This window comes from Diceros bicornis, chromosome 33, assembly GCF_020826845.1.
Source record: "Diceros bicornis minor isolate mBicDic1 chromosome 33, mDicBic1.mat.cur, whole genome shotgun sequence".
Classification (NCBI taxonomy): domain Eukaryota; kingdom Metazoa; phylum Chordata; class Mammalia; order Perissodactyla; family Rhinocerotidae; genus Diceros; species Diceros bicornis.
In genome coordinates, this window is record NC_080772.1 from 15060014 (window position 1) to 16213446 (window position 1153433).

At 38.1% G+C, this 1153433-nt stretch overlaps 4 protein-coding genes, 1 long non-coding RNA gene and 1 pseudogene across 16 annotated transcripts; 3 read left to right on the forward strand and 3 right to left on the reverse strand.

Moving 5' to 3' along the window:
• Window positions 1-159155: 159155 nt before the first annotated feature.
• LOC131396509 (uncharacterized) lies at window positions 159156-189519 on the reverse strand. Its single transcript, XR_009216575.1, has 3 exons — window positions 189230-189519; window positions 163363-163480; window positions 159156-159385 (listed from the first exon to the last, which is right to left on the reverse strand). It is a non-coding gene; the product is annotated as an uncharacterized LOC131396509 (long non-coding RNA).
• Window positions 188745-794666, forward strand: NKAIN3 (sodium/potassium transporting ATPase interacting 3). Of its 3 annotated transcripts, XM_058528768.1 has the most exons (7): window positions 188745-189053; window positions 508471-508608; window positions 517661-517741; window positions 653414-653611; window positions 761010-761070; window positions 785427-785496; window positions 794587-794650. In XM_058528768.1, the coding sequence occupies exons 1-7, from the start codon at window positions 189000-189002 to the stop codon at window positions 794594-794596; spliced, it is 612 nt and encodes a 203-aa protein (XP_058384751.1). In that variant the 5' UTR covers window positions 188745-188999; the 3' UTR covers window positions 794597-794650. The 3 variants fall into 3 exon arrangements, with proteins under 3 accessions (XP_058384751.1, XP_058384753.1, XP_058384752.1); XM_058528770.1 differs by lacking the exons at window positions 785427-785496; window positions 794587-794650 and adding an exon at window positions 792860-792954; XM_058528769.1 differs by lacking the exon at window positions 785427-785496 and having other exon boundaries at window positions 188746-189053; window positions 794587-794666.
• On the forward strand, window positions 688728-754977 carry LOC131396603 (bridging integrator 2-like; annotated as a pseudogene).
• A 41198-nt stretch (window positions 794667-835864) lies between the features above and the next one.
• GGH (gamma-glutamyl hydrolase) lies at window positions 835865-857513 on the reverse strand. Its single transcript, XM_058528771.1, has 9 exons — window positions 857376-857513; window positions 853787-853901; window positions 849138-849188; window positions 847113-847197; window positions 844030-844168; window positions 841797-841903; window positions 841625-841715; window positions 837792-837929; window positions 835865-836247 (listed from the first exon to the last, which is right to left on the reverse strand). Exons 1-9 carry the CDS (start codon window positions 857482-857484, stop codon window positions 836126-836128), a joined length of 957 nt encoding a protein of 318 aa, XP_058384754.1. The 5' UTR covers window positions 857485-857513; the 3' UTR covers window positions 835865-836125.
• A 19921-nt stretch (window positions 857514-877434) lies between these two features.
• TTPA (alpha tocopherol transfer protein) lies at window positions 877435-895357 on the reverse strand. 2 transcript variants are annotated; one of them, XM_058528772.1, is made up of 5 exons: window positions 895091-895354; window positions 888010-888163; window positions 882862-883055; window positions 881130-881240; window positions 877435-878070 (listed from the first exon to the last, which is right to left on the reverse strand). In XM_058528772.1, the coding sequence occupies exons 1-5, from the start codon at window positions 895292-895294 to the stop codon at window positions 877897-877899; spliced, it is 837 nt and encodes a 278-aa protein (XP_058384755.1). In that variant the 5' UTR covers window positions 895295-895354; the 3' UTR covers window positions 877435-877896. The 2 variants fall into 2 exon arrangements, with proteins under 2 accessions (XP_058384755.1, XP_058384756.1); XM_058528773.1 differs by lacking the exons at window positions 881130-881240; window positions 882862-883055 and having other exon boundaries at window positions 877991-878070; window positions 895091-895357.
• A 66283-nt stretch (window positions 895358-961640) lies between these two features.
• Window positions 961641-999980, forward strand: YTHDF3 (YTH N6-methyladenosine RNA binding protein F3). Of its 9 annotated transcripts, XM_058528776.1 has the most exons (10): window positions 961937-961951; window positions 962411-962435; window positions 963833-963900; window positions 965800-965945; window positions 968221-968306; window positions 977907-979505; window positions 982529-982584; window positions 982915-982935; window positions 984123-984211; window positions 985180-985737. In XM_058528776.1, exons 4-10 carry the CDS (start codon window positions 965888-965890, stop codon window positions 985248-985250), a joined length of 1980 nt encoding a protein of 659 aa, XP_058384759.1. In that variant the 5' UTR covers window positions 961937-961951; window positions 962411-962435; window positions 963833-963900; window positions 965800-965887; the 3' UTR covers window positions 985251-985737. The 9 variants fall into 9 exon arrangements, with proteins under 9 accessions (XP_058384760.1, XP_058384757.1, XP_058384761.1 ...); XM_058528774.1 differs by lacking the exon at window positions 963833-963900 and having other exon boundaries at window positions 961912-961951; XM_058528779.1 differs by lacking the exons at window positions 963833-963900; window positions 985180-985737 and adding an exon at window positions 996893-999980 and having other exon boundaries at window positions 961919-961951.
• The last annotated feature ends 153453 nt before the right edge of the window (window positions 999981-1153433 follow it).

Here is a 1153433-nt window from a genome sequence, read left to right on the forward strand (position 1 = left end):
GCCTTGATCCCGCTCTTACCACCACTTCACTGCCAGAATCACCAATTTAGCAACCACCCAAGGATGGAAACAGCTTTATGAGAGCTTCAGAATCCAGGTGAGAGATTACAGCACCCCAGTGGAGCACAGAAAGAAGATAAGATGAATTGAAAAGAGTAAGAAGAACAGTTTCACTTTACCCATGTCACCCCTCACCAACCCTGAGATAGATCTTCTTGCCCAGAAAGTTCTTCCAGGCCTTACATACAGGGAGCAGAGCTCCTTTTTATTGCAGAGCAGAATTCTACAGCTTGAATGCATCACTGTTTGTTTAACTATTCCCCCCTTGAAGGACATCAGGGATCTTTCCAGTTTTGGGCTATTATGAATAAAGCTGCTATGAACGTTTGTGTACAGGTTTTTGTGTGAACATACCTTTTCATTTCTGTGAAATAAATGCCTAAGAGTAGCACATTCTCTGGGTCATATGGTAATCGCATGTTAATTTTATAAGAAAGGGCCAAGCCATTTTCCATGTGGCTGGACTGTTTTACATTCCTACGAGCAACGTATGACTGAGCCAGTTTCTCTGGATCCTTGCAAGCATTTGGTATTGTCGTTACTTTTTATTTTAGTCATTCTGTTCAGTGTATAGCGATACTTCACTGTGGTTTTAATTTGCTTTTCTTTGTTCACTAATTATGTTGAACATCTTTTCATGTGCTTAGTCTCTGTCTGTATGTACCCTTCAGTGAAATGTCTGTTAATGTCATTTGCTCATTTTGTGATTGGATTGTATGCAGTTTTTTACTGTTAGGTTTTGAGAGTTTCTTATATAGTCTAGATACCAGTCCTGTATCAGATACGTGGTTTTCAAATATTTTCTTTCAATCTGTAGCTTGTATTGTCATCCTCCTTACAGGGTATTTTGCAAAGCAAAAGTTTTCAATTTTGATGAGGTCCAAGTTATTAATTTTTCCTTTTAGAATCATGCTTTTTGTGTCAAATCGAAGAGCTACTTGCTTCATCCTAAATCACTAAGATTTCCTACTATGTTTTTTTTCTAAAAGTTGTATAGTTTTACTTTTTACATTTAAGTCTATGATCGATTTCAAGTCATTTTTGTTTAAGATGTGAAGTTTAGATTAAGGTTCATTTTTTTTTTACTACGGATTGTCCAATCTCTCGTGCTTTTGCACCTTTGTCGCAAGTCAATTGTGTGGGTCAATTTCTGGGTTCTCTATTGAGCATTATTTCAGCAACTTTGCTAAGCAATTGTTCTATTGAGCAATATGTCTATAGTTCCACCAACACACACTGTCTTAATTACTGTAATTACCTGTTAAAACTGAATATCAGAGTGATTTCTCCTATTTTATTCTTCTTTGTCAAGACTGTTTTAGCTGTTCTAAGGCCTGTGACTGTCCATATAAATTTTAGAATCAGCTTGTCTATGTTTATTAAAAAATTGCTGGAATTTGGTAGGAATTGAATTAAACCTATGAATCAATTTTGGGAGGATTAACATTCTTACTATGTTACTTTCTTACTTCTAATCCATGAATACAATGTGCATCTTCATTTATTTTGGTCTTCTTTGTTTCTTTCATCAGCTTTTCATAATTGTCAGCATGTAGATCCCGTACTTATTTTGTTAGATTTATATCCAAACATTACATTTTGGAGGTAGGAATTGTAACTTGTAATGCGTTTTTAATTTCACTTTCCACACGTTTGTTTTGAATATATAAAAATGTGTTTGACTTGATGTATTACTCTTGTGTCCCCTGACCTGGTTAAAATTACTTGTCAGTTCTCTGACTGCTGTGTGTTTTTTTTTCAGAATCTTTGAGATGTTCCATATAGAAAATTATGTCATCTGAAAAGAGAGGGAGTTTTATTTCTTTGTTTTTTCAGTCTGTATGCCTTCCGTATCTTTTTCTTGCCTTATTGCAATGGTTTGCACTTCCAGTACTATGGAATAAGAGTGATGAGAGTGGAGATCCTTGCCTTGTTCCACTATGAACTAGATTGTTTCCCTCCCAAATTCATATGTTGAAGCCCTAATCCCCAAGGTGACTGTATTTGGAGATAGGGTCTTTGGGGAATAATTACGATTCAATGAGGTCATAAGGATGGGACCATAATCTGATAGCACTGTGGACTTATAAGAAGAGGAAAATCTTTCTCTCTTCCTCTCTGCCTTGTAAGGACACACGAGAAGGTAGCCATCTGCAAGCCAGGCAGAAAGCTCTCATCAGAATGCAAGCAAGCTCTGATTTCAGACTTCCAGCCTCCAGCACTACGAGAAAACAAATTTCTATTGTTTAAGCCACCCAGCCTATGGTATTGTGTTATGGCAGCCTGGGCTGTCTAAGACATGTTCCCAGTCTTAGGAGGAAAGCATTCACTCTGACCATTGAGTTTGATGATAGCTATAGATGTTTGGTAGACGCTCTCTATCAAGATGTGGAAATTTCCATTTATTTCTAGTTGCTGAGAATTTTTTTTTTTTTTAAATCATGACTAGGTATTGGATTTTGTGAAATGCTTCTTCTGTGTCAGTTGATATGATTACATGTTTTTTCTCTTTATCCTGTTCATATGATTGATTTTCAATTGTTGAACTAGACTGGCATGCCTGGAATAAATCCCATTTGGTCATGGTATACAATTCTTTCTACACATTGTGGAATTTGGCTCACTGATATTTTGGTGAGAGCTTTTGTGTTTTATCTCATGAAAGATATTGGCCTGTAGTTTTCTTCTTTTGAACTGTCTTTGTCTTACTTTAATATCAGGGTAATACTGGCCTTGTAAATGAATTGGGAAGTGTTTCCTCCTATCATATTTTTTCAAAAAAATTATGCACAATTTGTGTGTTTTTCTTAAATGTTTGGAAAAATTATCCAGTACAACCACCCTGGCCTGGAGATTTTTAGGGGTGATATTTTCCTTTTAATGTTTCTATTCTGATAGTTTATACACAAACATTGTCATTGAGATGTCTGCCACTTTAATTGCATTATCTGTTGTAAAGAAATATGAAAATCATATTAGTTTATTTTGCCAAACATCTTAATGTCTTCTCTTTCCATTTTTTCTTTTTATTTGCTTATTTAGTTACTTATTTACAGTTTGATTGAAATACAATTCATATACCATACAATTTACCCATTTAAAATGTACATGTCAATGGTTTTTAGTATATTCACAGATATGTGAAATCATCATGACAGTTAATTTCAGAATACTTTCATAACCTCAAATAAAGCCCCATACTCTTTAGCTATCACTCCCTAGCTTCCCACTCCCTCCCTGAGCCTAAGCAACCACTATCTACTTTATGTCTCCGTATATTTCCCTATTCTGGACTTTTATATGCATGAAATCATATAATATGTGGCCTTTTGTGACTGGATTCTTTCATTCAGCATAATGTTTTCAACATTCATCCATTTTGTAGCATGTATCAGTCCTTCATTCTTTTTTATGGCCAAATACTATTCCATTGTATGGACACACCACAATTTTTATCCATTTGTCTATTGATAGACATTTAGGCTGTTTCTATCTTGTGACTGTAACGAATAATGCTGCTAGAAATATTAGTATACAAGGTTTTGTGTGGGCATAAGTTTTCAATTTTCTTGGCTATATACCTAAGAGTGGAATTGTTGGATCAAATGGTAACTCTCTGTTTAATCATTTGAGAAATGGCCAAACTGTTTTCTTAAATGGCTGCACCATTTTATATTTCCACCGGAAATGTACGAGGGTTCCAATTTCTCCACATCCTTGCCAACACTTGTTATTATCTGACTGCTTGATTCTAGCCATCCTAGTGGGTGTGAAGTACTCTCATTGTGGCTTTGATTTATATTTCCCTGAAGGCTCATGATGCTGGCAATATTTTCATGTGCTTGTTGGCCATTTTTATATCTTCCTTGAAGAAATGTCTATTCTGACTTTTTTCATTAATATCATTTATTACCTGGGTCTTAGACTGCCCTTTCACTTACTACTTCTAATGTGATTTCATTTTTGCATAGTTTTTTCCCTAAAAGACACATAGCACGTGCACATATTTTGTGAGCCACCTTCCCCAATCTTTTTTCCTATGCAGCAATTTCTTTTTGAGGTCACAGAAGAATCTCAGATATAATAAGATCTTATGTTCACAAAAGCCAGATAATTCTTCATCTTTTGTCATATTATATCACACATAAACTACAACGAAACATAGCCTCTCCTTTTACCATTTCTTCTTGTCAATGTTCATACTACTTCAGTTCAGTGCAGCATATAATGCTGGTATTTTATAGTTTTCCTCTTTAGAACTTTCTATTAAAATAAAAAAGGATCATGTTTTTCTTTTCAGCTTGTGAATGCTAGTTCATTCCCCTAGATTGGATTCATGTTAGGCAAACAAAACTAATAGCTTTTCTTTGGTGGTTGCTCAATTCCTGATTTACCAGTGAGGTATTCTCCTTCACCTGATCTCATACACCATTTCTCTTATTCCCCAATTTTTGGACTACCCTTAATTTGTTTTATAATTTTCCCCCTTTGCACACGTTACATCAGGTGTCACAACTATTCCTCATGCTTCTCCACTGAATTCCTGCATTCCATTCATTCATCTCCAATTCCCCAATTCCTTCTGCTTCTCTGTGGTGCTTCCTGAAACCTGCAAGAAACACCCCAACATGCTCTTCTGAAGCTCTCACTGTTGTGTAGGAAGCCTACATTCTTGTCTGCATGTAATGCTGCTTCTAAAACCCAAAATACTAAAGTGTTGGGAGTGTGAAAATGATAGCCTGAAAATACTTTCCACATGGAAATTGTTTCCTTGGCTTATGGCCAGCGTGTGAGCCACAGTACCCTTGCAGAGCAAAGAAATCAGTCCAAGTGCTGGTGGCAGGACCCAGTCTGTAGTTCTTTACCTTCAGAAGCCAGCAGGAAAGTCACAGTACATAATGGGACAAGGCAAAATGAAGTGCTCAGGGCAAATCCAGCAGAGCCTAATTTATGGGAATTGTGACGATAACAGCCTGTGCTGCTTTTTCCCTCAGCTGCCTCTGCAGTGGCCCACACAGAGACAGTGCACGGCTTTCCGTTCATCCCATTCACCAGATGAAATTTTTTACTGCCAGGGGAGCATGGATACACCGTTGATGCTGTCCTTGTTAGAGGACCCTGAAAATGTGTGCGTGTTTGTGTGCATGCATGTGTGCATGAGTGGGCGTGGGTGAGTATGTAAATTTCTGCTCATCCTTGCCTTCATGCCAGCCCTGGCAAGAAGCCCGTACTCTCACCTGGCTCAGCTCCTGCATATTTCCCCATATGACTGATACTCTAGCATTTTAACCAGCTGTTTCTTCCCCACCTTTCTGCAGGAACATTTCTCCCACTGAGTTTTCCCTCTGCCCAGGAGATCTGTAAGTTTCTCGGCTCTTGGACCTTTCCTGTGTTCCACTGCAATCAAAGCTGCTTCTGCATTTGCAGTCAAATCACAGAAGTTTCCATCCTAGAGCACAGTGTATTCCCTTGTCTCCCGTTTCCTCCTTTATAGCTGTATCAATTTAGTTTAAATTCCCCATGACCCCTTTAGAATGACAGAGAAAAGTTGTATATTATTTATGAAAGAGGTGAAAAGAGATTAGGACAAAGAGAGGACAGTAACATATAAATTACCAAAAAGAAAAGATGGGAGAAGTGAGACAAGTATTTCATGTATTTTTAGAACTACTAGAGAAACACACACCTACTATACAAAGGTGCACACTCATAGCAATACTTAAACAGTAAAAATACAGGAGTCATTCTCTTTCACCACATAAGTCTTTCCATGTGCAGACTTCTCTGTTCTAAATCCCATCCGAAAGAAAAAGTAAGTTACTCTCTTGACACTTCCTATGTTTTTATAAATCTATTTATCAGTGGCCCAATATTCATATGAAACAAGTATCATTGTACTGGTTCTAAAAACTTAAGCCTTCTTATCGATCCTGGAGCACAGCAGGAAAGTGCTTTAAGTTGGCGCTAATGTGAGCCTAACTGGCAAATTCATAACTGTAATCTACAATGAGAATAATAACAAATGTTTATGGAGTGTTACCATGTGCCTGGCACATTTCTAAGCACATTATTTATTTTGCTTCATTTAAGTCTCATTTCAGCCCTGTAAATATGTAAGGTGACAGTTAGTAAACTGAGGCACAGAAGTTTGAGTAACTTGTCCAAGTTCCTCAGTAAGACATAGGGCAGAACCATGACTCACCTGCAGGGAGTCAAACCACAGAGCTATGACTCTTGACCACACATTTATGCAACTCATTAATAAGCTACACTTTCATCTGTTGATACTCTTTAGCATGAATTTTCTATTTAAATCAACCTGAGTTTACCCGGGACAAACATATTGTACAACACTAGGGTGCACCACACACATAAATACAATGTGAATTGTGTGCCTTGAAGATGCGCAGCAATAGGGCCTTCAGTGCGCCATGAAATTTCTATGAGATTGTTCTCATCATCATAATGAACTTCTGAAGTCTAATAATCAGGTAAAAGGAAATGAAATTTTGATTAGAAGAGAAGAGTTGATGTAGTGCTTCTCCAATACTAGTCAAACATGCAGATTTCTGGCCCAGCTCCCGGTGTTCGGTGTCAGGGGGAAGGTTAACAAGGATTTACAGAAATACTGACACAGGCAGTTCCCTGAACGTATAAGAAAAGCCGTGGTTTGTGGGAAGAGGACAGGCGAGGAGAGTGGTGAGCAGCAGCAGCATTGTCACGTCTGGTATCATGTCCCTCTTCTTTGTCCACTCCTTCGTTATGAAGCTTGAGAATGTGTTCTATATTCCATCCTCGCTCTCCCACAGTCACTGGCTGCTGCAGTACGGGCGGAAAGTAGATCAGCAATTTCATCCCTATCAACTTAGCTGCCAACCAGCCTCCATGTTCATATGCTCAGGTGGGCTCCAAGGTGTACTCTTTCCTTGATGTTTCGGGTTGGTCCATGTCACGGCACTGGGCTGGGGCGTTAATCCCCTCTTAGCCAGCATTCTTTTAGATTATTCTTCCCCCACTACTTTGGGACCATGACTTCAATTCCAGCCTAGACGGTACCCTAATTGGTGGCTGATCTTGCTTCCTGCCACCCTCCTCCCTGTCTATCGCAGGAGACCTCCTTGACCCAGATAGTTCCTGCTGACTCTCTTGCTTCTCTGCTTTGCCCAAGACACCAGGCTCACCATCCCTTCTGGACACCAGCTCTCCCTCTGATCACTGTGCCTTGATCTGGTTTTTCTAGAAGGTGGCCAGACTCTGGAGCTAGTATCTCTACCACCCAATGTGCCTAGAAGAGACTTAAATAACACAAAGAAGTAAAGTGTGATTTTATTTTAGATTGCAATTTGTCATATTTTTTTCTACAGACTATTGAGTTGGACTACCTATGGGTAGATACAGAACCCAAGGAGATATTAAAGGACTTAGGGAAAAACTTTTTAAAGACACTGCCTTGTAGAAAATGTCTTGTGACTCCAGAGAGAAAGATGCTTTTAGAAAAATAAGATTGTTTTCTCACTCACCTATAAAAAATAAAACAGTATATTCCAAAGAGAAGACAAGAAGACACGATTTCTATTCTCAATAGCTGATAAGGCTGCCTGAGGATATAACACCAAACTTGCTTGGAAATAAGAGGTGACAAGTGACAAGTACAGATGCTATGCCTCAAAGGATTTCAAAGGAGTTGAAAAAAAAAACAAACAGTGGTAAGTCCAGAAAGAGTTCAGAAAGGAGATAAAAATTGCATCGAGTTGTAAATGATGAAAATAATTTGGAAAAAAAATCCCAAGTTATCCTATTTAATTGTCATACAATGTATATATAGGAAAGTAGGAGGAAAAATGATGAGCGAAATCTACCTACCAAATTAAAAAACTGTTGAGGTTCTTAAACGCTAATATAAATATAAAGATAATGAACTTTGCTGTCAAAGGGCAATAATTGGCATTTTCAGAAGAATTCAACTTTGAAATTCTTCAAAGTTGACCCTTTTGAAGGTATTAGCAACAATAAGAGCAAATTTTATGCCGTAGACCTTCCTTAGAGAAATCTTCATCAGATTTTATAGAGCTTTTTGCTTCAGTTCTGTCCAATTTTTGTTTTCCTTTTATCCTGCTAAAAGAATGATGATGCCACCATCGGGAATATGAAACATAAAGTTTTCTATTTTCCATCAGATAACTGGAAATCTAAATGGTGTAAAAATTATAAATGCTGAGAAAAGACGTTTGAGCAACTTGCTGTACTTCAGTATGCAATTAGAAATCCTTTCAATCTTCTCAGATATTCAGACTGACTGCTTTGGCAGTGGGAAGATGTGGCAACAAGATTCACAGTTTCTGAGTGGCTGGAAGGTATTCAATTTGTACAATAGAAGAATTAAAGGGCAGCAGTTAGCAAGCATATCAGCAGATCTAGTATGCTGTCTAAATAGTTCTTATTCAATTTCAAAATTGAATTTCCTGAAGATTTGTATTGGAATCTTTTTTTTTTTTTTTTTTTTCACGTTAAGAGGGTCTTACATGGCAAATACCAGCAACGGAAGCCATCCCTCTGTAATTCTGCATTGGAAAAGCTAATATAGTGTTTCTAGTCTGTAGTAACACATGAGTGGGGATGAGTGGTTTATGGCATCAGAGTCTGAACAGCCAGGCTTCTGTTAAGCCTATGTAACTGAAGCAAATGATAATGCCATCCCACCTACAGTTATCTTTAAAAATTGAGCATTATATTGAGGATCTACTAAGTACCACTGCCACTACTTCTCAACTCTGCACTCCACCCGCACCCGCTGGTCTCAGAAGAAGCAACTCACTTTGAATTTTTCTTGAATCCCTTCTGAATTTGTCAGAGTTCTCCAAAGAAAATGAACCAACGAAGAGGTATATGTCTATAACTATCTATATTTATATGGAGAGAGAGATAGAGACAGAAAAAGAGACGGAGAGAGAGACACAGAAACAGAGATACACAGAAAGAGACAGAGATACAGAGACAGAGACACAGAGAGACATTTAGTTTAAGAAATTGACTTATGCAATTGTAGAAGCTAGCAAGTCTAAAATGCAGTGTAGGTGGCAGGCTGGAGACCCAGGGAAGAGCTGATATTGCAGCTCAAGTATGAAGGCCATCTGGATGCAGAATTCTCTCTTCTTCCAGGGTGGTCAAACTTTGTCTATTCAGGCCTTCAACTGATTAGATGAGGCCCACCCACAATATGAAGGGTGATCTGCTTTACTCAAAGTCCACTGATTTAAATGTTAATCTCATCTAAAAAATACTTTTACAGAAACATCTAGATTAATGTTGGACCAAACATCTGGATTCTGTGGCCTAGCCAAGTTGACATATAAAATTAACAATCATATCTTCTGAGAGAGAGCTTCAGATAAAGACTCAGGACTGGTCCATTCCTTCCCCATCTCATCTCCAATTTTATCGTCTTTTAAAATTGAGGGGGAACCTAACTTTCATTGTGATGCTAAGATCTTTACATGTTATTTCAATGAATCCTTGTGAGGATTTCTTTGAAATGAAGAAACTGAGTCCTCCCAGAATATTTCGAGCCCAGGTCAGCCAACTCCAATCCAATTACATCAGAGTTTCACCTCAGGACACGGCCTCCTAGAACTGCTGTGTGTTTCTTGGCAGATCTACTCTGATTTTCCTTGTATCTTATCCCTGGCTCACTTCTGATTTCCTGTGGAGTTAAAGACATCAATAGCTTCCTTCTTACTTGAGTTGGGTGCTGCCTATAACCTAGTCCAGCTAATCCTGGAAATGAGAGGAATTGTTGTTGGCAGGACCTGTGGGTCTCCGTTCCCTGATCGTGGGGATTCCTGTGTGCTGCCCCAGTCTCAACTCCAACCACCTTGAAGTAGGAAGTACTTATATTAATTTGCTGTGGCTGCTGTAACAAAGTACCACAAAATGGGTGACTTACTAAAAACTTAATCTCTCACAATTCTGGAGGCTAGAATTCCAATATCAAGGTGTTGACAGGGCCGTGCTCGAGAAGGATCTTTCCTTGACTCTTCCTGCCTTCTGGTGGTTGCTAGCAGTCTTTGGTCTTCCTTGACTTGTGGCTGCATCCCTCAAATTTCTGCTTCTATCTTCATGTGGCCATCTTCCGTCTGTGTGTGTGTGTCCTTTCCTCTTACAAGGATACCAGTTATTGGATTTAGGATCCATCCTAATCCAGTATGACCTCATCTTAATTTAACTAATTACATCTGCAAAGATGCTATTTCCAAATCAGGTCCCATTCTAAGGTTCTAGGTAGCCATACATTTGGGGCAGACACTCTTCAACCCAATACAGTGTTGTTTGGTTTCTTAACTATGTGAACCCTACTGTTATATGTCATTTTTTCCACGGCTGTGTTTTCTTTAAAGGCATATAGCTAACTTCTTTCAACTGATACAATTAGATATACGCATGTAATAAATCCTTTCATCTGTGACTCTAATGCACTTAGAACACATTTGGATTTCCTTGTTCTGAAGAGCATCCTAAACCTGTTCATGGAATTTAAGATTGCTTTGTAATTATGAGACATGTTAAGAAAAGTATGGGAAACAATAAAACAGACACCTCTGTAACTATCACTAAGACTAAACAGATACCACTTTTTTTGTTTGTTTTTATTAGTTTTAAAGAAGAAAAGGTAAGGATACAATTAAGCCTATCTCTGTCCCTTTCCACTTCCTTCACTCCCCAGAGGTGACTATCAGCCTGAAGCTAGAATAAATCATTCCCATGCACTTTTGTGCCTCTCGTCAATAAAAAATATATCCATAAAAAATTTAGTGTAATAAAAATTTATGTCAACAGTATCCTACTGTGCCCATCCTTTTGCAGTTTTTTTCTTTTTTTTTTTCCTTTGTGTCTGCTCTAGAGAAACCAGTTTTGCACAATAACTGAATAAGAATTTTTACCACAGCACTGTATGCAAGAGTGGAAAAAATTGTAAACAAGCTAATCATCCCACAGTAGGGTTAATATAAAGACAAAATGTTTTATCAATTACAGCAAATGAAATATTATCTAGCACCTAAAAAAATGGACAAGATCTACAGACTTTTTTTAAAAAAAAACTTAAACCAAAATAGTAGTATACGTAAAATGATTTCTTAGAATTCTCTATTTTTTAAAGATTGCTTCCTTGATAATATAAAATACTGAATAAATTCATTCAAAAAAGCCCTTGGTGCTATCACCATTTTCTCTATCTGACTATAAGAAAATCCTTCAGTCCATGTGTTAAATCTTGTATTCAAGTCAGCTGAAGGATGCAGGATTTTCATATTACAAGTCAACATGTTAGCAAAATCTCATTCAGACTTTGTCATTGACTCTACCAAGAAAAGTAAAGATAAAAGAAGAACTTTTCTTTTTAATTTCCAAGAATGGTTTCCATATGCTATAGCTACGAACAATAAGCAGATCAGTGATGCGTTTTAGAAGCTTGGTCTCTCTCGGCATCTTGATTAATACGTATATCAACTTATTTCTGCAAAGGCTTCGGATAACTCATTGTGTGCATTTCCAAATAGGCAGCTCTAATGATTACAGCATCAAACTGCCACATGTAGGCAACAGTACATTAGTCTCACTATTACCTCCAGACTATTAAAGCTATAGTGGTATGAGAATAATACATGCGTGCATATTGCTACTGTCAGTAGATATGCAATCAATAAAACAATATTGCTCAGTATTTCAATACAGCAGAGATCTGATAAGGTAATGGTAGCTTGAAACATGTTAATGAATAAATATTCAGTAAAACCTCACACAGGGAAGCAAATGCTTGTGTAAGTCAGAGAATAAGTAGTGTGTCCTCCAATTCAGGGGATGAGGCACAGCACCCATTCTCAGACCGGCCAGCACAGGCCAGGTCAGCCTCACTGTGTGCTATGCTCCTGCTTGATGGAGCTCATCGCAACAGCAGTTACGTAGCTATTTGTATAATTACTGGATTAAGGTTTATCTCACCTACCAGAGACTCAGCTGGATGAGGTCAGGGCCCATGCTCAGGATTTCCAAGATGTCAGAAAAGGGAGATGAGGGGAATACATTTACTAAGATAATTCAAAACAATGGTGTCAATAAATATGCATAACAGATGAGATAAATTTTCATTATTTGCAAAGAGTTTGTCTCTGTAGAGGGAGAAATTATGCAAAAACAGTGAAGACAGTTAGAAGAGTCACTGACAACCATAATCTTGTACAGAAATGGCCAATACACGGCATTTCTGCTGCCACTTTTCATGCTGTGACTTCGGCTGACCTCACTGAGTGATCTGGGCATTCTGTCTTGGTGAGCCCCTAGATGGCTTCAAGAACATCCTCATCACAGTGCAGAGGTTTCAACCAATCAGATTTGACACACAGGGGAGGACCTACTTGCCATCTCTGATCTAAATCAACCACTTTGTGTTTAAACGAGAAAAGCAAGTCCTCGACAGCAAAACCTCTTTCCCCCGAAAATCAAGGAGCCAGTTCGCTCACCTCCCCGAGGTGGTATATTTCCCTTCTCTTTTTTAGGATCTTCATTTCTATGTCTGTGTTGATTCAATTAACCTTATGGTTAGAAGCTACCTCAAGTACAGGTAAGAAAAATGTCAGCGTCTAGCAATGTATAAATATAACGATTTTCCTGAAGTCACATTACTAGTTCATAGCAAGTGAAGTTCTCATCGAACACTGAGTAGCTGTGCCTGTGATTTTGAATAAATCAACTATGTAAGCAAGTATGAAAAGGAAATTGTTAGGTTAGTTTTGTTTTTAAAAATGCCTCTCAATGGGAGAACACGACGTTTGAGCATCTTCACTATATTTTGTTGATGCCAAGAAAATTACTGTGAATGAAGACCAAGTACAAGCTACCGTCAGCAGCTTTTTAGAGAGATCTGGACATTCCGGATCATTTTTGCCAAACTCAAAAATTTGAAGCGATAAAAATAATAGGTGGTTAATGTTAAATACTGATTTTAGGTTCCTGATTGAATTTGGATCAGATTTATTACAGAGAAAATTGTATTTTTATATCAGGTACTTAATTTATTATATTGATTCAACAAGGGGTTGCCACTTTGTAGCATTTCAGCATAGATTCAAGTTATTTGATAAATCACTTCCTTGTAAACTAGCCATTAAGCATCTCAAGGTCAGGAAAAGGTTTTGATTAATCTCTGACTCTTTTATTCATAGCTACTTGTGATGGTTAATTTTATGTGTCAACTTGACTGGGCCATAGGTTGCCCAGATATTTCTGGGAGTGTCTGTAAGGATATTTCTGGATAAGACTAACATTTGAATCAGTGGCCTGAGTAAAGCAGATTTCCCACCCCATTGTGGGTGGTCCTCATCTAATCCATTGCAAGTCTAATAAACTAATAGTCTGGGTAAGAAAGAATTCTTTCTGTCTGCCTGTCTTTGAGCTGGGACGTTGGTTTTCTTCTGCCTTTGGACTCGGATTAGGACTAGAATTTACATCATCAGCTCTCCTGGTTCTCAGGCCTTCAGACTTCGACTGGAACTCTACCATTGGCTCTCCTGGGTGTGGACTTCTTAGCCTCTATAATCACATGAGCTAATTCCTTTATATATATAAAGCAGTGGCTCAAACTGGGCCTGAAGCCTGCACTGATTCTGGTCCTACTATATATATATATTATTGATTCTGTTTCCCTGGAAAACCCTGACAAATACACTACTCATAACAGAATTATGACCAGGAGTAAACATTCATCAAATGTATGAAAGAATGAAGAATGAATGGATTACTAAATAAATAATCCAATATGAGAACAGAAGTACTAGTATGGATAGGATTAAAAATGCATGTTGGACCAATTCTGGCCACATCTAAAATCCGAATGGAAAGGAATGGGTCCTTACATTAGTTATGCATTTATGATTTATTGTTAGAGATGTAATCAGTCCCTAAAATTATCCTTCTCCAGAGGTTTGTTTATTCTCTATTTCTTGTGTTAATTTTCTTGTTATACTTAAGTAATCTCTTGCTGATTAGCCAGCATTTTAATTGCCAGGATAATTGCTTAAATTACATCTTTATAGAGAGGTTAAATTATTTTAATTATACTTTTGTAACATACTATTGTAAAATAAATATGATGATATTATATGAATAACAATAGGATAGTGGCAATTTAATAAGATATAAATTTGGAATATTAAGTACTGTTGATTTGAACTCAAATATTCTCAAAAATAAAAGCTGCAGAGTAATAACTTTCATTTAACTCTTTGAATATACTCTGTTTTATCTGCCTAAATGTTTTCCAAATGAGTACAGTGTAATTTAAAAGATTAAAAAAGAAGCCAAAAATTTCCTTTAAATTAAAATACTCTCATAGCATTTCCTAATATGAATGATAGCCTCAGACATGTTTGCAAATTTTGCTTTGCACTGGTTAAGAGTGTTATGATAGATAATTCACAAATGTATTTCTGTTACCATGTGGCAATAATTAATTTGTGTATTTAGGCATGTAAACTGTAGTCAAGTGCATTTTTTCAAAGGTAGCTTCACCCCACGTGCTCTTCTGCAATGTGGCCTGCCACTCCCTGTCGAGAGGTGGAATCTGTTCCTCCTTCCCCTTGAACCTGGGCAGGCTGTGACTGCAGGGACCAACACAATATGGAGGAAGTGATGCTGTGGCTCAGAAAAGACATCGCCCTTTTCTTGCCTGGTGACTTTTGTTTCCTACTTTTTGGAATGCTCAACCTTGGAATCTGTTCTCTTACTTTGATTTATTTTCTCCATAGCACTCATGATTGCCTTACAGATTATATATTTAATCAATTGTATATTTATTTAACGTCTGGCTCCCTCCAAAAGAATGCAATCTATTTTTCACTGCCAAATCCTAGATACTCGATAACTATTTGTTGAATCAATAAAATAACGCCTGGGGCCGGCCCGTGGCTTAGCGCTTAAGTGCGCGCGCTCCACTACTGGCAGCCCGGGTTCGGATGCCGGGCGCGCACCGACGTGCTGCTTCTCCGGCCATCCTGAGGCGGCGTCCCACATACAGCAACTAGAAGGATGTGCAAATATGACATACGGCTATCTACTGGGGCTTTGGGGTGGGGGGGGGCAATAAATAAATAAATAAAATAACGCCTGGAAGGGAAAAATCCCACCTGGCCTGAAATCATGCCGAGTCTGAAGGACCAGAATCAGTGCAGGCTTCAGGCCCAGTTTGAGCCACTGGTTTCCTGTAACAGAGATCTCTGATAATAAATGAGACTAAGGCTCTCAAGAACCAACTAACTTTCCAAGGATGGAGTCAGTTAGGACCCAACTTCTCTCCCTTTACATGCAATAGACAGAAGGAGCAGAGCCCCACAAGGAGAGATTTTTTTTCTCTTCAGCCCAATATGCATGAAATCCTGACAGATATAAGCAATGTAACATTAATGAGAGGTAAGAATTGTTCAGTTTCCACAAAAATGCAAACTTAGCTACATTGCCAACTTAATAAGTTTGCTAACATTAAGGTAACAAGCTCCACCTTTTAAAAGGGGACACAACATAAAAATATTTTGTAAACATAACAGAAAATTGAATTCCATTTTGCCTATGGTGGAGTACCTGGGATCAGACTTACCTTCCCATTGTAAACACTGTTAAACTCTACTAAATATATGAAGCAACTATTTTCAGCATTGGACAGCTGGCAGCACAGGTCTGTGATTCATGAGAGGAGGGAAACTCACGAGGTGAATGGTGCACTTGCCTTGGCTTTCTGCCTGGGAAAGAATAGGTCCCAGTGTAGGAAGAGGGAAACTGGAGAAACATGGTCCCACTGAGCTGATGGTGCAGCGATTCAAGCCTAGTGGTGCCCAAGAGGCTGTAAAGTAGGTACTAGGTCTGAGGAGGAGAGAGTTCTATAGTTTTTACGACCTAGACTGAGAGTCACGAGTGTCATTTCTGCTGAAGTCAGAGACCCACGCAGATCCTAGGGAAGGGAACCTAGGACCCACCTCTTGGTGAGAGAAATGCTAACCGCACCTTGTAGGAAGAGCTTGTGAAATGGAGGAATTCATTGTAGCCTTACAATTTGCCATAATATTCGTAATTACTTGCATGGAAATGGACTAAGCATTTTGTCCTATATCTGGTTCCCCAGGAAATTTTACATAAAAATCAAGGAACACTTAATAAACATTTGTTGTATTTGGGACAGTGATTTCACCCTTAGAGTTCACAGAGTTCCTTGAGGGAGGCAGAAAGTAAGCGAGGGAATGGAACTTCTCTTCCACGGTCCAGGGTTCCCTTGGGAGTGGGTCTGACAGTACACACTCAACAAGCGGGAGAGGCCATGGTCTTCATCTAAACCTTTGAGCTCCTCATATTCCAGAAGCTGCATAATTAGACTTCTATGTTTCCAGTTGAAACTGTGAGCAGCCGACATTTCTGCTAACCCCAGTAATTATTGGCTGGCATTTCCTTATTTTATAATCATTCATTACTACGATATTCTTCTTTTGTTTTTGACATGAAGTTGGCTTTACTTTATTCAATAGGATTAAATTTTCTTCTGTATTTCTTTACATTTGTACACAAACATTACTTAAAAGGCAAGATTCTTTACTTGCACTAGGCTTGTCAATTGTTCTCTTCAATCATTACACTTAATCTTCAATGACAGTTTTCTTTAATAATTATACTTAATCTTCAGAGACCTGTGTTTTTCACGTCCTTGGAGTAAAGACCTGTGAAGGGAAAGTGCTAGCATTACTTAAGTCACAAAATGGCTTTGTTAATTCATTTGTGAACACGTTCCAATATAATTTACATTTTATTAGATATTTAACTATAAAGGCCAGAAAGTACAGCTATTGTAAACAATGTTTTGTTGTCTAAATCCAGCGTGCTTCCTGTTGTTGTCAATAAAGCTTTATTGGAACACAGCCAGGCCCATTCATTTATGTGTTATCTGTGGCTGCTTTTGCCCTACAATAGCAGAGATGAGTGGTTGAGACAGAAACTGCAGTGCTACAAAGCCTAAAATGTTCACTTTCTGGCCCTTTATAGAACAAGTTTGCAGGTCCCTGCTGTAAGACAAAGAAAGTCAAACCCAAGAATGGGTCATAATCTTCAGAAATTTTCATCTATAGTTTGAAATACATCTGGTTGAATCTAGGGTACCTCAAGAGGCTTCCCAAATCCTTAAACAGTTTTCAAAAGAAACAGTACTTTAAATTTACATTACTATATATTTTAAAAGTATGTCATAGTGATGGGAATGAGTATGGAGCCCTGGGATGCAGATTAAGTTTGTCCCTAACTTAAAATAGCGCTTTCTGGTGATTTATTGAGGTTATCCAGACAATTTGCCTTTATCACATCATTTTTCTTATGCCCCTGCTAATCCATATATTACTCTTTCTTAAGTGGTAAAAACTAGCTAGGGCTTTCAATGCCCACTACTACCATCACTGATTCAAATTAATGACAGTAATGGAAAAAAAAAACTTTCTTAAAATTGAGGACAGTAGTGTTATATTACCTGACTTCCCTAGTTACTTTGATTCATTAAGAAAGTGACTTTATAGATTAAATGAAATTTTTGGAGTACAAATTGCTACATTATCCTAATATCAGTTCATAGCTTTAGTTTTTGATTTGAAAAATCATGACATTCTTTAGGAGTTACCAAATTGTATTGTGGGAAAGGAAGGGTAAGACATAACCATAAGTGAAGGACTGAAAAATACAGATACTCAAAGCAGGATATAAGTGCTACATGAAGCACCACATAGGCACAAAAACTCACGAGCTATCTAAATGCAAAGAACATCACAATTAAAATTGAATTATTTTTATTTCCCAGAAATCCCGTTTTAAGAGACTTGGATACTCATTCATTTCCTTTTTCAGATGCACTCAGCCAAGGTCATGTGAATGCATTGTTGACATGTGGCAGTCCCAGCATGGAAGGACCACAGGAACTGTGATGATAACTCTACTTGTGGGCCATGCAGAAAATGAATAATCTTAGCGTGGCTCATTAGAAGTTTGAACAAACACAGGTTTAGTGCATTCTGGCAACACAGCAAGGCACAGTATCAGCGAGAGTTAAATGGGCTTGAAAGTGGGGGGTAATGTGAAGTTAATTTTCTCCCTTAAACTATAAACGTATTTTCTAGGTGTTTTTAGTACTTAAGAATTACTCCTGTGGAGAACATAATCTGCCACTCTGAATCATTTGCACATGACCTGAAGGATAGAAAATAAAAGGAACTTTAGTATGTATCAAAGTTTATTGTTACTTTTATGATACAACTAAATGAATATAAGAAAGCAGCAATTCTGTAGCTATAGCTAACATAAATGGGCAATTCTGACTTGAAAGCCACAGCATAGGGCTGTGTGTGTGAAATAGATCATTCTGAAGTTCCTAAGTGCTCCATGGGCTTTAAATATTTTATACCTTCCCTATTTGTTAATGTTTCCAAGCAAACACAGATGTAAATTGGAATACAGCAGGCTGATTGGAGCAACGGTTCAGGAAATCAGGCAAGTATTTAATGGACTATGCATAAGTAAGCTTAGTTTCTACACTTGGTTTTCCTGCACCTATTTTTCAAAATATATTCTTTTAATTTTAATACTTGTATTGTTTTGTTCAAAATTAATCTATCCTCATTATGGAATTCAAACATGACAGAAAAATATAAAATATATGAAGTAAAAAGTGTAAGATCCCTTTGATTACCAACCCCTCTCTCCCAACCAGAAAAACAGTTGTTAACAATTTGATATGTAGTGTTACAGACTTTTTATATGCATATACTAATATAAATATAAACATAAACAAATATGTATGGCTACATATATAAATAATTATGTGTATATGTATATGTATATACATACACACATGCGTATTGTTTTAAATAATGGATTTTATTTTTTAGAGCAGTCTTTCATAGCAAAATTGAGAGGAAGGTACAGAGACTTCCCACATACCTCCTGCCTCCACACACTCATAGTTTCTCCCATTATCAACATCCCCACCAGAGCAGTACACTTGTTACAATTGAGGAACCTACACGGACACATCATTATCACCCAGAGTCCCTACTTTACATTAGGGTTCACTCTTGGTATTACAGTCTATGGATTGGACAAATGTATAATGATATTTATCCACCCAAGTAGTATCATATAGAATAGTTTCAATGCCCTAAAAATCCTCTGTGTTCTGCCTGTTCCTCCCTCCCTCCTTCTAGCCCCTGACAACCACCTAATTTTTTTACTGTCTCCATAGTTTCGCCTTTTCCTGAATAGTTCATAATCATTCAGTATGTAGCCTTTTCAGATTGGCTTCTTTCACTTAGTAATATGCATATAATGTTCCTTCACGTCTTCTCATGCCTTGATAGCTCATTTTTTTTCGTGCTGAATAATAATATTCCATTTTTTGGATGTAGCACACTCATATATGTGTTTTTTTAAAGCAACAGTATTATAAATTCTACTTTGGAAATTGCTTTTTTCATTTAATTCTCTCTTCACTTAATTTATTATATAGCTTTCTATGTTAGGGACAAAAAGTCTTGTATATTTTCAAATTTTATTTTGTAATAATTTAAGACTTAAATCAAAGCTGCAAGATAGTACAGAAAGTTCATGTATACCTTTCACCCAGCTTCTGCTGATGTTATCCACTTACATAGCCATGGTTCAATTATCAAAACTAAGAAATTCACATTGGTACAATCCTATTAACTAAGCTATAGGCACTATTCACATTTAATCAGTTTTTCCTCTGTTGTCCTTTTTTCTGTTCCTGGATCCAATTCAGGATCATAGAATGCATTAAGTTGTTGTCTCCTTAGTCTCCTCCAATCTGTTACAGTTCCTCATTCTTTCCCTATCTTTTACGACCCTGACACTTCTTATGTTACTGGTCACATATTTTTTAGAATTTCTCTCAATTTACATTTGTCTGATGTTTTCTCCTCATTAGACTGAGGGTTATGTATTTTGGCAACAATACCATAGAAATGATGTTTGTCCTTCTCAGTGCATCATATCAAATGGTTCATGATGTCACTATGACTTATTACTAGTGGCGTTAACTTCAGTCACTTGAATAAGGAGGTGTCTGCTGAGTTTTTCCACTGTAAAAATTACTTTTTTCCCTTTGTAACTAATAAATACCTTGGGGAAATATTTTAAAACAATGCTAATATCCTATTTCTCTAAAAATTTTCACCCATGAATTTCAGCATCCATTTGTGGATGTTGACTGTAAAAATTATTACTGTGATGTGTACATATGTGTGAATATATGTACACACACATATATACATCCATGTATATACATATACATGTACATGTGTGTGTCTGTATTTGAATTGGAGGTATCAATATTAACTCAAGACACTGTGTGTGTGTGTGTGTGTGTGTGTGTGTGTGTGTAGCCATGAGTTAATGTTGATATCTCTGATTTAAATCAAATAGCACATAACTCCTTCTAGATTCCTTTTCCCGTTCTTTATTTCTAACTTCTTTGTAAGTAAGAAAACTGACTCATTATCTGCTATATATATTCATTTTTTGTCTCATGCTGGTAATCAAAGGAAGTAGCTACAGAGTTGCTAACACATACCCCTGTGAGAAACAGATATACTGCCTAGAGTACCGTATTTCTGTGTAGGTTTTTTTTTGTCTTTAGCCTCACAAAACCCAGTTAAAATACTGTTTTCCAAAGTTAAGTGGGTTACTTCTTTCCTTCTCCATACTCGTCAGTGTCATCATGATATTTGTTTCTAATATGTGTGGAATCATTTGTTACTCTTTGTACTTTGTTTTGGATTCTCCCATATCCAGTTTGATTTAATTAATTAATAAATTTATTTATGTAGATATTTATATATTTACGTATGTTTGGAGGTATAGGAAACTTTACTATATTTCTAGTGGTCAATCTATATAAAAATGTGCTCTGAGGTGTCACTCCCTTTCCATTTCTACTAATACATCCTCATTCTCCTCTTCCTTCCTACCCACCCACTTAAGGAACCAATCTCTCTAGTTTCTCCTTTATCCTCCAGTATTTCTTTGGACAAATGAGCAGATATATGAGTATTTTCTTATATATCCCTTCTCTTACATGAAGGAATGAAGGGTAACATATTGTAGATACTCTTTTCTCACTTTGCTTTTATGACTCAAGGATATATCCTAAAAATTACTCCATATCAGTTAATAGAGATCTTCCTAATTCTTTTTTTATTTTATTTTTTTATGATTGTATAGTTTTCCATTGTCTGGATGTATTATAGTTTATTCAACCATTTTCTAATGTTAAAGTTCTTTGAAATATTTTGCAACCTCACGCATTTCAACGGATACATTGTTCATATGTATGTTCATATTGTTGGAGGTATATCTTTAGAGCAGAGTCCTACAAATGGAATTGTTGAATAAACAGATAATTGCATATGTAGTTTTGTTAGGTGTTGCTAAATTTCCTCACGGAAGGATTGTATCTATTTCCATTTTCATCATTAATGTATGACAATGCCTGTTTCCTCACAGCCTTGCCGTGTTGGATATATTGTCATCCTTTATAATTTTTGCTAGTCTGATAGGTGAGACTAGTATCTCCATATTGGTTTAACTTACATTTCTCTAATTGTAAGTGCATTTGAACAATTTTTTTCCTATGCTTAAGGCCATTTTTAATGATTTTTTTGAATTTCCTGTTTATGTCTGATTTGAGGACCATTTTTATAACATTTGTTGTAAATTTTCTGTTTCCCATTTTCCTAAAGGGTTTTTGATTACATATTCTTTAATTTTTAAGAGGTTGTCTTAATGTGCATTAGAAATATTGGTCTCCTGTCCAGTATATATTGCAAGTAATTTTGCCCAGGTTGTCAGCTATTCTTTGATTATGTTAAAAAATTTATGTAGTCAAATTTATCAATCTTTTCTTTATTTTCTTCTAGATATTCAGTCTTGGTAGAAAGGTATTTTCTACTTCGAGGTTAAAAAGGAATTCAGATATTGTCTTCTATTACTTGAATAGTTTCATTTTACCATGGTTGAGTTGTCAAAATTAAAAATGTATGTATATTGGTACAATAGTATTAACTAAGCTACAGATTTTATATTCAGATTTTACCGGTTTTTCTACTCATGTCTTTTTTCCATTCCAGAAAATAATCTGGATACTATATTGCATTTAATCATGATGTCTTCTTAGCCTACTCCTGACTGTGACAATTTCTGCATTTTTTCTTTTCTTTTTTTTTCCCCTAGACCTTCCTGAACTGTTTTTACAAAGTATTCGTCAGGTATTTCATAGAATGTTCCTCAATTTACATTTATCTGATGATTTCTCATGCTGAATTGGGGTTATGGGTTTTGGGGAAGAATATCGAAAGGTGAAATGTCCTTCTTATTTCATTATAATACCAGGTATATGATATCAACATGACTTATCACTAGTGATGTTAACCTTGTTTACTTGGTTAAGGTGGTGTCTGCCAGGATTTTGCAGTATAAAATTACTATTTTTCCTTTTTCATAGTCTATTCTTTGGAATCGAGTAATTAAGTACAGTCCACATTTAAAGTTAGGGCAATTAAGTTCCATTTTCTGAAAGGAAAGAGAGCATCTACATATACTATTAGGAAATATTCTGTAAGAAAGATTAGTCCCTTCTTTGTGTTATAATTACATACTACTATCATCATTTGCTTTGTTGCTCAAAGTATTCCAGCTTTAGCCATTGGGAGCTCTTTCAGATTAAATCCTATATTCTGTGTCCTTTTGACCAGTCTCTGTCTTTTCTTTTTTTAACACTTACTTACTTTTTTGGTACTAAAAGATGTTTTTTTAGACAATGGTATTTAGAAATAAATGTCTGGGCGTTGAGTGTGCTCATTGTTACTGGGTATCACTGCCTTGGCTCTCTCAGTGGACAGAGCTAGGAAATTAATGTATCTGTATTAACCTATGTTTACACACATATTTATAATTAGTTCTGTATCTACACATCTGTATATATTAACTAAACATACATTCATACTGATATCTCTGACTCTCATCTAGCAACACAGGGTTCACTTTAGCCTCCCTTATTGCTTTCTGTAACTTCTTTCTCTGATAGTGAGAAAACCTCCTCTCATTATCTACAATTTATTGACTTATTTCTTCAACTCTAGTATATATGTTGTAAACTAGCTTTAGAATTGTTAACCTCTACCCCTGTGAGAAACAAACTTGTCAACTAAATTATAGCAAATTTGTATAGCTCTTTTGTCTTTAGGCTTACAACATCCAGTAAAAACACCATATTCCAGAGTAATTTAGGTCAGCACTTTTTTCCCCACCCCCTTCATTGAGGTTATGTCACACGTTTGTAATAGAGTTAGATTCATTTATCACAGTCTGCATTCCATTCTAGGATCTTGATCTCTCAGTCGATTTATTTTAAATTTGTTTAGAGTACCGTTCACATTGCATGAAACTCATACACATGCATAGAGTCATCTGCTACTTGCCCAGTTTCATACAGAATACTTTCCATCACCCTAAAAATTCCTCTATGTAGCTGGTTTTTAGTCAACCACTTCCTCTCCACCACCCTGGCAACCACCTATCTGTTTTCTATACCTATAGTTCTGGTTTTCTAGAATGTCATGTAAATGGAATCATATAACATTTAGCCTTTTAGGTCTGACTTTTTTCACTTAGCAAAATGCATTTAAGATTAATCCATACTGTTGTATGAATCAACAGTCTACTTCTTTTTATTGCTGAACAGTGTGTCATTGAATGGATATACCACTATTTGTCCATTCATCTGTTGAAGGATATACAGTTGTTTCCATTTCTTTGCTGCCTGTAAATAAAGGTGCTATATAGATTTTGGGGTACAGGCTTTTGCATGAACCAAAATTTTCAATTCACTTGGGCAAATACCTAGGAGTGGTATTGCTGGATTATATGGTAAGTGGATGTTTAATTTTTTCAAAGAGTAACAAAGCATCCTCCAAAGTGGCTGTACCATTTTGTATTCCAGCCAGCAGTGAGTGAGAGTTCATGTTGCTCTTCACCTTCCCCAGTAGTTCGTATTGTCTTTTATTTTATTATTATTTTTATCAATTCTATTAGGCGTCTGGTGATATTTCATTGTAGCTTTAATTTGCATTTCCTTAATGACAAGTGATGTTGAACATTTTTTGTTAACTTATCTTTGTATGTTATTTAGTGAAGTGATTGTTCAGATGGTTTGCATATTTTTTATTTGTTTGTTCAGTTAATATTGTTGAACTTTTTTTTTTTTTTTTTGGTGAGGAAGATTAGCTCTGAGCTAACCTCTGTTGCCAATCCTCCTCTTTTTGCTGAGGAAGACTGGCCCTGGGCTAACGTCCACCCTCATTTTCCTCCACTTTATATGGGATGCTGCCACAGCATGGCTTGACAAGTGGTGCGTTGGTGCATGCCAGGGATCTGAATCCACAGCGGCCACAGTGGAGCCACGCGCACTTAACTGCTACACCACCGGGCCGGCCCCTAATATTGTTGAATTTTTAAGAGTTCTTTATACAGTCTGAGTAGAAGTCCTTCATCATAGACATGTGGTGTACAAGTATTTTCTCCTAGCCTGTGGCTTGTTTTTTTAAATCCCCTAACAATGTCTTTCAAAAAGCAAAAGTTCTTAGTTTTGATAAAGTGCAATTTGGCAATTTTTTCTTTTATGAATAGAGCTTTTATTGTGTCTAAAAACTCATTGCCAAATTCAAAGACATGCAGATATTTTTCCTATGGTTTCTTCTAAAAGTTTCATAGTTTTGTGGTTTATTATCAGTTTTAAGTGAATTTTTGTATAAGATGTGAGACGTGTTACGGTTTGTATTTTTGCACGTGGACATCCAATGGTTCCAGCATAATTTTTTTGAAAAGACTGTAATTTCTTCATTGAATTGTCTTTGCACCTTTGTCAATAATAAGTTGACCATAGTTGTGTGGGTCTGTTTTTGGACTCTCCATTCTGTTTCATTGATCTATATGGCTATTCTTTTGCCAATATCACACCATCTTGATTACTGTAGATTCACGGTAAGTTTTGAAACTGGGTAATGTAAGTCCCCTAACTTTATTCTTTCTTTTTGGACATATTTCAGCTATTCTAGTTTCTTTGCCTTTCCACGTAATTTTAGAATCACAATATCTCCAAGTATCTTTCAGGGATTTTGATCAAAATTGTGGTAAGACTATATATCAAATTGTGGAAAACTGACATCTCAACATTATTGAGTTTTCCAATCCATGAACATGGAATATTTCTCCATTTATTTAGATCTTTGAATTCTTTCATCAATGTTTTGTCGTTTTGAGCATATAGATATTCACATATTTTGTCATAATTATACACAATTACTTTATGATATTTTGCTACTGGTTTAAAGGATATTGTTTTTTTAAATAAATGCCATTTTTTTATAGTTGGTATGTAAAAATAAAATTGATTTTTGTTTATTTGTGTTTTTTGACATATGAAAAGTTGAACATATTCAGTATATACAACTTAATGAGTTAGGAGATACGTAAACACCATTTAACCATCACCACAATCAAAGTTTATGGATAAACATCCATAAATTCCAAAAGTTTTCTTCCGTCTCTTTTATTGATTTATTTTTTAATATTTCTTTTTCTTTTGTGGTAGGAGCACTTACTGTAATATATATTGTCTTAGCAGATTTTTAAGTGTATAATACAGCATTATTAACTACAGGCACCTCGTTTTATTGTGCTTTGCTTTACTGCACTTTGCAGGCATTGTGTTTTTGACAAGACCCTCCACTAGCAGAAAGATTATGGCTCACTGAAGGCTCAGAGAATGGTTAACATTTTTTTAGCAGGAAAGTATTTTTTAACTAAGGTATGTACATTGTTTTTTAGGCACAATTTTGTTGCACACTTAATAGCCTACAGTATAGTGTAAACATAACTTTTATATGCACTGAGAAACCAAAAAATTTATGTGACTCATTTTATTGAGATATTTGCTTTATTGCAGTGGTCAGGAACTGAAGCTGCAACATCTCCAAGGTACGCCTGTACAGGCTCTATGTTGTACAGTAGATCTCCAAAACTTATCTTGCATTACTGAAATTTTGTACCCTTTTAATCAACATGTCCCCATTTCCCCCTCCAGTCAGTCCCTGGTCACCACTATTCTACTCTCCGATTCTATGAATTTGACTATTCTAGATTCCTCATAAAAGTGGGATCATGCAGTATTTGTCCCTCTGTGTCTGGCTTACTTTACTTAACATAAAGTCCTCCAGGTCCATCCATGTTGGCGCAAATGTCAGGATTTCCATCTTTCTCATGTTGAATAATATTTCGTTGCATGTATAGACCAGAATTATTTATGGACTCAGCCACTGATGGACATTTAGGTTGTTTCCATATTTTGACTATTGTGAATAATGCTGCAATGAACAAGGGAGTGCAGATATCTCTGTGAGATCCTGACTTCAATTCCTTTGGATATGTACCAAGAAGTCTCACCAACACTTGTTATCTTTTGCTTTTTTTGATAGTAGTCATTCTAAAAGATATGAGGTGACATCTCATTGTGGTTTTGGTTTGCATTTCTCTGATGATTTGTGATGTTGAGAACATTTTCATATACCTGTTGGCCATTTGTATGTCTGTTTTGGTGAAATGTCTGTTCAGGTCCTTTGCCCACTTTTAAATCAGGTTGTTGGTTTTTTTGATATTGAGTTTTAGGAGTTCCTTTGCATTTTGGATGTTACCCCCTTATCAAATATATGGTTTGAAAATATTTTCTCCTATTCCATAGGTTGCCTTTGCTCTCTGTTGACTGTTTCCTTTGCTGTGCAGAAGCTTTTTAGTTTGATGAAATCGCACTTGTCTACTTTTGCTTTTGTTGCCTTTGCTTTTGGTGTCATATCCATGAAATTATTGCCAAATCCAATGTCTAGAAGTTTTGTCTGTATGTTTTCTTCTAAGATTCTTTTGCTTCAGCTTTTACCTTTAAGTCTTTTATCCTTTTTGAGTTAATTTTTGTGTGTGGAGTGAGATAAGGGTCTAATTTCATTATTTTGCATGTGGCCGTACAGTTTTCCCAACATCATTTGTTGAAGAGATTGTCCTTTCTGAGTTATGTATTCTTGGCATCTTTCTCAGAGATCAATAGACTGTAGACGCATGGGTTTATTTCTGGGCTTTCTGTTCTGTTCCATTGTTCTCTTCTTTTACTGTTTTTATGCCAGTTCCATACTCTTTTGATTACTGTAGATTTGTAATATGTTTTGAAATCAGAGAGTGTGATATGTCCAGCTTTGTTTTCTGGCTCAAAACTGCTTTGGCAATTTGGAGTCTTTCTTGGTTCCAAATGGTTTTTAGGGTTTTTTTCTATTTCTGTGAAAAATGTTATTGGAATTTTGGTAAGAATTGCATTGAATCTGTAGGTTGCTTTGGGTAGAATGGGTATTTAGATAATATTAATTCTTCTAATCCATGAACTCAGAATATCCTTCTATTTATTTGCTTATTCTTTAATTTATTTCATCAATGTTTCATAGTTTTCAGTGTACAAGTCTTTCACCTCTTTGGTTAAGTTTATTCCTAAGTATTTTCTACCCAAAAGCAGCAGAATACTCATTCTTTTCAAGCTCCTAGGGAACATTCCCATGGATAGATGACATGATAGGTCACAAAACAAAGTTTTAACAAGTATAAGAAGACTGAAATTATTCTAAGTATCTTTTCTGATCAGAATAGATTAAAATTAGAAATCAATAACAAAAAGAAAATGAGAAATTCACAAATGTGTGGAAATTAAACAACATACTCTTAAACAATCATTGAGTCAAATAAGAAATCAAAAAGGAAATTAGAAAGTATCTCAAGACAAATGAAGGTGAGGATACAACATATCAAAACTTATGGGATGCAGCAAAAGCAGTACTACAAGGGAAGTTTATAGAGATAAAAATCTACATTAGAAAAGAAAGAAGATCTCAAATAAAATACCTAACTTCACACTTGAAATAAATAGAAAAATAAAAACAAACTAAACCCAAAATGTGTAGAAGGAAGGAAATGATAAAGATTAGAGCAGAAATAAATGAAATAGAGACCGGAAAAAAACAATAGACAAGATCAATGAAAATAAGAGCTATTTTTTTGAAAAGATAAACAAAATTGACAAACCTTTAGCTAGATTAAGTAAGAAAAAAAGAGAAGACTCAAATAAATAATATCAGAAATGAAAGAGTAAACATTACATCCTATGCCACAGAAATAAAAAGTATAATAAGGAACTATTATGAACAATTATATGCCAACAAATTGGATAATCTAGAAGAAATGGAGAAAGTCCTAGAAACATGCAACTTACTGAGACTGAATCAAAAAGAAATAGAGAGCTTGAACAGACTCACAAAGACTTCCAAACTCATTCTATAAGACTAGTATCACCCTGATACCAAAGCCAAAGACTCCACAAGCAAAAAAACCTGCAGGCCAGTATCCCTGATGAACATAGATTTAAAAATCCTCAACAAAATAATAACAAACCAAATTATTATATGTAAAAAGTTCTCAAGATTCCGCAAAAAAACCCTTAGAACTAATAAAAAAATTTAGTAATGTTGCATGATACAGAATCAATATGCAAAAATAAGTTTCATTTCTATACACTAACAACAAGCTATCAAAAAGGCAACTCAGAAAACAGTCCCATTTACAATAGTATCAAAAAAATAAAATAATTGGGAACAAACAATGGACTTTTGTCAATTAACTCTGTAACCTTTGACCTTGATAAACTCATTTATTCTAGAAGTTTGTGTTGGTTTGTCTGCATTTTTTCATTTTTGTAGATTGCAAGAGGTTTTCAACACAGATTATATCATCTGCAAATAAAGGCAGTTTTTTTGGTTCCTTTACAATCTGTCTTTCTTGCTTCCTTCCTCCCTCCCTCTCTCTTTCTTCTCTTCTTGTCTCCTTTTTCTCTTCTCTTCTCTTCCCTTCTCCTCTCCACCTCTTCTCTCCTCTCCTTTCCTCTTCTATTCTCTTCTCTTCTATTTTACTTTATTTCATTGGCTAAGACTTCATGTACTATGTTGAATATGAATGATGAGAGAGAACATCCTTTTCTTTTTCCTGATCTTTGGGGTATAGCATTCATGATTAGGTATGAAATCTCCTTATATTTAAGATGATTATTGGTATGGTTTAATAAACCTCTCCCATTTTGCTATTTGTTTTCTATATATCCCATGTTTTTCTTTTTTTTTTTTTTTGTGAGGAGATCAGCCCTGTGCTAACATCCACCAATCCTCCTCTTTTTTTTGCTGAGGAAGATGGCCCTGGGCTAACATCGGTGCCTATCTTCCTCCACTTTATATGGGACGCCGCCACAGCATGGCTTACCAAGCAGTGCGTCGGTGCGCGCCCGGGATCCGAACCAGCGAAACCCGGGCCGCCGCAGCGGAGCGCGCGCACCCAACCGCGTGCGCCACCGGGCCGGCCCCAATCCCATGTTTTTCTGTTCCTCTTTCGTGTTAGTTGTTTTCTAATGTACCATTTCAATTTTTTTGTTGATTTTTTCACATATTTTTTGAGTTATTTTCTTTATGTTCAAAGGACTATAATATACATCTTAATTTATAATAATCTGTTTCAAATGAATAATATCTTAATTCCATGGAAATTTGCTCTAACATAACTCCAATTCTTCCCCCACCTTGTGCTATTATTGGCTTATGTATTACTTCTTCATAGGTTGTAAGCGCATCAAGGCATCTTTATAAATATTGCTTTATATAATTGTCTTTTAAATAAGTTACAAAAATAAAAGGCAAAAATATGTTTATACTGTGTACTTAAATAATTACCTTTACCTGTGTATTTTATTTCTGTGTGTGGCTTCAAGTTACCATCTATTGTCATTTTCTTTCAGCCTGAATGACATCCTTTAACATTTCTTGTAATGCAGGTCTGTTAGCAATGAATTCTGTCTTCATTTTGTTCATCTGGGAATGTCTTTATTTCATCTTCCTCTTTGAAGAGTTAGTCTTGTTGAATACAAAAATCTTGATTGACAGTTTTTTTCTTTCAGCACTTTTAATGTCATTTGATTAGCTTCTGACCTTCATTGCTTCTGATGAGAAGTCAGCTATTAATCTTATCGTGATTCCTTTGTACATGTTCAGTTGCTTTTTTCTTGCTGCTTTTAAGGTTTTTTCTTAATCGTTGGCTTTCAAAAGTTTGACTGTGACTATTATTTTACCTGGAGTTTATTGTGCTTTTTGCTTGTGTAGATTACAGCTTTTCTTCAAATTTAGGAAATTTTCAACTTTTATTTCTTTAGACAATTTTTCTGCCCTTTTCTCTCTCTCTCTCTTTTCTTTCTGGGACACCCATTATGTATGTATTAGTATGCTTAATTGTTTCCCACAGGTTTCCAAGTCTCTGTTCATTTTTCTTCATTAATTATTTCCTTTTTGTTCTTCAAAGTGGATAGTCTCTATTCATCTATCTTCAGTTCAGTGGGTTTTTTTCCCCTTCTGCTGGCTCATCTCTGCTGTTGAGCTGCTCTAGTGTATTTCTCATTTTAATTATTTTATTGAACGCTCATTTGATTTGTGTGTGTTTGTGTGGTGTATACATACATATATGTGTATACATATATGTATATTTGTATGTGTATATAATTTCTAAATTTCATTGATCCTTCCTATTTAATGAGTCATTGTCATTATACTTTTCCTTAATTTTTAAAAATATACTTTGCCTTAGTTTTGTGAAAATATTAATAATAGATGTTTTGAAGTCTTTTTCTGCTATGTCCAACATCAGACTCACTTAGATCCCTCACAAACAGTTTCTGCTTACTATTTTTTTCCCTCTCTGTGGACCATGCTTTCTTATTTCTTCACATGTCTCATTATTTTTCATTAAAAATCAGACATGACATTTTAGATAATGTATTACAACAACACTGCATTCTGATCCCCACCACCGCAAGTTTATTTTTGTTGCTCTTTTTGTTTGTGTGTTTCTTCCTTATTTAAAAACTTGCCTGGACTAATTCTTTAGAGTCTGTCTCCTTAGTCAATCATGTCTCTACTAAGTTTTTTCGCCTTGTTTCTTATTTATTTATTTTTTTTGTGAGGAAGATTAGCCCTGAGCTAACATGTGTTACCAATCCTCTTTTTGCTGAGGAAATTGGCCCTGGGCTAAGATCCGTGCCCATCTTCCTCTATTTTATATGGGATGCTGCCACAGCATGGCTTGACAAGTGATGTGTCTGTCCATGTCCAGGACCCGAACCTGTGAACCCCACGCCGCATATGTGGAGCACTCGAACTTAACTGCTACGCCATCAGGCTGGCCCACCTTGTTTCTATCTTTAAACCTAGGTTTCTAGATATTACCCTTGGGTTAGTATAGCTTAGTCAATGATTGATCAGAGTTTTCACCTAAACACTTTGAACACGTAAGAATTCTTCTCTTTGCTAGATGGGAACACATTAAAGTTCAGGCAGTTTCGGGGCCAGCCTGGTGGCATAGCAGTTAAGTGCGCACACTCCACTATGACAACCTGGGTTCGGATCCCGGGCATGCACTGATGCACCACTTGTCAAGCCATGCTGTGGCAGTGTCCCATATAAAGTAGAGGAAGATGGGCATGGATGTTAGTTCAGGGCCAGTCTTCCTCAGCGAAAAGAGGAGGATTGGCGACAGATGTTTGCTCACGGCTGATCTTCCTCACACACACAAAAAAAGTTTGGGCAGTTACAAGTCTGCCCCAACTTTTACTTCCTGCTTATGCAAAGCCTCATGTTCAGCCCAGGGTGAGTAGATAGCTGAGTCCCTCTCTGGTTTCTCCTGAGCATTTGCATTGTCTTGGGCAAATACATAGCATTCCAAACTACCAGGAATATCTTGAAGCTTATGAAGATTCACTATGGCTGTCCATTCCCCAGGTCTTCTTGTTACATTCCTGACTGAAGTGTTCTTTGCCTTAATCAATATTGAAGCTTTAGACAGCTGCAGTGTTGGACTTCCTCACTTGTTTGCGGTGAAAATTGTTATTGTTTTTGGTAATATCCCTGGGTATGTGGTTTTCCCTCACTCTTCTTCAAAGGAAGCTGGGCCCCTCAGCAGCATAACTGTCTACTCTCACAGCTTTGTCTATCTTGGCAGAATTGCTGCACCACTGAGCTCAGAAGGAGAGTGGGAATTGCCCCAGGGAAAGTCACCACAGATTCTGTTACACTTATAGAAGTTCAGCAGTTTTTCTTGAAACGCTTCTCAAATTGTTGCATTTCTTCAGTCTTTTTCAGAGCCCCAGAAAGGTTGATTTTGACTATTTTTTTTTTTTTTTTTTTTACAATTTTATTATTGCATTTTGGGGAGAAAATTTTTAAAGCTCCTCATTCTGAAATTCCAGAAGTCCTACTTCTGTGGGTTTTTAACAAATTTCTAATTAGCTTTGATTTTCAACAACTTGACTCTGATTTGTCAAGGCATGATTTTCATTATATTTATTCTGCTTGAGTTTTGCTGAACTTTTTTTGGTATGCATGTTAATGTCTTTTCTCAATTTTGGAAAATTCTTGGCCATTACATTTTCAGAAAATACTTCTGCCCTCATTTCTAGATTTTCTTCTTTTAGACTTAAATTTCAAGCATGATAGATCACATGATGTTGTATCACATCTGTCTGTCGTCCTGCTATTTTTTTTGCAGTCATTTGGATTTTTTGTTGTTGTTTTGGCTTCTTTTTTTTTATAATGTCTTTGGATAACTTATCTTCAAGTTTACTGATTTGTTTTTGTTTTTTTTTTTTGCTGTGTCAAGTCTTATTAGGTCAATTGGATCAATTCTTCATTTCAGATATTGTCCTTTTCAATGCTATAATTTTTCTGCTGAAATTCCTATTAGTTTTATGCTATCACTAAAATATTTTCTTAAGTTTTTTAACATAGTTTAAAGCAGTTATTTTAATGTTCTTCTTTGTTAAAACCAATACTTGGTTCTACTCTTTGTAACAATTAATTTGCTTTAGTTTTGGTAATAGTTTTCTGATTTTTGTGTTTTGTTTTATTTTTGCATACCATGTAGTGTCTTATAATATGTTGACTCTTTTATATAAAAAAAATAGTAGGCAGGATATCAATGATACTTAATTTCAGAACAGAAAATACTCCTTCTTCTGTGAGACCTGAACTAAGGTCTTATTGAACTGGATCTGTTATGGGTTAGAACTTTTGTTCATTTGAGTTTATTCTTGGCTTCATATGTCTTGGGGATAAGATCAGGACTCTGCATTTCAGAAGGAACTGGGATCTAGGGATTTTGAGATCCACTAGATCTGCTTACACATTACAGGTAGCTTGTGGGGCTGCTGGTGAGTTCTCCAACCACACCCTGTCCAACATTATGCAGCTCAGGAGATGGTACACTGACTTCTTGTTTTGGTCCCAGCATTTAGCATGTTTCCATACATTTGGAGCCCTTGTAGGAAAGAATATGTGAACAGTTAAAGAAGCGCTTTGCTGCTGGGGCTTTTTGAAATCTAATCCACTTGCCATCTCACATTTTCCATTAGAAATTTGGGTGGTTTCCTCATACTTATGGAACATCCCTTGCCTATAGAAAGTATTATCCTCAGTTTACCCTGCCCCAGGCATAAAAGTAACCAGCAATTTCTTTTTTTCCTAGGAAGTGCTCATTTCTCTCCAGAGTTTAGTTCCTTTAAAATATTTGCATCTTCAGATTTCTAATGGCTTTTACCAAAAAAACTACAACATTTTTAACATCTAAATGTATTTATTTTTAGTGAGAGTTATGGCCTTTTGCAACCCTCTAAATACTAACCCAAAGTAGAAGTTTGACCCCAGCTCTCTTGGTGGGAAAAAGAAAAGAAAGAGATAATGCACCATTTAGAGAGGAACTGGAGGCCTCAAGAAGGGAAATTATATATGGACTTAATCTGATAAATTGAAAAATAAATATATATATTGGATTAAAGTATATACATATATACTTTAATCTGATATATAAAGTATCTACATATATATAAAGTATCTACTTTATATATATATGTACTTTAACCTGATATATATATCAGATTGAAAGCAAAAAAATGTTGGAACAAAAGTATTTTTAGAAGGAAAACTTCTTCCTCAATACAGGTATATTCCTGGATCTCAGTGACAAACACAAATTGTTTCTCTGTTGATTGCACCTCATTTCCAGCGGCAATCATTGTCTTATGCAAATTTACTGAAGAAACTGTGACGAGAAAATGTCTGGTAACATCTGTCTGAAAATGTTCAGAGCATTCAACATTTGAATCCGGTAAGAACAAGTGTAAATATTTCTTTTTTTTTTGCTTCTATCCCTTTATTTTCAATCCTTACTTATTGTTTTGTTTAGGTATGCTGACAAAGAACATATAGGTGGATTATTTTTATTTTAATTTTTTGTTTATTGCAGTATCACTGGTTTATAACATTATATAAATTTCAGCTGTACATCATTATACTTCTATTTCTGCATGGATACATCGTGTTCTCATGTTCACCACCCAAATACTAATTACAGTCCATCACCACACAAATGTGCCTAATCATCCCTTTTGCCCTCCTCCCTCCCCCCTTCCCCTCTGGTAACCACCAATCCAATCTCTGTCTCTATGTGTTTGTTTGTTTTTGTTATTATCTACTACTTGATGAGTGAGATCATATGGTATTTGACTTTCTTCTGACTTATTTCACTCTGGATAATACTGTCAATGTCCACCCATGTTGTTACAAATGGCTGGATTTCATCGTTTCTTATGGCTGAGTAGTATTCCATTGTGTATATATACCACATCTTCTTTATCCATTCGTCCCTTGATGGGCACTTAGGTTGCTTCCAAGTCTTGGCTATTGTGAATAATGCTGCAATGAACACAGGGGTGCATATATCTTTATGCATTGGTGTTTTCAAGTTCTTTGGATAAATACCCAGCAATGGAATAGCTGGTTCATATGGTAGTTCTATCCTTAATTTTTTTTTTTTTTTTTTTTTTTTTTTTTTTTTTTTGGTGAGGAGATCAGCCCTGAGCTAACATCCGCCAATCCTCCTCTTTTTTTGCTGAGGAAGACGGCCCTGGGCTAACATCTGTGCCTATCTTCCTCCACTTTATATGGGACGCCGCCACAGCATGGCTTACCAAGCAGTGCGTCGGTGCGCGCCCGGGATCCGAACCAGCGAACCCCGGGCCGCCGCAGCGGAGCGCGCGCACTTAACCGCTTGCGCCACCGGGCCGGCCCCTCTATCCTTAATTTTTTGAGGAATCTCCATACTGTTTTCCATAGTGGCTGCACCAGTTTGCACTCCCACCAGCAGTGTATGAGAGTTCCCTTCTCTCCACATCCTCTCCAACACTTGTTTCCTGTCTTGTTAATTATAGCCATTCTGACAGGCGTGAGGTGATATGTCATTGTAGTTTTGATTTGCATTTCCCTGATAGTTAATGATGTTGAACATCTTTTCATGTGCCTGTTGGCCATCTGTATATCTTCTTTGGAGAAATGTCTGTTCAGGTCGTTTGCCCATTTTTTAATTGGGTTGTTAGTTTTTTTGTTGTTGAGATGCATGTGTTCTTTATATATTTTGGAGATTAACCCCTTATCAGATGTATGGTTTGCAAATATCTTCTCCCAATTGTTAGGTTGTCTTTTCGTTTTGTTGATGGTTTCCTTTACTGTGCAGAAGCTTTTTAGTTTGACGTAGTCCCATTTGTTTATTTTTTCTATTGTTTCTCTTGCCTGGTCAGACGTGGTGTTTGAAAAGATGTTGCTAAGACCGATGTCGAAGAGCGTACTGCCTATGTTTTCTTCTAGAAGTTTCACAGTTTCAGGTCTTACATTCAAGTCTTTAATCCATTTGGAGTTAATTTTTGTGTATGGTGTAAGGTAAGGGTCTACTTTCATTTTTTTGCATGTGGCTATCCAGTTTTCCCAACATCATTTGTTGAAGAGACTTTCTTTTCCCCATTGTATGTTCTTGGCTCCTTTGTCAAATATTAGCTGTCCATAGATGTGTGGGTTTATTTCTGGGCTTTCGATTCTATTCCATTGATCTGTGTGTCTGTTTTTGTGCCAATACCATGCTGTTTTGGTTACTATAGCTTTGTAGTATATTTTGAAATCAGGAAGTGTGATACCTCCAGCTTTGTTCTTTTTTCTCAGGATTCCTTTAGCTATTCGGGGTCTTTTGTTGTTCCATATAAATTTTAGGATTCTTTGTTCTATTTCTGTGAAAAATGTTGTTGGAACTTTGATAGGGATTGCATTGAATCTATAGATTGCTTTAGGAAGTATGGACGTCTTAACTATGTTAATTCTTCCAATCCAAGAGCATGGAATATTTTTCCATTTCTTTGTGTCTTCTTCAATTTCTTTCAACAATGTTTTATTGTTTTCAGTGTACAGGTCTTTCACTTCTTTGGTTAAGTTTATTCCTAAGTATTTTATTCTTTTTGTTGCAATTGTAACTGGGATTGTGTTCTTTTTGTGTGTGCGTGTGAGGAATATCAGCCCTGTGCTAACATCTGCCAATCTTCCTCTCTTTTTGCTGAGGAAGACTTGCCCTGGGCTAACCTCCATGCCCATCTTCCTCCACTTTGTATGGGATGCTGCCACAGTATGGCTTGCCAAGCGGTGCATCGCATCGCGCCCAGGATCCAAACCGGTGAACCCTGGGCCGCTGCAGCAGAACGAGCACACTTAACTGCCTGCACCACCGGGCTGGCCCCTGGGATTGTATTTTTAATTTGTCTTTCTACTAATTCATTGTTATTGTATAGAAACACAATTGATTTTTGTATGTTGATTTTGTATCCTGCAACTTTACTGTATTCATTTATTATTTCTAAAAGTTTTTTGGTGGATTCTTTAGGGTTTTCTATGTATAAAATCATGTCATCTGCAAATAGTGACAGTTTTGCTTCCTCCTTTCCAATTTAGATCCCTTTTATTTCTTTTTCTTGCCTGATTGCTCTGGCTAGGACTTTTAATATTATGTTAAATGGGAGTGGTAAAAGTGGGCATTGTTGTCTGGTTCCTGTTCTTAGAGGGATAGCTTTCAGTTAATCACCATTGAGGATGATATTAGCTGTGGGTTTGTTATATATGGCCTTTACTATGTTGAGGTACTTTCCTTCTATACCCATTTTATTCAGAGTTTTTATCACAAACAGATGCTGTATCTCGTCAAATGCTTTCTCTGCATCTGCATCTATTGAGATGAACATGATTTTTATTCTTCATTTTGTTAATGTGATATATCAGGTTGGTTGATTTGTGGATGTTGAACCATCCCTGCATCCCTGGAATAAATCCCACTTGATCATGGTGTATGATATTTTATGTTGTTTTGTTGTATTCAGTTTGCTGGTATTTCGTTGAGAATTTTTGCATCAATATTCATCAGTGATATTGACCTATAATTTTCTTGTATTGTGTTATCCTTGTCTGGTTTTGGTATCAGGGTAATGTTGGCTTTGTAGAATGAGTTAGAAAGCTTCCCCTCCTATTCAATTTTTTGGAAGAGTTTGAGAAGGATAGGTATTAAGTCTTCTTTGAATGTTTGGTAAAATTAACCAAGGAAGCCGTCTGGTCCTGGACTTTTATTTTTTGGGAAGTTTTTGATTACACTTTTGATCTCCTTACTGGTGATTGGTCTATTCAAATTCTCTATTTCTTCTTGATTCAGTTTTGGGAGGTTGTATGATTCTAAGAATTTATCCATTTCTTCTAGATTATCGAATTTGTTGGTATATACTTTTTTGTAGTATTCTCTTATAATCTTTTGTATTTCTGAGGTGTCTGTTGTAATTTCTCCTATTTCATTTTTGATTTTATTTATTTGAGCCTTCTCTCTTTTTTTCTTGTTGAATCTAGCTAAAGGTTTGTCAATTTTGTTTATCTTTTCAAAGAACCAGTTCTCGGGTTCATTGATTTTTTTCTGTTTTTTTTAGTCTCTAATTCATCTATTTCTGCCTTGATTTTTATTATTTCCCTCCTTCTACTGATTTTGGGCTTTATTCTTCCTTTTCCTTTATATTCTTTATTTGAGATTTTTCTTGTTTGTTGAGGTAGGCCTGTATTGCTATAAACTTCCCTCTTAGAACCACTTTACCTGTATCCCATAAATTCTGGCATGTTGTATTTACATTTTCTTTGTCTCCTGGTATTTTTTGATTTCTCTTTTTATTTCTTGATTGACCCAATCATTGTTCAGTAGCATTTTGTTTAATCTCAACATATTTGTAGCATTTCTGATTTTCTTCCTGTAGTTGATTTCTAGTTTCATACTGTTGTGGTCAGGAAAGATGCTTGGTATTATTTAAATCTTCTTAAATTTATTGAGACTTATTTTGTGGATCACTTAATATGTGCTCTATCCTGGAGAATGTTGCATGTGCATTTGAAGAGAATGTGTATTCTGTGGTTTTTGGATGGAACGTTCTGTATATATCTACTAAATCCATCTGGTCTAATGTGTCATTGAACCCAATGTTTCCTTACTGATCTTCTGTTTGGATGATCTATCCATTGATATAAGTGGAGTTTTAAAATCCCCTACTATTATTATGTTACTATCTATTTCTCCTTTTATATCTGTTAATAATTGCTTTATATATTTAGGTGCTTCTATGTTGGGACATAGATATTTACAAGTGTTATATCCTCTTGTTGGATTGTTCCTTTGATCATTATGTAGTGCCCTTCTTCGTCTCTTGTTACAGTTTTTGTTTTAAAGTCTATTTTGTCTGATATAAGTATTGCTACCCCAGCTTTCTTTTCATTTCCATTCCCATGCTGTATCTTTTTCTGTCCCTTCACTTTCAGTTTGTGAGTGTCTTTAGGTCTGAAGTATGTCTCTGGTATGCAGCATATATATGAGTTTTGTTTTTTATGCACTCAGCCATCCTGCATCTTTTGATTGGAGCATTTAGTCCACTGACATTTAAAGTAACTATCAATAAGTATATACTTATTGCCATTTTATTACTTTTTTTCTGGGTATTTTAGCAGTTCTTCTCTGTTTTTTTCTTCTTCTCTTGCTCTCTTCCCTTGTGGTTTGATGGCTTTCTTTAGTATTATACTTGAGTTCCTTTCTCTTAATTTTTTTGTGTATTTATTATAGGTTTCTGGTTTGTGATTACCATGAAGTGCATATATAATAACCTACGTATATAGAAATCTGTATTAAGTGGAAGGTCTCTTTAATTTGACTTCTTTCTAAAAGCTCTACTCTTTTACTACCCTCCTTCCACATTTTATGTTTTTGACATCATATCTCACCTCTTTTTTGTGCTTTTTCATCTGTTACCCTTTTATCATGGAAATAGATAATTTTTTCCTATTTGTGGTCTTCTCTTTCCCCCTTAAATAAGTCCCTTTAGCATTTCTTGTAGGACTGGTTTCTTGGTGATAAACTCCTTTAATTTTTGCTTGTCTGGGAAACTCTTTATCTCTCCTTATGGGACATGAGTCTTTTTGTATAAAAATCCCAAAGAATTGGCAAAAAAATTCCTGGCTCTAATAACAAATATAGCAATATTATTTCTTCAGCTATTTGTTGACTTTCTTCCATTCTGGGGACACTAATTAAACATAGGTTAAACTGCTTTATATTTTCCCACAGGTTGTAGAGGCCTTATTTAATTTTTAAACTTGTTTTTCTCTCTGTGCTTATCTATCTATCTCTCTATCTATCTCTCTATCTCTCTAATCATCTATCATCTATCTATTTAATTTCTGCTTTATTTTCAACTTTACTCAATGATTTTATAAGTATCTAATAACCTGTTAAGTCTGTAAAGGATTTTTCAATCCCCACATTGTATTTTTCTTGTTCAGAAGTAATATATGGTCCGTTTTTATCAATTCTATCTCTCCTGCCTTTAGGCTTACATTTTCTTTAAATTCTTAATTCTGTTTGTAATTGCTGTGTTAGAACCCTTTTCTACTGATTCCATCATCTGTCATATTTGGTTGTTTCTGTAGTCGTATTTTTCTTCTGGTAAGATTTTCCTGCTTTTTCATACTCTATTACATTTTAATTGGGTGCTGGTCATTTTGTTTGATTTCTGTCTGGAGTGTTTCATCTTTCTTTAAAAAATATTGTCTGCTTTGATAGTCAAGTTATTTGTGGAGCAGCTTGATCCTTTGAGGCTTCTTTTTAAAGCTTTATAGGGTGGGTCTGAACTAGGTTTACTGTAGGTATAGATTAGCCTCATTGCCGAGACATGATCCTCCTGGCTTCTCTACTAAATACCCTGAGTGTTCATTGAGGCGTTACCACTGTGGCAGGTTGTAACTTGAACATCTTATAGCTCTGGGTGCTCTCTGGGAATAGTTTATAACTCAGTATATCTTAGTCTGGCTTCATCCTACACAGGAACAAATTAATGTTCAGCAGCAAACTCAAGCGGCACACTCTGCAGATTTCTGGAGTTCTTTCTCTGCATAGCTCCCTCCTCTCCAACACTCTGTCCTTAAAATTCTGGCTGTTAGGGCCTCATCAAAATGCAACCCCGTCTCCTCGATTCAGCAAAATCTTCATAGTCTGCTCTATACTCTGTTTCTGAAAGTGCTTCTTGAAAAACCTCAGGGTGATTTATAGGCTTTTTTGTTTATTTTAATTTTCTCAGGGATCACAGTCCACAGTGCCTGCTGTCTGATGTGTAAAATCAGCTGCTATATGTATAGTGTCAAATTGTTTCTCTAGTTGTTTATGCCAGGAAACAAAATTTGATACTGGTTACTCCAACACGGCTTACTGTGATTTTGCAGCTTTTCTGGCTTATTCTCATTGTTACAATCAGAAGAGCAATCTCCTGAGTTCACTTGCCTTCTAGCTAGATGTAGAAATTGGCACTACAATATTTGTTAAACTCTTGCAAATATAAAAGGTTCTATTAAACTGTAAATTAAGCTACCATTCCACTTGGGATGGTACCACTCTGCTGTAAGAGTGGAGAGTGGTCTCTTGCATGGCTGTGAGTGAGAGGGATTTAATTCCCCTGTTCAACACATACCACATCATCAAATGAGATTTAGGCCATAGAGCAGTAGTTAGTACTGAGCCCTGATCAAATATGAAAGCACTGTGGGGATAAGAGTGCAGACGAAGTCTAAAATGCATTGCAGTCTTCCAGATAGCAATATTAAGGGATGTAATATTCATTATTTCTTAGATTCATTAGCTGCATGCTCATGTTGAGACAATCTAATCTTTGGTGATAATATAAAATCAATATTCAAATCATATGGTCTAGGACAAGCAGGTAATTTTTTTTTTTGGTGAGGAAGACTGGCCCTGACCTAACATCTATTGTCAATGTTCCTCTTTTTGCTGAAGAAGATTGGCCCTGAGCTAACTTCTGTGCCCATCTTCCTCCATTTTGTATGTGGGACACCACTACAGCATGGCTCGATGAGTGGTGTGTCAGTCTGCTCCCAGGATTCGAACCTGCAAACCCCAGGCCGCTGAGGCGGAGCATGTGAACTTAACCACTACACCACTGGGCCAGCTCCTAGCAGGTAATTTTTAAAGTGCAATATGCTTCAGTTAGGCTATTTCCCATGAAAAGATCAGAGACAGCATGACAAAATATAATGTATAATATTACAAAGCATAAAAAAAGCATGCTAATGTGCTGTCTTTCCCAGTTTCCTCTGAGGCATACTCTCTTAATTCACATCAGTGTCACAAGAGAGAATTTTGGGTAACAATCCTTTCTTCTTATATGGTAGTTCACTCAAATAATTCTATAGTAATGGGTAATTTTTGTTTTCAAAAAATACTCCCAAATTTCTTGTTTAAGGACCTCAAAATGGTTGAAGAGGACCTAGGCAGAGATTTTTCTCTACTAGGAAGGTAAGACTGAATTGAGAAATTAAATAAAATGTCTAGAAGGATGCTTATCCAGTAGATTGTGATGATTTCTGACTTGAAAATAACCATCATAATGATCCTGTCTTCCCTGAGCTTCTTTGCAAGGTGAGAGGCCTTCTGTGTGCATTTCTGTGGTTTATTTGGGCCCTTTGGCTATCTTCTTAATGAGGAATAATTCAAGGGGAAAATAGAGATTATCAAACTAGAGGATATATCTTTTAAGGGAACTAGGTAAGGTAACTACTGGGTTCTAAAATATTTTTTATTGCTTATTCCTTCCTCTTGCGCAAATTATCTATCATATATCAAACAACCTATGGTGAATTAACAATATTTTATTTATACTTTAATTAGGTGGGTATAGTCCTCAGGACAAGATAATTAACTTTCCTTTTGATAAGCCTCTCTTACAGTTGTTCTCAGAGGATCTCAAGAAGATAGTTAAGCACTCTCTAAGGCACGTCACAGTCTTTCTTACCATTGATTGCTAATAAGACAGCATAAAGTAATTTACTTTTTTTTTTCAGGTTAATAGACTATTTTTTGAAAAGTCTTTGTTATTTTTGAGTATGATGAAATCAATTACTACAGCAATAATGCTTTTCAGACCCAAGTTGGAGTTAGAGCAAATGCAGAGATGCCATTTGTTTCATTTGGTTATATTTGAATCTGTCAATAGGCTTATGTACATGCAACTAAGAGTATTTCCTCACCATTCACAATTCAAAACTCACAAGTTCAAATACATGCTGGATACTATAAGTTTTACGTCTTAATAAATAAAGCACAGATCAATTCCGTCTGGGCTCCAAGCATATAAAAGAACATGATTGTCACAGAAAAAATGTGTTATTAGTATTTTCATATCGAATTATGTACAAGCTACGTTTAACTGCAGGAATGGACTAGTTGATGCATTTATATTAATTCATGATCTTGTATCTAATGAGCATTCTAGCTGATTTAATAAAAATGTCAGCATATTTAGAAGAAATTTTTATAATCAGGAACCACAAAAACATTTAGAGAAAGCAGAATATGTTCCTTTCGCTGTCTCCAAACCAAGTGAAGGGCAGACCTTTCAATTCCTCATTTCTTTTCTCATTTAACCTGGCAATCCCCATACTTGAATGCAACCATTCATTCATTCATTAAACAGACACTTGTCTAGAGTAATCTATCCCTTTCCGGGAAATTTTGATAAAGAAAGTGACAGGTCAGAGGAAGCCTCTGCTCTAGCCTTTAAAATCTATATACAGGAAGCAGAAAGTGCTTTCCAACCTGAAGAAGAGATGTGAAGCAAACAGCTAGAGGACTACTCCTCACAATGTCCTGACACATGCTGTTACGGTGGGTGCACCATGCTGCTTCACGCCTTCATGCTTCTGCCCAAAGCTCCTCCACTTGGAAGGCCTTTGCCAGTCTCTCTGCACCATATCATAGCTGCCTGGTGAGCTCATTGGTGGTTCAAGACTGAGGTCAAGTTCACCTCCTTCATCACGTCCTCCCTGAACATTCCCTAACCTCAGTCCAACTGACCATTCCATTTTTCTGTTTTTTTGATCTGCATAGTAAAAGCATGGCGTGTGTCTTTGACCAGTCAAATAAATCCTTACAGTTTCATTTATATAAATATACACACCAGACAGAAATGTAAATTCCCATTCATCACCACTCTTTTCTGCAATCACGTTACTTAGTGGTGAAGACGGAATGTTCTGGGTTGGACCAGCTTCCTTTGAATCTCGGTTTCATCACTTACTAGTTGCAGAATGTACAAGTTATAGTTTATTTAACCTTATGGTGCCTCAGCTTTCCCATTTAGAAATTGGGGTGATAGTAGCTATTTGGAAATTGGGGATAATGGTAGCTGTGTTATAAGGTACTTATAAACATTAAATTACATAAATATAAAGCACAAAGTAAGCATTCAACATGCTTTAGCTATTAAGTAGATAAATTCTACAGATTTATATCCATAGGCAAATTCAGAGAGAAGAAAAAGTACCCAAAAGAGAAAATCTTTTGGGAGCTCTTGTTAGTTGCTTCGTAAAATTAAACTGCCTCAAAGCAGATGTAGCAATGTTACCCAAACAGGCTGCTTTTCCCAAGAGCAAAGCCACAGGACATCAGATTCTTTTCTGGCACCAAGGCAGCACAACACATTTAATTAAGTAATTGGTGTTTGGGAGGGAACCGGGAAACAGGTCCCTTCGTACACACTAATAAGAGTATAAATTGGTACAAACATTTTGGATGATAGCTTGGCAATACGTGTATCCTTGAAGATTTCCATACATTTTACCAGGAAATTGCACTTATAGAAATATATTTGGATAAAATCATCAGTTATATATGCAAATATATATATGAAACAATACTAGAGCTTTATAAAGAAATAAGCAAAACCACACAATATTCAACAATAAGGTTATTATGTAAATTTTTCAACAACATGGTTATTTTATTTCCATAAAACACAATACTACATAATCAATAAAATTATATTGTAGAACAATATATAATAACATAAATGATGTTAGTGAAGTATTAGAGTATAGTCATATTTTACATTTATTTCATATACACAATGTAGAAAAGAACTAAAGATTTATATATCTGGATCATAAATTTATGCACACATACACATACACATTTCAAAGGGGTCTGGACAGATCTGTACCAAAACTCACTCTTGACAACGGTTATCAGTAGGTAGTGTCACTAAGCTTATCTATATTTTCTAAATTTTCTGCAATGAATTTCTATGACCTTTATGAGAAAAACAACTGAGTAATATTTGAAATATGACCTATGCTTCTTTTCTTTTCGGTAATGCTGGTTAAGTCAGGATGCTAATACCTTTAAAGAGGCTCGCACCGTTTATTCCTCAATCCTCATTAAGGGGTGATCCTGGCTTTGCCAGGGAGGGAATTTAATCTTTCAGTGGAATTTCCTGTGTCTGAGTCCTTTGCGGAGTAGGGAGTCAAGGGTTCTGAGGGAGTTAGTCTTAGAAGAATAGTCACCTCTCCTCTTGCAAATACTGACCTGGTTAGGTGGATGCCAGGTGAGTTTCCATAGGCACAAACAAAGGGACAATGGCCTGGCTGGGACCAGGGAGCTGCGAGGAAAGGTCCAGTTTGGGGGACAGATAATTCTTGGCCACCTAGCTGCTTTGGGTTATGACCTCTAACTCTCTGTGGTAAGTTTGCTAGCCATGCAGACAGGGAGGATGCCTGACATGCAAAGTGGATCATTCGCCATATTTTAATGCTTGGGCCTACAGTCAAAAGTGGATTGTTCAAAAAAGTATTTAACTCTGAGTATAAACCAAAGAGAATATCAGAAATTTTCTAGCATAGGAACAAAGGGAAAACTTTCTACTCTAAAAAGTCTCACATCTATAAAACTCTAGAGATAAATAAGACCCAACATATCCATCTGATGAAGTGATAAAATCTGACCTTTGATTTTCATACTATAATCTCTAACTTCTATAGCACAAAGAAAGGTCATTGCACAAAATAACATCATAGCAGATTTTTATTGAAGACTTCAGTGTAAATTATATCAATTGTAATGTAAAAATATGAATGATGAGTATAGTATTAACTATCATTTATTGATTATCTACTTGTGTCAGATGCTTTATATGATATTATTCATCCTTCCTACACGTATGTATTGAGCATCTACTGAGGCAATGCCATTAATAAGAAAGAAATGACTCTTGCTCTCATAGGTAGAAGAATGGGGGAGAGAGATATTAAACAACAATCACCATTAATTAATTTACACTGTGGGCAAACTATAAAGGATAAATTCGAGTGATAAGGGAAGACTTTATTGAAGAAATGATATTAAAATTGTGAACTACCAGATTCCAGGTGAAGTGGTAATGAGGGACAGAGAGACATTCCGTGTAAAGAATATGGCATGTGGTACATTGCCCATACCTCTGCACTCCTTCCTCACCATTATGTCAGGAAAGTCTTTGCATCTCAACATCTTTAAAGGTAGATCAACCCTGAGTCCAAGTTTTAGCCATAAAATCACGGAAACTTTGAAGTGCACTCATAAACACATTGAATCCCCAAATTTCTAGTAAATCGACACACATTGGTAATTTTGGTCTGATCCACTCTGGTATTGTCCTTTGTCTAATGCCCTGGAATCAATTCACAGGCATATTTTCACATGTTTTTGCAATGTCTTTGTCATATTATTTATTTCCTCCTGATTTAGACTTTGTACTTGTTCTTCTGGGGCGTGTTGACATGGACACCAGCATCAGCCCAACATGATCCTTTCCTTAATTGTTAGGGTCCCAGATTATAGGTCTCCTCCTCCAAGCTCAGAAACACCAGAACCGGCCAAACAGAATGAAACCCCTTCTCAGATGTCCGAGTTTCAGCTTGGTGGGGCTCATTTCCCAAGCTTCTAAGTTTTAATGATTTCAACTTTCCCCTTGATTTATCTTTCCATATGACAGTAGATAGTTCCTATATATTGGTATAGATAACATACCTAATAAAAGATATATTGTCATGATACCTTAATATATTTTTTTTGCATTTTGTTATATAGTTAATAATTCTGTATGCCAAGTTAAACAATTCTTCTTATTAAATTCTCTGTTAAAAATAACTGCTACAATTTTTGTCTCCTGAGTAGTCACTGACTGATATAGAAGTCCTTATCAGGAGTGATCCCAGGAAATGTTCCCTCAGAGATGGGATTTGGGAGTTGGCTTGCTCATGTATCAGAGCACAAACATCATAGCAGGCTCCTTGCCACTGGGAAATGGGATGGTAGTTAGTCAAAGGATGCTGCAGAATTATGAGTAATCACCTGTGGTTAATTTTCATGAAGTGCCTTCTCAAGCAAGTGTCTTGGGGACCATTGGTTTCTGCAATGAATCTTATAGTAACGTTGATTACAAAAATAGTGACATGGAATTAATGTTGGCCTGGTAAATGTTTAACAAGTAATTCTCAAAAAAATATCTTATTTATAGTCATGGCCAATTTCATTGGTGTAAATATTCCCACCATGGCCAATATCAAACGATGAATATAGTGTCACTGAATGTGGAGTTGGGAAGAGATGCACACATCATCTTCTCCCAGCTGGTATGAGCCAGCTCCAACATATGGCTGCATGGGATGGATTTTTCAGACTGCCCTGGATTGCTTACAAAAACAATGACAAACTCAAGACAGTAAACTCTCAGATCAAGTCATGATCGGGAAACCAACGAACTTCTAAAGTAGCCCTAGAAGAATCTCTCATTTAGGAAGCCACAGGGAAATTTTTTCTGAAAAACAAACACAAGACTTTAGTTGTGAAGGTCGCAGAACTACAACATAACTTGGATTCATGGTCTTGTCAAGTTTTTCATGTACAAGTGAGGATTATCATTGGGAAAATGTGGGACCTTGAGACTTGGAGCCAGGCCATCTGGTAGACTAGACGAAGCTGAGGACTCCTAGTTGCTCTAATATCCCTTCCAGTGAAAACAATCTACCCTCCTGTTTCTGAGAAAATTAGCCTCTCCTTGTTTGAATATCTTGTCTTGAATAAAATAATCAAGAATTTTTATCTCCTTGGACTTTTTTTGCTTCTCCATCATGCTTCTTGGAACATGGTGGTAGCGTGACTCGAAGTAGCTGACTTTTCTCCTTAGGAGAAAGAATGCTTTACACACTGGCTCTCAATGTTTGTTTCTAGGGACAGAAAACTTGTTAGAAATGCAATTTATTGGGTCTCACCCTTGGCCTATTGAATCAGAAACTCTGGGGATGGGCTGAATAACTTGTTTAACAACCTCTTCAGGAGATTCTGATTCATGCTAAAGTTTGAGAATCACTGCTTAACTTCTGCCTTGAGCAACTTACAATTTTATTTCCCTAGATATTGAAAAAAAATCTTTAGCATCAAATAATATTATGTTTTTTAAAAGTTATATAGAGCTCTTCTTCCTATGAACTCATCTACACAGTTAATATATTACAGGCAAATGCAAATTTTAGTGAGGGGTATCATTCTGCCTTATATGTTATAAAAATATATGTAATGAAATTATTTACATATTTGCCATATCAAGCCAACAAGTATTTATTGAATACCCGGTATGTACCCTCTCAAGTGGGCACTAAGGGACAGAGTAAGGATAAATGTATCTTCCCTAAAAAAAGACATCAAAATGACACTTCATTTATCATTTGTAGTGGTAAATCTTGTTTAGTTATACTCTAGCAAGTTCCATTGATTGAAGATTTCACAATCTTACTGAGGAAATGAGGCTTATAAAGCAGAAACAATTAGTAATTAGTACAAAATTTCTAATCAAGTGACATCTTGTATAAATTATTAATGCTTCATTTGTTAGAGTAGAGGAATTATTGTGAATTAAAAGAGTAGGGAGCCTTTATTGGAAACACTTGAAATGAGCCTTAAACATAAGCAAACTTGTGATAGGTAGAAAGGAGAGGGTGGAGGGTTTAGCTAGGGAAGAGCATGTAAGTATAACGGCACGAAGAAGGAGATGAGCGTATGGGCAAGGCAACAAGACAGATATTTAGAGTAGTTGAAAAAAGAGTTAAGTTAAATAAGAGCTTAATTATTTTAAACATTAATATAATCTAGGCGTACTTGTACTAGCATTTAACCCTTATTAACATTGTAGAGTCCATAAATCATGGAGGATTTGCAAATGTGACCTGAAATGAATGGACACATGCTAATTTACCTGAGGCTGGTGAAGGGCAGTGGAACCTAGTCAGGAAAATAGAATGAGACAAGAGAAAGTATTGGGGTCATAGCGGACAAATGTACCATTTGATTCTTAATTTGACCGACAGGAGGTAAATCTAAAATATGAGAATAGCTTTGGGAAAGAAGAAAACAATGCAGCAGAATCTTATACTGCTGGGACCAGACAAAATATATCCATGTATTATCATCCCATACATTTTTTCCATTTGTCCATCAGTGAGTAAGCTAGCCTTCCCTGCTCAGTCTTTTCCCCCTTACTTACCATATTCATCCTTTTGAATTTTATGTTGCAGATTGAAAATGAGAAGGGGACTGTGGAAAAAAAGAAGTAGACGGTATTGGACAGGGAAAGAAGTTTGGGGGATGGTAGATAAAAGCCATGATGTATAAGGGATTTACATGAAAAAGAAAGGGAAGAAAGTCCAGTATGTCCATGGACCATGGATATTATTCACCGCAGGTGAAAAATACAAAGAATACTTGAGTTATTTTGTAGTTGCTTGTAGTTGTTGGTCTGTGTGTTGTTTGCTGGACCATGTGATTCATGGTGTCAATTTAGTTATAGTGAGCATCAAGTTTATACTGTGATATCTGCTACAAAAAAAAAATTGCATCTTTTAAGTATATCCTGAGTTAAAGGCAAATTGATATCACTCTTCAGCTTGTTCATACCTCTAACCTCTGAAGAGGATCCACAGTCTCCATAACTTCCAAAGTCATCCATTGCTTCCTCAATCACTCTACCTTAGAAATGTCTCTATACTGAGAAGGGAGAGGGAATGAGGATTGGCAGAAATGTCTCTGAACCATTTGAGACAAGTCTAGAACAGCCTCTGGATAAAACTCCCTTCTGTGACTCATCTCATCCTGACAGAGACTCTGAATAAATCACAGTAACTTCAATCACCTCTTATCTTACCATTATTTTGTAGGAAATACGGATTTGGTTCTTTGATAGGAGAAAAACATTTTTCTTTATGAAATATCCCACAAATCACCAGTAGTTTTCTCTGAGTAGATAATTATAACAACAATAACAATTAATGTTTATTCGTGCTTACTATGTGCCAGGAACTGTCCTGAGGGCTTTGCAGGTTTTATCTGTAAAACCATCCCCATGAGAAAGGTTCTGCTATTATCATCAGTAACCCCAGCTAGTGAATGGCATAGGCAGGATTTACCATCAGGCTATCTACGGCAGATTTCTTACTCTAAATATTAAAATAAATATTAATTGATGAATGATATACATCTGAAAAGATTCTCACAAAAACATCTGCAAACAATCCATTCAGAAAAGATGGTTCAAATCTTACTCTAAAGTTCTAGGAATAGAATATAATATTACTTCCTATGATAAGTATAGCTTAATATTTGCAATATTATTACAAATGAAGCATCACTTTATACATCTAATACAGTGGTTCTCAACCAGGGAAGATTTTATCCCCTGCGGACATTTGGCAATGTCTGGAGACATTGTTGGTTGTCAAAAATAAGGGTTACTACTGGTATCTAGTGGGCTTGGGTCACGGATGCTGCTAAATATTCTACAGAGCACTGGATAGTCTCCCACACAAAGAGTTATTCAGATCAAAATGTCAATGGTGCTGAGGTTGAGAAACCATGATGTAATCTAAAACTGTTCTCTTTGTACTATTCTTACAATAAAATAAGAGAATTAATTTCAATAAGTATTTATTGATTTCTCTCTTCCACCTTTTACATTTACGTTATCAGATGGCTTTAGGACTCCATTTCCCAAATTACATCCAGAATCCCGCCAATTGTCACTCTAAACCTTAGGTCAAGCCATCATTTATGCTCCCATTCTTGTTCCTTCTACATTTCATTAGTAGAAGTGCAATTTTTCTAAAGCCTATAGGAACACGGCCCTCCTCTGCTCCATGTCCTCCAGTGGCTTCCTTTATGATTTTAAATCAAATCCAAACTGCAGCTATGACTTGCAGTATGCCACAGGATTTGGCTGCTGCCTAAGCTCAGCTCTTATTACCCATGACGCTTCATTTTTCACTATTTTCCAGGCACTGGTCTTTTCATTGTCCCGTGGGTATACCAAGCTCATCCCCATCTCAGAGCCCTGCACTTGCATTTCCTCTTACTAGAATATTCTTTCTCTGAGTTTGACATGGCTTTTCTTTTTCATTTTTTAGGACCCAGCTCAAACGAAACTTTCTCCAAGAGTCCTTATGCTTGACCTATTTTCCTCATAGTATTTATCACTTTCTGAAATGATAAAATGTCTTTATGTCTCAATTATTTTTATTCATTACAAGAGTGTAAGCCTCAGGAGGAAGGGACTTGGTCTTACTTTGCTATTGCATCTCTCATGTCTCAAAAAATGCCTGACGTGTAATAGATATCAATAAATATTTATTGAATAATGAGTGAATGATTGAAAGAATGAATGAAATCTAAAGGCTAGGAATTTGCCTAATGCTATGGATTCAAGAAGGTAAGCACCATACCTACCCTCCAATCTTACGATATCGTCACTTTCTTCTCAGGGAAGTAAAGTGTAAAGTGACACTCAAAGAACAGGAATGAGTTATTCAGGTAAAGAGTGAGGAAAAGAGCTTTCAGGATAAATGGACTATGAAACAATGAGGGTCAGAGTTGAGAGGGAGCTGAGCTTGCTTAAGACACTGAACGAGGAGCAGGCTGGCTGCTCCGTAGACAGGAGGGACCAGAGTTGAGGCCGGAGGGTAGAAAGGCAGATCACAAGGGCCATATAGACTTTGTTAAGAGTGTGGACTTTATCATGAGGAACTGGAGAGTTCCAGAAGGGTTTTAAATCAGTATGAAATACTATCATATTACATAGTGATCAAAGCACAGAACCAGAATTAATCAAGGCTGCAACTAAGCCACATTTGCCTAAACAGTGAGAGTGTAATTTGAGTAAATAGAAGAGTTTGTGGAGAATGGAGAGTTCCTGCCAATGTTTGTAATCCAACATAAATGGCTCAGTGCCAGTCAAATTCTGGGCCGAACTACACTCTCTTCTGCAGTATATTAAACATTTCACATCTTGCAGAGGACGTTCTTTTGACTAGTGAGATTACTTCAGTTGTGAACTCTTCCAGAACTTTCCATTTAAAAAAAACTGATTTAATTTTTCCTCTTCTATTCATGTGCAGATCTGCTAAATTAGGTTTCACAAAAAGTAAAGTGGTCAGATTCAATCAGACCATTCATTCATACCAGCCAGGACTCTCAGTAATTACTTTTTATCTCAGATAATTTTCATTTGCCTTTCATTTACATAATGAAATCATTTTGTATCACTCTACCAAGATCTCAGGAGGAATATTTTTAAAAATCAATATTCTGTATTCACTAATTGTTTATTTTATTTGTTTAATAATATTTATATATATTCTATTATGTGCAAGGTAGTGTTGCTGTAGGCACATCAAACAGAGAGATTGTGATTATTTGTAAAACACAAAGCTAAACAGTGATTTGGATGTCTGTGAAAAAAATAATTCAGGGCCCAATGTGAATTTTAGGAGGAATGTGTAATCAAGTTTGACCACTTTCACAAAAAATATTAACAAATAATTTTAGCTTCATTTAAAATTTGTAGACTAAAATTAATGAAAAATTAATTGTGCATGTGTGTTTTAAAAAATGGTTTAAACTTCGTCCATGAGTTCCTAGCTGTAATTGTTTTGTACTCAGAAACTGAATCTTATTTATCTTTATATTCTTTGTATCTAGCAGAGTGCTGGGCATAGAGTAGATGCAAAATATATATTCGTTAAATGGATCAGAGTGGGAATAATTGTCTTTGCTTCCTCCAAATTATTTGGCTGTTAAATTTGACTGTTGGACAATTTATTTAAATGTCTATAAAATCTCATATTGAAAACTGATTCCACATGAATTGGGTCCTCACTCCAGTTACCAACATTTGGTAATTATAAAATCAAGCTTGCTGTCATTTTTCCCCTTGCATATGTACCCTTTTCAGTCATTTTCATCACATGGACACTTGTGATTCCCCAAAGATTAGCTTTTGTAAAAACACAAATGCTTTGTTTGTACATATATAATTTATATTCACAACTTATTCCATCTATCAAGTTTACTGACATTGAAGTCTGGACAATTTAGGGAATATCATTATTAATATTAAAATAATGTGAAACTAAGAAGTTTGTTTTGCATTAAAGAAGTCCTTATGCAAACTATTTTTCTTTGTCAAATTAGTAATGCAAAAATGTAAATATCGTTCTCCAAGGATTTATGTACTTGAACACATGGTAACATCAGCATTTTAATAGCCGATTAAAAAAAAGGAAACTTTTGCTGAAAATATATACAATCATGCATCGCTTAATGACAAGGAAACGTTCCGAGAAATGCATAGTTAGGCTATTTCATCCTTGTGCGAACATCATACAGTGTACAGAAGGGGAACAAAATTTGCCACCCCAAAATGTGTCTCCTTACCATGAGGATTATTTTAGGCTGATTATTTTTAAGAAACAAAAGACTCAGAAAATTTTTCTTGTTACCTCCCCCTTAACTGCCTAAAAGAATTCAGATTTAAAAAACTTGTCTCAGGAAGCCAGCTATCACCTTAGCACAACATGAACTATATGGTGGACAGGGAGGAACCTAGAAAAGCCTATTTGTTGGGCTCCCCTCTCTGTTCTTCTGTTTCTGTGTGGCCAAACACTTGTTTTCCAAACATTTGCTCCTTTTCACCTAGCTGAGAATTGCCTTCCTTCCCTTTGAAGTCCCTGACTCTCCCCACCCCCAACATCATCTTTTGTCTTTAGCTAAGGATGATATTTAAGGTGAGGGCTTGCTTTGGCTATTTTGGTGAGTTACTCAGTTTTCCTGGGTTTCTCCCATGTATACATGTTATTAAACTTTTGTTTGTTTTTTTCCTGTTAATCTATCTCATGTCAATTTAATTCTTAGACCAGCCAGAAGAACCTAGAAGGGTAGAGGAAAATTTCTTTCTCCCCACAGTGCTTACACAAACCTAGATGGTATAGTCTACTATACACCTAAGCTATATGGTAGGAACTTATGGGTCCACCATCATATACACAGTCTATCCTTGACCAAAACATCATTATGTGGTACATGACTGTACTTACCAAATTTTTAAACACTGAAGTAAGATTTATTTATTTATTTATTTTTAAAATAGATGCATATTATTGTTTTTTTGTTTTATTTCAAAGATTATTTTTTTAAAATCTCCACTGTGAAAGGGATTTTTTTTTTTTTAATTTTTTGTTTATTGCACCCCTGTGTTCATTGCAGCGTTATTCACAATAGTCAAGACTTGGAAGCAACCTAAGTGCCCATCAAGGGACAAATGGATAATGAAGTAAGATTTAGATTTTAGGTTAAGCAGATGTGAGAAATAAATCAGTCAGACTGAAAGAGAACAAAATAAAACGAAACTTCCAAAATTCCAAAAACTCAGCAAAATGCTTATGTGTTGTCTTCGTTTATTTCTCTAAATAATTAAATAAGAAATAACTTATTTGAAGCTGTATCTAAAGAATTAAATCAAGAGGATTAACAAGACCACAGCCATGATACTTATTTAAGATTTATTGGATTTATTATACTATAACATATATAAGTTAATGTACAATGTAATGTATTATTTACTATTTAAGATTGATATTGAGTTTCATAAAGAGATTTACAAAAATAATGAATTGTCAAGACTGATTTTTCTCAGCCCTCAAAATGCATGTGCAAAACAATTCATATATATAAAAAGGCATGTCAGGTAGTGACACATCTCATAATTGCATTCAACTAACAAAATTTTAGATACTCTCAAATTTGGTGCCAAAATGTTAGAGCCATAAGAATATTTTTGTCGTATTTTTTTAAACTTTCATTTATAAAGAGAAGAGGGCTAAAATGACATCTGTAATTGAAGAAAACATCAAAATATGTGCTGATAGTTTGAACTGAATCTTTTTCTTCATTAGTCATCTACATTTTTCTTAATATTTAACTTATTTTTTTTCCAATTTGGATTGGCGCCTTGTCTCTGTTTCCTGTTCTCCATTTCTTTGACCCCTATATATTGAAAACTTTCTTACTGGCTCATACTACTCCTTTCCACTTTGAGTTCTCCTTGAAATCTGGGTGATTTCAGTGTTGATGGAATGACTCATCCTACACTGTGGCTCCATGTCCCAGCTCCGGACTAATCACCCAATTTCCTTCTCCACACCTGGGGAAAGCCCATACATCTGCAGATCAACGCCTCCATGTTCCAAGTCCTCAAGTAGAATGCAGATATTCCTTGGTAATTCTATTAAACTTCCCAGTTCACTCTCTCCCTGAATTCCCATAGTAATTACTCAAGTCACCATCAGCCAAGACTTAATTCATAGAAAAATATAGAACCCATAATACTGAAACTATCTCAAGAGATTGCTGCCAACTGGCCTTAATTGTGATCTGTGCTGTATTCTTCACTTTTAATAGAATGGAACCCTCTTCTTTGCTGTTTTGGAGGCTAATTCTTTTACCTCTGCTTAGGGTCTCATCTCCTCCTGCCTCCTCAGAAACCTGTCCATCACTTATCCTCCTGTTTCCTGGTTATGGGTGATATTTTTGTGCTTCTCCACATGTCTAATAATTTTTGGCTTGATACTTGAATTTGAAAATGCTACACTGTTGAACTTTTGGTCATCTTTTAGAATTTTGGCTTTTCTTTTGACAGTTTCTTACTAGTCTGCTTGAAACATTAAGGCCTTGTCTTTTAAAGCTTCATTAGTGTGGATCAGAGCCAGCTTCATGGTTATGTGACTGGTTTTCCAGTTGTTAGTGGGGGAAGGGCAAGATCAGTATCAATCACTCCACCACGGCCAGAAGTGGGGGCGCTGTCACTGTTCACCAACTTTTAAATATGCTGAGCTGTCCCCCATATTGAAAACCTTCTCATTTTCTACTGAAACATTGACCATCATCTTAGTCCAATAAAACTAGGAGTTCAAATATCAGCGAGATAATTAGTAAAACCCAATAAAAATATCTTATATTCACGTTGATACTATTACCAGCAAGTCCTGTTGACTCTGCTTCCAAAAAGTGTTTCCAATTTATCTACTTTCTGTCTCAAATTCACAGCCAAGCTGTTATTGTGTCTTATCTCATATGGCAATGATCTCCCTACTGGCCTCTCTGGTTTCAATCTTGCCCCGTTCTTCACAAACTAGACAGAGCAACACTTTAATAGATTAGATTAGATGGTATTACTCCTCTGGTCAACCCGTTCCAATGGCTTCCCTATTTTATTCAGAATAAAATCTAAACTTTAGCCTTGACTGCCTGTCTTTATTTCTTCTTTATTCAGGACACTCTGGCCACACAGACCTTCATTCTTTTCTCTTTTTTTTTTTCAGCTTTATTGAGGTATAATTGAGAAATAGTAATTGTATATACTTAAGGTACATATCTTGGATATTTTGATATATGTATACATTGTGAAATGATCACCACAATCAAGCTAATTAATATATCCATCACCTCACATAGTTACCATTTCCTTTCTTCCTTTCTTTCTCTTTTTCTTTCCTTCTTTCTTTTGTGGTGAGAACATTTAAGATCTACCTTCTTTCTGTTCTTCTAACATAGGAGGTTAGTTGTGGGCTTCTTTTGCTTGGCGAGTAACTTCTTCAAATCAGCACATGGTGTCCCACTAGCAATTAGAATACTTGAATAAATACTTTATTTTAATTTAAAAACCAAAGATAAATTGAAGAATCTGAATTAAGAAAAGAAAATTATGAAATTTCTGGATTTAGACCAATCTGGGTTTGAATCCATGCTCAGTCACTTTTTGGACTAAAACCATTCTTAACCCTTCTGAGTTTCAGTTTCCTCATCTGTAAAATTTGGATAATAATTTCTGCTTTAAAGGCAAAACATATTAAGGACACATTACTGAAGGCTTAACATATATAGTAGGCATTTAATGAGTAGCAGCTATTAATATAATAAACAGGAACAAAAGGATGTGTGATTTTATATATCTATATATACACACACACACATACATATATATGTGAAATGATTATTTACATTCAAATATATGCTGTTGGAGCTTTAATTACTAACAGATTACTCCTTTGAAAGATTTTAACCTTGGGGAGACTCTTTACGAACTGTAGTCTATAGGACTCTCTTTTAATACAAGCATTCTTTAGCTCACTATATACTATTAACTCCGTCCCTTACAATTTTAGTCTGTCATTTTCCTATGTTAGAAAGAATGGAGGCAGCAGGAAGGTTAGCTTATATTGCCACTCAATCTACACTTCTCTTTTCTTTTACTAAATCTGTAAATCTTTATACTGTACGTTATTTGTGTAAACGTATATGCCAATGAACATAACATTCCATGTTCAACTGACAATGCTTGTATTGTAAATACACAGAGTGCAGCCAAGTTAGATTCAGGGTAACTTCATTCAAATACAAGCCCTCCAGCCTCTGGCTTCCTCAGGATCTTCATTCAGGGCCCCCAGGGAGAGGATTCTGAAGGCAGAACTGAGCAAACCAGCGCTCGAGCCTTCTGTTCAAGTATAACACGTATGGCCACCTGGGCAACCAAGAGATGGTACCCAGAGGGAGCATCGTGACCCCTTTGACATCCTTATAATCAGATCTCCTGAGTATGACTCTTAAAAAGACAAAAGAAATTCTAACAATGGCCCATGGAGATACTTTTTCTTTTTCCAGTGGGCATCAGTAACATTTTCACCAACAGCAGAAAGATAGCAAGTGTGCCATTCCACAAGAAATCTAACCAAATGTATCTAAGCTGGGTAATATTTTGAAACTTAACTGATTTTTTTTTTACTGCTGTTTTGAGTAGTTCCTCTCCCCTCGTGGCCTTCCCATAATTAAAATTAGATCTTAAACAGAGCTTTATTACCTCAGAAGAACTGAAAATATAAAATAAAACACAAAAATTTGATTCTTGACCCATAAAATAGGCCTTGAAAAACATATCAGATAGGGGGCCTGCCCAGTGGTGTAGCGGTTAAGTGCACGCGCTCCGCTTTGGTGGCCCGGGGTTCACAGGTTCGGATTCTGGGCGCATGCTGACACACCGCTTATCAAGCCATGCTGTGGCAGTGTCCCATATAAAGTAGAGGAAGATGGGCATGGATCTTAGCCCAGGGCCAATCTTTCTCAGCAAAAAAGAGGAGGATTAGCAACAGATGTTAGCTCAGGGCTAATCTTCCTCACACACACAAAAATAAAACACATATTAGATAAAATGTAAAGCATCAACTTTACTAGCTCAATAATTAGGCTTTTCTTGGGAGAAACATTTTTGAAACCCCCAAATGCTAAGGGCATGAAGAAACGAGAACATACATTTGAGAAGAGTGCATGGTGGTATAAGAATGAATGTTTCTGCAGTGGAGATGAAGCTCCAAGAGAAGGAGAAATGGAGTTCAGGAGAGCAAGAGTTAGTGCTCCATTCCCCCTCTTCTGAGTGAATCCCCAGTGGGTGGACATGAGAATAAAAGGGCCCTTAGATATATTTTAGAGGTGGAGGGGCAGTCTGAAAGTGAGTGGGACCTGGATCCCATTTCCTTAGTGAAGTCTAAAGTTGCCATGGAAGAGTGAGATAGCAGATGAACAGGAAGGGTGGTCAGAGAAGGCCAGGCAGAAGAGGCATGTGCCAGTCTCCTCAATCCTCTGGGTCCACAGAAAGTAAAGAAAGAGCCTAGAAAAGTCTCTCATGACTCTGCAGGGATTTAAGAGTGGCATTGACCTAGTGAACTGTCTCAGCAATAGGTTCGATAGAAAAAAGATCAGCACACGCTAAGTATGTCTTAGTGCAGTGGTTTTCAAAATATGGTCCCCAGACCAGCAGAATCTGTATCAGCTGGTGCCTTGTAAGGAAGGGAGATTCTCAGACCCCACTCTAGACCTCCTGAATCAGAAGCCCTGAGAGCAGACGTGGCAGTCTGTATTCTAACAAGCCCTTCAGGGGCCTTTGATGCATATTCAACATTCAAGTTTGAGGACCACTGCCAGTGGATGCCTGCAGAGGACAGAGGATTGCCAGCAACCACGTACACTCTGAGGAACAAGTCAGGAGGTGGGGTGGCTGGGCAAAACTTTAAATTGGTTGAGTTTAAAACTGAATTGACTGAGAAATTACTGAATCCAAGAAAGTCAATTTGTGATTGATTAGATTAAATTTTCTGCATCAGAAAAAAGGAGACTTAGACTTCTTTAATAAAAAGACTTAAATTTTTGTATTTCTTGCACACCCTAAGGCTGACTTTGGAAATCCATGCATACCACACATACAATGTCCTTATCTCAAGCCTTTGAATTCTTTATTAGTTCTATATCTAAATGCATACGCATTTAATATATATAGATATTATATAATATAAATTATGTGTTATATATATACATATTATATATGAATTCTACACACACTAACATATTTGAATTTTTACCACTGTCTATATAACACGCGTACATGAGTAATATCTATATCTATACATCTATGCAGATTATACATATGTAATATCTAAGAAATATCTATTTACATGTTTGTCTTCCTTCCTTCCTTCCTTTCGAGCTTCCCAAGCTTCTAAACACTTTTTTGTGTGTGTGAGGAAGACCAGTCCTGAGCTAACATCCACGCTAATCCTCCTCTTTTTGCTGAGGAAGACCAGCTCTGAGCTAACATCTATTGCCAATCCTCCTTTTTTCCCCCCAAAGCCCCAGTAGATAGTTATATGTCATAGTTGCACATCCTTCTAGTTGCTGTACGTGGGATGTGGCCTCAGCATGGCCGGAGAAGTGGTGCGTCGGTGCACGCCCGGGATCCGAACCCAGGCCGCCAGTAGCGGAGTGCGTGCACTTAACCGCTAAGCCACAGGGCTGGCCCTAAACACTTTTAAAAGTTATATAAGTCTGTTATGGAAATGATAAATAATTACTGACTCTTCTGATTCGTTCTCCTGTGGTGTGTCTGGTTCTGTCTGGGGGTATGTGAGTATGTTCTTGTGTGTGCTTTCTTGAATACAAAAAGGCCTTAATATTTAGCTGGTTGTCCACTCACTGTGACATACCTTAGTTAGTCAGAGCACAGACATTGGTCATCTATGGCCTCTGCAATCGCCCATTTTGTATAGTCTTTCTTTACAAACTTTCATGATGCATACAAAAATTGGAAATCATAAATTCCATAACTATTATTCAAATAGTAAAACCACATGGGGAAGAAAAATTTTTCCTAGCCAAAAATACAGAAAGACAGACGTGAGAAAGAGAGAGAGAGAGTGAAAAAGAGAAGGGAAAAAAGCAAGGAGGAAGGAAAGGAAGGAAGGAAGAAGATCCCAAACTCAAATAGCTCACAATGAGGTAAATAATTGGCCCCAAATTTTACCTATGGAATATTGAATTATATTTCAGACATTTTGGTTCCTCAGAAAATAGAGCGAGTACATTCCGGGAAGTCCCTTATTAGCTAACACTGTTTATCACCCAAGCACAGCTGCTGTGAAACAGCATACAGGATTCTGCGCCTTAAAAGGTTTCTTTCCATCCTGCTTGTTCACTTACCTTCCTGCTGATACACCATTGCCTCTGCACTGGCTGTCTGGATGGAGATGGGTGTAACTTGTATCCTCTGCTGTTGCAGTTCAGGAGACCATAGTGCTGAATATGAAATCAACTTTCATAACTTCAATTCCTAGAATTTATTAGTAGTATTGTTAAAGAAGGTGGTTATAAAATTTTAATTTAATTCTAATCAGCATCATTTAAAGAATGTAGCCAAACATGAATTATAACAGATGAAAATGGAAAGACAATTGCAAAAAACTTGCTCCTTCTCCATTACCCTGACAGACAACTGCAGAACTTGACAGTTAATCTCCTTAGGTTTTTGGTTTTATTGTTTGTTTTCCATTCCTTTATCTACCCTAGTCCTAGCTGACCAATTAATTTTCATAGCACACTGGACTCTCATTTAATGGTTCAATAAATATAATACATTTGTGGTTTTCATTGCGTAATGAAATGATCCAGTAAGTAAAATAACTTTTGAAGTTAATATACTCAGAGGCTCCCAAAATGATTCAAATATTTCACATTTCCATTAATATTATTATTAAAATGGCATTCTAAATTCTCTCTGTAAACTTGTAGTCTGGCTCTAAAAATGAGCTTTTACCCACTAAATGAATCTCCTTGATAATGAATGCACTTTAAAAAAGAGCATAAACTTTCAATTATAAGATGAGTAAGGTTTGAAGATCTAATGTACAACATGCGACTTTAGTTGATAACTGTCTTGTATAACTGACATTTGCTAAGAGAGTAGAACTTAAATGTTCTCACCGAAAAAGGAGCGGTAAATATTTGAGGTGATGGATGTGTTAATTAACTTGATGGGGGGATTCCTTTCACAATATATAAGTATATCAATTCATCATGTTGTACATTTTAAATATCCTACAATTTTATTTAATTATACCTCAATAAAGCTGTTTAAGAAAAATTTTTAAAAGATTATGCAATTGGTAATATTCACTTACAATGAGGAATAAATCTATTTCTCTGTTTAAATTACATATTTATTTCATTTAAAATTTAGCTCAGATTAAAAATATTCAGTAAAAGCAGCATTATTGAAAGTATAGCTGTTCCACAAAGCTTCTCAAGGCCTTACTCATTTAAAATATTGAAATACTATGTCAGGTCATGATTATATAACTTAATATTTTTAGTTTCTCCAAAATAATTTTCTGGAGTTTCAGTTATTAAATCTTTCTTAGTATGTTTATTAAGTGCTTTATTGAAATACAAAGAAAAGGTTGTAAATTAATGATTTAAAGATATATTATAGCAGTTGGCCAGAATGAGCTAGGTAACAATTCTACTATAATAGAAAATTTATTGAAAACATATTTGGAACAAATTTTTTGTCACTATACATTTCCCAATTGAATCTAGCAATTTTTTCATTCTAGTTGTAAGTTTTTAGAGATAATAATTATCACTTTGTGAGACTATTATGGTAATTAGAAATACTACATGACATACACATCCCAGAGTCTTCGATAAATGTGCCCTGTTTTCACTTGCTTCTTCATTTTGGTGAGAACAAATTTTTTCATGCACTTTCTTTTCACATTCATTTCCAAAGAAGAGAATGACCAAATTAAGGATTGGGACAGTTGTGCCTCCATCACAGAATGATGGGGAGGTCAAAGGTAATGGCGATGGAAGTGAAAGTGTTTTAAACTATAAGGTTTGCGGAAGCATAGACATTTCAAAGACATGGGGAACGAGGTTATTGCTACCACAATAGAGTGATGAGCCAGAGAAGACATCAGCTGGACCAGCTGGTGGCACAGGCAGGGCAAGGCTGCAGTCGGCTTTTAGCTTTTGGTTCTGAAACTGGATCTGCTGGCGCCTCAGAGATGATCAAGCCCAAGTAGCAGGACTCCCAGGGAACAAAAGCACAGGACACGGATGCATGAATCAGGTCGCCTAATTATTTAAATTTACAATTAGAATTAAAATGATCAATGGGTTCAGAGCATTTCCATCTTCTTGATACTCATTCTTACCTGCACAAAAAAACTATAATAAATCTGAAATATGAAAATAGATGGAAAGACCACAAATTGGCTTGTGTTATTAATGTCAAGTTTTTAATTATTTGTACAGATGGCTAATTTATCCATTTTGTTTTGACTTTTCCTACTTCTGTTCTTAAAATTAGGAAAATGCCTTACTGTCTTTCTCAAATACTGATCATCATCAATAACCCAGGAACTCCAAGGAGGGATTTACCTCTAGGAAACAGGGATAGTGAATGTTAGTCAGTGCCTGTGTATGTGTGTGTGTGCATGTGCATACGTGTGTGTGTGTGTGTGTGAGTGTGTGTGTGTGTGGTCTGTCATTGGAGAAAAGAAAGTGGCAGGGGATTGGGAAATAAAGAAATGGAAGAAAACCAGTTTGAGTGGCAAACAAAATGTCCTTACCAACACACAAGCTCATATTCATAGTGTCACAACTCTGGAGTTAGAGGGTATGTCATATTTTATATTCTCTATTCTAAAGTGGGGAACTATATCTCAAAGTTATCATTTTCTCTCTTTCTTAAAAATTATTTTTACACGTCCATTTAGAAACACTATTTTCACATGTATTTTTCTTTCTTATCCATAGGATTTCATAGCTTTTCCCTTTATTCCATGTTCGATCTTTTCTCTTCTTCCTTTATTGTATTCAAATAAATTATCTTCGCATTTAAATTCCTTCTTCCTATGCTTATTTCTTTGTTCTCCTTTCTACCTATTCTCCAATTCCAGACATCCTCTTAATTTTACCTTGTCTCTGTGACTCTTACCTTATTTCACAGCCTGGATTACATCCTTATTTGCGTGGTAAAGTTAGTGATTTCATTGAACACCTTTCTTTTTTTTTTTTTTTTTTTTTTTGTGAGGAGATCAGCCCTAAGCTAACATCCGCCAAGCCTCCTCTTTTTTTTTTTTTTTTTGCTGAGGAAGACGGCCCTGGGCTAACATCGGTGCCTATCTTCCTCCACTTTATATGGGACGCCGCCACAGCATGGCTTACCAAGCAGTGCGTCGGTGCGCGCCCGGGATCCGAACCAGCGAACCCCGGGCCGCCGCAGCGGAGCGCGCGCACTTAACCGCTTGCGCCACCGGGCCGGCCCCTGAACACCTTTCTTAAGAACTATGAAAATGAACCATACTTTTGTCCACTACTATCTTCAGCCAATATATCTTAAACATTCAGAATGTATAGACCATCCAACTGGCCTCTGCAGAACAGCCCAAGAAAGTTATCAGGATGCCAGGGCTCTAGGTGGCAATCCTAGAGGTGGCGGCAATGATTCTCCTTGTCTATCCCCAAAAGTGAAAACGTGTATGGAACCGGACAGATAACTATTGCTCCCAGAATGCTTATCTCTACAGGATCTATAAAGGCAAATACTCTTCCTAGACTAAACTTAATATCTATTGCACTCGGAGAAAATATATTTGAAAATTAAGATTCATTCTGTAAGATAGAAATTACTACATTACTTTAAATGATCCCCAAGGGGCCTGAAAACTTAATTGCATTCCCTGCAATTATGAAATTGTATCAGGAAGCAACTTAATAAACAAGATAGTCTCCTCTTTGGAAGAGCAAAGACACTGCATAATTTTCCTTTGTTATTCACGTGCATGCATGTCTATATCCATTCAAGGAATGTAGATATAAAATTTAAAGTATTCATCATTTCCTTCTTTATAAAAGTGTTTATTCATGAAATTTTAAGCAAAGGGAAGGGTTAATTATTCAGCAATATTGAGCCATTCCTGAATCCTTAAAGCGTGATTTCCCCACTTTGTATGGTAGAAATGTTCAAATTAAGATGTTCTTTGAGACTAAACTTGGAAAGGCTATGGGAAATCATTGCCTTGCTTTTCTCATTTTCTATCTCACCCTGTAAAAGTTAGTTCCAGATAGAGGAAACTTCCATTTTTATTTTACAGTCTTACTCCTCTCACAGGACAAGTCAATCTTAAGCTTGAGTCTTTTTCCTGGCTTTATCAGAGAGCTCTGTACTTTTGATTTGGGGAACTTCTGTGGTCCATTAATAAAACTGAGAAGCTGGCTTCTCACTTGGCCGCAGAGTTCTTTGCTAATAAGTGACTGGACAACTTTAAGTCCAACATGGTCATATGGCAGGTAAAATAAGGCATGTACTTTAGGTACCAAGAGAGCTACCTAACTGAAAAATTAAGAAATTTATTTAATCCACTGAGCCCTGGTTTCTTAATTTTAAGTTAGATAACTTAACTATAACAATTGTTTGAAAATTATAGGTAATAATTGTAAAGTGCCTAGAATAACACCTTATGAGAAATATACAATAGAGTTTCATAAAAGCAGCTGATTAGGTGTGAATAAAAATTAGTCTTCTTATTTGTATTCGCCTTTTTGTGATCATTTACCGTATTCATTGAGGCTTAAGTAGTCAGAGAAGAAGCATTAGGAACAAAAATTTACTTGGTAAAAGAAATAAAATTTCAAATTTATGGAATAGATCCAGGCTCCAAATGAAATCTTCAACTACTTAAAGATGGAGATAGTCTAATTGTCTAAAACAAAATCACAGCTTTTATATATCAAAGATAAAAAGGTAAAAATTATTATTCTGAAAAGGCACTTTCAATGTTCCAAAGTAACCCATAGGAAAAAACTTCAGTATTCCATTTGGAAAAATTATTGAAGCATAGCAAAGATACATACACTTTTTTTCTAGTACCAAACCTGTGCAAAAAAGTCTATAGCTCTTAGAAAATATGTAGGGAAAACTAATTAACATTTCAGAATTCTGTGCTAACAGGTAATAATTTCCTCTATTAAATAATAGGGTACATGAGTTAAATGTACCATGAGGAATACTGTGGCCTTTGGGAGGATATTTGAAAAGTGATTTTCATTTCTATAAAAGAGAAAAATTTGGGGCCGGCCCTGTGGCTTAGCGATTGGGTGCCCACGCTCCGCTACTGGCGGCCCAGGTTTGGATCCCAGGTGAACACTGATTCACTGCTTCTCCCGCCATGCTGAGGCCGCGTCCCACATACAGCAACTAGAAGGATGTGCAACTATGATATACAACTATCTACTGGAGCTTTGGGGAGAAAAACGGAAAAAAAAGGGGGAGGATTGGCAATAGATGTTAGCTTAAAGCTGGTCTTCCTCAGCAAAAAAAAAAAAAAGAGAGAGAGAAAAATTTTTTTCACCGGCTATTTACCTAGGCCACAGAAACCTTAAAAATAGAGCAATTTACTTTTCCTCACACAAAACACATTCATTTTTTTGTGTAAGCACTGCCCCCCACCCCGCCCACTCCCCCACTGGCTCAGGCTCACCTTGAATTCCAGGCATCCTAGGTATTCCAGCGGGTGCACTTCCTGAGGAGCCCCAACCTCCAGCCTGCCTTCTCTGTCCTCCTAGGATGAGGCCAGCAGCCCACAGGAGCCCACATAAGGTGCCAGACTCTTGGCTAAGCTCTTTTTGTGTTATTGGAGGAGGTCATCGAGAGGACATGACTGCTGACTGACCCACAAGCAATGGGAGACTCCTCACCCCCTCCCCTGTATTGAAACATAAGTTCCATTCCTGCACTAGGAGCCATTTCAAGGACGCAGCCTTGAGAGTCACGTGTTGCTGAGACCATCTGCATGGTATACATGATTGAACCCTGTTAAGGCCTCTATATAAACTTAAGATTTTGGCAGGTGGGTGTGGAGATTTACTCATCTTGTGGCACCTAAGACAAACCTTCTGTGTAAGTTCCTTTGCTTATTAAACCTGCCACCTACCAATCTAGAGTGCTCTGCCTCTTTCTTCAGGCCTTTCCTTGCCCTGGGGCCACTTTTGAATTTCACTCTGGGAAGTCCTGAGGTTGCAAACCAACACGTCTTATTTATTTAATCTTCACATACATCTCAGGATGTTGATTATATCTTTGCCTCATTACATTACCAAGAGACTTGGAGCTTAGAGAGATTAACTCACCTGCCCAAGGCTGTGGGGTTGAAGCAGCCCGGCCAGGATGCAGACCCAGATCAGTCTGGCCCCAGGGCCCCTGCTCTTGGCCACCTGGACAGGGGCTCTCTCCCTCACTGAGAACCTTGGGAAACTTGGACACTGCCTTCCACTCCAACAGAATGCTTGGCCTCAACTTCTTGACCAAAAGATTGTGTAGTAGGTTTGCATGAGGATATTTAAAGTGGAAGTTTAGAGATTTGATATTTTCTTTTTTTCTAATATAAATTTTGTATATTTTCCCCTATAAGTGCTGGTTTAGCTGCATCTCACAAATTTTGAAATGTGTTTTTATTTTCAATTAAAAATATTTTGTAACTTCCTTTTCTGAATGTACATCTAATAGCTCAAGAAGCCATGTTTTGAAGACCCTTTCCTTCTTCATTGGTTGCTTTGGTGTTGTAGAAAATTTGTGAGCTGTATAAGTGTGGATGTATTTCTGGGAACTCTATGTTGTATTGATCTATTCTTTATGCTGGTACCCCTCTTTCTTGTCTATTTTATCTTTATAGTAGTTCTTGAAATCTCATAATGTGAGTTCTCTACCATTTTTCTTTCTAAAGAAAAATTTTATTTAGAATATTCTAGGTTATTTCCATTTTCTTATAAATTTTAAACTCAGTTTATCAATTCTAAACAGAAAAAGATGAAGGAGATGGAGGAAGAGGGGGAGGAGGAAGAGAAAGTAAAAGAAATGAAGCCAAAAATTTTCTGGGATTTTATTGAATTTATATACCAATTTTGCAAAAATTGACATAATGATACTGAGTCTTTCAATCCACAAATATGGAATCTCTCCATTTATTTAGGTCTCTAATTTCCCTCAGAAATATTTTGTACTTTTCAGTGTAGACTGAACTTACATGATTTCTGTTAAATATATAATTATTTTTACGCTGTGGATGCTATTGTAAATCATTTTTCTTAAATTTCTTTTTCTGAAACTTTGCTACTGACAAAGATTCTCTCCTTGACCAAACTCTACTTAGGTTCCCCTGAACTTTTTAACTAGGCCTTGACTTTTGGACTTCTGTGTTCATTTCTGCATTGTACAATCTTAGCAAGAGTCCTGCTAAGTTGGTTTAGCTAGAATCCCCCATCCTCCATGTCTGATCACCCCTGATATCTAGTCAGGTTCCTCATCCACTACTATCCCTCAGGTGATATCTGATCTCCCTGGTCTGCCTTCAGCAAGAATTCTGTTAGGTCAGTTTAGCCAAAATCCCCCTTTTCCCCTGATATTTCCTCTTAGTAATTTTCCTTCTAATGATGCCCATCCTAGTCCTTGGCTATAAATTCCCACTTGCCCATACTGTATTCAGAGTTGAGGTCAATCCCTCTCCCCACTGCAAAACCCCATTGCAGTGGTCCCTACACCTATCACCACAGCCTCCCTTGAATAAAGTCTTGCTTACAGTGCTTTAACAAGTGTCACTGAATAATTTTTTCTTTAACAGTTGGAGTGAATATTTTTTCTCTAACACTGCTAGTACATAGAAAATACAATTGATTTATATATATTGACCTAGTAACCTGTGATCTTGCTAAATTCACTTAGTTCTTGTCATTGTGCTATGTATTCCTTTAGCTTTTCAATATTTAAAAAAGTATTGCAAAATATGCAAATGGATGGAATTTAATTTTTCCTTTCTGATGTTTACACATTTTATTTATTTTTCTTGCCTTGTTTCACTGACTAGGATCTTTTGTACACTAATAGAAATGATGAGATTGGATATCATTGCCCTGTTCTAATTTTAGGAGGAAAAAGTTTAGTTATTTCAACATAAAATATGTGAGCTGTAGGTTTTTCATAGATGTCCTTTATCAAATTTCAGAAATGTCTATTCTTAGTTTTCTGGGAAATTTATCAGGAATGGGTATTGAAGTTTGGTAAATGATTTTGTTGAATCTATTGAAATGATAAACCATATGGAAAGAAAAAATGATAATATTTCTTCCCTTTTATTTTGTGGGTAGGGTTTATATTGTTTATCTGTTAAACCAATCTTCATCTTTGACATAATCATATTTAGTTTTGTGACATTATCCTCTTCATATATTTCTGGAATTTATTTGCCAGTATTCTGTTGAAGATATATGTGCCTATGTTCACAAAGGATATTTGTAATTTGCTTATTTTGCAAGTTTCTTCTCAGGCTCTGTTATTAGGGGTAAGCCGACCTCATAAAATGATTAGGAAAGTGTTTGCTCTTTTTCTACTTCTAAAAGAGTTTGTATATGGCTTGCATCATTTCTGTTTTAAATATTGGATAGAAATCTGAGCTTGAGATTTTCATTGTGAGTATGGTTGATCATGATTTCAATTTACCATATGGGAATATATTCATATTATTATTTGCATTTCATCTTGTGTCATAGTTGGCTTTATTTTAAATAAATTTGTCTATTTTATCTAAGTTATTATATATGTTGGCATAAAAGCTATAATATACACAGCATATATATGATCTACAGTTTGTCGATGCTATTTTGTGGATGGATAGCCTAATAGGAGCAAATACTGGAAGCCATTATTGATTTGATTTTACTATCACAGTCATACATAACTCATACATTCAAAAGAATTGAAAATATCAATAATAACTATCAAGAATACTAAAAATATACTTTTTTTGATTTACTAATCTCTGAGAAGAAAATATATTCTCCTTAAAATTCTCTGTAGAATTCCTTTAAAATCCTTTAAATCTACTTTAAAACCTTTTAAAAACTACTTATTTGATGAAACATAGATTGACACAGTGTTTTTTCTCTTTTATTAGTTACATAGAATCTTAAATATCCTGTTGTGTACTGCAAGTATAGCCGATTTCAAAATTCTATCTCATTTTCAAATGACAAAAATAAGTTCATATGACAAATGTTTAATTTTAATTGTATTGTTTCCCTTTGTAAACATTTGCTTTTTTTCACAAACATATTTTAATGTTATTATCTTTAGAGCATTAATCCCATGTTTCCTATCTTTGTTGCTTTGCTTATGCAGGTCCTTAAATCTAGAAGTTCGTGTCTTCATGTTCATCTTTCTCTGCATGTCTGAATCATGCTTGTCTTTGAGGCTCTAATCAAAGACACTTCCTCCATGCAGACTTCTCTGATAGCCCTCGGTCACAGGATTTCTCATACTTCTACAGACCTAGTTATTACCCACATTGTGGCCAAATCACTTTGAATCTTGTGCTTAAATTATACCTGTATATGCCTGAGTTCTCCACACTAGGAAGACTGGTATCGTATTTAGCTTTATGGCTTTCATTTATGTTCCACCCCATTTGTTGAGTAAATTCTGAAGTTAGTGTATAAGAGTTGAAAGAAATGGCTGCTTTTAATTTTTAGACACATTTGGATTTGGGATTGAGATATTTTGATGGTTGCTTTGTGTTTATTCAATAACAGTTGCATTTTTAGAGCTTAGGTTCACTTGTTGTTTATTAATTCAATAATTTATTGTATGAACAAATGTTATATTCCATTGTCCTACAGGAGGAAAATGATTTATTTGCAAAAAGCAACAGTTGAAATAATAATGCTTTCTACTTATAAAAGATAATTCACATTTCTTATATTGATTAGTTAGTTTTTCTCTCCATCTGTCTCACTCTTCTTACACACAAACACACACATACAGTCTTATTGTTAATATTCTATATTTCACAAGACTCACTTGTATTTTGATTCAGTAAAGCATTTTGTGAATTCCATAAATAATAAATGCCACTCATTTTGATTCTATTATTCTATCTTCATTACCATCAATTATGATATCAAGAATGTTTTCTATTACCAAAAAAAAAAATTAACTAAAATAATTACAAATAATTTACTAGGAAATATACCTTGATCCTCCTTTTAGTTTCTTTCTAAGGAAGTAATAAGCAGACTATAGCAGCATAAAGAGGAAAGATGTAGTAAATTGCTGAAAATCAGTAGGAGACTATCATAAACATTAAAAATAATGCTTCTTTTATGTTACTTCTGAAGATGTTTAGGAACTGGAACGAATACTAAAACTGTTTTCCAAATTGAATTTTTAATAATGTTTCATCACACTATTCCCATGGAACAATCAAAAAGAACTATAAATGCAAACAACTCTCTTTTGTGTGGTAAAGTAGAAAGAAAAAATACATGAAATTATACAATATTTTTTATTAAAGAACTCCTTTTGCTTCTAAGTTTGTGTCACAAAATATATTCAAAATACCTGTATAACATAGGGTTATTTTTTCCTTTCATGTATGGGAGCTAAGTCTCATACTTGCCTGAGTAGATGCTTATTTCAACTCACTTCACATTTTCTAGTGCAACCAGTTGTGTACCCAGATATACCAGTTTTCTCTCAAAGCTAAGCATCACATGGCAAAGATTTGGTAAAAAAGAATGTTTAGGGTTTTAGTAAAGCTAGAGCACTTTGTGGAATTGTCAGTTTGAGACAGTGCTTCTCAAGTTCCATTTCTTCCTGTCCTCTCTTCCTGATTTTAGCCATAGGCCCACAGCACCTGTGATTTATGCAGTCTCTGTTGCATGGATCAACACAGCACTGCTTCTTTTAGGCAGCCTCTAAGCTACAGTATCAGTAAAATTGCACATTAGATACTAGTATAAATATATGGGGCATAAAAGTAAATAAATTTTGAAAGTCTCTGTCTGGTATGATCTAAAATTAGCTGATGTGCCCCCCGTGGTCTGTTTACCTCCTTTGCGGAAACACTGACCACAGCGCCCGCGTGGCCAGCTCCTCCCGTCCCTCCCAGGTCTCGCCAGACCACATCCTGAACGAAACTGGCCGTTTGGGCCGAGTCTCTTCCTTAGCTTCACAATTACATGTTCAATGCAGGCCCGACATCTCTCTCTGGTCCAGACTCTCTGCCTACACACCTTACCCAGTCGACCCCCGAAACTGCTGCTGAAGTCACATATATACTTTTTTTAACTTTTAAAAAATGTCATTTCCTTTCTTCTCTCTCCCTGCTATAGTATAGTTTCTGATTCTTATTTCCTACACTTTTTGCAAGAGACTGCCAATCATCTGACTTTCTTTTTCTGGAACAGAGACTTCTCTGATGTTTGGAAACATAGTGCCTCCTTTATCCTATTCTAATCTTTTAGTGGTTTATTTGGTGACGCCTTTTTCTCTCCAATTACTAAGCTTTTTTCATCCATTATACCGACACTCCAACAAAGCCTGCTGCCTGTATAAAAGCTCAGATTGTTCAGAAAAGACCAGGTGGCTATTCCTGCTTGACACCACCTGGAAAAATCTGATTTCCTCACTGACTACTTGAATCAATCCTACTTTTTATAACTATATTTAACACTTTTGTGTACGCAATGCCAACATTTTATTCTAGTAAGCATTGAATTACAGCTTTTGCCCTGTTACGTTATTCAACAATTTCAGATTAAAATTATATATTTTTAAAATTGTTATATGAGAGATTTATTGAGATATAATTCACATATCCTAAAATTCACAAGTTTAAAGTATACAATTCAACAGTTTTGAGTATATTCAGACAACCATCAACACAATCACTTTTAGAACATATTCATCACCCCAAAAAGAACCTCCACAACCATTAACAGTCATTGCCTATTATCCTCTAAGGACCTGTTCAAGGTAACAACAAATTTACTTTCTGTCTCTATAAATTTGTCTATTCTGGACATTTCATATAAATGGAATCATATAATATGTAGTCTTTGTGAGTGGCTTTTTTCACTTAACATGTTTTAAAGGGCCTTTCATATTTATCATGTATCAATACTTTATCTCTGTAATTGCTGAATAACATTCCATTGTTGGATATAAGACATTTTATTTATCCATATATCAGTTGATAGACATTTGGGTTACTTCCATATTTTAACATTATGAATAATACTTCTATGAATATTTTTGCATAAATTTTGTTGCGAACATATGTTTTCATTTCTCTTGGATATGTATCTATGAGTGGAATCACTGGGTCATATAGTAACTCTATTTTTAACATTTTGAGGAACTTCCAGACTATTTTCCTATGTGACCTCATCATTGTACATTCCCACCAGCTGTGCATGAGGGTTTCCATTTCTCCACATCCTTGCCAACACTTGCTTTATCTGTCTTTTTTATTATAGCCATCCTAGTGGGTCTTAATGGGTGATATGATATTGCATTGGGGTTTTGATTTGCATTTTCCCCATGGCGAATGATGTTAAGCATCTTTTCAAGCTGATTGGCCTTTTGTGTATCTTCTTTGGAGAGATGTCTATTCCAATTCTTTGCCCATTTTTAATTGATTTACTTGGCTTATTATTGATTTGTTAAGATATCTTTATATATTTTATACAACTTCCTTATCAGATATATAATTTGCACATTTTTTTCCCATTCTGTTGGTTGTCTTTTCCATTTCTTGATGATATCCTTTAAAACACAGATTTTGTAATTTCTATGAAGTCCTATTTTTAAGTCTTCTCTCTTTTTACTTCTGCTTTGATGCCGTATCTAAGAAGTCATTGCCTAGTTCAATGTCATGAAAATTTACTCTTGTTTTATAGTTTTAGGTGTATGATGCACTTTCAGTTAATTTTTGTGTATGATATAAAGTAGGGGTCCAAATTCATTCTTTTGCCTGTGGATATCCAGTTATCTCAGCAATATCTATTAAAAAACCTATTTTTTCTCATTGAATTGTCTTGGCCCCTTTGTCAAAATTCAATTGACCATAAATCTTAGAGTTTATTTCTGGATTCTTAATTCTATTTCATTGATCTATATGTCTGTCTTTAGGGCAGCACTACATTGTCTTGACTACTGTAGCTTTGTAGTTAGTATTAAAACCAAGAAGTATGAGTTGAACTTCTTGAAGTGAGTTTAACTCAATACAACTTTGTTCTTCTTTTTCAAAACTATTTTGGCTAATCTGAGTCCCTTGAATTTTCATATGAATTTTAGCGTCATCTTGTTGATTTCTTCAAAGAAGCAACTGTGTTTTTGATAGGAATTGTATTGAAGCTCTAGATCAATTTGAGGAGTATTGCCATCTTAAGAATAGCCATGAACATGGGATGTCTTCTTATTTAAATAATTTTTCTTTAAATTTTCCCACTATATGTTGTAGTTTTCAGGGCATAAGTTTCACAATGCTTTTGTTAAACTCATTTTTAAGTGCTTTATTCTTTTTGATACTATCATAAATGGAATTGTTTTTTACATTTTATTTTCCAATTGTTTATTGCAAGTGTATAAAAACACAACTGATTTTTACATGTTGATGTTGCTTCTTACAACATTGCTGAATTTGTGTGTTAGTTCTAATTTCTTTTTAGAATTCCTTAGGATTTTCTATATGTAAGATCATGTCATCTGCAAATAGAGATTGTTTTACTTCTTCCTTTCCAATCCGAATGCCTTTTATTTTATTTTCTTGCCTACATGCTCTGGCTAGGAACTCCGATATAATGTTGGATAGAAGTAGTAAGAGTGGACACAGTTGTCTTGTTTCTCATGTTAGGAGACGGATTTCAGTCTTTCACCAGTGAGTATGATGTTAGGTGTGGGATTTTGGTAGCTGCCCTTTATCAAGTTGAGGAAGTTCCCTTCTATTCCTAGTTTGTAGAGGGTTTCTATCATGAAGGGGTGTTGTATTTTGTTGAACACTTTTTCTGTGTCTATTGAGATGATGATGTGTTTCTGGTCCTTTATCTTATTGATATGGTGTATTACATTTTTTATTTTCAGATGTTAAAAACTAACCGTACATTTCCAAGATAAATCCCACTTTGTCATAGCGTGTAATCCTTTTTATATGTTGCTTGATTTGGTTTGCTAGTACTTTATTGAGGATGTTTGCATCTATATTCATAATAGATATTGATCTGTAGTTTTCTTTTCTTGTGATTTCTTTGTTTGGTTTTAGTATCAAGCTGGTATAATAATGGTGTCAAAAATGAGTTGGAAAGTGTTCATTTCTATTTTTGGAAAAGTTTGCCAAAGATTGGTGTTAATTTTTCTTTAAACGTTTGGGAGAATTCACAAATGAGGCCATCTGGGCCTGGATTTTTCTTTGTGGAAAGTTTTTCGATTACTAATTTAATCTCTTGTTATAAGTCTATTCAAATTTTCTATTTCTTCTTGAGTCAGTTTTGATAGCTTGTGCCTTTGTATGAATTTGTCCATTTCATCTAAATTATCCCTACAATCCTTTTTATTCTTGTAAGGTCAGCAGTAATGTGCCCTCTTTCATTCCTAATTTTAGTAATTTGCATTTTCACCCTTATTTCCTGATCAGTATAGCTAAAGATTTGTCAATTTTGTTGACCTTTCAAAGAATCAATTTTTTGTTTTGTTGATTTTTCCCATTGTTTTTATTGTCTATTTCATTAATTTGCCTTCTAATCTTCATTATTTCCTTTCTTCTCATTGCTTCAGGTTTACTTTGCTCTTCTTTTTCCAGTGTGTTAAGGTGGAAGGTTAGGTCATTAATTTGAGATATTTCTTCTCTTTTAATAGATTTATTTACAGTTATAAATTTCTTCCTAAGCATGCTTTTGCTGCATCCCATGAGTTTAATGATCTTGTCTTTTCATTTTAATTCATCTCGTAGTATTTTCTAATTTACTTTGTGGTTTCTTTCTTTGGCCCACTGATTATTTAGAAGTGTGTTATTTCCACATTTGTAAACTTCCCAAATTAATTTCTGTTATTGATTTATAATTTTATTCCATTGTTTTGGAGAACATACATTTTATGATTTCAATTCTTTTAAATTTATTGGGGCTCTTTATTGCCTATTATATGTTCTATTCTGGAGACCATTCCATGTGCAACTGAAAGAATGTGTATTTTGCAGGATTGACTCTTTTGTTGTTATGAAACATCCCTATTTATTTCTAGCAAATTTTTTTTTGTTTTATAATCTATTTCTGTTTGGAATTAGTATAATAACTCTAGCTTTTTCATATTTTCTGTTTCTAAATATATCTTTTTATACTCTTTTACTTTAAAACTGTTTGTACCTTTGAATCTAAAATGTATCTTCTATAGATAGCATATAACTGAATTTACTTTTTTCTAAATTCAATAAGACAATTCTTTTTTAACTATTTGTTAAATCCACTCACTTTTAATTTTATAATTGACATAGGTAGATTTACATCTGCCTTTTTACATTTTGTTTTCTATATGTCTCATGTCTTTTTTTATTCCTCTGTAGCTCCTTTACTCCCTTCTTTTGCATTAAAGAGTATTTTGCATTTAGTTAATTTTAATTTTCACCAAAATTGTAGTTGGGTCCTTAGTGGTTGCTCAAGAACTTACCGTATGTTCCTTAACTTATCAGAGCCACTTATAATTTATACCAGTTTACCATTAGAAGTGACCTCACTTCCAGTAAGATACAGAAATGTTGCTCTTATATAGCTCTATTACCCTTCCTCCTTTTTGTGCTGTTATTGTTATACGTCTTACATTTCTGTATGTTACAAACCTTAGAATACATTTTTATAATTGTTACTTTATATAATATTGTCTTTTAAAGAAGCTGAGAAAAGAAAAGAGAGCAAGTATACATTTGTGAACTTTGTTATACTGACTTTCTTATTTAATACTCTTAGTTCTCTTCATTTCTTCCTGTGAATTAGAGTTGCCATCTGCTGTCATTTCCTTATTCCAATACAGGTTTTTCTCCCACCTACCTTCATTGTACTGTTATTGTCAAACGTACCACATTTCTGTATGTTACAGGCCCCACAATAAAATTATATACATTATTTTTATAATGTTGCTCTTTAAAGTCAGTTGCGAGAAGAACTATGCAATTATATTATCTTTCATAATTGCGTAACTACATTTTTGGTGGTTATCTTTTTTCTGTGTGGATTAAATTATTGTCTAGGGTTACTTGCTTTCAGCCTGAAAAACTTTCTTTAATAAGTAAGGTTGGTAAGCTAGCAATAAGTTCTCTCAGTTTTTGTTTGTCTTTGAATATTTTAAATTTGCCTTCATTTTTGGAAGATACTTTTTATGGATATACAATTCTTGGTTGACAGTTTTTTCTTCCTGTACTTTTAACACATCATCCCAATGCCTTTTGTCTCCATTGTTCTTGTTGAAAAGTCCTCTGTTAGTCTTATTGGGGTTTTCTTTTACATGACCAATTGTTTTTCTCCTGAATTTTTCAAGATTTTCTCTTTGTCTTTGGCTTTTAATGTGACTGATGGTGAATCTTTTTGCATTAATTCTATTTAGAGTTTGAGCTATTTTGAGAAGTTATTTTTAGTTTCTTGGCCATGCATATTAATGTTTTTCATTAATTTTTGGAAGTTTTTATCCATTATTTCTTTGATTATTTTTTATGCTTCTTTCTCTCTGTCTCTTCTCATTCTGGTACTCCCATTACACATCTTTTGGTGTTCTTAATTAATGGTGATCCACATTTCCCTGAAGATCTATTCATTTTTTTCTTTGTTCTTTTTTCTATCTTCTTTTTGGGTTGAATAATCTCTATTAATCTATTTTCAAGTTTGCTGATTCTTTCTCTTGACAGTTCACATCTACTATTGAGCCCCTTTAGTGGATTTTTCATTTCAGGTATTGTAATTTTCCACTACAGAATTTCCATTTGGTTCCTTTAAAAATAATTTCTCTCTCTTTAGTGATAGCCTCAAGTTGATGAGACATTGTCACCATAGTCCTTTATTCCCTTAACAGTGGTTTCCTTTAGTGTTTTGGACATATTTTTCATAATTTTCAACTACAGAATTTCCATTTGGTTCCTTTAAAAATAATTTCTCTCTCTTTTGTGATATTCTCAAGTTGATGAGACATTGTCACCATATAGTCCTTTATTCCTTTAACAGTGGTTTCCTTTAGTGTTTTGAACATATTTTTAAGGCTACTTTGATGTCTGCCCATCAGACATGCCTATGAACTTCAATATCTGGATCCCCTCAAATGTAGTTTTTGTTACTGACTTTTTCCCTGTGTATGAGTCCACTTTCCTGTTTCTCTGCATATTTATTATTTTTTTTTGTAACTGGACATTTTAGATAGTACATTGTAGCAACTCTGAACATTGATTCATCTCCCTGCTTTCTGGGCTTGTTGTAGTTGTCTTATTTATCTCTTTAGTTACTTGGCTGGACTATTTTAGTGGTTTCTTACCCTTACAGTGTGAAGTTTCTGATATTGCTCCTCAGAGGGTGCAGCCCTAGGATTCCACACAGTCACCCTTGGATGAGAGTGGTTTTAGTAGGTCTCTTTCTCTGTCTCTTTCCCTCATATATGTTACACTATCTTCTTCTGTTGGTATCATACTCAGCTCTTAGGCTATACTAACTGTCGGATGGTTTCACTCTTGTTTTAGACAATGTCCATGGAGGCATAAATTGCCCCAAGTCTGAACCTATTAAGTTTAGGTCCCTTTGCAGAAATAGTTTGTTTTGTTCTGACTTCAAGAGGGCTCTTCTTATCTTTCTATTTCTCGGGTCATCTCTGGTAAACTAGCTGTCTTTCAGTTTAGCCCGTTTTCTAATGGAGCTACCAGCCTCCTCTTAATTGTTTACCACCAAAATATCTATTGTTTTTGAGAGGGCCTTTAGATTTAAAATTCTGCATACTTTATTCTAAATAAAGTCAATTCTTTTGAGAAGAGCTTCAGAGCTCTCTGTTCCTAGAGATAACCTCTCCCCTTAAGCCAAATTTCTGACCCAGTGCTCCTTAGCTGGGGGTGGGGACAGTTTCCCTCTTCTCTTGGAATAAAACCCTGCTTTATGTGCAGGGCCCTGAGTGAAGGCAGCAGCCGCTGGTCTTCATATCTTGTGTCTCCCATAGTGTAACCTCAGTCCTATAAGTGAGCTGGGGTGAAGGTGATTGAGGCCCCACTAGTCTTGGCTTGCCACACCTGAGGTAGAGGCTTGGTCTTGTGAATGAGAGATGGTTAGAGGAAGGGAGCCCTGACTTCTCAGTCACACTCACCTGGAATTAAATCTATGCCACCTGGAGCTGGGGGAGAGTGAGAAATGCTGGCAACTGCTCCTCCTGCAGAGATACCCTATCTCTTGACTGGGAGCTGGGAGAGAAGGAGCCCTATCTTCTTGAAAACACTATCTTTAGTGGAGCTTCCATCACACTGAGCTGGGAGATGGGGGCGGGAAGATCTGGGTCATCGTTTAAGTGCCACAGACAGTTCTTACTGAGATTAAGTAGAATTTCTTGAATAAATATTTCTTCATTTGCTTTATATCCTTAGGACAACTTGCAGATATTTTAAATGTCTTTTTAAATAATAATTTTCACCTGTTATTTTTGTTTCACTGGGGAGTGAGTTCATAATGCTCCTCATGCCACCATTCCAGAAGTCAAAGCATGACTATTTATTTTACAACTTATCTAGGCAAGCCACTATATGACCTTCTGGATATAATACATACTGGATTAAAAAAAAATTCCTGTCATCAATAACCTAATAGAAGAGGCAGAAACATCCACAATTAGCTATTATGTAGAGCACATGTAAAAATTGGAGCAAAAGTGTGAAAAGCTGTCAGAGCTCAGGGTAAAAGCTCCATTGTACTTGAAGCAGCCTAAAATGGTTTCTTAGAATAGTAGGAGTTGAGATGACTTTGAGAGACCAAGGTGGAGGAAAATGCAAATGGTAGGGAGGGTCAAGATGCACAAGAAGAGTGGTGAAGGATCCATTGTGTTTGCAGCAGAGGGTGCAAGCCTCAGACACTGGGAGACAGATCTGCAAATTAGGCCAAGGATATTTTGTAAAGATTCTTTGATTTCATACTAGTACTTATCTATATCATTTGAACCTAGGAAATATTTGTGAAGTAAAAGTGACTAGATGATATTAAATATCAAAACAGTACTTGGGAATCTGAAGAAGAGTGAAGCACGCAGGATGTAATCATCCTAGGTGTGAACTATATAACTATTGGTATAGCTGAGCCTTATCCAGATGAAAAAGAGTGCAAAGAGAAGATAAACAGAAACTCGCAGTTTAATGCATCAGTTTTTTCATGCAGCAACATATATTTATTGAGCATATATGCATAGAAAGTATTGGGCTTGTCTCAAACAGAAAACAAAGATGAGTTAGAGCTTAACTTTCTCCTGTTTGCTGTTTATAAGTGAATTAAGCCATGCAGACAAATAAATATAATTCACAATTGAAAGTATTAAATAGCATAAAAGAATTACAGTAAAAATATTATGAGAGTGCCAAAGACGACAAAATTCTCTCTGGACAAGGGAAGTAAGGAAGACATCATGGAAAAGTGTGACATTTCATCCAAGTCTTCAATTTGGGAAACCTTGGTTAAGCTCAGTGAAGGAAAGTGAATTTCAGCTGTGGCAGAAGTAACATGAGCAAATGCAAAGATTTTGGAAAGCTTGGGGTCTGTTTGAAGGAAAGCAGGTAATTCAGACAGAAAATATTGTCAGTTCCATAAAGGACCTCCATTTCAAGGGCACCTTGACAGGCTGGACACTGAGTTTATTCAAATAATTGTTAATGAGTAAATGATTCTTTTTTTTTAAAGCTCTGATCATCCTTTTATTTATATTTCACTTACATCAATTTTACAAGTGAGGTAGAGAATGGAGGTTAAAGGAGTAGAAAATCAAAGTTGAATTGTATTACAGTTGAATATAGGGCCACACGCGCGCGCGCACACACACACACACACACACACACACACTGTCCTCACAATCCCCTCCTTATGCTTCCAGCTTCTGTCGGAGTTGAAGGTTATGCTGAGATGGGAAAACTTGAGCTATAGTTGAAATGTTTAATTGAAAGTTGCTGCTCTTGGTCATTCCTTGGCTTTCGGTCCATCTAAGTCAACCCTGAATGGAAGTCCACCTCAGCCACCTGCTCTAGCAGCTCTGTCAGCCTATGAGTATAACTATGTGTGGTGTCAGGCAGTGGAGCTTTAATACTTTTATTGTGTTGCTCAGGAAGATCCTATAAAGAAGGAGCATTTGCTTCTTCTCCTGTTTCTACCAATACCTGCTCTCTTTAACACATGTATAGTTAGTAGTAGAATTTATTGAAGGTCAGAATATTCTTAGAATCAATGTTTATGCAATTCCTGATTACAAATCATCCTTATGTTAGCACCTCACTTGGAAGATGGTGAAAATAAATTTCTGGCTTCTAAACAATACTTTCTATGGACTAATTATCAAGAATAAGAAGAAAACACACATCACTGCTTTAGGATTCAGCACTCTAAGGGCTGTATTAAGAAGGTGTGGTGTCAGCAAGATAACCAGATAAAATATCTCTTGCTCATATCCCCCCTCAACAACAATAATTTGGCATCCATCCATGGACAAAAGTACCTTTGTGGGAGCTACAGGATTCAGGGTAGGAGACTGTGAAAACTTAGTGCAGTCTAAGAATGAGGAGAACCATTTTAAGAAGACAAGTCTGCACCCGGCTGGTTAACTCACCAACTATGGTCCTGGCTGTAGACCCCAAAACAGCTCCATACCCATGAGGACTCAACTACAGTCCCACTTGGCTTTGGTTCTGTTACTGACACCATGTGCTAAGGGACCCAGGAGGAGTCATGCCCACCTGTGCAGTACGGTTATAGGCATACAGACCTTGATCCTAGCTCTGGACCCTGAATGGCCTGTGAACTGGCTCCAGCTCCTTTCAGTCACTGAGAAAATTGATTTAGACAATCACTCACAGGTGAGATAGCCTTTGTGGCAGTCCAGGAGTCCAGCAGAGAAGTTCTAGCACACCATTAGAGCAAAAAAATCAGATTGGATGCTTTGAAGAACGTGAAAGGAACAGTTTGACTTTACCTGCACCAACCCTCCCCGAAGGCAGTACAGCTCAGAGCCAAGAGAGCCCTTCTTGGCTTGTGATTTCTCCTGCAGGGGAAAAATGAGAGCATGTGAGCGAGTGCTTGGCTTCCCTTCTGTGCAGGATGCTGCCAAACAGGCCTATCTCTTTCCTGCCCCATCTAGAGTACTGAGTCGTGAGCTACACACTCAGGGCAGTGAGCAGCTGGGAGAACAACAGCCAGAACTCGGAATGGAACATATTAAAGGGATGCAGATCCTACTAAGCACATTATGGACTCCATTGGGAGGCCAGCCCATGAGCTTGAGATGCCTTGCCTGTGAATTCCCCCAGTGCTCTGCATGACTCACCTACACAACCTCCAACCCCATGACTAACTCCCTATGCATGCTGTCAATGACAGTGAGAGTGAGCTTTTGCAGATGGCTACTGAGCATGTGCAAAAAGCTGGCCTTAATCTGTGGGCCTGGGAAAAAACAAAAATTTGGGCATACAACACCACCCTGGGTAAAGCAAAAGGGAGGCTGTCAGCAGCCAGCCTGTTTTGCAGGATTGAGAGAAAGCATACAAGCTTAAGAATTCTGCTACAAGAGGGAGCAAGAAGTGTGGAGCAAGCATATCCACAGAAGAAAGCTTTATAATCCCTAGCAGGGCTGATGGGAGGTATTTCTCTCCTGAAGTCAGTCAGTGAAGACTGGAGGACAGCAACACAAGACTGCAAGGAACATGAAAAATCAAGAAACCATGACACCACCAAAGGAACACAATAATTTATTGTTTACTGTTAATAAACAATAAACTACTGTTATATGTCAATTATATCTCAATAAAACTGGGGGGAAAAACAATAAATAAAATACTTGGGAATAAATTTTACCAAGGAGGTTAACATATGATCTCTACATTGAAAACTATAAAACTTGGATGAAAGAAATTGAAGACGACACAAATAAATGGAAAGACATCTCACGTTCATGGATTGGAAGAATTAACATTGTTAAAAAGTCCATGCTACACAAAGTTATCTACAGATTCAATTCAACTCAAGTCAAAATTCTAATGCCCTTTTCCACAGAAATAGAAAAACTCTCTAAAATTTGGTTGGAATCACAAAAGACCCCAAATAGCCAAAGCAATCCTGAGAAAGAAGAACAAAACCAGAGGCATCACATTTTTTTATCTCAAACTATGTTACAAAGCTGTAGTAATCAAAACAGTATGGCACTGGCGTAAAGACAGACACAAAGACCAATGGAACAGAAAGCAGTGCTCAGAAGTAAGCCCTCACATACACAGTCAACTAATATTTGACAAGAGAGCGAAGAATGCACAATGGGGAAAGGCTAGCCTCTTCAATAAATGGTGTTGGGAAACTGGATAGTCATATGCAAAAGAATGAAATTGGACCTCTATCTTATACCAGTTACAAAAATTAACTCAAAATAGATTAAAGACTTAACCATAAGACCTGAAACTATTAAGCTCCTAGAAGTAAATATAGGGAAAATCTCCTTGAAATTGGTTTGGCAATGATTTTTTGGATATGACACCAAAAGCACAAGAAACCAAAGCAAAAATCAACAAGTGGGACTACATCAAACTGAAAAGCTTCTACACAGCAAAAGAAACAATCAACAAAACGAAAAGGTAACCCGAGGAATGGGAGAAAATATTTGTAAACCTTCTATCTGATAAGGGGTCAATGCCAAAATATGTAAGAAAGTCACACAACTCAATAGCAAAAACACAAACAATCTATTTAAAAAGGGGCAGAGGATCTGGATAGACATTTTTCTGAAGACGACATACAAATGGCGAACAGGTACATGAAAAATGCTCAAAATCACTATTCATCAGGGAAATGCAAATCAAAACCACTATAAGATATTACCTCACACCTGCTAGAATGGCTATCACCAAAAAGACAAGAGATAATAAGTGTTGGCAAGGATGTAGAGAAAAGTGAACCCTTGTGCACTGTTGGTGGGATTATAAATTGGTGCATCCACTATGGAAAATGGTATGGAGGTGCCTCAAAAAATTAAAAATGGAACTACCATATCATCCAACAATCTCACTTCTGGGTATAGGTCCCAAGGAAATGAAAACACTATCTTGAAGAGATATTTGCATCCCCATGTTCATTGCAGCATTATTCAATAGCCAAGACATGGAAACAACCTAAGTGTCCGTCTATGAATGAACGGATCAAGACGACGTGATATATATACATATATATACATATATATAATGGAATATAATTCAGCCATGAAAAAGAAAGCCCTGCCATTTGCAACAATATGGATGGACCTTGACAGCATTATGCTAAGTGAAATAAATCAGACAGAGAAAGACAAATATTGTGTGATCTCATTTATATGTGGAATCTAAAAATGCCGCACTCACAGAAACAGAGAGGAATGGTGGTTCCCTGGGGCTAGAGGGTGAGGGAATGGGGAGATGGTAGTCAGTGTGTACAAACTTCTAGTTATAAAGTGAATAAGTTCTTTGGATCTGAGATACAGAAAATAAAAAAAAAGAAAATATATATTAATGTGAACGTAACCTTGTAAGTAAGCCTAGTCTCTCTAGAATAACAATTTTTGAAGAGTTTTCCATAGGATATTAACAGATGTTCATTCTAAAAATAATTCTATGACAACACAAATGCTGAGATAAATGAAATTTAATAGGTTTCTTTACTGCAGAACTTTTCAGTGTTTATCCTAAGCTAACGTGCATTGCGAAGCTTCAAAAGGGGGCGATAGTATTCATTGTTGCCAAGACATATTTACATATAGAACCTTCTCCTCCCAAAAGAATTGACCAGGCTACCATTCACAGAAGAGATTTGGGGAAGCAGTGCCAGGTATTAGGATGGAGAGCACTGGGGTTCAGACTGAGAGGTTCCATCTTCCTCTGCTCAGTATATTTTCTGGACCCCACTTTCCCATTGGGAAAATAAAAGTAATCACAGCCATCTATCAGCTTGTCTGGAGGCCTGTTGGGCCTGTTGGTTCACATAGCACATAGGAACATTATATACAAAATAAAAATATATTATCTGATGAATATCTTAGATATTATCAATTATTTTCACTCTTCATAATTTTATAAAATTAAAAATAAAACACCAAATTTTCAAAGTGCTGCTTTTCATTTCTGTACTTAAAAAATGTCATGATGGTAACCATTGATTTCTACTAAGGCTGGTGAGAACAATGGCATCTCCAACAAAAAGGAAGAATACTTAAAATGCACTCAAAATATCTAGCCTCAGGAAATCTTTTTACAATGATCTCACAGGTGTTTACATTCCTAGTGATTGGAGAAGTGTCCTCAGAAAGCTATTTAAACACTTAATGGCACACCCAAGGAAAGAATCTGAGACATTGTTATAGGAATCAAACTTTGAAGCCCTACACACGTCAAGATTTAAAAGTAGAAAGTAACCCATTTTCAACTGAATATCCCACTTACAGTTTGTTCAGCAGACTCTGTCCATGTGTAGAGAAAAGGGTGATAGAGTGTTCAAGTTCATAAATATAAGAGAACATAAGTATGTGTAAATGTTAGCAAGTAGCAAACCTAAAATCACTAATTAACAAACACTGCCATTTAGGTGTTATAAAAAACACTTTTATTGGCAATTGTTTTAGAATCAGTTTCTTTGGAAGTAAAAGAAGTGTATTTATTTTTAAAGTTCAAGTTATTGAGAGAGCGGAGAATGATATCTATTGACCATCTACCAAAGCAAAGAGCTTGTTTTCTGCATATGTTAATATAAGACATCAATCTGTGTCCCCCACAGAAGACTTACATCATGCGGGGTTGATCATCCTCATACTGCAAGTTTCCTGGTCACTAGTGTCACTCTCACAGCTGTTTGGTGAATCATATAAGATGCTGATATTCAGTAATATATTAGTAAATAAATACAAATATAATGATAGAAACACCATGTATCATTTTCAACAGCAATTACAGATGGCTTAAACAATTAGTAGTGAAAAATAATGTGGATCTTTAATATTTATAACCTAAATAGGTCTTATATATCATAAAAAGCTGTATAAAAATATAGTATAAAACTTAAGTAAATCTACTATACTTTTCTGATGTTAATAATTCCTTCTGTATTAATCATTGGGAATTTGGGTTCAGTAACTCTTTTTTCATAAAAAGCAAGTACATTTGAATTTCATTAAAAATAATCTTCGAGTCAAAAAATCTTTTTCTTCCCCATGAGTAAAAGAATAATAAAAAAGGCCTAAATACACTTTAACCAAGCGTGCCATTTCCCTTTATATTTTAACATTTTCTCATAAAAAATCATCTAATGTTTTTAGAATCTAGGTAGGTGCTTATTTTTTAAGCTAGCAGCCCACGATTGTTTACAGAGCAGATGTAGATTATAAGTAAGCAGAGCAGAACATTTTGGAATAATTCCCACTCAAGGTACATGAAAATGATATTTAAGCAACTCCTGATATTTCTCCAGATATTTAGCTTAAAAGTTTAAAAATAATCAGGTAATGTTGCAGTTCTAAAGCTGTGAAAAACACATTTTTTTTTTATTGATGTTTTAATGGTTTCTAACATTGTGAAATTTTTGGGGTGTACATTTTTGTTTGTCCATCACCATATATATGACTCACTTCACCCCTTGTGCCCACCCCCCCCCCCCACTGCCCCTGGTAACCACAGTCCAGTTTTCTCTGTCCATGTGTTGGTTTATATTCCACGTATGAGTGAGATCATACAGTGTTTGTCTTTCTCTTTCTGGCTTATTTCACTTAACATAATACGCTCCAGGCCCATCCATGTTGTTGCAAATGGGACGATTTTGTCTTTTTTTATGGCTGAGTAGTATTCCATTGTATATATATACCACATTTTCCTAATCCAATCGTCAGTTGAGGGACACTTAGGTTGCTTCCACTTCTTGGCTATGGTGAATAATGCTGCAATGAACATAGGGGTGCATAAGCCTCTTTGGATTGTTGATTTCAGGTTCGTTGGATAGATTCCCAGTAGTGGGATGGCTGGATCATAGGGCATCTCTATTTTTAATTCTTTGAGGAATCTCCATACAACACAGAAGTTTTTATTGTGCACTTTTTGTGTGCAGATATTTTCCTCTATGTCTTCCAGCTTTAATGTATCTTAACCACGCTTCATTTGGCTGTTACCAGCATCAACAATGTTAGAGCAATTGAATTCCAGGAAGAAGGTTCCAAACTGTGTCTCCTACGGATTGTAATTTTAACTCATTTCTTAGTTACTTTCTCAGCCATGTTTGCACAGTTTTGTTTCGTTTTTTATCTCTGGTCTATTTACAGAGATAAATTAATTGTTAAATTAAACAAATTATAGAGGAAAAGATGAAGTGAACCTGCACACGAGTTGTTAGAGTTCACATCGTTTGACCTACTCTTTGCCAAATATTGCAATTAAGGATGGAGGTTCAGCAGTTTTGCTAAGCTAAGAACTATGAGTACCAACATAGTTCTGGAAAGTAATCACCAAAGCAGCTATAATCATTTGATGGTAAACAAGGACCTCTTTATGTAATCACCAAAGAAACAGTGGTAGGTCCTCTTGACCCTCACCAAGAATCAGAGAACTGAATGCATTGAGCATAGCTGCTTTCAGTAAACGGACAGTTCTCAAAGGTTAAGCAGTAAATTTCAGGTTCAAATAAAGGGCATTTCAACATCAAATGTCAGCAATGCTTAAGCTGAGTAAAAGCCATGAAAATGAAAGCAAAGGCTGAAATAGTTTCCTGAGAAACAGCACAAGGAAAAAACTGTACAAAAAGTTGGACATGCCCAAGTGGGTCATGCTAAATAACATCAAGCTGAGGTGTATGCCACTCTGGGTACATAGACAAGTGGAAATCTGTAGTAATCCATGTGTCGAGTTGGCGCCCTGGGTGGGGAAATTCCCTCCGAGTAGTGGCAGTATTACCCCAAATTATTTATGAGATTCTCGGTGCCTGCATGTGTAGTGATGTCATTGAGAGAACAGAGTCTAACATTAAAAAAAAAAATGCTTTGCAAACTCCCCTTCTCTGCATTCTGCTCCCTCCAGTCTCTTTGCTGTTGGCTCACCCAGGTGGAGAATGAGTGACCCACATTCACTCTCTCTGAGGAAGCTGGGCGTAGAGGGCTTCCACTGCCACTAGGAATGGTACCATGAGCTTGTCTAAACTGACTAAACACAAGAATGGCTGCTGGGCAGCCCGACAGGACATACTGCCATTTCCATTACGTCAAATATCGCATGACATGCAGCCTGTTTACACTTCTCAAAGCAGTTTCTGGGAAGCAGCATATACTAAAGTGAGTGCTTTTCACTTTGTTCTACAGGCCCTAAAGTTCTGGGCTTAAACCTCAGTACTGTCTGTTTTATTTATTAGGGATCTAGATAATATTATAATAAATGGGATTGGGAAACATTTTGATAAAAAGAGCCTGGATAATGTTCCTATAAAAAGGGATGTGTTGGCTAAAAAACATTTTAGAAACATAGTGGATAAAGTCCTGATTTGGAACTAGAGTGAACTGGATTAGAATCCTGGCTCTACCACTTTCTGTGGGAATGTGCTTGGGCAACCTAACCTAACTTAGCTTCAAATTAATCATCTAAAAATAAGGATAATGATATTTTATGGGCTTGTTATGAGGATAAAAGAGGATGATGAAATTAAAACTCACTATAATTCCTTAAAATGCCTTAGAACTCACTATAATGACACACAGTCTGCACCCAACGGCAGTTGTTACTGTCATTATTCCTTTGTAGAATAGAAAAAACCAGAAAGGCTTGGGATGGTTCTCAATTTTCTAGGGTTAATCACAACCCTTGTATGTGGCTTTAGCACAGAGCTGAGTACAAACTAGATTAGATCCCTAGCCACAAAGCCAGATCCCACCTACAGAGGCCTAGGCAACATATAGGTATTGTTGTAAAATGAGTTATCAATAATTATGGGGGCTGGGAGGCAGGTATTTTATAAAAAGTTCCAGGCAGACTGAGAAAATCATTTTGACAAAACTATAGATCAATGTTAATTGATGTATTTGGTTTTCTGAATTATAAGTAATTTGAACTCTATATGGTTATCGGAATAGTAATTTTTGAGTAATTTGTATACATTTCTCCCCCAAATCCTGTAACAACATTTTAAGACAAATATTATTAACCACAGTTCAAACTGTGACTGAGGTTTGAACTGTGACACTGAGGACCAGAATGATTAGGGAACATACTCAAGATCAGAAGCCAGAAATGGCAGAGCCCAGATTAGAACCCACATCTGTCTGACTCTAAAATCCTGCTCTTTTCACTCTCTTGCAGCCTTGGATTCCCAGCAAATACTAAAGATGGTGTTTGGATGGGAGCCCCAGTGTTCGTGGCAGGAACTCTCAGGACTCTTTGCTGTGGTTTCTCTGGTGCACTGTTCCCCAGTCCTGCCTCCCTAAGATCAGTTCGGGGAGGCTGCCTCAGTGACCACAGATTGCAACAGCACTTGCTCTGGCTCAGCGTTGGGACCGGGGAGAAGGAAAGTGTACTAGGGCTACTATAATAAGTACCCCAAACTGGTTAGCTTAAAACAACAGAAGTCTGATGTCAGGTAGTCAGCAGGACCATACTCCCTCTGAAACCTACAGGGGAATCCTTCCTAGCCTCTTCCTAGCTCCTAGTGGTTTTCTGGCATCTTTGGCGTTCCTTGGCTTGCAGCTGCATAACTCTAATCTCTACCTTCATCGTCACGTGATATTCTCCCCTGCGTGTCTCTGTCTTCACCATAAGCTATCTTCCATAAGCTATAAGAACATCAATCATATCAGATTAGGAGAGCATCCTTCTCCAGTACGACCTCATCGTAACTAATTAATTATGTTTACAATGATCCTATTTCCAAATAAATGTACATTCTGAGGTGCGGAGGGTTAGGATGTCAACATATCTTTTTTTAGGGGATACAATTCAACTCATTACAGAGAGAAACTTGCTTCTCTCATTTTTCTCTTCCATTCTTCCTAAAACTTAGTTTAATCTGTAGTAATGGTTTGGAACTTGATCTGAGATATTGTCTTTATAGAATATAACAGAATTCCAGAGCCAGGAAAATATAAAGTACATACCTAAGCCATCCTTATGGAATATCCCTATTGGCTTTTTCCTAAGAATCATTGCATATGTTGGTAATAGGATGGAAAATTAACAAAAATTAATTGTTCCTGATATACTTCGGCATAGTGGAAATTAAGGCACCACCCTTCCATGTCTTTCCTTTGTCATTAGAATGGAGATGTGTTTTTTTTATAGTTAGGTCATTGCCACATTCATTTTTTCCAGGAAACTTTCTCAGCCTCTATCACTCCTCATTAGAACAACAGTCAGTCTTTGAGACCACATGAAAATGTTAGAAGTGCGGTCATAACCTGCATCGCAATCTCATTTATGATCGAACATTTAGGAGAAAGCCCATGGCCTGGAGGGAATGCAGATGACCAGAGAAGAGCAGATGGAATGAATGAGTGGCCACAGCGGCCACCTGCAAAGATGTGCTGCCACGGGCGTAGCAACTCACTGTACAGCCGTAGACACTGCAATCATGAACTGGATCAAGAAGGAATCAACCTCAGCTGCAGCTGCCAGGAGGGCTGTTGACTGGGGTGACTCTGGGACTTGGACCCCAAACAGAAAACTATTATTCCCATTAGAAAGAGCTTGAAATGATTGTTAATTCCACGCCGTCTAGAAAATTAGTGGGAGCAGAAAGACACTATCCAGAAAAATTTTTTAAAAGGTCAAAGAGCTTCTGATTGTAAAGATGCTAACAGAACCAAGCAAATAGAGGAGGTCATTCATAGGATGATAAATTAATACAACAACAAAAATTGGTGGTAAGGATTTCCCTTGATGTCGTGTCTGAGTACTTGCAGATGGAAAGGCTAAGAATGAATTCTGCACATTGTAGGAAAGGCCCTAATGGGGCTTAGAGAAGAGGGTGAGTTTTGTGTTCAAAGTAATGCTGCATAATGTTACTCCAACTATTATAACTAACTTTTTGCCTCCAAAAGTCCTATATTAAAATATTTCTACATGTAGGTATTATCTGAACTCCCTTCCTGAAAATGGGGGAGGCCCTGGGCACTGTGTGTCCCAGGAATCTTGTCAGGTTCAATGGGAAGTGGGTGTATGTGAAGGGGGTCAGTCTCCATGGGCTGCGCTATGTGGACCCCAGGGGGGTGAACCAAGGATGAGATTCATGGGGAAGAATTTCAAATGAAAGTCAGGCAGACCATCCAACCAACTTATTTGTCAGAGAGAGCTAGACAGAGAGGGAGGATCCAGGTATGAGGCAGAATCTTAGGAAAATGGATGAGAACAAATGTATTCTGAGCAGAGGAAGTTCAGAGAGCTCGGAGGAATGCCCCAAACCTGAGAAAAGAGTTTATTATAGAGGACTCATGGGCCTCAGGCAGGGAGACAGGAGACATGGAGTAAACCTGGACGAGGAGCTTATTTCTTTATGCATGAACTGTTACCTAGACAGTCCCACTTCTTCCTTGTTTGGCTTGTCTGACCTATGATTGGCCCTCAAGCATGGCATCGTGAAACAAAACAGAGGAAACCGAGCCAGCTGCACTCCTTTTAGAGTGGCAAGGACTGACCAGGTGCCATCTACTCAACTATGAACCACCAGGGCTTATAACAGTAAAATCTCATAGCGTTACAAATACTGTGTCTTTGTGAAGGTAAAAAGAGCTTATGAAATGTGTGGCCAGATGGCACAAGGGAAACCTGTGTGGATTTTTTTTCGACATTAAAACTCTGATTACGATAATTTAAATAGCTTTCTATTTCCACAACATTGAATTTTGAAAAGCTTAAAGTTTCCTGGGCTTCTTTTGTGAATCCTTGTAACATTTTCCTGAGGCAGGTGGAGAACAAATACCTTCATTACAGGTGCTCAGATGATCCACTGTACTGAATTATTCTGAGAAGCACCCAGTATGTTTCTTGATCTACACATGCACTCATGTACCCTGCTCTGATGGTGCTCAGATGATCTATTGTACTGAATTATACTGAGAAGCACCCAGTACGTTTCTTGATCTACACGTGCACTCATGTATCCTGCTCTGATGGTGCTCAGATGATCCATTGTACTTAATTATACTAAGAAGCACCTTGTACATTTCTTGATCTACACGTGCAGTCATGTCCCCTGCTCTGATGTCAGGATGGTCCTAAGTGGGTGCCCATCTCCTATGAAACAGTGACTGCATTTTCCACAGCCTTTCAGAACATCTGCCAGTGCTACCCAAACAAATCCTGGTGTAATTAGGCAGTTCTAATGTAAATGTTTAATAGAGGCAGGGGATTCTCGTCTGATTACTTTGCTGCTACAGAGAAATCAGACCTAATTTAACATTAAGCCTGTAATTGGCAAATAGAGATCTTTTGCTAGGGCAAACTAAATCCCTTGCATTTTTATAATAACCTGCATTCAAAATTTAAATTTAAATAACCCAGATAATCATAGCCCTAATTTGAACACACTAACCTGGTCAATCTCATTTAAGTTGCTTTCAAAAGGTAAATTCAAGGCACTATTTTCTTGAATGGACTTTATGAGGAGCTATTTTTTTGTTTGCTTGTTTTAGTAACATAGGAGCCTTTTACTTCTTCTGTCGCCCTTGCTTTTCTTTTTCTTCTTTTTTTTTTCAGTGCTTGCAGAGCGCACGTCTGTGTATTAGAAAGTTTATGGATTTTATAGTTCATGTTAAAACAGCACAAATGTAAATGGTACAACTCGTCTTAACACACATCTCTGTTTGGTGCCTCTATCAAGAGCAAAAGATGCCCAGTGACTCCATGTTTTATGTTTCAGTAGGGGGAGCAGTTTGGGCCAGTCTGAATTCTCCATGTCTTAAGGCGATTAGCCCTGGCTGTTGTTGAGCAAGTTTCTGTTGGTGGTCAGGGCAGCTGATTGCCCTTATACTTAGTGCCAGAGATTGGCATCTGAATAGAGGCCGCAATTTTGTTCTCTAGTTATTGGTAATGACAAGATCTTGGGTATGGCCATAAGAGTGCGTGTCTGAGAAAAGTGGGTGGATGACATCATTGTAGAGAGGAAATCAAGCAACTGAGAGGTCAGAGTGCAGGAAGGACTAGCTACATGTATACTGAAATTGCCAAGAGTTAAAGCAGAAGCATAAAAAGAATGATGGGCTCTAGGATCTAGAATCAACAGAAACGAATGAAAATAAGAAAGCATGAGAGGTCTTTAGAAGGAAGGGAAGAAAAATAGTTTGAAAAGAGCAAGGAGGAGTGGGTCAACCATCTGCCCCACCTTCCAGCACAACGTACAAGGCAGAAGAAACTGACACCATTTGAGGGGGTTAAGAAGAAGCAAGGTTCTCAGGAGAGAGCCAGGTTATGTTACATCAAGAATGCAAAAGGAGTGTTTAGATAAAAAGCTAAGAATGCAGGGGGATTTGCTGATGATGGAAGGTGAGGTCCAGAGGGCACAGTGGAAGAGTTTCAAAAGTTAGAGAGGGGTGGAAAAAGGGGACAGAAAAGGGGTAGGACAGAGCCTTTTGGGGATAAGAGACTAGAAGGTGACTGATGTCCTACATCATCTTCTTTGGTGACTGGAGACAGAAGAATCAAGCTTAACAAAGTTAGTCCCTGTTGGTTCAAAGCAGGTAGTGGTAGAAAGGCTGAGAGTGTTGGGGAATAGAGAGGAGCGGCTCCCTGGGGCTCTCTCCACCTCCAATAAGGGTGGAGACACTCTGCAGGCATCACTGTCATTAGTCCCAGGCTGCTGGTCACCCTGTGATCCCTGCTGGGCAGGAGGAAATGTTCCTGGAGAATGAGTGCTATGGTTGTGTCCTCATTGATGAAACAGAGACTTTTGGAGAAACCTGGTGTTACTCCAAATGAGCAGACCCAGTTTTTACTCCTAACAATGAAGGTATAAGTAGGCATGACCTCAGTCACAGTGCCCTGGTCCACTCCAGGTACTGCAACACTATTGAGTACTGCCTTATTTCTCCAGAATTCCTCAAATTCTACTATGGTCTATACCTCAAATATGTTATTTGAAGTATAAGGGACCTAATAAATATTCAAGTTCGACTCTCTTCATTTTACAAATGAGAAAATTGAGACAGAAACGGGTTAAGTTCCTGGGATAATGTCTTGCTGAACGTTAATGGACAAGTCAGAATTATAACTCAGATATTTCAATTCCTAATCTTTCACTTTTAGGTTTCAAGTGCCCTCTGTTGGCTTCTAAATTATTATGGCTTTAATCACTTTTAAAAAATAGTTTTAGATCAGAAAATACACAGATTATTTAATTCATGAACTAAAAGTTTTAAAGTGGTAGTGTTTTGGTAATAGGAATATAGACTTTATCCACATTTCAAGCATTTTTCACAAAATAGTTAATAGTATTGCATGAACAATTTTAACATGTGGTCAAGGGGGAACTACAGGCTGAATAGGGAGAATAAAATTGGAGTTACCATAGGAACAGTACCTAAAGAAAGTCTTCTGAATTCTCGCCTTCAGTCTCCCTGGCAATAAAGGTCGCATTAGAGAATCAGCCCTCCCGCACTGGAGACTGCATCTCTTTAGTCAGTAGGTTTTGAACTTCCTTTATGAAGGATTTTTCTCAGGGAGACATTGGACACTAATCCATATGTTTAAAATGACACATACAAAGCCTTTGGTTGGTATGACATTATACACCTGAGGCATCAAGGTGATTGCATTGTTCAAGTTCACCATTTGTTGTTGTTTCTTTGTTGCAGAAATTCCATCTTTTCATTGATAGGATATATTGCTTAAAGTATTGTATTTTATGCTAGTTTTTTTGGATTTTTTTGCTGGCAGAGTTCAAACATAGAGGGTAAACTGAGTATAATTTGGAAAAGAATAAAAGAATTATGAATTAGGTGGAATAATTTATGTTATTACACTAACAACCTGTGATTTTTTGTTTTTCTATAGTGAAAAACAAGATACTATTTAGGTTGAATTTTGCCCTCAAATACACAACTTTCAAGATAGAGTAGTGTGCAAAATCAATCCAGCTCAACTTTATAAATGATTAAAAGCACAAGTATACCAGTTTCTAATATTACTATGTCCCCTGGACCTCCTAAGTGATTTAAGCAGTTAAAAGTCAAGATATCAATACAAAAATAAATAAAAGCTATCTGATTAATCAGGTAATTACATTGTAAACATTAAGTATTAAAATACAGGGGCCAGCCCGGTGGCGCAAGCGGTTAAGTGCGCGCGCTCCGCTGCGGCGGCCCTGGGTTCGCTGGTTCGGATCCCGGGCGCGCACCGACGCACTGCTTGGTAAGCCATGCTGTGGCGGCGTCCCATATAAAGTGGAGGAAGATGGGCACCGATGTTAGCCCAGGGCTGTCTTCCTCAGCAAAAAAAAAAAAAAAAAGAGGAGGATTGGCGGATGTTAGCTCAGGGCTGATCTCCTCACAAAAAAAAAAAATATATATATATATATATAGTTTTTCTGTATTATTAATTTTCTTAAAGAATTTCAGTTTCTAGAAAAGCAGCTTTTAGAAACTGTCATGCTATTCTGAATCAGTTGCTTGATAACTTCATGTTTATATATAGCTAACAGATGAGGAATGATAGAAAGTCCCCTTTTTTGTGTTCTGCCTCTTCTGCCTTTGTATTTCCTATTCTCTATAAGTTTAAGTAGGGGGAAAAAGATAAATTAAATATAAACAACTTATGTATCAACTGCCAATATTTTCTTCACATTCTGAACACAACATATTTTAATCTATAGAGATATCCTTATTAATATTTCAAATACTGAGGGAATTAATGTTTCATTGGGATCTGTCATCCAAATTCCTTTATCCTTGTTTCAAAAGATTGTATAGTGTGACATATCAAAAATTGTGTTATTAACAACTCAGAAAATCACTGCTTGCCCCATGGAAATCACTGTCATTCAGAGGTTGAGATTCTCGGCCCAAAAGCTCAACATATTTTCAGTGGCATCATAGTAATTATAGAAAAGAAGGCACCAGAAAGTCTCTGATTCTTAATCCATGCTTAAAAGATGTGAGTAACACAGGGTCATCACACAGAAAATTAAAACTACATAACTGAATCAGAACTTCCTGGAGGCATCTGATTCTACTCTGGACAAGAGAAAAATATTAGTAGCTAAAACATTCCAAATCTCAGGAAAATAAGATTTTAGTGTCACTATTCAAATTTTTCTTACCAGTTCCTTACAGAAATAGTTGCTATTTTATTCTCTTGCAGATGAATTGGTCAAGTCTCTCTGAATGATTAGACAATCAGTTTATGTGGGGCTTTCTTCACATGGCCTAAATTAAAATTATTTAATTATAACACAAACTGTATTTTCTTTCTGAATTGCAGTCAGTTTGTGTATGGAAATGTAAATTATCTCATAGAAAATGGGACAAAAGCAAAAATTGAGAGAAAAGCTTAAACTTATTATATTTGCTTAAAATTTCGCAGGAAATCAAGGATGAGAAATGTTAAATTGAAGTTAAGAAATTACTCTCTATATAACTCTTATTTCCTTGAATGTTTCTTTTTATAGTCACCTTGCTTCATATCCCTCATAATTTATTAACAAAATTAAGAAAAATAAATCCCCCATTTTCCCCTCTTTCTCAAAATTCTTTAAATTTTTCACTCCAATATAGTACACAAGAAGTTTTGTTTTGAGTTAAGGCAGAATAAATCATTCAGACCATACTACACCTAAGAAGAACTGGAGAAGATGTACAAGACATTTTAAAAAATCCTTTGAATGATATCAAAAAGCTATAAAGCCTATGGAGAATCAAGAGACTAATATCTAAGAAAACAAAAATACCCAAGAGGTGATTCTGGCTTTTGGGAGGAAGCAATTTTCTTTCAGATTCTGAAAGCCTATGGGACATATTCACAATCATAGTACACGCAAAATATTGACAAAAATTTGTCACAATTTGGACTACATTTCAAAGGACTCATATAAACAAGTTGCTACTTGATCACAGAGTTAACCAGAAAATTGTCATTGTTTGTAAATTAAGCAACATATCACTAACTCTTGAATTAAAGAGAAATCATAATGTAAATTTAAAATTAATTTGAACTAAATGATAAAATTCTACATTATGAGATTTGTAGCATGTAGCTAAAGTCATGCTTAGAGAGACATTTATAGCTATAAATAAATATTTTAGAAATAGTAGAAAGGCTTAAATATTTGAGCTGAGTATGCCTCTCAAGAAGTTATGAAAACAGTAGGGTTAAACCAAAGAAAGAAGAAGGAAGGAAATAAAATTAAGAGCAGAAATTGGTGGTATAGAAAACGAGCATAGATTAGAAAGGAACAAAAGAGCCAAAAGTTGTTTATATGAAAATATTAATAAGATGTTTTTATGAAAAGACCAATAAAATAAAACCCCTTTTAAGCTTATCAAGAACAAAAGGAGAGAAGATACAAATAACCAATACTGGAGTCAAAAGGGGATATCACTATGCACTCTACAGACAACAAACACACAATATAAGAGCATTTGTAACAACTTTATGCCAATTAATCAATAGTAAATGAAAAGTACAACTTCCTGTAACAATACTAATACCAAACCTGACTTAAGACAATATAGAAAAATCTGAATAGTCTTGTAACTATTTTTTCCGCAAGGAAAATGCTACACCCAGAACACATCAATGAAAAAATCCTACCTAATGTTAAGCAAGACATAATACATTTATTATATAAACTCTTCCAGGAATAGAAAAGGGGAAACATGTCAAAACTAATATCATAAGTCCAAATTCTTCAAAAACAAAATGTGTCAAGGGCGTTAGTAAAGTAAAAATTATAAGCCCATACATCTTGTGATTTAAATGTAAATATTCTAAATAAAAATCTAGGAAACCACATCCAGCAATATTTATAAAAGTGAATACATCTTAACCAAGTTGGACTTGTTTCAGGAATTTAAAGTTTAGTTTAACATTAGAAAATCAAGTAATATCATGCATTGCTTTTATTCTAGGAAGAGAAGGAAACTGCCTTAATCTGATGTGAACAATTATCTGAAAATAATCTGATAATTAGGTGATCTGATAATTGTAAATAACACCATTCATAATTTTTTTAGATCTCAGTAAATAACATACTTGTTAATGAAATATTGAGTGCCCTACCTCAAAGATCTGGAATGGGATAAGGATGTTCTCTATAACCATTTCTATTCTACAGAGTACAAAAGTGCTCTGTGCGTTAGGCAAGTGCATTAAGGCAAGAAAAATACATAAAATGCTTAAAGATTGGAAAAAAAGAAACAAAATTGGCATTATTCAAAAATGATTTAATTGTACGTTAAGATAATTTACATATATTTACAGATAACTTATTAGAATTAATTCATAAGTTTGGCAATGTTGCTAGATAAAAGCTCAAAAATTATACAAAAAGTCACTTGCATTTCAACATGTCATCAATAAATCATTAAAAATGAAATAAAATTATCATTTATAATTGCAAAAGTATCAAATATACTATCTAAAAAGCCATGTGGAAAAAACATGGATCCATACATCACCCCATATGTAGAAATCAATTCTGAGTGGGTATAAATGTGAAATGTAAAACAAACAAAATCTTTTTGGAGGATAATGAAGATAGAGAACAACAGGAACTCTCATTCATTGCTGATGGAAATACAAAATGGTACAGCCACTTTGGAAGACAGTTTGACAGTCTCTTATAAAGTTAACACAGTTTTACCTTATGATCCAGCAAACATGCTTTTTAGTGTTTATCCAACTGATTTGAAAACCCATGTCCACACAAAAACCTGCATGTGAATGTTTACAGCAGCTTTCTTGGTAATCTCCAAAAACTGGAAGCAAATAAGATGTCCTTTATTAGCTGAATAGATAAACTGTGGTTCATCCATACACTGAAATATTATTCAGTGATATAAAGAAATAAGCTACAAAGCCACGAAAACAGATGGAAAAATCTCAAATACCTATTGTGAAGAGAAAAAATCCCATTATATGACATTCTGGAAAAGGCAAAATTATAAAGACAGTTAAAATATTAGTAGTTGCCAAAGACTTAAAGAGACAAGAGAGTGATGAATAGGTCAAGCATTGGGAATTTTTAGGGGAATAAAACTATTCTTTATGATACTGTAATTGTGAATATAAGACATGATGCATTTGTCATAGAACTCATAGAACTGTATACCACAAAAAGTAAATCTTGGTCTATGCAAATTAAAAAATATCATTTAGGAGGTTGGGGTATCCCAGGAAGAAATGCAGATTGTGACAAGGGAGTCTAACTATATCACAAATGTATAAAAGAATCTCACTGAAGGGGTTGGGGAAAGATGCCAAGCTAAGTATTTTTTGGAAATGAGTTGCATCTGTAAGACTAAAGATATAAGGAGCTGCACATAAACACTGTACTCCAGTTGATAAAGTTGTTTGTCACAAGGTTAGAGGTTAACAATTCTGGTACTGCTATACATGTACACTGGAATGGAACAATTAAGTTAATGGATGACAGACAATGGGAGCCAGATTTCTTGCCATTGGACTGGGAATTTACAAATAACTAAGGGGAAGGGGCTAAAAATATCCATGTGGCAAAACATTAGAGTTGGAGACATCATATGAATTCATGTTTAGCTTAATACTGATAGTTGCATATGGAAATATTTATAGGTATGTTTAGTATACATGTTAGTATAACACATATTTTTTTTGCTTTTCAGCTGAAAGGGCTTAGAAGAAATAACACTGGTATAGCAACAGGCATGCCTAGCATCCAGAATTTGGTTTCTAATACCATTCTCCAATAAAAGGAACCAGTGCTCCTTGGAGAAATGGCTGATTCTAGGACTGGGACAGAAAATACACAAGATCAGGCTGGAGCATCTGTAGCGCTAGAAAATAAGAAAGTCCCCAAAACAAAACAAACAAACAAAACCCCACACACTGACAGGAGTATGTCCAAGGAACACAGGAGCCACCTGGAAGAGCTCCCAATGGCCAAAGCTGGAATAATTTCGGCATCAAAATGATCAGTAGTATTGGGCTATTTCCAAAAATATAAAATAAATATCATGTATTTACACATACACACATAAAAGATAATAATAAATGCAGAAGAGATAAATCTCTCTTGCAGAAGAATTTAAAATAATTTACATTAATACTATCTACTCAAGGAGAAGGAGCATAACTCCCATACATTAGGTGTGTGCTGCACATAGTGACTTCCTTCCAAAATGTACAGTAATGGGGGGTATAACTTTACAGTGGAGAAGCCTGGCAAACACTACCTCAGCCAGGTGATTAAAGCCAGTGTCAACAAGTCATGAATCATACTGATGGTATGTATGCTTGATACGATGTGATGATAATAGCCCTTTACTCTGTGACCTTCTTCCCAATACTCATAATCCCTGTCTCATCATGAGAAAAACACCAGACAAATTCCAATAGAAGGGCATTCTACAAAATACCGGAGTAGTACTCATCAAAACTGCCATGGTCACCAAAAACACGGAAAGTCAGAGAAACTGTCACAGCCAAGAGGAGCCTAAAAGACATGACAAGTAAATTGAATGTGGTATCCTGGATCAAAGCCTGGAACAGAAAACGGACGTTAGGTAAAATCTAAGGAAATTTAAATAAACTGTATTCTTTAGTTAACAATAATGCATCACTATTGGTTCATTAGTTTTAACAAATGCATCATAATAATGTAAGATGTTAGTAATAGGAGAAACTGGGTGTGGAGTACGTAGGAACTCTGTACTAGCTTCTCAATCTTTCTGTAAATCTAAAACTGTTGTAAAATTAAATTCTATTAAAAATAAATTAATATTAACTAAAAATAAATTAAATATTCAATGAACATATTAATAGCAGATTAGATACAACTGAAGAGAAAATCAATAGGGATCATAAAATCAAGATAGGTCAGAAGATATCATTCAGAATAAAGGATAAAGAGACAAAAGGATGTAAAATAGAGAGCAGGTTAAGAAGCTAACAAAAGAGTGAGAAGATCTCAACGCAAATTCCTGAAGGAGAGAAAAGAATGAATGAGATAGAAGCAATATTTCAAAAGGTAATGGCTTATAGTGTTGCAGAACTGACGAAAGATCTCAATCCTCACATTCAAAATCGAAATGAACCCCATGCAGGTTAAACAAAAGAAACACACATCAAGAATCATCATAGTGAAATTGTAGAAAATCAAAGAAAAAAAAAATCAAAGTAGAAGCCTTCAGACCGTCAAGCGACTTCTCTAAAGCATAAATGGCAGCTAGAGGAGAGAAGAATACCTCTGATGTGCTAAAAGAAAATGACTGGTAACCTTGAATTTAGTGTTTAGAGAAATTACCTCTCAAGAATCAAGCCAAAACGAACACTTTTTTCAGATAAACAAAACACAAAAATGTCTGCTATTTTAGGCCTGTTCATTATCTCATCAGTTAACTTGCATAGTTAAAGGGAGATGTGAGACATATTACTACTCCTGAATCTTTGAAGTTGTGATGGTTTCCCTGGTCCCTCCTATTTCCCCTAACAGGTTACAGTACTGAGATTCGTGGTATGCTGCTTGGTAGGAGGAGAGGGCTCCAGAGACGTTCACTTGGCCCCATCGGTCCTAGCTGATGAGGGAGGCATCGACGCAGGGATGCTGCCTGCTTCCAAAGATGTCTATTCAAACTATACACTCAGGAACTGTTCAAACGACCATAAAATGGGATTGAAGTCCTTTATATCTGCCAGGATGCTAATGTGAAAACTCCAGTGTTTTCCTGTTGCCCATAAAGCCCGAAGAAGACGGGAGGTATGCAGCAGTGTTTTGAGTTCCCAGGAATCAGCTCCGAGACAGTGCCTGATAGTCCTTGAAAGATTTGGTATTTCCATTCCATTAAAGAATTACCCTGGTAAGTAGCTTTAGGACCCTTCGATTATGGTTAGAAAAATTTTCACAGAGCATACATAATGGATACATTGCCACGTTCACGTTGAAGTCCACCTTGCCTGTCTTTATTCAAGAAGCTATCATCTGTGAACTAGTTCAGGACTGGGTATTAAGAGAAGACCAAAACTATTTATTATGGTGGCTCAGGACAGACTTTTGTTACCCAGACCTGAATTTTTATTTTGATTTGCTTCCAGGAAACATGTTCAATTGACCATCAGTTAAATTGCAATATTGTGAGTCAGACGTGTTTAGTGTGCCAGTCCTGCTGCTGCTTATGATGACCCTGTTTGCCTCAGAGAGTGCTGTGGCTTGGGCATTTGTCACCCTGGGGTCTGGAACATCTCTTATTCTTCATAGCAGAAGCAGCACAATCTCCCCGAGTCTTGCCATAAATAGGAATTTGATTTTGGATGAGCACAGGTGGTAATTTAATTAACTAATCTAGTGATTTCATTCCATAGAGTGCTATGCAGTAGTCTGCCCTTATCCATGGGGGATACGTTCCAAGACCCCCAGTGGGTGCCTGAATAGTACCAAACCCTATGTATACTATGTTTTTTCCTATACTTACCTATGATAATGTTTAATTTATAAATTAGGCACGGTAAGAGATTAATAACAATAACTGATAATAAAATAGAACAAGTATAACAATATGCTGTAATAAAAGTTACCATAGAACTTAGCAACCTCAGAATATGATATTTTTTCTTTTCTTATTAAGTAGAGAACTTTCACCTTTTTGCTTAAAGGAAGCACTTGACAGCTGCTCTTTGGCATATTCGAATTGCTAGCATCACTACTTTTTGCACTTTGGGGCCATTATAGGTAAAATAAGGGTTACTTGAACACAAGCGCTGCAATACAGCGACAGTTGATCTGATAACCCAGATGGCTACTAAGCCACTGTAGCTTATACGGTGTGGATACGCTGGACAAACGGATGATTCGCATCGAGGTGGGATGAAGTGGGATGGCTCAAGATTTCATCACACCACTCACAGTGGCATGCAACTTAAAACTTATGAATTGTTTATTTCTGGAATTTTCCATGTAATATTTTCAGACCATGGTTGACTATGGGTATCTGGAACCACGGAAAGCAATACTGCGGATAACGGAGGACTACTATATTCCTCTCTGGGTTTATGGACAAGAATTGTAATTGCTTTATTTTGCCTGGAATTAATTCCAGCTTTTGCTTGTTAGCTGTAACGTTGCTAACTTGGGTTAATTAGGGCTTTTGGATGTAAGCAACAGAAAACCAATATTAAAAAATAAGGGAGATTTATCAGAATAGTCTTGGAGGAACTCATAGAATGGTTAGGTTGCTGGGCCACTTATTTGGAAAGCAGACAGGAATCAAGGGGATCTGGAGGAGTGAGTGAAAGGATAGCAGTTAAGCTGATTCAGGGACAGGGGAGTCTGAGTCACCATAGTTTAGAATGTGAGAGTTAGTACTCACTCAAAAATTGTTATCTTTATGATGTATGTTTCTTCTTTAATCCTTGCAAACTTCTTAACACAGCAAACATTCAAATGTATATACAACATGCATCATTGGCAACTGCGCCATCAAAAATTTTGCCAAGTTTTATTGTAAATTTATTTTGACAACATCTCTAAAAGCAACTTTTTACTATACTATTTCAACTTTATTATTGATATTTCTATCAACACACTAAGAGACAAGAGAACAAACAGTTAAGACAATGAGAATTGTGTCATTTTAAGACCAATAATAATTAGGCTACCTCTAAGTATGACTTTGTTTAATCAGCTCATAAATGTTTCCAAGATAAGAAATTGAGTGGTAATTGGAATATTATCTACTAGGACTTCTGCTGAAAAATCAACTTAGCTAGGTTACATATTGTCAAAAATATCTTAGAATATCCCGGGGACAATTTCCTGGTTTAGGAAGCAAATATGTCTATTAGTGTGGTAATAGGAAGCAAAGTTGAATTATCCAAGATCTAAAGCTAAGCAATCACCGTTGGGAAAAGTTTTATAAACTGACTGAGTTCAAGATCAAAAGAACTACAAAAATTCATAAGTAAGAAAAAATAAATAATGCAGATTTGGAGTATTAAAACAAGTACAGTATGTAAGGGGAAAGGCGATCAGAAGAGCTGGATGTTCCGGATCTTCAGAAAAATAAGCAAACAATTCACAATTATCCTCTTCCTTATTTGCCAAGAGCATATCACCAGAAGTCATGGATAAAAATTAATCCCCGGCTGATAACTTCATTCGGTGAGACACCTCATTCAAAGCTTCAGAGGGCTTCTGCTATAAGAAGAGATTTCCCCTACAGAGAAATGAGGGAAACACTTGAGCTGGATGAATTATAAGGAGCTATATTTAGAAATGTCTTGTAAATAGGTAGATAATTACTAAGATTGTCTCAGTTGATAAAAGTCAGACAACTCTAAACTCAGACTGGATTAATAAAGAATAAATTCTTTCTCTGGCCCTTTCTGCTGTGACCTTTGCATAACTTGAACTTGCCCGCCAACTTCAGGGCAGGCAAGGAGTGTATCTCAGACACTGCAGTGCTCAAGGAGTGGTGACAACAGGGATTAAAAGTCACGGATTGTCTTCCCAAGGTTGTAAAATAGATTTATGGCCAGTGGAGTGGGTGCAAAGACAAATGCAGCTCCACAAACTTATTCAGACTAACTCAGGTGTCCCGTCTATCAAATGAAGATGTTGATCTCTGAGCTCCTTCTGGGTTGATGCTTCTGTGCTAGGCATTTACTCACTAAGGATAAATTATTTTATAATAAAAAAATTATTGTTATGTATTTCTTTATAAACATTTTCTTTTGGTCTAATACTGTCAGACTCCACACTTATTTGCTGTTAACACTAGGGGTCAGGCTAAGAATAGTCCTGTTTTCTATGCTATTATGAGCCATGTCAGATATTATAGATACCTTATCTAGATTTTTTTTTTAGATATGTCTTCTGAATTGCTATTATATATTGTTAGGTTACTCATTCCCACTGTTTCAACAAGAAGATAATAAACTAAATAAGACATTTTCCCTACAAACTAAAAATTTAAGGAAATAAAAAATATAATGTTTCTAAAGCCAATATTACAAGTGAAAGTCTAACAGACGTTTTGAAAGTAAATCTTAAAACCAAATGCATAATAGTTAGCAATCACATTCTCTTCACCTAAATATACCATTGTTATGTACATTTTCCTAACCTTCCCTATTTCTTTCTTCTCCCCTGTGGAGTTACAAGTACTATGACAAAAGCAACAATTTGTCACAAACTCAAAATAACTTTGAAAATCAAACAAATGAAATCATAAAGATGGGAAATTAATAGCATCCACTTTAATGTTATTGTCTCATGGATTTTAACATCTTTAAGGCTCCAGGTAGTTATGTTTGTTAACTCACTAAGAGGATAGGTTCATCTTATACACAGCCAGTCTCACACACAAGTGCAGAAAAAACAGACGCAATATGATTTTACATAAAATTAGTGAATTATTTCATCTCACCTTGCTAGTCGAAAGTAGAGCAGGGAAGGATATGAAGATGTGGTTAAAACTCAAAAGAGAAGGTCAGAAAACATTAAGCTAGGGCTTCCTGGGCCTTAAAAGTAGAAATGGTCTCTAAGAAAATATAAGCAGATAAATTGCATGCCATGAATAGAACCTCTAGCCTACAGAAAAAAAAAAAGCATCACGTGTGTGTATCCCATTCATTCATTTAGTTCATATGTGCCTAGATAGTAGCAAATCTCGTTTTATTTTAGTCAGTATAAGATCATGCCTGTGGATCCTTATGACATTTGTACTCCTAAAAGAGGAGGTTCTTCAAGAAATTATTGTCTTTTCAAAGAACCAATGTAATCAACCATCTCCATGTGACAGTTTTTAACTGAAAAATGATTTGATAAAAATCAAAGTCAACACACTGTGCAGAGGACAGGGAAGATTTTCCTAAGTGAGGTTCTTGTGGTTGAGACAAATATTCTGAGCTCAAGGAAGAAGAACCGTTTACCCTGTCAGTCGTTTCAAGCGTGCCCGACCCAGGGCACTTCCTAACTACCTGCCTCGGCGCTCTCCCAGCGCTGGGGGCCCAGCAAGCTCTGGCTGCCAGACTGTTGGGATCAATTGACCTTTTATGTCTTTTACTGTTTCCGCTGCCCTTTAAATTTCCCATCAAGGTTTTGTTTTCTCCAGAGCATCTTTTCAGACCTGGATAGGTAAGATGCCTCTGCTCACAGAAAATGATGACTTCTCACAAGATGCAGCTCAGAGGTGAAGGGCTAAGAACAGAGCAGACATTCCCTCCCTGTTTCTGATGCTGCTGATAGAACAGGGAAAACCACTCCATTCACTTGGATTTTTTTGGCAAAACGCCTCTGCTTACTCACCTAATGGCAAGGTTACAATAGTACCAGAATTAAAAAAAAAAAAAAAAAAATCGAGTACATTTCCCAGAACTGCTTTCACCTTTATTCTTCCACCTACAATAACCAGGTCAGGTACTTTCCTGTCATTCTTGTCCTCTTGAACCTGAGCAGCTCCTCCACCCAGGCTCTCTAAACCATGGGATCTTACGGTCTTCTCTCTAAAACTGAGCAGCCTGGTCCATCGAGCCCTAAGGAAGGAGAACCTCATCGTGCCCTCAACATTTATCGTCACCTGGAGGGAGAAGCAGACACGAGAACAAAAGACATACTTTTTTCTCTGTATTGCACACTTGCACAACAGCATTAGTTTTGAGAAACTTTGGAAAATATCAAGTCAGCTTGTTGACATTAATATTTTTAGTATTATACAAATACAAGGCAAGGAAGAAGGCAAGTTAAATATAGCCTTTGCCTGTTCTCCAGCTGAGTATAATCTAGAATTATAGCATATACACTGAAACAGATAAATAAAATGTTCATTTGCTTTATAGCATTATTAAGAATGACTGACATTATGTAAATATGATATGTATATACTTCATGTGCATAAATCTTAATTGCTTGGTTTTCTTTTTATTTATATGTGTTCATTGAAAGTCTGGGGAATTACTTATTAATAAAAACTAAATGTACCACAGTGTCTTACAATTTAAGGTGTTGCTATGGATCTGTTTAGTGAAGTGAATAATCCTTTCTTAATTATTTATTCCATTTATTTGTATCAGTATGTGGGTTTTGATACATTTATATAACATCAGTTACACAAATACATGGAGTATTTTGTGTCAACAAGAGAGAAGAATAACAAAAAAAGGTAGTTTATTGACTGCTGACATGTACCAGGTACCATGTCAAGTATATCATCTCAGTAACTTTTCACAACAAAGCAAAAAGAGGGTTCTTGTATGATCCTCACTTCATAGGTAGTGGAGCTGAAGCTTGCAAATGTTAAATCATTCACTCACTTCACATACTCAGTACTAGGCAGAGCTGGGACTCAGAAACTACTTCCACTTGACCCTGGAAGCCCATGCTTGAAACCACTGCTCTTCTCATTTGAAGAGAGGCCTTTTCAAAATGCTGATGGCAGTAGTTGCTGTGTAGAGAAAGAACTCAGCCCCTCCCCTTCCCTGAGATCCTAGGTGCATACATTTAACCCAAGGATGATAAAAAGACGTCAACTGCCTATTGGCAACGTGAAAGGATGCCAAGGGTATTTTTGAAATTTTATTTTCCAATTAGAGAAGCAGAACATGTGAATTTATAATAATTTGAGTAAGGAGAAGAGTTAAAAGTCACCAAAAATATTACTGTCAACAGTTCTATTTTTCAGTCATTATTTCAAAACTAGTTGACTTCTTTTCAGCATAGACATACTCATGGTTTAAAAATTGCATTCTTCCGTGTTCATGTATAGGAAGACTCAATATTGTCAAGATGTAAATTTTTCCCAAATTGATCTATAGATTCAATGCAATCCCAATCAAAATGCGAGCAACTTATTCTGTGGATATCAACAAACCAATTCTAAAGTTTATATGGAGACCGTATAATAGCCCAGAATAGCCAACTCAATATTTAAGAAGAACAAGGTTGGAGGACTGACATTACTCGACTTCAAGATTTACTCTAATTCTACGGTAATCAAGACAGTGTGGTATTGGTGAAAGAATAGACATTACATTGATGGAACAGAGTAGAGAGCTCAAAAACAGACTCACACAAATATAGTTAACTAGTCCTTGACAAAGAAGCAAAGGCAATACAATGGAGCAAAGATTGTCTTCTCAACAAATGGTACTGAACATCCCTATGCAAAAAAAAAAAAAGAAGAATCTAGACATAGATCTTACACCTTTCACAAAAATTAATTCAAAATGGGTCACAAACCTTAACTTAAATTCAAAACTATAAAACTCCTAGAAGATAACATAGGAGAAAACCTGATGACCTTGGGCATGGTGATAACTTTTTAGATACACCAAAGACATGATCCATGAAAGAAATAATTGATAAGCTGAATTTAATTAAAATAAAAAACTTCTGGTTTACAAAAGACAATGTCAAGAGAATGAGAAGACAAACCACAGACTGGGAGAAAATATTTGCAAAAGACACATCTGATAAAGGTTTGTTTTCCAAATACACAAACACGGGGCCGGCCCTGTGGCTTAGTGGTTAAGTGCGCGCGCTCCGCTACTGGCGGCCTGGGTTCGGATCCGGGGCGCGCACCGATGCACCGCTTCTCCGGCCATGCTGAGGCCGTGTCCCACATACAGCAACTAGAAGGATGTGCAACTATGACATACAACTATCTACTGGGGCTTTGGGGAAAAAAAGGAGGAGGCTTGGCAATAGATGTTAGCTCAGAGCCAGTCTTCCTCAGCAAAAAGAGGAGGATTGGCATGGATGTTAGCTCGGGGCTGATCTTCCTCACAAAAAATAAAAAAATTCAAATACACAAACACTTAAAATTCAATAATAAGAAAACAAACAACCCAACTAAAAAGTAGACAAAAGACCTTGACAGCCATCTCACTGAAGAAGATATACAAATGACAAGCATATGAAAATATGTTCAACATCATATATCATCAGGGAAATTGAAATTAAAACAATGAGATACCACTATACAAATTAGAAGGGCCAAAATTTGGAACTCTGAGAACAACAAATTGTGGCAAGGATGTGAAGCAATAGGAACTCTCCTTCATTGCTGATGGGAATGCCAAATGGTATAGCCACCTTGGAAGATGTTTCGGCAGTTTCTTACAAAACTAAACATACTCTTACCGTATGATTCAGCAGTCATTCTCCTTGGTGTATACCCAAATGAACTGAAAATTTATGTCTACACAAAAACCTGCACATAGATGTGTATAGCAGCTTTATTCATATTTGCCAAAACTTGGAAGCAATCAAGATCTCCTTCAGTCTGTGAATGGATGAATAAACTGTGGTACATCCAGAAAATGGAATATTACTCAGTGCTAAAAAGAAGTGAGCTATTAAGCCAAGAAAAGCCATGGAGGAATCTTAAATGCATATTATTAAGTGAAAGAAGCCAATCTGAAAAGGCTACATACTATATAATTCCAACTATATGACATTCTGGAGAAAGCAAAACTATGGAGACAGTAAAGATCAGTGGTTGCCCTAGGTTGGGGAGGGAAGGGATGAATAGCAGAGTATGGAGGAATTTTAGGGCAGGGAAAATACTCTGTGACACCATGGATATGGGGTATACATATGTCCAAACCCATAGAATGTAACACACCAAGAGTGAATCATAGTGTAAACTATGAACTTTGGGTGATTATGATGTGTCAATATAGGTTCATCAATTGTAACAAGTATATTGCTTTGACGGGATGTTGATAATGGGAAAGGTTATGGATGTCTTTCTCATCCAGTCAGCTTCAATCACCCGCTCTAGGCTGCCATGGCTGCCTCCCCCTTCTGGAACAGTAGTACTCCTTGTTCTGCCTCACCAAAGAGCTTTTGACGAATCAATTTAGAAGGAAAAATAAGGGGGGAGGTAGAGGAAGAGGAAGAAGAAAAGGAAAAGGAAGTAGAAAAAGTTATTTCATTGATTTTCATCCTTTACTTTTTATTGCTATCGTGGTTTTAGTCTGCTAATTTTCTTCTGATTACTGCTTTGAATATGTATCATATGTAGTTTATTTATTATTGTTATTTTAAGACACTTTGTATTTTCAGTTTGTAGTATCTTTATTCAAGAAGATTATTTGAAGAGTTGTTTAATAGAAGATTTTTAAATATATTTTATTTCCTGTAGTCGCTGCTCTACAAAGGTAGCAGTGTATGACTTATTTAGTGTATACACATTCATAATTGTTACATCTTTATAAAGAATTGTGGCTTTTATCATTAAAAGTATCTTCCCCTGTCACACAACTTTTTTGGTTTTTTTCGCTTGACTTGACTTTGCCTATCAGGATCACAAATCCTACTTTCTTATTGTTTCTGTTTGACCAATATGTCCCTGAGGTGTATTATCTATATACAGAAACATAGCTTGGCATTACTTTATTAGTAAAATTTAAAGCCATCTTTTAATAGCTGAGTTCAGCCCATCCACATTTATTGATATGACTGATACGATAGCTCATATTTGATAACCTTTGTAAATTTATATAATTATAATTTAATATATGGATTATGTCATATTTGGTTTTGTTTCTTTCTGCACTGGTTGTGTTTACTTTGTTCTTTTCATTTTTAAATTTTCTTGGTATTTAGAATAGTTTATATTTTCTTCTAGTGATTACCTTTTTACTTACACTTTTCTAATGCTCTTAGTATCTTGATTTCTTATGTAAATATTTATTATTTGGTTTGTTGATTTTTAATATTATCTTTTGACTTCTGCTTACTGGCTGCACAAAGGTCGATGAGCTTATTTTATGTTCCTCTTTTGCTCTTCTTTCTTCCACTATTTTACTTGCATTGTTTTTACTTTGTCAGAACACATAACATTTATTTACCATTCTTCCACCTTCCTCCACACCATAACCTCAATTTTAGTTCTACATTTTAATAGATTAAATGCTTATCACGATTCCTTTTGCTGAAGATTCCCCCACTTAATCTCTTGGTTGGCTCATCTTCTAGAAAATTCTTCAAGGAGAGCTTGGGAGTGCAATATAACCTGGGTTCTTGCATGTTTAAAATCGTTTTTCTATAGCTTTGATAGTTAAATGACAGTATTTCTGAGTATAAAATCTTTGATTCACATTTTTTCATTGAAAATGCTGCCCTATTGTTGTTTTGCTTTTTATGTTGCTTTTAAGAAATCTGATGTCAGTTTAATTCTCTCGTCCTTTTAAATTATTAATCTTTTTGCCTGTAAGTCAAAAGGATTTGCCTGTAAGTCCTAAAGATTTTTTTTAATCATTCAAGTCTTATAGATTTATGGATATACATCTTGGAGCTGACCATGGTTAAGGTGCAATCAAGCCAGCACTCTGCCTTTAAGGTATCATATGTCAAAACACACCTCACCACTTTGAGTGAGTGCAAGTGATTCAAAGGTTCATTATTCACTCAGGCAAATGCAAAGTGAGAGGAGTCCCTGGGGCCCTTTGATCTCCAGGACTAGGGAGAGAGACCAGAGGGCCTGGATATATACATATGAAAGGAGCCCACTAGGGATCTATAAATAATGCTGAGGTGGACAGATTTCTATCAGAAGTCCTAGTGTGGGGGAAGGTGAATAAAGAGGCAGAGCAGTAGTGAGTCATGCTTAGGTGTCTGATGCTCAGCCTAGTAGGTTAACAATTTAGCCAAGCGTCATTTTGTTGTAAGTAACTTATTGCTTCCAAGGTCATTTCTCTATAGTCATTTCAGGAAAAGGACTTAGGTACCTGCTGTGTGTATTCCATTTTTAGAAAGCGTTCTTATTTTATTTCTGGGAATTTTTATATTAAAGAATTAAATCCTGGTTCTGTTTTATTATTTGTTTTTCATTGTCAGAGACTCCATATTATATGATTTTTTAAAATATTTTCCTATTTTCCATTTTAACCATTTTTCTTCACAGCCTTATTACTTCTTACTTTAACTTATTTTCATTCTCTTGATTATTGTCCTACCTTCCTCCAAAGTCCCTTATTAAATGCTTGTTTCAGCCTATTCCCCCTGGGGTCCCTTATAATTTAGTCATCGTTGCTGTTACAATGTTCCCCTCCTCCTCTTCCTCTTCTTCTTCCCTAAGTTCAATCAACCCTCATTTCATTTATTCCTTAATAGATACATTTTTTATTCTGGCTATATGTTCATAAATCCTTGTCTGAGGGTATTTAATTCAGTTTGGAATATTGTGTTAGAGTTTTCTTCTGCTTTGTGGTTGGTTTCCTGAGAGAAAATTTTCATCAGTAAAATGTTTGCTTCTCACTCTGTTTCCTTCCTGTAGTAGTGGTGTGTAGACGTGTTGTGTACATGAAGACAGCTTACATCCATGCAGTTTGCGGGCAGGATGCCAGTGGGATGGATTGCACATTTCCTTGTAAGTTTCAAGAACAGGAAATCCTTGGTTTGTTTGGATTGTTTATTGGGTTAATGTGAAAAGAGATAGTATGGTGGGAGATCAAGATTTGGCCACCCTGAAATCTATCTTTTTACCTTGGTTGTTTTCTCTGGGGGACATTTGACCTCCCCCACTACCTGCCTAAAGAATTTGACATAGTAACTCCTTCCTGGAACAGATCTTCTATCTGATGGCTGTAACATAATGTAAAATAGATGTTACAATAGAAAAGGCACCAACAAGCCCTTCTTATGTCTCTCTGGCCACATTCTCTGGATGGCCCTGCAAGGAGTTGCCAGAAAAACATTTACATTGATAAAGGAAATCTCCATTTGTAAAGGTATCTTCCTCTCTGTATTGGGAAAAGAGGGGATGGCCTCATTTCTAGAGACTTATCAATGTGGAAGGTGAGGCCTTAAATCTGCATAATAACCTTACTCTTGTTTATGGTGGTTATCTCCTGTGACTGACCTCCCCCCCCCCACCAACATCCTCCTTTGTCATTGGCTGAACATGGTACTTAAGATGAGAATTTCTGCTATTGTGTTGAGAAACACAGTGTCCCTGCTTTCTCCCATGTATACATGTTATTAAACTTGGTATTATTTTCTCCTGCTAACCTGTCTTGTTAATTATTTGGCCAGCCACAAGAACCTTAAGGAAAAGGGCAGAGGGAGATTCTCCCTCTCTCCCGACAGTATGTCTTAATTTTGCTTTTTGTTCTCTTTTTCCTAGCAGGATCATAATTTTTCCTCTCTTGGTTCCTTTTTCCCTTCACCTTCCAGTCTCCAAAGAACGCCACTCTCTTTCTTGTATCCTCATCCTTCAGAAACAATGCCTCTCAATCTTGTCACTGTGAGCCCTGCACACTATTACGTTCCTTCTCTGCTGTCAGTGCTCTGATTTATAAGAAATATTTTTCAGTATTTTTACACTTACAGTGGACTTGCTCTTTCTAGGGGGATTTTAAATCAATCATGATCCTTTCCTCTCCTATTCCCTCTACCTCAGCAGTGTTTCCCAGCCCTCCTCCCCAGCCCTCCCAGAGCTGTCTGCAAAACTTGAGAGATGGCTCTCCTGAAAATTAGCATTTACTTTTGTACTTACAGGTAGTTTGAACTTTATTGCGTTCTCTGAATTCTAGTTATGTCATTTTCATGGTTTTATTTGTTATATTGAGCAAGAGATACTATGAAGGAGTGGCCAGTGGGGAGAATGTAGTATCACAAAGCCAAAGGATCAAAATTTCTCAAGAACAACAGAGTGATCAATGTGGCAAGTGCTGCTGGGAGGTTGAATAAGAGGAAGATTGAAAACAAACCATTGGTTTAGGGTCATCAGTGGCCTTGAAAAGAGTCCTGCTGTTGAGCAACGAGTTTAAAAGGCCAATTGAAATGGGTTCAACAAAGAAAACAGTGTGAGAAAGTGGATACAGTAAGTGCACTAAGTATAGAACACTTATTTCAGAAGACTTATTATAAAAGATCATATACGTGCGCTGAAGGTACTATGGGGTCAAGTTTTTTTTTTTTTAACTTTTAATTTAAGCATATACTTACAAAACGTGCACGTTTAAATATACCTCTTGATGAATTTTCAGAAATTCAACAGCCTGCAGATCAAAGAACAGAATATTACCACCTTCCTAGAACCCACTCGCCCCTCCAGTGCTCCATGCAGTCACTAATTATCCCCCAAAGGGCAATACCTATACTAGTGTCTGACACTACAGTGTTGTTTTTGCATCTAACTTCTTTTGCTGTGCATTAAGCTTGTGAGAATTAGTCACGTGGTTATGGGTAGTTGGTTACAGGTAGGGTTTTCATTCTCATTGCCGTTTAATTTTCTATTATCAGAATATACTACAATTTATTTATTTATTATAGTGTTGAAGGCAATTTGAGTAATTTACAGTTTGGTACCTTTATGAATAGTGCTGCTAGATACTAGTCATAACTTTCTAGTTTTTAGTCATGTATTTTCTAGTACATGACCTTTGGTGAATATATGTATGAATTTACCTAGGAATGGATTTGATAGATCATAGAAAACACACATATGAAGTAATCATAGCCGAACAATTCTACACAGTGCTTTTCCTTAAAGCACTGTATAAGAGTTCCAGTTGCTGAATAATTTTGCTAACACTTACTTGCTTTTTTAAAATTTCATTTTATCAATCATGATATGGTTTTAATTTGCATTTCACTGAAGACAAGTGAAGTCATATTTACTGGCCAATTGGACGTTGCCTTTGAGAAGTGTCAGTTCAAGTATTTTGCCCATTTTTCTCTTTGGTTAGCTCCATTTTCCTCCTTGATTTGTAGATATTGTTTTTATATTCTGGATATGAGTGATTTACTGGTTGAGGCTATTTTAAGATATGGGGAATATTAAAGTACGTTTGTATACCGATAGGAATAATTTAGTGATTCAAGATATAGAAGAAAAATTGCAAGACAGAAACCTTGAGTGGGCAGTAGGGGTAGGACCCACGTAGGAGGAGGAGTTTGCCATTGTGGCTACATCGTACTCAACTTAAACCTTTGTTTATGGTTAACTGTTTCTGATATTTTATTATTATAGATGTGATGAATATTTTATTTAAATAAAATTGTATCCATACATTGGATCATTTTCACTTTCTAAAAAGAGAAAATCTTAATTTAATAAACAAGAAAATAAAAGTTTTCTGCACATATATAATGAGAAAACATCTTGTGCTGTGCTCACTGGCTTTCTGTTTTGAGGACATATGCCACTGCGCCATGGTACTAAATCTTAGAATATTATTATTGCATCATTTAACTTTTTCTTTTTGCTCCATTTGCTTTTCTTCTTTAATCTAGTCTTTCAAATAATATTCCTTTTGAATTCTTTTTACCTGATTATATGGTCTCCTTTTAAACTTTTAGCACTTTTGTTAAATGTTCTAATGTATATTTTTAACTACCCACTTGAAATTGTCTTAGAGTTTGTTTTTTTTTTTAACATTTTATTTCTTGTGTTTATTTTAGTAAGTTTTAGGTTCTTTTGAGCTTTTAAAGTTTCTCTTTTACCTTGTTGATTTTCACTATTGTCTTTAATTTCTTTCCTATTTTTATTTTTGCTAAATTTATTTTTAGCTTTTCTTAATTTGACTAGTAGAAAATATATTGAAAGCAGGTATATAAATAATCCATGACCTAGTTTGAACATTTTTATTCCTTCATTTGGCCCTCAGTGGAGTTTTGGCCCCTGGCAACACTATTTGTAGCAAAATACATTCTAAAATATATGGTCTTTCTTGTGCCATCATGACTCGCAAAGCAAGTCATGCAATATGTGGCTGTTTAACATAAAGAGATGTTGGCTGATAATTCTATTCCAGGAAGGTGCCTCACTCTTGGATTAATTTAATCAAACAATACATGTTCAAGAGATTTTGAGGATTTCTTTTATGCTGCTACGTGCTAAGAAGAGGTTGGCTAGGGGCAAGTTTCTTCATTATATAATTTTGGAATGAAGACAGTCTCTCCTTTGTGGGATCACCTAACAAAGGAAAAACAATCCCCCAAAAAGAGCGTGACCTTGTCTGATATTTCAGGGCAAAAAGAACCATGGCCTCATCTCTTACTTTAACCCTCAGTGGTCCTAAAAGAAGGGTAGACTTCTTAGTAGTTATGCTTGTGACTTTAGAAAGAACAATTTTTTTTTTACAAGACCTCTGTCTTTGCAAAGTTAGCAGGAAAGCATGTAGGATATAGGTCCCAGGAACCTATCACTGATAACTGAACATATTATCATCTCATTCTGGGTCCTGCTCTAAGGGAAATATCTCTCCCTCAGTTAGTTCTGCCCAGCTTCCTCCCTCATTACAGGGTGATATTTTCCACTCTGCCTCAATATAATTGCCCCTCCAAATCCCCCTCTCATGAAGGATTATAGACCCTTAGTTATCTGCATTGTTCATTATCAGTTAGCCAAATGTGAGAGCTGTAAATGATAATTCTCTTCAGCTGACTTACTTCTCAGTTTGCCATGCACCTCCACGTAAAATCTAGCCTAGAAGTTCAGGGACTTTTCCACCAAAAAGAATTGGTTAAACACGAGTATGCAAAAATATTTTTATATACTGTTTGGAGATATCCTAACCTGCATTAAGCCTGCCATATCCAGTGATCAGTGATGTCCACCAAGCCAAAGTTACTTATTTTCACTTTCCAAATGTCTCTAAAGCAAAGGATAGGTTATTTTTATAGTCAAAAGACTCCCAGACTTTACCTCCCAACGGCTAACATTACAAGTATAATAATTCAGATCTTTGACCATTCCTCTTTGATTCTAATTTTTTCTCCCTTAGATGCCTAGATTTTAAAAAATAAATCCCCTTTCTTTAAGACTTTTGGCTCTTTCTTCTCTGGCTATACAGGAAAAAAATATAGTCAAGATAGGAGACCTTGCCCTCTTAATCCTAATTAATGGAGGGGCGGGGGGTGGGGGGCAGATTATCACTGACCTCACAGGCTCAGGTAAACATTTTATATTTTTCTCATTTTGATTCTGACACTCCATAGTGAGAGATAGGATGCCTTATCATTTATAACCCTCCTGCCAAAATTGTCTAGTAGCTTGCTTTTACAAGGAAAGCTTCTGTCCATGGTATCATCTATATCCTGACAACTGGCATAAGTATTTCCCAAAATCAGAGCACCAGACTTGGTAATGGCATTTTTAAAGACTTATGACGGACTAGTCTAGACTGTGAACGTTGTTTCCGATAGACTGCTCATTTCCTGATAGCTTGTGACTCCAGGGGAAACACACCTGACCAACTAGACCAATTGAGTTTAATCAATGATGTCAAAGAAAGAAGTTATCACTCAAAATCTAAAGCACAAAGGTAAGTTTGTTGCTTATTAGACAAAGAAAAATTGTGCTTGCAGGATGCAATCTCTCTGAATAAAGAAATTGCTGATCTTACATAGTGTTTGAAGAAGCATGGAGTTCAAGATTGGTGATGTATGGAAGCAAGATCTTCTAGGGATGAATTGATCGTTAGGTGTGGAGGGTTGGTTATTGGAGTGTAGCTGTTGCTAATACTTTCAGAAGTATGGAGCTGTTACAAAATTCCTGGCATCCAGAAATGTGATTACTGATGCAAAGTTGTCATTGATAATTGGGATTCATACCAGATCCGGGAGTTACTTGTTACTATAGTCAAAGAACCATCAGCCTTTTTCTAGGGAAATTAAAATGCTGTTCTTCTCATGGAATATTTTTACATACTGATTTGTACTAGAGTTATACATGCCCATGTTTCATCTACTTGACTATATTTAATCTCCTTGAGGGACCTTGTCTTACAAAATTATATCCTCATTCCCCGTAGTACCCTGCATAGTACCTTACAATAGTAAGTCCTCAGTGGGCTGAGAGATGGCACGTGACCAACCTCTTCAGGACCTTAGCAGTACTGCTACCAGAGAAAAGAGGCAGAGAATTCCTTTAATGGGTTCAAAGACACATGAATGGAGAAATAACCAAATATTCAGAAAGAGGTGGCTATAGTTACATCAGACATCAAATTCCCTAGTATACAGTAAGGAAAGGAAAATCTGGGATAGAAGCCAAAAGCAGAACCACAAGACACACTTTTTACAGGCTCTTCTTTGCTTCTCTGGTTCCTCAAACTTACCTTCATCTACGATCTCACCTGCAAGTCCAGGTCTGGCCCAGCTCCTCCGTCAATACTGACCCTCTTCATGTTTCCCTGCCCCACCTTTTCCCAATCCAGTAGCACTTCAACATAATTAAGATCTAAAGCATAGTTGAGATGTGATCTTTTCCAGAACATAGAGCTCTCTTTTCCTCTCCACCAGTCACATAGGGCTGAGCACTGTCCACTCACACTTGTAGCCCTTGAGTCCAGCACACCTTCCTGTCCATTGATGTTAATTTAAAAGATTAAGTATTTGACAGGCCTCCAGACCTACCTGTGGGTCCAGAGACTCATCTGAAGATTCTGTACTCTAGTCTCTAGAGGCTCATCTTGAGCTCCAGATCTTCAGTTCTAGGAAGAAGATCTCTATGGGTCCCAGGTTCGTTTTCATTATGCTGACTCTGTGGTTTTGAGCATTCTTCTAATCCCCAACTCAAGCACTCCCAAGATGTAAGTAATAAGATATAATTTAAATACTAAAAAGGTTAACTGATGAAAAAAGGATACAAAAGCAGTTTGGGGTGTTAGGAGGCTTGCTATGGCAACACAATTTATAGTGCTATGTAACCATGTGAGCATCACTATTAGGAACATCTGTTAGAAACTAAATAATGAATAAGATAAGTTTGGCAAATTAACAGAATCACTGGTTAATGTCAAACTGAAAGCAAATGGAAAGAAGGCTTGATAGATATTGGTAAATATTTATATTCCATATGAAATATACAAAGATGATGATATTAATAGTGTGGTCTTAGACTGGATATAAGAAAATGGTGTAAATTTTCCTTAGGGTTCACTCACACTTTGTGGTAGATGATGAGTAATGAAAAACAAAACCCAAAGTGAATTAGAGCAATAAAACATCACCATTTACACACTAACTAATTCCCACAGGAATTCCAGGGTGTAGGAGCACACCAGAAAAGTGGGATTCTAGCAACCTCCAGGGATTACCACAGTGAACAGCTATTTCTTGGATGAACAAAAGAATGAATGAATGGAAGATGTTCTAAGACATGTTTATTTTTCATAGTAAAAAAAACAAAAATATGGCAAACTGTGGGCATGATACAGAAGAGGTTAGTATCAGGGAAGTTTTGCAAGTAGAAGAGAAATTAATAAGGAAAGGTTACTTTGAATAGATGTATTTAATGAGGCTGAGAAGATCAGTAAAAAGAAGAGAGAGATGGAGTTACTGCAGGTCCAAAATTCTAAGAGTTTATAAACCAAATACTGTTGCTTAGGAAAGATGGATGAAGGTCTTTGGGCTAAGGCTAGGGACCTTTAATGGAGTAAAGGTAGATGTGGTCAAAACAAAGATTTGTGCATATAAGCACATTCCTAAGACTCAGAATTTTTAGTTTACTTTTACCAGTATCTCCAGTTACACAGTGGGTGCTTATTAACCCACAGCTTTATACTGAGACTAAGCCCAAAGTAAGTCTGTAATGCTTGAGATGGAAAATGTGCATGGAAGTTATGAGGATTTGGCTAGAGTTGGAGAGCAAGAAAGTGAATGTGTGTAAGAGAAACTATGATGGTAAGGTCAGGAGAGTATAGGGAGACAGGCTATCACATCCATTAATAGTGGGAGAGAAAATTGTTAAAATTTTTTTGCAAAATTAATTTGTAGAATAAATCAAGTATTAATTTGACCTAGTAATTCCATTCCTAAGTATTAATTCTAAAGATAAATTTAGATGAGAATTTAAGTAGAAACAATAGGACAGATGGTGCAAAAATACTTATCTTCATTATTACAAAGTTCAAAAATAAAGGTTAATTAAATAATGAAGTTAAATACTTAGAATGGACTATTATACTCTTACTGAGTTATGTTTTTGAAATAATTTTAATGATGTCATTCAATGACTATGATATGAAGCTAAAAGAAAATATGAATGTACTATATTGTTTATGTATGATTGTATGTAGACATTCATAGAAACATCTATATCTAAAAAATAAAACCAAGGAAACATACCAAAATATTAAAATTGCTTATTTCTGTAGGGATAAAATTTATGTTCTTCCTTTCACTTATTATTTTCTGAATTGTCTACAATAGGCTTAATCTATGTATTATAATTTTAGGAAATGAAGCAGCAGAATTGAATGGCAGCCTGAGGGAAGAAGAGAATAGAAAGAGATATGTCCTATGATTGGGCCCTCCAAAAGTGGACTGACTATATTTTTCTTTCTGATAATGAAACAGAGCTTCTAGGTTCTGACATGACTGCTGATATTTACAGACTATAATAAGAAGTCCAAAATTTCAGTATATCCCTCAAGTCACTAAGCAAATGTTTTAATACTCCTGGAGATGGCAACCCAAACTGGAAGATGACTAAAATAATATCATCACTGAAAATAATAGAAAAAATGAATACATGGAAGCATTAGCTGATGGAAATACTTTGTAAATATGATTTGCGTAGGGAAGACAGGAGGAAAGGAGCTAACATTCACATAGCCTCTGATCTGAGCCAACCACTGTACCAGGTACTTTATCTGAATCATAGAATGTTCATTTCACTGGTAACAGGCAAAGGTTTTCTTAACTGAACCAGAACTGAGACTCTGAAAGTCAATATATATAACAGGCAGCAGCATCCACAAGAGGTAAAAATGAGCCTTACCTACCATTGGGTTCAGATATGTAGTGACAACGTATAGATACGTCTGGCAGACATGATGGCGAGGAGGCTGAGCTTTCAAGAGCGCCTGGTTGAGACAGCAGATTGGCAGTGAGAGCCAGATAGTGGAGTAAGCCTCCAAGGGTCTGTAGAAACTTTCACCCATTGAATATTGGCTGGACCTATGGGAGTGGGCACGGAGTGTGGAAATATTTGTGTCACAGATTAGTACTTACCTGAAAGTATCCACTGTAGGAGAGGCAGTAAACATTTAAGTGGATAGGATGACTCATCTGGTAGATGTCAGGTAGCCTGTGTTATCAGCCATCCCGGTACCTGAACAATGGGCTCCAGAATGGAGTAGCCATTTTGGCAGAAGATGGAGGCTATACCTGTGGCAACAGCATGGTGTCCCTCTCACTAGGGCAGATCTAGCTGCTATATAGCTGGTATAGCTAAAACATAACTCAGCAGGAGCATAATAGTCCATTCTATGTCTCTAACACCATTTATTTAATTTACTTTTATTTTTAATCAATTATGATAAATATTTTTGCACAATTTTTGCATTATTTCTATTGAAATTCAAGGCTAAATTTATCTTTAGAATTGATACTGAGAAATGAAATTACTGGGTCAAATGACTTAGTACTTAATTTAGCAAAATCATTTTGCAGAAAATTTTTAACAATTTTCTCTCCTACTATTAATAGATGGGAGAGCCTGTCTCCCCATACCCTCTCCTGATCTTATCACCATACTCTCTCTTACACACATTCACTTTCTTGCTCTCCAACTCTATAGCCAAATCTTTAGACTTTCCATGCTTATTTTCCATCTCAAGCATTACAGCGTTTCCTTGAGATACCAGTGTTGAGCTGAAGTCTAATCTGTAGATGAATCAAATCAGCAACTTGATAGCAAGTTGGTTATAGCTGACATCCTCCACATTTTAAGAGGCAGTTTTTCATTCTGCTCAGATTGACACCTATTCTGGGACTGGTTTTGCTTTTCTTGTCTTCAGTACCTCTGCCAGAACCACTATCCAAGGATTCACAGAATATCTGATTACTAACATGGCGTCCTACACAACATCACACGGGCCACCACAGGGACCCATTTTACAGCAAAGAAGATGCAGCGATGGGCAGATGATTATGGTATCCCCTGGTTCTACATATTCTGCACTATAGAAAAGTGTTTGTTTGATGCAGTATAACATTCTCTTGAAGTTGCTGCTGAGGTGCCAGCTTGGAAATGCTATGCCATTCGTCAGTGTGTTGTATACATCTTAAATCAATAGTCAGTATATGGAACGTTATCCACTTGTATAATACGTTGGTTTGAAAATCAAAGTGGAGTAGTAGGAGTGGTCCAATCAACAACACTTTCAGTGAGCTACTTGGTGAATTTTTGCCACAACTTTAAGTTCTGTAAACCTGGAGATCTTGGTTTCCAGAGGAGGGTGCATAGTGAGGGTCCCACTCAACATAAGAGCTATGAATGCTGCCAGTCACTTTGTACTTCAATAAATTACTTCATCCAGGCTCTGCTTCTGGGAACTCTGATGTCAGAAAGGATGAAGCTTACATTCATTGGGGTGGGTCTTCCAGTTGGGGCAGGAAGACAGCAGTCCTGACATAGAACTCACTGCTTGCACAAAAGGTATGAGCATCAGAAGCTCCAGCAAGTAAAAACTTTCAGAATGGGTGACAGCAATTTGGAAGAAAATCCTGGGGACAACAGCTGTAGGAATCCAATAATATGGAGAGACGGTGTTGGAAATTATTAATCATACGTGTTTAGGGACATTCTCAAATGTCCTCTAGGCAAAGCAGGCTCAAGAGTCCCCAAACTGGCATTAATTATTTTATGAATTAGTTTAAGAAACACTCCACCATCCACACTGTTGATGACAAAGAATGATATCATGTAGGAAAAAAACATGGAAATAGAAGACTGTGAGTAACAAAATTATTCAGTAGAGCTGTATACTGAATGTGAAAAAGTTCTAGGGCACTTTAACAAATGCACTCCACTTATTTTTTTAAATGTATTCACAAATGGAATCTATGACAAAAATCTGTATTTTCAAATGGAAAAGAGTTATTTTAAGAAGTATAAAATAAAAATTATGTGATAAACACTTTATGCACAAATTGCAACTTATTTTTCTTGCTCAGTGGTATATGAAATGATATAACTTACAATCAACTGCATTATATATTTAGTGAAATAAAATAACTATATCAGTTAGCATTTCCTTCCTCCACAAGTATCAGAAAACCTGTCCAACAGTGGCTTAAATAAGAGTGTTTATTATGTCCTTAACAAGAAGTCTCATGACTGATTCGGAAACTCAACAAAGTCATCAATGACCCAAATCTTCCTTCCTTTCTCTCTATCATCCTTGGTGTATTGGCTTTTCATTGTTGCAAGATGGCTGCTGCAGCTTCAGGCACCACATCTATATTCAAGGTAGAAAGAAGGGAAAAGAGGCAGCTTAAGAAATCTCTTCTTGAAGGAAACAAATTACCTTTCCTAAATAACTTGACAAGCCCCAGTGGTTTAGTGGTTAAGATTTGGGGCTCTCACGGCTGTAGCCCAGGTTCATTTCTCAGCCAGGGAATCACACTACCCATCTGTTGGTTGTCATACTGTGGTGGCTGCATGTTGCTATGATGCTGAAAGATATGCCACTAATATTTCAAATGCCAGCAAGGTCACCCATGGTGGACAGGTTTCAGCAGAGTTTCCAGACTCAGGCACACGAGGAAGAAGGACCTGGACACCCACTTCCAAAAAAATTTGGCCATGAAAATTCTGTGAATGGCAACAGAGCATTGTCTGATACAGCACCGGAAGGTGAGAGGATGGTGCAAAAAGACCAGGCAGGGTTCCGCTCTGCTGTACACAGGGTCACTAGGAGTCAGAATCAACGCGACGGCACTAACAACAGACTAATTTCAGGAGATTTGGAATGTGTCTTTGGAGAAAACTGTTTGATATGGCCAGTCAGAGCTGCAAGAGAGGCTGAAAAAGTGAGTATTGAGAAGGGACTCGTTAAAAAAGAAAAAGTAAAACTTTTTTTAAAGTTTGTGTGTTACTGAACAACCTGAACAACTATACACGGCTGGAGCTGGGAAAGGTGGGGTGCAGGTGGATGAGTCCTTTGGCTGAACTGAGTGATATACAACACAACCAATTTGTAGGAGGAGGAGGATTGGGCAGAAATGAAAGGGCGGGAGTGAGGGCAGGTGGAGCACTGGCTCTAGGGTTTAACCAGCAGCATCCATCATAAAGTCTTGGACAAATTCTGTCCAACTCATCGGCCAGCATCCTACTATTTCATCAGGGATTTCGTTGGAAATTTGGGCAACCACATTTTCATGGGCTTGCTGACACCTCACCTACTGTTACTGGTTCTAGTCTCAGACGGGCCTCTAATTTTCTTAGTTGGAGTAATTTGGCACTCACTTGCCCTTCCTCCCAAATGTAGACTCTAGTATCATCCTGGTTCTAAAAGCTCAGTGAAGTAGCCAGGGTTTAGGATATAATCAATTTTTCTGCAAATGGCACAGAAACCTTGGTAAAATGTTTTCCAGTAACTGGAACACATTCCTTTATTCCTTTGTCCTTGTCTGGTACCCTAGTCTATTCAGGAATTGATTTCTTGCCTCTTAAACCTAGGGAGCCCCTTGATTAGCTTCCAAAATCCTATAGTCAGTCAACCCTACCCAAATACTAGCAGTCATTTTTTTCTTTTCTGCATTAGAGTTATCAGTCCTTGTCTGATCCTTTCTACCCTACTATGAGTCCCTGGAGCAAAAGGATGGCATCTCCTTCTTTGTATCCCTAACAGAACCTTGCACTGAACTTGCATAGGCTGATGATACATTAAATATTGCTGAATGAATGGACATAATGAGTTAAATAAGAACTTTTAGCAAGTGTCAGAAAACCTCTGAGAGAAATCTGAATCTCAGGAAAAAGGTCTGTCATTCTTTAGGATCTGAACTCCTGAAGACCCACCTAAACCATTCCTCAGGTTCATCCAGGACCATGGCCACTTCAAAGTTCTTACAATGATGGATACACTCATAAATTATATGCACCAATATTCGTAACTCATTTGGCCCACTGAAGATCTAATATTCATCAACTATTTGCTTATGGATTATGAATCTGTAAATGTTCCTAGTTGCCTTGAGGTCATTGTGCCCTCTCACCAAAGGTCAATCCTTATTCTCAGTCCCCAAAGCTTCTATCTTTAATGCAATCACTCCTTCCACTGATGTAAATATACACATTCCACTCAGATTTCTCAGTTCTTCCTAAATCAGTTTCTTAGGGAGCTGTGCCAATTATCTCTTACTGCAAAACTAATTACTTCAGAATATAGTGGCTTGAAACAAAAAGGATTTCATTATATCTCATGGTTTTGTGGATTAGAATTTGGACAGGCTTGGCTGGGTGGTTCTTCTCTATTTGACATTGACTAGCATCTCTCAGTAGTATTCAGCTGGAATGTTCTGGAAGGTCCATATAGCTTCATTTACATATGTGGCACTTGGAAGAGGATCTCTGGAAAGCTGACCTCAGCTGGGCTCCTCACCTTCCCCATGTAGTCTTAGGTCTTCTCCATGTGGTATCTCTACCTCGAAATCAGATTTTTAAATGGCAGCTCAGAACTTTAAGAGATCAAGGCAGAAGCTTATAGTCCTCTTAAAGTCTAGGCTTGGTACTGGCATAGTATGATTCTATCCCACCACACCATAATGCTCAAAGGAATCTCAGTCCAATGTAGATTCAACAAGAAGGGAAATAGATCCGACCTCTCAAAGGGAGAAATGTCAACGAATATGCAGACATTTTTACTCTGCTACCATCTTTCCCGAAGCCACAGATTATTTACAGTTCTCCCACATGCAAAATACATTCACTCCCTGCAAGATGAGCAAAATCTTACCCCATTATGGCATCATCTCAAAGTCCTGAATCTTGTTATCTATATCAGGACCTGGTTTGGATAAGGCTCCTTAAAAGTTGTTCCTAGAGTATGGTTTCTTTTAATCTGAAGACCTGCAAACTAAAGAGACAATCTGCACACCACACAGTCAATATACAATGTGAGACAGAGTTTGGGCAACCACAACAGACACTCGCCTTCCAAATGTGGGAAAATAGTAGGCATATAACTGACACTGATTCATAGCCACTGTGCAACTGGCCAGGTACCTGCTCCCTGTTCCTTGATTAGGGCTCTGTCCTGATTCTGGGAAGTATTCTCGGTGGTGTTTGGATCACTCCTTCATGAATGTGAGTCATCCTTCCTTTTCCATAAGAAATGTACCAGATTTGTAGCTGTGTAGTCGTCTTAGCCTACTTCCTGTCCATAGATGGTTAGGAGGCCAAATACCAAAGTTTTCTTTTTTTCATTTTGTACTGTGTCTGTTTTAATTCATAGTCCTTCAGCTAGTACAAATCTAAAATTTGTAGATGTCTAAAATATCAGATCATATTTCACTCTGTTAGACAAAAGCCACGCTCATATTACTTCCCAAGACAGCCACTTATCTGCCTTGGGCAACCTGTGAGGCTGTTGGAAAAAAAAATTCTTAAAATTATTAAGAATACTATTGTCTAACAAAAAGGATCTACGAGGCAGACCGTTATAACTTTCTGAAGGATAGAAACAAGGGGTCTTACAGTCTTATCCTGACTTCAACCTTTCCCAGACACTTAGTCTTACTACCTTGGGTTTGAATTTTGTCCCAAGGCCATTTCTTACTTCGAGAGTCTTTTGCTGGCTAGAAAGACTGTCCTGGACACTCTATATGGTCTTTAAATTCTGCTGAAAACCTGAATAATTTCCACTTCTCTTTTTATTTTTTATAGTAAACTAGACAATTTTATCATAGCTAGAATAGTCAATATCGCAGCATTCTACCTGGAAATCCCCTTAACTAGATCAATGAGTTCATTAGTAAGGTACATTTCTTATCTTCTACATTCCTCGGATCATTAAGTGTTGCCAAACTTTCTGGCACTACATTCCCTTTTCTTCAGTTCCAATAATGTTCTCCTCTTTGTCTTTCAAAAGTTCATGAACAACTTTCTTAAGGCTCGTCCAACTTTCATTAACAGTCTCCTTGAGGCCATTCTAGCTTCTTTCTGCCTGGTCCCAGTGCCACTGGTTTTAGATTTTTGTATTGCAACACCTTACTACTGGCAACAAATACTGCTGTAGTTATCTATTGATCTGTAACAAATTACCTAAACTTAGAGGCTTGAAACAACCACCATTTACTGATACCTCACAATTTTCTGGATCAGGGATTTGGGCAGGGCTCAGCTAGGCAATTCTTCTGTTCTATGGGGATCAGCTGGGATCACTCAGTGGGGAGGCTTATCTGGAGGGTCCAAGTCAGCTTCACTCACATGCCTGGCACCTTGGAGGGGATGTTGGGAACATTGGGCTCACTTGAGTCGCATTTCTTCTTCATGTAATCTCAGAGCCTCCCCACATGGTTTCCATAACAGGGTAGTCATATTTCTTAATATAGTGGCTTAGGAATTTAAGGCAAAGGGATAAATGGCCAGTTTTCTTAAAGAATTAGCCCCAAACTCGCATAGCATCACTTCCATTTTACTCTATTGGTCAAACAGTCACAGGTCAGCCCAGATTCAAAAGGAGAAGAAATAGAGCCCATCTCTTGATGAAAAGGAGTGTTAAAGAATTTGTAGCCCCCAATCTTTTCAATAGATTTTATTTTTTGGAGCAGTTTTAGGTTCATAGCAAAATTGAGTGGAAGGTACAGATATTTTCCACATACCCCATGTCCCCACACATGCATAGCCTCCCCCATTATCAACACTGTCCACCGGAGTGGTGCGCTCTTCCCAATGTTTATTTGTATATTCTGAGGTCATACTATGAGTCAGACGTATGAATGCCCAAAAGGCTTGCATCCCAAGGTCCTGGCAGCATCAATTGTAGAAGTTTGCACTTCCGGTTTATAAGCATTTATATACAGAACCTTTCATACTATCTCATGCTCTACCAGCCTCCATAATCAGTCCATCTTTTTCTCATACATACCCATTTTTCTCTTTTCCTCTTCCCACTTTACCCCAGCTAACTTAAAATCTACGCAACTGTCTCTCTCTCTTTCCCTCTCCTTTTCCTCCTTTCTCTTTTATCTAGATGCTAAGCAAAATATTCTGCTTAATACTCTTCAATGTGTGCCCACTAATTTGAGTGCCTGTACTTCAGTCCCATCTCATGCAACTTTCCCTTTTTCTCTCTGAATTCTCACCACACCTCTTTGCACTTCAATGTCCCTTCCTGCTTAAAATGTGTGCACATTTGAGACAATCTTATGTTGTGATTGTCTTGTTATTACGTCTCTTCTCGTGGTTTGTAAGATGCATGAAGACAGGGGCTCATCTTTTTTTTTTTTTTTTATACTTTTATTTATTTATTTTTTTCCCCAAAGCCCCAGTAGACAGTTGTATGTCATAGCTGCACATCCTTCTAGTTGCTGTATGTGGGACGCAGCCTCAGCATGGCCGGAGAAGCGGTGCGTCGGTGCGTGCCCAGGAACGAACCCGAGCCGCCAGCATCGGAGCGCGCGCACTTAACCGCTAAGCCACGGGGCCAGCCCGGGCCTCATCTTTTTGATGACTATTATAAGCCAGCTGACAGCGCAGTGCCTGATATCTATTCGTTCAGTAAATAAATGGAAATATGAACATCATCAAAGTTAAGCGAAAAATTGGCAATAACGATATACTACCCACTGGAAAAAAAGTCGAAAGTGTTAATGAAATTACAAATGGTACTCAGTGTCAAACCAAGTACCAACGTCTATGAGAATGCCCAGAAATTCTTTGCAGTATTTCTACACAAATGTTCTTCTACCTCCTCCCATTCCAATATTCAAGATAAAGAAGTGGAACACAAGGCATCAATTTCCAATTCATTTATGTTTTTTATTATTAAGATTAAAGCAGCATTACTTTTATTCATTGGGCTAAATAACCTTTTAGAGGCTAAACAGGTAAATAAATCAATGTTGTTCATCGACAAAAATGCATTTTCATTTCCCAAAGCCCAAAATTTGGAGGCACAACCACATTAAATGGAGAACTGCCTAAATAATCTATGAATATGGAAAAATAAATAGGTTATATGTCATTTAAAAATAACATGGTATTGGGCCAGCCCTGGTGGCCTAGTCGTTAAGTTCAACGCACTCTGCTTTGGCAGCCAAGGTTAGGTTCCTGGGCACGGACTTACACTACTTATCCGTGGCCATGCTGTGGCAGTGGCCCACATACAAAAAGAGAAAGATTGGCAATAGATGTTAGCCCAGGGTGAATCTTCCTCAGCAACAAGAGGAAGATTAGCAACACACATTAGCTCAGGGTGGATCTTCCTCAACAAAAAAATAAATAAATAAATAACATGGTACAATCTTTGAGAGCCATTTATATCCTCGGTTTCCTTTATAAGACGAATGCAGGGACAGCATTTTGTTAGGTTTCTAACCCCTCTCCTGTTTACTAAATGCAGACAGTAAATGCAAGTACATACTTTTAGAAGACTTTCTCCATTTTCATTGCATGAGTTTTAAGTGCTGCATTAAAAACTGCAGGTTTCCCCCCCAAGATTGTAGTATCACTGCCATGTTTGCAATCAATAAAACTTGGTAAATATCTTCTATGGCAGCAGTATTGGTTTAGTATACTATAAATGCTTATCATTGTCTCTAGAATATTTTATGTTCTTCACAAACTGATAAAATTTTTCAACACAGATCATTGATTGTAAAGCATGAATCATAGAATGTCAGTCCTGTAAAGGACCTAGAGAAGTCATCTATTCTATATTGTTGCCTTCATAGCGGTCCACCCTAGCCCACACTGGATAATGTTCATTGATTCCTCTTTTAAAGACCTTTGCAGGAAGAGGGTTCTTCAATTTTCTTCTGTAGCACATTTCAGAGTTTAATAAGCCATAAGGCTCCCAGGAAATTCTTCCTTATATGCATCCTAAATTACCAATGGCACATGGATTTAGAGTTCAATCGTAAGTAACTGGAATAAATTACCTGTGCTATGGAAACAGACATCCACTCTGAATTTGAAAAAGTGTTGTCAGTGTGAAACAAACTGAAAATATTACTTCTCGGGGATGGAGTAAGTGATTTTCAATCAAGTGCCCCCACTCCACAAAGCGCTGGTGCTGCAGTAAGCTGGGTGATTGTCATCAAATCATCTTTGCACAGCCCTCCAGGACAATTTTGAGCAGTACAAGCACCAGGGCCAAAGCTGAAAGCAAAAGATGAACCATGACAAGGAGTCAGACAAATTGTGGTCAAGCTGTATGGGTGATAAGTTATGCACACAGACAGGCATTCAAAGCTGATCTCAGCAAACACACTATGTCTGAGCAGATGAAGACAAGCTGAGCCAAGGTTCCTGCGCATCTTCCTGTCTTGTGAGCAAGAGGGGACTCCACCAACAGAGACTCTTTCCAGGAGGTTTTTGCTGTTTTTCTTTTTTCTCATAATACCATTGTAATATCTGTGATTATACAACTTAAGTATGTCCCAGGTGAAAGTCCTCCTTTTTCCTTGTCCTCTAAATTCTTTTTGCTTAATGTTTCACCTTGGCATTTCTGATAAGTACTGATGGTGGAAGATCAAGAGTTTATGTGAACAGGCAGCATTCTTTATGGACTGAAGAAGATAGTGGTTAAAAAAACAAGCTACTGGAGTTGGATAGTCATGGATCAGAATCCTTATTAGCTGAGAAACTTTGAGTAAATCATTTAACCTTTTTAAAGCTAAGTTTCTTCAACAGTAAAATAGAGATACCAGATCCACATCACACGTTTGCATGAGGATTAAGTGACATAATTCATGAGAAAAACTTAGCACTTTTAGTTGCTATCTCTGCTAGTTAATGTATGCAAGCATGAACATGCTAACATTAATTTTATGTATTTTTAATTCAGTAAGAATTTGCCTATCAGCTACATATACAAAAGACCCTGGATGAGACCCTTTGGTGGAATCAAGAAAGAATTACAAAAAAAAAAGAAATGGAGGGGAGAGAAGTCAAGATGGTGGCATAAGCAGACTCTGAACTCACCTCCTCCCGTGGACACAGCCAATTTACAACTACTCGTGGAAAAATTAGCCCTGAGACAGAACTGAAAACTGGATAAGAGGAACTTCTGCAACAACAGACAATCCTAATTGAAGTGGAAGAGGCAGAAACTACCATCTGGAGAGGAAAAAATGCCACCTTCACAAGCTGCCAGCTTCATGGCCACCCAGGAGCAGCCCAAAGGTCCGCAGCCCTCCCTGGAGGAGCAGGGCCCTGAGCCAGGGAGCGCCCACACTGTGGGCACTTTGTGGACCCAGCACAATCGAGACAAGTGGCATAATATCTGACTTTGCCTGCTACTAAAACGTTGGGGAGTACCCCCAGAAAAGCTGGTTCACAAAGAAATTAAAACCGGCTCTTAAAGGGCCCACACACAAACTCACCCGTTTCAGAAAGAAACCTAAAATCACCAGAAAGAAAGGTGCACAGTGTTTTGGTGAAAAGAGACTCACCTGATAAGCTCTGAGTGCATTGCAGTGAGAGGTGAGACCTCTCCAGGGACTGGGACATTGGTGGCGGCCATTGTTGTGGCCTGGTGTGGGCGTGCTGACACAGACACCATTGGAGTTCTCCCTGGGGCCTGCTAGCCCAGGTCTGCGCCACCCACTAGAGCACCAATTTAATCCAGCTCAGCCAGGGCAGGCAGCCAACGTTAGAGACTGGCCCCACCCAACAACAAGCCCTCAGGCAACTTGTGGGCCTGCATAGATTGGTGACTGGATTCTCTGCAGCCTGGCAACTGGGCCCACTTTAGAGGGGAAGGGCGTGCACAAGGAGAGGGTGGAGAGTGTGGGTCAGTGGTGGAATGTGTGGGGCTGGAGGCTTATAGCAACTGTAAGCCCCTGAGCCAAACAACCTACCATGCTGGGGGCCTACTCACTTAAAAGAAATACTGCAACACAAATGTTTTATTAGAACTTGCAGCCAACTGTGTTGGGGCTCCCCACACCTGATAAAGAGACTGAAGGGCCCATAACAACTACAAGCAGCTGAGCATTACAACAGCTGGCCAGGAGCATAACTCAGTCTCGCTGGGCACCTACAGGGAGAGCAAACAGGCCACAACAGAAGGACACATGTAGCCCACATAGGGGTCACCCCTGGAACATTGAGAATTGAGAGAAGCACACTGCAGGCCTCCTAAGGCATCACTCATATAAGGTCACCTATCCAAGAGCAGGAGACGTAGCTGACCTACCTAATACATAGACACAAGCACAGGGAAAGAGGTAAAATGAGGAGGCAAAGGAATACATTCCAAGTAAGGGAACAGGACAAAACCCCAGCAAAGGAACTAAGTGAAACAGAAATGAGCAACCTACCTGACAGAGAGTTCAAACAAAGAGTGTTAAGGATGCTCACTGATCTGGGGAGAAGAATAGATGAACTCAGTGAGAATGTCAACAAAGAAATGGAAGCTATAAAAAAGAACCAATCAGAAATGAAGAATACAACACTGGAAATGAAAAATTCACTAGAGGGACTCAAAAGTAGAGTAGAGGATACAGAAGAACGGATCTGCGACCTGGACGAAAGACTAGAGGAAATTACCCAAGCTGAACAGGTAAAAGAGAAAAGAATTAAAAAGAGTGAGAACAGTCTAAGGGACCTCTGGGACAACATCAAGCACACTAACATCTGTGTTATATGTGTTCTGAAGGAGAAGAGAGAGACCAAGGGGCAGAGAATCTATTTCAAGTAATAATAGATGACACTTCCCTAACCTAAGGAAGGAAACAGACGTCCAGGCACAGGAAGCACAGAGAGCCCCAAACAAGATAAACCCAAAGAGGCCCACACCAAGACACATCATAATCAAAAAGTCCAGAATTAAGGATAAAGAGAGAATCCTAAAAGCCACAAGAGAAAGACAAGTTACATACAAAGGAAACCCCATAAGGCTATCAGCTGACTTCTCAGCAGAAACCTTACAGGCTAGAAGAGAGTGGCACGATATATTTAAAGTGCTAAAAGGAAAAAACTTACAGCCAAGAATACTTTACCCAGCAAGGTTATCATTCAAAGTGGAAGGAGAGAGAAAAAATTTCCCAGACAAGCAAAAATTAACGGTGTTTGTCACCAAGAAACCAGTCCTGCAAGAAATGTTAAAGGGACTGATTTAAGGGGAAAAGAGAAGACCGGAAATAGGAAAAATTATCTATTTCCATGATAAGAGGGTAATGGATACACATGCACAAAAAAGAGGTTAGATATGATATCAAAAACATAAAGGAGGGAGGAGGGGAGTTAAAGAGTAGAGCTTTCAGACAGAAGTCAGACTAAAGGGACCATCAATTCTGTATAGAAGGAGAAAGGAAGAGAGAAGGACTACTAAAACACTGAGGAAAAAAAAGTTAAAAAATGGCAGTAAATACATACTTATCAATAGCTACTTTAAACATCAATGGACTAAATGTTCCAATTAAAAGGCATAGGGTGGCTGATTGGATAAAACAACAAGACCCATATATATGCTGCATACAAGAGACACACTTCAGACCTAAAGACACTCACAAACTGAAAGTGAAGGGATGGAAAAAGATACTCCATGCAAATGGCAATGAAAAGAAAGCTGGGGTAGCAGTACTCATATGAGACAAAATAGACTTTAAAACAAAAACTGTAAAAAGAGACAAAGAAGGGCATTACATAATGATCAAAGGAACAATCCAACAAGAGGATATAACACTTGTAAATATCTACGCACCCAATGTAGGAGCATCTAAATATATAAAGCAATTATTAACAGACATAAAAAGAGAAATAGACAGTTAACACAATAATAGTAGGGGACTTTAACACTCCACTTACACCAATGGATAGATCATCCAAACAGAAGATCAATAAGGAAACATTGGCCTTAAATTGCACACTAGAACAGATGGACCTAGTAGATATATACAGAGCATTCCGTCCAAAAACCGAAGAATAAACGATGTTTTCGAATGCACATGGAACATTCTCCAGGATTGATCACATATTAGGCCACAAAACAAGTCTCCATAAATTTAAGAATATTGAAATAATACCAACCATATTTTCTGACCACAACGGTATGAAACTAGAAATCAACTATAGAAAGAAAATAAGAAAAGCCACAAATACATGGAGATTAAACAAAATGCTACTGAACAACGACTGGGTCAACGAAGAAATAAAAGAAGAAATCAAAAAATACCTGGAGACAAATGAAAATGAAAATACGACATGCCAGAATTTATGGGATACAGCAAAAGCGGTTCTAAGAGGGAAGTTTATAGCAATACAGGCTTATCTCAACAAACAAGAAAAATCTCAAATAAACAATCTAACAATGCACCTAAAGGAACTGGAAAAAGAAGAACAAACAAAGCCCAAGTCAGTAGAAGAAGGGAAATAATAAAAATCAGAGCAGAAATAAATGAAATAGAGGGTAAAAAAACAATAGAAAAAATTAATAAAACCAAGAGCTGATTCTTTGAAAAGATAAACAAAATTGACAAACCTTTAGCTAGACTCGCCAAGAAAAAAAGAGAGAAGGCACAAATAAGTAAAATCAGAAATGAAAGAGGAGAAATTACAACAGACACCTCAGAAATACAAAAGATTATAAGAGAATGCTATGAAAAGCTATATGCCAACCAATTTGACAATCTGGAAGAAATGGATAAATTCTTAGAATCATACAACCTTCCAAAACTGGATCAAGAAGAAGTAGAGAATTTGAATAGACCAATCACCAGTAAGGAGATCGAAACAGTAATCACAAACCTCCCCAAAAATAAAAGTCCAGGACCAGACGGCTTCCCTGGTGAATTCTACCAAACATTCAAAGAAGACTTAATACCTATCCTTCTCAAACTCTTCCAAAAAATTGAGGAGCGGGGGAAGCTCCCTAACTCATTCTACGTACCTGACATTACCCTGATACCAAAACCAGACAAGAACAAGAAAAGAAAACTACAGGCCAATATCACTGATGAACATTGATGCAAAAATCCTCAACAAAATACTAGCAAATCACATACAACAATACGTTAAAAAGATTATACACCATGATCAAGTGGGATTTATTCCAGGTATGCAGGGATGGTTCAACATTCACAAATCAATCAACATAATACACCACATTAATAAAATGAAGAATAAAAATCACATGATCATCTCAATAGATGCAGAGAAAGCATTTGACAAGATACAGCATCCATTTATGATAAAAATTCTGAATAAAATGGGGATAGAAGGAAAGTACCTCAACAAAATAAAGGCCATATATGACAAACCCACAGCTAATATCATCCTCAATGGTGAAAAACTGAAAGCTATCCCTCTAAGAACAGGAACCAGACAAGGATGCCCACTGTCACCACTCTTATTTAACATGGTACTAGAAGTCCTAGTCATAGCAATCAGGCAAGAAAAAGAAATAAAAGGGATCCAAATTGGAAAAGAAGAAGTGAAACTGTCACTACTCGCAGATGACATGATTTTATATATAGAAAATCCTAAAGAATGCACCAAAAAACTTTTTGAAGTAATAAATGAATACGGTATGTTGCAGGATAGAAAATCAACATACAAAAATCAGTTGCATTTCTATACACTAACAACGAAGTAGCAGAAAGAGAAATTAAGAATACCATCCCATTTACAATTGCAACAAAAAGAATAAAATACCTAGGAATAAACTTAACCAAAGTGGTGAAAGATGTGTACACCGAAAACTATAAAACATTGCTGAAAGAAATTGAAGATGACACAAAGAAATGGAAAGATACTCCATGCTCTTGGATTGGAAGAATTAACATAGTTAAGATGTCCATACTTCCTAAAGCAATCTATAGATTCAATGAAATCCCTATCAAAGTTCCAACAACATTTTTCACAGAAATAGAACAAAGAATCCTAAAATTTATATGGAACAACAAAAGACCCTGAATAGCAAAAGGAATCCTGAGAAAAAAAGAACAAAGCTGGAGGTATCACACTCCCTGATTTCCCAATATACTACAAAGCTATAGTAACCAAAACAGCATGGTACTGGCACAAAAACAGACACACAGATCAATGGAATAGAATCGAAAGCCCAGAAATAAACCCACACATCTATGGACAGCTAATCTTCAACAAAGGAGCCAAGAACATACTATGGAGAAAAGAAAGTCTCTTCAACAAATGCTGTTGGGAAAACTGGACAGCCACATGCAAAAAAAATGAAAGTAGACCCTTACCTTACACCATATACAAAAATTAACTCCAAATGGGTTAAAGACTTGAATGTAAGACCTGAAACTATGAAACTTCTAGAAGAAAACATAGGCAGTATGCTCTTCGACATCGGTCTTAGCAACATCTTTTCAAGCACCGTGTCTGACCGGGCAAGAGAAACAATAGAAAAAATAAACAAATGGGACTACATCAAACTAAAAAGCTTCTGCACAGCAAAGCAAACCATCAACAAAACAAAAAGACAACCTAACAATTGGGAGAAGATATTTGCAAACCATACATCTGATAAGAGGTTAATCTGCAAAATATATAAAGAACTCATGCATCTCAACAACAAAAAAACTAACAACCCAATTAAAAAATGGGCAAAAGACCTGAACAGACATTTCTCCAAAGAAGATATACAGATGGCCAACAGGCATATGAAAAGATGTTCAAAATCATTAACTATCAGGGAAATGCAAATCAAAACTAAAATGAGATATCACCTCATGCCCGTCAGAATGGCTATAATTAACAAGACAGGAAACAACATGTGTTGGAGAGGATGTGGAGAGAAGAGAACTCTCCTACACTGCTGGTGGGAGTGCAAACTGGTGCAGCCACTGTGGAAAACAGTGTGGAGATTCCTCAAAAAATCAAGGATAGAACTACCATATGATCCAGCTATTCCACTGCTGGGTATTTAGCCAAAGAACTTGAAAACAGCAATGCATAAAGATACATGCACCCTTGTGTTCACTGCAGCGTTATTCACAATAGCCAAGACTTGGAAGCAACCTAAGTGCCCATCAAGGGACGAATGGATAAAGAACTTGTGGTATATATACACAATGGAATACTACTCAGCCATAAGAAACGATGAAATCCAGCCATTTGTGACAACATGGATGGACATTGAGGGTATTATGCAAAGTGAAATACGTCAGAGGGAGAAGGTCAAATACCGTATGATTTCCTTCATTAAGTAGTAGATAATAACAAGAATAAACAAACACATAGAGACAGAAATTGGATTGGTGGTTACCAGAGGGGAAAGGGGGAGGGAGGAGAGCCAAAGGGATAATTCGGCACATGTGTGTGGTGATGGGTTGTAATTAGTATTTGGGTGGTGAACATGATGTAATCTATGCAAAAATAGAAGTATATTGATGTACACCTGAAATTTATACAATGTTAAAAACCAATGTTACTGCAATAAACAAAACAAAACAAAAAGAATGAACTGGAGAAAGTTCCCAATTTCAATCATTTCAAGAAAAGATGTGAGGCCTATCTAGCACAATGTAAGTATTCAATAAATATTTGTTAATCAATATTTATCTCAACAAATGAACAAAGTCATTATAACGCAATATATAGAGAAATTGGTTCTGAGAAAAGTAGAGATAAAGGCTCATATAGTTTTGGGGAGAATATGGGGGAATAGAAAATTTCCAGATGTGTAGATCAGGAAGGTATGATGAAAGGGAACACTTAAAGTGAACATTTATGTGGTTTTTAGACTAGCACAGACATCATTTGTCTTCTGGGCACCACACATTATTAGCACTTCCCAGTATCTTACATTGCTGATTCAGCTTTCCACCTAAAAACTGACTGACACCAAGCCTTACTACGTTTATACATCTCTACAGATGAGTAATACAATTACCAATCTCCAGTGAGGAGGAGATTTAAGGATACTTCTTTCTATTTAAGGATACTTCTTTCATCCACGCTCAAGCTGTGTTCCCTTGTGTCTGGTAATCCATCTAGTTATTCCTCTTCTCTATTTGCGACCTTTCCCCTCTATTGGTTTTTTCTATGTAGCTCAAGTCTCTAGCACTGAATGAATAAAATCCTTTAATCATTTATCTTTATTACATTCTTTCACACCTCAACTATGCTGCTTAAAAAAGTAATTTGTGATTTGTCTGGCTTCTGGTCCAGTAGGTAAGTAGCTTAAAAGTCACTACTCCTTCCTACAAAAAGAGGAAAAAGCTGAATAACTCTTCTTAGATACAGAAGAAAAGTGAGGTCACAGGGCAAATTGATATCCTAGATGAAGTGGAACAATTCTTTGAAAGACAGAATCTGCCAAAACTCACACACGAAGAAACAATCTGAATAAGACTATATTTATTAAAGAAATTGAATCAATAATCAGTAATCTTCCAAAACAGGAAGCACCAGTCTCAGATGAGTTCATCAGAGAATTCTAGCAAACGTTTAAGGAGGAAATTACCCCAATTCCCATCCCAAAAGGGAGAAAATGGAAGGAATAAAGAAGTCTCTATTCCCAAGCAATTTTGAGATCCAGTTTTGAGATGGAAACCTCCATCAGTTTCCAGGCCTGCGAATAATCCTCTGTGGCTCTTGGCTCCACTTGGCCCATGGATCCACCCTCTAGGAGTGAGAATCTGCCCTCTGGGCCCCTGTATGTGCCCTCTGAGTCATTATTCCTTTTAAATGAAGAATAATATATGTTTGTAGCTAAGTAGTTTTATCGTTCTGTTTTCTGTCTATAGAATCCAATAGCCTTCTTTAATTTCCTCCTCTCTGTCACTTTCAGTCCAAACTGCGGTGTTTGTGCTGAAATAACGTTTGCAAAATCCTCGTGGGTTTCCCACATATGTTGTAGGTATTCACTCCATTAGACAAAGACTCATTCAAATGTCTTTTCCAGATAATCTCATGTCTATTCCTGGCTTTTGCTGATATGCCTAAGAGAATCCATGCCTCATACACCTAATCTCTTAAAAGAGTCGTCTGTGTAAATGAATACTCTGATCTTTGATTCTTCCCAGGAACCAGCAAAAGGTTGTCCAGATACGCCCTTGGCTTTCTCTCTAGAGCATTCTGTCTTAACAGTGAATCTCCTAATTTTAGCATCTTTTGCAATCCTGGTAGGTTAAGAATTCCCCAAATCATCAAATCCTGGTTCCTCTTTCATTATTAGTACTACTCAATTTATTTCTTTCCTCTCAAATTTGACTATAATCAACATGAAGAAACAAGGCCATACCTTCAAAACTTTGCTCAAGTAAATATCCAAGTTCATTACTCACATATTCTGCTTTCCATATAACTCTATGACACAATTCAGCTAAGATTTCTGCTATGATATAACTGGGATTTTCTTCCCTCCAATTTCCACTAACATGTTCCACATTTCCTCTGAGTTCTCACAAGCAGCACCTTTAATGTTCATATTTCTACCAAATTTCTGTTTATGATGATTTAGGTATTTGTTATAGCATCATCCCACTTCTGGTGCCAAAATGTGTATAGTTTCCTATTGTTGCTGTAACAAATTACCACTGACTTAACAGCTTAAAGCAACACATATTTATTCTCTTACATTTGTGGAGGTCAAAGGATCAAAATCAGTTTTATTGGGCTAAAGTCAAGGAATCATCAGAGCTAGTTCCTTCTGGAGGCTCTAGGGGAGAGTCAATACTCCATGTTCTTCCAGCTTCTAGAGGCTGTGGGATTCTTTGCATCTTGGCTTATTTAATCTAGTTTCTGCTTCCACTGTCACATTGCCTTATAATTGCTAAATCAGCCAAATATTAGCATATATGCTTTTATCTTGATCTCTCTTTGCTGAGGAACCTGAGCAAAACCAATCATTGTTACTCGAAAAGCTACTGGAGAAATCAGAAAAGAAAAGAAAAAAAACTTGAATTACTCTTCCTTGTATGCTTCATTGTTATTCTTTTCTCAAAGTTCAAGAAGTTAAAGAAGTGATGTTAAGAAGGTCAAACTTCCTAATACAAAGTCAAGTTAGAAAGGGTGATAACCTTTGCTACTGAGTTTCTACGTTATCCTAAAATGCAGTTAGTTACCTAAGGTTTTGGCCTAAAATGTAGACTTGGGAAAAACCTCCATAGGGAAAGTCCTGCAAACTTAACCCTTTTTAACATATGAAAAATTACCATATCAAAATCTTTCTCCATGAATTTAGATGGTTCTTGCTTGCCATTTAAATATTGTGGCCTTAATAATATTTCTTAGGAATGGTGTATCAGGAATAGGCATTAGAATATAGAAGAGAAAATTAGAAACTATCAGCAAGCTGTGACGTAGGCTAAGAAACATGACTAAACTTGTGGGTGGTAGAGAAATTGGGGAAAGGGATGACACTGATTTGTTAGAGTATACTTCAGAGTTGCAATGAAGATGATAACAGGATGTATAATAGTTGCAATATCAGATGTGTGAAGGGATAAGAGCAGAAGAAGAGGATGCCTGGAGAAGGAAAGTCAGAGTCTGAAGAGGTGATGACAACAGAATGGAGACATGTTTTATGAGATGAGCTATTTCAGCATTATGAAGATGAAGTGGGTGAAGATAGGCCTGGGAAGTTGAGAGCAGGAAGAGCAAAAATAAAATAACAGGCTACGCAGGTTTTTGTAGTAACAGATACGCATTATGGATGAATTTTAGAAGAAGGGGGCAGAGGATAGGACAATGAGAAGGAAAAGTAGAAAGGGAAAGAGAAGAAGGACAGCAGCAGCAGCAATGGCAATGACAACAAGAAAGGTCTGATAAGCCAAGCTGCTTTGATTGCATGGCTCTGGAGAAACTGAATAGATAGAAGCCTCTAAGGCATCAGACTGGCTAGCACAGCTAACACCGCAGCAGAAACTGAGAAGCAGCTCGTGGCAAGGGCTTCCCCTGGAGGCAAGCATCCTTCCAGTAAAGCTCAACACTTGAAGAAAGCTTAATCTCTGCCGGGCGCTGTACTAGGGGTTATACGTTCATTAAATCATTTCATAGTTCTAACAATATTATGCGATAGGAACAATTGTTATCCTTATTTTGCCAATGAAGAAATTGAAGAAGAAAGAGATTAAGCAATTTGCTCAAGCTAGTAAGTGCCAGAGCTGGGATTTAAATCAAGGCAGCCACATTCCAGAATCCATGCTCTTAACCACTATGCTGTACTGCCTGTCATACTAAATTAGAACAGGGAGCATTTTTTAATGAAAGTCCTAATTAGTATCCAGTCAAGTCACTGACCTCTGGCCAACTGGGCAGGGTGAGGACAGATCAATGCATCTCATTTATAGGCACAGCCATCAGTGCTGATCAAATTCAGCGTAACAGCAGGAATCTTAGAGAGTCATTTTCAATCTCATGAAAAACCAATGGTAATGTCTTATATTTTTTTAGCAATATAAACCATCTCATTTAATTTTCACCAACATACTGACATCAAATAGGAATTAGTACACTCGTTTTGCAGATGAAAAATAAAAACCAAGTTTCAGTGAGGTTGGAATTTGCTCAAGGATATTATTTCTAAAAAGTAAAGGAGAAGTTCTCAACAATAGGTTTTTCATCAAATCATGTTGTCTTTCAATTATACCATGTTGAAAATTAACATCTGTTGAAAAAAATTATCAATGAGCGTATATGGAAATTCCTACATCAGAAGTAAATACAATAAATATAACTACAAAAGCCACTGATAAGAGATCACAGAGGAGACTTTTTCTCAGGGCCATTCTTCCCTGCTTGCCCTCTTGGAGACTGGTTGTCCTTCTCGGAGCAGTAGAGACTTGGGGTCACAGATAATTTGACTGGCTTTCTGCTTGCTTAAACCTCTGATCTATAAACGTTTAAAACAAAAGGAAGTGGGGCTCAGTTCTCCCAACCTCTCTTCATTGTCAAAATCCTCTGACTCTTTTGGAAGAAATTCACTGTCCTTTGATTTCAGGAGTGATATTCAAAATTTTGAACAAGTGGTATGACTCAGGCACCCACCAACAACACAGAGGCTGGCTGTGGAGCCAGGAGTTACTCCTTCAGTTGCTGGGTCATGGTAAGTGCAGGGAAGGTACCAGGCATTTAGGGGATGGATGAGTTGGAGAGGAAAGTCCTTGAATGGCTTGCAAAAATGGCCACTTAACTACTAGGAAAAATATTTCAATATTTTAACACCAGTATGGGCCTATCAGTATGAACTAGCTAAATATTTACACTTGTTGAGTTCCTTGAGAGCCGAAACTATGCTCTATTTTTCATGAAACACCACAGGTCCACAAGCCTTTACCTATAATTCCGAAATCTAAAAAGCTGTAAAAAATAAAAATTGTCCTGTAACTCATTTGGTTGCAAAACCTTGTCTATCTTGATGTGAGACCATTTAAAACTTCATTATTCCTAAGTGAATAGTCATGATTTTCACTGCTGACACTTTAATGTGCTTGACTATAGGATAATGCTCAGGGTTCCCCTGGGAGTATTTTGAAATAGAAGATGTATGCAGTGGTTCACTTTCCTAAAATTAAAAAAATTCTGCATTCAGAAACATATCTGGTCCCAAGGGTTTGAATAAAGGGCTATATATATATACTGTCTACCATGGAATAGGTTCTGGGACAGAGTGACTTTCAACAACAAATTCTCTATTGTTGAACGAATGTGCATATGTGGCTTTCAAAATTTTGTTTTGATGAGAAAAAATAGTAGAGGGAATAGAAAAACCAGTTTCTCCTCAGACTTAGTTTTGAACACCTAGTTTATCTAAAGTCAGAACCAATAATATCAGTGAGATTTATATCACCCCATTGTTTTTTCCACAAAGGGCAGAACCAATTATTCACATACAGACCATTTCCAAACATAGATCCTAAACAACAGGCCCATATGACTAATTCTGCACTTACATAATTTCTCATGGTCATATATAGAACCTCACATATAGAAGATATTCACAACCCTTTACTGTAGCAATAACATTAAGAGGAAGATCAATGTCAATTTAGGGAACAATGGACTTCATTTTGTCCAGAAATGTTTCCAGTGTTCAAAACTACTCTGACAATCCATTGTGAATGGTCAAATTGCCTTTTATATGCTTAAAGTGATTAAAAATATATAAAATGTTAGCCTTTAAAGGGACCAGACATTGTCTCATGGGAATTATGTGAAAGAAATATCATTAAAGATTAAAGAAAGAGAGATGAGAAATCTCAGTATTTTAAAACAGATTCACATGAATATTTCTCCAAGATGAATTAGCTTGAACCCAATGGAAACTCATCAAGTTTTACCAGTCAAGGGTTCTCATCAAATCACAATCATATAACTTGGCAGGGAAACAGCACGAAGCCCAGAATAACAGGATGATGAGAAAGGCCAAGGATGGCCTTGAAATTTAAAGAGATTGAAAGCAGAATGGGGGGGTCAGAGGATATTCCCTATGGATGGGGGGGTGGGGTGGGAGTGGGGCAGAGAGGGTCAAGAATCCAAAAGGCTTGGTAACCCTGGGCAGTGAGAGAGCAGAGTGCAGACTTGAAGCACGATCTGGAACATGTGAAGAATGGATTCAGAGTCAAGACATCAGAAGCAGGCAAATCAGCTGGAAGCCCACTGCAGTAAGTCAGGTAAGGCGTGATAAGAAACTGGACCAGAGCAGTGTCAGTGAGGATGGAAGAGTATAAGAAGGAAATATAGAATATATTCAATTTCTTATGTTGCCCTTTCTACTTAGATCTTACAGTCATGCTAATGGGTTAATAACTCTGGGCTGGTGGGCTAGAGGCTGATAGACCTTGCTTTTTTTAGCATATTTCTACATTTTTATAAAGAAGGAAAGCTGAAGATTAATGAGTATACACATGGCAATGGTTAGAAACGTTTTGTGAATGTTTCACGAGGAACTGAAGACATATAGCAGTCCTTGCACAATTGTCATAATCTGATGTATTTTACCATTGTTCTGTCATGTTTATGGGGAAAAGAGTAAAAGAAAGATGTGTAGGCCTGCCCTTGGCGAGGTCTGACTGCAGCAGTGGTGATGTTCCTTTTTTAATCAAAGCATCATTATTCTTCATGATAAACTCAGAGACTAATGGAAACTACACTGAGGAAGGGAGACTACAATTATATGAGGTCCCTTTTTGCTGTGCTGAAAACAAGTAAAAGGCAACATTTCATAGAAATCACTTGTACTATACCATAATCTATCAGGCTACGAAACATTTCTTTGAGGATAAAATTCTAAGGTTATTAATCTATATAAAACCAAGTTCTTCAGCCTTGAGGAAAACTTGAGAAATTTCCCAAGGGAATTTCTACTCTTCTCTAAGCCTGAAGAAAAGGACCAATTTAGATTTTTATCAATAAACTTTTAAATAAGATAATGCATATTTTTTCTTAAATGAAACATCCCTTCAACATCCCTTTCCTTATTTCTTCTCTCTCTGCTGGGAAGCACTTGTTAGAGCTTTTGTGACTTGACTAATTTAACGAAATATCAAGAACTGCACAAATACCTGCCTACCTGTCCACTTAAAATTTCCCTAGGTATGTGCTATAACATCTTGACAGTGAGAGGTGTTGCTCCATTACATTTATACTGAGTCTTATAAATACCTTAATATACCTAAGTTGTTTACTATTATTGATGATATAAAAATAAAAACCATTATTACTTGATGTGTATTTTGTGACAAATGAGTTTGCAAATTTGATTATTGGGTGAGTTTATTGCTTACAGTTGTATGGGAGCTAGCTTGTTCTGTGATTTTGGGCACTTCTCTTTATATCTAGATCTCAGTTTTTATATCAGTAAAATTAAGAACAAATTCGAGTGATCTCTTCCCACAAGGTATACAATATACATTCTGGGCAAATTAATTTTTTCCACCGTAATTAAAATATCAATAATAAAACCTATTGTTAGGAACACTCTTGCATCCATTTATGATACATTGCAGGCAATTAGTAAATATATTTTAGAGTATTCTTTTATTAATTTTTCTAGGGCTTATCCCCAATAAACTGCCTACGTACTATTACTTAAATTCTCCCGGACAAAGACAATGAAGAAAACCTAATCACAAAGCATCAAACAGTGATATCTTTTACAACTGAAAAAGCCAGCATCACAGATATGTATATTTTCTAATAAACTAACAAGTGATTCTGGAAATGCAGGTAGATTTTCAGTTAGGTCTATTTTAAAGTCTCTATTAATAATTCCTCTGAGTCTTCTGATTCAACGATAAAAATGTGAACTCAAGATGTCACTGTCCACATTGAATCATGAAGTTCTGGCCACTGGGAAACACTGCTGGGGAAGTTTATCCCAGGAAGAAGTAGTTCAGCAATGTAACTATGGAGGATGGTCTTTACATGTATGCTAAATGGAATTTAAACCAGTCATTGAGATGTCTCAATATCTACTCTTAATCTTTTGAGTTGAAAGAAACTTATGAAGTATGTATGTGTGAGCAGATCTACTGTACTTTACTTGTTTTAATTTCAAGTTAGAGAAAACACTGATTTGCTGAGTCTTCTCTGATAAGTCTTTTCTTAACTCTAATCTTCATCACCACTGGGATTTCTTTGAATGATACAGAATAGTAACTCCAGGCTGCCTATGTGTTCTTATTCCTTCAGTATTTGTTGAGCTATATATATCGTCTTGTCATATCGGCTACCCTTACCTAAAAGATATCTATTTGCCCCTACTTTGAGGATCACACTTCATGCTTCCTGAAGCATATCAGATTTTTCAGAACTTAAACTTCTTTTGGGGGTCCCTGAATCTTACCACTTTTTGGCTTTTTCAAGCAATAATATTCTCCTTCGAGTATTGGACTGCCTTTATGGGTCAGTACCAATTCGATTCAACATTTATTTAATGAGCATCTTCTCTAAATCCAGTATTGTGTTAGGCTCCGTATGAGACCAAAAAAGAAGAAAAAATCTTGGCCTCCTCACAAGTCTGAGTCTGGGGTGTATTCCTCATGCAGCTTCCTTTCACTCACTTGAGTTCAAAGAGGCCCTCCATCTACATCTTCTCTCCTGCCCCAGTTCTCAAGCCAGATTTCACATTTGCAGCAAGAGTATCAATAACTGCATGGGGAATCTAAGCTTACTGTTAAACCATGTTTGTCCAATGTCACATTCAGAGGTCTGATCACAATGGCTGGAGTCTCACACAGCACACCAAATATAAGTCACTACTAATCAAAGACAAGAATGGAGCAGAAGTGACACCACATACTTCTGTGGTCTTTGAATCAAAACACCATCTCCTTCCCAGGCTGACTAATTACACTTAAGTAATTAGCCTTAGTGTGCCTGGTAAACTACTAAGTAAACAAATTGTCTAGTATAACGATCCTCCTTGCCTTTACCCCTGTGTAGTACAATATCTGCTAGACAAGCTCTCATTATCAGTCTTCCTTTCAGTTTGGATAGTTTTTCCATTTTCCAAAGCCAATGAAAGTTAACATTCCCTGATTCCAACCACCAATCTGTGACCTGTTATCTTGAGTCAAGTCACAAAAATTATTATTTTATCGTGTTCCTGGGATTGGAACTTCTTTTCCCAATGATGACTGGAATCAGACTCTTTGAATTCTGTACATTGAGCTATCTGCTGGTTCTCAATGGAAATTAATAACTTTAGATTTTTCTTTAAAAAATTTTTTTTTCAAAGCTGAAATAAAACCTACCAACCAGAGCTAATTCCTGAAATGGTGGTGTGAGGGTGTGAGTTCCTTATTTTCAAACATCCTCTTCCTTTGCAAATCAGTCTGTCCTCCCAACAAATGTCATCCTTTAATAACATCATCACTCTTCCAGTCTTCAAATTTCAAAGTCATCTTTGGCTCATCTTATTCTTTCCTGTCCTGTATCCACTTATTTTCCAAGATCTAATTTTTCATGCTTGTCATTTCCACTGCATAATTATTATGTAGCTTCCCTCACCTTATATGTCATGTATCATTCTTTTAATTGCTCATCTAAACTTCATATTTCCTGCTTCAATCCATCTTGCATACTACAGCCAATCTTTATCAAGCATTACTTTAATAACATCAATTTTCTGTTCAAAAGTTTCCAATGATTTTATATTTCCCCACAGAATTAAGATTAACCTAGTTTTAGATATTGTGACCTTGCTGACCATGGCCTCACTCTATGTATTCTACCTTATTTCTCACCTATTCAAATTATACCTTCTTATTCCAGTCCAGCTGGCCTCCTCCCTGTCCCATGAACACGCTAGATTCATTCTCACTTACGAGCCTTCACTCATTGTGTTAGGGTCTCTGCATGAAATGGATGGCAAATTTAAAACAGATTATCTGAAAGATTTTAATAAAGGAATACTTATAGAAGTATGGACAGAGGTAAGTAAACCACCAATGATAGTGCAATTCCCTAGGGCTAGTATCAGTGGGAATTGTTACCATCTGTAGATCAAGAGGTCAGAAGAAGAAGAAGATGCTGCAAAGTCCAAGCAGAGATTCATGTTGATAGGATGACCAGAGGAGTCTCCATGATTGGTGGAAGATCACAGCCAGCCTGAGGCAGCCCCACAGGGAAAGAGCCAGGAGACTCAATACCCTACCATTGCCTTCCTCCCTCCTTTGATCTTATGTTGGGGGCCCCATGTTGGCAACCCACCAAAGGACTGAGGGTAAGGGAAATATTGAGGTAGCCTAAAAAGGTCAGCCTGCTGGCACACACCGGGGTTGAAAGAGTGAGAATGATTTTGTAGCAAAAAACAAGAGCTATCCAACAATTTTATTTTATTTTCCTTGAATTTGTTTTTACCTTTACTCTATAACTTTCTGCTTCCTACCCACTTTATTTTTTATATTTACATACAATGAATACACTCTTATTGGTGTACAGTTTTATGAGTTTTGACAAATGCATAGAGTTGTGCAACTACTATCACAATCAAGATACAGACCATTCCATCACCCCCCAAAAATTCCTGACACTGGATCAACACAAGGTTGACGTAAGGGAAGCCATATTGTAGAAAAGAAACCATATTGTAACTTTGAATGACCTCTGACTAACTAATCCAGCTGGATATACACCCTCTAGGAGATCTAACTGCTCTGTAGATTTTATGACCATGCTTGTGCATGTACCTCCCAGCTGTGATAAGATGATAACTTTGTTCTTTTGAGTTCGTCAGGAATGTGATGACCTCTGGATAGAGAGTCTGTCTGGTCTGGCCATTCCCAGTATGTAACACCAGAGGGTCAACATTACAAACCCTCTCACCCATAACACACTGGCTTATATAACTTCTTCAAGATTCTGTGCCCCTCTTAAGATGGTTCTTTCAGACATCGGTCAGCCATCTTCCCCCTTGCTAGCAAGCTGTAATGAAATGCTCTTTCTCTGCCACTATCTTGCCTCTTGAGGATTGGCTTTGGTCTCACGGTGAGCAGATAATGCCCTTTGTGCAGTAACATTCCTTCATGCACTTCTTCTGCAGTCAACCCCTCTCCCAATCTCCCAACCTGGCCACCAATGATATAGTCTTCTTCCTTGTAGTTTTATCTCTTCTAGAGTATCATATAAATGGAACCATACAGTATATAGCCTTTTAATTCTATCTTCTTTTACTTACCAAGGTGTATTTGAGATTCATCTGTATTGTATGTATTAATAATTCATTTGTTTTGAATTGCTGAGAAGTATTTCATTGTGTTAACATATCACATTTTAAAAAATCCATTCACCAGCTGAGGGACATATGGAGTATTTCCAGTTTGGGATAATTATGAATAAAGCTACAACTTTCCTATACAGGTTTTGTGTGAATCTCACCTAGGACTAAGATTGCTGGGTCATATGGAAGTGATGTTTTACAAAGTGACTGCAACATTTTGCATTCCTGTGAGCAATGTTTGAGTTTCATTTGCTCCACATTCTCACCATTGCTCGGTATTTTCACTTTGTTTTGATTTGTTTGACCATTCTAGTATCTGTAAAGTGGTATCTCATTGTGATTTAAATTTGCACTTCTTGATGACTAATGAGGTTAAGCCTCTTTTCATGTGCTTCTTTCCTTTTCACATATCTTCTTTGTGAACCTGTCCAAAACTTTTGTCCTTTTTAAAAATTGAATTGCACCTGAAGGTGAGACCTGAAACTATAAAACTCATAGAAGAAAATATAGGCAACACACCATTTGACATTGGTTTTAAAGGAATCTTTTCTGATGACATGCCTACCCAGACTAGGGAAACTAAAGAAAAAATAAACAAGTGGGACTTTATCAGATTAAAGAGCTTTTATAAGACAAATGAAACCAGAATCAAGATGAACAGACAACCAACCAGCTGGGAGAGAACATTTGCAAAACATACATCTGACAAGGGGTTGATCTCCATAATATATAAAGGACTCACACAACTGAACAACAAAAAAACAAACAACCTGATCAAAAAATGGGCAGAGGAAATGAACAGACACTTCTCCAAGGAAGATATACAGATGGCCAATAGGCACATGAAAAGATGCTCAACATCACTAATCATCAGGGAAATGCAAATCAAAACAACACTAAGATACCACCTCATGCCCATTAGAATGGCTATAATCACCAAGACAAAAAACAACAAATGTTGGAGAGGATGTGGAGAAACAGGAACCCTGATACACAGCTGGTAGGAATGCAAATTGGTGCAGCCTCTATGGAAAACAGTATGGAGATTCCTCAAAGAATTAAAAATAGAGATGCCCTATGATCCAGCCATCCCACTACTGGGAATCTATCCAACGCACCTGAAATCAACAATCCAAAGAGGCTTATGCACCCCTATGTTCATTGCAGCATTATTCACCATAGCCAAGAAGTGGAAGCAACCTAAGTGTCCCTTGACTGACGATTGGATTAAGATAATGTGGTATATATATACAATGGAATACTACTCAGCCATAAAAAAAGACAAAATCGTCCCATTTGCAACAACATGGATGGGCCTGGAGCGTATTATGTTAAGTGAAATAAGCCAGAAAGAGAAAGACAAACACTGTATGATCTCACTCATATGTGGAATATAAACCAACACATGGACAGAGAAAACTGGACTGTGGTTACCAGGGGCAGTGGGGGTGGGGGGTGGGCACAAGGGGTGAAGGGAGTCATATATATGGTGATGGACAAACAAAAATGTACAACCCAAAATTTCACAAAGTTAGAAACCATTAAAACATCAATAAAAAAAATTGAATTGCTTGTTTTCTTATTATTTTGACAGTTCTTTACATATTTAGAAAAAATTCTCTTGTCATATATGTTATTTACAAATGTTTTCTCCTAGTCTAAAGCTTACCTTTCATTCTCTTAATAGTGGGTTTTAAAGAACAGAAGAGAAAAGTTTATAATTTTGAAACATAAAAAGGAAATTAACTATTAAAATAGAGGAAATTTGTTGAAATCACAAGAAACAATATCCTATAACATTGTTTGTATATGTTTGAAATACTAGACAAAATGCATGATCTTCTAGAAAAAATGCAATTCACCAAAATTGACTTCAGTAGAAAGTCAGAACAATTACCATAGAAGAAACAGAAGAAGCAGCTAACAAAAAAGGCACTAGGCCCAGGTGGTTTTGAGGGGGAATTCTAACAAACTTTTAATGATTAAACAGTCCCAATGCTACTTAAACTATCTAGAATAGATAGAAAAAGAAGAAAATTCTCAAATTTCATTTTACGATTTGCTTCAAAATAATGCAAGGAGATCAGGTGGAGGGCTTGTGGAAGTATAGATGAAACAAACTGGTCTTGAGTGGAAAACTATGAAAACTAGGTGACAGGGACATGAGGGGTAATCATACTCTTTGTAGTTTTGGATTGTCTGAAATGTTGCATAATGATGGTTTTTAGTAAATAGGGCCATAATTTTGCAATGAATATATAAAACATTTACAAACATAAATGATAAAATAGCATAGCACTAACTTTCATAAGACCATAGGAAATAAACTTTAAAAAAAAAAAACAGAATCCCACCAATAATAAGAGATTTGAGCAAAATATTGGCAAGCTAAGGCAAGTAAGTATTTGGAACAAAAAATTAATCAGTAAGGATATATATAAGTCCCAACATATAAAATAGGATAAATATGAATGAATTTCATGAAGAAGAAATAATACAAAAAATATTCTATGATTATGATACATTAAACTAAAAGTTAATTTTTAAGGAGGGTGAAAAGTCCTCATAACCAGAACTTTAAAACTTCCCCATAAACATCTGTTGAGTCAAAGGGAAAAAATAAATCAAAATTGAAGAGTTTATTTTGGAATAATTAAAACTATAAAAAAGAGAATCTATAGAAAACAGTTAAAACAATGTTCAGAGGAAAACTCATAGCTCTTAATACAAATAATAAAATGGGAGAGGGGACCCAATTCACTAAGTAAGAAAAAGAACAAAATAAATACGAAGAAAACAGAAAGAGTAAAATAATAGAGACAAAAGCAGAAATTAACAAATCAGAAAATAAGAAAATATAACTAATACATAAGAAGCTGGTGTTTTGAAGTAATCAACCTAACAGACAAACCACTAGCTAAGATAATCAAGAAAAAAGGAAGGAAACACAAATACACAAAATAAAAAAACAACAGGAAAAAGAACTTTTGAAATTATAAAAATTTAAATAAATTCCTAAGAGAAGACTCTAAACAATTCCTTGTAAATCAGTTTGGAAACTTAGATGAAAAAGGTAAATTTCTAGGAAAACAAAATTTGCCAAAACCAACCCCAAGAAGAAGAGAAACTCTGAATTTCAATGTCTTTAGAAGAAATAAAAAAACTATATCAACGTTCTACCCCTTCAAAAAGGACTTCATTTATATGTTTTCACAGGGATTTCTATCAAACCTTCAAAGGACAAATAATGTTATTGCTATTTTAAACTATTCTGGGGCTTATAAAATAAGGAAAACTTCTGAATTAATTTCATGAAGGGACTGTAACAGTAATCCCCAAACCTGACAATGATTGCAACAACAATTACAGACACACAAGCAACCAAACTGCAAACTAATCTCACTTAACAGATAGTGATGAAAAGTTATAAATAAATTATTAGCAAATAGAATCCAATAATACAATAAAAAATATTCATCTTGACTAAGTGGGGTTTATTCCAGGAAAATGAAGACAAATTGACACCAGCATGTTAATTAACAAGGAAACGTCTTTCCCATTCTCACTAAAATCATGAACAAGGCAAGAATTACTGTAACATTCACTACTACTTATTATTATGTTGGAGAAATTAGCAAATTCTTCAGAAAACAATATTTTGAGGCATAAAAATTAAAAGGAAGAAAAATTATTTTTATTTGTAGATTATATAAGAGTAGAACTTGAAAACCAAAGGCAATCAGTGAAAAAATTAATATAAACAACAAGAGAATCAGTAATTTAGTGAGTTATAAAAGTTAAAATACAAAAATCAATAGCCCTTTTATAGACCCAAAATAACAATGTATAATATATGTTATAAGAGAAACACACCACTTATTACAGCAACAACAACAGCAACAAGTATCCAGAAATATTTTTGACGACATATGCAACATCTACGCAAGGAAAAATCTAAAATAACACTGAAAAGTATTAGACTCAATCAAATGAACAGACTTTCTATGATTTTGAATAGAACAACCCAATCAAAAGATGTCAATACTTCCCAAAGTAATGTATAAATTTACTGTGTTATCCCAATCCAACAAGTTTAATTTTATTTTCTTGGTCTGGAGCTACACAAGCTAATTATAAAATAAATAAAATTAAAAAATAAACAAGAACTGTCCAGAAAACCCTGAAAAATTACAATAATTGAGTTTCAGGAGGCTAATCATTTAAAAACATAATATTAAGCCCCTATAATGAAACGAGTGTAGTATTACCTCATAAGTAGATTGATATACCAATAAAACAGAATGGAGTCTGAAAACAACTAAAATATATGTGGAAAACTTTTAAATGATAAAGGTGTAATCTCAAGTACATAAGAAAGACGGAATTTTTTTTTCACTGAGGAAGATTCGCCCTGAGCTAACATCTAAGCCAATCTCCCTCTATTTTGTATGTGGGTGGCTGCCACAGCATGGCTGCTGACGAGTGGTGTAGGTCTGCGCCTAGGAACCAAACCTGGGCCACCGAAGTGGAGTGTACTGAATTTAACTGCTAGGCTACAGGGCTGGCCCCTGGAATTTTTAATAATTAGTTTGGAACACCTAAGTAGTCATTTAAAACAAAGTAATTTAGAAATTATATCTTGCACAACCCACTTCAATAAATTAAAAGTAATTGCAGATCTAAATGTAAATATTAAATCATATAAGTACTAGGGGAAAATGAGTGAATTATTTTATGACATGGGAGTGGAGAATGCTTTTCCAACTATGATTCAAAATCTAAAGTAATAAGGGGACAATAATTAAGTATGCTACATACAATTTTGTTTTAAAATTTCGTGCCAAAATAATACACCACAAGTGGTATAAAAATATGAATAATAAACTGGAGGAAAATATTTGCAACTAATATCACAGACAGAAATGTCAATTCCATAATGTGTTAACAGGTCCAAAAAATAAGAAAAGAGATGACTTCCAGAATGGCAGAGTAAGGAGCTCCACAGACCTGTTCACCATAACTGATGAATATTAACTAAAAAAACCCCAAACATTTAAAGTCTCTGGAAATTGTGCTAAGGGTTTACAGGAAATGAAGAAACTTTTTTTTTTTTTCAAAAAAATCTGCTAAATCTTGGTTAGAACAGAGTCTGTGTCATTTGACCATGATCTGCTTCCTCTCTGCCCACCCAACTCTGCGTGAGGGACACTCCACTCCCCAGGTGGAGGTGGTTAGGAAAATAGAGCTCCTTCTCTTCACAGCTCCTAGTCAAGGGACATGGTATCTTTCCAGGAGGAACAGGCTGCCAGGATTTCTTATTGTCTCCCAGCTCTGTGCTACAGAGACTAAATTCCAAGTGAACCTAAGATGTTAGGGCTCTTCCTCCACCCAGCCCCCACTTACAGGGCAGAGTCTCTACTCTAGGCATGGCAGGTCCTAATCACCTTCCTCCTAGATCACTCACACCATACGTGGAGGTTCAGAGCCGAGAAAGACAAGCTGAGATGACCTGAGTCTCCTGCCTCTACCCAGCACCCTGCTCCTAAATCAGGAGGGTCACTCTGAAAGAAGGGGGCCACTGCCCCACCCCCTGCTCAAGAGCAGTGGCTCAGTGATTTTGCTCAGAGAGAGAGGCAGGTCAGAGCTCCCAAGCCTTCCCCCAGGAAACTGACTTTATTTGGAACTGCAGGGATATATTCAAGCCTAATGTTGCTTTCAAAAACAATGGAGATTTTTGGGGCCAGCCAGGTAGCATAGTAGTTAAGTTCGTGTGCTCCACTTCCACGACCCAGGGTTTGTGTGTTCGGATCCCGGGTGCGGACCTGCGCACCGCATATCAAGTGATGCTGTGGCAGCGTCCCACATATAAAGTAGAAAAAGATGGGCACGGACGTTAGCCCAGGGCCAATGTTCCTCAGCAAAAAGAGGAGGATTGGCAACAGAAGTTAGCTCAGGGCTAATCTTCCTCAGCAAACAAACAAACAAACAAAAACAATAGAGATTTTTGTGGAAAGCTATTAAGAGGAGGTTGGTAGCTCCCCGAGAAGGGCAAGCTAAATTGAAGGGCAGCTACTTTACCAGCGACCATCAGAGAAAGAGAAAGGGAAAAAAGAAAGTCCTCCTGGGGTCACAGCAAAACTCAAACACTGACCTCAAAAAATATCCCTGCAGAGGATATTAGACCTTGGAGAAATTTATGCCCCAGGGCATTACTGAAAACAGTAGAGTGATTAGTCAGCTATTAGTGCAGCCTAAAAGCTACAGATGATACAATCAGAGGTAGACAGCTTAACAGAGAGATCAGAGAAAGAGACAAAGAGAAGCCACTAATACAACTGTCATCCCTGGATGACTGTGTGCATGCCCCAGGCTGCACCCTCTGAGGAGTGACAACAGGGGTTTTAAACAGGAGCTGAGCAATATTTCCAGATGTAAGGTGACAATCATGAGGAAGGGGCCAAGAGGATCTGCAGACACTGGCCCTGGCACCACAGCACTGTTGGAGCAAAGAGGTGGCTCCATGCAGACTTCTTGATATGCGCGAAAAACAAATCCCAGTTTCAGTATGCTTTTATAAATCAGACTTCATGCAACTGGCTGCTCTCCAAACATGGAGATTAAGAATACGCTGTGCAGGGTTTTGCTTCTCCAAACTTCCTAGGACTCAGTTGGTAAATCATGTGCTGGTGGAGGGGGAGGTGGGAGTGGAGTTTTTTAAAAAGTATAGATACCTGGAGGCCACCCTAGGGCATTCTGATTCAGTGGTCCTGTTTGAGGTCCAGAAACCTGAATTTTTAATAAGCATTCCAGAGATTTTTGAGAAAATGGCACTTAGGTGTCAGTGTTTGGTTTCAAACACTATGAGCATTACTTTATATTAGTGTAATTCTTTTCTTCTAAACTCTTTAGTTTTCAGGAGATTCATCTTTGTTGAGAAAACTGTTAGTTTTTGGGGGATATAGCTATGCCCAGAATTTCAGGATTATGTTTATGTGAAAAGATAATTTAGAATAGTTTAATTAATGGATTCACTTTAACTACATTTCAAAGGACATTTTATAATATATAAAAAATAAATTCCTTATACTCACATTCTGCAATGAACGCTCTAAATGAAAAGTTATTCAACTCAGTAGCATAGTAAAAAAAAATGGTGCCTTAATTTTGGATTACTTGTGGATATGCAATTAGATGTCAATTCCACTGCCTGTTCCTACCGGTCAATCCACTCCTTCTACTCTGAACCTCCTCTTCTGTCTATTCGAAATAAGTAAGGATGAGTAAATATTCCTTTACTGTCTTCAACAATGGTTTTTGAATTCTCTGTAACCTCTATGGCCTTTTGAGTGCAACAAAAACATCCTTCACTCTCAAGAGCACAAAGCCAAAGCCTCCCATTCAAAGAACTCATTGACGTCATTCACTTCTGGAACAACCAAGAAACAGCACATAGAAAAAAAAAAATTCTTGGATGACACATAAGTCCAGTTTGAATTCTTCAGACTTAAAGAACCAAAGGAGATATTCCTGAACTCAGGAACTAATGAATTTCAATTTTTTATTTTTGACCGCTACATTATTAAATGTCACTTTTAATCTATTTTCTTTTATTTAGAAAAATGAGGGCAATATCGCATATTTCAAAGGCATGGCCGTGGAATACACAAGATTTTGGTAAATAATTTGGGACTGGAATCTGCTAAGTGCTAAGTGTTATTTTAACTGCCGTGCCTCAGGGAGCATCCGTCAGCATTGCACTTGCAGTCTGAGAGTTCTGCGAAGGCTAGTCATCCAGTTTAGCTTCTTCATGACTCATTGATCTAAGCTTTTAGACACTCCTTGAACTTCACGTTTCTTAGAAAGTGGTTAGAGCTAGTAGCAGACTGCTTACTGGGGACAACTTGGAATGCCCCAAAGCAATATTAATGATAGCTTGAACTGGATATGTAAGGGCATCTGAAAGGTGAAAAATTATAGGCCTATAAGGTATGTTCTCTCCAATGCTTCCAATTTTGCTCTGGGGTGGATTTTCTCTAAAAATATGTTATCAGAGTGACTTAAAAATTCCAGCAGCAATAATTCGTCTGGCTGTGACTGTGGATTTTCAGTATTTCTGCCAAGGTTTATTGTGAACATTCTGCAAAGCAGTAGAAATCTGAAATCTGGCACATACCCCAGACTCGTACTGCTCTTGGGCTCTAAATAATAAATATTCTTTCTCCAATATTCAATCCAGCTACCCTTCCAGCAGGAGTGAGTACGTTTGCCATAAAGCAGAAAACATGAAGATTTGGGGGACATTTTGTGTGTTTTAGCTCCTCTGAGAGTAGAGCTTGAGAAGTGGTTTCAAGGCAGGTAATTTGTCTGAGACATGATCTCAGGAAACAGAAGTGTGTAAAGGAGGGAGATAGAAAAACACAGAAGGAGGAAAAGCCAATAATATAAGTATGCATTATTGTTTCCACTGCTCCAGGCAATTGGGCAATTCATCCAGAACTCTGAGAAATGAAGAGAATACTTCCCAGAAATGTCCTCACGAAAGTCAGAAGGCTGAAGCTTTTATACACTAACATCATCTCCCGTTGGTTGAAGGTCACTGCCAAGTGTATTAACTTCAGGCTGTGCCTACAAGTAGGCCAAGCAAGTTCTGTTCACATCTCAGAAAGCCCTGGAGCATGATGCATTGATTCAGGCCGTGCTTGTCTGAGGTACAGCAAGGTAAGTCAGGGCTCATATGCCGCTGTCCACTGCAGGTGAGGCTAAAAATGAGATGAGCCAAGTGGCATCTGCTACAGTCCAGCCTACTGCACTCTTCAGATTGTGTTACATCCCTTACTAAATCCATTCTGTCACTACATTTTCAAGGTGGGGACTGGCTGCAATTTCCATCAAAAAGCTTTAAGCAGGCAGGTTTAGTAGAACAAGCTATAGTCCTCCCAGCTGTAACTGGTATCAAGACCACAATTGGAATTTATCTTCTCCCTCTGTAACCACACCTTCTAGATTTCCCTCACCCTCGTTCAACACTGCCACAGAACTAAACTGCTTACCTGGTAGAGTGACACAGACCTTCATCCCAGAGGAACTGCATTCTTGATTGCCTTGCCCTTTTTGTGCAATGGTTGTTACACCTGTCTGTTCAGTAATCATCAGGCATAGGAGCACCAAAGCACCCCAAGGATCCCCAAGTTCCAGCCATACTCCCCCTTTAGTTCCTGATGGTTATCAGAATCGCTCAAAAATACAACAACTTCTTTCTATGCTGAAATAAGGAGTCCAAAACAACCAATCAGAGCTCCAGTTTCAGGGGAAACTGTCCCCTGGTAGAATGGCTTTTTTTTGATTGTTCTTTCCCCCTAGATGTCTAATCCAGTGGAGCCTACGGTCTGTATAGCACACACTCCACAGGCGTGCTGCTGGAAGTGATGGGGAGTGAGGCAATTCCGCTTGTACGCTTGTTTGATGCAGACATCTAACAGTCTCCACCCAAGGCCTCAAGGTGCCATTATTTCCTATGAGGGCCCTCACTTCAGCAGCCGATACCTCTCAAGATTATACGTGCAGTCTCCATTGAGCTCTCATCTTTATAATTTAATTCTGGGCTGCATTTTTAGCACATTTTCCCTATGGCTGCAGATATTTAAGTGTTGCCATGAGTCCTTCTGGCTGTCATAGCATGCCCTGGGTTGATAGTTGAGTAAGCTGAGCCTAGATTCTCTTCTTTGCTCAAGGCTTCTAAGGCAGTTAGCAAAAGTCAGCCAACTCCATACCCTCCGTATTTACCATTGTCCCATACTGTTCAAGTGCAGGAGCTATGGCATCACCCAGTGCTCCCCCTGCTCTCCGGTCCCTCACCCCAGTCACCTCTCATATGATTTAGTAATTGTGACGCTAGGCACTCTGGGGATTATTGCCCCCCTCTAATAATCACAAATGGAGTGATGATCTGTGATAGACCAGTTCCGGAATCCCATCCTGAGTACTTTCTAGAATCACTTCCTGTACTAACTGTCTTAGTTTAAGTTCCTCTGGTAGGAGAGCCTGTGACGAGGATTAGAGTGCAGCTCTTTTTTTTTGAGAGGTGATCACAGGAGAATAAGGAAGCAGGGAAATTGAGACAAGGAAAGATGAGAAGCCAATAGAAGGGAACATTTTCTAGATGCTTCTATAATCAACAGTAGCTCAATTCTGCTGTGTCTGTTAAGAGGCAGAGAGAATGCCCCCAGAATTATCCAATGCCTCCCTTTCCCTAATGGAGGTGCTAAGTTTTCTGCACTTCTAGGCTGCATATGAGGATAGGCTGAAATGGGATCCCACTAAGTTGGATCAGGTCTTACAAGAGAATGACAAAAGATGCAAGGTGCTCGATGAGTTGGGATGTTGGCAGCACAAAAGCAGGCTGAGCTTCATTGGAACTATCTACCAAGTCAAAACTGAAATCAGAAGTGGTCAAAGTTGTGAAAGGAGCACGTGATGTGTCTGCTATGATGTGGCATTATGCAGAAAGAGTAACCTCATCACCTGACCTAACCCTCCCCCTCCCCTTGTCGAACCTTGTCCTGTCAGCCACTCTGCCCAGACACCACCCCATCAATGAGGTGTCTTCATTAGTGCTTGGAGAGCAGTCAGAGACTCAAAGCATGTTCTCCTGCACTTTTATGGACCGACCTGCTGATGACCCTGGCTACATGTGAAAAAGGCCTGCAGGTCTTTTTGCAAACTGTGACCTCACACTGTATAGAGGAGACCCTTGTCTCCCACCACTTCTCATAGTGCATATTCAAGTCTGGCCAAACTGAACTTGAAATCCTTCCCCAAAGACAAGAGGCAGGGGGTGTGGTTAGCACAGGGCTTGAGGGTAATAGACCTGGTTTTAGCTCCTGGCTCTTAACCAACAGTGCATTCTTTGTTGAGTTAAACAAACCACCCATGCTTTGGCTTCCTCATCCTTAACAAGGGGAACTCATCTCTTTCCCAGGCTTATCTGAAGGATGACATTTTAGTTTTCTGTGTTGATATACATATCGTATGCAATGTGTTTATACACTGCCTGGTACACAGTCAATGTTCTCTAAGTATCCCAGGTCATGGCCCAGTGGGTCTTTGCCCAGCCTTCTCCATCTTCCCTGAAGCCCTCTCCCACGCATTTTTCACAGCCTTCTCTCCGAAGTGGCCTTTGGTGGGCTCAGTCACCATTAGTCACAGTGCTCAGTAACATTCACAGACCAAATGTCGTCATATGTGAGACATTGCCAGATGCCATGGGAAAATAAAAATATGTTCAGTATTTTTCCACATGTGTCACTCCAGTAACCCTGTTGAAAAAGAAAATCATTTAAATCTTCCATGACTCACAGTTAGAAAATCTATGCTATAATTTTCTAACTCTAAACAAACATTTTGATAAATCACTCTCGTCTCTTCCATAGGTAGAGTCTGTAGCTTGCAGGAACAAAGACTGGTGACCATCTATAGTTTGTAGATACAAGCTCATGCTAGTTCGGGTTCTCAAAGAAGCGGGTACCAGGCAGGGTTAGTCACGCAGGTGATTTATTGGGGAAAATGCCATGAAGGATAAAGAGGGAGGGAGCAAGAGTAGGAGAAAAGAGCCTTTAGATTGTCACGCAGGTCTGGCACCTGTGAGAGGAGAAGGGACTAGAAGGATTGGGTAGGAAGGGCCTCAGATCACTATGCAGTTCTGAGATAGTCTCACCAAGCTGACAGGAAGTCCCCAAGCGAAGCTGGCCTGTTAGAGGGGTCCCACATCGGGCATATGTGCCTGCTCCAGGAGCCCTGCCATGCTCAGTAGTTGAGGGGAGCAGCAGGGGGAAGTAGGGCCTCAGCGTGTGAAATTGAGAGCACTCAGAAGTGCAGCAGCTGGAGGCTCTTAGTCCTCTGTAGGAGGTTCTCTTGATGGGAATTACTAGTGGAGCATCTCCATGGTTGCCACAAATCTATCTCTTTTCAAAGCAGCACTATCCCACTTTGAATATCTGAGCATATATGACTTCTGGCCAAATTCTCTCAATAGCTTGGAGTAAAATTTGTCAAAGCCAGCCCACTCGGACTCATTTAGAGCTAAGTGTGTAAGCCTAGACATCTAGATCCCATGCAAAGTCCCAACTGCTCTGAACAAGGCTTAATCTCCAAGGAGCCTTTGGGTCAGGCAGGAAGAGATGGTTGTTCTGATATTCAGCACTCATTATCTCTCCCATGAATGACCTTTGGCTCAGCCCCTTCAGTCTTGCCCTGCCCCATATGTGTAGGATAGTAAATGAATAGTTAGCTAAGTTTTAACCCTAGCGGTAAATGTTGATTTAGCACGAGCAACCCAGGGCTAAATGTTGATCTCTTATGAGCAGTTGATTGCAGATTTTTGTGCTGCATCATTGGGCTTTGGCATATAACCAATTCCATGCAGTTCAGGCAATGCCTTTGACTGATCTGGAGCTTTCTGTCCCAGTCAGTGAACCGCTCCTTCATTTTTCCACCCCCTGCACATTTCCTGTTAAGAGATGTTCGTGTTAGCTGCAGTTGGCAGGTTGAGTGGAGATCTGGAGACTGCTTTTTTAACAGAGAGCTTTGTTTCTGTCCTGAGGTTTATCAAACAGCTTCACTGGCACTGTAATAAGTTTGCCAAGCTCATCTTTTGTCTCTATTGATGAGCATTTGGCTGCGATTTTTTTTTTCCAGGAGGGAGTCTTTCTCTGTCTACAGATCAATTTGGACTTGATGTTTAAAGCTAAGACTTCCTTCTATTTCTGAGCAGTTTTGTTCATATCACTTTCTACACTCTGTCAGTTCCAATGCTGTTTAGTATCTTTTCTAATTTAGCGTTAAGAGCGCTGTGGAAAATATAAACAACCTGGCACTTTTGATGCTTCTGACACTCTGGTATTAGTCAGTTGCAATTTGTCTGTTTTTCCTTTTTGATAACCAAGGAGCCAGACAGGTTTATCTTTTCAACACCTTGTACCATGGCAAATTGAATGCCATGAGTTTTCTCTTCCAGGTGGAGTGACATAGTTAACTAATTTTCAATTTTTGGTAGAGCATGCACAAATGACTCTTGATTTTATCTCCCAAAAGAGAGCTGAGAGTGGCAGCTCTGATCTGATAGGGAGATGGAGTACTCGGTGTCTGAGAGTTGCTGTGGATAACTCTGCTGCTTCCCAAGAAATGAGGTCCAGGTATTAGAATATCATCCCGGCCCAGGCAGCTGAAGATGTCCAGAGATGATGTCACTGGATAAAACCTTTTCAGCTCTGAAAAGAATACTTCCTCCTTTGCCCATCATCTGCCTTCCAGTTTCAATCATTATTTAAGGATATAAGTGCTTCACAAACAGCAGTTCATTGTTTCTCAAATCAATTTGTGAGGTAGAAAAGGAAATGGAAGCTTAAAGGCGTGAACTCTATAAGGTCTGAGATGGTGATTTAAAGCAATCCTTGGTGCCCTTCAACTTCCACAAAAGTGGTTTGATCATTCACCTTAATATTTGTTTTCACCTTTCTTTTTATACACTCTCTTATTTTTAATGAGGTACCAATTGTCTGGCATGCACAATCAAAGAGAAGTATATCACTGACAAAAAAATACATGGATAATAAGTCACACATTACAGGGTGCCTTCCATTGTGTGTACACTTTTCTTCTGCTGGCTATTTTATTCTATTTATTTATAGTAAGAGAAAAGTGTTTTTTTTCTGTTTCCTTTGGATACATTATATATTTATTCCTTTTTTATTGAGGTAATATCAGTTTATAACATTATATAAAATTCAGGTGTACATCATTATATTTGGACTTCTGTATAGACTACATTGTTTTCACCACCAAAAGTCTAGTTGCCATCTGTCACCATTCAAATGTGCCCCATTGTCCCTTTCACTCTACCCCCACTTCCCCTCTGACTAATTTGAAAAGATATCTGCACCCATATGTTCACTGCAGCATTATTCACAATAGCCAAGACTTGGAAACAACCTAAGTGCTCATTAGTGGATGAATGGATAAAGAAGATGTGGTATACATTATATATTTGTTCTATTGCACGTTCTGCCTGCTTTTCCTGGGGACTACGTCTGCTGTTTTATATCTTTGTTTCTTGCCTTCCATCAGTGTGGCCGCTTAGCACACTGCCACATTTCAGGACAGGAGGAAACACAAAGGCAATCTCTCTCTTCTTTTTGATCTTGAGGTTTGACATTTAAGGGGGCTTCTTGCGCTGTGTCCCCACATGACAACGAGAACACTATGAATGCCTGGAACCACTTTCAGTTCAATTCCGTTAAGTAAAAATTTATGGAAAGTAGTTCCATGGAGTTATAGGGACACACTTGTTGCAATTATTATTATTGATCGTAATAGGTTTCAGTACCATTCTAAACCTGGTATCCGGGGTCCATGGTGAGGATGGAGAAGGTACCTGCAACCTTGAACTCAGCTATTTGTTTTCCCATCATTTGTCCTTGAAGTGTGAGCCACAGGACATGTGTTCTAACTATTTTATGTACACTGAAGTGGATTTTACTTTTTCATGGTGGTTTTACTTCCTAAAAGCTATAATTTAATTTTTTAGGATTAATCTTCTTTAGGTTATATTCTCAATGCACTAGAGTTTAAAGTGAGAACAGGTTTGAATGGCATACACCAAATTCTGACCTCACTGGTGCCAGGTCAAAGAGATGCAGAAAAGAATTTTCAGACTGGAGGCTTTTGTAAAAACATTCCAGAAGAAGAGAGGAAATAATCAGTTTATTTATGGGCATTTATTCTTTACTCTCCCTTCCAGTTTGATATAGAATAACTTTTTTAGATCAAAAACAAAAATTACAATAATGATTTTGGGAAGACAAACATTCTATGATGTAATCCCCTGCAATAGACTAAAATACTGAACTGTAACAATCAGGAAATAATAACTGATGTCCCAGAGTATCCTCAAAGAGGAAAATTAGTGTACCTGGCTTATCTTAACTGACACCTTACACTAATGAGAATATCTGTGTGCCAGGGGCCACTCAGGGTCTGGGTTTCAGGGAGTGTAAGGGAGAACAGTGGTCGCAGCAGCATGGGAGAAAACAACCGTGGGGTGGAAGTGCCAGACCATGGAACAGAGTTGTCCCAGTGTGCACCCGCTTTGGGGGCTATTGACAGAGCTGATGGATGCGTTGGGGAGTAGGTTCCTGCGCTGGGTGGACTGTGTCAGAGTGGAAAGTCATGGGAGGTGGAAAAGAGCCTCATGGTTGGGCTGGTGAGGCTCACAAAGAAGCCAAAATGGAGAACTCACCTCTACTGGCTCCACTGTCCATGCTGCTGGTGATCTGGGACTGAGACCCCACTATGATTCCAGGATGAAGTCAGTCCAGTTCACAGGATTCCATATGTTACTTCTTTTGCAGGTGATACTGGAGAGAAAAAGCTGTGAAATCAACAAGGTGAAGAGAGAACTTCACACCTCAAATCCCCCATCTCTCTACCACATAATGCGCTTGTACGGATCTCAGCATACTTGATAAATCACCTTCCCTACTTCTGCGGCTGTGCACCACTCTGTCCCTCTTCTCATTCATCTATGCACCACCTTATATGGATGTGGAGAATAGCGAGAGGACACCAGGAGGGTTCACACTGGGAGAGGGAAGGAGAGATGGGCAGTGACCCTGTGCAGAGAAGTGGCTGTGACCCTGAAAGTAATGACAGACCACTATTTTCCCTGCTTCCTGACTTGCATGAACCTTTCCATGAGGGTGTGTGTAGTGTTTATATATATGTTTTTAATTTTCTGTATATCATAATGTTTTGGCATTTTAAAAACCTTTCTGGGGGCTGGCCCCATGGCGTAGCGGTTAAGTGCACATGCTCCGCTGCTGGTGGCCTGGGTTTGGATCCTGGGCGCACACCGATGCACCGTTTGTCAGGCCATGCTGTGGCTGTGTCCCATATAAAGTGGAGGAAGACAGGCACAGATGTTAGCCCAGGGCCAGTCTTCCTCAGCAAAAAGAGGAGGATTGGCATGGATGTTAGCTCAGGGCTGATCTTCCTCACAAAAAAAAAAAAAAAACCTTTCTGCCTGGGGAGAGACTGCCTCTCCTGGAGCTAAAGGGTCTAGCCCAAAGCATGTCTTTGATATGCAAATTAACCAATCCAGAGTCAGAACTCCTTTATCAGCCTGTGCACCCTAGGAGGCAATATACTTTTGCCTTAATCCACCCGGGGCCAGGTACCAGGCAAGTAGGGACCACCCCTATAACTAGGAGCCCACCGAAATTATTCAAACCAGCCAATCCTGAACTGTTTGGAATGCCCTGCCTTGCCTTTCCCTTGGAACCTCCAATAAAGGGTCTAGCCCCAGCTCTCCCCTTGCTCCATTCCTGCTTTCTGCCTCCTCACCACCCTGAGTCTTCCTCATGTGGCCCCACATGGTGTGCCAGGACCTCTGAGTATAATAAACTTTGTTTTCCCAAATCTCTCCCGTGTTTCCTCTTGTGGCCACACCTGACTGACCATCATATAAAAGAACACAGAGCAGCATGAAATGTTTAAAATGTGCTCTGGACTATTCAGTAATATCTAGACATTCAATGACAAGGGATACAAGAGTGGATTTTCTCTTAATATGGGGATTCTTCAGCTATCCTTTTCATCTTATTGAACTCATATACCTGTCCAAGCACTGTCCTTGGCCCTGGGGGATGCAGGAATGGAGAAGTCGTGGCTCTATGCCTCAAGGAGCACACACTCAACTGGATGAGATACATAGAAACAAAGACGCTCTGGGCATTTGGTGCTGTACCAGAGGTGGAGAACTTGGGGCGCCCAAGAAGGGAGAGGTCGCACCCCTTTGAGCATCAGAGAAGGTTGTCTGAAAGAAGACATTCTCGTTTAGTCACCAAATAGTTTACTTTTTAAACCAGTTGTATTGATGCTGTATTGACAGATGTCCAAGATAAGAGGCTATATGTACGAATTTCCAGGAAAAGTAAAGCATTTTGAAGAAATTTCCTGAAGAAACGATTTCTCAAGCTAAAGGATTTCAGAACTGATGGTGCTTGGGTAGTAAACAAAAGGCTTAAAAAATCCTGTATTCCCATTGGACATGAAGCTTAAGAAATTTCAGATCTTTAATTATAGACCATTTCTTTAGGTTTTACTCTACTCCTGAGGAAATTTTTATCTTAATGAAGAAAAAATTATTATCCTTATTTCTACACAATACTTTCATTCACTTTATATTATAAATTCTGATTAATGTTTGTATGGTTTAAAAAGAGAGGGAGAAAGAACCAGGAAGTGTCAACCATACTTTAATGAAAAGTATTAGCAAATGCACTTTTGATCATTGAGTCCCTGGTAGTGTCAGTGACATCTACTATTGATCTTGTAATTTTCAAAACATGTAATACACATGGACTATGAGACTTTTTTTTATTATGTGATTCATGAAAATTAAGCTCATTGCTTTATGATCTCCATAAATTCAAAGTAAGGTAATGAGTCTTTTCTAACTCCATCTCCTAAGAAAGTGCATTGTGGACTGCACGGACTGGTGGAGGGGGGCATTGCTGCCTGGCCAAACTCATGTCACAAAGAACACAGGGTGTGTGTGTCATCTGGAGCAAGAAATGGTGCACAGCCTGGCTAAACAACTCCTTCATTTAATTCTCTTTCCTTTTCATCTGTCTCTAACACAATACAGGAAATTAAAATCAGTGATCAATTGTGTTTGAGTGCATTATCATCAAGACTGAATATATAAACAATGCACCAAATGAGAAGCTATTTAATCACGTTCTTTTTTTCTGTGTATCTAACTCGGTACATCATCAGCTAACTGACTGACATTTATTTTATTCAAAATAGGAAAAGAAATTCATTGATTCTATTTGAATGTTATGTTACCAGAACATTCTATTTTCCTTGAAAATTTATATTTAGGAAAATATACAAAAATCTTTATTTATTAAATGGAAATCATTATCATATAACCCCTTTGATAACATTACTACTTCAGTTTTTTTTCCTTTAACTGTTTGTTTTTAGTTTCTTTATTTTAGTTCATAGAAATCTTGGGTGTAAATTCTGATATTTCAAAAATGGCAGGAAATTAATTTTCTTCATTAGAAAGGGCATAGAGGTGCTATTCCTTTTATTGAATCAGATTATCTTAGTGCCTTAGATTTTATTTGGGAATTAGTTTGATACTCCTAAAACAGAAAAAAAAAAAAAGTGATCCAAACTCTTTTAATTATCAAATTTCCCTCCAAGGATAAGCTTATGCCCTGGGATAACTGGTTCATATATTGCCTTTTATTTGGTTAATTACTCGTGTGGTTATGATGACATCTGGTATTTCTAAATGGGTTATGGTACCCAGAGCGAATAAAATGAGCTGACGTGATACAGCAGTTGGACGTACAAAGTGCAAGATGAACCTGGAGGAAAATTTGAGATTGTTTTTAAAAATGGTCTTCTCTGTCCTGTTTAGAGTATTTGTGACTTGATATTGAAATGCTATTCGTTTACTCAGTTAACAAGAATTTATAGAGGGATCAATTTTAGGGAAGGGGGAACTCCAACCTCTCAGTGTTTACTGTCTCTCTAAGGTGGGTTGTGGTGGTTCATGAAAGACAGCGATGTACTGATGCAGCAGCGTTTCCCAGAATCCATGCAATTGTCACTTTTCTAACCATCTATCCAACAGCTTTGTTTGAAAAGAAAACCTTGTGAAAGGGCTAGAGTTGTGGATTTTGGTCAATACTCAAGTATGTTACACTACCCCAAGTCACAGAAGAGTGAAGAGTAGGATTTAAACACTGCCACTGCTTTACACTCACAATGCTACCCCGGGGAAGTTATTTAGCCCCTGCCTGGGATCCAGTGTTCTAATCTATGGAATAAGGATAAACACGCCCTCAGCCACTATGCGACTTCAGCCCTGTAGTCATATGTTACAGGAAATATTGCTCCAACGCTGGTGGAGTGCCTTCTACCCAGGACTGATTATCCCACTTCGATAGTTTAAATTGATGGGTAAAGGTGATGCATTTGATCAAAATGCCAAATGAGGCATCCTCATTTGTCCAAGACTTTACACATTCAGAGAAGGTTAAGCAGAGCTACCTGGGGGCACAGCAATACAGGGTGTATCACCTTGATTGATGGATTCATAGATATTTTAGTATCAAGTTACTTTATAGAGTGGACTGTCCACAGGTGGACTCTAACAAATTTATATCCTGTGAGAGTCTCATCTGAGGAGAGAGACATATAATTTTCCAGAAGTGGGTGTGACTTGAGCCAAAAAGTAAGGGTACTTTCATTAGGTAAATTACTGTGGAAATGCATTTCCTTCAGAGCAAAATCACTATTAAGTAGGAGGACCTGAGCATCCTGGTGCTGTGGTCTGAATATTTGTGTCTCCCCCAAATTCATATGTTGAAATCCTAATGCCCTATGTGAAGGTATTAGGAGGTGGGGCCTCTGGGAGCTGCTCAGGTCATGAGGGTAGAGCCCTCATGGGTGGGCTTAGTGCTCTTACAAAAGAGGCTCCAGAGAAATCTCTTGCCTCTTTCACCACGTGAGGACTCAGCGAGAAGACGGCAGTCTATGAACCAGGAAGCGGGCCCTCAATTAGCCACCACACCCGAATCTGCCAGCGCCATGGACTTTCAGCCTCTAGAACTGTGAGAAATAAGTTTCTGTTGTTTATAAGATATCCAGTTGAAGTATTTTGTTATAGCGGCCCAAACCGACTAAGACACCTGAGAAACTTGTATCTGCCTTCTTTAGACTCTTCTAGGACGAAGACTGGGTGCCAATAAAAGATATGAAGGACAATAAGAAGAAACACCAAGAGCATCTAAGTTCAGTATTTTTCTCGACACTGGGTTGTTCGGCATGCATGTGTTTTCTGGGAGGCAAAGCCTGGGTCTGTGTAGGAAAAATATTTAAGCCTTTAAGACCAATATAAATAAAAGGGTTTTTTTTAGAAGAAAAATCTAACCATGTTAGTTTCCATATATTGCAAATTACATAAAAATAATATGCACTGATAATATAAAAAGATAATGTAAAAATTAAAAGAGCTTCTGACGTCAAATTTGTTAAAATTATTCTTTCCTCCTTCTAATTTTTCTTTATTAAAACATACAAAGTGAATCTTTACCATTTTTGCTTCAGATTCTTTTTTTATAAGAAATAAATCTTACAAATGTAATTGAAGCTCCTATCCCACCCCATTCCCCAAATACCCAAAGTTTGTATGTCCATGTATATGTGTAGCCACAATAATCTGTGTTACTATATGTGCTTTTACATTTCACATAAATTGTATAATTTTTTACACATTTTTTGACATTCGCTGTTGTCATTCCACATTGTTTTCCAGACTTATCCATGTTGATCCATATATATTCAGATCATTAATTTTAACTAATGTATAGTTTTACATTCTATGCACATATCACAATTTACTTTTCCATTTTCCTAGTAATGGGCTTTTAAATTATTTCCAATTTTTAGCTGTTACCAATAATGATCCAACAAACATCCTTGGGCATATCTTTGCTTGTACATATGTGTGGATTTCTCTAGAAGAAGATTTCTGGTTGTTATTATATATATAACATATATATACACACACATATATTATTTATCATATACATATATTTTGTATTTTTATATACATACACATATATTTTATGTTTTTTTCCAACTTTATAATTTATTGCCAAATTACTCTCCCAAGCCGTAGATTTAAACTCCTCTTAGCAGTACAGGAGTTCTTGCCATAGTTTTCTATTTTCATACTGGCAAAGATCATAGTCTTATAGTTGTTATATTGCACCTTGCTGTTTTAAATTGTACTTCCATAATAATTCACCATTCATTTTTATCATCTTTTGTGAATATTATGTCAGAGTCTTTAACCAATTTTTTCTATTGAATTACTTATCTCACTGATTTGTAGGGATCCTTGATGTATAATGGATATTATATTTTGCAGCTACATATTTTGTAAATATCTTATTCCATTTTCTGGCTGGTATTTAACCTTTGCTTAGAATGCCTAGAATTTTTAATTTTCATATAGTCTAATTTATCAGTCTTTTGTTCTTTATATTTTCTGGTATTTGTTTAATAAACCCTTCCTTACACCAAAGCCAATAGTTTCCTATCTGTACTTTTAAATGTTTTAAAGATTTGCTTTTCATATTGAAGTCTTTAACCCAAGTGGATTTTTCTGATATGATATAAAATTCAGATTTTATTTGTATGTGGATACTCAATTATCCCAGCATGATTTTTCCACTGATTTGTCATACCTTATCTCTCATTACAAGTCAAAATATTCAGCATATCCATGGATTTATTTCTTGATGCTCCACTTTTTCCCCATTGGTTTATTAGTGTTTCATTAAGCCCAAGCAAGCAATTTTAATTATAATAAGTTTTAATATTAGATAGGGTATTATATTTCAAAATAATCTTGGCTCTTCCTTTCCATTGATTTTTCAATATAACTTTTAAGATCAAGTTCTAAAAAAAATGCTAGTGGAGTATTTATTGGAATAACTGTAAATTTATAGATTGCCATTTTTATGATTCTATGCCTTTCCATCCATGAACAGGGTATACTCATGTTTTATTTTTTATTTAGGTATATATAGGTATGTATGTCAGTCAGTAAAATTAAGTGAAAGGTTTTATACATGTTTTCTGGATTAATTCTTAGGTACATTAATGTTTTATGCTGTTATAAATGCTATATTTTTAAAATAATATTTTCTAATTTGTTGCTGCTGTTTTATAACAATATCATTGATTTTTTTTTACTTTGATTTTATATCTAAAAACCTTATTGATTTGAACAGTGTTAACTATAGATTTTCTTTTTTTCTTTTTTTTTTTGTGAGGAGATCAGCCCTGTGCTAACATCCGCCAATCCTCCTCTTTTTTTGCTGAGGAAGACGGCCCTGGGCTAACATCTGTGCCCATCTTCCTCCACTTTATACGGGACGCCGCCACAGCATGGCTTGCCAAGCAGTGCGTCGGTGTGCGCCTGGGATCCGAACCAGCGAACTCCGGGCCGCAGCAGCGGAGCGCGCGCACTTAACCGCTTTTGCCACCGGGCCGGCCCCTAACTATAGATTTTCTACGGGTAATTTTAACTTCTTGAAACAACGGCAATCTGTGTTTTTTTTCTGTTTTTAATTTTATAACATTTGTTTGTCCTGTCTTACTGCACCGGTCAAGAACTCTAGGACAATGATAAACATAAGCAGTGTTAGCAGACATCTCTTTCCTTTTCCTAGCTAATATAAAAAATATGTTTCAACACTAAAAATCATAGAGTTGACGGTTTTATTATAGATAAACATATCAGATTAAGAAAGTTGTCTTCTACTCCTAGCTTGGTATAAAGTTTTTAATATAAATGGATATTGGATTTTATCATATGTTTTTTCTTGCATCTTCTGAAATAATCCTACAGTTTCCCTCCTTCGATCTGTTAATGTGGTAAGTGACATTAAAAGACTTTGTACTGTTGAAGCATTTCCGCATTACTACATAAAACCAATGCCATTATTCTGTTTTACTGATGGATATTCTTACATACTGGCTGACTTAGTTTTCTAATATTTTTAGGAGAATTTTGCATACATTCTTAAGGAAAGTGGCATATCATTTCTACGTCATCTGCCTACAGGAGAAACTGACTGAAAATCATACAGCTAGAGGAGGAGAGAAGTGGCTCTCTTTCGGCTTCCAGCGTCTGAAGCTATCTCCAGTGGCAGCTGCAGTGATAATAATGCTGCAACAGCAACAGCTCTGGAAGGAGTAACAACATTGATTTCAGCAGCAGCAGCATTGAGGAATCCCCATGATGGAGGCTACAGGAGCAGCAATGGGAATAATTCAGGAAGTAACGAAGATATTCGCTGCAGCTGTAGCGGCTGATGCCCGAGTCCTCACGGTGGCAGCTTCAAAAACAGCAGTAATGGCCCAGCTCCGCAAATGCAACTTCCTAGGCTCCTGCTTAAGAAGCTGAACTTGACATCTGAAGCCTTGAGGCACCTGCCACTGACCTCTGGGCAATGTTTTCATTCCTCCAACTTGGAAGAAGCAGAGATTCCTTGCAGTTACTAATTTTTGAAAACCTGACCTTTTTTCATCTTTTGAGCCACACAACATTGTAACTGATTTCTCTATGAAATATGATAAATATAATTTGTTTTGTTAGCCCACACAGTGTTTTAACTTTTTAATTAATTGCAATTGTGGGAATATCGGGAGAGATCCCATAAAAATCCAGTTTCAGCCTTCTCTTGACAATCTTTAGAGCTAACAATGCTGACTCAACTCCCTGCAAGGCAACAATTGGCTGATGCTGCCCCCTTTAAACAAGGCTGTGCTCCCCATTTCTCTCCATTCCCCATCTGGCCCGCTTCCATTATCACACCTCCTGCCAGCCCTGCACGCAGGTATGTTTGCCACACCCACTGTAAATGGTCAACAAGCATAGCAAAATTTCAGGAATATCATTTATTTTCTTCACTTACCAAAGCAAGGTATATTTTATAAGTTACATAAAGATAATTGACTTAAACTCCAGTAGTAATATTTAGAGCCACCTGTATCTATTAAGTGACAAACAGATGTCAAATAAATATAATTTTAAAATGAATTGCTTGGAAACAGCAGGGTTTTTGTTTTTGGGTATTCTTGTTTTTAAGCTTTAAGAAAAAAAAAAAATGACATTATTTGTGCCAGATTCTCAACTCTTTGTAGCTTTGGATTTTTTTTTTTTTTCTTCCATGTATATGAATCCTTTGAAGTCAACCATGGCTGACTGCAGAGGACTCTTTGTGCAATCAAATCAGGCTAATTTCAATTTTAAGTGCAGGAGACAGGCATGCTTTTCATCGCCTCCTTTGTGAAGCTTTGATGGATTGGCTCGTGTTGAGTTAGGGAGATTTCCAGGAAAGGACAGCACAAATGCTGCCCTAAGCAGCCTGTTAATAAATAGACCTCAAGTCTTGAAATCTTCCACTTGTTATTTTATTTTAAGGGTGCAGTGCAGCTCCGCGAAAGCGCAGAGGATATTTCACTTTGCAGTTTCATCTGAAAAGCCACCAGTATTTACATTCCCACATGATTCTTATAAGAAGTGCAAGTAAGGAATCCCTGTCTAAAATAATACACAAAACTTGTAAGAGCAAGAACTGGTGAGAAAAAGAAGTACAGTTTCATGCTAATTTAAACATCCTGGCTAAACATATTCCTATTTTGCCTTACCCATCTAAAAATATTTTATAGAAATCTCTTTTTCAAGGATTATGGATAGAATACAATGAGCTAAGCTCTTAAATAATTAAAATTATTTTTAAATGATTATTACATATGTATTTGTGTGTTCTTAAGTGTAAAAAAATTAAATTATAATTTGAAAAGAAGTATGAGCTATATTAAGCTTAGGGAAAATTAGAGTGTTTCCTAATAATTTCCTTTTTATTGCTTGAATTCTCCCAAAAGAAAGAGAAAAACAGAAGTATGACAATGAACAAAAACAAAGGAAAAACAAAATTAATTATGTAACCAAATTCAATATCAATTTTCAATTAAAATCAAGAGAATTTTCAAAATTGTACTAATCAAAATAATACCCGCCTCTTACTGCACATTCACCATTGGTCTGGGGAAGTTCCAATGGCTTTATATTAACTTACACATTTAATTCTCATAACACTTTTGTGTTAAATACCTTTATCATGATCCTCATTTTAAGAGAAGGAAATGGAAATAATGTAAGTTTCTCAATGCCTTGGAGCTAATCCCTTAGAGACCAGGATTCAAGCCCAGGCCATCAGGGTCTGGAGGTTTTACCACAACATGTTGCTGGCTCTCGCCGGCCAGATATATAAGTTTGCATGTTGATTTATAATCGAACTTTGCTAATGCTTTCTCCACTACACATGGACATTAGACATGTCTTTACAGGTCTCAGGGCACATCAGTTCTATCTAATTCCACTCAATTCTGCCCCTCCAGGTCACTTTCAGTTTGACTGAAGTACTCTGGGAACTTTTTGGGCCTGAAGGAGGAGTTTGGTCAAGCTTGGGGAGGAGAGGAGCAGTTGGGTAAGACTTCATAGAGCACTGAACATTTCAACTGATGCTTGAATTTGATTATGAATTCCCCAGGTAGAATGGTGGAGAGGACATGGGCATTATGCTCATCTGGAGATTGGTTGTGGAGAAGGGAATGTTGTAGGAATTTAGTTGTGCCACGGAGAAATAGCAGAAGATGAAGATGGATGATAAAGATCTTTGTAAACTATCCTTAGGACCTCAGCCCACACTTGGACCACAGCTCATCAAGCCATGCTGGAACATCATCTTTCCACATGCTATGAGACACTTAGTGTACCACAAAGAGGAAAGTCTTGCACAGAGCAGTCCCTGATGACACCTGAGACTTGTAGCCAATTCTAGCATTAAGATAATGTTAATATCAAATTTAGGAACCTTCCTGGCTGGAAGATTTCTTCCATTTTTCTCATCTTGGTAGTCATTGGGCCCAAACTGAAAGTCAGGCCTCTCTGGCCACTACTTATGGCTCTACTCTTTCACCCTTTGACTAATTCTCAAACCCTGCTTGCTATTTATCCGTACCCCTTAGACAGTGCCCAGTGGAATCCAACATTATTGTAAACAAGTTCTTCTATATTTTCATCATCTTCATAGTACTCTCCTACCATATCCTATCACTCCCAAAAGAATAAAGATTTCCTGGAATGTGGGAGCTGCTCCTTCCCCCATGTAATTGCTGATTTCTCAATCTAGAGCAATCTACCCTAAGGCTTTTCAAACAATTACTGCTCCATTCTTAAAGATATACTGAAGCCCATGGCATCAGGTTATAACACCACCTTTCTGCCCACTTCCATATGATCTTCAGTCTCTGGGTCACTCTTCTGCACTTAGGAAGATCTTTAGTGCTTGGTTCATGCGTTTTCTTTCTTTCCATCCCAATTCCTGCCATTTTCAGGGAGGCAGAATTCTTTGACCACTTGATTTCTAACTATTTTCACTTCCAATCAGCTTTAGAACTCCCTCCCATGATTGTGACCTGGACCTTTATATCAGCCAGAATCCCTTTATCTCTGAAATCTCAAACTCCTATAGTCCACTCTCTGAATTTAGCACTTGACAGAAATAGTTTTGATAAGGATGTTCTCTAGTCTTCCTCAGACTGAAATATTGGCCTTTCTGTCGCATTTTATGCTGCCACCATGTCCCTCCTTCTGGAAAGACTCCTCCCGTGGTCTCCCTGACTCCACCTGTTGAGGATGGTAGTACTCTTTCCTCTACAGACTCCAGCAGACAGTGACAGGGTTTCATAATGCCATCACTAATAGAAATTACACACCAGAAGATAAACACCTAGCAAATTTTCCTGTAGTAAAATAACTTAGGATGGTGACTTTGTTAAGCATGTATTATGCAAGTAACAACTGGTGAAATTCCAAAGTCCTGCTCTGATTAGACTGTATTAAAGTTTTTATTCAATGATATGTTTATTTCATGTTAATTATCAATTGAACATAAAAAACTTGAATTGTCTATATTAACTCATAATCTGTCCTTGTGCACAGCTGAAAAATAAATATTACTGATAAAACTAAGTTTTGTTTCATGTGTATTTCTCTTTAAAGACACTTTATTTAATATACATTGTTGATTCATTAACCTTGAACTCACAGTTAAAAGCGCTATAACTCAGACGTGAACAAAGCTTATCTAACACATATATTTTCTCCATAAGGCACATTACAACCTTCTTGCTCTTAGGAACACTAGACAGTCCTTCAGAACTATGCTTGGGGGCCATTTAAAACAGCAAAATCTCCCCAAAACACAAAAAGACCAAAAATATGGCCCTAAATGAACAGGACACCTGGTTAGAGTAGGGGAATTGAAACAAGAAGGCAAAGAACAACCTTGTTTGACTTCAGCTGGGAACCTCCACGTCAGGCACTCAGACATTTTCCCCTGCTCTTTGCATGTTCGCAAATGACTGCAAAAGTGCTATGAGTGTTGATTTGGAGGCTGCAAATAAGTTGTAGCTAGTAAGTGAATTTGCAAATACAGATTCTGTGAATAATGAGGATTGATTTTGTGTGTGTGTGTATTCTCAATTTGTTTTTACTGATAATGGTGCCTAATAAGTTTACCTATAACTGACCTATAGAATAAAGCTCAAACTACTTAGGCAGGAGTTCCAGAGCTTCAATGACCTAGTCTCTAATTTTCTCTTACTACTAGTCTCTCAGTACTGTTGCTGCTGCTACCACTACTTACATGTTATGAAGTTTACAAAGATTTCTTTGTAATCTCATTTCTCCTGCCAGACAGTAAACTCTTTAATGGTGGGGCAAGGTTTTATTCTCCAACACCTACTAGAGTCTCAATAAATATTTGAACTACTATTATTGTCATTACATTATTTTCAGGAAAACTGCATTGGGTCATACTAGAAAAGAATACTCAGGTGGGAGAAGAAGAGATCAGCGAAGAAGGTCAACAGTGGATTCAGAAGAAATAGGGACTAAGGAAAAGTAATCGGATTTGAAGATGGTCATAGCTATTACTCAGGGGTCCCCCTCCCGGCCAGTCTGTGAAGAGGGGAGTCAGACTCAGATGGGTCTGTTTGCAAAGCTCATGCTCTTTCCCCTAAAGTCATAGCATCTCCATCTCAGAAAGAGGCATGGAAGGAGAGGAAGCCAGATTTACAGTAGCTTTTGGAGTTTTATGTTAGGAAAGATGGTAGTTAAGTTTGGATAAGTGGCCAGATCCAGCCTGTGAAACGCCTTGGATCCCAAAAGAGGTCCTGAAGACAACGTTGTTTCTAATTTCCTGTAGGGAAGGAGAAATTCTATGGCCTACTCTGGTCAAACTTGTATCCCTGTGCTGAGAACTAGCTGACATCTTTGGACTAGGGAGAAAAACTCAGGCCCTCTTTAGCCAAACGCTTTAGAAACAGATTGTCTTCTGGGTAGAGCTACTGGACGTCATTAGCCAGGCTTTTGATTTAGGCATTAAAAGATAAGGAACATTAAGATTCAGGCCAAACTCATGGTTAGAACCTGGCTGGAAGTGTCCAGAGCTTTCTTTTCTCATTCAAGATCAAAATTAGTATTATCGTGTGCTTTTTAATATGAGGACTAAGTGATCCGCATTTCCTTTTTTTGATTGTCAATGATGTTTATGCTTAAAATGATGGTGCTGTGTTATAGAATATTTGTTGTATTTACCTTTACCCTCATCCTATGACTTAGACTCAATAGTAATGAGAGGAAATTTTGCCTAAATTCCTATGCCTTAGACCAAGTAATAACGAGAGAAAAAATTGCCTATCTTCTTTTGGTTAAGCTCAGAGGATCCACTCCTATTTTCTGCAGAATAAGTTAAATTTACACAGATTAATAACAGGTTCATACGTTGGTTATGATAAGAAGACTGCTTTCTTCAGCACTATCCTTTTGCAAAGCATTTAGATAAAACTCTTCCTCAGTTTTCTTACAAATACTTAGTAACTTAGTCATTTTACATAAACTGCTTCAATTTCAATGAAGAATGTTATTTCCTGCCATGAGATATAAACATATATGAATTTAAAATTAGATCATTAGATCATCTTTATATTTATCTTTTAAAGTATATATTGAAAATAAGATTTGCTAAAAATATTGATGATACTATAAAATACTTAATGGTGTCCATACAAAAGATACCAGCAGACAAAAGTCTTCTGAAGCAGTGGATCAGGGTCAGCCAGCATCTGAGGAAGTGACAGGCTGATCTAGAAGACTTCTCTGCATGGGCATCTCAAGAAGCCTCAGGCAATGAGTGAGAGCATGAGACCCTCCTTGGACAGGGACAAGGGGAAAAGTTTCTTGTGTCAAATCTTTGTTTAATCACTCACATAGCTTTTTGGATTAGCATCCTCAATGATTCCTGTTTGTGCTCAGCAGAAATCTTCCCTCCTCTCCACTGTCCATTTACCCTTCCATTCATTCGACAAACATTTATAAAATTAGGAACTATGCTAGGAGTAGGGCAAGCACAAAGAGTGAGCCAGGACTGCTGCCTGTGACAAACTCTAAAGGAGTCCTGAGGATTCTGACATAAGATGCCTGTCCTTTGGGATTATAACTCTGTATCTGACATGAAGGTTACTGTCAACTATTTAAAGAAAAAGTATTCTAATCTCTCTACCTAATATGGTTCATGGATGTGACAAATTTCTTGGTGTTCTTGTGACTATTTCTTCTTCCTTTTGTACCACGATAGGAAGAAATAAGATATAGTATTTATAGAGTTAAATATATTTCTTCTCATTACACCTTCCCTACTCTGCCAAAGAAATAGTAAAAGACAAATTCTTTTGTCACTTATTAAATCATATGATATAAGAATAGCTATCATGGAGTCAAGTTCTTTTGTGCCTACTGCATATCCTCAAATCATGAACAGAGAACACATATCACTGGAGAAATAGTATGTGGTGATATTAGTAGGCCTAAAAGAGAGGCATAAAAATCACTTAAGCATATTTAAAAACTAGCTAACAATAGCATGCATATTCCAGAAAGGTAGGGAAAAAATACCTTGTAGATATATGAAATAGGATTTATACTATTTACAGTTAGCCACATCTCTTCTTACTAGACTTATATGCAGAACATAATTATTTTACCTTTAAAACATATTACCTAATGATTAGAGAGAAGAAAGTGATCACATAAGATTTGGTAATCTGGCCCGTTTTAACACTGTGGGAAACAACGAATTCAAGTTGAAAGAAAAAAATACACCAGCCTACATCTCATGCAGGCTCATACAGCACCAATGCCCACGTTGAGGTTGGGAGTGAGCAGTACTCACTTCTAGCTTCGTCTGCCTCCCAAATCCCCCACTGTAGCTGGGCTCCTATTCAGCTGCCACTTGAGAATTTCTGGATTCTATCTGAAGTCATGTTCCCTGGTATGGGATTGGGGAATTGGCTGACAATAAAGTCTTTACAGACGACCTGTCCCAGGGGCTTCAACATTAGGTTTTTCTCTTATTGAGTATGAGACTAGTGTGCACAATAGTCTCCAAGTTTGGCTGGCTGAGCATCCAAATCACCCTCGGGGCTTTTTAAAAATACAGATTTCTGGGCCGGCCCCATGGCTTAGCGGTTATGTGTGCGTGCTCTGCTACTGGCGGCCCAAGTTTGGATCCCGGGCACGCACCGACGCACCGTTTCTCTGGCCATGCTGAGGCCGCGTTCCACATACAGCAACCAGAAGGATGTGTAACTATGACATACAACTATCTACTGGGGCTTTGGGGGGTTAAAAAAAAAAAAGAGGAGGATTGGCAATAGATGTTAGCTCAGAGCTGGTCTTCCTCAGCAAAAAGAGGAGGATTAGCACGGATGTCAGCTCAGGGCTGATCTTCCTCACACACACACACAAAATACAGATTTCTGGGGCCAGCCCAGGGGCATAGTGGTTAAGTTCGCCTGCTCTGCTTTGGCAGCCCAGGGTTCACAGGTTTGGATCCCTGGCACGGACCTATGCACCACTTAGCAAGCCATGCTGTGGCAGTGTCCCACATATAAATTAGAGGAAGATGGGCACGGATGTTAGCCCAGGGACAATCTTCCTCAGCAAAAAGAGGAGGACTGGCAATGGGCATTAGCTGAGCGCTAATCTTCCTCACCAAAATAATAATAATAATAATAAATAAAAATACAGATTTCTAAGCCTCACGCTGACCAGTTATAAAACAATCAAGTAGGAGAGTTTATAAGCTTTTGCTTCAGTAATACTGTGTAATAAACACTGCTAAAAAGCTCAATGGTTTACAAACACTTATTTCTTCCTCACAGGTGTGCAAATTGGTTGTGGCTCAGATGGATGGGGCTGGGCTTGGGTTCAGGTCTGCTCCACATGTCTCTCATTCCAGAACACAGGCTGAGGGAACAGCTTCCATCTGGGGTCTTCTCTTTTCATAGCAGATGGCAGGAGCATAAAATGAATGAAAACATGTGATGGCCCTTACAGCCCCTGTTCGGAACTGACCCACCCTCACTTCGGCCCCCATTCCATTGGTCAAAGTGAGTCACACGACCAAGCCCAAGGTCAGTGAGGTTGGAAAGTATACTCTGCCCTAAGGGGGAAGGAAAGAGGGTTGGTCCTAGGGACCAAGTGTAATAAACTCTATAGGTGATTCTTATGAAGTCAGTTGTGCACCTGTTAGAAGACTGCCATTTTGGTGCCACTAGAGAATATAAGAAGAAAGATGGGCTCCATTCTTTCAGTAGCTCAACAAATATGTCTTGTCACTATTACGCACTGTCCAAAGATAGAAAATGTTAATAGAGCTCATATAATTCAATAATCGAGGATAATAAAGCGTGGAAAGGAAACAAGAAAAGGGTAACCTACAAATTGAAGATGTAGATGAATGAGCACATCAGGGAAGGCTTCTCAGAGGAGGCAATGTCTGAGCTCAGCTACCATGATGGATGAACGTTTTCTAGAGAAGGGAAGTACATGAAGGGGAAGGAGTATTCTAGGTAGAGGAGATTACAGGACAAAATGGGGAGTTTAGAAGCAGCATATTATATTTGGCAGAAAGTGCCATGTGTTTTCGAAATCCTGCTTCTTTTTCCTCTTGATCCCAGAGCTAGATTACCTTTTCGAGCCTCCCTTGCTCTTGGATGGTGGCCATGCGGCTGAGTATCAGCCAGAGAATAAGCCCAGAAATGCTGTATTCCTTTCCGGATCTGGCCCTTTAAAACCTCCCACACGCAAACCTCCATTCCCTCACCCTTTCCCTTTCAATCAGCTGAATGGGAGCAGGTGGAGCCACAAGACTGAAGTAGCTGAGTCGCTGGATGGAAAGCCATGGAAAGTCTTCCCCAGCAACTAGGAACATTTGTGTGAGGGAGAGACAAAGTGTTATCGTGTAAAGTCACTGAGATTTAGGATTTGTCTGTTATGGCAGCTAATATTGCTTGTCTTAACCAATATAGTTTACATGTGTTTTGCTGACGGTAAGTAATGGCTTTGAGGCAGAAAAAGATATAGCAGCCACTGAGTAGCTATGTTAGTCACTTACTCTAGATACCTCTGTAGTTATTTAGAAAACCCAGTGAATTAAAAGATATAATAGCACCTTAGAAATATAAATCTGGGCAAAGCATTAACGCTGACATGTAATCATGCCCAGTTTAAGGGGTGGTTCATGCTGCAGAGACTGGCTGCCAAGCACAATCATTTATAGTCTGCATTTATGGCAGAAGGACCGTGACAGCATTGTTCTTCTGGCAGCTTTTCTATTTCTAATGTGCTTTGACGTGTGTCCCCATAGATTCAAGTATAACTGTAGCTGAGATGGGCCTCTCTCTCCATCTTTCAACCTTCAAAGTGTCTGTTAGCCTGTGAGACCTAAGGGAGAAAACCCAACTCATTAATCAGTGTGTCATCACATGACTAGAATTAAATAGGAAAACTTGAGCTGAAGTGATAGCAAGTATCACAGGCGTATGTTTCTGCTTCCATTTCAAAGTAAGACACCATCTGGAAGTTGTTCTTTCTGCCGAAAGGAGTAGAGATATAAAGTCTCCCCTTTGCTTTTCAAAATGAGGACTCACAGAGAACTGAGCTCTGCCAAATAGGAAAATAAGCCCCCAATGGGGATAGGGGGAGATATAAGAGACTCATCAGAGAGGCACGCGGGAGAAAACCCTTGCCAGAAGCAAATTTTTCTGAACATAAGAGATACCTTTGTATTGAAAATAGATTTCGTGGGCCAGCCCCGTGGCTTAGCGGTTAAGTGCGCGTGCTCTGCTACTGGCCCCCCGGGTTCGGATCCCGGGCACGATCCGACGCACCGCTTCTCCAGCCATGCTGAGGCCGCGTCCCACACACAGCAACTAGAAGGATGTGCAACTATGACATACAACTATCTACTGGGGCTTTGGGGAAAAAAAAAAGGAGGAGGATTGGCAATAGATGTTAGCTCAGAGCTGGTCTTCCTCAGCAAAAAAAAAAAAGAGAAGGATTAGCATAGATGTTAGCTCAGGGCTGATCTTCCTCACAAAAAAAAAAAAGAAAAAAGAAAATAGATTTTGAGGTACACACAAGCAGAGACTGAGAATATTTGGCATATAATTAGAATAAGAGTCTTGATGCAAGGAAGGGCAAGATGACTTCATTAGAGATCATCATGATACAGAATATCTAGAATTAGGCTTGGCAAAACCCATCAATGCAGGAAGAGAAATACATACACGACAAAAACAGAGTTAGTTTTTCTACTCACCTCTTGCTAAGAGTGTTTCTGATCCTTAGTGAGGAGGAAATGGGAAATTCATGTCAGCACTCCCACTGTGTAAAATTTCTAGTACATACATAGTATATGGTGATGCTTGGGTTTGCAATCATGAATTGTATGCAGTTCTGATCCTACGTGTGGGTTAAGTCGTTTCTTGCTAATCTTTTTGTTATCTTTATAAAATCTGGAGTTATTAAAGAATCCTTCAAGTTGTTTTCATGTACAAAATATAGGATTGAATCCTACCGATTACCTATTCAAGGTGCTGGTGCCGAGAATGGAAGACCAGATGAGCGCACTGTGTCTTAGTTTGGGCTTTTATGGAAGTAGACCCTTAGACAGGAATTCAAATGCAAGCAGTTTGTTTGGGATTTGATCCCTGGAAACCACAGTAGAGGAGTAAGGATTGGAAACCAAGAAGGAGAGGGGCCAATGAAAGGTGGGAATGAAACAGATTACCCAGCAGGCCACTGAAGCTGGGGAACTCTGGAAATGGTACAGAATACGCACCTCAGAGTCATGTTGAGGTATTTATGTACCAAATCCTATCAGTTAGGGTACCAGAGTTGCTCCTGGGAGGTGGTAATTCTCCACAACTGCAACCTGCCTTGCGCGTGAAATGCAGGTGCTGCAAGGAGGAAGTTGGACTTGTGTGCACTGAAATGGTGAGGGCAAAGGGGCGTGAGTGGGACAGCCAGAACACCTACAACAAACACCTGTTGGAGGCTCTTGTAACAAGGCTTTTTCTAGACTGGATGTGCTGGAAAATCTCTCCTGTGCGTTTCTAACTCTGTCCCAGGACCAGTGATCTGGCTACACACCTAAGGACCTGTTTGTAGGTACTCAGGGTTGTTTGTAACCCAAATTGGATTTCTATGCCTTTTACTTTTTATTGTAATCAATTTATGTTTGTACGTGACACATTAAAAACTGAGCTACATTTACAACTGTATTTGAAATATGTCCGTTCCTTACTAGTGCTCAGTATATGCACACTGTGGAAAATGTACTGGGCAAACCTAAGATACAAGGACACTGTAATAAAATGTCCTCTCTGGGATGAGTTGCATTTCCTTCAGGTGAGACCATAGCCTCACTCAGGGCACATCTGGGATCTAGTAAATGCCAAGGGAAGCTGTGCCATTTGGCCCTGATGCCACGTCCCCTTTTCAAGACTGCCTCAGAAGAACACACTGATATTACTAATGATTGCTCTTTCTCTCACTACCAATTTCATTTCTTATTTTCCCATTCAAAATATAAAGCGAAATTATATGATTGCCCTATCTTTAATGGTTTTTTAAAATTCTCTAACATTCTCGAATAAAAATGCACAGGAAAAGGCAGTACCATGTGCATTGTGAATCATAAGATGCATCACTGATTTTAAAAATAAAACAAATGTATATTTATGTGCATTAGTATAATTTGGGGGTTTTTATATGCATATAAAAATACCATGGACAAATAAAAAATCCATCATTCATATATTACTGAAAAATAGTTCACTCCATATTAGCCTGAGCTAATGAACTTTACATTAGGTTTTGTTTCTGATGGGTAACATGCTCTGTATTGCACATGCCTGCTGTATAAGTGTAACACATTTTATACGACTGTTTCTTATCTTTATTTATTTTGAAATAATCTTAGACTTACAAAAAATGTGCCCAAGTAAATTACAGAGATCCCATATACCTTCCTCAATGTTAACATCTTACAGAAGTATCATACAATAATGGAGGACTGGGCCTTGAACCCGGTAGACGTGAGGAAGTCTGCTGCAGAGGTTCATCACCTTATAGAGATACTCTCTACATGTATGGTAGTGCAATGGGTAAAAATTTTTTTTTAACTTCCTTGGTTTAAACATGAGCGAAGAAAAAAGTTTTCTCTTTGGAACACTTAATGTAATCCAATAAATAAATAGATAAGTAAACACATATATGCATACACACAAAACACGTGTTGGGTGGCATCAGGATTCACTAAGACTTTGTATTAATGTTTGCTTTTTACTTTCAGTCATGCTACCTTCTCTCTTCCTTCGTTACTGCCAATTGTTAGGGGTATAGCCAAGCCACTATGCAGAGGAGTCTGATCTGATCTTCTGGAATCTTGGGAAAAGCAGAGGGCAAGGGAGCAAATTATAATGGTAGTAAGCAAGGGTTTGTGTCTCTGATATGAGGACTCTGACGTCGGAGGCATGCAGTAATGTTTGTTGCATAGAAATCCTCAGTGGTTGCCAACACTCCGCAATACATTACGTGAGAAGAAATGCTTGAACTTGTTGGTGTTAGTCAGGGCTGCAGTGCATGACATTAGAAAAACTCTAAATGCATATCACTGCAATACTAATTATGATAATAGTAACAACAAGATGAGTGTTGTTAGACCACTGAAGAGTATGATGCATAACTATCAATTGAGGCTTATTTTTTAATCCAAACAGAAATCAAAAAGATGGTGCTTGGCTATCCCTCTCAAATTTTAGAAGTGGTTATTACTAAGATTTCTTGAAGCAAAATATACCAAAAGAATTTCCTTATTCTTTCTCTCTTCGTAATTCTCCCAATCCTCAAGGCTTTCCAGTGTGCTTAAAAACACTCCCACACCACATACCCATCTCCCACTTCTTTCTCACCTTACCTCCCAATAAAACAGCCTTCTGGGGGGGTCGCTTTTAAACACTATGATGCAAAGTGCTTATAATAAATAGCGAGAGGTGTCTCTCTTAGGGAGTAAGAAAATATTGAAATTATAACTGCCATGTCTTCCCCTGCCCCCAACATTCTGGGATATTCATTGCTATGCATAACAAGTGAATCAGTTCTAGCTAGAAGGATGGCATTAGGCAGCACACTAATGTACCACAGCCTTTACAGCCATGCTTCAAATTCTCCACGTGCGTGTCTCCAAATTTCGCTCCAGTGTAAACCTTATCTTTGCTCCAGCTGAGCAGCCATACTGTTATTACAACGTCTGACAGTTAATCACGAAGTTAAGCCAGTCGTAGGAGGAGGTGTAGAGGATTATAATTTACTTGCTCCAAGAAGGTGCCAAGGAGGGGGCCAGCATCACGCAGGCACCAGAGAAAAAGCACATATTTAGTGGCACATTTAGGAACTTTTCTCAATGGGGATAGAAGAATATTTGGTCAGACTAAATACTATTTCACTCAAACAATAATGCTGAATTGGAAGGCTTAAAAAAAAACAGTGAAATAATTAAAGAGGAACTTTAATTCCTTCAAGCTGGAATTCTTTCAAACCAGTATTTGAAAGTCCTCTGAAATCTAGAAACCTGTACTTCTAGGTCTGGTCTCGAGGAGTGCTCTTTTCCACCCAGTTATCTTACTCTTGGTGTACACAATTTGCTTCTCTCTCAACTTTAGGGAGACAGAACTGGAGTTTCTCAAGAGGAATCTTACCAAAAAACTAAGAAATAAGCAAGAAGAAAGAAAAAAAAAACTGTAGAATTGAATGTCAATAGGGTACGTGTGCATGTGTATATACATATGTTTACTACTTACCATATACTACATATATGTGTGTATAAATATATATGCAACACTATGTGTGAAGCACTAGGCTAAAAATGTGCACACATTATCTTTTTTCATTCAACAAATATGGAGTTTAACTATTGTTATAAGCCTGGAGAAACAGCATTGTTTCTGATGGGGGAGACTGAAAATTCTAAAGTAAACAAATCAATGTTTTGAATGAAAATACAGTAGAGTGACTGGGGTGTTACTTTAGATAGTGTGGTCAGCAAAGGCCTCTATGAGAAGTGACACGAGGCTGAGACCTGCATGACGCGAGGGGAGGGTACAAGACAGGTAGATGGGGGATAAGGAACAAATGTCAGGCTTAGTCCTATAGGACAGGTCATATCATCATACCCACTTTACATATGAAAAAACTTGGACTCACAGGGAAACAAAGTGACTTTGAGATTCTACAGCTAGGAAGTGGCATAACCACCCATACCTCGGATCAGCTGCTCTACTTAGATTATTATTTTCTCCTCAATAGACTTTTCCAAACTCCTCTCCAGGCTGCTCCCCTTCCATTGCTCTGTCATTTTCTACTCTTTTCTCCCCAAGAGACAGCTAAGTCCTCTTTTAAACCTTCCCTCACCCTCACAGGAAGAAAACTCAATGACAGCACTTGGTGCCAACCTCCTTCAGAGCGGATTCTACTTCACTGATGCATATGATCTCCTTGCCCACCTCCAAGCCCTTGAGGGGAGGGCAGGGAGTACTATCATTCACCTTTGCAAACCTGGCAACTAGCATAGCCCTTGACATAATAAGCAATTAAGAAATGAAGCAAGTAAGAAATATTTGAGGGCAGGATGGAGGAAGGAAGAAAACAAAGAAAGAAGGAAGATTTTTAGTTCAGGATGCAGTTCACTTTAGAAAATGACAATAAGAGACTGCAGAGACAAATAAAGGTAGTTTCGCACAATTTCTAGACTTGTTACCAGCATCATGTTACCTTTGCTTCCTCCCTCCTCCTCTCTTTGAAAGCCAACTGCATTTTCAACGGTCTTAAATTATGCAAAGAAGAAACTCCAATCTGGGTCTAACAGTAGAGAGGGCAGCGGGAAAGGGAAAGGTACAGGAGGACCTGCCTGGTCCCCTGAAATCACACCACATGGATGGCAGTGACTCTGGAGGCGGGATCAATGCAAATTACTATGCCTACTTCCCAGCACGCCGTTAGCTCCAGTGTGGGTGTTACTTGTGTCCTAAATTTCAGAGACAGCACGGTCAATGTATAATCAAGGAGCTCTAGAGGCAGATTACCTGGCTCTGCATTCCTCTTCATCCATTCAGTAGCCATGGGACTCCCTGTTCCCATTTCCACATCTTCTCACTGGGGATGCTCTGGGCACATCTCACAGGTTGTTGGGAGGAATAAATAAGTGAATACACATAAAGCACTTAGACTGGTGCCTGGTGCCTGGCAGGAACTCAATGCATGTTAGCCGCAAATTTGGTACTTCCCAAAATAAATAAACAAATAAAGGGATGAAAAAAGGATATTGAGGTAAACACATAATTTGGAGAGAAGGAAGGGTCACTATGTTTAGTATCATCATTCATCACAATCTCTGGAGATGAAGCAGCTACAATAATTCCTGGAAGTTGTAGATAGACTTGTTCGTGTCCTCTTGCTCTTCAGCTGCCTCCTACAGCTTTCAGAGGGGTCCATGGCCTGAAACTTTCTGCATTGTCCTTTTCTATATGCTAAATTATTTGTCAGGGTCCATTTTTTCCTATTGTTTTCATTCATCAGGAATGATGATGGTTGCGTTTATTTTGCGTAAAAGAAGCATACCCTCATAATCCTTTTGTTTCCTTCATTTTTTAAAATTGAGGTAACATCGGTTTATAATAGTATATAAATTTCAGGTGTACATCACTATAATTTGATTTCTGTGTAAACTGCGTCATGTTCACCACCCAAAGACTAATTACCATCCATCACCATACACATGTGCCCAGTCACCTCTTTCGCCCTCCTCCCTCCCCCCTTCCCCTCTGGTAACCACCAATCTAATGTAATTTTGCCTAAAAGAAGCATACCCTCATATTCTTTGATCACTGATGTCTTAAAAGAGGGGTTAAAAAAAAAAAACCTTCTGACTCCATTTTTCTCTAAGACAATGGACAGAGGCGGAGCTGAAGCAATAAATTTTCTTGACCCTTTTATTGACCCAAATCCTGAGGGTATCTGTGTGTCCCTACTAGGATTTCAAAAACATCATGCAAGAAATTTCCTGGCAACTATAACTGTTTTAAGTTATAAACATAAGTCCTGATAAACGGTTCAGAAAGAGCCAGTTAATTGCAAAACAAAAACAGAACTCCCTTTAATGCCTGAAGGAACGGCTTGAGCAGTTTCCACGTATGGAGCAAATGTTTTAAAAAAGCAAAGATTTATCTCTCGCATTTTTTTTTACTAACCGACCACTAAGGACCCAGGAGGGCAGCAGTGGGTTAGAAACAGGGTTTCCGTGCCAGGTTCTGAAGAAAGCCTCTGCTGAGACAATTGGCCAGAGGCTTGTGCCCTGCTCTTCTAGCGTGCTCGGGCTACTTGCGTATGGAGTTCCACCAGATACAACAAACGTGCCCATGAAATCTGACATTGAGCCCTGATACAATTTAATCTTCTGCAGAACGCCTCCGCTCTATTCTATTAGGTGAGAGAGAGCAAGAAAGTCTCTTTGGAATTCACGAAGAGTTAGTCCGGGATTTAACTATCCGGGACCAGGTCTTATTTCCAAGCCCTTCTCAAACAATTTAAGTCTCTCTGGGAAGAAGTCATATTTATCCTCATCCCGGAAGCATTCCCCATTCCTAGAAAAAGCCACGCATCCTCTTCTTTCTCGCCTTCTTTTCTTTCACGCCTGGTGACAATTTCAAAGAGCTTTGTAGTTGAGACACTTAAGTCAGTCTCCTTGCGGCGTCCCGGTTTATGTCCACGCTCCGAGCTGGAGCATCACTTCACTGCCTCCGCATCGCCTCTCGCCAAACCAACTCGGTCTAACTTTCCCTCCCAGACTCCAGCAGGGGCGCCCTCCTGGCACCCGACTGCGGCAGGCAGGAACGACCCTGGCCCCGAGACCCGAGAGCTGCGCGGTCAGCGCCGGGCGGAGCGCCCACCGGCTCCTCTCCCGCCGCCCGCGCTCGCAGCCCCGCGCTCTCGGAGCTCCGCCTCGCGCCTCGCCGCGCTCGCCCGCCTGCCCTGGGCTTCTCGCCTCTGGACACTTCGTCCCCGGACACCAAGCCATCCCAACTGCCGCCCTCTCCACCTCCGGGACAGCTCAGCAAAACCTTGTCCCCTCCTTTGCACACGCCTCCGACCATCCTTTCAACAGCCAGCACAACCCCCAGAGATAAGCCCAGCTCGGATCTTTCCAAACCGGCCGCCGAGGATCTCCATCACCACCAGCCGCCCTAATTCACGTTCATTCATGTTCATTCTTTCTCTCTCCCTCTTGCGCTCTCTCGAAAGACTCCTAAAAAGACAGGCCGATCCGCCTCAGTGGCACTCCCTCCTTTCATTCATCCCCTCCCACCACACACACACACACACACACACACACACACACACACACACCGACCCAGACAGCCTACTCCACTTTTCAGACGCCCACCTCCTACATACTCCCCTCCCCTAAACAGACTTCCACCCACTCACCATCTGTAGCCTCCCTTCCGCCCCCCGCCCCGCCCGCCCGGCTCCCCCTCCCCAAGAAGCGGACCTGCACAGTGGGAGGCAGGGACCCCCGCCAGACGCTCGGGTCGTGCGCGCCGCTCTGACCTCTGCCCGCCCGGGAAACTAACAAAGGCGGTGCGCCAGCCCAGAGCCCGAGAGCGGCGAGCGGCGGCCGCGGGGCGGGCGAGCTTGGGCCGGGCCGGGCGAGCGCCGGGCGGGGGCTGCTCCGGAGTCGGGAGCAGCGGCGCCGGAGGACGCGGATCTCTCGCCGCGCGCGCCGCTCGGACGCCGCCGGCACCATGGGCTGCTGCACCGGGCGCTGCTCGCTCATCTGCCTCTGCGCGCTGCAGCTGGTGAGTCCCCGCGCGCCCCAACCCCGGACCGGCCCCTGACCTGGGACTGGCCTCCCCGGCTCCCTCCGCGGAGCCGCAGCTCCCGGCGCAGGGCGGGCGGGCGATCCGGGCGCTCCCGCCGGTCCCCTCCCTCCCCGCCGCTCTGACTCGCACTGCCCTCCCTCGCGGACACTCACCAGGTCGCCCCTGCCCTGCGGGAGGGCGCGGTCTCCCTCTTGGAACCACGCACTGGGGTTCCCAGGGCCCCTGCCCGATGTCGCCACAAGGTCCAGGGGTGGCTGGCGAGACGCCGGGGGCGTGAGAGATTTCCCCGCCCCTCGGTTGGACGACTGGCTTTAGCACCCTCCGCATTCCTGCTGAAGTTTCACCGGAGCTTGTGGGTTCTTTCTTCTTGGGATGATTTCCCGTTACATTGTTTAATTAGAAGGTGCGTGGGAATGCCCAGCTTCTGAGGGGCCAGAAGCAGCTTCAACTCTTAGTTAAGAGTGAGGTGGTTCGTACCTTCAGCAGGTTGAAAGGTGGTGTGTCTTGGATTTCTAGGAAGGAGGTCTGGCTGTGTTTTTAAACAGAGTAATTCAGCCCCTGCCCATCCAATTTGTCTTTAAATTTTGCTGAAATGCTCCATGTTCAGACAGCGACAGACTGACAGCTGTCAACGAGGTAATGAAAGGCTCCGTTGGCTGGCGAGGTGGCTTGCCAAGGGAGTGCATGTAATGGGAAGTTAGACACCAGAGTGGAGAGTAAAAGGGCTTTCAGTGTGGAGCGAATGCTTTTCTTAACATAAGTCCTATTGGGACCTAGACCGGCCCTGTGGTCTATTCCATAGTCACTTGAGGTCCAGGCCATAGACCTTTTGTGTCAGACTTTTGTGTGTGAGAGATTAATAGACATCTCCCTTTTATTACACCTAAGACAGATTCTGCAGATGCTCTGCAAGCTTTCTTCTAAGTGTTGTTTGTTTTGTAAAGTCACAAACATTAACTAGCATATTTTAACTCGCAAGAGGAAAAAGCTTTTCAGCGAACTTTACTGGGTAATGTCAACCCTTGTGAGACTCATTAACTGAGGAATAAAATAATGCTGTTTCTTTAATAGTTAGTCCTTGTTCCCGTGAATGTTTTAAAAGGTTTCGCTTTTCTCTTGCCAGTGTTCCATTCTCCCATTAAAAACCTCACTTTAGATGTGCTCTTCATTGTTTACATAGTGTCCATAATTTATGTATTTATAGATTTTAAATCAGTGGCTACTTTTCTTTAAATCTATGGGACAGTCCCTTCTGTACTGTTAAATAGGACATATTTTATAGAGTTGTCTTGAAAAAATAATTTAAAAATGCACTTGAGCCTGAATGTTTTCTTTCACTAAAGAAAGAAGGCCAGAGGATAGTCTACATTTTGGTTATTAGAAATGGACATGGCTTATAAATTGGAAAAATTGAAAAAATATTTAGTCAACCCTTGAATATGCAAGATTGTGGATAGGCACACTGGATTGTATAATCTATAATGGCATAATTCTTTCTGTTTTACATGGAAATAATGTGTGGGGGTTTTTGATGCAGCAGAGTTATCAGTATAATTATAATTTCCTTAGTTGGTATTATAATATTTGTGAAGATAATGTGTTTCGTGTTTCATCTGTCAGCCTGGAATGCTTCCATGTTCCACATACACCTTCTCAATTGATACAAATGTAACTTACTCTTCAAAGCTTACTCCCAAATTCCATCTTTATGAAGTCTTCTTTGGTGGTCCAGGTAAAATCACTCACTTCTTTCTCTTTAATTGCGTAGCACTTTGCTTTTTCCTCTGTTACAGCACATTTCATTCTCTTAAATTATTTTGTTATTTAGGCATATCTTTATCACTAGACTGTAAGTAACCTGAGGATAAGGATCAAACATTATTCATCTTTGCAGACCCTGCCAGTCCTTAGGAGAGCTCATAGTAGGAGCTGAAACATATTTGCTGAATTTATGATAGTAATTAACATTTGCAATCCCTACAGGGTTTTTGCATAAACGTGATTTCATTTCACTCCTGAAGTTATCCTCTGAGGAAGGCACCTATTTCACTAATTTGCAGATGAGGAAGGTGGTACTCATAGAGTTAAACAACTTTTCCAAATCAATAGTTTTTGGATGGTAGAGCCAGTGGGGCGATGTGATGTGATTATTAAACACTGAATAATTGGACCTCAGACAAAACAAAATATATATTTTTATATATATTACATTATTGTCTAGTATATTATAAATATTATATATATAAAGGATGTGTAGCACTCACTTGACAATAATAATAATAAAATATGTAATTTTCTTTATTGTAAATTCTACATAGCCAGTTAATTCTGGCAGAATCCTTTTGTTGAATTTGATAAACTTTTGGTTCTGTAGTGCTGACATCAATGCTGGTTAATATTTTTATTTACTTCGAGGAGTACTAGGAAAGTAAATCAAGGAAGCCAGTATTGGAACTTCACTCCATCAATGACATGATGTTGGTTCACAACCTCGGGAACTTCCCCGAGTGAAATTCAAAACTGACCCCTGTACTCAGGAGGCAAGGAGAGACTGAAGAAAGAGGCAGACCACGCTAGATTGGTAGGTGGCAGGTTTAATAATAAGCAAGGGAACTAATATACCAAGTTTGTCTTGAGCTGCCGAAAGATGAGTAGATCTCCACAGCCACCTGCTAGAATCTTAAAAGTTTTTAGAGGCCTTAACAGGGTTCAGTCATGTATACCATCCAGATGTCTCAACAACGCATTGCTCTCTCAAGGCTGCATCCTTGAAACGGCTCCCGCTGTGGGAATGGTGGGCAGAACATACATTTCAAGGACAGGGGAAGGAGTGACATGCTTCCAGTTGCCCTGGTCCGGCTTGAGGGTCGACTGGGTCATGACCTCTCAATGACCCATGAGCAGATTCTTTGCTGAATTGGGTAATAGTTTTCAAACACTGGAAAATTATTTCCTCAATTTCTTCATGCTATTGACAATGTAATGTCATGGGACATGACAATGTAATGACATGACACATTTTAGGTTTAATGTGCGTTATTGGAAAAAAATTCTCCATTGCTTTCTTAAGTCTCGACAATCAGCAAAACAATGTTACACTCTAATTTTTAGCATTTGCCAATTTTTTTATATATAAATACTCCCACTTTGGCCAATTTGAAATATATAGTATTTCCATCATACAGATAAAATAGGCGTAAATAACCTCAAAAGCAGAAAGAAAGTAAAACAGAGTAAAATAATTAGGAAGGGATGTGTTTTAAATATGTAGTACCCCTATTTTTAATATGATTTACTTAAATTTAAGTTTATGTTATTTAATTTTTAATAATGGCTGTGTTTAACAAGTGGCTTACAAATTCCTAAAAATTTAACTGACTCTCTGAGCTGATATAAGTCTACTCCAGCATACCACTGGATAGGACTCCCAGATCTAGTGTTCTTTCCACTGAAGCCAGCTGTCTTTTTTTCTCTTTCATGTTTTTTTTCTGCTCCTGCCAGCTGTTGGAAGATGGAGCTTATGAAGCGGTAAATAAGTGTGGATGTTGAGAGGGGAATGGTATTTGTAGAACACATTTGCTGAAAAGAATCTACATGCTAACAACTAGAAGTAACTGTGTAGGTCATTAAAAGATGGCACATAAGTTCCTTCTAAAAGTTAAAGAAACAAATAAAAGGTTTTTATTATCTCATTCACATTTCCTTTGAACCACCCTCTGGAGTGAAGCATCAGATTGGGAATATCATGGAAGAGAATTTATCATTTTTAGGCTAGTGGATTTGGATGAATTTAGTTTGCAAAATCTCAGTCTTCTTTCTACTTTCTTCATTCCACTGCTCTGGCTTTCTCCCATCATTACTTTTTCTCTCTGCTTCTGCCCTCAAGCAAATTTGTGTGTTTGCCCCAGATTTTACATTCATGTTCTTAATTCTGTTAGATGAATTTAATGAGCAAGTGAAAAGCATGAATAAATGCCCAGAGAAAACTGTGCAAAGTAAATCTTTTCTGAAAAAGCAATTCATTACAGTGTTAGATTCATCAAGTCATCCAAGAACTTTTAAATACGTTTTTGTAAGGATACCTTTGGTTTTGCTTGTTTAAAAATAATGTGTATTCTGTTATCATATATGTGTAATCTAGAAATAAAAAAAACACCTGATCATATGCTTTTGGTAAATTATTTTTAATTGCCACATTTAAATGAGTTTTAGTTGTGTGTTTTTAAAGTCTAGAATTTACTCCACATGTAATTTCAGAGCCTTTTTCTGACAGCGGCCTCAGTGAAGTGTTGAACTTGGGTTGGCAGGAATTGTTCCCACAGGGCGTTAGACGTCTTCTCAGTGTCACAGAGGTCAGACTCCAAGACATGTTCAACAAAATTTTGTCCCTGGATGCTGTTATTACCAGGGAGATTTATTGCACCCTATATCACTTTATGGAAAGGTGACAGCCATATTCCTATTAGGCCTAATAATCAGTGGAACCAAATTCAGAACTGTCACTTTATGTATCCATAGTAACGGAAACCTTTAGAAGATTGATAGAAAACAAGCAGTTTTTAACACATTGATTGGACGTATGTTTTTATTTTAGAGAACATCCTCTCAAATTAAAGAAAACTAGTAATTGTTTTTCTCACAGTGAAAACCAAGTTAACTTTGCCTACCGCATTCAAACCACCTTGTGACCACCTTGGACACTGTAATGATGAGATAAAATGTGTTGAGAGGTGTCTGAATGTCTGAATGACGGTGCTGTAGTTGTGCTAACGTGTTTTTAAATTAAGTTTTGTGAAATGTAAGATTCACCTGTCATAGATGTTTGGCAGTGGATGCAGAAATGCCTTTATTTTAACTACGTAGATATATTGATACTTTTGCTTTAACATGTTTTAAATTTTAATAGCTCTTTCTCTTCTCCTGTGAAATATAATTCTTAGTCATTCAGTTTTCATTACTTTTTCTGTATTAAATACTCTGGTTCATCTCATGGAACTTAGAAAAGATTAGGGAAATTAAAACTATGGCTAATAATGAGACTTTAGTTATCACGTGATTGATGTTGAAATCATTACAGTATTCTACATTAGCCAATTTTCTACAAATTTGGATCCATTTGCAGATCTCTTCTCTTGTTATTTAAGTGTACATCCATAGTATTGAATTTTCTCAGGAAATATTGTATTATGACCTTGTTATGGGTTGAATTGTGACCTGCCCTGCCTCCACACACACAAATTCTTACGTTGAAGACCTAACCCTCAGTAACTCAGAATATGCCCTTATTTGGAAAATAAGTAGGGGTGGGTCCCTACTCCAGTATGACTGGTGTCCTTATATAAAAGGGAAATTTGGACTCAGGCATGCACACAGGAAGAATGCCATGTGAAGATGAAGGTAGAGATCAGAGTGATGCTTCTACAAGCCAAGGAATGCCAAAGATGCCAGCAAACCACCAGAAGCTAGGTGAGAAGCATGGAACAGATTCTCTATCACGGCCCTGAGAAGGAAACAGCCCTGCCAACACCTTGATATTAGACTTCTAGCCCCCAGAACCATGAGACAATAAATTCCTGTGGTTTAAGCCACTTAGTATGTGGTACGTTGTTAACGGCAGCCCTAGAAAAGTTTAGACTTTGCAGAAAACTTTATGGAAAACTAATACAGGTCTTTTATTTTTTATTTTCATAGCACACTAATCACATGTTTCTTTGTGTTTATTTCTTTGCATATGTGTTATTTCTTTTACTGGATTTTAAGTCTGCACAGGGCAAAGACTTTGATTTACTCACAGAATCTTCAACTACACCCTGCAAAGGGTAAACACTCAGTAAATATTTGGAGAATACATTAATGTATAAATAAATGAATAGCTACACTATTGTTTTTTTTAATGTGCCAGACATTGTTCTAGGTACTTAATATCTATGAAATCATGTAGTTCTCAGAACCACTCCTTTTAGAGATTCAGAAATTGAGGCAAAAAGAGTTTAAGTAACATGCCCAAGACCATACAGCTGGTGAATGATGGAACCAGGGTTCAGATTTGAGTCTGCACTCTCTTTATGGTGCTCTGTGCTTCCTGACCTCGAAATAATCAAGAACATTCCACAAATATTCATAGAGTCCGTAAGCACCGTGTGTACAGGTGTAAACTCTTCGGATGTAGTCCTGTTCTTAAGGAGTTTTCTGTATCTGAGGGCAGAAGGGCTGTCAATAAATAGGTAAACAGATTACCTAATTACAAATACTGCTCAGTGCCATTAAGGAGATGAAAAGCGTAATATACAGAGAGAAGGAGGGAGGATCTTCTTAGATGAGGTGGTCAGGAAGACTTCCCAGATATTGAAAGCTGAGTCTGAAAGAATGACCAGGAGTCAGTCATGCAAAGAGAGGGGAACCATTCTAAGCAGAGGAAAGCAAATGTGCAGTCTCCAGCTTTGAAAGAGCCTAGTAGGTTCCTAGATATGGCAGGAGACTGGTGTGGCTATGGCTCAGTATGAGAAAGAGTGCACGCAGTGAGATGGCATTGGATGCATGCGGTGGCACCAGATTTCATTCAGAGAGCAGTGTGAATCCACTGGAGCATTTTAAACAGAGTCATCATCAGACTTGTGTTTCAAAATACTCTCATTGCTGAGTAGAGACTAGATTAGAGGGAAACAAGAGAGGAAATGGGCAACAGGATGCTCTTTTGTTATTCTGAGCAAGAGATAATACAAGTCAGACACATGTAATAACAGAGCAGATGAGGGAAAGGATGGACTTGAGACATAATTTAGGAGCAGAAAGCCTAGGACTTGCTGAGGGGTTGACCTACACATCTTGTGAATAACAGAATGTAATTGTGAAAGTGGGAAAGTTGGGTGTTGTAGGTGTGGAGGTGGAGCAGGAGTGTTTGTTTGGAGATATGAGGGTTCTGTTTTAGACACTTTAAGATTTTGATACCTAAGGCCAAGTAGCTGTCAGGTGTATGAGCTTGGAACTCAGAGGACACGACTGGATGAATATTCAGAATTACGAATCATGAGCAATATCAGAATTTAAAGCCCTGGATGAGATCACTTCGAGAGAGAGAGAGTGTCAAGAGAGCTGAGAACAGTACCAAAAACAGGAGTTGCAAAACTGAGAAAATGGAAATGAACAAAGTTCACTGAAATGAAAATATTTATATATGCTTGTGCTATTTTATTCTTCATAAAATATCAAGTGCTATTGATTTTTAAAAAATTGCCCCCAATTTTAACCAAATCATTTTCATTCTGATCACTTCCATGTGGATTTTTGTTTTGCCTAGCTTTTTCCCCCCATGAGGATAATCCTTATCATAAGATTTTGAAAAATAAATTGCTTTCTATCCCTAGAACCTCAATAGTATTTTCTATTTGAAAAAATGAGCTGCTTTATCCATATTTTTTCACATTTCTCTCACAAATTTTACAATGTATCTTTTAGGTCCCCAGGAAAGATGTGAACAATTATCCAGATTATGTAAGGGAAGAATTTCAAATAATTTAAACTTAAGAAATTTTGAGTCAATATTACTTAAGATTTTGCATTAGAGACAAATGCACATTAACATAAACTTTGCATAGTTTCTTTGGAAGAGTTTAGAAGAGTGAGCAGAAAAAAGAACAGATCTATATATGTATATTTTTGCTATTTTCTTAAGTATTTGTTTTCATCAGATGAACTGCATCTTGCTTAAAAAAGCAGGATTTCAAGTGCTTAATAAAAATTACTCATTGAAGATAAAAATAAAAATCAGAATGGAAAACAAAATTTGAGGGCTTTCAGAATAAGATGAAAAAGAGTAGAAGCATCTACCTTCCCTTTTTCCCAAGGTCCCAATGTCCAAATGAAACACTAATAATGCTGGGAAGAAAAATGCAGCAAAGAGATGACCAGCCAAATTGAAGAATCCAGGAAGATGAGAAGCAGAGTGTATTTGATCCAGAGCCTTAATATGAGTTGTGTGCTTTGTACACTGCACAGAGGTGTTCTGTGTTAGGCTGGAATCCAACACTCATTCCACTTGCCACAAGGGGCGCCCTGGCATGGGGCTGGGGAATTCGGTGCCTTTTAGTTTTGCATTTTGAAAGTTAGCTGCCTGATATCGTTCTGAAGATGATGTGGAACAGGAGAATAAATATATTAATCATTTTGAAAGTAAAGCTGATTAATGTGTAAGTTAGGATTCATAGTAGTTTAGATAAGGAGAAAATTGAAAAGAAAAGCATAAATTATTTTTTTAATTGCTTATTTTCATTTTCTTGTAATGCTTGTTATGTTACACTTAAGTAATTTTAACATTAATTTTGAAAAAAAAGGAGAGATTTTTCAAACGTAATTTTGAAGATGTTTTGAACGTCAATTTTAGGGAGACTGGCAAATACTCGATAAGGTTAAAGTGGACCTTCTTTCTTAGGTGCATCAAAATTCATGCTTTTAATCCCCATTAGCACTAATTGGTGTTGATGTATGTGAATCTTCATACACTTACAACAGAATATGACATTAGACTAAAAGATAACACTTCATCAATGGTTAGTATTCAGAATGGCAGTTAAATGGTAGTGCAAGCAAATGACACATAGCACAAACTATGTAATTTACATTTTTAATTTGATATATTTTGCAAAGATACTAAGATAAAATAGGAGATAGGCCCTAAATTCCCTTTAATGGAATGTTCTTATCATAGGTCCAGGTAGAGCATTGTAGAACAGATATTTTAAGATGGGCATAGTAAAAAAAAAAATCTGGTAAAAGCATTGAGTCTAAGTTGATGACATAAGTTAGGGAAGGTGAAACCCTTCAACTAGTAGATTAGTGTTCTGTTTGATGCTGGTAAGAGAATCCCCAGTTCCTTGATTTGGAGGAGAAGCATCTGTCTATTGGGAAAGGAAGATTGAGGGTGAAGGCCAGTGGGCAACAGGGGTTGGGGATTATGACAAGGGCTCTGCTTGCAAGTATTAGATAGTCCCTTGTTAAGGGAAGCAGGGGCAAGATCATGGCAGTGTTAATGATCTTGTTCTTTTTTGCTGGTTTTTTGTTTTTTTCTTTTCTGCATAGAGGACCACTCTTTAGAATGGTTTTTCTGATTAATTGTGTTCCTGAATTATTGAGTAGAATTAAATGTTTGAGTTTCTTCTCTCCACTCCCTCCACAGGTACTTGCATTATGAATGCCCAGTTCCTTTATTAACAAGAGGTATTGGAATGAGATTTTAGCTATCAGATTCTCGTAAGAGATATGAGCTCAATGGATGTGATGATAAGTCGTAAATATATTTCTGATGGTTTCTCTCTATTCCAGTAATTAGAGACATAGTTGTACTTTGGTATTGATTAATACATAGTATAAGAAGTGCTTGCATGCGGGAAGCTCTAGGCTATGGAGGTTGATTGGTTAAATCGGTTAATTAAGGTACAAAGAGGAATGCTCTACACCCAAGTTACATTTCCTGTACTGATAACTAGCTGTAACTGATCATAATTAAGATAATGGGAAATATAAAATTCTCGTTAATGGCAATTCTTTATCAATTTGTATTTAAAATATAAATTCTTGATGAGGTGCTCTTTCAAATTATACTTCATGAAAGGTAACATATCTTAGATTTGAAGAGTCTTCAAGAAGTTATCTAGACCCGTCTTTAGCACCACAGCAGGACTGTGCATGAATCTTCGATACCGAAGACGCTCCCGTTGATTCTTAAATTTCTCTGAGAATGGAAATTTTTACTTTTAGCAAAGTCCTCCTTATATTGAAATCGAACTTCTCGTGCTTCAGCGTCTAACCTATCTTCTACACATTTGCCTTTCGTCTAGATGATGAGTAGCAGATGGGGGCAGTGACGTACTGGAGCCGGCTCATGCCAAGTGGGCAGAGTTCACTGTTACATTTCCAGAGCTTCTGCAAGCCAGTTGTTAAACACTGACTTTATTAAAAATTAATTATATAAATTTTAAATTACATTAAAAACAAAGGTAATAAATATCCCAAACTCAACCTTTCCTAATTATTTTACTGCATTGTTGTGGTATCATGCTTCAGGGGTTATTTTACATCTATTGTGTCTCTATGGTAGAAATTCTATATAACAGCATGCTGTTGAGCATCTGTTTCCAACTCTGCATCTAGTGACATCATATTGGTGGCTAAAAATCTATCATGGTGGAAGTATTTACATCATGAAAATATGTGAGCACCACAAATCGGGCCCTCTTCCCACCCCTCAGAGCCAATTATTAAACATTTACCAGCGTGCCATTGGGCAGGGCCTTTCACCAGAAGAAAGCTGATTTTCTTCCTTGTACAAGTAGAAACTGATTTATAAGCCCTTAAGGTTAACTAATTAATGCATGGATAGAAGATATATTTCCTAACCTAAGGGTTTTATTTATTGCTTTGAGTGCATTTGTAAAACTGTTTAAACATAATGGAGAAGTTTTTATTTTCAAAAATTCCAATATTAACTTCTTTTATATAATAGCTTTTGGATCTCCCTAAACATTGTAGTTGATAATTGATTTGTGACAGAATGATCCAGAATTGATCCTGGTTCATAGGTTTCACTTCTAGTGACTAACTAGACTCTAGAATCCCTCACTATGAAGGAGAGTCATTTCTGCCTAATGGGTGTTGATCGATTCCCGTGAGTGAAGGAGGACTTACTCCAATGCCCAACTCCTCCACCTGTCTGTGTTATTGGTCCTAACTAGCTCCTTCTACAGGGATGTCACGTAATCAATGGCAAAAAGATCAAAATACATTCTTACGTCACATCTGGTACTTCCAGGCTTGGAATGAGCTTGAATTTTCCATGGTCCCCACGTCGAAATACTAAATATTCAATCTTGAAGGAGGCTGTGAGAAGGTGATTTTTTGAGAACACACATAAAATTTATTGTCTGAATCTTAAAAAGTAATCATTGTTGCAATATGGAACAAAATCCTGTTTCACCTCAGTAGCCTTGTTTCATTCTGATAACACCCCCATGAGGCAGATATTAATAGATTCCCATTTACAGATGAGAAAACTGAAATGTGGAGAAATTAAGCAGAATATTGAAATCATATGTTATGGTATGGCTTAAGCCATCAGAAACATAGAAATGTGGATAACAAAATTGTGTGTGTGTTACCTTATGACTGGATTAAAAGAAAGAGACATTTCTCTGGGCTCAGGCCAAACCTGTTGAAAAGAGCATTTAAGCAAGCAATTTCTTTACATAAAATGTGATTTTTAAAATGTGATCCAGGTGACTTCAGTAATTAGAAGAGACGTAACTCTTTGAAAGAGCTTTTTTTTCTTCCATATCTGTTAGTAAAATGTAGTTTTCCTCATGATTGGTATCTATTTTTAGAGTCCCTCAGGAGGCACCCCAATTTACCCTGAAACAAAAGAATGAAATGCAAGCTTTCTGCAGAGGAAATATTCCTCAGGTTTTGCATGCTCTATTTTCTTCAACAGATGAACCACTTCTGACAATGCTTTCACTGTCCAGATATAATCTTCTAATACCATCCGGACCTCTACTCACAAGTATCCTCTCTCTCCGTAAAAGTTTAAGACACAAATTATTTTTGCTCTCTGATGGGAAGCTCTTCCTTGGCCTTGGAGTGTATGATTGTCAAAGATCTGAATGTTGCAGCCACATCACTGACTGAGCATCTTAAATGCAAGGCCTATTAGAGGAAAGCATTAGATGAAGCCACTGAACCATTAGGAAGCCTTCAAAGATCCCCTAACACTATTTTCATCTAAAAGAGAGATGTGGTTAGAAATACACAGATGGATTCATCCTCGGGGATCTGTCCTTCACACACGTGGTTCTGTTGAAGCATTTCACAAGTAGAAGAATTAACGTTTTGTAACATTTCACAGACTACATCATACAGAGGAGCATTGGTCATCTATTATTAATATGTTTGTTTGACTAGTCCATAAGTGCCTTTATACATACTTTTTAACTCCTTCACTACTCCTGATACTTTTATTGGAGGGCAAAGGTTTGGGGGAGGTTGACTTAAGATATAAGTAATGGCTTGATTTTCTTTCAAGACAATATAAAGTAGAGAATATTGATCTTCTTACTATATTTTTCCTTATTGATGACAAATTGGTTTAGTAGTTAAAAAAATTCAGCATGGATTCTAATTCAAGTTGCTCTATTTCTTCCCCATTGTATTGAGGAAATAATATTATTTTCATATTTAGAGGACCATACCAAAGCTGAAGAGATAATTATATTTAAACATATTTTCGGGCATTTAAACTTTATATTTGTTATGTTTTTAGTCATTATAACATTTAATTTGATTTCAAAATGTTGATTAATTGCCATTCTACCAATGAAAAGGTTTAAAATGCTCTTATGAGAATGGCAATTAAATCTCTTTTTATAAATAGAAATATAGTTCTTTAGTCAATATGTATTTTGCATTATATTTAATTAAGAGGTAATCTAAAATTGAGATTTGGGTCAAGCATCACCTGCAATGGCTACGTGCTTCTCATGACCCAAAACGAAGGAACAGCAATGGAGAACTGTTATCCCACAGGCATTAGAATTAGTGGATAGATAGTTAGCTGCTATGTAGCATGATTTTCTCCAAGGTGCTGGAGGAGTACTGGAGGCTGACTTCGTAGGGGAAATCACAACTCGATGGTATGAGTAGCGCTATAAGAGCAATATTTCATGTGATATAACTTAAACCAAGATAGCAGCAGAAAGATGACATTAGAAATAGGTTGTCCCGATTGAACTAAATGTGAGTGAAAAGCTAGTGCAGTAAATCATGGCAAATTTTATAAACTTCATCTGTGAGCCTAAGGGATAAAATCATTGAACTGTTTTGGGAGTTCCTGATATTTGGACTTATTTTTTTCTATTACTTGCAAGTATAAGAGAAATGGTATTTTTGGCAGGATTAAATTACATATTCATGTATAAACTCCACTGTGTGCAATGATAACAATTGCAAAAAGTCCTGGAGATAAAAATCTGAACAGTAATAAACTACAGACAAAAGATGAATCAGCAATGTAATATTCTTTAAGCAGCGAATATTGGAATGCAGAAATATAAGCATGATCAGTAGCAATCCACTCTTGTCAGTGTTGATCAGATATATTTAAACAAAGGAACATGATAGTTTTCTATTCTCATAGTGAAGTATTTTGTGAAATACACAGCCAAACTGAAAGAGAATACTAATTTGGAACTAGTTCAGAAGGAAAAATGAAGGAATTCAGATTATTTAGCCTAATGGTGGATTATTAGTATCACGAGGTGCTGTCTCAGAATGTTGAAAGGACAATATTCTTCCCTTTCCCCCTGGCCCGACCCTGCTTCAGTCCCTGGTTTCTTCATGCCAGGAGTCACTGTCCCACTCTGCATATTCTGACCTACGCCAGTTACTGAGCCGTTATTGACAGAGTCAGGAGAGTACCTATATCATTATCTTCAGGTCTTCAATTGGTTGCCATTAAGACTTTAAATCATATGCCAAAACACTTTTTCTCAGAAGTGGAAAGAATGAAAGGCTACAATACATCAAGATGGCTTACTAGAGACACTTGGACACCTTACAAATGTGGTTGCTTGTGCCTCCTTACCCACTTGCCTCCTTACCACCAAGCTTTCTTGGTGGTTCCCAAGGTCTGACAACTGCTAACTCGTGATTCTATCCTTTGTTATTGGAGTAAGATGTAGATAGATGTAGATGTTACTGTACTGTCTCATACAGTAAGATGTGGTTGATGTTAACTTAGCACCATATTTAGCTATATCTGTTACTTGGGCTTCCTGCATCAGTCTCTTACTACTGAGGAAGATGCAGACACTGAGGTTTATATCCTGGTTTTCATTATAAAGAATGCCTACCTTACAAACCCCAGCTTGATCTGTTCAGCTGTCCATCATGATGGTAGAATTACAACATAGCGGTGCCTGTGCCACTGCTCCTGTGACCACCGTCTGCCTGTGTCATGCCATGAATTCTCTCCTCAGTTGTATTTCTGTGAGAGTGACACTCTTCTGGAGACTCTTAGAAGCCACCTGGAGCAGTGTTTTATGATCTGGTCTCTTCCACCCATATGGCTGAGAAAGGAGCGATGTGACATTTCCAGCACGCCTACTTCCTTACATAAGAGAAAAGTGATATCAGAAACCCGCACCTTATGGCAGCACATGGTGGATAAAACAGGTGCATAAAAGGTACCCTTACAGAAAACGAGTTTGACATTAACTTAGGTGGATGAGTGATCAATTCTTAACTGTGTACTTCCCAAATTATTGTTTAAAATTACTACCTGGTGCTTGAGAGTAGATGCCTGTTTCTTTCTACTGCTCCTTTTGCTTTTCTATCCATAGGAAGGCCATGGCAGTGACTGCTCTATAATTATTCTCCTTTCCAAAATGGTAGGCATGATCAAATTCTGTCAACATTCTTTCTGAACAAGATGTGTTGTGAAGTTTATGGAAGAAGACTTTGGAAATTATTTCTATAAAGATTTGAGGAATAGAATAGATTGGGGCTACTTTTGTCCAAAAGGATAGATATAGCCTGTATTAGTGTTCTATAGAGAAACAGAGTCAATGTGATATATATATTCTATTATATGTACATATGAGGAGATTTATTATAGGATATATAACGGAGGCTGAGAAGTCCCACTATCAGCCGTCTGCAAGCTGGAGAACCAGTGGTATAATTGAGTCTGATTCTGAAGGTCTAAGAACCAGGAGGGTTGATGTCCAAGGGCAGGAGAAGATGGATGCCCCAGCTTAAGCAGAGAGAGAAAATTCTCCCTTCTGCTGCCTTTTCGTTCTATTCGGGCCATTAAAGGATTGGATGATACTCACCAGCATTCCTCAGGGAGATCTTCTTTACTGAGTCTACTGATTCAAATGCTAACTTCTTCCCAGAGACACCCTCACAGGCACATCTAGAAATATTGTTTTATCAACTATCTGGGCCTCCCTTAGCCCAGTCAAGTTGACATATAAAATTAACCACCACATAACTATTATGGGAGGCAGAGAAATAAACCATGCAGTAAATATTTACCGACATACGATAGGTACATGCCACTTGAAAAGCAAACATTTTTGACATTTACTTTTAAAATTGTAAATTTGAAATAATGTAATTTAATTTAAATATGATATAAAGTATATTTTATATTTGAATCATCTTTGAGCCAGTTCCCTTTTCTTTTTATTCACACTTAAATTTTTAACACTCTAAATTCAAGTCTCTGAGAAGCTCTACACTGGTGAAACTTTTTTGGTTGTATTTCTTTCAGTACACATTTTCATTTACAGATGTGGCAACAAAACTGTAATCAGGTGATTTCAGATTTGGAGGCACGAGGGAATTTAAAACTATTTCAAACTGCTAATATCTCATGATGCCTTCTCAAATAGTTTGGCTTAAGATTTTAAGTATGAAAGTCAGTGGATTCAAATATGCGATGTAATCCCTGCATTTATCATATATGACCACAGTGACAATAAACGGTACCCCAGGGGCGTATTTCTCAGGATATCCCATGCCCCATGAAACTGATTTAAATTGAGTTCTCCTTTACTTCAAGGGAGCTCACTCTTTCTTTCCCTCCCACCTCCCTCTCTCTCTCCTTTCTTCATCTATTCTTCTCTCTCTCTCTCTTTCTTTCTGCCTTTCCTATCTTATGTTTGTTTTCTACCATCTATTAACTTTGTGTAGAGAAAAGTGAGTTTAAACATTAATAATATGTTGTATAATAGCATATATCTTTCCTGAGTGCTGAGTCATTTTTGAACATTGCTATTCCCGCTTGATAGAATTGTATCACTTAAAGTTAACTCAATTCCACCAACGTGATTTTTTGTGAGGCTTTTTAGAGCCTCATCTATGGAATCCCAACAGGGAATTGTAATTAGATAGATCTGAACTAAATTTCAGAAGCCATTATATTCACCCATTCCTTCACCCATTCATTTATTCATGAATTCATTCATGGGTATTAATTGAGGGCTAACCATGTGTCCTGCACAGTACCAGACACTGGCTGGCTAGGGCACACATACCCTGCCCTCATAGAGTGTGGTGAGTATGATAACAAAACATGGTTTAGTTACAGTAAATGTCTGAAGCACAGAGGATTATAAGATGAGTAACTGCTATAACATATGTAGGAGTTTTTTGCCTAATACTTGTAGTAGGATTGTGGTTAATATTCACATTACCTGGAGATGGTATCAAGATGGCGGTGTAGGTACACTCTGAACTCACCCCCTCCCATGGACACAATAAATTTACAACTACTCTTAGAACAATTACCCCTGAGAGAGAACTGAAAACTGGATAAAAAGAACCCCCACAACAATGGACAGTGCTGACTGAGGTAGAAGAGGCAGAGATTCCTTTTTGGAGAGGAAAAAAGCCACCTTCCCAAGCTGCGGCACTCCACAGCCTGCTGGGAGCAATCCTAAGGTAAAGGGACGGGGAACAATGATGGAATCCCAGGAGATGGACAAGGAGGCTCTGAGCCTGGGTCTGACAGAGAGCTACTAGGAGAGCGAGGTGTGGTTTAATGAAATAAAGGTGGCAAACTGAGCCAGAAGAAGGACCTGCTCCCCCCCCAGAGGCCCACAACTGAAGATGGCTCAGTGGACTAGAGACCCTCCCTGGGGCCACCTTGGGAGGCATGGGCTGAAGATGGAAGGTCACGTGAGGGAAGGAGCTCCGGTCGCTGTGTCACCAGTGGAGTACAGTCACTCCTTGCCAGAAACACTTGGAATGAACAGGGACAATCTGGCTCCACAGAAAATTCATGAAATCATAAGATTCTGCCAGTACCAGTTGATTTCACCTAAATTGTTAGGATTGGAATCTTGGTCTCTTAGTTAATATCTTTGGGAACACCCTTCAGTCCTTGGGCCCTCTCTGCCCATAGTGACCAAACACAAAGGAGAAAGGGAGCCTCAGAGGAGCCAGATCCCTGGGATCTTTGTGGGCAGCACCAGGCAACCCTGCACAGAAGGAAACTTTAGATCAGGAGAATGGACCTCTCCTGGTGATGGGGACCCCCCATCTGCTCTGACTTGCTCTTGTGCACAGAAAGGAACATGGCCTAGCCCTGCTTTGACCCCCTTGGTTTGCTGTAGGTCCAGGTGGGTCTACAGTGGCTGAGCTCCAAGCTCTGATCAGTTCTTTCCACCTTCCCCAGTGCCTGGATAAGGGAGAACATTTTCTATTTCAGAGCAAAGTTAGGGAGAACTCTTTTCTAGAATCTGCTGGCTTCCCCCTCCCCCAGCTCAACGGATCAGCCCTGGTTGTTGGCCACCTGTTTACCTTAGAGATGGAACACTCCTCAGGGTTCTGAGAGGTCAGTTGTGACCAACAGGACACTGGCACTCGGAGGCAGAGCTCTGGAGCCCTACCCAGGCATGGAGGGCCCGCTGCCTGCCATCGGATCCACTTTTCTGCTGATCCTGGAGCACCTGTGAGGTGCTCTGCTGGTGATTTCTGAAAGCTTGAGACACGTCCCAGGTCTCCCTGCATTCCTCTGGGAGATCCTGGTATGTGTTGTGATGCTGGTTTTGATGGTAAAGAGAGGACACACTTTAAGAAGTGTGAAGGCGCTAGGCAAAAGATGTTCTGCCCGCAATGTAGTCTGTGGAAAATGTAGTCAGAATATTGGACCAATGACACAAGCCGATGACACCCTCAGGCCGCCTGGGATGGAGGCCAGTCCTCCCACGTTACAAATCTTGTGCTTGTCGGCAATAAATACAAACCTGAGCCGGTTATCACTTCAGGCTGCCATCCACCTTCTGGAAGAGGTACAGAAAAGCCAGCCTTCTAAACCTTCCCAAGTGACTGATGAAAAATCCATCTTAAAAGCCTCAGAGAAAGATGGAGAACAACTTCAGAAGAAAACAACGGATGATATGCATGAAAATATTCATTTTCAAGAAAGTGTAGAACTGCTTGAGCAAGAAATTGCGAGATGGAACCAGAGCGTCCAGAAAAAGGAGGAGGAGAAAGAAAGGCTGGGAAAGTCCAACTCACGAATGAAGCGGGCCCTGAAAGATCAACTCAGCCAATTAAAATTCATGGCTGAAAGCCTGCTGCAGACCATCCTCTCGCCTGAGCTCCTGGGGGATCATGTGGGTGGTGGGAACTTGGATGTCCAGCAGAAGAGGGAAGCAGAACCTGGAGATCCATCCATCCATCCGTCAGAAGTCGATCTGAAGGGTATCACTGATGATGCTGACTTCAATATGTCCCTTAAAAGTCCTGAAGAGGAACGTCAAGAAATGGCCAGACAATTGTGGGAAGAAGAGCAAATGAATGAAGAGCTTGTGGAACGAATGACGAGTCTCCAAACTGAGGGGACATCTTTGTTGTGTGAAAATGCACAGCTTGAAAGTGAGATCCAGCAGCTGAAGCTGAAACTTCAAATTCTGCCTAAATTTCATGAAGATCATTTAAGGCAACTTCAGAAAAAATTGCTTGAGGAGGAAAGGTGCTGCTTAGAAATCGAGAAGAAACTTCCCGGCGTGTATAGAAACATGAACTCCACCTGTGAGACTCGCAACCTCTACAAGAAGGTGGCCGAAGACGCGCGCAGAGAAGTGGAGAGAACGACTTCCTACGCTCGCAAGGGGATCCTCTTCCATGCGAAAAGAGCTCAAGAAAGCTGGATGGCAGCAGTGTGGACCACGAGAAAGCTCAAGGAGCTAAGAAGAAAAAATGACCGCACCAGGCAAATGCTGGCCAAGGTCAAGTCCAAGTCCCAGCCTTTCCCAAGAGGCCCTTCTACTCCAGCTGCTCCACCCACAGCCCCCAGAGGCCCAGAGATGTGGGGGGATCCCCGGGGTCATCAGGCCCCCCAGCAAAGAGAAGGGTCCCACCATGAGCCCTCAGGGGACTGGGGTCACCTGCAGGTTTGACAGCTCACAGCATCTGGGTCCTGAACCCCCACAACCACGCAGAACACCTGCGTGGGTTTTCTCCTGCAGGTAACTTTGATCTCTTTTTAGTTTAGGTACTGTTATTTAATTGATGCTACAATTGCTCTTATGCAAGTAGATAGAGCATGATGATTTTAAGATAATATTTTAAAATAAAGATTCATTTAAAATAAAAAAATTCATGTCACCTAGCAAAATGTTTGAAATAATTTTTTTGTTACTACTTTCCATATTTTTGACAGTCTATGAGATGAATTAAAAATCATCCTTATCCTGAGTTTCTAGTCTTATCACCAGAAACAATTAAGAAAATAGATAATGTCATTGTAATGTGCTATGATGGAGAACTCAGCCTCGGGAACTCTGGAGTCCTAAGTGGGCGTTTAACCTGGCCTGAGAGCAGGGGACTTGGGAGGCTTCCAGGAGGAAGTCATCCCAGACAAAGTAGGAAGGCAATGGCCCTGTGTCAACCAATTTAGGTCAGATTAACTGATCGATATAATAATGAGTAAATAATTTATGCACAGTATTATTGTGAACAAAGTAGAAGATCAAACCACATGGAACATTAGCAATATCTAACATGAGAAATATCAATAAGAAATGGAGTCTCCTGGTGACAAAACAATCTAGCTTACCTTCTTCAGTAGAGGGAATAACAGGTGTGAGCATTGAAAAATATGCCATTGCACCAATGTGCTCCTTCACACATAGACTGAAACGTCCCAAGGAGTCCTAGAGTCCCAGAAAATGCCTCTTGGCTGCTCAGAGGGGCCAATGAGGGAATCCCAAGCAAGGAGCCCTGGACTCCACTCTTGATCTTATTCTGTAGGAAATGAAGGCTCAGAGTGTTTTAAGCAGAGCAGTTAAGATTCTCTGTTTTATAAAACACTGAAGTCTAAATAAGACTTTATTTGGGAAAAGGGTTCTGCTACTGAAAAGAATCTTAAAATCACGAGTTTAGCAAGTGTGAAGTGGTTCTAGATTTATTAAAATCTAGACTATTTATTACAATTTAAAAATTTTTGTTTATTAAAATTCTTGCTAGGAATTTTCCATATTCAAAAAATTAAGATTTCTCTTTTTACATGCATACTTTCTTGTTAAATGATGTCAAATCTCTTTAGAAATATATGAACATATATGGAATGCAAATGGTTATTTTAAATAGACATTATCAAAACTTCAAACATGTTCAAAAGAGAACAGAAATGAAAGAGTTGACTTACTTGGTGTGCCCTTTAAGGAGACTTTTGAGAACTGTCAAAAGAGTTGTCAACCCATTTAAGAGTTGAAATGGGCTGCACCCATCATTGCCATTATATGATAATTAGATGTAAAGCAAACATATTTTCACTATATTGTATTATTTTCAAAAGTATAATAACTCTGGTTTCTGCGTTATAACAAATAATACATAGAACTTTCTCATTGTGTTCCGCAGTGGAAATTTTGGCTTGTATAGATACGATTCAAAATTGTGGCAATATAGCAAATCGCTCAATTCAGTTTGCTGCACAGCATTTTTCCTTACATGGAAAACTTAGCCATTTGTTTTCCGTTTAGTAGATTACTAAATCAGTGAAGGCTGGTGAAATTTCAATGAAATTTTAGTGTTTTTAGGTCAAACATTGGCCGTTTCTTGTGTTTGCCGTAATTATTTGCCATGATTCTATTGGCAGATAATATGCTACATTCACATGAATATGTTTTCTGTTTAAAGATGCTTATCTTTGAATTATTACTCTGTGCCAACGTCCCATCTTGTTAGCATTTTTAGTTTATTTTTTATTATTTGTGTATATTAATCCCCTGTTGTAGGGACAGAAAGTTTCCTGCCCTGCTCATTTTTGTATTCCCCACAGTGTCTATGCCTGACTTACACGTAGGAATTGCTCAGCAGATATATATTGAATTCTGGGTAAATGAGTTACTATGTTTCCTGTATTATCTGGATGATTTTGGTTGCAAGAAGCAAAGTACACAGGTAAAAGTTGGTTAAACCAGTGCTATTCAAAGTGTGACCTATAGACTGGTATCTGTACACAAACTTCATTTCTGACTTGCAAAGAGCTAAGTAATTAAGAAAGCATTTAGAAAACTATAGCAATTTGAATTTATCACAACATTAAAGAGTCTGACCATTATCCTAGGAATTTGTTTTTATTGTATTTTATGGAAGTTTTTGTTCTCAACGGATTGAAAATTAAAAAACAAACAAACAGTTCCTTAATGACAGTGTTTGAGAAGCACGAGTTCATACACTGCGTGTTTATTAATAAATCTCACACAACAAGAACTCTGGAGGGAAGTAATTACTGGGGTTGGATTACCAGTTCAACATGCTAGGGCTCTGGGTTGGTGTTTCTGGAATTCCCTTGGTCTTCTACCCTGGGTACAGTATGCCTTCAGCAGTTCCAAGCCTCATGTTTTCACATGAAAATATTCAACTCAGGAAGGAAAAGAGCAGACAAAAAAGAGACTTGCCTCTCTCATAGCTCTCTTTTTATCTGGAAAGAAAATCTTTTCCAGAGTTCTCCCTGTATTTAATGGTCACGTGCCCTCCCTGGACCAATGCTGTAAAACTGTCAAGGCCTAGTGCAGCCTGATTCATCCTCTGGACAGGACACCTCACTGTGTGAACAGAGCCAGGGTTCTGTCAGTAAGAAGGACTAGAAAATGGCTGTTCTGCACGTTTCTCTAAAGACCTAAACTTTAGGTCTTTATTGAAATTGGCATAACTGCTGACAACGTTTCAATAAGTAGGGAGGTAAAATAATAGCTCAACTTTATAACTTCTATCTAGGTATTTTATGTAATTTTTCACATTTCATATAACTACCCTACACATAACCAATGTTATCCCTATTTTACAGATAGGAAAAATGAGACACAGAAAGGTTAAGTATCTTGCCCAAGGTCACATCACTAGGAGGTAAAGGAGAACTGGGAATCCAGCCCTGCATCATGGATGTCTAGACCCAGGTTGTCTCTGCTGTGCTACAAAGGCTGTTTTTGTTTCATTGGTAGCCCATTGGTGCACACAATATCAGAAAATTGGGAGAGTCTGACCCAGGAAGACTGACTTGAGAGATACTCTCTCTTAAATAGGTAATGTGAAATATCTTAATATATCTAAAGATAATTATTGCATTTCTGGCACACGGATCTATACTTTTTTCTTCTCTGGTCACTAAAATGTGAACCCTCTCTGCCACTGCCTGAAAAGTAACCCCTTATACAACATGTGTCACTGTCATCGCTGCCCCAGGGGTCAAAGGGGCCTCTCTTGTCACAGGGTTGGACCTAACGTGCAGACAGATGTATTCTCTGTAAAAGAAGACCATTGCTCAATAAAAATCCTGTGCATGGTGGGTAAGTATAGCCTGAAATTTTACTAATACAGCAATACTCTATATCAGCAGCACTGTGGCTTACCTAGGCTTGCAAAAAACATTTTTAGCCCAAAAGAATGCCACACAACCAACTTTTAAACATTTCTTTGCAACAAAGCTTTTTGGTAAACTGAAAATTGCCCAGTTTATGCAATTCTCTCTCGATCTTATAGTTTCTCTATTCAAATTCCCTAGAAAATTGCTTTTGAGAAAGGTTAGATGATATATCTTTGGAGCAGTCCATTTTTTTTCATTCTACTGCTGAGCTGGGCATACAATCCTAATTATCTTTGACCATGTTCCTTTCTGCAGGTGATAGTCTGTTCTAGTTAATGCATGCAGCATAGCAAAGTTTAGAGGGCTGTGAAAATAAGCTTTGGAATATTCATCTTTAATGCCCAGATAGGTAGATTTTATTATCCCGTTTCTGAAGATTTTAGCACTTATCAGCTATGTGGCTCCACCTTAAGATACGTTTTTCCTGTCATAGACATATATTGTAAGTTATACTCAATTGTAAATTACTTCATGTCAGCAACTTTGACTTGTGTGGCATTTGATAATACTCATTAATGTTGCTGACACTGCTTTTGGGTGGAAAACAAGTGCATGTACATAATGCATAATTAAACATTCTCATCAGAGACACCATTTCATGAGAAGTCATAAAAACAAAACTTGGGGCAAAATAAGCCCATCTGTCTTCTAAAAATTTCCATGTACTTTAGGTTAAGTAAAATAAAAGTAATAATTTACGTTGAAGTATGAATAATGTAAAACAATTCAATTAATTAATTTTATTTTAGCTCATGTAGAGGTCTTCATGCTTTTTTCTATTGTTCGGTGACCCAAATATCAAATTTTCTTTTTGAGAATATATTGCAGTTGGTTTCTTTGAGAACATATTGGTATTGCAATATTGAAAGGGTGACTACATTGAACTTTAGGGTGTCTTGAGAAATAATTTATTCTTTTACTGTTGTTTTGAAAATTTGTGAAAAGATTAAAATCGATAATAAAAATATAACATTTTTAGATGTCTCTCATAAGAACATACATATTCCTTCTATTTTCTTAGCATTGAACATTCAGAGTGTTCTCTCTGAAAATTTTTTCAAAGTATTTACAGGCTGCGTAGTTTTAGTTAGAAACAATACAGAGAGTCAAAGACTCAAATGATAAACCTGAGTGGATCTATTTCTGTCAGAATTGGAATGCAGCATGAATAAGATTTACTGTGACCCAAACTTGCAACAGAATAGTTCATGACAGCAAGATAGAGCCAAAAATGAGGTTTTTTATTGCAATAAACTGTTTGACTTGTCTCTTCTTACTATTGTCTTTAAGCCCAAGATTTCTGACAGGTCCAAAATTGGGGATTTTAGAAAGAAAGATTTACATGGGACTGACTCAGGGAGAGAATTGAGAATAGCTTGGTTTTGTTGTCTGTAATAAAGTGTCAGAGTGTGCCTAAGAGCTGAGGTGCATAAATAATCCCCAACTCTGGACTGGTTATATTAGAGGTTTGCAGGGTAGTATGAGCTAAAAATTTCAATTATACTTTATCAAGCCAATAATGTAATGCTCTCTTAATGCTATATTTTCCATATAGTAAAGAGTACCAAGAGTTATATTTTAATTCTTTTAGGCTATTCAGTGTTCCAATGGTGTGACAGCACTGGAAAACACTTAGGATCTTTTCCTTTTTTTAAATTTTATTTCTGCGTTAGAGATCATCTATCACAATCCCTTTCTTCTGAGAAGAGACAATTGATTTCAGCTCTCATGTTTCTTCAAAGGGTGTGCTAGTGTGCTGGAATCCTGTGGGTCTTCAGCTTTATTCTCCACAACACTTAGGGAAAGTCCACAAGGATCTATGGTGAGCCAGAGGCAACCTGCCTACCCGCTGTGGTTAGAGGCAGGATTGCTGGATGGAAGTCTTGCTCACTTGCATAGCTTAGACGACCAATTCATAAAAAGATGTGGCTAATAATAGAGGGAGTAAATGGTGGTTAAACTATAGAAAAAAAGCCTGCTCTTCAGCCAGCCTCAGATGAAACAGTAGGATCACAGTGTCTTGTACACAGAGGTGCTCCATAAATGTTCGTTGTACAAGTGAATAAATGAGGGACTTTTGGAGTAGAAGTGAATCCTAGATACAGATCACTCAATAATTTTCCTTTGGAATTCCCACAACATATTATATTTCAGCTTCATTCTTAACTCAGGGCAGTATTGCACCCTCCACTCACCTAGGACATTTGGACCTGTGTGAGGGCATTTTGGTTATCAGAGTGATGGGAGTGGTGGGGTGTATGAGGTCCTGCTGGCACTTAGGTTCTCAAAGGGCAGAGATACTAATGCCCTTCAACGAACAGGAAGTCCTGCACTATGAGAAATTCTTGCCTAAAATAATAAATAGCATCTCATTGAGAAGCGCTGAGTCTTCATCTGAGTTCTCTGATAGGAAGGTTAGAGACAGACACAAAAGGCATCATTTTCTCTAGTAACTTTGTTAGACATATAACATTCAGAAAAAGATTTCCTTATGTTTAGCCCAAATCTTGAAAATTCTACCCATTGACATCAACTCTGTTCTCCAAAGGAATAGAGACCTGCCAGCTTCCTTTAATATTACTCTTACTACTCATTTACTGACTTTCCCCATCCTGGTTACTTTCCTGAGGGTGCTATTCAGGTTTTCTTTATCTCTGTGAAGGTGGGGCATTTGAACTTGACCCCGTCCTCTAGCTATGGCTTGAGCATGTAGCACCTATAGCCTTAGTAATTATAACTAACTTACAACTTAGCTATAGTTGTAACTACTGTTGTTTCTATTAATACAACCTAAGATTGCATTAATCTTTTTTTGTTTTTTAACAGCTTATTGTCAATTAAAAATTCAAAGCTTCTTCACATAAGTTGTTACCAGTCTAAGTTTAATCATTCTGTACCAGGGATTAGCACACTTTTTTGGCAAAGAGCCAGATAATAAATACTTTAGGCTTCACAGGACGTTCTGTCTCTGTTGCAACTACTCAACTCTGCCATTGTAGCTTGAAAGCAGCCATAGACAATACATAAATGAATGGGTGTGGTTGTGTTTCAATTAAATTTTATTTACAAATACAGATGGTGGGATAGATTTGGCTCGTGGGTCACAGTTTGCCAACCCCTGTTCTGTACTTAAAGAATTATTGGATTAAAATCCAAATGTAGTATGTTTTTATTATGTCTGTTCACATTATTATATTAATTTCAGCCAACCATTCCAACTAGCTGAGAATCTCTTGAATTCTAATTATTCCAGTTCTATTATCCAATAAAAAATTAGACTCTTTTTTACTTTGTGTCACCTAATATGTGACTTCTGTGCTTTTATCTAGTTATTCTCCATACCAAAATAGAAACACTTTGAACAGAATAAAGCCTAAAAAAGACCCTACACAACATAACTAGTTTTTCAGTTTAAGATGTTTAGTGGTCTAAGTGATAAACATGTTTGATTACTTAGCTTAACCATCAATTATTCATGAAACTACACTAAACTTCTATTATGCAGCACAATTACTCCTTTTTTTTTTTTTGACAAGAATCATGAGAGGATTGTCTGTATTTTCTTCCTGAAATCAAGATGTATGTGTATGATAAGTACATGTCATGCCACTCTATTAATGCCAACAAAATTAATATTGGTCATGTAAAACTGACTTTTAGTAAATGATTTGTTTACTCATATATTCTTGCAATTTGCTGAGAAGAGATGTAAATCTTATCAGTCTGGACCCCCCACTTGCCCCTTTTGAGATATTTGCCCAACTGGTGTTTTCATGCCATTGTAGCATGACTATGTGTGACGGTGGTTCTGAGATCATAGTTATGGATCTGTTAGTGCCCTATGTGGGAAAGAAAGAGTTAACAGTGGTCTTAACTCCCTCCTGCCCTTCTCAAGGACGTCCTGGGCCACATGCTAACCTCCACCAGGCATCCTGTAAACATTCCAAGGAGATTTAGTAACAAAAACATTATCTAAGAATGTTTTTAACAGGGAATTCTTTTTCTGTCTCAATTACCTATTATAAATATAAATATACCTGGGATTTTTGTGATTCAGGTGGCTGGAGACTGGAAGTTAGTCAAATGAGCTCTTTATCTGACAAATGAATTATAAAAACTAAGCTCTAAATTATTTTTTCTGAGATAACCATCACATACACATAGTTAGAACTCATCTGTTACCCTGGAACCAAATTGCATCCCATTTGAAAAGGGGAATTTTTCTGAAGCTGTGATGGGTCAGGGCTCTTCATTATTGCAAGAGTGCCTATAGTTACTGTACTGTCAAAGATAAAAAGTCCGACACTAGTTAAAAGTGATAACAGCAGATTTTAATTGGTAATAACTATTGCCATAGGGAAAAGAGTCCAGTGTGAACTGAACTCAACTTCAATTTGTTCAGAGGTGATGGGGCGTTTTAAAGGGAGAATGAGGGAATAGGGAGGGGGTCAAGGGGCCTCTGTACAGTCAAGGAAATGACAAATTACAAAAATCGGGAACCGTTTTCTGGTCCATGTGATTGGTCCATGCAAAACCCATCCAGGTTTGCTAACTGGCTCTTATGGAAGTTCAGCTCCAATCCTCCCACAGAGACTGGGAAACACCTATCTTCAGGAATTGGCTGGAACAAACAATAAACTCTAGGCAGCCTTGAGTTTTCTCAGGCAGGCACTTTAAGGGGGGCTAGGGTCATCCTAGAGATGCAGCCTTGAGCTGTTAGAAACTATGTTAGTGTTTGTTCAAGGCTTTATAGGCCACAGTTGATGGGTCTACTCAAGAAGCAGGCTCAGAGGATGCTGGCTAGAGTTTTCAAAGAGAATCTTTGTCAGTACCTTCCACTAATCATTAGTGAAGTTGGGTGCTGTCCAATCCATGATTCCTGTGTGTGTGCCGTGATCCTATAACTCTTTGGGATTCTGCATTATGATAAAACTCAGTTGGGCTTGAGACTTTCTCTGAGTTTTCTCTTCCATTTTCACCAAGTTGTAAGCCTATTACTTCCATTGTCACAGACTTACTTCAGTTTCTTTTTTTTGTTAACCATATAAATCTTGCCTTTTCCAGATTAAAGACCAGTTTTGATGAAGAACCAATAGAGTAAATCTAAGTGCTGTGAAACATGGTCAGATATTTATGTTAAAGGAATAAGAGAATCTTTTGTAATTTATATTTAAAATATTAGTATAATTTAGTGAATCACAATGTACTTTTTCTGGTAATATATATTTTTTTCTAATATAATTCTATTATCAGAAAATTATTTCTAGGAATATTACCATAATGTGAGCCTTTTAATTATTTTAATGTTGAAGTGGAGGAAATGTATTGAACAATATTCACTCTTCTGAATTTGAAGCTTACATTCTTTTTCCTCTTGGAATTTCCCATGACCTTTTAAATGCTGAAGAAAGATGAACTATTTGAGACTCTAAGTTAGCTGTGTAGAAACTCAGGGTGTCTTTTTCTTGGGTTTAAATAAGACCCAATATGTTGTAAATGTAGGAAAAAATTCAGATTTGAGAGCATAGTAGGATACTAGTATAGGTCTATTATGTCAGTTCTGATTTTTATTTTTTAAATTAGTAATCAAAGAGAAGTATTTTAGAGTGGTGATAACGCTCTGCATTGCTAGGCAACATCACTGGACTTAAGAAGAGAAAACTAGAAATAAGGCACTTATAGTACTTCTAATGACCTCAAGCTCTATTCTATGACCAGTGATAAAAATGAGAGATGATGTGTTATAAACTATGCATATGCTTCATATTAATTTTGAATTTACCTACATATTCAGTTATGTCTATTAAAATCCCTTTTTTTTTGTATTAGGTTGGCAAATTTCCCAATTTATTAGTTCATTTATTTCTTTCAGGCAATATTCAAGAGAGTGCTGAGAAAGGTTAAAATTGAAAGGCCAAGAATTTATAATTACTAGCAGTCATGCTTAAATAAAATGCAAATGGTAATTTTCAATGTTTTTTTCAAAAGGAATAGTTTCAATTTGTTCAAGTCAATCATTACAATAAAATTATTTTGACTCTTTTTAGAATTCAACTAACATTTCTATGCTGTATTTTCAATGATGAATAAAATGCATATTCTCATTTTTCTGAATTTTATTTTTCTTCATACTCCATACTTTTACTATATAAGATTCTATTCCTTTGAATTATGACTTGTATAATTTTCTCTTTTGATTTGTATAATTTAATTATTTTTCATAATAGTTAAATTTTATTGATCACTGAATTTCAATTTTAATAATGATGTATAGAATGCCCTTTTCAGAGTGTCCAAAAACTAACTACTTTTGAAAGTCAAGGATAAATACTATTGAATATAAGTTTGTTATTGAAGAACAAGTGTATTTCAGCTCAGTTTTTAATGAACCTGTCAAAGAGTTATTGGATAGAAAATTATATAAACAAAATACGTTTTTCTTAGGATATTTCCTAAATCTATGTAATTACTAGTTTGTAATTGAACAGAAAGTTTGTATTTTTGAGTGTCTGGTTTTCTCCAAAATTAAACTTAGCCCTGGGCAGGTCTGTGAGGATGTGCAGGGGTTTATTGATGACTCCTAAGTCAGTCACTTACACTCCTGACCACTCTGGGCTGCCCAGCATTGCAAACTGTCCTGTGGGCTGTGGGCTGTGGGCTGTGAGTGGTAAATGACCTCTCATAAGAAAGGAAGATGAGTCATTATCCTTTATATGACATGGCTTGTGTGGTACTAAAACTTATCACCTTCTCTGAAACTGTCTAATATATGGTCATCTTTAAAGTTAAGAAGAAATTTATTTATCTAAAGCTATTTTCCCAACCAGAAATCCAAAACAAGGAGGTTTAAAATTTTTTATTTTTTGAAAAGGATTAGGGTAAGTTAACATGGATTTAGGATATGTCCTTGAATAAAATTCACTCTATTTATTTTTAAAATCCTCCTTTCATTATCTGTACACTTTTGCTTCTGGCAGATGAAGTAACTAGGATTGAATTACTCTTTTGACATAGATAACTATAACATTGGACAAAATAGAGGAGGCAATGGTTTTCAGGCGATGGCCCACAGGCTGTGCAGTACTATACCTTGAGAGAAGGGAGACACTAAAAGGTACTTTCTGAACATGAAGCAGAGGTCTGGAACCTTCACAGAGAGCAGTGGTTTCCCTGACATGAGGGGGCAGATATTGGAGGTCAGGACTGAAATTTGTGGAGCAGGTAACACAGAGAGGGTATTGTATAGTGGCGAATAAGGAGTTGGTGAGGTTATGTCTCAAGACATTTGCTGTGGGCTGGGCCATAGATGCTCAGAGTGAGACTCTGTGAAACCCAGCACAGAAATGCTGCTGCAGGACTGAGAGATGAACATAGAGACTGAGGTTGTGCAGTCCTGGGAGCCATTGGATTTCCAGTGGAGGAGAGTGAAGAGGCATCCCTGAACACCCCTCAGGCAATTGGTACCACAAAAAACCATGCTCAGGAGTAAGAGGCGTTACACTCTAGAGTACAGGTCACATGCTATAACTAAGGAATAAAACCAAACAGATCTTCTATATAAAGCATAAAACCATGCTTGGCAGGGTACAGAGATCTTGCCGTTAGTGTGACCGGCTGCTAGAACAGATACTTGTGTCCTTTAAAGGAGGACAACATAATTCTGACTATGCATGACTCCACTCCATGATGTCCAGAATAAAATAGAAAAATTATTAGATATTCAAAGAACCAACACAGAAAACAAAAAAGCGATCCATAATTTAGAGGAAATGTAGTCAATAGAAACAGACTTCAAGATGATCAAGATATTGGAATGAGCTGTCAAGGACTTTAAAAACTCTATTATAAATATGTTCGGGGATTTAAAGGAAAACACGTAAATGAAGCATGACTAGAGAGGGGTACTCAGCAGAGAAATTTAAAGTAAAAAAAGAACCAAAAGAAATTCCGAAACTTAAAAGTACTATATCAGAAATGAAAAATTTCTTTAATGGACTTACCAGCGGAATGAGCACTGAAGAGAAAAGAGCCAGTGAACTTAAAGACAAATCAATAAAAAAATGTAAAACCTTAAGAAAAGAGAGAAAATGTTGAAAAAAAAGAACAGAATCTTAGTGATCTGTGGAGCAATATGAAATGGATAGACAGAAGAGAATGAAAAAGAAATGAAATTTGAAGAAATAATGGCAGAAAATTTCCCAATGTCGTGAAGAAAAATCAACTTACAAATTCAAGAAATCAGTAAACCCAAAGTAAGATAAATACAAAGAAAATCACACACTATAATCAAACTTCTCATTGCCTAAGATAAAGTCTTGAAAGTAGTCAAAAAATAATAGACACGTTACATATAGGGAAACAAAAATATGAATTATGGCTAACATTTCATCAGTAACAATGGAGGACAGAAGGACAATGGATGTCATCTTTAAATATTTGGAAGAAAAAAAGTTACGTGATAACTTAGCATACTATGAGGACATTAAAAATGTCCTTCAAAAGTCATGATAAAATAAACACAATTTTCAGATAAACAAAATATAAAGGCAGGACTGCACCACAAGAAATGCTAAAGGAAGCTTCTCAAGCTGGAGAGAAATGATAACAGAAAACAAGATCCACAAATAGCAAAGAATAGCATCAGATATTATAAATATTTGGATAAATATTTTTTCTTTATTTCTTTAAAAGACAACCCAACTATAATAGCATTGTATTATGGGTATTATATCACACATAGATGTAAAACATATGAAAAAGAGATGGGATGAATAAACGGAATTATATTGCTGTAAGATTCTTATATTTTACATGAAGTAATACAATATTAATTTCTAAATAGACTGTGATAACGAAAGGATGCATATTGTAATCCCTACAGAAAACATAAAAGATAGTTCAAAGAGGTGTAGCTTTGAAGCCAGCAGAGAAAATACAACTGAAAATAATGATAATGACCCTAAAGAAAGCGAGAGGGAAGGAACAATGATGTAAAAATCGTAACTGGCAAATTAGCAAATATACTATTATGCTATGGAAAATCACAAACAAATCAATAATTTCATCAAAAATAAATTGACTAAACACTCTAATTAAAAGATGTGTATTGTCAGACTGGATAAAAAAATCAAAATCCTGATATATGCTATTAAAAATCAAAGATGTGAATAGATATACAACGCCAATAAAATAAAAAAGCTAGTGTGCTTTATGAATATTAGACAAAATGGAAATCAGAAAAAACGTATTGGCAAATACAAAGGGGAAAATTGTTTATAAGGGTCAAGTCAAAAAAATCCTAATGTGCATCCAACTATTAACAGAGTTTCAAAATATATTAAGCAACACCTACAGAACTAGAGGCAAAAATAGATAAATTCACAATCAGCAATTTTAACAACTCTAAGTAAATAATTAGAAAATCAGACAAAAAGAAAATCAGTAAAGATGTAAAGATTTAAACCACACTTCTAACCAAATTGACATGACTGGTATTTATAACATAGTACACTCAAAACTCGAGAATATAGATTCAACACAATCCCAATCAAAAATCTTAATTGTTTTTTTTTGGTATGAATTGACAAGCTGATTCTGAAATATATGAAATGTAAAGACTCCAGAATAGACAAAGCAATCTTGGTAAAGAAGAACAAATTTGGAGGACCCATACTACCGGATTTCGAGATTTACTATAAACCTAAAGTAATCAAGACAGTGTGGCTTGGCATAAAGATAGACACACAGATTAAAGGAATATAAAGAGTGCAGCAATAGACCCACACATAGTTGGTCTATTAATTTTTAACAAAGGCAGCAAGACAATTCAAGGGAGTAAAGAAAATCTTTTCAACAGATAATGCTGATAGACATATGGAAAAATATGAATTTTGATCCCTATTTGATTCCCCTCATTGACCCCCAATTCACAAAAATTAATTTGAGATGGATCATAGATATAAATATAAAAGCTGGACTCATAAACTTCTAGAAGAAAATATGGGAGAATATCATTGTGACCTTGGAATAGGCAAAGACAGCATATAAAAGCATTAACCATAAAAGAAAAAGATGATAAATTTCACTTCATCAAAAAACTTCTGTTCATCAAAAGACAAACTTTGTAAATGAAAAGACAAACACGCACTGCAGAAAATATTTGCATTACATCTTCCTGACAAGGGATTTGTGTTTAGAATATTTTAAGAACTAATACAAACCAATAATAAAAAGACAAATAGCCCAATTAAAAAATAGACAAAGGACTTGAAGAGACACTCATACAAGAACATATACAAATGACAGTAAGCATATGAAAAATATTCTCACTGTTATTGTTCATCAGGAAAATGCAAGTTAAAATCACAATGAAATACTATTTCTTACCCTTTAGAACAGCTGACATTAAAGGGCTGACAGCACAAATGGTCGTGAGGATGTGGAGCACCTGGAACATTCAGACGTTGCTGGCAGAATGTAAAATGGCACAAACACTGAAAAACTGGCAGTTTCTCAGAAGTTTAAACAGATACTAACTCTGTCATTTAGAATTCCACTTCTACGTATTTACACAAGAAAAATAAAAATATATGACAAAACCAAAACTGGTACACAATTTTTATAGTAGCTTTTTTCATAATATCCCCAAACTGGAAAACAACCCAAATGTCCATCAATGGAAGAATGGATAAACAAACTGTGGTACTACTCACCAAAGAGAAAGAATGAACTGGTGCACGTGATAACATGAGTGAGTTTCAAAAAATATCATATTGACAGAAAGAAGCCAGACATAATCTCCTAGAAGAAAACATGGAAGTTCTTACTGTATAATATATTTATCTGAAGTTCAAGAACTTCTACTGTGATAGAAATCAGAATGGAATGGTGGTTCCTTATGGGTGGGGGAGGAGGAAGAAGAGTTCACTGGAAGGTGGCAAGTGGGAACTTGCTAGAATGGTGGAAGTGTTCTGTATTTCCATTGGGTTGTTGGCTAAAGGGGTGTATACATTTGTCAAAACTCATTGAATTGTATAAATAAAATATTTGCATTTCACTGTGTGTAAATGTTTCCTCACTCAAAAATATTTTTAAGTATTCAGTAGTAGATTCCCTTTCAATACTCTAAAGGTCTGAATTTTTTTGATGTTTCACATTTAATAAAATTGTTTTTACGTGTTGCAGAGTTACCTGCTAATTGGCTTTCCTAGTGCCTCATACAGACATTACGCTGTCAGTAGTCTTAGATCAGTTCTGCATTTTGTCCTTTCATTAAAAGGCATCTTAGTGCAGAGACCATTTCTTCCTTCTTGTTAACCATTATGTCCATTCTCTGTAATGACCAATTGATTGTTAATAAATTTCTCATGGACTTGTGGAAAACAGGTAATTAGACTATTCTCCTTTCAACGTCTGACTTTCCTTTTCTTTTGATCTGAGGATCCTGTTCTGAGGATTACTGGCTATAGGGAACACACATACATAGCCCTCGTTAGAGTTTCAGATACTTTGTTTATTAGGCAAATTGTTTGACAGAATAGCCATGGACACATACCTGCTTAAGGAAGATGCCTGGGGTGTCTTAATGGCTCTTTAGATTGCAAGAATGGGAGAACTGATGGAGGCACACAAACCAGAGGTGCTGAAATCATACCAAATAGAAACCACACTCATTAAATACCTTCCTAAAACCAATCGTCTTGAATGCTTTTGTTTACTGAATTTTCAAATAAACTGACAATATTTATGCTTAACACTTGCAAGCTTGGTTATAGATTGGAAAGTACTTAATTTCAAGCCATGCCTCGTAATAGTCTACAGATATAGTAAATATTTACTCTCTATATGCAAGGTATTTGCTAGATACTATTGGGAACTCCAAAATCAGCGTGACGTGGTTTCCATAGCCATAGGAGAGATTACAATTTAGTGAGGGACATAATTGTGTAAAGACTAATCAAGACCATAGTTAGTGCCAAGAGGTTAGGAAGAGGAAGAAATTTGTTCATTCTAGGATTGACGGAGGCTTCATGGGAAAAACTGCATTTGAGCAAAGTCTTTCTTTTTTGAAAAATACTTTTTTTCCTCCCGATTATAAAGGTAACTGAAACTGGTGGAAAATTTGGAAAATAAAGGCAAGTATAAAGACATGTATAAAAACAATTGCAATCTTACCCAAAATGGTTACCCAGTTAATATTTTAGATTATGTCTTTTTGATCATTATTTTATGTTTGTTTTTTAGGTAGGTTAGGTGTGTGTGTATATATGTATATGTAAATGTGTGTCTGTGTGTGTCTGTGTGTAATCTGGATATATCGCCTGGTGACTTCACATTTCCTTTGAATATTGAACACATATCCAAAGTGAATGCAGAACGTGCAGGCATTTTTTTGAGTTCCCATGACAAACATCACAGGAAAGGCAAAAAAATGTGCGCACGTTCCACCCACATCTCTTGTTCTGTCACTGCCTCTTCACCTATCTTCTCTGTTCTCCTGTGTATCTCTCGCCGACCCAAGACTGTCTTCCCTTAGACAGCTGTTTTGTGGGATCCCCTGAATACATTTGTCTGAATAGTGGGCACAAAACCCATCCTTCATAGAGACTGCTTGTTCCATGGAATAAAATGCTGGTCAAGGGTCAGAGATAACAAGGAAATTGCACAAAAAGACAATTTAAACGGAATCCTTGGTTTAGTCCACAGGCTCAGGTCTACACAGGATGCCTTATTGGGCAGCTCTGTAGTCCCTGGCTTGGCCCAAGGTTGTTATTTTAAATTATTTGTATACCATTATATTTTCTACCTGATTATTGAAGATATATAGGATGTCATCGGATTTTTAAATATCTTGTGTATGTCATCTTTGACCTAATAGTGTTTCAGGAGATTTTCTTACTTTTTAAAAATAAGATCGGCTGCAAATATGGACACCTCTTCTTCCGCCCTCTTCTTTGTACAGTGTAACACAGCGTTTCTGTGTTTCCCAGAGTGTGGTTCTTAAGGTAATTTTAAATGATATGTGGACAAACACTTTATTTTAAAAATTTTGCATTATATGTACTTCAGGAATAAATATAAGCCTATGAAACTCTTTGATTCCTTTGGGGATGTATTACTTATTTTTTATAATGTGTTGATTTACAGAGAAATCATACAACAGGGCAACACAAAACTGACAAGAATGATGAAGGTGATATGTGAAAATTAAAGTTTGTAAATGCTATTCTTATACATGAAAAAACTGAAATGCCTCCCTGCCTCCTTCTTCTACTTTTCCTTTCTTCAATCTTGAGACCACACAGCCCAGAACGCCACCTGCCTCCTCTATATCTGGATGTGTTCCACGCAGGAAAGGGTAGTCTCTGAGTCTGTGCTGGTGGGGTGGGCCAACACGCCATCGGTGCTGGCTGGCTCAGAAAATTGTGTTTGTGGATCTCTGGGAAGTTGTCTATTTATTGGTCATTGTAACCCCTGTGACTGGGACTTAGGGGAAGACAGTGGTGGCCATTCAGTCTTTTTCTACTTTCTTTGGTGCTGTCCTTGCAGTTCTGGTTAAAATGGTAGGTTATGTGGTGCTTAGTTTCAGAACGCATGGGTCATTCAAGATCCAGCCGTAGTGAAGCACAGTGGGTAGAATTTCAACAGAGAAAATGAGTAAAACATGAATGTGGTGTAAATGAGATGCAAAAATAAACTCTGAAATTGGAACATCTGACATAGGTAATTACCTAAATATAAGCCAATAACAATTCCTAGACAAGTGTGGTACAGAGGGTTTCAGTGATGTCCGAGTTCGGGGGTTTAGACGTGCATCTGTGAGCAAGCTGGTGGAAAAACTGACCTTTTAGTTTTCAGATTCTTTTTGTGAAAAGTGGCAAAGCAATATTTTAAAGTATTGGTCAAGGAATGCACTAAAATGACTCTATAATTTCAAGTATATTACTAATTCTCGAAAATAAAGAGACGCTGTCCTAAGACCCTTCAGTACTCATCATAAAACCTCTCCTTTAGTCTTTCCCCTGATATATCCCAGGCTTCACAAATGCTAAGGCCCCTAAAATATAGGTCTCCATTGGAGAAGGAAAAATGACTGTAAAATCGAGAATGCATGCCTTCTAAGCCATCGATCTGAAGTTGCCAGCTATAAAATCTTGGCAAAACAATGCTCTGCTGTGTTGTATATTTTATAATGGAGGAAAGTTGAGAGAATACACAAATGTATATTGTGCTCATCTACAAAGATAGCATCTGTTTCCTTTTGGAAATTCTGGCTTTGGTGTATCTCGTTATCAGGAGGTATGATGTTCTTTTAAGGTGTCCCTGGAATGAGAATTACAGTTTAAGCAGCTGAACCTAAAACCAGCTAGGGCAGGAGCAGATTACGTGGAGCGGTTCATCAGAGATTCCTTGATTGCAGTCCTGGGCTTTGCCATGTGCTCTGGTCTCTCCTCTCCTGTGCCTGGCTGGGCTCTGCATCAGAATTTCTGGTTCCTCTCAGAGTGGCTCTCAGCGTTATTGCTCCCACTGCCCATTCTTGATGCCACCTCCTGCATTTTGGGTAAAACTTGACACCCAGAGGCCTTCAGATTCCATCCCTGTCCAGTCTCTTTTCCCCAGGAGTTGCTAGACTAGGGTAACACACATTCCTACAGAAATATTTGGACCAGGAAGCCTGAAAGCAATTGCAGCTTCTTCACTTAGGATTTTACATGATTTATCAACTCAATTTTCTATACTTGTATATTGAAAAAAAAAGGAAAGGCTAAATTAGACACAACTTTTCTCCTAGAAAATTGAATCTGTGTATTATGCATGTGGGCATATTTATTTATGAGATACATTCTTCCATTTACTGAATTTGTGGTAGCTTACGTTTTTTTTTTAAAGGGCAAAGATAAGATACTTATTTATATCTGCATCCAAATGTCTAGCCAAGTTCTTAGTATATTGCAGATACTCAATAAATGTTTGTTAAATCAAATTGAATTTAAAATAGAGCAAAGATGGTTTAAAGGAAGGAAGTGATCATACCCCAGACATCTGAATGCAACAGAATATTATCATTGGCCATTAATTTGACTCTGAGCTTCCTAAATTCAGCACGCTATTCCCTTTGTAATAAATTGTTCAAGATTTAGTTTCTGACAAAACAGCTTATAGACTTTACCTTGAAAGCAAAAGAATATAAAATTTATCTTAGCGGGCCTCATGTAAAGAAGTGGTGAAATAGAGTGGTCAGTAGTATCATTGACTGTGTTTCTTATAATTATTTATATAAAAGAAGATGCAGAAATATTTTTTAAATGAACAGTTCTTATATCCCACTCTCAAAGGTAGAAGGCACAATACTACACCATATTTCAATGATGGGATTCTCTGTGGACCAGAGATAAGGCTGTCTAGGAATCCTCTATTTATATTCCAATTTAGTAGAATATGACTTGTATAATTTAAATGAATAGATTCCTATTAATCAATCACTTTCAAATATTAGTATTCTTGGCAAGTTCCTGGTACTAATAAATTCATGATTCTCTAACAAGTACCTGTAGCCCAGCTAGTCATGGTTTCTGATTAAAGAAACAATACTGACATGAAGAGGCAACATTGGCATTCAGTGGTGGGTGGGTTAGGATCCTGACTTGTGTTCTTACATGGACAGAAGCCACTTCATTTGAGTACAAGACTGAGACACAGGGAGATTTTGTGAGGGAGCTAATGGAAACAAGTCAACGGCATTTGTCTGCTCTTAGAATATAGATACTTGGAATTATGTTTTCTATTGTTGTTTAGTTTTCTTTTAGAAAATTTATTGTGGAATATTTCTAAATTCCTTGCAGATCACTTTTCAGAAAACATCATAAATGAAAAAAAGAAAGGGTGGTCTCAATGTATTTCAAGTGGGACACAGAAGTTCCTGGATTATTCTCTCATGACTGTCTATTAAAAATCTTTGGATGGGTCTCCATAGCCTAAAGAACAAGTCCAAATTCTTAGCATAGTGCTTCTACAGTCTGATTCTAACCTTGCTGTCTCTGTCTCCCTCTACCCACCCTCCCCTCAACTATCTCCCTCCCTACTTCCTTCCGTGGAGCACACACAATGCTGTTTGTGCTCTGACCACACTGGCTTGCTCAGCCTTGGCATAACCTGTACTTTCTAGTCACCATGCATTTTTCTCACCTAATGACTTCTTTTCTTCCCAGACTCACCTGTCAAAAACCTATCAAGACTTCCAGTCCTGGTTTATATAGCTCCTCCTCCACGAAACCTTCTCTAATCAGCCTAGTGATATAAATCTTTCCACTTGCTTTGTGCTTCCACTGTGCCTTTGGTAGTATCATATTCTGCCATGAGGTATATATTCCTGTCCTCCACACTAGACTACAAGCTCCTCGAGAACAATATTTTAATCAGCTTTTATCATACATAAACCAGTTGCTTGCCCATAGTAGACATTTGGAAAATATTTATTGAGGTGAATTTATTTGAAGAGCATTGACAGAAGTTATCTTTCCTTCAGATTCAGGATTTCTAACTGAATTACGCAAAATACAGTATAATAAAAAATTTATGAACATTAAGCACCCTGCTCAGTTCATTAATAGATATTCTGAAATTCTGAAATTCTCCTGTAGAAATTGTCAAAGCAATCAATTAATTGCATTGTTTAGATTCTAGAGAGGACCCAAAGCTTCTATGCTTCCCCAAACATACAACACACACCACTTAGGTCTTTTTTTCCCTTGTAAGTCATGTTTCAATGTTTATTTTATGTTTTTAGGAGTGAGTTTTTAAATGGACTCTTGGATCACTTTTCTCGTCTGGAAATCCATGCAGCCCTTGTCCCTCTTCACTTTAGGAAGAATGAGACTAGGAGCAAGACTAGGGTTGGTTTGAAGGGAAAGGAGGCAAAGACTTAAGTAGACTGGTTTCTTCACTGAATTTGTATTTGATGTGCCTCATCTTGGTATCAGCGTGGCAGACCAAATCAAGACATGGGTATAGAGGAATGCTCCCTCTTCTGGGACATGGGGGTTACAATAGATCCCTTGTTCATAGGAGATTGTGCAAATGTACGAGTCAGGTTAGTTTCTGACCCTTATTTTTATAAGGTTTAAGCTCTAGTAGCCAGCAAAATTGCATTAGCAAAGCTGATAGGTGTGTCAGGCAATCATCCTAATGGTTGTAGATTCAACATCATTTCATGGCCATAATATGTGCTTTGGAGTTAGGCAGACTCAGGTTTGCATCCTGGTTCACTGACTAGCTATGTGACCTAGGACAACACAATAACTTCTGAGCTTCAGTTTTGTGGTCTATAAAAACAAGAATATTCACACACATCTTTGATGATTATTCATATACATATAGTACATATGTTTCCATTTCATAGTTTCTTTAGACATTTTTGAATGCTTCTTCCATATAAAATTTAAAATCACTTTATCCAGTAAAAAAAAAAATCCTAGTTGCTGGATTCTAATAAAAATTGGATTAAATTTATGTATTAGTCTTAGAAGACTTAATGTGTGAGTGTGTGATGTTAAATCTTCCTATCCAAGAAAAAATTACATCTTTCCATTGATTCCCATCAAGAAGATTTTCATTTTTTTGTAGAATTCCTATGTCTTCTTGTTAAATATATTTCTTAATGTTTTCTAGTGTTTTTTTATTTTTTAACAGTTGAGAATGGAATATATTCTGATTTAAATTTTTAAGTGCATATTGTTGAAATAGAGAAAAACTATTGATTTTAGTATATTTATTTTGTATTCTACCACCTTACCAAAATTGCATATTACGTCTATCAGTTACTTTATACTAGAATATCTTACATTTTCTAACCCTATCAGCGAAAGAGATAGTTTTATATTTTCTTTTTTTTTTCACTTGTATATAGGTTACTTCATTTTCATGTTTTGTTGTGTTCACTAGAACCTCTAAGACACTGTGAAATAACAATGGAATAGTGGTCATGGCTGTCAAATCTCTGATTTCAAATGAGTAAAGAATAATATTGAGTTAAAATTGAGGATAATATATTCTGTTGGTTTTTACTAATTTTTGTCCTATTTTATTTAGTATTTTCATTAGGATTAAATGCTAATTTGATTTTTTTCAAATGCTAAAAAGCATTTGAAAAACACGATATGACATAAGAGTTTCCCTCCTTGCATTTGTAGACATAATGGATTTTGGTGGCAGACTTTTTGGTTGCATACCCAACAGCCATTCCTTCTACGTTTTTCTCTTGCTAGCTGAACTCTAACTTATACCTTGATCTGGAGAAGGGTGGCCTCTCCCATTCCCAGAGATGGTGAGCATTATCCCTGGGTAGTTGGCATAATTGGCATCTCATTTCCTTTTGTCAGTGTTTAGACTAAATCCAAGCATATGACTTAGTCTAATCAATGAGACCTAAGAAGAATCTTTCTCTAGATTAGAAAAAGACAGAACCTCGGGAAAATAGAGCTTTTACATGTCCAGCTTCATTCTTGCTTGGGGCTCTTGTGTGAGGACATGATTCCAGGAGCTGCAGCAGCCTTATTCCAACTATGAGGCAACAAGCTTGAGCATGAAGAGTCAATGCCCTAAGGATGGTAGGAGAGGAGAAGGGTAGAAAACAATTTGACGGAGATTCTGGACAACTGAACCAATGCAGCTGCCTACCATATGTCTTCTTGTTTTGTAAGAAAATGCTCTCTTTGTTCAAAATCCAAAATCCTACATGATCTGGTCCCTGGCTTATCTCCCATCTTATTGCCTTTCCCCATGGTCACCGTGCTCCAGCCACCCTGGGCTTCTTGCTGCTCCTAAAACACAGCAAAAATAGTCCCAATTCAGAATATTCACTCTCATGTTTCCTTCTGCCTTGTTAACCTTTCCAAGATATGTATGGCTTGCTCCCTCACTCTGCCCAGGTCTCTGCCCTATTGTTGCCTCACAGAGTATTTAAAATAGTGTCTCCTATCATGTTCTATTTCCTTATCCAGTTTTATTTTTCTTTTACATTTATTACTATATGAAAATACATTATGCATATATCTTATTTATTATCTTTCCTTAATATAATAAAAGCTCCATGATGGCAAAAACTTTTATGGCTTCATTTATTGTTATGTCTTGGAGTACTTGGAAAAGTACCTTGCATACAGTAGGCATCGAATAAATAATTGTTGAATAAATGAAAATATGTTTGTTATAAAATTATCTTTTCTTCCACCTGTTCTTTTCATGAGATCATTTGGATTGCTTTTACTTTTCCATTTTTTTCTACTCCCGTGTACACCAGCCTTCCTACCTTTAACAATTCTAGGGTTTACTGAAATGGGTTAAGACTTTTAATTCTAGTCTATATTAGACTTTCCCTTGCAGTGTATCTCTTCAATTTCAAGCTTCCTTATTAAGCCTTTTTATTACCAATTCCCAGTCAGTTTATCTTTACTCATTTTTGTATAGGGCAAAGTTGGTTGCTCACCACTGTTTCTTCTCCTGTTTATCATCAATATCAGTGTGCTTCAGCTGAAGACCACTAGGAGTACACCTGCAGTTGAGCAAGTTGAATTTATTGCTTGTTACAACGAGGCAGAACACACACCATGAGAAACCATGGGGCACTTTAATAAGAGGGTGTTAGAAAGGTCTTACAGAATTTGGGCTTATGTCCAGTGATTTGGGGGATGGTTTAAGCCTGTGGATTGGATGCTGCAAAGAGTGGGTATAATTCTATGATTGGGCATCTTAATGAATCTTATCTACAGGGAGGGCAGACTAGAGTGAAGCTATAGCTCTAACTGGTGAAGGAGCAGCAGTCACTCCTATTAGCTGGGAGGGGCAGCAGTCACTCCTATTAGCTGGGAGAGGGCTATGTCTGGTATCATGTGGTTTGGACAAAGTTCATATTTTTCCCTGAGTTCAGACATGATTATGGAGTGGTCTTGTTTTTATCTTGACCATCAAGGGCAGAGTGGCCTTGTCTGATGTTGATGTGCTGTGAAATTGTTTATGTTTAGCGGGAGAATGCCAAGGCCCGGCTCTGAATGCCAGGCGAGCTGCCATATGCCAGGACTGCTTTCCTCTCTCTATTCTCATCTCTATGCCTCTATTCTGTTATTTAAATTGATTTATATATTTTTCTCCTGTAAAGAACATGGATGGTGCACTACCTGAATTTGGGATGTTTTCAAATATCTTCCTTTCACTCTGACAGATAAGTGATATAGGATTTTGATGTTCGTTCCCTCCTCTCAGTAGATAGTAAATGGTATTCCACTGACTTCTAGACTCTATAGTCAAAAACAGTCGGATGGCACTGATACTTTCTCCTTTGTAGGTAGCTTGTTCTTTCTCCCTGGAACACGGTAAATTTTTTCCTATTTTTGAAGTTTAAAATTTTTTTTACCAGAATTTGCCTGACCTCTGTTCTCTGCTTTACTTTGCTTTTCTTTTTCAGATTAAGAAATTGTCTTTCCTTTATTTAATTACTGCTGCTGCTCCAACTGTTTCTTTTTCTCCTCTGAAACTATTTTGTTTTTCATCTTAGATCTTTTGTATCTATTCTCTAGTCTGTTCTCCTTTCATATATATATGTGTGTATGTGTGTGTATCATATATATGTAGATGTATATAAATAGTATGTGTGTGTGTAACTTTTCTTAAGCACTGTGTATTTTTTGCAGTTGATCTCTGAGTCACTAATTTGGGTCTCAAACATAACCATACTCTCCTTATATTCATTTACTAAATGTCTAATTAGAAAATTATCTTTATTAGCTCAAGAACATCTTTGCAGGGCTAAATTTGAATTCTTTTAGTGCTCTTTTAGTTTTTTTATTCAAGTTGTCTGTCTTCTCCAGCAATGCTGCTTTACTGGGTATGTATTCCTGTTTTGGCTACTGGACCCCCTTAAATGGGTTATTTTTGTGTGTTTGTGCTCGTTGTCCAAATATCCCAGGTATTAGTTTCCTGTAAGTGAAGACAGCGAAAATGCAGAAGCAGATCATCTGTTCTCTCCTTCCTGGAACAAGCTTTCCTGTTCCCCATTTCCCCAGTCTCCTTGAAATCTCCCTGCTTCAGGGATCAGGGGCACTCAGCCCACTGGGTCAGCTACTTCTTGCTCTTTGGAAGGCCAGGGTGATCTGGTCCTGTTGTGTGGAACTGATGTCACTCTTCCCTTAGGAGTCTATAGGTCTCTGAGGGCCAAACTCACACTTCTTGATACTGGTCTCCGCCTGAGAACAGGGAAGAAAGATTTGCTTTGGTCATTTCCATAGATCTTGGAATAGCCTAAGGCCTCCCACAGACCCAGAAACCATGTGACATTGGAGGAACTGCCACATTGGAGTTGGGAGTGGAGGGTAAGGGAGATGCATTCAATTTCCATGTTCCCAGAAATCTCTGAGTAAGATTCTTTAGAGCACGATCCCGTGTTTCTAGCTACCCTCTTTGGTTAGAAAGTCTACTAGACATAAAGTAAAATTTCTCACACGTAGTTTTTTAATGCTTGTTTGTCAAGATTTATTAAATCAATTATATTTATTTGTTTATGTATTCAACAATGTTTACTGAGAAGTTACTTCGGGCCATCAAACTTCTATGTGCTGGGGATGAACAAGACAGGCAAATCAATGCCTTCAAAGAGTTACATTTCTAGTAACCTCACACCCCAATGTAAATGTTCTGTTTTAGCCAAGACCAGCTTGCACATCGGAGGATTAAGCTAGTACATATTTTTGGTTGATCTGCAAGACTACCTCAAATCATTTCAAAAATCACCCGTGGCTTTGACTAGAGCAAATTCACCCTTAGTGTTTCCTATGATTTGTGTAATTCCATTTGAGGCTAAAAATATTTTTGTGTTTGGAGAGAAGAAAACTTTTTTAATGGAGATACAAGGATATATGAAGAGTCTTTCATGGAGAAATTGAAGAAATGGATATTGAAAAACTTGCTGTTATTTCCCACTGGGATACAATTAAAGGTGGAAAAAGGTGAAAAATAGGAAGATCTTGAATAACTTACATGAGGAGGCCATGTAAGTTATTCCGGACAAGAGCTTGACTAACTAAATTAAATGTAACAGTGTGCACTAGCTGCAACCGTCCCATCATGACCCACCACTAATTTGTAAGGTGGTTGAATGTGACAGGAACTTTGAAAATGCTATTCCAATAAGCATTTAGAGGAAATTCCATGTGGCGTGTTTTGAAATCTTTGAGTTCATTATCTGATATTCAAGGATGGATGTAGCATATTTACTGGAGTAAAAAAATGAGGTATTCTACAGTTATTGCAATCAACATCATCAAAAGAGCAAGAAAGGAAAAGATTTATTTCAAGTGGTTGAAAACTTGAATTTTCACAGTTAGTGTTAGAGACACTGTGTTGGACTTGTAAATTTGCAAATCTGCATAGAGTGGAGAGAAAATAAATATATTTCTTTGGTGTCCAGTTGCTGTTGAAGGGCCATTTATCAATTAAGGGAACTAGATTGTATCTAAATATATGTGATTTGTTACAATAGTATCATATTTTTTAAAAAATAAAATGCCTTTTGTCTACCTTTTTGTCTTTCTAAATTGAATTTGTACTTCAATGACATCAAGACTCCTTATCAACATTTTGAAATAAAATGACTATAATGGATTTACTCCTATTCAAGCACAAGACTTCTCCCACCAGATTCCATTACAATAAAATGGTTATCCTTCCCACCCATTAATCTGTCTCTTATCTCAAACAGTATTTGATATAACAAAATTAAATACTATTTACCTCTGTAAAATAGTGGAACAAAATAACTACACAATCCTTTGAAGTTTATTAAAATGCTTTCTGAAGATATTCTTGCATTAAAAAAATAAGCTAATAATAGTCAACTTACATTTTCAACATTGTCCATCTTTTATTTTCAAGAGAATAACCCCAACCAGAGTGTATTGTAAGTTTAAATATGATTGTTAGGAAAAAATATTTTTTCAGCATTGTGAGTGTCCCTTACCTAGACAGACTCTGAAAAATGTTTAATCTCTTCTTTTATTGAAAATGTGGAAGTGTTTAGAATGTAACACAAGCCTCGAGTTAATAATAATTTTTTTATTTTCCTAACTCCCCAAACCTTTAGAAATATTAATCTTTATAGACTTTCTTCAATTTGAAAAACTTTCTAAAAACCATACATGTCCTAAGAATGTGTTCTCCTGGAATATGCCTGACGTTGCGTGTCAGGCTTTAGTACTTTTGTAGATATGCTTTGCAAATACTGGGGAAGGAGGGAGTATTATTTTATTAGACCCAGTGAGTTTTATCTTTTTGCTTGTAAAAGAGTTTTATCTTTTTGCTTTAAAAGTGTTTTTTGAAGGAATAGGAATAAACCAAAATTGGAAGATAAGAAATATTCAATTAAGTTTTGTTTATACAGTTATTACTGCTTTAGTCAAAATTCATGAATGGATATTTTTTCTTTTATGTGAGGGTAAACTGATATCGATGAGAAAGATTTATTAGAAAAATTGAAGATATCTCCAAAGGTCGTATTTTGCTCAAAATATATTTAGAGAGTTATTTAAGGAATTTTTTTCCTTGCTTTTCTTTTAATTAAGTCTAGCTCTATGTAAAATAGAATAGGGCACTATGAAATTAACCCAGAGAGCTAGTATGCTTCTGCCAAGAGAACAGAAGTTGGTTTAGTTGTGGAGCATGAGATAAGCTGGGTGGCCAACCTAGATCATGTGTCAAGTATAAAGTAGATCTCAGGAGGATGTCTAGTGAGTTTTTCAGAGAGCTTCTTTATGATTATTAATTCACCTGTGCCTAGTGGATACAGGAAAAACAAAGACTAACAATTGTTTGGTGCGTGTACAGTGCAGTCTTTTTCTCATTCAGTTTTTAAATTAGTTCTGGAAGGAAAGTACTGATACTTACCACATCTTACAGAGGAGACAACGAAGGCTTCTGGGGAATATGTAGCTTTTCCAAGCTAAGGAGGGCCCGTTTGAATTCCAAGTCATAGCTCTTTGCCCGAGCGCTATCCTGGCTTCCATGCCCTTAACCACCGCTCTGCACTGTTGATTTCCTATTGTTATGTGGATATAGAGGACTGAACACTTATCACTCCTAATAGTACAAGGCCTGGGAAGGGAAAAGACCCGCATTAACCGTGTCTGTCCAGATGTGCAGAAACATGCAGACTGTAGATTTCTTGAGCTCAGGACCTGGAATTGTCTTTGAATCCACATGGCCTGGCACCCTGTGAAGCTCATCATAAGCTCTCAGAAAACCAGAGCGTTCCACAAATTAAATCGTGTCTCTATCTTCATCTCTTTTGTCTACCGGAACCTCGTTTTTTGAACCTTCCTGTTTAGCTACTAGTTTTAGTAATTTTCTGTAATATTCACTTAAAATTCTCATGTTGTTCAAGTGGGACCGTTCAAGCTCCTAAGAGATACTGAGTTTATAAAGAGGATTACCTGGGTATTCTGAAAGTCGTTAGTATCTTATATCTTTTCTCTTTGCCAGCAGGAGAGCTTGTCAGACTGAGTTGAGGCCCAAGCGCATTCACGAATTCTAGGATTTTAGAAGTACGTATGAGAAGCTGTCTAATCCTATCCTCTCATTTTAGAGATTAGGAAAGTGAAGATCAAAGAAGTTATCCAAGATCAGACAGCCAGTTAGTATCACAGACCAAATCTAGGGCTCTGTTTGTCTTGGTCCAGCCTTACTTAATCAGTGACTATATCCAAATATATTTATCTCTCATTAAATTCTGTATTTGTGCATCAATGATTCATTGAACACTCGACAGGCTTCAGTACTTTGCTGGCAGGGCCGTCTTCATGGGTGTGTGACTTGTGTGGCTGCACAAGGCCCTGTGCTTAGACGGGCCCCACACGTACTTTAATACTGGACGATTACTGTTCTGAAATTCTTTTTTTTTTTTTCATTTTTTGTTTGTTGCAGTAACATTGGTTTATAACATTGTAAAAGTTTCAGGTGTACATCATTGTACTTCTATTTCTGCATAGATTACATCATGTTCACCACCCAAATACTAGTTACAACCCATCACCACACACGTGTGCCGAATTATCCCTTTCGCCCTCCTCCCTCCCCCCTTCCCCTCTGGTAACCACCAATCCAATCTCTGTCCCTATGTGTTTGTTTATTGTTGTTATTATCTGCTACTTAATGAAGGAAATCATACGGTATTTGACCTTCTCCCTCTGACTTATTTCACTTTGCATTATACCCTCAATGTCCATCCATGTTGAAATTCTTAACAATTTTTTAACAAGGGGCCCACATTTTTATTCTGCACTGGGCCCTGCAAATTATGTAGTTGGTCCTGTCTACTGGACATGGGTGACACAGAGGCGAATAGACAGTCTGTCTGCTTTGAGGAACTCACAGTCTAATGGAGAGCTGGACACATCGAAGTGCTAGGACTGCAAATGAGGGAATAAATTAACTTTGCGTAGAAGGAGAAAGGGAATTCCAGGAGGAAATGGAGAGTAAACAAAGGGGCATAGAACCAAGTCAGTGCCACAGTGAGCAGTTCCAGGGTGTGGGGAATAAAGTAGCAGGTGGGGGAAAGATATCAAGAGAAGAGAGTTTGGAAGACAAAAAAACTGAAAGTTACTGCAGTTGTCTATTCCAGCGATGATGAAGGCCTGAACAAGGCCGGGGGGCTGGAGTTTGAATATGCGGGGTTGATGAGCAGTTGGAAGTACCGGCAGAAGGAGGGTCAAGGATGAGCCCAGCTCATACCCAATGCCTGGATGGGTGATGAATGCTGTTAATTTAGAGAGGAAATAGAGGAGGATTCAGGAAGCTGGGTATATTGGTGCTGCTATAGAGTTATCATCATCAGTTTCACCACAATCTTCAATCTGAAACCTCTCTTCTTTCCCACAGCCACTTTCCCTGCCTCCATGTTTCTGTGGAGCAGTGGTTTCAGTGCGGTGGGTGCTCAGACGAAAGGGCTGTCATGGGCCTGTTTTACAGTAACCGGAACCCCGATGGATTGCTTCAGTGGCCCGTGCCAGAAAGACAGCTCCTGACGACAGGCTTGGAAATCTGTAGGGAGGCTGAGTGTCCTGTCATCTTGTGAAAACAAAGGCTCTTCAGATGGAGAACTCAGGATTGAAAGGGCAGTTCCTTTGAGGAATTGTTCCCCCTTCATAGAAAGGTGTGACTCAAATGAGTTTTACTTTATCACTACACTTTTCAAGATAGTTTTGGAGTAACAAACATTAGCTTGTGAATTTAGGAGTTGATGGTAATTCAAAGAAGAGAAATCTGTGTGTATTACCCCGAGTTTTCTTGCTTCCTTTATTTAACAGACTTTATGGCAATGTTCATATATGGTATATTAAAATAAGTTTTTTTAGTTACTTTTGGAAATATGACATTAATTCAACAATGTGTAGATGTAATGTTTTATTGCTTTTGCCACATTTTTCCTCATTTAAAAAAAAACGTTATATTTTGTTAACTTTGTGGTATATTTTTAGCTACAAAATGTGTTCCTTTGAACTTTAGTGTTGATCAAGAAATTCTAAATTAGAAATTTGAGGAATGGTGGTGCTATCTGTGTTTAAAATGATAATCAGAAAAAGAATCATTTCCCTTTCATAGGATCTGAGTGACTAAATGGCTTTCACATCTTGTAGTAGCTGTAATATGTTGATGCTGTTGACTGTAAGCAACATTTGTATCATCCAGTTGGTTCCTAGTTTGTATGTGTGGTAGTGGTGGTGGTGTCTGTGTGTATGTGAGTTGATGGGGGTGGGAGAAAGCCCTCCTGAGAGGTGGCCGTGCAATAAAAATGGAAAGAAAAATGTTATAATAACCTGAAACATAATTGTATTATTGTTATTCAAAATAAACAAGAAGAACCCTTTTGGAACAGATGTATAAACGAAATTAAATTAAAAGAGAAGCAACAAATGAAATTATAACCCTACTGATACGTCACTTATCTTTATCTGGGGAACGTAATTAGATAAAGGTAGGTATGGATTGTAATGAGATTATCCACTCAAATGGAAAAGCAAAGACAGACTTCAGTAAAAACTTTAATTTCTAACTATAAAAAATAAAAATCATGGTCAATTTTAACCTATTATTACCACTTTTAAAATATATAATTTTAAAATATATAATTCTAGTAATTAAAAATAAATCAAAGTCAGGAAATAAAAATATTACAGGTGGGATAAATAAAAGGGTTTTAAAATGTATCCTATTCAGGGGGCCAGCCTCGTGACTTAGCGGTTAAGTGCACATGCTCAGCTACTGGCAGCCTGGGTTCGGATCCCGGCGCGTACGGATGCCCTCAGCCATGCTGAGGTGGCGTCCCATGTACAGCAACTAGAAGGATTTGCAACTATAACATACAACTATCTACTGGGGCTTTGGGGAGAAAAAGGGAAAAAAAGGAGGAGGATTGGCAATAGATGTTAGCTCAAGGCCGTTCTTCCTCAGCAAAAAGAGGAGGATTGGCATGGATATTAGCTCAGGGCTGATCTTCCTCACACACACACAAAAAAGTATCCTATTCAGTGAAAATAATTCTCTTTAGTATCATTTTTACAGATTATCTTAAATTTTAGTGCTTGACATCAAATGGGAAAAATGGCAAAACACATTTTTTATGTAAATAATTTAAAAGGTTTAGAGAAGTCCTAGTCAGCTAGCAAGGAACATTTTTGGTGGAGCAGAGAGTGTGGGATGGGGTCAGAAAGTACTCTGAGCATTTTGGTCCATTGAATTGTTTACATGTTCCCTAAATGTGTACTTTCTTTTCTCCTCAGCCAGATTTTGAAGCTCCTTTAATATAGGAACCATTATGAATAAAGTATAATGAAAAAAGTAATGAATAAAGTATAATGAAAAAGAACCATCATAAAGTATAATGAAAAAAGAGAGTGTACTATAAGAAAATAAAATATACATTATGATGGTAGTAAAATTAGCAGAAATTGTATAGGCCTACAAATGGAAGACTACCAAATCTCCTAAAGAATAAAGATTTTAGTACACAAAGAGACTGGTCATTGCTCTATTTTGAAAATATTAAATGTATGAAAGTATGAATTCTCTGCAATCTAATCATATGTTTAATGAAATTAAAATCTAAAGAGGAAATTCTGTAAATTCAAAGAAATTATTCTAAAGTTTGCTTGAAGTAAACAGTAATAAAAAAATAAAAAATTTAAAATGTTATTTAAGGGGGACATCTCTATAGCCATTATAGACATATTCAAAAGCTAATTAATTTAAAAATAGACTTTTCTGGTTTTGGCACAAAAATAGACCTCTAAAATAGAACAGGTTTCCCAGAAATATTTCTTTATGTTTTGGAATTTAATAAGTATTGAAGGAAGCATTACAAAACAATGAAGATAGAGGAGGATTACTTAATTTGTAGTACTGCAATATTTACTAGAAATTTGGGGAAAGATGTACAGGAAACCTCACTGTCAGTTTCTGTAAGAGGGTAATTCTCTATTGTTTAAGATTGGGAAATCATGAAAAAAAAGATCTATTATTACATGAAGAGTAAAAATTGTACAGCAAAAATTAAAAAGGCAAGCAAAAGATTAAGGAAATATTTGCAAAAAATAAAGGTATTTTATAATGAATTCATAAAATTAATAGCAGAATTATTAAAACCCAATAAATTAATGACAGAAGCTGTTCAGCATGAAGTTCCTTAAAAAAATAGAAGTAAAACAACTATCTAACAATAAGGGGGATACTCAGATAAATTATAGAATATCTATAATTTGATATCGATAGAAAAATAGGCAGCTTTTTAGAATAATGGTAAAGAAAACTAGGTAGCCACAAAGAGAAATGCTTGATGCACAATGATAGATGAGAAGGCAAGGCAAATTGTATGCACTCTTATTATAATGATTTAAAAAAATGTCTAAAAGCCAGCCCAGTGGTGCAGTGTTTAAGTGCGCACGCTCCTCTTTGGGGGCCAGGGGTTTGCAGGTTCGGATCCCGGGCGTGCACCAATGCACTGCTTGTCAAACCGTGCTGTGGCGGTGTCCCATACAAAGTACAGGATGATGGGCACAGATGTTAGCCCAGGGCCAATCTTCTTCAGCAAAAAGTGGAGGATTGGTGTGGATGTTAGCTCAGGGCTAGTCTTCCTCACCAAAAAAAAAAAAAAAGGTCTAAAACACAATAAGGGAATATACACACATTATAAAAGTTGTATAAAGACAACAGGATGATATGTTTTACTCTATTTGAAAAACTTTCTTTGTCATCATTTTATAGTTTCTGAAATTAAGAATAAACTTAGAAAGTTTAAAAATTAGGATTTGAAAACGTTCATGTACTTCAAAAGTGATAAGCGAATCATAAAATTTTTATAATTATTTTATTCTAGAAGGTTTTACTGTACACATAAATATAATATTTCCCATTTGAATATCACGTTAAATATCAATTTGGAATAGATATTTTTATTATGCAAGAAAATGCAGGTGATATCTTTAGGAATGGATGATGTAAGTTGTTAATATATTTTTAGCACTAAGAGGATAATTATTTTGCTTTTCATTTGAACTAGTATTCTATGGTGTTATATAGATGGATAATTTTATTTAGGATTTTCTTGTAGAGTACCATTGGTGTAAAATCTGGTTATTGTAGGTGTCCCTATTTGTTCTTCTTTTTACATACCTAGCATGCTCCTCTCAGAGCTGACTCCCAGTGTAGACCCATCTAAACATGCTTCTGTGTGAGGACCAACCCCACAATCTGCTTTTTGCTTTCTTGTCCACTGTCCTGTATCTTCAGTGTTCAGCTTGTCTCAACAGAAGAGAATCATGAAATGAAATCTGGCTCCACCTATTCTATCCCTTGTCTCCTCTTCATGTTTCCCACACGTCGTGGGATCCCTCTGGGTGCTGGGTGATGGGTACTGGGTGCTGGCTGCTGGGTGATGGGTGCTGGATGGCGTCTGTATAGCCAAATTGAACTGAGCTTTTTTGGAATACAATTAACCCAGAAACTAAGTAAGGGAGCCTAAATTCCAGAGTGGTAAGTCAGGCAGAGGCTAAATCTAGGAGGGAGTTTGGGAGGTAGAGAGGAAGACTAAATTCTGATTAGAGAGCTGGGAGAAGAGATTATATAAAAACAGGTTCTAATCGAACGGGAGGAGGACAGAAATAGGGAGTTCCAGAGGCAAAATAAATGAAAACTCTTTATTCATGTTTTTATTCATTTCTCGAGTATTTACTGATTGCCTACTCTGGGCTACCCAAGACCAGACTGGGGATAGAGTGATGATCCTAGAGAGATGGAGAGAGAGCCTGAAAAGGGCTTGTGCTTTGAGTGGACAAGTACTTGAATGGTCTACTTTAGGTATGTTGCGTGCATGTGGTCAATGGGCCTGGTCATATATGTGTTGCGATTGGCTCTCCCTTTCAAGAAGAGTTTAGGCAGCACTAAAAATACATATCATGGCTTCAGGAATGCGGAAAAAGATTTCTTTCCATAAATAATAATCTGGGTCTTGTTCTGTTTTGGGAGATATATATTAGGAATCTATATATGTTAATGATATAAATACCATTATTTTCCGACAAAGTTCAATGTACTGGAATGTGCACATTTATAGATACATTGTTTCAACTGGACCTTTTCAATTGCTAACTTTCAAAGAATTTTGTTCCCTTCTTTTTAAATAGACATTTCCTAGGAAAGATGTGATGTGTCAAAGTACTTTGCTTTAGCATACTTTGTAATGAGATATGACAATCTCAGGGAGGAGAGTGGTGATTCATGATTCTTGGCCTTAATTACAACTGTGTCCAGTGACGGATTAACCAAAACGATGCAAGTTGAAAGGGAAAATTTGAAATCACAAACTCACACTGAAACACTAGTTTAAGGAGATGAACTAGATATTGAAATGGATAAAAGCTTTGATGTTCTGTATTAGTTAGACTTTTGAGTCCTAAAGGGTATGAAATTAGCTACTGCTCTTCTTCATTCTTGGTGACTCAGCAGTTTAAAATACTCACTGGTGCACTTGGTGAATAATTAAGAATTAGAGCTTCTTAAAATGCTGCCCATTTTGATACTGTTCTCCTTGTTACATTGCAGGTCTGAGTGAGTTAGTCTGAGCGCTGTCTTTATCTAACTATGGTCAAGATTTATGGTTTTTCTTTTAAATGCATTAGCTATAACTCTAGGCTCTGACTAGCAATGATGACAATGATAATGGTGACAACAATAACATAGCCACATTTCTGGACGACGTATTTCACAAGCAGGAACATTTCAGCTTTAGCCTTCCTGCCCCTTTCCCACTGAGAGTGGAAGAGGATGGATGGCCTGAGGCTTACTCTTTGGGAACAGTGTGTAAATTGCAGAAGAAATGAGTTTTTATTGCTTGATATGTACTGGTAAAATTAGAGCTTATCTACCATGTCTTCCAGGAAGTAAAAGCCAAGAGTACACTTTAATAAAAAGATTATGAAAATATTTTAATGAGATATAGTACAAATTAGTACTAACATAGCACACGTATAACAATAAAAGACTCTATTTGCTTTTGAATTCATCTTATGGATTCTCACAAGTCCTGTGGAGTAGCTGTGAAAGGCTCAGTCCAATCATCATATTTTAAAAGTGAGGGAACTAAGCGGCTGAACAGGAAGATCGCCATGCAGGGAGCCCCACATTGGCATGCACAAACCATATTAAAAACAAAACAAAGCAAGAAACAGAACAAAAAGAAAAAGAGTATCTAGTTTTCTTGTTACTCTATCAATTTACCTTTTGTCTCATTGAGTCTTTAATAAAGTCTTGATATTTCAGAACTGATCTCAGCAGAGCCAGGGATAGTTAACTGGAGTTCTCACCTGGTCCTGAGTTGTGAAGGGACAAGAGTTCACAGGCCTGTGGCAGCAGGAGTTGCCGAGAGATCCCTACAGGGGAACAAGCATCAGGGCCATCAGGGCTGGCTGCCCTGGTCCTCACCACAGTTCTCCTCGTTGAAAACCCTGGGACGTTCAAGTTCTTCTTTTATGATGGAGACCAAGTCCCCTGTCTAGGGACTAACTCCACTCCTGATGGCCATCCTGGCTCTTAGCCACATCCTGAATGTCAGTGGGAACTGCCCAACCTCTGACGTCTTATACATACTCTGTTTTCTCAACCACTCTTGCTTCTCAACCTCATTGAGATATCCATGTCAAATCCCTCATCACCTTCTTTTTCTTCCAATTTATTTACTCATCTTGGAGTGTTTTCCTTTTCTACATTTCCTGTGAATCCATAGTTCAACTATTCCCTGTGAATCCATAGTTCAACTATTTCTTTGTCAGTCATTTCAATGCCCTTTGTCAGTCTGCTACAGCTACCCCACAAATTATTAACCCTCAATTAGTCTAGCCTTTCACCTGCACTCAGGTTTTTGAATGATGTGAAGAAAATAACAGTGTTGTATAATTTGTTGCTGATACACATTTGAAGTCTACAATTTAGGTTGACCCATAAATCTTTGAGAGGAATTATTTTCTTATTCTGAAGAGCATGCACTCCCATTCCTCAGAGTGATTACTCTGAATTTTAATGAATCATTTTAAATCCTTATGTCACTAACAGCTTCTCACATACCGAATAAAAGACAGGCCTGAACTACCTTAACTGTGCACTTGCAAACCTCCAGAGACATCTACATCCATAGTCCTTCTTATCTCCTTTCCAGTAGGGTTGTAGTGGTGCCTCATTGTTGTTTTAATGTGCCTTTCCCTGATTATTAGTGTGGTAAAGCCTATATACCTGTGGGCCTTCTGATATACCTATGGGCTATTTGAATTTCCCCTTGTATGATGCCTGTTCAAGCTCTTTACCAATATTTCTCTGTTTTTCTAAAATTCATTGATTATTGTGGGTTCTTTATTGATCTAGATAAAAATCTATTGACATTTATATATTTTACAAATGTTTATTCTCATGTGTGGCTTGCATTCTTACTCTTGAGTGTTTTCTCTGTCTTATATTTTCAACCTCTTCCTTTTTCCACTGGTTCCTTCACCTGATTCCTTCTAGCTGTTAATCTATGTTTTCTTAAAGTCTGTCTCCACTTCCTCCACTCTAATTTACTTCTCAAATAAATGCAATCTTCTTTTACTCCCTCATTCTTCTAATGCTGGCCTGAATAAAGCCTTCCTTACTGACAAATGCCATAGATACTTCTAGTCTTCTTTTTCCTTTTGGTCTGGTTTGAACCTCTTGGAACATTCTATACTGCTGATGCCTCAGTCCTACTTGACCTCTTTTGTGTCTGTTGACTTTCCTCTCCTGACTCTCATCTCATGTTTACTCACCGTTTGCTGAACAGCTATTGTGTTCCAGGTTCATGGAACTTAACCTCATGGAATCTTCATTCAAGTGGTGAAGATTGACCCTAGAGAAGTGGAATGTGGTTCAGGATGCACAGGAGAAATATCAAGCCTTTGTGGGAGTAAGAGGGCCCCAGACTGGTTTGGAGGGTTGTAGGGGATGAGGAAGGCTTCTTCAAGAAAGTGATGTTTATGCTGAGACCTGAAGGGAGGACAACATGGCCACAATCAATCTACCGCACTTTATAAGACTACAGAGTTGTAAATTGTAAATCTGTTTCCTCTGTAGTAATGGGGGAATAGTAATAGTCACTGAAGATAGCATGACTTATTCTTTGTTGTATTGCTAATCCCTGGTGCTATGACTCACCAACCAGGTAAGAGTAATAAATCAATCAATAACTAAACTAATGCATCTGTGATGCTTATTTTGAATCACACCAGATATATATAATGCTTTTCTCTTTAATTCTGAGCAATATGAAATTTTGGATGACCTTATTATCTGCAAAATACTTTTGAAGGAGCACAGGCCTAGAAGGCTGCAAATATAAACACTGCCCTCTCATTCTTGTAGTGAGGTCCACTGCAAGTTTTTCTACACAGCACATGGCTTAATTTTCCCCATGTAAAAGTGATTTAGTGGGTTCCTGCCCTTTGGCTCTAGAGCCTGGCCATTTGGTCTAGGTCAGTAATAGTCCCAAAGGAATAACCTTGTGCCACTGGACCATGGAGACTCAGACAAAATGTGTTTCCCCTGACATATTTCTTCGCCATTGTCCTCAAGCATTTATAAGCAATATCCTTTACACATTACCCCTTCTATGTGCCAGACATTGTACAAGGTGTTTTGTTAATGCTATCTATTATAAGACCTCAAGTAATTCTATAAGATAGGCTTTTTACAGGTTAGTAAAATGAGACATAGAGAAGTTAAGTAAATAGTACCAGATCACATAGCTAGTGGTGGTTGGAAATTTGAGCTGATGTGTCTCTGATTCCACAGCCTTATTACTGTATATCTCTTTTCATACTCTGCACTTCTCTTTTCTCTGCAATGAGCTCAACCTGGCTTTCTAAGGTTTCATTTGCTCTTTGGGTAACTGAAGTGTTCAAGAGGAGCTAAATTAGATTTCATCTTTATTCATTCATTCCACAAAATGTTTTGTGTAGCTATGTGTGTACTATGTCATGCCATGTACTAAGGTTATACAAAGATGAATATCACACAGTCCCCATCTTCAGTGAACTCACAGATGATGGGTAAGAGGAGCCAATAAACAGGTCATTGAATTCAAGGAGATAAGGACTACTATAGAGACATATACAGGGTGGAGTGGAGCACAAGCAATGAGCAGGTATTATTTTTGGGTTAGTAGGCATTTAGTAGTTCCTTATAGTTGGTATAGTTACTATAATTAGAGGTCCTGGGACCTCTAATTGTAGCCCCAACATGTGGAAGATACAGCTAGACTTGTCAAACAAAAAGGCAACTGGCTTAAGTGGCAAGGAGGTACAGCTCAGCCTGCAGTGATTACAGCTCTTAGAGCCTCACCGTAAGGATTTGAGATACTAGCTTCCCCCACTGGTAGGATGAGCAGAGAGGCCAACTTTTGGCTAGAAAGGACTCTTCTGGCATGCTGTGAAGTGCACACTGCTGCTGGTCCTTCTTTATCTATCCTTTTCCTAGTGTTTGGGCACATGTCCACCAACCACAGCCAAGCCGGGAGTGGCATGAATGCTGCCCTCATGAACACATCCCCATCACCTGAGAGCTGTCTGATTACCCTCCCCAGGAGATCTAAGACTTCTTGCAATTTACAACCTCTCAATAAGTTCCGGGGGGAAAGAGCAGAATCAGGATTTATTCACCTCATTAGACCTTACCATGCCTCAGCTACACTTGAAGTAGAACTAAAGCTGTTCAACTTGGGCAGGGAAATGGGAACATACTCAGGTTTTTCTATTTCAGACCAATTCTACCTCACTCACTCTCTCTCTCCTCTTTTTCTCTCTGTCCTTCTGTCCCTCTCTCTCCTCTCCCCTCTCCCTCTCTATCACACACACACACATACACACACACAAACAAAAACAAAACACACAAGCCTTGTGTTTGCTATTGGTCTTAATATGGCAAAAACAAAAACAGAACTCCAAAATTAGTCCTTCCAATTTGAGTCAGTCTTTTAGGGTAGCATATAAAAGAACAATAGGAGTAAGTATGAGTGTTACCTTGCACATAACCAAAGTTGACATCAAACTAGGCATGTCAATAGGGCCTTCAACTTTGGATTTCATCTTGATAAGCCCTACTGAATCCTCTGCACCTTTTGGAAAATTCTTGATTTTCAGCAGCTGCCACCACAGGCTATCCTGAAAATAGCATGAATGCTACTCCCTACTCAATCTGAGTGTTCTCACTTCCCTAATTACCCTACAAGGCCTCCAAGATGAATAAAAACATGTTCATCTAGAACTGCCCCCTTGACATGCCCCGAATTCTCAAATGAAGCTATTCATTGAGGCATGACTTGGCAGTGTTTTCTATTTCAGTTTTGCCCAATGAGTAAACCAAGGGCATTCATCTGGGTTACCTATTCATTAGGAAGAAAGCAATTCTCTATTCTTGCTCATTAGTCTTTTCTACTTCCCTAAACCACATCAATAAAAAGCATCCTTTCTTCTTACCTCAGCTGGGTTCCCAACTTCTTTTGCAGTCCTCTTTATCAAAGGGAAACCTACAGGTCAGTATTTCAAAGAGTAGGCATTATTTCTAGGTGCTATACAGAAATGTAATTAAAGTTCTTCACACAAAAGCTGTTTCTCTTTAGCTTCTCTTTAGAAGCTGTATCAATAACAAGGAAAATTAACATTAATTTAAAAATATCATTTTAACTAACCTTATGCTTTGTTGTAGTTACAGACCAGCCCAAGTTAGTGATCATAAAAGATGTCACTATGTCCACTGGAGGTTGGATAGCGATTTCTGGCTTTTGTCATAGTGCCAGGCAATAGAAGATACTCAATGAATATTTACTGCATAAAGATGTAAATTATATCCTCTACATTTTTTAAGAGGTGAGTAAAGCTAGCAGTACATCTCCAGAGAACATGTTACAGAGTTTATTTTCTTCTTAGTAAACAAACACATAAGGGAAAAATAATGATGGTAGGGTTTAATCTGATCATAAAAAAATATTTTGGGGGCATCTTTGTTAAAAGATTCATGTTTTGTGTTTGCTCACCATCCCTGAAGTTTCTTTTACAACAGCGATACTTGAGGTTTGAGCTGTTACCTCCTTCCACTGTGCCTCTTGAGAACACAGTGGCATCCTGACAAATTCACGTTGCGAATAACTTGAGCTGTGTGCCTGAACTCTAATGGGAGGAGTGAGTGGACAATGGAGAAGTTTTGTTCCCTGGTCATGGTTTTGGACTCCTTGGGACTATTAAAAACAAGGCGTAGAATTGGAACACAGCAGGGGCAATTGGGAAAATGTGTTCTCCAGGGGTTGATTTACTGTTTCTTTTGAAAACAGCTGTGCTCTTTGGTCACTAATTCTGTGACAATTAAAATGAAATGTGTGAAACTGTTGAATGATCCCTGGCTAAGCCTAATAACCCTGGATGTGCTCCATTGTGTGAGCAAAGCTCCCTGTCCTAATTTGCTGAAGTTATCACAGGACTCTTGAAAAACAGCCAGTGACTGAGGATCCAATTTCTAGGCCATTCATTTCATGCCTCATGCATTTTTTATCCGATTTTCTCCAAAAAAGGTGTTTGCTAACACCTGACTGTACTTGGAGGTACCCAAGTGAGCTTTATCCAGACCAGATAATGCTAATTGCAGAATAGATTGCCTTAAAATGAGGACCTTTTTGGAAATTGTAGCTTAATGTGATGAAGAGATTTGCATACATGATTTGGAAGCTATGAAAGAATATAGTTGACTTATCAAAGAATAGCATGGACAGGCACTCTACTTTATTGCTTTCTCTCAAATTGAATATAATACACCATCGGTAGGAATCAACTTATTTTTTGAAAAATAAGATAACTTCAAATTCTAAGTTGTTGGGATTGCAGAATCTGTAAAAATACATATTGAAAATATTGCCTGATTAATAAAAGAAATACAGTACTTAAAACCTAATGTCTTAATTTTAGTATTATAGGATTATAAATGCATAGAATAAAAATAACCAATATAGATTGCAAAAATTGTTACAGTTCTATAGGTTTAATTTCAAGGGAGTATTTAATAATCTTCTATTTCTAATTTAATTTTTTTAAATAAAATGTGCTTAGAGTTGTCTTTTTAAGAAGTTGCCTGGAGCAGGGAAGTAGAAAATGGAACAGACTTCTTCTTGTCCCTAACCAGCCTCAGGATCCTAGGCAATATTTTTTATATTTAAATTGGAATAGGACAAGCATAGTCATCTTCAGAAATACTTCCTAGGGGATGGTGTGAAATGCATTGCTGAGGAGATATGTGTCTAAATCCGTCTGCTTAAGCACGTTGTCCTGCAGGAAGGGAACCGATGCAAGAGGTTATCAGCACTCTGCCAGTCCCAATCAGGGGACAGAGGAAGGTAGTGTAGCTTAATGGAAGTGTTCTTTGTGGAGGTCCAATTTACTCTGTTCTAATACCAAGCCTAAGAAGCTGCTTTCCAGGGCATAATTCAACCTTCAAAGATGGTTTACCTAGCACAGATAGATACTTAACTCATATTTGCTGAAATGTAAATAGGCAAATAGAATGAACGAAGAACAAGGGATTGAGAGCCAGCAGGTGTAAGAGACTAGTCTCAGTCTGCTCTTCACTGACCTGTGTCCTGGGCTGGTTACTTAAACACTCCAGGACTAATATTCTATGATTTAATTATTTCACATGTCAGGAGTTTGGGCACCACTGGATGCCGTAGAAAAGCATCTGCCTCTGTTCTAACTTGACTCGAGTGACAGCATCCTGCTGTGATTGTGTCCTTAGCGTATGGATGTCCAGGGCAAAGTTCATAGGTCAGCAGAAGCTACTCCAAAATCACAGGAAAATCCATTTTTGGGTGGACCAAATCTTGCTTTTGAAAATCTCAGATATAGTGGAAAGAGCAAGAGATATGGGAGGAAAATGTGATCAAATCTCAGTTGTAAACCTGCCTAGTTATCTATGTGACCTTGGGTCAGTCAGTTACCTTATCTGTAAAGTGAGAATAATTAAGAGTTGTTTCAAGGACCAGAAGGAGTAAAGGAAACAGCATGTTGCCTGGCACAGAATAGCTTTTCCATAAACAGTGACTATTCTTAGCATTATATTTACTGTAACATATGGTTTACTCTTGCTTATACAAAACTTAAAGAAGTATTTTCTCATCTTTCAACCCTCAGAGATACACATCCATTTTTATTGCTCTTTAAATTATTGGTAAGTGTTTTTAAAACAGATATTTCTCTTAAATATGACCTTAAATCTGTCATGGTTACAGATCATTCAACAGAAATTGGGTTTTAAAAGAAAATAGAATTTAAGTTAGTGAGAGAATTCCATAATGTATAGAAATATAATTCTGACAAGAGGATATTGCAAAAACTGTAACAACCTTAAAAACTCATCTTAATGCAGAATATGGTCATTAGTTTGGATAAACATGTACCAAATGTTTGATACTACCAAACATGTACAATGTTTGGTACTATACTTCACAAAGTGCCCACCAACTTTGTTGTTTCTCCTTGGCAAATGTTTTCCTAGAGGCCACTGTATTTTAAAGGGCAAGTTTTGACTTGCTTTCTAGAGACAACAGAAGCCAGTTCTCTTTCCCTGCATGTCCCTTAAAAATGCGTGTCCAGCGTCCTGTAAATTTCCCCCACGTCTAAGCACGATGATGTTGCCAGGCCCTCCTTTTGAGCCTGTGGGCACTAGTGTGGTCATGGATGAAAAGGAATGAAAGGCTGGTCTCTACTCATCTTCTCTATCTGGGTTTTGAGAATTTATGGTCCTTGGATATGTTATTAGGTTTGAGGACCTTGATTCATTCTTGACCGTTGAGTTGGCAAATGGGGAATTTGACCTCTGAGCCCTGAGCTGTCTGTACTCTGCTGTCTAATGTCCCAGACATTTGCCTGAGTTCTAGTGAAGTGGGTTGGATGGCGCTCAGAATAACACATAAGAACATAATGGAGGATAGTGATGCTTCCTAACCTAGCATGTTCAATGTATCCATCTTTCTTGCACTATTAATATCTCTTTTGGAATTTTGATCTGTAATCAAACATTTTGATTGAACTTCCTTGTCATTTATTAGTTTTAAACTGTTTCAGTGTTAAAAGATTTAGTTTATACCTGCCATTAATTCACTTCTGCCTGTACTTTTTCTTCGTATTTTATTTCTTACTATTTTAAGTGCTGATAATTATTTTCTTACTATTTGTATTACTGAATTGTAGTATTTGGGGAAAGACCTAAATTTTATAATTTTTTGTCAAGGAGTTCTTTTTTTATTGAGGTATAATTTACATATAACATTATATTAGTTTCAAGTGTATATCATAATAATTCGATATATGTACGTGTTGTGAAATGATCACCTCAATAAGTCTAGTTAACATCCGTCACCACACATAGTTAGAATTTTCTTTTCTTGTGATGAGAACTTGTAAGATCTACTCTCTTAGCAACTTTCAAGTATACAGTGCAGTATTGTTAACTAGTCACCATGCCGTACGTTACATCCCAGGACCTATTTATTTTATAACTAGAAGTTTGTACCTTTTGACCATTTTCAAAGTTCCTAAAGGAGTTCTTGAAAGGGAGACTTTTCTGCCTTTTACTGTACATGACAGGTGGGTAATAATTAGATATCTCCCAAAATTTAGAATTAAGAATAATAAAACAGCTCAGAAAGTTAAACTATTAAAGCAGAATGAAATAAGTAAGAGCAGAGCTGTGAAAACCTTAATGAGATAGTTTTTCCCAGCCAGAGAAATACCTGACTGAATATATTCATAAGATAAAGAAAGGATGTGTCAATCGTTAGAAGGCAGTGTGTGTGTGTGTGTGTGTGTGTGTGTGTGTGTGTGTGTGTGTGTGTGTATGTGTGTGTTGGAAGGGGGAGGGAGTGTAAGTATGTATTGATCAGCAATAGAACGTAGGAAAGGAAGAGTTACAATGTCAAATTTTGACACTGATCATTCAGTAACTGATAATTTTAGTGGAGTGATAGGTTTGGCCAAAGAGCCAGGTAATAGAATTCCCTGTTCAGGATGAATGACCACAGAGCAGATAGACACACCCAACCATCCTAGCCTAATGCTATTACCCTTTCAAATCATATAACAGACTTGCCTGGTTCTGATCCCAGTGCTCACCAAGAAATCTTAACCTCAATATTTGACAGTCCATGCAGGTGTGACCACAGGGAGAACGTATGCTGGTCATGACCTCATCAGTTCTGCAACGGTTTTCTTTCTCCGTATGTGTTAGAACAGTCAAGTAGCATTCTAATTCTACCACTTTGATTTTTGTGAGCTTAGTAATTTGAATATCCTCCTGAGAAATGATTCACTGCTGTAGTGTGCTCACATTTCTGAGCCTGTGGAGCTGAGGGGCCTGTCCTTGTCAATCTGCTGCCACCCCATGAGACCTTGGGTAGCTAAGCAGCTGGTGACACACTGACCACCCCACATGTGATTCCATTTTAAATGCCATCTTACCTAAAAATTTTAAAGAAACAAACAACTCTTTTTTCCTTCTGGTTTAATTCACTGCCTTCTATTAAAAATGCTACATGAATAGCTTTGTTGTTCTGAAATTCAGTGGAGATCAAGAAGCCAAATTTTATGTATAAATATGTTCTCTCTCTCTTTCCTCTTTCTCTCCCTTTTTTTTTCCTCTTTCTTTTTCTTCCCTTCTTACTCCTTCCTTCCTTCCTTCCTTCCTTCTCTTCCTTCCTTCCTCTCTCTCTCCCCCTCTTTCTTTCTTTCTTTCTTTCTCCATCTCTCTTTCTTTCCTTCCTTATTTTTCTTCTTTCCTTCCTTCCACATGCATTTTTTGAGCACCACTGTGTGCCAGACCCTACTAAGTACTAGGGATGCAGTACTAGGGATACAGGAAGAAAGAGACACATAATCAAATATGCAGTAAAAGGTTAAATATATTTTTCATTTGTGTCATGAACTCAGTTTAACTCCACAAGTATGTACTATGCTTCTTTTGTGTGCAAGCACTATTTTGGGTTTTGTGGAAAATGAAAAAAGCATAAGGCTTGGCCTCAAGTTGTTGTGATATCAAACATGTAGGAAATAGTAGAAAAAACAACTCTAGGCAGAATCTGAGAAATCTTACATGTACAATGTGGATTGCACAAAGTGTTATTGTAGGCAAGAAGAGAGAGCACTGCTAGCTAAAGTATTCTGGGGTAAGGTGAGTGGTGTTAGGGTGTGCAGTAGGACTGTATGAATGGAACTTAATTTGGATGGAGAGTTAAATCAAGGGATGGGGTTAAGGTAGGGTTGTGGGGAAGATAGAGTAAGACGAATAGAGCTGGTCAGAGCTGATTGAGGTGCTAAGGCTTAGAGATAGCATTCCCTCAAGCTCAGGACAGTACACATGTAACAGGTCAAGAGAACATAGCATTGAGCTAGGAGCTGTGGTCTAGGATGAGAAGATAGTGCAGGCTTGGCTGGATAGCTAGGAAGAAGCCAGAGCCAAAGACAGTTTCCTCAGACAGCTGTGGGAGAAACTACTTATTCTGAAAAATTTTTAAAGAAAACTATACTCTTTTAATTTAATCTTTTTTTTTCTGGAGATAGTCTCGAGAGGCCTAGTCAGCTATACCTCAAATGCTTGTTCACCTGACAGAGTTCTCAGCCATCCAGCTCTCCTCACTCTCCATGTCTGAGGATAACGTGGTAACTTCCGGACTTGATGTTTGTGAGAAGGGTAAGTACTTCATTCAAGCTAGTTAGTGCACAGGGTAAGTGTAGTTGTTAAGATAGCTGAGTCAGGGACGAATGAGAGCCTTAATTCAAGTTAAAGAATTGGAATTTAATTTGTATGGCAATGTGAAGAGTTTGAAGTTTGTCAGGGAAGGACGTGATCAAGAGCTGTATTTTAGGAAGATTCTTCTGCCAAAAGCAAATCTGGGTACAGGGGGACATTTATGGATCTGTTGCAACATCTTTGGAAGAGGCCAACTAGAATAATTTTACTCTACATGAAATGTCATCCTCATGGGTCATGGTGGAAATAAAATCAACAGAACTTGGCAATCAATTGACTGTGGGAAACAAATGAGAAGCAAGAGTCAGGTAATTCAAAGAACTTGAGTCTAGGCGATCAGCCAACTTCTGTAAAAAGGAAAGTACCATTAGCAGAAATAGGGAAATAATCAAGGAAATAAGAAGAGATTTGGAAACAGAACTTTCAGATCTGCTGAGAAATCTTGCATTTCACAGATGAAAGTCTACCTGTATAGCCCATTGACAAATGGGAGGAAGTACTTTGTTTACCTTCATAGTAAAGTATATATTATTTTGCCTCACTCTTGGAAAATAAATCATCTACTCAACCATATACTGAAATTGAAAGAGGATTTTTAGTTGCACCAGGTTATCTTGAAAGTTAGTAAGATTCAGATTGGATAGAAAACATCCTGTGTTGTATCTAAAGAAAAAATTGCATAATTTTAAAACTCACAATATCCACTTATTAAGAAGCTATGCTCAATCCATATACCAAAAGTTGCTTTGTTTTATAAAAGCATTCATTTTAGTTTTGAGTTTGAATTTTAAAAATAATAGTATTTTCTCATCTGTATATGTCCAAATTGAAACAAATTTGTTTAATCATGCTTCAAGAAGTTGCAAATGTAACATTAAAAGAAAAAGATTAAAATTGCTGACAAAAATTTCATTTGAGTTTCTAAATCATATATGCCTATAAGAAACATCTTATGTTTATTGAGAAGGAAAACTGCCCTGCCAGAGTACTTTCTGTTTTGATAATGTACGTACAGGGCACATTCAGAAGGGTTTGAAAAGGAGCTGCAGATCTACTAAATTCTAATCCATGGCAGAAAATAAAACTATCATTCGCCTTAGTCAGGGCATTTTTCATGAAGTTGGTTGTTAACAGGTCCTAAGTTATATTTCAAGAGAAAAATACTAGACCTGTTTTCAATATGAATGCTAATCCTGGACCTGTAATTCCCAAATCCTTGAGTCTGTTACCCTCAGAGAACTCAATCATGGGACTCCAGACCCTTCTAGTTGTGTATTTGTATGATTTTCAGTTGAATATAGGGAAGTATGATCATTAAGATTTTTTGAATTATCTGAAATAGAAATATGTTCTGCATCATAATTTAGCAGGAAGGCAAGAAGTACTCTTAGTTCTTTGAAGCAGCCTCAGTTGTTTATAATGAAACTTTGACATATCAGTAGATTTCCAAAAATCCCAAGCAATGCTTAAGCTACATACTCTAAAATAGACAGGATGGAATACCCCTGAAATTTGTCTATTTCTCACAATTCTTCTTGGAACTATATATCTTTCATTATACTTCAATTATAAATTATTTCATAAACCTTATACATGAAGAAAAATTCTAAAGGTGATATTTTATAAAATAGAAAATGATTAAAGATACAGTGTCAGCCTGGTGACCTAGTAGTGTAACTTGTTTGTTGCATTCATAAAATAAAATAGGATATAGTTTTTTTTCAAATTATCTTCTTTGTACTGAGTCTTATAAGATGCCTTGGTGTAAGAGGCAATTATACACTAAAAGGGAAGGGAAACTTTAAGTGAGAGTTAAACTGAAAAAAAAATTGAACCTAAAGGCTTAGAAGATAGTATGTGGGGTTGGATTCATTGTCATGTAAGTGAAAGCAAATTTTTGGCTATTTTTGAAAGTATTGAAACTAAGCATAATCTTTCAAAGCCATTTGGCTAGGAAGAGAGCTAGAGGTCAGGGAAGACACCGATATTTAAAACATTACATAGCAAATTGTAGCTATTAATTCTAAAATTGTGGAAAAGAACAATTTTATGTGAGGTTTAGAAAGTATTTAGAAAGTATTTCCATAACATAAATATTCCCATGTTATGGAAGGTGCTAGGGTACGTGGGACTTTCTCCTTTTTTAAAAAATTATTTGTTAGCTTGTAAGTGATTAGTCTGTAAGATTCTGAGGGTCAAATAAAGTAAAAGCGGGTATTGCCATTATTGGAGTATCTGATCAAGCACTGAACAAGCGGAGGAGCTGGTTCTGTTTGCCCATTCTTGGGAGTTGTGTAATCAGATCCACACAGACCTGGAGTCTGCTGTCCTCTGAAATGGAACTAAGCTGTATGTATGAGACCCAGCATCAACCAGGGAAGTGACCCTTCTACCGCAGACTTTCCCAAGAAGCTGGGAGTGGGTGTGAGAGCCGGGGTTTTAGCTCTTTCAGTATTTAAGAGCACCCCAAGAAATGCTCTTGCTGTATTCAACTGTCATTCTGCTGACATAATCCAGAGTCACAGTCTGGCTGTGGTGGCAGTCAGTGTAACTTGGGTGTGCCACTATCCAAGCCTTCGGTAGTGTCTTATTGTTCCCATCACATTGAGCAAGTGAAAAGGTCTCTGTCTTGCTGTAAGAAGAGCCCCAAGACTGGTGAAGAAACCACACTCCTGCCCTTGACTTGGATTAGTGGTTCTCTTGTAGGCAGCCCTAACTTTATAGATAGGAAGCTGATCTTTCCTTGTGAAGGGAATTCTCTTTTCAATGACTGTTACTTGGCTCCAATTGCAATGCTAGCCTGTACCACGTACTTCTGCCTCCTCGGCATAAGTAGAATCTAAGCATGGGCCCCCCTTACTTGTGTTACATTAGGATTTGGAACTTTCTTGGATAGCAGTCTTTAGTTGAAGAGGATCCTGTCCATTTGAGGTGCCCCTATGATGACTATGCCAATAATCAAAACACTGCTTCCTCTGCAGCGGATATTTTTAATATGCATTTTATACTGTATTTAATGCTAGGAAACACTGACGTGACAAGGATCTATAATCATGAACACTGAACTCAAAATTCTCTTGTGAATAAAAACTCTTTGTTTCAGGAGGTTAAATCTTGAGAGCTCTAAATTGTGTGAGTTGCAAGTGAGATGATCCGCCCAGCTTCCTTGTTTTCACTGGCTGTGCTCAGCTTGTAGGACTTTACTGTGGATAGAATAGCCTGGTGTTTGGTGTAAATAGATCATAGAGGAAGACGTAACAGATTTTTAAGACACAGTCATCATATGGAACACACTTCCTTTTTCTGAGAAGGATGGCAAATCTGTTTTAGCACATTATCTAAGTAACAAACTACTGCTTAACTGTATTTTACAGTTGTTTAAAAAAGAAACTAGAAAGGAAAATACTGTTGAAAATGAAATTCATAGAAAGGTTTTACATAGTCAATTTCCAGAGTTCAACTACAAACGCACATTATAATGTAAACATGAATATGCCATGAATAGTACTATTTCACAGATTTCTGTTACACTCATTCAGAGAACTTTCAGCCCAGGACTCATCTATTAAATGTCTTGACCTCAATTTCCAGGGTGTCTTCAGGGATTCTTCAGGATTTATTGCAAATGCTAAGGATGGGAGATCTTTAATTCTGTTAGAGTCACCCAGTTGTCCATCATACTTCATTGGGGTTCATTTAGCAAGGGAAATATTTTTTAAAGGCTGTTTATCTTCAAAAGTTGGAAGGAGAGGGTGACCCTGCTTCCAATATCTAAAATATAAATGTACCTAAAAGACGCAGGCATGATTAGCTTGGGCAAGGGCAGAAGTCAGTGATGTGGCCATCTTGGTCTAGTGCAGCAACGTAGTGGTATAAATCTTTTCGCACTGGTGGATGGTGTCCAGTTAGAAAAAGATGAGTTTTCTTACCCAAAATGCAAGTAACTCTGTGAAACAAGTGGCAGTCTCGAAAGCAGATTGATATATTTTCATGAAGTTTCTCTCTGTTACAAGCAAACTCACATTTTATTTTTAGAGGCTGGGTGGAAATATATCAGCATTTATTCTCAATGATTACTGCAGAATATTTGAAAATGTACCTACACAAAACAATTTTTTTCATGCAAACCCATGTTATAGTGGGAAACCACTTTAAATGGGCATCTTCAAACACTTGCTGAATAAATACTATATGAGGGACCTATTCTAAGTTTTGAAGGTCATCTGAAGGTGAATGAGAAAATTCGTTAAGCTATTAAAAATGGATCATACTATAGATGGGGAGAAAATACTTGCAAAAGATATATCTGATGAAGGATTGGTATCCAAAATATACTAATAACTCTTAAAACTCAACAATAAGAAAACAAACAACTCAATTAAAAATTGGGCAAAAGATCTGAACAGACATCTCACCAAGGATGTTATACAGATGGCAAATAAGCATATGAAAAGATGCTCAGCATTGTACCTCATCAGGGAATTGCAAATTAGAAAGACATGCCTGTTAGAATGGCTAATATCCAGAACACTGACAATGCCAAATGCTGGGGAGGATGTGGAACAACAAGTGCTCTCATTCATTGCTGGTGGGTGTGCAAAATGGTATAGCCGCTTTGGAAGACTTGGGCAGTTTCTTACAAAACTAAACATACTCTTATTGTATGACTCAGCAATCATGCTCCTTGGTATTTAACCAGATGAGTTAAAAACTTATGTCCACGCAAAAACCTGCGCAAGAATGTTTATAGCAGCTTTATTCATAATGGACAAAAGTTAGAAGTAACCAAGGTGTCCTTCAGTAGGCGAATGGATAAACAAACTGTGGCACATCCAGACAATGGAATATTATTCAGCAAGAAAAATAAATGAGCTATCAAGCCATAAAAAGACACGAAAGAACAATAAATATATATTGCTGAGTGAAAGAAGCCAATTTGAAAAGGCTACACACTATGTGATTCCAACTATATAACGTTCTGGACAAGGCAAAACTATGGACACAGTAGAAAGATCAGTGGTTGCCAGAGTTTGGGGCGTGGAGAAGGAGAGAGGGATGGATAGGTGGAGCACAGGAGATTTTTAGGGCAGTGAAACTCTTCTGCATGATACCATAGTGTCGTCATACATCTGCCCAAACTCAAAGAATGCACAACACCGAGAGTGAACCCTAATGTAAAGTATGGACTTCAGTTAATAATAAAGTATCAATACAGATTCACCAATTGGAACAAGCATACCACACTAATGCAAGATGTTAACAATAACTTGGGGGGAGGTGCTGAGGGTATATGAGAACTCTGTAATTTCTGCTCATATTTCTGTAAACCTAAAACTAATCCAAAAAATAAAGGCTACTGAAAAAATTAGACCATAAACCTTCATTAAAGTGGCTCAGCGGGGTCTCTAAATAGAAACTTGTACATTCTAAACTTATACAATCTAAAAAATATACTTGTGCATAATAAAATTACATTAAAAATATTATTACAAAATCTCTCAGTAATTCAAACTGACCTTTTTACCAATAATTCAAAACTTTGAATTGATTGATTTGATAACAATGTGTTGAATTAATAACATGTATATTGGAGATGGGCTATTTTATCAATTGTTATATAATGCATATTTTTTCAGAAAACATTCATTACAAAAGAGAGCTAAAACTGTAAGTTCCAGTCTCCATTAAATGGCCTTAAGTTAAATTAAAAAAAAAAAAAGATGCCAGGAAAAGCAGAAAGCACTAAATTCCTGACAAGTCAACAGGACAGCAAAGCTCATTTAAGCCATTTTGACTGCTCCTAGTAAAGGAATGGGATCTTTGAAGATTAACAGTTTGATAAGTTGCAGCATCCCACCCGTCAAAATGAAATGTAGCTTTCTATTTTGCTGATGGTCCAACGTAGGAAATTGGTTGTTCTCTCTCTTGGCTGCAAGCTTGGCCATCTTGGACCTTTATGTCCTTTACTGGTCTAGAAAAAAAGACACAATATAAAAAGAGATGTCATCTTGCAGTGCTTCTCCCTGCCTCCAACTGTCTAGTTACTAAGTTTATAGAATATAATGGGTATTTTCAACTTTCCCATGAAAATTAATCCAGATGGGGTTGGTTCAAAGAAACTAAATGTGTGTGTTTTATTATCTTGGAAAAGATTGCTGCCACGTAACTCATTCTATATAATGTAACCTCTAAATAATTTGTCCTTCATTACACATCTATTTTCTGGACCCAAAATGTAGTTTATTAAATATAGCATCACAGTGTTATCTATGCACTTACTTCTATAGGACAGTTGTGAGAATTTTAGTCTTCACTTTGTGATAAATATAATTTGTTTAAAAACTGACGTAAGCTTCATGAGACCCAACACATTACAGGTGCTGAATAAATACTTGTTGAATGAATGAGTGAAAATTTAATCAGGTATTTGTGTGTTAACACTCAAATTAAGTACTAATTTTAAGCATTTTTTGAGAAATATAAAAAACAAAACTCAATAACTATGAATCTTTGTTAAATGAGTACTATAGGGATGTCGATTTCCTCTGCCTCCTGCTATCATCAGGTGAAGTGATGCCTGGGTAAGAAGAGGCTACTCCAGCCTGTAATCTCTTCCTTTTGTCCAAGTTTCTCCACTAAAGCTACTACGGTTTAATGGAAAGCTAAGTCTAAAGAGGATCCCACAGATAACCAAACATAAAGGGTCTCACTGCCAAATGCCCTTCTCCCTATGAAAACAGGACTTAAAATATTGGAGCTCATTTTTGCCTAATACTGAGATAAGCAGAGATATTATACTGTGATAATATACCTTGAAAATCCTCAAAGTCTTTTAAAATAGTTTCAGTTCTCCACTGTGTTCTAAAATGTGGGATGAGGCTCAACTTTAGAAAGATGTCTTCATGATCCAGCTGTTGCTTCATAAGAAAGAGGAGAATGAAGCTCTACATTCAGAATGTGGGACCTCTGCTCATGACCATCCTGCTGGTGTGCCCTTTTGGATGTCCAGCCCTGTGAGCCACCATGGTGAAGGTGATCGTGACTACTGCACTAACCTCACAGGAAGACGTTTTCTCAGACCTTGAGAAAATCTCAGATGCTGCGTTATCTCAAACCTTTTAAATTGGATTGTAACTGAAAAGCAAAAGGACTCTTTCTCATTCTCCCGGCCTATTAGTTTAGTTGGTATTGATAAGGATTTGTTAGGATTTGAATTGGACCAATTTAAACCATGGATAGGAAGGGCATGAAGCTGGGAGACACTGGCTTCTTTCTGATAAGTGCTAACTTCACATAGAGCACCCAGTAGTGTAATGCTTAAGAGACACTGAATCCTGTCAGATCTGGGTGAGAATGCCTGTTCAGTCATTGATACCTACATAATCTTGGTCAGGTTGTTTTCATCTCTCTGAGCTGCTTAAATGCTCTAAGTTATACGGTCAGCTTTATATTATTAAAAGATCACTCAAGCAGCTGTGAAGAATGGACTAAAGGGGACTAGGATGGCAGCTAAGAGAAACAGGATTTTTTTTTATTTTTAAATTTTGGTTTGTAATAATTTTAGATGTACAGAAAAGTTGTAAAGATAGTACAGCAAGTTCCCTGTATATCCTTCAGTTAGATGCCCTTAATGTTAACATTTCACATAATAATGGTGTATTTGTCAAAACTAAAGAATTAACATTGGTACAATATTATTAGCTGAACTACAGACTTCCCTCTTTTTATGGCTGAATAATATTCCATTGTGTGTGTATACCACATTTTCTTTATTTGTTCATCCATCAATGGACATTTAAGTTGCTTCGATGTCTTGGCTATTGTAAATAATGCTGCAGTGAACATGGGGGCGCATAGTGTTAGGTTTTATGTAGTTTTATGTAATAATGATTGAAAATCACTTGACCATACATATTGGGGTTTATTTCTGGATTCTCTATTCTATCTATTGGTCTATATGTCTGTCTTCATGCCAGTACCACACAGTTTTGATTCCTATAGCTTTGTAGTAAGTTTTGAAATCGGGAAGTGTGAATTTTCCAGCTTTGTTCTATTTCAAGATTGTTTTGGCTATTCAAGGTCCATTGAAATTCCAAATGAATTTTAGTATGGATTTTTCTATTTCTGCAAAAAATGTTATTGGGATTTTGATAGGGATTGCCTTAAATCTGTAGATTGCTTTGGATAGTATTGACATTTTAACAATATTAAGTCTTCCAATTCATGAACATGGGATATCTTTTATTTATGTCTTGTTTAATTTCTTTTAGCAATGTTTTGTAGTTTTCCTTGCCCAGCTTTCTTTTTTAAATGTTATTTTAAAGCAATTACCTTAATAATGATTTTTTTTGCTTATTGGTTCAGTCCTTAGCACATTAGCATTATATTACAATGTTGCCTTGGATATTGATCCATCTATTATGCCAGCTTATTTTATTTATAGGCAGATAGAGAAATATTTATTGATTGCACCTATGGGCTAAACATTTATTAGAACAGTTAAATGACATTTAATGCCGTATAGGTAGAAGATAGTGTCGGTAGACAAGACTGTTATTATAATTTAGTTTTTGAATTACATCCTGCTAAGCTCAGCATTATCTTCTACAGAATTCACAAGTCCAATGAAAGGTAAAATAGTTTAATATCCTTTGCATTGTGTATGGTACTCATTTTCTTGCTTAATAGACCTATTTCAGACATTGTTTTCCTTTACCTTTTAATCAGCTTAAATGCATCAAAATATCTATAATGAGACAAGTTCTGTTACAGGTAAACATGAGAATCTACAGGTAGCAATATATTTTTTTTTCTCAAGATGTGAAGAGATGATGTGGATATTATCTCACAGAGCTTTCCTGTCTGCTCATCCTTGACATGCTGTAAAACCAATTCTCATTGTGCCAGATGTCTTATGCAAAAGAAGACCTGATATCCCAGAGATTATGGTATTCTCATTTTTAGCAGAAAAATATATTAAAAAGATAGAAAGTCCATCTTTTACATCTCTGCATTCTCCAGTAATTAGCCCAAAACTTTGCATAAACTTATTTACCTTTATTCATTTATTGATTCGTTCTCAGATATCTGTTAGTACCTCTTATGGGCTAATTGCACTGTTATGCATTGGAGACTGTGAGATCCAGCCTCCAAGATCGCCCCCAATGGTTCCTGCATCTGGCTACTCACACCGTTGTGTAGTCCCCTCCCACATTACACCAGGGTTGGTCTGTGTGACCAATAGAACATTGCAAAAATTATGGCATGTCACTTCTGAGATTAGGTAGTAAAAGACTGTGGCTTCTGTGTTGGGCTTTATATCTCTGGGATCCCTCTCTCCAGGGAAACCAGGTCATCAGCAGCTCCGTGGAGGGGTCCATGTGGTGAGGAACTGTAGCCTCCTGCCAACAGCTACATGAGTGAACTGTGAGGTGGACCATCTCAATCCAGGCAAGTTTCAACCTGGCTGACACCTTGGTTGCAGCCTCATGAAAGGCCCTGTGCCAGCACCACCTAGAAAAATTGCTCTAGAATTCCTGACTCGGAGAAACTATGAAATCATAAATATTTGTTCTTTTACCCTGATACTTATGGGAGAACGTTTTTACAAAGCAATCGATGAACTAATACAGAGGCACATGGATGAACAAGACATTGTCCCTGCCTTGAAGAAGCTTCTAGTCCATCTCTGTCTGCCTTATTTTGCTTAGGATAATACCCTCAAGGTCCATCCATGTTGTCGTGAATGGCATGATTTTGTCTTTTTTATGGCTGAGTAGTATTCCATTATATACACACACACACACACACACACACACACACACACGCACCCCACATCTTTATCCATTCATCTTTTGACGAGCACCTAGGTTGCTTCCAAGTCTTGGCTATAGTGAATAATGCTGCAATGAACATGGGGTGCATTTTCCTTTTTGAATTAGTGTTTTCATGTTCTTTGGATAAATACCGAGAAGTGGAATAGCTGGATCATATGGTGTTTCTATTTTTAATTTTCTGAGGAATCTCTAGACTGTTCTCCATAGTGGCTGCACCAGTTTACATTCCCACCAACAGTGTATGAGGGTTCCTTTTTCTCCACATCCTCTCCAACACTTGTTATTTCTTGTCTTTTTGTGAAATCATATGGCATTTGTGATTTCACTCATATGTGGAAGATAAACAAACAAACACATATATAAGGAGAATAGATTGGGGTGGAGGAAGGGAAGAGGTAAAGAGGCACATATGTATGGTGACAGATGGAAACTAGATTTTTGGTGGTGGGCACAATGCAGTCTATACAGAAGCCAAAATATAATGATGTACAACTGAAATTTATACAATGTTATAAACCAATGTGACCTCAATAAAATATTTAAAAGAAAGAAAGAATCTATATTAACAAACCAGTAAAGAATAAGCTTCTAGTCCAGAAAAATTGGCAAAGTGCTGACTTACTGCTAAGCTGAAGGTAGAACAATGAGAGCACATAGACATAGCACCTCTCAGGCTTGGAGGCCAGGAACAGCTGAAGAAATGATGCCTAATATGAGGCTCAAAGGATAAGGACAAGGAGGTAGCCAGAGAGAAGCTTGGAGCAGGAGAGGCACAGTGCTCCAGAAAGAAGGAAGAGGGTGAGCAAAGGCCCAGCGCAGGGAGAAGCAAGTACAGTAGTTGCCAAGGATAGGGTTCATGTGGGTAGTGGGAAATGATGAAAAAATGAGCATGGAGTGGGAACAGTAGAGAAGGAACATGGATGCTATCGGGAGGAGTTTGATGTTTGTCCTGAAGTTCTAGGACAGCCACTGAGGATCTTGAGGCAGGAACTTGGCTACAACTCAGAGTACAAGGCAGAGAAAGTCCAGAGACAAGGAGGTGCTGGCCCAGTAACAGGGAACCGTGCTGGGAGCTTGATAGAGAGTAGTGCGGGGGGACGAGAGGAGGTTGGATTTGAGGCATGAGACGTGTTAAGAGGTTAGAATTGGAAGAATTTGACGCTGGCATATATAATTAGGCATATTTGTCTTTCACTTTCTGTACTAAGAACCCAGGAAATCTAAGTCATACCTGCTCCTCCTGTAGTACAGCCGTCTTGGTGAGAGGTACTGCTCATACCCAGTTGCTCAAGATGGAAACCTGGAAATCACTGGAAACAGCTCCCTTTTCCTTACAACTAGATTCAATTAGTAACCAGATTTTATTTCTTTTTAATGCCTAAAATATTCCTTTTAGTTTGTCCCTTCCCTTCTTTCCCACTAAAGCAGTGTTAAGTAAACCCTTCCACCCCTTCCCCTAGTTATGGTGAGAGCTTTCTAACAGCTCTACTCCTAACTATATCTTCTTAATTCTCTGTACTCCTGACAGGACTGTTAAAAAAACAACACACTAATGTGAGCACTCTCCACTCTGCTCAGATAAATTTCACTGGTTCCCTAAATCACTGAGGTCACAGTCCAATCTCTAGTTGGACACAAATCCCTTTGCTCCTTCTCTAGCCTCCTCTTGTCCCCATCTCTACCCCTCTTCCAAAGCTCTGTGCACAGCTGTATTAAACTACCAGGGTCATTTATGCCCCTTCAAACCTGCTTTCTCCTCTGACTGGATCTCCCTCCCTCCGTTCCCCAGCTAACTCTTCATATCTATGAAGACTCAGCCTACATATCACCTCTTCTTGGACACATAAAATGGTGTTTCTGATTCCCGTCTCTGCTGGCTCTCATTCCATTATAAAATAATTTGTGATTCACATGACAGTCTGTCCTACTGGGTGGTGAACTCCTTGAAGGCAGGAACCATCCCTCATGTGCCTGGTACCAACAGCACAGTAACTGGCATAAAATAGACAATAAGTGGTGTGAAATGGCTGAATGGCTAGAAGGAGCGTTGCATTCAAACATTGCACTTCTTTTTCTGAAGAATACAGTCCTAAGAAGAAAGTACTGAGCATAAGAGGCCTTGGTTCTTCTTTAAGACTTGGGAAAGCTTAAATAATTCTTTTTTATCAGCTGTAGGAAAGAGTTTGATTTTTATCCTGGATGAACTGGAAAGTGGATTAAGGAGCATTAGAGGCAAACATCTCCCAACTGAACTTGTAACAACTACTTTATAGCTCCAGGACCGATAGGTTATTGTGTATCTTTGTCTTTGTTTGCGAAAGAGCAATTAAACAGTGCTTTGTAAGAGTACTTTTAGAATGATAAAAAGAAATCTTTTTTTTCTTTTTTTTATGTTTAACTCTGTCTTCAAATATGATTCAGCTGATGTCTTCTCTGAGAAGAGCTTTCTTTGAAGTCAGAGGGAACTCCCCAGCTGGATGACCTGGGAAGAAACATGCTCTGACTGATCATGATATGAATTTGAAGGGAACAATTAAGGAGTTATTTCCATTTTGATTCTAATAGCGAGACTTTTTACTTGTATGCCCTTCAACCTGTCTACATTCCAGCTGAAACTTCAGTGGAGCCTTATGTCAGAGCTGTTAAAAGGACTTTGAAAAGGGAACGTGTGAAATCATAAATGCTTCAGAAATAAGAAAATGTTTCTCAGTCCGTTATGATTCAGAAATAAGGAAATGTTTCTCAGTCCGTTACACTCTTAACTCCTTGTTTATGCTTAACAGACCTTGTTAAAAGTCAATAAGAGTGTTTCAACAGCATATGCTTTAGGCTTTCAGGAGAACGTATTGTTTCTCTTCTAAATACCCATTGTTAATAAGTGACTGATGTGGTATATTCTGAGTTTATATTTTGAGTAAAAACAAAAACTCATCAGAAAAATTTAAGCATAAACTAAATTGAAACCTAAATTTGAAATTCTCAAGTTAGAGAGAATGTACATGAAAATTTGGAATTTGGGATGACTTTCGCAGTTAGACTAGTGAATAACATAACATCCGCTTAATGCTTTGCAGTTTACAAGGAAACTTTCTGTACACTTTTCTCATTTTTCATTCTGATGATTCAGTGTCATAGGTAATAATATGATTTCATTCTCCATAAGAGGAAACTGAAGTCTGAGAAGGTTGGGTGGCTCACATAACCCTGCTGAGCTGTGAATGAGCTGCCGTGTGAACCTAGGTCTACAATCACAAACCTCTGCTCCTTCTATTCGATATGACACAATGGTTCTGTTTTTGTTTTTGTTTATTGGTTTCTTCATAAAAAGTTTTTCTAGCACAGTTGACAAGATGGTTTTTGAAAACGCACAAGCTAACACTCATACAAATAGTTTCAGTTTTCCCGTTACACTAGTAAAGAAATGTGTCATTTACTATCAACTTTTCCCCTAAGAAATTAATTTTTTTTTAATGTATAGAAAAGCTAGATTTACCTACCTCTAAAGGATATTTCCTGCAAGCACTCATTGGCATTTTTAAAGTTGTGGTTCATTTCACCTTTTTATGACTCCAAAAATTAAATGATTCTTGGCTGTACATCAAAAGATTATCATGTAGTTATTATTTATTTTTATGGCTCAGATGAATCTGGTACTAGCTCATTACAGTGCATGTCCCATTGGCCAAATGAATACAATCTGGAAACATGACATGCATTTTTAATAATAATAAGGCAGTAATTCTGCATTCTGCATCGTGTGCTAGGAGCTACTTAAGTGAGGTTTAATATCAATTAAGATTTACTGTGATGGCCTTACTGTGAAATCCTGTTATAGTCACATTTATCTGGTATTTTCCTGAAGCCAGGTCTATAGAACCACTTTGGAGGAGGATTGACTAAACATCAACTTGATGTATCATTTTTCTTAATTGTACATATTATCATACATTAGAAATAAGCAGCATGAACTTTTCTCCTGTTTTTAGAGCGATAGGCATTCTGAAATATTGATAGAGACACAAATGTCCACCATTAAATGTTTTACCTATGGCTTTGGGCCCAAGTATCATTATCTGAATGTATTTAGAACGAGTAACTAAAAGCCGTAGAAAATTTCCAAATCGCGTTTTAGAGAATAATTACAGTTGTCCATCATCAAGCAGCTAGCAAGTAATGGCATTGCCTCATTGGATTTTATTGCTTTTTATGGCTCGGGGTCCCTCCTCGGGTGTAAGGTCTATAAGCCATGCAGTGGATTTGAAGGGCCAGGAATACTCCCGCCCTGTGACTTCGAGAACCAGCATAAAAAAAGAACATTGGGGGGCCGGCCTTGTGGCTTAGCGGTTGAGTGTGTGCGCTCCGCTACTGGCGGCCCGGGTTTGGATCCCGGGCGCGCACCAATGCACCGCTTGTCCAGTCATGCTGTGGCGGCGTTCCACATACAGCAACTAGAGGGATGTGCAACTATGACGTACAACTATCTACTGGGGCTTTGGGGAGAAAAGGGGGAAAAAAAGGAGGAGGATTGGCAATAGGTGTTAGCTCAGGGCCGGTCTTCCTCAACAAAAAGAGGAGGATTGGCATGGATGTTAGCTCAGGGCTGATCTTCCTCACAAAAAAAAAAAAAAGAAGAAGAACATTGGCACAATATGGAGAACAGCCTAAATACTTGGAATGTATATGTGCCGGGCCCTATAAAGATTACTACGTATTGATAATATTCCAAAATATGCATTGTATCTTATCAGTAGTGTTTGTAATAGACATATAAGTTATACTCTATGCCACCTGCTGTAGAAGACTCTGTTAGTCACCCAGGACTTCAATAATAAAGTACTACAAACCAGGTGTCTTAAAATAACAGAAATATATTCTCTCACAGCTCTGGAGACTAGAAGTCCAAAATGAAGATGTCAGCAGGGCAGGGCCATGCTCTCTCTGAAGGCTCTAGGAGAGGATTCCCTCTTTGCTTCTGGGGGTTCCCGCAGTCCTTGGCCTCTCTTGGCTTACAGATGTATCACTCTACTCTCTGCCTCCACCTTCACATACCTTCCTTGCTTGTGTGCCTGTGTCCAAATTTCCTTCTTCCTCTTGTAAGAACACCAGTCATTGGATTAGGGCCTACCCTAATCCAGTATGACTTCATCTAAATTTGATTGCATCTGCAAAGAACCTATTTTTAAATAAAGTCAGATTCACAAGTTCTTGGAGTTAGGACTTCAACATATCTTTCTGGGAGATACAATTCAACCCATAACAGAGACCATACATTTCCAAAGTCAGTGACTTTGAAGATTAGGTATATTGAAAATATAATTGTGTATTTTTAGTACCAGTATGAAGTGTATGTTTATTATCTATTGCTGCATAACAAATTACCTCAAAACTTAATACCTTCAAACTACAACCATTTCATTATGTCTTAGGATTTTGTGGGTCAAAACTTGGGCAGGGTTTGGCTGGGCAATTCTTCTCCATGTGGTCCGTGGCAGTATCCAGCTAGTGGCTCTGTTGGAGAGTCAAAGGTGGCTTCATTCACAGCAAAAGGCTGTGGATTCAGGACCTTTCCACATGCTCTCTTGAGCAGTGTTTGGAGGTCTTATCTGGCAGTTCAGGGCTCCAAGAGTAAGTAACCCAAGAGACAGGAACTAGAAACTTTCAGTCTTCTTAAGGGCCAAGCCTGAAAATTGGCCCAGTAAAACTTCCACCATGTTCTATTGGTCAGTATAGTGACAGAGCACCACCAAGTTTAAGGGGAAAGGGACGACTCTATGGAAGGACTGTTGTTCACCTTCTGGCCACAGATTACTTACATGCCTCCCACATTAAAAAATTTCACCTCATTACAACATTGCCTTGACTTTCAAAAGCTGGTGATTAAATCAAAGCCACGTGTGGTTGAAGCTCCTTGAGTATGATTCCTCTCAATCTGAAGACCTGTGAACTATTGGGACAATTTATCTGCTCTCCTCCCAGTATATAATGGGAGGGACAGGATAACCACAGACCCTCCTCTTCAAAAAAGAAAAAACGAGAGGTAACGTAGCAGTTACTGTCACACACTAATTCTGAAATCCAACCAGTTACAGGTCACTATATCCTCTGTTAGGGTCTAGTCCTCTTCTGTAGAAATGACTGCTGTGGCTCTTGGTTCTGCTCTCTGAATCATCCCTCCTTTTCCGTAAAAACTTTATAAGACTCCTGTGTACCAAATCATAATCCGGTCCACCAAATAAAAGCCACACACACATTTGTTGCTGACATAGTCCTTTTTCTCCTTTGGGCTGAAATTTAGGGTGTTCTGGGAAAATTATGTAAAGAAGCTTTTTTGTCTAGTTGAAAGAGTTTGCCAAGCCTATCTTAAGATTCATAGAGGCCCTCTTTTCTGGGAGAGGGGGTCTGATATGAACAACCCTTAAGGTTCTTGGAAGCCTTCTTAGGCTTTCCCTCTAGTCTTTTTGAGGTCTCAACAGAGGAACACCCTTGAGAATGTTTACCCCATGGCCCACTTTACAGGTAGGAGCCTGGATTTAACCTTTGTCTTGAGGACATTTCTGACTTTGCAAGTTTTTGCTGGGAGAGACTGGGATGAGAAACAGTTTTATTTTCAGACCCAGCCTGCCCTGGCTCCCTCATAGTTCCTCTAAATTCTGCTGACAAACTCAACAGTTCCTTCTTTAGTTTGTCTCTCTTCTCTCTAGCTTTACCCTTGGCAGCTACAAGCTAGTTGGCATTTTCTCTGTTCTGCCTGTTAATCTTCTCTGCCAGATCCAGAAATTCATTAGGCTCTTTTTCCATTTTATTCATTATCACATGCAACACTGATGCCAAACTTTCTGCCAATACAGAGCGACAATCCCATGTTCTCTGGCTTCCAATAACGTATTTTCACTCTCTCAAGGATTCACCAACAGTCTTTTCAAGGCTCTTGCAGCTTTTACTAACCGTCTCTTGAAAGTCTTTCTTTCCACTAATGGTCTCCATGAGGCCCTTCCAGCTTCTGTCCACTGCCTGATTCCAAAGCCATCAATACATGTCACAGGTTTTATACAACAACCCACACTTCCAGGTGATGAATTATCTTCCGATTTTCTACTGTTGCATAAAAATCTATGCTAAAACAAGTGGCTTAAAGCAACAACCATTTTACTACACTTCTTGATTTTTGTATATTAGAAATACAGGCAGAGTGGTTGTATTCTAATAAAATTTTATTTACAAAATCAGGTGGCTGCCCTGTGGGCCATAATTGGCCAGAGACTGGTCTATAAGACCGAGAAGGTTTCACACACATGCCTTTTACTTTCACGAAGAGAGCTAGAAGGGTGGGCTCAGCAGGGCTGCTCTCCCGCTCTGGGTGGTCACAGGGTCTCTCTCCTTGGTTTCACCAGCAAGGTAGTCTAATTTCTCACATGGAAGCTCAGGCTCCAAGAGTGAGTGTTTCAAGAGACAAGAAGTGGAAGCTGCCAGCCTCATAAGTTTTAGGCCAGGAAATGCACACCGCATCGTCATTTCTGCCATTTTCATTGATGAATACACTCATAGACCTCCCCTCCCAGATTGGAAGGGAAAAGACACGACCCTTAATGGACATTCTTAATGGAAAGAGTGTCAGATAACTTGTGGCCATCTTTAATCCCACATAATGCATGACTTTAATTCAATTCACTGATGAACAAGACATTTTTCTACTCTCAAGGTGCTTACATTATAGTTGGAAACAGATATGAAAACAATTCTCTAAAATACAAGGCAGAATGAAACGGATCGAGGACAGGAGCAAATAAAGTATGTGAGTCCTGTAGGGGAGGAAGAGTTTTCCTTGACCCTCTCAGAGTCCCTGGCTGGGTCTGAAAATGAAACTGACGAAGACAGATTAACAGGAGAAAGGCCCACAAATTTATTTAATGTAAGTTTTACATGACGAGGGAGCCATCACCAGGAAATGACAACCTGAAGAAGCAGTTAGACCTGAGTGTTTTATGCTAGGTTTAATGAGGAGAGGCAGTCATGTAGAAATATGAGAGGTCAGAGAGTAAGAGGTTAGTGTAGTAAACTAGGAAATCCAGTGAGTCCTGTTTGTTAGAATAAGGATATTCCTTTCCTCTGGGTGTAGGGAGGGTACCTCTCGCATGAGGGTTTTAGGACCTGTTTCAGCGGAGAAGAGTAGGGGGAAGGTGAAAGTGACATTCCTGCTTCTGCTGTTTTTGCAAACTCCTTCGGCTTAATAGGAGGAGCCATATTTTGAGGTAGTGTGTACTGAACCCCATTAGTATCCCTATAGGAGTATAACAAATCTGGATATGTGCATGTGTTCTACAAGTAGTCACCTCCTCTTGTTTCTATCTCTTGCTGACAAGTATAGGGCTTTTCAACTGGAAACTATGATTTACATTGTGATCCAGAATAAGGATATACAACACACACACACACACACACACACACACACACAAATACATATTCAAACACAGAACTAAAACAAGTTTCTTCACATTGAAGTTACCCTAAATCTGTCCAGTGTGCTTTGATATTTTACATTCTTTTCTATTGTATTTAATTTTTAGATATTCTGGTCATTTTCCACTGAATTGATTTCACAACTGTAGTTTGACTTCATAAACTGCAGTTTGAAAAATAACTGTCAGAAGGGCCAGGGGACAAAGAGTCTTGTTGGTCATAGTTACACAATAACCTATTGTTAAAATTTATTCTTCACAGGAAGATCTGGGAAGTAATCTAGTAGGGGAATATGAAAGAACTTTTCATAGCAATTCTTTATCCAGTGGCTTCTCTGACAAAACATATGCCCGATATCTTTTGATATCTGTTATTTGATTCTCTGCAAATGATGTGCCTGCTAATTTGAGCTGCTCTGATAAGACATTAGTTTGAAGGAGCCATAAAACTTTGTTAACTTTGGTAGGTTGTGAAAATACCATTATGTCCTTACAGAAATCATCATGTTTTATAATAAGAAAAGTTTATAATTTTTCTAGTTTGTTTAGAAATGGTAGATTCATGCTTAGGATTTGAAATAGGAAAAAATATGGGAAAAATGACCATGAAATGAATTTGATTACAGTGTTACTACGATGGTGATAAAAATTAGAGTTATTCTTTAGTTATCTACAAAACAAGGGTTTACTTTGTGCTTGAAATGCAACAGCGAACAGGACAACACAAATCTGCCATCACGGAACTTACATTCTTCAAGGACACATAGAAGAAAAAAAGTTGACAAAGTAATTGTGAGTTGTGATGAATTCTGTGAAAGGAGAGCTGAAATAGAGAATATTGAGATCAGCTCTTGACAAAGAGTGGTCGGGGAGGGCATCTCTGAGCAGGTGGCAATTAAAAAGAGACTAAAGGATGAGAAGAGCTGCATCTCATTAGACCAGAGGAAAGAACATTCCAGAGAGTTGGAACAGGTTCCAGGGTCAGGGTATGGTTGCTGTGTTTGGGGAACTGAAACCCCAAAGTGAGTGAAGCCTAGTGAGTTAGGCTAGGGAGTTGTATGAGACAAGGGGATTGGGAGGTGGACAGGAGCCCATCTATTAGGGCCTCATAGGCCACAGTAAGGAGTGTGGATTTTTTTTTTCTTTAACCCAATAGGAAGCTATTATGGCACAAAGGGCACGGTCTGCTCGCTGTGAGACAAAGGCCAATTGTCAAGAGGCAAGATGGTGGCAGAGAGAGGGCATTTTATTACAGCTTGCTAGCAAGAGGGAAGATGGCCAACTCATGTCCAAAAGAACCATGTTAAGGGAGCACAAAATCTTACAGCGGTTATATAGGCTGGTAGGTTATAGGGGAAGGGGTTAGGAATATTGACCCTCTGGTGTTACAGACTGGGAGTCCCACACCAGATCTTTCAGTTTTCATCGATGACGGCTATCAGCATAGACTCTCTGTTCAGGGGTCATCACATTCCTAAGGAACTCAAAAGAACAAAGTTATCATCTTATCACAGCTGGGAGGTACATGCACAAGCAGGGGTCATAAAACCTACAGAGCAGTTAGATCTCCTGGAGGGTGCACATCCAACTGGGTTAGTTTGTCAGAGGTCATTCAAAGTTACAATAGGGTTTCTTTTCTACAATATGGCTTCCCTTATGTCAACCTTGTCTTGAGCTGGTATCAAAGCTATTCAGGTATTTATGCAGGAGAGGGCAAGGTCAAATTAATGTTTTAAGAAGCCCAGTGTAACTGCTGTGTGAAGATTGAACTGGAGTGGAGCAGAATTGGAAGTGAGAACACTAACCTCATTCCTTTGAACTGTGGGGGAGTAAAAATAATTTTCCTTTTACCCTGATGGGTTCTTGACTGAGACACCCCCTGTAATAAAAGACAGACAAACAGGAGAAAAACAGAAGTTAATAACATATATACCTCCTGTGTACACGGAAGATACCCAGGAAAACTCAGTGACTTCCCGAAATGGCCCAAGCCATCACCTTAAATAGCGTCTTCACCTAAAGACAAAAGAAAGATGTTGGGAGTGGGGAGAGCCAGTTATAGGAGGTTTTCAGACAAAGTACAGTAAGAGAGGGTATGGTTGTTATGCAGATTTAAGTCCCTGCGTTCTCCATTAACAAGAGTTTCTAAAGATTTAGTCATTCTCCTCTTCCTGGTACAGAGAGGGAACCACTCTTACAAATGGAGATTTTCCTTGTAAATGTAAATGTCTCTTACAAAAGAGTAACTTCTACTTGATTTTTAGAGCTTCTCCTGTGTCTGCTGTTTCTTAAAAATAATCAGCCTAAAATAATGCTTATGCCAAAGAGGCATATTTTGGGGTGACAAATTCTGGTCCCCTTCACAACATTGAGGGATAAATGTTCAATTTCTACATTGACTATTTTCTATATAATTTTTTGCTCTTGAAAATTAAATCACATATGTAAATATGGATACATCTTAAATTCATATTAAAAAGACCAAGTTTTTATTTTGTTTTGCCTAACCTATGCTATAAATAGTAGTCAATTTGCAAAACAATATTTATATCTTTTATTTTTCTTTAAAAACATGTAGCTTCCTTTGAATGTAAATACAATTTGTCCTGTACAAATGGTAATAATTCCTAAGAGGTGTCAGAGAGCTACATGTGTTTGTTGCTCCTATCCAAGTGAAAAAAAATGTATATTCTTTAAGAAAGAATTTTTAAAAGTTAGAACTAAGAGCATGTGCATTCATTCTTTAAAACAGGCTTGAGATATAGCTGCTACAATAATATGATAGATTGATGGTTATATTTTATGTGCTACTGTAGAGGAGGAAAAATCATTTTCCCTCTATCTTTCTAGGTTTTTGGCTGAGACTCCCCTGTAATAAAAGATGCATTATCAGGAGAAAAGGAAACAGAAGTTTAATAACATGTATACCTCCTGTATACAGAGAAGATACTGTGGGGGATCAGAATTGACCACCTCAAAATACATCTCTTTACTTTGATTATTTTCTCTGAAAGAAACTTTGACCTCCCGCCCCCACTAACTGCCTAAAGAATTTAAGATAGAAGGCCTGACCCCAGGAAAGTCCATCACCACAGATAACTCTGGGTATGGATAGACTGGGAGGGTCCTTGCTAAGCCCATTCTTATCAAAGCTCTGAAAACCGAGTAAAAGTAGAAGTTACTGTTTGTAAGAAACATTTACACTCATAAGAGAAATCTCCATTTGTAAAGGTATCTCCCTCTCTGTACCAGGAAGAAGGAGGGATGACCTTATCTCCAGAAACTCTTGGCAGTGGGGAAGATGAGGACTTAAATCTGCATACTCTTGTTTACTGTGCTTTTCTGGTAATCTCCCATAGCTAACTCTCCCCACCCCCAACATCCTCCTTTGTCTTTACTTGAATATGCTGTTTAAGATGAGAACCTCCACTGTTTGTCAAGTTACTCAGTTTCCCTGGTCTCTCCCATGTACACATGTTATAAAGCTTTGTTTGATTTTTCACCTGCTATTCAGTCTCATGTCAATGTAATTTGTAGCCCAGCCAGAAAGGACCCAGAGTGGGTAGAGGATAGTCTTCTTCCCCTTCAATACCCAGGAAAACTGAGTAACTCTCAAGCCACCACCTTAAATAACATCTCCAGCTAAAGACAAAAGATGTTGTAGGAAGGGGAGGCCAGTTATGGGATGTTACTGGGAAAAGCACAGTAAACATGGGTAAGGTTGGTATGCAGATTTAAGTGGTTGCCTTCTCCATTGTTAAGAGTTTATAGAGATTTGGAGTCATCCTTCTCTTCCTGGTGCAGAAAGGGAAACCCTCTTGCAAAGAGAGATTTGCCTTACTAATGTAAATGTCTCTTACAAAAGGGTAACTTCTACTCATTTTTCAGAGCTTCTCCTGTGTCTGCTGTTTCTTAAAAGTAACCAGCTTAAAATAATCAATGTGCCAAAGAGGCATATTTTGGGGTGGCATAGTCTACTCCTCTTCACTACCCGTTAAAGTAATTACATTTTTATTTATCTAGAAATTGCAGCATGAACTTTGGTGTTATTAGATTACCCTTGGAACTACTATTGGCTACAGCAAGATTTCTTTGTTGTTTATTTTAGAATCCATGGGACATACAGATAGCTCATTTGTTGGCCATTAATCTGAGCCTTTTAAAGACAAAGTATAAAAATGGCATTGGGAACTTTGAAATATTTGTTTTCACTTATTAATTCAACAAGCATTGTTTTTCAGGTACTATGGTAGACCCTGCCTCTTACTTAAAGCACACAACTTGATTCCAAACACATGTATAATGTTAATTTTATGACACAACACAAAGGAGGTGATAGGAATCCCTACACTATGGGCATCTGGGCTTGGATGGCATGTCAACGATAATAGAAATCTAAATGAAATTTATCTTAGAAATAATAGAACTTGTGAGTTAGAAGGAACCTTGGAGTTCATCTAATTAAAATCCCTATTTTACCAACTAGGAGGCAAGAGAGGTCACAGAGCTACTTGGTGACTCCTTCCGTCAAGGTAGAACATTAAAGGCAATTTACTTGAATACGATGGATTAACTCTCCAAAGAAATTACCTTTGCTCAAGTACAATTCAATAAAATACCTTTAATCTTTATCCAGAGCTTTTGCATTTTCTAAAGAAGACTCTAACTTGATGTCTTTTTTATGCCAAGATCCACAAGAAAAAATTCTTTCTAAAATTTAGAGCCAGGAAACACAGCAAAACAAAACAAAAAACAAACTGTTTCTTTTGTCAAGAATTGATGGGCTTTCCTTTAGTGACAGTGAGATGTATGAAGTTCATCATGTTTCCCTTTTTCACTTTGTGTCCGGGACCCTCAGTTAGATGAAACGGGTTAAGGAAATTTTCTCCCTTTTTACTCTATGTTGTTTCTGATTTCCCGTTTAACTCTCTTATGTTCTTTTGTACGCAAGTTTTTACTGCAAGTCACTCCACAAATCCCTTTTGAAAGCTATTGGAGTATAAACTATTCAGAAACAAATGCTTAGGGACAAAATCAAGACTACAATTCACATCTTCCAACTCTCAATCCAATTTCAATCCATTCTATCATTATTGGGAAACCATTCATATTCATATCTCTGACTATTTTTTCCCAAAAGGGAAAAATAGTTGTTTCCAATGTTTGTGTACAAGGAGGATATGAAGCAAAAGTGTCTACCTCCTGCTATAGCTTTGGCTTGAATTTCAAAACTTAATAATCACACCTCTCAACTCTCAAGCAAAAGAAAGAAAAAGAAAATGTTTCTTTTGTTTGTTTTATTTTGTTTGCTTTGTATGTGGGAATATTATTTTATTGGCCCTCAGAACTGGTCACAGTCTTATATAAATGCCTATATATTCACAAGGAAGTTGGGGACAGATTTGGGTTTTCTTTTGAATACAGACAATATCCACAAAGACCAATGTAGTAGAAACTTTTTAAATCAAGCTTTTCCTCTGTAACAAAAGTGTTTGGTTTCTTGCTTCCTGAATCCATTAATGCATTTTGAATATCACCCAGTCACATACCGCCGAGCATCAGGTTGCCTACCCAATGGGGAAGCCTGAGACTTCTGCACAAAGGAAGTCTCAGAGCCCTGGATGTTTCTCATGTGGTGACACTGAATTACAGGGCTGCTCTTTCACTGATGTGCTGAATGGAAGAAGGGTTATCACTGCAGCCACAGCCAGCGTGGCACAGCTGCCCGCACTCTTTATAATGTTCTCTGAAAAGAATATATTAATAACGTCAAAAGTTGGGTTAGGCCATCAGTCACAGAAAGAGCTGCCCTTGAGAGGCTAAGATTTGCTTTCTTAGAATTCAGTGGGAGTCATGGTAGATGTTAGAAAGATGGAGCAAAGCATACTTTAATGTAACTACTCATGTTGCAATAATAGATGTTTGGAGGAGAAACAGAAAGCACATAGATGAGAAGAACTCAGAGTAGAAAATAAAAGCATGGAATGTTATTTGCGATTTCTATTTGTTGTGTATCATATTTCCTTTATTATCATTATTATTGCAGAGTACAAACAAATAGCATTAGTTATTATCATTAATCCTTTAGAAAATCACTTTGCAAATGCATAAGGGTGCATAGTCCAGGGTCCAATTAACTGCATCAGTATCCTGGTTTTGTGAATTAACACCTGGACTACTCTGGGCAATTTACTTAACCTCGCTTTGCCTCACCTCTTCATCTGCAAAATGAGGATAATAATAGTGCCTACTGTATAGGATCGTTGTGAGGCTTAATGGAGCTAATATTTATAAATCACAGTGCATAGTCCAGAGTCCAACTAACTGCATCAGTATCCTGGTTTTGTGAATTAACACCTGGACTACTCTGGGCAATTTACTTAACCTCACTTTGCCTCACCACTTCATCTGCAAAATGGGGATAATAATAGTGCCTACTGTATACGATTGTTGTGAGGATTAACAGAGCTAATATTTATAAATTGCATAGAACACTGCCTGGCATAGCGTCAGCATTATTTGAGTAGTTATTATTTTTACATCAATTCTCCTATTTACTCAGATAACAATGATTTTCCTGACAAAATATTTTTCTCTCTTTTATATCTACAAAACTACTATCACAAAACTTCTTTTTTTTCCTCCTGGTACCCAGCTTCTTCCAGCTCCATCTCCTGCCCTGGGAGCCACCTAGGACCACTCAGGAACAGACTGCAGCATTATTGGCTGGTCAGAAGTCCAGACACATGGGTCCTAGCACCTCCCAGAGCATCCTCCTCTTTTCTCTTTGACCAAAACTGCTTCCCCTAGGCTCAGAGGGTAGGAGCCTCTCCAGCTATCTGTTCCCTTCCACACCATCTAACCCAGAGTTTCTGGACCTTTTTTTTTGTCCAAGGACTACTTTGGCAATCTGTTAAAGCCAATGAATTACTTCTCAGAATAGTATTTTTAAATGCATGAAGTAAAACAATGGATTACAAAGGAAATCAAAGATATTGAAATACAATTATCCAAATGTTTTAAAAATGTCATATAGGAATATATGTGCCTCTTTATTATAAACAACAGGATCTATCTATCTAACAACTTCCATAGTTTCAAAGTAATGATGAGCATGAACGATGTTTGAGATATCTGCAATAACTACAATGTGAAATAAAATTAAAATATGTGTGATTTTTATCGTTAACAAAGTCATAGGTACTGCTAGTACTACTATAGTTTGTTGCCAACTTTAATAATGGAAGGAAATGATCAATTTCAATTAGTTAGTGAAAATAGAAATATATTATTTTACCATCTAATTCCCAGATTCCCAGAATTCTATCCAAGACTTTTCAGTGGACTCCAGGTTAAGAACCTATGTTCTAATTCCAGACTGAACTAATACCCCTCCCCTGCTGGTTTTGGAGAAGGAAGGAAAGAAGTGCTTTTTAAGTCTGCACCTTAATTCAGGCTGCCCCTGTAACTGTATCAACACAGGGTCCTTAAACCTCATCATCCCAGTACACTACCCCCACTTTTTCACCATAGGCTATTTTCTAGAACCTTGGCTTCCTACCTGCCATTAGTTTATTCTTTCTTTTTTTAATTAAGGTATAATGACATATAAAATCATATAAGTTTAAGATGTAAAATGTGTTGATTTTGTTTACTTATATATTACAATCTGATTACCATCACTGCATTACCTAATGCCTCTATCATGTCATATATTGTCAATTATTTTTTGTGGTGAGAACATTTAAGATCTAGTCTCTTAGCAACTTTCATGTAGATAATATAGGATGGTTAACTAAATCACAATGCTGTGCATTAGATCCCCAGAAATTATTCATCTTCTAACTACAAGTTTGTACCCTTCAACCAACATCTCTCCATTTCCCCCACCCTCTAGCCCCTGGTAACTGCCCTTCTACTCTCTTTTTCTACAAGTTCACTTTTTTAGATTTCACATATAAGCAATAGCATACAGTATTTGTCTTTCTCTGTCTGACTTATCTCGCTTAGCATAATGCTCTCAAGGTCCATCCATATTGTTGCAAATGGCAGGATTTCCATCTTTGTCATGGCTGAATAATATTCCATTGTATAACTATACACTAATCTTCTTTATCCATTCATCCATCATCAGACATTTAGGTTATTTCCATATCTTAGCTATTGTGAATAATGCTGCAATAAATATGGCAATAAATATGGGAGTGCAGATATCTTACTGATATCATGTTTTCATTTTCTTTGGATATATACAGAGAAGTTGGATTGCTGTATTATATGATAGTTCTATTTTTAATTTTTTGAGAAATCTCCATATTGTTTTCTGTAGTGGCTGCACCAGTGTACATTTCCACCAACAGTGTGTGAGGGCTCCTGCAAAAGAGATTCCTGGACCCAATTCCAACGTGTGTGTGGAGGCTTCCACACACCAAGCAGTTCTCAGACACCCTGTTGGTGTCTGAGAATTCAACTCAATTCTGACACTATCTACCGGGAGATAGGATCAGATTCTATAAGTAAAGAGTTCAGTCCCACAAGACTGCCTTCCACTTCTGATGCTGGCCACGAGTCCAGGTTGTTACCTGTGCTTTGGACTAACCGGCTACAAACTGGAGGTTCCAATGACCCCCAATGCCAATCTCAAGTCCAGGTTATTACCTATACTACTGATCAACTGGCTATAAATCAGAGCTTCCCACGCCTTTCTTCTTGGGTTCGATTAATTTACTAGAACAGCTCACAGAACTTAGGGAAACGTTTACCAGTGTATTAAAAGATATGATAAAGGATATAGATGAACATCCAGATGAAAGAGGTACATAGGGCAAGCTATGAGGGAAGGGGGGCAGAACTCTCATGCCCTCTCCAGGTGCACCACTCTCCCAGCACCTCCACGTGTTCACCAGCCCTGAAGCTCTTCGAAAGAAAAAGGGCCAATGAGCAGTCTTCTTGGGGTTTTATGGAGTCCTCATTACATAGGCATGATCCACTAAGTCATTAGACATTGGCAATTTAGTCAGACTCAAGCCTTCCTTCCCTCCCCAGAAATCAAGGGCTGGGATTGAAAGTTCCAGTCCTCTGATCACATGGCTGGTTCTCCTGGCAACCAGCCACCACCCTTGGGTGGGGTCCAAAAGTCACCTTCATTAACGTAACACAAAATTCCAAAGATTTTGGGAGCTGTGTGCCAGGAACTGTGGGCGAAGACCACATATATATGAGAAATATGTGTTTGGTCATATGAATGACCAAATATATATTTCTTATAAATCGCAATATCACTGCTCCCTTTTCTCCACATCCTCTCCAACCCATTTTAACAGGTGTGCGGTGATATCTTATTGTGCTTTTGATTTGCATTTCCCTAGTGATTAGTGGTGTTGAGCATCTTTTCATGTACTTTTTGACAATTTGGATATCTTCTTTGGAAAAATGTCTGTTCAGTTCCTCTGCCCAGTTTTTAATCAGACTTTTTTGTTATTGTTATTGAGTTGTATGCGTACTTTTTACATTTTGGATAATAACCTGCTATCAGATATATGGTTTGAAAATATATGGTTTGCAACTGTTTTCTCCTATTCTGTAGGTTATCTTTTCATTTTGATGATTGTTTGTTTTCCTGTGCAGAAACTTTTTAGTTTGTTGTAGTCCCACTAGTAGTTTATTTTTGCTTTCATTGCTTGTGCTTTTGGTGTCATATCCAAAAAAATAGTTGCCAATACCAGTATCAAGGAGCTTTTTCCTTGTTTACTTCTAGGAGCTTTATGGTTTCAGGTCTTATGTTTAAGTCTTTGATTTATTTTGAGTTAATTTTTGTAACTGATATAAAGCTCTAATTTCATTCTTTTGCATATAATTATCCAGTTTTTTCAACACCATTTATTGAAGAGACTACCTTTTCCCCGTTGAGTATTCTTGGCTCCCTTGTCAAATATTAGTTGACTGTGTATGTGAGGGTTTATTTCTGAGCTCTTGGTTCTGTTCCACTGGTCTATGTGTCTGTTTTTATGCCAGTACCATACTGTTTTGATTACTATAGCTTTGTAATATACTTTACAATCAAGAAGTGTCTGCCTCCAGCTTTGTTCTTTCTCAGGATTGCTTTGACTATTCAAGGGCTTTTGTGGTTCAGTGTACAGATCTTTTCACCTCCTTGGTTAAATTTATTCCTAAGTATTTTATTGTTTTCCCCCCAGTTTTATTGAGATATAATTGACATATAGCAGTATTTTAAAGTTTATGATGCTATTGTAAATGGGATTGTTTTCTTTATTTCTTTGGATTGTTTTCTTCATTTCTTTTTCAGATATTTTGTTGTTAGTGTATAGAAACACAACTGACTTCTGTATGTTAATTTTGTATCCTGCAACTTTACGGAATTCGTTTACTAATTCTAACAGTTTCTTGATGATCTTTAGGATTTTCTATATGTAAGATTATATCACATGCAAACGGAGGAAATTCTATTTCTTCCTTTCCAATTTGGATGTCATTTATTTCTTTTTCTTGCCTAATTGCTCTAGCTAGCACATCCAGTACTATATTGAATAGGAATGGTGAGAGTGGGCATCTTTGTCTTGTTCCTGATCTTAGAGGAAAAGCTTTCAACCTTTCACTGTTAAGTATGATGTTAACTGTGGGCTTGTCAAATACATCCTTTATTATGTTGAGGTACGTTGCTTCTATAGGCAATTTCCTGAGAGCTTTTCTCATAAAAGGATGTTTAATTTTGTCAAAAGCTTTTTCTGCATCTACTGAGATGATCATATAATTTTTATCTTTCATTCTATTAATGTGGTGTATCACATTGATTGATTTGTGTATGTCGGAGCATCCTTGCATCTCAGGGATAAGTCCCATGTGATCATGATGTATTATCCTCTTAATATGCTGTTGAATTTGATTTGCTAGTATTTTCTTGAGAATTTTTGCATCTATATTCATTAGGGCTATTGGCCTGTAGTTTTCTTTTCTTGAAGTGTCCTTATCTGGCTTTGGTATCAGGGTTATGCTGGCATCGTAAAATGAGTTTGGGTTTGTTCCCTCCATTTCAAATTTTTGGAAGAGTTTGAGAAAGATTGGCATTAATTCTTCTTTAAATATTTGATCTACTTTACCTGTGAAACATCTGGACCTGGGCTTTTCTTTGTTGGGAGGTTTTTGATTACTGCCTCACCATCTTCTTACTCATTATTGGTTTGTTTGGATTTTCTATTTCTTCATGATTCAGTCTTGGTAAGTTGTATGTTTTTGGGACTTTCTCTATTTTTTTCTAGGTTGTCCAATTTGTTGGCAGACAACTGTTCATAGTAGTCTCTTTTGATCCTTTGTATTTCTGTGGTATCAGTTGTAATGTCTCCTCTTTTATTTCTGATTTTATTTATTTGAGTCTTCTCTCTTTTTTTCTTATCTAGTCTAGCTAAAAGTTTGTAAATTTTGCTTATCTTTCCAAATAACCATCTCTTTTTTTTGTTGTTGATTTTTTCTATTATTTTCTGGTCTTTGTTTCATTCATTTCCACTCTGATCTTTGTTATTTCCTTCCTTCTGCTAACTTTGGTCGTAGTTTGCTCTTTTCTTCTCTAGTTCCTTGAGGTGTAAACTTAGGTTGTTTATTTAAGATCTTACTACTTTCTTTTTTTCTTTTTGCTTAGGAAGATTTGCCCTGAGCAAACATCTGCTACCAATCTTCCTCTATTTTGTATGTGAGCCGCCACCACAGCATGGCCACTGACAGACGAGTGGTGTGGGTCTGTATCCAGGAACGAAACCTGGGCTGCAGAAGTGGAGTGCACCAAATTTAACCACTAGGCCACTGGGGCTGGCCTCTTAATTTTTCTTAATATGTGCAATTATTGCTATAAACTTCCCTCTAAGAACTGCTTTAGCAGCAGCATCCCATAGGTTTTTTTTTTTTTTTTGATGTTTTAATAGTTTTTAACATTGTGAAATTTTGGGTTGTATATTTGTTTGTCCATCACCATATATACAACTCCCTTCACCCCTTGTGCCCACCCCCCACCCCCATTGCCCCTGGTAACCACAATAGTTTTCTCCATCCATATGTTGGTTTATATTCCACATATGAGTGAGATCATACAGTGTTTGTCTTTCTCCTTCTGGCTTACTTCACTTAACAGGCCCATCCATGTTGTTGCAAATGGGACGATTTTGTCTTTTTTTGTGGCTGAGTAGTATTCCATTGTATATATATATACCACAATTTCTTGATCCAGTCCTCAGTCGAGGGACACTTAGGTCGCTTCCACTTCTTGGCTATGGTGAATAATGCTGCAATGAACATAGGGGTGCATAAGCCTCTTTGGATTGTTGATTTCAGGTTTGTTGGATAGATTCCCAGTAGTGGGATGGCTGGATCATAGGGCATCTCTATTTTTAATTCTTTGAGGAATCTCCATAGCATTTTCCATAGAGGCTGCACCAGTTTGCATTCCCACCAGCTGTGTATGAGGGTTCCTGTTTCTCCACATCCTCTCCAACATTTGTTGTTTTTTGTCTTGGTGATTATAGCCATTCTAATGGGCGTAAGGTGATATCTTAGTGTTGTTTTAATTTGCATTTCCCTGATGATTAATGATGTTGAACATCTTTTCATGTGCCTATTGGCCATCTGTATATCTTCTTTGGAGAAGTGTCTGTTCATTTCCTCTGCCCATTTTTTGATCGGGTTGTTTGTTTTTTTGTTGTTCAGTTGCGTGAGTTCTTTATATATTACGGAGATCAACCTCTTGTCAGATGTATGTTTTGCAAATATTCTCCCCCAGCTGGTGGGTTGTCTGTTCATCTTGATTCTGGTTTCATTTGTCTTGTAGAAGCTCTTTAATCTGATAAAGTCCCACTTGTTTATTTTTTCTCTAGTTTCCCTAGTCTGGGTAGGCATGTCATATGAAAAGATTCCTTTATGACCAATGTCAAATAGTGTGTTGCCTATATTTTCTTCTAGGAGTTTTATAGTTTCAGGTCTCACCTTCAGGTCTTTGATCCATTTTGAGTTAATTTTTGTGAATGGTGATAGCACATGGTTCACTTTCATTCTTTTGCATGTGGCTGTCCAGTTTTCCCAGCATCATTTATTGAAGAGACTTTCCTTTCTCCATTGTATGTTCTTGGCTCCTTTGTCGAAAATTAACTGTCCGTATATGTGTGGTTTTATTTCTGGGCTTTCAATTCTGTTCCATTGATCTGTGTGTCTGTTTTTGTACCAGTACCATGCTGTTTTGATTACTATTGCTTTGTAGTATGTTTTGAAGTCAGGGATTGTGATGCCTCCTGCTTTGTTCATTTTTCTTAGGATTGCTTTAGCTCTTCGGGGTCTCTTGTGCCCCATATGAATTTTAGTATTCTTTTTTCTATTTCCGTGAAGAATGTCATTGGGATTCTGATTGGGATTGCATTGAATCTATAGATTGCTTTAGGTAATATAGACATTTTAACTATGTTTATTCTTCCAATCCACGTTCATGGGATATCTTTCCATTTCTTTATGTCATCATCGATTTCTTTCAATAATGTAGTTCTCATTGTATAGGTCATTCACCTCCTTGGTAAGATTTATTCCTAGGTATTTTATTCTTTTTGATGCAATTGTATATGGTATGATCTCTTGGAGCTCTCTTTCTGTTAGTTCATTATTAGCATACAGAAATGCAACTGATTTTTGTAGATTGATTTTGTACCCTGCAACTTTGCTGTAGTTGTTGATTATTTCTAATAGTTTTCCAACGGATTCTTTAGGGTTTTCTATATATAAAATCATGTCATCTGCAAATAGTAAGAGTTTCACTTCTTCGTTACCTATTTGGATTCCTTTTATTCCTTTTTCTTGCCTAATTGCTCTGACCAAAAGCTCCAGTACTATGTTGAACAGGAGTAGTGAGAGTGGGCAGCCCTGCCTCATTCCTGTTCTCAGAGGAATGGCTTTCAGTCTTTCCCTGTTGAGTATGATGTTGGGGTGGGTTTGTCATTAATAGCCTTTATTATGTTGAGGTAATTTCCTTCTATGCCCATTTTGTTGAGAGTTTTTATCATAAATGGATGTTGTATCTTGTCAAATGCCTTCTCTGCATCTATTGAGATGACCATGTGGTTTTTATTCTTTGTTTTGTTGATGTGATGTATCACGTTGATTGATTTGTGGATGTTGAACCATCCCTGCGTCCCTGGTATAAATCCCACTTGATCGTGGTGTACGATCTTTTTAATGTATTGGTTTATTTGGTTTGCCAATATTTTGTTGAGGATTTTTGCATCTATGTTCATCAGTGATATTGGCCTGTAATTTTCTTTCTTTGTATTGCCTTTGTCTGGCTTTGGTATCAGGGTGATGTTGGCCTGGTAGAATGATTTAGGAAGTGTTCCATCTTCCTCTAATTTTTGGAATAGTTTGAGAAGGATGGGTATTAAATCTTCTTTGAATGTTTGGTAAAATTCACTGGAGAAGCCATCTGGTCCTGGACTTTTATTTTTTGGAGGTTTTTGATTACTATTTCAATCTCTTTACTTGTGATTGGTCTATTCACATTCTCCATTTCTTCTTGGTTCAGTTTTGGTAGGTTGTATGAGGCTAAGAATTTATCCATTTCTTCTAGATTGTCCAATTTGTTGGCATATAATTTCTCATAGTATTCTCTTATAATCCTCTGTATTTCTGTGGTATCCATTGTAATTTCTCCTTTTTCATTTCTAATTTTATTTACTTGAGCCTTTTCTCTTTTTTCCTTCGTAAGCCTGGCTAAGGGTTTGTCGATTTTGTTTATCTTCTCAAAGAACCAACTCTTTGTTTCATTAATCCTTTCTACTGTTTTTTGGCCTCAATTTCATTTATTTCTGCTCTGATTTTTATTATTTCTGTCCTTCTGCTGACTTTGGGCTTTGTTTGTTCTTCTTTTTCTAGTTCTGTTCAGTATAATTTAAGGTTGCTTATTTGGGCTTTTTCTTATTTGTTAAGGTGGGCTTGTATCGCTATGAGTTTCCCTCTCAGGACTGCTTTTGCTGCATCCCTTATGGTTTGGTATGGCATATTTTCATTTTCATTTGTTTCCAGATAGTTTTTGATTTCTCCTTTAATTTCCTCAATGATCCATTCGTTGTTAAATAGCATGTTGTTTAATCTCCACATTTTTTGTCATTTTCCCAGTTTTTTTTTCATGGTTCATTTCCAATTTCATAGCATTATGATCTGAAAAGATGCTTGTTATTATTTCAATCTTCTTAAATTTATTGAGGCTTGCTTTGTTTCCCAACATATGGTCTATCCTTGAGAATGTTCCATGCGAGCTTGAGAAGAATGTGTAGTCAGCTGTTTTTGGATGGAGTGCTCTGTATATGTCTACTAGGTCCATCTTGTCCAGTTTTTCATTTAAGTCTACTATTTTTTTATTGACTTTTTGTCTGGATGATCTATCCATTGATGTAAGTGGGGTATTAAGATCCCCTACTATTATTGTTTTGTTGTTAATGTCTCCTTTTACGTTTGTTAATAGTTGCTTTATGTACATTGGTGCTCCTATGTTGGGTGCATATATATTTAAAAGTGATATGTCTTCTTGGTGGAGTGTCCCTTTTATCATTATATATTTCCCTTCTTTGTCTTTCTTCCCCTGTTTTATCTTGAAGTCTACTTTCTCTGATATGAGTATGGCAACACCTGCTTTCTTTTGTTTGCCATTAGCTTGGAGTATTGTCTTCCATCCTTTCACTCTGAGCCTGTGCTTGTCTTTAGAGCTGAGATGTGTTTCCTGGAGGCAGCATATTGTTGGGTCTTGCTTTTTAATCCATCCTGCTACTCTGTATCTTTTGATTGGAGAGTTCAATCCATTTATATTTAGGGTAATTATTGATATACGAGGGCTTAATGTTGCTGTTTTGTCACTTATTTTCTGGTTCTTTTGCGTTTCCTTTGTTTCTTGTCCCACTTGTTTTGGATTGCCAATTCAGTTTGGTTGTTCTGTCTTATGACTCTTCTAGTTTTCTCTTTTTTTATCATATGTGATTTTGTTTTGATTATTTGTTTAGTGGTTAACTTGAGGTTTGTGAAAACAATCTTGTGTGTGAGATAGTCCATTATCTGATGGCCTCCTATTTCCTTATACTAAGTCAATTTAATCACTTTCCTCTTCCCCTTCTAAGTCATTCTTGTTATACCTTATTCTATCTTGTGTTGTGGCTGTGTGTTTACAATGATGAGGTTAAATTTATTTTTGGTGAATTCCTTCCTTTGATCTTTGATTTTGGTATTTAAGTGGTTGCTAACCTATTCCGGTAAAGATCTACTATTTTTCTGAGTTTATCTACCTATTTTTCTCCTTGCTCCAAGCTTTGTATTCCCTTTCTCTTCTTGTTTTCAGGCCTGAGGGCCTTCTTGAGTATTTCTTGTAATGGGGGTCTCGTGCCCATGAACTCCCTTAGCTTTTGTTTATCTGGGAGAGTTGCTATTTCTCCATCATATTTGAAGGATATTTTTTGCTGGATAGAGTATTCTTGGCTGAAAGTTTTTGTCTTTCAGTATTTTGAATATATCATTCCAGTCTCTCCTAGCCTGTAAAGTTTCTCTTGAGAAATCCGCTGAGAGCCTGATGGGAGTTCCTTTGTATGTTATTTTTTGTTTTTGTCTAGCTGCCCTTAATATTGTTTCTTTGTCATTGGCTCTGGCTAGCCTTACCACTAGGTGTCGTGGAGTGGGCCTCTGCCTGTTGACATGTTTAGGTGACCTGTTGGCTTCGCTTACTGGTATTTCCTGCTCCTTCCCCAGATTTGGGAAATTCTCAGTTATTATTTCCTTGAATAGGCTCTCTGTTCCTCTTTCCTTCTCTTCTCCCTCAGGAATGCCTATAATTCTTACGTTACATTTCCTAATAGAGTCAGATATTTCTTGGAGACTTTCTTCATTTCTTTTTAGTCTTAGTTCTCTCTCCTCTTCCATATGGAGCAATCTGTATTCCTATCCTCTAAAATGCTAATTCTTTCCTCCATATTGTCAGCTCTGTTCTTTAAAGATTCCAGATTCTCCTTTATCTCCTCCATTGTGTTCTTCATCTCCATCAGCACTGATTGGTTTTTCTTTATGATTTCAATCTCTTTTGTGAAGAAACTCCTAATCTCATTGAATTGCTTGTCTGTGTTGTCTCGTATTTTGTTGAGTGTTTTTATGATAGCTATTTTGAAATCTCTGTCGTTTAAGCTATGGATTTCTGTTTCTTCAGGGTTGGTTTCTGGGTGCTTGTCATTTTCCTTCTGGTCTGGTGATTTCATGTATCTTTGCATTGTGGTTCCTGTATTGGCTTTGTTTTTCCTCATCCTGGAAATCTCTGGTTGCAATTTCCACCCACCACCACTGTGTGAGGGTAAAGGGCTGTGTAATCTGAGCCCCCTGAGCTCTGCCGTGGTTTTTCCCTGTGATCCACGCAGGTCGCTTGGTCTGGTCTGGTAGGCTGAGCTGCAGGGTCCGGTTTGCAGGGAGGGAGTGGCTCTCTCTTTTGCCCACTGGTTCCCTGGCATGGGGGGCTTCTTTTTCACCCCTCGTTATCTGCTCTCTGGGGTGCTCAGATATTGATGGTACCCCGTAGCAGTTCTGAGTCCTCTGTGTGGGAGTTTCCCACTGGCTGAGAGAGCCTGAAGAGCTACAGTTTCCCCGCAGAGGGCCGCCCCTCCCCCCTCTCTGGGAGCTGCACGGACCGGGATCGCTGATCTGATGGGGAGGGAGAAGAGTTCTCCTTACCTCTCCTCACTTCCAGGGGCCCAGCACTTTCCACTCTTAGACGTGTGGCAGTGTGGATCTTTCTGATCTTGCTTTTCACTGTCTAGGATTCCGTTGTTGGTCTCTGACTGTTCCTTTTGTTGTATCTTATCGGGGGAAGAGTTTACAGGAAAGCTCACTCCTCCGTAACGCTGACGTCACTCCCCCTGTAGGTTTTTGTATGTTGTGTTTCCATTTTCATTTGTTTCAAAAAATTTTTTTTTTTGACTTTGGTCTTGGCATTGATTTTTTTTTTTTTGTCGAGGTAACATTTGTTTATAACATTACATAAATTTCAGGTATACATCATTATATTTCAATTTCCATGTAGACTACATCATGTTCACCACCCAAAGACTAATTACCATCCATCACCATACACATATACCCGGTCACCCCTTTCGTCCTTCTCCCTTCCCTCTTTCCCTCTGGTAACCCCCAATCTAATTTCTGTATCTATGTTTTTGTTTGTTGTTGTTTTTATCTTCTACTTATGTGTGAGATCATGCAGTATTTGACTTTCTCCATCTGACTTATTTGACTTAGCTTAATACTCTCAAGGTTCATGCATGTTGTTCCAAATGAAAAGATTTCATCTATTTTTATAGCTAAGTAGTATTCTGTTGTGTATATATACCACAGTTTCTTTATCCATTCATCCCTTATGGGCACTTGGTTGTTTCTAAGTCTTCGCTATTGTGAATAATGCTGCAGTGAAAATAGGGGTGCAAATATCTTTACACATTTGTGTTTATATGTTCTTTGGCTAAATACCCAGTAGTGGAATAGGGGGATGATATGGTAGTACTAGTCTTAATTTTTTGAAGAATCTCCATACTGCTTTCCATAGTGGCTGCAATTGTTACATTCCCACCAGCAGTGTCTGAGTGTTTCTTTTTCTCCACATCCTCTCTAACACTTGTTATTGCTTGTCTTGTTAATTATAACCATTCTGATGAGCATGAGGTGATATTTCATTGTAGTTTTGATTTGCATTTCCCTAATAATTAGTGATGTTGAACATCTTTTAATGTGCCTGTTGGCCATGTGTGTATCGTGTTTAGAAAAATATCTGTTCAGATCTTTTGCCCATTTTTTTAATTGGGTTGTTTGTTTCTTTGTTGGATTGTATGAGTTCTTTATGTATTTTGCATATTAACTCCATATCAGATATATGGTTTGCAAATATCTTCTCCCAATTGTTAGGTTGTGCTTTTGTTTTGTTGATGGTTTCCTTCCTTTGCTGTGCAGAAGCTTTTTGGCTTAATGTAGTCCCATTTATTTATTTTCTCTTGTGTTTCCCTTGCCTGGTTAGACATGGTCTTTGAAAACATGCTGCTAAGACCGGTGTCAATGAACGTACTGCCTATGTTTTCTTCTAGAAGTTTTATTGTTTCAGATCTTACATTCAAGTCTTTAATCTATTTTGAGTTCATTTTTGTGTATAGTTTAACGTAATGGTCTACTTTCATTCTTCTTCATCTGGCTGTCCAGTTTTCCCAACATCATTTATTGAAGAGACTTTCCTTTCTCCATTGTATGTTCTTGGCTCCCTTGTTGAAAATTAGCTATCCATAGAGGTGTAGGTTTATTTCTGGGCTCTCAATTCTGTTCCATTGATCTGTGTGTCTGTTTTTGTGCCAGTATCATGCTGTTTTGTTTACTATAACTTTGTAGTACATTTTGAAATCAGGGAGTGTGATACCTCCAGCGTTGTTCTTTTTTCTTAGGATTCCTTTGGCTATTTGGGGTGTAAAATATATGTTTTATATACATTTTATGATACTTTCTTCTATTTCTGTGAAAAATGTCATTGGAAATTTGATAAGGATTGCATTGAATCTGTAGATTGCTTTAGGAAGCATGTGCATTTTAATTTTGCTAATTCTTCCAATCCAAGAGCATGGAATATCTTTCCATTTCTTTGTGTCTTCTATTTCTTTCAACAATGTTTTATAGTTTTCAGTGCACAACTCTTTCATCTCTTTGATTAAATTTATGCCTACATATTTTATTCTTTTTTTGTTGCAATTGTAAATGGGATTGTATTCTTAATATCTCTTTCTGCTAGTTCCTTATTATTGTATAGAAACAACTGATTTTTTATGTTGATTTTGTATCCTACCACTTTATTGTATTCCTTTATTAATTCTAGTAGTTTTTTGGTGGATTCTTTAGGGTTTTTTATATATAAGAGCATGTTATCTGCAAATAGTGACAGTTTTACTTTTCTTTTCCAATTTGGATCCCTTTATTACCTGATTGCTCTGGCTAGGACTTCCAATACTGTGTTAAATAAGAGTGGTGAAAGTGGGCATCCTTGTCTGATTCCTGTTCTTAGAGAGATAGCTTTTAGTTTTCCACATTGAGTATGATACTAGCTGTGGGTTTGTCATATATGGCCTTTATTATGTTGAGGTACTTTCATTCTATACCCATTTTATTTAGAGTTTTTATCATGAATGCATGTTGTATCTTATTAAATGTTTTCTCTGCATCATTGAGATGAGCATGTGACTTTTATTCTTCATTTTGATATTGTGGTGTATCACATTGATTGATTTGTGAATGTTGAACCATCCCTGCATCCCTGGAATCAATCTCACTTGATCATTGTGTATGATCTTTTTAATGTGTTGTTTTATTTGGTTTGCTAATATTTTGTTGAATTTTTTTGCATCAATGTTCATCAGTGATATTGGCTTCTAATTCCTTTTTTTGTGTTGTCCTTGTCTGGTTTTGGTATCAGGCTAATGTTGGCCTCATAGAATGAGTTGGGAAGTTTCCCCTCCTCTTCAATTTTTGGGAAGAATTTGAGAAAGATAGATATTAAGTCTTCTTTGAATGTTTGTTAGAATTCACAAGGGAAGCCATCTGGTCCTGGACTTCTGTTTTTTGGGAGGTTTTTGGTTACTGTTTTGATCTCCTTACTGGTGACTGGTTTATTCACTTATTCAATTTCTTCTTTTTTCTTGATTCAATTTTGGAAGGTTGTAGGATTCTAAGAACTTATCCATTTCTTCTAGATTATCCAATTTGTTTGCATATAGCTTTTCATAGTATTCTCTTATAATCCTTTGTATGTCTAAGGTGTCCATTGTAATTTCTCCTCTTTCATTTCTGATTTTATTTATTTGAGCATTCTCTCTTTTTTCTTGGTCAGTCTAGTTAAAAGTTTGTCAATTTTGTTTATCTTTTCAAAGAACCAGCTCTCAGTTTTGTTGATTTTTTCTGTTGTTTTTTTCGCCTCTATTTCATTTATTTCTGGTCCGATTTTTATTATTTCCTTCCTGCTACTGATTTTAGGCTTTGTTTGTTCTTCTTTTTTTCTTTTTCCTTTAGGGGCACTGTTAGATTGTTAATTTGATATTTTCCTTGTTTTTTGACGTAAGCCTTTATAGCTATAAAATTCCTTCTTAGTACCACTTTTACTATATACCATAAATTTTAGCATATTGTATTTTCATTTTCATTTGTCTCCAGGTATTTTTTGATTTCTGTTTTCATTTCTTTGTTGATCCAATAGTTGTTCAGTAGCATTTTGTTTAATCTCCACATATTTGTGGTTTTTCCAGCTTTCTTCTTATAGTTGATTTTTAGTTTCATACTGTTGTGGTCAGAAAAGATATGTGGTATTATTTCAGTCTTCTTAAATTTATTGAGACTTGTTTTGTGGCCTAATATGTGATCTACCCTGGAGAATCTTCCATGCGCCTTCGAAAAGAATGTGTATTCTGTGGTTTTTGGATGGAGTGTTCTGTATATATCTACTAAGTCCATCTGGTCTAACGTGTCATTTAAGGCCAATGTTTCCTTATTGATCTTCTGTTTTGATGATCTATCCATTGATGTCTGTGGAATGTTCAAGTCCTCTGCTGTTATTGTGTTTGTTTCTCCTTTTAAGTCTGTTAATAATTGCTCTCTATATATAGGTGCTCCTAGGTTGGGTGCATAGATATTTACAAGTGTTATATCCTCTTGTTGGATTGTTCCCTTTATCATTATGTAGTGCCCTTCTTTGTCTCTTGTTATAGTTTTTCTTTTAAAGTCTATTTTGTCTGACATAAATATTGCTACCCCAGCTTTCTTTTCATTGCCATTTGCATGGAGTTTCTTTTTCCATCCCTTCGCTTTCAGTTTGTGAGTGTCGTTAGGTCTGAAATGTGTCTCTTGTTTGCAGTGTATATATCAGTCTTGTGCTTTTATCCATTCAGCCATCCTATTTCTTTTGATTCGAGCATTTAGTCCATTGACCTTTAAAGTAGTTATTGATAAGTATGTACTCATTGCCATTTTGTTATTATTTTTTCTGGGTGTTTTAGTAGTTCTTCTCTGTTCCTTTCTTCTTTTCTTGCTCACTTCCCCTGTGATTTGATGGCTTTCATAACCTTTTTTATTTGTCTTTTGATTTCTTTTTTGACTCACTTGTTCAGGAGTGTGTTGTTAATTTCCACATGTTTATAGATTTTCCAACTTTCCTCTTGTTGATTTTCAGTTTCATACCATTGTGGTCAGAAAAGATAATTGGTATGATTTCAGTCTTCTTAAATTTGCTAAGACTTGTTTTGTGTCCTACTGTATGATCTATTCTACAGAATGCTTTATGTGGACTTGAGAAGAATGTGGATTCTGTTGCTCTGTGTTGGAATGTTCTATATATGTCTTTTAGGTCCATTTGGTCTAAAGTATGGTTCAAGTCCAATGTTGTATTGTTGTTTTTCTGTCTGGATGATTTATCCAGTGCTGAAAGTGGAGTATTGAAGTCCACTACTATTATTGTGTTGTTGTCTCTTTCTCCCTTTGGATCTGTTAGTGTTTGCTTAACAGATTTAGGTGCTCCAATGTTGGGTACATATATATTTATATACAATATTTATATATATTCTTGATGACTTGACACCTTTATCATTATATAATGATTTTCTTTTCTTCTGTTACTGTTTTTGGCTTAAAGTCTATTTTGTCTGGTATAAGTATAGCTAATCCCACTCTCTTTTGACTTTCACTTGCATGGAATATCTCTTTCTATCCCTTCACTTTGGGCCTCTGTGTGTTCTTAAAGCTCAAGTGAGTCTCTTGCAGGCAGCATATAGTTGCAATTTTTTTTTTATGCATCGAGCCACTCTGTGAATTTTTATTGGAGAATTCATTCCATTTACACTTAGAGTAATTATTGATATGTAAGGACTTACAAATGCCATCGTCTTAATTGCTTTATGGCTGTTTTGTAGTTTCATTGTTACGTTTTCCTCTCTTGCTGCATACTTTTGTGGATGGGTGATTTTCCATGGTCGTATACTTTGATTTCCCTCTTTTATCTTTTCACAAAACTTCTATTATTATTCTGTTATCACATTGAACATTCCCTTGCTTAACAAACGTTTAAAAACCTCTCCTTAGTGTATTGTTTATAGGAACTAGCCATTTGAATGTGAATACAAAACTGCGGTAGTATAGAGACCACATTTTGATTCTTCATAATGACATGGATTTCGTTATCATCAATGTATAATTAGTATCTAAGTGTTGCTTCAGATTTTTAAAGTTAATGTTACTAACATTAGGGAATTTTATAAACAAATTTAAGATAAGAAAAAAACTTGAAAAGGCTTTTCATCTTTATGTGAAAGTATGGATTGATTGTTGAAATTCAGAAATACGTTTGTCAGCTAGGCTGGTGGGTGGAGGGTGTCATAATGGCCTCTGGGGCTTCAGATTCCTTGAGTTGACTCTTGATGGACTTCTCCGAAAACCAAGTAAATAAAGCACTCTTTGAAGTGAGTTTATAGGAACGTTAAATATCAAGTATCCCAATCTCTATGACTTATATTTAGACAGCTGATGTAAGTGGCAAATATATAGTACATAAGCACATTTGTACTTATGTACATTGTGTACACATATTATGTGTAAGTGCATAAGTGTGCACTATATTTCTAGATGTCTATATTTTGAATTATTGTTATCACAACAATACTCATGTTTGTGGTATTTCAAAGTTCTATACACAAGGTGGAAGAACCATTAAAAGGCATTTTAAAATGGGAACATTACCCTCTGCTTTGGAATGTTTTTCAGCTACAAAGTTTAACATTTACACATAGGCTTTTAACAGAGAATAATGCATTATATTTTCTCTTCTCTATACTTTGCTTTTATTTATAAGTTGGCAGTGGGAAGGAGTGAACTGGTGATCTAATAAGTACTTTATAGTTCTAATTGCTATGTTTTTTATCCTGCAACTCAATTGCCTATATGTGTTAACTGAAGTCAGTATTCCAGTTTGCTAAACAGGTGGTAAACCATCGTTAAAACTAAGAAATTTGGAATTGTGTAGTGTATCATATTAGGCAATAAATATTAAATTTCAGTTAATTTTAAACCTTATTCAAGTATTAAACTGTCCTATTTTCTCGCATTAAAATGATCTTAGAAATAATTAATCACATGTACATTCCAAAGACTTTAAAATTATATACATACAGAATAAGTGAGTCAGTCTTATGTGAAGGCGATGATTAGTCCTTCTATTTTGAAGGTCTAAAATCAGTCCACATAGCTTTAGCAGGTAAGGAAATGGCAAGACTTGGCTATTGCTGAGTCTGCCAGAGGTTTCTACTTTGATGTTACAGGAGCCGGGCTCTACATGTCACCAGAACAGTGGGTCTGAGTCATGTTATGGTACATTATCAGTTCGCTGTGGAATCATCAGGGCCATTGCAGACCATAAGACTTAGACTGAGATCTCCATGATTCAAGGAAATCACAGGGTACAAGAGTTCAGGGACCAGTCACACAGTATTTGAAATGGGCACAATAAGTGCTCAGTAGCCTTATTCCAGGAGTAAATGAATGCTATAACATCCCTAGTTTATCTTTCATTCATTATGGTCGAACTAAAAATTCTAATGACGAGTGATAATATACAATAAGAGAACTGAGGACATTTAGAGAAGTGACAATGGCATCCATTCTTGAAGAACCTGTGCAAATATCTACTGTGGACAGATATAGTTACAAGTGATGCTTTCCAATACAAACTATTAATTGGTTCTGGAGAGCAGAGTAGTAATTGAGGTTTTAAAGTGAAGACATCGACTGAAAGTTTAGTTCACTAAAAGTGGAGTACTTGACTTATCTGTGTCCTGCATAACTCAAAATGACATTTCTATGAAGGAAGATAGAAGCTTTGTTGAATTAATTCTATCCAAAGAGGAAAATGTATTGATGATTTAGATCTTGTGGGAACCTCAAGAACCTGTGATGTTATCGACTTAGAAGCCGTAGTGGAGAGAAAAGGAAATGTTGGGCATCTCCAGATATGAATCCTGTCTTTTGTAAAGAAGATATCAGAAAAGTTTAGAAAAAATGGATTCATTTCTGTGTTCAAAGATTCTGAAAAGAAAGATTATCTGAGAAGGGTTAAGAGACTTTCACAAGGCAAATCCTGACTATATAATTACAAATGATCCTAATGAAGATGAAAATGTAAAAATGTCTGTGGGAATAGAAGTAGATTTCTAATAAATCAACCTTTTGAAAGGAGATGCACATAAAAAAGATCAAAGGAAAGATACATAACTAAGTAAGGATTCCATAAAAAGAATAAACATTTAAAAATAATGTCAGTCTAAAGCCTAGAATGGGGTGATGTTTTGAAAAAAGTTTAAAAAGTTAAGTATATTTGCAAAGCTAGTTGGAGCAAGAATAACAAGAAGGATGTGATAGGCTCATTTCTGGGACAGATAAGCATGAGGTTACAAAATGACAATGAGAAAGCAAGAACCTACTCTTCATTTCTTCTATTTTTTCCAAGTAAGAGAATGAACTTTAAATTGGAAGGAAGAGACTCTTCATCCTTCACATGAGTATCAGATGGTGAGAAAGCACTTGGTTGTTTAACTAAGTCAAATCTCAAACAGAAGAATTGTTAGGTCTTAAAAGAGTTTGAAGATATGATTTTAGATTTACTGTCAGTACTTCTTTTTTTAGAAATCTCAGTGTCTGTGAACATACAAGGCTGTTAGAGATAGCCAATCTTGATCCTAATTAGCAATATTGAGGAAAAGATATGTTCAACAACAATATATTATTACACTATTAATCTCCAGCAAGGGGCTACTAAACAGGGAACATAAGATGAGTGCTTTGAAAAGAATGTAGTAATCACCAGGATACCACATGGGTTCGCTAAAAACAAATCATCCAACTTAAATGATTTTCTCTCTTTTGTAGGGTTACTAATACCAGAAAGCATGCTTATCAGAATTGTAGATGACACAGTCTTTTAGGCATTGCAGATAAATTTAGTGACATTACCAAAATTGAAAGATGTTTCTGTTGGCTTGCATGTTGGAAAGAAACAGACAAGATGATGTTTTTTTTTAGAAATCAACTTTCCAAGCACAGGATGGGAGAATATATATTTAACAATATTAATGTACAAATAACCAAAGATTTCAGTTGCTAACAGTTGCTCACAGTTTGTATGGGAGCCAATTGTGTCTCTGGCTCCTAAAAATAGCTAACATAATCGTAGGTTGCTCTATAGGCATGCAGTGCTGAGATTAACAGAACTCTCCACTGAGCAGTCCTCATCTGGAGATCTGGCTTGCTTTTGGGCTGTGAGTTAAGATAGTCCCTAATAAACTAGAATTTCCTCATCTGAGGAGACTGAAAACCATGTCGTATGAGAAACTGTTGAAAGAGTTGGAGACATTAGTCTGGAAATGAATAAGCATGATGATCATATTCAAGTATGAGAAAAATAATTTGATTTACTCATTGCTTGTCCAAAAAATAGAACTGACCAAGAAATATGAGCCCAAGCCCATCTGTTCCATTCAACAGGCTTTTAGATAAGTCCTCTCTATTTTCAGATTTACTTTAGGAGAGTGATGCTCTCTTCTTCCTAAGTGGCTTCATAATCCTTGAACGGGCTGTTACTCAAACACACCTGATCTAGAGTATGTAATTCTAGTAGTGATCATTTTACATCGCTCCATATGGACAAAGAAAGAGTCTGAGTATTCCCTGAGCCTCATATTATTTCTCAATATTTCTCATTTTATTTCTCAAAATACAACATTATTGTATTTCTTCTGCCATACTTAATTGTGCCACTGAAGTTGTGTGCACAAGGCGGGTCCAGGTGTCTTCATATGGAAGTACAGCAATGGGATTTTTTAAAATACTTTATCCCACTAGGTAGTGTTGGAGCAAGCTTCTGTGTTTTAGAAAGGCAGGGAGGTGAGACTGCTGAAATTGGAGGAGAGAATAGATTCAGGAAAGTTAAAGCCTAGGTTTGGGCAAAAACCTAACCAGACACATAAAGATTAGAACTGGGCTTGAGTGTTATAGAAGACTACTGGAATTTGTTCAACTGGTAGAAATCAGGATATGTATAGTGGATACAGCTGGCTCTAAACAAGATTTAGGTAAAATTGAGGAAAAGATGAAATTTTGGAAAAGTGTGTTTGGAAAAGAAGAAGTTGAAACTTGGTGTAGGCACAAACACTAAAGCACAACACTGAAGCTGGGATCTATCTAGGAAGAGGAAGCAGTTACAAGGCCATTGAAGTCCCTGCAATCCTTCTGAGCATGAGTTGAAGAGAACGTGGCCTCTCAGAAGACAACTGTTCAACCCATTCCAGTCTCAAAGAGTGAGGCTAGATATATCAGGACCCTCCCCAGGTAAATCATTGTCCCATGCCTACCTCCCACTTCTCCCAGCACCTGAAGAGACCCTCACTCTCAATGTTCTTACTCCTTTGAGGTTTGCAATTGTGTTCTGGCAAGGGGTCCACTTTTCTTGACAAATTAATATTTACATGTAATTTTGTGTGGTCCAAAATATGTTGACTAATGGAACTCTTGTGCGTGGCTGGTGGGTATGTAAAATGATGCAGCCGCAGTGGAAAACAATATCGCGATTCCTCAAAAAAATTAAACATAGAACTGTCATATAGCAATTCCGCTTCTGAGTATATACTAAAAGAATTGAAAGCAAGGTCTTGAAGAGATATTTGTACACCTATGTTCGTAGCAGCAATATCCATGATAGCTAAAATGTGGAAACAACCCAAATGCCCATTGATAGATGAATAAATAAACAAAATTTGGCATATATATACAATGAAAGATTGTTAAATAATTCTTTAAAAAGGAATGAAATTCTGACACATGCTACAACATGGATGAACCTTGAAAACATTATGCTAAATGAAATATGTCATACACAAAAGGACAAAGACTATATGCTCTAGATCTTGAAGAATCAGATAGAAAACAGTTGCTTTTTCTCTCTTGACATGGCTTTATCTCACACTGTCTGAACCTTATCTGAACAACCACCATAAGGACGTGGCACATCATGTTCCAGTTCCTGGTGAGCATGCCTCTCTCCCTTCTGCGCTGTAGATTCCTCAGGTCCATGAAGAGATTGTTCATACTTTTAGCACTCCCACTACTTTCCTTCCTAAACAGTGGCTCCCATGTTATAGGCACCACATTAGTAATTGTGAGGTGAATCAGTTAATGATGAAAATCTCAAGGATTTAGCCCCTTACAAACGCCTACTGCATAATAATAACTCTATCCTAGCTTCAGGGACCTAGACTTTCCATTCTCAGTATACTCAGGCAGATTGATGACTTGGGGGTCTGTACCAATAGGAGAATAAGAGTCCATCTGCCTTCTTATTCCTTGACCGGCAGTCAAATTAAATCAACAGCCTAATTCCCGGATGTAGTGTAGTCTGTGTCTTTAAGATCAAAGCCTCAGTGTGCAGCCCAGCCTCAGATGGGCCTGTGGCATCAGTGTAAGAGATCCGTGGCAAGAGTTGATTGTGCCGTGGTCTAGATCCTCAGGTTAGCCTTTGCTTGCTTTACAAGGAAAAAAAATAGTCAACCCTAAGACACAGTTAGTTTAAGTGTAGTTTAATAGTTTCTGTGTGCATTCTTAGTAAGAAGTATTAGCCTAGGGATTTTAATGCAATTAGAATTTAAATTCTCCTTTCTGCAAAGAAATGAGTTTTCATTAGCACTACTGATCTGAAATGGTTTCAGAAATCCCCAGGCCGCCAAAGCATATATTTGATGCATAGCCTGGATTTTCTTCAGTTTGCATACTTGTATTTATTCATTCAATATTCATGTATTCATTCATTCAGCTATTATTCAAAAATTTTTGTTAGTGTATGAATGGTATATTATCTGTTTTCTAAGGAAATTCAGGCTATAAGATATATTGCTAGATTATATTCTCCTCTATTTTATTGGACACTTTGTGAAGGCAGTAATCATGTTTTATTAATTTTTATATCATAGCATCTATTACAGTTCCTGGCACATAGTAGGAACTCAATAATGAATGAATAAATTTCCTACTCTTATAAGGAAATTTTTGTCAAATATGAGTGAATACTTTTTCTTTTCAAATGTGGAGAGTAACATTTTCTTGTGGCTGACATCACTGGAATTGAAACAGCAACAAAGGCAAAATTTAGATATAAAATAGACCAGCTGGTTTCAGAGGTATGATGTTAATAGACATTTTCAGGTGCTGGGAGAACCTTCAAAACTAAAGCTATAATTGAATGACTTCTTACAGGAAATGAGTGTGCATGAGGGATTTGAGAGGAGATTGATTACAGCTCAATCCGAGATGTTTAAAAGCTGAAGTTTTAACTGAATAGAGCAGGTCGTGTTTTGAAAAGTAAATGGAAAGCATTCAGGTCATTGTGTTTTGTTTTTGTTTTTGTTTTTTTTAGGAAAGAGGGAACATGTTTAATACAACGTGTTAGACATGTGGAATTCTCTTGGAAAAACAACTTTAAGAATTATTAAATAATATGTAAACACCATTTTTGCCAAGGCTATTTATATTCCTAATGTAAATTATATGTACTTATTGAGCTGGAAAGAGAACTAAAGTTTATCTAGCCCAAGCTCTTTTTGTTCTAGATGAGTAAAGAGGGAATGGAGAGAATTTCAAGAAGTGTGAAGTGTCTGAGATTTCACCCTACTTGCAAACTAGCAAGTGAGCTTGTCACAGTTTCATGGGTGCTGGTAGAAGACCCAAGACTCCGGAGTCAGAGGTGAAAGACAGTTGATCATACACAGGAATAGCAGTGTCAGCGTCTGTGCACCCAATCCCTCAGGACCAGTTCCCACAGGAGGACGTAGAGAAGACCATTTGACATGTACCTGCAGTGGGTTGCATTACAGGAGAAGAACTCTGAGCTTAGGGACTATGAATCTTTTCAATTGGGCAGAAAGCACGTCTGCCCTTCCCTCTGCAAGGAGATTTATCTTTATTAATATTGGGGAGTAAATATGCCGTCCTTGTCTCTGGAGGGAGATACTGTCTCCCCCTTCCAAGGCTGTTTGCTATCCAAACATTTTTGAAAACATAGTCTAGAATAAAGGACAGTCAATGCCTCACTGTCAAGAGGTGCAGAAATGTGAGAGATCCATGGAGATTTGTCCCCCAACCGAGACGAGTCGCTTGGAGAAGATCACACAGTTGTCCTCAAGCCTGGGGCTCTTTTCACAACACCATACTATTTCCCCGCAAACACCCAAGTCACGGCACATACAGTTTTTCATTTTCTGGAAGCCTTGTTCTCCCCAATTTCAGAAGCAAACTTTGAAATCTTCATGACAAGATCTGGAGAGTCAGTACCATATATATCATTCCTAATTCCACATTTCTGCCTCCCTTGCTTCCAAGGTCAGCATTGGCTTCCCAATTTCAGTTTTGATAGGATTTGATCAAGTGTCTCTTGTGTCAGTGGCAACAGTGGTGGTAGTGAAGAATGGGACAGGATCCAAATGTCACATAAGCCTGACTAGAAGGCAGTTCAGCATGAAAGATGATTCTCCCACTTCCTCAATAATAACTAATATTTTTTGGCCAGTCTAAATGTATAACTCTTAGAGATGTAGACGAAAGTCTATGGCTTATCTATAGTACTTAATTGATAATTTTAATTACTCATACATACTTCAAATCATACATACTTCAAATATATGCAATTATATGGTATATTAGTAAAACTGCTTTTTCTCCTATTTCATGAAACAGTGTCATTCATATTCTTCACATGCATCTTCAACATTTAGAGCCACTTTCCAAAAGGCATATGAAAAGATGTTCAACATCATTAACTATCAGGGAAATGCAAATCAAAACTACAATGATATCACTTCACGCTTGTCAGAATGGCTACAATTAACAAGACAGGAAACAAGTGTTGGAGAGGATGTGGAGAGAAGGGAACTCTCATACACTGCTGGTGGGAGTGCAAACTGATGCAGCCACTATGGAGAACAGTATGGACATTCCTCAAAAAATTAAGGATAGAACTACCATACAATCCAGCTATTCCACTGCTAGGTATTTATCCAAAGAACATGGAAACACCAATGCCTAAAGATACATGCACCCCTGTGTTCATTGCAGTGTTATTCACAATAGCCAAGACTTGGAAGCAACCTAAGTGCCCATCAAGGGACGAATGGAAGAAGAAGATGTGGTATATATACACAATGAAATACTACTCAGCCATAAGAAACGATGCAATCCAGCCATTTATGACAACATGGATAGACATTGAGGGTATTATGCAAAGTGAAATAAATCAGGGGGAGAAGGTCAAATACCGTATATCACTCATAAGTAGAAGATAAAAACAACAACAAACAAACCCGTAGAGACAGAGATTGGATTGGTGGTTACTAGACAGGAAGGGGGAGGCAGGAGAGTTAAGGGATGATTAGGCGTATGTGTGTGGTGATGGATTGTGATTAGTATTTGGGTGGTGAACGGGATGTAATCTATGCAGAAATAGAAATATAATGGTGTACACTTGAAATTTATACAATGTTATAAACCAATGTTACAGCAATAAAAAAATATATTTAAAAAAAAAACATTTAGAGCCACGTTGGAGTCATCTAATGTGGTTTTTAGGACCATCATTTCTACATTCATGTAAGTTCTTTAAAATTCAGTAGTTTTTGTTTCTGTGTATGATGTTGCCACTACAAATTTTGCCTTAAACCATAAATATTTAAGGAAAATTCTCATGACACGTTGTAGGTATGTCTTGATCTCTAAATTATAACAATGCAGTCTGTGGCTTTTCAAAGCAATATTTTAAAACTGTGAGTTCTGTAACTTCTAACAGTGGCAGGTATGAGGACATAACACTAAGAATTAATCCTAAATCCAGTTTATATTTCTTGGCCCCTCCTTCTATCAATTTATTCAGCTGAACTCCAGAAGTATCTCAACTAGAATTGGTTGAGAGCATTTCAGGCTAATGCAGTTTCTTCAAAAGACAGTCAGTTACACAGTGCCCTGAACCATGAGAGATTTTCGAAGAACTTGAATACAGGAAAATTTCCACTTTACTGAGAGACGATTTGAGGGGTGGAGGAGGATCCTCACCTAATTATCCATGAGATATGAGCTTACTTAGTTGAGAAATTTAGACTTTTCTGATCCCATTTTTCTCATCATTAAAATAAGAAAAACTACGTATACTACTTATGTCAGAGTTGTTATGAGTGTTGGATAAAATAGTGAGTGTGAAAGAACTTTAGAAACCATAATTGACCTGTTTGCATATTTGCTTATGAGGTCCCTTCTCATTCTTCTCTATCTTGATTATTGGCAGCCATATTTACCCACTCACCTAAACTACAAATTTGGGAGGCATCTTTAATCTACTCTTTTATCAAACTAATTGCCTGGACCTACCAAATTTTTCTCTTAGATATATCCTAGTCTTTATGCTTTTCTTTGCCTAACTACTACTGCCTTCCTTCTGACCTTAATCATCCTCCACTATCACCTTGCAGCCTCTTTTCACACATCCATCAGAGTAATCTATCTTAAATGCAAATCAAACCATGTCACTCCTAAGATTAAAATCTCTAAATGTCTCCCATTTGTCTAAACATACCTAAGTGCATTTTGTGATACCAAGTTCTATCAAGAAATATTCTCTTAAAAAAAGCATTTGGTGGTAAAAAGAAAATTAGAAATTCTGTAGAGTATATTCAAAATTCTTGTTGCTGAAAAATGTTCACTTGCATGTTAAAGGCTCTTAGAAGTCCCAGAATAAAGACATCTCTTTGTTTTCCCAAATAATGTTATATTCCCAAACTATTTGATAATAAAATTCTTTTGTTTGGCAAAACATCTGTTACTGCTCTAAGAAAGGCACATAGGACAATGCAAGCCTATGTGCTTTGCACAAACTCTGAAACATGGTCCAGGGCCTGCCCTGGTCTCTCCCTCCTTACCTCTCACCTGTCCTATTTCCCTTGACCCTCAAACTCTAGTAACTGTCAGCAGAGTTTACAAGAAAAAGAGAGGGGTTTGATTTCCTCAAAAATTGAGATATTGTCTACACTCTTAAAATGCTAATGAGTTGTATTATTTGTTAGTTTTACTATATATTTAAAATTGTTCTTAGATAACGTATCACCCAGTCTTCTTCTTTGACATATATAGACATCATCGGGTTATTTGTTCTTTGTAGGTAGCACATATATTTTAAAGGATTAATTAAATATTACGTTTCTTATTGTGGTTGATATTTTAAGAGTAACCATATTGGAACACATTACAGATTTATACTATGGAGATAACAAATGGAAAATCAGCATAAGGTACATCTAATACATGAAGCCTAGGTATTGTTAATATCTCAGGCACACATATGGAGGAAAGGATGGAATTATGTCACTGATAGTTTCACCAAGAAGTACATACATTTATAAGATTGAGAGTTGAAGCTAATTAATGTTCTTTAATTTTATTTATTTTTTTTTAGTACTCAAAGGACCTGAAGTTAGTAGTTTGATAATTAGGCAGTTCTTCATTTTCAGACAGAAATTAGACATGATTAGGAATGCTGAAGTACTGGGCAGGTCAATTGTGCATCATTATTAGAGTCTTTTAATGCATTTTAATGGTGGTTGATAAGATACAAAATGCTATGTAAGCCAAAAGAAGAAGTTTTATTCCATTATATGTTAAGCGTAGATATAAATGAGCTCACATTTGCATTTTTTTATGCATTAGTTCAAAAAATTAAACATGTTCTCTCAAATGTGAGTAGTAGAATATGTAATTTGTGAGAAATGAGCACTGCTGAAGCCAGCACCTCTTCACACAGTGCCCCGGGATCCTCAGATACAAATTGTCCTTTAACAGAGACTTAAGAACAAGATGTCTTCAGCATTTGTGTTGCTGAAGAGTCAAGATTTAAGTTATAAGTCGATTGCTTGTGTAAATAGCTTATTCCACTTATTTTCTCACATTTATTAATAAATGTAAAATAAAAACTTACATATTATTGTCTTATTTACATATAAGACATAGCTTATATCTCTCAGTGAGTTAAGTGGACACACTAACACTTCCTGATCTCCAGGCTGGACTGTGGACCAGTGCATTAGAGGGAAGATTTGGGTCTGCAGAGCAGAGACACTTACTCGGGATTGTTGCCTTTGTTTGGTCCAGGGAAGGAGGACAGATAGACCAGATTCTTCATGCTCCACCCAGTGGAGAAGACCAATGGCTGTCGTCCACCATCTGTTTGCTTTACAACTCCACAACTGTGGAGAGTAGTAAGGATGGGGCAGAGGCCAGAACAAGTCTTCTCTTAGAAACCGGAGGAGTGCAGTAAGCATCTTCCCAGCTTATAAAGTCTCACTAATACTCCTGATGTGCATAACGCATGTGTTTATGGGAGGAGTACATGCACTGCACACTCTTCTCTGAAGATGAAGCCTTCATCTTCAGAGAAGAGTGCCCTGTGCTATCTTAAGGGAAGCAATGGGAAACCCAACTATGCCTTCATTCTGTTTCCTTGTGTGAAAGGTAAATGCAGCTTGGTGGTAACCTCAGGTTGAGAGGACAGAGGTTGATTCCAAAGTTACTATGACGTAAATGGCAAAGGAGGAACAGTCTCAATATCAAGCTCCTCAGTGTCTAGTAATATCAGCTGTGAAGTCTGTGACCTGCACGGCTGCTCAAGGCCTCCCACATCAGAAAACTCACCTGAGCATGATCAGTCTCCCTGCAAATGTACTTGTCCTGGAGCCCTTTCTAGGTTCCACACCACGTAGTGAGCCAGGGGAGAGGCTGCAGGAAGGAAGGGAGGAAGTGTCTGTCCAGATTATGAAGTTGCAGGGCAGCTATCACACTGAGCAGCTGTGGTTGGTTGTGTGAATGAATGTGCGTCTGCACGTGGAGCTCCACGTGGATGGCCGGTTACTGGTGGAGGTTCCTAAGCGACTTGTGCTTAACTCCCCCCCGATTATTTAATATCAAAGAAAATTGCTGTCAGGACATAATCAGGCAAGGTTGTTCAAAAGAAAACCAGCTTTTTACCATTTGGAGCGGTGAATAGCTCTTTTCTGATAGCTATTGAGGGCATAGGAAGCTCATGGTGGTCCTGAACAGCAAGGGCCTTACTGTTGTCTTTATGGATTATAATGCAGGGAGCTAACATGTTTAGAATGGGCCAGGCACTGTTCGAAGAGCTTATCATGAATTAACTGATTTAATATGAATTAACTCACATTAGCCTCAAAAGAACCCAACAAATTTTTACTAACATTATTATAATTTGTATCTTCGTATTATTAAATAAAAGAGAGGGATTCTTATAAGGCTAAATAACCTGAATTCATCCAGGTAGAAAATGACAGAAGGAGGATTGAGCCTGTCTCTACAGCCAGAGCACATAACCCCTCAAGGTGCTGCTTCTCACCAATGTGCCATAATCGTTTGTTATCCCTAGTAAAGCGAGTCCAGTTCTAGAAAGTGAATCTGTGACTTGTGGTTATTTAGTAAGTTGTAAAGGAAATATAACTAATGCCATTTATTAGAAAGAATTTTTAGCGTTTGGTTTGATTTCAAGAGCATTTTTAGTAAAGGAACTTTTTTATGTGACAGTCTTCGGTTTACGGATCATTTGCTCTGCTTTGCCTTTAATGTTTATATTTGAAGTGCTACGTGATTATTTAGTTGTTTACTTCTTTTACTGTTAGTCTTTCCTTCCCTCCACCAGCATAGTAAACATCATGAGAGAAGAGCTTAGCAATAGTAGGAACTCATTAAATATTTGTACAATGATTAAATGAATGAATGAAGTTAAAAACTTATCTATTTACCCTATAGTGGCCCGTTTTCTTTCTCAAGATGGCTTTAAACAGAGAATAATTGCTAACAACTCAAAATTTTTAGGGAGTTGAGACAAATGAATTATTGAAAATTTTTGCAGGTCCGTGATTTCATTCAATGTTGTACTTAATGACTCATATTCTTAATACAAGTATGTGCTTAATGATTCATATTCTTAACATAAGTATGCATTTATTTATTTTTAATTGATGTAAAGTGAAGTGAGCAGTGAAGACTTAAGTGTTTAAAGATAAAATTTCCTCTGCCTTTCTCAGCAGCTGCAGTAATGAGTCATCTTGTGCAATTTTCTTTCTGCCTCTAGACTTTGTCCATGTGGTTTCTTCTACCTAAAATGCGCAATCCTCCCCTTTCACCTTAAGTCCTGTTCTTCCTTCAGGTCTTAGCTTCCATGTCTCTTCCTGCAGGAAGTGTTCCTGGGCCCTCCTAGATGAGCCAAATCCACATTCTCTGCTACCTGCTCAGGCCCCGTTCATAATGCCCTGTAACTTACTCCTCTTTTGGTCTGTTTCCCCCGCTTAGACCATATTGTTCTCGATGATTGAGATTCTCTCTAGCACCTAGTGCAGGGTCTGATACAGCAAAGGATTTCAATAAATATTGAATGAGTGAATGAATGAATGAATGAGCACCAAGGACTGAGCAAGTGGGCATGCTAGAAGAATTACTCTCAAGTAACAGGACGTGAATTTGGAAAACAGAACAGGAGCACGAGGCAGGAATCAGAGGGACATACTCAGACTGTTCAACATAACTCAAGTGGCCATAATGGTTTCTGGATTTTAAAGAGCTGGGTGTGTATCTATCAGCTCATGCCAGGTAATTCCCAGCCTTCTATGTCAATTCCAGAAGCAAGGAGAATGGAACCTAGCACCAGGAAAAATGAGCACAGATAACAGCTGGTGAGGAAACAGCAGCTGCAGAAAGAGCACTGCGTGTCTAAAGCAGGGACAGTTTCCCAGTTGGGTGGAGAAACCCATGAGCCGTTGGAAACAGCATGCATAGCAGGCATGAGAAACTGCAGAACAGAAGAGAAACCATATAATAGAAGAGAAAAAAAATAAAGTGATGGACACCATAAGGTAGAGTCAGATAAAGGAATGGTGTAGGAGGGCAGGAGAGAAAAAGTATGGACAAAGATATGCAGAGAGAGTAAAGCTCTGACAGAAACAGTTGTAACTGAGCTCTGTTCTGAAGACAGCAGAAGTGGCCTGCAGCACGTGCTGGGTGAGTCTGTTCCCATTCCTCTCTCATGGCTGCCTCTGCACACCTAAGGCATCTTCTCGGGCTTTTAATTCTCTTGATAATGAATCGGCGTGATGATGACCAGGGTCTTATCACTGGAAATCACTTTCTGGAATGCGTCTTCCTCTAGCTTTGTCATCCACAGTTCAGATGTCATCTTGCCTGACCCCTTATGGTGGGAACAGTGAGTGGCTACTTAACTGTCTGGAACCGTAAACATTCAGTCCATCTCCTCCACACACTCGACCTTGCTGCTGTCCTTGTAGCTGTTTTTCTCCTTGAAGAGTTAGGTGAAGCTGCAGTACTGCCCCATCAAATGGACGTATCATCAGCTGTGTGACGGCATATTCTAAAGTGCCACTCAAATGTTAATGATTCTTATTGGGGGAGATAAAATATATTATTCAAAAATTACAATACAAAACTATGTAAGTGCCTTAAATTGTCACAGAAAGGAGAAATCATTTCTGCCTGGAATGATCAAACAAAAACATCAGGGATTAGAGGAAAATTATTTTGTGTCTGTCCCACAGGCTAACTCCTGGGAAAGCCAACATTTATCATAAATTCTGTTGGTGAATCTACTATCTCAAAAACTAGTTCAATTTGAAAGAAAGAGTTTCTTTTTTCAAGCAGAAGAAATGAATTGCTAGCCTGAAATTAGAAAGATGTTTAATTGGTCCTCATTCTCTATTTTTCTTTCTTTCTTTCTTTCTTTTTTTTGATGAGGAAGATTAGCACTGAGCTAATATCTGTGCCCATCTTCCTCTATTTTATATGTGGGACGCCTGCCACAGCATGGCTTGATAAGTGGTGTGTAGGTCCATGCCTGGGATCCAAACCCGCGAACGGCGGGCAGCAGAAGTGGAATGTGCAAACTTAACCATAATGCCACTGGGCCAGCTCCCTATTTTTCAATATAGGTTAGAAATAATAGTAAAAAAAAAAACCTATGTAGAATGATGCAGTGTACTATAATAATGGGGAACAGTTTCCCAGAGGATATTTCTCATTTGATTTGCCTTCTCTGTCTAGAGGTTTGTGTGTTTAAAAATTTTCAGATATCCCTTCCTTTAAAATCCATCAGAGTATAAGGAAAAGTGAATGTTTATTAGGCATGTTAATGAGTGAATGAATAGTTTTCTATACATGCTCTGTTGTAAGTTTCATTAACTGAAGGCACTAAAACAAATTAGGGCATTACTTAATGTGTATATTAATAGATTCAAACCTATTAACATACAAAAAGGCAATTTGCAAATTAAGATTTATAGCAGTGCCTTAAAGGTGATTGTAAAACTTTTGTTAAAGTTCTCCCCCTCAAGCCATTTAACTTCTCTAACTTAGAAAGTTTATAAAATTATGGAATACGATCATGAAGAATTTAGCAAAGCCAGGGTTTTTTTTACTATACCTGTGGGCCTTGCATGTAGCCCCTTGTAATTTTAAACATTGAATGGAATCCAGAGTTGGATTTTATTTATTTTTAAGTGCAGCAGCTTGCAGGGTGACTCCAGCATTCTCACCCAGTGGTTTCTCTCCTCCATGGAGTTTAAAACTATTACAGGAAATTCTACTCTTCTATTATTCCCATTCTAATCTATTTTATTATCTATGGGACATTTCAATTCCATAGTTAACTTAAATTTTTCTTGCTTCCATCAATTAAAATATACATGTGTTAAAAAACCTTTGTCTTCAGAATCATTATCCAAGCTGGCCTCCCAGATGAATCAGTAGAGCTTAAAGGTGATTTGTTAAAAGATCAGACAAACAGGGAACTGATTTTAACTTTGTAAAGATATCAGAGGGTGAAGAATCAAATCGATAGCATCTAAAAATCAGTCAAAACCTAGAAACTTTGTCTTTCAAACCACTTTCTTTCATTTTATAATTGAGAAGATTATTTAAATTAAAAAGATTTGATATTATAATACGTTATTATTATTTTGATATACTTCAAGCATACAGAAAAGTATAGAGAAAAAACCCAAACACCTGTGTATCTCTTGCCAATCCTCTTCTCTCTCATCCTCCACATGGCAGCATTTGGTGTTTATTTTTCCCAATAATCTTTTTATACTTTATATTTATGGACCCATAAACAATATGGTATTGTTTTGCATATTTAAGTTTTATTTAGATATTAGTACATACAATTTAAATATGTGCAGTATAACACTATTATTGCCTTTTCTGCTGAACCTAAAGTTTTTGAGATTTATCCATATCAACACATGAAACTCCAGTTCACTTTCTATACAGAATTCTATAGAAGAACAGACATTTATGTTGTTTCCAATTTTTATTCTTACAAACTGTCACAATGAGCCATTTTACATACATATATATCTCCTGTACACATGCTACAAGAATGTTGCTAAGCTTATAGGAGAGAAATGGGCAAATCATAGCATAAATATCAATCTTCAGCTTTATCAAATCCTGATGTCACAATCTGCACTCCTCCCTGCAGGATACCAGAGTGCGTGTTGCTCTACCATCACTCAGTACTTGCTGACTACAAAGTTTTGCTTATCTTTCGAGTATGAAGTGGTATCTCATTGTTGATTTAATTTGCATTTATCTGAGTAGTGTGAGCTTGTGCATCTGCGTATTTGCTTTACGTATTTTTCAAAAATGTTCAATTGAAGTATACTCATTACAAAATTGGCAAAAGAAAACTCAGGAAGAAAAAGATTGCCTAACTTTATTGTTTAGGGATAATAACTATTAACATTTTGCATTTTAATGCATTTCCTTACTATCTTGTTTTTCTTTGAATATTGTTATTCATGGTATGACTATACATATATATATTACATATATATACATATATATTGATTGTGTGTGTGTGTGTGTGAGGAAGATCAGCCCTGAGCTAACATCCATGCCAATCCTCTTCCTTTTTTTCCCTTTTTCTCCCCAAAGCCCAAGTAGATAGTTGTATGTCATAGCTGCACATCCTTCTAGTTGCTGTATGTGGGACACCGACTCAGCATGGCTGGACAAGGGGTGCGTCGGTGCGCGCCCGGGATCTGAACCCTGGACCGCCAGTAACAGAGCGCGTGCACTTAACTGCTAAGCCGACCCCACATATATATTGATTTTAAACAATTAATTCAGGAAGATTCACATGTTCTAGATGGAAGATAAGAAGTTCGCAAATATTTGCTACTGGATACATTATTAGTCTTCACTGTAAAAGAAAAAATGACAAATGCCATTCAATAGGTTTCAGATTTGGAAAGAAAAATTATTCCTTAAGTACTGTGACGGTGTTGATTACTGTAACAACTTGGCTTTTATGAAAGGAAAAAAGAGCCTCTGTAAATAATAATTCTCCTAGCACCGTGTTCAATATTCTTAGTTAAGGAATATCACCAAGGATGCCACATCCAACACTATCTATTGTATTAAATAATCATTAAAATTGCAAACATTCTATTTGAACCATGGGCAAGAATGTGTCTTAGGGAACTCATTTCCTGTGACTGGGAGTGGAGCAGATCCAGAAAAAAAGCTGTAGGAATTCTGCAGAGTCCAGCTGCCCCAAGCTGCACAAAACACCAGGCAATTGTTTCCTTTGAGATTTAAAGAAAAGATGGTAAAGGTAGACTCACCAGTCCGGTCTTATCTGAGCCCTGAGTTGTAAATGTTTCTTTTCAAGATTGACCGTAGTAAATCTTAAAGAACATTTATAAACGTGAGCACATAAATGTGATATGTCCTGAGCCATAACACAGCTTGCTTTACCCCACTGTTGCTTTAAGCCCTCTCAACATGCTTCTGTCCTCTTGAATTTAATGCCCCAGGAAAGCCGTATCCAGATAACTATTTTGTTGTTGTTATTTCGAAGGCAGCTGTTTTCTTAATTCTCTCTCTTTTCCTGTCTCTCTCTCTCTCTCTCCTTTCATCCCTCCTCTTCCCTTTGTCTTTGTATTTTATTTGTTTTACTTCCTTTGTCCTTTCAAGATCCATCTACATACAGGTCAGTCTCTGCTGTTTTTTGACTGGAGTGAAATGAGTGCTTTTATGCATAATAAGAACATTTTTTAAAATCTTGAATAAAAATTTAGTTCCATTTTCTTTTATTATGACTTCTACTTCAGTTATTGCTTCTTCTTCAGGGACAGCTACAAGGCATACGTTAGATCACTGTTTTCTGCCCTCCATACTTATCATGGTTTTCTTGTTTTAATCTCTTAGGCTTTTCTTCTGAAATCTGAGAGAGCTTTCCATGTGCTCTAGTGCCTTAGTTTTATTTTCTGCAATGTAAATTCTGCAATGTCAATTTCTGCTCTCTGATGTGGATTTTAATTCTGTTTTTGCATTTGGTAGTAATTTTAATACACTTGAATTCATTTCTATTTCACACATCTCTATTTTATTGCATGCTATTGTTCATTTCAGCCTATTCTGCTTTCTGTGAACTAATGAGAATGCCAAAGAAGTTTCTAACATTTCCTCCCGATTCCTATCGTAAATTATTTTCAGTGATTCACTCCTCCTTTATTTCTTGCAGACTAGGCTCCCCTTTGCTTTTTTGATAAGGGATTATCAAAGTGTTATTGCTTTTCTGTTTTACTTTTTTTCCTATTTTCTAATATTTGATGATAGAAACATGTATCAGAGCTATAACTTAGTCCTGGTTTAACCAATCAACATAAAATGGCTTTACTTCTAATTAGATTTTCTGGAATTGAAAAATGCCATATTGATTAGCTGTGGCACCCAGGGGATTATAACAAGGGATTTATGAAGACTGTAGATATGTATGTGTTTTGCCTCTGTGTGTGACTGCTTAAAAAAGAAGAAGTAAAAAATGTATTTTAGGTTACTCACACAATATACGCTTCAAATAATATTTAATTATATACACAAGACATGTTATTCAGGGGCCGGCCCGGTGGCGCAAGCGGTTGGGTGCGCGCGCTCCGCTGCGGCGGCCCGGGGTTCGCTGGTTCGGATCCCGGGCGCGCACCGACTCACTGCTTGGTAGGCCATGCTGTGGCGGCGTCCCATATAAAGTGGAGGAAGATAGGCACCGATGTTAGCCCAGGGCTGTCTTCCTCAGCAAAAAAAAAAAAAAAAGGAGGAGGATTGGCTGATGTTAGCTCAGGGCTGATCTCCTCACAAAAAAAAAAAAAAAAAAAAAAAAAAAAGACATGTTATTCATTTCTACTATTATTTCTCCATAAAATGTCTTAAATAGATGCATCTTGTTTTAATGGTGTTCTTTTTTAAATGTTCATTATTTTCTCTGAACATCAAAACTAATATATTTCCCTTTCATGTTTCTGACAAAATACATGATTTTCTGCTTGAAGGAGGAGAAAGCTGTCCCCTGAAGGAATATCTTTAGACTCTTTTCTGGCTGTGGATGTTCACATCACACGTTTTGTGTCAAAATTAAGTAGCTGGAGTGATAGACGTTTTTTACCTAGGGATAGACTTTCTTATGGTTTTGATAGATATAATTCGAGGTTTATATGCTTGTTTATATGCTAGCCTCATCCTAAAATGGTATTGTCCTCAATTTTCTTTTTATTTACTGTTTCCAGGTTGTTTTACAAAGATGGTAACCAATTACAATCCCATAAAATCACAACTTTTTTATTTACAAAAGAGCAGATCACACATAAAGGCAGAGATAGATCACTTTTTGTAACACTGTCTCTCTAATATGAGCTGTAGTTAATATTTTATTAAATTAAATTTGCAAGAAGACATTTATTTTTTAAAAAATAGCTAGGACTTACTTTCATCATGGCACGATGACAAAACTGTCAATAGTGAGGAGACTGACAGGAACTCCTGTCTCATCTCCTCTTTTTGAAAGAAACAAGTCACACGTGTTTGCCTAGAAGTAAAGGAAAAGTTGAACATCTTTCCATTTACCTATGCCTGATTTTTTAATGATGTGACAATAGGTTCAAATAGGCTCCGTTGCTGGGAACATGTGCACTTATTTGAAGAAAAATAGGCTTTGAATGTGAATGTGATGGCAACCTTTGAAAGAATTGATGCTACCTTCAAGTTCACAGTAACAAGAGAATGAAATAAAAGCCACAATCAGAATATTAAAAAAATTTCAGAGAAAAGATAAGAATAATCTCAAGGTCAGAGGCTCTAAAAGAGAATGTAGCTTAAGAGTAATTCAAAGATCTAAAAATGGAAATTTTGACAATATAACCTGAAATTTTCTTACTGAAGAAAAGAATGAGATATATAAAGTTTGTGGTTTTATAGCCTAAATATCCTTCAGTTTTGGGATGGATGAATAAACGGTGGTATGTCCATGCAATGAAATACTATTTAGCAATCTAAAGGAATGAACTACTGATATGCACAACGTAGATGAATCTCAAATACACTGTGCTAAGCAAAAGAAGCTGGACTCAAAAGGCTACATACTGCATGATTCCATTTTTATGATATTCTGGAAAAGGCAAAAACAATAGGAAAAGTGGTTGCCAAGGGGGAGGGGAGAGGGGTTTATTACAAAGGAGCAAAAGGGAATTTTGTGAGGTAATGGAAGTATTCTATATCCTGATTGTGTGGAGATTATCTGATTCTATGCATTTATGACAATTTGCAGAACTGTCCACTAAAATGGCTGAATTTTACTATTATGATAATTATGCCTTAAATTTTAAAAATGGAAAATACATAGCTTCAAAGTGGAATTCAAATTAACAACAAGGCCAATACAAAAATAAAAGACTATATCAATTTGTTGTATTTGTAGTCTAGGTGTAAAATATTGAGTTAAGAGCACTTGTGTGTTTGTGTGAGTGTGTGTGTAATCATTTCAAAGTCATTCCTAATAAATCAGATTGAGTAACATTGAATATATTCTGAAACTTAAATTGCCTTCCACTTTTAGCCCATCTAAACCTAGAAGGACAGATCTACAGAATCTAATCAGTGATTATAAGAAAGAGATGATCTACTATTAGAAACTAGGAGTAGACTTTGCTGGCATGAGGCTGATACTGAACCTCTTAATCTCAGGTTCATGTGCGCAATGTGCAGCAAGCCAAACGCTGAGACATCAGTGCTTGCAGATGGAGAAAGGTTTATTTGAATTGGCCAAAATGAGAAGGTGGGAGCATGAGTTCGCTCAAATCTGCCTTAACGAGAGCAAAAAGCAGGGTAGGTTCATATAGCTAAGGGGTTCAGCAGGAGGAGCTTCAGAGAAACCAAGGGGTCACTCCTGATAAGTCCTTGGGCAATCTGCAACAGCTGCTGGGGGCCAGCCATCTGATGATGGCAACCTCCCGGAAGGCATTCTCTTTCTTCTGCAAAACAAACTCACAAATCCTCGAGACCCAGTCACCTCTCAAGTTAGACAAGAAAACAGCAAATTGACAAGATTCATCTGTGTCTATGTTGGGAACAAGGTCAAAAGGCAAATGTGTTCTTATTGAATATCTACAGTAACCCTCAGGTACCTGGCTTCAAGGCTTCAGCAAAGGACCGTTGACTGGGCGTTGATAAGTTCTGGTTTTGACATGACCCAGTCAGAAAATTCTGGTGGAAGTTCTCTCGTAAGTGAAAATAAAGACTCTAAATCTCAGAAACTGCTCAAGTTGCATTCTCAGCTGTGCTGCATTGCCCCTGACATCCGTCACCAAAGCCTTTCGTCTTTCCAACGTGGTTTAGCTGCAGTTTGATTTGAGTATAAATAAATTTTTTTGATGATCAAAACAATGTTTACTAATGGAGTTAAGATATATAAAATCCAGGGTCCTATGCTGTATATTTGCTCCTGGTAGGCTGTTGGTACCTACTAGACCTAAGGAATCACTGCTGCTGTCCTGAGCACCTGGAAAGGCAATGCTGCTTCTAAACTTGCCGAAAGCAAGCAAAGGGAGAATTTCACAATATGTGTTACGTTCTCTCCTTTCCCCCTATATTTTGCATGTAATTTCTTTTCTCACGAATCTTTCAATAAGCCGGCATAACTCATCCATTCCTTGAAAAGGTGTCTTCATGTAACTTTCAACTGACTTTCAGGTTTCTGAGTAAATATTTAAATATTTTGTTAGTGATGTGTGACCTAAAAGTCCTGTTGGATATGAATCCATTGAGTAATCCTAGAGCACAGCTAGAATGTGGTGGAGCATTTCATTGAAGTTTTATCTTTACTTACATGACTTACCTTCACCTTTTTTACAATTAAAAGGAAGACAAGGGGCCAGCCTGGTGGTGTAGTGGATAAGTTCAGCACGCTCCACTTTGGCAGCCTGGGTTCGTGGGTTTGGATCCCGGCATGGACCTGCACCACTCATCAAGCCATGCTGTGGTGGTGACCCACATACAAAATAGAGGAAGATTGGCACAGATGATAGCTCAGGACCACTCTTCCTTAAGCAAAAAGAGGAAGATTGGCAACAGGTGTTAGCTCAGGGCCAATCTTCCTCACCAAAAAAAAAAAAGGAAGAAAAATAGAAAAAATTCTGAAGCAGAGGGATAAAATGGTAAATATGACCTCTTGTTTCATCTCTACCTTTATTGTCCTTCACCTTGTGATCTTAAAAATCAATCTTTTAACAGTTTCCTTTCTCACTTTTTGAAGGGATTTTTAAAAGTTTTATTTCCTATTGTTGGTTTTTGTTTAGGAAAATAAGCATTCTTAAACCTGTTGTTAGGACAAGCAAATTGTAGAAAGCAATTTAGCAAAACATTTTTAAAAAATTGTAGAGTTGGTACAATTCCTTTGACTCAGAAATTCTGTTTCTAGAAAATTAACTTAAGATGATAACCCTGGACTGTTCTAAAATGTCACTAGAAAGAGAGTTGGTAGGGAGCTATTTATGACAGTTAAATGCCAGGATCTGTGTGAGGTGCTACATTTCATCCCAAACATTATCCCTTTTTGGTCCAGATAAGTAAAAGTTACTCTAAAGGACTGTCAAATTTTAGATGAATTTTGAAAAATAAAAGTGTTTTATGTTGATTATTCTATCATTAAATAAATAAAATATGGGTTCGAAAATTTTCCTGGCCGGATTTACTTTTAAGCTTCCTACATTGAGATTCTAACTTGATTTTAAAAGTCAATATGATTTTATAAGAGTTAAAGAGTTGTTCGAGGAAATATCAAAAATTGTGCCTACCTACCAATATTTTTGGTTCCCCTTATTCTCACTGAGAGAGGAGAGATTATACTAATCTGTTTTGCTCCCATGCCTTATTGTTTTCTGCCAGTTTGGAAATTTAGAACCCTTCTAAACCAAGGCCTTTTGGATAAGTTATTTCAGACTCACAATTTAGTTCCCATGAAGCACCTTTACAGTTGACATAATGGATTGTTTGATGTAAAATCTTACATCATTTGCAAGGCAAGCAAAGCAAATCAAAAACTTACATGAAGATTTAAGTTATGTTTTATTGCACTGAGGAAATGAGTTGTCATTAATGGCAGCAGTCCATCCACAAAGGCACTTTCTTGTCACAAAGGTGTTCATTGTCACTTCAATGAGTTGTAGACTTGACTTCCCATGCCCTCCATAGAAATCATACTTCTTGACCTCAGAAAGCCACCCTTAAAATACAATACTCAAAATGAGAATGGTATTAGTGGTCATCTATGGAATAGTTTTTGGCTATTAATAGCTCATTTTTGGCTAGTGCTCTTCGCTGAAAATTCCATTTAAAATATTTTCCATTACTAGACCACCGACCTTCCACAGCGTCTGAGTGTAATTCATTAGTGTTGGCAATTGCAGCCTAACTCTAGTTAGCCTAAATTGTCAGAATAAGTAAAAATGATGCTTTGGTTTCGCCAGGAGTGATTTTGGGGTGCCTGAGAATTCAGGAGTCTAGGCTAAGAAGGATTGTTTTGTAGCTTTAAGTAAAATGAATGTTTTCCCCCCTAGGAAGGTTGCTGCTAGTTTTCAGCTGTGAGTTTGAACCATGAAATGAGGGCTTCTTAGTGGCAAATTGCACATTGATGCAGTCAATTTTCATGGTTTTACTTTGTAGCTTCACAGTTTCAGCAAGTAAAGGAAATCTTGGCAAATTAAGCAATCCTAGGCGGTAGGGAGTGGGATTGGAGAGTTGAAAGGAATGTCAGTGAAACCTCATGAAAATGTGTGTTAAAATGAGAAGTTTGCGCCTAACTTTAGTCGGCAATGTTACAGCGTATTATCTGCCTATTCCATTTACTTGGAATGAAGAGGCTCATTTGGACACAGGACATTGAACTTCAGGAAAAATAATCACGACTAAAACCCACATGCACATAAAGAGTGCAGCATTTTTTTTTAATAATTTTTACTCCCACTGGCATTTTATTTTATTTACTTATTTATTTGTTTTTGTAAGGAAGAGCAGCCCTGTGCTAACATCTGCCAATCCTCCTCTTTTTTTTTTGCTGAGGAAGACTGGCCCTGGGCTAACATCCGTGCCCATCTTCCTCCACTTTATATGGGACGCCGCCACAGCATGGCTTGACAAGTTGTGCGTCGGTGCATGCCCGGGATCCGAACCGGCGAACCCCAGGCCGCTGCAGCAGAGCGCGCGCACTTAACCACTTGCGCCACCGGACCGGCCCCTGAGAGCCACATACTTCTGTGGCAGCATTTGCACAATTTTTGCTTCCTCTTTTTGTGGGTTTGTTAAACTTTTGCGTATTCCATTTTCATTATTTCTTATGTGTAAATGCTCTGTGCCCCCCACCCCAAATAAAATAATCCATGCTTCTTTAATCAAGATGTATTATTTGATGATTCTCAATGTTGAATTCAAAGTCAGCCTTACGCGTTTTGAATTAACCAGACTGACTTTTTCACCCACCCGCTGCTTGATCATAAGCAAGTCATTTAAGCTCAGAGATTCGAATCTGTCACCTATAAAATGGGAGTAATGTGATCAGGCCTGTGTTCCTCAGACAGTGTGAAGATGAATTATATCAGGTCTATGAACACTGTGAAGTACAGTACAAACGCTATGTGTTAATATCGATGAGTGCTGCAGGTTTTCCCTTTGAAAACATGTTTGAAACCCATAGCTGGCACACCCTGGAAATGAGTATATGTCAACCACACGCCATGACAATGATTCCAGGTGGCGTGCTGTGGAAAGCACTCAGACTTGGGAGCCAGAGCTGATTCAGACATTGTCCAGGCTACTTAGTAGCCTTGAGCCCACAAGTCATTTATTCAGCCATTCTGAGCTCCAGGTGACTTTTGATTCAGAGTAGATAATAGCGCCATACTTAGGACTATCAAATGTCAGTCCTACTGCCTTATTTACCAATTAGAGAGACCAAGGGTGAAATTGCATAAGCAAAGTGTATTCAGAACGTATCCTACTGCCTGGACAGGCTCCTTGGGATAAAGGCCAACCAGTTCCAGAATGACTCTATAGTCATGTTAAAAATGCTTAACTCACATGTGCTCTTAAAACTCAAATTGAAAAGAAAAAGATATTTAACAGTAATAAATTCTCAGGATTTGTTTCTTGACAAAACTTCAGTCCATGTACCTGGGTGCTGCTGTTCTGTGCCATTTTTGTTTGCAGCAGCCTTGACCTGTCCTCTCTTTGATGTCGTGTTTGCTTGAGTCCATGCACAGAGTCTACTGCCTGTTGGGTACTACGTTAGGTGCTGGGAACACAACAAAGAGCAGAACAGAAACAGTTCCTGCTCTCACAGTGCTTACATTCGGCCACCAAGGGAAACCACTAGAATGAAATGCGAAATGTAGAACTGTGATTCTGTTGAGAGCTATGAGGGAGCAGTGCACTAGGCTCTGAGAACTTCCCTATCCAAGAGAAAGTCACTCCAGAAGCAGGAAACTTCTTTCACTCTTGAGTCTAAGTGTTCTACGTCGTAGACACTCAATGAGTGTGAAATGCTCTGAGGTGTGAATGGGACTTCAACAACTAACATCTAATATGGAACTTAAAAAATGTTCATCTCTGCAGAGAGGCGTTCCCTGACAACTACTCTTTAGTCTCTGTCCTTGCCTTACCCCTGAACATGTCCTTTTCATGGTGGCTCCCAGAGGGCCCAGGCCCAAGCTACACATCTCCGTCTGCTCTGTTCCAGGCTTGTCACACCTTAATGTGATCTCTAGTCCACTAGTGTTCCCCGCTACTGTAATCCCCACCCTGGAAAGCCAGTTTTTCTGAGATAGAGACTCCCAAGTGATTCCTTTCTAATCTGCAAGTGCCTGCTGTTGTCTGAGACCTCTCCATGTGTTGGCTCATCTCTTGTGCTTCCTATGGCATTTTCCCTGTGGACTGATCTAGATGCAAGATGCAAACTAGGTATAAAGCTGTCAAAATTGTCTCTAAGTCCTGCTTCTATACTCAGATGTCAAGCATGGATCCACCTTGACGGACTTCATAGAAGGGTCCTGACATTGCCTGCACTGTCGTGTTGCACTACTAATCGTGACCTGGTTGTGACAACAATTACTTCCTGAAGAGTCGACCCAGCAGTGGATATTTAGAAGAGGTTCAGGTGGTCAGCTTTATGAGGGAGGTGATATTTGAGTTCGTCCTTAAAACAGATTGAATTGAAATGGGCAGAGAGAAAGGAAAATGACCTTTTCTGGTTGACAAAATCCTGTTGAGGGGAATAGTTGTGCTGGAGAATAGTGAATAAACTTGTGTGACCTGTCTGGTTCCAGACACATTTACTGAATACTAACCATGCACCAAGCTCCTGCTAGATGTTGGGAGTATAAAGATGACACAAATTCTCTATTCTTCAGAAGCCGATAGAGAAGTCAGGAGTTATACATGGAAGGATAAGAGGGATCATGTTATGGTGCTTTCAAATGCTAATAGGCTTAGACTTTATTCTTTAAGTAAAAAGGGCACTTTTGATGTGGTCCTAGGATAATTTAGAAAATATAAAACATTTTTTTTCTCTAGCTATTGGTAAATTCATATCTAGTCTTATTCTCTTACCTAAAATGATATCTTTGTGGAAGATACTCTCTTAAGTCACAGATACTTTTATACTTAATTATTTTACATATATTTTGTTTTCTTCTCTATAGAGCACAAGATAATAACCCTGTAGGAAGACCTACATTTTATGCAGATAAAGCATTCTAAACTTTTTTTATGTAGTTCTATCATTAGAAAACTTTAGTATATAAACATAAGTTTTGATGAGAAGGTTAATGTAATGGAAAATTAACAGTAGGATAAAAACACATTTTACTACCAAATTAACATTTAATTAGGACTGAATTTTCATTTCTACTATGAAAAAATGTTGATTGCTGAAAACATGTACACTCTTCTTTTTTAAAAATTCTTCTCTGTCTCTTTGTCTCTTTCTCTGTCTCTCTTACTACCGCCCCCCCACACAAATGCATAGTTTCATACACATAAACACAACTTTTTTCTTTACTCTTTATTCTTCCTTCCAAATAAACCTCCCAAATTATTTTATTTAGGTTTTTAAAAATTATTGAAGACAGTTTTTAAAATATGCTTCATTTCTCAGAGCCATTTTCAATGTAACAGCTGTTTCTTTTAAACATTTTGTTCAATTATTAGGCACATGGTAGTTTGAATTTTTAATGGGCACTGGACAAACATGTCCAATATAATGGATCAGAAAAGAGAAGGCTGAAAATGGAGGCCGTTTTCAAATACACAAAGGGTGTTAATGAGCTATTCTCTATTATTGCCTTTACGGAGTAGAAAGTATAAAGTGGTGGACTTTGAATGTAGCATGGGTAGATATAACCTGTATTTATTTTGGCACAGATTCTCCACTAGAAACTCTTATACAGGCATCTCCTCAAGCAGACATTCCCGTGTTGCAGATGAGGATAATGAGACTCCGGCGGGGCTCATCGGTTGACAGAGCTGGGACTTGAGTCTGTATAGATCTCCCTGGCATTATATCTCACTGTCTGAGACAATTAACTATGTTTAGGGAAAACTGGCCTGGAAGCTAAGGTTGTTAAACAGTTAAATGGACTAGTAAAGGAGTATGGTAACTAGTATGTTCACATGGTTTAAAAACATGATAAAATAGTTTCGTGTGAAATGGCTTAGGTAGACTTCTGTCTGAAGAATGAAAAATAGACAACTTCGGCTTTAATACAAGATAGAATGTCATGAGAAGATTTTTTAAATTAATAAATATTTTGTTCTTTCAAAAGATAAATGAACTCACTCTCATGCCTCAATAGGATAACCAAGACGATTCCTTGGACCTCCAGATTTTCACTTTCGTCTTAAGTGTGGTTGGTTGTTCCTCTTGGTTACCACTTTCATATAATGACCTCTTCCATCTCTTTCTGCTGTCAGATGACAATGGGAATGTGGGCTAGAGCCTTCTCGGGATATCAACACTTTTTGGCTTATCAAATAAAATCCAGCAGGTGTATGCCCCACCTGCCACCACTAGTCATAAGCACCCAAGACCCTAACAACCCCAGCTGCTGAGCACGTGCCTGTGTTGTGCCTTTGACAAAGGTGACAGTGAACAGGGCTGCACAGCTCCTGTGCTGGTCTCGGGAAAGCTTGGTCACAATAAGTGGGTAGGGAAGGTAGTCTAAAATCTGTGAGGTAAGCGAGCTTCCGTTATCAACTCCCGAGTTTCCAATCTTGAGTAATTTAACGTTCAAGTGAGATAGAGTGAGAACAAAACAAAGGAAAAACTCCCTCAATTATTTTAAAACATTGTAAAAGCCTTGGTTTTGGCAATCTACAGCTGCTACTGAAAATGTGGGCACTTAAAGCAGATCACAACAGGTGAGCTCCATCAAACGTTCATGTGTGAAATACAAGCTCAGTTGTAAGCCGTTCTGAAGAACTATTATGCCAATAAAGAGCAAATGGTAATGGATTTTTTTTTTTCCTGTGAGGCACAAATGGAGACTTTATAATTTTCTTCTTATGGGGCCCATTGAAAAACCCATTGTGATCTACTTTTGAGTATCCCTGTTTTTTAAAATATCAATTACTCGGTTTTGCAATTAAAAACATAAATTAAGTATGCTTTATTCTATATTACGTTTTCTAGAATCATAAAGGTGAATAAAGTACTATATCCATGCTTTCCAAGACCCTATATCATTTCTGGATGTTTGGAACTTAATTAGTTTTCTTTTTCTTCCGCTTGGCATTGACAGTTATTTCTGTAGTTAAAATTTTTACCTACTTTTTCTTTGTATGAGGACCTTTAAGAATACTGACAATTAGTTTTCTTCCCCATTCACCAAGACATTTTTATCTTGCCAATCACATTCAAGCTAAAATTTTAGTCTTTGCCTAAAGCTTCAAGCTTGCTTGAAACCACTTTACACGAGGGTGTCCTTTTACTTTTTCCTTCACTACCCTCAGGAATGAAACATCTAATTCTTTAGGATTAGAGAGTACTGTTTGACTAAGATGGTGCTTTATTTCAATTAAGAAAAAAAAACTCTATAAATTAAGTAGAACAAGGAAATGAGGTGTTGTTTAGCAATATAAAGGTATATCATTTCTCCATGCCTGCCCTAAAGTAGGTAAAATGACCAGTTATATAAATAGTTGAATTAAACAGACTCACTGCAGTCTAGGTCTCTGATAGATGCAATGGAGAGAATTCGATCTGCAGCCAAGACCAGAGCCCAGTTCTCCTGACTCCTAGCTTAGTGCTCTTTCCAGTATATGATAGTTGGTTAATATCAATGAATATATACATATTCATGAGCTCTCCCCTAGAAATGAATATTTTCATAAAATTTTTACCAATCTGCATATGCAGATTGATCTTTCTGTCTTCTAGCTTCTGGTTAAACTCTATCACCTCTAAGGAAAGAAATTCCATTATTATGGTGGACAAGGGAGCTGGAAACCCCTCTGTGCCCTCATCAGTGAAGGATGGATTGCCCTCTATCCCTTGGTACTATTCTGCATTCAGGTGTGAGCTAGCACCTTGTTTAGTGTTTCGAGCATTAATCATCCAAAGATTCAGTCACTTTAGATAATTGTCTTGATTCTAAGAATTTGATGTAGGCAACGAAACCAAAAAAATATAAATAGCTTTCACTGTAATGTTAGGGCCGGCCCCGCGGCTTAGTGGTTAAGTGCGTGCGGTCACTACTGCTGGCCTGGGTTTGGATCCCGGGCGCGCACCGATGAACCGCTTCTCTGGCCATGCTGAGGCCGCGTCCCACATGCAGCAACTAGAAGGATGTGCAACTATGACATACAACTATCTACTGGGGCTTTGGGGCAAAAAAAAAAGGAGGAGGATTGGCAATAGATGTTAGCTCAGAGCCGGTCTTCCTCAGCAAAAAAAAAACAGGATTAGCATGGATGTTAGCTCAGGGCTGAACTCCCTCACACACACACACAAAAAGTCATAATCACAGATGCAAAGACTGCAGAATTCCACAAAGCTTTAGGGCTCAGAGCCTGCAGATCCCAAAGTATGACCTCAGAGGTAACAAGTAGGGTTTACAGGGGGACCTCCTAAATAAAGGATAAGTCAAAGATCTATAAGATATCCTTATAGTTTATTGTAAGAGACCTTTTAGAAATTATCAATGTAATTACTACATAGAACACCTGTTTGACAGTATTTTTTATAGAGTAGGTGCCTAATATATATCTGGTGAATTCATTCATCTTGGAAGCCTCTGTTTGTTAAAAGTCGCATTACCTATGGGATGCAGGATTTTTTAGGAGGATATATGACACAATGTATATTTAGAATCAGAACCCTGAGAATCCTACTAGTTTCCTAGAGGCATAAATTCTCCCCAAATAGTGCTCCTCTAATGGAGATCATCATTTTCATTATCATCATCATGAGCATCTACACCATCATCATTTCCCTTTATTGAGTCCTTACCCTGTGCCAGGCCCTCTACAGACATTATCTCATTTAACCCTCAGCCACAGCTCTGGAGAGTATTACTTGCCTTATTTCACAGATGAAGCATGGAAACCTAAGGTAGGTATTACTATTTCTATTTACATATTATAAACTGAGGCTCAGAGACATTATATTTACTTAAATCACTCAGTAAAGTGCAGATACAGAATCCAAATAATCCAGGACCTTCTAAGGTCAACTCCACCAACTCTGTATGGTTCCACAGTTAATATGGAGGAAGAGAGAATATTTTTAAGATTTTGTTTTAGTTTCCATGCAATACAATTCACTCTTTTTGGTTATGGTTCTATGAATTTTGACAAATGCGTAGTGTCATACAGCCACAACCCTGATCAATATACAGAATAGTTCCATTACTCTCCAAATTCACTTGGATTGTCTCTTTGTAGTCAAACTCTCTCCTACCCCCTCCCTCCGGCAACTACTAACATGTTTTCTATCTCTATACCTTTGCCTCTCCAGAATGGCATGTAAATGGAATCTACAGTGTGCAGCCTTTTTTTTTTGGTCTGGCTTCTTTCATTTAGCATAATACATATGAGATTCCTACAGGTTGCTGTGTGTGTCAACATGGATGAAATGGATTTGTACATCTACCATAGTTTGTTTATGCATTTAATATTCTAGGATGGCCTCGTCCTAGGACTGGTGATCACCAGGCTATCAGCCAGTTGCCAGTGAGTCTCAGTTCTCCACCACATGACCTCTCCTGTGCTAGCTTGGGCTCACTCACATGGAGTTCTCAGTGTTCCAGATGCAGTGGATGGAATCATGTTCGTGCCCTGGGACTTCCTTTCTCTTGCTTGCATAAGCATTTCTCTATCCTCTGCTGACATCTAATTTGCTACAATTCTCTGGACCAAAGAAAGTCACTTGGCCAAGCCCCAGAGTTATGGTGTGGAGGAATAGACTCCACTTTTTGAAAGCACACATGACAAAATCACATTGCAAGTTGCGTAAAATCAGGTGACTTGCTTATTACTCACTTCAAATCTCAATTTACTCATCTGTAAAGTAGTTATAATAATACCCACCTGATGGGATTGTTTTGAAGATTAAAAATTGAGAAAAAATGGAATGCTCCTAATAAAGCACTGTCACTGATAGCTATGATTAACCCTGGGGTATCTGGAAAGGTTACTATGAGGCAAAAAACACTAGGATGTAAAGGACGTGATCTCTCCCACAAGGAGTTTCTGATTGTTCTACTGGCTCAATGCATGATTTTAAGTTAATTATTTATGTCTAATTTTAAATAAATGATAAATATGAATAATAAAAATAATAAATAAATGAATGAATTTATATATAACTCTTGCTTTCTGACCTAACATGGTCATTGGGGGACAAGTTAAAAGCATTGGTAAAGTATACAGTCTTATTAGAATGACTGACATGGTAAGGCAGCCTGATATGGTTGAAAGCCTGTTGGTCTTGGAAGACCAGAGTTTGAACAGCAGCTCTGCCATTTACTGAGTGGCCTTGGGCAAGTTACTTAACCTTCCTAAGTCTCAGTTCTCTCATCCGTAAAATCTGACCTGTAAAACTCATGTAACTCACCCCACGTGTTGTTGTGAGGACCACGTGAAATAATGCACTTGGAAACTCCAAATCAATACACAAGAAGGAAAGGAAGAAAGGCAAGAAATCACACATCCCATGGGCATGATAACAGATTATCCTTCTCTAAGATTTGGGATGTACCTGGAAGGTCATCCTGCTTATAGTAAAGTGTTGTATTAATTTATAATTTATATGATCATCTTCATAGATGGTCACAAGTACTCACCCAGGCCAGGCCAGTAGGTAACATAATTGAATTGAGTGTGTACACAGCAGGAGATGGGGGATCCTGTAGTAAATGGGGGAGTTCTTGTCCCATCAAAAGCAAGCAATTATCAACTACTACTTAGTTCTAGACGAATATTGATTGCCACATGGGACCGTGGGCCACACGGTATAAGGGCCCATGTGATTTTTCATTAAAGCCAGAATACTCGTTTTTTGGTGGTTTTTTTTTTGGTGAGTTTCAAACGTATCTCAACAAGGAGGTGATCGAAGAAAAATATGCCTATGGTGAATGAAGCATGCAGGCTGCCATTTTTGACCACTGATTACAGAAGTCGCTGTCGACTTATTTCTGCAGCATTTATTAAACCTACCATGTGAGGCAAGTGCAGTGGTTCATGTTACCTTCAACATTGGTGCTTACATTCAGAAAGACCCATTATTTTATGGAGAATACATACAAACAAATAGGTCACGTTTGCTCATCAGCACTTCTGTTCGTCGCTAAGTACGATCCTACTCCCAATTTGGAGGAGAAAAATGCACAAACCTGTCCCTTGTGATAATATTCCCCCAGTGTGGCACATGTTTTGGTGCTGCTATGGTGGTTTGGGAAAGTCACTTCACCACTTTCCTCACCTATAAAATGAAAGCATTGGACTAGATTAAATCTACAGTGATTTTCACCTCTAATATTCCGTGTGTCTATAGTAAGATTGGTAATAATTACTGAGTGATTTAAGTAAATATAATGTCTCTGAGCCTCGGTTTATAATATGTAAATAGAAATAGTAATACCTACCTTAGGTTTTCATGCTTCATCTGTGAAATAAGGCAAGTAACACTCTCCAGAGCTGTGGCTGAGGGTTAAATGAGATAATGTCTGTAGAGGGCCTGGCACAGGGTAAGGACTCAATAAAGGGAAATGATGATGGTGTAGATGCTCATGATGATGATAATGAAAATGATGATCTCCATTAGAGGAGAACTATTTGGGGAGAATTTATGCCTCTAGGAAACTAGTAGGATTCTCAGTGTTCTGATTCTAAATATATATTGTGTCATATATCCTCCTAAAAAATCCTGCATCCCATAGGTAATGCGACTTTTAACAAACAGAGGCTTCCAAGGTGAATGAATTCACCAGATATATATTAGGCACCTACTCTATAAAAAATACTGTCAAACAGGTGTTCTATGTAGTAATTGCATTTATAATTTCTAAAAGGTCTCTTACAACAAACTACAAGGATATCTTACAGATCTTTGACTTATCCTTTATTTAGGAGGTCCCCCTGTAACCCTACTTGTTACCTCTGAGGTCATACTTTGGGATCTGCAGGCTCTGAGCCCTAAAGCTTTGTGGAATTCTGCAGTCTTTGCATCTGTGATTATGACTTTTTGTGTGTGTGTGTGAGGGAGATCAGCCCTGAGCTAACATCCATGCTAATCCTCTTTTTTTTTTTGCTGAGGAAGACCGGCTCTGACCTAACATCTATTGCCAATCCTCCTCCTCCTTTTTTTTTTGCCCCAAAGCCCCACTAGATAGTTGTATGTCATAGTTGCACATCCTTCTAGTTGCTGCATGTGGGACGCGGCCTCAGCATGGCCAGAGAAGCGGTTCGTCGGTGTGCGCCCGGGATCCAAACCCAGGCCAGCAGTAGTGACCGCGCGCACTTAACCACTAAGCCGCGGGGCCGGCCCTAACATTACAGTGAAAGCTATTTATATTTAATAATTTTCCAAAATGTTTGTTTTTAAATAGTTACAGACCTTAATTTACTAATTTGTCACTAAAACAATATGTAATATAAGCTTCCTATGAAGCAACATTTACATTATAAATGTTATTGTGAAGGTTTTACATGTTGGATGAAATGCCTTGGTTTTTATAAATGTATTTTGGGACCCCAAAAGTGGGTTTTTTTTCAGATTAATGATTTATATTTATAATTCCTAACATATAAAACCTGTTAGATTGCCTTATCCTTGTTCATTTATAAATATAGCCACCTCCCATTTAGTAGTTGAACATTATATGTGGGGCATGAATTTATTTCATGATTTTGAAAAAAAAATATCTAAGAAAAAATTTGTTTGTAGTACAAAAGTAATATATGGTAACAGAAAAAACCCCAAGTGTTTCAGAAAATCTTCAAGCATAAGTGGACTAATTGTAGTTTACACCTAATTAGCTACTTTTATCACACCCGGGCCATTATATTGCACATCAAGTTCTACTTCAGGCACTTTGCAATCATTATCTGAATTAATTTTTAAAACGACCATCAAGGTTGCATTATCCTAATTGTAAAATAAGGAGACCAGAGCTCAGTAAGATTGCACAACTTTCCCAATTACCTTGTCTCCAGTTGGGGTTTAAGCCAGATATGACCGCTGTCAGCTCTCTGGGCTTCCATTACGCTGTGAATGCTGTTGGGTCTAAGTCATATCAGCCCTTTCCAGGGCCTAGTGCTTCTAGTCATAACATAATCTGTAGTTGACCAAAAACTCCGTGGTCAAGCAAAGAATTAGATTATCAGCTTTATTAATAGGCCAGCCGAGCAGTGCCTTATACCCCAAAATACAAACTTCTCTGGTAAAACTGGACAGAAAACTAGAGCAGGCCCCCCAGTATAGTCAATATTGGCTTCACTTGCTTAGCTGCAGGTAGAGAAGCCGTGAAGGGCAGACACCCGCCAGAAAGGATATCCTAGCCAATGGGAGGGAGGGTTGTTTCATGGAAACTGGAGACCCAAAGCCCCCCAACTTGAGCACAGTTTCATCCACAGAAGAATAAGGTCCATGAGATCACAACATGCATGAGTCCTGCCCTTTAACACCTTAACTCCACCCAGTAGAGAAACATGGCCCAAGGGATTCAGGCTCTCACCTGACGTGTGATTCCTTTTCCTGTGGAGAAGAGAAACTGGGAGCAATGAAGGTAGAAATACCCCCCAGCACTGCACTGAGGAAAAGAGGTGCTGGTAGAAAAGACTTGCATATTTAGGCCAAGGTGGGAAGTGAGAAGCCTGGCAATAGTGACTGTCTCTAGTCCTCGCAGGGCAGCCTGTGCTGTGACAGGCTGAGAGAGTTCCCTGGGCTGCCCTCTTTTTAAGGTACAGCAAGGGTTTACTATCACTGAATATTTATCACCTTCCTCTTTCTGATGTCTTATTATAAACATATTTGCAGAAAAGAGAAACTCTGAGTTAATTTGTGTAGCATATCTGGATGTGGGAATATGTACAGCTGGGTATCAGGGAGAGAGGATGCAAAGAAGGCAGAATAACTGTTCGTTATGCAGCTTCCTGATGCATACAGTTTAGTAGTTGAGGGGAGTGCAAGTAGGTTTCTAGGCCACTTGAGTATCATTTGTTGGGCAGTAGTAGTAATGACTTATCTTCGGTCATGTTATTTTGCCTAGTTTGTTTTGTTTGTTTATTTGTTTGAAAATAATGGAATTCAGTTCAATCTAAGGAGAGCCTGATTTGCCTTCTTAGCCTCTTTGGGGATAGACAGTCCTGGAAACAACAGTCGCCTGTGCAGGAGCATACGCCATCTTCTTTTGGCTCCCTGGGAACTCTCTTCCGCTGTTCTGTGGAGGCAATGGCTCTGTCACAGCCTTAGTAGTCAAAGAGATGGCTTTATTTAAAACAGCCCTTTAGAAGGGACTTAAATGAAATGGCAGTAATTTGGTTGATGGAAATAACGATCAATTTCAGGCTGTGAAATAAGGTCAAAACCATAAGAACATTAAATAGAAAGGATTAGCATTAAGATTATACCTGGAATTGGAGAATAGATGAAAGAGGGGAAGGAAAGAAAAGGGAAAGCAGCCTTTCAATATGCAGAAAAGTAATTTGGACACTGAAGGAAGAAGAGAAAAAATACACTGAAATGGCATAAAATAGGAACGTTAGGAATTCTATGGATAAGAAGTGAGATGCATATAAGGTATGCCTTTAGAGTAGATTTTAGTGAAAATAAAGCAATGTGAAAATAAATGAAAGTAAGAGCAAGTGCCAATCTTTTTGATATACTTTGCAGATTATGGTGGGGAATATGAAATATTAGGCAAATTTTTAAAACCCCGTATGGTTTAATGTAGTCTGAAGATGAATTTGTGCGTGTGTGTGTGTGTGTGAAAAATATTAAATTCATTTGTGAAAATTATGTAGTGTCAACAATGTCACAAACATTTTCTCGTGTTTCATAGAGTGAAATTGTTTCCTGGCTCATTCTGTCCCAACTGAGATCATTTCTTTTTGATCTTTAATCTCTGACCCTCTCTTAGTAACAACAACAACAATAAAAGGTTCACTAGACAACTGGAGAAAGTTCTATTTAAAGCCCTAAAATGGTAGTTAGTAGAAAAAAATTGAGATTTATAAAATGTCAGAGCCGCCAAATATTTCAACATTCTAATAGAATAAGCCTATGAAAAAATTTGTAAGACAAGTCTATACTTTTGAAAATTGTTATTACTGAATATTTTTACTCTGAATAGTAAAGTTTATTGGCAATTACCTGATTCAAGAGTAATTCAAAACTACATAAATATGTAACATAGAGAAATAAATTTATTATTGCACGATCAATAAGAGCGTTTTGCTAACTATAACTTTTTAAAAATGTGTATAATTTGAAGAAAGTTTTTGTCATGGAGTGAAGCTCACTTTTAGAGCTGGTTTGCAAGTTCATGGATAGAATTTAGAAAAGTTTTACTATTAATTAAAATGGGAAGTTGAAATATTTGAATTATTTTGGGAACGTCTAGCTATATAAACTTCAAAAAGTTATCTTGCTTACTTACCCACTTCATTATGCAAAGAAAAGCACAAATGAATTATATTCATTGAACCATTAAATGGGAGTCCAGCGAACCATTAAAATTAATAGGTCATCCAGGAACAGGATAGATACAGAAGGAAAAAAATAAAACATGTTGATTAGCTCTCAAAGTGTTACGTCTGTTTGGAAGATAAACAGAGAAGCAACAATTTTGGGTAACTGTGTTTCCATTTTCATCATCCTAATTCATATGTGTTGTCATCTTTAAAAGCTGTGTATTAGATTTAAATAAAAATATTCTAACTACTCTCTTAAAAATACTAGAAATAAAATATATGACTTGGAGATGAGAAAACTAGATTTCATATTCAGCGCTATCAGCCTGCTGAGCTGTAACAGCAGAATAAATCTTCATGTTGACACTGTGTTGGTTTATGGGCGTAAAAGGTTAAGTAAAAAGATAAGAAAGGTTATCACAGTGCAGGACTCTAAATTCTGTTTTAGTAAAATCTGTATTCATAGTTCATAGAAAATGTAAATTGAGCATTATTAGCTAGGAAGTGACACTAGAGTAATGCACACTCACTATTTTCTTGAAGGAACCAAAATGTTTTCATTTGTAATATCACTAAATAGTCCATCGTTTGTGTTTGAGGAAATTCTTTGCCTCATTCAGAATTCTTTCAATATGGTGTAATTTGGTCTTCTAAATAGTTTTAGGGTAAGAAAACATTCTTTTAAATTAGATATTACTGATTTTGGTAAGTGTCTTTCCAGTTTTTAGTAATGATAAGTCATTCAAAGATACAAACTTTACTAGTATCATAGAGGCTTGTAAAAAAAAGATATCGTGAAAGTTACTGATTACGGAAAGTCATTAAAAACATTAACAGTACCTCACTGATGTATATATGTCACAGTCACTAGCCCAGCAACAGCAAAACAAGGCCTTGGTGTATACGGGAAAGCACAAATGTGCAAACACCCACACATCCTAAGAACAGAATGGGGCAGAATAGTCTTTAATTTCTTGCAATTTTTATAATATAATGTAAAACCATTAAAAGTATATAGAAGTTGAGGAATATTACTCCAGAAGACTGGAAAAATATCAATAAAATATATTGATAATATTCTACTAAAGCTGCCAAAATTTCCTTCTTTAATGTAGATGAAAAGATGCTATAATCCAGATCTTATAAAAATTATAGATAAATATGTAATCTAGGTGTAGTGGTAAAGAATTCGTAAACTAGAGATAAAGACAATACATATGTAGTAGTCACAGATTCAAGTGGCCAAGGATGTACCATTATTTTTTATAAATGTTTAACTACGGAATTCATGTCCCTATTCCCTTTGATGCAGACAATTTGATCTAATTACTTCTGGATAAGACTGGCAAATTCAGGAATTTTCAATCACTTCAAGGTTTAAACTCAACCAGTTCTGAGTTCTCATCCCCTGCTACCATCTACTCCCCCCCTACCCCCGCCCCACATACTTCTTCCTCCGGTGGCAGCTGAATTCCAGTGTGGAGTTAGGAGGCTTGGGACTGTGGATCATGGCCTTTGGGAAGAGGGACATCTGGTTTGTGGTCATCCTCCATGCTCTTGTGACATTCACAATGGTATTTTGGAGCTGCTGATCTTTGCTAACGTGTCTCTGTCTTTATTGCATCCACTGCTGGAGACTGCTCATATGATCCAGACCACGTCTACACACCTACTGGAGTCATGGACACTTCCCTACATTCTGAGACTACAGTGTGTTCAGAAGATTGTTTTAGGTCCTCTCTGCCTGGACATGTCTAGCCATTTCTTCTGTTAGACTGGTGCTTCACTATTCTGCTTTTGGAGTCCTTCCTAGGAAGCTTGCTGTTTTAGTCTTCACCCAGAAATCAAACATAGGTCTCATCACCAATCAGACACTTCTTCTCCAAAAGGAAAATCTATGTAGGGCTTCTTTAAATGCCCACCACACACTTTTCCTAGAGGAGTGGTAAGATAAGAGGTCCCTCCTCAAAAACCTCTACCATTAGCTAAATCTCCTGCCTGCCTATACTCAACTGCCTGCTTCTATCAGTCAGTCATTGCTGTGTAACAAAACATCCCAAATTAGTGGCTTAAAACAACAACCATTTATTTGTCCATAATTATGCAATCTGGGCTGGTTTTCTGCTGATCTTTACCTGAGGTTGTTTAAGTGATTGTGGTCACCTGGAGCCTCAAATCAGGCTGGCTGACCCAAGATAACTTTACTCACATATCTGGTGCCTCAGTTGGGATGGCTGGACCAGCTGAGACCTGGCTGGATCTCTTTCTCACACAGGCTCCCCAGTAGTGTGGCTCAGCTGCTTTACATGGCCACTCAGAAACCCAAATAAGTGAAAACTGAAGCTTCCAGGCCACTTACACAGCACTTTGTAGCAATCTACAAGCAAGCCATAAAAGTGGCTCAGATTCAGGAGAAGGGGAAATGGCATCCACTTGTTGTGTGTGTGTGTGTGTGTGTGTGTGTGTGTGTGTGTGTGTGAGGAAGATCAGCCCTGAGCTAACATCCATGCCAATCCTCCTCTTTTTGCTGAGGAAGACCGGCTCTGAGCTAACATCCGTGCCCATCTTCCTCCGCTTTATGTGGGACGCCGCCACAGCATGGCCTGACAAGCGGTGTGTCAGTGCGCCCCCGGGATCTGAACTCCGGCCGCCAGCAGTGGAGCACGCGCACTTAACCGCTACGCCAAGGGGCCGGCCCCAAGGCATCCACTTCTTGAAGTGAGGAGGGGAATGAACTTACAGGGATGGGAAAAATTGATACAGACTACCCCACTGCTGGCAGAACTTGATCTTCTGAGCAGGAAAAGAGGTTCTTCTGTCAACATGAATTCTCACCTGCTTAAGTCTTTCATGTTCTTGATATTTTGGAGATTCAAAATATGGAATTTTATTTGCTATGGAACTTGAGACTTACTTTACATCAAAAGTTAAAATTTGATTGTATTTACATTCTCTGAGAAACTACACCTCAGCTTCGAGTTCAATTTGAATAGTGGAAGGGCCATGGGAATGGGAAGGGATACATTTTATAAACAAATATAAATAAATTATCCATTAATATTTTCAAATACTGCTCTACTTACATATTTTTGTTAGTTTCTTTATGATGTGGCACACTTATCATCTCCCTGTTCTTAGTAAAATACATACTTTAAAAAAAGGTGCATTAATTGAAACATTGCTAGAATTTCGCTTGTCACTGCAAGAGTCACCTTTGAAACCTCAGATTATAAGAGAAGTCAAAATGTGTAATGATGTCCCCTTTAGAGAAAGTTACTCTGTGATTCCAGGAGCAGATCTGTGGTCACCAGAAAGCCCACTCAGAGTTGCTCTATCCCACCTTCACTGTGGCTCCCACTGTGGGCTTCATTTTGGATGAAGAGCCTAAAGAAGCTTGAGGCAGTAGGTGATGTATCTGAATGAAATCACAGTGACTCTAATTTCATTGCACTCTCCATATTTAGAGTGCAAGCATTTTGAATTGAGCAACTAACATATGCACGTGCACTCATAGTCTGAAACAATATCACTACAGATTAAGCTATCTGCTGTTTCCTTTCTTTCTAATGGAGGAGAATGATTGGAACTAAATCTGTATGTAATAGAGAACTAATCGATGTGTGATGTGGAGAGGATATACGCTTATACTGAAAAAGATAAGACTCCCAGAAGGAAGTCTGTACTGTCTAATATAGTTGCCACTAGCCACATGTGGCTATGAGCCCTTTAAATGAGACTAGTGAGACAAAGGGACTGAATTTTTAATTTTAGTTGATCTTAATTATCTTAGTTTAAATTTAAAAACAATAGTACAAAGTATTTTTCTATTAAACATAACTTTACCTTTTTGGTAGGACTACATATCACTTTAATGAGTGAAAATTTAGTATCCTAGTTAAGAAAAAATACATATTAGATTTCAAAGACTGTGAAAAAAGAATGGAAACTATCTCATTAACAATTTTTATGTAGATTACATGTAGAAATGATAATATTTTGGATATATTGAGTTAAATAAAACATATTAAAATTAATTTCACCTATTTCTTTTTATTTTTTTCAATGTTGCTACAAGGAAATTTAAAATTACCTACGTGGCTCACATTATATTTCTGTTGAACAGCACTGGAGTAGACTCTTAGAGTTAAAACACCCTCATTTATTTGTCCTGGATATAAATTATCTTTAAAAATAGAAATCTCACTTTTTGTTTTATTGTCTTAGGATATAAATTATATTTTGATTTGATATTAGCAACAATTTATTGAAAACCTACTTTATATTAAATGTAAAGTAGTAAAAAGATAACACTGAAATGCGTTACCTCTGTGAGGTAAATTTTATGATCCTAGTTTTACAGATAAGGAAACTGAAGGTCACAGACATCAGGAAAGATTTCATTGCAATAAAAGGTAGAGCACAGATTCAAACTGAGGTCTGGCTGACTCCAGAATTTTCCAGATTTTCTTTTCTTGTTTAAAATTCTTCACTTAATCACTTTGTATATTTATTTGTATATTTATACAAAGTGATATATAAATATCACTTTGTATATTTAATGCAGTATTCATTAAACATTGTGCTGGATGCTCGTGATAAAACCATGCACAGATTTGAAGGAAGGGTACTCCAGACAGAGGGAACAGATAATGCAAAGATGCTGAGGTTACTGTGGGTGTACTGAGTTGGAAGAAGAGGGAGAAGGCCAGTGGCTGAAGAATTTTGAGCAAAGGGAAACAAAGTTGCCAGGGACTGGATTATATAAGGCCAAGGTTGGATTAATTCTAAATGACACAAGTCCTTGAGGGGCGTTGACCAGAGGAGTAACATAATCTGATCTTCATTTTTAAATGACTACTGTAGTTCGTTTGAAAAGAATCAGTATAAAGAGTTAATACAGAAGTCAGAAAGGCCAGTTAGAGGTGTTTTTGACCTTGTCAGGTATGAGATGAGAGCTTGAGGTCGAAATAGTAGCTTAGGGATATGTCTTGGAATTAAAATTAACGGAATCTGCTAATGATAATTATTAAACAAATTTATATTGTTTTTTTAAAATATCTTTCTGAAAGTCTCTTCAACAAATGATGTTGGGAAAACTGGATAGCCACATGCAAAAAAATGAAAGTAGACCCTTACCTTACACCATACACAAAAATTAACTCCAAATAGATTAAAGACTTGAATGTAAGACCTGAAACTGTGAAACTTCTAGAAGAAAACATAGGCAGTACGCTCTTTGACATCGGTCTTAGCAACATCTTTTCAAACACCATGTCTGACTGGGCAAGAGAAACAATAGAAAAAATAAACAAATGGGACTACAGCAAACTAAAAAGCTTCTGCACAGCAAAGGAAACCATCAACAAAACGAAAAGACAACCTAACAATTGGGAGAAGATATTTGCAAGCCATACATCTGATAAGGGCTTAATCTCCAAAATATGTAAAGAACTCATGCATCTCAACAACAAAAAAACTACGAACCCAATTAAAAAATGGGCGAAAGACCTGAACAGACATTTCTCCAAAGAAGATATACAGATGGCCAACAGACACATGAAAAGATGTTCAAAATCACTAACCATCAGGGAAATGCAAATCAAAACTACAATGAGATATCACCTGACGCCCGTCAGAATGGCTATAATTAACAAGACAGGAAACAACACGTGTTGGAGAGGATGTGGAGAGAAGGGAACTCTCATACACTGCTGGTGGGAGTGCAAACTGGTGCAGCCACTATGGAAAACAGTATGGAGATTCCTCAAAACGTCAAGGATAGAACTACCATATGATCCAGCTATTCCACTGCTGGGTATTTATCCAAAGAACTTGAAAACACCAATTTGTAAAGGTACATGCACCCCTGTGTTCATTGCAGCGTTATTCACAATAGCCAAGACTTGGAAGCAACCTAAGTGCCCATCAAGGGACGAGTGGATAAAGAAGATGTGGTATATATACACAATGGAATACTACTCAGCCATAAGAAATGATGAAATCCAGCCATTTGTGACAACATGGATGGACTTGAGGGTATTATGCAAAGTGAAATAAGTCAGAGGGAGAAGGTCAAATACCGTATGATTTCCTTCATTAAGTAGTAGATAATAACAACAATAAACAAACACATAGGGACAGAGATTGGATTTGTGGTTACCAGAGGGGAAGGGGGGAGGGAGGAGGGTGAAAGGGATAATTCGGCACATATGTGTGTTGATGGGTTGTAATTAGTATTTGGGTGGTGAACATGATGTAATCTATGCAGAAACAGAAGTATAATGATGTACTCCTGAAATCTTTACAATGTTATAAACCAATGTTACTGCAATAAACAAAAAATTAAAAAAAATAAAATAAAATAAATAAAATGTCTTTCTGAAAATTTGACTCCTGGATTAATTGAATTGGACATTTCAATGTCTATTTGTAAATGCTAAATAGTGTGTAGTACATAGAATTAAGGACACATGAGAGATACAGGAATGTGTCAGATGCTTTAGGAAGAAATCTCAACAAATTTAAAAAAACTATTAGGAATCTGGCCTGGATTTAGGATGAAGATATGGAGTCCAAAGATATACCATCAATCATTCGCCAATTATTATTTTGCGTATACTATGCCAGATGCTGTGCTAGGAATGGAAATGCAATGATGAAGAAGAAAATGGAGAGAGTTCCTTGGTGTTGTGGAATATTTAGTTTCCAATTTGGAGTGACTTCAGGGAATTCTGTATCTGGTGCACACAGGGCTTTGATGAAGCTCTGTTGGATTTTGCATTTTCTTATCTACTTGTTGAGATGGGGCCGTGGGTGATGGTGTGTAGGAATCCTCCAGTTTCAAAACACAGCCCAGCACTCTCTCCTGGTTTAGGAGTTTTTGAATTAGTCCTCTGCTTGCTGAGCACGGTGGCAGCAAGGGGAGTGTTGATGGTAACTCTTCTCACTCCCTAAAGTGAGTCTGGGCCAGTGTAACATCACCAGTTCACCCAGTGAATTCCTTCATTTACTCAGTTGATAAATGAATTAGTATTAGTTTTTGCACGTAGTAGTTCCTTGGTTAATTTTTTGTTATAATTTTGCATGTACATATTTTAATAAAGGGATATTTTATCAAACTGTATATTTATTTCGTGTTTCCATATCATTCACTTGAGTTGTAGAATTATCAATTTTTTTAATATCTTTACTGAGGTATAATTGATGATCATCCTCCATTGTAAGTGTATAGTTCAATTACTTTGGTAAATATATACAACTGTGTAACCATCATGACAGTTGAGATTTATTACACCACCATCGCCATTTCCTTCCGACTCTTTACGGTTGATACTCACACCCACCTCAGGTCTAAGCAAGCACTTAGCTGCTTATTCTTTCTATAGCTCAGCATTGTCCCGACATTCCTGTAAAGAAATCCTTATAGGATCTAGTCTGTTATGTGCAGCTCATTTCATTTAGCATGGCATTTTGGAGATTCACTCATGTTGTTGTAGGTACGGTAATTCATTACTTTTTATTAATGAGTGTTATTCCACTCTATGGATATACCGTTTTGTCTGTCCATTCACATTTGTGCTGTTTCCTGTTTGGAGCTATTATGAATCATACTACTATAAACATTCACATTCAAGTCTTTATGTGATCATGCATTTTCATTTCTCATCAATAGATACTAAGGAGTGGAATTGCTCAGTTATATGGTAAGTGAATGGTTAACATTTTTTAAAAACTGCTAAACTGTGTTGCCAGTTAGCTGTACCAACCAGCCGTATGTGAGGGTTCCACATCATATCATTTGTTTTCCCTAATGCAAATGATTTTGAGTATTTCTTCATATGTTTGTTTTGAATCCATGTATCTTCGTTTGCGAAGTGTCTGTTCACATATTTTGTGCATTTTTTTAATTGAGCTGTTTGTCTTATTATTCAGTTGTAAGAGTTTTTTTTTTTTTTTTGTATTTTGGATATAAGCCCTTTGTCAAATGTATGTTTTGCAAATATTTTCTCCCAATATTTGGCTTGCCTTTTCATTTTCTTAATGGAGTAATTTTATGACCAAAATATTTTAGTTTAATTTTGATCAAATCTGATTTCCAGGATTTTTCTTTTATGGTTGATGCTTTTTATGTCTCACATTTTAAAAAATTGACTAAGTAGAGGTCATTAAGATTTTCTCCTAACTTCTCCGCTAAAAGTTTTTCAATTTTCACTCGTATAGTTGAGTTGATCATCAGTTTTGTATTACTTCTTGTGTATGGTATGAGGAAAGGGTCAAATTTCTTTTTTTATAGAGATAGCCAGCTAAGGTGATCTTTACCCTATTGAATTTCTGTGGCATCTTTGTTGGAAATCAATTTACAATATAATAATTGTGGGTGTATATCTGAATTCACAATCATTTTCCATTGATCTGTATGTCTATCTTTATACCAATCCCATACTTTCTTAATTAATGTATTTTTATTATAAATCTTAGATATCAGCTAATTTGATTTCTCTGACTTCTTTTTCTTTATTTTAAAAATTATTGGGACTACTCTAGGTCCTTTGCCTTTTAGTTCCAAATACTTGAATTAGCTTGTCAGATTCTTCTTAAAGACTGCTAGGATTTTTACCCTGACTGCATTGAATTTACAGTTCAATTTTGGAAGACTTGACCTTTTATCAATAGTGAATTTTCAAATCAATGAAAATGATATATATCACCATTTAGATATATATTCTTTAATTTCTTTGAACAATGTTTTGTAGTTTTCAGTTCACAGGCATTGCACAACTTGGTTAAATTAATTCCTAAGAATTTTACTTTTCATGGAGTTTGGTGCCATGAATCAAACTTTTATTTCATTTTCAGATTGTTCATTGCTAGTGTATAAAAATAAAGTTGATTTTTGCGTTTTGATCTTGTATCTTGAGACTTTGTTAAACTCATTAGTTTTAGTAGCTTTTTAAGTAGATTCCTTAGGATATTCTACTTACATTCTATGTACATACTATGTGCTGTGCAAATAAGTACGTTGTTGTTTCTTCCATTCTAACCAGTGTATCTTTCGTTTATTTCTTTTTTGCTTTGCTATACTGGCTAGTAATGGAGAAGGTGTACATCCTTGTCTTTTTCCCAATTTCAGGAGAAAGCATTCTGGTTTTCACTGTTGAGGATGGTGTCAGTTCCGTGTGTTTCACAGGTACTCTTTATCAGCTTGAAGAAGTTTCCTTTTATCCCTAATTTGCTGAGAATTTTTTTTATCATGAATGGTGTTGATCTTATGAAACGCTTTTTCTTCTTCTATTAAAATGATCATACAGCTTTCCTCTTTATTATATTTAGATGTAGATGTAGTATATTAATTAATCTTTGGATTTAAACCAACTTTGCATCCCAGGGAAAAGTTGCACTTGTTGTTGGTGAGTTATCATTTATCTATGTATGTGTTTGTGTGTATATATATATATATGTATATATATTTGGACTTGATTTGCTAATATTTTTAAGGACTTATGCAAATATGTCCATGAAACAGACTGAGAATGATCCCTTTGTAGAGATTTGTCATTGTTTTAACTAAGAGACTCGTTTTGTCTAAGTTTTATTTCAAAGCATTTCTGTTTTCTAGATGTTTATATGGTGAATTCTACAGCAGCATGTTCAATTATAATAAAGATATTCATCTAAAATTCTATACACACACACTTTTGATAGAACACTATGCTGAAATTATTGCTTACAGGAAAAACCCTAATAATCTTTCCATGTATTATTATTATTTCCCTTTTAGAAGCTGAGAAAACTGAGCTTACAAAAGCGCCAATTGCCCAGTTCTTATATGACCTAGGCCATAACCTGGTCCCTAGGCCTGTTCTCTCCTTATAGTGGATGAATGTTCTTCAATAGAATTCAATGAAATCTTGAGTTTTCCTTACAAAGGCCATTTGCATTGGAATATGAATGAATTTAAAGGAATTAATTCTCAGACATCCCTGTACTTAACGGGCGGAGTTTAATATGCTAGTTTATTAGTATATTAGTTTAGTTTATATATTCTTAGTTTAATACAGTAACATGTTTATTGCAGTGTTTCCATTTCACTTATTTGCTTAAGCAATGGTGGCACCCACTTTATATCAGAATACATTTGATGTGTGTCAGATTTCTAACATGTTTAATCTCATGACTATTTTAGCCCTGTTTACTCTATCTATTCTATAGGAAACTAAGCCAGATTAGTTTACACTTTACTACCAGAACCAGTCCTTCATTTATTTTGCCCCTGTGACTTTTCTTTTGTTGATTACTATTAAGAAAATATCCATCTGCTACTTCAGAGAACCTTCTTAACGTGACCTTGTTTCCTGGGCACCAGGTTAGAGTGATTTTCTTTGGAATTTTTTGTGCTGAGTGATGGTGATGCTTAAACAGCCTTAACCTCAGTTTATCATTCAAAGGAGAGAGGATGGAGGCCCTGAACAAGCAGTGATGTGTATGTATATATACACACAGAGTTTTTGCTATCTGATAGCGTGCACAACAGATGTCCACTAAATATTATTTTGAGTATTGAGATATTTGGGATATTCTTTGGGGTGCCCTAGAAGAATCCTCTTTAAAACTCCCAGCTCAGAAATGATATTTCTATTGTCAATGATTTTCTTCACAATCTTGAAGATTTTGGAGTTTCATAGGGACGCCATTGGCCTTGCTGCTCTAAAGATTCTGATCTTTGCTACCTCCCTGACATTTAATTAGAGTAGAAGATAAAATTTATCATCCCATCTGTACCTTTAATTACCTATTTCCTTAAAAAAACACAAAGCTTCTAAAATTCACACTGTGTTGTTTTGCAGAGCGAGGATATGATAGTATTGGAGTTATTTTGTTTAAATTAAAGCATTTGTATCTTGAAGTATGTACTTTTTTCCTCAGGAGCACAAACTACTCTACAGGCAATAACTCATTTAGATCTTCAAATTCTGCAGAGGGTTGTAGGTGATAAGTAGTAGATCCAATTTACAGGGAGGACAATTGAAATAGAGCAATGTGGCGAATTGCTCTGAGTCACAGAGCACAGTTATAATGGAACTCAGAATGGAATCGGGGTCTCTTGACTCCCAATTAGTTTTCTATCCACTACATCACCCTACCTGCCCCCTCGGTCCTTGGAAAATAGATGATAAATTTTATATAAAGCTAACTCTTGGTTACCTACAGTTTATAATGGAAGTCTACAGATCCTGGTTTACAGTCATATTATTGCTATCTAGTGGGTTATGAGATGTCTGCCAGCATCCTTCAGGTCAGCTGTCTCATTGCTGCTATGGCAAAGGCACGAGGAAAGGCAAACAGGAAGACGGTGATGGGAGTAAAAGGATCTTGCATATGGGAAACACATAACCTAGAAAGATTTGGGCAACAGAGTAATATGCAGAGTTGCATGGTGAGGATTACACTGCCTTCTTTTTGTGCAGATGGATGCCAATTGAAATGACATTCCATACTTATATATCATTTTCCACATATGACCCTGGAAATTAGGTAAACATGAAGGCAAATCTAAACCACGGAATAAGCAAGCAATGTTTGAAGCTAGAGCTTTCACAGGTCTGTGGGGCTCCTGCCCTTGCAAATGCACAGGCAGATTTCATGTGAACTTTTGAATCTCTAGTATCAAGGGTATGACAGAACTGAAGGCATATGGTAGTAAATCAAAGATTTCCAGACAGAAATTGTGACAATTAAAACAAATATATCAAAAGGTTCAATAGGGAGATTATTTCAAATTCTTAAATTTCACATAAGTAGTAATTTGGTCACGGTGCCCTGGAGAAATAAACTGAAGCATGTTCACGATTAGCAGAATGAACTGCTGCTATGCTGTCTTATTTATTATTATCTTTATTTTGATTTCTCAGTGATTTCTAATGTATCTTCCTGAAGATCAGAGTTGGTCGTGCTGTTTAAGAAATTATAGTTACAATTTATATGGGATAAATCTACTAAACTTTATTTTTTTGTTTCTATTACTAGAGATATTTAAATTATTTTTTTCAGAGAATAAGATAAACTTATGAAATATATGTTCATTTCTGAGATTTATTTAGACAAGTGGTAACTGTATATAAAGGGGAGAATGGAGAAGAAAATATAAATGACCTTTGTGATCTCTGACAGGGGCTTCTCATAAGATTCTAGATGCCTGGGAATGTGTGTGTCTCATTAACTGCTGTATCCCAGCATCTAGAACAGTACCTTGTGCATAGTCAGCTCTCAGTCAACATCTGTTGACTGTCTAAATGAATGACATACAAAATCCAGATTTCAGTGACTTGCAGAATGCAAAGGAGGTGAAGAAATGGAGGGACTAGGCATAGAAATATCATTTAAGATGCTTCAAGTATGGAGGAAATCAGAACTGTCTCATAGAGGAAAGAGCTTTTATAACATGATTAAAAGTTGAGAGAAAGGGTCTAATAAAGTGCAGAGAGTGGATGATACAAGAGAGAGAATGATGATAAATAAGACAAGGTTCTTGAACAGGTAGGAGGGGAGGGGACTGTAAGCAGAAGTAGCGGGTTAGTCTCAATGAGAGAAGGGACGCCCGTTCATTCAGGAGTGGAGGGAAAAGGGGAGATCACAATTAAGGCTTGTCAGTGGAGAGAGTTCCTGTACGGCAGGTGCTCTATATTCTACAAATTGCTCTTCTGTGGCGAGTGACTGGAAGTATTAACTGCAGAGTTGTGGAGAAAGCATGGATAAGAGGAGTGTAATAGGAGAGCCAGAGAATAATGGAGTCCACCTGAGGATGTGCAGCATGAGTTCATGATGGCACAATCAGCAGAGCTGTGGGCTTTCCATCAGCCATTGCAGTAGGAAGGCCCAGGGGTGGAGAAGGAGATCGAAGCGTCGGTGCAGAGATGGTCCATGGCATCCCCGCATCAAGCAGGCCATTCCACAGTCCCTGAAATCACCTAGGTGATGGCAGGACTTGGGTGGAGAGGAAGAATAGACCCAGGTAGTAGAGTCGTCAGTAAATGTAAATGACAGGGCGTGTACAAAACAAAGATAAGGAGAGTGGCGTAGCCATGTGTCGTAATTGCATGCAGACTCAAAAAAGTTAAATATTCAACAACATCAGATCATAAACCAACAAAAACGTTAACTACACTAACAACTGTAATAAACCTGGCTTTACATTTTCTTAATTGTAAATATCTGCCTTTTTAGTCTACTACTTGTATAAGGGAAAGTATGTGAGAAAAAAATACCACAGGAATATTTCTGTGTGTGCAATAGTTGCTCTCAAATTAGAAAGGGGGTCTAAGCTATAGTTACTTGCACAAATCAATGATAAAAATTTTTAAAAGTATAGATTTGTTAATGTAGGCACCAAATGCATTTCTGTTTATGTGCCATTTATACTAAATAAATTATTTTACACATGTATCCTGAATGTTGTACCAGAATTTACATTTTATTATTTATCTAAAGCCCTTTATGAAATGCAATTACAAATCTTAATACTGAAAGTCATTTTGGTGGTCTCTTTATAATAACTGTATGATATTATCTTTGTAAATATAGATTCAAGTTGGTTATTTCTTTTTCAATTATTTGGGGAAATAAATGAAGAAGAAAATTATAGACATTTTATATATTTTCAAATGTGATTTAACTAATTCTCACAGCTGCTAAACTAGAAATAGAAAGATTACTTCAAAGTTTACAAATCTACTAGGTCAGGATATTCAACAAAAGTTTTACAGGAGTCCCAGGAATACCTACATTCCATTGAACTCAAGTTCTTGAATCCTTAGAGAACTCTATTTGCATTTCTGCATTGCTAATTTTAATAATGTGAAAATATTTTGCATTGATAAGGACTTTCATTAATGCAGAACAGACTTCTGCCCCAGTTTTACATGGCTTTAATATTAATAACAATATGCCTGAGATTATGTCACATTTCAATATCAGTAAAATTGGTAGGTGGAACAAACTGTGAATAAATTATTCACAAACAAACAAGAACATTCTTGTCATTCAAAAGCTGGTCATGGGGAACTCACAGGTATAGGTGAGATAAAAACAGACTGAAGAGGATACAGCTGCAAAAGGAAAAGGACAGCCATGTTAATTTTGCAAGTATTGTACATTGCTAACTTCTATGTGGGCATCATTAATATGGAATCAGTTTGCAAAGTTAAATTTCATAGACATTTAAATAAATAAATTACGAATAGTGAAGTCTAACAGCCAAATGTCAATTTTATCCCTCTCTCTATTCTATTCAGTAAATATTCAGTTGGTGCCTACTGTGTGCAGGCACTGTGCAAAGTGCTGACGATACGAATGAGTGCAGGACCCTGCTGATGGCTACAGGGGGAAGAACTTATGGGTGACTTCCACTCCCTAACATATACTCTCATTATATTTCAGTACACTTGGTTTACAAAACTGAATATGAAGAAAAGAATCAAATTATTTAATCAACATACTTGTAAAGATGGGCAAAAATGATTATAAATACATTCCAAAAGATGTAAGTTATCTGGATCAATTGTTTACAGATTCTCAAATCTTAGTTTTGGTTTTATTTTGAAATAATCATGATCTCACTGCTTGATATGCCTATGACCATAGTATCTTGTACCTAGTAGAATTTCCATGAATATTTTTAAAAGAATATGGAAAAAAAGTGAAGAATGGGCAAACATTATATATTTATATTCCAAAGCATTCATTTCAGAGAAATCCATGTTTTATGCAAAGAGAAGACAAAGTAAAATTATCTAAACAAAGTAAAAATATCCAAGAATAAAAGATAAGTCTGAAAACATGTTAGAAGGGATGAATGGTCCAACAGAATCATGCCAGTGTTCTTTCCTGGAATACAGTTTAGCACGTCTGAATCACATTCCCCCTGAATAAAAGAGGAAAAATAGTACTGAACCATTTCTACAGAGGCAAAATGTAAAAATTGGGACTGATTAGTAACTGAAATAGTCATATTAGCAAAAAAAAAAATGCTTCTAATCTTTGTGAAAAGAAATTAAAGAAAAAAAATATATGTAAAGAAAGCTTTCCATTTGACTCCCTGCTCACCTCTCTGACGGCACTGAGTCATTATCTCATTCATTCAGGGGAGTGATGTACCGTGTCTTGAACATGCAATTCTATACCTTCGCATGAACCCTCCATTCACCACTAACCCTCTCTACCCTTAACCCATAGCATCACACCACGAGGTTACATTTTTGATTTTTATTAAAATGTAGTTTAATTGCAACTGGCTGAATTCAAGTTCCAAGCTTTTGTCACTACTATAATAATACTTCCCTATTTGAAACCTGTCTAGAGCTCTGCGTTTGCTCATGATCAAGTCCATACTCTTAACAAGGGTTGTGCGGCCCTGGGTGATCTACCCTCCAGCCTCCACTCTGGTTTCTCTGTGTCTATCCCCAAAACAGCCAGGCTGCTGCCCCTCCTCCAATGCCTCCAACAGGCTCAGCTCCCTTTTAACTCTGAGCCTTGGTGTTTCGTAGTCCATCTTCGTAGAAAACTTTTCCCACACTCTCCACCTAGCTGACTCCTTCCCGCTCTTCTTGTTTCAGTTTACACTTTACTTTCTTAGGGAGAAAATAAGTAGATCCTGACATTTAAGGGCAGGTATGGTGTTTTTCTTATTTACTTTTGAAACCCCAGCAGCTCACACTCTTATTGGCCTGTATCAGTTAATCATTCATGCATTCATTCACTTACTCATTCAACAAATATATATTGAGCATCTCCTAAAAGCCAGACATTGCTCTAGGCATGGGGAACACAGTAGTAAATTAGATAAAGTCCCTTCGTTATGGATGTAGTAAGAAAGGTAAATAGTCAAGACATAAGATAATTTCAGACAGTGAGAAATGCTGTCAAGAAAATAAATCGAGAAGAAGATGCTCACAGGCTTTAACTTGAGCTGATATTTAAAAAATGTAAAGGAGAGAGCCATGCAATGCTCTGAAGACAGAACATTCTAGTAAGCGGTAATAGCATGTGCAAAGGCCCTGAGACAGATAGCTAAGCATAGTCAAAGGACAAAAGCAAGGTTGGTATTGCTGGAGCAGAGTCACCGAAGTGTGGATAGGTCATGAGGACTGAGAGTGGGCAGGAATCAGTTCAAGTGGGATGTTGTGGGTCATGGTACAGAGTTTTGATTTCATATGTATTGCTTTCAGAAACCCTGGGAGAATTTTGAGCCTGATATGATTTATGCTTTAACAAAATCACTCTTGTTATTACTTAGAGAAAGAAAAACAGGGAGATTAAAGTGGAAGCAGAGAAGGTGGGAAGAAGGCTGTTGTAGGCAAGAGATGATGAGTCTCGGACTAGAGTTTAGCAACAAGAAATGATTCATTCAGGATCTCTCTGGGGAGATAGAGTTGGCAAGACTTTCTAATAGAATGAAGGTGAAGGGTGATAGAAAAAAGGATTCTATAAATACTTTAATTGGATTTTGTTGTTTCAATTGAAGAATTGTGCAAAAAGAAAAGCTTTGGTTCTAGAAATTTGCAAAGATGTTTCACTTGTAATAATTATGTCTGCAGTAATTATAAGGGAGATGTTAATACTTGCAACTTTCAAGTACACATTGTATAAATTTATCCTAGAACCTACTAGTGTACAGCTCTGCCTGTGGGAATCTCTCCAGAATTATCTTCAGTCAATCAGTATTTATTACTGTTTATTAAGAATAAGGACTTAGAAATTAAACTGCCCAGGTTTGTAGCCTGGCTCTGCCCCTTAATAGTTTTGTAAACTTAGGCAAATTCTATAACATCTCTTTGCCTCTTCCCTCACCTATAAAATGGAGATAATAGTAGAAACTTTTTTCATACATTACTGTGAGAATCAAATGAGTTCATATATGTAAATCACTTAGAACCATGGCACATAATTAGCACTCAAAATGTTAGTTATTTTATTATTATCTACCTTGGGTGGAACTCTGGTGACCTGTAGTGAGCCCATGGGAAAAAAAAAAATCTCTTCTACCTTGAAGTCAATATCTATACTTCTTATGAAACGTTGGTACCATAAGAGCTGGTTGCATTACTACTTTTACATCAAGATCTATGTCACAGGTAGGAGATCTTTTCCCAGCAGCGGCTCTAGTCCTGTCCCCTAATTCATCAGGAACTTTCCTACATATCTTCATTCCCCTTCCCTGTTCAACCTGGAGATAGCTCTAGAATGGAGTGCATAGAGAAAGCAACTTCAGAGTGGCTCCAAAAGCATGCCTTTAGGAAAAAGGAAACTCTGGGAAACTCCTCAAAGATTAGGGTCATGAAGGAAGCAAACAGTGACATTGATTAGCCTTAACCTTGCTTGCAGCGAATACCACAGTGAAAACGAGAGGATGTATTCTTTTACTCTATTGATGTCATAATCCATGTGGTCTCATGTCAGAGAAGTGCCCTTGATGAAAATTACATAGCCCAACCACCAAAAGCAAATGACAAAACAACAAATATTTGATTTCTAAAAAAAATATTTTCCTTTCTTTCTCATTTGAGTTGTTTTTACCTCACACCTCACATCTCTCCCTTAACTACCCCCTCAAAATAAACTTCTTCCCCAGTCTGGTTTTTTATATTTTTTGTTCTTTATTCCCTCACTCTTTCTTCTTGATTCAGAACACAAACTTCAAGAGAATAGTTCCAATAATGGTTGAACTTTTCTCAGAAGTTGGGGACGGAGAAGAAATTAAAGCCATGTTCCTCTTTAGTGGACAAGAAGAGGGAAAGGCAAGGAAAAGTAATACATAAACTCATTGTTTACTTATTGCTTCCATAACCCCAGAACTTACTTAGTGGCTTAAAACAGCACACATTTATGATCTCAGAGTGTGGGGCAGGAATCTGTTTCATTGTCTTTCACGAGGCTGCAATCATGATGTCACCCAGGGCTGAGAGCTTATCTGAAGGCTTACAAGAGACAGATCTATTTCCAAGCTCATGTGGCTGTTGGCAGAGTTTCAGTTCCTCCAGGGCTGTTGGACTCTGGGACTCAGTTCCTAATTGACTGTTGGCTCAAGGCCACCCACAGATCCTCGCCATGCGGGCCTCCCCAGCATGCCAACTTGCTTCATCAAGACTATAAAGAGAGAGTCTGCTAAGAAGACAGAAGTCACAATCTTATGTTTCCTAATCACAGAAGTGATATCCCATCACTCTTGCGTTATTCTGTTGGCTAGAAGCAAGTCGCTAGGCTAACCTACAATCAAGGGGAGGGGATTACATGAAGATGTGACTACTAGGAGGCTGGGATCTTTGGGGGCCATCTTAGAGTCTGACTGCCACAATTAACAAACTTTGTTTGGTCACAGAAGTATAAGAATCTTCCAATCTCTTTTTTTCTTTCCTAAAGCTACTCTCAAACCTTAGATTTGGCTTTCTTTCTTTATTGCCTATGGTATATGCGTCTGCTGTAGCCTCAGTTATTTCTCTCTGTCTGTTTCGTTTCTCTGGCCAGGGTGTCTACTGATTTTTTCTATCCCCAGGTTAATTAATTAGCTCATGGCTGCTTTCAGGCTGTATTTGCATATTCCCTCATGGCTCTAAAGTAATAATATAAATCAGATTATTAATATACATTTGGCTAAAACGTGCTAATAAAATATTTTACTCTTTTAAAACTCTTTCATCTGTTTTTCTGAATCATGGAGCACCCAAGTTTACCTTCCACATATCCTGGCAGATCCCGTGTCTATGTCATTTCTCTTGTGCTTTTCCCCAGCTGTATCCTCCACCCTTTCCTCCCTACCTTAATCTTGCTTATGTTTTAAGTCTGAATTCAAGTGTTCTTGATGAGTCTTTGTCCTTTTATAAGCTCACTCATTTCTCCCTTCTCTTAACTAAGTATTAATAATTTATACCATACAAGTTATCACTTGACTGTAAATTATTTTGAACCACTATCCAATTGTTTGAAATTTATGGGTCTCCTTTCTCCAATAAGTTCTTCAATCAATATTGCTTACTATAGTATAACCAAGGTTGATTTATCTTAGTCACCACAAATGTTTAATGAAATACTGTTCCAAAGTCTTTCTTAGGGAAGTCATGCCTTATACTTCATCTCTATCCTCAATGCCTACCACTTGGCTGAGAACATACAAAATATTCCATAAATGCTTTGTGACCCGATATGGGCAACTATTAAATATTTAAGGCATGTAAATAACTTTACTGAAAATATTTTCAACATCTTAAAATGGAGAAGGCCGCACCTCACTGGAATTAGTGTCTGCTGTAATATATGAACTGTGTGTGAGCTCTTGAGAGGAACCCTACATAAATTTAAGAAATACATATAATTTATATAATGTCTAAAATTTGCTTTCTAAACACAGAAAAATAAAATTGTGAGTTGCCCAGGTATAAAGTATAAGGCTAAAGCTTTCTTTCCCATAAAAAGAAAAGTAGGATACTTTAGTCACTCTTACTTTAAAATAATATCAATTTACATTCTTAGGCTGTTGTTCCCTAACTTCTGGGCTATAAACTTTGCTCAAACACTGGCCCTGTGGTAGAACCAGTAATTATAATGTTAAAGTATATTAAAAATATTATATTTACACATATTAAGATACCATTTATAGCATTTGTATTTAGATATAAAAATAATGTAATGAGTTTTCACTGATTTAGACAAAGATCTTTAAGCACAATAAGTAGTTAAGAATTTTCTTCTTCTTACTATATGTTCCTGTCTCTACTTCTTCATCTGAAAAGAATTGTATTTTTCTCGAATTTGTGTGTGATCATGCAAATAAAATAGACAACTGTATTGTTCCATATGTATTTGTCTGAGAAAACTTTAGCGAAAAGTATTAATTTAGAATAAATTTCAAGTGAGGTTCCAATTATTTTTAGTTGTGAATAAGATTCCTTTTCCTTTATCATACTTCAGTGAACCACACGGCTGGTGCTGTAGTCACTGATCGTCTTAGTCCATTCAGGCTACTACAGCAAAAATACTACAAACTAGGTAGCTTATAAACAACAGAAATTTATTTCTCACAGTTCTAGAGGCTGGAAGTCCAAGATCAAGGTGTTGGCAGATTCAGCGTCTGGTGAGAGACCACTTCCTGCTTCATAGACAGCCCCTTTTCTCAGAGTCATCACGTGGGTGGAAGGAGCTAGGGAACTCTGTGGGGTCTCTTTTGTAAGGCACTCATCCCATTCTTGAAGGCTCCACCCTCATGACATAAGCATCTCCCAAAGGCACCAATTCCTAATACCATCATTTTGGGATTTATGATTTCAACATATGAATTTTGGGGGAACAAAAATATTCAGACTATGACATTTACCAAGTTAGAATGTTTATAATAAACTAGACGTTTGAAGATGAAAAATTTGCAACAATTTTTCTATGCAGGATTCAGTTGATGAGAAGATCTTTAAATATTTGTTTTTACTGATTTTCAAAATAGTACATGAATATTGTAGGAAAAAGGAAATAATAGGAGACATTAACAGAGAGATAAATATGTTAATATTTTTATATATTCCTCCCTTTTTCTATGTGCATATATGTGTATGCCTTTTACTACTTCCAAAAAACTTGAGATCATGGTCTATAGTTTTTTAAATTAACTTAGCATTGCATTGAATTTATTAACTAACCATAGATAATTTTCAAAAATATAATGTTAAGTGGCTACATTATAGTCTATCATGTTTATATACCATAGTTTATCATCTTTTTTAGATATTTTACTTGTTTCTCTATTTTTTATATAATGAAACTTTGAACACAAGATTTTGAACATAACTCTAGGTGTTCGTAATATTGAATTGACACTTCAAAGATTTTCTTAGCTGTTCTTACCTGTTCTCCTAGATTTGTTTGGTCAAATTTTTAAACAGCTAATTTACTTTTGATTGGGATTGTATTAAAATGTTAAGCTAACTTTGGAAGAGTTGGTTGATTTGTATTATTCTACCTTTTTGTTTACAAGCATGGGTGTATATTCTATTCACATCTTCTTTAATGTCTTATTAAAGTCTTGTAGATTTTTAAATGTAAATCAAGCACATTTCTTTCATAGCGATTTTTAATATTTTACATTTTTATTACTAATGGGAATCAAATCTTTCTTCCAATGTAACTGTAGCAGGAAATGTTATTGGTTATTATGCATCTGTCTTTTATATGACACTGTACTGAACTATCCTGTTAATTGAAATAGTTTCTCAATCAATTATCTTGATTACACATTCTGTCTTTCCCATTAAAGAAACTAGATCTCTTATTTCTGTTACATGCCTTAAAACATTGGCCAGAACTTCCAAAAAAGTGATAAATAATTATGGCAATACCCATCCTCCAAATTTTGTTCCTAGTTTTAAGGAGAATCTCTCTAGTATTTCACAGATTTCTGTGTGCCATCCTCAGAGTTCTGATTTAGTAGATCTGGTGTGTATACAAAGGTGGTGAAAAGGAACTAGATAATGTAGAAATGAAAACATCCTTGGCTTGATCAATTACTCTAATTAACTAGTTTTTATAAATCTAAAAATAAAAATACTTTTCATCACTTTTGGAGCAAAAGTCTCCATCCTCCCTTCAACAAAAGTATGAAACTTGACAGTTTTTTATTTTTGTGTGTGTGTGTGAGGAGGATTAGCCCTGAGCTAACATCCGTTGCCAATCCTCCTCTTTTTGGTGAGGAGGATTGGCCCTGGGCTAACATCCGTGCCCATCTTTCTCTGCTTTATATGGGATGCCGCCACAGCATGGCTTGAGAAGTGGTGAGACGGTCTGTGCCCAGGATCTGAGCCTGCGAATCCTGGGCCGTGGAATTAGAGTGTGCGAACTTAACTGCTACACCACCAGGCCAGCCCCCAAACTTGAAAGTTTTTAGAATTGCATTTCAGCAATGCAAAGGCAAGAAGAATGAGAAGTTTTGATAAGCTATATTAAAGCTTAAAGATGTATTTGACATTCAGAATTAGAATTTACAAGGTGGCTATCTTTCAGTTTATGGAAGTTGATGAGCAGTTAGTTTTATTCAAAGGACGTTGTGCACACAAGATGTCCATGACTATCTTTCCTGGTTATATCAAGAGTTAAATAAGCTCTAAAATTTTTCTATTATTCCACTATGAGTGAGGATGCAGCTATCTCTCAGTCTCAAATGTGTGAGTGTTTTTCATATCAAGAGAGTATCCATAGGTCAGTAAATTCCAGAGCATCATTTTAAAATTTTGTTCCTTCAATTAAATTTTAGTCAACAAGAGCTAAATAAATTGAAACTAATGCTGAAACTTGATTTTTTTAATCCCTAAACACAGTGAAGGAGAAATCTAAAGTATAAAATTTAAATTAAGACTGTTCAAGAAGTTTTGGCTATGCTTATTTTGTTAATGAGGTAAAATATGCAGTTATTTCAGAATAAATGTGCATTTTATTAAATGAAAATATGCCGAAGTACAGCAATCACTTTCTATTACTTTAGCATACTTAACTTTAAACACTTAAATAGGAGATGGTATAATAATCTATGAGTTATTAATGTTATAACTTCTTATTCTAATTAACTTAGAAATCATTTGTTATAAGTGTATAAAGTCTTATGTGATTTTGCTCTTTATTATTCATCAATATTAGATATAGTAAGAACTTATATACATGATAACAAATTATTAAGTCATTGAGTAAATCAACAATGACCAAAATCTGAAATAAATATTGATAAAGCTTGGGAGTATCTTTTTGTACTTAAATTTCCATATAGATGTCTCTGATTTGGGACGCTTTATAAAATTAAGCCAACTGAATACTATTCAGGGTGAATAAAGACACTCTCCAATTCCCAGTCCTCCCCACCCACAATTCTTGACTTTAGCGCAGAGTGTGTTTAGAATATATTGCTTTATTTTAAACTACAGCAAGATTTTCTTTTTAAATATATTACTTCTGTGTCAGTGGACTTTTCTGCATACTGTGTAAATAGAGCAAGTTGCATTGTCAATGAAGCGAATATAGTGTGTCATTGTCAAGACACTTTAAATGAAGCTTTGATTTCGTTTTCTGATATTTTGCCATTTAAACTGAGGAATGGGGAGGGTGGAGAAAAATTATTCATGATGGTTTTCTTATGATGCTTTGTTCCTGGGTATAATTGCTTCTTAACAAAATGTGTGGTATGACTATTAGCTACAATTTTGCTGTTCACAACAGGAACTCTTAAGATTTGATAAGAGTAGTCAAAGAGACATGAACAATGACTCAACTCTTCTAGTTATTTTCAGCAAACTACATTCCATTAAGCACAATAAATACTTCTTAAACTAGTCTTACAAAATCTTCACAGGATGTGAACATGGCTAAAAAGAACAGTATTTCAGGCAGTCTCTGACTGTTCCTTTTGGCTGAGGACCTTAGCCTGCAGTCAGTATTCAGCTATGATGTGTGAAACGTTATCTGCTTTCAGTTAGAGGTAACATGAAAAAGTAGAGAATGTTAGGAGACAAGTTATAGACAAGTAGTATTTTAGCATTAATGACTTGTACATATTATCGGAGTGGAAATTTGAAGACTCACAAGGACGTTTACTCAGAACACTTTCAAGTCGACCGTGCAGTATGTAGTGTTTATATGTAGTGTAGTTGTTAGGATTGGGTGTTTTGAATCTCACAGACTGTGGGTTGAATGTCAGACAAGTATCTAACCTCTCTAGATCCCAGTTTACTCATCTGTGAATTAGGAATTATTTAGAAATATCTATTTCTGCCTCTTCGCCTTGTGAAACATGAGATGATGGTAAGATGTGTGTGTGTTAGGTGGTGGGGTGTATGAGAGAGAGAGAGAGAGAGAGAGATCAGAAAAGTCTGGATCATAATAACACTAAACAAATGGTATGTCTTCATCATTATCATCACCATTGTCATGATGATCTTTATACAGTTATAAAGGAACTGAACATTTTGGCCAAGGTTGTTTTTATTTTGTAATGTAGTGATTAATGATACATAAAAAGCTAATAGAATATTCGAATATTAATTCTATCAAGAGTCTACTCTTCCAACACCTTTCATTTTTTGTTGTAGGTTATTTCACAGATGATTCAGCCTGAGTTTTCTGTGAGGCATTTGTTGATGTTTATGTATATTCCTCAAGGACATTTTGATTATAATCTAAACTATGGAAGCTCCATTCCTTTTGCTGGTACAAATGTCTCGATATAATATATAATTTTATTAAAAATTATTCTTCTTTATCCCCATGAGGAGTTGAGTCCTGTTCCTCTATGCCCTTGTTGCCACATCTCAGACCTTGATCTTAGGATGGAGATGCTTTCTAGGAGCATTTTGGAGCTCATATGGCCTTCTGCTCCACTCTTCACCTTCCAGAAAGTTACAGTTCATGCCCAGCAAGGATTCGCTAGCTGTGTTGAGCCCGATGTCTTCCTTCCTCTCTGTAAACTCACGATTGCTTCTCTCTAGTTTTGTGAGCGTGAGGAGGCCTTAGATTCTTTCTCTCGCTTCACTACCATCTTCCATTGTTTAGTCTTTTCCTGTCTTTTCTCTTCAAAAGGTATTTTTTTCCTAGATGGTCTTCCAGTGTGCCTCCCTTTGGACATATTCCTTTTATAAGAATTGTCAACCTTTTCTTCCCAGAAAGAAGAACTTGACAAAAAGGGCTGATGGCTGATATTTTATTGGAGAAAATAATCCAGAAAGAATGAGTGAAGAAGAGGGGGAGGGAAGGAGAGAAAGAGAGAGAGCCAGGAGGGGATCTGATCTTGTCTTTATTTAAAATTCTTATATTTCATTCATCATTGGTTTTTTCATTAATTTTTAGTTTTTAAAAAAATCGCCTTAAAATATTTTTTATGCTTAGTACTAAGATTTTGATGTCCCCTTAAATTTTTCATCCAAAATAAGTGCCTCACCCACCTCACCTCAGTTCCAGCCCTGTTTATGAGCTGTATTATCAAGCAGGCTGCCAACAAGTGAAACTGTCTGATCTAGGAACTATGTTCCTCAAGATGTATATACTGAATTTTGGGACCATCCACCATTGAGGAGTAAGGGGGAAGAGTGTATCAATCATCTTCTATTTCCATTTATTTATGTTTTATTTCACGGATTATTATCTCCTCTGCACTTCAAGGTTGTGCATGTGTGAGCATGGGAGGTGAGAGGCACGTACGTGGGCAGATGAGGCGCCGTCTGGTTATGAAGATGGTCACAGGTCATATAAGCTGGAACAAGGGGCAGGTGAGGCAGAGAAGATGTGAAATTGTGATGAAGAGGTATCTGACACAATCTATCCTTGGCACTATTCTGCTACTTAAGAGCCCTCCGTTATATCTGGCTCCCATAATAAAATGAGAAAAAGTAAATGGCCCTCAGTTCTTTCCCAAAAGAGAAGGAATAAGTCCAATCAGTCAGAGAATTTCCTTTAGGCTAGTAGCCAGATGCACCCTTGGAAAAGCTTGATGCAAATGGACCAGTGAAATCAGCTACAGTCCCTGTTTCTGTAGCTGGTCTTGAGACTGTAAGTGATATTTGTCATCTCCCTTCTCCACCATGCATTCTAGATTTTCCTCACTCTTAAACAACACTTTGGCTGGTACAGGCAACTTGCCTGGTGGGGTGATCTAAATCTTCATTTCAGAATTGTCAAATTTCCCTTCTTTTTGCTGCTTCTGTTTCTTTGGTGTCTTGGGGTCATGATTACTGTATTCTCTAATTTACTCTCAAACCTAGACATGGAAGTATCAAGAGATGTCTTACTTAGTCCCTTGAGTATCAGACTTACTCTTCCCTGTTCCCCTTGTGTAGCCACAACCCTGACTCTTCATGGTAATCGTGAATGTTTACCTCCACCAGTACAGCAACTCCTTTATTTGCTGCAGATCCACTAGCATGAGGACCACTGTGTGAACCAAAGGAGGTTACAGCTTCATGTTCAATGGTATCTTTAATATGTTTCCTAGCAGAAGCATTTACCTATTGGGATTTATGATCTCTATCCCTGCAGAGCCTAAAGCTGCAAGGACAGGGAGTATGTAGTCTATAAGTGGGTTACTGGGAGTGATGGTGAAAGGGCCAGTGCTACTCTATCCCTTGGCTTCAGGACCCAGGTAGTCTAGCTAGTGGGGATTCCTAATACATAATACTCCCAATATATAGGAGTATATACTAACCATTGATTCAGTAAATGTATTGCATCCTGGAGGTCAGCACCTCAACCCCATAAGGTACTGGTTTTAACCTTGTACTGTAATTGAGATTTTATCAGGCCATTTCACCAGTCTCTTAAGCTGACTGCTTCTGGGTAACTGGGTACATGAATTCCATATGCATGTCCTGATTGGTACACTTCCTTCTTTTTAAAATGGTTCCCTTCAAGTGAGGCAATGCTATGTGCAATACCACATTGACAGTTCATGTACATATTTCGAAAGTCCTGCTACCCAAGGGCCTACAGCCAGGAAGGAAATCTGGAAGAGTTGTTACCTTGGGTAAGGACAAATCACCACTGTCCAGGGTGGAAGAGGTCTGATGTAACTGACCTGCCAATAAATGGTCACATGGTATTCCTAAGTAACGGTGTCAAAGAGAGGGCTTAGTATAAGTTCTTGCTGCTAATAGATTGGGCATTCAGGAGTGGCAGTCTAGATCAGTCTTGTAGAGAAAGAGTCCGTGCTATTATGTTTATTCATACCCATGATGGATAGGAATCTGCATTAAGATCTATTGTTATAGCTGTGCTTTTAGAGATATTGCTAATTGGCTAGTCAAAGAGTATGATGAAGTTCTCATTCCAGTCTTATGCAGATAATAAAGAACTAGAGAAAACTAAGATATGTCAAGTTCTTTTGTTTGGGGGCAAAATGTTATATAGTAAAGGTGTATATTCTGTTTAATATTGAATTAAATATATAATTAAATATTTAAAGAAATAACAAGATTTTTAAAATGTCCTAATGATGAGAATTCTTTCTCAAGTCTCTGCCATCTTTCCTAGCAAAACAATGTGGTTTAAATGAACAGTACTGTAGTTAGTTTTTAAGATTATGAGTCTTTCCCTTAGTATAACTATGAAACACTGTAACAAATTTGGAATGTGAAAAGTATTCTGAAGGCAAGGTCAAGCAAATGAGGTCCCTAGTAACTCTGAGAACAGTTTAAGCACAAAATATCAGCTATCCAGATTTCGTGGACATTTTGGCAAAGTCTTACTTATTAGTTTGGTTTTAAGTACCCTACTTTGATGACCTAGAAAATCACAAATAGCAAACACATGGCACATCTCCCATCATCCCATCTTGCACTCGTGTGAGACATTACTAATCAATCACACACTCTTTCTCATTGAAATTGAATGTTATCTCAGAAGTATTTTCAGCACAAGTCTTGAGGCAGCACTTACAGTCGACTGTAGTTAGTAGAGGTTTTAAGCGTATTTTACATCATCTCTGACATAGGCAATTCGCTGCCAACTCTACCACAGCTATATATATGGTTAAAAAGGAAATATTTATTGATTACTTATTATGTTATATATACTGTGCTAGACAATGAAAATGTAACAATTGAAAAGCTGAGCTTTTTTTTGTTCAGAGTAGGTAAACAGACATTAGAAACAATCCCTAAATCTCAATGACTTCATCAAATAAAAATTTGTCACTTCTGCAAAGCCCATTGCAGATATTACTGATCAGTTGGCTGAGTGATCCAAGAACACTGACTCCTTCAAACTTGTGGGTCTGCCATCTCCAGGCTTACTGAGCTGGGAATAAAAGAGTACATAGGATATTTAACCACATCAGCCTAGAAGTGACACAAATCACTTACGTTGACATCTGTTAGCTAGAAAAAGTTACATGACCCCAACTAAATGCAAAGAGGCTAGAAAATGTAGTCATTGATTGGACTTCCTCTTCCTAAAGGAAATTGTGGAAGGACAGCCTGAATGTTTTAGTGGTCAGCTAGTCAACTGTGGAAAATAGGCATGCTCCTTTACTTACAGAATTTACCATTAATGTAAGTTTTATTCCCCATCTGTGCTCAGTCTCAAGTTCTTCATCTCCAGAAGCATATGCATCCTTTTAAAAATCTTAGGTCATCTATAAATATATTTATATAACATTCACATGATAGGTATAGATATACATACATATATGTGTGTGTGTATATATATACACACACACACTTTTTTATGTGTAGTGTCTAAATGTGAAGCTATTCATCTTTCTCAAATAAACACAAACTTTTGTGCTTCTCTGTTCTGTCGTTGGTATTCTTGTTCTTCACAGCTTTACCACCATGGACCTATCTTCCGCTTCCTCATACTCTCCCTCACTTAACCAGGTCTAGCCAACCTAGAAATAAATGTTAAGATTATTTTTCAGCAATGATTTTTTTTTATGTTTTATTTCAATTCCCCCAATTCTATGTCAATTTGAAATGAGCATGGCCTCTCTCAAGAGATCTTCCCATTTCCAGTCAACTCATATATTTTTCACAACTGGCAAATTTAGCTCCATATGACTTTATCTAACATATAATTGTTATACTAACAATCCCATTTTTATGCTAAAAGTTTTCCTTACTTGTTCAATAAAAACTGACACCTTCCCCTCTTGAGAAGACGTGCAGCAGCATGGCACGTTCTAGATCATTTGCCCAGGGGAACACTGGCTTGGTGGGAGTAGTTCTTCAGCTTTTTTTTCTTGTCTCCTCTTCTTTTGAATAGAATCCACACCTTCCACATCCTACACATGAATTTTGAGGGCTAAAGGAGAGGATTTCCTTCTCAAAGGTCAAGTTCTTTAACAATACCTCCCAGGAAGGGAAACATTACTCTAGACCTGCACTGTTTAATATGATAAATGTGAGCCACACGTGGCTATTGAACACTTTAAGTGTGGCTGGTCTGAATTAAGATGAGCTGTAATTATCAAAATCAGACCAGATTTCAAAGACTTAGCATGCACAAAGAATGTAAAATATCTCCTTAAAATTTTTATATTTATTTTTAGTGTTGAAATGATAATATTTTGGATACATTGGATTAGAGAAAATGTATTATTAAAATTAACTTCATTTTTTGAATGTAGCTAATGGAAAATTTAAAATTACACATGTAACTTACATTATATTTATATGACATTACATTTTGGAAAGAATATTTTGAAAATACAAATGAATGCATTTAATTATATGGACTTTGTGGTTAAATTAGGGTTATGCTATATGTAGTTAAATAAGACGTGCTTTAAGTCTGTTATTGGTTTGGTTTGGAGTCAACAAAAGGGATACATTCTAATTTATCTGTTTTTCTGTTGTTGTTCCTGATGAATTTAGTAAATTTGCACACCTGTAAATATTCTGAGTGTAGTTAATTTGGTTTGAAAAATCATTTGAAAAAGAATGATGAATTAATGCACTAGGTGTCTTAGAAGGTATGCTGGCTTTCTTCAAAATACAAGTCTTGGTATTCAGCATGTGTCGAACACAAACTTCTTGAGTAGCTTGCTTTGCTCTAGTATCTTCTGCCTCAACGTTACATGTCTGTTTTACTTATACAATGTTATCTGAAAATCTACTGTTATGCTTTACAGTTACATAGACTTGGGTACTCAGATGTCTTAATTTTATGAGAAATTAGGATATGTGTCAGAATAGAAAATAGCATTCAACATTCCATCTACTTGAATGGATTGATTGATTGATTCTAACAGCTAGTCAAAAGTCTTTCACATTCTCCAAAAATTTACTTATATTATCATGAGAAATCATCAGTTGCATTTAATTAGATTGGAAATGTCATGTCAATATCGGTTTAAGTCTTTGGGGTCTAAAATGAAAGTCTTGTTCATTTAGAAATGATAATGACAAGAACAGTGAATCTGCCATTGGTGATACCCGATGACTTAATTACCCTAGTTTCCAATTTCGTGAGGATAAAAGGTATACATGGAAAATTTGATCATGGATATTTCTTAAGAAATCTGTTAACTTTTTTAAATGAGTCTTACTTAAAAACTCCACTAATCTATAAAGTAAGGTATAATTTTTAAAAAGCGAATTATTTCAAAATATGAATTTAGAGTGAGAATATACTTTGATGGTCAGACAATGTGATTTTAAACTGATGGGGTATTTATGAAAATTCAGTCGTGGCTAGTAGCCATTTCCATGGAGATAAATACATCTAGCTGTAAGGTTGCCTTTTGCAGATGAGAATATTAACTTTTAAAAACACATTTCCTTTGCAATACAGCACTTCTGATTGGCCGTTTGCTCTTGAGTTTGTGTACCTGCAGTGCTTTCCCAAACTTGCTCCATTTTCTCCTTGACTCTTTGTATATGCTTGAGTGGAGTGCATTTTAGTAATTAAGAACTTTAGTAAAACAGCCTTAAGTGAATATTTCATGGAGATGTCCCATAGGAACAATGCTGAAGAAATTTCTGACTTTCGTTTTCCTTGGTTTGCTTTCCAGTTTCTTTGTTGTTTTATTCTGTTCTTTATTAAACGTATCCATGTTGAGATGTTATCTCAGAAGCTGCTGACTTTGGTAAGAAAAAATTATATTCTACCCGTATCAGTTAACTTGGCCACTATGTAGATAAGGTGGAAGCATGGGTACTAAATACCATGCTGGATCCTCAGAAAGCACCTGTACATCCTAGGGATGCTCCTGAGCTTGAGGCTCTTGTATGAGGTGGTACCTGTAGAGGTGACATCACCCTTGTGTTTGATGGGGGCTACTGATCGTGTTGCTATCAATCAACGGAGGGAGGTCAAGACGGCCATTTAACCCAGTTATTAATCCAGGGAGGTTGTAAATAGAGGCTTTTGATATTATCTGCAAATGAGGTTATTTTCATTTCAAAATTATTGGTATATTAAATGTAAATTTACATATATCGCAATTTTTGGAAATCTGGGGGGTTTTTTTGACATCAATACAAAATGTTCTAAGATCCTCAAAAACTGGAAATGTCCTAGATCTCTCCAGATTTCTACAAGGCGCTGCCATCAACCAGTGGAAGAGTAGCTGAAAGACACCAAGGCTGACAGACAAAAGCCTCTGAGGCTATAATGTGGACTCAGATCCTCGCTCCACTAATTGCTGGCTGGGACGAGTCCCTTGTCATCTATCAGTTTCTGCTTCCTCATCTGAAGTGTAGATAATAATACTTGAAAGAATATTCTGAAGAAGAATTGAGATAATGTGTTTCATGGTACTGACAATTGCTAGATACAAAATAATTATTAGCTAATAATGTCATTAATAACAGAGAAGATTTATCAGTAAATTTTTCTATGCACAGAAAATGTCTGTGTGCAGAGCTTGCTGCCTTCTGCCTCCAAGAGTCATGTCTCCATGTCTTTTCTCAGAAGAACCTGTTCATTGTTGAAAATGTACCTTGGACCACCTTTGTTTATTAATACACTACTGCGGAGTGAAGGCGTTGATGTTCCATGTCAGCATGGCTATTACATCCAGTACACTCCAGTCTGCGTGCCATAGCTGCTTTGGTAACTACATCCATTCTTTACATGTCCTTAAAAGAAGTGAAAATAGAAACCTTGCATTTGAGAGTGGGCACTTTTCTGTAGTAAGAGAGTAAATTAATGAAACTGTATTAAATTAGAAATATGAGAATAAGGCTATAAATGGATTATTAGGAAAATCAACTTGAAACAGCGAAAGTACATGCAATAGAGTTATGAGTAAGTTCCACCTTTGTGGTACAATCAGCAAGTATGTATGAAGATGGTAACCTCAGAATAGGAGGGACCTCTGTTTGGAAAGGGGCAGCCGGGAAAGAATCGTAGAAGAGATGGAAGTCCGTGTGGATATTGAATAATTGGTAGGGTTTTTGTAGACCCTGAAGAGGCAGGTAAGCACCAGGGACGCAGGGCATAAAATGAGTACAGGTCGCATGAACCTGGTTTACTGAGAAGTGGCTGTTAGAAAGATAGGGAGATAAAGCATTCTTAACATTTTACAAATATGTTTATGACTTTGAATTTTATATTAATGCTACTTGGAAACCATTCTTCCTTTCATTAGGTGAGTTTTCTTATGTCATATCCGAAGAGGATCTGAATCAAAGAGTGATTCCTGGTTGGGTTACTTTAATTCTAGCCATTAATTAGGCCGTATCCTTTGAAGGTGGATGTTCTGAAAACATGAAAACGAATTGTCTAAATATATTTAACAAAGAACATAAAGAACTAAGAGGTGCCTGATGGTTTTTTCACTCATATCTCCACTTTTTAGGTTAAATATAGCTTATATTCAAAATAAACATATTAATAGCATTTTCTTCCTGTCAACCATGTTGTTTTATTTTCCCTGAGCTCTGCCTGAACTGATTTGTGTTAAATTGACTAAGATATATGACCAACAATAAACCAATATTGTATTTGAAATTGTGAATTCAGAAAGGTGAATAGTGGGGAAACAATCATAATTTCAGGTAAAAGCTTCTTTTAACAAATGGATTAAACTATCACAAAATGAAACAACATCTTTGTGTTTGTTCTCACCCAAGGCTTGTATGTGAAAAGCATTATTGCTATAGCAATTGATTTTCTTGTATTCTAAAATAACAAAGGATTTTTTCCTTTTATGTTTTCAGGTAACCTAAAAAAAAAAGGTGATTTATTTTCTGCTAAGACTTGTTAGCAATCGATGGTAACAAGGACTGTAAAAGTGCCTTAGAGAATGCTTAATTATCTGCCTGAGATGCTCTAAGAACAATCAAAAGAAAGGCATATAAAAAGGAAAAAGTTAATTAATTTGGTCTCAGAACTATATCCACCCAATTAAATTTATAACTGATATTTAGATATCCATATCATAGCCTTTTATATATTTTAGTATATGAGTGAGAATCATTTTAGCAAAAGAAATAAAATAAGTAATAAGAAAGAAATGGAGAACCAAACAGTTGACTATGTGGGTTTGTCCTCAAAAAGCTTCTAATCTGATCATTCCTCTTATAGTCTTCTCAATTTTTTTGTCCCTAAAAGATAGCCACGTCACTCAAAATAACCCATAGAAATGTACAAAGAATGTCTCTGATGTCGTCAAAATACTAAGGGAAAATGAGATCATTATGATGGTTCTTGGCAAGTCTGAAATCATCAGAAGCTAGAAAGCCCTGCAGAAGTGGTTTTATTTAATTTCCCAGCTGAGTACTGCCTTTCCAGTCGAGGAAAAACTTAGCCTAGGAGCTGTTTTATCACTTGGAGAAACTTCAAGAATAGGGAAATTATTTCCTTACAACTAGATGGTATTTTGATGAATTGCTTCTATGTTAGAAGAGAGGACTGTAGAATGGTTTAGATTTGTGACCTAGAAAATCCTCTATGATATTGATGTGACTTAAGGGTTATGCGTCAAATTAACCTGTGACAGAAACTGTACATTAGCATGATATTTGATGTCTGTCATAATATCCCACATTATCTTTTTTCATGCTGTCTTTGATCTTTCTTGAGGGTTATGTCAAGGGAAATAGCCTATCCAAAGTACAATGCATTATAGAAGAGAGAATGCATCCCAGTTTAAACCCCTTAGCCTGGACCATGTGAATTGAATTTTGAATACAGATTTTATATCTGCTCCAAACATTTGCTTATCTCTCAACCTGAACCCTCAGTAATGAGTCTGAGAACGGAAGACTGTTTTGTCGTTGGAATCTGACTTGTCATTTAGAAGATCACCATGCATTTCACACTACCTCAGTCTTATTGATCTCAAAGCAGTGCTTTCATGTTTGATCAGCACTCAACAGTATCCATTACACCTAAGGCCCATGTCTTCTCCAGCAACTTGGTACATTCTAAACCAGGGAAATGAATCTATCTCATTCTAAAGCCTGTGACAGCTCACTAATCACTCAGAGTAGTTTGTTTCCCTCTCAATCCCAAATTAAGGAATAATCCTTAATTAATTACTTTGACAGGGCCTTTTATGTTTTTGAAAGTTAAAATGTTGTAGCATTTTTAAAGTAATTTAATTTAACTATTTAACTATTTAACTTCTTTTTTTTTTTTTTTTTTTTTTTGGTGAGGAAGATCAGCCCTGAGCTAATATCCATGCTAAGCCTTCTCTTTTTGCTAAGGAAGACCGGCTCTGAGCTAACATCTATCGCTAATCTTCCTCCCTTTTTTTTTTTCCCCCAAAGCCCTGGTAGATAGTTGTATGTCATAGCTGCACATCCTTCTAGTTGCTGTATGTGGGAGGCGGCCTCAGCATGGCCGGAGAAGTGGTGCGACGGTGCACGCCCGGGATCCAAACCAAGGCTGCCAGTAGTGGAGCACGTGCACTTAACGGCTAAGCCACGGGGCCGGCCCCTTGGCACTTCTTTATTCAAATAAAATTGTAGTTATTTCAGTTCAATACAAGTAAAAATGTAGTGTCATGATAGGGCATTTCCTGCTAAATTTCAAACTGCAAGTTTGTGGGCCATCTCTAAGCAGAAGCATCAATTCCTGCTAAATATTCAGTTTATTAGCTCCGGTTATTGACAGTCTCTTGGTAGGAGGTGGGGAACAGGAATGCTCAGCTAGTAGAAATTGATTAAGAAAAAGAAAAAACCAATAGGTTCATCAGTTGTAACAAATGTACTATTCTGATAGGGGATGCTGATAATGGGGGAGGCTATGCATGTGTGGGGGCAAGGGGTATATGGGAAATCTCTGTACATTCCCCTCAATTTTGCTGCTCTAAAAAAAAAAGGCTTAAATAATGCAAATGACAAAGTAGTTACAGATATTAGTAAAATTAAAATAAAATCTCAAGTATCCATCTTTTAAATTACTAGAAAAAAATACAGGTAAAGTTACAGCAAATACAGTTTCACAGATTTGAGTAACTTTTTTTCCATTTTTTAGTGATTTCTTAAAGCTGTATGTCCAATGAAACCATTTTAAAAATTTCTATCAGAAATGGAAATTTAGATATCTATTACACTTTTTACTCCAGGCAAGACCTAACTTTGGGGGTTATTACTTTAAATTTCACTTGACATTAAATTTAATTAATTAAATTAATTGGATTTAGAGAAGTTAAAAGTTTCCTTGGCAGAAATCGTTTCTCCTCTTTGTGGCTTTTGAACTAAGTTTTTAATAAATATGAAAATCAAGTAAGGGCTTGAGTCAATCAGTCCCTTCATATTTTGTCAGCCTTTCATGTTTTTGACTTTCAGCATTTAATCCATTCGCCCACCTTATCTGTTTTGAGTACTTACTAAGTGGGAGAGTGGATGCTGTGTCCTGGGGATACAGATACGAGCAAGACAGATACACTGTCCTCATGGAGATTACAGTCTGTGTGAGCTTGATGCTGAGCATACCAAGGTGAATAGGACAAGATCTAGTGAAAGAATTGCACATAAAATATATAATTATAGCGTGGGATAAGTACTCTGATAGAAATTTGTATTGACATTATAGAAGAGCCCTAGTCTTCTTAAGATTAAGTCAGAGAAGATGTCCTTTGGAAGGTGACACTTGAGCTGAGTATCAAAATTGAGCAGGATTTAGACATTGTTGGTATCATTGAGTCATGAGTCTCTCACCTTCATTTCTTCTCATTTTTTATTCATTCAACAATACTTAAGAGGAATCCAAGGTGTGAAAGACATTTTGCAGGATGCTGAGGGTGCTACGGAGGTAAGTCAGTCATGGCTGCTGCTCTCAAATTTCACAAGGTGAGAGAGAAGAAAGAATAATGAAACAAGGAAGAAGGTGATGGGTAATGTGTGGGATGAGAATGCAAAAGATGGGACTTTACTTGCATTTGGGGCAATCAGGGAATAATTCCTAGCTGCAGTAATATTGGAGGTAGCTAGAAATGTGGTTGCAAGCTTTTCAGCCCTGAATAGGTCCTGTTGGGTGGTCAGAGTGTTCTTCTTTATCAGAACAAGGGCTTATCTTAAGATAGAGACCCAATGATGTATAATTTGATGAAAATTTTGGGAGAGGACAACTTCTCCCCCAAGTTTCTGCCCCTATACCTGATACAAATAATGAAAGAAATTATGATCAAGTCATTCTTTTCTATAAATAGGTTTCGAAATCTACCTATAGGGAAATACCACTGGATTTAGGCTAGGATTTTCAAAAATGTCTCTTGAAAAGCATGAATCCTAGATATTAAAAGTGTTGTGTGATTAAAAGGGTTTCATGATAATTAAATTTGGGAAGTATTCGATCTATAGATGTCTTTTGAAAATTAACTATACACATATCTATTAAGGAGGTTAGAACTCCTGTGGTTAAAAAATAAGTGAACTGACCATTGAACAGCTCTCTCTTCCTCGATTTTTCACAGAACATCTATTAACACTGAAGCAGCTTTGAGATGCATCAATCATTCCTACACATCAAGATAGGCTCCCTTTTACAACATTAAACATCAGCCAGGAAAGTGGTTGAAGACGCTGAGCTCTGAGCAGTAGATGGAAGGATGGAGGATGGGGACAGGGAAGAAGAGGCGAGGAAAAGAAAAGGGGATGAAAGTAAAGTGGAGATTTCTGATAAACTGACAATTTTCCGGTCATTCTTAACACATCTAGCTGCTGAGGTAGGACAATTCAGGCTCTGAAACGCTGCCCTTGAGTTTACTGTCTTTTGTGGTCACCTTCATCTCCTGGAAGTGTGAGGACTTTATTGGACCGCAGCACTGGACTTTCTGATGGTTAAAGGCAGTAGTTGTTCCTGGGGGCCTAATAACCAGTTTCTGATTCACAGCAACATCAGATTCTCACAACTAAAGGCTGTAGGCACAATAAAATCTCTCCAATACAAGCTTCCTTTATTTGTAACCTCACCAAAAATTACATACTGACAAAATTACAATGTGAGGGGCATGAGGGTTGGATTCCTGGGTAAATGGATCATGTGAAAAATAAAAATAGTCAACTTAAGTAGACATATGAAGTCAAAAAATAATTTTAATCCCTTACAAACTCCATTGAAAGAGAGTTGTTGCTAAAAATAACTATGCTAATTATTAATTAGTTGTGTCCATGTACATAAGTACGTATAAGTGGCCCAAGATAAAGTACACCTCTTTTAACCCCCTTCAAATGCTTAGAAATTAATATGTATTGTTGTCAAAGACTACAAAGTAATATATGTTCATTAGAAATGTAAGAATATAAAAAATATTTAAAATATAAAAGTCATCTCTGGCGATAATGATATTTTGATGTGTATCATTTTAGGAATTTTTTCTAAGATATACATCTAAGCAAGTATCATCATACTATCCTAGAAAAATGTAACGACAGTACTTTCTCTAGTCATTAAATGTTCTATACAGTATGCCTTTATAGGAACATAGTGTAATTCTTTGACATATAATTGTCCCCTATTTTATAAAGAAACACTGAAATAAATATTCTTATATGTAAATCCTTTTGCTTGCCCTTGATTTCTTTTTCTTCAAGATAAATTCCTAAAGGCAAATTGCTGGGTCCAAGTATATAAACATTTTAAAACAATAATGTAACAGATTGTCAAATTGCCCTTCAGATATTATGTAACTCACAGGTCTGCCAGACAGAATGTGGAAGAGACAGCATCTCCCCATCCTCACTAATAAATGGAGATTTTAAAGTGCCAAAAAGAGTTCTTTAAAAGTCTTCTTTCCCTCATATTTTACCTCAGATCGTGCTAGCTGTATTCTAATTAAGGCAATCAGCTGACGTTTTTCTTGCTCCTGAGTGGAGTTGAATTCAGGGCTGAGAATTTTACGTAAACGTATTTTCGAAGAGTCTAAACTATACAGACATCTTTTATTTATTTAAATAGTACTTAATATGGAGATTTTGAATGAAGCAAAATAAAGCCATTACATTCTTTCTTGTCAGATTAAATGGTTATAAAACAGCTGTCAGCACCAGCTGCATGAATATAGACATTTTACTTAACTATCAATAGGTTCCAATCTTCATCATTTTTGTTATTAGTTGTTAAACACACAATAAAGCATTTATATGGACACATAAAAATTGAAGACAGTCTCCTTTTTTTTCAGAAATCTTGGTTTTGTTCACTTAATTAGAAGTTCTTACATGTTGACCAATTTTCTAGAATAACGATATAAATTTCAAATAGCTTTTCATACAAATAGTAGAGAATCATAAATCCACCTCGTTGTGGAGTGAATGTTGATGTCAGAGGCTACTGAACAGATGTCATTTGACTTGGCAGTTAGCATTTTTCACGTTTCTCAAAAGTACTAGACTTTGCACAAGCAGAATTAGGGACTTAAGATCCCTGCAAAGTGAAAAAAAATGTGTATAATTTTGATGTGTGGGACACACCAAAAGGAGGGCTGCATAGTAAAATGAATTAATATATTTAATTCTAAATAAAATGTGCCAAAGTAAACTAAAGATTGTTTTAGATTCTTCAATATGTTGTTTTCCTAATCACTTTGTTTCATTTCATGAGGTTAAAATAGAGGCAACTGAGTTAGAAAGGAAACATGTATGATTACAAATTGCTGTTATTAGATGTGAAATTTTCAAGATTATTAGTATGGACAAAAGTGGAATAGCCTTGAGCCAGCCCTGAGGACCTAGCAGTTAAAGTTCGGCGCGCTCCGCTCTGGCAACGGGCCCGGGTTTGGTTCCTGAGTGCGGAACCACAGCCCTCGTCTCTCAGTAGCCATGCCGTGGCAGAGGCTCATGTAGAAGAACCAGAGAGACTTACAACTACGATATACAACTATGTACTGGGGCTCTGGGGAGCGGGAAAAAAAAAGAGAGAGAAAGGTTGGCAACAGATGTTGAATGGCAACAGCTCAGGGTGAATCTTTCCCATCAAAACAAAAACAAAAACAAACAAGAAAAACCAAAATTCAGCAAAGTAAATTTTAAAGATCTTATTGGCCTTATTCAATGATTCATGAATTGAGTAGCATCCAATCTAGCAGATAAAAAGAAAAAGTAGAATAGTCTTCTTTTGATATAGAGAGGCTAAAAGCATATGAGAAAACATGAGACCATTCTGACCTATAACATCACACAGAACAACCACTGAAATAAGAAAATAGGTATTACCAACTTATCTGAACTTCCCTAAAGGAATCATCATAAAATTTCTCCTGAGTGGAAACAAAGCTTTAACACTCTTAAAAAAAAGTTAAATTTGCTTTGCGAAATAATCTCCCCCAGGCTTACAGATCTGCACAGATAGCAGAATATTGAGATGTTTTATTTACACACTGTCCCCACATTAGCTGTGAATGTGGACAGCCTGAAGAGCTGACTCATGATGACTGGGCAGCGCTTTCTGTCACTTCTGGAAATCACTTAAAATGACTTATAGAGGCTGCAGGGTAAGTTCTTCTGTCTTCCTGTGCAAAGAAGGGTCTGTAAAATTCTGTTATGGGGGCTGCTGAGAGCGGTAAAGACAAATTTTGGAAGTCCTCAGGTAACGCTTAGAACCTGTGAACTTAGAAAAGTATGATGGCAAAAATAATTGCTGCAGTGAGTATTTATATATCCAAAACACTGAAAGGAACTTTAATATCCAAGTAGGGAACTTGGGTAAATATATCATGGTCCATCTTCCTATACTATATTGATGGACTCAATATAGTTATTTAAATCAAAGTTTAGGAAGAATTTATGATAGCTTGGGAAACTGCTGTAAAAGGAGTAAGTTGTCAGTTATGTAAAAAGCTAAAAATAATTCTAAAAACTACGTATGTCAAAAAAGACTGGATGAAAATACAGCAGAAGTTTAACATTATTTGGTTTACTGTGCATGGACTGTCGGTAATTCTTATCTTCCTATGTTTCTAATTTTCCAAATTTTCTCTAATAAACATATATTAATTATCTTTAATGCTCGCTTATTTGAAAATACGTTGTGGATCCCGTGAGCAGGTGCATGGTGAAGGGAGTCTGTGCTTCTTACAGAAGTGCTGCACTTGGCTGCATGCTCCTCCTGTCTGCTACTGTGTCATCCCTGTTCCCCTCTCCTCCATCTTGTCAGCCCCCTTCTCTCTGCGTCTTCAGCAAGTTTCACATTTTTCTTGTATATATTTCCACGGGTAATGGTCCTATCCTTATTTGGAGGAAAGAATAAAATCAATTTTTGTTCTCTCTTTCTTTAGCTACACTTTGGGGAATCAGTGTGCTAAAATCAAATGCAAGCTGTATTCACATATCAAGTGACATTGACATTTATGCCCGATTACCGTTGCTATGACCCCTACTTCCCCCTTTCTGTAGCTTATAGGTGTATCAGTGAGTCTCTTAGCTCACAGATCAGTCTGTCGCCCAGAATCACCTCAGATCCCCTACCATATGATCTCTCTGCTTGTTTTGCCACTTATCAAAGATGCCCTTGAGACCAGTATCAGGAGCGGTCACCATGAAAATGCCGGTGTCTGTGCTCAAGAGTGCAAATGTCCCCAAAGTTGCTGATCGTCAGTGCCAGAGCAATGCTGATGCTGGGGAATGAAAAAGCCAGTGAGGCTGGAGCATAGACAGCAGGCAGGGGCGTGGCACAAGTGTAGACTGGAGAGGTAGGCAAGGCCACTCACGCAGGACCTTCTAGGCCAAGTTAGTTAAGGATGTTAGGCTTCATCCAAGGGTCACAAGGGAGTCTTGAAAGGTTTTAAGCAAGGGAGAGTGATGTGATCTGATGTGAAAAGTAAATGATGATTCTGGCTGTGGTCCACATTTGTACAGCTGGAGATGCACCAGGCTGAGAGCCCAGGTCCTTTGGATTGTGAAAAGCAGACACTTTTCACCACTGCACAGAAGGCTCTGTTAAGTTACACAAATTGTAAGGGAGGGGCCCCATTTTAGGAGACTGTCATGGAAATTACCATGCAACTCCAGCTTCCCTGTTAGTATAATTTTGATCGCAACCAGCCCATGCTTTTCAGTTCTTAAAAAGATCAAACTTAGCAGGTGTTTGAGCCTGGAAGCAAGAAAGCAGGTTAAAAACACTAGCATCATTTTGGCTAACAAATAGATTTCCTTGAAGTGTCTCTGCACTTCAGCATTCATCTTGAGTAAAAAATGTATCCAGCACACAGATTGTTCCCCCTCGCGTTACTGTCTGTGTCAGACTTGGCAGTCTCCGTACTCCATCCAATCTCCTGCAGCATCATTAACGTTTGTACTTAGCCACATGGATTCAAATGCTGAGTGTTTGAACATTTGCAGTCAGATGTTATCAAAGATGTTCTCTTTTCACAGTTTCCTCGGTTCATTTGCATAGAACAACCATTGCCACCGAACATGAAGTTCAGTCAACAGAGAAAGCGTTTTTGTTTGTTTGTCTGCTGTTAAGTTATGAGCATGAGTTTGTATTGGGGAGGCATTTTATTTTACTGCATCAAAATGACTATTGTTCCAACAATGGTTTATTGTTGTCGTTTTACTTAATCTTTTGGGAAGCAGATATTAATATGAAGAGAAATGCGTTTTTGCTTACATTTGGATGTTGATTTTAATGGAAAGACACTCAGGACCCACTTTTTCATTGAATTCTGCCTTCCTCTTTATACCCAAGATTGGATGCTCTGCCTTACTAAAATGTGCATTTTATTTAGTCCTTTATATAATTCCAACATCAGGGCAGTTCTTGAATTAGGGAAACATTGTTATCTCTAATATTGATTTATCAGAGTCTTCTTATTTACCTTCCTTACTGAACACTGAAAAGACCAGAAGATAAACACTGGAACAAAATCCACCTGAAACTAAATGTGCCCTTCCCCTATGAGTTTCATGACTTCTGTGGTCTTGTTCAGAAATTCATGTCAAAGGATCCTTGTTCAACCTTCACTGGGGGTGAAAAGCTGGTCAAGACGCAGACAAAATTTGCAGCTGACAAGGCAGCATTTTTGTTTGTAGATATGGGAGGACTCCATTTAGCAAATATATTGACACGTGTGTCACTGTCACTCAGTCTTAGAGAATGAGGGGCCCTCCTCCTGTGCTAGGTCATCATCTCTAACTGCTCTTCATCCATTCCTTTCCATCTCCTTTCATTGTCATTGGGTCTCCCTCATCTGCAAACCTTTTCTACTGGCTAGTTTTCCTGCAACAACCTACATACATATTCATGCTTAAGTTTTTGTTATATATATATATATATATTAAAAAACTCCCCTGCCCTTCAGTAACTCTCTAACGACTCTCTCCTTTCTTTGTTTCATTAACAGAAGGCTAAGGGCTGTGAAATAAAGACAGTGGTGAAAGATCTTTACCCTCAGACATTTTTATTCTCCTGACATGCAGTGTTCTGGAAAGATTAATCTGGCCATTGGGTGCCAGGGGCAGGCAGATCGGTTTGGCTATTGCAAGAGTTTATTAAAGTGTGTGGCGATGAATGTTTGCACAAAACTTCTGTTCCAAATATCCTGACTTTGCAAATTTTACCCTCAAAATCATCCTCAGTGCTGAGTCTGCCTCACACTGTCATATATCCTCCTTCATTTGTAAGGCTTCATCTGGTGATAATTAGTCAATACACTCAGCTTGGTTTGTTTTATATTCTATTTTGTTTTCACCTCTTGCTTGTCCTAACATCTACAGTTTTGTAGATGCAGGTTTTTGTCTATGTTTACGTCTCACTGGTTCAAGCAAAGGGCGAAGCTTCTTATTCTTCTTTAAGAAGTGGCACATAATGGTACTGATTTTAAGAGATAATTAACTTCCATACTATTTTTGCTACTATAGCGGTGGTACTTTGTGTTATTTTATTTTGTATTTTCAGTATGTCTTCATATCTGATGATGAGTTCCTTCCCCCAAGTCTTCATTATAAATGTGTTTGAGAAGAATTAACATCTTTACAATGTTGTCTGTCAATGAACAGAGTGTAACTCTCCGTTTATTCAGGGCTTTTATATCTGTTAGTAGAGTTAATAAAGTTTTGAAATCTAAAATTTTCCCTATAATGTCTTGTGCCTTCTTTATACGAGTATTGCAATAATTCCTAGATATCTATTGTCTTTTTTTTTAGGTTGAATAATATTTTATTTTCTATTTGGTTATTCCTGGTGTAGAAGAAATTTTGAAAGTTGATCTCATGTTGGAACACTTTCCAGAACTATCTTATTATTTCTAATAATTTGCCTGTTAACTCTATTGGGTTTTCCTTGTAGATGAACATATATTGGTAAATAATGACTGTTTTATCTCTTCCTTTTTTTTTTTTTTTTTGCTGAGGAAGAGTTGCCCTGGGCTAACACCCATGCCAATCTTCCTCTATTTAGTATGTGGGTTGCTGCCACAGCATGGCTGCTGCCGAGTGGTGTATGTCCGCAGCTGGGAACCAAACCCAGGCTGCCCAAGTGGAGCGTGCTGAGCTTAACCACTAGGCCGTGGGGCTGGCCCCTATCTATTCATTTCCTAATTCTTATCCCTCTTTTTATTTTATCTTTTCTTACTGCATTTTCCAGGACCTTCAATACCATATAGGAATAATAAAATAAAATAAACAACATTGATGAGGAACATCTTTGTCTCAATATCTCTTTTAAAAAATATGCACCTCAGGGCCAGCCTGGTGGTGTAGTGATTAAGTTCATGTGCTTCTCTTCGGCAGCCCAGAGTTCAGAGGTTCAGATCACAGGCATGGACCTATACAGACGACTCATCAAACCATGCTGTGATGACATCCCATAGAAAATAGAGGAAGATGGGCACAGATGTTAGCTCAGGGCTAATCTTCCTCAGCAAAAAGAGGAGGATTGGCAATGGGTGTTATCTCAGAGCCAATCTTCCTCACACACACACACAAAAATGCACCAAAATCACCCCATTATGTTTATGTGGGTTTTTGGTTATATTGATTTTTATCAAGTTAAGGAATTTCCTTTTAGTTTGACTTTTCTCAGAATTTTTTCTATGAAGTTGAATTTCATCACTTTTTTTCCATCTGAGAAAATTCTATATTTTTACCATTAATACATTATTTGATGAATTGTATTAATAGATGTTCTGATGTTAAAACATTCTTATATTCTTAAATTAAACTCTTTTGGAACACAGTGTATGATTTTTGTTAAATTGTTGTTAGAGGAGCTAATTTAATTAATTTAGATTTTCTTTTCCACCTGAGAAATGCCCATACAATTTTCTTTTTTTTTCATTATCTGGTTTAGATTATATGTCCTTTGAAAGTGTGGTACAATTTCTTGTAAAACTGTCTGGGTCTTGGGTACTTTTTTGGTGGAAAAGACATGTTTGATACATATTTTAATTTGTAATGGTTATTCATTAGACCAATGCTGCCAATTTTGGTATTGTATATTTTTCTAGAAATGTATCATTTTTTTAGATTTCCAAACTTACTGATATATGGATACACAAAATATTATTTTAAGCTCTCGTATCTGGAGATATTTCTTTTCTTACATTCCATAATTTGCTTCTTTAGATCTTTTCACCTCCCATCTACATTTATTTAAAAAATAAATATTAACAGAAATTTGTCTAACTTTTAGTATTTTCAGATAACCAATTTTGGTTTGTTCATCTTTTTGAATTGTTAGTGTTCTTCTTTATCTCACTTTTTGCTCCCTTTAGTTTTATTCCTTTTTTATTTTTAATTTTTTGGCTTTATTGTGTATTCCTTTTCTTGTTTCTTACCCAGTTTGTTTGTTTTTAATTGCTCTTATTTTCTCATAAATCCATTTATAGCTATAATTTTTGAATAGGTCCCTTGTGAGCTGTGTCCCACAATTGTTGACATGTAGTTTTTTAAATTGTCATTTAGCTCTAAACTGTTCTTAATTTCCCATACTGTTACCATTTTATTTAGTCATAAGTCTTTTAGTTTACAGATTATACATCTTTTTAGTTATCTTTTTTATTGATTTCAAATTATTTTGCAGATGGTCAGTCAACATAATATTTATGATATTGATTCTTTGAAGTCTATTGAGGTTTCCTTTGAGATTTAATTCATCATTGACTTTTGTGTATGTTCCATGTATATTTAAAATGTCCATTCTGTTTTTTTGGTGTAAAATTATGTATATATCTATTAATTTAAGCTTATAAATCATCTTGTTTAAAAGTTCTAGTTATTTTCTTATAAATCTAAGATCTTATAAATCTTATACATCTTAAAATGTTGTTTTATAAATCTCAATCACAATCATTTGTTAATCTGTTTTTCCTATAAATGTGATAATTGATGCATTTTTCATTTCATGTATGGATAAATGCATTCATATTTGTGATATTATAACTGTTCCAAGTATTATTGCTTTTAGTAATACATGTTATCTTTCATTGTTGCTTTTGATTTATCTTTTGTCAAGTTCTATTTTGTCTGGTATTTTAATTGCCACCACAATTGTCAATTAGTTTACATTATTTTCTTGTTTTAAATTTTCCTTCTCTCCTCACTTAATTTTTAATTTTTTTCTACATCTTTTTGTCACTAATATGTGTCTCTCATAAGTCATATAATATCATTGAATCAATCTTTAAACATCCTGAGTCACTGATTATTAGTTTTATCTATTTATATTCATTGTAATTAGAGTTACATTATAATTTCTTTGTGCCATCTTATATCAGATTTTTTATTTCATACAAAATTCTTTTTCTTTTCCTACCTTTGAAAAGATAGAAGCTTTTTTGATAGTAGAAATTATGTATTTCTTTCCATTAGTTAGCCTTAATATAAGGTATTTATAGTTCTTTTTTCATATCAATGTCTTGAGTATATCAATATCTACATCTTGCCCCTGAATACGATATGTACCCTGAGACGCGCTCACCTAGCTCTGTTCTCCCAGCTTTCCTAACCTTCACCCCTAATCACCATGTTGCACATCATCTACAACAGCACTGTTGAACAGAACTTTCTGTGATGATGGAAACGTTCGATAACCGTGCTGCCCAATAATGTAGCCATCATCCACATGTCTATTGAGCACTTGAAGTGTGGCTACTGTGACTGACTGAGGAACTGGATTTTTAATTTAATTTAAATTAATTTAAATTTAAATTTTAATATCCAAATGTGGTCATTGGCTTCTGTATTGAATAACAAAGATTAGAGTAGATGTTTTGGGGTATTTATAGTATAATTTTTTTCTTGGTAGATAGGGCAAATTTTTATTTTGACAACAATAAACTTTACTTATTCATTCACCCTTACTTTCCATATCTTGTAGTACCTTTTTGAATTTATTGCTCTTCTTGTTGGTTTACCTTCTTCGGGAGTGTTTTCAAAGAGTATCTTGTTGTGGGAGAAATTCTCAGACTTGGTACACTTGAGAATGTACTCTTTGAGAATTTGTCTCCCTTCCATTAATTTTTTTCTTTTATTTTCAGACTGTTTTTTACACTGTGGACATGTGTATTTTCTCCTCCATAGCTCTTCTTTTTTTTTTACCTCTAACTCCTGATGCTTTCTTTATAACTCATCTGATCATCTTCAGGTGTGTTCACTTCGTCATCAAACCCATCAAATGAGATCTTTATTTTGACTATTACATTTTCATACCTGGTATCTCCAGTTAGTTCTTCTTTTAAATTGTTTATTCCTGACTCATATTTTCATTATCCTTCTATATATCTTTGAGAATATTTCTTCTTATTATTAAAAATTATTTTCTCTCACCTCTATTGTTTCTGCTTCCTCTAATAAAGGTGGTTTTCTTTCGTATTACTGTTTGCAGTTCACAGAGATTTTTTTTTATCAGACACTATTTGATAAGCATTGAGCTAATTGTTTTAATACACACAAAAATCTTACAAGAAAAATAATAAAAGTATTCCTATCCTACCCATTAAGAAATTCTGCAATAAGAGATTAAATAGCTTGCCCAAGTTCATGCAGCTAAATAAGTAAATGGAACTAGGATTAGAACCCAAGCATTCTGCGTCTATGAACACTCTCAAATGCTATTCTATTAACCACTGTAATATATTTAGAGGGATAAAATAGATGTATTCCTCTCAATGGCCATGTACAAGTAAATATAATATTAATGGGAATAGGAAAGAGTGACTAATTAGGGCTTATCCCTAATGACTGAGTAATTTGGCATAGTTTCCAGAGAAGCTTAGAGAAACTAGAGTTTGAGTTGTTATTTTTCATGAAGACAAGGTATGGGATGACCAAATGGTAGAAGAAATCATATTCATAAATATAGTTAATAATACTTGATTTCTTCCAATATACCAAGCATTACTCTGAGCATTTTACATATACCCTCTGAAGTAGGTGCTGTTATTATATTTACCCTTTTTATAAGGAGATTAAGCCCCAGATAGGTCAAAGAAATTAATAGTAAGTCACATAGTAAGTGTTACAGCTGAGATTTGAACTGGAGAGTCTGGTCCCCAAGTGCACACTCCTAACTATTTTTGCTCTACTTTTTGTATTATACAGTTATACAGAGCTAAGAAGATGCAATACAAGTTGGGGAGGCACCAAGAAATCAAGGAATGAAATAGAGGAGGCAAGTTAGGAATAGAGGGTAGAGATAGCATAGTCCCATTTAATATTGGCCCTCCCAGTCTTTGGCCCCTGCTCTTCTCTCCTCTTATCTTCCATATGGTTTTCTCTTATCCAGTAAGAATCTACTCTCAAAATGGGATCTGAAACATCCATTCACACAGAAGTGTGGGGCCTGGTGAGGTGATTATTTCTGGGCCTAATGGTAAGAGACCATTATAGATTTCAGAATATTTCAGGCATATAGATGTGCTTGATAATCAAGAAACTGAAAATCATAGATTACAAATGGTACATTTAAAGAGATGAGTAAAAGAAACGTGGCAGCTTTTGATAGTTGCTGAGTCAGCTGACTGGAGTTAATGTAAAGTGGCTGTAAAGAGATCTTAGGCGTACAAGCATAGACATGATTATGACACTTGAGACAGAGCTCAAATTCTCAAAATTCCATGTGAGGCGTTAAGATCTTGGCATGTTGTTAGCTTTTACTGATTTTCTATGAGAATATCTAAAATAAATTATTAAAACAATGTCAAAATTAATTAATTAGAACTTGTTTTTTGAGTATTATTTTTAAGACGTGCTTCTTTTATTGTGGTAAATATGTACAGAACATAAAATTTACCATTTTAACTACTTTTAAATGTAGATTTCAGTGGCATTAAATACATTCACATTATTGTTCAACCATCACCACTATCCCTCTTTAGAGCCTTTTCACCATCCCAAACCTAAACTCTGTACCCTTTAAACAATAACTCCCTATCCGTCCCCCACCGCCCCTGGTAACCTCTACTCTACTTTCTATATCTATGAATCTGACTACTTTGCCTCAAATTAGTAGAATCATTTAATATGTGTCCTTTTGTGTCTGGTTTATTCACTTAGCATAATGTTTTCAGGGTTCATCCATGTTGTAGCATGTGTCAGAATTTTCTTCCTCTTTAAGGCTGAATAATATTCCATTGTGTGCATGTACTGCATTTTGTTTATCAGTGGACATTTGGACTGCTTCCACCTTTTGGCTATCGTGAAGAATGCGACTATAAACGTTAATGTACAAGGCTTCCTTTTTTAGATATATAATTTGGATATTGAAAAAAATCTATCTTTTAGGCATTAATGCAAATTGACAAGACATGAGAAATCTAATGCTTGATGTTAATGAGGTGCCATTCGTGGTGAAAATTTTGAAGCATTTTGTGAATATCAGTTATAGTTAAGATGATGATATAATGTATCATCCAAACCGGGATACTTTTGACAATAAAAACTAATATCATTAATATTTACCCAGAGAAAATAAGCATAAATCAGGACTGTCTCAAGTAAATCAGACCATGTGGATCCTTAATCCTTTGAAAGGTAGTTGAATAAAAAGAATCTGTACTTTATAGTAGCTGGAAACTGTGGAATGGAAATATTTTACTTAATCTCATTGGAAAGTGAGGTGTATTTCTCATTTAGAAAGTACATTAGTAAATTTAAACCATTAGGATTCTATTTAGTGAAATGAAGTCAAATCCATCTATTTCTCCTGGGTTAACCACTTAACACAGTCCTTTGATATTATTTGAGGAAATGGTGATTATTAATAGAATTGACATTAAATAGACATGTCTAGATGAGTCTATTGTTTTCCATTGCTAGCACTTTTGTCAGCAGTCAACCCAAATATTCCTTGAGAAGAGAGTAATTGAACACAATAAAAAGGAACTTTGTACTTTTGGTTCTTTTCATTCTCTGACATGGACACAACCAACCAATGATATAGTCAAGGTATACTAATCACTTCTAAAATTAATGAATTACATCTAGCTCTCATGGCTTCTCCACTCATCAAAAGCAGACATTCAGACATTCCATTGACCCCTTGATCTTGGTAGCTAATTTGTTTTTTCCCCTCTTTGGGTATCTAAAATACAGGGATGCACCACTTATATCTATGTGATGAATCTTCCAAAATAAAATGGGAATAGAAGAATCAAATCCAGCCATCTTTAATTCTTTGGTAGATGATGAAGATAAATGGAAAGTGTTCCATATAGGTGGAATATCATTTGAAATGTAAAGTCTTTGAGTACTCTGGATGAAGACTTGTTTGTTTGTTGAGAGGATGGAGAACATTAGGTGTTATTATTCCTAAGTAAAGGAAATAATCTTGATGTTAACATAAGGGAGAAAGCCTGGATTTCTAAAAATTCTGAATTTCAGAATCCAATCAAGACATGAAATTCTACAAACTTTATTCCATATAGAAACCATTATTTGATAAAGAGAGGAGAAAGTTGTGAATTACTTCTTTGAAGCTATTAATAATCGGGTATAATTTATAATTAACAAATTGCTTATTATATATAATAGTTCACTGTCTCTGCTCTGAGGTATGCCACATTTATGTCTAAGATGAGTTTTTTCGTAAAACTGTTCCTTCAGAAAAGCAAGGGATCCCATATAGTTGAGTTTTGCTAGGTCTCTCATATTACAAGATGACCTCTAAGTAACATTGTTTTTAACAAACTAGTTGAAGCAACTTTCTTTTTTTTATTAATTAATATTTATTAACCAAGTAAATATTTGTGTATTGTGGTCACTTTATATTGGGACATACACAATATTATTAACTTTTTTAGAAAATTTTATTTTATAGGTAGTTCAAGCTATTGTTTGAGCTACTCCCAAAATTATCCCTTTTTAAATAAATTGCCCTGTGATTCATGAGGCTTTATTGATAAAGGAAAAAAAATGTGCATTTGTAAATGCTTTCCTCACTTTTTTATGCACTCAAAACTTTTTAAGAAATTATGTAGTGAACTCACTCTGTCTCTCTGTGTCTCTTTCTTTAGATATATATATGTTATGTATATTACATATAACGTTAAGTATATAACATATATATAAAGCAGTTTCTCAATTTCTAAATCATATTTTAAGGGAAAAAAATGACATTTGTATAACACAGGTAGGACAACAATTTGACTACTGAAAAAGACAAGCGAAGAAAATAGAACAGTTTTTAAAATTTAATTATAAATAAATAACTGAGGTGTACAATGATGCAGCTATACATGCAGACACATAAAATGAGATTATTTTTTACAAAACTGGTGATAGTCTTTCAAGTTCAATTTAATAAATATAATATTATTAAAGGCTATCCAGCCCTAAAAGTATGATATGTAAAATAAAACAAATTGTCATCTAAAGTTTCAATAAACTTACTTTCCCTGAGTTACCAGACACTATGTTGGAAAATCAAAACTAGAGGGAACCATATATTCATTTACTGCCTGTATGTTAGAATTTCGTGAAGATACCTATAATTATTTCAATTTTGAAGATGAGGAAGTGGCTCAGAGAAGTTAAGTAACTTATGCAAGGTTGGGATCTCTTAGGCAGAGGAGGCAGAACTTGATCATTGTCAGTTTGACCTCAGAACCCATAGTGTTTACTCTGCCTCATACTGCCTGCTTAGAGGGATGGAAAAACTTTAAAAACCAAACAACCTTTCTTTTAAAAGCTTTTGTCCAAGGGCTTGAGGCACGATGGTATACTGGAAACATACACACACACACACACACACACACACACACACACACACACACACATTATTATAGGAATCAGAAGAGCTTGTCTAATTTGAATTTTGTCAATTATTAGCAGGATGGATGACTTTACCTCTCTGAACATTAGCACTTAGGAAGAGCAGTGCTTGTCTAGCCTCCCTAGGTTAATCTCATATAAGTAAGCATCAGATAAGATAATGTCCAATTATAGCATTTTCAAAATTATAAGGGCTTTCAAAGGTAAAGAGTTAGTGGATCTTATTGCCAATAGAACTTATTACAACACTCTAAAAAAAGAATGGTTGTTGGAATCTTCTTTGCTATGACCTAATTAATCATGAAATAAAATGTCTACTAGGTTACATCTGAACTCTCAGTGGCACTGGATCATGATCATCTCATAGATAGTGTTTAAGCCTCATGGAAGATCTTATTAAAAATTTTTACTTTATTAGAGATACACAGTTCCTCATGCGAAATGCTTAGGGCGAGATGTGTTTCAGAATTCAGAACTTTTCAGGTTTTAGAAATGTAATATGAAACATACCTGTAAAAGTTGTAAAAACCCCATGGAGTCTGGGACAGAATTCTGTAATCAAGCACATTAGTATTTCTGCAGGAGAATAGATCAGATTTCTCACAAGGAGAATAAAGGCTATAAATAGTTTCTTGCTTATGTCAGGTCAGATTGTGCTACCAAATGATGGAGTACTAAAATAATGAAAAACTCAGTTTTCTGAGATTTTGGATTTCAGATATGTGGGTAACAGATTAAAGGCCTAGAATAATGTTTACCTTTAGAATTATAAAAGTAATGCCAATACATTTAGAAGTTTTAGAAAATGCAGAAAAGTACAGAGGAGAAAAGAGAAGCCACACACATTTGGGAGAATGCCTTCTATCTGCTTGTGTCGATCCTTTTACACAACTGAGATTGTGTAATACGTACAGTGTTATAGTTTGTTTTATTCTGTTACTATCATGGATATCCTCCAGGGTATTTTTGAAACAAACACATTGGAAAAACTGCAGAAAAAAGACAGCAGAGCTAGAAGAGGCAGCTCTGCATGTCAATGACAGATATAGAAACAATTGTAAGAATCGCACAGTTTTTTGTAAAAAGCCATTGAACTTAAGTCTAGATCAATTTTTAAGGTTGTAAAGGATATGACGTACTATGGATTTTTAAAATGCACAGAAAATTTTCAAGCTCCGTTTTAATCAGTCTTTCCAGTTTTCTTTCTTCGTCGGTGCTATTGCCAATGAGAACACAGTTCCTAGTTCGAGCTTACAGTGTCTTATCCAATGTCTGTTGGAGTAGCGGATGTTATCATAGTATTTCCAAACTATGTTGCTTGTCTTTCTTCTTTTATAGAGTTTATACTTGCTAACTCAATGGTTTGCCTTGTGAAGATGTCTGTAATGTGATCTTTGAAAGAAACTCTGAATATTTAAAACGCACCAGAAATCTCAAAATGCTTTTCTTATCTGGGGTTAGACAGCTTCATTTAAATGAAAAACAACTGGCCTTTAGAAGCAGTGCTTACAAAGTTATGGGATCCACTATTCTGCATACTTTTGCAGGATTACAAATCTAAGTTAAAAGCCAAGCCTACTCTATCTATAGTTTATTAAATCTGTGTCTGACTTCTGGACCATCAACCTGCTGTATTCCACTCTATATCTGTATTTGACTGGAAGCGTTAACAAATGGAGAAGACATAAAATATTTAGAACCCATGAAGCACTCAGGACCGTCAAAGTGATCTGTTTCACTTGTATGGCCCTATGCTGGGGCTTTTAGGACAGATTTGTCCATTTATGTCAAATATCGCTACCGTTGCTGCTCTCTACTTCATTGACTTCTATCATAAAACTAACAATAAACTTTGAAAAGCTCTTGCCGTTCCATTTCTTTTTTCTTTCTTTTCAGCCTTTGGGTCATGTATACATGATTGAGAGGGGTAGGATATGTGTTCAGAATGAGTGAGTTTTAAGTATTAAAATACCGAAAGGTATGCTTGCGGTTTAGAGAGAGAACAACCCCTGAGCGTTCCCCACCTCCTCCCTTTGCTTCTTCATGAGTTTATGCCTTATCGAGTTGTCAGAAAAACTTGTGTTTATTGAAATTTAGTAAGCCACATTAAAACATCACGTAGCATAGACCACAAGCAAAGCCACCACATGTGGTCATTCTCACTGGATTTGCTGTCTGTCAATAGTGGATATAAATGGTTATGACTGAAATGAATCCTAATGAGAAGATAAATATGTATCCACAATACACAAGTCCTGAGTCTCAAGAAGTAAGATAATATACTTTTAATTTCAATACTCTTTGTATTCAGGTTACTAGTGAGTTTTAATGCTTATGTTTTGTTCCCTATACCTTTGCGGGGGAGGATAATCGTAGCGTGCTTTTGGCAACTGTTTTGTTGTTTTCAGTCTTTATTTCAGTGATTTCCTGCCGTCCACCTTGCCATCCTTTGTTAATTCATGAAGAATGTTGTAACCTTACAAATCAAAAACAGGGGCTAAAACTTACTCTAATGTATCAAATTGTACTGTAAAAACTCCTCTAAATCTGCAAAGTCACCGTCTCCAAAAATCAGATGACCAAGGTATAATGTTATTATTGCAGTCTTTAGCTTGAACAAAGATCTTTTTACTGCTCTTGTGATTTAGTGAGCTAATGAAAGATCTAGTTGCCTTCACTATTTGTTAGAACCTTATGTAAGGACTGGCAAGAACCCAAGAAAAAAGAAATTCATCTAGATTTATGAAAATCATCTGAATGACATTTGAAGGGAATGATGTTTGAATTAACCTGAATCTTAATCTCCAACATTCAAGGCAGGTGGCTACTTATTTTTCATATGGTCTTGACATCTACATTGTTTAGAAAGTACTCACTAACATGAACTGAAGATGAGAGTTGGGGTCAGGGCACAGGTAAGGTAGAAAGGGCAAAAATATGACTTTCCCAGACTCAGACGAGTTAGAGGAACAAGTGCTGGAATCCTGCCTCCAGTGACATCTCAAACCCATTAAATCTTCTACAACAGGCCAATAGTGGCTTTAGGCTTGCCTCCCCAAAGCAAATGACACTTAATCATACAATGATAATAATTATTATGTATGTAGGGGCTTGCTGTATGCCAGGCACTGCACTATGCACTTTCAATAATGACTCGTTTAACCTTCAAAACAACCCAATGAGGAGATGCTGTTATTATCCACACTTTACAGGTGAAAAGCTGAGGCTCAGAAAGGTTGAGTAGCCTGTCCCTGTCACACAGTGAGTTAACTGCAGAGGCAGGAAATGGAGCCCGGGCAATGTGGCTCCAGAGTCTTGGCTACTGATCTCTGCCACACTGTCTTCTGTTATATCTGCAGCATAGCTCTGGATCAGAAACTAGAACCTTGAGTCCCTGCAGAAGAAATTTTGATCCAATTCCTAAATAATGAAAGCTATTTGTAAGAGCATTTTATATTATTTTGGTGTGATATACTTTGAAAGCATGTCACTACAACTTTGTGTAACAGTAAGGCAAAGATGATTAATTCACTTTGTAGATAAGGAAATAGATACAGAGAACAGTGAGAGGTACAGTGATTTTTTTCCCCTCAGGTCGTATAGATGGGATTTATGCAATGTAGAGTGAGTAAGTTACGTTTTAACATCAATTTTGAAAATATTAAATAGAACTATGATTATCTTTTTTCTTTAAATTAGTTTGAATTGCATTCGTTTGGAGAAGAGGCAGCTGTCATTAATGACTATGGTTACAGTAATTTTAAAGCAGCATATACTTGTCATAAAATACAATTAACTAAAAATCAAGAGCTCACCATTGGATCACCTTTTCTTCTCCCTTGAAAACAGTCCTAGGTGCTGAAATGTCTATTTAGCTTAAAAATTCAACGGCCATTCCAACATGGATATCAAAGAAAGCCATGTGATGAGCCTCAAAGGATTCCCCAAATCAATCTGTAACTGTTTAGATGATTATTCGAAGCATGCATAATGTATAATTATAGATTTATAGATTAGACAGATAGATAACTCACATAGAAATTAGGCTGGAATTCTCAGAAGTACATGTTTTCTTATGAGATTTATAGAAGACAAGCAAACCAAAATTTGCAATACATTTTCTAAATAACATGTATACTACTCCTATCTGAGGAAAATAAATATTTCTGAATAGTATTTGAAAAAGACATCAAGTTCTGTGTATTTCCCTCACCAGTCTCATCCTGAGCACGTTACACACACACACACACACACACACACACACACACAGACGCATACACTCACTCTTCTATACATTTCCAGCTCCAGAATGACATTAGCAATTCCCTCTTTCTCCAAAGTGGTAGATATTCCAACTGACCTTTGGCCAGCTAGGTCACTGCCCATGATAATTTACAAAGAAAGGTAAAAACACGTGAGGCTAGGCAAGAAGTGAAGTAGAAGTTATTGAATTTGCAAAACAAAAATTGGGGTCAAACAAATGTCAAAGTGATGCATGATAAAATCCCCACATCCATGTCATCTGCCATTTGTCTGTGTTGATTATCACTCTCAGAATATTTCAAGCAGCGGATAACTTAGCTAGCTGGACAACAGCTCATCCAGAAAATGCAAAGTGGTAATAAGCGCCATGTGAGCAATCTGTTTCTAGACTCATGCTATTTGGTGGACGTTTGGTGGGAAGATCTATGCTAACATCTGCCATAAAAACGTTTTGTGGAACCCTAAGAACTGAATGTTTCAAACAGTGGAAATAGATTATTTAACATCATTCACAGTCAAATATTCTTGAGACTTTTAAAAATCTGTTAGTTTTTATATTTTACTTAGTCTCCTAACTACCAAAGGGTTTCTTTTCCATAACTTGTGGAGATGGTGATAGGGAATTAATCTAAACTTAAACAGAATTCAGATTCATAGGAAATTAAAGCTGAAAGCAACTTAGAAAGCTTCAGACATGACCTCTCATTTACTATTCAAAATATAGAAGTCAGAGAAGTTAAACGGGCACAAAGATTACACAGCTGCTTAGTAGAACACTACCTGTTATGCACACTACTTCTTGCTTACTCTATTTATTCCCCAGAATACCTCAATTAGTAGTGAAGAATGTTTGAACACCACAATGTGGCCCACTCCACATTGAGTGGAGTATTGCAACTTTGAGTAGAATAATGCAACTCATTCGCCATGCTCAGGAAAATACAGCAAAAATGCACAAATGATGAAATCTATGTCTGGGCAGGATGAAGTTGGAGGAAATTCTGAGAGATGGCCCTAGGGAATATGATTATACATTCAGTAATCTTTATATTGATTTAAAATTGCTGTCTTGTTAGCAGCAAATAGTTTAATTTGAGGCTTTCATTTTAGCTGTTGTTCATTGTTTTTAATATATGGAGATTCTTAGGAAATGGAAGTGGAGTAAGCCTTTCATCTACGTGAGGACCCTGTTCCTGATACGCACATTGGTCATCTGAACTGGGTGCTAACTAATTGAACCAGGGGGCTTCCTTTGGAATTTTCTCTCAGGATAGTTTGCACCTTCCCCTGGGGCAGCATCATATAGTTACAGGAGTCAGCTGTGTACCAAACTGAACTGTATGCAAAATTTCTGGTTCACCTCAGCATCAGTGTGAGTATTTTCCACTCTGCCGTGTGACTTCTGAGTTATCGTAATCTCGGCCAAATTAAAAGAATCATGGGTTGGATCAAGGAGATAAATCACCCTAATGTACCTCTCCTTCATTAAAACAATTCCTGGAGTTTTACATACAGATCTAGGCACTCGTCTTTAAGAATTGAAGAGTGCCCATGACCTTGTCCTTTGTACTCATTGCGTTTTTAATTATCTTGCGTAAGGCGTTTGCCTTTCTTGGTAGACTTTAAGCTCCATGAGTGCAGGTGCTGTGTCATTCTTCCCATCAGCCCATCCCCAATGCCTAGCATGCGGTGGGTGCTCAATTAACATATATTAAGTGAATAAAAATGGAAACTAAAATGATGAAAGGGAAATCACACACATGGGAAGTGGTTGAATTGAGACTGTTTATAGAGACAGGATTACATTAGGGAGATATATGAAAGTCATCTTCAAATATTTGGAAGATCCTTGAATGCAACAGGTATTTTTTATTTTGTGTTACTCTAGGCGGCAATATGGAGATCTGGTGCTGAGTTAAAGCTACTGATAAACGTTTTGGTTCAGGAGGACTTAAAATTAGAATGTTCACACATGAGCAGAGAGAGCTGCTTTGCAAAGTATCAAGTTCTCTGCCACTAGTAGTGTTCAGAGTAGAGATAATCCGCTTGCAGTGATGGGTGACAGAGCAGATTCTTTCAGTCTGTTGGAGGGTGGACATGCGGACTTTGAAGTCCTCTCCAGCTATGATTGTGTGACTTTTTTGGGGGATTGGGTGGTTTGTCTGATTTTTTAATTTTAATTTCAGCTTTCTTGAGGGATGTGATTGTGTGACTTTAAGGTAACTGAGTGCACAACGAGTTCCACTTGTGGTGTGTAAATCTTGTCTTCTTTTCAAGACACTTCCTACTTTCATTTGAAAATCTATTTTCTCATTTTTCTAGCTGTGAGTTCTTCTTCCTAGGTAGACAATGATTGATAAAAAATACTGAGTAAAGGGGCCGGCCCGCTGGCGCAAGCGGTTAAGTGCGCGCGCTCCGCTGCGGCGGCCCGGGGTTCGCTGGTTCGGATCCCGGGCGCGCACCGACCCACTGCTTGGCAAGCCATGCTGTGGCGGCGTCCCATATAAAGCGGAGGAAGATGGGCACAGATGTTAGCCCAGGGCCGTCTTCCTCAGCAAAAAAAGAGGAGGATTGGCGGATGTTAGCACAGGGCTGATCTCCTCACAAAAAAAAAAAAAAAAAATACTGAGTAAAGCATGATTTAAGCACAGTTTACCATCGGTTCGAATTTACACCAGTAGTTCGTAGTATATTAAATTAGGCATATGTGGATATAATCAGAGACAATTTGGGTCTGTCGTATATTGCATATTGCTTTTTCTTATCATGGCCATTAGCATCTGCTTATACTCAATTAATTTTTATTCAAGGAGCATTTATTCAAGACTTTTTCAGGTGGATAAAATAGGCATGTGGCCAAAATTACCTAAGCCACCATACTGTAATAGGCCCACTATTGATTACCTACAGATTTTCTGTCTCTTTTGTTTGGATTGTGTCTGTAGGTAGGTTCCCGGGGGGAATGGTTAGTGCAGTAGTCCAGTTTTATCTGGTCTTCAAATGCTCTAGTTTTACATGAAACAAAAATAGCCAACTACACTGGACAACTCAAAGCACATCATCCTCCTCCTGTCTGAGCATCTGCAAGTCTCACTGTCAAGATTAATCTCTCTGTTCTTCAGCTGCTTAGTTGAGGCTGCTGCTTCTGAAAGCCCTTAAATTCAGCACTTTGACTTGATTGCTTACTCCTAGTGCTGTCTCTACAAAAACTTAATTGCCAAACCTAAGGAGTAAGAAAAATTATAAAGGGAGTATGTGTAAATGATCATGTTAAGTGGATTAATGTTTATAAAAAAGGACTAAGGCATTTTAAAAATACAAATACGTCAAAACATATCTGCCCATAGCAACAAGATTGGAGCTTGATGTGTGGTTAGATTTGGAGGTCGTGGGCCCAGCCCTTCGATGATGTGAATAATGGCTGTTGGTAATTTAGCTCCAGACCCTGAATCAACGGTCACTGTGAAGGACAGGAAGAAAGCATGACCTGCTGGTCATCTTGATTTGGAAAAGCAGCTGAGGCAGATGGTTTTCCAAATCTTTGCCTTTGTAGAACAATATTCACTTGTCAGATGGAAAGTTTTTCCGCTGCTTCTGAAACATTGTCCATCCGTTTGACAACTAGCCTCTTCATACTCCATATATGCACTTCTAGGCTGGCTTTGCAAACCTTGGTTCATACCATTTTCTTTTCATAGAATGACCTTCTCTCATACTGTTGAGTGTCCAACACATTCTGGTCATTCCCGTAGTCTAAAGGCTGCTTCTCCCAGCCACACATGTTCTCAAAGTTCCCACTGCATTTCGTGAGCTCAAATCTTATAACACTTCTCATATTCAGCCTTTTATTAAATCTTGTTTGTTCTGCCTTTCTGTCTCTCTTTTTACATTTTGAGGTCCTTAAAGGGAGGGCTGGCATTTTTATTCATCTTTGTAATTCTACTCCGAGCTAATAAATGTTTTTGTATAACTAGGAACAACAAAACGTGCAATGAAAGTAACTTTGGTCCATTAAAATTCTGTTTGATAGAATCCAGCAAATTTTGAATCTATTTTAGGCACAGTACAAGGCTCATTAGCAATTAGCATTGATGTTACCTTAGAAAATGTTGAAAATCAATGGAATTCATCTTGCATTGCCTAGCTACTTAGCAGAAACAAAATTCCTATTATGTTCTGCATTATAATATTGTTAATTCAGTGCTTTTTAAGTCCTGTCGTAGAAGCTAGAAGACATGTCCTAAAATATCCCAAGGGTCTGTTGAATGCAAATTTGTTATTAAAACTCATGCCCTTGGACTGAATTTTGCGGTATCTAAAAACTATGTCACAACATGGAAAACTGTATTAACTCTTGGTGATTTGCTCATTCTCCTTGCCCCTAAGGCTGAATTTTTATCCCTAAATGCTTTCATTGTATATGTAATCTTTCCCTTGCTTTGTGTGTATTTCTAGATCTATATCTATATATGTATATCTATCTATATCTCATCTATCTACCTATCTCTCTATCTATCATCTATCTCTCTATCTATCTATCTATCTAATCTTCATATCCCAGGACAAAAAGTAAGATGTGAACAATAGGGGAAACTAAGTAGGGAGAATACAAGAACTCTCTGTACTATCTTTGAAACCTTTCTGTAAATCTTCAATTATTTCAAAAGAAAATTTATTCAAAAATAAATAAATGGAAGGTGCAGTGTTTAGAAAGCATCCTTAAATTAAAACTCAGCAACCCGGTGTATCTCGTGGTTGCTCTTAGATCATGAAATCAGTAGAATTACTCTTGATAACAGCATATTTTATCAAAAAATTATTAATGTTTAATCTCTCCAGGCATAAATAAACATGTATGTGTGTATTTGGATGGATATAGAAGGAAGTTAAAAAGGGAGTAATTAATATTATTTGATTCATAAAAGAACATTTTTTAAAAAAATCAGCCAATATGTGGGACTTCCTTTTTTCTTGTTTTTGTTCAGCAACATTTTGATGCTTGTTTGAAGTATAATACTAAAGAGTATGTCTTAAATGCTAGTTAGAATGTTTTATTTGAAGATGTCCACAGGTATATCCTAATGATATTCTAAATCTTCTAATATAAGAAAAACCCCCCATGATAGGTCAGGAGGATTTTCAGGTTTAACTATTTTTGGCAAGCAACGTAGTTGTTTATCGTCAAGTAAACGTTCCAGTTATTCAGTGCTGAGTCTGGACAGTGTCAGAGGTAGAGTCTTACTCTATAACAATGACATTTCACATGCATGAATATGTAATTTAGTTACTTGCACCTTGAAACAGAGATATGCTTGTGAATTATTTATCATAGAGCTATTTAATAATGCAACTTACAATTTGTTTGCAAAAATACCTGGGACTATAATTCATATGTGAAGGTGGAACAGGTATTTCAATATACTGATTTTAGCATGTAGAAGGATTTTCTGTTTTCTAATGCAGTTTCCTAAATGGCTTTCTGCCTATTTAGAAAACATTTTAAAGACAGATATAATATAGCATTTTCAATTATTAAATGGGAAAGTATCAATATATAGCTTTCTTTTTTTAAAATATTCCAACTCAAACATTTTCATAGACTAAGTGGGTTGCTTAAGTCCATAGTATCCAGAATTCTAAGTATACAGCATCTTTCTTATATTGCCATTATCATATGCATTGCAAGTAATATACCATCATGGGATTTATACTCTAATTGTAAGTTGCAAATGTGTAATTACTGAAATTTAACCTTTCCCAATTGATGTAATTCAACCTAATTATGTTGGCTACATAAATGCATGCTAATCAGCAAGAAAATACTTATATAAAACAAGAATGTTAATATAACAACAACTACAGAATAAACAAACTTTTGAAGACAGCAGGGACTAATTACATCTCCAACAATAAATCATAAATGCATACTATTTTAAAGTCTTTTTCCTGTCCACTCAGACTTAGATGTGGCCAAAATTGTTTCAGTCTGTGTTTTAAACTCTATCCACATTGATAGTTTTTTTCCTGTATTCATTTCTTCTTTCAATAAGCCATTCAATCTCTTATTTATTTAGTAAACATTTATTCTGGGCCTGTTATAAATTGCACAATGTGGAGGTGTCAGAGATGAATCAGGAAAGGTCCCTGTCCTGAGTCTAGTTAAGTTACTTACTTAACATTAATTCAAAGAAAAAAGATATCATCATTTTGAAGGTTAATCAAATCATGTGTTTACCTGCTTAGCTCCCTCAAAAGACTTCTCATGGGGCTTAAATTCAAATCCAACTCCTATAACCTGTAAGACCCTACATGACCGGCTCTGACATCTTCCCTTGATTATTTCCCTGCTCTCCAAGTCTACTGTGCAGCGACTACAGGAGGTGCTTTTTTTATTCCTAAAAGATGCCTAACTCATTCCTGCCTCAGGGCCTTTGCACTCGCTGTTGTTACTTCTTTGTGGAAATGGGACTCTTGTTCCGTCACCCCGCAGCCCTACACAAGTCAGAGATTCTAGGCAGTGCTTTTTTCATATTACTTCCATATATTTCTTAGAAACTGTATCAAAAAAAATAGATCATGTACTTCTCTAGAAAAGAAAAAAATTGGAGAATTTCTAACCAAGGATGTTGTAGCAAAGAAATCACAGCCATGATCAGCAATCTTATGAAAACAAAGGTACAAACACTCTCAACTCCTGTAACCAGTTTAAATTACGCTGAAACCTTACAAATTGGTGCTTCTTTTTGATCACTGTCTGTAATAAATACTTGATACAAAAATTCAATTGTCTCCATCATAAATTTACCTGAAGTCAATATAGAAGCTATAATGAAGCATTACCCATTTCATTAACTATTATTTTTACTGTTTAGAATTTATAAGTCTTTGAGGAAAGATAATTTGGATGGTCCAGATAGAGTTCTCTTAAAAGCTGCTAACGTAGCTTGTGTTTATGTCTTCTTCTCTTCATGGCTTTCTTTACGTCAAGGACAGTCACTATGATGCTCAAATATTATGTCTTTCATTGAAAAGAGCTTTTAGTTTTGAATTTACTCAAGACTTTTCCTATGTATTTTCTTGCGTGGTCAATGGATTCAGCTGCAAGTACTTAGCATGAATTCAGTCATGTGACTTAAAGAAAGATCATTTAATTAATTAATTAATTTAATATCTGAGATTTTGGCTAAAAGCATCTGATGTAACAATAATATTAATTAAATAGAAATAGAAATAGAAATGAGGGTCTTGAAAAGAGGAGGGGAAATATACTAACTAGGAGAGCTACAATAGCTGGCTCTGAGATTTTAAGAGGAAGGTGGTTTTGCCTCTTTAGACCTCGGTTTTCTCCTTTAAATACTGAGGGGTTAATCTAGATAGGGGAAGGCAAGGAGGTCCTCTCTTTTGTGCCAGACCAGTTTGGTTAGAAGAGGCTGCTGCACTGTGTTAAGAAGCGTCTTGAGGCCATATATGGGCTCACCAGGGAAGACTGCAGGGATTATTCCTTGAGGTCAGCTAAGGACGCGGAATTCAGAAATGGCAGCAGATGTGCCATGTAATGAAAATTCCTGGACAAGATTACAGTTGTCAGTTATTAGTTTTAAGTTTCTTCACTGTTTTTGCAAAATTTCTACATGGTGAAAACTGTCTGCCAAAAGTGAAAAATAATCTAAATCCACTATTTATCCATATTCATTTCTATTTTATTGTGATTTAATTTCAATAAATATATAACAAATGTATGGCCACCACTCCTCTTTTCTGATGTCCTTAAAAGTTTAGTTCTGCTTAATGTCATATTTATGTCATTGAATGAACCTTCCTACAGTAACTGGCACCACCAGAATGAATTTATCAACTCCTGACTTGTTTCCTCTCTCTTTGCCAGCTTCTCAAAATTGTACCAACTAATTCTGAGTAAGGTAACCCTAATTGCACCACCTGCTGGAGATCTGTTGGATTTCTGCATTCTTCTCAATAATCAAACTTATACTCATCTAACCCTGTGTTCTGTTGCTTTTCCTCAAGCCCTGTATGCCTAGAACTTCATCACCCTCCCCTAGCCCATCACTTCTGTGTTGGCCTCGACTATGAATCTGGGTTGTTTTCTGAGATATGCTAGTGATTCTATCTGAGACTTCACATCCCTGAAACTGGAATCCCATCCTAAACCGATACCAGTGGCTGGAGCTTGTGTCATGCCCTCTTATTTCTTATCAACCCTCATGCCCTAGGAATGGATTCTAATCTTGAGTAATAACGGTAATAATAGAAATCAGGTTTTGAGCTAGTACTATATACTAAACAATACCTGGATTATGTTGTCCTTAAAACCAATGTATGAAACCATTATTCGTTTTACAGATGGGAAAATGGGGGCTTAGGAAAATTAAGTAACTCGCTCAAAGTCAAACAGCAGGTGAATAATGCAGTGGAATATGAACCAAGGGGGCTGAATCCAGACCTATGCTCTGAATTCCACTCTATTGCTCCCCTGGAATTCCTGACTTACTGCTCTTGCTGTATTGGTCACAAATAGGGCAGTGACACAGAGAAGACCTGCCTTTCAGGACTGCTGCCTGATAGGACCTCTACAGTGGGACTCTCCCCCTCATATCCCTTTGACTATTTTTATGATTGTATTATTAAATGCTTGACACTGGGGACATGTAACAGACAAGGCAAGCACAGTCTCTTCCATCCAGCTTAGCATCTGGCAGAAGAAAGAAAATCACATTTTACAAAAAATTGCATACTTAGTGTTGTAATAAGCTCACTAAGGAGGACTGCAGTGCACAATAAAAGCATACAACAGGACAACCTGACCTATTCCGGCAGGTCAGAGAATTGCTGCTTTGTCTCACCAACTCAATTGGATGGCTCAGTACTTACTGTCTGGCTCACACATCACTTCTCTTCCAGGTTCAACCACAACAAAGTTTCTTCAGCAGAATTCCAGCTCTGAGCTACACAGGTCCCAGCATGCTTTGCAGCTCTCCCAGTTCACAGCAGCCTCGTCTTTGCTAATAGAAGTTTTACTAGATATATTTATTAACATATTTCAAGCCACCATTACGTTATCAGACCTCTGCTTTGCTGAAATAGTGAGCAATATTGTTTTATTGATTGGGCACCTACTGACGGTAGTAATATGCACACATGCATTATTCTCATACCACTGTAGCTTTAATGGTCTGGAGGTAATACTGAAAGTAATTTACTGTCGTCTATATATGGCAGTTCGAATGCTGTGGTAGTTAGAGCTGCCAATTTGGAAATTCTGGTCTGCATACAAATGAGTTATCTAAAGTCTTTTCAGAACCAATCTGATATGACCAGATAGGAAGAAAGATGAAGCCTTTGCATCACTGATCTGATACATACACAAATACAGTAAATGGGAAAAATTTCTTGAGAATGAAAGAAACATATCTTCTGTTATCCTTAGTTTTTTAGTGGGGTCAATGACAGGGACTGAATGAGAGTTTGCTAACATGTTGACTTAATTTAGTGTCAAATCCTGCATCTTTCTGCTACCTGCACTGCAGGATTCAATACAGGAGCTGAAGATAGAGCAGAGGTTTAGATAAAGAAATACTGAAACACTGTTTTTCCCCAGCGATAACACTAAGAAGTTTTATGTACTAAATCATTCAATATTTTATATTATCAAGGGATCAATCTTAAAAAGAAGCAAACAGAAACTTACTATTGTAAAAACTCACTTTATATTCATTGTTTCTTTGGCCTAAATGCATTTTAAAGAAAAAGAACTTAAATTCTATAAATATGTGTAGGTCTTGTTGATCCATTTTAACTGCTGGACAGCATTGATAGCCTTCCATTACGTAGATTACATTTATGTAAAAGTTGCACAAAGAGAGGGACAATTAGGTTGTTTTCATTGTTCGTTTTACTAGCATAAGGTGATTTAGAGAAAATCCTTGTACATATCTTTGAGCTCATCTACTTTCTCTAGGATAGACACCCATAAAAAGTGGAAAAAAAACAAGTCGTGAAAAGATATGTACAGTTTGTCCAATTATATAAATCTTTAAAACTCACAAATATATTGCATATGGATGAACTTATTCATATTACGGAAGTTCAAAAACATGCATGGAGATGATCCACACCAAATTCAGGAGAATGGATACTTCTAGGGAGAAAAGGGTAAGGGATGGAAGGAGCATTTTAGCAATATCCATAACATTCTATTTCTTAAAAAAATGATCTAGAGTAAATTGCAATGCATTAACATCTGTTCAGTCTTGGTGATAATTATGTAGATGTTGTATTTTTTTATACTTTTAAATAAATTTGGAATCTTTCATAAGTTCTGTTAAAATTAAGTTCTGTGAAAAGTTGTAGGATATTATTTAGAAGAGGAAAACCTTATGTGCACCATAAAAGCATTAGTTGTTGGTAAAAAATCTTATATGCATAGGCTTAGCTGCCTCCTGTGGGAGGAGGTACATGTGAGTTGGAAAACTAGCTGTGAAAAGTAATCAAATCCCCACATAGCAGAAGGATTCACAAGGCTCTGAACCTAAATAGCACTTTCTACTTTAACTCTCTGGAGGTAAGGCTGGAACTAGAAATCTTGGGTGTTCTGTGAGCCACTCACATGTGTCCTGATAAGGACAACAAATCTTCCCTCCCGGGATGAGCTGGACTCAGTTACAGATAGGACTCATCCTTTCAGGGAGAAGGAAATCATATGGGCCTTTAATTCCACATGAAATCAGAATTGAATCAGAGACAAGCTACAAAGAAAACTGGAGCTGAAGAAGAAGGCAAAGGCTGGGTGGTGAGACTGTGTGGTGAGGTGGGAGCCAGCGCGGTTGGAGTCAGCCCACCTGGGTTTGAATGATGGGCAAGATATTAAAGCTTTCTGAGACTTAGTTTCTTTATCTTGAAAATGGGAGTAACCTTACCTTGGTAATATTGTTACAAGGATTAAATGAAATAACACATGAAAGTTATGGGCACCTCAAAGAAAGTTCTTTTCCTCTCCACTCATTGAAGTAAGTGTAATTGGGGGTGAAATAGGGAGGAGACAGAGAGAAGCAGCCACAAGACTTCAGCTGAAGTTCTCTAAAGTGCTGTCTCAGATGGGATCTAAGAAAAAAGCCCATCTCTGCCACTTCTCAGACCTGGGAGTAGGATAAGGGTGAAGGGTTAGAGTTACGGTGGCTGAAAACAGCCGGGAATCAGTGCCGAGGGCGCGTATTGGATTGTGCATGTCTTCCTCAAATTAGGGAGCAGCAGTCACTTGATGCAGCCACATATGTTAAGGGAAGCTTAGCTGTTCCGACCGTGGTGCTAAGCACTGAGCATCCTCATTCATGTTCTGACCACTGGTCAGAAGAACAGGAAAGGCACTCAAGGAGGCACGGCAGTCTGCCCGGAGAGCTGCACCAACACAAACTCGGAGTCACGCTCTGTCACCGCTATCTGCACTTATGCTTTAAACCATTCATCCCAGTATAAATTTCCAGGGGAAGATTTTGAAATCAAGCAAGAATCTTTAATGTAGACATTCCCTGTCTACTACCACTCTTGCTCACTGCTGCTCTTTAATTCTCCTTTGATTCAAATTAAATACCTTACAGTCATTCAGAAACTGTGTCTTACGTTGCCACCTCTTCCCACTGTCAGAGGAGTTAATTAGCTCTTGGCAGGTCTGAGATTCCGAAGAGCTTGAAAGGATGATTTGTAATTGTGCACTGAAGTACAGCAAGTTGCTTCTAATAAACGTGGTTAAAAGTCTATTGTTTGGCATTTGTCAATTTCTACATGATCTAGATTTTCATTTGTTTGGCAGCAATAGAAAATCTTATTTGTTTCACATTCCTGAAGGTAGAACCATCATCATTTCTTATACCTGAACAAAAGAAGACTGTAAAAACCTGAGAAAAAACATAAAAAGAAAAATGGGCTCTTATTGTAGCAAAAAGCCCTATAAAATTTGGAAAGGGCTTTGCTCTGGAAGACATATACCATAAAATTAATTCTTATTGCTACTCTTACCTTTAAAGAGGTCAAAAATGAGAGACTTACATAGAATCTTTCTTATTCATCTTTTGCGAGCAAAATAGAGTCCATTTTCTTAGACTGGCATTCCGAATCCTCAGGGGTTTTGAACTTGACACATTTATCTGATCGTTTCTTTCACTACTCATCTGTATACACATTAAGCGGTAATTTGTGAACGTCTCAGTCCTTCCTTAACAGCCTGAGTCAACTTTTACCTGCTTCTAGAACCTTTTTTCCCTATTAGTAGACCCTCTCTCCTAGGGACAAATTTAGGAAAAATACAGGATGTCTAGTTAGATTTGAATTTTAGATAAACAAGGAATATTTGTCAATATAATATCTCATGCAATATTTGGATATATTTTTACTAAAGATTTATTCCTTGTATGTCTGAAATTCAGGTTTAACTGGATGTCCTGTATGGTATCTGGCAACCCTACTTCCTCCTCTGAACTCTTCGGAGATTGATTATCCTTATCATTTACTTGTCACCTGGCATTTCCAACCTAGTTCTGTTGTATGTCTTCAGTCAGATTTTAAGCTCCTTGGAAACAGAAAGGAGTTCCACTTCTAGTTGGCATACAGAAGGATGTGTAGGATCTTCATTCATGCGATAAAAATCAGAAATCACCAGGCAAACTTGCAAACAAAAACAATCATAATTTCTTTTAAAGACATTGAAGAATTGTAGGCACAAAGAAATTTTAAAGAAGTAACAGCAGAGGGAGAGGCTGATGGAGGTGAAACCAATTTCTGCGGGAGGATGGAGGAGGCCACCAGCCAGAGAAGGACTATCTGCTCTGACTAGCAGAAAACAGCAAATTCTGGGCAAATCTCTCAGTGGGCATGTTATATTTGAATCTGATGGTGCCCTAAACACAAAGATAATCCTCTCTGCCTAGTAATTTCCTCTCATGGGAATTTTGCTGAGTAAGCAGAGGCTGGCAGCTAGGGTGGAAAGTGGAAAAAGACCTCATGATCTTGCAGCCAGAAAAAAAGAGCAATGCTTACAAGAGAATAGTAATAAATATGAGAAACAATGGAGGCAAATATAAAATAGAACAAAACCTTTGAAGCGCTAAAACACAAAAACTAAACAATACTGTCAACCTAGAATTCTATATACAGTAAAAATATATATATATCAAAAATTATGGTTAAATAAAAATATTTTCAGATAAACAAAAGATGAGAGAAATGGTTGCCAGCAGATTCACACTAAAAAATGCTAAGGAAGTCTTTTAGGCTGAAGGGAGATGGTACCAGATGGAAATTCAGATCTACAATAAGGACTAAAGAACCTTGATAAGGGTAAATGTAAAAAATTTCTCTCAAATTTTTTAAAAGTCAATTAAAATGTCTTACATTATATGTGAAAACACATAATATTAATTCAAGGTTGGTCATGGTAAATTAAGAATGCATATTCTAATTCCTAAAGCAACAATTATAAAAATAATAAAAAGAGGCATAGCTAAAAAGACAATAGAGAAGATTCTAAAAGATACTCATTTACACCCCCTTTCTCCAGCAAAAGAAATAAAAAATGGAAAGAAGGAACAGAATAGAAAAGACCAGAAAGAGAATAGAGACAATGTAGTCCCTCTGTAGATCTCTTATCTTTGTCATAAACTACTTTAATTTGCTAAAGTGAGTGAGCAAACCCCCAACACTTCCAGCTCAGAGATACGATCCATTCCAGCCCTGTTCACTGTGTGGTCTCTGTGAGTCTACACTCAGAGGGGCTTACCTGGAAGACTGTGCCCTGCTCATAATTTTTTTTTTCAACAGCTTTATTTTGATACAATTTATATACCATATAGTTCACCTATTTAAAGGATACAATTCAATGTTTTTTAATATATTTACAGATTTTTCCAACCATCACCATAACCTAATTTAAAAATATTTCATCATCCCCAAAGAAACCTTGTAGCCATCAGCCCTTTTCTTCTATCCACTCTGTTTGTTAAAATTTTGGAATTCTGGAATCTACCCTAAACTCACTGAAACCAAATGCCTGCTGGGAGACTAGAACATCTGCGTGTATCACAAGCTCCCACAGGTGATTTTAGAGAACACTAAGGCTTGACAACCACAATAGTAATCCCACTCTCTTCTCACCAAATCCATTTCACTTCGCCTCCTCCTTAAATCTGGAAGTTCACAAAGATCTCATTATTCACTGATGAGAATAATCTCCTTGGCATGAATGGTATAGCTGAGTGTCTGGCATTGCCTGACTCCAGAGGCACTCCTTACGTTGCTTTGTTTGTGATGGACTCCCTGGTGTGGTGCAATCTTAGGGCCCTATGAAAACTCATGTAGATTTAAAATGAAAAATTCTTGCTGAAGAATATGCACAAACATTTTAACTAATTAATATAAAGCATGGCAGAGAGTAGTGGTTAATAACAAGAGTATGAAGTGTGATGAGGTCAAATCATGGATTTCTATCTTTGTGAACTTGAACATGTTACTGGAACTCAAGGAACATCATGTCCCCTCTCTGTAATATCACATTCTTCATGAAGTTGTCATGAGAGTAAAATGAAACAAAAGAAGTCAATTATTTGGAAAAATACCTGGTACAGGGTAAGTACTCATTAGATGTTAATTATTGCAATCATTGTAGGTGATGGCTAAAAATTTCAGGTTAGGGTTGTGCTAGGACCAATTTGAAGCATTTTGCTGCTCTATTCCACAATCAAGTAAGAGGCTTATAATTTTATAACCACAGCACTTATTTCATAGGCATGTTGTCACTGAGAAATAGATATATGAAACCCAGAGGGAAGAGGCAGGGCAGTAAATTGTTCATCTTATTCACATGGAATTTAGAAGAGTTGAGTCTGCACAATTTTGAAACTATTATTTTGGAAACATAGAATACAACTAGGTATTGTTTGCTGTTAAAGGATTGTTAGAAGCGTGTACATGTCGTATAGTTAGTATCTATTTGTTTCTTTAGTAATTCAAAAGCCATCTTACCCTCCCTCACCTACAACTTTTTTGGGTAATATTTTTTTTTTACTTCTATCTGTTTGTCCCTTTCTCTTGTCTCATAAATAATATACTGCTTCTCTCTGACATTCTAAAGCGGTCACAGGAATTTTAAAATGTATTGCTACATCAAGACAAGGGGAAATGAGAGAAGAGGGAGTGTGCTGTGACTTTAGTGTGGAAAGCTATGTGGTTTGACTGCAAATGCAGAGGCGGGCTTTGATTGGGGCAAACATAGGAAAGGTACAGGAGCAATCAGAGGAAACTCTTACAGATCTCCTGGGCAGAGGAAAAGTCAGCGCAGGAAATGTTCACGCGGGGAGGAAACAGCTGGTTAAAAATGTTATAGTATCAGTCACGTGGGGAAATAATCTGTGGAGCCGAGCAGCGGGAGAGTACAGGCTCCTTGGCAAGGCTGGAGTGAGGGCAGGGATGGGCTTAGATTTACATACTCATCCACATACACATACACACACACACTCTCTCTCTCACACTCCAGCGTCTTTTGGAGTCCTCTGCCAAGGGCAGTGACAACAGCATGTCCTTTTTCCAGTGGCAATGAGAAATGTGTACCCTGTGGAGAGCCATAGGCTGTCTCTGTGCTGGCCGCTGCAGAGGCTACTGGAGGGAGGAACAGCACAGGCTGTTATTTTCATTGATTTCACGGCTCTCAGAGGGCCCTGCTGCTCTCACATCCAGCCACAGAGCCCAGCAAACAATTTCTCCAACAGGATGGTTTCTTATGGCTCTCCCTTTTATGCTTGCATATATTGAGCTTCCTTGGGTGAGAGAAATAGTATTTCTAGGAGATAAGAGTGCTTCATTTTGTGAAGGGGGCATCTGGGAGGTGTATATTTTAGGACTAGGAAAGTCCCACAGAGAAAGAAAATGGAAAAGAGGGATTCAGCAGTCAAACAGAAACAATAGTTGTGACTCCCACTGAAATATAACCAACAAGGCAAGAACTCATGTGGGTGCAGCCCAGAAGTTGAGAAAAAGAGAAGCGACATTCTAAGAACCAAGGCAGAAAAACAGGCCCACCTATAAGATACAAGAGATTAAGGAAATATTAGCAAAAAATTTATTAAGTAGTTTGCAGAACCAACTTTGTACCTAGGAAACAACCTAACTTCTATGAGATAAAATTTACACATAAATAACATTATTTTTATAATAGAGGCATATAAAATGGAAAACTCTTTAGAAAAGTCACTGTCATACTTTTTATTGCACTGACAAAGTCTGAAAATTGATGAACAGAAAAGGTAAATGGAGGAAAGTTCTATGTTTTATTGTACTTTGTGGGAATAATAATAAGGAAAGGTTGGGAAATAACCAGGTTTTTGTGATCATCCTTTCTTTTACCTAAGATGCTCCTGAGACCTGAAACAAAAATTCTTCCATAGGAAAAAAGATGGGCAAAAAAATAGCTCATAAAATGAATCCATATACTGTGTGATCTAGGGGAAGCAAAAAATGCCAGTGTAAAACGTGAAGCATAAGAGGGACAGAAGGTCAAAGTGCAGAAACATCAGAATAAGTTACCACAAGGGGAAGAAAATGCCACTTCGAATAAGACAGAAAAATCCTGAGATGTTGGAAAAGAGAGTTCCAGATTTTGTTCCTATAAATAAATCAGTTAAAGGTGCAAACATATCTAAGCCAGATATTTAAAGTTTTAGAGAGTATCAGATACAGGAAAATATGACCACTGAAGAAAACAATAGAAAGCAGACATCAAGAGTATAGAAATGTTGGGTTTTTGAGTATGTACTTTTGTATTATCTTTAGCACTGTAAAATATCAAATTAAATGGAATAAAATCTGCTCAGAGTGCTTGATATTGGCCTGGGGAGAGTGATTTTTTTCCTTATGATAAGCAGCCAGTTTTATGGCCTATAAATAGTAATTCAGAAATGAAAGCAGGATATAAAAACTAGAAAAATAGTTAAATTGCACAGGATGTCCAGTCAGGATGGACCCTATTCCTATCTTAATCAATGATGCCCTCACTAAAGAAAAGTTGAATTTGAGTGGACGAAGTCAAGATGGCGGCGTAGGCAGACTCTGAACTCACCTCCTCCTGCGGACACAGCAAAGTTACAACTACTTGTGGAAAGATTACCCTGAGACAGAACTGAAAACTGGATAAGAGGAACTCCTGCAGCAACGGACAATCCTAATTGAGGTGGAAGAGGCAGAGACTCCCTTCCGGAGAGAAAAACGCCGCCTTCACAAGCCGCAGCGCCTCATGGCCGCCCGGGGGGCAGCCCACAGGTCCGCAGCCTCCCTGGGGGCGAGGGGCTGGGAGCCGGGAGCACCCCTGCTGTGGGCATTTTGTGGACCCTGCACAATTGAGACGAGTGGCACAATATCTGAGTTTGCCTGCTACTAAAACATTGGGGAGCACCCCCAGAAAACCTGGTTCACAAAGAAACTAAAACCGGCTCTTAAAGGGCCCGAGCGCAAACTCACCCATTGCAGAAAGCATCCTAAAATCACCAGAAAGAAAGGTGCACAGTGCTGTGGTGAAAAGACACTCACCTAATAGGCCCTATGTGCATCTCGGTGAGAGGTGAGACCTCTCCAGGGACTGGGACATTGGCGGCGGCCATTGTTGTGGCCTAAGGTGGGTGCGCTGACACAGACACCATTGGAGTTCTCCCTGGGGCCTGCTAGCCCAGGGTCTGCCCCACCCGCTAGAGCACCAATTTAATCCAGCTCAGCCAGGGCAGGCAGCCCACGCTAGAGACTGGCCCCACCCAACAACAAGCCCTCAGTCAACTTGTGGGCCTGCATAGATTGGTGACTTGATTCAACTGAGCCGACTTCAGTGGAGCAGGGAGTGCACAAGGAGCGGGTGGAGAGTGTGAGGCAGTGGTGCAGTGTGTGGGGCTCCTGCCGTGGAGAGACTGGATCCGCTTCGGGAGGTCTGGGTGCACACATGGGGCAGGACTGTGTTGACTGTGTGTGTGGACCTGTGGGCAGCAGGACGTGTCAGCTGCAGAAGACTTGTACTTCTCAAAGACCCATAGGGGGGTTTGCTCCACCTTCCAAAGCCTGAAACAATTGGGTGCTCCCATGCCTGAGGCCAGCCCCACCCAGCTGCAATCCTCAGAGAGCTGACAAGAGACCTAAAGGCTGGAGGCTTATAGCAATTGTAAGGCCCTGAGCCTAACAACCTGCCACACTGGGGGCCAACTCACTTAAAAGAAATACTGCAACACAAATGTGGTATTAGAACTTGCAGCCAAGTGCTGGGGCTCCCTACACCTCATAAAGAGACTGAAGGGCACACAACAACTACAAACAGCTGAGCATTACAACAGCTGGCCAGGAGCATAACTCGGCCTCCCTGGGTGCCTACAGGAAGAGCAAACAGGCCACAACAGAAGGACACATGTAGCCCACATAGGGGTCACCCCTGGAACATTGAGAACTGAGGGAAGCACACTGCAGGCCCCCTAAGGCATCACTTACATAAGGTCACCTATCCAAGAACAGGAGACGTAGCTGACCTACCTAATACGGAGACACAAGCACAGGGAAAGAGGCAAAATGAGGAGGCAAAGGAATACATTCCAAGTAAGGGACCAGGACAAAACCCCAGAAAAGGAACTAAGTGAAACAGAAATAAACAACCTACCCAACAGAGATTTCAAACAAAGAGTGTTAAGGATGCTCACTGATCTGGGGAGAAGAATAGATGAACTCAGTGAGAATGTCAACAATGAAATGGACCAATGGAAAAGAACCAATCGGAAATGAAGAATACAATACTGGAAATGAGAAATTCACTAGAGGGACTCGAAAGCAGAGTAAAGGATACAGAAGAATGGATCTGCGAGCTGGATGAAAGACTAGAGGAAATTACCCAAGCTGAACAGGTAAAAGAGAAAAGAATTAAAAAGTGTGAGGATAGTCTAAGGGACTAGACTGGGACAACATGCTCTGGGACAACATCAAGCGCACTAACATCCGTGTTATAGGTGTCCTGGAAGGAGAAGAGCGAGACAAAGGGGCAGAGCATCTATTTCAAGAAATAATAGATGAAAACTTCCCTAACCTAAGGAAGGAAACAGACATCCAGGTACAGGAAGCACAGAGAGCCCCAAACAAGATAAACCCAAAGAGGCCCACACCAAGACACATCATAATCAAAATGTCCAGAATTAAACATAAAGAGAGAATCCTAAAAGCCGCAAGAGAAAGTCAAGTTACATACAAAGGAAACCGCATAAGGCTATCAGCTGACTTCTCAGCAGAAACCTTACAGGCTAGAAGAGAATGGCACGATATATTTAAAGTGCTAAAAGGAAAAAACTTACAGCCAAGGATACTCTACCCAGCAAGGTTATCATTCAAAATGGAAGGAGAGATAAAAAATTTCCCAGACAAGCAAAAATTAAAGGAGTTTCTCACCAAGAAACCAGTACTACAAGAAATGTTAAAGGGACTGATTTAAGAGGAAAAGAGAAGACCACAAATAGGAAAAATTATCTATTTCCATGATAAGAGGGTAATGGATACAAATGCACAAAAAAGAGGTTAGATATGATATCAAAAACATAAAAGGAGGAAGGAGGGGAGTTACAGAGTAGAGCTTTCAGACAGAGGTCAAACTAAAGTGACCATCAATTCTGTATAGAAGAAGAGAAGGACTACTAAAACACTGAGAAAAAAAAAGTTAAAAAATGGCAGTAAATACATACTTATCAATAGCTACTTTAAACGTCAATGGACTAAATGCTCCAATTAAAAGGCATGGTGGCTGATTGGATAAAAAAAACAAGACCCATATATATGCTGCATACAAGAGACGCACTTCAGACCTAAAGACACTCACAAACTGAAAGTGAAGGGATGGAAAACGATACTCCACACAAATGGCAATGAAAATAAAGCTGGGATAGCAGTACTCATGTCAGACAAAATAGACTTTAAAACAAAAACTGTAAAAAGAGACAAAGAAGGGCATTACATAATGATCAAAGGAACAATCCAACAAGAGGATATAACACTTGTAAATATCTATGCACCCAATATAGGTACACCTAAATATATAAAGCAATTATTAACAGACATAAAAAGAGAAATAGACAGTAACACAATAATAGTAGGGGACTTTAACACTCCACAAACACCAACGGATAGATCATCCAAACAGAAGATCAATAAGGAAACATTGGCCTTAAATGACACACTAGAACAGATGGACCTAGTAGATATATACAGAGCATTCCATCCCAAAACCGAAGAATACACATTCTTTTCAAATGCACATGGAACATACTCCAGGATTGATCACATATTAGGCCACAAAACAAGTCTCCATAAATTTAAGAAGATTGACATAATACCAAGCATCTTTTCTGACCACAACGGTATGAAAGTAGAAATCAACTATAGGAAGAAAATCAGAAAAGCCACAAATACGTGGAAATTAAACAAAACGCTACTGAACAACGACTGGGTCAACGAAGAAATCGAAGAAGAAATCAAAAAATACCTGGAGACAAATGAAAATGAAAATACGACATGCCAGAATTTATGAGATACAGCAAAAGCAGTTCTGAGAGGGAAGTTTATAACAATACAGGCTTATCTCAACAAACAAGAAAAATCTCAATTAACCAATCTAACAATGCACCTAAAGGAACTGGAAAAAGAAGAGCAAACAAAGCCCAAAATCAGTAGAAGAAGGGAAATAATAAAAATCAGAGCAGAAATAAATGAAATAGAGACCAAAAAAACAATAGAAAAAATTAATAAAACCAAGAGCTGGTTCTTTGAAAAGATCAACAAAATTGGCAAACCTTTAGCTAGACTCACCAAGAAAAAAAGAGAGAAGGCACAAATAAGTAAAATCAGAAATGAAAGAGGAGAGGTTACAACAGACACCTCAGAAATACAAAAGATTATAAGAGAATACTATGAAAAGCTATATGCCAACCAATTTGACAATCTGGAAGAAATGGATAAATTCTTAGAATCATACAACCTTCCAAAACTGGATCAAGAAGAGGTAGAGAATTTAAATAGACCAATCACCAGTAAGGAGTTTGAAACAGTAATCAAAAACCTCCCCAAAAATAAAAGTCCAGGACCAGACAGCTTCCCTGGTGAATTCTACCAAACATTCAAAGAAGACTAAAACCTATCCTTCTCAAACTATTTCAAAAAATTGAGGAGGCGGTGAAGCTCCCTAACTCATTCTATGTAGCCAACATTACCCTGATGCCAAAACCAGACAAGGACAACACACAAAAAAAAGAAAATTACAGGCCAATATCACTGATGAACATCGATGCAAAAATCCTCAACAAAATACTAGCAAATTGCATACAACAATATGTTAAAAAGATTATGCACCATGATCAAGTGGGATTTATTAGAGGTATGCAGGGATGGTTCAACATTCACAAATCAATCAACGGGATACACCACATTAATAAGATGAAAAATAAAAATCACATGATCATCTCAATAGATGCAGAGAAAGCATTTGACAAGATACAGCATCCATTTATGATAAAAACTCTGAATAAAATGGGTATAGAAGGAAAGTACCTCAACATAATAAAGGCCATATATGAGAAACCCATAGCTAATATCATCCTCTGTGGTGAAAAACTGAAAGCTATCCCTCTAAGAACAGGAACCAGACAAGGATGCCCACTGTCACCACTCCTATTTAACATAGTGCTGGAGGTCTTGGCCAGAGCATTCGGGCAAGAGAAAGAAATAAAAGGGATCCAAATTGGAAAGGAAGAATTGAAACTGTCATATTTGCAGATGACATGATTTTATACGTAGAGCACCCTAAGGAATCCACCAGAAAACTTGTAGAAGTAATAAACGAATGTGGTGGAGTTGCAGGATACAAAATCAACATGCAGGAATCGGTTGCATTTCTGTACACTAGCAGCGAAGTAGTGGAGGGGAAGTTAGGAGTACCAGAGCATTTACAATGGCAACAAAAAGAATAAAATACCTAGGAATGAACTTAACCAAAGAGGTGAAAGAGCTATACATGGAAAACTATAAAACATTGCTGAAAGAAACTGGAGAGGACACAAAGAAATGGAGAGATGTTCCGTGCTCTTGGATTGGAGGAATTGGCATGGTTGGGATATCCATGCTTCCTGGAGCAATCTATAGATTCGGTGCGGTGCCTATCAAAGTTCCAATAACATTTTTCACAGAAATAGAACAAAGAATCCTAAAATTTATATGGAACAACAGAAGACCCCAAATAGCTAAAAGAATCCTGAGAAAAAAGAACAAAGCTGGAGGTATCACACTCCCCGATTTGAAAATATACTGCAAAGCTATAGTAACCAAAACAGCATGGTACTGGTACAAAAACAGACACACAGATCAATGGAATAGAATCGAAAGCCCAGAAATAAACCCACACATCTATGGACAGCTAATCTTTGACAAAGGAGCCAAGAACATACAATGGGGACAAGAAAGTCTCTTCAACAAATGGTGTTGGGAAAATTGGATAGCCACATGCAAAAAAATGAAAGTAGACCCTTACCTTACACCATACACAAAAATTAACTCCAAATGGATTAAGCACTTGAATGTAAGACCTGAAACTGTGAAACTTCTAGAAGAAAACATAGGCAGTATGCTCTTCAACATCGGTCTTAGCAACATATTTTCAAGCACCATGTCTGACCGGGCAAGAGAAACAATAGAAAAAATAAACAAATGGGACTACATCAAACTAAAAAGCTTCTGCACAGCAAAGGAAACCATCAACAAAACGCAAAGACAACCTAACAATTGGGAGAAGATATTTGCAAACCATACATCTGATAAGGGCTTAACCTCCAAAATATATAAAGAACTCATGCATATCAACAACAAAAAAACTAACAGCCCCATTAAAAAATGGGCAAAAGACCTGAACAGACATTTCTCCAAAGAAGATATACAGATGGCCAACAGACACATGAAAAGATGTTCAAAATCATTAACTATCAGGGAAATGCACATCAAAACTATAATGAGATATCACCTCACACCCTTCAGAATGGCTATAATTAACAAGTCATGAAAAAACATGTGTTGGAGAGGATGTGGAGAGAAGGGAACTCTCATACACTGCTGGTGGGAGTGAAAACTGGTGCAGCCAGTATGGAAAACAGTATGGAGATTCCTCAAAAAATCAAGGATGGAACTACCATATGATCCAGCTATTCCACTGCTGGGTATTTATCCAAAGAACTTGAAAACACCAATGCGTAAAGATACATGCACCCCTGTGTTCATTGCAGTGTTATTCACAATAGCCAAGACTTGGAAGCAACCTAAGTGCCCATCAAGGGACGAATGGATAAAGAAGATGTGGTATATATACACAATGGAATACTACTCAGCCATAAGAAACGATGAAATCCAGCCATTTGTGACAACATGGATGGACACTGAGGGTATTATGCAAAGTGAAATAAGTCAGAGGGAGAAGGTCAAATACCGTATGATTTCCTTCATTAAGTAGTAGATAATAACAACAGAGACAGAGATTGGATTGGTGGTTACCAGACGGCAAGGGGGGAGGGAGGAGGGTGAAAGGGATAATTCGGCACATGTGTGTGGTGATGGGTTGTAATTAGTATTTTGGTGGTGAACATGATGTAATCCATGCAGAAATAGAAGTATAATGATGTACACTTGAAATTTATACAAAGTTATAAACCAATGTTACTGCACAAACAAAAATTTTAAAAAAGAAAAAGAAAAGTTGAATTTGAAATTGAGAAGTAAAGCACCCACAGATGTATCCACTGACCCTAAATTAACTGTTATTACTGTGAAAATTATGAAATCAGAGTGGGGGGTAACCCAATTATCTAGAGAATTATGAGCTCTAAAAGCTCTCATACATGAAAAGGTAAATGAAAACTATGTTGGTTAATTAGAAACACAAGTCAGAAATACAAAATTAGTTTGTATCTAACACTTCTAAAAACAGGGGTATTTTTTAAAAAAGGAGGGTGCTGAGGCCCTCTTTTTGCTCATCTGTTATCTCTGTTCTTGGGTCATTCTCTAGTCCAAGAGTGTCTATTTTTAACACTACCTTCATCCTCACACTATGGTTAGAAAGTCGTTCTATGCTTGTCAGTTTTTCATGTTATGGATTTTTCAAAATGTTTTTACTCTTAAAAGAAAGAAAAATCATACATAGTCCTCTTATCCTAACAGTGTTTAAAAATGAGTTTGTTTTGGGGCCGGCCCCGTAGTTTAGTGGTTAGGTGCACGCTCCGCTACTGGCGGCCTGGGTTCGGATCCCCGGCGCGCACCGACGCTCCGCTTCTCCGGCCATGCTGAGGCAGCGTCCCACATACAGCGACTAGAAGGATATGCAACTATGACATACAACTATCTACTGGGGCTTTGGGGTAAAAAAAAAAAAAGGAGGAGGATTGGCAATAGATGTTAGCTCAGAGCCAGTCTTCTACAGCAAAATGAGGAGGATTAGCATGGATGTTAGCTCGGGGCTGATCTTCCTCACAAAAAAAAAAAAAATGAGTTTGTTTTTACTTTTTTGCTTCTATTCTTTGTTCGTAAGCTTACATATTCTGACACAATAATAATTATAGCATAGCTTTTTAAAAAATGTATCCTGCCTTCAGCCTGGGGACCTGAATTTCGAGACTAAAAGCTGTTGTGTGGGGTCTTCGTACTCCACCCCTGCGACCCCCTCTCTCCTGCCCAGCAAGACTCAGTTTCCATTGGTTGCCACTTCCACTCTCCAAACATTGTCCCTCCCACTTCCTTTTCAAAGTTAAAGGCAACTTACAATTATCCTTTTCTCTCTGACTTTATGATTGAAATCTTTTATGTACAATAACCCTGGACTGTATCCTGCCTCCTAAATGTTCCTCAAGGGGGTGTTGTTGCCATTTTGGGGCAATTGTCCTTTGAGTGGAACATGAAATAACCTTGGTTTTCACCCACTACATATGAGTAGGGCTCCCCTCTTCCTTGTAACAAATAAAAATGCCTCTATGCATTCTAAAATTCTCTTTAGAAGATGGTACTACCCCCACTGAGAATTACTAACACATGTAATTCGCTGTGTGTGCTAAAGATGCAAAACTGAGTTGCCGCAAACATAGCGTGTTCCTGGAAATATGTCATAGAGCTAACCATCTGAAAGTATCTCCCCTGATAGGTTTCCATGATTCCTGAAATTCCCACCATTGGTCATTGCCTCAATTAGGTATACAATAATAATAAAAAAATACTTATATAGCTCTTACCATATGCTGGACCCTGTTCTAAGCACTATACATGTATAGTAATTTAATCTTCTACAATGAACTCTGTAAGGTGCTATTATTATTAATATTATTATTATTCCCATTTTACTGATGAATAAACTGAGGAACAGCGAGCTTAAGCAAATTTGAACTAGCAGTGCCAGGTATTCAGTTGGTTAGCAATAGGGCCAGTATTTGAACCGAGGCCATCCAGGTCCAGAGTCCATGCATGCTTTTAACCACCACTCTATGATGCCTTTGTACAAAGCCAAGATCACAGTCTTCAGTGGCCACTGCTAAAATGACTCTACATTACCTTAGTAGAAAGTAAAATCATGCATTAGGCAAATTTTCAGCCGTACTCTATGGATGGCCCATCTAATATAAAATTAAAACAAGACACATGCGTGGTACTGGTTAAAAATACAAGCATTGAAGTCATTCAGACTCATCTTCCTATCCTGAATCTACCCCTGATAAGTTGTGTAACTAAGCACTTAGCATAGAAAGCAGCATGAAGTAAACTTTCAATACATATTAGTGTTACTATTATCCTCATTATTATTAGCAATCTTTATTATTAACATAAGTAAAGTAGGACTTTTCTACGCTGCTTCTCAACCTGGTAGTCCTTTAAAATCAACCGAAAAGGTTTAAAAAAATACTTATTTTCTTAGCCATACACCATACCAAATAAGCCAGAATATGAGGGGGGGTTGGGGAAGAGGGCTGGTTATCAATATTTTGGTAAAACTCCCCAAATAATTCTAAAGTGCAGCCAGGATTAAGAATAAAGTTGGTCAACTAGTATTCATATGACCTGCAAGGCAGCATGCTGGGCGTGGCGGTGTGCTGGGCAGCATGCTAGTCACTGAGGAGGTTCTCACAGAACCGAGCACCCTGCTGTGTAGAGCACACAGCATGGGGATTTACTGCATGGACCCTTGAATCAGGGAGATCTGGCCCCAGGCATGGTTTCTGTTCCTTCATCTTCCAATCCACTGTGTCTTTTGTCTTACTGTGTGTCTAGTGTGGCTGCGGTTGCTAGCCTCTGGGGTCATAAGAGACAATAAAATGTAGTGTTGATATGTTACTTAGGCTGATTGTTCGTTGAACCTGAGGAGTCTAGTAATTAATTCCTGGATGTGAATGCTTTAGCAGGAAGTGACTTAAATCTTTATGGATTAATTTTGTTACTATTATCACTATTATTAGAACTATAATTTATTAAGCATCTGTTCCATCCCAGGTTCTACGTATAATGTCTCATTAAACCACAAAACAACCCTGCAACAGGTGCTGTTATCCAAATTCTATAGGTGAAGAAAGTGATGCAGTGAGAAATCAAGTTGCCCAGACTCACATAGCTTCTAAGTGGTAAGTCAGAATTTGAACACAGATCCCAGCTCCAAAACCCCCACTTTCTCCACTGTGTTCTGATTGTCTTGGCTAAGAGTGCCGGAGTCACCATTAGGACTGCTACCAGCATCTTGTCAGGTCTGGGCTTACTGCAAATTGTCCTTAGTCTTGAGAATAATCGATCAATTTTGGTTCCTGAGGGAAGGGGAGTGCCAGGTAGAGACTAAGATGGTTCTGGAAACACTCGATGCCCCCAACAGGAACCTTATTCAAAGGTGAGGGAGGAGACCAGAGGTGTCAATTGTGTCTCTGATTCTGAGAGTTATGGGTCTTCAGAGAAGAGATAAAATAAGGACTAGTCCAGCCCTCAGGGACCCCGAGTAAACTTCCAGAAGTAAATCAACCTTAGAAATGTTAACAGATTTTATTTAGTGCAGTATTGGTCACCATATTTCCATCCCTCTACCTGCAGTGGAATTCTAAACAACAAGGAAACAAGGAGAAAAGGGAATAGGAATGAAGAGAGATGATGAGAAAGATCCTGGCATCTTCCCAGAATATTCTAGAATTTAGCTTGATTTTATTTTGGATCAGATTTTTCTTTTTTAAAAAAAAGCAACACTTGGTTTTTATATAATATCTCTCTTCACAGGAATTTAAATGAGAATTCTCTCATATAGAATTATTTCATAGTTTGCCATGTTATAGTATTTGTTTTCAGGATAAAGTTGGGGAAGAAGTAATTAGATTATAATTCCTATTTGGATATAGAAATTAGAGGACAGAGAGTTGAGATTTCCCAAAGTCCCCAAAAGAGGGAAAAAGTCGGTCCAAGACACTTTCAAATCAGTCCCAGAGGAAGGATGCCTCAGAGCTTGCTGGGGAAAGCCTTGGGTTTCTATTTAAAGGATAGCCCTGAGCTGTGCCCAGAAAAACATTTCTTGAATGACTTTGGGGCTTTCTTTGAAGCTAGACACCAAAGTCATGGACTGATGGAGTCCACTGAATAGTGATGAGGAATGGGCCCCAGAGGGGGAAGAAATGAGGGCAGGGAATGCTTCTTCTCAGTGTCCATAGAGTGCAGAATTTACAGAGACAGAATTGAGAAATGCTTAGCATGGAATCATTCTCCAGGGATCTGAAAAGAGGCAGGAGAAAGGACTCTGACAGAGAAGTCGCTAATCCCAAGAAAAAATGAACAGCCCCACCTTCCTGGACTGACAGTTCCTGTAAGAGCTGGATGGCCAGGTAGAGTCATTTAAAAACCCAACATCTCCTGTTTTTCATATTTATAATCATGATATCATTGTCATTTCATATTTACTGATTGATTTTGTGACAGGAAATGCTAAATTCTCCCGTGATTTAGATATTCGTGCTCACTTTTAATTGCTTCTAACCTAGATGATGTTAATAATTGTTCAAAATATCCTCTGCTGCCATTCCCCCTCTCTCACTTGATGCTCCGGCAACACCTAATTGCTTGTAATTCCTTGTATATACCACACTACTTCTGACCTACAGGCTCTCTCCCTTTTCCTCTTCCCTTTGTTTAGCCGTCCCTTATTCATCCATTAAGATGCCTCTCAGGTGGCACTTTCTCTAAGAAGGCCCCAGGTTGTGCCATGTATCCGTCCCACATAGATGTAAAAATTCCTCTGCATGACTCTGTCATTGGACTAAACCCATTATACAATAGCTAACCGTTTATTTCTGTCACCCGAACTAGAACTGTGAGCTGCTTGAAAGCCATGACTAGATCTTGTCCATCTTTAAATCCGCATCAACTAGGTCAAAGGCAGTTCCATGGTAGCATTTGGTAAATGTCCATTGATTTAATAACTGATGGAATAAAAAAAGAATGAAAATTTATAGGAGAGCTTTATTAAAAGTCACCTAGAAATCTATAGAAATAATGAAAGCTGAAAATCTAATGCATCGTCTCCTTATGACTTGGCAGAATGCAAGACAACAGGTCCATTAACCAAAGAAATCTTCATATGCTTTGAGATACAATTAAATGTTGAGTGAGATAAAATCCTAAATTAAACAGAGAATTCTTCACTTGTGAATAGGTTATGTTCCACTCAATTGAAAATCTCATTTATTTGAACCTGAGAATGTGTTTACTGAATGAATCTGTGAATGGTGGTTAGGTGCTCGCACTAGCCTATCAGCCCATAAAATCCTAGGTAATCTTTTGTGCCTCTTTCTCTCCTGAGAATACTTCTCTGTTTGTTTCTCTTCACCAAACATGTTACGAATCCCCGAGGCCTTGTCAAGATTCTCCTATCTCCCCGTTGTCAGTTTCAGAATGATAATTTCCATGCCTACACAAAACCCTTCTTTCTCCATTGCAATTTTATATTGTCTTCTTTTTCACTCCTTTTCACTAATTTCTATCTTAATGTCTTAGGCAGCCCAGGCTGCTATAACAAAATACCATAGACTGAGTGGCTTAAACAACAAACGTTTATTCCTCACAATTCTGTAGGCTGGGAAGTCCAAGATCAAGGTGCTGGCAGATTCAGCTTCTGGTGAGGGCCCTCTTCCTGATTTGCAGACTGCCGTCTTCTCATTATGTCCTCATGTGACCTTTCCTTAATGTATGCTCATGTGACCTTTCCTTAATGTATGCATGTGGAGAGAGAGAAAGAGAGATCTCATGTCTCTTCCTCTTTTTGTAAGGGCATTAATACCACCATGAGGGCCCTATTCTCATGATCTAGTCTAACTCCAATTACTTCCCAAAGACCTCACCTCCAGATACCAGCACACCTGGGATTAGGTCTGCAACATATGAATTTTGAGGGGACACAAGCATTCAGTCCATAGCACTAGGCTCTGGTTTCTTAACACTTAGAATTGTCTCCTCCTCTCCAACCCTACAAGTACTGTGTGAGTCAGGCACATGCATTCTCAGCGTACTGTTACACTAATTGGTCTCTCTGTTTCAATTCTTGTCCCTCCACAATCCATCCTTCACCTGCAGAGAGAGTTACTAGCACACAAACCTGTTATATGCAGATCTCTGTGATAAATTGATCACGATTTTTAGTAGAGAGGCAACATAGCATTTTCTCTGAACTGGGTCTGATTTCAAATCCCAAATTTCCACTCACAGGCTTTGCAATTCAGAACAATTTGCTTAACCAAAAACGAAGCACTCTAGCTTATCCCTCAGGGTAAACAAGAATCTATTCTCTTTCTTCTCGCTTAGTATGGAATGTCCTCTCCTCTCAGATGTAGCCAGGGACCCAGAGTGGGGAAACCTTGGTCTTCAGCCGCCTCTTCCTCGTGCAGCCGTAGCTGCAGCACAGAGGGGCCCGCAGTGGGACCTCCAATCATAGCCAGCCAGGCACAGCCTTTGCTTGGGCAGCATAAGCAATGGCCCCACTAGGCACTCCATTCAGGTGTGGACAGGCGTTTGCTGGGCTGTGGACCTGGTGACAGCAGCCCCACCCATCCAGCCAGGACAATAAATCCTGTTCACAAATCACTGGACTTACCACGTTATATATTAATTATCTATTTATTTATGTTGACCCAGCAGGAACTGAATAGTCCCCGCCAGGTGAGCCCCTGGGCCAGAGGGAGACAGGGCCATGACTGCCGCAGGGTTGGGTCCTTTGTCATAGCATATCTGCAGCTTAGGTGACTGCTGCTTGCTTATTCTGTCTTCACAACATCAGAGTGGAGACAAAAACCCTAGAGAGAAGCACTGGTAATGGTGCTAGTGAGAATCTATGGGTCAACTCTGAGGTGTGTTTTCCTAAAATCCATTCCTAAGAGGCTTTGGAAAGCTACATGGGATCTGTATATGTAATTTCAGGTCAGACATGTTGGATTATTTTTATTTGTGTTTTCACCACGTTGAGAGGACAATAACATTTTTTTTTTGAAAATCATTTTTTTTCCTTTTTTTTTTTTTTGAGGACGATTGGCCTTGAACTAACATCTGTTGCCAATCTTCCTCCTTTTTTCCTTTTCTTTCTCCCCAAAGCCCCAGTAGATAGCTGTATGTCATAATTGTACATCCTTCTATTTGTTCTATGTGGGACGCTGCCTCAGCATGGCTTGAGGAGCAGTGCATAGGTCCGTGCCCAGGATCCATACCAGCGAACCTCTGGCCGCCAAAGCAGAGCACACGGACTTAAACACTATGCCACCAGGCTGGCCCCCGAGAGGACAATAACATTTTTTTTTTTAGCACAAATATGCTAAATCCTGTTCAAAAATCATTTATTTATTTGTTCATTTGATGTTTATTGTGTGCTCACAATGTTTGTTGACTGCTAACCTAGAAGGTAGGTAATAGAGATTAAGTTATACATATTGGGGTCAGCTTTTAAGGATCTTTTTATTCTATGCCAAGAAGTTTGAGATTTTTTCTGTAAAAGTGTGGAGCCAAGAATACCGTGGACTGATGGGAACACAACTTTGTGTCATACAGAGCAGCAGCACTGAGGATGGGTTTGAGGGACAAGGGTGAGGAGCTAGGGAGATCAGTTACGAGGCTGTAGCATTGATTCAGGCAGAAGAGACTAAAGTCTAAACAGGCGATGACCCTGGGAAAACAGACGAGAGAATGGATTTGAGAGTGATTCTGGAGGTCGACTTGAGACATATAATGACAGATCAGATATGAAGCCTGAAGAGAAGTGTTTTAGCTTGAGTGAGCAGGGAATTGATAAGGCATTAACTGGCTTATGAAACATGGGTAGGGAGCAGGGCTGAGTGATGACAAGAAGTCCATGTTAATTAGGTAATATAATAGTTGTTGGCTTTTTAGTTGAAAACATGCAGTGCAAATGAGGGTGTCATCTTAGGAGTAGGATCAGGGCTGGAGATGAAAGAAAATTTGGGAAATATTTGGTATGTAGTTAAAGCTATGAGAGAGGATTAAATCACAGAAGACAAGCAAAGCAGAAAGAGAAAATGCTGAGGACAGAGTCCTCGGGGCACCAACATTTAAGGGGCAAAACAAAATGAACCAGCCAAGACTGAGAAAGTCAGACAAGTGGAGGATCAGATGAGACTGATAGAGTGGTGCCATGAGAGAAGAGAATTTCAAGAAGGGGAGGTAGACATTGAAGTCAAGAAGGAAGGAGACCTCGAATAGGTCAGCATCTATTTATCTCAAAGATGAAAAGTCATGTAAGGAGTTAATTCCTTGCTTAGCTCTGTGTCATAGAGCTTTTTCTTCTTCTTCATTTTTTTTTTTTTGTAAATTCTTTCATCTGAATATTTGGTGCCCAAGCAGTTGACCTAGAAGATATTTGGAACATCCCCTCATGGTAATTTGAAATATTGCTCAAATTAAGCTTGGAAGCAAGTTTCATCGCTGGTATGGCCGACCACAAGCCGAATGGGATGTCTTGCTCCCTTGCATTTGATTTTTGACATGATATCTTTGACCTAAGGCAATGTGAAAAAGTAATATCCTTTATTACAGTTTCACAAACACACACAAAGAAAACTTCTGACGCACATCATGGATTGGAAAAGTGAGAAAGACGTTATTAATCTTCCCAGGACAGTTCTCCTGCTAGTCTTATTACTGCTTGTGATTGTCTTAAGACTCAATAAATGGTGACTGGCAACAACTTCATTCCACATCCTTTTTCTGAGGGAAGGCTGCAAAGTGGAAGAATGAAAGGAATGGGGAAGAGGGACCATTTAAAATAGAATAGATAATAGTTTTGAAAGTTTCCTTGCTGCTGTTTAGATATCTGATGGTTCAACGCAATGGAGGTGAGCAGGCTGACAAAAATCAATCACCTCATGCAGAACCAGCCTGAATCTCACAAGCCCTAGCATCTTTCACGCCTTTACTTTCTCTTTCTTCCAATTGGATGATTAACTGGCATATCCAATTTCCGGACCCTGCCGGATGAGAGAGTTCACCATAATCAAATAAAGGCCTAAACATCGAAAATATCACAAAAGGTACTAATTAGCCTCACTGCACTTCCCACACAGCTCAGGCAGTCATTGGCCATGGTTCAATTGATGAACTGGAGAGGAAGAACAGATTTTCTGACATGCCAGGTGTGGTTTCCAAAATGGCATAGGCTGTGCTAAGCATCTGAAAGAACCTGTGCTTCCTTTGTAATCATCAAAAAGTGAGAACTATGGGGTTCACTCAGTGGATAAAAGACAGCAATGCAGGTGGATGCTCATGGATGGCAGAGTTTGGAAAAGCCTTTAGGAAATACTACACACTGAGACAAAGAGATAAGGGGAATGTGGACATGCACATTTTGGGAGAGGGCTGATTTTTAAAATGAAAATTTACTCTTCTTTTTTTATATAAATCTCAAAGAAATGGTATATTTTTAGAGGTGAAGACAGCATTTCATGTTGTAATTCAAATAGTGACTTTATCATGAAGAGACACGATTGACTTTTCATGTTGGCTCAATGGCTACTTTGCTGCCTTAATGTTTTAGTGATTCTCTCATTTGAAATTTTTTTCAAGAGTTTTGAATATCTGCATTGTTAAATATGATCACAAAATACACATGACAATTCAACAAATTATGACCAGGTAGAAGGGGATTATTCTGAAGCTATTACTAATAGTGTCGTTCAATCCCGTTATCATCACACATCTTGTAAATCTGTCACATCCTCTTGGTATGTGCCCATTGTCATTCTTTATAATAGCTGCATTTAGACTAGTTCCATTGCCAGCTACAAATTACATGTGGGAATAGAGTTCGGGGGAGTATACCAAGAAAATGACAAAATTTGTAAATCTCTCCAGGGGTCTTGATATTGTCAATAAATGTGAGAATATCACTTCTGTAGCTTATTAAATTTCCAGGAAGGCAACTGGACCACTGAGGGATTTATTGGTCCATTGTATCGTTGGCAATGTTTTACCTTAATACCTAATTTTTATTTTTATGAGCTTAAGCATTGCGTCTTTAAACTGAAATTTATAAAGTTAGATCACTTTGGCTGAATGGAATCCAGTGCTGCAATAGATTTGGAAATAATCCAAACAAGTTTTAGCCCAGCCTCCTCACATCCCAAAGATACCACCTCCTTACTTGCTTTTACTTGCTCACCCACAGACAGCATCTCAGTGTTCTGGAAACATTTCAGACTCTACGTTATCTTGGTGCCACTGTACATACTGTTCTATGTACTTTGAAGACTTTCTTTCCTTCCTCTTCCCAATTCTGACCTATTCTTCAAGGAAGAGCTAAGTGTCAACTTCCCTGTGATTTTATAGCACCTGTGTGTCTCTTATCATGAAACTTGACTTATGGCTTTATGAAATTGTCCCATTACCCCACCCTGATAGACAACAAGTTCTTTGAGAGTCGAAATTCTGTCTTTTTCATCTATACCATTGCCTAGCTGAATGGGTAGCACATCATCTCAGTAAATATTTATTATGAATGAATGAATGAATGAACTAATTAATAAGTGAGGTAATGACTGATGTATGTTGTTATTCACTGGGAGTCCTGTTCTCTTTTTCATTCCATGGAAGGCTTGTGGTAAAAGGTATCAGTGTGTGGGCTTCTTGTTAGCCTGGAATAATGGGATCAGGGGAGGGGGCTAAGGATACCTGAAGGAGCTACTACTATAGACAAAAAAGAACAACAGACTACTGTGAGCAAAACAAAACTTTTGTAAAGCTTGAGATTTTGAGAAATATCTATGTGTAAGGATGCATTAATCAGGAAGGTATTTAGCTAGTCGGCTAAGAACTGAGGGCCTGGAGTTAAGTAGACCTTGGTTCAAACTGTGGTTCTGCCACTTAGCTGTGTATCCTCAGTCTCCTTCATAATTGTAAAATTTTCTGGGAAGATTAAAGGATATTTTATATTAAACTCCTAGCAAAATGGCAGACATGCTAAGAGTTCAATAAATGCTAGCTATTATTTTTATTCTATTTATTATATGACAATCATCGATTTATTTATTTGAAATTTTAAAAGTTAAATGTTCACTTGTCTGTCTTAAATTGGATTATGTACTCATAACATTAAACAAAAATATATCCTGAAATCTTTAAAATTATAGAAACACATTAACCTCATCAAGTTTCTATTACATGTTATATAGGCGGGTGTCTGAGAGTGAATGAAAAGTCCGGGTCTCTGAAGGTCCTTGTAAACCTAGGCTCCCCTGTGCCTTACTTTTAATATCTGAAAAATGGAGATTTAAAAAAAATCAAATTCTACTATAGGTAGGTTCTAAGAAATAACAAATTTGAAAAATGATGACAAAACAGTTAGCGTATTCAAAAGAGCTGTGAGTTTGCGTTTTATTTTAATTATGTTCTCATAATTGCTCGTAACAAATATCAATGAGGCAATTAATAAACCAAGTTTGTGATACAGTGAATTTAAAATAACTTGTAAGAGTTGTCTGCGACAGAACTTTCCCACCTTGCAAATTGAAATTCTAACATCATCCCTTCATTAAAATTGTCTGGTGCCTTGGTGAATAATTGGAGCAGTGACCTACAACAGGGTGTGCTGCCAAGAGTAGACCGTGGCGCCAAAGGTCTGGCTTCAAGTCCAACTCCCTAATTTTCTTACATGTGACCCTAGATAAATTCAAGTTATCTAAGCCTCAGTTTTCTCTTTTATAAATTGGGCACAATAAGCCCTAATCCAATTTTCTCAGCGTTGTTGTGAGGATCAGATGTTAAATAATTTAAAAACAAGTAAAGTATAATAAATATTATTTATGCATATTAAAAGCAGTAATAGTAGCTGTGATAATCTTTTTGATGTGTCTAGGTACAGTCTCTAGTTATGCAAACACTAATCCAGGTGTTGCTGTGATGTGTTTTGTAGATGTGATTACAGTACATATCAGTTGACTTTAAGTAAGAGACACTATCCTAGATAATCTGGCCTAACCTGATTTAATCAGTTAAAAATCCTTGAAAGCAGAGCTAGGCTTTCCTGCGAGAAGAAATTCCACTTGTGCCCCTGCCGTTGGAGTCTAACCTGCCCTTCCTGATGGCCTGTTCTATATTCAGATTTGCTTAGCTAGGCCTCCCAATTGTATAAGCCAATTCCTTGCATTAAATCTCTTAATATATATCTCCTATTGGTTCTACTTCGTTGGCTGATACAATAGAAATTTCTGTAACTAACATTTTTGAGAGAAAGGAATAGTAAGAAATAGCAGAGATGATAAGAGATGAAACAATCATGTTAGGCACCTCGAGGATTCAGAACGGTTAATAGAAACCTTCAAAAGTTGGGGTGAGAAGGAGGATCATGGGAAGTGATAAGAATAAGTACTCATTCAGAAGTTTAGGAGTATGGGAATGTGTTAACTCTCTAAAAAACAGAAATTCCTGAATGTTTGTATGTGCCTCATAAAGTGTAAAGTTGATCCATGGGTGCCGTAGGACAGCCCATCAATCAAATCACAATGCTGGTGTCATGGGAGAGGCACCATATCAAGTCAGAGTAGAAAAAACAAGGGCTTTGGAGTCAGACAGACCTGGATTAGAATCGTGCCTTGGTGAACCATTGCTAGTTGTCCAACCTTGGTCTAAGTTATTTAACCTCTCTGAAGCTCACTTATATTACTTTTTAATGTAAATGTGAGATAATAATACCTTTCTCTCAGGGATGTTATAAGAATCAAGAGGTAATGCATGTGTAGGGTCGGCATAAAATAAACACTCAAGGGGCCGGCCTGGTGGCATAGTGGTTAAGTTCGTGGGCTCCACTTCGGTGTCCCAAGGTTCGCAGGTTGGGATCCTGGGCACGGACGTATGCACAGCTTATCAAGCCATGCTGTGGCAGGCGTCCCACATATAAAGTAGAGGAAGATGGGCATGGATGTTTGCCCAGGGCCAATCTTCTGCAACAAAAAGAGGAATTTTGGCAACAAACGTTAGCTCAGGGCTAATCTTCCTCACACACACAATAAATAATAGTAAAATAAAATAAATAAACCGTAGTTAATAGTATTCCCTTGGGACTGCGGATTCTCAACCCACTCTGCCCTTTCTCATTTTCTGAACTTCTGACTAAGAAGTAACACTGATGAACAAGCATCCTTAGTGGGTAATTGTTTACTGTTTAAGAGTACTCACATATTCCCTACCTATTGTGCCACAAGGAAGAACAAATAGTAAATGTCTAAAGAGAAATCATCAGATCATGCTTCCTAAATTGTGCAGAAATGTTTATTATAAATCTCACCATGCTTCTTCCTAAGAAATTGAATCCTTAGTATATCCACTGGCAATGCACAGTTTCCTCCACATCATTACCAGACAGTTGAAATTGCTGGCAAATCACAGAGAGATCCTACAGGCCAATGGTCAACTGTTGTTCTAGCCTTTGTCCATGTGGTCTCCTTTGTTATTGTGCCTAGATCACTTTTTTATTCCTACCTCTTTATAAGTTAGATATTTTGGAAGTAACTGAATGTAGGGGCTTCCCCTGCTCTCTCAAACTAACCATTACATCTAAATTGTCTTTTGAAAGACTTATTCTAGACTTTTCTCCTTTTTTTTTTCTTGATAGAGGCAAACACCAATAATGGTCTCTAGGGATTTAATGACATAGAGAGATATTAGCAGTTTATTGCAGCCTAGATAAAATTTAAAAAGCAGTGAAAATCATATAAATAGAGGAGAAAGAACAAGTGTCATGTGTAGGAGGGTGAGGATGGTGGAGACATTCCATTTGGACATTAAATCCTATTTGAGTGACTGTAGGAAATAAAAGTCTAGGCTAATGAAAATTATCTGAGCATTATCACCATATCCTTGATTAGTTAGGAAAAGCATCTAGAGTGGGAAGAGAGGGGGACTGAGAATAGAACCCTGGAGAGCACCAAATGTTAAACTCCAAGAAGAGCAAGAGAAGCCCATGGAGGAGGCCAAAAGAAGAGATAAAAGAATGTGGCTGTTTTAAAGAGAATGTAGTCAATAATGTCTGTTACTTCTGAGGGGAAGAGCCGAAAAAATTGGGGACTAAACACTCATTAGATTTATTCATTAAGGAGGTCACAAGTGACCTTAATGAGAACAGTTTAAGTGGAGTTGTGGATATAGAAGATGGATTGCAATAGCTTGAGTCAAGAATGGTAGGTGAGGAGAGGACATAGAAAATTGTAGAAAGCTTTCCCAAGAAGTTCAGCTAAGAAGGCAAGAGTGAAGAGAGGGCCATGTCAGGAATTTTAGTAGATCTTACTGGTTCATGATGGTATTCAACGAGAAATGTGATGCAGTTGCTTCTCTCCAGAAGCGAAGAGTGTAGTATGTGTTTAGTAAGTATAATGTTGGGATTTGGTGCCATTTGGTGCTGGCACTATACCTGAATTACTTGTGAAACTTTATAAACATAGATGCACAAGCCCTACCTCAAATCTGTGAACCAAATTCTCAGGGATGGAGTGAGTCTTTTTTGGTCCTGGTTTTCTTCTTATCTTACCTGGTACTGTGTGTATGGCCCATGCCCTACTCTATTGGATTGTTTTCTTCTTTATATCAGAGCTATACTAATTTCAAGATGTTACCCAACTCTATCTACAATTGCTCAAATTTTACTCTGAACACATACCTTCCAACTATTTTTCTATTATAGTAGCTAGTTCAAATATTCTGACTTGTTATTTCATAAATCTGTGAAAATGTCGGAAGTACAATTTTCTACCAATTTTGCAATTATGCTTTTTGCAGCTGCATGTGAATAACAGAAAATGCTATCAGCAATTTAATTGGTAGCAATTTTGGAGGGAAAGAGCAATGTCTGGTCGCAGGTCTACTTGGAAATCTCTCCTATTATCAGAAACACTTTATTCTATGGTTACTTCCTATCTCTTACTATCCATTATCTTATTTTGCTACAGCAGCTATAGTTAAAACTGTTTGCTTGCTGCACTGCAGTTTGGCTGTAAATATTTAATGCCCAATTCCATGTAAGTTATGTAAATTATTAGTAAATATTTTTAAATCAAAAATTAAGAAGAGATTTGAATAAGGGATTGAAATTAATAGAATAAGAACTTGGTTATATAGTCAGTAAAATAGACACTATACCAGCAAAAGGAAAGGGAATCTATAGGTGAGAACTAGAAATAAATAGATAAATGAGTGCAGAATATTAATTAAATGTTGAAAATCAGCACTATGTTTGAGAATTACACAGGTACTTTACTGCTAAATTGGCTTTTTCCAGTAAATTCCTTTGATCAATGATGCAAGTGTTATGGGGGATATCAAAGTAGAACTGCTGTCATTCTTGGGGAACAATTAAACAGAGAATATACAAAAATATATTAAAAATATACTCATGGGACAAGGAAGGCCTTGGAATCTTTTTTAATAAATGAAAAATAAAGAAAATTGAACTACAGAGAGTTAACTGAAGCACCCAAAGTGTAGATATTTTTAACTATCAATTATTGACTTATCTTGTGCTATGCTAAGCCATTTACCCACATTACCTCATTTAATATCTCAACAGCTCCATAAACTAAGGGTCCTAACTTATGGATAAGAGAACTGAGATTCACAAGGGTTAGGTAACTTTCTCAAGGTGACACAGCTAATAAGTTAACCCGGAGGCTGACTTCCAAGCCTACTCCTTTCCACTGGAAAGCTCTTTAGCGAGGGAGCCCCAGCAGTGCTGACTCCAGCCCAGGGTTTACTCCACAGCACAGTTTAGTCAAAGCTTACCCATTAAATTGGTCTAAGCAAGGAATTTTGAGTCTAGTAATTGGATACCGAGTTTTGGGGCACCCTTTATGTGTAAGTGTAGTTCGTGGTTTTATGCTTTATTAAAATCATCATGCCTTATTAGTTTAACAGCTTTTAATTTTATGCTTACTGCTTATAATATGTAAACATAAAGGGAAAGACAGAAAATTATAAACACACAAGAATAAATAAGCTATTTTAAACTAGACTACTAATGAGGGTCCTCTTATATTGCCTTTCCATAGGCATAAAAAACTGATATAGCCAGCATTCTTACCATAGTTTCACCACATGGGGAAACATCTTGTGTTTTAATAACTCCAATGAGTTTCTGGTCTTTACTTTAGTCCTGGCTAAATGAGATGGAGAGCTCTGGATATCAAGGCTTGTCCAGAGTGTTCCTGCCAGGTTATCAGAGATGAATAGAGTTCCTGTGAAAGGAGCAGTAACATACAGAAAGAAATTTCATGGATCACCGTTTTGCCCACTGATTCTGGTTGACACCAAAAATTGCTGAAATAAATTTAGTAGGAAGTCGTTCTAGGGTTGCTTCTTCAAAGCTTAGATTATCCATTCATTCATTTACTCACACATGCATTTATTCAGCAGACATCCTGATGGGGATAATGTGAAGAGTAAGTTTCAATGGTGTCAGAGAACTATGGGAAGAGTTCTTTTTTTGTTGTTTTTTTTTATTTTTTGTTTATTGCAGTAACATTGGTTTATAACATTATATAAATTTCGGGTGTACATCATTATACTTCTATTTCTGCTTAGATTACATCGTGTTCACCACTCAAACACCAATAAAAACCCATCACCACACACATGTGCTGAATTATCCCTTTTGCCCTCCTCCCTCCCCCCTTCCCCTCTGGTAACCACCAATCCAATCTCTGTCTCAATGTGTTTGTTTATTGTTGTTATTATCTACTACTTAATGAAGGAAATCATATGGAATTTGACCTTCTCCCTCTGACTTATTTCACTTTGCATAATACCCTCAATGTCCATTCATGTTGTCACAAATGGCTGGATTTCATCGCTTCTTATGGCTGAGTAGTATTCCATTGTGTTTATATACCACATCTTCTTTATCCATTCGTCCCTTGATGGGCATTTGGGTTGCTTCCAAGTCTTGGCTATTGTGAATAACGCTGCAATGAACACAGGGGTGCATGTATCTTTACGCATTGGTGTTTTCAAGTTCCTTGGATAAATACCCAGCAGTGGAATAGATGGATCGTATGGTAGTTCTATCCTTGATTTTTTGAGGAATCTCCATACTGTTTTGCATAGTGGCTGCACCAGTTTTCACTCCCACCAGCAGTGTATGAGAGTTCCCTTCTCTCCACATCCTCTCCAACACATGTTGTTTTCTGTCTTGTTAATTATAGCCATTCTGACGGGCGTAAGGTGATATCTCATTGTAGTTTTGATTTGCATTTCCCTGATAGTTAATGATTTTGAACATCTTTTCATGTGTCTGTTGGCCATCTGTATATCTTCTTTGGAGAAATGTCTGTTCAGGTCTTTTGCCCATTTTTTAATTGGGTTGGTAGTTTTTTTGTTGTTGAGATGCATGAGTTCTTTATATATTTTGGAGATTAACTCCTTATCAGATGTATGGTTTGCAAATATCTTCTCCCAATTGTTAGGTTGTCTTTTCGTTTTGTTGATGGTTTCCTTTGCTGTGCAGAAGCTTTTTAGTTTGATGTAGTCCCATTTGTTTATTTTTTCTATTGTTTCTCTTACCCGGTCAGACATGGTGCTTAAAAATATGTTGCTAAGACTAATGTCGAAGAGCGTACTGCCCATGTTTTCTACTAGATGTTTCATAGTTTCAGGTCTTACATTCAAGTCTTTAATCCATTTGGAGTTAATTTTTGTGTATGGTGTAAGGTAAGGGTCTACTTTCATTTTTTTGCATGTGGCTATCCAGTTTTCCCAACACCATTTGTTGAAGAGACTTTCTTTTCTCCATTGTATGTTCTTGGCTCCTTTGTCAAAGATTAGCTGTCCATAGATGTGTGGGTTTATTTCTGGGCTTTCGATTCTATTCCATTGAGCTGTGTGTCTGTTTTTGTACCAGTACCATGCTGTTTTGGTTACTATAGCTTTGTAGTATATTTTGAAATCAAGGAGTGTGATACCTCCAGCTTTGTTCTTTTTTCTCAGGATTCTTTTAGCTATTTGGGGTCTTTTGTTGTTCCATATAAATTTTAGGATTCTTTGTTCTATTTCTGTGAAAAATGTTGTTGGAACTTTGATAGGGACCACACCGAATCTATAGATTGCTTTAGGAAGTATTGACTTCTTAATTATGTTAATTCTTCCAATCCAAGGGCACGAAATATCTTTCCATTTCTTTGTGTCTTCTTCAATTTCTTTCAGCAATGTTTTGTACTTTTTAGTGTACAGATCTTTCACCTCTTTGGTTAAGTTTATTCCTAGGTATTTTATTCTTTTTGTTGCAATTGTAAATGGGGTTGTATTCTTAATTTCTCTTTCTGCTACTTCATTGTTAGTGTATAGAAATGCAGCTGATTTTGTATGTTGATTTTGTATCCTGCAACTTTACTGTATTCATTTATTACTTCTAAAACTTTTCTGGTGGATTCTTTAGGGTTTTCTATATATAAAATCATGTCATCTGCAAATATGACAGTTTCAATTCTTCCTTTCCAATTTGGATTCCTTTTATTTCTTTTTCTTGCCTGATTGCTCTGGCTAGGACTTCCAGTACTATGTTAAATAGGAGTGGTGACAGTGGGCATCTTTGTCTGGTTCCTTTTCTTAGAGGGATAGGTTTCAGTTTTTCACCATTGACTATGATATTAGCTGTGGGTTTGTTATATATGGCCTTTATTATGTTGAGGTACTTTCCTTCTATACTCATTTTATTCAGAGTTTTTATCATAAATGGATGCTGTATCTTGTCAAATGCTTTCTCTGCATCTATTGAGATGATCATGTGATTTTTATTCTTCATTTTATTAATGTGGTGTATTACGTTGATTGATTTGTGAATGTTGAACCATCCCTGCATACCTGGAATAAATCCCACTTGATCATGGTGTATAGTCTTTTTAACGTGTTGTTGTATGCAACTTGCTAGTATTTTGTTAAGGATTTTTGCATCGATGTTCATCAGTGCTATTGGCCTGTAATTTTCTCTTTTTTTGTGTGTTGTCCTTGTCTGGTTTTGGTATCAGGGTAATGTCGGGTAAGTAGAATGAGTTAGGGAGCTTCCTCCACTCCTCAATTTTTTGGAAGAATTTTAGAAGGATAGGTATTAAGTCTTCTTTGAATGTTTGGTAGAATTCAGCAGGGAAGCCGTCTGGTCCTGGACTTTTATTTTTGGGGCGGTTTTGGATTACTGTTTCGATCTCCTTACTGGTGTTTGGTCTATTCAAATTCTCTACTTCTTCTTGATCCAGTTTTGGAAGGTTGTATGATTCTAAGAATTTATCCATTTCTTCCAGATTGTCGAATTGGTTGGCATATAGCTTTTCATAGTATTCTCTTATAATCTTTTGTATTTCTGAGGTGTTTATTGTAACTTCTCCTCTTTCATTTCTGATTTTACTTATTTGTGCCTTCTCTCTTTTTTTCTTGGTGAGTCTAGCTAAAAGTTTGCCAATTTTGTTGATCTTTTCAAAGAACCAGCTCTTGGTTTTATTAATTTTTTCTATTGTTTTTTTGGTCTCTATTTCATTTATTTCTGCTCTGATATTTATTATTTCCCTTCTTCTACTGATTTGGGGCTTTGTTTGTTCTTCTTTTTCCAGTTCCTTTAGGTGCATTGTTAGATTGTTTATTTGAGATTTTTCTTGTTTGTTGAGATAGGCCTGTATTGCTATAAACTTCCATCTCAGAAGCGCTTTTGCTGTATCCCATAAATTCTGTCATGTCGTAGTTTCATTTTCATTTGTCTCCAAATATTTTTTGATTTCTTCTTTGATTTCTTCATTGACCCAGTGCTTGTTCAGTAGCATTTTGTTTAATCTCCACGTATTTGTGGCTTTTCTGATTTTCTTCCTGTAGTTGATTTCTAGTTTCATACCGTTATGGTCAGAAAAGATGCTTGGTATTATTTCCATCTTCTTAAATTTATGGAGACTTGTTTTGTGGCCTAATATGTGATCAATCCTGGAGAATGTTCCATGTGCATTTGAAAAGAACGTGTATTCTTTAGTTTTTGGATGGAATGCTCTGTATATATCTACTAGGTCCATCTGTTCTAGTGTGTCATTTAAGGCCAATTTTTCCTTATTGATCTTCTGTTTGGATGATCTATCCTTTGCTGTAAGTGGAGTGTTAAAGTCCCCCACTATTATTGTGTTACTGTCTATTTCTCTTTTTATGTCTGTTAATAATTGCTTTATATATTTAGGTGCACCTACATCGGGTGCGTAGATATTTACAAGTGTTATATCCTCTTGTTGGATTGTTCCCTTGATCATTATGTAATGCCCTTCTTTGTCTCTTTTTACAGTTTTTGTTTAAAGTCTATTTTGTCTGATATGAGTACTGCTACCCCAGCTTTATTTTCATTGCCATTTGTGTGGAGTATCTTTTTCCATCCCTTCACTTTCAGTCTGTGAGTGTCTTTAGGTCTGAAGTGTGTCTCTTGTATGCAACATATATATGGGTATTGTTGTTTTATCTAATCAGCCATCCTATGCCTTTTAATTAGAGCATTTAGTCCATTGACATTTAAAGTAGCTATTGATAAATATGTACTTACTGCCATTTTTTAACCATTTTTTCCTCAGTGTTTTAGTAGTCCTTCTCTGTTCCTTTCTCCTTCTATTCAGAATTGCTAGTGTCTTTAGTGTGACCTCTGTCTGAAAGTTCTACTCTTTAACTCCCCTCCTCCCTCATTTTATGTTTTTGATACATATATAACCTCTTTTTTGTGCATTTGTATCCATTACCCTCTTATCATGGAAATAGATAATTTTTCCTATTTGTGGTCTTCTCTTTTCCCCTTAAATCAGTCCCTTTAACATTTCTTGTAGCACTGGTTTCTTGGTGAGAAACTCCTTTAATTTTTGCTTGTCTGGGAAATTTTTTATCTCTCCTTCCATTTTGAATGATAACCTTGCTGGGTAGAGTATTCTTGGCTGTAAGTTTTTTCCTTTTAGCACTTTAAATATATCGTGCCGCTCTCTTCTATCCTGTAAGGTTGCTGCTGAGAAGTCAGCTGATAGCCTTATGGAGTTTCCTTTGTATGTAACTTGACTTTCTCTTGCAGCTTTTAGGATTCTCTCTTTATCTTTAATTCTGGACATTTTGATTATGATGTGTCTTGGTGTGGTCCTCTTTGGGTTTATCTCATTTGGGGCTCTCTGTGCTTCCTGTACCTGGATGTCTGTTTCCTTCAAAAGGTTAGGGAAGTTTTCATCTATTATTTCTTGAAATAGATTCTCTGCCCCTTTGTCTTTCTCTTCTCCTTCCGGGACACTTATAACATGGAAGTTAGTGCACTTGATGTTGTCCCAGAGGTCCCTTAGACTGTCCTCACTCTTTTTAATTCTTTTCTCTTTTACCTGTTCAGCTTGGGTAATTTTCTCTAGTCTTTCGTCCAGCTTGCAGATCCGTTCTTCTGTATCCTCTACTCTGCTTTTGAGTCCCTCTAGTGAATTTTTCATTTCCAGTATCGTATTCTTCATTTCTGATTGGTTCTTTTTTATATCTTCCATTTCTTTGTTGACATTCTCACTGAGTTAATCTATTCTCCCCAGATCAGTGAACATCCTTAACACTCTTTGTTTGAACTCTCTGTCAGGTAGGTTGCTCATTTCTGTTTCACTTAGTTACTTTTCTGGGGTTTTGTCCTGGTCCCTTACTTGGAATGTATTCCTTTGCCTCCTCATTTTGCCTCTTTCCCTGTGCTTGTGTCTACATATTAGGTAGGTAGCTACGTCTCCTGTTCTTGGATAGGTGACCTTATATAAATGATGCCTTAAGAGGCCTGCAGTGTGCTTTCCTCAGTTCTCAACGTTCCAGGTGTGACCCCTATGTGGGCTACGTGTGTCCTTCTGTTGTGGCCTGTTTGCTCTCCCTGTAGGCGCCCAGGGAGGCTGAGTTATGCTCCTGGCCAGCTGTTGTAATGCTCAGCTGTTTGTAGTTGTTGTGGGCCCTTCAGTCTCTTTATGAGGTGTGAGGAGCCCCAGCACAGTTGGCTGCAAGTTCTAATACCACATTTGTGTTGCAGTATTTCTTTTAAGTGAGTATGCCCCCAGTGTGGCAGGTAGTTAGGCTCAGGGGCTTACAATTGCTATAAGTGTCAAGCCCTTGGGTCTCTTGTCAGCTCTCTGAGGATTGCAGCTCCGTGGGGCTGGCCTCAGCCATGGGAGCACCCAATTGTTTCCGGCTTTGGAAGGTGGGGTAAACCCCCTATGTGGGTCTTTGAGAAGTACAAGTCTTCTGCAGCTGACGAGCCCTGCCGCCCACAGGTCCACACACACAGTCAACCCAGTCTTGCCACGTGTGCACCCCGACCTCCTGAAGTGGACCCAGTCTCTCCACGGCGGCAGCCCCACACACTCCACCACCACCCCACACTCTCCACCCGCTCCTTGTGCATGCCCTGCCCCACTGAAGTTGGCTCAGTTGCCAGGCTGCAGAGAATGCAGTCACCAATCTATGCAGGCCCACAAGTTGCCTGAGGGCTTATTGTTGGGTGGAGCAAGTCTCTATGGTGGGCTGCCTGCCTTGGCTGAGCTGGATTAAATCGGTGCTCTAGTGGGTGGGGCAGACCTGGGCTAGCAGGCCCCAGGGAGAACTCCTATGACATCTGTCTCAGCACGTCCACACCAGGCCACAACAATGGCCACCACCAATGTCCCAGTCCCTGGAGAGGTCTCACCTCCCACCAAGATGCACTCAGGGTCTATCAGGTGAGTCTCTTTTCACCAAAGCGCTATGCACCTTTCTTTCTGGTGATTTTAGGTTTCTTTCTGAAACGGGTGAGTTTGCGCATGGGCCCTTTAAGAGCCGGTTTTAGTTTCTTTGTGAACCAGCTTTTCTGGGGGTACTCTGCAATGTTTTAGTAGCAGGTAAAGTCAGATATTCTTCCACTCGTCTCGATTGTGCTAGGTCCACAATATGCCCACAGCGGGGTGCTCCTGGCTCGGGGTCCCGCTCCTCCAGGGAGGGCTGCGGACCTGTGGGCTGCTCCTCGGTGGCCGTGAAGCTGGTGGCTTGTGAAGGCGGCGTTTTTTCTCTCCAGAAGGGAGTTTCTGCCTCTTCCACCTCTATTAGGGTTGTCGTTTGTTGCAGGAGTTCCTCTTATCCAGTTTTCAGTTCTGTCTCAGGGGTAATTTTTCCACGAGTAGTTGTAAATTGGCTGTGTCCACGGGAGGAGGTGAGTTCCGAGTCTGCCTACGCTACCATCTTGACTTCCCCTCTATGGGAATAGTTATAAAAGGCTACAGGAGACCCCTTTTCAAAGAAGCAGAGCTACAATGGGTTGTGTGACATAATTAGAGTACATTGGACTGAATTTCGCTCCTCTTTTTGGGAGCAGAAGTTTCATTTGTTCTGTATTGTTTATGCAATTAGTTTCTTAGTGGGAATGTTTTAATTTCGGTCTGTGTCCTCCTATTTTCCTGCCTCCTTACCGGTGCAGTGATTCCCTAGTATTTTAGTAACTACAGTGGGTATGCTCTGCTTAATGGGTATGAGCATTAGAGAATAATGCCATTTCTGAACACTTAATGAGTTTCACTATTAAGAAGGCATTGAAGTTCAAGGTCTTAAAAAAAAAGGCATTTTCCTAATGATACAGCTGCCAACTAAAGAGTTGGTAATCTGGAAAAGAACTTGTTTCTTCTGCTTTAAGGCTAAAATAAATTCTGTATTTCTTACCTTGGCAAAATATAAAGTGTTTGAAATGCTTTTTCATTACTGTTATAAAAAAGAAAAAACTACCAAGTATTTAATTCAATAGTTTTTAGTTATAAAAAGAAAATGACAAATTATAGAAAAATGAACTACTAAACATAGAATATCTGTCTTAGTTGTAGACTTGAAAACTAAGTAATAGTGAAATAGGATATATATTCTATTTTTGCAATGAAAACAAGTAATGATAATTGAAGCAATGTTCTGTGGAGTGCACAGTATGTGGGCAGTGACATCTGGATTACCCTGAAAGTTCTTATCCAGCTCTTGACAGCAGTGGGAAAGGTGTCTATTGCCTTGCAAGAAGTTTAATTTAGAATAAACTCTTACTATGGGGATAGAAAATGGTCTGCTAATCCTACAATTCACTTTCTACCTATAATTCCCTGCTTGGTTCCAGACCTATTTTCAATGGAGACACACCAGAGACTTTTATTCTGCTTCAGAAAGGCCAATTACAATTAGGAGAGGACGGTAAGTATCTAGTAGAGGCCCAAAATGCCCCTGATAAAGTGCACTCGGAGCCAAATTTGAACTTGATGTTGAGGTCCAGGAGTCCTGGGCTGTGCAGTCAGGGCTTTGATTCCAATGCCTTTGGATATTTATGGTTCTCCGGATTCCCAGCCTTAGGGAATTCAGTTTATTAATTTCTTCAGCCTGAGTTTCTGGCATTGCCAGCTTGGCCTTATTAGCTACAAAAATTTTAGGATTAACATCAGTGAGCCTGCTGACACCCACCAGTGACGTGGCTGAGTGGTTAAGGGGAAAGTGGCTAAGCTACTTTACTTGGCATTCATGAATTCAAATCCTCTTTTGTTGCTTAGTTTCTTTTATTTGGTTTTTAGAATGTTGCCAGATGTGTGTATGTGTTTAACAAAGGTACGCTGATTATGGTTGTAGCCTACCATCACAAGTAAGGAAGATAGGTAATCATCAAGCCTTTGGGTTGGATTGAGAATAATGTTTAGCAAGCGTTGTTATATAACATGTTGTGAAACAGTCTCTCTGGTTGTTACACAAAGATAGCAGATGGCAACCCTTGTCATTGAGCAGGGCAGAATTGTCTGAAGAAGGCTTTATTTTTGTAGCCTCTAGTTTCTGGTTTATCTTACTCAGCTCCATTGTAAACATTCTATAAGGTAATTGCTTTTGTCCTCAGAAGACTCCCTATTGAAATGTGAACTTTTACATTTGTTTATGAAAACTCTCCCTCAACTGTTTTCTCCTCATCTCATTCCTACCTCCACCTCTGCTCTCTAACACACACAGCTTTATACTGCTTCAGCCTTGTTATGCTACTCTGTTCAGCTACCTCTTCAGCTCTCAGCTCTGCTATCATATGCACTTTCCTGCTTATTCCTTGTGGTGTTGCAGAAGCACCAGGGACAAGGCATGCACGTTTCAAGCTTCTGCTTGGATCACATCTACTATAATTTCATTGGCCAACGCAAATCACATGGCCAAGACCAAAATCAATGAGTGTGTCTCAGTCAGCTCGGGCCGCCATAACAAAATGCTATAGACTGGGTGGCTTAAACAACAGACATTTATTTCTCGCAGTTCTGGAGTCCGGGATGTCCAAGATCAAGCTGTGGGCAGATTCGGTTCCTGGTGACAACCCTCTGCCTGGCCTGTAGGTGGCCACTTTCTCCCTGTGAGCTCACATGGCCTTTCCTCCATGCTTGTGCCTGGAGAGATATCTCTCTTCCTCTTCTTCTAAGGTCAGTAATCATCATGAGGGTCTGACCCTCACGACTTAATCTAAACCTAATTACCTCCCAAAGGTCCCACTTCCAAATACCATCACATTGGGGGATACGGCATTAACATATGAATTTGTGGGGGGACACAAACATTCAGTCCATAACAGAGTGGTAAAGTACACTCTACTGTTTTAGGGAGAAACTGAAAGTTACATTGCAAAGGGCCTGGATACATGATGAATAAAAAATTGGGCCCATAATTCAAGCGACTAAGTGATATATATCTTTTCCTTCATTCAACTCATATTATTATATACGAGGAGTTGGGATTATAGCTATAAGCAAGACAGAGTCTCAGAGTTGAGGGATCTCACAAACAGTGGGGATGACTGGCATGGAGCAAGCAAAGTACAGGTGTGATAATTATTGTGATAAGACTTTCCTTGCCTTACGCTATTCTTTTTTTCTGGAATGTCCCTCCCCCTTAACACCATTTATTTGTATCTAATCACAGTTCCAAGACTGACTGAAATGTCACCTTCTGTAGGAAGTTGATTTTCAAATGTAATCCTTTTGATTCTATATCTTCCCACTTTTATCAATTCAGATTCTCTAGTGCCATGAAAAGGTTTCTTGTTGATACTTAGTTCTGCAGTAGTTGTCAGATTGTGCCATGTGATTGTCCTAAACATAACCAAGGTAGAGGTAATAGTGGCACCTACACGAAGAACTGCTATGAGTATGAAAACACATTCCCTGGCCCATGGTGAGACCTCGGTAAAAGTTAGCTGTAAATATCACACTTTTTGAAGATAGAAACTGTGCTTTCTGTTCTTTTTGCTGCCTGTCTAGGACAGAATGCCATTGAATGATGACCAAATGCAACTTTGCAATACTCATGGTATCTCAAATTTATTGGAGAGATGTTTCATTGAAAGTCTCCAAGCAAAATTAAATTTTTTTTGTGTTAATTTAGATGAACGTTATATTTCAGGTACCCCTGTGAAGGGGAAATAAAGTGGCAAAGGATACAGCATCATGCCTCCCAAGGGGTTGAAAGTCACTGTAAACAGGTACTTTAATGAAGGTTAGTTAATGACAAGATTAGGACTTGTATCTGTCCCTTCATTAACAACTGAGGCAGTATATTTTTGAGGATGTAAGGTGGTCATCCCACTAATAAAACCTTGAAACCTGAGATAAACAAGGACTGCAAAAGAATGCAGTGGCCAGGTGTTTTTTTTCTCTGTTTTTTTTTTCTTTCTGTGTCCTTGTCACTGCAAGGATTTTCCAGTTCACCAATTAATCTTCCTTTTTATTATGTCTTGTCACGGTTGAAGCATCTTCTAAGAACTGATAACAGGAGGGGAGAATGGATGATTTATTTCAAGAGGAAGATCAAACCTAACATTTTAAAGTTGACACCAACTTCAGTGAACACTCAGAGCTAGTTTGTTTGGGTGGCTCCGAGTGTGTGTACGGCTTATCACTGAACAAGGTCGAAGGGCCTTGGGATTGCAGAGCGTGGGAGAGCTCTATCATTGTCAACCTGGTATTTTGCATATAAACAATCTGAGGCCCAGAGAAGTTCATGTCCTGTTTTAGAGCACACAGTGAATTGGTGTCAGAGCTCGGATTTGACCCTGAATATTCTGTCTCTAATCCTGTGCTCTTTGAATCTTGTCAGCTTTCTTGGAGATTTATTTCAGCAGTTGAAAGCCTTGGATAATGGCATTGATCATGTCTTCCTTAACCAAGGGCAAATGCTACATGGGTTGAAATCTCAGAAGAAAAATGTCAGATTTTATTCTAAAAGTAAGAAATGATCAGAAAACAATTAGATGTTACCTCTGTGGCACCACATAGCAGTGGGAAGGACTAAAGGGGGGGGCACAGCAGTGGGGGAGGATTTGGTCAAGGAAATGACACTGTAGTTGGACCTTGAAGAATAGGCTGTATTTGATGTCAGTGTGGAGGGAGATGGGTGGAACATTGCTGGGAGGGAGAAGGAGGTTATCAGGGAGAATCAGAAAAGGCAGAAGGCCCAAGGACCCCAGGAAGGGAATGTAGACTCATCATTGTTTGTCCTGGGAGCAGTGGGGATGACTGATAGGCTGTCAAAGGGAGGAAATGGGGTTTGCTATGCCAATGCAATTGCTAAACAAAAGCAGAACATTTCAGTTTTTCAGAAATTTTGAGAATATATTAATTATTCTTTTGTAAAGCTACATATATGCATATAAACGTGTTCCTTTTTTCTTGCTATTCCATTTATGATATTGTTTTTTACTGTTTCCAACTAGATTGAATAGTGAATTTGGGGAAGGCAAAGATCATTTATAACATAATTGTATTAACCCAAATCTCCTAGTATTGCTTTATGAATACAATATGAAAACGTGTTGAACACATGAAAGAATAGGATGTAGAGGAAGAAATCATACCCTGACTCTCCATGAAGAGTGACTGTTGAAGGTCCCATCCCCCTCCCCCACTCCCACAACCCTACCAAATCCTCCTGTCTGTCTTTTCTCTCTCTTTTTAAAATTGCGCTTCTAGGAGAGAGTAATCTAGGATGCAACACTGATTTTGTTCCTTGAGGACTTTCTCTTCAAGGCTAGCATGCATCTTTTGCTGTCTTTCACTTGCTGTCTGAATTCCTCCAAGTTACAAAGCTTTCTATGTACTCATTTCCTTTCTGGGTCTCCTCATTTCTCATATTTGTTACTGATCCCAAAGCTTTTGTGGCTCCTGTAGCTCCCCTTTTGGAGCCAAATTCTACTCTACTCTCTCCACTCTGTATCTAGCCATTATGCAAAATGTGCATTATTTGCTGTTGTGTATTCTGTATGACGTTGGGCTAGGCCTTTGCAGATATTCTTCCTATGGTACTCTAAATATTTGTTTTATGATTGCTCACTTAAAATCGATTTCTGTAGCAAACATAAGCCACTGGACTTACACTTACCGTGTGTAAGCTTTCAAATCAGTGCTACTACATGTATGCAAAATAAAATCATGAACTTGAGTGACTGTCCTCAGTATTTACTAACAATATAACTATGCTAAGTGGTGAGTCATGTCTGAGATACAGCATTTTTCTCAGTGGATGCATTTTAAATGCCAATATAACTTAGTAGGATAGTATGTTTAAGTTAGAAAGGGTTTAAGTGGTCCCAGTTTTCTAGGTGTGTCATGGTGCTGCCCAGAGCTCTGCCTGCAGTCCATCCTGCAGCAACCCATGTGGTCACAGCAGATGGCCGTCAAAGGGATGTGGCCCAGCACTAATGTGTCATCATTTGCACTGTCACCAAATGATCTACCAAGACAGTGAGGAAAATCTCTTTGTCATATATTCATTTTCTTTCCTCTCCACTGCTTTCTTATACCCAAACAAGCCTTCCAATAGACATTAAAATATACAGAAAAAAATACCTTATCTTTTTTCTCCTTGTCCCTACATCCTCTGTTCTATCTCTAGTCTTCCTGTCATTGCTAAATGTCATGAAGAACAGGCTGCATTTCTTCACTACTCCTTACCACCCAACCCTGGAGTCTTGCTTCTGGGTTCTACCAATACCTGATGATTGACACCATGCTGTCCTTTCAGAGTCCCTAATGAATTTCCTATTGCAAAATCTGGAGGCCCCTTCCCGGTTCTCACCCTCATGTAATTTTTCTATTTTATTCCAGCTGGCCATTTCTTCTTGACGTGATCCCCTTTGATTTCTATGACACTATGCTCTTCTCATTCATTTCTCGCTTCTCATTCTACTTCTTCTGCTCCCTTTCTGACTTCTCTTTCTTCACTTACCCTTTAGGTATAATATTCTTGGTCTTCTCTGTTCCCATGTGTTCTCCCTGAAAGATCTCAGACACTTCCCCAGCCATCATCTACTCTCAGATGATTTGAAATCTGTGTGAAACAGTTATGCTCCTAGGTACCAAAGGCACATTTGCAACAGCTTGCTAGGCATGGATGTTCTGGCTTTCCAAATTCAATGTGTCCAAAATGAAATTGGACTGAAGAACAGCATAAAGAGTATGACCTTCGTAGTTGAACATACCGGGGTTAAGATTTCTGGCTCTTAATTGCTGTGGGACCTTAGAGAAGCTACTGAAACTTTCCATGCAGCTGTAAGATGAAGGCTATAAAATCTACTTTGTAGAAGAACTATGAATATAAAATATCTGAAATAAAACCTGGCAAATGGTTGTCATTCAATACGTAGAAGTTATTCTGCATTATTACCTTGTCTTCAATGCCTCTTTCTTCTATTGTATGCCTATTGCTTTTAATCAAAATGTCATCATCCCATAGTCATTTTCTCTTCCCTTCTATTCCAATCCTCACATCCAATCACTGGTCTTGTCATGTTGATTTTACTCCTTTAGGTTCCCCTGAGTTTATCCCCAGCCGTCTATGTTTTGGTCCTTATTATTTGTTCTCTGGATTATTGCAATAACGTTCAAACTGATTTCTCTGCTTTCAGTTTCTCATTTCTCCAAACCGTCCGTTGTACTGTCATCAGAGTTTCATTTAGTTTTGTTTTCCCGAAGCACAGCAATAAACAGGTTAGTCTTCTCAAAGCCCGTCAGTATCTCCTGTTCCCTGTCGTATAAAGTCTTGATTCCTTAGCTTAGCTCTCACTGCCCTTCACAGTGTTATTCCCACTGTCCTTCCCACAGTCTTTTCCCACTACTTTATGCTCTAGCAACCCTAGATTATTCACTATCCCCCAAACAAGCTGCCTGGGTTAACAACATTCCTTCATTGTGGAATGCCCTTCTTCCCTGAACAAAATGCCAGCTACTTTTGGCCATTTTTTCCTTTTAGTTTCTGTAACACTTGAATATCTATTTAATGCATTTTCATTCTATTTTAGTTAGTATGTAAGTGTTTGTTTTCCCCCACAAGCTAAGTCCTTTGAGAGCAGACAAGACAAATGTAATAAAACTATGAAAAAAGAAATAAAAAACGGTAAAGGAAGAACCAAGAAAAGCAATGCCAATAATGAGGTCAATATGGCAATAAAGACAATTCCTCTGGCTTTGTACACAACCTAGCTCTGAACCTGTTATCAGCCGAGATTTGGTCATTAGTTCATTTACTTCACAAATAATTTTGGGTGAATCCCTTGTGCCTAGCACTAGGTTTTGGAAGGCAACTAACAACAAGACACATAGGCTCCTACTCACAAAGAATTTATAGGAATAAGTTATATACATGAAATGATCTTAGAGGAATATAGACAATAGTTCATCATGAAGAGCAAAATTTCTCCTGGTTCTAAATTTTGAGAGTAATTTCCTGTTTGGGACATTATATAGGGTATATTGAGTGAAATGATGGGTAAGGCCCTTAACAATGGTTTCATAATAAAAATAGAAGCATTTATATGCTTTATATGACTGTTAATTATGGCATAATATTGAAAAGCAATTAATATCCCCTCTGGTATAGTAGAGACTTGCTAAATGGTTATTGAAATCAAGCACTGTGTTTTACTTGAGATTTTGGCACCAAGAAACCCTTAACTGCCAGCCCATATGTATTAATTTCCTATTGCTGCTGTAACAAATTACCACAAAATAAGTGGCTTAAAACAATTAAATCTATTATCTTACAGTTCTGTAGGTTAGACGTACCCTACAGTTCTCACAGGGCTAAAATTGAGGCTCTGGCAGAGCTGAGTTCCCTTATGGAGACTCTAGGACAAAATCTGTTGCATTGCCTTTTCCAGCAATGGAACCCATAGAGGGCACCCATATTCCTTGGCTTGTGCCCCCATCTTTAAAACCAGTGACATTGCTTATCTCTGTCATAATTACATCATCATATCTCCCTCTGACTACAGCCAGAAAAGAACCTCTGCTTTTAAAGACTTATATGATTAGATTGGCACACCTGGATAATCCAGAATAATCTCCTCATTTAAGGTCTTCAATTTAATCGAATCTGTAAAGTCCCTTTTGTTCTATAAGATAATATATCCAACAGATCCTGGGAATTAGTATGCTGATATTGGGGGGGAGCATTATTCCGCTTGCCATATCATTTTACTGGCATATTCTAACTTACAATGGAGATAATGAACTTCCCAAGTACCTGTTCAGAGGAGCAAATCGTATGATGTAATTCTGCACCCTTTCTCTAAAACAGCAACAAAAGTTACATTTCCTTAGAATCCATGGGTAATTGTGTAGGAATACATGTGCATGTGTGACTTAGGTCGTATACATTTTCTTTTGCTTTTGTAAGGTTAGAAATTAGAAGAGGGTGTCTGGGGTGACCATGTCTGAATCTGCTTCCTTGACAGGGAACATTGACAGTCCCTCCCCTCCTCCCTCATCTCTTTCTAATGCTTTGCATTTCCTTACTCTACACTTGATGTAAAACTGATAATGGGTTAAAAGCATCTATTACATTTCTTTGACAGAAACAAAATGAAGCAGTAAAAATATCTACCAACCCTGGAAAGCTCTTGCATAATAACTGGTGTTTATTGCTAATATAAAATGTTTTTGATGGAGAACATGCTGCTTATGTGATCTTCTGAATAAAGATAATTTCATACTGTGTGAATAATTTTCCATTGTTTTCCAATGTCTGTGAATGGCTAGAAAAAAATATTTCTATTATGTTTTTCAGTTTCACTTTACAAAATTGAAACAATCTTGGATATTGTGGATACAGCCAGATGGATGAAGATTTCTGATTTGAATCTGGAATGTGAACAAAGCATAAAATGCTGCTTGTGCATTATGAGTTACTCACTGGGATTTATCTAAATCCAATGTAATCATTACCTCAGCAACTATCTAGTTCTGCACACAGTTGACACTCAATAAATACTTATTTGAGTAAGAGAATCATGTTTCACTTTTCCCTCTTAGTCGATAGTTGTTTGACTATGTTCGTCCCAGTCAACCTAATATGAATCATGTAGAAATGCTTGACATTTCTGTCAGATTAGTGCCTTATACTACAGCGGTTCACGTCATTCCTCAAGTTGATGCCCATTCCCAGTTCTTTACAAGGCTTTCTGCTGAATGCTATCACGTTCTCAGAAATGTTAAAATTATACTCCACTGGTTGCGAACCACAAGTTACCGTCATGTCTTTATTTCTCTGTCTCTTTTTCAAAAGTTCTGTCCCAGGATGGATGGATGGAGGAGACATTATTAATATGACTCTCCCTTTGTGTTATAAACCTGCTTTCACAACCCACAGTTGGAACTAATTATTCAGCAGATTAGAAGCTGTGCCATGTGGGATCTGTAAAAGTAACTGTGCCTGTACCAGGCTGCCCAGTGCAAGGGCCAGTGATAGAGTAAGGGTTTGCAGAAAGGACATGCAAAGAGAGATGGTGCTGAGACTGTATCAGGTGACCTTTGGAGAGATTCTGCTAGCTCGTGCGTTGGTGTCTGATAGTGCCATATTCCAGTTCCATAGTATACAGAGTGCTGAAAACCATCTTGGCGTGTTGTTTTTCAGGCTCAACTAAAACAGATATCTGTCATAACTTAGTGATTGGGCTTCCATAGACAAGGTGATACATTATTACTTCTAGGAAATAATTCCTTTTTTTGCCTCGTTTCCTAGATAGTCATTGAAAGTTGTGCTGTGAGCCTGCGAAAAAGTAGATCTGTGAAAACCTGGAGAGATTTTGATTAGAGAGAGCAGTGAGGCCTTCCCACAAATGCAAAGAGGAAGCACAAGGGAGAGGAAGGTAATCCTTTCAGACGGTAAACCTGAATCAGTCTAGGCCAAGTCTTCACAACCAAAGAACATTTTTTTGTTCAGTTATGGCACATTCCCTGTTTTCAACCCTTTGTTTTAGCCCCACTTTTGCCCCTCCTCCCTCCACTTTGTTCATCATTTTTTGGATCTTCCCTTACTTTGTAGCTCACTCAAGCCAAGCCACAACCACCGGTTTCCCTTTGCTGCACATTATAAATGTCCTGTCCATTGTCACATTAGATGGTGACTCCTGTATCTACAGTTGGAGCCACATGCCAAGCCTCTAACGTGCTGGGGACCAATTGGACAGCCTACTACGTGGGTTTTTTGGGAGGACCCCCAAAATAATGTGTTTCAGAATGCTTGGCCACATCCACAGCATTCTTCCAAGATGAAATAGTCAATAATCTACAATGATGATGACTTAGTCTCTCATTGTCCTCACCTCTCAGCCTGACTTTTGTATTCATATGAGTTTTATTTTGGGTTTTCTTTCAGAATAGAGAGATTTCAGCATGACCTTTTCAATAAGTTTTTTCTAAGGTTAAATTTTATTGAAGTTTAGCATACATACAGAAATATATATACACCAATCATGAGTGTATAATGGAATGAATTTTCACAAAGTGAATACACACATGTCACCAACACCCAGAAAACAGAGAGAACATTATCATTATCTGCACCCCCGTGCTCCCTTCGTGCTCCTTCTCAATTCCATCGGTTTTTAAAGAAGGGTCTTTTTAGAATTCAGTCACTTCTTCTCTCCAGAGTCATGTGTGGTTCCCCAGGGTATGCACAGTCCTCTACTATCTTTGGTGAGGAGGTAGCTTTCTCTCTGAGGTCTAGCTTATAGCCTTGTTGGGAGAGCAAAAATACCCAGAACAAGAGAAGGACAACTAAAAGAGTGGCTGAAATGTGTGCAAGATCAGCATAAACTATATCTGAGCGGACCAAGGGAGCAGGAGATGGGAGTGCAGGGGTGTTTTTGTCAAGGAAGCTTTGTAAAAAGCTGAGAGAGGCATTTACAGACACATCTCTTCCTCTTATCCTTTACCTCACTTCATAGTTTGCACCTCAGACCCTGTTTTCCTGTCTTAGAATAACTTTGACCACCCACCGTGCCATCTGTCCAGGTGAAGGGTCTCTTCCAGTGCGATTTGTGGCCCTTGTTCTCCACATCCTTTATCTGTCACTTTCACTTATGTCTATGCTCCATGTGCTCCCTTCCTTTATTGCCAATGTTGCATGTCCTCGCCTTAGCAAAGGCAGCCTTAGGTTTGGTTTTCCTCATCTATGGGCTGTTAATGAACTGCGGCAGTGGTTGCATCCTTATCTCTAAGCACTGCAAGCATCCAGGTACCAGAAGTGTACTACCATCACTAAATTGCCATAAGATACAAGTCCACAATTCCAGTAATATGCCATTTGCCATGATGCTGTGTCTGACATTTCTATTAAGTCTTTTCTCTGACTTTTATTATTCCACTACAAATTTTCTTTCTCATTATAACTCTCTTAAATATTACATTATCCACATATTTCTGTTATTAGCTTCATTTATATCGAGACATTTTAGACATTTTATTAAGTCATTCAATTTATTAAGGACCTACTGTGGACAAAACATTGTATTAGGTGCTGGGAAATTAAAATAGTTTGGATAGGGATATTGCCCTTGAGCAAATTAAAGTCTAGCAAGGGACATAGGACTTGTGCATAAATACCTATATTTTAAGTGGTCAAAGAGATTTACAGAAAGGGAAATAGATGGTTGAAGGTTATGAATGGGGGCGTAGTTCCTTCGGACTGGAAGAAAGAGAGAAAACCACATGATGAAAGTGACACTTAAAAGGGCCTTGAAAGTTGGGTTGATTTGGGGTATATGAAGATTGGGTAAAGAATCTCTTGGCAGAATAGAATGAGTAAAGGGAAAAGTGAACACAAATAGAGTTTGTATAAGGAACAGTGAATAATTTGGTGTTATATCTGTTAGAAATGCTTTCAGATGGAAGGGACAACAACAAACACTGCTAAGGTAGCTTAAACTGAAAGGACATTAAGGGTTTATTCTACAAGAAGCCTGGAGGTAGTTGGTCCCAGGATCTGTTAGGGGCCAGCTGGGTCATCAAGGACCTGGCCTTCTCTTCTTTCACTCCATCATCCTTAGCACTTTGGCTCTTTTTGCCACTGTGCCATAACAACTCATGTCAATACTGAGTCTCATGTCCACCTCTAGGCCAAGCATGGCAAAGACAATGGATTTGCTATGATTGTCTTAGACCGATTGTGATTGAATTCCTTACAAAGGTTCTTTAGCAAGAAGGAGAAGGAGGAAGAAGAACAGGAGGAAGAAAAAAGGATGAGTACATGGAGGAAAACAAGAAGAAAAATAAAAAGAGGAATGAGGAAGAGGAGGACAGAGGAAAATGGCTTAAAAGTTGAGTTTTAGTAGCATAGTGAGAGATCAGTTTAGATAATATTTGGGGGCCATATTATGGATAAACCCATGTTGCTAAAATCCATAGATAGCTTTTAGTCTTTCACTTGACCTCTTCTTGGCGTTTGATTCTCTTGACTCACCTTCCTTCTCTGTGTCACCCTTTCTCCTGTGTTTTCCTTCTACAACACTGGCGGCTGCTTCTCAATGTAGTTTCCTGGTGCCCATTCTCTGTTTTGCACATAAATGACAGTGCTCCAAGGTTTCTGTCCAGTTTCTCTCCTCATATCACCCCTCCTAAAGGAACCCACACAAACTTACCAGCTTTATACGTATTGCTTGCAAACCTCCAGCACAAACTTTTGACTGTTCTGTCTGCACTTGGTCTGGCTCCCCACACACATCTCAGCCTCTGTGTCTCCCCTCATGCTTTTCGCATACTCCAGAATACCACATCCTCTGCTTGGTTTTATTCAATAAATAATTCCTCCTTCATGGCTTCATTTAAGAGACATTTCTTTTAGGATGTTTTCCTGCAGTCTAATTCCTATGGCTCTCCTCTTGGGTCTGTGTTACCTCAACTCACCTTTTATAGTGCATATCTCACTCTATTAAGTCATTGATTCAGTGACCAATGACTTTCTAAGTCTCTTCAAGGCCACTGTAACCTGCCCACTCCAGGCCACCATCAGCTCCCACTCAGACCACTGGAAAAGTCTTCTTATTAATCTCCTTGCCTCCGTCTGGCTGTTCTGCAAACTGTGCTTATTGCTGCAGCAAAATGATCTTTTCTAAATAAAAATAGTATGATGACTGTTCTCTGCTTAAAACCTTTCAAAGGTGTCTTGTTGTTCTCAGTAGATAGACAAAGGACCTTACATTTCATACAAAGTCCTACAAGGGGCCTCTCTCTTCAACCTTGATACACATTTGTCTCCCTCTTGCTCTCTCTACCAAAATCTCACAGACCTTCTTTCCTTTACTCAAAAATGCCCTGTCGTCTTCTTCCTTCATAGTATCTTCACAAATATTCTTCCTTTTGCTTGGAATATTATCTTCTCCACTTTCACCAAACTAACTCCTACTCATCTATCTAATCACAGCTCAAGAACCACTTCCTTGGGGAAGCCTTTCTTAACATTCAGGTCTATGTCTTCAGAGAGCCTTATCCCACTCATTCATTGTGCTTATCTTTATTTATGACCATGGAATTGTTTTTATGATTATTTAACTAGTATCTCTTTCCCTATCTAAATAGTAATCTCTGTGAAAGTATCAATTGGATCTATTTTGCTTACAGTTACATTCCCAGTGTCTTGCATGGTACCTGACATATAGTAGATGCTCAATAAATATAGTTCTCTTAGCAAAATGAATGAGTGAATTGACTTTCTATTTTATACTATGAAATTCTAGAGAACTGAGACAATCAGATTTAAATGATATTTCCAGGACCTTGAAGGGTTCTTATCCATGAAAGTTATGAAAATTACTGATGGATGATTGACTTAATAAATCAATGATTGTGACTATCAGGCTAATGAATCTGTGGCTATCAATGAGAGATGGTGGGTTTGTAAGGAGGATATTGCCCTAGCCAGCTAATCCTTGGTACTTTCAACTAGCACTTCTCTCTAATCTTCCTAACTCATTTCTTTTACTCCAATCTTCTCTTTTAAATAATTAATGAGGGCCTGGAAACGTGTTCTCATTTCTGCCTCCTATGATCATATCAAGGAAACAGGACCCCTCCGATATGTGACCATGTTTTCCCTGCTTTCAAAAGATTTGGTGTTTTAGATCCCTCTGAGTTCTCTTCCAACTTTATAGTCAGTTCTGTTTCAGGTTGATATTTATTTCATAGTTTTTTAATCCTCTGAACCTCTTCCGAACCTCCAGTTTTTTAATCCTCCGAACCACCTCCGTTGATCTCAAATTCTGCTCTTACACTTGCTCATCTTTCCATCCAGAAGCTACATTGGGGGAATATGCACTTTGCAGGACTCCCACAGACCCAGGCTCTAAAGGGCAGTGTCCACACTGCAGTTTCTGATGCTGGGAAATCTTCATTGGCAATGAACAAACTGCATGTTAGTCAGACTGTTTGTATCGGAACTGCTGCTACAAGTAAAACCATGCCCCGTACCCGGGGAGTCTGTTTATGTAACTACGTGTTTAAGCTCAGGTAAATCCTCAGTGTCAGCCTCATCTTGGCTGTCCTTTATGATCAGGCAAACTTTTATTTATCATGTTTTTCGTTCTCTCTGAACAGATGGTACATTACCAGCAAGTGACAAATCATTAGCTTCTCAACAAGTATTTAGAAACAAATAAAATTAACTACAAAAAAATATGGCATCAAGGTGTATGGGAAACTCACTAAGTAAATGAGTTTATCACACTATTTGCTTTCCTACGGGCATCATAAGATCCATTTTTTAAAAAATAAAAAATGTCAAAAGAAACTGAATTGGACAGCTTAGTTAGCACTATGTACATTTCCTTTGGAAGAAAATTATTGGGAAAAATGATCTTCTCTTGTCAAAGCATTTGCTTTCCTAGAAGACAGAGATCCTATTTAGCCTCGTGTATGTAAATAGTGGTAATGCATTATGATAAATAGATGCCTCATACCTTGCTAGGAAAAAAACATACTAAGGCCTTTTACTGCAATGGAGTGTAATGCCAGGATTCAGGCAACACATCTACAAAGCTGCATTCTGTCACATCAGCTCATGCTCAGCATCAGACTCTTCACTCAGATTTTCTAAAGGTAAGACACGAGAATGGTTCTGGCCAGGATACAACAGCACACATCCATTTGTATTTCTGAATTCCAAATTTCTAAGTATTGCTTTTCTAAATCAAATTTCCCTTTTGGAATATAGCTATGCTACACATAAGCTTCTCTATATTTCATCAAACATCATGTTTGTGTGGTGAGGATATGTGGAATCAGATCTGCTCCATTGGGTTAAGAATAACTTAAATTATATGCCAGTTCATACATTTACTAATAATATGGCTTAGTTGTTTTTTTTTTATGTAGAGTATCCTTGAATTGTATCCTTGAATATGAATATACCATTGCAATATTATTTTTGCCAGAGAATGTTTTCAAGAAAATGAAATTATGCTAAATTTAAAGAAAACAAAATTGTGCCAAAGAGTCATTCTGATTCTTAACATTTTTTTTCGATTCAATAATGTTTTCAAAATCTATGAAAGTTTACTGTATGTACCTGTAATGTATTTCTAAGTTCCACAGCAGAAACCTTACTTCCTCCCTCCTAAATTGGCTTTATCTCTTCCATGTCATAAACAACACTATGGTGGGTATCCTTACACATATTCCCTTTTATCATGAGAAAAATTAATATATATATCTCCATCCAGGAGCAGATCTGTTATATCATAGGTTACATGAGTAATCAATTTCATCAAATACTGCCAGATTGCTTTCCAGAAAGGCTGTATTAATTTGTACTCTCACCAAAACTCCACACAGGTTTCTGCTTCCCCACACCTTCACCAACACTTGATATTATTTGGGCTTTCTCATTTTTGTCAAGCTGATGGAAGTGAAGTCATATCTTGTTTTAATTTACATTTATTAGATTGCTAGTGAGGTTCAACCTTTCTTCATGTACGTGTTAGCTATTTGGATTTCACTATGAATTGCCTATTTATATCATTTGTTTGCTGTTTTATTGGGTTTCCTATATTCTTGATTTGTAGGAGTTTCTTTGTATTTTTAAGATATTACCCCTTGTTTATTTTAGACATTGTAAATATTTCCTAGTCTATGATCTGTCTGTCAACTTTGTCTAAGGTGCCTTCTGTTGAACAAAAAGTCAAAATTTAGGAGTACTGAGGTCCTTCAATTTTTGGATATATAGTTGTATGTTTGGGAGTCTCAAAATGTTCTCCACCTATCCTTGTGTTAACCTTATAGTTCCACCTTTCACAATCCATTTGTAATCACAATCACCTTTCTAATCCATCTTGATCCCCTCTCTGTGTGGTATAAGGTTAGGATTCAGAGATATTTTTTCTTTACTTGGTAAGAAAGTTTTCTCCCAATATCTTCTGCTAAACAATCTACCATTTCACCATTGATTAATGGTGCCATCATGATCATATATCAAGCTAACATAGTTATGCAGTATTTTCAGAGTTCTCTATCTTGCACCAGCCCCATGCCTCTGTTTATTACTAGGACTTTAAAATGCCTCTTCTTGTATGATAAAGCAAGATCTTTATTTTTGCTCTTCTTTGTCAAAATAACCTAAGCTTCATGTTACTTCTAAGTAAGTTTTCCAAGGTCCTCAAAAAGATTTTTATGCAAATTTACTTGGCATCGTATCAAATTTACAGATAAACGAGAAAAATGAAGATCTTTAAAGTGGGAAACCATCCATCCATTAACAAAGTGTATTTCTCCTTTTATTTACAGTCCTCTAACAGAGTTTTAAAAATATACTCTGTGCAGATCTCATGGGTGCTTGGTTCAGTTAATTCCTAGATACTTACTAATTTTAATGCTATTATAAATCTGTATCTGTAATCCAAATTTTTCTTTTGAGAATCAGCCCTGTGTCTGTATCAAATTGCCAATTTGACATTTCCATTTTGGAAATCTCTTATTATCTAAAATTTTATGTGAACTCAACTGAGAATTTGATCTCCACCTCATACCCAAAATGACTCCTCCTTCAGTCTTCTACGTTTTAGTAGTTACTGCCACTTTCAGCAACTTCCAGACATCTCATCATAAGCCCTTTACTGATTTCCTACCTGCACTATCCTCTTCTTCACTATCTCATTTAATCTATCAAGTTCTATTTTAATGCCAAAATTATTTATGAGTGTTTTTTTCAAAGTTAGTACATAATTGATTGAGTAAATCAGTGAATTGTTGTAGTCATTTCTTTCTTCTGATTGCAAGATTGGTTATGAGTTTTAGATGTGGCAATAGTATTTTTCTTGCTTAAGCATAAAATAAAATAATCCTTTGTCACAAGGACAGTTGTTTTTCTAATAAGCTTACTCTCAAAAAATGCAGTTGGGTATTAATTAAGAACAGTATAGGATACACTGTAGTAGCAAACATCCCCAAATTCTGAAGGTTTATTTCTTATTAAGCAAAGTCTGCTACAGTTCTAGGCAATTCTCTAAGACAATTGTTCTCCACGCGGTTTTGTAGTTATAAAGGCAAATGGAGTCTTCACCATCCTGTAGCTGCATAATCTGGAACTCACAGCTTTTTATTGACATTGAAGGTGAAGAGAATGCTGTATGGCCTTTCATCAGTAATTAGAAGCTTGAGGGGTAGTGACACATTTAATTTCTACTGCTCGACCATTGTCCATACTGGCACCCAACTACAAAGAGGCAGGGAAGTTTAATCCCCTATGAAGAATGGGATGTGGGCAAGCACTAGTAGTTTCCACCACACAATGTGTATGACCAGGAGAGTAAGGGTAAATATTTTCATCCACAACCTGATGTCCTTCATGTTTCCGTCGAGCATTAGGATCTTGTGATGTATGCACTTTGTTCTCTCAGGACCATGGATTTTATGTTCTTCTGAGATACTGGGGTCAACAGTTTATTTACAATGGGTCTATTTTTAATGTTTGCTTTTCAGAATTTCATTAGAAAGGAGAACTATCCAGGAGAAATATATCTATATCTCTATCTATACCTCTATATGTATCTGTATCTGTATCTATATCTCCCACTTCAAATGGCATGGGAATCACAGCATGAGCTCACTTGACTGGTCATATTCAGCCAAATAGATTGATTGTGAGAGCAGGTGTTGAAGACTCAAGTGTAACTCAGCACCTGCAGAAGGCCAATTGATTCCTCATTGAAACAGGTTAATGTTTGACTTTGGGCTATTTAGGTAACCTCTCTGTGTATCAGTTTCCTCATTACAAAGTATTAGTAGCACTAGTGCCTATCTCCTGTAATGTTGGAGGATTAAATGAGATAAGGCATGTGAAGTATTTGGCACGGCTCCTGGCACACAGAAAATACTCTTTAAGTGATGCAGGGTATGAAGGATATACGATTCCATCATATATTTAACGTTTAGTTTTAACTTTTGGCATCAAGAACATTAGGCATCAAAGGATTAAAAATTGTTTTTCTAAAAACACAGGAAAAATTACTTTTTTATACCATAACTCTTTAAAGTTAAAAGGAGAGACTAAAAAATAGACTTTGAAATATTTTGTCTGTGCATTTGAGTTGTTCATAAATGACCACCTATGTAACCTCAGGTGTTGCTAAAACAGCATAAAGAGGCAAATCTTTTTGTGACCTGGATTCTAGCCGCAGTTTTCTGCTAACTAGCTACAGGATTTAAAAGCTTTGTCAGTTCTACCATGACGGGATTTACTGGGCAATCTCTCAGAGTCATTTTAGCATACAAATTCTAATAGTTAATAGCTTTAACAATGTGTGAGGTAGACATATTTTTGCTAAGGGTGAAAAAAAAGATACTCTGCAATATTTCCTGTAGACCTTTGTACCAGATCACACACACAGCAGGACTTAGGACAACAAACAACACAGTCTTCCCCTCAGGGAGCTTCTAAATATCAGTGTGGTTAAATTCTTGGCATGTTAGCATATTAAAAGCAAATGAAATAACAAGAAGTTGGTATTTTAAAATGTCAAGGAAAAGTTGGAGTGGAAAGTTGACTTGCTAAAATTCTCATGATGATTCATTAGAAGATCTGGAAGCGGAAATCTCATGTCTTCTGTTTTCATCCTCCTGGGTGCTTCTCCATCAGAACAGGCCAGATTCACTTTCCTGACCCTTAGAGTGATGCTGTCATGAATACATGTCACATCAAAGAAAAGCTGCTGATCATTACACGTTTTACTGTCTTAGAAGCTCAGAATCCATGAGAACATATACAATATTAATGCCTACAATCACAGGGGTACACACACGTTGTGCTCTTTTGCTATCATTAAAAGACGCCTGAAGGGGATTCCAAGAGGAAATAAAAGAAGATTTTAACTTAAGGTGATAGAAGTGAACACTGACCTGCCAAAATTAACATTCTGTGGGCATATTTGCATGATCATCTCTCCTGCTGGACAAAGGTGGGTCTGGCGATGGGCCCTGTCTCAGCCCTAATCCATGAGGTAACACTTTAAAAAAGCATTTCCAAGTTATAATGCTGCTAATATTTTCATAGCCATTGCATTCAAAATAGCTCCCTAAATTTTCAAGTTGCCAGGACCTCTTATCTCTATGAATTTGACCTTTGAATACAAGTCTCAAGCCACAGACTTGTGCACACACATCACACCATCTGTCGCCCAGTGTAGCCCTCTGCAGATAGGCTGGTCCCAGGCCTTCCCAGATCAGCCAGACAGACTGAGGATTTTTTTCCTTTTTCAGCATTTTCACTTTTTTTGCAGATTCCCACTTCACATCTATCATATGCAAAATTTGAAACAAACAGACAAAAACCAAAAGAAGTTCTTAAAATTACCTTGTTTGTGTACATTCGATGCGTGTCCCTGGGCCTTAGATTTGTCACTAGCTGGAGTGCTGAGACCGTGTAGACAACCTTAAATCTTCTTTCCTGGGCTGCTTCTAATAATGTCCTTGTGGCACAACATTTAAAATTTTGCTGTTCTGACTTCCTTCCTTTCCTCCCTCAACTTTTTAATCCTGTGTCAGATTTATGATGCATATGAAGGGAAATATAATAAGAGAAAGAACTCCAATTAGGCAATTTTTTTCAGGATTGTGATTAGTTACATTAAAAATAGTAAAAAAAAATAAATAAAATTAATTTTGATAATATGTTTTGTTGAACCCATAATGTTAGTCAGCTCTGGCTACCATTACAAAATACCGTACACTGGGTGACTTAAACAACAGACATTTATTTCTCTTAGTTCCGGAGGCTGGAAAGTCTGAGATCAGGGTGCCAGCATGGGTGGGTCCTGGTGAGACCTCCACCCTCATGACCTCTCAAAGGCCTCACCTCCACATACCATCACACTGGGGATTAGGATTTCAACATACGAATTTTTTTAGGGGAGGACACAAACATTCAGTCCATAGCATCCAATATATTCAATGTGTTATAATTTCAACACATAATTAATATAAAAATATTACTGAGATATTTAAATTCTTCTTTTTATATTGTCTTCCAAAGCCTCTGTGTATTATACACTGAAAGACATCTCAAAGTGAGTGCTAAATTTTCATCAGCAATAGTTGATCATTATTCATATGTCATAAAATTTACATTTCAAAAAAGTAGATTCACAAACCCAAATTGGTCCAAACATGTTTAAAGTCTTCCAAACACTGTAGCAAATACCAGTCTTTAGATCTAAACTTAAATTAAGTAAAACTAAATAAAATTAAAAATTCAATTTCTCAGCTACACTAGCCACATCTCAAGTACGTATGTGGCTAGTGGCTACCATACTGGGCAGTATAGAGACTTTTTATTTTACCCAGATCTGGTTAGATTTTATTGGAAAATAATATTTCAGTCTAGACTTAAGAGCTAAGAAGAAATAGAGATAATTTTGAGAAACAAGCGAATGTCAAAAAAATCATTTTAATATTTTAAAAGTTTTGGGAAAATATGATCCACAAGGAAGGAACCAACTTCTGTTTGTGTGGAAAGAGTGTGTGATACAGAAGTTGTTAGAGATGCTCTTCTCCTTGTCAAACAACAACCAGACATGATGAATAGACTTCAGCTCTAAAGGGAGAGATTGTTTAGCTGTAAGAAAGAATTTCTCTCTATTCAGAATAGGAAGTCTTGAGAGCTCAGTCCCTGGAGCTCATTAAAATTAGGGCAAATTTGCCTCTGTCTGGAATGATTTAGTTGCAGGTCTTCATGAAGGACCGAGGGATTGCATCAGTGTTCTCTCAAGGTCTCTTCCTGCTCCGATCTATGATTCTGGGATAATCCACGGGTAGAGAAGCCACATACCAGTTGTTTTTAAATGTTGTTGTTGGAAGAACAACTAATCTTTGTGATTACATCTTTGTTACTGGTTATATAGAGTTTTCTAACTTTTTTTAATTGCCTGGATATGTGTTGTTAATTGAGCTAGTGCTTAGCTGTGAAAGCAGGGAAGTTCTAGAGTGCTGGAGGAGTCCTTTCCATGGCCATAAGTGTGATCATGGTCAAGGGACAGTGAATCCCATGTGTATCTCTGAGGGGCGCGCATACATCCCATTTAAATGGTCTACAGAAGACTCCTGAGGCCCAGGGCACATCCATGTTGAATTGAATGCAGAAAGTCAGCCCATTGACCCCACTTTCAAATAATTTTGGGTTGCTTTAATTGTTAACGATGTAGCTGAATCATGGACAAAAAGAGCATCTTGGATCTGGACCTGGATTGCAGCATCTGACTCTCTACAACATCAGTTCCAATTCATCTCAGACTAGTCATTAACACAGAGTACTTAGGGATTATCAATTTAAGAAAGAATGATTTTAGAAACTGGAAAATATCTCTGACATTATCAAAATATTTATTCCTATATAAGATTTAGTTAAGCTTTTCCCTAAATCCTTTTATTTCTTAGTCCAGGGAAGTCTGAATTCTTAAATGCTATAATTTCTTTTAAAACATTTGAATGTGAGACTAGAAGTTCTCAGTGTTTTGCTTGAGATTAGGTTTGGGTTCTCTGGACCAGAGAGTCGTTAGGAGCAGTGGAGGCAATGACATTCAAGTTGCATGGCTACCCTAGTTCTCTTATGGGGCTGAGAACAGGAAACAAAGAGCCTAAAAAGGCAGCAGTCTAGGATTTTCTCTGAAGTTAGATCTCATCATTTCACACATGAAACATGTATCCATTTAAATACTGTGTTTGGTGAGAGAGGACTGGAGAATGTGGCCCCTAGACCACAACAACACAGTGACCAAGTTTCTCAATATTCACAGCGTTCCTCAATATTCATTAGACTTACCTAACAGATATAAAGTGTTAAAGCAGGTGGGTGACAAGGGAACAGCTAGGCAAACTTGTGAGAGAGAGTAATTAAATATTCACTGTTGCATACTAGAAATTGAAATGTTTAGGACTGGGAAATATTTTCCTGATGCAGAGAAAGGGAAATGGAGAAGTCCACACTATAGGCATGCACAGCATTTCCATGAGATCTCACGGTGGGGGATCTCTGGGTTTCTTACGACCACAAAGGCACCAGGGTTCTGAATATTGGAAGGAGGTAAGGAGGTAATGCATCAATAGTTAGTTTGTTTCACATTTACGCGTATGGTCAGCTGTACTTAGGAGTATGCAGTGGAGCAGGGATAGGAAGACGCAATGAAGTGACTGTGATGCCAGTAGCACTACAGTGAGGGCCAGGACTTCTCCAAGCCTCACAGAGAGGAGGCTGAATTAGAAATCTAGTTGGCTTAAACAGCCTTATTATTTTATAGTCCATTATTTTATACAATTTTAGCATAGCCACAAGGAATTTCTCTCGTGTGGCTTTGGACTTCAAGGATGATGATCTGACTTTAAAGTAACAACAGTTGCTTTCATATAATATTTCCTATAACCTAGAGCTGATGACAAGACTTTTTATGTCAACAACGTCGATAAATCCACTACTCTAGAATAATTGTGATGTATATATGTGAAAAACAAGGAAAGATGAACAAAAGGAGAATTAAGTTCATCATAATAAGCTCATCAAAAAAGAAAAATCTAGCTAATATATCTTGACCAAGATTTTAAGCCAAGATTCAAGTGGTTTTAAAAATAACAAACGAGTTATGTCTCCGGTTTGTCTAAAGATTCACATTTTCGTTTCCAAAGTTTTCCACTACAAAGATTTATGCTGTCACTGGATCTAATTATGAATTAGTGATTGATTCATTTAGGGAATAACTCAACCAAATGGCAATGAATTGAAAAATGAGCAGGGCCTGGAGGGACACATTGGCAGTGATAAGTAATTCTGTCTACTGATGGGAATCAGCGTAGGTCATTCAGAAAACAGGCCTGGACGGGAAAAAATTATTCACTTTCAGTCCACAGTGAGTGGTTTCCTCAGCCTTGCACTACTGACATCAATTAACCCTCATGGCATTCTTCAATTATTTGAAATCTCCAGGCACACCCTATCCTTATAAGGTAGCTATCCAAGACTTTTCACATTTGTTTTGCTTTCTTTGCAAAGGTTTTAAACTGAACAGTTGTGCTATTTTCACTCTTTATTCTTAAGAGCACTCTGCCTATCACATGTTGGTTATTTGTTTACTCTCACTACAGAGTATATCTTGAGTTTTACAAAATGAATACAGGCCTTCAGACGATTCTTGAGATACTCTGGTTTAATAGCTGCATTAGTTTGGTGATGTATATGGTCATATTAAAGATGTATTAATTGCATATAAAGATTGATTTTACTAAAGGGTCCATAAGAAAGAGCCCACACAGAACCATCTATTGCTCTGTCACTTCATCCTTTGCAGAGGCTACTGTGATGGGGGGTGGTGTGGAGAGACCCTCAAAGGATAAATGATTCCATATAAATTTCTTCAATTACTAACAGCTTTATAATTCCTGCTGTGAGCCATCAACTACACTGAGATTACTTTAATGGGGAGCTGTGTACCAAGAATTCTGCCACAGAATCCCCTAATGAGAGCTGATTACATTTCTTAAATGCTTACTCAAGGATGCATACTTAAGAGTGAATTGTAACCTTTTTAAAATTGACATTTCAAAAGAAACAAATGTTGTGTAATGGGAGGAGGAGGATACAGTAAAAGAGGCAATTTCATAACTAGAGGAAAGAAAAGAACTCTTGTTCCTGGCAAACCTGCCAAGGCATTCCATGGGGTCATCACCTTTCTCTCCCATTTGTACAATAGTTCTTGCTTCTCTTTGGAATGAGATAGCATTTGGTGCTAATTAGGGGAGTTTACATCAAAAGTTTTTTGGAAGAGTTCCTCCTATCTTTGAGCATATAAGTAATTGAAAGGTATATTTAATCTAATTTATTTTTCCAGCCCATATTTTGTCTATTAAAAATTTAATTACATTTATTTTACCATTAAACTTGACCTGATCGGGTGATTTGAAGACTCTTTAAGTAAATCCATCTATTTAAGTTAGGTCAGTTCTTAAGGTTTCAAATTAGGTATAGAAGATGGTTTCCCATAGTAAACATGCTTCTGCTATGGATGTGATCACACTAATCGTAATTACCAATCTTCTCTGTTCCTTTCTCAAATAGGAATCTAGCAACGTTGTTTTTTTCTATTTGTCAGGGCTGCAGAAGTAGACTTTGCCAAAGTATGTATTATCTATACTGACTTGGGAGTCAGGAAGAATGAAGGGGCACATTTCACTCAGAGCTGAGAGGAAGAAATGAAAGATGGGGAAATGAAAGAAGGAGACATGTTGCACATGGTGGAGTGGGGGAAGGTAGAGGATAATAGGAACTTGAGGCTTCTCTGTTCTCCGTGAAGTAGGAGATCTGGTTCTGCCTTGAAATGGCAGTGATGATGGGTGAGAGAGCCTGCTATGGGGGGCAAGAGAGGTCATAGGTAAACAGGTACTTGTTGAAGGCTGAAGATGGGGAAGTTGAGCTATCTGAAGCAGGAGAGAGATGGCCAAGAGGTATTTGGGGAATATTTGTCTAGCAGCAGTAGGCAGCAAGAAAGACGACAGGATTGGGGGATAAGATTAGAGAAATCAATGAGGAAGAGATAACAGTGGTCTAAGAATGAGAGGAAAGAACCATAAGCAATGGTGATTGTACAAGAATGGAAGACGAATCCCATAGACAATGCAAAAGAGGAATCAATTACATTTTGTGACCAAATAGGTGGGATGAGGGGGTAAAAGAGTCAAAGATGATGCTAATATTGCTTAAACCTCCTCTGGGGCAAGAATTGTGTCCACTTCACTTTGTATTCCTAGCATTGAGCATAGGGTGTATATTACATCTAGACACTTAACATACATGCTAAACAATCTATTATTCACACTTGAAATGAGACTGAGAAAAACTTCACATTTATGTATTAAATAATAATATTTTGTAGATGAGGTTGTGAGGAGACTAATGGAGATTATAGAGATGGAATCCCCCTTCCCCACCCTCCTACCATGAATAACAATATGCATAATTACTTTTATCATGAAAAATAATTAATAAACACTTTTGATGGGATATCAGAAAGAGGAGGCTATCTTGTCAGAAAGATGATGCATTTTATTTTAGAGCTTGAGTCATTTGTAGGTTTTAACTAGAAATGTCCAGAAGTTTGTTTAAAAAGCAAGACCAGAGCTTCAGATTGAGATTGTACTCAAAGTTAGTGAGAGGAATTTATTACTCACCCATTATTTTTCTTTGTTTCATTCACTCATTTATTCTTACACACCTCACTTCATTCTGAAAGAGATTTGAGGCAGTTCATACAAATACTAATATTATCACTATATGAAATAAATTCATTGAAAAATTTGGTTGGAGAGAAGATATGAGTAGGAAAAGAAAAGAGTGCCAAGTGCACGTTTATTCTGCTGTTCTGTTTTGCAATGTTGCCAATGACAGGTCACATGCTTGTTTGTGTGGTCAGAGCTTCCAGTGGTCAAAGGAAAGAGGAAAATATCAACAGTTATAAAATGTACAGAGTATGGAGGATAAAATAAACCAGATGTCAAGAAGTACAGCTTTCCTACAGTCCCCACAAAGGAATCTTTTCCATAGCATCTACAAGGGAGCCATGATGTATACAATGGGCAGCAATTACAAGAGCATTCCTCCCTGTACTAACTGTGGTGGAGAATTTCACAAAACTTTTTCCTGTAATGTCCCTCAGTGCATACCTTTGACCAAATAGTTCCTTGGAGTTTGGACTTGTTTTTTTAATTATTTTTTATTTGTTGTCTCTTTAACTCCTAGGTTTATTAGACATTCTAGATATTTTACTTTTTGCTCCACAAAAGGAAAATTTTGTCTTATCTTCATATATAACAGTATCTTTTATTTTTGAACATAAATATAACCATTTGGAGAGCAATTTGGAAATACCTACAGAGTCGAATACATTCTATGGTTTGACTTCACAACTCCACTTCAAAGGATAGACCCTATGAAAGCTCTCACACATATGCCAAGGAGATGTGTATAAGGTCATTCATTGCAGCATTGGTTGTAATAGTGAAAAATTGTGTGCAATCGATTGACCTTTCCATAAGAGGTTTGCTAATAAACTGGCTAATTATTTAGAGATTTCCCATAGATAACATCAAAATGAATGAGCTAGATGTACATATATCAACATGAATCAAACAAGAAACATAATACTGAATAAAGAAGGAAAGTTGCAAAACGATACATATAGCATGATATTATTTACATAAATGTTTAAAACACAGAAAACAGCATTATGTGTGGTTTATACATACACAAAAATATAGTAAGAATATAAAAATACATACGAGAATGATGGACACCAACTTCACATAGTGTTTACCTCTAGAGAGGACAAGCAGGGAAGGGATTATGAAGGGGACGTTAGCTGCATCCACAATGCTCTATGCCTCAAAAAAAAAGAAATTCTGGTACAAATACGGTAGTGTATACATTATATATATTTGAAATAATTTGTAATTTAAAAAAGTAGAAAAAAATGAGATGAGATCATTTAGATGTTAATAACTTTTCTCCAAATATTCATATTTAGATTTTTATCAGATGGTCTCATGAAGGTTAAATCAACTATATAAAACTTCTGAAGCAATTAAACTCTATGTTAAGACTTCTGTAGATGTTTGTAAGATTGTTGCTGTTGGTCTTCCTATCTAAACTTTCAAAAATCTGAGTTACTTATTTGATAGAAGCATAGTTATGTGGTCTTTTCTATGAATTCAGAGATATCCAAGAAATCTGACTCTGGGCTGATACCAGGCGAGGACATGCTGATTATCTATAATCAGTGATATGTGTATGTCTCATATTAAACTTTTGGATAGGAAGCAAACAGCAGTTGACGTCAAATAACTGTGGATTTTAACAAGTCACAAGTTACAATGTGGCTTTTAAAAGACATGATATCCCCCAGTTTTATGCTCAGTTTGTAGGTCATACCTAGATTTATGGAGCCATACTCTATCTGGAAGATTGTGACTGTCACATTTTATGGGAGGCTTTGATCATTTAGAGTGGATCAGAGGGGGCAGCCTGCAGGGTCAAAGGCCTGGGAGCTACGGAATGAGAGAGGGGCTGAAGGAGTAAGAACTGAAGTGAACAAGGAAGGGAAGAGCCAGGAGGGACATAAAGGACAATAACATCATCCAGTGTACAATACAGACATAAATATGAGGAGGATGACTACAAAGGGCAGAGGAGGAAAAAATCTTTGGATTTAACAGAGAACCAGAGTTCAGCTCTGATATATACTAATGTAGAACACTCCAAAAATGGAATGAGCCCCCAATAGCAAATTTTCCATTATAGCAAGAAGCCAGCTGATGCTTGCTCAAGAGCATTTTGGAGTAGAATTATGCCTTGGAGTAGAGGTTGAACTGGATTACCTCTGTATGATATATAGCTGTTCACACAAAGGGCAACATTTTAAATAAGAGATTGTTTAATTTCTTTGTTATACTTGATACATGCTTTCCAGAAACCAGATCAATTTCTAAGATATTCACATAGGAGTATTTAGCATTGTAAGAAATCCCAAAACCTTACTTGATGGGGAAAACAAAAATGCCATGATCTTGTGTAAGTATAAAACCATAGAACATTAGATCTAAAATGGACTTCATTTTAGAAATGAGAAGTAAAAGCTCAGAGAGTTTTCAGTCCTTCCCAGGGCTGTATGGGTAGTAATGGGCAGAGCCCCGTCCTTCGTAACCACTCCACGGTTCTTTCCACCTGCTGGGTTGAGGCTTAGCTCACAGTAATCTGTAGTTCAACGACAATAACAGCAACGAAAATCCCTGAAGCCTCCCTCCTGCCCCTACACTCTCCCTGACGTGCACCCCGTAGAGGAACCAGCATTGGGAATCCTGTCTCTGCATCAAGAGCTAATCCCCACTTTTCCTCCACCCACATTGCAGCTTCTGGCTTTTCCATATGTGGTCACACCAGTGTTTCTAAGAGATAAACCTCAGTCTTTCTGGTCCCCAGACTGGAATCCCATAATGGTCCCCAAACCAGAGAAAGAGGAGCTCACGACTTGATGCATGACGACCCTGTCCAACCAGCCTCCCACCCTGGGCTGAGGTGAAGACCAGCATCCCCCTTCTCAGTTTCAGCCAAAGGACTCGACAGTCAAGTGACTGGACCCTTGACTGAAGTTAACCAAAGGGAGCAGTCAGATCCACTTTATTGAGCATTCCTGCGAGGTTTACTGTTTCTGCTATGGTTGAAAATGAAAGAGTAAGTTATCTTACGTACAGTCTAAGAGCTGACATATATTAACTCACTGTTAACTGAAATTCCAGGCTAATCAATCCTTCTTCCTCAATAAGAACAACAAACCAGGAACCATATCTTTACAAAGTAGTAATGAGGATAGAGCATCTCATTTGAAACAGCAAGGTAAGATTTTTGAATTTGTGACTGTTTTGGAAGTTTCAGGACACGCAACCCCTATATAATTAGCAGAGCATTTACTGTGTATTTGGGGGTTAATTCACTGATTTTCATTTTTTACCTATATTTCAGATGTGAAGAATATTTGCTCTTTAGTAAATGCTGTGGACAGGTTAAGAACTAATGTTTTAGAAAATTTATTAGTATGCGTACCTCTCTGATCCAGTCAGGATCCAGTAATAAACATTAATCAGAAGTGTTCATGCTTTATGTATAAAACTACTTCAGAAAGGTCAAGAGTATAATGAATCCTCCAGATTCTTGCTAGGTCTGAGCTTTGACTTGATAATATCAATATGAAATTTGTTGCTTATGAAGGGTTTAATAAAGGGGTTTTTGATGTTGTTGGTGTGTATGTGTATTTTAGTGAGGAAAATATATCTAGCTCTTTCTTGGCCATTATATCTATATGTGTGATTCTGTGAAAAGAAAACAACTGATGAATTCTAAAGAGAAGATAAACACAATCCTTGACTCCCACACTTCCCGTCCAAGAGGTGATGGGACTGTGTCAGAGTGGGCGGACACTGATCTATGGTTTCTCTCTATTCTCCTTAGAGTAAAATCTTCTCTTCAAACATATATTAACATATATCTGTTAAAAGCAGAGTTGAGGGTTAAAAATAACAAGTTCTTGGTGATCTTCTTAGCCAGTAGACCATAGCATCTCTGAAGCCTGACCTGCATAGTTTTTCAATTATAGGGCTAGTCCATTCTATGCGGTCTACACCAGTTTGTTTGTTTTTTTCTGTTAATTGCAACCAAAGCTTCCTAACTTGTATAGTAAGTATTCAGAACACTTGGGGAAGGAAAAGGAACTAAGTCATATATCTAGTGCTCACACTTTATATCATTTTATCCCACTAAATGGTAGATACCATTTTCCCAGTTTTACAGATAAGAAAACCAAGGTTCATAGAAGCTAAGTGATTTGACCGAAGTCACAGTGTCAGAAGCAGAATTATAATCAGGACTCTCTGACACCAAAGCCCATTTTCATTCTGCTAGACCAGCAGTTCTCAACCTATTTCTCCTTTATCATACATAGCGGATGAGGGACACGTACTAAACACACTCCCACAGGCATACCTAGAGTTGAATGCAATTCCTGGCCTCTCCCTGTAATTCAAGTTTTTTGTCTGCTATCCAAGTAAAAAATTAGCATGCAAGTTAGAGTGACATTCTTATATGATAACCTTGAAATTTATTTAATTTATAGGGAAAAAATCACCCAAAATCCACTAAGGCCTTCTATAGTTTAACTTTGAATTGTTTTTTGACAAATCTCACTACACTTCGCTCTTCCCTAACTCCCACTATGCTTAACTCCCACTATGCTAACAAAGTAGACGTGTCCTCTTGCACTCTCAGTGCAGGCTGGAGGGCTGATGAGTTATGACCCATGTACAGAATGAATACTAGAGGTCAGAAATGTCAAGGTGAGCTCTGGTTTTTGTTTGTTTGTTTTGTTTTTGGCTCACTGAAAGCCTGAGACCTAAATGCTGAACTTTGATATCTTGATACGAAGTGAAAAAAATCCCACAATATCATTGGTAGTGGGGCTAGAGGCTTCCTCTGCTAGTTCTATCACCAGCCAATCCAGATTTCCCTCGGTTTGGTGTCTGCACTGCTCCACTGATATTGCATTGAATAGTTTGCTTTTATTAAATGTACCCAACACAGTCAATAGATCTGAGGCAACTTACAATAATGTCAGAACTTGTAATTGAAAACAAATGGAACAGCAATATAAAGTTGTTGAGAAAGAAAGAATAGAAAGAATTGAGCAATGAAATGGAGGAGGGGATGATTAGGCACTTGAAGAGAGTCAGTTAACTCCAAGACGGGATGTGACTCTAAAATGTGATTCAATCGCTAGACCCATTTTCTTTTTCCACCTCACAGCCCCAGACTCCTTAGCAAGTTGCTGTAGTAAATGTACTTCATATACAACCTCCATTCCATAGGCTGGAGAACCTAGGATCAATCACAGCCCATACTCAAGCAACTTTTTAAAATTAGGTCTTTATCCTATGACCTTAAGAACTAATATCTTGGCAGCTGTTTGGAGACCTATATGAATTCAGACCAGAATATCATGATTCTACTGCTGTTAGTTCTTGGATTAAAAGCACTTATTATTGAAACAACTTAGAAATTGTTTTCCTCGGCAAATAAATTCCCTTCAGATGTAAGAAAATGCCAACAATATTAGATTCTGCTTTTCTCTCAACTCTGCCTTTTCTGGTTTTGAGTTTTTGCTAAAATTCAATCTCTCACCACCTAAGAGCAGTCTATTCACTTTAATGAGGAACCACACTTCAGGAATCCTGATTTGTGTCTTGTTCACATATTCTTTCTCTCTGCCATATCAGCCTTCCTCACAGATGGTGTAGTTATGAGGACCAGAGTCGGGGGGGCCAGAGACAAAAGTTCCTGAGCCTAAAACACATGTGTTCTCTCTGTGGGACACAATAGCAAAAACTCCTGGCCACATCTACAGCTCCCCAGAGACCTGATGATGCCTCATGTCTCTTTAGTAAGTCATGAATATTAGGTGATTATGAACATTAGGAGCCTCTTGTACTTTCTATTCCTTTCTATCTATTCAGCACACCACGTTCTACTAAATCTTTGCCTAACGTGTGTCATAGGTTGGTAACTTACTTATCTATCCTTAAAGTGTCGTATGAATTCTGCCTATGTTTCATAGGCCATTTCCTTCTATACTTTGAAACTATTAATTGCTCCCTCCTTGTACTCCCAGACCACTTGGACTTGTTTTTTAATCACAATGACAGCACTCTCACTGTGCTTTGTAAGGATCTAACCATGTGTCGGATTTCCCAACTAGACTGGGCTCTTCAAGGACGGGGATCACGATCTCTTTTGTATTCCCAGCCTGCTGTCTGGTGCAGAGTAGGTGGCTTATACATTTTTTTCTGAGTAAAGGAATAAAAGAATAAATCGACCCACAATGTAGTTTAATATGCATCGACATAGAGATGGTCTGAAGTAAATAACAGGCTGCTGTTTTTTTCCTCCCAGCACCCTGCTCAGACGGTGCCTTGTCCAACTGGAGATGAACAGACAGATTGAAAGGAAATAACCAGACTCTATACTGCTGAGCATCTGCACCACTGCCTACTTTCCTGGTGTGAATGCTGCTCTCAGCTGCACAAAATCACTCTCCCTCCTGGGGAAAGAGAAGTATGGATCATCCCCATGTGCTAAGCTGCTTGCCAAGTGTTATCATGACTGCCCAGTTCCCTCAGATGATACTAATGAAGTAGGGACTTAATTCCCCTCACCTCAGCACGTCTGGGGAAACACATTGTCGTTTAGAATCTTCTTGTGAGCCCCAACAGACATTCTTTTCACTAACTTTGGCATCTGTTCTTTGGTTAAAGCTCCAAGTCTGATGCTTTCTTTCTTGACCACGACTCAGTTTGGCCAGGGGCTCTATTAAACTGTTGTTTGTCAGGGGTGTCCATTAGGAATGAGATGATCATCTAACATGGACCGTGTCATCACACTGATCATGACTGTTAGCTGAAGGTTAAGGCCAGCCTCACAGTACCAGGAGATGTCATCAAGGCCTGGCAGAGAGACAAAGCCATGCGCCAAGGCTGTGATCTGGTTCCGCTGAGCATCCCTGCTCAAGCCCCAGGCTGAGGCTTCGTGCCTTCATGATCCAGTCCAAAATATAACATCTATGTTTGTACTGAAGCCCCAAGGGGGGAAAACTGCATTATAATGAATGTGTGCTTTGCTAGCTACAGCATAATAAACATGATGCTATAATTATCCATGTTTTCATAGAGTTAGGAAGCTAATCTCTTTAAGAATTAGTGTCCCTGGCAGACAGGCTCAGCATTTTCCATTTGTTCTGTGATGATACATAGCTTTGTAGTGTGTTTTTGTCAGCATTACAGCAATATCTGGATGAACACCATGTTGGAAATATTTTTGTATTGAGTCTGATTAGAAGTTAGTATGGTAGTAATCACTTTGTGATCCGGCCCTGCTTTTCAGTTCCGTTCTAGAGGAAAGTTTATTAATGTAGCCTAAGACTGTGGTAGCTCTCCCCAGCAGTTTCTGGAGTCTCTTCCTCATTCTAGGTAGAGAGTACAAATTGATTAAGGTAGTGAGATTTGAGGGACTATGTATGAAACATTCTTCTCCACCTCCCATATCGTTGTTGCCTCTGATGCTTTACATTCCAGCATTGGTCAGTCAACATTTTGGATCTAGAAAATATTATCTCCTAAAATATTCATTTATTCATTCATTTGACAAATCTTTCAGTGTCTATTCTGTGTCACTCACTTTCCAGGCACTGTGGATACAACGGTTGGCCAAACAAAATCTCTGCAATTCTAGTGAGGGGAGACAGAAAATAAATCAACTAAATACCTAAAATATATAATTTTGGAATGATGATATGTGCCATAGAGGAAAAGAAAACAGGAAATAAACAGGGAGTTTGGGAAGGGAGCTGTAATTTATAGTTTAATCAGGAAAGGCTCCACCGAAAATAGGACTTTAAGAATGTACTCTGTTAAAGGGTGATTGTCTCAAGGGAAAAATGTAAAAAGATGAAATTTTAACCAATAATAACTGAAACTGTTAACAGTTGATACCTTCTGGGAGATTATCTTACAGCATGGACCAGCTGCAATAGAACAAGTTGGATAAATTATATTGGGACTCCATATGGTGACACCAGAAAAGGATTGTATTTTGCAGTTTGGCTTGGAGCCACCTTAGCTCCATGGCTGAGGGGCCTTTATGTGGTCATCTTCTAATCCTACCTCCCAAACCAGGGTTTCAGGATGCTTGGACAGGAGAAACATTCATTGAGGAACATGAATTTTATTTGGGAGACAGTTCACTCCACTTTAAAACCCCAGTAAAGGTCCCCCCTTTACCTCTGCTGCTTCTTTCCTTTGTAGATGTTTTTTAGAAGCTTCTTAAACTTTTTAAATTGTTCTCCCTTTTCCTTGAGTCCTTGATCCTTAGTTATATAGAGAGGTAAAGCCCATATGTATAAATTGGTAGTTCATATTATATTCATAGGAAGGTCATTATGCCTGGGTTTTTTGTCTTTTCTCTCCAGACTGAGTAAATAGAGATCCTCCACTGTGGATTTATGGAAAATGAAGTTGTGATAATAGTTATTCTGCACTGTCATCAAACTTGTAAGCTGTTAGACATGAAATAAAGGCAGCAGATTGAAATTGAGAACTGGAGCACACTGGAGAATGTGGGGTTCACAGAGGGCCTTGCAAGTCCCTGGGTGGTGATCGTCCCTGACTTCAGATGCATCATCATCACCACGGTAACTTCATGAAAATGAGAAGGATGAGCTGAGCTTTGCCCAGCTGCTAAGTTTTCTGAGGCTGTCTCTATTCTCTGATGATTTTCTTGCCTTGGATCTGCCACTCTTATTAAGCAACATGGTCGTGAAATGAAAGCTCTTCCCCTGAGTAGGCTGGTTCCAATATGTATGTTCCAATGAGTGTGAACAGGAAGCCTGACTCCAAGATATGTGGAAAGCAACCATATGTGGGAAGAGTTGAGTTGCTTCCTTTGAAGGTTAGTGAGAACCAGGCTAGGTGGGATGGAACACCTAGACATTTTTGAAGGAAATACCAGCCAATGGGGACACTAATAAATAAAACAGCTGCCCCTCTTGGCTGACTCTGTAGTACAACTTCTCTATTGCTGAATTATGAAATTACCCCCACCCACACTTCATTTGGTAGTTGAAAATCATGTAACTTCGATCGTAATTAAATGTATTTTTAACCCCCCAAAAATAACATCAAATGAGTCTCACATGTGAACTGCAAAAGTCATCGGTTGTTTCTTATCATTGATAGCCTAACACAGTGGTTTTCACACTTCAGCATGCTTCAGAATTACCTGGAGGGCTTGCTAAAACAGAGTGCGGGGCCCCACCCCCAGACTTCTATTCTACAATCTGAAATGGGGCCCAGACGTTTCTATTTCTAACATAATTTAGAAGAATTTGCATTTGTTGGTGCTGCTGCTCCTAGACACTTTGAGAATCTAGTCTAACAGATACCTCTCCTTTTCCACATGACTATCTCTCCCTGTTGGGAAATGCTTCTTTCTTCATGGCAGAAATGTAATAACATTCAACTTATTTTTTTTTCTTTATATATTTTCTGATTTTCTGAAAGTACCACAGAATGGTCCCAATGGAAGTGTTCATAAGCAGCTTCTTGTGAAACACAACTAGACAAATAACACTCTACCCACTGCAAATATATAGTGGAGTTCAAATTGATTTGTGTGCATGCTTTGTTTATGAGTAGCATTATTTATAAAACTTGGAATTGGACTGTATTTATGGAGTCATTACCACCATTCAGTTCAACAGTAAGTGATTTCTCTTTGCGTCCAACATTGATAGAGCTAACAGATGAGCACTGAGTTGAATCCATATACTGTTTGTCTTATTGAAGCACTAGCAGCATATGTCACAGTACATGTCCTGCTTCAGTCATATACATATACATGTCATATGATATATGTCATATAATATGTGTATATACATATATGTATACAGACACACATATATATGAATTTTTAATATTGTATATATATACACACACACACACATATATATATATATGTAACTCTTTAAGTTCCCTTGATCATGCATTAAAAATTTCAACGAAATGACCCTAAGTATTTTTGGAGCATTTGAGACCGAATAAAGAATGTTTATAACATTTCTAAGAATCAAATTCATTTAAGAATAAATTTATCATAATAATGCCTTCAGAAAGCAAGGCTACGAACTCCCATGATTCAGGCCTCTAGCTGAAGAAAAGAAGGGTGGCATGACCCAGTTGCTTTCTCTGTTAGATCTTGAAAAAAGTATTTTTAAGTCATAAACATACAGAACAGTTACTAAACACCTGTTCTGTGCATGTCAGGCAACAATGATGTTAATATATGTCCTTTCTCTCCAAGGGAGATAGAACCTAATCAATTGGATTTACTGAATTGCATTTGCTTTTAGTATATTCTCTGTAGAAACTGGATAAGTAGACCAGTGGAACAGCAGTGAGTGTTTCCTGGATGTGCCTATTGGTGGATGCATTGACACATCTAGGGAGGCCTGGAGAAACATGACAGGAACGGTTTCTGCGGCCATGAAACTGTCTCTGGAAGAACCTATAAAATCCCCTTGGAACTGTTGCTACTTTTTCTTCTCTCCTGAATTAAATTCTTTTGACAAAGAAAGCAGAGTTGAGAAAGGTCACTTGCTCAGATTCTCTTCAGTTATATTAGATACTGACAGTAAACCTCCATTCATTTCTTCTAAACTGGAATACATTTTCTATACAGTCCAATCCATCCTCAGCCTACATTCCGACAATGTTCCCAGCACGCATGGAGGGAGAATTGTGATTTGTGAACTCAGTGCAGTATCGCTGAACCCTGCCTTCCCAGCAGGAGAGAGAAGATCTGACAGACAGCAGTAATCATCAGAACTGAGGCCCCTCTCGCTAGGGAGCAAGGACATGCATATATAGCAACATATATACAGATGCTGGTTTTTGCAATAAGCGCTATAGCATTTCAGGAAAGAGAAAGAAAAGATGAATAGTTACCTTACGCCTATACTTCGGAATAAATTCTAGGTAGGGCACATTTCGAATGAGAACAAAATGCTAATATGTCCGGGCAATCAGAAAGAACTCGTTGTGTAATTGATCGTTGTTTAACCAAGCAGGGGCTACTCCAGAATTTCTATATATAGACAGGGCTCAGGGACGACGATCTAGTTTGAAGGAGTCGCTAAAGGACTTGTTTTGAAGCTGTGTTTGCCAAGCAAATGCACTGATGAGCCTAGTCACGTACGAAGGGGAGCTGGTGACTTTGAAAGTTGCCTTCCGCTTTCTGGGCCACTTTGATCAGGTAGCTTTTGAAAGATACTCCTGCTCGACACTGCATTGCAGAAGCTTGTGCAGGATAATTTTCACTTTTTGACACAACCTCAGAGAAGCCGAGTTCAGAGAAAGAGCTGTGTCTTTGTGCCGCGCCTCATAGGGATGGCAACTGTGATGACAGCCCAACCTCCCCGAGCCCAGCATCTCTGCCAGGAGCTGTTTCCCCCGTGACAGAAAGCAGAAGGGGCAGGAAAACAGAGACCTGAGGAACTTCGGGAAATTGTAGGTCTGGCTTGAAATCCAAACATATTGTTTGGAAAGGTAGTTCTTCTTATTACAAAGCAGCTTTACAGTTGCCTTTTTTTCCTACAAAATAAATCTTAAACAGAGTTCCAAAAGAAAATGATTTCAGAAAGTTTATTGTCATGAAATCCACAATTAGTTAATTTCAACCACAAAACTGATTCTTGTTGGAGTTCACGTTATAAGAGGATTTTTCTACCTGTGACAAATTTCGGATATTCCATAGCACTGAATATAGTTTCGGCCTCTGTGGTCTCAGTTGAAATTGCTGTTGATTTCTGGACTCTTGTGCCATTGATATGTTTCTCTACATTATGTAGCACTTTTTCCTCAAAGAGTTTTTCCTGCTTCCTTGAATCCTAGTGGATCTCTACTTAGACCAGTTTCAAGAAATTGAACTGATAGCGGTTCATTGAAGCAGGCAATGAAATATACAATAGCTTCTCCCTTACTGCTTTCTCCCCTGACCCTCATTCATTTTCCTTTATACTGTCCTACATGGTAAATATTTGTTTGTTTGTTTATATATCCACTCCCGCCTCCTCCAAGCACCTAGAACAGTGCGGGGCTCATGAGAGGCATTCAGTGGATGTCCGGCAAACGAATAAACAATATTCTAGGGCTCCTAGTTCTTCTCCTTTCAAGCCTTGTTTCTGAAGTAAACATTCTAATGTATGTTGTATATAATCAGTCAATCACATTCAATACAAAAAGTAACAAATGGTCTATGCGTTACTTCATTTTGTGTTAATAAATACTGTGTCAGCTTTCAATCAAGAAGAGCCACAAACCTCTCGGCGACTATTATGGTATTTTATTATTTTTAATTTTTATCAGTTATACATTCATATATTTAACAATCAACTGGTTCAACATTCATGCAGTATCTGTCTCTTGCCCACCCCGGGTTTCTAATTCCTGCTCTCAAAAGGAGACAGTTTACAACTCTTCTAGTTGTTTCTTTTGGTATTTCTCTCCAAATCACTCAATAACATACTTAAGCTGCTGCTCCCTGATTTTTTAGCTTTATGCAATTAGCGATTAAATGCCCACCATTTAATTAGCATTTTTCATTATCCTCCACCACTCTCAACTCCATCCCCAGAATTAGCTCCTATCATTTACCCAGTAGAAAGAAATCATAATTTTGTGATAGATCAATATTCAGTATTTACATGAATATATAAGCACTATTCATAAATGAGACATGCAGTATACTACAATTAGATCTCCATTCTTATAATCTTATCTTTTTGTTTATTAGTTTTCTGTATATTTGTCTCTAATTAACTCGCCAACTCTCCTCTGTAGTGTAAATCAATGTGTAAAAACACATTGCTTATTCTATCAATTGTATCTTCTTGGAGACGTCTCTCTCAGAACCCTCCAGCTTGAGTGCTCTCTGGGCCTGCTCTTCAGCTGTTGTCTGAAGAGCCCCCTCAACCATCATTTTGGGTGTTTAGGATTTCTTGTCTTTCTTCTAGAATTTCCTATTGTCTAGATGTCTGTTACATTTTTTGTTTATTCTTTATTATGGTAGAGCCATTCCTTCAGTAGATTCCTGAGAAACAGGGTGAAAAAAGTAACTTTCTTGAGACTTGACTTTATAAAAATATTTTATTCCATCCTAACATGCAATTAAAAGTTTGAGTGGGTGTAGAATTCTGGGTTCAAAATTATTTTCCTTCCAAATTTTGAAGGCAGTAGTCCATTGCTTTCTAGTTTCCAGTGTTGGATCAAGAAATTGAATACCATTCTTCTTTTTTCTCCAGCTTTATAGAGGTATAGTTGACATAAAAATTGTATATATTTAAGGTATACAACTTGATGTTTTGATATGTGTATACATTGTGAAATAATCACCACAATTAAGTTAAGTAACATATCCATCATCTCACATAGTTGTCTTTTTTTTTTTTTAATAGTGGGAACACTTAAGATCTACAATACAAAAATTGGTACAGCTATTATGGAAAACAGTATAGGGGTTTCTCAAACAAATTAAAAATAAAACTACCTTATGATCCAGCAATCTGTTATATTCTTTTATATGTACACAGCAATCCCAATATATACACTACTTTGTATATATCATATATCCAAAGGAAATGAAAATCAGGCTCTTGAAGCGATATCTGCACTCCCATGTTCATAATAGTATTCTTCACAATAGCCAAGATATGGAAACCAACTAAATGTCTATCAACAGATGAGTGGACAATGCAAATGTGATATATATATATATATATATCACATATATATATATCACATATATATATTAGATATACATCTAACATGTATATGTGATGGAAGACCATCTCACCTTAAAAAAGGAAGAATTACTACCATTTGTGGCAACATGAATGAACCTAGAGTCCAATGCCATTGTGATTATAAATCCTTTGGATATGTACATAATCTTCCACCTTTCCCCAAAAAAAGAAAAGAAAAAGAAGAATAGAATCTTCTTTTTGTAGCCAGTGTACTGAAATGTCATAATGCTGTAGCTTGTTAGGGTAATTTTTATCCATTTTGCTGGGCCGTAGGTTGGGGAGGAGGATATTTTATCTGGAAACTTCTGTTCTGAACTCTGAGAAATTTTATGAAATTCTTTTTTTTTCTGTTGTTTCTTTGGGAATGCCTATTATTTAGATATTGTCTCTCTCATCTTTTTTCTCCTATTGTCTTATTTTTAATTCTATTTTCTGAGATATTTCTCAAATTTATCTTAATGAGTTTTCTGTTACTGCTATATTTTTAATTTCCATAAGTTCTTTTGTGTGTTCCTGGTGTTTCTTCCTTACGGCATCCTAGTCTTGCTTTATAAATCTTCTCGTATAACTCTAAGAATATAAATGATAGGTTTTAAGTTGTTTCATATCGTTATTGTGGAATTTTCTTCTCTCTGCACAGTCTCTTTCTTCTGAGTTGCTTTAAAAAATTTTTTTTAATGTCTTTTATGTTAAAAGTGTGTTATGATCCTTGACTGTCTGCTCGCATTTAAGAGTGAGCTAATAGAAAGCTTCGAGCATGTGGGTGTGGCTTGCTGCCTGCACGCTTTACTGTAATCGGTCCAGGTTGTTTGGCTGGGGGAAGACCCAGTTGGCAGCATTGCTGGATCTTCTCTCTTGCTCTGGTCAAATCTCACAGAAAGGATCTTGCCCAAGGAGTGAAGATTCAACTCCACTGAGACTCCACTTAGGAAAGGAGCTGAGGGAGTGGTAGTTCATAGTATTACGTTTGTAGATTTGCAGGCCACCTTCTGGTTTTCTTTATAGGAGGCTTACCCCTAATTAGGCTTTGTGTTAACCAGTCTATATTCTCTCTGTATCACCATCTCCAGAGCATAAATATTTCATCTTCTGCCAGAATGGAGAAGTGACCATCATTCTGCTGCATGGAGCGAGGGAGAGGATCTAAGGTCTAACTGCTTTAATTTTTAATTATTTTTGCAATATTTAAACCATATATAAATATGTAAAAAAGGTGATATTGTTTATACCCGTATACTCGCTGCCAAACTTAAAAAAGAACCCTCAATGCACCGTTGAATATTCCTCATGTTATCTTTCCATGATCATTCTTTCCCTTGCTTTTCTATTTATTTTCATTGCATCTGTATACACCTAAGCAACATATAATATTTTGCATGTTGTTAAACGTGCAAATTTTTTCAATATTCACAGTCTTTCAGTGAGATGACCGATACTTGGGTGATCTCATCAGCAAATGACATACATCAGAGGATAAGCTGTTTCTGTGTGGCTGTCAGCCTACTTCCTTCTGGAGGCAAACCATCTTGTTGCCTGAGACTGCTGGTGATGCTGCCTGTTCCACACATATATTTTTTTGGACCAGTTTGTCACCTGCTGGCTTTCCCTAGCATTCCAGGCTACTAGCTTTCCACTGGCCAGCTCTGCTCATAGATGGCCCATTTAGTGTCCATAAAGAATTTCAAGATCATTCATTTTCCTTCCATGCCCATTCCAGAAGTAACATGAAAGAGAATAATAGAAACTTCACTCTAGTGGATCATGCCTTCAATTTCTATATGAATAATGCTTCAGAGGTGGCACTGACGATGTTACTCAGTAGCTTTAATGTGACCTCTGTGAGGGCCCCATAGGAGACACTGTGGATCACATTGCAGAATACCTTTGGGATTAGTGGAAGCACCGAAGGGATTTGAGCATGGATGCCCACAAATGCCCTGAATTGTCAATCACTATGGTCTAGAATGTGATGGTTCATGAGCACGATACTCTTAGCACCCACAGTAAATGCTAATCTTCTATTTGCTTTATATAGGCTCATTAATTATTGGACGCTTTAGCAAAATCTTTGCCAATATGTAACATCTTGGTACATAGGAAACTGGAAACCTCAAATTGGTATCCTGAATTTAATTCCTTTCTTGTTTTGACATATTTTCTATTTTAAATGTTTGGTAATACATAACTGTTTTGGCCTGTGTCTCCCAGAGTTTAGAAGGTTTTCATTTATTTTTTGTTTTTATTTTGTATCAGTGTGAAAGTATAACTTATAGAAAAATTTTAAAAAAAATTTTTATTGAGGTAACTGGTTTATAGCATTATGTAAACTTCAGGTGTACATCATTATATTTTTATTTCTGTGTAGACTACATCATGTTCACCACCCAAAGACTAGTTACCATCCGTCACCATACACATATGCCCTATTGCCCCTTTCGGCCTCCTCCCTCCCCCTACCAATCTCTATGTCTACATGATTGTTGTTGTTGTTATCTTCTACTTATGAGAAAAATCATATGGTATTTGACTTTCTCCGTCTGAGTTATTTCACTTAGCATAATACCCTCAAGGTCCATCCGTGTTTTCACAAATGGCAAGATTTCATCTTTTTTTATAGTTGAGTAGTATTCCATTGTGTATGCATACCACATCTTCTTTATCCATTCGTCCATTGATGGGCACTTAGGTTGTTTCCAGGTCTTAACTATCGTAAATAATGCTGCAATGGAAATAAGGGTGCAAATAACTTTATGTATTCTGTTTTCATGTTCTTTGGACAAATACCCAGAAGAAGAATAGCAGGATCATATTCTTAATTTTTTGAGGAATCTCTAGTGTTTTCCATAGTGGGTGCACCAGTTTACATTCCCAAAGACAGTGTAGAGAGTTCCCTTTTCTCCACATCCTCTCCAACACTTGTTATATCTTGTCTTGTTAATTATAGCCATTCTGATGTGCATAAGGTGATATCTCATTGTAGTTTTGATATGTATTTCAAAATACAAATGTTGAACATCTTTTATATGCCTGTTGGCCATCTGTATATCTTCTTTGGAAAAATGTTGGTTCAGATCTTTTCCATTTTTAAGTGGGGTTGTTTGTTTCTTTGTTGTTGAGATGTATGAGTTCTTTATATATTTTGGATATGAACCCCTTATCAGATACATAGCATTGCCTGCCAATTATTAGGTTGTCCTTTTTTTGTTGATGGTTTCCTTTGCTGTGCTGAAGCTTTTTAGTTTGATGTAGTCCCATTATTTTTTCTTTTGTTTCTCTTGCCTGGTCAGACATGGTGCTTGAAAATATGCTGCTAAGACCGATGTCAAAGAGTGCACTGCTGGTGTTTTCTTCTAGAAGTTTTATGATTTCAGGTCTTACATTCAAGTCTTTAATCCATTTTGAGTTGATTTTTGTGTATGATATAAGATTACGGTCTATTTTCATTCTTTTGCATGTGGCTGTCCAGTTTTCCCAACACCATTTATTGAAGAGACTTTCCTGTCTCCATTGTATGTTCTTCGCTCCCTTGTCAAAAATTAGCTGTCCATAGATGTGTGGGTTTATTTATGGGATCTCAGTTCTGTTCCATTGATCTGTGTGTCTGTTTTTGTGCTAGTACCATGCTGTTTTGATTATTCTAGTTTTGTAGTATATTTTGAAATCAGGGAATGTGATACCTCCAGCTTTGTTCTTTTTTCTCAGGATTCCTTTGGCTATTTGGGGTCTTTTGTTTTTCTGTATGAATTTTAGGATTTCTTGTTCTGTATCTGTGAAAAATGTCATTTGGATTTAATAAAGATTGCACTGAATCTGTAGATTGCTTTAGGAAGTACAGATATTTTAATTGTGTTAATTCTTTCAATCCTCGAGCATGGAATATCTTTCCATTTCTTTGTGTCTTCTTCGACTTCTTTCAACAATGTTTTATAGTTTTCAGTGTACAGGTTTTTTACCTTTTTGATTAAATCTATTCCTAGGTGTTTTATTCTTTTTATTGTGATTGTAAATGGGATTGTATTCTTAATTTCTCTTTCTGCTACTTCATTGTTAGTGTATAGAAGCACAACTGATTTTTGTATGTTGACTTTCTATCCTGCAACTTTACTGTATTCATTTATTATTTCTAATAGTTTCTTGGTGGATTCCTTAGGATTTTCTATATATAAATCATGTCAGCTTCAAATAGTTACAGTTTTACTTCTTCCTTTCCTATTTGAATCCCTTTTATTTCTTTTTCTTGCCTGATTGCCCTGTCTAGGACTTCCAACACTGCATTAAATAAGAGTGGTGAAAGTGGGCATCCTTGTGTGGTTCCTATTCTTAAAGGGATAGCTTTCAGTTGTCTACCGTTGAGTATGATATTAGCTTTGGGTATATCATATATGGCCTTCATTATGTTGAGGTACTTTCCTTCTATACCTATTTTATTCAGAATTTTTATTATAAATGGATACTGTATCGTGAATGCTTTCTCTGCATCTATTGAGATGATCATGTGATTTTTATTCTTCATTTTGTTAATGTGTATCACACTGATTGATCTGCAGATGCTGAACCATCCCTGCATCCTTGGAATAAATCTCATTTGATCAAGGTGTGTGATCATTTTAATGTATTGTATTCAATTTGCCGGTATTTTCTTGATGATTTTTACATCTATGTTCATCAGAGATATTGGCCTGTAATTTTCTTTTTTTGGGTTGCCCTTGTCTGGTTTTGGTATCAGGGTAATGCTGGCCTCATAACATTAGTTAGCAAGGTTCCTTTCCTCTTCAATTTTTTGGAAACACGTGAAAAGGATAGGTAGTAAGTCTTCTTTGAATGTTTGGTAGAATTCACCGGGGAAACCGCCTGGTCCTGGACTTTGGTTTTTTGGGAGGTTTTTGATTACTATTTCAATCTCCTTACTCGTGATTGGTCTATTTAAATTCTCTGTTTCTTCTTGATTCAGTTTCGGAAGGTTGTATGATTCTAAGAATTTATTCATTTCTTCTAGGTTATCCAATTTGTTGATGTATAGATTTTTGTGGTATTATCTTATAACCCTTTGTATTTCTGAGGTGTCTGTTGTAATTTCTCCTCTTTCCTTTCTGATTTTATTTATTTGAGCCTTCTCTCTTTTTTTCTTGGTGAGTCTAATTAAAAGTTTATCAATTTTGTTTATCTTTCAAAGAACTAGCGCTTAATTTCATTGATTTTTTCCTATTGTTTTTTTAGTCTCTATTTCATTTCTTTCTGCTCTGATTTTTATTATTTCCTTCCTTCTGATGATTTGGGTCTTTGTTCCTTTAGGTGCACCATTAGATTGTTTATTTGAGATTTTCCTTGTTTTTTGAAGTAATCCTTTATTGCTATAAACTTCCATCTTAGTACTGCTTTTGCTATTCCCCATAAATTTTGGTATGTCGTATTTTCATTTTCATTTGTCTCCAGATACTTTTTGATTTCTCCTTTGATTGCTTCATTGACTCAATAGTTGTTCAGTAGCACTTTGTATAACCTCCACATATTTGTGGCTTTTGTGATTTTCTTCCTGTAGTTGATTTCTAGTTTCAAACCATTGTGCTCAGAAAAGATGCTTGGTATTATTTGAATCTTCTTAAATTTATTGAGACTTGTTTTGTGGCCTAATATGTGATCTATCCTGGAGAATGTTCCATGTGCATTTGAAAAGAATATGTATTCTGTAGTTTTTGGATGGAATGTTCTGTATATATCTAAGAAGTCCGTCTGCTCTAATATGTCATTTAAGGCCAATATTTCCTTATTGATCTTCTGTTTGGATGATCTATCCATTGATGTATGTGGAGTGTTAAAGTCCCCTACTATTATTGTGTTACTGTCTATTTCTTCTTTTATGTCTGTTAATAATTACTTTATATATTTAGATGCTTCTATGTTTGGTGCATAGATATGTACAAGTGTTATGTCTTCTTGTTGGATTCTTCCCTTTATCATTATGCAATGTTCTTCTTTGTCTCGTTACAGTTTTTATGTATATTTTTTCTGTTATAAATTTTGTTACCCCAGCTTTGTTTTCATTGTCATTGGCATGCAGTATCTTTTTTCATCCCTTCACTTTCAGTCTGTGAGTGTCTTTAGGTCTGCAGTGTGTCTCTTGTATGCAGCCTGTATGTGGGTCTTGTTTTTTTATCCAATCAGCCACCCTGTGTCTTTTGATTGGAGCGTTTAGTCCATTGACACTTAAAGTAGCTATTGATAAGTATGTACTTATTGCCATTTTGTTACTTTTATTCTGGATGTTTTAGTAGTTCTTCTCTGTTCCTTTCTTCTTCTCTTGCTCTCTTCCCTTGTGATTTGATTGCTTTCTTTATTATTATGTTTGAGATTCTTTCTCTTAATTTTTTGTGTTTCGTACACATGTCTGGTTTGTTATTCCCCTAAGATTCGTATATAATAACCTATGTAAATAGAAATCTGTATTAAGTTCATGGTCTCTTAAGTTCGGCCTCTTACTAAAAGCCCTACACTTTTACTCCCCTCCTCCAAATTTTTATGTTTTTGATACCATATTTAACCTCTTTTGTTGTGTGTGTATCCCTTAACATCTTATCTTGGAGATAGATGATTTTAATACTTTTGTCTTTTGACCTTCATATTAGCTTTGTAAGTGTTTGTTCTGCTACCTTTACTATATATTAGCCTTTACCAGTGATTTGTTTTCACTGAAAACTTTCTTATTCCTATTTGTTGTCTTTTCTTTTCCACTTAAATAAGTCCCTGTAACATTTCTTGTAAGGCCGGTTTAGGGGCAATAAATTTGTTTCGTTTCTGCTTGTCTAGAAAACTCTTTATCTCTCCTTCCATTCTGAATGACGACCTTGCTGGGTAGAGAATTCTTGGCTGTAGGCTTTTTCCTTTCAGCACTTTGACTATATCATGCCACTCTCTTCTAGCCTATAAGGTTTCTGCTGGGAAGTCAGCTGAGAGCCTTATGGCGTTTCTTTGTTATGTAACTTATTGCCTTTCTCTTGCAGCATTTAGGATTCTCTCTTTTCTTTAATTCTTAACATTTTAATTATAATGTGTCTTGGTGTGGGCCTCTTTGGGTTCATCTTGTTTTGTGCTCTCTGTGCTTCCCATACCTGGATGTCTATTTCCTTCCTTAGGTTGGGAAATTTTTCAGCTATTATTTCTTCAAATAAGTTCTCTTCCCCTTTGTCTCTCCCTTTTCCTTCTGGGACACCTATTATACAGGTGTTAATATGCTTGATGTTGTCCCAGGGGTGCATTAGACTGTCATCATTCTTTTTAATTCTTTTTTCTATTTTCTGTTCAGCTTGGGTGATTTACTCTACTCTGGTCCAGCTGGCTGATCCGTTCTTCTGTGTTATCTACTCTGCTGTTGATTCCCTCTAGTGAATTTTTCATTTCCATGATTACATTCTTTGATTCTGATGGGTTCTTTTTATATTTTACAATTCTTTGTTGAAGTTATCACTGTGTACATCTATTCTTTTCCCAAGATCAATGAGCATCCTTATGACTGTTAGTTTGTACTCTTTATCAGATAGATTATTTGTCTCTGTTTCGTTTAGTTCTTTTTCTAAGGATTTGTCCTGGTCCCTTATTTGGAACATATTCCTTTGTCTCTTCATTTTGCCTATTTCTCTCTGTTTACATCTAGGCATTAGGTAGATCAGCTGCATCTCCAGGTCTTGGAAGTGTGGCCTTATGTAAGAGATGCCTTATGGGACCCACCAATGTTCTTCCCTCTTGTCACCAATTCCAAATGTTCCAGCATTGGCCTCTGTGTGGGCCATGTGTACCCTTCTGTTGTGCCAGATGTTGTCTTGCTGCAGGCACATGAGTAGGCTAGGCTGGCCCCTGGGCCAGCTGGTTGTAAGGCTCAGCTGTGTGCAGCAGCTAGGGTCACTTTAGTTATTTTATCCGGTTGGACAAGCCCAAGAATGGCTGGCTGCTAGGTCTAATAGCACATACCTGCTGCTGTTTTTCTGTTAAGTGAGTCAGGCCCCCATCGTGGTTCATTGCTAAGGTCAGGGGCTCACAATTACTGTAGGACTCTGGCCTGCAAGACTGTTGTCAGCTTTCTTAGGAGCGCAGCTGCGTGAGGCTGGCCCCAGGCATGCCAGCACACAAGTGTTTCATGTGTTGGAAGGTAGGGCAGATCCCTTGTGTGGCTGTTTGAGGTGGATAGCAGCACAAGTCATCTGCAGCCGACATGCCTCACTGCCCTGCCTGCGGGCCCACACACCTTATCAATGCATACCTGCCCCCACACACACACCACCCTGCCAAGATGGACCCACTTGCCCCGCTGCAGAGGTCCCATAAACCTCGCCTATGTGGGCCCACAAATTCTCTATGGGCTTGCTGGGGGGCAAGGCCCATCCCTAGGGTGGGCTGCCTGCCGTGGCTGAGTTGGATTAAATTGGTGCTGTAGTAGAGGGGCAGATCCTGTGCTAACAGGCCAGAGGAAGAAATCCAATGACATCTTCCAGTGTCTGTGTCAGCACACCTGTACTAGGTCACAATAATGGCTGGCACCACTGTCTCAGTCCCTGGAGGGGTGGGACCAGCCACCTGCTGCCTCTCTGAGACATGCTCAGAGCTTATCAAGTGAGTTTCTTTTATCAATGGACCATGCACCTTTCTGGTGATTTTGTGTTGGTTTCCAGAATGGATGAATCTATGCTTGAGCCCGTTAAAAGCAGGCTTCTCTTTCTTTTATGTTCAATAGCTTTTCTGGGGGTATTTCCCACATGTTTTAATAGTCAGCAAAGCCAGGCATTATGGCACTCATCTCAGTTGTGCTGAATTCAAAGGCTACTTATTGTGGCATAGCTCTCCCACTCAGATCCCCTGCTCCTCCAAGAAAAGCTCCGTACCTTAAGATTGCTCCTGGCTATGAAGTGCCATGGCTAGAATGTGGTTCTTTCCTCAGCAGAGGGGTATCTCTGCCTCTTCCACCTCAGTCTGTGTTATCCATTGTTGTGGGGATTCTTTTAATCCAGTTTCCAGATCTCTCTCAGAGGAAATTGTTCCACAGGTAGTTGTAGATTTGTTGTGTCCTTGGGAGGAGATGAGTTCAGAGTCCTCCTATGCTGCCTTCTTCCCAGCAACCTAGAAAAATTTTTAAATGCAGTGAAATAGAAGAAACACCAAAAAAATTATCCAAAGTTCATTAACCAAAGGGGATTGCTATTAGTATTTGTGTACTTTTTTCGAGTTATTTTTTTCTTCTTTACTATGATGATAAAAACAAAATTGACCTGCTAAATTTGAAAGATAATTATTATTAATTTTGTGATTAAAATGATAAAATATATTCCTATAGAAAAGTTGGAAAATACAGAAATATATGAGAAATTTAAACCCAGAATCTATTAAGATAGAACCATTTTAAACTTTGTACTTATATATTTCTTTAAAGTCTCATTTCTTAAGTTTTTAATCACAAAAGTAATAGATGCTCATTTAAAAAATATAGATAATACAGAGTTATAGAGCATAAATAATTAATATTTTTCTTTTCAGCTCTGTTATTTCCTAACATTCTTCAAAGTTTAGCTTCTTTAAACTTTGATCTATATTTTCCTAGACCTCTCTCTATGCATTTACAGCATTTACAATATTTATATAATATAAAGCACATATTTCCTAAGATCTAAAGATACCATGTATATTATACACACTAACAAAAATAGGTGCACATACCAACTTTTAAAGTTTCTTACATAATTAAAATCATAACGTGCATACTATTCTACAAGTGGCTTTTTAAATTTGGTCATTTACAATGAGCACATCTTCTGTCTTCGTATATATAAATCTAACTAATTCTTTCTATTGACTACATAAAATTAATATGAAATAATTTATGTAAAAATTCCCCAATTGACAGACACAACATTGTTTCTAGGTTTTTACAATTACACACAACACTGCTGTGTGTATCTTTGAACACAAACCATTTTGCATATGTCTACAAAATATCTTTTTAGTCAGATAGATTTCTAGAAGTAGAATTTCAATCAAAGGATATATGAATATTTAATATTAATGGAAGGTCCAATTGTTTTCCTAAATTGCCAGTTACACCAAAAACATATAAACCTTTCTTCACACCCTCACCAATATTGAGTATTGTCAATCTTTAAATGTTTTGCCAATCTGGGCAGTGCAAAAATACTAGTTTTCATTTTAATACATACTTCCTTGAGGTTGAGCATTCATCCAAACCTGATTTTTTTGCAAGCAGACAGGCTGTTTGCTGCTAGCTGTCTGATATTGTATGTGGAAAAACTACATTCCCCAGCATGCACTGCTTCCAGGGCTTGTCTTGTTCTTACTTCTGTCTACAATAGTTTAATGTATTACTTGCATGCCCATATCCATCTCAGAATTAGAGGATAATATTCAAGAGACCCACATCAGACCACTCATATTGCAATCTCAGTCATTTTCTGGGCATCATAGTTAGAATGGATGTAGGAAAAAGCACTTATAGGGGCAAAGCTGATGCTTTATGTTGGCTACCTAAAAAAAGCAGAAATCGGTTTCAGAATTCCAGTGACTCTTGCTTTTCCGATCTCAGGAGCACATAATGAGATAGATACTGAAGTGATAGGGAAGGGTGGCATCTAGGTATCTATATTCAGAATTGCAGGCTTGCTTGATTTCCAAATAACAAAGCACAAATGGGTACTAGTTGTGCTTTTTGGCCCAATTATATTAGTGCTTGTTTCTCCCAGATTCTGCAGTTGGCCCTTTGTTTGTGTTCCACTTCTCTGAATTTTCACTATTTTGGTGCCTTTATCATTATCACTGTGTGAATTTGGAAAGGCCATGTCATGAGTATGAACCAGACACTATTTTAAATCAGAAGTCTCTAGATTGCCTCTGGATGAAATATTTTATATAATTTCATTCTATTTAAACATAAACTTATTAACTGTTGGGAAACATAACAAAAGGAAATAGAATAGTAGATGGTCAAGTCTTGCCATTACACTTGGCATGCTGTCCCCAGGATTCTGACAGAAGGTATCAGGGAACCACCACAGCTTTAAATATTGAATGATGGGATTCATGCCAATGTAGCATATGGTTTTGTATGATCAATGAATATTCTATTGTGTGATGTGTGATGCTAGGGAGGAAAGTACATTTGTGAAGACCTGGTGCAGCTGAGCCTGTATCAGAGACAACTCTTTTCATCATTGTTGTTTAGTCTAAAGATGGATTGAGGGACTCACTTGAAGAAGTCAGACAAGGATAAAGTTGTTAATGAGTTACAACTGTGCCCAAAAATGGCACCAGCAATTGCTACAATCAAATGCATTTTGAATGACTTCATAGTGTCCCTAGTGATCTTCACTTGATCCAAGCTGCCTGAATTTTCTTACATTAGTAGCATGGTGATTTCATCCTTGTCTTTAAAGAAGTCTCCGCTGGAATATCTCCCTCTTTTAGCTCATGACCAGTTATAAACGCATTACCATATCTCCTTCTCTTCAGCCCTCAGAGGTTCAGTTTTCTCCTGTATGGTCAAAAGCAAAGGTAACTCAAAGAACATTGTATAAGGAGGAATATCATTAATAATTAGTAAAAATAAGGTCCTGGCTTATGGTGACTTCAGCTTTCCCATCAGAGGCTTTTTCCTATTTATTCATTTCTGATCAAAAGGGAAAACTCAGAGGCCAGTAGGCTGATGGTGAGGAGAAAGAGAAGTCTATATTTCCGTGACTTCAGTGATTACATTTCCATTGATGAATCTGCTTTAAAATGCTTATAGAATTTCAAGGCCATTACTTAAAATGGCCCCTGGCCACCAGCTCAGTGATGGTCTAAACATGATAAAATTGCTCCTTCAATCACCCGTAAGCAAAGATAGTATGGTGGGTCAATGATTATGATGGGCTTCAGGCTGTGAGGAGAGTCCTGGGTTGACTGTTTCCATTGCCACATGGATTAGCACGCACCATGGCATGCAGTTGTGATGAAGCTGTCCTCCGAGGCACTGCTGCTCAGATTTGAATGTGCATACAAGTCCTCTGAGGACCACGTTAAAACGCAGGCTCAGGTTCTGTAGTTCTTGGTGGGGCCTAGTGTTCTGCATTTCTCTTAAGTTTCCAGATGCTGCTGATGCTGCTAGTCTACAACCCACACGTTGAGTATACGAAGTCATACGTGCTAAATCTTTTAACTATAGTTGAAGATACAAACACAACCTCTGTTGGTTTGTGATCCTTTGGGTTGTTCATCTTGTGGGACCTATCTACTCCCACGCCCTTACCTGGACATAAATGAACAAAAATTCAGTTCTACAATGACAAAAATGTGATTAATATATTTTTTCTGATAATCCTTTTGTTCCTTTTTTTTTTTTTTTGTGAGAAAGATCAGCCCTGAGCTAACATCGTGCTAATCCTCCTCTTTTTGCTGAGGAAGACTGACTCTGAGCTAACATCTATTGCCAATCTTCCTCCTTTTTTTTTTTCCCAAAGCCCCAGTAGATAGTTGTATATCATAGTTGCACATCCTTCTAGTTGCTGTATGTGGGACACGGCCTCAACATGGCCAGAGAAGCGGCGCGTCGGTGCGCGCCCGGGATCCGAACCCAGGCCACCAGTAGCGGAGCGTGCGCACTTAACCACCAAGCCAAGGGGCCGGCCCCCCTTTGTTCCTTTTGATGTCACAAAGTAAACTAGCTACACTTAAAGTTGAGCTTTAATAAATGAATTGAAAATATATTCAGTATTTTACTGTTTGAAACATATTTCACATTTTGTTGAACTATAAATACAGTAGTTGGGAACATTTGTTAAGAATGGTAATGTTGAAGAAATAGTGTTTGACAGTTTCAATCCATTAATTCCCTGTCGGGACTCAGTTCAGCCCCTCCCTCCAGCCTGGGGTTATTGCCCTCAGAGCACCACGGCGCCCCTCTGGGTGGGGTCTCACGCTGCTCCAAGGACCATCCCTGCATCCCATTTATCCTTGTGTCCACGCAGAGGATGTGGCACCTGCAAATGCTCAATGAATGTTAGTGAAAAAAATCTTTATTGGGATAAATATATAAAGTAAATTGTGGCATGTCAATCCAGTGGGATAAAATGGAGCTCAGGAAATAATAATTGTGACAACTCTAACAACATGTAAATTTTATAACATTAAGTTAAGTGAAAAAAGCTGGATGTAACGATGCATTTTTGTGTGTTTATGATTTTTAATATAGATAAATAATGAATAAATAGCAAAAAGAAACATGAGAAAATGAAAATAGTAGGCTAGTCAAGGTATAGATTATGGTTGATTTAACTTCTTAAAAGTATGTATTCTTTTTTAATATTACAATTTTCAATAAATTGTATATAAAAAGAAACCACGAGTAACATTTTATTATTGTTAGACGTCATTCTTGCTTCCCTCTGCATACTTAACTGCACAAGCCCACTCTACCTAAGACTCCCTTTAGAGAAAGTAAAGACAGATTTTGTAAACATTTAATTAACTATGGGAGTGAACAAATTTTTATAGATTATGTTAATGCTTTCGTTTTACATGTAAATTCTATAGTATCCCTTAAAATGTAATGAAACCCACAGGGCCCTTGAGGAAGATCTCTTGTTCTATTCCTTTTACTTTTTTCTCATCCAGACACTCAGTAAAATGTAATAGGTTGTTAGGAATTCACTTTATCTAACGGAGTGTATAAAAACTCCCACATCTTTAAATCCGACTGGATAGTATTTTCGCCCCTGCACTTCTTTTCTTTTGGCCTCTGTACTACTTAAGTTATTATTTCTGATTTAAAATCTTGTCTTTGTTTTCATCTTATGTAAAATCTAGCCTTAGTAAAAGGTATGTTTCTTCATCTTTCCACCTACAACTTTTAAATTTAAAAATGATGTTATCAGGTAAAACCAGGTAGCAGCTGATAAGGTCTCTTTAACTTTTTGCATTTTTACTGAGAAGTAAAAATTCTGCTTAGCAATTTGACAGCACGAGTCCTTGTTGAAATAGTCTGACTAATGACAGAAGACAAATTATCTTTTCTTAGACTAGCCTATGGATTCTTTTCTCTTCTCCAGGTGGACACTCTTCTTGTCTCTCTGCCAGTCTTCCCCCTACCAGTTTCTTTCTCTTTCTTTATCTCTGACTCTTTTTTCTCCCTCAAATGATCTGCACTTCTGAATAAATGTTTTGGAATTAATTTTTATTCAAATATTTGAAAGATTATATTCACATGTATAAATGCGTACATATACTCACACCTGCACACATCTGTTGTGGCATCCTCTTATGTTTTTAGAGATCCAACAGTCATGAGAAAAAAAAGGTGAGTCTCCCATTGCTCGCCTTATACCTCTGAATCCTAGCAGGTCACTTGATATATGTTTATCGACAGAATAAATATGTGAATTAAAGAATGAATGAATGCTATTACTAGTGAGGTAAGAACTGGTGTTGAAGACCAAAAAGTTATTAGAAACTCTTTCAATTACAGTTTGCATATCCACATTAACTGCCCCTTTGCTAGTATCTTGAATCATGTCACTTTTGTTGGCAAATATTTCTCTTTCTCCTTTGCTTCACTATTTTCTGTCAAACCCTGGCCTTTAAAAGGTGTTCACCTTTTTATTTTCATACCAACCCTCCTTTTTCCTTTGAAAAACATGGACAGCACTCAAGAAGCTGTTAATTCTATCTCCTCCTTTGAACTATGACAGAATTTGGTTTACATCTCTTTTATGGCATTTATCTCATTCTACTTTGTCATTTGGGAGCTTGACTTATACCCCTACTAGGAAAATAATGGTTTCTCTCCTTTTTCTTTTTCTTTTTAAATCTCTGGTGTTGCCTAGATTGGTTCCTAGCACATCACTGATGTTGGCTTAATTGAACTTAGAATCTGAGACATTCTCCACAAATAATGAGCCACAGTTACTTTAGACAGTGTTTACCCCAAGATAGAGAATAGAAATGATTTTAAAAGATTAACATTCTCAAGGGAAAAGTCGTATTTATTAAACATCTCTGAGGCAAAAATTAGCGTTGCATTTTATACAAATAAAAAGACTTTGGCACATTTAATGTGTTCCTATAAAATTAGATGTGCTATACATTGTAAGGGAATTTTACAGATTCTTAGAGCAGGATCTCCTTTGTATAGGAGATGGGAAGGGGAGTGAATATGTACAAGAAGAACAGGGCAAATATATCTTTGGCTGGCAAAGGAGAACATTGTAAATTCCTTATTTTATTTATAAATCTTGACTCTGGTGTCCCAGCAGCACTGTGGAGCTACGATTATCTGCCGGGATGTCCTGATGTCACCTCTGCCACTCTCTGACTCCTCCCCTTCACTGTTCCACAATATTTGTATGACTGATTTATTTGCCCATCTCCTCAACTTGACTGTGGGCTTTGGGTAAACTCTGGCCCCATACTTAGTCCTTGACACAGAGTGGAGGACAAAACATTTTTATATTGGATTGTTTATGCAAAGTCTCATAGTGAATAATGATTTGAAGAAGAGAAAACGTCTATCAGCGGCTATTCTGGAATGTATGAATATAATTTCATCATCTACTTTAGTATTTTTCAAAGGATGCTCCTTCCTAGTGGATAGGGCATAATGGGGTGGAGTGGTGGAAGGAAAGGGCAAAGATTGAGTCTCTAGGCTCCCTATCTTCACTTGCGTTCAGTATCTTTTTTGTTAGGACTTCTGTAAATTAAACAGAGAGTTATATGGCCACAGAGTTTTTGTTTTGTTGTTGTTTAACTGTGGCCTAGTTTAGTTTGAAATATCAGTGCAATTGAACCATGATGAAGAGGGAAATCGAAGGAGCTGCAGGAATGATGCCTATCTGTGCCTTAGTAATTATTATAAAAGAGAAAAATAAAGAAGGATCTTAAAAATTGAGAGAATTTAGTATTGCATTGTTTGAGTGTTTGGTGCTGGAATAAGGCTTCCTCCTGAGTTACAAACTTTTAACTCGGCCTACAAAGGTCAGAGAGGACGAAAAGCTATTATGTTTGAACAGGTGTTTTGAGACCTTTGGAAATGAGTTTGTAATTTGAGTTGCATTCAGAGACAACAGGGGTATATCATTGGAAAAACCAACCACTTTGCCAGTAGTTTCAGCAAGAAGACTCGTGGATGCAGAAGTCAGATGGGAAATGGGCAAAACATGCTTATTCTTGAAATATTGGTAGATAAACCTTGATATCAGAGACATTGCTGGCCATGTACGTTTTATTTGATCCTGCATCTTTGGCTTGAGTAATCTCTCTCTTGGAAACACTTGCTGTACCTTTACTCTATTTGGGTGGAAAAACTATCTTTTTGGTCACATTTCTTTGCAAATGTTTTTGGTTAAGTCTTACTATGTGCAAAATAACAAAGTAGTTGAGAGTGTGAGTCTTTCGTTGAGTTCCTTATTCCCTGACCCAGGACATAATTCATTTGCTCAACATACAGCTATTGAATTCAACATTTCTAAATATTGTAGTGCAACAGATATATAATTATTGAGGAAGTACAGAGTGAGGACGTTGTGGAACAGTGTCTGAGCTATATTTACATATTATAATCAGTTTTAATATTTCCTATGTTTTACTTTCTAAGTTTGGCTTTCTTTTTTCATTTATTTGAAGAAGATTTATTCTGATTAAGTTAGTAGTTATTAGGACAGAAATAGTCTGCCGACTCCAGATCTCCACTAGAAAAATATCAGTTCATAATTTTGCCAAGCTGTTCCCAAGATGAATCTGATAATCCCTTGATGGAGAGTTTAATGATTTCTTTGCATTGGTGGTCTGTCGTAATGCAATGCCTGCAAGCTCTTCTTAGTGGAACCATAAAAATGAAAGAAAGTCCGATCTTGATCAGCAATGCATTCACATTTTCTGTTGTTATGGATGTCACTATTCAGTGACTGAAGACGCATCCAGTTCTCATTAAACTATATCCTGAATGGCACTATGTGGAACTAATGAAAAAGAAACGTGCTATTTCTGAACTTGATGCCAATGCCTCTGCTTCTCTTTTGTCTGGTTTGATATGTTGAAATCTCGGTTAATGCTGTCGACAAGTGTGTACACTTTCAGTTGCCAGCCAGATCTTAACTTTCACAAAAAAACTGCTGGAGAAGTTCTGGCTCTGAGATGGCTGCTGCGATAAAAGGCACCTTTTGCTAAAATACGCCACCTCTCCCCTCTGTATGGTGTGGCCTAAAATGCAGCAACACAGCCCCTGGAAGGTGACTCTGAAAGCAGAGGTAGAAAGAGAAAATTGCTGGATTCATGGTTGTCAGTACAAGGTTACATAAAGTTGGCCACACAATTACAATCATGCTGGTAAATCAATGTGTGTTGCCGTGGAGAGATGGCTATAAGAGGAAAAACAGACGGTGGTAATTGTGGTGAAGACAAAGAAAGAAAAGCCCCAAATCTCCTTCCACGTAGAAGTTATGTAGGATTCAATAATTCAAGGGAGGACGTTATGTGTATACTAAAAAATGGTATACTACCATTTTTTATCACATTAGTGCAGAAATATACTATTAAAATCATCACCTTATTCATCCACTTATTTCTCAGGTCAGGAGTTACCTCTCCCACTTCACTTGCCAAACCATTCCCCTCATTTCATCCAACTCATGTAAATACCCATTTTACTTACTAAATCGATCATGATTTAAAGCAAGATTGTCCACCAAATATTTTCACTGCAAGTTCTCTCAACGAAAGGTATCCTCTCTTTCTCTGAAGAAAAGAGAAAAGAATGTTGTTTGAGAAATATGTATTATACAGCCACAATATGCAAAGCACTGCTATATTCCTTGTACATATGCTATGTGATAAAAACATAATTTGACCCAAGCCCTGGATTATTAAAACCTTATATCTTATGCCACAAACAGTTTTGCCCTCTAATGTTTACGTGATGAGAATGAGCATAGAGTATTTTTTCTACTTAACACGATCTTATCCATGACTTTCTAAAAATGCATAATTTAATAATGACAAATCAGATTTTAATCACTATTATAAAAGAGGATTTCAACTTTTATTTGTTCCATGTTTAGCATTAAACAATAATATCACTTGATGGAGAACTAGATAAGTCCAATTTCTCTCTTTGCCTCAAAGTATAGAGATGACCAGTAATTTCCTAATAAAGCACATCAGTGGAATTTTGTTTCCTTGAAATAAGACATTTTTCTTTGTAATTACATAATAGGAACATGTAATTGAGGCAATATATTACTTGAGATCAGAGACATCTTTGACAGATGTATTTCTGGTAGTATGGTAAAATAAATTCCTTAAATAACACTGTTGTTAAAAACAACTGTAAATGTCAGATTTAAAAAATGTTTTAATTACATCAATGAGCTAATAAGAAACTAAGTTCTTCTGAAGTTGAGCTTCAGTTTCTAAGACTCAAAGAATGGGGAAGAAAAGACAAATCCCAAAGGAACACCCAACCTAGGAGTCTAATAGAAGAACCTTGACATAAAGCTGGAACCCCAAAAATCTACAACCCCAAAGTGAAGATGAGAACTAGACCCAAACCCATCCCCCCAAAACAAGTAAAATTGTGTACCTCCAAACTTGGTACTAGATGGAGAAAAATAAAAATTTCTCCTGAATATTCATAAAAATAGATTAGCCCTCACATGGATTTGTAAACTAAATTCACATCACCTGGGTGATCCAGAAAATCTATAAGCCAAGAATTTAATTTAAAGTGGTAGTAGGCTATTAGTGCCTTAAGGCACTTGGCAAATACAAATGAAGATTCAAAAGCAAATAAAAATTCTATTAGAGGTTATCTGCTTTCAAATCAAATCATAAAATTTCCCACAGATGAAGTTCCAAGGAACTAGACTCACAATCAACAATTCAGAATATACAAGGACCCAAGGTATCAAACCTTTAAAGCAACAGAAAAAATAAATAACTGAATTAAACCCACAAAGATATCAGACATAGAGTATAAATATAAATTAATATGCTCAAAGAAATAAAAGAGAGGTTTGAGATAAGGAAAGAGCAAAGTGTCTAAGCATATTTGAAAAAGAACCAAATAGAATTAACAGAAGTAAAAACATATAATACTAATTTTTAAAAACTCAGTGGGTGGGTTTAACACATTCAAAAAAGTGGGGAAAAATAATGAATGGGAAAATGTTTTCTGGGGCTATTATACAGAATGCAATACAGAAAAACAAAAGTTAGAAAGCACAGAAGATTAAGAGACAGGAAGATGGAATGAGAAGATTAGGTTAGTTCTAAGCTCCCCACTCCACCTTTCTTGGCATCAGTGAGGAAGTGGCTACAGTTTTTCTTTGTAGTATTTGACTGAAGTAGAGTGGTTATTGCTAAAAGTTTTCTCTCTTACTAGGCTGCCCTTTTCCTGGTCATCTGGCTAGAGGCAGTAGGTTTGGGGGAACTTTTTTTCGTCTGCACCCATTGGCATTTCTGAGTTACCAGCTTCATCACTGCCAAGTCTGCAGTATATGCAGCAAGAGGAAAACCCAAGGAAATCACCATCTCCTCATTTCTCAGGCTGATACCTGCTCTGCTTTCTTCTCTGTACCTTCCAGAGTCTTCTTGTGTTTGTTTTACACATGGTGTCTGAGGTTTTAAGATGTATTTAGCAGGAGGAATAGAGAAAAGTATGTCTAATCTATCTTCCTGCAGGTGAAAGTCTTCTCTGTGTTTTGTTGAATTTATTCCTTAAATTCTTGTATTTATTCCTATAAACTTGCTACGACAGAGCAGGAAATAAATCCATGAATGCGGCACAAATGAAGATGTCTGTGAAAGCACTTTATAAACTGTATATATATTTTAATAAAATATTTAAGCAATGTAGGAATTAATTTAAACCTTCAGAGAAAGGCCATACTGTAGTGTAAAAACTATGGACTCTGGAGCCTGAGCAAGGCAGGTTCTCATGCTGGTTCTAATACTCAATAGTTGAGTTTCTTGAGTGCATTAGATACCTCTTAACTTTCTGTAAAATACCTGCTTCATAGGATTTTTTTAAATTAGGATTTAACGAGAAACCATATGTGATGCAGTCCACACAGGATGTGATGGGAAAATACAATAGTTTCCGCTTATCCTTGGGGGATATGTTCTAAGACCCCTAGTGGATGCCTGACATCAGGGATAGTACTGAACCTTATATGTACTATGTTTTTCCTATACATACATACCTATGATAAAGTTTAATTTATAAATTAGGCACCGTAAGAGATTAACAACAGTAGCTGCTCTTTGGCAGATCCAAATTGCCAGCATTACTACTCTTGCACTTTGGGGCTATTATTAAGTAAAATAAGGATTACTTGAACACAAGCACTGTGATAGCAAGACAGTCGATCTGATAACCAAAATGGCTACTAAGTGACTAACAGGAGGGTCGTGTATACAGCCTGAATACACCAGACAAAGGGATGATTCACCCCCGCTTAGGCTAGAGAGAGATGGCATGCGATTCCATCACAATACTGATACTCAAAATGAAAAGCAGAACCATGGATATGCGGGGACTACTGTATTAGCTCCCTCTTTTTCCCCTAATTTTATCAGAAATGCAAATAGATTTGTAAAAACATTAGTCCTTGTTTTACTTTAAAATAGAGTCTCTCTGAAATATAGGTATGATATTGTGATTTATAATAAGAAAATGTATTTGGTCTTCATCCTGTTTCTGGCACAGAGCTCCTAAATCCCTTGGAATTTCCTAAATGATGAGAACAGTAAATGTCTTTTATTATGTTAATGAGGTGACTTTTGGATCATACCTAAGAATGCGAGCTGGTTGCCAGGAGATCCAACCATGTGAGTAGAGGGTTGGAGCTTTCAGCCTCTCATCTCCTGACCTCCTGGGAGGGGAGAGGGGCTGAGATTGAGTTCAATTACCAATGGCCAATGATTTAATCAATCATGCCTATGTAATGAAGCCTCCATGAAAACCCAAAAGGACAGAGAGAGCTTCCAGGTAGAGGTACCTGGAGATGGCATGGAAACTCCATACCTTGTCCTATGCATATCTTCTATCTGGCTGTTCCTGAGTTATATCCTTTTAGAATAAAGGTTAACTAGTAAGTAAAATGTTTCTCTGGGTTCTGTGAGCCACTCTAGCAAATTAATCAAACTCGAAGAGGGGGTCTTGAGAACCTCTGATGTATAGACAGTCAGTCAGAAGGACAGGTAACAACCTGGACTCATGACTGATGTCTGAGGTTGGGGAGATGGCAGTGTTGTAGGACTGAACCCTTAACCGATGGAATCTATTGGTATCTCTGAGTAGACAGTGTCAGAATTGAGCTGAATTGTAGGACACCCAGCTGGTATCCCGAGAATTGCTTTTTGGTGTGGGGAACACACTCCCCACACACATCAGAACTAATACCAGATAATAGGTCAAAACATCATAAATATGTTCTTCTGTAATATTAACATCACTTTAGCCTGCAGTGTGGAATAGTAATTATACTTATTGCACATAAAATTACAGGCAAAAGCACTATCCCTATAAGAAATTTACAAATATGGATCCTCACTAGGAGCAAAGGAATGAGTGTGGCTGAGATAAAAGCTCAGGGTGTTGACAGTGTATCTCTGTATGATCAGGTAGCTGCATCAGAGCTCGTAAAATTAACACTGATTCAACCCCTGTCACTACAAGAGGACCCAGAAGACACATCATACGATCGGTTCTGTTTTATTTAGTCTGTTTTTACACTTACAATCTAAAGAACTGGGAACTAAGAGGCTGATCAAGCTTCACTGGACCTTTGGGAAACAATTTAATGTCCAAAAAGCATGAGCATGATTAAAAAGTGATTAATTCAGTTTGTCCCATAAGACTGAAGATTAAAACCACCCATATCAAGTTGATGAAGATCATTGCACCAAATTAGGTCGTAGGCATTTGTTAGTGATAACTCTGAAGAAGAAAATAAAATGCAATCTTTATTTTTTGTGTGTGTGGTTGGAACATTTTTTTAAATTGAGATAACATTGGTTTATAACACTATAAATTTCAGGTGTACATCGTTACATTTCAATTTCTGTGTAGACTACATCATGTTCACCATCTAAAGACTATCGTGATAATCTTTTTGCAATATAAAGATATATCAAATCATTACACTGTACATCTAAAACTTACATATGTTGTATGTAAATCATATCTCAATAAAGCTGGAAAAAATGAAAATAATAAAAAAAGTATCTCCAAAAAAAAAAAAAAAAGAAAAGAAAATGCAAGTTTACACCAGAAACACCTCAGTCATTGTCTAGGGTTTTCACTGGTTCTACGATCAGGAACATGTTCCATTGTCAGTGGTTTTCTGCATTACCTGCAACCTTCCCAGGATATGGAAACAGGATACTCAAGTAGCTGCTACATAGGGAACTTAGGGTGGTAAGAGAGAGGCAAAGCGAACCATCAAAAGAAAAATAAACAGTTGATGGTGTTAACCTACTTTAACACCATCAACTGTTTATTACTTAAATGTTTATTGTACACTCTAATTTTCAGGTGAGAATGGCTTCTCTAAAGCATAAATACTTTGACATGTTCAAGATTTTTTCTATATTATTTTCCACAAAAGAAACATTTAATTTCATTCCCAAATGAAAAATCTAGTTCTTGTTGAAAATGTGCACTTTACAGGGATGCTTTAAAGAAGGAATTCTTGCAGGTGGTCTCTACTACAAATAAAAATGCAAAAAGGCCCTTAAAGAAACTTCTGGCCCATAACCCTCTCTTCTGTCTTCTCATGCTGGGTTGCCATTTAAGTAAAACCTCCATGGGAGTCTTAAATGCCACGGCAGGCGTGTTCCCACCAGCTGTTTGTGAGATTGTATAGGTCACTCAGCCTGGGGGTTCAACTTTAGTGTTCTTGGATCCATTATGGCTCCACTGGAGAGTTGAAATTCAATCTTCAGTCACTGTTCTGTAACAAATTGGCACTTTGGGCTTTTGCTAAACGAGTTGCCTTATTCCTGGCTTGAGCTATTCATGGACTGGAACTGCATTTTTTAAGGTTGGCTTCTGCTTGGCAAAGTTAGAGGAGTTAAGCTGTGGGATAATTTCTGGCAGGGGCAGAATACTTAGAAGCTGAATCAAATGATGTTGAGAGATCAAGGGACATCCTCGAACAAATAATAACAGATTGTTCCCTTCTGCTTAATTTTTGTGAAATTCTTACCCAGAGTGTTATTTGCTTAGTATGAAAGAAGGAATGAGAGTATTTGCCCCCTGATTCCTTTATGGCCTGATTTGTCTTATGTCTATATCAGTGTCTGCAGTGCTAGAAAACAAGTATGAACACCCCTCTCTCAATAAGAACCTACTGGTAAAATGTAAGAATCTTCAAAAAATGTGTGCTGCCAAAGGAAATATTTTAAAAGTTTACTTACTTAGAAGAAACTAATTTCCTATAATTAACCCCACAGCTTGAAACTTTGTATATTTAGTTAAGCTAACTGGGTTGATACGAGAAGAGTAGCGATTAAAATAATCCCTAACAGTGAGTAACCCAAAAGTTATTTTTAGCAGGCTTTAGATTTTCTTACAGGATGTTTTTTGCCCAGTCTTTACCTATTATTTCAATTATTCTGCTTGTATTTGGTTTAACCTAAATTGAAAAGCACTTGACTTTTTGTGCACATATTGACAGACGGAGAGGAGAGGGCCTCCGTGCCTGGATTGAACTCTACAGGGAAGTTCACGGCTCCTTGCTTGGAGGCGTTATCAAGGTGCACCATCAACAGGTAGACCATCCACACTAGGTTTTAATTTGCCTTAAAAAAAAAAAAAGGATAAGGAGAACCGACACTTGGAATATGTAATCTGATGCTGTGTGAGATCTTCTATAAGGGATTCAAGCACATTAGCTTCAAGCCTGTAATTTTCCTCCTCATTTTCAATGATTGTAGCAATATCCACCTAGTGAGTTTTCTTTGTTCAGAGTGAAGATGTGAGCCGAATTGGCCTGGTTTACCCTTCACCTCTCACCTATACTTGGCCATTAGATTCTAGTTCTTGAATATTTCCATGCTGTCTCTGTTCTAATTTCCTTTGCCCACCGTCTTAGTTCAGGCTCCCATCCTCTCTCGTGTGATGATTGCAATAGCTTCCACATGTGCCCTACCTTCCGTCCAAGTCCTATCCTTACCCCCATTACCTCCCTACTCCCATTACAAAACAAGATCAAAACACTTCCAAACCTCTGACAGAGGAGTTTTCTAAAGCACAATACTGTTTATGAAACTCCTTTATGCGTGAAATAAAACCTTTAATGGCTTCCTAATACCTACAAAGTAAATCTCAAGCTCTTTAGCAAGGCACACCTTGCTCTTCATCTTCCTCTTACAAAGTACCTTCCACAGCATGGGCTGTACACCAGTGTTTTGCAAACTACAATTCTTTACCCACTGGTAGGTTTGACATCAATTTAGTTGGTCTAGGCTAGGACTGTTAATGAAATAGAATAGAATAGACAAGACTGTTGCACACATAGTAAGAGTAAGCGTTACTTCTTGATATTTTGTTTCAGTATGTATGTTGTAGAAGATGTAAAATGTATTTCCTACTATGGATTGAGGTAACACACACACACACACACACACACACAGGGAGAAAGTGCCAATCCTTTTCTTAACGCAAGTAACCCATGTTTGTTGATTAAAATTTTTAGAAAAATTAGAATGGCAATAATTTTAAACAACCAAAGTTCCACTATTCAAGTATAATTTAGACAGGTAGATTTAGTGTTGTATGTTTCTAGACACACAAATATAAACTGATTTCTATGCATAGCTACACAAGTATTCCATACACTTAGAAGGGTCTCAAAATATTTGTTGATTGAATGAATAAATATAAATTTGTTGTTATCAAATAGAATCCCATTATACATACACGTAATTTTGTCCTAAACAATATATTATGATCAGTTTTTTATATCAATCATATTGATCTACATTATTTTGTATGGATATGTACTGTTTCATTTTATGGATATATCAACATATACTTTTAATATCCCATAATATTGGACACTTAGTTTCCAATCACACCTCATTATGAACATCATTTTTGTGAACATCCTTATGTAAGAGCAAACATATGCAGATGTGTGTATATGTGTATATATACACACGTATACGTGTGTGTGTGTATATGTATGTGTATGTGTGCATCAGGCACAGATTTAAGTGCTTTATGTATATTAACTTATTTAGTCTGCAAAACAACACAGTGAAATAGGTTCTGTCATTTTACAGATGAGGAGCCAAGGCAGCGAGAATTTAAGAATATTGCCCAGGATCACATGTTAGTAAGTGGCAGAGCAGGGATCTGAAACCAACCCGTCTGGCCCAAGAATCTGTGTGCCTAACACTACGCAGTGTTGCCTCTACACTTGTCCAATTAAGACAAACTCCTGAAAGTGGACTTAAATTCAGTGGAATTAAAATTGAATATTTTTAAAGCATTTGTCTCAGAGGCACATGAAGCATTTCCTGACACTTTGAAATGCTCTACTGTGCCTTTTGCTTTAGTTGTTCTGCCCCTACCCTTCTTTGCTCAAAAACCTTTGACCATTCTTTGAGAACCTCGTTCAATAGTCTCCTCTTTTGTAAAGATTTTTAAAGATGCTATTCATGCCAGGCAGAGGTTAAGACACTTTCCTCTGTGCTCCTATAGCTCTTTGGGCACTCCTGTTATAATTTGAATACGTTATTTATATATATATAATGCATTATTATAATCATTTGATCTATGTCTTCCTTCCCCACGAGAGTATGAACTAGCTCCTTCAGACCAAGAATTCTGCCATTTGTTTAGGTACCCCTAGAGCCTACCTCATAGCAATTGTTAAATGGTACATGTTGAACAAATGAATGAATGAAGAAAAGAGAAAAAATAAACAGTTTTGGGTTCATAAAAGTGAATCTAAAAATAAATCACTGATCACATTCTAATGATTGGATTAAAAGCATTTTAAAACTATTTTATGCTTGCCTCTCCAATCTTTCCATATTACATTCATTAATAATTACTTTAATAATATATATAAATATATATATATATACTATTTCACTTCCTAAAATGATCTAATGTCATGTGATTTTTGTAATGCTTGCCACTTAAATAATATTCTGGATTCTAGAGAGACCAACAACTACAAATTCTCTTTCAGTTAATTCTTCTTGAAAAAGTCAGAGTATCTTGAATTTGGTTAATATCAGTAGAGTGGGTTGAAAATAAAAATTGCCGCATAAGTGCTGAGTATTGCTACTAATCATTAATCGATCATTGCTTGGACATAGCCCAAGTGATTTTCCTTATTATTGACACGGAAGTGATTTTATTTAGGCAAAGAATAAGGACCTATTCATAATATTTTCATTTCAAATAGGGTATTACTAGGATATGTGATATATACTCCAGTATATATACTTGAAATGTTTATCTTTTCATTTCCGTTCTGCTTTGTTGACAGAGCTTTAGCAGATACTTTAGTGGAGTTAGAGCTATATTTATTTACATCAAATCCTAATACCTATATCACAAATGTTGAATTATAATGCTACTTCCATGAATTTTTCTGGAAAGAAAATTCCAACTGTGGGTGCTGAAAGGTTTGAGAGAAGTCCTGGTCACTTCACTAATGGGGTTGGTCACAGCAGGAGCTGAAATAAATAATGACACTATTTCAGATATTTTTCTGTGTCTGAGAGAGGGTTACAGAAGGCTCTGGGCTCTTCCTGGACTGGTCAGGGCCCTCGCTGAGACATGTACACATCTCCATCACAGGACAGGGCATCTCTGAAAGGGCTCTAAATTGAGAGGGCAGGAAATAACAACTGTGTTGTAGGAAGAACATTGGCCCCCAAAGATGTCCACATCCTAATCATTGGAATCTGTGAAGACACTTGCTTACATGGCAGAAGGGAATTACGGTCACAGATGGAATTAAGTATTCAGCTAATGTTAAGATGGAGAGATTTTCCTGGATTATCCAGGAAAGCCCAATGTAATCATAGTGTCTTTATAAATGGAAGAAGGAAGTAGACAAGAGATGGCAGCGTGAGGACTCAACGCACTGTTGCTGGCTGTGAAGATGAAGGAGAGGGCCAAGGAATATGGGTAGCTTCTAGAAGCTGGAAAAGTAAAGGAAAGACTTCCCTAGAGCCTCTAGAAGGAATGCAGCCTTGCCAACACCTTGATTTTAGCACAGCGAGACTCATTTTGGACTTCTGAGCTACAGAAGAGAATATACTTCTGTAAGTTTGTAGTAATTTGTTAGAGCATGAGAAGAGCAACAGGAAACTAGGACATAATTGTTGGCACTTACTGATTGCTGTCTAAGTCCTTGATGTGCACATCCAAATATTTACCTGCAAGATTACTATTTCTACATTTGATGAAGACACTGAAGCTTGACTGAGATAGCATAGCTGTTAAGTTTCTGAAAGGTGCAACTTGCCTCTTCTGAAGGACAGAAGGAGGGATTTGCCCCACTTAGAAATGGGTGGGGTAGGAGGAAAAAGGACTAAAGCATGAAACACTCCACTGTGATTCCTTTGTTATTTCTATCTCTTGTGATAAAGCATATTTCAAAATTTAACCTCATTAAACAGGTACGTTTTATTGCACGATTTCAGAGCAGTACTGAAGAAAGAATATAACATCAGGACATAAAGATGCTAGTCTCATCTCTGATGCTAAATAACTGATCGTTCTGACTTTCTTCATATATCTGATAGGGATAATAGCGTTTATCCTATTTTGTTAGCATCAGATTAGATTAATAAATATGGAAAATTTAAAGTGTTAAATAATGTCACATTTGTAATATTACTATTCTTTCAGGCTTAAGCGCACTTTTAAAAGATATTTTCTTATTCTCTGACATATTGAGAAGTTGGTGAAATAGTTGTCACTCTACCAGTTGATATGCCGAGTCAGTGCACAAAATATACTGCAGAACTTCCCTGAGTGGATTTGCGGTACATAAACGCCCTTCACGTGCACTTTTTCAGCTCCTTGGCCTCCATAAATCTGTCCATTTGCAGTGTAATATCGATCGTTTTTCAACAGGAAACTTTCCTTGATATGTTACTCACAGGTCCTTATTTCTTCAAAAAATAGATTTACAGCACAACATGTAGCCGTTCTCTGATTTCCAATATTATTTACTTGACCAAGTAGTTTACATCTTCATTATTGAATTGTAAGAGTAGGAAATGTCCATTTCAGTTCCGTGAGACATAGGGACTCACAATCTATGGACAGAATTAAAGAGGCCTTTTCAGATATTCTGGACACAATTGTCTCATAAAGCTAATTCAAGGAACAACTTAGACAATCACTCTTGGCATTAAGAAAAACACTCCTTCTCTGAGCATTCATGGTGCCACCTCACCCAGCTGCATGTGCAGTAGTGGTCATTCAGGCCACTGGAGGTGGTACCAAAAATCAAGCAACAGGAAAAGGAGGTGGTATATTAAACTTGATTTGACTTTATTCATTTCACTAAATGATTGGCTTCTGGTTTCACTGGAATAGCCTTTGCCACCTGATCTCTACCAAAAATAGTGCAAAACCATGCAGAAACTGTGAAGCCCTTAATGCAATTATTGCCTTTATTGGATGAACTCAATCATGATTAGGCCATATCTAGAATTTCCAGATCCATTGAAGTCTGTGTATATCCTAAGACTTGGTACCTGTCTATAGACACATAGAAACTTCTCCAACATAGCACCTGCTTTAACATGGTGGTAAACGTCCAGGCTATTAGGACTCTCTGCAGCATGTCTCTCTGAAGTAAAATCATGACGTAATGCTATTGATCCATTTCTTTTTTTCAGAGCAATGAAAAAATATTTACAAGTTATAGCTTAAAATATAAAATCATAATTTGGCCTCAGCCAGGTCTGTGAACATAGAATTTGGACATTATCAATCTCAAGCATGAAAAGTCTGTTAGGAGTTGAGTCACTATGAGATTTTAGAGTAAAGGAAGCAAGAGTGATGGTGGGTGGAGCTGAGGGCCACAAGGACTCTCCAGACGTAAAGAAACCCGCTCTAGTAACCCAAAACGTATTTGAAATGGCCTGGGATATAGCAGTTTGGCTAATATGAATGTTAATTAGAGCTTTTAAATTCCCACTTTAAGGAAAAATTTGATCCTTGATGGTATTTTATAACCATAAACCTAGACTACAGGTTACACAGAAGAATCAGTCATACAATCTGCTATAACTTCACAGTCTTTTATGAAATCATGGTTTGATCAAATGCTTTCTTATAATTCTGCCAAGATGAGGAGCACTGTTTTGATCTTTTTTATTGTGTCTGCCTCTAGTGAGCAGGGGAAAGTCTGAGGGGAATGAGAATAAAAGGCAGCTCACTCTTCTTACTGTGTAGTTGAACCTCCAAGAGTACTCACTCCTTAAGAATCAGCATTCTGGGGCCGGCCCAGTGGCACAAGCTGTTGCGTGCGCGCGCTCCGCTGCAGCGGCCTGGGGTTCGCCTGTTCAGATCCAGGGCATGCACCAATGCACTGCTTGTTGGGCCAAGCTGTGGCGGCTCCCATGTAGAGTGGAGGAAGATGGGCACGGATGTTAGCTCAGGGCCAATCTTCCTCAGCAAAAACAAAAAAAAAGAAAAAAAAAGAATGAGCATTCTGGGGCTGGCCGGGTGGCGTAGTGGTTGAGTTTGTGTGCTCTGGTTCCTGGGCCCAGGGTTCGCAGGTTTGGATCCCGGGTGCGGACCTGGGCACCACTTGTCAAGCCATGCTGTGGCCGTGTCCCATGTAAAGCAGAGGAAGATGGGAACGGATGTTAGCCCAGGGCCAATCTTCCTCTGCAAAAAGAGGAGGATTGGCAGATGTTAGCTCAGGGTGATTCTTCCTCACACAGACAAAAAAGAGCGTTCTTATCCAGCTTTTGTTTGGGCAAGAGCTTATTGGGTAGATCCAGCCTAGATAAATGCCCTGGAAAATGTCTGGTCACCTGGAGTTTTTATTGCTCTTTAATTCGTGTGAATTAATTTTTATAATTAGTAGTAATTATGAGCAATTATGCAGAACACCATACGAAGCATTAAACAGAATATGTGGATCAATAAGAAAGTTACTGTATTTTAAAGGTGCACCTGGGCCGGCCCTGTGGCTTAGTGGTTAAGTGCACGCGCTCTGATGCTGGCGGCCTGGGTTCGGATCCCGGGCGCGCACCGACGCACTGCTTCTCCGAGTGAGGCCGCGTCCCACAAACAACAACTAGAAGGATGTGCAGCTATGACATACAGCTATCTACTGGGGCTTTGGGGGAAAAAATAAATAAAAATTTAAAGGTGCACCTATTCCTCTCTATCTACATTGCTTTGGCATAAATTAAGGAAATAGGGACACTTCTTGACCTATTGGGAGTCTGTGTGGTTAATGTGGGGTGTGGTTAATGGTTCGTAGATTTATAGGAAATGTTTTCACCTTGGACTCTGATAAAAGGAAATGCCTGACCCTGAAGAAAGAATTTTAAAACGAACCTCCTTCCCCTTGCCTCACACACAGAATTTAGACAGAATATTCAGCCTCTCCCAACCTCTGTTAGATATACTTTATTTATACGGTCAAATTACACTTACATTTTGTTCCGTAACCATAATGAGGACTTTGAAGATTTCTGTAATTTGATTCTGAAAGTTACAACCCAATAAGCAACATTTACATTATAATGAGTGTGGAATATTTTTCAAGCAGCCCCAAGTATGATCTAGGGTTACATTTCTCTCCTGTAGTTCCAATGTTGCCATCCACGTGCCACTCAAGGACTCGATGCCTTCTTCATATCTACATTCAAAATCACACCCAATTTTAATTTTCTTGGTAATTTTGAACCATGCTTTTCTCACATTGCTGAATTGGTGTCCTTCCTTCCTTCTATCCTTCCTTCCTTCCTTCCTTCCCTTATTTCCTTCCTTTTTATTAAGATTCTGATTGCTTTTATTTTTTAACTTGTTAGGAAAAGAAACATACTCTTTTTCATCATATTCTTATAGCTTCCAGAGTCTTATCTACTTTACCTTTCACTTAGAAAGGATTCCATTGTTCTTTAGGTCACTTCTTCCTGTTCTATTTTAAACTGGTGACTGGTTGGTTTTGCTTTCTCTGGAGTGTCTTGTTGCCTTTATCTTTTCTTGACTTCTCTACCTTTGCTTAAACCTCAAAGCCTTCAAATGTCTCATTCATTCTCTTCTTTGCCATGGCGTCTCTGCACATATCCTCTGAGCCCTCCATCTTCTGCTCTCATTTGGACTGGCTGCTTTCTACTTACGCTATATTGCCCATTTGTTCACTTTCTTTCGCTGCTCTCCTGAATCCTGAATTTGGCTATTTTGTAGGTGTCATATTCAGTGGTGTGCCGGTAAATGTTTAACAATAGGCTGTCATGACGAATAAACAAAACCCTGATTTTTAGAATTTCTCAATGTCCATGTTGTAAATATAATGCCCAATGTCAAGGTCCCAACCTGAGATCATGGACCATGGAGTTGGGAAGAGATGCACCCAAACCGCGCTTCCAGCCCTGTGCCAGCAGATTCTGTGCACTGTTGATGAGAACAATTTTGACAGAAATATTTCCAAAATATAGTCACACTTTTTCTGAGTTAACAAAGCAACGTGGGCATCATTTGATTTTATTTAGTGGCTCCGGGTCATTATTGTTAATGTCAAGCTCTAAGGCAAAAAGTGGTGTCTCTACAGATTATAACATTTAGAGAGAAGATATATGCCTGAAAACTAAATGACAAAAGAGTTTAACATGGAAATTAGAGAAAATAATTAAGTAAAAATTTCAATGGTATTTTGTTTATTTTTGAAGGGCGTTTTGTTGTTGTTAGTTAACTTTTTAAAATACAGTACTTGAATCTAGTTTTCATTGTATAGTTATAGCTGCCTCTCGCCTGATCCTTATGATCTCCTCCCCGTTTGGTTTGGTTTTTTTAATGGCCTTTTATTTATGCTCTTATTTCAAGCCACTGTAAATCCATTTTTTAGTAAGTTATCAGAGAATAAATATTAGTAGAGAGATATAGCGTCTTCAATAATGAATGAAGATTTTCTAATAAGTGATGTAATTGTGGCTTCTTTTTCATTATGTGTGTTTTCTTTAATATCGTAAAAGGGAATGCTATCTATGCATCTTCTAACAGAAAAGAAAATAGGTTTTTCTCTGTTTGAAAAGTTCACTTTAAAGGTTTTTGCGATGTGTGACAGCTTTAAAATAGGGTTGCCTTTCAGAATGAATTGCCTGCAGCTGCTCCTCCGGGTTTCTTTTTGTCTGAGCACATCCATCCTGTTAGGACATAAAAAAACTGCATATTTACATCGCTGGTGGGCCAGTAAATAAAATGCTGCATTTTTAGGGGAAGGTTCCTGAGAACTAATTAAAGTCACAAGCAGAGACAGAGGATTGAAACACGGTGCAGCTCCTTACCTTGCTCTGATTATTTTGTGTTTTTGCCATTTCTCTGCATCTTCCCATTTGTGAATGCAGGGGATGGTGACAAATCATTTGATGATCAGGAAATACCCATGGAATGAATGTGGTTCTGGTGTGCTTGTCTGTAAGCATTTGCTCCTTTCTCTTCTCCTCCACAGCTTGCTGAAGGTGAATCTTAACCAAGGTAAATTTAGCTTACTGGATGGAGGACATTTCTTTATGTCTAAGGAAATTAAAGCTATTCACGCATACAACTGCCACATAACTAGAAAAATATCTAGGGTACCATTTTCATTTCAAATCTACAGTTTCTAGTGCCATCAGTATGGCTAATAACTGGATCATTTATTAGAATTACTATTTTTTCAAGGAAATCTAGAAAAAGGCTTGAAATGTATAAGATTAGTGTCCAAATACAGCAGGTAGAGTTATAAAATTTATAGATATAAAGTACAATAAATATAATTTGTACATGATAATAACGTTGTTGGTATTCACTGGACTATATGAAATTAATCTGTTTCATCACAAATGGTTTAACTGTATACTTTAATACATTTTAGAATTGCTTAAAAATTTTGTATATAATGCAGATATAATAAACTGTGACATGTCTAAAATTGTTACAGCCACATAATTTTTATTTGAGCATTCAAATACCTAATCTAAGATGAATTTTCATGTAGGTATATGATCTCAATAAAATATGATTCAAAGGGACTACTTAACTCTAGTTTTACATTGGGAACTTGAGCCCAGAGTAAGTAAATAAGTAAGCTTCATTTTGAAGAAGTTGCTAGTCATTATCATCAATGACAATCTAAAGAAAGAGAAGAAAAAAAACCCAGAAGATTTGATAATTTATGTTTCACACAGGTAGGCAGGGATGGGTGGGAGGTTTTTTTCACAAAATGATACTAGTGGTAGTATTGCAAGCCTGGAGTTACTGTTTCAAGAATATTATACTAAGCCAATCATTTTACTAAAAATAATGATGAATCAATATTATGAAATATGATATAAAATATCTGCCTGGAATTGCTACTATAGAAAAAGATTTAAAGAGTATATCTCTAGCTCTCCAGATAGATATAAAATCTATTTATACTTGAAGCCATAATACTGAAAGTTATGTTAGTATGTTTTCTGAGAGAAGTTGCATAAAACAGTACATGAAATAGATATCACAGTTCCAGTGATAATAATGTCCGTAAGTGTGATTGAAATTGAATTTGCAGACTTCTCTAGCTGTGACATGAAGATGGTGTGACTCTGCTTGGATTAGATGCTAATGGACTCTCCTTGCTTTGTTGTAGCTCTCAGCATTAGAGAGGCAGATCTTTGACTTCCTCGGCTTCCAGTGGGCGCCTATTCTTGGAAACTTCCTACATATAATAGTCGTCATATTGGGTTTGTTTGGAACCATTCAGTACAGACCTCGATATATCGTGGTGGTAAGTCTTATTTTTACCGTGTCTCTTCATATAAACCTTACAAAATTGCTATGAGAAGATGAATAAAATAATTTAAGTTGTTCCTTCTGATATAATGTGATATTGCTGTTCTGGCCTTCTCACACTGAATTCTGTGAAGACATGATTATCTGTGGAAAAGAAGACTCAGTGAATGTTTCCAATAAGAGTAAAGCAACATGACTGTTAAGTGTGAGATGCATAACTGAATTCAAGTTTCACAAGGACATTTAAAATGGGGTTTGAATAGTGTAGGAGGACTGGTTGCAGCCTTGATGTTATGAAGTGATGTAAATGTGCATTAACTGTCATTTCAATGACGTATGTCACTAGCCCCTAAAAGCAAACCTACCTAGCCATAACTGTTTACTAACGGATAACAATAATAAAATTTAATATTAATTGATTTAAGACATTACAAATGCATGTACTGAAGGTTATTTAGTACTCATCCCTAATGTATTTCATACTGTATATCATTGAACATTTCTCCATTTTGTTAAGATAAATTTGAACTCCAAACTGTGCCAAACATGATTAGCAGACCCTCCATGGAGGATAATTTAATGAGGTATTCTGTGCTCCACAATCTAATGGAAGTTATTCACAGTAGTTAGTTTTCTTTTCTATAAAAAGAAGGCAATATTTTAGGCTACAGGTTGTGAGAAATAACAAGTATCTATAAGTAATTGGAAATAGGAGTAACATACTCTAAAATGCCCATTGAGCCCGAATAAATATACAGTGTTCAGTGGAATTAGTGAATATTTTCTTGCAATGCAATGACTGCCTCACTAGAAGAAAGCCATAGACTTAAAAATGTCATCTTTCCATTTTGATTTAATCCAGTCACACCTATTGAAAAGAATAAAGTTAGAAATGTTTCCTGTAAATGAATCAATTCTCTATGTTGAATCTCAAAATTGGCTTTTCGGTATCTTTCACCATATCACAGAGGGGAAGGTAACTGGCCCACAGCATAGACTCTGCACTGAAAATGGCGGCCCCAGGCCAGCAGCCTTTGCTGTCACTCAGCCGGCTGCAGGGCTAAACAATTCCTGCTTCACTTTTCTTCTCTGTTAGATAGCCTCCGCTAAGCCACTGTGTAATCTACTAGAAAGGGGTTTCATGGAGTTTGACTTGTAGCATAAGATGCTTTAATATGCATAATATCAAACTATTATTGGATTCTATGTTCTAGTTTGTTGCTATGAACACAGAGCACTTTTACTCACTACAGACTTTTTATTTTATGATGTTGGTGTTCTGCTGAAGCACAAAATGCCAGATAGCTATGAAACCAATGGCTTCTATGGAATGAGCCTGTTGGTATACATTAATGACATTATCTAGTCCTATTGCTTTTACCTTCTAAATATTAGCTCTTCACACTTTTCACACAAATACTGCCTGGGTTGAGGCTTCTGCTATTTCCTGTATCTAATCTTCTTGCTTGCTTTCAGCCTTCTTCCCTTCCAATGTGTCCTTTGTCCTTTTCCTAAATCACTGGCTAAAAATCTTTCACTAACTCTTAGCAGGAAAAAATCTAATATTCTTGGCTGACCCAACCTGACCAAATTCAGGTCTCATAATCCTTCCTTCCTTCCTTCCTTTCTTCTCCCCTTCCTTTCTCCCTTCTTCCCTTCTTTCTTTCTTAACTTCCTTCCAGTTTTCATTTGCTTATTCATTCAAACCCTATGTATTGGGTTTATACTGTGTATTTGGCATTGTGTTAGGTATGGAGTACATTTGTGAACAAACACAGACACATATTCTCTGCCCTCCTGGGTCTAGTCTAGTGAGGAGAAGTATGCCTTTATCAAATAATCATCCAGATAAATGTACAACTGCAAATGTGACAAGTGTTACAAAGGAGGACATGGTGCCATGAGATTTATAATGGGGAGAGTCATCTGACCCTGTGGAAGTGATTGCAGAGCTGGGATCTGTGGAGGTGAGTGTGAGTTCACCAGGGAAGAAAGGACCGAAAGGGGTTCTGGGCAGGCAGCACTACAGGTCACACAGGTAGGATGTCAGAAGCAGTAGTTCCCATTCACTCATTAAGCATTTACTGAGAATCTGCTCTACTGTGCTAGGGCTGCATAAATAGTAAAGAATGTATATTACAGTGTTCTGCTCTCCAGGAACTCGTTATACAAGGAGTGGGGAGGCACAGTTTCCTGGACTCTCTGCAGGTGGTGAAATGACAGTGAAAGAGGAATGAGAAGAGCAGGGGGGAGGGGCCTGGGGAGAGCAGGGGCCAGCTTCAGAGACAGGAAAGAGCAGAGAGCGTGCATTTCAGCGTCAGGCACCCTCTACTCCCACCTGCTTCTCTAGCCTCTGTCTCCTTGGCCTTGCTGGTGTTTGTGCCCTAGTTTAGCATCATTTTCTCAGTTCCTCATGCGCATGTCCTTTCATGCATTTTACTAGTCAATTACTCCCTGCTCCTTTGCCTCTGTGTCTTGAGCATGTTTTATAATCTGTTCACATTTACGTCTTCCCTACTAGGCAGAGTTCTTTGAGAACATGGAATGTAATAGGTGCTCAATAAATACTTATTCATTATTTTTTATCTAGTTCCCTACTGGTTCATAGAGTCCACTCATGATAGGACTGGTGTCACTTCTTTCTCTGGTATCATCTTTTCCTTCACTTCCTTCTCTCCCTTGTCCCTCCTGTGTGTAGAAGGAGGCAGATTTAGGTCTTTCAGAGTCTTCAAAGAAAAACATTTATAAGACAATCCATGTTTTTGTTCATCTTGATTTTCTCTTTTAATGCATATGCCAACCAAAACTCTATCATTTTATTTACTATCTTATTCAAGACCCTCTTTCAGGAAGGGGGAGAGAAAAAACAATGAATTGTCAGGAAAGCTTTCCATGCAAACATGTCATTTGGTTTAATCTTCACAAATATCCTATGGGCATGTACTAGCATCCCTGACTTTACAGACAGGGAAAGAGTTAAGGAAAGGTTAAGTGACTCACAGAAGGAACTCAGAGAGTAGCTGGCAGAACTGGTTGTGTATCCACCTCACCTCTGTAACTGTTAGGTTTATGAAGTTGTTTAATCATGATCTATGCTTTGCTTCCACCACCAGATTCCAGATGATATGGTGCCATTGTCAATATGAGTTTTGATATTGGAAATGATCCTTCCCTGTCTCTTCAGTTGATTATAGAGTATCGTTACCTGTGTAGGATTCCAGATTACCTCTTGTTCTAACATGAGTATAAATTGTCTATTTGGGAGAAACGCCTAAAGAATCAATCCACCAATCCACAAGTATAGGAAATCTGTTCACAAAGGGTGCCTTTACTGCAAAGATTACGTTGTTATTGGGAAGGTGTCTATGCCCTGTTATCTTTATAACACCATAGGCAGCTCATCTCTGACTTGTTTTTATTAATGCTTTGGTTTGAAACTGTAACTGGTGGCCTGGAATTAATTCTGGTATGAAAAAGACTGAAAATGAATATGGCAGAGGTCACATTGATCAAGGTGTGCCTCAAAGGCACCAACTTTTCAATGGCACTGAGAGGAGACCTGGATCGGAAATCCATACTGACTTTTCCCTGGTCAGAGAAAGCTCTTTGATGCAGGGGATTGTCTGTCAAACTCTCCTGTGGTCTTCTTAGTATTGGCCTCCTTTATTGGCTGAAACAGTCACCAATAATGCCAATTAAATTTAATCCATTTCAAACTAACAGACATTTTGGAGCACCAAAGCATAGATGGTAAGTCAATGCCATTTCTAGCAACAAACAGGGTTTGTCACAGCTGAATTTAAAGAATTATTCACCTTTATGAAAATGGTTATGGTAAAGGACCATGCAGAACAAGCTCTCCAATGTCTGTAGGCAAACTTCAAACTCCTTAGAGTGGAAACCAAAGCTTATAAAAGCTGCTCCTTTAATTACCTCTCCTGCACTCCTGCCCTCCCCGCTCTCCTATCACGTGCCAGCCGTGCTGAATGGTTTGTGTTTCCCAAAGATCATATGCTATTTCCTGCCTCCTCCATTTTCACACATTGCCCTATTCCCCTTACCTACTTGGAAAACTTCTGATAATTCTTCAACTGAATGGTCCCCTTTAAGAACCTTCCCTGACCTCCCTGCTCCGGAATAAGTGCCTCTCCCTCTCTGCTCCCATAGGTCTTGCTGACTCTTCTATCCACCCTCTCTACGCAGCTGCTATCCTTGCTTCCAGGCCCATCTCTCCTCATTCAGCAGTGTTCTCCTGGAAGGTAGACTGTGCCTATCCGTTGCTGTACTCTAGGTCTATCCCAGGATGCATGGGCCTTTAAAGAAGCTTAGTCCTTGATTGAACAAACAATAAATGAATGAAAGATTATTGGATGAAACGATTTTACCAGATGGACTAGGCAGTGATTTCTTATATCAGAACATGTCAACAATAGTTCAGCAAGTCTGGGGATTTACATGATAGAACAGTATGTGCTGCTTCGCCTACACCTACCATTAGCTGACTTACTCCTCAACTTATTTTTTTCTAAGAAATATAATGTTGTGGGCTCCTGCCACTGTAATTGAGGAGGTCCCACTGCAAAGACTAAGAAAAATTCACCCAAATCACAAAATGAAAGAGCAATAATTCCCCTTTGGATACTATCACTCCTGATAAGGTACAAGTTGCTGTTTATATATTTATTTTTAGAACACAAAAGCAACTTGGTCATGTGATACTCTTTCACTGATTAAAATTTCCTTTAGTTAAGGTACAAGATGGGATATGTACATTAGGGGATACCAAATTTAGTCATAGAGTTTGAATGCACTTTCTGTGTTTCTTTGCCTATAGACAAAATGAGGCAGAGTGTGGGCTGTGAAGTCATATTTAGCAGTTGTAAAGTACTGGTCTAGAATCAGATGTTTACTCTTGTCTGTTTACTCCTGTGTCAAATATTTTAAAATCTTACTTATGAATTCCAAAATGAGATTCTGCCCTAGAATTATTTAAATCTTTATTATTTTATGGGTAATAAATTAATCAAGCAGTTTTAGATTAATTTAAATGCAGATGCATTAATGAAGTTAACATTTTTGAATAAAGATTAATTTTGGCATTAAAATTAACTCAAAATTGCCTTTAAAAATTAAAAAAAAAGACAGGTAGATTTTCTAGGTCCACAATTTTGTTATTTGGACTTTTATGCAAATACTCATGTACAAAGAACAGCAACTTGCTTTCATTTGAATTGTTATATAGAAAAATTTCCCTACCATGTCATCATAAATCTTCCTGAGCCACTGCTCCACATGACAGTTGAGTGTCAGGTTTCCCTTTAGCTGGTCCCGGATTTAAATCCCACTCCACCAATTATTGGCTGTGAAAACTTGGGACATTTATTTACTTCTTTGTACCATAGTTACTTCATTTGTAAAAACCTGACTCGTAGATTGCTTTTAAGAATTATATTATCTAATGTATGTGACTTGCTTAGCATAACCTAACACAGTGTGTTTGATAAATGATTGAGCTGTTTAAGGTCTTTATTTTTTTTTTTTTTTTTGCTTTCATTCTGCTTTCCTTGCCATTAAAATGAAGGATGGTACATCACTTTTAAAGTTGTTCTGGACATGAATACTAAACTCCAGAAACGTTAGAACAATGAGTGAGCAAGGAACTTACACTGTTTTTTGTAAGTTTAAGATATTGTGCATAATATTATATCTGATTGAAACACATTAATGAATGAATAAATAAATGGCCTTTCTGGTAATTGGAAAACAAGCTCAGAAAGTAAAAATAATTCATGTTATAGACTAATTGCTCTATGAGGAAGAAATAGACTGGAAGACTTCTAAAGTTCATTTCAATTAAAAAATGCTGAAATATCCTCATAAAACTAGGAAACATTTAGGAAGCCACATAGAACACATGAATATTTTTTTCATCTTTATAGGCATCATCTATGTAAATTAAGATTTAAAATATGTGTACTGGACATAAGCAAAGTAGGATAGGTAAATAGGTAGGTAGATAGATAGATAGATAGATAGATAGATAGATAGATAGATAGATAGATTATGCAGAGTAACGTTTTTCACATTAGGAAGTGAAGTCTTCTATATTGCAGGTATATCTTTGTGCCTATATGAACATATAGGCATGCTCCATAATAACCGAAGTGTAGCTGTTGAAAATGGAGTGAATCTCTTGTTTTATTCTAATTTCAATTGAATTATAATTAAAATAACCCAAATCAAAAAGAAGACAAGGAGGATAGCCAGTCTCTTACACCATATGTTGTTATAATACTTCCTGCCTAGGTAAATTCCTATGGATGTGTTGTTTGTATTGCTAGAAAATCCTTTCTTTTCCTCTCTATATACTGACTTATGTCTCAGGGGCATAATGAGATATATAGTTTACATCTCATAACAATCCAAAATTCAATTGTACAATATTCTTTGTTCTCAACAAACCAATGTATTAGAATAAAGAAAGTTATGATATTGCTTAAAAAAAAAAAAAACCATGATGTTTATATAATGCTTGACACATCAATTGCAAATACAAAAGAAATCATTCCAAAAACATTGCAAGTTATAGAATATATATGAATGAAGTAAATTTTTGGTAAACTGATAATTTGGTGAATTGGTCGTTTGGTGAATTGTAAAATTTGGTGAGGTGTTTACTTGCAAATTAATCTGTCGGTCCTGTTTCTAAGATCTTTTAAAATAAAGCCTATCATGTAACACTTAAGCACTCCAGCTCCGGAGTCCAACTGTCAAGAGTTCTCATCCCAACTCTGACACTAACTAGGTGATCAAATGGTTACCTCTCTGCCTTGGTTTTAGTGTGATGACTGAATGCCTTAAACTATGTCAAGTGCTTAGCACAGTCCCAGGAACATAGAAAACACTGAGTAATAACTCATGGTATTGTTGAGGATTAGGAGCTGACGGTTGGAGTCTCCTCAGCCTGGTAATTTTGTCTTTGAAAGTTCGAAAGTGGCATCAGTGGTACAACTTGTGAGAGTCCCTGAATATACTTCGGTCACGAACTTTGTGCTATGGTTTTTGAATAGACTTGTTTTATTTTGCATATGTTATAACTTTGAGTTGATTGACTTTTCTAAAAGATTATTTATGAGTTTAGGTTTGCAGACCTAATAATTAAGAATCATGGTTTTGCAATTAATTTAGTTCATTTCACTACTTTAGTCTTGCTTTATTTTATGTCCTTTCCTTAACCTCTGTCACTGGCTTTTTTCTCATGACTTAGTGGTCGCATTGTTCTCTCATTCTAATATACTCATCATTAGTCTACTTTAGAATGAAAAATATCAGGTACCAGATGCCATCTTATTAGCAACAGCTTTAAAATTTGTTGTGGTTATTGTGACTTGATCAGCTGGCAAAAAGTATGCGTTGAGGATGTAGGTTAGCTATTTTCAATGTTCATGGGAATATTTTGTGGTTCACAAAAGAGTGTTTCAATGCATTTGACACATTTTTAAAAACCATCTAGTCCACTCATACTAGAAGACCTTACTAATGGAAGATATCAGCACCATCAACAATATCTGCAAATACCAAAAGCCTCAAATATATTTTAACGTATGTTAACATTTTAACATATTTGCTAATTTCTCTAAATTTCCAATGATTGTGGAGTCTTAACTCATTATTATAATTATATTATTCTTAAAAAAAAAAGGAAAAGCCTCCTCTCCAAAAAGAAAAAAAGATGTATGATGTGACATCAAATGTAACCAATTGTAGAACTACACAACTACATGAGATTATTTTGGAAGCCTTTAAAAAATTATAGATAACAGAAAGACACAAAATATAAATTAAATTTTACAAATAGGTAAAAGTTTCTGATAAGGTTTCTAATAGGAACATGGCTATTTTATACAGTGCTTAAAATTCATAATTCCATTATTTGATGCAGCATAGAATAAGCTAATAAAATGATTTTAATATTTATTTCAATTTAACAGTAGCGTGTGGCAATTATAATCACTGATAGAAAGCAATAATTTAATTAGTATGCCCATCTAAGAAACTAAGAATTTGCAGATTTTGTGGTTAAGTAAAATGAATGAGCAAACCATTGTATTTGATTTGTTAATTATGTTCCTACAGTAAGTACCATCTTACTTAGGTAAGTAAGTGTCTAATGACTTAAGGCAAATTTTCTAAGATCTAAACCACAGTCATCCAAGCTGTTCATATGTCAGTTTTCTGGGCCTCACTTTCTTCATCTGCATGAGAAAGTGACCGGATGAGTTGAGCCCTAAGACCCTCTCCATTGATGAGTCTTGGTAAGGCTTTTTTAATTCAGGCTGACTAATTCTCTCAAAGAAAGCATTTCCTAATAACCTAATACATTAATAAAACCAATTAATCAGGAAAGCTAGCATATTTAGACTTCATTGGATGTGATTGGAAGACGTTTTCCCAATATGGAAATCTGTTGTTCATTTACTCATTCTTAATCCTATTTATTAAATTCTGTGCTTTTAAAAAAAATTTTTACATGATTATATTAGAGGCACACACTCCACTCTTAAAATAGTCCAACAGGTGAAAGTTTGTTGATTTTACTCTAATTATCAGTTTTCAAATATGATCTTCACTCAGGGATATGGAAGTGCTGGGTTTTGACTAACATTCCTAAAACTTTGACAACTTATATTATAATTAAAAGATAGCCCACAGAAAACTTGCATAATTGCATTCCCTGGAAAAGCTAATACTCAGAAAACAGAAATCAAGTCAGAACTTGGGTTTAACTTGTATTTGCAAGCCAGCAAAGCACTTTAAAAATAAATCTAGCTTTATTGGCATCTACCAAAAGCAGTAGGAACTATTGGATTTTTAATTTCTAGTGATCTTAAGGGACCTCATAAGGAGCACTCTTTTCTGGGCGCTCCCTGTTTCTTCCTAGAAGACTTAGACTTATTGACATTTTTATTATTGATTTATTTAGTATACATGCCTTTCATCTCCACATTTTTTTCTCTTTCTTTCCCGCCTCCCCCCTTTCTCTTTAGTATACAGTATGGACTGCCCTCTGGGTCACCTGGAATGTGTTCATTATCTGCTTTTATTTGGAAGTAGGTGGGCTCTCTAAGGTAAGTTTATCATGCTTTTAAAGTACACTTTAAAAAGAGTACACTAATAAATAATTATTATGACTATATATTTTATATATATACACATACATGTAATCTAAGTAATGTTATAAATGGAATACTGATCAAAAATTCGTTTGGATACTATTCAGGAAAGAATGGTCTTGGGAGTATGTTAATATAATGGAATTCCAAAGCAATGGCCTTATGGTTTAGTTTGTTAAGCTGTAGTGGAACTCTGCTTCCAGTGTATCCTTATGTCCAGTTTAAAAAGGCCTAATGTCACAGTGACCACAGTCCCAAATGTTAAGTGAAAAATGATTTTGAACATTATTGTGTTTAAAGTGGGAAAAGGGATTAACTAAGATGTTAATGTAACAAATATGAATAGCAAGTTGCTATTTTCGTTTGAATATTAATACTGAAAAAAACTGTTTGACAAGGAATGAAATCCTTATATATGTAGGTGGAGCATACATTTGCTAACAACTAAGTACATCGGTGTGGTGATTCTTATCTTGAAAATCTGATCAGACAGAAGCGAGTTGTCTTAAAGCAACATGATACAAATGTTATTTCTGTCTGTAGAACTAATGTCAGCAGAGCACATGATTTTCATTATGACTCCTACAGAACCATCTTTTGATTGCCGCTAAAATGTAAGAGCATCTTGGGTTAATTTTGTAGTTGTGTTTCCTGAACATTTTTCTCATTAACCAGCACAGTTTTCACTTGAAGAAATTGTAAAGAAGAAGCTTAACAGTACAATTACAAAAAGAATAAGAAAGCTGTAATTATTTTTTTAGATTTCTCATCATCAACTATATTTGTGCTAACATTCTATTGTTGTATGATAGTCTCAAATTTTCTAAGTAAAGTAATGGTCTTCTATATTTGTGGTTTAGATCTTAGAAAATTTGCCTTGACCAGCACAGAGATTTTTAGAATTATTAGGCTCCATTGAAGTCCATATGGTAACAAAGAATTTTTGATTCAACCAAGCAGTAAAAATCCCTGTAGGATTTTCTCCAGAACATCCAGAGGTGGTTACTCTTTGTTCTACACTATAATAAACTTTATAATTAGAACCTGTCATCATTTTCTCACATTGGAAAATGTATTCAGGAACCAGAAATGACAGTTCTCTCACTGAGATCTACACAAATGCACTAACATCTACCTTTAATATTTGTGCTATTAATCACATTTCACCACTAATTTCTAAGACAGAAAAAAGTCAGCGCCCAGTTATCTTCTGTAACACGCAGCTTATAAAGTAATTTTAAAATGCAAATTTTATGAATAAAATAGTTGTGAATAATGTTAAGTGTGGCATTTTTCAACCCATAGCATTTTGTATCTTGTGATTTGAATGGTCATTTTAAATCATATTTTTATTTCACTGGATGGAAATTATCTTTTATTTTCTTCCATAAAAACTGAATTCAGAATAAATTAGACCAGAGGAAATCAGTCTTATGGAATTGGCATCATAGCGTATTGAAACAAGACTGAATTTCAAATCATGAGTCTCATTCAAATCTTGTCTTTAGCACTTATTAACTATGGGCCCTTAGGCTAATCATTTAACCCCCATGAGTCTTTGTGAAATATAAAAACAGAACCAGCTTTGCCAATAATGATAGTAATCAATGATTGTTTGGCGTTTAGCATTGTTTTAAGCATATCATATATAGTAATTCAGGTAAGCTTCAAAACAACCCTGTGAAGTGATTAAAAATAATAATAATAACAGCAGTTATTTGTTCCACACGAGTCTGATTTCCCTCCACTGCCCAAGGTTACTTTTGTGAACTGCCTTTCGTAACTACTTTTCTAATATAAATGTGCATGTCAAGGATTTTTTTTTTGGTTTTTTTTTTGGTCTAATTTCTTTGGGTGCAAGGTTAAAAAAAATGGATATGGTAGTCCCAGTTACTCATTTTATTACCCATTCAAATGCTGTTAAGCAGTCAACCAAGTAGTCTAGGTCATTAAAAGGATAGACGAGGGAGCCAGCCCGGTGGCATAATGGTTAAGTTCTTGTGCTCTGCTTCGGTGGCCCAGGATGCGCAGGTTCGGATCCCACGCATGGACCTACACACCGCTCATCAAGCTGTGCTGTGGCAGGCGTCCCATATGTAAAGTAGAGGAAGATTGGCACAGATGTTAGCTCAGTGCCAATCTTCCTCAAGCAAAAAGAGGAGAATTGGCAACAGATGTTACCTCAGGACCAATCTTCCTCACACACACACACACAAAGGATCAATGACTCCAAAAAGAGCATCCCAAAGATGTTCTGTTGGTCTCCTCCTATTTAGTGCCTCAAAGGCTGCTAACCTCTCCCTGTTTAGTCATAGTTTAGCTTAATTTCCAATCTGTAGGAAATCTATTGTGAAAACTAGAGAGAGTTAAGGACCGTTGATAAACCCAAGCATCTCTGACAACTTTCTAGGTTGGACTCCATTTCATAAGAAATTCCTCATCCATATGTGCTGGTTTATATACTAACTTTCTAGAGCTCTCCATCTCCTGCTGGTTCATGAAGGTATTTCTTGGAATTACCCACTTGGATAGATTAATAGAAGCCTCCCTATACCTTGATTTTTGCCCCCCAAAATCCAAAAATTCTAAAATAGTGAATCTTTCTCTAAAAACTGGATTCAGATTAATTTCTGCAAGATCTCTATGGATTTGGGTTCTATTCCAAGGACAGGCACTACCTAACCATTCTTATTAACTAATAGTGTACATTCTGATGGACATGAACAATCATACATCTGACCTATTCTAGGGATTCTTAACAACAGCCTCTAGATTTTCCTTTGCTGTTATCTCATCTGCCAACCAGCTCTGCATCATACATTTGTCACTGTTATCTGGAGGGTCCTGATTCTCCCCAGACTTTCCAGAACTTGAAGGAAATGGATATACTGTTTTAAGGAATGTGTACATGTATGGTGAGGTTGGGGATGACTATGGGTAGGTAACTGAAAGTGTCTGCACTTATATACTCTATTGGAGCCTCAGTTTCTTTTCCTGCAAAATGAAGAAAACCACAGCACTAATTTTATTGGATTGTTGAAAGAATTAAGTAAGATAATGCATATTAAGGACTTAGAAAAGATCTTGGCATATTGTGAGGTTTCACTAAATAGTGATTCTTATAATTGCCATCAACATCATCATCTTTATTATTGAAGAAATTAACATCACGATCCTCATCTTGAAAACCTTGGGGACATACATTTATTACTATGCAAGAGCTGTAAAAGGGAAAAACTGTAAGACTGACTGACTTGTTTAAAAAATATGTAACAATCCCTTGTGATAGCACCTCAGATCTGCATATTAACTTCACAGCTGTAACGCTATTAATTAAATTCTTTCCTTCAACATGTAAATATCTTTTTTGAAATACTTCTGCTGCTAGATTCTCCTGGTGTCCCTACTGCTCCCCCTAGGAGAACTTTATGCATCTTTAGAAGTGTCTAAGGCTGTTTTTCATGCTGTGCTTAAGATCACCAAGGGCACAATTAATAAGTTATTGCTGCTGCTTTGGAAGTTGCAAGACTTGAAATCATTTTTTCCTCCCTAGGAATACATTCAGAATGTAAATATGAAAACCCAACTCATTTGCTACATTTAAAGGAACTGAAAAATAAGTTATGTTGAGAACTCAGGTTGTACTTTTTCTAAATTCTGTAGAAATTAAGCTGATGTCTTATGGCATCTTTTGATTACTCCAAATTGTAGAAACTTTAGACTCATATTTCTTCTGATTGACTTTTCTTGAAAGATGTGTGGAGCTTACATATTAGTGATATTAGAGGATTTTCAGTGTGTCACATTTTCATAGAGTTCAGAATGTGTATGACTCTGCGTGAGCATAATTTAGACATAAAAATGATTGTAAAGAACTTCTATGAAGATTTATCTTGTATGAATCATGAGCTTTGATCATAGGCCTTCTAAAAACTTATAGGCAGGGGCAGGGGAGAGAGATGGACTAACCCTTACCAATTCCTATTCTGCACAGGTGTTTTACATTGCCTTCACACAGAAGGAAAGCCTACCTTTATTTTTTCTGTATTTCATGTTTTAATGACTGCGCTTTTTCCGTTTGTGGGTATTTTGATTCCAAAGCTAAATCATTTCCCCAAATGGCAATAACAGCACTTCCTTGACCTCTTTTGATTTACACTGTCATCATTCATTCATGAGAGCCCTCACCTCTTGTGAGATTCTTCAGCTGAATGTTTCACCTGAGCAGCCAGACGGGGTCAATGAGATAATTCTTCTTTTTCAAGGCTCATTCTTATTACCTAGCCTGAATTGTTCCTCTGTACTTACTGGGAAAAGTCTATCTCTTGATCAAGATTCATTTTTCTTCAAGGTTGGATTCTTCTACTAACTTGGGCTTTGGGGAGGCACTTAAAACTTGTAGACAGTCAATTCAACGTTCTGTCTAGGAGCAATTGCACAGGACACAGAAGTTCCCTTCAGGTGCTTCCAATCCATCTGATATTTTTTATAAATATTTTAAATATTTTTGTCTCAAAGAATCCTTTTTCTGATGGCATTTTCAAACTGAACCAATCACGTATAATATATTTTTTGTGTGTGTGCGTGAGGAAGATCTGCCCTGAGCTAACATCTGCCAATCCTCCTCTTTTTGCTGAGGGAGACTGGCCCTGGGCTAACATCCATTTCCATCTTCCTCCACTTTATATGGGACACCGCCACAGCACGGCTTGCCAAGCAGTGCCTCAGTGCGCACCCGGGATCCAAACCAGCGGACCCCGGGCCGCCCCAGCGGAGCACGCATGCACACACTTAACCACTTGCACCACTAGCCGGCCCCAGTATATTTCTTTTTTTATTTAAATAAATACAACTTACTCAATCTAGTATGAATATTAAACTTATATTTACCTTTTCCTTTTGATGATTTCTGCCTACCTGGACATTTTTCAAAAGGAAACTTAAAATGTGATGTTTACAGAGGGCTGAAGCTAGGATACAAAATATCTTTATTCAAGAATAATGTATCAACAAACGATACAGAAATAGCGTCCTAGGAATCCAGCAAAACTATGCCTGCTTTTGGAACTAGAAGAATGATACCGTTTACTATACCATGAAATAAGTGGCATGTCTATATCAATGAGACACTTTGGAAAAACACATAAACACTTTCAGTTCACTAGAATAACAAAATATTTCAGGTTCTCAACTAACATATTAGTATATACTTATCCTGCTGTCCTGAAAGGATGTTTTTGTCTGTAATACTGACTTGGGGGGATGGAAGTGGTGGTGGATATCTATCTGGTTATTAAGGATTTATAGAGGAAGAACCGTCACAATCTACTTCCAGGCATTAAATCAAAATGAGACCCAAAGACTTGCAAATGTTTATTTTTATATTTAGTTCCTATATAATCCTTTTCCAAAATGACGCAATTATGTTCTTTAAAAAAAAATAGCAAGGCAGCGTAAATATAGTTACGCATTTCTTGTTACAAAGGACTTAAACTATACCTTTTCCTTTGGCATGGGTCTAAGCTGGCATAACTTCTGAAAATAGCATCCTCGGTGTCCTTGGTATGATAAGATAATTGTTTCCCCCTGTAGCTTCTTTCCCACAATAAACAACATTGTAAACAACTTTAAACTTAGTATTATATTTTTTATAAATTTCATCAAATACAAATATTTTGAAAACCTTTGCTCTAAAAATCCAATTTGCCCCTACATTACTGTCCAATGACATAAAAAAACCACAATAAACCACTAAGTAATTGCTGCCGCCAGGATGGTGTTAGGAGTTTGTAATCAAAAATTTGTGTGATAATCTTATGCCCTTCTGTAGGGGATCAAACAATTTTTTCAAAAGAGCTGATGGAGATATTATTCTGTCAATAGTAGTTCTATTTATTGCTGTGTAATTAGAGCAATTAATTCACTGTATTGAACAAGTCCTATGGAAATATAACTGAATAACTATACGGAAATATGCTGTATCTGCTATTTGTGTTTTATAGTTGATTCTTCTAATGAAAATATGCCTGAGATCAATTTTTAAAGAAAGGTAAACATTTGACCTGTGTGTCTAGTTTATTGTCTCAACTCATTGGATGACAATCATGAAAAGATTTTATTTCTTTGAGTAAGATGTCTCCCAACTATTTTGTCTCAAACTCTATTCTCATTCTTTTTGTTTGTTTGTTTGTTTGTGAGGAAGATCAGCCCTGTGCTAACACCTGCCAATCCTCCTCTTTTTTTTGCTGAGGAAGACTGGCCCTGGGCTAACATCCGTGCCCATCTTCCTCCACTTTATATGGGACGCCGCCACAGCATGGCTTGCCAAGGTGTGCATATGTGCGTGCCCAGGATCCAAACTGGCGAACCGCAGACTGGGCCGCAGCAGCGGATCGCGTGCACCCAACCACTTGCGCCACCGGGCCGGCCCTATTCTCATTCTTTAGTACATTGTCTCCAGATTTTATAACAACTTTGGTCCTTAAGAATTAGTCTCATGTTAAATTCAAATCTCTTCTTCTCGCACCAAAGCTGACCACGCTTAAGGCCATTTCACACCTCTCTCTCCTCCCTTTTCTTGACTCCACTCCTCTGGGAGAGGAGATGGGAAGTAGATAGCTTCTTATATAGCCAACCTTAAGCTAATGGTGGAGGTTACAGGGATCCTTACCTCATACCAGTCTTAGTCTTTCTCAGCTGCTGCTAGTGGCATCTGCTGATGTGACAGCCTTCAAATATGGCTAATTCTTCCACTAAATTCTATAAAACAATATTTATTTTTAATAAATCTATAATTATTCCAATAGATGTAAGTTTGCTAAGCCACTGGTTATATAATGCTAAGCCATTTTGAGTGGAACATAGCTGCTGAATTTCCTGTAAGCATCATTTTCAAGAAAATTTTGGGGCTGCAGAGAAACCACAGTTTATATTCAAATGCTTTGCTGTGTGTTTAAAGACAATTTAAAGATGCTACCGCAGAATTTTTGATGCAGTCGCTTGAACATAAGATCATTTTAGAAGAGCAATGTGTAGAACGAATAGAACATGAGTAAATGCCATTAAGATTTGGGATTTTCTTGTTGTGATGTTAATTAGTTTGTTCTGAAGACACAGTCTCTTTGTTGTGAAACGTCAATTAAGAGTACAATCCTGGTGATGAAGAACTTCAAGTGACATTTGCAATGGTTCACAAGATTATAAAAGAGAGCCTGATAAACATGTTTAGTTGCATTTACTTACTTTTTAAAATTAGAATAGCAGCATATGCCATAGTAGCCTTATAAAATAAAATAGCACCACACAGCCAAATTATAGCTGATGAACATTAAGCTGAAGGGCTCTGCAGGAACAGAGGAGCCTATGATAGCAATTACTCAGCACTACTCTCAGAAGGAGGCAAACACAAGTCATTTCAATGCCTTGTATCAAATTTTCCTATGTAGCCTGTGGGGGGGAAATCACAGGTAACAGTAGTCATATCTAAAAAGTTCTCTTTGTACAGAGAAAGTGTCTCTCTGAGCCACCGTGCTGTGATGGCATGAGGAATTATGGGTCTGAGGCTTCAGACTAATTTGGGTTAGAGTCTTGAACATAGCTGGCCCTAAAATATCTGTGCCTCCAATTTGTGATTTGGCTGGTTATGGCAGCCACTGGAAGCCCGATGCTGTACCACCAGCTGCCTTAGCACAAGAGTTTTGGATCCCTGGCTCAGAAAGGATAAGTTTGAGAATGCAAGGTAAGCAGAATGATGAGGAAATCAAACCAGATTTATAGGGAAAGATGTGAAAAATGAAAATGATTGGGCAGAAATTGAGTGTCAAAGATGAGAAGTGGAAAGCGAGATACGTTTGCTTTCTCTTGACGGAGGGAGGAGCTAACAGAATGACAATTCAGAAATCCTTGTAATGAGATGCCCTTTGGTATGAAGCTCCTTCCAGGTTATGTCTGCCCACCAGCAGGGCTGACTGGGATGTTGGGTGCAGCATAGACCTGCCCAGCGAAGGGAGTCAGGAAACATGAGTGATTTCAGCCCTCCATGTCCTATCTGCGGACTGACAGAGAGGAAAACAGAGAAAAAGTCGCAGGAGCAGAGATTGCCCAGAAGATGAGGCAGAACTCTCTGGTCTCAGCCCAGACCATTGAACAGGGGCACAGGGTGACAGAATTAAAAGAGAGAGAACACAGGAAGTATCCATGGTCCAGGATGCAGGGATGAGCTTGTATCTCCTCCGCCCTTCGGAAGCCCTCAGCATTGATCCCCCTTTGCCTGCTTTTGACTCAGGAATAACAGGAGAAGTACAGCAACAATACAACATTCAATTGTGTTTATAGGAATTGTCAGTGTGCTTCTTGTTAAAATCAGCACATTGAAGCATCCAGCTGTCTAGACTCCCTGAAAGGTTGGCTTTTTTCCGGGAACTTTCAGCCCACTACAGAAGCCAGATGGAATATCTCGCAATCAAATAACAAATAAACTGAAAAAACAAATGAATGCATTAAAAATGTAATTCTACTTTATTCTTGTAGAAGCTGACTCAAGGTCTCTGAGAACTTATTTATGGAATATGAATATCAAGTTCTTAATTACCTAAAAATATGGAAACTTTAAAAATGTACATTTCTAAGATTAAAATTAGAATGGGAGAGAACAAAAGGAATGAAATTTAGCTAACCTAAAAGAAAAAGGAAGGATATCCATTTGTTAAATTAATTTACAAATGGGAAATATAACTTTCTATGAAAGTCATATCACTTTCCTAATATTCTGGGTGTTCAACTACATCCATCTAATCATTCTTTCATTAAGCAAATGGTGGCAGAAGTTTCTAGTTATCTTCCATTATCTATTCCTCCCTCTTCTGGTCAAGACTCAGGGTAAGCTCTGCTTTTGTGTGAGGGGGAAAGGCTGAAAAACTGTATTTCTTTGCCTCTATATGAGGAGGAAGGATCATCTAAGTTCCAGCCATTGAGATATAAGCAAAGGAATTGTGAAGGACTTCCAAAAAGGCTATTAAAGAGCTGATTCAGTTTAGAAGCAGGCCCAAATTTAGTGACTTACAGAAAACACATCCTACACTTAAAAGAAGACAAATCTTACACTTCTTCCGTAGGTCAGAAATCCTACATGAGTCTCGATGGGCTAAAATCAGGATGTCAGACTGCCACTATGGAAAACAGTATGGAGGTTCCTCAAAAAATTAAAAATAGAACTACTGTGTGATCTAGCAGTTCCACTTGTGGGTGTTTAGCTGAAGGAAATGAAATCACTATCTTGAAAAGATAGCTGCACCCCCATGTTTACTGCTGCATATTTACAATAGCCAAGACATGGAAACAACTTAAGTGTCTCTCAATGGACGAGTGGATAAAGAAAATGTGGTAGTACACACACAATGGAATATCATTCAGCCATGAGAAAGAAGAAAATGCTGCCATTTGTGACAACATGGGTGGACCTTGAGAGCATTATGCTAAGTGAAATGAGTCAGACAGAGAAAGACCAATACTGTATGATATCACTTATACGTGGGATCTGAAAAAAACAAACTCATAGATACAGAGAACAGATAGGTGGTTGCCTGAAGTGGGGGGTGAGGGGTGGGGGAAATAGGTGAAAGTGGTCAAAAGGTACAAAATTCCAGTTATAAGATGAGTAAGTCATGGGGATGTAATGTATAGCATGGTGACTATAGTTAACAATACTGTATTGTATATTTGAAAGTTGCTTAGAGAATAGATCTTAAAAGTTCTCATTACAAGGAAAAAAGTTGTAACTATGTGAGGAGATGAATGTTAACTAAACTTATTGTGGTGATCATTTCACATTATATACATATATCAAATCATTATGTTGTACACCTTAAACTTATATAATGTTATATGTCATTCATATCTCAATAAAACTGGAAAAATAAATTAAAATAAAATCAAAGTGTCAACAGGGCTGTATTCCTTTCTAGAGGCTCTAGGGGAAAATCTGTTTTTTTCCCTTTTCCTGGTGTTAGAGGCTGCCCACATTCCTTCCTCCGTCTTCAAAGCTAGCAATGGCAGCCCAAATCATTATGCTGCCATCTCTTCTGATTTTCTGCAGCCAGGAAAGATTTTCTCCTTTTAAGGACTCATGTGATTCGATTAGGCCCACCTGAATAATACGGGCTAATCTCAGCAGATCAAGGTCCTTCACTATAATGACATCTGCAAAGCCCACTTACCATGTAAGGCACCATATTCACAGGTTCTGAGGATTAGCACCATGAGGTGACCTTGAGGATGCCCACCACGCATGAGAATACTAGAGCAAAAAGAAAAAATGAGCCTGGGACCTAAAACACTGTGGAGTTTTCATACCAGCCTTGAGCTGCCCACACCAGATTTCTTTTATGTTAGAAAATGTGTTTAGCCACTGTTTAGGGTCTTGAAATACTTGTTTCAAAGCACTGTACTGGGCACTAAGGCTATATCCAGTTCCTCATAAAATGTTCTGTATCATAGGAAAGACAGACATTAAATGATTAATAACAAGAAAACGTAGCCAGTGTTATGATAACGAAGGAAAAAGAACTCCGATACCATGGAGAAGGGAACATAGTCTTCACAGGGGTCAGGAAAGGCTTCCTAGGGAAGATGGGATGAGGATTGTACACACTCAGTAAAGGAAGTATTACAAGTACCGTGCTGACTTTTACACACACAGATGCTGTTATTGACCTACCATCCACGAAAAAAGTGCTTTGAGTTGCTACTTTTTTTTTTAATCCTCTATAATGAATTTTTGTTGATCCACCCACCTCCATCCCACACTCTTTTCAGACTGTCTTCTGGCCAGCATACATTGGAGAGAAAACTCTGTGGGGTTACATCAGAGCCAAGGTCACTGCCCTTGGGAAGTGGGCATGTAGGGACATGCTCTAAAGAAGGGGGCTTTCGAGTTACAGACCATGACTACCAGTGGCCTGGAAATATCTGTTCAGGCACAGTTAGGAGAAAATGCCAGAATGCTGGGGGTCCTTTTGGGATGATCTGGAGTTAATCTGTCTGAGCATATATAGACTAATGTGCTCCTCAAATATAAGACTGTTTCACTGCACAACTGCACCATTTAGCTTAAGGCCAGTACTGATTCAAAAAGTATTTCAAGGAAGGGTAAATATGCTTTCTGCAAAATCCTATGTATGCTGCTGAAAGAAAAATAGTATTGAGTTAAGAAATCCTTTCAGAACAAGCACTCTCTCCCCACACTTATTTTAGCGAGAAAAATTCAATTTAGTTGAGCTGTCTGGAGAGTTGATTTGACCCTGTTTCCAGAAGAATGTGAAATGTTTGATGGTATCAGTTCTAAACGGGCCATCTGATGTTTTAGTTTGTATATGCAATTCATCATTTTATTCTTGTCCTTAATTATAGAGTTAATAGAGAAAACACTTCCTCTGTGTATTTGAACTACGGGGGGCAGTAAGGCTATTTTAAGTATTAGTCTGAGAAAATATTCTGTCCTCCTTCAGGGCTGCATAGGACAGAGAAGCACTAATTGTGTAGTGAGTTGTGTTCACCATTAACTGAGATACTGAGACAAAAAGTGTAGTAATTACTTCCTATATACAATTAATTTTACTTGCCGAGGGCATGGTATGAATTTCCCTTCAGTATAAAAGGCAGGCAGGCTGCTGGTCCCTGAAATCAATGACAGTCAGAAGAGCCTAGACATTGGGGTGATCTGATGAATAATTTAAGACTGATTTGTGAACTGTGCAGAAGTGAAGTTAGTCATGCAGGGAGACACATTGTCAATTGCCAGCAATTTACTATGTTTTTGAAAACCACAGGCAGCAATTTACAGAAAAGATTAGGCCAGTTACTGTACACATGTGACATTTTCTTGATTTAAGATGTCATCCTGAAAGCTGTTAACTGACACCTGGAGTTTGGAATGAGGTTATAAAGTTTAGTGAAGAACTGCTTTTACCTGAGAATGTCTACATTTCTGCCCTGGGAGACCCCTGAATGCACACCTCCTGCTGGGATTAAACGTGTGTATGCAGATGAGCACTGTCAGAGAAGGGTGATGCACCTTCTCTCGGAACCATTAAGCACCTTTGCATTACTCAGTGCTCTGATGCACTGGTACATGGGAAGGCATGGTGTTGGGCTTTATTTCTTGGAGAAGAAATCATTATCCATATACTTCTCTAGTCCTGTGCCATCTAGGGGGTATTATCTCTTTCATCCTGCACCAGGAGTTTACTTTGCAGTTCTTCATCAGAAGCTGATTAAAGGAAAATCCCCTTTTTATTAGTGTAATTTCTTCCCACTTCTTTTCCCTATTGGAATTAAGTCAGTAACAATAATTTCTTCACATTGGAATTTGTAAAAAAGTTAAATGAAGGTAGTCTTTGTCCCTAGTGGAATTTGAAACCCCAAGGTATCCTGAAGGATGACTTCTATAGGAAGAATATGCATGAAACACAGCATCTCATAATTTAAACATAATAAAATATAACCTATGATTGATCATTTTTGGAGCTCTACCAAAAAGTGGAATTTTTAATATATTTTGAAATTTATTCTCAATGTTTACACTAATTTATTAACTTCTCGAAGTATTCCTAGCAAGTTTAAATATTGCAAATCAGAGTTGTAATTGTAATTCCTATTCTGAAATCACAGATGCCAATAGTCACCTTTTTTTTAGTGACTTTAGCTGTCCATATGAGAAACAAGTCAAGACTTCCTATGTGTGTCATTGTTAGCAAGAAAATCATTCTGAAACCTAAGACAAATACTTTCTTTCTTCTTTCCACTCTTTCCCTATTTGCCCATCTTCCTGTGTCTATAAACTCCTTTGCAAATTGATGGCAGCTCTTGTGCGTGTATTTAATTTAATTTTTTCCCCACATACTTTTTTTTCCTGAAAGGAGAAAAACAATGACCATTCAATAAATTAATTTTTTATCTTCTATGTCAAATATTAAAGGCAAAATATAAAATGCTAGAAATTTATCATAAGAAGACAAAAGTTGAACTGTTTAATAGAGATTAGTGTTAGATGATAACTCTGGCTTTACCAGAGAGGTTGTTTTTTTTTTTAATATAAAAAAAAATCAGTAAAATGAAAGTCCAAATGAATGGACTACTTTTAAAATATCACGCTGAAGACTAACACAGCTCTAAAATGGCTCAGCGGACTTACTATTTTGCCACCTAAGGCAGTAGGGAAACACTCTTGGCAAATATTTGTTATTTTACTTTAGAAGCATAGTTTTTGAAGCATAGTTTTGGAATGGCCATAAACAATCGCATTCAACTTTTCCAAAATACTCTCCTTTATGTAATACAAACATTTATAATTAAGGCATGTAAACTTAGAATCTAATTTCCTTAAAACTTCTTGTCATAAAAGCAACAAATTTATTCATAATTATTACAGAAAGAAAGTTTTTAATTGCTTATACATTTTTGGCTTTGGGTGGGTTTAACCAATTCAATCATGTAGTTTATTATTATTATTATTTTTTTTTTGTGAGGAAGATCAGCCCTGAGCTAACATCTACCTATCCTCCTCTTTTTGCTGGGGAAGATTGGCCTTGGGCTAACATCCATGCCCATCTTCCTCCACTTTATATGGGATGCCTGCCACGGCATGGCCTGACAGGTGGTGCATTGGTGCGCGCCCAGGATCCGAACTGACGAACCCCGGGCCCCCGCAGCAGAGCGCGCGCACTTAACCGCTTTCGCCACGGGGCTGGACCCTACAGTATTTTTAATGTTAAAAAATATAGACTTCCAGAAGGGAGAAAATGTTGGTCTATTTAGAGATAGCTATAGTGTAGACGATAAAATGGGGGTTTTATCTGTTTGACTACAGATTAGGTTGGGGTATGATAATGGTGGCAGCCTAACAGAATGCCTTGAATGTGGGAGGTTTTCACCTTTGTTGAGAACATCAGAAATGTTGAGAACATTTCTAAGGTCTAAATCATGATAGGTTTACACACTGAGGCCCCTTGCTGCTTGGATCAGACTATAATGATTTTGACTTGATCTACTCCTTTACCTTTAGAAACTCCCTACTTTATCTTTCACTAAGTCAATGAAAGCCTCATGTACTTTATTATGAGTAGCAAACAGAGAGGTGGTTTATTATTAGTTTGCATTTATATTGTATTTTCCTTCAAGTAGCTCAAGGGGCTTTACAAAATATGACAGCAATTATCAAAACACTGGGTCAGGTATGTGAGGCAAGAGATAATGCTGGCATAAATGTGCCACAGGCATAAGGCTTGCTGGAAAATGTTCATTTTCTACATAATTTTTTAGAAATAATCATTTTAGAGATTTTCTTTAAAATAAGGTCCAACTTTCTTAGACATTTTTATTTCTTGGCTTTGGAATCAGACACTTTAATTCACCAAATTCATTGAGCATCTACTTGGTGCCAGGTGTTATTGTAGAGGCTGAGAATATAACCGGGGGATGAAAGGAATTTGCTCTCATGGAGCTTTTACTCTAGAAGACACATGATATATTAACAAATAAATACATAATATAATATGTTATATTAAGTGCTATCAAGAAATAAAAAGGCAGGATAAGGGGATAGAGAGTGACTTCATGGGAATGGATGGGGTTAAGAGACCCGAGTGGTAGAAGGGAGCAAGCCATATAAAGATATGGGGGAATGCTAGGTCCCCAAAAATGGAGCATGCTCGGCATGCACAAGAAACAGCAGGGATGCTGTGTTGCTAAGACGCCAAGAACAAGGTGAGGAGGGCAGGCCGTGAGTTTGGAGAGCTGGGCAGAGGCAAGCTCCTGTAGGAACCTAGTAGGCCATGGTAAAGATTTGGATTTGGTCTAAATGTAATGGGAACCCGAGGGAAGGTTGAACATAGGGGAGTGACAGGATCAAAAATCAGTGCGACTGCTGTATGTAGACAAGAGTGGAACCAAGCAGACCCACAGACAGATGACGGTGGTGGTCCAGGTAAGACATAAAGGTGGCTTGGACTAGGGTGGTGGCAGTGGCAGTGGGAGGGTAATCAGATTTGAAACACAGTCGGGCAACAGAGCTGACAATATGCTAGTGGGTCAGAAGTGGTGTGTGAGGGAGCTTTCAATTCTGTCTCTGCCACATGTGCTGTTGTCTCAGAGCTGTAATGTTCTCACCCGTGAGAGAACGACAAGCAGTACATCCGAGAGTGGCTGAGAAGACTGAGGCCTCTGGGAAACACAGAGTCCGCTTTCGATGCTTTGAACTGTCTGCTCCCTCCCGCTTCTCAACTAGCCCTTTTCTTTCTTACTCTCTATCGTCTTTAACTTCCCACTCACTCTTCTTCCCATTTGGTGCCTGTCCCTCCTCTGTTGTATATTGTCTTTGCCCTCCAAATGTCTTATTTGAGGATGCCAAGATTTTGCCAGCTGGTCTATCTTTGAACACATAAGGGGTCTACCCAAGTGGGGAGTCTTCAGCCTAACTTTCTTAGTTTCCTGGTAAATCCATTCTGCATTTTTAGGCTCTAATAAAAATCTGTGGCTTAATAGTTGATGTACATCTAATAGATACATCTGAAACTTTAGTGGAAAAAAAAAAGATGCAGAGTCTTTGCTTCCTCTCTCCACCAGAGACAGCCTTTAGGGTTGAGAGTAAAAAAAAGGAAACTGAGAGTCAATTAGAAAGTACTTTTTTCTACCAAGTTGTATATGTTCACCATGAAATTCTTCTAATTACAGTGAATCAGTTATATTTAAATCCACATTTTGGTCCTTTGGGAAATTCTAATTGTGTGACTTTTTTTCTGACACAAATCAATGCTCTAATTCTCCAACACCAGCTGAGTGTCCAACTGTTCCATTCAAATCGGACACTAACTGCCCAGAATCAGCATAGACTCCACAGGTGAAGAGCTCAGTCCCATAAGACTGCCCCACTTCACAGACCAGCTGCAAATGGATCCCCAGGCTACTCGCACCTCTGCCCAGACAACTACAAATTCAGGGGTTCCCACAATACCCGCTAGAGTTCAGGAAAGCATTTTACTTATGATTGTTGGTTTATTATAAAGAATACAACTCAGAAACAGCCAAATGGAAGAGATGAATAGGTCAAGGTATGGGGGTGGGGGATGGGACATGGAGCTTCCATCCCCTCTCCGGGTGTGCCACCCTCCCAGCACCTCGATGTGCTGATGTGTTCCTCAAGCCAGATTGTTCGAGAGTTTTTAAGGAGGTGTCATTAAGTAGACATGATTGATTAAATCATTGGCCATTGGTAATTGACCCAATTTTCAGCCCCCTCCCCCTCCTCAGAGGGAATGGGGCTGAAAGTTCCAACTGTCTAATCATGTGGTTGGTTCCTCCAGCAACCAGCTCCCATCCTGAAGCTACGTAGGGGCCTCCCTCCCCAAAAGTCATCTCATTGACATAAACTCAAATGAGGTCAAAAGGGGTTCCTTATGAATAGGAAAAGACACTCATCACCCAGGAAATCCCAGGGGTTTTAGAAGCTCTATGCCAGAAACCAACAAACACCAAAACTGTATTTTTTATTATACCACGCTAATCATGGCCTCTTTAATTGCTATCCTATTGAGAAAAGAATGTTTGGAAGGACTCTGACACTAGGTGCTGAGGTTTAACCAGAATGAAAATGACACTGTCTCTGAGTACAAAGGGCTTAACGCAGGTAAAAAGGAACACAGAGGCAAGGGCCTGAAGGTCTCCTGGGTCCCAGGCAAGTTCACAGAGGGAGCTCATTTCACCTAACATCAACCTCCCAAAGAAGGTGGCCTTTCCCCTTACATGGATGAAAAAATGGAAGGTTTACCAAAGGTAAATAATTTACCCCTGGTTAGACAACTGATATCTGGCAAATGTAGTTTTTAATCCTGGACTGCTGTCTGCAAGGCTAAGATCATCTCTCTTATTGACAGTTGCCTCTAGTATGTAAGAGAAACACAAAATGGAAAGAAAAAAAATAGGGCAAACTGATTAGGTATTCATACCTTCTTCTTTCTCGTCCCCCACCACTAAGGAGTGTTCTGTCTTATCTAAGCAGCCAGAAAGCCTGAGACGTGAGAGACCTATGAATAAACAAGACTCTGTCCGAGTTGCTGACACCAGGGCAACCTAACACAAAACGATAAGAAGACTTAGCATAGTAATCTTATATATTCCAAGACTGTAAATCAACATTTGTATTTTCAGATTTCAGAAAGGCTTTTGCCTGAATTATCTGAAAAATTATATTCTCAAAGCCCTATAATTAAGATCTGAAACGTCGGCTGCCCCATTTGCTGCCTTCATTGGTTGTCTTCATCGTGACATCTGCAATGGAACTTTGCCATTTACTGCACCTCTACCCTCGTCGCCCCGTTCAGTCCTGCCTGGCACACTTCATCCCATTCTGCAGATGGGAAATCATGTCTCTGAGAAGTGAAAATCTCTAGCGAACACACACAAAATGAATGGCTAAAGGGAGACTCAAACTTAGAATATCAGACTCAATCAAGTCCATAGATGTTTTCAGAGATGTGATTCAGGTTTGAGGTTGGAAACATGTGACTTAGTGAGGATCCAGTATCTACCTCGGCAGTCAACCCAGCCATGAGCGAGGCAGGGAGGGTGTACCTTTTTTTTTTTTTTTTGTGAGGAAGATCAGCCCTGAGCTAACATCCATGCTAATCCTCCTCTTTTTTTTTGCTGAGGAAGACTGGCTCTGAGCTAACATCTATTGCCAATCTTCCTCCTCTTCTTTTCCCCAAAGCCCCAGTAGATAGTTGTATGTCATAGCTGCACATGCTTCTAGTTGCTGTATGTGGGACGCAGCCTCAGCATTGCTGGAGAAGCAGTGCGTCGGTGTGCGCCCGGGATCCGAACCCGGGCTGCCAGCAATGGAGCGCACGCACTTAACCGCTAAACCATGGGCCGGCCCAGGGAGGGTGTATCTTAAAGCTGACCTGGTTCAAAGCTCCTGCCCCATCCAGCTGTGTCTGAAAACAGCTGTAGTTCCTTATGATTGCCTCTCTTGCAGTGGGCAATTTGTTGTGGTGGCTTTTCTTTTCTCTTTTTTTCCATTTATTTGCATTGCTTTTCCCTTCATAAAAAGATAAGAAATAAAATAGGTGTCCTACACTTTTTTCTACAGCGGTGCTGGTGAGTTAATAAGCATTCAGATTTGGTGCTAATGTTGTTTGTTAGACCTTAGGTTTCAGCTGGGAGAAACACTATACTAATTTAAGCAGTAAAATGTAACCAGTGATTTCACGTGAACATGATGCTGTGGTGGACAGATGTACAGACTCATCCTTACCTCTTTGTTACAGTGCACTCATATGATGCAAGTGTTTATTAACCTTAGCTGAATTCAACTTGTCAGGTTCCATACTGGGTGACTTATATTATCAAGGGAATAGAAGCACTCAAACCTGAAACAGCCAACATTATGTTGGTAAAATCTGCTGAAAGAACATGCCAATGGTTTTAAGGGTCTTCCTAACTATTGACAAGTTAGTAAATGCTTGTTAAGATGTGGGAAAAAAACACTGTCAACAACATCTTTGAGAAAAAAAAATGAATTAAGGGCTAACATTGAAAGGAAGAGCTACAGGGGTGTATTATATACAAACGTGTGTTTGCAATGTCCTTTCTGGACAATTTAAGGGATGCCAGGGGTAACTGGGAATATATTACATGTGATTTTCACCTTTTATGCGGACTTTAGACCCAGATCTCCCCATAAGAGGCAACCGAATTTTGCCTAAAGGTGTCAATTCTTAGAATTCTGCTAGCCACCATTTATGCTACATCTAATGCAAGAAGAAAAGTAGTGAGGAAAGAACTCTAATTTTCTCCTGGAAATAAAGATAAAGTTTCATTCGTCCAGTTCTGTTTCTAGCCTCTTACCCCTTTCTTTACCTATCAAGTCCTTTTCTTAGCAAAAGAAGATGTTAATGATCATATTAACATATTAAACAATGGCATAAGAAAGGCTGACATTTCCCAAAGCTTTTGGTCAATGATTAAAGCAATGCAAGTTGCCAGTTATTCGGGCCAAGCCTATAAAGGCCTTAAATTCACTCGCTACCTGAGAGGTCAGATAAATTAAAGGAAAATATAGGGCTGGTCTTGAACAGTCTCCATGTGGGGATCCTGAGTGCTCTTAAAAGTGGCTGAAGCTAAGAGGCTTGGTATTAATTCTAGCCAGCTTCCTGGTATTGATTAAGAAGTCATCGCAAGTGCTCATTTGTGGGCAAATTAAGAGATAAGTCCTTTTCAGAAGGTCATTTACATGTCTTCTTTTTAATTAATATTACTGACTTGAAGATTTGCAGTTAAATTAGCCCATTAATTATAAAAGTCATCAGTTTGGAGAGTAGGAAAGGGTAATCTATTTAACATCAGGTCTAGGTTTTCAATAAATTGCCATTTCTTCTGACACCCTACTGGAAAAGGTCTGAAGTTTTGAAGTATGAGTTGAATGGGTGGTCGTGGCCTAAGCTGTTTTGTTTTATTGTTGCTGATTATAAATGTAACATTAAACATTTAAAAACCCTGAAAAATATATTGAATTATAATAAAGAAAAAAATCTATCTCCCCCCGCTTCTACCACTCATTGTATTTTAGTATTACCATTTGTTAAACTTGGCATATATGTTGTGTGTGTATGTATGCATATATATACAGTATATACATAGCTTAGCATATATAGAGATATATACACTCTCTAGATTTGTCATTACTTAAAATATAGTTTCATATTTTGCTTTTTCACGTTATAATAAAAACATTTTCCTTTGTAACAAATATCTTTAGAAAACTATGTTTTAATTAAACTTATTTTGAGACAATTGTAGATTCACATGCAGTTGTAAGAAATAATGCAGAGTCTGTATACCCTTTGCCTAATTACCATGATAGCATCCTGTAAAACTGTAGCAGAATATCACAACCAGGAGATTCACATTGATATGCTCAAGATATAAAACATTTCCATCACCACAGTACGCCTCATGTTACCCTGTTATAGACATATATACTTCCCTCCAGTCCTTAACACCCAGAAACCACCAATTGTTACTGCACAAAATTGGGGTTCACTTTCCCGATGTGCATAAACAAGCCAATTAATTATGGCATCAATCTTTGGGAAAAGAGACCAGCTTTATTCTGTGAGATCCATCTGCAGCGAGAACAGGAGGTGTGAGCCCTTAGATATGTCTTGCCAATTCAGGATGTGGGGTGAAATTTAAGAGGTTACGGAGAACAGGCTCACACGTGGAAATGCAGGTGGGACCGGTTTTGATTGGCAGAATTCAAACATTTATGGTAAGGTTTTAAACATTTATGACAGGGTTCTAAACATTTATGATGAGGTCCTAAACTTTTATGATAGGGTTCTAAACATTTTTAATGAGATGGGGAAGGAATTTTAACATTGGATCTTCCTGAATGAGGGACCTCTCGCTTCTGATAAGAGTCTGACTTTCAAGTTCTGGTCGTGTCCCAGTCCTTGGGTTCCGTGGGAAGGAGGTTCTTAGGTTCTGCGGTCGTTTCAGGTCATGATTTCTTCTTTTGTGCATGCCCTGGCTACGTGGCTTTGTAGATTTTCTGAAAGGCAATTCTTAATCACTCTGTTGATACGAGATGGGGTCAGTTGAACTGGTCCTAGAGGGCCTGTGGTTACACAATCTGTTCTCCATTTCTATAATTTTGTTATTTGAAGAATATTGTATAAATGGAATCATATAGTATGTAGTCTGTAGGGATTAGATTAGCTCTTTTCATGCAGCGTAATTCTCTGGAGAGTCATCCAAGTTGTTACATGTATTAATAGTTCATTCCTTCTTATTGCTGAGTAGTATTTATTCCATGATATGGATATGCTACAGTTTAACTATTCACTCAGTGAAGGACATCTGGGTTGTTTCCAACTTTTGGCTATAATGAATGAAGCTGCTGTGAACAATTGTGTACAGGCTTTGTGTGACTATAAGTTTTCATTTCTCTGGGATAAATGCCCAAGTGTGTAATTGCTAGGTCATTGGTCATTGCGTGTCTAGTTTCATGGAAAACTGCCAATCTGTTTTCTAGAGTGATTTGTATCATTTTGCATCCTCACTATCAATGTATGAAATGATCTATTTTCTCTTCATCCTTGCCAGCACTTGGTGTTGTCATTGTTACTTATTTTAGCCATTCTGATAGGTGTCTGGTGATAGCTCACTGTGGTTTTAATTTACATTTTCTTAATGGCTAATGATTTTGAATATCTTTTTGTGTGCTTATTTGCCAGAAGTGAAATATCTCTTCATGTATTTTGCCCATTTTCTAATTGGATAGATTGGTTTTTTTAATGTTAAGTTTTGAGACTTCTTTATATATTCTAGATACTAGCCCTTTGTCAGATATGTGGTTTGCAAATATTTTCTCCCGATCTGTAGCTTGTCTTTTTATCCTCTTTACCAACACTATAACAGAGCAAACATTTTTAACTTTGTTGAGATCCAATTTATCAGTTTTTCTTTTTATGGATAATACTTTTAGTGTCGAGTCTAAGAACTCTTAGTCTAGCTCTGGGTCCTGAAGATTTTCCTAATTTTTAAATGTTTTATAGTTTTATGTTTTATATTTAAGTCTGTGATCCACTTTGAGTTAATTAATTTAGCTGTAATTTTATTCCTTGTATAGGATTGAATTAATATGTTCACAGTGGGAGAACTGTTTTTTTTTTTTTTTTTTTGATTGTTAAATCAAGAAATTAACTGATGAAGTGAGGCTAGGAGAAAAGAGGCATAATTGGATACTAATTGAGGATAAACTACCGTCCATTTGAACCAGCTTGAGATACAGGATCTCAAACTGACTCCCCTTCCTGGCAGCCTGCTTTTTCCACTTCTCCAGAGGTCTAGAGCAAATGCACATTCATCACTCCACCCTTCTCCCCTCATTCCTACTACATTCTTTGATCCACCAAACCCACTTGTCTTCCTCTTCTTTCTTTTCACCTGTTATTTCTCTTCCTGGTTATAAAGAATATCGATCTAGTGCTAATATTGGCAACTGCATTAAAATATTTTCAAAGAATCTAAAATCAGGAAACTCTTCCCTAGAAATGAAATTTGTGTATATAACCACTACGACATTTTCCTTCCTAAGGAAAAGTAAAGTAGTCTTAAATAAAACAGTATGCACGTATTTGTTTATAATCCAGATAGATCTAATATAGATGTCTAGATTGAGGCAGATAATAGTCTCTAAGAATGCCATTTAGGTTAGCAAGCCATGAACCAGGATCAAAAGGCTCTAGAGAAGACAGAAAGATGTTGACAGAGCACATCCTGAAGAAGAGAAATAGGGAAAATTCATGGATCTGGGTTCATGGGATTTATAAGCACACTCTTTTTTAACCTCTCTCCCCTTATTGATGTTATAATTGTAATTATCAATGTGCTTTGGGGCCAATGGAAATGTCTCAGAGTCAATATTTATCTTTTTAAACAGAACATATAAAATAGAATGATGAAAATAGAGGAAAGATGTTTGTTGGCTGTGAGTTATGAAAAGGACCTAAAGGCTCCAGGGGAGAGGGGAAAAAAAAATAGTTTCTTTCTGGAGACAGAGAGATAGAAAGGAGGAGAAAGTCTAGTAAGTGAGACGGTTAGGATTAGGGAAAGGAAAATCTCCATATTTCTATCTGGACAATAGCAATGGAATGTTTCTCAAAACCACCAGCGAAAAGAGAACCTTCTGGGCAGGAGCCAGGTCATAAGTTGCCCCTCTTGTCACCGGCCTGGCAGATGATTTAGGATGTTCTTGTTCTCCTATGAGATCAATGATGCCAGAAAAAAATTTCACACCACGTTAAATTTATATGGATGATCAACTTATGCCAAATGACGAGGTACTTATTTGAGGAACAATAGTCATAATAAAAATGTTATGGGGTATAAATGGTTGATGGTAGATTTTTCAGTAACATAATGAATAGACACTTTTAGATAATGTCATGTAAGTGCAAATGGATATTATGATTAGGAAAAAAATTCATGCTTTTGTACAGACATTGTTTAAGTACCTAGAAATGTTAATCAATCCATATAGCCATTTATAAAGTTTATAACTATGTTTAACTTTTATGTTTGTATGATTTCTCCTACCTTCATTACTTTATGCAAAAAATGTCTAGTAGAGAATATATTTACATTAAAATAACACTAACCATGGTCTGAACAACTGACATATAATATTGCTTTGATGTGATGCTTCAGAGCATAATATTCTCAGCCCAACTTAATCCTTCATGTCTCAGTCATTCATTCATCAGTACCCATGACATGCTGGACCTTGTGCTGGAGAAATAAAGCTTCCATCAACGTCTATAAGTGGGAGATAATTCTAATGAAAACTTCAGTTAATTAAGTTCCTCCTGATTCTCTGCAAGTGCTATCTCATTTAATTCTCATGAGAGTCCCGAGCGATAGGCACCATTATCCACATTTAACAGATCAAGAATCTAGAGTTTACCCAAGGTCAGGTGGTTAATAAATGCTGAAACCTGGACTCCCACTCAGATGTTTCTGACTCAAAAGCTAATTGAGCACTGTGCTACACTGAGTTATGTAAAACCAATAATGACATTTTGGCTCCACTTGAATCCTTCTCGACTTCAGAACCACTTACCAACTCTGTGACTCAGGCAAATTGCTTAACATCAAACTTCAGTTTCCTCATCTGAAAATGGGGACCATAACAGTCCCTGCCTCATCAGGTTATGATAAATGTGACAATTACTCTGACAGGGAAATAGACAAAGCATGTGAATTGCAGGAGAAGGAGCACTTCAGTTTGCCTAAGAAATTGAGAAGAGCTCCTAAAAAAAGGTGACATGTGACAAGGGAGTCGAAGAGTGAGAAGGAATTGGAAATTGCTATATCCTCCCTCTCTCCTTTTATGAGTCTCTTTTGAGCGGTAACCGCTGTTTTCTCACTCTCCCTATTATCCACTCAAGAGAGTCAGCAGTAAAGGGAAATTACAGTTATTAAACACTTACTACATTAATGTCAAACATTGTTACAAACTTTTACATATGTTAATACAACATAATCCCAACAGCAACCATATGATAAGGAAACTGAGAGGGCCGCCCCGTGGCTTAGCGGTTAGTGCGTGTGCTCCGCTGCTGGCGGCCCAGGTTCTGATCCCGGGCACGCACCGACACACCGCTTCTCCGGCCATGCTGAGGCCGCGTCCCACATACAGAAACTAGAAGGATGTGCAACTATGACATACAACTATCCACTGGGGCTTTGGGGAAAAAAAAAAGGAGGAGGATTGGCAATAGATGTTAGCTCAGAGCCGGTCTTCCTCAGCAAAAAGAGGAGAATTAGCACGGATGTTAGCTCAGGGCTGATCTTCCTCACAAAAAAAAAAAAAAGAAAGAAAGAAACTGAGACACCGAGAGTTTAAATAAATTGCACAAGAACCCCAGCTCATATGTCCTATATATGTGGTATGCTTAATTTTTGAGAAGGGTAATTTTCTGGCTTTCTAGCCCTTGAGATATTTCTGTGTTCATTAGCTCCCAACCCCACCCTCCCTACTGGAGTGTAGGCACCACCTGAGTTTCTTCACTTCCACCAAAAGAAGTAGGAGGGGTACCCAATGATTCTACTATTAGCATGTCTCAGGCAGGCCCTTCAGAACCACTCAACCTTCATTGATTTCCATGGAGAAAAGCCTCATTCAGATGAGGATGCAGAGATAGATTTATTTGTTTCTGATATAAACTCTTACTGGGCTCAATAATTCCAATGAGTGAGGAGGTTGAATGTAGATCAGTGAAGATTCCAGAGGTTGTTCTTACTGAGCAAACACATCAAGTGAGTGGCCTGTTGAGCACAGATGCTGAGAAAGCATCAGAAGTCCGAGGTCCTGGTTGTCTTCAGGCTATCTGAACACAGCTGCCAGGACACTCATTCAACACCACCCTCTGCGGCATTCCCCAGGGCGAAGGAGGGAGATCCACAGAAGGCAGTGGGGCATCAGGACTAAAGGCCGGGCTCTGGGGTCCCACTCTGGGCGTCTGCATGTCAGCTCCAACTGCTAGCTCTCAGGCAAGTTACCCAGCTGTGCCTCAGTGTTCTCATCTACAAAATGCACATAGTAATAGCACATTCATCATAATATGTGTGGTTGTCGTACGTATTAAATAAGATAGGGTAAGAAAAGTGCCAAAAATAGTACCCACCACACATTAAGTGAAACAATGAAAAAATAATGCACTTTTGATGAAAGCTTCTTTCCGTAGGGCTTAAGTACTAATTTCAGACAGCAAGTCATCCACTTTTGCCTCTATGTTGCCAAATTTAATGATTAACTTTGGTCAACACGTCATTGAAATACAGGAGAATATTTAGCAAGTTTTTGAAAGTGTTTGCCAAATTGCTAACTGCATGATTTGTACATGCCATGGTTCAAAGGAAGGATGTGCTGGTGGCCAGGACTAAGCCAGAGCCAAGGAAAATTATCCTCGAAAAAAACCAGTGCCTCTTAGCAACTATGAGAGATAATGGATGGAACATGCAGTCATGAATGAGAGGTTCTGCATTCAAGTTGTGGCTCTGGTACTTAGCAGAGTGACTCTGTCAATTACTCTCTCTAAAATTTAGTTTCCTTATTTGAGAAATATGGATAACAGCACCTCACAGAATTAAATATGCTTTAAATATCTTTGTGAGCAATAGTGCCCTGTGCAAATGCTAGCTGTTATTACCACATTGCTTTAGTGGTTAAAATGCCTATGTCCTCAGAGGGTTGGTCTAGCAGTTATTCGTAGGCTCTTGTGAATTACTTCAAGAGGCAATCAGGCTGCTTTCCTCTTAGACATGGCTGGAACCAGGGATGCTGGATGATGGGAGCTTTCTCTGTGCTGTGGAAAGGGTGATGGGAAAAGTAATATTTCTTAGAACATAGAATATTCAGGAGCTGGGATGGGAAGGGATCCAGAGAGAAAGATGGTAGAATTCTGTTAATTTCATGTGCTTTGACATGAAGCTGATGTGGGCCCTGATAGAAGATGATGATCATCAACACGATATAGCCATTGCAGTAATTACAGCTTGCCTTTTCACAATGCTTTTCAAGTTTAAAAAGCTCCTTATCTTATGAAAAAGTCACAATGGCAAGATAGAGGACGGGAAAGGATGCATCTTTTGGCATCTTTAGGTTGCTGCTTTCATAGAGGTTTGAAGGAAAGGCCAACTTCGTGAGAGGTAGCAGGACCTGGAGGACAGAAAGTGGACTCTGGAAGCAGAAAGTTCATTCTTGGTTCTACCCCTGACTAACCATATGCACATAGACAAGCACCTGAATCCCATGAAGACATGGTTTCCTCATCCTTAATAACAGTAGCAGGGGCCAGCCCAGCGGCGCAAGCGGTTAAGTGCGCGCGCTCTGGCTGCGGCGGCCCAGGGTTCGCCGGTTCGGATCCTGGGCGCGCACGGACGCACCGCTTGGCAAGCCATGCCATGGAGGCGTCCCATATAAAGTAGGGCATGATAGGATTAAAGAAGATCCTGCCAACAACACACCTTTGACAGGTCACTCAATAAACAGGGTCCATTATTATCCTAGCTTCACGCATCTATAAAAGCATCTCGCACTCTGAAACACTGTGAGATCTCTATAAATGCTAGTCATTGTTCCCTTCACTGTGAGTCAAATCATTACCCTGCTTCACAGGTAGGGCATCTGCTGAAGACTACAAAGGTCAAAGATCTTCATCAAGACCATAAAGCTATCTTGCACATCAGCTTTGGGAAACATCTCACAAGTCACAGGGCCTGGAGAGGAGACTGGGCCTATATCCAAGCTCATGTCAGTGAGATGCAAAAATGTCATTATCTCAACGTGGAATTAAGCGCTTGTATATGTTGCTGCACAACAAAATACATTATTGACGTGCTAATGTTTTCCCCACTGGGTTTTTACGTGGTTTGCACAGCAAACTTTGCACATTTTGTCATCACCTGTATTTGGAAGTAGGATGTTTCTTGACAAATTATCCATTATCTAGACAATTTTATCATTACCAGTTTTTTCTTTTCCAATCTAAATGTTTCATTTTTGGATTGTATAATGTTACTTATTATGCAATGCTAAATCATTTTAAGTAATTCTTCTAGCCTGTTCTGGTATTCTTTTCCAAAGATTACTAAGTAGTTATCCTTTCTTCTTGGGATTATTTATCTCTGATCTATGCATAAGCTATGTTCTTAATGATTTTGCATAGGTCATACTTTTAATCACTGTTATCACTTTGGTTTGTGTTCTAGTTCATCAAGAAATTTTTATAGATTTTGTATCCATAAGTCATTGTTTTAGACAACCTCATATTCAAGACTATAAAAAAAGAAGACATATGTTGGTATCTCTCTCTGCGGGTGGAAACTTCTATGAGGGCAGGGACTGTCTTTTTTTAACATTTTTTTCCAAACACTCAGCAGAGTACCTGGAATTTAGTAGTCCTTGATACATATTTGTTGAATAAATATTGAATATGACTTAAATTCATTTTATTTTTATTAAAAGAAGCAATTCATTAAGATCTCAAAAATATCATTTGAAAACATTTTCTCCCTCAAACATATTTATATACTACCTAATTTATGTAAGACACTGGCCCAGGGTAGAGAAATGGATAAGGCCTTGCCTGATCGTAAAAGGAAGCCACAAAAGTAAACAGAAAATTCTAGTAATGTTGGCAAATCCACTGGACAGTGTTACTGTGTGCCAGGCCCTGTTCTAACAACTCACCTGTATGAACATATGTTGTCCTCACCACTACTCTATTTTAAGTGCTTTTCTTATAGTTGCTCATTTAATTTGTACCAGAACCTTAGGGAGTAAGGCAAGTTATTTAGCATCTCTATGGCTCAGTTTCCTCATCTGTCCAATGGAGTTTTGTTGATGGAATAAATACATTTTGCACTCCTACTGTGTGCCAGACACTGTCATGGGCAGTAGGGATATAGCAGTGAACACAATCGGAAAATATCCTCACCCTCATGATCTTGCATTGATCATAGTACCTACGTCATAAGATTGGTAGGAGTATGAAATGAAGTGATACTAGTAAAATCAGCTAGAACAATGCTGGCATATAGTAGGCATTCAATAAATGCTAGACATTATTGTTATGCAACAACATGCATAGACTACCAGATAAATATATACTTCCCATTGATTAGGAGGGAATTGAGGGACAATAAATAGTTCAATATAAATTCACCACCAGTCAGTAAAAAAAATTCTAGGTGTTAGATGGTGATAGACTCAGGAATTTAGGGGCAACATTTGCTGTAATCAAAGTATTTCAAATTCACACCTTTTCATTAGACATGAGTTTTGAACTTTATAGATGTATCTGTACCCAAGAGTTTGATTCATTTTGGATTTCTTAAAAGGTGCATACTAATCATTTTAATGTAATTACATTAGAAAGTTGTTTAAGCAAGAGGCAGAGTCTGAGCTGTAAAAACATACTGTAGGATGGAGCCTTTCTTCCAATTGAATATAAATGATGTTCTGCAGTAAAATGAAGTGTAAGCCATAGAGCAGACAATTATAATGGGATTTAAACTAATTAGTCTTGGAGAGCTGGGACTCTTCATAATCATGTATTAATGAAGCTTTGGTTCTTAAAGGCTGATGGGAGAGATGACCCTAAAAAAAAAGTATTTCTAGATTTTCCAAGTATATTTAGCAAGTCACCAAAACTGTATCAAAACCGTGATGGGGTGTAGCTGGAATACTGCACATCCTCTGTCTCAGTGCTTCCATCTCCGTGACTTTGCTCAAGTCTCTGACCTGACCCTCACCACCACCCAGCTCTGCAGATGACATTGCTCGGTATTTCAAAGCGGAAGTAGAGGCAATCAGTTGTGACTTTCCACAGCTTGCCTTGCGTCTTTCTGTAAGCTCTCCTCTCCAATGCAGAGAAAGACGCACTTCCACCCAATACCTCCTACTTTCTCTAGAAATCTCATCTTTCTTTCCTGTGTTTTTATTTTCCCCCCACTGACAGATCTGGCTTTTTTGATATAAATAAGCCTCCAGCCTCCCCTCCAATACTAAGAGAAAGGCAGCTTTCCTCCACATCCTGCCCTGTATCTCTCTCTGCACAGCCAAGTCTCTAAAGGGACAAATCTGCTCTTACAGTCTTCACTTCCAAACCTCCCATTTACTCCCCAGAAGGAGGGGCCCAGGAGGGGCCCTTGCCATTGCACTGGAGCTGCCCTCTCAGAGGTCACTAATGACCTCTCCCTGCCAATTCAAGTCAGCCCCTACTGGATCCCTTTTTACTAGAATTTTCTGTAGCAGAAGAAACTTTTGACCATATTCTCTTCAACTCACTTTAAAATCCATGTCCCCAAAAGGACATCTTTCCTGACCTCCACACAGGTATCTCGGGCTGTGCCTGCACGTTTCCTCCTCGATGGCAGCTCTGTGATATCTCACCTTGCATTCCCCTCCCTCATCCTGCTCCTTCTCTGATATTCTGCATCTTGATGAGGGATGCCATCCTTCACCCAAAGCTTAATCCAGGAACGTGAAAAATTGTTTTCTACCTTCCCCATTGTCCCATGCTGACAACATCCTGATGCCAGAATAATTTTCCTAAAATGAAAATCTGATCATGTCACTCCTGTATTTGTAACTTTTCAGTGGTTTTTCACAGCCATCAGAAGAAAAGCCAAAACATTAAACAAGATGCTCTGAATCCCACGTGGACTGACCTGGGCTGAATTTTCCACCTACTCCTCTTGACATTCCCCTGCAGGTATTTTTCACTCTGACTATTCCAAACTAATTTTAGTTCCCAGACTTCTCTGTGCTCTCAGGTCTCTGGAACACTCCTACTCCCTCTGATGGTTGGCTAACCCCTTATCCTCAATCCAGTTCCAGCACCACTTCCCCTGAGATCCTTTCTGCTGAAGATTTCTCCCGTCCTGTGAACTCCCAGGGCCCCTCTCCCTTCCGCTATCTTCATATCTGCATTAAGTGCACATGGTTGATTTGAAAGTCTCTCTGACTAGGTTTTAAGTCACGTAAGGGTCGGTACAATGTCTTGTTGATGTTTTAATCATGATGCCTAGTCAATGTGGGGCATGGATTGGACATCGGATACTATCGTATGCTGAAATTATAACACAATGTCAGTGGCCGGGTGAACATTGAAAAGACAAGCCCAGTGCCACCTGTAGATGCTGAAATGCTGAGTGCGTCACACCCAGGGGACCCTGGTGCTCGCCTTTGTAGGGCGGTCTCTTGATGGCTGCCTCCTTTCTCAGCTGTGACACTCACTTCGTTATATGTAGATTATCACATAAGTAAGAGCAGCCATTTATGTTGGTTTAGTATTCTCTCACATCTCTATACAGTTTTCAATATAACGTTTATATATTTTTAATATAATTTGCTAACATGAATTTTTTTTTTAACTGAAGTACCTATTAACCCTTCAGGAACATAACCCAGAGATGCTGGACCAGGGTAAAAAGTGAAAATACCAAGGCACCTTTTACAAATATTAACATAAACTTTAAATTGTTCTCTCCTTTCAATTCTGGGCAAGAAACTGAAACTTTCGGTGGGATTGAAGTAGAAAAGGTGTTTGAATAGTCAGCTTCTGCAACAGCTGATTTACAAATATCTTTAAGTAGGAGTTAGGTTCAAATGGCCCTGAAGGGTATGCATTTCACTGAACGCGAAAGTAATTTCACATCCTGATTATTCAGGAAATTTAATAAAAATGTACCTCTAACAGATTTATCCTACAAAGGGGCAGTGCTCCATCTCCATCTTGTTCTACACTAGTTGCCCCAGAGTTAGAGGCAGAATGGCCCTGGGCTGCAGGGGCAGGGCAGGGCGGCTCTGTTGTTCTTATTTGGGGTGTGTGGAGGCTGCAAAGTGTAGGATAAGAGCCTGGCAGGCTCCTGTTCCAGACTCCAAATCCTCACTCAGCCTCTTGATAGCTGGGGACTGAGCCTCAGTTTCCATATCTTGTAAAATGGGGAAAAACTAGTTCACATATCACAGGCTGTTTTGAGCATTATTATTTCAGAATATTTTGAAAGCATGAAAATAATAGTATTTATGGGGACACACCTTCCTCCTCTCTTTATTTTCTATGTGACTGTTACTTTTGTGTCACTTTGATGACTTCATCCCCCACCACAGCAGGGTCCTGAACTTCCCAATCATTACCACACCTACTGTCTCAGTAGTCTTGTCATCATGGATGGGGGTTTCATGTCTATATCTGTAGTCCTGACTTCTATCTCACATCCTGTGTTTCCTGTAACAGGAGAGACCCATTGGGCGATAAAGCACAATGATAATAACAGTGGTTACTAAGTGAATGTCATTCTTTTGCATATAATATTTCTAATCTGTACAACAGCCCCACAGGGCAGATGTCAATGGCCTGCAGTAGAGAGAGGCACCGCAGATAATAAAGAGGGGTGGTGTGCTGGAGGGAAGTCCATAAAATGCCTGGTGCACTCATGTCCATGGCTCCTTTTGAACAAAAAGGCCAAAAGTGAGCTTGTCTTTGCACACAGCTGCCATGCTTTCTGCCACATAACCCTCCAATTTCAGCCACATGACTGGAGGCAGATGTGCCTGGCTCAGAAGGGCAGCCAACTAGAGGAGCACTGGCAGGAACCCTGCCTGGTAGCAACCAGATCAGAGGGGCCGGCCCGGTGGCGCAAGTGGTTAAGTGTGCGCGCTCTGCTGCAGTGGCCTGGGGTTCGCCGGTTCGGGTCCCGGGCGCGCACTGACGCACTGCTTGGCAAGCCATGCTGCGGCAGCATCCCATATAAAGTGGAGGAAGATGGGCGTGGATGTTAGCCCAGGGCCAGTCTTCCTCGGCAAAAAGAGGAGGATTGGCAGATGTTAGCACAGGGCTGATCTCCTCACACACACACACACACACAAATGAAACCAGAGCAGAGCTGCTCTTAGCTAGTCTGAATGAGAGAGGATATGCAGAGGGCATGAGCCCCCTTACAGGATGCACCATCGTTCATGGTTCCCTCCCTCCTCTGTCCGTCAACATCTCAGAGAGTGCAAATGACACAGGACGTAAGGGTCAGGACACCCGAGTGTTTACTTACAGAGTTGGGACTCTCCCTCCTCTCTCCTCTCTCAAAGGAAAAAAAACAAACATAGGGAATGTATGCTCAACTTAACTGAAACCAAGGAATTAGAAATGTAACTATGTAGAGAAATGCTCTTCTTTTCTACAACTAATGTCCAAGGAAAGTAGTGGCTGTATCTCTCCGAGATGGGAAGAGGTGGTCCCTGGTGGGATACTCCAGGGACAGTTGGGGGGGAAGGGACAGAGCTGTGAAGGAGCGAGGATATGTCAGTGTAGACTCGTGGTAAAAAGTTTCTGAAAGTGCCTTTAAAGAAAGAGGGAAAAGTGGGAGAGGGAGTGAAGGGAGTTACTTGTTTGGGCTAAATCAAGCAAGGGTGGAAGTGCTGCTGTAACTGGCCTGAGGACAGCGTGAGGGACATGCAGGGAGGAAAGAGAGGAGGAAGGGGTGGAGGGAAGGAGGAAAAAAGGAAGAGTAGAAAGAAGGGAGAAAGAAGAAACCTGGGGTGCTGGTTTAGGTAGGAGGCTCAGCTCAGAGAAGCAAAAGACAGAAACCTCAGAATTCAGATCAGACAGGAGAGAATTTGGAGATTCTGTCACCTGGGGGGCAAGTGGCATTGTCTCTGCCATGAGAATCTGGAGATGAGGAGGGAAAAACCAAACCAACAAAACACCTTCTCCAGAGACCTTAGCACTGAAGGCATCACAGGAAAGTTCAGATTGCATCTAAAAGATAAAAAAGAGCCAGCCCTGACGGCCTAGTGGTTAAAGTTTGGCGCTATCACTGCTTCGGTGGCCCATGTTCGTTTCCCAGTCACAGAACCACACCACCCGTCTGTCAGTTGCCATGCTGTGGCGGCAGCTCACACAGAAGAACTGGAAGGACTTACAACTAAGATATACAACCATGCACTGGGGCTTTGTGGCAGAAAAAGAAAAAGAGGAAGCTTGGCAACAGATGTTAGCTCAGTGCAAATCTTTCTTTGCAAAAATAAAATAAAATAAAAGATAAAAATAATAAATAAAAGATAAAATCAAACAATAAAGCAAAAGAAAACATCTGAAAATATGTTTAAATGTTTTAAATATGCACCCAACTACATGAGATTGTGTCTAGTTTTGACTCCTCTCTTGATTATATATTTTTTTATTCTGAGATTCCCATAAATTAAAGTATTAAACATTAAATAAAATTTAACAAGTTAAACATTTGTGCATATGAAGAGATTCTGATGATATGGCAATAAAAAACTTGACTTGTAAGGTTTGAGACAAAAACCCCAAAGTTAAAGCTGGTAGTTCTTGAAGGAGGGTCTCCTCTTCCCCGAGATGGTGGCCATTGGGACTTCTGTCTGGGCAGCACATGTGGGTAAATTTATATTTGGGAACTGTCTAGTAAAGTTGAGTCATATTCTCACATCGTAATCTTTTAGTGATAATAATCAGTGATAAAATATTAGCAGAAACCATACTGTAATTTGGGAAAATGCAAGAGAGAACATATGAGGGATGACTGTCCTGTCTACACAGAATAGGCCAGCACCCAAACAATCCACAAACACAAAGTATCTGCACCAAGATCAGAATCGACGTTTGTTATAAGGAACAAAAATCAAACTGGTGCAAGTTGAAAATGATTCAAGGTGGCAATAAAAAAAAAAGAAAACACACTTATGATTCTTTTTATTGCTTTGTATAGCTTCAGAAATAGATTGAAGTTGAGAATTGTGGTTTGGGAAGGCCAAAGTTCCAATCCTATTAGTAATTAATTTACAATATTTATTTCCTAATCTGTGTTGCAGCAATTCTCAAAATATTCTATGTCAGTGTCTCATGAGGAATGATTCAGGAAAGAGAAATTTTCATTTTTCACAGCTTCCCAAAATTATAGAAATGGTTTAGCCTTGTGAAGAGATATACACACACACACACACATACACACAACTGCATATGCATGTCATATATAGCTATAGCTCCTGTCAGAATTTTCCTAGTGCACTTTGTTCACAGTTTGAAATGGACACTAAAGTAAGTCTCTGTTTGTACCCTCAAAAGATGAAATTTACCTTAGTAAATAGCATATTTTAAAATACAAATCTCTAAACATCGAACTTGAAAATTCATGTCCATGGCAGATCCAAGGAAAAAAAGTCTCAATCTGAATATGAAGTTCTCTACTTTGAGACTAATCATTAGTTGGTGAATTGCAACCATGTCTAGGATAGCATTTTAGAGGGCATACTTTCATTGATGAAACTTTTATCTCTATTTAGGACTTTCCTCATAATTAGAGAACTGTATTAATTATACTGATATCCTAAACAAAAGGAAATCATGTCACTGGTATAAATTTTGCTACAAAGGACCTCATTAGAGAACTCAGATATCCCCATTAATCTTATGTTCATACTCTATAATGATAGTAATTAGTGATGATAAATTAATATTTGAAAATACACAATAGTTAGCAATTCACATTTCATCATGATGAATTCTAAACAACACTCTCCTACTTATGTGTTTTAAATGTTGAATTTTTTGCTTCTTTGTAGTGAATTAAGGCATAAAAAAATAAAATTTTTCATTTTGTACGGGTCTCAACAGCTATCAGTTTCCTCTAAAAAATGTGAATTTAGAGGCTGGCCCAGTGGCCCAATGGTTAAGTTTGGTGTGCTCTGCTTCGGCAGCTCAGGTTCGGTTCCTGGGCGTAGACCTACACCACGCATCAGCAGTCATGCTGTAGTGGTGACTCACATGCAACATAGAGGAATATTGGCAATAGATGTTAGCTCAGGGTGAATCTTCCTCAGCATTTAGGAAAAAAAAAAGTGAATTTGGAAAAGTGTATTTTGGAGAAGTTTGGTTTTAAGTTTATGACTACAGTACAAAAATTTTTTAAATAACAACAGCTAATACCAGACAAAACCAGGCATGAAACAAATGTTTTCTTCTAATTAATAAAGTTCAGTATTTAACTGAAAGATATTTTCTTCCTTTTCATTGCCTGCAGTCTCTGAAGAGCCCCCCTGAGGCTGCTCAGAGAGTTCACAGCAATATTCCTTTGTTACGAGGACCAAGAGAGCTGTGGCAGAAACACAGCACCTGTGCAGTAGCACACGCAAGCAAATGAACTTCCCATCTCTGTAGATCCTGCTGGACTAGGTGATTTCTGCTCTTTTCCTGCCCCACAGGAAAACTCCAGCAGGAAGACACTAATCAGATTACTGCTGAGAAATGAGAAGCTCTCTCAGCCTGGAGTTTCCTGCACAGAAATATAATAACGAAACCAAGTGATTAGCAGGCTTCTCTAGGGAATGTTCTTCTCATCTGCATGTAGTGTTCCATCACAAGGAATCGTCAGTCCTTTGGAACCACTATTAGATGAGCCTAAATGGACTTCCAGGCCAACTTTGTCCGCAAAAGGAAAGTACTGTAAGTCCGGGGCATTTGTCGTTAATTCATTCTAGAGAATCAAGATGCATAATAAAAGTGCAAATAATATAGCAGAAAGAGGTCTCCTGGCAGTTGGCTGGATGCCTCCAGTGTCCGGGGGGTCTGGAGAGTGAGGTCCTTCTGTCTCGCACAAGAGAGTGAGGGCCAACAAGGGGAGATGAGGAACAAGAACACACAGGAAAATGTAGGGGTCAGGTTTCCATGAGGTGAAATGTGCCACCCATTTTATGTTGACATGATAAACACCATTCTGGAAAGGCATAGAAATATAATTATGGCAGTTCTTTATTCAGTGCAAAAGATGTATCCAGAAGATTTACTTACTTTAGGGGCTTCAATTAATATTCTAAAGCTAGGACAGCCACTCACAGTATACTAATAACATGTTCTACTGTATGGAAATATGTAAATATCTTATAAATATGACTTGATCAAAATATGAGTGTTTCTGTAGTGTTTGACTCTCAGTCAAAGACCTTACAGAAAAAGTGAATGATCGACCCATCCTAACAAGGTCTGCAACCTCCTTAGAAAAATTTTTATAAAACAGTGATGATAGGAGGAAGACAGATTTTGAATAAAAACTCATCTCCATTATTTTTCTCACAATTATCATTTTTTAAAAAAAAACACTTTTCTCCATTCTTCCTGTTAATCCTTGGCCACGGACCAGGTCTTCCATATCTGATAATTACATGCTACAAATCAGGGGCTGATGATAGGAAGCAGTGATTGGAAATGAGAGACATGGAGAGGCAAAAAAGCTAGAGACAGGATATGATACATGTCATCAACATATGACATATCCACCTTTCAAAGTCTTCTGTAGCCATGTTGGCCATCATCTAAGTTGCCAAGTTGACCTATGACCTGAAGATCTAATGTGCCCTTGGAGGAGTAGATTTCATGAGCAGAATAACTACTACACGGATGCAGAAGTATAGAATGTATTTGGGGCTCCCCCACTCCAAATGCCAAAAAAGGCAGCACCTATTAATATTACTGATGCTGTTTCTTTTTCTCAAGACTTAATTTAATGGTCTTTCCCCAATTTAATGCTCAGAACAAAAGCCAACTCATTCCTAATGATTTTGATTCAACACTGATCTCACAACCATATACTGCAGGAGCAGGAACGTGGGAAAAGAGGAAAGAGGGAGAAAATGGGTGCAAGGAGTATAAGTTTGAGTCGATTTGGTGATGGTAAGGTGAAATGGTTCTTTTCTGAATACTTCCCTTTTTATCAATAAAGAACGAGGGAGGTCACAGCTGAGAATAAGGAAAAGGGCTTTGGACATGAGGAAAGAAAACTAAGTCCATAATCAGCTCTGAGAATGAGAACACAAATGTACTAGGGAATTATAGTAGGATTCCTAGGCTTCACCGAGTATCCATTGGAAATTTGTAGTCATAAATTTAGCCTTTATCTCTAATTTGGCATTTATCATATACTGCGTCATGTTATCAGGAACGATTTCGTATGTGAAAATCATATTTTCCCAAATTGTTTGCAAGTTTCTCGAAAGTGGAATCCCAAGGTTGTACTACCTGGTATCTTCTATGGGGTATACTTTAGTGTCTTGGCAAGTAGGTACCTCATAAACATTTATGGAATTGAAGACTGAACAAGCTGAGTGAAACACTGCAGGAAATGTTTCTAGCACACTTCCATTTGCCCTGTACCTTGTTAACATAGATGTTTGTATAAATTATTAAGTAGTAGATAATAACAACAATAAACAAACACATAGGGACAGAGAGTGGATTGGTGGTTACCAGAGGGGAAGCGGGGAGGGAGGAGGGTGAAAGGGATAATTCGGGACATGTGTGTGGTGATGGGTTGTAATTAGTATTTTGGTGGTGAACATGATGTAGTCCATGCAGAAATAGAAGTACAATGATGTACACCTGAAATTTTTACAATGTTATAAACCAATGTTACTGCAATAAACAAAAAATTAAAAAAAAAAATAGAACAATGGAAAATTATTACTATCTCTCCTCTGCGCACACTGAGCCTGGCAAACCAGGGTCTGGCTTAGCCCTCATGTCACTAAAGGATCCAACGGAACTCCTCTGAGCAACCCAGGGTGGGTCCAAGTTCCACAGCCATTTAGATGTGTCCTCTGCTTATCAATCTTGTCTAGAGTGGGAGGAAGTACCAGTGTGAGGTATCTGTATCTAGTTTCCCTCTTTGCGTCTGAAAACTAGGGCCAGTCCTTTCAGGCACATTCTGAGGCTCTCATTCTTTAACGTCAGTCATTTCTGACCCTTAGCATTATGGTAGCAGAAGTCACAGACTGTGCCCTAGAAATGGAGGAGAAATGCCTCATTCATTTTCTTAGACCCTTGCTACTCAAAGTGTGGTCCTTGCCCCAGGACATCAGCATTACCCGAGAGCTTAATAGAAATGCAGAGCCTCAGGCTCACCCCAGACCTACTGAATCAGAATATGCACTTTAACAAGATGCTCACGTGATTTGCAAGCCACCAAAATTTGATATGCACTCTTATGCATGATAAGAGAACCTCCCAAATAGAGTTACATAATTGTGGTAAAAGAAAGCTTTGCAAAATATATGAAAATTTAAATAATTGCTTTAATTTTTTCATAAATAAAGGCATGCTATGTTGCTATATTTCTGGTGGGTAAATACAGACCTAAGGAACAGAAAGGTAATTTGGTAATTGTCAGGAAAGCTGCACTCTGTTTAATAAAAACTGACCCTTCCATGTAAATTCCAGTCCAATCATAATAACAGAAAACGTTCTCAAGAGTCTGCTAATGCTTTGTAGCACATTCGCTCTTTTTAGGCTTTTGATAAGCAGCGGGCAGGACGACTGACATTCAGAAAAGCTGTATCAGTGTTACTCAAAAGCCTAATCCTGATCAGGCTCTAGATTCCTAAAGACAGGGAGATGTTTCTGGGGCAGTAAAATACTACTCAGCAAGTTAAATACTTCATTGCTAAAGCGAGATGCAAGTCCAGGAAGGGGTTAGCTATCTGAATGACCTACTTTTGAATACGTAAATCACAGAATTACTTTCATGAACACATTTATGAGGATGAATAATTGGGAAATTTCGACACAGCTTTCCTCTATGCCACACAGATGATAAGTTCTTTCAAAGTCCTCTCTCTGTGAAGTTATCTCCACTTAATTCTATGATGCATTTGGCTAAGATAATTTCAGAAAGCCTATCTATATTTTTACTCTCACGTGGAAATGAATAGCAGCTATAGAGGAGGCCCTTACTGAGTGTCCAGAAGAATGGCGGGTCACCAGGTCATGTGTTCTGAGGATGTTAGGATAAACCACAACAGGAGAGATGAGTGAAACAAATTAGAGCAGCAACGACACTCTCCTCTAGGGGAAAATGATGCCTTTGTTATAACAAAGGTAATGTATGTTGATTGTTGAAAGTTTGGAAATTGTGAAAACGGTAAAGAAAATTATTTATACACCCATCTACCCTGAGATAACCACTTTAAACTTAACTATTGAAGTAGAAACCAGTTTGTCACTAGTAAACTTGGTGTTCCAATGTATGATCGTATTACATGTTGGAGCAGAACTGTCATTGAAACCTCAGTCAGAATTCTGTTTCTCAACCAAACATACTCCTGTAGGATGCTAGTAGGTACAGTCCATTAGACAAGGAAAATCTCACCTTCTGTATTTATAACAATTCTCACACCTATAGCGTAGTTATTTTAAAAAATATTGCTTGGGGCTGGCCCGGTGGTGCAGCGGTTAAGTTCGTGCGCTCCGCTTCGGCGGCCCCGGTTTGCTGGTTCAGATCCTGGGTGCAGAACAAGGCACTGCTCATCAAGCCATGCTGAGGTGGCATCCCACACAGAGCAACTAGAAGGATGTACAACTATGACATACAACTATGTACTGGGGCCTTGGGGAGAAAAAAGGAAAAAAGGAAGAAGATTGGCAGCAGATGTTAGCTCAGGGCCAATTCTCCTCAAAAATAAATGTTGCTTTTTATGCTTCCAGTTTTATTTCAAATTGGGTAACATTGGTGCTGAACTCAGACTTCTCAAAGGACAGCCTCAGCTTTATGATTTGATTTCCTCTTTCTTGGTTTATTGGCACAATGCTAAACAATATAATGCACAATGTAAACAAGGTAAATACTGAATTTACACCCCTTGGCTTTTTTTCTGCTGAAGCAACTATATCCCACTGAATTCACACCTTAATAATCATGTAAAAAAATGTTAATCTCTTTTCTTTAATAGCTTTCTCCTTAGTCCCTTTTCCTGCAGAGAAAGTAGGCAGTTTACTTTATCAAAAGTCGTATTAAATACAAATCGAATAGTGATGAGCTTTCTGTGGACATATACCTCCCTCCTTTTTTATATCATCCCTACTTGAAGCTGATTTAGAAGCTCCATATCACTGTTTTCCTCAATTAGTTCATAGGCTAACATAATGTAAACACAAAGATTTATTAGTGAATAAAAAAGAGCCATGCATTTCCTATAATAAAAAGATAGAATAAGGGGCCGGCCCCATAGTGTAGTGGTTAAGTTTGGCATGCTCTGCTTTGGCGGCCCAGGTTCGCAGGTGTGGATCTAGGGCCTAGACCTACACCACTCATCAGCTATGCTGCAGCGGCGACCCACATACAAAATAGAGGAAGATTGGCATAGATGTTAGCTCAGGGCTAATCTTCCTCAAAAAAAAAAAAAAATGAGGAAGATTGGCAACAGATGTTAGCTCGAGGTGAATCTTAAAAAATATATATAATTAAATAAAAAATTTCTTGGCACTATCTGAAATTTATACATTATTAAGCACAAAATGGTCACCTTCAGAAGTTTTGTTCAGGTCAGAGTTTGAAGAGCATTCTTCTATGTTCCAGAGATAAATGGAAATGACTAAAGAGTGTTAGTGTTGAAAGAATCCTTTGAGATCATCTTATTCAGCCCCTCATCTTTGTTTAAGATTACTTAGCACCAGAAAAATGAAATAACTTAATGGAGTTCATTCAATTAGAGTCAGTACTGTGATTTAAATGCACAATAAGATTTTTTAAATCCTAGTATATCCAGTATGATTATACAAAGCTAAAATACCTCTTTAAAGCTTTGATGTAGAAAGAATATAAATCATATATGATCAGCTAGTAAGTTAACACACAAAAACGTTACCTACAGAGATGAAGGTTAACTTGTCCAAGACTGATTTCCTGGAGGCTGGTCTCCCAGAGGAGGAATTGCATCCTGCAAGGCTCCAAGGAAACTGGCTAGAGCTGAGTGTCCAAGGCAAGCAATCCTTGTAGAATGCTGACTTGGGGAACTGGGCCAGAGGACCACCATATCATATGACCTACAAGAGTCAAGCTTAGACTCTGCCTCTGACTATGCCAGGACAGGAGCTGTTGGCTTCCAAATTGTGCATCTTAGTAACCCCAAAACCCGAGGCCAGGGTCCCCTCCCCTATCTGATGGCACTGTGGATCTCAATGTGCAGTGGACAAAAGGGGACCTGCACAACTGCTCCCCAAATCCACACTGCCTCAGAAGGACCGCTGTCTGTGCTGTTGGGTTATTTGCCTTTGTTGCTCAACACTCACCTATGGAATTTTTTCATCACATGCTGAACATTACTAAACATGCCTTCCTATCTATTGAGAAAGAAATATTCCTATCTTTATACATGAGTTGTTAGATCTCTTATTGCTCTAATGGATTAGTCATGGTGATGCAAAATTTCTTTCAATGTAAGGCCAGATATCTTCCATTGGACTTTCCAGTTCCATGGTCCACTCTTCTCCTTCCTATAAATGCCAAGACTACGTTTGTGTGGACTCAGTAAGGGCCTCTAGTGCTCTCTGGGTTCCAAATGGTTTTGGCAAATGAAGAGACTCAGTAGGCAATGGAAGGGAGAAGGAGATTTTAATTGCCTGGATTCCTCCCTGTGAGACCATCTCAGGCTGGCAGTGTCCCTTCACTTCATGCTATTATTCTACGTGGCTCTTTCCCTCTGGCTAACCTCTCACTCTCCTAGTCTCTTCAGGTCTGGGAGGGGCAACACCTCCACTGGTCCTGCTGGTGCTGGGTTCCTGCACTGTCTTCTGTTGTTCTTCTAGACCTTGTCACTGTCTTTGTAATTATTGCTTTGCAAATAGAGACCTCCTAAAAGTATCCTGATTTAAGTGTGCCAACTCTTTCCTTTTGGGAGCCTGCATGTCAAAATTTGTATCCTTATCTCTAATAAGGAATCTTACTGCACATCAGGTGCAACATACTGGTTAAGGAGTATAGCTATATTTTTTTTTGAAAGAAGTCTAGGAGACAGAAAAATGCTTCAAAATGACATTTTTAGATGACCAGAAAAATAAATTCCTATTTAATCTGTCTGATTATCCTTATATCTGTTTATATACCTATATCCCAAATTTCCTACAAATTAAGAATTATGACTTTTAGGAACCTTTTTAAAATTAAATGAATCAGATGTTCACATAATGAAGTCTGTAGAAAGGACAACTATAGATTAGTTATTTTTGGTTATGACCGAAAGCTAAGTAATGGCTACCTATTGATTATAAGTATTGATTTTGGCACTTTGTGTATATTTTTGGTTTTTTAAATGTTTTTTCAGGAATTGATATGCATTTGGGAGTTCTTTATTCTTTATCATCCACAGCACCAAGCACAAACAGATGAGTAATAACTGATTGATGATTAATTTATTTGCATAATTAATTGTTTATCCAGTTATCTACATTCAGCTCTGTAGTTTTGTGTGCAGGCAGACCATCCATAGCTATGTTATTTTTGGACGACGTGAATTTTGTCTCGTTTTCTCATTAGGCAGGTTAAAGGAACACCCAAAGGAGGATTATATAACAAACATTACTTGTAGGACGGTCCTTAACTTTTCTTGATTAGGTTATCACTCGCCTAAGTCAAACCACAGCAGTCTCTTGATGGCTGATTCCAATGCTAATTTCCAGCCCTGGGTAGGAGAAGCCAAGGGGTGTAAGAACAGATCTTGGGTGACTACTTAACAGTGAGCCTCTATTCAGTGGTTTCAGGTCACAGAGTCGGATAGCACAAAAGTAAAGGCAATTCTGGGATGAAGCTTAAGCTACAATTCTTTGAAGATGTTGCATGTTCATACTTTTGACAAATTTAACTCAAAACTTGCCGTTTACCTCAAATTTTACTCTCTGTTTTTTCAGTTTATAAGGAGAGAAAAATCCTCCCAGGTTATCTGTGAATGACAGTATTTATTTGTCCCCTTATGATAAATGTAATGAAGTCATACTGTTTTTGAAAAGGGGTAACAGTAGGGAGATTACTTGGTTTTTCTCAGGTTTTATTTAAATATGAATAAGGATAAATATTCTTAAAATAATCAAGATGTAAAGTGATTGTCTACACAACCACAAACACATACAACTTTTTAAATCTTCCTCTCCCCTTTTTTAATCAAATATCACACTGGATTGAAGATAAAAGAATTAACCAAATTTATATGAAGAGATGGATTCTCTGAAAGTTCAAACACCAGCATTTCTAAAGGAGAATTTTTCTGGGATATTCTGTAATATCCCAGAATTACTGCTGAGTGCCAGCTTTGCTTTAGACAATTAAAGATAGTCTGGGGTGTCCATTTTCAACTAGTGCTCTTGTCATCAGTGCAATTTTGTGATGCAAATCAACTGAGGCTCAAGTTCTTGATTGTTTAGCCCTCAAGACAATTTTCAAAAGTATTTCCTAGTTAATCTGAGGACACATTTACATGAAATTAATATTCTACTTTCCATAAATATTACTGTTCTCAAAAGCTGTTTTCTGTTTTATAATAGAATCTTGAAACTTATTACTTTGAAGTGCATACCCAAAACTTTTGAGATGAAGCGTCTGAGACATATAGATATATATCTCAGTTGCAATGGCTTAAAAATCAAAGGTATTTTTGTCCGTCTGTTAAGAAAGGACATGCAGACATGTTGAGCGACTAGACTTTGTTGCTCACGTGTGTACTAGATAGCTTTATCCTCCCAACCCTCATACTGAACTCAGTTCACGGGTTTAAATAAAGTAAGGCTTAGAAGGTGAATTTTTAGAGACTTAATCCACTCCTACTAATAACGTGTGAGGCATCCATTTACGTAGAAAACTGCAAAACAGTGAACAGTGTTAGGTTTTAAATCTGTGCTTTTGGAGTCTCTTCACTCATTCACCCAGCTCCAAATAAGTTATTTAAGATACTAAAGAAAACTAGTGTAGAAAATAATATGCTTAGTCATAAAAATGTCCTTATTGAGCCTATAATAGCTTGTTCTGCACGTAAAACTGAAAAGTGGAGATTAATTTATATGTTCCTAATGTTTAGCATGAGCCACTGTATCTATCCATTTTGAACAGGCTTAGCTTTTACATAAAGTTGATTTCTTTGGAAATCTATTCCATTTAAAAATTTCCACTTATGATATGAGCTGATATTACACTTTATAACCCTACGAATTGCTATCAGCAACTTTTAGTCATCAAAAAATAAACTGTAAACAGAGCAAAAAATATAATGGAAACAACATACATGATGATGTAAAGTAGCAGAGCATAAAAACATACACAAGTAAAAATTATGATAATCAAAAAATATTTTTAAAGGTACAATAGGTTAGGCCAATCACAAAATAAAAACTCCAAGATAGAAAGACATGGGGGGAAAACAGCATGAATCTCAGCTCAAAGAGGCATAAATGAATAAAAAGTTGACTTGTAGCCCCAGCTCCCTGCGCATAGTCTCTGGCAAGCAATGCCAATGAGTGCTTAATTTATTCGCTTGGTATGAAATCAATTCGTAAAGACTGGGTTTTTGGACTCTGTAAGACCGAAAGGAGACAAACTTTAAAATAGATAACAACTGCATTCACATCTATATGGTGTTGTTTCTTGGAACTAGTCAATGATATAGTCTACCTTAGAGCGCATGTTTTAAAAATCATTCTAATACCATCACTTGTGATCCTGTAAAGAAAGCTGTTTAAAAAAGCCTGTAAAGGCAAGACTGCACACAACAGTTGTCTAAAATTCTGGGGAGAAAAGCCTGGATGTTCTGGGACTTGATACAAAACAAAAAGTGAGATGGCAAAACTGCTTATAAAAGTGTCAATACTTAGGAGTATTTTAAAACCAGTCCCTGTGCCAGGTTCTGAGGAAAGCATTTACGAGCAAGGTAGACAGAGGACCTGCCCCTATATAGAAGGAGAAGGGTTACATGGGAAGTCTGATGCAGCACTCTGAGTGCCGGGAGAGCACATGTGCAGTGCAGTGGGAGCTCCGGCAGTAGGCGCTGACCTGGACTGGGGAAGAGGGTGGGGATAAAGAAAGGTTTCCTGGAGGAAGCAATATCTAGGCTGAGATCTGAATGATGAGGAAAAGTTGCTAGATGAAGAGGAGAGGGAAGACTGTTTTAAGCAGAGAAAATAACTGATGTGAAGACTTAGAAGTGAGAGAGAACGTGAAGCCATGAGAAAATAAAAATTCAATAGTGCTGAAGCCTACATCTCCTAGATTGCTGAGAGGTGAGAAATGAACCTGGAGGAAAAGGTAGAGCAAAGGGCATATAGGTCAGAGTAAGCCTCATTAAGGGAGTTTTACCTGAAATAGCAGAAAGTCTTTGAGATTGATATTTTGAAGGAACTCAAAGACTCTTATTCATTTTATAACTGGAAGTTTGTACTCTTTGACCATTTCCCCATTTCTCCCACCCCCAGACCCTGGTCATCTTCGCAATATATGTGTATCAAATCAACACATCGTATACCTTAAACTCACGCAACGTTATATGTCAATTATATCTCAATAAAGCTGGAAAAAATAAAAATAAATAAAGAGACTACTCTACAGAAAGTGGACTGGAGGAATGCAGGCAAGGTAGGAGAAGACAACTTGGAGAGGTTATGGCAGTGGAGATGAAATGAAGTTGATGCAGCTGAGGTGTCTTTAGAAGATAGAATTGCTGCCCTGGTGAGAGATTGGATGTGAATAGTGAGGTGTAAAAGAGAGTGAGGCATCAAGGATTCCAGGTTTCTGATTTAGGCAACTGGGTGCATGGTGGTGCCATTCACTAGGAAACAAAACGTCAAGGGAAGAGCAGTTTGGGTTTGGCATGTGAATAAGTTTTGGGCATGTTGAGTTGAAGATCCCTGTGAGCCTTCCAAGGAGAGTTGTCCAGTAAGAGCTGGATCTGTGGAGCTGGAGCTCAGGAGAGGAGCCCGGGATGGAAGTGGAGATCTGGGAGTCATCAGATTACAGTTGGTGATTGAAATCGTGGGAGTGGGTGATGGCTCCCCCAAAGAATATGTGCTATGAGAAGATAAGTGACCTAGGAAGAACCCTAGGGACCATAAATGTGCATTGATCAAAGAAAGATGGTATTATGTCTTAGCCCAGGTTTCCTAAGAAGCAAAGCCCGAAGTAAATCTACATGCTAACCCGTTATTGGGGGAGAGGGTGCCATAGTAGGGCAGTAAGAATAAAAGAAAAATAGGAGTGAGGTAGAAAAGGCACGAAAGCAAACACATGATGGTGCATTACCTAGTCACCTTCACAGGAACAGCCTGGTGCTTAATCATGGGAGACATCTCCAGAGAGACCCAGTGGAACTACTCCCCTTGCCATAAGTCTCTAAAGCTGAGAAAGAGCATGCAATTTGTCTTCCAGCCCCTTTCATTTCTTGCCTCTCATTGATTGAAATTTGCCTCTTAGGGTGTTAACTCTCCCAGCCCTTCTAGGCAGCCCTGAGGAAGCCAGAGCCTCCATGGGTTTAGTCCCATCAAGCCTCAGTGCTGGAGCTTCTAGTGCTCTCCCAGTAATGGACGTGATGGAGGCTTGGCCACAGCTCAATCACTACCCCTGGGAGAGGCTGAGATGACAGGATGGTGTTAGGAGATGAAGCAATGGCATTAGCAGCTAAAATTTCATAAATGATAGAATGGTGTGAGTCTCAGTGGATTCTCTTCAGCTAAGAATCAGAGCAAGCAACTGATGGCCTAAAACAATTTGGGATAGTGCATAAACTGGGTCAGGTATATCCTGCAAAGAAGCCTGAGAAGAAGTAGCAGAGGTGAGAGAAAACAATGTCAAAGATAGCAACAAAAGGCCAGATTTCAAGAATGGGTCATCACAGTCAAATGTTTCTGTCAAGTCAAATAAAATAAATGCTGAAGTGGAAATGTATGGATTCCCTGTGCTTCTGGTAATTACTTTAGTTTTCCTGTGGGAACCATGCCTCCCTTACTCTTGATTCATTTGGTTTGGGTTGAGTGAACCCCACCCACTGGTTCCCAGATACAATCAGTATGTGACCTCCCTGAGCACAGGGAGTTACACCAGCCAGGGCTTGAGCAGAAACACAGGCAGGACTCCATAGTTAAGACTGGATCCACCTCATCTCACGAGAGACCAGCCAGAGGACAGCCAGGACCAGAGTCAGTGCAGGGGACTAGCCCAAAACCTCACATGAGGCCAGTGCCCCTTCCCCTATTCTGACATCAGGAGGGTGGGAAGCTTCCCCTGCAGCCAGCAACCATCTGGGGGAGGAGCAGAGGAGAGTGGGGATGAATTGGTCTCTTAGGAGTGAAACTACATCCATGGACTCTTTAGCCAATGGAAATGATCTAGGCTGAAATAAACTCCGAGGGATTTGTTCTTTATTAAGTCAATTTGAGTTGCTTTTCTGTCATTTGTAACCAGAAGACACCTGATTATTATGGAAGCAGAAAAGCGCCCATTAATTTAGTGACAAAGGTTGTTGGTGCCTTCAGTGAGGATGGTTTCAGTGTAACAGCGCAGGCAGAAGTTGGGGACATTCTCATTGCCTCTTCATCCTCTTTCCTCTGCCCTTAAAACACAGTTTCACCTACTTGTGAAAGGACTGAGAAAGTCAGACTAAAGGTTTAAAGACCACATGGGAGAAAGCAGAAATGACACCTGTGGACAATCTTGGCATCTTGGAACCTCGTTGCTCTGGACTTCATCTAGGGAATAGGTGTGCTGCATCACAAGGGGCTTCTCAGTGTTGCCAGAGCCCAGATAGACCCCCATCCCTTTTAAACAATTGTAAAGTCTCCATGCTAATAAATAAATTTGATCTTAATTTTCTATTTTCCCCAAGTACTTAACCTTGAGCCAGGTATATAGTGGACTTTCATTAAATATAGGTCCATTTAAGATGCCCAGTCTACCTGAGCAAGGAGCAATCCACAGGAGTCACTCAATCTGGAGTTTTACAGAAGACAGCATCCTTCCGTCCTTCTGATGGCTGAATAAAATGACATTTTGTTTCTGATGTCTGCTCATTCTAGTGACTATGGAAGTAGAAACCTTTATATCAATTCTATGTAATTCTTCACTGTACCACAACTCCTATCTTTCTGTGGACTTATAAAAAATCAGTCATCACAGTCTCAATTTTCTTTCACAATATTTCTCATATCCACTCTTCTTTCCCATTCAAAATATATTACAAAATTCAGATGCTCACTGCCTCTGGCTTAGAATAGAATAACAACACCCTAATTGATCTTTGTGCCTCCAGTCACTCTGCTCCAATTCATCATCATATACCCCACTACCAGGCGAATAATCCCAAAGTAATTAAATATCCCAGCGTCAGTTAAATCATGCAGTGAAAGACCACACTCCTAATACCTATAGGGAATTTCATTTATTTATTTTTTTTAGAGCACATAGTCTGCTTTTATTACTATTAGTTGAATATGTTTCTGTCTTTTTATCTTCTATTCTTCCTAACTTGATTATGAATTCTTTGAGGTTGGGATGTTTTCCAGTGGGTCTCATCTCATGGGTAAGGCAAATTAAATGAAGAGATATTTTCTGTAACTAATTACACACCAATGTACAGCATGTGGGTATTGAGTTCTATGTTTCCAATTATCATCAGTTAAGGACCAGTGTATGGTGTGTGGACACTGATCATAGGCTGTGGTCAGCTGCCTGCCATTGCTTTGCTTATTCTTCTCATTGTTTCATGGAAATCAATGTCAGTCCTGATGCCACATGTTATAAACATATTTTTAGACATATAGAAAATATAAGATTGTTTGTGAGCACCACCGAGGAAGTCATAGAAAAACAACACAGTGATTTTATACTGGCTAAAACAATATTTTCTTTATGTGAAAAATCTTCATTGCCTTTCTATCGCTAGCAGATTTTCTAACAGAAGTGCTTTTTATTTTTAACATCTTTAATATGGTTTTTTAAATTGAGGTATAATTGACATATAATATTATATTAGTTTCAAGAGTATAACATAATGATTTGATATTTGTATGCACAGCCAAACGATTACCACAATAAGTCTAGTTACCATCTATCACCATACATAGTTAAAAAATTATGTTCTTGTAATGAGAACTTTTAAGATTTACTCTCTTAGCAACTTTCAAATATATAATACAATATTATTAACTATAGTCACCATGATATACACTACATCCCCATGACATTTATTTTATAACTGTAAGTTTGTACCTTTTGACTCCCTTCACCCATTTTGCCCACCCTCACGCCCTCTTTCCTCTGGCAACCACCAATCTGTTCTCTGTGTCTATGTGCTTGGCTTTTTTGTCTGTTATTTTGATTTGTTTGTTTTTTTTTTGTTTTGTTTTTGATGTTCCACATATATGTGAAATTATATGGTATTCGTCTTTCTCTGTCTGACTTATTTCACTTAACTTAATATCCTCAAGGTCCATTCATATTGTCACAAATGGAAAGACTCCATTGTTTTTATGGCTAAATACTATTGCATTGTGTATATATCCCACATTTCTTTATCCATTCATCCGTCGATGGGCACTTAGATTGTTTCCATATCTTGGCTATTGTAAATAATGCTGCAATGAACATGGGGGTGAGTATATCTTTCTGAATTAGTGTTTTTCATTTTCTTCAGATAAATACCCAGCAGTGGAATTGCTGGATCATATGGTAGTTCAACTTTTAATTTTCTGAGGAACCTCCACTCTATTTTCCATAGTAGCTACACCAATTTACATTCCCACCAACAGTGCACGAGGGTTCTCTTTTCTCCACATCCTCCCCAACACTTATTTCTTGTCTTTTGATGATAGCCATTCTAACACATATGAGGTGATATCTCATTGTGGTTGTGATTTGCATTTCCCTGGTGATTAGTGATGTTGAGCATGTTTTCACGTATCTGTGGCTATGTGTACTTTGGAAAAATGTCTATTCAGGTCCTTTGCCCATTTTTTAATTGGATTGTTTCTTTTGCTATTGAGTTGTATGAGTTCTTTATATATTTTGGATATTAAACCCCTCATTGGATGTATGATTTGCAAATATTTTCTCCCATTCAGTAGGTTGCCTTTTCATTTTTGTTGATGATTTCCTTTCCTGTGCAGAAGCTTTTTAGTTTGATGTGGTCCCACTTGTTTATTGTTGCTTTTGTTGCCTTTCCTTTTAAAGTCAGACCTGAAAAATCATTGCCAAGACCAATGTCAAGGAAATTACTGCCTATGTTTTCTTCTAGGAGTTTTATGGTTTCAGGTCTTATATTCAAGTTTTTAATCCATTTTGAGCTAATTTTTGTGTATGATGTCAGATAGTAGTTTAGTTTCATTCTTTTGCATGTGGCTGTCCAGTTTTTCCAACACCATTTATTGAAGAGACTGTCCTTTCCTCATTGTATATTCTCACCTCCTTTGTAAATAGATTAATTGGCCATATAGGCGTGGGTTTATTTCTGGGCTGTCTATTCAGTTCCATTGATCTTTGTGTCTGTTGTTATTCCAATAACTTTTTAATATAGTTTGAAATCAGGGAGCATGAAGCTTCCAGCTTTGTTCTTCTTTCTCAAGATTGCTTTGGCTATTTGGAGTCTTTTGTGGTTCCACACAAATTTTAGGATTGCTTTATTTTTGTGAAAAATTCCATTGGAATTTTGATACGGATTGCGTTGAATCTGTAGATTGTTTTGTGTAGTATAGACATTATTAATTCTTGCAATCCATTAACGTGGAATATCTTTCTATTTCTTTGTGTCTTCTATTTCTTTCAGAAATGTCTTATAGTTTTCAGTGTACTGGTCTTTCACTGCCTTGGTTAAATTTATTCCTAGGTATTTTATTCTTTTTGATGCAATTGCAAATGGGATTGTTTTCTTAATTTCTCTTTCTGATAGTTCATTATTAGTGTATAGAAATGCAACATATTTTTGCATGTTGTTTTATGTCCTGCAACTTATTGAATTCATTTGTTAGTTCTAACAGTTTTTTGGTGGAGTCTAGAGTTTTCTATATATGAAGTCGTGTCATCAACAAATAGTGACAATTTTATTTCTCTTTCTAATTTGTATTCCTTTTATTTATTTTTCTTGCCATTTTTTTCTGGCTAGGACTTCCAACACTATGTTGAATAAAAGTGGCAAGAGTGGGCATCCTTGTCTTGTTCCTGATCTTAGAGGAAAAGCTGAAAGCTTTTCACCATTGGGTATGATGTTAGCTGTGGGCTTGTCATATATGGCCTTCATTATGTTGAGGTACATTCCCTCTATACCCACTTTGTTGAGAGTTTTTATCATAAATGAATGTTGAATTTTGTCAAATGCTTTTTCTGCATCTATTGAGATGATCATATAATTTTTATCTTTCATTTTGTTGATGTGGTATATCATGTTGATTGATTGGCGGATGTTGAACCATCCTTGCATCCCTGGAATAAATCTCACCTGATCCTGATGTATGATCCTTTTAATGTATTGTTGAATTCAGTTTGCTAATATTTTGTTGAGGGTTTTTGCACGCATGTTCATCAGGGACATTGGCCTGTAATTCTCTTTTCTTGTGGTGTCCTTGTCTGGTTTTGGTATCAGGGTAATGCTGGCCACATAAAATGAGTTTGGAAGCATTTTTTCTTCTTCAGTTTTTTCGAAGAGTTTGAGGATTGATATTAATTGTTCTTTGAATGTTTGGTAAAATTCACCAGTGAAGCCGTTTGGTCCTAACAGGAATTCTTTTGTTTTATCTTTTGTAGGATCTTAACTAAATTTTTCAAACTGTTTTAAAAATTCAGAGAATGCCTACAAGATGTGTATTTTTAGTGAACCTTCATTTAAATATAATTCTGATTTTCCACCAGTACCTGCAAAAAGAAAAACATCTTTTTTGAAAGGAAAAAATAATGCATTTGCAAGATTATCCCTCTTGGGAAAAGTGGATTTTCTTTCTTTGTAATAACACCAATACATTGTCTTTTCCTTCAACTTAATTTTTGTATTCATATATGCATGATAAAAAAGGTACCACATCTTTTTTTAAGCACCTCTTTATGGTTTCAATTGCTAAAGAGAGACATCCAAGGAATCTCAAAGAGAAATAACAATTTTCAAGTCTCATGTTGGAGCAATTTGCATAACTCTCTAATATTCACCTCGTTGAGTCTCATTGGCAAATGACTGTCTCCCTTGTGGAAGGTTTGGGAGGACTATTACTTGGCAATTTTCATGGCAGCTCAATAATGTTATTTAACACCTTCTATGGAATTATCTCCATCTAGAACTTTTGGCCTTTAATATTAAAGAAATCATCCAAACTGTCTCTTAAGAGAAGTTAGAATTTGTACCAGTTAACATACTACCCAAAGGCTCTCCTCGCACTGGCCATCCTGTAGCTTAGCTGAAGTAGTGCCAGACAGGTAGAGCAAATCATTTGCTCTCAGAAGAAACGTAACATTTTTAGGAAAATTTCTCATTCTCAAAATGTTAGGACAAAATCAAAGCGTGAAAAATATCTAGCCTCTTTTTCAGTCAGACAATTAGCAAAAATGTTTCTGAAGAGGTTTTAAAGAGGCAGATTATTTGAGGTAACTCAGGAATAGTCTGATATATTCTGATTCACCAGTTATTGGTTAGAATTCCCGTGGCATACTGGTGTGGGTGGTTGAGTGTTAAAAACTACCATTTTTTGAGAAAATAATTTTTGCCAGAGCTCTTCTAAGCACTGTACCTTTAATTTTCCAAACAACTCTTTGAGGTAGATATACCTATTGTTACCCTTTTACAGAGAAGGAAACAACTACAAATAAATGATGAATTTCCTCATGGTCCTTCCACTAGTAAGTGTCAAAGTCAGATCTGATATTGAAACCGTGCACTGAACTACTATGTAGTTATAAAGAGATGCTAAAAGGAAGTGAACCTAGGAAAGAAGGAATATGATATTCTTCTTTTTGGCACACTGAACCAAATTTCCTACTGCCATTATGAATTTGTATCCAGGGTAGTAGCCCTCATCTTAGTTTATTCAGGATTGTTATGGGATTCTTTTCTGTGTTAGGTATATTAGTCAGCTCATCATAACAAAATACCATATTCTGCATCGGTTAAACAACAGAAACTTATTTCCTCACAGTTCTGGAGGCTGGAAGTCTGGGATCAAGGTGCCTGCATGGTTGGGTTCTGATTAGAGCCCTCTTTCTGGCTTATCGACAGCCTTCTTGCTCTTGCTGACATGACAGAGACAGAAAGCAAGAGGAAGCTCTCTGGTATCTATTCTTATAAGGGCACTAATACCATCATGAGGCCCCCGTCTTCTGATTCCATCTAAACCAAATTATCTCCCAAAGGCCCCATCTCCAAATACTATTACATTGAGGATTTAGGGCTTTAATGTATGAATTTGGGGAGGGGACATAATTCAGCCCATAGCAAGTACTAGCCCAGTACAGAGGTTTACAAGTTAAAAAAGACCTAGCTCTTTCTGTGAAGGAAATAAAAATTTAAGGGAATATGTAAGCAAGTTATTGCAACCTGATAGGTTCTAAAATAAAAGTAATATGCAAGGTGTCCTGAAAGCATCAAGGAGGATGCAATTAAATTTGTTTAGGGGGCAGGATGGCATCAAAGCAGGTTTTATAGATGAGAGGACTTGACACTGATTCTGGAAGTGTATGTGGTTGGGTAGAGCACAGAGGGCCCCACCAACCCTACTGCTCCACTGGAGTAGGTAGGGTCTGATTCATTGCCTATATGATTAAGATGTACACTGAGTTCAGTGCTCTTTTATGAGGAAAGAAACTTTATGATGTTCCAGGTTGCGACACATCCAAACCAAATCACTTGACAGAGAAGCTCAAAATTGACAAGCCCTTCCTGTGGACTCAATGGTTCTGATCATTGTTTTAATCTCTCACTCTTAACCATGAACAGATATCCAAGGGTTACAGATACCTAAAGAAAGCCTTTAAAATGAAGTATAGCGACCAAAAAAAGCAGAAATAAAACGAGTATTATAGAGAAATATAGACTGTGCCAAAAAAAAAAAAGGAGAGAAAAAACCTCTATCATTAATATCCTAAGAGAAATAAAAATGACTTTACAACACCAAGACAAGAACAAGCCTAAAATATTGCAGAAAACAAAACTGAACTCTTGGAAATTAAAAACATCATAGCAGAAATAAAGAACCCAGTAAGAGTTGATACAATTTCTTTCCTGTAAAGTAGAATGGAAGGCAAAGGAAAGGAAGATAGAAAAGATATGAAAATTAGAAGAATAGTTAAGAAAGTCCATCTCCAACATCCAACTAATAGGAGTTCTAGAAAAAGGGGTGGAAGAAATCAATGAAAAAATTCAAGAAAGATGTCTAGGACAGTAGGACATGAGTTGTCAGACTGAAAAGCTCCAATGGCCTAAATAAATCAACAATAAGGCACATCACTGTGAAAGTCCAGAGCAACTGGGACAATTAGAGGATGCTACAAGCTTCTAGAGAAAAAAAAAGCACAGGTCAAATACAAAAGATCAAAAATTAGAAAGACTTTATATTTCCTCACGCACAGTGAAAGCTAGAGGACAGTGGAGACAAAAGCTCCTGAAACTGAAAATTAGAGGGAAAATTATTTCCTGTTTAAAATATAGACCAAATCAAACTATCAGTCCAGTGAGGGTGTAATAAGGACGTTTTCAGACAAGCAAGATATGCAAAAATTTATCGCGTTCGCGCGCGCACACACACACTCACTTTTTCTCATGAAACACTTGGAGTATCTATTCCACCAAACAAGAGAACAAACAAAAAACAGACAAATAAAACCAAAAAAACAAGAGGAACTCATTAGAAACAGGAGATCTCAAACAGGAGAGAGGTACTGAGAATCCCCCAGTTATGAAGGGCGCTCCCAGGATTATTGCTGCTCTTAGGCACAGTCCAGATTGAAGCAAGGACAAAAAAGTATGGGCACAGACCGCTATATTCTATACTATGGTCAGAGTCACTCTTTTCTTCAAAGTTCACATATGGCACAAATAAACTTGGAGATGCAGGGTTGGTGGCAGGGAGAGATGATAAGAATCAGTATGAGAGGGTAAACAGAGGGCCTCAGGCTATGATGATGTCAGCTGTTTTCAAACTGTGGGGAGGTCAGGGAGGAGGTGGGGTCCAGTGTGAGCCATAAGGGGCCCAGGGATTCACCTCCTCTGCTTCAACCAGAGCAAGTCCACTTCCACCTCTTGGATGTACTTTAAATATAGAAGAATGAACTTGCTGGCAAAAATATTGAAAAATCATTACTCTATACCATAGGTTGTCATTGAAGTATTTTAGGCAGGAGAGTGATCTAATCAGATTTGAATTTTAGAAATGTGACTTTGGCTTCAGGGTGGAGAATAGATTAGAGGGAAGTAAGGCTAGAAGAAAGGAGACCATTTAGGAGGCTGCCGTAGTACAGGCCGGATATTTAAAATGGTGACAATAGGGATGGACAATGAGGACGGGACAGAATGTATCCATATAAAAAATAGGTAGAATCAGTGCAGAACTTGGTGAGGCAAGGTGAGAGAGAATGACAATGACTCCCAGGTTTCTGGTTTAGACAATTGTGTTGGTGGTCATCTGTCTGCTGAAATACAAAAAAAATGCAGGGGAAAGAGCAGATTGGTAGAGGAAGATGAAGATGTCCATTTTGCACATGAAGCATCCAGGTAGACTTGTCTAGTAGACTGTGGGACACATGGGCGTGGAGTCCAGGAGGGAGATAGGGATGTGTATTTTGGCATCCTAACCAATAGGCGATTGTGAACATGGGTCTGGAAGAGATCCCCTGTGACGAACATATAAAGTAAGAAGAACAAAGGGACACAAAGTCATGGTGGATCACGAGCAAATATTGGGTATGGAAGTTAGGAACGCTGAAATAATTGTCATGTTGGAAATAAAATAAGCCCCTTTTCCTTTGAATCTGCAAATAAAATTAAACAAAAGTCATCTGCTCTGATCAAACATGATGGCCTTGTCTCCCAGAGAGACCAGAGGGATGGCTCCAGGAGGGCACCTCAGGGAGAAGGTGGCAGCTAAGAGAAGACCTGACTGAGGCTGCCTGCCTTGAGCAGGTGGCCTTGCCGTCATGAAAGGCAGCAGTACCTGCCTGGAGCTGATTTAGCTGTTGTTCTGAACCATGGCTGCAATTGATTCCCCATTACACTCCCTCTTTTCCGATTTAGAAAACCTGATTCAGCAACTTGTTCTGATCTCAGCCTTGAAAATCAGGACATAGCTTTTTAAGCTTGAGAATATTTTCGTGGCTTGTAGAATTTCAGCAGATATTATTCCATACATCAGGAAATATTTAGCAAACTAAAGAAACAAAATAAGCAAGGTGCATAGAATTATAGAATCCTATGTTTGGGGTTCTTCTGTGGCTTAAGGCAACCAGCCTCATAAATTAGAACCTCACTTTGTGAACTGTATTTATATTTAAAAATTGTACTTCCCCAAAGCATGTTACTTTAGGCTTTGAATGTGTAAGGTGCAATAAGTGTTTTTCATGGTTACTCCAAAACGTCTAGTCCCAACCACTCCTCTAATCCCCAAACTAAATGGAGTTCTCATTCTTCCTATCAGCAATTTTGTAACTACGGACACTGCTAAGTTTTTCTTGTTTTAAAAAGAAGCCTGTAACGGTATTTTGTATTTCTGAGGTTGCCTCCAGCTAAGACTGTTCAGGGCAGATAAAGAAACCTACAAACAAGGAAAGACAATGGAAGCAACTAGTAAATTAACACATTACCAAACAACTGAAGATTTTATTAAAAATTTGTTTGTGTAAATGAATCCTTTTTAAATAAAAGGGTATTCTTTGTGTTTTATAAACTCAAGCATTAGAAAGATCGATTTCTAGTATATGAAGCTCTATTGCAGTTTATTCTGTTTATAACTCATTATTTTGGTTATTTTGTTCAGGTTAGAAACATTTCAACTTTCATACTGTTTAAAAGGTCTGCCTATATATGGAATTCTATCTTTCCAAATAGCTTTCTAAGTATGTCTGCAATTTGCTGTTATTTATCAGCGCCCAGAACAGTTCTATAAATATTTCATAGGTGTACAATAAAACCTCTTAAGATGTCAGAATCCATTTTAGAAACTGAAATAATGTAATATTATATATGTTCAATAATATTCACTTTAATAGACTGGTTGGTCAATATCCTACATTTAATTATATTCATTTGGATCCATTTTACATATGCATTGTATAAGAAGCAAAGTATATCCTGTTGTGTGCCCACAGCCAATTCTCAGTAACAGGAAAGTAGGACTCGAACAAATAAGCAAGTAGTCCTCCTTTTATCATCTTTTGTGTTCGAAGTCCATCCCCTAATTGCTAGTTTCTCCTACGGGTAGAAAGCCGAAAGAAGAAAAAGAATAAACCTTCACAATTTACGTGTTGCATTATCAATCCCTTTGTATCATGGAGGCAGGATCCTTTTGTTGTTCATCATTCTAACTGCAGTACCTAAAATAGTCTCCTGCACGCAATGAGCTCTCAGTGTGTACTTGTAGAATAAGTGAATGGTGCCAACTATTGGTGCATTCTCTAAAATGTGCCATGGAGGTGGGACAATATAAAGAGCCCCGCATGAGGAAACAGAAGCGCTGAAATCTATTTTGTTTTCTGCCCCTTCTGGGGTCACCTTGACCAAGTCTGTATCTCAGGGTGTGAGGTTCCTTATTTGAGGAACGGGGATAAAGCTGTCTATTCTGTCCCTCAGCAGGCATTACATGGAACAAATGGAGAAAGCTCTGTAAACATCCAAAGAAGCAAAAGGACAAAAGAAAACAGAATGACTGAAGCGAACGCAGATCTCTCGGTTTATCTCCGCCGTCCATGTGCCTCTCTGTTTACAGTCAGCTTTTAATTATTTCCGTTCATGAAGTGCAGCCAAGGCATGAATAATCCCAAGCACTTATGTTTGGCTTTGGAATTAACTTTGAACGTGCTCTGTGTAGCACTCTGAGTGTATTCTCACAAAATCATGAAATCACACTGTAGAGATCCAGTTCCATGGCATTGGCTTGGGGGTAAACTTGTGACAATCCATCTTCCTATGCATTAAAGGATGCTTGTTGGGTGCTCAGCCCTGTGACACTTGTGTGGTGAGCATCACAAACACGACACATTGTCCTTTGGCAAAAATTTCATTTGGTAGTGAGGATGTAGTGTAAGATTCTTCAGTAAACTATGGAAACAGTCATTTCGTTTATTTGTTGCTTTATCTGGAAGAAACTAGTTGAGTTTATCATTGGGGAACTGAGGCACTGGGATGTTCCGAATTCTAATTTATCACTGCTTGGTGTATTATATGTAAATGAGGCTTACCCATTCAGATAATTTGATGGTGCAGTTTTGAATAAATGAATACATCACTGTGAAGCTATTGAGTCATATATTGAGTCTTTAAATAAGTACAGTATTCATAGCTTTCCTTCCACTCAGTGATTTATCATCGATGAAACATGGGTTTCTGAAATAGTGTTGAAATAATTTATTTGTTTTCTAGACTATGTGTTTGTTGATTTGGTTAGTAATTTTATCCTCCCTGTGCAGCAATTGGCTGGGAAACTATTCCTCGTAGCCTCAGGAAGTGAAGTATTACCTACTCATTTCTCTCCCTTATGCCTGCAGGCTACACTGTAATTCTAACCTGTCCTACTTTGCTATGGACATATTTTTAAGTGTCAGAATGTTCTGCGTATTTACACTGGAGTGTATATCTGGAATGCAGGGGTTATTCGAGGCTCTTATAATGGAGCAGTGATGAGGAGAAAAGAGTGATAAAAAGTGAGAGGCCCAGCCCACTTGAGAGGCATAGCCCTGTAACCCCTCCTCCACGTGGAATTCATCATTTTCTACCCACCAAGAGTCCATTCAGTCAGAAATCATTCATATCGCCATGGAATCACTTTGACACAGAGCTTGACTGTGCCAAGGTCACAAAGTTAAATTAGTACCACGGCCAAGAGATGACACTCTACTTTATCTCCTGGTCCCTACTGAACGGGCTTCTGAGATGATTTACTCGTATTTGTCTCCCCCGTCCCCATGAGCGGCAATGACCAGCTCTGTAAGGACTCACCTGTAAGGGCTCACCTTCATGCTGCCTCCTGCTCTAACAAGGGAGGCTGAAGCTAGACCCGAGTTCAGATCCTGGCTCTAGCACTTACCAGCTGTGTGTTAGGGTAATTATATGTACACACAACATTTTGTGAGGATTAAATGGGATGATACGTGAGAAATATCTTACGGCCTTGCATGTATTAAACCCTCAATTTTTTAGTAGAGTAATATCACTGACGGGTACATTGCATCTCTGCTTTTGCATCTCTGTTGTGACGACAAAGGGTTTATGAGACTGAGGTGCTCAGCATGGTCTGTTGTGCTGGGTGGAGATGGGAGGCTGCTTCTTTGTTGTCCTGTAGTCTATTTAGTCTATGCTGCTTTCTGGTCTAAGGGTAAGGATAGATCTGGCCAGGCAGTGGGCTGCATCCTCTCTGGCTAACTGAACGCCTCAGGGGGAGGTCTACCTGCTTAGCTGAACTGCAGCCACTCCTGAAATGGTGTCATGGTTTGGGGGACAACAAAGTTTCCTGGACTGAGCACAAGAGCAGGAATCATGAGACCTGGGCTTTATGCTGGGTCCCAGCAATAATTTGCTGAGTAACCTTGGGTAAACCACTTCCCTTCTCTTCTTTCTATTAAAAGGAAATAATTGATTTTATGGCCACACCTCACAAAGATGTAGTGAAGATTAATATAGACTATCTGGACTAGATTCAGAAGGAAACACCACAGAACACATAATTGGTTTTATAATCTATAATTAAGTATATAGATAGTGAGGAGGTATCCACACGCAAATTATACATTAAAAAACTAGACCTTGCTTTTTTTCCTTTCTAAGAAAAGTAAAGAACATAATTATACTTGGTCTTACATTAATAGAGATGATGACCTGGATGGCATTATGGAAGCTTTAATGTGTCAGGCAAGTGTGATATCAAAACAGCTAGTGAAATGATTAAAGGTAGATCAGATATTCCAGGGCTAAAGGCACAGTGTGATCAGTTCTTGATTCACAAGGAAAAGAAATCTGTCAAGGGTAGTTAAAAATGAAGAGTTCAGGGTCTCAACCCAATTCTGGATGTGGGCATGTTATGGACAGGAGTAAATAGTCACTCAAACACTGCAGAACTGATATCTTGAAGTTTTCTTTCACGTCCTCCATGTCCACATCCCTCAGCCATAGGAAGAAAAGGGATGAAGCTGGAGTGAGAGTAGCTGCCTGGTCCAGTCAGGTTGGGAGCTGGTCATTGGGCCCCTCTGGACATCTGGAGAGTTTCCTCTCCCTGCTTCTTTAGCCTTTCCCCACCCCATTCTGCCAATGGAACACCCTCACCAAACGCTTCAGAATGGCATGGGTTGATGTACACAAAGTATTTCTACCATCATCCTAGTGCATCTCCAGATACTCAGCACAGGCAATTTAGGAAGGTTAGAGCTCCAAAATTTAGGATCCTCACAGAAACATACTTGCATGATTCGGTTAGTTGAAAGCAGAGTTGAAACACGTGTAGCATTCTTCCAGGCCGGTTAGCTTTTCCCCCTGGGTCAACAGGCTCATGCTACCATCTGGACCTTCCGCTGTTTCTCTCTCTCCACCCCTTCCCAGGCACGCTTAGCTCTCCTTGAGCCGTTATGACCATTGAGGATGGTGATGCCCCTTTCTGTCTGAGCCCCAGGCCACCACTTGGTTTCCGGCTAAAACTGCTCTTCTCACAGCCCCTGGGCCTCCAAGTTGACAGGTCACAATTTAACACATTGGGTTTATAAAAACAAATAAAATGGCACCTTTTCATTTTCTCTAGCTGATCTACTCCTCCTCACCAGCCTCCACTTCCCTGGGCTGGGGCCAAGGATGGGGGAGAGGTAAACTTAGCAGTCTCACAGTTTATTTCAGCCTAGATCATCTCCATTGGCTAAAGAGTCCGTGGATGTAGTTTCATTCCTAAGAGACCAATTCGTCCCCACTGTCCCCTGCTCCTTCCCCAGATGGTTGCTGGCTGCAGGGGAAGCTTTCCATCCTCCTGATGTCAGAATAGGGGAAGGGGAGCTGGCCTCATGTGAGTCTTGGGCTGGTCCCCTGCACTGACTCTGGTCTTGGCTGTCCTCTGGCTGGTCACTGCTGAGACGAGGTAGATCCAGTCTTAAGTATGGAGTCCTGCCTGTGTTTCTGCTCAAGCCCTGGCTGGTGTAACTCCCGGTGTGTTCGCTCAGCCAGGCCATGCTCCTGGGGAGCCCAGCACCCCCTGCTGCTGAGCAGGCCCCTGTCCAGCTCTGATAGTGTCACCAACTAGGGGCCTGGAGAAACTCATAGGTGGGTTTGGAAGCAATTAACTGTTTTTCCAAGTTGTTTCTTTTCCTTTTGTATGCTAAGGAGATGTAACCACCAGCCATCCTGAAACTGACCAAGCCTCACCACAAGAGATATGCCTATTACCTTTGCCTTATTTTTAATGCAAAGATCTCTCAGGAGGAGCTCAGGCCTCATTATGTGGAAGCATGTTCTCCAACTGAGCCTGTGCAAGCGAATACCCGCCTCTCCCTTTTGAATATTCATTCCCCAACCAAATAAAAATTCCTGCTTTCCTTTGTTCAGGGATGCCATGACTTTGGAAATGATTCCTCATGGCCTCCTATTTGCTGCAAATACACTTTACTTTGTTAGACAACTTCCACCGATGTAGAGTCTTATTTAACTCACCAGGAGGCGAGCCCACTTAGTTCAGTACCAATAGTACAATTCACTCTGCAAGGTCATTTGTGAGTCTTGAGAGGCTGGTCCACGAGCCCTTGGATTCAGGGTCACTTAGCCTGTGCCAAAATGAGCCCCTCTGAGGCTCCCCAGCAATCATAACCATCCCTTACCCCACAAGAAATGGTAATTTCTGGTACCTTCTGTGCTACACCAGAGCCCAGGCTGGCTGAGGAGCACTACCCCACCCCCTTCCTGCCCAGATGCACTAAGCTGCTACATTTACTTGCTGTGGTTTCTACAAATCACAGCCTTGGCCCTCAGTCTCTCCAGACAGTCAAAAATAGGGGTGAACAAAAGCATCTCAACTCAGATTGTCTGTCAACATTCTCATCGTTCCTGTAACTCCCTCCCAGCCAGGAATGAGGTCCACAACATCTTTCCGAGCTTCTTTTGAAAGTGTATTTCTCCTGGACATCCCAATCATTGCTAATCTAGCTGTGACAGACTCCACAATTCTTTTTTTCCCTTTTGTTTGTAAGTTATTTTTGTTTTATTACTTTTCTCACTGGAGTTATTTTTTCCCCTTAATCATCAAATGGGCGTGATATACATTGGTCCTTGGAATCTTTTGAATCATTCATACAAAAAATTTTTATTGAATTGAGCTTTGTTATTTGTGCTGTGAATAAAAAAGTTAATAAAATGTTCTGCTCTTGTTGTACTTACAATCTGGCAAACGGCCCAAAGTTGTTTTTATTTCACTTTTTATGAAATACTTAATAGATTAGTCGGTTGATGCCTTCATGCAAAATTCTTTGGACACTTATTATGTACAAAGCACTTTGAGAGACATTGTGTGAATGTGTTTGGGAGACTATTCAGTGGTGAATAAATACTGTCTCTCTCTGCAAGGAATTGATAATCAAGTACTGGAAATAAACATGGAAAAGCATGTATCTACCACAGAACACATAAGTCAGCACTGTAATGGCTGTGCAAGCTAACTGCTGTGGAAATGTAGAAGAAGGAGCAATTCATTATGACTTGAAATATTCCAGAAGGCTTTGTCAAGAATATAGAGTTTTTGATGAATCCTTTAAATAATTTGAAAGGCCAAGATAAGGTGTTATATTTCAGATTTGAAAACAGAATAGGAGAAGTGAAGAAGGCATAAAAGTGCATGAGAAGGCAGAAGAAAGAGCCTGAGAGGCAAGTAGCCCTGGGTGGTTCCACCAGAGGGTGATTTGACAGATGGAAGAAGAGATAAGGTTGAAAGTGTCAGATTTGGAGGCTCCAAATGTCACAATGAGTTCAGGCTTTCTTTAAATGGCAGTTTTTGAGAAGAAGAGTGATGGATCTGCCCTGTGATTTAGGAAACAGAGTAAGGAATGGTTTGAAGCAGCAGAGAGACCAATTGGTTGCCTATCACAGAAATTCAGGCAGTAACTTCCGAGGGGCTGAGATGCAGAGGCAGGTGTAGAAACGAAAACAAGGGGTCAGGCATCAAAGACCTTGATAAAGGTCTTGACAGTATGCAATGGAATAGTTTAGTAAGTAGCTGAAGGAAGGGTCAAGTGTATCCAAGAGTTTTCTAACCAGAGTGTCTGGGAGTTAGATGGTGCTGGGGCAGGCGGAGATTATGAGACATACGACTACCTCCAAATATCCCATTTACATAATATCATATACTCATGACAATTCTAGGGTTACCCACCCATACAGGGGCGGGTTTACTATAGTTCCGTGATACCAGAACTTGGACTCCCACATCGTAATCCTAACCGGTGCTTCCTATGTGATATTATCTGCCCACTCTTTTCCAATAAACTCATAAAACAGCCTCAGTGAGTGTGGTGGGACACTAATAGAAGAGGAAAAAAAAGTTCTGTGGACAACTCCAGTCAACCATGTGAAACAACAGCATTTAACACTCAATCGGTCCTCCATAAGCGTTTACTGAATGGATGAATTGAAACAATACAGGAGACTCTTTGTAGTTGTATGGAGCTGCAGACATGGCCCTAAAAAGTATTGCAGAGGGTGGAAAAATTAGATCTTTGTGAGGATATCTGTCCTTTGCTGATATTTTCTCTATTTTCTTCATACATCTAGGCCATACACCTGAGCCCATGCATTCCCCTCCTGTTACATATTCCATGCGCTTCTGTAAGGACAACTCCTCTATCTCCTGGTAGATCTTATCTCCTTTTTCCTAATAGAAGCTTTTACTCCTAAGACTGTCACTTCTCCCTTCAGAATCTTTCATTTGTCCTCTCATTGGATCATTTTGGTTAGCATTCAAAAAGCCTGCAAGGGGCCCGCCCCGTGGCTTAGTGTTTAAGTGCACGTGCTCCGATACTGGCGGCCCAGGTTCGGATCCGGGCGCGCACTGATGCACTGCTTGTCCGGCCATGCTGAGGCCGTGTCCCACATACAGCAACTAGAAGGATATGCAACTATGACATACAACTATCTACTGGGGCTTTGGGGAAAAAAAGGAGGAGGGCTGGCAATAGATGTTAGCTCAGAGCCGGTCTTCCTCAGCAAAAAAGAGGAGGATAGGCATGGATGTTAGCTCAGGGCTGATCTTCCTCACAAAAAATAAAAGCCTGCAATAGCTCTCATCTTTTAACAAAAAAATTCCCCAGCCTCTTCCTGTTTGGGGCCAGCTAGAGCTCATTTCTCCACTCTTTATTAAAAAAAGAGTGTTTATACTCACCATCTAAACTTCCTCACATTTTGTTCTCTCCTGAACCCACTAAATCAAAACTTCTATGTCCCTCTCTCTGAAATTGCTCTCGTCAAGGTCACAACCTGTCTTGTGGGAAGAAAGGATAATAATCAATGATCTGTCCTCATTTTATTTGATCTCTTAATGACTTTTTATATAGTAGTCCCCCTTATCCACGGGGAATATGTTCCAAGACCCCCAATTCTGTACTATCCCCAAACTGCAGATAGTACAGAACCCTATATATATGCTATGTTTTTTCCTATACATACATACCTATGATAAAGTTTAGTTTATAAATTAGCACAATAAGAGATTAACAATAATAACTAATAATAAAAGAGGACACATAACAATATACTGTAATAAAAGTTATGTGAATGTGGTCTCTCTCTCAAAGTTATCTTACTGTACAAATTTAATGCCTTTTCCATCTTAACTAAGCACTTACCATACACTATGGCTGTAATTTTTGCAGTTTGAGGTGCAATAGCAAAACCAGCATGGATTTCTTTTTCCTTCTTCACAATTTCACAGATAGAATATTTCTTCTTACCATAGATGTTAGCAACCTCAGAATACAATTTTTTTTCTTTCCTTATTCGTCAAGAACTTTCACCTTTTCTCTTAAAGGAAGCGTTTTACAGCTTCTCTTTGGCACATCCGAATTGCCAGCATCAATACTCTTGTGCTTTGGAATCATTAAAGTAAAATAAGGGTTATTTGAACACAAGCACTGCAATACCACGGTAGTCGATTGGTAAGCAGGGCAGCTACTAAGTGACCCACAGGCAGGTAGTGTGTACAGTGTGGATCTTGCTGGACAAAGGGAAGATTCACACCCCAGCCAGAGGGAGTGGGATGGTGTGAGATTATATCACACTACTCAGAATGGCATGCAATGTAAATTTACAAATTGTTGCTTTCTGTAATTTTCCATTTAATATTTTCAGACCGTGGTTGACCACAGGTAACTGAGACCGCAGAAAATGGAACTGCCAATAGGGGGGACTACTGTATAGTTATCACTCTCTTATTCTCGATACATTTTTCCTACTGAATTTCCATGAAGCCCTAGGCTCCTGATATTACTCTAACCTCCCAGCCAGTCAATCTCAGTCTACCATGATGAATCATTTCTCCTTTTGCTATATTTTAAATCAGCCTTTCTCAACCGGAGCTCCCCAGAGCACAAAGCCCAGATACCCAAAGGCCTCCATTGATGTTACTTCTCTCTTATACATCTAAAATGGGTTAGGTGCCATCCTTGGGATGGAGAAAATAGGCATGCAAATCATTTTCTGTGATCTGTGGTTTAGATGAAGAACTCCAGTTGAGAAAGACTGCTCTAAATGTCATTGTGCCCTTTTCTCATCTTTGACTACCCTTACTACTTAGATGATTCCATGCCGATGTCGCCCAAAATCTCTGTCTCTAAGACCCAACGCTCCTTTTAATTCTAGAGACTTGAAATCACCACTTGAACTACTTACTGCTAAGATCTTGTGACTCCAAGTGTGATCTTAAGACTGGCACTCGGAACACCCAGGAACTTAGAAATGCAGACTCTCAGGCACTGTGCTAAGAGATTCTTGAACAAATTCCCCTTCTATGAGTCCGAAGCTCTTTTACAGCTTACTTCTATTTAGTTATTATTTTCTCTCTCACCGAGTTAAAAAAAAAAAGACACACCAAATTGTAACTCAACTAAAAGAGAATTCACCATAGAGGAAATGAAGCTTAAGTTTCAGGGCCCCTCGCTGCACAGGCCCCTTCCAGGGTGCTGGGTGGGGCCCTGGCAATGCCTTCACGTGATCACGGTTTAGTAAAATTTGCCAAAGTCATTTATTCAAGTTGTTTGAGACTATTGTCTCTTTTCACTTCCAGTTTTGTCACATTCCTGGGTGACAGGATGGCAATGGAGTATACATTGGCATTTTGGTCATTTGGCTACAGGGAAATTGAGTTGAGAATACATTCAGTTTCAGTTTAATACATTCAGTTATATTTATGAGTTTCATGGATCATTCTTTGTGTAGCCTTCCCAGTGTAGGAATGGCTTCTAAGAACACTCTGATGGCTTACTGACCTCACTCCCAGCATCCTGACACAAAGGGGCAGGGCCAGCACTGTATCCTATGCAAAGATGTCTATGTGCCTGACACTAAATGTCCATGAGTAGAGGAGGAAGAATGTTTGAAGTGTACAGAACTAGAAGCTAGTCTTTCAATCATTAAATAATAGTTGTTTTTTTTACAAAAATAATGCCAAATAGAATTAATCAAAATCTTGTGCTTGTAGGGCATAATTCTCCAAACAGTGAATACATCTGTGTGAGAAGATGCATGTTTTATGCATCTCAACTATAAATTTTTCTAAAAAAGTTTCATCAACCATGCCGGAGTGAAAACAGAATTATCTTTACATATTCTCTATTTAAAAATGACCTAATTTTTTTTTTTTGTCTTAAAGCAATCAAAGTTTCTACAACCAGAAAAAAGTAGGGACAAATTATTACAGAGGGTGTCGGGCAATAAATTCATTTAAAAAATATGATATTTGTGTGTATTATGTGATGTTTGTGGTTTTATCAGCTTTAAATATTTATCATTTTGTGATTTTTTTCCCCTCATACTAAATAATTTCTCATTCTAATTTTTGTATTTGTAATTATTTTTTCCTTACCTTGAAGAAGATCTCCTTAGTTCTTTAAACTTCAGGTCACAAAGAAACTGGTTCTCTCCCTGTCTAGCTTATTCCTCTGAAGAAAGTCCCGCCACTATCTCTGTCTGCCTTTCTCAGAAGGGCAATGTTTACATTATGGCATCCAATATACCTTGTAATGCTACCAAGTTCCTGTGAGAAACGTTATCTAAAAATTGTGCTAGCTTGTGCTTTCGTATTATACCCAAGAACAGGAAGGGACTTACTCATTAAACCCACAGAATGAGGTATTGGATTCGATTGGGTGTCAGCACTGCCAATCATTTCTATCCTAAGAGGGGTTACAGGGAGATCTGATGCAGATGCCCAATTACAGTCTAAATCTCCCCTGTCCACTCCACAAAAGAGGATCCAGTCAGATATATAAAAAATTTAATTCAGATCAAAAGTCAATTGCTGTATTGTTAGTGAGTGGAGAATAAAGTAGTGAGAGAAAAATAAAAGGCAGCATACCCCTTTCCATGTCTTGAAATTACCACTCATGGCTTATGTTAATAGAATCAAAAATTAAGCCTAATCCACAGAAGGCAATTGCCCCTGATTTTTGGCAAATGCCCGACACCGGTTTTGAGCCGCACAGTTTAGGTAGTAGCTCTGATTGGGAGTCATTCTTGATCCCTCTCATCCTCACACCCCACATACAATCCATCTCCAATTCAAAACAGCTCGACTTTCAAAACGTATTGCGAAACAGACCAATTACCGCCTTCACTGTCTAAGTCATCTTTATCTCTCACCTGGGCTATTTCATTAGCTTCTAGCTTCCATTTTCACCATCCTACGGGTGCTTTCCCCATTGCAGCCAGAGTGATCTTTCTAAAAGGTACACCAGATCAGGTCATCCTGCCTGAAACATCTGGGACTTCCCTTCAGGATTAGAATGAACCTCAAACTCCTTGCCTTCTTTACTGTCCTGCAAGATCTGCCCTCTCTTCCCCACCCCATCTCTCCAACCAGCCTCTTTCACAATGATTCATCCACATTTACCTTCAAGGAGTTTCTTCAAGAAGCTCAGCCCATTCTTGCCCCAGAGTTTTACCCTTGCTATTCCTTCTGCCCCCATATCTTCTCTGTCTTTCCCTACACATAATCTAGATCTCTGTTCCAACATCTCCATTAGAAGAAGATGACCTTGACCACCTCATCTAAAATCTAAGCCTCCACCCCCTCACACACACACATATGCAATCATATTGGCATTTTCACTTATATCCATCACAAATTGTATTTGTGTTTTCTTGAGGATTATTTGTCTGCCCCACTAGAACATAAACTACAAGAGGGCATGACCCTTGCTTTGTATCCCTGATGCCTGTGACTGTGCCTAGTCCGGGTTCTCCACTCAGTAAATACTTGGTAAATGAATGGAAGGATATTCTTAAAGACTTTCAAAACTTTTTGGTATTGTATACTATAATACTGATAAAATAAAATCCACAAGGGAATTTTTAATAGAGAGTAAATTATGTTTTGAATCTTAGAATTTAGATATTAAATGGAAGAGTAGAGAATACAAGACCAGAGCTGAAGCCTTCCACTTCTTGCCAGTTATTTCCATTACACTATGCATGCTGTCTTCCTAGATGATATGTTAAGTGAAAATATGTTTATTCAAGATTCCACACATTAGTTTAATAATCTGTAATAGGACTTCTGGTACAAAAATTACTAAGTCAACACCAGATAACACTGACTATTGCTATACTTAAGGAATTTTCTTAAAAATAAACCTGTAAAAAAGAAAGGTCAGGAAAGGAGAGATTGTCAGTTTATGCTTTTGAATTTTTTTATATATCTGTATTCCTTGATTTTTTAAAAAAGTTTGCTATGGGCTGAATGTTTGTGTCCCCGCAAAATGCATATGTTAAAGCCTAGATCCCCAATGTGATGGTATTTGGAGGTGGTGCCTTTGGGAGGTAATTAGATTATGAGGGTGGAGGCCTCATGAATGGGATTAGTGTTCTTATAAGAAAAGGTGATCTCTCTCTGCTCTTGGCCATGTGAGGGTACAAGGAGAACACGGCCCTCTGCAAGCCAGGAAGGGGTCCTCAGCAGACACAGGATCTGCTGGCATCTTAATCTTGTACTTCCCAGCCTCCAGTACTGTGAGAAATAAATATGTTATTGTTTACACTATACTATCAGTCTATAGTATTTTGTTATGGCAGCCCAAACTAAAACAATGTTTCTGTAGTTTTTCATTGGTTTACAATAAATCTATAAATGTTTTCCTTTAAGAGAATAGTCGTGGGCCGGCCCGTGGCTTAGCGGTTAGGTGTGCGCGCTCCGCTGCTGGCGGCCCGGGTTCGATCCTGGGCGCGCACCACTTCTCCGGCCATGCTGAGGCCGCGTCCCACATACAGCAACTAGAAGGATGTGCAGCTATGACCTACAACTATCTGCTGGGGCTTTGGGGGAAAAAATAAATAAATAAAATTATTAAAAAAAAAAAAGAGAGAATAGTCATTATAATTAACTGTTGTTTTCAGTCCCCCTGCCTTCACTACAAATTTAGGACTGTGCTCTTGGATAGTAGTCATAAAAATGACAAAGTTAATAGGTGATACTTATTCTTTAACTTCAATCACTGGAACTAAACCTGTATCTAATTCTGGAATAACCATTTCCCATGCTATGGCAACCAGGAAGGTCTACCATTGGGAATTCTATTCAAGAAGCACTTGCTGTTTATTTGCAAGGAGGACTATAAGCTGACAGTCTCCTGCAAGATTTGTTTCATCTGCAGACCCAAGGTCTCAGTCACCCCAGGCAGCCCCCAGCCAATGACTGAACATGATTGGGATATTAGCATTGGCCATTTCTGCCTAACGCAGAACTCCAGTGGGCAGTTCTTGCTTTAGAGCTCCCAGTTCAGCTGGCCCAGAGTTTATGAGATCTGCATTTCAGTGTGAAGGCTTTCGCTGTTCCATCGGCTTCCTCTCTCTTTTATTTTCACAGACATTAACTCCTAATAAACATCTTGCACTCTTAACTTTATCTTGGGGTCTGCTTCCAAGAGAACCAAAATTATACATTTTCTAGATTCCTTTTTTCTTCCATCTTAGGGAAATATATTTCATCAGATGAAATTTGCATATAGTATATAATCATGCTGGCATGTACAATCATCATTACATAACAAAAGAAAAAAGAGAGCAAAAGGCATACTTTACAAAATTATGTCAAAAGACCTATATAATCTAGTCACCTTTCCTTCCCTTTGGCTCATTAGAATGACTGTGCTTTGGTGACATGGTGAGAGTTGTATTGTGATGGATGGGACTGTCAGAAACTCACTGAGTAGATATTGCATTAGTGCATTACATTTACAAATAGCTGCACTAAGGTAAATGTGATTGCCTCTTCTTCTGTATGTTCTGCATGTTAGGGAAATCAGCTACTGGGGAGTCGCTTAATAAAAAGCAATGATATGTTTTCCTTTCCTCTTCTTACCACCAGTTTTGTGCTACTCAACTACAGTGGAAGCAAACTCCCAATGCTTTTGTCCACAAAACTTTTAGTCTATAAATAAAATCTGTGTTTTTCAGCTAGCCTTAAGCAATCCAAACTAGCAAAGGCAACACAATTAGAATCAGGTTCTACACTATAAACTAAACAAAAAACCGCCTTTGCTGAGGAGAGACATAGAGAATGATGACTTGCAAAAACACTACCCCATTTCTTGCTCAAGGATTAAAGAAAGTGGCCCTTTTGTTTTAGGAGAGCCATTCTTTATTTTATGTGTGTGATTTTAGGGGCTCAGTCTCTTTAAATGGCAGAACAATAGGACTGGCATCCACAGGCATTTCGCCCATCTACAGTATAAAGAATATCTAACTACAGACATTTCCTTTAAGGAAATTGCTTCTATTCAATCTTTGTGCTTGAAGAATGTTGGTATTTTATCCTTGAGATGTATATTACTAGACCCAGTGCTTTAGGCTTGTGACACAAAACAGAAACAGTTACCATGCTGTTAACTCCTTTGGCATTCTGTGTCTATCTGAGGAGCAGGAATTTGCCTCAGGATCCCTGAATCTATAGATACTGTAGAGAAAATGTGTGCTGCTTTGGTTAGTTCCTTCCTAATAGTGCCCCAGTTTTCTTTTGGGAATGGAGCTTTCCGCCATTGTGCATGGTCCTATTGGGAGGGCAGTTCCAGATGCTCACTACTTAGTAGACAAGCTAAAGAGACCAGCTCTTTCCTTTCCTGGACAAGCATGTGGCCAAAAGGAATTCTCTTCTGGACTTTAAAACAAGCAAGTGAGGTCTTGATGGAGGGAATGGTTGCAGATTTTTTAGTCCCAATGGTGGAGGCTTGGACGGGTTAAAATATGGGAACTGTGGTTCCTGTTCCCTGGTCTTTGTCCCTCTGTAGCTTCCTTAGCTTCCACCTGTTTCTAAAACTGGTCCTCAGACCAACTTTCTGTGAGGCCCCACATTTGCTCATGCACATACACGTACTAATGTCCTTCCAAATAAATCTTATTTACTGAAGTAGCTAGAGTTGCTTTCTCTTGATTATAACGAAGAATCTTAATTATATTTATGCTGTGATTCTGAATCTTACATTAAAAAAAAAAAAAAAAGCAGACAAGCAAAGCCCCAGTGAAGTACTTATTTGTCCCAGTCCTCAAAAGTTGAACATTTACAATTATCTGTGTGAAGAGAAAGTGGCATGATAGATGTTGTCAAGTAAAAAAGAAGCTGTATCTCGTGGCTTTCAATAAATTCATGCTGTTTTTTTCTAGACTCTCATCTCTTTTAGAATGTTTTAGAGTGCTGTCTTCATTCTAACGCACTTGAAACTTTTAAGTTTATGTGGGAGATAGGTCACCCAGGATGAGACCGGAGGAGACCAGATGAGAATGCATCCTAGTTCTCTTGATGAGTTGAGATCTTTGAGGGCCCGCCTGACAACTTTAAAAAAATCTATTCATGCCCGAGAACATTCAGCTATATCCTTCAGGTCCTCTTGACAATAGTTTAAGATTTAGCTGCTTAAAACTGAAAATTTAGTGCCAGGATTTTACTGACTTGAGAATACAGATAAGCAAGCACCGTAAACCTCTCTTCCTCATGATATCAGAAAGTTAAGTGTGGTAGGATCATTTTGAAAGAATGTAAGTGTGAATTTTTCTGTGAAATGTTAATACTAGGAAGCTATTTGGTTTATAATTTTATGTATTATTTTTAGGATTTTATTTTAGAATTGAGAGAATAAAAATTATTTATGATGATGCACTAATGGACTTTTCTATGTTATGGTCCTTTAATGCAAATAACATAAAACTCAACTCAACTGACCTAAATAAGAAGAAAGAATTCATTGGCTTATATAACTGACACATCACGCATGGGTCAGGCTTCAGGCACAGTTTGATTCTTGGGATTAGGATTGTGGGAGATCAAAATTTGGCCACCCCAAAATATACCTCTTTACCTTGATTATTTTCTCTGATGGACATTTGACTTCCCCTGCTAACTCCCTAAAGGAATTTAACTCTGGCTATGGACAGACTGGCAGAGTCCTCGCTAAGCCCATTCTTACCAAAGTTCTGTTTACCAAACATTTACATTTGTAAAGGTATCTCCCTCTCTGTACTGGGAAAAGGGGGGTTGGCCTTATCTCTAGAAACTCTTATCAATACGGAAGGAAAGGACTTAAATCTACATACTCTTTTTTTTTTTTTTTTTGTGAGCAAGATCATCCCTGAGCTAACATCCATGCTAATTCTCTTCTTTTTGCTGAGGAAGACTGGCTCTGAGCTAACATCTATTGCCAATCCTCCTCCTTTTTTTTTTCCCCCCCCAAAGCCCCAGTAGATAGTTGTATGTTGTAGTTGCACATCCTTCTAGTTGCTGTATGTGGGACGCGGCCTCAGCATGGCCAGAGAAGCGGTGCTTCGGTGCGCGCCCGGGGTCCAAACCCGGGCCGCCAGTAGCGGAGCACATGCACTTAACCACTAAGCCACGGGGCCGGCCCCTACATACTCTTGATTACTATAATTTCTGTCTCTACGGCCACATTCTTTATAAGTGGCCCTGCAAAGAATTATCTGACAAACATTTATGTTTCCCTCTCCATGTGAATTGTCTTCTTCCCCTCTGAAATCCCAAACCACTACCCCCCACAATACCCTCCTCTCCTTTAGCTGAAAATACTTAAGGGAACAGGTTAATCAGAATGACAAGTTGCTCAGTTTTCTTTCTGAGTTTCTCCCATGTATACATGTTATTAAACGTTGTTTTATTTCCTCCTGCTAACCAGTCTTTTAATTATTTGGCCAGCCACAAGAACCTTAAGGGAAAGGGCAGAAGGGTATTCTCCCTCTTTCCCAACAGGATATTACTGGGGTTATGGCTCTGCTTCTTTAAATTTTTCTTAGGTTTTCCTTCTTCCCATGTTGTTTTCTTCAGGACAGTTTCCCTCATGGTAGAAAAAGAAGGGCTGCAGCAGTCCCTGGCCTGACAGCCATACCCCACTTCATCTAGAGGAAGGTAACCACATTTGTCTCACAATTCCAAGGCGAAGAAGACCTGGGATTCACTTTGACTCAGCTGGATTAGATCATATGCCCACTGCAAACCAATCACTGTGGCTAGAATCATGGGATGTTCTGATTGGTCTATCTAGGTCATCCCAGAGCAATGGTGGGCTCAGCTTCTCTGAAACCATATGAATTTCCAAAACAGGCTATTGGGAAGGGACAAAGGGAGAAAAACATAGAGCACAAGCAACCAACAGATGTCCAGTTGTCCTTCCTTGCATTGCCATTATAAATTAGGAACGAGGACTATGTATAGATGTGTGGTGCAAGGTCATCCACACCATCCATCCCTTTGTACCAAGGCTTTGGGGTGTGAAGCAGCACAAAGGGGCTTCATAATGAGATGGCCTGCTTTATGTGGCGTGGACCTGAATGTCTCAGAATGTTGGACTTGTGAGTGTCCTAGGGGTTTCTGACTAAGAAACACTAATCCACACTAATAGAACTCTCAAGATTCCAAACTCAAAAAGCCAGTTTATCCAATACAATGAAAAAATCATTTTTTCAAGGTGACCAGATACTTGCCTACAAGCAAGCAACAGGAAAAGTCAAATTATTATCAGAAGGATGTCTGATATATATGGAACCAGAAGAGGCATGATTAATTTTTATAATTCAGATATTTAGGGGCATCAGGCCATGCCTGCACCTCCTGCACAGAATCTGGTTTTTGCTCCCATATACCAAGTAAATGACATTCTTTACTACTCTTTTATAGAGTTTATTAATTTAATATTGTAGATGAAAATAATACTTGCTGAGTATTCACTATGCACTGGTCATTTCATATGCCATATGTTATCTTATGTATACATCATAATATCCATTTGATATAGGCGCCATAAGTCTAATTTTATAGAAAAGACACTAAACTTCAAAGGGATTTAGCAATATTCTCAAGGTCAAACAACTAGTAAAGGATGAAGTAGAATTCAACTCCATATTTGTCTGATTCCAACATCAATGGTTTTTACACGTGTAACCACTAATGGAAGAATATTAATATGGGCCTTGTATTTCCCCTAATTCATTATTAACTTCACTATTAAAACTGTTAAAAAGCAAAATTCTTTATACCTAGAGACAATGAAAATTCTTAATTCATTATTTCAAATTGTATTGAAAATTATTAATTTGTTTATAAATTATTTAATTTAGTCTATGCCTGTAGTGGGCAAGTCCTTGTAAAGCAGAATGTATACGAATGTACAGTGATGACCAAAACACCATCTTTATTTGCAATTAGGCCAATTATGCATAAGCATTAATAACTTTGTGATCTGACAGCATGTTAGATGATGGTTACAGAGAAGATATTAGAGAGTTATAAATGTTTGTTGAGAGGATACTATGAAATCTACAAGGAGATTGGGCAGTTGAGAAGGGCTTCATAGAAGTTGTGTCATGTGAGCCAAACTTAGAAGAAAAATGGGAGAGATCTTTATAAACATAGATTAGGGAAATGTCTTCTAATATGAAGCAAAACAAAATATGAGCAAAGCAAAAAAGTTAAGAGGATATTTAAAGAATAGAAAACAGAACCATCGGACTGACATGAAGACTTTTGATGTCAGACTGAGAAGTTTACAAAATTCAATAAGCAATAGGGAGCCACTGAATGTTTCTGAGCAGAGAAATGATATGTTCAGATTTACAGTTTAAGATTAATGTGTATATAGAATAGATTTGACTTGAGTAAAGAGAAACTGGAAATATATGGACTCACCAGATAGGTGCACTGAAATATATCAAGTAAAATATAATGAAGTGCTGAACTAGGAGACAATGATGAAAACAGAAAATAGAGAAGTGGTTCAAGAAAGCCAGAAGGACAATCTCTATGGCTTGCCAAGTATAAAAAAAGGAAAGACCAAAAAGATGCAAGAGCCGAAGTAAATCTCCCTAGAATATCTACCTAGGGTCTTGTCCCCTGCAGATAACCTCCATAGTGGTAGGGGGCCAATTATCTGAGTGTGTCACTCTCTTGCTTAAAACCTAGACATCACCTGTGAATCACCTCTGGCACTATAAAAAATAGTTCATTCCAAGGCTTCAGTAGCAGGATTAAATTAATCTGTGTCAGGGGTGAGTGGGGGGCGGGGCTTTGGTATTTATAAAAAGCCCTCCATGTGATTCTATCATGCAGTTATACAGCCTGCACTGGTCACTGGTCTACAGAATAACATCCACCCTACTCAGTAAACACGTTCCTATGATCTGACCCTTTCCTGTCTCTCTGGTCTCATCCAGACATACAGAACAACCTAAAACTACTCAGATGTGCCAGGCTGTTTGAGGCCTGTGTCTTGGCTCAGACTCTCTCCTCACCTGAAATTCCCTCCGCTACCTGACTGCCTGGTGAACACAGATGCAGGAACCAGCTCAGGCGTCCCTTCTGTGGGAAGTCACTGCTTATCTCATCAGAAGCCGACATAACTGTTACCGTCTTTATAGGTTTACTGCCCTTTTGTAGACATCTACCTTCTTGTTCTTATTTGGCCATGTGTCAACCTGCCTCTATTAATGAAGCTCCTTGTGCTTAGGACTGCCCCAATTAGCATTAAATCAATGACTGCCTCCAAGTATTGTACTTGGAGTTGGGGGCGATACAATGGTGTCGCTGTCATCAGAAACACATAAGGTAAGAGCTGACAAGGAAGCAAAGAGTTAACTATTTTAATTGCAGTTAGTCTGGTGCCTTGCTATTAATTTGTTTAACATGTAGAGGTGTAAATTTTGATGGGGCTGATAACTAATTCCATTTGGACATGATCAGTTTTAAGCACCAGCCAGACATGCAGGTGGAGATGCCCAGCAGGCAGCTATAAAGGGGAAATGAGTTCAGGTGTGGAAGATATCCCAATGCGAGACAATGTGAAGGGAAGAGGCAAGAGGATTGTTAGCACCCTTTAACGTTGCTACTCACTTCATAGAGTAGACCAAATGTTCTTGCTGTGCCTTTCTTGAAAGCATGGCCAATTACAAACATCCAGATAAGGGCAATTAAAAGGGGGGAGGGGAAGCAGACCTGGCATCCAGTTCTCCCCTCTGTATTCTCTTGCCCCTAAGTTAGGCTAGGCAGGTTCCACACAGCTTCTGTATGGGCTTCCTGGAAGTGCCGAGGAGCAGTGTGGTCTTGCCCAGCTTTGGTCTGGGAGTGAGGGAGTTAATTTTATTTCGTGTTACTGTTTCTGAGTTTCAATTGTTCATCTGGGAAATAAGGTTAAGAATACATAACCTACCTATCTTAAACAATTATCGTGAATATTAATACATGCAAAAAAGCTTTGTAACCTGCGTGGCACTGTGAAAATGAGAAGTGATTTTTTTCTATCTGTAGCAAGATCTTTTTCTTGTGTCAATTCTATTAAACTTTTCAGATGCCCTGTGCATTGCCAAATATCACTAAATTTAACTCACTTTTTCATAATCAATATACCCATATTTCCAAATCACCCTGATAGATAGTCAAAAAAGTAATTGAATTATTTATTACAAATCAAAGTTAATATTTTTTCTTACAATCTTTCTATTCGTGAAAAGTATATTCATTTTTCTTCTGATTAAGGCCCAAGAAATCCATCCAAAATTCATGGTGATCCCATTTATGCAGGCAGAAATATCAAGGGCTGGGTTGACTTGCCTTTCTGAAAGAGTGGTCAGGTTTAAACCACCATCACTAGTGGTGTGCCAGACACCTGTGGAAGTTCTGTGTAGACTTAGAGGGTCAGGGATTCTAAGACCTCAACATGGGCTAGAAAGAAGTATACCCGGCCAGCAGCTATTGTCCCCTCTCTCACTCATCAAAAGCTGCCAGGGTCACCTCAGGACTACCAGGCAAAGGCATGCTGGTGGAGCAAGAAGGGACACTGGTAGGTAGTGGACTGGCCAGGTAGGAAGTTCCCATGGAAGCAACGGGTGTATGTCGTCTCGGGCTCATCGCATCCTCTTGGCGTGGCACATACACCACAGTCAGGCCAACCATGCCTTCTAGTAATAACACATGAACTCGGTTATCTTGAGTTTGTTTTTAAATTAGAAGAGAGAGGATTTATTTAACATTGTTTTTCCTATTACTCTGTATATCAGCTTTATTTATTTAAAGTACTTGCCCACAAAGAATACATTTCCTGCTATTCTATTGCCATTATTCTCTGAAGAAGACAACAAGCAAGAGAGGAGGTTTTCAGAAAGCCTCACGGGAACTGGAAGAGGAACTAACATTCATAAATTGCCTCTTCCGTGCCAGGCAGAGCGCTAGGGTTTTGCACGGAGGATATTTAATTTAATCTTCATGACAATATTGTAAGGTAGCTGGGTTACATTGATCCACACTTTAAAGAAGCTCAGAGAGACTAAGTCACTTGTGCAGGGACGTATGGTTAATAAGTGGAAGGACAGGAATTCATACCCAGGTCTGTCTGACTCCAAGGAACATGCCTGTTAGATTAGAACAGTACAGATATTTACAAGTACACAATCTTCTGGGTCCAATTAAATTACCAAAGGTTTTAAAAACTAGAAATATCTCTAACTTTGTGGCTGGGTTGTACACAGTTTATATATCTGTAACCCAATTGTAGGATAGTTCAGTGTGAAATAGCCTTTAAATAGGTGCACAGCTGGACGAAACCTGGAGCTTTTGTATTTTTGCTTTTCTGGTTTGTTAATTTGTTTGTTTTTGTATATTTCAAATATTCAGTAAGTAGGATTCTCCAGGAAACGGACTCTGAGATGGTCATTACCTGCTGGGGGACCACGGAGGCGTTCTCTCAGTGACAGCACCTGTAGGAAAGGGAGAGAAGCAGGATTAGCAGAGGGCTGTTGAGAGGCCTCACACCATCCCAGGGTGAACTTGAAGCAGGGATGAGCCTTCACTGTAGCTCATCGAGGCAAGGAGGCTGGGCCTTTGTACCCCGCGTGGAGCGTTGGATACAAGGAGAGGGCATAACCCTGGGCAATGCTCCTTCCTTCCAGGGAAGGCAATTCCTGGAAAAGGACTGAACTGAGAGCCATCTGGCCCAGCAGAGACAAGAGTGCCCCAGTCATTAAGAGGGCACCTGGGCAGCACATTGCAGCATGCACCACAGTCCCCTTCTGTGTCCTTAGGGGTCCATTGGTTCGTGTAAGTTTACCCAATAAGAGACTAGCTCCTCCAGGATTCTGGATGGTCTTATTTCCTAGGATAATTTATGGAAGAAAGGTTAGTGAGGTAAACTGCAGCCCCCATGGCTGTGCTGGTCTTGAGGCCACAGATACTAATTACTCTCCATTCTGAATTACTCTCGCCCTCAACCAGCACTTCTGCTCCTCTAGGTGGCTTACCATTAATGTGCCCAGATGTGCATCTCTGAGGACTCAGACTCCTCAAGCCACGGAATTACACTTGGAGATGTGCCACCAACACTGGAAATGACCACAAGACACTAGATCTTCCCAGGCATCACCTGGCTTTAAATTCTCAGAGATTTGTTTTCCTCCCTCCACTTGCTGCCAAGGTTGAAGCATGCAAGATGCTCTTCTCTTTCTGTGTGGTGGATTTTTTTCTGGATTATATCTACACTGAGGGTATAGTCCTTGTCTGCATTTTATGTTGGGGGGTCTTCTAGTAGACTGCCCGTGTTGGGTATTTTTCTCCTTACTGCTACATAAAATCATAGTGTGTGTCATAATCAATGGATTCATAGATTCAATGAAATATTCCCCATTCTAGTGGGCTGAATGGTGTTCCCATAGATACCAGGTCCTAATCCCTGGAAGCTTTGAATGTTACTTTATATGGTAAAGTCTTCGCACATGTGATTAAGTTAAGGACCTTGAGATGGGACATTATCCTGGATTATCCAGGTACCCTAAACACAATCACAACTGTTCTTAAAAGATACAGGCAGAGGGAGATTAGACACACAGAGATGAGAAGGCAATGTGAAGACAGAGCAGAGAGAAATTTGAAGATGTTGGTCTTGAAGATTGCAGTGAAGTGGCCATAAGCCACGGAATGTCAGCAGCCACCAGAAGCTGGAAGAGGCAAGGAGTAGATCATCCCCTAGGGCCTCTGGAGGGAGCAAACTTGCTGACACCTTGATTTCAGACATCTGGCTTCTGGAACTGTGAGAGAATAAATTCCTGTTGTTTTAAGCCATCTGATTTGTGGTGAGTTGTTACAACAACCACAGTAAGCTAATGTACCCACAGTGCTATTTCCAAGACTCAGTTCTCCATTGACTTCATTTCCTTTGGCATTTTCATATGAAACTTCCAGAGATATTAAGAGCTGGGCTGGAAGCCATATAGTAAAGGTAGGGTTCTCACGCCAGCTCTGGAATCAGGGTTTAAATATTGGCTCTACCAATTTCTAGCTGTGTGATCTAAGACACATGACTTAACCTTTTTAAACCTCAGTTTCCTGATCTGCAAAATGGGAGTAATAATCACATCACATAAGCACACTATGGGGATTAAATTAGATGACCACATAAGCTGTTAACAAAGCACCAAAAACATATAATTTGATAAAATATATGCTAATAGTATATATATTTATTAAGGACTTACTAGGTCTCAGGCAACTCTCTGTGCCTCAGTTTCTCCATCTGATAAATAAGGAAAATATTAGTACTGTCTTTAAAGAGCTATTATGAGGATTAAGTGGTTACAATTCACATCCAGCGCTTAGCACACTGCAGAACGTGTAAGAAGCATGAGTTGTCATTAGTATCTCTATGTACTGTCTCACTTAATCCTCACCACAGCTCTATGAAATTGATACCAGTGTTACCCATGTTTCATAACAAGAGTTGGAATAAATTGTTCAAGTGCACACAGCTGGTGTTATCTGAGCCAGGATTCAAGGCCAAGTCTGTCTGAGATTAGAGTCTAAGAGCTCCATCGTTTCCACCTGCCAATGGAAAGTAACTTTTATCATTTTAGACTTCACCGTTTCAGTGCAGATTCTAAGTGTACTCTCTACCATATAGAAGGTCTCCAAGTGATCTCTCAACCATAGACGAATGTCTTATTCTTGAGAATAGTAAAGGGGCATGTTAGCAATTCTCCTACTAGAAGTTTTCAGGCAGTGGGAAACATTTGTAGGTAATTACCTCGCTCTTCTATCTCCCAAACTTCAGCATCATCAAGAAACCTTTCAAATGTCCGTTTCATAATAATTAATTGTGAAGAATGCTATATCCTCCTACATGTCAATGGTAAGTATGTCTGGAAAGTTAATGACTCTGTTTTTACCTAGCATTCTCCATGCAGTTACCGAGGAACCTGGAAATATATGAGAATACTATGCCCGCAAATACTTTGGAAGTGTCTTTCTGGTGTATAAAAGTGATGATGAATCACCAAATAAAGCTATTTTGTGTATGAAAACATCAACATTATTTCATCAATTTTCAGTTTTATTCATTCATTCATTTATTCAACACTTACTGGGTGAGTGCATATGACATGAGGAACACTGTCGTAGGCAATGAGGTTTCAGCAGTGATGAAAAAGGCTTTACAAGGTCTCTCAAATAAAGCCTACTTTCTGGTGTTGGGAGCTTCATTTAATCAACCAGCCAAATAGAAAATATCAAATAGTAAATGAATGTTCTGCAGAGAAATAAAACAGGGAGGGACCAGTTGACAACAATGAATTCATTAAACCATTACTGATCATTTGTTAAGTAACCATCATGAGAACATGAAATGAAAAAAATCACATACTCTTCCCGCAAGAAGTTTGAAGGCTAGTTTTAGCTGTACTGTGAGACACTGTGAAATGTGGTATAGGGAAAAGTACAGAAAAAGTTAAAATGGGTCTGATGTGGACAAAAATCACTTCCATATAGGAGGACAAGGTAAAGTGCTTTATAGAAGCTTAAAAGGTGAATCTTTAAGGATAGATGAGTTTCCACATGTAGGAAGTGATAGGAAGAAAAGCAGACCCAAAATAGGGAAAAGTGTGAGTAGAGCAGGAAAGCGATAAATAGCAAGTGGTCTACCTGGGCTGGAGGAGAGGGATTGTGTAGAGAACTAGAGGGAACTATAGGAGGGCCGTGGGTTTAATCAGATCACAAAGCCCTTGACGGCCAGGGTAAGGAGGAGACTGTATTCAGGAAAAATTAAATAGTTTTGATGCAGTGAATGACATGTTCAGAGTTGTGCCGTAAGGAGTCTGAATGGCAGTGAGGAGTTTTGGAGAGGTAAAACACTAAAGACAAAGACATCATTTGGGATGCTGTCGTAATAGACCAGGTACAAGGGATGGGTGGTTATCTGGGATGATGATGGTGGGAATGGAAAGAAGAGAATGGCCAACATTTTGTTTTCTGCTGTAGATGGACAAATTTTGTGACTCCATGTGTGCAGGAGGGGGAGGGGAGAGAAGACGGTGGAAGAGACTAGGTAATAGAGACCAGGATGAGAAAAATGTGGATGAGAATGACCTAGTTGACAGAGATCTAAATGATAGAGGTAAAAGCTGTACCATTAGAACCTTCACTGTCTCCTGCTTTGGTTTGCATTTCTTCATTTGATAGACTGCTGGTTTCACCCTCTTTCCAAGTCCAAATATATCAAGATTCAAATCAAATGAGAGGCTCAATGCATTCAATAATATTTATTAAATGTCTACTCTAGACTAGGTACTATATATGTTTCTTGATAGTGGAGTCATTTTTTTTTTTCCTCCTTTCAGTTTCTTTAATGCTTCATCTGTGCCTTTGCTAGAGCGTTCATTACTTACCTGCTACCTCCTCTAAAGAGCCTTGAGGGAAGATTCCATGTTTGTCTCATTTGTATTCCAGTAAATTGCACTCAATAGACACAAAGTAAATATTTGTAATTTGAGCTTATGAAGTTACATAATATATGAAATAGCGTGGTAAGAGTTTTGATGGTAACTACTCAATTCTACCCAATACCCAGTGTTAGCTCCCAGCTGCTTAACAACCAATTCCCAAATAACTTATTAGATTACTAAAATATTAATACAGTTCATTTGTTAAAATGACTCAAATTAACAAGATGAGTATTTTACAGTACAGTCATTTCAGGCATATTAACAATATCATCAGTGTAACTACATAGTAATTCAATAATTGATCAAAAATGTCTAGAAAATAGTTGACCAAGGCTGTGTAAACTTTTTTCTATTAACCTAGGTATATAGACTTTTGAAAAGTAATTTTGAGTTTGTATTGTGATTTGTCACATAACACGTGGGCACTAGCTTAAACCATAGCTAAGAAATGTGTCGCATTTCTAGTGAACAAATGCTAGAACACAGAGAGAACATTTTAGTAACATTCTATAAGCAATAACTCACAATAAATGTAAAAAAATGAAAGGAACAGTGCCTCATGGTAAAGGATGGGTAATTCAGGCCAGAACCAGAGAAGTTATGGAAAGACTTGAGACCTTCCAGAAAGACATAGTTGGAGATCCTAGGTTGGGATTGACAAATTTGGAAGCCATGCTGACCAACCAAGACAGGGCAGAGGACAGAGAAAAGCAGATATTCCAAGATCCAGGCAACTAGCGGCAAAGAGACCATCTGTCAGAATTGAAGGAGCAGCATAAAGCTGTCAGAAGGGTAGACGGGAGGATTCAGTAAGAATGGGAGTCTTGGAAATAGGTCATTTCTGAGAAGAATCATTGTGTGCTTCCTATACAGAAGTAAGCAAAGGCTAGGGGACATTTCCAGAGTCTGCAGGTGGAGGTTAGAGGATGCATATGGTAGGAGTGAGACATAGTAGGACTGAGATATGGCCAACTATTAACAGCATGGTAAGTAGATGAGCCCCCAATAATGTCCAGGCCCTAATCCCTGGAACCTATGAATATGTTACCTTACATGGCAAAACAGACTTTGCAGATGTAGTAAAAGTTAAAGACATTAAAATAGGTGGATTATCCTGGTGAGTCCTAGTTAATTGCACAAGCCCCTAAAAGCAGAGAACTGTCTTCAGCTGGGAAGGGAGGTCAGCGAGATGAGGCAGAAGGGGAGGTCAGAGAGATTCGAAGCATGAGAGGGACTTGACCCACCATTACTGACTTTGAAGATGAAGGAGACCACAAGCCAGGGAACGTGGTAGCCTCTGGAAGCTGAGAACCATGCCCGGCCAACAGCCACCAAGGGAACCTGGATGTTAGTCTTATAACCACATGAAACTGAATTCTGCCACCAACCTGAATGAGTTTAGAAGTGGATTTTTCTCAGAGCCTCCAGTAAAGAAGGCAGCCCTGCTGATACCTTGATTTCAGCTGTGTGAGTCTCTCAGCAGAATCCCCAGTTGAGCCCATCTGGTCTTCTGATCTACAGAACTGTAACATAAGTTTGTGTTGTTGTAAGCCACTCAAATTGCAATAATTTGTAGTGGCAGGCATAGGAAACTAATACAGATACCAAAAGGCACCCTATCATTGTCAAGAGACATGAATGGCTTAGAAAGGATTTTGGCTATTGCCCTTTCTTTTACTTCCCTTCCCTTCCCTATTTAGGCAAAAAAAGATCAAATTTTCAAAATGCTGGGGAATTCAGCATATTTACTACGAGAGGTGGGATAAAAGTGACTTCATTATTTCATTGGGCATATTCTGTAGAACTTGACGTTTTGTGATAGGATTTTCCAATCTCTTGAACCCTGAAATTCAGTAAAGTAACATACAATATGTGATTTAAGCTAAAAGTTTTGATGCCTGGGTTTTTTGTATATCTTAATGTCCCTTTGCAAAAATGCTTCATCATATTCTCATATAAAATTATTCCAGGTAAATAATTATCCACTTAATTGTATAAATTTTCCCTGCTAATTTCCATTCAGTTATAACTAATTTTGTCTCATATTATAGTAATTGGGGCTTTAGAGAAAAGTTAGAAAGACAAGGAAATGTTTTTAGTTAGTTGAGTAACATCATACATATTGTAGAGACCTCCCAAGCTTTTTTTGAAACTATAGCAACTGGACATGAACTTATCAAATATGAAGTTAGAATTAGAATGATTTCAATAAGGAAGAAAAGCTTTTTTATGACTATTTAGCCCCTTGGTCTTAAAACATGGCATACCACACCTGAATCATCCTACTTGGTAAGAACAACTGTTCTAGATACTCAATGTAAACCCTTTCTCCATGAGCTGTACTTGCTCTGAAAGTCCATTTTAAAAGTGGATAAAATGCTTATACTTTCAAAATTGCACATATAATTGCAGTATTACTAAATGATGCTTCACTGGATCAGCTGTGTTTTAGGAAGAACTTTGAAATTATTGGATGAGAGAGTCTAGCACATGGACTTTCACATTCCCCTTCCCTTCCTAAGGAAAAAGTTTCAGTTTCATGTAGTTGGTCTTTTCTTAAGGTTCCTGGTCTCCTTTAGGGTGTTCTAGACAGAGTTGATATTCAGTTAATTTATTTTTTATTCGCTCAACCATGGACTTTCAATCTTAATTTCTTCCACCTTTCTAATAGTGGTTTGTCATTAAAACTATTTGGGTATAGTGTAAGGAAAAACACATCATATGGACAATTTTTTTTCTTTTCCACTAGAAGTGATGAGGAGAGTTGAAGCTGGGGGAGATAGGCTTTTAAAAAACACTATTAGGACATGAATCTTTACATATTTGTACCATAAGTTTACTCATAAACTACCAAAGGGAAAATCAAAGATTCTTCTATATCATTGGAATATGACTTTAAATCACCTCCTGGCATGCCTGAATCATGGCTATATGGCTTAATAATTGTATTATCTTGAGAAGTTATTTAAACATATCTTAGTCTTTATAATGAGGATTATCAACCTACCCCGCAGTTTGTTGTAAGAATGAAATGAAATGAAATAATGTAGACGAAGTGCTTAAGAAAAGTATCTGGAATGTCATTGGCTCCCAAAATTATTAACAATTTTTATTAAAAATGGCAATTAAGGAGAAAAAAAAGCAAATAAAGATTAGGACTCCACGCAAGAAAATTCTGGGGTATGTGTGGGAAGTTGGGGAGAAGGAAGATTTTCTGCCCCCACTGGGAGTGATGGGGAACCACTAAGCAGTAGATTTGATTTCCCCGGGATACCCTAAAGACATGGATGGTGGTGCTCAAACATATTCTCTCAGTTGTTCTATTTGGCTGCAATTTTTTTCAACCACTGTTATAGGGGAGCAACACCCATGGGGAGTCTTCTTAGGTTCAACTAAACATTTAGACTCAAGACCATCATAGACCACACTTGGCACCAGCACCCAGATGGATCTAGGCAGGAACCAGAGCTTGCCAACAGGGCAGTGCCAGCCATTCTTCTTCCCTGAGAGTTCTGGAAACAATTCCTGCAGCAGGTCAGGTCTGAGATAAGTTTGACAACAAGTCCAGGAGCTGCACTAGCTTAAAAGCTTCATACATCAGGGGAGCCCATATCTTTTGTAGCACCCTCATAGGCATAGCTTTTAGAGTTCCCAATAGAGACGTGGCACTTACTTAGAAAAGCCAAAAAGTATGGCTTCTCATCAGAATTTATAATAGATAATCCCAGTCCAGATATAATTTGCCAATCATGGGTCACTTTTTATCAGACTCAATGTGGCTTCATAATGTAGTTGGTACATATTATCTTTACCAAGTTACCAGGAGAACAGAGATAGAGACTTACTAAAGGTCAGATTCTCATGCAGCAGGAGAATAGGTGTCATTAACCCTTTATCTACAATGAGTAGCTGGTTTATTGAGAAATAATATGTTGGGGTATAAAATGAAACTGTTATTTTTCAATAACTGTTCCAAATGTGCTCTGCTGAATTATGCCTTTCCTACTTGTTGGTTGAGCTCTCATAATAAAATCATAGCTAGAATCTTTAACTTCTCAGTTTTATTCAGTTATTAAATCAGTTACTTAAAGTTTTTAAAACTCTGAGACTCCTAGACATGTCATTACTCCTTTCTTCATTCTGCCCTGCCCTCCAGAGCATGGAGTGAGAGGGGTTTTGGTCTGGCTCTCACAAGACTCCCTCCCACATGTACCACACAGTTGTTGGCACAGGGAGAAGAGACGCAGCAGAGAGGGCTCTTAGTGGAGTGCCTGGGGTGACACAGTTTCTTTCTGGATGGTCACACTGCTGCCGTGGCTTGTGCATGGTTTTTGAGAAGGATGGATCATGTGTCACCAACTGCCCCCACTGATAAGGGTCTCACTCCTTAGTGGCTCCCCCAGGCATGGAACATGTGAGATGTGGCCACATCTCATGACCAGCCCCCACTAGCAGCCTTACCCTACATCCCTCTAAATATGGATAGTGGCCCCCAATCTTATCCATCATCCATTATCACCTGAGACCCACAGCCACGTTCAGGATCCATTTAGCCTCTCAAGAACAGGGAACTCAAGGGTGACCAAGGGCAAAGAGGAGGAAGACGGTCCAGGACCCATCTCTGCTGACAGAGTGCATCATGCCGTCTCTCCCCAGTGTTCTCATCCTGGCAAGGAAAGAATTGTCAATCTCCTCTTCTTGTAGGCACATCCATCTTTAATGAGCTATTTCATTAGAACTTTCCTTCCTTAGATTTAGGGAAGCAAAGTACTCCCTTCTCGACCCCTCCCAAACTCTGCTTTCCTGGAAGTGACAATTCTCCCTCCATGTCATCTTGTTAATTTGGGTGTGCAAGGGAGAGAGTTGGTGGTGGGAGGAGTATAAAGCTAGTGCTGCCGAGCCAGCACCTCTCAGCAAAACTGGATGGGGGGTGGCTGGTCCAACAGCGGGCAGTTCTAAGAGGAAGAAGGTAGGGCTACCTGTCAGCACCTCTTTCTCAGGTGTGGGGTCAGGAAGACAACATCCTGCTCTGCACTTAACATCCTCACCTTCAAATATACTAGAGAGACTGCATGGCTAGTTGTTGTAAAGGCTCTTATCTCCAGCGATGCTTTTCCTTCCAGACAGGCCTAGGTCCATCGTTAGAGATTATGACAAGATAACTGGTAGGAAGGGTATTTAATATCCTTTCTGTCTGGGGACTATATAGCTTAAACTCCCCAAAGCTCAAGGGAGCAGATTGGACTCCCGAAGACTGGTGCTCAGGTGAGATCTTCTAGTTAGTCTCTATTATTATGCCATTTGGTTTAGAAAAAATCATATTAAAAACTCTTCAGTCCTCATTTTTAGTCACTGACTTGTAAAGTACCCTCCTTTTTATTCAGTTTCATTAACTTTTTTTTCCTCACAACTGAGGAAATTGAATTTAATAAGCTATAATTCTTTACTTCTGAAGCCCCTCCTTGGTTCACTCACTTTTGAAAATTAATCAATAACAGTCATTTTAAATAAATCACTAAGACTTCCCTCGTTCTTTCCTTTTAACAAAGCAAGTTCAAGAATATTAATTTTTCTTTGCTTATCCTTTGAATCAAGTGGGGAATTTTATTTTCTCTAAGCTTCATTGCTATTTATGGTCACAGTGGCATTACACACTTGCCCCGAGAGGTTTGACTGGGATGCTAATTGGATCTATGTAAAATATCTGCCAAACTGTGTATAAGAACAGTTAAGCTTCCCTGTCTAGCGAGGGGAGGGAAAGGGGCTCATTCCGACAGTGTGGCTGTTAAACCTTTAGGATAAAGTCTTCTCTGATGATTGGCTGGTCATTTCGGCCAGGTACTTCTTGTCTATATTATAATCCCATCCCCTTTCCTGTTTCCCTCTCCAGAACTCTCCTCATGAACCTATTCCGTATCCGTATCCATACAATTCTAAGAATTCATTACATTTTAAAAAATGAACAACGGTCATTGTGAAAGCCATGTTGGTGTGCCACATAGACCTTTCAAGAGAAAGTCTGCTTTAAAGAAGCCAGTTAGCTGACAGCCTCCAGCTGTCACTCCTTCAGGGTCCACCGTGGCTTTCTTGACAAGGCCACCCTGTCCCCAGGCTGCTCCCAGCTTATTGCTAAGCACGGTAGAGGTACTAGAGCTGGGCCTTTCTGCCTGAAGTCTTCACTTCAGTAAAGTAAAGACAGTCTTAACTGTTGGGCTCCTTATCAGCCTTTGTTCAGAGCTACACTGCAATCGAAGGACGTTCGTGTCCAATCCTTCTCCTCCTCTCTCTCTCTTCCAAGCTGTCCGACTTGCATTGTGGACTGCAGGCTCTTCCTGCTTATTTCTGCCCCCTCTGCACTTTGTCTTTCACAGGCATTTCCCCCATTAAATCTTGTGCGCTTTTGGTGTCTATTTCACAAAGGACCTTGACTGAAATGACAAGCTCTGTACAGCCTACAGAAAAAGCATGTTATTAGAGAAAGGACTAAAGAGATGCTATCCACCACTTCTTCTAATTCACCAAATGGTTACCTCTGGGGAAATAGAAGGATGCGATTTTATATAAGGCTCCAAACCCAGAAAAGCTTATGACTAAGAGAACTAATGGAAAATAGATGAAAACAGTCTCTCAAAATAAACAAGTTAACCCCACTAAAGTGTGAATTCCATCACAGGATCACATGTGAATTATTCAGAACACACACATTAAACTATTCTCATTGGAGGAATGTGTGTATTTTCATTTCAACTAGCTAAAAGCAGTAGAAAAACACAGGAATGACAAGTAAGAGATTAAAAAGAAATCATCAGTCTTTGGTTTGATTAGTCTTCGGGTTTTAGATCAAATCCTCAAGCCCCCTATTCCACTATTCTTGCTCTTGCAGGGTTCCTTCCCTTCCCCAGAGTTGTGTATGAGCTTGGGGAGTCCCCTGAAGGGCCAAAGCCCTGGGTTGGGGCATGTCCCTTTCATCCTGGGGTGACCCGCTGCTCTCTCTGGCAGTGTATGCCTAGATACTCCTTCCAGACAATGTTTGCTGAGTCCTTCTATCTCCCTGGGGTTTTACCTGAAAACAGGTGTGGTCCCTTGTATTTTCAAGTCCCTCGAACCCTTTCTGGGGTAGTTCTATTTCTACATGGCTCTACCCAAGAAGGATGCTAGAGGGTATCTTTCTCTGAAGCATCAAGCACCTTGCTTATCACTAACTCCTTTACACTTTGTTTGTCTAATTCTAATTCACCAGTACAGATTATCTTTTTCAAACTGGTGGGGAGCCATGATCTCTTTTTTGATCTTTCTCTCAAATATTCCATCTGTGCCCCTGAGCTTCCAGCTTCCCCTGAAGGCTTAGGCTTCTGTAACAGAAAAGCCAAAAGAGAGCAGGCTTTCTGGTTGATGTTCTGTACATCCTTCTCTTGGGGCACCAAGTACAATAGCAACCATCTGCTTTAAAAGGAAAAGAAAAGGGGAAAATACCAAGAGGGGGGAAGAACCATATTATTCTGCCACTTCAGCATATGGCTAGACAATAAATTAAAGTTTTGGCATTGAGAGGCACATTAGAGGTTTCCTAATTCAACCTCCTTTCGCATCTTCTCTATTATGAGTTCCTGACAGATGGTCAAGCAGACTCCATAATTCCAGTGACAGATAATTCAGTTCCTCATAAGAAAGTGCCTTACAGAATTGTTAGACTTCTTAGAAAGTTGATCCTTACGTTGAGTTGGCATCTGTTTCCATTACGGACTGCAGAGAATGTCTAGCATTGTCCAAGGAACAGTGGCCTTGGACGTAAACAAAAAGAGGTGGTTCAGATAGTCTCTGTAAGCTTCAGTTTCTTCATCTACAAAATGGAGCTGATAGTATCTAACTTGCAGAATCATAGGGAAGATTAAATGATTTAAATATACATAAATACCTGGTATAGGTTTGTCATGGTAGATGTTTGCTGAATATTATTTCTCTCTAATAATGGTCCAAACTCATTCGTTCATTCACTCATAAAATATTGACTTAGCCTTTATCTTGTTCCAAACCCTGGAACAGACCCTGGTAATATAGCAGAGAATAAAACAAATGTGTTGTATACCTTGTCTAAGGAGATACAGTGTGTCCAAAATAAACATTGAATTACAAATCTTAGAAGTGCTATGAAAGAAAAGACCAGGGTACTATGAGAGCACATACAAAGGAAATCATAAATAATGGTCCACTTTCTGTCTCTCTCTCTCTCTCGCTTTCTCTCTTTCTCTCACACAGACACATAAACACACACACACACGCAGACACACACAAGCATAATGTATTATCTCCCCTACAAAGTCTTCTTATCTCAGGAATAAACACGCCAATATTTTCATCCATTCTTCAGATAGCATGGTTATGGGATGGCTTAGTTTTTTCTATTAAAATATGGAACATTGAAAGGTCCTTCCTAAGTTAAATGCAAGGCAAATAATAAACAATTTATATTATTTAAAATTATTTTTCATGTTTTTAAGTGGCGTTCAACATGTAAAATAACAATGGCAAACATGCATTCCTTTTCTAGTTTGCACATTCTAAGTACCAACTTTTATTTGCTGTTATATTTGCTTTTGTAATGTTGAGGGGAAAAATAAGTTTTAACAGAAACTATAATCTGTTTCCTTTGGGGAACTTATTTTAAGTTATTTATAAGATATCTAGATAGAGTTTCTGAGTTCTCCTCATCACTAGACTTGCTGTTGTGAAGTGACCAAAGGTGCTTGTGTATCATCCCTTTTAAGTAGACGCCTGAAATAAACGCCCCTAGTCTTATGGCTATTCTCTCTAGCTGGCGATGTGCTCCTTATCGTAGAACACGGCACCCAGAGACCAGCTCCCTTCTCTGCCACCTCCTGCACACTCCAGGATTTAAGCCATCAATCTGATTTCATCTCACATCTTGCATTTTCTTCTGGTTTTAAGAAGAATTTACACTTGGACGTTGCCTGTACGTTTTGCCTTTCAAGCAGGCATGGATTTGACCCCATCAGAAGGTCCTAAACAATTAATTTTGACCATTTACTTCATTAAAGCACATTCAACAACCAATATCATCCCGATAAACCTGGTTTTAAAACCTCAGTAAATTATACGCTTGTTCTTAAAAGATTCTTTCTTTTTCTTTATAAAGTGGACCTCATTGGAGTGCACTATACCTTTATACGAGATCACATTTTTACAGAATGTTCAGCTATTCCTACTAACCCCACCCCGGTGCCCAGAATTCCTGTGCCCCATCAGAATTTCCTCTTCTGTATCTCTGTCTCTTTGACCCCAAAATTGTATAAATTTGAATATAAATGTGAAATTTAATCATGGAGTAGGTTGACTAACCTGTTAAAGAGATAACGAAGTACCAGTTAGGCCTGTACATTCCGTAAGGAAAATTACAACATGTTTAATCTCAATTTCCTCATGTGATACCAAAAGAAACTCATTAGCCTCTGGCTACCTGGCCACCACACTGAAAAGCAAATAAACAAGCAAAACCAAAAAAGGAAAAACAGATACTACCAGTTGACGAGAAAGATAAGAGTGAATAAGGCTCCTTGGCCTTGCTGCGCCTAGACCTTGGTCTCCCTTTTTGAGCCACTCCACCCATCCTAAGTAGCCTCCTCTGGATGAACTGGCCGGGCTGTGGCACCGTCACAAGGCTTTCCCTGGCCGGGCTTGTGTGCCAAGTGGGCACTTCCTGACTACACACATTCACCAGCAGCTACAACAACGGGGGCAGAGTTTAACAAGGCAGGCACTTGTCCCTGAAAGAAGGAAGAAATGTCACCCTCCCTCTGTGAATAGATGTGGTTGTTCTGTCTCCCTTGAAAGCCTCTTTCTCTGAAGTACAAGCTATTATGCCAAGGCAGATGCACAATCTGGGAAGTTTTCCAGGTCCATCACTGAAAAGCATGAGGTATTCAGCATCAGCGCCTCTACGGAAGTGTCTGTCTCTGTCTCAGTCTGCCTGGCTGGCAGCGCTGAGGAGTAGACAGTTGTCCAGAAGCTGGGTAGGTAGGAAGGCAAGCATTGTGACAGAGGCATTCCCAGCCAGTTTCTCAGTTTTCAGAGCCGATAAGGTTTTCCCTGACAGCTGGCACACATTTCACACAAGCAAAACGTGCCACTGATGAGGCAGCAGCATGAGTTTGTCTGAATAAGCTACACTCTGGGAAAAGTGTAAAGTCGTGAGCTTCATTGCACAGCGTGTATGAGGGAAGATGCAGGAACAACTGCCATTGTCATTGCTTCAGCACAGGTGGAGAGCGACGCTATGTTTGTTAACTGCCTCACCAGTTTCCGTTGTGTTCCCCGATACTTGGGATCCTAACTAGAAGCCATGGAATAAATTATGAAGACAACGATTTGTTCCCCTGCTATAATGTGGGAGGGTATCAGACTCACAATCCTTGCCATCTATAACATAAGATCACGTTGTCCGACTCCCAGAGGCCTTAAAAAATGTTCATACCTCCTAGAGTTCCACTGTTTCAAGTAGGTAGTTCAATGATTTTTATAAGAAGTGCTTGAAGTAAAGTAGCACCCTGTGCTTCTTTTTCTCGCATTACCCATTATCTCTCCCTTCATGGAAGTGCTTTCAGCACTGAAGCAGGTGTTGTTTTAGAGAGGCTGGCTCAAATGAGCCTTGGAGGATGGTAAGTGCCTCTGCTCTGGAATGTTACCCGAGAAAGCAGGTGAGATGTACTTATTCCACTGTCTCTGATTCTAAGCGCTGTTCCAAATGTATGGCTTAGATAACAAGCAGAGTGGGGGCAGTTGAGGCTGAGTACAATGGTGGGTGCTTTCATGGCATGCTGGCCCGAGTTAAAGGAAACAGAGGGCTCTTGCATGTTTTCATGTAGATTTCCAATTGTCTCCAGATTTCAAAACTTTTTAACTTTAAACATAATTTTAAGATTTTGTCATCATTATTGGGTTTTGTTTTTTATCCAAGAGAGGAAAAAAAATTTGTTATATTTGAGAATGTTAAATTCTAAAATCCTTAACAAGGCCCATCAGGCCCTGAGCGTTCTGGGTCCTATCTTCCTCTAGTACCTCATCTCAGGTCACTCATCTCCACAAAAGGAAAGAGACTACTTTGCTTTTGTTTTTCATTTTGTTTTCCTAGTAAGATTCATCAAGGCAGGGTTCATGGAAGTGATGAGATATGAGTTGGACTACTGTATCAGTTAGCTATTGCTCTGTAACAAGCCACATGAAAACACAGTGGCTTAAAATAATAAACATTTGTTACTACTTATGATTCTAAAGGTCAGCTAGTGGGTCTTCTGGCTCAGTTAGAAACATCCATGCCTCTGTGATCAGCTCCGGGTCAGACAGGCGGCTCCATTCATCTTAGCTGAGCTCCCTTACATGTTCTGCGACTGCACTGCTAGTAGCTGGCCTGTAATGGACTTGACTCTTCTCCACATGGTCTGATATCTTCCAGGAGGCCATCCTGGGCTTTTTCTCAAGTCATGACGGGGTTCCAAGAAAGACGAAGAAAAGTCTCAAGGACACTTGAAGCCTAGGCTCAGAACTGGCATGCTCATTGCTCATTCTGTTGGCCAAGCAAGTCCAAAAGCCAGCCCGGATGAAAGAGCTGGAGAAACAGAAATTAAAGAGCTGGATTCTTCATGGAAGGATCTTCAAAGTCATATTGCAAGAAGCATAGGGCCATTTTTGTAGTCATGCCACCACAAACTTCACGGATAAGTAGAATCCCAAATGGCAAAGATAACACGTAAGAATGCTTCCAGATGTAAAGAGCGGTATGAGAAAAGCACAAAACATGTTTCATAAAGGGCAAAATTGCTATTAGAACAAAGATTTTGTGTTTGCAAACACTGAAGAACACTGGGGGTCTGTGGGAAAAAAATTAGAAATGCGATTTGGGAGGGATTTCCATTCCACACTAAGAATTAGAGCTTTGTTCTATGATCACTTGAAAATACAAAGAATTATTGCATAGGATTGCTTGCTTGCAGTTTAACACTGATTGTCATTCCCTTATTCTTGAAACTCCTCCTGTGGGTTTAGTGATAGCTACTCTTTCCTTATTTAATTCTGATTTGTCTAATGTTTATTTCTCAGTTTTATTTATTAGCTCTCTTTCCCTGTCCTTCCTTAATTTTGGACCACCCAACATTCCATCCTTGCCCTTCTCTTCTCATTCAAATATTGCTCTTCAGCAATTTCATCCACTCCATTAATTTTCACCTAATGCCATATTGATGACTCCCAGATCTACACTCCTCCCAGACTTTCTCCTGAGCTCTGGACTCATTTATCTAACTGCATCCTGGATACTCCACATGCGTTTCCAACTCAGATTGTCTCAAAATGAATCTTATTGTCTTCCCTCCTATGCTTCTCATTCTCTTGTGTATTCTTTTAGTTAAGGACCACTATTATCCCTTCAGATGCACAAGACAGAAGCTCAGGAAAGACCTGAACATCCTCTCTCCTCTCTCACCTCTCACGTTTAGTCTTAGGTCCTGTCGATTATATTTCCTAATATATTATCAGTACTATAATGCTCCATTTATTACTGTGGCTGTGGTTCCTTGCGTTCTTCAAGTTATGTAGTAAGGACAGAGATAATTTAGCTCACCTAATTTAAATTGGAAGATGATTTTGTTGGTGTCATAATGGTATCTTGTCCAAGCGATATTTAAGTAAAACACCTTATCTCTCTTTGAAGCATTCCGTAATGTACTCCCTACAATGTAAGAATTTGCACCCTATTACAAGAGGGTGGTGTGTTATCTGGAAAGATTGGAAGGACCAAGCTTTCCAATGTGACTTTTGACCTTTATATACTTGGCCGCATAAATCTCATCTTCGTGTGACTTACAGTCATATGGTGTATATAGTATTTCTCCACAGTCACAGCAAAAGCTCAGGCCAGCCTCTCTCTACCTCTTGGCAAAGAATGGATTGGGTTCTTCCTCTCTGTCAACACTAAATGAAAACTGCATAAGTCCTACTCACTATCCTTGAGCAAAAGTTATTTAAGTAGCTTTCTTCAAACAAAATCTTATGTGGAGACACACACATAAAACAAATATAGGTAGAGCTGGCTTTGTTGAGGTGTGGGGTATAGGTATGAGAACTTTTCCCCTTGGTCTCCCAATGGTCCCGTCTAAGCACCTCCTGCAAGACCCCTAAAATACCTCTAACTAATCTTAAGGCCCTGAAGAACCCAATTGAAAAATCGTGAGCCTAAAGGAAACGGAGACCAATATACCCTAGGAAAGAGCAAATGTCATTTACTGTATAGGGAAATATACAATGACTTGGGCTAAATCTGACCAATTCTAGAAAACAAAAAAGAAAAAAAGTTGCATTAATTGGAAGAGTTTGGATTCAGAATCTTGACCAGACAACTGAAGAGACAGAATAGCTCCCCAATTCCAGTAAAAACTCTCCGTGTCCTGAACTCTAGAGTGGGGCCTTTTCTCTCCAACCCGCTGTCGTCGTTTCCCTGACCTGGACTCCCTTCATCATCTCTTCCCTGGACTCCTGCAAGAGACTAACTGGTCTCCTTGCTGCTAGTTCCTGACCCATCCAGAAAATAAGTAGAACACTTTCCAGAGCCATCTTCCTGAAACCAAATGTTATGCCATCACTTCCATTTTCTATGACATCTGGAATAAAGTCCAAATTACATACCTGCCAGATAAAACCCACCCTAGAGAGGTTCCTTCCCAGACTCTGTTGTCAATTCTCCTGCCTTTTTAACTCACATCCTATTCTTTAGCAATACTGGAAGATTTGGAGACCTTCAAACTCACTATATTTCATATCTCCATGGCCCTGCAAATATTGTTCTTTCTGTCTGGAATTAGCATTTCTCTAGTGTCTGCCTGGTGCAAACCCACCTATCCCTCAATACACAGATTTCATATCACCTTCTCCCATCTAAAGACCCTCCTAATCCCTCTCACCTTAGGCAGCCTTGACCCCTTCCTCCCATTGCCATGGCACTTTGTACATGCTCATAATGTTTCACTAGTCATACTGTATTATAATTATTTTAATTACATGTCTCTCTGCCAAACTTAATTGCAATTTCCACAAGTCAAAGGACCAAGTCTTATTTACCTTCACGTCACCGGCACCTAATACAGTACGTGGCATCTGGTGATGCTTTAGTGATACTTGAGGAACAAATAATAAGAGCAAAGCTTTAGGAAAACAGGTACAGGAATAGCATGGAGAACGAATTAGAGAGGAAGCCATATGCAAGGGACCAGTTAGGAGGGTGTTGAGATAATCCAGGCTGATGATAATAATAATGAAGTGAAGCAGGAAATTGTCAATGGACATAGAGCAAAGAAGAATATTGGGCATCTTTGGAAACGCAATCCACAGTACTTAGTGAGGACTTGAAAGGGCAGAAGGAGTAATTGACAATAAATCCAAAATTGAACCTGGAATTACAAATGAATTCTAATAACAAGCCTTGGAAATGCAGGAGGGAAACTGAAGAACTTCATTTCAGACATGGTCAACATGGGCTCTCTGCGAGACACAGTGTTAGTTATTGCCGGCATGTGGTTTTTCATCCTCTTCCCAGTTTTTAAAGCAGAACTCAGGGGACAGTGGTAGCTCAGGAATTGCTGACCCCATGACCCTCTCTAAGAACACTTAGTCATGGTCAACACTGTAGTTTCTGACATTGCCCTTCTCTGACATTGGAGACCACATGATATTTGAATTTTTAAAAATCAAGTGGTTTGTTTCCCAGCACTTTAAAAAGAATGATTCTAAATAAAGGGGATATTTTTAAAAAGATATATATATATGTAAATACATAGAGAAATATATATATTCATCTCTGTGATTTAACATCTAAAGTACAGGGAATCTATGTTAGCTATAGTGAACTATTCTGTTGAACTTCTTTTAAATTACTGTCAGGATTTTTTCATTAAAGGTCACTCATTGTAATAGTGTAAGAATGGCTCTAAATCTGGATTAAAAGCTTTTGGTGAATGCAGAGTGTTTTTTCCCCCTGACTCAGAATTAATGACTTAATGCTCCCTGAAGATTCCATATCTATAGGCAACATACACCATCTTGCTGAGTTGAAATCCCAGTAAAGAAATGGATTAATTCTTCATTTATAATGAGAAGAGAATAATACCAACAATGATTGTAATTATATCTTGGACTTATAGAGCTCATTTCTTCCTAGGAGCTAAAGGAAGGGCTACATCTGTTACTTAATTTATACATAGAGACGAAGTGATCTGACAAAGGTTACATGACATACCACTGTGACGAGAATCCTATGTGATTAGAAATCTGGATTTTTGATTCTACATTTAGTACTCTTTGTTCCAAGCTCCCATTTAAACAAAGAAGAAAAGAAGAAAAGAATAAATTGTAATTTACAGAATGAAGAATTCTAACTTGATATAAGGAAGAAAATTCCGAAGCGGACGTCTCTGAAGCTTCGGAGTGTGGATTATAAGGAGCTGTGAAATTTCTTTTACTAGAAGTGTTCTAACATAAAGCAGATTCATATATGTCTGAAATCATTTATTGGGATATATCTGATTGAGGCAAGATGGAATAGATTATTTCTCAAGGTTTCTTCCAGTCATATAATTCAATGATTTCTCTGTGATATGCTCTGTTACATTTTTCCCTAGTAAAACTCAAAAAAAGTGTGTAATAAATGCAAAATGACACTGTTAAATTCCTTCCTTTTTAGTTTGCTAGAGAATAAATGGAAGAAACTTGACCTGAATTTCTTCTTGCTTGCCCCTCTAAAGTTTATTTTCAAAACTGTAGCCAAAAGGATCTTTTTAAAACATAAGTCAGACCATGTCAACCCTCTGCTCAATACTCTGAATGGCTCCCTATTGGACTTGGAGTAAAAGCCAAGTCCTTAGAGCAGCCTACAGGGCCCTACATGATTTATAGAAGCATCTCCTCCTGATCTCCCCATTACCTCTTTATCCTCATCCTCTGTCCTACTACTTGCCCAATATGCTCCTGCCACACTGGCCTCCTTGTGGTCCCTCTTCTGGGAACATGCCTGCCTCAGGGCCTTTGCACATGTTGTTTTCTTTGCCTGGTATTCTCTTCCATGAGTTATCCTCCTAGCTCTCTGCCTCCCCTTGTTCAAATCTTTTCTCAGATGTCACTTTCTCAATGAGACTATGCTCATCATCTCATTTTTAAAATTGCAAACTTCCTCCAACCTCAATGAACTTTATTTTTTCTCTTTTTTTATACCACGTGTCACTTTCTAACATACATAATTTGCTTATTGATTATGTTTATTTTTTGATGTTTGTCTCTCCTCCTCCCAACCTCTAGCCCCTCCAAACTGCTAGAACAAATGGTCCTTAAGGGCAGGAGTCTTTGTCTATTTTTGTTCACTGATTCATCTCAAACACCCAAAATAATGTAATAATATAACTTAATCATAAATTGGGTCTAAAATAACAGAGTAAATCAATAAAAACTGGGAAATGGAAAGAAAATAAAGAGGACAAAAATGGTCAAAAAAATTCCTAATTTTTCACAGATGGAGTCCATAGAATAGGTATTATTTCAGTGTGATGATGCCCATTAGAGGGAAAAAAGTTTTCTTAATCCTCGCCTCTAAATAACAGGCTTTAAAATATTTGAAGAGAATTTTCATGCTCCACTCAAGTGCTTAGTCTAATCTGAAGCAGAGTAAACATTAAACTGTGTCACAATTGATGTAAGTTCAAGTCCATCTATCATCTGAGTTGCTTCTTCTATCTCCTCTTACAGAGCATCGCCCAGAATTGGGTGCTCCCTGCTGTGATCCCTGCAGCACAGGCCAGAGCACGACCATCCTCTCACTTCTAGATGTTTTGCTTTAATTAATTCAGCCAAGGATCATATTTACTCTTTTTTGAGGCTATATTAATGACTCGTATGGAGCTCCTTTCAAATTTAATTCCTAAAACCCTTAGGCTATGTGTTCGCCACTGCGTTCAACCACGTAGAGGACCTTATATTTTTCCAATTAAATAGCAATTTGGTAGATTTCAGCCCATGGCTACATCATGTCAAGACAATTTCGATTCAGCGTATTTACTGAAAGTTAACTTCAGTAATTTACATAAAGTTAACTTCAACTGCAAATTGCAGGGAATATGCCCTCTATTTCTGTATTTAAGAAATGTAAGTAATTGGAAAAATGCTGAAGAAGACAGAGGAATAGATGGCACTCTGCAGCACTTCCCTAGAAACTTCCCTTGTGATTGACATCAATTCATTAAAAAGCATCACTGAGGTACTATGATGTAAGTAGTTACTAAGCCACTTATCAGTTGTTCAAATTTCATGTTTTTCTACCTTAAGAATAAGACTATTATCCTAAAATCATTTTCAAGATATGCATCAATAATTTGCATAATTTTGCTTCCTACTTTTGTTTTTTTTTTTTGAGGGAGGAAAGTTAGCCCTGAGCTAACATCCATTGCCAATCCTCCTCTTTTTCCTGAAGAAGACTGGCCCTGGGCTAACATCTGTGCCCATCTCCCTCTACTTTATATGGGACACCACCACAACATGGCCTGACAAGCTGTGCCTAGGTCCACGCCTGGGATCTGAACCCATGAACCCTGGGCCACCAATGTGGAGCACTTGAACTTAACCACTACACCACCAAGCCGGCCCTGTGCTTCCTACTTTTTAAAAGTTAGAAAATTAATTTGATATAGTTGCGTAAAAGCTGTTTAAAAAAGGTCAAACAAGTTCAAGAAAAGTGGTATGATACGCTGCGTTATTATAAAGCACATTGCTAGATTTCTCTATAATTATACTTTTAATTCTAAATTAATTGCATTGAGAATCTATATTAAACCATGAATGATGACCAATTAAAAACATCTTTAATTGGCAATGCTCTTCAAAATGGAATTAGTGCTAATGAAATAAACTACTTTTGATATTGTGGAAATTCTGATTAAATGATTGCTGCTGTGACTAATTAGGAAACCCTGCATAGCGAATGCTTCTAAATATCTGCTTCTCTTCTACCTACTTTTCTACGTTTTGGGGAGAAGTGGGGGAGGAGAATGAGGGATCTGTTAGTTGAACTTAAGATCGTCAAAAGCTTAACTTCCTTTTCCCATGATTTATTCATCCTTGTCCTGTCATTCGGTGTTGTTAAACGAAGATCTTTAAACTTGTTTGGCTGTTATTAATATTCCTGAAATTATGAATAGTTAGTCAACGAACTGTGGTCTTTGTGGTAGAACACCATAGAAGGTAAATTTATAATATTTTATGCTACTCAAAGTTACCCATCTATGTAGCGTGGGGAAATAGGTAACCAATGAATTATTAGTTAGAATCTTGATAGTTTTAGAGCAAGATTTGTTTTTAACTCGGTTATTTAATTGCTTGGAGGTGATTTTGAAATTCAGAATGGCTTTAGGTAGTTTAGGCTACTTCTCTTCTGTGCTAAAACAGCCAACTTGTAGATGTGTGGCAGGGGAGGGGAGACGAATCCCTGAAGAAATTTGTTTGGTTTGAATGTATTTGATAATTTAGAGACGCTGCACAGGGTGACAGAGAGAACACTAGGCAAGGAGCCTGAAGACCAAGCCATCCCAGGTCTGCAGCTTCAAGGCTGATGCTTTGGGTCAGGTTGTTACAACTCTTCACTGCAGTTTCCTTAACGAAAAAATGGAGAAGCAATGTTTTCCAGAATTGCCTCAGGATAATTTCACTCAAATGTGGAAGTGTTTTATGAACTATGAAATACTGTGCAGACTCCCAGAAATATAATCTCTTTTCCCATTCATCCCTTAATTCAATCAGAATGGTCAATTTGGTAGACATGTATTCTTTAAACTTTGAATCACCTATTAATCATCACCTTTGGCAAAGAAAATAGAGATGCAAAAATAACAAGTTCTGTATAAAAAGCTCAAATACATGATCTGAAGCACATTTTTTTTAAAAAACAGTTTTTTAACCATTGCCCAGCTTTTTTAAGAAAAAGAAATTTATCTTAGCACATGTTTTAAACAATAATCAATTAACCGTTTTGTTGTCATTTTGTGTGTTGTTGATTGATTCTTCAGCATAGTTTGAAGATGCTAGACTTTCTCTATTATGGGCAAAATAAAATAAATCATCATCAGACAATATTTTCCAGACTGAAAAATACTATATTTTTATACCATTGTTTTCCATCCGTTTACTTTATGGACCCTAACTGCTCCACGGCGCTCTTGGCCAGAAACAAATTATTTCTAAATATTATGTTTGCATTTTGATTCTTTATCCTAGCTGTAAAATTATACATAGCTAGCCTTTTATCCTATGAACCCATCTGTGGTTGCTGGAAAGCAAATTATTTTGTTGAAGGTCAGCATTAAATCCAGCCAGTTTTACCTTGCATTAATCCCTCTGTGTCGCTTAGGTTGTAAGCTTTTTATCGCTGTACTAGAACCACTTTTTGGCCCCAGAATCTCTTCACTCAATTTGATTCTTAACGCTGCTCTAATGCAATAGATGTTAGGATTCGGCCATCTGGGCGTATTAAAACATGGCAGCAGACCAATGGCGTCTGAGTTTGGTGCAGTGCCTGAGGTTTGCCTCTTTACTACACACAACCAGCCATTTGTCAAAAATGCACGGCCTGTGTCCAACAGTTTACTGTGGCCACGTATGCTTTAGTCACGCTTTCTAACTCTCAATTAGGAAAATCTCAAATTTAGTCATTACAGGTTTTATGGATTGTGGAAACACAGGGGGTCCCTGGAATGGACAGACAGCTGAAAAACTTGGCGGGCAGTTAAATGGGAATCAAGTGAGGCTCCCCACGGATCGGTCATTTACCATCACTCCTACACTCAGTCTATGTTGAAATAAAAGGAAAATTCTATTTTCAGCCCTGAGTAAATGGGAGAGGCTAAACTTGCAGAGTCATGTGCAGCAGGGTCCTAAGTGGAAGAATGATGTGAAGGGTAGAATCGCCTCACCTATTCAAGTTAGCTTTCTTCAAAATGAGTCCCTGGAGCCCTATTTCCATCACTTGGAGATGGGCCAGAGTGAGAAACAGACTATGCTTCCCAGGGTTCTCTATTAACTAAGATGCTGCACAGTCCTCCAAACCCAAATGCCACCTCTTCCTGGAAGCCTCCCTGTGCGTGCCCATTTGGAACTGATGTTTCTGTTGCAGTTCCAAAGCACTAATTACGGGGCTGAATGCAACAATCTCTCCTTGTCCCCTTGTGCACAGGATGCACAGAGCTGCAGCCATCCACAGATGCATCTTTTTCTTCAAATTCCACTAATGCACCCTGTGCACTAACAGCAGCCATGTATGCTTGTGCACCTGTTACAGAGCCTTTTCCGTTCTTCCTTGTTTGATGGTCTAGTTCTTGACATGCTGATGTATCATGAGCATCTTCAGGTCAGTGGCCATACCTCACTCCTTTGGGTAATCCCCATAATGTCTTTTTTCTGTTGTTTTTTTGCGAGGAAGATCAGCCCTGAGCTAACATCCATGCTAATTCTCCTCTTTTTGCTGAGGAAGACCGGCTCTGAGCTAACATCTATTGCCAATCCTCCTCCTTTTTTTCCCCAAAGCCCCAGTAGATTGTTGTATGTCATAGCTGCACATCCTTCTAGTTGCTGTATGTGGGACGCGGCCTCAGCATGGCTGGAGAAGCGGTGCGTCGGTGCGCACCCGGGATCCGAACCTGGGCTGCCAGTAGCAGGGTGCGCGCACCTAACCGCTAAGCCACACGGCCGGCCCCCCCATAATGTCTTTGCACTTGAAGGCCTGCAACCAAAGAATGTTGAAATTTGAGGGAATGTAGCACATCAAATGAAACTATGAAATTTTCAATTCTGCCACGGCTGCGTGTGCTCATTTTAGAATTTGAATGTATCTGCGGTGTATTATATTTGACATAAAAACACAACTTCTAAACCAATATTGTTGGTATGATTCCACTCAGAAATCATTCAGTTTAAGACAGGAGAGCATCCAACATTTAAAAAAATGGGGCAGGGGTGGAGGAAGTGTCAAATGCACTGGGAAAATATTTAGTATGGAAATTGTGGACATTTTAGAGGCATATGTTTGGTTATTATGATCTTGAAAGTTAGATTCTTATGCAGATAGTGTGTGTAGAAATATAAAATCCCTGAAAAATTTGTCTTCTGATCAAACTAATAATTATTTTATTTATATGGCCAAGAATGAACACTGATGACCGGGCCAAATATGGTTATGGGAGTTTTCTATATGGTTTACATTTTGCAATTTAGAAGTCACAGACTAGCACTTTATTTTAATGACTCTTGCAAATTGTCACTGATGTTCTATTATTATTCGCAGATCCATTTTTGAAAATTCTAGATAGTTTGATTTTAAATTCGTCTCTTAAATAGTTCTGTTGTCATAGAATCCACTTAGCAACGTTTAAGGTTTTGTTTCCAGAATTTTGTTCTGGGAAATTTTGGCTGGTTGTTTCATTTTGATTCTTAAGTCAAATTTAAGAAATATTAAGAGCCCACAACATATCAATGTAAACGTCAATGACGCCATATAATAATAGAAGAATTAAAAATAAAATCCACAGGGAATTATGCTGCACTGAATCAAATTGTCAGCATTAATGATTGCCTCCATTGCACCAATATTTCATTCCTTTCATTCTGTAGCATCATGGGAATGAGCACCATTAGGATAATATATTCCAAAGGAGCTCATTATTTTGGGGGCTGGGGGGACAAGGGTATTCTTCTGTGATAGAGCTACTAAATTTAATTGCCTTGCAAGCAGTGCATACATTCATTACTTTAATTTATTAAAAATATGTTACCTAAACCACAGTTAAGTAAGTATACAATTGCTTAAGCTCATAATATCCACCGTTTTGGTCATCTTTCACTAGGTATTCTCTGAAGCAAATTCTCATTTTTGTCTTTAATAATGTCATTTTCTAATTTGGATTTTTAAGATCAACAGACCATTTCAGCCAGAGAATCATTAAATGTAGGCTTTACATCTACTCTTGCAAATTAGCGAGGTGAGTTTCCTCATATTTTGTTTTGTCTCACTTTATTATTTTTATTATTCAATGTTTATTTTATTATGACTATAAAAATGATATTCACAGATGAGACGTGGTAAAATACGAATACTTTTCTTTTCCTGAACAACTTTTTAAACTTCTTTGGAGTTTCTCCGGAAGATTTCTTTATTTTCTAACATTTCTAAATAAGCTTTCTGTTTATACTATAATATTTTTAATACCCAAAAGATAATTTTTTTCCCTAAATTTTCTCTTTTTGCAAAATCTTAATCTTACTTCGTAGTTAGAATATTCTCTCTTCTTTCTGTGGGTATGACTGATAGTCTTTTTTCTGGAGAAAGAGAGCTCCTTGCCATTAGGGTGTCTGTTTCTTCCAAGTACATCATATGTTTTTCACTGTTTGCTGTGGTCTCTGTCCCCCAGCTTAGTGGCTTTATTCAAATGTCTAATAATCCTTAGTTGTAGCCTCATATTTAAGAGTTAGGGGAGGAGGCGGAGTCAAGATGGCGGCGTAGGTAGACTCGGAACTCACCTCCTCCCGCGGACACAGCCAATTTACAACTACTCGTGGAAAAATTACCCCTGAGACAGAACTGAAAACTGGATGAGAGGAACTCCTGCAACAACAGACAATCCTAACTGAGGTGGAAGAGGCAGAAACTCCCTTCTGGAGAGGAAAAACGCCGCCTTCACAAGCCGCCAGCCTCACGGCCGCCGGGAGCAGCTCACAGGTCTGCAGCCCTCCCTGGGGGCGCGGGGCCCTGAGCCGGGAGCGCCCCCACTGTGGGCATTTTGTGGACCCAGCACAATCGAGACTAGCGGCATAATATCTGACTGTGCCTGCTACTAAAGCATTGGGGAGTACCCCCAGAAAACCCGGTTGACAAAGAAACTTAAACTGGTTCTTAAAGGGCCCGCACTCAAACTCACCCGTTTCAGAAAGCAACCTAAAATCACCAGAAAGAAAGGTGCACAGTGCTGTGGTGACAAGAGACTCACCTAATAGGCCCTGAGTGCATCTCGGTGAGGGGTGAGACCTCTCCAGGGACTGGGTCATTTGCGGCGGCCATTGTTGTGGCCTGGTGTGGGCATGCTGACACAGACGCCATTGGAGTTCTCCCTGAGGCCTCCTAGCCCAGGGTCTGCTCCACCCGCTAGAGCACCGATTTAATCCAGCTCAGCCGGGGCAGGCAGCCCACCCTAGAGACTGGCCATACCCAACAAAAAGCCCTCAGGCAACTTGTGGGCCTGCATAGATTGGTGACTGGATTTTCTGCAGCCTGGCAACTGAGCCAACTTCAGTGGGGCAGGGCATGCACAAGGAGCGGGTAGAGAGTGTGGGGTGGTGGCAGAGTGTGTGGGGCTCCCGCCGTGGAGAGACTGGGTCTGCTTGGGGAGGTCAAGGCACTCACACAGGGCAGGACTGTGTTGACTGTGTGTGTGGACCTGTGGGCGGCAGGGCTTGGCAGCTGCAGAAGACTTGTGCTTCTCAAAGACCCACATAGGAGGTTTGCCCCACCTTCCAAAGCCTGAAACAATTAGGCGCTCCTGTGCCTGAGGCCAGCCCCACACAGCTGCAATCCTCAGAGAGCTGACAAGAGACCTAATAGGCTAGAGGCTTACAGCAATTATAAGGCCCTGAGCCTAACAACCTGCCACGCTGGGGGCCTACTCACTTAAAAGAAATACTGCAACACAAATGTGGTATTAGAACTTGCAGCCAACTGTGCTGGGGCTCCCCACACCTAATAAAGAGACTGAAGGGCCCACAACAACTACATGCAGCTGAGCATTAAAACAGCTGGCCAGGAGCCGAACTCAGCCTCCCTGTGCGCCTACAGAGAGAGCAAACAGGCCACAACAGAAGGACACACGTAGTGCACATAGGGGTCAACCCTGGAACATTGAGAACTGAGGGAAGCACACTGGAAGCCTCCTAAGGCATCACTTACATAAGGTCACCTATCCAAGAAGAGGAGACATAGGTGACCTACCTAATACGTAGACATAAGTGCAGGGAAAGAGGCAAAATGAGGAGGCAAAGGAATACATTCCAAGTAAGGGAACAGGACAAAACCCCATAAAAGGAACTAAGTGAAACAGAAATGAGCAACCTACCCGACAGAGAGTTCAAACTAAGAGTGTTAAGGATGCTCACTGATCTGGGGAGAAGAATAGATGAACTCAGTGAGAATGTCAACAAAGAAATGGAAGATATAACAAAGAACCAATTAGAAATGGAGAATACAACACTGGAAATGAAAAATTCATTAGAGGGACTCAAAAGCAGAGTAGAGGATACAGAAGAACGGATCTGTGAGCTGGACGAAAGACTAGAAGAAATTACCCAAGGTGAACAGGTAAAAGAGAAAAGAATTAAAAAGACTGAGGACAGTCTAAGGGACCTCTGGGACAACATCAAGCGCTCTAACATCCGTGTTATAGGCGTCCCGGAAGGAGAAGAGCGAGATAAAGGGGCAGAGAATCTATTTCAAGAAATAATAGATGAAAACTTCCCTAACCTAAGGAAGGAAACAGACATCCAGGTACAGGAAGCACAGAGAGCCCCAAACAAGATAAACCCAAAGAGGCCCACACCAAGGCACATTATAATCAAAATGTCCAGAATTAAGGAAAAAGAGAGAATCCTAAAAGCCACAAGAGAAAGACAAGTTACATACAAAGGAAACCCCATAACGCTATCAGCTGACTTCTCAGCAGAAACCTTACAGGCTAAAAGAGAATGGCATGATATATTTAAAGTGCTAAAAGGAAAAAACTTACAGCCAAGAATACTCTACCCAGCAAGGTTATCATTCAAAATGGCAGGAGAGATCAAAATTTTCCCAGATAAGCAAAAATTAGAGGAGTTTGTCACCAAGAAACCAGTCCTACAAGAAATGTTAAAGGGACTGATTTAAGGGGAAAAGTGAAGACCACAAATAGGAAAAATTATCTATTTCCATGATTAGAACGTAATAGATACAAATGCACAAAAAAGAGGTTAGATATGATATCAAAAATATAAAAGGAGGGAGGAGGGGAGTTAAAGAGTACAGCTTTCAGACAGAGGTCAAACTAAAGTGACCATCAATTCTTTATAGAAGGAGAAAGGAACAGAGAAGGACTACTAAAACACTGAGAAAAAAAAAAAAGTTAAAAAATGGCAGTAAGTACATACTTATCAATAGCTACTTTAAACGTCAATGGACTAAATGCTCCAATTAAAATGCATAGGGTGGCTGACTGGATAAAAAAACAAGACCCATATATATGCTGCATACAAGAGACACACTTCAGACCTAAAGACACTCACAAACTGAAAGTGAAGGGATGGAAAATGATACTCCACGCAAATGGCAATGAAAAGAAAGCTGGGGTAGCAGTACTCATATCACACAAAATAGACTTTAAAACAAAAACTGTAAAAAGAGACAAAGAAGGGCATTACATAATGATCAATGGAACAATCCAACAAGAGGATATAACACTTGTAAATATCTACGCACCCAATGTAGGTGCACCTAAATATATAAAGCAATTATTAACAGACATAAAAACAGAAATAGACAGTAACACAATAATAGTAGGGGACTTTAACACTCCACTTACACCAACGGATAGATCATCCAAACAGAAGATCAATAAGGAAACATTGGCCTTAAACGACACACTAGAACAGATGGACCTAGTAGATATATACAGAGCATTCCATCCAAAAACCGAAGAATACACGTTCTTTTCAAATGCACATGGAACATTCTCCAGGATTGATCACATATTAGGCCACAAAACAAGTCTCCATAAATTTAAGAAGATTGAAGTAATACCAACCATCTTTTCTGACCACAACGGTATGAAACTAGAAATCAACTATAGGAAGAAAATCAGAAAAGCCACAAATATGTGGAAATTAAACAAAATGCTACTGAACAACGACTGGGTTAACGAAGAAATCAAAGAAGAAATCAAAAAATACCTGGAGACAAATGAAAATGAAAATACGACATGCCAGAATTTATGGGATACAGCAAAAGCAGTTCTAAGAGGGAAGTTTATAGCAATACAGGCTTATCTCAACAAACAAGAAAAATCTCAAATAAACAATCTAACAATGCACCTGAAGGAACTGGAAAAAGAAGAACAAACAAAGCCCAAAATCAGTAGAAGAAGGGAAATAATAAAAATCAGAGCAGAAACAAATGAAATAGAGACCAAAAAAAACAATAGAAAAAATTAATAAAACCAAGAGCTGGTTCTTTGAAAAGATCAACAAAATTGACAAACCTTTAGCTAGACTCACCAAGAAAAAAAGAGAGAAGGCACAAATAAGTAAAATCAGAAATGAAAGAGGATAGGTTACAACAGACACCTCAGAAATACAAAAGATTATAAGACAATACTATGAAAACCTATATGCCAACCAATTGGACAATCTGGAAGAAATGGATAAATTCTTAGAATCACACAACCTTCCAAAACTGGATCAAGAAGAAGTAGAGAATTTGAATAGACCAATCACCAGTAAGGAGATTGAAACAGTAATCAAAAACCTCCCCAAAAATAAAAGTCCAGGACCAGACAGCTTCCCTGGTGAATTCTACCAAACATTCAAAGAAGACTTAATACCTATCCTTCTCAAACTCTTCCAAAAATTTGAGGAGGTGGGGAAGCTCCCTAACTCATTCTACGAAGCCGACATTACCCTGATACCAAAACCAGACAAGGACAACACAAGAAAAGAAAACTACAGGCTAATATCACTGATGAACATCGATGCAAAAATCCTCAACAAAATACTAGCAAATCACATACAACAATACGTTAAAAAGATTATACACCATGATCAAGTGGGATTTATTCCAGGGATGCAGGGATGGTTTAACATTCGCAAATCAATCAACGTAATACACCACATTAATAAAATGAAGAATAAAAACCACATGATCATCTCAATAGATGCAGAGAAAGCATTTGACAAGATACAGCATCCATTTATGATAAAAACTCTGAATAAAATGGTTATAGAAGGAAAGTACCTCAACATAATAAAGACCATATATGAGAAACCCACAGCTAATATCATCCTCAATGGTGAAAAACTGAAAGCTATCCCTCTAAGAACAGGAACCAGACAAGGATGCCCACTGTCACCACTCCTATTTAACATAGCACTGGAAGTCCTAGCCAGAGCAATCAGGCAAGAGAAAGAAATAAAAGGGATCCAAATTGGAAAGGAAGAAGTGATACTGTCACTATTTGCAGATGACATGATTTTATATATAGAAAACCCTAAAGAATCCACCAGAAAACTTTTAGAAGTAATAAACGAATATGGTAAAGTTGCAGGATACAAAATCAACATACAAAAATCAGTTTCATTTCTGTACACTAACAACGAAGTAACAGAAAGAGAAATTAAGAATAGCATCCCATTTACAATTGCAACAAAAAGAATAAAATACCTAGGAATAAACTTAACCAAAGAGGTGAAAGATCTGTACACCGAAAACTATAAAACATTTCTGAAAGAAATCGAAGAAGACACAAAGAAATGGAAAGATATTCCGTGCTCTTGGATTGGAAGAATTAACATAGTTAAGATGTCCATACTTCCTAAAGCCATCTATAGATTCAATGCAATCCCTATCTAAGTTCCAACAACATTTTTCACAGAAATCGAACAAAGAATCCTAAAATTTATATGGAACAACAAAAGACCCCGAATAGCTAAAGGAATCCTGAGAAAAAAGAACAAAGCTGGAGGTATCACACTCCCTGATTTCAAAATATACTACAAAGCTATAGTAACCAAAACCGCATGGTACTGGCAAAAAAACAGACACACAGATCAATGGAATAGAATTGAAAGCCCAGAAATAAACCCACACATCTATGGACAGCTAATCTTTGACAAAGGAGCCAAGAACATACAATGGAGAAAAGAAAGTCTCTTCAACAAATGGTGTTTGGAAAACTGGGTACCCATATGCAAAAAAATGAAAGTAGACCCTTACCTTACACCATACACAAAAATTAACTCCAAATGGATTAAAGACTTGAATGTAAGACCTGAAACTGTGAAACTTCTAGAAGAAAACATAGGCAGTACACTCTTCGACATCAGTCTTAGCAACATCTTTTCAAACACCATGTCTGACCTGGCAAGAGAAACAATAGAAAAAAATAAACAAATGGGACTACATCAAACTAAAAAGCTTCTGCACAGCAAAGGAAACCATCAACAAAATGAAAAGACAACCTAACAATTGGGAGAAGATATTTGCAAACCATACATCTGATAAGGAGTTAATCTCCAAAATATATAAAGAACTCATGCATCTCAACAACAAAAAAACTACCAACCCAATTAAAAAATGGGCAAAAGACCTGAACAGACCTTTCCCCAAAGAAGATATACAGATGACCAACAGACACATGAAAAGATGTTCAAAATCACTAACTATCAGGGAAATGCAAATCAAAACTACAATGAGATATCACCTCACACCCGTCAGAATGGCTATAATTAACAAGACAGGAAACAACATGTGTTGGAGAGGTTGTGGAGAGAAGGGAACTCTCATACACTGCTGGTGGGAGTGCAAACTGGTGCAGCCACTATGGAAAACAGTATGGAGATTCCTCAAAAAATCAAGGATAGAACTACCATATGATCCAGCTATTCCACTGCTGGGTATTTATCCAAAGAACTTGAAAACACCAATTTGTAAAGGTACCTGCGCCCCTGTGTTCATTGCAGCGTTATTCACAATAGCCAAGACTTGGAAGCAACCTAAGTGCCCATCAAGGGACGAATGGATAAAGAAGCTGTGGTATATATACACAATGGAATACTACTCAGCCATAAGAAACGATAAAATCCAGCCATTTGTAACAACATGGATGGACATTGAGGGTATAATGCAAAGTGAAATAAGTCCGAGGGAGAAGGTCAAATACCGTATGATTTCCTTCCTTAAGTAGTAGAAAATAACAGCAATAAACAAACACATAGAGACAGAGATTGGATTGGTGGTTACCAGAGGGGAAGAGGGGAGGGAGGACGGTGAAAGGGATAATTCGGCACATGTGTGTGGTGATGGGTTGTAATTAGTATTTGGGTGGTGAACATGATGTAATCTATGCAGAAATAGAAGTACAATGATGTACACCTGAAATTTATACAATGTTATAAACCAATGTTACTGCAATAAACAAAAAATTAAAAAAAAAAAAAAAAGAGGGGAGAGATTGCTTAAAAACTCTTAGCACACACTGTGAGTCTTCTTGGCTATCTCCTTCACAGTAGGGGGATAGATTTGGCTTGGCTCTTCACCTGGTCAGACATCCCAAAAGAGCGTCTTCTAGGCTCCCACCTAAAAAGTAAAGCCTGGCTTCATCTTTGCATGCCTATTACTTTTTTAAAAATTCTTACTGATATTTCGATGAGGTTTGAGGAAGGGACTAAAGTGTATATTTTTGTTAAAACCACCATCTTGACCAAGAATTCTCATTTATTTCTGTACAGTCTTAGCAGCTGGAGCATTACTTGCAAAAGTAGGGATTAATTAAATACTGTTGAGTGAATATGAATAGATGATGAATGGAAAGAATCTAGGAAGTTGAAATGATTGTCTATGTTACTGTTTTTTTTTTAATACTTTGTTTAGGAAAGATTTTATTTTGAATTCAAACTTAAAGGGTCTGAAAGTTCTAAAAAACTTATTGTATGGCTCATTTGTTGCTGAGAACAATGGTTTGGTCAAATGGAATGAAAGGCTTTAAGATTCATCCAGTTTTTATTAACAGTGCCTGGCACACCTCGGAGCCATGAAACACCTTTTCTATAGAAGTTAATAGCCCAGAAGGGGACATCATATTTTGATGTGGATGATGAATGTTCTAAAAAGTTGCATGAATATGACATTATGGACAAATTCCCCTCCTGTTGATTTGTAACATGCTTATTAAATAATATGACACTGTCCAGGGATTTTTCTTATATTGCTTTATTATTTTACAATTAAATTATCATCCAGAATTTAGTCTTTCATATTTCAAGGCACTGAGAGAGGTTAAATCATGGTCTGGCTTGAGGGACTCTGAGACTCTTTAGGGCATCACCAGACCTAGCAATGGCGAGTTCTGGGAAACACGAGGCTCTTTACAAACAAGGCACCTCATGCTGAACATTTCACAGGCCCTCTCTTTCTGGAAACTTATGACCTATATTTTTGGGAAATGTTATTAAATTATTTGTTGATAATTTTCTCTCTTCAATGTTCTGCATCCTCCTCTTTCTATTGGGAATTTCTATCATTCAGGTGTTGAGTATTTTGGATTAGTCTTCTGAGTTTCTTGTCTTTTCTCTATTTTTCCAGTCCTTTGTCTTTTTATTCTACTTTCAGTGAGATTTATTAAATCTTTATCTTCCAATTCTTCTACTGAATTTTTATGCATGCTATTATGTTTCTGATTTCAAATGCTCTTATTTTGTTATTTGAATGTTCTGCATTAATAGCATCTTATTTTTGATTTGTACATGTTACTAATACTTGGTTTTTGTTTTTTGTTTTCTCCCTGCATAATCTCTTTCTTCCAAGTTGCTTTACATTTTTTGGTTTTTCTGTTTGTTAAATTGCGTCTTTATTTTTGAAAGCCTTTTCTCAGATATTTCTTATCCTTAGCTTTCTGTGCATGATAATGAGTGAGGGCTTTAGAACCTGACTGACATGGCTGAGCACATCATGGGGCTTCTAAACTCTGAGCTACACTGAACTGATCTGTGGACCATTTGTTGGGGGAATTCCAAGTGTCGGTGTCTTTGTCTTTTCTGCTTTGGAGTAGATCAAATTCCCCAGAAGAGAATCGTCCAATTTCTATCTATAGGGAAGTGATCTGTGAGCCAGCATCCTGAGAACCAATTAGGTGCAGAGCCTGGGGGTCTTTGCATCATTATTTGGTATGCATCTGATCATTAATCCCCATATTGTCAGCATGGTACATATACCCTCAACTGTGCGTAGCATTTTCCAGCCCAAGATCCTCTGTTTTCCCTCTCTAGTGAGTACATCTCCAGACTTTTAGGGGAGGAGGGGCACGCAGTAGTGAGGAGCAAAAGACATCAGAAGTCTAACTTGTTCTCAGACAGATCCTACCCAGGCTGCCTGATTTTAGAACCACCCCCCTTCACCTCCATTCCAGAAGTAACTGATGCTTTTTATGATTCTGCAAGTGTAACTTAGGTCTGTCGCTATCTTCCCTACTGACGTCAGTTCCACTCATCCATTAGCTTCTACTTTTGAAAACTATGTACCTTTTGCCTCCTTTTAGGTTTTCTCCATCCTTGTGGATTATGTCTTTACCATATATCCCTTTACTATAGTTTTTATAAGTGTGTTTTAGTACCCTATCTTAATAAGAGATGAAGATGGTATAGTTTTTTGGGCTGTCTCATAGCACATAATGATGTCTTGCACATAGTAGACACTAACCTGATATTTGTAGAACTGAATAGATGAATACTTTAAACAGATCCAAAACATAGTGCTACAGCATTTTTGCATGCTACAGATTTATGTAGTTGATAAATTAATAAAACTAAATATTTCTTTTCCCCTCCCAAAATGCAACATATAGATTGCTCCATAAGTAAAAAATCTATGTTGGAAAAAGTTAGCAGTACTTTTAATGGGCACTTGATCTACTCTTGTGTTCATATCTGTTAAACAAATATTTATTGAGGAACCACAATGTCGTTGATTATCCTTGAGATTAGAGTTTGCATTTTGTTACACAGCATGTCTATTATAAATTGGTTATCATTCAATTAGTAGGAATGTCTCGTAAATGAATTTTTGTAGGTTAAGATTTGTTAGCTCCCAAATCAAGAACAGATTGAAGCAAACATTTCCATGTTTTATATGTGTCACTAAATACAACTTAGAAATATAGAATCCCTCATTTGATTACTAAATTTAGTAATACAAATGGAGTTTTAGTTTATTGCTTCTGTATGAAGCTTCAGCAGGTTCTGAGAGGGCTAGAAAGCTAACTCGAATGTATTTGGAATTTGTTTAGAATCAGGTTGCTATTATTTATATTTGTTTCAACCAGAATTATACTTAAACCACTAGATTTTGATAGATAATGGTTTCAGTTTATCCAGATAGTATAATATTTCCTTAGGGATATGGTATTAGATATTTAATTTTTGTACTTAGATATTTGATCTATACAAGTTTATGAATAAGCAAGCAATATAATTTGCCAGACATGTCTCCATTTTTCATTTTAGAAATAGACCTATTGCCTGTGTGATAGTATGGCATTTCTTATGTAACAGCTTGCACAGACTGTAGTTGGTTTTCATTAATAAAAAAAAAAAAGTATGAAGTTTGTATTCAGACTGGTTTATTGAAGGAGTAAATCTTTACATAAAAGATGACAGTATTTTTTTTAATATATTTTTTTTTAAAGAAAAATGACATGTTAGGATAGCTTTAACTCAAAGTAGAAGTGACTACTTTTTTTGGTTATGTCTTCAGCATTTATTTTTCCTTTTACATCATATGTAGATTATTTTGATTAAAATAAAACTTAATTGGAAAGAATATACCAAGTATCTATTGACTATTTTCTGTATGCCAGATATTCTGCTAAATACTTTGTATGAGTTGTTTCATTTAATCATAGCAGCCCTACAAGTTTATTATTATTCACATTTTACAGATTAGAAAAATACCAAGGCTTAATAATAAAATAATAATACTTATAATAAAAATAATAAAATAATCACTAATAGTCACTAAATGTTAGTGAATGCGTCCTATACGTGGGTCACTGATTTAAGTGCTTTGTTTGTATTATATCATCTGATCCTCACCACGTGTATGAAGTAGTTGCTGTTATCATTCCCATTTTACAAATAAAAAAGGGAAAGGATACTTCCCCTCAGAGGGAAAACTCAGGAGCTCAAAACTCAGACACAAGCAGCTACATCCATAGTTGGTACTAAAATACAAGTCTTGCATCACTTGGGAAACTTGATGCTGCAGGTAACAGAAACCCTGATTCAAAGCACCACAGACGTTGAGGACGTTGAGCATCTCGAGCCCCAAAGCTTAGAAGTACAGCAGGTTTCGAGGTTGGTTGATGTGGTGATGTCATCAAGGACCCAGGTTACTACAATGTCTCTGTTTGGCCACATCAGTCTGGCTTCCAAAATCAAATCTACTCCTTACTGGCTATCAATTAAAGCAAATTATTTAAACTCGTGGAGCCCAGATATATTCAAACGTCACTGAGAATAACGACCTTGCAGTGTTGATTTAGGACTGGAGACAGGAAGGTCGCAGCAGTTCTGAGCTTCAGATATCGGTACCTGTTTCCTCATCTACAATGTCAGAAGAAGAAGAGCATCTACCCAGGGGTTGTGGCGAGGAGTATGTCAGTTAAAATACATGTGGTGCTAAGAACCGTGGCTGGCACATTGTATGTGCTACACATGTGTTAGCTGTTGTTGTTGTTGTTCCTCTTCTTCTTGTTATGCTCCTGTGACAGTGTCCAGAAAAAGAAATTATGGTGCTCTCTTAGATATGGAAATTTTCAGTCCTTGCAGTAGATTTTCTCACATATCTGCTTTGCAGGAGTTGGGTTTCGGGCCCTTTCCTGAAACAGTCACCAGATAGGATAACAGCTTTACCCTTAGACCAACAGACAAGACACCCGAGAGCTGAAGGCAGAGTCACCTCCCCTGAGCACAGGGCCATGCAGGGGTGGGGCATAATGGAACAGGCTCAACAACCGTTCTCGTCTACTGTGACTATGATGTAGAAGCTGTTAGCATTGGTGCACCCAAAGAATTTGGTGTAAGGCATAATGGAGAAGGCAAGGGGCAAGTCAGCAACCTGAATTTGCCTCTCTCCTCTGCCATGTGACTGCTATTTGGTTGAAACACTGACACTTCATCCAAAAATTGAAACTAGGTTACCCAGGATCATTCTGACTAACTATACATTGGTCCTCATCCTCCCTCACTACACAGTCAGACAATGACCTTCCCAATAAGAGGAGACCCCCTCTCACAGCCCATTTTGGTCAATAGTACACAAGATAATGTGAGTCCCTGCCAGGCCCATCAAACAAATGAGATTAATAATACACATCCTCCTGACTTTAGAGAATAGTTTTAAGAATCAAATATGATAGAATGTGAAAATGCTCTGTGAATAGTAAGACACAGCAATAAAGGATGGGGGTTCATTTACCCTTACAGGACTTCTGATCCATCTGCTAGGACAATAGATTAGTCCTTCCCTGATAATGGATTAATGGCAGATGTGCAACATTAGAAGCTACGTGGCTCATTAACCCATGACACGAGAATCTTGGTTATAAAAGTGAGCAAGTTTATAGAACACATATTAGCGAGAACATTAATGAAATGATCAGGATTTAATGTTTCCTAATGGGCCATTATATCCTTTTTGCTCTTGAAGTAGATTAAAAAATACATGAATCTGTGGCATAGAGATTAATATCATTCTAAAGAGCTGGCATCAGAACTCTAATAGACACTTGGGGAGTTGCTCCCTTTGGCCTGCAAACTGGAAATCTCAGAAAAAAACTTAGAGAACAGCAGCTGTTAGGTATCGTCTCTCAAGAAGCCCAACCAAAATTTACCTAGAAATTAACACCTGCTACTGAAGCTACGTCTGATATACACAATTATCAAGGAGGCCACCTCCACAGTTAAATTATCATAGTTTCAATTCTACCTAAAAAATTGCTGTAGCAGAAGGATATCTGATCAAGAGTTAGCACTGAATTTTGCTGCAAATCAGGATTTGACTACAGCTGAAAATAGGTTCACACTCAGAATGTGAAATATGAAAAGGCCACAATTCAAGTGGTTATCCTGTGGCTTGTGTTTCTAAATGGTCACACTTATCTATAGAAAGAATATTCGTTTTCTAGCTAAAGTCTTTTCGTAAATACTTATATTTTGTAAATATTATATTTTGTAAATACTTCACTGAGTCATTTTTCTAGAAGCATTAGAATATTCCCTATAACACATTAAGCTTCTCAAATTTGAAAGGTGATTTTTTAATGTCTGCCAATGCTTTACTCTTTGCTTTATCAATTAGTGATTTCTGCCTAATAAGATTGACACATAATACAAGTCTATTAAAAAAAAAAGTTGTGTTTCATGCTTTATTGTAATTAAAGTTGTATCTTTACAATACCAAATAATGAATAATCATCGTGCAGCTAATTTGATGAAGTGCTAACTTTAAATTCTAAGTTGATCAAATTAATTTTGTGTCCAATAGTTATATACACAGATTAAGATTCTTATTAAAAAAAGTATTTAGTTTTGTTACTTTCTAATAAATATCAGTTTCTATATGAGTATAGAAAATAGGCTTTGTAAATAGAATTTCAAACCTGTTAAATTTACTAAACACACAATAATTTACCCCCCAAAGTCTTTGTGATGGTGAATCAGATGGCAAAAATTGTAGGTATAAGAATAAAGATTATGGCTTTTCCAGAATGTGATTTTTTCTTGATTATCTCTTAGGCTCCCTAACCCACAATCGTGAATTTTCTTGGTTAGACTACTTGTAAACCAATCTCAGCAGAAAAGGCTGTGGTAAATAGAAGGACCATTTCTTGTATCCTTATGGAGTTGTAAAACTGTACATATTTTACAACAATGTAATTCCCTAGTACTTTAATTCTGGGATCACACCTGAGGGACACCAGGTTAATTGACTAAACTCCGAAAAATACAGCCAAACCAATTATTCATTCATAAGTTTTTAAAATACATTTTAATGCATATTGTTTATTTCATGTAGCATTTTTCCTTAATGCATTGAACAAATTTATCTGTGTAAACACAGTATTATTTACATGAATATTGTTCCTTTTAACATATGGTTGAAAATATTCAATTATGGCAAAACCATTTTTCAAAGTATCTTAGCATAACACAAGTGTCTGCTTGATTCCAATGCCAATTCTCCCTCTCATTAGCTGTTATCTCAAGCAAATTTATCATGTCTGTTCTCCATCATTTTCTTTGTTTTCTTTCTTCACTGTTTTTGTTTATATAGTACTTTCTCACCCGAAGATAAATATTTATGTTTGTTTTCCCTAATTCTTTTATAGTTTATATTTTATGCTTTACTCTTTAATACAAATGGAATTGACCGTTTTATTTTAAAGTGTGCATGCTATTTATTTTATTTAAGAACCAATAATTCATTCAATGAACATTTATTACATACCCACTGTATGTTGGGCTCTGTGCTAGGCACTGTGTATACAAAAATGAATCCATGCCAGCTCTTGAGAAGTATAAAATCAGTGGAAGACAGGCTATAAAAAGATAAATTACACTACAGTTCAGAAAGGGCCAAAGAGCAAGGAGGAGACACAAAACTATGCCAATAGTGGTAGTATCTCCATTGACCGGAGTTCTGCTTCTTGGTGCAGCTAGGATGCTGAGTTCATGGAGCACTCTTATTACACAGCTGGACTCACATTAGCAGAAAAAAGTAGGTGTACTATTGACTATGGACTGGCTATGTCCAAGGCTGGACGAAGACCATAGACAAATGTCATTGGGTAGGCACTGCTGCTGCCACTCCCATCTCATAAGTCCAGAAAAAAGCAGAATATTATGATTGCTTCCCAGGTAAATATTAGGCATAGGATTGTCCTCAGAATTTCTGCAATACTGTATTTAACCTGTGTGTGATGTAGAAACTTAGATCAGAGAAGACTTGTTTGGAATCTATCTTTCCTTCCTCTTTCCTATAAAAGTTGAGCCCTCCACAGTCTCCTGCACATCAATCTGCTTTTCTTAGTTGTGGGACAAGAGGTGTGCATGGAAGAGGGTAGAGTTGGGAGCATGGGTAAGGAAAAAAGGCAGGGAGGATCTGCCATCACTTCATTAAAAATCTAAGAACCATCAGAAGCAACTAGCCTACTAAAAATGGATCCTGTTTTTGCTGTTGAACTTCTTTAATTCTGTTCATTGGCAACTCTTTGCTTTGACTAGGAGCCTAGCTAGATCCCTTTGAGAACTAGCCTTCAAGACTTGAGTCCACAATGAGAAGCTTTGAAAAGTTCTAGGATGAGCTGGTCCTATGACTCACTGTCCTCCAGCTGGCTGAGATCTTGTTTGTTTTTTGAGTCTGAGCATCTGGCTTTGTTCTCAGTTGACTCTCAGCATTTGTCTTATGCTTTGCCTGACAGGTAAATTTCAACTATCTCCAACACTAATGCTGTGGGATGGTTGACACTCTCTCTAACCCACTGCATACATTTCAATCAGATACAAGAATTGACCTAGCAAAGAATTATCACAATTCTCACACAGACACTAAACCAAAGCCCTAATGGTATGTGTAATTATGACCAAATTGAGTATTTATCAAACTAAGCTGTAATTTATACATCCCAAAATTAGAACCCTCTTTTTTCAATATTGAGAGTCATTATATAAATGGCCCAGACTGTTTTTAATAACAATTCCTGGTATTTTATGATGAGATGATGGCCCTAACACATTTATGCATTTACATTAAATTATAGGAACATCTTTATTTCTAAATGTTAGTAAATAAATATGCATTATGTGTGGTACATTCTATTATAAGCTATCTGAATTTGAGAGCAATATTCATAGTCATGAGTAAAATAAATGACCAAAGAGTACCATAAATCATTAAATAGCTACAAAAATTCTCAATGGAATTATTACCTGTAATTTGAATTCTCTCTTTCAATAATTGTATATAATGCATGGATTCGAGCTTTACTGAATGTCCTCATAAAATTCTCTTTTCTCCCAGGCCCAGGCAGTCGACCTTTCTCTGACATTGGTAGCATTTATTCCCTCTCCCCTTTTCCTTCTAGCTCTTTTTTCCACACACTATTCCCCAAAGCCAATGATGGACCAAGCCATCAAGTTACATGGCTTCCTACTGCAAATTGGTCCCATTTGTTGTATCGCTCAGAGAGAAACTACTGTTTAGATTCTGGACAAAGGGAAGGAGTTGAGAAGAGGAGGGAAATTGTTCTTCCCCATGTTAGTTACCTTGCCCACTAGGAAAGGTGGCTACTATCTTTTCAGCAACCTTTCACTTAATTGTACTTCTTCTGAGTTATGTGATGTCAGTCCATCCTTACCCAGAATGCATCTGCCCCTTCCCTTCCTGGATCTTGACTGAGGACCATGCACGTACTGGTCTCTGATCTAATGGAAAATCATGGTGAGGAGATGATTGGGAAGATTTCTGCCCTTATAGACTTTACGTCACACATTTTCTCCAATTCCAGTGCCTTTCTTCATGGCCTAGTCTGTCCTGGGGTAATATACCCCTTATGAGAGTCACATCTAGAAGCTACAAATTTAAAAATATAACTTTCCCCAAATAGGGACAGATGTACCAGATAGCATATTCCTTTGCTGAAGACTGCTTCATTTTTAACATATAAAGAAACTACCTGGACTTTTAAATTGAAATTGAAATTTTATGTAACTGGCGTAAAGTATTCTAGTGCTGCTACTTGGCACATGGCCTGAAATTAGAGAACGTTAAACAGGTCCATGAAAATTAAACTCCTTAAGGATCTAGAGAGTGTGCAACTGCCCATTCTACTAGTTCCCTCTCCTTTGATTAAAGGTAAAAAAAAAAATCAAATCAGCCAATAGCCTGCTATCCAAATTGAGATTTTTTTCCTGAACAGTGAGACTGTGATTAGAATGCTAGGCAAACTGCCTTTTCAGTCTCCCTTACCAGGTCTGTGTTTCAACTCCTGCCTCTGAGGGCTACAAGTTCTTCCTCAGCCAAGCATGGCCCTTGGAAACACTGCCCTTCACTGAGGAAATAAATCTCTACAGGAATGATAGTTTTGACAGTAAAAAGAAAAAAATATTTTCCTGTTTGATCTATTTCTGGAAAGCCTCCAAATTAATTTTTAAAGTGCCAGACTTCCTCAAAAACTGTATATCTCATTCCCAGACTCAGAGAAAAAGAGTTGGACCCACGATTGATGAGATTTTTCCAGCCTCAGGGACTGTGTGGGCATATTCCGGTTACTGACTGAACCATACTCCACTTGCCCAAACCTTGTCCCCTGTATCAAGCCTTTCAGTATGCACAGAGCTCCGGGTGCACAATACTTATCCTCAAATAACAAACAAGATGCCCCCAGGCCTCATCACTGGTTGACAAGATGCTCAAAGCATCAATGATAGGAAAACTATATCAGACTGTGAGTCACTTTCTACATAATGGCTCTGAATTAAAGTTGTTCTAAATACCTTTGTTTGGCATGCAGCAATATATTTTAATTGATATAGATCATATATTTCTCGATTATAGAGTGCTAATTAAGAAAATAGGAAATATTTTACACTGTGATGAATAGAGAACAATGACTATAAACTGCCTTTCTATTAAAGAGATGAGCAAGGAAAAATTTATCCACTCATTCTCAGAGAAGATCTTGTGACCTAATGAGATTTTAAAATTTATAATGATCTATATGTATAGTGAGATTTTTATATTCATAAGGAGGAAACCTACACTGTTTTAAGGCTCCTTTGTGTTTAGACAAAGGGGAAATAGGACAGAGCATAGACAGGCACTTGTGACCTCATACTGTTATCACTTCAGACACTACAAAAGATGTCACCACAATAACCGACCCAACATCCCTTGAAGATTCTGCCTGGCAAGTCTTCCCGGAAATAATTCCAGTTCACGGCAGGAGGGTTGTTTGGTGGCTAAAGGCAGATCTATGAAAGGGAAGGGTTTTCCACTTTGAATAATAGTATATGTAGTCATCCAGGTGATGATGGAAAGTATAGGTAAGTATGCTTTTGGAAAAGTTGGATGTTTTGATTTAAGAGTAGCTGCTACCTGTAATGTGAACAACCGGAAAGTGATATGTCTCCTCATGATCTCCAAATTGAAAAGGATTCAAATATTGTTTGTAAAACTTCAAATTCAACTTTAATTAAGGAAGAGCTAAATGTGGTCTTTGCTTCATGTAGGGACATTACAACTACTGGGATTAATCATTACTAGTAATAGTGAAATCATTCACTTTCTAATGTGAATTAATTAATGGCGTGGAAGCACACTGAGCTCCTAACACGAGGAAAGATAGCTCCATGACACAGCCATAGGGTTAAAAAAAAAAAAAAAGGAAATGACCTTTATTATCATGCCCCCCCAAATAATTAAATAGTAATCAAATAAAACGATGTTTACTATTTAGGTACCTCCTTTGTGGTCACTGGACTTTATGCACTCAGGGAATATCTGGCTAGTGATAACAATCCTGTTTAGATGAAGGGCATAGAGCTAATGTTGGCATGCGGTACCTCCAAATTTGGTACAATTGCTTACTGTCATATCAAGGGATCCATAGAGATATGAAGAGAGATAATACTCTCAAAATCAATATAGCTGCAGTAGGCAGATGCGGGCTGTTATTCTCAGTTCAGCTCCACCCCCACAGCAAAGGAATTAGCACCACCCCCTGCCAATAGATTTGTATGCAACCCTAAAGACCCTAATGAAGAGTTAGGCAAAAAGAATGGGCTAACCCATCTCACAGCCACAATGAAAATGCACCCAGAGAGTTGTATCTGAGTCATTTCTCTGACATTTCCAGACCCCCAGAAGTTGCCTCTTGTAAGGCGTCCAAGATGGTTACTCTGTGACTTGAGATTGATGGTGACAGATAAGAACCTGCCGGAGAGGTTTTTACCACATCCAACTTTGCAATTAATCAGACCTCTTTCCAGCCTTCACAATTATTTTAGCAAAGGAAGCAATTCACACACAGTCTTCTTTTGCAGAGAGTGTTAAACCACACCGGCAGCCGCAACCATAGGTCAAAAATGCCAATATCGTTGTCTTTATCCAGCTGCCCTTCAAAAAGAGAACAACTAAAGGATTCTATGGCTTTTCCTTTCTTTAATATGAATTCTATTACATTAAAACAAACATCTATTTTTTTCTCAAACAAGGAATTTTTCCTACCAAAATAGAAAAATAAGCAAAAGTATTCTTTCCAGGTGGTAAACTTAGCAAAAAAACAGATTGAAAAGAGAAATTTCTATTGTGCAAATGAAGAGAAATGTGTGCATACATGCATATGCATGCGTGAATTATGAATACACCAAAGTATAAATATAACACATTAGTGCCGGCGTATAGCACAAAGGTAGCACAATTTTATGGTCTCAAAATCCTAATTAGCATAAAAGGCATAACATTGTGATCAAATAATTAGTGATTAACACAAAGACAGAGAAGCCAGATGTGTTGAATGAGCTTGGTAATTAACTAAGTAAACTACAGGTGTTTAAAATTCATAGATTACAAATGAAATGTATACTTATTTAAAAAAAATCTTCCTTAGGCAAATCTTAGTGTAGTCAAGTACAGCAATTACGTACCATAAATGTCAATATCTGTGAATGAACATTATACTTTCACAAATAATTAACATTTGAGGCATCATTGGCATGCCATGTTTTCAGTGCTCAAGTCCTTTGAAGCTTTTGGAAGGCTGTTTTCACTGGGACATCCCTGTTCTGCCCAGTGGACCTGATGCACATCTAAAGTAGACAAACCAGGGGCCAGCCACATGGCCTAGTGTTAAGTTTGGTGCTCTCCCCTTAGGCGGCCTGGGCTCGGTTCCCCGGGCACAGACCTACACCACTTGGTGGTGGCCATGCTGTGGAAGCAACCCACTTACAATGTAGAGGAAGACTGGCACAGACGTTAGCTCAGGGTGAATCTTCCTCAGCCAAAAAAAAACAAAAAAAAAAGTAGACAAACCATCATAAAGGAAGACATGGCTAATGAATGGACAACTAAAAAATAAACACAAATAAGAAAGGGGGAGTTTGATATTTAAAAGAAAAAATTTTCCTGCAAATTGCATATTTTTGTTAACTTCTCAGTGTATTTCTTCCACCCTCCTTAGGTGGACCTGCAGTAAAAGTGGGTTTCATTCACATCATTTCTTCTAACGGGACTAATGATTTCTTTAGAGTCATTGTTAGGAAATGGGGAGTTTTTGTTTGGTTCCTTCCAACAGCATCAAATGGCACAGACAAGCTAATATAAGGGAGGGGATTGGGTCTTTGACCATGGTTGTTTTCCTCCTAGTTTTGCACAGTGTCTCAATTATTTTTATTACACCTGAGAAAGATTGCTGATCCTCTCCACACTCTCCTTTCTTAAGAAATGCATCTGATAAGACTCATGTCAACTCCGAAATGAATGAGCTGAGAAAATATAAATTTGAAAAACCCTGCAACCCCAATTTTCTTCATATAGAAGAAAGGTTTGTGGTATAGAAGAAATTATGTGGTTTTCCAACACCACATATTTCCCAGCTCCAGTGACAACCTCCCCTCATCGGTACCTATCCTCACTATTCCAAGCTTCATCACCACAGATCAGTCCTGCCTTTCTTAGGACCCCATAGAAATGGCATCGTATGGTATACACTTTATTGGGTCTGACTTCCTTTGCTCTACATCATGTCTGTGAAATTCAACCATGTCTTTGTGTGTATCAGCAGTTCATTCTTTCTCGTTGCTGTGCAACTTCCATTGTATGACCATAACACATTTATTTATCTATTCTACTGTTGATGGACATTTGGACCACTTTTAGGTTTTGGCTATTAAAAGCTGCTAACAACATAATTGTACAAGTCTTTGGTGGAAGTATGCATTCATCTCTCCTGGCTACAAACTCAGGAGTGGAACCACTATGTCATAAGGTGTATGCATATCTAGCTTCAGTGGGAATACAAAACTTTTTCCAAAATGGCTGCACAAATTCACACTCCCACTAGCAATATAAGAGGCACTTTGATGGATGTGCAGTGGCTTTCTGTTTTTTTAGGTTTTCTCAATTCTCAATTGAGATTGTGCCTCAAAAACCCAGAAGTTAGGTTTATTCATTCATTTGATAAAAAATATATATATATTTTGAGCTGTCATTGTGAGCTTGGTATTGGAAAGTAGTGCAGATCACAGTTGATTTGTAATCTCACAGGTAAGTCAGAAAACTGATTATAAAAAAAGTAATGTGTCATCCCAGCCAAATAAAGATATAAAATTATAGGGAAGAATGGGCACTTAGGAGCATATAGAAGGGTTATGTTGCCCAGACCTTCTAGGGGCCAGGGATGACTTTCCAGAGGAAGTGATGTGTCTGCTGAAACGTAAAAATAAATAGGAGTCAGCCAGGTAAGTAGGATGGGGAGGGGTTGATTGCAGAGACAGAGGAAGGAGATGAAGGGTGAGAGTGAACGACAATATTCTATGAAGATGGAACAAGGGTGTGGAGTCCAACATGTTAGAGAGAACAGTTCATTTAGGGAATGGAAAGAAGTTCAGTGTGGCTAGAGCGTGGAGTGTGAAGGGAAGAGAATCAAGGAGTCTGGAGAAGTGATTAGAAGCAGGGTAAGTAAAGACCTTTCAAGCTATGCCAAGGAGTTATCTTTTATCTCTGGGCAGCGGGAAACTACTGAAGTGTTTTAAGCAACTAGTGACATCAACACATTAGAGTTTAAAAAATATTATTCTGGTCTTAATAAGAAAAATAAATTAGAGGAGAACAAGAGAAGATGCCAGCACTTGCATTTAGAGGTCATTGCAATTGTCTCAAAGAGAAACAATGGTTGGCTAGTCTAGGGTAGTGGCAATTGGAATGAAGAGAAAAGGAAGGATTTTTTTTTTATTTTAATTTTTATCTTCAAGCAATATATAATACTTAATACAAAGTAATGAAATAAGTCAACAAATACTCATGATATCACCAATGAAATAAAGACATAAAACTTTTGTAACACAGTTAAACCTTTCTTGTTTACTATTCCTTGAATCCCTTTTCTCGCCCTATATTCTGCATTTAATATTTATTATAACTGAGTATTTCTTGAAAATATTACTAAATATGTGCATCCCTAATAAATACATAGTATTATTGTGCAACTTTTTAAGCTTTATATAACTGAAGTCATACAATCTTTTTTCTATAATTTGATGCTTTTTGTCAACATTATGTTTGAGAAAGCCATCCTTTTTAATATATATAAGCTTACTTAATTTGTTTCTACTTCACATAGCATATGATTGCATGAATACCAATTTATTAACTTTTGATAGACGTTTAGGTTGTTTCCAAGTTTTTGCTATTGCAAACAATGCTGCTATAAACACTCTTACGTGTGTATACAGGTATATATGTGAGCTAGGATAAATGCAGAGGAGTAAAATTGCAGAATCATAAGGCATTCCCATTTTAAACTTCTAAATGTTGCCACATTATTCTAAGACTGGCCGTTGTCCCATATATGAGAGACCACCATGCCACACCTGGACAATGACAAGTAATGTCAAGCTTGATCACTCAAGCTTGTTGTTGTTAATTTTATTGTCGTCGTTAATTTTATTAGATTTTTTAGAGAACCAAATTTGTGCTTTGTTGATCCTTTGATTTCTTTTTAATTAATTTCTGCTTTTATGTATTTCCAATATTCTTAATCTAATCTTTTTAAATAGCACTCATCTTCTAACATGAAATATTTTTGTTTTTTTGTTATATTTATGGTCCGTATTACCATACTAGACTGTTAGTTCCACTGGAGCAAAGATTTTTGTCTGTTTTGTTCATGGATTAATTCCACATCCCAGAACAGCGTAGGCATGTAACAAATATTTGTTAATTAAATCTATATCTATTCATCTTTTCTTCTAACATCTTTAGTTTGAACTTGTTATTCTTTTAAAGTTTTTTAACTGGATGCTTAGCTCATTAATTTTAAGTATTTTTTTTCCTACTATAAACATTTAATGCTATAAATTTTTTCCTGAATATCATTTTATGTACATTTCAGAAGTTCTGAAATATGGTATTTTTATCATTATAATTATATAATTACTACTTGACACCAAAAAGAAATCTGTGTTATGTACTTTGGCAGTACATGAATTCATTGTTTACTTAATTTTCTTTATAACCAATTGCTAATCCTTAAAAGAATCAAATAATTTCATTAGAACTGGCAAAATTATGGTTTAGAAAAAAAAAATTCTTCCGTTTCTTCTACATTTGTTGCCTGACATTCATCAGTAATGTAGAGCTTTACTTCATCAACTTGGTTATCTTGATATAGAATTCATACTGGAAAGGCAAAATAAATGCTTAATTCTTTTCCTTTACTCTTTTTTTCAAGTGAAGTTGTCCTTTATAATTAATAAACTTCATTCTTTTTAGAGCAGTTCACAGCAAAATTGAGTAGAAATCACAAAGCAGGTGTTGTTTAAATAGCTGCTTTAAATATTAACAATGAGTTTTTCTGCCTTTCTTTTCTGAGCATTATGGAATTACTGATTTTCATTGATTCAGTGTGTTTTAGTCTCCCTCAATCATTATTCTTTTTAGTATTCAAATTATCTTAAATTTAGCCAAAGATAAATTTGGCTTCCTACTGACTCCTACCTCCTTTTAATGTGACTCATCAATTTTTGAAAATTTTCTTGCTTTCTAGTACAAGAACATATTTCACAGTATCCTTGTTCCTTCCTTGCACCACACCTGGGTTTATCATTTCTCGGGTGAATAACTTTGGTTCTTTTTACTGGGAAATCATATTACACAGTGTGAACTGGTAGTATTCATTGCTACTGGGGTGATGTTTCTAAGCTGTTTCAGCGAACAGAGATCTCTCTCTCTCTCTCTCTCTCACACACACACACACACATATTCTACATAATCATTTTAAATCACAAGTGCATTTTGATATTTTCAGTTCCATTTTAACATCACAGTATTTTTTTTGTAGCATTACGATTTTATTTACGCGTGTAAGGTGCCATGCATAGTGTACCAAACCTTCAAAGACTGAGGGAATAGAGCTTATATTAATCCTTTAGATAAAACAATGAATATATACACTTACAGACTAAAACTGTATTAATTCTAAAATTCAACTAATCCAGCTGTGAATATAAATGAAAGACTCAGCAATAGAGTTACTTTTTAAAGTGCTGTTTGCTATGGGACTAAGGTATTCAATTGAATGAATTAAAAGATCAGAACAAAATAAATGGACACAAGTATTATACATTTTCATGAAAATTATATAATGAACAGTATGACTGAACGGACTGGAGCCAAAACTTAGAACATGATAATAAAAGTTGTTTAGGTAACATCAGGAGGAAATTTAAATGAACTGATTTCATCGTTCTTAGGATTACTTGATAAATGGGCAATATTTTCTTATTTCTAAAGTAAAAAAAAAAAACAGATGGTAAAATATATTACTTAAATTTATGTTACCAACAAGAAGAGCAGGAGACTCTGTTTTCCAAGTCATGGTATTTCCACTTATTTTCTTTGATTTTATAACTGTCTCTTTTTGTCTTACACCGCTCCATCCTTTCTCCTTTTACAGGGTCAGGGTGCCCACTCCCCAGCTGCTGTAATTTTTCTGCTGATGGCTCACAGCTGATGGGAGCCTGCCTGCTCAATCAGAAACTTAAGTCATCCTCATTTATCTCTTCCTGTCATCTCCACCTGCTGTTCTGCCTCGAAAACACAACTCACTTCTCTGTTTGGATTCTCTCTACTGCTCCCACCTTTCTCCTACTCACCTTTCCTGCTACAATAACCACCCAACTGGCTTTGGGTGGGACTTTCGCCCCAGTCAAATCCATTCTCGGTACAATCCTTAGAACGATCTTTTGAAAAATGGAAAACTGTTGACTTCTCAACTGGCCTTTGAAAAATCTAGACTTTTTATCATGGCTTGTTTCCTAAGTCTTTTTTTTTTACACCACTCTTACACTCACCTCAGCTTCTCTCCAGCTGTGTGGTCCTTCATTCAGTCCCTGGAATATATAAACCTCTTTGCCATCTCATGATCTTGGCACTTGCAGTTCTGTTTGCATGCAATACTATTTTCCCAAATTTTCACATATCTAGTTTTTTCTCATCTAACAGGTCTTAGCCCGAATATCAACTATCAGAGAAGCCTTCCCTGACCACATTCACGATTTTCTCTATATTAGTTTTCACAACGTATAATTATTTTTGTCTTCTCCACTAAAATATACATTCTATGAGGGCAGGGATGAGATCTCTTATGTTCTTTCTTAAATCCCATTGCGTAGCTTATATTAGAAACTCCATAAATATCTATTGAACAGATCAATGACACTCTGTTCTTCCTGAAGTGGTCCAATCCAGAAAATTAAGCTCCAGAATGAAGACAAAAGGCTTGATTACTTTTAGCTCTGCCTCTGGCCTATGATCAATGGTACAGAATTGAAAAACCCCAGCAATACCTAGTTGTAAAGAGGAGAAACAGGAAATCAAAACAATCAATGGCCACCCCTCACTCTGCAGACTGCTCTGTATATTCAACACAAATGGCAGAGGCCTAAATGATTTTGACTTGCTCATGGCTTGCAGGAAGGATTCTTTAAGAAAGCCACAACAAATGAGAAACACTTCCCAGTGGAAGCTTAAATACCTTTTAAGCCTCTCTGTAAGAGCTGCTTTTAAGGTAGGAAAATAGTATATAATTGCTGACATATTTGAACTGGTGCTAAGTCTTTGTATTATGGTCTCCAAACAGTTAAACCTCACTACCAAGCACTGTGTTTATCCTTTATTATTTAGATGTACAATACTCTCTGAAGTGTTTCATGCTTCAGTGAAAAGAAAATAATCAGAAATGTAGGAAAGTTGTTTTAACTTTTCTAATTCATATTGTGAGATGAACAAGTATTTCAAAAGAAGTTTCAACTGGCATGAATTCTATTATATAAATATAAACTCAAAGCTTAACTCTTTGAAATTGAGCAAAATCTGTTTTCTTAAATACCTATGGACTTTCTCTCCAAGGCCACATTTTTGCTTCCAGATGGGCTGGCTTATGAAAAAAGAAAGTGCAAAGACAAAGAAAGTTGATTCTCAACTAAGGAGAAATAAAAAATGAATATCATTCATAGTTGGGAGTCCATTTCTAGAAATAGAGAGGATTAGCTAAAGTTAAATTAGACACATATCCCAAAAAAGCAGATGATTAAAAGAACAAAGAAGAAGACAGAGACTAACTCCTTGATTAATGAGAAATTATATGATAGTATACTCTAAAAAAGTGAATATTGAATTTTTTAGGATGTGAGTTGATTCCAATACTGTGGCTATACTTACTGTGAATAGAAGATGGGTGGGCATGTTCATTAAAAACTTTTTTTTAATTCAAGTGTTTGAAGAAAATGGACACAAGTTTGGAATTCACACTAATGAAATGAAAGAACTTTTACAGATTTAATATTTTCTTGAATAGATATTAGGGGGAAAGCAGATATTCTGGAATAATTTTCTTCTTTTATGACTTGGTGAGTTTGAGCAGATATAGCTGACATCTGGTTCTCCATGTATTGACTCTTGTTCTCCTTGCCCATCCTTGAAGCCACCATCCTATGTTCTTGCTACCTTGACTCCCAAACTTCATGAAAAAAAACACACCAAATTGTCTCTTCTTAATCCTCTCAATTCCTCATAATCCAGTTTTCCACTTCCAATACTCTCCTGGCATTGCCTTTTGTAAGGTCCCTTTTGCCTCACCAATCAGCAAATTCAGTGGCCTTTTTTTAGGATGCTTTGAGTTGAAGGCATTGCCCACTTCCCTGAAATTCTCTCTTCTGTTGGCCTTGACATGCTCTATCTCCAGGCTATCCTTGTACCTCCCAAGCCTTTCTGCTTTGATTTCATGTTTCTCTTCTTTCTCCTTGCTTTCTTCTTCCTTGTTCTACAAACTGTCCATGGTAACCACAGACACTTGCATAAATACAAATATCATTGTTTATATCTTAAATTCTAAAGAAAATGGGAAGGACATTGGTTGTCGATTTTCTTAACTATGGTGTGCTTAAATCATCACATAACTGCCTAATTCCAAAAAGTGAAAGAAAAATGGCATTTGAGCTACTCAAAATTATTTTTAAGACTACTTTGTTGATCTATGGTTTAGCACTAACCCACATATTTCAAAACTACAGGCTTTGATGTGTTAACAAAAAGCTTCAACAAAATAAGTCATCTTCTATATTTATTTATTTATTTTTCTTTATAAAAAATGACTGTAGTTTTCCACGTTGCATTTCCTCTGACATGCCTCCTATCAGAAATTAAGTTATCATGTGTTAAGTTTTCTTTAAAGGTTTGAAATCTAGCTACTGAAGGAGATAGAAATGAGACACAAACATGATAAAATTTTATGCAGAATTTAAGAAGTTTGAACTTTACGTATAATTTGATGCTATTGATGTTCTCGTTCAAATTTTAATACAGTCAGTGCAAAGAATGGTACAGTTTATAAACATGTTATAGTGCTGTTACCAAATCAGGTTCGTTTTGCCTGTTGCTTGGAAAGCCAATCACCAAGATGACAAGTTTGCAGCAGAGAACAGGTTTATTCACAAGGTAGCCAAGTGAGGAGATGGGAGAACAAATCTCAAATCCACCTCCCCAAGAAATGGAGATTAGGGATACTTATGGGCTAGAAGGCAGGGTGATCTGAAGTGTGGGAATAGATGATTGGAGGTAAGGAGAAGTGAGGTAATTGCTGATCTGCACAAGCATAGTCAAGCTTCATGGCTCTTCATAGGGTGCATGTCCACAAAACTGTGGTGTTAGCATGATCTGAGGGTGGAGTTTTTGGTTCCCTGATGCCAGGAGTTCACCTGTCCAACACCTGTGCAGGCCCAGATGGTGGGCTGGTAGTCCCCACTGGCCCAAACCAGACAGGGGTCATTGTTAGTTCCTGAAAAACAACTCAGGCGTCTGTTACCATGGTAACCCAAGCATCAGGGAGATGTTATCTATGAGGAACCTAGTAGGAATCAGATAATATATTCCCTATCTGCATGACTTTTAAAAATATAATAAGCAGCACAGCTAACAATGGGTGGGCGAACAACTAAAGACTCTAATGAATAATTGCCTAAAAAACTTTAGTTCTCTATGTGTAGTAGATAAACAAACACATGTAGTAGATAAACAAACACATAGAGAACTAAAGTTTTTTAGGCAATTATTCATTAGAGTCTTTAGTTGTGGTGATGGGTTGTAATTAGTATTTTGGTGGTGAACATGATGTAATCTATGCAGAAATAGAAGTACAATGATGTACACCTGAAATTTTTACAATGTTATAAACCAATGTTACTGCAATAAAGAAAAAATTAAAAAAAAAATGTAAAGAACAAAAAAAAAAAAAAAAGAAAAAAAAAAACTTTAGTTCTTAGCTACCTAATCATTAATGGCTAACTGTCCACCAAATTAAGTGAGAACTACACTGAGAGACTTTATGAGTATAACAAATATGTTTCGTTAGTTCATAAATACACTTTTGTTTTACTTGTGTAATATAAGTTTTAGCCAAGTCATGTTGAAAGGAGCTTACAATCCTGCAATAGAAAAGGCCACTGGGTAAGAATGCTTAAAGAACAGAAGTCACTATAAATTTTGAGATTATGCTAGCTCATCCCGAACCTAATGAACTCTATTAAAATAGGAAATAATAGTTCTTCTGTAGTGATCAAGACGAACTGTAAGAGATCAAATCTGATGGCCAAGAAAGGGAGCAGTCAGTGTGCAGTTTGCCTGCAGGTGTTAAACTGAATTAACTAGCTAAAGCAATTGTTTTTCTATAATATTTTTCCTTCTGAGGCTAACTGCAAGTGATACATGTAGCGAACCAACAACCAAAAGAAAAATGATATGAAACGTTTTATTATCAATAAAGTGCTATATCTGTGAAGGTAACTGAAAGATACATGTAACAAACCAACAACCAAGAAGGAAAAAAAAAAAAAGATGCAAAATGTTTTATTATTGATAAAATCTGAGGTATACTTATAATGTTACTTCGAATTTCTTGAATTGAGGAAAATCTGAAACTGTAGAGTAGCTTTGCCTACTCACATGAACTGGAAATGTTTCTAACCTCGTGATTCATGAACATGTACAGCAGAGAATAACAGGGGAGGGTTTCCCCTCTGTGCCTGCTCAGGGAGCTCTCATACTGGTTATTTTCAATCTCACCCACGTAGAAGTTCAAGGGCTTTCCATTTTATACCAGCTTCCCCTATGTTTTCACAGTTCCAAACTCAATTTCTGGCACATAACAGTATCCTACACCACTGAGGCGGGGACTGTCCTCACCCCACTGAGGTGGGAATGTGCCTCATTTGTTTTGCACGATCATTGGGCAGCACCTGTGCCTCTGAACAAAGACCGTGTATGGTGCCCACTCCAACGTGTCCCCCTGGCACTAGTGACAACAGAGTTTTCTCAGAATGGTGGCTGAGAAATTAGCAAGAGTTGCCCCTGCTCCTGTGTCCACAGCTTCCCTGCAGGTCCAGTGTCCTGGTCCACAGGCCCCCTTGCTCCCTCTCCATCATCACACCTCCCCCTTCCTGCTCCACAGGGGCAGCTATAATCTTCAGTTATTTGGAAGTCAAGAGTCTGGTTCTTCATCTATTGTTTTCAATCTATTGTTATGATAAAAACATTATGATCTTAGTTCTTCATGGCTGACACTTCACAAATACTAAAGGGCATCTCTTGAGGATTAAACACCTGCCTGTTGTCTCTGCTAAGAACTCTGAAAGCTTATTTTGATATGTAAATGTGGAGGATTGCCTTCTTGCTTTTTTGCCCTGGCTATGGTGGTATTTTCTGGAAACAACTGAGGAGGAAGGACCTAGCTCCCTTCCAGGTATAAGGAATCGGAAGGGGTTGGGAGGGAGAACACAGTAGGTACTGGGATAACACCACCGCATCATAGCTAAAAGTACAGACTGCATAGGATCAAGTTCTGGGTCTACCACTAAAGAGGCAATTTATCCATTACCTAAATTGGGCAATTTATTTTACCTCTCTGTGACTTACTTACCTCACCTTTATTAGTTCCTTATGGCTGGTATATAAAATTACCAGAAACCTGGTGTCTTAAACAACAGAAATTTATTATCTCACAGTTCTGGAGGCGAGAAGTCTGAAGTCAGTTTCACTAGGGGCTGTAGTCAAGGTTTTGGCAGGGCCATGCTCATTCTGGAGCTTTAGGGGAGAATCCTTCCTTGCCTCTTCCAGCTTCTAGTGGCTGCCAACATTCCTTGTGGAGGCTTGTAGCCACATCAATCCAATCTCTGTCTCCATGACCCCATTGCCTTCTCTTCTTCATGTGTCTAATCTCCCTCTGTCTCTCTCTCTAGGAAGACATGTGATTGCATTTAGGACCCACCCAAATAATCCAGGATAACTGCCCCCATCTCATGATCCTTAATTTAATCACATCTGCAAAATCTTTTATTGCCATAGAAGATAAAATTCACAAGTTCCAGGGTCTAGGACATAAATATCTTTTGAGGGGATTGTTATTCAGCCTACTGTAAATTGGATTGATAATAGTACCTACATGAACATTAAAGGATATAATATATAAAAAGTGCTTAGAAGAAAAGTGCTTAGAATGATGTCTAGCATGCAATAAAGCACTCAATAAACGTTAGCCCATAATGGTGATGCCAATGATGATGAGGCAACAAGAAAATGCAGACAAAAAGTTTCAAAATGAACAAAATAATTTTTTAAATGAGCATACATAGAGGGTCTCATCTCCGGATTTTTGATGTGTGCCAACCTTAAAATATTATTATTCGAAGGATTGTACCTCTACACTGCACAATTGTAACCCAGTAGTTTAGGCATATGATAACATATAGCCATCTTTGGTTTTGTCTTTTGTTACTTTTCACTTGAAATTTAAATCATTTCAATAACTTCATTCATCCTGAATTCTTCCTAAGGTGAAATCAAAAGGGTGATGTGATATGATCATCTCTTTTCGCCCTCTTGTCTCCTTCCCACCTAGGATACAGACCTAATGACATTCAACATCTCTGTACACCGGTCCTGGTGGCGGGAACATGGACCTGGTTGTGTCCGAAGAGTGCTGCCCCCGTCAGCCCACGGCATGATGGACGATTACACGTACGTCTCCGTCACAGGCTGCATCGTCGACTTCCAGTACCTGGAGGTCATCCACAGCGCCATCCAAATACTGCTCTCTGTAAGTGGCATATTTTTGTCATTGTCTGATCAGAACTCTCTTTTACTGGCATTTTATATCCAAACCTTTTCATCCACCCCACCTGGTAGATAATGCCATAAAGAAGCACATGGAGAACATCCTTTAAACAATGGAAATAGCAGCAATTATGCTAGCATTAGTTATACTTAATGGCAGCTTGCATCTTTTTTCCTCTTGGTATCCAGACACTTTGTCTTTAGAACCAGTTAGTTGCTGTCATTTCTAACTTGAGATACAATCCACACCATTCAATGAAATAGTATCACTGTTCCCTGTAAGTGGTGCATTGTCCATTCACTACCTCAGGCTCTCCCACTAACACTTCTGCTACTAATTCTATTTCTAATACATTCTTTTACTAATGTGTGTTAGTTCCAGAGAAAGAAGGATGGAAACACACCTAATGGCTTGCTCAATGTAATAAACTTCATATTTCAAATACTAATTCCTTAAGAAAACAAATCCGTTCGAAGAGTCTTACACATTTTAGTGCCTAAAATTTAGTGTCAGGATACAGGTCCATATAGAGAAACAAGGAGAGGAAATGGCTTGATTGGACCACGGAAGGTTTATGTGCTGGGAACTTCTTAAAGTTAATTTCTTTCCATCAGATTGTCTCACTCACAGTTTGATCACAGTGTGAAGTGAAATTAAGATATACACCATCATCAAGAATAGTGTTCCTTTGATATCCAGCAAGGACTTGACATGTTGTCTGAGTCAACATACAATAAAGCCATTCTCAACTAAGCTTTTCACATAAACCAACCATCTCAGTTCTTCTGTCCAACTGGTTAATTAAAATCAGAATAAGAAATACAGACTCAATAATAAATAAACATGTGACAGAAATATGAGATGTATGTCAGTGAAGAATATAAGTTGGAATTATTTCTAGAAAGAACTTTGAGAAATCCTTGCGATCACTTACAGTCTCTGTTATCTACTGCTGTGTAATAAACCATTCCAAAATGGAACTACTTAAAACAATATCTATTTATTGCTTAGAGTTCTATGGGTCACGAATTTGGGTGAGGTTCAGCTGGGTAGTTCTTCTGCTCCACATAATTATTGACTAGGGTCCCCCACATGAACCTTTCAACCAGGAGCTATGCTGGGGCTAGAATATCCAAGAAGATCTCACTCATACATCTGGTGCTGGCAATTGGCCCACATTCTCCTTCACATAGCTTCTCTTTTTGCAGAAAACTTGACAGGCTTTCTGACAGCAAGGCAGCTGTGTTCCAAGAGGAGAGGTCTAACATGCAAACATTTATCAAGCCTCTGCTTGAGTAATGCTTACTATTGTCCCATTGGCTACAGGAAGTCACACGACCAAGCCCAGAGTGAATGTAGGAGGGGACTATAGAAAGATGAGAGTACCAGGAGCCGTGGTTCATTCGGGGCCACCAATGTAGCAGTCTTACCTCACTTCCATAATCTATTAATTATTGTTCTTTAACCTGCGTATGTCACCTTTTAAAATAGTTTTAGAGCACGTTTGAATTAGAATTTTTTAGAAAGATGAAAGATTAAAGTAAAAAATTTAAATGTCTTTTAGTGTTCTAGTTCAATGAAAGGCAAATTCTACACTGAATTCAAAGAAGGTTTTACCTCAATGTGAAGGAATTTTCTTTCAGAGATGTAACAGGAAATCTGATTATTCCTGGTTTCTATATATTGTCATTTGTCAATATATGTTTATCAGTCTTTCTCTATTCTCTAGTCTTTCTTTAATCTCCTAGCAGTTACAAAAGAAACTGTCACAAAATAGTCATGTTTAAATCTTTGTATTAAAAAAATATGGAGGGGCTGGCCCAATGGCATAGTGGTTAAATTTGTGTGCTCTGCTTCAGCGGCCTGGGGTTTGCATGTTTGGATTCTGGGTGCCTACCTGCGCACCGCTTATCAAGACATGCTGTGGCGGCGTACCATATAAGGTAGAGTAAGATGGGCACGGATGTTAGCCCAGGGCCAATCTTCCTCAGCAAAAAAGAGGAGGATTAGCAACAGATGTTAGCTTAGGGGCTAATCTTCCTCACAAAAAAAAAAATGGAGGCAAATTTTCTCTTAAAATTTTTCAGTCTATTTTAAGGTAAAAGAGTACTCTATTATACTAGATTCTAAAGATTCTTATTAATTTTTTTAATATTGAAACATTTTTCTAGAATCTTTCACATGCGGACAGACCCCCTCCTTTTAAAAGGAATTATTCATGGGCTGGCCGCATGGCTTAGTGGTTAAGAGCGCGCGATCTGCTGTTGGCGGCCCGGGTTCGGATCCCGGGCGCGCACTGACGGACCGCTTCTCCGGCCATGCTGAGGCCGAGTCCCACATACATCAACTAGAAGGATGTGCAGCTATGACATACAACTATCTACTGGGGCTTTGGGGGGGGGGAAATAAATAAATAAAATCTTTAAAAGGAATTATTCATAGTCAAGGGCTAAGCCATTCTGTGAAGTAATGGCATGAAGTCCAGATTTTTATAATGCAGCAGAATGCTATGAAATCAAAAAGCCATTTCTCCATAGTAACTCCCATTCAAATAAACAGCAAGGTGAAAGTATTTATTTGATAAGGAGCTGAACTGACACATAAAAACCTACACTAAAGAGAAATACTAAACGAAGTGTGTTGCCACCTGAAAATACTTGTCACTTATGAATGAATTCCTTGACATACTAGTTTAGTGAACATTCAAAGCTGTCCACCTGCGTGCATAGTCCTGACTGTACTGTTCGTTCAGCTTTCCTGCAATAGAAGGATTTGTTGCTGATCCCCGACTTTTCTTGTGCAATATACCTGCGAGACAAGATTTCCAGTATTTTGTCATTTTATATTAACATGAAATATATCCTGAAATTGTTTCGCAACTATCAAATTATGTGGTTGATTTTATATGAGTTTCTTGTATTTTCCACTTATTTCATATAAATATGTTTAGAACTGTGATTTTTTCTTCTGATGTGGGAATACTTCCTGTAACAGTTGCCTAGCATGTGCTGAGATGTCAGTCTTATTACTGAATAAAGGGGTGATGGTTGCAAGATTTAACAGCCTGTGCTGCAGCGGCAACAGCTAAGCAAACAGACAAAGGGCTTTGAGACGGACAAGGTCCCATAGGCCCTGCTGCACCAGGGGTTACCCCTGTACTTGCTGGAGGCATAGGAATATCTAGATGGACACAAGGGAGGGACCAATGGAGATGGCCAGGAAGGTGGAGGGGTTCCCTCGGGGTTTCAGGGCAGCAGCTCTCTGGCAAGTGAGAGGGAAGTATTTGAGTGATTTACCTGTGGATACAGCTCCCCTGGTGAATACTGCCTGTACAGTTGTCCTACATGAGAGTAAGGCTGGAACTGGAAGAAATGAAATCCCAGTCATAAACATTCTACAGGAACTGTGTACAAGCTTGACAGAAACAAAAAAAATAACACAACTTGTGAAGAAGGCGGTGAGCTGGGGTCCTATGTGGGACCGTCACACAAGGCTCTGAGAGCATCTGCATCCCTCTCAACTGGCCCCAGCGCAAGAGCTCAGGCCTCCTCCCAGCACCCCTGTCCCTGCACAGCAGCATTCCGCCTTGGGCTTCCTTCACAGGTGCTCAGGTTGAGCCGAGAGGGAGAGTGGGACGGGGAGAGAGTCCTGTTGCTCTAGTCTCACCCAGGCCAATAGCAGGGCTCCTGCAAGTTGTCAGCAACACCAAGTTAAAGATCAGGGTGGAATCCAAAGAAAGGCTGTGGACAGTATGAGGGGAGGAGCAAGATTTAATCTATGGAGGAGGTGACAAATCAAAGGCGGTAGCCAGGATCAAGCTGTGGGATGGTATTAGTCCCTCCTCTCCATGCTCACTGCCCCTGCCCTGGGTCATATGCTCATCATTGCGCATCTGGAGGATGGCCAATAACCTCCTAAATAGTTTTCCCGACCCCAGGTCCGCCCACCCTCACGCATGCACTTCCTCCCAGGGAGATGATTAGGAAGTGCAAATCTGATCGCTTACTTTCCTTCTGATCACCCTTCAAAAATCCCCATTACCTTCAAGATGAAATCTGAATTCATGCCTTGTCGTGTGAGGCCCTCATGACCTGCCCTTTGCCTGATTCCCACCCTTGTCTCCTGACACGCCCCTACAGGAGCCCCTCTGCCGTCTCTGCAGAGCACGACAGTTCCGAAAGCACGCCATGCTGCCCACGTGCAGCCCTCTGCTTGGAATGGCTCTCCAGGCCATCCCTTCTCCCTCTCACCCAACCTCAGCTCTTCATCCACCTGGCCGCAGTCCACTAGCAAACATCTTTTCCCCGAAAGTTTCAGGATGTGTTAATTAATTTTTTAAATAGATAATACATTCACTTAGTTCAAAAACATAAAAATATGTGCAGAGAAAATACTCCCTCCCACCCGTGTGCCCCCAATTGCCCAGTTCCCCCATCTCTGCTCCCCAACAGGCAACCAGTTCTGTTTTGTTTGTTTTTTAGTGTTATCCATATGATTCCAAAGTGTCTTTATGCAACAAGAAAATATGACTCTATATCTCTATTTGCCCCTTCAGACAGCATATGACGTGCAGTTCTGAAGTTTTTCTTTTTTTTACTTATTACATATTTTGTAGCTATTTTCATATCAGCACATCAGTGTTTCCTTGTTTATTTGATGGTTCTCTATGGATGGACATTTGGACTGTTAACTTCATCCAAATATAATGATTTTGGATATATATAACATATATATACATAACAACATGTGTAACATACATATATACCTAACATAATATATAATACATAGTATAATATAATATCAAGTTTGTATTGTAATTATATAACCATTATACACAGTGTTATACTAAATAACTGTGTGTGTGTGTGTGTGTCACTGAGAGCATTTCCTAGACCTGCCTGGCTCACTCACCCCCAGGCTGTGCCATGTGAGCACACTGTTCTATAATCATTGAGTCTCTGGTCTGTCTATCTACCAGAATGAAGGCTCCTTGCAGGCTGGAATTGTGTCCTTTTTTCAGTTGTTCATTTCTGTTGTCCTAGCTGAGTGATGGCACATAGAATTTGTTAAATGAGTAAATCACCAACCAACAAGAGATTCCAAAGTCTGAAGTGGGTAAACACAAAAGGAAGACTCTATCTATCAAAAACTGGCAGCGGTGAATGCAGACAAAATGCAGAAGCCGGAGGGAAAATTCCCTTCATCTGCGAAATGAAGGGAATGTGGGCAAAATGTTCTGCACAGTGCTTGGCACGGAAGCACTCAATAAATATCAGCTTTGTATTGTTGGTACTGATGCTATTTCTGCAATTGCCCTTTGCCTGTCCCTCTCCTATCTAGGCTGGTCCTTCTTCAAAGACCAAAGCGCTCCATCCTGGTGGTACTCTATCTGTTGAACTCTTAGTTTTTTAATCCCACACCTGACACCCAGTTCCTGCATGAAAAATGTCATTCCTATGACGTTCATAGGACACACAATCATAAATCTCTACTCTGAGGACCGAACTTTTGTTTAATATGTGTTCTTCCTAGAATTCTTTCCTACCTGTGCCTTTCCAGAGCATTTGGCTGACTGAGGATACTTCATATTTGCATGAAAAGATCTCAGAATTACTTCAGTGAAACAAGACTTAAAGCAGCCAGTTAAAGGCCAGTAGTGAGCTCCTGAGGGCTGTGACTTTGATTCCTTATTCACCCCATGTCCCTAATGTCTAGGGCTTTGTCTAGCTCCCCGGCTAGCTACTCATTCAGTTGTTAAGTAAATTGTATAAATTTTCTGGATTTTAGATTTACAAAACACAAAGTACATAATTTTTAAACATTGGACATCATTTAATGAGACTATGTCTTGATTTTGTTTCATACCATTTGGTAAGGAGAACCCATCCAGAAAACATGCTCTCAGACTATTTCTGATGCGGATGCTATTTGAGTGGACTGGTGAGGGCCCCCAGGTGCAGGGAAAAGAAAAGTCAATCAGTTCCAAGACTACAACTCAACCTTGGAATTTGTTCTTCCACATCCACGTGTTCTTTGTTGTGAGCATGACTTCACTAGTTTGGCCTACCTTAGTTGCTTTGCTCCCATTAAGGGGAGTATCAAAACAGTTTCTGGTGAAAATTTAAAACTATGTCTAGTTAAATTCCAAACACTAAACGGTACATATTTTCAAATCGGATTCTCACTCTGGAAATGTAACACTACAGATTTAAAGAGGAAACATATATATGACATTAAATACTACAACCCAAAATATAACACTTTTTCTACTAGAGAGTATGGATAAAATATTTCTGGTTGAAAGAATCTCTATTAGCATTTAATATCATTCTACAGTGCTATATTTGTTCATTTAATTCCCAAACATCTGAACATGAAATCATATAAAACTAAAACAAAGTAATTAAAATTCATATTTGCATCACATATGACAGGCAAAAGGTCATATCCATAACACATGGTGAAATCATTTAAATAATAATATGAAATATTAATAATCAAATCAATGAAGAATATGAACAAATGTAATCATATAAGAGAAAATCCAAATTGTAAACAAAGGTATAAATTATGATTATCCTTCATAGTAACTTGAAATGTGCAAATTAAATTTGAAAAATTTTCACCAATTTAGCAACTTTAAAAAAATAATAACACATAACATTGATGGTAAATTGTTCCTTACTTATTTATAAAGACAATCTTTATTGCAAGGACCAATAACATGTCCGTAACTTTTGGCCCTGTAACGCTACTCAGTGGAATTTCTCCTAAGAAAATGATACAACAGAAAGGAAAAGCTACCTGCACGATGTTCCTTTCACTGTTATTTATAATAGCAAGCCTGTGTATGTCTAAACATATACTATTAAATACATAGTATAACAATTTACATATATCTTCATGATTATTGGATAGATAGCAATAACTATGTTAGTTTTTAAGACCACGTATATAATGTGGAAAGGTATTTATGATTTAAATAAGCAGTCAAGGAAGAGAAGTAAGATCCAAAAAAAAGACACAGAATTCTGTATATGTTTTCCAAAAAAAAGTTTTTAAATATTTTATCACATTTTCAATAATACTGTTTAATCACCATATGATTTGTATAGAAGAGTGGAAGAAATTTTACAATTGTTTTTCTTAGATTATTAAATATTCCTATATCTCATAATATTTATTTGGTCATTTGGAGGCACTCTTAAATCCTGGTTATTACTAGTTATCTGTTTTAGTGGACTGCCCAGTTCTGAGGTCAAAGGTCAATAATAAAATATGCAATTTAAGTCCCTTTTTAATTTTCAAGATTATTTTCTGATAAACAGATCCATATACTCATGTTAACTATCAGACAAGATATGTATATTTTAAAGGAACTCATTTTTATAACAATTAGACAAATCCTAATCTCTAAACCTGGAAGAGATCTTTAAAACTTACCTTACCTCTCTCTCCTTGTAGCTAATTTTACCTGTATATTGTCTTGAATCCTCACTGTCAAGATATTCTCCTTCGCATCTGATAGGTGAAAAGTCTCATTCTTTAACGTCTTTGGAGGTTGTCACCATGGTCGGAGCTGGGAGTCAGAGCGCTCTGAGAATTGGTCTTCCATCATCCCCGTGTTCTTAGCATTGCATCTATCTAGTCACGTCAACATTCATCACTGTTCTCTGTCCTTCATATCAGGCACATTCAGCTTAAAGATAAATTAAAACTCAATAGAGAAGGGTGAAAGGTAACAGTAAACTACAAGATATCCTGTGGAATATTTATCCTCAAAAGGCTGTATGGATATCTGTTCCATCTTCTTAAGTAAATGACACAGTGACAGGAGCAGATAATACTATTGTTAATTCAGTAACATACGCTCACACAAGATAGGAATGCAAGTCAAAAGATAAGCTTTGGAAATAAGTTCCAATTGCTGTCAATTGTACCCCTCCAAAAATGTAAATATAGCTAAAAGGTTTTTTTGTTTTATTTCTGTGTTAACATTTGCATTTCTTGAACAAATTCTGAAAGTAGCTTGAAACTACTCTGAGTGCTTTGCAAATATAAACTCATGTAGTCCTCAAAATGACTCAAGTAGGTATTATTTTATTCATTTTACGAATGTGAAAACTGAGACACACGGAGAAGTTAAGTAATTTGCCCAAGGTCACACGGCTTGTGAGTGAGTGAAGCTGGACCACAAACCCAGGCAGATGGACTTCAGAGTCCATGGTCTTAACCACTTTGCTGAGCTTCCTCATGACACTGGAAAGAGAACCTCCAATATCCCCACAGCCCTTTGCTGAGGTCAGAGGTAAACTCTTAGAGCTGTAAGGCTGTGGATCTCCTATTGTGTTGATAGGGTTTACTCAGCACCTTCAGTATTTGAAAGTAATAGAAATCAATTAATGATTATCTGATAGTTAAAAGATTTACGGAATCAATAGTTCAAAATGTTTCCTTCCACCCTTGAAAACATCTCCCAACCACCTTTTTGTTACTAAAAATGGAGGATATCAACACTTGTAAAATGGTAGACAGATCAGACTCTGTTTTCTCTTGCTTGTTTTCTGGGGCTTTCTAGGTGACAGAATGAGGAAAGAAATCACGGTCATCCTCTCCTGCCCTAAATTCTTCCCAGAATCACCCTTTCCCCTGGAGAATCCATTTTTATATGAAATAGATGAGTTCTACCTACACCAAATTTCAAGCAACTTCTAAGTGCTGCCTAGAAGTATTAAGTATTTAGATCAGTTAGTTCTTATACACCATCTCTCATCTCTATATTCAGTTCCATCCTCAGAAAACTGAGTCAACAGTTTTTATTAAAGTTCCATATAGGAATCATTTGTTGGACCATCAAAATATTGAAAGGGCTTTGTGGTTGTGTGGGGAGAATTGCCATGTCAACAATTCTGAAAAGGCTTTGGCAGAGACATTTGTGTTCAGGAACCAGAATATACCTGGTCAGTAAAATTGTTTGGGTTTGAAAGTGTTTGGTGAACTGTGATTTTCAGTCATTGCTTTCTCGGTATTCATGTCTATGCAGTGTACTCTCTCTGTCTTTGAAATATGCTTACTTTTTTTAACATATTGATATATAATTCACATACCAGATAATTCAACCATTTAAAGTATAGAATTCAATAGTTTTCAATTCACAGATATGTGCAACCATCACCATAGTCAATTTTAGAACATATCCATCACCTCAAAAAGAAACCTGTATGTGTCTTTAAATAAGCTCTCTACCCCCTTTCTCCCTCTTTTCCCCTTCTGAGACTTCAATGATGCATGCATTATTTCTTTTGATGATATCCCATAATTCCCAAAGAATTTCTTCATTCCTTTTCATTCTTTTGTCTTTTTGCTCTTCTGATTGGATAATTTCAATTGACCTGTCTTCTCCCTCGCTGATTCTTTCCTCTGCTTGTTCAAGTCTTTGTTAAAGCTCTCTATTGAATTCTTCAGTTTAGTCATTGTCTTCTTCAGCTCCAAAATTTCTGTTTGGTTCTTTTTTATGTTTTCTATATAAATGTATCACATCAACACATTGCATACCTTAAACTTACACAATGTTATATGTCAACTGTATATAAATAAAGCTGAAAAATATTAAAAGATAAAAAAGAAATTTAAAAAAAGGAAACCTGTACCCATTTAGCTGTCCCTACCTATCCCCTCTTCCTCCCCAACCCTAAAGAGCTACTAATCTACTTTCTGTCTCTATAGATTTGCCTGTTCTGGACATTTCATATAAATGAAATCATTTAATATGTGATTTTTTGCGTCTGGCTTCTTTCACTTAGCCTATTTTCAAGCTTTACCCATGTAGCGTGTATCAGAAATTCGTTCCTTTTTATGGCCAAATAATATTCTATCATACATTTACTTTTAATACTTTTGTCTGTTATAAATATATGAACAATATTTAGCAAAATTTTGAGAACTACAATTCAAATGTATATAGCCCTCACCTGCTCACTGATAAAAACCTAAGTGGAATTTAGGCAATCCAGCATATGTTTTATCTAAATATATAGCCATGTTTTAGAAACATCTAGGTTAATGATAGCAATGCTCAGCTCTTATGTAGATGTTCAGTCTTACATAAATCTAATACTAATATCTATCACTTATACACAGCATCTAGCTTTTAACAGCTTAAAACATGTGGACATTTAAAGTTTATGTTCCTGCTATACCATAACATTCTCCTTAATAACATGTGTATGATTAGGTCTTATTCTGTATGTTAATTAGTTATCACAGACGTTTATGTTTCAAACCATAAATCTACACTATTTCCAAAGAACAGCATCCAGTCTCCCAAGGCCCAGATGCTCATGATTATCTCAGATGTGTTTGCAGATCTTCATAAATTATTACTACCCTACTAGTTTCAAATAATCTGTTAAACATTGATTATTAAATGCAAAAGTGAGTTATGACATTTGGTATGTTTAAATACAGTTTCATGAGAGAAATGTAAAGCTTAATTCAAAATCACATCTAGCACAAAAAAAACCCATTGATATAGAAAATCTGAGTATGTTCAATAATTAAGACAAACATTGTGACTGTAGGCTTATGGAGATATTAGAAGGAAGAAAGTTAATTTTATTGATGCTTTACTTAGGGTAATTTAATGTCATTCAGATGTTGGCAGACATTTCATCTTTAGCCCTAGGTAGGAATAATTATTAGGTTGAAAAAGAGTAGCTTTAATAATAACAAGAATTAATTCAAAAACATTTACACTCTCACTTTCAAAGACAAAATTTTGTATAAATTCCATAAAGATAATCTTGTTATGTCATTTTTTTGTATTCGTTCTAAATGAAAATAGGCAGTTTCTCATTCATTCAGAAAAACCCTCAGTAAGCCCCTACTCTACTCAAAGCCTTTGGAATAAGAGGATGGGAACAAACTAAACAAACAAGTTGAATTTGACATGGTCCTCCTCATGGTATCTTTCCGTATACTAGGGGAGATCAGGCAGGCAATCAAATTGCCATTACAGGACAGAAAATGAGGGTTCCATAATTAAGTTTCTAAGTGCCACTGGGGCTCACAGCAGGAAGTAACATTCAGGGAAGCTGTGATATTTAACCTTAGTCTAAAGAGTTCACTCTTGCAAGTGAACTTTTTTTTTAAGGACCAAACTTTAATATTTCAAGGACATCCCTCATGAGTTACTGGTGGGGTTGCAGAAGCTTCCATTCATGCCACCACAGTGAGAATCAAGAATTATGAAAGTAAAAGCAATTACCTCTTTGGATACATAAAAACAATATATTAAAGCATGTCATAAAGTACAAAAAGGAGGCATTTAGCAGAGCACAAGCAAGCAGCAGGCTGATTGTCCTAACAAAAGGGCAGAGAAACTCCTTCTAGAGTTCACAGTCCCGGGAGACAGAATTGCCTCAGCCAAAGAGAGGTGCAGATATGGGTTTTGATGGATTCTTATTACAAGTGGCCAAAGGCAAGGTCAAAGAACACCGAGGTTCAGATTTTCTGTGGCTGCAGTTGAATCTTGGAATAAAGAGAACCTTTGGGGGCTGGCACCGTGGCTTAGCGGTTAAGTGTGCGCGCTCCGCTACTGGCGCCTGAGTTGGGATCCCGGGCGCGCACCGACGCACCGCTTGTCAGGCCATGCTGAGGCCACGTCCCCCGTACAGCAACTAGCAGGATGTGCAACTGCGACATACAACTATCTACTGGGTCTTTGGGGAGAACAAGGGAAAAAAAGGAGGAGGATTGGCAATAGATGTTAGCCCGGGGCCAGTCCTCCTCAGTATAAAGAGGAGGATTGTCACAGATGTTAGCTCAGGGCTGATCTTCCTCACAAAAAAAAAAAAAGGGAGAGAGAGAACCTTTGGTTTCTTCTCACATGTTTTCCACACAGAAGATACAGCATAAGCAGAGAAATAAAAATAAGGAATCAAGGGAATAGTGAGTAGTTCTCTTTTGCTTGAGCAAAAAGTGTATGCACAGAAATAATGGCTTAAGTTGGAAAGAAAGGGTGATGGAGGGGCTCGAATGCGAAGCTAAGGCTTTGGGCCTTTATCCTAAGTGGAGTAAAGAACTATTTTCGATTTATAAGCAGGTAAATGACATATACACAACTCTGAACTCAGAAGGCTATTCTGATAGGCGTGTGCAGGATGGATCAGATAAGCAGGAACACATATCAGGTTTTTCTTATAACGGTCTGGGTCCATATGCCCCAGAGTGTCCTTAGAATACTTATCCTACAAATTAGACCTCAAGAAGGATTCCATGGTGACATAAGTTTGACTGATGTCATGTTATATCCACTCCTTGGAGATTCACTATATAAATTAGCATTTTAAAGCTTCTGAAAAAACTTATAGAAAACAAGGGCTGGGGGACTCTTTTAGATCAGAGACTGAGGAAACATGACAACTAAATGAAACACATGAAAAAGGACCAAAAAACAGACTTTTGTGGGACAGTTGTTGAAAATTGAATAAAGTCTATGGAATAGATAATAGTATTGTACCAATATTAATTTCCTGGTTTTTATAATTGTACTGTGGCATGTAAGGTGCTAACATTTGAGGAATCTGGATGAAAGCTATACAGCAGTTCTTTGAACTATTTTTTCAAATTTTCAGTAAATCTGAAATTGTTTCAAAGTGAAATTTTAAAAAATATTTTTAAATTGAAAAAAATACTGCATTCACAAATGCTTTTCTAAAGGAAATACTTTGGGGAATATTGGTTTAAGGAAAAATTATGAAGTGTCAGTGGGAATGGAAATCCGTGGATAGATCCAAAAAACATTACTAAGACTTGGCAAGTGGCTGTGAAGGTGAAGAAAAGAGTGCCATTCAGCCCGCATGCCTAAGGAGGGCAGAGGAGTGAGTCTCCATCCACAGAGTAGCTCAGGGAAGGAGCTGGATTGACAGAGAGAACAAATGAGTTTAGATTTGGACACATGATGAGTCTGGACTCCATTCTTGATCTTGACATGTTTTAGGTACATACATATATTTAAAAGCTAATTACCTGTTCACGATAAAGAACTACCCTCTCTTGTTCTTTCAATCAGTATAGGCTCCTCATTGCAATGACTGGCTGGGAAAGGGAAATTAGAGACCAATGTATCCAAAAGAATTTACAAGAATCTAACACGAATTTTTGACATCGGTTTATTTTTTATCTTCAAGGTATTCAAAACTAAACAATAGCACTTATTTTATTAAAGTTGTTGGAATTCTACACTTAAAATATGGTTCCTGGAGATTCTAAGATGACTCCTCAAATTCGAGCACTCTAGTATTATTAGTAAAGACAAGGTTACTCACATTCATTTTTCTACAGCCTGCAAAACAATGCAGATTCAAAGTGATTTTTTAAAAATTATATTCTCTTTACCAAGCAGTCAGACACATCCCCAGGCCAAATATCAGGTGAAAAGTGAAAATAACAGGCTTATGACTAAAGTATCAAAATTATTGTCTGAATTTTTAGCTTTTATGTAAATGTTTATTTTTGCAGATAGTTATTAGTACAATACCTTACAAATTTAATTATATAGAACATTTGGGGAATGGATTGTTCTGGAAATCTAAACATAGGGATTGGTCTTAACTGTTGAAGTTTTCTAAATGTTAACGATGTTTAATTTAGTAAAGGTAGAGACCAGCTGAATGCTCTTCATCAAGGGAGTAACATAATCAGAAATGTGCTGAAGGAAGTTGAATTAGGTAGCAGTTGTAGGCTTGAGTTCAGGATAAGATTTAGAGCTGGGAGGACAGCCGTGCAGGCAGGTGAGAGATAATGAAGCTTGGGCTAGAATAGCGTGAGGAAAATGAATCCAAAAAGACATATGGGAGAGGGACCCAGTCTGGAGAACTTGGTCACTAATTAGATGAGAAAGCAATGGAAAGGAAAATCCTAAAGATAACACTCAGGTTCTCAGCCTCGGTGACAAGTAAAATTGCAGTAATATTCAGAAAGAGGGAAACAATGAACAGAGGATTATTAAGAGTAAACTTAAGTCATTTCATTTAATCTATCACATAATAAAAAAATTGTAAAAGAGTTTAATTTTAATTTGAGGAGGAGAGTAAAAGAATGGGTCCTTTGGCCAGTACTGAGAAGCATGAAGCCTCTGAACCTGGTGATGAGGGTGGAGGGATGGTTGACTCCAAACGGGCAATGTCAGATACTGCTTAGCACTCTATATCGACTATTTCCTACTGTTGCCTACTTTCTATTTATTTTCTCCGAGAAAGTTTGTCCCAACATACAAAAAAAAATTTTTTTTGCTTTTTTTTTTTACCTGAAGAATTTAGCAACATGCCTTGGACATAAGAGGCTCTCAATGTATGTTGCATAAGTACTGGCTTGTGAGACATTTATATATACGTAAGCAAAACTAAGCAAGCTCATTGTAGAGACTCAAAAGTCATCTGAAGGAAATAAAACTGTGCTGTGAAGGAGTGACTTAGGGTGTGTTATGCTCTCTATAATTTACTTTAAAATAGTACAGCATATAAACAATGTGCTATATATGTGTGTTAACTTTACTACACATACTGGGGAGAGGGGCTAGAGGTGGGTCTGTCATGATGGGTTCTGTCATGATGGGTTCACACTTCTAGTATCCTAATCAGGAGGCTAGTTCACATTGGAAAGACTCTAAACAAAAGCCTACATGTCAGAGACAGCTTCTAAAAGCCTTTGGCATCTTTTATTTGATCAATACCAGAAAGTGTTTTATTGCATACTTGATATTAGAAATGCTGTTTTACTGATGAAATGAATGGTTCTCAAGCTAAGCGAATTGGCTAGAAATATTCTTCAGGCACTCCTGGATGCTTTGCAGGCACAGAGCATGTGAATCTGGTGAGCCCGCTCTCCACGCTCTGGAATGGGGCTCTAGAGTTTGGGTTCCTACCAGCCCTTTGTTCAGAAACTTGCAGATTCTGTTGCCTGACTCAGACTCTAAGTATGACTGCATCTTGCTACTAGAATATTGTCAGAAGCAGCTTGTCAGATGCCCAAAAGGACAGAGAGCTGGGACTTCTCTGAGCTTGCAGAACAGGTTTTGCGACTAGTTTTGTGCTATTTGCTAATAAATATTGGTATGTATGTGGCAGAGTTAATACTGGGACGTGCTTGATTTCTGGTAGCAGGGTTGTGTGAGAGAAAAACTTTATCCCTTGACTTCCTCTAAATAGCTACTCAAAAAAGGACTTGATTATAAATGATCAAATTGGTTTAGTCAGTACTCATCAGAGTAGCCAGAAAAGATGTCTCTTAGGAAGTGGCATTTGAGCTGATATACAAATGAAGTCATTTAGAGTGGGGCTAAGAATATTCCAGAGGAAACAGAAAGATTCAAATGGCTAGAGCTTAGGGAATAAGGGAGAGAGCAATGAAAGATGAAATCAGAGAAGTAGGTAGAGGTTAAAAGAAGATTTAGTACAGAATTTGAGTTGGATTGTAAGACACTGGAAAGATGGTACTGTGTTTCAACCAGGAGCATGGCATGATCTACATTTAGGAAAGCAACTCTGGAGCTGCTTGGAGAATGGATTGAAGGAGAAAAAGAGTAGAAGAAAATAAATTCGAGTAGACCACATGAGAGAAGACGGTGGCTTGGACTTGGGTGGTAGAAGTAGAGACAGAAATGTCTAGAGAATAGTTCTTGCAGGAGGAGAGGAAGTGGCATGTGAGGAAAAGGAAGAAATAAGGATGGGGCTTAGGGTCCGGATCTGAGGAGTGGGGTAGAGGATGCTGCTAGGTACTGAGATGATAGAGTCCAGGGATTTTGCTCCACTGGTAGCTTTTATCTCTTCTCAACATATAAAATAGTATCAATCAAACATAGATTATTTAAAAACAGTTTTAATAATTAAAGAAATATTTCCAGATATATCACAAAACTTACACAGTCAGCCTAAAAGAAACATCAACCTGAAGTAGAAGGTTTGCCTTCTCAGTTGGAAAATCCTGTCATTCTATTGGTTTAAAATTGATAGTCATTTCATAATGCTTTAAAGAAATTAGTACAGTATTAGCTATTCACTTTTGACTAAAAGTAAGATTGATGCAAGAAAGCTACAGGAAAGTGGTGCACTTTGTTTAAAGTGATTAATGTAAATAGCTCTTTCATTTAAAATTGACATATAAAATTCAAGCATATATTTGCAATGCATAATTGTTACTTAGTAGCAAAGATAATCAGGAAGTCGTGCAGACAATGAAACATGAACAATTAAAATCTTTAGGATACACAACAGCTTTTAATTAATCAGCTAAACTAATCCCAATAAATAGAAAACTGTGCTGTAAGGCTTGGCTGTAAAGGATTTTAAAACCAATGATAATAAAAATAAAAAATCATTGCTGTCATTTACTGGGTGTATACTATGTGCCTGGCATCTTTCTTTGAAGTGTTATCTTGTGTAATCTTTGCAAGAGTAATGCAAGGTAGGCTTTATTATCTCCAATTTACATGTGAAGAAACTGGGACATAAAATAAATATCTTGTCCAGGGTCCTGTGGTCAGTGATTGAGGAGAGGGCATCAAAATGCTTCTGATGTACCCAAAACCACTGTGCTTATTGAGGATACTTTGTCAATACATAAAATAAAAGGTAATATTGATATAAATGTATCTTTTAGTACATGCTTTGGAAGGATATTAGAGTTCTAAAGAGTCAATTTGTAAATTTTGTTAATCTGTTTCATAATTTCGTGTAAGTCAAAAGCTTCAAATTGTGAGATTTCTGTGTCCCATATGTACTGAACAGAGGAAACAAATTCTATCCCGAATCATTCCTGTTAATGGAGTGAATCATCAGACTGAAAATAAAAAGTACTAGATAATTCTTTCAGGTGGGGCTTTGGAAGACCTTTCTGTGGTTACATGTGAACATGAAACTATGCCAGGTTCTGGGACTGCATGAAAAACAAAGAGGGGAATGAGATAATGGGGGTTCAATTTATAGAAAGATTTCAATCTGGTAACCTAGAATTCCTTCTCAACTGTCAGTATTTCCTTTAGCCTCTATAACTTTCAGATTGATGGAAACACCCTGTCTATGCCCAATTCACCTGCCTCTAATCCAGAAATGTGCTCTCATCCGATTCTGTCTTTCCTGGAGTAAACGTGATATATTCAATTTTGATCTTTTGATTTCCTTTTTTGATCTTCTTCTCAACAGTCAGGATTTATATTTGTATAGGAGCTACACTGTAAGAAAGGAGGAGTTAATAAAAATTCCACAACTTTCATATGACAAGAAGTTAAATTGTTAATCTATAACTATATATATGACCATATATAGAGAGTTATAGTTATATAGATATATATATCTATATATTTAATTGCCATTAAGTGAAATTATTTCATCAATTATATTAAACTCAGTATTTTATATTCCACTTCAATACATGATTTGTTTCTACAGGATTAGCATTAGCATTCAACTAATATTATGTCATTATCATTTCTGGAATACACTTGGAAAATACAATTAAAATTCACAGTGCTATAATCTGAATGCTTCTGTCCCCTCCAAAATTCCTGCTGAAATCCTAACCTCTAAAGATGGTTGTAGTAGGAGGTGGGGCCTTTGGGAGATGCTTGAGCTGTGAGGGTGCAGCCATCATAAATGGGATTAGTGCCCTTATAAAAGAGGATTTAGGGAGATCCCTAGTCCCTTCCACCATGTGAGGACACAGCAAAAATGTGTCAGCTGTGAACCAGGAAGGCCACCCTCCCCCGACCATGCCGGCACCTTAATCTTGCACTTTCCAGCCTCCAGAACCCTGAGAAATAAATTTCTGTTGTTTATTAGCTACCCAGTCTATTATATTTTGTTGTGGCAGCCTGAATGAACTAAGAAAACCAAGTTAGGCCAAATATTTCTTTCTGAACTGTTTCAATACTACTTTGCAAATGACTTGAATCTTCATTGTTTGTTTCATTGCAAATGACTTGAATCTTCATTACTTGTTTTATTGCAAATGACTTGAATCTTCATTGTTTGTTTTATTGCCATAGTTATTATCAAGAACAAATGTTAATTGAGCATCTACTTTTGGCCTAGCACTAAACTAAGTAGATTCTCTATCTCAATGTAACAGATATAAGATATGTTGACATGGTCTTAGACTGATGATTGTTCATGATGAGAATAATATAGACAAAAAGAGAAAAGAATAATTTTCCAATAACTGTTAGTGCAGGTATCATTCTAAGCAGTTTATAAATATTAACTCATTTAATCTTCTTAACAATTCTATTATTACCCCCATTTTACCTATAAGGAAAGTAAGGCAAGAAAATACTATACAGCTTCCCAAGGTCATGTAGCCAACACATGGCAGAATTGAGATTTGAAACCAAGTACTCTGGCTCCAAATGACACATGGTTAAAAGCATGTGTTCTGATCTTCTAACAGAGATTGCCTTCAGAATTGGCTTCCAGTTAGATGTAACAGACATTTAAAATCCTCTTCGAAATCCAGAGGTGAGAAGTGTTCTAGGTTCCCTGAACCAGATGCTAAAACAAGGACGTGAGTGCAAATAGTTGATTTAGGAGGTGATCCCAGGAAGCACAGTGGGAAAGGAGTGAGGAAAGCTGATAAAAAGAGGGTTGTTGAGCAAGTTATCACTGTAAGCACAAGGCTTAAGCCCCTGGGGACCCTCCTCCTCAATTCTGTGTGTGTTCCCATCCTCTTTGGTTGAGCACTGCTCTAGGAAAGTTAAATCCCTAGCATTCCAGGATGTCCTGAACAGGGCCTGAGCAAGTTATATTGGGGCCAGCTAAATCTCTTCAACCAAGAATAACTGAGGTCAGTGTATTGGGAAGCGATGGCTTCCGTTATCTCACAGGTGGGCCAAGGCAATAGCGAGCAGAGGATCAACAGCACATGCTACAGCAAGGAAGAGCGGGCAAAGATATTTGCCTGCCAGCTTCCACATCCCGACTTTTGATAACAGGATCTCAATTGCTTTTTAGAGAACCACACATCTGCTCTTCCCCTCTGTATGTGGTGAAGGTGGGCTCTGGTTGCCGCAGAGGTAACCCCACTACCCTCCAGCTCCAGGGTTAAACACGAGACCAGGAATTGTCAATCATCATATTCCTTCCCCAGGACCCATGATTGGTTCAAGGATAATCATGTGAGGTAAGCTGATCCCTGAGACTCAGCTCCTCCATTCTTAACTTTTAGAAAATATAAATGCTTCCCTCTAAGGCTACTGAATTAGGAGGGCTTGCCTTTGCAGATGCAGGTGGCCACCTCATGGAGAGGGCTTACCCGAGAGGAAACAGCTGTAAAAAAGAGAGACATACAAGACAGAGGGAGACAGGCAGATGGAGTCCTGGACTGAGTCACACCCAAACCAGTCCTACCCTTGGAATTTTCAATTACATAAGTCAATAAACTCTCTTTTTTTTGCTTAAATCATTTGAAGAGAGTTTCTGTTACCAATACCATTTTGTAATAAATTTTTTGAGTGCCTCAACAGTCTCTTAACTTCTGAGTGTTTAATTTGTACCTAGTTAGGACCTCAGAATTTTTCACTGAAAGGGATCTATGAAGCCATCTACCACACACCATCTACAGCTGTGCTATCCAGTGTGACAGCCACATGTTATCATAGGGCAGACAAAATGTGGCAGGTCCAAACTAAGATGTGATGTACGTGTAAAATACACACTGAATTTTGAAGACTTAGTACATAAAAAAGAATATAAAATATTTCATTGATAATTTTTCTATATTGTTTATATGTTGAAATAAAAATACTTTGTATATGTTGGTCAAATCGAATATATTATTTAAATTAATTTCACCTGTTTCTTTTTTAATGCGGCTACAAGACAATTTAACATCACACGTGTTGTTCACATTATATTTCTACTAGACAGTGCTACTCAGTGGCATCCTTGACAAATGATGATGCAGCCTCTTCTTGAACATGCAGCTCATTACTCCTCTAGGCAGCCCCATCCGTTAATGGACTGCTGTAAGTGTCAAAAATGATTTTTTGTCTGTAGATCCAAAATCCACTGCTGTGGAACCTCCATCTATTGGCACCTGTTCTGCCTTCTCAGTATCAAGAGTATCTACTCTTCATTCACATCCAGCTCTTCTGGGTTGTTACTAGAAAATTACCATCCAACTCATCTCTCACAATCTTATCAAATAGGACATCACGGACATTTTTGACTAGTGCTTTGCTGACAAGATGCTGTATTTGCATTAGAAACAGTTGCAGGTTTACTAGCCACGGTCTTTTTTATGCTCAATGCAAAACCTGGCACTATCTCCTTCTTGTGAAGCTACAGGCAATGTATAGTCTTCTGCCTGAGAACTAACAAGCTCTCTCTGCCCCACCAGGTGTGACGTGGAGAGAAGCAGAAGTTAAGGTCATCCATCAGGGATGCTTTCGCCTTCCCTGAGTTCTATCATGGGAAAGGAACATGGACTTTGGGTTAAGAAGAGGACAGATGTCAAAAGGGAATGGCAGTTCTGAGTCCAGTTTCGGCATACAGCAGTCTGTTCCAAAATATCCTGCTTCAACCGAGGCCTTATAAGGCAGACTGGTTGTAACAATAGTTGAGATGGGCTTCTTGGTCATTAGCCTTCTTAAAGAAATGCCAAGAAATTTAATTCCCTTTTTAAATTTAGAAATCAAAATAAATAGGTAGAATGCCACAGATCGCTACTTAAGTATGTCACAAAGATTTCAAGTTCTTGATGCCTATTTTTATGATCAAATAGAATTGAAATCTTTCACGATAAAAAGTCATTGTTTAAGACATTATTATTGTCTGTGATTTTAACATATTCAAAGTATTTTCATTGCAAAGTTGTGGGCATACATGATAAACTAACTGTTTTTAATTGGAATTCCTTTTATTTTAGGATATTGACACTCTTGAAAAGAAAAACACATCTATCTGTCCAAAATTAACTCTTTTTTCATTTCTCATTGTTTCAACTTAGATTTCATCACTAACACCTAGAGTCCACATTTTGGTCTAGTGATCAAATAGAAATTTTTCTTGTCTAGGGAAAGCTTTTTATTGCAAATAAATTTCCTAATGAAGTTAAATAAAACAAGTTCAAAAATTAACTCCAGGGACTAATTAGAGTATCCAGGACACATTATTATGCCCTGATTTCCAGACATGTAACTTAAGAGGTAATAAATTGTGTGGTGATGAATCTAATTCAAAATATCAATAAAGCTAAGACACTTCACTGCCCTTTCAAATCCCATATTTGTCTTGTTCAATTCCTCTCAACAGCCACAGATTGAAATTCTGTCTACCTGATGCCCAAAACATTCAGTTAATTCAATTCATTCAACCCAGTTAATTCTATATGAAAAAAATATATTTTTTTCATCAACTAATTGACAAGCTAATTTTTCCAAAAGAGTTACTCAAAAGAGTCCCATCCTAACAAGGTTCTATAGAGATGATCTAAAATGTCAGAACTTCCATCTCATCTCATTGTTCCTTCAACAAGTTATTGTACTGCTTCCTTCAGCTTAAAGATAATCACCTTCAGCATCCAACAGTGCCTCTCTTACCCCAGTGCAATGAGCATTGTCAATGTCATCAAATCCAAAATTTCTAAAGTCTCATTGTCGCTAGCCTAGCAAATTAAAAGAGTTTAGATGATTCATCTAAACAGTTTAGAAATCCAGTCATCCTCTGAATATTCTCCTAATTTATATCTTTCCAACTCCCACCACAGAGTTGTTAAGCACTGCGATCCCCAATGACCTTTCTGTATGTGATAGATGGATCCTAAGGTGACCCCCAATAATTCTCTCCTTCTAGTATGTATGCCCTTGCATAATCCCCTCCCCTTGAGTGTGGGCAACACCTGGGACTTGTATCTAACCAACAGAATATGGCAAAGATAATGAGATGTCCATCCCATGATACGTTACAATATACGGCAAAAACGATGAGATGTCACTCCTATGATTATTTTATATTATATAAAACTGAGAGACTGCACATGTGCAGCAGAAAGTAGGGAGAGGGGGCACTGGCTCTCAAAGTATCCCTAGTTGATGGGGTGACTGCACTTATATGAAAAAAAGACCTGGAGGGCACAGAAGAAAGTAAAAGCTAGGGAAGATTGAAAATTACCTAAATTTTGAATGTACTTACTTTACTACCCACACATAGATGCATCAGCAGAGGGTAGAAGATTTACTGGCATTAGATGTTTAACCAAACCTTTAATCAATCATTGACCAACTACCAGGCTATGCAAACATAGTGGTGACCTCTAAGATCCAAGGATAAAAAATAAAATAGGATTTAAAACAAAACTAAACGGAGGCCTTAGCAGCCACATACCAAAATTAAGCCCAGACAAATTATTTTAAAACAAAGCAACAACTCACAGGTGAAAAAAAGCAGAATCCAGAGCTGCTATTATATGTTATCTAAAATGTTCAGTTTTCAGAAAAGAAAATGAGACCTGTAAAGAAACAGGAAAGTGTGACTCATACTCCATGGGGAAAAAATAGTCAACACAAATGGTCTTTGAGTGGGCTCAGATGTTGTATTTAGCAAAGACTTCAAATCACTAATTATAAAAATGTTCAAATTTAAAGGAAGTCATGCTTAAATTATTAAAGGAAAATATAATGGCAATGACTCAACAGTAAGAAATCTCAACAAGGAAATAGAAATTATAAAAAGAACCAAAAGGATATTCAATAATTGAAAATTATAATAACTGAAATGAAAATTTCACTAAATGGATTCAATCACAGATTTGCAATGACAGAAGACAGAATCATTAAACTTGAAGAAAGAGAAACAGAAATTATCCAATCTGATGAACAGAGGGGGAAAACTGAAGAAAAAGTGGACAGAACCTCAGAGATCTGAGGACAAGATAACAACACAATAACATAAATGTAATTGAGGTCCTAGAAGAAGAGATGAGAGAAAAAGTGGCAGAAAAAAATTTTTTTAAGAAATGGTGACCCACAACTTCTCAAATTTAGTGAAAAAATTGATCTACAGATCCAAGAAGCTGAGCAAACTCCAAGTAGGATAAATGATCAACATGAGATCCACACCTAGATGCATCGTAGCCAAACTGTTGAAAGTTAAAGACAAAGAGAATGTCTTGAAAGGAGTGAAAGAAAAACAACTCATCACATATGAAGAAATCACAGTAAAAATTAACAGCTGACTTTTCATCAGAAGCAATGGAGGCTAGAGGACAATGAAATAATGTATTTAAAGTGCTGAAAGAAAAGAAAATGTCAACCAAGAATTCTATTTCCAACAAACTGAAGGTGAAAAATGAAATACAGCCATTCCCAGATAAACAAAGACTGCGAAATTTGTTGCTAGCAGACATGCCTTACAAGAAATACTAAAGAAAATTCTTCAGGCTGAAAGAAAATAGCACTAAACAATAACTTAAATTAAAAGGAAGAAATGAAGAGCACCAGAAATGGTAAATATATGGGTAAGTATAAAAGACTGCCTGGATGAATTTCTTCTCCTAATTTATTTAAAAGATATAAGATTGTATAAAACAATAATTATTACACTGTATTGATAGGTTTCTAATATCTGTACATGTAATATATGTGACAATATTAGCGGAAAAGGGGAAATAGAGCTATGTTAGAGCAAAGTTTCTATAGTTTACCAGAATTGAACCAAATTAGCCTGATGGTTAATTACACTGTGATAAGTAAAGATGCATATTGTAGTCCTTAAAAGAACTACGAAAAGAAAATTACTTATAAAATATAGTTAAAAAGTCAACAGAGGAATTTAAATAGTACAATAAGAACAATAAACAAAATATTTGTTTAATACAAAAGAAGGTCATAAGGAGGAAAAAAGACATGACACATATGGAAAAGAAATGGAAATATTGCAGATGCAAATCCACCATGTGAATAATTATAATAAATGTGAATAGACAAACACTCTAATCAAAAGGCAGAGACTGTCAGCATAGATTAATGTTTTTTAAAAAAAGAGGAAGATCCAACTGTATGCTGACTACAAGGGGCACACTTGAGATTAAAAGATACGAATTAGTTGAAAGTAATAAGACAGAAAAAGATATTCCATCCAAAAAGTAACAATAGAGCTGTTAATTAATATCAGAAAAAAATAGACTTTCATAAAAGAAATATAATTAGAGATGAGGGGATTTCATAATGATAAAAGGATCAACACATCAAGACAATATATACACATCTAACAACAGAACCCAAAAGACATATGTAAAAACAGAAAGAATTAAAAGGTTAAATAGAAAATTTTAAAATGTAGTTGGATATTTCAATACCCTGCTCAAAATTAATTGTTAAACAAATGAGCAGAGAATCAGCAAGGATCTAGAAGACCTGCACAACACTAACAATCAACTTGACCTAACTAGCATTTATAGAACACTCCACCTAACATCAGAACACACATTCTTTTCAAGAGCACATAGAACATTTTCAAGATGGGCTGTGTGCTAGGCCATAAAACAAGTCTCAAATTTAAAAGAATTGGAATTATTCAAAGTATGTTCTCTGACCATATGAAAATTGAACTGAATGGAAACAAAAACATAATGTATCAAAATTTATGGGACATAGCCAACAGTTACTTAAAAGATTTATTGCTATAAATGGACACATCAGAAATGAAGAACATTTTCAAATAAATAATCTGTGTTCACCTTAAAAAACTAGAAAAGGAAAAGCAAACTACCCCAAAGCAAGCAAAAATAAGGCAATAAAAAAGATTAAAGCATGGGCCGGCCCCGTGGCTTAGCAGTTAAGTGCACGCGCTCCGCTACTGGTGGCCCGGGTTCGGATCCCGGGTGCGCACCGATGCACTGCTTCTCCAGGCATGCTGAAGCCGCGTCCCACATACAGCAACTAGAAGGATGTGCAACTGTGACATACAACTATCTACTGGGGCTTTGGGAACAAAAAAAGGAGGAGGATTGGCAATAGACATTAGCTCAGAGCCGGTCTTCCTCAGCAAAAAAGAGGAGGATTAGCATGGATGTTAGCTCAGGGCTGATCGTCCTCACAAAAAAAAAAAAAAAAAAAAGCTAAAAGCATAAATAATGAAATAAAAATTGAAAAACAATAGAGAGAATCAATATAACCAAAGGTTGGTACTTTGAAAAGATCTGCAAAATTGATAATCTTTTAGCTAGATTGACCAGGAGAAAAATGAAAGAAAGCATAAATTACCAAAATCAGAAATGAAAGAAGAGACGTCTCCACTGACCTTACAGAGAATGGAAGGATTATAAGAGAATACCATGAATAACTTTATGGAAACAATTTAGATAACTTACATAAAATGGACATATTACCAAAACTGACTCAAGAAGAGGTATAAAATCTGAAAAGAACAACCAAGAGGAAATAAATAAAATGAATTAGTAATTAAAAATTACCCAACAAAGAAAGGCTTAAGCCCAGATAGCTTCACTGGTGAATTCTATCAAATATTTTAAAAATATATAATACAAATCATTCACAAACTCTTTCAGAAAATAGAACAGGAGGGAACACTTCCCAACTCCTTTTATTAGTCTATTACTAACACAGCAAAACCACACAAAGACAGCACAAGGAAAGAAAACTACAGACCAATATCTCTTGTGAATATAGACATATGAATCCTTAATCAGAGATTGCCATGCTGAATCCAGCAACATATAAAAAAGTATTATTTTCACATGAAAACACAATGATATATTTACTTCACACCTATTAATATGTCTAAAATAAAAAAGACAGACAATAACGAACATTGGTGAAGATGTGGAGAAATTGGAACACTTATATACTACTAGTAGAGATGTAAAATGGTGCAGTTGATTTGGAAAAATAGCCCAATGGTTCCTCATAAGATTAAATGCAGAGTTTCCACATAAACTAACAATGTCCCTTCTAGGTATATACCCAAGAAAAATGAGAATACACATCCACACAAAAACTTGTACACAAACGTTCATAACAGTTTACTTATAATAGCCAAAAAGTAGAAACAACCATAATATCCAACAACTGATGAATTCCATACAATGAAATATTATTCAGCAATAAAAAGGAATGAAGTATTGACACATGTTACAACATGGATGAACCTCAAAAACATTATGCTAAGTTAAAGAAGCTAGTCACAAAACATCATACATTATGTGATTCCATTTATATGAAATGTCCATAACAGATAAATCTACAGGGACAGAAAGTAGATTAGTGGTCACTTAAGGCTGGGGAAGAGAAGAGAAGGAAAAATGGGAAGTGACTTATAAGGTTTCTTTTTAGAATGATGTGAATATTCTAAAATTAGATCATGGTGATAGTTGTACAGCTCTGTGAATATACTAAAAATCACTAAGTTGTATACTTTAAATGGGTAAATTGTATGCTATGTGAATTATATCTCAATATAGTAATTTTTTTAAAAAGTATCATATACAATGACCAACGGGGATTTATCCCAGGAATGCAAAATCCAAAAATCCAGTCTTTTCCTGCTTTTTTATTCTGCTAAAATTAATACTGCAGTCAATAGAGTTATTATCATCTTTTTAGAGAATTTTTAAGAGACAATATATCACTCCTCTCTTTTCTTTTTGAATTTAAAATCAAGCAGGAAAAGGGCTCAGGAAACAGATGAATGGAAATCAGAATATGAGCTTTATTCCTCATAAATCCAATTGAAGAACATGGCTTTAGATAGGCAACTAAATGGGCTTTCTAATCCCTGCTCCCAAATTAGGCACCCTCACAGCTGGACAGTCAAGCCTCCCTCTGGGGCCAGTGCTGAAATAAGTGGCAGAGAGCAGACAATGCATGCTCCCCGCAGGCGTGCAGGCTGCCTCTCTCATCCCCACCTCCACACCCCCAACAAAGAGAAAATGGTTGAACTCAAGTGCTCCCGAACTCCCTAGAGAAAGTTTAGTCCTTCCAAATGTGCACACAAAGAATGGAGATACATGCTACAAATTCGGATAATTTTGCAGAGCTACTTACACTAGACATATGAAAATCATAATTAAAACTCCATATTATAAATAAATGTTTGTGGAATGAATAAATAATTAACAATAATCACATTTATTGTGTTGTTGATTTAAAAAAAAAACAACAACAAAACAAACACATAGATAGAGAGAATAGATTGGTGGTTACCAGAGGAGAAAGGGATGAGGGGAGGGCAAAAGGGTTAAATGGGGACACGTGTATGGTGACAGATGGCAACTAGACTTTTGGTGGTGAACATAATGTAGTCTATACAGAAGTCGAAATATAATGACATAAACCTGAAATTTATATAATGTTATACACCAACATAACCTCAATTAAAAAAAAAGAATCACATTTAATAATATAGTACTGAATTGTTTTTATCCCACCCGAAATAACATTTTTTTTTAAAGTATTCTCCATTTTTGTATACTGGGGGAACGGCAGCTTGGAAGTGATTAGGACTTTGCAGTAAAACCTTGCCTCATCTCAATACTCCTGAGAGATTGCCACCTGCTTCCCAGGGTGGGTGCTGTCAGATACGATCACAGAGAGTGGCCAAGTTCTGCTTCACTACTCATCTATTCATAGAAGGATGTGCATGTTGAATTACAAAGATACATAATCTTTGCTACTGGATCCCATGGGAATCAATTCAACTCTTATCATATCAGTTTTTCATCAGGGCTAAAGACAGACATACTTGGATTGGAATTCTAACTCTACTATATCTGGTTAAACATTCAGAAGTTCCATTCCTTCATCTATAAAGTAAGTTCAGTAATGGTGCCTTTTTTACTGGGTTATTGCAAGGCTTGGAGACTATATATGTAAGGAACTAAGTACAGTCATTGGCACATAATATGCATTTGATAAATTTTAGCTGATAATAATGGTGTCGCAACCACCAGTGTGCCCATAAAGGTAAATTAGCTTAAGATTCACAAAGTGTATGGAACTCCTCTGAGAAAAGTGCTACATAAATGATAGGCATTACGTATAATATTATTATACATAGATCATCGAAGGCACTGCCTCTTACTGAAAACAAAGACATAATTAGCTACAGATGATTTAAAATGAAATTTTTTGTTGTAGTAAAAACCATCATTTTCATAGAAGATTAACAGAATAGTGTCTATCCCAGTACTTATGAGATAGCTGACATGTTTTCCAAGCAAATGCTTGGAAAAGTTGTGAAAAACACCTACAGAGGATCCATCCTGGGTGATCTGGGGAGCAGTAGCAGAAGGGCACAAAAAGAGAATTGGTCGTGTAATTGCATTCTGTCAAACAGCTAGATAAGCAGCCAGCAGTTTTGCATTAGAATGCATTTGGTTATCCCGTTTACAATGGGCTGGTAATCCTATAAATATTTATTGCTGAACTGAAGAAAGAAGCATAAGCTTTTACCCTTTGAGAAAGTTCTGTAACCTGTAGGGTGACAGTGAAGTGTGAAACCCCGATGATTTGGTTACTTCTTAATATGTTAAAGAGTAGATGGCGCTTGGCACATGTGAACACTCTGAATGCAGTCGTCAGAGACACGCTCCCGGAGGGCAATTGTGAGTATATGCTTCAGTGGGTGAGCTATCAAATCCACAGCTGCTCTCTACCTCGACCTGAAGCGGGACAATGTGGAACCCAAGGATTAGCAGGTTTAACCTTGAATGGTTGGGAATAGGATCAATCCCTTAGGAATAGACTGAATACAAGAACAAAAGGAGAAAGAAGGGGGAGAAATAAAAAGCTTTGCCTGAGATGATTCTGTATCTGTGTACATTACATAATGTTAATCCCTCGCTGTGGCTTGGAGGAAATAAACTGGTACTTTCTTTGAAAGATATGGCATCACTTAAGCAATAAACATATTCCATTTCCAATTCTATATGCTGTATGTGGCTAATAAACAAAAATCAAAAATATATCACTTGTGGTTTTGCAGATCTTTTCACAGCCTGTCTACTCCCCAAAAGATTTAGATATCTAATAAAAGCAGGAAAATAAAAAGACCAAAAATAGCTATTGATAAAACAACGAAAATAATAAAAAATAAGAGAAGAAAGTAGAGAAAGAGATCAAAATCTGCTGGCTGAGAAAATCTACAATAACTAAAAATGATAATTATGAACTTCCTTTGCAACTAGAACAAAGAGAAAAACAATGAACATATACTACCATCCTCTTGTTTTAAAAAGTTATGATACTTCTCAAAATTGCACATCAATACACCATGTGTTTCTCTTGCTGTGTTGGTGTGATGATGAGTACCAATAGGCAGTGAACAATGGGCTCATTGTCTCCATGTGTGTGTTGGGGGAGGGGGGTGAACAGTACATAGACTTTTGTTATCAGTTGAAGTGAAAGCTCAGAGGCTACTTATAAATTTGAAGGCTGAGATTTTTAATACAGCAATTCTGAAAGGGAAATAATAATTCTCTCTTAAACATCTGCTTTAGTTCTGGTACTTTCCAGGCACTGGGGATACCCGGAGAATAAGACAGACAGGGTCCTGCTTTCACTACACTTACAGGCTATTGAGAAAGACATAGTTTTGAACAAGTAATTGCAACTCTGATAAATATTACCAAATATTTACTATTATACTATTAGTGCATACTCCTGTCACTAATAGCAAGATGCTACCTGTCCCTGGTTAACCAGATCATTTATCTCTACCTAAGTGTGTGGTGGTGAAGAGTGCTCTGGAGTCAGAATGCCTAGGTTTGAATCCCAGGCAATGATTAGCCTAGAAGACCAAAGATTAGCTCTGTAACTTCAGCCAAGTTACTTAGCCTCTCCATGCTCTAGATTCCCCATCTTTAAAGTGGGGATAATAGTAGTACCTACCTCCTAAGTAATTATGTTATTGGGAGGATTAATGGAGCCTCTTCTCATGACAGTCACATGGTTCCAAGAGCATGCTAGCCAGAGCTGCAAGGTCTCCCTTGAGTCCTAGTCTGGGAATTCCTCAAACTCTACTTCTGCAGCATTCCATTCGTCGAAGGGAGTCACAAAACCAAACCAAAACAGACTCAAGGGATGGGGAAATGGATTCCACCTCTTGATGGGAGGAGTTGCAAAGTACCATGGCCATTTTTACAATCTTCCTCATGGCAGTGGGGATGAAAAGACTACTTAGAATGTAGGATGAATAGATCTTAGTGTTTGTTTGGATGTAGGGAAGAAAAAGGAAAGAAAGGAACCAATGATGACACCAAATTTTCTGTCCTGAGCAACTAGGTGGATACTTTTGCAAATCACTTGTATTGAATTGAGAATCAGCCCACGATTTAAACTATAATTTTAAATTGTGTTATTATGTAGTGTTTTTCAAAGGTACTAACCAACAGCTCAGGTTGTTTTGAGCATCATAATCCTCGATGTTATTTAAATATTATTGAATTTGCTTTGACTGTACCTCAAGGGCTAAAAAAATTCCTCAGTGTGCAGACTAAGACATATCACTTGTACTAGGTCTGTTAGAATGAATTCTGCATACACCTTGATTTATACCAATTATTTTGTTGTGGTTGTTTATGAGTAAAATATGAATGTCTGACTTTCTAGAAAATAGATATAACAAAGCTATATCCAAATGAATGATTTTGGTACTCTCCGTATATCTCCAGCACCCTAGCAATTACAGTGGAAAAGTGGAAAATGTGTTGATATCTTCCCTTAATGGAGAACTCCTAACAGGGTAAAGAGCCCATTCCACATGAGTGAGAATTAGCTCGTTCTAAGTAGCTTTTTACTTTCACTCATATAACGATTCAAAGCTTCTCTGTGAGAAAACTATTGCCCATATTCATGAAATAAATTCCATAAAAATTAATAGCATTACCTTACCAAAAGGCCTTGAAAGTAAATATCATTGAATATGTCTACCTATGTATACGAAAATTTGGTGGCTTTACTGTGAGTACTCCTAAATATCTCTCCCCGTCTCCCCTTCTTCATCTCCACAACCACTGCCTTAATATAGACTCTGAACAGTTTCTTAACTGATCTTCCTGCCTACAATCTCTCCCTGTTTGGGCTATTCTCTACAGGTTTCTGAAATGCAAATCTAAGTTCTCTACTTAAAAAAGATTAATGTCTCCACTTTACCCATAAAGTCCATTCCAAACCAGTATTTTCAATAGATTTCAGAACCAATTAACAGATTAATTTAAACTATTCTCAAACTCTCAACGGAAGGAAGGATACATTTACAAGGAAATTGAGTTATTATTCCAAAGGCAAACCTATTCATTTTCTTGGCTATAATTCAAGCAGGATGTTCAATAATTATTTGAGCAGAAATATTGGATATAAGTTGCATCTAGTGCTTTAAATTTCAAAATATTGGGGTTTATTTCTATTTTTTCAAGCTTATTGCATTTCACATGTAAGAGGCAGAGTATGAAAAACATCATGTTACCACATGATGAGTGCCTTTTGATTTTTGAATTTTTGAGTTGTTTGGGATCATCTTCTAAAATTCCACGTGTCTTAGGTTAATTAAAGCACACAATTACTGAGTACTGGCTTGTGCCAGAGATGGAAAGAAGAAAAAACATGATCCTTACTCTCAGGGACATCATGGCCTTTTAGACTGAATTTTAACGTGTGGAGTAGTTTAGTGTAGTACGTGCTAACATAAAGTTAGAGGACTAGATATCAAGGAAGACTGGAATGAAAAAGGAAACTATTAAATCTGGTTGAAATCTGGGCAAGTTTCACAGATCAGCTGGCACTTGAAATAAGTCTTGGAAGATGCATAGGGATTTACAGATAGAAAAGCTAGGGAATATTATTCTAGTCAGAGGGAAGAACATAAATGATTTTATGGACACATGAGACAGCATGGTGTAGGGAAGTAAAATGACTTAGCTAAGCTTAAGATTCAATGGGAAAAATGGTGGAAGGTGAGGGGCCAAAACATGCTGGGCTCCCTATTCTGTGCCTGCCCAAGATGGTGCACAGAGGGCACAATATCAGGTTGAACCACATTAGATTGACATTTTTGTAGATGAAGAGTCAAATATTGGAATTTCAGAGATTCAAACTTCCAAAATTCATCTGTGGAGCCTTCAACTTGGCATTTGGAAGTGAGTTTGTCTAACCTGACACATTTGCTTGAGAAGAAGAGAGGTGCCCTTAATGTTTTTCAGGTAAAGGATAGTTCACTGAGGAGGAACAAAAATAGCTCTCCCGGGACTCCAAGAACAGGAACTGGACTTGAACACCATGGAAAGTAAATAGACACGACCCCCACTCTGCCCTTGCCATGGCATCGCTGTTCTTTCTGTAGATCTATTCCACTCTTCCTTCTATATCTGTTGACTTCATTGGCTTATTCATAGTTTCCGCTCCTTCATGCTTTCAACTTACTATAAACAAAGCACCCCCAGCCCTTCTCCAAATTATAAGTCTCTGGCCTCAGCTTTCTCCATCAACTGAGAGTGTACACACCTGTTTTGAAATGCTGAGAGGATGAATCTCATTGACCCAGCTTATCTTCTGGTGTTAGGCTCCAGGTCACAGGCCAGTTTATAAACTGGCTGTCTCTTTGGGTCCACTACCTACCGGCAGGTCAATTATCTACGACTGTGTGAGCAGCATGGCTACTTAGTGGCAGGAGGCGTGGGTGTGGCCCCTTCCCTCAGAGGAGGGTGTGGCAGGCAGGCCTAGAGAACCAGACCAGCACTGCTCATTTGCCCCAGCAAGGTCAGGGTGAAAGCCTTTGAGTCAGTTCTGGAGGTCTGAGTGGACCTAATCTAACATTTCTTTCTCAGCTCTAAGAATGTCTTTAATATCATTACCGAGAATATTCATAATCCTTATCAATCCTGACATTTCTGGGTTAAAAAATTCCTATCATTGCTGGAGTTTGAGCTCAAGGGAGGGAAAAAATCCCTAATTAAGAAGCAACAGCATGATGCCCTGTTTTATTAACTAAATCCTTTCGAGGATATAAGTAATAGTTGACAGTCATTGCTTTTATACCTACCCATATTAGACATACTTGAATGTCTGCTTTCTGGTAAAAAGCCTCTCTTACAATGCCAGTAGCTACTAGGAAAACAAGTGAGCCGCAGTGCTGGCAATAGCTTTGCTCCCTCTTCTTATTATCTCTTAAGTCTTTTTTTGCCACCATTAGGAGCCTTTGCACACATAGCGTGTTATTTCTCTGTAGGAAGTAAGGTGGCTTGAATAGCAATAAATGGCCTCATAATGAGGTGATTATTTTTAACATGGGTAGATTCTAGTCCGGCTCCAATAAATATCTAATAGGGCATGAGAAAACATCATAGAAAATTCCTTTTTTGCTTCCTATGTGGTGTGTAAGTACAAGAAAAATCCATTCAACTGTCACTAATAAATGCCGTTAATAAAATGTCATCAGACAAAAGCGGAACTTGGTAACAGTACTTAGAAAATAGTCTTCAACCCTGAAGCTACTCTCGGGAAAATCTATAGCCCCCTCCGCCACCAAGTCTACCTAAAATACTGCTCTTACATCTATTCAAGTGTCTCTTGAGGTGAGGAGTTGGGAAGAGAAAGGTGGTAGGCAGGAGAACTGGGGGTCTCTTCAATCTCAACCCTCCTCCCAGCCTCAGTTTCTTTTCTCTTCATCTCCCACATTTTTTATTTATTTGAGGGAAGGTTGCCAGTAATGGGAGATTTTCTGACAGTTGCCTCCATCCCTAAGATACTGTATATAATTTGTCTTTCCAGCATTAAAGCAGTGTCTAACTTGGTGGAACTGCAGAGTAGGTCCCCAACACAGGGACTGTTAGGGGGAGAGATGGTGAAAAGCAGTGTGACCTCGAGAGCACAATGCTTATTGTGAGGGCAGTAGTCTCACTCTCTCTTGGCTCCTGCTTCTTCTTTTACTGTCTGTTTTCCTTCTAGTTCATTCATTCAATTATTCATCCATCCTTCCTTCCATCCATCCATCCATCCATCCATCCATCCATCCATCCATCCACATCAATCCGTCCCTCCCTCCCTCCCTCCCTCCTTCCCCTTCAGAGCACTTACTGTGTACCTTCTGTGTGTCTGTCATGGCACAGATGACCAGAGTTTACCTCAAGACTGGTCGTCTCAAAATTTCTGGAAGAGCGAGGTCCAGGAATTTGTATATTTAACAAACTCTAAAGGTAATTCTGATTCTCAGACCTGCATGAGTACCGCTTATTTAGAGGCTACAAATACGTAAAACCTGGATTCCTATCACCAAGGAGGTCTCCCTTTTGCTTTTCCTTGTTCACTATTCAAATCTTAACCCTATTCTTTCCCTCCCTCGTAAGTGTACAAACAAACAAAACAAGCTAATACGTCTGTTTGCTGCTCATATTTATAATTGAGCAAAATGCTAAAATTCAGCTAGAAGTTAGTGAAAGAAAGGTGTAGTTTTTTCTCACCATGTTCATGGATCCTTGAACTCATAGACAAATTCCTTGAGTGCCTGTGGACCTCATGCTGAAAAGTCCTGTAAACCAAGATTTTTAAAGCAGTGTCATAGAGTGGAAAAGCTGCCTGCCCACTTTAGTATCAGGTGGTCTTAAGTTTGGATCTCAGTTCCAGAATTCACTAGCTGTAGAACTTTCAGCTTAATTTCTCTAAGTCTTAATATTTTTCATCTCTAAAATACAATCAAAAGGGAGTTAACAACTTAATAATGCTTCATATTTTTTAATTTAATTTGATAACATAGGCGGTAGCCTGGAATATTGTGAATGTTAAAACCTATGTTCAGTGTATGTTTGTCACTCTATCCCATGTGACTATTAGTCACCTAAAACATCCTTAGGCCCAGAAAATCAATGTTATAACCACATCCGCAAATCTTCTCTTTTCAAAGACCAATTCAAAAAGTATGTTGGTTTGGGCAACAACATGACTGCCTTTAATTCTCTACCTTTAGTTTGAGGCCCACCAGGTTAGCTGTTACTGGTGATTTTAAAGTCAGCACTGGACGACACATACCGCCTGCAGTCTCCGCAGAGTGGACAAAGCCGCTGAGTTTGACTAGATGATTGCACTGAGCAAATACACATGACGCTCAGCGCTTCTCCAGTTGCAGGTAGCCAGTCTAAATTCCTCATAGGTAAGCCAATGGTGCCTAAATGTATCCAGAGATCTGGCTTTGCAGAGGATATTTTCTCTTTCCACTTAAATCTCAAAGGATCAGTTGAGCCAGGGGCCCCAGTCCCAGCCTATCTTGTACTGTGCGGAAGAACAAGTATGCACACATTACCGGGCACTGTGGAATTCAATTTAGTAGAAAGGTAGCATAATTTTTATGATGAGAACTAGTTCTTATTTCACATGTGCGTGTTTGCGCGAACGTGCATTGAACTTAAGAATTTAAAGGCGTTACTCTAGAGGGGCTGTCATTCTGAAAGCAGTCCATCAGCACCTCCACCCTGCCGTGCTGGTCCTCCCTGCAAAGGAAGAGTAGATTTCGTAAGGTCACTTGAGATTGTTTAAAGAGAGAATGGAGCGCTCTCCAATGCAGTTTGTTTAGAGACTGAAAGCTCCGCTGTGATGTAACAGGAGTTGGATGAAAATATCTTCTACCTATTGTTTCTTCTCTATTTTTCATTTGACTCACTCTTTCATTTATTCTCTGGAAAAGGCAGAATGTTTTGTTTCAGAGAAGGATTCCTCCTCTGAAGGCTTAAAAGTCTTTCTCACAGTTCTTTCTTTATCAAAAATCACTTTTATAGCTAAGCAATAGCATAGGAAATGGATTTTACAGGCCTTAAAACGTAAATAAATGAGCCTTCTTGTCTACCCAAAGTTCAGGAAAATACAGTTTACAGATAACAAATGGTGGAAATCAGTATAATAGATTCATTGGTCACAGGTAAATTTAGTAACGAGCACTTTTAGGAAATTTGTGGACATGTAAGTTAAAGAAACAGTTATATCAAAATCCAGGAGACCATGATCAGTTAAAACAGTCTTGGGAAAAATGGGTCATCCTTTTTAAACTTATAATGAAAGATCAAAAATGAGTGCTCTTCTGTTGTTCACCTGTGTCTCCTGGAAGACAGGAGTTCCTTCAGCTCTCACTGCCTTGTTTGTTTCTTCTAATGCTGGGCAGAGTGTTTGACATGAGGTGAGCTTTCAATAAATATTGGCTGAATGAATAAATGAATAAAGAAATGAATTAAAAAATTTAAAAATGAGTAACAATGTCTCTACAAGTTAAAGAAACCATAGTGTTAGGGTTGAATTGTATCATCCAAAACTTCATGAGTCAAAGTCTTAACTTCCAGTAGCTCAGAATGTGACCTTATTTGGAAATAGACTGGTGCAGATATAGTTAAGATGAGGTGGGATTGAAGTAGCATGGGCCTCTAACACCACATGGCTATTGTCATTATAAAAAAGGGAAATTTGGAGACAAACATATACACAAGAAGAACATTGTGTGGAGAATGGAGTTACGTTGCCACAAGCCGAGGAACTACCAGAAGGTAGGAGAGAGGCCCGAAACAGATCCTTCCCTAGCACCTTCAGAGGGAGCACGGCCCTGCAGGCACCTTGATCTTGGACTTGTAGCCTCCAGAACCATGAGACAATAAATTTCTCTTGTTTCATCTGTTCAATTTGTGGTACTTTGTTACAGCAGCCCTAGAAAGCTAATACATATAGCAATTGAGAATTTGGACGTGGGAAGAGCCCCAAAAATGTTGAAAAGAGACATTCAGAAAACATATCTCCCAGAGAGAATGGCCCAAGCACTAATCGGGATGCAGGAACTGGACTCTACTGCCTTGGAAGAGATGGGCAGGACCCTTGGTCTAGGATACTAGGCAGATGACCAGATGGGGACTCAGCAAGAAGACCAAAGCAGCTGCCAAAGGAGACTGGAGACCCAGTAGCACCCGAGGGCCTAGTAGCAGGACCGCTTCAAGGTTGGAATTAGGACTGGTTAAATGTTGCTGTCCTCAAGTTTAAATTGATGCAGGGGCTGGGAATGGAGCATTACTGCATGTGGGGATCTAGGGGACTGGATGTGGTAAGGAGGAGGAATGTAAAAAGTGGGAACCAGTGGACCCAAAAGAAGGTCAGTCTATTTGGGCCATATTTCCTATTTAAAGTTAAATTGGCTATCCTGTACACATGACTGGATTATTATTTTGTATATGCTAGTAATTGCTTCTGGCAATTACACATCTGCACGTAGGAGGGCATTTATGTGAGGTCCTCTGCTTGGCTGTTTGTAATACAAAGTAGTCTAGTGCAGTGGTTAAAATCGCTAGGACTGTGGAATAAAACTAAACTTCACTCAACAAAGACCAAGCCTACCACCCTGCCACTTACCTGTTGTGACGGAATTCCATTTTAGTATTGAATTTGATTGTAAACTCTCAGGTCTATTCCTAAAAGAATTCCCAGTAAATGGAACTAAAAATCATGACACAGATCAAAAGACATGCAGTGCTGGGCCTTACGGGGATTTTCTTCACCATCAGGTCACTATGGAGAATTTCAAGAAAGCTGTCCTATCTTTCATAAATCACCAGATCAACATCTTGCTTATTTCCAATTGTCTATGTTAGACCAAGCAGAAGCTGCGATGAGGGCTAACGCCTGGCCTCTAAAGGAGAGAACGGTGGAGAATGGAGGATGGGTGACAAGCAAAATGGTACACTGATTACTCTCTCCAAAATCATAACTAGAACTTTCTCCAAATCACATATTACCCTTTCAGTATTTTGGAAATCTAGTATTTAGTTTATTAAACTTTTTTACAACAAAGGATAGATTTTCTTTTTATTAATTTGTACACATATGCCCCTGTGAACATATATAATTTATGGATTTTTATTTTTGTATATTTCAAATGAACAGAAAATAATATAACAGATACCCTTGTACCCAAATTGAACAAATGTTATCATTTTGCCATTTTTGTTTCAGATATTTTTAAATAAAACTTTACTGATATCACTAAGCACCTTGCATCTCACTTTCTCCATCCTTTCTCAGCCATAGCCGTTATCCTAAAGTTGAGTATCCTTGCCTTCATGCTCTTTCCTAATTAATGGATATGGAGTTACTTACAACATATAGATTATAGATTTTTTAAATTTCTTGTTTTGTGTCTTCTATTTGCCCGCTTTTTCCTTGCTTCCTGTCTTCTCTTTCCCTGCTTTCTATGAGACTGATCAATTTTCTTCATTCTCTTCATTTCCCTTCTGGTACTTAAGGAGTTATATATCTATTTCTGTCTGGTCTTTAAGTGGTTCCCCTTAAGGTGTTACGTATGTTCTTGATACTAAAAACGTAAATTTAATTTATATTTTTACCTTCCTTTTGAACACAATAAGGACATAAAATCCTTTACACTTTAATTCCCATCTTCCTTCTCCCATTTTCCATATAATTTTGTCTAGTATTTTAGGTCCACCTTATTTTTAATGACCACAACTTAGTAAATAATATTTATTTTAGCAACTACTTAGTTTTTTCTTTTTTCCTAAGTTTCCCTCAGGATAAGCAACTGCTTATTTGGATGTTTGCGCCTGTTGATCAATTTCTTTGGTCACAATTGCTTCTCGCATACCATTCCCTTATTCTAGGTCCTGTTCTTGAAGTATATGCTTTAATAGTTCTTTCACAGAACGTGTGAACAGTAAAGCTGTCTCTGTTGGTCTGAATGTCTTTATTTCAGCTTCGTCCTGTAGTTTGGCTCAACAGGTATTTTAGGTTGCCAGCTATTTTCCTCAGCACATCATCTGCTGGAATCTATTGTAACTGTCAGATGTTATTCATCACACTCGTCAGGTCAACATTTCCGGAAACATGTTCGTGCAAAGAAAATATTAGACCTGAAATTTTCATGGGAGAACAATTTTACAGGTAATTAAATAGCTCCACTACTGCTACATTTAAGTCTTTTCAAAATAATTCAAATTCAATTTTTTAAAAATGTATTAAATGCCTATTGAAGGCCTGAGGCTTTCTCATCTCATCGATTCCCACAATCTTAGGAAATTTTAACAGCTCCACGTTTTACAGATGAACAAACTGAAGCCTAGGGCAGCCAAATAATTTACTCTCGATCACCCAGCTAAGAAACGGCATTCATGGGATGCAAACCTAGGTCTTCTAACGCCGAACCAATATAGTTGCCTCCAGAATTTATATTTATTTTTATCCCTTCACTTATTTTTATGACTGTGAAAGGAAGTAGAATAATACTAATTAAGATACAGAGCCCTTGGTCACTCTCATTTAATGATCACGTAATTTACGATGCTGTCTTCCTCAGGGGGTCCAAGGTGGAAGTCAGCCCCCTGAGCTCAAGGGTCAGAAACCCTCAACATGCCCCTGAGGGCTGGGGAAGGGACTCTGCTTTAGAAGGCTGAAAGGTAGGAACTCAGCTCCTTGCTTGAGTACCCATGTTCACGAGTCTTAGATTCAGAGTAGGTTCCCCCAGCCACATGCTGAGAAATTGAAAAATGTCAAAATTGAAAAATAAATGAGCTTTGAAATACAGAAGAGCTTTTACTCTGGAGAGAAATGTAATTTAGTTTTCAGGCACATTCTACTTCTTTTACGATTTGAGGATATCACAAGGCATGCCAGCAAGTCTAATGGGACATATTTGGTGGAGTAGGTCATTTCTGGGGTAAAAGTTTTTTATTTACAGCACATGGGCATGGGAATTAGGGGGACTGAGTTTCAGTCTGGACCCTGGATCCAAATTTGCTTTGAGAACACCCACAAGTCATTTGGGCTCTATGGGCTTCAGTTTTCTCATTTATAAAATGTAAAATCTAAAGGAGAGATCTGTCTTTTAATATGTGAGTAGAATATATTTCTACTTATTGAACAAACTTTGAGCTTTTTATTTTATGTTTTTATTTACCATAGTATGTGTGCGTGCATGTAGGGAGGTAGGTGTATAGGTAGGTAGATATTTATTTTTGCTTTCTTTTTTTCTCTTTTCCTGACTTCTGTTAAATTGATAAAGTTTTAAATATTCTTGGTCTGACTTATGTATGTAGGTAGGTAGGAAGGTAAGTAGGTAGGTAGGTAGGTAGGTAGGTAGGTATTTATTTGCTGCTCACTTAGAAACTGCACATATATTTTCTCCCATTGAAGATTACCCGTAGTTTTTTCCTCTGTACGTTTTTTAATTAAACTTTTTATTTTAAGATAAGTATAGATTTACATACATTTGTAAGAAATTATAAAAAGAGAGCCTGTATACTTTTGCCTAGTTTCCCCCAATGATAACTATATCTTGAAAGACTATAGCACAGTATCACAACCACGGTATTGAGGTTGTTACAGTCAAGATATAGAGCAATTACATCACCATAAGGATCCCTTCTGCTACTCTTTTATAACCCATACCTGCTTCCCTTCTCCCTGCCCCTCTCCCCCACCTCATCCCTGATCTCTGGCAATCACTAAGCTGTTCTCCATTTCTATTATGTTGTTATTTCAAAAATGTTATATAAATGGACTTGTATAGTACATAAAAGTTTGGGATTGGCTTTTTTTCACTTGCCATAATTCCCTGTAGATTCATCCAAGTGGTGGCATATATCAATTATTCCTCTTACTAGCAGTATTCCTTGGTAAGGATATACCACAGTTTGTTTAACCATTTGCCTGTGGAAGGACATCTGGGTTCTTTGCAGTTTTGGGCTATCGTAAATAAAATTGCTATGAACAATTGTGTACAGGTTTTTGGGTGAACATAAGTTTGCGTTTCTCTGAGATAAATCCAGAAGAGTGTAATTGCTGGGTTGTATGGTAGTTGCGCATATAGTTTTAATTGAAACTACCAAACTTTTCCAGAGTGGCTGTACCATTGCACATTCCCACCAGCAATGCTTTTCTCTGCATCCTTGCCAGCATTTGGCAGTGTCACTATTTTTCATTTTAACTATTCTTATAGGTAGATAGTGAAATCTCATTGTGATTTTAATTTGCATGTCCCTGATGGCTAATGATGTTGAATAATTTTTCTTGTACATATTTGCCTTCCATATATCCTCTTCAGTGAAATATCTGTTCATGTCTTTTGTCTATTTTTTCACTGGACTGTTTGCTTTTTAGACTGCTGAATTTTGACGGTTCTTTATATAGTCTAGGTACTACTTCATTGTTTAATATGCGGCTTGCAAATATTTTCTCCCAGTCTGTGACTTATCTTTTCATCCTCTTAACAGGGTCTTTCACAGAGCAACGCTTTTAATGTTCATGAGGTCCAGTTTATCAATTTTTCCTTTTATGGATCACACATTTGGTGTCAAGTCTAAGAAGTCTTTGCCTTGCTATAGACTCCAAAGACTTTTTTTCTCTGCTTTTTTCTAAAAGTTTTATAGTTTTACATTTTACATTAGAATCCATGAGCCATGTTACGTTAATTTTTGAATGAGGTGTGAGATTTAGGTCAAGGTTCATTTTTTTTGCCAATCAACATCCAGTAGCTCCATCACCATTGGTACAAATGCTATCTTCCTCCATTGAATTGCTTTTGCACCCTTGTCAAAAATCGGTTGGACATATTTGTGTGAGTCTATTTCTAGAGTCTCTATTCTGTTCCACTGATCCAGGAATCAGTCTCTCCATCAATATCACAGTCTTGATTACTGTAACTTTACAGGAAGACTTAATATTGGGTAGTGATTCTTCTCACTGTATTCTTTTTCAGGAGTATTTTACCTATTCTAGGGCCAGTGTATTTCTGTATAAATTTAGAATAAGCTTGTCTATGTCTACAGAATCATTGCTAGGATCATATTACGAATCGCACTAAATCTATGGGTCAATTTTGGGAGAAATGATACCTTTACTTTGTTGAGTCTTCCGGTGGCATGTCTGTATGAACATGATATGTCTCTTCACTTATTTTAGAGCTTCTTTGATTTGTTTCCTTAGCATTTTGTAATTTGCAGCATACAGATCCCTGTGCATATTTTGTTAAGTTTATACTTAAGTATTACATTTTCTTTGAGTTAATTGTAAATGGATTGTGTTTTCCAATTTTGTCTTCCACATGTTCATTGTTAGTACATAGAAATGTGATTGATTTTTGCTCATAGTGCTCTGTGATCTTGTTGCATCCCTTATAATTTCCAGGAGGGGTGTTTTTGTTTTTGTTTTGTTTTATGGTATATTCTTTGGGATTTTTTTATGTAGACAATCATGTCATCTGCAAATAGAGACAGTTTTATTTCTTCTTTTCCAATCTATATGCCTTTATTACCCTTAATTTTTAACATATATATATATAGAACTATACATTTTTAACAGTTTAATTCGATATATCCATTCTCGTCCTTGAATGCTAAGACCATGTCACACTTTAACCATGCAATGGGCACTCACCATTTTGTTATTATTCCCTAGAGTTTTATTTTACCTATTTTAAACACACAAAAATTTTGGTTGGTCTTCTTTTTTTCGTAATCAATAGTTCATTAAAATTATTGACATATCAGTTTCTGTGTTCCTCACTTTTTTTGCAACTTAACACCTTCCCTCCAAGCTCATTTTTCTTCTTGCTGAAGAGTGCCTTTAAAAATAGTTTTGTTTATTAAATGAGGGTCTTGAGTAGTGAATTCCCTTAGTCCTTCTATGTTCAAAACGTTTTTGTTTGTGCTCACTTTTGTATGCTAGTTTAGCTAAATATACAATTTTAGATTCATTCTACTTTTGTATAAGTTTGAAATATTTTTATATAAAATGTAAAAAAAACAAAAAATTTTCTGAACTGAAAATTTTTTCCTCAACAATTTTAAGCTATTATTTTAATAAAAAATCTGCTGTCAGTCTAATTACTTTCTAGGTAATTTTACATTTTTCCTCCAATAGCTTTTAAGATTCTGTCTTTAACTTCAATGGATTTATTTTTACTTACTTTGATAAATAACTTGGAGTAGAATTTTGACATGAGAACTCATATTTTGCTTGAATTCTATAAATATTCCCATTATCTCTTCAAATTTTACTTCTTTCTCATTCACTCCAATCTCTTTTTCTAGAACAACTATCAGATGCATTTTGTAGCCTTTATTCTATCTTATATGTGTCTTAACTCTCTCTCTCTTTCTCTCTCTCTCCTATGTAGAATCTATCTCATTTATTGATATTTATTTCAATGGTTATATATATATATATATATATATATATATTTCATGTGTGTGTGTGTGTGGAAGATTGGCCCTGAGCTACCAACTGTTGCCAATCTTCCTCTTTTTGCTTGAGGAAGATTGGCCCTGAGCTAACATCTGTGCCAGTCTTCCTCTATTTTGTATGTGGGATGCTGCCATGGCATGGCTGATGTATGGTGTGTAGGTCCGCGCCTGGGATCTGAACCCATGAACCCTGGGCCGCTGAAGCAGAGGATGCAAACTTAACCACTAAGCCACTGGGCCGGCCTCTGTATTTTTTTAAATTATAAATATCTCTAACAGTTTTTCTCATATCTAGCTATTCCTGTTTTGTCTCTGCATGGTTATTTTTCATAAATTTTTCTTCTTTTTCAATGAATGTTTTTCAATTACTTTTTGAGTATTTTAAGCATACATGGTTTAAAGCTTTTGTTAGACTCACGGTTTTTTAAAAACCTGAAATAAATTCATGTTCCAATTTGTTGATTTTTTTGGTCTATCTTTCTTAGATGAAAGTTTCCATATGTTCTAGAATTTTAGTTGGTGAATTCATTTTGAGTGGAAAGTTTTTGTTTTTCTCTCTTTCTTCTCCTAGATTCACCCTCTCCTGATCTAGCATTTTGTCAGCTCCTTCTTGTCCCTACACCTGCCACTAAGTCCAGCCTTTCAGTTGAGGACCAAGTCTTAGAGTGAATTTTCAGAGCTCTCCCCCTCTGACATTGAGAATATGGCAGACCCAGACACTCAGGCAACAGTCAGCTTGGTTCAGTTCTTACCATGGAGATGAGTTTGTTCTCTCACCTCCCCAGGGCCTCTGGGAGCTTCCTGTGAAGCCACAGCTTCAGGCAGCAAGTCCTCACCAATAATCCACTTTCACATGTAAGAGGAGTCCCCCCACTTCAGCCCCAGGCTGCAGTGAGCCTGGTCTTGGTATTTGTGGAATTCCCTTATCCACATTTGTTTCTAGAAATCAAAACCCTCACAACTGCTGTGTGCTCCCAGACCACAGACTGGCAGGTCTGAGGCTTCATCTTTATTCACCATTTTTTGTTTATATTTCCTATTTCTGATTTTACACATATTTAACTCATCTTTTGAACTGATCATTGTCTTTTTTTTATTCCATCTTTTCATATTTTATTGCTGTGTATTTGAAGCAGAAGAAGTATACTAGAATTCGAATGACACCATTGGACCAAAATCTGAACTAGAACTAACACTATTTTATGTGTGACTTTATAATTCAATAATTTTAAACTTGGAGATAAATCTTCTATCAAAACTAGGGTTCTATAAAATTGCATAGATCTACACAAACACAAACACACATATACATACACAAACACAAGTTCATGTAAAAACCAGAGAAAACTGAATATGGTCTATAATAATTAGCAGCATTGTATCAAGGTCAATCCCTTGTTTTGATATTTACAATGTTATATATGATGTCACAGTGGGGGAAACCAGATGAAGGGTTCCCAGGACTCAATGTACTGTTTTTGCATCTTCCTTTGAGACTATAATTATTTCAAAATAAAAAATCAAAAACAAACTAGGGTTATAAAGTCATACAAATAGCAAGATTGTTTTTATTTATTTATTTTTTTGATGTAAGAATTAGGCGGTTTGGGGAAGAAACAAATGATACACCCTAGAAAGAATGGAAAGCATTAGCTAAATTTTACCTTATCTCCTTTCCTGATGACCATATTCCTAGGCCAACTTCTCTTTCTAAATACGACCTGTCTTCTATCTTCTTCGTTCATTTACTCATTCTCTTAGCACAATTTATGAAGCATCAATTACGTGTCAAGCATGATGTTAAGCCCTGAGCAAACAAAGGTGAATAAAATAGCATTCCTGTCTTCAAGCGTCTTCTAATCTATTGGAAACTAAAGACAAGTAAATAATTACAAAATAACCTAATGATTCCATGTGCTGATACTGTACAAAATTGGGGTTCACTTGTCTGATGTCATAAATAAGCCAATTAACTACAGTATCAGACTTTAGGAAAAGAGATCAGCTTTATTCTACGAGATCGGTCTGTAGGGAGAAAAGGGAAAGTGTGCCCTCAGATCTGTCTCCCCGATTCAGAATTTGGGACAAAATTTAAGAGGTTAAGGAGAACAGGCTGGCATGTGGAAACACTGGTGGGACAGGTTTTGATTGGTGGGCTTCAAGCACTTATGGTAAGGTTTTAAACATTTATGACAGGGTTCTAAACATTTATGACGAGGTTCTAAACTTTTAGATGAGGTGGAGAAGGGATTTTAACACTAGATCTTCCTGAATGAAGGAGCCCTCGCTTCTGATAAGAGTCCGACTTTAAAGTTCTGGTCTTGTCCTGGTCCTTTGGTTCTGTGGGAAGGAGGATCTTTGGTTCCGTGGTCGTTTCAGGTCACAATTTCTTCTTTTGCACATGCCCTGGCTATGTGTCTTTGCAGATTTTCTGAAAGGCAATTCTTAATCCCTCTGTTGATAAGAGAAGCGGTCAGTTGAACTGGTCCTGGAGGGCCCATTTACAGTACAAGTGCTGCAGGAAAACAAACGCAGGAAAATCTGTCTTTGGGGATCAGTGACAGCATCCCAGAGTGAACACATGAGCTCAATCTTAAAGGACTAAGTACAGATTTTTCAGAATGTGAAAAATTTTATGGTATAAATGGCCTAATTTCTTTAACAAGTAAATGAAATAATCAAAAAGGGAGTTGGATAAATTATTATAGAGTAAAAGATACTTAAGAAACATATCAACTAAATGTAATATATAGTTCTCATTTGAATAAAACAACTATAAACAGACATTAATGGAATAATCAAATAAATCTGAAAACAGGATGAGATAGAAGGAATTATTGTTAATAATAATGATGTGGATAAAGATACAGTATTGTTAATAATAATGGTAGTTAAGGAATTATTGCTAATTTTGTTAGGTAACATAATGGTATTTTTGTTAAGTTTAAAAAAATCTTTTATGTCAGAGCTACAAACTGAAGTATTCACAAATAAAACAGTATAGTGACTGGGATTTGCCTTAAAATACTCCAGAAAAACAAAATTGTGGGTGATAGATGACACATGATTGACAAAAAGTTATCGACTGTGGAAGTTGGTTGATGGATGAATGAGAATTCATTAATATTATTCTCCCTATGCTAATTTTATCTTTGGAAATTTCCATAATAAAAAGTAAAATATATTCCTTAATCATCAACACTTTACATAACAGTTTCAGAACATTTAACACCTAATCTTCATTTTAATTTATTCTGAATCATAGCCAGCATTGATTAATTTTTTAGTCACTGTAGTAATATTTTCTTCTTCTGGGTCAGAGTCTTCTATATTCCAATTAGGTACCAGCAATGACATCAGGGAGAAAAAGAATTAATTATAGTGATTTGTTTTTCCTCTGTGAATTGGATGAAAATGGAATTTTTTCAGAGAAATTACTGGGGAAAAAGTATCTTTGTCTCCATTACCATTGGACTTATGAATGACCTGTGTCAGCTCTGAAATTGTTAGCCCACACTTTTGAATCTGAGAATTAGCTGATAGGATTTAAAAGCTTTCTACCCAAAAGCTTGCACAGAATGAAAAAATTTTCAAAAGTAAACTTTAAATAGTCTCAAACAAATTTTATTTTTTAAAAATAAAGTAAAATGTTAAAAGTTTAGGGGTAGATCTGCTACATGAAGGAAGAAAAGGAAAGTCATTCCAGGCAGAGAAAACAGTATTGATTAAAAAAAAAAAAAGTTTATGTTAGGGAAATATTGGCTGGAGCCAAAGATGGGTTGGGAACGTGGGTGGGTGGGAATATGAAACTGAAAGATAGTAACCATAAGGCTAAGGGCATTTTCTAACTAACAATTTTTTCCTAACTTACAAATTTGTATTTAATCCTATAGGCATAAGAAAACGAATCCAAGTTTGAAATGGGGGAATAATAGAGTTGTATTTGTTTTGTAAGTATCTCAGATAGTGATGTGGAGCGTGGAATAAAGGGAATGATTTGGCAATAGGAACATCAAAAAGAGGACGCTTTTGAGATGGTCTAGACAAGAGATGATGAGAGCCTGAACTACACCATGGCATTGAGAATGGAAGGAAATGCTTTGTCTGAGACAGATTTCATTAAGATTTGGAGGCTCAGTGGAAGAACAGGGAAGAAGAAGAAGGACTCAGTTGATGGTGACATCATTAACCAAAGTTGAGAATACAGAACTTAGAGCAGGTTGGGAAGGGAGAACATAATGAATACACATATTAGACATGTTCACTTTGAAGGTCTACAGGACATCCAGGCAGAGCTGAGGCTGACAATTTAGGATGAGAGGCTAGTTGTCCTTTGTCAAAGTGAGAGGTATTGCCCAGGGAGAACACGTAGAACAAGAAGACAAGATCAAAGGCAGAACTCTGATGAACCCACAAACTAATGTGTGAATGAAGGAGGTGCAGTTAGACAAGGAACAGAGATGAGTAGAACGATAGGAAAATGTTATCAATTTCAGAAAAGCTTCATGGAGTAGGTGAGATCTGAGGAAATGCTTGAGTATGGCAGAATGTCATATTAGGGAGCTGTAACAATTCATGAAGAAGAAGCTCTAAGTAAACAAACATAAACATGAATGTGCATATTTACTAAATAATTTGAAGCAATCTGAGTCTACAAAGCCTTTATTTTGGTTTAATTATCTTTGCAGTATTTGTTTCATGGTAGTTTTTGTTCTCCTGAATCCATCATAGGCATAATTATAAGCGGGAGTATTTTAATTAATGCTGATTGCATTTTACCTTGAGACACCTGCAAAATTCAAAGCCTAAATTATCTTCTGTAATAATGAGCTACAGAGTTTGAGCTTTTGGTTTCTATAAAATGACAGTGGAGGTAAGAATGATACTAATTATTGCCTAGCAGAATGTCTTTCCCCTCTTTATTGATAGTAAATGTTTCTTTTTATTTTGTACCTGGCAAAGTCAATTCTCGAATGTCTAACCGCCAAACGAGATAATCTGTGGCAAAGTTTTACACTTTCCAATCCATCAGGATAGAGACCAGGCAGTGGTGGGTTTTATTTTCTCTTTTATTTATTTTTTTATTTCCTCTTTTACTATATCGAGATTAAGATCTTGTCTCCATACCAAAGTTCAGCTTTAATACTCAAACACTTAAACGTCTTTCTCATCGCTCGAATTTTCTGTCCAGAAAGATTGAAACCTTAGAAGGAGAAAGAGCAGTTGATTGTGGGCTGGTGCTTTCCTTCAATGCAGTAGGTAATCTCATGTGGAACAAGGAGGACTTGTTGAACAAGAAACGGAATTGGAGAGATCATACTACTTCCTATCTCATTTTGAAGCATGTCATTATTTTTTAAGTGGTTGTGAATTTCTAAATCATATATTAAAGTGAAGGGCACATACCTGTATGTCCTGATCCCCTTCTTCAGCACATAAACTTAGACATTAGTTGAGGTTATAGAAGATAGTATATTCCCTTGCTAAAAATGTCTTTCCTGAGCTCCCATATTCATCTCATTTGGAGGGCACAAGAGGGGGGAGATTCCTAAGAAATCTACCATACCAGGTCCTTTCATTCGTGTGCCCATAAATGTGTCTTACTAAGTAACACGATATCAATGAAAAGGGAAACGAGATAATAATAAATTTCTTATTTGCTGCATATTAGAAAGGGAGACCCACAGACACTATACTTTTGGATGCAATGCATCGATAGCCTGGCCATTGAAAAGCCATTATACAGAGGCTGATGACCAAAGCTACAGATTAGGCCCAGAGAAAAAATTCCCTCCAGGATGCAACTGTGAAAACTCAGTTTCTCGTTACTAGTTGATGACCCTCTGTGAAGTTTAAATTGGGTTGAGCAAGGTGGCCAAATCCTCCTGTTATCAAAATGAAGCATATTGTCAAAAGAAAAAAGCACAACTGATCTATAGTGGTTGTTCTATTGCTGATTCTATCTTCTTGATGGTAGGGCATAATTTATTTCCTCTCACTGGAATGGGAGAGAATATTTGAAGGATTCTGAGTAAAAGGCATAAAAAAAGGAAAATTCTATTAATAAAAGTACAAAAATAGAAAGCAGTTGAAGATTCTTCAGTATGACAAGAGTGTTTCCACAAAAGCATTGATATGAGGTAAATTCTACGCTGTCTTTAAAGCATTTGACCTTAACAATCAGACTTGCATGTGTATAACATGCATGCTAATTTTTTGTGGTTTAGTATTGTAAAGAAAATATCACAGAATATCCAAATGCCTAAATTAACTAATCTAGGGGGAGCTAAGGAAAACATGTTAGGATTCTCAACTCTCATTTTCTGCACCGACATAAGAAGATGCTGGTGTTATATTATAATTGCCATCCTTGGGCTAAGTGTTCAACTTATGGTACAATGTGTCGCCTGAGAAGTCTCAGGGACCATATTTAGGTGAAGATGTTTCCCAGTGAACAAATACACAAATACATGAGAAACCATAGATCATTTCCTCCTTGACACTGGAATGCTGAATACAGATAAATTGCATGTAACACTGAACAGAAAAACTCACAAGGATATATTTAGGGATGTTATGGAATTGAAGCCTGATAGCAAATTCAAATATAGCATCTATGAAAAGAATCATGACTTAAGTTTGGTTTAAAAGCTAGCATCACAGTAAGGCCTTTGAACTTCATCAAAAATGAGAGTGTAGCACTGAGAAGATAAAATCCACAGATTGATTAGCAAAGCCCTTCATAATCTGGCACAAATCTGCCTTTTCACGTCAAGGCTGCCACTTCCTGTCATATAGCTCAATTGTAAAGCACTGCTCAACTGTGGGAGTGTTTTCCGCCTTTATAATCGCTGTAGGTTTGTATATTTAGGGCAATAATTTTCTGAGAGATGACTAAAGGCAACTCCTTCTAATTCTCACAGAGGTGTCATTCGGGCTCCAGGCAGGGTTATTCCAACTTTATCCTCTATAGTATCCAAAATTAAACTCCCACACCAGCTGTTTTAGATTAGATTTTGAGAGAAACAGACACTGAGGTGGAAATTTGCATACCAGAAATTTAACAGAGTGTGCCCTTAGGAAGAACACTAGGAGGAAGTGAAGAAAGTAGGACTGAACAGAGTGGAGAGTTGAACTGCAGTGCAAATTCAACAGACATCAAGCAGTCCCACAGGGAGACTTGAGCTGTGACAGCCCTTCAAAATTGTTTGTTTTGAGGGAAAGAGACTTAAATTTTATACTCTTGCGTTGACCAGCCATTGGATATGGACCCCTCCTGAGGAGGGGACCTGACCTAGGGTGAGACACCTTTCCTGAGCTGAAAGCAGTTCCTAGAAAGTGATTGAGTAGAGTGCCATCAACTATCAACACTCCCAACAGCTGGGAGAATGAGTACTCCCCCCCTCGTGGGGGACCTGAGTGACATGCCACAATATTCACTACACCAGCCTCACCTCCCAGAATTCTGATTGTTTCTGCTCTTCATTGATGTAACAGACATTTATTAGGCACTCAATCTACTGAAAACAAGATATCTCCTGGATCTTGGCAATAGAAAGGTGAATGGAAAATGATCTTGCAGTCTAAGGGAAAAAAAAAATAATAATGTAAATGCTATAATAATGGTAGTTGCAGCAGGCTTTGGGAATGCAAAAGAGGGAGTGTACTTCATGGGGAGATTCAGTCCATCTTTCATGGGGGATGGAAAGCTTGAGCTCAGGGCATGTATATTTCTACTTCAATGCTTCCCACTTGGCCTGGCATGCTTCTTCCACTCTTTTTTGCCTATTTAAAGTCTCTTTTATGACCCTGACCGAGTTCTATCTCTACCACAAGGCCTTCCCTCATCAACCCACCCTATGATCTTCGAGACTTCTGCTCTGCACTACACCAGTTAGTTCCTGATGCTGCATGTCACTTATCATTTCATGGAGATGTCCTGTCATCCTACCTGAATGGTAAACACCAGTAGGACAGTGGCCAACATAGTTGCTTAACAGCTGATTATCATCACAGCATATAGAGCCCAAAGAGACTTTAGAGATGATCTGGAGCAAGCAGCCCAAATGGAAAAAAAAACGCCAAGAAAGGAGCTCGTGACTTTCTCGAGGTCTCTCAACTGACAAAGCAAAGATTTAAGATTAGAGCCAAGCCCATGAACTCCCATCCCCTGCCTTACAATGTGTCCTCCAATAAATGAAACAATCCATGAGTCTTAGCCTTAGCAAATTTAAAGAAACCTTGAAATACAAATTAGGAAGTAGATTTTTCCCACAAATAATAGGCAAACTTTAACAAGCTTAGTGATCTTACTTGTAATTCTTATACATTGTTCAGTTTTACTACACATACATTTAGGTAAAGATCATGTATCTTTTATTATAGATTCAACAGAGGGTTGGAGCAAATCCATAATTCAGTGTGTATATCCAATTGAGCTGTTGTGGAGAAACTGGGAATATTTTTGTCTCTCTAATCTCTCTAGTCTGCCTCCAAAAGTGCCCCGGTGCTATGATGAGATAAAATCCACTAGATTAAATGAACCACTGGTTTGATTAGTTATGACAATGTGTGTGTGTGTGTGTGTGTGTGTGTTATCTTTATACTTACCTCTATTTGAACCAATTAAAGAAACTGAGTGAAACAATGGTCAACAAAGGGCTGAAATACCCAGGGATGTTTTAAAAGATTCTTGAGTCCCACTGTCTGGAGATCTTCATTGACTGGGTGTGAAATGAGATCCAGAGAGCTATGTATGAAGAGTTCCCCAGGTAATCCTCAGGTGCAGCCAGGTTTGGAAATCATATTATCGTAAAGTGTGAGGTGACGGAGTTCGGTCACTCTACGACACTACTACAGAGGGTAAAGCGGTCATACCTGCTGGCTCTGATCCCTGATTGCTGGTCAGTTTCAGGCAGCCCCATCAGTCACAGAGAGGTGTGGAGTGAGATAATGAAGAACACGGCAGCAGCCATGCCTCAAAAAACAACAAAGAACATGTATTTTACATGCCGTATCAATAACATCCTTGAGGTTGAGATATAACGTGCTTCACTCTATATCAACATGTGTGCCCTGGAATCTAGTCTTTAGATTAACTGGAATAAAATGAACAAACTTTTATTTATTTAAACTTACTTGAGTAAGTTTAAGTATTTATTACTTAGCAGACAAAGCCATACTCAAAAATGTGATCAGCATCTCTACTGGCTAAATTCTATTTAATTCAGAATTATTAAGTTCTCTAAGGCAGTACTTGTTAAAATTTCCTTAGATCAAGTGTCCTTTTTCTCTAACTTTGTTAAATAAGATTTCCCACGTAGAAAAATTCTATCCATTCCATAATAACAAGGTTGATTTTAAATAGATGAACCCAGAGAAATTGAGTTCCATTCCCTCAGCACTCCATAATTGCCAAATAACAGGAACTAATTGCTCCAAGACAAAAACCTGATCTCATTAGTACCTGCTGTTTTGGTAGAGAGAAGACAATTATATGTGAAGGGTACTATGCTTTTGGAGATGCTAATTAATTATACATTATTTATTGGAAATACAATGCTCTCCTTGTATTGTAGCTAGGAAAACAGAGGAAGTAAATGAGAACTTAAATAGCTGAGATGCTGAATTGCAATGAACTATAGTCGTTTGTTTCAAATATGAGCTCCTTGGCTGGTTTGGATGCAATTTTATATCCCTAGTCTCAGGCTTTCCCCTTTAGCTCTGATGAGCCTTCAGGGTCTAAGAGTGTGAGAGGGAAAGAACTCTTGTCATCTGGCAGGTTTAAGCCAAGCTAAACTGGTCTGGGTGCTTTAATTTTCCTTTTACAGAGGGAAATAGTAGACAAATAAATAACAATAAATAGTAAATAAACAATTTCCCAACCCAAACCCAGGGGTCAGTGACAATACAGAGGTAACAGCTTGGCACGTGCCCGTTTCTTTTTTTTTTTTATTTTTATTTTTTAATTTTATTTATTTATTTTTCCCCCAAAGCCCCAGTAGATAGTTGTATGTCATAGCTGCACAGCCTTCTAGTTGCTGTATGTGGGACGCGGCCTCAGCACAGCCGGAGAAGCAATGCATCGGTGCGCGCCCGGGATCCGAACCTGGGCCGCCAGCAGCGGAGCGCGCGCACTTAACCGCTAAGCCATGGGGCCGGCCCAGCACGTGCCCGTTTCTGACAAATTAAATTCCCTTGCAACGGTGTTGCAGAATCATACTCATGCTAACATCTTTATCCATTGTTTTTCTACTATTTGCTGACATTAGTAACAGAAGGCTAAGAAGAAATAGGGTCTCTTCACACACCAGGCAAAGAGAGTGAAGACTTTCAGTTCTCACAAGCCTCGTAATTCGCTTTCTCTGCAGTACACGTGCCTAGCGTGCCAGGACTGAACAAGAGCCGTGTCGCTGACCTCGATTTGCTCTCATGTAATGGTTTAAAGTATACGTTAATTCTTCCAAATACGTGGTTACTAAATGCTAGAATGTGAGAATATGTCTGGGTAACTTAAAATCCTTACGTAATTTATCATCTAAATTGGCTGGTTATCAGCATGACACATTGGGAAGAGGAAGAAGACCTGGGTGTCTCTCTGCTATTTGCTCTAAGTTTAGTAATACCCTCAAGGCTCAGCTCTCAACCCATCACATGAGTGGGGTGGGCCAGATAAGGGTCTACAACCTTTTAAAAATTTATATGATGTAGGGGCCAGCCCCATGGCATAGTAGTTAGGTTCAGCGGGCCTAGATCCCAGGTGTGGACCTACACCACTCATCAGCCATGCTGTGGCAGTGACCCACATACAAAATGAAGGAAGACTGGCACAGATGTTAGCTCAGGGCTAATCTTCCTCAAGCAAAAAAAAAAAACCAGGAATATTGGCAACAGATGTTAGCTCAGGGCAAATCTTCCTCACCCGAAAAAAAATATATATATATGATGTAAATTTTAAAACAAACAAAAGAATAGAAAGTACAGTATAATGAAGTCCCACGTATTTATCACCCAGCTTCAACCATTAGCAACACCATCTACAAATTTTTTGATCACATACCCTTATCATTAAGTTAATGAGAACTCACACACAACTTATATGTAAATTATAAACATGCATTACTGTATCAATATATTATGCACATTTAAAACATACCTCACAAGTATATATTTTTAAAGTATAAGTTAAAATATAATGAATGTTCATAACAGCTTTATTTGTGGAGCTGAAAGTTGGAAACAACCCAATGTCCTTCAGCAGGTGAATAGATAAGCCAACTGGTATATTCATACAATGCAATGAACTCAGTAGTAAAAAAGAACAAACAATTGATATGTGCAACAACATCGATGAATCTCAAAAACATTGTAAGAAGCCAGTCTCAAAAAGAAACATACTCTATTATTCCATTTATTTGACATTCTTGAAAAGACAAACTATTGTCATGGAAAGTTAATCAGTGTTTGCTGGGGATTATAGGCTAGGTAAGGGTGTGATTATAAAGGGATAGCATAAGAGAGATTTTTTTTTTTTTGGTGAGGAAGATTGGCCCTGAGCTAACATCTGTTGCCAGTCTTCCTCTACTTTGTATGTGGGACACCGCCATAGCATGGCTTGATGAGCAGTGTGTATGTCCGTGCCAAGGATCCAAACCCACGAACCCCAGACCATTGATGTGGAATGCATGTACTTAACCACTATGCCACCAGGCCAGCCCCAAGAGAGATTTTTGAGATGATAAAACTGTTCTGTATCCTAATTGCAGTGGTGGCTATACAAATCTATACATCTAGAATATGCCTTTAGAATAAATTGTAAAATTCGTAAAACTGTACACCAAAAGCAAATAAGTACATCTTATTGTGTGATAACATACCAAAAAAAGTAGTGAGAAAAATATAATGAAGTTCTAATATTTTCTCTTTGTACCCCAGTGGTTCATCTTCCATGTTAATTTGGAAGCCAATAGACTAGATTACTTCTAAAATTCCTTTTGGTGATCACAGTCAGAAATAACCAAGTTACTATGACAGATTAAAAGCAATCAAAAATTCTTTGCCACTTCTCTCATTGAGAAGTGGAGTCTATGTCCCCTCCATCTGAATCTAGGAGAGCTCTTGCACTGGTTTGACAAGTGGAATATAGAGCAAATGGTATTGTGTCAGTTTATGACCAGGTCTTAAGAGACTGGAAGCTTCTGTTTCCTTTCTCTTGCAACACTCACTCTTGGAACCCAGCCATCACGCTGTGAGGAAGTCCAAGAAGCTCTATGGAGAATCCGATGTAGAAAGAAACCAAGGCTCCTGACTGACAGCTCCTGGCTGAGCTCCCAGCCAAAAGCCAGCACCAACTTGCCAGCCATGTGAGTGAGCCATGTCGGAAGTGGATGTCCAGCTCCAATCAGACCATCCCAGCTAACAATGAATAGACAAAGATAAGACATCCCCACCAAGCCCTGCCCAAATTGCAGATTCATGAGCAAAATAGATTACCATGGTTGTTTTAAGCTACAAAGCGTTGGGGTGGTTTGTAACATAGTAATAGGTAACTAAAAGTCTTCCTCAGGAAAAAGTAGGCCTCAGAGTCATGAGTCATTGCCTTATTGCAGAGTTTCTCAGTATGTCGACCTCGACAACCTGCATCAAAATGGTCTGAAGTGTTGTGACAAAAGCAAACCACTCCCTTTCACCAAACCTAATGAATAAAAATCTCTTGAAGTGGGCATCCAGAAACCTACCTTTTTTAACAAGCTGCCCATATGATTCCTGTTCATCCTAATGTTTGACCCCAGCATTTCAGACATACTGAAAATCTATAACCACCTTACTTCCTTTTGTAACTACTAATATTTTGTTCATTAAAGCTATTCGTGCCAAAAGTAGACTCCTAGAAGATATGCTTCCCATCGTCCATCACAAAATGGAAGAGAGAGAGAGAGAGAAAAATTGCCACATTTGCTTCAAATAGACTTTGAAATGAAGTGGGAAATGAATAAGTTGAAGAAATTGTCATTGTGATCCAATTACTAAAAGCAAAAGCATCTATCAAAGGAGGAGCCAGACTTCTATCGTAGACATTGTATGAACTTTGAGGTGCTCAAAGTAGGCTCCAAAAGATAGGAATGGAAAGGTTCTAAGATTCACAACAGAACACAGAAAATTCTTAGATATACCTCACAAACCAATATTTTTCTTGTTTTTTGTTTTTATTTTGTATTTTTTTGCCATGGTGTAAGTCACCTAACATGACATTTTCAATACTCAAATGTTCTTTCAGTAACCACTCATCAGGTAGTGTCTAAGATTCATATTTAATTATTGCTGATTTCTCCCACTAAGAAATAAACACATCCAATTTTTTTCCCTCTATATTCAATAAACTAAAGCATATGTACTGGAATTAAATCTGAGTTTTAATATTAAACTCAAGGGTTGATGTAAACAGTAAATAGCATTAACTAAGGCACTGAAGAATCAAATAATAAGTGTGAACACACTCAATATATAGATCCCTGCGCTAACAAGGGCTCGATTAATTTAATTCCCCTTAAATCCTTCTAAAGTTAAATTAATTCCTTTTGCTTCTTAGAGTCTCTATGATTTATTTTTTCTGATCTTTTGAATGTATGTGCACCCTCATAGCTTGATATAACCGTAGAAGTAGCTGTATATACAAGAATAAAAGTATTGCTGAAAACATCATTGTGCTAGAAAATAAAACATAGAATTCGCACTCAACCCCCATTATTAAAATAAATGCCTTAATATAACATACTCTTTGTTTTATTTGCTAGTGTAATACATAATGCCCTGTAACTGGAAAATACAAGGAAGATTTAGTAAATTTGTTAAGTATAATCCTATCTTTCATACACAAGTTTCAGGATTTTGAGTTTCATCATATCAGCCTGGCCTTCTCTGACTGTCTTCAAGATTCCCTTTTAGTAAAACCAAAAGACAAAGCAGCAGCTGCTCCTGTCAAGTACCTAGAGTTACACGGATTTTTCTGACAGCTATGAGAGCAAAGCACAACGTCGCCATTATAGATCAAGGGCCGGGCAACGTGCAGACGTGGCTCGCGGATGGAGCTGGGCAGAGGCCGCCACCTGTGTCTACCTCATAAGCTTTGCCTCTTATGGCTTCCAGATCTTTTTGGTGAGGTCCGTGTTGGACAAGACTCTGGAGTGAAGTGTCCAGAGTTAATTAAGAAACAGGGCTCAGGGGACTTAAACGGCATAGGAACTTAAACGGCATTTAGTCAATTCAAGGAGTTAAAGATACAAATATCTGTATGAAGAATCAAGCTGAGAGGGAAATCCAAACCTTTTAATAAACAAAAAATAAGTTTGCCTGGAAAGTAGGTACATTTATCATTAAAGGGAGTAAATGCAATTTCTGTTAAAATCACTCACAGAGAAGACTAGACTCATCGTCCTGCCTCTACTTGACATTTCCTCAAGATGCCACTATTTGTTTTCTCAGAAAACATTAGCAAGGAGTAACCAGCTTCCCCAGTGTTAGGACCTTGTAAAGGACATTGTGTATAATGAACTGGCATTTATTTTTAATGAACATTATCTTCCTTCTGCCTTCACAAACTTGCAAAATTTATTTAAGATGCTGAAGTGTTTGATTCTGTGCATCTTCATAAGACAGGGAAGGTAACATCATCTCCATTTAAAGTTAAAATATTACTTCATGATACTTTTAAGTCAGCAATTAATGATTTAATAATCATCACAACTGCTTAACTGAGCAGTGGATACTCAGTAATATAGATGTAGAGGAAAGACCCTCACAATTGGTATCAGGCAATTTAAAGAATCCCCTTCCTGTGCCTAAAAATTCCAGTAAGATTTTAGAGTTTTCTTAAAGTGATTTTTAATTATTCAGTGGAAATTTTTTTTATTCTGAATATGAAAACAGTATGTGTGGCATTGTATTATAGTACTCAAACATAGTGGCATTTTTGATGACCAGAGAATGGTATTTCAGTTTTAACACTATACCTGAGCATTTTGCATTTTCCATCTGTCTACTGATTCATAACAGAATAACTTTTGTAGTACCTAGATTTGAGAAAATGTGATGCACTATCAAATAATATTCACACTATTTTTTCTAAATTCAATATGCTTTGGGGTTAATAAGAAACAAAAGACATCAAACTAATTCACTTTGTCTTGTGCCAAAAACAATATGAAATTACAAAAGCAATTTACCTTAAACATGATCCAGTATATCCCCCCACCAAAGGGAATCCTGTTGTAGGGAGCTGCAGGATGCTTGAGGGGTTGATATCAAGAGAGACCTCGAACTTAGATTTTTTAAATTGGTTTGGCTGTCTAGTCTGTACGTGCTTTTTAAATGTCTACTATGTGCAAAGCATATCCTAAGAGCTAATGAGAGCAGAAAGGGAAGGATACGCCCTCTTGACTCTTAAAAATTGGTCAAGAAGATAAAATACATATGGAGGAAATGGTTAAATCCTAGGATATAGAAGTCTGTGACAGTATCCAAACGTAGGGAGGCACTGTTCAGAGTACACCTGTGAACACCAGAGCAGATGGCTGGAACATTTAGAAAGAGACTTGTGGATTGGGTGGAAACTAATAAGAAATGAGAGATGCCAACAAGCAAAATTATGTAGCTAGGATAACTCTCAAGTTATTCCATAGTTACTTTACTAGATGTGTAAGTGCTACTCGGCTCTCAAGTATGGTCTATATAAGTTTTAACCAGAGAAAATTCATCTTTTAGATCTAGCAGGTGGGGATATTGGTTGGTGGGTGTGTGGGGGGAGCTACTGACTATATATATGGAAGCTTTTTGCATTTATAAGATGCAATTATTAGGTATAAGAGCTAGAAACACCATCACTTATTTATTTTAATTTACATAATCAGGGATCATATCCAAGGGAATAAACTCCTTAGCATTTGAGACATCAGTTTCCAATCATTCGAGTAAAAGGTAAATATATATTGAAGTCCTGCAGCTAGAGCCAGACAATGGTATTTGTATTCCTGGAGTCACCAGGATAACTTGGACTCTTCTAATGGAAAGAAAATGAATGACTTTTTATTAACAGTCTTAGCTTTGATAACTTGGGGAGAAATTTCAGTATGCAAGGGTTATAGGGATTTAACTCCACACCTGAGCACTACAGAATGTAGATGTTTCTGACATAATTTCATACCCCTCCTAAAACACATCCACGCCCATCTACCTAACAGGCAGAAATCGACAGGGAAGCAGTGTCTACGTCACATTGTTTTTGACTCCACTTCTTTCCTCTTTCTAAAGGCTTAATAACAGGAATTCTTTGTCTGTCATTAGCTTTAATCTCTCTTATTTATGAACATTCTCAATTTTGTTTTTTTAACCCAATCTAAAATTTTCCAAGCCTGACAGACTATCCTAGTTAAAGATTTTAGAGGTTTTTGCCTATATTAAAAAAACAGACTTTTACACCACCCCAGAGTGATATATATGGTCTTGTGGCTCTATCAAACGGATTTCGAAAAGTCCTGACGGTTTCCTGAAAAGTCTCTTATGAATTAGTAGAAAAAAGAAAAGATATTGATATCTGAAGTGGTGATGTTTTAGATTTTTAAAATTATAAATGAAAGTAAATAAATCTTTTTTAGAGACTTCATCTTGATTTGATAAGGATCAGATAAATGAAATCAGAATAGAAAATCAAAGACATCCATAAAATGTCTTCACTGCACCCAGGAATCACACACGAGTTGCAGTATTTTCTCTCTAGATTATAAACTGGATAGAGGATGGGGTGGATTTTATTTTCACTCTCGTATATTCATATCCACATACATCTCCACCCCCACCAACACTGCTCTTAGTAGCCGTTCAATAAATATTTTTGAATGAATGAATGGCTTTTGTAAATATGAGCCAAGCTTTACCGTTACCACAAGGGGAAAAAATGTTTCTGGCATACGTCTGCCTTATCCCACATTATTCTTCCATTGCTAGTTCCATATGAAAAAGAGAGATCTCAAAGGGATGGTGACTTATGTAGTGGCCTGGTTATATACTTAGAGTTTACAAGGCATATACCATTGTTTAACATAATCTGCTCACTTCCGCCATAGACATATCCATCAGGACTTCCAAGAAATTAATTTTTTGCTGTAAAACATGGTTTTACTTCTTCTCGAGGGCTTGCTTTATTTAAATCTGGAGGGTCAGAAAAAAGCGATCAAAGAGAAAGATTTTTTTTTCCTTCTGGCTCCTGTTCTTTTACCCTACTCTCTACATTTGTTAGTGTTAAAAAAATGTTTCTGTGACAAGACATCCGGGGGGCCAGATTACCTGAGAGGGTCAGATTGATAGTAGCTTTGCTGTCCCAATGCTGATTGACCTTCTGGGATGAAAGAAGTTCCACAAATAAATTTTGTAATTCTAAGCAAGGCAAATACTCTCGGGGTGATTTGTCCAACCATTTTAACTCTATTACATACCTTTTCAGTGCCCAGTTTCTATGTTAAAAAGTTGGTAACTTGGGGCTGGCCCCATGGTGTAGTGGTTAAGTGAGGGCGCTCTGATGCTGGCAGCCCGGGTTCAGATCCCAGGCGCGCACTGATGCACCACTTGTCAGGCCATGCTGTGGCGGCGTCCCACATAAAGTGGAGGAAGATGGGCACAGATGTTAGCTCAGGGCCAGTCTTCCTTGGCAAGAAGAGGAGGATTGGCATGGATGTTAGCTCAGGGCTGATCTTCCTTACAAAAAAAAATTAAAAAATTAAAAAAAAAAAAGAGTTGGTAACAACCCACATGAAAGAAAAATTCAACTGTGACAAAGGAAGGAAAGAAAAAAAAGTCCGTATCAAATATATGTCTTAGTGAGGATATTTGAGAAAGAAGAGTCACCTGAACAGGTATGAACAGCATCTCATCATCATAGCACCCCAGGGACGACTAAGCATGTGATTTCTTGTGATACATTCTCACATTTCCCCAGGGACTTTCAAACTGAAGAGACAAGCTAGAGGGTTCACACATCTACTGCATCCAGGCATCTGTGGTAGGTAATATAATGGCCCCACAAAGATGTGCATGTCCTAATTCCTGGACCTTTTCATATGTTACCTTATGTGGCACAAGGAACTTTGCAGATGTGTGTAAGATTAAGGACTTTGAGACGTGGAAGTCATCCTAGATTATCCGAATGAGCCAAACATAATCACAAAGGTCTTTAAAAGTGGGAGAGGGATTGGGGCCAGCACCATGGCATAGTCGTTAAGTTCGGTGCTCCCCTTCAGTGGCCCGGGTTCACGGGTTCAGATCCCAGGCGTGGACCTATACCACTCGTCAGCCAAGCTGTGGTGGCGTCCTACATACAAAATAGAGGAGGATTGGCACAGATGTTAACTAAGGGTGAATCTTTGTCAACAACAACAACAAAAAAAAGTGGAAGAAGGAAGCAGCAGAGTGAGTCAGAGAAACAAGACCTGAAAATTCAACCTGCCTTTGCTGGCTTTGAAGATGGAAGGTGGCCCAGAGCCAAGGAATACAGGTGGCCTCCAACAGCTGGGAAAAGCAAGGAAATAGATTCTCCTCTAGAGCCTCCAGAAAGGAATGCAGCCCCACTAACATCTTGGACTTTTCACATCTGGAACTGTAAAAAAATATATTTGTGTTGCCTTAGATGACTAAGTTTATGATAATTTGCTACAACAGCAGTAGGAAACTAATGGAGTGTTTCTTCAGGGTTTGTCTCTGACCTGTCTCCTTCTGAAATGAGCTTCTGTTGTGAGAGGGAGCACTTGGCCCTGCAGCCTCACTGCTCTGTGTGCTGGAGTTTACGCTAATTCATGACCTTTCCTCTCTGCCCCAACGAAATGCCATGCAAGAAGCGAGAACGCTTGAGGACTATCTCATTAGTTGTTAGGGGTCTGAAACTTGATGCGAAAGGTCCTAAAACCTGTAACTAAGAAGTGATTTGAGGCACTTTGCAACTTCATGCTAAAAGGCTATTTGTGTGCTAAAATTAATAGTGCAGTAACAGTAACTGCCAGGGCAAAAGCTGAAATATGAACTTCAGTACCTCAAACATGCAGATCATTGGCCTGGCTGATATGACAGGGCATCTTTGGCCTTAAAGATTTTTTTGCAACTCAACTTATTTGCATTTCTGCCTTAAGCTTTTAAAAGAAAGTATTCTATTATTTATAGAGGGCATAATAGGGGAGCCCTCCAGGATTATTGAATGTAAACCTGGATAGAAAGTGAGTGTATACACAGAATAAAATAACTCCTTAGGAACTGTCTGTTCTCATGTCCAAGAAGGATGATTTATTTCTGGGGATAATAAGGATTTCGGATTCCTTTCAGAAAATATCAGATTAACTGCTTACATTTGGGAGACTTACTTAAGCTTTAGGTTAGCACTTACAACAAAATGTGAAATCAAGGTAAAAGAAAATTTTTATTTTTAATCCAAAAATGGAGCAGAGGACCTTTTCACTTCACAGAAGATCCTCACTCCATTACCCTTGCCAGATATTTTAATTCCCTCTGGCTTTAATATTATCAGGTGTTCATAGCTGGTCCTTAATGGGAACACTTTGTTTCTTGTTCTATGTCAGTTTTATTAACTAAATGCTGATGCATTAGAATTTAATGTGTTCTTCTTGAAGTCCAGGTCAAAGGAAGATTGAGGCAAAAGACAAGAATGAGAAAGAATTATTGGTGAAAGGAGCTTGTTTCTTTTTGGTGGCTGTCCCCATTTGGCCTTCCCATGGATATTGGTCACTGCCTGGTCTGTCACGAGACAGCAGCACTGGGCCTGGGCAATTGATGAATCACAGCAGCCCTGAACCTCCATGAATTACACTATCCTTACCCAACAAGGAAACACTATCTAAGAAGCGCTTATGGTGCTCTATGACCTCCAGTGCCCCACTTAGCTTTACATTCCACGTCTGAAGGGAAATTTGGATGAAATGATGCCTGTTTTACCTACCAAGTACATTATACATAACCACAAATCATCAAAGAACAGCTATCCTGACCTACAACATATTTAGATATGATTAGAAATAAAAAAGGAATATTTTGTCACGTGCTGGATTTTTTAGAGTTAATATAAAGGCAGATGTCCAAAGTTAGGGATGCCTTTAGTGCTTACATATTTTCAATTCTTTTTCCCACACTGGTTACATGTTTTATAAATCATCTTCTTCTTCATGATATAGATTCATTGACCTGCTGCTTCAGTGATAAAAACAATCCTGTTCCTCACAGAGCTGACTTCTTGCCCTGTGTTTATTCCTCCTCCCCCGGCCTCCCATCCCTTCCTCGAACAAGCAGTTCAACAAAAGAGAGTCAGGGCTTCCTTAGCTGACCAGCCCATGGACCTGACCCGGAGTCCTGTCCAGGACAAGTACTGGACAGGGATGGTGAAGACAGGACTCAAAAGGAATGATGCAAGAGGATAGGTCAGGACTGAAAACCTTCTAAGTAAATGATGTAGCATTTGTATTTATTATCCTTGCTTATCATAGTTATCCCAGAAGATGTGAAATAAAATCAGAGAAAAGGAAGTTTTAAGCAGACATTCACATAATAGACCACACAGACGTGTGTGCTCATCAGGCATGATATTCTGGGAGGCAGGCCTGGGAGTAAGAGGAAACTGGCATTATTTAAGCAAGGATTGGATAGTACGTTAAAAAAAAAAAAAAGTCACCCAGAGAAAAAGTTTTGTGCACTACACTGCAACATGCTACCAGATGCTATTTAATTTTACTAAACACATTTACCCTTTTTTCTGTACTGTATTATTTTATTTAATAAAAATGCACCTGCTTTATGATTCTTAGCCACATACAACTAACCGGAGCCCCCAGTCCTTTTACAAGATATAGAGTGAATTCAGAAAGTCAGATTTCCATAACTTGATTGTAACGCAGAAGATGGAAAAATCTCATTCAGTACCTGAGTTTTTAAAAATGCATACATGATCACACAGCTACCAAAGCATAAAGATCAAAAATGCTAACATAATGTATAAAGTGTGAGGAGAGAAAGCCTGTGTGTTTTCAGTCCAGTAAATGATGAATGTGTAACAGAGAGGCATGAACTAAAAGAGCTTTGACAAATGAATTTTCTTAGAAATCAATGACTGGATAAGCAGGGCAAGATTTATCAAAAGCATAAGAAGTGTGACAAGTGGTTTGCCTTTTCTATTTTTAAAAATAAAGAGTTCATTTGATTTATATATTTAAATTCAAATTTAAAAAAATATTGGTTTTATGCTATTAGTATTAATTTATGCTATTAATTTATTAATTTATGCTGTTAGTATATGCTAAGTAGAATTGGTTTTTTCAGTACTGATGGCATGATTTAATTATGTTTTAGGATGTGTAGCTTATCAATGATGCCAATGATGAAATGTCAAATTTATATAAGAAAGCATAATTTTCTTGCCTTTTTCAAGGAAGTTTTGTTCCCTCTTAAATAGCAAGATTTTCTTATTCCAGTTAACTTTTTCTATACTCTACCTAAAATAATACTTAATGGAAGGAGTCTAGTTATATTTAACCAAAATCAAGTAAATATACATATAAGTTCAAATTTCTTTAAAGATAATGAGTTCTTGTTTTCCTATTCCTGCCCCCTTATAAATCATAATACAAGATTTACTAGATCTTTCCTAGCAATCCCCAATACTAAACAAGCTGTCTGTGGGTCTCACTCTAGTAAGATTCACATTTACAGAGACAGTGCTGTGTCCTGGTAGCAGTAGTAGATATTGCTTCCGATGGTACTGATTTCAGTGGCGTAGGGGACGTGGCCCAGTAAATGGAAGGGCAGAGGAGAATGAAATTTTTAATAGCTTTGCTTGTGTGGTACTTTGTCTGAAAGAATCACTGTTGCACTTTCCATTTGTTGCCATTTTCCTTTTTCATTTTGAATCGCGGAGCCAGGCTCATCTGCGTGCTGAGGGGAGGAAGAGGGCTGACCTCAGAAATGTCAGAATTATTATGAACAACAGACTAAATTTGAATAGGTGGACGATAGTGTTTCATCAGTCTGTTTAAATGCTGGCTGTGGGGTAGGGACCTGAAACAATAATAATAAGTTTTTCAAATTTTGCAAGAGGCAAAATATGTGATACAAAAGATGTGGCTTCTTCCCAGCATAAACCATGTGGTGTGGTAGAAGCAGACACCATGAGGAATGAGGAACTCTGCGCAGACCTAAATGTGATCTCACTTCTGCCCCTTCCTACTTGTGACCTCAGGCAGGGCACACGGTCCCTCTGAGATTCACTTTTCTCTTCTCTAAAATGAAATCATACCACCCTTCTCATGGGGCTGTTGAGAAGATTAATAAGAGAGTATATGCAAAGTGCCAGGCTCCATAAGTGCCAGTTTGCCCTTTCTCTCTTTCTTCTGCTTTATTTTAGCATTGCAAATAATTTACACTAACAGGTGATCAAGAACTTGTCCCAAGGCCCCTTGTGAGAACCTGGCCTAACCCCACAGGGCTAAGAGACCTAGTAGATGGAGCCTCTAATTCACTGCGGTGGGTTCATTCCTGTTTCTTCCTGCTGAACAAGTTCCTGGTCAGACCCAGGAGAGGTCTGGACAGGCACTGGGGATAGTCAGTGGTGCTTGCCCACATTTGCTTACCTGTGGATTTGAGGTCAGTAGTCTACTAGTCTAGACACAATGCTGTAAGATGAACTTCTCTATCTGACACAATGGTGTCCAGAATCCCAATTGCTTGACCTTGGGTTGCAAGTGGTGACTATAAGCAGTTGTCCAAGATGACGTGTTTTGGCAAATGGTTCATAGCCAACAGTTAGACAACCCTCAATGCACACCCCTAAGACATGAATCTAGATGCTTTCACTCAGATGATTTATCCTGTTTGTTTGGGGACAGTGGAGTTTTCCTGGAACTGGGTCACCAGTTCAGCCTTATTTCAGGACAGGCAGTAGGCATTATGTCACATGCTTACTCAAGACCTAAGATAGGTGAAGGAAATAAGTTTCTTCTTACATGACAACTCATCAACTCATCTAGATAGCTGTGTGAAGAAGAATTCCGAGGCTTCTTCTGGGTTCTACATAACCGTGTGCCTTGGTCAGTGATGATGTCTGCTGTGGGTACTGGAGAGGGTTGCTGGGGCACACATGACAGAGCTGCAAACCTTATTCTCTGGGAATCCTCAAAGTGATGCTTTAGTTCAATATGGACACAGACTATTGTTCAACAGATGGCCATATCCACACACGTAGAGTCCTGTGTGATGATTAATTCCTTCAGCTGGGTGACAACACCATGAACGCAACATCCAAAGACAATCTCAGTCTCTGGTCAACGCTGCAAGAGGTTCTGGACTCCCTAAAAGTTTTGAATATCACCAAGGATATACATTCCTGGACACTACCTGGTCCCTCACAACCTTATAATTCCAGGGATTTGGAGGCTTGTCCAGTATCACTTGAAATCACTGAAAGCCAAGGCCAGCTTCTGGTGCTTCCCCCTTCACTTCCAGCAGCCTCCCTCAGCAAGCACACGTACTGGAGTACAAAAGAAAACAAAATGAACCGTTCCTAACACAGAAATCCCAGGACTTTGAAATATATTTAGACTTTTTAGGACAAACTCTGCCTGCCTTCTATCCCTCTGCCTGAGCTATTGATCTTCCGCCAGGTACATGTATTCATGATCAGTCAAAGATGGCATCCCGTGGAGAACTTAATGAAAGACATCTACAGAAGGGCCTCATCTGCCCGTCTACTGTCTCTCCTCCTTGTCAAGAGGAGGAGCAAGCAGGCGCATCTGTGCAATAAGCACCGGGGGTTAAATAAAATCATTATCCAAAATCAATACCTTCCCATTGACTCCTGGCTTGCTGGATTAGCACAGGTGAAGGTGAACCACAGTTTATACCAAACAGAGATTCCTGAGAACATATAACTGCTCATAATCATGAAAAAAAGATGAAAGATCCTGTTTTGAACTTATTATGGCCATTTTGAATATATATTAAGGCAACTCAGCCTTTTCTGATCATGATTATATTAGGCTGTTGCATAATCTGATTGTTGGGTGACTTTATTTTTCTTACTATGACTCATCCAAACTATACAGTACTAGTCCCACTATGAAGGCACAAACTTGATACCCAGGTCAGGAAGTATGCATTTGACTTTGCTTTAGTAGAATTCTGGCACACGGAGGTCTTGTGTCCTTTGATTGGTCCAGTTCTGTATTGGAAGCATCCACAGTTCTCCACCCGGCCCATCTCTCTCTAACTCAATAACTTTCAAATAAATTTTAACCTCAGAACTCTTTGTACTTTTTTTTCCCAAAGGAAATTTCACCAAGAATTCTGTATTAGTTTCCTAAGGGTGCTGTAACAAAGTACCACAAACTGAGTGGCTTAAACAATAGAAATTTATTATCTTACAGTTCTGGAAGCTAAAAGTCTAAAATCAAGGTGTAGGCAGGGTTGGTTTCTTTTGAGGGTTGCCAGGGAGAATCTATTCCATGCCTCTATCCTGGCTTTTGTTATTAGCTGACTATCTTGGGCATTTCTTGGCTTGTAGAAGCATCACTCCATCTCTACCTTCATCATCATATAGCATTCTCCCTGTGTACATCTGTCTGTGTGTCCAAATTTCTCCTTTTTATAAGGACACCAGACATATTGGATTAGAGCCCACTCTAATGACCTCACTTTAAACTGCAAAGACCCTATTTCCAAATAAGGTCACATTCAGAGGCACTAGGGGTTAGGATTTCAGCATCTTTTGAGGGGACACAATTCAACCAGAAACAAATCTCAATTATAAAACATAAAGGGGAATCTGCTTACCATGAAGTGGGGGGAGAGGGCTTCTCTGCCTTTGCCTTCCTCTCCTTTTCGTTCCTCCTCCTTCCTCTCTCTTGACGTTTCTCCTGAAACACCTGAGCAGCACAAAAACACAGTTTTAAAAATCACTGCTCCAACAAACAGGTGTGCAACAATCAGATATTTCAGTAGTTTTCAGAGGTCTAGCAAGAGTTAAGCCTTGCAATTATCGCTTTGTATACTTACACAATGCAACTTATACAATATGTATACTTATACAATTGTATACACATGGATACACACACAAGGATGGACAACTGTGTACTTATACAATTTTAAACTTATACAATGTTATATATCAATTATATCTCAATAAAGCTGGAAAAAATTAAAAATAAAAATAAAATAAGAGTTAAGCCTTGCTTGCATAGGCTTACCAATTGCATTGGTAAAATCGCATAACAATTGGTTAACCAATTGGTTAAATTGCATACCAATTTAACATTAATTCAGTCTTAAACAACTCAGACCTGTGACTTGTTTTCCCTGTAGAGAGCAACTCCTGGGAGGGAGCGCCGGAAGGCTGTGAAGCCCAAGGGAAGAGTGTAATGGAATTGTCTCTGTCTGAATGTCATCTCTGTAGAGTCTAACTACATTGCTTGGGAGAAGGAGCTGTTTTCCATCAAACTCTCACCATCAATTCACAAAATGCTGGTGGCACTTTCTGGTGGGAACCAAACCTTTCACTAGCCATTAGCACAAACCAGCAGAACCTCAATGACATGCACAAGTCAACCAAGAACAGATCGATTTACTGGCCCTCTGCTTTCCTCTCACTGGCAGATCCAGTAACTACCCAAATCGCAGAGCCAGGAAGCCAATTCTAAACCCCCTGCATTTTAATTTCTGCAGGCCTCCAGCTACCCAATTGCCTGCTATACATGCAGAATTTGTCCACCTTACAGTCCAGGCCTGACTGTCTATTGTTCACCTTGGAGTAGCAAAAAGCAGATGGGAGCAGCTGCTAGCCCCAGAAGAGCACTCATCAGTGAAGCCCCCACACCTCAAATCATCAGCCTCCATTACCTCCATCCTGTGTCCACATTGCTCTTCAGGAACACTGGTTTCTATTGAATTCTTCATGATTGTACTGGGAAAATATCCTCATTCTGTGGCTACTGAGAAATCTATATTTGTGCCTATATTTGTGCCGTTAAGAAGGATGGACTGGAAGCACTCTTCTGCCAAAATCACAGAATGTAATCACAAATATCTTCTCTAAACCTTTTGTAATCCATCCCAATTATATTAGTGGATAAACCAAATGCTCCATCATTTCTACTCTAAAGGGACATATGCCTCCCTAAAAAATCATGCAATAAAAACCACAAGGCTTATGGGGAGAGTGGGGTCAGGAGAACAACACTCAAAAACTTCATCAATGACATACAAAAAAATAGGAAGCCATTAAAAGTGGTGGCACAGTTTTGCACATATTAAGTGGCTAATAAATGCATAATTATTACAATATGGTATTTCACCTTGAAAAAGATCTGCATTTTGCTTGCAAAAGGGGATGATGGAAGAGTTTCAGCTCGTGAGTGATTGTGAAGAGATGGAAAAAACTTGTCTGAAATATGATGGAAAATTGTAACTCTAGGTGAAGATGAGCTTGGCTCATAACACATAGTGGTGAACCAGGGTAGCTGGTAGATGTTTGAGGTGCGCTTGTGTGTACATTTTGTGTGTTCTTACACAACTCGGTTCAGCTAGGTGCAGTTTTCTGTGTTCACCTGTTATTTCTCATGGACAAATCAGGCATAAGTAAATGCGAAATTTGAGTTATGCTCAAATCGTTCCCTAGTATATCAATCACAGTGGGACCAATTCACATTTTCAAAGCAAGCATTATAGCAGAACTGACTGTAGTTATAGGCACACCTTCAATTTATACCATCTGTCAGAGAAAATCAGGCTAGCTTCTTCAAGCACTCCCATCATCTACCCCCAGGACATCCCTTGGCATATTAATCACCAATTTTGTCCTTGTTGCTTTTTAGCACCAAATGCCCTCTGCCCCTAGACCATTCTAAGGTCAGGGAGCAAACACATGTAGATGATGCAGACTGACTAACAGTAAACTCTAGGAAAGTCCTTGAGATAGGAAACCAGATGTGGTTGTCCATTTCATGCCTACATTAGACTAGCTGACTACAAAACTGGTAGGAGGCCAACTTCATCAAATTTTTTTAAGAATTTCAAAAATTATCCCAAGAATATAGAATCTAGCTCCCAGGTAACCTTGTGGTTGATCTCACATTTTCCTTTTCTTCTTTAATGGCACTGAACACCATATAGAGTGTCCCGCTCAACATTTTAAAGCACACAACACAGATAGAGCAAGTTGTTATGGAGGCTCTGAGGAATAGCAGAGATTGTTATGTTATCCAATGTGACATCCCCGCACCACCACCATGGGAGGCCCGAATTTGCTCAGATACCACCTAGCCACAGACCTAGACACAGAGGCCTCCTGTGAGAATGACAGCCTATCCCTGCTATTGGGGAACTCAATCAACTGTAAGATGGTAGGTAGAGTTGGCTGAGTCAATCGTTGGGCTGTCTCCAAAGAGCAAAAACTTGCTTTCAATCTTGTTCTGAGCTACTTTCTCCCTCAAAGCTATCCAGGGTGCTTACCTTGGGCTTCAACCCTCTTGCATCTAAATCCTTCCTCCTTCCCTGCAGCAAAGCTAATGTCCCAGCTCTTCTTTGCTGGACCTTTGTACTCTGTTGTGGCCGCTGACAGTGTGGATTGTATATTTCTCCTTAGCTTTGCCAGGAACTGTGACATGCCCACCCCCTCTTCCCACTTTGACTTTGTCAAAGCTCCATTTTCACAATTAATCTACTGAGATTGCCATTCCCCTTGCCTCCCTATGGACTCAAATCCTTTGCCCTCCTATTCCACCTCGAACTCTATCTGCCTGGGTGAGCCAACAGTGAGATCACAGACAGAGACACTTCCCTTGGTTGTGATCCAACAAGGTGTTCATGGGTGTCTAGTAGACCAGCGTGAGGACAGTTTTATGCAAGTTTGCAGTTTGCATTATTTTCAAAACATTGTGAGAATTTATTGTGTTATTTGAAAGGAGTCAACTTAGTGACTGACTTGTAAAAAAAAATCATGAAAATTTCCTAGTTATAAATGTGCTCAAGAGTTTTTAAAGGTCACTGAAAATCATTTTGGAATTGGAGAAAATTGTATTGAGCGTGATTTATAGCTTTTAGGAGAGATAGGATACAAGTCAATGTCCTGAAGCAATGGAAAGAATAAAGACACAAGAAATAATACGGAGACTAAGAAGAATAAGAATATTCCACAGAGAAGTTAGCTAATACGAGTACTGCTTTGGAGTCTCAGATCAGGAGGAAAGGTGGTAGGAGTCATTCTTTTCATAAACTCTAAGAGGGGCCGGCCCCATGGCTTAGCGGTTAAGTGGGTGCGCTCCGCTGCTGGCGGGCCCGGGCTTGGATCCTGGGCGCGCGCTGGCGTCCCGCCTCTCCGGCCATGCTGAGGCTGCGTCCCACATACAGCGACTAGAAGGATGTGCAACGATTACATACAACTATCTACTGGGGCTTCGGGGGAAAAAATAAATAAATAAAATTAAAAAAATAAATAAATAAATAAATAAAAGAATGACTCATAAACTCTAAGAGGAGCTTAAAAGTGGTTTACTTTTCTATCCCACAATGTAGAAGTAATAAATCCCAGGTTTAAGCATTTATGTTTGAGAGTATGTATGTGTGTATATGTGTGTGCATGTGTTTTGTGCATGTGTGTGTATCCACGTGTGTGTGTGCAAGTATATGCCTGATATGCGTGTGCATGGTTATGTGTGTAAAGACACTGGAGAATCTAGATCATTCAATCCTTCATATCCTACATCTCTGAAATTAAGGAAGGAGTAAAGTAAAAAAAGTAATTATAGGGCTTCTTTTTTTTATTCAGGAAGGAGGCAGAAAAGTCTAATGGTTAAAAATATGACCTTTTGTGTTACACATCCCATATGCCACTTCCACACTGTGTCACATCAGGCAATTTCATTAGTCTTCCCATGGTTCAATTTCTTGTTTACAAAATGAGAACGGTGTACTTTCTTCATATTACTATTTTAAGGATTGAGTGAGATACTGTATAAAGCCCTCAACAGAGTGCCTTGCACAAAGTGTATAATCAATAGATGGTAGTCATTGTGATCATTATTTTTACTGATAAATGTACCAAGTCCTAAACCAAAGTAAGACACACCAGAAAGTCCAGCAAGAAAATAGGAGATAGGAGAAGAGAACTCTGACTTGCCGGTGTCTGTCCTAGCTCAAAGGCTTACTCAAATGGGGACCTGCAGCCTCCACTAATATAGACCCTACATCCCTGGCTGCTCCTTTCTGAGTAGCCTGTGACCACACAGTCAACATAGGAAGGAAACTCTTAGAGGCCAGGAATGGTGAGTTGCCATGATAAACTTCATACTAAAGCACATTGCCTACTGGTAAGAAATATTTGTTGATGATGACAAATCCAATAGCCTGGTGTTTAATTTATATATTTGAAGTAGCATATTGCATACTTTTAGTAACTGCCCTTCACTAGCAGTCTAAAAACATAGAATAAAAAGCTTCTCTTTGATCCATCTCCCAAAATGCGATAGATCACTTGGTTGTAGATGTATGTATATTTAGGCTGAAAATACATACATATATTTACAAACACAGGCCCAGAGAAAGGTAGTACATGCAGCTGTGTAAGAATAAAATGGCTTTGAGACATTTCAGCAAATCACCACCTAAATCACTGAACTCGCTGGAAACCCTGTACGAGATTCTCGTGTCATTCTGAAGAGAATAGACTGGATCTGAGTAGAATGCATCCAGAGACCAGGGTGTCTAGAGTTTGAAAAACATCTTTAAAGGAAACAGAAGAGAAGTATGACTTGTAGAAAAGGAAGCAGATGTTCTGACTAGAATAAAAAGCCAAATTACAAACACTTGAGCTTTACATTTTAAATAACCCTCTATGGTACAGCATAAGAACTTTAAACTATAATAAAAGCAGAAAGCATTTTATCATACTGATGGGAGAGTAGTTTTTCTTTTCATGTTTCCTTTTCATTCATTCCTGGATTGTTTTTATTTTTTTCCTCATGACCTAGTATTTGCTTCTGTTTCAAGCCAGGACTGTATTAGCAAAGGGAAATGGACCAAGAAGGCATTTATGTCAATAATTCAGGCAGAAGCAATTTATACCTGAAGTAGTGAGATGTTGTGGACAAAAGAGAATTTTTGCTTGGATTAACCCCCATCCTGGCTTGGTTTCAGACATAAAATAATGTATTGATGACACCACAGTGACTTTGATCTGTCAATGCACTGAGTCCTTCCTGCGCTTTGGTACCCTTTTGTGATAATGGCTGTGTTATCATTTATGTGAATGCCTACTTTTAAACATCATTATTCAACTCTCATATTCGGAAAAAGTAAGGGAAAACTACATGAATTCAACATTTATCAGCCCTGATAAGCTCAGCTTCTAAATACTTGAGTGAGTGTTGAATAGGAGGGCTGTCATCGGGTGCTCTGCCTTATGATAATATCGTGTGTAGCATTTCCATAACCTGCCAGTAGACTCCAAGTGATGGATCTATGGCTGGATGAAGACATCTCCCAAATTAGTATTCAGACCTTTCCCACTACTGCTCACAGTGGAGGCAGAGAATGAAAGTAAAAAGATAGAAGTAAAAAGATCTAAAAGATTAGATCTTTTCTCTTTGCCCCTGTAGTTTCTGACAACAGACTCTATTGATGGGAATGGAGCATATGAAAGAAATGGATGAGGACAAGAGAAATATAAACCTGACCATGGGGAGGGTAGAATAGGAGAGTGGTGTGTCTTTGTCTGCATGTCCTCCAAGATAGTCTTGGCTAAGAATGTTGTGGAAAAGAGATGTCAATTCTAAAGCAAAGATGTTTTCAACTTTTTATAAAAATATTTTTAAGATGCAATATTAGAGGAGAAGATTATTGTTTTTTGCTAGTGTTTTTGCAATGGGCAAATTAGTTTAGAAGGAAGATTAATGATATCTAATCTGACGAATAAATCGAGTAGAATCCTAGTAGGGAACTGAAATCAAACAGAATTCTTTAAATTTAAAAGGGATAAAAGGAAGAGTAGAGAATTATTATTATTTTTTTGTGTGTGTGAGGAAGATCAGCCCTGAGCTAACATCCATGCCAATCCTCCTCTTTTTGCTGAGGAAGACCGGCCCTGAGCTAATATCTATTGCCAATCCTCCTCCTTTTTTTCCCCAAAGCCCCAGTAGATAGTTGTATGTCATAGTTGCACATCCCTCTAGTTGCTGTATGTGGCTGGAGAAGCGCTGTGTCGGTGCGCGCCTGGGATCCAAACCGGGGCCGCCAGTAGCAGAGCGCATGCACTTAACCGTTAAGCCACGGGGCCAGCCCTGAGAATTATTTTAAGATAACAAGCTAAGAAAACAATGTGAAAGTTAAATAGGATTTTAAAAAGAAATCACTAAATGAAGCCATTTACTGTTACTGTTTAGCTTTGGTTTTAGATTTGTCTTCTTTAGCACAACAAAAATCATGTTGGGAAAACTGGAGTCAAAGACTGGCTTTTGGACAAAATCATACCATTTATGGCAACATGGATGGACTTTGAGTGTATTATGCTAAGCAAGATAAGTCAGACACAGAAAGACAAATACCATATGATTTCACTCATATGTGGAAGATAAACAAACACATGGATAAAGAGAACAGATTAGTGGTTACCAGAAGGGAAAGGTGTAGGGGGGAGGATGAAAGAGGTAAAGGGGTACATATGTATGGCAAAATTAGACTTTTGGTGGTGAGCATGATGCAGTCTACACAGAAACCAAAATACAATAATGTACACCTGAAATTTACACAACGTTATGAACCAAAACGACCTCAATAAAATAATTTTTTTAAAAAAAGACAATTTGGTTGTGAACAAGTTTTCTCATAATGAATTTTTTTGGTATAATTCCTTCTGGTATAGAAGGAAATTTTCTGGTATAATCATTCCTCTGCTTTGGAATGATTCTATACACTAAAGACAAGAGAAGACTCACTTTACCCTACTGGCATGTTATTTACTTTTTCTTTTTCAAGCAGTGGCCAGGTGGAGCTCCGCAAATAAACATAACGGGATGAAGAAAATGGTATTCCCCAGACTTCACGGTTAAAGGAAAGCGCGGGTCTGGGGCAGCAGTTGCTCTGCCTCGGTGGTTGGAGTCAGGCACGGGCGGTCCCTTCCAGGGCCAAGCCCCTGGGAGAGTGTCGCGGGAGAGGAGCTGGGCTTTTGGAAGGGAGTAGGGCCGGTGAACAGCTGGAGGTGTGGAAGGTGCAGGATGGGATCCCTCCCTGTAACCCTTCACGTCTTCAGTAAAATTGCCATTTTCATCAGTTTTCTTGTGGAAAATGATGGGGGATCAGAGATCTACACCCCATCTAGAATACCTCGGCTGTGTTTTATCCAGGAGACAAATTAATTTAGAAGGGAAATTAATAATATCTAACTTTAGAAAAATATGAATAGAATCCACCTAGGGATTTGAAATAGAGCAAAATTTTTACCTGGAAACAAAGAACAGAGAACCCTGAGGGTGAGATGTAGGGCAAGGAATTTGCTGAGATAGTCAGGAGGACTTAAGGCTTGCATCTGTTTTGAGCCAAGTATTCCTCGTTTTGAGGTGAGGAGACCTCAGTGACATGTGGGCATATAAGGTTCATGTATGGCAGATAGGGTCTTGTCACAGCAGCACAGCTGAAAGCGCAGACATGGGAAGATGCAAGTTGACACTCTTGTTCAGGTCCGCTTCTAGCCCGAGCATTAGGAAGTAGACCTGACAACTACGTTTGAACATTTGTGGTACTGTGGTGTGCTTTTGTTTTCTGCATGAGTAAGAAAGAGATAACCCTGCCAAATGGCATCGTGGACAAAGAGTGTATTTCTCAGAGGAGAAGGAGTGAACGCCATAGGTCCACATGTGCTCCATGTCGAGAGAGTGAGAGCCAAGTTGCCAGTGTGGCAGTGCTCAACTAGACAATGAGCCGAATTGAAGGCACCAGTTAAGCCTTTATTCACTCACTGTGATAGTGTAAGCAAGGGGCCAGAAAGCAGGTACTGGGTCCCTCAGTGTTCCATTTTCCCCACCCCAGGAACGGGACCAGTGTGAGGGTGGATAGTGTAGATGGGGAGAGGGTCATGTCACTGCCAAAGGAGCCCCAAATCAAAGCTCCTGACATTTTATAGACGTGGGGGCCAGGAGGAGGAAGGAGGGTAGAACTAGGAGTGAAAAAATGCTAAATCAGAGTGGAGAAAAGTGTCTTCAAGCTTCCCCTCCCCCATAAGATGGTCTCAGCAGAAGCTCCTGAGAAAGGCCTCTGCTGAGAGCTGCCCGATAATAAGGCCTCCAGATGGAGGCACCTGGGGTAGGGGTGCAGCTATAGGGACTGAGACCTTGACTGCACCTCCCTTCAGAGACTGGAGTGCGTTGGGTGTGCACCAAGTCTGGTGTTGGGAGGGCAGCTTTTCCTGTGAGACCGGCCAGATAAGGACTTTGTAATTGCCTGCAGTTGGGCCTGAAATGACACACATAGGATTTTGGCCTAGAGCCAGACTTCTCACTCCCTAGTTAAAATTTTTAATGCTAAAATTAAACATTATTTAGTCCTACCGCAATCTGATATATTTATATTCACAGCACAATATCCTTCATTTTCCCAGTGAATAAATCAAAGAAGCCTTATTTTTCTGTTAAATGATGGTATCAACATATAGAGAGATACAAAGAGATCTAATAGGAGACTTTGCATTTCAGCCAGGGATCAGATACATGCAACAATTTGGTTTATATCAACCTTCTTGGGTTTTTTCCCTGATGTTTTAGAATACTGGGAGGATTTTTTTAGTAAGGCAATAAATGGATTAGATGTTTGAAGAGAAGGATATATTGCTTTGTTAGTTTTACCTTTCTTCTTATAAAAGAATTCAACCTGCAAAATCCCAATGGAGATAATACCCCGATTAACCAAATAATCCTTTTCTTATCAGTTAATATATCCCTTCAGAAAAAGCAAAGCTTAAATGTGTAATTTTGCTGCTCTGACATGAGAGTCTTGCTGGTGGCCCCTGGCAGATGCATTAACCATTGGAGCACCTCAACTTACCCAACCCTCAGTTAATATTTCTGCTCTGTAAGAGAGCTTTACCTCTGCTGTTGTTGTTGTTGTTGAACGGGAGGCATTAATGAAAGGGTCCAAATGAGGGAGCTCAGTGCTTGGCATGCCCCTGTGACTAGCCCCTTCGTGCCTGCTCAGGGCTATGCTCCCATCTAATAGAGAGGACTGTTCCCTGGGTGGGGAGCAGGGGTGGTCAGCAGCCTTTCATAAGAGTGTAGTTTAGTTTCAAGTCAAATCCATTCCCCAGAGAACTGTAACCCCATCCACAAGAGGAGATCACAAAACTCCTTAAACTCTGGAGCCTTCTTAAAGTCCTAGATCTCCAGTCCCTACATTAATATGCATATTATTTTATTTAATGCTTACCACATGCCAGATACTACCTAATCACTTAACTTATAATAATTCACTTCATCCAAAAAGAAATTCCATTCATGGGCTAGATATTATTATGATCATGATTACCTTCATTTTGTAGAGGAAGAAACAGAGACACAGAGAGGGAAAACCTTGCCCAAGGTCACACATCAAATAAGTGGCAAGGTTGGGAGATGAACCCAAGCAGTCCGGACATTTTACCACCATGCTGACCTCCTCTCTAAATGAAACAAAGGAACTGAAGTCACACCATTCCTTGAGATCATCCATCGCCTCCAACCAGATAGTCTAAGACATCAGTAGATGGAGGTCTTCCTCAAATGCCTCACAATCAACTCCACAACAACAAGAGTATTCATTTAAAATCTAGCATCCCATCCTCCTGCCAGGTCTGGGCCCAGAATTTAACATGGAGTGAAGGGAACTATATATTTTTATAACATAGTTTGGGGTAAGAGGAAGAGGAACACAGTTAAAGATGAGACGATTCTTTCAGTAACTGCACACTTAGAATTAAATAGATTGATCCATCTCCCTTCAAAACAGGAATTTTACAAGACTTGCTTATGGTTTTATGCATACACACCCCCAGATCCCTCCGTGTTACGATGACAACCAAGCAGGATGTAGCTGGTGCAGGGATCCTCCCCACGGGACCTTCAGACTGAAGACTCCTCTTCCAAGTTACCTTATCGTACTTGTCAACTGACAGAGTCCAAAGTCTACTAACTACAGGAAGTAGCGGCCATAGCTAAGAGTACAGGTGCTGGAACTAGGCTGTTAATTTCAAATTCAATTGAAGCTTCACATTGAAAATCATCTCTGCATTTAGTTTAACCTATATATTTAATTTATGTACCTTGACCTTTTTAATGAACCTTATTTTTTTTTCAGTTTTATTGAGATATAATTGATATACAACACTATAATTTTAAGGTGTACAGCAAAATGACTTGACTTACATGTATTATGAAATGATTACCACAGTAAGTTTAGATAACATCCATCATCTCATATAGATATGGAAAGAAACATGTATTTTACTTGTGTTGAGAACTTTTTGGATCTACTCTCTTAGCAACTTATATATATACCATATAGCAGTGTTAACTATAGTCATCATGTTGTACATTACATTCCCAGTATTTCTCTTGTAACTGGAAGTTTGTATCTTTTGACCACTTTCACCCAATTCCCCTACCCCCCACCCTTTGCCTCTAGTAACCACAAATATGATCTCTATTTCTACGACTTTGGTGTTTTTTTCAAACAGCCTTTATTTTTTTAGAGCAATTGTAGGTTCACAGCAAAATTGAGCAGAAGGTATAGAGACTTCTCCTATACTTCCTGCCCCTACATATGCACAGCCTCCCCTGCTATCAAAATCCCGTACCTTTATGTTCTTTCTGCTCAATGTTGCTATGAAGCTAAAAATGCTCTAAAAAAATAATTTATTAATTTAAAAAAAAGCCTCACACCAGAGCGGTACATTTGTATCAATCAATGAGCCTACACTGACACACCATGATCATATAAAGTCTATAGTTAGTATACATTAGAGTTCACTTTTGGTGTTGCACATTCTATGGGTTTTAACAAATGTATAATGACATGTATCCATGTTTATAGTATCATACAGAATAGTTTCACAGCCCTAAAAATCCTCTGTGCTCCACCTATTCACCCCTCTCCCCACACTAACCCCTGGCAACCACTGATCCTTTTAGCATATCCACAGTTTTGCATTTTCCAAAATGTCATATAGTTGATATCTTACAGTATGCAGGCATTCAAATTGGCTTCTTTCACTTAGTAATATGTATTTATGGTACCTTCATATCTTTTCATTGTTTTCACATCTCATTTCTTTTTAGTACTGAATACTACTCCATTGTCTGGATGAAAAATATTCCACTGTCTTATTAACCCATTCACCTACTGAAGGACATCTTGGTTGCTCCCAAGTTTTGGCTTTTATGAATAAAGCTGCTATCAACATCCCTGTGCAGGTTTTTGTGTGGACAAAAGTTTTCAACTCTTTTGGATAAATACCAAGGTGTGTGATTGCTGGATCAAATAGGAAGAGTACGTTTAGTTTTGTAAGAAATTGCCGAACTGTTTTCCAGAGTGTCCATTTGCGTTCCCACTATAGCAATGAGTGAGAATTCCTGTTGCTCCACATCTGTGCCAGTATTTGGTGGTGTCAGTGTTCTGGATTTTGGCCATTCTAATAGATGTGTAGTAATGTCTTTTTGCTCTTTTAATTTGAAATTCTCTAATGACATATGCTGTTGACCATCTTTTCATATGCTTTTTTGCCATCTGTATATCTTCTTTTATGAGGTGTCTGTTCAGGTCTTAGGCCCATTTTTCAACCAGATTGTTCATTTTCTTCTTGTTGAGTTTTAACAGTTCTTTGTATAGTTTGGATAACAGTTCTTTATCAGACATGTCTTTGGCAAATATTTTCTCCACAGGTCTGAAGAAGTCTGAAGAAATATTTTCTTCACAAGTCTGTGGCTTGTCTACTCTTTTTCTTGGCGGTGTCTTTTGCAGAGCAGAAATTTTAATTTTAACGAAGTCCGTCTTATCAATTTTTTCTCTAGTGGACTGTGCCTTTGATGTTGTATCTAAAAAGACATCACCATATCCAAGGTCACTAACATTTTCTCCTATATTATCTTCTAGGAGTTGTATAGTTTTGTGTTTTATACTTATGTCTGTGATCTATTTTAGGTTAATTTTTGTGAAAGATATATTCATTTTTTTGCATGTAGATGTCCAGACCAAATGTATATTTCTTATTATAAATCACAATATCACCGTCTCTAAATGACATACCACCTTACTTGTTTTTCTTAATTTTCAAGAACCAGAACAAATTCCCCCTCTTCCTTTGGTACTTTTTAATCCTTAAAAAAGATATTTATACAAAAGTTCTTATCAGAGCTTGATAACAGTTAGATTTTATCAGTAGCAAGTGATGGCTCTCTCCTAGATAGAACCACAGGATTTACTATTTGCATTTGTTTATAAGAGTCACATATTGCATTATCTTGGTGTCCTTTTTCTTTTTTTGCTGAGAAAGATTCTCCCTGAGCTAACACCTGTTGCTAATCTTCCTGTCTTTTTTTTTTCCTTCCTCCCCAAAGGCCCAGGACATAGTAGTATATTCTAGTTGTAAGTCCTTCTAGTTCTTCTATGTGAGCCGCCACCACAGCATGGCTACTGACAGATGAGTGGTGTGGTTCCACGCCTGGGAACTGAACTGAGCAGCCAAAGTGGAGCACGTTGAACTTTAACCACTAGGCCATCAGGGCTGGCTCTTGGTGGTCTTTTGAAAGACCTGATGTTCAACAGGCTTTTAAATTTTTATCATGCAGTCACTTTATCTTATTATTCTTTGTAACTTTGCACCTAGTCCATTGCTGGCACATAGCATTTGCCTAATGAATTCATGCTAAAAAATTAAGTATAGTTTTTTGGAACCCCTCAGAGGAGTGTAACAAAAAGTGAGAAGGGCTCATTCATTCAAAATTTGCTTGTTGGTGAAAGAATAGACAAATAGATCAGTGAAACAGAATAGAAAGCTCAGAAATAGACCCACATAAATATAGTCAACTGGTCTTTGACAAAGAGCAAAGGTAATTCGATGGAGCAAAGATAGTCTTCAACAAATGTTGCTAGTGTCCGAGAACTGCTTGTTGGTGTGGGGAAGCCTCCACACACACGGTGGAATTGGGTCCAGGAACGCTTTTGCAGATGCGGTTAGGAGAGCTTCCGAGTTTTTGAACACAACATGTGGAGATTTAGGGACAGCGGCATACTCTGAGGTAGCATGGAAGCTCTGTACCCCTTCCCACATACCTTGCCCTATGCATCTTTTCCATCTAGCTGTCACTGGTTATATCCTTTTATAATAAACCAGTCATCTAGTAAGTAAAATGTTTCTCTAAGTTTTGTGAGCCTCTCTAGCAAATTAATCAAACCCGAGGAGGGGGTCATTGGAACCTCCAATCTATGGCCAATCGGTCAGAAGCATAGGTGACAACCTAGACATCAGTTGGTGTCTGAAGGGGGGCAGTCTTCTGGGATTGAGCCCTTACCCTGTGAAATCTGATGCTATATCCAGGTAGATATGTCAGAATTGAGTTGAGTCGTAGGACACTCAGCTGGTGTTGGAGAATTGCTTGGTGGTGTGGGAAAAAAACCCACACACATTGGAACTGGTACCAGAATTCTTAGAGACTCAGAATAGACATGACCAAGGCCAAGATTATCCACACCCTCATATTACTGTTATCATAGACAGGTGCCAAAGCTGGACAGTAAAGAAGGCTGACGGAAAAGAAATTGATTCATTTGAAATATGGTGTTGAAGGATTGCTCTACAGAGGTGCTGGACTGCCAGAAAGATGAACAAGTGGGTCCTAGAGCAAATTAAGCCTGAACTATCACTGGAGACAAAAATGGTAAAACTGAGTCTGTCCTTCTTTGGGCACATCATGAGAAGGCAGGATTCTTTGGACAAGACAATAATGCTGGGAAAGGTAGAAGGCAGCAGGAAAAGAGGAAGACCAAATATGAGATGGATTGATTTTATAAAGGAAGCCATAGGCCTGAGTCTACAGGAGCTGAGTAGGGCTATGAGAACAGGACATTGAGGATATCATTCGTAGGGTCACTAAGAGTCAGAGCTGACTTGACAGAACAAAATAACAACAAGCATATATTCACCTTCCCAATTAAAGTGTGGCGTGTTGAAATGGCTGTAAGAATAATTTATTTTAAACATATTCTTCAGTTGAATAGGTCAGCTTAGCTGACAGTTCTAGCCGTAGGAATCCACATTACCCTTGAATCAGTTGATCTGAAGCAGCATTAAAATGTTTTAATAAGCCCCCTTTGGAAAGATAGCACCAACATATACTAAACTTTTAAAAATACTGCCCTTCAAAGAGGATTATTGAAACACGTTTATGCTCTGACAGCAAATAAGTACACTGACATTAGCAAACGATCGTTGATTGTTCTGTCTTTTTTTCTAAATTTCCCTTTGTTAGATGACTTGAACAACGGTGAAAGGATATGACATATAGGGAGTTTCCTCATTCAAACCCACTGCCTACTTGCAGGATTCAAATAAAAACTTGGTATTCAGACTAGTGCTTCCTTTCAACTGATTTATGTTCCATGAGCTGTTTTCTAATTTCTTGGAAGGTGATTTCTCTGCCCACAATTAGTGTTTAATTTCCCCCTGTGCCCCTTGTACAATAGTGTAGAAGAAGCAACCAGGTATGATGTGTATTCAAACGCAAAGAATTATCATTCCAACCCCATTAGTTGGGTTTTCTTCTATTCTAACTGGAGCACCCTTTAGGTGTCTATGCTCTTGACATGCATGTGCTTGTACACGCACCTACAGCCTCGCACCAATAAGTGAGACAAGATTTGATGTCCCTTCCCAGGAGGGCTGGCCTGCTTACCCAGAAAGGAAGTGGGTGCCACCTTCTTTGGGTGTAATGTCTATCTTTCATACCATCTCTTTCATCGCTAAATAAAGCCCTTCCCCCCTCACTAGTTAATGTGTCATTTCACAACCTTTATCCCTTTAAGATTGTTAGATGGCTTTATCCCTTTAATATTTTATCCTTTGAAGACTACCAGATGGCTATGAGTCTACTCTTTAATGCCAACGAGGCATCTGAGAATATCTGAGAAGGAGCAGTGTGGAAGAACACGGTGCCATGGGACCCCTCTGGAGGCCAATGAGCAGAGAAGAGAGTAGGGGTGGGGGGAAGATAGAGCCAGTTTGACTTCACTATTAACGGTTGAAATATTATTCCTATTTAGCCTTTTGAGCAGAGACAAAATTCCTTCCTTATTTAGCAATTCACCTGGTGACTTCACTATTTCTAAAATGCAGATAAAATTCTTCGTAAGAATGAAGCATGTGACCGCCTCCCTCTCTCTTTCTCTTTCTCTACCTCCCACTCTTCCTCCTCCTCCATCCTCTTCTTCCTTCCCTCTCCATCCCCTCTTCCATCTTCCCACACATAAATATTATTAGTTAAATGAAATAAGCAGAGAAGGGATGTCAGGAAATTCCCTCCTGAAAATTATTTGAGAATCCATCAGTGAATGGAATAAGGCTTAAATTCCTTCTAGTCACGGGATTAAAACTGGTAGCAATAGCAATAATAACAGAAGGACTGATGAATATGTGTGAGGTAGAGGTTACAATAAATTCCATAGCTTGCTTGTATCTATTTTAGCAAGGATTAAATATATTTTAATAGTTATTTGTTACACAATCATTTAATTACTTTTCTGAGAAGAGACATCTCTAGGTATCATATACAGTAAAACCTCTCAGAATTTGAAAAACAAGAAAAGAAAACAGCATGGTACTCAAGATAACATTATTTCATAGTCAGATCCTGACATAGAAAGGTTCACACTTCAAATGACATCTGAAAAATCTGTTTCTAAATCTACTTCTGTACTAGTTATAGGTTAACTTCACTTCGCATTAGCACCATGGGGGGAGGAAGGCAGACGTTTTAAAAACTATCATCATATTAACTGATGTGAGAAAATGTTTCTTGATCTAATGAAGTGTGAATAAGATTTGTCTTTACACTTTTCAGGCTGTGGTTATTAGACCCTAGTGAAATGCTTGAAAATATAGATACAAACGTACTGCCAGAGAAAATAAATAAACAAAGCCAGGTTTGTCACTTTAATTCAAGTAAAAATAAATTCAAATGTAAAGAGAAGAAAATCTTGAAAATAAAAATTAGGAGGAAAATGTGCTCTCATGTCAAAATCACAGTTGTTTAATTTGGTAAAAAATTTAGGTACTTATGCAAATATATATATACATATGCATATGTAAGTATATATATTTACATAGTCATCTATTAGCTTCCAGAAATAAATAAAAGAAGATATCTGTCCCTCCAGGAGTCTGTCATTAGTTTGGAAAGGTCAGACATACAGGCATGAAATAGAAAAGAAATGGAAATGAGATGTGTTAGGCAGTGATAACTGGCTCTGTGGGTCAGTTTCCTGACCTACAAAATAAAGGGAGGGAGCCTTAATATTCGATGGACTCCATTTTATCTTAAAAATGTACATTGGGGTAAATAGTTGGCTTAATAAGAGGAAAATAAATTGTGCAATCATTTCACGCAGCGGTAGACAATCAGTGCAGAGCTCTGCATGCAGCACTACGTGGTTCTAAATGTGATTGAAGCAATGGACTCTTTCTCCAGACAAATGCAAATAACAACAAATGTTTGCATAGAATTTTGTGCTTGGGTCAACTCGCTCGCCTGACCTCACTCATGCTTCCATGCCCCACTTTAAGGATCCCTTATGCCCATATGATAAGGGTAAAGACTCAAATGACTCAGAGGCAAGGCAATGGAATTTGGGGACTCAAGAAAACTTGAGATTGCTCTGCTTTAAAGAGCAGCAGCTATTCAATTTGAGCTGACTGTTGACATGCAGGAGTCCAGGTCCAGTTTTTCCTCTAATTTTTTAAGGGAAACTAGAAATTTTAAATTTTTTGTGACATCTTCCAAAATTATTTTCCAAAATAATGTTTTATTTTTGGCAACCCTCTTAACATCTTAAGGAAACAACATATTAGCCAAATGAAGTATATCTGTGGGCTGGTTGCAGACAAAGGACACCAGCTTGTGACATTGACTCTGGTGATTTAGTGTGGACTGAAGAAGTCAGGGAAAGCCTGTGGTGTTTACTGGCATGGTATGAGTTACTCCCGAATGTGTGTGGTGGGTGTGTGTGTGTGCGTGTGCAGACATGTGTACACACAAAGATATATACAACTAGGGGAGGTAAAAAGGGAGGCAGTCATTCAGACACTGGAAAGATCCATGATCAAAGGTTGGAATGGTGAGAAAGTGTGAAATCTTTGAGCGAAAGAGGAGAAATTTTATCTAGCTATCGGGGAAAGAAGATTGACTTTATAGTAAACCAAGCCTTGAAAGGCAAGTGGAGGTGTTTGTGTAAGCAGAAGATTCTTGAACAGTCTTGATTAATTGCATTTTGATCATACATAAAGATTTGTGCCTCCTAGGATATTTGCCATAAAATGACACTACCAATGAAAATCCAACCCCTCATTAAACAGACTAAATTGCATGAAGACTCGACAAACAAAGACACATCCTTTCAAAACACATTTCTTTCTCAGCCGTTATTCACTTGTTGTCAATCATAAATATGAATTCAAAATCTTGGAGATCTGATTTCAGTGGTGGAAATGCTAGAGCTTTATTTGGACACTGATCTGGATGTAAAATTCTGCAGAAGGCAAGATAGAAAAGCAGAGTTGAGTTGAATGTCAATTATGCATGCAAATTTCCACTCTTGTACAAATATCTGATTAAATTCATATAATGCAGCTGGGTCTACTTTCATCTTTAATGAAAAGAAAATATCACTCAAAGGATGTGAAAACAGGGATTGTAAATTCAAAGTATGTTTTTCTTGAACACTCACAAGAACTCAAGTTTCTCACCTTACTATTGTTTCTCCTTCACTAGTTTGCTTTTGTTGTTTGTGTTTTGTTGCTGTTATTTGTTTATTTATCATTATTTGTGATTGCTTGTTGTTGTTATCCTCTTGGAATGAAAATTCCAAAAAGGATGGAAGGGCGTACCATGAAATTTAAATTTTCCACCCAGCCCCCAAACTAAGGTATATCAGTTCCCCTCCCCAGATGCAACAGCTGATATCAGTTCTGTGGATAACCTTCCAGAAATACTATGTGCATTTAATATCAGTTAGTAACTGAATTTAGCTACATATGCAAGGAAGCCCGAACGACAGTTATTTAGAAGGTAGAGATTTTTTTTCTCCCATCTATGAGGGATCTGGAGGCAGGCACAGCAGCCATCTAATGGTGGCTCAAGATCATCAGAGACTCAAGCTCTTTTAATCTTTCTTCCTCATGATTCTTGGGATGCAGTTTTCATCCTGAAAGTCACCTCATAATCACAATAGGGTGGCTAGAGTGAAATCTATCACACCAACATTCCAGGCAAGAAGAAAGAAGAACAAAAGGGCATACCTCCCAGCAGTCAGCTCCCTTTAAGAGCTTTCCTGAAAGCCCCATACTACAGCTAATTGACCAGCCCTGTCTGAGGCAGTAAAGTTTAAGATGGGCACTTTGCCACTCCCAAACATAGGGATTCTGTTGGTAAAGAATAAAGGAGGAATGGTTATTGAATAGGCAACTAGGCATCTATTACAACATATAAGCTCATATCGATGTATTTCCCCTTCCTCCACATTTTTAAAATAAATGGTGGCATACTATACATAGTCACATTGCTTTTGACTCTATCCTCCACATTCATCAGATTTTATTAGGACCAAAGCCAGAAACCAAACCCGGGGCTGATTCCTTTAAAAGACAGGTTCTACCCGACCCCAGCTGCTCATCCCAGCAATTGCTACATGCACTCCTTGCTGCTCAAAGAGCAGTCTGCAAACCAGCAACAGAAGTATCACTGGGATTTTGCTAGAAATGCAGAATCTCAGGCCCCACTTCAAATCTGATAAATCAGAATTTGCATTTTAACAAGATCCCAGGTAACGTGTATGAGCATTTGAGTTTGAGAAGCAGTGCATGACCTCCGCCCTTCTAACGTCCCAGCTTAGTGACAGCCAAGCCTGGCAGTATATTAGGAGCCCTCTCCCAACTAGCTGTTAGGGTTTGGAAGTAATCCCATGTCCTCAGATGGGTATCTGTGAGACCCTGGGTAAAGGAGGGCCAGTGTGAGCATCAAGCTGTATACCTACTAGTCTATTCCTCATTGTGCCATCACTCAGTGGTTCTGGTTCTTCTGCCCTAATTTCTTGGGCTGGGTTCCTTCCTCGAATCCCCACTCCCCTCCCAAACTGGAAGGAAGGTGGCTTTCAACTCCAGCTGCCTCTCTCCCTGGTTTCTATATCCCCATTTCTCATGGAGCTATCCTTACTTCTTATTTCCTTAACTCTCCTTAATTGGGCCTCACTAGTTTTTAATCCTTCAAACCAAGAGCTCTGAGAATGTATCACCACCCTGAAGCCTGGATCCTGGCTTTCTTTGCTTCCTTGAATCTAGACAAGCTTGGCTATTGACCATAGCCAGGATCACAGCTGACTCTGATACTCTCCTAAAGTTTGTTTTGGAGTCGGTCCTTCCTCCCCAGATGCCAAGCAGATTTTTCCCACCCTAAGTTTGTGCCAAACCTGGATAGTCCCCAGTTGTTCTATTTTACCTAATGGGAAATCAGCATAACACCCACACAGGACCATGCTATTAATAGCAAAAAGTGACTTGTTGCTAAGTCCCACCGTTGACCTCGAGTCTTTCGGTCCACCGTTACCACAGCAAGAATTGCTTCTAGGTGCTGAGGTCAGGCTGAATACAGAGGTCAATTAAGTGGGCCTAGCAGGGATGGAGATGTGGGAGCCTGGCCAAACCGAATGGTCTGTTGGAGCATAGTGTCAATACCATGTGAATTTGGGTGGATAAAATGGCCATTAGACTTGAGAAAATGTAGGCTGTTAACCTTTAAAAGAGCAATCTCAGCAGAAAAGTGGGGCCAGAAGCCAAATTGCAATGAATTAAGGAAGGAATGAAAAGCAGAGGAAAGCAGGCAGCTGATAACATTCATTTCAGACATTTGTGGGTGGAAGGAAGAAGTTGTAAGACATAACAGAATCAAGTGACATTTTTATAAGATAAGGCAGAACTAAACATTTTTGAAAGCAGAAGGAAAAGAGTCTATGAAAAGGAGATATTGAAGACAAACTCAAAAGAGCGAAAAAAAGATCTTTGAAAATCAAGATAAGAAAAAAATCATTAGAGAGAGAGGGATTATCTTTAAAGAGGAAAGACTTCTTATTCTCAGATATGTTAAGAAAGAATGAAGGAATAAATGTAGAAACAAAAGACAATAAGGTGTGTCTGTGGATGTATTAATTGATTCACTTCATAGTCATACACTCAACAAAGTATTAGGTAAGAATAGGGAGCATGTTGTGTTGGATTTGGAACTTTCATGGAGTCAAAGATTTTTATTGTAGGGAAAGCTTATGGAAACAATCTGTTATTGTATATTAGTCCCTCCTTATTCACGAGAGATACATTTCAAGACCCCCAATGGATGCCTGAAACCCGGATAGTACCAAACCCTATATATACTATGTTTTTTCCTATACGTACAGACCTATGATAAAGTTTAATTTATAAATTAGGCACAGTAAGAGATCCACAACAATAACTAATAATAAAATAGAACAATTATAACAACACACTGTAATAAAAGTTACCGTAGATCTTAGCAACCTCAGCATACGATTTTTTTTTCTTCCCTTATTAAGTTGAGAACTTTCACTTTTTCACTTAAAGGAAGCACCTTACAGCTTCTCTTTGGCATATCCGAATTGCCAGAATCACTAATCTTGTGCCGTGGGGCCATTATTAAGTAAAATAAGGGTGACTTGAACACAAGCACTGCGATACCGCGACAGCCAATCTGATAACTGAGACAGCTAACAGACAGGCAGCGTACAGAGTGCGGATACCTAGACAAAGGGATGATTCACGTCCCGGGCAGGCCAGGACCGGACGGCAGGAAATTTCCTCACGCTACTCAGAATGACATGCAATTTAAAACTCAAGAATTGTTTCTTTCTGGAATTTTTCATTTAATACTTTTGGACCGCGGTTGACCGCAGGTCACAGAAACTACCGAGAGCGAAGCCGCGGGTGGGGAGGGACTACTGTATTCTCTTCATTTGAAGAGATGGGAAACTGAATGAACAAGATAAACTCGTCTGCCAAGATGGGTTTAAGGGAATCTGATGGCTGTCAGGATTTGATACTCTCTAGAAAAATCCCTGAACGTCACAAGCTAGAGATGAAGACAGGATTTGCCAAGTACTGAAAATGAAGCTGAGGCCAAGGCTGAGGCTGAGGCTGGGGGGAAGCTTGAGGGTGGAGATAACGGCCAAAGTCGAAACTGAGGAAGTTAAATTTAACCTGTTATTTGTAGGGCCTGAGCATTATAGTTCTGCTCTACTTCGTGAGCCAAGAGCAGAGGCAAAGATCTCAGAGGCAGGAGTGATGCAGGGTTGGGGCTTAGTAAGGTCTCTCATGAGCAAGAATGAATAGCAGCCTAGGGCTTTAGGGAGAGCAGCATGAAGCGCTTGCCACGGAGCCTCTGTCAGTGGGGAATCTCTAATATAACCACCTTCTTCATCTTCTCAAATCTCGCTCAGTGGATGTGGAGACAGTTTGAACCTTGTTCAAGGCATAGGCCTGTATAGACTAAAGACTTGTGGTTGATTCCTGGTTCCACTACTAACTAGATATGTAACCTGAAACAAGTTATTCTGATCCTTGGTTTCCTCATCCACAAAAGAGAGATAATAATACTCACCTCACAAACATGTTGTGAAAATTAAATTACCAAGAACTTAACACTGAATACCAAGCCTCAGATAAATACTCAAAATGTAGCTACAAATGGTTACACAGGTCTCTTTTTCTAATGAGATATGAATATGCATCACAGCATATAAAGAGATATAATCTGTCTTGAAGTATCAGATTATTACCAGAAAAATCTATGCCCATTCAGATAGTCTCTAGAATGCTCTATAATGAATGAGGTCATTCTCTCAGCTCAGCTCCCACCCACCATGTAAAAAGCTAGAAAACTATCAAACTTGATAGGGAATGTATAGTTTTTGTTGGTGATTCTGAGGGTGATAGCCTTGGGGGACCTCAAATGCCATAATTTTAAAGCTCATTGAACACCATTCTCTCCCGCTAAGTTTATGTGGCACCAAACCTTTCTCCAACACAGCTTCTGCCTTTCAGGGCAGAGCAGGGAGACCCAGCTCTAATTACACTGAACCAACCCTAATGCCTTCCTCCCAGGTTGTCCATACAGCAGAGCACTTTCAGTCTGATAACTGATAAAGCAGAAATGAAACACAAAACCAACAGACCTATTGTCAACTATTCTCATTTGTAAACACCTGAAACAGAAGTAGAGGTGCCATTTATTTTCACTCACACTACACAGAATATAATCTATTTTTTTATTTAGGATTTTTCTGAGTACAGTGTGTCTACAAAGATGTTTTTGATTAAAGTCTAATTTAGATCTTTAGAGCATCTAGAAGTATCACTGGTTCCTGAAGTAAAATATTTAACCCCAAAAAAATTAGATGAAAAAATAGTTTTTAAACTACTTTCATTCAGCCTGATCATTCTTACCCAGCCCAAATGTCCTTTTTGAGTGACACTCTGACCCCCAAATTCTTTCTGGAGTCTGTTTCTGGAATTTGGTTGGGTGTGAACATTCTTTGCTTTGAAAAAAGATGGCAGCGGGCCTGAGATGTCTGCCTTGAAAGGCCCAACTTGAGAAAACCAAGGTTGCTGAGAGCTAGCTCTGGCTCCATAGTAACACAGCTGCTCCTGTGGGAACTCACAGCCGGGTCGCACTGACCCGCACAGGTAGTACGCAGCTCTATTTGCAATATTTAGATTTTAACACCTTGAGTGTGGCTTGTACAACCCAGAGCTCATCCCCATCTTCCAGAAATCACACAACTGGCTCTCCGTCAGTGGTAGAGAACCAAGATTGCTACCAGGGTGGTTCTTTAAGCTTTCCTTCTTGGACCTGGGCAACTGTCCCGTTTTTCCAAAAGACGAACTTCACAAATTATAGAGCCAAAAACTTAACACCATCCCTCTACCACTCCAAAATGGAATAGATTATTAAACACATTATTTAAGGACTCTAAGTAACAAAGATGCTAAAACCCCTGAAGGTCAACATAGAGTCTCTAAGAGTAAGTCAAAGTGAGTTAACCTCACTCCATTTTTGGGCGTGATTACCAGACTGTGCTTGGATCCAAGTACATGGTGCCCCTGAATTTTAACAAAGCATTTAGCAATCAATTAAACTCCAATAATAATGAATTTGCCTGGACTCAGACAGACCCTAGTATTTGAAGGGAAATATCATGGCCATATATTTCCAGGATCATTCCAAAGCCATCTTAGAAAAGGAACTCTGAGTTTGGGCAACAAGAAAACAGGTATCGTTAGTGAAAAACTCTTCCCTTCTATTGATTTCAACATATTATAAGGAAAATGATGGTTGTTGCCCATTGGATTGAAAAGTCCAATAAAACCAAAGGTAAAATCTAAAAACTCCAGATTATTAGACACCAACATCATGAAGCTTTTTTATGCTTTTGACTCAAGTTTTGCACTTCTCATCCTTTTAAACGTTTAAACTATCATTTAGAAAATATACAGTATGTGGTGAGTAATGTGTTGAATGCATAGGTGGATGCACTTAATTTTATGAAAAATTACACTGTCTTCTTGAGGATTATACTATAAAAGAGCTTGTAACTGCTTTGCTAAGTAAATGCAGCTTTGGGTTGTAGAAGAACTAGATATAGAGTGGCAGTAAGGAGAGGGGTTAACATTATGGGCTAAAGAGCCAGAGTGTCACTTCCTACCCAAGTGATTTGGGGACAAGTTAATTAACCTCTGTGCCTCAATTTTCTCACCCATAAAATGAAATTAATAATAGAATTTACTCTTAGATGTATAAGGACTTAATGAATTAATGGATGAATAGTGTCCAACTAAGCCATGTGCTAAGCACCAGATATCCATTATCTCAGTAACCTTCACAATAATGAATGAAGTAAAATGATCATTATACCCATTTTACTCACGAGGAAACTGAGGCTCAGAGAGGTTAAATACCTTGCCCGACGTCACTCAGATAGTACTGGCAAAGCCAAAATTTGAACTGAGATCTCTCCAACCATGAAGCTGGACTCTTGACCACCACAACTATCAACTGTAAGGTAAGCACTGGATCCCAGGAGCAAGGCTGAAATTCACATTCTAGGATATATCAGAGCAACGCTAGCAGCAAGAATGGCCTCATGTTGATTCCCCAAGTGTTGGATGGAATTCCTTGAATCTCTGATGCTAAGAACATCATTGATCCTGAGGACTGAGGTGAAGTTGTTCCAGCAGTCAGGAGAGAAGAGATAGAGGTTCATAATCAAGAGCGTGAGGGAACACTACACAGGCAAAGTGGCAGTACTCAGCATTTATTTCACCGAGACCATCAGGGGAGGTCAGGTGGTCCACTATATGAGATTTTCCCCCACTCTCCACTCAAGTGATCTGCTACAGCAATGATGAAGCATGGGCAGATCCTAGGCTACACATCTGGCTTCACTCAAAGGTCCACTAGTTACAAAGGCTGGTATACTTTGGTACTGTAGCCAGGTTCTCACACAGAATCCCCTGGGCCCTCTCAGAACCGGGCCACAGCATCATCAGTCTCATTTTGACTCCTGTTCAAGGAGGTGGAATTAGATGGAATTGACTCCATCTGCTAATTCAGGCAAGTGGATCACAGCATCTTCCTCATTTCATTAGATAGATCTGTCAAATATGTCCCTCAACAAATTAAGAAGCCTATGAAATTTAATCACAGAGAAGCAGACTTCCATTTTGCAAAATGTCTCCCCTCAAGTTCCACAGACACGTACAAGTAGAGGAATGCCTGTCTTTCTCTTGGGTTCTCCTGAGATCTATAAATTGTGTATAAACCACATACAACTCCATCTGCAATAAGGGACAGTCACGTAACCTGCAATAACCTTATTGCAGGTTACGTGACTGTCACTGGGAAGAGTGTCCACAATAGACAGGGCTCTAGACATTGCCATTTGTAAATGTCCCCTCAATAGCTCCAATACTGGCTGAGCCAGCTCTTCAGTGAGAAGCAGACAGGCAGTGGACAGACATGAGAATCTGTATGTCCATGGGGTAGTGCTTGATTGCCTAAACATGGGACTCAGAGCACGGCTGCCCTGCCATCCATTGTCTTCCAATGGGTACTCTGGGGATCTCAGTTTCCACACATAAAATTTGGAGATGGACATCCCACTGTTGGGTTTTGTGTTCCAGTGGCAAGCTGGATTTGATGGTGCACTGGCAGAAACGTCTCTCCTGAAATACTGAGGGTGTGCCAACATGAAAGCCGCACAAAAAGAGTCAGTTTGGCGTATTAAGCCAGAGAACAGATTCAAAATGAGTCATAAGAACAAGAGGTTTAAGTTGCTAGAGAGTGAAGTCAACAGCTCAAGATAGGAACAGGGCACAGAAGGCAAACGTGCAAGTCTGAGGCCAGTTTGAGTGGACCCGGGCAGAGGGCTCCCGCACACGCCTAGCTTGTACTCCAGTTTCCTGGGCCTGATTCCATTTAAAGGGTCAGGTATGGAGGAGGCAGAGCTCGAGGCAATTTGGGTTATTTATACGTCCCCATAGCCACAAAGACATGTGGCTTACCCAACCAAGACCTTACCCAACCCATTCAGACATTATCACAAAAGGAACTATGCCCAAACTACGCTTATGTTAATATCACACATGTACAAATTCTGTTTTAGTTTACATTTAGGATTGTAAAACAGGTAAAAACTAGATGAAATTTTCCTTAATAGAGACATTTTTCTTCAAAATACCTCATAATACTCAGGTAATAAGACCCCACCAAACTATTCATATGATACCATTGATGAATTATTGAATTTGACAGTGGATACTTAGAAGTGTCCTAGATGAAATGATCTACTCAATGAGGTACCTTTATTTATTTGTTTGTTTGTTTGTTTATTTATTTGTTTGAATAATGTTCTTATTCCTCAATGACTTGCCACCAGAAATACACTGAGAACAACACTCTTTGCGAGTGAGAGTAACGTTTGTGTTCTCTAGGATATTGCCGAGCTGGCTTGTACAGAGTGTCTGCATCACAAAAGCATGTCGTCAAAAGGCTTATCTTCCTTGGTAGAAGCCAGCAAACCATTTGTTTTCCATTTTGACTGTCTACACAAGTGCTTCCCATACACGTAAGGGCAATAAATCCCCAAAGCCCGAATAAATGTGATGCTGTTGCTGTTGTGCATTTTTATGGTCACCGTGGAGAAAACAACTTATTTCCATATTCATTGAATCATTTGCAGCCCAGGGTGCCAGTGGGACTCTTAGGAGAGTGAACCAAATGTCTTCAAATAATTTCAGGCTTCACTTGGCATAGGACACTTCCATAAACAGACATAATTCTAATTCTGGATTCCTGAAGGAGAAGTATGAGCAGCTTGATTAAAAACAAATAGGCCAGGGATTACTAGGGTTCACACCCTCCCCAGAGTGATCCAAATGAATAAGAAGCCAGTCCCTCGTAGGACTCCTTCCCCTGAGGATCCTAAGATCCTAGACTTCTGTCCTGGGCACGCAAGAGAAAACAGATGGGCATAGGTGACAGTTGTACAAAAAGGCTCTCCCGGGAGCCATACAGAAAAAAATGTGTCCACAAAGTGCTGTGAGATGAGACTGTCCACCTGCTGCCTGCTTTTCAGTCTCGGAGTTTTTTGATAACTCCCTAGAAAGGAAGGATACGCCTGCCATCCAATCCAAACTGGGGGTGAGCCATTGCACAAAGCTGAACCCCTACCCTTTGTAGAAGGGGTAATCAGAAGATTCCCAAATTGGAAACCATGTGTTATATGTCTGGACATTCTGTTGTCTGTCATCCTACCATGACAAGAGGGCATCTGAATTCAGACTACTATTCCTTACGACTGCCACTGTATCACTTCGATAAAGTGGTGGAAAATTTTTTATTCCATGATATTATTTCTCCTCTCTCCAGTGAAGGAAGCAGTATGTATTCAGGAACACTTGTAGTTATTTTTAATGTACTTTAAAAGTTTGGTTTCATGTAAAATCAACCAATAGTTAACTCATAAGTGAAAATAGCCTATATCCCTTTTCTTTCTACATGTTTATGTTTCATCCATCTGTCTAAGATGATACAATCATTGGCTTGTTCTCTGATTTATTGCATGACCCAGACAGTATCAAAGCGAAGCAACAAAAATCTATGAACTTATCAAATCTAGGCAATAGCTACTGCTGCACACGAGCACAGCTGGCTGTTACTTTGGCTGAGTGACGCAGTGACTTGTGTGGGAATTTCAAAGTTGCTAACATGCTGGAATTCTGAAATTCATCCACTTTATTTCAGCCATACTAGTTTCCCTCCCCCACTTTGCTTTGAAATACAGTACTCGTCATCATTTATTCATTCACAAACATTTAATGAGTACCTTCTTTGTACCAGGCAAAGTGCTAAATGTCAAAAATGCAAAGTTGAGTTGAGAAAAAGTTCACCTTAAAAGAGCCTGGCAGTGGAGCAGACATGCAAGTAAATGAGTATAATCATGTGAAATATTTCTTTTTTTTTATTGAGGTCGTAATGGTTTATAACATTGTGTAATTTCAGGTGTACATAATTGTTTATCAGTTTCTGTATAGACTACGTTGTACTCACCACCAACAGTCTAATTTTTATCCATCACCATACATATGTGCCCCTTTATCCGACACCGCCCTGCACGTGCCCAAGCTCGTCTGAAATGTTTCTTAATCAAGGAATATGAGGCTGTGCCAAAGAAGTGGAAGGAACAGATCCTCTTTCTGACGGAACCAGGACAGGACTCTCAGAGGGCGTGATCTTTCTATCAGCTCTCTCAGAGTGTTCTTGCCTTCAAGGACCTACTGGGAAGATAACAGATGCACACAGAGCTATGATACAAAGCAGTACTGGGAACTGTCATTAGAGATGTGAGAACAAAGTGCTGAGACAGTTCAGACTAGAGGTCTATACACTGGAGAGATCAGAGAAAGTGACATTAGCAAGAGGGCTGAAAGGCTGAGAGGACTTGGGCAAGCAGAGATGTGAGAACGGGTTAGGGGTCCTGGGCAAGCAAAGAATGGGGTGTGTTCAGGGAATTGGAGCACAGGCTCACGGCAGAGAATAGTGGAGGATAAGCCTTGAAAGCCAGGTGGAGGCAGGATTATAGAGGGCTTAGAAACAGATAAAAAGTAATCGTGTGCTTGGACTGGCAAACTAACCTTTGTTCTCCATTACCCCAAATTGTGAATCATGATTTAGGGAAGAGATTCTTCCCATTGGAATACAAACATGTTGTAGTAATACCCACCTAAAAAAAAACTAAAACAAAAAACCTCATTGACCCCACGTCTTTCTTCAGCTACTATCCCTTTTTTGTTGGCAAAACTCCTTGATACAACTGTTGACATCCTATTTTCTCTTTAACCTATTCTGATCAGATTTTTGCACCACCATCCACCAAAACAACTCCCACCAAGGTCACCCATGTCCTCCATGTGGCTCATTGTCGTTGACCATCAGAGGCTTTGACACAGCTGACTACCCTCGCTTTCTTGTATCACTCTACCTCTCTGGTCAGCCTTTTCAATCTCTTTTGCTGGTTTCTTGACTTCTCCGCCACCCCTAGATGTCATAATGTTCCAGAACTTCATTCTTGGACCCCTTCTCTGACTTTACTCACTTCCTTAGTGATCTAATCCAGTCATAGCTTCAAATACCATCCATAGATACACTGATGACCTCCAAATTTTTCATTGCTCTATACCTGAGCAATTTCTCAGGGTTGCTTTTTCAGCAAACAACCTTTAGGAACGAGGTAACTTTTCCCCCATCCTGCTCCCGACAAAGAGTAGGCTTGCTTCGCCTTGCTATAACAGTAGCTCCATGTTCCTCTTATAACACAACCCACATGTGTGCAGGGTCAATCATGGCCCAAGGGGCAAGGGGAATGCAGCAAAGAGATATGAAGTTTATGCTGGCTGCTGTGCTGTGAGTAATAAAGTCCTTTGTCCCTGACTCAACATCCATGAAACGGTAACAGGCTAACTTGTTAGCTTATAAGTAGAATAAAACCCCAAACCCTGCACCGTTCTTGACATTAGGTAGCTATGCTTTCTTTTATAAGTAACTCAACACCTTAACCCAAATAAATTACACAGAGAAGCTTTCTACTCACAGGTGTTCAACTTAATGCCTTTCATAGGGAGAAGGCTCTGCACAGAGCAAAGTGTGTCAGCCACTGTCTGCTTCCCACAGGCAGTTTGGCCATGACTTTAATAGAGCCATTTAGGACTTAAGGAAAAATCCACTAACAAAGAGCATTTTAGAACCAGGTGTTAAATAAACTTCTGTCATTCCGTAAGGATTCGCTTAAGATTTAAGGCTTAAATGTTGGTGTGAACACTGGAAAATTTAGGAAAGCAGTTGGGGAGACATTTTTGCTCAAGGATCCTTTAGGCTTACCTCAAACTCACAAATCCTCTCACCCTGAGGCTAGGCTTGTGCAAGCTCTCCTCTCTAAGTGCCTTCAATGAGCTTTTCCTATCCATCTATTTCACCTAAAAGTGATCCCTTAAGACACTCATGCTTTTAGAGATGACTCATGGCTTTGATTCATTCTTACTAAGATCCACAACTAGTAGGACACATAGCAAATTGTTGACATCCCAGTGTCTGCGTGTGTGAAACTTAATCCTGTCAATCCTTATACAAGGCCTGCAGGCCAAAACAAATCAGTCTCCTATACACATCCTACTTGCAAAAACTAGTCAATCCTTTACACAAAAAGTGGTTGGAATCTAGCCTTATGTCATTTGCATTCATTTAATATATCAAAAAAAATAGAATTTATGCAGTCAGAATTTATAATACAGAGGAGAAAATCATTTAAATGTTATGGAGATGGATGGCTTTCATGGAAGAGAATAAAGGTGTCTTTAAAATGAATAACTCTTTCAAAGCTTTATTAAAAGCAGAAGTAATCAGGATTATTATCCTAATGTTATTTACTTTGTGTTTCTTTGCTATTGGCAAGAATGCATTTTATTCCATTTCTTGGAGATCAGCAGAATGCCACAGGGACTATTTCCACTCATATTCTGGGAAACCAAGAACTACTCAACAGTCAGCCATCTACAAATTGGTGATTAACAAGATGTCTAGACAGGTTCTCATGAGAATAACATTATTAATTAAATGGCAGTTTGGTTAATCACAATAGCAAAAGTAATTTTTGGAATAAATATTTTATTAGTATGCCCATCAATAAAGCAAAAGTAAAAGGATATATTTTAATTAATTCATTTGCTGTAATATTGAGATTATGGCTGGCAAATTCTGTTTAAGGGCCTGGAGGATGATCTAATATTTCTGGTATGGCATGTCTTTATCTTACTGTTTTCAACTAATGGTATTGTATATTTCAATTACCTAGTCAAAATTCCTTTCTTGTCTTCTATCAAGATATTATTAAGGCCCATTAGTGAACAATTGGATCTGACAAATTTTCTGTTGTTAAACATTGCTCTGTTCTTTTAAAATTGAGTGTTCTAAAGTTTCATTAGTTAAAAAAAAGAAATTAACTGAATAGGGAAGGATAGTGTGCTGCCACTATAACTAAAAACCTGATCCTACTTTCTGTCAGTCAAAAGACTCATTTGGAAAAGGATAAATATGTTGACCAGTTCTCTTCAGTACATAGACATAGAATCTTGTTAGAAAACACAGATAACCGAATGTTTTTAGCATAATACGAGGCTCTGAAACTACAAGGAGAAAATCCAAGATTAAGAAAAGTAGGTAAAAACATATTTCTGAAAAAATTATTCAAATGAGGTTGCTCTCTTTTGCCTTTATAAAAGAAAAGCTACGATAGCTTCCAGGTTGGTGAACACTTCAAGATTCGGGGAGAGTGGCGTGCTCGGAGAGGGCAAGGACGCTCTGCGCCCCTTCCCCATACCTAGCCCCGTGGATCTCTTCCATCTGGCCATTCCTGAGTTATATCCTTTTATATTAAACCAGTAATCCAGCATAAGGCTACAAGCTATACAAGGACCTGAAGAGATTTCTTAGTGCAGTGAAAGTGATGCGAGGAATGTTCTACCTGTAGAAGATCTACAGTAACGAGTGGTACAGTCATGAGGAGTTGAAGGCCATCATAGGGAATAATGATCTTCTTTGGGAAGACTATAAAAAGAAACTAGCTGACTAGGCTTTGAGGACCAAGGAATACTATGTAGCCCAGTTCAGCGATACTAAGGAAAGAATCGCCAAATGGTGTTGAAAACTTGTGGACTATGACAGTGCCCAGCACCACCTGGAAGCAGTGCAGAATGCCAAGAAGAAAGACGAAGCCAATACTGCCAAAGTGGAGGAAGACTTCAACAAAGCCGAGATTGTGTTTGAAGATCTGAACCAGGAACTACTAGAGGAGCTGCCTATTCTTTGTAATAGTCCTATTGGCTGTTATGTGGCCATCTTCCAAAACATTTTCAACTTGAGGGATGACATACAGGGAGATGAGCAATCTCTATGAGGTGACGAGCAAATTGGAGAAGCAACATTCCAACAATGTCTTTGTGGTGAAGGGACTATCAAGGTGCAGCAGATGCTCTTAGTCATCGCTCCCCCAGTTTGAACATCTGTGGTCTCCAGGCCTCTTACTTCACCTACCAGAGTGAGAGGTAATCCATCTGGGCAAGTGAAGAAGAGCTAGAACCTGATCCAGTCCAGGGAAAAGACCACTCTGAGATCAAAGAGGAGCCCTTAAAAGATAAGGAAATAGAGGAGGAAGAGGCTGAAGCAAGCTCCTCTGAGGAGGAAGAACTTCTGCCACCCTGCAATGCCCCAACCCAGGCCCAGCCCTCTCCCATCATTGAGGGTGGTGAGTCCCAGGAAGGAGTCCTCTCTTGCTTCCCAGCTCCGTCACCAGGCAGAGCAACGATCCCTTGAGAGCAGGCTTCATCTCTCCCAGAAGTAGTTCTCCAAACCTGCACCTCAAGATCTGAACAACCAAAGAAGAGAGCTTCTATCCAGAGGCCCTCAGTACCCCCTAATAGGCCTCCTCCACCCAGGCCACTCCCAGCTCCAGGCCCTCCTCCGTGAACATACCCTCCTGCCCTATGGCCTTTGATCAGGGTTCACCCACCAACCCCCGGGCCTTCTCACAGGCTGGGACTCCAAGTCTTAGGGCCTCCTTAGAGGCTTCTCCTGATCCACAGCCACCAGAGAAACCAGTAAGAAGTCCTGAAACCAGAAAAAAGGAAAAAATGACAGTCTGAAACCAGAAGAACTTTGTACTTCCCCTACCTTGACGATCTTTCAGGATTTTTTGAGTCTGGCAAGGCAAAGAAGACAGAAGACAAAAAGGAGAACAAGGGACCAGCCTGGTGGCATAGTGGTTAAGTCTGGCACACTCTGTCTGGGCGGCCTGGGTTCGCAGGTTCGGATCCCAGGCACAGACCTACACCATTCATCAAGCATACTGTGGCAGTGACCCACATACAAAATAGAGGAAGATTGGCAACAGGTGTTAGCTCAGGGCCAACCTTCCTCACCAAAAAAAAAAAAGAGAGAGAGAACATTAAGCTAATCTCAGCTGACTACCCTGAGAGCCAAGGTCTTCAGCTTCAGGTCTCTGAGTTTCCAGAAGAGAGCAATGTCATAGCACCTGAGCCTCAAGAAGAGATATCTACAATCCAAAATTCACAACTCAGAAGAGGATCTGCTAAGACCTCCCCTTACACACACCTCTCCAGAGAAGCTCCTCAGCTAGAGGGTATATAGGTCAGAGGGCGTTAAGACCCAGCATTCATTTCTAGGTTCTCAAAGAGTATGAATGCTGGTGGTCTCTAAAGACCTAGCATTAATAGAGGTTGAGGAGCAGACTTAAGGGAGGCGAAAAGGGAGGAAGGATTGAGAGAAGACTCTGTTATTCTCAAGAAATATTTAATTCAGGTTTTAGCAATGTTAGAATAATAAAACTTTATATATTAATTAAAATGGGGCTAAAATGACTATCAAAAGCAAAAGCGTATGTAGACACAGATGCTAACCTATACAGATACATAATCACACATACTCAGAGGAGAGTGAACAAATCTTTGACTTACCACTAGTTTTGCAAGACTTAAAGCAAAAGAGCAGATTTTCAGATTTTCAATAAGGTATTATTCTGACTGTAAAAAAAAAAAAGTACATCTATGATCATCTTCCTATGCCTTCCGTCTAATTTTCTCAATGTTTTGTCCTAACTCCAAACCTCTCCCTAAATTTCAACTGCACCTACACAAATGACGAAATCAGGACTATAAAACTTGCATTTATTTTTCAGTGTTAGTCATCTGGTCAGTGCCTTTCTGTTTAGCCTGGAAGGGAACTTGCATTAGAATCATTAAAAAGTTTCCTGCAGAAAACAAAGTTTTATTTTATATTATAAAGATTCCTTAGAGGGTACTTAGATTTGTACCTTTAAATGTGTAAATATGTAACAAAGCAATTTATGGTTCAGCCATTAACAGTTAATATTTTCCAGGCCTCTTATAATAACTGGAAGGCAAACCAAAGGTGGGTGGGGTAGACTTAGTTTTTGGTCAAAATTTCTCTATAAAGATGGGATTTTTTTTCAACCCCATCAAATTAGCTCTACATATTAATATGTGAGAACAATGCTTCAGCATTGAGTTCACTGAGTTTGCTCTCAGTGGGCCCTCTCATCAATCCTCTGGCCTTTCTTCCAGTAAATGCCAATGAACCAAACAGTAAATGCAGATGGACCCAGCATGCCAAATTGAATGAGCTAATGTTAGAAGACACTAAAGTATGTTCCCTGTCAAAGAGGCTAATAGTATGCCAATATAAACTTTAGACATCATTGTCATCTCAAAATATATCAATGAATACAAAATAATAATTTATCTTACTTTAAATCAACATAAAGGTGTAGGTAGAGTGTCATATTTTTTCTAAAGAAGTATAGTCTATTAGGAAAGTAGAAAAATAATATTCTTTGTAGTATTCAGCTATCAAGAAGGGCTTAGCTTTACACTAAATACAACCTATAACACTCAATCAAAACATTTTTATTTATCATCTATATAGATGAAAAATAATGATTTGCAAGATTTGTTACCTGAGCTTGCTGTGGAGGAAAAATTATTGGAATACAAAAATTATCAAGCAACTATGGGCTAACTATTCAATAATTGACTTCCAAGATAAAATACGCAATGTAGCATCTAAATTTCTGTCTTTAAGCAAAGTAACAAAACTAGTTCAGAAATTTTTCAGTTATAATATGATTCATCCATTCTGCTACTAGCCTTTTTCTTGCAGTGAGGCTGGAGGAAAACCAAACTATCAGTCGTCTTGGTCACACTGGATAGGAGGAGACGCTTGATCTGGGTTTGGCTGTCACTTGGTCTAGCTCTTTAGGGTTCAAAAGAAATCTGATCTATGTTTATGTCACTAGAACTCCTGTCACCTGAACTCACTGAACTGTTTTTTAAGCAAAAGTGTCATCTTCAAAGTAAGTTCTCCAGAGTAGGGCATATTCATCCAAAGAGGTACATAAAATAATCCAAAGTAGAACATATGTATTGAAATGAGTGAACAAAATAATCCATGGGAGCGTGGGAAGAAAATATTACTTCTATTTCTATTTATTTTTATCTAAAAACCTAAGAAAAATTGGCCTTTAACAACGTCTCACATGTGATTTAACAGTGTGGCCTCGCTAAGACTACATGTCAGAAAGTCGCATGTGTTACCAAGGTACTAGCAACATCCCGTGGGGGAGCAGGAGCTCCAATGTGTGATGGAATTAATGGTGACATGCATATTGAGTGTACTGGGAATAATTATAATCTCTGTGTGCTGGGGTAAGTACATTTACAGATTACATTGCCTGTTTTTAAGAAAACTAATGCTCACAAGATGGTTATATGGCTTCAAACTTTTTCCTGCAAGAATCCGTGGATTGAAGATAAAACCAATTATGAACACATGCATGGAAAAAACTTTTTAAATGGCAGAGCTGACATGTAGCTTCCTCCTAGTATAAGCTCTCTGTCATTTACAATATGAAATAAAAGCAATGATGATTTAATCGAATTGAAAAGACAATACCCACAAAATTTAAATTGTCAAGGAAACTATTTGAAATAAGTGCTGCTTAAAATAATTATGTTCTGCTCGTAGATACATATTTATAGTAAAAGTGTAAAAATATGGACTAGCTTTACAAACACCAAATTAATGATAGTAGTTTTCTCCCCAATATCAAAAGATGGCATTTCCTGAGAGGAATGGATTGATATGCAACACGAATTCTCAAAGTTTCCTTTCAAGTCACTTTTTTTAAATTAGTATGCTATGATTGTACCGCATACATTAAAACCTGTCATTTCCTCAATGTCACTTCTCCTTCTCTACTGTGGCCTAACTTGTGCAGCAAGCCTACTGAGAACCTAAAACACAAGTACACAGATGTGATAGGCAGAATAATGGTCCCCCAAAGATGCCCATGCCCTAATTTCCAGAGGGAAATGAATTAAGGTTGCAGATGGAATTAAAGTTGCTAATCAGATGACCTTAAATTGACGAGATTATGCTGGATTATTCAAGTGGGTCCGATGTAATCACAAGGGTCCCTAAAAGTGGAACAAGATGGCAGAAGAGGGAGAACCAGAGTCACGGCCGCCTGTGGACTGCTGGCCTGGAAGATGGGAAAATGGGGTCACAAGTCAAGGAATGCACTCATTTCTAGAAGCTGAAAAAGGCAAGGAAACAAATTTTCCAGAAGGAATGCAGCCATGCTGACACCTTGATTTTAGCCCAAAGAGACCCATTTCGGACTTCTGACCTCCAGAACTATAAAATAATAAATTTGCATTATTTTAATCCACTACCTTTGTAGTAATTTGTTACAGCAGCGATAGAAAATTAATACCAGATAGTTCTCAATTTACTCACACATACATATGTACATATTGCTAAGGGAGAGCTCGTCAAGAAACTGGAAAGTTATTTGTTGGAAGATGCTTTCCAATGTATGGATTACTAAGACAATGAATTATGAAGCCACTACAGTTATGAAGCCACCACTATCACTTGCTGACATAAAGAAAAAAAATTGTAACAAATAGAGCAAAGGCTTATTATTTGTACTCCATAAGACCTCACACAAATTAATGAAAACAACATTAAATTAACAAATGGGCAAAAGACTTCTGCAGATAATTCAGAAAATAAAAAATATAAATGGCTAATAAAACATGAAAATGTTTCAGATGAAATAAAACCATTTCAAATTAAATAAATGAGGAGATGTCATTTTGTCTATTATATTGGCATGTATTTTTTAAATGAAAAGTCCTATGCTACTAAGGATATGATAAAGCAAGCATTGTCATTCACTGCTGTAGTAGGATAAAAGATGATACAAATCTTTTGAAGAGCAATTTTAAAATGTATGAAAAAGGCATGTAAATACTTACGGCACTTCTGGGAATCAGATCATCCAAAATATAAGAAAAGCATGAATATTAATAAAGGAATTTATAATATGACAACTTTGAAAACAACTTTCAATAATAGATTGCTTAAATGCATTTCAGTTGTTTGTTAGGCAAATTTATGCAGTTATTAATAATTAAGCTTATGAAAAGTATTGACTTGGGTCATAAGAGTATAACTATGGCATATAGCAACTACAAGAAAAAGGACTAGAAGAAAATCCATTAGGAAGTTCTTAGTTATGGGATCATAGCCCATTTCTTTCTTCTGTATGCGAATAGTTTATTAAATGAACTGGACTTGGTAGAACACAATCAAAAGGCAATTTTATTCTTTCTCCCACTGTCCATTCAAGTACACTCTATGGCCTCAGTCTATCTCATCGTTTGGATCACATTTCAGGCAGAACTTGTAGCTCTTTTGGCCGCTTATAGATATTAAAAAGCCCAGTGCAAGCCAGTGCAAACTCTCATCCACTTAAAGACTCTCTCCCTCAGCTTGGGCCTGATTTCAACATGCAGATCTGCAGTGAAGAAGGGACCCATAGCTGCTTTCTCCTCTTCTCACTCCGCTTCTCTCTGCACTCACTAGCTGCTCTTTGGGATGATTCCAGGGATGAGGTAGAAGGACAAATCAGGGGAGAAGAGATAAAGAACAAGGTCTTATGTGGCTGGTTCAGTTGTAATCTAGCAGGAAGTACTCTGTGGGTATAACAGATCCCAAATGCAGATACTTCCTTTTGTGGGGTGCTTTTGTGGGTTCTTCAGAAACCCACCCCATCCCTCCTTTAGCATCTTTACCTGCTTCTCTGGATGATCAGCCTCTCTGGCTGGCCACTTAACAATCCTACTCAGCTCTTCCATGCCAAGTGCCAGCATAGTTCTTCTGAGGTCACCTGCCCCTGGCAGCAAGTCTTCTTGGGTGGGGGTCCTACTCTAGAAGGGCACAGCTAGCTCTTTTCAGAAGGCCTTATCTTCTAGGCTAAGGGCACACATAGACATCCTTGTCCTTCCATGCCTACCTAGCCATCTCTTCACATTCTGCCACCAAAAGCCCCTTTAGCCTCAGCCCCTTGCCTTTTGACTTTTCCAAGTGTGAGTCAGGCGCCAAGCCCTTGTGTTCCCCAAATTACAAGAAACATGTCAAGCTCCTCAAGTGGTTCCCTGAACTATGCCCTCATTTGATTTGAGATGAGGAGAGGCTCCCCGTGGGGGAGAGGAGACTTTAGCCCTCTGGCAGCTCTCTCTCTATAAGACCTTCTCACCCCAGGACCTCTCACTTTCTCAAGGACTTCTAAGCCTTAGTCTCAATAGTCTGGAGGTGGATTATGAGTTCAGAGTTTAGGCTTCCAATCGACATGGGCAATCACAAACACCAGGCATATTGTTCTCTGCGTTGGCAACTTCAGCCTTTGACACTGGAACTATCAAAAGAGTTTCCTTCCCAAATGTTATTTTATAAGGAGGCAGGGGGACAGACTTTAATAATGGAGAGAAAGGTAAGAAGATAGACTGCATAACAGCTATTGAGGTATCTATTTTTCATCGAAGTACTTATCAGAGTACTTTTAGAATAGACTAGATTCATTGACAATTTTGTCCTCCAGGAATTGCAGTGTCTCCGGCTCCATAGAGGAGAAATCATCTTCTCAGTATAATAAGGGCAGAAAACAATATGAAAAGCTAGAAAGCCTAGAGTCTAGCAGCTACATTTATTTTTTTAACAGTAGTATCCAAAGTATAAATGATCTCTTATTTTATTTTATGACTAATGACCCGAATGTTTATGCATTTTATTATGATATAGTTAACAAAACAATTTAGTATTTAAATAGAACTTACATTCTCTGAGCATTTTAAATAATTAAGTAAATGATTGGTATTTAATTTATAATTAACATGTTTCGATTCCTGCTGTGGCTATTAAACATTAAAATAGTTGTAGTAACGAGTGCTGTTACAAATTGCTCTATAGATTGTGAAAACTTAAAAATATATGTTCTCAATAATCTGTTGTGATTTTAAAATATAAGAACTCTAAATCCCAAATCAAAATCTAAGTGAAATATCTAGAAATTGATTTTTTTCCCATTCCTATATATTTTTTTTTAGAAAACTATTAAAGCTAAGTAGAAATGAAAAGCCTCTTTAAAACCACAGCTATTATTTAAAACAAGGTTTTTTCTATTACAATTTCATAGACATTACTATGATATATTCTTTATGTCTGTTGGATTATCTAGGCTCTTCAATTATGGACATTTAGCGTCGATTCTTAACGTACGTTTTTTTTCTCCTTTGCAGTTGGTTGGTTTTGTGTGTGCCTGTTATGTGATCAGTGTTTTCATGGAAGAGGAGGACACGTGTAAGTACTGCTGCATCTACCTGTGGGTTTATTTGGGATGAGATATAGCTTCCAAAACTAATCATTGCAGGGCTATAAAATCTTTCATATTTGGAATTTAAAACGATTGAACTTGGCACAGTAAAGTCACAATCAAACGTTTACAAACTAAACTGCACACAAATAAGATGGCACTTAATATTGAAACTCTGAATTCAAGTTGGGTGGGAGGATGCCCAGAGACATGGATGCCTACTGATTGCTGTCGTATCGTGTCTTAATAATTCTTCATCAGAGACCTCAATATTATGCTGAATAGAAGAATAGGCATTGTTTTAGCCATCACATACTTTTATCAATTATAAGTATGCTGGCTGCAGAATTTTGAAATCTGACTAATAGCAATAACATCAATACAACAATACATTATAGCAAGATCTATATGTATATAAACTATATGAAATGCTCTAAGAAAACTAAAAATGACAACCTTCAAGGTGAGATGCAAATAAAAAAGCCAAAAACAAAAAACAAGAGACGCTGAAAATGAATCAATGGATGCCAGAAAGCTAAGTAGTCACAATTTAGCAGAACACTTGGAAAAAAAGACATAGGTGACCTGAAGTTATATGGGTAGAGATTTAGCAACATAGGTCAACAACTGGCGTTTATTGAGTGCCTGCTAATGTATAAGGTACTTCTTGGCACAACTCTGTTATGGGCTCATGAAATATCAAAGAAACTTTAATTTATTAAAAAATTAAATTATTATAGATAAATCACACCCAACCATCCTGGAGGTTTGTTTACGTCATTGCATTTACTGTCTGAGTTTTAAATTTGACTCTTTAACAAAATAAGGGTAAATGTCTAGCTAAGCATTATAGCTTCTTTCTAGAACAGAACTCCAGAAGGGTCTGATGAATGCTTCCCACTAAATAGATGCAGTGCATGAGATATGAACTGGAATCCAGCTGACAATGAGCTCTCATCTCAATTTATTTGACCAAATGGAAGAAATGTTAGACCCTGAGATTAAACTCCTGAGGCAGTGAAAATGTACAAACACACTGCATCATATCTTTTATGCTTGCCTGGGGGTATTTTTTTTAAATGCTAGATGAGTCAGAAAGTTTCTGACATTTCAAAAGTGCAGTTGTAATGACAACACTTCCCACTATGAGGTTAACTTCACGAAGTACACTTTCAAGAGTTCCATTAGTAGTTCTCCAATCTGACAAAGTTGATGTACAGAAAGTCAGCAGCGTGCTTCCTGCTCACAACCAAGACAGGCTGCACAGCCAAAAACCACTGGTTAAGCATGAACGATTTTAACTGGAACTGGGACTTAAAGGAAATTATTAGAAATGAGGCTGATTAAATACTTCAAAAAATTAATACATTGAATGATAAATTTCAGCTGAATCCCTTATGGTACTTTTGAGTAGGTACCGAAAGCATCCTCTTTCCTTTTCTCCTCACTGAACTGGTTGGAGGCTCCCAAAGGATGCTAATGCTCCTTCCTACCTTATTGTGTGAGAAAAAGCAGATTAATCAATAGTCTTCTTTTATCTAATAGAATATAGAAAGGACTTTTCTTTGAGGCTCGTGATTTTAAGCAAAACTGGGAAATGGAAAATGACATGCAAAATAAAAGACTCATCTAGATTGCGTAAACATTTTTTGACCTTCTAGCTGCCTTCTTTTAGAGGAATTAAGTCAGTGTATACAGATTGTATTGCTACTGGCAGATATTGTGGTTCCATTGACTTTGGTGTCTTTAATTAACTTAAGTGTCTCTATAGAAATCTCTGAATCAGCTATTTTAATGTCCATCAATTGGGATTGAAGCAGCTGCTAACAGCCTGTTTTATTAATGGTTTAATTCTAGTGTTTGTTATTAAGGCCATACGTTAAGTTACCGAGAGGCATCTGGATATAGTAGTTGTGTCACCATCAATTCAAATAATACTTAGAGTCAGAAAGAGTCTTGGCTGCTCAAAACAAAGTAGATATGCCCTAGACCAACTTGACATCATAATCTGCTGGAAGAGAGATGACAGTGAAAAGCAATCACAAACCTTTTAGTCTGGTAGTTCTCCAGCGCAAGTAATTTTACATTTTTTATTGAAAGAAGTAGGAATTGAAAGTGCAGTTGTAATTAAATTGTCCCAGTCTTCAGAAGGCAAATGGGAGCAAAAAGAAATGTCTGAAACCAATTGCAATGATCTCATGGACTAGTGCAATTTGTGCCAACACTTAGCTTTTAATGAACTGCCCTTTGGATATGACATTACCAACCCACAGATAAGAAGACATGTCCTTTGAATTGTTTTTCCAAAATTTAAACACAAAATAAGAAAACAATACTGATAGCTTTCCAATTTGTCTAAGTATACTTCTGGAAAGCTTATTCTGAAAGGTAACTGCAAATATATTCTGTAATGTCACAGTATTTTGGCAAATAATATATCATTTATCATTTCGATTCCTATTCTAACTAATGAAAATCTCTGCATTATTCAAAATGCAAAGCTAAGTCTTCTTCTTGGACTGAAAGCTGTCAGCCAGCCTTAAAAATTAATAACCGCTACCCGCTTCTCTCCTCTGCACTGCTTAAGTGGTTCTATGGGACAAACATTTCAGCTGATGGACATTTCTGAAGGGTAACAAATGCTCGAGGAAACATTTATTTCCAACCTCCCATCTTCTTAGTTACCTTTCAGCCTCTTTTGCTAACTATTTCTTATAAAGATCGTGATTGCAGGTCAAAGACAATGAAATAAAAAGCTCACAAAAGGAAGAGTGCCTTTAGGGGAGGTCAATACTTTCCATCATTCGTTCTAATGAAAAAGCCTATTTATATCTCTTTGTTTCATTTTTTATTTCTTTTTTATAATATCTATCACTCTTTATGAACACTTTTGTGGCACCAGGATATTTGGAATCTGTAATCATAAAAACCTGTCAACATCTTGTTTGTGAATCATCTACTGCTGAAAATGAACTTGTGGGCTTGTTACTATCTTGTCAGATTTACTAAAAAGAATGTTTTTAATTCAGGGAAGTGTGGAGGTGAGGCAAAAGATGCTGAAAAATGGTATTAAGTTGAATAAATACTGCCAGACTTTTTCAGAGGATCTGTTGCTGGAACTACTCCTTCTGATATGAGGTTGCCAGTTGCAACTGGGGCATCCCTTTGGGCTCACAGAGGCCCGTCTGGGTTGTCTACATTGAATGGTGGGAGAAAAGTATACATATGGAAACCCTAACCGGTAGTTTTTGAAAAGGAAATGAACCCCTCAGATGTGAGTTCAATATTTTACATTGAAAAACTCAAAATAGCACTTTGTGCAACCATTTGACCCTTGCCAGTATACTTTTGGGGAACATTTCAGTGGAAGGAAGCATGACCATTGGAAAAACATACCATACTTCTACTGTCATTGAGGCTCCTGCAGGCTCGTGTTCGTGTGTATGCCTGTCTGCCCATGAGTTCCTTTTAGGAGGAAAAGGTGATATTACCACAGTAATGATGTCAACTGGAAAAAAAATAACCCTTATCTCCTCCTAAGAATTTACTAGAGATGTTAATGGAAGAGAAACTGATTAGTTTGAATGTTAATTTCCAAGTTTTCTTCCTCCCTTCCTAATGTATGAAGAAGGCTTGAAGAAGCAGAGTGATCCAAAAGTCAGGCACTAGGGGAAGGAGTGAAAGCCACAGATGATAAAAATATCATGAATGATAGAAATAGAAATAGAATAGAAAACCTTTTTTTTGCCTTGTGAGCCTTGTAACATATGGATATTTGAGAACATGGATATATCCAATATATGGATACTTGAGGGTGGAGGGAAAGGAGAATTGTGTGAGAGTCAAAGATGGAGAAATGCATGAGACTCAAGTAAGGAAGATCCTGTAGTCACAGTCTACATTTCAAAGGAGTCACAGTATTTGTCCAATAAGCCATTAGAAATCTACCGGTTCTCAGAGGGTACAAATTTCTTTTGGTAACTATCTGGTGAGTTGCGTGTATCTATCCTCACCACAGCTTAGATTTGGAGCCTAAAGCATTTCTCCTAATTTGCTGAGATGACTCTGTCAAATTACTACAAAATTGCTAGCTAATCCTCCTACTAGAATAGAAGATCTATGAGGGCAAGATCTTTATTTTGTTACCTGATTAAACCCTAGAGCCTAGAAAAATGCCTTGCATATAGGACCCAATAAGGAAATATTTGTTGAATTTATAATGTTAAATAAATTCCATTGGCCCAGCAACTCATTTTTCAAAATGGATTTCAAAACCCTAAGGTTCTCAAATTTGATGAAATGATACTCCCTTATGTTTAGAATTTAATGAGATGCCTCATGCATTTAAAAACATTTATGTTTGGCAAATGGAGATCCTATATCTTTTTAACATAATTGGATGAGTGTTTTTGTAATGTTGAAAGTCAAGATATAAGGAGGTGGATTAAACCTCCACTATCCCACATCAGAGCAAGAGCTTGAGTTTGTCCACTCCTGGACATCGTGGAGGGAACAAGGACTTGGAAGGTAGATGCACTCACAGAGTGAATTCACTGCAAAATATGGCCAAGAGGACAGACCCACATTAAAGAGTCGGGACCAGCAGGGTGGTGATCTTGGCCGGCCCACACACAGGAAGCTTAGGCAGCACAGAATAGGATCCTAGCTACAGTGCTATGGTTCAGAGACAGGATTCTAGTCCTTGGGTAGGTTATCAAGACAGTCTCTCTCAAGAAGAATATCATAAACACCCATATATCCAAACCAGTGAGCCAAGTGGGGACTCTCTATGGGGGCAAGAGAGAAAAGCACTTTTACTAGAACTGGTCTCAAAGCCAGTGCTAAACTCTCAGTGAAGTAGAGCCCAAGCTATTGCCTATCTCACCAAACCAGGACTCCAATAATTCAGCCTGACTAGGGACTATCCACAGCCATATTTTCTACTCTCCTCACTTCCTCATCTCCAGTCGCATCTGTTTTCCTAAGTCCACCAAGCTTCCTCAGAGAAGGTTCCTTCCTCCGTTGACTCACTAACTTATATACATTCTTCAGATCTTGCTTAACTATCTCTTCCCAAATCTGACCATTTCCTTCTCACTCTTCCCAGGCTAGATGATGGCACCTGTGACATATTGTTATATGCTTTCATTGCACACTGTATTTTTTCTTGGTAACATTTAACACAACTCTAATTTTTAAAAGTCATAATATCCCCAGTGCCTAGCCCATTTCCTGACATAATGGACACTCCATACAAAGATAATGAATGATTATTGTATGAATAACTTTCCAAACAAATGGATTCCAAAGGATAGTTGGGATTTCCATTGACAGAGATGGGGGGAAGTTCTTCCTTTTCTGTTCTCTATCTCCATTTATACGAATGATCACCTCTCACGCAAGCTAGAAACTTGGGCGTATTCCTTGACTCTTCCTTCATCTCCCACATCTAATCAGTCAGCAAATGTTCTTTAACGTTCTTCCCAAGGACAAACTCTTCCTCATGCCTCAGTACTCTGAGTATGTCTCTGAACCTGTGCTCAACTCATTCTTTAGTTAACTGCATTCCGTACTTGTAGAGGAGGGGAATCACATCTTACTCACTCCAGGATCCCAAGACCTGGTCCAGTATCTAGAACATCATAGGAAATCAGTGACTATTTGTTGTACAAAATACATAGTAGGGAAAATTCCCCCATGTCTTTACATTATTTCTCATATCTCTTTCCTCACACCTTATGAAAATTTAAATTTCCTACACTACAGAAAAAAATCTGATTAATTCACAGCAAGGTATAAATGGTTTGTGCACTTACATTCCCTGGAAATTTTCATTGGCTACTAATTGTGGCCTGTTCTGACCAAAAGTTGACACCAGCGAGCAGAGAATACCTACACCCCAGAGGGGGTTTTAATTTTCTCTGTTTCAATTTGAAACTGAATGTTAGTAATTATTTAAATGAAGGCAGTCCTAACTCTGCCAATATGTAGCTCTGTGCCCATTAACAAATCGTGTCTCCTTTTAGAGGATCCCAAAAGCACTCTGGACTCTAACATTGCAGCTCTATAGATGATGCCCCTCCAACCACTGTGGCTGTGGGGTTACGTCAAGGTGCAATCAAGTGCATCACATTTTCTTCTTCATTCATTTACAAATGGCAAATATCAGCAGCTGTTTCAAAACATGCTGATCTCTCTGCTCCAGTTCAATAGTCAATGGAGTGTGACACATCAGCCTCACCCCTAACCAAAGCCCTCTACACAAATGCCTGCCCACTTATGGGAGGTGTAATCAGCCCTCCCTACATCCTTGCTTCAGACAAATCGGAGCTCCCAGGTTCTCACCGTTACCAACAGCCCCAAGCTGTGTAGCGTGTCCTTAAGTAGAGAAGGAAGAATGAAGGATCCGCCATCCAGATGGTACAGAATGGAGGAGGAGGGAGTTGGGAACCAGATGTGATTATGAGGGAGCAGAGTAACATAAAAAAATCCACACCCTCATAGCGTCCTAAATGCACAGTGAGATAAAAATGGGCTGTAAGGATTTTATGTGGATCCTTTGCAATGGTTTTATTCTGGTTAGTTAGTGGGAAAATTTAGGAGCCCATGGGGAAGAGCAGCTGACAGCATTCTCACAGGTTCCCCTGTGTTTCCATTTTAATTCTAAATTCAATATCTTATCCCACCCCCACCCCCACCCTTCTCAATCCTCCCACTGCGCTAGTTCTGCCAGCCCCACTGCAGGTACATTGATCCCTCATTTCTGTATGTCTGTCCCTAAGCTGCCCACTGATGGGTGGAGAGAAGCACGTGCCTGCATCCACTGGCCTGATGCAACTTCACAGTGTCGTCTGTGAGCGGGCCACCTCTCCCTCACTCATTCCTAGTCAGTGCCTTCTCCAGTTCCCTTAAAACTGCAGTCTTAGAGCTCTCTACCCTCATTTTAGAGACTTTGGAGTCCCTGCCCTCATTTTAGGAATGAGGAAATGAAGCCCAGAGGGGTGATGTGATTCTTGGCACCCTTCTCCTCCTCTGCCCTACACACTTAGCAGTAAGACTCTACCACTAAGACTCTGTCACAAAGAAAATGAAAGGTGGTAGGCATGGGTTCCCGCAAGCTCCTAGGATCTCTCTCTCATCAGAACCCTCTATATTTATCCATAATTATCGTCTTCCTGACATGGAAAAAGAGGCCTTCATTCTGCCCTGTGGCTTTTGTGGCTTTTATGCGCATCCCCCCACACATCCAGGCACCTTCTCCAGTAGTGATTCTCTCTCTCTCTCCCTATCTATATCTCTCTCTCTCGTTCTCTCCTCTCCCTGCCCAGTTTCTTCCTCCCACTGGACCTTTTTCCTCCTTATGAATAAGTCACATAATTTAAAAAAAAGAAAAGAAAACAGAGATTACTCTGACTCCCCACCTGGTATGCATTTAGCTTCTTTGTCTCTCATGCTTCTTCCCTCCACATCCAGACTTTTTTACAAAGTAGTCCAGACTTACAGTGTTCACTTTCTCACCTCCTGTTCATTGTCAGTCACTGCTATCTGGCTTTCTGTCCTATATTTTCACTGATAATGCTCTCTCAACGACCAGCAATGACCTCTTCATTGTCAAATTCACTTAGATCTTATCAAGCTTCATTATAACTGATGGCTTTGGTCACTGTTGACTGTTCCCTCCTTGAAAATGTTCTCTTCTGGCTTTCCAAGTAATTCCATCTTTTGAGTTTTGCCAGGCAATCCCATCTCTTGGACAACACCTATTTTACCAATTAAAAATTACCTCCAATATCTTTATGCAAATTAAGCAGACTTCTGATTCAGGCACAGGTAACAAATTTTGAAGTACTTGCCCTGGCTACTTTTAGAGTGATGGTTTATCATTAAGTCCTTAACGTGTTAGCTGGCCATCCCTAGTAAATAGCTTATACTCCCACTGTTACACTGAAGCATTTTAAGTAAAATCAGACAATAAAACAGAAGGATTTTAAAGTAAAACCAAACAATAAAACTGATGTTTATTCCTTTTAGATAACAAAGTGGCACATAATATTTTCAAGAGCTATATTCATAGACCAAATATTTAATGGAAATCTGATTTTATAATTTCTTTGAAGAAATATCATACTAGTAACCAATAATAAAAGGCATACGTGGAACACTCATCTTCATGTGCTTTATACTAAGTACTTTATTGACTAAGAGAAAAATAATTTAGTGTTCTTTCTGAGAACAATATTGAAACTGGAATCTAAGTGAGGTATTTGGGAGTATTCACATCATTTGGATGCCAACATGAAAATAAAGCAGGAGAGAAGTAACAGTATTTGTCTCTCCTTCTGTGTTATATGGGGTACAAAGTAAAATAATTCTAAATTATAACTAACTAGCCTCTCAATGTTGTCCACATTTTTTCTCATAGAAAGAAACAGGCACTCCCTCCCTCCCCTCTCTCTCCCTCTCTCTTTTGTTCGCTCTTGCTCTCTCTCTTTGATTGTAAGAACAGAAAGTCTAGATTACAGTTAACGGCATATCAAGGACAGCTTTTTTGCTACATACAGTTCAGTCAACTGCAAAGCTTGTAAACACCACCTTAGCAAATTTTGTAGTAGCTGTGTACAAGCTTGTGTCAGAGACTGGCCAGCTGTTCACTAAACCCATTTGTTTGTTCTTCTCCTGGGCACACAATGGGACTGCATTTCCCAGCCTCCCTGCTGTTAGGTGTCCCATGAAATTGAATTCTAGATCATGGAACGTGGGCAGAAGGGATACGCCCACTTCCAGGCCTGGCACCTAAATAACTCCCACATGTGGCGCTCCATGCTCTTCCCTTCTCTACCTGTTGGATACAGACAAGCATAGAAGCTTTGGAAGCCACACGTTTAAAATGGTAGAGCCACAATGTTGAAGGGACCTGGGTCACTGTGTGATTGCTCGGAGGAGAGTTGACCAAATAACTTGAGAACAGGATAGATGCCTTTGAGGCACAAGGCACTAAGGAAAATCCCAGAGGGTATGGTCAGGGAAGGGTTCTCAGAGGTGGAGACCCTGCAGCAGAAACGAGCAGGAGTTCTCTATCACTACAGAAGAGTATTTCAGTCATTCCACAAATATGCAAGTGCCGCTTTTGTGCTTGGAAAGGTCACCTGGAGGAGGTGACACTGAAGCTGAGACCTAAAAGATAAAAAGGAGCTTGTGAGGTTAATGTCCAGGAGGAGAGCATTCCTGGCAGGAGGAACAGCAAGTGAATAGGGAGTCACTTCCCGGAAGAGGCTTCCAGCCCAAACAAAGGCCTTGACTTCAGGAGCAGCTTCATCCTGGATGCTGTGGAGGGTCAGAAGGTAAAGTGGACTTTCCTGGCCTGCTGACTCTGAAAAAAGTAGTGAATTCAAAGGCAGATTGTATCAGGGACTTAATTTTGAACCTGTGTTGGGCAGGAAGGTTATGTGAAAATGATGACAAGCATACCATTTTTTCACAAGCATACCATTTTTCACAGAAAAGACGGTGCACAGCTTGGACTTAAGTTTTGTTTTCTTTTCCTCTGTTCTATATTCACCTCATTTCCTATTTATTCACCTGCATGTTTCTTTGAAAAAGTAAATTAAATATGTTTCTTTTTTATTTAAGGGAAACAAAAACTCTTAGTTACTAGAACTAAAGTTGAAACCAAGGTGTCATACTGATTGTGTTTTCCTCCTGACTGAGACAACAAAGATATGAGAAAATAGGTGAAGGCCCAAGTTTTTTTAGGACTTTGTCACCGTGCATTTTCTGATGTCCATTAGGGAAGTTTTTCTGCTCAGAAAATTCTGTTTATATCTATTCAGGGTTTAAAAATCACTATGCAATTTATTAAAGTGAAAAACATTTTAAAACCTGTTTTTTCTTAAGCCCTAAATGATACACAGAATTTTTAGTATTCCATGTATAAATGTAGTAAATTTTAATAATCACTTTTTGGGATTTTTTTGTTTCTTTTTATTGTGCTAAAATATACATAATGTAAAATTAACCATTTAAACATTTTTAAGTGTACTGTTAAGCGGCATTAACTACATTCACAATGTTGTGCAACCATCACCAATATCCGTTTTCAGAACTTTTTCATCAACCCAAACAGAAACTCTGTACCCATAAACAATAACTCCCATCTCCCTCGCCCCCTCAAGCCCCTGGCAACCTCTATTCTACTTTCTGTCTCTATGTATTTGCCTATCCTAGTTACCTCATAAAAATGGAATCATACAGTATTTGTCCTTTTGTGTCTGACTTATTTCACTTATCATAATGTCTTCAAGGTTTATCCATATTGTGGCATGTATCAGAATTTCATTCCTTTCTAAGACTGAATAATAGTCCATTGAACTTTCAATTACTATTTGATCTACTTAAATTCAATAGTCTAAATTCCTTTAAATAATCTGTTCCATTTACAATTTAAACTAAAGTCCTTTAAACATTTAACCTGCATTCATGAATTCATTGTGATTATCATTCTTTTGAAGTCCTTCAAATATTTGTCCTAATAAACAAAACACTCACTGGTTTTTGGGGCCAGCCCAGGGGCGTAGTGGTTTAACTTATGCACTCCACTTCAAAGGCTCAGGGTTTGCAGGATAGGATCCCTGGTGCGGACCCACACACTGCTCATCAAGCCATGCTGTGGCGGTGTCCCAAATATAAAATAGAGGAAGATTGGCACATATGTTACCTCAGGGCCAGTCTTCCTCAGCAAAAAGAGGAAGCTTGGCAATGGATGTTAGCTCATGGTCAATCTCTTTCACCAGAAAAAAAAAAAAAACACTCACTGGTTTTTAAACTATTCCAGCAAATCTACTAAATCTAATAAAATAAGCTTATACATATATTAAATCTCAAATTTTCTTAAATATTACACTAATTTAATAAAATTTTCCCATGTCTTTCCACCTTAAATCATGAATGTAAAATTAGTTACCCAATTCAAATTTTGAATTGATTTTACAGAGTGAATCTGCCAGATCTAGCATAATCTGATTATGTGAAGAATCACAAAGATTTTACATACCAAGTAAACACAGATTATTCCAATGATTACAAAAGCCTAATCTGTACTTCCCCTACTGCTACTACTTTTACTACTAGTAAAAAGTAGTAATTTTACTACTCATAAAAGAGTATTAAAATTGTGGAATTGGCTTACTTTGTTCTCTCTATAGTCAATTCCCTGTGACGGAAATGCATTTCTCTGATAAGTAAGCATCTCAAAAAATTTGAGGTTGCTACATGTTGAGGTATTTTCAGCTGGGAAGCTGAACCTAAATTCCAAGGGGATTCTAACTTTCCAATAATGGATTTACAGAGTTTTTCTTTATAGTTGGTGGAACAAGAGGAGGTCTCATTCTGTACCCTTCAACTGTGATTAATGTAGCAGCCCACAACACCAGGACTCAGATGACATTAGATATGAGTAAACAGAAGACTTTACTCTTGTTGAGTCTCTTTTTGGTGGTTTTTATACTTGCTAACTCTTCAAAACATTTTAATATCTTCCCACGTGACTCAACGGACACTTTGTTGACATCCCATTTGCTTATTTCAAATCTATGGCTGACAGAATTATGTGTTCTTTTTACATTCGAAGTAGGTTACCGATTCTTGTAGATATTCAAATGTTTGATTGGATTCTACATTTCTCTCATATCTCTTCTTGTTCTGAGGTCATTGAGCTGTCCAGATCCAAAAGTATTTATAGTCCAGACCCAGCATATTATTGTTTAATTTTAGAGCTTTAAACAAGATTAAATAACTAACCCTTTATTGATTTATTCTTTCATTCATTCAAGAAATGGTTATTGAAAGACTTCTGTGTTAGACTACAAGGATACAGCGATGAATAAGACTTGGTCCCTTTCCCAGGAGATCCTACATTCTAATAAGTGAGCCAGGCACGTAAATAATTACAGAAGAGTGAAGTACAGATAATGGTCTGTATAAAGTGAATCAAATGCACAGAAAAAATAAGCAAGACTAATTGTGTCTCAGGGCACCAAGCATGGCTACTCAAAGCATGTGAACATGGTCTTGTACGAAGAATATTACATCACCAGGAAAGGAACAAAGAAAATGCATTTTAAATACTGCAAAAAATATGTCAAAAAAGCTTGGGAAAACCAAGGAATATTCAGGAAGGCCTGGGGAAAATCTGGATTACATGGAAAGTGATGAGTTGTTGGATATGTTCAATTCACTAAGTCAATGGTGTGGTCAGTCTTTGAGGGACCTTGGATTCTGTCCTACACTAGTGATTCCCAACCTATTTCCTATCTTGGCAGTCATAGAGAAAGCCAACATTTAAAGGCACTCTGTGGTAAATAAATTGCTTTTCTCCCAGCAAAAAATGACTGGCCCAGAGGGCTAGCTACCCCAAGCCTCGTACAGTGTACACACACACACATACATACATCAGGGAATTGATATCTTGTCATGTCTGTACCTACTCAGGCCACACCAGTTGGGATGCTCTGCTGGATGATGTGGAGTCAATGAATAGATTTAATCTTGGGAACAATCTGATCAGATTCAATTTTTTGAATAGTAATTCATAAAGAAAGAAAAAGACTTAGAGATCTCCGAAGAAATGGCATGTTTTGGATGGAAATGTCCTAGAAAAGGAGGAACCACAAGTAATAATGGAGGCTATAATTAAAAAAATAAAATAATATTCAAAGGAGAAATGTCCAAAATTGTAGAAGCAGACAGTAAAAAGGAATTATTGGGAGACTTCAAAGTCAACAAGTATTTATCCCTTGATTTATAGAGCAAAGTAAAACATTGGCTAGATTTAAATGAGAATGGTAAAAATATATTAGGAAAAAACTGGATAACTAAGAAAAAATATATTACACAGGGAAAATTATAACTGTTTAGACAAATTCTTAGAACTGTTTTTAGCCCTTAACTTTTTGAGCATTAATTTCCTCTCAGCCATCCTATTCTGCTTTATTGAAACCAAGGAGATTTTAGACATTCATTATTCCATTATTTAAATACTATATACTCTTATAAATTTTAAAGTGGGAAGAAACTCTCGGCACTGATTATGGGAACATTTGATTCCAGAGATCTGAACCCACGAGTGGAACAAAAGCTGGAAATGCAGCCAAATACAAATGAAAAGAGAACTCTAAAAATAGAAAAGGGAGGTGTTTTCAGGATTTTTTAAAATCTTGTTTTCTCCAGAATAAAATGTTCCTCTGAATAAGCCCACCAATGCTGACAGAAAGGCCTTCAGCCACCAGTGATTTTGAAGAGACAGTAATTGAAAAATTATAAAAACTTCAAAAGGGACTTTATAGTAAAGCCAAACTGTTGTTGATAACTAAGCAGCCATTCCATCTAATTACTGAGCTGCTGATGAAGGTTAACTGAAGAGTGAGAAAGAAGATATCTACTATAGGAAAATGGCATGAATGTTTGGCTTTGAAAGAGCTGAGTAATTTTAAAGAGAATAGAAAATGTGCTTTAAAGATGAAGACAAAAGTAAGAGAGGGGAAAAAAAAAATCTACTTCTTTCCAAATATGAGAAAGTCAAAACTAAAAAGTATATGTATGTTGAGGGAGTGGGATGGTGGGAGCGGGTATGGTACAGGCATCTTTATAAAGGTGATACAACTCTTGCACTAAGAGCAAAGAGAGATGCCACAGTAATAGATGCTTATATCAAAGCACCCTGTAGGCACACTATAACCAGGTTCCCCCCACAAGAATTAAAGACAAAACATTAAAGAGGGCCCGTGGGATCCTTACAGAATAACTAGAATAAGGATATCACTGGATCCAGAGGAATAACACTGAAAACACTAGGAGAAAGTCACTTTGCGCGCTTTGCACAGAGGGGATGTATTATCTACAAAGAATCCCATGGAGTGACTTGAAATACGAAGAAAAAGAGAAAGCTCTCCCTTCAGGGTTTGTGCTACTGTGGGGAAAAAAGAGTAGAGAATAAAAGCAATGCCAGTCCCTCAAAAACTAAACAAATGGTGACATAGATTGTCACGTGTGCACCGGGTGGGTCACATGCCCCTGACCACGCCCTGTGGACTCCAGCCCTAGAGACAGGAAAAGTCAGCGCTCCCCCATGACACTTAACTCTACAGATTCTGCCTCCACCAAGCTTTATGTTCTTTCTTGTACCATGTCTTTATACAGGGAAGCATACCTTTCCAGAATAAAAAATGCTCATAGAAGACGAAACGACAGGCTTCAAAAGGTAGCAGGCTAATCAATTTCCCCTCCTCCAAACTAGCTACTCTTTCCAAACATGAGAAAATCAAACTAGACACAAGTTCACTGCAAGTTCCCCAAGGACAGACACTCTTCTGGGGAACGGGGGTATAGAATGTCAGAATTCTCGTAAATCGTTGTTCTTCTAAGCTAAGCAAAGCTTCTGAAACTTTGCAAATCAATAGTTGATGGGAATATGTCATCAGAATAAGGTAAATGTGTAAATATTACCAATAACAGCCTGCTGTTTGCTGCATGCTTTCTGTGCCGGCGCTCGATGGCCATTCTCTCATCCAGGGCAACCACACCCAGTGAGCCAGTCATTGTCCTCATGTTATGGATGAGTACGCTGAGATTTTTCCCAACTCCAATAGCCTGTAAAAAGTGGAACTAATATTTGATCCTGATATTTCAGGTACCGAAGTCCACGTGCTTTCAAGCATGCACTTGTGCCTTCCTTTCTAACAAGGATAACAACTAAATTCTTCATAAATAAGCAAAGAAAGAGACATTGGTCACTCACTAGATTAAAACCAGAACATTCGTATTTTAAATATTGACTGAGAATATAAGTTACTTGCACATGTGGAGAAAAATAATGGGCTAGCCCACTAAAATTTAAAGGATATAGGGAGTCATATGTAATGTAACACACCCAATGATCTTGCTCCAAATCAATTGTCTTGTTTTAGCACAGAACACTCACTATGTGAAGCTTATCATTAGAATAACAGAATCTCAGGATCTAATTCAAATACTACAAAATTGTTCAACAACTCCCCCGAGCCCCAGAAATCTGTATTTAACTTTAATAGCTGCAAAATTCTGTATGACTATGCAATGAAATTAGAAGAATCCACCATTATTAAAGTCTGGTTCAATAAAATGAAAGAGAATATGGTATGAGACAAATGTTGTGGGTATGACTTTTAAAAAGCAAATATGAAACTTCTCTTGTTGTCACAAAACTAGACTTAGCATTTCTTCCCCATGGTAGGCACTTCCAGGAAAACTCAGCCATTTCAGCGATTTCTCAGCCACATCAGGTGTCAGCACAGGGAGGGTTGTTCTCCTCCCAACACTGATTCTGAGGTCAAGGTTGACGTGGTGGTTCGGGCTGTGAGTGGTAGGTCTGGGCATCCCTGTCTTTTCCCACCTTTCTTGCTGGCATCCACGGAGCTGTGCAGCGGCCCCACTGTGGTCCCCAGTTGTCAAGCACGTCTCGTTCTTGGCTGTCAGCACTCCACAGGCAGGCTACAGTGGGGCCTGGGGCCCTAGACCAACTTCCTGAGCCCAGTAACTACTGCTTTGCTTCTGTCTTCCATATGTCACACAAATGTCTCTTGTAGCCAACTCTAACTCAGAACCATATAGAGAAGAGAATTCAGGAAACAGTCCCAGCCTAGATAAATGGACACATTACAAAATCACTACAATGTTTACTAATGAAACTACAGCATTACTCTTTTGAATGTATCTCATGGAATCTAAATGCCATAACAATTTAATATCCATAATTACCCATTTTAAAAGTGCCTAGACAAGCTTTAATTAACAGTTGAAATTCTAACTCATTCTATTTTCGTTTTGAGTTTGTACCTTCCGCTTCATCCATAATATTCTATCTTAATGTAGTATGTTTAATCTTAAAAGTTTTTTCTTAGTCTAGCATACATTTCTGCATTGAAAAATTGTTTGTGGATTAAATTTTCATTCCCAATGTTACCTTTTAATGAATAAAATTTCTTAATTTGTATAGTCTAGTTAGTAATCATAAATTAGGAAGTTTCATGGTTTGTTCCTCTTCAAGATTGTCTTAACGAATCTTGAGTCTTTGCCTTTCCACATACATTTTAGAATTAGCATTTTGATTAAACTGCTGAGATTTTTATTGAGATTGCTTTGAATCCATAGATTGATTGATCCACAATCAATTGGTATCTTTATAATATTGAGTTTCACGACATATGAATGTTCTATATTCTTTCATTTGCTTAAGACGTCTTTAATTGCTCTCAATATATTTTGTTGTATTCAGTGTAGAGGACTTATAAATGCTTTTAGATTTATTTCTATGAATAAAAATTTAATTTTTTCCTGTGACCAGATTTTAAGTGTTAACGTTCTTCTTTGGATGAGGTTATAATTACAATTATTGGCTGCCAACATGAATGAGCAAACATAAATGTATTACAAATATTGATGAATAAGTCCTAAATATAAAATGAAATACTTCTTGGAAAGGTACCACTTAATGAAATGGATGAAGCAGTTTTGTTTCATTTAGTTCCTGTACTTATGGATGAATATTAGTTATTGCTAGAATATAATAGGCTATCAGATACTCTCAATATTTGGTGCTAGTGTTATATATATAGAAACTTTGTTCATGAAAATATAGAATGGAAGGAAATTGGTTACAGCAATGTCACTCAACTACTCTAATCCCTTCCTTCTCCAAATATTTTTGAGGGTCTACCTTGTACCAGGCACTATTCTAGGTGCTGGGGATATAGCAGTGAACAAAATTAGACAAGATTAGACCAAAATTCTTGTCTGATAAAACTTAAATTGTAGTGAAGCAGTCAGACATAAAATAAGGTTTTTTAAAGTAAAATTTATAGTATAGCATGATAAACAGTGATAAGTACAAAAGAGAAAAAATAAAGCAGAAAAGGAGATAGGACAAGTGGGAAGGAGTGAAATTATAGATAAAGTGGTTAAGATATATGTCAAAAAGTTCATAGTGATCTATTATCAAAAATTGTTTTTCAAGTACTACAGCTGATAAATCAGTTAGGTTCTCCTTCAATTATTTTGGAAGTAAAAACTGGAAACCACCTACCTTATCATAAGTTGCTGTCACTTTATCACATAGGAAATTAAAACTGCTATTTTATTTAGTGTCCTGGAGGGTTTTACCCCCTCGCCCTGTTGTCCCCCTCCCCCCCACCGTGGTGCACCAAGATAAGATTGCAGGTGGCTGAGATAAATGCCTTTAGTAAAGTGGAAAGAAGACAATTGCAGAAGAGGATGAGGAAACCAGGAGCCAGAATAGCCTCAGGTACTTTCTCAGGACATAAAAATTTTGGAATTAAGACTCTTGAAATTGACCACCTTAAACTCTGCATGCCTACACACTATTTGGAAAGTCTTCACATATGCCCGGGGCATGCTTTCCCCAGTGGAAGACTACTGGTCTCTTACTGCCTCCCGTCTTAGTTCCCAGGATGAGGATGGGCTGGGAGTCCCACACAGACCTGGGGTTTCTTCCAGACCCTCCAGGCTCTCCCAGTGACAGCTCTCAGTGTTTTCCAGACCAAATTGCCATCAGGGACAATTGATCTATATTAGTTCTCCATGTCATCCCTTGAGACAGAAGTAGAAGAGTCCATTTGGCATGGCTGTCACCAGGCAGGAAGAGGTAAAAATGTTGGAAAACTCTGATCTGCACAAAGCAGCCTCTAGGACTGCGGACTCTCCTCTTCCGGGTGGGGCTGACTTATCCTTGAGCATCTCATTGGGCCCATATGCTTCTGTTTCTCAGTTTCACATGCTTTCTGAAAGGTGGAAGAGATTTTAAACCTCCTCCATCACAAAGAGAACAGTGACAAATAGCCATAAAGCTTGCACTTGAGTGTCATCTGCCTGCTTGACTGACTCTTAAGGTTCATAAAGTTACTTTGAGCAGGCAGCAGCACAGCCCCAACCACCCACTCTGGGCATCAACAGTGTTTCAGGGCACTGTCGAGTTCACTGTGCCCAGCAGACCCATCATGGCACCCCTGCGGCCACTCGGTGTGCTGTGAGCAGCCCGACTGTGGCCTGCGGTTTGGCACAGCAGGTCATGGCCTCTGAAAGCTCAGATTCTTCAGACGGGAAGGAGATGGCAACAGATCAGTGATGCTGCAGACTGGCTCGTTCCCTAGTAACACAGGCAGAGCTTAGTTGCCAGCTACCTCTGAAATAACCGGTCTCTCCTAAAAGCCTTCATTATCTATGGGGTGCTGCAAAATCCTCTCCACGGTCTTTTAAAGGCCTCTCTGCATGAACTCAGTTGATGTCGAGCCTCTACCCCAGCTTTTCTCTTATGAATTCATATAACAGAACAAGTAAATCACAATCTAACGGCCCCGATATTTGAGTTCTTTAAGGCCTGAGCAATGCTTCCTTAAGACATTATTGTTGGCAACTTGTAAAATAAATGCCTAATAGAACAGTCTAATAACTGCATAGCAGAAACAATGCTGGACCAGGAAGCAAGTTCACAATAAATACATCAGTTGGTCCTCATCTTCCTGAATCTTTTCATTTCTCTGAATTAAACACAATATATTACAGAAGGTCAGCATTTCTCAATTCAGCAACAAGGCAGCATGCACACAGCTGGATGGGAAAAAATACACCTACATTCTGGTTAATTATTTGGTGAATATAGTTGACCCAGGACATAAATGATAGCTTGAGTGCTCCCTGGAAATGGGACGTGTAGCTTTAGGTGCATAAAGTCAATCAGGTTTGCAATGTCTGAGTGAGGAATTGACTCAGGAGCACTGAATGATCTATTGGAACCTTCCTTTATGACCAAAAGTTTCCTGTAGTCAAAAAGAAAAGTTACAATTGGTTGTGTAGCTTTTGCAAGTGGAAAACAAGTCTGTATTTTTACAGTAAGATGTTGCTTTAAATCTAGAGTACCTGTGTAATTCCTTCAGATCAGTGAGAATTCTTGTCAGGAATTTGCGATGGCTGGTGAGTAACGGCAAAGATACTCAGTTACAAGTACCATAATTTCTTCCAAGAAGTTGCTTGGCTGTGCTATTGGAAGTTGGCACAGGAAATACATTTGAAAGAACTGCAAACAATAGGGTTTCCTGGCTGTAGGCTCTCCCTGAGGGATCTTTTATAGTAACACCTCAGTTTCCGAGAAGGGTGAAGAGAGCAATGCTCTGCATAACTGGCTTTTCTGGACAGTTGATGCTAACTCTTAATTATGCTAATCTTTTGTTCTGCGTTTCAAGACTTTAATAACCGGAGCATACAGAATTCAATATAGTTGTCCTACAGGTCACCTAGCAAGCTGTTCCCCCACCCCCCACCATGCTTCCTCTGTCTTCCCCATCTCTTCCACGGCCACTCTTCTGCCAAAGATCCTTATATAGTGTTCTCACTGTAAGAGCTACAGATTTTGTGGATGTTTTCTTTCTAATCTTCCTTTTCTAATACCTCTGAAATCCTAGCCATGCCTCTTCTATTACTTCTGGTGTTTCATTGAAATTCATCTCCTTATTTCTACTGGAGAAATTCCTTAATTCAGCATCTTCTCTTCTCAAATCTTTCTACAGTGGAATATAACTACCTTCTGCAAACCTAATCAGAAGCTGAAGATTTTTCCTACTGAGTTATTTTCAAGTCTTTTGTGATCTCCTTAAAAAATTTTCATTTTTTTTTAAAGCATTTGACATCACTAAGGGAAAAAAAGCTTTCAGAATCTATAAACTTGCCCTCCATTTACACTTATGTTTACCCCTTTACTTGAACTTTCTTCCCAGTCTGGTAAATGGAAAGTGTAGGTATATGCATAAAAACTATTTTTTTAATATGGAAACATCATCATCTTGTAGACTTGTAGGCTTCTCTTGCCAGAAAGTCACATTGCTATGTTCCATCCATAGTGGAGTCTTGTTGTTTTCAGTTTCTTAATTACCTATTTTTCAATGATTCCTCCTTAATATTATTTTTTTGTGTGGTCTTGTCTAGTTCTAGAAGCTTGATGATTTAAATTTTACCTATACATGATATTTTATTTTTTAGAGGTTTGCAAAATTTACATCACCCTAGAATTTTGATACGCAGAGAAAGTGGAGCTCATTTATAGTGCCATCCACTGGGGTGACCATATGTCCTAGTTTGGTTGGTCCTAGTTCCTGTTTGCACAAGTTTCCCTGACATCCTATCTGGTTTAGACTTTGTCCCAGATTTTTTAGTTTTCAAATGAAATATTATTATTAATTGTTGTATTAGGATAACCTAGGATGGGTAAACTGACAGTACTTTAAGCTCCTTCCATAGTTTCCTCAAGGTGTGTGAGATGCAATTGCAATGAGTAGAATTCTCCTTCTAATACATGGTTACATTTGTAAGAAAACTAACAGCACCATCCTTTTCTCCTCAAATCTTTAAGGACACAATGTAACTAGGACCTTCCTTTCAAGGGCAGTGGGCAGGTCAATCGATAATTAAAAAGGTAGGTGCTTGGACAAGGGTGGTGGAGATGGCTAACTCCTTCCGTGTCAGATGGAGGTGGGGGAAGTGCTAGAATCTGCAGCTCCTGCCAGCAGCTCAGTGCGCCAGACCACGACCAGGAGACAGGTGAATGAAGAGCACCCAGAAGTGTGGGTGATAGGCTGCCTCCAGTAGTGGAAGAAGAATTTCCCAAGAAGCTAAAACACCAGTGTTTTATCAGTTCATCAGACGCTTTCAGCAGAAAACCAATTAATTTATTTTCAAATATGGTTTGATTTTTTTTTAATCCAATTCATAGAATCGAAGTAAAACTTTTAGATTTTCATTCTGTCCAAGAAAAAACTTCTGATACGACTTTAAATGCTGTGGTAATTCAATTAATAAGTAAATGTTAAAGATAAAATTTGTTTTGTGGTAATAATACAAATTTTGGTGGAGCACAATACTGTGGTTTGAAAAAGCATGGTATTCTTATTAAATTAAGAAATTTGTAAAGCAGAAATGTGTTTGGAATTCAGATGCACAGGTAATTTATAATTGCCTCCCAATAAAGTTGCAGTGTTTTACCAGTGAAAATAGAAACTCTAGTTTTTAAAATTTATGTGTATATATATATATATTTATATACACACACACACATGCACACTCACATACACACACATTAGGGCAAATAAATTAGAATATTTTTCCACCTTTTGCATATTATGAATAATACTGTTCTAACATTTGTGTACAAGTTTTTGTGTAGACATATGTTTTCATTTCTCTTGGGTGTATACCTAGGAGTGAAATTACTGGGTCATGTGGTGACTATACGTTTAACCATTTTAGGACCTGCCTAACTGTTTTCCGAAGTGGCTGCACCATATTACCTTCCCACCAGCAGTGTCTGAGGGTTCCCATTTCTCCACATCCTCACCTACATTTGTTATTATCTGATTTTTTATTCTAGCTATCCTAGTAGGTATAAAGTAGTATCTCATTGCGGGTTTTGATTTACATTTTCTTGAGAATATTTTCATAATAAAGTTGATGCTGAAAATAAACAAAAAGAACTTCATGCTGATAGAATACATTTTCTCTCTTTGCTTTTCTTCATCAATCAGAGTTAGGAACATTTCAGCCTGTAAAGAACTACTGTGTAAATCAATCTAAGTTTCCTACAATGGTTGAGAGCATTTTTATAAATGAGTCTTCTACATTTCAGTTGCATTGCATTCAAGATCAGTTGAAAAATTTAAATCAGATCATTCAACAAATGAGGCACTCCTAAAAATCATCTTTGGGAGCTTTTAGTAAATGGCAATAATTGAAAGCTTACGAAAAGGAGAATGTTGAAATTTATGCTCACAAAAGTAAGAGACCTGGACAAATTCAATAATGAGAGCTCAAATGTTATACAAGATTTAATTTTCAATATTATAATTTCCTTTTGAAATATCTCAACTTGAGAAAACACTCTTTTGATGGAGCTTCTGTTTTTTATTGGATAAATTTATATTCTGCACCAGATTTGATTTGAGAAGATCTAAAAATTTTGCACCATTTATATTTGGTGAAAAAAATCATAAATATATGCAATTTATGTTTTATGTCCTATAAAATTTTTGACAAAGAAAGATTCACTGAATGGAGGTAAAATATCAGTGCCTGGAAAAATATTTGGGCTAAACTACATTACGCACATCCTCTCTTCAGCAAACTTGTTTGGCGTTTACCAGCACCTATATGGAGAATATTTCCATAGTTAAAAATATTATGATTTATAGAGTCAATTAAGGTATCAACAATTTGAAATTTACTAAGCATAAAAAGAAATTTTGAATAAGATAGTAAATAAATTTATGAAAATAATAAAACTATATTGAAAATATATGTATGATGTATATTCTTCCAAAAAAAAATACCAGTGATATGGTACTTTTGAGACAGAGATGGCTAAGGAGCAGATTCACAGCAGTACGTGAATTCATACCAAAAACAATGATTCTGTTAATGTTACACTTTAATGGTCAAATAATCCATATAAAGAAGTTTTCTTTTTATTTTGCTTTAATGAATATAGATATATGCTACCTTTATTTTTATAAATAATTTTATTTTGAATATAATTTTTCAGTTAAATCATTTTATTCACAAATGTATATATTTATAATTTTGTTTGTTTTTATCACCCCCTTTAACTCCCAAAAGTGCCCTGTAAATGATATGGTCATTCAACTTTTTTTTTTTTTTTTTTTTGTGAGGAAGCTCAGCCCTGAGCTAACATCCATGCCATTCCTCCTCTTTTTTTTTTGCTGAGGAAGCCTGGCCCTGGGCCAACATCCATACCTACCCTCCTCCACTCCATATGGGACGCACCACAGCACGGCCTGACAAGCGGTGCCTTGGTGCGCGCCTGGGATCCGAACCCCGGCCGCCAGCGGCGGAGCGTGCGCTCTTAACCACTGTGCCATGGGGCCGGACCCTCAACTTTTAATCAATGTGATCTTCCTTCTAAATTCCTCCCTTGTTGGTCAGTAGCCTGAGAGCAGATATTTGATGAAATGTCTAATCTGATAAAAACTTAGTCCAATCTGACTAAATGGTCCCTTTAAGCTCTGCTTGTTCTCTCTGGGAAAACCTTTTCAGTGTCTCAGATTGACTTCCCTCTCCCTGCTTCTCTCCTTAGGGTAGTGTCCAGGTAACTTATGTGACTTAGTAGGAAAAGGATGGGCTTCAGGCTCTGGTCTCCAGGGGGATTACTTGCAGATGGTCCCTTGCCACCTGGTTACTGTGTACCCCACAGGACTCCAAAGCTCCTGTCTACGCAGTGATCTGGTGAAGCTTTGATTGACCCAGCCTGACCGCAGCTTCTCCAATGGAGGTAAAAGGCTGGAGCAGGTCAGAGATTGACAAGAGTGGCTTGAGCTAGAATAGGCCAAGACTTCAATAGAACTTCTAGGCTAATTCATCTCTCTCTAAATCACAGCTCACTCAAATGCCTGTCTTGAGCTGAGGATATGATATAATATTCTCATGGTGTATACTTAAACACACACACACACACACACACACACACACATGCTGAGAGTTCAGTGTCTCTATATGCCCATACACCTGTTAATGTTAGAGTGCTATAATATAACCAAAGCTTGGTATAAAGCAATTAATATTTTTAATGGACTATGACCAAAAAAAAGGAACAGGAAAAATGAATTAAGATTAGCAGTGAACATTAGGATTGGAAAAGAACCATTGAGGCTTTGATCAAAACAAAAAGAAATTAGAAAAAACATTACCAAAAATAGTGAGTCTATACAGACTGTGAGACAAGAATCATACTGCCAAAGAAGAGATAAAACCTTCTTTGCAAAAGGCGGATGCTTATTTGTCAGGGATGGCTTAAGGACAGAAGACATGGGCATAGATTACGTGACTTCTCAAAGGTCTTTCTAATGGTGCAATAAATATTCTTAAGGAAAAAAAATGGATTCTGACAACAAGAAGAGAAGGTATATCTTTTGATATATAGGGGGAAAGGGCATATCTATATGCCTAAGGACAAACATACTATTTAAAATCTAATGTTATAACTTCGTTTTTCACTAAAGCCAATAACGACTATAATTTTTCAGTCTCTGAGATCCCAAGTTCTTTGTGTGTTTCTTAAAATTTCCCCATTTTTTGATCATTTATAATATTTTTAGCAGCCCTTTATACTAAATACACATTTTTCCATTTTGTAGTAGACAGATATTTTTGTTAATTGTTTTTATGCATTTCTTTTTAAGCACCTAGGATTATGTGTGTTTTTAATTTTCACATTTATTCACATTGAATATATTTTCAGTTGATTTCATAGGTGGACTTGATGCACACTCCTACCACCAGGATCATGTTGAACTAAAGCCTGTTAATCTGTAAGTAAAGGTGTGATGAGATGGAAAATATTAATCCTTCTAACTTGGCCAAAACTAACCAAACCTGAAATAATTTGGACCTACTACTACTAATCATTGGTTTAATTTTCCACTCATATTTAAAACACACCTTTCACATGTAACCCAACATCATCATTATTATTCATTCCAAAAAGGATTTGAAATAGGTCACATGTTATGTTTCTAAAACGATATTTTTATTTTATTTTTCTTATTAGTAGTTGATTGCCAAATCGGAAAAAAAACAAAAAGATGATTTAGTCTAAGAAAACAGATGAAATATGTGTCTTGGAGGCCATATAGCAGAGGGAAAAGAAGAGAAGAACTAGGTTAGAATCCAAGCTCTACCTGTGTGGTCTCAGGGGCTTTCCTCGACATCTCTGAGACTTGGTTCCCTCACCCATAATATGGTTTCATAGGTAGAAGAGGGAGGATGGATTAAATGGGATAAGGTTTGTATATGCCTTATATGTGTATGTAGAGTTGCCTATGATTGTGCCCAGTACTCAAATATTTGACTAACCGTCCCTAGAGGACATGGAAAGAAATCAACAACTACAACAAAAAACACCTCAAACTGGACAGATTTCAGTTGAGTATATGGAAGGAATCATGGGCACCTGATTGATAAAATGCTAGAAAACAAAAAGAGATACAGTCACTCCATTCGTAGAAAACTAAGTAGCAAATAAACAACTGTATAAAATAATAACTATCGTGTGCTAACCACTTTGCATATATTCTCTCATTTACTCCTCATGAAAATACTATAATGTACCAGTTAGTAGTCCACTTTATAAATAAGGGAACTGAGGTTCATAGAGGTCAGGCAACTTGCCCACAGTCCTCCCATAGTAAGTGGTGGAGCTGGGATCTTTCCAGGATGATAAACTCCACCATGATATTGTGGACTTGCTCAGATGGACTTCCTATTTGTTCAGCCCAATGCTCCGTAAATTCCATGGTGACAGAGGAAGTTATGTAAAGTAGTCACTGGTATAAGAAACACGTGTGAAAGGCTTCATCCGCTGACTTTGCCACAGCAGTTCCTGCCCGAATCGGCAACACCCACCTGGCACTGACTCTACCACCTCCCCAGGTTGAATTAATTTTACTCTGGCAGAATGACCTAAAGGAAACATAGCTCCCAGGCTACACAAATCAGCACTGTGCCTGTCACATGATAGATGTTTAAATGTATGCTGGTTTCTTAAAGCAAATCCAGTTTGGAAAAACATTTACCCTGTATAACACCCCGGGACCAAGCAGTCACCACCTCATTACTCATGCTACTGGATGCTCGTAAATGATGCAGTCCAAAAGCTGATATTTGTGGATATGGGAAACTTGGCAGGAATTGTGACAATAATAAAGATGATCAGTGCATTGGAAGTAGGAAAGAATTCAAACAGTGCCTAGCGGTGACTTGGAGAGTCATATACTTTATGTGATAGGAGGGTGATGAATGATTTCTTTCATCACCACTGTGAAAAAATAACTCAGCAGAGAAATTGCAATATGAAAAATGTTCATTAGATGTAAAAAAGATCTATTAGAGAAGGTTATTAAAAACTTCTATTGATTAATGTTGATAATGGAGTCTCCTTTCTTGAATGATGCACGTGTATCCGTGTACCTCAAAAGGGTGTTCTGTGGTGTGGCCCAGAGGCAAGTGACTTCCATCTCTGCTCCCTAAAGTCCCTTCCATCTCTATGAATCAGGAACATGAAACATCCTTGAAGATTACCTAAAAGGCTTTGATCAACTCCACTGCCTCCTCAAAGGGTTTTCTCAGCTACCATGTTCACTGCTGAACTCGCACGCCTTTTTAGCTGAATGTAGCATAAACTATAGGCTGCAGAAAGCAATAGAACAAGTTTCTGCTTTGACAGATTATGCATATTAATATGTCAGATGAATATGGAACACCTTTCAACCCTGAAGGGAGCAGGAATCTGAAAGATCAAACTAAACCTGCATTAAAATCATTGTGCATGAAACAATTTAAGAGGTCAGTATGCGTGCTCCCCACAGGTATGCAAATATTGTAGCAGTGTTTATCCAGTCGGCAGCAGTCAGCCTGCTTGATTTCTTTTAATAAGGCCTTTATATTGGAATCTGCGGTACCCAGCTCAGCGATGCCCTATCGCCACCCAGCAACAGATTGGAGAAAAAGCCAATCTTCTGTACTAAATTGTTAGAGAGGGGAGTGAATGCTGGCTTTTAACTTTCATTAAGTCTCTAACCTCCATGGAGTACAAAGCCAGGTTTTATGAGGAAGCCTCTTTATTAGGGGATCAGGAGAATATTTAGCATATTCCCAGGCATATGTATTAAGTCTGGATGAGTAGTTACAGACAGTCCATTCACAGGTAATGCTGCAGACTGTACAGGAAGCCTTCATTCTCGTGTTTGATTGCATCATTGCTCGTGGTACTCAATGTACTCATGAGTACATCAAGGTACTCAGAGTACCTTTCTAGGGCCCACAGTCAAATTGTGTGTGAATGTGTGTATTGAGGGTGATGCAATAGGGGTGAGGCTGGTCACATATGGATTTGGTCTTTCACGCTTTGTCTCTCTTTAAAGTAATGATGTCAAGCTCCCAAGGCCCACAGATTCAATAAATTGGTTTAGTTCCAATAAATTGGTTTAGTTTCCAAGGTTATTGATTGCTTACAATGTGTGTACTAGGGCCTGTGCTGGGTGCTGGAGATATAAAGATGAGTAATATCTGAACTTCGATCTCCAGGGGCTAATGATCTAGGAGAGGAGACTCACATAGAAATAAGTAGACACAAAACAAAGTTCCCAAGGTAATTTTTTGCAGTAGGGGGAACATTTACTTCTCCCTTGGGGAGAGAAGACTCCACTGGGAAATCATGTGAGCTGACTTTGGAAAAACAATGAGAAGTTTATCAAAAGCAGAAGACAACCAGTGTTCCCTGCATGGAAGCTAATTTGCTTGTCTATTCTGCAGAGGAAAAAGTTGAAATTTGTGACTATCCAATCTGGAATTTGCCATAGTTCTCACATAAAGTGAGCAAACCTATGAGGAAGCAGATGTTTAAGGAGAGCAGGAATTTTGACAGCTCCTGGTGGGGATGCTCCAAAATCCTCAGCAGCCATTGCTCCACCACCTAAAAGACGTTGCTTTTTATGCCTAAAGCTATAGAGATGCTGGCAGTGGTTGTCAGCTGGATCTGGTTTGGGGATAGGTGACACACAGGTCAGGGGTAGCCTGGGCTGGGGTCCATCATCTTGCCACAGCCGCCAATGAGAAAGGTATAACTCTCAACATAAGTACAACCTAGGCCTCCACCAGGATCTCCTCCATCGCTACTGCTACACGCTGATACCACCTTTCACGAGGCGAAGGGCAAGTGTTGCTCTTGTCTTTAGAGCACAAAGTCATGTGGTCACTGGTGGCTTTGAAGAGGACACCTACACAGTGGCTTATCTTGGAGGCAGCAGTAATATCAAGGGGAGATGTCTAACTAAAGCAGGTTTACCTCTCAGGAAGAAAAGTAGCTTGGCATGCAGCTATGAAAGAGATGTGGAATATCAGGGAACATAGTAGGCAGCAGCTAAATTACTTTCAAGTTTGTCAAAATCGTCAAAATGGTTAGCGACTGGGTAGTGAGAAAATTAAGCTCCATGTAGCAGTAATTCTTCACATAAAAATAATTAGACCAAGGCAGTTTATCAAAGAAAGACAGCAGTGGAATTTCAGAACTGAGTTCCACAATAGAGGTAGAGAGATCTTGACAATGTTAAAAATTTCCGTGAGGAAGACGCCCCATGACTGCAGTTAAGAAAGGCTTAATGAAAAAGGCTTCTCCCATCACTTTTAGCCAATCTTTTTCTAAGAATTCTCCATGAGAACTTGACTTTTCTCTGGCATCTTGACCTCTCTGATTGCCTTAGCTGGAGGCTAATTTTTCTTCACAAAAATTGTTACATGCTATATGGCCACTGCTGATTGAGTGTCTGCTATTGCAACGAAGTACTAGAAGACGGACGAGGCTAACCCTCATCTCAGGCTGGTACTACAGTCAGCTCCCATCATGCCTTCACTGCCTGTCCTCCCCTCTAACTGTCCAGACTCAGAGGAAATCTACCTCTGCTGGTCGGGCTGCTGGATAGAGCCAGAGATGGTCGTGTCCATCTGCTCCTCCCTGAGAACTGCTGCTTTGTATCAGTATCCCTGGAAATTGGTGCCAGGCCGTTTTGCATTTACAGCATCTAGATTAAAAACCAACTAGGAGGACAGATCAGGTGTGTGCGTACATGTGTAGGAGGGGGACAGGTGAGAATGACGTGCTTTCAAACCCTGACTTAAAAACCAATAACCACCAGTGATGTATTATTAAATTGCAGCTGGAGGAACCTGGTGCCTGCAACCTCCATTCACCCCATGGCTCCCATCATTTTACTATGTCTTTAGGTGCTTGGTCAAGTACTGGAGCTCTCTGTCTTCATCTTGTTTTCATTTGTCCTTGATTGGCTTTCACACTTTCATATTTATCTGTCTGTGCTGTCTGTCACCTGTGGCATGCAGAGTAAGGTGTCTGGGATCTGTTCATAGCGATGGCCGGCTCTCTTTTCCCATTTCTAAGCGTGGAGTTCCGTTGCCTCAGAGCTTCCGTCAGTCCCTGGAAATCGTGGGCACTCACGAAGGCATTAACTCTCCTGGGCTGTCTCAAGAGTGCAGAGCGCCACAGCTATAATGCACTCAGCACCCTCTTAGTTGTCCCAAAGGAGAGACAGCCTTCCCTGCGTGCCTGCCTTACTTAGCACAAAGGTGGTAGCACCTAGGGCTCAGTGCTCTTCCTAGCTTTCTAGCTTTGGAGCACTTTCCTTTTGTCACTGGCATTAATAACTTCTTGATCCATCATAGGAAATGATTGTACCATTTTAGAGACTATCCAAGAAGACACCCTAATGTGTAGCCATTTGACCAAGTACCAATGAAATGGCTGTATTTATATGGCTCAGGCAGTTCAGACTTGTCACTATACTAGTCAGTCCATGCACCTCTGTCCTTGCTAGGAAAGAATGATGCCACCGACAAGGCAGCCAGCCACACACAAGAGGGTCTGTTGTGACTGATGGTCAGTCATCTGCTGTATGCCTCACTGGGGACACGGAGACCTTCTCATTTGACACGTGACCTCACGCACTGCCCCCAGAACCTTGTGGATCCTGGTTGTCATGCTGCCTTGTGAGGCACACAAAGCCTTTTCCAAAATGAGAAAGCCCATATCTGAATGGTGCTCTCCAGGAAAGCTGTCAATTCCTGCCTTTCCCAGAACTCTCAGGATTCTTCTCAGTACTTGTCAGTGACGTCAATGGCAAGAAAATAGATGTATGTAGTGATGTGGGAATATGGAGCAAAATTAACTCCCCCAAAAATTAATCAACGTAAATAAAAATAACTTCATTTTTCCCTGTTTCCAAGAGAAAGTATCTTCTGATTTTAAAATAAAGGCAATTAACATAAACCAAATTTTATGTTAAATACGTATCTTTTCATTTTTTAGTCACTTAAAAAAATTATAATCCCCATGTTATGACAGGTTCTGGGAAAAAACAAGACATAAAAAAAACATACAAAACACAGAGAAAAGCACACACACACACACACTTTTTAAGTCTCCCAGAAGTGATACAGAGAGACTTAAAAAGCAACAGAGAAAGAGATACTAACAAGCCTAGCAGGAGACATATTGAAATAGCATCACTATCTTATTATTTGATTTCATTCTGCCTTGAGCGTAGGTACCCTCAGGTAACTGCGAGAATATCTACAAATATCTCCAAAAAAAAAAAAAAATGATCTTAAGGATCTCAAAACTTAAACTCTTCTACCCAGACTCATGGATCCATCATAACATCATCAACAGAGTGACAACTGAACATTATGTGTCTCTAGCTGTGATGCAATAAGAAGACACAGCACCACCTATGACATATCTTGCCACAAAGTCAAGCCTGACCTTGAGCTGCAAGTGTAGAAAACACAAGAATAACAGAGTAAGTTTAACCTCACTGCAAGGAAGCAATCAGCCAAATCTAGAATGTGGGCAATAGTGTAGGGCAAAGAAAAATAAGGTGGGGGAGTGGGTGGGTGGAGGGGACTATTACTAATTAAAGAGATTTAAGAGACATACAGGTCAAATACAATTTGTAGACCTTGCTTGGATTCTGATTTCAACAAGCCAACTGTAATGAGATGTTTTTAGATAATTGGGGAAAGATGAATATGGACTGGATAGTAAATGATATTAAGAAATTACTGCCTATTTTGATAGGTATGCTAATGAATAGGTAAAAAAAGAAAAATTCTTATCAGTTGAGCAAGGTTTCTCAACCTCAGCACTGTTAACTCTGGACCAGAAACTTCTTTGTAGTAGGGGCTGTCCTGTGCATTTTGGGATATTTAGCGGCATCCTTGGCCTCTACCCACTAGAGGCCCATAGAACATACCCCACCCCCCAGTAAATTGTGACAACCAATTGGTAAATGTCCCCTAGTTAAGAATCACTGAGTTAGAGAATCATAGAGATGTGTTGATGAATGACATGACACAGTGTCTAGGATTTGCTTTTAAATACTCTAGCCAAAAAAAGTTGTGGTGGGTAGATGAAACTTTAACATAATTTTTATTTTAGTTGAAGCTGGATGGTGAGTACACGGGGATTCATAATACCCTTCTCTCTACTTCTGTATATGTTTGATTTTTTGTGTGTGTGTGAGGAAGATCAGCCCTGTGCTAACATCTGCCAATCCTCCTCTTTCTGGTGAGGAAGACTGGCCCTGGGCTAACATCCGTGCCCATCTTCCTCCACTTTATATGAGATGCCGCCACAGCAGGGCTTGACAAGCAGTGCGTTGGTGCGCGCCCGGGACCCGAACTGGCGAGCCCCGGGCCGCCACAGCAGAGCACGCGCACTTAACCGCTTGCGCCACCCGGCCGGCCCCTAATGTTTGATGTTTTAAAATCAATCTTTTAATAAAACCTAAGGCGAGGATGCCAATAGGCTTTCCTTTGAATGCTTCCTCTCAAAGTTGCTTCACTGTCTTCTTGGAAAACTCCATGCAGACGTATTTCCCAATGCCTGGAGTAACCCTCCAGAATTCCTACTGGCATCCTGTGAACAGGCTCAGCCTCGTTCACTGCTTTGCCAATCCAGCCCCAAAGCAGAAAATAGTAGCTATAAGCAGAGCTGACGTTAAGGATAAATGTAGTGGATACGTAAAATTTCCCCCAAACCCTGACCAATACCGTCACTAACAAAGAAAGAAAATACCTTCTCCTACTGCTTTATCCCCGTTCTAGAAGAGATTCACCTGTTGGATGGATGCATGAACCTCAGGACCCTGAATCTCCCTTCTAACTAAAAGGTTGTATCAAACTATGAAAATTCCACCATTATAATCTCATCCCTTTATCTTTCAGTTTAATTCTCTGTTAAACAAAGTGAGGTAAAAAGGATAGACATTTGGGCTATCTTCCAGAATGTGGAGAAATAGAAGAGTGGAGAAAATGTGACCAGAAGATAGAGAGAGAGCTGAAGGACTCCAATCCCCGAGGTGTGCAGGAGGGAACAGAATTTACAGAAGCAGCGTGGGTACCAAAAAGTGAAACTGGAAAGCTGGAAATTTTTCCAACTATTTCAAATTATAACTAAAAAGTCCATTCCAAGCCATAGACTCATTGAACTGAGTTAATGGAAGAGAACTGCTAGATGGAGATATAAAATAAGTGTAAAACACAGTCTCTGTGAATGAAACAATCAGAGCACAGTTTATTGTGAAGCTGAGTGCCATTAGCTCCACATGGGGTTCAGCTGATAGCATAGAAGTTGCTATTAGTGGGATGGGAAAGCAATACCGTTAAGGTAGAAGTAGAAGTCTTCACAGAGAAAAAGAGATTTCAACTAAACCTCAAAGATGAGTAAGATTTGGATCAGCTAAGACTTTTCACATGAGAGAAACAGTGAGAGCAAAAGTGTTCAACAAATATTTATTAAGTGCCAACTATGTGGCAGACACTGTGTTGAGGTTGATGTTATACGAAGGAAGATGCATAAGCCAGAACCCTCACCTTCCAAAAGCTTACCGCCTAGTATAGGATCAGGAACATGCACCGAGTCTTTGTCAAATGTGTGGAGACAAGAGTGACCGGAGATGCGAGTGTGTATTCCAGAGAAACAGAACCAATAGGATGTGTGTGTGTATGTATTTGTATATAGAGAGAGAGATTTTAAAAAATTGGCTCCTGTGATTATGGGGGATGGCAAGTCCGAAATCTGCAGGGAAAGCTGGCAGAATGAAGACTCAGGGAAGAGCTGGTGTTGCAAATTTGAGTCCGAAGGCAGCCTGGAGGCAGAATTCCTTCTTCCTCTCAGGGGACCGCAGCCTTTGCTCTTCAGGCCTTCAACTGACTGAATATGACCCATCCACGTAATGGAGAGAATCTGCTTTACTCAAGGTCTATTGATTTAAATTTTAATCTCATCTAAAAAAATACCCTCACAGCAACATTTATACTGATGATTGACCAAATATCTGGCAACTATGGTCTAGCCAAGGTGACACATGAAATTAACCATCACAGGATGGGGTTCATTTAAGGGACATTATTTGATGGTTAGGTGGTATGAAAGCCAGATCAGGATGATTGTTGAGCAGTCAAGCAACAGAATGAAGTAGGAAGAATAGGCTAGGGATGTATCTAGCAGTTTGCAGACACAATACTACCCTGTCATCTTTACCCCAAGGCAGCCAGAGGCAAAACCTCTACGTCATTCCTCAATTGCTATACGGTTGGCACTTCTCTCCCAGGAAGACAGTCCTATACTCTGATGTTTATACCTGATTGGCATGCCCTAATCTGAGATGCAGGAAGCCCAAATTGTTAGCTTTCTTGTTGCTACAGTCATATAGACAGTCTGAGGCACACCCAAAAGCTATTTTGCATTTTGAAAAGCCCTGGGTGATGAGAAAGTAAATTGAGTTTTCAATTTTGAAGTTCTTTAAAGTAATTCATGCTTTTTGTTTTAGGTCGAAATAAGTAATGACATTGACTCTGAAATGCAGCTGCTGAACTTGACTTGGGAAGCAAAGCACCACTGGCAGTGCCTCTCTGCATCGACACGTCTCACGTTCTCCAGGAGGACGGACTGCGCCTCCCTGCTTTTTCGGTCACAGCCTGTGTATCATTAGCATTGTTCTCTAGATGAGGTGTGGGTGCTTGGGTGGGTATTTTTTTAGTCATTTTCTTCTTATATGAATACTTGTAAATTGTAAAAAAAAAAATTGGTTTTTAATTTTTTAACAATATTTAACATGAGGCATGCAAAATGAAAAAAATTCTGTGAAAACCTACAGTCAATTCTAAGAGAAATATTGGTGTGTGTTATTGAGCTTTTAAGTCAGAATTGCTGACTGCTACAATTATCTTAGGCCTGATGGAGTTTGCAATAGCAAACATTACCTGGGGTTACAAGACACGAAGTTAGATGCTTTGACAGCTGATGAATGGGTTCAAATAGTGGCTCCAGCTCTCACGCTGAGTCTGGGTCATTTTTTCAACACCACAAGGCAGAACATGGAGTCCTCCTCTGTTCTCGACTCACCAAAACCCAGAATAATATTGTAGCAATCTAAATTTTCAGAATCATGCGTTATATCTTGTTCTTCCTGTGTTCTGAAAAACATATATCATGGGTGTATGGAAGAGTGAAATAATTGGTAGAACACCTTCCGCCTTTGGAGGGAATATGGGTATTTCTGAAGTTCATATTTTCTACTCTTTATCCCAGTCCTGATATTGGTGTCAGACCTAAACACATAGCTTGTGGGTTTGTGGGATAGAAATCACACTTATGAATCTGCGATCAGGGGTGCTGCTCTTAGGATAGTCAAAAGGAGCATTAACATGGTGTGGAATTCTCTATAAATACTTCTAAAGAGGACATTTACATTTGTTCTACATCAACTTTTCTTTCTCTTAGCCCATCCCAATAACCAAGAAAATAATATGGAAAGCATAATTTTCCATGGAAAAAAAGACTGTCTTGAAAACGCATCACAGTTTTTTCCATTCATGTCTTTCAATTACTATATCCCATATCAAAATAAATTTTGCTCACATTGTATAATGACCAAGATGAGGCCTCCTATAGGCCACAAAACTGTGTACTTGTGCACTATTTAATCCAGAAGTTGTTAACTTGGCCCATATATCTCTAAGAAGTCAGTCTATAAACCATCTAAAATTGTGCAAATTTTTGTTTGTATGTAGAGGCTCTTTTTTTCTTCTTCTTTTCTGGAGTCCATGTATTTTATGAGAGTCTGTTAAGAATCAGAACTTATGCAACAAAGTCTGCCTGGTTCCTCCCAGTTCATGATGACCACTGTGTGCTTTCTGGAGGCCTGTTTTACTCACTAGCCTCTGGATTGCACCCCTTCAGTCAGCTGACACCCACTGCATCTCATCATTTTTTATTCTACTGAATAAATCCAAACTCAAACTGAAGAGGAACTAGCACAGACCCTGGAGATGGTCAAATCCAAGTCGCTGCTGTGCAGTCGAGGGAGCCCGGGGGATATTTGGTGGACGTGTCCAGATCCTGCATGTGTACAGCAGGGCAAGAGCCATGGTCAAGGGAAAGAGATTTTGGAGGGAAAAAGGTAGATTTGGGTCCCAGGTCCACCACTGTGGCCCTGGACAGTGCTGGACGCCTCAGCCTTGGAGTTTTCCTCATCTGTAAAGTGGAACCATAATCCCTACCTCCCAAGGGTGAGATGAGGATTAGAGGAAAACGTAAAACGTACTCTGTAAGCTGTGAAGCACCCCTCAATTGAAAGAGGCAGCCATTATTGTAATGTCGGAACAATATGTTGGGTCCTATCTGGAGCTCTTGCCACACACCCAAGTGCTGCGAAAATCCATGGAAACACCAAACTCTTGAAGTTTTCTAAAAAGTGGCTTGAAAAAATTGCCCATGTTTATTGCCCATGTTTAAGTGATTCGAAATAATGCAGACTAAAAATTGCATTTCTTAATTAAAAAATAACTTTTATATTCAAATTTCATGATGAATACATTTTATTATTATGGAGAAAGCTAATCAAACATTAAAAATGTAGAAAATCAGTTTCAGAAGGATAAAATTAATATTTAAATATTTTAAACTGTCATTTCATTACCCTCCTCTCGCAAAAACAAAAAATAGTTAACATTTCACGAAATAGTACCATACAGCATTTTGTTGCTGTTTTATCTTCGTGTGAATTTGTACATACCTCTAAGATGCCCTACAGAGTCCTAGATCTTGTCTAAATGAAGATTCCAGATTTGAGGAGGAAATCCTTACATTAGTGATTTTTCTGTAGATATTTAATATAGGCAACTATTTTATATGGTATGTATGTTTTAGTTTTTAATCATCTTGCATTTAAATAATTAAGTTATAACTGTTTCAATCCCCAGTCACAGCAACCCGTAATGATAATTCTAAAGTTCCAGAAAATTTACGAGTCATCAGACACAAGTTACGTAGATCTTCCACCTCCTCTCCTTCACCTTTCTCCCTTTCTCTCCTCTTCCTGGCTACCATTTGGAGGTTCTGCTTACTTAGGACAAAGGGATGAAAAGAACTGTAGACTCATGCAGTAACACTCAGCAGTTACCCTCTTGATCTGGGTAATTCCGACACCGTAATGTCAGGGTTGCTGCTCCTCAGGAGGGAGCATTTCCAGTTCTCGCAGCTTTTGCCTCCGGCTTTAGAGAATCCAGTCTGCACTGTGCATCATGCGGTAGGTATTCAACAAAAGACGTGTTCGCTCTATCTACATGCTTTCCAAATCTTGGCTTCTCCATGTGCAAGTGTGTCCAGTCAGAGTCAGGGAAATCAGACGTGTCTCAGCCTGTACCCTGTTGCCAGAATCTCCCCACCCTAAGAGATGGTGCAGCTCCACGTTCGATGTTCTCCTCAGAAGAGGTCGTGGTAAAGCCGAAGATAGGACATCCACCACCCATCAGCCCCTCATGCTGACTGGAATGTAGAAGGGGAAAGTTAAAACCAACATTTTGTCCCTCTTTGAACCTTGGCATTGTGTCTTGTAAACCCTAGCCAGTGCTGCCCCAGGCCGTGCCTTCTGTCTTGTGCCGATGACTTATCCTTTCATACGTGTCTTCTGCTGACACTGTGCGGAGCCCCAGTCAGCTGGGATGCTGTCCAGTTTACCTTCCATCTATTTCAGCTTCCGGTCATGTTCCCAATGCAGCAAAAGTCGAGCAGGGGAGTGACAAGGAGGGCTAGAGAATTCTCAGGGGACAGAATACCTGTTGGGGTGTGGAACAGTCTACATCGGAGAAATCCCAGACAGCATTTAGGAAAAGCTCTAAGCTAGTATGTCCCAGGTATCTTAGCCTTTCACCTGCCATGTAATGTGATGGCATGTGTCCCTGACACAAAAACGTGTGTCCATACCACTCCAGATCTGAGGGGCTGTTGACTCACTTGTTTTGAAGATAACTTGACATCTTATCCGAGCAAAATATTGACTTCTTTCTTTTTTCCTTCAGAAAAATAAGTTCTGCTATTTCCTGTAGACCTAAATAAAGAAGGCAGCCAGCTTCAAAAGGCTGGATCTGACAAAATATAGCAAGGCTGCCATCTGTCGCACTTAATGAATGGGACACTCGTGATTGAGAGGAGTTTGTCATTAGAACCAGCTAAAATATACATTGCAAAGCTGAGGAAAACCATCATGACTCTGCTAAATTGAGAAACAAATAAAAACCAAAATCACTCTTTTCAATCTTTGCAAATTAGAAAGGAATCTTAACAAGAATAAATGGGTCTTCATTTTAGACCTAATTTAAAAATTTATAGTATCCCAAAATGTGGACTCATTATGGAGCGAATATTCTGGCTAATTATTTCTTGAAGCAAACACTCGCTTATCATTTCTGGAGTTACTCTAGTATACAATTAGGAGAACTTTTACAGTTGATTAAAATTCAGATGTTCTAACTTGACATTTTAGACCAAGGTAGAATCTACTTTCAAGGGGTAACTGAATTAAGTCAGGAAAAATACAAATATTTGATCTTTTTAAACTTAGAAACCTAGAATGTCTGTTTTTCTTGTTTCCTTCCCATTTAAGAGTGATCTGCAACATTTGCTGGATAGAAGGTCTGTGGAAGTGTCTATGAACCCTTTTCAAATATTCCTGATAAATAAGCCCACAACTTAAGGATATTATGTTCAAAAGTAGAACTGATAAAGGAAATTACTGCTCATGTAAATGCACAGTGTGCAATGCAAAAATGGAGCAGGGGCATTTTTATTAATAAATAATTCTCCAAAAAGCAGAATTCTCAAATAATTCATCTGGAAAAAGTTTAATTTCTTTATTAAGGGCGAAGGAAAAATGTCATCTCTACAAGGTGGTTAAAGCTTCTTAAATACTGATATTTGTAGAAAAATTTGGTGTCAGGTAAAAGATGAATCATCTTCCTTGGATTTACAAGCACATAAAGGGCAAGAATCATGTTAAACACTAAACATTAAAAAAAAAGTGAAATATTCAAAGAATCCAAAATATGCTTTGGCTTGAATTTGAGAGCTAAATTAAGTAAAAAGAAGAAAAAGAAACAAGGCAGGATGGAAAGAACAGAGGGAAGGAGGGAGGGAGAAAAGAAAGGGACGAGGTAGGGAAGAAGGAAGGAAGAATCCAACATTGAAAGTCTGCCTAATTAGGATTTGGACAATGTCAATCCTTAACTCATAGTTGTTCTTGTTTCTTTGAGTGACACTGAATCATTTTCCACTTAAAGTATGCTTTTCCTTTCCTCTCCAGAGTTAAGTTTTTTAAAACAGTTTGAAGAAACCAATGATCTCTCTTAATTATTCTCTTAAAACTTGCTTTGGTGGACAACCTTGTCAGTCTATATTAGTTAGGATTAGGTTTACCTACAAGTGACAAAAAAAGAAAAATGACAGTGGCTTAAATTTAAAGATAGAGGTCTATATCTCTTCATATTTCAAAATTCTGGGGATAGTCAGCAAAGAGCTGGGCTTGGGTTCCCTAAAGACGGGGACCCGGGTTCCTTCTCTCTTGTTGCTTCATTATGTGTCCTGCCATTCTCAAGATCATAACGTGACTCAAGATGGCTGCCAAAGTTCCAGCCATTGCTTTTCTATTCCAGCTAAAAAGGAGAAAAAAGGGACAGAGAAGGGTGCTTATTTCATTTAAGGATTTGTCTCAGAAGTTGCATGCACTACCTGCTGACATCCCATTAGCCAAAACTTGGTCCACCCCAAATTTAGCTGCAAGGAAAGCTGGGAATTATAGTCTTTATTTTGGTGACCTTGTGCCCATCTAAAAATTAGGGGCTTCATTTCTTAGTATGATGGGGAAATGTATATTGAAGAATACTTAGCAGTCTCTGCCACACAATTCCAACTAGTTGGCATAATATTTTGGAATAATGTTTTCATTTACTTTAATTACAATACATTATAGAAAAAAATACATTTACTCTTCAATACTGTAAGGAATTAATTATCAACTCTGTGAAATGAGAATTTCTACCTCATCTTTCTTCCTTTCTTCTTAGAAAGAAAAAAATAAATCTATGATGCAGGATCCCTCTGTATTTCCCATAATGCTGCAGAGTATATTTTAGCTTTTCTTCTTTGGAAATTGAATTTAAAATTCAAGAGCCAATCTAATGGATTGCTTGGTTCTCACTGTTCTGCTACAAAAATAAATTCATCCTTTTATGGTCAGAAATCTTTATTTTATTTTGGCAGCACCATTTCTTCTGAATTGATTAGTAGTGTCATTATTTTCTTTTTATTCAATTCAACAAATATGTAATGGACATTGGTGCTTAGGAAGGTGGGGCAGGACATGTAAGTGAAAAGTATATGATCGTTTCCCTTCATCTGTTTCTCTTCAAGAACATAATATCAGCTAGAGTGGAATGAGTATTTTAAACTACTTGATAGTCTGTTTCTCTAAGAAAAAATACAATCGAGAGAAATCATAAAATTTTTTATGTAATTAGATTTTACGGTATATTCCTCCTAGGCTGGGAGTGTGTGTGCATGTGTATGGGAGAGAGACAGAGACAGAGACAGAGACAGAGACAGAGAAATCTCCCAGGTACCTCTTATTAAGCAATATCCCATAAAGTGATTTCAATCACTGAGAAGTGCTGGTCATTTTCTCCTAACACCCTGTGCCTGCAAATCTGGCAGCTCTCACTGATGGCTGAGATAAGATTGGTTGACTTATTCATGTTGAACACACACAGCTACACAAAAACTTCAACACTTGAGTACATCCTTTTCCAGACAATCACATTGTTAAAATGTGCCATATGACCCATTTCCCTAAACAATAAATAGTATAAGATCATATAGAAAGTGAAAGTTAAAAGAGATAAGATGCCTAATACAATGTGTTATTTCTCTATGAGATCAAGTTGTAGAGTTGAAAGGACCTCAGCAATTCATTTACTCAGTTTACAGATGAGGAGACTGAGGTTGCAGGCCACAGTGGCTTATTCCATGTCCCATGGGGTCTACTCTGCAAGCTTCCAGTCCAGCCTTCTTTCCTCTACGTCTAGCGGCCATCAGCTGTCACAAGTCCCGACTGAACCAGGCCTTGGCTGTTGAGCACAGTCCGATGCTTTTTTAACCTGGGCTCCAGGCCCTGGTCCTCAAGGCTCAGGACAGCTGAGGAAGACGTCTGCTCCTGGCTCCTCCTGCATCCCCATCTGTCTGCTCAGGTCTGAGCATCAGAAAGTCCCCTTCCAGCGGGCTTTTATCTTGCCAATGTGTCTTCTCAGGGCAAATAAGAAAGCCCGGACCTTAGATCACTGCTCTTTTCTTTCCAAAAGACAGACGGCTCAGTCCTGGCTGCCTTCTTTTCTTTACTCACAGTTTAAACATCATTCCACCTGCCTACTCCAGCCCTCGCATGACTTCTTGTCCATCAGCAGGGAGGTAGTTTGCTCTCCGGATGTCAGTCTCTTCTAAAGACTTTTTTGTTCCTGAGGAAGCAATTTCGCAAATGATTGCTTAAGGTCACTTTTTAGCTGTCTCACATAGTTTCATTTCTTTTAAACCTCTTTTTTAAAGGAAATTGCTCTCTTCCCCTTCTGGCTTCTTAAATCTATTTTAAACCTAAAATAGCAGTCATTGAATGCAGTTTTACAAAATAGTTTACTTGGGTCACCTATGTAATATGAAACCAAGAGCCTAATCATTGCAATTATTCCTGTGGCATTCAGTTAATGCTAATACAAATAGAGTATTATATATATGAATGTTAATTAGCTTTCCAATTCTTTCAGCAGAACTTGCATTGTGTTGTACAGCCTTCTCTTTGCACTGTCCAGGGTTTTTATTGTTATAAACTATCACATTAAACTCATTTATTCTACCAATACCTATAAATATTTATTTAGATTCTTCTATGGCTTTTCATTTTTGCCATGACTCTTAAATAAGAAAGATAATTTCCTGTGCAAGACGTTTTTAGGCAATACAATGTATAGAGCACCAAGTTAAATAACTTTAGAGAATAAAATTTTGGGCAATTCATGTGGCATGCTTAACTTGTTTCTATGGGGCAAGCGAAGCTCATTAATTCCATTTTATTTATTATTTTAAAACCACTTGTTTAGGGTGGTGAATTTAAAAGAAAAATCAGTTGATTGATCTTTGGATTTTTTAACATCACAGAGAAAGGCCATTGATTACGGAACTCAAATGTCTACAGTTCTCTGAGAAATCGAATCGCTTGGCCCTCTGTAAGTTCTCCTTGTGCTCCTAAACCTGCAAAGGCTTTGCTCTCAAGTCTCTGACCTTGGGTCACATTGGTCCCATTAATCTTTGTCAAGAAGGAAATTTGGGAGGAGGGTCGAGGAGGCGAACTTCTGATCCTGTTTTATTCTTTCCTCATTTGGTTCAGAGCCGATGGCCATCGACTCTCCTTGATTTTATTCTGCCTTAGCTTCACATTTCCATATCTCTAAATACGGGGCTGCAAGATAATTACAACCTCTTCAGAAAATGGAGTTTTCGTTCAAGTTTCCTGTAAATCTAAGATGCGTATGATAGATGCCAGCAGCACAGAGTATTATTAGCATAGGTGATAACTATAATAAGACCATGTCTTGTTTTCTTTTAAAGACGTAGATATTCCAGTTTCATCCCGTATAGCTCAAAGGGAATTTGGGTGTTAACACTTCAAAATACTTTTAAGTCCTTAGGGGAAAACTGAAGTGAAAAGTATTAATTTCCACATGGGTTTCTAAAGCAAAATGCCTGTCTGAGAATAACCAAGTTATTTCTCATCCTGTTGTAGGAATGTATAGGTGAGAACTCCACTGAGACCTTCCGATCTGAAAGCACTAAGGGAGTTCTGCCATTGTAGGTAAAAAGACAAAAAACATTGTTTTCTCAGATGTGCTTACCTTTTAGAATTTTCTGGGACTCCTTACATGTGACAAGAACTCGGCTACCTGACAACCTCGTCTATCCACAACAGAACTGGGAACTGAAAAACAAACAAAAAGGACTCTGACTATCCCAATCAATTTCATAAAATCCACACTCTAAAACTCCCGAGTGTTTTCTATAGAAAAGCTCTTTAACCCTTTATTTAAATCCTATTTACTCTTAGTTTATACACAGTTCTAGCTATCTTAGTGACATAGTTTTCAATCATATAACAAATTACAAGCAGAAAATTAGAAAGGTGGGTATGGTATAAAATAAGCAGAATACTGACATTAATTTAACATATTCCTTCCAACTAAAAGAATAGAGATAGGAAACTAATATAAAAATCTATAGCACAGTTGTCTGGGGACACAAGGTGAGAAGGAATATATTTAGTAGAGTCTGTGGGCAACGTTGTATTCCTTCAGAGAACGGCATTTTATTCATATTATGACGAATCCAGATTATCAATAAAAACATGTATTGTGAATGAGGAACAGGAACCCCCTACTCAAGAAACTTTCCTGTCATTTGTCCTAAAATTATAATAATTAGTGATTTTTATTTAAATAAGATCCTTTACTGTCATCCATTACAAAATTTTTCAAATAACAATACAGATCTTCAAAGTCTACAGTTTGAATGGGAACCCTTTAAATGTACCAAGGCTGTGCCTTGCATAAGCTTCACAACATTGTACGTGGTCAATATGGTCTTCTTAAATGATCAGATATGTAAATTTCATTTTAGAAACCTCTCCATCCAAAATGGTTAAAATAAAGATGCTTAGGTATTTGAAAGGTTACATCATCAGTAATACTAGAGACACATTCCCTGAATGTTCTGAATAGGAGCCGTGTTCTAGTGAGAAGCTATTCCTGGGAAAAAATGAATTTGCAAGATTTTGGTCTTGGTATTAGTTTTCGTGAATTTTCTCCTTTGATAAATTTTCCTCCAATTTACAGTTTCCAAATTGTCTTTTCTGGTATTATGCCCTGATCTTTTCAGCTGCAAAGATATCCAAGTCCTGGGATAGCTCACAGAAAAGGGAAGCCTTTGCAGAAACCATGAGCATGGCACGCTTTCTCCATGGGAAACCATTACCCTCTGCCTACATTCACCAAGACATACTTGCTTCCTGGCACATTCTTGGCCTATCAGCCCTCTGTAAAAGGAACTCTCTTCTCTCTTGGTAGTAGCATCTTATATCAAACTGGGCTGTGTAGTTTCTTCATCCCTGGAGAAGTTTAATTTGCTCTTTGGTGTGTAAAACTGACAATACCCAGAAAATACTACTGGTCTTGAAGTTTCTGTGTAGTGGTTACATACTAGCTTTTGGTACACCAGCTACGTGGGTGAGACAGATGTAGACAGCCTCCTTGAAGCCACACTGTGTGAGCATCTACTGGTAGCAAGCTATGGCTGCTGCTGCTTTCTTTCACAACAGCCCTGCTGAGCACCCACTATGTGTGAGGCACTGTGCAGGCGCTAGAGATAGAGAGAGAGTTTGCCCACAAGAAGCTCACAGCCCAGTTGTGAAGAGGTATGTTAACCTCACGCTCCTGAGCCAATGCCTGCGAGTGCTTGCAGAGCCAGGCCCAGAGGAGAGATGCCAGATTCTTCTGCCAGATCCCGAGCCCCAGCAGTTCCAGGAGGAAGGAAAGCCCATTGGCAACCTTTCTCTGTCTCTCTAGGATTCAACCAACACTTTGTGCAAGAAGCTGGGGGAGTGACGATAACAAATCAAAGACACATCTCTGCCTTGGCAAGTTTACAAAAGACGTCCTAGTAGTTTTCAGGCAGTCAGTGAATTGCTTTCCTTGAGTTCAGGAAACTACTCTGTTCACTCTGTGATATGGAGTCTCACTAGGCCGTAGACCATCCCGTTCATCCGGGCAGATGTGTGCACACTTGTTGTCGTGACTCTGCATGAAAGAGCAAATTGACAAAATGAGCCCCTGACGGCTCAGAACCTGAATGATAGGTGCAGAACTGTAGTCACTCGTATCCAACAAACCAAAGCAAGTCTGAGGCCCTCTGCATTTGCGTGAAAGATAGCCAGTCCACAGCTCCTAACAATCAAAAGCAGCCGTGGCCACTACATGTTTCAGGGGTATGAACAGACGTTTTCTTGTTACATCTGTGGTGATCTGAGGTGGTGCCATAGGGCCTAGCTGGATGGGTCAGTGTTTAAATGAAAGAGAGCAGACAGGTAAGGAAACTCACTGAAGGAGCAAAAGCAGTGCTAAAAACAGTCCCCTTGCAACTATGGCATAATTGCAGAGATTACACACACATAATTGTTTCTATGATATTGTTTCTAACAAACTGGATATTATTATTATTATTTAATATTATTGAAAGCACGATAGCAGTATTTAAACGGTGAGAATGACTCTAAGTCTCTCTGTCGCTGTGACCAACAGAATGAAGGTCACTTTGCTCTCCCATTTGTAATACCAACTCTGCCATCTGATGGAAAATAGTGGAAGCACCTAAAGCATTTCATTATATTTCAAAGGCAAGGACCTGCTGGTAAGAGGACAGAAAGGCAAGGACGTTGCACCTCCTGTCTATTTCTACGTGTTTTTAACCTTTACCATTTTTACCATCAGAAATCATAAAAGAAAAAACTTTCAATCTTGAACAATTCTTAGATTGCTTGCCAACCAAGATGTGTCTCAATCATGACACTGCAACTTAATGTAAAAATCTTGAAGATATTTTGTACCAATATGAATTTCTACTGCCCCCAACACTGTGTAGTGACTTCACTGTATATTAACTTCTTTTCTACAGATTTTTGAGCTACCAGGTGAATTAATTGAAAACGTCGAATCCTGTTAGGAACCATTCTATACGATGTTGGTAGCCTGTGAAAAATGAATGTCTTTTTTCTTATACAAACTGGTAACAAGACTTGTTTTCACAATTCCTTTTTACATTTTTTGTGCATATAATACCTGTATATTATACTCATATTCTAAAGTGGCCAGAAAGTGTTATTTAATAGAAACTACATACATTTTTTATGTCTCTATGGACCCTTTGATTCTGGGTACATTTACAATGAGTTACAGTAATAGGCTATTCTTTTCAATTATGAATAAAAATGTACATTGAAGTAAAAGATGACTACTGTTTTTAGTAAGTTTTTCTCCATTACAGTATATATTTATTAGAGTAAACTTGGAAAAGGCCTGCGTCTTGAATGTCCTTTCATTCTTCAGATTTCAAGGGGTTGCCCCTCTATCTCATACACAAATAAAAGTTAGGTCTCAGGCTACATGACTATAGGAAACCCAGTCCCTTTCCCATAGATTTCTGAGCATCCCTGGGAAGGGTTCAGATGCTCCATGAATCCACCCAGGTCTCCCACATGGAGGCCCACTGCAGACAGCTGCTCTGGGCTTCTTTGCCAATGACTCTGACTTTCTCATAACTGCTTCTTGTGCCTGCAGCACGAGACAGGCAACCTCTTCCCAAAGCAGGAACTGAAGCTCTCTTTTCATTTCCCAAACAAACCTTTGTGACTAATAAATTTTATGAAGTTTTGATGATAAATAAAGGAATTACATCCCAGAAAAGAAAAGCTTAAAAGTGCATCTCAGATACCAGTGGGCCTGCAGTCATTCTGAATTCACCGTCACAGGGCTGTCTCTGTCAGCCCCTCTCATCTTAAACCCCTGCCTGCTATCTCTTTGTTCCCAGGGAGACCTGCTCACTGCTGATTTCTGCACCACTTCTGGGTCAGGTTGCCAAATACCCTCCACCTCACCCCCACCAGGGAGCGAAATCCTCTTAACATCAGAGTAATCTCCACAGAGGTTATTCAAGAGAATACTGTTATTTATATTTTTCAACAGCATACTTAACATCTGGTCTAAAGCATGTGTACTGGGATTCTGTCCCCAAATCATGCTTCTCTAAGAATAGTGAGTGAATCTGTGTTGAACCAACAGACTAGCCCCTCACCGACGGTTCATCCCAGAAAACAGTGAAGGAGGGATGGCGGGTACATGGAAACTCTAGTTGACAATTTTTCCGTAATTCTAAAACTAAGTTATTAAAAAAGCGAGTGGTATATTCCAGATTCTCCTCTTAGAGATGCAAGCACAGCAACATAAAATATTATAAATTTTTGTCCCAATTCCACTCATCAAAAAGATTGAAATATAGTCTAGTCTTAGAAGGGCTATGTGCTTACAAGCAAAAAAAAGAAAAATTTAAATTGCTAATCTTATTGCCGGTTCCCTCAGATGGGCATTGGAATTCTTATGCCTCTTTGGATGGATAGAAATCATTTTAGATTTCCTATAATCTAATCATGGCTATGAATTAAAACAATAAACTAGCATATATTCTTTCCCTACTCTAAATGTACGGTGAATTTTATTTTTCTTCTATTTTGACCTGTGTCAAAATAATTTAAATATCATCTCTTAGCCCCTCCTCTTCAATCCCACTGCCACTGCCTCAGTTCTGGCTCTCATCATCTCTTAATTAAACAGCATCCTACTGAGCTTATACTTTCTCCCAAAACTTTGCTTTCAATTTATTTCTAAAGTAATAAATCTGAGCTTTGTTATATTACCCTGCTTAAAATCTTGAAAAAGGATAAAGAATCATATCCAAACTCCTTGGCTTGGTGTATAAGATCTTCTGTTATCTGACCCGACCTACCTTATCAGCCTTGCCTCTTACCACTCCCTTTCTCACATGCTGTATGTCTCATGCTTTTTTCCCAACAGTCCCCCTGCTTTTTCATGCTCCTATTATTCGGGAGCCCTTTTCTGTATGTAGAATGCTTCTATCATCTTGAATGTTAGACACATTTTACTCAATCTTCAAGACCCAAGTCAAATGTTATCCCATAAAAAATCCACTCAACCTATAAGTATGGAGCACGTACTACGTGAAGATTCTGAATCAACTAGCAGAATTGGTCTCTCTTAGTGTATAACTAAGAACTTTGGTCTTGCTTCCATAATTATACATTGAACCCTAACCATGCCTACTATGTTGTGAGTTTTCTCAGTGCTTTATTTTTTTTTTTAATTTTTTTTTATTTATTTATTCCACCCCCCCCCCCAAAAGCCCCAGTAGATAGTTGTATGTCATAGCTGCACATCCTTCTAGTTGCTGTATGTGGGACGCGGCCTCAGCATGGCCAGAGAAGCGGTGCGTCGGTGTGCGCCCGGATCCGAACCCGGGCCGCCAGCAGCGGAGCGCACGCACTTAACCGCTAAGCCACGGGGCCGGGCCCTCAGTGCTTTATAAATATGAATCACATTAGTTTTTTTGGCAGGCATATTACTCTATTCATTCCCGTTGATTCTTCCAACACCTAGAGCCATAAGGTTGGGTTTCCCCCTCACAAGCTACCGTTAACTGAAAACTCCCCATTCTGCATCTGTGCAATTGGTTTATTAGACTCAATTTCAAGTATTTATATTATATTGGCTACTATTAAACTTAATTTTGTTAGATTCAGCCAATCATTTCAATCTGATGATATCATTTTGAATTCTGATTTTTTAAACCAATCTATTGGTTATTCTTCTAAGATTCATGTGACCTACAAATGTTCAAACATCTTTTTATCCAGAAGCTACAAATTGTTGAATAGGGCAGATTAGAAAGTGATTATTGCCGAATGATCACACGATTCCCATCAGTCAGTCCTCAGATGGCACCTTGGAATCAGAGTGACGCACTGCTTTAGATAGAGTACCACTCTGGAACCCAGATTCATCTTTTTCCTAATCTCTCTAGTGCAGTCCAATATATTAATTTTATGAAAAAGAAGTAGTATCCCTGACCTGAGGCGTTCTTTGAGAATTCATACTTGTTCTTAAAGACCACAGTGGGTTTTTGTAGTATAGTATAAGTTATATCTTAGCATCTTACCTCGTATTTCCACTAAATACACCAGTTTATGATTTTTAAAATCTACTTTCACTTTTTGAAAATTATCATGTTGGTTGACTATAAAGGTGTCTTCTGGTGCCTCTGTCATCCTCTAAGATCCTGCAACTCACAAAAAGGAATGGTCTTACCTGCAGTTTTATTTTTTCAATCTTTCAACAAGTAGCTATTGAACGTCTATAATGTGCCAGACACCTAGGCTGGGCACTGCGGTTCACCTTGAGCCAAACAGATACAATTGCTCCATTCAAGGGTTTCATATTTTGAGTCTCTGTGTCTTGAAAGGTTACAGTTTGGAGGGCCACCTAGATCTTTTCTTCAACCATATGGGACTTCAACTAACAATTACCAATGTTTGTCTGGTAAGTTATCCATTTCACCAACCAAGGTGAAGAAATGCTAATCATTAGCCATTTGCAATTATAAAATTTCCTTGATCTCTAGCAGTGCTCAAGGAGGTCACATTTTGGTGAGGAAAGGCAAATCCAATAATCACACGGTATGTAAAACTTGGAGCAAACCAATAAGCAAACTAAAAATAAATTCATATGTTGATAAGTTCCATGAAAACATAAACAGAATGATGTGGTGGAGAGTAAATGGATGTGAAATGAGGCTCTTCCTTGAAAAGAGTTGCCAGGTAACATCTCTGATTTCATCGCCAGTACAGAGACTGTGAGATGGGAAAGAAGTGGACACAATCAAGCTACTGAAAGAGCCCTCCGTGGTTGGAGTATAGAGAGTGCAGAAGAGAAGTACAAGAAAAGGTTGGGAGGCAGGAGCTAGGAAGTAGCCAGACTTAGAGCTTTGTAAGCCAACGCAAGTTGAGATTTTATTCAATGGGAAACCACTGGAGGGCGTTAGGCCTTGATTGGCTGTGAGTAAGTCAAGTCACCTCCAGTGCTACCTCTTTGGGTAACAAATACCGACAAATACTAGGAACTGCAGGCATCTTTAAAAACCAGAATTGTTGGCAAAGAACAAGGGTACTGCACTATTCCTCTTACTTAAGCAGAAATTTAATTTAATTTTATTGCTCCCTGCCTTTGCCATCTTAATCCTTTGAGAATACACCCGTGCCAACGCAGAGCAAAGTATGTGCTTGTTCAGCTCACTGTGACACATAATAATCCCTGACATTAGTCAATATGTTGGAAATGGAAATTCAATCATAAAAGACATTTCTGCTTCCAGATTATGTAGAAATGATTTCATTAAGTTTGCTTTCAAAAAGTATTTTTTCTGAAAAGCTGATGTCTCCTTAGATGGTTATGTTAAAGGGCTCTAATGAAGACCTGCATGGACTGAAACATCAGCACTAATGGGTGCCCGATTCTGTCTTTGTCATTTTGGTGATGAGAAATAAAAGAAGACTGGATATCTTCAGTTAATGCAATCCTCTTAGAGCTCTTTAATTGAACAATTCCTTAAGGGACAAAGTGTCCTGGGGAATAAAAAGTGGCTGAAGCAATTTCCTTGAGTTGCAGGCATTGTTACAGAGTGAACATCTCAGAGGAAAGAGGAGCGGGTAGTTGGAGAGAAGGTGCTGCTTAGGATCACGCCGTATCTCATACTCCGGCCACTGTTCCCCTCCCTCTCTTTTCTTCTCTTTCCTTCTCTGATTCTCCTTCCTCCCATCACTAATCTTTCTGCATTTCTGGCACTTGGGGACCGCCCTCTCCATGTTCTTTTAGTCCCCAGTTCCACCATTCATTAACACCACATCTTTGAGTGAGTGAAGTTTTTCAGAGCCTGAGTTTCCTTATCTATGAAAGGAGGCTGACACCTGTCCCATTTGGTTAAGTGAGAAAACACATGTAAAGCAGATAACACAGGCCCTGACATATTAGTAAGTCCCCGACAAGTGTTAATCTTCCCTCACCCATCCTGTCCCTTTCAACCCTCCCTTTTCTCCTCTTCCCCTGCCCATGCCAAAGGCCAACATGTTGTTCTTATAGCCATGGCTCAATTCAGCTGTAACCCTGGGGTCCACGGGCTAGAGGCCACAGCACAGAGTTTAATACACTCAGAAGGACATTCTAGCCTAGAGAGTAAACTTCTATTCCGTTTTTTATTTCAAGAGTTTGCACGAAGATTATCTGACCCCTTCTACGAATTAAGGACAAGATTTTTATTTAAAATTGGGGAAAGCTATATAATGAAGTTGAATCCTATACCCACCTTCATGCGTTCTCACCCAGAAGCATGTAAGTATGTGGATGTTACAGCAACCTGCCAGCAAAGACCAATCCAAGGAGAGAAATAACATCCAGGTAATAAGAGCACAAAACTTAGGCTCTCCTGAGTTGCTCTTCTCAAGCAGAATTCAGGGCCCCAGGCTCATCTGTGTTCCGGCTTAACCAAGGCCTAAGGCCTTGGAGTCTTTTGCCTCCAGCTGCACAAAAGGAGAAAGAAAGAGCGTACAAGTAATGTCATGAGGAAGTTGTTAGGCACCAGGCCTCGAAATGGTACACATCACTTGTGCCCACATTCCTCAGGCCAGAACACAGTCACGGGATCCCACCAAACAGCAAGGAAAGAAAAATAGAATCTAGTACTGGTCCAAAAGAAAAGGAAATAGAGCATGGCGAACACATAGCAAACTCTGCCACAATAATCTTTTAGTACAATAGTTTCGTTTAGTATTTTTTTTCATTGTAATGGGTGTTTGTTGTATTAGAATTTTACCAATATTTAAGAAAATTAGAGGATTAGGAGCAAAAGAAATTGTCCTCAAACTCTAAGGTCCCACAGAATAATAGTGACTATCTTAATCTGAACCTTCCTACACACGCTACAAAACCATACAGGTCAACAAGCAGAGTAAATGACGCCACCCGTAACATTCTCTCTGGGCTCCCCAGAGCCAACCTCTCCTATCAGTAGAGAAATCTCTCCCCCTTGTCCCTTCTCTCTTTTCCACCTACCATGACCCCTTGGTCTCCTCCTCTGCTGATACCCACCCACCCCTCATGCTCAGCCCCTGGCATCAGTCCTAGTTGGGCCAGATGTTGGCTTTGGGAGGGTGGAGATGGGAAAAATACTGTGCTTTCTCTTCCCTGAGTTGTGTTACCTAAGGCGTCTTGTGTTACCTTCTGGCTTAGAGAGGTACAAGGATGTGAGGCAAGTGAGGGGGAAAAAACAACTCTCCCACCCCACTGAGATAGTTTCTTCTCTGTACAAACAAGTGGGGAGCTAGAACAAAGCATTCCTCTGAAGGATCAGAAACTAAAGAAGAGTAAGCCATATCTCATAAACCATATTATCTAACTGCAGCTCACTAGGTCTTTTTCCTTACCTTATTCCTTTTGTAAACTCTTGTTAAATGCATACATTATTTGTGTGCAGGGAGGGGTGTAAATTGGAATATTATTAGTGGTAATTTGACACTATATACTAACATTAAAGAGGCACCTATCCTTTGACCCAGAAATTTCTAGAAAATTGTCCTACGGATGTCACATTTTGTGCAAAAAAGTTAGTCATTGTTTTTAGTGAAGCATTTGGTAGTAAAAAAAGATTAGAAACAACCCAAATGCCTATCAGTAGGAAACAGGCAAAATAAATTATGGTACAGCCATACAATGGGTCATTATGCAGCCATCAGAAAAGAATGAGGAACTCTGTGTGTTGGAGGATTTCCAAGACAGAGTAAGGGAAAGAGCCACTTATGGAAGTGTGTGCAGTGTGCTACCATGTTTGTGAAAAGAGGAATTGTATCAGCATTTGTCTAAGTATAGAATGTCTCTAAGAGGATATAAAGAAATCGGTTACACTGGTCATCTCAGGGAAGGGGGGCTGGGTGGCTGGGGGACACAAACCAAGGAAGAAGACCTTTTAGACTTCCCTTTTATGATCTGTTCAGGAAAATTCAGGTTGATAACAAATAAACAAAATGTTTTGATCTTAAACTAGCAGTGCCCCACACTCCTGAGAGAAGAGGCACCGCTCCTCATTTGAGCTAGAACGTTCAAGGGCAGGAGCATGTCCTTGAAGCCAGTGTGACTAAGGCTTTACCTGGGCAGAAGCATAGGAGCTGTGGGGTCTACATTTCCTCCATGCCCGTGTGCAGAGTCCCTTTCAGGTGCCAACTTAGGAGAATCTAGGTTTTCTTGTTACTAAGTAAGGTGGCATTTTCCTTCATGGACAATCGGATTCTGCTTTCATACAGTTTCTTCAGCTTGGCTGAAGCTCAGGAAAGTAAACAGCAAAAACAGATGAACCATAAAATTAAGCCTACATCATTGGGGTGTTAACTAAGGCCATTAAATCTGTCATTTGGGATCTAAATATTGGAGTACGACTTTGATGATACTGTAAAATTGTACCTAAAGTAGACTAATCCAGAATAATAATACAGCAAACAGCATGATTGAAAAATCTGAAAAACTACTCAAGCTTTCCGATTGGTATTTACATTAGCACATCCCCGTCCTTAATGACATAAAGAGAAATAGCGTTACAGATGCTTAATGCATCAGGCCTCAGTGAATCTGGAGGAAAAGCAGATGGCTTATGTAGGTCTAAGAGCATTTTAATATTAAACAAATAAACCATAACTAGGTAGGCGTGGCAAAGGCATATCCTGCTGCCTGCTTAATCATGGGAAGTGGATATTTCAGATGTTTGTCGTCTATTCTCTTCAGGAGTTCATTGAAAATGGCGCAGCTGCAGGGCAAGAGCCGGGGGAGGAAAGACAGAAAGAAGGCAGACGGCAGAGGAGTGAGGGCACAGACGAATGCTACCTGGAGGGCTGCTCAGCCTGGCTGAGAGGGAAAGGAAGAACTTGTTCACACTTCCCAGCCTTTGCTGTGCTAAGTGTGGAGTAGGGTTGTTGCCGAATTAAGAACCAAGAAAAGCTACACTGATCTACGTTAGAAATGTCATGAGATACATGGAAGAAAGGAGAATGGAGAAGTGGGAGAGAGAAATGGAGGAAGAGGGCAGGTCGGGTGAGATGTGGAGAGGCAGAAAGGGAAGGAGATTGGAGTGACTAAGGAACTTTCAGAATGAACAATGTCTAGAGAGTGCGGTAGGAAGTCTTAGTTTACCTGTGACAGTGTGATCTCCCCCTCCTCCATAATTTCATAAAAAAATAAAATGAAAACCTCAAGGAAAGATTCACAGTACTCCTCGGTGCCTTTTGGGCAGACTTATGCATTTTTCTTTGCGGTGCTGGGCTGACATAGGTTTGAGTTGGAGGCAAGAAAGCCTCATGTTATTCGAGTTGAATTATTAAAACAGATGAGGAGCCCAGTGCATTTTTTCAGTATATTTGATGCTTGAGGCCTTTCACATCAGCACTTACTTACTAATTGTGGTCAGGGGCTTTAAAGACCTTGGAGTTGCCAAGTTTTTGTTATTTACTTTATGAAAGAGGCCACATGGATGCTGTCTTCTGTAGTAGAGTCAAATCCTACTCAGGGATTTAAGTTATAAAGTAAGCACAAGGCAAAAGTTAAGTGTAGTCAAAATTTCCATTAAAAAGGCTGTAATTCACCCCTCAAGTACATTATGTGCTGATTGTACACGCAAGTTCAGCCTAGTCTGGAGTTTCTCAGCATTGAGCACACAGTTCTTCATCAGTTATTTAAGTGGCACCAGCCACACACAGGCAGTGGTGTAGGACAAAATAAAGTCCCCACCTTTACATAAATTACATCCTAGGTGAGGAGGCAGAGAATAATTACATGAGCAAGTACATAAAATTACGTCAGATAGTTTTATGTGCTATGGAGACAAATAAGGCAGGAAAAGGCGAGAGGCAACACCAAGATGAGACGTATAATTTTAGGTAAAGTAAACAGGAAGGTCTCATTAAGAAGATGATATTTCAGGGGCCAACCCAGTGGCATAGTAGTTAAGTTCAGCATGCTCCACTTTGGCAGCCCGAGTTCGCAGGTTCGGATCCTGGGCACAGACCTACGTCACTCGTCAGCCATGCTGTGGTGGCATCTCACATACAAAAGAGAGAAAGATTGGCACAGATGTTAGCTCAGGGTGAATCTTCCTCAGCAAAAAAAAAAAAAAAGAAGAAGAAGAAGAAGGAAAAAGATGACATTTAAGTAAAGACTAGAAGGAAGGAAGGACGTGAGCCGGTAGCTCTCCAGGGAAGGACATTTCAGATGATGGAGCTATAAGTGCAAAGGTCAGATGTGGAAGCATACTGGTAGGGTGGGAGACATAGGAAGGAGGCCAGGGAGACACAGGAAGGAGGCCAGTGTGGTTGGCAGCTGACATGGAGAGAGAAGGGCAGGGTAGATGGAGATGAGGTAGGGGCTAGATCCCGGAGACCTAAGAGGCCAGTGCACAAAGTCAGCTGTTACTTTGAGTGACTTAGCAAGTGATTGGCGAGAGAGAGAGTAGAAGCGTAATCTGGTGGGCCTGGGTTTCTAAAGAATCCCTCTGGCTCCTTTGTTGAGAAGAAACCATTGGGGAGCAAGAGCAGAAACAGGTGACAGGTGAGAAGACTGTTGCAATACTCCAGGTGAGAGATGGGGGTGACTTCGACCATGGCAGTGGAGTCAACAGTGGTTAGAAGTGGCTGCATTCCGTGGTCTCCAGTCTGATGAGTTCGTTGATAGGAGTCTTTACAGGAGAGGGTTCAAGCTGTCACCCCCGGATCTACTGATCAATCTTCCCATCAGGCAAAATGGGAAAGCCAGACATTATGTCCCTCCTGAGGTGATCCAGGATGCAGTACTCATCGAGTACTAACATATATATATATATATAATATTTCTTTCCAAAAGTCGAACCTGCTTCCAATGAAACATGTAGAGATAACTTCTGGTTTATAGGAAATGTAGGCGGCAGACAAAATCAGAATGGAGGACAGTCCACAGAACAACTGTGCCAATTTCTCCAACAAAATGGTAGAATTTTTTTTTTAATTGAAAATAAAAGGATGGGGGACTGGTTCAGGAAGGTTTTCTACCTCCAGCCCTGTGTTTGCACTTAGCATTGACAGCACCTTCTGGAATCCACTTTCCCTGAGTTCCCTCCCCCACCAGCACCTCCATTCTCTAAATCTTCCTTGCCCTGGGTTCCTGTTCTGTTCAATGCATTTTCTATTTCTATTTATTTTCCCACTATGTAATGCTGTGAATGTATAGAAGAGATTACTTGATAGACATTTCTGAGAATCTCAGATTTAAACCTCCAAAGCCCTCTTTGATTCTCCCCCATCTGCACTGTGTTCTGTACTCACTTGCAACTAGGGACCTTGTAAAGATTTCTGCTCACAAGTTGTTCTCATATCCAGTCACTCAAGTCCTACTCAGGGTGGCTCCTCTACCTTTAGGGACAAATGTTTTTTGGTGATACTTGGGTTTTGCAGCTTGTAGGACTTGTCATGTTTGTTTTTCATTTTCTACCACTGCCACCATACAACTGTCCTACTGCTGGTAGGGATTTAAACCATATGTCTGAATTCCATGATTTGTAGGGATTTTCTGTCACCCAGTTTTCTCAAAGGTGGTTTTCATGGGTATTTTTTCTATTCACTGTGCAAGCTGGTCTATTTATTAGTCAGTTCGGACTGCCATAACAGAATACTATAGACTAGGTCATTTAAACAACAGAACAGAAATTTGTTTTCTTGCGGTTCTGGAGACTGGAAGTCCAAGATCAGAGTGGCAGCATGGTCAGATTGTGGTGAGAGCTGTCTTCCCGGCTTGCAGACACTGCTTCTCACTCTGTGCTCACACGGCGGCGGAGACAAAGAGAGTAAAACACTCTGGTATCTCTTCTGTAAAGGCACTAACCCTGTCATGAAGGCTCTACCCTCATGACCTCATCTAACCCTAATTACCTCTCAAAGTCCGCATCTACAAAATACCATCACACTGGGGGCTAGGGCTTTAACATGAATTTTGAGCGGACACAATTCAGTCCCTATAAGTCTATTTGATTTTCAGCAAGAATTTGAAAGATATTTTTAAAACTACCACTGCATCATGATAACAGCACCTGAAATCTGACAGAATTTGCTGCTGGATTGTATGTGGATATGAGAGAAAAAAAAATCAAGATGGTTCTACAGCATAGTGTTCTGAAGAATGGGAAGGGTGGAGTTTCCATTTACCAAGATGGGAAAGAGATGGAAGGAAAACCAGGAGTTCAGTGTTGCATGTTATGTCTGAGATGCTAATTAGACATCCAGGTGAAGGTGTAGAATAAGCAGGTAGATATGAGTCTGGAGTTCAGGAAATGTCCAGGCTCCCTGTACCAGTTTTAAAGTAGCCACACTATAAAGAGCCATGAGACTGGAGAACACCAAGTAGGGTAACGCAGAGGCAGGAGAGAAGAGGTCCATGGACTGGGCCCTGGGCAATCCAATGTTTAACAGTCAGAGAGGTGAGGATAAATCAATTGAGACTGAGAAGCAGTAGCTAGGGAGGGCAGAAGAGAACGGAAAGAGCACGTCTTCTTGTTGCCAAGCAAACACAGTGTTTCCCTAAGGAGAGAGGGACAATCACAACAGATGCTGCTGATAGATCAAGTGAGACGGAGACTAGAGACTGACCACTGGACTTAGCCACTTCGAGGTCATTGGTAACCTTGCCAAGAATAGTTTCCGTGGAGTGTCGGGGTGAAAGCACCTAAATCCAGTGGAGTAGACTTAAGAGAGAATGGGAGGGGAAAAATTAAAGACGTTAAGTATAGGTAAATCTTTTGGAAAATTTTTATTGTAAAGTGATATAGCAAAATGAAGAGGTAGGTAGAGAGATTGTGAAGTCAAGAAAAGATTTTTTAAGATTAGGAAATGTAACAGTATGTAAGTGTGATGATTAGAATGATTCCAGAGAGAGGGAAACACTGATAATGCAGGAAAAAGGGAACCATTTGCTAGTGTGATGCCCTTGAGGAGGTGAAAAGGGATAGGCTTTGGTGGAGAAGTGGAGGAGTTAGCCTCGGATGGTCAATAGCGATGCACCCAGAGGCACAGTTAGGGAAGGCAGAGAGTCTGTGCTCAGACCCGGGTGGGGGTAGCTGAGGAATGGGGGCTTGTAGGAGTCCTCTTCTCATCCTTTCTGATATCTCAGAGTTAACAGAACCAAGTTCATCAGCTTAGAGTGAGGAGAGAGGCAAGGTGCTGGGGATTTAAGAGGAGGGCTGGGAAACAGTTAACTAGGAGAACAAAAGAGGAAGCAGACTAGGAAAGTGCATCCAGATTGTGCAACAGCTCTGAAGACCTGCTTAGGGTCATGGCTAATGGCAACCTGCTTGTTCTCTCTTCTGCTGAACACCAAATGAAACAGCTGGTTTGCATTTAGGGGCGATGTTGTACACAAAATACAGTAGGGTTTTCTTCATCATTATAGTTTTTTGTTTTGGAGTTTTGTTGCTGATTGTGTATGGTTAAATTTGAGAAATTAAATGCATATTTGATGGTATCCACTGAATTTACCTTTTTACTTAGCAATTTGTTCACTTTTCTAAAGATTGGAGTTCCATGCCCAGATTCAGTGCTACTCTCAACATTATCTTGCTTTCAGCAGCCTAACTACATAGATGAGTGGAAAGCAAGACCACAAAAACGTAAGCATGTATACTTCCGTTGGGTGCCACTTAAGTAGGACAGACATTCATTCAAGAAAAAAAAGACTTGAATTTCCTAGAAGCAGGTGACATCTCTCCCATTTGTATCACAAAATTTCACAACTGGGGAAATCACGAAAGACTTGGTCCTTGATCATTTTTATCTCTTGAAAATGATTCATCACTTCTTTCTTGTTTACAAGTTAGAAATTTTTTTGAATGTTTTAAGTTTCAAAATCCAAACCACAGCGTCAAGGCGCCAAGCCCAGAGCCCACAGGAGGGAGACCCCCGGGCCTTGTGCAGTGGAGGATGCAGCAACTCACACTCTGCCTGGGACCTCGAGAGAGCTCCAGGGCTCAGGCAGTGGTCACCGTCCTGGACGTGAAAAACTCACGTTGAGTACACAGATGCATTTCTTATTCCTCTTAGACTTTAATCACTCAAATGTCTTCATTCAAGAACTGTCTACATTCTAAGCTTTGAGTTAGGCCTGGGCTACAAAGTAAATAACTTATGGTCGCTCCTCCTCAGGAGCTGGCTCGCAGTCCAGTGAAGAAGAAAGGTGGTAAATTAATGACCTCCATGGAAGGCTAGAAGAGCCTAGAGAAGTTAAGGTCTGTATAGAACCAAGTGTTGGTGAGGGCCAAGGTGGATTAAGCTCCCTTTCAGAAGGAGTGTGGTGACGTGGAAGATTTGGGCTGCAAAATGTCCCAGCTCCAACTGTGTGGCTTTAGGCAGGTTACAATCTCTGAGCGTCTGTTTCCTCATTTTCAGAATGTGGGTAATAGCAATAATAATAATTTATGCTACAGGATGGATGTCCTAATTAAAGGAGATGTTTATCAACTGCCCAGTCCAGGGACTTTGTAGGTGCTCAGGAAATGTGAATTCTCTCTCCATGTTTCTGCCATTGGACATTTGAGTTCTTTAATCATAAATAGGAAGTAAATGTCTTTGAGTTAGATATGGGAACATTAAGATAACAAAAGCTTAATTGCAAGTTAAAGGTCATGCCTTTGGAATTAGTTGAAGATTTAGGATTAAGAGAAAGCTTCCACAAAATAACTCGCCTATAGTCTTCACAAATTCCAGGTCAGGAAAGACAAAGACTGAGGAATGGATTAGACATAAGGAACGGTAAGAAGACATGACAACTAAATGCAGCATGTGATTCTGGATTGGATCCTGGGTCTGATAAAAACATTTTATTTGCTATAGAGAACAATAGCAGAACAATTGGCAATATTTTAATAAGGTCTGTTGACGTTGATAATTATACAGTATTATGTAAGAGAACATCCTCGTTTTTAGGAAATACACATTGATGTACTTAGGGATAAAAGGCAACACACCTGCAATTTAATCTCATGTGGGTCAAAAAAAAGAATATGTGTGTGTGTGTGCGCGCGTGCACTCCCATGTACATACATGCACACACACATATACAGAGCAGAGAAAGAGAGAGAGAATGATTATGCAAATATATAAAATGTTAACAAGTTGATAATCTGGGTGAAGGGTATATAAGAATTCTTTATATAATAATTGCAACTTTTCTGGGTCCGGCCCAGTGGCGCAAGTGGTTAAGTGCACACGCTCTGCTGCGGTGGCCTGGGGTTCACTGGTTTGGATCCCGGGCGCGCACCGACACACCGCTTGTCAAGCTATGCTGTGGCGGTGTCCCATATAAAGTAGAGGAAGATGGGCACAGATGTTAGCCTAAGGCCAGTCTTCCTCAGCAAAAAGAGGAGGATTGGCAGATGTTAGCTCAGGGCTGATCTTCCTCACACACACACAAAAAATTGCAACATTTCTATAAGACTGAAATTATTTCAAAATTAAAAGTTTTTTAAAAAGAAAGTTTTTATTATAAGAGGCAAAGTAAATGATTTTTATGTCGTAATGATTCAGGAAATCCCCCAGGGGTAAAAAAATCACAATTAGTAGCCAGGCTTTGGAATGGAAACACATTAAAATGGCCCAAGCCAGAGACTTGGCAAGATTCACAGAATTCTGGAGGCCCTAATTAGAAGTGATGAGACCCAAACTGGTAATATCCTGACACATGTTCATGAGTGCAGCATCAGCTCTTTTTTAAAGCACAGTTCAACAAAAGGGCACCATTTGTGTGGTTTCCAAGAGGCTCTGAAGGCACTACAGAGTTTGTCAGACCTTTCTGTTTGGAAGCAAAAAAAAAGGTGAAAGCTTAACTGTAGGACCAGAGCAGCAATAATCCACACACGTCTGATCCTACGTGTAAATAGATGGTTTGGGAAAATGCCTTCCAGAAAATTACATACTGTGATTACTCTATGACCTCTTGCAATGCTTTTTTCATGTAAAGTAGAAGTCTGTAAACCTTAACCATGCTATTTTAATTGCAACATTTTAATATCTAAATGATTCAACACTCGTTAATTTAACATGCACATTCAGTTTTTTATTTGTGGCAAAGAATCACCACATACAATATGGAAAATGTATATATGTACAAAAAGAAAATGTGAATTAATAATCCTAATATATTATATTTATGTATAAAATATAATTATATATATTTATATATAAATATATTATATACAATAAATAAAATATGATAAACCCTCAAGGATCAATTAAACAGTTACTAGAATTAATAAGAACAGGAGCCAAATTCACAGACAAAAATCAGTGGAATGCTAGTATGCCAACTCCCCACCAACCCCTGCAAAAAAAAAATCTGTTAAAAATTTTAAAAGACATCCTATTCTGGTGAGTTTGAAAAACTTTCCATTTAAGAAAGTAAATTAATAAAGCCTATTGAGAAATAGCAATAGACAGTGGAATAACTAAGAAAAATCCTAATGAGAAATGTATATGAAACTACTTAACTGAATTAAGAAATATAAAAGAAACATTGTATATTGCTATATGGAAAAAGTTAAACATAAAATGTGAGTTTGTCTCATATTAATATATAGGCTTACTGTATTCTCAATAAAATCCATGTTAGGGTGGGGTTTTGAGGGCTCAACAAAATAATCCTCAAATTCATTTTAACATATAAATAGGAAAAGGATATTAAAACAATTTCTTTAAAAGAAAACAAATAAGAGAGGATTGGCCTTATATTAAAATATATTACAAAGACCTTATAACTAAACTAGTACTACTGGCATAAGAATAAGCAGAAATTAATGAAAGAAAATAATACAAAACAGATAACAGTGTTTACAACAATTTTGCAGATTCTATAGACAGCACTGTAAATAACTGGGGAAGGAGATAATTACTTGATAATGATGCTAGAAAACCCATTTGTAAATATGGAACATAAAATTAGCTGCTAACTCCACACCACACTCCAAAAGAAACTTGGGTTGGGTCACAGAGTTAAAAAGTCATCCAATTGAAAATCAGAAAAAAAAATAGAAAATAAATAAAAAGGGGGAAGAACTTTCTAGGCTTTAAGAAAAAGATAAACGAACATTTAAAGAAAAAAATCTAGGTACAGACCAAGATGGCAACATAGGAGTCTCCTGAATTTCCCTCCTTCCATGGACACAGTGAATATACAGCTACACATGAGGCAATTTCCTCTGAGAGAAATCCAGAAACTAGCTAAATGACTCCTACACATCAGGAAACTGAGAAAATACCCACATCAAAATGAGTAGGAAAGGCTGAGATACACTCTCACCACAAACTTCACCTTGGGCGCAGCACCATACAATTAGGAGGAAACCCCCCACTCTTAGCTTCTCCATGAGGAACAAAAGGTTTGGATCACACATCTAGTGTCCCAACTTCTAAGGCTGCCTCTCAAAGGATGGGTCCCCAAATCACTTAGCTCTGAAAGCCAATGGGGCTTGCATTCACAAGTCCCATAAGACTAGATCAAACAAAAAAGTAGTTGTTAACAGGCAGATGTGGACTCACCTAAGCTAATCCACAGGGCTCAGTGTAGAAGGATCGGGAAAAAATGCCCATCTTCCAGTCTTTCCCTGGAAGGAATTTAAATGCATACTTTATAAGCTGCTGCCTGAGGGTTCCGGCTCTAATTAGCATGCATCTAGGTGCTGAGTGCAATCAGTCCTAGAGCCCAAAAGAGCCAGTGGGCACATCCCCAACCTTCTTCCTCTGGCTTGCTCCAACAATAAAACCAAATCAATAGTATCTGCCTGGAAGGAGCTTGTCCACACATCTAGTGCCCCAAATTTACAGCTGTCAACTGAGGGATGGGCCCCTACATCACCTACCTCTGACAGCCAACAAGGCTTACATTCACCAGTTCCAAAGGAGTATACCAAACAAAGAAGAAATTTTTAAACAGGTGCAAGAGCATGCCCCATGGCTGAATACTTGGGCTCAGCACAGAGGGAGCAGGCAAAAACTCCCATCTCCCAGTTTCTCCCTAGAAGTGGTTTGACTGCATATTTTCCCAGCTGCTATCTGAGGATCCAGTTACTAATCAACCTGCATCTCATTGCTAACTGCGGTTCTCTCCTCTGGTCTACTGACAGTTTGGGGACACCTTCAATTTCTGGGAGCCACTAAGAAAAAAGATAGTGGCTTGGATGATTACAAAGGTTTTAGAGTCAACCAGGAACTTGAACTGGGCTGATTGACAAGGCTCATCTCCTGCAGGAAACCAGTCTCTAAAGACTGGAAGAGGTGACTGTTTTTGTCCAATGCACAGAAACCAACACAGAGTCAAGGAAAATGAAGAAAAAAGGAAATATGTTCAAAACAAAAGAACAACATAAACCTCCAGAATCCAATCTTAATGAAACAGAGATAAGAGATATACCTGATAGAGATGTCAAAATAACAGTGATAAAGATGCTCACAGAGGTCAGGAGAGCACTGCATGAACAAAGCAAGAATTTCAACAAAGAAATATAAAATATAAAAAAGTACCAAACAGAAATCACAGAGCTAAAGAATACAATAACAGAACTGAAATTAAATAGAGGGGTTCAACAGCAGACAAGATCAAATGGAAGAAAGGATCAGCGAACTCGAAGCCAGGGCAGTGGAATTCATCTAATCAGAGGGACAAAAAATTTAGAAATGAAAAAGAGTGAAGATAGCCTAAGGGACTTATGGGATAACATCAAGCCGACCAATACATGCATTTAGGGGTCCCAGAAGGAGAAAAGAGAGGCAAAAGAGCAGAAAGTTTATCAAAGAAATAACAGCTGAAAAATTCCCTAAAATGAGAAAAGAAACAGACATCCAGATCTAGGAAGTCCATATGTAATGAATCCAAAGAGACTTATAACAATACACATTATAATTAAATTGTCAAAAGATAAAGACAAAGAGAGAATCTTAAAAGCAGAGAGAGAAAAGCAACTTATTACAGAAAAGAGAACCCCCATAAAACTATCAGCAGATTTTTCAGTAGAAAGCTTGTAACCAGAAGAGAGTAGGATGATATATTCAAAGTGAAGAAAGAATAAAACTGCCAACCAAGAATACTCTACCTGGCAAAGTTGTCCTTCAGAATTGAAGGACAGATTCAAAGTTTCTCAGACAAACGAAAGCTGACTGGCCTCACAAGCAATGTTAAAGGGAGTTCTTTAAGCTGAAATGAAAGGACACTAATTAGTAATATGAAGACAAATAAAAGTATACTATATGAAAAACAGGTGAAAGTATAAGACTCAGTGGTAAAGGGAAATATATAGTCAAATTCATAATACTCTAATATTGTAATGGTGGCAGATAAGTCACTTATAGGTCTAGTATAAAAGTTAAAAGACAAAGTATTAAAAATATCTACAACTACAATAATTGTTAATGGATACACAGTATAAAAAGATGTAAATTGTGACATCAAAAAAAATGGGGGGGACTGTAAAAATGTAGAGCTTTTGTATGTGTTGGAAGTTAGGTTGTTGTCAGCTTAAAACAGACTGTTATATATCCGAGAAGTTCTATGTAAGCCTCACGGTAATAACAAAGCAAAAACCTATAGGAGATAAACAAAAGAGAAAGACAAAGAAATTAAGCATACCACTACAGAAAATCATCAAATCACAAAGGAAGGAGGGAAGAAAGGAAGAAGGGAACTACAAAACAGCCAGAAAACAATCAATCAAAATGGCAGTAGTAAGTCCCATATCTATCAATATTTACTTTAAATGTAAATGGATGAACTTCTTTAACCAAAAGACATAAAATGGCTGAATGGATTAAAAAAAAAAAACAAGACCCAATTATGTGCTGCCTACAATTGACTCACTTCACTTTTAAAGACAAACATAGACTGAAAGGATGGAAAAAGATATCCCATGCAAACGAAAATCAAAAGAAAGCAGGACTGGCTCTGCTTATATCAGAAAAAATAGACTTTAGGGGCTGGCCCGGTGGCATAGCAGTTAAGTGCTCATGCTCTGCTTCGGCAGCCTGGGGTTTTTGGGTTCGGATCCCGGGCATGCACCAATGCACCGCCTGTCAAGCCATGCTGTGGCGGCATCCCATATAAAGTAGAGGAAGATGGGCAAGGATGTTAGCCCAGGGCCAATCTTCCTCAGCAACAAAAAAAAAAAAAGAGGAGGATTGGCATTGGAGGTTAGCTCAGGGCCGATCTTCCTCAACAAAAAAAAAAGAAAAATAAATAAACTTTAAGCCAAAAACTGTAACAAGACACAAATAAGGTCATTCTATAATGAAAAACAGCATATAACAATTGTAAATATCTATGCACCCAACACAGGATCACCTAAATATATAAAGCAAATATTAACAGATCCGAAGGGAGAAATATACAGCAATACAATAATAGTAGGGGACTTCAACACTCCACTTTCAACAATGGCTAGATCATCCAGACAGAGTATCAATAAGGAAAATATAGCAGGTAATCTCTTTGACATTGGTCATGGCAATGGATTTTTGGATTTGACACCAAAAGCAATGGCAAGAAAAGCAAAAAATAAACAAGTGAGACTACATCAAACCAAAAATCTTCTGCACAGCAAAGGGAACAATCAACAAAATGAAAAGGCAACTTATGGAATAGGAGAAAAGATTTGCAAGCCAAATATCTGATAAGAGGTTAATATCCTAAATATATATGGAACTCATATAACTCAATAGCAAATAAACAAATAACCCAGTTAAAACATGGGCAAAGAACCTGAATAGACATTTTTCCAAAGAAGACATACAAAAGGCCAATAGGTACATGACATCACAACAGGCGCTCAACATCACTAATCATCAGGAAATGCAAATGAAAACAACAATGAGATATCACCCTACGCCTTTTAGGACGTCTATTATCAAAAGACAGGAGGTAACAAGTGTTGATGAGGACGTGGAAAAGGGAACCCTTGTGCACTGTTGGTGGGAATGAAAACTGGTGCAGCCACCATGGAAAACAGTATGGATTAAAAACTAAAAATAAAAGTTTTATATGATCCTGCAATCCCATTTCTGAGTATATATCCAAAGGAAATGAAATCATTATCTCAAAGAGATATTTGCACTCACATGTTCTTTGCAGGATTATTCATAATAGCCAAGGTATGGAAACAACCTAAGTATCCATCGATGGATGAATGGATAAAGAAGATGTGGTATACATACAATGGGATATTATTCAGCCTTAAAAAAAAGAAAGAAATCTTGCCATTTGCAACAACGTGGATGAAACTGGAGGAATAAGCTAGACAGAAAAAGACAAATACTGCGTGGCATCACTTATATGTGGAATCTAAAAAAAAAAAAAAGTCAAACTTATGGAAACGGAGAGTAGAATGGCGGTTGCCAAGTGCTAGGGGGTGGCGGAAATAGGTGGAGGTTGATAAAATGTTCAAACTTTCTGTTATAAGATGAATAAGTTCTGAGGATCTAATGGATAACATGATGACTATAGTTGATAATACTTTATTGTATAATTGAAATTTTCTTAGAGAATAGAACTTATGTGTTCTCACCAAAAAAAAAAAAAAAGAAGGTAAATATGTGAGGAGACGAATGTGTTAATTTACTCAATGGTGGGAATCCTTTCAGGGTGTGTGTGTATACCAAATCATCATATTGTACAATTTAAATATATTACAATTTTATTTGTCAATTATACCTCAATAAAGATGAAAGAAAAAAAATCTAAAAATTTGACTACATAAAAAAAATTCTTTATGTCAAGGGAAAAAATTGTATAAACTCAAAAAAGACTTTTTCTATAAAGAAACATTTCTATATTTTCTATAAAGATGAGACAACACTTTCTATAAAGATGACAAATAATGGGTTAAAAAATGTTATGTAAAGAGCTACATACCAAATAAGAAAAATATTGAGAAACTAATAAAGAGCAAAGGGAATAAATAGTTAATTCACAATGTAGATAAAACAGATATTAAACTCATTGATATCACTAATAATCAAAGAAATGAAAGAAATGATGTACCTTTCTTAATTTACTAACATAGAATGACAATGTTCAACTATAATATTTAAGACTACTGAGGTCTGGTAAAATTAGTGCAATATAACATGTTGCCAGATATACATGAATATGTTGACTCTTGTGGAAAGCAATTTTGCAATTCAATCAAGAACCAAAAGTTTCCCAGTAATCCCATTTTGGAGACTCTAGCTAAAGAAATTATCCAAAAGATGAAGGGAAGAACGGCACAAATATGGGATGATTTATTATTTGATTTACACAGAATGATTTATTATTGTCAGAAACTGCCAACTGTGGCCAAGTTTCTGACTTCCTAGAGCCATCTCAGGAGCCAGACAGGGGTATCACTTAACACTGGTGATGTGTTTCAGATGCTACAGTACCTTGAGAAGATGCTGATTTAAAAGGCAGGGCTGATGTCCAACCCCTGATATGTCAAAGGCATCCAGGAGGTCCCATTGGGTGACACTTGGCTGTCCCAGACACTGACCAGCACCCAGGATCTCTACATCATCAGAGGAAGTGAGGAAGTCGTCAGGGTAAAACCATAGTCCCTGAGAAACGGGCACGCCCTGCCATTTCTACCAGGTGATAATGGTGGCAGACGAGCCAGCCACGTGGTTGATCACAGGCAGATTGCTGTAGGTCCTCACCCGACAAGCTCTGTGGGGCCTTTGCTCCATGAATGAGGAGTAGGGAACAGATGGATCTGACTCTCAAAGGCTCCAAAATTCAGGCACAAACTAAGGGCTGGGATCAGATGTTGGGGACCTGGCAGTCCGTGGAGACATCAGCTTTCACCAATCATCAAAGGGGAAGAGAATGCAGGAGTGTACACTCCAGAGGATAGTATCTGCCATTTTTGTGAAGATGTCCCCTGAGTCTCACAACCACAAGGGAAGAGAAGGAGGAAGAGAATCCAAGTAAGAACTTCCTGGGGGCATTTGGAGATCAGAACGTGGCACACAGTCACGTGGCCTCGGCACAGAAGGCACAGGTGGCTGTACCAACCACATTTTCTAGCTTCTGTAGATGCTTTGAGATCTGAGGCTTTCCTGACCAGGAAGGGACCGCCCTTCTCAGGGTTAGCTACTTCTACAGATAACAGCCCATACCCCACACACCTGCTTTATCAGGCTGTTACACTTCAGGACACTATTCACCTGTCCTAATCACTCCAGGGCCAGCCATTATACAACCAGGAGCAGCCCCTACACCCTGAGCTGGCTGAAATTATGCAAAGTAGCCAACACTAAACCTTCTTACCCTGCCTTGCCCATTCTTTCCCACAAAAACCACAATAAAGGCTCCTGCCTGCAGTACCCTCCCTCTCTCTGCCTGTGACTGACCTTGGTGCTGCCCTTGTGGCCCTGCATGGCATGACACGCCCCCCTCCTCTTGGGAACTATGAGTACTAAACTATCTTTTTTATGGCAATTGATCTGTTGGCCTCACCATACCCGAATAAAAAATAAAATTTAGGGGGCCGGCCCGGTGGCTGAGTGGTTCAAGTTCCATGTACTCCGCTTCGGCAGCCCAGGATCATGGGTTCAGATCCCGGGCGCGGACCTACATCACTCATCAGTCATGCTGTGGAGGCATCCCACATACAAAATAGAGGAAGATGGGCACAGATGTTAGCTCAGGGCCACTCTTCCTCAAGCAAAAAGAGGAAGATTGGCAACAGGTGTTAGCTCAGAGCCAATCTTCCTCACCAAAAAAAAATCTACATTTTAAACAGTAGCTGATGGGCAGATTGTCAGCCTTGAGGCTGACAAGTTTTAGCAGTTCTATTTCAATGTTTTGAAAGGGCCACAAAGTTAGACAAAGACAAAGTTCACAGATGCTGAATTGAATTAACCCACTCCCAGTGCATTCAGCGCCTTGTGGGGCTTGCTCTGGAAGGATCTGTGTCTCAGGCAGGGCACATGGGTGTTAATTCACTACCTGCCCAGACCAAAGGACTGCCCAGCAGACACATAGAATCACGAGATAAATAAAATGGTTATTTTAAGCTACCAAAATGGGGTGGGGGGAGTTGTTACACAATAAAAGCTAACTGAAACACTGCCTGACATCACTGAGTTTAGCACTCCCTCAATCTGGAGGTGGTGAGTGCCACTCAGACCTGGAACCCCCTCCCTGGGCTAGAGAACTAGGTGAGCATCATGAAGATCACAAAGATGTGCACAGGAGGCCTCTGCCACCCAGGTGATGCATCTGAAGGTGCACTCGGGGCCGCCTCGGGGGGCAGTGGTGTCCAGCCCGAGGAAGTGACGGCATCATCAGGCCGCAGCAGTGGACCTCATTCTGAGAATGATTATGAGCAATAGCCCATTGAAAGGGGGAGCAAGGACCTTTAACTGATTCACCCTCGCGGATATTAGGGGCTCTGAGGAAGCCTAGTCTTTCAACCTTCCTTCTCTATACACACAGGAAAGGATTAAAATACAGTCGTTGCTGTATTGCTATTTAAAGCTGCATTGGAGATCACAGCTTAAACACAAGAAAAAAATGGGACCTTTTACCACTTCCCCCTGAATTAAACTCACCCAGTGAACCTGAGCATGGCGGTCTTCCCTGCACTTGGGGACGTTTTCTCCAGCACACTGACCACAAGGCAGCAGACATGCGTACCGCTGGGCTGGAGCCTGATCATATACCTCACTCAGTGAGGTGAGGTGATTCACTCAGTGAATCACAAAGCCAGGCAACCAGCCCAGAGACCCACAAATGCAAGGGGACTGGGAAATTTAAAAAAATCACCCTGGATGGCAAACCCTCTCTGGCAGAGAGACCAGAGAGAACGCGGAAGAGACAAAGCATGAATTGCAGGGGAGCTGCTGGCCCAGAGCAATTCCGACACGGGAGGCCTCTAAGGCAGCCTGCAGCTGAGCATTGGGAGACGAGGGTTAAAGTGTCAACCTGTGCTGGCTTTAAAGTAACCATCCTACATCCCAAAGGAGGTGAATATTGCCAGCTTCAACAGATGGAATGTCTTGCAGTCATTAAAATAAGTTAGTGTATGGGGCCAGCTGCGGCGGCCCGGGGTTCGCCGGTTCGGATCCCGGGCACGCACAGACTTGCTGCTTGGCAAGCCATGCTGTGGCGGCGTCCCATATAAAGTGGAGGAAGATGGGCACAGATGTTAGCCCAGGGCCAGTCTTCCTCGGCAAAAAAAAAAGAGGAGGGTTGGCAGATGTTAGCACAGGGCTGATCTCCTCACAAAAATAAAATAAAATAAAATAAAATAAGTTAGTGTAAATCTTGACAGTTTCTTGGAGACAGAAAGGCATGCCCCAACCTAAATACCATAAAGTAAGTTGGCCCCTCTCCCTGGAGTGTGGGCCACTTATCCTGGATTCTCCTGGCGGGTAGGAACCTGCTCACACTTCAAGCTTTCTCCACTGTAGTCCTAATTCTATGTTCCATATTCCAGGCACCACATTCCTCTCGTCCTTTTTGATCCTGCACTTTCTGATTTCCTTGTGTACTTTGGCTTGGATCTGCCTCACAGCCCCACTTTGGACCACATCAAGTAGAATGCCTGCCCTGTCTGAACTGTCGACCCACCTCCCACAGTGGCCAATCCCAACCACCGAGGTTAGTCCCTTGGCTGTGCCATCCGGTCCTCCCAAGGGCAAGGAGCCAGCCATCTAGGACGGCCACACGCACAGCAACACAGAAACATGCATCTGATCCAGTTAACTACAGGCAGAACACAAACTGTATTTGCAATTACATGAAAATACACCAAGGGAAAATAGAGTTTTTAATTCAATTTTTTTCTATCATTGTTACATTATTATTGTTCTAAACTCTATTCTTAGTTCAAACTGTTTTATGTGGCTGTTCTCCCTCAAAATTGGTTCAATCATTATCTTTAATTATACCAAAAGATTTGCATATATTATTTGTTAGCTCCTTTGTCCCTGGTTAGAGACTAGTCGAGAGGAACCAAGTCATTTAGATCCTTCTGATTAGAGAAGAAAAAATGTCAACGTAAAGCCTCACTTCAATCTACTTTATAAAACTGAAGGAGAATGGATAAATTTAACTTTTGGCAAAGTAAAATTGGTATTCTAACTGTGCAAGGTGAAAATTTTTATTGTCTTGTTTAACTGTATAAAAAATGGAAGAAATAAAAATTTCTTAGACTATCAAAGAGTATTAAAGAAAAAGAAAAGTATCTACTCTGGATTTAAAACTTGAAGGACAATTTTAAAGAATATGAGGCACTCAGAGTATGAGCAGAAATTTTCCTGACTAAGAGATTGCATGATTTGCCCAAGATGACACAGTTAGGAAATGGCAGAGATGGGACTTGATCCTCGGCGTCCTGACTGCTGGTACTCTTTCCACTCTTATCCAGCTGGGAAGTTGGATGGCAGAAGTGACATATAAACCAGACAAGAAAGAATCGTGATTTTTAATTTGCAGACAGTTCGATGTAATCCAGGGGTAACGTGGCCAGCCTTACACAAATGCTGTTTAGGCTTCATTAATGGAAATACAGAGTCTACTCACTGCCCACCGTGATAATCTAAGAGCTCTTCCACTCCAAGATTCTCTAATTCTCTCCACCCCTTGTGTTTCTTCCTGAAAATATCTAGAATAGATTGACTTGAATTCTGAACTACCAGCAAAAGATGTTCAACTGGTATTGTAAGTTTCCAAAGACAATCTATATTATGAAACAGACTGACTCTAAATTAGGTTTATGAGAAATTACAACAAATGCCAGTGAATTGGAAGCCTAAAAGCATACTAAATTTATGCAACCAGGAACAAGTTCAACAGAAAAACTAATGATTATGGACTTGTCCTTAAATTCAAAGGGGAAACCATGACAAGATGCAGAGGATGCTATGTTGAGAAATTTGATAGGAAAAAATTCAAACCAGGTCAATGATTCAAGTGCTACTCCTATCTGTGTCTTACTTACAGTAGATGTTCAAGGAATCCTTCTTGACTGATTTGGTGCCTGCCCTGCAGGTGTCCCCAGAAGTATCTCTCATTATATGAAGCTCTGGTTCTTAACCCATCCAGAAAAAAATTCCTCTAGCCTAGAAGTTGCCCAGTTAGGCAGCAGAGGAAAGGGGATTGGAATTTGGTACACAGTCCACAAATTTATGTACATGAAACTACCTGATTTTTAATAGATGCTTAAAATTGTTTGTTTCCTTTTTGTTTTATCAAGTCCCTCAAGGCCTCTTCATAGATCAGAGTAGAAAACATCTAGTATTAGGTATAAATCTATGTTTATACAACCATTACTATTTTTTTAATTGATATAATTGACATATAACATTATATTAGTTTCAGGTGCACAATACAATGATTCAATAAACAATTAGTATTTAAGTACATATAATAATTGTACTGTTAATGTTCTTTAGGTTTCTGGTAACCTCCTAAAATCTACAATTCTCAATGGTTGAATGTAAACACACCCGTGAAACATTAGGTTAGCTGGTTCTCTCCTGACATCTAGTGATCCTGATACATCACTGCAAAATACTTCAGGTAATTTTAAACTACTGTTAGAATGAAAATATGGAATAAAAACTTTATTCATTTTAGAAAGAAACTTGTTAAGTGGAATAAAATTACAAGCTAAATAATAACAAAGCTTCTCTAAGGAGCAAAAACCCTTTTCTCTTAATTCTTCCTGTATGAGAAAAGTGGTATATTTTCTTGCTACTCTGATAGGTCAGACAGACAGACCCAGCATGTATGCAGGGCTGTTCCGTTATTGCAGAGGATGGAGGGGACCTGAGGTGAGGGGCACTTATTGAGGGCCTACTGTGTGCCAGGTACTGGACTTGAATACTTCAGCGTGAGTCATCACTGTGCTTTGAGAAGCTACGGGACCATCCCACCACGGAAACAGACTGACAAGGTATTGAGGATTTTCCTTCTCTGCAGTGTGGAAATGGAAACACAGCCAACATCTCTTCATAAAACATCGCATGCCAGGCCCCAAGTTATGTAAACTTGTGGGCACTCGGAAGTACCTGGCTGAATAGAAATGAGTGACAAGTCCTGTGCTTTAAGTCCGACATTCCCATTCCATCGAGATGTGCCACAGAGCTAAAAGAACAGGAGATGCTGGGGGAAAGAACTTTGGCAGTTGTTCTCCAAAAATCCTTAGTCACCAAAATCAGCTGTAGGCCGGGGAAGGATCCATAGCTGTCTCTTATGTGTAGAAAGAAAGCCCCACACCTACCCAATCCTTCCTCCTTTTGTTCTTTCTTCCTTTTCCTTCTCCTAAGCCGCACGTTCCCCCACTCACACTTTGTCTCTCAGCCTCCGCTCCTGTCCTGCTGACAAAGAAGTGCGCATCCTCGAAACTCCAAGTGTGGCCCGCTGACTGGCAGCATCAGCACCACCTGGGAGCTGGTGAGAGATGCAGAATCTCAGGGCCCACTCCAGACCTACTGAATCAGAATCCGCATTTTAACAAGATCCCCAAGGGATTCCCATGCACATAAAAGTTTGAAAAGCACTGGTCTAGATCAGAAGCAGTGGCAAACAAGTTTCAGCTGACAAACCAACCCCCAGTAATAGGAGCAGCTGACGGGAGCCATGAACTGGCTCGATGCGCGAGTCCCGACTGTAAGGGCTATCTTCTATGAGCATGGTGTAGAGCGTGGTATCCAGAAACAAACCTTCCAATACTTCTTAGCGTTTACGTCTCTAAGCAGCAATTGTCACTGGGCCCCTACTGAGTGAGGCAGTACCACCTTTGGCCTCAGGAAAGCAGAGCCCCTGCTCCAGGCCTTGCCCATCAGAGGGCCCCACACTTTGGACTACCTCCCTCAAAGCTGTCTAAGCCTCTTTCTAGTGCCTGGGACTGGTCAGGGCACTTGGACCTGGTCTTGTGTGGGTCCTGGTCACAGGAACATCTACCTCAACATTTCATAAGTGCTATCCCAGTGGTGACAAGCCAGCCATGGCAGAGACATGTGGACAGGGCACTCTGAGCCTAGCCAGACCTACACGGGCCCTCACTCCCATTTCTGCCCTTCAAGATGCTGTCCAACACTACTCCACTCGTGAGGTCAACAAGATGTCCTGAGCAGCTCTGACATTCACCCGTATGGAATTGTCCCAAGTCCTGTGGCCAGACTGCAGTTCCAGGAGGGCCACCTGGCAAGCACAGTATTTCTTTTGCAGGATTGCATGAGACTGGGCAGCCAGAATGGTGTTGATGTGTTGATTTTAAGTGACTCTCATGATGGGCACAGGACAAGTTCAGGGATCTGGACTACTGGAAACCCACCACTGACCTTGGGGCCTGAGCCACATATGTGGGCCCACGTATTGGCTCTTACTCATCCATCTTCCAACAGTGTCACCTCTGATTTACAGCATGTAAAGGCAGAGGGGAGGCAACACCCATGTTTTAGCCTCCATGCCTCCAGCCACTGGCACCCAAGGTGGTCACTCCACACCATGTGTCAGGTAGTCCTCTGGCGTGGCCACCTATCTCCTCCTTGGGCTTTCCTGACTGTTGTAACTACATCAGTAACATCAACAGGCACTTCTAATTCATGTCCCCTCTTCCCTCCACTGATGTAGCAATGTCAGGCTTCCCTGGGTCCGTCTTAAGCCAGGCTAGACAAGGCACAGACATTCCCTGCCCGAATAGACTGCTCTTCTCGCTTGCCCTCAGGTCCCTTGCTTGGCCTTCCTGCAGGTGGTGGTATGTGGAAGGCAGGGGTGTGGTCAACTCTGAAAGAGAGTCCATTCTTGAAATAAAGTAAGTCCAGCATAAAGACTTCAAAAAAATACATGATTGGAAAAATGAAAAACGACATGAGTAGAAAACAAACGATGGTTCACATTTTTTTGCATTTGTGGTCATCATCAACAAAGCAGTGAGAACCGTTGGAGGCGATTAGAAGCCAGTATTCTCGGGCAGAAGGATAGCTGATATAGCATCATGAGTAATGATACAGTCAGGGTTAACAGTCATTAGCGAACTTGAGAAACAAGCAGATCTATATTTCAATACAAATGAGTTGACAAGAGCCCTGACAGTGTAATAACAGTGTTGCTGCCTTTTTCTAATAGCGAGACATGAAATTAACCAGGAATGGCACACTGGACAATAAGACTTAACAGAATCTTCACGCTCAGGCACAGAAACTAAATCTGCCACATTTCTATTCAAGTCCTTTTTAGCTGACTAAATGTGTTTACCCCTTTCAACGTCTATGTTCTGTTTGGTCTTGTTGCCCAAAGTTTACGGTTTATCTTGGTATCTTCAGATCATTGTTCTTATCTTTCTGCACATAAAATCATTCATAATCTCCTCCAACATCTTGCCCAATCACTCTGTTTCCCGTGTTTCCACTTCTCTAGCAGCAGCTCTAGAGGACTAAGAGGAACAGATGCATAAACACTGTCTACCAGAAACAGCTCAAAAAATTCTCTCTCTTCTAGCTGCTTGTTGTCCTCAAGGAATTCCTAAATTTCAGAGTTTGTGAGGGTATATGGGATGGTGAGGGGTGAAAGAGGGAAGCACAGATGGAGAAATATATTAAAATATACCCAAATAAATGTATGACAGCTTTCAAATTATTTTCCATGGGAAAAAAGTTCATTCACAAATAGTCACAAGTGTTTAAGGATGGCCTCCTGTGCTGGACGTTGCGGGAGATAAAAAGTTCATGATACAGACTCAGTTTTCAGGAGGCATGCACTTTAACTGTGGAGCTAAAACAGCAGAAAGGAAATATATGCATATCTATACACACACACACACACACACACACACGGTAAATACTCCTCAGACTCAAAGGAGGGAGACATCACAGTGAACTAAGGGTAGGATTTAAAAATTAGAGTCTTTAGCAAGGATGGAGTGGATGGGTAGGGGTTGGTATTTATTTCTAGAACCAATCAATTACAAAAAATAAAATATTTGTATTTTCAATAAATTTATTTTTTTCTAATCTTCAGATAAAAGAAAGCTTTTCCATGTAATACACTATGATTATTTATCTGTCTCACTGGTTAATTATCAAATGTGATACAGTCAAATATAATGAATGAAGATCAGAGCCAATAACATCAGAGAAAAGGAATCTCTGGGGCTTTCTATTTTTGCCATGAGAGGCAAGTTATTATAAGAGTTTAATCATGGAATTATTCAAAACTCCTCTGTTAACACATTGAAGGCTTTCAATCAAATATATAAATTTGCTGAAATGAAGAAATATTTCCAGTATAAATTGGATGGAACTGATAAATCAGTGCTTTATCCTCTTCAACCTCAGATTCAAAATGATGACTGTTTTTCCGAGCTGCAAGAAAAAGAAGTGTTAATTTTTAAAAAGATAGGATGAAATTTTCAAAAGGCTACCTTATAACATTTCTTCCTATAAACAGCAGTAAGTGGGAAAATACCACCAAACAGGAGAGATGCCTCACAGAACCTCTCCCAAATCAAGCAGCACCTGATTTAGAGAAGTTACCAACTGACACGGCCTCTGTATTTGCCCTGACAGATCCTGCGTGGGGCATGCGCCACCATCCATCCAACGCTTACTGAGTGCCCACTGTGTGCAAGACTTGATGCAGGGCCTGGGGGTGGAAACATAAACAGGGCGAGGTCCTAACGCTCAAGAAGTCTAGCCTGGTCACCACACAGGGTCGGATGCTGTAATGTTTTTATAGTCTATCTGCATGGAGATGCTTCAAGAGGAAAGAGCATGGAGAAACCGGCCAAGCTGAGGCAGATGGAGAAGCGAGGCCTTTTCCACAGCTAAGGCAGAAACAAAAAAAAACAAGGAGGCACAAAGGAGTTGGCACGGTTCGAGTCTGGATGTGAGGGAATGAAAGCTCAGACTTTATCCTAAAATCAAAATAAAGTAACTATAGGCTTTTATGGCATGTTTAGAAAGGAATCAGAAAATAAAGACCAAATAAATAGCCTTGCCCTGTGATAATATTGCAACGAACTTTGCTCTGCCCAGTGCTGTTCGCCGCGATTCCTACACACATGGCATGAAAATGTTTCTTGGGACTAGTAGTGCACACGGGAGAACTTTTTTTTTTTTTAATTTGGAGTTCTTGTCACAAAACTACCCATTCAACTGAGCATAATTCGGAGTGAACTCAGGAGGAAGTTCTTTACTTGCAAGTGTGGGCAGAAGAGTTGATGAGAATTTAGGGCAAGCTTGCAGAGAGAATGCAAACAAGGTTCGCTGAAGGTTTCAAATGGCCACACCTCCCAGAGGGGTGCCTCATCCTTGGGAAGCTGTGTTTGCGGCTCTGCCTTATACCAGCATCACCCAACTACAACTTAAGCATCTACGACCAAATTCTCAACTTTACCCACAAAAACTACATGGCATGAAAATGCCTGTATTTTCGTCACCAACGAGCAGGCAAAGCTTACTGACTTTCTCCCAGGTGCCAACGCCTGGAGAGAGGCGGCCTTAAAACCAGACTGGCGAGCATATATTCAACTTGTACAAGAACGCCTAATTCTCAGACAATGTTATAACTGAAGCATTACTCCTAAAAAGAAGAGAAATGGAGGAGAATCTAAAAAAAAAAAGTATTCAGGGAAGAAAGAAAAAAAAAAGCATAACTCAACAATCTTTATGCTGTTGTTCAAGAATGCAGCCCATTTTAGAGTGTACAACACTGTTAACTGAAATAATTGTCCTGGGTTTATTCGAATGTGTAATATCTGAATTTCAGGGCTTTCACATGATTTAATTTTTTAAGTTAAACCTATAGAACATTTAAAGAGCAAAAGAGTATATAAATATAAGTTCAACTAAGGCCAATTTCCTTCAAAACTACACTAGGGCAATAAAATTATATACCCACATATTACCTTCAGCAACAAAGAACTCTGCTAAATAAAACGCAGCTTTCACAGCATTAGGTGCGTGGGAAATGCCTTTCAGTTTCCCCCACTCATAAGGTGCCTTCTCTGGATGCCATTGGACGCCATACACTGGATATTTGTATCCTGCATGAAGACACAAACGAGGAAGTGGTAGATAGTAAGACAGCCTAAGATGTTACTTACAATTAAATTATGTTTTATATCCCACGTAAAACATTTTTATAACTCACAATGTCAAAGCAAAACTGTGCGCATCCTCTCAGACACAAAATAATTCCAGTTAACGTGAAAATTCACAACGTTTCACTGGTTTTCAACCTTTTACAATTTGTAATTTGATTTGCCTTACTAGATAATCAGAACAGAGTAAAATTGTTGAGCCTTTGAAGACATCCCAGTTCAACAGTCAAGTGCACATTGATTAGTGACACAAGTTTCTTCCACGATGGGTCTCTTTTCCCCCCACTTCATACCACGTTGTCCTCCTCCCGCAATAACGATTTCTTCGTACAAGAGTGAAGTGTGCCAGCATTTCTGGTGTCCTCTTATGTAAGCCCGTTTGTCTCAGTCTAAACTGTGTCTCTCTCAGTCTGCAGAATGGTTCATGACTTCCTGGGGCCAATTTTTAGAATAGCTTTTAAAAGTTTAAATTTGGTCTGAAAGATTTTTGGTAATATATTTCAATTATTTTTAGAACTCTTAAATATCTTTATATATAAAAAATGACATGATCCCTAGGATTCACTTCAAAAAATAATCTAGTATGGGGAGAAAGTCAATAGGAAACACGAACGGCCACATACGTATTAAGAGCTGTTGAAGCTTAGAGTCACCCAGAGGCTCATTATATTACTCTCTCTACTTTTATATATGTTTTTAAAATTCCATAATTTTTTAAAAACATGAACATGTGTAATATTTACCTTCTGAAAAACTTATATACTCACCTCTTTTCTTTACATATGCCTTTCCTCATTTTAATTGAAAAAAAATTCTTCCCTCTATTATTTTTGCTTTGAGATTATAACTTTAACCACCATGGGAAATACTTGGAGAAATGAGGAGAATTAGCTGAAAGTAGAGATATCTAGGGGAAAGGGCACTGTCCTCTCACATCCCACAGGGCTCTGCCACTGGAGATCATGTGACAAGAAGGAACGTTTTTTATCCCAGGCTTTTTGGGGTTCAACGTATTTTATCCCAGCCTTCTTCGGGTTCACAAGAGGAACAAACCTGCCAGCAAGCACTCTGGTCACTCCACTCCAGCCCTCCCCACCGCCCCTCTCCCAGCCTCCTTGTGACTTTGCACTTTCTTTCTCTTGTGCCTGGGACTACACGTGAAGCTACTAGCAGGAAACCCACGAGCTGGATGACTAGGAAATTAACTGTTACACATAGTTAATGGAAAGGCAAATCTTCTAATATATTTCTTTGAGATATGAGAAGTATTATTTAGGATAAAAAATGCCTTAAGTGATAAACTGTAACAAGGATTTAACACATAGATAAATAGACAGAGATAGATAGATGATAGATGATAGATAGATAGGTAGATAGATAATAGATAGATAAATGAATAGAGATAGATCTACACTGACATTCAGAAACAAGAGAGATTTACTCTTCTTTAGTAAACTCACTACTAAAAGGTCAGTGCAGTTCTGACAATTGTGGGAATCATGCCCTGCCTCACTAATTTAGAACAAAAGTATCAAGAGTAGAAAGAAAATTGGCAAATAAGAGCATCTCAAGTATTCCCATCTAGCAGGTGTCAGAAAATTTTCAGATGATAAAATGTTCAAATGAGCCCAGTACGATGACATAGCCAGGAGGACAACCAACATGGAACCTGATTCCCTAACTTCCAATCCAACACTCGTTCACTTAAACGATTAGTCATTCACTCCCATTCTATTGAGGTTTACACAGTCCTGGAAATATAAACAAGAGTAAGACACAGGTCCAGCTCTCAGTGAGCTCTTATCTAGGGGGAAAGATAGAATATGAGCAAATGAGTGTACATAGAGACACCCCTAGACAGCAGAGAGCAAGTATGAAGGAGGAGCACTGAAGATGTGGGAGGAAGAACAATGGGGAGGGCCGGCCTCTAGGGGATGACCACTTACCTGAGTCTTTAAAGACAGCTAAGAGTTCATCAGCAGAAGGGAGTGGGGAGGAAGGAAAACTCTTGAGAGGAAAGGAAAGAACATAAGAAAAAGCACAAGGGCAAGCAACGTTGCTATGCGGAGGGCTGTGTGGACTAAACAGGATGCATAGGAATGAAGGCAGGGAGAGATCATGGAGAAAATGACCTGGTAAATCTAGACTTAACCCTCCAAGTGCTGAAGAGTCACTGAGGAGCTTTCCTCAAGCAATATGATCAGATTGGTATTTCAGAAGGATCATCAGTGGCTGGCTGGAAGGCAGATTTGTGGAACGCTTAGGAGGGTACTGAGGCACTCCAGGTGCAAGGTGGTTAATGCTGAAGCAGGACAGGGGTAGGCCAGACAGAGAGGAGGCAACACATTCAAGAAGGATTTGGGAACTAGAAAAGCACAGATTTTTTTAGATGTGAGAACGAGGGCAGGAAGTCAAGGACAGCTCCCGGGTTCCTAACTTTGGACGATACGGTGAATGGTAACGCTATCAACTAAAGTGAAAAATAGACAAGGGGAAACAGGGTTAAAGAAAAGATGATGAGCTCAGATGGTAAGTTCATTCAGACTGGGTTGATCAACCTTCCCCAGAATTCCCCGGATGTTGTTTCTAAACCCTTAGACGTCTGACCTCCCTCAACAAGCAAGCCAGTGATAGGCCAGTCTTTGAATAACATGAACTACTTCCACTTTATTCCGGTTTATTCCACTCCAGTACCCTGGCCTCTTGCATAGCACTAACCAGCCTCACCAACTCAAAGACTGCCTATTGTTTCTGCAAGTTCTCATTCACGGCATTTTGCTTCTTCGAACATTAGTGATTTTTTAGCTATGAATTGCTCGTTTTCCTTCAAACTTCATAATACGGAAATTCCTTGAAGTCTGAGATAAATACAGCTTCCTCCAGAGAGATTTCTATTTGCTGCTACCATGCCCACTGGGGCACTATCAGTCTGAGTCAACTTTAAACAGGATTTTTGACTTGAGATTTCTCAAACTTCCCAGTTAGTATAATGCAGGCCACGTTAGCCCAGCCTGTCATGAATGATCAAGGCTCATTTACCACACCCACTCTTAGTGCCAAGGCCAAGATAGCCAGCTCTCCTTGCAGTTCTGCAGTCAGGGTTTGTTGCGGGTACAGCCTTTCGGGTCCTGCTCCACGGGGTACTCTCCATGTAGGGGGTCCTGAGCTTTGTCTCAAGTTTTCCTGATTCAATAATAATGCTGATTTAAATATTCCACTTAACTCTTGGAGTTTATGGCCTGAGTATCTTTATTGTCACTTCATCAACATATTTAGGAAGATGTTTTTCTGTTCGTCAGTCACACTGTTTGTTGTTGTCTGGAGGAGAATCTTGTCAAGGTACATAACCTGCAATATTGCTAGAAACAGAAGTCACTTTCTGCATTTACTTCTTCATCCATTCTCCTCTTACTCTTTACTTTTCCTTCCTCAGCACCCCATTCTAGAAGATGATCCAAGTAAACCACAAGTGATTTGGAACATGGACAAAACACATCTCCTGTCTCCAAAAATGCCCTAACTTCCATCTTCAGGCCCCAAAGTAATATGATTTTACTTGTAAGAAAGAGAACTATAAAATCAAAATTAATAAATATAAACATAAGTGAAATAAAGTGCACATGGGCTGTAATATATACCTTCCATCGTTGAAATAAACTCAGTCTTGCCATCTGTATTTGTAGATAACACATTGAAAAACTTCTTTAACTTTTCATTCATCGTAAAATTCTAGGTATAAAAATAAAACAAAATAATTACTTCTGTGGTTAATCTAGATGCATTAATTTCATTGTGTAATTAATGTGATACCGTCATGGACAGGCTCCACTTGTGGAAATTCGCAGTCAGAGGTTCTGCTGATAACGACAGCAAGAGGTCAGAAGGAAAATTCTGGAACATTCTGCTTTGCATTGTACCTGAAATAATTTAAGCAAAAAGGAAATAACTTAAACACAGCAAAAATAAAATCTACTGAAGTCACTGATCTACAGCCAAAGAGAAGCCATTATTAAGACATAATCAAGATGACTAAATGAAAAATAAAACACATCATTTCCACAGAAGTATTCCAGTCAAGCACCAAATGAGTTTAACATACAAATTCAAATATGCTCATCTTTAAGTACTTCTAGAATTTTAACATGAATAACTAAAATTCTTCTGATATGATAATTAGCAGGCTAGCCATAGAGTAAGCAGAGAATTTTAATTTCAGTTCCCCAGACAGGGCTAAAAAAACAGGTAAAAATTTTCCACATGTGTATATATTTGTTTTCTCAGGAAAGGATCCAGAACTTTCAACATATTTTCAAAGGTATCTGGGACTTAAAAGGTTAAAAATATCAACAATGTAGAAAAGAACATTAACCAGACCAAGAAATTTCTACTCAGCAAACAGATCAAAAAAAGCAATATACCTCACTGAAGGCTCTGGAGTCTGACACATAGATTCAAATACCAGCAAAGGGATAAAAAATCCTGAGGGTGTTGAAGGCCCTGACTCCAGCTGTCCCTAAATGAGGCCTCTCACTCAGGATGCTAACGCCTTCCATGAGAATCCCAGTACCTCAGACAATGAAAATCCACTGAAGTACCTTACTTCAATGGATTTTATTCCTTTTTTGTACAAACTGGGTTTTTACCACATACAACCAAAACAGACTGACCTAATACATACCCTTCCCACAGGGTTCTTGCGAGGATTAAGTGACATAATGTGAGAAAGACCTTTGAAAAGTATAGAATATCCTATAGGTTCTACGTATAACAACCACAACCCTCCATCCAAAATCCTTATGAGAACAGGAATAGTTCATAGCATTCAATTCTGAGGATTCAGAGATCAAGGAACCTACCAGAATCATTATCTATTTAGAAAGAGTAATATAATAAAGAATTTGTCTGGTCTTTGTCCTGGGTTCCTGAGAAGGAGCTTCTAAAGCCCTTGAAATTTCCTCAGTGATAGGAGTGTCTTTGTAATGCTAATAAGGTGACTCACAGTGGGACCTCAGACAGCTTCAGGATGAGGCTGGTCACCAGAAAGACTAACTACATGACTGGCATAGGTTAGGATTTTGAGCCAGCCTGACCTCCAGGGATGGGAGGGGGACTGGAAATTGAGAACAATCACATGGCCAATGATTTAATCAAGCATGCGTTCGCAATGAAACCCCAATAAAAACTCTGGACAGCGACGCTCATTGGAACTTCCGGTTGGTGAACATACTGATGTGCCAGGAGGGTGGCGCGCCCTGACTCAACAGGGAGAGAGTGTGAAAGCTCCACATTCCCTCCAGGCCTCATCCTACGTATATGCTTTACAATAAAACTTACTGCAAACACAGTGCTTTCCTGAGTTTTGTGAGTCATTCGAGTGAATTATTGAACTAAGGGGGTCACGGGAATCTCCAAATTTGTGGCCAGTTGGTGAGAAGTGTAGGCGGCCCAGGGACGTGACTTGTGGCTGATATCTGAAATAAGGGCAGTCTAGCTGGGGAGATGACCTTTAACTGGTGAGTCTGCACTAACTCCAGGCAGTTAGTGCCAGAACTGAACAGCAGTACACCCCAGCTGGGGCGAAACAGAGTACACGGCCAAGGGAAAAATGCTGCACTATAACAGTAACAGCCAACATTCATGAGAGTTGTATTCAAAGTGCTTAGCACAGTACCTGGAAAACATCTTATTTAACAGTCACAAACAACCCTGAGAGGTAAACCCTTTTACAAATCAGGAAATTAAAGCTGAAAGAGGTTAAATGATTCCCCAAGGCAAAAGTGACAAAGCTAACTCAAAACCAGGTCCAATTTTAGAGTTCTTAATCATGCATGGCCCTAACATCACTGGAAGCAATAAACTATCAAAACTCAAAATTCCTTAAGCCATCCTCCTAACTCAGTACAAAAGTGATCACTCACATCTTTAGCCTGTGTAAATAATTTAAAAATTAATAAATATTATGAGCATTTTTGACAGTGATACTTGTTACTTATTAATCCTGCCCAGTTAATAATTTTAAAAGGGTAGAAAAGAGAATTCTTACCTTTAGTGAAGTTCAGCGGCATTGTAATTCCATCAGTATTTGTGAGAGTTAGTAAGAGCTTGCCACTAATCAGATACGAAAGCTCTTGCAATCCAAGGCACGTACCCCACACAGGAAAATAGTCTCCACCATCAAAACTCTTTGCAGAGGGAAAGAGAAAACTGAGCTTATTCAAACTTTTCAGAACAAAAATTATACGTCTGGCTTGTCATTACAAGGCAGGCACCTGAGTTATGCACAGATTTCTGAAGAATTTTCCAGGATCCATAAGTAGGCTGCCACTTAACCCTTTTAGACCAAGCTCCCACATAATAATTCAGTTTTAATCAACCAAATTATCCAACCTCAGTTGTGCTGGGAAAGAGACTGACTACAAATGACACAAGTAATATTAGGAACTGTGAACACCAAAAATAATGATAGATAGGGGCCGGCCCGGTGGCGTAGTGGTTAAGTGCGCTGGCTCCACTTCGGTGGCCCAGGGTTCACAGGTGTGGACCTACACACCACTTGTCAAGCCATGCTGTGGCGGCATCCCATACAAAGTAGAGGAAGATGGGCACGGATGTTAGCCCAGGGCCAGTTTTCCTCAGCAAAAAGAGGAGGATTGGCATTGGAGGTTAGCTCAGGGCTGATCTTCCTCAAAAAAAAATAAAATAAAATAATGACAGATAGACACCTATTTCCATCTTCTATAAATGTGGCTGCTCTGGATGACGGTCTAGTTTTGAACACACTCTGAAGTTCTTCCTCCATCATCTCAGAATTTACAGTAATAGCTGCCTCACACCACCTTCAGTAAACCAGATTTAAATTAGGTACAAAAGCCATGATCTGCAAGGAAAGGAACAGTCAGTATGGAAAAGTAAAATAAATTTTCACAGAGTAAAAGCTGTCAACTAAAAATGTACAAATGTATTGGGGTTGTTCAAAGGGAGTCAAAACAACCAGCATGACTGGGGAAACGTGTTCTAGCAACTGAATTTTCTGGTTAACTGAAGATTAAACCCACGTGTGCTGATAGCTACAAAAACGAGTTTTATAACTTTCCTAAAAGCAGTGATTTTCCTGCATAGACCATAAAAGTCTACAGACTTTTTTTTATTATTATTTATTTATTTTTTTGCTGAGGAAGACTGGCCCTGTGCTAACATCCATGCCCATCTTCCTCTACTTTATATGGGACGCCGCTACAGCATGGCCTGACAAGCGGTGCGTTGGTGCGCACCTGGGGTTCCGAACCGGCTAACCCCGGGGCCGCGGCAGCGGAGCGCGCACACTTAACCGCTACCACCAGACTTTATTTTTATAAGACTTTTTTATAAGACTATAAAAGTCTAACAGTAAGTAATTTTAAATGAGAATTTGGGTTTTTCTTTTTCCTCACTGAGAAAAATACAGAATTACATTAAGTCCCATACTTTCTATTCCAAGGTAAGATTTTAACACTTTACGTACAGGTGTGACAAATTTTATTTTTAGAAGTTAGAATTGTATACGTTAATCTGAAGGGTCTTACTGAATTTACTTAATTTCTCAACTAAATGTTAAGTCTCTACTTGCTGGGACCACATCTTTTATTTTTTGTGGATCCTCCACACAGCCCAGCAGAGCAAAGAACACAGAGTAGAACTGAATAGATCTAACAGACTAATCACTTCTCAGGGCTTCCTCAATGAGGGCTTTGTGGACCCCAGTGGCTGTAGCTAAATAAGAAATTCAGGTTGCTAAGCTTTTTTCCTTTGCTTTGACATCCTCAAGAAGCTTATTATATTTAAAAAAAAAAAATAGATCTTTGGGTCTTATGGGTCAGGTGGCTCCTTTTTTTTTTCAGTTGAGCAAGCTGGTTACATGAGTCTCTATGCAAAAGGAAGAGTGACTAGTTTATAAGGATCATATATATTTCTCAAATGCATTTAAATTGCTCACTGTAAAATTTCAATTTTTTCACTAGTTTAAAAAAAAAAAATACCCACTGAGCATGTACTAAGTACATGGTACCATATTATATGAAATGAGGAATGTCTCAAAGGTTGTCAGAACAATGAAATCTGATGAGACATCAATAGCTAACCTCAAGATATTCTGTCTTCTGAAATATAAGCCCCTTATGGTCGCAGACCCTGTCATATTACAGAATTGGAGCTAAACAAATGTTTGAACAGTTCTACAACAAAATACTCTCTAACAGTTAAGAGAGAGTGGGATACCATTCCAGCTGGAGAAGGCAGAGAAACCTCTATAGGAGAGGAACAGCACCCTAGCCTTGAAAGATGGCTAAGACAAAAATTGACGAAGGAGTAGAAAGAAACAGACTAAATGGATTTACGAGTAGGAGGACACAGAGTATATGCTGGAAATACCAACCTGGCTTCAATTACTTGCATAAGGAAAGGCTGGAAAAGGCGGGCTATGGACACGCTGTATGTCTGGACCTGAAGACCACAAAAGGCTGCAGGTCATTTAGCCCAGGCATTAAAAGTGGTCAAACAAGTATCTCATATGCTAAAAGCAGCTCTTTAGGGAATTTTTTACGGGGCAGGGAGATACTAGGGCCAGCAAGATTAATTAGAAAACTGCTGTTAACAGCTCAGGGGAGAAATGGTAAGGGTCTGAGCTGTGGTGCAAAGGCAGGCCCAACGTTAGACATTAGAAAGGAGTCAAGAGGCTCTGTCAGTGACTGCACGTGGGGTGTTAGGTGACTGTGAAGAAAGGTCAGATAGGATTGAATGAGTTGGGACAAAGAGCAGCTTTCAAGAGGAGATGAGAATTAATAACACATGAACAATGTCCTGTACCTAATAAAAACAGCTTACTAAGCCACCCTGAGGATCCGGTTCACATTAATGAGCACGAACAGAGAGGGTCAGCCAGCAGGCTCTGAAGTTCCCTGGAAGCCGAGAATTAAATGAAGCAAACAGAAAATGGGCGAGAGCTGCCACAGGCTGCTAAGAGCGGGCACCTCAAAATCAAAGAGGTGATGAGGCCAGGGTAATTGTGAAGGAAGTATTACCATATGCTTAAAAAGAAATTATCCTCCTGCAAACGACAAAAGTCCCTCTGGAATAATAACTGATATTTACCTGTATGGCAAAGTTGTAAAATATTTTGGCCACTTGAGCATAACCTGACTTCTTGAGGTCAGCACTTCCTCCAGGGAAAAGGATCCTGAAATAACATCAAATAGGGTGCATTTCAACCCTCCCCGCACAGAAAAGAAACAATCTTTTTCCTTTAGGACAACTTTTTCCTTATTACATAAGCAGCAAGTTGTTCATTCAAAAAATATATTCTGCTTTTCGCATGAGCCAGGCTCGGTACTGGCCGGGAAAGACAAAGATAAGTAATTTCTGCTGTAAGTAAGATCACAGTCTAGCAGAAAACTTACAACCTATGAGTTAGAACATCTGCCACAAAACCATGCAGGACACCCTACAATTTAAAGTGGCTTAACGAAGACTCATTAGCAGTTCTCTCTTTTCATTGACTCAGTATTTAAAAAGCTGCCTCTGCTCAAATTTGGTATATTTAACCCCAAAGTCCTTTCATAAAGTAAGACTTGACTGTCCCTCTCAGTTGACAAACTCCTTTAAAGCAAGGCTCTGCCTTTTCATCTCTGTGTACCCGACAAAATTGTATGGGGTCTACTGCATAATAGGGGTTCAACAAAGGTGTTTTTGAAGTTGCATTGGAGTATTGCTCATTTTTTGGTGTGTATTTTTGAGGTTCTACTTTATATTCTAGCCTGGACTCATTTATCTCTGCTCGTGCCCAAGTACACTGCAGATAATGGGCACTGTAAATGTTTTACTAAAGTGAACTGATTTCATAGTAAATATTTACTGACCCAAATTGAACTGAAGGCAAATGATTGTTTTGAACACAGCTTTTTAAAAAGAATAGTAATAAATGAACATAGTTTTAAAAAGTTAAAAAAAAAGCTCTTTTATAAAAGCTTTATGGTAAAATAGACTCCTTCCATCGCACTCCCAATCAAAAGTAACCACCACTCAAGTGTGCTGTGCTGACCTGACAAGTATGCAGATCTCCTCACCCTACCTTAAAAACAAAAGCAAACGGGAGTAGACAAGACACATCATTATGTGCCTTGCTTTTTTCACATAACAATATCACATTGCTCACACAACAAAAGTGATCCAAAGCAGCATCTACAGATATCCTCATTTTTTAACCTGTGCATAACATTCTATTATATGCATAGAGTCTATTTTATTTACCCAATTCCCAACTGATGGACTATTGGGTGGCTTCCAAATTGGGGGTATTTCAGACAACACTACAATGCATATATTTGGGCCTAAGTCTTCACACTATGGAGGAATATATTTGTAAAATAAAATTTCTTCTGAAGGATTTCTTGGGTCAAAGGTATATGCATTTTTAATTTTAACAGATATTGTAAAACTGTCCCTAAAAAGACTATATAACTTACACTCCCATCAACAGAGTACGAGAATACTTGTTTCCTCACACCCTCACCACAGAGTATTAGCAAACTTTCTGATCTTTACCAACTTGATAGTTAAAAAACAGTTTTTAATTGCTATAATTAGCTTTCCTTTAATTATTAGTAACACTGAACATTTTTTCATATGATTAAAAATTTTTTTTCTGTGAGCTAACCAATCATATCTTTTGTGGTGAAGCCAGAGGATAGAAACTTTTTTCCAAGTTCTATTCAAATTACCTTCTGAAAGGTAACTGATTAATATCCTCAGACATAGGATTTATAGATCCCCTAAGCAAACAGCATATACCATGCCATTCAAAGTGGCTTCAAAACACTTAACACAGATTAAAAGATTAAAAGAACAAAGATTATGTTACTCATTAAAAATCATATGTGTCTACTATGTAACATTTATTTCTTAACCTGTCTTCTCCTCTCTGCAGGACTTCTGCATCTCTCAACAAAATAATTTCTATAAAAGAACTAAGAAAACTAATGGTACACCACGATAAGATAGTTACATAGAAACACGATAAGATAGTTACATAGAAACACGCATAATATTTACATGTACTTTCTTGCAAAAGCAGACTGCATAGACCTCATACACTATGTCAAACCACTGCTGCCAACTTACCCATTAATAGAATGGAAAAGCTTTTCATATTCTTCATGTGTAAGATCAAGCCTGAAAACAACAAAAAGAGTTACAGAACATCCATTTCCAAAACTTAAGACAAAAAGTAAGCCTCTAAATGAAGTCACCACATTAATTTTAAAAAGCCAGATGAAAAATAATTCTTAAATACTAGAAAATATCACCTCTCTACCTTCCTAAAGGCATTTTTTCAAACTACATGAAAGCCAAATAATTATATCCTTGTTTTGCTAATCAGACAAGTAAACATGTTTGTCTGTGGTCTAAGGTAATTTAATATTGTTAAATATGTATTAATATGCAAAACATGAAAGACCATGAGATTTGGGTACCACTAATTTCTCTGCTAGCTAAGAACTATCAAAAAAAAAATAAGAATATTCAATAGTTTTATGTAAAGACTAAATAAAAAGATTTATTAACATGCCCATCTTAACTACAGGCAGCTCTGGCAGCTAAAAACAATACAATCATGCACTGCATGACAACATTTCCGTCAATGACGGACAGCATATACGACAGTGGTCCCATAAGATTAGTACTATGTAGCTTAGGTGTATAGTAGGCTATACCATCTAGGTTTGTGTAAGTATACTCTATGATGTTCACACAATGACAAAATCACCTAAGCACACATTTCCCAGAATGCACTCCCATTGCTAAGCGATGCATGCCTGTACACATAAATGCCAAGTCCCTGCTTCATCCCACCCCCACCAACAACTGAAGAGGTCTGGGGACTCCTGTGTATTCAAAAGTCAGAAGAGCTCAGATCTAGGGACAGACCACATGCAGATCACTGGAGACTGGCCTAATTTGCCCAGGGAATTACTCTGAAGCACTGAAGCACCCTTCAGCAAACATCTCGTAAGGGTCCCCTAACAATCAACATGTTATTGATGATTTTATCCCCCTCTCCAGAGAAAACCAATGAGATTAATCTGTGACAACTGGCTACAACCTTTAATTAAGACATAGTAAGATGGGTTTGCTCTTCCAAAAGTTCAATAAAATGTAAGAACAAGGGAAGAGAGAAGCATATTTGCGAAATTCTTCTAAGAACTTTCCTACATGCAGCAGTCTTCTGGTTCTATACGAGAATAACAGTCTAATGCCCTCTCGACCTGCCACAGAAGAAAGAGGTTGATGATCAAATGTCAACTACAGTCCATTTCTGCCCCAGGGAAAAGTTTTAGGGGGAGTTAGAACACATCTCCCATTGTTAAGTAGACACCTATGATGCCTAGAACTTGGCTGTGCTTTGCCGGCAAACCCCTCTCCTCTAAGTCCAAATGACCTTTGCAAGTCCAGGTCTATTCAGAAGTTCATAACAATCCTCCTTCTGGCAGAGAGCCACAAAGCAGTGGGTGATACTGAAAAGGTGCTTACCCCTATTTTAAATGGAGGGAAATGGGCCGGTGGCCCTAACTTGGGAAGTGACACAGAGACAAATTGTGAGTCCACATGTTCCCAGTATTCTGCCAGTCCAATCTCCCCAGATTGTGCCAACCAAAAAGGGAACCAATCAGGACCCAGAAGCCTCCCCATGGATATTTAAGACAAGACAGACAACCACCACCATCAGGAACCAGAATGGATTTAGATCATTCAGCTGCATTCCAGAGACTCCAACCAGCTGGGCATGCAGGTTAGTTTCAGTCATTTCACTAATTCTAAATAAAAGGTCCCCACATTGTCAATAACTGAATTTTGGGGCCCTGCTTATCACTATTAAGGGGCTTAACTGTTGTGGGGGGAGGAGCGTCATGAACTGAGTGCCTCAAAGGCCTGGCGGGCAAAACAGGCCAGGTCACATTCTTTGAACACTGATGTTATTTGCATGTTGTCAGACCCTCTCAATACGGCATGAGAAGTAGTTCACTCTCTCTATAACTAAAAGGAAACAGGCTAAGCCTGGTAACGATGGCAAATGACACAGCTCCAGCAGCGTGAAAAGGAGTGACAGGCACTGTTGCCAATGGAGACCACTTGCTCCATTTAAAATCAGCTCCAGATAATTGTCTTCAAAAAACAAAGAAGCCAGCAATTCAGACTTTCGTGAAGTCTTCTGATTTGTAAATGTTTAAAAATGCTTTAAAACGCTGCGTGAACGAAACGCATTTTTAAAACAAAAGCAGCCCATGGGCTGCCCCACGCTCCCTCTCAGGAGGGGGACGCTCTGTGGGTTCCACTAGTCCCATCGTGGAATATATGATGACCTGAGAGCACCAGGTGCCTAAGAGAGAAGGTAGCAGAAAGAAGGCAGGAGATGAAAGCAAACTTCTTCCCCTATTCCAGAATGTTGCCTTGGTCTCTCATCCTCCTCCTTTTCCCCTCTAAACTGCAGAAGTTGGCCCCTAGCATCTAAAATTCAGAAATGAACCCAACATTATTGGTGTGATCATTTCAGTCTCATTCTACATTAGGTAACCTAGCCTTTCCAAGTTACTCTGGGAATTTAGCTGCCATGTATTACATCGCTCTTACAGGATCATATGATTCTAATTCCAAGCAATATACCTTAAAATGAACTTTGAAAACCCAAGCTGGTGTGGGAGATCAAGATTTGGCCACCCTGAAATATATCTCTTTACCTTGATTGTTTTATCTGAGGGACATGTGACCTCCCCCACTAACTGCCTAAAGAATTTGACATGGTGGCTCCTTCCTGGAACAGATCTTCTATCACAATGGCTGTAATGATAATGTAAAATAGATGTTACAATGGGAGGGGCACCAAGCCCCTTTTATCAAAAAAACTCTCTCTCTCTCCCTGACCACATTATCTATAGATGACCCTGAAAAGAATTGTCTTCTTGCCCTCTGAAGTCCCAGACCACTACCCACCCCCAACACCTTCCTTGCCTTTAGCTACAATACTTAAGCAAGCAGCTTAGACAGAGGGATGAGTTGCTCACTTCTGAGTTTCTCCCATGTATACATGTTATTAAACTTGGTATTATTTTCTCCTGCTAACCTGTCTTGTTGACTATTTGGCCAGCCATGAGAACCTTAAGGGAAAAGGGCAGAGGGGGATTCTCCCTCTCTCCCCACACTGGAAATAAACTTCTATGCTGACAGTCACATTTTCAGCGTCTCTGTCATAAATATCAGCATTCTGTGAGTCATCCAGTTTCAAAACTTCCCCAGTTTCAAAACTTCTGTGATTCTCATGTATTCCTCCCTGTGCCTTTTCATTCTATTAGTCATAAGTCTTATTGAATTTTTTAAAGAACATTTACCTATCAATCCTACAATCACTGCTCTAAGCCAAGCCCTCATCACTTCACACCTCGCCTGCTGCAACAGTTTCTGAACTGGTCTACCTGCCTCTTGTCTCTCCCACCTCCCAGCCATGTTTTCAGCACTAATGTCCTAAAAGAACAGCTTGCAGAAAAAGCTTCCATGATCAAAACTTTGAAACATTGTTCTGAAGACTCTCTGGAGACTGCTCCTCAGCTCTAGAACTCTGTTATTTGGGTTCCAAATAAGATTTCATTTGAAAAATTATATCTGCTACTAAAAAATTAAAGACAAATGTCAAAAGCAAATGTTCATCTTGGGATAGATACAGTTAAATGTAAAAGATCAAGCAAGAAGACAATCCTTATGAAGCTAAACATAAAACCATTTTGTGGTACACTTTTCTAAACTGTAATATTTTCATTTTGATTATTAATGTTCTATTTGTTATAGTTTTTCTACAACAAACACTTTTCTTTGTTATAGTTTTTGTTGTTGTTGAGGAAGATTCGCCCTGAGCTAACATCTGTGCCAATCTTCCTCTATTTTGTATGTGTGTCGCCACCACAGCATGGCCGCTAATGAGCGGTGAAGGTCTGAGCCCGGGAATCGAACCCAGAGCACCAAAGCGGTGTGTGCTGAATTTAACCACCAGGCCATAGGGCTGGCCCCTGTTACGGTTTTTTAATGTGGAATTATTTACAAAAACTATTTGCCCAGAGCAAACAGTTATATTTTGTGTGTGAAATCACTTATAATGGATTAGATGGGGATACTGGAAGATTCTAAAATACACTAATTTTGGGTGACAAGATATAAATACTTACAAGGTTTTATTTATTAAAAAAATTCAACTCTTTCCAAATCAGAATATGACATGAATCATTTTATTCTTACTAGGCCATTATATCACAAAAATAACATAGTTCCTTTAAAACTGCAATGCTTGCAATTTATACTGAAGCAACACTGCTGTGTTAGTCATTTACAGATTTTTACAGTAGAGTGTGAAGGTATTTTAAAAGTCATCTTCTAGCAATCTCCTTCATTCTCTAAGTGTTCCCTTATCCTAACATTATGGAATGAATCTGGGTAAGTTGTAGACCCATCACTTTCATGATGTCTGATGAGGACCAACTTCTCTGGGGTAAAGGAAACTATCATTTCATTCTCTAAAACACATGACACACCTCTAATGATGTTATAAATACACATAGCTTCATACTTGAAACAATTTAATGACAGACTCTAAGCATTAGATCTGTGGCAAAAACCAGGCACAATGTTACCACATTTAAATGATGCAACCGTAAGAGAGAACACATTAATCTTAGAGACAAAACAGCAGTTTTTATGTATATAGTGTAAAAAACATCGACTCATACCTTATTGGTACAACTCTTGCACCTGCGGACTCCAGATACTTTACATAGGATGCAGCAATATAGAATTTTCCCAGGCTTTTCAGGTCTTTCTCACGGCACTTTTGCATTAATATTCCTAAATTAAGAAAAAAGAAACAGTTTTGGTTTCAAGCAATTTCCTCTTTTCCTGCTCAGACACTGAAACACATCACAGTAAAAATATCACTACTAGACTCATTTAATTCACAGAACTAAATCTGAAGTTTCTCCTCTAAGTACATCCATGGAGTTTGGGAAAAGAGTAATGGAGGTTGATCTGAGTTTTAAGGAGCCTCCCCTCTCTCCCTTCGTCGGGGAGGCCAAATAAGTCCCAAAGCAGGTTTACAAGAGCACCAGCCTCCTTCATGCACCCTAGAATCGACCTCAGAGCACAGATCCTTAAATCTAGAAGGAGGTCTCTCCCTTCCCACACTCAAAGACACACTGTTTCCTTGACAACAACGCAAAAGAGTGGAAATATCTTCTATCCACATCTCTCCAACACCACCAATACTACCTTAATCCAAGCAACCAATATTTTGCCTCCCCTCCCCCCAGACTGTTGCAACAGCCTCTTGAAAGAACTCTCTACATCCTTTCTTAAACAATCCCCACCAACTTCCCCAATTCTCTACAGGGAAAGAAATCCGATCATACCACTGTGGAGAAAGAGGGAGAATCCCCCTCTGCCCTTTCCCTTAAGGTTCTTATGGCTGGCCAAATAATTAACAAGACAGGTTAGCAGGAGAAAATAATACCAAGTTGAATAACATGTATACATGGGAGAAACCAGGGACACTGAATTTCTCAACACAATGGCAGAGATTCTCGTCTTAAATACCATCTTCAGCTAAAGACAAAGGAGGATGTCGGGGGTGGGTGGTGTTTGGGGATTTCAGAGGGGAAGAAGATAATTTACATGAAGAGGGAAATGTAAATGTTTGTCAGACAACGCTTTGCAGGGCCACCTATAGAGAATGTGGCTGGAGAGACAGGAATTACAGTAATCAAGAGTATGTACAGTTAAGTCTTCTTCTTCTATCCTGATAAGAGTTTTCACAGATAAGGTCATCCCCCCCTCTTCCCACTACACAGAGGGAGATATCTTTACAAATGTAAATATTTGGTAAACAGAACTTTGAAAAGAATGGGCTTAGTGAGGACCCAGCCAGTCTGTCCATACCCAGTTAAATTCCTTTAGGCAGTTAGTGGGGGAGGTCAAATGTCCATCAGAGAAAATAATCAAGGTAAAGAGACACATTTCTGGGTGGCCAAATTTTGATCTCCCACACCACCATTCATTCATTCAGTATATATTACTGAATCATACTATATACCAGGCACTGAACTAGGTTCTGGGGACACATGAGTGAACAAAACCAACAAAAATTCCTGCCCTGTGAGCTTTAACTCTAATGTGTGGAAGGGAGAGGAGAGAGGACAAACAAAAAACAAGTTAAAAAGGCAAAATATATAGTGCGACGGCTGGTGGTAAGCACTAAAGAGAAAAAGTAAAGCAGAAGCAGAAGGTGTGTATTTGCAGGGGTGGGGGGAATCCTATTTATAGGGGGAAGACAAATACAGTGGCGAGGCAAGTCCTCCCTGAGAAGGCAGAACATGATATCTGAGCCAGGACTTCAGAGAGGTGAGGGAGTAAGCCATGTGCAGATATCTGGAGGAAAGGGAAGAGGGAACAGCAAGTGCAAAGGCCCTGAGTCAAGTGTGTGCCTGTCACATTACAAAGAGTCCATATCACTAGAGCCCTGTGTGAGCAAGGGAAGAAGAAAATAGGAAATGAGATCAGAGATAACAAATCAGCAGGGGTACCTCCTTGCTTAAGCACTTAGACCCTGTGTGCTCTGCCCCACCTACCCCTCTGGCTGCCTCTCACCACTGAAACCTCAGCCCCAGCACAGTACTGGCACCCAGTATATATCCAAACACGTCTGTCAAGATAGTACACCTGTGCCCGTATCATTCACTGCTTCACCACCTGGGACACTTTCAATGTCCCTGTAGGCCACCTGACAGCAAGAGCTGTCTATATCAATCACTTCTCTAGTCCCAGCTTCTTACAACTATTGGCATTTATCAGACTCAATTAACAGGCTAAATGTCAACATTTGTTCAGTAAGACTGTTTTTCTCCTTGTGGATAGGTAAGACTGTCTTCATTCAGGAAAATGAAATTTGGTAGGGAAAGAATTAGGGAGTGTCACAGGAAATGGAGTGGGACAGGGCAGGCAAGGGTGAGGTGCCACAAAGGACGGCTGGGAACATGTGAGCATAAGGTCTCAGAAAGGAGAAAAGGACACTAGAGGAGGGAAGTTCCACCGACTTCTCCCGCTCCCCCTGCCCCATACACACCTACATTTCCCATCCTGGGAAAAGAGCTCAAGCTGTATTTCCCACCCCTCAAAATGTGACCAAAATTCCACCCATATTTTAAGGCCATCTCACAACTTTTGTGGCGTCCTTGTCTCTGAATCCTTTGCACTTCGTAACTCACTGCCTGAGTTAACGATTTGGTCTTAAAGGATCAGGGTGATCAAAGCATACTCACTTTTTCTACATTTGACCCTGGACTACCACTGTTTCTAGGAAAGGGAAAAGAACCCTCTCCCTTCTTTCCTTTCTTCCTCCTCCCTGCACCCACAATTCCCAACACACTACATAGAATTACATTCTGAGTTAATTCTCCTTGGAGAATCTTACCACCATTTTAAACAGCTATAAAATAAGGCACTGCAAGTTCCAAATATTGATACACAAAGCATTTCAAAATTGGGCACTACCAACATACATGAAAAAATGTTCATCTGCTTTCCAGTTACAGAGTACAGTGTTCATCTTCGTAGGAAAAAAATAGTATGAATCACATAATACTACAGATAAAATGAAACCGATCTTAATTGCCCACATACAAATTACTTTTGGCAAATATAAATTGGGGCTGATTTCTCCTGTGTTGCTTTCCCCTGCCCTGTCTCAGATGCCTGTTCTGGCAATGCACACCGATTTTACCCTCTTTTTAAAACATAAATTTGTTGAAAACGGAAAATTACATGCTTCATTTCAAGAGAACTGACATTAGGATCATACTAGCCACTGCTGTCCTCCCATGCTGAAAATGACCAAGTCCAGGGAATACCATAATTTCTTGATTATTTAGTCAATTCGATTTTTATATATATAACGCATTGTCTTGCAAGAAGGCCTCAGCCAGTGACATTTTAATAAATATAATGCATGTATAGAATTTGTTTAACAGCAGAAATTCCTAGCAATGTACAAAGAAGAAAACAATCCGCAGGAGTCTTCACAGCGCATCCTCTTCCCTTCCAACTTAAGAGCCAGATCAACTGGACGAAGTCACCGAGGTATTAGCTATATTACAGCAAGATCCAAACGGTGTGTCGGCTCGGCTCTCGCGCTATAAAGGAGGGCACACAACGTCCCCCTGAACTCGGGTATTTCCAAGGCGGGAGGCGCTGGCCGGCTCCCAGCCGCGGGAAGCGCCCGGCGCGGAGCCCGGCCCCGGCCCCGGCCCCGGCCCCGGCCCGCCTGCTTACCGATGATGGGCTTCTCCGAGGCGGCGGCGCGAGGAGCGGACAGGCGGAAGCTCGCCGCCCCGCACAGGAGCAGGCCCAGCACGCACAGCACCCGGCCCGGGCTGGCCATCGCGCTCGCCGGCTCCCGCCGCCTTTCGAAGGCACCGCGGGCAGCGCGCCGGTCTCAGCGGCCGCGCCTCCCGGCCGCCGGCGGCGTCGAGGGGGCGGTGCTTGCCGCGGGGGCCTCTGGGAAACGCAGTGCGGGCGCGCGCCCCGCCGCCTGCGACCCCGCGACCCGCGCGCCCGCCCCGCCGCCGCGGGCGGCCGCTCCGGAAACGGCTGGCTGGTCACGGAGAGGTCTCCGCGTCCTCAGGATCTGCCCTTTCTGCTGTGCGATCGCTGTGACCTTCAGTACCCCATCCCAAGCTGGGGCGCCCAGCCCAGGCTCTCCAAGGGGCGCCTCTGGGTCCCGGCCTGAGCGAATCTGGTAACCAGGCACCCAGGGAGGCTGGCGAGGGGCTCGACGGGTCGCCTGACAGCTCTGCACCCGCTGTAGCTCCCGCCTCGAGGGCCAGAGCCACGTCCAGGAATGCTGACGGCCGAGTTTGACTCTCCGGCCTTCCATATATATCAGGATAGGTGATGTCCAGGATCCTGCTGTTTATCTGCGGGCTCGAGGCATCTGGAGAAAGGAAGATGGATGTGATGTGAACATCCAGGATGCGCAGGATGATGGCTGTCAACACGTTCACAGGCGCATCGCCTCATCTCAGAGCTGAGTCGAGGAGGGGCCTTCTGGCATCTTCTGCAAAGCTCCAAGTCCAGGCCAAGCCCGCAAATCATGCCTGCTAATTTCACTGTGAGCGCCAACCCCAGACTTGTTTGTCCCACAAACAGGGGCAGAAATAATGACTTTGGTTCCTATCCATTAAAAGTATTTTGAGAGTTCTGTTTAAAATCTAAGAGATTTAGGATGACTAGGCATATTTTGGTGGGAAAGTAGGTAAAAGTCAGGAATCTTTTTCTTTCTGTGTGTGAAAACCTAAATGTATAGATAAGGCTTGTACTGGGTGGAAGTTGACGCCTTAGGGGCCAAATTAAATTCAGAACAAAATTGAGACGTCTTAGGGGCCAAATTAAATTCAGAACAAAATTGAAGAGTATTTGAAAATCTACTCAATCAATGCTAAGTATTGAGGATGCAAAGATGATTTGGACCATGTCTTTTACACAAGAAGTTTATAATTTAGTAAGGAAAAAAGACAGGAAAAGAACATGACTTGTAGAGAGAACAAGAGCATAGTTTGGGCATGTTTCAAGAAGAGTGAATGCAATAAGTAGTCTGGTCTGACAAGAAAATAATGCTGCTATAGAAAGACCTGTTGAGAGATAAGCCCCAAGGATGTGGTTCAAGATATTGTGAAATGCCTTAAGTGCTCTGCTGGTTTTGAACATAATTGAACAGACGAGGAGCCTTTGTAGATATGAATTTGTACTGCTGGAGCAATTGACTATGCACCTAGGAAAAAATTAAATTATTAGCTGGCATTATACACAAAAATAAACTCCAGGTGAGTAAAGATGTAAATGTGAAAGCCAAAATATTACACTTTGATAAGAAAATATAGGAGCATATGTTCATGACTTTGGTGGACAGAAGGATTTCATAAAATATTATATAAAAAAATACAGATGTTAATGGAAAAAGTTGATAGATTTGATGATGTTATAACTTAAAAACTTTTGTATAACTTTAAGCAAATTAAAAATAAGGCACAAACTTGGAAAATATATTTACAAAATATGGAATTTTAAAAGTATTCATTTCTAGAATATACAAAGAATTACAATCAATAAGAAGGGACAACCACCAAAAGAAAAATGGGAAAGAATATGAAAAGACATAGCAAACCTTCACTAGTCATCAGAGAAATGCAAATTAAGACAAAATAATATGTCACATCTGTCAAATTGACAAAACTGTAAACCTTAATAGTAAGTCAAGGGTGTAGAAAAATGAGAATTTTCTGACACTGCTGGCAGAATTGTAAATTATGACAACCATTTTTGAGAGGAATTAAGCAATATCTGGTAAAGGTGAAGATGCACGTATTCTGTAACCCAGCACTTTTTGGACATAGATATATATATGCCCTACAGAAATGCTCGCATATGTAAACAAAGAAATATGTACAAGTATGTTGTTTGCAGCATTTTTTTGTAATAGTGAACTATTAAATGCAATATAAATGACCATTATTAAGAGTATGGATAAATAAATTGTATAATTAATACAGTAGTAGGAAGCATGAAAGTGAATGAATTGGAGTTGCTTATCAACAGAGATAAATCTCTATTAATAAGAGATAACAGAGATAAATTTTCTAGAGTATTAGAAATTTTATCTAGAGGATAATGTCAACTGCCAGAACCAAAATCTCTCCACATCTTCAAAAAATTATGTACAAGGAGTGCAAATAAAATTACACACGATCCATGCCTTTAGCAATACGAGGAGACAGAGTATAATGCAAACATCAAATTACCAGAAAATTGATAAGTACCAAATTCCAACAAAGCTTCCACCACTGCTGCAAAACTCTGGATGCTGAGAGTGGGAGAGCTTCAGAGAATCTTTGAAAAAGAGAAAAGGGGAGTGGATGATAGGATAAAGCATAGGCAAAATTAAACCCTGGAAGAAATTGTCAAACATTAATGCCAAAATACTGAATACAGCCTGGGTCTTGGTAGGTTATAGCACTGGCTATCGGGAAAGGGTTTGAAAATGAGTAGGACCAGAGGTGGCGGCTTTAGATAAGCATTGCATATGAGGAAGAATCAGCTACAATGACAAGGTGGTAGTGTCCCTTAAAGACGTGGTAGTGAATGGAAAGAAGGAAGTAAGGGAGAAAATTAAGGATCCCGTAGAAACAAAAGAGGAATAAGTGATGCAGGTACTCCTCCCCACATATGCACAACTGCCACCACTAAAACCATTATCTATTAAAGGAATTGCACTTCAGTATACTGACACAATAAAACGCTTTTCAACTAAGAAAGTGTCCACAGAAGGCCTATTTAAAAAAAATAAAACCAACACAATACAAAACTATTCTGGGAGGAAAACAGAAAAGGTAAATTACAACATTTCACCTAATGAAAATTCTTCCTCAAAAAAAAAAAAAGGAAAAAAAAAACTGTAAGATCAAGCTCGAAACTAAAATAAAATATCTTCAAACAAGCATTAGATAATATGTGTGTATGTGTATGTGTATCAAATCTAGATCAGAAGTTCACAACCTAAGAACAGAAATGAACAAAAACAGGAAGGAATGCCATAAGAGTTGTCCAAATCAGGAAAAACTTGAAGGAAAAGACAAAAACATCTCAGAAATGAAGAATAAATTACCACTGTCTAAGGCAGAAAAGATTCAAGTGGAATTATAATAAAGATCAGTGAAGAAAGGAAGGAAACAAGCAAGGAAATGAAAATGACATAAAGAAGTAAAACAAGTCGGAGAGAAAGTGCTTAAAATGGAAGACAGGCAAAGAAGATCCAACATATGTATTATTGGAGTCCTGGAAGATGAAGAAAACAAAGCGATGGAAAAGACTAGTATTTATAATCCAAGACAACTTTCTGTAAATAAAAGAAAAATGGTAAAATTGACCTGGAATGATCAACTCTGAGGCTTATCCTGGTAAAATTATTGGACATTAAGGAAAAAAAAATCATGAAGTCCACCAGGCAAACTAATCAATTTACTTATGAGGCTAATAATATGAGGATGATCTCACACTTTTCAAGAGCAACAAAAAAATCAAGGCAACAAAGGAGCATCATTTCAAGAAAAATTCAAGTAAATTCTAAGTCAAAGATTCTATATGCAGCTGAGCTATACTTCAAGTATGAGGGCTAGAGAAGCACAGTTTTGAACATGCTATAAATAAGGGAATACTATTCTCATATGCCCTTCCTGGAAAGCTAACTAGAAGATGAACTTCATCCAAACAAAAGATGACCGGGAAAATTTATAAAAATAATTGATGGTGAACATTTAATATATTTATTAGTAGAGCTAAAACTAACATAAGGGTAGTGACATAGATCAAAAAATAGAATGTAAACATCATATGCCCAGTAGAAAGAATGCAAGTGAAAAACGAGAGGAAAAGGGAAAGGAGAAGGGAAAAATAAAATAAAATCATTGACTGTATAGGTAATAGGTGGGAGTTGAAAGGTGCCATTTAAAAACCGACCAACCAGATAGAAAAAGTTAAGAAAAGAGGAGTAAAGAGCATGATAAAAGTTATAAATAGCTATACCTATACACATAGCTATAAGATAGAGAGATATATCCTAGCTCAAACAGAGATACTACAGGGGAAAAGAGAAAGCAGTGGAGTTTTTGTAGTTATGTAGGACTGGCAAAAAAGGATCGGAAAATGTAAACTGCATGGTTAGATTTTTGCATGGGACGTGCGCCGTGCGCTGAGTTCTGTGATGGTACCTGAGACTGTGGAAGGCGAGTAGAGGAGGCAGAGTGAAACGTTCAATTGTTTTACAAATCTTGGGGGATAAAGTCCCATCAGATGGAGGAGCCTGCAAGAAACAAACAAAACAGATCTCGTCATCAAGACATTTGCCCAATTTTAAACCTACAAAGGATAGGAACTAAGTTTAAAATCTGCAAAAGGCAGAACTTTCGAGGCTGAGAAAAAAGAGACTATCCAGGGTATTAATCAAAAGCCCAGTGGACCAATCCTGAAGAATGGGGAGGAATAGAGATGGACTGAATCTTATGAAATCTGCAGCCCAGCTCAAGACCTGATTAGATTGACTAACCTTTCACTCTATCTGACAAAAGAAAGGAAGAATCATTGCTGATGGAAGATAGTACCTGAGGCCTCTACAGTTAAATGTCCAACATACAAAAAAAAATTGCTAAAAATATGAAGAAGCAGAAATATGTGATAGTAATCTATAAAGAAAAATAAGATGGAAGAACCAATAGATGATACTGATACTGGAGTTGGAAGACAAGGCTTATATTTTAAACAAAATATGATTAATTTTAAATAAAATAGAGCAAAAGATAGGCAAAATGGATGAGAAATTTTCAACAGAGAATTAGAATCTATAAAAAAGAATTTTAAAATTCTTGTAATGTGCCTTAAGAATAATATCTCCTTGTTTTGAATAACAGCTTTAACTGCAAGATAGTACACCATAAGAGGATCCCATTTTTACTAATACTCTTGTTTCTAACACTCTAAGTTAGCCAACACAAACAGCTAAACAAAAGTCTTAGTAAGTCTAATGTAGTATCATGCAAAATAAAAATCAAATGTAGGCACCCAGTGTAACACATTGAATTAAGAAAAAAATCAGGAAGAAAGCAAAACACAAATCACCACTGGAATTTCAAAGGATAAAACAAAGATCACTAGAGCTAACAAGTAAATAAAACAAAAACAAAATTGATACCTCATCCTTCCCACTTTACTAGTATTTGGATGTGATAAGTAAAGTTTCCAGAATGACCATTGCCCTCACATCTGATAAAGTTTATTATTAATAATTTGTTTTTCTTGAATAATTCCAATAGTATTATCACTTCTGGCTGGACTAGAATATATATTTTTCCCACCATCAAAAAGGTCAACTCTTCCTGAAACTGTGAAACTTCTAGAAGAAAACATAGGCAGTACGCTCTTTGACATCGGTCTTAGCAACATCTTTTCAAACACCATGTCCGACCGGGCAAGAGAAACAATAGAAAAAATAAACAAATGGGACTACATCAAACTAAAAAGCTTCTGCACAGCAAAGGAAACCATCAACAAAACGAAAAGACAACCTAACAATTGGGAGAAGATATTTGCAAACCATACATCTGATAAGGGCTTAATCTCCAAAATATATAAAGAACTCATGCATCTCAACAACAAAAAAACTACTAACCCAATTAAAAAATGGGCAAAAGACCTAACAGACATTTCTCCAAAGAAGATATACAGAAGGCCAACAGACACATGAAAAGATGTTCAAAATCACTAACTATCAGGGAAATGCAAATCAAAACTACAATGAGATATCACCTCACGCCAGTCAGAATGGCTATAATTAACAAGACAGGAAACAACATGTGTTGGAGAGGATGTGGAGAGAAGGGAACTCTCATACACTGCTGGTGGGAGTGCAAACTGGTGCAGCCACTATGGAAAACAGTGTGGAGATTCCTCAAAAAATCAAGGATAGAACTACCATATGATCCAGCTATTCCACTGCTGGGTATTTATCCAAAGAACTTGAAAACACCAATTTGCAAAGGTACATGCACCCCTGTGTTCATTGCAGCGTTATTCACAATAGCCAAGACTTGGAAGCAACCTAAGTGCCCATCAAGGGACGAATGGATAAAGAAGATGTGGTATATATACACAATGGAATACTACTCAGCCATAAGAAATGATGAAATCCAGCCATTTGTGACAACATGGATGGACATTGAGGGTATGATGCAAAGTGAAATAAGTCAGAGGGAGAAGGTCAAATACCATATGATTTCCTTCATTAAGTAATAGATAACAACAACAATAAACAAACACATAGAGACAGAGATTGGATTGGTGGTTACCAGAGGGGAAGGGGGGAGGGAGGAGGGTGAAAGGGATAATTCGGTACGTGTGTGGTGATGGGTTGTAGTTAGTATTTGGGTGGTGAACATGATGTAATCTATGCAGAAATAGAAGTATAATGATGTACACCTGAAATTTTTACAATGTTATAAACCAATGTTACTGCAATAAAAAATTTAAAAAAAAAAAAAAAAGGTCAACTCTTGGGGCCAGCCAGGTGGGGCAAGCATTTAAGTGCGCGTGCTCCACTGTAGCGGCCCGGGGTTCACCTGTTGGGATCCTAGGCGCGCACTGATGCACCGCTTGTCAAGCCATGCTGTGGCGGCGTCCCATATAGGGTGGAGGTAGGTGGGCATGGCTGTTAGCCCAGGGCCAGTCTTCCTCAGCAAAAAAAAAAAAGGAGGATTGGCAGCTGTTAGCTCAGGGCTGATCTTCCTCACACACACACACAAAAAGGTCAACTCTTCATTCTTCTCAAGTATAGATCTATTAGTTAACTGGATAACCCATCCTAATTTTACATCAACTATTTACCTAAAATAATTCATGACTGAGTTTCTCAAGCCAATGTTTTACCTAAGGGTCAGGGCAGGGTTTTCACCACTAGCTACTTTTACACTCTTTATTGCCTCTAGAGAAACCCACCAGCAACATTTGACTCCACACACTTGCAAGCCATTTGTTGCTATTAGAAGTACCATCGACTATCGCCAAAGCTGAGTCCTGGGTGCTATTCGTCTAAATGCTGTAACATGGAGGTCTTGGATCATCAGCAGCCTGCAGATCACTCATGGATCATCTAGCAGAGGGTGTCTGGCTGCAGCCTCAAGTTTGCCTAGCCTCCTCTAAACTATTCGTTTAGACATTTACCTCCCCTCCTCTGCCCTGTTCTTCGTAAGACTTGACATCCAGAACAGTAGTGGTGGTGTGGAAAAGAATACTCAAACATTAGTCTTTGGTTAGGACTGGGAAATAGTAAAAAGCACTCTCAATGCAACTGCTCTGGTCTCACACTTTAGTCTAAAGCATTTGAAGAGATCCCTTCAAAGGAAGAGAGCAAACCCTTAGTAAGACCCCAGAAGGAACTGAACAGGCCCCTGAAGGAAGAGGAGGAGGAGAAGGAGGAGTGAATAACTGAATAAAGTTAGGAGCAGAGCATGATCAATGTGACATACATCCAGAAGTTCAATGGAGTCACTCTTTAGGCATCTGTTTCCATTTAGTGAAAACTAGGAAGTTTAGTAAAGCAGAGCATATATTTCTGGGGGTGGGCCATGGCTCACTAATCACAGAAGAAAGGGCTCTTTCTAGTGTCTTCTCAGGCAAGTCTCTCCTTACTAAAAACAGGACCCAAAGGCTTAGGAGAGCCACCAACCAGAGTAACAACTACAGCCTTCTTTAGTTAAATGCTGTTCTAGCCAATTCTCCTTGGTTCGCAGGAGAGTGGAGGGAAACTGGTTAAGAGCAAATATTGAGGGTTTTCTCTTATGACTCTACTGAAATAAGCCATTCTAGAGCTTAGTAAGATGAAAGCAGCAAAAGTGGCCAGAATCTGACTACAGAAATCTCTACTCTGTCACTTCCTGTGAATGTATACTGGAATATCTGAAAGCAAGTATTTTCTCACTGAAGTTAGGATGAGGCATTTCTTTGTAAGTCCTTCACTCATTAGGACATCCCCTAGATGGCCGAAAATTAATATAGCTTGCCGATATCCAGTGGGAATATATGTAAGGGAACAAAAGGTTTAAAGTTTGTTATAAAAGGAAAAAAAAAAATTTGAATTTGAAATTATATAATATTTAATACAAATTATAAGAAACAAATAAGCATTAAAATGAGCTAAAACTCCCCCAAGTTAAAAGAAAATAAAAAAGCATCAGTATGGAATTAAAACTCCAAAAATAGGATAAAGAGTTATCATCAATCCATCCCACCCTATTTCCATATTTTTTGAGAAGAGTGCATCCTGGAAGAGATCTTTTGTTTTGCTAAGGGAGGGAAGTGGCTATGAATGCAGAGAAACCCCAAAGGAACCCTGAGGTGGGACATAGTGAGGGAGGAGGGAGAAAGAAGAGAGGAGAATAGAAGAGCAGAAAAGGGAAGGGGAAGGCAAGGGAGGGGAGGCGAGGGGAGGGTCAGGGGAATGAATTTAGGCAAAAGAGAAAGACTGTTACAGATACAGGAGGTTTTAATGGGTAATCTGAAATTTAGCATTCTTTTCCATTTCTAAGTGAAAACTTTGCTAGAAGTCTAGATTATTTATTAATGTTCTATTGTGTGTATGTGTGTATACAGAACATGAAATTTGTCTCAACACAGCCACTGGGTGAGGGCAGAGTCAGGTAAAGGAGGCCCAGTTACATCTTGGTATCTATATAAAACATCCATGTAGCAAGGGGCTGAGTAAAGCTGAGATAAAATGGTAGCTGACAATCTTCTCAGTGATAAATAAATGGCAAGCAATAGGATATATTGGGGTATATGAGGAAGCCATTTGGTATAAAACTAAGTCAGCCTGATCTTGTTTTTCCAAAAGGGCCTGTGGCCTTTGAACATGCATTGTATATCTGCTTTAAGCAATTAACATGTCCCAAAGACAAGAATAAATGCCCTTAAGATAAGGATGCAACTTCCCCCACATTGGCATTTCCTTAAGAATAAGCATTTCTCACTAGGCTGGGATTTGATTGCTGTGCTCATCCTGTGACCACCCAACTCAAGACAGCAGATCTGCTACCTGCTGTGTCCATCAATCGCTGTGCTGGCAGGGCAATCTCGTGACTATTGTAAAAAGGACATTGCAATCATATGTGATACATGCTCTTTGATGGTATATAACTGCTCTGTACACCCCACTTCTTTGGTGCCCTTCCTTCCTTGGAGAAGGAAGGCCCCAGGCTATATGGTCCTCAAATTTGGCTCATAATAAACTCTCCCCAATTTTGATTTATAGATTGATTATGGATTATTTACATTGACACCATAAATCCTCTGTTGATTTCAGACAGACCACCTGCCTAACTGTCAGAGAATATTTGGGTGGCTTCTATCCAAGACAAAAACTGGACAAGGAAAGAGGTTGATTTTATTCTGGCTGTTTCAATACAGAGAGCACCCCAGATCTGAATATCAGAGTGTCTCAGTGGGGTGATTTTGCGTTAGACTTTTATGGAAAGGGGTGAACACATGGCAAACTGGGGATTTACAGTAGGGATTGTTTTGCAAGCAGAAGTCTCAGTCGGATATCTGAACAGCAAATGTTTTCTCTGTAGTTAGCAAGTTTCAGGAGGACAGACAGTTCTAATCTTAGCTAACAAATAATGAGACAAAGAGATGGAAATTGGAGGGTCTGTGTCTGGCCTTGTCAGCAAGTTCAGGCAAAAGAGAAAAGTTTGTGTTTGTTGGCCTTGTCAAACAAACATAGTTTGTCTTAGAACAATCTTAGGTATTAGAGTAATTCCTGTGGAATTTTGGTCAAGGTTCAGTGAAACAGTCCCCAAAGTCAGCATTTCATGTTGGCGCTGTTCTTGGGGAAACAGCTGAACCATCTGTTGTGCTCTGCAGTAGTCTGGAACTGAGCAGTGTTTTGGAGACAAGGCATTTAATCAGGGGGATACATACAACAACAAGCATAAAAATTATTGTTAGAGGTTGTATTAAGGGATAAAGCTAAGACCTGAGACCAGACAGCAACCGGTCTAGTGGATTCCAGGAAATTAGTGTGGAAGGGTCCTTTAATGATGGGGTCAGGACTGCGGTGGCAATGGGGTGAATTTCTTCATTAGCAACTTGAATGTTCTTATTTATGATGTAGAAGTCAGAGAAATTTGGGGAAATAAATGTGCAGCAGTCACTTCCGAACACAGCACAAGTCCCCCTTCTTGGCGCCGAGAGCAGATGGAGTGCCAGTCAGCTGTGGGGTACTGTGTATGGATCCCTCTGAAGTTCTTGGGCGGGAAGGTCAATGTTCTTTATCACATGATTTGCAGTGATGGTTATTAGTAGGGCGTGGAAGATGTGAGAGTTTCAACTCACTTCTTGAGTAGCCCGTACTACAGATACTTCAGGCAAAAAGGCTGCTTGAATGTGATCACATGCAACGAAGTCCTTGAGATCTCCTACAAAGCTCTCAGCTTTCCTTTCAAGGGTGTCTTCAGATCCAGCAGTGAAAGGAAGAATGCAGTAACATTTTGGTGTCAGCTTCCACATTTTCAGGAAACACAGTAAGTGGACTGTCAAGACCAATGGTAGGCATTGAAGAGGGCAGAGAGGAATCTAAATAGTTTAAGAGGGTGGTTGGGCTACCTATCTGGTAAGAACTGATAAGATTGGCTAGGTTACATAAGCCTGTCCAGAGTGCTAGGAGCTGGCAATAGGCTCTGTTTCCACAAATGAAATAGGTGTCTTTGGGGCAACCAAGGAGAATGGGGCAATTCTTTGCCATAGGGTTATCACTTGTACCATATAGAAGCTAAGATAAAACAGTATGGCTGTAAGGGGAATATCCTGATTGAAACTTTCCACATATAAAACTTCAGCGCCCCCAGAGGACAGCACCGAATGGGAGAGTTATTTGATATGAGATTGTGTTTTCTGTGGGAAAATGATGAATAGTTATTAGTACTGTATCAGAGTTGGCAGAATAAAAGATATAGAGACAGAAATTGGAACCTAGGAAATTTTTGTTGTGAAATTGCCAGAGAAATAAACATGACTTTTTCTAAAAGTGGTCCTCGTTGAATTTGGATACCTGCTTAACTGATATAAAATATAGGAAGAATTTCCTAACATTGTGTGGGAAAAACAGCTGAAATAACTGTGGAGTTTTTAAGAGTGGAAAGAGGAATTTGAGGAAAGATGGTTGAGCTAAAAGGAAAGAGTGAAAAAAAGCAACAGTTTTAAGAAAGAATTTAAGATCCGGTAGTCAGTTTAGCAAAAGCCATCCAAAGGTTTGGGGGTCCTGAATGTAGGTAAAATGAAGAATGGGGAAGAAGGAAATGACAGGAAGGGCAAAAAAGAAAAGGGAAGACATGAATCAAGGAAGTGTTGATACTAATGAATAATAGAAAAATAAAAGAAGGACAACAAGAAGGATACAGAGGGAAAATACAGGGGATTGACTACAGGATCGTAGGTGATCTTGTTCTGGTGTCTTGGGTGGAAGATGACCACTTCATGGTGCCATACACTTGTTCTTGGGAGAGGACGCTACCTCATGTCATTATAGGGGAGGAAAAAATCTTTTGTCTTCTACTCTACTAGGTTCCCTGACTGGGGCTGACAATACACAGATTAACGAGAGAAAAACAGAGTTTATTATCGCACACAGCACACATCATGTGGGCAAAACCTCAGTGAAGAGTAACTCAAAAGGCTAGTTAGAACTTGGGCTTATACAGCATCTTAGCAAAGGAACAGTAAAGTTTTAGAGAAGTGATAAGACAAAAGAAAAGGACTTTGAGTTTCTAGGAGCAGCAAATCGTGGGAAAGCAAATATGTGGGCAAACTAGTGGAAGATAAGGGCCAATAAAGTTAGTTATGTGGATTCCTCTGGTGCTATCCCAGGGCTGATAAGGATCTCAAGTTGTCTCCGGAGATTAACTTTTGTCCTTCCTGATAGAGAGGGGAGGGCGACACTTTTGCAAATTTATGTCCTGCTTTTAGGTAAATAGGGGGAAGGTAGAGAGCTTTTCTTGTATCCGCTTCTTCTCAATTGCCTTCAGCTCAAAATAATCCTTATGTCAAAGCGACATATTTTGGGGTCGCAAATTTTGCCACCCTACGTCATCGTCCGCTTCTGGGGGCTATCAAAAGACCCTTGATTTAAGGGTTCCTGTTGAAATGGCTTTCTATTTGAAGTAAGGCTTGGGTTTTTTCAGTTGTGAAATGTGAACCCAAGGTTCTATTCTTTGTAGTTTTGCAGCAGTTTTGGTGGTGAGGAGGAGAATTGTGTTTTGGTTGAGGCCCCTAACGTGTATCCGTCCCTTTCATGTATATAAAGGGGGAGGTTAATGAGTAACTGGGGACTCTAAAAGTGGGAGAAGAGGATGGAGAGGATTTGAGGTTTTGAAATACACACATGGAAAGAGAGTCCCAGTTAAGGGGTTCAGGGACAGTCTCCTTAGTCATGGTGTATAAGGGAGACGCAATAGCAGAAAAGTTAGGGATCCAGTTCTGGCAAAAGCCAACTAATCCTCGAAACTGAAGGGGAGGAGGACTATCCTCTACCCACTCTGGGTCCTTTCTCGCTGGGCTACAAATTAAATTGACATGAGACCAAATAGGAGGAGAAAATCAAACAAAGCTTTATAACATGTATACATGGGAGAAACCAAGGAAACTGAGTTTCTCAACAAATGGTGGAGGTTTTCACCTTAAATAGCATATTCAGGTAGACACAGGAGGATATTGGGTGTGGGGGAGTCAGCTATAGGAGATTACCAGAAAGTGCAGTAAACAAGAGTATGCAGATTTAAGCCCTCTCCTTCCACACTGATAAGAGTTTCTAGAGATGAGGTCATTCCTTCTTCTTCCTAGTACAGAGAGGGAGACACATTTACACATGGAAATTTCCCTTATAAATATAAATGTCTCTTACAAAGGGTAACTTCTACTTTTCAGAGCTTCTTTCCCTTCTGCAGTTTCTTAAAAGTAACCAGCCCCAAATAATCCTCATGCCAAAGATACATATTTTGGGGTGGCCACTTCTGATCTCCCACAAAACCCTCAGAGTTGTCTTTTGTTCTTAGGAAGAGGGAAATTGATAATGGTGTTAATTCTTTCAGGACTAAAGTCTTTCTTTTAGGGGACATATCATGTCCTAGGCACTTGAGGGCTGCTAATTGCATTTTATGGTTAGAGATGTTATGTCCTTTGTGGGCAAAAGCTTGGAGTAAATATTGGGTGTTGACAATGATCATTGAGCAGAGAAGATCATCTGCATACTGAATTCAGGTCATATTGGGGCTCAGATATTTCAGAGGGTGGACTGAAGTTCCTCAAAGGAGGTTGGCCTGAGTCATGAGTGGATGAGCCTGAGCAGCAGGGAAGGAAGATTGAGTAAAACGTGGAGCTGTGCCTGACCATTCCCCATCCCAGACTCCCACATTACCCTAAAAGCATGGTGCCCTGGGAAAGAGGGGTATGGTGCACGGCAAAGCTCTGCAGTGGTAAACCTGCCAAAAGAGCTCTGTTCACTGGAGAGGGGGCCCCCTCATAAGAGCCAAATTGCAACAGGGCTTTATTTATTCAACAATGGTGAATGATTCTCCTGAACAACTCCATAGGGGCCAGCCTGTATGTATGTATGTGTGTGTGGAATTAAAATAAACGAAATTTAAAATCAACTGAAAAATGAAAGCCAATTAGCTAAGATATTCAAAACAGAGAAACAGATTGAAGTTTGAGAGAAAAATAAGCTCAATAGGGTAAGACAGCTAACATTTAGGATGAGAGAGAGAGAGAACAAGAAGAGAGAGGAGGTCAAGCCTGAGGGCTTGTAAGGAGGCTGCTGAGGTCAGCCCAACTTCCCAGTAAACAATAGTCCATGCAGCACAAGGCAGGGCTTCATCACCCCACACAGACCCTGTGGCTGCTCCCCTGATGGCTTGTTGCCCAGCCTTGCAACAAGAAATATCCCTCGGTCAGGTCTCATTCTATGAGTATTGACCCTGTGCTAGGTGCTGGTTAGATACTGATTATACAAAGATGAAAAAGACAGTGTCTGCCTTTAAGAACACTTTCTCAGGCAGACAGGCGGGTAAACAGCTCGAAATTCAGTGTCACAAGGGCTATATTAGACACCCACACAGAGGATCACACAAGTGTGAGCAAAGAATTCTCACTGGGGAGGGTTAGAGAAGCCTTCACAGAGGTGACAAGTCCACAGAGCAGGACTTTGCAGATGAACAGAGGAAGCAGGAAAGGGCACGGAGCAGAGGAAACAACAAGGGCACATGTTCAGAGTATAAAATACACACACTTCACCCCTCCACCCCTTGCTACTGATTCTGAGATGTTTTGTGTGGAAGGGGTGATATTTTTCAAAGTGATGAAAAGGTTGGTGTGTCTAGAGGTAGGTGGGGTTAGGAGTCCTGTAATGTGAAGATGGAAAAACAAGTTGGGCCTGGCTGTGAAGGGCCTCAGGTGCAATTAGCAATTCACCTTGCATGCAGTACTGCTCTCTCGAAAGTTCAGCGAATGGAATCTTGCAGAAAGATAACTCTGGCAGCAGTGGGAGGGTATGTAAGGGCAGGAACAAGGAGAAACTGGTAGTCCAATGTGGAGGCTATTACAGCAGGTCAGATGAGAGATGAGTAGCCTCAGAAATGGGTCAGGGTCAGACATCTCCAGGTAGGACTGATGGAATCTGGTGGCCTGTGGAATTGAGTCTATTAGGAGCATGGGGGTCTATCAGGAGCATTGGTGGTGTGGAGTGTGTGGACTTTACAACCACACCAGCTGAGTTCAGTCTGATTCTGGCATTTGCTAGCTCTGCGATTCCGAGAAGGAATGGACACGTTCAGAGTTCAGTTCTCTTCTGTAAAAATGAGCATGATGCCATTTACCTCTTTTTTCGGCAAAGATCGAACATAATTTATGTGAATCCAATATAGTGGCTGGCACAAAATAAGTAATCCATATATTTGAGTGCCCTTCAGTTGGCGTTCAAGGCCTCGCATATTTTGTTTCATATGGATCTTTCCAGGCAAAAGGCTCTCTCCCCTGTACCCATCCCCTCCTTTCAATAATATAGGACTATAGCTATATTACTATTTCTCAGACATGGCCTATTCTTTCTCATCTCTAAGTCTTTGTTTATGCTATTTCTTTTCTTGGAATATCCTCCCTCTCTTCAGTTCTCACTGCTCTCTAAGGAAGTCAATTCTCCTTAAAGGCTCTGCTTCAAATGGTACCTTTTCTAAGAACACATCCTCAGTTACCCCAGGTGGAAATTATCTTTCCTTCTGTTGAACTCCCAAAGCACTTTGTCGGAACCATTCTAATGACCTTACACTATATTGCACTTTACCTGGCTACTTGGGATATATATTTTCTCTCTTCTATGTATCACCTGGTTAATTTTTCTATTCACTATAGTATTTAATTCAATGTACAGTTTTATCAAAGTAGATATTTAATAGATTAATATGATTGACTTTGATAGAGAAGAGGAGAGCAGTCAATTGAGTGCTAGGTTTGGGGACGGGGGGGGGGGGGGATGCTAACCAGAAAACTAGTGGGGATGTTCTGCTGCTGATGCTAATTTTATTGCCATTATTTCTAGTTCTGTCTTTGTAACTTGTGGGAGATCAAGATTTGGCCACCCTGAAATATATCTCGTTACCTTATTATTTTCTGATGGAATTTGACCTCCCCCAAACTGCCTAAAGGAATTTAACTCTGAGTGTAGACAGACTGGCAGGGTCCTGGCTAAGCCTGTTCTTTTCAAAGTTCTGTTTACTAAATATTTACATTTGTAAAAGTATCTCCCTCTGTGTAGTGGGAAGAGGGGGGGATGACCTTATCTGTGAAAACTCTTATCAGGACGGAAGAAGAAGACTTAAATGTACATACCCTTGATTACTATCATTCCTGTCTCTCCAGCCACATTCTCTATAGGTGCCCCTGCAAAGCATTGTCTGACAAACATTTACACTTCTCTCTTAATGTAAATTGTCTTCTTCCCCTCTGAAATCCCAAAACACCAGCCACCCATAACATCCTCCTTTGTCTTTAGCTGAAGATGGTATTTAAGACGAGAATCTCTGCCATTGTGTTGAGAAACTCAGCACCCCTGTACACATTTCTCCCATGTACACGTTATTAAACTTGGTATTATTTTCTCCTGTTAACTTGTCTTGTTAATTATTTGGCCAGCCATAAGAACCTTAAGGGAAAAGGCAGAGGGGGATTCTCTCTCTTCCCCCACAAACTCATAGTTCCTCCAGAGCATCTAAGTATGGCAAAATTCAACATATAAGGCCAGTAAAGAGTGTTTCATTCAACCCTATCTTACTAGTTGGCTGAGTTTTGGGTTTGTTTGTATGTTTAACCTGTTTTGTGAGCTTAATTTAGGTGAGTGGCAAAGATAATATTCGCTCTACAACTTCAGTGTTATTTCTGTAAGAAAAATGTATAGTTTGACAAAAATATCATGATCTAGGCTAACAGTAGATTGTTTCAAAAGCAAATTATCTGATTAAGTGGCACACTCTGGCTTTTTTCATTTAGAAGTTTTAACTTCTCAAGTATGCATGGCTTAGTTATGAAATTAGCTTGTGGTCCCCTTAAGCACAGCAAAAGACATCAGGGGAAGATGGTGTTGAACTAAGCAGCAGGAAAAATCAGCCTGCAAGAAAACTTTTCTTTAGAACTGGCATTTATGTAATGGGCAACAAGACGTGGTAAGTTTTCTTAAACTTTTCTGTAAGGAAAGGCAGTTTTTGAAAAAGAATGCCTAATACATATTCTTAATTAAAAATGAAAAAGAAACAGCTATAGTTTATGTAAAAGATCTTTATTCTCTTTTGAACAATATTAAAACAAATAAATTATCATTATCATGCAGTTTAGTAACACAATAAGGACATGTTAGAGTTAATCTTTTGAAAGGCACTTTTGGTGCAATTACAGTAAAGTAATATAGACAATTCATTAGTTATTTATCTTGCCACTTTGTAAAATTGCCTGCTCATTTCATATGGTTCTTTTAATGTTCTTCAGTCAATTGTTGCATTTTATAAAAATCTCAAAGTCCCATCATGAAATGTACTTCTATTGATTAACTTATTTTAATTCTGTTTACTGTTAGTAACATCACCAATGAATCACATTTATTTATTTAAACGTTTAATAAATTTTTATTTTTCTTCCAAATTTTATGTTTGTTTTGGGGCCCTGAGCACAGGTTAAATTAACTTTGCCACTTTTTAGACCTATTTTTGAGTCTTTCAACCAATCTTTTTCTAAGTACTGACGATAATGCTCTCATCAGATACTGACTTTACTACACAACTGTAGTAGTTCATCAATGAACTGTGTGTATTTTTATATATTTCGTGGATGAATGCTACTTCCCTCGTGCAGCCCAATGAATATGTTTCCTCCAAACCCTCCAACCTTAGGCCCTTCCTTCCCTGGAGTGTCACCTTGTGGTGGGCAGTGGGCCCTTCACTGACAAACTCCTGCACAGCTTAGTCATGGAGGAAAGTGAATCAACCACAGGGTTGCTCATTGCAAACCCTGTTCAGAGTAAGAAACCCCATAATATACCTAAGAGATGATGAATCATTAGACTGGGACAACCTGTTGATGGATACAATTTGGAAAAAATTCCCCATTCTATTTCTTTCTTTTTTTTTTTTTTTTAATTTTTTGTTTATTGCAGTAACATTGGTTTATAACATTGTATAAATTTCAGGTGTACATCATTATACTTCTATTTCTGCATAGATTACTTCATGTTCACCATCCCACTACTAATTACAACCCATCACCACACACTTGTGCTGAATTATCCCTTTCGCCCTCCTCCCTCCCCACTCCCCCTCTGGTAACCACCAATCCAGTCTCTGTCTCTATGTGTTTGTTTGTTGTTGCTATTATCTACTACTTAATGAGGGAAATCATACTGTATTTGACCTTCTCCCTCTGACTTATTTCACTTTGCATAATACCCTCAATGTCCAAATGAAATCACATTTAAAAGACATTTTAAAATGTTATCTGTGGGGCCTGCCTGGTGGTGCAGTGGTTAAGTTTGCACATTCTGCTTTGGCAGCCCAGGATTTGCCAGTTCAGATCCTGGGCTCAGACCTACTCACTGCTCATCAAGCCATGCTGAGGCGGCGTCCCACATAGAAGAACTAGAAGGACCTACAACTAGGATATACAACTATGTACTGGGGGCTTTGGAGAGGAAGAAGAAAAAAAGAGGAAGATTGGTAATAGACGTTAGCTCAGGGCCAATCTTCCTCAAAAAAAAAATATTATCCTTTATTCATCTGCTAAAGCAATCATTCCTTCACAGAGTCATAAGAAAGTGTTTTAAATACCCAAATGTAAATGAAGTGAAACTTCGTGATGTAAACCTCTTTCTATGGATAAAAGTTGGGTAAACCAGAGTTTTTTGTTGTTGTTATTGTTTATTCTTTTTAAATGGTTTTATTCTGCTGTTATAGTTAATTATACAATTTTAAATTGTATGATCTTGTAAAGAAGACTTTAACATATTTTTAGAAAATAGGTACAATCTAATTTTTTAAATAAAAATTATAATGTAAAGTTAGCTTCCCGATGGTAAATTAAAATCAAATATGATGTCTAAAGAGAGTAATTCACAATTACTCTCAATTTTTTCATAGATATATGTACAGAGAATCATAAGTATCTGCTCACGTGATTAGAATAATTCTCTTATCAAGAAAAACACTCTTCACATATCCTTCCACAAAGATACTACTGTATGATTAATGTTGAAATCCAACTAAGCTGAACAAATGGCTAACAAATTTTGCACCCTATGTTTTTTCAATTTCAAGTTTAAAATAAAATTTAAAAATTATAAAACACTATAAAAGCTGTCATAATTTGAAAGCTATCTTGACACTATATCTTTTTCAATAAATGAAGTATTCTTTGACATAAGCTACACTACAAACAGCACATTTTAACTACTGATTTTTTTAAGTAAAAATGAACTGCAGGATTTGACTAGAATATTCTCATGATAGGAAAACTCAAATTATTTCATGCATAATCTGAAAAGTTCCAGACATAACTGGCAGTGATTTTAAAAATGTAAACATTTCTTTCCCTTGTGTAGTTGTGCTATTGTTCAATTAAAAATAGAGTCCACATATACAACTAAATATTATTTCATCTCTAAATCTCTATGCAGTCATAAAAAGAATAGCCAAAAACAGAAGTCAAAATTACATTCTTGATTTATCTGAAAATGCAGAAGCAGTATTAAGAAGCCATTAGCTATGACTGAAATATTTTCTAAATTATTTTTGGTTATCAATTTTATCAACATTAGTAATTTCATAGAGACCTGTAGATGCTACATACAATAGTTCATGGCATATAGACCCTTCAATCAAAAGTTTTATTGTACAAATATGCTAAACTAAAATTTCCCTGATATGAAATGTCTTGCTGGCCTGCAGGAATAACTGTAAAACTGTATTCAGATTTTAATCTGAATTGTAATCTAATCTGACACTCACCCAGAATGAATGTTAATAGATTTTTATCATCAGTTAATTTGTGCTAATATTTCTTTTTTTTTTTTTTATAATTTTATTTATTTATTTTTTCCCCCAAAGCCCCAGTAGATAGTTGTATGTCATAGCTGCACATCCTTCTAGTTGCTGTATGTGGGACGTGGCCTCAGCATGGCCGGAGAAGCGGTGTGTTGGTGCGTGCCTGGGATCGAACCCGGGCTGCCAGCAGCGGAGCACGAGCACTAAACCGCTAAGCCACGAGGCCGGCCCTGTGCTAATATTTCTTTTCAGTGGATTATTTATACATTTATTACTAAACCAATGTAATCAGAGAACTTGTTTAAAATGAAACTTTTCAGAAACATACAAAGGTGCACATGAATAGCTACTTTAGAGATAACTTTCTTTCAAGTGCAAAAATCAGGAATCTCTTCTATGCTTTTAAACTGTACTAACATTCAATTACCTCAAAGGTAAAGAAAATGCATATAGAAAGAAGTTTCCCAAATACTTGTGTTGCTCAAGTCAGATGATTTTTACATTTTTAAAGACCAATTAGACAAGCATTAATTAGTTTAAAAGATTCTTTTTCTTTCATTCATGTAACCAAGTAGGATCTCACTCATGTATTTTTAATTAGGAAGCCATTCACCTTAAATAACTTCTTCTCATTGAATGGTCTGTGAAATACTGCTGAGATAATTTTCAGACTTCATTATAAAATCTGTCCACTCCTGACAAATGTCCTCTATGGAGAATTCTTCACCACCATATTCCAGAGGCAGAATGTCTGGGAAATACTGAAGTAAGCTCTGTTTGTAATTGTTCCCATGCAGATGAATCTGAAATAGCCAAAATGTTTTAGAAGGTATGCCCTCTGCCCCTCAATATATAGATGCATTTCCAATGGAAAATCAACACCATAAAATAAGGTACTCTAATAACTTCTAAGATGGGAGAGCATGTACAAATACTACATCCTTTATTCCTCTGCTTATGAATCTAAAAATTTTACTTATGTTTAGATTGTGCTGCTTATGAATCTGATCATCTTATTGTTTCCTTATATTTGCATTCTTATAACTATATAAGATTTATAAAAAGATATTCTTTCCCTCTTTCAAAAATAGAGTTTTAAAACTCTAAATAAAATTATCTTATACATTCTATTCCCTAATGTCCAAGTGATTCTTAGCAAAATATCTAATATCCTAGGACTGTTCTGTAGATCATAAAAATGTACTACCTGGTATTAGTAGTATTAAATAAAATATATATAATATAAAAACATATAAAATATTATGTATATTAAAATAATATATAAAATATATTATACATTATATATTATATTATACAGTTTATATATTATATTATTATATATTATAATATGATATATAATAATAAAATATATATATCATTTAGTATATAATATTAAATATAAATTTATACATGTAAATATATCTATAAATATAAATATATAAAATAAAAGCATATATCTAAGCACACAACCAGGTACCTGGGGAATAATTTATTTGGTTCAGTTGATGGATACTCTTGGCCGGTACAAAATTAAGAGACAAGAACCTTAAATTTTCAAATATTTTAAACTATAAAAATTGATCATATAATGCCCTAAAGTTAAAGCCTTGGAACCTTCAATTAAAAGCACATCTTGTCAAAAATAAATAAATAAATAACCTTTCTCCATCTGTTAGGGCCGAACGTTCACCTATACACTCGACAATTATTTAATAAGCACCTCCTGTGTGCTAGGATGTGGGGATTAAAAGGTGAATGAAACAAATCTCCTGTACTCAGGAACCTCACAGTCCCGATCCTTGATTTTTTTCTGAAATGTTTAAAATAGTATCAGCTAATTGAAAAGAAATTCTACTATCTCCTCAGGAAGGGGGGAATAAAAACATTCACAGGGTATTGCCACAATGTTGAAAGGGAGAAAAGCAGTTGGATCTGGCGCCCTGCCATTTTATCGTCTGTTTCGTGTCAAGTAACTTGCACTGAAATGCTTCACCTAACTTCCCAATTTTTTATTTTATTTTTCTTTCTTTCTTTTCTTTTCTTTTTTTTTTTAGACATGGACAGATAGATGTAAGAGGTGTAGAGCTCTAGACTCACGGTGTTCTCAATGCTTGTCTTTGGGATAACTGGTATTTTTTTTTGAGGAAGATTGGCCCTGAGCTACCATCTGTTGCCAATCTTCCTCCTTTTTTCCTTTTTTCTCACCAAAGCCCCAGTAGATAGTTGTATGTCATAGTTTACATCCTTCTAGTTGCTCTATGTGGGACGCTGCCTCAGCATGGCTTGATGAGCGGTATGTAAGTCCATACCCAGGATCCGAAGTGGGGAACCCTGGGCCACTGAAGCAGAGTGAGACCTTAACCACTACGTCACTGGGCTGGACCCTATTTTTCTTTCTTTTTTGCTCATATTTTCCTATTTATTAGGTTCAGTTTATTGTTGTTTTTGTTTTTATTTGTCTAGAATATAACCCAAAATAGAAATACTTATTTTTATATCTTTCAGAGTTAAACAGAAGGTGGTCAGCTATTATCAAGCTACATTGAAGACAGGAAAAAAAATCAACAAACAAAAAACTTGACATTTACAAAAATGCAAGAATGAAAAGTGGCCCTCTTCATAGGGGTGGTTTTTCTTGAAGACAGATAGAAATACCTACTGGACAACCTCAGAGAAGCTCTAGGGGCATAATTTTCTGACCAGATGCAAGAGGTTACATTTTCTTACTATGAAAAAATATATTTTCTAAAATTCCAAATATACCATTATAACTCACATTATCACTATTTATCTTTAAATAATTTTTGAGATTTAAATTGTCAAAGCTTTTAAAAGCTGTTTTGTGCTCATGCATTAAATGTTGCCAATGTTTGTTTAAATAAATGCTGTAAAAATTATTCTTTACAGATTAATGTAGAAGAGTGGTTGCCATTCTTGGGAACTCAGATTCTGTTTTCAATACTTGAGAAATCCTGAGAGATATGAGATATTCACCTGAGGTAAGGCTCCACAGGATAGGTACAAAACATCAAATCTCTTTGCTTTGACTAACGTGACATTAAGTCACATACTTGGGTACTGTGGTTTTCAGTTACACATGTCTTATTTAAATATATTTAATTACTTTTTGCATATATAATACATTCACATGGCTAGAATCAAAACAAGATAAAAGATACACAGTGAAATGTCTTCCTCCCAGCCCTAATCTCATCTATCCCATCCATACCCCTACTCTGTTCCACATAGGTAACCACTTAGGTTGTTTTCTTGTATATCCTTTTAGTGTAATTTTTATGCAAATATAACTATAGATTCTGATTTCTCCCCTTTTTATACAAAAGATAGCATACCATAAACACTAGTCTGCATTTTCTTATTTCACTTTACAATACATCCTGTGAATCTTATTGTATTCCATTGTGGACATGTATCATAGTTTATTTAACCAATTCCCTGGTAATGAACACTTGGTGGTTTCCCATCTTTTGCTGCAATGAATCTTGTTGTGTATGTAATTTTGTTTCTATGCAGATATATCTGTAGGATAAAATCCCAGCAGTGTGCAGGCTGTTATTTTGATAACTATTACCACACTGCCCTCTATAGGGAATACACCATCTTACACTCCCACCAACAATGTATGAGGCCCAGTTTCCCCACAGCCTCACTAACTTGATTTTTCTAAATTAAAAATAAACTTTAATTTATAAAAGTAGTTAGCTTGTTAGATAAATACTCAAAACAATGGGCTAATGGTGTGTGGGGGTGGGGGTGGAGAGATAATAAAACAATCCTTAAATTAAAAAAAATTGGAACATTTGGTACAGAGGAATAGGGACTTAAAATATGTTTTACTCACCCGTCCCTTAATTTTTTCAGTCAGGAATGGTTTAATCATGGAAAAGACAGCATCAAAAATTATTGGCTCATTTATCAAATGGATACCACGAACTTTTAATGGAAAGGAATCCTTTTGAAAATAAAAAATAATCTTATTAATAACAAAGCAGAGGTCAACATATATTCCTATTGACAAGTCCGTTCTCTGAACACTTGCTAAACTTACAGCAGTACCTAAAGTGTGATTTTATTTTCAAAATTGTTTATTCTGTCAATACAGTAGCCTGCTTTATAGTTCACTGTCACTAGATTAAGAAAAGACCTGTGGAAAGGTTTCACTCTGTAGCTTAGGCGAAGTATTTTAAGAAATACCTGCATCTTTCATAAATAAGACAGGAAATATCTTCCCCAATCACACATCAATGTTCTTTTCAAGAAGAATGAGTCTTTTTGATATTTATATTTAAACTTTTCCCCCAATTTTTTTATTTTGAGAAAAAGATCAAACTTTCATAAAAGTTGAAAGAATAGTACAATAAACACACACTTTTAAACTTTTGACACAGGTATAAGTCTTTCACAACAAAGTAATACAGGCTTATGTCGAAGGTTTAAAAAGTTAAGAATTGAAAGAAAAACCCCATCAACAGTTTCCCTACCCAAAGATGTCTTGTTAATATAAAGACTTTTCCTGCTGAAGTTCTTTCATGCAAAATTCTTTTTGTATTCTATGCATAGCTTTTAAAGACGTGTTATCAATTTGGGGCTTTTCCTTCCAGGTTCTTTCTATGACTATTTTTATTTTAAACATATTTGCTAATATGCTGTCTAAATGATTTGCACCATTTTGTTTCATTGATATAATACAATTTTTATAAACATTATGAATTTTAACATTGTTGCAACAATCCATCACATGGATTTACCATAATTTAAGTAACCATTTTCCTATGTCTGGACAAATAGCTATTTCTAATTTTATTCTAAAAAAATTCATGCTATAGTAACTATCTTTATCTATAAAAGGCAATGGTGGTTGTAAGTGCAACTTTTACATTCAGATGACCTGGCCTGAAATCCCCACTTCACTGCTGACAAAATGTGTCTGCTTGGGCATTGCTATGTCACCTCTTTGACATAACTAATTAATTTATAAAATGGGAAAAATAATAGTCATATGTCATCATAGGCTTCTGTGGCCATTAAGCAGTAAGCACTTGAAACATTTAGCAAAGTACCTGGCACATAGTAAGCTATTATTATTACATACAAAGTCTCTACTATATCTAAAATTATTACTTGGCTAGGTTCCCAAAAGTAGAATTACTGGGCAAAGATGATGGCCATTTTAAAAACTTTTTGATTTCTGAAAGAACTGTATCAATTTACAGCTACCAAGACTTATGTAAATTTTATTGTACCATTGCTACAAAATATTGTTTTTTGAGTCAATTTTTTAATTTAGGAAGAAAAAATTAATAACAGAAAGATAAAGTCACCACATTATTGTTTAAATGTATAAATTCTGTGGTTACTAATTTTGAACATTTTCACAGTTTGTTGCAACAGTCTTTCTTTTATAAACTAATAATACTTTACTTCCTCTTAGCATTTTTGAACTCTAAATATCATTTCTAAAACTTCATTTAATTTTTAATAAATGTACCCTCCCTTCTCTTTGTCTAACAGATAACTGAATTTAAATCTCTTATTTGGAATTATCATCCCAAAGAGTTAAAACATACACTTACTGTAAGAACAGCAGCAATCTTCTTGGCCACCGATGGGGTAATTTGAAAAGCATGAGAAAACTGCCAGCCTTCTAGATCAAAGATGGCCTTGATACCATTCCGTTGCGTTTCTAGCTCCTGTACAATAAGCTCGGATGTGATCAGACTTACACGAAACACATCATAAGCTGTGAAAACTTTTGGGTCCCAGTGTACTAAAAAAATAAAAAATAGCAAATCTCAGCATTGTATAGAGAATCAGAGAGACTTACAAAGGGAGACCAACTCTTTTTAGACCTAAACGATCAGTAGAAATAAAAACAAATACAAAAATCATGACTTGAATAATAGATCAAATTGATGGTCCAAGAATACGTGCCTACTCCTCCCTCCCTCCTCAGATCCCTAGCAAAGAACAGATTTTTAAGAGCATGAGGGAAAAAAAAGAATGAATATAGGCTGGATTTGATTGCCATATGAAACTACAGCCCAAGACATGCAAGACGGGGCTGTGGCTAAAGATGGCAATGCCTCTGGGTAGGCTCCAAAGTGAGAGGTGTTGGAAATGGAAAAAGCAAGGGCCTGGATTAGGAAGAGTATCTAGGACCCTACAGTAACCAAAGAGGTTGCTAAGCGAAATGCATGAGGAGCAGACAGGGGGCTGATCTCTCTGACATCTCTCAGTCACAAGCAGCATGTAGCAGCCATGTCCGTATAGGCTAGAATGCTAAGCGTGGGCTTTGGAAAGCAGCGTCAAGGCAGCACTCAGGCAGCTGCCCACACCCAGGAAAAACAAGAAGTACCTGTGCTAGGAAGAGGAGTTACTACCATTCTGTCTTTTCCCCTCCCCCACCATACCTGAGGCAGGCCATGACATGGAGAAATGACAGTAATGGACAGGCAAGCAGGTAATCTTAAAAAAAGGTATGCATCCACTAAGAATTATAATATTTTTAAAAACACACACAAAGAAGAGAGGAACCAAACTCAATAGAGAAAGGCACTAAATCCAAGGAAACAGTTAATAAAGAAAGAGACATTAAAAGAAGCGAAATAGTTTCAGTGGGGAAAAAAAAGATACTGTAGTCTATTATTATAAGAAGACACTCTTATTAAAAAGAATCATTTGAGATCTTGGAAAACTTAAGCAAATCTCAGTTGATGGAACAAATGACAGAAAAGACACAGCCAATGAGTGAATATTGGTTTGGAACATCAAGCTGAGCAATTCCCTCAAACTCAGCACAAAAGAGCCAAGAGTTGATATGTATGAATAAAAAGTTGAGAGACATGTAGCTAGCTCCAGAAGTTTCAACATCCAACTAATTAGCGTTCTGGAGGGCAACAATACAGACACTAGGGAACAGAAGAGAGAGGAATAGTCACAGTAGAGAAAAATTTTCCAAAGCCAAAAAAAAGATGCAAGTCTTCAGATTGAAGGTTCCATGGAGTGCCTAACAAGACAAATGAAAAAGGGTAAAACAGATTCATGACTAAGTAACAGTAAAATTTCAGTAAACCAAAGTTTCTGGCTTAGACAACTGGGTAGAATGGTGGTACCATTTATTGAGATAGGAAACACTGGAAGAGAAATGTTTTGGGAGGAAAAGATCATACATAGTTCTGGACATGTTAAAATTGGTGACTGTGAGACACCTAGTTGCATACAGCTGGAATAGGGAGCGGTTGTATGGATCCTTGGGGACAAAGAGATGATGGGGTGAAGACACAAATCTGAGAGTTGTTTGTGCTTATATGACAGCCTACGACAGCAATTATCTTAGCTCTATGTTTATCTTTGTTATAGTAGAGAGATAAAGTAGCATAAGAAGAGGAAGCTAAGGCCAATGTCCTAAGGAATTTCAGAATGTAAAGGGTGAGTAGACTAGGTGGTGCCAGCAAAGAAGACTAACTGAGAAGGGGCAGCCAGTTAAGTTGGAGGAAAACCCTAGGAGAATGTGGCATCAGAGAAGCCAAACGGAGAGGATATCTCAAGAAAGGAAGTGGTTTGCTGTGTGGAGAGGTCAAGTAAAACAGGACTAAACGTGTCCATTAGATTTGGTGAAAAGAAGGACGCTGATGATTTTTACGGTCATTTCAGCAGAGAGTTGGGGATGAAACCAGATCAGGGTGGATTGAGAGGAACTGTGAGAAAATATGGATGGTGAACATCACTGATTTGAGAAGTCTGGCTGAGAATGAGAGGAGGGGGGAGACAGCTGGAGGGTCTTGTGGGATGGAGGAGGAGCTTTTGTTTTGTTTTAGATGGCTGACCCTTAACACATGTAAATATTAACGGGTAGCGTCTATAGCAAGGAAAAATTAGAAGATATAGAAAGAGAAGAAATATTCAGAAGTATTAGGGAAGGCAAAATGAGATTGCCCTTTGTTTTTTAAAAGCCTCAGATTCCTGGTAAGAATTTGAGTAATCAATCCATGGATAACCCAGCTCAAATATACTATACTACTTCAGACATTGGCTGAGAGCTACGATGATGAAAAACATGAGGAGAACAACTGAAAGTCTGCCGTTCAGAAAACAGTTACTGACCTAAATTTCTGAGCCTACCGTCATGGTTGTCTAGACCGGTGTTGTCCAATACAGTAGCCATTAGCCACGTGTGGCTATTTAAATGTAAATTAATTGATTCAATTAAATAATTAAATAAAATTAAAAATTCAGTTTCTTGGTTACAATAGACACATTTCAAGTGCTCAACAGCCACTAGTAGGATGGTGGCTACTGTAGAACAATTTCATCATCATAGCCAGTTCTATTGGGTACTGCTGGTCTACACTCTATGCTCCTTTAAGGCAAAAAGAAAACATGTTAATTTTCAGTTCCTTTTCCAGCATATATCTAACATTTATTGAGTACTTATTGCATACCAGGTAATGTTCAAATTATATATTTTATACATGTTACAAGATTTAATACTCAGCAGCAACCCTATGAGATAGGTTTTTACTATGCCCATTTGACAGATAGGAAAATGGAGTTACAGCAACATAGCTAGACCATACAGCAGAGCTGAAATTCCAACCCAGGCAACGGCCCTAGAACTTGCATTCCTAAGAACTAAGCCACGGTCAAAATTTAACACTCACTGTTAAATTTTACTTTTGCTGCTGTAGTGTAGTAGTAAGTCTCAAAAGGCATAAAATTACATCCTCTGGCTTGTCGGCTAATAATGGCAGAAACTTACTTTTCACCTTGGGTTGTCCTGCTGAACTGGGGAAAAAGGCCCGGTGCATTTTCTCATTGCTTTTACTGCACAGGAGATTACCGAGGAAAGGTGATTATGCTAGCATTCTACCAAAAACCTCTACTACAGATGTCCTTGTTTAGTTCCTCCCATTAATTCAATTACATTTAGAAAAATTATAAATCTTCATCCTATCCTTTCATTTTACTCATAAAACTCTTCTGAGTTTCTCCTTTTCACCCTATAATAACATAGGTTATTCTATATAACACACAGGAGATTTTTGCTGCATACCCTCTGTTCTGACCATCACTAAACCTACATGTTTTCTTGATTTTAAAATCTCTTTGAGCTAAACAGTACACTTATAATTTAATATACTACAAGAGACCCTGGCTAGACAATAGAAGACTATCAATTCAGTGTTAAGGTGTTTCTGATTAAAGTAGCACATTTGCTTTTTCACTATCAAAGTACCATGTTTACTTCTTAACTTGCCCCAGTTAGTTTATGAACAAACTTGAAAAAACTCCCGACAGGCAGTGCAGAGCCAGGACACTTGCGGAAAGAATCATCAGTAGGTTTCAGTTTTATGCTCCTGGGACCCCTGAGTCGGGTTGCCAGATAATATATGATGCCCAGTTAAAGTTGAATTTCAGATAAATAGGATATATTTTTTAGTATAAGTATGTGCCAATTATTTGCTGTTTATCTGAAATTCAAAAGTAACTGGACACTCTATATTTTTATAAAATACAGGTTTGCTTGCTACATAAAACATAGATACTTTGCTAAATCTGGCAACTCTACCCCAAGGAACTCATGGAACTTCATTTAACATCCTATAACACTGGTGGGGCAATGAGAAGACAGAAAAGACAGTCTGATGTCTGTTTTATAGGCAAGGACTTCATGAATAACCCAGCTGTATTTGACACATAAGCTGGAGCAAAAAACTAGAATCATTCTACTCAGTCTTCTGATACTCTTTCAAGAATTAAATGCAGCGTCTTCTTGCAAGAAAGCAAACAGTTGAGTTACAGGCAGGTATCTTATCTATAAGCAGGCAGGAAAAGCAATTCTATAAATAATGTAAAGTTCCCTAGAATATTTACAGATGTAAAAGTTTCTGTAAGACTATAATTTATAAGATTCTGCTCATGAAATGTGAGTTATCTTTGCCCTTCCAACTGGGCCATGAGAGGATGCTGGGAGCAGTATGAGTCCATTTTCATTATATACCATTTTTAATCACACACAAGTCTAAGGAAGGGTCAGAAGTTACAGGCTATAGGTCACCAACCTACAAGAAACACTAGGAAGACCTAATGGTGAAAAAGGGAAGCAGTGAAAACAGAGGGGCATGTGGAATTCAGTGTTGTCAACAAGAATGAGCTCCTTGCTCCTCGGCCTGGGGCATTATCCAACTAGCCATTCATTCACTCACTCCAAAAATGTTTAACAAATACCCACCAGGTGCCAGGCCCTGGTTTCAGTGCTTGGGATATATCAGTGAACAGAACAGACAAAATCCATGTTCTTGTGGAGATTCTATGATTATAGTTCAGAATTCTTATTTGGATTTCCTACTAAGCATTTTTGAAACACTACCTTAGTCTTTTTCACCTTTTCCCCCTATTTCTCTTCTCTGTTTTCTTTTATTCTTATTTTATAAAGCTGATTGTGTGGAAGAATGGAGTTTTGGTTTTTATTAATTTTATTAATGGAGTTATAAATTATATAATTATAAAATTCATAAAATTTTATTAATTTTATTAATGGAGTTCATTGTTTTTTATTAATTTTTTCACAAGCCCGTTTTATTATATTTGGGGGGGCACTGAAATCTAAATTAAACTTAAGTTAAAATCTAAAAACCTAAATGCTTAAATATGGACACATTGAAGCTGTCTATATGGCAGTCAAGAAAAACAAAGAGGAAGAAGTGCTGTGTGTGACTTACCAATTCTATAAAGAAGAACTTTGCTGCCCGTGGGATCTCTGGCTCTCAGGACGCCCACGTAGCCAGCTTTCAGAAGGCCAAGAATACTTCTAGGATGTAGGTCTGCACTTATTTCTGGACATTCTGCTCTCCACTTATAATAGTTTTTTAGTAACTGAAAAATAAAATTAAAATTGTCTATAGATAGCATACACGGTAAGCACTTTGTAAAAATGGTAGGAAAGCCTGGGCATTCCGTGTGGCCCTTGCCATCCATTATGTCAGGATTTTAATCTGGGGTGTCTTTTTAGCTGTAAAAACTAAGTTTCCCCATCAAGGATCTCAGGTGATAGGAGTTAATCACAAATTCAAAGTTGAGTAATTTTCCTTTGTCTCCTGTGGCAAATGGTCTCCAAAGATGGCTGCCAACAACTCCTCCCCTCCGGGTGTACACAGGCCATTGCCCCCATCCAGAAGTGGAATCCATCTGATTCCTTCCCCTGGAATCTGGGCTGGCCTTACAACTTGCTTTGACTGATAGAATGTGGCAGAAGTGACACTGCACTAGGTTTTAAAAAGTCTGGGACCTTCTGCTTTTGCTTTTTGGGATCTGAACAACCCGTAAGATTACTAAACGGTAAGTCTACATGGAGAGAGACCCTGGAGGATGAGAGGCCATCTTGGATAGTGTGACTTCAGCCGAGTTCCCATGTGCTGCAATGTGGAGCAGAGACAAGCTGTGCCCGTCGAGCCCTGCCCAAATTGGAGAATCACAAACAAACAGTTGTGGTTTAGGCCACTAAATTTTGGGGTGATTTTTTTACTCTGCAGTAGGTAACTCAACATCCACCTTTAGTCTTTTTTGAAATAAGGAAGAATAGAAATCAATCAAATGAATTAACTCTACGAATATTGTTTGAACATCTACAATGCTCCAGGCACTGTTTTAGGCCTTTGAGTGACAGCTGTGAACATTAAAAAATCCCTGCTCTCCTGGGAGCTGACCTGTTGGTGACAACTGGATCCTACAGGCCATGCCATGTAGTAAGGTTCTGCTTCTTCAGAAAAACCTTGGTTCCTCCTCTTATCATCTGTGTGACCTCGGGTAAGTGTTTCACTCTTCTGAGTCTCATTTCCTCAATATCTGCCTTGGAGGGTCATGTGTAAAACGCACATGGGCATAAGGAGCAGTAGTTAGCGCTGCCATTCTTATATTAGGGAACATTATCAGGATTAATCATCCAAGTATTTAGTGCAGATTTATATTAAAAATAACTAAAATTTTTTGGGTTTTCTTTCCTACAAAAAAGAGCTAAATCAAAGATACAAAGGGACATCTCTGTACCACTGCTATACTTTTTACTAATAGAAAAACAACAAAAATCAACTTTGTTAAGAGTGGGGTACATTCAGAGAGCCTGCAGAACTGTATGCCTGGATATTAGGTCTTAGCAAAATATGGTTTGAAGGACTCTTGTTTTCTTTTTTTCCCAAAAGAACCACAAATAATGGTTACTCTGCACTTACAAATAATACAAACATTGCCAGTGTATTGTGGAGAATACTAAAATCAAATTACACATTTAAAACTTATTATATTTTAATTTTCTGCTATGATTTTCAGCATTCTCAATTTTTCTAAAATGACAATATATTTGAGTTTAAAGAGCTCTATTAGCATGTGGAACTGAAGTTCAGATGAAAAGAAAGGACAAATTTTATATCTGAGAGTCACTGGAATGAACGTGATCACTGTGACCATAAAGCAGTAATGATCGGAGGAGAAACTACAAATACAAATTTCAAAAAATCAAGTAGAGGGTAAAATTCTGAGCCTTGGTAAGTGTCAGTGTCTGGGAGTGGCTGGAGGAAGAGAGAAGCTGGTTGGACCATAGGAGAAACGGCACTATGGTGTAGAGAAGAGAGGAAAAATGTGTGTGTTGTTCTGCTCCTATCTCCTTCTCTCTCTCTGACATTGTCTCCCTCTCTTTCTCTCTTTCTGTCTTTCTCCTTCTCTTTCATTTCTGCATTTAACAGACTTTTCTTAACTGTTTAAAAAAAGAGAACACAGCTAAGAGGTAAATGCAATAGAGAGGTAAGAAAGAAAACAAGTCAGTAAATTTGCCAACAAACAAATAATTGGCGACCTAAATAGCAGATTCCAAAAGCAGTTAAGAGCAAAAGGCACATTGTAGATTCTGATATATTCATTCTACTCTATCAGATGAATTTCTCTTCTGCTTCCTGTCTTAGGGGGCATAAGAATAAGTGTTAATAGCATTTGACAGTGCTTCTTACTTTTTTGATAGTTCACTCAGGCATAAAAATAGTCCTTTTAATTCTGATTCAAGCAAAATGCTAGAAGCAGCATATTAGCTCCTATACAGAAATAATTTTATTTTCCCATGGAACCATAAAAGTCATGGCTTCATTAAAAGGGATCTTTTAGGTAATAGAGGCAAAGCCCTCAGCTTATTCATCTCTGCAGAGTGCTAGGCACCTAGGATACAGGTACATGTGTTGAATGAAAGAATAAATTCACTCATGAGTAAACCAGCTGGATCCACACACTTGAAAAATGACTTTTGTAAAGATGCACAAATCACTCATACCTCTGACATTTAACTTTTGCAAATTGAAAGATCTAAGCCCGGGGCTTGCCCCATGGCTTAGCGGTTAAGTGCGAGCACTACACTACTGGCGGCCAGAGGTCGGATCCAGGGCGCGAACCAAAGCGCCACTTCTCCGGCCATGCTGAGGCCGCGTCCCACATACAGCAACTAGAAGGATGTGCAACTATGACATACAACTATCTACTGGGGCTTTGGGGAAAAAAAGGAGGAGGATTGGCAATAGATGTTAGCTCACAGCCAGTCTTCCTCAGCCAGAAGAGGAGGATTGGCATGGATGTTAGCTCAGGGCTGATCTTCCTCACATAAAAAAAACAAAGTTATTAAAAAAAAAAAAAGAAAGAAAGATCTAAGGCTGGATCTTGGATTATTACTTTTCTACTTATAAATAAATTCAAAGGTCCAGCTGACATAAACAAATTATGTAAATGACGGAAACTACTACTGAGCAATTCTCAAACGAACCACTGAAAGTCCACAACAAAATTGGCTGCAAGGGAATATTCATTATTGGAAGGCATCTGTTTTGTGCAAGTAGGAATAAATAAATATAAAAAGTTATGGTTTATTTTAACTATGCTTTGTAATAGAGCAGATCGCTTCTTACATTTTTCATGTACTTTCAAACAAAATAACGACCATATTCGGGCCCTTTTAATAGGGTTTAATGGCATCATTTCAATTCCTCCTCACAACCACGCTGAGAGTTAACTATTGTTACCCCTCTTTACAGAAAACTAAAGCTCAGAGAAGTTACACAATTGTTTAAGGGCAATAACTCTCAGGAGCAGAAGTGGAGACTGAAACTGACATGTGATATGATACATTTTACAGGAGGGAAGTTTCATATTTAGAGGGAAATTAGCAGGGAGAGTCAACAGAGTTTTGAAAACTTTGAAGTCTTTGGGAAAACCATAAAAATAACTAAAGGATAAAAAACTTATGACATGAAGCAAAAATATAAGGAACTGGACTCCTCACTTGTGAAAGACAGGAATTCACAAAAATACGTAGGACAGAGATTTACAGTTGGTTGTTTTTATGTTCATTGTTTTAAACAGAAGGGGCCAGAGTAGTTAGTGTACTTGAGAACACAGGCTCCCCTGAATTTCACCCAGGTTCAAATCCCGGCTCACCACTTAGTAACTGTGATTTTGGACTACTTAACGCTTTACATCTCAGTTTCTTCTAAAATGAGAAAATACTGAGATAATCCACACAAACACTAACTACCAAAGTACCTGGCACTCCATAAACTATTAGAATTATAAAAAACTCTTTAATTTGTTATAACTTCAAATACAAAAACTAGAACAATGAGAAATTTCATTATAACTGAGGGACTTAAGCTTTCTTTATACACTAAAACTCTAGGGCTTTTATAAATAAGGGAGTTTGAGTTGAATTAACTGCCTTTGTGGAGGAAAATGACAAAATAGTTTTACATTCTAAGCTTTTCCCTCTCCTTTTTATGTTGGCAGAAAAGTCAGGCCAAGAGTTCACGGACAGAAACTTGATCCCTAGCCAGTGGATTTAGACACAGTCCTACTAGCTAATTCCTCAAGGACATGGTGCAGAGAAAACAATTCAGGGAAATAAAGGATGCAGGGAAAAAAAAAAACAACAACAGAGGATGGAGGTAAATTTTATTTCTTCTGTTTAGACATTACTTTTAAAAAAGCAGCTATGGGGCCAGCCCCCTGTCATAGTGGTTAAGTGCGCGCCCTCCACTGCTGACAGCCCAGGTTCAGATCCCGGGCGCGCACCGACGCACCGCTTGTCAGGCCACGCTGTGGCGGCGTCCCATATAAAGTGGAGGAAGATGAGCACAGATGTTAGCCCAGGGCCAATCTTCCTCAGCAAAAAGAGGAGGATTGGCAGATGTTAGCACAGGGCTGATCTTTCTTACAAAAAAAAAAAAAAAAAAGCAGCTAAAATGAAATCTGTAAATCACACACACTGTTTATTGTTAGTGCCTCTCCACATATATATGTTTAATGCCTCATATAAACTGCACTCTTCATAGGATCTGAGATTGTGTCTTCACATTTAGTAGCTGCTGAGTAAATATTAGCTTATTACTCACGATGTTGGGACACCTGGGTAGTCATCTGACCAAACAAAAATAAATAAAGTCAGATTCCTACTTTATTCCTAACATCAAAGTAAATCTCAGTAGATCAACAATTCCAACATTAAAAAGAGAAGCTGTAAATTATTAGAGAAAATTCTGGGGAGAAGAGCTTATAACACCCAGAAGCAATCAGATAACAATCTAATCAATATATTTGATTACATAAAAACTTTTAAATTCTGCACAGAAAGAAAATAGTACAATCTCAAAAGACAAACAACAAACTAGGACAAAAGCTTATTTTCTTTAATACATAAACATATTTTATGAATAAAAATATTGTATATTTTATGTAAACAAAATGGAAGAAAATGAACAAATGGCAAAAACAGGCAGTTAACTGGAAAAGAATTTAAAAATTTTAAATAAATAAAAGATGATTAACTTCATTTGTAATTAAATAAATTCATATTATAATAATAATGAGAATCAGTTCCTTACCTATCAGGTTGACATACAGATCACAATGTTTGATAATACACTGTGGGTGATAATATGGAGAAAAAGGCACCATTTTGTAATATAGAAGTGATAAAGTTAGTGCAAACACTTTGGAGGATAGTTTTTATATTCATCCACACTGAAAATGCATATCTCACTTCATCCTGGAATTTTGTAAGTTGCACTTAACCTATAAGGACATATTCCTATTTTCTCACAAAGACAAATGTACAAAGACATACTAGAATACCCAGTTGGTGATGGAAGAAATTCCATTTGTCTTGTTTATTGCATTTTGTGTATTGCCATGCAACTCATAGGAGTTCAAAAATAATCATTGAATAAAGGAATGAACAGCATGCACGGGCACCATCGCCATTGGCTGATGACAGTTCCTATGTCCAAGAACAGAGGACTAGTAAATCAAATTGAATATAATAAATTCATACAATGGAATAGTACACAGCCCACAAAAGAATAAGATATATGTACACATGCTGAAATAGGATGATATCTATGATAAACTAGGTAAAAAAGGCAAAATGTAAAACACATACATACGCTTGTGTGAACGTAGACTATATGGAAAGATAAACAGGAAACAGTTAACAGTACTCCCTCTGGGTAGACGGTGTGCCAACTAAGGATTCGAGCTGGGAACTGTTTTCCTTTAGAAAGGTAGTTTTAGGGGCCGGCCCCGTGACATAATGGTTAAAGTGTGTGCGCTCTGCTGCTGGTGGCCTGGGTTGGGATCCCTGGCACGCCTATGCACCACTTGTCAGGCCATGCCTTGGCTGTGTCCCATATAAAGTGGAAGAAGATGGGCACGGATGTTAGCCCAGGGCCGGTATTCCTCAGCAAAAAAAAGAGGCAGATTGGCATCGATGTTAGCTCAGGGCTGATCTTCCTCACAAAAAAAGAAAGTTACTTTTAGAAATTTACTTTGTACTCTTTACTATTTATGGATTTTTTTTTTTACCATACCTACTCTATACTTTTTCAATTAAAAATTAGTTATCAGCAATTCAAAAACCTCATCTGAGACACGTTGGGATTCTGCCTCCCAGCACACAGAGTGACACTGAGCAAGGCACTTGGAGAAACGGCTGGATCAGGTTCAATTGCTGGGTGCTTACTATGTGCTGGGCTCTGTGCTGAGTACATCGTGTTCTGTTAAATTGGTTAATGTTCAATCCTGGAAACCACCCAATGAGGTAGGCGTTCTCACCACTACTTAACAGATGAGGATGCTGAGGTCGAAGGGACAGAACTCAAGGTCGCATCCCTCTTTCTGATTCCTGTCTTCCCAACACCCCTTCTCTCAACCAGCTGTAACGTACCTGGAAACACAAAAGAACAGCCTCATCCCCGACCCTTCCACTCAAATACACTGCACTGCTTTGCTGTCTTGACACTTCAGTATTACTATTAATAATACTATTTTGCTAGAATTTGGCTTTAGACATTCAGTTTTACTGGCAATTTCATTTTCCCCGCCACATCTGCTCAAATGTGATCAATCTAGGCTTTCTACTTCTCAACTGTTACTTTGTTTTATATCACTGGCTTTCGCCACAGAGAGGAAAGGCATTTCCCCAAAACTTTACAGGTTCGGGGGACCCATCTCGGGCAGAGTTCCGCTGTCTGGGGTCAAATGGGCCATCACTTCAGAGGGCTCCAGCTTTTTCTAGGTTTCCAGTTTCCATGACCCAGAGAAACTGGAAGGACCGGTGCCGGATTGCTGAGAACACCTGTAGCCACAGAGCCCGCGCCCAGTGCGTTAGGGGCGTGTTCCCATCAACGTCCGGCTTGAAACTTGGGCTTTCGCGGGGGTCTGGGCACAGCCACAGGGAGCCAGCCCCGTCCGCACGGTGGAGAGAGCAAGGAGGCACCTTACCCGCCAGGCCAGGTCGAGGTCGAAGTCCCGGGCGCGCAGGAACCGCAGCAAGAAGGAGTCGGTGAGCGGCAGCGGCGTCTCCGGGACGCCCTCCGCCCGCGCGCGTCGGCGCAGCTCCGCCAGACTCGGCTGCAGCAGCGGCGAGTGGTCGGGCAGCGCGCTGAGCTGCAGCCCCGCCGCCGGCCCCGGCCGCACCTCTGCCATGCCCGCCGCCGCGGCTCCGGCCCCCCTGCCCCGGGCGGCCGGGAAAAGCGCGGCCTCCGCGCCACCCCCGGGCCCTCCTCCCGCGCCGCTGCCGGGCGCACACCCACCCCCCGCCCCGGCCGGCCGCGGCGGGCCGCGCACTCTGCCGCGTGGGTGTGCCGGAGCTGCCTCCCTAAAGGAAACCACGTGGTGTCCCCAGGGGCCTGATCATTCCAAAGGCTCCGTATAGTGATCTGAGCCTTCCTCCAGGCAGGGAAGTCACTTGTGTTCGACGGCGAGCGGACAATGTCATAAAAGTTTGTTTGCCTACTTTAATTGTGATTAGTTCGGCTGTTTGAAAAATAATCTGCTGGAGAACTTTCTTTTCTTCGTTCCTTCCCCCGCTCTCTTCACCCTCTCTCTGCCACCCTCCCTTCCTTCCTTCCTTCCTTCCTTCCTTCCTTCCTTCCTTCCTTCCTTCTCCCTCCTTCTCTCTCTCTTTCTTTCTTTCTTCCTTCTTTGTCTTGGATCTGGAAGGAGCCTTAGAACAACCATTTGCTGGCACTGTGGCAGACTCGCTAATGAGCCCTCCTCCGCACTCCTTCCGTTAAGACTCCGAACTGACTCCCCAACTCAAACCGTATTACAGCAGGGGGTTCGGAAATACACATTTCATAATGCCACCTTAACTGACGCACGACTCTTCTCCTTCCTCCCTATCCAGGCAGTCTCAGCTCTTGGCACTTTACCTTGTTGGTGACGTATACCAATAATGACTAGCAAGTGCCAAAAAATTTTAAACACCCTATACTTCCTCTGTTACGCTCCACCACCACGTCTAGTCTCTCCATGGACAGTCCAAAGCCCTTATATGACCTCTTCTAGGTGATCCCGAGTAATGAAGATGAAGCAAGGAAATGATGTGGAAACCAGCAAGGTTGTTATAATGGCCTTTTCTTGATCTCTACCCATTGCAACTATCCTAGAATTGACCTGTCTCCCCAAGGGGAAATCCATGAGACTAGTTCTTACTGAATATGTACAGTGTGACGGGTAAATGCTAGAATTGCACAAATAAAACCAAAGCTTTGCCTTTAAGAAGCTCAGAGGGTGGTAAGAGAGACTGCCATAAGAATAGTTGCTGAAGGGCTACTGTGTCCAGACCTTGCTCTAGGTCCTGAGGGTACGCCTGTGAGCAACACAGAAAAAACCCTTTGTCTTCGGGGAGTTTTCATTTCTGTGGAGGGAGACAGACAATACACAAGATAAATAAGTAACAAAACATGTTCTGAGAGATGGCAATAAGTGCCAGCGGGAAACATAAAGCAAGAGAGGGGAACACACCTACAGCGATGTTGCAATAAACAGCGGCAAGAGGTGAGGAAGTGGCGCAAGGATCTCAGGGATATCAGGTCGCAGGCTTTGACTTCTCTTCTGAGGGAGTTGGAAGAGCCAGTAAATAATCAGAATCCAATGAGAAAGCTGTTGTAAATGAGTTGAGATTCCACGCTTTGATTTTCACTTGGAGTGAGATGGAAAGCTATTGGAATACAGGTTTACAATTCAACGTGAAGACTGTGATGAAAGAGGTAGGGAGAAAGTGCTGTGGGAATACAGGAAGGCTCCCTGACTCTGCTTAAGAGATCTGGGAAGGCTCCGCAAAGAGGGCACATTTGCTTGGCCTGAGTGGATGCATCGGGAAAATGTGCCAGGTGAAGGAGAGAGGCGGAGATCAAGAAGAAGATACTAGTTAAAAGGGGTGGACCGTGCAAAGCCTTACTTGGAGCTCTAAATAATTAAAACTACAAGGGAAGCCAGTCTTCTCTAGGAGCTTAAAGTGTTTAAAAGTAAATTAACCAGAGTATATATAGCATGTTTTCTTCTCTTTAAAATTTTTTTCAACACATTCTTCTACTTGTTCTTAGTAATTGGCATCTGCTTTTTTGAAATTAGGGAGAAAGTTCAGTGACAGATCATAGACACAGCTACAGTATCAAAGCTATAGTATCCTTTTTTGGAAGTGAGCTATGTATTGATATGGGGTTCAAATTTATTTCTGCATTTGTGAAGCTCTTATAAGATAAACACAAAAGAATATTTACTGATTGATTGCCGTTAAACTCAGTGAATATGGAAGCAACATGGGGCCCAGATGGCCATGAGACATGACTCCTAAATACCCGAGAAGTAGCAGTGGATATCTGTAACTAAAACGTGACGCAATGCCAATGTCCACAGTTAGTCTCAGTGAAGAAAAGAGTGCATTGTTAAGAAAAGAGAAAGAATAACAGTTGGAGAAGTGGTGGAGTAGACATATAAGGTGAGACCCCTACACTAAAACTTGATAAGATTTTTGTTAAATGACGCAGACCATGCTTGTGTCTTTCGACGAAGTCTTGGATCTGTATAAAATTTTTTGAATTTTTGGCACAAGTTTTTAGGAGCTGTTACTCAATTTTTGTTTTGAAGTGTTTTCAGTTTTGCTCTGCTCCCATTTGACTCGGGTGAGTTCTCATGCTTACTGCAAATGCATCCAGGGCTCTGGTACAAAGATTCCAAAGAGGTTTCTGGAACTAATGGTATGAAGAAATTAAAAAAAAAATGGGAGGAAAAGGTAGTTAATATTTGTATGACGAGCTTACAATTTATTCTGAAATTATTGAACAATTATTCATTAACATAATGATTCATAAGTACACTAATTAGTTTATTTTACTTCCAGCTTCACAAGAAAGACATAAATACTGTTTATCACTGTTAAGCAATAACTTTCAAAAAGGGATAAAATTATGACTCTCATACACATAAAAATGAACACGTGTGAAAGATTTTCTTTAACTTGTAGTCAGGGAACGTGGCAGATGTTATAAGAGGATCAAAGGAGAAGTCAGAACAGCACACATTTATATGGAGTAAAGGATGTTGAAATGAATGTGCAAATGGGGACAAAACGAACTTCTTCCACAATGAGTGAGAGAGGGCAACTGAAACCCTACCAGGTAGGACAGGATTTGCATGTTCTTAGACAAGAGCTCTTTGCCATTGCTGTCAGTTGTCTGTAATTTACAGAGTTGTGCAATAGCCTAGATAGAATCAGAATAGATAATCCAGAGCAGGTCATCTAGAGTCTAAACAATGCATAGTTTTCCACCGAAGCACAAATTTTATGTTACGTCACTTGGGAAACCATATTTAAAAAATTTTAGAGTATATTTATCATGGAAAATTTCAAACATATGTAGAGAGAATAGTAATACATACTTGTGTACAGCCTGTTTCAGCAATCAATGATATTTTGCCAGTCTTGTTTGACCTGCCTCTCCCACTTTTCTAATAGGCTGAAATATTTTAAAGAATACCTACTTATCGTATCATTTTCCTGGTAAATACTTTAATATACATTTTTTTCTTTTTTTATTTTACCGCAATACCATTTTTCACACCTAAAAAAATTAGCAACATTTCCCCAATATCATCCAATACCCAGTCTATATTCAAATTTCCCTGATTGTCTCAAAAATATTTCTTTTAGGTTATTCAAATTAATCTACATTAATCTATACATTGCATTTGGTTGGTAAGCCTAAGTGTTAAGAATAGCCCTCCTCTTTTTTTAAAAAATACCATTAATTTGTTGGAGTAACTAAGTCAATTTTCCTTAAGATTTACCACATTCTAGATTTGGCTGATTGCTTCTTTGTGGTATCATTAAATTGTTCCTCTTTCCCCTGCACTTCCTATAAAGGATAGTGAGATCTAGAGGTTTGATTAGATTTAGGTTCAATCTTACTTTGGCAAGATTTCATGAGGTGACTCTTCTTTGCATCGCATGAGGACGTACGTAATATCTGTGTTGTCCTCCTTTTAGTATACTAATATTGTTTCGTTGGTTTAGATGCTGTCACCCTGATCCATCCATCTCAAAGTTATCCATTTCCCTGTCACTCAGTGCTTTTAACATTTGGTGATGATAGTCTTTGCTTAGGCCCATTTCTTTATCAGGGATTGCAAAATGGTCATTTTCTAACTTATCATTCTCTCCTCATTTATTAGAAGGAATTTTTCTGTGAATAGGAACTTTTCCTTATCAACTATTTTGTTAACTTGAAATTCAATTTTTATAGAAAAGTTAAGGTAAATGCTTGATTGTTTTCATGAACAGGCTGGCAGTATTTACTAAATCTGAAAATATTCATGCCTTATGGCCAGCAGTTTCTCTCCTACATATATGTGCATATGTTCATATGTATAACACATGTACAACAAAATATGTGTATATATGTATAACACATGCGTTCAACAAAAATGTACCATATGTTCAACAAAAGATATGTAAAAAAAATGTTCATAGGAGCGTTATTTGTTATATCCCAAATTGGAAACAATGAAACTGTCCATCAGCAGTAGGAGGGATAAATAAACTGTGGTATATTCATACAGTCAAGTACTATATGTGATGAGAATGAACAAACTAAAACCACACATAGCAACATGGGTACATCTCACAAACATAAGGTTGAGCTGAAGAAGACAGGCACAAAAGAGTGTGTGCAGTATTGTTCCATCGATAACAAGCTTAAAACCTAGCAGAACTACTGTGTGTTAGAAATCTGGATAGTTGGTACCCATGAGGACAGGGAGGGATTGAAAGGGGACAAAGGGGCTCCCATTCTTGCTCATTTCTACTGGATTGTCATAATTTCTAGTAGAGAGAACCAGAAAATGCATTTTTTGAACAGAAAATACATCATGAGTTCATACTGATTTTTCCCAAACTTAAGATTGCCATGTTATTACTAATCTTCTTTGACTATTTAGTTGTATCCCTGTTTTCTTACACTGAAAATCTTACCACCTATTGATATTAGCATAATTACTTATTTGTTTTAATCATATAATTTACATGTAAAAGTTTAGAATTGGCAGTATCAATAATACTACTAAACATAAGATTATTGAATGCTGTGAAAGATTTCTTTGTGGTACTTTTTGTCCTTAGGATGTGTCTGTGGGGAAATAAAAACTTTCCTGGCTTGCTCAATGTTCCTATAAAAAGCCCTAGACCCACAGAAACATCTTCACATACCATGAGAATCAGATATGGAGCCGTGTGTCTAGTTAATTGCTCTGACCTAAAAGGATAGTAAAGCTTCTCTTATCTCCTGGAGAAAGCCAAATGACTCACTTCCTAGGTTAACTCCCCATGGTGCCAGGATGACCGGAATGGCTATCCTCGAATTTACATTTCCAAGAGGAGAGGCCTGGGAACTAGGAGGCATCTCTAAATAGTAAAAGCTAAGAGTCAGTCGGAGAAAGGCTAGTGGATCTCTTTGGCTCCTGGGGAGATTTTATTTATATACCAAAGATATAGAGGTAGGTAAGGAGGAGCTCCTTTTAGGAGGGGAGAGGGGCAGCTGCCTCTTTCCCCTTATATGCAGAGAAAAGTCATTTTTCCTCAGCATTCTCCAATGGGGGTGTTTGGCCACTCCTGTAGGAAAATTTTCCTTTGGTTCACATCGAGTTGCCGTGGGGTTAAGGACTAGGGCAAGGCGGACTAACCCACTTATTTGCTGTAAAGTTTTCAGTAAGAGCTCTGTCTCTGACCCAAAGCACCTCGTGTTACACATTCAGGATAAAATTATTAAAGATGAATATTGAAACCCAACAATATCTTATTCGAGATATATAGTCAAAATACTGTGTTTTAAATTCACTTGAAGAAATACTTTTCTCTGTAGGGTTATGCAGCCAATTTGATACATAAGTTTATTTGTCCTCTCCTCCTATTTCCAAATAAGGTCACATTCTGAATTTCAGGGAAGGACATGAATTTGGGGCAGACACCATTCAACCCAGTACAAAATCTGAGGGTGGTAATGACTTTGTGTTTCCCTTCTCTTCACTGTTGTAAATAGTCCCTTTATTAAACTATCCTAAATTTTCCAATTTGAGGATGCCATCTGTTTCTGGTCAGAACCCTGTCTAACCAACCGGTGTGGCATATTGAGATGATCAAAGTCTCGGGTTTGCACAGCCCTGAGGTAAAATCTCAACCTTTGCCATGTACGGGTGAACTACTGATTATCTTCACTGATAGAAGCTGGAGATCCTTGTTTAGGTCAAGAGCAAGATGTTTATTTGCTCAAGAAACAACATCTAGAACCTTAGCTATGATTGGCATCGCTCCCTGACTAAGTCTGCAATAATCCTCAGTTATCTTCTAAGACCCATTTGGCTTTTGCTAACTAAAGGAGCAAGTGAAATCGCCCCAATCTCTGCAGTTATCTGTAGATGTGGTACTGCTTTTGGTTTAGTGTTTTGGAGATAGTAGGAGAACGGCAGTGGGTGGTGGAGGGAGCAGGCTGGTCAGTTTCAAGGGCCTCTGTTTGGCTCTTTCTACTAAAAGACCATTTACTCCATGGGCCATAAGCAACGTGGAGATTATGCCAGACACTAAATACATTTATTCCCATGACATATTCTGTGAGTGAGGAAATGACCATAGCTTCAGTCTTCTGTCCTATCAGATCCACTGTTAATTAAACTCAGGTCAAGACTTCATCGATTACTTGATCACCATCAGTCCCATTCTGACTGGAGAGCATGGTGGTATTTTGGGGCTCTGGGGATTAGTTTCATAATATCTGGTAACCCTCAGAAGTTCTAGGTATTTCCCCATTGCTCTGTTACGCTGATAAATGGCTGCAAGTCCCTCTGGGCTTGATTTAGGGGAAAGAGTCATATTATACACCTGTTATAGAATGGGAAATGTCCTCAAAAGAACTTAGCTTCCCCCTCCATCAAGGATCCCCACATCTGTGAACTGGATACTTGCCCGTTATTGAACCATACATACCATTCTTTAGCTGTGCATTAAGAATCATGTGGACTACTAAAAGTAAAAGTTGTTCCCTTTGTTAGAAATATTACTTCACATATTGTTGTCAATCATTCATTGAAAATGACATGTGTTAAAGTCTATATAAAAGTGTATGTATTTAAACAAAGACTTATATACTCCTACTATGTGCCAGGCAACATTCTAAGCTCTTTACAAATATTAAGTCATTTAATTTTCACCACAATCCTACAAGGCAGAGTCTATTACTCCCATGTTATAATTGAGGAAACTGAGGAACAGAGAAGTTAAATAACTTGCCTAAAATCACACAGCTAGCAATCAGTCCAGTTAAGATTGTTTATGATTAAGGGTCCGTACACTTAATCACCATCCTATGTTGCCTCACATGTGCAATTATTTTTCATATAAATTTAAATCGTGGAAACCAGATTACTTTAACATAGAATTGACTGATCGGGTCACTGTAGCTGTCATTATGAGCAAAAATAAAACCATTGATTAAATATTAATTATTACTAATACCTACCATTTTGCCAGATCCTGTGCTAGATATGTTTCAAACATTATCTCTAATTTCACAACAGTGCTTCAATCCCTGATTAGAAATGAGGAAATTGGGTCTCAAGAGGTTATTGCTATGAAACCTAATGTCACTCAGCTCTGTAGTGTTGGACAAGATGACTAAACTCAGTTCTTGGTATTACATGTCTGCCTCCCTGAGCCCCTGGCATGTTAGGAACATTGTGATCACTTAGAACATCCCCTCTGGGACATGGTATTCAATGCTGATTACGTTTAAAATCCAGCAGCCAAGAATGAATCTTTGAATACCTCTACTCACTCAAGTGCACATCTTTGGCTCATCTGGACCCTCAGAACCAAATCAGATACTGGTTCTCATATTCAATATAATAGACGATACAGTCTTTCCTGTGGTAAAGCCAAAAAGCCCTGGGCTTTGGGGTCAACCAGAGTTGGAATCTCTGGAATGTTTCTTACCAGATGTGTGATTCTAAGGAAGCGCCTGCAGAGGCTCAGTTGCCTCCTCTCTGAATGGGATTCCTTCTGTTCCCTCATGAGGATGTTGCAAGGGTCAAATCAAATGAGATGTGATAAGTATGTTGCAGGTAAATACAAATTTAGGATAACAAATAAGCGTTCTTCTGTTCATTGTCAGATAGATTCATAATATGTATTTTGCTTCAACACACCAAAATGCTCACACACGTTCTTCGTTTTGTGTCTCTGGAATTGAGCTCCAATTTACAGGACTACTAATCTAAATCAGATAATTTTGTGTCTGCTATTTTGCTACCTATATCACCAGATGAATTTATCTCAGGATCACATTAGTCTATTCTGATTACTATCCTTGTCTGACCTTAAACAGTGACACCTAACTCTATCCCAAGTCCCTGAACCTTGTTTCATTACTTCTAAGGTGCACATTTTATATCTCTGAAATTGGGATGTAGCTAAATGGCTTTCTACAGCTGTTATCGGTCAGGCCATATTTGTGACATGGTAGACATTGCCTGCGCACATCAAAAGGGCTAGGATGAAGACTGGCAAGGGGAGTGTGAGTGACATGGAAGCAAATTCGGAGATAAGAGTGGTGCGGTGGATGTGATCTAGAGATATAATGATGGTGCAAACTTTTTTGTGTGGCAAAATATACATAAGAAAATATTTATCAAGTTATTCATAAATGTACAATTAAGTGGCATTAAATATACTCACAAGGTATTCATCACTATCTATACCTAAAATTTTTTATTATCCTCAATTAAAAGACTGTACCCAATAAACAATAACTCCCCTCCCTCCAGCTCCTGGTAACCTCTATTCTACTTTCTGTGTCTATCAACTTGCCTGTTCTAGTACCTGATGTAAGTGGAATCATACAATATTTGACAGAAGGTCAATATTGTCTGACTTATTTTACTTAACATAGTGTTTTCAAGGTCTATTCTTGTTGTAGCATATATCAAAATTGCATTCCTTTTTATGGCTGAATAATATTCCATTGTTTGTGTATGCCACATTTTCTTTATCCATTCTTCCATCCACAGACACTTGGGTTGCTTCTATCTTTTGGCTATTGTGAATAATGGTGCTGTGAGCATTGGTGTACAAGTGTCTGTTTGAGTCCCTGCTTTCCATCTTCTGGGTATATACCTCAGAGTGGACTTTCTGGGACATATGGTAGTTCTGTGTTTAACCTTTTGAGAAACCACAAAACTGTTTTCCACAGGGCCTTCAATTGGTGCAGTTTTTATCCCCTGTTAACCAAAAGATTGAGGGTATAAAACAAAAGGTCATGGGCAATAGATGGGTACGTTAGTGAATCAGATGTAATTATCAACATCCCCAAAGCCAAAATAAAGTAGTTTTACTTAATTGTAAACCTGGCTTAGAGTCCAGAACCAATGGGGCCTAGTTCTTTCATGGACTCTTTTAACAAATGCTGCATTTTGACACCACAGGGAATAATAATTTGTGTGGAAAACCATGGACATGGATGACTCTAAATTAAAGAGTGAACAAAAGAGGTGGTCCTTGGGTGTGAAGAAGTTTTAGGAATGCATTAACTGAAATATTTTGTTAATACTATCTTTCATTGAATCTACGTTGCCATACATTGTAAGACAATATTGTTTTATATATGTTATGAAAGTGGAGATGCATTAAATTAGCATGTATTGCTATGGTACCACTGATTATAATATACCTTCTGATTTCTGTAATGTAAAAAAATGTCTTAGACTCAGTGAAATCCAGTATTTCCTTTTTTTATGTATTCATAACAGTTATTGAATTGTATATGATATAAATCTTTCATTAAATCTAAAAGAACTCTTCTTATAAATATAAAATAAAGTTTTTGAGTGATGAGAAAGTACTGTATCATAATGTTTTTCTTTCTGAGTAATACCTAAAATAATGGTGTCATTTAGAATTAATGGCATCTTAGGTTTGATAACATAATATATCAGCTTTACCTGTACTTTTGATTTTGTTCACTTCCTAGTCTGGACTTAAATTATGACTCTAACTCCTGCTTACCAGTATCCATCCCTGTTTTGACCTTTTACTTAAGAGCTACAACATTACGTCCTGATAGTTTGAACCAACTAAATCTTTCTCTTAAGATGTTAGTGTTTCGGGGTGGCTATGGAAGTTCTATATTTTGTTGCTGAGTTTTAATCGTGAAGTAAGTTTTGCAGGCGCTGATGATTTTTGACCCAGACAGGAGTTTTTGTTTTGTTTTGTTTTTTTTGTGAGGAAGATCAGCCCTGAGCTAACATCCATGCTAATCCTCCTCTTTTTGCTGAGGAAGACCGGCCCTGAGCTAACATCTATTGCCAATCCTCCTCCTTTTTTTTTTGTCCCCAAAGGCCCAGTAGATAGTTGTATGTCATAGTTGCACATCCTCCTAGTTGCCGTAGGTGGGACGAGGCCTCAGCATGGCCTAACAAGCGATGCTCAGTGCGTGCCCGGGATCCGAACCGGGCCACCAGCAGCGGAGCGTGTGCACCCAACTGCTAAGCCACGGGGCCGCCCCAGACAGGAGTTTTTGTACAGCTTTTCTACTTAACAAATGATAATCAAGACAGTATTTCCCAAACTGGACCAAACATTAGAATAATTTACCTGGGGTTTTGATAAAAACAGAGATTTCCAGCCCCATCTGGACATATTAATCAGAATCTCCAGAGAAGAAGTCTTGAGATCTGGATTTGTAACAGACACTCCATGGGATTCTTAGGATAAAGCAGGTTTCTTTTTTTTTATTTTGTGAGGAAGATTAGCCCTGAGCTAACATCTGTCGCCAATCCTCCTCTTTTTGCTGAGGAAGATCGGCCCTGGGCTAACATCCATGCCCACCTTCCTTTACTTTATATGGGACTCCGCCACAGCATGGCTTGATAAGCGGTGCGTTGGTCCTTGTCCGGGATCCGAACCTGTGAACCCCGGGCTGCCACGCACACACTTAATCGCTATGCCACCAGGCCGGCCCGGATAAAGCAAGTTTGAGAACCACTCACTGAGGATAGTCTATTTTATCTCCCTTACCCACAGATTTTGAAACTATAATAATGGCATAATATCTGCCCTCCATCTTGATAAGCAGTCATGTTGACCAAGGAGATACTGTGGAGCTGTCTGAACTATTCAAAAGAGATTTGCTCAATGATCTCATCTTTAAAAAACATAAATTTAGCTTTTCTAAGTTCCACTTAGCTTAAATCCAGGAAGTCACATCCTCAGTGGGTAGTTTTAATTCTGTCCTGTTAAAATACACCCTAGTTAAGGAAGAGGTGATTATAACAATAGCCTATGTTCACATCTGTTAACATAATATCTGGTGACCTGAATTTTGTTTATTTAGGCACTTAGACCTGTTTTGTAAGGCTTTCGATATATTATTGGAGTTTGTTGGCTGTTGAGGTTACTTGAAACCTCATTTCATCAAAGAGACATCAGAAAATACTTACAAACCACAATGGGTTGAAGGAACCGTCAAATCTCTTAGGAACACTGGCTCATAATATCAGCCCATATGGCTCTGTTTCTTGGTAAAGTCACCAATGGTTGCCATGTAGCTTAGCACCCATTGAACGTTGAACTGAGGAATGGGATTTTCTATTACATACATACATACTAACTATATGCCAGGGATCTTACCAACCACTTCATATATTATGTCCGTTATACTTTGGCAGTCTATTTTGAGAGAAATTATTCTAACATCTTCCAGTAGCACTAATTCATTTTACAAATGCTTGGGAAGTGCCTTCTGTGTGCTAGGCACTGTGCAAGACCATATGACACTTTATTTTGGAGTCACTAAGCTAAAACGGCTGATTTCAAAACTTAAGTGACAGAGAATCATTCAATCTCTCTTCCTTATCTAAAAAAGGAAAGAACTAGACTAGATACTTTCTTAGGTATAAACTTTATCGCTCTAAAAAATTCTGAGTCTATCAACCTAAAATTTTCTCTTTCCTATAATATCTTAAACGACAGCATTTATATGGCTAACATTATATCCATTAGAAAATGTAACAATCTTTGTATGAAAGTGCTTCTATATGGGGGAAAAGTAAAATGAACATAAGTAGCTACGTCTACATAGCACATGCCATGTATAATGAACATTAAGAATATCTCCCTCTCCAGCTGATCTCCCATACACCACAAGCAGGATGAGAGCAGCAGAATGACAATTGAGAAAGGAGTTTTATATGAGAGAAGCCATTTCCTGTGCTACAGTTATTATTTAACATCAGATTAAGAATATGAACGACGCCAATTTGTCTTGTTTCATTGATAATGTTACTACACAATTCTCCTGTTTCATGAAAATCATTTACATAGATTGTCTTATTCTGGGAATAGAAATAAATGTCTGTATGTAAAGTTTTAGAAAGAATGAGGCAATCAGGCACCTGCAGTCTGTTTATTCAATGGTGCCCTTTAGTACACTACCCACGGTTGTAAACATCCAAAGATCAGCTCTGGCGGGCGTGTGTTTACTTAGCCTTGCCCTTTGAGTTAGTTCTGGAGATCAGTTATGCAAATTAACCAAGTTCAAATAGTACTGCTTCAAAATAGCATTTGCTTAAGTTTGTACACATAAAATTGGAATTATCATAATTTAAATGTTTCCAAAATGCATTTCTATAAAACCTGGTATTACACATCATTAAGATGCTTGCATAAACCATAATCAAAGAAATAAAACGAGGAAACACTATTTTTAATATATCGGATTGGAATTGATTAAAAAGAAAGATCTAAGTGATTGCTGATGAAGTCATTTAAAATTAACGTAAATTTCCTGGTGGGAGTGTAAATTGGCACAACTTTTCCAGATTGTTTGGAAATCCATATTTAAAAACTCTGAAAAAAAAAAAAAGTGCATGCAATTCCATCCAGAGATTTATCCTGAGGAAATCATTGAGGAAATATCCTGAGGTTTAGAATACCAAGATCTACATATAAGAACATCTTTGCAGGGGCAGTGAACTCAAGGATTTTTCGCTTTATCACTCTAAAAATTTCTGACTCTATCAACCTAAAATTATCTCTTTCCTATAATATCTTAAATGGCAGCATTTATATGGATAATGTTATATCCATTAGAAAATATAATAATCTTTGTCTGAAAGTGCTTGTATAAGGGGGAAAAGTAAAATGAACATAAGTAGCTAAGTAAATATTTAAAAGTTAAGGCTCCAAGTCTCTGCTGTGAGATCCCCCTAAGTGAATATAACAAGTGGGAGAGGAGGCATCCTCCTGGGTTTAGTTCCAGGGGAGCTGGATAAGCTGTGCTGTCCATGAGAGGGCTAGGAGGGTGGCAATGGAGAATGTGCAGAGTACAACACCTCTGTGAGGGCGGGTGCTCAGGCAGAGTAGTTGAAGCCACAGAGATGGTCTGGCTTGAACCAACAGAGGAGGGCAGCCTCCTCTATCTGTGAGTGTGTGGTAATACCCACCTTGGGCCTCTATGAAATACTCAGGTGTTGGGGGAGGACTTTTCGATGGATGGGAAGATTCAGGTATTAATATGATATGACCTAATTTGTGTCTACAAACAGGGCATATCTGTAAATATGGGAGTTGCATGTTTAGAGTTTTAAGTATACAACTGGCAATCACAGATTTAACATTTTTGTATTCAACTATCTCTTTCATTCAATAAATACATTGAGCACCTACTATAGGCCAGAAACTCTATTCTAGACTCTAGGGTCACAAATGTTGGGGGCCTATCATTTTATTTTTGGAAACTAACTCTTAATTAATAGTATATTAAATTGCTTTTTGTTATATAGATCTCATTACCTAGATGTGGAATTCGAAAAAAAATTTAAGGTAATAGAAATAGTAATAATTCGAAAATTCCAGATCCTGCTACTGACCAATATTATTCTTGAAAAAATATATGTAAATATAAAATCATTTATTCAAGTTTTGAATAGAGGTTTTATTTTCCCTATAGACACTTCTGGTACATGCCTGGAACATTAGAAAATAATCTAAGAATGCAAATTTATTGCCCCAGCAATTGATACTTTTTAAAGTGAAAATACTTATGATCAGAACTGAGTGGAAGAGAGATTTAAGAACATAGTATTATAGTTTCAGATTATGATTTTCTGTATTATTCTAATTTACTATATGATGATCAATGTGATAAATGATGCTTGTGTTTCATTTCAGGATAGACTTTATTTAGGCTGTCAAATACACTTTAAAAACTGCAATTTGAGGGGCCAGCCCGGTGATGTAGTGGTTAACTTTGTGCACTCTGCTTCATCGGCCTGGGGTTCACAGGTTCGGATCCCGGGCATGGACATATGCACTTCTTTTTTTTTTTTTGTCTCTATGTGTTTGTTTATTGTTGTTATTATCTACTACTTAATGAAGGAAATCATACGGTATTTGATCTTCTCCCTCTGACTTATTTCACTTTGCATAATACCCTCAATGTCCATCCATGTTGTCACAAATGGCTGGATTTCATCGTTTCTTATGGCTGAGTAGTATTCCATTGTGTATATATACCACATCTTCTTTATCCATTCGTCCCTTGATGGGCACTTAGGTTGCTTCCAACTCTTGGCTATTGTGAATAACGCTGCAATGAACACAGTGGTGCATGTACCTTTACAAATTGGTGTTTTCAAGTTCTTTGGATAAATACCCAGCAGTGAAATAGCTGGATCATACGGTAGTTCTATCCTTGATGTTTTGAGGAATCTCCATACTGTTTTCCATAGTGGCTGCACCAGTTTGCACTCCCACCAGCAGTGTATGAGAGTTCCCTTCTCTCCACATCCTCTCCAATACATGTTGTTTCCTGTCTTGTTAATTATAGCCATTCTGACTGGCGTGAGGTGATATCTCATTCTAGTTTTGATTTGCATTTCCCTGATAGTTAGTGATTTTGAACATCTTTTCATGTGTCTGTTGGCCATCTGTATATCTTCTTTGGAGAAGTGTCTGTTCAGGTCTTTTGCCCATTTTTTAATTGGGTTGTTAGTTTTTTTGTTGTTGAGATGCATGAGTTCTTTAAGTATTTTGGAGATTAAGCCCTTATCAGATGTATGGTTTGCAAATATCTTCTCCCAATTGTTAGGTTGTCTTTTCGTTTTGTTGATGGTTTCCTTTGCTGTGCAGAAGCTTTTTAGTTTGATGTAGTCCCATTTGTATATTTTTTCTATTGTTTCTCTTGCCCGGTCAGACATGGTGTTTGAAAAGATGTTGCTAAGACCGATGTCGAAGAGCATACTGCCTGTGTTTTCTTCTAGAAGTTTCACAGTTTCAGGTCTTACATTCAAGTCTTTAATCCATTTGGAGTTAATTTTTGTGTATGGTGTAAGGTAAGGGTCTACTTTCATTTTTTTGCATATGGCTATCCAGTTTTCCCAACACCATTTGTTGAAGAGACTTTCTTTTCCCCATTGTATGTTCTTGGCTCCTTTGTGAAAGATTAGCTGTCCATAGATGTGTGGGTTTATTTCTGGGCTCTCGATTCTATTCCATTGATCTGTGTGTCTGTTTTTGTGCCAGCACCATGCTGTTTTGGTTACTATAGCTTTGTAGTATATTTTGAAATCAGGGAGTGTGATACCTCCAGCTTTGTTCTTTTTTCTCAGGATTCCTTTAGCTATTCGGGGTCTTTTGTTGTTCCATATAAATTTTAGGATTCTTTGTTCTATTTCTGTGAAAAATGTTGTTGGAACTTTGATAGGGATTGCATTGAATCTATAGATGGCTTTAGGAGGTATGGACATCTTAACTATGTTAATTCTTCCAATCCAAGATCACGGAATATCTTTCCATTTCTTTGTGTCTTCTTCAATTTCTTTCAGCAATGTTTTATAGTTTTCTGTGTACAGCTCTTTCATCTCTTTGGTTAAGTTTATTCCTAGGTATTTTATTCTTTTTGTTGCAATTGTAAATGGGATGGTATTCTTAATTTCTCTTTCTGCTACTTCGTTGTTAGTGTATAGAAATGCAACTGATTTTTGTATGTTGATTTTGTATCCTGCAACTTTACCATATTTGTTTCTTACTTCTAAAAGTTTTCTGGTGGATTCTTTAGGGTTTTCTATATATAAAATCATGTCATCTGCAAATAGTGACAGTTTCACTCCTTCCTTTCCAATTTGGATCCCTTTGATTTGTTTCTCTTGCCTGATTGCTCTGGCTAGGACTTCCAGTACTATGTTAAATAGGAATGGTGACAGTGGGCATCCTTGTCTGGTTCCTGTTCTTAGAGGGATAGCTTTCAGTTTTTCACCATTGAGGATGATATTAGCTGTGGGTTTCTCATATATGGTCTTTATTATGTTGAGGTACTTTCCTTCTATACCCATTTTATTCAGAGTTTTTATCATAAATGGATGCTGTATCTTCTCAAATGCTTTCTCTGCATCTATTGAGATGATCATGTGATTTTTATTCTTCATTTTATTAATGTGGTGTATCACGTTGATTGGTTTGCGAATGTTAAACCATCCCTGCATACCTGGAATAAATCCCACTTGATCATGGTGTACAATCTTTTTAACGTATTGTTGTATGTGATTTGCAAGTATTTTGTTGAGGATTTTTGCATCGATGTTCATCAGTGATATTGGCCTGTAATTTTCTTTTTTTTTGTGTTGTCCTTGTCTGGTTTTGGTATCAGGGTAATGTCAGCTTCGTAGAATGAGTTAGGGAGCTTCCACCACCCTCAATTTTTGGAAGAGTTTGAGAAGGATAGGTATTAAGTCTTCTTTGAATGTTTGGTGGAATTCACCAGGGAAGCCGTCTGGTCCTGGACTTTTATTTTTGGGCAGGTTTTGGATTACTGTTTCGATCTCCTTACTGGTGATTGTTCTATTCAAATTCTCTACTTCTTCTTGATCCAGTTTTGGAAGGTTGTATGATTCTAAGAATTTATCCATTTCTTCCAGATTGTCGAATTGGTTGGCATATAGCTTTTCATAGTATTCTCTTATAATCTTTTGTATTTCTGAGGTGTCTGTTGTAACCTCTCCTCTTTCATTTATGATTTTACTTATTTGTGCCTTCTTTCTTTTTTCCTGGTGAGTCTAGCTAAAGGTTTGTCAATTTTGTTTATCTTTTCAAAGAACCAGCTCTTGGTTTTATTAATTTTTTCTATTGCTTTTTTGGTCTCTATTTCCTTTATTTCTGCTCTGATTTTTATTATTTCCCTTCTTCTACTGATTTTGGGCTTTGTTTGTTCTTCTTTGTCCACTTCCTTTAGGTGCATTCTTAGAATGTTTATTTGAGACTTTTCTTGTTTGTTGAGATAGGCCTGTATCGTTATAGACTTCCCTCTTAGAACCGCTTTTGCTGTATCCCATAAACTCTGGCATGTCGTATTTTCATTTTCATTTGTCTCTAGGTATTTTTTGATTTCTTCTTTGATTTCTTCATTAACCCAGTCATTGTTCAGTAGCATTTTGTTTAATCTCCACATAATTGTGGCTTTTCTGATTTTCTTCCTATAGTTGATTTCTAGTTTCATACCGTTGTGGTCAGAAAAGATGCTTGGTATTATTTCAGTCTTCTTAAATTTATGGAGACTTGTTTTGTGGCCTAATATGTGATCAATCCTGGAGAATGTTCCATTTGCATTTGAAAAGAGCGTGTATTCTTCGGTTTTTGGATGGAATGCTCTGTATATATCTACTAGGTCCATCTGTTCTAGTGTGTTGTTTAAGGCCAATGTTTCCTTATTGATCTTCTGTTTGGATGATCTATCCGTTGGTGTAAGTGGAGTGTTAAAGTCCCCTACTATTATTGTGTTACTGTCTATTTCTGTTTTTATGTCTGTTAATAATTGCTTTATATATTTAGGTGCACCTACATTGGGTGCGTAGATATTTACAAGTGTTATATCCTCTTGTTGGATTGTTCCCTTGATCATTATGTAATGCCCTTCTTTGTCTCTTTTTACAGTTTTTGTTTTAAAGTCTATTTTGTCTGATATGAGTACTGCTACCCCAGCTTTCTTTTCATTGCCATTTGCGTGGAGTATCATTTTCCATCCCTTCACTTTCAGTTTGTGAGTGTCTTTAGGTCTGAAGTGTGTCTCTTGTATGCAGCATATTTATGGGTCTTGTTTTTTTATCCAATCAGCCACCCTATGCCTTTTAATTGGAGCATTTAGCCCATTGATGGTTAAAGTAGCCATTGGTAAGTATGTACTTACTGCCATTTTTTAACTTTTTTTTCTTTCTCAGTGTTTTAGTAGTCCTTCTCTGTTCCTTTCTTCTTCTATACAGAATTGATGGTCACTTTAGTTTGACCTCTGTCTGAAAGCGGTACTCTTTAACTCCCCTTCTCCCTCTTTTTATGTTTTTGATATCATATCTTACCTCTTTTTTGTGCATTTGTATCCATTATGTTCTTATCATGGAAATAGATAATTTTTCCTATTTGTGGTCTTCTCTCTTCCCCTTAAATCAGTTCCTTTAACATTTCTTGTAGCACTGGTTTCTTGGTGACAAACTCCTTTAATTTTTGCTTGTCTGGGAAATTTTTGATTTCTGCTTCCATTTTGAATGATAACCTTGCTGGGTAGAGTATTCTTGGCTGTAAGTTTTTTCCTTTTAGCACTTTAAATATATCGTGCCATTCTCTTCTAGCCTGTAAGGTTTCTGCTGAGAAGTCAGCTGATAGCCTTATGGGGTTTCCTTTGTATTTAACTTGACTTTCCCTTGCGGGTTTTAGGATTCTCTCTTTATCTTTAATTCTGGACATTTAGATTATGATGTGTCTTGGTGTGGGCCTCTTTGGGTTTGTCTTGTTTGGGGCTCTCTGTGCTTCCTGTACCTGGATGTCTGTTTCCTTCCTTAGGTTAGGGAAGTTTTCATCTATTATTTCTTGAAATAGATTCTCTGCCCCTTTGTCTCGCTCTTCTCCTTCCGGGACACCTAAAACACGGACGTTAGAGCACTTGATGTTGTCCCAGTGGTCCCTTAGACTGTCCTCACTCTTTTTAATACTTTTCTCTTTTACCTGTTCACCTTGGGTAATTTCTTCTAGTCTTTCGTCCAGCTCACAGATCCATTCTTCTGTAGTCTCTACTCTGCTTTTGAGTCCCTCTAATGAATTTTTCATTTCCAGTATTGTATTCTTCATTTCTGATTTGTTCTTTTTTATATCTTCCATTTCTTTGTTGACATTCTCACTGAGTTCATCTATTCTTCTCCCCAGATCAGTGAGCATCCTTAACACTCTTAGTTTGAACTCTCTGTCGGGTAGGTTGCTCATTTCTGTTTCACTTAGTTCCTTTTCAGGGGTTTTGTCCTGTTCCCTTACTTAGAATGTATTCCTTTGCCTCCTCATTTTGCCTCTTTCCCTGTGCTTATGTCTACATATTAGGTAGGTCACCTATGTCTCCTCTTCTTGGATAGGTGACCTTATGTAAGTGATGCCTTAGGAGGCTTCCAGTGTGCTCCCCTCAGTTCTCAATGTTTCAGGGGTGACCCCTATGTGGGCTACGTGTGTCCTTCTGTTGTGGCCTGTTTGCTCTCCCTGTAGGCGCCCAGGGAGGCTGAGTTATGCTCCTGGCCAGCTGTTGTAATGCTCAGCTGCTTGTAGTTGTTGTGGGCCCTTCAGTCTCTTTATTAGGTGTGGGGAGCCCCAGCACAGTTGGCTGCAAGTTCTAATACCACATTTGTGTTGCAGTATTTCTTTTAAGTGAGTAGGCCCCCAGCGTGGCAGGTTGTTAGGCTCAGGGCCTTACAATTGCTGTAAGCCTCTAGCCTATTAGGTCTCTTGTCAGCTCTCTGAGGATTGCAGCTGGGTCGGGCTGGCCTCAGGCACAGGAGCACCCAATCGTTTCAGGCTTTGGAAGGTGAGTCAAACCCCCTATGTGGGTCTTTGAGAAGCACAAGTCTTCTGCAGCTGACAAGCCCTGCCGCCCACAGGTCCACACACACAGTCAACACAGTCCTGCCCCATATGCGTGCCCCGACCTCCCCAAGCGGACCCAGTCTCTCTACGGCGGGAGCCCCACACACTCCGCCACCGCCCCACACTCTCCACCTGCTCCTTGTGCACACCCTGCCCTTCTAAAGTCGGCTCAGTTGCCAGGCTGCAGAAAATCCAGTCACCAATCTATGCAGGCCCACAAGTTGCCTGAGGGCTTGTTGTTGGGTGGGGCCAGTCTCTAGGGTGGGCTGCCTGCCCTGGCTGAGCTGGATTAAATCGGTGCTCTAGCGGGTGGGGCAGACCCTGGGCTAGCAGGCCTCAGGGAGAACTCCAATGGCGTCTGTGTCAGCACGCTCACACCAGGCCACAACGATGGCCGCCGCCAATGTCCCAGTCCCTGGAGAGGTCTCACCCCTCACCGAGATGCACTCAGGGCCTATTAGGTGAGTCTCTTTTCACCAAAGCACTGTGCACCTTTCTTTCTGGTGATTTTAGGATGCTTTCTGAAACGGGTGAGTTTGCGCACGGGCCCTTTAAGAGCCGGTTTTAGTTTCTTTGTGAACCAGCTTTTCTGGGGGTCCTCCCCAATGTTTTAGTAGCAGGCAAAGCCAGATATTATGCCGCTGGTCTCCATTGTGCTGGGTCCACAAGAAGCCCACAGCGGGGGCGCTCCCCGGCTCAGGGCCCCGCGCCTCCAGGGAGGCTGCGCACCTGTGCAGCAAGCCGTGATGCTGGCGGCTTGTGAAGGCGGCATTTTTCCTCTCCAGAAGGGAGTTTCTGCCTCTTCCACCTCAGTCAGGATTGTCCATTGTTGCAGGAGTTCCTCTCATCCAGTTTTCAGTTATGTCTCAGGGGTGATTTTTCCACGAGTAGTTGTAAATTGGCTGTGTCCGCGGGAGGAGGTGAGTTCAGAGTCTGCTTACGCCGCCATCTTGACTGCCCCCGACATACGTACTTCTTATCAAGCCATGCTGTGGTAGGCATCCCACATACAAAGTAAGGGAAGACCAGCATGGTTGTTAGCCCAGGGCCAATCTTCCTCAGCAAAAAGAGGAGGATTGGGAACAGATGTTAGCTCAGGGATATCTTCCTCATCAAAAATAAAAAAAAAAAAACCCTGCAACTTGATATGTTTTTATGCCTTAATTTCCAGGAAAGTTAAATCTACACTCAATGTCCAATTTAAAAATCAGGCTCATTTCAAATCTTTGGTTATAGATACCTAGATTTTCTTTAGACACTTGTACATCTTTGGGGGTTTTTTTTTGTCTCCTAATTGTCTAGTTTTCCATTCTGGTTAACTTACTATGTGCCTCATTAGGCAATGTGGAAAAGACTGCTGGTACCACCCTTACCTATGTTTTCCTCTCTGGAAATGGGCACAGCTAGACCACATTTCCTAGGGCACCTTCTCTTGCAGTTGAGTGAGCATAGCTAAATTCTGGCCAATGGACTTTAAGCAGATGTAATGTGTGATGTCAGGGACCAGTCAAAAAAACAGACATTACTCTGGGCATTTAAAGTATAGGCAATTTAATGCAGATTATTCCTTGCATTGGTGTTAGAAGGATTGAGAGAGTAGAAAAAGAATATAGTATTGCAACAAAATTTAAAATAAACAAATGGGACTATATCAAACTAAAAATCTTCTGCACAGCAAAAGAAATGATCAACAAAATGAAAAGAAAGCCTACCGAATGGGAGAAAATATTTGCAGATCATATATCTGATAAAGGGTTAATATCCAAAAATATAAAGAACTCATGCAACTCAATAGCGAAAAAACCAACAATCCAATTAAAAAATGGGCAAAGGATCTGAATGGACATTTTGCCAAAGAAGATATAGCAGTGGCCAACAGGTAGATGAAAATGTACTCAACATCATTAATCATTAGGGAAATGCAAATCAAAACTACAATGAGATATCACCTCAAGCCTGTTAGAATGGCCATCATCAAAAAACAAGAGATAAATGCTAGAGAGGCTGTGGAGAAAAGGGAACCCTTGTGCACTGCTGGTGGGAATGTAAATTGGTACAGACACTGTGGAAAACTGTATGGAGGTTCCTCAAAATTTTAAAACTAGAACAACCATATGATCCAGCGATTCCACTTCTGGGAATATATCTGAAGGAAATGAAGATGCTATGTCAAAAGGATATCTGCACCCCCATGTTGATAGCAACATTACTTACAATAGCCAAGACATAGAAACAACCTAAATGTCCATTGATGGATGAATGGATAGAGAAGTCATGAGATATATATACATATGCAAATGTGTGTTTATATATTTATACATATGTGTATATATATGTATATATATATATAAAATGGAATATTATTCAGCCATAAAAAAAAGGAAATCCTGCCATTTGCAACAACATGGATGGACCTGGAAAGTATTATGCTAGGTGAAATAAGCCAGACAAAGAAAGACAAATACTGCATGATCTTGTTTATATGTAGATCTTAAAAAAAAAAAGAAAGAAAGAAAAAGAAAAAACTAAACTCATAGAAAAAGAGATCCGATTATTTGTGGTTACCAGAGGTGGGGGGATGGAGGGGGGATTGGATGAAGATAGTCAAAAGGTACAAACTTCCAGTTATAAGATAAATGAGTACTGGGGATGTGATGTACAGCATGATGACTATAGTTAACACTGCTGATGGTATATTTGAAAGTTGCTAAGAGAGTAAATCCTAGGAGTTCTCATCACAAGGAAAAAAAAACATTTTTTCTTTCTTTTTTGGTATCTATATGAGATGATGGATGTTAACTAAACTTATTGTGGTAATCATTTCAAATATGTGTAACTCAAGTCATTATGCTGTAAACCTTGCACTTACATGTCTGTTTAGATCCTTTGCCCATTTTTAAATTGTTGTCTTTTTTTTTTTAATAATTTTATTTATTTATTTATTTTTCCCCCAAAGCTCCAGTAGATAATTGTATGTCATAGCTGCACATCCTTCTAGTTGCTGTATGTGAGACGTGGCCTCAGCATGGCCAGAGAAGCGGTGCGTCGGTGCACGCCCGGGATCTGAACCCGGGCCGCCAGCAGCAGAACGTGCGCACTTAACAGCTAAGCCACGGGGCAGGCCCTAAGTTGTCTTTTTATTATTGAATTGTAGGAGTTCTTTATACATTCTAGATGTAAGTCCCTCATCAGATATAGATTTACAAATATTTTCTCTCATTCACTGGGTTGTCTCTTTACTTTCTTGATAGTGTCCTTTAAAGCATAAAAGTTTTTAATGGATTTTGATGAAATCCTATTTACTTTTTTTATTTTGTCACCTGTGCTTTTGGTGTCATACTTAAGAGGACTTTGCCTAACCCAAGGTCATGAAGATATACTCCTATATTTTCTTCTAAGACTTTTATAGTTTGAGATCTCATATTTAGGCCTATGATTCATTTTGAGTTAATTTGTGCATAGAATGAGGAAGGGGTCAAATTTCCTTCTTTTGCATGTCGCTTTCCAGTTGCCTCAGAACCATTTGTTGAAAAGATTATTCTTTCCCCCACTGAACTGTCTTGGCACCCTTGTTGAAAATCAATTGACCGTAAATGAAAGGGTTTATTTCTGGACTCTCAATTCTATTCCATTGATCTATGTGTCTATCTTTTTGCCAGTAGCATACTGTCTTAATTACTGTAGCTTTGTAGTACATTTTAAAATTTGGAAGCATGAGTCCTCCATCTTTGCTCTTCTTTTTCCAGATTGTTTTGGCTATTCTGGGTCCCTTTTGCATTTCCATATGAATTTTAGGATTGATTTGCAATTTTCTACAAAAAATGGTTCTGAGATTTTCATAGAGATTGCATTGAATCTATAGACCAATTTGGGGAATATTACCACCTTAACATAGAAGGTCTTTCCATTTACTTAGGTCTTCTTTAGTTTCTTTCGAAGATGTTTGGTAATTTTATTTTTTTAAATCAGCTTTATTGAGGTATAATTGACAAATAAAATTGTAAGATATTTAAAGTGTACATCCTAATGATTTGATATGCGTATATATTGTGAAAGGATTCCTCCTATCCAGTTAATTGACACATCAATCACTTTTTTTTTGACAAGAACATTTAAGTTCTACTCTCTTAGCAAATTTCAGTTATACAATACAGTTATCAACTATAGTCACCATGTTATACATTAGATCGTCAGACCTTATTCATCTTATAACTAAAAGCTTGCACCCTTTTGCCAACCTCTCACTGTTTCCCCCACCCTCCTGTTTTATTATTTTCAATGTACAAGTCTTACACTTCTTTTGTTAAATTTGTTCCTAAGTATTTTATTCTTTTTTGATGCTATTGTAAATGAAACGTGATGAAAATGTGATGTCTTCATTTTTTTTTAATTTCATTTTTGGATTATCCATTGCTAGTGTGTAAAAATACAATCAGTTTTCGTATATTGATCTTGTGTCTTGAAACCTAGCTGAACTTGATTATTAGCTCTAGTCGTTTTTGTCAATTCCTTAGGATTTTCTCTATGCAAGATCATGTCATCTGCAATGAGAGATGGTTTTGCTTCTTACTTTCCATTCTGAATGACTTTTATTTCATTTCCTCCTTCAGTTTTCCTGGCTAGAACCTCCAATATAATGTTGACTAGAAGTGGTGAGAGTAGACATCTGTACCTTGTTCCTGATCTTAGGCAAAAGCATTCAGTTTTTCACCATTAAGTACCGTGCTATCTGTAGGTTTTCTCTAGGTGCCCTTTCACACGTTAAGGAAGTTTCTACTTCCAGGTTGCTGAACGTTTTCATCATGAAAGGATGTTGGATTTTTTTGTGTGTGTGAGGAAGATCAGCCTTGAGCTAAAATTTATTGCCAATCCTCCTCATTTTTTTCCCTTTTTCTCCCCAAAGCCCCGGTAGATAGTTGTATGTCATAGTTGCACATCCTTCTAGTTGCTGTATGTGGTATGCTGCCTCAGCATGGCTGGACAAGTGGTGTGTTGGTGCGCGCCCAGGATCCGAACCCGGCTGTCAGTAGCGGAGCGCGCACACTTAACCGCTAAGCCACGGGCGAACAGAAAGGATGTTGGATTTTTATCAAAGGCTTTTTCTGTATCTACTAAGATGGTCCTGTATTTTTCGTTCTTTACTCTATCGATATGGTATGTTACATTAATTGGTTTTCTAATGTTAAACCAAGCTTGCATTCCTTGGATAAATCCCACTTAGACACGGGATATAATCCTTTTTATATTTGGTAGATTTGGTTTGCTAGTATTTTGTTGAGGATTTTTGCGTCTGTATTCATAATGGTATATTCATCTGTAGTTTTCTTCTTTTGTCTGGTTTTCGTGTCAGGGTAATACTGGCCTCATAGAATGAGTTGAGAAGTGTTCCTTCCAATTCTAGTTTTTGGTAGAGTTTTGGAAGAATTGGTATTAATTCTTTAAAAGTTTGATAGAATTACCAACGGAGCCATCTGGGCCTGAGCTTTCCTTTCTTTTCCTTTTATTGATGTATAATGGACATAACGTTGTATTAGTTTCAGATGTACAACATGATTCAATATTTGTATATATTGCCAAAGGATCACCACAATAAGTCTAGTTAACACATATCATCATACATAGTTATAAAAATTTTTTCTTGTGATGAGAACATTTAAGATTTACTCTCTTAGCAGCTTTCAAATATGCAATACAGTATTTTTGACTACAGTCACCATGCTGTACATTATATCCTCATGGCTTATTTATTTTATGACTGGAAGTTTATACCTTTTGACTCCCTTCATCCATTTTGCCCAACCTCACCCCCGACCTCTGGCAACCACCAGTATCTACGAGCTTTGTTGTTATTTTTATAGATTCCATGTGTAAGTGAGATCATAGGGTGTTTGTCTTTCTCTGTCTGACTCAGTTCACTTAGCATAATGCACTAAGGTTCCATTCATGTTGTCATAAATGGCAAGATTTCATTCTTTTTTATGGCTGAATAATATTCCAACATCACATTTTCTTTATCCATTAATCCACTGATGGACACTTAAGTTGTTTTCATATCATAGTTATTGTAAATAATGCCACAATGAACATGGGGATGTATATATGTTTTTAAGTTAGTGCTTTCATTTTCTTTGCATAAGTACCTAGAAGTGGAATTGCTGGATCATATGGTAGTTCTAGTTTTAAATTTTTGAGGAACCTCCATACTGTTTCCCATAGTGGTTGCACCAATTTACATTCCCACCAACAGTACACAAGTATTTCCCTTTCTCCACATCCTTGCCAGCACCTGTTATTTCTTGTCTTTTTGATAACAGCCATTCTAAAAGGTGTGAGGTGATAGCTCATTGTGGTTTTGATTTGCATTTCCCTGATGATTAGGGATGTTGAGCACCCTTTCATGTGCCTTTTGGCCATCTGTACATCTTCTTTGGAAAAATGTCTATTCATATCCTCTGCCCATTTTTAATCAGATTATTTGTATTTTTTTGCTATTGAGTTGTACGAGTTCTTTATATATTTTGGATATTAACCCCTTATCAGATATATTATTTACAAATATTTTCTCCCATTTGGTAAGTTTCCTTTTCATTTTGTGGATGGTTTCCTTTGCTGTGCAGAAGTTTTTTAGTCTGATGTAATCCCCTTTGTTTATTTTTGATTTTATTGCCTTTGCTTTTGGTGTCAAATCCAAAAAATCATTGTCAAGACCAATGTCAAGAAACTTACCCCGTATGTTTTCTTTTAGGAATTTATGGTTTCAGGTCCTATGTTCAAGTCTTTAATCCACTTTGAATTGGTGTATGGTGTGAGATAGTGGTCCAGTTTCATTCTTTTGCATGTAGCTGTCCAGTCTTCCCAACACCATTTGTTTAAGACACTGTCATTTCCCCATTGTATATTCTTGGCTCCTTTGTCATAAATTAATTCACTCTATATGGGTTTATTTCTGGGCTCTCTATTCTGTTCCATTGATCTATGTGTCTGTTTTTGTGCCAATACCATACTGTTTTGATTCCTATAGCTTTGTAATATAGTTTGAAATCAGGGAGCATGATGCTTCCAGCTTTCTTTTCTTTCTCAAAATTGTTTTGGCTCTTCTGGGTCTTTTGTGGTTCCATACAAATTTTAGGATTGTTTGTTCTATTTTAGTGAAAAAAGCCATTGAAAGTTTGATAGGGATTACATTGAGTATGTAGATTGCTTTGGGGAATATGGACATTTTAACAATATTAATTCTTCCAGTCCATCAACATGGCATATCTTTCCATTTATTTGTTTCCTCTTCTTCTTCTATTTCTTTCATTAATGCCTTATAGTTTTCAGTGTACAGATCATTCACCTCCTTAGTTAAAGTTATTCCTAGGTATTTTATTCTTTTTGATGCAATTGTAATGGGATAGTTTTTTAAATTTCTCTCTCTGATAGTTTATTGTTGTGTATAGAAATGCAATAGACTTGTATATTGAACTTTACTGAATTCATTTATTAGTTCTAACGTTTTTTGTTGGAATCTTTAGGGTTTTCTATATATAATATCACGTTATCTGCAAATAGTGACAGTTTTACTTCTTCTTTTCCAGTTTGGATGTGTTTTATTTATTTTTCTTGCCTATTGCTCTGGCTAGAACTTCCAATACCATGTTGAATAAAAGTGGTGAGAGTGGGCATCCTTGTCTTGTTCCTGATCTCAGAGGAAAGGCTTTTCAACTTTTCAATGATGTTAGCTGTGGGCTTGTCATATATGGCCTTTATTATGTGAGGTACATTCCCGCTATACCCACTTTGCTAACAGTTTTTATCATAAATAGGTGTTGAATTTTGTCAGATGCTTTTTCTGCATCTATTGAGATGATCATATGATTTTTATCCTTTATTTTGTTGATATGGTTTATCACATTGATTGATTTGTCGATATTGAACCATCCTTATATCCCTGGAATAAATCCCACTTAACCATGGTGTGTGATCCTTTTTATGTATTGTTGAATTCAGCTTGCTAATATTTTGTTGAGGGTTTTTGCATCTATGTTCAACAGGGATATTGGCCTGTAATTTTCTTTCCTTGTGGCATCCTTGTCTGGTTTTGGTATCAGGATAATGCTGGCCTCATAAAATAAGTTTGGAAGTGTTCCCTTCTCCTGTTTTTCGGAAAAGTTTGAGAAGGCTTGGTATTAATTCTTTTTTTAATGGTTGGTAGAATTCACCAGTGAAGCCATCTGGTCCTGGACTTTTGTTTGTTGGGAGGTTTTCGATTACTGATTCTATCTCCTTACTAGTAAATGGTCTGTTCAGATTTTCTATTTCTTCATAATTCAGTCTTGGTAGGTTGTTGTTTCTAGGAATTTATCCATTTCTCCTAGGTTGTCCAATTTGTTGGCACATAATTGTTCATAGTAGTCTCTTTTGATCCTTTGTATTTCTGTGGTATCATTTGTAGCATCTCCTCTTTCAGTTCTGATTTTATTTATTTGAGTCCTCTCTTTTTCTTAGTGAGTCTAGATAATGGTTTTTTAATTTTGCTTATCTTTTCAAGGAACCAACTCTTAGTTTCATTGATCTTTTTTATTGTCATTTTAGTTTCTGTTTCATTTATTTCTACTCTGATCCTTTTTGTTTCCTTCCTTCCACTTACTTTGGGATTAGCTCATTCTTCTTTTTCTAGTTCCCTGAGATGTGAAGTTAGGTTGTTTATTCGAGATTTTTCTTATTTGTTGAGGTAGGCATTTATTGCTATGAACTTCCCTCTTAGAACTACTTTTGCTGCATCCCATAAGTTTTGGTATGTTGTATTTCCATTTTCGTTTGTCTCAACTGAATTTTGATTTTTTCTTTGACACATTGGTTGTTCAGTAGCATGTTGTTTAATCTCCATGTATTTGTGAATTTTTTGGTTTACTTCTTATAATGGATTTCTAGTTTCATACCATTGTGGTCAGAAAAGATGCTTGATATGATTTCAGTCTTAAGTTCATTAAGACTTGTTTTCTGGCCTAACATATAATCTATCCTGCAGAATGTTCCATGTGCATTTAAGAAGAATGTGTATTCTGTTGCTTTTGGATAAGATACTGAGCTCTTCCTTGTGAGACTTTTTAAATTACTAATTCAATATTTTTACTTGCTCTAGGTCTATTCAGATTTTTTATTTCTTCTTGATTCAGTTTTGATAGTTTGTGTCTTTCTAGGAATTTGTACATTTCATCTAGGTTATCTAATTGGTTAGCATGCAATTCTTCACAGTATTCACTTATAATTCTTTTTATTTCTGTAAGGTCTGTAGTAATGTTCTATCTTTCATTCCTGGTTTTAGTAATGTGAGTGTTCTCTCTTTTTTTCTTAGTCAACCTCAATAACCTTTTGTCAATTTTATTGATCTTTTTGAAGAATCAACTTTTAATTTCATTGATTCTCTCTACTGTTTTCTATTTTCTATTTTATTTATCTTTACTCTAGTCTTTATAATTTCTTTCCCTCTGCTACCTTTGAGTTTAGTTTGCTGTTTTTTTCCTAAAACAGCAGTTCCTTAGAAAAGCAGTTCCTTATGGTGGAAAGCTAGGTTATTGATTTGAGATCTTTCTTCTTTTTTTTTAATGTAAGCATTTACAGCTATCAATTTCCCTCTGATCACTGCTTCCAATGCATTCCATGTTTTGAGGGTTGTATTTTAGTTTTCATTCATCTCAAAGTATTTTCTAATTGCTCTGTGATTTCTTCTTTGACTCATTGGTTGTTTAGGAGTGTGTTGTTTAATTTTGACATATTTGTGAATTTTCTAATTTTCCATCTGTTATTGATTTCTACCTTCATCCCATTGTGGTCAGAGAAGATACTTTGTATGATTTCAATCTCCTTACTTTATTGATACTCATTTTGTGGATTTACATGTGGTCTATCAAGGAGAATGTTCCTTGTGCATGTGAGAACAAAGTGTATTCTGCTGTTGTTGGGTGGAGTATTTTATAGATATCTGTTTGGTCTGGTTGAGTTATAATATATTCAAGTCTTCTGTTTCTTGTTGATCCTCTGCCACACTGTTTTTCATTATTGAAAGCAGAGTGTTTATTTTTTTGTTTTCTATCGTCTTCTATTTTATTAATTTCTTTTCTAATCTTTATTATTTCCTTGCAATGCTCATTCTTGTTTCTAGGTCTTTCTATGTATTTATGGTCATTTCTTTAGATATCTAGCACTACTGGGTCAAATGGTCTGAACATTTTTAAATATCCTGATACATATTGCTCAACCTTCTTCAAGAAAAATTGAACTAGATAATAAGTCCACCAGAAGTAGTATATATTTTTCCAATGAATTACAATTTTTGTATTACAATAAAGTAGGCAGGTTAGGATTCTGATGCAACACTGTTGTATTAATAGGGGTAGGTAACTAAGCAAAAGTCAGATTAGCAACTATATTAGTTTCCCATTGCCCTTGTAAGAAATTGCCACAAACTTAGTTGCTTAAAACAATGCAAATTTATTCTCTTAGAGTTCTGAGGCCAGAAGTCCAAAATCAGTTTTACTGGGCTAAAGTTGAGGTGTTTGCAAGACTACTTTATTCTAGAAGCTCTTGAAAGAGAATTCACTTTCTTGTATTTTTCAGCTTCTAGACTATATCTTTGGCTGTAGCCCCTTCCTTCAAAACACATCACTCCAATTTCTGCTTCTATTGTGACATGGCCTTCTCCTCTGACTTTGAATCCTCCCATGTTCCCTTTATAAGGACTGTTGTAATTACATCAAGCCCACCCAGATAACCCAGGATAGCTTCCCCATCACAACATTCTTAATTTAATCACATCTGCAAAGTCCCTTTTGCATACAAGGTAACATTCACAGGTTCCAGAGACCAGGACTTGGATGTTTGGAGGTCATTATTCAGCCTGCCACATCAACCTTTTATAGACATTACATAAATTTATTCACAAGTCATAAACTCTGACATATTTTTTAGTTGCTAGATCTAGCTAATGGCACAATATTACAACTAATGGCATTAAAATTCACTTGAATTTATTGACAATGTTATCAGGAAAAAAGCTGAAGAGCATATATTAGCATGAGATGATTTTGTGATGTCTGAAGCCATGAGCCAGAGAGATCACTGGGGGACAAATGTGCAGTGAAGAGGAAATTTCGTAAGCCTCATTGATAAAGGGCCTCTTGGCCAGAACATTTAGGATTTTTGCATGGACTCCTCTAAATGCCATACATAATTACATGCATGCAATCATCAGTGTGCCATAATTTTGGATTGCCATAGCTGAATATCTGAAAGTTGAGAACTACTGGTAACTGGGAAATTATTAATCCAAATTTCTTAAAGTACTGTACTGTAAGTTAGTGGTTCACAAAGTATGGTCTAGATGCCTCCAGTTATCTCCAAGGACCTCATGGTTAACAGAGTTGGATATATGTCTGTTCGATGTTTACAATAGACCATTGCTTATATTATCATTTAGCATAAATCAATTCATTTTCTATCATATTCAACAGATGTCACCTCCTTAATATTGCATTAAATCAGCACTAGGGTTACAATGAAGTGATCTGTTCTTGTTAATTGGTAGTGACACGATGAAGAGATTGGGGGGAAATGAATGACACCTTGAACTCCAAAACAGAATCAAAAGTTTGAGAAAAAAATAAAAATAATTAATTTCACTGCAGCACCACCTAGTGGAACTTTAGAAGAAATCAATGAGTTTTTCTATCAGTCTTGGAAAAAAGGAAAAATGTAAAATGAACCAGGGTTCATTTAAAAGTAAGCATTGCCAATCGTGAAGTGATCAAGGAGACTGATATGCTCCATTTAAAAATAAGAAGCAACTTAATATTTGTAAAAAAAAGTCCTATTTTTTCTAGTTATAAGTTGAGACCTACTCATTTTATGTATTTTACAAAATAATAAAAAGTATACAAGGATAAAAGTCATTCATAATTTCACTATTCAAGAACGTATATCATTTCAAACATTTTTTTCTATATGCATGTGTATACATTTGTTTTTAAAATGGAGTTTATGTTGTAGTACTGTTTTCATTTAAGACTTCTTTGGTTACATCAAGCTAGTAAATATTTGTCTATAACAATGTTTCATGGGTGAATCCACTAAATACATGTAAATTGAACAAATACTTTGGCAAATTAGCAAGAGCAAAAACTTTGAAAAAGAAAGCCTCAACTTTAAGTCTGAACAATTCTATGAATTAATCATTCAACCTCAGGCTAACACTAAAATTTATGGAAGGTCAGTTTTTTCTCAATAAAATAGGAATAAAGTTGACTTCATAAGGTTGATAGGAGTAAATGACACATAATGCAAGTAAAATAACTACTACATAGAGAGATGATCAATAAATAATAACTATATCTATAAGTTTGTTGATGCAAACTGAATAGATATAAAAATCATTTAGAGATACTGGAAATTCATTTTATGGCTATTAGAATTAACCTGGCCATCACAGCTAAGCCTTAAAAATCCTTTATTACAACAACATTAGTAGAATTTGTTTAAAAATTATATATCAACTCAATAAAATATCAAATTAAATTTATATATATTTTATTAGAATCTGTCTAAAATTAAACAAAAATTTGTCAAATATATATAATTTTATGAAGTTGTAAGATTGATGTGGCTTCAACTTTCACCACTATGTAGGTAATTACTATATCCATATCTAATGTCATGACCTATCAAGACAAATTTCAGGTATCTTCATCTATGAACATATTTAGGGCATTTAAAAAATGAGATTAAACTGTTCATATTGTTACATGTGTTATTAAAATTTAACTATGGTATATATGGTGAATATTTATATAATGTACAACATTCCCTTATTATAAACTGTTATAATCATTATCTTTATTTATACATCTTTGCATGCAAGTCAAATTATTACCTTAAGATAAACTTTCTAGAAATGTAGAGATAATGAGAAGTTTAGAATAGAAGGAAGTCAAGATGGCGGCGTAGGCAGACTCTGAGCTCACCTCCTCCCGCAGACACAGCCAATTTATAACTACTCGTGGAAAAATTACCCCGAGACAGAACTGAAAACTGGATAAGAGGAACTCCTGCAACAAAGGACAATCCTAACTGAGGTGGAAGAGGCAGAAAATCCCTTCTAGAGAGGAAAAACGCCGCCTTCACAAGCCGCAGCACCTCACAGCCGCCAGGGAGCAGCTCAGAGGTCCGCAGCCCTCCCTGGAGGTGCGGGGCCCTGAGCCGGGGAGCGCCCCCGCTGTGGGCATTTTGTGGACCCAGCACAATCCAGGCGAGTGGCAGAATATCTGAGTTTGCCTGCTACTAAAACATTGGGGAGTACCCCCAGAAAAGCTGGTTCACAAAGAAACTAAAACCGGCTCTTAAAGGGACGACCTGCAAACTCACCTGTTTCAGAAAGCAACCTAAAATCACCAGAAAGAAAGGTGCACAGTGCTTTGGTGAAAAGAGACCCACCAGATAGGCCCTGAGTGCATCTCAGTGAGAGGTGAGCCCTCTCCAGGGACTGGGACATTGGCGGCGGCCATTGTTGTGGCCTAGTGTGGGCATGCTGACACAGATGCTGTTGGAGTTCTCCCTGGTGCCTGCTAGCCCAGGTCTGCCCCACCCGCTAGAACACCAATTTCATCCAGCTCAGCCAGGGCTCACAGCCCACCCTAGAGACTGGCCCCACCAAACAACAAGCCCTCAGGCAACTTGTGGGCCTGCAAAGATTGGTGACTGGATTCTCTGCAGCCTGGCAACTGAGCCGACTTCAGTGGGGCAGGGCATGAACAAGGAGCACATGGAGAGTGTGGGGCAGTGGTGGAGTGTGTGGGGATCCTGCCGTGGAGAGACTGGGTCCGCTTCAGGAGGTCAGGGCACGCACACAGGGCAGGACTGTGTTGAATGTGTGTGTGGACCGGTGGGTGGGAGGGCTTGTCAGCTGCAGAAGACTTGTGTTTCTCAAAGACCCACATAGGGGGTTTGCCCCACCTTCCAAAGCCTGAAACAATTGGGTGCTTCTGTGCCTGAGGCCAGCCCCACCCAGCTGCAATCCTCAGAGAGCTGACAAGAGACCTAAAGGCTGGAGGCTTACAGCAATTGTAAGCCCCTGAGCCTAACAACCTGCCACGCTGGGGGCCTACTCACTTAAAAGAAATACTGCAACACAAATGTGGTATTAGAACTTGCAGCCAACCGTGCTGGGGCTCCCCACACCTAATAAAGAGACTGAAGGGCCCACAACAACTACAAGCAGCTGAGCATTACAACAGCTGGCCAGGAGCATAACTCGGCCTCCCTGGGCGCCTACAGGGAGAGCAAACAGGCCACAACAGAAGGACACACGTAGCCCACATAGGGGTCACCCCTGAAACATTGAGAACTGAGGGAAGTACACTGCAGGCCACCTAAGCCATCACTAACATAAGTTCACCTCTCCAAGAGCAGGAGATGTAGCTGACCTACCTAATACGTAGACATAAGCACAGGGAAAGAGGCAAAATGAGGAGGCAAAGGAATACATTCCAAGTAAGGGAACAGGACAAAACCCCAGAAAAGGAACTAAGTGAAACAGAAATGAGCAACCTACCCGACAGAGAGTTCAAACTAAGAGTGTTAAGGATGCTCACTGATCTGGGGAGAAGAATAGATGAACTCAGTGAGAATGTCAACAAAGAAATGGAAGATATAAAAAAGAACCAATCAGAAATGAAGAATACAATACTGGAAATGAAAAATTCACTAGAGATACTCAAAAGCAGAGTAGAGGCTACAGAAGAATGGATCTGTGAGCTGGACGAAAGACTAGAAGAAATTACCCAAGGTGAACAGGTAAAAGAGAAAAGAATTAAAAAGAGTGAGGACAGTCTAAGGGACCACTGGGACAACATCAAGTGCTCTAACATCCGTGTTTTAGGCGTCCCGGAAGGAGAACAGCGAGACAAAGGGGCAGAGAATCTATTTCAAGAAATAATAGATGAAAACTTCCCTAACCTAAGGAAGGAAACAGACATCCAGGTACAGGAAGCACAGAGAGCCCCAAACAAGATAAACCCAAAGAGGCCCACACCAAGACATCATATTATCTAAATGTCCAGAATTAAAGATAAAGAGAGAATCCTAAAGCCACAAGAGAAAGTCAAGTTACATACAAAGGAAACCCCATAAGGCTATCAGCTGACTTCTCAGCAGAAACCTTACAGGCTAGGAGACAATGGCATGATATATTTAAAGTGCTAAAAGGAAAAAACTTTACAGCCAAGAATATTCTACCCAGCAAGGTTATCATTCAAAATGGAAGCAGAGATCAAAAATTTCCCAGACAAGCAAAAATTAAAGGAATTTGTCACCAAGAAATCAGTGCTACAAGAAATGTTAAAGGGACTGATTTAAGGGGAAGAGAGAAGACCACAAATAGGAAAAATTATCTATTTCCATGATAAGAACATAATGGATACAAATGCACAAAAAAGAGGTAAGATATGATATCAAAAACATAAAAGGAGGGAGGAGGGGAGTTAAAAAGTACAGCTTTCAGACAGAGGTCAAACTAAAGTGACCATCAATTCTGTATAGAAGAAGAAAGGAACAGAGAAGGACTACTAAAACACTGAGGAAAAAAAAAAGTTAAAAAATGGCAGTAAGTACATACTTATCAATAGCTACTTTAAACGTCAATGGACTAAATGCTCCAATTAAAAGGCATAGGGTGGCTGATTGGATAAAAAAACAAGACCCATATATATGCTGCATACAAGAGACACACTTCAGACCTAAAGACACTCACAAACTCAAAGTGAAGAGATGGAAAAAGATACTCCATGCAAATGGCTATGAAAAGAAAGTTGGGGTAGCAGTACTCATATCAGACAAAATAGACTTTAAAACAAAAACTGTAAAAAGAGACAAAGAAGGGCATTACATAATGATCAAGGGAACAATCCAACAAGAGGATATAACACTTGTAAATATCTACGCACCCAATGTAGGTGCACCTAAATATATAAAGCAATTATTAACAGACATAAAAACAGAAATAGATAGTAACACAATAATAGTAGGGGACTTTAACACTCCACTTACACCAACGGATAGATCATCCAAACAAAAGATCAATAAGGAAACATTGGCCTTAAATGACACACTAGAACAGATGGACCTAGTAGATATATACGGAGCATTCCATCCAAAAACCGAAGAATACACGCTCTTTTCAAATGCAAATGGAACATTCTCCAGGATTGATCACATATTAGGTCACAAAACAAGTCCCCATAAATTTAAGAAGATTGAAATAAAACCAAGCATCTTTTCTGGCCACAACGGTATGAAACTAGAAATCAACTATAGAAAGAAAATCAGAAAAGCCACAAATACGTGGAAATTAAACAAAATGCTACTGAACAACGACTGGGTCAATGAAGAAATCAAAGAAGAAATAAAAAAATACCTGGAGACAAATGAAAATGAAAATACGACATGCCAGAATTTATGGGATACAGCAAAAGCGGTTCTAAGAGGGATGTTTATAACAATACAGGCCTATCTCAACAAACAAGAAAAATCTCAAATAAACAATCTAACAATGCACCTAAAGGAAGTGGACAAAGAAGAACAAACAAAGCCCCAAATCAGTAGAAGAAGGGAAATAATAAAAATCAGAGCAGAAATAAATGAAATAGAGACCAAAAAAAAAAAAAATTAATAAAACCAAGAGCTGGTTCTTTGAAGGATAAGCAAAATTGACAAACCTTTAGCTAGACTCACCAAGAAAAAAAGAGAGAAGGCACAAATAAGTAAAATCAGAAATGAAAGAGGAGAAATTACAACAGACACATCAGAAATACAAAAGATTATAAGAGAATACTATGAAAAGCTATATGCCAACCGATTCGACAATCTGGAAGAAATGGATAAATTCTTAGAATCATACAACCTTCCAAAACTGGATCAAGAAGAAGTAGAGAATTTGAATAGAACAATCACCAGTAAGGAGATCGAAACAGTAATCCAAAACCTGCCCAAAAATAAAAGTCCAGGACCAGACGGCTTCCCTGGTGAATTCCACCAAACATTCAAAGAAGACTTAATACCTATCCTTCTCAACCTCTTCCAAAAAATTGAGGAGGGGGAAGCTCCCTAACTCATTCTATGAAGCTGACATTACCCTGATACCAAAACCAGACAAGGACAATACAAAAAAAAAAATTACAGGCCAATATCACTGATGAACATCGATGCAAAAATCCTCAACAAAATACTAGCAAATCACCTACAACAATACGTTAAAAAGATTATACACCATGATCAAGTAGGATTTATTCCAGGTATGCAGGGATGGTTTAACATTCGCAAACCAATCAACGTGATACACCACATTAATAAAATGAAGAATAAAAATCGCATGATCATCTCAATAGATGCAGAGAAAGCATTTGAGAAGATACAGTATCCATTTATGATAAAAACTCTGAATAAAATGGGTATAGAAGGAAAGTACCTCAACATAATAAAGACCATATATGAGAAACCCACAGCTAATATCATCCTCAATGGTGAAAAACTGAAAGCTATCCCTCTAAGAACAGGAACCAGACAAGGATGCCCACTGTCGCCATTCCTATTTAACATAGTACTGGAAGTCCTAGCCAGAGCAATCAGGCAAGAGAAAGAAATCAAAGGGATCCAAATTGGAAAGGAAGAAGTGAAACTGTCACTATTTGCAGATGACATGATTTTATATATAGAAAACCCTAAAGAATCCACCAGAAAACTTTTAGAAGTAAGAAACAAATATGGTAAAGTTGCAGGATACAAAATCAACATACAAAAATCAGTTGCATTTCTATACACTAACAACGAAGTAGCAGAAAGAGAAATTAAGAATACCATCCCATTTACAATTGCAACAAAAAGAATAAAATACCTAGGAATAAACTTAACCAAAGAGATGAAAGAGCTGTACACAGAAAACTATAAAACATTGCTGAAAGAAATTGAAGAAGACACAAAGAAATGGAAAGATATTCCATGATCTTGGATTGGAAGAATTAACATAGTTAAGATATCCATACCTCCTAAAGCCATCTATAGATTCAATGCAATCCCTATCAAAGTTCCAACATTTTTCACAGAAATAGAACAAAGAATCCTAAAATTTATATGGAACAACAAAAGACCCTGAACAGCTAAAGGAATCCTGAGAAAAAAGAACAAAGCTGGAGGTATCACACTCCCTGATTTCAAAATATACTACAAAGCTATAGTAACCAAAACAGCATGGTGCTGGCACAAAAACAGACACACAGATCAATGGAATAGAATCGAAAGCCCAGAAATAAACCCACACATCTATGGACAGCTAATCTTTGACAAAGGAGCCAAGAACATACAATGCGAAAAAGAAAGTCTCTTCAACAAACGGTGTTGGGAAAACTGGATAGCCACATGCAAAAAAATGAAAGTAGACCCTTACCTTACACCATACACAAAAATTAACTCCAAATGGATTAAAGACTTGAATGTAAGACCTGAAACTATGAAATTTCTAGAAGAAAACATAGGCAGTACACTCTTCGACATCAGTCTTAGCAACATATTTTCAAACACCATGTCTGACCGGGCAAGAGAAACAATAGAAAAAATAAACAAATGGGACTACATCAAACTAAAAAGCTTCTGCACAGCAAAGGAAACCATCAACAAAACGAAAAGACAACCTAACAATTGGGAGAAGGTATTTGCAAACTATACATCTGATAAGGGCTTAATCTCCAAAATACTTAAAGAACCCATGCATCTCAACAACAAAAAAACTAACAACCCAATTAAAAAATGGGCAAAAGACCTGAACAGACATTTCTCCAAAGAAGATATACAGATGGCCAACGGACACATGAAAAGATGTTCAAAATCGTTAACTATCAGGGAAATGCAAATCACAACTAAAATGAGATATCACCTCACACCCGTCAGAATGGCTGTAATTAACAAGACAGGAACCAACATGTGTTGGAGAGGATGTGGAGAGAAGGGAACTCTCATACACTGCTGGTGGGAGTGCAAACTGGTGCAGCCACTATGGAAAACAGTATGGAGATTCCTCAAAACATCAAGGATAGAACTACCATATGATCCAGCTATTCCACTGCTGGGTATTTATCCAAAGAACTTGAAAACACCAATTTGTAAAGATACATGCACCCCTGTGTTCACTGCAGCGTTATTCACAATAGCCAAGACTTGGAAGCAACCTAAGTGCCCATCAGGGGACGAATGGATAAAGAAGATGTGGTATATATACACAATGGAATACTACTCAACCATAAGAAATGATGAAATCCAGCCATTTGTGACAACATGGATAGACATTGAGGGTATGATGCAAAGTGAAATAAGTCAGAGAGAGAAGGTCAAATACCGTATGATTTCCTTCATTAAGTAGTAGATAATAACAACAATAAACAAACACATAGAGACAGAGATTGGATTGGTGGTTACCAGAGGGGAAGGGGGGAGGGAGGAGGGCGAAAGGGATAATTCGGCACATGTGTGTCGTGATGGGTTGTAATTAGTATTTGGGTGGTGAACATGATGTAATCTATGCAGAAATAGAAGTATAATGATGTACACCTGAAATTTATACAATGTTATAAACCAATGTTACTGTAATAAACAAAAAATTTAAAAAAAAGAAAAAGAAATAAAAAGATGAAAAATACATTACATTAGATTACCAGCAGATTAGAGATTGCAAAAGATAAGTTTAATGAGTGTGAAGACATAGCAATAGAAACTATGCAGAATCAAAAACATAGAAAAAATAACAAAAAAGAGCATTACTGACTTGTGGAACAACTTCAAGAGCCCTAATATACAATATCGTTATCCCTGAAGAAGAGGAGCAGAAGGGCATAAGCTGAAGAAAAAAATGGCTGAAAATTTTCCAAATTTGATGAAAACTCTAAATCCACAGATCCAAGAAGCTCAATGAACTCCAAACACAAGAAACACAAGGAAAACTATACCAAGACCCTTCATAATCAAATTGCTCCAAATTAATGATGACGAGAAAATCTTTAAAACAATCATAGAGGGGGAAAATGACACATTACACCCAGCAAAACCAAGAGAGGGATAACAGCAGATTTATCATCAGAAACAACACAAGCCAAGAGACAGTGGAGTAATATCTTTAAAGTATTGAAAGTTAAAACTTCTCAGTCTAGAATTCTACACCAGTGAAAATATCTTTTTAAAACTAAGTGAAATAAAGATGTTTTCAAACATATAAAAGGTGAAAGAATTTATTGCCAGCACGCCCACACTCCAAGAAATATTAAAGAAAGTCCTTCAGGCAGAAGGATAATGATACTTGATGAAATATGGATCTATAAAGGAATGTAGAGCACAAGAAACAGCAACTTGGGTAAAGATATCATTTTTTTCTTATTATTTAAATCTCTTTAAGAGACAACTGTGTCTATAAAAATAATAACAATGTATTGTGGGGTTTGTAACATATATAGGTAAAATGTATCATGACAGTGGCATAAAAACCCAGAGGCAAGATTGCTATTGTAAAGTTCTTATACTATGTATTAAGTTGTGTAATATCACTTGAAGGTAGACTATGACAAGTTATTGATGCTATATTATAAATTCTAAATAAACTACTAAAATAACAAAACAAAGTTATAGTGAATAAGCTAACAAAAGAAATATAATAGAATTATAAAAATATTTAATCCAAAAGAAGACAGAAAGAGGAAAAAAGATCAAAGAATAGGTGGGACATAGAAAGGAAGTAACAAGATGATAGATTTAAACCTAACTATCTTAATAAACACACTGAATCCATACTTCACACCACATGAAAAATTGATTCAAATTGAATTGCAAACCTAAATGTATAACCTAAAACTGTAAGACTTCTAGAAGAAAACATAGGAGAGAACCTGTTTGACCTATTGCTAAATGGACTAATCAAAATTAAAAACTTCTGCTCTTTGAAAAACATGTTAAGAAAATGAAAAGACAAGCCAAAAACTGGGAGAAAATATTTGAAAATATACACACACATGCACATACTTGATTGTGATAATGATTTCACAGGTATATATTTATGTCAAAAGTTGTACACTTTAAATACTTGCAGTTTATTGTATGTCAGTTATACCTCATAAAGCTGTTACAAAACAATGGAAAGAAATAAATCTTGTTAATGATTTAAAAAAAAAAAAGTTTAGAATAGAAATAATGACAAGTTTCACAGGGCTGTTCTTTATAGCATCACCCCACAAAGGCAGATGTAAGACCCCTCCAGGCAAATTAAACTAAGCAATTCTAGGGTAGCCAATATTAGGTCACCAAGAAAGCCACCTCTCTTACCATCTAGCTAGATCCAGGGATTGAGCTGACAATATCTGAAAGAATATTCTGAGTATGTCTTCATTTAGGTTCTCTGGAAATAGCATCTGAGATGGCGATCTGCATGCTGGAGGTTTGTAGGGTTACACTCTGGGGCAGCACCTCTAGGGGTGCCAGGGAAGTCAAGTCGACAGAGGAAGTTGAACCCAGATGCAGCTGCTGGAGAGGGCTCGGTCAATCTTCCGAGCTCTGGAGCTGGATCCACTTCAGAGATGAGGGAAGGAGACCTGTGTTCCCATCCTAACTAGTAACTGGCTGCAAGCTGTCTCTGGGGACATGTGTAACCTTGGGCAAAGCATCTTCTGCTGAGGGCAATTCCTAGAGAGGGACCATGAGCCATCAGCAGTCAAGAGTGAGGGCAGTTGGGGAAATGAGTGCCTCAGTCCAACAGGGGGCTCTGGGCAGCACACCACAGCACCCACTACAGAGTATAAATTCTCTGGTCAGTCTTCCCAAAACATTACTTCTCTCAGCTAAGACATTGATAACATCTCAGTAAACAGTGAGTAAATGTATAATGCTTGACCATTACCCGAACTCCAGATTTTCTGTTGTCATTTAAACATAGACTCACATATATTATCAAACAATTCAGAAGTCTGACATCCTCTGTGAAAACCAGGAGGCCTAACAAAAAATTGCTTCTGAATGAAGCACTACCTCTCCATCCTACATAGCGTGGTAACATGGCTTCAGAAATTTTAGCCTGCAAGTTGAAGAGGAACACCTAGGATTCTAAACTTTATTCAGTTAGAATAGCAGATACTCACTAAAAACATGTAAATAATCAGCACTATATACAGAAGGAGAAGATTAACTGCACTACTATTATGAAGATTAAGATGTCATAAAATATACCACAAAGAGTCATGAAGCTGCTAAAATGAAGTTTCATCATCATTTTGTTCCTTAATTTCTTCTGTGGGTTCCAAACGGAGTTGGAGAAATTCTACTTTTCTTCCTGATGTTTTTTCTTTAACAGGATCTATCATTCTCTTCTGCATTCCTAAGGCATCCTCTAGGATCTTCAAATGAAATTTCATTTCTTGGATATTAGAGTGTACATGACAAACTTGATATTCTGTGCTGATGTTCCTAAGATTCTGCACCTTGGTGCTTTTCAATATTTATCTGGTGCTTTCTCAACTTCTCCAGATATGTTGGGATTACTATGTAAATGAACCCCTAGCTAGCTGGTTTAAGGGGATATATTTTACTTTTTCTTCATCTTTAGAAATGAGATATACCATTTCAATTTGCAAAAGATTATCTTTTGCACTTAATGTAGTCATCATTAATTCCTCCAACTGTCAGCTCTTCTCAGCACATTCTTGGACCACCTGCTGTGTCATATCAACTTGCTGTGCTCCAGCCAGGCTGCCAGCCTCCCTCGTCTTCTCAGGTTCTCCTTTCTGTAAGCCAGAGCACATAAGTCACAGCTTCGATGTATATTCTAAGCACGTTCAAGTCTAACTCTATAGGAGAAAAGATCCAAAGAAGCAACACAATTATAGCTAAAGCCTATCCTGATAATCTATATTACAAGTTATTAATATTTTAATTTCACACTCAAGTTATTTATGAGGTTGAGCATTTTTCACGCTTATTGGTCATTTAGGTGTCTTCTTCAGTGAATTCCTGACCATTGTCTTTGCCCATTTTTCTATTGTAAATGTATTTTTCTATTGATTTGTTGTTGTTAGTGCCATGAGTCAATTCTGACTCCTAGTGACCCTGTGCACAGCAGAGCGGAACCTGCCTGGTCTTTTTGTGCCATCCTCTCACCTTCTGGCACTATATCAGACAATGCTCCACTGCTATTCGTAGGGTTTTGACTTGTAAATGACCTTTATCCATCAGCGATATTAATCTATTTTTCCCCTAATCAGTGATTTATTTTTTAATAAAAATTAGGGAAAAATCATAACTGGATGTACCAAAGTTACTTTAACTTTTGCAACTGAGCTCAACATTTTCTTATCACAAACTGGCATCTTTTTAATCTGTTCATAAATCTGTCCATAATATCACCCTTCTAATCCTGAAGTAGAATCTTCTAAATTAACTCTTCTATCTACAAAATTCTTTATATCTCACCCTATCACCTGGTTCTGTCATTTCTTCCTTCAAAATAAATTCCTCTGTCATTCCCCATATTTGTTTTTCTTTTCCCCCACTATCTTAAGTAAATCCCTCTTCTCTTTCCTCAATCATAGTGGTGCTATCTAACTGGTCTCCTTGCCTCTGCTATTCCCCGATGGAAAAAAAATTTTTTTTTTACCTCAAAGGATACCTGTGTAACTTTGGAATTGACCTCAGGCAGGGGGAAATAGTCTGTCAGAAATTCAAAAAAATGTAGGTCTTAAATGTTTTTAAACATGTGAAAGAAGCCTCATGATAGTATCATTTTAAAAAATGTAGACAGACAGGCCAAGAAAAGAATCTCTAGGCATATAATTATAAAATCAAAGAATGTTCAAGCAAGTTGAGCAGATGATGTAATCAAAACCATTCATTTTACAGATGAGAATACAGGAACCCAGACAGATTGAGTAATTTGTTCAAAGATACATCTAATTATTATATATTTATATCCTTATAAATTATGTATGTATGTATGTTCCAAAATATAGACAAACATTTTATCATGTGATATAAAGCAGAAACAAATAATTTAAAACTCATTTTATTTTCTTTTATTAATGGTATAGAAAATTCTTTTTGCTTTTGCTATTAATAGTATTTTTGGTGAGTGCTAAGTGAATATGCATAATCGTTTTTTTAAATCTTGGGTTATCACTTTTTGATACAGCAATCCAAAAGTTGAGTTGTAAGATCAGCTTATTTTGATACTTGTTTATTAAAAAAAGATACCTCACAAAGATATGTAGATTCAATACTCGTTTTTCAATTCCATCCACTTATTCAAAAGTTTTTATTGAAAATCAGTTAGTAAATTTCCACCTTTCCTAGTGTCAATTAGGAAACTGTGCTTGACAAGTAATTGAAAGCTGCTATACTTTTGAATTTTAAACAAATGTTTGAATCCCACTGAAGTGCTTCATTTTAAAGTGGAAGTCTTTAAAATAAGTTAGAAAAATCTGTTTCCAAGTTTTCTAAGTGTGTGGAGATATGAGAATTTTTATGGATGATATATTCATATCTATTTCAAAAATAAAATTAAATGATTATTTCAAACATTTGTTTTCAAAATACTTTTGTTTCTTTTTTGAAAAAGACTGCTTTTGTATATATTGTTAAAATGTTATTAGTCATGTGTCACCTAATGGTGTTTCATTCAATGACGGACCACATATACAACAGTGGTCCCATAAGATTATAATGGAGCTGAAAAATTCCTATTGCCTAGTGACATCGTAGCCATTGTAATGTCACAGTGCAATGCATCACTCATGTGTTTGTTGTGGTACTGGTGTAAACAAACCTACTGCGCTGCCAGTTGTATAAAAGTATAACACATAAAATTATGTACAGTACACGATACTTGGTGATAATAGTAAATGATTATGTTACTAGTTTATGTATTTACTATACTATACTTTTTATAGTTATTTTAGTGTACGCTTTCTATTTATAAAAAAAAGTTTACTGTCAAACTGTGTGCTGTGTTATGCCAACAGCCGCCTCATACATCTCATGTCTACCACATCTCTTAATGGCATCATTTTCTCTTGTGCTTGATTTACTCTTGTGTTGTTTTGTTATCATGGCCCCTAAGCATACAAAATCCACTGCTAATATTGCCAGTAAGAGGCCACATCAAGTGACTGACCTAGAAACAAAACTAAAAGTGATTAAGGACTAAGAAGGTGGAAAATCAGTGATGGTTATTGCCTGCAGGTCAGTCATGTCCCATTCCACCATAGCTACAGTCTTGAAGAACAAGAACAAAGTAATGGAAACTGTTAAAGGATCTGCTTCATTGAAGGCAACAAGACTAACAAAAATTCAAGAAGGGCCTATGTCAGACACTGAGAAACTTCTAATGACCTGGATTGAAGACCAGACACAGAAGATTATCCCTCTCAGCACTACGACGATCACGGCCAAAGCAAAAAGTTGGTTTGTGATACTGAAAGAAAAGGCTGAACCCAATTATGATGTTAAATTTACTGCTAGCTCTGAGTGGTTTAAATGATTCAAGAATTTTTATTCATTACATAATGTGAAAGTAAGTGGTGAGTCTGTGAGTGCTGATGTGAAAGCAGCTGGAGAGTTTTTGGAAACTCGAGATAAGCTGATTGTGGAGGAAAGTTACTTGCCAGAGCAAATATTCAATACCGATGTACCTCCGTATTCTGAAAACTTTCATCTGTAAAGAGGCCAAGCCAATGCCAGGTTTCATGGCTTTTAAGGACAGGATAACAGTCTTGCTTGGGGACAATGTTGCAGGCTATAAATTGAAACCCTTTGTGATCTGGCGCAGTGAGAACACAAGGCCTTCAAGCATATCAATAAGTACACACTGCCAGCAGATTATAGGAGCAATAAGAAGTCAAGGATGACCAAGCTCCTTTTCCAAGATGCCCTCCAGAGTTGCTGTGCCAGCAAAATGGAGAAGTACTGTTTGGATAATAACATACCTTTCAAGATTTTGCTTACTGTCGATAATGCTCCCGGACGTCCTTCTTTTATTGGTGATCTTCATCCCAATATCAAAGTTGTGTTTCTCCCTCCAAACACCACCTCTTTGATCCAACCAATGGATCAAGGAGTTATAGCAGCTTTTAACTACTTGAGGAGGACTTTTGCCCAGGCTGTTGCTACAACTGAGGAAGACACTGAGAAGACACTGATACAATTCTGGAAGGATTATAACATTTACTACTGCATCAAGAGCCTTGCTTGGGCTTGGGGTGATGTCACCAAGGAGCGTATGAAAGACACTCAGAGGTTCATCCATGACTTCAAAGGATTTGCCGAGGATGAGGAGGCTGCAAAAATCAACAAGGCTGTGGTTGAGATGGCAAACAACTTTAACCTGAGTATGCATGAGGATGACATTGAGGAGCTCCTAGGGGTGGTTCCTGAGGACTTGATTAATGAGGAGTTGTTGGAACTGGAATAGGAATGCACAGCTGAAGAAGAGGCAAGAGAAAAGGAAACTGCAGGAGAAGAAAAAGAAGAACCTGCAAGAAAATTCACAGTGAAAGGCTTAGTGAGGCTTTTGCAGACCTCAACAAACTCATTATAAAGTTTGAAAACGTGGACCCCAACACCGAATGGTTTTCACTAATAGAAAGGAACATTCATGGTGAGTTATCTGCTTACAAGCAAATCTATGATGAAAAAAAGAAACAAACTAAGCAAACCACCATGGACATATTTCTGAAAAGTGAAGCTTCCTCAAGGAGAGCCTCAGGCAGGTCCTTCAGGAGGTATTCCAGAAGAAGGCATGTTATCACAGGAGGTGACAGCTCCATGTGCGTTATTGCCCCTGAAGACCTTCCTGAAAGACAATGATATTGATGATCTTGTGTAGGCCTAGGCTAATATGTGTGTTTGTGTCTTAGTTTTGAACAAAAAAGTGTAAAAAGTAAAAAACAATAAAAATTTTTAGAAACAGAATGAAGCTTATAGAATAAGTATATAAAGAAAGAAAATATTTTTGTACAGTGTTTGTGTTTTAAACTAAGTGTTATTACAAAGGGGTCAAAAAGTTAAAAAAATTAAAAAGTTTATAAAGTAAAAAATTTACAGTAAGCTAAGGTTAATTTATTATTGAGGAAATAAGAATACTTTTTTATAAATTTAGTGTAGCCTAAGTGTACAGTGTTTATAAAGTCTACAGTAGTGGACAGTAATGTCCTAGGCCTTCACATTCCCTCACCACTCACTCACTCACTGACTCACCCAGAGCAACTTCCAGTGCTGCAAGCTCCATTCATGGTAAGTGCCCTATACAGATGCACCATTTTTTATCTTTCATACCATATTTTTACTGTACCTGTTCTATGTTTAGATATAAAAATACTTACCATTATGTTACAATTGCCTACAGTATTCAGTACAGTAACATGCTGTACAGGATTTTAGTCTAGGAGCAATAGGCTATACCATATAGCCTAAATGTGTAGTGGGCTATACCATCTAGTTTTCTGTAAGTACATTCTATTATGTTCGCACAACGATGAAATCGTCTGATGATGCATTTCTCAGAACGTATCCCCTTTGTTAAGAGATTCATGACTGTAGAAATGAACTGACAGATTAAATGTGTGAATGTTTTTAAGTATCCACTAGGTAAAGTAATACTAATAGTCCCTTATCAAAATAAAGGTCAGCAACAGTTGGGACTTTTTTTAAAACTTTTTATTGAAGATTAATATATACATACCATGCATAAATAATTAACTCCAAAAGAGTAATAGACCTAAATATTAGAGCTAAAACTATACAAATTTTATAAGGAAACATAGAAGAAAATCTTTGTGACCTTGGTTTAGGTAAAGATTTCTTAGATAGGACACAATAAGCATGAACCTAAAATACAAAATTAATAACTTAGACAAAAAAAATTAAAAACTTTTGGTTTCTGAAAGACATTGCTATGAAAGGGAAAAGAAAAGCCACAGACTGAGAGAAAATGTTTCCAAACCACATAAGACTTCTATCCCAAATATATAAAGAACCCTTACAAGTCAATAATAAGGAGACAAACAATCTAATAAAAAGGGGCAAAAGATTTGGACACGTCACCAAAGAAGAAATATGGATGGCAAATAAGCATATGAAAAGGGGATCACCATCATTAAGTGCTAGGGAAAAGCAAATTAAAATGACAATGAGATACCTCTACACAGCTACTAGAATGTCTAAAATTAAACGGCTGACAATAACACGTGCTGATGAGGAAATAGAGCAAGTAGAACTCTCATAAATTGCTGGTGGGAATACAAAATGGTACTGCCATTTTAAAAAAACAGTTCAATGGTTTCTTATAAACTTAAACGTATGCTTACCATACAACCCAGCAATCTCATTCCTATGTATTTATTCAAGAGAAATGAAAACACCACAAAGACCAATAAGCAAATTTTTATTCATAGTAGCTGAAATCTGGAAAGAAACTAAATGCCCACAATTGGTAAATGGATAAACAAATTGGAGGAGTACATCTATATAATAGAATACTACTCAGCAATAAAAAGGAACGAAAAACCACTACGTGCAATAACACGGATGAATCCCAAAAGTATTACAAATGATGCTCCAATGAAAAACCTACACTGTGTTTCTATGTATGTCATTTTGTGAGTGTTCAAATATACATATATATAATAAATTATAATAAGGGGAGTTACTGGATCAAAAGTCATTTGTGTAATTTTGATAGATATTTCAAATTGCCTTCACTAGGGGCTGTACCAATTTACATTCGCACCATCAGTGGTAAGTTCACCTATTGCCTTATAACCTCATCGAAAGACTGTATAGAATTTTTGGATTTTTGTTTGCCTGGTACTCCAACTGATTGTCTTGCACATCCCCTGAGGCATTCATACATTACTTACTATAGTACCTCCAAACTGCCACACAACTTTACCCCTCTGTGCCATTGCACAGACTGTTCCCTGTGCCTGGAATGCCCTCACCCCCACCATTTGCCTGCTGAACCCCTACTTATCCTTTAAAGCTCTCACAAGCTTTGTGAAGCTTTCCCTGATTCTCTTAGATTGAGATAATGTTGCTTTCCTCTGAACTACTGTTGTACTTTGTGTCTACAATCTCATGGTGAATTACAATTATTTGTCTTCTCAATTCACTGTGAGCTCCTGGGCATATTAGAAGGTATATCCAAGTTCCATAAGACCAGGGATTCAGTTCATTCAACTCTCTATCCTCAGGAGCTAGTAGGGTGTCTGGCACAAAATAAGACTCAATAAATGGGAACTGAACTGAAGGGAATGGTCTCTGCAGAAGCGAACATGTTTCTGTAAATACAGATGCATGAATGAATGCATGTGTATAAAGAAATTTTACGGGGGCCGGCCCAGTGGTGTAGTGGTTATGTTCGCGCACTCTGCTTCGGCGGCTTGGGGTTTGCAGGTTCAGATCCCGGGTGCGGACCAATGCAACGCTTGTTAAGCCATGCTGTGGCGGCATCCCATATAAAGTAGAGGAAGATGGGCACGGATATTAGCCTAGGGCCGATCTTCCTCAGCAAAAAGAGGAGGATTGGCATCGGATGTTAGCTCAGGGCTAATCTTCCTCACAAAAAAAAAAAAAAGAAAAGAAAGAAATTTTATGATGAATAAGTCTAACAATATAATTCTGTATCTAATAGTGAGTTTTCTCAAACCTTCCTCCCTAAGAACTCACATTTTAAAAACTAAAATTTATGTTATTTGACTAGTTGTCCAACATGGTCCAGAAACAGCCAGTAGACTGAGAGCCAAGCATCTTCATTTTATGTTGGGCTCCACCTGTCTGTAAAGGATGTAAGGGATAAGATAATCTGAAATGCTGGCATGGAAGAAATTCGTTATCTTCTATGACAACTGAAGGTAGGGAAGATCTTCTGGTGGCACTGTAAAACAAGGTCTGAGGTATGAGAGAATATGCAGCTGATAGCCCAAAGTGAGTGCAGATATCTGGAATGTGCCACTCAGAGGACTAGTGTCTGCATTGGAGTTTGGGCAGCTCTGCCCGTATTATAGAATTCTTATGGAAGGCCTTACATAGTGAGTCCTCACCTATGCTGACCACTAATCTGTACACTGGTCCAAGCCTACAGGCCCAGGAAAATTCCTCACTATCTGCTCATCAAAGAGTATTATGCCTGGAAATAAACAACTTTATATACCAAAACCTCACAAACTCATTAGGGATGATGCATATCTTAATCTCTTCCATGATTGCACAGAGTCTTTTGCAAAATTAGTGGATAATAGATTAACAAAGACAAGAAGCGTTTCTTTAAAACTTATGGCCACTCCTAAAGAATCAATACAAGAGAAAGCAGAAAAGAATTACTATATGCTATTTAACAAATATTTATTAAATAACTATGTTAGGCAATTGGGACAAAGGTTGAATAAAATATAGTCTCTGCCCTAAAGGAGCTTATAATCTAGTGCTGAGGATGAGACACAGTAACATCATATATTTGTACAATGCTTTTCAGTTTACAAAGTACTGTCACATATTGCAAAGTCTCTGCTCTGTCCCCTTTCCGCACTGCCAGAATACAGAAGCCATCCACAAAACAGTGTGATGGAGGTTCAAAGGGAAGAGAGTCCTTGTACTGGGTGGTAGGGGTGGGGTGGAAAGTGAAGACTTCATGGAGAAGGAAGCATTTCAGGTGAGCTTTGAATGGTGGACATATTTCAATAGAAAATGATTAGTGGCATTCATTATAATAAATAACTTCTGTATAGATAGACATAAAGTCAAGAGAATGTTAGGGACAAATTTGGAGGGAGCATGTGGAGCATAATTTGGCTGCAATGGAGGTGTAGAAGAAAATAAAGCTGGAAATAAGGCTTAGGAATGGACGCTTAATTCATCCAGATTTGGGGCTAGCAAATTAAATGAATGAATTGTACTTTAATCTGAGGTAGGAAGATCAGTTTATCTACTTCAAAGTAATTCTTCATTTATTTCAAGCTATCCTTCCTAGATTCCCATCAAATTCATTTGATCTTCTATGTGTCCCTCCAAAAATCTTATCAAGACTATCCTTTCCCTAATCAGTACTAATAAATTCATAAACATTTCTCCTCTCCTCCTATTCTCTCCCACATAGCAATTGTCTCTAGGATGATGAAATTTTGACTCGTTCTTTTATTTATTTCCTTGTTTGTGGTTTCTGATTTTCTGTAAAAAGCAGAAAGTGTCTTTAACAATATAAAACTACTTTTGTAACAAAATATTTATTAATACCTTAGATTATATTCTCCAAGATTCTTTTACGTAAAATATATGTTATTTTTCTACAATCTAATATCATGCATACTCTTTTGAATTTACCAATTATTGGACGTCTAGGATATACCAAATTTTTGAAATGACAAATAGTATAGAACAGTTAAAATTAGATGAAAATAAATTAGTATAAAATCTTGCCCCTGGGGGAAAAAGAAAGCAAAACGGGCAACAATTCTTAAAGATGCATAGACATTACAAAACCACCCCCATGACCAAAATTACACGTTGTCTAGCCTGCTTTCTACCAAACTACCTTTGGCTGAATTATTTTCAGCCGAATAGTAATGTTACACTATGTGCTGAGTCCTACACTAGGCAATGATGACATAAAGATGAAATCCCTGATCCTTATCCTTAAGAGCTTAATGACTAGGAAGGGACACAGGCAACACAAAGGATGCCCAGGTTGCTATGGAAACACAGAGAAAGGTATCTGACCCTGTCTGAGAGGATCTAGGAAGGTGTCCTTGAAGATAGTAACGTAAGTGAGCCCTGAAGGATGAATATGAGTTAGTCAAAGAAAGGGCTGGGGGGAACGGGAGTATAAAAGGATTTCCAGACAGAGCAACAACCTGTGCAAGGATACAGAGTCAAGAGTGAATGTGATGTGCTGAGAGAATTCTAAGTGACATATTGTGGCTAAAAAGTAGTGGTGTATGTACATTTGAGTTAGCGGGAGTTAGAGGGAAGAACATGAGAAGATAGAGATCTACAATGTGAGTGTGCTCAATATGGTACTCTAGTGTGTAGGAAAAATTAAAATTTTTATTTATGTTTAGTTTATCTTTAAATTATTTCTTCTTATGACATAATTTATATTAGACATAACATTAATAAATTAACATAGATATATAAATTATACAAAATAAATTTGGCTGTGTTGGGGATAAATGCTCCAAATTGTTTTTCTGGGTAAGGGTATGAGTTCTTTGAAGTTTGGAAATAGCTGCTCTAGGTGAGGAGAAACCATGAAGGGTTTTCAGGAGGGAAATACGGCAACAAGAACTGAATCTTCGGCAGCAGGGTAGAGGGTGGTTGACGGGAGGGAGCATGCAGGCAGTTCAGAGGCATTAGTTAAAGTGAGAAATGATGAAAGCCTGAACTAGGAAGCAGCATGGGAACAGCGAGAAAGGGACAAATTAGAAGGTAAAATAGACAGGGCTTGGTAAACTGGCACTTTGTGCAATGCAGAGGAAGTGAGGACAGAAACAACAGAAACAAAGAGAAAAGGATGGATGCCTTGTAAAGTAAAGACAGCCAGTGGGCCAAATCAAAAGTCAAATGCAGAATAAATCAATTCAGCAATATTACAGGATGCATATCCTGTGTAAGCCACCGTTTACAGTATTAGTTTCAGTTAACATTTCCAGCCCACACAAATATAACACAACAAATGTGTTGTTGGAGACTGCCACCCCAGAAGTAGAATAAATTATATTTTGATCAAAAGAACGTTTGCAATGTAATGAGTTCCAATGGGTTAAAAGTTCTGAATTCATTCATAACTACTTGCAAAGACCATAGAACATTGTGAAAGAGAGTGAGACAGTTACAAGAGCACATAGTCTCTAAAACCTTAAGAGAACACCCATTTGGACACAACATAAAGCTATATATAACATCTAGAAATAGACACAGGGTGTAGGTGTGAAAATACTTTTACTCTAAAACTATCAGTCGTGGCAAGTTAATTTGGAACATTGTGATTGAATGCGATTTAAATAATGGCTGGAATTTCCCCCTGTTTGAGACCTAAGTATGCTACATTACCTTATTTTCCAGTCAATTTACCTACCAAAGAAATAACATAATAAAAATCGAAGACCTTTTTCAAGCCCTAGGCACTGATTCTTCCCTTTGCTCTCTATGCTCTAGCCGTCGGATGCCACTTTCTCAATTCTGAAACATTCTCTTCCCTCTTTTCTCTCTACCACTCTTCTCTCTCTTACAATTCACCTTGGGTGTGTTCTTTCTTATTTTTCGTGTTTCAGCTTAAACATAATTTCCTCAAGGAGGCATTTATCATACCACTAAAATACTTTTGCTATGATCCTGTGTACCTCCGTTTTGGTAACATTGACTTGACTTGCAGTTATTTTTCAGTACCCACCACCCTTAAATGGGCAGTGGATGTCATGTGGGCAAGAACACACTGCCTGGCACGTGATGGGCACTCAATAAATATTAATTGGATTAAACTGAGCTTTATAGGCCAAACTTATAAGTCAGGTATATGAGGCCAGAATCTCCACCTACAAACTCACATGTGCAAAAAACATAATTTAACTTCTACAATTCCAACTAATTTTTTATTTCAAGGCATTTTACCAGCCTGGGTAAAGCCTATTTTAAGGCTGGCAGAAACTTTATCTTGGTCAATCCAGTATCTTCTCCTCTTTTTGTCTAATATTTGCATAAAGCCAATATATTGAGATGAAAGCTCATTTATCCTCAATGTCATCTGGCCATTTTGAATTAGTCCAAGCAGATTTCTCTAGAGACTTCCTTCTTCCTATTTCATGACTCCTGTGAGCCAAGTTTTCTCTACCTGTCTCCTTTCCAACCTTGGGTCAGTGGAACTCATTCTGTTGCCTGGATACTGCAATGGGCATTCCACACAGCTGCTTCCTCGGAGCCCCGCTGTCTCTCTGGAGTCCACCCCAGAGGGAAGGCCCATAGCTCCTGGGCTCAGGGACCTTACACCCCCACCTGGGATGGTGCTGCCTCTGTCACTCAGCAGGGACAGTGCCTCTCATCTCCGGCTCTCTGGATTCTCCAAACTCCTCTCAACCTTAGGGATGCTTGTTTGCTGAGGGTGCAGAGAGACTGTGGAAGAGGGAGAGGAATCTGTATTCTTACTGATTGCTATCTCCTCAATCTTTTGTCTATTCATTAGTTTCTTCTTTTTATGTTTAGGCCTAAGCTTTTAAAACTCAAAGGCCAGGAAAAGAGTCCTTTTTTTTTTCCTGTAGCCACATTCCTTGCCTGAGTACTAACAGCAGAGCCTAGCTGCTGCTTAAATATGGAGACAGGACCAAGAACACAAAAGGAAACATCAAGAAGGAGGAGAGAGAGTTTACATGAATATTGATAAATATTGCAAAATTAGTATTCTGCTTCATAATCATAAGTAAAATCTTGACTCCTGAATGAAATATTTGTGATGAGTTACTAAAGGAGAATTTAGGATTATATGCGTATTCTTAATTCGAGAATGTGGTAAAATACAATCACCATGCTGTTGTATAGAATATCCCTGGCATCTTCTCAGAACTACCGTTGGCTGAGTCCCTGCTTGGCCCCAGGCGCTGGACAAATGCGTCTCAACAACCCTGTGACATAGGCATGATAATTCCGTTTTTAAAATGAGGAAACTGAGCTAGTGTTAAATAACTTAAGTTCACACAGCTATTAGGTGGCTCAGCAAGAATTTGAAGCAAGATATATATGACTGAAAAATCCGTGTGTTCTCACTATTTTTAATTGCCTCTCATAGAATTCTGGACTCTCATAGAATTCTGTAGTAGTATTGGTCCAAGATAGTATTTTATTATTTTTCACTTTATTTTATGATTTTTTTAATTCTCCAAAATAGTTCTTTTATTTTTCAAAAATTAAGATCATCCGACATTCTTAAAAGAGCTTCATAAGGTAGTGTACAGGTTTCCTATGGCTGCTATAACAAAGTACCACGATCCGAGTGGTTTAAAACAACAAATTTTTTGTCTCACTTCTGGAGGCCAGAAATCTAAAAACAAGATGTCAGTGGGGCCATGCTCCCTCTGAAACCCATACGGGAGAGTCGCTCCTTGCCTCTCCCTAGCTTCTGGTGGTTTGCTGGCAATCCTTGCCACTCCTTGGCTTACAGCTGCAGTCCTTCAGTCTCTGCCTCCTTCATCACGTGGTGTTCTCCCCTTGTGTGTCTGTGTTTCTATGTCTCGTAAAAGGCACCAATCACATTGAATTAAGGGCCCACCCTACTCCTACCTCATCTTAATTGTAAGGTCCATTCTGAGGTACTGAGACTTCAGCATATCTTTTTGAAGGACACAATCCAACCCATAATAAGCATGTTCTAAGAATTGTAAGATTAAATCGTCACAGTTTAAACAGCATAGTCACTATTTTATATACAGTGAACTAACACCTGGTCATTAACATCTCACAAAGTGAGAAGAAAAAAGATTTTAGTAAATATCTCAAATTTTTTCATCATTAGCTACACACTTTTGGATTTAGTAATTTCTTTAAACCTAAATGTGCAAACAGTGTATAAAATGCACAAAATATTTAAAGATTAGTTCACAATAAATATTATTGATCCAACATATTTGTAAAGCACTTAATAGTTGCACAAAGTATTTTTGGATATAATTTCTCACTCGACCCCAAAATAATCCTAATATATTTTTGTCCATCTTAAAAAAAAGAAGTTGGAATTGAGAGTGTTAAATACTTGTTCAAGACACGCCTTTTAAAGAGGCAGACTTAGAATACGATCCAGACTTTTTTAGTAAAATTCCAGAGCTCTTGCCACACGTCTTTTGTACATTTTAATATTTAATGATGATGATAACTGCTAACGTTTATTGAGTGTTTATTACCTGCCAAGGATGGTGCCAAGCCCTGCACATACTTACCTCTCATTTAATCTTTCAAAGAACCCTAGGAGGCACGTACCACACCAAAGCACGGATATGGTGAAGAATTAGCCCAAGGTCACATAGATAGTAAATGCAAAAGCCACGATGCACACTCAGGTGGTCCTACTCCAGATCCTGCCTCTTAACTACTTATGTACAGCCTAGCTGACCTTATGAAGCCTTCCTGGACAGTCTCTATTCCAGAGTCCTCATCACCAGAGTTCTTGTCACAACATTACTAACAAACGGGAGAGTGTGTATCGGCGCATTACAAACCAATATATGTGTACCCAAATGATGTTAAGCAAGTTACTTACTATCTCCAATGCCAAATGACTCGTGTAAGACGCAGATACACTGCAGTGAGGGCTAAATTAAATAACATATGTAAATGACCTAGCACACATCAGCCAGATAACAGGCACTCAATTAATTGTTTTTATGAGTCAGACCTATATGATAGTTTATTATTTAAAAAGTACTCTGGGGGGGCCGGCCCCGTGGCTTAGCAGTTAAGTGCTCGAGCTCTGCTACTGGCGGCCCGGGTTCGGATCCCGGGCGCGCACCAATGCACCGCTTCTCCGGCCATGCTGAGGCCGCGTCCCACATACAGCAACTAGAAGGATGTGCAACTATGACATACAACTATCTGCTGGGGCTTTGGGGGAAAAAAGGAGGAGGATTGACAATAGATGTTAGCTCAGAGCTGGTCTTCCTTAGCAAAAAGAGGAGGATTAGCATGGATGTTAGCTCAGGGCTGATCTTCCTCACAAAAAAAAAAAAAAAAGTACTCTGGGGGTTTGGAGGAGGGGGCAATTAATTTTGGCTGGTGAGATCAGAGGTGTTACAGGAAAAGTAACAGTTGGGCCTTGAAGAATAAAAAAATGTTAAAAGGTGAGGAAGGGCATGCTGTGGTCTGAACGTTTATGTTCCCCCAAAATTCATATGTTGAAATCCTAATGCCTGATGTGATGGTTTTAGGAAATGTGGGATCTTTGAGAGGTGATTAGGTCATGAGGGCAGAGCCCTCATGAATGAGATTAGTGTTCTTATAAAAAAGAGACCCCACAGAGTTCCCTTGCCCCTACTGCCATGTGAGGACACTGGGAGATGTACCAGAAAGAGGGGCCTCACTAGAACGTGACCATGCTGGCACCTTGATCCTGGATTTCCAGCCTCCAGAATTGTGAGAAGTAAATTTCTGCTGTGTATAAACTACCAGTCTGTGGTATTTTGTTGTAGCAGCCCAAAGGTAGGGCATTCTAGGCAGAGAAGCCTGCCTAAACAAAATAACGATTCCCCAAGCTGACCCTGCCTAGAAGAATAGGGATCAGAAGATTGAGCACTCCCATACGAAATTATGGGAGCTGTGACCCCCAAATCTGTTATTTCCACCAGTGTTGCTGAGTAGTACAAAAAACCCGTCCCTTCTGCAGCTATCAACAGTTTGTAATTCTCTGTTCACACATGTGGACCACTGCCAATTACTCACGTGTCACTTTTACTTTTTACCAAGGTAGGGTCACCCTTGTAGTGGCAGGAATAGCTGCAGTCACTGCACTGGCTCCTCTAGGCCTGAGGTACCTGATCCTTTTCTTCTCTAGGACTGTCATGCGTCTAGTCTGAAACAGTGGGCCACCATATCTACAAGGGAGAGGTGTACTCCCTTGGGTTTGCAGTTAGCGGGAAGGGCAGTTACTTTATTTATTTCCACATCCACTCTGCTGGGCTGAAGTCATGGTAACTCATCTCTCATTGGCCATGATCCAGTGACCCTGGGACAGCACCCTGTGGTCTATTCTCATTGCACTTTTATGGGTGGGGTAGGGGAGAGAGTAAGAGTTAGGGGAGTTCTCTGCCCAAGTGCTCCTGAGATTGCCTCTTCACAAATCAGCAGTTCCAAGATTCTTGCCCCCCTCCCCACATCACCTCATAATACCATTGCTGAGTTTCTGCTTCCATGCTCCTGTCCACAATGCTCCCACTATCTAGACTCTTCCTCTTCACTGCCCATGTAAATGTCATCTACTCTTCAAGGCCCACTTCCTAACTTCTATTTATCTCATAAAACTCCTATGGTGCTTGGCACATGAATTTCATTATTTTGGTAAAAGCAAAAGCCTTTCCAAAAAATTGCCCAAAGCTTGATCAGAAAACTGGCCTAATCATCTGAAAATCTGTGTTCTAATCCCAGTTCTATCATTTTATCACTTACTATTACAACCTCAGTCTAACTTTAGTCTTTCATGAATGGGTTATATAACCACCTGTCCTGCCTCAGAGGACTGAGATGAGGCTCATACAAAAATGTAGGCAAAAACATTCCTGAAAATTGTAAACCACTATCCAACCGAGGTATTAATATGGGCAGGTTTTATCTTCATAACTAAAAAGTTCTTTAGAGGATAAGGATCCTGTCTGTTTTACATACCCCGCAAATGCCTCAAAATGTGCTACAATCCAGAAGGCATTCAGGGTTTGTAGATTAATGAGAAACAATATTTTTACTAAAAAAGAGGTCTTTTGGTCAGTTTCAGCTTTATACACTTAATTTTATTAAACAAGATTTTAATTAACATATTCATTCAATGTTTTAAAGATCCAGTGATTTTTCTGATATTTGAATGGCATTTACAAGCATTGTCTTCTTGTACTCTTCTACAATCTAAATTTAATTTCATTGTTTTTGCTATATTTATCAGAAACATCAACACGTTCCTTTTGAAGTCTCCAATTTCAAAAAAATGATTTTTGAAAAATAAAACAAAACTGGAATACCTCAATATTTTCACCTTAAAATGAATAGTTTTCCTTTTAAAATATTTTATTTGATGCAAATGTGAAATTCAGGGAAGCACAAATCTCAGCTAATAACATGTAGTCAGTCTTCCAGTTTATGGAGGGTTTAATATTGAAAAAAATGTTATAATTTTAAAACATTTAAGTTAAATCTGATTTTTTCATAGGCTGGGAGGTTATGTCCAACTTTTTATGACCCAATCACCACTTTTTTGTATGTGTGTGTGATGAAGATTGGCCCTGAGCTAACATCTGTTGCCAATCCTCCTCTTTTTGCTGAGGAAGATTCACCCTGAGCTAACATCTGTGCCCATCTTCCTCTATTTTGTATGTGGGTTGCCACCACAGCATGGCTTGATGAGTGGTGTAGGTCCCCGCCTGGGATCTGAACCTGTGAACCTGGGCCGTGCCTGAACTTAACCATTACACCACCTGGCTGGCCCCCACCACCACTTTTAATCAACTCCAAATGACATATTTGTCTAATCTACACATTGTTTTCTAACATATTTAACTCACTCTAAACTTACTTATATGAGAACCACAGCACTCATATAAAATTTTCTTTAATAAATCAGCATCATAGTCTGTACCTTTAAGAAGGGAAAGGAACACTTAATTATCACTTACATTGTGCTAATCACTATGTTTCTCACTTTAATTACACTTAATCCTTATTATTCCTGGATTCTGTTTTTGCAAATATGCCTACTTCTTAAAATTTATTTGTAACCCCCGTATCAAACATCGAACACTTTTGTGATGGTAGACACACACACGTGCAGAGCAGGGGAAAATTTGAGTTGCTCAAGGACGCACACGTTCCCAGCTGAGGTCTAACAAGGCCACACTCTGCCTTCTTACTTCAGGTCTCATACTGTAAACACATGTCATATTTGTGGTCTATTTAGTGCCACGATTTCCATATTTTCATGCTTTTTGTTGCTGATTTCACTGTTTAAAATGGCCCCTAAGCATAGCGCTGAAATGCTCTCTAGTGTTCCTAAGTGTGAGAAGACTGTGAAGTGCCTTATGGAGAAAATGCGTGTGTTAGATAAGCTAAGTTAGATAAGGTTCAGGCCTGAGTTACAGTGCTGGCCTATAATGTTGGCCCTGATTTCCAAATGTTAATGAATAAACAATATACGTGGAATAAGGTGTCCTTAAGCAGAAACATAAATAAAACAAGGTTTTGCTTTGATTGGTTGATATAAACATTGTGACCAGAGGCTCACGGGAACATAACTCTGCATTTTCCCTGGAAGCAACGGTTCAGTAGTTGCTAATTCAGTGTTTCCAGTGACTTGATAGAACCTAACGACTGAGAATAATGAGAATCGACTGTACATTTGTTTGTTTTTAATTGCCAAAAAAATTAATGAGCTAATTCTTCTTTTAAAACATTTTATTATGGAAAATTTCACGTATGTAAGTAGAGAGAATAGCATAATGAACCCCCAGGTGCCCATGACCCAGTCTCAACAATTAACAACTCATAGCTAGTCTTGTTTCCTCTTTCTCCTCTCCATAGCTGGGTTGTTTTGACACAAATCTCAGACATTATATCATTTCATCCATAACTATTTTACAGGTAAATTCTTGTTAACTCTTTTAAATTATAAGAGTAGAAAATCTGGAAAACAGAAAGTTACAAAGAAGAAAATAACAATATAAATTGATACTGAGTTAACGTTTTCATTTATTTCTTCTGTGTTTATGCACAGAGTAAATTAAAGGATTGGAATCATACTGATTGGGTCCTCCCTTTTTATTTAACATTAACATATTTTTCCACGTCTTTAAATATTCTTCAAAAATAAAATATAATAACTCTATACATAATCTCATTTGATAAGAGGCATGTCATTTCTTCGTAATGTCTGTTTTATCTTCGTAATGTCTGTGACTACTTATTTAAAATTACGCTTTTTGTTTTGAGATAATTGTATGTTCACATATACTGTAAGAAGGAATAGAATAAGAATAAGAATAATAAGATACAGTATACTCTTTACCCAGTTTCTCCCCAGTGGAAACATCTTGCAAACCATACAGTAGTATCACAACCAGGATAATGACATCCATACAGTCAAGACACAGAACTTTCCATCACCAGGAGGATGCCTCCTGTTACCTGTTTATAGTCAAACCCACTTCTCTCTTGCCCCCAACTTTTCCTTAACCCCTCAGCAACCACAAATCTGTTCTCTATTTCTATAATTTTGTCATTTCAAGAATGTTATATAAATGGAATCACACAGTATATAAACTCTTGGAACTGGCCTTTTTCACCTAGCATGAGACTCACTGAAGTTGTTGCCTATATCCATAGTTTTTTCCTTTTCATTACTGACTAGTGTTGCAGGTGTGGGTGTAGCACAGTTTGTTTAGTCATTCATTCACTGAAGGACTAGGTTGTTTCCAGTTTTTGGTTATTATGAATAAAGCTGCCACAAAAATTTGTGAACAGGTTTTGGTGTGAAGATAAAAGTACATCAGTTTACTTTTGCTGCTGTAACAAATTACCACAAACAATTTAAAAATCTCAAATTTATTATCTTACAGTTATGGAGGTCAGAAGTCTGAGTTCCTTTTGGAAGCCTCTAGGAGAGACTCTTTTTGATCCTTTCCTTTTCTTTCCAGAGTTGGCTGGCATTCCTTGGTTCCAGGCTGCATTAATCCAACCTCTGCTTTCAATACCACAGGATTCTCTGACTCTGGCTCTCCTGCCTCCCTCTTATAAGGGCCCTTGTAATTATACTGGACCCACTTGGATCATCCAAAATAATCTCTGCATCTCAAGATCGTTAATTACAACCGCAAAGACCCTTCTGCCACATAAAGTAACATATTCACAAATTGCGAAGGTTAGTATGTGGACATCATTGTGGGGCCATTATTTAGCTGACAAGAAGTTTTCATTTCTCTGGGATGAGTACCCATGAGCTTAGTTTTCTAGGGAAGTGGCCAGCTGTTCTCCATCGTGGCTGTACTCATTTACAATCCCACCAGCAATATTTGAGTGATGCAGTTTCTCTACCACCTCACCAGCATTTGGTCACTTCATTTTAGCAATTCTGATAGGTGTGTCGTGATATCTCATTGTGGTTTTAATTTGCATTTCTCTAATGGCTAAGGATGTTGAACATCTTTTCCCAGGCTTATTTGCCATCTGTATATCCTCTTTGGTGAAATATCTGTCCATGTCTTATGTGCTTTATTTTTAATGCAAATAACCAGAAGCTCTTCAAAAGCACTTTCACGAGGGCTGATAACAGAATTTGTGGGTTCTCCGGGTAGATTTTTGACCTGGATCTTTGAGGAAACTTAAGCGCAGTGGTTCTAAAACTCAGTGTGCCTCAGAATCACCTGCTGGGCTTGATGAAACACAGCTTACTGGGACCCACCCCAGAGTTTCTGATTTTGTAACTATGGGGTGGGGCCCTAGAGAATTTGCATTTCTAACAAACTCCTAAGTAGCACTGATACTCTTATCCCCAGACCATACTTGGATATGCTTTAGGGAAACTTTAGGGTTACTTGATGTTTTCTGCTGCCTTTTCCTTGTCATTGTAAATTTCCCTGTAGTAAACATGAGAAGGAATGAAAGAAGGAAAAAATTCTTGTGCTCCAAAGCGAAGTGCTGAAAAAAAAAAGGATGGGGGCATGTCAAAAGGACACGAAAGTTAACCTGATCTCCCAGTGGCCAAAGCTTGGAACAATTTGAGTAAGGAAATAAATAATGACAGTACTGGATCACATGAATTCCAAATAATACAAGTAGGTACTCCAAGAGGTGGAGCTTTAGTTCTCTTCTCCTTGAATGTGGATTTGAGAGCTGGATTTAATGACTCAACTTGCAAGACTGGAGTATGGAAAGTGGAAAACAGTAACTTTGCCGTGGAGACACCTGGCAGATGCCACCTTAACCAAATGACCAAGATTAACATCACTAGTGATAAGTCATATTGATGTCATGTGCCCCTTGATATGATGCAATGAGAAAGGCACCTCACTTGTGGTATTGTCCCCCCAAATCCCTAATCCCAGTCTACTCATGGGAAAACATCAGACAAACTCAATTTGAGGTTCATTCTAAAAAATATCTGCTTAGTACTCTTCAAAATTGTCAAGGTCATGAAAGACAAGGAAAGACCAAGGAACTGTCACAAATTGAAGGAGACAGAAAAAGAACATTAGTGAAAAAAACTGGAAATTTGAATAGTCTGTAGTTAACAGTATTGTACCAATGTCAATTCCCTAGTTTTGATAAACGCACTGTGGTCATGTAAGATGTGAACATTAGGGGAAGCTGGGTGAAAGATACAGAAGAACTCTCTGTACTATCTTTGCAACACTCTTGTTCATCTACAGTTATTTCAAAATAAAGAAGTTCCCTCCTCGCCACCACACATGGAGTTTGGTCCCAACCCTAGGGTTTCTGATTTGGTTAATATGGTGGGTCCCCAAAATTAGCATTTGCATTAAGTTCCCCAGAGATAATGCTGTTAGACTCCTGGGAAACACTTTGAAAAACATTGGTTTAGGGAAACCTTAAGGCTACTTCATGTTTTCTGCCTTTTCTTGTCATTCTAAATTTCCCCACAGTAAACACAAGAATGAATAAAAAAGTTATTGACTTTTCTGTTTCAAAGTAGGTTTAATTATCTTGGGGGGGGGCTTTATTCAGTGTCCTTCTTAGCTATTAGTTTTACCTTAAGCATGATATTTAAGGATACCTTACTTTTAAAAATGCCACAATCAATCTTCAAGTTGAATTTTCCATGGTGGTTTCACTTACTATGTTACTTAAAGATAACGAAAAGCCTTAAAAGTTTGGTCTTAAATACTGGCAAAATTCAAAGGTAAGTTTAAATGCTGTTAGGTAAGAACGTGAATCTGGGTAATTGCTACGCTCACAGTTTATTACTATTTATCTCTCACTATCCATTGCCCCCTTCTTCCTTAATAGTAAATTTTCTGATTTTTAGCTGTGCACATGGCCACGCAGAACATATCAGAATATATCTTCCAAGACTCCTTCAATTAGGTGTTTCCATAAGACTGTGTTCTAGTTAGTAGGAGGTAGGTGGAAGTGGGAAATGCAATTTCGAAAAAATGCCCTTCAAGGGACGAGACGTACCTTTCTTCACCTTGCTTTCCGCTGGTAGGAATGTGATTTTGATCGCTGGAAGTTGAGCAGTCATCTTGGACCATAGGTGGGAGTGTTATCATGAGGATGGTGGAGCTAGAAGGAGCCGGATACCTGAAACTGTAACAGCAGCCCAAGCCCCGGACTGACTACCTCCAGACTTCCTTTGAATGAGAGAAAAACAGACCTCTGTCTTAAGTTCTCGTTATTTTGGACTTGATGTCACCTGTAGCTGACCCTAATTCGAACTGCTACAATCAGTTCAGTCAGTTCGATACAATCAGGAGTCCTGCAGACTGTGTGGGGCCATTGCTTATAGTTGTGCAGGATGGAAGTTCACTGGATAAAGGCACCAAGGTGGCCGCAAGGTAAAATGGGGGCTGAAATCCAGCCTGCCCTCTCCTTTCCAAGCTCTGTATCTCTGTTCACCAGGAGGCTGATATACCAGTGGCCCAGTAGAAGAGTGAAATTTTATCTAGGTTCTAGACTCAAGAGCAGCATTTTCTAGAATATCATCTGCATACTTCTGGAGGCAGTGGAGATGATTTTAGACAGTTCCCAAATGTACTTCAAAAAAATTTAATATTAAATTAAATAGGTTTATATATCAGGGCAGTTAGCACTCCATTCTGCAAGTTCAGACCTCAATGCTAGGAAGCACAATAAGGAAGGAAGGAGTGTGTTGAGGGGCAGGAATGAAACAGAATGGAAACTCACCAGAACATCATGTCATCAGGCAGTATTACATGGTGGCTACAGTGCAAGCTCTGGAGCCAAGCTGCCTGTGTTCAAATCCTGGCTCTCAGTGACTAGCTGTGTTATTTTGGGCACCTCTCTTAACCTCACTGTATGTCAGTTTTTATAACAGCACTTACACATGGGTGCTGTGAGGATTTAAATAATTATTACAGTGCCTGACATATAATGAACACTCAATGAACGTATTACCACCATTCTGAAAATTATTTAGCAAAGGAACCAGAAACTAGCCCTGTATAGCAACTGTATGTTGAAAGCTTACTGTGCCAAGAGTGGTACATATCTGACCTAATTTTACTCATGAGGAAACTAAGGCTTAGAAGGCTTCATCAACTTTCCCAAGGTTATACACCTAACTCTAGCACAGCCAGAATTCAAGATTGGATTCCAAAGACATGCTTTTTAACTAGGATAATTAAGGATCAAAGACAAGGCCTGCAAGATTTCACAGGATTCTTCTTGTTTACTTTCTATTTCCCCACTCACAACATGTAGTAGCAAACGCTTTCAAACTAAAAAGGTCTGTGTGGGAGTGGAGGATGGGTAGACTGGAGAGATTAACAGCGACAACTGGAAGGGTGGGAGGAGTCTTGAGAAATGGCAAGTGGGCTCAGCCTAAGCTGAAAATCAGGAGAGTCCCTGGGAGGCCGGGCAAACTGGAAGGGCAGGGAAGTTGACCAGACCGGAAAAATGCCTCTTGGTCATTTATATGAAACAGTGGACTCTCAAGTTTCAGTTCTATTACTCAGTGCTTCTAAAATATTGTTGCATTGTAAAACCCAAAATTAATCCTATAATTCAGCAATTTTATACTTTCTAAATGATCACTTATTTGATGGCTTTGAAATAAAGGATTTGGTCATTTAAATTATTTCTTTACATAGAGGCCACATCACACCTGTTAGGCAAGGAATCTTTGCCTTTATTGCAAAGATGTTATTTCAGCAAATATTTCAAAATGTTGCAAATTGGCTCCTTTGGTTTTGCCAATTTACAGAAAAGGAACTTTATCAGTTTCTATTGAAATTTTAATGGTCTCTCCTTTTATGAGTGAAAAAACGCAACTATGCTTCTTTCCTAAGGTAACTTGATTCACTCGCCAAAATCAACAACGTCAGGGCAGAGGAACACAAGTCCATGAACTGGGTGGCAACGTTTGACTCCAGAGGTTACGGTCGAATTGTAATTCTCATCCTGTTCCTGGGGTTTGGAGGGAACAAACACCTGTCGGCGGACCTCTTATTTGCTTCTAAGTGTCGGTGCCCAGAGCTGCAACGCAGCCACTTTCGCTGCACGTGCTGGCTCGCGCGGACGGCCCAGCAACTCTGTCCCCAGGGCGGCTGACTCACCCCGCCGCCCACAGGGCCCTGGATGGCCGCGGGAGGATCCTGCGGAGGCCCGGCCACCGCTGCTCGCTCACCCGGAGCTGGCGCGCCCGTGCCTGCGGCTGCAGCGTTCCAACCAGCCGGCCACCGTGCAGTCCGCCGCCAGGAAGGCGCCGCCGGCCCCGCGCCTTCGGCCCGGCTCTCCAGTCCCCGGCAGCCGCCGCCTCCCGCCCAGGCCCACTTCCTGCCCAGAGTGCGACGGAATCCGGCTCTGGCCCGACTTCCCGCGGCCTCCGGGCGGGCCAGAAGGAAGCCACCGACGCGACCCTGGAAGTCGGCCCTGGCGAGCGCACAGGCTCACTCCCCCTCGGCGCATGCGCCGGGGGCGGCCGCGCGGGTGCCGTCGCCGGTGACGTGGCGAGGCGGAGGCGGAGCCAAGGTCGGTGGCGGGAGGGTGGGGGAGGAAGAGCGAGGTGAGCTCGGACGTCAGAGTGGAGAGCGGAAGGTCAGGGAGGCTCGGAGCGGAAGTGAGACTAAGGAGTCTGTCCGCCATTGTGGACCCGAGAAGCGGAGCGAGACGGGGAAGAGGAGCGTGCAAGCGGAGAAGACGGGCCCCTTCCACCGCCTCCCGAGCGCGAGGCCCGCTTTCTGGCTTCTCAGCAGGCGGCGGCAGCGGCGGCGGCTGGAGCAGTCCCTCGGCCGAGGGCGGCGCCAACTGCTGTGAGTGCGCGGGGAGAGGCCCAGGCGGCGGCGGCGGCGGCGGCGGCGGCTCTCGGGTTGCGGTGAAGAATGTCAGCCACTAGCGTGGATCAGGTGAGGGAGCAGAGGCCTCAGGCTCGGCGGAGGCCCCAGCGCCAGAGCTCCACCCTCGCGCGGGGCTCCGGCTCCTCCCCGCCGCCGCCGCCGCCGGCCCCGTAACGGTGGCCGGGTGCAAGTTGCGGCGGTCCTGCGCCCCGGCCGGCCGTGCGTCTGCCCGGGGCCCGCGGCCGAGGCGGGCGGCGCGGGCCGCGCTGGGTGGGGGCAGGACCGCGTCCGGAGGGCGGCGGACGTGGGGCTGAGCCCGGGCGAGCTCCGGGGCCCGGATCCCGGGTGGCGGCGGGCAGGATTCCAGCCTGGGGTGGCCGGGACATTGGTGGCCCTGGAGGATGCGGTGGCTTTGCGTCCTACGCGGATTGTTTAAAATAACTTGTCTCTGATAACGTCTTTGATTAACACACTTTCCCTCTCTTCTGTTTTTTTCCTTCTCATTACATCTTTCGTCGTGCTCCACAGAGACCTAAAGGGCAAGGAAATAAAGGTGAGTTTGGATATTTTTATGTTATTTCCCAATACTGGTTTGACGTTACTTTTAAAATATGTGGGGGCTTTTTGTTTTTGCCCCAGTTTTTTTTTTTCTGGAATGTAGTGTTAGAGAAATATTCATCGCGGTTAAGGCAGCCAAATGCTATCCAAAACTTCGGTAGTTCCTTCCTTTGAAGCCACTTTTATAGAAACCAAAATGGTACAAGAAACAGTTTTCTTAGTTGTATTTGAGTTAAGGAGGTCTTATGAATGTAGTGACATTTCTTTAATTTTTACAGTTTATCTGTATTATGTAACTGCTGCCGCAAAAATTTCTACAAATGTATGTAGATAAGTGGACATTTTGTTTGACGTGTCTGGGTTACGTTGGAACATGCAACCCACATAGTATTCCATGGCACATTGGTGAAAACTGCCCTGTTGATCACTGATTCTATTGAAGTAAGTTTCAAGGAGGCGCTAACACGTGAGAGAGCAAAGCCGAACAGGCGTGTCATCTTGCTGTGTAGTCCTGATGGCAAGATATGTCTCTATCTGGTATTTTAGAAAGGCCTGGGAAGGAAATAATTTGTGAGGTTTCTGCCAGGATTATATAATTTACTCTATAGTTAAAAAATATGTATATTATTGAAAGTAAAGCATTTTAAGAAATAAGTGTATTTTGTATTTATTAGTGTGGTATAATACAGTCAGCTGACTGAAACATTATGACATTAATCATGTGACATTAGTAAGGATAGAACAATAACTGCTTTCTTGGGACAGTGCCAATTAAATAACATTGCAGCAGATTATATTTTTATAACATTTTGTGATAGGGCTTGAAATTAGAATAAATAGATTTATGCTTCCTGTTTTTTATTTTACTAGCAAAGTATTACGTAGAAAGTAAGCTCTACAGTAGCCATTTAGATGTAAGTTCAGTGTCTATTGGTGCTCTTTATATTCTTGAGGTTTTTATTTGTTATTGCAAATTTGAAGGGAATAGGTTCTGTACACACAGCTTAGTTAATTTTCTTTGAGTTGTAGTCCAATTTATTTGAGAATTTATGCATACCAAATATATGGCACTGTATGAGGTAACAAATTTATTGCTTTGTTTTGATTAAAGCTATGTTTTGTTGGAGTATATAAACATTTAGAAACTTTAATTTTTAGAATTTAATTTTTAGAGTTAAAATTTTAATTTTAGAATTATATTCTGTGTTGTAAGCATAAACCTCAGAATTTGATATTGTTGATTTATTTTAAGTTTTTAAAAATTTATTTGTAAATTTAAAAAGAATGATCTATTAATTTCTTTTTGCTAGTCTGCCCATTAGGAAGTATATAGACTTGGAGATATGTGGAATCTGTGGTCATTATTGCCTAGCATAAATTATTTTATCCTAGATCTGTGGGGAGGTGGCACTTTGCAAGGCTATTTGAAATGCTAAGTGTTTTGTGTTACCTGCTTTAAGGTAAGTATGCAAGTTCTATGAAGTACTTAACTTGTTTAACAAAACCAAATAGAGCATCTACAGCATTGTAAACTATTAACTATATTACTATAATTTTGACTTGTGACATAGTCATTTCACTTAGGTATGTCCTAGTAATATCTTTGATATTAAAGATAAAAATTATCTATAAACAATTTTGCATATTGATTATAAATAAATTTTTTTTGTTATTAAAATATTTTTAATCCATCAGTATCACCTCTGTTAGATGTATTTAGACACACATACAAAGTATTTATTTGGGTAGTTCTTTATTCCAAGAAATTTTCTTTCTTTCCCCCTTATTGTTCAGTTCATAATTTCATCCATGGATAGAATGATGGACTGGGATCCTAGGAGACCTGTGTTCTAATACTGCCTGTGGTTACTGACTTGCCAAGTGAGCTTGAACACATTGCACCTTTTGGTCAGAATTTCCCCTCTATCTATAAAATAAAAGTAATAATTCTAGCCATAAACCCTTTTGTATGCTCTGAGGATTGTTGTAATTACAATTGCAATAGTCTGCTGGTAGCCATTATGTTTGCTGGATTTCTTTCTACCTTCCTCACCTCATCTTTTTTAAGGTGCAGGAAGACTGTTGCCTCAGACATGGCAGGAGGGAAAAACTCTACTGCCTGAAAGTATCAGTAATCATTAAGATGCTTTAAAATGGTAGATACTACAAGTGCACAAATACACGTATACATTACTTGTATTTTTATGCCTCTGCAGGGCAAATTACAGGAAGCCAGCACCTCCAGTGAGCTGATAGAAGTAGCTCTGTGTGTGTTTGAGGAAAACTACTCTGCCTTAGCTGACTTGGTTTTCAAGCTAGTAAAATTGTGTTACAATTATTGTTTACGTTTATGAAGCAGAAAGCAAAGTTATTTTTCCTGAACTACGGCCTAAGTGTTCTAAGAATATGAGTATTAATTGAATTCAGAACTTATCAAACTTAGGAGAAATATATGTCTCTGAGGAGTTGTTAAAGTTTTAAAAGCATAATCCTTTTCATTTGACTTAATATAATTTCAGAGGTGTTGTATTTCTTTTCTGAATTGTCTTCAGTTGACAGTGTTAGCCTAACACCTGGCTTTAGTGTCTTTGATTTTCTGCTAAGTGTTTTTCTGTATATGCTTAATGACATAAATCCACTAAAGGAGCTAAAATTTAAAAGGGGTTCTGTATCAGTCTCGCTGTAAGGCAAAAATGCTTTTGTAGTGTGAATAATAGTTCTAGGATTACTTGTTTATAAATGTGAATTCTTTTTAATAACAAATTGTCCCTGTGTTCAATATTATAATTCTTTTTATTATCCTTGACCAGGATAGTAGTGAAGGGTAGTAGAAGTTTAAGGATAATTATTTACTAATTGATCCGTAATTCAGAACTGACTGTATTGTCATTTTTATTTATGAACAAGTAGAATTTTTGCTTCCTGGAATAAAGGTGTACTGTTCCTTTCCCTGAGGGTACCACAGATAAAAGTGTGAGATCCCCTGTACCTAGTAGCCTTAGGCCTTGCTGCCTGCTTCCTTCTATCCCTGAAGTTTATAAATAGGCAAATATATGAAAGGGAATTTATCTTTTCCCTCCTCTCCTCTCCATTCTCTCCCAGCAGAAGGACACATCCATTGTTTGGTACAACTGCAGTTTAAAAGAATAAGGTTGAATTTGGCAATCTTAGAGTGTTTCAGAAAAGTAGCAGAAAATGCCTTATATTTTGGCAATATCCTTTTGTATCCTCTCCCTACCTCCCCTCTGGAAATGATTGCAAAGCACTTTACTGTCATTTTAGGCTTCATTTTGATATTAATCCTCAAAACATTCCTATAAGGAGATAGAGGGTATATGGTATTGTCGCTGTTTTTGTAGGTGGGAAAACATGATGCACAGATCTGTTGACTTTCCTAACTTGATGTAGTCAGGACCAGAGCAAAGAATCACCTGACTCCTAAGGCCCATGTTCTATCTTGATTTGACTCTGCTTCATAGAGCAGAGGATACAGGCGAAGAATCATGTAAGTCATCTGTTCTTTTTTCCCTGAAGAACTTGTACAGACTATGGAACTGGCTTGGATTTCATTACTGTTTAATGGCTCTCAGTGTCCAAGACATTAGATTGTCATTAAGTAATGTTCAAAAACTAAAGTCTATAAGACAGTTGAATTTCTTAAAGAAAGGTATGCTTCTGAAACTCAATGGCTAGTTTCTTATTTAACTGATTCTAATTTAATGCAAATTGGTTGTCAGTATGCTTGAAATACTTTCAATAAACATTTTTTCCTTAGATTGACATGCTCCTTGAATAGTCTTTTAGGACTTTTTAGATGTATTTATTCATCATTTATAAATAACTGTAGACTGTATTTACTTAGTGTTTGAGAATATTTTGTTCTTAGTCTCAGCTTCTTAGAATTAGAAGAGAAAGGATAGAAGAGAGGAAATGAGTGAGAATAGCAGTATAGTATATATTTAGATAAATTTTAAGTAGGCACTTTTTTACTATATTAGCAGTATGGACTAACTTTCTGAGAATCTAATGAATACAAGAAATAGTTGTAATTTTGAAATGGGTAGCTGTTTCAGATACTGACTAATATGTACTAGTGTAATAGTCCAATAGTGTGAAGAATTTTTTTCAAGAGGTAATAAACTGCGTAACTACATTTGATAAAAGAGGGATCAAAGAGAACAGATATGTCAGAATCCCTTGGGCTGAAGTGATTAGCCCACCAGAAATAACCTAAAGGCACCCTCTTCTTTATTTTTGTTTCTAGTGGCTGTTAGATATTTAAATTCTGGGGAGCACGTTTAGCTCAACCCTGGCTCTGATGCATTCCTTATACAGTTAACCGCCTCAGTGGAGCCAGGATCAAGGTGACATTCAGGTTGCTCTTGTAGTCTTTGGGGGGCAGTGTAGTATCATAAGAGGTCTACTTTGAAGGCTTCAGAGAGTAGCAGTTCTTTGAGTGATCATCGTTACTCAGTGGGTAGATTTCACCTGTCTTTGCTCCCATACCACTGTCAACTCATAATATTTTAGGTGATCTAAACTCATTAGGAAAATAAAAACGTTATGATATTATAGAACACACAACTTAAATCCATTGCTCCCAACCTAATTTATACTTTGTGACACTATATTTTTAAGCAATAAATCTTTTAGATATTGAGGGCTTTTTTTGTTTCTAAGAGATTAGTCGATAACCATCAGAAACTTTCTTTTTTATCTCATGTGTTTCAAAAGTAATATGGAATAGTATATGTACATAGTGCCAGCACATCAAGTTTTAGCCTTGTAAAACTTCTGTTTATGTGGTCTGAAGTAATTTTTGGTCCTGTTTGGATCTTGTAGTATTGTATGTAATACTGTCATTGAATACTCAGATGAGATGAGGTAGTTACTATTAATAACCTCCTTGAACCGAGAAGTAGTTAGAGGTGCTTAGTCACTAACTAGCGATCACCCAGCTTCTCAGTGTTGGACTTGGGATTCAAACCCAGGACATTCTTGAGTCTGTGCTCAGAAACAGTCTGAGACAGAGTCCAGAGAATAAGAACTTTAAAGAGCATTTATAGAAATAATCTCTCAACAAATATGGCATTATAAATTATTCTGACTGGTTTTCTCATGTGTTGCAAAAGTAATCATGGTTATCTTTAGTATTTGTACTTTCGTGTGAAAGTCTTCATAATTTTTTGGTTTAGAACTAAGGCCCTTTATATTGAAATTTTTCATAATTATTCATAGTGGTATTGCTTCAAGTGAATTTTAGCCACTTTCTTTAACCAGAGGCATTTAAGCTATTTACTGTAACTTTAGTTACCAAAAAAAGTTATTTCCTTCTTGATTTACCTTTATCGAACTAATTATTGTAGAGATTTGACAAAGGTAGAGAACGTTCAGAAATTTCTCTCTTGTCTGCAATAATATTTGAAGTAGTTATTTTAGATTCAGGTATAGCACTTCCACCATTTTAATTTAACTGTTTGCTTACTACAATTTTGAAATTGGGATATTTATGTTGTGGTTTTGGTAATGGGAAGTGTATATATATATAGTTAGTGGTTATGTACCTTTGGTCTTATATATATGAGATTTGTAAGTTTTGGGTGGCACATGAATATTTATATTCCAAATTAAGTTAATCCTTAAGAGCATATTTAAATGAAAAGAGCAAAGAACTCAGGATTTAACTTTTTCTGAGTTGGTTTGAAAAATATGGAAAATGTTAGGTTCTGTGAGTTTCATGAAGATAATTACAACACATCTAATGCAAACATATTTTTTAGTTTCAGTACAAAACGGTTCGATTCATCAAAAAGATGCTGTAAATGATGATGATTTTGAGCCATACTTAAGTAGCCAGACAAATCAGGTAAGTCTGACAGTCCAATATTTAGGAAATTAAACTGTTTATTAGTAATAATTGATTTTTCAAATAGATATTTTAATTGAATGAGACTAACTATAACAGATTAATCTAGTGTGCCTGCATAATAGTGAATAGCAGTTGCAGGTTTATGGCACAGGAGAGTTCTTTAGAAATTATAGATGGCTGAAACTAGATTATGAAATATACACATTTGAAGATGAACATTATTTGTATATATTGTGATTCTTTTGAATTTTGAAAGAATTTAATCTTTTAATGTCACTGCCATATCTTCATAGCCAAAGCAAATTACAGGGTTTAAATAGCTGGAAATTTGTGGGAGAGGACTAGTTTGTGCCTGAAATTTTTGGTTAAGTGTAGTGTTTTCTTCTTCTTCTTCTTTTTTTTTTTTTGTGAGGAAGATCAGCCCTGAGCTAACATTCATGCCAATCCTCCCCTTTTTGCTGAGGAAGACTGGCCCTGAGCTAACATCTATTGCCAGTCCTCCTCCTTTTTTTCCCTTTTTCTCCCCACAGCCCCAGTAGGTAGTTGTATGTCATAGTTGCACATCCTTCTAGTTGCTGTATGTGGGACGCCGCCTCAGCATGGCCAGACAAGTGGTGTATCGGCACGCCCAGGATCTGAACCTGGGCCGCCAGTAGCGGAGCACGTGCACTTAACCACTAAGCCAAGGGGCCGGCCCCAAGTGTTTTCTTCTTTGGATTTCACTGATAATTAAAGTTTTAATGTGACCTGGTAACATAGAGAATAGAATTAAAGACTTTATAAACACACTTCTATATTGCAGGCATGGGAAATTTCATCAAATCAAATAACTGGTAGCTTTTAAGGTTCTTTTGTGTTTGGATTTTTCAGAAATAATTTTGTGAATTTGTATATAGGAATAATTTAGATTTAAACATTGAAAAACAAAGAAAACAGTGGTATTCTTTGGTCTCTATACATTTCTGCATCTGTTTCTGTTAATAAAAGTATGTCACTACTAGAAATAAATTTAAAAAATAAACTTTTATTAACCTGTTTCTTTAGAGAGAACGTTCTGGAATGAAACTGCTTTTGTTGTTTTGCTTAAAAAGAGGTATATGAAAAATGTACCTTGAAATTTTAATCTCTAGATTTTTTTAAACCATAAAAGAACAAGGAACCAAATATTATTACAGAACTTTACAGTTGTAGGGAAAATGTGAACAAAAAGTAGTTTCCGATTTGTGGAATGTAGGATTATTTTTAGGACTGTGGAGAGCCATGGTTGTGTGCAACCTGATCTACCTCTTGGTCATTTCTCTTTAACCATTCCCATCTATCTGCTGATCTACATCCCTAGCTTATGTTGGGAGGGAATAAATAAATGAGGAAGAATAAAAACAAGTGATCCAATCTATAAAAGTTTGGCTGCTCTTAAAAGAATGAAAAAATTAATTTCATACTGGTAAACTAACTTGTGATCTCAATACCAAATTTACTTTCCACCTAAACGATGTGAAAACATTTCACTGGAAAGTAGGGGAAGATCATTTGTTGTGAAACGTGTTGCAAGTTTTAAAAGAAATACGCAGTATTCTATTATGTTTGGGCCCATGCAGTAATCCCAGTTAACATCCCTTGTGGCAGTTTCCCAATTTTGAGAAATTTTGATATTATGAGGTGTAGTAGATATTTCCCCAAAAAGATCTCATGATCAGATAAGTTTGGGAAATTTATTTGGTCTAAATAATTGAATTGATTTTTGCTACTTGATTTCATACTTTATATATTATAATGTAAAATGAACTTCTAAGACCAGGGATATAGTATGACAATCTTTTCACTTATTTTTTCAAACTCTTTTCAAGGAATTTTAGTGGAATGTAAGTGTTTGAGAATTACTACCTGTGAGATAACTCATTTGTCACAGAGGCTTAGAAGATTGATTTTTTGGCCTTCCACAGAGGTGCCTATGTCTGCCTGGGGGAGACTAGGACAGGGTACTCTGGATTCCACTCATGTGGCAACCAGAGTTGCTCTGCTTTTTATCTGTCTTAATAGTTGGAATTCTGCATAAGATTTCGCTTGTTAAAAAAAAAACTTAAAAAATGTTGGAAAACCATTATTTTTCAAGAATATAAAGGCGTTTACCTTAGTGAACTCAATTTTTAAGTTATAAAAGTTTTCTTTTATTGGGGCAAAAACATCTATAAAAGATTTTTTTTATGTGATGTTTAAATGGAAGATCTTTTGCTTATATTAATGAAATCATTATTTTAATTCATGATATTTGAATCAATATGTTCATTTGCTGTTGAGGGAGAAATTTTAAAGTTTGACGCCAGTAAGGCTGTATTTTACCTCCCTCTCCTTGCCAGTACTAATGAATAGGCTTTCAGCAATTATCTTCCTATAATACTAAAAATAATTATCTGTAACCGGAGTACACCCTAACCTTTAAAGAGTACTAACACTAGAATATTGAAAACTGGGTTTATTTGAGAGAAAAATTGAAAATTATTTGAAATCTTAAAAGTAAGCTATATGAGAATTTGTTACTCTTAATTACCTAGCTAAAATAGCAAATTTTAAAAAAATTGACCTTTTAATGCAGATTAGTGAAAACTGGATTTACTGGTGAAATAGCTCAAGTAATTATTTGCAGATTTAAAGTTGTGCAGGTATTTATAGTTCATTGTACTCACCTAACGGAAATAATTCTTTAGTTAAAAAAATTTCAACTAAATACACACTATATCTTTAAAATTAAATCCCTTCATCTGATTTTAAAAACAAAATTGAATCTCTTGTTTGGAAAGGTGTTTAATGTTTTTGGCTGATGATTTAAATTGTTTTGTATACTTAGATTTAATTTAGATCAAACCCAAGGATACTTTAAAACAGGTTCTTGGCCTTTACTTCTGTGGCAGCATATTTCTTCTATTTTATAGTGCTCAATTTCTTGGGAAATAATTTTTATAGTAATTTTAAAAGTAAAGTCTGTCCTTCTGGTCTTAAAATCCTCCATCGTTCCTCAGAATAATCTGATGATTAAGTTGATTGGAAAATTCAGGTTTAATTGGCACTGTTAAAGATACCATGTAATTTGTGCATATAAATTTGAAAGAATAAATTAGAAAAATAAAGTTTGAGTTTGTCAGCTTATATATATGGGGAAATAAATTCGTAGCCATGTTTAACAGAGAAGAGGTATAGAGAACTAAGAAAGTAAAATAGGGGCTGGCCTGGTGGCGTAGTGCTGAAGTTCACGTGCTCTGCTTTGGTGGCCCAGGGTTCACAGGTTCAGATCCCAGGCACGGACCTATGCGCTGCTCATCAAGCCATGCTGTGATGGCATCTCATATACAAAATAGAGGAAGATGGGCACGATGTTAGCTCAGAGCTAATCTTCCTCAGCAAAAAGAGGAAGATTGGCGACGGGTGTTAGCTTAGGACTGATCTTCCTTACCAAAAAAAGAAAAAAAAAAAGTAAAATAATATTTTGAATTTTGTTATTTTCTGTTCTGTCCCTGCCATCACTGCTCTTATTTAAGTTTTTCTGCTCTTATTTAAGTTTTTCTTTATCTCTGCTTGTTGGAATGATTTCCTAACTGGTAATTCTGTATTGCTACTCAGCAGTCTTCTTCAAGTCCAAGTCTGATTGTGCCATTGTCCTGTTAAAGGATCACCAAGCTTCACAGCAGTGGATACATTTATTATATTGAATGCCCTTAAAATGGCTCCACTTCCCTCCTTGCCTTATTTTTGGTCAGCTTTTTCTATTAAACTTACTCAGGGAAATTGGACTTATTATTTTCTGAAAATATGAATATTTTCTGAATATTTTCTTTTATGATATCATTCTTTGAATTTATATGTGTGATTTACACACACACACACACAGACTCTTATGTCTGGTTCATGAAGTCTTTTCTTATTTTCTCAGTTACTTGCTCCCTCCTGTTTGTACTAGAGTGTTTGTTTTGCTTTGTTTGTAGTACCACTGTTGTACCTGTCACATTGTAGGGTAGATATGTCTTCCCCACTAGACCTATGAAATGAAGTGCTCCAGGTCAGAGACTATGTTCATCTTCTTGTCTCCGGTGACTGGCACTATGTCTGGCACATAGTAGACATTCATTAAAGATTTATTGAATGAATGAATTAGGTTATCTGCTAGAATTAGGGAATGAAGAAGTATGATGAAATATTCAAGTTGAGTGTGATTTTTTTTTTTTAATAATTTTATTTATTTATTTATTTTCCCCCCAAAGCCCCAGTAGATAGTTGTATGTCATAGCTGCACATCCTTCTAGTTGCTGTGTATGGGACACATCCTCAGCATGGCCGGAGAAGCCGTGTGTTGGTGTGCTCCCGGGATCCAAACCTGGGCCGCCAGTAGCGGAGCGCGAGCACTTAACCGCTAAGCCACGGGGCTGGCTCTTGAGTGTGATTTATTAACATTTTTTTCTTGTGATATCCTTATGTTAGATATGCATAGGTTATACTTTTTGAAAAGTACAATATTTTTAAAATAGTAGAAGAAAATACATATAAGCATTAAAAGTATACTAAACTTCACTTAATTTTTTGATGTTAATTCAGAAGTCAATTCCAGAGTTTGAAGTACCTCAGGTTCTTAATGGAAAACAGTTTTCATTTTTGTCTGTGCAGAAGTGCTGTTACTGGTGAATAATGCCTTACACTTTTTTATTGAACTTCTAAGACAATGTACAATGTTCTTTCTTGAAAGTTGGGTTACTTAGGAAGTAAAAATGGATATTAAGTTACTATAAATAAAAGACTCAGTTATAATTGAGTTGTGTTAATGTCCTCAGAGCAGTAATTATGAACTTTTTCTTATTGTTGTTCAACTTTTCTTTGAGATAATAGAAAAATAATTGACCTACATAACAAGGCTAAGGAATAATAATTATAAATGATTTTGAAATTCTAAGGAAGAACTTTTAATCTTTTCTATATTTTAGTTTTCAAATGGAAAAAAAACCCTAAAGATAAAAGGCTTAACTCCTATGCTTTACTTCCATATAGCACTTTGCAATTAATAAAGTAGATTTAAAAAATTTTTTACAATTGATGAGAGCAGCAAGTATTATCCCCATTTTACAAATGAAGAAACAGAGAAATTAAGTGATCTGATGAGATCACTGATGTACAAAGTGGAAGAGTAAAGAATTGAGCCCATATTTTTGACGCTATGTTACACTGTGACTTTATACTCTTAAGATCTGGGCCAAGTTTGAAATTATGCCTTGTGCTTCGTGATTTACATTTTAAAGAACCAAGTTAAACTGTATTAATAAATACGACTATTGTTGATTGAATACTTAATGTATCCTAGGCACTATATCTTTATTTCCTTTTAACAGATGAGGAAACAATACAGAGTTTAAGTACCCTTGATACTTTCACATAACTGATAGTACCTGGGCTGGGATTAGAATATAGATACCTCATGGCTTCACTTCAACCTTGTATTAAATGGCTTCTCCAAGTTGTTTTCTAAGTTTATGCTTTGGGTAAAGGGTCTGTGGATCTGTGCTCACAAGTATGTTTAATTATATCCATTGTTGATTATATCACTTTTTATATTTACATATTAATGTTATTTTTTCCCTTCCAGTTAGTTCTTTAAGTATGAGAGAAATACCAAACATTTCACATCCCTTTGTTTAAAGGTTGTATATCTTTAAAGAACATAGTAAAATTTCATTATTACTGACCAACTTCCAAATTATGAATAAACTATTTTAAAGAGATCCATTTGGACATAAACTGTGAAGTTGATTATGTCTCATTATAACCAGGTTTAAAGTAAAATGTGAAAGTTAAGTTTTGAGTTATTATTTTCCATCATCAGTAAGTGGAAATTTTTTCCTCTTCACTACCAAAGTACATTCCTCTAATTGATAGTCCACTTAGTTAGCAATTAAAAATTATCTTAAATTTAGCAAAACATATTTTATTATATTTCCAATTAAAATCCAAGCTCTACTCTTGGCCACATCTCACTTTTTACTTTTAAACTTTGAAGAGTTTCCTACAACTTGGTTCTTATTAGAACCCAAGCCAAAGCCTTGCTTTTTGAAAGGAGACTGCTTAAATTACTTTAAAAAGACTAAGGAAAAAACATCTCATTCAGCTGAAACTACTGAGAGAATTGGGAAATAAATGGTTAGCGTTGTTTGGTAATCGAGAGAAAGCAGGCCTTTTATCCAGTATACTCAAGGACTTTAGGTGCTAGTAGTAACACTGTGGGCAGCTCTAGTCAGCTCGGGACAGCAGCGCATCTCTGCTTATTGGCCAGAGGTGTGTGTTTGATAGACAGTTGTGACTAATGGAGCACATTTTAAAGGGGTGAAGTAATAAAAATGGTAATTTAAAGAAATAATTGAAAAGATATCTAATAAAAGCCCCCACACCGATAAGGGTTTGGGCTTGTTCCAGCCCCAGAGGTGACAGAATTGACCAAAATTTGTTCCCCTCTAGTCTACTAGTGTAGATTGGGGGCTTTCTTTTTTTAAAAATTGGTACAGATTAGATAATCAGTTAAAACAGCATTGACCAAGTGTGGCCCAGGGACTAAATCCAGTCCATACCCTGTTTTCTTTGAGAAAACCCTTGAGCTTGCAGGTTTTTAAAGTGTTGTTTAAAAAAAAAAAAAATTTGATGAATATGTGACCACAACCAGAGACTGTATTCAGCTTGCAAAGCTTAAAGTATTTACCCTTTGGCCCTTTAGTTTGCTGACCCCTGAATTATACTATGGATCTAGACAGATTAGAAACTTGATGTGTAACTGTTGTGCAGAATTCAGCATTTGTGATGATGAAATAATATTCACCATAGGTTATGAGTGTAATTTTGCAAACACTTTATTATAACGAATGCACTTAAAAACTTTCTACTTGGTCTGTTTTTACTCTCCCACATCCACGTAAAGACTTACTGAGTGCAGATTTCAATGTCCACATTCTAAATTAAAACTTTGGAACTGATTACCTCCATATTTAGCTCAGCTATTCTACTCTTCCCCCACGTGGGATTTATTTACTTCCTATGTTATGTGTCTTTTTAACTGTTGGTTTCCTTAGTATCTTATGTCTGTTTTTTTATAGTGTAGGCATTCAGTAAGTCTTTGGTTAAAATAAATAATAAAGTATTAAGTAAAAGGATACCTTTAGTAACTGTTTAAACTAAAAGAGACAATTTTTAAAATCTTTTTAATCAATTATGTATGTTCATTTATACTGGGTGAACTTTTGTTCACTTTCTTTAAACTTTTTAGAGTTTTATATCATGGTGACTTCCTTGTCAGTGTGAAACACTGAGTACTTCTATTTTTAGCAAATAATTTAGTGATCAAATTACACGTGTTTGTGTGTGTGTGAGAGAGATCTTCATGGCGAGTAAAGTTTACTCATTATTAATTTCTTCAAGAATTTTTTCATTGAAAACCATTCTTTGTGATTTTGAGCTTCCCTCAGACTCCTCTTGTGTTTGTATTTAAATGTAACACTCAGTATTTCCATTGTCGGTCTCTGTAATGATGCCACTACTGTGGTGGCTCCAGACATGCTCTTCATTTCCTTCATACTGATGTTGTGAGCATTCTTGAATATATTTTCAAATATAGTTAGTAATTATGCAGTGTAGTTAAAGAATGTGTTCAACTAAATTAGTAAATAGTAACACATGTATTCTGGTTTGAATATAGTAAAATATAGTTAGTATCAAGTATATTTAAAAAGTCATTTTTTCTTTAACTAGTACTAACAGACAGTTGTTTTTCAGTCCAAGCTTTACTGGAAGTACTCAGTAAATCTGTCATAATTATTAATTTAAATGCAACCTCTATTTGATTCTCTTATTTTCGTTTTAAGTATATCAGAATCATTTCAAAAGACAAAATATTAAATTAACTTTCTCATCACAGTTGCGAGGTGTGTCACAAGTAACTTAGTAGTAATAATAAACCATCTCAGTTTTCAATGATGGGCCTTTAAAAAATAATTTAAAATGAGTTCCAGATAGTATCTATGATGTTACTGTCACACATTTGTATTGATATACTTTCTTGAGTGGGAAAGCAGTGGCAGAAAAGTTCCAAGAGATTAACAGCAAAAAAAAAAAAAAAGAGGTTAAACACTTTGTTCCAGGGAGCTTAGAATAATAATATCTGTATAAATTAAGTGAATAATCAGCCTTCAAAATGGTGTTGACGCTTGCAAGGGGAATACTAGTTGTCCTGACTGGATGTTAGCTTAATTTTTTCACCTTAATTCCACAAATTCTAAAGCTCTCTCCAAGGCTTTAAAAATCAGACCTAAATCAAAGAGTGAAAATCTATTATCAGACCTTTTTTTGGCACAAGAAACCTATTTTCAAAAGAAATCCTTAAAATATTTTTAACATTGGCTAGTAACAAATTTGACTGTTTTTTTTTTTCTTTAATAGAATTTTTTGTCTTGATTTTTGGCAAATCCCTAAATGAATGATTAGTTGCTATTAAAAATAAAATTTAATTACAGTAATTTTGGAAAAACATTACAGGAACTCACTATTTCTAAATTAAAATTCTGATCAGGAAGGTGATAAGTTTATTACTTAAAATTTAGAAATAAGAGTACAGGGGGCTGGGCCAGTGGCGTAGTGGTTAAGTTCGAATGCTCCGCTTCGGTGGCCTGGGATTCACCGATTCACATCCTGGGCGTGGACCTACGTACCGTGCATCAAGCCATGATGAGGTGGCATCCTACATAGAGCAACTAGAAGGATGTACAACTTATGACATACAGCTGTCTACTGGGGCTTTGGGGAGGAAAAAAAACACAAGGAAAAAAGGAGGAAGATTGGCAACAGATGTTAGCTTAGGGCCAATCTTCCTCAAAAAAAGAACACTAAAAAAAATTTTTTTAAAAAAATTTAGAAATAGATTACAAACAAAATAGACATCTGTTATCCCACCACTAAGAAACCATAGTAAGGATTTTGTTTTGTTTCTTTTTCAAAATGAGCGAGGCAAAACAAAACAAACAAATTTGGGTCATGCTATAGGTATAATCTTGAATCTTTTTTTTTCTTCTTAGAGCGTGAGCATTTCTCCATTTTATTTTTATTTTTTCTTTATGAAAGTACAAAATTTAATTGCTGAACTGGATTCCATCATATAAGATATACTATAATTTAATTCCTCTATTATTTGGTGTCGCTTCCAGGTTTGTTTAATCCTTGCATGTAAATTTTTGGATACATCAATTGCTTAAAATAAAGCTGGCTATAAATGATCAATTTGTGCCTGCAAAGCTTATAAATGAGATTTTTATAGAAATTACAGTATTTTTAAATTGTGCCAGAGCATCTGGCTCTTAAAAGTAATCTCCCCCCAAAAATAACCCTAAAATTAAAAAAAAATATTTTAAAATAAAAATAGTCATTCTGTTGATAAAATTGGATTTGAAATTTTAATTTTATCTGGAACAGGTACCTATGTTTTTCATTTATTTAAAACTATTTGATGTTAATTTTTCAGATGTCTTTTTTTCCCCTATTCTTCAGAGGACATTTCACTCCTGATTGCGATCTTTTGTTTTCCAGAGTAACAGCTATCCACCAATGTCAGATCCATACATGCCTAGTTACTATGCTCCATCCATTGGATTTCCGTATTCTCTTGGGGAAGCAGCATGGTCCACAGCTGGAGACCAACCTATGCCATATCTGACAACTTATGGACAAATGAGTAATGGAGAACATCATTATATACCAGATGGTGTGTTTAGTCAACCTGGGGCATTAGGAAATACCCCTCCATTTCTTGGTCAACATGGATTTAACTTTTTTCCTGGTAATGCTGATTTCTCTACATGGGGGACAAGTGGATCTCAGGGACAATCAACACAAAGTTCTGCTTATAGTAGCAGTTATGGCTATCCACCTAGTTCTCTTGGGAGAGCTATTACTGATGGACAGGCTGGATTTGGCAATGATACTTTGAGTAAGGTGCCTGGCATTAGCAGTATTGAGCAAGGCATGACTGGACTGAAAATTGGTGGTGACCTGACAGCTGCAGTAACAAAAACTGTAGGTACAGCCTTGAGCAGCAGTGGTATGACTAGCATTGCAACCAATAGTGTGCCCCCGGTTAGCAGTGCAGCACCTAAACCAACCTCCTGGGCTGCCATTGCCAGAAAGCCTGCCAAACCTCAGCCGAAACTTAAACCCAAGGGCAATGTGGGAATTGGGGGTTCTGCTGTTCCACCACCTCCTATAAAACACAATATGAATATTGGAACTTGGGATGAAAAGGGGTCAGTGGTAAAGGCTCCGCCAACCCAACCAGTTCTGCCTCCTCAGACTATAATCCAGCAGCCTCAGCCATTAATTCAACCACCACCATTGGTGCAAAGCCAACTGCCTCAACAGCAGCCTCAGCCACCACAACCACAGCAGCAACAAGGACCTCAGCCACAGGCTCAGCCTCACCAAGTGCAGCCCCAACAGCAACAGCTGCAGAATCGCTGGGTGGCTCCTCGGAACAGGGGAGCTGGCTTCAACCAGAACAATGGAGCGGGCGGTGAAAACTTTGGTTTAGGTGTTGTTCCTGTCAGCGCTTCACCTTCTAGTGTCGAAGTGCATCCAGTGCTTGAAAAGCTAAAGGCCATAAACAACTATAATCCCAAAGACTTCGACTGGAACCTGAAGAATGGACGTGTGTTTATAATTAAAAGCTATTCTGAGGATGACATACACCGTTCCATTAAGTACTCTATCTGGTGTAGTACTGAGCATGGTAATAAGCGTTTGGATGCAGCTTACCGTTCCCTGAATGGGAAAGGCCCACTCTATTTACTCTTCAGTGTGAATGGCAGTGGACATTTTTGTGGAGTGGCTGAAATGAAGTCTGTTGTGGACTATAATGCATATGCTGGTGTCTGGTCTCAGGATAAGTGGAAGGGCAAATTTGAAGTTAAATGGATCTTTGTCAAAGATGTTCCCAATAACCAATTACGGCATATTCGCTTAGAAAATAATGACAACAAACCAGTTACCAATTCAAGGGACACTCAAGAGGTACCCCTAGAAAAAGCTAAGCAAGTGCTTAAAATAATTGCTACTTTCAAGCATACCACCTCAATCTTTGATGACTTTGCACATTATGAAAAGCGTCAAGAAGAGGAGGAAGCCATGCGTAGGGTAAGAGTACAGTAAATTTTGTTGTATAGAGTTTTTTTATTGGGGTGGTGTGCATGGATGGATATTCTTTAATGCCTTTTAATATTGCATTCTACATTTAAGAACTTTACCCTCAAGGAAACCAACCATTTAGCTTAAGAAACAGAATTCTGCAAAGACCCTTGAAGGTCTCTGATGCCACATTTGAATCTTTTCTCTTTCCTTCCCAAGGGTAACCCTTACTCTGCATTTGCTTCCTGCCTATTCGTCATACTCCTTAGGTCATTGATTCATGTTCATCAAAGCTCAATAAGTTTTGCATTTATAATTAAGCAGACTTATGAACTGGCAAGGGACTCTAATCAACTAATCTTAAACATTAATTTTATGGGAAAATGTGTTTGGAGTTTGAAACCAACAGCTTTTAAATAAATGTTTGAATATTATTAATTTTGTATTTATGAGAAATAAAATAAATTTTTTTCCATGAAACTCCTGAAGCATTTTTATAATTTGTACACTTGAAGTGTACAAATCCAAATATAGTAAGGATTTGACTTTAGGACGGCAGCTTAGAGTTGAGAAGACACGGGTGTTAGATTTAATCTCTGCAGAATTTGATTTCTGATTCTGTTATTTACCCTCTGTGAGACTCTCAGGCGGACTTCCCCTGAAGTTACACGCTGTTTATGCTTGCATCATACTGGCCAGAATTTGATCACAGGGCACACAGAGCAAGACAGGCTGGGGAATGTTTTCCCTCCCAAACTACAAAAGAAAATTGGGGTTCTGTTTTTAGGAGGGAAAGAGAATGGAAGGATTAGGCAACTAGCAGAGTTTTCCATGCACAGTATATTTAAATTTCTTTTCAAACGAAGCAGGAATAAAGTTAGAACCTTGTCCAGTGTTTGCAATGAAAAGCTCCTATGTAGAAGTTAAGATAAAGCAGGAACTTAATCTGTATTTAAAGCGTCAGTGGTTCATTTCTGTGAGTGAACTTAGATATCTTGTGGCTTCTTGGTCTGTGTAGAAGAGGAAACTGTTTGAACTAACGTTGAACTAACATTCCTCACTGGTGAATAATGTTGAAATAATGATCCTAGAGCAGTAGTTTCCAAACCTTAGGGCACATAAACATCAATTGAGGAGCTTCTTGAAAATGCAGATTTTCTCCACCCCAGGAAAAGTTGATGTATTTGATAAGGGACCTGGCGGTATACATTTTTAACACGCACCTCAGGTGATTGTGGTGCTAGTGATTGCTGTACTGAATTGTCAGAAACTTTGCCTTGGAATAATACAAGTGACTGAGGCCCGGCTCAACCTTCTGAATGAATTGCTGAGTATAATTGAGTTTTCTCCCATTTAAATGTGAGCAGTAAGGGAAAAAGGAGGATCAAAAGTAGCTTCTGAGTTTTTGAGCTCAGCAGTTGAGTAAATGGTCATCTTCTAACTGCCATTACAAATAGTGGGCGAGGAGAAATGATTTGGTGTATGAAAAGTGGGATGCAGGTGAAGATTTCATTTTAGGATGTGCCAATTTTAAGATGCCTTTGGGACATATAGACAGTGAAATATTTTTGATTAGGCAGGATGTAGGAGTTGCAGATTAGGCAGCTTTTTGTTCTTAAATAGTTGATTCCACGGAAGTCGTGTGAAATTACTCAAGCAGAAAAGATGAGTGGCAAGGAAATATTTATCAACTTTTCTTTCTCCCGTGAGTAAGAGGGTCACCTTTGTATGTCTTCCCACATTTCTTCCCTACCTAATCTGAAAATTTAGTCCTAGTTTTATTATTTTTTTACTGTATGATTGTCTCAGGAATTATTTATGACAGTTACATATTGTTTTGTAATCATATATACAACAGCGATTTAAACTTGATAATTTTTAAACTTTTTAATTTTACATTTAAATTGTTTCCTGGTTTACTTCCAGTCTTTTTATAATATGTCTAACCCATCTTTGACATGTTTATTTTGAATCTTATTTAACTTATCATCATCATTTTTTTTAGGAAGAGTAATTTGGTAGTATATTTATTAAGCCCTTATCCAAGAAGTGTCTTTCTTTGGCCATAATATGGGAGCAGCAGTTTACCTGGATAGAGAATTCTTGGGTCACAGTCTTTTCATTCAGGCTCTGCTTTATAGTTTTATCTTTATTTTATACTATTTATAGTTCTATATTATGGAGAAGTCTGAGGCTGGCCTAAGTTTTCTTTCTTTGGAAATAGCTATTTCTGTCTATGTGCACAAAAGACTTTTCTTTATTCTTGCAATATTAACATGTATGGAATGTGTACAGTGTGGGTCTCTATTTTAATTTTCCTTAATTCTTTGTCTATAGGCCAAGGTTTTATTTTTATTTTATTTTTTCGAGTATTGTCAACAAATATGTTGACTCTTTATCCTTGAGTGCCATTGGTTCTTTTCTTTATTATTTTTCTCTGCATTTGGAGAATTTTTCAAATTTGACTTAACATGTCATTGATTTGATTTGCTTTGTGTTGTTTCTGTGATTTGTGAGGTTTTGAATTCCTCAGGGAAGGTATTAGTTTGCTTCCATTATCACATCTAGCTCCCCTTTCCCTCTGTTGATTGTTTTCTTAGCTGAATCCCTTGACCCAGGGATTTTATTTTGTACATCTTGATTTTGATTTTATTGAGTACAAAGATGACTGTGTAAAGCTTATTTCTGCTTCCTATAATTATCTTTTTTAGAAACTTCTTCCTTTTCCATATCCTTCTTAACTTGTTTATTTTTTTTTAATTTACATACAGTAAAATTGTAAATTCCCGTTTGCTGCCTCTTTGTAGTTAGGTGCTCCCCTCCCTCTTCCTCTAATTCACTGATTTGTTCTCTGTCTCTATAAGGCATTTTCCATAATGTTATATAAAGGAAATTACAAGGTGTATAATCTTTTAAGACTAGCGTCTTTCCCTCAGGATGATATCTTTGCAATTTATCTATGTTGTTTTGTGTATCAGTTCTTTGTTCCTTTTGATTACTAAGTACCTTTCTGTTTTATGAATTTACCACAGTGTGTATCCATTCATCCATTGAAGGACGGCTGGATTGTTTCCAGTTTTTGGAAGATGTAAATAATTATAAATATTTGTGTACATATCCTTTTTAAAAGTTAAAAAAAAATCATACAGTAAAATTCACTTTTTTGGGGTGTACAGTTCTATAAATTTTAACATATTTGTAGATTTGTGTAACCACCACCATGGTCAGCATACAGATAGTTCCATCATCCCCTGAAAACGATCTTGTACTATCCCTTTGTATTTACATCCTTCCCCCAGGTCTAACCTCTGGCAGCCGTGATCTGGACTCATTATAATTTTGTTGGTGTCCTTTTTTTTGAAAAAACTATTTTAAAATGACTCATTTTGGCTTTTTTTTTCTGTTGTCATTGAACCAGGAAGAGGATCATTCAGATAAGGTATTTCCTCCAAAATACGTTTTTTTCCTTTAATGCTTGGTGTTGCATATTCTCTTCCCATTGCAAATGTGGAGATGGGAGAGTCATAATGTAAGTTGACTTTACCAGTTAAGTGATTCATCAGCCTGTGAAGATGTGAGAAGGGAGAGCCAGTACAATGGATATGCTAGGAGGTGAAATTTGACGTTTCTTTGAGTTTGAAACCACCATGTCAGGAAACAGTTTTCCCTGCTTATAAACTGTTTAGCGTTTGGAGTATCATGTGTCCTTACCCAGTTTTCTTCCTGGTGCTGTTACACCTTGTCCAGGCAGAATTTGTAGGTTTTCATTTGTAGATTTTTCTCTTAGATGTGCTTGTGCTTGCACTTTGGCTGTCCAGCATAACTGCTTTCAAATCCTCTTGGCATCCCGGTGATGAAGGATGTACTCCCTGTCTATTCTAGATCCTCTTTGGCTCCATCAAAAAGGACAAATTAGTGGTGTCTTGCTAGAATTCCCTTTACTTGTTATGCCTTTTGAAAGGAGTTGCACGTCATTATTTAGTGTTCTCTTTTGACATGACCCCATCTGTCTTGTGTTTAGCTAAAATTCTTCAGAGCTTCTGAATGCGGAGGTCACATTTTCCCAGATGCATATCTTTCAGACCTTGAGTAAAGTAGAGTTTCTTAAACAAGACGCAAAACAGCACTATTATAAGAGAAAAGATTGATCATATTTGACTAGATTAAAATCTGTTCAACAGAAGATGCTTTGAAGAGAATAAAAAGACATGTTAGGAACTGAGAGAGATTTGGACATAACTAACCAAAGATTAGACTCAAGAATATATAAAGAACTCCTATGAATCAGTTTAAGAAAAAGATAAATAACCCAATAGAAAAATGGGCAAAAGATACAGATAGTCATTTCATGAGAGAGGAAACAAATATGGCTAATAAGTATATAGAAAGGTATTCAGTCTTAATAATTAGGGAAACGCAAATCAAGACTATAATCAGAAAATCTTTTCTATCCATTCGTTTGGCAAAATTAAGAAATTTGATAATATCAAGTATCAGAGAGACTATAATTCAACAAAATCTCTTACACAGTTGTGGATGGCAGTATTGAATTGATATAGCCACGTGGGGAGGCAGTTTTGCATTTTTTTTTATAAAGCTGAACATTTCCTATACCTTGTAATTCAGCACTTCTCCTTCGAGATATGTACCTAACAGAAGCTTCCAAGTACCGCAGAAGACATGCAAGAATGTTCTTAGGAACACAATCGATGATGGTAAAAAACTGGAAAAACTCCAGTTGTCTGTCAGCAGGAAAATAGCCAAAATAGATTGGTGCTGTAGTAATACAGTGGAATGATTGAACTCTAGCTACATGCAACAGTATGAGTGAATCTTTATTTTCTTTTTATTTGGAAATAATTTTTAATTTATTTGAAAAAATAAGAATAGTATATAGAACGCTCATATGCCTTTTATCCAGATTCATCTGTTTACATTCTTCCCTGTTTACTTTATGTTTTTTTGAACAATTTGAGAGTTTCATATATCATGGCTGTTTATCTCAAAAAAGTATAGTGTATTTCCTAAGAATAAGGATATTCTCTTATATAACTGTAATATTCTGTCAGTTGATCCACAGTGTCCTTTTAAGCCTTTTTTTCTAGTATAAAATCTAGGCTAAGATCAAGTAAAGGGCCTAGAATATCCAAAACAATTTTGAATAAGAACAATTTTAGAAGGCTTCAAACTTGACTTCAAATTTTTGCCTTCCCCAAGTTTGGGATGATTTTTTCCTATGCTTTTTAATAGTAATAGAAGTTTTATAGTTTTAAATTTTACATTTAGGTCTGTAGTTGCTGTAGCTTTCTTTCATTTCTCTTCTTACGGTGTCCATGTTTTTCTTTAAATTCTTGAGCCTACTTGTGATAGCAGGCAAGGACTTTAAAAAGCTAATTCCATCTTGTCATTGCTGGGTCTTTTTCATTGACTAATTTTTTTTCCTTCTTGTGAATTTGGCAATGGGGGAGTTCCCCAGCTGGCCTTGCCAGCAAAGCACCCTATGGAGGAGCCAAGCAGACATATCCTGTCTGGTTATATATAAGTTAGAAACTCACGCCCTCTCTTTTAGAGTGAGGGGTTTTGATGAAACTTAAAACTTCAGGAGAAATCCATCTTTTTGTAGTGTTTCTCTAGTTCTTCATTCTTAGATTCGAACACATAATTTTGATATATTTGATTACAGTCAAGCTTGGTGAAAGAACAACCAAGACAAACGCACCAAAAGAAAGAGGTAATTCAGTGAGCAGAAGATAATTTAAAATATAAAACAAAATTTGATTTGTTGTTAGGGAGGATTCGTATGTAAAAAGAAAACCAGAAAATGTTCTTGGAAATGAGAAACGTGGTTGTCAAAATAAAAAAAATCGGCGAGCAAGCAGATTAATAAAATGTTGCTGTTTCAAATCCAGTTGATGATCTAGAATTTTAAATCAAAGAACTTTCCAAATGTGGAGCAATAGAGATAAAAAGTATAGAGGGTGAAATGTGATGGAAAGAGAGGAGGTCCACTGTCTTTCTAAAGGAGTGTTAAAAAAAGTGGAAGAAAAAACAAAGAGAAGAATGATTAAAGAAAAATTTCCAGAGCCAAAAGATACACATTTTCGGAAGGAATGGGCTCACTGAGTGATGAGCAGAATTATTTAAAATTAAAAAAAGAAAAAAAAAGGCTAAAGAGAAACCTTAAAAGCTTCCTGAGCAAAAGATAAATTGCCTACAAAGGAAAGAGAATCAGACTATCATCAGAGTCTATACCTCTGGATTCTCATATATAAAATTAATATATATAATTATATATATAATATGAATATAATATATATTATATAAATTAATATATAAAATTAATTTTGGAGTGGAGAGGAATGGGGTATAGAATTATGTTCTTAAAGATGAGTGTTGAATTATTTCAGTGAAAGGGGAGTGCAAAATAAAGGTTTCAAGTGTACAAGAGTTGAGCCACATCCTTCATGAGAAGGTTACTTGAAGAGGTATTTCAGCAGAATGAAAAAGGAATTCAAGAAAGATAATAACACTTGGTAGCTGGTTGTACTAGAACAAAGATCTCTCAACAGGGACTATATGCATTTTGAGTCTGACAGGTCGTCTTTGTATATAGTGTATCTCAGGACTATAAGCATCTCTCCACTGTTAAATGGCACTGTGGTCTTTGAAGCCTGACAAACGAAATGAGCCCTTATTTGGAAACCACTGATCTTGGAGAAGTGAAAGAACCTAAGAAGAAAACAAAATTTCTAGCCAGTCTTTGTTCTCATTGGAACATAAACTCCATGAGAGCAGGACTTGCTTTATTCTCTGCCAATTCCTAGCACCTAATGCTTGGTGCATAGTAGGTTTTTAGTAAACGTTGTTAGATGAGTAAATGCTTTGAAGAATCTCTTTCCTTTTGGAAAGTTTGAATGTCATAGAAGTTTTTTCTTTACTTGTTTAATTACTGTATTTTATTTAGGAACTTTGCATTTGATCATTCCAGTTATGTAGTAAATGCTGCCTGTTGGTTTTTCCATTTGTAGAAATGGGCAATAGTATATAAAAGGTTTAATTATAGTTAGAACAAAATGTTATGAAGTGGAGTGGGAAGAAAGGGTTGAGGAAGGGTAAATAAATGCACTATTTTTCTCATCTTTCTAAAGGTAACAGATAATTATTTAAAGATATATTGAGCAGTTGTGCCTTAAGCATATTATTTAAAGTCATAAGGACAGTTACAAAAACTAAAAATAGTGTGGCTTCTAGTGTAGGGAGGGGGAAGAGAAGAAGAATATAATATATTCTCTGTGATAAGTTGCTCATCATATGCAATGGGAATTGATAGTGTAAATTGATAAGAAATTTATGTATTAGTATGCTATTTAAAATTACAATGGCAACCCATCAGAGAAACTTAAAATAGAGGAGGATGGGGAGCTTTACTTGTACTTTAACTTGCTGTTTGTATATGTTACTTCCAATGATAAAGCTACTGGAATTGGAAAATACAAGAAAACAGAGAACTAATAATGTCCTGAGTATATTTGTCCAGTATAAATTCAAGTAATCTACATAGCAGTAGAATTTACTCTTGACTATTTAATCTTTTTATTTGAAATTTTACCTTTGTTGTATTGAATGTGAGTCATTTAGATTCTACTGTAGTTTTTGATTCTTGTAAATTCTTATTGATCAGGAAACATAATCTGAGGTGAGATTTTTAGTTTAATAGCTCTTTTAATTCCATATAGGAATAATTAGAATTTTCAATTGCCCATAACTTTGAGATGAACTTGCAAAGTATGGGATTTACTTATTCCCTTAGAAGGAGATGAAGCCCTGCAGCTTAAGCAGAAATAAGCAAGGCATAATTATTATACAGTCCCTATGAAATAGTTTTAATTTCTAGAATCTTCTATGCCTTTTAGTTATTTATGCTATTTTATATTGTTGGGTATTTCCAAAGAGTAAACTTTAGTACCTGATATAATTTTTTTCACAATTGGAATAATTGATTCTGAGACAAGATGTTGGGTCTGAGGGTAACCAAGTTTCTGTTAATATATGATAAATTACTTCAGTAATAGTTATACCTGTGACAACAGTAAGCATTTCCCTGACAGTTCTTTACTTCTTTTTCTCGAGTAGAACATTTGGTTTAATGCTTTCCCATTAATCAAATTACAGTTCTTAGGATCAAGAATGGATTGGAGTTTCTAATCAACTACCTTTTGGTAAACTTTTTTGATAGTAGTTCTCTGTTACTGAGTTGATTATGATTAACAGAAACAAATTCATTTTGGCCCAGGATATATCACCATAAACTTTTATATTACATATTTAAGTAATTCTCTGATAAAACATTGAGTTACAGTTTGAATAGTCAAGATGCATCAGTTTTTATTGCAGTAATATTCTATTCTGCACTTCGTAAATATTCTTTTCAAACCAGAGGTGGGAAAGTAGGTACTTCAATTAATGTTTTATAATATTGATTTGTTTTTATTTTTTCCTCAGATTAATTTTGAGGAGACTTAATGGTGACTATGTTATGTTCCAATGCTGATAAAGAATTTTATGAGTTTTTAGTAAATGAACTACTATAGTTTGTTGGGTTACTTATAGATTTTTGGGATTTTTGGGAGCTATTTCTTCCATACCTGTTATGGTATGAGCAGTCATCAGTAAATTGAATGGAATTTCAATTATTTCATTTATCTTTCTTTAGCAGCAAATGCATGATTATTTCAGGAACATATATATTTAACTTTAAGTGAATATGAAATATCTTAAGTTTCAAGAAGTAACGTAAATTATTGAATTATTTTTCCTGTTTACTTAATAGTTTATTTTAAAAGTTTGACATGCAATTTCTTCATTTAGGAATTTACTGACTATATTACACTCTAATTTCTGAGTGAAACTGACTTTACTATCTCTTGGCAGAAAACTTTGAATTTATTGAAAGGTGTTTCAACTCTAGTATCTTTCACATTTGACATTCAGTATTTATGTGCTCTCTTTTGCATTTGAAATAACATAAGGGAATGGAAAAAAGATTACAGGTTATATAATAAAAGAACTAGGATATAAAAAAGCTGCTAGTGGACAATTCCACTTGTGAACAACAGTCTGGAATATAGTAATTTTTATTATTTTCATTTTGTTGTAAAGAGTTCAAAATCTGACTCCAAAATAGAGTTGCATGTGAATTCCTTTGCTTGGCTTTAAGAGCCTCTGTTACCAGGTCCCAGATCTTTTTTTTGTTTGTTTTTGAGAATTCCTCTAGCACACGTCTTATATTCTAGTCAACCTATATTACCATATGTTTAGATCCTGTGGGTTTTTTTCTTAATTATGTTCCCTTATTCATTCAACAAATAAATATTAAAGGTTACCAGTAAGCCACTAAGGGTAAACAACCCTTTCTTTGTAGAACTCAGTCTACTTGGAGAGACAAACATATAATTTCTCTCAGGAGAGTTTTGTAGTTTTCAGTGTTGAGGGCCTACATCTCTCTTGCTAAATTTATTGCTAAATATTTTATATTTTTTATTGCTATTGTAAATATAGTTATATTTTCAGTTTTACTTCCCAGTTGTTTGCTGCTGGTTTGTAGAAATATCCTGTATCCTATGACCTTGCTAAATTTACTTATTAGTTCTAGTAGTTCTAATAGAACACCCTTAGGATTTTCTGCCTAACAATCACATCGTCCTCAGATAGAGACTATTTTCTTTTTGATCTTTTTATTCTTGCGATTATATTTTTGACATAGTATTTCTTGAATATGAAATTAAGTGAAAACTCTAAAACCAAAATAAGATGACATAAACAAAAAAATTAATTTAATGTGATGAGTAATGTTATTTTGCTGAAACTACATTACAGCTTAAAACATGAATTAGTCCTAAGTCTTAGAACCATATTCTTACTCTTATTTGGACCACCTAATTATATGTTATGATTGTTCTTTATCATTTGTCACTATGTGAAATTCTTCCTGACTCTTCCATTTTATAATACACTTTGAGATTATTTGATCTTTGGTTGGTGCAGATGAATCATTTATATATTATTAGACTGCATCTATTCTTTTCTCAAATGTGAAATACTACTTTATTTTATAAATGTAAATCTGGAATCTTTTAAAGCACTTCCTTACTATGGTGTGGTCATGCAGAGGATCCAGAATATTAAGAGTCTCACTTAAATGGAGACATAAGTTTAAAAAATTTGAAGAGTTCGCTTCAAAAATAGAACCTCCGAAGAATAATCATTGTCCTTTCCCTTGATGATTTTTTGGTTTTGAATTTATTTTACAGTGCAGAATTGGTCTGTTTTCTTTACATTCTTTGTCTTTTGCTCTCTTTAATGCAAAAGGATCCATCATGTTGTTGGGACAGCGCATGTCGGAAGCTTATCTCAATATAATAGCACTTTAATGGCTCTGAACAGATGTACAGGCTTTTGAACAGCTGGGGGTTTTATTCATCTGTTAATGCCCTTGTTCTACTCTTTAGCATGAATTTTTCCAGTCCTGTCAGCCAAGCTATGCAGATTTCATTCCTGGTAAATCATTAATTTTCCTTAAGAATTGAAACTATTATATATTTTAACTTCAGTCATTGTTCATCTATAAACTTTCTTTTCTTGAAACGTGCACACTTTTAAATTTACAGATATAGTCTGCTATTTCACTAGTTTTAACTTTTGGACAGAATTTAAGTAACACTTGTATCCTCATAAACAATAAAAAGAGAAGCAAGGCAGCCATTAAGATAACAATACCCTGTAGAACATATATGTATTTCATTATTTCTGCAGCAGTATGATATTTGGGAGTTGTGTTTTTATTATTTTTTAAAATTTTATTTTGAAATAATTTTAAAGTTACAGAAATTTGCAAAGGTAATACAAGGAGTTTCTGTATATCCTTTATTTAGTTTTCCTAATATTAAGTTATATAATCATAGTACATTTATCCAAACTAAGAGATTAACATTGGTACAATACTGTTAACTAAACTGTAGACTTTTTTCAGGATTTCTCCAGTTTTCCCACTAATGTCTTTTTCTGTTCAAGATCTGGAATACCAGCTTTGTATTTAGTTGTCATATCTCCTTAGTCTCCTCTAAGCTGTGACTATTTCTCTGTCTTTCCTTGTCTCTCATGGCTTTAACATTTTTGAAGATTACTGGTCAGGTGTTATGTAAGGTGTCCCTCAATGTCTGTTTGCCTAATGCTTTCTCATGATCAGACTGAGATTATGGGGTTTGGAGAAGAATACCACATAAGTGATGTGTCCTCATCCGATGATATATAACTTATTACTGGTGATAGTAACTTGGATTAGTTGGTTAAGGTTGTGTCTGCTGGGTTTCTCCAATGTAAATGTCCTTTTTTCCCCTTTGTGTATTCTCTTCTTAGAAGCAAGTTAGTATGTCCAGCCCACACCCAAGAGGAGGCAAGTCTAGCGCTAGCTCATGCAGGGAGGAGTATCAAAGAACTCATGAAATTTTCTTGTTGTTATTTAGTTGTTATTTATTTAGCTCTTCCGTTTGTTCTTTTCCCTGCTTCTCCAATATTCTTTGCTTGGATCTATCCTCCAGTTCTCTCATTTGTTTTCTTTGTGATTTTCATCTCTTTTTTTCTGCTTTGTAATTTCTTGGTATTTCTTGGACTTAATTATTCTACTCCCCAAATGAAGCAGTGGCTATTTCTCCCTTTAATTCATGTACTGAAATTTTCAATTTGAAAATCAAATTTCTAAGCTAGAAAAAGCGTTTTTGTCTTTGTTGTATTTGGATCTCAAGTGCCTGCTTGCTTGCTTTTTTCTCTTTCTTTTTTTTTTGATGTTCACCACCTCCTTCAGCAGTTCTGTTTTACTGTACTTGTGTTCTGAGTGCCTATCCTTGTTTTCTTTCTGGATAGTATGGCTTCTTAGATCCACAGGTCCTTTTTCCCCTCATTCGGGTTCTGGTCTGGTTACTGAAATATTGCTAATGGTGATAAACCTACGGATGATTGAAAGGAAATAAGTCACTTACCTGTAATGTTAAGGGCAAATTTTTGGTCCTTCTGAGGACGCTGAAGAAGATTTTGTTTTCCAGCTCTTCCCTAGCCTTAAGGATAGGGAAGTCTTAGCTCGTCTGTTAAGCTCTGTCAAAAAGATACTGGTTGGCTGGGGCCAGCCTGGTGGCGTAGTGGTTAAGTTCGCGTGGGTGGCGTAGTGGTTAAGTTCACGTGCTCCACTTCAGTGGCCTGGGGTTCACAGGTTCAGATCCTTGACAAGGACCTACACACCGCTTATCAAGCCATGCTGTGGCAGATGTCCCACATATAAAGTAGAGGAGATGGACGCGGATCTTAGCCTAGGGCCAATTTTCCTCACCAAAAAAAAAAAGGATACTGGTTGGCAAGTAAACTTCCTGCTGGAGTTCATCTCCATAGGCCAAGTTCTGGGTTTTGGCCTTAGGAACATAATATATATTGGTCTCCAGTACCTTTGCTCAGCTTAGGGTGGGGAAGAAGCCTTCCTTACATTGGAGAGTCAAAAACCCTCAAATATCAGAACCTGCCTGGTGAGGCCTAGGTCTATTAATGGAAAAGTAGGGGAGGAGGGCTCCTTTTGCAAATTGTTTTCTGAATTGTCAGTCGTTATTAAAAGTAAAAATTGAGTTCTGTGAATCACTTTGGAAAGTTTGTGTCCTAAAGAGTGTCCGTGTCTAAAGTGCAGTCTTCTGAACTATCACTAGAGGCTTAGTTCTTCTCCAGGTTTACTGATCATGGCTCCTTTATTGTAATTCGGAAGTAATTGTTACTTCCCAGAAGCTGTTGTTACTTCCCAACAACACACCAGTACTTGTAGTTATGACGTCAGCCATGTAATATGTACCTTGTTCTATAGCAACACCAGAAGTTAGTGATGTTACCAAATAGCTCATCATTTCTTAGTCTCATATTTCTAGTGGTCTACAGGTGATACCATGCCCATAGATATCTCATTGTATTCAAATATTTATTTAGTACTGACTATCAGGTGCAGTTCTAGATCTTGTTAATGTGTGTTTTTTTTTTTTGGTCTGAAAGCAGAGGTATCAATCATAAACTTCAGAAGGACTTGCGTTTTGTTGATGAACACTTACCATGCTGAAGATTTCCAAATTTGCGTCCCCATCTTGGACCTTTCCTCTTATCTCCAGACTCATGTATCCAATTGCCTATTTAACATCTTCACTTAGTTGTCTAATAAGCATCTTAAATTTAATGTAACTCCTGTTTCTTTGCCTGTGCTAAACCTTCTCCATCTTTGTAGAGGGCACCACTACTGTTCTGGTTGTTTAGGCCAGTAATGCTAGACTCATTCTTGATGCTTCTCTTTCTTACCCAATATCTAATCAGTCTATCAGTAAGTCTTGCTGGGTCTGCTTTCAAAATGTATCCCGAATCCAAGCACTTTTCACTAGTTCTACATCTTGCATCCCTGTCTAAGAGCTGTTATTATTGTACTGGTTTATGATTGCGGTAGCCTTCCTACTGGCCTTCCCATTCCCACCTTGCTCCTCCACACTGTCATCAGCAAAACTGCCCTTAGATCCTTTTGTGACAACTGAGACTGGACTGTTAGTTTTCTCATGCTTTTCTTGACAATGTTAGTATCAAAGTATTGCTAACCTCGAAATGTGTCAGGAAATAGTCCATCTTCTTTTAGTCTTTGGAACAGTTGGTGTAAGTTTAGAATTATCAATTCTGGGACAGTTAATCAAATATGCCTATAAATCCATATGAGCCTGGTGATTTTTTGTTTGAGGTAGATTTTTAATTATTAATTAAACTTCTTTAGTTATAAGTCTCTTCAGGAAATTGTCTGCTTTGTCCTAAGCTTTTTTTGCATGTTGGCATTAATAGTATTTTTATTTTTATTATTATTTTTTTTGTGTGTGAGGAAGATCGGCCCTGAGCTAACATCTGCCAATCCTCCTTTTTTTTTGCTGAGGAAGACTGGCCCTGGGCTAACATCCATGCCCATCTTCCTCTACTTTATATGTGACACGGCCACAGCATGACTTGACAAGTGGTGTGTCGGTGTGCGCCCGGGATCCGAACTGGCGAACCCCAGGCCGCCACAGCGGAGCGCACACACTTAACCACTTGCGCCACCGGGCCGGCCCCCAATAGTATTTTTATTTTTTAGCCATCTCAGTCTTCATGATATTATTTATGCCTCATTCCTTTTTTTTTGTGGAGGAAGATTCGCCCTGAGCTAACATCTGTGCCAGTCTTCCTCTATTTTGTATGTGGGACACGGCCACAGCATGGCCGCCAACGAGTCGTGTAGGTCTGTGCCCGGGAACCAAACTCAGGCTGCTGAAGCAGAGCACACCAAACTTAACCACTAGGCCATGGGGCCTGCCCTATTTCTTTTTTTTTTAATCAGTCTTTCCAGAGATTTTTTTTTGTTAGGTTTTTTCCCCCTCAAAACACCAGCTTTTAATTTTTGCTCTCTTTATTTTATTTTTGTTCTCTTTTATTTTTGTTTCCTGTTTCATTATTTTCTGCTATCTTATTTCATTCTGTCTACTTTAGGGAGCTTACTGTTACTCATTTCCTAACAATGAGTTGGATGATGAGCTCATTACTTTTCAGCTTCTTTTCTTTGTTAATTCTACACATGTGAATTTCTAAGCATTTTTTGGGAAGCTTAAACTTAGCATTTTTATTATTGTACTGATGTAAAAATTTTTGAATTTCCATTATGATCTTTTGGAGAGACTTTTAGAAGAGTGTTTTAGAATTTCCAAAAGTGGGTGGGGTTTTTTGTTGTAGTTTTCTGTTTGTTTTGCTTCTAATATTGATATCAGAAAATGCGATCTGTATGATGCTGACTCTTTGGTATTTAGATTTGCTTTCTGGTCTGGCATATAGTCACTTTTTGTGGTTGTTCAGTGTGTACTCTGTGATTATTTGACTCAGTTTTTGGTATTCTGTATATTCAGTCTATATTTTTACTAGCTTGTCTGCTTTACTAATTATTAAGAGAAATGTGTTAAATTCTCCTGCTATAATTAGGAACTTGTCAGGTTTTCTTTGTAATTTTGACACCTTGTAACATTTGTAAAGTTGTATTTTTAATTTAATATTGTTATAGCTTTTAAAAAAAAAGTTTCTTATTCAGTATGTAGTGATTATTTTATCTCCAGCAATGGTTTTTGCCTTAAAATCCATTTTTTCTGATATTAATATAGTTGTATCAGTCTTCATTTGGTTTGTTTTCATTACTTTTACCTCTTCTGTGTCCTTATATTTTAGGTTTATTTCTTGTAAATCATATGTAACTGGGTTTTTTAAAAAAATTTAAAATCTGGGCGGCTGTTGTGTTTTCACTGATGAGCCTACAGGGTTTTTTTTTGTTTAATATAAATGATGTAAATGTATTTCTGCCATTTCATTTTGTGCTTTCTAATTAATCTAGAAGTTTCAACTTATCTCTTCCTCCTTTTCTGTCCTGTTGGGTTGACAGAGTTTTTTATAATTTTCTTCTTTTCTTGTCCACTGAGTTAGAAGTTATGCATTACACACATATATAGATTACATATATATTATGATATATCTATCTTATTGATTCAGTTAAAGTGCATAGTTGTTTACAGTTCAAACTGAAACAGCATCTCTAACTTCTATTTAAATAACACATAATCCTCATTGATCGGACTGATCATCTCCCTGAATTAAACCCTCTTTGTCTAACTTATGCTTAAGTGGTGTCCACTTTTTTTCTATTGTTTTTTATATAGTTTTGGGGCTCTTCATGGACTTCATGAATTTCTCTGGTTTTGATCACTTGTTTTATGGGGAAGAATGAGCAGTGTGTTGTTACTTCTTGCTTCATCTATAATGCTTTGTTTTATATCTAGCTAATTAAAGCAGGCTTCAGAATTTCTCATACAATCTATTTGTTTCCTTCATCTGAGAACTAGTTTCTTTATGTTTAGGCTGTTTTTTAAAAAGCTTTAGGCCCTTGTAAAATTAAACTACAGCTTCCTGGTACCAGATTCTTTTCTTGTCTTTTTTTTCCCATCGTTTATGTTAGATTTTTGTTTATCCTTTTGAAACATAATTAATTAGCTAGTTCTGTGTCTATTTTCATTTTTGTTTTATTCTTTAATTTCAGAGTATCCCACTGATAACTTATGAGTGTATGAAATAATTTTATTTGTAGTTATCATGTAGGACATTTATTTTATTAGCTTTCTGTATTGAGTATTGTTCAAATTTCTAGGAATATATTAAAATGAAAAAGAAAGGACTTGAGTAACAACTTAAAGTTCTCTTTGGAATTTAAAATACAGTTTTCTGAATTTCTATTAAAATACAGTGTCACAGAGGATGGGAAACTAATTGGACCATTTGCAAAATCTGTTCATATTTATTATGGAACGTGTATTACTCAAAAAAATGAAAGTAGTGAAAACAAAAAGAGAGAGTCTTATAGAATGTTAAACACAAGTGGTTTTCCAAGTATAGTTCTTGGACCAGCGGTATTAGGATCACCCATGAACTTGTTAGAAATACAAACTCAGAGGTACAGCTTCAGACCTTTGGGGCCCAATAGTCAGTGTTTCCACAAGCCATCTAGGTGATTCTGATGCTTGCTGAAATTTGAGAACCGTTGAGTTATATATTAACACAAGATGGCAGAAACAAACTACGTAATGTATTCAATTGATAGGCGTGCACAATGCTGGTCATCCTTTTTTCAAAGACAGAAGTATTATAGGTAAATATTTCGTTAATAAACATCATGAAAACACTCAGTTTTTTTTATTCAAGGAGTTTCTGCTTTCTTAGAAGGAGTTATTAATAGTAATAAGTATTAATATTTCTTGATGTAAAAAGTTATGCAGAATGTGAGAATATGATATGGAGGAAGTTGGTGATTGAAAGTATTTTTTTATTAACACTGAAATCTTAATTTAATGCAACTTTAATGCAGGTTAACTCAACTCTTTTCCTTTTCTCCTAACCCTACCTCAGCCAATAGTGTTCAAATTGCTAGGACAGGCCTTTCAGGTCTATTTGATACCTCACCATCAAGAACTCATTGAAAGGGCTAGAAGGACAGTATTGTAATATTCTCACCTTAAACAAAATCCTGTGGGAAAATAGGGCTGTGAAGAGGGCCTATACTCTCCTGAAATAAGTATTTGTGTTTGGAATTCTTTATTTTAAAATATTTTGTGGTAATCATCCCACTATGGTGTGTATAGGTAATAGTAAAGCATTTTTAACTAATTACTTGGATTAGTATTTGAAGAACTTTTTATGGAGATGGTTTGTAGTATATGTGCATATAGTTTAAATCTTTAAATAATGATATTTTCTTAAAATTCTTTGTGTTTTTCTTTCAGGAAAGAAATAGAAACAAACAATAACCATATGAAGATGTCCTGTTAGATTACAACACTAATGATGTAGACTCTGGAAATGCCTAATAAGTCAAAGAAGACGTTATTAAAGCTTTTTTTCTGCTTAAGGTGACATCTTTGAACTCTTTAACACAAAATTGACTCTTCTTGTAACGGTTTTCATCAGCGCATCTGCCCTTATACTCTCACCAAACACACTTGAGAACTGTAACTTCGTCAAGCACTTTCTGTCCTGAAGCTTTTACCAGTATCTGCTGTCTTTTGTAATTATGCATCCTAGCTAAGGCACAGAAGACTGAATGAATGCAAGGATTCATTAACTCTTTGAATTTGTTAAATACTAACAGTTAACCATTAGAAGTGGTTCAATGATGTAAGAGTCACACTGCTTCAACTTTTTCTTTGTTGTAGTTTTTAAATTGTCAATTTTTAGCTATTTGACAGATTAAAAAGCAAAATAATCATGCCATATTTAGTCCTGGAGTTCAAGTCTAAATGTTTATGTGAAAAATTATTGTAGTTAACTTTTAAAATGGCAAAGCAACCTTAAGCTCTATTTTAGCCAAATGAAACATAATCTGAAATTATATTAGAATGTTTCCCTGTCTTCAAACTGTTTGGTGTAACAGAATATTGATATGCAGCTTGGTGGATTTCACCAGTTAATGCACATTCTTCTCCCTTCCTTCCCCCAATAATATGTATACTGAAAAATGTGCATTTGTCTGAGGAATTATTTTGTTTGCTACCACTTAATGAATCTCAAAATTTTGAGTAAATGTACCTCAGTCTAATCAGACTTTTTATGACCTTTATAACTACATTTAAAACCCTTAATTCCTATTTCTGGGTGTTTGCGAGCCTGATTGCTATCATGAAGTAAAAATTTATTACTCTAGGTATTCACTAGCTAAATACACATAGTTCTTGTTTAGCAAGCATATACTGTTTCTCAACTCTTTTCTCCAGCTTTTGCAGTGTCCTGGCATCCTTAAAATACTTTGAAAATATGGCCTTGATCCATGGATTAAATCAGTATCTAAGTGAATGTGTTGATGTTTTATTGATCAGATCTATATAAATGGGAATACAGCATATATCTGGGTATTCTTATAGTTATCTTTTTAACATCTTATTTTTTTCATTAATTACATATCAACATTAATTTTGTATCTTGAAACAAATTGATTATGTATAATTAAATGTATCATGCATCTGTATTAACTGATTTGATGGCATAAAGTTATGAAGATAATGTACTGCCCCTTATATTACTGTTCCAAAAGGAGAAAGCTATGTAGAAAGATACGTTAAGAGTGAAAATAGCAATACAGTAGATTTGAATACCTTGATGTTTTGCATTACTCCATTACTGTTTACATCATGTTTAGAAATGTTTTCATGTACTATGGTCTTTGGTCACTTCAGTTCAAAAATTTAGTGACATATTTCTTTGAGGCTTTCATTTATATAATTTTTTTTGTACAATGTTTTCTTAAAATGTACAAATACTGTATTCAAGTGAAAAAAATACAGTATTTGTAGATAATCATAGCTACTTCACAGTTCTTTGGTAGTCCCAGTGTACTTATATCAGTGTTTACTGAAGGGAACATCAAAATATTAATGCTATATTACAAAATAGAGACTTTCTTAAAGGAAAATTGCACCTATTTTACCTTTTTAAAGAGTAAGCCATGAAATCTTATTACATGTCTCTTAACTATTTATAATGAAAATTGGCATTTGGGTATAGTCACCATAGCAGTGTTCTACATACTTAAGATTATATAGGTAGGACATGTCAAAGATGACTGTTGTCACTCTGGAGGTCTTATCAGAGAAAACTGTAAAGGGGTGACCTTGTAGAAAGGATATGAGTCCTCTCTCTGAGGTTCTCTTTTTCTTGGTGCTTTATTAGCAACTCTGAATATTTTTATAAAACTAGTTACATTATAAATGGATTCAAATTTGTTTAATTTACATTAGGTTTTTATGTAAGAAGTGTCAGGGAAACATTCAGTAGGCAGGCTGATTGCAGTAGCAGACTCAGAAATGTCAAATGTAATTGAGTAGTCTGTTCATGGTGAGGAGTACATCCCAGTGCCTTTAACTTGGATTTCTAATATTAAGTGAAATGGGTGCAGCATTCCTTTGGGGAAAAAAAACTTTATCTTTTCAATTGGTAATTTTTTTTCTCATTGAAGTTTTCTTCAGAGCACCTACTTTCTCTTCCTCCTCGGTCTGTTAGTGTATTGCAAAATGTTTTTCCTCTAAGTGAAATTATCACAGGTTGTCTCAATAGCACAACTAACTGAATGTTTCTTAACTGTAGGGACCAAAAGGGAGAGAACCTGGGCTCTACAGCAGGAGACATAAAATCATATGTTTGAATAATCACAAATTAAGATATTATTGGCCCCGTAAATTTGCTTAATGTTATTCTAAGATCTGGTTTGAATGTTTCTTAATGTGGGTATTTTATTTTGAAAGCTATTATAGTTTGTGTGTTTAACAGTAAGGGGGAAAATGTAACCAAAATTAGTATTCTTTCTCTATACATATTGGTACTTGAAGATTCCTTTCAGAAGAAACCCCAGCCTTTTCCTAATTTCAATACTTGATTCCTTGTTTTAACTTAAGTGATCTTTCTAATTCAAAAGCTGTGTTCTTTTTGAATACCATGCATGGGGGTTAAGCTGATGTTAAAACAGTTTGCAATAAAAAAGAATCAGCTTAAGTCATTTAATCATTTCAAGTGCATTCTGTGTCCTATAAAAATAAGTTTGAGAAATTTAGAGAATTGTGTTTTCATTGAGTTTTGCATATCTTTTGTTATGCCATGTAAATTCCCTTCTTTTTCGTATGATTAAAGAAAGGTTATGATAAAATGATTAGTTCATTTGCATTCACTTGTAGCAATTACATGAGAATTTGAATTTTGTCGTGTTTGGGTTTGTTCATTCCTGTGAATGATGGTACAGTTAGGTGAGATTTTCTGTTATGGTACCCAAACTCACCATTTGGTCCTCTTTAATCTTTGAGGGTTTCAATAAAAATTGTTCACTCATATCTGTGTTCTTTCCATTTTATCTTTATAAATATATATTGCCTGCCAGAAAACATAACATTTTTGTCAACTTTATTATGGATTTCCTGATTGACGTATCTTTCAAGTACAAGTAGATTATATCACTCATTTTAGTTGGTCATTTAAATTAAGTGGGGGAATTAAAGAGAGGGAGGATAACAGTTTATCCTAATTTTTATCCACTCCAGTGAGCTTATTGAATTGTGCGCTCTTAATACTAAGAGCAAAAGAGAAAGAGGCCTATTTATTTTCAAGTAATAGGAAGTAGTGGCACCAGCTGTCTGATAACCCTAATCCACCATTCTTGGTACCAAGGAATGCTTTTCTGGCAGACTGTATGTTATCCCTTGGGATAGATAGAGTTTTATGTAAATAGATTATGGTGACTCTTGATGGTGCATTGATCATTGCTGGGCTCTCTGTCTAAGGTACTTGCTCAGATGGAGGAAACCAAAAAGTTTCATTTTGTGCTGTCAAAACTCACCATATCCATACAACATGGCCTGTGACCAGGGCACAGTTTCACAGAATCACCCCAGGTATCCCACACTGGGGCGTCACCAGAGCCTTTTTACTGGTCATCTCCTAAAGCGAGGGTTTGCATCTCGTCAGCATACTTCTGTTTGAGGCTACTCATTTGAGGTTGGGACCCGAATTCTTATTGGCTTGGCTTTATCTGGCTCAGTGATACTAGAGTTAATAATTCTAGTCTAGAAACTAAAATATTCTTGCAGTCAGAAGTTAACTGACCAAGTCAAGGTCATTTTCTTTGCTTTCTAATCACAGTACTTGCCATTGCATAAACTTGGTGTGTGTTCTTCCCTCATTTTTCTTGGTGCAGTAGTGAGAAGCAGATCTCTCCTATATATCACCTGCACATAGTGTCAGTTTAAATACAGTTTATTTATAAATGGTGCACTAAATTCAGAATTTGTCTACTCTATAATTTGAGTTATCTGTACAACACTGGGACTAAATGTAAATGAAAAATTGTTTTCATAAAACTTAGTGTGCAAGGAAAGGTGTGAGTGGAGTTCCTATCAGTGGTGGGTTCCCCATCCCTCCCTGCCACCCCACTTGCTCCTCCAAAGAATACCCCTTACATAGGATACGCTTAGAGATTTAGATATTCGAATGTCATTTTAAAACATTGCTGGATATTTCTGACACGTGTAACCAGAATGGAATTATTGTATAGAGGAAAATCTTAGAATTGGTGGTTGAAAGACCAGACTTCAGTTACTTCTAACTGTTAGATTGATAACTGAGCAAATCATTCCCTTTGTTGTTAGTGCGCTTATTAATAAAATCAGGAGCTTGGCATAGAGTGGATCTAAGATTCTTAGCAATTCTGAGATTTCATAATTTATGATTTACATATGTTTGTAGGCTATGGCTTATTGTAGCAATGATGAATGTTTTGAAAATAACTTTGGAAACCAATATAATTTTTAATAGTCATCCTTTGTTTATTTTCAGAATATAGGTGATGAATACCTCAAATTATATTTTATTCATTGAATCTGATCAAATATGACCCCTATTTCCCTTCAGTGAATTTTGAAGTCTAGTGGTACAAAATCCCCATCTTTTCCACAGTGTTGGTAAAAAGAAGCAGGAGAATGTGTGTCACAAAGAAATCCAAGTTTCTTTTATTCTACTGCCATTTTATGTTATCCTTGTATTTTTTTTAATAGACTTTATTTTTTTAGAACAGTTTTACAGAAAAATTAGGAAGCCAGTACAGAGAGTTCCCATATCCCTTGCACCCAGCTTCCCCTATTAACATCTTATATTAGTATGGTACATTTGTTACAATTAAGGGACCAATATTGATACATTATCATCATACTTTTTTCAGATTTTTTTAGTTTTTTCCTAACGTCCTTTTTCTGATCCAGGATGCCATCCAAGGATACCGCATTACTTTTAGTTGTCGTGACTCAGGTTCCTCGTTGCTGTGATGGCTTCTCAGCCTTGCTTTTGACAACCTGGACAGTATGAGGAGTACTGGTCAGATCTTTTGTAGAATGCTCCTTCTCTGGAATTTATCTTATGTTTTTCTTATGATTAGACTGGGGTTGTGAGGAAGACAACATAGGTAAAGTGCCATTTCTGTCACGTTACATCAAGGATGCATACCACCAACATATTCCTGTTGATGTGACCTTCATCACTTGGCTGAGGTGGTGTTAGGTTTCTCCATTGTAAAGTTATTCTTTTTTTTTCCTTCTCATTTCCATACTGTACTCGGGAAGGAAGTCACAGTCCACACCGGAGTGGGCAGTTTTGTTCCCCCTTATCCTTGTATTTTTAAAGGGGAGTATGAAAACTTTTATCACTACGTAGCCTCATCGCAGGAGGTTTGTGTGTCAATACATTTTTTTTTTTGCTTTTATCTCTTTAGAACAATCCCCCCCCCACCTCTTTTCCCTTCCTCACTTTTCAACAGAACAGTTGTATATTGGAGGAATTCTAATGGAGACTCATACCTATTCCCTGAATTAATTCTAATTGTGTGTATAGAGGAGTGATGATTTTTAGAAAGGGATTGAAGATGTATTAATGGAGAAGATTTAGATGATGGCTCAATATTTTGATGTTATGTGTATAGGTAAGAATGAATAGTCATTCAGATTTGACTTGGTTGAAGAATCTGAGGTAGGAGTTAAACAGTATATTGTGGTTAGAATGGTGCATTCCTTTAAAAAGAAAGGGGGATTTAAATAGCTTGGCATCTGTTTTCTGATGGAATTCTTTTGAAATGCTTCTGAGGCTGCTGCATGCTGGCCAAAAGCATGGACTTTGGAGGCCAATAGACCTGTCCTGGAATCTTGGGTCCACTAAATTAGCTCCAAGCCTAGATTTCTTCATTGATTAAAAAAAACAAAAATAAAAGAATGGTAACAGAACCCATTTCAGAAGGATTAAATCAAGTAATATTCATAAAGTGCTTAGCACAGTCCCTGGGCCTGTGGCAAAGCCTCAAGTGTTAACTATTACTATCCTCTTTTGTTAATGGAGAATTTAGAATTTATTGATTATCATTGAAGATTTCTTAGGGTAATCTTTACTGCTTACATGCAGTTTAGAGGTTGTAGAAAGTTGATTACTTTCATATTGTTCATATTCATATTGAATTGAATTCATATTGAGATTCTGAGAACTGTCATTGCCTGAATGAAGCTTAAATTATTTATCTTTGTTTTTGCAACTTTTGGTTTCCGGGGTTTTCAGTGACTGTCAGCCATGCTTTTTCTAAGTAAAATATAACAACATGGAGTTGGTTTATCCTGCTATAGAGCAGAGCAGATGGCAGAACCAAAGGCAAATTTAAAAGGAAAGCAAATATGGGGAATAACATAGGAAAACCTGTAAACAATAGACGAAAATTAAAGAAGCCAAAGATGAAAGTTAGATCAGGAAGAAATTTTTTGCTTTGCTTGTTACAAATGGCCCGCACTATTGAGGCCATGTAAATGTATTAGCGTCAAATGACAAAACTGAAACAGTTTAATAAAGAGTTTGATGTCCTTTATTCAAGGGAAACAATTCGTAGAGTGGGGGAGCACAGTGCCTCAGGAGCAGTAGACCACTCTTCCCGAGGGATTTTGGGCAAGAGTGAATCTTAAAGCATGTTAGAAGAGGCAACACAGAAACGGCATGATTGGCTATGAGGTCAGATTATTTCTTTATAAGGCTAGCAGGCCCTATTGCTGGGCTAGCTAAAGCTGAGTTGGAGGATTGTGATTGGTGAATGTTAGGTTTCCTTAACAAGTGTTTCCCATAAGTGCAGGCTGACTTAGGTTTAGATTTGTGACATGGGCCCAGCCACTGGGGTGGCCTCCGTTTTGTGGGTCCTGGTATACAAAGTTAACTTTATCATTAATAAATTGTAAGAGCTTCATTATGAGTATTTAGTAACAATTCAAAATGGAAACACTAATATGGATGTGTTACCTGCATATTTCATGAGTGATCTTGTGCAATTTAGAAGGAAGAGGTATTTGACACACAAAATAAGATGGCACTTCTATTTGTGGTATATATTCAAAAGGAAGATTATATCTTAAGGTAAAAAGTTTACAAATAATGCTTCAACATAATATTGTTGCATGCTAATATTAAAGCTATTATCTCCAACACATGTATTAAGCTTATGATTTCTGCTGGGCTGGCTGCGTTAACTGATTTTCAGTTTGCTCACTAAAGCACCCAGGGCTTAGAGCACAATTAGTACTCGCATCTCCTAGCTATTTCTAGTTTGCCCGTGTTTCTGTGCTTACTAGGAGTCATCAGTGCTTCTACCTTGTTTCTTTTATGATGAGATTTAGAAATGTAAACTGGTAAAATGTGACTGAAAGAGAGTTGTTTACGAAAACTAAATTGACTGCTTTGGAAATACCTGATAAAAGTGAGTTGTTTAATTTAAATAGATCAGAAAACTGTAAAAACTTGGCAGGAAGATCACAAAATTTTGCACATAATTTGCAAGTGTATTTTCAGTTCTCACTCCAGTGGGGAATCTTAGATGATGCATTAGAGGTGAGATGTGGTTCATAGAAGAAAGACATCAGAGAACTTGAGTCAATGGATTCTTATTGAAAGAAAAAGTCTTGGACTTATATCAAATAATTGGTGAATAAAAGTGTATGTCTGTTTTAAAGTGTTTAAGGTTTGTTTGTATCACTTTTTATGAATCGACTCCTTAACTAACATCTGTTTCATTATTTAACGTTGTTCATTTTTAAGATTTTAACTGACGTTATTCTTTTTAAAGTCCCAAAACTTTTTTTCTCTCTGTTTTTCTCTAAACAGGTTAATCATTTTCTCCATGTGGCTGCATGCGTACGTGCGTAATGATAAGCTGTTATGATAACTTTGCAAATACGTGTAATAAAGAGAAAGTATTCATACCATTTAGAAAATATAATGTGCTAGCACCTACATATTTATTTCAAATATCTAAACTGTAAGAAGCGTTTTCTGTATGAAATGTTGGAGAGAAGAAATGTACCCAGTAACAATTCCTGGTGTCTATATTTAAAGCCACTGACACCATGTCAAGTCTTGGGAATTGCCTTGAGTAAACCATTCCCCCTTTGGAAAGACATGTTTCATTTCTCAGAGCTTATATAAACATATTTTTTCCCCTATTCCTCCCTTTTTTTTTTTTTTTTTTTTTTTTGTGAGGAGATCAGCCCTGAGCTAACATCCGCCAATCCTCCTCTTTTTTTTGCTGAGGAAGACAGCCCTGGGCTAACATCGGTGCCCATCTTCCTCCACTTTATATGGGACGCCGCCACAGCATGGCTTACCAAGCAGTGCGTCGGTGCGCGCCCGGGATCCGAACCAGCGAACCCCGGGCCGCCGCAGCGGAGCGCGCGCACTTAACCGCTTGCGCCACCGGGCCGGCCCCACCTATTCCTCCCTTTTAATAAGGGAAAAAATGCCCAAGGAAGAGGAAGTTAGCCATAAACACCTATATAGGAGTTATGTAGCCTAGGCTTTCCAGATAGGCTTGTTTTTTCGTTTTGTTTTGTTTTTGTTTTAAATTCCTATTGCTTTCTAGACAGTATTTGAAAGGTCACACGTTAAAAGCAACCAGTCAATGGAATGCATACCAATAGCACACATATGCAGAAATAAACTACTTATCTGCATCAGTAGTTATTTTCATAGGCAACTGGATTAAAAAGATTTCACAGAAGACATTTTAAACAGCTTTCCTAAAAAGACATTAATACCAGGTTTTATTCATATAAAGACACACAGCCTCTCCTTCCTCCTTAGTTCATATGTATAGTTTGGTGAAGAAACTATTCCAGTTCACAATGAAGTTGCAACTTTCACTCTTTTCAAAGAAAGCCTCAGATGTTGAATCACTTGTTATCTTTTTTTTACACTGTTCAGGAGTGTTGCACAGGCCCACCCTTGGCACAAATTATCTACTGCCTTAGAGTGGTTCCTGATACTTAGATTCACTGTCTCAGGTATCTGGTCTTAGTGGACTCTCCTAATTTATTAATAATAAAATTATCACCAATAAATGTCATATTTGTAATACATAATATTTATAATATATAATAATCTCAAATTTATTAACAGGTTGGGCAGAAGTTCTTGAACTTTTTAGTCTGAGGACCCCATTATACAGAAATTACTGAAGAACCCAAAGAGCTTTTGTTGCTGTTGGTTACATCTCTTGATATTGACCATATTGGAAACTAAAACTGAAAAATTTTCAAGTGCTTATTGTTTCATTTGATAGCAGCTGGATTTTCATCTTTTGTGTGTTCAATCAATCCGTTGCAATATCTCTTGCCATGTAATCCTCTGGAAAACGACTGTACACTCCTGAGAATGAAAGTGAAAAAGTCTGTATGATGATGAACCTAAATTTGGCATTGCAGACTCCCTTTGGGAACCACTGCTGTCGGACACACTTTGTTGATGGACTATTTGGTGTTCACATTCCTTAAAGTCAAATAAGTATCTCAATTAACATATTTATTACAAAGGACCTATTGATTCATAGCTTTTAGTTATCACTGAACTTTTTTTTTCTTTAACTTCATATCATTTCCTCACCTTATCTGGTGCTTCATTGCCTATAAAAATAAGAACATGGGTGGTTTAACATTCAAAATTAGCTTTGATTTGTGTTGCAAAATTAGCTTTGCTTTGTATTTTTAAAGGAATTTTTATGAGGATACTTTGTATCTAAGATACGATTTTATCCTTGGTCTTCCTGACTTGTCTGTCCTCACCCCCGCTCTCCCCATCAGCATTCTAACTTCCCTTTCTCTTGGCTCTTCTTTCAATACTCCGATTTAACTTACCAAATCCCAGCAGAGATTGCGGTAACAAATGCAGAGGGAAATTGTCGGGTAATCAGTGATTCTGCCTCTTCTTTCCTCCACTGCGTTTCCCTCTCCTGTCAAATCGGCGTTAGCCAGCCCAGATTCCGCTCAGGGCTCAGCTCACACCACCTTCCTTCTGCCTTGTCGCTGTGCTCCAGCCACAGTGGCTTTCTTGTCTTCCCACAGACTTCAGATTCGTTCCCACCTCAGGGTTTCTCTGTCCTCTCTGCCTGGATCATTATTTGCTCTCTTCTACAGGGCCCTGCTAAAATAGCTTTCTCAGGGAGTGTGTCTCTGATCACCATATCTAACATAGTTCCTCTGTCTCTATTCTCTTACCTTCTACTTTCTTCATAGAACTTATCTAAAATTATTTCTGTGTGGCCTTGTATTTGTTCTGTAAACTGTGAGATTTACCAGGGAAGGGACTTTGTTTCCTTTATTGCCGTAAACACTGCCTGGCACATAAAGTGCTCAGTAGCTACTGGTTGAATGAGTCATCGATTCCTCCAAGCCCATTCTTAGGTGGTGATGAATGGAGCCATTACTGTTGATGCTGCAAGGGTGGCCTTCATTGCTTGGGAACCAAAAGTCAGTCTATGAACTGGTGATACATAGAGTGGGTAGAAGTTGGTGCTGTTAATTACTGCTTGAAAAAGCCATGTGACTTTCATTTTCCTTACCCAGGGGCAAGTTGACTGGCTGATAATATCCCCATTTCACCTTGAGTGTTCTATTTGGTTGCTCTTTGAAATCTGCCTCCCTGACCCCCTCCCTCCTTCCCTTCCTTCCTTCTTTTTTTCCTTTTTCCCCAAATTGCCTTCGATTCTCATTTACACCGGATTTTCTCTGGGTCAGATAAAATGAGGGAATACAGTGTGATTTACCCTGAGATTGTTTAAAGTGCTGGAAAGGACCTGGGTGGTCATTTAATAACATCTTCCAGTTATAGATGAAGAAACAGGCTAGGAGTCTATGACTTTTCTCAAGTCCCAGTTAGTGGCAGAACTAAGACTTTGAGCCCAGATTTTCCAGTTCTCACTTCAAAGCCAAACGCTTCTACATCTGTGTTCAAACATACTACTTAGTTGTTGACTAACCAAACAATTAGATGCCTCTGTTTCTTATTTGTAAAATGAGAAATATCCTCACGCAGATTTGTTTGGAGAATTAAGTGGAAATGCACACTGCATGGCTCTTGAAGCCTTTGATGTGTGTCAGCATTTTGTCTTCCTCCTTTCGCACAGTCGTGGCCACCCTCACGCAGAAGAACTCATTCTTTCCCTAATTTGGCTAGTGTTTGTTCTCTGCAGTCAACTGTAGATCCTCTAGATCTCCATCAAAGTCATTGGCTTTTTGGCTTTCACATGCCCAAAATTGTCTAGACAAGTGAAAATTTAGACGTTTTATTTTAAAAAATTAGTCTAATTTTTAGAGATTGATGTTTCCTTGTTACTGAAGCATATATATCACTTTTCACTTGAGAAATGTAATCACTTCTTTAAATTACACTAACACCTCTACCATATAGAGAAAAGTTTGACCATAAGATGGTCATTATTCATGATACAGGAGTGATGCTTCTAATTTTAGATAAAGTGGTAAGGATTTTATCAACTAACTTTTATACTACCCAGCTGAATGAGGTTCTTAACTGAATAATTACAAAATAAAACAAAGATAAGTAAAACAAATAAAAAAATTTTTTAAATTACACGAAATGACAGCAGAGGGAGCTATTGAGGTTTGATTACATTTTCCATTGCCCTGGTTGAGGTTTTTGCTTTTGTTTTTCTTTAAACTATATAATATTTTGACTTAGATGTTCTCATCTCAAGTATCAATATGCAGGGAAAGTTTTATCATATTGGGGGATGTATATGCAGTTTAGGGGACTGCAAAAATGAGGCTTTTTTTCTATCAGCCCCTCTTCAATTCCCTTATCCCCAACCCTCCTATAAAGGTAGTTGGTATAAAGAAAGTAATGATAATTTTAGTGGTAATTCTAGAAATGAGTCTACTCCATTAGTGTCAATCTGGGTCATCAGGGTCAGCTGCTCTATAGACCACTGTCGCAAATTGTGTTTTTGTCTGGCTTCCTGGAGACCTCTGCTGGGCTTCAGAAGTCTTAGGGATTGCTTGTATGATCGCCATCGCCCTGCCCTGCTTCAGGTATATGTGGTGGAATATGAGACCTGAAAGGGTTAAGATTCACAGTACTTCATAAAAAACCCTCATTAGAAGGGAGGACAGTTGTACCTGGACTAGATCTGGTGCATGCATGCCTGTGTAGTACGTGGGTGGGTGGTGGTTAGGGGAGGGAAGTGAAAAAAGTTTGTTTCAGGCCTTTCTCCACAATCTTCTTTAGGTCACATTCATGTGTACGATCTACTTCTGCTCTTGATAGTCTTGTCTCTTCCTACCCGACCTGCCGGCCCTGTGCCTCCTGACTGGGCCCTCAGCCTCAGAGTTCTCCCCACTCAAGCCCATCCTTCACACTTCAGCCGTAGGCTTCATTTATGTCAACACTACTCTGAATTCTTTTTCTAGAGATTTCTCCTTTTGTGCATAAATGCAAAATGTATGGGTACGTGGGGAGATCCTTGCAATATTATTTGTAAGAGCAAATTAAAAAATGGGAATGTGGGGCTGGCCCAGTGGCATAGCGGTTAAGTTTGTGAGCTCTGCTTTGATGGCCCGGGGTTTGCAGGTTCGGATCCTGGGCGTGGACCTACACACCACTTATCAAGCCGTGCTGTGGCGGCATCCCAAATAAAGTAGAGGAAGATGGGCACAGATGTTAGCCCAGGGCCAATCTTCCTCAGCAAAAAAAAAAGAGGATTGGCAACAAATGTTAGCTCAGGGCTAATCTCCCCCCCCCCCAAAAAAGGGGAACAAATCTGTTCATCTAAAAATAAATTGTGGAATTCCTTACAATGAAACACTATATAGCCATTAATGCTGATGCTAGAAGACGTTGACATATTTTCTTAACAAACTCATGACATGTATAATCTGTATGATCTGTACGGTGAGTTTTAAAATTTAACAAATAATTGAAATATAAGATTTACATGTAATTTTAATATATAATTTAAATTTAAAGCAATTTTTAAAAGATTTTGTAGGTAAAGTTTCTGGAAATATACACAAGACATTCATAACAATGGCTGCTTCTGAAGTAGGTCCTAGGCTTGCTGGGTATGGGGGAGGAAAGAGGAGAGATTTTACTTTTTGTCTTACATCTTTCTTTGGTTTGAACTGTCTACTGAGAGCTTATAATTAACAAACTAATTTAAATTTGAATGAATAAATCTATTGATCTTCCAAGATTGAATCCCAGTGTCAATGTCTCCCTGAAGCCTTTCATGACCCCCTTGGTCTGATTTAGATGATGTTCCTCTGTGGTCACTGAGTTGAAATCCTCTTCTCCACCTGAGACAGCTTCATGTAGTAGAACCAGTGGGGATTTGGTGTCAGGCATAACTGGGGTAAAATCATGATTCAGCCTTTATCTGCCATGTGATATTCGGCAAGATATCTGACTTCCTTTAGCCTGAGTTTCTTCCCCATAAGAGTGAGAATATTGATGCCATTCTTGCAAGATTGTTGTAAGGAGCAGAGTGAATTTATGCAAAGGCTCATAGTATGATGACAGGCAGGTGTAGGTGCTCAATGAGAAGTAACAGGTATATTTTTTTGAGGATGGAGATTGTTTTTTTCCACTCTAATAGCCTTGACATTTTGTTGAATAAATGCAGTAATGCTTTTTACACTAGAATTTTCTTTTGTGGCATGACAACGTTCTCTAGACTTCTCTATCAGATTGTATTTGTACCCTCTCATGCATTTCAAGCTGTGCTCTCAGCTAGTTATTTGGGTGAACAGTCTTGACTATGGCTTAATACCCAAGCCTGACATGTTTCCAATGGTCCTCTAATGACTTACCTAAAAGGCGAATCTAATGGTGGCATCCAGGCACCGTATTAGGACAATTCTAGAAAATTCAGAATGAAGATTTGGCATTCTCAAGTCAACTATATAGGTAGTTTCTACTGCTGATGGCGTGAGTTTTGTCTGGCCAGTGAGGAGCAGAGAAGAGCAGTCAAGTTGGTGCTGTTCCAAGGGCATCACCAGCCTGCGTCAGAGATAGTGGGTGGTCTTATAATTTTAACAGTGTCACCCTCTCTTATGAATTACCTCTTTTTAAAGGAACTTCTCTCAGACTGCTTTTTATTATGCTTTATTTTGAAATTATATGCAGCATTTGTCCTGTAGCAGTCTTGTCAACACAAATTTTTAAATGAATGAATTAATCCATGATTTTTGCCCAAGTCTGATAATATTCCCAAGCATCTAATTTTATGTCATTTTGTTTAATGAAGTATAATCAAACATTTTCTTCTGCTTCTTGAGAAGCATTTAGATGGCAAGAACCACTGATCAACTTGATTGTTCTGTAAAGATATAAACGCTACTGGCAGAGTTCACTTGTTTAGAAGATGCTTCTGGAACCTGGTACTGCATTAATGTGATAAGATGATGAATCCAGGTGAGTGAAATACACATCAGAAATAGATCCCATAAAAATTCAGTGCTTGGTCTCCTTTAGTTCCTTTCAGCAACAAGATGGAAGTGTGCTTGGTTTTAGCTTTCTGTTCTTTTGACACTTTGCTTTTTATTAGCAACAAGAGATGTGTTGTTTTATCTTCTGTTTTTAATCTCTGTTTTAAACCTCGCTCCCCGACACACACGCCAAGAACAAATTAAAGGTCTATTTTTCTTGATGGGTAAGATTGTTATCCCAGGAAATGAGTCAGTGAAAATGTGTCTGCATAAAATAGCAGTAACAAAATCTGTTCTTAATGAAATGCATTGTTCTAGCAAGAGCCCAGAGCTCAGCAAAGAGGTCAGATGATTCTCCCAGATCACCACGGCCAAAACCTTTGCCAGTCAAGTCAATATGCCAAGTTACATACCTGGGAGAAAACACTTCCTAAAGTATATCTCCAATAAGCCTATCTGGGGTAATAAAAAATGGCCTAAGTTCCTTCCTCATCCCTCCCGTGGGGAGGTAGAGTTTATCTTCCCCCTGAATCTGGCCTGCCCTGTAACTGCTTAACCAACGGAAGGTAGTGCAATGACACTTGCCTAAATGGATCTAAGCCTTAAGAAGGTCTGGAAGTTTCTAGATTACATTTTGGGGAGTCCTGAGTGGCCATATAAAAAGCCTGGCTACCCTGTTGGAGAAACCACAGGACACTACATGGAGAGAAAGACCGATCCATTCCAGTGTCTGAGCGAAGCCACTAAAAGACTTCAGCCTCGTCCCCCTCCTGATTACAACCCCGTGAGAGACCCATCACAAAAACCTGTAACATATGGGTTTGGCTTTGGGATGAGTAGAAACTGGGAGGGATTCAAGGAGATTGTTAGTGAGTCCTGGAAGGAGAGAGAGGAAACTGTCATTGGATGTTAGAGAAAAGGTGACCCATGTTACTCATGGTGGAAAGCTTGGCAGAAAGTTGATATTATGGAAAGTTGAGAATATACCTAATGAACTTGTGGCTAGGGCTCTCTGTATACATTCACTGTACCTCTCTCAACAACCTTGCAAGGATGGCATCAATATCCCTATTCCTGAGGTGAGGAAATTCAAACTGAAGCAGGTTAAATATCTTTGCCCAATATCACACAGCCGGTAAGTGTCAGAATCAAATTGTTTTTTTTGGGGGGAGGGGTGGGGGGAGATAGGCCCTGAGCCAACATCTATTGCCAATCTTTCTCTTTTTGCTTGAGGAAGATTGTTGGTGAGCTAACATCTGTGCCCATCTTCCTCTATTTTTTGTATGTGGGATGCTGCCACAGCATGGCTTGATGAACGGTGTGTAGGTCCGCGCCCAGGATCTGGGCCTACGAACCCTGGGCCACGGAAGCAGAGCATGTGAACTTAACCACTGCACCACCGGGCTGGCCCCCAGAGTCAAACTTTTGACACAGTTTGTCTAAGGGGATTTTCAGGCAGAATAAAATGTGCCAATGGATTTCTTTTATATGAAAAAGTATCAATAAAGAGAGATGAACTAGAAAAAAACTGTTGAGTTTTTGAGCAGAACCTAAAGGACACATTTCCCAGCAGGGAACTCTTGGAGACTTGGCAGGTGTGTCTGTCCAATGAGAAAACAGGAAATGTTCTGTTTTTGGAGGGTGACTGGCAGCAGCTAGGCCATCTGACATGTGACCTGATGCCTCAAGCCATTGTGTAAACTCTTCAGCTGGGATGGAACCATGCTCCACAGAAAGGCTTTGGATTTCTGTATGAATGACTACATCATGGCCAACTCATGAAGACTCCTCAAGGCTGATAAAGTCCCAGGAAATATGGTGGAATAAGCTATTCAAAGCAGGAGAGCTTTGGCTTCTCCAGACTGTCTGTACAAGGGGCCAAATGGCAACTCTAATGACGAACCCTGTACCCAGAGAATGATGGATGAGTTCCTAAAATCTGCCCTTCACTGTGGAGAATTTTGTTGTTGGTACCTGGACTTCCTGTGTGGGAGGCCGTGATGATTGCCCAGGAGAAAGATAGACCTAAATGAAGCAATGTCTCCGCAATCTGAGACAAAACCCCCCTTCAAAGGAACCTAGCAATAAGGCCATATAGATATGGATTAACAGGGGTTTCCCAAAGAAGAGATTGATGAAGTGAGCACTGGAAAAATTTGGCACATATATCAACTGGGAGAGGTGGGATCCAGATGGCAGTTGTCCGCCCAATTGAAACAGAAAGTGTCTTTTTAGAACCAGATTCCTCTATGGTGATCAACCTCCAGTTACTGGAGGGAATAAGTTGGGGAGCTGCCTGAATGTACACTCCTGTGTCCTGATTTGACAGCCTGTAAGGAAAAAGACTAAGGGTGGGACCAAGAAGGAACTGACCCTAAAAGGAACTGACCCTAGAAAGAACTGATGCTAGAAGGAACTCTGACCCCAGAAGAAACTGAAGACCTTATACTCCATTGAGGGTACAGTGGGATAGGATGGAAGGTTTGGGGGTACAAAATTTTATGGATCTTTTGGATGCCAGCGTTCACATGATTATCTTAACTTATTCTTTTGAGCAGTGAGGGCCACACATTCAACTGGCTGGATTAGAAAAAGGAGTGAAGCGTGGAGCGGGAGTAACTGTAATCATCGGGATTGGGCTGTTCAATTGGGCACTGCTGTTGTTGCTCTCATTGCTGAATGCATAGTTTGTATTGATGTTTTACATGCTTGTACTGTAAATGCTTATAAATTGCAAGAAGGTTTTCCCAACTGAGAGGAATTGCTTAGGGGGAGATGATAGTGGGATGAAGTCACTAACTAGGCTTCTAGTTCCATCCATGTTATGCAATGAAAACAACATAGAATTACAATATGGAAATAAAGGAATTCAAAGCCATGATTAAGGACTTAAAGGCAGCAGGGGTATTGAGAGATGCAATTCTTTGCAACAGTTCATTGTGGCCATTGAAAAGACTAACGGAAGCTGCATACTTATGGTAGATTATTGCCACTGAATTCAGTTATTACAGCCGTGGCTGGTCCAGACATTGTGTATCAAAACTGGTAGCACCTGGAATGTCATCTTGAACAATGCTAATGCATTTTTTAATCCCTTTGGCACAGGGAGATCAAGATCAATTGCCTTTACCTAGCTGGGGCTTCAGTACACATTTATGGTACTGCAACAGGGGCATGTGAATTCTCATGTTATTTGCCATCAATTGGTGGACTGAGACATGAAGTAAATCTCTCTCCCTTCAAAGGGCTTAGTTTCACTGGATTGCTGACATCATGTAAACAGGCCCTATATTAGTTATCTATTTCTGGGTAACAAATTGCTACAAACTTAGTAGTTTAAAATAACATACATTTTTTATTTATAGTTTCTTTGTCTCAGGAATCTGGCATGGCTTAGCTGGGTCTTCTGTTTCAGAGTCTGTCATGAGGCTGCAATCAAGGTGTTGGCCAAGGCTGGGCTCTCATCTAGGGTCTACTAGAAAAGCATCTGCTTCCAGGCTCACATTAATTGTTGACTGAATTTCGTTCCTCAAGTGCTGTTGGACTGAGGCCCTCAGTTCCTTGTTCGTTGTTTGCTGGAGGCCACCTCAGTTCCTTGCCATGTGGGCAGCTTGTTTCTTGAAGCCAGCAAGGGAGAGAGTCTGTTAGCAAGATGGAAATTACATAAGATTATGTAATCTAATTATAAAGTGACATACCCTCAGGGCTCAGGTATTCTACTGGTTGGAAGCAAGTTACTCAAGGGCAAGACCCTACAAGGCTGTGAATGCCGGGAAGTGGGAGTTATTGGAGACCATCTTAGAGTTTGCCCACCATAGACCCCATAAAGCACAGGTGGCAATGACTTGAGAGCATATACTAACTCACATGAGATCCCAGGGGTGGCTTATTAATTTTGATAAAATACAAGGAACAGCCAAATTCTTGAGAGCAACGTGTTATGAGGCTCAAAGTTTGACCCCTGAGACAGTAAAGGAAAAGTTACTTACCCTCTGGCCCCCACTACCAAAATGGGAGCCCAGTTCTTTATTTGATTATTTGGGTATTGGAGACAATATTGCCTCATTTAGGCATTTTGTTGAGCCTAATATGTAAGTCAATCAGAAAATATGCCAAATTTAGCTGGGGATTTGAGCAACAAACAGAGATAGAGGTAGGGCAACAGGCTGTTTCAGAGCCCTACTCTTGAAGCCTATGAACCCCAGGATCTCCTTGAACTACAGGTTCTATTGTTATCTATTACCATCCATATCTATTACTGATAACGATGCTGATTGGAGCCTCTGTCAAAGAGCAGCTGGTTTCTTGATGGCTGAGCCAAATGTAAAGCTAATGTTGTCTACTGGATGACAGCAGCTGGCTAGACCAAAGACAACTTTGGAAGATTGACTGTGATAAGGTCAGGTCAACACAATGGCTGAAATTGAAAGCCACACTATTGCTCTAGACTATACTCCTAAGGGGAAGATATGTTTTATTTTTACTGACCCTTGAGCCATGACTAACAGTATAACTATCTGGTTGGGCACCTGAGTGAAGACTAAGTGGTATATTAAAGACACATTTCTGTGAGGCTGTGGGCTCTGGAAAGCCATTGTTGAAGCTAGATGGGACATTTCTGTAGCTCATAAGAATACTTCTGGGAACAATCTGTACTGAGATAAGACTAAATGAAATGATGGATTGATCAGGCCTGCACAGCCTAGGCAGGCAACATCAGTACCTGAATTTGTCCTTATATACTAATTTCATTATCACTGCCATTTTCAGGGTCTGTTTTTTTGATTCACTTTTATCTTGGTTATGGGTTACACTTTTCTGCTTCTTGGCATATCTGATAATTTTTGATTGTTATTGTAAATCTTAAGTGGTTGAGTTCCTGGATTTTGTTGTCTTCCTTTAAAAAATATTTGAACTTTGTTTTGACAGGCTAGATATGTTACTTAGGGATCAGCTTGATTTTATTTATTTAGCTTTATTAGGGAAAGTCAAGAGTAATCTTTATTCTAGGGCTAGTTTAACTCTATTTATAAAAAGACACAGATAAGATAAAAAAAAGAATGGAAAAAATGTACCATGAAAATGCTAATTGTAAAAATGCTGGAGTGGCTATATTAAGATCAGACAATGTAAACTCGGGACAAGGAATGTACCAGAGATAAAGAGAGACATTTTTTAATGATAAAGACGTCAATTCATGAAGGAGACCTAAAAATTCACAAAGCAATAACTGTGACAGAACTAGAAGAATAAACAGACAAATCCATAATTATTTTTGGAGTTTTAATACTCTTCTCTCAGTTAGTGAGAGAACAAGGAGACAAAAAAATCGGTAAGGATATAGAAGACTTGAGTAACGATATCAACCAACTCAAACTAGTTTATATTTATCAACTCCTACACCCAACAACAATATAATATACATATTTTTTCTCAAGTGCATGTGGAGCATTTCCCAAGATACATCACATACTGGACCATAAAAATGTCTCAATAAATTTGAAGGGATTTAGATCATACAAAGGATAATAAAAGTCTGGAAAAATCTCCAAATATATAGAAAGCAAATATTACTCTCCTAATGACCCTGGGTCAAAGAGGACATCAAAAGGAAAATAAGAAAACACTTTGAAGTGAATGCTATGAAAAACAAAATCTATTAAAATTTATGCAATGCAGCTGGAAGAATGCTTTAGAGAAAAATTTATAGTTTCAAATGTTTATATTAGAAAAGAAGATAGTTTTAAAGTCAATTATCTAAACTTCCATCTTAATAAACTAGAAAAAGAAAAAGAAATGAAACCTAAAGTAAAAAGAAGGAAGGAAAAGATAACAAGAAGAATAAAAATCAATGAAATAGAAAAAAAAAGTTGAGAAAATCAAAGAACCCCAAACCTGGTTATTTGTAAAGATACATAAAATTAATAAACATCTAGATAGACTAATCAAGAAATAGACCAATATAATGCCCAAATAACCAAAATCAGGAATGAAAGAGAAGACATCACTACAGATCCTATAGATATTAAATAGGTAATAAAGGAATATTATCACCATCTTTATGCTCACAAATTTGACAACTTGATGGAATGGATAAATTATTTGAAAGATAAAAATTATTAAAAGTGAATTAAGAAGAGGGCCGGCCCTGTGGCTTAGCAGTTAAGTGCAGGAGCTCTGCTACTGGCGTCCCGGGTTTGGGTCCCGAGTGCGCACTGATGCGCCGCTTCTCCGGCCATGCTGAGGCGGCGTCCCACGTACAGCAACTAGAAGGATGTGCAACTATGACCTACAACTATCTACTGGGGCTTTGGGGAGAAAAAGGAGGAAAAAAAAAACAAAAAACAAAGGAGGAGGACTGGCAATAGATGTTAGCTTAGGGCGGGTCTTCCTCAGCAAAAAGAAGAGGATTGGCATGGATGTTAGCTCAGGGATGATATTCCTCACAAAAAAAAATGAAGAAGAAATACAAAATATAAGGGGGCTTATATTTATCAAATGAATTGGATTCATAATTTAGAGCATTCACACACACAGAAACTATTCCTGATGATTTCACTGATTAATTTTGTCAAACATTTAGGGTAAAAAAAAAGAACACTGATCTTATTCAAGCTTCTTTCAGCAAATCGAGGAGGAGGAAGTATTTTCCAATTTATTTTATGAAGCCATTGTTACACAGATCCCCAAACCAAAGAGATTACAAGAAAAGAAACTACAGACCACTATCTCTCATGAATAGGCTTAAAAATCCTTAACAAAATAAATGTGAATCATATACATATAAATGTATTTATAAATATTTATATATATATATATAATAGGTTGTGAACTACTGAGGTTTATCCCAGAAATGTAAGATTTGATAACATTCGAGAATCAATTAATATAAATAGCCATATAGAGGAAAATCGTATAATACTCTCAAAAGATACATAAAAAGCACTGGACAAAATCCAATACCCACTTGTTAATAAAAACTCTTATCAAACTAAGAACTTAGTCAACTTCCTCAAAGGGCATCTATGATAAACTTTTATCCAATATACATAATGGTAGAAGACTAAAGGATCTTGCACTAAAATTGGGAGCAAGGTAAGGCTATCTGCTCTTACTTTTTTTTTTTATTCCCTGAGAAAGATTCATCCTGAGCTAACATCTATGCCAGTCTTCCTCTATTTTGTATGTGAGTTGCTGCCACAGCATGGCCGCCAATGAGTGGTTTAGGTCCACGACCGGGAACTGAACCCAGGCCACTGAAGCGGAGCATGCTGAACTGAACCTCTAGGCCACAGGGCCAACCCCCATCTTACTTGTTTTAATATTGTACTTGAGTTCTTAACCAATGCAATTATTCAAATACAAGACACAGAAATCTTCTAGATTGGAAAGGAAAAAGTCAAATTTTATTTATTTGCAGATGACATGATTATCTATGTAGAAAATTCTTAAAAACTTACAGAAAAAGTACCAGAACTAATAAGTGTATTAACAAGTTTACAGGATAAAAGTTCAATATAAAAAATCAATTGTATTTTTATATTCCAGTAATAGCATGACAAATCATAAAATGCTTAAGGAAAATCTAACAAAATATGTGAAAGATTTGTATGCTAAAAGCTATAAAATTTTTCTTAGATGAACGAAAAAAAACCGAATAAATGGGGATACATCAGGTTCATATAGAGAAAGACAATATTTCTGACACGTCAATTTTTTCCAAACTGATCTATTGATAGATTCAACAGATTCTTGATAAAAATCTCAGGAAGATATTTTATGTAGAAATTGACAAGCTGATTCTAAAATTAAATGGAAATACAGAGGATCTAGAATAAAAACAATTTCGAAAAAGGAAAGCAAAGTAGGAGGCCTCAGGCTACAAACTTAATAAAACTTGAGTAATCAAGATAGTGTGGTATTAGAGTAAAGGATAGACATATCCATCAAAGAACAGAATAGAGGGTCTAGAAATAGATCCACACGTATGTGTTCAATTGATTTTTAACAAAGGGGTCAAAATATTTCAATGGCGAAGGATAGTTTTTTTTTTTTTAAATAATGGTACTGGAATAATAGAAAATCAACATTAAAAAATATTTGACTCCTTCCTTGTATCATATACAAAAATTAATTTAAAATGGATCACAAACTTAAATATAAATCCTAAAAGGTAATATTTCTAGAAGAAAACATAGGAGAAAATCTTTGTGACCTTGGGTAGGCAGAGATTTCTTCAGACACAAAAAGCACAAGTTGTAAAAGAAAAAATTGATAAATTACATTAAAGTTAAAAACTTCTGCTCTTTAAAAGGTACTGTTGACAAAATAAAAAGATAAACCAAATACTTGCAAAACACTGGGTAAAAGTATTAACAACACACTTAGGTAAAAAAAGAACTTGTCTCCAGCATTTACAAAGAACTCTTAAAACTCAATAATATGGAGACAACTTTATTGAAAAACGGGCAAAAGATTTGAACAGACACTGTACCCAAAGATACGTAATGTGTATGTTTGTGCCAAATAAGACCATGAAAAGATGCTTAACATCATTAGTCAAGGGAAATGAAAAGTTAAAATCATAATAAGATACTTCTCTAACTTTTTAGCATGGCTAAATTAAGAAAGACTGACCATATCAAGTGTTGATGAGGATACAAAACCATTGGAACTCTCATACATTATATTGGTAGATATGCAAAATGGTATAATCTTTTTGGAAAACAATTAGGCCATTTATTATAAAGTTAATAATAAGTTTAGTATAATTATCTGCTATTTTACTCATAGGTATCTACCCAAGAGAAATGAAAACATATATCCACCAAAGATCTATATGCAAATATTTTACAGAAGCTTTATTAATAATTGTCAAAAACTAGAATCAGCCCAAATGCTCAATTAGTGACTAGATAAATAAGTTTTTACACACTATGTAATGAAATACTCAGCAATACAATGAACAAGCTATAATATATGCAATATCATAGATAAATCTCAAAAATCATTATGCCAAATGGAAGAAACCAAATACCAAAAGGTTGCACACCCTGTGATTTCATTCCTATGACATTTTGAAAAAGGCAAAAGTTTAGGGACAGAAATTAGATGAGTAGCTGCCAGGGGCTGGGGCTGGGAAAGGTCTACTGTTGGGTTGATTGAAATATTCTATATCTTGATTGTGGTGGTAGCTACATGACTATATATTTGTCACAACTCATCAAATTTTATACAAAAAAGAGTGAATTTTATTTTGCATGAATCATACTACAATAAATCTGACTTAAGACAAATTTGTATTTATCTTTCAAAAAGTCTACAGTGACCATATATTTTTTTGGTCATTTTTTCCTTTTTTGTCTTACAAGTAATTCCAACACATGGAAAAAAACCACCTCAAGCTATTCTGAAGGATATCAACAAAAAGTAAAAGTTTCCTATATTCTCTTTCTCTCCAGTTGTTCTACTCCCTGGATTAACCACTTTTAATTATTTTTGTTTTAAGCTTTTTCAGTGCTTACCTCTCTAAATCTACTTTTATCTTTAGAAGCTGATTTATTAATTTGTACAATACTCATTATCTTCCTGCTGTGAAAAATGAGGAATTAACTCATACTGTCCCACCTCTATAACTCCAATTTTTTCTAATTTTGTTTTGTCATTGTTAATTTTAATTCTCATTGATTACCTTTGCAGATTTAATTAACACTCCAGACCCCGTCTGTAGTCAGTTTCTCTTGACGCCGGCTGTAGAAGAGCAGGAAGTCAGCGTGCCTGCACTTCCCTACACCTCCTGTTCTCTACTACCCGGCTTCAGTCAGGGGGATCGTTATGTTCACATAGTCAAGGTTTGTAGCACTTATATTGGGTCCCAAGTGACCAAGGCAAATGTATTTACTTTTCCTCACATAAAAATCAGTTTAAAATCACGAAAATTTTAGATTTGATGCTATAATTTTCTTGTACAGCTATTTACTTCCTTTCCCTCCCTCCCCCGCCCAATGGCTATCTTTTTGTTTGTTAACAGAAGCTTGTACCTGATTTGCCCATAAGACTAAAAGCTTCAAGCTTTTAATAGCTTCATCTGCTGAATGAAATGCACTTTTTTCTTGAGGACATTTTTCTCAGAGCCCTCTGGCTTCCTGTTTTAATTTGAGTTGATTACTTTCTGGATCCTGCCGCTCATTCTTCTTCTGAGATTTATTTCCATTGCACTCCTAGCTGAATTCCGTTGTTTCTTGGCTCTGCTGTTTTCTCTTTCTTGGATTCCTTTTTATTCTGCTGGATGACATAATCAAGTGAATATTTTTTCATGTAAATATTTCCAAGTAAATATTTTTTCATAAAGGGTAAGTACATGGTAAAGTTTCTGTCTTTGTGTGTGTGACAAAGTCTAATGTTTTCTATCACACTTGATAGTTTGGGAAGATGTATAACTTTAGATTGAAAATAGTTTTTCTCTCAGAATTTTGAACCATTGCTTTGTTATCTTCTTAAATTTAGTGTTGTTAGGAAGAATTCTAACTCCAGTCTGAAACTTCTTCCTTTGGATATAACTTATTTTAATTTTTCCTCAACAGTATGTTCTCTGTGCTTTGGTATTCTGAGTTCCACAAATATGTCTACATATGGATCTTTTTTCATTCTTGGTTCCGGGTACTTCCAAACTGAGGATTCATGCCGTTCTTCAGTTTTGCAATATTTTTATCTTGTATTTATTTATTTTCTGCCCTTATTTTACCTATTCTCTTATTAGAATTTATATAAGATAATTTGAACTTTCTGAAATGAGCCTCCATGCCTTTAACTTGTTTGCTTTGTTTTCAAGGTCTACATTTTGATAGATTTCCTCACCCAGTACTTCTATGAAATGTTTTCTCCAAATATCTGGTGACCCTGTGTTGGTCATTTCCGTCGATGAATGGAAGACTCAGTGGATCATTATAGGGAGTTGGTATGGCTTTTCTCTGCCTCTGAGCTTCTTCCATGATTGCAAAAGTTGAGTGGGAGCTCTATGTTTGCTTGCTCATTTATTTATTTACTTATTAATTCAACAAATATGTAGTTAGCACCTATTGGTTGTTCTTGGAAATATTGAGACTACCATGGTGAGCAAAATAAAATATGATTTTTGCTCTCATGCATCTTACTGTTTAGAGGAGGAGACACAATCAAAATACATTCAAAAAAATGAGTAATAACACACTGATATATGAAGAAAGGACCATACTTATATGAAAGCACATAATAAAATAAACTGATACATTAGGACACTTGTGGCTTCTAGTGACAGAAAACCAACTGAAGCTGAACTAGAGAAAAGGGAATGGCTCATTTAGTCAAGAGTCCAAGTCTCAAATGGTATTGTTAGGAATCTCTCTTTTCCTTACTTGTCTTCTTTTTCTCTGTGTTGTTTTCATTCTTAAGTGGATTCTTCACAAGTGGTGACAAAGATGGCCACCAGTGGTCTGCACTTACATCCTACAAGGAACTCCATCCTAACCACCAAGCAACTTAGTTAACACCTAACTTAACTGCCTCCTACTACTTAAGCAAACTTGCTGAACAGATGTCTTTTCAACAATTTCATAATGGCCTCAGGATTGTGTTTCATTTACCTGGTTTGTGTCATCTACCCTTCTCTGAATCTATTACTCTGCCTGAGAGTATGGAGTACTCTGATTGGCTAAGTATGTGTGTATCCCTAGTTGGGAGATGGAGTCAACCATAAAGCCTTAGACTGAAAGACAGTTGGTTCCACAAAGAAAAATTAGTCAAGACAATGGATGTGTAGTGGAAAGTGCACAACATTTGATTTTAGATGGATTTGTGTTCAAACCCCAACTTCACTATTACATGCTATGTGATCGGGGCAAATTAATCATCTCTCTGAGCATTTCCTTCCCCTTTAAAGGAGTATACCTATCTTGTGTTGAGTATATTACATGATGGTTGCAATGTGTCCTGCACAGAGTAGCTGTTCAATAAATACTTTTAGAAGAAGGATATAACAAACACTCATGTACTTACAACCTGGTTTAAAAAGAAAACATTACCAGTGTGTCCAGTTTCCCCTGGTACCCTTCCCTGATCACATCCTCCCATCTATTTCCAGCAGGATATCACTATCCTGAATTTAATGGTTCTCATCCGTATTATTAGTATTGCTTTGCATATTGGTAAACTTTGCATAAATAGCATTATACTGCATTTATTCTTCTGTAGCTTGCTTTTTTTGTTCAACATTATATTTGTGAGATTCATCCACGTTTATACCTGTAGCTGTAATCCACTGATTTCTACTTTTACATAATATCCGAGTATATGTATACATTGCAATATTTAAAATCCACTCTCTTCTTAATGGATATTTAGGTTATTCATGTTATTTTTCTAATAGAGATAAGTTTGCTTTGAATATTCTCATTCATGTCTCCATGTAAATATGCAAGAGTTTTATCTAAGGCACATATGTAGGAATAGAATTACTGGGTTTTAGGGTATGAACTTTTTCAGTTTTACTCGATTTTGTCAAATTGTTTCTGAAGGTTGCTTTAATCGTTTACACTTCTACCAGCAATGTTTAAGAATTTCCGTTGTTATTGAAAAATGGACAGAGGAACTGAATAGACATTTTTTCCAAAGAAAACACATAAATGGCCAACAGGTACATGAAAAGGTGCTCAACATCACTAACCATCAGGGAAATGCAAATCAAAGCCACAATGAGATATCACCTCACACATCTTAGAATGGCTCTCATTAAAAAGACGGTAACCAGTGTTGATGAGGATGTGGAGAAAAGGGAACCTTTGTGCACTGTTGGTGAGAATGTAAATTGGTGCAGCCACTATGGAAAACATTATGGAGATACCTGAAAGAATTAAAAATAGAACTACCATATGATCCAGCAATTCCACTCTGGGTATATATCCAAAGGAAAGGAAATCACTGTCTTGAAGGGATATCTGCACTCCTGTGTTCATTGCAGCATTACTTACAATAGCCTAGACATGGAAACAGTCTAAGTGTCCACTGATGGAAGAATGGATAAAGAAGATGTGTATATATATACAATGGAATATTATTCAGCCATAAAGAAGAAGAAGTTCCTGCCATTTGTGACAACATGGATAGACCTTGAGGGCATTGTGCTAAGTGAAATAAGTCAGACAAAGACAAATACTATATGATCTCAATTCTAGGTGGAATCTAAAAAAACCAAACTCATGGAAACAGAGAACACATTGGTAGTTGCCAAAGGTGGGGGGTGAGGGATGGGGAAGTGGGTGAAGGTGATCAAAAGGTACAAACTTCCACTTATAAGGTAAATAAGTTCTGGAGATGTAATGTACACATGGCGACTATAGTTAATATTGTACATTTGAAAGTTGCTAGGAGAGTAGATCTTAAAAGTTTTCATCACATACAAAAATTTGTAACTATGTGAGGTGATATAAACTCATTGTGGTAATCATTTCACAATGTATATATATATCAAATCATTATGTTGTATACTTTAAAAGAGTACAATGTTATATGTCAATTGTATGTCAATAAAACTGGGAAAAAAAAGAATTCCCATTGTTCCTCATCATTTGAAAACATTTTCACTATCTTAGAGTGCTGACAGATAGAAGATAGTAATGGGAAAAAATAAGATAGTACAATGGAATAAGTGTTTCAATTTGTACAATGGGAACACAAAAGAAAAGTAATAGAGATCCTCTGTATCTAGAAGCATAAAAAAGTGAAAGGACGAAGAGAGCATCTTCTCTTTGAAATAAGGCAGGTGAAATCCCATAGGGTCAAGCTACTAAGCTGAGGCCTGGCAGGTCCTTGGTGTTTCTTCCACAATTCATAAGATGCAGAAAGGGTACATTTCTCTCACATATTGTCTGTTATCTTCCTGGTTGGCAAAGGAGTCACTTTCAGATTATTCTTTGTTCACAACCCTTGAATAAATTCTACCAATCCTAATGATGTGATTCTCTTTGGTGTCCTGGATCTCTATTAATGATGGAATATTATGTAGAGAAAAGATTTTAAATTATACATTTGGGGTTATCAGGGACTTTTAATTTAACACTATATGGTGATCTCTCTCGACACATATATATATATAGACATATAGATATATACTTACACATATAAAAATATAATGTGAAAATATATTTTTGGACAGTCAAATTTCTTTAGCAGTCTGCAAGTTGAACAATAAAGCCAAGACCTATGTTAATAGAAGGCAATGTGACCAAAATGGAAATCGTCAACCTCACTAAGTTTTAATACTGCCCTGAATCCCCAGAAAAATTTTTTTATCTTGTTACAAGTAGCCGGAAAAAAAATGAATGTTTACTTTTGCTTAAGTGTTAACTAAGACTGGAGGACAGATAATGTGACGTTATACGTGGTACTGGAGTAGGCTTAAGTTCCCATATGTGAGGGAAAGAGTAAATTAAAATAGCTTAGATGTCAAATTACCCTTTAAGGCAGCAACCCCTCCCCACACCCCCGCACCAAGCTGGGGAGTTTAGGAATGTTTTCTCAAAGAAGCATGAAGAAACATTTGTGATTACTTTCATTAGAAATGTCATAAACAAGTTCCTCGAAGGAGATACAGTGAATAACTGATTTTCGCGTTGTGACAGCCCTCCTCAGTTCAGAATTGAAATGATCTGCTGTCTTACAATGGTACATCTTTTTGCGGTTGAGAAGTATTACATAAATTTTCAATAATGGTGACAATAATCTGCTTCATGTTCTCAACTCTGAAAAGAAAGTTGAATTTATATCAAATGGAAAAAACATTTAAGATCAAAGTTTGCAACTCGAGCAATATTTTGGGGACAATGATAAGTAAACTGAATTGAAGCCACTGAGTAGTTCATGTTATGTGCATGTGTTTAATATTCCAAACAAATGACCCTAAAGATGCTCTTTCATATGTTCCAAGTCTACACTAAAGGAGTTTAAGCTTGTCTGCCAGAGTTGCAAGTAGAGAAGTTGAGATACATAACAAAAATGGTGAGGTAAGTCACCTGTGGTCAACATCCTTATCAAGCAAATCAGCTGGATTGGAAAATCAATCAGGGGAAGGGCGATGGGGAGTATGGGAAATGGGAGACCTGTATACTCAAGTTGTATAAGTCGGAGAGAGAAAGCGGGTGGGGGAAGAGAAACGGAGAGAGGGAGGGAGAAAGAAAATGAGAACAAATTTGCTTTTCCCATTTGCTAGTGAAGCTTTACACGGAGGCCAGGATCAGTCGTGGAAGGGGAAATGAAAACCGATGTTGTAGGAGAAGGAAGGAGGAGCTGCCTTAACCTGTTGTAATTCAAAGAGTCTTGTCCCTCGGGAGGAGAGAAAGAATTAGATTTTTCAGGCCTTATTGAAGTGGTACAATTCCTGGGAAACAATTCCAGGTCTCTCTCCAAACTAAAGAGCAATAGCGATGCCAGGCACCAAAGGTAGTGAGACATGGAGCAGAGTTCACAAAGAAAGAAGCTATCATCTCAGAGAGAATTTTCTGGATCTGGCAAGACTAGAACTTGAATTCTTCAGGTTGCCACAGCAGCAACAATGCCAACATGTTAAGGTAATTAGGAGAACTCAAGTCAAACCTGCTGGGACTGGTCAGCTAGGAGGGCTGTGTGGATATGGGGTCCACCCAACCTTTTGTGGGGCCTGAGGCAAGAGAACAAATGGAGGCTTACACGCTATTTGCCAAAATATTTAAAAGTTATAAATCAAGCGAAAACACTTTGAAATAAAATATTTTTCATCCTCCTGCCCTGATAAATATACATTCATAATGACCTAGAAAATCAAGGTTAATTTAGAATTCTTGTCTCAGAATTTCTTATCAGGATGTGGCAGGAAGAAGAGAGCTGCCCCAGGAGGGCTTTTATGTGTGTGTGTGTACCCCTTGCGATCCAAACTGTCTTCAACCCTCTCCCCATAAATAGCCACCACTCAAATGGATGCACCAGGGGAGGAGGCCTGCACTGGCCATTCTGGAGGTCTGGAGTGAGATCTGGGGGTGGGCTCAGCTCCCTGGGCTCCTTGCCTGGTGGGAAGGGGCTTGGCTCCAGCAGGGCCAGAACAAGGCCTTTTAATGCATAGAACTAGAGCAGGGACAGTACTGTGGATAAGAAAGCAATTTGTGATAAACCCCAGAATATATGGCAGGGAAGGAGCTTGGATACTGTTCCACTTTTTCCTTGGTTGGGGCACAAAGTGAAATGACTTGCTATAGGCAGACATCAGGTACCAGCATTTCCCTGCTCTTGTGATTTGGGGAAAATATCCATTATGCTACTTTTATGGGTTCTCATGGTGTTTTCTCATTAGTGTAATAGATATAAGAGAAGTATTTGACTAAAATGGAATATCCTATTGACAGCTGCATGTTCCAGTGGTCAATTCTACTCTGTTTCCTTCTCAGATCACCCCAGTCTCCCCAATCCCTAGTTTACACCTCCTGATTCACATTTTCATGAGATTTGTCCCCCATCTCCCTCCCCAGTAGCAGAGGATTTTTGTTTCTGTTTCACAATGAACATAAAAAACACAAGGGCACTCCCCCTCATTCCCACGCATCCCCATCTACTACATTCCTTCTGCATCCCTACCTATTCTTTCCTCCTTTCCTTCGGTTGCAATGCAATGAGAATCTCTCCCACCAAAGCTAATTCCATCATGAATGCCCTGGGTCCCGTGTCCTCTTGCCTACTCAGGGGCTCTGTTCTATCAGTTTTCTCCCCTCTCCCCTGTCTTCAATCCTTCTCTCCCTTTTGGCTCTTTCTAACAGCACTTGAAGGTATTCAACTCTTCCCCCGCCATAGAAATCAACAACTTCCCCTTACCTCTTCCTCTCAGCTGACTCCCTACTTTTCTCCTCTATCAAACCTGAACTTCTTCAGAGTACTCAGATTCTACTCATTACTCAACCTCCTGCAGTGCGGTTTCCCCCATACCAGCCAACTGAAACTGCTTTGAATGAAGTCACCATCATCGTGTTACTAAATCCAATATACACTTTTCAGTTCTTGTCTTACCTGAAGTCCCAGCAACTGTTGATAGTGTTGATTATATTCTCTGGCCAGAAACATTCTTTTCTCTGGCTTATGTGAGATTGAACTCTACTGATGTTAATTCTATTCTCTCTGGTAGCATTTTCCCAGGCTCCTTTGTTGCCTCCCTCTTTTCTATACATCCTTTAAATGCTAGTTTCCTTTGGGGTTGTGGTTGAGATGATTCTCTCTTCTTACTCTAACTTCTCTTCCTAGGGAATCTTATCCCCTCTCATGATTTGAAGCATCTAAATATACTGCTGATTCCCAAATCTGCATGCAGCCCTGACCTTACTCACAAGGTCCAGATCTATGTATCCCCCTACCTTTGGACACAAGCTAGAAGGTCACACAGATTCCTCAACTCATCATGTCTAAAGTTGAATTCATTATCTCTCTTTACACCCTGTTCTCTCTCCTCAGTCGCCACCATCTTGCCAGGTGTCCAACTCTGAAACCTGAGACCGTTGAATGCTATTTTTCCTTCATTTCCAACATCTAATCAATCACCAATTCTTCTTTTCATCCTAAATATCCCTAGGTTCTGTCCACTTCTCTCCATTTCAACGGTCACTGCCTTCATCCAGACCACCAATATCCCTCCTGCCCTCTGCCTGGTCTTCCTGTCTCCACCCTTAATCACCTTCAGTCTATGCAGCCAGGGGCTGATTTTAAAGATGCAAATCAGAACATGCCACTCTCTGCTTAAAACCCTCAAAGGCTTCCATTGCTCTGAGGACAAATCCAAACTTCTGAAGTGGTTCACAAGGTCGCAGGAGACCTCAGGTCCCTCTCCAGATTCAGTTCTCCCCCACTTTCCTTTGCACTCTATGTTCTGTCCACGCTGGACTTGTTTTAGCCCCTGAAGATACCCTGATCTTTGACCCTGGGGTTTCTCACACCCTGTCTGAAACTGTCCTCACCTAGGCCTCATTCATCTAGCGGATTCCTAGTCAGCCTTTAGGTCAGCACAGGCCACTCCCTGATGCCATGTCCCGGTAGGGCTCCTTGTTCTATCTCCTGTGGCACCCTGTCCTTCCCTATGATGATATTCTTCCACTTTGGTCATGACTGGTTCACTAATCCACCTTCACCTCTAGAAAATATTCCCCTCAATGGCAAAGGCCATGCTTGTCTGTTCTATATAGTAACACCAGCTCTTGGCACATTTTAATGCTTAGTAGTTGCTTAACAAATATTTGCTGAATCAATGATTATAAAACAAACTTCCAAAAAGAAATATGAATTACCACTAATGTCCCTAATTCCATGCATGTTTTTCAAGGCCATATGTGGAAAACACTGTGTTTTCTATATCTAGAAGAGAGACACACTCTTACAGAGAAAGGAGCTGGAAAACTCTCCATTTTGCTTAAGATATAGTAGGAACAAATACACATCAACTGTCATGGCCCTTTCTAATATGAACTTATCCTTGTATCTGTATATGATAATCACGTTTTATCCTTAGACTTTTTCTTACGCTACACTTACTTTAGCAAACCAGCCCTCAACACTATATTGATAACTTTCAAATGTACAGTTTACACATCATTCATTTATTCATTCACTCATAAGTGCTTATAGAGTGCTAGGCACTCTACATAAAGATGAATGAATCATACTCTGCTCTCAAAGAGCTTATGTTATATTGGGGAGACTCAGGAATGAATAGCTTACCATATAAGTTCTCCAGTAGCACAAGCGAAGGTGCTATGGGACATAGAGGAGAAGCCACACCCAGCCCAAGGATGAGGTGAAATCTAAAGCAAGTCCTGGAGAAGGTGGAGGAGAGAATCTGGTGTAGGAGTTTGAGCAGAGGGTGGGGTGTGTGTGGAGGGGTGGTGTCTCTGGTTCAGACCCTACTCCTGACCATCAGGAATATGTTGCTGACTGCTCTTAGGATATATGTCCTCCTGAATGTGCACCCAAACTGAACTCTTCATCCCCCTTCTGTCATCAAATTTACTCATCCTCCTTTATTTGTTTTTTTTTTTTTTTGTGAATTGCATTATCTCATATTGAATTATTTAGGCCAGAAATATTGGTGCCATATTTGACTCTTCTTTTCCCTTACTTCTCACATCTATTCAGTAAGTCTGGGAAATTTTGTTGCCTCTGTGATGTTTGAATCAATTCTCTCTTTTTCTATCTCCACCAGGACTGCCTTATTTCATGCCCCCATCGTTTCTCTCACTGTAAGTGTTTCCTAATTGGCTTTCCTCTTTCTGATCTCACCTTCCTCCAATCCAGCCTTCACCCAATTCTGACCAAAGCCTGGGAGCCCTCTGTGACTTGATCCCTGTCTGTGTGGCATCGTAACGACTGGTCATCCCACATGTTTACCTTTCCCCCACTCCATCCCTCTTGACATAGTCAACAATTCAGCCACAATGGATGTGGCTGTGAATTTCAGGATTTCCCTGAAAGTAGAGCCTGAGACAAAGGCTTATGTGCAGGTAGCTTATTTGGGAATGTGTTCCCAGAGAGCAAGAGTGAGGGGCTGGGGAATGGAGCAGAAAGAAGGGAAAACTAATACAAGGGTGTGCTATTGATTTAACTCCCACTGTGGGCAAATGGTGTTGATCCTGCTGGCACTTTTGGAGGAATCTTATGACATATGTTTCTGAACTGTGTGCCTAGAGAAAGAAACAGAGAGAGCATTTATTCATCAACTTCTACACTTCCTTCTCTACTAGTGAAAGATAGTCCCGTGGTGGTTAATGCCCCCATATGTCCAGATGGAGCGTGTGCGTGTCCTATGGACGTCCCACACCCAGGTGTCAGAGAAACCCCAGTGCAGGCAGTGAGTGGCATACGGAGAAAGGGCACTAACTAATTCTACCTGTGCCATGCGGCCCCAGATCTGCACAGAATTGACTGCTGCAGCAGTGGCTGGAGAAGAGGTGGGCTCAGAAGATGTGAAGTGATGCAAGAGGGGTGTTCAGCTCACGGAACTACCCAAGATTCCACAACATGCCGTGTTCTTCTGTTCCTCTCTGCCTTCTCGCACGCTGCTCCCTTCTCCTGAACACGTGACCACTTTTGTCTATCTGCCAACTTGCTTACATTTTTGAGGTAGTATAAGAGAGTGCAATGGTTTGCAAACTTCAGTGTGCCTCAGAATCACCTGTAGGGTTTATTAAAACAAATATTGCAGGGCTCTTTCCCATAATTTCTGATTAATAGGTTTAGGGTGGAATCTGAAAAAATTTGCATTTCTAACAAGTTCTTAGATGATGCTGATGTTACAAGTGCAGGGACCATACTTCGAGAACCACAGGTGTAGTGGTTAAGAGCACAGACTCTGAAGTCCAACTGTGTGGCTTTGAATCCTGGCTCCACCACCTGCTGGATACATGGTCTTGGAAGGTTAACTTAAACCTATATGTCTCAGTTTCATAGTCTGTAAAATGGGAATAATAGTAATGCCTACTTCATACAGTTGTCAGGAAAAAAATGAGTCAATATCTGTCGTGTGTTTAAAGGAGTGCCTGGCATGTAGTAATTGTTTACTTTTAGATTTAGCTTCAGTAATGACACCTCCTTGACCTCCTCAGGCACAGCTGCTGTCCTCTGTTTGGCTTCTTATAACCACGTCTATTCCAGCACATGTCATATTGTGTTGGGAAGGGCTGGTCCTATCTGTCTAAAGAGACTAGTAATGGTTAGATGGCAGCAACTACATTTGTTCATCTTTTTAGTTTCAAGTCATCAGTGATTTGCACACATTGAAGTTCTTAATAAATGTACATTGAACACATGAATGTTATTATTCAAATATTTATTGATCTCTGTGATAGTTAATTTTGGGTCAACTTTACTGGGCTTAGGGATGCCCAGATAGCTGGTAAATAATTATTTCTGGGTGTATCGGTGAGGGTGTTTTGAATTGGTAGACTGAGTAAAAGAAGATCATCTTCACCAGTGCAGTGGGCATCATCTAATCTGTTGAGGGCCTAACTAGAACAAAAAGGTGGAGGAAGGGTGAATTTGCTCTCTACTTGAGCTGGAACATCCATCTTCTCCTGCCTGTGGACATTGGTGCTCATGGTTCTCAGGCCTTTGGACTCCAACTGGAATTTACACCCTTGGCCCTGTAGTTCTCGGGCTTTCGGGTCTGCAGTGGGACTATATCACCAACTTTCCTGGGCCTCTAGCTTACAGAAGGCAGATTGTGGGACTTAGCCTCCATAATCGTGTGAACCAATCCTTCACAGTGTATTTCTTTTCTTTTTTTTTTTTGTCAGGAAGATCAGCCCTGAGCTAACAGCCATGCCAATCCTCCTCTTTTTGCTGAGGAAGACCGGCCCTGAGCTAACATCTATTGCTAATCTGCCTCCTTTTTTTTTTCCCCCAAAGCCCCAGTAGATAGTTGTATGTCATAGCTGCACATCCATCTAGTTGCTGTATGTGGGACGCGGCCTCAGCATGGCTGGAGAAGCGGTGCGGTGGTGCGCGCCCGGGATCCAAACCCGGGCTGCTAGCAGCGGAGCGAGCGCACTTAACCGCCAAGCCACGGGGCCGGCCCCTGTATTTCTTTCTATATATCTCTATATATCCTATTGGTTCTTTTTCTCTGGAGAACCCTGACTAATATAATCTCCATCTACTACTTGCAAAGGCTCGATTGAATTCTCTGAGTTATTCAAAGAGATTTAAGACAATGCCATCAATTTAAGCCTTCCTTTCACTTCCCAATACTTCTCTGGCCAATTGTCTCCACTTACTTAGCCTTCATTTATTCTTCAATCTACTTGGATCTTACTTCAGCCCCTACCACTCTGCTAAAACTTCCTATGACAAGATCATTGTCATAGGAGTGTCATTGACGCTCCATCCTGCTGAATGTTAAGGACAGTTCTCAGGGTTTAGGACACCATCACCATTTACATAAAATGCTCTCCTCTCTTGGGTTCCTTGACACTGCACTCCTGGTTTTCCACCTACCTGGTTTTCCTCTTACTTAAATTTCTTTTGCTAATTCCTCCTCCTCCTCCTCATCTTCCACTATCCAGTCTGTAAATGATTCAGTACCCCAGGGCTTGCTCCTGGGCATTGTTTTCTTCTCCATTTACAATCTGTCCCCAGGTGTCTCATCTGCTATCATGGTTTGAAAAACCACCTATTTGCTGATTATATTAGAATTGATATTTCCAGCTCAGTTTTGTCCCTTGAGCTTCAACCTTGTAAATCTTCTAACATCTCCACTTGGATGAGTGATAGGCATCTCAAATTGAATGTGTTTGAAATAGAGCTCCCCGCCCCTACAAGCCACTGCCCCTTGCTCTGCCCAGAACCCTGCTCCTCTCAGCCTTGGTAAATGCTCAGGCTCCCAACCTGGGCATCAGCCCTGGGTCCCCCTTTCTTCTCACCATTCACATCTAGTACCTCAAACATATTTGTTTTGAAATTACTCACTGCTTTCCAACTCCCCTGCCACGAGTCTTGTCCAAGCCACCATCATCCAGCACCCGTCCACCTGTGACAGCTTCCTCACTGGTCCTGCCACTTCAAACTTCATCCATTTGCCATGGGCACCCAGGGAGATTTAAAAAATATAAATCAGTTTACATCACTTCTATACTTAAATCTAAAGTCGTTTCTCTGCCCTATAAGGCCCTGCATGATTAGGTCTCTGCCTACCTCTTCTAGCTTGTCTCATATTCCCACCCCTTCACCATCATGCACCAGGCACGGTGTCTCTTTTTCTGTTTCTTAGTCACTCCAACCCTTTGCCACAGAGGTTCTTTGCACTTACCCTGTCCTTTGAGTGGAATACTTTTCTCTAGCTCTTTGGAAGTCTAGTTCATTCTCATTCTTTAGATCTCAGGTCAACTATCACCTTGTCAAAAAGGCCTTTCTTGACCACCCTATGTAAAGCTAACTTCTCTCAGTCGTTACATAATCCTGATGATTTCCTTTTTAGCACTTATCACAATCTGTAACTGTATTATTTATTTGTTTACATATTTTATTGTCTAGCTCTCCCACTCAGAGTAAATCCTATCAGGGCAGGATTGTTTTTGCCTTATTCATCAGTGCCTAGTGTAGTTTCTGGCACATAATAGGCATTTACCAAATATTTGTTGAATTCACATTTGTTTAATGTATCATTTTCTGAATACCTGTTGGTCCTGGAAGGGTGTTGTGAGTAGATAAGAAAGTGTAAGGTAAGATTCCGTTACTATTGTCATATCTGTGCTTGGTGAAATCAGAGTTAAATCTTTTAGAATGTGAACTGCTAGAATGTGAGACACTTATCTTGTATATATACACTGGTGGGCATAACTGAGTGCTTAATAAATACTCGTTCACATGATAATAGTGCTTTGCTGTCAATTATTTGGCGTAGCTATAAATACAGAATGGCTAATTAAACTTTGAGAAGGAATTTACAAGTGTGCATGACTGGGCAACATATATTATTAATTTAGGGATTAGATTTACTCTTGAAACATTTCCTAATTTGTTTTGAATGATTGAACTTGTCTAACTTGAGGAAGATTTTGTCATTGGTAGCTAGTGGATCAATCATACAGCATTTTTTTTTTTGCAATTGGTTTTGCATTCACTTTTTGCATGATCAAAGAGCTCTTTTGAATATGTTATCTAACCAAAATAACATATTTGTATTTCTTTTTTTGTGTGTGTGAGGAAGATCAGCCCTGTGCTAACATCTGCCAATCCTCCTCTTTTTTTTTTTTTTGCTGAGCAAGACTGGCCTTGGGCTAACATCTGTGCCCATCTTCCTCTACTTTATGTGGGATGCCACCACAGCATGGTTTGCCAAGTGATGCATTGGTGCGCGCCCGGGATCTGAACCGGTGAACCCTGGGCCGCCGCAGCAGAGCATGCACACTTAACCGCTTGCACCACTGGGCTGGCCCCCCATATTTATATTTCTAACAGAGATTTGAAAACAACTAAAATTTTATGTATTAGTTTTATTTTCTTAAGGAAAAGTAGTGAGAAATGAAAAGCAAAATGCAACGTGGCAGATAACTTCTGACAGGGCTTGCAATGATCCCACCTTCTGGTATTCGTGTCCTTGTAGAATGTCCTCCCCTTAGGTGCGACCTGGACCTGTTGACTTGCTTCTAATGAGTGGAATATGGCAAAGGTTAGGAATGTCACTTCCAAAATTAGGTTATAAAAGACCATGACGTCTGTCTTGTTTGCACTCTCTTTGGCTCCTCTCATGTGCTTGCTTTGATGAAATAAGCTGGAGAGGCCCATGGGGAAGGAACTGAGGGCAGCCTCAAGCCAATATCCATTAAGGAGCTGAGACCCTCAGTCCAACAGTTCTTGAAGATCTAAGTCCTGCCAACAACCATCTCAGTGAGTTTAGAAGAAAATCCTTCCCCAACTGAGCTTTCAGATGAGACTGTATCCCTAGACGACACTTTGATTGAAGCCTTATGAAAGACTCTGACACAGAGGACCCAATTAGACTGAGCCCAGATTCCTGATGCACAGAAACTATGAGAAAATAAATACATGTTGTTTTAAGCCACCAAGTCTTGGCATAATTTGATACATAGCAATAGATAACTAATATAGCAAACTTTTATAACAATATTAGGGAACCGGGTAAAAATATTAACTGAAAGTATATTTTGTGCTACACTTTTACCTATATTATTTCATTATTCTTCAGATTAACCCTGTTGTTCACTTTTGACTGGCATTTTCATGGACTTTAACAGAATTAGCATAAGCAATTATTGCACCCTGAAATTTCCATTTTGGCTTTGTGCCAGTTATCAATTTATTACCTGTCAGCTCCAGATTCATCTTTCAACACCTACTCTGCAATAATAGACAGGCTGACTTTAAACATTTCTCCTTTACAATGAGCATGATATTAAACTTTCTCATAGAGGGCACTGGAAGGACATTGCAGGAGGAATGGGTTTTTTGTGTTGGTTCTGGTGGCTGTACTGTCTGTCAGCAGTGTGGGTGTGAGGACTTCAAAGATGCTCTGTCCCAGCCATGAGGCCAGAGCATATGGTCCTTTGGTGATCATGCAGCCTTGGTCTGGACTAATGGTCACAGACACTGTGCACTCTAGGCCCCCTGCCCACACTGGGACCCCAATTCCCTCTGCTTGTCTGCTCCCTCCATCCCAGGTTTGTCTCCTGTAGCTCTCCCAGTGAAGATGTTGTGTGCCCCAGACCTCTTACCTACACAGGTGCCCCCACTCCCTCTGCACACTCGTGGGCCTTCCCATTAGCCTCAGCTTGCCTGCACTGCAGGGGGTTGCTTCTTGCTTGCCCTACTACTGTAGACCAGCAAACTTCTCTGCCATCTAGTGGGCTGCAACTACACCTCCAATGAGGTCTGAACCCCAGCTTTGAGGAGGGGCTCCCTCTTATGTTTGTCTTTCCTTGGGTACTCTCCCTTAGCTCTAGGGTACCATAGAGAGTTTTCTTACATATTAAAATTACCCTTGAATGGTAGTGTAGTAATTCTTTATATTAAACTTCCCTTGTTTAAATCACTGTGTAGATTCTGTCTCCTGATTGGACCCAGACTGACCTAGCCCTCTTGAGAAGCACAAACTGCTCTGTAGCATCTTGACACCAGCTTACCAGCTTATTGTGGCCCCTCTCCCCAGTGGTCCTGAGAAGCAGCATGACAGCAAGAAAAGCACCAGGGCAGTGCATCAGGGAACCAGAGACCTCTGGTTCTATGGCCAACTGACTGTAAAATCTCACTCAGGCCATTCACTTCTTCAATGTTCCTATAGGGAGAATCTATTTTGTCTTTGCCATTGTGCTAAATGTAGGAACTTTTACTATGAATAAGACACCATCCCCGTTTGCCTTCAAGGAACTCAGTGTCCAGGGGAAAAGGGAGAAAACAGATATGGAATGAAGGAGTATAGTACAATATGGATATTTCTAGAATTGATATAGTACAGAAAGAGTGCAGAGGAGGAGAAGGAAGCCAGTAACTGTTCCTAGAAAAAGAAGGGAAAGTTTTACAAAGGAGGCGCTGTGTTGAGTTCTGAGGATGAATAAGCTGGGGAAGGGCAAGCAGACAGAGCAGCATGTACAAAGGTGTAGAGGTAAGAAAAGGAAATAATAATACTAATAATAGCTAATAAATTCACAGAGAATTTAGTATTTTGCACTCACTAGGCTAAGAGTTTTACATGGAATTTAAACCTCATTAATCAATTCTAATGCATTAATCCTTATATAAACTCTACGACGTTGGCTAGAAAGTTCCCGGTATTGTTGAATCTCAATAAAAATGTGTCAAAAGACTGAAAGTTGAACTATCCCTATTTTGAAAACAAGGAAGCAGAGGTAGAGAAACATTACGCAATTTGTCCATCGCACATAGCTGCTCTGCTCTGAGTTGTGTGTTATAATTGGGACACGGATGATGGCAGAGGAGCATGAGATGAGATTGGAAAGGCGGGCAGGGGCTGCCTCATGAAGGACCTTGTATAATGTCACCTCTCTGAGCCCAGTTTCTTCAGCTGCGAAGAGAAAGTGCTGGCCTAGAGACTTCTAGCTCACAGAGTCTCTGAGTGCTCCAATCCCCGATGTTCTCAGGGATAAGATTCTGGAGCCTTATTTTAATCACCCATTAGCCTTTAATATGCTTTTTCTCACGAGATTTTCTGGGCTTAGGAGGAGAAAATGTGTCTGCTTCCCAAGAAAAGAGGATAGGGGTTGGGTCATGACTATTTCCCGAGGTCACTTGCCCATGAGTCCTGGGAGCCTGGGATATTGATAGTGGCAGGGTGAGAGTGGGGCATGCACTGATTGGGGCCAATGGCTGAGGGTCCTCCCACTGGATGAGTGTCTAAGGAAGGTGAGCTGATGGGGGTGGGCAGCTGTGTCTTCTGATCCATCCCCCAGATGTTGAGTTAACAACAGCAATGGCCTATTATGAATAATACCGGGTCAGTGACTCCAAGCTTGATGGCTGTGGCTATGGTGGTTTTCTCTGTGTGAGGTTGTCTCCAGCACAGGATTGACTTAAGAGACCCAGGGCAGTGGAGCAGAGAAAGCACAGGTGTTGAAGTTAGCCGTGCCCTTGAATCCCTGCTCTGACACTTACTAGCTCTTTGACCTTGGTCATATTCCTTGTACCTCTCCAAGGCTCAGTCTCCTCATCTTAAAATGGTGAACTAAATACTTATTTCATAAAATTGCAATTATGCTTAAATGAGATAGGATATAAAGGGTGCTTCTTATAGAATTGGGGCTCAACAAAGAGAACCTGAGTTTATTATTAATCATGGTACTTCAGGGTCAATCCTCTATTCTTTCTAAAGCAGGGAACAGATGAGGGAGGCAGGTTGAATGAATGACCTGAGGGTTCAATATAAAATATAATGGACATAGATTATTTGAATGATACCAACCTGAATTCAAGTTTTATATTAATTTTGCTCTGCAGACTTGATGTCTGTATTAAAACCTCTTTCCATGGTATTCGTATTCCTCATCCATTGTTCTCTAAATCTATAATATCGTCATCATTCTTAATTCCTTGGTGACACCTTATGCTAACCCATAGCCTCAAAGTATGTCCATTGTAATTACTTTCCCAGGATATTTGGTGACAAGTTTGATCTCATTATAAATTGTTGAATGGTTGCTGAAACCAATTCTATTGACCTTGATCTTTTGAGAAATTGATATCCTTCTTTGTTTTCTGCTTGACTTCATGATGTTCTAACAATTACTGAGATTTATTAACGTGTTTCAGAAATTGTTTCTTGTGTGTTGAAAATGTAGCCTTTTATAACTTAGAAGACATGGAAGTGTTTGTTGTTTTGCAAAAGCAAGCTTTTCTTGGAATTGAACAGTTTTCCTTTTAAGAGAAGCCTTTCACCAAATAGGTTATCTGAGACTTCATACATGCTACAAAATGCTTATAAAACCAGTCTTTAGGCATAACAGCTTAAAAGATTTCCATGCAGTCAGGTGAAATTCTGAGCCACGTAGATGATATTTGACACTGGCAATAGGTTGTTTCTGTTTTTAAAAGGGAAAAGATGTGGGGAGGGTAGGAAAAAGAAAAGAAAAACTACAAAAATTAAAAATGTCCTCACATTTTTTTGTGGGTTTGTGAGGAATATTAGCCCTGAGCTAGCATCTGTTGCCAATCCTTCTCTTTTTGCTGAAGAAGAGTGGCCCTGGGCTAACATCCATGCCCATCTTCCTCTACTTTATATGTGGGACTCCTGCCACAGCATGGCTTGATAAGCGGTGCGTAGGCCTGGGATCCAAACCCATGAACCGTGGCCTGCCAAAGCAGAGTGCTCGAACTTAGTCACTATGCTACTGGGCTGGCCCCAAAATGTCCTCACATTTTGAACTGAAGTTGTTTAAGTATTTAAAAGCTCTCAAGATTGAGTCTTAAGTCACTAGCAAATGAAGTAGTTAGTTGGGGTGATGTAATTGCATTGTGATTGCCAATGCAATTTCTTTTCTATCTCCCTATCTTTCCCCCTCACTCTCTCTTCCTCCATCCCTCTGTTCTTTTCCTCTTGCTCTCCTTTCTTTTCTCAATTTTTAATCAAAAAATTTCTTTGTATATATGCACATATACATATATATGCACATATATATAATTTTACATAAATGCTTAAGTCGGAACATTTCATAATTTGTTTTAGGGCTATAATTTCTATCTCTTCTTTATTTGCCTCCTCTTGCCCCCTCCTTTCCTCCTCCCCAAATCAAGCAGACTTTACCCCTTATGAATGTGTTTTACGCCGTGCTCTATAATTATAAACAAACTATACACAGATACATTCATATATGCACCAGCAAACAAATAGAAGGCAATTTTTCAGCTGTTTTTAAAAATGGCATTATGTTATTCCTACTTTTCTGCATTTTCTTTTTCTCACTCAAGAAAACTTCGACGAACTCTTTCCAAGTATGTGGTATAGTTCTAACTCATTCTGTTAAGTGATGCAAAAGAATCACTTAAATTAATTTACATTAATTAATTTGTAAATTTATATTAATGTGATGTAAATTAATCTTAATACAATCAACAATTCCCCAAATTGACGAGCATCCACTCTGCTTGCTCTCCCCGGCCACTAGCAACAACACTACAATAAATATGTTGTACGTATTTTTAGATGCCTTTCTTTTTATGTGATAGACTACCACGAGAATTGCTAGATCAAGGGGGGGTAAGTATATTAAATTGTAATAGACGTTGCTAGATTGTTTTCCAGAAAGACTGTAAAACGGACATTTCCCCTAGAAGTGTATGACTGTCTCCTTTCTTGTCAGTAGTTGGCATTTATTGCACTTTAATTTTTGCCAGATGTGCTATTTCATTGTTTTTGGTTTTTTTGCATTTACTTTACTACTAATGAATTTGAACATCTTTTCATGTGTTTGCTGGTCACTCAGATTTGCTTCTCTGTGAGCTGCCTGTTTATATCCTTCACCCACGTTATTGCACATTACTATGTAAGAGCATTTCATACATCATAGGTGATAACCCTTTGTCAATCTTCTGAGTTGTGAAATGCTTTTTTCCCCCAAAAGCTCTGTTTATCTATGTTATATATTGATTTTATTTATGATGCTTTTACCCTAAGGAAAAAGATTGTATTGTCATATCTATTTCCTTTTCCTCCCTCCCTCCCTTTCTAGTTCTTTCTTTTTTTCAGCTTTTTATTTTTTTTTACCGGTTAATAAATTTTCCTCTATACCTAGATTATATGTGCAGTCTCTTACATTTTCTTCTAGTATTTTATTTCATTTTATTTATTTATACAGTTAACTCTTATCTACACCTGGAGTTTGTTTTGTATCTGTGTAAATAGAGGCCCACTCAACTTTATTTTCTCCTTATGGAGCACTGGTTATGCCATTATGCTTTTATAAATAATCGATTCATTACTCATGGAATTAATGTATCCCTTTGTCACATATACACTGGGATCTATTTCTGGATTGTCTATTTTATTCCACTGATTTATTATTTTTAATTTATTTTCATGTCAATACCATAACGATTTTTTTATAGTGGCTTTATAGTACATCTCCCATTGTCATTAGATTTTTAAATAGTTTTTTTGACTACTCTGGATATTTATTCTTTGAAATTCAAGGTAATCTTATTGAAATAAAAGATTTTGGGAGGATGGTAAATAGAATTACATTGATTTACATTATTACTTTTGGGAGAATTGACATTTTTATTGTCTTCCCATCCAACAATGTTTTATCTTTGCATTTGTTCCAATTTTGTTTTATGTCTTTCAGTAATATTTGTACTGCTCTTCATTTATGTGCTATTCTTGCATTGTTACTGCTTTATAGGTTTTGTCACTTCTGTGAATGGAATATTTTTCTATTTGCATTTGTAAACGCTATTATTACTGCAAAGAAAAGCCAATGATTTAGAAGTATTTATCTTGTACTCAGCAGACAGATTATTTCAGTGAGTGTATTGATCCTATTTACCATTCATTCAACAACTATTTATTGATCCCTCCTCTAAGCGCTGGGATAGAGCAGTTGACAAAACATACAAAACCTCTGCCCTAGTGGAACTCACATTCTAATGCTCACAGTAATCAAAGGGGAAAATATGGTCCCAGTCATTGAGAGTGAGGGGCATGATAGAATGAAGGAGCAAAGGGTATTTATATGACTTAACAATTGTCCTGTAGGATACGGCAAAGTGATTGTCAACCAAGAGAGTGATTCTCCTTCTCAGTCTGACTTTTCTGAATTCTCTGCACCACCTTCAGAGGTGTCCAAAATCTCCCCACTCAATGCACCTCTATTTCCCCACAACATCCTTTCTTTTCTGCATCACGTGCTCTCAGTGTTGGTGCTCTGAGACAAGTCTTTTAATTTATGAACGTGGGACGTATCAAAACTCCCTATGTTGCCATTTGGAACTCAAGAAGAAAGGTAACAAGCAACAGTCCTGTTATTTATCTAAGCCTTTCTAGAAACCAATTAGTTAATTACTATGCCAACTTCAGTTCCTTTATCTACATATCTATAGACTTTTCACGAATTTTCATCATAAGACAGCGTTGAGTGTTTTGTTAAGGTGTAAATAGATTATCATTACTATGGTACTCCTATGTACTCATTCAGTTATGTCAAAAGACATAGTGTGGTCAGATGTAGTTCAGGCTCGTATAAATGTGCACTGATATCTTGGTTGCATATCCTTCTTTCCAAGATAGACAAAATTAATCTCTTTGTTGTGTTTCCAAATAACTTTTGAGATACCAAGATACAAATCATTTTAGTGATTAACAATTGACTCTGTCTCTTCTAGAATTTGACTCACATCATTTTCTACAGCTCTGGAATAATTCCTTTGATGACTATAATAAATCAAAGATATCTTTTCCAATAATTTGCTGCCTTATAATCCTGATAAGATTGTTAATCTTTATTATTGCCTGTCTAGACTCTCGCATCCAGGAGTTGATTATGACAAACCTGAATTGTACATTAATCCTTCTCTAGTTTGTTTCCAAGCTTATTAACTGAAATTTATAAGCCAATTTCTGTTTATATGCACCTAGAACAGGACTATTACATTGGATTTTTTCAGGGGCTCCATTTACATAATAATTGGTGATCGATAAAAGATTCTTTAAGTGATTTAGCCATTAAAATTTTTACAGTGCCAGATATAAACTAACGATGAGCTACATGACAGACGGAAGTGTCCTGAGTGCCTGTCAGGGTCTCATGCTTACTGTGAGTGAGAGACACTCAAAGATTAGAATCATGTCAGTGTACACTGATCACTTCCTTCTCCATGTTGCAAAGAACTGTGTGCTCTCTCTGCATTACATTAATGTGATTTCTCAGTGTTTCCCTTATTACCATTGGGTTCTCCCAGGTAGACATTATGTTCCTTAAAAACAAGAATTATGTCTTTATTTATTCATTTTTGACCAGTCTTGATTACCTAGTACAGTGATGCCCACAAGATCACATATGACACTCACTGAATGTTATTGGCTTGTGGGTTTCGAGGGTTCAGTCTGGCCAGGAGGTCCTGGCTGGGGTTATTCAATCACTGGAGTGTGCCTCTTCAGTAAGATACAACCTCTCATGCTATTTTTCTACTACCAAAACATCTTAATATAGAAATAACAACTTAAGGCTAAACATCTGAGTCAAGTTTTTTGGGAAACCAGAGTGAATGAAACTATTTCTGACTAGTCAATGTTAGCTCCTGGGTAGCAAATTACCTCTTTTAGGGCATAACAGGGTGTAGCAACTGGCTGTCCAGATGACACTCCTTTCTGTTTCAGAATGCCCAGACAGGGGAGGAGTTATCAGAATCAGGATGCCTCTCTTACCTTGGTCACTGGGAGGAATACCTTTGGGCTGAGGACTTTGCCCTTTAAGGAAGTAGTTCAAAGGTGTGCAGGTTGAATTTAGTGGATGTTTCCCATTTTCCCCACGTTTGAGTGTGGATTCCTTATATTCTGGCTATTTTGAAAATACGAAGAAATATTTTGCCTTTCAAGAGGCAAAACTCCTACAGGAGGAGTAGTTACAAAGAAATGCCTCCTAAATGTTTATGTGGGTCTTTATGTGGGTGACGGAGATGCGTTTTACGTTCAGGGTGACTGAAAACTCAGGGTTAGAATCCAAAGAAGAACTGTACATTCTCCTTGAGTCTGGTCTATCTTGCTAGTGAGGACAGAAATGCTAGTAATTGCTACTATGAATTATACACTTACTATGTGTCAGACACTTTGTATACTCCACAGTTAATCCTCAGAACAAATCTGAGAGATAATGGTGATTATCCCCTTTTTGCAGATGAGAAATGAGGTATAGAGCATTCAGAACAAGTATGTTATTTACCTGAAGTCAGCTAGTAGGTAGTAGCACCTTACGTGGCTTGGACCTGTGGCAATAGAACTCAAAATCCCATGAAGTGTTAAACTCTGTTACAGCAACAAAATAACATGAAGTGGGCTTAGCAAAGACTATTCCTAATTGTTTTGGGGTTGTATTCATTAGGCAGGGACCTTGCTCCTTACAATAATTAATAATTTACTATGAACATGTTCGAGTGAAAAATTTCTTTGGGCATATTACTAACATAAATGTGTATTTTTATAGGCAATTATATAATCTCTATTCACATTTATTTTATGGCAATACTTTTAAGTTTGCAACAGCATGCACATGTTGGTAGGGTTCAAATTGTTACATATTTTTACGGATAGTTTTAACTTTAAAATTATAGCAAAGAACCACATTTGACCACCAGATGGCAGCAATGTAGGATTTTGAAAGCCTTTCAAATAAAATCTCTTTTTGGAGATCCTATACTGTACTTGAATTTCATTAATTCAGCTTGTGCTCTACTGAAATATACCTTTACATTATCTGGGGAAAAAAAGGTATATTTCATTTTTGCATAGGGAAAATGAGCTTTACTCTGAATTATTGGAAGCCTGGATTAATAAGGTTTTAATAGATAGACATGTTTACAATAATTAATAGGATAAATTCTTTTTTAAGGAATCTAGCACATTAATTATAGCATGTAAGTGTATAATTTCAAGTACAAATGTTTCTTATCTCGAAGTCGAGCAGACAAAAATGACATTTGGTGGCACTGTGTTAGCAGTAGCTTTACGTTAGACTATGGACTTGCCGTAATAACACTATATTTTAATAACGCAGTGTATGATTTATGCTGGTTTTTCCCAGTTAATGTGAATTAGTGTTTGTTTTTTATATGTTTCAACACCAAATTCAAATATAGTAATGGTAGAAGTAGTAATAATAATGACAATAACACTATACCACGTTAAAGGAGTTGTGAACGGTTGACCAAGCATTTTCCCATACTCTATCTCATTTTGTGATTAACAGTTGGTAGACTGATTTACATATAAATTCAGAAAGGTACCAGAATGATAGTTCAGGAAATCCTTCCCTAACTCCTTCTTACTTTCCTACATGGTTATTTGGGGAAAATGCCATTATATTCAATTAAGATTTTGCTGATTTATGAAGGACATCATTTTATTACTACTAAACCTGACAGGACAACTTGCAAGATGATAGATTGGGGTAATTGTCTCAAAGGGGCTCTTGAATCCCAGAGCTGTCTGGTGCTGAGACAGAATGTGTTCTGGACCAAGATCCACAGGCCTGGGTGTTCATTCTGGAGTTGTCACTGACTAGTTTTTGGACTGTGACACGCCAATTTCTTTGTCTTTTATAGCAAAGTATTGAATTAGATGATCTTCCTTTCTACCCCCAAAAACCTTCTGACCTTACAATGTGGCCCTCCTGACAAACATAAACAGCTCAGTTTGAAATACCTGCAAGAAAATAGATGCATAATTTCATGGACGATCACGTTTGTCCCAAACACTTAGAAGGTTAATTCCTAAAGGAATCCCTTTGGTAGGAATTAATATGTCCCTCATGTGCAACCATTAGTGAGGTTTTCTAAAATGACAGACAGCATTCTTGGATTATATTCAATTTAAAATCACAATTTTAAAAAAATTAAAAATCACTTAACTCCATATCTAGTGTCAAACCCAGGACTGAACAGGTTTCTAACACATCTGAGAATTCATTAGTGTTCCTTTTTCTTTGTTCTTTGACTTCACCCTCAGTGTACTGATTCTTCCTCAGCCATGCAAGAAGATCTAAAAGTATCTGTCTACAATACTTATTTTTTAATGCAGAACTATTCCTCTCCCCAGGCTAGTGTTAATTATACTGTCAGGATGCAGCGGTAGAGGTAGCTCAGTGGAAAAGAAAGAAAGAAGGAAAAAAGCTCTCGATGACTTGAGACAAAGTTGAGGTTGGGAATACCGCAGACACACTTGGTGGACAGGGAATTAAATTTCCGTATGGCCCTCTGTATGGGTGTGTGTAAATGTGTGGTGGTCGCGATTTAGCGAGTTAAGGATAGTCATCCTTTATTTGCTTGGTTCCATATCTAAGGCTCTTCAACTGATGTCTATCTCGGAAGAATGTCCCTGACTGTCCTTAGAGGAGAGATAGGGCTGACTTTCCCCCCACTCTTTGTTTCAGGGTCCTGTATACTAGGTCTTATATCCCAGGACCTAACTGTCAATTCCACTGTCTCTAAGACCCAGACGCTAATCAGGGGAACCTCTCTTGTGCCCGCTGCTGTGAGGGCTACACACCACCTTCAGCTGGGCTACTTCCCTGCTGAATGGTCTTGAGCAATTTCGTGAGGCTCTCTGCACTTCAGTTTCAACATCAGTAACATCAAGGTGATAATGCCTACATGTGATCATCTATACAAATATATGCAAAGAACCCTCGTATATTGCCTGGGATGTTTCTAACCCCCCTTGCTCCTTTCTATTCTTTTTACCCTCTCCTCAAATTCTTCTTCCAAAAGTGATAGCCGTCAACGTTTTGCAGACTGATAGTGCCAAATCCCTCCTTCTTCCTGCTTTGTGTTCTTTCTCTACATATTATCTTTAAAAAAAAATTTTTTTATTGAGGTATAATTGACATACAACACTATGTTATTTTCAGATGTCCATATTGTCTTAATATAATGATTCCCAGACTTTCAGATTTAGTGGACTTGTAAAATTTAAAGAAAGTTTTGAGGGCTGGTGTAAGGTTGCAAACATTTTATTTAGCCAAGTATGTTAAAAAATATCTACCATCTACGGGTAGATTGTAGATAAAATCTACCATCATCATTTCATAAAAAATATGATATTTAACACCCATAAGGGAGGGAGGATGTAGTTTTGAAATAAAGGACAGTCTTTAAATGTAATAAATCTAGTACGACAGAATGAAAGCAAAGGTGCTGACCCGGTTCTGTGAGGAACGAGCCTGTGTCATGGGGCAGTGAAAGGTCAGGGCTCTGTGTCCAGTGCATTGGGGGTGACAAGTAAGGTGTGTCTCCCCCAGAATACCTACACACACCTACAGACTAGAGAAGCTCGAGGGAGTGTGGGGAGGTATAATTGAGAAGTTAGCGAGCCACTGGCAAGAAAAAAAAGACACCCAGGGAGTGAAGGAGCAGGAGAGATAAGGAAACTGGCTGAGTTTAAGAGGGAGAAGCTTGAGTAGAGGAGAGAAGCTATGGGGTAGAAGAATGAGAGATGGGGAAAGAGGATTTTCAAAAGTTTTAGTAATTTTTTCCCCAGAAACAAGTAAAAGAGTAAATTATTTTTCGACTATTGGATAATGGACTGATTTTGTTTTCTAGTGAATCTTTCAGTAGAAGCAAGTTTCTTTGACTTTGTGCAGCACACATTCTCTTCATGTAAGTATTCACTACATATTGCCACTATGCTTCTCATTTGCCACGGATGGAGCCAGGCACGGGTGTGCAGGAGAAGCACCTTAGCATGGCTGTCTGTGGGTGGACTCAGATGTCAGCCACGCTCGCTCAAGCCCCAGCCTTCACCTGCTCTCCCCACTTTCCCTGGCGGACCTGTGGGTGGCTCTCTTGTTCTTGGTGGCTGTAAAATGACTCTACTGTTGCCACCAGGGCCACTCTTGACTACAGAGTTGTGGCTCCAACCAGGACCAGGTGGGGGCAGACTCTTTCACTTTACAGATTTTTTTTCTTTGATGTTATGACATATAACATTATATTAGTCTCAGGAATACAGCATAAAGCTTCAATATTTGTATACATTGTGAAATGATCACCACAATAAGTTTAGTTAACATCCATCGCCACACATAGTTATAATTTTTTTTTGTGATGAGAACTTTTAAGATTTATTCTCTTAGCAACTTCCAAATATGCGATACAGTATTATTAACAATAGTCACCACGGAAGGTTGCATTTTTCGACCCCCTTCACCCATACAAATTTGTATTAGGTTCTCCAAAGTGCTACTGGGTTTTTCAGGTTTTAAGTCTCCAGAGTGTGGTCCAGGGTGCACTTGAAAAATACCACTTAGGAGTTTCTCTCGTGGCTCCTAAATGTCTGGGAACTGTGTAGAAACTCACTCACTCCTAACTCCTGTCTGCCCACATTTCTTTCTCATCTGCAATAAACTTTTCAAATATTGGTAACTTAGTTGGGGTTTTCTGGAAAGCAGACTCTGGGTGGAGATTTGGGTGCAGGAGGTTTCCTGGGGTGGACCCTCAGGATCATCCCTGTGGGGGAGTGAAGGCAGCAGGCTGGGCAAGGGGTGGTAAATTGTGGTGCAGTCTCCATCCAGGCTCCCACCACTACAGTGCTGTCTGGGGTGGGGATGGCCCTTTGGCCTTTGTAATCACATGGGCCAGTCCTTGGATGCAGCCTGCCTCAGGGAGGCTGTGAGCTCAGCCACGTGAATCTCTAAGGACGATTCCTGGGTTGGGATGAAGCTGAGCGCTGCCTGACTCCAAAGCTCTCAGCAATGGGACGTCAGTGTTTCAGTTCTAAAGAGGGCACACCACGTTATCCACTATAGTGTCTGCCCCCTCCTTCCTTTCAGGAGTTTAGGGCATTTGCAATGCAGAGTTAAAGTTCCTAGAACTGACCACAGATCCCAAAGTCCTTGTCACCATTTTTTTTTTAAAGGAAGTCTAGTTGGACTTATGCAAAAAGGATTTTAGGAGGTGTCAGGGGAATCCCTGAGAGGTCCTCGGGTGGGTTTACCGTCCTTATCAGTCCATCTTAATACTTATCCAGTCCTCTGTAAAAGGTGTGGTGTGCCTGTAGCTTACAGTTAAAGACCATCTTTTGTGTTTTTATAGATAAGGAGACTGATGCCCGGTAATATTAAACAACTTGCCTAAAGTTGCGAAACTCGTGTTAGAATCAGAATAGTAACTTTGACACCATGTTGTTTTCACTATCCTCCTCGGTTTCTTCCCCATCTGTCTTCTTCAATTCCCTCCTGATGAGGCAAACATTGATTATATGTCTCTGCAATTGCTTTTGCTCTGGTGACTGGTAGTCTGATTTTGGCGAATCTGAAGGACAGTTTTCAGTCCTATTCTTTCTTGATTTCTCTACAGTATTTAACTGTTGACCAGTTCCTTCAAAAGTATTTCTTCCTTTGGCTTCTGTGAAGCTACACTCTCCTGGTTTTCCCCTTCCTGTCGGCCTCACTTTCTCGTCTCCTTTCTAGCTCATCTTTCTCCGTCTGTCCATTAAATAGTTCTGTTCCCTGAAGTTTCGTCTTATGGCATCTTATCTTTTCACTCGGTATCTTCTCTCCAGATGATCTTCTTTACAATTGACTCCTAAACTGATATTTCGATCTCAGATTCTGTTTTTTGTTTTTTCCTGGGAAAGATTTGCCCTGAGCTAACATCTGTTGCCAACCTTCCTCTCTCTTTTTTCCCTCCCCTAAGCCCCATTACATAGTTGTATATTCTAGTCGTAGGTCCTTCTAGTTCTTCTGTGTGAGCCTCCACCACAACATGGCCCCTGACAGATGTGTGGTGTGGTTCTGCACCTGGGGCTCGAACCCGGGCCACAGAAGCAGAGCATGCTGAACTTTAATCACTAGGCCATCAGGGCTGGCTCCTCAGATTCTGTTTTTGAACCTTGTATCCAGCCAGCTGCCTGCTCAATATCTCTACTTCCATGCCCTACTGGACCCACCAGTCAACAGTTACGTTGTTCAGCACTCTTCAGTTGCAGATTCATATTGAACAGAAATAATGTTTGAACTTGCTTTTTTTTCTTTGCTTTTCTTTTATTTAATTTTTAATTTTTTTAATTTTTTAATTTTTTAATTTTTTAATTTTTTGTTTATTGCAGTAACATTGGTTTAAGACACTGTAAAAATTTCAGGTGTACATCATTATACTTCTATTTCTGCATAGATTACATCATGTTCACCACCGAAATACTAATTACAACCCATCATCACACACATGTACCGAATTATCCCTTAGGCCAAAATGGAGAATCTTTGAATTATGCAACCAAGTCCTAGGAACCTGGAATCAGGGACTCTAGCGCATTGGACTAATCGCTTGTCCTATTGTCTTTTGGTAGATTGACTTTATTCCAGTCAAGTATTTCCTGGCCTTTTCAGCATCACTGCTGGCAGCTTTTAGGTTCCTATCTCACAGCATCATACCAGGAGCGGAAAAGAGCTCTTCTCTTCAGTTCCATTTCAGAAATATCTGGGAAAAATATTTTTGGCAACACTAATCTGCTTTCTGTGTCTATGGAGTTTGCCTATTCTGAATATTTCATGTAAATGAAATCACACACATATGTGATCTTTGTGCCTGGCTTCTTTCACTTAGCATAATACATGCAAGGTTGATCCTTGTTGTAGCCTGTATCAGTATTTCGTAACTTTTCATGGCAATGATATTTCATTTTGTGGATATTCCACATTTTGTGTATCCATTCGTCAATTGATGGGCATTTGGGTTGTTCACCCTTTTTGGCTATTATGAGTAATGCTGCTATGAACATTTGTGTATGCCAGACACAAAAGGTCACATATATATGTGATTTCATTTATATGAAATATTCAGAATAGGCAAACTCCATAGACACAGAAAGCAGATTACTGTTGCCAGGGGCTGGGGTGATGGGGGAATGGGGAGCAACTGTTTAATGAATAGCAGGTTTCCTTTTGGGGTAATGAAAATGTTCTGGAATTAGATAGTGGTGATGGTTGCACAACATTGTGAATATACTGAAAGCCACAGACTTGTATGATTTAAAATGATTAAAATGGTGAATTAAAGAGAAAAAGAGGAGGGGGGACAGGGAAAATCAACTGAAAAATGTTCACTGCCCACCTCAAGCTGAAACTGTCCCCAAATAAGTTCAACTTACTTTGTGACCTTCAAATTTGTTCCTCTTCCCACATCCCCATCATAGTGACTATCACAGCCATGCATTTAGTTGCCCAAGTCAGAAACCAAGCCATCCTTGATTTCTCTGGCCTTCTCATCTCCTACAGCTAAACAGTCATGAAGTGGTGAACATTCTCCTCATCCTAAGTATATCTCAATCCATTCTTTTCTGCATCACATTATTATTAGTGTTATTAGTAATTTATTGAGCAGTTCCTATGTACCAGTCACTGTGCTAAGTGCTTTAATTCAGAGCACTCCTGTGTCCACACAGACTTTGCCCTTGTCTCCTAACTCCAATAGGTCCCCATGTTCACCTTCCTCTATTCTATTCTATTCTATTCTATTCTATTCTATTCTATTCTATTCTATTCTATTCTATTCTATCATCCTGTTCTGTTCTATCCTATTCTATTTTCTTACCTCCAGAATGATATTTCCAAATCACTAGTCTGCTTATGTGACCCCATTCTTAAAATCTTTTGATAGTTTACCATCACCCTTAGACCAAAGACCAAACTCCTTAATAAGGTTTCCAAGGCCTTATTTTTTTTATTTGCCATCTTTTTAGCTCTTAGGCCTCACTTCTCCCCATTCCCTCTGCTCCTCCCTCCCGGCATCCTGAGTCACTCACATTTGTCAAAGGCTCGTGCTTTTGCGAGTGATGTTCCCTTTGCCTGAGACACTCCTCCTGTCGACTCTGTCTTCACCTGGGTCTCTCCTGTTGAAACTCACGTTGCAGTTGAGATGGCACTTCCTTGGCCTTCTAAGACTAGGTTAGAAAGCCCTCTTATGGGCTCCCACAGAACCTTATACTTAACCCTATTGTCGCCCTTCTACACTGGGTTGCAGAGGTCAGTTCAATCGACTGTCAGCTCCTTGAGACTTGCATCCTTCACAGGCCTTTCCCAGCACCTGGTGCCACATAGGCTCACATAAATACTGATGGAATGTGTCACCCAGCTGTAACTTAACCTTGAGGCAGCTGAACCTGACACTGTGTGTGAGAGTAGGATATCGTCAGAGTAAGGGATCATTGCAGGGCCTCATCACCCCAGCGTGCCTCAGGGTCTCCAGGTGTCAAAAGGAACAAAGATGAGTGTTTATGTACAGGTGTCCCAATCCATATTGTGACTCATGCCACTAAGAAGAATCCTACAGAAACTGGATGAAGATTAACAATAATGCTGTAAAGATTTATTTAAAAAAAACGCTGTAGGGTCCTTGCCCACTGATTATGGTCAAGGCCTTTTTATAGCCTGCCTTTAATTTTTCAAAAGAATACATTTCAAAAATACTGCTTCATCCTCCTCCTCCTCATCATCACTAGTAGCTCCACATCACAAATTTCTGTTATTTCCCGTTCACTGAAAGTTAGCCAGTCTAAAGCCATCCATTTTGTGGACAATTATTACATATTATACTGATGCAGAGCAGATTTAATGACAAGAAATAAAAAGGATTGACTGCTACTGCAGACTTGTCACATTTGAGAGTCTGGAGAATTTTTATTTCCCTGTTGTGTAGAGAAGACAGTGTAATGTCTGAAATGGGAGCCACCACACTCATTACAGACCCAATTCTTCCATCCATTTGCTTCCTCAGTTGATTTTTGAAGGCACATCAAGTTATAGAAGAAGCAAAACAGAAGAAACCCATGACTATTTATTTTTGCTTTGGTAATGGAAACACCAAATCCCTAATTGTAGTGGATAAATAGGAAAATTCTCTGGCAGGAAAAGGGAAACGTTGACTGTTCATGTCTGCTTACCTCAACTCCTTCCATACACCATCTGATTGAAGGGCGATAAGGTGTTGACACTTCTGCTCACGGCTTCCTGGAGCCCAAGGAGGCTGAGGAGGAGGTGGAGTAGAAGAGCTTTTATCTCAGTAGAAAACAGCCACTTCTGCCTTGTCCTAGGAAGCTGCACTTGCTAAGATTATCACAGTACTTTGCTTGTCCCAGTAACCTTTGATCACTACAGTCAGAAGTGCTGGCCCAGATTCTAGTAACGAAGGAGAGGAGGCTCTAGCTGGTGGTGCTGGCCGATGGCCAGGCAGGTGTATCTTCAGCTAGAGAATAAGAATTCTTGGGCTCCTTCCTGAGGAGCAGTGTGGTATAGTGGAAAGATGACAGACTTCAGAGCCTGCCAGACCTGGCCTTGCATTGCAGTTTTCAGTTCCTTCCTGTGTAATAGTTACTAGAAATTCCTGAATCTCAATTTCATCACCTGTAGAATCGGCTCAATTATTTCTACCTTGAAGCTTTATTGTGAGGAATAAATAATAATAAAAATAACTAACTAAAATATATTGAGATCTTGCTCTGGAACAGCTCTGTGCCGTGTCTTTTATAAACACATGTGATATAAATAAATGTAATAGACTTTCATCCTCCTGACAAGCCATGAGGTTGTTCGTTGTTATCTCCATGTTACAAGTGAAGAGACAGGTTTAGAGGGGTTCAGTAACTTACTTTACATCAAATGGTTGGTAAGAGCCAGAGCCTGGGGGAACCCAGGCTGGTACGTCCCAAAGTTGTGGCTGTAACTTTGACACAACTTTTTCTCAAGCTTAAGGTCTATACTAACTCCTTTAATGGGTGGGGGATGAGGGGAGAGGATTCTAAGATCCCTATTATGGATATAAATTATTTTTGTTAAATGTTGTTAAATTTGCATAAGCTGAGAATTAAGTATATGTTTGATAGTATATGAGATATTGTTGCTTTACTCTTTACCATGTGAATATGGTGCCAATTACTAAAGGTACAAGAGCTTTTGAGATGAGCATAATTCTTCTACCATGTGCCCTGTGATAATTCAATTCTCCCTCCCCTTTTCTCCACGTGAACTGTCATAAAGCCTTTTGTCTTGCAGCTCTTGATGTCAATTGGCTAAAAAGCAGGATTTCTATATTAAATTCATTTCTGTTGATTTTACTTTAGCCTTTGATGCAGAGCAATTTGGTGCTGACACAGTCGTAAAAACAAGCACTAAGGCAAGCACTTTACCAATGTTCTCAGATTTTAGTGATGGACAGACCCCTTAAAGAAAAAACAGTGTTTCTTGGCCTTATTAGTTTATAAGGTTGTTATCCATATCATTGAAAATATGCTTTTAGTACTTTTTGAAAGACTATTAGTTTAATGGAGGCACAAAATTTAAATATTCTGCTAGAGATTCTTATGCTATCGAGAATATAGCTGAGCAAGGATGTGGAGAAAAGGGAACCCTTGTACACTGTTGGTGGGAATGTAAACTGGTTCAGCCACTATGGAAAACAGTATGTAGGTTCCTCAAAAAACTAAAAATAGAACTACCATATGATCCAGCAATCCGACTTCTGGGTATATATATATAAAGGAAATGAAATCACTATTTTGAACAGGTATATGCACCACCATGTTCACTGTAGCATTATTCACAATAGCCAAGACATGGAAACAGTTTAAGTGTCCATCAGCGGATGAACTGATAAAGAAAATGTGGTATACAAGTACAATGGAATATAATTCAGCCTTAAAAAAGAAGGAAATCCTGCCATTTGTGACAACATGGATGAACTTTCAGGGCATTATGCTAAGTGAAATACATCAGACAGAGAATGACAAATACCATATGATCTTACCTATATGTGAAATCTAAAAAAACCTAACTCATAGAAACAGGGTAGATTGGTGGTTGCCAGGGGCTGAGGGGTGGGGGAAATGGGAAATGTTGATCAAAGGGTACAAAGTTTCAGTTATAAGATGAACAAGTTCTGGGGATCTAATGTACAGCATGGTGACTGTAGTTAACAATATTGTATTGTATACTTGAAAGTTGCTAAGAGAGTAGAACTTCAATGTTCTCATCTCACACATAAAATGGTAACTGTGTGAGGTGATGGATGTGTTGACTAACCTTATTGTGGTAATCATTTCAAAACATATAGAAATCATCACATTGTATACCTTAAACTTGTAGAATGTTGTCAAGTCTGTCTCAATAAAGCTGGGGAAAGAAAAAAGGATACAAATGAGGACTCCCAGTGGTCTTTGGGAAATCAGTGGGGTAACGTTGATCTTCACAACATTGCCTCGACAGTGAAAGTGCATAGAAAGTGTTTGGCTCCAGCAAGTTTTCTGAAATAATGAAATATTTATTTCATTACATTTTTAATTAAATCTTTTGAGTATTTGGTCCAAAATTTTAAAAGTATAAAAAGGAGATTTGATGTTTAAATAAACAGATTTATACACTGTGTAGAAATTGGATAATATTTTTACTATTTTTTATGTCTCTGCCAATCAAAACTATGAATGATCTTAGAAGGGATGACAATCTTGTATTTCTTGTCACAGTTGACTTCAAATGCCAATGAGGCAAATTTTTAGAAGCACGGATAAGTAAAATCAGTGTAATATACACCTGTGATAACCGAAACTGAGTTTTGGATAGAAGACTCCCAATATTGATGAGAAAACACATGATGTGTTGGAAGGAATGGATCTTCACTAAGTCAATGGCGTGTCCCTTGCTGCATAGCATAACGTTTCAAGATATTGCATCTACGAATTGTGTGACTGGGAAGGCTTCTGAGAGAACAGATGTGAAACGCTAAGCCAAATGAGTGCGTGAGTTTCTCACATCTGTCCCTTTAATTTTCTGTATTTTTGCTTCATTATCTGCATCGTTGGAATGCTGTATCTGTCATATGCCAACAGATGGCAATATTATAAGATCATTTTTTTAAGATGGTTAAAATGAACGGCATTCTCTGCTGCTCCCATATTAGTTAGATGGAAGAAACAAGATCTTTATTGGTTGTCTCTTTGGTATTACAAAATCTTGTTTTTCTCAATTTTTCATAAAATATTAGCAATATTTTTTCGCTTCGCTGACTCTTCTTGACTAGTTTTCTTTTATCCTTTGCTTAACTATTAAATTCATATCTAAATCTACCTTTGCTGTACTCTGTGTACAGAGTGTACAACTATCTGCTAATAATGAAAACAAAGTGTATCACTATTGGTACAACAATTATCAATCAAATAGTGCTAGGCATATAAAATGTTTAATTCAAATGAAATTTCTTTGGTTTTTTTTTAGAACAAAATATAAACAAACTATACTCATATCGTCTCTCCTTTTTTTAAAACCAATTTTTAAAGTGGCAGAAGTATTTTTATTTTAGAACCACGTGTTTGTTTAAAATTTGTAAATACCTCAAGAAAGTAAATGTTGTATTTTGGATACTAAACTTCTCTTCTTACTAGGTTAAGAATTCTGTAAAATCTGACCCCTGTGATTGAGCCTCTAAAGATATTTTAGGAGCTCTGAGTTCTGGCTGTTGGGATGAGCTTTGAGCAAAAGGCTCAAGATGGGAAGAAATGCGGCTGAAGGCATTGAGCCTGTATGGTTGCCCGGAGGAGGAGCATTCTCCTCCTGCCTCAGCTTTATCCAGACTCAAGGCGTATTATCCCATAACTCCTCTTTATTTGTCACTTTCCTGGTCCCTTTCCCTCTGACCAGCTACCCTGGACCCTGGGAGTATCTCATCTGACATCTCTTCCTGTGGGGATGTAATCCATGTCTATTCAAAGATTTTTAGACATCAACCAAACGTCAGAGTTCAAAATATATTCCTGGGCCTGATGGCTCTTGGAATGCCATTCCTACATTTCAACTGCCTCCTCAACTCTTGGTGCCTGACGAATTCACTCCCTGGTGCCTCAAATGCGATATGCCCAAGAGAATTATTTCCCTCACGAACCAGTTCCAATTTCACACAGCCCATATCCCACAGCGTGCAGGCTAGCGAACTTTTCCTAAGTGAGATCCTTAATATCTGAGTCCTGAGAGATACTCCACAAGAAAAGGTTTGAGAAATTGTGGATATTTGTCATCCCTTTGGAGATTCACAATACTTATTAATGTAGTAAAAACTCAGAAGAGACTTGCAGAACAAACTAGTTTTAACTCGTTTTAACCCAGCATTTCCCTGCTTATTTGAACATGGAATCCTTTTTCTTAATGTAACCCCTATTGACATCTTATAAAACTAGTGTCTGGTGGAAACCTTGAGCAACACAGCCTAGGAGTCATCTTTGATTTTTCCTTCCTCCCTTCCTGCAGCTTTAAAAATTGAGGTATAATATGCATACAGTATAGTGCACAAATATTAAACATACTGCTTGATTTTATGTATAAACTCACCTGTGTAACTACCATCCAGATCAAAATATAGACCATACTCTATGATTCTGCTTATACGAAATTTAAAAACGGGTAAAACTAATCTCTGGTGATGAAAGTTAGAATAATGGTTACCTTTGGGTGTGGCCATCGGAGAGGGGATGGGGATGCAAGATACAGACTGGGAAAGGGCCTTCAAGAAAGTTATGGCGTCCTGGCAATATTCTGTGCCCTCCTCACTTGTGTTCACACTCATGGAATCTTTATGATCCTGTGGTCTGAGTGGCCCTCACTGCCTTCTTGCTTTTTGTTTCCACTGAACATCCTTTCTCCCCTCTGGGCCAGTGGTCCTCTTGTTCCTGGACCACCCTCCCCTACTGCTGATGCTTCTCATATCTCTGCTATCAGGGACCATGTCACTTGCAACTAAAGTTGAGCTCAGAACCTCTTGTTTTGCACCCACCACATTCTGTGTTTTCTCTACTTATTACACTTATTACACTGTGCTGCAGTGGCTGGTTTATGCATCTGCCTCCCCACTGGTCTGTCATTTCCCTGAGGGCAGATGTCTTGATTATTGCTGTAGCTCAAGTACATGGATGACATATTTTGTAAAATCAGTCCAAAGCATTCCAATAAATCTTCCTGCTTCCTGTCTCATCTCAACTTCTTGTCCACACTGAGATCCAAGTCCTTTCTAAAACTCAGCTCTTGTTATGTTTATTACTCTTCCTATCAATAATCTTTGGTGGTTCCCAAAGAGCTTTTCAGAATGGAGGTCGGAACTCTTCAGATGTTGTTCAAAGATTATGCGAGTGGGCTCCACTCCACCCCACCCCACAAACTGGGTTCCCACCATTCTCTCAGTCACCCTTTGTCCAGGGACCAAGGCTCTTCACCATCCTGAAACACATCAGGGACTTTTGTGCTTCCAGACCTGTGTCCATGCTTTTTCTTCTGCTTTACATGCCTCCACTTAGGTTCTTCAAGGCCCAGTTCAAACATTCATTTATCCTACAAATATATTTTACTTTCTACCAGGTTCCAGGGACTGTTACATGCACTGAGATACAGAGGTGAGAAAGACATAGACGATCCTCACTTTCATGGAACCAACATTTTAGCAACATGGAAGCAACAGTAATATTAAATAAGCAAGATAACTCACAATTTCTGAAAAAAGTTATGATGCAAGTGATTTTATGTGTTAAAGACTGACTTTGTAGTGTGTTTTTTAAAACAGTGTGATCATTGGCAGTTGTTTTAACTGAAGTCATCTTATCGATTTTATTAAGCTTTTCAATGAAATTCTGGGACCTCCCATATCAGTATCCCTGTGTCTTTTACATGCTGATTCTTTCAATGGTTTAAAAAATATCCCACAGACATTTTCTTAACAAAACTTTTACAAACTTTTAGATATGGGAAAGCACAAATAAGTCAGACTTCAGATAAGAAAGGTTAGCTATACTTAATATTGCTACAGTGCATTTTAGGATTTTTAATCATCCACCTTAAAGTAGGAAATCAAAGAGGTAGTGTGATGTAGTGGAAAGAGCAGTAAGTCAAAATCTTTAGTTTTATTTCAATTCCTAACTCTTCTATTAGCTGACTATGTGACCTTGGATAATTCACTTAGTTCATTGTGCTCATCTATAAAAGAAATATTTGAAGTTGAAAATTGCTAAATTCTTTTCCAGTGTTAAAATTTTATAATCAACTGCAGCAAGCAGGAATAGATAGAACTATATCTCACTTAAAGGAAACTTCATCTATGAAATTTTGGCTATATTTATAAAAAAAGTCAAGGTTTCCAATTTTTTTTTTGCCCTACTGTTTTTATAGTGTTATTGTATTAATATTCTCAACATTGCTGACTCCAACAACAAATTCTCAGACCTCATCTTATTTGACTTGTCAGTAGTATTTGATCATTTCCTCCTTCCAATAGTTGATCATTTCCTCCTTCTTATTGGATCCTTTGTCATATAGTCTCTTTGTATCCCTTCCACTTCACTGACTACTCTTTGTCTCCTTGTACTTTCCTCTTTATCTTCCTGACTTCTAAGCAGTAGTGTGCCCAGGGCCAAACCCCAGTTCTCTCTTCTATCTACATTCATTTTAATGATCTTGTGTTTGTTTTCTATTGCTGCAAAACAAATTATCCCCTTATTAACACCTTAAAACAATATATATTTATTACTTTATAGAGTCTGTGGGTCAGGAATCTGGGCACAGCATAGCTGGGTCCTCTGTTGCAGCCTCTAGCAAGGCAATAAAGCTGTCAGTGGAGACTAGGGTCTCATCTGAAGGCTAGACTGGGGAAGGATGTATATGCAAGCTCACATAGTTGTTGGCAGGATTCAGTTCCTTCGGACTGTTAGAATCAGGGCCTCAGTTCCTAGCTGGCTGTTGGCTGGAGGTCAGCCTGAGTTTTTTCGCACATGAGCCTCTCCAAGATGGAAGATTACCTTACCCTCCTTTAAATAAGATTTACTTCTACCTATTCTTGCTTGCTGTAAGTCAATCATAAAACTAATGATGTTTAATAGGCATCTCAAATTTAACACGTGTAAAACTGAATTCCTAATTTGCAACCCACTCCCCTCACCCAAAATATGCTCCTCTTGCAGTTTTTGTCATCTCAGTAAATGGTAACTACATTTTTATAGTTTCACGTGCCAACCTTGTGGTCATCTATGACTTCTCTCTCTCTCTCTCAAACCCCACGTTAATCCATCAGCAAATCCTATTGACTCTAAAGACTTGATATTCAGAACTCAACCATTCTTTGTTATCTCCCCTACTACCACTCCAGTCCAGGTCACCAACATCTCTTGCCTAGATTATTGTAATAAATCTCCTATTTCCCTGCTTCTGCCATTGTTACCCTTCAGTCTCTTATGAACATAGCAGCCAGGTTGATCCTGTTGAAATGTAAGTCAAACCACGTCATCCTTCTGTTCTGAATCTCTCAGTGGTTTTGTATTTCACTCAGTGGAAGAGCTCACATTCTCATAACTGTCTCTAAGGCTCTACATGAGCTGGCCCTCTGGTTCCCTCTCTCATTTCATCTCCTCCTCCTATTCTTCTCACCGTCTTTGCTCCAGCCACATTGGCCTTCTTGCTTCTCCTTGAACACACCAGCCATGTTCTATAAAATGTACCCTGGATTTGTTTTAATTAGGTATGGTAAGACATGCAGACAAGGAAATGACTGTCATGAAGAAAGAAGTTTGTACTCACAGTTCCCTAGAAGCGGGAGGCATGCCATGCCATGCAGGGCCACACGAGGAAGTGCCAGGGCCATTCAGGAGGCAGAAGGAGTGAGGAAAAGCATAAGTAAAAGCCTTTATTGTGGTTTCTTCAGGGAAAGACAAGACAAGGCAGGGTAAGCAGGTTTAGGATTGGCTAGTGTGAAAATTTCAGTGGCCCCTGGAGGCACAGGGGTTGTCTCTAGTTGTCTGATATCTGCTCCTGGGGTGATTAGAACAGGGAAATATTGGCCCTGAGTATAAAAGCCCATTAAAGGAGGTGGCTGAGGGTATGGGCTTTGGATTGGTTGGTTTGCATATGGAAGACACGCCTCTGGGATAAGTTGTTTGGTACCTCTAGGAATTAATTAACCCTGGGAAGGTCAATCTTTTCAGGATCAGCAAGGCCCTAGATGCCAGAGCACCAAGAATGCAGAAAATAAGAAAATATAGTTAATACAGCATGCTCCTCATACACGTACAATTGCATTTTTTGTTCCCTTTGGGTAGATGGTCATTTCCACAGGTATTTGCATAGGTTGCTCCCCATAGAGTCTTTACTCAGCATTACCCTATTGTACAGGCCTTCCCTGACCTCCATCCCATGTAATCTGGCCCTCCCTCACTGCAGCTCCATCATCTTCCTTCTCCTACCTTGCTTTTTGCTTTTCTGTTCTCTGTAGCACTTATCACTTTTTACATATATTTACTTATTTATTGTGTGTCTCTCCCAATTAGAATGCAAACTTCGTGGGTATAGAGACTTTATCTGATATATATATATGTAAACTTCATGAGTATAAAGACTTTATCTAATATATATATAGAGACAGAGATTTAGTCTAATATATGTGTATATATATACACGCACACACATATATCCATCCTCAGTACCTGAATAAATGAATAAATGAAATGCTTAATTTAAAATACTAATTTGTCTTCTTTTGAACAAATGGATCAGAGATCATGTTACACTAGGCAGCATGACATGGCCATTAAAATGTTTTAATTCATGTGGCATCTCCAGCAAGACAAAGCAGTTGACCCTTTCCCCTACATATCTCACACCCATAAGCACACTTACATAAGAGAGGTAAGCCCAGCACCTGATGGAACAGCTTTTGGGGAGAAGAACCAACGGGGAGCTTCCCCTACTCTGAAGGTGAGGAGTAAGTAGAGACATCTGTAGAAGGACCAAGGCTCCACAGGAGTTGAAGACTTGGTTGTCCCATGCTTTCTGTTTGATTAATGCCTTGAAGCCCCTTCTGTGTTCCCTGAAGAGGACCCTTGGCAGAAATTCAGCTCAATCAATCAAATTATGGTCAGAGTGGAACCAAAAACATCATATCTGTCATCACACATATATGTCCCCACAGGATGACTGTGTGTGACCTAAGAGTATCTGCTCTCCAACCAGGGATCAGAGAATAGGGGAGGTGAATGGTCATGCCTTTTCCTTATTGTTTATTGGACATGAAGTAGTCCTCTTTTTCTTTAACAAGAATTGGAGTTAAGAATGCTCAATTTGGTTAGTACAAGGAGTTGGGTGATAGATGATTGAAGTAGTGTATTTTTAATTACTCTGGCTCATCCAGGTGTTATTGTATAATATAATGTGTGTAGCTTTAGGCCATAAATCTCTCCCTTAGAAATTGTGTGTAAGAATCAGATTCCAAGTAAGTTAAGAATTAAATAGAAGAAACACCTAACATTTTAATAGTATTTTACATCCTGGAAAATTTCTAAGCATTTTTACGTGCATGAGTTCATTCATTTATTCAATATATATTTATTGATCATCAACTATATGCTAGACTCTGTGCTAGGCACCAGGATAAAATGATGAACAAGAAAGAGAAGTATGAGGCTTATGATCTAGGGAGGGAGGTGATAATAGACTACCGCCAACAGAAAAGAGTCTGATGACCTAGGAATGCAGTGGTTGAGGAGGAGAAGGACTTGTGCAAAGGCAGAAGAGAGAGCTCGAGGCAGAGCCTTGAAGGCCATAGTGGAGTTTGAATCTCAGTATAAGAGCAATAAAAGGAAGTCATTGAAATATTTTAGGTAAGAAAGTGACATGATCCAATTTGTGACTCTTAATCCTCTTTCCAGACAAATATTCTTTAAAACATCTCCCGTACAATATGTTTGTTTTCATGTTTAGTTTTTTATCTCGTTTCTTTTCATATTTATTTAGTTAGATTATGGCTACCACAGCAAAAACAGTTACTAGATTTAATGAAAATAAATGTTCACCAATTTACACTTTCTACTCTCAGCATAACAGCAAAAGAATCTCTGTGTAAGAGATACATCTGAGTTTGAATCCTCACTCTACCACTAATAATTTGTGAAAATTTGAAAGAATCATGCATCTTTTCTATCTCTCTGTTTCCTCATCTGTAAAATAAAAAGAGCTGTATCAGAACATCTACAAAATATCTTTCAGCCTGCAAGTTTTGCAGTCTGTCTCCAGGAGGCACTGGGATACTCCAAGCAAATTCTTTACAAATATATAGATATCTACACCCATTTTTACCTGATAATCTCTATTATTGGGTTGCTTTACTCATATGAATTTATCAGCTGACACACATACCTTGGCTTTTGCCCATACCTCCAAATATTCCCGTGCTCGTCTATGTGATTAGATGCATAAAAGATTGGAAAGATGTAAAAGAGCTGTTCCATTCTGTTACATGATCAAGTTTTATGATATTAATAGAATTGGCTGTTGGCCAAGTCTTGTAATTAATTGGCTTATTGGTAATTAGGAGGCATACAGCAACTTGTATTATTCAAACGTGTCACGTTAGGTTTACTGGCTGTGAGAGTGGGGTTACCTCTAAGATCAATCCTGAGTCTTTGACACCCACAGTTATTACCAGGGTCTGACTTGAGGTAAACCGAATACCCTGCCACTTCAGCTTTACAATGGTTAGACCATGAAGGAGAGCCTCTCCTACTTTTCCCAGGGTGTGCAGTCCTTCAGATAGTTTAGGTTTTGACATGCTGTCTGTTTATCTTGCTTCTCTCTCCCCAAATAGATGATGTGGACGAACTCGGCTTGGTCATAAATCCATTTTCCTTTTAAAAAATTTTTGCAAAACGTTCTTCTGCATGGCTAAAGCTGAAAATTGGCACTTGCGCACAGCAGTGCGCAATTGCTGCTTTGAATTTAGGTTTTCATTTTATCAAGTAACACACTCCCCCTCTCTCCTCCAAAGCAGCTTGGAGGATGTTCCCTAGAGTCTGTATTTATTGCAAAAATATAGAGCCATGGGCCAGATTTTAATTCTATTAACTTTCCTATGCAATGGATGTTCAAAAGAGAAATGTTGATTAAGTTTATATATAAAAGCTAGAAATGTGGAGGCAAATATTTTCTAAGATATAGCTGCTTCTCTAGATGTCCTTTCTCTAGGCCTTTAACTATTAATTTAGATCCAAGGCCTACTTCATATTTTCCATTTGCCCATGTGGTTTGTTTATAAACAGTTTGTTTATGGAAGCTAAATATCCGGTTTTTAAATACTATTGTGATATTATTACTGCTTATGGTAATCTCTAGCCTAATTTAATAATTTGCCTGGTACAGTCTCTCTCATTGAATTGTGTGAGTTACAGACAGTGAGGAGGGACTCAAAGCTACCTGTTGTCCCAGAGCTCTGCTCATTCCCTCTGAGCAGGAGGCTGAAGTTTACAGAAGGATCGCCTGGTAAACAAGTATTTAAAGAAACACACGCTGAGACCAATGGGGACTGTTATAAGCTTGGATAATGTAATAATGTCACCCATAGCTCTGGGTGTACAAACTGCACATTTATGCGAGTAATTAATAGTGTCTTGCCAAGAGAGTCTGTAGGCTTTTCAAAAGGAATCTTTCTTTGTGTCTTTTGATATTTAAAGAGCTGTAATTACAATGGCAGAGCTTTGAATTCTTTTTTTTCCCCGTCCTCTTATACACATTAATTTATGGACCAATCTAGTATTACAGACAAGCTAATGAAAGAACCACATACTCCCTTTATAATTTTTTTTACAGTTTCACTTGTGTGGATGAATGTAAAGTAGTTAATGCTATAAATAAGTATAATGATGTATCTCTTCTCTCAATTGCCAGTTGTTGATGCTGTAGTCTCACACAATAGAAGAAAAGAACTGAATTTGAATCTCTACCCATCTCGTTTTCTTCTTCTCTCTTGTGCTCCAGTTAAGAAATTCAAATGTTTCTGCCATTATGAGGTGTTTTTTAAAAAAAGACTCAAAGTGGATTTTTTCCTCTTTTCTTTATTTTTAGAGTTATGGAAGACTCAGAAAAAAAAATTACATAACTTCTGCAGTCAGCTTAGGCTGTGCCTGTTTCAAGTTCAGCTCCTCAGTAATAATTTCTTTTCCCCCCGCAGGCTTATTGAGGTAAAACTGACAAATAAAAATTGTAGATATTTAAGGTGTACAAGGTGATGGTTTGGTATATGTATACGTTATCAAATGATCACCACCATCAAGTTAATTAACACACCTGTCATCTCAAATAGTTACCATTTTTTTGACATGTATGTGTGGTGAGAACATTTAAGATTTACTATTAGCAAATTTCAAGAATATAATACAGTATTATTAACTATAGTTATCATACTGTACATTAAATCTCCAGAACTATTCATCTCATAACTGAAAATTTGTACCCTTTGACCAACATCTCTCCCTTTCCCCCATTGCCCAGCCCCTGGTAACCACCATTCTACTCTCTGGTTCTGTGAGTTCAACTTTTTTAGATTTCACATATAAGCGAGATCATACAGCATTTGTCTTTCTCTGTCTGACTTATTTCACTTAGCATAATAATCTTGTTCACTCTAGTCTGGGTTGGAAAGAAGCCTCCTGTGATTAGAGTATACAGATCCCTGATCTTCAGTATGCCATACCATGAGGGATACGTTAATAGTGAACCTTCAAATTGTTCATAAAGAGTTCAGCTTCTTATGAGTGTGCTTTGACCAGAAAATATGAATGTAGTCTCTGAGAATTTTGAATGTCCCTTTTAGGAGTATGAAATGATGTTTACTTTTCCTACAAACAAGCCATTTTTGTATGTGACTTAACTAAAGGCATAAAGCTTATTAGGACATTTTACCCAAACATCCCTTGGAGTACAAGGCTAACGTCAGAGCTCATGGCATTCAAACAACTGGGGACCAAAATGTGAGCGACAATCATATTATATTTGTAGAAGCACTAAAGCTAAGATGCTTCAAATCCTATCTCCATGAAGTGATTCATACGAATTTTCCAAACGAAATACACAGTGTGCTACTCAGTTCTTGTGACTTAACTACATGATTCATAATGCCAACATCATACATGCTAATTCTCTTCATCTATTTATTGTATGTATTTCCTCCATGAACTTAGACCTTGAAGGGGCGTCTGCATCATCTAATCCAAATTTTGTTTATTTCTTGGATGATAAGACCGAGATCCAGAAAAAGGAAGTGGTGTGCTAGGGTCCAGCATAGTTGATAGCAGAACTAGGATTTAGGTCTCCATTGTCCACAGACAGCACGTCCTTCTGCAGTCTAATCATTTATTTTAATGACATCTGTCAGGTCAGCATGGTCAGAGTGGGAACAGTCGCTTTGCTTATTTCTCAGTTTGTTGATCCTTTTAAACTGTAATTTCCTTGAGGGGAAAGGTCTTGTTTAAGGAAAATAAGCAAGTTTAATTTGCTTCTTATGGTACCTGGGAGAACTTTATGAAAAATAATGAGAGTGTATAATGTGCACTGCACTCTAGCAGCAACACAGTGTGATTTTTTAAAACCAACTTTGAGTACCATGGACTTGACACTGCAAATGTTTTGGAAAATCATCTGGTTCAGCTTAACAATTCCAGAAGGGGGTCATTAAATTTGAACCAAGTTAACGACAATGAGAAGACTTCTTGAGAAAAATAAAACCCACACAATAGATACAATTTAATAAATATTTAGTTTAAGCATAATTTTGTAGACAATAAATTACACAAAATACAAGGTAGATAGGCTAAGGGCATTAGCTCTGTGTTGGTCCTATCAAGACCACGTGTTTGGTTGTCTTTTGGGACGTTGTTTAGTGATCTGCCATGGTATTTCAAACTTATGTTAATTGGCTTTGGAAAGTCCCTCGTCTATATCAAAACTTTTGTACTGATCGCAAAGAGTTGTCAGATACTTTGTCTATGTTTGTTTAAGGTTCAAACTCTAAGTACTGGGTGATTATTAACTATATTTTCATAGTAATAGTCCCTGCTATTTCTAATCGGCTACTACACAGATCAACGTGGGAAGAAGAAGATGGCCTGTGATCTAGTTCTCTCTCTTTGTGGGAAGATGGTGGCGCTTGCTGTTAAAGAAAAAAATTATTCATGACATGCGGTAGAAGCAGTAAGGAAGACTTCATTCAAGGGGGACTACCACAATGGGAGTTTGAAGTAGGGGAAAGAGATCAGGCTCAACTCCATATACAACAAGGAATAGTGTGAATTTACAGCCAAGGAGCAGAGTGGGGGTCAGTAGACAGAAAATTACCAAGAGGAAACATCAGGAGTAAGGGGGGATTCTGGCTAAACCGACCTAATAGGATTCTTGCTGAAAGCAGGTCAGGGTGATCAGATATCACCTGGGGGATGGTGGAGAATGAGGAATCTGATTAGATATCAAAGGTGATCGGATATGGAGGATGGGGGGGCGGTTCTACTTAAACTGACTTACAATTCTTGCTAAAATCAGACAATTCAGAGACCAAAACAGAGGTCCAAAAGTTGTGACCTAGTTGAAAAACAGCTCAGAAAAGGCTGACTAGAGTTTGGTCAAGGAGAGAATCTTTGTCAATGCCTAAGAAGAGAGAAGATAGGTGATGATGTATAACATCCTGTTAAGAATGCTAGTAACCAACCTAATTAATGGTGTTTTATAGGAAGGAAGTCCTTATCTATGGAATATTTAGCAAGATGTCTCTGATTTAGAAGGCGTATGGTAAACGAACCTAGGATCTATGGATTTATGCAACATGGCTTCTCAGGAAATGTCACAAAGCTAACTTTCTGGGTATTATTCAGAGATAATATTCTGGAATGCTCCTTGCCAGGAGAGAAAACCATACTTTACCTGGAGAACTCACCTATTGCTCTGAGCCAGAAGGTGCAAATGATGTAAAAAGCAAGGAGCCGGATAGCTGTACTTGGGATATCAGCCCTCACATTGCTGTTTCTGTGCATCTTAGCTACTTGTATTCCTGAAGTTATTAGTAAAGCTTGATACTGAGTAAGTTCCTTGATCCGTGTGAATGACATGGCCATCTGGTCCTTTGGGGTAGCTCATCTATGATACAGGAAAATAAGGTTTGCTTCCCCTCAATGTTCTTGCTCAGTGAAGCCCACTTGTAGGAGTGACACCAGTGTCTTTTCCCTAAGGATCAGTACTCTCTATGTCCTGTGGTGGAGAAGGTTGGTCTATATGAATCTCTTGTTTTTTTTTTAGGAGTAGAAGAGACCAACTTCTATATTGAACATTACTTGGAAAGTTTTCTTCAATTTTGAAGGAAACATCAATTCTTTGGGATTCCCACTTCTGAATTCTCCAAAAATTCTCCTCTTACTGAAGCCACCCAGATTTTTAATATTTTACAACTTTGTGACTGCTATGTTTGTGAGCTATGGGTAGATGGCAAATAGTAGTAGCAGTGTTGAGTTCTCCTTGGCATAACTGACATTGTCTATTCTTTATATTGTTCTTGAAAGAACAATGCTTTTTCTGGTCATGGACTGAGCAATAGACTGAAAATCAAATAAAGGTCTCATTCTACTTCTAATTACCTTTCTGAATTTGAATGTGTAATTTATTTCCTGGTCTTCACTCTCTCAAAAAATGGAGTTAAATATTTTCCTTTTGTGATAAAAATTCTCAAACTATTTGTGTTTTAGCCTATGTGTACATGCACGTGTGTAGGTGAGAGAGACAGACAGTGAATTCTGTTGCCTGTGGTTCCATAATACCAGGCAGTAAACGTAATAAGCAAATACTTTGTAATTGACTTTTAGATAATAGCACAGCATACTTTATGAGTTTTCAAGCTCAAATATTCAATATACCCCCAATAAAATAACAATAATTCCATTAGACTGATTGGCAGACAGATTTCCGGAACACAGTCTCTAAGTAAACCAAATTCATATTAACTGTATCAATTTTCATGACTGTCCTTTATTAAATTATATCTTTAGAGCAAGTGGCCCTATATTTCCATATCTTTTTGTTCAATGGAAAATAAACTTTTTGAAGCTGCAAAAGGTTTGTAACTGATGTATGAAATTCTGTCCAAGGTCAGAAAAAATCAATTCATTGACCTCTATAGAGGTACAAAATTGAAACAAGGTAAGTTAAAAAAATGTATTCACCATTTTTAACTCTATTCTTTATCTTATATCTATCTTTTTTTCCCTAGCTTGTAGCTGGAAGAAGAGTCTTTGGAATATGCATAAGTGACAAGAATCAAGGATTAAAATTTTAAAAGCATCAAATTTTAAGAAAATAAAATTACCCAAAAAGTTGTTTAATACATACTACGTTAGCTGTTGAAAGCATATGTTTGATCAATAATTATTTAATGAGCAGTGCTGGGTACTGTCATTGGTACTAGAGATATACCAGTAAACAAAAAAGATAATCCCTGCAAAGCCTCCTGTCACAGGAGCTTGTCTTGAATGTTTGAGACTCAGCCAAGAGGCCAGTATAGGTAAGAGCAGAATAAGAAGGAAAGAGAGTAGTAGAAGATAACATCAAAGAAGTAATGGAGTGCGTGTGCACGTGTGTGTGCGTGTGCATGCATGTACAAGCAGATCATGTGAGGCCTTATGGATCATTGTAAGGTGTGGCTTACTCTGAGTGAACTGGGAAGTCATTGGAGGGTTTTAAGCAGAGGTGTAATATAATCTAACAAGTAAACTTGAAATATTCAGTCTTGGAGTAGGATAGGAACTTCACAGGTAGGTACTTGAGACACAGATTAGCAAGACTAGAGAAGATCAAAAGAATCGCTTTGGCTGCAGTGTTGAGAACAGGTAGAAGCAGAGGGACCAGAAGATATTGCAATAATTCAGGCAGAGTTGATGGTGGCTTGGACCAGGGTAGATGTGAATGACATGGTGAGGTGTGGTTGAATTCTGTGTTTATTGAGAAGGTAAACAGAATTTGCTTACAGATTGAATATGAAATATTAGAGAAAGAGAGGAACTAGAGACAATTTTAAGGTCTTTATCTTTTATATGGAAGGATAGAATCACCAATAATTAAGATGGAGATGATTCTAGAAGAAGGAGGTTTTGAGGCTCAGCTCTGTGTATGTTAGATTTCAGATGTCTATTAGATATTCAAATGAAGATAGCAAGTTGGTAGTTAGATATATGAGTCAAGGGAGAGTTCTGGGCTGGAGATATAAATTTGGATTCCCAGTGAATAGACAGCATTTAAAGCCATAAGCTTGGATGGATCAATGAGGGAACAAGCAGAGAAGAGAAGCAGCCCAGGAAACAGTCCTGAGGAACTTCAATATCAAGAAGTGGAGAGGATGAGGAACGACTAGTAAAAGGCACTGAGAAGGAGCACCCCGTGGAGAGCAGGAACAATGAAGTCAGTGTGGTGTCTGGAGGGTAAGTGAAGACAGTGTTTCAAAGAGAAGAGTGATCAACTGTGCCCAAACTATTGTTCGCTTTGGAATATGATTTACTGAGATTCTATCTTCAGCATTTAGAGATTCTCCAAAATTTGCCACTTAATATGCTGAAAAGAGAATTACTATAATACAACGTTATTTGAAATCAAGCATTTTTCCTCTAAGAAGGGAGTGGGATTTTTTTTCTTTGTGATTCTTTAGGAGAAATATCCGAGTGAACTTACGTTAGTTTATACCTTTTACATGATGGAATATAAGGTGTAGCTTGGTACAATTTGGGGCAAACAGTGCTTATGTAATAAATACTGATTTGACTCGGGTCACAGTGCAGTATTTAAAGTTTAATATTCGACTATCATTATATCCTTTAAAATCTGGCAAAGATACAAGTGGTTTCTTTCCATCTACATGCTAGCTATAGAAGATGCTTGTTCTTTATACGTATCCAGTCATGCTGTTCTGGTTCTCTGAGGCTATTTTTCCTACCTTGTTGTACATTTGGAAAAAGAATTATTCATTTGCAAGTGTGTGAAATTTGTGAAACAAATGGAACATTGTACTAGATGATCTCTAAAGCCTCACCCAGTTCAAAGATTCTAAGAATAATGTTTATACCAGTGGTCTGTATTAAGCCAAGTTGGGTGGGGGTTGGGAATTAGCAGCCCCTCAAATAAACTAGATTAACCTCACTGCCATTTCTCTTAGGGAAAATGCAGCTCAGCTTTTTGGAGCATACAGGTCATCAGCAAAAGTTAGATTATGAAAGTTTTCAAGTCACAATCTTTCCATAGAGTAATAGAATTGAATGTGATTTAGGCTTAAGAGTGAGAGAAATAAATTTTTAGTTAACAGCCATGAAAATCAGCGCTATTTCATATAGTTTAAATAGACTGCTATTCTTGGTTCAATATAGGCATTCATTCAGTTCAGTTTCCTTGAGTTCAGAGGTAATAAAAAGATACACATTTTTCTTCAAATTCAATCAATTTTGGAAAGGCCTATAATTTTTAAAGCTATTTTTTGTTTAAATTGCATAACTACTAATTTTTCACTGCCAATTTCAAAAAGAGATACTATAGCCCAAATCCTTCCACGTCTGTTTTAAGACTCCACAGAGAAGGCATGACATGATATGGTGTTAGAGAGGTCTCTTCCTTTTCAATTCTTTTCTAATGTTTCAAAGAGATTTTAAAATTGGGCAGAATCTCAGAGAATTTTAGACCAGAAGTTTCCTCAACAATGACTCCTTTGTTATTAGTATATTGTAAACTGCAGCCTTTTGGGGGGAATATTCCAGAAGCTTGCCTAATTAAAGAAATTTCTTCACAGTTGAAACTGTTAGTGGATTAAGTTTATCAAAATTGAGAAGAAAAGCTGATTTTCTGGTTAAGACGGTGTAAAGTAAATTTGAAGTAATCGTTGTTGTTATAGAATAGGAACCTCACAAGTGGATACTTGAGACACAGATTAGCACGACCAGATTAGTTACCCTCTGAGTTTTCAGAAAAGAATGCAGAGGCTTATTTCCACCTTAGTTTTTGGAAGCAGATGACACAAGATGAGGTACCTGTTTAACAAGACAGGAAGTTATTTGGGTGTGTGAATTAAGAAGCAAGAGTTGAGCTAGAAAATGTTCCCTTAGCATAAGTGTCTCTGAAGGGCCACATCTGTTTAGGCCCTGTGCCTACACAAGTTCTCTTTTCTCTAGTTGCATGATCCCCACTCTTTCATGTCAGGCAAGACACTATCTTGTGTTTGAGTTTTGGCTTAGCTGTGTATATGTTGTTGAAAAACGTGTTGTTAAATGTTCAGTTCTTTGGTTTTGGAGCCAGGGATTCTTCTGGAGATCCCAGCATGGGAAAGGAACCTAAGATCTGGGGGACGTGGATTCCCGGAGCTGTGGAGGCAGCAGAGGTTTTTGGTCTGATATAGAATCAAAGTGCCCCTTTCCTGAGAGGCTCTTTGATGTACAGCCAGAGGCGTTGTTCAGCCTGTCCTGATGCCCCCATGACGTTCATGATTTTTCTTCTGAAGATCCTCTGACCAGAATCCAACAGTGCCCTGGAGCAGAGGCAGGCTCTGGAGCGGAGGGTGACTGCCAGGCAGAGCGGGTGAAGCCCCAGTGTGCATCTTTCACCTGGCCTGTGGCCTCCTGGACCAACCACTCCTTCTCCTGGGATGAGCTGATAGTACTGGGGTGAAGAGAGGGTCTGGGTGAGAGCTATGCCATCACCTTCACATTTATGAGATACTTCTCCATCCACAGTCAGGACAAAACTACTTAAAAGTTAAAAAATGAAACATTTTCAGGGAAGAATTAAAAAAAATGGAGAATAGTAAAATGAAACTATCCCTCAAATCCAGCAGTGTTAACCATTTGATGTATTTCTTTCAAGTCCTTTCAAATGTTTGTACATAGTTAACATTCCTCCTACCACCTCTCTCCCAGAAGCAGACCATGCCACCTCCTTCACAGGAAACATGGGACGATCAGGCCTTGATTTGCTCCATGTCAATCTACATATTCACCTACATCTATGTGAACAGCCCTTCCTCCAGTCTCAGAAGATTTACGACTGTTTCTCAAGGCTACTTCTTCCTCTGTACTCCCGATGCCATGTCCTTGGTGTTCCCACATGCTGCTCTGCTATCCCGTCTCCCATTCGCTTGGGTGTTCAATATCTCTCTCATGGTGACCCTTCATTGCTGTTCAGAAACATGGGCAAGGGCAGTCTCATCCACCCTAAGTCCAGCCTCTGTCATACTTTGCCTTCGGGTGCTCACCGTAAGCATCCTCTTCCCATCCTAACAAATCTACAGAGAATTACTGACTCTTATTTTCTCACCTCCCTGTCACTCCTTTCCTTCTTTTAGCCATTACTTTTATTTTTCATTAAAGAAGTGATATATAAATATGGTAAAAAATGTAAACAATACAATGGTGTATAAATGAAACTAATTTTTCCTTTCACTCCTTATCCCTAGTCTCCTAGTCCTTCCCACAAGAGGAGCTATATTATGAAGATCTTGTTCTTCCAGAAACATTTTGTGCATTGGCAAGCATATATGCCCCTTCCCTCCACCTCCATCATCCATGTTAAAAAAGAAAACACAATGGAAACATGCTAAACCCACTGTTTTGCACCTTGCTGCACCTGGGATTTGGAGCATGGGTTTAGATATGTTCTCTCCTCAGCCTTCCCTCCTCATGGAGTGGTTCTGGAACTTGTACTCTCCGGCCCGGCATCCTTGGCCCCTCCCGGCCTCCCTTCCCAGCCCTCTGCCCCCAGAGATTGGGTGTACGTTCTGTCTAGCAGTGTCTTGGGCAGCCTTGTCGTGGCTGACTCTGCCCCAGGCTAGCAGTGCCACAGCATATTTGGCAAGTGACTAGGTGGGGTAAGTCTCTCTCCCACCCTCCATCTAGGTACCAGGGGTGTCCCCATGTGGAAGTTGAATCCCTTGGAGGTTGTTGGTCTGCTGCAGTATGGGATGGGCCTGTGGGGAGGGGTCTTAGTCCAGAGGCTGGGGGGAGGGGAAACCCAGTAGTTGGTGGGTGACACACGCACATGCGTTGAGTCATGGGGTGGGGTTCCTGTCCCTACGAGGTTCTGAACTTCTCCAAAGAGTATCCCCATGCCCAAGGGAGTGCCAAATTAAATAGAGAATAAAAAACACCATGACAGGCCAAGAGAGAGACTGTGGAAGAAAGTTGTATATTTTAGTATCTTTAGCAGTCCTTTGTTCTGTTTTTTGAACAAGGGGGTCCCATGGTTCCATTTTGCACTTGGCCCTGCAAACTATGTAGCTGGCTTTGATTGCAGCCACCATAAATTCGTGGTTACCAACCTCAGCTGGTTTCTCAACAGAGCTAGCCAGCTGACCCTATGTGTTTCTCCGGCCAGCTGTTCACCATTGTTCACAATGGCTAAACATGTTCTGCTCTTCCCAAATGTATGCTCTTTCTGCCACCACCTTCATCTCAGCAAACAGCTCTTACTTTAGAGGAAAAGAAACCAAAGTCATCGGATGAAAAACTCCTCATGATCCCAACTTGTGTTTCTCCCACCCCTTCCTTATCGCTTCTTACCCAGGACAAGTTGTTCCTTCTTATCTAAGGTTTATCCCTCACTTGCACCCTGCGTTCCACCTTCCTGCCTTCCCGGAACTGAGTCTGATCATCTCCACTTTCTCAAAAGGTCACACGGAGTAGCGGGAGGAGCACGGAGCAGTGGGAGGAGCACGAGCGCTGCAGACATTGCCTGGGACTGGATCCCAGCTTTGTCACTTGTGTGACCTTGAGCAAATCTCTTAACTTCATAGGTAGTTAGAAGGGTTGGCACATAATAAGCGCTTTAGAAATGTTTATTTAATAACATCAAAGAAAAAAGCCCTTCCTTCATCTTTAAACTTTTTTCTCCTTATAAGGGTCTTCTTAACATACCCAGTGCTCTCCCACCCTAAAAATGACCCTTCCTTGACCCCCAGATTCCTTCCAGCTACAGCTCCATTTCCTTCCTCCTCCATAGCTAGATTTCCTTGGTTTATCTACCCACACAGCCTCCACTTCCCCATGGCCCACCTACTCTTCAGCTCACAACAATATGATGTCTACCCTACTATCCATTGATATTGATCTTGCCGTGAAAATGTGCGCATTCATGTCACCAAACCCAATGTACGGACATATATATTTTAATCTTATTTGATCTTTCCTCTGTACTTGTGATTTTTGGCCACTTCTCGAAAGTCTGTTTTCCCTTGTTTTCCGTGATTATGCCTTCTCATATTTCCTCCTTCTTCTCTAGAACCTTCTTTTCAATCTCCTTTGCAGGGTCCTCTTTCTCTGACCATCACTTAAGTGTAGATTTTCCTCAAGGTTCTCTCCCACTTGACACGCTCCTTGAAGGATTCTATCCACTCCCATGACTTCAATTACCATATTTAAGCTGATGATGCTCACATATATAGTGATAACCCAGATTTCTCTCCCAAGTTCTAGATTAATTTATCCAACTGCCTAGTGGGTAGTATCACTTGTAAGTCCCAGAGATATCTTCAAGTCAGCCCGTCTAAAATTGAATTCATCATTTCCTCTCCATCTACTCCACCTTGTTCAACACCTAGGGTTCTGTTCAATTATTTCTCTTGCCTGCAAGGTAAACTCCATTCCCTTTTACATCTTTCACGATCAGGATCTTGATTGCCTCTCCAATATTTTCTCTTGTCAGGCCCCATCTTGACCTCTGGACTACAGCCAAAGTGAGCTGATTGTGGTGTTCTGAGTACATAAATCTCATGCTTCCATGCCCTGTCCCCAGAGTCACTTCCCTGCCTGGCTTCAAGGTGAATATCTAGTTATCTTCAGATCCTCTGTGAATTTTTTTTAACTGTTCACACACTCAGATAAGCAAGTGTTGTCACTTAAAATTTTTTCTACACTTCAAGCCAATTTCTGTCTCTATGCCCCTATTTTATCATGCTAGTGGAAAACCTAGTCACAGTCCTTTTTGGAATTCCCTTCTTTCTCTGGAGTTAAGTCACAATTTTAGGATATGACCTGGTTACCACAGGTTGCTGAAAAACACTTGTGTCCTTCTACTTGTAGCCCCAGCATCTCCCGCAGCTCTCTGATACTTCTATGTCACACTTGGAGCACAGAAGCTGTGGTTGGGTTCTCAGTGCTTCCTGACTATAGACTCACCACCAAACATTTCTCTCTGGGGGGCTTCTCGGCATCTCTTGAGCAGTACGGCCCTGAAAGTGGGCTGTGTTCCAGCTGCTCTGGGATCTGCAGATGGCTCTTCTCTTCTACTCTCAGGTAGGTGACACCTCTTTCTAGGATGGGGTGGGGATGGAGTGAGAAGTCCTAGTCTTGTTCATATTTATGTATACTTTAGAATCCTCTTTTCTCATTTACCTCTTCTGAAAACCCTCTCATTTATTCTAAGGCATGTGTTGAAAACTCAGATGCCTACAGGGTAGGGTTTGTAACTTAAAGAGAGAAGCAGATGTGTGTGAGAGATAATAAGGTGTGGTGGGGACTGGGTCCATTTAAAGAGGCAGCCACTACTCAGCTCCAGCTCATTGATGCCATGAAACAAATGAGCGAAAAGTTTGCAGAAGTTCCAGATTTTCAAGAAAAGCTGGGAATTTAAAATCTTGTATAAAATTGCCATTTTTTTTAATGCTGGCAACTAATGCTAAATTTATAAAAATATTATTTGAGCCAAACAAATTATGTCTGTACACTGTATATACTCCATGGATTGCTGGTGTGTGACCTCGGTCCTAAGGGCTTAGTCTTTTGAACAACAAAAGGCTTGAAGATTATAAGGTACTTCTTACATGGGTAAAAGGTGAGAGGGAAATATCAGAGAGCAAGAAGCCCCTAAGTATTAAAATTTGAAAATGTTATCTTGCCATACCTTTCCTGACCCTCTACATCCCTGCCACCCCAAAGAGAAGGGGATTAACCACCTCCTTTGGGTCCACATGGCTCTCTGGACAGGGAACTACTAGAGAATCTAGAAGTACTACTCTACGCCAGTAGTAGCTTTATGTTTTTGTCCTGCTTGCTTACATATCTCTCTCACCATGTGTCTTAGTCAATTCGAGCTGCTGTAACAAAAGTACTATAGACTGGGTGGCTTATAAACAACAGAAATTAATTTCTCACAGCTCTGCAGGCTGAGGAGTCCAAGATCAAGGTGCCTGCAGATTCAGTGTCTGGTAAGGACCCATTTCCCGGTTCACAGACACTGTCTTTTCCCTGCGTCCTCATGTGGTGGAAAGGGTGAGGAAGCTCTCTGGGTCTCTTTTATAAGGGCACTAATCTCATTCATGAGGGCTCCATACTCACGACCTAATCACCTCCCAAAGGCCCCACCTCCAAATACCATCACACAGGGATAGGGTTCCAACAAATGAATTTTGGGGAGACACAAACATTCAGTCTGTAGCACCATGCTGAGTCCCTTGAGGTGGGAGCTCCATTATTAATTTTTATTTTTCTCATGCATATGGCATGTAATATATGTTCTGAACAGGGATTTGAAGGCAGAAAGGGGAAAGAACTCTCTAGACAGAGGGAAAGCACATGTAAGGACACAAAGTCATGAACCACCAGAGTTTGTTTGTATTTAAGTCTTGTAGTGCTTTAATTTTCTAGAAGTATAAAATAATAGCAGAGAATGACTAGTGGAGAGGAAGACAAAAACAAGCAAGGGGTTATATGCTGTTTTAACAGCTTCTACTTAATCATTAGGTGATAAGAACCCATGATGTTATTTTTTTAAAATAAAAGGAATAAAATAATTGCATTCATATTAAAAAATGGATTAAAGGAGTATATTTAGTGGTCATTTGCTTCTGTGGCAGCCCAATATTGTGAATGCCCTCCTACATTTTGCTAATTTCCCACATTGTGCATTTTAGCTTCCAAAACTTCAATCCAGGAAACCAGCATTCCTGGGCTCCCTTGAAGCTGGAGTACGGGCCTGTTACCTTGATTCCACTATTCACATGCAATTGTGTAAGACTTGCATTTGGAACTGAGCAATATGAGGTGTTGGGGAAACCGCTCTTGTGGTTCAGAGACAGACACGTGGGTTTTTGGAAGCAGCAATAGCAGAGTCCCTGCCCTCAGGATTGATCCTCCCAGGTGCCAGGTGAGTGGCATTGGTGCTTTTACTGGAGCAGCCCCTGTGGTATGCTGGGTATTGTCCCTGGATGCACAGCTGGATCTCTGGCCCTTCTGGAGATTCTGTGAGCTACCCAGTGTGTGGAGATTCTGTTACTTGCAACTAAGAACACTGATCAATACAAGATGATATCAATGAGTATATTGCCATCATTCCAATGAAAGCTGATTAGGGTTTGCATCTGAGGGAAAGCTTAGAGATGGATACAGAGCACTGATTTGAAAGATGTTAGGAAAATTCTCTCATATAGATATCATTGATTAGACATGAAGGAGGAGGTGGAGAGAATGGGGACAAGTCAGAACAAAGGTAGAGGAAGAAAGAAAGAAAATGGAAGGGCTTAATGCTGTATGTCCTCGGGTTTCCGCTAAACTGGGTGAGGCCATTTGCTGTGAGCTGCTGGCATAGGAATGGGCTTGGGGCTGGAGGACCCAGAACATTGATACAGTCACGATGCTTGGCAGCCTGGAAGGGGAGACTGAAGAAGTAAATGATTGGCTGGTCCTGGATTTTTAGGGAAGTGAGTAAATCCAAAAGGGAGTTGATAGACTAAAGGAATAAGAAAGAATCAAGAGGCCTGAGCAGGTTCCTCTCATATTCAAGTTCATGTCTGTATCCCCAGACACTCCATAAGTGTTTGATGAAGGAGTGGAGGAATCAGGTCTTACCAGAGGGAAACAGAAAGCTAGAGAGAAGTACAGCATTTAAGATCTTGCATCTAATGTTAGCCCTTTGCTCTCTCTCATTTGCATACTAAATGGAGGGCTGCAGATGGCTTCATGTTGTTACAGCTGCTGAATCCACTTCCATTGGCTGTAGAATTCTATTGCCCTTGCAACAGAAAATGACCTTGAAGTACTGATGAATTCTCTGGGTTTGTTTCAGAAGACAATAGCAAAAGCAGGATCAATTCAAATGGTGGGTTATATATTTGAAGGTCCTTCAGGTAATTCCAAGGGCAACCAGAAATCTATTTAAAAGTCTGATTTTGGATTTAAAAGCTCCATAGAGCCCTTATTCTCACTTCCATGTTGTCCTTTTATTACTTAGGCATCACCAGTTTCTTTTCTGTTTTGATAAAGTTGCTAAACATGTTGTGGTCTCTCTCCTTCTCTCCTCTGCTTTCCACACTTCCATTTTTTAATAAAGAAAGATGAAAGAAACAGTGCCTTTTGTACCTATTAAAATAATTTTAGCTTTGCATCAGCATGTTTCTCACTTTTTGTAATTTGTGAAAATGTAACTATTGTAACCGAAGTGCACAGCAGCATGTCTGGAAGTCTGTCTGAGATTACAGGACCCCATTTTGCATTTAGGAAATCCCAAAAGACCAATGAAAAGTGCTGAATGAGTCGAATGAGAGCTGGTGAGGAAAGGTTAAATGGATTGGGATTATTCATCCTGTATAACAAAGGAATTTACTAAAAATAATATTAATTTGTCTCAGACAATGTGATCTGTTAAAGAGAGAAACTGTAACATCTTAAAAAAATTTCCTTCTCTGTGACTCTTAAAGAGTCATATTTGTCTTAGCTGAATTAAGGGAAGTTCTCCTGGATGTGTCTGATTTTAGGGCTATATCAAGGTCCAATCAGGAGAGGGAAACCACACAATTCTAGCAGGGAGAGTTTAATGTAAAGAATTGTTAACTATAACAGGGAACTGGAGTTACAAGGGATTGGCTGGTAAAGAGAACTTCAAAGAATGCAAGAATAGCAGGTGTGAGGAACAACCACTACTCTGAGGGCTGAGGTGGGGTGCCAAGGAAGAGCGCCTCTCCCTGGCTCCCAGGTGGAGATGCGGTCCTTGTTGGAGATGGCATGGCTGGGTTCAGTGAACAGCAGAGAAGTCACTGTGGTGCTTCCCTGATAGAAATTGCTGGAAATCCACCCTTTAGGATACCAGGGAAATCTGTTGGTGGGGAAGAATCTCACTGGAGGCACTCTGCTACACAACCTCCTAGAGAAGGGCTGCCAAAGGAAGCTACTGGCTGCTGGGTCCTGCTGGTTGGGTGCTCCTCCTGGGCACTGCAGGAGCTGGCCGCTGCCAAAGCTGTGAGTACTGCATGAGCTGTGCCCTGAAGATGCTAGTGGCACTGCAGGACCCAGGTGCTGGAGAAGCCACCTGAGCTTTAGGAGACTTCTGGGAAAGCAAATCTGAACTAGGAGACTAAACTCCTTCCTCCCTAAATGTCTCTCCACTGCCCTCTACTGGCAAAGCTTAGTATCATGCCACCTGGAAAAGAAAAAATAATTTAAAAGGTCCAGATCCATTTTTGCCCAGCAGGCAATGAAGGGTGATTTTGCAGATGAAGCAGGCAATAAATTGATAACTGGCACAGGGTTAGTTTTGAGACAGTGACAGGTAAGTTATAAGGTGGGCTAAGAGAAGAACTCTGACTTTTGTTCTAACTGTGTGACGTCTCAGGATCCAGCGAGGAGATTGGGCTGTATAACATAGATCCCATCCAATTCCTAACCATCTCTCTCTGCTCTGCCAGGTATCTATTGAGCTGACATTGTTCTTGAAATAGCCTATTAGCTTGTTGGACTAGATACTCTTTTTCAGTTTTGAGGAGTGTTGAAGTAGTCTGTTATTGTTACTGTTGCCAATCTGAGAAAAAAATACTCCTTATAGTAAGTTAACTCAGATTTTATTATTAAACTACTTCTGAATCATTTCTTGGTACTTAATTTTTTTTTATTTATGCCCAAAAAATTATTTCCATTATCTCCAAAAGTGAAAGAGTAATAGGCATGGTAAACTCACTCAATAAGTCTTGTAAATACTTTTTGGTGTAAGTCCCAGAAATTGAGAATAAGGATGATTGGGTAAAGAATCCTATTGCAAGTCAGATGGTTTTTAATTCTTTGCTTTCTATAGAATCGAAGGAGACCCTCAGTGGCTTTTTAGTTCATGGATCATTTAAAAAAAGACTTCAAATGATATATTACTTTGTGATATTTTTGGAGAATAACTTAGAAAGAGTTTAAAGAATTCAGTTACATTGCTGTAACAAAACTCCTTCTATTCCCATTTACTTATTTGCGTGGACAAAGTTTCTCAGCACTAGCATATGTGAAAATGAAAAATAGAAATATAGTTTTTGTCAAACATATCTCATCCTACTGGTGAGTAACATTCATCCACAAACACATGGAGTAATTGAAAAAATAAAACAGCTTCAAGTATCTCATTAGATGTTTTTCTAATGAGAAGTTACTGTGGTAGGCAGAATTCTTAAGATGTCTCCCAGATTCCTGTCTTAGGGTTAATCAATCAAGCATTAATCTAGGTACTGCTGTGAAGGGACTTTGCAGAATTAAATTTACCAATCAGTTGACCTTGAAATAGGGAGATTATTCTGGATTATCTGGTGGACCAATGTAATTACATAAACCTTTAAAAGCAGAAGAGAAAGATAGAAACATCAGTCAGAGAGATGCAGCAGAAGAGGAGGCAGCAGAGATGTGAAGACTGAGGATACATTTGCACCACTGCTGGTTTTCAGATGTAGGGGGCTTCTTTCAAGGACCAAAGAGAAGCCTCTAGGAGCTAAGAGTGGTCCCCAGCTGACAGCCAGCAAGGAAATAGGACCTCAGCTCTATACCTGCATAAACCTGAATTCTGCTGACAACCTGAATGAGTCTGGAAATGAATTCTCCCCTAGAGTCTCCAGGAGGGAACACAGCCTTGCCAACTCCTTGATTTCCATCTTGTGAGACTCGGAATAATGGAACCAACAGAGCCATGCTCTACTCAGACTTCTGAGCCACAGAGCAGTGAGATAAAAAACGTGCTGTTTTAAGCCGCTAAATGTGTGGTAATCTGTTATAGCAGCAATAGGAAACAGGGACTTGTTATGTTTAGTGATATTTAATCAACATATTAATGTATTTTATGTTGTTTTAATCAACTTTAATCATAGTAATATTTAAATTGGTAATATTCTGAAAGAAAAATATCTTTAACCCTTAGAACTATATAGTCAAAGAAAATAATTAAGTTTAATTTCAGTTTACATACTTTTTTTTTCAGTATTCTTATGATAGAATAATACAAAATATCATTAAGGATAAAACATATCACATTAGGATAAAATTCTGTAAGGGCGGTAGAATGGAAATAAGTATGTAAGGAGAAAAGGAATAATATAAAAATTTTCACTTTTAAAGAAAAGATTGTTAGTGTATATTTTAGAAATGGATGAGGATGGGTGTCAAAATCATATATTATTATATTCCATTGGATATATATAAATATATATATATATATATTTTCTTTGCTTGAGGAAGATTAGCCCTGAGCTAACATCTTTGCTAATGTTCCTCTATTTTGTATGGGTCACTGCCACAGCATGGCCAATGAATGATGTAGGTCTGTGCCTGGGATCCAAACCTGTGAACCCAGGCTACTGAAGCAGAGCACATGAACTTGACCGCTAGGCCACGGGGCTGGTGCCTCGTTGGATATATTTAGAGTGATCTCATAGTTTTATTTAAAAAATCATCATTTACACTGTTCTGGAAATGATACATTTTGCAACTATTTAAACTATGAAGAAAAAATTTTGATATCAACATAAAAATGTGCAAGCAGGCACATACTCTTTCAAAATTCCTTCAATGATTAGGCAAACAAGACAGTTTGAAAACCACTGGCTTGTAGGACTCCATTTTTTTAGTTTACACACAGCATGGCCTTCTAATTGGGGCAAATTTGGGAAAGTACGTGAAGCTTAGAAGGTTTAATCATTTATTAACTAGTTTATCCATTAAAGACCAATTGAACCTCTATAGACGACACATATCATATGTTTAAATTATGTGAATCCAAATATACTTACTCAGCAAATTAAAATGGGGAGAAATAGGGGAGAGAAATAACAACTTGAAATGCCTAGATAGGTCTGCATGGTTTCAACTCAACTCAACATAGGAATGTTCTGAGGGAGAGCAAGATGGCAGCTCATGTCCTGGTATCTCTCATGGTATGAGTTCCTGTTCATGCTGAGTTTTATGCTAGTGTTTAAACGTACATGATGTTTTCACATTGTGGTCCTAAAGACAAGCCAACTTGCTCACCTGGTGCTCAAATGAAGAGACAGCACCTATTTTAGAACCTAACTCTCATACACGATGCTGGGGGCCAGGCACTGTGCCCAGAGATAAGGGTACAGGAACCCTGTTCTGGAAGAGCACTCTCAGGCTGTTTCGGTACAAACACAAGAAGAGGTATGTCCATCCAATGTTTGATCTTTTGTCCTGCAGGATTTAGCTGTCTGATAAGTCTGCCCTCGAAGGGTGTTATGTTCATTGATAAAATTCTTCATTTTCTGCCTGTCCTGGGAAGGCTGGTTTTCCTTCAGTCGTCTTGTCTCTGCTAATGGCTGGTCCATCTGCTTGGTCACTCATGCTAGACACATAGGATCTGGGCCTCCTGCCTCTCTAGTCTCCTTCAAACCACAGTCAAATCCTGTCAAATCTGCTCCCCTAAATTTTAAATGGTGTCCTTACTCTCTGTTTGCAAGCCCAGCCGCAATTCAGATGTTCACCATGGACTGTGCCCTGGTCTTTGTAATTGTCTCCTCTGATTCAACCCTTGGAACCCAGCGCTCCAGGACAATAGTTTTAAGTGCAAATCTGGTTATGTCTGTTTTCCACTTAAAACTCTTTTTAATGACAATCCCAATCTTTCCTACCTCCTCTCCTTTAGCCATGCTGTTCAAACAGGCCATCTTGTTCCTTGCCTACACAGGCCACATCTGTTGTAAGAATAACTTCTCGTCTGCTGTCTTGTCCATCTGGGTGACTCATCTTACACTTTAAGAATCATTGCATACGTGGTTAATTGCCAGCGTTACCTGCCACCCCCCCGCCATCCCCCAACAATTAGCATATTATGCTCCCAGGCATGTGCTAGGCATTTTCCATGTACAGACTCCTTTTAAATTATACAACAACCCATTGAGGTAGTTATTATTACTTCTCTTTTCCAGATTAGGAAGCTAAACTCAGAGATATGAAATGACTTACCTCAACTGGTAAGTGGGTGGGCCAGGACTCAGAGCCTCAGGGATCTGACCCCAGAGCTCATTCACGGGACCACTATATTTTGGAATCAAATGGGCCATCAGTTTACACTGCAGTCTTGCTCCACATTTGTGATGGGGGAAAGGGGACAGTTAATCTCTCCACAATACCTCTTCTGTAAAACGTGGATAATAACACCTATTGGCAGCATTCTTGTGAAAATTAGCAAACATTGAAATGAAACTGCGGAGTCCTTCATCAGTAAGGCCCAGCTCTTCCAAGCTGGCCTTGTGGGGAGAAGAGCCTTACACTGGGGAAAGCAGCCTGGATCCTGTAACTCCAACTGTTATCTCCAGGATCCCCTAGTCTTGGGAACCCCTTGCAAGCCTCCAGGAGGGACCTCATTCTCCCGGTTTTAAGGCTCAAACATAGGTAAGTGATTTTCCCTTTAATATCACATAACACAGTTAATCTAAGGCTAGAAAACTTCACTAAAGGCTAGGAAACAATGAAAATAAAGCTATGAACGGTAATATAAAACTGGATAATTTGGGTTGGGGGATATAGATTGCGTGGAGTTACTCAGATACATTCCAGGACTACTAACTGGTGTGTGATCTTGGCTGGCTTCTGAGGTCTGGGCTACTCATCTGTAGACTTAGAAACACTGATGTCTATTTGGTAGAACTATTGTGAGAATTGATTTATTCATTAAATACGCATTTATTGAGCCCCAACCTAGGCGTTCAATGATAACTAATATTTAAAAGGTTTTTGCTTAGTGGCATGCAGTCTTCAAAGTGCTGATATACACTAGCTCGCTTGATCCTCACAGCAAAGGGAGGAGGGGGCCACCTTTATTCCCATTTTACAGATGGCAAGAGTAAGGCGCAAAGAGGTTAAGAAACTTGCACAGGTCACACAGCTGGTGATTGACATACCAGGACTGGAAGCCAGGCGACCTGGCTTCCAGGAGCTGGGTGCTTGGCTCCTGTGCTGCATTGCCTCACGATGTGAGTGGAGATTTGATCATCATGGAGCTTACAATTTAGTGTAGTACACATGCAAGGAAACAAAGAGATACATAATTAAAATGAAAATAAGTGCTATGAAGGAAATGAATAGAGTGTGTGACAGAGAACAGTGGGGAAGGGGTGCTGGAGATCCTTCAGAGAGGGAAGGGAAGTTTTCTTTGAGAAAAGTGACACTTAAGCTTGGATTAAATGAGATAATGTGTTTGTTAAAGACAAGTCTAGACACCCTGCCCATAAATGTTCCGTTTCCTTTTCTTTTTGATATTGAAATAAAATTTTGCAAAAATTTTCTTGACCCTGAGTGACCTCCCATTGCTTTTGGCTACCCCAAGAAATAGATTTCCAGGGAGAGTGCACAGACCTCCCTCCTCTTGTTCAGATGAAAGCTCTGGAAAGTAACAAGGACTCCAATGCTTGAACAATTGGCATATAGATGCTTAAACATTACTTTGTTTGCACATGAGTTCTTTTATTAGATAATTGAGAAAACCTAACTATTTACAGGTATTGTCACTTTTGTACCTTTAACAGTTTGTTAGATTTCAAAAGCATCAGCTTAGTTCTGTTGTTCACAATGGCTTTGAAAAGGAGTTAAGACTTCTGGAAATTCATTAAGGGTTAGCAGTATCTCTGCCTATGCTTTTTATTTCGAAATAATAGCTGATTTCTTTGGCAAACCCATCATTTCTAATTTAATGGGTAGTGCTTCAGTAATTGAACTAGCTTTTTGAAAGCTACAATGGCAGCTGAGGACATCGTAATAAGGGACTAAAATAAGATAAGTGGGGAAAGAGACACATTACCTCTTTTTGCTCATCTGGTTGTTATTATTGTTAATAATAATAATAAAATTCAAGAAATTGATATAACTGTCTTTTTTATCATCATTTAAAATATTCTTGGGAATGTCATATAAAATAGCAGTTGTAACAGTGCAATGTAAATTATAGTACAGTAAAAATTTAGCAATAGTGGGTTCTGCCAGACAATTGCTGCCTGATATTTTGAAAGCAAAATAGTCACTTAAATATTTTTAGGCCATTTCATGACAAAAAAAAAAAAGGAAATCCTACTTTTTGGTAAGCTTTACCCTTCTCCCCCTCCTCTGATTGTGATTTATTTACATGCAGGGAGTGATGGTCATGATGTGGCAGGCAGCTTGATGATGAAACCAGTGATCTCTGCCTTCTGGTGTTCACGCCCTGTGTCAGCCTCTCCTCCTGAGTGCGAGATAGATGTAGTGACTCACTTCTACCAAATAGGAAATGCAGAAACAATGGGATGCCATTTCTGAGATTAAGTTGTAAAAGGTTGTGACTTCCATCTTGGTCCTCTCTCTTGATCTCTCTTAGATCTCTCACCTGGGGGAAACAAGCTGCCTTGTTGTGAGCAGCCCTGTGGAGCCACATGAGGAGGAACAAGGCTTGCTAACAACCACATGAAGGAACCAGAAAGCAGATCTCCTCCCCACCTCTCTCCCCACCCAGTTGGGCTTCCAGATGAGACCGCAACCCTGGCCAATAGCTTGATTATCTCCTCATGAGAGACCTTGAGCCAGATGCACTCAGCTAAGTGACACTTAGATTTCTGACTCTCAGAAACTATGAGATAGTAAATATTTGTGGGTTTAAACTGTGAAATTTTGGGGTCTACTTGTTATGCAGCAAAAGATGGGGAATCTGTAGGAATGATAGGAATGATAAATTCTAGAGTGGGCCCTAGGTCTCTGAAAACAGGGAGTTATAATGACATGATCCCTAGGCTCCCCTGTGGCATGGTGCTGATCGACATGCTAAGGTTTATCTAACCTCTTGGTTTTGAGTTTTTTTCATTTTGCTAGCCTTAGGCTAACTCTCTGTCTTTGAGGTTCTTTATTGAAAACAATGGAAATGGAATCTAGCCAACTGAAGCAAAAGGAAATTTGTTGAAAACATATCCAGGATTTGCTAGATGTGGAGTGGGGTGGCTGCTGTAGAATCAACAGGAGGCTTTGAGGCCAGGTTTGGGAATAGGCAGAGACCCACAAAGTTCCAGGAGCTCTGAAGAAGTACGGCAACATTCTCCTTGCAGCAACTTGGTTCAGTACGTGGCCACTAAAGATATGACCTCTGATGTTACTTTCTATCCTTGCCTCACTCACTCAAGAATCAAAACCCGGAAAGAGCGTTCAACTGGCCACGCTTACTTACCCACCTAACTCCTGACTACATGAGTGTTGAGAAAGGAAGGATGGGCCCTTTGGCCTTCTTTTTTTAAATTTTTTGTTTATTGCAGTAACATTGGTTTATAACATTGTATAAATTTCAGGTGTACATCATTATACTTCTATTTCCGCATGGATTACATCATGTTCACCACCCAAATACTAATTACAACCCATCACCACACACATGAGCCAAATTATCCCTTTCACCCTCCTCCCTCCCCCCTTCCCCTCTGGTAACCACCAATTCAATCTCTGTCTCTATGTGTTTGTTTATTGTTGTTGTTATCTACCACTTAATGAAGGAAATCATACGGTATTTGACTTTTTCCCTCTGACTTATTTCACTTTGCATAATACCCTCAATGTCCATCCATGTTGTCACAAATGGCTGGATTTCATCGTTTCTTATGGCTGAGTAGTATTCCATTGTGTATATATACCACATCTTCTTTATCCATTCGTCCCTTGATGGGCACTTAGATTGCTTCCAAGTCTTGGCTATTGTGAATAACGCTGCAGTGAACACAGGGGTGCATGTATCTTTATGCGTTAATGTTTTCAAGTTCTTTGGATAAATACCCAGCAGTGGAATAGCTGGATCATATGGTAGTTCTATCCTTGATTTTTTGAGGAATCTCCACACTGTTTTCCATAGTGGCTGCACCAGTTTGCACTCCCACCAGCAGTGTATGAGAGTTCCCTTCTCTCCACATCCTCTCCAACACATGTTGTTTCCTGTCTTGTTAATTATAGCCATTCTGACGGGCATGAGGTGATATCTCATTGTAGTTTTGATTTGCATTTCCCTGATAGTTAATGATTTTGAACATCTTTTCACGTGTCTGTTGGCTATCTGTATATCTTCTTTGGAGAAATGTCTGTTCAGGTCTTTTGCCCATTTTTTGATTGGGTTATTAGATTTTTTGTTGTTGAGATGCATCAGTTCTTTTTATATTTTGGAGATTAAGCCCTTATCAGATGTATGGTTTGCAAATATCTTCTCCCAATTGTTAGGTTGTCTTTTCGTTTTGTTGATGGTTTCCTTTGCCGTGCAGAAGATTTTTAGTTTGATGTAGTCCCATTTGTTTATTTTTTCTATTGTTTCTCTTGCCCAGTCAGACACGGTGCTTGAAAATATGTTGCTAAGACCGATGTCGAAGAGCATACTGCCTATGTTTTCTTCTCGATGTTTCACAGTTTCAGGTCTTACATTCAAGTCTTTAATCCATTGGGAGTTAATTTTTGTGTGTGGTGTAAGGTAAGGGTCTACTTTCATTTTTTTGCATGTGACTATCCAGTTTTCCCAACACCATTTGTTGAAGAGACTTTCTTTTCTCCATTGTATGTTCTTGGCTCCTTTGTCAAAGATTAGCTGTCCATAGATATGTGGGTTTATTTCTGGGGTTTGATTCTATTCCATTGATCTGTGTGTCTGTTTTTTTGCCAGTACCATGCTGTTTTGGTTACTATAGCTTTGTAGTATATTTTGAAATCAGGGAGTGTGATACCTCCAGCTTTGTTCTTTTTTCTCAGGATTCCTTTACCTATACGGGGTCTTTTGGTGTTCCATATAAATTTTAGGATTCTTTGTTCTATTTCTGTGAAAAATGTTGCTGGAACTTTGATAGGGATTGCATTGAATCTATAGATAGCTTTAGGAAGTATGGACATCTTAACTATGTTAATTCTTCCAATCCAAGAGCACGGAATATCTTTCCATTTCTTTGCGTCTTCTTCAGTTTCTTTCAACAATGTTTTGTAGTTTTCCGTGTACAGCTCTTTCACCTCTTTGGTTAAGTTTATTCCTAGGTATTTTATTCTTTTTGTTGCAATTGTAAATGGGATGGTATTCTTAATTTCTCTTTCTGCTACTTCATTGTTAGTGTAAAGAAATGCAACTGATTTTTGTATGTTGATTTTGTATCCTGCAACTTTACCATATTCGTTTATTACTTCCAAAAGTTTTCTGGTGGATTCTTTAGGGTTTTCTATATATAAAATCAGGTCATCTGCAAATAGTGGCAGTTTCACTTCTTCCTTTCCAATTGGATCCCTTTGATTTCTTTCTCTTGCCTGATTGCTCTGGCTAGGACTTCCAGTACTATGTTAAATAGGAGTGGTGACAGTGGGTATCCTTGCCTGGCTCCTGTTCTTAGAGGGATAGGTTTCAGTTTATCACCATTGAGGATGATATTAGCTGTGGGTTTCTCATATATGGTCTTTATTATGTTGAGGTACTTTCCTTCTATACCCACTTTATTCAGAGTTTTTATCATAAATGGATGCTGTATCTTGTCAAATGCTTTCTCTGCATCTATTGAGATGATCATGTGATTTTAATTCTTCATTTTATTAATGTGGTGTGTCACGTTGATTGATTTGCGAATGGTAAACCATCCCTGCATACCTGGAATAAATCCCACTTGATCATGGTGTATAATCTTTTTAATGTATTGTTGTATGCGATTTGCTAGTATTTTGTTGAGAATTTTTGCATCGATGTTCATCAGTGATATTGGCCTGTAATTTTCTTTTTTTGTGTTGTCCTTGTCTGGTTTTGGTATCAGGGTAATGTCAGCTTCATAGAATGAGTTAGGGAGCTTCCCCCCCTCCTCAATTTTTTGGAAGAGTTTGAGAAGGATAGGTATTAAGTCTTCTTTGAATGTTTGGTAGAATTCACCAGGGAAGCCGTCTGGTCCTGGACTTTTATTTTTGGGGAAGTTTGTGATTACAGTTTCGATCTCCTTACTGGTGATTGGTCTATTCAAATTCTCTACTTCTTCTTGATCCAGTTTTGGAAGGTTGTATGATTCTAAGAATTTATCCATTTCTTCCAGATTGTCGAATTGGTTGGCATATAACTTTTCATAGTATTCTCTTATAATCTTTTGTATTTCTGAGGTGTCTGTTGTAATTTCTCCTCTTTCATTTCTGATTTTACTTATTTGTACCTTCTCTCTTTTTTTCTTGGTGAGTCTAGCTAAAGGTTTGTCAATTTTGTTGATCTTTTCAAAGAACCAGGTCTTGGTTTTATTAATTATTTCTATTGTTTTTTAAGTCTCTATTTCCTTTATTTCTGCTCTGATTTTTATTATTTCCCTTCTTCTACTGATTTGGGGCTTTGTTTGTTTTTCTTTGTCAAGTTCCCTTAGGTGCATTGTTAGATTGTTTATTTGAGATTTTTATGTTTGTTGAGATAGGCCTGTATTGCTATAAAATTCCCTCTTAGAACCGCTTTTGCTGTATCCCATAAATTCTGGCATGTCATATTTTCGTTTTCTTTTGTCTCCAGGTATTTTTTGATTTCTTCTTTGATTTCTTCGTTGACCCAGTCGTTGTTCAGTAGCATTTTGTTTAATTTCCACATATTTGTGGCTTTTCTGATTTTCTTTCTATAGTTGATTTCTAGTTTCATACCGTTGTGGTCAGAAAAGATGCTTGGTATTATTTCAGTCTTCTTAAATTTATGGAGACTTGTTTTGTGGCCTAATATGTGATCAATCCTGGAGAATGTTCCATGTGCATTTGAAAAGAACGTGTATTCTTCGGTTTTTGGATGGAATGCTCTGTATATATCTACTAGGTCCATCTGTTCTAGTGTGTCATTTAAGGCCAATGTTTCCTTATTGATCTTCTGTTTGGATGATCTATCCGTTGGTGTAAGTGGAGTGTTAAAGTCCCCTACTATTATTGTGTTACTGTCTATTTCTGTTTTTATGTCTGTTAATAATTGCTTTATATATTTAGGTGCACCTACATTGGGTGCGTAGATATTTACAAGTGTTATATCCTCTTGTTGGATTGTTCCCTTGATCATTATGTAATGCCCTTCTTTGTCTCTTTTTACAGTTTTTGTTTTAAAGTTTATTTTGTCTGATATGAATACTGCTACCCTAGCTTTCTTTTCATTGCCATTCGCATGGAGTATCTTTTTCCATCCTTTCGCTTTCAGTTTGTGAGTGTCTTTAGGTCTGAAGTGTGTCTCTTGTATGCAGCATATATATGGGTCTTGTTTTTTTATCCAGTCAGCCACCCTATGCCTTTTAATTGGAGCATTTAGTCCATTGATGTTTAAAGTAGCTATTGATAAGTATGTACTTATTGCCATTTTTTAACTTTTTTTCTTTCTCAGTGTTTTAGTAGTCCTTCTCTGTTTCTTTCTTCTTCTATACAGAATTGATGGTCTCTTTAGTTTGACCTCTGTCTGAAAGCTGTACTCTTTAACTCCCCTCCTCCCTCCTTTTATGTTTTTGATATCATATCTAACCTCTTTTTTGTGCATTTGTATCCACTACCCACTTATCATGGAAATAGATAATTTTTCCTATTTGTGGTCTTCTCTTTTCCCCTTAAATCAGTCCCTTTAACATTTCTTGTAGCACTGGTTTCTTGGTGACAAACTCCTTTAACTTTTGCTTGTCTGGGAAATTTTTGATCTCTGCTTCCATTTTGAATGATAACCTTGCTGGGTAGAATATTCTTGGCTGTAAGTGTTTTCCTTTTAGCACTTTAAATATATCATGCCAGGGCCGGCCCCATGGCTTAGCGGTTAAGTGCGCGCTCTCCGCTGCTGGCGGCCCGGGTTCGGATCCCGGGCGCACACCGAGGCACTGCTTCTCTGGCCATGCTGAGGTCGCGTCCCACATACAGCAACCAGAAGGATGTGCAGCTATGACATACAACTATCTACTGGGGCTTTGGGGGGGAAAAAATAAATAAATAAAATCTTTAAATATATCATGCCATTCTCTTCTAGCCTGTAAGGTTTCTGCTGACAGGTCAGCTGATAGCCTTATGGGGTTTCCTTTGTATTTAACTTGACCTTCTCTTGCGGCTTTTAGGATTCTCTCTTTATCTTTAATTCTGGACATTTTGATTATGATGTGTCTTGGTTTGGGCCTCTTTGGGTTTATCTTGTTTGGGGCTCTTTGTGCTTCCTGTACCTGGATGTCTGTTTCCTTCCTTAGGTTAGGGAAGTTTTCATCTATTATTTCTTGAAATAGATTCTCTGCCCCTTTGTCTAGCCCTTTTCCTTCCGTGACACCTATAACATGGATGTTAGTGCGCTTGACGTTGTCCCAGAGGTCCCTTAGACTGTCCTCATTCTTTTTAATTCTTTTCTCTTTTACCTGTTCAGCTTGGGTACTTTCTTCTAGTCTTTCATCCACCTCACAGATCCGTTCCTGTGTATCCTCTACTCTGCTTTTGAGTCCCTCTAGTGAATTTTTCATTTCCAGTATTGTATTCTTCATTTCTGATTGGTTCTTTTTTATATCTTCCATTTCTTTGTTGACATTCTCACTGAGTTCATCTATTCTTCTCCCCAGATCAGTGAGCATCCTTAACACTCTTAGTTTGAACCCTCTGTCGGGTAGGTTGCTCATATCTGTTTCACTTAGTTCCTTTTCTGGGGTTTTGTCCTGTTCCCTTACTTGGAATGTATTCCTTTGCCTCCTCATTTTGCCTCTTTCCCTGTGTTTGTGTCTACGTATTACGTAGGTCAGCTATGTCTCCTGCTCTTGGATAGGTGACCTTATGTAAGTGGTGGCTTAGGAAGTCTTCAGTGTGCTTCCTTCGGTTCTCAATGTTCCAGGGGTGACCCCTATGTGGGCTACGTGTGTCCTTCTGTTGTGGCCTGTTTGCTCTCCTTGTGGGTGCCCAGGGAGGCTGAGTTATGTTCCTGGCCAGCTGTTGTAATGCTCAGCTGCTTGTAGTTGTTGTGGGCCCTTCAGTCTCTTTATGAGGTGTGGGGAGCCCCAGCACAATTGGCTGCAAGTTCTAATACCACATTTGTGTTGCAGTATTTCTTTTAAGTGACTAGGCCCCCAGCGTGGCAGGTTGTTAGGTTCAGGGCCTTACAATTGCTATAAGCCTCCAGCCTTGGGTCTCTTGTCAGCTCTTTGAGGATTGCAGCTGGGTGGGGCTGGCCTCAGGCATGGGAGCACCCAATTGTTTCAGGCTTTGGAAGGGGGGGGCAAACCCCCTATGTGGGTCTTTGAGAAGCACAGGTCTTCTGCAGCTGACAAGCCCTGCCGCCCACAGGTCCACACACACATTCAACACAGTCCTGCCCCGTGTGCGCGCCCCGACCTCCTGAAGTGGATCTAGTCTCTCCACGGCAGGAGCCCCACACACTCCACCACTGCCCCACACTTTCCACCCACTCCTTGTGCATGCCCTGCCCCACTGAAGTGGGCTCAGTTGCCAGGCTGCAGAGAATCCAGTCACCAATCTATGCAGGCCCACAAGTTGACTGAGGGCTTGTTGTTTGGTGGGGCCAGTCTCTAGGGTGGGCTGCCTGCTCTGGCTGAGCTGGATTAAATCGGCGCTCTAGCAGGTGGGGCAGACCCTGGGCTAGCAGGCCTCAGGGAGAACTCCAACGGCGGTGTGTCAGTATGCCCACACCACAGGTCACAACAATGGCCGCCGCCAATGTCCCAGTCCCTGGAGAGGTCTCACCCCTCACCGAGATGCACACAGGGCCTATTAGGTGAGTGTCTTTTCACTAAAGCACTGTGCACCTTTCTTTCTGGTGATTTTAGGATGCTTTCTGAAACGGGTGAATTTGTGCGTGGGCCCTTTAAGAGCCGGTTTTAATTTCTTTGTGAACCAGCTTTTCTGGGGGTCCTCCCCAACGTTTTAGTAGCAGGCAAAGTCAGATATTATGCCACTGGTCTCGATTGTGCTGGGTCCACAAAATGCCCCCAGCAGGGGCACTCCCCGGCTCAGGGCCCCGCTCCTCCAGGGAGGGCTGCGTACCTGTGAGCTGCTCCCTGGCAGCTGTGAGGCGCTGCAGCTTGTGAAGGCAGCGTTTTTCCTCTCCAGAAGGGAGTTTCTGCCTCTTCCACCTCAATTAGGATTGTCCGTTGTTGCAGGAGTTCTTCTTATCCAGTTTTCAGTTCTGCTCAGGGGTAATTTTTCCACGAGTAGTTGTAAATTGGCTGTGTCTGTGGGAGGACGTGAGTTCAGAGTCTACCTACGCCGCCATCTTGACTTCCTCCGCCCTTTGGCCTTCTTAATGGAGGGCAGGCACCAGAGATTTACCCTTTGTGGCAGAGACGGAAACTGTTTCCCCATTGTCTGCTTTCATCTTCTTTTTTAATAATGAAAGTTTTAGCTGGCTAAGGACTACATTTTTTCCCAGCTTCCCTCACACAAAAGTATGTATCTTAATTCTAGTCAGTGGGATCATATGAGCAAAAATGGTTTGTGCAGCTTCTGGATTGTACCTTTAAAAGGAAAGGTACTCATGCTCCCTTTTTCTCCTTACTACTCTTTACAGCTGAAGGTCAAGACTGTGGAAAGTCATCTTTGACCTTGTGGACAAGGGCCATACCCTAGGGATGGCAAAGCAGAAAAATGGAAGGAGCCCATTTGCTCAACAGTATTGAGCTGCCACTCGGGCTGGGCCACAGTCTCAAATGTTATAAGTGAGAAATAACTTTATATATGTTATAATTTATATATTATGTAAGTTAATAAAAATAATATATATAACTTCTATGTTGTATAAGAAATAACATGTTATAAGATAGAAATAAACTTCTCTCTTGTTTAAAAAAGCTTTCATTGAAGTAGTCTAGTCTGTGCTCTGAGACTACAGCAATTGAGGGAAAGGTAGAGCCCTAGAAAGAAATCAGGTGCCACCAGGATAGGGAAACAGCTGTGGGGCAGCCAAAATGGCAAATGTCCTCTGCAGCTAATGCCATTACACTGCTTTTGAGGTACGTACCATTTTGCGAATTAAACATTTCTTTAATTTTTGATAATGGCACTAATATATTGGCAAATTAGATTTCCTACTTTGGACCTATTCCCTGGCAGACAGTTTCATGTTTATCAGTTCCCTGTCTGCCCTAAAGTTTTCACATCTTTTATCATTGCCCCATCCGTGGACACATTTTTATGCAAAAGAGCTCTTTGGATCATGGAATTTTTGAGCTGTAAGAAACTTGCATGAGCAAACATTTAGTCCAGGGGATCCCAAACCAGTCTGTGTAGCACAGTCTTCAGGGAAGCTTGTTGAATATATGGACTCCTGCCCTACCTCCACCCCCACACTTGCCCACTCACTCTGTGTGGTGGGAGTTTCAGTATTAGTTGCTTTCTGTGGGCACTCTCAGGTTCTCCAGGAGGGTAAAGAAGTCCTAGTTGCTCATATGTGCCTTGTAAAGAAGTCTCTCGGAGGAGATTCTTCTGTTTTCCTCCACAGTCAATGGTGCTGCCCTCAGCTGTTGATCACTTGCTGTACCTTCATGTGGATCAATATGGCATGCCATTCTACTTTCTCAGGCTGGTCTGATTCCTTCAGTAGTGAGGAGCTTCCAAGGAGTGCATCACCCCCAGACGTTGCCTAGCTTGTAAGGCCCTGAGGCTTAATATCAAGTCCTTCCCTGATCCTCCTAGGAGGTTTTGGTGTTTTTCTCATGCTCCCCCAGAGCTGCCTGGGTCTCATCGCCTCATGCAAGCTGCAATCCTCCATTCTCCAGTGTTCTGTATCTAACGACTGCCCCTGGGTGTGTTCACATGCCTCCCTATCTTACCCTTGGTGAGCAAAAGTTTCCATACAGTCCCCATCTGAGGAGATCCATGCTGATTGTCTTCAAAGCCTAACTCATGACACCGGGAGGTAAGGAGATCAGAAAGTACAGATTGAAATGCCCTTAGTGGCCAGTTGGGTCGTAACATAGATGTGAACAGAGAGTGCAAAGTGCCTGGTGAACTGCAGAGCACATGCTCAGGCTAAGGGGGCAGTTGCTACTCGTGTGTTGCTGATCTTGTTTGGTAATAAATGCCTAGTGCTGCTCAATCTTCTGATTTTTCAAAAGAAGCTGAAAATTTGGACTTTTAAAAAAAATGTGAAATATCCCTATTTTTAAATATTGGCAACTAACTTATATTAAAAAAAAAATCATACCATGGGCTTCACATTTGAAAGCCAGATTTGCACTGTGGGTCACTAGTTTATAACTTCCAGCTAGAACTTAGCAATACAGGTCCTGCTAACTCTCCTGGTGGAGAAAGGGGGAAAAATACCCTTTTGATTTTATTCCACAGAGTATAAAGCAAGGAGAAAAAACATATAACAAGACATCCATTACTTTCTCAATAATTCACCCTTTTACATCAATTATCATGTGCAGGGATTAAGTGATAAATTGAATAATGACAATACACAAAGCACAGTATCCGGCACATGCTGAGTTATTAAACAATGTTTAGTGTTGAGCTTATATTCTTGAGTCTATTTCTGCACTTTCTGTTTTATTCTGCTTGCCTGTTTCTGCACTAGCACCAAACTCTTTATTACTGTGGCTTTATAGAATATTTGATAGGACAAATCTTAGATATGGCACAGGATGTTATTGAAGTAAATTATTTTAATTTACTCACATACATGCACATGTTTAAACAGATGAAATCAGAGTCATCCAACTTTTTCCCTGGAAGGGATCTTAGAGTCTATCCAGCACTTTACAAATGAGAGAACTGGGTCCCAGAAAGATTAAGGGGCTTGCTTCAAGTCTTCCAACTAGTTGGTGGTTGTGTCAGATTAGAAGTGTTATGTTTTGACTTCTTGTCCAGGTCTTTTGTATACACTGATTTTTTGCAGCTCCCAGAGTCCTTTTGGTGTACCTGATATTTTCACCCTCCAAGCCACTCCTCATGGTTAAGGCATTAGGTACAGAGGATTCTGCATGCATGCCACCTCGGCAGAGGAACACGCTAACATGTTAGCCCATAGTAGATTTCTCAAGTTACGCTGGGGTTTGGGGAATGGGTGCCAGGCCTAGATGAGCTGTGCCAGGGTAGACTGTGGAGGCAGAGAGCAACTGGCTTGCTGGTAGACATGCTATGGGGGGCACTTGAAGACAAACTTCATGAATTTTTTGACTTTTCCTCTGATCTACTTTGTCACAATAGCAGAAGCAAGTAGATAAGGAGAAAATAATATTAGATGCAACTTGCTGGATGCTTAAACAAAGCATCAACATGAGCATAATTAAATATTAATAGTAAGCATAGACTATTTCTATTTAAATAGATCAAAGCTAATTCAAGCTTGATTTTAAAAAAATATTTGCTCCCCCTTCCATCAAGTCAAGTAAAATTCTATGTATTTGTTTATTGTAGACTTCCTATGTGAGTTTAATCTACTCTTTCCTCATTGGAGAACATTAGAAACTCATGGCTACAGCTATAACTCTAGGTACTAATGTAACCTGTCAGGTGTTTTTAAAGAGGAGTTAGGTTATTGTACATACTGCTTAGATTTTTGAGTCCACTCTCACTGAGTACTTTTGGGGGAATATCTATTTATCATCTTTCTCCCTTTCTTTCTCCCTTTCTTTCCCTTTCTTTCTTTCTTTCTTTCTTTCTTTCTTTCTTTCTTTCTTTCTTTCTTTCTTTCTTTCTTTCTTTCTTTCTTTCTTTCTTTCATCTGTCTCTCACAATAATATCAACATCATCATCATCATATAACAGTTCACAAACTTAGGTGAAAAACAAATGTAACCTAATTTCTCTGTAATTAATGCTAAATTCAAATTTTGTGTGCTAATCTGTTGAGGTTTATAAAACTTAATTTCGACCTATCTGGACTTCCCCTTTCCCTCTGGTTACGTTACATTTTTGGGAGACTTAAATGATGCCAAGGAACTGGAAGGATGGAAGACTTCTGGTCCTCAGCTGTCATCTGTCCACATTTGTATCCACCCAGGTGTCCGTTAACCTACCTGGTCCTGGCCTATGGTCCATGAAGGTCACTGCTGAGTCATCCTCTGTTCCTGTCCTATAGGCATCTTCTGGTGCAGACTGTTGTTGCTGTTCCTTCAGCACCACTCTCGAGGGCACACAATCAACTTTCAAGCCACTCCGGGCTCAGGCTGGATAGAGAGACCAGGCCACCTAGACCTCACAAAATCATATGAAGTTCAAACATCTCCTTACCTGGAACATACACAGGAAAAGTGGTGTGCAGTCATGGGTATTATATTTACTTCTCTCTGCCTACTAAGTCCTTTATTTCAACCATGAGAAACTCTCCTGGGGGTACTAGGAAGTGACAAGTGAGAGAGGCAAGAATATTGCCCCCACACTGAGGCTTATCAAGTCAACCTTAGACAAAACCTATGCCCTGGATTAGGGTAACTCTTATTTGCTGGGATGCAAAGGGATAAATGTGATAAAATTATATTTTTGAAATATTGCTTATGTCCTCACTTCTCCCATTGTTCAGCTAGACCATTTCAAGTTTATTGTCTTAGGGATATCAAAAGGAAATCAGAAAGAATCAGAATAAAAAATAAAAGGAAATCAGTTCTTAGTTTTTTGAGTGTTAAGAGCTAGACTTGTCCTGTCCAATATGGTAGCCCCTAGCCCATAGCCGTGTAACTATTTTAATTTAAATTAATTAAAATTAAATAAAATGAAAAAGCTAGTTCCTTGTTTGCACATTATGGTTAGTTCAGAATTACAGATCGTTTCTACCATGGTTGAAATAGGAAAGCTCTGAGCTAGACCATAGTACAGAACAAGGAAAAGCAAAGCTTTCAGCCTCTGGGACTTGAAAGGATTTCCCTGGCTGGGGGAAGGGAAAGGGATGGAGGAGGCATTAGAAAGGAAAGGAGACGGTGAGTCATCTGATGGGGGTGGAGTTCACATCCAGAGGTTCTCAGTATCCATTGGGGAATGCTGTCCACTGCTGGCATCTTGGAGCTGTGTGGGAGCTGAGTCAGAGTCCAAAAACCATCTGGTCTCCATTCAAGATTTCACCATACATAGCCCGTCTTGAGGAGTTGGGTCAGGTGTTTTTCCCTGTGGCATGAGTCATAGGAGGATTGTTGGTCCATGTCTGGCTTCAAGGCACTGACAGGATTAATTTGAAGTGTGATGCTGTGGGTGTTACAGATGATGCAGAGGATAATAGTGTAAATTAAAAGGATGGCAAGCAAGTTGCTTAGAGCCATTTTTAAAAAAGGGCCGAATGAAGCCACGGTCAACTCTAGAAGATTCAGCAAAGTGACATTAGGAATTCTCTTTCGGTTGTTCCCAGAGGGTCTCATTACTGGATAACCATGATTGCATCTGAGGGTTGTGGGAATAGAAAGTAAAGATGCCAGGTGGTGGATAAATTTATCTCTGGGAGGGTGTCGTTCTGAAGCTTCGCCCCAGTCGAGTTTCTTGAGTTGGAATGCTCCTGGACTTCAAGGCTGGGATCAAAATTGGTCTCATGTTATCCCTGGGAGACTTCTGCTTTTCTTAACCCATACTTATCAGTCCCTCTCTTCCTGTGTTCCAAGAGGCCATAAGATAATCCTCGCATTAAAATGTATCTTTACACTCACTCACAACCTAGCTTTAATGAATGTTAGATTATATTCCCCATGAAGTCAGGGGCTGATCCTTGTTCTACTTGTCCCAAGGTGATTCAGCTCAGTGCCATACATCATGTCTGGGAGATGAGAGGGCAGGTAAAAATAGTGCAGATGGGAAAGAGCTAATTATCAGCCTGGACCAGTTCACTAAGAACAAAACAAAAAACAAGCAATAAACTAAGAACTGAAGATATTGTCTAAGAACTATTTGCCGGTGAATGGAAAGGTTGAATAATAACAGTTTTTGAATGATTTCAGATGGAAATTATTGTGGCCTTGGCTTCTCATTTACCTTTATTAGAACTGACCCCAAATTGCTTTTTGAGATGAATTTTACCTTTGACGTGGTCCTTCTTTGCATGATATCATTTTGAAAGTAATAGTCTTTTATTTGGGAACTTGTCCCCTTTAAGCTCCTCACCTTTGACCAAGGATGTCACTGCAGTAACTGTTAAAGAGCAAGACCTGAGCCTTAATCAGCAACACATAATTTCTACACTCAACCTTAATGCAGCCCATGTGCTTCAAAACCTCATCAGAGGGAATTAGGATTTCTAGAGACTTGTCTTGAAGGCTAATGATCCATCTAGTCCTCTTTAATATATAAACTAAAAATCTACCCTAAATGTTTAAATAACCTCTTTTTAGTTGCAAGCAACAGAAAACCACTCTGGCCAACAATGAAAGACAGGCTTTATTTAAATAATGCGGGAGGAGTTCACACAGTTAGAGAAGCAACTGAAAACCAAGCTCCAGAAGGGCGGGAGCCATGGAGGCTCATGGGACTCCAGCGGCAGAAACAGTGAGGGTTTCTCTCTAGCGTGCTTCTCTATGCTGAGTCAGTTCCTGTACCCCGAAGACCCTGTATTTCTGTTCAAGACTGAAATTCAGGGGGCACAATTTTTTTGGCTTGCTTGAGTCAAGTATCTCTACCATTGGGTCAGTCAACTCGATCAGTGAACAAGGAGAGGAGTGAGGAGTGTATAGATGGGCATATGCTCAGTGGTGGAACGTGGGCCACAACCCAATTGCTGTCTAGTACACTGACACCAGTGTGATGGTTATTCTTCCTGCTCCTCCAGATCTGTTTTCCATCCTTCCTTCTCTCTGTGTGTCACAGGAAGCCCACCACTACTGACTGCATCTCCTATTTGTCTTTGCCGACTCTTCTAGGACCAGCAGGAAAATAGGAGGGTAGGAGAAGAGAGACGTCAGGATGTTTCTTTCCCACTCCCTCCTAGCTTTAGTGCTGCTTCCTGGGAGCAGTCACTTTCCTCCACAACCACAGCTCTTGCTAGGCAGCTGCAACTCCACAGCTGCACTGGCAAAACCATGGCCCTTCAGCTCTAGTTTTAACAGCTTCCCTAACGTTGCTGTGTTCTGGGTGCCTCAACACTTCTTATATGTGTCCTTACCCCTGCCCACATCTTTATAAGTAGCTTCTTCCTTACAGTCTATTTATTTAAACCATCTGAGTGAATTCTAGTTTGTTCCAGAAACCTGACATATGCAGCCCAACTAAGCCATGCCAAAAGAGAGATGTGTGCCTGGCTGATACTATATTGACCTTCATAGAACTGTAGAGTTTTGGTGTGAGAACATTAAGCCCAATAAGTAAAATGCATAAGAAGCAACCCTACTAAATAAATAGTTAACTGTTTTTCCATAAGTATGTTGTTGAGGTGTGTAGGGAACATGATTTTGCCTGGTTAGGATCCCCTTAAGGAATCACCCATCACCGACTCTGAGTCCATGTGGACGGGATGGATGGCACTGATTCCGCCCCACCCTCAGGAGACACAAGGACCTTACCTTAACCACAATGATTGCTTCAGAGGTAGGCATGTGACCAAAGCTGGGACAACCAGAATCAGTCCCAGGGCTTCTGCTGTATCAATTGGAAAAGGGGGCTCTATTTTTCTTGGAGTTGCTAATCTGTGAGAATATAAATCTGGAACTGTTTGTTACTTCTAAGTGGGGAGAGTCTTCTTGAAAATAAAGCCACACGATGGAAGGCAGAACCGAGATACAGGAAGAGAGTTCTCACAGCATTGCTTGAGCACCTGAATGGCGATGCCCGAAATCATAGATCAACCCCTTGGAATTTTTGTTACACTGTCAGTAAATTCTCTTTTCTGCTTCAGCCAGTTTGAGTTGGGCTTTCTATCTTTGCACCTTAAAGAGTTCTGACCAATACAAAATATTACTAGTTGTTACCTTTTTTTTGAGAGTCCTCAAGAGAAATGTTTTGAAAGTCTCAGGTTCAGCCTTGGCTTTTTCTCTTAAGGATAAATGCTTTGTATTATGAACAGTGTGTATCATGTAAGCAATTCTGCTTTGGGCAGAAAGTTCACAACCAAATTTTGGATTCACTTCCAGCCGGTGGATAAGGCTTTATCACATTCTTAAAAATGTATTAACATTACTTATGGCTCTATCTTATTTTTTCTACTTTTATTATTCTTTTGCTCTGATTCCATCACCTATTTTTATTTTATCTTGTTTTTTTTCTTTTTTATCTCTGTAAGCCTGTCTAATTTATTTTTTAGCAAAGGCAATATGTAAATAAATAAATTGGCCAAATGAGGAGAAAATTCTGTAAGGTTCTGTTTACACATCTATTGTCAACTAAGAACATCTGTTTCTGTTGAGAAGATACCTCCTTAGTGTATTAAAACATTACTGCCTGCCTGTAAGAGATAGTGTGTATAATCTTGTATTTCTTGGTAGGCTTGTGGCTTTACTTAATCTCTTTGCCAAAAAATTATTGTTTTGAGGGGAGACCACAGGGTCTTATTAAGGTGGTTATATAATTTCCCCTCACAACAAAATTCTAAACAGGACATGAATGCATGGATTTACTAGAAGTGGACCACCATGTAGCGGACATCAGCCTAAATTACTGCTTTTGGCATTTATCCTGTAACACCTTAAAGTTTTTTACATGTTGTTTCATAAATGTAAGCTTCTGTGGAGGGGATGTCTTCTCCACACTCACTCTTTCTTCCTAAGGTTTCTCTCGCATTTCTACACTCCAGTTCCTTATCTTCTTGTTCCTTGGTTTCTGTAAAGCTCCAGTGAATCGGCCACTGTTGCTCATCCCTGCCTTCTGCAGGGCCCTGCACACATTGTTGCCAGTGAAATATTTCTTAAGCACTTGGACAGGCCTGCTATGGCCGCTTCAAGTGCCTACTGCAGCTCCCTAACTGAGTATGATTTCAGAATCACCCACAATGGGCTCTCATCGTCTGTCTCCCCACTTCTCCATTCTCAATACCAATTCTCCTTCTTAGTCACATCTCTCTCATCGCTGCGCTCAGAACAGCATTTCGCGCATGCTTTTCTCCCTTTCAAATATCATCTTGAGAAAGTCCTTCCTCTTTCTCTATTCATCCATATCCTACACTTTTCAAGTTTAAACTCAGTGAAATTCTTCCCAAGGGTTACACTGTGTAGAGATCTTTCTTGTTTACAAACCTTCCTGGAGTGTATGTTCTGATCCAGCATCACATTATGTGCAATTGCATGTATTTCTCTAAATAATAATTACATATATGTGCTTCTTTTATGCAAATATTTTATTAAGAATAAATGAAAGCTCACTGAAGGGGAGTTTTAGGCCTTTCTTTCTTATTTCCAAAACATTTAGCACAGTGTTACATGCATGGTACATATTTAATAAAAGTAAACTAAATGGACTATTAGGAGATCTGAAATTTAGTGACAAATTTGTTTTTGGTTAACTATCTGACTTTGGTCTATTCAAGATTTTACCTTTTGTGTCCTCTGATTTCTTATTTAAAATAGGAAACAAAATGAATGTCAAGGACTTTCTGAAAAGAAAAATCAGGAGCAGCCAATGAATGCATGTGAACAAATAAGGGTGCACTTTTCTTCTTTGTCTCAGTAATGATTGAAAGGAAGCTTGTGTAGTCCCCGATATCTGTATTCTATTCCTGGGCACACACCTACATTAAAACTCTCAGGCTCCCTTAAAGTTAAATGTGGCCACAAAACTGAGTTCTGGCCAATGGAATGTGAGTGGGTCACGAGTTTCACTGCCAGGCCTGGCTGATAAAAATTCTCTCATACTTTCTTTGTTCCCTTCTCTGAGCACTAGTGAAAAGGAGAGAACTCTGTGGACTGGTACGGGTGGGGAGATGTAGAAGATGCTCTCCTCTTCTTCTTGGGCACACAGCTGGACTATATTACCAGACTTCAGTGCAGTTATGTGTGACTGACATTGAGTTCTGGCCAATGGAATATGGACAGCAGTCACGTGCTCAAATTCCAGGCCTGGTCTATCAAATCCTCCACTCTCTTTACTCACTGACTGGAAAGGAACTCCAGGAACCTAGAGGAGGGTGGATTCACAAGATGGAAGTAGCCTAGATCCCAAGGAATATCATGGAACAGAGCACCCTCCCCACTGTAAGGTAAATCAGGAACTGAGATTTCAGGATTTATTTATTTTTTATAAAAGCTAGCATTATTTACCCTAAGCAATACATGTTTTATGGGCTAACTAGAAGCATAAGAACCTTAGATAATTTTCAGCCCCAGCCAGCAGAGAGAACTTTCTCTACCTAAACGGTTACTTCCCCGAATTTTTGTCCAATAATCAGCAGATTTGGATCACCCAAAGTATGAAATATTCTAGGCTGGAAGCTCCATGAAGACAGTGATCATGTCTGTCTTACTCCCTCTATATCCTTAGCACTCAGCATAGTGCATGTCACATATTAGGCGCTCAGTAAATACTTTCAGATTGAAGCAGTCACCTCAAGTGATCATGATATAGGTGTGAGTTTCCCTGGTCCACTTTGTATCTGTTTCAGGTCATAGGTAGCCAGGGACTAAAAATTGATTTAAAGACTTTATTATGGCAAACTGCCAACTCTATCTCTGTTGACTTAAAGTGAGAAATATTAAAGTAAATAATATTACAAATAATAGCACTCATAGAACGAAAGTAAGAATCTATACTATTACTTGGTCTCCTTGGAATAAAGTAGTATGTAAAGGCAAGATATAGTCACACAAAAAACTATAGCCATACTTCTTTTCAATGTTTTGTTTTGTTTTGTTTTTTTTAGGAAGATTGGCCTTGAGCTAACACCTGTTGCCAATCTTCCTCTTTTTGCTTGAGGAAGAGCGGCCCCGAGCTAACACCTATTCCTGTCTTCCTCTATTTTGTACGTGAGACGCCTCCAAGCATGGCTTGTTGAGTGGTATAGGTCCATGCCTGTGTTCCGAATCCATGAACCAGGGCCGCAGAAGCAGAGTGCACTGAACTTAACCACTAAGCCACCAGGCCAGCCCCTAGCCATACTTCTTTAGCTGTTATACAGCCCCTGCTCTGGGGTGAACAGTAATAAGCAAATAGGCAGCCATTCCTCAGTGAGGAAAGGGAGGCCTTGGATCACCTTCATGCTAATTAATTTTATGAAATCGTCACCTGGTTCTCAGTCACTATATAGGATATTGGTTTTTAAATAAATGCATGACCCTCATTTTGTTCATCAAAGACTGAACTTGCAGTGCAGTTAGCTGAGAAGCTTCACACCTGGATTTTGGTTCACTAAGCTACGTTACTAGTGGTTTCCCTGGAAATAACAGTAGAAATGCCTCTATGTGTCTGAGTTAGAGCTGCCAGCTGAGCTCTGAGAAGAGCTGCTTTTTCTCTTGATACCCAGAGCCAGTCATCAGCATGGAAAGCATCTTAGGAAGCCATAACCTCTGGCCAGGTCCCCAAAGCTACAGTTATTCAGATGACTGAGGAAGTCTGATATTTTGGCTAACAGTTCTGGTAACTAATTGAAAAACTTTTACAGAAACTAAATTACTTAGATTGGATATCTTCTTCAGTCTCCAGTTATTTGGATCAAATATTAACACTTCAATTTAATTTGGATTCATTTATCTGATGTAGTAGTTGGTGCATGACTTTTATAAATACGAATTTGTCTAGATTGTTAAAAATTCTCCAATCTTTTATATAGGGAAAAATAAAAGCTGAGTATTGTGTATCTTAAGAGTAGTCAACGAGAAACATGTTCTCAAGTATTTCATGATAAATTGGGAACATGTGTAAGTATTTTTATTAAACTTTGTAACCATGTTTAGACCCTGCTAATAACTTACTGGGAGATTTGGCCAAGCTGCTTAATCTCTTGTTACATTTGTTTCCTGATTTTTCACACAAAGTTTCAATGAAGTGGGGTAATGAAGACTAAGATCTACTTCGACAGAAGTGGTTATAAAGTTCCTGACAGAGAATGGATGTTTACTCAAGTACATTAACATGTAAATGTAACTAAACACTTAGTGAACAACTACTGTGAATGGTCATAAATTGGACTGTTCTGGAAAAATGAATATTCATTATTGACATAGTCCCTATATGGTTTATCAATTTTCAAACAATTTGGTACAATATGGTAGATTCTGAAGTTACTCTATATATAATTTAGTCTTTGATGATACAGAAGTCACTATTTGATTGTGTAATGTGCATAGTATATTATGAAAATAAATTTACAGAGTACAGTATTATAAGCATTAAAAATGGGAAAAATTGGGTGGACATCCCTCCTAACTCTTTAAAATGATTATTTTAATTTAATTTTAAAAATTATTATTTGACGCTTCTATCTTTACCATAAAAATAGAGCTCAGGAAAATCATTCTGGTTATTTGACTGTTTTATTGGCTTAGACCATAATTAAAAAAGAAATTAATGAATTATAAAAATTAATATGATAAAATTAATAGGTAAATTTGATTCATGAGAAAAAGATTCTAAAGATTTACCAGTGTACTTGGAGGAAAAACCTGTTCTGATCTAATGGTTAAAATATGTGTGTGTGTGAATTAGAACTGGAAAGTATCTAGTCTACATTCAGAGAGAGTAAACATTTATGTTAATTGAAGCTGGGGAAATCATCCAGGGGAGAATATGATCATATTATCATCTTTAAAAACAGGAAACAAGATATTTTGAATAGATTTAAGGTTTCTTATAGAATATGGAAATTCAGACCATGAGCACAGTAAAGTTCATTGATATTTCTCGTGTCATTTGATTATCTTACCCTTAATGTGGTGCCAGTTTGCTTTTTTTTATTTTTGTGTTAGCAATTATTTTTTATATTCAAGTCACAGTACTCAAGATATTACAGCTTTTGATATTTGAATTTAGTATCCTTATAGGACAACTGCTGAATCCATTAGTTAGCCATCTGGTTTAGGGTAGCTTGCCTGCTATTTCTTTAGGCTTTCACATTCTTGAAATGTTTTGTACTTACGATCATTTGCATTTTAAATGTATGCACGCATGTTCATGTATATACTGACATCTTGGTATAATATTTCACTCTTTTAGAGATGAATGAAATGAAAGAATGACTTCCAAGAAGATTTAGTAACTGAAATTCCAAAGTGATTTCATTACAAAGTTTGTCCCCAAGTGTATCAGTTTCTTATGGCTGCTGTAACAAATTGCCGCAGACTTGGTGACTTACAATTCTGGAGGTAAGAAGTCTGAAATTCGTTCCATTGGACTGAAATCAAGGTGTTGGCAGGACCGTGCTCCCACTGGAGGGTCTGGGAGAGATTCTTTTTCCTTGTCTTTTCTGGTTGCATTCTTTGCATTACTTAGCCACGACCCCTTCCTCCATCTCCCAAGCCGACAGCTTAGCATCTTGCTTCAGTCTTCATGTTGCACTCTGTCTCGCTATAGTGAAATCAGCCTCTGCTTGCATCTTATAAGGACCCTTGTGATTATATTTAGGACCCACCCAGATAACCCAGGATATTCTCTCCATCTCAAAATTAACTTAATCATATCTGCAAAGACCCTTTTGCTATATAAGATAACATGCACAGATTCTAGGGATGAGGACTTGTATATATTTGGGGGCCTTTATTCAGCTGTGCAGGAAAGGGTTAACTCAGCAGGCCTGAGTTGCTCAAACCATGTACATTCTGAAGGTCTTCAGAACTGGTCCTTGGCCTGGCCCCTGGGAGATGACTTCTGAGTCCTCAAAGTATCCTACTTGATAAGTTTCTTTGTATACCTGAGGCCTTGGGCCACACGAGATGGTTCATGATTACCACGTGGTTTATAGCAAGCACCTGCTTTTGTATGCTTGAGGCTTTGGGCCACGTGGTCATTTCGACCGCTGGGAAGACGGGGGAGCTGGAGACTGCGTGGCTAAGGTCAGTCACAGAGGTGCTGCATGCCTATGTGACTGACCCCTAATAAAATCCCTGGACACCAAGACTCAGGTGAGATTATCTGGTTGTCAACACTTAGCAAGTGTTGTTACACGTTGTCATCAAGAGAGTTATGCACTGTCCATGCATTACTCCATGGGGGGATGGCAACTGGAAACTTGTGCCTGGGTTTTCCTGGACACTTCCCTCTGTGCCTTTTCGCTTTGCTGATTTTAATTCTGTACCTTTTCACTGTAGTGAACTGTAACTGTGTACATAACAGCTTTTCCGAGTCCTTCCAGGAAATCATGGAGCCCAAGGGAGGTCTTCAGGACCCTCAACACATCAGCCCACCACACCAAGTTAGTCCAATAGCATAGAATTCAGGTTGATGTTAGAATGAAGGGTGTCTGTTTGTCTTCAATGTATTGTTCAAATACAATATATATAATACAGAAAAGACCATCTTTGGTAAAATATTAATCTTAATTAAAAATCAAAACATTTCTAGTAAACATAAGCAAACTACTGAGAGCCATGGAAATCAGATGCTGTATCATTGTAGTCTTGGAAAGAATGGAAAGAAAGTGAAGGTATTATATTATAGCTCTGTACATAAATTTATAAACCCAAACCTCACATAAATACAGAGAAATACCATGCATGTCTCATGAGCTTAAAAATAAAATACATTCCTATAAGCTTTTGAGAAATAATAGAAAATGACCAGCCTTTTATTTATTGTGCTTTCATTGCCAATTCACCCAAATCTAGTACAAGAGTGAGAAATTACATAAATTAGACTGTATTTTTCTTTGTGATAGCAGCAACACCTAAGGAGATAAAAAAAAATTATGTCAGAAAATTATTTCGTTTCTTTTGGAAAGAAATGGCATTTAGAAAAGTGCTTGAGGTAATAAGTAATGGGGTCTGAATTTTGGTAGAATGCTACTGAATGTAAAAAAGGGAAGAGTTAGTACTACTTTGGAGGGAAAATGGAGCAAGCAAGATGGACGTTTGCATCAAGCATTTCTCATTTTAACACTCCCTACTCCTAAATCTTCAGTAAAACTACTTCAGTAGTTTTTTTTCCCCATGTGTGTGCAGGTGCATGTTTACTGGAAATCAGTGAATGGCTGGACTTTATATCTTATTAAATTAGGGCAAAACTAAGGCAACCCATGTGATTTTTAGAACAAGAAGGCAAATAGAAGCCTTAGAAAATAACCCCAACTCTAATAGTTAGGGTTCTCCAGAGAAAAGAAGCAATAGAATATAGATATAGATATATGGATATAGATAAGGATATAAATATGGATACAGATATGGATATAGATAAAAGGAGCTTTATAACAGGTATTAGCTCACCTGCTTATGGAGGCCAAGAAGTCCCATGATCGGTCATCTGCAAGTTGGAGACCAGGAAAGCTGGTGGTATAGTTTAGTGTCAGTCTGAAGGCCTGAGAATTGGTGGGGGTGCAGTGTGATCGTGTAAGTTTCAGTCTGAGGACTAAGGCCTGAGAACTGGGGGGCCACTGGTGTAAACTCAGGAGTCCAAAGCCTGGAGAACTAGGAGCTCCAATGTCAAGGGGAGAAATAAATGGATGTCCCAGCTCAAGAAGAGAGAGAGAGAATTTTCCCTTCTTTTACCTTTTTGCTCTATTTCTGCTCTCAACAGGTTGGATGATGCCCACCTGCATTGGTGAGGACAGATCTTCTTTATTCAATCTACTTATTCAAATGCTAACCTCTTGCCAAAACACCCTCACAAATACATTCAGAAATAATGTTTTACCAGCTATCTGGGCATCCCTTAGCCCAAGCAAACCAACACATAAAATTAACTACTATACTAAGGAACACAGAGAAATCATAAAATAGACTCTTAACTATCACAAAAATATAGACACAGGATTTGTATCAAGTTTTCTAGATCTTTTGTAGGATAGGAGGTCTTGGCACTTATCTGGGATACATTTTATTGCATGGAATTTTTGGACTAGATGAACCAGATGAACCCTAGATTGAGTGAGAAATGCATCCTTGCTAGCACTGTCAAAGTGCTGGATGTGTGATGCAAGAGAATTGAGTCTGCCATGCCTGAGACAAGGTGCTCCTGGGAGTACCAATGCAGCTTTTTGGTAAATTGTGGAACTCATTATAAGTTCAGTTCTATAGATTTTATGGGATAGTCTGTTGGACTTGGTATGTTTCTGACAGAGATCCATGCATACTCAGTGTTTTGCAATGTTACTCATTGAAGCCCAAGAAATTTTCTTATGGAGGAATCATTGCAGAAGGATGCTAGGAGCTGCTCTTTGACTTAGCCTTGGCTGACACTCAATTATATACAATAAAAAAGAGTCTTTCTTAGAAGGACCATGGATTCAGGGCCAGGATAATTGGTATCAAATTATGATAATTCTATGTTGTACAACTCCAGAGGGTAACTATGAATTCTGGCTCTGTCACTTGAGAAACTTACTTAACTTCTCTGTGTCCAGGTTTCCTCACTTAGGAAATGAAGATGGTACCAATAAACACCTAATAGGGTTATTACAAAGTTTAAATAATACAATACATTTAAAGTGCAATTAATTGTTCCCAGTATATAGCAAGTTCTTATTATTAACTGCTTCAGGTAACAAAACAAAATTTCCTGAAGACCAGACTGCTCATAAATAATTGGGACCCTGTTCAGAAATTGGAGACATTTTGAAGACTTAGGTGCCTCAGATAGTAGAGGATGATTTGAGTTGTTGTTAAAACACACCACTGAAACGATACAGCCCGGGAGGATTTGGAGGTGGAGAGCACAGCAATAAAGTTTATTGGGTCTGATATTAGGGATCATACACAGCTTCATGTCTGCCAGGGTCTGTTTCTATGGCAGAATACCTGATCATATTCAATATTTGGTAGACTAGAAATTTCTGGGACATTTTTTGGGTCAATTCCTGACCACATGCTAGGAGAAAAGACTTCTTCATACATTTGAGATATTTTTGCAGCAAACTATACCAGAAATTAGTACAGAGTGTCACTTGGAAAAATCAGGCTCTGCTAGAACATGCTTCTATGGGTGTGAAAAGGTTATAGAAACATTTACTGGAGAAGAAGCTCCAGTAAATTTATGGGAAACCTTAAATTTTTGCTATTAGTGAAGCTAATAATAAGACAGTAAAAAAGAGACAACTAAGCTCTCAGGGAATAAGACAGAGCAGTAGGATTGTGACGTGATTCCCCAGACTAGACCTGGGAACCTGGAGGTGCATCTCAGGGTGAGATCTGTACAGTCTTCCTCTGTGCGAGGTACTGGTTGGAGACCAAACTCTTCAATGCTTCCATTGAGGGGATCTTGGTCACAAAAAGAAGAGCTGGGACCACTTGTAAACCTACTCCTGGTAGCTAGCAGAGTGCAGCATATATAGGATAGATTGAGGAGAAAAAAATGCCAAGGAGAGGTAAAGCTGCTCTTGGTAAACCAGTCGACTGTTATTATTTAGATCGCATGATTATTGGAGGGACCTTAATAGAGACACTGGAACTTTGGAAGTTTGGGATGATACAGCTCTTCCCTCCCCAGCCCATCCCTTCGCACAGCCTCTGCTTAGAAGCCAGTGGTTTTAAAGTGGAATCTAGGAGAAGGGTGAGGGATTGGTTGTGCTTCATGCCCAGATTGATGGGAGTGAGAAACAGGAGAAAGAACCCCCCAGCAACCATGGGAATCATTCTTTATTTTGCATGGCTAGGGAATTGGAGTTTGGGTTTAGGATAAGCAGGTTCCCAAGGGACGGGAATCCCACAGTCAATACTTCAGATCCAATAATAATGGTAAATACAATAGGTTCTAACTTAAAAAATCATATTCTGTGTATTTGAGATTCATTCCGTTTATGTTGTTTGCTTTAATCCTCACAACAAATGAATGAGATAGTATTATTATTTCCATCTTACTAGTGCTGAACCTGAGATTCTGGATGGCAGAGCCTGATCACACCAAAGTGGGACTAATTTGAATTCTGTGTCCCTCTCAGTATGACAAACTACTCAACAAGCATGGATTTTCAATCAGTGCTGATTTATGCTGAGTACTTCACCGAATTTTCCAGATTACAATGATCACTACCTCCAAGGGAGCATTGCACTTCATTGGTACCAGCGTTTTGGCATCTAGTCATGGATTTGCCCCATGGCTCCTCTTACACTGCTGTCTGGAGATGTGTGTCTGTAAATTTTTCTCTTTAACAAGATAGCACTCTTCTTAAGAATAGGAATCATAATTTATACATTTCTGTAAGTTACACAGTGCCTAGTCTAATGCCATCTGTGTAGTGTTCTTACTACATATTTGGTTATTTTTTTTCTATCATAGTGTGCGATGGAACTGTCTTTGACGTTACCTTGTAAGTTTATATGTAGATAATACACTTTTAAAATTTGCATCTTGCATGTGATTTTTTTTTTGTAATTGCTTGGATAGTACTAGCATGTGGTAAATACTTAACTAATCAGCACAGATACACAAATAGGAAACCCCTGATTTTGGAATTTCCATGTCTCTCTTGCTGATATATTGTTTGGTAATGGAGGTAAGTAAAAGATACCAATGGTTGGTTACTGTCAAGGGAAAAAGTTATCTGAGTGCACCTTGAATTTCTAGTTTCTTAGATATTGACAACCTCAGGGGTACAAGTGAAGAACTTCTGAAGAGAATTCAAGAGTGCTTCCACTGTGTTAGAGACAGTGTAGTAGAATCATCTGCTAACAGGATCCAATGACATTGGATGAGAAATCCTGGTCTAAATTGATAGATTTTCTGTTTTAGCTAATTTTTTAGTCTTCATTTCTCAGGTGATAGTATTTATTTTTTCTCTTCTGTTGGGGATGCTATAGTTAACTCTCTCCATAGTTAGTAAGTTAGAAGAACTTTCCTTCCTCCCTTCTTCCTTCCTTTTTCCTTTTATTAGGTCAGGGAAAGAGGAGAGACAGAATGATAATTTTTACATATAATAAGAATTTATTTTTTTTCAAGAAAGTTGTTTACTTGAAAGCATGTACATGAGTAAATGACTTTCCTCCCAACATCAAATATCGACCATTTCCACCATGACAATAGGTAACTAAAAAATTCTGCCTTTGAAAATATTTTTTAATGTATTTGACATAGAGGAAAATATTGATTTTGTTAAAATTTCAGAAGTGTGGTTCATTTGAGAACATTAGTGAAAGACTGTGGTAGAAAGGCAGAAGCAGAAAAACTGTGATATATTTTATCTTCTTACCCATCATACTCTTAACAATTTTATTTTTTTTCACACAGCTCTACACATTCTCACTTTCTCTCATATGGTCCCTCCAGACTTCTTAACACTTACAGAACACTTGCAAGACTAAAAATTTTCCTATTTAAACCATGCATTAAAAAAAAAAGACTTTCACAGGTAGGAATAAAAACATTCTCATTAATTTTAATGAGTATTTAATATATCATAGAATTTCACGGAGGTTTTTTTTTTTTCAACAAAGACTCTTAATAATTGCTGAATGTCTGCCTGAGTATTTTTTCTGCTTTACCTAGTTTCTTAGAACTGTTTGAGAGAGTAAAAGAAGTGAAACATGTTCCTTTTTATCCCTTCATTTTCTAAAAATAGAATGACCAGCTGATCAATTAAAAAAGAAATCAAAAAGGAAAATATTCTATGAAAAGTCAAGCAAAAAGAAACCCACTAAAAACAAATAAAACACTAAAAAAATCTTTCAGCAAATTTTACCCTAAAAAAAAAATCAAGAAACGACAACAAGAAAAGAAAACAAAAAAAAAGAATAAAGGAGTCTGGGCCAGTAAGAAATTATTCACTTTGGTAAAACAGCACAATTGATCTTACTACCTGGTTTTCTCTTTGTTCCTGAGACTTTGTTTTTAAAGGCAGTGGAAGTAGCTTCAAGAGATATAGCAGTTAAGTCTTAGCCGAGATCATAAACTCATTTCCAAAAAGCCACTATATGTGGTGGTGGCCACAACTGATGGTAAAAAAATCTTTTAAGATTTTCTTTTTTTACTTCTTGATGTTAATCTAGCTGCCTTTTCCCATCACGACGACATCTTCCTTAAAAATATTTCTACAAAGAAAATTTGCAAAATACAGAGAAATAGAACAAGGAGTATAAAGAATCCTTTATATATCCATCATCTAGATTTAATGATTTATTAACATTTATTAGTATTTACTATATTCATTCCATGTTTTAGATTTATACAATTGTGTTACTCCTCAGTTTTTTTAATTTTTATTTTTCATTGGGGTGTAATTTACATATAATAAAATTCTTCAATGTTAGGTGAATAATTTTATGAGACGACAAATACATACAGTTGTGTGACAATCACTGGAATCATGGTGTAGAACATTCCATCATCTTAAAATTTTCTTATGGCCATTTACAGTCAATTTCTTTCCTCCACCAAAGTCCCAGTAAACCACTGAGCTCCTTTCTTTCTGCACGGTTTTGTCTTTTCTAGAATTTCATATAAATAGAATCATAGGGTAGGTAGTATTTTGTGTCTGGCTGCTTTCACTTAGTGTAATGCTTTTGAGATTTATACATGTTGTTGAACATATCAGTATTTTTTTCCTTTTTGTTCCTAATTAGTGTTCCATTGTATGGATATACTAAAGTTTTCCATTCTGTAGCTGAGGGACATTTTGGTTCTTTCCAGTTTTTTGGCTATTTGACATAAAGCTTTTATGAACATTTGGGTACATGTCTTTGTGTGGACATTTTTTTCATTTCTCTTGGCTAACTACCTAGAAGTGGAATTTTGGGCCATATGGTAATATGTATTTAATTTTATAAAAAACTATGAAATTATTCGAAAGTGTTTGTACCATATTGCATTCCCATCAACCATAAAAGAGAGTTCCAGGTCCTCCACGTCCTCACCAGTACTTGATTGTGTCAGTCTTTTTAATTTTAGCCATTCTGATGAGTGTGTAGTGGTATCTTAATTTGCATTACTTTAATGACTAATTATATTGAACATCTTTTTACATGCTCATTTGTCATTTGTACACTATCTTTTGTGAAGTGTCTAAATCTTTGTTCATTTAAAAAACTGAGTTATTTGTCCTCTTATTATTGAGTTTTATGGGTTCTTTATATAATTCTTGAGATATGTCCTTTATTGTATATGTATTTTGTATAAATATTTTCTCTCAGTCTATGGTTTGTGTTTTCATTTTCCTAATTGTGAATTTTGAAGAGCAGAAGTCTTTAATTATGATGAATTCCAAATTATCAATTTGTTTTTATAGTTGATGCTTTCTGATAGTAAAGAAATTTTGGCTAAGCTGAGATCAGCAACATTTTTCTCATATGTGTTCTTTAAGAAGTTTTGTAATTTTCCACTTCAAGTTAACTTTTGTATATAATATTAGGCGAAGATACAAGATCTTTTTCTATTTGCATATGATTATCAAATTGTTTTAGCACTGTTTGTTGAAAAAACTATCATTTCCCCATAAAATTAGTTTTGTGTCTTTGTCAAAATCAATTCATTACCTATATGTGGGACTATTTATGGACTCTATTCTGTTTCATTGATCTCTATGACTGACCTTTATGCCAATACTCCAACTATTGTGATTACTGTGGTTCTATAGCAAGTCTTGAAATAATGTAGTGTAAGTCAAAATCACTTGGCTATTCTAGGTCCTTTGCATTTCCGTATAAATTTTCAGAATCAGCTTGTCAATTTCCACAAAAACCTCTCCCAGGGTTTTGATTGGTATTGTGCTGATCAATTTGGATAGATGTGACGCTATAACAATATTGAGTCTTGTGATTCATGAACAAGATATTTCTCTGCACTTATTTAGGGCTTCCTTAGTTTTCTCAGCAATGTTTTGTAGTGTACAGTGGACAGGTATAGTACATATTTTGCTAAATTTATACTTAAATATTTCATAATTTTGGATATATTGTAAATAGTACTATTTTTTAAATTCAATTTCCAATTTTTCTTTGCTAGTATACATAATTAATAGTTGTACAGTCATGTGCCACATAATGACATTTTGGTCAAGGACAAATTGCATACATAACAGTGGTCCCATAAGATTAGTGCCATATAGCCTAGGTGTGTGGTAGGCTATGCCATCTAGGTTTGAGTAAGTACACTCTATGATATTCACACGACGAAATCCCCAAACAATGTATTTCCCAGAATGTATCCACATTGTTCAGGGAAGCATGACTGTATATTGTATCTTGTGACATTGCTAAATGCACGTATTAGTTCTAGTAGTAGATTACTTAGGACTTTTTATATGGACAATCATATAATCTGTGAACAAAAAATTTGATTTCTTTAACAGATATTGACTTTTCAAGTTATTTACTTTTTCTTGAGAGAACCTTGATAATTTGTTATTTTCAAGAAATGTATCCACTTAATCTACTTTGATACATTTATTGGCATAAAGTTGTTCAAAATATTCCCTTAGTACCCTTTCAATGTCTGTAGGGTCTGAAGCTATGTTTCCCCTCTCTATTGGTAATTTGTTTCCTCTCTTTTTTCTTGATCAATTCAGCTAGACATTTAGCAATTTTATTGATCTTTGAAAACAACCAGTTTTGGCTTCATTGATGTTTCTCTATTTTTTTTGTATCCTATTTCATTGATTTATGCTCTTATCCTTATTATTTTCTTCCTTCTACTCACTCAAGGTTTGATTTCTCGTTTCTTTTATGATGAAAGTTTAGATCATTGATTTGAGACCTCTGTGCCCTTCTAATATATGCATTTAATATTTTCTGTCTAGATATTGATTTTGCTACATATCACAGCAAATTCTCATTTAAATTTTTTTCTAATTTGTTTTTCTGTTTGTTTCTGACCTGTAGATTTTTTAGAATAGAGTTGTTTAATTTTCAGATATTTGAAACTTTTCTAAATGTTTTATTTTTGTTAACTTTAATCCTCTTGTGGTCAGAGGAGAATGAGACTCCATAAAGTTTAAATCTTTTGAAATCCATTGAGACTTGTTTTAAAACCCAGCATATGATCCATCTTGGTGAAGGCTTTATGTGCACTTCAAAAGAATGTGTATTTTGCAGTTGTTGGCTGTAGTTTTCTAAAAATGTTAATTATGCAAAGATAGTGGTTAGTGTCATTCAGGTCTTTTATTAAAAATACTGATATTTTTGTCTAGTTTTTAAATAAATTACTGAAAATAGGTGTGTTAAAGTTTTAATGGTGATTGTGAATTTGTCTATTTCTCCCCTTAGCTCTGTTACTTCTTCGTATATTTTGAAGTTCTCTTGTTAGGCACATAGATATTTATAATTGTTATCTCTTCCTGATATATTGAACCTTTGATCATTGTCCATAGCAGTAAGCCTTGTTTTGGCGTCTATCTTGTCTAATTTACTACAGCCACTACAGCTTTCTTATGCTTTCATTTTGCATTGTATATCTTTTTCCAGTTTTTCACTTTTAATGTATTTGTGTTTTCGTATTTCAAGGGCATATTTTATACAGAACAGATAGTTGGATTTTGTCTTTATATCTAGTTTGGCAATCTCTGCCTTTGGTTGGAGCATGTGGTCTATTTACATTTAGTGTAATTATTCATATGATGACTTTAGGTCTGCCATTTTTGCTATTTGTTTTATATTTATCTTACTTGTATTTTGTTCTCGTTCTTTTCTATATTCTTTTGTGATAATCAGTTATTTTTTAGTATTCCATTTTAAATTTTTGGTTGGCTTTTTGCCATGTCTTTCTGTATTACTTCTTTAGTGGTTGCTCTAGGGTTTACAATATGCACATTAAAATTAGCCCCAGTCAATTCAGAATTAATATTTGAATTACTTCAGGTAAATTATAGCAATCTTAAAGCAGTTTGTTTTTACTTGCCAACTCCTAGTGCTATTTTTATTATATATATTTCATGTATGTATGTCATAAATCAATATATATGTATATATGAAAATAAAAATAAAAATAAAAAGCATATATATACTTTTTCAATTTTACCATATATTTACTTCTGGGGCTCTTCATCCTAGTGATCTCAGTAGTTGCTGTTCATAGCATTCCACTTCAGACTTATAGTTACTCTTTTCTTTTCTCTTAGGGAAAAATCCACTCCATTTTTGTTTATTTGAAAATGTCTTTATTTTCTTTCAGTTGGAAGAACATCTTTCCTGGATATAGAATTCTTGATTGACATTTTTTCCCCCTTCTGCACTTTGAACATTTAATTTCCATTGCTTTTGGCTCCCATAGTTTCCAATAAGAAATTGGTGGCCAGTTTTACTGTGGCTTTCCTGTATGTAATATATATTTCTCTGGCTGCTTTAAAGAATTTCTCTTTACCCTTGACTTTCAACAGCTTGACTATGATACGTCTAGCACTGGTTTTATCTTTGTTTATTCTGATTGAGAGTCATTGAGATTTTTGGATCTATAAATTAATGTTTTTCAACAATTTGGAAAGTTTTCAGGCATTATTTAAAATTTTTTTTTTCTTCCCCTTTCTTTCTCTCCTCTGGCATTCCCGTTATGCATATTTGGACTACTTAATATTATTCCCAGAGTTTGCTGAGATATTGTTACTTTTTTTATTCAATATTTTTTTCTCTGTCTTTTTCAGCTAGAGCAACTTTTATGGATTTATCTTCAAATACACTGATTATTTTTTTCTCATTTCCTGTCTGCTTTTCAGCCCACTTAGCCATTTTTATTTTCAGTTATTTACAGCTGTATAATATGCTTTTGAAAAAATAATTTCTACTTTCGTGTTGAGATTTCCTATCAATTATTGCTAGTAAATTTTCTTTTAATTCTTCCAACATATTTTCTGTTAATTCTTTGAACATATTTATAATAGCTTCTTTGATGTCTTTACTTGCTAAATTCAACATCTAGCCCCAAATTAGAGTCAGATTCTATTAACTTCCTTTTTTCCTGAGTATAGGACACAGTTTTCTTTCTTTGCATGTCTAGTAATTTTTGGTTGAGAACTAACCATTATTGATAATATGTTGTAGTGAACTCTGAATTCTGTCATGTTCTCTTTTATTATTTTTGGGTTTTTGTTCTAGTAGATGATTAACTTGCTTGAATTTAAACTGTAGATGTTGTCTCTTCTACAAACAGCTGCTATTTGTTTTTAATGCTTCCAAATCCAGTCTTTTTACCTGTCCCTTGTAGTTATCCCCATAGCTGCAAAATTTGGCAGCTGTCCAAAGATTTTGGCAGAAGTGCAGCTCACTCTGTGGTATCCTTACCCCTCTGGTTTCTGCTATCCATGCCCCCCCTCTTCTCAATTTCTACCTGCTTCAAGATCTATGCTCCAATTCTTCTAGCCTATTCAGATTCAGCTTTCTTCAGCTCAGCCACTTGTGGTTGGGGAATGCCGTCAGTTAAGAAAGGTATCAAATTCAGAGTTCCGGTTCTGTTTAAAATTCAAAAATAAATTTTTCTGTAGTCTCCAACTATTTTTTTCTACCATGGCCTTATACATAATTTAGTTGCCAATCAATCAGGAATTTGTACAGTTTTTGTTCTGAATTTTGATCTCACTCCTTCTGATGCTCTATTGCTGCTAAGATTTCACATTTAAACTTCCAGTTACTTTCCAAGCTTGAACTCAATCTCTGGCACCTTTAGCCAATAAAGCTATTGTTTTTCCCATTGTAGTTCAGCATCCATAGCTGTGGAGGTTGGGCAGAGCCATGGGTCAAATAGCCACAAACTCAAAATTCTCAACCTTTCTAGTTGCAGTTTTTAAAAATTAAATTTTCCACCTGCTCTTACTTTTGTTTGGATGCTTTCTAAGATCTTTTAATCATCCTGATTTAAACTTTATCCAGTATTTTCTGGTTGTTATCTGTGAAGGTCTCATAATCATTTCATTTCTCCACCATTACTGGAAGCTGACCCACATCTTTTTAAAAATATTTTGAAATAAATTATGGACATAATACCATTTCACGTCTAAATAGTTCATTGCAGCCTGCAAAAATAAGGAAACTACTTAAAGCATCCACTGCAACATTATCATATTTAGAAAAATTAATGAATCCTTATTATCTTTTAACACCTGATTCACATTCAAATTTCCCCAATTGTCCTCAAAATATCTTTTACAGCTAGTTTTTTGAACCAAAATTTCAAAAGGTCCACAGACTCTAGTTGTTATACCTTTCTCTTTTATTTAGAATTTTCTTCTCCCTACTTCTTTTTCAATAACATTGAGTTATTGAAAAAAAAAAACAGGTTAGTTTTTCTGTGGAATGTCCCATATTCTGAATTTGTATGATGTTGTTTAATTTGTTCTTTTATCTCTTATATTTCCTATAAACTTGAAGTTAGAACTAGAGACTTGATTAGAATCAAGCTAAACATTCTTGGCAAATATATCTCTGGTGATGCTGTATACTGCGTGATTTATATTATTAAGACACACATGGTGTCTCATTTCTCTGCTCTTAGAGGGAGTAGTGGGTTCAGGTGGTCTTCAGTCTCCCTCCTTCCAGATCCTTTCTTCAGGAGATTACTAGATTAGTCAACTTGAGAATCACTATCTGACCTAGATTCAATATATTCATGTTAGAATTGTATTTTTACCCTCCAACTCTTGATTCATGCCATTGCCAAAATGAGAAATGGTCCTTAAATTCTTTCTAGCTCTGACTGAATCCACAAAATTAAAAAACATCTGAATTGAAATGAATCATCTCAATCAGTCATCTAAGGTATATATCTTTATACTGCCAAGTATCCTTGTCTTTCTATATATCTGTCTCCTCTGTAGCTATGCTTTGTAAGTCTCTGGCTTCTAAAAAAGTAGTCACTGTCATGCTGATAATTTTTCATTTATTTGTTTGTTTGATTAATATAAACAACTGCAGTGAAAATAATCAAGACAATTAAAAATACCCATTTAGGACTGAAATTACTGATATTGATTCTGTTGACCTAGTATTTATTATGTGTTGAATTCCTGAATCACAGAAAACTTCTTTTTTATATTATGCAACTCAAGCCAATTCCTATATATTAGATTATATCGACTTGATTGAATTTTCTTTTATATATCTCAACTGGCAGTCATTTCCATGGGCAAAATAAAGACCTTTGAATTATCTTTTTATTTGATGAGGACATGCTGTATTTTTTTAACCTCTTTCTCTTGCTTTTCTAAATCAAGATTTAGTCATGTTAATTAGAACTGGTAGACCCTACAGCCAAATTTTAAATCAAGCCAATGGTCTCATTTTTTGAAATGGCAGTGGACATTTGTATAGGAAATCTTCCTTTATTAACATTTACTATGGTGGAAGGAAGCAGAACAACTACTATTGCAGAGTAATTTAATACTGTTTTATTAACATGGTCTTTCATCTTCGTAAGGAGTTCTGGGATTCATGAGGATGTCCATTTTTTGTGAAATACTATCCAATTTAAATAGATTAATTCACAATCTACAGTTATAAAAACATAAAAGAATAAAGATGAACTAAAATCTGAGTGGAGAATAAAATGTAAGTATCAATTAACTTGCATCCTTTTAAAAAATTATTATGCTATTACCTCTAATAATTAGATACACTTTTCCTATTTCTTACCTGAGCTATTGCTCTTTTTATGTCAGGTATTTGACATGTTAGACTAGAGAAGAGGACTTAAATCTTGATTAATGATCCCAAATAATTTAGAGTTTAAATCATTCAGATAAAATAAATTGTATAAATAGATGCTTATTTTTAAATAGTGGATAGCTCTTTCAGCAGACATTATTTGGGTTTAAATTATAGTTTACTTTCTCTGCCCAATAAGTTTCCTGGAGAAATGGCATTGTAGGCATTTTAGAGAACTCATATGAAAGGAAATTTTTTATGTAATGCTTTCTGTGTAAAAGTGCCATAGAAACATAAACTTTTCTCATAGTACTTCTTTCTTTTAATAGCAACTATTATTTCTCCCAAAGAGAAGTGAAAAAATTAAATCACAGAGAAATGAAAGAATTATCTTTTAAAACCAGATAGTCTTTAATTCAATTGAATATTCATTTTATTCCTTATACCTGAGTAGCCCCTTATTCCTCGAGATCAGAGAATTAGTTATTTTGTTTTCTCTATGTATTTTGCATGTATTTGTATGTCCATATTTTCATATGCATGAAATAAATTTTCTCCATGGCATTTAAGGCATAGAAAATATGCCACATCCATTTATTTTGTTTGATTTCAAACAAAATTTGGCTCAGGCCCTATTTAACCATGATGTTTTCAATCCCCAGAATCACATTCTTCTCCCCAGCCTCTGAATTTCACACATTAAAAGGAGGTAGATCTCAGCTTCAATTTGAGAGTCCCACTTTAACACTTTCCTGGCTACCTGCAGTGGATTGTTAGAAGGCAGGGTGGAGCAGTGGCTCTTATGACTGTGGCCAATTCCACCTTGACCTGCTGCCCATTACCAGATGGGCATTAAGGCTTTTTTTCTTTTGCTCTACCTAGGAGTCCTAGCTATTAGTGGTAACAATGGAGATGGGTCTCAGGAAATCTTTTTTTTTTGTTGGATCAGGAGAGCCTCTCTTCCAGAGCCCTTTTGTTTTTTCAAGACCCCCAAACTATACTTTAGATTTCACATCACTTGTGGTGGATTATTTTCATGGTTACTGTGATATTGTGATTTATGATAAGAAATATATATTTGGTCATTGTTCCCATTTCTGATACAAAGCTCCTAAAATCCTCGAAATTTCTTAAGTGAGGAGAGTGACAAAGGTGTCTTTGTTATATTAATGAGGTGACTTTTAGACCTCACCTAAGGGTGGGGGTTGGTTGCCAGGAGAGCCAACCATGGGATTAGAGGGTTGAAACTTTCAGTCCCACCCCACCAAACTCTTCTTGGAGGGGAGAGTGGCTGGATATTGAGTTCAATTGCCAATGGCCAATGATTTAGTCAATCGTGCCTATGTAATGAAGCCTCCATAAAAACCCCAAAGGACGGGGTTTAGAGAGCTTCCAGGTGGTGAACATGTGGAAACTTCAGGATAGTGGCACCCTTGAGGAGGGCATGGAAGCTCTGTGCCCTTTCCGCACACCTTGCCCTACGCATCTCTTCCATCTGGATGTTCTTGAGTTACATCCTTTTATGATAAACTGGTGATCTAGTGAGTAAAAGGGTTTCTAAGTTCTATGAGCCACTCTAGTAACTTAATCAAACCCAAGGAGGGGGGTATGGGAACCTCTGATTTATAACCAGTCAGTCAGAAGTATAGGTAACAACCAGGACATTTGATTGGCATCCTGAGTTGGCGGGGATTTGTTGGAACCTCCGATTTATAGCCCAGGTTATAACCTGGGCTTCTGATTGGCGTCTGAAGAGGAGAGTGGTTTTGGGAGACTGAGCCCTTTACATGTAGAATCTGATTCTATCTTTGGGTAGATGGTGTCAGAATTGAGTTGAATTGTAGGATACCAAGCTGGTGCCCCAGAGAATTGCTTCGTGGTATGTGGGGAAACCACCCTCCCCCTACACTGGAATTTGGTCTAAAACCTTTTTAGGTACCATGAAATGTCTGCCAGGACATGTCCATCTTTTTCACAAGCAAAGCAAGAAGGAGAACTTCTGCTTCCTTAGAGGTCGGTTAATGTCTGAAATACAGCCCTGCCACACCTGAGCAAAGCGAAGATCTTCTTCACATTTCTAGAGATTTAAATCCTCTCTCCCTGGTCGTGGTGTCTGCATGTTGTTGGCTGACCAAAGAGTACATTCCAGTGGCTGGAAACAGAGTCCAATCCCTCCGCTCAGCAGCCAGTCCCGAGTCTTCTCAAAAGCTGCGAAATAGCCGTGATTATTTTCTCACACTCAGTTCATTCCCAGTTTAGAAGGCAGGACACATGCGGAATATTATGCTTAGAAAAATTCTTAGCAATATGGCGATTCCCATTATATAATATGAAGCGTTTGCTCCAAACGTGTCACACCTTTATTTAAAAAAAAAAAAAAAAAAAAAGCAAATCTGGCTTGATGTGTACTCATCAGGGTTGTCATGAAGTTTAAGCTCAGTCATTTGGGGCCCACATTTTCCTATTCCCTCAGGATGATGCACCATCCACACAACGTGCTTAGTCTGGAGCGTGGTTTCTCAACCTTGACGCTATTGACGTTGTAGCCCAGATCGTTATCTGTTGTGAGGGGCTGTCCTGTGTACTGCAGGCTGTTTAGCGGCATCCTCAGCCTCTACCCACGAGATGCCAGAAACACCACCTGGATGCTTTTCTGGGAAAAGTAGAGCCATTTCTGCCCCAACCTGGGACAACCTAAAATGTCTCTAGGCGTTGCCAAATATCTTGTTGAGGGCTAATTGTACCTGGTTGAGAACCACAATCTAGAACAATCAGGAAGGGGCGTAGTTTCACTCCTAGCTTCCATGGCTGCTACTCATCTTTCTCTCTGACGATGCCTGCTTGTCATTGTCTGAAGGCTTGTGCCTCCACTTCCCCTTTGCTGAGTCATGAGCCTCTTTGCCACGGCTCCCAAGCTGTAGTACTTATCGCCTAGACTCTTTAGGTACCACGCACAATGTTCCTTCTTAGAGTTATTATAAGCCCAGAAGGGCTGTGTGCACAGGGCAGAGTCCTTCTGGGAGACCCTGTCCTCCACTGTTTGGGGATCCAGCTGTTTCTGACTTTAGGTCTTTTCTATCTCCTTCATTTCTACAGCTTTCCTCATCTTAGAAAACCTTGTTCAACACTGTTATGATATTAGCTTTGGGAACAATTCTTATTTACCTGGGAAAAGTAGAACCACACTTCCAGGACACAAAGCCCTGACTTTCTTATCAATATCCAGTATGGGGAATGTCATCTACCTCTCCTCTTCCTCTCTCTTATTTTTTTATCCATGTTACTTTTCTCTAACCCCCTCCCTATATTCTCTCTCCTGTTCATCTCAACTCATTTTCTTTCTTCTGTCTTCCCCTTCTATTTCTTCTCCAAAGACGGCAGTTATGGGTACAGCAAATCTAGGTATATGAGAAAGAATAGGAACCTTATCTGTCTTACATCCCTGTTGATTCAGAGGAGGCAGAGATTGGGAGTTATGCCCATTTTCCTGGGAGGAAAAGAAGATGTACATGCTTGAATGGGACCCCATAACCACTTATTATGAAGTACAAAATATAATATTTAAAAAATGTACAATGCCAATAAAATGGTCTGCTTTTTTCTTTCTTTCCTTTTTTTTTTGGAATTCATTTTGTTTCTATTCTTCAGCTTGTAGCAAACATTGCCTGAACCTTGAAGTGAAGAGCTTTGGCTTCTCTCCACGACTGAGGGAGCAGGCTGGGCAGAGTGATACCTACCTTAGTGGAAATGTTTTGCCGTGGTGGGTTGGCTACTACCATTTCTTAGAACATTAAAAAAAAAGCCTTTTGAATCAAAGTGAAGGCTGGGGCAAGACTGAGATTCATCTATATATTGGGATGGAAAAATTTCTGGCAGAGTTTCCAAGGCTGGAAAATCACTAATTTTCCTTTTCCTTATCCACAAGAGCTCAGGAAGCTTCTTTAGCTCCTGAATAATATAGTGACCGTTTTTTCAGATATTGCCCAAATCTATCTTCCAGGCATTTCTGCACTAGTCTCCAACTCCTCCCAAAATACCCCCAGCCCTCTGAAGCGTGTTGATGAGATCATGCAAGCCTGCATTCTGACCCTTTCCTGTCCTCTCCACTGTCACTGAGGGGGTCATGCTTGCTGTGAGGGAGGACATTTCAGGACTCATTTTTCTGAGGTCATGCCCCGGTGATGAAGCCAATTCTCCAGGTTGGGTGAAAAAGGTTATGGGCTCTGAGCCAGGCTCTACCTCAAAGCTGGCAAGTGGCCGGCCATTTGAAGTGGTCTGCACCTGGGGAAATGTCTCATAGCTCATCTTCCATAGTTCTTGTGCTTGGTGCAGTTCTTTTGGATCCTTCTTAGGCAGTAACCCGTTACACCTGAGAAAAGTCATAGGTATTTCTACCCTACTGTGACATCTGCTCTGAATTGTGTGCCTTCAAATATTTGAATCTGGCTTTAATGATTCTTCTCAACCCTGATCAGTGCTAAAAGGTACCTGAAGGACAGTTTGATTTATATCCCCAACTACTCTTCTTATGGTTGTCTAGACTCATCTCGGTTGATGCTAAACAATCTGCTAAGGCTGCAACCTAATTTGCACCACAATTCAAAAGCCAATAGTATCCCAGATGATGCTGGTACATATAATACCATTTTTAAAAAATAAACTTTGCCTCACACACGCACAGCCTCCCCCACTATCAACATCCTCCACCAGAGTGGTACATTTGTTAACAATTAATGAACCTACATTCACACGTCATTATCACTCAAAGCCGATAGTTTACATTAGGGTTTAATAGCATGTTAACTCACATTATACTTACATATGCAAAGAAAATAGGGCTACCTAACAATTTTTAGCAAAATATTCCAGACATATTGGAATAAAGGTGTAAATGATAATGTAATGGCCGTCACCAAACCGAAGAAATTAAAGCTCCTCTTCTCCCTGACCCATATACTTGGCCCTATTGCATTGCTCTCTCTGCCCTCATAGGTAAACTTATTCTGAATTTTGACTTTATCATTCCACATATTTCTTTATATTTTTACTTTGTATTTATAGAGTATGGGAGGCAGTCAAGTATAGTGATTAACACCATAGACTCTGGAATCAAACTGCCTGGATTTGAATCCTGGGGCCCCATTTATTAGCTAAGCAGCCTATAAAAGTTATTTAACTTCTTTCTATATATCTCAGTTTTCCTGTCTATAAAATGGGGATAAAAAAACACCAACCTTTTAAGTTTATGAAGAGTAACTCATTTAGTATACGTAAAATCTTAGATGCATAGGAAGCTCCATATTAAATGTTTGCAATTATTATTATCTTAAACCAATAATTTTGCATGTCTTAAACTTTATATAATGATACACCATGTATCCTTTTGCAACTTTCATTATTTGCTTATTATTATGTTTGTGACCTAATATTCATTCATGTTGATATACATAACTTTCTTGAAAGGTATCTCATTCTGTGATTTTACCCCAATTTATTTATCTATTCTCCTATCGAAGGACATTTGGATAATTCTCAGTTTTTTTTACAACAACAAAGAATTCTACAATGAATATTTTTATATGTGTCTCCTTACACTCAGGAGCAAGATTTTCTTTAAGGTTTATATACAACAGTAGAATTTCTGGGTCTTAAGTTTTGTTTGTTTATTAAATAACCGAATAAATTTCTTCACAATCTGGCCTTCCAATTCCCACCCTTTCCAAGAAACACATTAATCTCCCTAGATAGTGGGGAAACTTAAGCTTTCTGATTAAGGATGATCCAGTCCCTTTGGTTTGGATGGTCTATTATGGATGCCTCATATCTTAGGATAGATACTAAATATTCATATTGCACCTCCTTCCCCTGTACTTGCTAAGGTGGCCTCTGGGTTTATGGGATGGGTAGGGCTTAATGACCTTGTGTCAGTAGGAGGAGGTGGAGAGGGCACTCCTTTCGCTCTTTTATGGAGCCTTGCTGACTGCCTGGACTTCTCTCTGGTCTGCCATTCACTATTGGAGACTGTGGTCCTGATTGATTTTACTGGTCTTGAAATCGCCACATAGTGAAGCTGTTTTATCTTAATCCCAGGCCTTTGCTGTTTCCCCAGCACTTTTAATAACCCTTCAGTCCCCACCCCCTAGTCAAGACAAATGGAAACTTTTGGGCTTTTGCACGAACTGGACAGGCTACAGGGAAGCCAAGAGTGCTGCCTCCAGCTCACATAATCATCACATCTCCTTCCAGTGCAGTAACGTTGCTTCTACGTTTGGCTGGTTGTGGCTGCACATTAGGAGTCTCCTGGGCTCCTCTCACCCCAACACACAAGCTAGACCAAGTCGGTGTACTGTTACCTCGCTCGATGTTCTCTGGCTTCTTCTAACTATCCAGATGCTTCTATTATGGTTCCTTTTGGGCTTTTGTCTCAAGAAGAGGAAAGTGTGAATGCTCATATTTGATTTCTCAAGTTTATCTCTTTCTCTCATTCAAGACGTTCATGTGGGCCAGAAAGGCCTTGATTTCCCATCCCTTTCCTCTTGGTAAATGACTTCCCCTGCAGCCTATCTTCCTTCAGCCTGATGTGCATTTGCCTTGCCCTCTTCTCTGTGGCTAAAATGGCTGGCAAGGTGTAGGGAGACAGAAACAAATGTAAGGTTAAGTGCACGACAACGAGGTAGTCACAACATTGAACCTGCTACACAGATGCCAGAATATGCTGTTTAATAAGCGTGAAGGTACTGCTGAAAACAACAGGACAGGAAATTTAAATCTGGATTCTGATGGGAAATCAGAATATGTCATTGGTATATTTCTTATTCTTTGTGAGATAGACAGAAACTGTATTTGAAAGAGAACTTGCTGGGGCCATAAATCTGGCTTCACTGAGTAATTATTACGTGCAACAAGGAGCATATGTGCTGCATAGCCCAGTGTCAGAGCTTACCCAAGGCAATGGAAGACTGCGTGCCACCAACTTAAGAGTGGCAGGTAAAGGAAGCCAAATGCATGGCAGAGCAAAGGCACCGGTCCTGTCATCCATGTGGCCAGCAAAGAGTGTGTCCTTGTGATACACCCACAGGCTCCGCCACCGCTGTATGTGGATGGCCAGTGCTAGCTCAGTCAGAACTCCGTTATGATATCTGTACAAATGATTTATATGCCTCTCAGAATAAGATATTTCATGTCTTTCCTCAAAATAATAGGTTAGAAGAATTGAGGGACAGAGGATAAGTCAAGGTGACCGTTTCAGATGGTCATTATCTTGCTCATAAAAGAACCCTATAAACTTGCCAATATTATCACAGGCTAGATAGTTTAAGCAATTGCTGCATTTCAGGGGTGCCTGGGGTGAAGGGCTGTATATTCCCTCTCTCTCTTACCCGTATATGGCTGCTCTCACAGAGCATCGATGAATTAACTCAGGTATGGTAAGTAAGAAGGACATTCAAAGTATCCCACAGAAGAACCGATTTCACTAGAAGAGAGTAGAGAGCTTATTTGGGAAGCTCTTTGGTTTTTATGAAAATCTTCTCTTTAGATATTAGTTATGGGAAGAGGAGTTGGAATCTAATGCTCAGGATGAAAAGAGTCTAGTTGCTTGCAGAAAAGGTGCAGGGTAATTAAAGATTCAACATTTTCACCCCTGAGTACAGGATAACGTTAGCTAACCAAATGGCAATTTCATAGACTGGGCTTAATGATTTGAAGACGAGCCATCCTGGGGTTTTACCAGTTATGAGATGACAGAAGAGGGGAAATAAATTTAGCTGGAAAGGAAGAAAACAAAGACTATATCTGGAAGACATTTTAACTCATTCTCACTCTCTAACAAGATGGCATAAATTTCTGGAAATGGGAAGATGCTGGTAAGAGTCCAAGGTCTTATCAAGATTTTATATATCCATATATTATATATATATTGTATATATAAAATACAAAGAGATATAGCAAAAAATACATGTTCAAATAACTTTAAAAAGGCAAGAAAAGAAGGAAAGAAAAAAATCATTGAATGACAAAAAGAAAAATAGCATAACAGTAGATCTAATTCCAAACATCATACACACACCCACACACACACACACACACACATGCACACGTGGTGTTGTTTCCTGCATTAATCTGACAAGTAGTTTTGGCTGTGTATCTTAACCTGCTAGTGTTCCATTGCCATATTTATAAAGCCAAGTTCATATTGCTGGCTCTTTATCTTACTGAAGGGCTAGGAAGGTTAATGGAATCTTACATTGGTCCTGAATACCAACCTTCCAAAGTTCAGAGCCAAACTCTGTTTTCTGTATCAGACCATAAAAATCTACTAAATGAGAGAGCGGGTCAGGAACACTGCACTTTCTTGAGCATTCTCACACTTCACCCGTGACATTTAGCTCTGATACTGCAGTTCCTCTCCTTAGCCTTAACTCTCTTCTGATTCCTAAGAATTAAATTGGACTTTGGAATTGGGACTGGGGTGTATTCTATTGGTGTCGACAAATTTCCATTGTATTGAGACCAGAGAATTTAGTGGCGAGCCTGAGAGAGTGCAGGCAAGAAAGAGAAAGAAGAAGAATGTGCTGGAGTCTAAGACAGTAATGCATTTTCTGAAATACACAACGTGCAGAAGCAGGATGGGACCCAGGAGTAGTATTGTACACAATGATACAAGTCTCCAGTGAGAAATCCGGATCCCCATGATTAGCATCAATAGGAGTAAGAAAAATGACCTTTAACAAGAAGAGGTAACTAGCAATTTCCCATTGTTTTGCTTCCAGTTTCCTGCTGGTCCTTTGTCAGTTTTCTTTTCCTGAGTCTGGAAGGTTCAGAGCTGGCTGTTTTTAGTGGACAGCTCTCCTCTCCAGCTCTACTCTCCGCAGTGGTACTAAAGACTTACAGTTATTAGCAGCAGAATCTTTTGGGGGAAGAGCTACATAATTTTCAAGGGGACCTAAAATAATTTAGTTCAGCAAAATACTATTATGATCGGCCAGCTCACAAAAGTGCTGCTGAGCTGGCAATAATTCATCTGCCTCCTTTAACAGCTACCATTTAAATTACGTTTGAACACTGAAAACAAATATGCTTTCGCTGTAGGTCTGAAATCTTTAATACAGCTTCAAAGTTCCAGAGGAAAACACTGCATTGCAGCCCTCCTGTTGTTGCAGAAAATATCTGTTGGCTCGTGGCTGGCAGAGGAGGGGCCGCAGCAAAGGCAGCCTGTTTCCGGCTGAACTCAGCAGATCCCTCAGCTCCAGAATATAATGAGCAAAGTGTCCTCAGCTCGCCTGAGGGCAAAAGAGGCTGAGGAGAGAAGGCTAAATGCACAGGTACTAATTAAATCAGCTTTGGTGATCTTCATTTATTCATGTAAAAAATTATTGGGTGTTTATCAGGCAATACATTTTCTTCAAATAGTCAGATGCTACTTGGTATTCTGGAGAATTTATGAAACAGATTCAAGATGCCAGGTATATTTCTTGCCATTCCCACAGGGCTTGCTTAACCACAGCAGATGGACATTCCATGTCTTGCCCATTAGCAGAGTGGCAGGAGAAAGGCTCACTGCAAGCTGAGCAAAATTTACCGAAACATTTATAAGATAACAATGTTCATGCATGCATGCATTCTCCATGCATTTGTTGAGTATTTCTACCGTATTCTAGGCACTGGAAATGTAGATAAACAAGACTCAAATCATTAACTGCAACAGTTGGTTTTTAATCCTCACCAAGCTGCAGTTCTCCAGGGTGTCTAGAAGTGCCTGTGATCTCTCTCCTTCCCTTGCTCCCTGGGGTCCCGGGCTGGTTCCACTGCAGTGTCTGTGTTCTAGTCTGGCCAGGGCTGTTTCATGCCACTTTTCTTTAAATTTTTGCTGCTAAATTCTATTCGCTAAGGAGTGGAGCACACACAAGACGTATAAACATCTCTCTTGCTAAAACTGATGTGATTTAGGTACTGGTATCCCCATTTTGCAGATGGGGACCACAAGGTAAAGTGACTTGCCCAAGGTAATCCAGCTAGTGAATGGCAGAGCTGAGATTTTGACTCAGGCCTCTGGATTCCCACCAGAATCCTTACATCTCTGCACCTCCTGTCCCCGGTGGTCTAATGAAGAGCTCACTTTGACGTGGGGAGAGCAGAACACAACGACCAGTTGCTGGGGTCCTTAAACACACATCAGAGGCCCATTAGAGATGGCTTTTTTTACAGTTTGATCTCACTTATGAAAAAATCCCTTCAGTATTTCCATGGCAGTAATTTAGCCTCACAGGGTGTATATGTCTGCTAAAGAACTAGCCTGCTAAAGATTTGCTTTCTCTTTCTTCACTGAATAGTGTTATCTAATGCCCTCATTAGTTGTTATCTACTTAAAGCCGTTATGATAGCTTCCTCCTAAAATACATCTATCTGAAATCCTGCTTTAGCAATCCAGTGCATATTCTCTTTAATGCTATAAAGAGAATCACAAAAAAATCTACTGTATGAGACTAGTGTTCTTTCACAATATGCGGCTTCTAAAAATTATGCCTGAAGTTTAAAAGGGAGGCATTGGCTATTACTCCAAGACCGGGTTTGTCTGGGAGAAAAATGTCTTGCACCCAAGAGCAGTTTGGAAGGGGCTTTGGTGAGCCTTTGTTCTCACCTGTTTAACAGCTTGAGGGTTAGAAAAGCCTGTGTGAGTTCACCTTTTGCATTTGAGTCCAAAAACTGAATCCATTAAAGGTCTCTCTGGAGCCGGCCGTGGCTTTCAGTGCTCCTAGGAGGACGCTCCAGGCTCACTTAACTGGTTTGAAATCGCGTGGCCTCGGGCTCCACCATCTAGTAGAAGGAAGATGGGAGCTGGGGAATTAGTTCAAAAGCCACAACAACTGTCTCCCTTTCATCTCTAATTTCTCTTGTTCGGCATTGGTTCTACACTGCTTGCAATATTTTAGGAAGCGTTCCAGAGAGTCTAGGTCATAGCTGTTCAAATTAATATTGTTCTATCACCTTTTCTCTTATTTTTCATGTTTGCATTTATGTAATCCATATATATGTGGTTTGGGCCTTGGAAGTTTGGAGAATGAAAAATTACTGCAGACCTTCTCTCCAGCCCCAGACAGAAATTTTTGTTTGTGGTTTTTGGCGTGTGTGTGTGTGTGTGTGTGTGCACATTGGGGGGTTGGGGGAGAAGGGAGAGAGGAGAGAGAATACAGAGACAGAGAGAGGGAGGACTTTGACCTCTGATGGCCCCATGTGCCGTATTCTGCAGAAGAGGGTTCAGGAAGGAGGAAATAGGATGCATCCATGGAGGATGATATTTAGAGCTTCCTAACTGCTCAGAAACGACTTTTTCCCCCAAATTAAATCACAGCCTGTGTATATATCGTACCTGCCCCATGAAGCAGAGCAGAACCAACTGAGCTCAGGCTCCACTTTGAGCAGCTTTAGAGAGGAGGCGTTGACACTCAAAACCTGTTCTTGTCGTTAGTTGTGGAAGGAGAACTAGTCAGTTCAGCTAACTTGGTCAGCAGGAGCGAGAGCAGGTAGAAAGATGTGGCCTAGCAAGTGACGGACACTGCAGTCGTGGGGCTGAAGTGTGGCGCTCTACAAAGGAGGACTGGAGGCCAGGTGGTAGAAGCGCTGGTTGTCTAGACTGTGGATGCAGAACATTACTCCAGAAACACTGTCGGGGCTCCAATCCCAATTCTGTGCTGCAGATAACAGCGTGACTTTGCCTGAATTACTTCACTCCTCAGCCTCAGAATCCTCATTTATAAGACAGTAATAATAACAATGAGATCCAGTTCTTAGGTTTTTTGAGAGGATTAATGAAGTAATCAATTTAAAGTATTTGCCACGGTGACTGGCACAGAGTATGTAATCAATAAATGTTGGATAATAATTGTATTATTATTACTCTTCAGAGACTGGCTAATTTTCTCCAATCCCATTTTCCTTTCCTCCTGGGCACACAGCTACCACATACCCCAGCCTCCTTGTGTTAAGTGAGGCCATTTACTGGGCTATGGGAAATGACTCGTGGGCAGCAGCAAACACACCACTTCCAGATGTGGTCCATTAAAGCCTCATGTGCAACATCCATGTTCTCTTTTTCCCTCCATCTGCCTCCATCTGCTGAATACTAAGATATAGCAGAGGACCCCAAAGCATCAAGGGATGGTGGAGCAACAGGTAGGAAGAAGCCTGAGTCCCTGGATGACTCTATGGAGACAAGCACTTCTTTCTCTCTACCTCTGTCACCAATTGGATTTGAGCTGGAAATAAATTTGACTGCATGAAGCCATGGAGATTTCTGGGTTAATGTGTTCAGTGACTAGTGAGTTTTCACCTTATGACACAGGACCTCATGTACATGTCAGAGCATGCAGTAATAATCTGGAAATCCGTGTATGAAAAAGTTCTTACTTTAATTTCAAAACAAATTTGGCTATGAATTAATAAATAAATTACCAAATGGTAAAGTGGATGGAAGAAAAATGATGTGGTATCAGGCGGAAAAAATCAGAATCAGGACCAATCTAGGACTAAGAGACAGGTAGCCACATTGGGAGCTTTGTAAAAAATGTCAGTCCCTCAGTGAATCATGCTGGTTTATGTTGGTGAACTAAGGGGGCCATTCTCCTCCTGGAGGGTATGAGTCAGTCTTTTACCAGCACAAAAAGCAAAAGTGAAAGATATTGGCTCCTTTTTTATGACTTCTGGATATAATTCCTTTTATGAACTGGATCCAACAAAACAAAATAAAGGCCCCTCCTCCCCTACTTTTCACAAAACTGGAGATAATATTTTACCTGATTAGCCTAAGACTTGGCATAATATTTTTAAATCACGTGAATGGATTATCAGAGAAAAAAAGTCCAGGAAGAAGTAAGACACTAAGTTGGCATATGAAAGGCTTGGCTGCCAGGAGCAGTTGATGAGCTTGTTTCTGTCCACGGTTAAAGAAATTATTCTACCCTATTCTCCTTGGCCTTCAGTGCTTGATGCCCGTGGTAGAATGGAATTCAGAGCACCAACACTTCTAGGCAAGAAATGGGGCAGGTGAAAGACAAGTGTTTGAAAGTAGAAGGAGAGAAGAAATCTAATCCCTTAAACAGAGCTTGAACATGTGAAGAGAAATAAAGGCGTTGGGGAAGGAGCAGCTCATTATCCTCCCATCCTCATGGCACCTGAGCTCTGGTTAAGGATTTGAACAAGGCTCTTTGAGGCTTCTCTTCCCAGCACTCTCAGGTCACTTATGTAACTCAAGAGTTTTCAAATTTCAAAGTGCCTGATTTCTATATTGTTGCCAGCATGACTCAAGCCCTTCACGGACTTTAATGGGCATTTTAAGCACCTTAATTTATTTCCAACCATCAAAATTGTTTTCAAACTTCTTGTTTTGTTCAGAGATTACTCCCCACTTCAGTCTGCTTCAGATGGAAGGACAGAGAAGTAACGTTGGTTAGCTTGAGTCTAATGCCCTGAGGGAGTGACTCTGAGCTGCGGTGATGAAGGATCTATATTTGTGGTTGTGATGGGAATACGTTGGTTTACATATCTGGAATCTGGAAAGGCAGTGAGGGCTCTATGTCAGTGGTCAGACTTAACAATAACTTCTGACGCAATTGCTCCATTACAAGTGAAGGAGCTTTAAAATTGCAAATTGAACTAATATACGTAACTCAGCTTTAAAGAGGAGGTTTTTCAACTGATTATGCTGAACTCTGTAAGTTAACTCTAACTTCTGTACTCAGTTTCCTCTGATATTTTCTTGCCTAAATCTTTCGATTGCTTCTTCTCTTCATCCATCTACCCATTGACTCAGTGACTTTATTGAGCTCCTACTTTGTGCCTGGCACTCTCTAGATGCTAGGGATACTGGGAATACTGTCATGGAGCTGGCAGATCCTCACAGCCATTTCTAGTTTGTGCTTCCTCCATTTTTTTTCATTCATGTACCAGCCTCTTCCTTGTCTAACTCCTGTACTGTCCCCTGTAAGACTAGTCTCCCCCAGTAGCAGGTTAGCAATTCCTTTTTAGTTCCTACAACCATGTTGACATTTATGCCACATCCCATATCATCAAGCACCAAATTTTTAGAATGGTGACACAGTAGAGCTGAACTACAGGAGATGGAGGTGGGAACATCGGGGCAGTGGCAGGTGACTGAACAGTTTCGTTTTTGAGGTGGGTACCAGGGGACCTGAAGATGACTGATTATCTATCCCTGTAAGACCTCGTGGAATATCACAGTTGGAAAGAGCCTAACAGATTATTTCATCCAATTTCCTGGGAACCAGAAATCTTCTCCACTGCATCTTTATCAGATCAAGATCCAGCCTCTGCTGTAATGCTTCCAGGGACGGAAAGCTCCTACGGCAACACATTTATGGAATCCTCTAACTATTATAAAGTTCTTCCATATATTCTCACTGATATCTGCCTTTTTATAACTTCAACACATTGGTCTTTGTTTTATTTCCCTATGGAAACAGGAAGAATGTCCAATTTCTTTTATATGTCACAACTATATTATTGTGGACTTTTTTCATTTGTAAATAACAAAAACCCTACCTTACCTAGCCTCCGCAAAAAGGGAAATTTAATAAGAACGTAGAGTTTCCTATGGCAGCGAAGGATAGAAATGCACAAATGCATTAGGCTTTAGGAATGATCTGGAATCAGAGACTCAAAAGCATCAAGATTGTCTCCTTGTCTTTCATCTGGTGCTTCTCTCTCTCTCTCTGTCTCTTTCTCTCTCTGTTCCATAATTCCTGGAGAGGACAATGATTGCTCTGTTTGGATCCGGTTCTACCTCTGAATGAATGTACTGTGTTTGCGGGTTGTATCATGGAGGAACATGGCTGTTTCTGCTGCAACCATGTGGAAAAAGGGAGGTAGAAAGCCAATTTCTAGAAAAAGAGCATGGGGTAGGCAGTTCTGTGTATTCCATAAACACCATATAAATATTTGAATTCATAGATGTTTGCAAATATTTCTCCTAAATTTGATCACCAGGCTCCAGTTTCTCCAACCTTCTCTCAGATGACTCAGTTTCCACGAAGACACCTTCTCCGTCTTGTTTTCTTTACTTTTTGAAATTTTATCATGAAAATGTGTCTTCTAGAACAAATTACAATAAATATATTTAATCAATATAGAGTTAAGGTCACCTCATCAAAGGTTGGAGGCCTCTTAGGGCTCCCTTCCTTTAGAACTTGCCACTTCATCTGACCTAGAAGTTTCCATTATTGGTGGGAGTTATGATCCCAAATAAATTTTTCTGTATAAAGAATTCAAAATGAAAGACTGAATAACGACATTGGCCAAGGACAATCTGAATCTAAAGCAAAGTGAAATCCTATTAATAATATAACTGGAAAATTTTGTCCTGAGAACATTGGGCTATTACTTATACCAAGATTTTAGAGACATATTATCTCATTTAGTAGTTAAAATTCATGAGCTACCAATGGTAAATGCATACAGCAAATGTTTTTTCTTTATATACTTTTTATCTCATATATAGTGGTACTTAAATGGTACTTTAAAAATTACTTTATGTTTTGTAATTAGTTTAAGTTTTATTATTTCCTAAAATAACAAAATCATCTTCACCATTACATTATTTAATTTAATTTAATAAGTCATTTATTAAGAACAAACTAAAGGCATGTATAAAAGGTATTATGCCAGGTACTGAGGTTGTGGAGGTAAATATGGCTTTTGAATTTCAGGAGCTCATAATCTAACAATACACGTGTATATGCACATACACGAAAAGTAATGAAAGGTGTATCTTAGGCTCACTTAAGGCTGCTACAAAATCAGAAGACAACAAATACAAATAAAGAGCACTATGGAAGCGTGGTGAGCTGTAGTGTTTGGGGTTAGATAGATTTGCTCACCAACCTAGTCTCCATTAGTTACTCTCAGAGTTACTTCAACAAGTTAAATATCCTCTGGGAGTCTTACTTTCTTCCTCTGTGGAATACAAAGAACAGTCTTTCTCTGACAGGGTTCTCGTGAGCATGAAATAATATCATAAAAGCATACAAGGTATCATTTCATTTTTTTATCCCACTAACATTTAGAAGGTTTTAATATGTTGGAGGATTCAGATAAAGGAGCCTCCATCCAGTCACAATGCAATGTAATAAGTGCTACAACAGAAGACTAGATTTGAGTTTGGAATTTTTTTTGGAATGAGAAGCCATTGACAAGTTTCAAGCAAAATCGTACACTTTCAAATGTTCATTTTAGGGAAATAACTCTTGTCATAATATAGCGAGTGGATTCAAAGAGACAAACTGGAGGGCAAGAGACTTTTTTGTAGCTGTTGCAGAAGTCCTAGGCAAGCATTGAGGAACCAAGATAGTAAAATAGGACTGAAGACGGGGGTCCAGGTATAGGGTTTATTAAGCAGGTGGCTTCTTGATGGACTGGACGTAGAAAAGGAGAGGAAGAGAGACCAGCATAGCTCTGAGACTTAGGTGCCAAGGAATATAAGAAAAGAAGTAGGTTTTGGATAAGGGATAACAAATTATCTTGTGGACACGCTGAATTTGAGGTGCCCATAGGACATCTAGGTGAAGATTTTTTAATAGGCATTTGGATCTTGAAGAAAAGAGCTAAGAAGTGAAGCCAGAGCTAAGCCAGAGCCATGGCTCTCAGCTATGTGAATTAACTAAGTAACCCTCTCAGTTGCCACGCATCAGAATCCACTCCTGGGGGTTGTGGTGAGTAGTATGTACACGGATTAAACACTGGAAACTTGTAATCAGTATGACAAGGTGGTAGATTTTGCCTTTTTCTAGTATGAATAGACCCCAAAATTTTCTTATTTACCAGAAAACCACTCATCCAATCATTCATTCATTGCCGTCAAGGACAAAACAATTGGCAGCAAATTGTACTCAGGTAATAGACTTGGAGACCAATTAGTCAAAAGTGGTCACATTGGGTCTGAATCATATCAGGAGTTGGAAAAGAAAGTCTTTGTCCCCAAAACTGTCATAGAGACACTACAACATGAACAAAATGGTAGAAATTGTGGTTTAAAAATTTATTGTTGAGAAACTGAGAAATTTCATCAGAAATTCCAGGAAATCAAAAGCTTCTGGTAATGTGTGAGTCACAGGGAAGAAATACTTCATCTTCTGGCCAAAGGTTGACTGTCTAATGATGAAAAGTCACCTTTGCCTCCTCTCCACTGATCTCTCCTATCCAGTCAGCGCCAAGTGTTAGCGATTTGACCTCGTAGATGATTCGCACCTCTCTGTCTTCTCTCAATTCTTGCTCTAATTACTTCAACTTGAACTTTCATACTAGATTCCTTCCTACCCTCAAACAATTCTGCGCACTACACCACATTTATCTTTCTAAATCACTGGACACAGTCCAGGCTGGCATTCAGGTTCCTCAACAGTACACCACATAACCTGGCTTTCTTACCTCATTCACTCAACAAACAATGCAAGTACAATCGAGAAGCTAGAATTTTTCTAGACACATCTTGCATTCTCTTCTATCTGCAGTTTTGCTCTTGCTGTTGCTTCTGATATGCCCTTTCTCCATCTTCTTTCCTCTTTATCTTTCTCCTTCATCAAGCTCTTAGCTATCTTTAATAACCAGCCTAAATACCTATTTTCTTAGGATGCATAACCTTATCACACTAGCTGGAAATTCACCTTTTTTTCTTTAAAAAGAAAGAACTTGGGGGGCTGGCCCAGTGGCGCAAGCAGTTAAGTGCGTGCACTACGCTGAGGTGGCCCGGGGTTCACCAGTTCAGATCCCAGGCGCACACCGACACACCACTTGGCAAGCCATGCTGTGGCGGTGTCCTATATACAGTGGAGGAAGATGGGTATGGGTGTTAGCCCAGGGCCAGTCTTCCTCAGCAAAAAAAAAAGAGGAAGATTGGCAGATGTTAGCTCAGGGCCGATCTTTCTCACAAAAAAACAAAAAACAAACAAAATAAAAAAATGAAAAAAAAGAACTTTATAATACAGAATGTACCATATGCTATTTTGAGTGATTTATGTAGAAATGTTATTTTCTCTACTCAAATATAAGCTCTCCGGAGGACTTGTTAAGATGGTGGAGTAGGAAGATCCTGAACTCATCTCCTCCCACAGACACGACAAATTTACAGTTACATATGGAATGATTTTCCTCTGAAAATGACCTGAGAACTGGACAAACAGTGCCTCTACAACAAAAGATAAAAAGATGCATCGAGAAGGGTAGGAGAGGCAGAGACTCCGTCTTGCCTGGGATCCCACCCCAAACGCGATGTTCCGCAATTGGGAAGGGATCCTGAAAAAATGGAACTCTCCCTCGAGGAGTGAAGGAACCGTGCCACGCATCAGGCACCTTGACCCTTGGATCTGGCACCGGAAAGACAAGCCCCCAAAACATCTGGTTTAGGAAATCGACAGGGATTAAGTCCAGGGGAACACAGAACTATAGGGAAGGAAGAACCTGCTCTTCCAGGGCTTGCAGATCCCCTTGCCCTGAGATCTAGTGCAAAAACAACAGTTTGAAAAGTGCCTAAACCATAAGTGAGAGACCCACTTACTAATCCTAAAGTGGCTTCCAGAGAAGCAGGAACCTGTGGTAAATTTCTCTGGGGACAAAAAAACTGGCAGGCACCATTTTTGCAATCTCATGCTAACATACTGGTGCCAGAGCTAGTGGCCATCATTTTTGGTACTCTTTCTCTAGCCTGTTAGCACCAGTGGGCATTCTCTGAGCCCTCCCCACCCCACACAGTAGCCAAGAACCTCTTCTTAAAGGGCCTATGTGCAGACCACTTGCCCTGAGATCTAGTACAAAAGCAACAGTTTGAAAAATGCCTAGACTATAAGTGATGTAGACCCACTTAGTAATTCTAGAGTCTTCCAGAGAGGCAAGAACTTGCAGTGACTTTCTCTGAGATGGAAACATGGGTGGGTACCAGTTTTGCAATCTCATTCTAACTTGCCAGTGACAGAGCTAGAAGGTGTCATTTTTGGTGCCTTCCCTCTAGCCTGCTAGAACTGTTGAGTGTTCTCTGTGCCCCACCATCCCCACACAACAGCCATGCCATAACTAGGCTGAAAAGTGCCTGAGCCCTACCCACCTTGCACCACACAACCAGGCTCGGTGGGCACCCTGAATACAGCTCACCTCACACAGCAGCAGCAGTGCCACACTGGTTGGGTGAATGCCCATCCCACATTGCAGCTATGCCACAACCACACCAGGCAAATATATCACTCCCTGCTCTCACTGTGCCCCCCACCACAACTGATGGGGACATGCAGTCTGCACGAGGGACACCCCTTGAGCTCCTGGCTCTGGAGGCCAAGAGAGATTGCACTTCTAGGATCCACAGATTATCTCCTACACAAGACCACTCTTTCAAGACTGTAAGAGTTAGCAGTTTCACCTAATACATGTAGACAAACACAGAGAGTGAGTCAAAATGAAGAGACAAAAGAATACGTTCCAAACCAATGAACAAGACAAATCCCTAGAAAAAGACCTTAATCAGATGGAGATAAGCAATCTACTTGATAAAGAGTTCAAAGTAATGGTCATAAAGATGCTCACTGGCCTTGGAAGAAGAATAGATGAATGCAGTGAGAATTTCAACAAAGAGACAGGAAATATAAGAAAGTACCAATAAGAAGTTATAACTAAACTGAAAAACATGCTAGAGTGTTTCAACAGAATAGACGAGGTAGAAGCACAAATCAGTGAGCTGGAAGACCACCTAGACAGAGCAGCAAAATGGAAAAAAAATTTTTTAAAAGTGAGGACATCTTAAGGGACCTCTGAGACAATATCATGCAGAATAACATTCATATTAGAGGGGTCTCTGAAGAGAAAGGGTCAGAAAAAGTATTTGAAGAAATAATGACTGAAAACTTCCCTAATCTGGGAAAGGAAACAGACATCCAGGTCCAGGAAGCCCAGAGAGTTCCAAATAAGGTGAACCCAAAGAGAACCACACCAACACACATTGTAATTTAAATGGTAAAAGTTAAGGATAAAGAGAGAATCTTAAAAGCAACAAGAGAAAAAAACAAATAATTACATACAAGGGAAACCCCATAAGACTACTAGCATATTTTTCAGCAGAAAATTTACAGGTCAGAAGGGAGTGGCATGGCATATTCAAAGTGCTAAAAGGAAAAACATTCCAACTAAAAATTCTCTACATGGCATGGTTAGCATTCATAATTTAAGGAGAGATTTAAAGTTTCCCAGATAATCAAAAGCCAAAAGAGTTCATTAACACTAAACTAGATTTACTTATAAGAAATGTTAAAGGGACTTCTCTGAGCTGAAAAGAAAACACACCAATTCAAAGAAAACATACGAAAGCAGTAATCTCACTTGGAAAGGTGAATTTATAGTAAAGGTAGTAGAGCAATCACTTATAATGCAAGTAGGAAGGTCAAAAGACAAAAGTAGTAAAATTAACTAAAATTACAATAATTAGTTAAGGGATGCATAAAATAAAAAGGTGTGAAATGAGTCATCAAAACTGTAAAATATGAAAGGGGAGAAAGAATGTTAAGCTTTGGAATAAGTTCAAATTTAAGTTGCTATCAACTTAAAAGAGACTGTTACACACATAGGATGCTATATGTGAACCTCACGGTAACCATAAAGAAAAAACTTATAGTAAATACACAAAAGAAAATGAGAAAGAAATCTAAACATAACACTAAAAGAAAGCCAGGAGAGGGAACAGAAGAAAGGAACAGAGAGGAACTACAAAAACAGACAGAAAACAATTAACAAAATGACAAAAGTACATACCTATCAATAACTGCTTTAAATGTAAATGGACTAAATTCACCATCAAAAGACACAGAGGGGCTAAATGGATTAAAAAACAAGACCTATCTATATGCTGCCTACAAGAGACTCACTTCAGAAATAAGGACACACAAAGACTGAATGTGAAGGGATGGAAAAAGATATTCCATGCAAATGGAAACAGAAAGAAAGCTGATGTAGCTATATTTATATCATAAAACATAGACTTTAAAACAAAGACTGCAATAAAAGACAAAGAAGGGCACTACATAGTGACAGAGGGGTCAATCCAGTAAGAAGATATAACATTTGTAAATATATATGCATCTAACATAGGAGTGCCAAAATATTTAAATCAAGTGTTAACAGACTAAAAGGAAGAAATTGAAAGCAATACAACAATAATAGGGGACTTTAACACCTCACTTCCAGCAATGGATAAATCATCCAGAAAGAAAATCAATAAGGAAATATCAACCTTAAATGACACATTAGACAAGACAGACAATAGATTTATATAGAATATTCTACCCCAAAACAGCAGAATACACAGAATACGTTCTTTTCAAGTTCACGTGGAACATTTTCTAGTATAGACCACATGTTAGGCTACAAAACAAGTTTCAATAAGATTAAGAATATTGAAATCATATCAAGCATCTTTTCCAAACATAAAGTGAAACTAGAGATCAATTACAAGAAGAAAAAACTGGAAAAAATGCAAACATGTGGCAAATAAACCATATTCTATTAAACAACCAATGGGTCAAAGAGGTCAAAAAATACCTTGAGACAAATAAAAATGGAAACAGAATGTACCAAAATCTGTGGGATGCAGTTCTAAGAGGGAAGTTCATAGCAGTATAGGCCTACCTCAAGAAACCAGAAAAATCTCAAATAAGTAATCTAACTTTATACCTAAAGGAACTAGAAAAAGAAGAGCAAACTAGACCCAAAGTTAGAAGGACGGAGGGAAGAATAAAGATCAGAGTGGAAATAAATGAAATCCAGACTGAAAAACAATAGCAAAGATCAATGAAACTAAGAGCTGGTTTTTTGAAAAGATAAACAAAATTTTGATAAACTTTTAGCCAGACTCATGAAGAAAAAAAGAGAGAAGGCCCAAATAAAATAAAATCAGAAATGAAAGAGGAGAAGTTACGATCAATACCACAGAAATACAAAAGATCATAAGAGACTACTATGAACAATTATATGCCAACAAACAGGATAAGAAGAAATGGATAAATTCCTAGAAACATACAACCTACCAAAGCTGAATCATAAAGAAATAGAAAACCTGATTAGACTGATTACTAGCAATGAAATTGAATCAGTAATTAGAAAACTCCCAACAAACAAAAGTCCAGGACCAGATAGCTTCACTGATGAACTCTACCAAACATTTAAAGAAGAGTTCATACATATCCTTCTCAAATTATTACAAAAAATTGAAGAGGAAGGAATGCTTCCAAACTCACTTTATGAGGCCAACATTAACCTGATACCGAAACCAAAGACACTACAAGAAAAAAAATGTGCAGGCCGATATCACTGATGAACATAGATGCGAAAATCCTCAACAGATTATTAGCAAACCAAATCCAGCAATACATTGAAAGGATTATATACTATAATCAAGTGGGATTTATTCCAGGGATGCAAGGATGGTTCAACATCCACAAATCAATCAACATGATACACTACATTAACAAAAGATAAAAATCACATGTTCATCTTAATAGATGCAGAAAAAGCATTTGACGGAATTCAACATCCATTTATGATAAAAACTCCCAATAAAGTGGATATAGAGCGAACATATATCAACATAATAAAGGCCTGTGGGAGATCAAAATTTGGCCACCCTGAAATATATCTCTTTACCTTGATTGTTTTCTCTGAAGGACATTTGACCTCCCCCACTAACTGCCTAAAGAATTTGACATGGTGGCTCCTTCCTGGAACAGATCTTCCATCTGATGGCTGTAATATAATGTAAAATAGATGTTACAACAGGAAAGGCACCAACAAGCCCATCTTATCAGAAATTCTGTCTCTCTGGCCACATTCTCTGGATGGCCCTGCGAGGAGTTGCCAGACAAACATTTACATTTATAAGGGAAATCTCCATTTGTAAAGGTATCTCCCTCTCTGTTTGGAGAAGAGAGGGGGATGAGCTCATTTCTAGTGACTTATCAATGTGGAAGGTGATGACTTAAATCTGCATAATAACCTTACTCTTGTTTACTGTGCTTCAGTGGTAATCTCCTGTAACTGACTCCCCACCCCAACATCCTCCTTTGTCATTAGCTGAACATGGTATTTAAGACGAGAATTTCTGCTATTGTGTTGAGAAACGCAGTGTCCCTGCTTTCTCCCATGTATACATGTTATTAAACTTGGTATTATTTTCTCCTGCTAACCTGTCTTGTTGATTATTTGGCCAACCAGAAGAACCTTAAGGGAAAGGGCAGAGGGAGATTATCCCTCTCCCCCGACAGTTTTGGCGAGCCAGCCAGGAGAAGCACTGGCTGGTAAGTTGCCTTCTCTGGTTGGAAGACCTGCCTTCTCCCTGGACTACTGCAGATGATGAGATACGCGAACGCCTGACGAAAGCCGGCAAAAGGTAGGACTTCTTACCACGTCAGCCTCCCGGAATCTCTATCTGCGGAGCCCGGCGGAAGGAAATGGTGAGAATTTTTTTCTCTTTCTAAATTTAGATTGGCAGGAGAAAATATTTGGGAAACTAGTTTCTTGGGCTTTTAGTGACTCTTGGTTTAAATTTGGTAGAGTACTCTTGGTTATGATCTTGATCCCTTTTCCTCCCAGAGGTAGTCTCTGTTTTTCTCTTTTGTCTGTGTCTTTTGTCATAGGAAGGAAATACCATAGGGTAGGACGCAGGCATAGGCCCTATAAGCCTGCTGTCCGGGCTGGCCCCACAGACTGATGAGTTTGCAGGTCTCACCAGACTGGCGTGTACAAACTTTGCTGTGGGTTATTATGCACATGAAGTGAAGGTCATTGCCAAGGGCATCTTGGAAGCCAAAAAGGCCGCAAATTTAAGTGGGCGCAGGTCGAGCAGTTAAGAGCCATTAGGGCGCTCGCCACTTTCAGAAGACTCCCGTGACAGGATAAGTTGGGTCACGGAACGGGGTAGATGACACAGGTCCCCCGCCAAATGCAAGAAAATGTCCGTGCAACGACGAGGTACTCTGTAAAGCACACAGTCCCCAACCCCGCGGCACCTCCCCCTCTAGGTATTATTCTGGCTCCAAGAGACCTAAGGTTTGGCTAAAGCTGTCATTGTGCACAGAAAAAAAAAAAAACAAAAAAACCCAAAAAAAACCGGATGAGGTTTTTCCTTCTGTCTTGTTCTGTGTCCTGAGAAAACTTGGCTTTGTGACCAGTGAGAATCTTCTCCTTGGTCTCCACCATACGGAAGATGCATTTACCGGGGTGCACCTTGGTGGCCAGTCGAGTAGACTGGGGTTCCGAACTGTCTCTTTGTCCGGCTGTGCCAAGTTCTCAGGGGAGTTTGTCATAAAGGGCCCAGTCCATAAGGGCTTTTGTTGTCTTAACCTTCGTTGCTTGTTAGTGCTGGAAAAATCCCATTCCAGTATCGCCCGCCCGGTGTCACAGATTAGCGGGTCTGTGACGGAGGCGTCCCACACTATTGTGGGAGACCGGAGACACCCTTTTATCCTTACCGCCTGTGCAACGAAGGTCTTTACTGTCTCTGAATATCTTTGGGAGTGAATTCTGTGGATCACGGGGGCTACATCATCTGTGCCCTCACCAGGGATGCCTCTTTGCGTCCATGGTAAATTTATTCTAAGCGTGGAAAGTTACCTCCGGGTCTTTCCTTAAAAAGGCTTATTGGTTCGAGTCACTATTGGAATAAATATACAAATGAAGATCCTACTCGTCAATGGCCAGACGACGGATCCTTTGAATTGGAAAAACTTCTAAATTGGGGGAAAAAAAAAAATGTTTTGAGAGCTCTCACATAATTGCTTAATTGGTACCTAAGAATTAAGGCCAGAAAAAGGAAGGAAAAAATTTGACTAGTCTTAAGACCTTGACTCAGGTTACAATTAAATTGAGAACATGTAAAAGTGTAAGTGTTGATAAGATTATAAAGGTTGGAATGTTTGAGCTAATTTTATACAAAGAGGTTACATCAACTTTGCCTGAGTATGTTTTAAAATGTCTGACTGGGAATGCTTCTCTTGTCCAAAGTTAGAAGACCAAGACCTATTGATAAAAATCTTAATGATAACTATGTTTAAAGGTATAAGAAGTGATGAAAATTGCATGAAATTTTGTAGGAAAAAACTGATGTTATTTCTATTACAGAACTGGTTAACAAAAATAGTAATTTAAATGATGGTTAATTTTATCTGAAGTCTTATGAAGTCTTATAGGCAATCTAAATAGTTATTGGGAATAAATAACTAAATAGTTGTGAAAAAGATGAATGTTGGATGAACTTTAAACAATAATTATGCGTTATGGTGGTTACAGCTTCCAAACTCTTTTTGGTGACTTAAAACTTGAGAGTTTTGCTAAGTTTTATGATAAAAATTCTCTGAGTATCATCATTTCCAAATAAGATAAGATATTAGACATTGATTGCTAAATGTACATTTGTCTACTTTTGGCTTTTCATTACAGGAAAACTAAAAGATGTTTTGGGTCTATTGATAAACATGTGTTTTATTAAAAGATTGTACTATAAAGTAATGTGTTTCCAGAAGTTATGAAGTGTTTATAAATTTTCCAAGCCACAAGATACTAATGTAAAAGAAAGTTTATAATGGTTTACTTAGTTTTTACTCACAAATTAAGGTTTCTAAAGGTTAAAATTTCTAATTAGTATATGTGATTGAAAATTAAGAAAAATATGTCTGTGTACAAGGAAAGTAAGATGTATAAAGGTACAAAGAATAGAAATATTTTGTTTGGTTGATTAAGAAAGATAAATTTGTCCTCAAGTACTAGAAGGGAAAAGAAAGACATGGGACAAATTCTGAATGTAAAAAGAAAGTTATAGAATGTTTGTGGAAGAGGAATTCTGGAAAAGGAGTTTTTGCATGGTCAAGTTGGCTAAGATTGAAATGAGTTTAATTAAGTAAATGAGTTTTAATAGCAGAAGTAAGCTGGTGCAAAATTGAAATTTCTCATAAAACGATAATTTGCTTAAACTTGATAAAGAGGTTATAAAAGATTTTTCTTTCCCTTTGAGTAAGTCTACCTAAAAGACAGAGAAAAAAAAAAAAAAACCTGTTAAAATAATTTCCTACGTTCAAAAGACTGAGGTCTCTCTATTAAGGTTTTTTGGACTGTTAATGCTATGTTTGCTTTGACTGTTTATATTTTTGACAAGCTCCCCCAAAATTCATATCTTAAAGTCTTTTTTTTAACTTTTATTTCTTTGAGAATTTTCAAAGGGCCCTGGAACTTCTCAAAGAAATTTGCTCTCTTCCTATAAGGGGAAAGATACTAGACTTATTAGGCTTATTCAATATGTTCAATTACATGGAAAGCATTGTCAGACAAGTGATGATAAGCCTGCTTAGGTGCTATTATGTGGGCAAATGTTATTGATATAGGTGTTTTAAAATTGTATAACATTACTGAAATTCTGATCTGTCCTGGTTATCAGTCATAATTCTGGTTATTATTATTTTAAAGTGTTGTATGTCACAAAATTAACCAAATTTCCTTGTCAATTGCCATTTTGAGGTCTTGTTGTTTACAGACTTATTTCTTTGCTCTAATGCTTTTGCAAAATGTTTCGACTTCAGAAAAATTCATGGAAAGGACTCTGACATTTACACTGGAGTACAGGTTTCTGACAAACTTTCTGATCATAAAACTGAACTTGGTAAAATATTACAGAAATCCGATGGAGAAACTGATGACTTCATAAAGCCACTAACAAAAAGAGTGGGATCAAGAATGGATTACACAGGACTGAATAAACTGATAAGGATGCTTATAATTTTTATGATTTTTCATTTGAAGTATTGCTGAATTTTTAATATTTTGTTTTTTCAGATTTAAGGAAAACTTTTTCTCTTTTCTCCCGAGATAGCTATGACTTACAGCAATTTAGTAAATGATATTTTTTTTTTTTTTTTTTTTTGTGAGGAGATCGGCCCTGAGCTAACATCCGCCAATCCTCCTCTTTTTTTGCTGAGGAAGACGGCCCTGGGCTAACATCCGTACCCATCCTCCTCCACTTTACATGGGACGCCGCCACAGCATGGCTTACCAAGCAGTGCGTCGGTGCGCGCCCGGGATCCGAACCAGCGAACCCCGGGCCGCCGCAGCGGAGCGTGCGCACTTAACCGCTTGCGCCACCGGGCCGGCCCCAGTAAATGATATTTTTTTGTAAGTAAAATTGAAATATTTATCTTTTTCTCTCTATCTGATCCCTCCAGGATTTGGAAACTCTTAGTGAGTGAATATTGTTGTTTTCATGGCAATATAGTTATTTGCATAAGTTCAATAAGAATCTGTTCTCCTTATAACAGGACACAATTGAAAACACTGGTTATATTACCAAGGTTGTGACTAGAACATCATATTTGCAATATAACCATACAGCTTTTGAGGAATGAAGATTGGACTTTATGGAATAAAGCCACGTGGAAATATTGGCCTGGTACCTTTATGTTCCAAGCAGCACTTACCAGGATAAGTAAAGAATGTCACTTATCTGGCAGGTACAAGGAACCTCAAAATATTTTGGGGGAACCTCGGAAGAGAGGAATTCACCCAAATCTGTAGGTATTGCAGGCAACGTCTGATGATAAAATCCTTGGCTTGGCTTTCCTGGCCTCGAGAGACCTTTAAAGTTCAATCTGAGATTCCTTATAAAAAGTTCCAGCAAAGCAGGTTTAAAAGAGCCTATGTGATCAATTGCTATTCTTGCTGTACTTATGTAAATAATTGGGCCAACTCTATTGGATCTAGACTTATTTTGCAAACTAGTTAGTTTTAATTTTGCTATCTTAATAAAAATGAGGGTGATTTTAGAGAAAAAAATTATATTTCAGTAAAAACTATTTCAGTATAAATTTGCGGATATTAGATCCTAGTTTTGCTGTCTTTTGAGGTTTTTGTTTTATATCTGTTGACTAGACTGGATCCTGATTTCTTCTAGTCTCCTGAAATATCTGGCTACAGATATCCAAACTAACGTTTTTGATTTTTTCCATCATTTTCATTTGAAATCACTGAAAACTGAACCTGCCCTTTTTCCTGAAGCCTTACAAACTGAAGCTGATGGACTTGATATAAACTTGAGATGACCTGACGACACCATCTGAGACATTTTAAACTGCAAAAGATGCTTTGACGCTGACATCTAAAATTCTTCTTCACTGGCTGTCCTCTGAACTCAAAAACTGCTTTACAACTTGCTCCAACCATTAACCTTGTTTTTCTTTTATAGAAATGCTTCTATTAAACACTTGATTGCTTGCTTCCACAATATAGGCGTAACCTTGAGAGCCCACCTGCATCACCACCTACCTTCCAAAAGGAACTTAATTGAACTGATCTATTATCAGGACTAAGAAATGTGTTCAGTGAGATGAAACAATCTACCAACTCAGCTTCTGGACTATGAAACTTCTTTAAGTTTCAAAAGGACTGTGAAACTTTTAGTTTCAAAGGCGGGACTGTGGGAGATCAAAATTTGGCCACCCTGAAATATATCTCTTTACCTTGATTGTTTTCTCTGAAGGACATTTGACCTCCCCCACTAACTGCCTAAAGAATTTGACATGGTGGCTCCTTCCTGGAACAGATCTTCCATCTGATGGCTGTAATATAATGTAAAATAGATGTTACAATAGGAAAGGCACCAACAAGCCCATCTTATCAGAAATTCTGTCTCTCTGGCCACATTCTCTGGATGGCCCTGCGAGGAGTTGCCAGACAAACATTTACATTTATAAGGGAAATCTCCATTTGTAAAGGTATCTCCCTCTCTGTTTGGAGAAGAGAGGGGGATGAGCTCATTTCTAGTGACTTATCAATGTGGAAGGTGATGACTTAAATCTGCATAATAACCTTACTCTTGTTTACTGTGCTTTAGTGGTAATCTCCTGTAACTGACTCCCCACCCCCAACATCCTCCTTTGTCATTAGCTGAACATGGTATTTAAGACGAGAATTTCTGCTATTGTGTTGAGAAACGCAGTGTCCCTGCTTTCTCCCATGTATACATGTTATTAAACTTGGTATTATTTTCTCCTGCTAACCTGTCTTGTTGATTATTTGGCCAGCCAGAAGAACCTTAAGGGAAAGGGCAGAGGGAGATTATCCCTCTCCCCCGACAGGCCATATATGACAAACCCACAGCTAACATCACACCCAATGGTAAAAAGCTAAATGCTTTTCCTCTAAGATCAGGAGCAAGACAAGGGTACTCACCTTCACCACTTTTATTCAACATGGTATTGGAAGTCCTAGCCACACCAGTTAGGCAAGAAAAAGGAATAAAAGAAATCCAAATTGAAAAGTAAGTAGTAAAACTGTCACTATTTGCAGATGAAATGATAATATTTATAGAAAACCTTAAAGACTCCATCAAAAAACTATTAGAACTAATAAATGAATTCATTAAAGTTACAGGATACAAAATTAATATACAGAAATCTGCTGCTTTTCTACATAGTAACAACAAACTATCAGAAAGAGAAATTAAGAAAACAATCCCATTTACAATTGCATTAAAAAGAGTAAAATCCCTAGAAATAAAGATGTGCAAGACCTGTACTCTGAAAATTATGACATTGATGAAAGAAATTGAAGACAACACAAAAAAAATGGAAAGATATTCCATGCTTAAGGATTGGAAGAATTAAAATTGTTAAAATGCCCATACTACCCAAAGCAATCTACAGATCCAGTGCAATGCTTATTAAAATGCCAGTGGCGTTTTTCACAGAACTGGAACAAACAATCCTAAAATTTGTATGGAACCACAAAAGACCCTGAATAGCCAAAGCAATCTTGAGAAAGACGAACAAAGCTGGAGGCATCACACTCCCTGATTTCAAACTATATTGCAAAGCCATAGTCATCAAAACAGTAAGATGCTGGCAGAAGAGCAGACATAGATCAATGGAACAAAACAGAGGGCCCGGAAATAAACTTGCACTTATATGGTCAATTAATCTACAGCAAAGAAGGCGAGAATATACAATGGGGAAAAAGACAGTCACTTCAATAAATGGTGTTGGAAAAACTGGACAGTTATATGAAAAGAATGTCACTGGACCACTTTCTTATACCATATACAAAAATAAACAGAAAATGGATTAGACTTAAAAGTAAGACCTGAAACCATAAAATACCAATGAGGGAAAAAACCAAAAAACAAATATAAGCTCTCCTAGGACAGGGAAATGTTATTTTGTTTTATTTTTGACCCTGCACAGTGCTTCCACACAGTAGGTACTTATTAAACGACTGTTGAACAAATAACTGAGGCCATAGGTCATGAACTTCCCTATTTTAAATTTATCCATTTTAGCATTCCTCAGAGCCATCCCTCCTCCCAGGAACAAAGTTTGGCCAGGGGATTATTCTGACAAATGTTCTGTTACAAGTGAGTCTTAACCTTTGTTTAAGTAATTGAATTTCAGAGATTCAAAGAACATTTATTGAGAAACTGTTAAGCCTCAGACACTGCACCAGGCTCTGAGGTTACAGACCTAAACAAGAGGCAGTCCTTGCCCCAGAGGACTCCAAGGTTAAAAGTCCTGTAATAAAAGCACGTGTGTAATGCTAAGGGAATCCTGAGGAAGGAGCGCTAACCTTGCCTGGAGAAGTGGGAAAAGAATCAACACATCACTTTGTGTAACGTTTCATTTATTTGTCAATTCAGGTGTTTTCTTTTTTTCTTTTTTTAAAGGGTCTCCCCCACCCCCAAAGCCCCAGTAGATAGTTGTACGTCATAGCTGCACATCCTCCCAGTTGCCCTATGTAGGACGCGGCCTCAGCATGGCCGGAGATGCGGTGCGTCGGTGTGCGCCCAGGATCCGAACTGGGGCCGCCAGTAGCGAAGCGCGCGCACTAACCTCTAAGCCACAGGGCCGGCCCCCAGGTGTTTTCTTAACATTCGCTCAACAGAGTTTGTTCAGTATCCAACACTGTATTTGTGCACTCTGCCAGTAGTTGAAATACGTAAATTTTTACACGATTAATAAACATTTCACAAGCTTTGAGAATCTTTAGCTTATTGTGTCAGGCATTATTCTAAGCACTTCATATACAATATCTCATTTAATCATTATGAAAATTTTATGGAATTTGTACTATTTTATATCCATTTAATAGGTTAAAAAAAATCCTAGGCACAAAGAGTGTAAGTTAATTGTTTGTATTAATTAGCAGGACTGATATTTAACATACTCCTTCTGATTTCATAACCCATTTTCTTAACTATCATATCACCCATTCAAAATAATTTTGGAAGACCATAAATTTTGAAAAATCATACCAAAAAATGACACTTAAACATTTTAAAAATTGAATAAATTATGCCTAAAAAGACAGCCACTCTTTCTTTAGGATGAAAAACAGGCTTGATGTAGTAAAAAAGCATTTCAGGTTCTACTTAAAGTACAAAACAATCAGTAAACCAAACCTTTTCCACTGAATTGTAAGGTTTGTGCAAATATGACATTCTTAAAACTATGGGAAGAGAAGCGCCTTATATTTCCATTCTGAAAATGGTCATATTACTTCACTTCTTTATTGTTATATTCACTTCTTGTATTGTTCAAGATTTAAATTCTGTTTAGAACTGCTTAGGAATAGGATTTCTGCTTTTGCGAAGCTTCAAAATCATCATTTTTTTCTTGCCCTCCCCCTTAGGTGTAGTTTTGGTTGGAAGGAAGTCTTCGGTTATTAAGTCTCTCATTTGAGTTCCAATGGTTCAGAA

What these genes read in the sequence shown, in the direction of transcription:
- NKAIN3 (XM_058528768.1), top strand. Translation starts at nt 189,000, where the DNA reads ATGGGCTGCTGCACCGGGCGCTGCTCGCTCATCTGCCTCTGCGCGCTG. An exon ending in GACCTCGATATATCGTGGTG is followed by an intron (nt 508,609 to 517,660) that starts GTAAGTCTTATT and finishes CTTTCTCTTTAG; the next exon opens with TATACAGTATGGACTGCCCT. An exon ending in AAGTAGGTGGGCTCTCTAAG is followed by an intron (nt 517,742 to 653,413) that starts GTAAGTTTATCA and finishes CTTCCCACCTAG; the next exon opens with GATACAGACCTAATGACATT.
- GGH (XM_058528771.1), bottom strand. Translation starts at nt 857,484, where the DNA reads ATGGCCAGCCCGGGCCGGGTGCTGTGCGTGCTGGGCCTGCTCCTGTGC. An exon ending in GCAAGAGTTGTACCAATAAG is followed by an intron (nt 849,189 to 853,786) that starts GTATGAGTCGAT and finishes TGTTGTTTTCAG; the next exon opens with GCTTGATCTTACACATGAAG. An exon ending in GTTTATTTCAACGATGGAAG is followed by an intron (nt 837,930 to 841,624) that starts GTATATATTACA and finishes GTCTTCATGCAG; the next exon opens with GATACAAATATCCAGTGTAT.
- TTPA (XM_058528772.1), bottom strand. Translation starts at nt 895,294, where the DNA reads ATGGCAGAGGTGCGGCCGGGGCCGGCGGCGGGGCTGCAGCTCAGCGCG. An exon ending in ACCTCGACCTGGCCTGGCGG is followed by an intron (nt 888,164 to 895,090) that starts GTAAGGTGCCTC and finishes TTTATTTTTCAG; the next exon opens with TTACTAAAAAACTATTATAA. An exon ending in CTGAAAAAATTAAGGGACGG is followed by an intron (nt 878,071 to 881,129) that starts GTGAGTAAAACA and finishes TGGCTATTTCAG; the next exon opens with ATTCATCTGCATGGGAACAA.
- YTHDF3 (XM_058528774.1), top strand. Translation starts at nt 965,888, where the DNA reads ATGTTCTATCTTGATTTGACTCTGCTTCATAGAGCAGAGGATACAGGC. An exon ending in AGGAGGAAGCCATGCGTAGG is followed by an intron (nt 979,506 to 982,528) that starts GTAAGAGTACAG and finishes AATTTACCACAG; the next exon opens with TGTGTATCCATTCATCCATT. An exon ending in TAGGAACACAATCGATGATG is followed by an intron (nt 984,212 to 985,179) that starts GTAAAAAACTGG and finishes ATTTGATTACAG; the next exon opens with TCAAGCTTGGTGAAAGAACA.